At 35.4% G+C, this 1,153,433-nt stretch overlaps 3 protein-coding genes and 2 non-coding genes across 13 annotated transcripts in view; 4 read left to right on the top strand and 1 right to left on the bottom strand.

Annotated features, from left to right (window-relative positions):
- Positions 1-276,230: 276,230 nt before the first annotated feature.
- On the top strand, positions 276,231-331,131 carry vri (nuclear factor interleukin-3-regulated vrille). Of its 3 annotated transcripts, none has more exons than XM_090404308.1 (2): positions 276,231-276,410; positions 328,684-331,131. In XM_090404308.1, the coding sequence occupies exons 1-2, from the start codon at positions 276,388-276,390 to the stop codon at positions 329,960-329,962; spliced, it is 1,302 nt and encodes a 433-aa protein (XP_090260434.1). In that variant the 5' UTR covers positions 276,231-276,387; the 3' UTR covers positions 329,963-331,131. The 3 variants fall into 3 exon arrangements, with proteins under 3 accessions (XP_090260434.1, XP_090260442.1, XP_090260450.1); XM_090404316.1 differs by lacking the exon at positions 276,231-276,410 and adding an exon at positions 323,757-324,008; XM_090404324.1 differs by lacking the exon at positions 276,231-276,410 and adding an exon at positions 325,946-326,086.
- A 71,899-nt stretch (positions 331,132-403,030) lies between these two features.
- On the bottom strand, positions 403,031-403,111 carry TRNAS-AGA (transfer RNA serine (anticodon AGA)). The gene has a single exon. It is a non-coding gene; the product is annotated as a tRNA-Ser (tRNA).
- A 99,187-nt stretch (positions 403,112-502,298) lies between these two features.
- aux (cyclin-G-associated kinase) lies at positions 502,299-984,427 on the top strand. 4 transcript variants are annotated; one of them, XM_090404291.1, is made up of 25 exons: positions 502,299-502,532; positions 534,544-534,605; positions 556,058-556,117; positions 573,460-573,574; positions 581,868-582,007; positions 598,589-598,714; positions 620,070-620,159; positions 629,122-629,257; positions 652,595-652,741; positions 672,862-673,072; positions 676,376-676,428; positions 696,882-697,153; positions 719,128-719,261; positions 751,604-751,717; positions 766,703-766,783; positions 774,822-774,939; positions 785,344-785,423; positions 809,818-809,996; positions 828,839-828,960; positions 839,418-839,960; positions 868,200-868,428; positions 899,951-900,256; positions 930,360-930,502; positions 974,480-974,653; positions 982,630-984,427. In XM_090404291.1, exons 1-25 carry the CDS (start codon positions 502,403-502,405, stop codon positions 982,729-982,731), a joined length of 3,867 nt encoding a protein of 1,288 aa, XP_090260417.1. In that variant the 5' UTR covers positions 502,299-502,402; the 3' UTR covers positions 982,732-984,427. The 4 variants fall into 4 exon arrangements, with proteins under 4 accessions (XP_090260417.1, XP_090260409.1, XP_090260403.1 ...); XM_090404283.1 differs by having other exon boundaries at positions 899,930-900,253; XM_090404277.1 differs by having other exon boundaries at positions 899,930-900,256.
- Positions 528,233-528,523, top strand: LOC150108918 (signal recognition particle RNA). Its single transcript, XR_016550564.1, has one exon.
- A 28,716-nt stretch (positions 984,428-1,013,143) lies between the features above and the next one.
- The window catches only part of LOC150108916 (agrin-like), a 610,886-nt gene continuing 470,596 nt past the window's right edge, over positions 1,013,144-1,153,433 (top strand). For 3 of the 4 annotated variants that reach the window (XM_090404257.1, XM_090404260.1, XM_090404249.1), the window contains exon 1: positions 1,144,456-1,144,940. In XM_090404257.1, the coding sequence (XP_090260383.1) occupies positions 1,144,517-1,144,940 (424 nt within the window). In that variant the 5' untranslated portion in view covers positions 1,144,456-1,144,516. Of the gene's footprint in view, positions 1,013,387-1,144,455; positions 1,144,941-1,153,433 lie in introns of those variants that run through there. The other variant, XM_090404266.1, reaches the window with a different exon arrangement.

Below are 1,153,433 nucleotides of genomic sequence, written 5' to 3'. Positions count from 1 at the left end.
TGTTTTAAAGATTACTGTAGCATTGTAATCTTCATAAGGTACTGAGATTTCTTGTATGGGTTTTGAGGGTAGACCATTGTGTTCAATTAAAACAAAATAGTATTCTTTATTGTTCTCTTCAGGAGGACAATAAAGAATACCTACCTTCTTCATGAATTAGTGCTTCATGAAGAAGGCACTTTTCGCCGCGTAAACATTGCGTCACATTCGCGTTAATATCCTGGATGTGCTTTCGAAATGCATACACCTTTCAGCCCTTCGAAAATATGTAAAGAGGGCGCAGCAGGTCAAATTATTAGCTTTCTAATATTTTTAAACAGCTGAGAAGGCAGGGCTGGGTGAACTAAAATTTTGAGTTGGCATAATTTAAAAATATAAAAATATAAAACATAATTTAATAATTTAAAAATGATGGCATAATTTAAAAAAAAATTGTGAACTGATTTGTGAACAGTGACCGGTTAGTTAACACTCTGTGTCTAGTGAGTCACTGAGTGAAGTGTAAATTGTAAATTTATAGTGAAACAAATTTAAATAGAAAAATACATTTTTAAAAGATGAGTGTATATAATTTAATATTATTTTACTTGTAAGTTTTATGATTTTTTTTTGCTTTCAAACGGATATAATTTAATTTAGGATGAATTAATTAGTTGATTTTTAATAAAATATGCCGGTCATTGTTTTATATATGAAATTGTACTACAAATATTAATTCTGAATACTCTTTTCCCCAAGAATTAAAGATCGTTAAAATCGATGCAAAATAAAAATAATGCATTTACAGTTTACATCGACAAATAATTACATAAAAAAAGCTAAAAGACGTTCATTGATGTAATTATTTAATTAAACCAATACTTATAAAAATTAATTGATGTAATTATTTATCTAAGCTTTGCCCCCACCCTAGATAATTTTTCTGCTGACGCACGTCCATGCATACGGTCAAATTGACGTGAAATTTTGCAGCACACCCACATGAAATGGGTATGTTTAAAACCCAAGAACTGCTCACAAAGATGCAGTCAGACTCACTGATTTTAGCTGAAGAGTAAAATTTGAAGAGAAAGAATAACTGCCTTTAACACACTGAAAGCGGGCTACTTTTTATGCAGGATCTTCCCGCAATAAAATTAATAGAATAATAGAGGATTTTATATGGCTGAGCGGGCACTTCTGGATACGTTGGTAGGTGTCAAGGGATCCGCTGGCACAGGTTGGTAACTCCTGCTGTAAAGTAACTTTTGTCATGGTGATTCGAAGTTAGTATAACTTGAACATCCTTGTAGAATATACTGACACATTTATTCCATATATAAATAAATATTTATATAATGGAATAAAACACACCACACCACGTGATGTCACAGAGACATGTGTTCCCCAGAAATTTCAAACACAAAACGTCACGATTCCTTATCTCTAAAACACCCACAATACCCTACACGAACCAAACACACCACGTGATGTCCCTGACAGAAGGGGGGCCCAGCGAAATTCCAAACATTTCAAACTCTATCTTGTCACTATCCATCACCCACAATGCCATATGAAAACCATCTACTTATCTACAACTCATAACAACACACATCCACGACACGGACGTCGCTTCCCCCATTCACCCTACTCCTATTTTGTTCATAGTATCCCATTAATCACGCCACGAATCCTTATCCACTAATATATCTTCCTTTTCCATTCAAAACAATAATGTCACTTATTTACAACTAACAAATGACGTCACTTATCTTCATGTGATCACAACACACATCCACGACACGATCCCTTATCTTATCTTGATCTTGATCTTGTTCAAACTGCCCCACCAATCACGACACAAATCCTTATCTCGAACCATCACCCACATGCCATACGCGAACCAAAACACAAGAGCTGACGTCAGTGAAACATCTTCCCCCAGGGAATTTCCAAACATTCCAAACGCATGACGTCACCATCTGAACAACTAATCACGTCACGATTCCTTATTTTATCTTGATCTTGTCAGAAGTGCGACCCCTACTACTAACGGGGAATCTGAAAAGCATTTTTGCTTCACCCATCTAGGCCAAAAAAATAAATAAATAAAAATAAATTTGAACAATCTGAGATACCTTAATTAATTCAATTTTCATTTTTATGGTTCTTTGATAATTTCTTCCTCACCATTGCAAAAGTAGCGTTGGGGTGCTCGTTTCAATCAAAAGCTCTATACAATTTTTGTTTGATCCACAATTTTTCAAATTTATTTTCCATCTAAGTGAGATTGGATATCGTTGCGTAGGCTTCTTGTGGAGTGAGAACTTACTAGAAATACGTTTTACGCTAATTTCCTCACATGAAAAAACAGATGGCATATAGATATAATTTATTAACGATACTTGCACGCCACACCCCGTCACCACCTGGTTCAAAAATAGGTATTATTCATTTCCTAAGTGACAGCGTGTACAAAATCGACATTAATATAAATAAAAGAAATTACTCGACTACTTCAGCACCATCCTATCAAAGAATGGTTAGAACAAAACACTAATAACCAAAAAAAAAAAAAACCTCGTGATTTGTGTGTGTGTGTGTGTGATAAATTTGTTCCCATTTATTTCTTTGTATCTTTCATATATTTGCATACGAAAAAATTCCCTACAGTTAAAATGTATAAGAATCCTTGTAGGTTATATGTTATTAAATATATATATTTAAGTTTAAAATATTCTTAACTTAAAAATCATAAATTTCCATACAACTAAACTAAGGCAGTGTTTTTTCTTCATTTCTCAATTAGGATATTAGTATACGAATCCATTTTGAAATAACCTCGATTTATTATTAAATATTGTTTATTAGAACGATTCAAGTGTAACTGTTTGGTAGTTTTCATTGTATAAATGAGAAAATGTAAATTATAATATAATAATACTTTATTACTGGGGGGGGGGGAGAAGAAGAAGAAGAAGAGAGAAAGTCAAAGAAACGATTGAAAAATGAAGTAAAACAAAAAAGGTTATTTTAATGGGGATAAAATATCTCCTATGCATTTATAATGGCATTTTTCTAACGTGGTTTAGTATTGTTGTTTTGCAGTTTTGTGGGATAATCTTGCTCTTATGAAAGTTATTTGCGTTCAACACAAGATTCGATCGGAGGTCCATTTTCAACCAAAAGAGAAATTTCTCATCTTCTGGGAAGTGACGTCTAGATCGAATATTTTGAATTACATTTGTATTAACAGGATGCGCCATGGAGAAGTTCTCGTTGTTTTCAGCTCGCAACCAATAAGTTTGTTAATAACCACTGATTAGTATCCATCATTCCTGTTTAATGTCCTCCTTTGCCAAAGGGGAATATGTTCCTGAAAAAAAGCTATGAAGTTTTATTATCGAATAATTTTAAAATGGCGAATGAGACCGTGATTTTGCGATTTTGAGAAAAAAGACAAAAGAGTAAGTTAACAATAATCAACCCACGTAATAAAATCTATATTATTCATAATGCGTGTATATATAAACAAAAGTTTGGACTAACAACGCTCGTTAATAATGTGATATGCTTTATTTTCACCACGAGTTTCATATACATACATATATGAAGATAGTTATGAATCTCAAAAGAGTAAACAATGGCCGTAATTTTTTAAAAACAATCAAATTTTCTTCCTCGTTTTGTTTTATCAGCTGCATAAACGGACAAGGAAGAAACTGTATTCTTCGTGGGTCACAAATTTTCAGGAGGTTTCTGTTATATATCTGTCCATTATGCATGTTACTGAAGAGACCATTTCTGCATGTCTAGTGGGAAGAAAAACCTTGGTTTCGGGGATAAAAAACTTCTTCCATCTGAGATTCCCTTTCAGATTTGTAAATTTAAATTTATGAAAGATCTTCAGCTGTTTTCCAAACAGTCCTCCAGTTTATCATACTCTCTTGTATGGCTGCTTGTTGTTAAAGTGTTGTAGAATTCATGATAATCTACATCTAGTTGGTTCAACACTGATACGAAATCTCATTTCTTGAGAGGCTTAACTCCCAAGAGTGTTGCATAAGTGTGGCCCAGTTACCGATTCGCTCCAACTAGTCTCTCTTTCCTCCTTCTTTTTTAGATCCAAAGTTCTAAACAGTGTTTCCCCATGTAGGCAATACTTGAAGTAAATTTTGCCTAAACGCTGCACTTGTTGCACTTTCTCTCCTTCATCGAGGTTTCGTTTGACCAGCACATCACTGAGAAATCTTGAAAAAGCAAAGAAATCATTCTGCTTCATTGCAGTGATTTTTAACTTCTTTTTACCTTTGATCATCCTTACAAATTGATCTCTAGGTATCATAATTTTTATTTCCTATTCAATCTGTTTCTTTGCTCTTTCAGTTCTAGCCTGATCACTCTCACACTCTAGCCTCATGTGCCAAGACAACGGGACGTTCTGATCAATAATTTCCACTGATGCTTTTTAAGCAATGCACTACTGAACATTATAATTAATATTCCGACACCTGCCCTCAACCGGTAGTTGGAATAGGCCATTACGTGCTGCTTTATAGTGTCTGGAAAACTCATAACTTCTTAAAAACACAAGAAACGGTTTGGTGAAACTCTCTCTCTCTCTCTCCAACTGCCTCATCACACATGTAGCACTCAGTAGACTCAACAGATGAGTGGTCTCGTATAGCATTATTTTATAGTAAGTAACTTTAGTTGAAAGAAGTGGCAGAAATGTAACAACACATCAAGGTGGCAAAATGATATTGACATATCATCATCTGCAATCTTCTTAAGTAAAACACCCTTAACATATCGGATACTGATATTACCTCTATCTTCATGAATATCGGACGCTGATAAATCAGGTTTTGCCATTTTATATTTGTCCTTGAGAACAACAAGAACCTACAGAAAACTCAATTTTGAAAAAAAAAAAAAAAATGACGTATCAACTTTTGTAATCTTTTTACAGAATTGGTAATCTTGTTTGGCCGAGCTAGAAAGGCATTTTATCCCACAAGTTCACTGTAGAATAATCCGTGTTAATTTCAAATAGGAGCTACTAAACCAATAGACTACATAGTAACCGAAGCTGTAAAATAAAATAAACTGTTATATGTGATTTTAAAATAAAAAAATGCAACAAATTTGAATGACTTCGAAAGTTGGAAATAAGTTAATATCAAGAATCCTGAAATACCGCATGCAATTATTTTGACCAATTTTGAGTTGATATGTTTAAAGTTTTACTGCAACATTTTCTAGTTCTGTTGATTCAGACTTCTGTAGAATTTAAATAAGCGAACACCCACGTGAAAAACTTACTGGAGTTGTGCAACTTCAAAGAATTTTAAGTTTAAGGTTTCTGCATATATTGACATATTTTTGTGGCCCGAAAACGTTCGTCTTATATTGAGACTGAATGAACCAGCAAGCTTCTTTATTCCATCGAGGAACATTATTTTAGAGGAAGAATTCAAATTTTCTGATACACGCCCGATTGCTGTTTTCCTGCTTGGATAGAATCCATCAACATATATTTACATTTCCTAGGATAATTCCCTTGTTTGCTAGATGTTGCAAATGTATAAATTCAAAATAAAAACAACGACAGTTCGTCAGGACCGAAAATGCGCAAATATCAAATGCACATTTGAAATCAGAATAAATAACTCCGTTCATAATCCTCAGATATTCGTGGAATGGCAGGGATAAATTCTTTGTTCATAAAAGCGAGTAACACAAAATAAACTGGTTAACAAGAATTTTGTAACTAGAATCAAACCAGGTAGTTCGGTCTATTTTAAAGAGTAGACTTTAAAAGTGAAACTTTTTCTGAATATCGAGATTCTTTATCACAATTAGGCTAAAACTTAAGCTTGCTAATATTATTCAATAATAAAGATACCAATCAATTAAAAGAAAACTGTATTTTGCAAATACGAATGTTCATTTATAGTAATATTATAAGCCTTTAAAGCTCATAATATGCTTTCTAATTGGCTTTCGCAACTTTAATTTTTATTATTATTACAATAAGGTGGTTTAGTCTTAGGCCTGTTGGAAATATTCTGTAGCTAAACTATGGATTTTTTTTCTGGCATATTTGCCTGTTTAGGGAATGAGAAACCTGAAATTCCTAGTGACAAACTCTACTGTCCAGATATGAATATGCTCGTATCATATCCGTATGAAACAGGCTAATTTATCTTCAGTTAAAAACAAAAAAGCTCTTATTAAGGTTTTCAACATCCTAGGTGGGATGTTAAGTCAAATATTGAAAAATAAATATAAAGTGGGAGCCACCGTAGCTCAGTTGGTATAGACGAAGCCCTTTAGTCGAAAAGACCTGGGTTCGATTCCCATTACCAGATATAAACCTTTATCTGGTTTCTTTCGACTAAAGGTGAGTTATAACAGGCCAACTGGCCCCGTGAGCACATGCATGTACAGACACAGGACACCCCGGGAAGCATAGGGCTAACCACCTTATCCTAGAGGCGGTCGCGTTTCGAATCGTAATAGGTCATACCTAATACGAACATCATGGACCACTGGGCCTAATATACGTATAAGAAGAAGGAATATAAACAGTTATAATTAAGTACTTTTATATTTTACACGATAAGTAAGAAAATAAAGAATGCATTCGGATTTCAAATATTGTATTACATCAGACATTTCTGGTAAGAAGCTCAGATGCCTATGTGGTACTTTGTCATAAGTAGATCAGTTAATCTTTATAGAATCAGTTCGGCAACCTGGTTGGCCGAGTGATTAGCGTATCAGCTCTCCAACTTGCGGTTCGAATCCTACTTTGGGTATGGATGTTTGTGATTGCCTTCAGGCGAAAGATGAATCTCATCACCCTGTGTGTGTGTGTGTGTGTGTGTGTGTGTGTGTGTGTGTGTGTGTGTGTGTGTGTGTGTGTGTGTGTGTGTGTGTGTGTGTGTGTGTGTGTGTGTGTGTGTGTGTGTGTGTGTGTGTGTGTGTGTGTGTGTGTGTGTGAGAGAGAGAGAGAGAGAGAGAGACCAGCGCCCTGCTTATTGATTGGAGTTCTGAAGGGGGTTGAAAAAGTTTCATGTTTGGTCTCAAGAGCAATATTTTGGGCCCATATAAAAATCAATGAAATACTTAAATATAAAGAGCCAATCGGCTTCATTTCGGCGATATAAACATTATTTAAATTAAGGGGATATTAAATCCCACATTGTTTTGAAACCGAATAAGAAACTCAAAGATTGGAATCAGAGAGTTTCTTGCCGAATATAGTAAACAATAAAGTATCGACGACCACTAGCGTGAGCAAAAACGAGCTGCCCGAGTTTGTACTACGTACTAGGACTACGTGCATTTGCTCACGCTAGTAGTCGCCGATACCTTTGTAGTTTATTATACTATATTCGGCATGAAACTCTCTGATTCCAATCTTTGAGTTTCTTATTCGGTTTTAAAACTATGCGGGATTTAATATCCCCTTAATTTAAATCAATGAAATATAAAAATAAAAAAAAAGAAAAGAAAATTAGTCCACTCACGGTGCTAATGTACAACCTTTCATGAGTGGAAGCCACATATAAAAATTGAAGATGAAATAACATGATGGAATCGTGGCAAAGTCATATATTTTCAAAGTCATTCAAAATAACTTGGCTCCGATACAACATATTAACTTGCCAAATTCTTTTTGTTTCTTTTCTTTCTTTTTTTTTTTTTTGCATAGTTCTAACTTCTCTTTAAATTTTTTCATCGTTAGTTTCATAAATTGCACAAACGGTATTCAGAAAACCTATCCCTGGTGATCCGCACTCTTTGTTATCTTTGGAATAAATAATGGACTGCATCAATCATCTCGAGCAACATCACTTACCTCTTGACAGAAGCGGTAACTTCGCTTTTAACACATTTGACAGCAGCTGAAGTTATGAAAGGGAGGAAAGCTTCCAAAGATAAACAAAATTGTCGTAGGAATTTTGTAAATGAATTGAACGAGCTGTGGGTTAAAAACATTGTTTATTTTAACGTACCGGCTTGAATTCCCTTGTGAAACATTCTTTCATTATTATCTATTGTCCATAACGTTCGCGTTTTACTAGTGGTTCACTAGAACTTTTTAGAAGGAGAAAGTAAATAGACGTTGCTTGGCATGCGATTAATATCGTTTTAGTTTTTAGGAGACACGTCTTTAGGCTGTAGCAAACAGGAAGACGAATAGATCAGGTATGTCATCATCCATCTGCAAAAAATAATCTTTTTACCATTATGGTTTCAAAAAGCATGAATATACTCGGTTTGTGCGACTTTCTTTCCTTTAAAAATAATAAAACTGATTCCACAATAAAGAAGGGAAAACTGACTAATAAATTTTATCTTTTAATAACAACAGCAATCCTTTCTTTACGTTATTATAAAATACTTCGAAATCGGTCCGGCATCCCGTCTACATCATTATCTAGCACCAATAGCAGAGTTCATGGATATCGGTGATTTTCTAGGCATCGGGACCAGAATACGGCATACGCCTGCCGTGTTGTCTGACTTCTCGTAATCCTGGACCTTAGTGTTGTAGTTTAAAATAATCCTTTTTAGGGTAGTTTGCTGAGTGCAGAGTTAAAAACAGGAGCTTCCTGGAAAAAAACCGAACCTAGTTGCTTGTGCCAAGGATGACTAACTCGGGAATCAACTAAAAAAAACCTACTCTTTTTAGTCAACTAATGGATTCGTACCTATAACTGTCTTTCTCATGGCAGTCTAGCATTATTGGTACCAGAAATGTTGCCATGCAATTACGCAGTAAAAAAATAACGCATGCGTGAAAAAATGACAGTCAGAACAAAAGTTATAGTTTGAAAAATATTCAATGGCTTCTTCATTGTTGGTGAACTATTCAATAGTACTTTCTTGATTATTCATGTCAACCAGTCGACGCGATCATTTATTCGATCTCTCTCTCTCTCTCTCTCTCTCTCTCTCTCTCTCTCTCTCTTGTCATACTTATATTTAGAAAATTATACTCAATTTGTAATAAGTGCTCTTATATAGCAGAGGTATATAGCCAGCTTGTACTTTTTTATTAACTTAAATTTTTTAAATTAATTAACGTTATGAATTTTAAATAATTAATTTCGAAATTAGTCTTTTATTTTGCAATTTAATTAATACTGAAGTGCGAAATAATATATCTCAGCTTTGTTGTGAGATATATTTCACAGTTGAATTGAGCCTCGTGAAAAGAAAGATAAAATATTCAATTCCATATTAGTAGGGATGCTAACAGTTTTTTTTTTTTTTTTGAGTCGTTTCTCCTCTGGTTTTATAGCCAAAACCCAATGACTCGCGTTAAGGTATTAGGCGTTAAAGAATAATTTGTAAATCGATTATATGCAAAATATGAGCATTTATTTTAATTAGTTATCATTAATTAAATTGCAAAGAGACAAAAATTGCATATACGAGAGAGAGAAAGAGATAGAGTTGACTTTGAAAACATATTTGCTTTTCATGCCAGTTCGAGTTATAGATGCATCAAGTGAAACTTTAAAATCCCTCAGGTCACACGAAGGCAAATTCCTCAATGCTCTAAACATGCGTGTTGTTTAGAAACCATACTGCACGATAGCTTAACGTTAACTCGACTCAGCACAGAGACTCCATTTGGCTTAGTGATAAAGCATAATGAGCTTTAGATCGAATCTCACTATGATTAACTATGTAGCTTGTTTAATGGCAAAACTCTAACAAATACTTCAACTAAGTAATTATTTCCAAGGAGTACTAAAGTACTCAGTTTTCCATCAATAACTTTCTACACAAAAGATCTCAGGAGTTTAATGGCCAACTTGCAAAAGTGCAGTTAATTAAAAATTCTGCAACATTTTCTTTGTAAGTGCAGAATGAGCTAAGCAGAAGCTCACATTGTTATAAGATTACCATTCTAAGAATTACTCTCCTGAGAGAACCAACACCTGACTATCCTTTCATTATATGCAGGGAATTTAACTGAACTGAAATTGGACTTCAGAGAACATAAATTTATCTTTCTATTTTGTCATGCTGAAAATGAAGCAAATGCAATTTAGAATTCATACATATGTGAAGTAACTCATAACTTTTCTAATACTGGAAAGTTACTGAAAGCAATGTCATTATTAACTAAATGTCTTTTTTTTTAAACTCTTTTAACAACTTAAAGTTGAGAGCATTAAAATAAAATAACGTCTTATTTTTCACTTTAATTCAAAAGAATATTGAATATTAAAAATAGCATTAATGTGGAACTTATTATTAACATAGAAATATTAAGCTGTTTTTTTATTTTTTTTGATATTCAAAACACATTTTTAGATTTTCACTATACACCTATTTTAATGAAATATCACTTTAATATAATTTCTTTCTGTTTTTTTTTTTTCTCATGGCTGTCGACAGATAGCGGGGAATATGAAAAGCATCTTGCTTCACCCTTAAAGACATAAATGTCAATTGTCAATTCTCATGGCTGTACTGTTGATGATCATAACTTTTAGAACGATTGAGTTTAATTTAAAATTTAATATTTTAGGACTGATTGTCTCGAGACAGTGAAAGATTTTTAGAAGATGATTAGATACTTTCCTAATCAATTAATACTCAAGTAAACTTTTGTATAAGTTTACTAGAATTTGTTATGTATTTGAAGGCATTAAGAAATAAGCAGGGTAAGTTACAGCTGCTTTCTTACTTACCTTTTTTTTTTTGGGGGGGGGGGGGGGGGGTACAAACTCATACTTTTTCACATATTCAAGTATTACACATTGTCATCGAATGAAATCGTAAGTTTTACTCAAAGATGTCCAAATAGTCGATTGTTTAAATTAGCACACAAAACATTTTATTAGAACGACTTCTTTGGTACTTCTCACGGCTATTAGATGTCAGTAACTGTTTAGATATCCTTAACGTTACAACACTAATTTAATTGATAAAGAAATCGCCATTTTGCCCTTAATGGGATGTGTCGGTCCCAGCGTGCTGAAGGGTGGTTTGCCTGTTTTTTTTTTTTTTTTTTGTTGTTGTTTTGGTCGAGGAAAGCTATGGTGGTGGGGATGAAATCAAAGATTGAAAGAAACATACTGCTATTATAGCATAAGATTGTCTAACTTTATTCTGTCAGAACAACCGCTAAAAATGCACCTTCCCTTTAAATTTCATTGAAAGTTAGATCCGTTAGGCAAGTGACGCCAGCCATGAGCATGACGCGATCTATGCCCTTTTGCTGGACAATCCTGAGTTCCAATTCGTGCAATACGCGAAAACCTTTATATTGGGTCTTCAAGTTGAGCTTCTGTAGCTGATCTCATACGGTATGGCAGGATTTTCCTTAGGTAAACCCGATTTTTTCCCCTCGATTTGGCAAACCGGCCATAAGAATACACCCAATTTACAAACAAAATTCCAACATTCCAACCGATAGTATTTTATAGGTTTCAGAAGATGGCGCCGTAGCTACTCTATAGGTCACACGGCCGTTGTATCGTCATACGCTGAGCATCTAACTGTTAGGTGTGCGAGTGAAGGTAAGTTAGCCAGTTAGATGGCCAAGTTTTTCCTGGAAACTCAGATTTTTCATCCACAAAATTGGAAAACTGGCGAGAAAAACACAATTAACGGTGAGCAGAATTGGCCTTAAACTTAGTTACTAATATGGTAACTAACATACTAGCTTACAATAATAACACTATCTGGATTTTTTTTATTGCTCTCAGGAAACTTGGGAAAGGACTGAGCCGAATTAGTTAGAATTATGGCCGAAGGAAATATGATTATGAGATGGGCGTATTATATCTGTTAATGGCGTATATTCTATAAACTTATTTGGCTATTTTTGGAAGAAAAGTCATAGTTTCTGGATAGATCTCTATAGGATCGATTAAATTAACTTTATTTGAAAGATTTTGTAAAGGTTTATCGCATCTGAAGGTTTCAAACGAACGAAGTCTGGCTAATGTTGCCTCGAAACGAAATAACATGCCTAAGAGACAATATCAGTGTTCTTTTTGTGTTTTTTACTCTTCAGTTTTCTTAATATTGTTAATTCTGTAGTTTGGTTTTTCTTTATATGTGTGGTAGAATTTCTTTATTAGAATAACTACTTTCCCTTAAGGAAATATTAAGAGTATTTGTAGTTTATTTCACCTCTTCGATGGAAGAACATTTTGTTTGGAAAGATCTGAGTTATACCCATCTAGAATGAGAGGAACCTTTTTACACAAGAGTTTTCCAAATACGTTTTCTGGTCTCACGTGGATTGAGCATTTTTTTATTATACAAAACTAATTTGTCGAGTGGATAGTATCTCCGCTCTCCAACCAGTAGGTCACGGGTTCGAATCAAAATATGGGCTTAAATACTTATGAACATGTTGAGATGGCAGATGGATTTCTCTATTCTGCTTATTATAGGTCCAAAGTAGCTTGAAAATTTTCCATATTCGGTCTCAAGAAAGAGTATTCGTGGATTATCTAGCTATACTAATATACGAGAGGTTTACAACATTATGTTTACCACTAAATTAAATCTATTGCCAATATCATTCACCCCCCCCCCCAAACAAAAAACTGTCGGAAAGTAAACATTAAAGTTAATTGTCTGTTTAATAAATGAGCAAGTTTGGCACCTTCAATTGAATTGTTTATTCGGGTTAAAAATTCCAATCTCATTCGCTCACAACATTCGGTTTTGTAATGAGCTATTTTTGTTTGTTTTTCGATAAATAATAAATTACTAGTATCCTAAAGCAACACAACGCTTTAACCTAACGTTAATTTTTCGCCCAGAGCGTTTTCCTTCATTTAATTGTGGATTAGGTTATACTAAAGATAGTGAACCGCTTGCAGTGTTACTATGAGGAATTACAATATTCAATATATCTTTAAATTATTATCTGCACACTGGTTTATTCAACTTTTAATAAAAGCTTGCATCCGTTATTGTATTTTTACCTAGAAATAAACTATCTATATAAAGTATTATTGATTTTGCTATAAATTATACATCGAAGTTACCAAAAAAGGATATTTCTCTAGTAAAATTATGCCAAAAGAAAAATTCTGCCATCAAAATAGCCCCTTCTTTGTGAAGGCAAAATAAGCAGCTCTTTTTCATGAGTTTCCTCTTAAATAGCACAATGGGGAAAAATCACGAACTCTCTTGTTGCCATGGAAGCGACTCTATGAATATCACCTAATGGAGAATACTCTGAAAGGAGAGAATTAGAGAGCTGCAGTCGCCATGAAAAGACTTGCTTTTCAGAATTCCAGTGAGACGAAGATGGGAAATGTAATTTTGAATTTTTTTCTATTTCTGTTTTATATATTTTCTGTTATTTTAAAAAGTTTCTTATTTTTCAATAGTGATACATGGAAGCTGTAAATGGACGCTGTAAGTAACTAAAAATAGTTACAATGGATAAAAGCGTTGAATAATTAAAAATAAAATTAAAGCTTATATACAGCAATATATAGCTCCGCCATCTACTGGCAATTCCAAGAAACGCACGTACCCCCTCCCCACTCTTTAAAAAATATTTCGTCAGTTTATTGTCTGTATTAGGTTTTCAATAGAAATCGAAAGTTGTTAATTTATTTTAATTTTTAATTTTAATAAATTTTTAATAATTTTTAATTTTAATTGTTAATTTTTTCTCTAAAAATTAGAGAAAAATAATAAATATTCTTTCAGAATTTGAACATTTTATGAATATCCTTTTACTGCCGGTAATAAAATCGATCATTTTATTAAGTAAGAAACTTTATCTGCTAAATAATATAATAAAATAACCCTAGCGTAATTCTTGAAAGGTAACAATTACATATGCAAGTACAATACAAACAAATCGAAAACTTGGAGTCACTCTATTATAATAGGATTACCTTTACATCAAAGAAATCTATGATTTTAATTATACTCATTCTGCTGAGCACATTACAACTTCGTATCTAATTAACTTAGAAAATATCTAGCTAAGGTAAATGAATTTGCTCGCCACTACAATCATAAAAGCCAAGATTTGTCGTTGTGCATAATTTTGACACACTTAGTTAGATCCTGATGTGATTGCCTTTGTTCGTACCACTGATCATTAATTGGATTTGTATATCCTGATTCAATTACCAATTAATTCTTTAATAATAAAACTCGTTTAGAGCAATATTTTACATAATACGCAACCTATCAAACGACGACGAACATTTTAATTATCTTGTCATGTTTTCTAAGTTAAATGCGCTTATTTGTAAGTCAACGTAATCGGTTGCTTTTAAAATGGCGAAAGATGATACATCCCAGTGACATATTCAGATAGGCAACGGCTTCGTTCTTATTGTTTCTTTTTCGGTGGATTTCACTTGCAACTTTTACTGTTAAATACTTCTAAAAAGCTGGTGAAAAAATATTAATGTAATTAATATCTTTTGTTCTGATTCTGTAGTCAAATTCCTGACTTAAATCAATGTAGCTTTAGGACTAATAGAAAAATAAAGCATGTTCCATACTATGAATTTATCGTCTTAAATGCAGTGATTTTATTTGTAAATTCGATATATTTGCATTGATTTGTTTTATACAAATTCAGCTTAATGGTTGATCGTTCTAGCGAGCTGTTATCTATTTTCTGATAATAATAATTTCCGGGCATGTTTGATTTTGATTCTAAAACTCTTGCAGCCTTTGGAAAAGTTGTGTAATTCTGAAAACAAAAAAAGTTCAGCCAATATTATTTTTAAATATGTCATTTATTATTTACAATTGAATACCGAATAAAATTCATTCAACTAGAGAAGAACAATACAAGTAATTAAAGCAAATTTAAGAAAAAAATTGATTTTTTCAATACGTACAACAATTGGTCCACTTATGGAATTTTGAATATTAATATTTGAATCCAGAGATTGAGAATAGTAATCCTACTGAGGAACTGGACATTCTTATAACGAGATTCAAGCACCATAAACATTTAAATCATTTACTTTTAAACAAATTTTAAAACGAAGTATTTTAAATTTAAATAAAATTTAAACAAAGTATTCTGCATGTGAGCATATATTTTAATGTATGTGCGCATGCTCAGCATAATCATTATTGTTTATTTTATTAATGGAACATTGGATATGTTTATTTCGCATTGGAGTTTTGTTACACTTAGTAATAATTAAACTGTTGTAACAAGGTGGAATGTCTTTAACCAAGACTCCCTCTATTATCCTTTAGATAATAGAGGAAGTCTTTGACAATAATAAATTAATGTCAAAAAATTACCCTTTCACGCAAGAACCTTCTGATATCATTTTTCAACTAGATAGGATTCACTCCTAAATTTGGAAGACATTTTTTTTTGAAGAAAGATAGTTAACAATTTCCTAGAATGGGTGTTGGGCATTTCTCGTGCTGAGATAGCCTTACACTCTTTGGATTTTTAACTCCTATGGGGTTAAGTAAAGCATAAAATGTACACACATCAGAACTGACGGTATTACACGTGTTGAAAGAACACTAAAAAAAAATGGCTGCTACAGTTACTACAGAAATGTCGCTGGACACATGACAAGAGCTGAATTACCAGTTTGGATTTAAACAAACATGCAGCTCACACAGATCTTATACATATCAAATTTAAAACTTAAAATTACAACAGAAATTTTAATTTGTTGTTGATGTGTCACATATTTTCAATGGATATTTACATATGAAAAGCTTCACTTATTATGAATTATAGATTTTGAATAATTCCCTGTGACTAATCATGTATTATCCAATACTATGATCATAAAAATAAGACCCAATTTCAGGAATCAATCGTTTCAATAGGTTTTTTTAGCGTTTATTTCCTTCGAAGATGATCTAACATAATCTATCTGACAGTGTGTTCCTTTAGCTATGCTCCTGATTGAAGTTCACCATCTGTAGGGAGTTCTAGAAGTTTCCGTACTCTAATGATAAACTTAGAAATCGAATTATTTATAAGACGTTCACTCAGTTTTACGTGCAAAAACAATGCCACTCTTTTTGTGAATAATTTGTTAAGTTCGGATTAAAAATGTCTTCTTTGATAATCACTAATTCATTTGATTAGTTCAATGTTCAATTGGGTTTTTGCTCCTACACGTTGGTATCTGAGATCGGATGATTCACACTAACAGACTGCTTTCTTTCGTCAGCTTTATCAGACGGGACTGGCAATAAAGACATCTTCCTGTTACTTAAGCGAATCAGGCGATCCCTTTGTAAGAATTCTTCGTAAAGACGACTTAGTCTAGTTTCGTATCTTTCGCTGCGAATGTATTTTACCATTACAATGACTAAGGCCACAACGTAGAGAACCAAAACTACCACCACGTAAATAATGGCGTTTGATTCGCTGTTAGCATGCATCTCTAGTATAGCCTCGTGACCAGGAGATAAAGTAGATAATCGTGAAGAATTGTTGCAGGATTCCGGGTGATGATTACATGACACATAAGGGTTCATGGCAGCATTGGCCCAGTTATGCTATGTCGCTGCTTGCTCAAATGCTGTTTAGAAAGAAAAAGAATGAAAAAGTTTATTTGGCAAATATGTTCATAATATTCCTACATTTCTAAGAATTAAATAAAGGATTATAGTGATCGTATTGGTTTAATTTAACTTTTTCACAATCACGTTAGTAAATTCACGTTAATTAATATGGTAATTTTAAAGATAAATTTATTGTTATAAATAATATAATTGGAATTGTATAATTATATACGACCTTTAGGCTAAATAATTAATTATTACGTATTTTATTAATATAAAATATAAAAATTCATTTACTCCATTTAAAATTTCATCTAATCTTAGTATTTAGTTAAGTAGCCTTATTCAATCTGATACCGGAGGAGAGGGTGATAAATACCCTTGGAGGGTAATGGATGGCAATGCTGTAGCCAATGAAGTTCTAACTGAGGTTCGGCCATTGCTGTTACCCTCCTGCCATGATCAGAGCTTTAATAGCTCAATAACACCTTATCCCCACACTGTCCTCTACAGATAACGGGGAATATGAAAAGCATTCTTGCTTCGCCCCTTTAAGCCAGACCTTATAAGGACTATATATGGATTAACATTAAAATTAAAAAGATGGGAATGAAAATTGACCGTGAGATGCGGTGATTAATACCCTTGGAGGGTAATGAATGGCAATGCTGTACCCAATGAAGTTCTAACTGAGGCTCGGCTATTGCTGTTACCCTCCTGCCATGATCAGAGTTATATATATATATATATATATATATATATATATATATATTTATTTATTTATTTATTTATTTATTTATATAGCTCAATAACACCTTATCTACAGATAATGAGGAAGATGAAAAGCATTCTTATATATATATATATATTTATTTATTTATTTATTTATTTATATAGCTCAATAACACCTTATCTACAGATAACGAGGAAGATGAAAAGCATTCTTGCTTCGCCCCTTTAAGCCAGTCCTTTTAAGGACTTTATTTTATATTGACATTAAAGCTATTCTTCATTCTTTTTATGAAAAAAAAATGAATTTAATACAAAAAGAGACTTTTTGTCAGTAATATAATAGCCATGAAATTAGAATTATGAAAATTTCAGTTTTAAACTAAATGAAAACGTCATTTCAAAGGTCTAAAAGAACATGGCGCAGATAACATAAAATATTTATGTATGGTGCATGCAGTACAGACGGGGGAAAGCAATTAAAAGATAAGGTATGCGGAGAAACAACGATGAAAAAAAGGTGTGAAACACACACAGACCTACACGTGAATGGAGAAAGAAGGGGTAGTTGAAAAACATACTCAGTTCAGGGTTTAAAATATGAATAAGAGAAGAAAAAGAAAATACGAAATACAAACGAACGGTGCACGATGAAATAAATTGTAGTTAATTGCACCACAAAAACGTATATGCAGAGAAAGGGTAAGGTTTTGATTAGAGATTCATACTAGAATGTTAACTGGTGTGGAAACCTGAGACCAAGTGCAGAAGTTTAGAAAAGGCGTGAACTGCAGTTCTAAGGGATTTGGGGGAAATAAGAAGCAAGAGTCTGTGACCCAATATATATATATATAACATTACACTCTTTGTGATTTTTCACAACCATGAATGAAGCGGAAGAACAGTAAATTGCCAGTCATGATGAGTGTCAAGTGTCAGAGAAAATTATAAGTAACTATCAGACTGCATCGTTCTGCAAAAGACCCAGATATTTGGGAGCGAAAAAATATTAATTAAACTATGTGATGAAATACAGAACTTAATATACGTGTGATTGAGAAGAAAAAAATTGTAGTTTATAAACGTTGCAACAACAGGAGACAATTGAGTAGAAGATAAAGAGCTGGAGATGATAAAAAAAAAAAAATAGAGATTTATAAATTGAAATGGGATCTCTGTTGAATAAAGAGCTACTATAGTACCAATGGTAATAGATGCTGTCGGCACAATACCAAAAAGATACTTCAAATATATCTTTATGGAGTATATGTTCTCGGAGATATCTGTTCGAATCTTAGTCCATGAATTAATCTTTTACGAATAAAGAAATGCCAAAACTCAAAATTTAATTTTGTCTGGATTGTGATTCTTGTGTTTATACTACTGCTATTACCAATAATAATAATAATAATAATAATAATAATAATAATAATAATAATAATAATAATAATAATAATAATAATAGTCATGGGACAACGTGCATTGGGTCACTAGCATTTCTCTCTATTTTACGAACGCTCTAAACTCAAGTTCCCTGGAAAGTAAAATTTTTATCACTCTTTACGATATTTCTCTTCTGTTACTTTTTTTTTCCCAAATAAATAAATTCGTTTTAACTACATCACTATGAAGACGTAAGAGAGGCTTCATAGTCAACTGCTTTATATCCAGTACTGTCCGATCACAGATCCGAGACCTGTGATCGGACCTGGCAACTTGCCAAGAAGAGTCAATTCGTGTTGATGGTGGAAAAGAAATAAGCTGATGCTCGAATTGGTCACCAACACGCAAAATCACGTGATTTATACGTAAAATTTTCCAACTGTAAATATTCGAATATATTTACATTTGATAGTTGAATCACTTCTATGTTAACGCGTGTCTTTATTATTATAGATTACTGCACATTTATAAATAAATTCTGTAATGCCATTGTCATTTCTCAAAGCAAGTGGAACAACTCTTTTATTCCTAACAAAAATTCAGAAATCAACAGATAGCTACTTTCATCTTGTCATAGATAGTTGAATTCATTGAGATCACAATGATTTGGAAGACTTCAGAGAGAGGAAAAAAGAGTAAAGAAGACAACTGTCGCCTTCTCTGCTACTTTAATGTACGAGGGGAGTTTTACAGTCCGTTTTCTTGAATTTCTTTTCTTCTGTTTTTCATTAGTCGAAGCATTCCTTCCGTTATTATGAGTCTTTCCAAATTGTACTGCTTATATACTACGTTTGTCTTCCTGATCACTATTCAATTTATCAAGACTCGGGTTTTTTATATTGTTGACATTAGATCGAAGTTCATTAACTTTTATTTCGAGACGGACATTTCAGCTTGTTGTTTCCATATCAGCATGGACTTCTTTACTTCCTGCAATCATTATCTTGTTATCACAGCTGTGGCGCTGCGCATTAACTAATTGAGTTCTTTGATGGGCACATCGTAAACAGTTTTAATTACCGAATTAATCTCTTACAGTAATCTGATAAGTTATTTCTTTTGGGTATGTTTTACTACCTCATTAACGTATTCTGCAAGTTTTCCTCTTAATTCTTGTTGTTCAGATGTGACGTGAGCTTCTGTACAGCATTGTTCGATTTGTTGTTTCCACAACTGCGCAGAATCATTCCCTTGTTTTTCTTTTTTGAATTTTTCTCATGTTTTAAATCTGCCTTTGACTAAAGATAGTTTTAATCCCTTTAAGTGTTCATTTATTTCGGAATATTTTTTTCCAAATTTGATGCATTATCTACGACAGTGGTAGCCAAAGGGTCGATATGACATTGTTAGGGGGTCGATTCGAACTCAGGGGTCGATTGGGGGTCGACCGAAAAATATAAGACATCATTATATGGGTAATATTTAATTCGGTTAACTTGAATTACCTCCATGACAAAAGACATGGAGGTAATGACAACGCAATTAAGAGTGAATCGTGGGATCAGTACCTCCATCTTACAGGTCCATGAATAGCACCTGTAAGATGGAGTAAGGTCGTGAAAATAGTTACAGAGGCCAATCAAGTAGGCCAAAATGACATATTTACCAATAAACCGATGTTGGTGGTTCCTGCTGGCCGGCGCAGTCGGAACGAGATTGCAACACGTGCGTGGTTCTTATTTACTGATACAAGTATTCGATCCCAGTCTCATTTTTGCGCATCGACATACAAGTGAGCGTTAATGTTCTAAAATTCATCAACATACATATTATAATCCAATCGTTATTCATTTACGAACTAAACTTCTCTGTGTTGAAGAGTTGAGCAGCACTGGTAGTAATACCAGTGATATTAATACCAGTAGTTTATTAATATCACTAGTAATACCAGTGATATTACTAGTGATAGTAATAGTAATATAATAATATATACTGTATTATACATACAATAAACACTGTAACTATAAATTAAACAATCTAAAAACTCACATAAGCGTCTTTTTTTGCTTTTCTTCTTTATTATTAATTACGTAATAGTAAAATATTGGGGATCGATAACAAGTCAAGAAACTCTTGAAGGGGTCGACGGGCAAATAACTTTGGCGACCCCTGATCTATGATATCCTGGAATTAATGGGTTTGATTCATAATGATATTTTCAATTATAATCCTTTTTTTTTTTTTGCCGTCGTCTCGATTTCCATGCTCTGGTTTTCCAGAGAAGGAAAGAGTCCTGTAACCCACTTATTGTCAAGTGTCCAGGAGCAATATAATAGCGCATAGCTCATGGTGGTTCAGATTATGTCTAATTCATATCGGATTAGCCGTTTTATACTTTGTATCATGAATGGAAGGAATTATCATTAATACAATTATGATTAAATTTTCTTATAATATTATTGTTTGATTATGAAATACTATTACATGCAATATAATAAAAAAATAAATAAATCGTTTATATATTTTTATTTCTAAAGGGAATTAGGAGGAACCTGTGTAGCTCGGTGGATGCGGCGTTTGCACATGCTTGCTGCACGAAGGAAGACTTGCTTTCGAATTTAGTCTGCGACTAGAAGAAATTTTTCTAAGCCTTTTTTCGACTAGTTCCCGAGTTAGTCCATCTCTGGCACGGGCAGGCGGATTTTTTCTCCCGGAAACTCGGGTTTTTCATCCAGTAAACTCAAGAAAATCGACCGTAGAACCCACCATATATCAGACATTAAATATATTGTGATAATGTTACTGACCACAAGATGGCAGCACGTTGAGCCGTCTCTCTTCATTGTGTGCTGCTTAATTAGTGATAGCCTTCGGCCAGCTATCTCTGATTGGATACCAGTGGAGATTGAACTGCCCACTCAATCTCAAAAAAGATAAGGTTAAAACTGCCTTTCCTACTCCCTATACGGGAATAAAAGGCGTTAACTGAAAAGAATTAGGTGATATCTTCCAGTCCCAACTTTTTTTTGCAAATCGGCATCAACGAAAGCTGTATACAGCTGACATTGCCATCTGGCGTTCCTAATTCTAAGTAGTATTACTGTATAAATATGATGTGGTGCAGTCGATTTTTTTGAGTTTCTTTGGTGAGGCCCTAGCCTGTACCCAAGAGATCGCCTGACATGTGAACCAACTGATTTAAAAATTACCTAGGAAAAAAAAAATGGTGTAGTACATGGATCAACAACTGTTTTTTTTTAAATGGTATTCAACAGAATATTTCCAGGTATGAAAAAAGGCCGCAATAATAGAAACTGATATTTCTGATTTGAATTGATTATATACGTGCTTACCTTAAAATATAAGTTTTTAATAATATCGTAAAATAAAAATAAATTATCCTTTAATGATTTTCATTAAAAAATCATACAATGTGTTTCTGACTCCTCATTTAGCTGAGAACTATGGTAACGATAAGTTCTTTATTTTGCCGAAATGGAGCCATTCGATTGCTACATAATAGTGCTAAGGATTAAGGATATTTCGTCTTATTGTATAATATTTTATCAGAATTATTAACATAACAGCAGAATGAAATACAACCTCCAGGCAGATATGATGTCGCTTTATTTCTTTGATATCTTTGTGTAGAATACAGTAGAAAAATAGCTTATCTGCCTAAGGGCATGACTGAAATATTTTCCTTTGGATTTCACAATCTTATCATTGAAATCGTATACGAAGCTTTCGAGATGAATTTAGACAAACAGTCCATTTCTTGTCATGAATCATTCAAGAAGTACTAAGATGTTGAACACACACACACACACACACACACACACACACACACACACACACACACACACACACACACACACTAGAAAGAGAGTCTCATTTCAGTGCATTTTTGTGTATGTCATTTTCGTTTAACTTTCTGAGCAGTATAACATCAGTTGCAATATTAATGTGACCTGTTCAGTAGTTTGTAAATCCTTTCCAGGGAAAGAACGCAAAAAAGTAAAACATGAAGGGATTATGTCTGAAAAGATGCGTTCACAATGTTGTCTTTTCAACATATTTTTCACTGAATTGATGCTGCTGTTTGTTCGAGTGAAATCCAAACACATCATTACGATTTTTATTTCTATGTCGTTAGCATCTAAAATTACTTGAGTTCGTAACTCCATTTATTTTTAAAGCATTCATTAGTTTAATTTTTTAAAACTAAATTTACTGTTTTGTTTGTCAGTTATAAACCCTTTACAGTAGCTCCTCCCTGTCTTTTACTATCCCTACTCGTATGTTTAGGTGAGAATTTGAAGACAATAAAAGATAATACGTTTATCGTATAATAAATAATATTTATCTCGGTTTTCTAAAGAATGTAAAAAAAAAAAAACAGGAAAACATCTTTACGAAATTTTCCAGAGTCCACGAACTACATTTTTGCATCCTAACACTTGCACTTTTTTTTTTCCCCGGAATGTTATAAACTCTCAAGAAAGAAATGCTTAATACTTCTGTCTGGCCAGTGTACACTATCTTAGTGAAGATCACAAACACGTTATTTAGGAATCAGTAATGACTCAGTTAGGACTCTAGTAGAAGTCATTGAATGATGTTTGATGGACATGAAACTGGCAATTTCTTACTCGCTTTAGGAAGCTTCAAACAGTAATCGATAAAATGAGCAAGCGAATGCTTAGCGTAAGTTGCATTTTCTGTCATTATCAACTACCTTTGGGGCTTCTGTGTAAGGTTTTGTGGCTCAACTGCATCGACACTGATTGTTCGTAAGATCACTTCGTTAACTTAATCGTAGTCTTAACGATGTTCTATTAGTAGGGGAGTACTGCTAAGTATCTAGTAAGGAGAAAATTGTTTGTTATGGACCAAATAATTTAGAAAAAAAAATATAAGCAATTTTTATAATAATAATCCGGCAGATAGTTTTAAAATTCTAACACATAGTATAAGATGAAAGCGAATGGTCACATCATTTGAAAATCTTTCTTGTTTTATGGTGTTTCTCTAGCCACTTCAAGCCTCCATTAATTAAAGTAGTGATGGTCTCACACCCAGTGATTAACTCATCTCTCACCTAAAAATATAAAATAAAATAAAATAAATAAAAATTACGAATATCCATGCCGATACTGCAATGGAATTTGAACCTGTGCATAGTTCTGTGCATTTCACTACATTATTCGCAACGACCATATAAGAATTTTACTTTCAAGTGTGCATTCCATTCTTTAATGGTATAAAAAAAAAAGAAAAGAAAAAATTATAAAATCTAATTTACGACTGAGCCAGTTTATTAGATTTTCAAGAAAGCAAAAAGAAAAAGATTTACGAAAACATAAAAGTCTTATTCTTGTAGAGAGGTAAGTATATTGATCCTCTTTTTCTTACAGCGAAAGGGCTTTCTCTCTCTCTTTCTCAACACACATACACACATGTATGTGTGCTTGTGCGTGCCCGCGCGCGTGTGGATTTTTGTCTCTATGGCTAATTACTGCCGAACGACTAACTGAGTAACAAGATTAATTGCTATATTCATAGAAAAAGAGATATAAACATACAAATATGTTGTTCGAATAGACCTCCATCAGCGACTCACAGCTAATTCTAATTGTGTGTGTGTGGGGGGGGGGGGGTATCTTAGAAGAGAAAATACGCTATTGGTGTATGAAAGTTGTCAGTTTTAGGGCCATTATTGTTTAATTATAACGTCAATTGACAATGGAAAAACTTGTATGGAGATTAGCCAGTTGAATTCCGGCCTGTCGCGGGAAAATATACTCATGGGATTCCATCGTCCATCTAGAAAGATGTTTTGTGTCCTTGAAATCTTTCCAAGTCGATTAATGTTAAGGTGAGGTATATTTGAATATATATAGGAAACGATCTATGTTTAAATCGCTATAAACTATAAACCGAATATTAAATCTTCCTAAACTACTATCTTTAATAAATGAATAGCAAAGAATAATTGTTCCTGATAAATATTTTACTCCTAAATTCGCTCATTTTCGTAAAAAGTTCAATTTTTACCATTTCGGTACTCTAAAAACGACATCATTTTTTAAATTCCTATAAAAGATAAATAAAATAAAAACAAACGGACAGAGTTTTTTGGAATAGTGAAATATTGGTAAAAAAAAATTGGGCTTTCTTATTAAATGTGCGAATTTATGCGAAATATATTTAAAATATGGAACTATTATATTTTTATTTTATTCATTAAACAGGGTGGTTTAAGCAACTAAACATTTAATTTTCGGTAAATGTTTCTATTAAAGATAAAAAGAGTGGTGGACACACACGTCACTTCCACTGGAAGTGACGTGTGTGTCCACCACGCAAGACCGCCCTAAAGAAAGAGCCTCCTAAGTTCGATATTAGTCGCCGATTAGAGGAAATTTTTCCTTAACTTTTTTTTCAACCGGTTTCAGAGTTAGTCGATCTCTTGCAAATTTAATCACATCTTACATTTATTAACATTAAACGGATAGCATTTTTCACATACGCACAATTCGTAATAATAAAATGCTGTACATCGCTGCAGTATGTCGGTATGTACGCGCGCGAATTAACCATCGCAGTTTTATTAAGACAATTGTCATTTCTTTCCTGCTTTTTTTATTTCTTCGAATATAATTACCACTCCTCGCCACCCACTGTCTCTTTCCAAACCATTTTCTATTGCGCTGATTTCATTACAAGAAACTCCTGTTTCTCTACTGGAAAACGTTCTCCGCTGACCACCACCCAACTACTAATCTGTCCAACCCCCAATACTCCGTTCACAAAATTAGACATTCCATGTAGAAGCAGATCTGAAAGCAGATCCAATCGCATTCGAATATTGTAATGAGCAACAGCATTTTAAAGAAAAGAGAGCCACACCTCACCGTCCTACAGATATTAAAATCATTAACATCAATTGTTTTTACTTATGCCCGCTCGCGCTTCTTAATCCCCAGAGGATTAATTAAGTGTTTCTGTTGTGACGTCTTTCCCTTTTCGATGTTTTGTTTACATCAAACTGAACCATCGCGCAGAGCTCTACTGTGTAATGTGTAATTGTCACAACCAAATATTGAAAAGAAAACACAAAAATGATCCTTTAATCAAAGATTAAAGTGATTTCACGTGCAATAAAAATGTCTATGGAAATAGAAATAAAAATAAAAATACAGATAGCACGACCGGTTTCCGAAAAGTAAGGTATCACATTTCTTTTCTTTATAATGGTGGAAGGAAATCCGATAAAACACCGTATACAGATATAGTTAACCTCTGTAACTATCAGTAAGGATCACACAATTGTTCATAAACTGTTGTATCCATGCCGATATTGTTGAATTAGAATTCATGGTCTCACTTACGCAATGTCTGAATCCAAACTGTGCAACAGTCTGTTTATATTAAGATTTACCTTCCGATAGATGAGACTGACTGTAATTTCTGTAAATTCCAAGATTTTTTCCCATTTTTTACACCAATTAATTGGGATAAAAGTCTCGAAAGCGTTGCACTTAACTTCTTGTCATACATTGATCATTGTCTGGATCGGCACAGAGGACAGCACGTTTCAGACTAAAGTCGAAGATTTCTTGCAAACGATGTTTCTGACAAGTTCTTTTATACTTTCTGTACTGTGAATACTTCTGTTTATCTGTAATACGGTGCATAATAGTCACAGCAAAATACTAACAACTTGAATAGGGAGGAGATATCATGTTTCTTCTTCAGAACTCAAAGTACTCTTTTGTTTGATTGGTTAGAGGTATCCTATATATTTACAATATTCTTGTAGAACAGTCTCAGACACAAAGTTAAGGGGAATGCCTCATAGTTTACAGAGATGTTTTCACAAACCAAAATATTTCCCTATATTCATTAACTTATTTAAAACAATTAATGGACTCTTCTTGAGGAGGTAATAGGGTGGTTGCATGTTAAGTATTTGTGAATAGGAATCCTTTTAATACTTTTTCGAGAAAACTGCAAAGCTGAAGCTGTTTGCTAAATTTTCGCTGAGAAGAATGATTACGTATTTGAACTTGATACATATTCCCTACAATTTTATTTATAAGAGGTTTTGTATGGTTTATGATGCTCAGTTATCCTTGATTTCACAGCATATAGATTAATGAACAAAACGTCATAACTAATCGAAAAAATGTTTGCAATGATACGGAATCAGTTTTATTTTAATTCATTGCCCTTCGTAAATATTGCAATGAGATCACTTAGTTTAGCCAACGTCTTCTTTTAAACTTTACGAGAGCAAGTCTCGAAAATATCAGCTCACTTACTTGAGCCATCAACAAGCTCTTCTTGGATTTTAAGCCCACCTTTACAGCCAATACCACAATGTAAAATTCATTACTGGTCTAGAGTGAAATGGATTGTTCCCTTTCTTAAAACTCATTTAATCGTTATGAACTGATTTTAGAAGAGTTAAAAGTTATTGTCTCTAATTTTGTTCAATCTCATATTCTTCTTTGCATTCAGCAAAAGTCAGTCTCCTAACTACTCTACCATTCCAAAAGCATAAAGTTACCCCATCCGTGATTGTTCCCCAGAAAGAGATCGGACGAATCTTGTCCAAGCTCAATACTAAAATATACTGCTGGTTCTGAATGCAGTTTTATGATTGCTTTGAAGGTTTATGTTCTATTTTTATTCTCTTCTATTCTTCTGGCACTTAGTCGCAACATGGAAATTACCCCCACATTCAGATCATTCTTAGAAAATAAACAAATCTTTACTTTCAAACTACCATCTGTTTCTCTCGCTTCAATTCGTTCTAAGTAAAGCGGAAACCATTTGACACTCAATATGTACGTTATTTAGAATTTTTTTCAACTAATAAATGTTCGTTTCCATCATATTGTCTGACTGACTTCTGCAACTGACTGGAAATCCATCATTCGCTTTTACTGCTCACATTATATTGCGCTCCTGTAGTTAATTTCCAAACCTTGTACCATACAAATCACCAAAACGTCCAGAATATAAACTTGTGTAACTCTAAATTCAGCTCTCTTCAAATCATGTCTCAAAAGGATCCTGATATAATCTTGTTAATTTCAATTGCAATAAAAATCCGTCTTGTCTTCTTTCTCTCGAAAAGATAGTGCATTTCTTCAATTCTCACTTTCACATTTAAATATCTGAACAAGATGAGATTTCACTTACTGTTCTCACATTTGGGATGGAGCCCGTTATGTGCTTCCTAAAATAGGTTCTGTAAATCCGTTAAAATACTTTTTTTTACAAGTCAACTTTAATATAAGATGAACTCTCTTTCTCTCGTGTAAACTATTATCGTGAGAAGAAGCGATGCTTGTTTACTATGAAATCTTTGGACAAGCAAAGAGTCTCAACTGACAGCGATGTCACTGTTTCAGGTTTTAATGAATATTTGAAAACAATACGATGTGTTCGCGTTTGTGATTGGATCATTTTTATAATAGACAGTACTACTTAGGATGACAAATTAAAATAAGAAGCATAACTTCATCGACTTGACTAGTTGACTAGAATTAAAGATTACGACAGATATGAATTCCATTCTTATGCGTCATTCAATATGAATGCACCATCCATACGAATAGAAAGGACCAGATGAATTTCACAGTGAATCATTGCAAAGCCTAAAATTTATAGGAAATCATGAAGCGAATATGATGGCCTTTGTTATACGTGAACTACCATATTGAAATATTGCATTTTATCCTGGATAACATTGGCAGCTTTGATAGGTTTCTGTTTCCTATCTCGTGAATATAATTTTATTTTGTAAAATTTAGATTGAAGAGCATAATTTTTGCAAGGCGAGGTTTACTACAAATACACTCTTTATTTCAAATACATCTTATGTGTTTTCGACAGCTAGTCTACATTCCTATACGCTTCAATTCCAAACTTAAAGAACAATTTTTCACCCACTTCATTTCTTTTCTTCTGTTGTTTGAAATAGTCTTTATTCATGCATTTCCTCGTGTGCGTGCGTGCGTGCGTGCGTGCGTGTGTGTGTGTGTGTGTGTGTGTGTGTGTGTGTGTGTGTGTGTGTGTGTGTGTGTGTGTGTGTGTGTGTGTGTGTGTGTGTGTGTGTGTGTGTGTGTGTGTGTGTGTGTGTGTGTGTGTGTGTGTGTGTGTGTGTGTGTGTGTGTGTGTGTGTGAAATAAATTATCGATTTATTGAAATAACTCGATAATTTATTTCAATTTCAAGACGACATAAATGTGTGTGTGTGTGTGAAATTAACTGAAATAAATTATCGATTTATTGTCAATTTCAAGACGACATAAATAGAATATTTTTTCTTTTGAATTGGCTGGATTTCCGTAACTATTTTCATCCAGTTACCCCACCAAAGGATTAGCAAATGATGTTCCACATATAGGTAGAATAAATAAATAAATACAAAAATATTGGAATAGTCTTATTATTAAAAAACGCAGGAATGTAGCTAATATTAAAGATAGCAGTTCATGCAAAAAGGTACAGCTATCAAATTAAATAATATTTTCCTTTTATATAAACTGAGAATATAGATTCATGATATAGTTTGCATACAGGAATTGGTATAGAGTAATATTACTTACAATTTTTAAATAATTCGTATTTTATCAAAATTTATTTAGTATTCAACGAAAGCAAGCAAATTATTATAATCTATTATTTTTAAGCCTTTCAGCCGATCCATTTATAATTTCATCGGCCACGGCATTCTGCTAATTTTATTTACCATCATTGGATTCACAAATAGAGAAAGAATAATTTATTTTGAGAAATCTAAATGTATTTATCGCACACCATAAAGAGATTACTGATTCAAAAATAGACTAAAATGGAAATGGAATGTAGTTTTGAAGGTAATTTTCGTGTTATTTGTGAGTTAAACAGTGCAATCTTATCAAGAGCATCATGAGATAAATCCAGCTGTTTTCATCTCCCAGACTGATGAAAATTACAACGAACATTTGGTCGTATTTATTTGATGTAATGGAGAGAGAGAGAGAGAGAGGTTCTCAGAAACGCATTTTCTCTGGTATTTCGCGCCTTGCCATAAGTAGATTACTTTTCCCTAGCACAAAAGAATCGATATGTATTTTTGGATTCAGGACAAGAGTGTGTCTCGTTATAAAACATTAAGAGTTTACGATGAGGAGAAGAAGAATTGCAAAAATGTTTGGATATCTACGATATTCTCTTTAATATGTTTATTTTTCTTACTCGCCAGTTTAGTCTCAAGCCATTTAATTTTTTTCATTAATGCTACTGAAAGCATTAAAAGGAGTGCATAAACTGAAGTAGGAAATTATCTACTAACTGAAACAAAAATAATAAAAATATTTTTTATTTCATCGCATGTTCCGTGACTTCTAAACCCAATGGTTTGTTATCTAAGTAACTTGCTTTCTTTAAAACAAATTTTGGCAAAGACAGGAATTTAATTTTATCTACATAGCATGCTATATCTGTGAACATGTGACCTTTGTTCTCACCAAAACAACTAAGCTGTGAGATCAATATTATGCGTGTCTTCTTTTAGCCGGTTTGCCTGTTTTGCGGTATGAACTTTACATGAGAAAAACCCTACTACCTTCGTAAATGACTCATGATACTCTTTCATCAGGTTGTTCTATTGGCTAAACAAGAATGACGTGAAGATTACAATGAAGGGAAGACTCGTATTAAGGATACTCTAGAAATTGGGCTCCATCGATTGGGAAAGTATAGCTTAAACCAATCAGCTACCTTATTCGATATTTAATTTTCATATTTTTAAGATGACCAACCAAATCGTTTCATGTTCTACAATAGAAATCATGACACAACAAAAGCAGGTAACGCTTTCTCCGAGGGAGTGTTACATTACACCGTTTATATAACAGAGCTAATATTAGTCTCGTTATCTGAACATCTACTATTTCAATAGCAACCGAAAAGATAATCAACTTTATCAATTGAGCATTAGTTTATTGACCTCTCATTATTTTCAAAGATACATAAACATTGATTAGTTTCTTAATTAGAGACAAGCTCAGTTAATCCGAGTCTTCAGGTTACATTCACTCGGTCATTATCTCAGAATCATTTCATTTCATAAACATTCGAATAACAGGTGACAAGTAACGTTGCCAGTGATCATTGGAGCTATTATTTCCCAGACATCAACTATCATCGAATTCAATAACTTCAACATCGTGAGCAAGCATTGGAAACTAATTTCTGTAGTTCACTTTGGAATATCGATCAAGTAAATAATACACCAATAACCGTCAATATTTACAGATTGTGAAGCTCCAATCCGCTTTTAAGAAAATAATTTTAGGATAAGGTTTAATAGTATATTTAAATATGTATTGCAGTGCATAAACTGTGCGTCCTTCTGGCCACCTTTACCTGGTTTCAAATAAAAATCTCTAGTTTTGGGATTAAACACTCTGCTTCTACCATGAGATAGACTAACTTATCTCCATTTATAGAGCTTTTATAAGAGTTGTTGCATCCTAGATGGAATCTGAATTCAGGTCTTTCGAACAAAATGATTGTTGATGGCCACTGAGCTGTGGATGATCATGGAGAGATGAAAAAACCTCCAGTTAGTTTGAGGAAGAAAACATTTCGAATAAATCAGAACAAGACCAAATAAATTGCATATCTAATTATAAGAACACGCTAGGTCGTAATTTATTATGTCTATACACAAATGCTAGGAGCATTAGAAACAAAGGGGTTCAGTTGCTTTATTGAATACGATGTGGCCTAAGATTGTTGGCATTAGTGAAATCTGGCTATTAGAATCAGATATGGTAAGTGGGATTGAGTGTAACGGTATACTATTTTTAGGAATGACAGAAGAGATAGGAGAGGAGGAGGAGTGCTACTAATGATATCAGATGACTTAAGTCCAGTTAGGGTAGAAACACAAGAAAACAATTAGGGTTACAATGTTCCATGTAGCGATGAATTTGAGTCTATTTGGTGTGAAGTGGAGGTTAACAGAATGAAATATATGTCGGGGTGTTGCTACAGACCTGGCAGCTTAGTTGTAGGGGATGAAGAAATGCATCGCCAGTTTAGTCTTATGGATACCAAGCGAATGATAATTCTGGGTGACTTTAATTTTCCAAATATTGATTGGGTAGAGGAAAAATCTCATGATCAGAAAGAACAGGAATTTATTGAATTGTTGCGAGATAACTTTCTCAAACAACATGTGAAAGAAAGAACTCGAGGTCAAAGAGTGTTGTATTTGCTCATAGCATCAGAAGGGATCTCTGATAAGAATATGGCTATTTTACTACCAATTGGTGACAGTGATCATGCTGTTCTTTCTTGGGAAGTATCTACTTTTATTGAAGCTCCAATTAAATCAGGCTACATGCTAAATTACAAAGCTGTAAATTATGATCAACTTAGAAGAATACTATCTTTGGTCCCATGGTATCAGTTACTGAATGGAAAAAATGTCAGCAATGCATGGGAATCTTTGAAAAAGTGCTTGAATGAGGCGGTATCTGAATGTATCCCTAGTGTTAGAAGAATAAATAGATTGGGAGTGAAATGGATGTGCAGCCTTATTAAGCTAGAGATCCATAAGAAGAAGTTGATGTGGAAAGCATATCGTGAGAATAAGAGTGACAAGAAATATATAAAGGCCAGAAAAGTAACGAGTATTGTTAGAAAAGCTAAAACGGAGTATGAAAAGAAATTGGCCATGCAAGCTAAAGGCAATCCAAAAGAATTTTATCGTTATGTCTCAAGCAAAAGAAAGAATGAATGTGGAAGAATAACTTTATTGAATGCAGATGGTACACGAGTGTCGGAAGCTAAGGAGATTGTTCAGTTAATGAGTACTCACTTTGGTAAGATATATCAACCAGGTGTATGTAGCATGGTGCATGGTGCTACTTCTACGTTAGATGAAGAGTTACGGGTTCATGAAAATGAGGTTGAAGAGCTCTTGCATAACCTGGATAAGAATTTGTCAATAGGAACAGATGGAATAGCTGCCCGTTTGTTAAAGGAATGTTCAGCTGAATTGGCTAGGCCTTTCACACATTTGTATAACTTGAGTCTCAGCTCAGGAACGGAAGGAATGTATGCTAGTTCCATTGGACAAGGGTGGTGCAAAAACTGATGTGTCTAACCACCGACCTATTAGTATCTCTGATGTGGTAGTGAAGATTGTAGAAAAGTTGGTAAGAACTCGCATACAGAAATGGGTAGACAAGCATTCTATGCTATGCAGGGAACAGTATGGGTTTACTAAAGGAAGGTCATGTTTTAGCAATTTACTCATGTTTTATTACAATGTTACGGCCGAGTTGGATAAAGAGAATGGATACCCTATGATAATGTTCGATTTTTCTAAGTCATTTGATAGGATACCACACGATAGGCTGTTGTGTAAACTGGATAATATGGGACTAAAACATAATCCATTAACTTGGATCAGGGGATGGTTATACAGTGGGTGTAAATCTGCCAGATTTAAGGTAACCCGTGGTGTACCTCAGAGTTCAGTCCTTGGGCCATTATTGTTCAATCTATACATTAATGACTTCAAGCAGGGTCAATCATCAGATTTGCAATTGTTTGCTGATGATGCGAAGATAGGCAGGGCAATCAGGGATGCTACTGATATTCAGAAATTACAAAATGATTTGAATAGACTGGAAATATGGCTGTCAGTTTAATGTTAGTAAGTGTAAAGTTATGCACTTTGGTGATTAGAGTTCCAGCGGCATATTATATTAGTGATGTTATGCTACAAGAAACTGAAGAGGCAAGAGATCTTGGCGTATTGGTGGATACGAATTTACAGTTCAAAGGTCACATAGCAAAAGTTTCAAATACAACTCAGAGAATAATTGCTATGCTGAAGCGAACCTTGACATGTAAGGATAAAGAAGTAATTAGGCCTCTTTATAGGGTTTTGATAAGATCACACTTGGATTACTGTGCTCAGATTTGGTCTTTCGGGTTCCAAGGGGATAAAGAAGCTGTGGAAAGGGTGCAAAGAAGAGTTACAAAGATTATATCGGGATTATGGGATTTAGATTATGAGGACAGATTGCGAGTATGTGGATTTCGGACTCTGGTTAACAGGAGAAAGAGGGGTGATAAGATAGAGGTCTATAAATTTTTGAATGGGTGTTATAACATTTCAAATGATGAAATTTTTCGTTATATGGAAGGCGGGGAGAGAACACGGGGACATCCATGGAAGTTAAGGTTGTTCTCAGTCAAGAAAGGGTTATGAGCTACGTTTTTCTCCCAGAGAGCACTGAGTGAGTGGAATAATTTGCCCTTACGGGTAGTGAGTGCATCTAGTGTGAATGAATTCAAGGGTAGGTATGATAGCTGGGTTGGGTAATTTACAGCCTCCCTCGATGAGTCCTTGACTCCCTGGAGGTCTTAGATAATAATAATAATAATAAAAATCATCTTTATTTAGAAAATCGATAAAGGTACATCGAGAAACGGAATAACAACACAGTGAGAATACCATAAAATATCTTATTTGTCACCCATTGTTCAGTCGATATACTTTTGGTTGCAAAGACTTGAATTCGAGTCTAGGATAAGAAGAACTTTTACTAGCGCTTTTCACGTGAAGGTGAGTTGGCCGGTCTCATACGGAAGTAAAGAGGTTAGTCATCGATCAAACCATACAAACCAGCAACAGGAAAGTACGTAAATAACCGACATGATAAGTTACTAGTCTCAGTTGCTGCGGCCTTAAAACTGAAGCAATCAACCTAACTTATCGATGCCTTTATGTCCTAGACATGATTCGAACCTATATGTTTCCAACAAAACATCTTCGTCGAAACTGAATGAGAAGACTCGCTTTGAATTATCTATCTCTCATAATTATTTGAGTAAATATAATGTTTCAAGTATACGAGGGCGGTCTGAAAGGTTCTCGGCCTAACAATGAAAAAACGAATTTATAATTTCAAAATTATCTTTATTTTTGAACATAATCTCCTTTGAGACTAATACATTTATTCCAGCGATGCTCCAGCGCCATTATCCCGTCCCTGTAGTGGTTCTCAGTAAGATCTGCAAAATATACTTCTACAGCTGCAATCACCTCTTGATTCGAAGAAAAACGCTGACCAGCTAGGATGAGTTTCAGTTTTGAGAAGAGATAGAAGTCATAGGGAGCCAAACCTCAGGAATAGGGTGAATGTTCCTACAATTCATAGTGCAGATCCCTTAATTTTCCCATCAGGTGAATTGTCCTGATGAAACATGATTTTTTTCTTCTGCAAACCGGGTATTATCTCACGCATTTATTCGGCTAGTCTGGTTAAAAGATCGGAATAATATTCCTCGGTTATTTTTTGACCCTTTTCAAGATAATAAACAAAATGCCTTTAGCATCCTAAAACACCGATGCCATAAACTTCCTGCTGATGGAAGCGATTTGTTCTTCTTTGGCGCTGAATAACCGGCTTCTGTCCACTATTTTGACTGCTGTTTGGATTCTGGTGTGTACTGATGAATTCAAGTGTCATCCATAGTAATAAATCGTCGCACAAAATCAGTTTTATTCTTATTAAAACGCTCCAAGCACTGTTCAGAGATTTTCATGCGAGTTCGTTTTTGATCTACTGTGAGCAAGTGCGGCACCCATCTTGCGCAAGGCATTTTCATTTGCAATTCTTCATGGAAAATACGTTCTTCACGTTCTTTTGAAATGCCTATAGTCCCAGTAGTTTCACACACTTTGAATCGCCGGTCATCCAATGCCATATCGTGCGCTTGATCAATGATATCTGGTGTTGTTACACTTTTGGGACGTCCTTCACACGAATCATCTTCAAGGCTGGTACAGCCACGTTTAAACTCGGCAGCCCATTTCTTAATTGTCAAAAACGAAGGAGAAGAGTGCCCATAAACGTTTATGAACTTCGAATGAATTTCTTTTGGCGTTAAACCTTCTTTTACAAAGAATTGTATAACCTCACGATACTCAATTTTATCATTTCAAGGGATGCAGACAACACTTTTGCTCCAGACAGCTGTATAAAACAAATTACTTGATAGAATGACTTGCTTCACATCGATGTTTGCGACAGATGTACCAATTTAGGAAAAAAAATCGTGCCGATATTGTTGCCATCTGTTGTTGAGGCCGAGAACTTTGCAGACCATCCTCGTAGCTGAATGCTACACACGAGAAATTGTGGGAAGGATCCATACTACACTTACAGATGACTAAAGGTAAAAAAAAAGAAAGAAGACATCCTTATTTATACTTGCATAGAATAGTTTCAGGTTCTGTGGTTGGTCGATTATGCCATATATTAGCAGTTTGTTAACCCTGGAGTTCTACTAAGCTGAAAAGCGGTTGGTTTTAGATATCTTTAACAGGATGGAAAAAAGGGAGAATTATAAATACCATTTCAGATTAACATGCTGGATACAGACTGATTTCAAATGCGTATTACGTGAGGCTTGTTGCTGGATTAATTGTTTGTCATCAAAGACGAAATTACAATGAGAGAGATATTATTAATGTCCTTGAAAGTATAATCTACTTCACAATAACTATACTGTTATGATGACAATGGTCTTTTATTTAGAAAAGTTTGAAACCTGTGGAGTATTCATAACTAAAACACGTATACCACAGTAATTAAATTTTAATAATATGTAGATGTTTCATCTTAAGTATCTTAAGACATCATCAGTATAGTTATTACAAACAATACTAGGAATTACATCTATGCGCATGCTTACATTGGAATCCCTCTATACGTAAGTAGAAATACAGGAAAGAGGAAAGGTATCTCCTTTATTGATATACACACCCAACGAAAACAAGATGGTTCCATTTCCGCTTCTGTCTATCGTAAACTAACGTTTTCAGGTCGTTACATCCCCAATTCATCTCGATAAAGCTTATAACATTATAAAAGGAATAAGCCATCAAAACAAGACAAGAAGTACAATTATCAAAAATAAACGGGGAAACATACTTATAGATAAGGAAGAAATTTCGGAAAGATGGAAGGAGTACTTAGAAGATCTATATAGTGGAAAATATCTAGATGCCAAGGCTATAGAAGATTAAACAAGACTTGATGAGGAAGAAATTGGTCCATCTATACTAAAAGATGAATTTGAATGGGCACTGAATGAATTGTCAGCCAACAAGGCACCAGGCACTGATAACATCCCTTCAGAATTAATCAAGTACTCAGGAAACATAACTAAGTCATACCTATTCAAGATCATAAAGGATATTTATGAAACGGGGATCATCCCTAAAGATTTTACACAATGCTCTATCATACCCATTCCTAAAGTAAATAATGCAAACAAGAAAATCATGAAAATCATCGAACAATAAGCTTAGTATCACATGTTTCGAAAATACTACTCAAAATTATACAAAAACGACTAACAAAGAAGGTTGAAGAATATGTTGGCAAAGACCAGTTTGGATTCAGGAAACAGCAGGGGACAAGAGAAGCAATCCTAGCTCTAAGAACAGTTATTGAAAGAAGATTGGAGAAGAATCAAAATACTCTGATAGTCTTTCTTGACTTGGAGAAAGCCTTCGATAGTATTGACTGGAGTCAAATGTTTCACCACCTAAAAACAATAACGGTAGATTAGAGAGATAGAAGGTTCATATTTAATCTTTACAAGCATCAAGAAGCCCTAACAGAAGCAGCCAGCAATACAACAAAAACCGCAATAGCAAAAATACGTAGAGGTGTAAGACAGGGGTGCTCTTTCACCCATATTGTTTAACATGTACATTGAAGATGCAATAAATAAACTGAAAGAAATAATAGAAACAGGAATTAAGATAAATGGAATTGATATTAACTGGCTATGGTTTGCGGATGATATAGCAGTTATAGTTGATAACGAAAACAAACTCAAAGCCACCCTAACAAAGACGGAAGAAATCTTCACACAGTACAGCCTAAAAATTGATTATAAGAAAACAAAAGTATTAATTACAAGTAAAGCAAATCCAATGAAATAAACCTGAAAATAAATAATAACCTACTACAACAGGTATCCCGTTTTAAATATCTTGGAAGTCTTATCACAGAAGATGGAAGAAACCAATCAGATATTAAAGCAAAGTACGAATAATCTTAGCTAATAAAGCATTCTACAACAGAAGAAACATTTTTACCAGTAAAGGACTTAGCATCCAGCTCAAAAAAAGGCTAGTGAAAACATACATGTGGAGCATTGCATTATATGGTTGTGAGGCCTGGACTCTAACAAAACAAGACATGAAAAAGTTGGAGACATTTGAACTTTGGTGCTGGAGAAAGATGATGAAAATTAGTTGGACAGGAAAGAAAAGTAATGAAGAAGTTCTGAATATAGGTCATGAAGAGCGGTCATTAATGAATCACATCAATAAGAGAAGAAAAATCCTAATTGGACACCATTTGAGACATGGGGAACTGATTACAGAAATAATGGAGGGGACTGTAGAAGGAAAGAGGCCACGAGGCAGACCAAGAATTTCATATATAAATAACATAATGATGCTAACTGGCGCTAAGAGTTATGAAGAGATAAAAAGGAAGTCACAATACAGGATGTTGTGATGTGCTACTATATTTACCAACCTTCGGATTGATGCACCAAAGAAGAAGACACCCCCAATTCATCGGCTCACCATCCATCTCAAAAATATGACATCATTAAATCTTTGGTATCCAGAGCATAGAAATTTTTGTTCCTCTGAAGAATGTTTAAAACAATAATTGGAAATTATTAAAGATACAGCATTATTAAATGGATACAATCCAAAAAGAACTCAAAAACATCTGACGATGTTTTTGAGTTCCATAATTTGCTACCTTCTCCAAAAGACAGACTCTCACTAATGATGCTACCTGCCGTATACGAAGTTCCATGTTCTTGTGAGATGTCTTATTACAAATAAACAGGAAGATCTATAAGTAAACGCATCTCTGAACATCAAGACCGCATCCGTCTTATCAAACCGCACAAATCGCTCAACATGGAGTTGAAAACCCTAACCATAGGATCCAATGGAAAAACACCAAGCTGCTACATAGATACTTATGTAAACATCAGCGTGCTACGTCACAGACCCAATCTGAACCGTAATGACTATTCCACTGTCCCAAAAGTCTGGGAAATTATTATCCTAAATTGTATGAAATAAATTCATCAGATATATTTTAATTTAATTTTAATTACAGCGAAATTATTATTATTATTTTAAATCTTCAAATACGCTACTGTATGCATAGAGGTATTCCAACATATCCCTCTACTTTACCAATCTACTAAAATAAGTAGGTCGTATTTTCTTTTTATCGGCTAATATCCAATAGCTAGTCATTCGGTGATTGGTATAAAGCCAGAAGCGAATGTGACCCAGCGCAAAATAAACAACAAAAAAAGGTTGTTGACCCCTACTGTGGAGGATAAGGCAGCTCCAATTTCTTAACAGCACATTCCTCCATCCTTTTGCAGCGTTCGGTTTATCTATCAAGCATTCACAACAGAAGGTTGACCATTTTGAATATCAATTTCTGGTTTTAAAAAACTGCAACTTTAAGAGTATCAAACGTTGGTAAATCCGCTAAATTCAGAGCACTTTTTATATTAACAACAGGAGGTCGATGCGAGGCATCGCATGATGCTAATTGTTCCCAATTGGACTTCCTTGACAGCAGCGAGCAGGCGTTTCTCTGCTGGTATAGACGCAGATCATTATCAGTTGCCATGGTACAGCGAGGTTTCGTTTTATTAGCCGCTCAGCGAATAAGGTAGCTATGGTATGGAATTAGGACCACCAGAAAGCGGTAAAACTTAGACTTACGACCATATTACAAATCATAAAGTTCAGATGCAAATTGGAAGAAAGTGAGAATAAACGTGAGAATCACATTAACAAAATAACTTGTTGTTTGTTGCCTTAGCCTTCATGATTTTCTGCATCAGTGGAGAAATTATAAATTGTTTCCATGATCGGATATTTATTGATTTAAGACTTGAATCATTTAAAGCCCATACAGGATGAATTTTTAAAGAAAAATGCAAACTTATAAAACATAACGGAGTAAAATGACAAAATCAGGGGAGAACGCGTGAGATGCAATAGAAGGAATAAGTCAAAATATTCAAAAAAAAAAAAACATTAACCTAATGGAGAATTATCTCGAGAATGTTTTAGTTCGGATTACATATTTTATATTCATGGTTTTACTAGTGTTATTTCAGCATATTTCTTCTTATATTTTATTTTAATTAAATAATCATGAGCGCTTTCCCAATTTATTCTATTAATAAATTGGGAAGTGATGATTTTATGACACTACTTTGTCCCTTAATTATTTCAGTCACTTGGTGAAAGTAATGGATTACTTTGTAACCGATTTAAAACATGATAATTTCAGTATTTTTTTAAAAAAAACGTTGTTACAATAATAGAATTATAAAGATCAAAAGTAGGAAAGACAATACAAGGACATATTTAATGTTAAATTATTTGACATTTGACATTAAATGAAAAGCATTTTGAAGCAAAATGCTTTTCATATTCCCCGCTATCTGTTACGGCTACAGTGAGGGGAAAATTTTTTGAGCAGTTTGCTCGTCTTGAATGTGCATGAAGATTATGAATCGTTACAGGAAGTTAAAATGACTTTTGGACTTTTATGTTTGAATATATCCGTTGCATCGTATTCTAGAGCTTGTTGAACTAGACGATATATAATTTCTCCACTGATGCAGAAAATCATGCAGGCAAAGGCAATAAACAAGTTCTTTTGTCACTGTGATTCTTTTGCTTATTCTCACTTTCTTCCAATTTGCATCTGAACTTTATGATTTGTAATGTGTATGGACGTTTTTAGGAAAAACTTTGTTGCTAAAGATTGTAGGAAAGAGAACAGATAAGGAATATTTGTATCTCGATGAAGTTGCTTGGTTCTGACGACCCATGGAGCGTTTAGAATCATTCGTAAGGACTTATTTTGTACATGTTGCAGTTTGAGGATATTAGTTTTGGAAGTATGGCTCCAGGCTGGAGAATCGCAAGTGACTATGGAACGAATCAGCAGCTGGTATAAAAGCAATTTGATTCTGATGTTTAGCTTGCTGTTTCTGTTGATTAGGGGATAGATCTCGGCAATGGCTTTAGAAGCCTTTGCACAGGTAGTCTTGATGTGCTGATTAAAAGATAATTTTTTGTCGAGCACTACACCAAGGTATTTTGTTTCTGTCTGCCAAGGGATTTTAGTATTGAATAGTAAGACGTCTCCTGCAGGAGATATCGATCTTTTCCTGAAGAAAAGAGCTGAACTCTTTTGGGGATTTACTTGTAGTCTCCATTTGGATAACCATTTCTTTAACTTTAGAAGGTTTTCTTGAAGCTTTTTAACAAGGAGGGGTGGCGACGACATCTGGCTAATAATGCTGTATCGTCCGCATATAGGTCCATGATGGATGATAATGGGTTGTGCGGATGTCTGACATGTGAACAGAGAACAGTAATGGACCAAGTAGGGATCCCTGTCCTACTCCAATTAAGAGATAGAGCTGGGATGAGGTAGTACCATTTATATTGACTCGCATGCTTCTATTCTGTAGATATGATCTAACCAGGTGTACCATTTTCAGTCTGATACCGACTGAGATAAGTTTATGTAGCAATCCGAAGTGCCATATTTTGTCAAATGCTTTGGATAGATCAAGAAAAACAGCTCCAGTGTATTGTCACCAGTTGTAGCTCGTGGTAATATATTCAACTATTCTGAGGATTTGCTAGGTAGTACTATGATATTGCCGAAAACCAAATTGTTCTTTAGAAAGGATGTTTAGTTCATTTACTGAAGCAGTGAGAGGATGATCTTCTCTGCAAACTTACCAGGTTGAAGATGAGACTGACTGGAAGATAATTTTTAAGCAGGTGTGGGTCTTTGCCTGACTTATGTATAGGGATTATATCAGCCGCTTTCCAAGTGGTAAGAAAATAGTGAAACCACAAGATTGCATTTATAATTATGGTCGGGTGCACTATAGCTTTTCGGGGCAGCAGCTTGATCACTTTATTTGTGATTCCATTTGGACCAGGAGCTTTTTTGTTCTTTACATCTTTCATAATATCATTATTTCAGCAGGTGATGTGGGTGCAATATGGTCAGCACCGGTATCAGGGAGTCTTAATGAGTGTCTGACCTGTCTGTGAATTTTAAACAAGTGATCGAAGTCTAAGTTTTCATATAAAAGTTTGCGCTGCTCTTCTAAATCTTTTTCTGAGGATTTTGCCTTTTCTACGTCTGTGTGAATAAGGTACTGGTCAGAAAATATAGGGAGAAGGAATCTGCCTTTGTTTCTGATATTCCTCAGTAGTTCCCAGATAGAATAATCAGTAGGTGAGATAGAAGCTAACTTTTCTTCCTGTAATTGTTCTCTGTAATCTTTGAGTGCATCTCTCACTGCACCGTTTAGTCAATTGAGAAATGTTTTGTCTTGTGGTGCGCGGGTGTTGTGAAATCTTTTCCTTGCTCTGTTTTTTTCTCTGATCAAGTTCAGAATGTCTTCGGGCAGACGACCAGGCTTCGGGACAGATTTGTAGTAGGTGGATGCATTATAGCGGAGTTAATTTGCTGGGTGAGACTTGTGACTGTGGTTTCAAGATCTTCTTTTGAACTTATATAAGACACAGGTCCATTGTAATCCCGGAATACTTTTGATAATTTTTCCCATGATATAAATGAGTGAGAGGGAGGAGAGAGGTATTCTTGTTTTCCCAGCTGTAGTAGAATTGGGTTATGATCAGATGACAACTCGTTCAATTATTTTAGGCTGTACTGAAGTTTAATATTTTTCAGCATAGCTATATCTAGGATGTCAGCAGTGCCAAACGTACCGAGATGAGTTGGTTCGGTGGGGCCTGCCACAACAGCATAGTTTGATCCTATTTATTTGGAAAGGATGCAGCCATTATTGTTGGTGATTCTACGATTCTAGACAGGGTGCTTGGAGTTTAAATCTCCAGTAATAATGATGGAGTCTCTAATGCCTAAGATGGCATTCAGATCAGAATGCAGTAGAATTTCTATGGGTGGATTGTAAGCTGAGTAGATTTTCAGTCTTCCAATCGCGCTAATGAACACTTCCACGCCTGTGACCTCAAGGTTAGTGGTTGGAGGGTTGTTTACAGAATGGTGTTTGACATGCTGAAGTCTTGTAGCATGTTTGCTAGAGAGGCAGTAATAACAGCTGTCATGTTTGTAGGTGCTGTTGTATGATTCTGTTCTGGTGTTGACTTGTTTGAACGTGCCACATTTGCATAACTTCTTGTCTGACTTTGGTATTCTCTATTTTTTGATGGTCTCTGATTGTGGCCGCTGAGCCTCTGGCTGTGGTTCAGGTGCCTCTGGTTTTCGTGTACTAGAGGAGAAAGACTGGTTGGTTGTCTCCGCCCGTTTGTTCTTCGGGAGTTCAGTTCATCCCTTATATTTGGCAGGGTGAGATCCACCGCAATTGGCACATTTAGCAGGGGTGGTTTTTGGCTTGGTGCAGTTGTGATGGTTCACCACGCATTTAAGGCATCTGAACTCTGCTCGGCACAGTTTCTGAGCATGGCCAAATTTCTGGCATCTGTGGCACTGACCTGTTGAAGTCCTTTTCCTAAGAGGTTCAGGACTGATCTTAAGTCCACAGATCGATGTCAAATCATAGTTGCGTGTGTAGGCCTGATGGATTTCGACCACGACCAGCGGCATCGGTCTCTTCTGAGTTCCAGAAACACCTCGAAGAACACCCTTCAATTTTTCTCCGAGCAGTGGAAGAAGGTGTGATATTGCGCACCATTTGAATGTAACTGTCTGGTCAATCTTCTGTAGTCCATTGCTGTGGCGGGCTGGATCTCTATGCTGTCTTCCACATTTTTGGCTGTTTTGTATGATATTTCCAAGTCGGACATAATGGACCTTTTGGACGTCCATCTGTACTTTTCACTGAGAATGATCGGGGTACTTTCTCTTTGAGAGTGGAAGAGGAATCCGTGATGGGCCCATCTTCATGCATTCTGTTGTCCATGGGTGGCTCTGTGGTTGTTTTCATGCGCGTTTTGCGCTCACGCACTTCTTCAAAGTCTGGGAGAGTGGAAATCACCAAATCCAGTTTCTCCTCCATCAGGGTAGTGTCTTCGCCCTCCTCAACTTCTCCTGGCAAGGATTAGATATTAACGCTGCCTGGGTCACTCGTGCTCGAATTTTTTACTATCTTTTTGAGAATGCTGAACCCCCTACTTTGTTGAGCGATTCAACATAGGCGTCATCTTCCTCCTCGCTCATGATGATGACGGCACTACAATCTGTTATTTAATCCAAGAATGGCGATTCTAATGACGGTGATGATTGCAATGAATATCTGAGGTAGTGAAATGAATTGTGATTGTGGACCTAGTTTTCACGATGTTTATGCGACGGATTTGACTGGAAGGATTTTGTCGATTGGACTCGTTCAGAGCGCAAGGTAAGGTCCTAGCTTTAACGCAAATTTCCGAGGCCCTCTTCTGTTTCCTTCCCTGTGCTCGTTAGTAGTCTTCCGCCTCTAATAGGGGATTTCGACTGGCGGTATACACTTTGTGTAAAGAAGGGACAAGGCAGGTCCTGAATCACACAGCACCATTAAATCACGGGTTGATTTAATTTAAATCATTGCTACTACTTCGAGCGTTTTGCCAATGCTCAGTTTTGCTGGCAGTCCTTTGCGGCTGCGGGATTTTTCTCTCTGCGGGTAGATCATTGATCGGGTCTACGGGACTTTTACGTGGACTTAAGCTTAAACAGTGCTTTTAAACCATAGTTTCTCAAAATGTGGGAAGTTGACGTTGACGCCCTGGTAGAGTCACTAAACAGAGGGTTAGCCATAAACATACTTAAAAAATTCTAAAAAAAATTGAAATCAATTTTTACTCTATGTCGGGAGACGACGAGGAAGGTGACGACAATGCTCCAACAGAAGAGAAGCTGGACTTGGTGATCTCTGCCCCCTCAGACTTCAGAGGTCCGAGCGCGTAAGAAGCAAAAAACCACTGCCTCTGAACCACCAAAAGAAGATGGAATGGAAGACGATGGCCCAGTTTAGGACCACTCTGCTTCTACTAGAGAGGAGGTACCTCCTATCATACCCCACGAAAAACAATGTATGTCTCTTAGGGTCACCGTGTCCAATCTAAAGATCTCTTATATCACCGGCAAAAATGTCACCGACGGCGTCAAAAATCAGCCCACCACAGTGATGGACTACCGAAAACTGACAGGCGAAACGAATGCCAGAGGCACTCAGTATCACATCTTCTCGCTCGGCTCAGAGAAAAATCTGAAAGTGGTGAGGAGTGTCTGAAGACGTATCCACAGAAGAAGTGGCTGCTGATCTTCGCCATCAGGACCTGCCACCCATCAAGGTCAGAAGAATGACTGAAAAAGACAAGACTCCGATGCCACTAGTATTAGTTGAGATCCATCAAGCTTACAAACAAATTTATAACCTGACGTAATCTGTGGACTTAAAATCAGCCTAGAACCCTTAGGGAAAAGGGCTTCAACAGGTGAGTGCCACAGATGTAAAAAATTTGGCCACGCCCAGAAAATGTGTAAGGCTGAGTTTAAATGTCTAAAATGTGGGGACAGTGACCCAACCAATATCTGTATATAGCCGAAAACCACCCCGGCTAAATGTGCTAATTGCGGTGGATCTCACCCTGCCAAATATAAGGGATGAACTGAACACCCGAAGAACAGACGGTCGGAGACAACCAAACAATCTGCCTCCTCTAGTACTCGAATACCAGAGGACCGTGCACCACGGCCAGAGGTTCAGCGGCCACAATCAGAGGCCTTAAAAATAGAGAATACCAAAGGCAAACAAGAAGTTGTGCAGATGTGGCCCTTTCAAGCAAGTTCTCACCAGAACTGAACCAGCGAACAGCACCTACAAACCTGACAGCTGTTATTACTGCATCTCTAGCAAACGTGCTACAAGAATACAACCATGTCAAACCCTTCAGTAACCTCCGCTAAACGTTTCCTACGTGAAACACAAGCCATCCTCACAGCACTTATAGATGAATAGAAGAAAACTAATTCCAACCTTTCTTCAGATCTTTGCATGGAATGCAAATGACCTCAGAAACAAAATTTTAGAGCTTCAAGACTTTACTCATCGATATCAGGCAGATGTTATTCTGATAAGCGTGACATATATAAGACCCTCGGACAGCGGCAAAATAAGGGGACCTCCTATACAGAACCCACAGGCTAAACTATAGAGGCGGCGGCACTGCCATTTTCATTAAAAGTTATATCAAACACTATTCTGTAAACAACCCTCCAACGACTAACCTTGAGGTCACAGGCGTGAAAGTTTTCACTAGCTAGACTGGCAGACTGAAAATCTACTCAGCATATAACCCGCCTTTAAAAACTCTACTACATTCTGATCAAAATGCAGTAGAGTCTTAGGCCTTACAGAGTCAATCATTATTGCCGGAGACGTAAATCCAAGAGTTAAATCCATGACTTAAATTGTAGAACCACCAACAAGAATGGCTGCATCCTTTCCAACTACATAGGATCAAACTCTGCTGTTGTAACAGACCCCACCGTACCAACTCATCTCAGTACGGGCACTGCTGACATCCTGGATATAGCTATCCTGCAAAATATTAAACTTTAGTACAGCCTAAAAACATTGAACGAGTTCTCATCTGATCATAACCCAATTCTACTACAGCTGGGACAACAAGAATACCTGTCTCCTCCCTCTCACTCATTTATATCGTGGGAAAAATTGTCAAACGTACTCTGGGATTACATTGGACCTGTTCCTTATATAAGTTCAAAAGAAGTCTTGAAACCGCAGTCACAAGCCTCACCCAACAAATTAACACTGCTATAATGGCAGCCACCTACCACAAATCTGTCCCTAAGCAAGGTCGTCTGCCCGAAGACATTCTGAACTTGATCAGAGAAAAAAACAGAGCAAGGAAAAGATTTCACAACACCCGCCCAACACAAGACAAAACATTTCTCAACTGACTAAATGGTGCAGTGAGAGATGCACTCAAAGATTACAGAGAACAGTTACGGGAATAAAAGTTAGCTTCTATCTCACCTACTGATTATTCTATCTGGGAACTACTGAGGAATATCAGAAACAAAGGCAGATTCCTTCCCCCTATATTTTCTGACCAGTACCTTATTCACACAGACGTAGAAATGGAAGAAGCCACAGAAAAAAAATTAGAAGAGCAGTACAAACTTTCATATGAAAACTTAGACTTCGATCACTTGTTTAAAATTCACAGACAAGTCAGACACTCATTAAGACTCCCTGATACCGGTGCTGACCATATTGCACCCACATCACCTGCTGAAATAATGATATTATGAAAAATGTATAGAACAAAAAAGCTCCTTGTCCAGATGGCATCACAAATCAAGCTGCTGCCCCGAAAGGCTGTAGTGCACCTGACAAAATCATAAATACAATCTTGAGGTTTCGGTGTTTTCCTATTACTTGGAAACTGGCTGATATAATCACTATATATAAGCCAGGCAAGGACCTACACCTACCTCAAAATTATCGTCCAATCAGTCTCTTCTCCAACCTGGGTAAAGTTGCACAGAAGGTCATCCTCTCACGACTTCAAGCTTCAGTAAATGAACTAAACATCCTTCCTAAAGAACAATTTGGTTTTCTGCAAAACTATAATCACTACCCAGAAAATCCTCAGAATAGTTGAATATATTACCACCAGCTACAACTGGTGCCAATACACTGGAGCTGTTTTTCTTGATCTTTCCAAAACATTTGACAAAACATGGAACTTTGGATTGCTACATAAACTTATCTCAGCCAGTATCTCACAGAAAATGGTACACCTAGTTAGATCTTATCTACAAAATAGAAGCATGACAGTTAAGATCAATGGTACTACCTCATCGCAGCGGCAAATCTTGGCCGGAGTACCGCAGGGATCCTTACTGGCTCCATTGCTGTTCTCTATAAAGAGATGTCATACAATCCGAACAACCCAATGTCATCCATCACGGATGACATTGGGTAATCATCCCTATATGCGGATGATGCAGCATTATTATCCTGATCTCTCTGGCCACACCTTATTACTAAAGAGCTTCAAGAAAACCTTCTAAAGTTAGAGAAATGGTTCTCCAAATAGAGACTACAAATAAATCGCCCAAAAAGTTCAACCATTTTCTTCACGAAAAGATCGATATCTCCTGCAGGAGACGTCTTACTATTCAATACTAAAATTCCCTAGCAGACAGACACAAAATAGTCACATCGTTACTTATGCTTCTCTGGTCTGGAGCCATACCTCCAATACTAACATTCTCAAACTGCAACGTGTACAAAACAAGTGCTTGCGAATGATTCTAAACGCCCCATGGTTCGTTAGAAACAATCAACTTCATCGAGTTACAAATATTCCTTATCTGTTCTCTTTCCTACAATCTTCAGGACAAAATAGTTTTTCCTAAAAACATCCATACACCCCAATGATTTAGTTCAGCAAGCTGTAGACTACGATGCAACGGATATATTTAAACATAAAATATCAAAGCCATTTTAACTTCCTGCAGCGATTCATAATCTCCATGCCTACTCAAGACGAGAAAATTGCTCATGAAATTTTTCCTCACTGTAACCCTAACAGATAACGGGGAATATGAAAAGTATCTTGCTTCACCCCTAAAGCCAATAATGTCAATTCTCAATCAGCCTTTGTAATGTTGCTTATTCACAAATAGGCAACTAAATATTCCTATATACATTGTGAATATTAGAATAATATCTGCACACACGCAAAAAAAAAGCTTTATGTAAAATGACTTCATATAACATACGTATAACGTTTGCCAGCAACAAATTAAAAAAAAATGTCAAATGTTAGTGATGACAGGAAAAATTCTTTCTAAACATCTTAGGCTTTTTTCTTTTTTTATTCTTAAATGATAGTATAAGTTTCTCCGTTGTTTATCTTAGTGCTGAAGAAATAAACGATAGACTGGCTGAAATAGATAACCGCTGAGCACGCACGTGAACTGGTTGGCTTTACACAGGAAAAAAAAAAAGATCTGAAAATATATTGTAACATTTTATTTTCATGTACTTCACTTTTCTCATCCACTTTAATATCAAGAAAAATATATCTTAGGAATTTATAGAGCCATGAACTTCTTGGGTTTCGAGAATTCAATAACCAAGAAAGCTGAAGTGGAAACTTTCAAACCACGTTGGGTATTCCCAGGTAAATGTGTTTTCTTCTATCAAGCGACTTTTATTTAAAAAAAAAAAAGCACTAAATCAATAAAAATATAAAAATAAAATCTAATAATCTTTCTTATATTTCTATCGTAGAAAAATATAATGAATGTATTACAATACACCTTTTTTTTAATTTATTAAAGTGGATAAAAATGAAATGTGGATATATCCCCGTGTGGTTGCCGGAATAAGAATAGCACCAATGTAGCTCATGCATGTCGTACGAGGCGACTAAAATAGGTACCCAGGGAGGGTAATGGATCGTAATGCTGTAGCCAATGAAGTTCTAACTGAGGCTCGGCTCTGATCATGGCAGGAGGGTAACAGCCATGATCAGAGCTTTATAGCTCAATAACACCTTATCCTTACACTGTCCTCTACAGACAACGGGGAATATGAAAAGCATTCTTGCTTCGCCCCTTTAAGCTCATTATAAGGGGCGAAGGGTCCTTATAGTCCTTATAAGAACCTTACAGTCCTTATAAGGACCTGTTGTGGTTAGATTTGTCAGATCGTGTGGTTTGTAATTTGATTTGCGATTTCAGTTTATCATACATCATATTTTGTGAGTGATGATTGAATTGTGAATTGCATTATAAGTGATAAAAATGATAAAAGAGATTCAAGATTCAGTTTGCGATTTACAAAATAATTCCTCTACAGAAGATCACATTAGTGAATACTGCCTACAATCAGCCGATTGAGCTAAATACAGGTAAAAAAACTCTTCTGATCTCTACAAATATAACGACACTGATAGACAGTAAAAAACAACTAGACGAAACTAAATTCGACGACGTATATCAGGAGTTTATCAGATTACGGGAGATACTTAATAGCAACTGGTCAGGTAGAATGGAACTCTATGAGACATCCCCCCCCCCCACACACACACAATCGCCATAGAAGACAATCCGGAAGACACAAACCGCTAGAACTGATACCACTAAACACCCAACAACAGAGCTCAGACCAGTCACCAATCCCTGAGGGTATGGCAAAATTTCAAACCAATGCCCACCCCTTATACCGGATACAGCAGACACACAGGAGGAATTCAACAAACAAACAAAAAATAAATTCTCCATTACTGGAGACACACCCAAGCCAGTATAAATGGAGACTAACAATGATTCAAATCCAAAAGAAAGAATACCCCCCCCCCCAGTGTCACTAATGTTCTGAGTGTCACTTCACTCAGAACATTAGAAATCACATTTACGAAAACTATCAACACTGAAGAAGGAATTTGCATCAAACCAAAAACCTCCATCAATTACAGGGAACTAACCAAATTCCCGGATCACAGCAATCTACCTTACCACATATTCGCACTCAACAGCTAGAAGAATCTCAAAGTAGTGCTCAGAGGGATAACTGAAACAATATCAACAGCAGTCACATCAGACCTCCAAAACAAAGGATTTAGACCAGTCAAGGTCATCCGCATGCACAGAGCCAACAAAACACCATAGTGCCTAATTCTGGTAGAAATCAACAAGGACCAGAAACACATCTACGATCTCCAAACCATCTGCGATTTAATCATAAAGACTGAATTATTGAAAGACAAGTCATCGTTGCCAAAAGTTTGGCCACGCACAAGGCTGTTGTAAAGCAGAATTCCGATACGTTAAATGTAGTGGCAAACATGCAAGGACAGAATGAGCAACCATCAAAATGAGCAAAGTACGGGAGCCTACACCTCACAAACTGCAGGGTCAAGACTCAGACACGACAACATAGCCTAGCATTTTGTGAAAACTTCGCTACGATGTTGACCTTCTGGATTTTTTTCACTTCTCTCAGGGACGCCAGGATATATTTGTTTATCCACGATTTAATCCAGATTACTGTTACGCATTTACTGAACTAAATGAAAGAGTTACACAACCTAGGTGTTCCTTGAGGCTATGTTATCATGCTTTACGGATAACGGTACTCATTCAAGGGGGTGAAGCTAACCACTTTTTATATTCCCAGTTGCTGATAAGTGGGAAGCATTGGAGAGGAAATTTTACGCGCATATAACTCTCCCTGGGAAGACAGAAAAGCTAAATGGCATCATTGGGTATTAGAATGGCTTAAGTCTTGTGTTTGTAGATATCGTTTTCGCTGTAGTCTGCAGGCATGTTGTACCAGTTGATTAGGATGCATAGTTGCTTTCGATAAGAATTTTACTGCTATAGACCGAAGGAATGAGGAGAGGTATGGGATATTTGTGTCCTGGTGAATCATTGTTTCGTTAGTATTTCTAACGAACCAAGGAGCATTTAGTATCATATACAAGCATTTGTTCTGTACACGTTGTAATTTGAGTATGTTAACGTTGGAGGTATGGCTCCAAAAAGAAGAGGAATAAGCAATTATAGGGCGAATCACCATTTGATAGAGTAATAGTTTATTCCTTGTGTTTAACTTGCTGTATCTATTGATCAAGGGGATAGATTTGAGCAATAGTTTTGGATATTTTTGCACAGATGTTCCTAATGTGGTTGTTGAAACTCAATCTTTTGTCTAGTAGTATCCGAGATATTTGGCTTCTATTTGCATTGGAATTTTGGTATTAAATAGAACAATGTCCCCTTTGTGAGATGCTAATCTTCTAGTAAAAAGTATTGCTGCACTTTTCTGAGGGTTCACTTGAGCCTCCAGTCAGAAAACCATTTCTCTAGTTTTAAGATGCTATCTTGTAGTTTTTTGGTTACCAGGTGAGGCTGGAATGATCTGGCTGGTACTGCTGTGTCATCTGCATACAAAGCCGTGATGGACGACAAGGGATTCTGTGGAATATCTGTCATGTAGATTGCGAACAATATCAGGACCAGTAAGGATCGTTGCGGAACCCCATCCAAAATTCTACGTTGGGTAGATAGTTCTGTTTAATTTAACCTGCATTTTTCTGTTCATATTTGATTTAATTAAATGTATCATCTTCAGAGATATACCAGAAAGAATAAGTTTATGAATTAAGCCATAATGCCAGATTTTGTCAAAGACCTTTGCAATGTCGATGAATACAGCATCGGTATGCTATCTCTAGTTGAATCCTGTAATGATGTATTCGATGAATTTGTTGAGTGGTGCTATGATTTAGACGTTTATCAACTGATTCTTTAATTCTGAATAATTTTTTCAGTAATTTTGCCTACATTTGACAGTAGACTGATAATTTTGAGGTAAATGTGGGTCTTAGCCCGGCTTATGATTTGGGACAATGTCAGCAATTATCCAAAAGGGAGAGAAGTGTTGCATTCTGATGATTGCGTTCATGATGTTGACTAGATGCACTATGGCTTTTCGAGGTAATAATTTGATAACATTGTTTGTAATGCCGTCAGGACCTAGAGCTTTATTATTATTGAGATACTTGATGATGTTAGTTATTTCTGTTAGCGAGGTACGAGTAATTAGATTTGGATTCTTATCAGGTTGTTTTAGTATGAGTCTGACTTGGCGATGAATCTTATATTACTGATACTTAGATTTTCATATTTAGGACTGCACTGTTTTTCCAAATTAATTACTATGGCTTCTACTTTTTCAGCATCAGCGTGTGCTAGACCCTGCTTTGATTGAAGGGGAAGAGATTTACGTTTGTTTCTGGGACTTTTTAAGAATTTCCAGATCGAATGATCTGCAGGATCTATAGATAATAACTTGTCCCATTGTTGGTTTCTATAATTTTTGGAAGCTTCTCTAACTGAACTGTTCGTTTTTTGAGGATTTTATGTCCTGAATAGCACGTGTTTCATGATATCTTTTTCTTGCTTTGTTTTTGCTCTAATTTTTTCATGATGTCTTCTGAAATACCGTTGTGCTCAGGGATAGTTGAAGTTTTGGTGACTGCTGCTGCTACGGCTTTGTTAATTCGATTGGTGACATTTTCTATTGCTTTCTGATATCTACTTTTGATTTTAAATTAGGTACAGGGCCAAAGAGTTCGGGGAGTACTTTGGATAATTTTTCCCAGGCTATGAAGGAATGAGAAGGAGATAGTTGTTCTTGATTACCTAGAGTAAGTAAAATAAGGTTGTGATAAGAGGATAACTCATTCTGTGATTGAATGTTGTACTGGAATTTAATATGTTTTTAGAATTTCAATATCCAGGACACCAGAACTGCCAATAGTACTGCGATGAGTTGGCTCAGTAGGCTCGGCCACTACTGCGAAGTTTGGTCTTGTGTAATTAAATAGAATGCGACCATTTTTGTTGATTGATTTACTGTTCCAAGATAAGTGCTTTGAGTTGAGATCCCCCAGAGATGATGATGGACTCACTTATGACAAGAATGGCGTCTAAATCAGCTAACAGCAAGGTACTTTTGGTGGGTTGCAGGCAGCATACATTTTGAGTTTGCCAGCTGAGTTGGTGTGCACTTCAATGCCTGTAAATGGGTTGGAAATTGTATTACACTTAATGTAGTTTTTGATAAAGATGGTGGTACCACCACCTCTGTAATCCAGTCTATAATTTCTGTGTACCAGGTATCTCCTTAATTTCGGATTGGTTGCAGGTCTTAGGTGGGTTTCATTTATCAAAATGTTGTCCGAATTATATCTTTGTGCGAATTCTTGTAGCTCTACTATCTTGTTGGTTAGGCCGTTTGCGTTCCAAGCGATAATTTGGAGTGGGTTTGGGAGGAGTTTTTTTCTGTTCATTAGTGAGTGCTGTTAGAAGAGAATGTGTTTCTTGAAGGAATATTTTTGTGGAGGTTAGTGATGGGTTTGATTTACTAAAATCCTGAAGCATGGTATCAAGAGAGGCTGTAATGATTGCAGTCAGGCTACAATGTGCTTGGTCCTGGTGCGTTGCCTTCATCGGACGAGTCACCTCAGCATAGATCCTGCTCTGGCGGTGGTTATCCATTCTCTTTATCTCTATCTGAACTTGTGTGGATTCTGCTTTCTTTTGTTGAGCGCCGTGAGTTGGGGAAAATTCTGTTTCCGTTATCTACACTCGAGGTTGAGATGTGTATTGACTATTTCTTACTGTCATCGTGTTCTTTGGATAGTGAATGCACCTAAAATGCAACTGCAGTGGCCAGGTGATGGCCACTGCAGTTGGCACATTTGATGGTTTGGTGCAGGTTTGTGGGTAGATTTTCACCACATTTTAAACATTTATAATCAGTTTGCAAAGCTTTTGATCATGCCTATATTTCTGACATCTGTGGCACTGACTTCATCAAGTCAGTGCCATAGATGTCTCCTCAAAGGTTTAAGTGTGATCTTGAGTCCACAGATCGATGTCACATCATATGTACTTTTATATGAGTTTTGAATTCTCCACAAAAACTAGTGGCATCGGACTCTTGTCAGCACTTAACTTTCTGCTGACCTTTAGTGGTGGTAGTCAGTGGTAGCAAAGATCTGCTGCCATCTCCTCAGTGTTGATATCTTCTGTAACTCCTCGGAGCAACCTTCAGATTTCTTTCCGAGCTGAGGAAGAATGTATATTGGATAATCAGGACATCAATAGTTTTAGTTAGGTGAAGAAAATCACCCACTGTGGCTGGCTGAATTTTAATGTCCTCATCGACATTTATCGCCCATCAGTATGCTATTTTTTTTCTCTCTCATGATTGCTACCAGAGTCGTCCACTTGTTCTTCTCCCGCAGAACAATCGGATGCACCTTCTCTTTAGGAGAGTTAGGGGATCATCATTAGGGATGGCATCCTTGCGTGTTTCTTCTGTTCTGCGCTTCTTGCGCGCGTGTACTTCCTTATCACCAAATCAATCTTTTTCCTCCTCTAGTCTTATGTCTTTCCCTTCGCTGCTTGTCATGGAATATAGGTTTAAAAACATTCTTTTTAAGAGCTTTTTAAGTATTTTTATATTTTAAAAGCAAGTTTTTTTCCGCACTTTTAGATTATATTGTCCTTATCCAGATTATTCATATTTAAATGACTTGCCTATGTATCTGCTAACACTTTTTTCAGATAATCAATACTGAGAAGTGTTGACTATCAGCAGTTGGAACCTGAATAGTTAAAAAGGATGCGGCTATTCCTATTGGTAGATCTGCTGTTCCGGGCAGGATGTTTTGCATTCAAGTCTCCGGCTTTAACTTCGCGGATGGCATCCAGATCTGACGTCAGCAATGATTTTAATGGTGGGTTGTAGGCTGCTTAGATTTTTAGGTTTCCGGCTGAATTGCTGATGACTTCGACACCTGTGATTTCAAGGTTAATGGTTGAAAGGTTGGCTATTGAATAGTGGTTAATGTAGTTTTTGATGAGGATGGCGGTCCTACCACCGCTGTAGTCAAGTCTGTCATTTCTGTAGAGCTGGTATCCTTTGATTTTGAGATTGTCAGCAGGCCTCAAGTGAGTTTCATTAATTAATAAAATATGTGGTTTATTTTTATCATTGAATTCTTGTATGGCTAGCATTTTGGTTTTAAGACCGTTTGCATTCCATACAATAATCTTTAGAGAATCTGGGTGAGCTTTTTCCCTATAGAGTGCAGATAAAAGTGCAAACGGGTGTCGCCCTGTTCGTACTAGAGGGTGACTGAGGAGCTTGAGTTTCTGGAGCTTGAGTTTTGAATGACGAGGTGGATTATTGACTGTTTGGTTCAGTCCGTTTGTTTTTGTGGTGATGAATACATCCTCTATAATTAGCACGGTAAGCGCCTCCGCAATTATCACAATTGGCCGGGGTGGTTTTTGGCTTTTGCAAGTGTTTGTGGGGTTAGTCTCGCCACATTTTAAGCACTGAGTTTTGCATAACTTCTTTTGGGCATGCCACATTTTTAGCGCTTGTGACACTGCCCAGAAGATGCTCTTTTCCTCAGTGGTTCTGGTGTAATTTTAAGCACACAGATTGATTTAAAATTGTAGATATTTTTATAAATATTGTAGATCTCCACATGGACTAAGGATCTCCACTTTGCATAGGGTATTCTTGTCTTATCTGTACATGCTGTTGACCTTTATAGGAGGTACATCTTGTAAGTTGAAACCTGTAGCTATTTCATCTGGGTCAATGTCTTGGAGACTCCTCGGAACACCACGTTCAAATTTTTTTCCGAAGTCAGTGAAAAGGTATTATATTGAATACCTCTGGCATCCATATCCTTTGTTAAATGTTTATAGTCTGTCACCGTGGCAGGCTGAATTTTGATCTCCTCTTCTACATTTTTGGACATAGTTTATCTGTAGGCTGTCCATCTCTGCTTTTCTCTTAGGGTGATCGGGGACACCTCCTTGGGGGAAGCAGCGGAGTCTGAATTGGGGACGTCTTCATCCATGCCAACATCATTTGGTGGCTCAAAGGCGTGAGTTTTGCGCTTCTTGCGTACGTGGGTCTCTCCTTGATCAGAGGGAGAGGGAGCGGAGATCACTAAATTTAGTTTTTCCTCCATTTGAGGAGTATCTTCATTCTCATCATCATCCCCGTATAATGAATACAAACTGAGGAAGCCGGGCTATTCAAGCTCGAACTTTTTTTTAGAAGTTTTTTTAAGAAGCTGAGTGCTAGTCCTTTATCGAGCGAGTCTATGATGGTGTCTGGATTGAACAAACTCATGTTGTTGCTTGTGCGATTAGTCGCAAGTAAAATACCGAAGGTCTGGGGACCGCCAGCAAAACTCCTGTAGACTGAGGTGGTCTACTAGCAGTGTTTGTGAGATAGAAATCAGTAAGTGTTGTGGGAAGAAACTGAGAACTTACTTGGTTCGAATGACCTACCTTCCTAAAACCATACATCCACCACTGGTCCTCATTACGGGTGGGGCCGATGCGGCCATTGACCTAGTACACCTTTTGTGTATAGGGGGAGGCAGTAAGAATTCGGGGAAGGTTAGAGCCAGTGAAATACAAGATTCACGGAATACCTCCGTAAGTAGAATAAGGCAGCCTAAAAGAGCGGGGTGTTCCGCCGGAAGAAAAGTTAACACGTTTGTGCTCGTCTCACTATTAAGAATCCAAATCTAATGACTGACCGAAATCCGGATCGTGATCATCACGCCATATATATATGTTAAAGATACCAAGCAATTTTATTTAACCCTTTTTCCCAAGTAAGCAAACAGACAAGTAAGTCAAGTTGCGCCCGTACGTAGTGCAAGTCTGAGGCAATTTGTGGTAAAGGTGGAGTAAGATCCAATCACTTTCCTTAGTATTTTCCCCTAATGTAAAGGAGCATACTCCACCTTTACCACGAGTTGCCTCAGACTTGCACTACGTGCAGGCGCAACTTGACTTATTTCTCTGTTTGCATACTTGTGAGAAAGGATTAAAAAAAATTGCTTGGTATCTTTAACGTAGTATATACACAACGTAAAAAACTTTCTATATATATATATATATATATATATATATATATATATATATATATATATATATATATATATATATATATATATATATATATATATATATATATATATATATATATATATATATATATATATATATATATATATATATATATGGAGTTTATGTATCGCTACAGGAAGTTAAAATGGCTTTTGGTATTTTATGTTTAAATATATCCGTTGCATCGTAGGCTACAGCTTGCTGAACTAGATCGCTGGGATGTATAAACGTTTTTAGGAAAACTTTGTTGCTAAAGATTGCAGGAAAGAGAACAGATAAGGAATATTTGTATCTCGATGAAGTTGATTGTTTCTGAAGAACCGTGAGGCGTTTAGAATCATTCTCAAGCACTTGTTTTTACACGTTGCAGTTTGGGGATGTTAGTGCTGGAGGTATGGCTCCTGGCTAGAGAAGCATACGTGACTATGGAACGAATCATCAGCTGGTATAGTTGCAATTTGATTCTGATGTTCAGCTTGCTGTTCCTGTTAATTAGGGGATAAATCTGGGCGATGGTTTTGCACACGTAGTCTTGGTGTGCTGATTAAAAGTTAATTTTTTTTTCGAGCACGACACCAAGGTATTTTGTTTCTGTCTGCCAGGCAATTTTAGTATTGAATAGTAAGACGTCTCCTGCAGGAGATATCGATCTTTTCCTGAAGAGAATGGCTGAACTCTTTTGGGGATTTACTTGTAGTCTCTATTTGGAGAACCATTTCTCTAACTTTAGAATGTTTTCTTGAAGCTTTTTAGTAATATGGTGTGACCTAAGAGATCTGGCTGACATGCTATATGTCCTTGTCTGTATTATAAATAAAAAATTATGTTAATAACAAAACGAAATATTATTAAATTACAATAAATAATTTACTATACTAATGTTGTACAAAATATTTAAAGAAATATGATTTTAAATATTACTTACGTAAATGTTATGTATAACACTGAAATTTTTTATTTGACTATACAGAAAAAATGTGTATGTTTTGAATTATTTTCTTTATATATCCCTTTGTTACAGGATGCTAAGAGCGAGAAAAATAAAGTCGTATCTAATCTAGTATAAAGAAAATAAACTAAACCAATATAATAATGGTACATAAAAATTAATACTAAACAGAGACACATCTCGGCACACTTGCCGACATGTGTCTCTGTTTAGTATACTGATTCGTTGAATACACCTGGATTCAGCTAAAAAGTACATTGTCAGCTTACTAAGTGATCTGCTTACCCTGCGAAGCAGATTTATCTGCTTCGCAGGGGAAAGATTAAAATAGCATTTCTGTTGCAGAACAAACGACTTAGTTCTACTGTTATCATTTTCACAAAATGTCTGTGATTGAATTCCACTCACAAAAGGTTGTAAAGTTATTTTACCTACATTAGTATCTTTGGTAGTGATATGATTTATATATGATTCAAAAATCCTGTACGTTTGTTCTTCAGTGAGAGAGAGAGAGAGACAGAAAGATCAAATATGAAATTTAGCTTATTCTTAAATAAGCTATACTTCATTGCCCTGTGTGGTTGTCTCACAGAGGATGATAGTTCGTTTGTCTCTTAATGTGTATGACTACAGAAGAACCAGTTGAAACCTTTAGATTTGTAACTTCCTTAGAGATGACTATTATAAAATTAAAAATATCCTTTCTTCTGATGATACCAAAACTGATACTGTTTTGTTAAATAAATAAATTTAATTAAAAATTCATTTATCTAGAAAGAGTAATGTTACTCTTCGAACATACGTTACTATTTCATACATTACTTCTTCATCGTCGAAAAAAGAGAGAACGTATGCAAAATAAATAAGTAATGAAGCATTAGCAAAATGGTTTCTTTTTTTACTTCTGACTTGGCATCAACAAGATAAGCTTGCTTTAGATTTTAGTGTGCGTAATACCTCAAACATATGACTGCATTTGCGAGTCCTGTGGACGATAAAAAATTCAATGGCCAATCTCGCCATTCACTCTACCAAGAGTATTTAGATAAGAAAACATCACTATCACGTGACTAAATTGTTGATATGTTCGGGTTCGTGACTCCAAATAAGAATTTTAAAACCCGAACATCCGAGTGTTTAATCTGGCCATATACTCAGCTAGAACCCGATTTCGAAACTGTGTCATTATGAAGAGAAAGATGTTGACAATGTGAAGTCAAATAACTGTTCTTTGAAATTTTTCATATTACAAAAACTCTCATTAGTACCAAGAAAAAGATCTTATTTTGATCCAATCTTTGAATTAAGGGAGTTAAATAAGTGGCATTATTTTTTTTATTATTAATTTAGTTGAAGTTTTAGGAGGGAGGGAATTTTATTGTCCAGTGTAAGATCACCGATTGACTTACTGAAGGTTTGAAGTGGCTGTAACAAGTTCAATGTTTGGTTTCTTCAACAGGGTTTCGGACTATGTCAAAATACAAACAAATATATAAAACTAATAAAAAACAAAAACATTTTTTATATTTTTTTCGAACTGAAAACGAAATCTTTGTTGATCAAATAGACGAGAGTATAGTCCGTGATTATGTTACGTCATCATAGACGAAATGTTTATAAATAAAACTATTTTTAATTCCATTTAATTACTTATTTAATGAATTAAATTAAAAACATTTGCTGTAAACAGTTTTACATAGCCATGGACGAAGTATCTATTTTGAGGGGTAGTTGGAAATCCGATATCTTCTGAGTAAGCTATAATATCGTATCCAAAGAACATCTAATCAAAATTAAAAATTATGTCAAGATGGTATACGAATGTCTTAATAAGAAACGAACCTTTATACATTTTTGTATAAAGGTTCGTTGTAAATAAATTAATTTCTTAATTTATTTACAACTTAATTCTTTGAATAATTACTGAATGTATATTTTGCTTTTTTTTTAAATTCTCAGTGAGTTTGAGTTATGAATTTTTAACGAAAGAAACTGAATAAACAGTATATCTGGTCTTTCTAGTCAGTGAATTTTTATTGCTGGCAACGTTAGCTCGGAAATAAATCCTACTGTAGTGTCTTCTATAATAAAGAATAATTTTCTCGTAAGGAAGAAAAAGAACCAATATTGCACTTCGCTATAAAAATATTTATTCATCTTTATTTATAAGCAGACATTGCGATGCTCTGCTTAACGGCGTGTCTTAGCAATGAATAAAACCTCTGACAGAATTGGATAAAAAAAAATATTTTTTCTCCGTATACTCAGATTATCAATATTTTTAATGTTGTCGTTATAAAGATCCCCAAGTATTCCATAATTCATAATTAAAACGAACAAGCAAGGTAGTATCTCCTTGTCTTATCCTTAATCACGTGTTTTATTAAGATGCAGTATATATTCAGCGATGATTAAACAAAAGAAGTTACAAGATCGTGTCGTGTTAGAAACCCGATGAGTTGATGAGTTTAAGCTTATACGCAACATCGGGATAAGGTTCTTCATTTTACTATGTGTCTTTTAGACCAATTATCGATCGAGTCTGTAGGAGGTAGTACATCTTCCAGAGATGTACTGCCTCTACGATCAGCTAGAGGCATGTCATCGTATTTCCCATAAATGATTCCTCTATGCATTGCTGTCTGGAATTTTTTCTTTGTCCGTAATACGAAACTAGCACCAAATATGATACTGAAATCAATAATGATGAAACTGAACAACAGAAATATAAATTTCCTCTTTTTATGAAAATTAATTTCTTGTATATTCAGCGTGGCAAAGACCGAAATAGTTTGAAGACTCAGAAAGAAGAGAAAAATTGTTTTCCATATTTCATAAAATTGATTTTCGAGTGTTGTTTGTTCCAATGATTTAAAAACTCACGGTTTTGACTACAACTACATATTAAGAAATGAATGTACCTTTTCCAAAGTCTTGGAATGAGTATTTATTGCTCTTTCTTCAAATATATCTGTATAGATATTTGCGAGCACGAAGATAGATGATAACTACAACTTTCCTTTGTATAAATCTTTATTCATCCAGAATATTCCCTTGAAATCTAGCTGCCGTAATTTTGTTGTGCAACTGAGGATGAATCATTCGAGTAAGAATTATATGAATTATTTGGTCATCGGTGGTATTTGGATCAGCGCTGCGAACACAATAATCAGTCCTTGGAAATGAAGAGTCGCTAAGTCATCCCATTTGGCATTGTTACGGTGTCGGAGAATTCAGCTACTAAGGATGAGAGAGTGAACTAACAAAAGCTGTAGTTTGGAATTATGGCAGAAGGAAATAAAGCGGGGAGGAAGGTCTTAAAATTGCGAATGCCGTTTTTTCCTATCTGAAAATGAGCTAACATAACTTCTTCAGTGGAGGAAGAAGAAAGAAAAAAAAACTTATAAAGCTTTTTCGTATCATAGACAGGATTCAAATCCAAGTCTTTTCAACAGAAGAACATCGTCGATACCGACTAAGCCACTGTGGCTTGTTACTAAGAAAACTGGCAAGCCACTAGACTTTCCAAATACTGCATATATTGTCCAAACTTTTTTCTATTGTCCAAATCGTCAAAGCCTTTCAGTGTGTTATCAGAATTTGGAGAATGATAAACACAGGAAATAAATGCAACAAAATCTACCAAAAATATAAAGTCATGTGAATCTTTTAAAAATTCCCAGGAAAGACAATTGGAAGTGGCCTTTCTATTTAATCAACATATCAAAACCTTATCAATAAAGTTCGTACATTTGGAACATGCGCAATATTTATAAATTCCACGAGACTCATGGAATTTAAAGTCAAGAACTTTTAAAATGGATTTTCAACTGAAGGGATCAGTTAAATGGTCTCATACGCTTGTAATAGGGTCTGGTCTACCTATTAGAAATTGAGGTTTTCGAACCAATAAACAGGCATACCGGCTACATAATGCACTACGCAGATAGGATGAACACTCTATCAAAATATTAATTAATCACCTGAGATACTGTTCGTGATTTGCCATTGAATCTAACAATTAAGGAGGAAGTTCAGATATAATCCTTTGCGATGGTTAATTTTAAATGATACAATATTTTAGGAAGTTTACTTTGCATTAAACTGTACACCTTGTATCACATAAACCATACTGACAAATAAATTACTCATAATTAAGTTTTGAATTTAAATTAAGACTAATTAAACAATATTCTTAAATGACAAAGAAATAAAACTAACAATAATTTCATGGGAATAGAATAATAACCGAGATCATAAATTAATAACATGTAGTTGAATTTACATATTGAATACTTATAACTTTCGTAAATTTCCGCTAAGCGTATTTTGGCATTCAGGATGATCAATAATCATTAGCAATGAGAAATGAGAGCAGGTTCTGCGTGATCTGAGAATGGATTCCATTGTAACACAATTAGCAAAGTTTCGATTGAAATTATTTACACTAAATTGCGTTGCTCAGTAACGCTAATCCATTCTGTCACAAAACTTTGTCCGCTACATATCGCTGTGATTTCAGGATATTATAGCAAATAAATGACTTGAATTATCATAGTTTGAAATTCAAAAGGAGAAACGTTATATAAATTTGTTTCTTGTTGGACACATTTGTTTGTTTTTTCTTCTCGTCTGTTTAATATACTTGTAATGATTATTTCTCTTTCGATTCTTAACTTTGTCAAGGCATCGGGATGTTGGATTACGGTTGACGTGGGTTGCACAACAAAATTGCTTTTACATCTCTTTGGGTCGATTTAAAGAGGAAGAAAGACAATGCATATGTATGAGGCGATTTATCACGGAGAATGTTCCTAAAGCACTGTATTGATTGGTTGATTTCCTTCCTGAAGCAGGTGAAGGATATTTGGAAGTGACAGTTATTGACAAAAATTCTTTGGTTGCTCATATCAGTATTATTCACACTACACTTAATTTTTCGTTCTTTTCTCTCTTGTTTAATAATAGTAACTATAGCTGGAATCAATAATAAGCCATTTTCTGGATTACATGGGATGAAATTCTTTATATTTGATTTCAGAGAGCTTTGAAAACATCCCCTAGAATTTTGTATGGATTATAATTGTTTCACATGGTAGCAGTTACATAAACATGACTTTTACTGTCTTTTCATCTTTTAAATTTAGTGAATATGGACCTTTTTTTTATTAAACAAACCTTTTCAAATTATGTTAAAAATAAATAAATATTGTAATTTATTTTATTTCTAATGGTGACAGGCAGAGCTCTTTTATCCCAACTACCTTTTGGAAGAGTGAGTGGCAGCAGATAGCTGCCAATAAATGCTAGTGGAGCCCAAGGTCATCAATGATTTCGTACGTATGGAGAGAATATAGCGTCATCGTCACGAGATGGAAGTAGTTTATTGTTAAAATTAGTGGGCTTTCTGCAATCGATTTTTGAAAAGTTGTGTTAAAAGTCAGAGTTTCGGGGTTAACAAATCCCACTTGCCTCTGCCAAAGATTAACTCTGAAACTGTCTGAAAGAAGGCCTATAAAACGTTTATTGATCGACTAGAAATATTGAACTTATAACGGTGTGTCTTCTGGAAATTTGAGCAAACACTATTTCCAAACGGCTGTGCAGGTTAAATTAATACGCCAAATTATTATTATTTTAAAATTAGCCTGCATAGCGTTTGGGAAATGATGTTTGCTACCAGACTGTCTTAGACTCGATGTTTCTAGTCGCTTATGAGGAACTTTTGTTTTATTCTACATATTTATATAGACTGTTATTCTAAATCATTCTTTGGGGATCGCCTGATTCCTCACCTCATAAATGGAAAACTAATCATTGTGCAGACACGGCATTAAATCTTCATATCCAGAATATTACATGTTTGCAGCCTTGCTTTCACAAGGCTGAAAACAACAACCATTCCTGATTTCGTTGGTATATTCTATAAAGGATGGGAATCAGTAGCTAGAAAGCAAATAAACAGTTGGGTTGATTATTGAGGTTACATTAACCAACTGTGGCTATGAGGCAATGTATTTGCTTCTTAATTATCCGTATTCTCCTGCAGATGTGTATATTTTAGAGGATAAAATTCTGACATTCTGAAGTTACCCAGCTATCAACCCTAAATGAGTCCATTCAAGTTATTCAATTGTAAATATTCTAAATATTCTTCTTCTTTTTGTACTATAAATGCTCTCTCTCTCTCTCTCTCTCTCTCTCTCTCTCTCTCTCTCTCTCTCTCTCTCTCTCTCTCTCACACACACACACACACACACACACACAGACAAAATAACTTCTGAATTAGCTTCCAACCTACCGACATTTCTGGTCTTCTGCCTTCATTCCTCTTACCTCTGTCTTCTGAAACACTCTTTTTCATTCTGTGGATCCACAACTGCCATCTGATCAATAAACAAATTAATACATTTCTTCTCTCTCTCTCTCTCTCTCCTTAATTTCATATTCACACAAGCAATGGTGCATTTTGTGTGAATATTAAGTTATCTGGAGTCGACCATGCTTGCACAATGCGAGTCTTGTGATATCGGGACGATGCCTCGCTGGAAGAGTTCAAATCTATTGGCCACTTTACCATGCAGGACAATGATTGATAGTAAATAATTCCCAGTTAAGAATAAGCAATAAAGGCATGTTCACTGGGGATGAGAGGATCCCCGCGATATCCATGACCACTCAAACATTACAAACAAGTTGGGTGGTCATAATGTTTTGGCTCATCAGTGTATTATTCCTTCTTCTCCTCTTTCACCAAAATCACACAGCTGTCACTATCACAAACATTGTTTTCCTGTATGGGTGTATCACTGCAGCTTATGAGTCGCCACAACAATTTGAGATAGTGGATATTAGTAATTAACTACGATTTTATTCCAATTCCTCCTCCCATAAACATACTTTTATATTTTCCTAAACATTTCAATTTAAAAAGCAGTTACAGCCAATTTTAATCGACTTAATATCTTGAGACTATTCTAATATTACTCATATGTATCTTATAATGCTTATAATCTTATAAGAGGGGTGGTGATATGATTGAGACTTACAAACTTCTAAAAGGGTCATAAAGGATTTCAATTGATGGAATTTTTCAATTTATGGAGGGTGGGGAAAGGAAGAGAGGGCATCCTTAGAAGCCGGGAAAGAATGCCACCTAAAAGGGAGTGAGGGCTAGATTTTATACTCTCATAGGGTTGAGCGTGATTAGAGTGAATTGCCATAATAATAATAATAATAATAATAATAATAATAATAATAATAATAATAATGCTAAAATAATAATACTAAAAAATTACTAAATATCGAGATCTGGCAATCGAAGTTGACCGACTGTGGCTTAAACACACCAAAGTCATCCCAATAGTTATCGGTGCACTTGATGTAACTTCAAAGAAGCTGTCCAACTATTTACAGCAATTAAAAATCATTGAAGTGACCCCATATGACCTACAAAAAATAGCATTACTTGGACAGTCCATATTTTACGACGCTACCTGACGGACTATTCTTAGATTCTTGGGTAGAATCTGAATTGTTCTGAATCATCAGTCAAAATTTCATTTATATAATAACTTGTTTTGATTGTGTATCAATTATGTGATTATAATAATAATAATTATGCTAAATATCTAGTAATGTTTTAGAACAAAAACATTTTCGTATTTTTTAAGTTTAAATTTCTGGTAGACTTTCACCATTCCAATTTAGTAGACAGCATCATTTCAATATATTAACCACCCAATGAGTGAAAAAAAGACAATTTCTCGAACAGTTACTGAAGAAAAGTAATAACTTAAGTGACACAGGAAGTGACGTTGGAGATAAATATCTCGAAATCTATTTTTAGATCTGTTCTTCAGTCATAACGATAGTATAATTATACACCAATATTATTATTACGTTTTTTTTCTTTGTTACACTAATCTATTATCACTGATAAACGAACAATAATTATTATTTGATAGAATAACAAATTCATTACTGTCACTTTAGATTAAATGTATTAAATAACCGACTAAGTTAGGAAGGAATAACTGCACGCTACAGCCTGGTTAAATAGAAAGTGGGATGCAACAGAAAGTACTGGACGATACATACCTGTTGCAGACTTATCTGTAGACCATTCTTACCGCAACGAGTCCATATTCTGGCCGTAATTATGAACGTGAAAACGTATTTGAGTATAGTTTCGTAAGGCAGAGCAGTATATACTAAATAGCTGTCCAGTACTTACTAGTAGAAATAAATGTAAACATGGGGTCATCAACACATCCGTCCTGTTCGACCACGCACATCTTCACGCATCACATGCTAGATATCCACGTAATTAAACAACTCCCCCCTTATAGAATCGTCTGCGTTTTCAATTACCATAATCTTGATACGTTTCTATAGCAACTTAACTGTGCTAGAGGTGCTCGGTTATTTTCCCCCTCTCTCTCTCTCTCTCTCTGCACACCGCAAAGCGGCTTTGAAAACAGGAGTTGGAGAAACGCAAAAGGTCGATTCCGCACTACCGGTAGAACTAAGGAAGACACGTCCAGACCGTAGTTGGCTTGTCACACGCATTACAGAAGCGATTTTCGCCTTCTTTCGCTAAGCCTTCTGCTTTTCAAAGGATGCTGGGAAAACGTGTAGTGTGGATGGAGTGGGCTAACAGACGCTAGCGGATCGCGCTAGTTCGCTAGGCAAGAGTTGCACAAGATGATTAAAAACAGTTAATGTAACATACTTTGTAAATTAAAATCTTTTATAAGAGATTTTTCTAGAACATTTTCGAAAGTCTCGAGCTTTAACTTAAATATCAAAAAAGTCCTTAAATAACATAGAATACAAGTAAATATAATGAGACAGAGGATAGTAATTGTTTTAATATAACTATATAAGGATATATTGATGGGTTATCATCCTAATTTAGAAAGAAGAGACTCTCAGAATACCAAGATTTATAACTTATAAAAGAACAGAAAGAAATAGTGGAAAGTTAATAGATCTTTAATATACTCTAAAATAGATCTTTTAGAGTATATTAACTACGTTCGAAATGGCTTTGCGAAGCAATTAAATTGCCCTAAATATCGAAACGAATGATAGTGAAAAAAAAAAGAAGAAAAAACTCCACACATCTGTACATCAATGATTAACTTACCTTTAGTTGAAAATGGCTCTTATAAGTATTCCTCGCTACTGTAATAGAAAGTGAAGCCATGTCTTTGCACTCTAAGGAATGTCACTCACGTTTTTCATTAGAAACGATACCAATACCGTCTTCTTTTTTTTCACAGGACAAATAAAATCATACATATTGGATGCTGTGAATACATTTGATATCTAATCAAATTTTTATATGTGTAGGTAGCAATTGAATGTTTTTCTAATAACATCCAGCTTTTAGCTGTCTGAAATAAGAAGTAAAAACATATATATGTAAATTTTGAAATGTATTATGTTTATTTTATGCTATTTTGATTAATATGCTAATGATCAGATCATCTTTGGAAAGACTGAAGACGAACATCAGAAATCAATCTATAATTTAAATAATATTATACGACAGTATGGCCTGGAAATATCAACGGAGAAAACTAAAGTCATGGCGAAAGTTTATTCTTCACTTGGTTAGACTACAATAAATTTAGTTTAATCCTTTATCCAAGTGTGAGCAAACAAAGTTTGCGCGTATTAATGTTTGTGATTTTCCTAGTAGCCTAATTACCATATGTATTGCTGTGTCCTGGCGCAGTATGACTTTTGATGTCTTTGCGCCATAAAAATCAAATAATAATAATAATAACTTAATAGTTAATTCTTTACATTTACTTAACACTTTTACTATTAACCATCCACTTTTTTTTTTCTTTAATTTCTTTGGGAAGGGCACAATCTCCTGTATCGTTCCTGTTATTCTCGGATAAGTTACTGGCAACGAGATTTAAGATAATTTGTTCAACTAATTATATACTGCCATTACAAATCATTTGATAATTTGTAATATAATGAAAATAAGTGTTATGGATATTTTTTGTTGTTGTTTTATTTCTTAATGTACATTTAGAGATTTAATTTACGTTGTATTTTATTTTTAGAAATCCATGTTTCTATGTTGTCTAAACCTCTAAAACCAGCAGTCAAGCGTAATGAACATAAATATGCCCGATACGTCGCTCTCATTTTCAGGTATTTCTCTGTTTTACCGATTTTGCTATTAATTGATGGCATATGAATCGTTAATAATATATAAAGAGATCATTTTAAAATTACAGTTTTCAAGAAAATCTTATCGGGTGGACTTTCTCCCATCCAACACCATATTCAGTCCTGAAGATATTTTCAGGCGCAAACTTTGTTTTCTCACACTTGGATAAAGGATTAAACTAAATTTATTATAGTCTAACCAAGTGAAAAATAAACTTTCAACATCTTTCTCTAAATCCAGATTAATTTATTAAAAAAAGGGTGGCACACCATTTGGCAACTCCTATAGGTAACGATGACCTCGCCATTGCTTCTGCCTGGTATCTCCATCCCTGTGTGGTTGCCGGGATAAGAATAGCACCAATGTAGCTAATGCATGTCGTACGAGGCGACTAAAATTGGTACCCTTGGAGGATAATGGATGACAATGCTGTAGCCAATGAAGTTCTAACTGAGGCTCTGCTATTGCTGTTACCCTCTTGCCATGATCAGAGTTTTATAGCTCAATAACACCTTATCCTTACACTGTCCTCTACAGACAACGGGGAATATGAAAAGCAATATTGCTTCGACCCTTTAAGCCAGTCCTTATATAAGGACTGGTATTTCCACGTCTGGGCCTGGCTCCCACGGAAGAGACCTCAATAAAGGTCGAAACTAGTCTGGGTAGTGGCCCTTTCCTTAATGCATAACATTATACATATCCGCAAGGAGATGTGTTTTGCATTATGGGAGATACTGGGATAGGAGTGTTGTTAGCTTGGTTCACCTTTGCTACGAGTTGCCCGGTGTTGTACTGTCTTATCCCGGTGAGGTAGTACAATGCCTACTTTACCCCAGTAAGGTAGTACAACACCATATTCAGTCCTGAAGATATTTTCAGGCGCAAACTTTGTTTTCTCACACTTGGATAAAGGATTAAACTAAATTTATTATACTCACTCATGGCTTTTCATGGAGATAACCCTGTCAGAAGTAAAATAGTAATAAATAATAAAATAATTGAGCAAGTTAATAATTTCAAATACCTAGGGAAATAGATATTGATTGTAAGGAAATAGATATTGATTTTAAGATGAGAAACTTTATTAAAATCACTGGAGTAATTAACAGAACCGTTAAACCTAATTACGTACAGAAACACACAAGACTTAGTCTATAAAACAATAGCCATACCTACACTATTATATGGAAGTGAGAAATGGACCTTTTGAGAAAGAGCAGCATAAATGAAATTCCTTAGAAAAACTAACCCTATTAGATAAAAAAAGAAATACTGAAATAATTAAAAATCTTAAAATTAATTCCATAACAGACTCAGTGATTAAATATAGGAAAAACTGGCTAGACCATATAGCAAGAGAGAAAGATTGCCAAAAAAGATCTCAACATATAAGCCTAGAGGAATAAGAAACGGGGGACGACCAAGAAGAAGTTGGACTGAGTCCAGAACAGGCCACTTGGCCTAGAACCTGGATAGGAAGAAGAAGAAGTATTCGTTTTAAATATTTAATATAATTTAAACTTATATTGTTTTAATTAAATTTAAATGTTTATTTTAAATTTGTACCGTTATTTAAAGGAAGAAATAGAAATGAAATGAAAAATTACAGACCAATATCTATACTATCCACAATCTCAAAGATTATTGAAATTCTGATACAAAAACGCTTAAATAGCTATTTAAATACAATATCCTTTTACGCAACTAATCAATATGGGTTCAGATCCGGATGCAATACTGAAAAAGCGCCATTGGAGTTTCATAAAAAAGTGTCTATAGTGGAATAAATGAAGGAATGCACACGGCAGCTGTTTTTCTTGATATATCTAAAGAGTTCGACTGTGTTCATCATCATCTATTGGTATTGAAAATGTCCAAATACGGCATTAGGGGAATTACTAATGACTGGTTCTGATCCTATCTGAATAATAGAAAACAATATACCAACTATGATATATTTAAAAGCAAAACAAACATAATAAAATACGGAGTCCCACAAGGGTCGGTTCTAGGACCCATCCTATTTATAATATATGTTAATGATCTATGTAAAAACAAACTTTTTGGCAAAATGATATCCTTTGCTGACGATACGGCTTTAGTATACACCGAAAAAACTCTTGAAGATTTAAAAAATCGGATTAATAGCAATATGTTAAAACTAAGTGTATGGTTTAGCAAACCATTTTGTGGGATTTAACATTAATACCGAAAAACGAGATATATGTACTTTACATTAACAGACAAATTAGATCACAGTATAACTATAAAATGGCATGAAAGGAAATGTAGTGATACTCTAAATTGTAAATGTAGCTTAATGAAAAAAACAAAAACCATCAAGTATTTGGGCCTCCATGTCGATAGCAATTTGAAGTGGAACTCGAACACCACTTTCTTAACAAATAAGTTTAGCTTCATAATTAACAGAATAAATTATGTTAAAAAAATTTGTAAATGCAGCATTCTTAAGATGTTTATACTATTCCTGGGTAAATTCTTCACTGCAATATGGCATTACCTGTTGGGGAGGAGACTATTATAACAATCTGGTTCCATTAATAAGAATACAAAACAGAATAATTAGAGCCATAACTACTACCGACTTCGCACACTCAACCAATGATCTGTATATCGTTCATAATATTCTACCATTTCAGAAACTATATCTCTATGGTTGTCTGTTATATGTAAAAAGAAACACTGAAAGTTTCTTAGTATATAACGTAGACTATGGATTGCGCTGCGGTCGAAACACGCTGGAAGTATCTCAGGCTAACAAAGATATTTTTCATAAATCTTTCGAGTACATTGCGACGAGTAGCTATAATAAACTTCCGAATGAAATTAAATCTATAACCTCAGAATATGTATTCAGAAAAAGATTGAGAAACTATCTTATGGGATTAAAGAATGTTGACAATTATTTTAAACGTATAGTATAAGAGATCATTATAACTCATACATCATAACCAATTAAGGTATTGATTTACAAATTGGTTCATTCAATTAGGTATTCAAATATTAACATGTACATTATTATAACTGGTAAGGGAGCCCTCTTAGATGCGGTCCCCGGACTCTCAGTGTCTGTTTTCAGCTAATTACTTTTCTAGTAACCAGTATGGCTACGACCCTTGATTACACATATTTGCATTAACTAATTTACATTACTCTAAACCAGTTACTTATCATAACTATGAAACCATTCGAAATATATTATATTCTACTTGCATATATGAGAAAACGTTTTATTAACCATAATAAAATAATAGCCAAAATAAGTGTTAGTACCAACAGAATATGATAGTAATACTTGAATTTTATTCCATAATACTGTACTGTACTGTACATTGAATTTTATTGTGAAATATTGTACATTGAATTATACAAGTTGAATAGTATAATATGTATAATTTGTATACGTGATGTGAATAATAAAAACTGTTAAATTGTTTAAAATGTTACGAATAGTTTCTTGAAATACCATTTATATCCTCTGAGGTTTACAAAGGTTATCAGTCTTCACACTGAGAAAGTATAGTCGTCATAAAACTCCAATTTGCATATAAAATTTCTCATAAGAAATGTATTTTTTGTTCAGTTATCACATAATATTTTTCCTGCGTATCTGAAATTTATGAGTTCTTCATTCCTTTGTCACTTAAGACGCATTTTCTCGTGCAGAAAATAAACTTGAAATCTTCCTTTATGGTGAGCCTTTGCACTGCGAAATTTTAACATGCAGTACATATGTATTCACATGCAGACATGTATGCATTACATCACCAAGGTGGATTGTCGATTTATTTTGCACACAGACGTGCTTACCTCGAACGATCGATATTTCTTAAGGAAGTGCCAATACTAGCTGAAGAGTCGAAAAAAAAAACATCTTGAAATTAAAAAGGATATAATGAAATTATAAATAAAGGTTATAATAAACGTTAATTTTCGTCATATCATGACGAAAATGCATAACAATTTCCTGAAAATTAGTCCTTATCCTTATAAGGACTGGCTTAAAGGGGCGAAGCAATATTGCTTTTCATATTCCCCGTTGTCTGTAGAGGACAGTGTAAGGAAAAGGTGTTATTGAGCTATAATAAAGCTCTGATCATGGCAGGAGGGTAACAGCAATAGCCAAGCCTCAGTTAGAACTTCATTGGCTACAGCATTGCCATCCATTACCCTCCAAGGGTACCAATTTTAGTCGCCTCGTACGACATGCATTAGCTACATTGGTGCTATTCTTATTGGTGCTATTCTTATCCCGGCAACCACACGGGGATTCCTGAAAATTATTGTATTCAAAGTTTTACTTAAGCTCAAAAATTTAGAAATATAAAAAGGTGTATTCAGTAAAATAAAGAAATAAAAATTAGAACTTAAATTTATTTAATATTTATGTTTAAAAATCAACGAATTTATCAAATGTCATAAAATAGTATGCAAAATAATAAATTTTAAAGAAATAAACCAAAACAACAACTGCTTTAACAGAGTTGTTGTTGTTAGGGTCATGCCGAGGTAGATAATGTCTTAAGTCAATATATTATATGTGAACTTCGTGTGTTTTCCAGTCAGTGAGAAGCCTAGAAATTTAATCACGAAAAATCTATTGCTTTGGCATGAGAAAGAATAACTTATATGCAATTGAAAATTCCTCTTAAATGTTATTAACGTCGGACAGGAAGATTTGAATTCATATCATAGACATCACGTTAAGGTTTCATTGAATGCATAGAACCACGCAATGCAAAATATATTTGTTTTGGATATTATATTAATAAAATATCTATAAATAAATATAATAATAAAACATGCTATTTGAGGAGGATATCGGTTATTATCGTATAACGATGTTCAATCTTATTAAACTTACTAAATTGAAAATTTATTTTATTATAAATGATTTATCGAATACGAACTGACAAACAGGATTTTTAGGAAAGATAAAACAATTCTCTTGCGTGTGTTAATTAACTTTTATTTAGGTCATAGTTTATCTACGTCATTTCATGACTTTCTATGTTCTTCTTTCGAAATATATTCTAAAAATGTTGTTTAGCATCTTTCATGCTTGATAAATGTAACCATAAATGCAAGCTTACGAGGCTAAACAATTATTCTTACACAATTTTGTTTTGTTTCAAAAATGGAGGACGCAAACACCATCATTCCTAGTGATTTATAAAATAATTAGCGTGCTTAATCTTTCCAATATATAAAGCCACCAACGACAGACTCCATAATTTATTCTCCGTTTTGGGACATAAAATTAAAAGAAAACTTCTGAAGGTTTATCTGAAACATGGAGATTTCCTATAAGAAAGTAATGATTTAGAATTGCGTTAAAATACACTGTTAACATTTGTATTATTTTGTGTAAATCCTTTCGACTCAATCCACGGTTATTTTTTATAAAAAATAAACCTGAGGATCGAATAGATGTGGGATATTAATAATATTTTATTTAAATACTAATTATCATTGTTGCTTTCGGTGATTTGCATATCAATAATGATATGCAAATCACTGAAAGGTATACTCTATTTGATCACAAAAGAAACGAAGAAATTATGGAAGAATTAAACCATGAATTAGTAATAGAAAAAATTAAAAAAATAGAAACATAAATGGATGGAACACGTTCAAAGAATGAAAATAGAAAGATTAACAAACCTTAAAGTAAAGCCATTAGGAAAACGAAAACCAGGACGTCCTCTTAAAAGACTCAACGATGACTTCTAAGGCCGGAACAGGCCACGCCAGACCTAAATCCTTGATACGCATGATGGTGATAATAATGATGATGATGATGATCATTGTTTCTGCTGTTCTTAATTTCTGACTTAAAACTTTGTTCTGAAAGCGTATATTTGGCATTGATTCCGCAGCAATTAAGACCAGAATTTTTTGTGAATCTTCCCAGATATCTGGTGATGAAAACAGATAAAGTGTGATATGTAATTTTGTTTCATATGTTTATTTTCCCCTCTCCTGATATGCCCACTGCAATGTGGAAGATATGCATATTCTCAACCAGTGATCTAATATTGATTTTCTGATATATTCATTGAGATTTCATTTCCAAACTTGCCTATTGCATACGTTACAGAAGGCTTTATTAACGTCTGTTTGCAGCAGCTTCGTATTTTTTGGTGTTTTTACCAAGAACTCGAAAGAGAGATCGTAAGTAGAAGTTTAAGAATCATTTTTATTAAATGCGCGATTAGTTCTCACTTCAAATATTAGTTGCCTATTCTCTCTTTCTTTCTTCTCTCTTGACAGTTTGAAATAAAGAAAAAACTTAGCAGGAGATGATGCAAATATGTGGGTCTTCTTCTACGACTATGGCGTCCAGTGGAAGACGCTGTTATAGAATGAGGTTGACTCTTAAGAGTGTAAACCTATAAATGGATTAGTATCATAGTAGTATCCTGGGTGGGTTCGAGGTTAGATAATTCGAAAATGAGATATACGCCCGTCTAGATGGCAACATCATATGCAAATTACCTGATACCTATAGAAAGCAGTAGCAGATGAGTCTTTCTGAATATTACCAGTACGGTTCGGCGAAACACGAATAACCCTTACCTCCGATCCTTACGCTTATAGCTCTCTTCTCTCTCTCTCTCTCTCTTATCTGCTCTCAGTCTTTTTATTAATTTCATTTTCATTTTATAATTTGTACACATAAACAAACATTAACCAAATAATACAAGCATATCAATCTCTATACTGATATTAAATGCCAATAATCAACAAGAGAGCAATTAAAATTTTTATTACTTACAGGTAGGAAGGAGGTCAGGAAGAATGTGAGGTCAGGTTCATCTCATGACGTGTGCTGAGTGAATGGAATAGACGTTATGAGTGCGTCTTCGAAGAGGTATGATAGACACCAAGGAATTGCACTACCTGGTTCATTTGTCGATGAGAACCTAACTTTCTAGAGGTTCCTACATATAATAATAATAATGATACCAATGGTTTCCTAAATGTAGAGGTGCTCCCTCCCCTGATGGAACGTGACGTATGACAAAGTTGCAATTTCCGTTACACCGCAGCCAGTAGCATGCGGATCAATGTACGTAAAAGTTAAGAGTTTTAAATACTTTTCGTTCGATGCACGGAAAAAGGAGATAAGCCATCACATAGATATCAGTACAGTTTTCCCCATTTTATAAATTTCAAATGTGATTAGGGTTTGGCTTTTCTATCTCTCTTAGTTTTAATTTTTTCCTCTCGTCATTCCTGTTCAATTAGGTAAAAAAAAGTATTTTCTCAAATATCATCGTGTTTGTCTCTTGGCAACCATTAAAATCTGAATGACCAAAGGTGTGAGCCGTAATCTAATAATCTAAAACATCTAAAATAGATGCTTCAGATTACTCTAATCAACTAATGAGCCGAGTGTTTTCTACATGTAAATGGCATGCGGTCTCTGGACAGTTTAATTTTTATAATAATCCCTCGCCCCAAAGATTCTAGTAGTTTTAGAATCGCTCGCTACCCATTAGAGTACTCAAGTACTCTAATGGGTAACGAGCGATCTTTTGACGTAAAGAGACTTCATCATCAGTATAGAGAAGTGGCCCTTCCGAGTTTTTACCTGTTAAAGGAGAAGAAATTTTCAATTAAACCATTCAAATTAAAGTTTAATCCTCTCAATTCAGTAACACTTTTCAAATTCTATCCATTCAAATATCAATTTAGTGGTACTTTCCTTACCCAATCGCTTTTATAAATATCCTCTCTTTCTTAAAGATCATCCTGAAGAAAATAGATGTGCTGTGATTATTGCCTTTGTTAGTTTGATCTCATCAACAGAAAGAGAGATAGAGGGAGAGTTTTTATTCTTAAATCATGCTCTTTTGGTTTTCTAATCCCTCGTTCATACCATAAGCCAGTATCCATTTGGCATATTTTAATTATCATTTCCACTAAAGAACATTCTCAAAAGCTTGCTGAAATCTAAAAACAAATCATAGTGTAGCCATTTGCATAATCTGTCCTTTCGAAAATCCCCCCTAAACAGACTTATCAAAATCTAACCCCCCCCCCTCCCACAAGCGAAACCATGCTCTACTCGTCTTGGCAAATGCTCCTCCCAAGAATATCCGTGCTATGATTCCAAATCGTTTACTCAATTACTCTTTCATCAACACCAAGACTAACAAGCTCATATTTCTCCATTTTATAGCATGATCTTTCTTGCATTCTCTCCATCAATATCAGATATTAAAATCTCCCCTTTTAATAATTAGATTTTTCTTAGCTCTCTAAATAACTAACTCATAATGTTATCATTCGATTGCTAAAGCACGTTCATCTTCTTAATTCTATACCCTCCATTGTTATCAATCTTCTTTGCATTCCTCCAATATATGAATAAATCAGTGATCGATTTAATAGTTCAAGTCTTTTCTTACAAGCAACAACCTTCTACCAACTCTTTATTTTGGTAGTTGGGCTCTTCTTACAATATTATAATTCCCATCATCCAATTCTTTCTTCTTCAACAACTTCCCCTTAAGCCAAGTTTCAAACCCTCGTAAGCTTTATGGCCGCTTAATGTCTCCAGTCACTAATTTAAATCATAAAAAACTTATTTTTTTATGCTTAGCGTGTTTGTGTATAAGACTATTAAACTCTTCAAGTCATCCTTTAATGTCATTTCCTTGTTATTAATTCAAACACAAACACATTCCCTGGTCTAGCACAGGAACTAGTAAAATAACGTACTTAAAACAGTATTTTAGTACGGACAATAAAAATTCATCAACTGCCCTTTCACCGAAAAACTATTTATCGAACACCGTTTCAACTAAAATAAATTCTCCAACAACCACCATTGAAAAAACTACCAACTGAAGATAAAAATAATTATTATATATAAAAATTACTGGAAATTGGATAGAGAAGCAGTGAATCAAAACATCTATGTAGAAAATCAATATTTTAGTAAATTTTGTTTTTATAAAGTACGCTTCGTGAGTTGCTTTTCAATAAATTGCCGTTTCAAAACGATTTGTTATGTTGCTTTGCTTACGCATCACAGATTAAACGAAAACAGTAATCTTCCATTGCACACAGTCTATTGCATGTTCAATTATATACTCATTTCGTAATGTTCAAGGTCGCGAAATTGCTTACGAATCCTTTGATGAATTTTAGAATGTGAGCCTTCTTCGTAATTTGACCTTATTTGGTGCATGTGTGATGACTTTCATCGCAAAAAAGGCTAATGAAATATATTGACCTGCTTTCCTAATTAAAATATACCGATTACCACATATCCTAATGGTGGTTGTAGGGAATAAGCGGACATGGAAGAGTTCAGATGGGTGATTCTCGAATAGTGATATCTGATGTAAATATAACCGAAGTAATTAAAGATATGAGACTTAATAAGAAATACTGCTACATCCATATGAGATCGGCTAAACTCACCTTCACTTGAAAAGTCCTCTTACAAGACAGGACTTGAACCAGAGATTTGACACCATTGTATGAATCTCCCTTGAGACCTCACTACAGTGACTTTGGTCTTCCTTTTTATTTCTTTTATTATCAGAATCAGTAAAATTAGTGATAAGAATTAAACGACTACGTTCTTATACAACAAATGAGTAAACACATCTTTAACTTTCACGTGTAATTACTTTGTGTAATTAACTCAGTAATATAAACACCGCTCACAAAATCATTAGGGTAATGGTATTAACACTAAAAATAAAAATATTAAAAATTAAGTATTTCATAAATTTTTATTAAGTTTGGAAAGTTTACCTGAAATTTGTAGACTTTTGCTCTGCTACTTTTTTTCTCTGACAGAATAACCTTTGATGGAAACCTGCTTCCGAAATAGATAATTTCCTATCCTTTTATTAATATCCATTGTAGGCAGCCGGCGTGTGTCCTTGATGCACAATGAAGTATTGTCGCAGGAGACTCTGATACGAAGAGATAATAATCAGTTTTATGTCAGCAAGAAGAACAAAACCCAGATGTGCTGCAGCTAATTTACTGAAATCCAGGAAGTCTTCAGAAGTAGGAAGGAAAGATACGAACTTCGTGCATGAATAATTCAAAGAGTTTCTGAATAAACATAAAACAAAAAAGTAACTTCTGCTGCTTTAAAACAACCTTTGTATATAGAAACAGTATGAATAAGAATGATTCAAATTACAGTAATGGAAGATCATGCGTTAAGTAACTAAGTTAATGAGGTTATATCAATGCACAAAAAATATCGTTTTCATTAAAAGAACCAACTTCGTAGTGCAATGCCGGAAATGCTTCTAGTAGGTAAGATCATGTAATATGAGAAAGTAAATCTAGACTGGCATTGGTGTGTCTGATTTGCGAGCATTTGTTTGCCTTTGGCTTTTGTAGAATGGATTGTTACCAGCCACATGATAATCAGTTCCTCCTCGGTAATGAAATTAGAACAGACAGTGCGAGGCATATCTTCGAAACTAGAACAATATAAGATCGAATAGGTTGACGAAGTTCAATCAATAAATAAAATGACTCGTTTATTTTGGGTAGGAGGAAGATAGAAGCAATATAGCAGGGCGTAAAGTAAGATCGTAAAGATATGTCTGAAGTAGATGGCACATTTAGAATATCTACATGCTTTAAGAACGTAAGCACTATTGATATAGATTGGAAAGAAAAACAGTAAATCTTTTCGAATATTTCTTTCGATACGATGTTTCTTCAGATAACAACACTTTATTGATTTTTTTTCGAGAATTAAATGCTGATGCACTTCAAATGAAACCATTAAATGAAAATGAAACACACACAAAACGAGAATTTTTGCTTTATAGTCCTTATAAGGACTGGCTTAAACGGGCGAAGCAAGAATGCTTTTCATCTTCCCCGTTATCTGTAGAGGACAGTGTAGGGCTAAGGTGTTATTGAGCTATTAAAGCTCTGATCATGGCAGGAGGTAACAGCAATAGCTGAGCCTCAGTGAAAACTTCATTGCTATCCATTACCCTCCAAGGGTAATGGATAGCAGTATTAATCACCGCATCTCACGGTCGATTTTCTCCCCCCCATCAAGAATTTTTTCTTAAGTTCTTAAAGTTCTTAAAAGAACTGGGATATGGACTGAGTCCTTGACTCTTTATCCCGTCATCTGAATGAAGAAAATCTATGTGGATGGGGTGTTATTGAGCTAAAGAGCTCTAGTCATGGCTGGGTAACGGCAATAGCCGAGCCTCAGTTAAAACTTCATTGGCTACAGCATTGCCATTTGTTACCCTGGAAGTCCTAAAAAGGACTTGATCTTCTCTTCCGATCTTCCAAGAATTTTTTCCACAAAATAAGCGTCTATATATTCAAAGTTTCTTGAAGGAAAAAAAGGGTGTAGAAAGTGAAATAATGGTGAACAGTTATTACTTAATGAAGACAAGGAGGGTAAGCGTGATATTATATATTCACGTAATCCCGATTGTGAAACTAGACGGAGTAATCGAAATTACAGACTCGAAGTGTAGTAAGACCTCAAGGATGTGCTAGCAGCATGTAATATTTTGGTGAAACATTGTAAACTACGCATCGTTAATTGTAATGTTATTCTATGATACTCTTTATATAACTCGTAGCTCAGAGCAACTTCATTCTACTCTGAGAACTAAAAGATTACCTTAAAGACAAAAAAGATGTTTTTTAGTTATCTAGAATCAGTTATTTAGCGAGAAACTAAAGATTTTACAGAACTCTAAAGAATGCTCGTTTAAGAGAATTATGCTGATAAATAGAATGTATTCAGTCCTGATCCATCTCTTATTAAAAACTCCATTTCGTTTTCAATGTGTCATCAATTATATTTCAGGACTTAATTTTGTTCTTTCCTGTTTTTATGGGGTTTTTCTGCTGTTTCCTTCGAAGCTTTTCCCATTCTACTTGATATTTCGATTTCAGAATTGGTGTCGTTGTTGATTTTTTTTAATAGAAATCCTCTTTGTAAGGGATTAAAAAATACGTCGAGTGCGAAGTCTAGGGAGAAATAGAGTGTGCGGTAAAACATTGATACCGCTTTCAGCGAAGAATTCCTGCAGACAGCGAGACAAAACAGAGTGAGATTGAAAGAGAGAGAGAGAGAGAGAGAGAGAGAGAGAGAGCTGGCAAAGAACATGGAAACAAAAAAATGCGTCTTTTTTTTTTTTTTTTGCAATCTGGCACGTTCCTTAGTGACGCAATATCGTCCGTTTTCCCGTCCGTGGTGTTCATAAGGAATTGGCATGATCAGCAGAAGTCAGCTAGCACACTTCCCAGCTTTATAAAAAATAAAAAATAAAAAAAATTTTGAATTCTACTCATTGCTTCCCCTTAGAATACGAGTACAGTATTAACATTTCGAAGATTTCCACGACAATGCTGTCTTTTATATACAAGGAAAAATCATGAACAAGTAATCACATTTATTTTATAGACTCACTCGACAACACAAATTATAACTTTACACCTGGCGGAGAAGTTTTGTACTAAATGAAATAGTGTCATCTAGCACAATAAGTTTTCAGTAGTGAATCTAAAAACTTATTGTGCACATCCTTTAAGGAATCGTTCACATTTCTATTGAAACCATCAACTTTTTGTCGATTATTTGAGGATATGAATTCATTTTATACTAAGCGTATTTCTAAGTTTTTGGACGATAAGATAAGGAAAATTTATATTTCATCGAAACGCTGTATGAGATCGTTTTGATAATTCACGTTGTATTTGTATTGTACACTAGAGTAGAGGAGTTAACAGTACTTCTTTATTGAGAGTGAAGCATTTCAACAAATCTGTAGTCTGACAAGAATTTTTGAAGCGTTAATGGTATTTGTTATGGCCCTGAGGGAACCAAGTAGATTAGTGGTACATTCTTTGCTTTTCTGCCAATTCCCATTACGCTGTTAAGATACATGAATATGTTTGTGTACACGGTTGTCTGGGGGGGGGGATAAATTGCCTTCGGCAAAGTGAGCAAACAAATTATAAATTGAATAGAACGTTAAGTAACAGCTTCTCTTCTAGCAACACACATACATCCTTTATTGCAGAATGCCGAATAATTCTTCACACTCTATAGAATGGGTATTTGAAATTTGCGAAAAAAATCGATATCTCTAGAAATGAAACTGGTTCTTCTTCTTCGTAGTGTCTTCAACTGTCCAAAGAGTTCTAAGGCGGTTTTCTGCATTTTATTTATACTACTACATAAACAACCTCATTATGTATTATAAAAAAGTGTTTTAAAAGGTTTTGAAAAACAGCTAAACTCCATTGAAAACAACCAACATCACTTTACCATTTTCAATGGAGAAATCTTAGCGTTTTCAATAGGAAATCAACATTCTCTATTGGAAAATAGCGATTTCAATGTCTCCTAAGAAACTAAAGTTTATCTGAAAGCATAACCATAATAATTTCCTACCATCTAACCGAGTCCATGAACATTTGTTAGAATTGAGGAATAAGGCTATTTGGTTGTTTGTTTAGATTTAGGATCTCCAATCAACTCAGATATGAGGCGAGTGCTATCTGTTCTGACATGGATATTTTGTAGCGGCTAAGAATATTAGTTTCCTGGGTGGAAGAAACTTACCACCGACGCATGAGAACTGTTAACTCATCTTCATGTGAAAAAGCCCTTATTAATTCTTTCTTTCATCCAGGACAACATTCGAACCTTGGTCATTCCAATCTAAGGAAAGAAACAGTGTGTCTTCTTCGACCAGCTTCAGTGACGAAAGGGAAGTCCCGAATTTCCAGTTTAACCGTTGTTTGAGGCAACGTAAAAAGAGAATTTGTGTATTCCTGTTCACGAATGGTCTTGATATCGTACTACTTTAATGACACGATCTCCGAGAAGTATATACATTTTCACTTTTTATTGTTTTTTCAGGTTTCCATTAAGGATGCTGTTTTATTAATATTATTAATAAATATATATAATAAGAAATATATGAATATTGAATATGAAATATTTAACACGTGTTAAATATATTAGCTTAACAGAGAAGTATATATTTTCGAATATCGAACTAGTTTCATCAAAAATAATCATTCTCGGACTAATATTTATAAATATTAGTCCGAGGTTTCTTCAACCTTAATCGATTAGTACCATTTCTTAGCATTTTATAACGCTGATTGTTGTTCTTGCTTGTCAAAATTGGGGGATCCCCCAATGGTCGATTGAGTTCCAATATTCTTCCATCGTTTGCTTTTCTGATCGAATCATTTCACTCATTTGGACAGCAGTGACAGGAAGCACTAGATGTTGTTTGTCACATCGACATCTTATGACAGATCGCGTCTTACATGGTTTCGATTACCCGCTGTTATATGAAGCACAATAGACAGGAAAGAAAACAAATAAATGCATCTGACATTAAGGCATGAAGGGAAAGTATCGTAGTGACCAAAGTTAACATCTATTGGCATTCAGGAAACATGTTGTATAATCTTTATGATCGCATGTGACAACACAGTTTGTTCCCAGAAAGTATCGCCGTTGGATGCGTATTCTGATTCATTGTAACATTTGGTATGATAATAGTGAAACGTGTCTGTACTCTGCTATTTTTAGCAACATATCAGAGTAACTAATCAAAAACTATCTGCATCGATAGGTTTGTCCATTCTGATGAATGTAAACCCCTAGTTTTCAAGAGGAAAAATCCTGTCACTCATCTTCATTTACGTGTCCTTTTTAGGGGGGTTCCCCTAAAAAGGACACGTAAATACCGCATAATGAAACAGGTCCTGTTTCATTATGCGGTACGATAACAGAGAAAGAGAGAGAAAGAGAGAATAGCGCATGATAATATCTTTGTGAAGACTCTTGTAAATGTTATCAAAATTGTTGTGAAAAATTTTGAAAATATGTGTGTTTCTTATAATTCAAACTCAAAATATTGTGTAGATAGTAACGCTGCATACTGATGGAACTGAGTTGGGGAAATCATGTGACCATTTAAATCAATAAATAGAATCTATTGGTAGTAATTCATAGAAAATAATGGAATTATTCTTAATGAAATGCACTGTGCAGTCTAATTTTCATCTGAGATGAATTAAATTTGCATTTCGTAAACAATAAATTATTAAGATCCAACTTTTCTTATTAATTCTGCAGATATTCGCAAGATGTACTTTCTGTTTATCTGCTCTCAGCAGATATGTGGCAAATAATGGCGTTGCTTCTAACAACAAAATTCCTAATTTACGTTTTTAAAAATTAATTGTAATGCTACTATTTAATTTATATCTTAAACCTTGACAACAAAGTTCTGTTCGTATTTGAGGGTTTCACAATAAATGGAATGATTTTATTATTTGAGGGAAGGCAACACTTGAACATCTTCAGTACAAGTGTTGCTGTTATAAACTATATTTTGATGCTCGGTCTGAATGCGATTAAAATCTTCTCTAATCAGGTGTTGGTAAAACATGAGGAACAAATATGAGATAGAATGCATATCGGACTTTCACTGAAACATGAAAAAAATATTAAAAAAATGTTTCAGACATGTTGAAAGAGTAAATCGTGTGTAGCGAGAGGACATTATTTTCGGACGTTAATAATCACAAGCAATTAGCAATTTATTCAGGCCTTGTTGACCGAATGGTTAGCGTATCATCTCTCTAAGTAGCAAGTTACGGGTTCTAATACTACTCTGAATATTGATATTTGTGACTCATGGCATCTGATATTATAGATTAACGCACATGAATGGAAGTCGCATAAAAAGAGTTAACATTTTAAAATAATAGCAAAAGAAAGTAGCCATTATCTATTAATTCTGATTTTTACGATAATAAAATTTGTTTAAACAATGGTTCCAAAAAAAAATCATTTTAAGATGTTAAAGTTTTCACAAAAAAAATAATAAAATAAAATAAATAAATAAAATATAAATAAATTTTTATCCATTAACATTTTTCTCATATTCATCAGACTTGACCCCGCTTGATTTCTTTTATTCTTAAAAACGAGTTCAATGGATTACATTTATTCATACAAAATGCTCAAAAATACGCCATTCCTTGAATTCTATCATTTTTTGTCTAAATTCAGTTCTAACATTCATTATGTACTTTTCAAAAGAGAAAATGTTGCTTCATTTTGCTTATTCGTTTGCAATAAAACTTCCCATTGGATGGACAAATTTTACTGAAATTTGGTATTCGGAATCTTAAGGGAATGATCTGGAATCTCAATTTTCGTAGAAGTCGGGGGTATTTGGTGGTAAAACTAGACAAAAGAATTCTAAATTATAGAAAAACTATATTTTGAATTTCTTAATAAACTGCATAAAGCAAAAAAAAAAGTTCTACTTTCATCAATCGAAAGTTCTACTTATAACATATCACTAGGTGGAATTTTATCCTTTTCTATTGAAAAATAAATCTCTTAACAGACAAGATTAGCGCTAGCCTAGATAATCACTCATTTTCTCCAAAGAATCTGGATAACCCACTTTCTTTACATTTACAAAGAATTCTATGAATAGGCTGAAACAACCATTGATCTAATTCGGCTAATTGAAGATTTGTTCTCTTCTATATAGGTTATAGAAAAGAAATACTTTACTGAATGATATCGTAAACTGTAACTTTCTTTATAGTTTGTGTCAGACAACCGGATAATTATCTTCTATATCTTCTTTTATATGACGCTCGTCTAGACAAAAAGAGTTCTTGCTCAAAAGTTTTCTGTAATCTTTTTAAAAAATCATTAAATGACTTGGGTAATATCCTCCTTATGTGCAGAGAGAGAAAGGTCTAAACTGTTAATCATTAAAAATAAAAATAATCTTAATGATATATTTTCCTCGGATAATTTAGGAACATGAATAGCAATCTTGAAATCGTTCGTTAATTTAAATTAAGCAAAAGCAATCAACTCCTTTTACAGTCGGGAATTTCCACTAATGATGATCGTTGAAAGAGAATTTTAAGTAGAAATCCCTACTTTATTGAAATACGGAAACTGCAACCTTTAAACAGTTAATTTTGATGAAGTTCTACGCTATCAAAAGACTTATTATAAGAAGATTAGCAATTGTCTAGCCTAACTCTTTGTAACTTATTCAAATAATGGCATTCATTCAAATCAATAGCACATCAAAAGACCATTTGAAATTGCATTAATTAATAAAACATTCTTTATCCCTGTTGTCAATTGATTTAATTAGCTACCTCAATACATTGCCGACAGTATTTATAAATTTTTCATCCTCTTCAATCTATTTAATTGGTTATTCGTTCCATCGGAATAGAAATTAGTTTATCGTATTTCTATTGTTAAAACTTTCCAGTTTTCAACACATTATTAGAAATCAATAGATGAGCTTAATCAAACTTTTTTTTTAAAAAAAATCCAATAGCTGAATGTCATTTCTCTGCCTCGCTTTACTGTTGCTTTAGTTTATCTCTAGATAACACGAGATTAAAAATGTATATCGATTTTTCTAGAGGAGTAAACTCGATGAAATCTGTGTACACTACATGTGTTGCAGCTGCTTGTACAAGCTTTGGTTATTGGAAAATTCAGACGGACTGTTCTCTCGACTACGAGAATGGTACGGAAAGATTATAAGAGCACAGAGAAGCGCTTTTCCAAATTAAATGTGCCTGAAAACTGTTTCTTTTAAAATTGAATCGCCAGATGAAGAGCTTTTCAATACATTATATAAGCGTGACGATTTTCAACAACATCGTACCAAACCACGGGGCAGTTCCTGGTCCGCTGCTAGTCCAGAGTTAGCTTGAACTTTAGAATGACCTTGTTTATTGCTATACCTTTAGTATTATCTAAACGCTAAAACACAATAAAAATATTCCATAAGATGTCTACTGCACTTCTATTTTTTAAGACATCTGCCTTGAAATATATAGTCAGATATTTGATATCTAAGCAGGCCTCTGTGGAGAAGCGTTCTTTAGTTGACAACTTCTGGGTTCAAAATTTCGACCAAAACGAGAGAAATCTTTAATAGGACGTTTCTTAGTCAGTCTCATAAGTGACAAGGAGTGTTTACCTTTATCCTCCAAAAATTGAAGGTTCCCTTAAAAAAAAGTAAAAACAAACGTAAAGAAATGCAAAAATGTATTGATCGATGAGCATTTCTACTAAAACTGGATATAAATGCGTGTGTGTGTGTGGGGGGGGGGAAATGAGGGATGTCGATATCTCATTCCTTCGATAACTTAATCTCAGGAAACTGAATTTTGAGCGTGATCATTAGTATAAATACATGATTGATTTGTTGGAAAACTTTGAACGTACACTCTAAAAGAAAAGAAAAATTCGTGAACATTTTCAATGAAACCGAGCTAGATTTATTTTCTCCTCCACTAAATTAGTTTTCTTCACCAGAAGAAAACTAATTTAGTGGAGTGAAAACTAATTTCAGAGTGAAGATTTAGGTGCCCATAATATTTTAGGAAAGAAATCATAGTTGTGTAGTCAGAGTTCCATTGCGCCTATAAAGGTAGTGGTAATGATTATGGTAAAGTAGGACCGAAAATTAAAGTGATAGCAGCCAATCATCTGGTGCAAACCCTCACACTGATTATTATAGACCTAAAATGGCTTCAGAAAGTTTTATGCTTGATCAGTATTTTTAAAAGAAAAAAATATTTTTCACTTAGTATTTCGAGATTATATTACTCCATCTAAAGTTCTATCAGGTTACAAACACAGGTATAAATGCGAAATTGAGGACGAGTCACCTGTTTTAAGGCTTACCTTATGGTCGGTGGAGAAATAGCTCCGTCAACATAAGACTGAGTACAAGTCGAAAAATCTCATTGCATCACGAAGACATTTTTGTCTTAGAGAGCATCCATGATATGTGATCAAGTCTGCATCTTAAACGTTCGTTTAAGTTCGAGTTTTTCTTTTCAATTTTGAATCACTAACTAGAAGGAAGATCGCCAGTGAACAATAAACTCGTCTCTCTTAAAAAAATCGATAGATTTTAATTAAGATATTTTAACAAACTTTTCTGTAGAGAACAGAAAAAATATTTCAGTACAATTCAATAATCCATCTTCTGCAATTCAGGTTTCGTTTAAAAATAATCATTATTCAATGGTGATTTGATTAATGATCACGCACATAATAAATTACAGTTTAATGACTATGCCTATAATTAATCATATTTATTCGTATTTGATATCTTTCATTTTACGTTCCATTCATTCAAGCTAAATTACAGAACACAATAAATCTTACAAATTAAAGACTGTTTGAAATTATTGCTACGACTTAAGCAGCAAAATAACAGAAATGTATTCCATCAACCTGTTACACAAATAATAAAGTTTCGTCACTTGACATATGCACAATGTACACTGCTTGGAAAGAAGTCAACGGACGCTGTAGTGTGAGGAATAAACGGCCATGACGCCCACCTTATAAGATGTAGTACCTCTTTACGCTGCGATGACTGCAGCAATTCTACCGGGGCATACTTTCCTCGAGCTTACGATAGGGAAATCAATAGAAATTTTGGAACATTCTTCCTATAGGCATGTAATGAGATCCTGGACTGTTGTGGAGCGGAGGCTTTTGATCTCACCTGATACTCCTGTTCATGACACAAATGTTCAACAGGGTAGAGATCAGGGCTCTGTGGAGGCCAGTCAAGTGTGGTGACGTTCGTGTCCACAAACCACGCAGTTACAGCAGCAGAGTTATAACACGGGTCTTGCTAAAAGAGACAATGGTCAGTTCCGTAGAAACGCTACAAAGTAGGAAGTATTGCATTGTCCAGAATGCTCAGATGCCTCACGGAGTTCAATGTTCGTGGAACCACAAACACAGGTCCGAAGCCAAACCAGGAAACACAGGACCATACCATCACACCGATACCGCCGAATTTCATAGTTGGGATTACGCACTCTGGAAAGAGACCTTCATTGGGCATCCGCCGCATTCGCGCCCATTCATCTGCTGTGTAGAGGGCGTTGTCGGCCGACGGTTTTTGCATATTATCCTTCTTGGCACGCTACCCTCGCTTTCGGTGAGTGTGTTGGGTTTGTCCACTGCGGGTAGCACTTGCAGCTTGCTCCTTGCACTTCCATCGCAGTAAGGCAGCACAGATTGTTGATACGGAAAGGACCTAATTTGCCGAGAAGATGGGTCTGTAACATAGCATCCTTTCACAACTCCTCTTTCAAACTTCTCGCGACCATTTCACCCGAACACTTGCACTGATCTGGGAGCATCATAATCTTTCAGTTTATACCGGCTGCAAACACGTTACATGCAACAATGCACCTTGCTCATGGTGCATTGTGGCATGTCCGTTCACTTCTTTACAAGAAGTGTATTTTAACTACGTGAAGCATATGGATGTATTTCAAATACGACAGGTGCCATGATGTATTTCATATATTTTGTCTAAATTTATTAAACATTTTTATTTATAAAATGTTTAATAAAACATTTGTATTTATAAAATGTTTAATAAAACAATAAGATGCTAATAATAAGGTGTTTAAGCAAGTGCAAGGTATATTAATTAAACGAAGAAATAAGAATTGATATTAGTTGGTTGATATTACCTTCAAAAAAACAATTGAAAACTTGAAGAACGTATAGATGACAATTCATTGTTTTGTCTGATCTGTTTGTCTATATACTGTATATGATGAACCCGAGTATCCGGAGACAAACCTTCCACCTCCGTACGAGACCCATAATCTACATAAATAAACTAGATAAATCCTTAGAAAGCTTCTTTCAATTCTAGGCAGGATTCCTACTTCTTGGATCGTTTTTATTTGATGTACATCAAACAGTGTTATCACTTTTATACAACTCCAATGGATAATATCCGCTATCACGTACTTACTGTCACGTAATCTCTAAGAAAACAACTGCCTCTTAATCAGCACCTACAATTCTTCCTATAAGGAAAAACAAGAAACTTCAAAAAAGCAAGATATAGAAGAAGAAATCTAGTGAATGTTTTTCCGATGATCTAAGCGAAACGGAGATTGGAGTGACATATAGTTAGAACCTACTAGCACATCGGTCTCACTTTTCTGAAATGTCATTCTGTCAGACAGTCCTATAATGATGGCATTCTATTGCGCCGCTGAAATCAATGGACAATTGCATTTTAGCCATCATTCTACACCACAAAAAAGCGAAGACATAATGGAGAATCGCGAGATCTTGCGTTTATCATATTTCTTCCACAACACTTCTTCTTTTAAGGTTTCCTAGCACAGCAAATAAAAGAAAACAGTTTTTTGTCTTTTAGAAATCAAGACGGAGAAGTTATTCTTCCTGGTCAGTAGATAGAAAGAGGTTAAAACATGGCAAATAATATTAACTGTGGTTCAAAAAAAATTGGAACATCGCTATTATAAGAAATGGTTTCAGAGGGAAAATTTTTATTTCTTGGTTTCTTACAAAGGCTTTTCTCTTTCTTGTTAATTGTGAAAGATGACATTTTGTTGTTTTTCTTAGATATTTATCATACTAAACAAACGAAAGTACATAATGTGAAAACAGGCTTAAACCAATTTTAATTATTATTCTAGTGCAAATTATTCTAGTATTAATTTTAACAGTGTCAGTTATTCTAATATCTTTATACGAATTTCATTTATCTCTCACAGTAAATTATTATCAATATGCTCAGTATAACTTCAATATTTTAGATTCCACTGATTATTTCAGTTGAAATGTCTTTACGTAACAAACCTAACAGCGATTTCCAAAACGCTAACCACTCGACTAGCACTGCTAGACTCCATACTTAGACTCCCTGGAGGTGTCTAATAATAATAATAATAATAATAATAATAATAATAATAATAATATTTTGATTTACTTAAACCTAATATGTGCTACCATAGGAAGAATAATTTTATCTCTACAATATACCTCAGCGTGTTTGTAGGTTCTATTCAAAGACCATTGAATAAGGGCTTTTCAACTAAAAGTGAATTATTAGTATACACAGGGGAGAGAATGTTCAACTCCTGATTTTTTTTTTTTGCATAACAAACAACTCATAGCTGAAAAGAGCAATTTATTGCTTCCATCCTCAACATATTTCAATGAAAGGGAGTTGTCATTGTCATCTGCTCTGCTACTAACGATATAGATCAGGGCCAGCCACCATTTTCTATATTTGAGTTAAATTTGCATCCATTTTCATAATGGGGATGGAGCAATACGCTATTAGATGTTCTATCCTATCCTATTCCCTCAGCCATACTAAGTAGATGATTATAAGGAGGGAAGAAAACCCCCAGTTTACTGGGGGGGAAACCCTCCACCTCCGTGTGAGACCGGTTAAATCATCTTTAGTCGAAAGAGACCAGATAAAGGTTCCTCACGTCACTGACGGGAATCGAACCCAGATCTTTCCGACCAAAAAGGTCTTCGTCTATACCGACTGAGCTACGGAGGCTCCTATTAGATATGATATTAATATTTTTTTCCCAATGCAATACTATCGCATGCACTCAACGGTGCCACATTTTTAAAATTATTAAATGCGTTATAGTTTTATTTATAATTATAAATATTCTCTCTCTCTCTCTCTCTCTGTCTATCTCTGAGTTTATTGCTTTGTGGTTCATAGCCTTCCCTTACGAATGTCAACTTCGATCAGAGTGTCAGAAAGCTCCGCTGAAGCATTTTGCATTTTAATGAACTTATTTTTGAGTCTCAACTTTTGGAAACTTAGTGTATATTCAATTAGTATGGGATGAAACTAATCTTTCTTAGCTTCATTTCTTCGCATTGCCATATTTTAACCATAATGATCATAATTTTAGGATAAGGTGGTTACTCTTATGCCTAAATACATACTTTTGCGTGTAAATTACGTGTTTTCTCCTGGTCGGTTTGTCTAGTTATGAGATTGCATCCTTAGTTATAGTTCCGAGCAGAGCATGCTTATAATTGACAATGCTTGCCGAAAGATCTAGCATAGAATAAAAAAAAAACGATTCCTTTCAGTGCCTTACTTGTTTTATCTCTTTGTATTTAGTAATGTGTTCTTGACCACAGATAACTGATAATCACTGGGGCTAAGTGAGAATTTCAAGAAGTTAATATTTTCATGCGTTAAATTTAGTATTTTGTTTTCTACCTAAGAATAGCGTAGATGGCATTACTAAAGCTGATAAACAGAGGCTGAAGTCTGTTATCTTCCCAGTGCTTTTTCTTAATTTTCAACTGTTTTCAGTTTCAGAAAGATAAAACAGATAATACTTTTCCATTATATTCTCCGTAAATTGTGGACGACAACACAACATTCTTTCACAACATACGGTAATTCAATTATGTCAAAAGCTTTATTTTCAGTTCAGTAGCAAGACTTCGATTGCTTGTATTGCTTTTGACATTTTGCCGGCGAGAGAGACGAAATGGATTATTATCAACATTTATCCGATAAAAGTCATAAACGCTTCGCGACAATTTCGTTGAACATAATAGTAAAAGAAGCATGCAGATTGCTTAGAATGATAGGTTTTCGTAAAAGATAAATACAAATAAAAATAAATTAATACTTGAAAAATAGTATTATTTTCTACCTAAAAAATTGTTAAAATAGTGAAATTTAGACTTTTTTATATTTATTTTTAGAAATAGAAAATTCTAAAAGTTAATTTATTTTTTTTAGTTGTAGAAAACAATTATTTATGCAAACAAAGTGATTGGGGAGATTCATTTTGTTTCATCAAGCGCTATTTAGGTGACATTAATTCTAATTAAAAGAAATTTATCGTTTAGCATTTATTTTCTTGTATGCGTCTTGCCTTAACTTTGAAAGGAAAAACAAAAAACAAACAAAAAACAATGATTCTACTTTTCTAAAAAACACTGCAAAGCCTGTATTGTTTACTAATGTTACAGTTTGATGCCCCTTAGTTTTATTGTGCTATTTTTCGCCTTTGTGAAAACTCTATCCTCTTTCCATAATTATTTTAAGGCAGTTGGTTGATAAACATGAATAAATATAGCAAGTTCGTAAACACGCCAGGAGTGATCTATATATGACGTCTGTTTTTCTTAAGTAGCACGCAGTCTTTTGAAGCATTTACTTGAGGATTAAAAAAAAGTAACACAAATAATAAGGGATTATGTGCGGACATATTTTACTCGAGAATTATTGAATTATTACGTCCTACATTTTTTTCTTGCAATATTCAAATGAACTGTTCGAAATCGTACCAGATTTTTTAGAGTGATGAGCTCTTTATTTATGGAATAAAACAACAGTGAAAATTACGACAACTAAAGACGTAAATTGTTTATTTTCTTTTTAGTGCAAGAAACTTTCTGAAATACTCATAGTTAAGATGAAATAAATATTCTAATGCCCTTCAAAAGGAACTAGGCAAGGCCTTTTAATCCTAACTTCCTTTTTGAAGATACGCAGCCAATTCTATCCATAACAATCACTGCTAACTGACCCAAGGCTCATAATGATTGAGAAGATCACATTAGACAACTCCCGCATTTTTGAGTTGCGGATGAAAAACCTGAATTTCTGTAAAGAGGGAAACCTGATTACATCTGTGAAAGAATTAACTCGAAAAAAAGACAGAAAAAGTTCCTAGAAGACGACTCGTATAACGAGTTCATAATGGTCTCTCTTCTAGTGGTCTCCTGCTATGGAACCAAAAGTGATTTTCACAAGGCTTCATAGGCAAATATACTCATACTTTTATTTAATTTTATTTATATGTTAATCTCTCTCTTACGAAAAGGTTGGTATCCGGAAATCTGCTGTATAGATCAAACGTAGCAATCTTTCAAGCCACTTCAATCCTCTCAATATACGTAATATGAATTTAAATCGACTGCGCAATTTCAAACGAAACGAAGCAGCGAATATCACTGCCTATGTGGGAATTAACAACTGAAATCGATATACAGTTCTTTACTATCTGTGCGCCATTGTTTCTTCTTCTTCTTCTTTTTATCCCAATGGCCAGTTAGCATCAATTTAGCTGCTTATAGATAATAAGTTTTTAAATAAGACTTTAAATAGATCAACAACCTGTAATTGTGGCAATTACAGGTTGTTGATCTATTTAAAGGGACTGCTTAGTTCAATAATGTTTGTATTCTCTGATCATTATATTATTTTGTAGAATAAGAGACCTTGCAACCTCCATAATGATACTGGTTAAGCTATTCTCAACCTGTTATGAAAGTTTTAGCTTTTGTTGATGGGGCTTTCCAACCAAACAGTATCTTCGCTACATACTACGCTAAATAGATCTGTGTCTATATGTATACATTTGTCTTTTCACTCATACCAAAACAGATGGCAGATAGGTTGCTGTTTCATTGGGAACACATATGATGAGATCTTCTGATTAATAATAATAATAATAATAATAATAATAATAATAATAATAATAATAATAATAATAATAATAACTTAAAGGGTTTGGCACTATCAGAGACTGAACAAATAGAGACACGGAAACATGGATGTATTTGATTGTAATCTAAACATTTCCAAATGATATTTATTTATCATTAGGAGATATTTAGTTGACAATCACGTAAACTCCAAAGTTTAATTAAATCTTGCAGATCCAAATATTGTGATGTTCATAGATTGCTACAGAAAGAGAGCACCTCAAAACTGTGTTCAAATCTCCTGTATTAAATTTATGCTAATACAACTGCAAACATCTAAAAATACACTTGATGGTGGCCACGTGTTATTAGGAAAGATGAACAAGCAGCAAGGAACTAATAAGCAAGCAAACTACAGTCTTTTAAATTAATCAACCTGCAAGGAGGAAGATTTATAATAAGGATAAAAAATAAAATCTATGACGCATTCTCTCAATTACGTTGTGTTTATTTTTTGAAGCTATTGGGAGTGTTAGGCGATAAGTTATTCCAAACAAATCTAAGTTTGTGAATATACTGCTGCGCATTTTTTGTAAAACAGAAAATTTATTTGTTTGTCCCATCCATAGGAATTTTTTGAAGAAATTATAGCATTCAACGTCTAATGGCATTCTCTTAATCCAGTACATTATTTCAGTTTAATCTTCCAATTGGACTGCATGTGACTTTTTAGTAGATTATTTTTTAAGCATTTAGTATTTGAAAACGTTAATAGTCGGAATGCTCTTTTATAATTGATTAATTCAAATATATATCCCAAAGACTGTTAAATTAGCTTTTAAATGAACATAAAGATAAAAAATAAATAAAATCTGACGATGCTACCTCTCAGTTATAAGGTCAAGATAAATTATTATTTTACAAATAACCTGAGTAAATTGAATGTATTTTTTAGAAACATAAAGTAAACTAAAATCGGATAATTATTTAATAATCATAATAACGCCAAGGTTTTCTGATTGAAAAATTTATATGTAAATAATGCATGAATTATGGGAATGCTATCATTAACTGATCACATAAAATGACTATTAATAGAAAAAAAATCACAATTGAATTTTCATCCGTGGAATAATGCACATAAAAAATACTCCTTGAAATGATGGAAACAAATATTGATACCTCGTATCATAAATTTATTGCAATATTGAACAATAAAATACAAGACTCGATTAAAGTTAACATAATAGATAAAATGAAAGAAACAAAGTCCTGGACAAAACACAGGAAATCAGACACTACATAAAAATTAGAGATAAAGTGTATAAATAGTTAAAAAAATACCGGCACAATCAATATTATGAACACAGTTTCAAGGTCTATAGGAATCTGATACATCATAAATTAAAAGAAAGTAAAAACGAATACTACAGAAATGAATTCCTAAAATGCCAAGGAAACCCCAGAAAACAATGGAAGTTTGTGAATAAATTAATCGGTAAAGATACACACAAGCAAAACCTCCCCATACTTAAAGATATCGATAGGAATAGAGAAAATGGAGGCAGAGGATTAGCTGAAGAATTCAATAGCCATTTTGCCACATTCAGTGAAAGCATTCTGAAAAATGCTAAACCCACCCCTCATAATTGCACTCCCAAGAGACTTGGTAACTCCATATATCTTTTCCACACTTGTGAAAACGAAATCAAAAATGTTATAGCTAGCCTAAAACAACCAAAACTTCAGGATACGATGGTATGAACACAAACATTATGAAAGAATGTCAAATGTACATCATAGAACCCCTAATGTACATTTATAACTTATCACTGATGACAGGCACGTTTTCATCAGATTTTAAGAAAGCCGTAATTGTGCCTATTTACAAAAAGGGAAACAAAAATAACTTGAAAAATTACAGACCGATCTCCCTTCTGCCGGTCTTTTCGAAAATATTAGAGATATTGGTAAAAATTAGACTCGTGAAATTTTTGGACAAAAACAACTTCTTTTCAAAGAATCAATTTGGGTTCAGGCAAACGTTTAGCACAGAACATGCTTTACTGAACTTCACAAATACAGAATATACCTCCCTTGACGAACATAAACTAACATTAGCAGTATTTCTAGATATACACAAAGCTTTTGACTCTGTATCACATGAAATTTTAATAAAAAAATTAGAAGTCATAGGAATATGAGATACTGCCCTAAACTGGCTCAGAAATTACTTAAATGCCAGATCACAAATTGTAAAAATAAACAACAGCTATAGCAGCTCGAAAACAGTAGCCTGCGGTGTACCACAAGGATCTGTCTTGGGGCCAATTTTATTTAATATTTATATCAATGACTTCTACGATCTTTTGCATAAATACTTTTGCAGATGATACAGTACTAATTTTCTCTACAGACACAGTCGAACAAATGAAAACCATCGTGAAAGCTGGTCTTTTGAAAGTAACAAATTGATTCCAGTCAAATAAACTCAGTCTGAATGTCTCAAAAACTAAATATGTAAATTTTAACTTGCGGAATACAATTGGCAAAATGAACTTCACTGCACAATTAATTTTACATGATTGGAATTGCAGGACAAATTCAAATTGCAACTGCGAGAAAATAGAAACAGCCAGTGCAATAACTTACTTGGGATTAAATATTGATAGTAATTTAAGCTGGAAACCGCATATTACAGATCTCGTAAATAAAGTAAGGATTATGTTAAACAGACTTTACTATCTAAACATATTCTTAAATTTAAATATGCTAAAAATATTATATTCTGCCTGGATTCAAAGCACACTACAATATGGTATATTAAGTTGGGGAGGAATCTATCGCACTACGCTGAAACCTTTAGTCTCGACTCAGAATAAAGTAATTAAAATCTTAACTAGAAACAAATATAAGGATACTACAATGTGTAATAAATACACCATACTAAATGTACTATCCCTTAGATATTTATACTTCTATGGGGTACTATTATTCATACAAACTACAACGAATACGTAAATATCAAACAAGATGCTTTCCTTAGTAAAATAAGGGCCTAAAATATGTAGTTCCAAAAGCAAATAAAGAAGCAATACACAAACATTATACTTATTTAGCGCCAAAAGTATTCAACACACTACCTTTAACAATAAGAAATGAAACTAACCCAAACAAATACAAAAATCTAATCAAAGAGTATTTATTTTCTCACAGAAATGAGGAATCTCTGTTCAAAATAATTGTATAAATGATTGGTTTTTATTACATATTTGTATTCAAAAATCCAGTCTCATGTGTAAAACGTAAAAATTTAAATGCTATTTAACTTCTTTGTTTTATTTCGTTCCTAATTAATTATTATGCAACTTTCTCTGTAAGATGAAATTTTATTATCTAATTATATTATAATAATATGTAATATGTATATTATATGAATGTACATATGAGTATATAAAGAAAATGCATTACATATATTTTTGTAACTTTATGCATATCGTAACCTGGATGAGCTGTTGCTCTTAGGTTACACATATGATTGTTCAACATTTTGTACTATTATAGGAAGCTTACAAATAAACATCATTTTTTGATTTGAAGCCATAAAAACTGACAATCTTCGGCAAAAAATAAATCACATGATGGGAATTCTTTTACGTTAAGTGGCACTCTCTGTTATTTCATGGCATTTTAAGTGAAATTAATGAGATTTCAAATGTCTTTCTAATAGAAATGTCATATGACACTGCGCCTGTGCATTCAGCTTCTCTGCACCACTTGTGGACCATGCGGTAATGCCATTCCATAATGACATTTTAATGATTTATGCTTAGATTGGAGATTTAATACCATTCAGTGGAATGAGACATGGGATAATTTTGCAATATAGTATAGAAACTTTACTGTATCCAAGTTATAGGTAACCCGTAAATATTTTGACTTAATCTGGTGCAGAGAGAAGAAAAAAAAGTAAAACAAGAATACTCTATAAGAACAAAACAGTGATATGATGTGTGTGTGTGTGTGTGTGTGTGTGTGTGTGTGTGTGTGTGTGTGTGTGTGTGTGTGTGTGTGTGTGTGTGTGTGTGTGTGTGTGTGTGTGTGTGTGTGTGTGTGTGTGTGTGTGTGTGTGTGTGTGTGTGTGTGTGTGTGTGTGTGTGTGTGTGTGTGTGTGTGTGTGTGTGTGTGTGTGTGTGTGTGTGTGTGTGTGTGTGTGTGTGTGTGTGTGTGTGTGTAGACACATTTTTAAATCTATTATTATCTTGGATTTGTTGAGAAGTCCTCTCTAAACAGATAACCGATTTTCTGAAGTATCGGAAACCGCTTTGTATATGACAAGGGCACGAAAATTGGAAAATGTCAAGCGATAGGTTAAAAGAAAAATCGTGCTAAAATGAAATTCCTTTTTCCTTCGGTTATCTGGCCGATGACTTGAATTGTTTTGTTCAGCAAGATCTCTTGGATTCCAAGAAAAGAAAATGGTGCCATGCTTGAAATATTATTTTGTCGTTTGAAAGAAAAAACATTGGATTTTATTTTATTTTTTACGAAGAAAATGAAAAGCATAGCGAAAGAATTTTAGAAAGATCTTTCTTTCCCAGTTGAATCAGGTATTTCATTGTTTACGCTGAAATAGTTTAGTCGCATTTTCTTACCTTCATAAAACCGAAAAAAAGACAACATTTTTTGTTTAAATCTATTGAACATTTGCAATAAAATTTGGTTGAGAATGTCTCGATTAATGTATTATAGATTAATATAGCTGTTTTGAGTATTAGAAGAAGAACTAATAATACAATTTACTAACTCTATTTTTTATTTCTTAAGTTGCAATTTTCATATAAGAAACAAACACGAGAGGCCAACTCAAAGGTTCTAGAGTACAAACATGTGACACTACTGTTACTGGCAATATGACTTGTCACCGCTAGTTATTGGTTGTTTCATTGTGAGATGGAAAGCTGAGTATCCCCGTTATAGTTCTCAGGTTTTTCACATAAATGCTTAAGAGAAGAAATGAAATACTGGATTTTGAACAAATAATAACATGATACTTTCCGATGTCTCTCACCTTGATCAATAGGTTTTGTTTTTCCAGATCAAACTAGATACGAAAATATTCCAGAAATTCGGGTTTAACCGCAGCCAGCGCTTATCGCAGTCTCAATGAAGGCTACGTCGGTGTTTGATAGGTTTTTATAAGTGTATTATTAGGGTTTATAATTATATTTTATGCATCGTAGATCGGTGTTTATAAGTGGTTTATTGGTGTCTGTTTGTAAGTAGCTTATTGGTATTTGTGAGTTGCAATAGGAAGAATTGTGTGAGGTCAGAATTCTAATTATTGGATGTGTTAAGTGGCTTTAAAAAGATTAGTCTGCGGAGGGCAAACCCTGCTCTGTAGATCATGTTTGATCTCAGAACAGTTGCTGGTTTGTGCAAGTTTTAGCCTGCCGAGTAATGTACGCCAACAATTTGGCTCATTTGTATGAGATAAATCCTTTCATCTTCAATGAGAACGGAAAACGTAGTCTCAGTTTAAAAGGTCCAGAAATGATCCTTGCATCCTCGATATGATTATGACTCTCATCTTAAAAATACTAATAATAAAATAAAAACAAGTATATATCTTCCGACTTCGTGACACATGTGTTAGTCCCTAGTGGAGAACGAAATCTTTTTCTATTGAATTTTAGAAGATTTAGAGAGAGTTGTATGCTAAACTTCGAAACAACAACAACAACAAAAAAATGTTGATCGATCCTTCTTACAGAAGTTTTCTGTTTTATTTTCATACAAGAATAAATTGCACGATGCAATATTTGGGAATCTGGGTGGCCACCCTTCCAGTGGCAGATCAATGCGTTGAAGAGAACGTCCAATCCAGCAAACAACATGGAAGATGTTCATTAATTAATCTCGCGACGGTTGTGCAACCAAGCTCCATTATAATGAGACATGAACTCATCGGAGTCGCTCTGCAGCTGTGGGAAAACCTTCCGTCTTCATATCCAGATACATGATCCTTGTCATTGTGTTCTCTATAAACAAGAATGGAACCGAAAACTCCACTATTTTTGAGGCGTTAAAAAAAGTTAAAAGGCAACTAATTCTGGGCGAATTCCTTTCGTGTTCAATCACAACATGTACGTTTTCAGTATAACATCCCATTTAGGGACATTATGGCGTTTCACTTCCATTTAAATAGAAAGTATCCTCATCATCAACGTGATCCAATATGCATAGTCATCTTCGTTTTCCATGTGACTATAAAATGAGAAGATTGTATCCCTCTGTCAGGATTTGCATGAATTGAAAGCAGTAAGATTTCCATCTTTAGCCGTCTATGAAGGATGTTTCCGACCGTAGACAGAGAGATGCCTAGCTCAACGTATCGATTTTCTAGAACTTCCCTTAATGGTAACACGCAATTCACAGCTTCCTCAGACATACATAGCTGCCCTGCCCTCTCTTATATAGATGCACCGTTTCTCTTCCTTCTAAATGTACTAGTGTTGTTACTACCTACTAAAGGCTGGTATGTTGTGCACAGAATGATCTTTGTAGCATAGTCGCAGAACCAATTTCCAACACACAAAAGCTTTATCAACATATCAACATAATTAACAATGAAGTGTTCTACATAGTGAAAGAAACGCATGTAACTTTCAAGTGCCTAAATCTGGAAGATTTAGTCTCTGGATTTTCCATATCCAGCCAATTTGAAATAATCAAATATAAATAATTAGACAAATCTGTACCATCTAAGGATCAATCATTCTCGATTTCCAATGGCACAGAAATCTGTTAACACCCTATTTGGATATTGTCTGGAGGATTGTCTTGCTACTCTGAATATATTGTGTGAGAAATGCCTTCTAAAAGATAATTTGATTATATTATTCATATCTTCTAAAGCACTGTGGAAAGTTTTAGAAAAACTAAATCTCCCTCGTATTTTTTAAAGAAATGTATGCAATTTGACGCAAGCGCCTCCTCAGCAAACTGCACTCATATATCTTCTTCATTCATTAATAAATGGATAGTTACAGGAATTTCTTCTCTCTAGTAGTTCGCTGCTTAGTAGAGCTATTGGATTTGTGTCCTTTCATTTCTTTGCTAAAGCAGGAGCATATGGTGCTGTTCATTCCCTTCTCTTAATTCTGTACATCAGCAGGCTTCTTTCACTTTCCTAAAATATTATGTACAGTATGAAATTTGGTTGAGAATGTTTCAATTAATGTATTAAGTAGAGCTATTGGACCAGTGTTATGTATTCTTATTTTTATTATAAAAATTGCTATGTACTTCCCAATAAGATCTCAGCAGTATTTGTAGCCATTTATCTTCGTGCCATCCTGGAATAAATTAGCCACCAGTATTTTTTTCAGCGACGATTTTTAATAATGCAAGAACATGCTTTTTTTATTATCTACATAACGTTTTCCTATTAACTAGATCAGTCTATATATTTTATCGTCCTTATGTGGGAGGATTATTATTATAAAAAATATAATCCTCCCGCAAAAATGGACTCATCCGAAAAAAACAGTTGGAATGATTGCTTTTAGATAAATATCAAGGCAACTAATCAGAATGTAACACAGAAATGATTGCCCTCAACGGGTACGACCATATTAAGCAATAATGAAAACTCTCAGATAATTATTAATAAAATATTCTATTTCTGAATTTGATAATTAAAAACTAATGGTAAATTATTCTTTATTATCCTGTTCTGTCTTTCGTAAATCGCATAATCATAGATTGTCGTGAAGATTTTTAATTATGCAACTATAACTCAAATTAAAGTTTTCAATGGACGGAAGGTTTTTCTTCTTCATCCATTATGCATCGTTACTTTGCAATTAAATAAACGAAATGGAAAAAGATTAATTATTACTTCGAATAAATTCATATTTACCACTTGTCGTTTAGCTATCGCTAATGAAGTAAATTCCGTGATGTTTGTGCAGTCTCTAAAGTTCTGGGGAATACAAAAATAAAATATGAGTATCTAATTAAAAGAAAACGAGAAATGCCATTTTAGTTCAAACCCTACTGTCAAAGCATTTTTATGGTGGCAACTCTAATTAGAATACCCAAATTTGTAGCCTTCAGCTATAAAAATTTCTTAGCATTTAATTTTCTTCTAGAATCTGCCCAATTATCAACGTCTTCCTTAACATGGCATTTTGACAAAGAGCAGAAGTCATTAAAAATAACAAATTAAGAAGTCCAAATACGTTCTGTACAATACTTAACTGTAATAACAAAAACTGTTTCACGTTCGTATTAATCTTAATAACTTCCTCAATCCATAAATGGCAAATTGTATATTTTTCTTTCTTTGTTATAAACTTTCATCTTACAGTTTAATTATACCAGCACTGACGTCATTAATCTTTTCAATATTCGCTAAGGAAGTTTGTTTAATCCATACAAGGGCTATTATTCTTGCGATCGATACCATTTTAAGATTTTTCTCTAGGAATGTGGTCCAATCGAAATAGTCATTAAATCATTCTTGATATTTTCAATGATAGATGAACGAAATATGTTAATGTAAGAAACTGGAGTGAGAAAAGGATGCATTAAAAGTCTCTTAATGTACTTCACCAGAGTTATTTTATAAATATCTACGTCTTATTGCTAGAATTCAAAATACATACATCACCTAAAAATGACATTACTTTTTCCTCCTGTAGCATTTTAATTCAATTATTTCTTTTTTGAATTTTGAGAAAATTAAACTAGCTTAATATGAATATCCCGTTCTCAGCTATCGAAAATAACTATAACTTCCCCCAAAAAAATATTTTTTCTTTATTTTACAAAATAAAATATTATAGTTTGTCAAGATCATTAGAATATTTTTTCTAAATAACATTAAATTGGCGAATGATGATTGTAAGTCCTCTGTAAGTTGGTACAGCACTCTTTCATATTAACACCAACTCATTCATTCGAAATATATTTTTATCTATAAATTACAGGTGTTTTCTAACCGACTGAGATGTTACAAAACATGAAAAACTCAAAATTCCAGGAGGAAAACCTTTACGACTTCTCCTAAGATCGGGTAACTTAGCCTTAAGTGGAAAACCCATTATAAATATTTCTTTCTTACTAAGATCAGAATATGACGTTAGTTTCTTAATGAAAAGGCATTAAAACTATTCATTATACTATGGAGGCGCGTTACACGCGTTTTAATAAAAATAATAGAAATGCGTGTGAATAATTATACTTTATAAAATGTGTTTACTGGAATACAATGAGAGGATCATCCATAAACTCTTCGTGCGTCATATTAACCGAGTTTTTATTATTTTTGGTGTTTTTGTAGAAACGTGATCTTTTATACACAGGTAATGGCTTCTGTCTCGTAGCAAATATTCGCCTAAGATCAATCATGTGGTCATATGTATTCCCTATGTGTAGATTTTCTGTCAAAAAGTTATGTATTGAGAAATATCAAAAGTAACTCATAAAAGCACGAAAAGATTATAACCATTAACCGTTTTATAGCTCATTTTTCATGACAAAATTACTCGAAACCTACTTCGACGATGGTCTTTTGAACTTTGAGAATACTCATAAAATTATAGTTTCAACATCGCTTCAAGTTTCAACATCCCAAGTGGGTCTTTATGCAAAATAAAGCGTATAATGCATGAGAATTGCCCCTTTGCGTACATATGTTTAAAAGGAAAGTTTTGTAATGGAATTTTTATATAACTGTTCTCCATTATATATACCTCCATTTTTTTTGGCTACAGCTCGAAAGAAAGTTTCTCACGTTAGTGAATGGATAGTAGTATTCTCTGGTTCCACCACAGTGAGTGGCGCTGCCATTAGTCATAAGAGTGCAGAATACAAGTAATTCAAAATGGTAGCTATTATAAATGCACTTACGAAGCAGACAGTGGTGATTTAATTCCTTCCATTGAAAGATGTTAGTCGGATGGAAATTCGTACCCATCTGTCTGGAAAAATGTGAATCAGAGACGATTAGTTATATGGGCACAAGTAGACTTTTAAAATGATGAAACCTGCATTTAAGACAATCTTGCAAGCTTCGGGAGAGCAAGCGACAGACAACAAGTCGCATTGTTTAAAATGCGACTTGTTGTTTTATTGATCAACTATTTTTTAAAACGCCAACAATTCGGGTTTTTAACCTTAAAGCTCGAAAACACCTAGCTAATGAACTCAAAGAATTTCAAACATAACAATACTTGGTAGCTTTACGACTACGAAATATAGTATCTACCATAATCTCTCCCTTGAAAGTCTTGATTCACTGTTGAATTCAGCTGTCGGTGATGGATGAATGATGGAGTCAGTTTTCTATCAATCTTCAAAAATTTAGCACCAATGGAGCTCCGTCTATTCTATCTTTTTGTTCTCTTTTGGGAATAAAAACATATTAGAGGATTAATTTATTTCATGAAAGTTATATTGCACATTTGAATAAACAGAGATTAATCCTCAAACGTCATCGATTCATTTGAAGGTCTGACATAAACAGGGCCTTGATCTTGCATCAGCAATAAAATTCACACATCACCTAAAGAGAGCAGTCACTTATAAACATTTGAAAATATTTTATTTATGTAAACAAAAGGCAGAAATTTTTTGTTTAAAAGTTCTACATTGCACAATTAATTAATATCAATTAATTAGTTATTAATTATTAATTAATTTATAGTAATTTATAATTAAGACGAACACGAGAATTAGAAAGAGTCGAGAAGAGTTTAAATGAGCATAGAGAAAAAAAAATAAAATTAAGCAGCAAAATAAGAAACAACAAAGGAGGAATGGTGAGAATGTGAGTGTAAGAGCGACAATGTTATATAATGGTGTTAATGATGGAAATGGGCTTTATCATGAAAATATGACGAGGAGAGAACTATTTGGACTTTGTGTTTGTCCGGTTTTGACTCATCAAACGTGTGCAAAGATATCTACCTGTATAAGGCACTAGAGAAGACTAGAGATCTGCAAGTTGTCCAACAGTGTCATGCGGATTGCAGACAAGAGTATACAAAAAATATGTCGGTAGATTATTATGTCTGTACACAAATGCTAGGAGTATCAGAAACAAAGAGGTACACTTTGTTGCCTTAGTCAACATGTTGGGGCCTCAGATTGTAGGCATCAGTGAAATGCCTACAATCTGGCTATCAGATTCAGACCCATTAACTGGTATCGAGTGTCAAGGGTACAGTATCTTTAGGAAGGATAGAGAGGATAGGAGAGGAGGGGGCGTGCTACTAATGATATCGGATGACTTGAATCCAGTTAAAGTTGAGAGCTATGTTTGTAGTACTACTAATAATAATAATACTTCATGTGGCAGTGAGTTTGAAAGTTTGAAGCAATCTGGTGTGAGGTGGAATCTAACAAGATCAATTACATATTGGGTGTTGTTACAGACCTGGTGGATCGGTTGTTGGTGATGAAGAAATGCATCACCAAATAGAAAAGGTGAGCGCGAAAAGAGTAATCAAAATGGGAGACTTTAATTATCCAAAAATTGATTGAGTAGCAGTAGAATCTCATGAGAAGAATGAAAATGCATTTATTGAGCTGTTGCAGGACAACTCCTCAAGTAGCATGTGACAGAAGGAACTCGAGGTCAAAGAGTGTTAGATTTGATTATAGTGTTAGAGGGTATTTCTGTTAAAGACGTAACTATTCTGCTCTGTGGCGACAGTGATCATGCGGAACTCACTTGGGAAATGACTAAGTTTTTGAATCTTCCATTCAGAAAAGGTTACATGCTGAACTAAAAAGCAGGAAATTATGATCAACTGAGGAGTATACTGCGTTCAGTGGAATGGGATCGGTTGCTAGATGGGAAGAATATCGAGAGTGCATGGGAAGCATTTAAACAATACTTAAATGATGCGATTTTAGAATGTGTCTCGGGAGTTCGAAGAATAAATAGGGTATGAGTCAAATGGATGTATAATCTTATTAAGCAAGAGATTCGTAAGATAAGGATGATGTGGAAGGAATAACGTGTGCATAAGGATGACGTCCGTTATTATAACTATAAGCAGCAGCAGGCCAGAAGGGTCATAACTGTTGTACGGAAAGCTACGTCTGAGCATGAAAAGAAAGCTGCTCTGTAAGGTAAAGACAATCCACAAGAATTCAATCGATATGTTGCAAGTAAACGAAAGAATGAATATGAAAGAATAACTCTTCCAAATACAGATGGCGTGAGGATTACAGATGTAGAAGAGGTTGTTCAACTGACTGCCTATTTTGTTAAGAACTATCAACTTGGTGGACATAATATTGAGCTCACTGCTACCTCTTCACTGGATGAAGAAACTCAGTTGTTGCACAAACTGAATAAGAATTCAGCCATAGGGACTGATGGGATATCAGCACGTGTGCTAAAAGAGTGTTCAGCTGAACTGGCCATTCCTTTCACCAGGCTGTTTAATATGAATCTTAGAACAGGGAAGATTCCGCAGGAATGGAAGGAACGTATGGTAATTCCATTGCACAAGGGTGGTGCAAAGACCGATGTATCCAACTATCGACCAATTAATATCTCAGGAGTCGTGGTGAAGATTTTGGAAAAATTGGTTAGGGCTCACATTAAAAAATGGGTTGACAGTGAATCTCCACTTTGCAATGAACAACATGGGTTTACTAAAGGAAGAATATGTTTCAGCAACTCGCTTACATTCTATAACAATGTTACCATTGAACTAGAGAAGGAGAATGGATACATCATGATACTTTTAGATTTTGCTTAAGCTTTTGAGAAAATACAGCATGGTAGAATGTTGCATAAATTGGAGAATAGGGTTTGTGTTATAGAATATTAACGTGGATAAGAGGATGGCTGACTGACAGATATCAAAAAGTGGTATACGGGGGATCTGAGTCTGTACGATTTAAGGTAACCAGTGGTGGATCACAAGGATCAGTGCTTTTGTCCACTGTTATTCAATCTGTACATTAATAATATTGGGAAGGATTTGACAAGCGACATGCAGCCATTTGCTTATGATGCAGAGATAGAAAGAATAATCAGAAATTCTGCTGATATGCAGCACTTGCAGAATGATTTGAATAGGCTGGAATGTTGGGCATGGAAAAATGGATGTCAGTTGAATGTCAGTAAATGTAAAGCCATTCACTTCGGCGTGATTAGATATCCAGTGTCGTGTTGGTGAGATTATGCTAGAAGAAGCTGGTGAGGCTAGGGATCTTAGAGTGTTATTAGATAGGAAGTTAAAATTCGGGGGCCATGTAGCAAAGATTGCAACAACTCAAAAGATAATTGCAAGGCTGAAACGATTGTTCACATGTAAAGGTAAGGATGTTATTTTGCCTCTTTACAAGGCCTTGATAAGACCTCACTTGGACTATTGTGCGCAGGTCTGGTCTCCTGGTGTCCGTTGTGATTATAATATATTGGAGAGAGAGTACAAAGGAGAGTATCAAAACTGTTATCAGGATTATGGAATAATGATTATGAAGACAGATTTACGATTGCAGAGAGCAGACAGACACTAGCAACAGGAGAAAGAGGGGTGATATGAATCAGACTTACAAACTTCTGAAGGAGTCATACAGGATTTAAATTGATGGAATTTTTCAATTTATGGAGAGTGGGGAAAGGACGAGAGGCATCCTTCGAAGCTAAGAATGAATCCCGCTAAGAAAGGGGTAAGGACTTTTTCTCTCTCAGAGGGTGGTGCGTGATTGGAATGGATTGCTATTGGATGTTGTGAGTGCAAGCAGTGTGAATTAATTCAAGAATAACTATAATAGCTGGTGCGTGCAATATGTGGCCTCCCTCGAAGAGTCTCTGACTCCCTGGAAGTCTCTCTTAATAATAATAATAATAATATTTTATTATTTTTTTTTATTATTACCATTTTTTTACATTTTTTTTATTTTTTTTTATTTTTTTATTTTTAATATTTCTCAGATAAATTACATACATTATATGAAGACAATTATGCATAACAAATACTTTTTCGTACATAAAGTTTTTTTTAAATAATAATAATAACAATAACTCTTTACAACATATAGTATTATAATATTCATAATGATGATTATTACAGATGTTTCTTTGCAATTTTACACTCTATATATACAATATCAATGGATATAATCACTCTATATTACATACTTTTGTTACAGTTATTACATACATTTACATACATTTGATTACATATGATACATTACTTACATTTGTTTACATATGATACATGCATTACATACATTGGTTTACATGTGATACTTACATTATATGCATTTGGTTACATATGATACATCTTGGATGAGAACGAATTTCTCTGCATTCATCCTCGAAGCTTATATGTAAGCTTATCTCAGGATGACACCAGTTAGTTATTATTTGTTGGTTTTTTTTTTTTTTGCTGTGTTGGGTAGCTACGAAATCTCTGATTGAGAAATTCGCGCGCACGCACGCACACACACACACACACACACACACACACTTGGAATTTATTGATGCGTCGCTGAACTGGAAGCCTGAACGAATATATTGTGTTTCATTAAGTTTGTATGGTATTTTGGGTGCGTGTTTCTTGTTCATAGTATGTCCTTAGAGCTCTTTTCAGGCTATTGTAGTTTGTAAGGTTTCTGTATTCAAAAGGTAATTTGTTTATCATGTCTGGGATGTAAAAGTTTCGCGTAGCCTTTCCGCAGTGATTATTGTATTTATATGTGATGTCATTAGTAGTCTGAGGTCTTGTTATGTATTTCTGACTGTCCTGTAGTTGGCATTGAAGTTAGCATAGTGACATAAATGTTTTGCTGTCAGTATTTTGTGTTCTGACATTGCAATGTATATAAGGACGTTATTTTCTCTTTGTTCCCAAAAGATCAGTTTTATCATTTTGTACTGTAGGGACATTAATCTATTTAACTTGTAGGGTGCACAGAAAGCATACGTTGTTATAGCGTATCTTAGTATATTTTGGCATAGTGCTTTGTATATTAGTGTTTTTAGGCGTATGGGAACTATGTCTTTTAAGCTGTAGAGTTTGCCACTTATTGTTCGCAGTTTGTTGGGTAAATGGTTTATGTGGCTATTCCAGTTCATATCTGCATCGAAGTAAATTCCAAGGTATCGTATTGTTTCAACCTGAGTGATTGTAGTGGTTTTGCTGTTCTGTGTGTTTTTTGTGTTGGAAAGTGGATGTTGGATGGTTATATATTTGTTATCAACTGGTCTAGTCAGTGGATTTCTGAATATCATTAATTTTGTCTTTTCTGAGTTTAGGAGTATGGAGTTTTTCGTGAGCCAGTCTATGACCAGATTTATATCATGTTGCATATTTGTTTGGGCTATGCTTGCGTTATTATGGATGGAAATTATTGCTGTATCATCTGCGTATTGGAATATCCATGTAATAATAATAATAATAATAAATTTGTATATGGGTGTGACTATGGCGGTCTTTAGCATACTTGGTATCTGTCCTTGTTTTGAATATTTTATTTATTAATTTTAGTAGGATAGGACTTAAACTAGTTGCATGTTGCTTTATATCTTTAGGTCTGATACCATCAATTCCTGGGCCTTTGTTTGGTTGGATTTGATGTATTGCTGAGAGAAGTTCTGCTTCTTTTATGGTTGGGAACCATAATGTCTGTTTTGATTGTGGTCCAAGTGGAGGGTCTCGTTTTGTGATTGGGGGAATATTTCTGTGCAGTTCTTGGATGGAGTCTGCAAAGTATTGGTTAAAGTCATTTGCTAGTTGTTAGATAGGTTTTGCGTCTTTCATGAAGCTGTGTTTTATGGTTTCGGAGGCGGTGGTGTTGGGAACAAAATCTAGCATCTCATTGATCAGATGCCAGGTTTGTTTCATGTTGTTTTGTACGGAGGTTAGTTTGTCTCTGTAGCAGCTTCTTTTTGCATTTCTGATTTGTATTGTAAGGCGATTCCTTTCTTAAATCTGTGTTATTTGGATATCGCTTTAATTCTTTCCATAAAGCGTCCTTTCTGTGTATTTCTAGGATTAAGTTTTGCGTTATCCAAGGATTTTGTGTTGTTTTTGAACGAATTCTGATTTTCTTTGTAGCTTTCTTATATATTTCCTCCAGTGTGAGTTTAATGTTGTTGTATAAGATATCTGCTGAATCCGATGCCAGGTGTTCCCAGTCTGTTTTTCTTATTTCGTGGTTGACTATTTCTTCGTCTATTATTGTATTCCGTCGCTTTTCTTCTGTGGGACATTGCATGGATATTGTCTTGGTGTGCAGGTTTAGAGCGGTGAAGTAATGGTCTGCTACTTTGCACTTTATGACTGATGCAGTGTAACTGTTTGGTGGTGCTTGGACGTTTATATGATCTAGACAGGAGGCAGTGATAGTATTTCCGAATATTTCTTCTCTAATACATGATGTTATTGTTGGTATTAGATTATACATGGATAGCGTGTCTAAGTATTGTACAGTGTTGTTCTGGTTTTAGTTTGCAATATTTATGTTTATATCACCAATTATCATTAGGTATTCGGTTGAGCATATTTCTTGGCGTGAAAGCCAGCAATTGAGTTCGTGCAAGAATTTTATCATGTTTAGGTTTGGTGGCCTGTAAATAGCATTTAGTATTATGGGATGCTCAAACTGATAGGCCGTTTCTTTTGCTATTAATTTTTGTTTGGTAAATATTAATATTCCACCCCCTCTTTTTGTTTGGCGGCATCATCTATGTTATTGGAAGCTTGGAATTTGGAAAGCAGTCGCTTCGTCATCAGTTATGGATACTTCTGTAAGAATCAATATTAATATATTGATTCTTACAGAATAATAATAATAAATTTCTATGTAGTTACGCAACTCCTAGAATTAAAAGACGCATTCATATGAAATATTAATTGGAACATATTTTATTTGAGAAATCAAAAAATTATGACTATAATAATGGCTTTATTCTTGAAAAAATGGACGATATGAACTCTGTTATCCAAGTCTCTGTATATTTTATTTCTTAAGTGTACTGTCCGCCTAGGGTGTCAGGTCCTTCTGTTGACAATCGAACTTTATTGGTTTATTTACTGCTTAAAGGGGACGTCATGAAAAGACGACAGAAAAGAAAACTGCAAAAACGAAAATGCATCGCTAATTCTCACAACATAAACAGTATAAACAGTACACAGAAAACTTCGCATTCAATGTGGTGTTTTAAACTTCATTTCTTTTTCATGAAATTCAGCACGGGGAAGCCATTAATCTTCACTTTACAAGAGCGAAATGACGGAATGCGACAGGGTTGTGTAAATGCGGTCAGGAACAATAAGAACAAAGGAAAGATCAAAACGACGTGGTGCTCTCCATTCATCTCTGCAGTGACGGCTTCTCACGCATTCTTTCGATTACTTACAGCTGGACCATTATTTGTGCGGGAACACCAGTGCTAGAAACATACTTCAAACTGTCCATTGCGTGAAGTTTCCAAGGAAACGGCAGCTGTAATATGACAGCGGTGAAAAATGTTTTTTGCTCTGGAATAAACCCATGATGGTGCAGGTTTACATTTTTAATTCTTCAGATTCCGACGTGACCAACGCCTGGAATGTTTTGCGAGATTATTTACCACGTTTCCATCATATATAAAACATATATACGTGTGTGTGTGTGTGTGTGTGTGTGTGTGTGTGTGTGTGTGTGTGTGTGTGTGTGTGTGTGTGTGTGTGTGTGTGTGTGTGTGTGTGTGTGTGTGTGTGTGTGTGTGTGTGTGTGTGTGTGTGTGTGTGTGTGTGTGTGTGTGTGTGTGTGTGTGTGTGTGTGTGTGTGTGTGTGTGTGTGTGATACTATATTTTCTTTATTCTATATTTTCTTAATATTTCTTCTATATTTTCTATATTCTATATTTGCTTGTCATTTTCTACATCCCATATTTTCTATTATATTTTCTTATCATCATCAAATTCTTGACATATACCCTCTGGAGGTGTACAGGATATTAGAATAGTACTACATGAAAAACTTGCATCATTACCAACTTCCTATCAACAATTTTTCTGCAAATAATCTATTATCTGTCAAGACTAATTTTTTATCTTCTAAGGCACTTTTTACCTTACCAATCCACGTATATCTTGGTCTTTTTCCTGCCAGCCTGGCAGAGAACACTTGTTTTGCTAATCTTTCCTCTTCCATTCTGTTTAAGTGACCATCCACCCTGAAATTAGGTCTGATAACACATTCCTGGATGCTGACAATGTCAAGTTCTTTCCTTCCTAATATCCTCATGCTGACTAGTGTTTTAGTATTTTGACTAATTTCTCTATTATTCCGTATACATTTATTTAGTTGACTCCCTACCATACCAGCTTTGATAATTCTGTTGTCTATTTTCATATTTAATTTGCTATTGCAGTCTTATTATATTACTTTTGTATACAACAGGATTTAAGTATGTCTTCTTATGTCACGTTAAAATAATAATAATAATAATAACGATAATAATAATAATAATAATAATAATAATAATAATAATAATAATAATAATAATAATAATAATAATAATAATAATAATAATAATAATAATAATAATAATAATAAAACTCTTACCTCGATATATCTTACAGGTTTAGGATTTGCTGACAAAAGTCAGAACATGTTAAATTAATGTTCCCAATTATGCAAACTCCAAGAACAATAAGATTAATGCATACTTGTAATTAAATATAACATCTCAACTCAACATTTACCTTATTAACATCCACAATTATTTTGGGAACACAAGTACTTTCGTAAGGCATGCAAAAAGACCAAGCGGCTTTTGCAATTTAGTTGCACCCGAAGACATTTATAAAAGCATTTCAAATGAATGTGATTTGGCTGTTCTGATATGGATATTGCACAGAACGTTCTTCCACTAAGTAGACAAACAAATCGACCGAAGATTATACTCAATTCACAGACTTATAGTGAGCTCATAGCCTTACTTAGTTCTACCGTAATTCTAAACAGTACTAGTCGGGGAAGACAATAACTAATGATACTGTCAAGAAGTAATTTTTTGTATTTCTCAGACGTTATAACTCTCTAATTCTACAAATATGTGCTGTCCTAATAGATATCTATATTCAAGCGTTATACTACATACAGAGGTCAGTTTTATAGTACACAATCGATAACAATTTTTCTCTATAAGTTGAAGGGAATCGGAAATATCAATTTCCTAAAGATGTTTCGATATCATTTATTTATTATGATATCATCATAAGAGCTAATCGCTTTGCAATAGCATGTAATCTTCATCTGATTGATATGGAACTGACAACTTGCACTTTCCTAAAAGTGTGCAAGTTCCGTATTGTGATAATCTTTCCTTCTCCTCGTGCACTTTTCACTTGGTGTTGCTTCACATTGAGCTCATGCCTGAATACTTTCAGAATGTAGAGTATTTCCATTAAACATTTATCTTTGACAGTTTTTCTTTATTTAAAAGAGGTTATACGGTTAAAATATTAAATATTAAAAAAGTATTTTTGTTAGTAGTTAATTTGAAACGTATAACTAACTAGTTTCGCTTACACAAAATGAATGACTTCTAAAGAGTTTATAAGCACAAAAATATAAACAGATAACAACAAATCTATCCAACCATTGAAAAATGGAAAACAATGAATAATTTCATCCTATACACGAAGGTGAAGTCGCGTGCCACACGCTAACTATCATCAATATGTTGTTAGCATATGGGAGTAGGCAGGATACAGGTATTGACATTTGGATCCGAGATGCGGGAATTAGTCAGAAATGACTTTCTACCCAGGGATGTAATTTCGAAGTATTCAACGTTTGCAAATATTTGTGGTAAGGGGCCCGTTTGTCTGTTTTGAGGGATGAAAAGCCGGATTTTCTGTAAGATAAACCGTCCATCTCTGTATAAGACTAGTTACATCACCTTTTGTCGAAATGACTGATAAAGGATCCTCACGTCATAAATGGGAATCGAATCCAGGTCTTTCCTACCAAAGGGAATGGTCTATACTGACTGAGCTACGGAGGCTTGTGTCATTATTTTCTTTGTAATGATTTTTCAGCGATTGAACAATCTTTTATTACCTGTTTATGTTTTGAAAAGAAACCATTATCCTTAAACGTCAGTGCGTCTTCGCAATTTAAACAGTTATAAAGTTTACTTATTGTTATTTTACAGAAAGAAATAAATTCTATTATTTTCGATCCTAAATTTGACGTCAGTGTGTCTTCGCAATGGCGTTCTAAATTTAGAAGAGAGTCCTTATAGCAAAACGCTTGCGGAAGAGACACGTGTAACGTCAAACATAGATACTTTCTGTTAATTCCAAAAAGTTTTTCATTTGTGCAACACAATCAATATTTAATATTCTTGGTTTACCTTTGGTAACTTCCGTTATTTGTCTACGATATTCATACATCAGTGACATTCATCGATATTTAACTTCTCTCAGTAAATATATGGCAAGTAAATATGAAGACATCTCAAGATGCTCTCTTTACAGTGAGCAAACTCACACACGTATTTCTATAGACATGTGAGTTTCACATAATCGCAAAGTCTGTTTGCAATCTAAACAACAGAATAAATATGGAGATATAAATGGCGAAATAGGCTGTATTCCCTAGCTAATAAATACAAACTTATGCCAAGCAAATGAAAATCTAGATATTTTCCATCAGTGTGATCACGTTTTAGCAATCTCTCCATATTTCATGGTACAATTGTTATTCTTAGAAAGTCGTAAAAAAAGACACATCGCTTGCGAACGTGTAAAACCAAAGTTATGTATCTCTTATGGTTATCGTTTTTCAGATAATATCTTAAATAATAAACGATAAAGTATACTTTTCCAAGCAGACGCAATAATAGTATTTTTCCGTTGTGTGAACCAAAGCAACCAGGTTTGATGACTATTAATATTCGCATTGCTTAATATCTGTGGATGCTAGAAGAGAAATTGAAATAATAATAGAAAGAACGACAAAACTCAAAGCGATTTGTACCGTGACTTCAGAGATATATAACCAATTTTCTACGATAGCTGTTCCGAGTAATTTCTGATTAAACGGCATTCTGCGAGAAGGCAGTTGTTGCCATGACTTCAAGAAAAGAATCTTTAGTCATAAAATTTACGTCAAGGATTTTGCTCAGAGGCTAAATTTAGAAATTCTTGGTTACAGAGGAATGCTTGGGAAGAAATAGTTAATGACTAGCTATAGTTTAAAGAAACCACATTAGCTTAAAATGCGTTTTTTTTTATTTGTACACCATAAACGATATACATCTTTATTCCTATGTTGATCACAATAATTATTGAAATAAATGAAAACAAGAATATTACTACAGATGCGCAAAAATATTATAAACATGATACAAAAATAATACATTCCTTAGACGTTTATAATTCACATAATGTTATGAGGTGTTTTCCGATTTCTTGTGAAAAACACAAGAATGCGAAGATACTTCATACAATCAATAGATATATTATTAGGTTGTGTATGTTTTAAAGTCCATCCTCTTCGTTTACAGTCTCTGTAAACGAAATCACACAACTAGAACGCACAATGAAGTTGCACTTTGAAGAGGCTACTGTGCCTGAACAACAGGCATATAGGGACGAAACCATAACGCAGTGAAGCTGACAGGAGAAAATTGTTGTTAATCAAGTACATGTAACTCTCCAGACGGAAGTTCATTCTTGCTAACAACCAATAATCTGGTAGTAAGCTACAAAATGCGAACAGCTATCAGCGTACACAGTTATCGGGTTTCAATAAATCAGGAAGGCAATTGCTTTACGTTCTTCCAGACTTCTATCGAAGAAACAAAACATGTACTGATATAACTCATGTGAAAACAGGGAGTATCGCTTTCATTTTGATTGTCTTTCAGTAGCTAATTCCACATTCAAACATTATCAGTTAATCGATATGAAAGATGCATCTGTTATTGGCAGTACACTCTTCCTAATTAAGGTTTCAGATAATTCAAATTAATGTGTCGTATGCTTGTTAAAAATAAGCCGTGTAGATCTGTGTGTTCATGAGGCTGGTGTGCCTGTTTTCAAGGATGAAAAAGAATTTCCGAGTGGAAAAACCTTCCAGTTCCGTATAAGAGCGGTTAACTCACCGCTTGACTGAAAGCACTTGATAAAGGTTTCTCGTTTCATAGACATGATTTGAACCCGGGCCATTCCAATTAAAAGGCTCCTCTTATATCAACTGAACAATGGAGACTCTCTTCAAAAATTATCCCCAGAAATATAAAGTAAAATGTATAATCTAAAACCGTCTAGTTTCTTCGCCTCCTCAATATCACTTTGAACACATTACCAACACTCCAATTAAAAATATTAAAGTATGTACAAGAAATAATCGAAATCATAACAAACAGTAGATAGGTGATATTGTCATATTAGTAGATAATAAAAAGAAAAAGGTGCTAATCTTCAAGTGATATAATACCGCCAAAGACAGGAACTTTGGCGATAAAGAAAATAGCAATATTATTTGGCAGGTAAAACTCAAATTCTACAATGTCATTATCAAACCAACAATCAATTGTGGTTTTGACGTTTTGAGGACCAACAAATGAAAATTAGCAATTACTTCGAATTTATATCTCTGTTCTTCAAAGATTACATTCCTACTAAAGATAAAAAGAGCTAATTACGTACAAGACAGAAAAAAGAAACTAGTGAAAGTGGATTAGACTTCTGAAAAATCATTACAAAGGATTAATAGAGAGAGGTCAACTGTAATACTTTAGTGAAGTAGCGAGAATGGACTAATAACCTCTCACACACACACACTGGCCTAGAATAATACAATTAAAAAAATGCGTGGAAGGTCCAGATGGATTGAGGCACTGAGGAAGAGATCGTACTTTCTTGTAAAGCAATATATTATCAGAGAGGGAGAGAGAGATACGAAGAGAAGAAAGAGACAGACTGAAGATCTCGTGTTCAGGAAAAACTCAACTTGTTAAAGGCATTATTTAGACGGTCATTTATTTTGACAAAGAAAACAAAACTGCAACTATACTTGTTCAATTGAAAACTTCAATTTTCTGCAAATATTCTCAACAACGGAACTTGCACTAAGATTGCTGTGTTCAGTTACAAGAACACTTCGAAGGGAATAACACAGAATAGCAAGTAAGTGAATTTCTCATAAAAAAAAGTCTAATCTCCAAATTTCTGAACTTCAACATGTACGTATCATTTAATATCACGTTACAGTCATAAGTCATTAAAAACAACAGAATTTAAAATGTGCGTAGTCGATTTAAAATCGAAAATTTCAAACCTAGAAGATTTTTAAAAATACTGGCCAGTAGTGCTGATTTTGATGTTCGTAGTTTTTCAATAAATTTTTAGCTTCACCGTTATTTTTATTTTGTTTTGTCAGTATTGTGTTTCGTGAAGAATCTTTGACATATTTTATTATCATACTATAATGAAATTCACTCCTTTTATTAGACCTAAGAAGTTTTTCATCATCAACAATATTTATTATGTACTTTGAGTGAGTGTACGGATACTATTATAATAACACATAAATTTCAACGGACATTTTTTAAACAAAATAAAAGGAAATCTTAAATTAATATTTTTTGTAAATTGAAGAAATATTATGCTAAATAAATTTGATACAAAATGATTCAAGTTTGTTAGTAGTATTTTGTATCCTTTTTTTTTACTTTTATTAGAACAAATAAATCTCCCAGGTACTCACTCATGGCCTTTCCAAATCTAATAGCAAAGTTTCCGAGTTCTAAACTAAGCATTCTGAACCAATTTCTGAGCACAGTCTTGCTCATAAATATTTTCTTTCCATAATTAAACAAACATAATGCATCATCAGATGTATGGTCTGATATATACTCTCTAGACTGAGAGAAATTTCAGCTAGAAAAATGTTTCTCCATACAACAAATAGTGAGATTGGATTTTGGAAAAGTGCATTGATGTTTGCATGAGTACACAAGCACTCTGAGATATCTCAGAAACAAAGTCTGCTTAAGATCTTTTTGTTTTTGTCTCAGTCATCGTTTGTAATTCTGTTTACATCCTGTAGAAATTTAATATTACAGTATCGCATTTCTTTCTACAATCGATTAAATATCATACGGAAGGAGAAATGTATCTTGGGAAATTTCAGCTATTTGTGGAAAAAAAATCCCTAAAAATATCACCGAAATTTCATTTGTAGTAGAGAGTGTTATTCTGAAGAATATTTCTAAGAACTATGCAATGATTAAGTAGTTACGTTTCTGCAAAAATCAACGTGGCTTATGGATTTGAAAAAGAAAAAATTAGCATGTATGGTTTTTGGAAAGAAAATCCTACTGATATTTATTTAAAAGTTTAAATTAACTAGGGAAATTTAAGATATATGTCGGTTGAGTTTCTTTATTTGTGAGTAAAATAACACAGTAATCGGTCGAAAAAGAGAAAAAGTCCTCTAGTTAGCGACTAGAACTTCCTTTGTGTAGCCTAGCGCTATGGATGCAAAGGACGTGTGTAAATCGAAAATTCTTTATAAGCACTTTCTGGCTGAAGGTGAATTATCATATATCACACGTAGGTGACAGGGACTTTTCTATCGAAAGTAGGAGGAAAGTCCCTATCAGCTTTCGCACAATTAACAGATATAATACACAGACCTTACACCAAGAGCGTCAATTGGACCGCGAGCTAATTGCCATAAAAGTGTATCTCGAGGAAGCCGCAAAAACTTTTTCTACTAAAAAAAAATCTGTACTAATTAGAATCGAAGAGAAATGAAAGAAAGATTAAAAATAAACTGGAAAATTAATAATGAAACTTTAATTTATTCTAAGTCATTCTTCTTCTTCTTCAACCTTTTGGTTCTGTCCACTGCTGGACGAAGGTCTCCCCAATGGTTTTCCAGATGATCACTCGATTTTCTGCCTCTCCCATCCATCTCACTCCTGCAATTTGTTCCAGTTCATCCCTCCACCTTCTTTTCGGTCTTCATCTTTGTCTTGCTCCGTTCATTGGTCTCCACTCTGTCGTTTTTCTAGTCCATCCCCCGTCACTGCATCTGGCAATATGGCCAGCCCATCTCCACTTAGCCTGTTTAATGTATTTTACAATATCCATGACATAAAATAATAGTATAATTATTATGACGACTCAAAAAATGAAGAATATTTTCTTATATTAATATTTACAAATATATAGCATTTAAACTAAATTAAACCACCATTAACATATTATTTTAAAAAATCAAATATTTATACAATCTAAAATAGTATAAAGCCTGATTAATATCCATCGCAAAAATTTACAGAGCCTCCTATTAGTTTGAATTTTTTGTGTTTGTGATGAAATAAAATACATCTTTTTTGTGGGGAAGAAATGTCTATATTTGGAGGAATTTGTTAAATGTCAATGATCGTATTTTGAGGTAAAAATATATTATGTTAATATTTTAAGATATATGTTTAAGATATATGTATATGCTTACATGTATGATTATAATAATTTTAAGTAATTTAATTGTAATAGTTTATTTTTTCCTGACACTTGAAAACGTTTATTGTTAACCAGCTTACCAAACTTTGGACTCAAAGATTGAGAGCATAAGACCTTCATTATGGTAGAAAGATTGAGGTCGGTTAGGCTTGATCTGTGGGCTGTTTTGTTACCTTTCATACATGAGAATAATTGTTCGGGTAAATAGGTGCTTCCAAGATAATATAGACTTTTGCTGCAAACTTTTTTTTTATTTACCCATATTTTTGATCTAAATAGCTGTATATTTTTGGAACACCGACTTCTTGATATTTCTCTTTAGAATGGAATCATTTTGGAAATCAATAAGTTCCATTTGAATAAAAATAGCTTTTTCGAAATTAAAGGGAAAAGAATCTGTTAAAAACGAAAACAAACTTCTTCTTTCTCCTTAAAATCTTTAAATCGCCTATCAAATTCTTCTTTTATCTTTTCTAATTTGGGAGAATATTGAGAGACGATAAAACTTTGTTATTGTTCAACTGTTCACACATAGAAAAGTAATTTATAATAGTCTCTTTTAAATGATTTTGATACAAAAGCAATTTACATCTAAAACTTGCTAGTGTATCATACATGTGGTTATTAACTAATATTTCCCCTGAAGTCTGACATTTAAATTATTCAAATGTCCTGTAATATCAACTAAGAATGCTAGCTCTTGTACCTATGTCTGATCGTTAAGAAATGCAACATCATGATTTTTCATTTCTAGAAACAATTTTATCTCCTCTAAAAGTAAAAAAAAAAGCTTTTTAGAACTTTATGACGAGATAACCAACGAATCTCTATGTAATAAGGTAGTCCTTCAAAGTCACTCTCCGAATCTTTAAGAAATTGTGCAATCTGGCGGTGATTGAGGCCTCGGGATCGGATGAAGTGCACAGTATTTGTCACAGGCTTGAGTACGCTGCTCATTTCCAATACTTTGGAGCACAGGACCTGCTAGTGAATAATGCAGTGGAAAATTTGCAGTTTTGGAATGTCTGGATACATTTTTGAAATTGCGTTATAAATTTTTATTATTGCTATTATATTATAGCAGGTCGTTGCATTCATACTGTAACTATAAATGTCGTATGAAAACGAATAAATTGAATATTTAAATCGATATTTCTGTTTTATTATAAAAAGGAACCCTCAGTTTTTTTTTTGTATCTTTCCTTGAGGCGTCACGAGCCACAAGAAATTGGTTAGAGGCCGCATACGGCCCGAGGGCCGTCAGTTTGACACCCCTGCCTTACACCCTTAATAGCTGAGGTGATTAACTGAAAAATCAAACTGATATCCATTAGACTGCTGTCAACCAACTAATTTATTTTAATGGCAAATTCATATCTTTCTAAACCAATGTGACATCGTTTACTTTAAATTTATCCCAGTTATATTTTTCCCCGAAATATATGATTTTTGTTAATTTCGCTAATGAAAACAAAAAATAAAATAAAAATTAAGAATAATCGGATATGTGGATAACTTCATCTTAGTAGCAGAAAATGAAGATAAAGATGAAAAGAAAAATATAAAGTAAGATATCAACAAAAAAAAACTAACGCAAATGAACTAAAACTAAAAAAAAACTGACAGTTGCTAGGTAACGCATAAGATGCAAATTCGAAAAGGGGAAAATAATTGAATAAGTTAGTAACACGAGTGTAAAATAAAAGTAAGCATTAATAAATCAGTAAGATAAACGTATTTAGAACAAGTTAATAAGATAAAATATGATAAATGGAAATAAACAACTATGACTTGACACAAAATGAAGTCCAAGAACATACAATAAAAGTTAGAATATCCGATTGTCTTAACAGCCTCATCTGAAAGAATCATAACATAATCAAAGAAACAAAAAGAAGAATTTACAAAGAAAAATCTACAAAGAATTAGTAGTAACATATGCAGTAGAAACACGTGCAACAACTTCAAGAACTAGAAATAGGTTTGTAAGAGAGAATATTTCTTTTTTCGATTTATTGATGTTTCGGCCATATTGCTTTATTATTTCGTTCCATTTATATAACGTTTATTTCATTTTTTTTTATTTAGACTCCACATGAGAATGTCGTGTGGAGATATTAAGCCTTTTAAAATTCGCTTTGGACATTCCTAGTTACCATATTGATTTGAGACTGACAAACGCCACTCTGAATATCATCTCAAATCGTAATCACCTACTTTCCCTCTTTCTCGTCTTTTATTATTGTATTCTACTATTTTATGTGTATAGAATAATACGAATAATACTTATAATAATTCAGAATGAAAATGATCTACATTAATATAGATCAACATTAATTAATAAAGGACTACAAAACTTGTAAGCACTAAATAGACTATTAATACTTACAAGTTTTGCAGTTCTTTACATAATATAACCGCTTACATCCTATTCCTGAACTAACTCAATAGGTTTTTCCCTCTACATATTAGTTTAAAAATGGCAAAACATTACTTTATCACAAGGATAAAAGCATCCGAAACAGAAGGTTAGGATTTCCTGAGTGCCGTTAAGGCTCTTAAAACCTGATGGATAGCTTCCGACCATGAATAAAAAATAAACCCGGATGGTTTTACTTTTGATAATCAATCTTCATTTGCGCTGCATTCGCTCCTACATCACTTGCCAGTCGTGAAGCACTAGAAAGGAAATGTTATAGCATTTTGAGTAAATAGTTTACATGGTTTACAAACTTCTAGTGGAAGAAAGAAGAAACTCAAGAAGGAGTTCGTTACCTTACGCTAGGGATCTCCCGAAACACATTAATCCTTCTACTGCTTTGCTCGACCCGCCAATTTCTTATGTCACTGGGGGTAGTAGTGTCTGTATCTATACGATGAGATATTGGTTTTCCGGCAAAACTAATGGATCGGATTATCTGCACTTCGCTGTTCGATTCATTTATCAGTGCAAGGCTTTTAATGCCAACACCAAGTTGGGGAGACAATATTAATTATTTTTGTCTTTCTAACGCCAGTCCTGTAGGGTACAACTTTTCATTTCTAAAAGTATACCCTTGAGGGAATCTCACCTTGTTTTGCTCCTAATGTATTTTCTGTTAGTTTAGCTTTCTGGGTTATTTTTATTCATTGTTTTATTCTGTTCAGTTAAATGTTTTTTTTTGTTTTTTCTCGACAATATTTTTTTCTGTGCAGTTGCTTGAAGTGTAGTCTACGATGTTTATTGTTAAGAATACAAAAAAAGTATAAGGTTTTAAGGTTTCCACATGAAGAATGGAATCGACACGTGGTAAATTTTTCGACTTATACAAATTCCTTCTTTATAAAACTTAAATCATATTTTAAAGTTTAAAGAATAATGTTTTAGACTAATAACAAACACAGAAATGCTCTTTACAATAAGAAAAGAGAATTGAGTTTGTTTCATAGCCTCTAAAATGCAAGATAGCAACCAACAAAAAAGAAAACTGAGTAGCTTTCTTACTTTTTCTCTATCTTCTTTTAAAATGCAAAGTGAATTCTGCAGAAAAGCATACTTTAAAGTACACACACATCTATTACAAGCACGTTTTTTTTGTCTTTAATGAAGACAACTTCATGAACTACAAAGCTGCACTTAGCTTGTAAATCTACATGTTCCGTACCCTTTTCTGCATAAAAAACATTTTTTATATGCTTTGACCCATTTAGTCGGTAATGCATGTTCCAAAAATCCCTGGGTAATGCTTATTTCTCGATAAAATGTGCCCTTGTCTGCATGTATAATGAATTTCTTTATCTCAATGTTGATAACATACAGGGAAAAGAGGACAAAATTGTTAGAACATACACGTCTTATTCATGTGCTTAGACTTCACTTTAGAATTTATGTAAAGATGTAAATTATACTTCGCTATTGGTTAAGTGGAAAAATGATTCTGAAGAGATATCTCCTTCATAGGAGTAGTAAGTATGAATGCAAATTTAAGCTATTACATCTTCGCACAGTAGTATGAATGATATTCGGATCTGCAACAATGTACTAGTAAAACAATAAATAGCAAATTAAATAGCCAGAAACATCGCTGATCCTCAGGATATACCAAAACATTAACTGTCAAAATATCAATGAATGAATATAAAGCGATTAAAAGAGAATATGGAATAAAATAAAGAAATATTCACCAATCATGGAGTGCTTGAAATCAATGATCTTATTATTAACTTGTATTATATTAACGCAACTGACCAATCAAGATCTTTGTTTTCTAATTCAATAAACAGAAACTAGCTGTGATTAGACTCGTCGTGTACAAATGAAAAGTTCTCTCTCTCTCTCTCTCTATTATTTCATTTGCATTTTCGATTGTCTCATTTAAAATGAAAAACGAATTTTATTTAGCAGCCAATCAACATAATGGACCTAGCATCGAGTCATTATGGGATTTAATTTTCTCAAGTAGCTACCGCTGTACTTGGAGTAAAGACGTTTCGATACTAGTAAGTTTACAACGGTCTTTCTATTGTCTGTAGTGACGCCTTACATTGACAAATGGCTTGTCTATGTATCCATTTAATCTATGAAATGGGCTACGTTAGTATCAAGAACTGCAATTCTTACTGCAACGTTTCTAATAAGATCATTTAATTGCCAGTTAGATGAGCAATAAATACGAAATCATAAATGCAGATTTTTCTGTCTTATATTATTACTCACTAGATGAGTATGAAGTGATAAAAGTCTATTACATTTTATGAAATAAATAAATAAAATAAAAGCACGAATATTTTATGATTCTTTAAGAACTAAATGACTAAGCAATTAGGTCCGGGGTTTTCCGATATATTGAATCGCTGATCATTAGGAAGAAAGTAGCCCTCTATCGTTAAAAAAAATTTAGTTTCTGAATATGGTTGGCATTCGTTTCTATATTATACATATATTCAATATATATTCAATAAACTTTTATGAGGTAATTTATAAAATTGCAGAATGCGTATTTTATATTATTGGGTATCGTTCGATGTTGTGGTGTCTGTTGTTGTACCTTCATTTCGACATGAATGGTATTCGAAATCGGTTTGTAATGTTAGGCATTTGCAGCATACAGTGAAAATCATTGAATAATATAAAAATATCACTATTAAGGAATGAAAGAAAGAGTCTGTGGATGCGGTTAGAAGAGAATAACAAACATGACACATGAGTGTGCTTACCAGTTTCAGCTCAAAAAAAAAATCTGAGTTTCAAGGCAGGAAAACTCTACAATATCCATCTAAGACCAGCTTACTAAACCTCAAGTTCAAAAAAAAAAAGTTGGAATTGCAAATCCCTCTATGGAGACTCGTTATACAGTGCTTAATTTATTCTTAGATCACGTTGATTTGTGTTGGGCTAAATTAAAATGCCAAAACTATCAAACCTGAAACAAACAGGATTAATTTCATTAGAAGGTTTAGTTAAAAAAAAACTGGATCTAATCTGGAGCCGCAAGATTCATTGCATTTTTTGTGGAGCACTTGGTGTTTATGAAATACCTTTTTGTTTGTATGAATATTAAAAATGGCTTACAGGATATTGCTGTCCTTTTTATAATAAAGTATTGATGTTTTTAACGTTATTTTCTATGCATTTAGTCAAACCCTTCTTTTTATTATATCTGATCTAAAAAAACTGGATATATACTAATTTTTATTTACGATTTTTCATCTAGGAGTTACATATAAATAGCAGTGATTTTTGCTGCACTGTTGATTTAACTAATAATACGAAAGAAGTTAATCGTGTTAACTTTTTCTCCATTAGATAATCTTGTTACTCTTTGCTAGAACGTGGCAAAAATTTTCCAACCATAAGCTGAAGTAGATCATTCATTTATTTAGCAGATATTCCGTTTTCTTTTAAACTGCCAAGATAGATCTTAAGATGTTGTCTGTCAAGTCATGTAGCGTTAGCCGCAACATAAAGAACCTTTACAGACGGTCATTAGGGTAACCAGAGAGGATGTCTTATCTCAGATTCCCATATGTAGTTACTCCGGTCTCTTCCTGTGATGTGTGCTTCTGCGATAACGATGTCTTCACATCCCTTGGGTCGCACTAAGCAAAGATGACGGCATATTTTCGTTCAGCTTTTTTGCACATTTACCAAGAGCTTGGCTCATAATCTGAGAATAAAGTACGTTAATAATTCAAAACCCAGTGTAACAATCTGTGAGTAAGCCAATGATAAGAAATACACTTTGAATATGAAGGAATTATTCCAAGAATTTCTTATCTGAGATTAGATTAATAACGAGAAAGGAACTAAAATCCAAAGACGACCCTTGAGTAAATAATCACGTGCTGGTCTTCTACATTCAAATGATAATCATAGCACGGCTACTGAGCCATTCAAAGTGAGTTAGTCTGCACAGCGTTCTTTAATGAATCGATTGAAAGTACCAAAGTGAAAATTCTAAACACCTGGCTACCAGTAATGCATCGATTAGTTTCACAACAAGTCACATGACATGTTGGCTAATTTGCACCTTTCTTGTGATAGTAAATGAGGTTAAAATATGTACTACACTTTCAAAATAATTTAAGCTGTAATTAATTTAGTTAATAGTAATAGTTAATTGTTACGATTCTCTTACGAAAAACCTTAGCCTCCATAATTAGATTTGTTAAGCTTTTGAAATTCTACAGAGAGAGAGAGAGAGAGAGAGAGAGTTAGACAAAAGAAGCAAAAGAGATATGAACTTACTTCTTGTAGACGCAGATGCAAAGATAGGCAGAGACAATCATGGATATGAAATTGATGGGAAAAAACAGATATGAGATGAAAATGAAAATGGAATATTATTCAAGGACTTGTGCCTATTTAACAACGTAATCATAGGAGGTACAATAATTCGACATAAGGCTATACATAAACAAACCTGGATCTCATCAGATGGAAAGAGTAAAAACGAAATAAATCACATAACCAAAATTAAAGCATGGAGATCCTCTTTGTAGGATGTGAGAGCGTGGAGAGGAGCATACGATATAAATACACTGAAAAATAAGGATATTACACAATACGATTAAAAGCAAATATGAAGAATTAACACAAAGTAAAGAGAAAATGGCAAAATATAAAAGGGGGAAAATGGAGATATAGAAGGAAAATGGCAAAATATAAAACATTGTACAATGAAACAGCTGAAGAAATATTGGGAAAACAAGAGGGAGTTCAGAAACAACTGACAACAGACAAAACGATGCTTTTAAGTGATGAAGAATAGAAATCAGAAGAAAATTACTCAAAAATCAACGAGGAAAAGGGGATAAAGAAATTGTACAAGAAGAAAAATAGACAAGTAAAGAGATAAAAGAAAATTCAATGAAGGAGGCTGTAAGGAGGCTGAACAGGCTGCAGCAAACTTTGATTCCAAGAAACTGTTCAAGATAACAAGGAAGATAACTGGAAAAAATATGAGAAAAAAGAAACCAATAAGAGATAAACAAAGAAATGTACTGACGAGGGAAAAAGACAGAAAAGAAATGAATAGAACACTTTCAGGAAATATTAAAATTATGCAAAACTAAAATAATATTAGAAAAAATGAAACATGAAATTGAATCGAGGAAAGAACAAGCAGCTTTCAGAACCAACAGCTCAAGCATTGACCAAATAATAACTCTGAGAATAATTATTGAATATTCAATAAAATGACAGAATGTCATTCGTTTGGGATTCGCTGATTATGTAAACCCATTCGATCGTATAAACACAAAGGTAATTTGGAAATTACTGAAATATTGTAGCCTACTAGAGAAAATAACTAACACAGTAAAAGCAATGCACTAAAATCTTGATAATATGTAATGGGAATTGAAGTAAAGAAATAAAAATAATGCGGTGTAAGAGCAGGGTGCATCTTACACCTCACTGGGTTAACGTCCCTTGACGTCACCCAACGCTTTATTTCATTCTACAGATATCAGGACTCTGTGGGGATCTGTCAAGTGTGATGACTTTGATGTCCGCAAACCACGCAGTTACAGCAGCAGTCTTGTGTGATACGGTGCATTGTCTTGCTGAAAGAGACAATGGACAGTTCCTCAGAAATACCACAAAGGGAAGCGTTGCATTGTCCAGAATGTTCTGATGCCTCTAGGAGTTCAGTGGTCGTGGCACCACAAACAAACCCGAGGCCAAAACCAGGAAAAGCAGGACCATAATATCACACCACCAGCACCTCCTAATTTCATAGTTGGGTTACGCATTCTGGTAAGAGACGCTCACCAGGCATCAGCACGCCCTCGTCCATCCACTCGGCAGAGGATGTGGTGTGATTCGTCGCTCCATAACAGCTTCCAAGCTTCCAGGTCTCGCTGTACACGCTTTTTGCACCGCTGAAGACTACTGCATATTGGTTCAGGTAATTTGGGATTTGGATATTGCGTCCTACCATGAATATCCATGTTCTTACCCTCGGTTCTGAATGTGTTTTGTGCAGATTCGTGTTCCAGTCGATGACCAACCTCCACATTCAACATATAGGCCAATGAATCGTGGTTTTTACATACGTAGCACCCTACAGTCATGTTCGGTGAGTATGGTGGGGTCGAAAACTGCGAGTATCACTTGCAGCTGATTCCCTGCGTTTCCATCTCAATATAGTCATCAATCAATGATATTATACTGGGATGGCCCAATTTGTCAATGATTTGCCGAACAGATAGGCCTGCAACATGGCGTAATATTACAACACCTCTTTCAAACTTGGTCAGTTGTTTCCTTCTCCCATTTCACCCTTTCACCCGTACACAGTTACATTGACTTGAGTGCATCATATTCCTCCAATTTATTTCGGCTATAAACACGTCACTCGTTACATGGAACGGTCCACCTTGCCCATGGGGGGGGGGGGTGTCCATTGACTTCTTACCTTCTTCTTACGTTGACTTGTATGGTTGCTAGCTCAGAAACACCAACATATGCAAAGAAAATTAGATAATTTATACCTAGATAGAATCTGCAAAGTCTTGCTTAAAAATAAATCAAAAGAAAATCAAAATAATGAAGATCAATTCCAAACAAAATCTTACACTCCAACTTATAGAAGAACCGCTAGAACTGGTAGGCACTTTTGTTTATCCAGGATCAATGGTGAGCACTGAAGGAAGGAATAGAAGAGGACATAAAACATATAATAGAAAAAAGCCCAAATTTTATTCAGTACAATGAATAAAATAATATGTGGATAAGTAAAGAAATAAATGCAAGAGAAAAATAAGAGTCTGCAGAGAAAAATTTAAAGCCTATTCTGCTTTATGAATCTGAAACCTGGAGATTAACCAAAAGGAATTTGAATAAACTTGATTTATATAAATAGATGTATTAGAAATATATTGGGAATATACTGGCCAAATAGAATTTCGAACATGACATTATGGGACAAAAGAAATCAATATGACATCAAAACAGAAATAAGAAAAAGAAAATGGAAGTGGATAGATCACACATTCAGAAACCGAGATAAGGATACAGCAAAGACAGCCATGAATTGAAACCCACAGGGAAGTAAAACGGGAGGCGCCAAGATATCCTGGGGAAGAGAAATCGAAGTAGAGAAAAACAGGCGGGAAAATCCTGGAATGAAATGAAGAACGGAGAAATGAACAGAGTCCGATGGAGACCAATTATTGTGGCACTCCATAGCGAGGTAAGAGGATACTCGTGCGATTCTTACATTATAATTTAAGAGATGTGATCAATTTTTGTTAATAGTATTAGTTACTTATATTTATATACATTTTGCATTGGTTGTCTTAAATTACTGCCGAAGTATGACTTACTTCGGTATTAATTAAAATGTAAGCCTGAGGCGGTATATTATGTTTGTCAAGTGAGTGTGTTTTGTCTGTGTAGAGGGATAACGAATCTTTCCTCTCCATAAGAGACCGCCTAACTCACTTTCGTCTAAAAACGTTTTCCCAATAATAGATTTGGTCTTTCTAATCAAAGAGCATCGTTTTTTCCACTCTGTATTTCAAAAATGCTGCTTTTTTTTCTCATTTCATGCAACATTTCACTCTTGCATAAAGAAATTGATGCCTTCAAAAATAAATATATACGATGAAAAAAAAAATAATAATAAATCTTTGAACAGATAAATCTAAGAGAATTATCAGTGACATCATACAGCATTATTATTATGTCCTATAAAAGCGTGTTTAGCTCAATTAAGTATTACGTAATAATATTAAATATTACGTAACAATAATATAGATTGGTAGCCTGTAAACGATATGCCACGAGAACCTTATTAGGAGCATCTGGATTTCAAATGTTTTTCGGAGACATATTTGGTTCCGTGATTTCGATCAACTAACTAAAATGTTGCTATAGCAGCCGACATAAACATGGTGTGTGTTTGTGTGTGTCGGCTACCAAACATACTTGCAGAATATTCGCTTATCCTCCGATAACTACGGTTAGCATGGCTGCTTCCAGATCATAGGGCTCACTTGTAGCAGCTGCAGCTATTCCATAAACATAAGAGAATGTCTTTCGCTCTGTTTTATTGGGCTACTGAGTATATCAACCAATTTCCCCTTCTTTATTATAAGAACAAGAAGTCAAGTTCACTATTCCATAATGCAGAAGTGCTATATTGTAGAATATGTAGATTTTGTAGAATAAATCTTAACAAAGCATTTTTGAGTTTAGGGGAGGGATCGAGGGTTTTTTCCCTCAAAACACAGAAGATGCACTCGCTTTATAGAATTAGTTATTTCAAACGTAATTCTAAACAATCAGTTTGTATTTCATTTTGATTTTTATATAACATGCCATAATTATTAACTTTATTGATTCAAGAGGGTTCGGTAACCAATTGCTAAAAAGAAAACACTTTCGCTCCCTTAAAAATATTACTTGCCAAACTTTAAACCATGTACTGATATTCAGTTATTCTTCTTCTTCTTCCTAACATGTATTTTAGGCCAAGTGGCCTGTTCCGGTCTCATGCCATCTCTTTCTTGGTCTTCCGATTCTTCTTTTTCCACTTATTTTGTATCTGTATAATATTTTTGGTAGTCTGCTGTTGTCCATTCGATTTAAATGTTCTAGCCATTTTTGTTTATACTGTCTTATGTAGTAATTAATTGGTTTTATTTTCAGGGATTGTAAGATTTCTTCATTTGTTTTATGGTCCCATTTGGCATATCCAGCTGTTTTTCTGAAGAACTTCATTTCTTCTGTTTGAATTCGTTTTTCATCTTTCCTTTTTATGGTCCGTGTTTCGCTCCCGTATAGTAGAGTTGGTTTTGACAAACATTACATAGTCTGATTCTAGTGTACTATGATCAGACTATATGATGTACTAGGGATGGCTTAAATATATTATTTATTATGCCATTTACTTTGACAAAGCTTGATATTTTAGTGCCTGTCTTTTTCTTCTTCGTATGATAGATCACATCCCAAGTATCTGAAAGTATTTACTTGTTTTAATATTTTACCATCTATCACTATTTTACTTCTTATTGGGTTTTCTCCTTTGAATGCCATTATTTTTGTTTTTTCTTTAGATATTGTCATATTATATTGCTTTGAGATATCATTTAATGATTTTAGTGATCTTTGTAAATCATCTTCTGATGTAGCTAATACTGTTTGATCATCTGCAAATAGTAGTGTATCTATCTTCATTTGCGAGGTTCATTTGTATACCAAATGAGTTATACTCTTTCCAGATTGTTATAATTTTATTTATATATACTGAAAGGCAGAGGTGAGAGGGTACATCCTTGTCGTACTCCTCTTGATATATCTTTCCATTCTGAGGTGTGTTCTAATTTAACTGCTATTTTATTTCCTGTATATATTTCTTGAATGAATTGTAAAAGTTGGTTTGGTATGTTTAAATCGGTTCATATTTTAAACAATTTTTATCAATTATTTTTTGTAAAAGGCTTTTTCATAATCAATAAACGCCACATGCGTTTCTTTTTGAAATTCTCTTCTCTTTTCTATTAATAATTTTAAAGTAAAAATTGGATCTGTACAGGATCGGTCTTTTCGGAAGCCATTTTGTTCTTCTACTAGTTTGTCCTCTACAATACTGCTTAGTTTCTCTTTTAATATTCCTGCCTATATTTTATATCCTGTATTCATCAAACCAATTCCTCTATAGTTACAGTCTTCTTTATTTCCTTTTTTATAGATTGGGATAACCAGTGCTTTTTTCCAAGAGTTACGAGTTTTTCCCGACATCCAAACCATATTAAAAAATTTCAAAAGTCTTTCATTAAATTTTTCACCTGCATCTTTGTATAGTTCTATATTTATATTGTCTTCTCCTGGTATTTTCCTATTTTTGATCTTCTTTATTATATTTTTCAGTTCTAACATTGCGATATTTTCTATTAGGTCATTCTTTGCCTTATAAAATTTTAATTCATTGTTCTCATCTGTCCAGAGATCTTGGAAATAGGTCACCCATTTTTTTAAATCTATTGTTTGTATTTTTATCTTTTCTTTTATTTCTTTATTTATGCATTTAATTACTTTATAGGTTTTGGGTTGTGGCTTAAATAAATCCTTTTCTAGTTCTGTTACGAAATTGTTCTTCCATCTTTCTTTATGTTTTTTCTTTACTTCTCGTTTTGCAATTACACTATTTCTTTTATACTCTATTTCTGCTTCTATTGTTTTGGAATTTAGCCATTTCTAGTAACTGTTCTTTTTTGTTTTATTATATTTTCTATTTCTTTGTTCCAGTCTCGTAGTCCTCTTTTTCTAATCCATTTGCGCTTCATTCCTAAGGTTGCTTTTGTGAGAATTTGTTTCAAATTTTCCCATTCATCTTCTATGTCACTTGATTCATGTGTGGTTTCTGTTTTTAAGTTTGCGCATTTTTGATATTGTTGTCTAACTTGAGGATCCTGTAATGAAGAAATTTTGTAGCTTGGCTGGTAGAATTTTCACTTTTATGTGTTTTTAGCCACTTTGGTTTAAATCGAATTTTTGTTGATACCATATAATGATCAGAGTTTAATTCAAAGCCTCGAGATGCTCTTAGGTCTAAAATTAACTCCGCTAATTTAAAATTTGTGATACCGTAGTCAATTACTGATTTTATCCTCTGACTAACCAAGTATATTTATGTATTTCCTTGTGTTTAAATATTGAATTCATTATTCTCATATTATTATAAACGGCAAAATCGCGCAATCTGCGACCATTTTGATTACATGTATCTTCGCCAAATTTACCTATGTTTGTTTTGTATTTTTTGTTTCCTATTCTGGCATTTAAATCTCCTGCTAGTAGTAAACAGTCAGTTTTGTTTGTTTTACTAATTACTAAAAAAACACTTTCACTTCCTTAAAAATATTACTTGCCAAACTTTAAACCATGTACTGATATTCAATTATTAAATATTGTAAATATTCATGGCGAAAGAAAAGTCGTACAATGTTTCAGTCTAAAAAGAGTAACAGCTCGACTATATTACCCAGAAGGGACTTTAGTAAGCAAGCTTTTTTATATGGAGGAAACATCCAACACGAAGTAAGTTATTAATTTTCATAACACTTGATAAAAGCCAAGGGGATCACACACTTTTATTACTTTCACGTCCTCTTACTTAAAAACAGAGTGATTGCTGTCCTCATAAATCTTCTCTTAAACTCAGCAAAGAATTTTTTTAATATTTTTGTTTTATAGCGAAGTGCACTTCATGAATTCAAAAATAACATTTTGGGTGTGTTTTTTTATATTTTTTATTGTTTGTAGAATCAAACAAATAGCACAATGGATATTTGCATTTATTATACCTTGAATTAGAAACTTCAAAAGTTTAATTTTCTTACTGTTTGTATTTTTATTTTTAATAGAAATACTTTTTTTTTAGTTCCTAAAGTGCAACTAGGTTATGTCATACATTTAACTTAATTAGAACGATCTGTCTTTCAAACTTCACGTGAAAACCTTTTTACATAAAGAACACAAAAGATTGTTTACATTCTTCGAGCTGACAATAGAAGCAGTCTGCATTTGTTTGTAAATGTCAGCAATTTCATCAAGATGTTTAATTCGTTTTATTAACATTCCTTCTCATTATAGGGGTTCTTTTTTTTTTATTTAAGAGTAATTTCTTTGTGAGCAGGAGACAAAAGAAGAGAAGTTTAATAATAATAATAATAATAATAATAATAATAATAATAATAATAATAATAATAATAATAATAATCAGTGGCGAATTCTCCATGCTTGCTGCGCAAGCTCATTACTTAAGAAAGAAGTAATATTTATTTGTTAATAAATGCATGTATTTATAAACATTCCATTTAGGCTTTTATTTTTGTAGACAGAAGACGTCTTAAGCTTGCGCGGCAATAATTGAGCTTTGCGTTGTGTATCGAAGACCGATACTTGCTCGTCTAGTCAAAAGCTACCTTGGCTTTCTCGGTTGTCGGAGCTTCCAGGTCCTCGCTGCAGCAGTGTGATTTCATGCGCGCGCATAACCATTTCACGTCGTCTCACTCTGTTGCTTAAACACGGGCCATACGCAGTCAACGTAGCTCTAGCCAGTGAGCTTCAGCCAGCATTTACAAGTGTGCGTGTTGCTTGGGAAAATTAAGTTACAACCAACTTTTTAATACGATGTTATTGACCAGTTCATAAAAAAGAACCGTAGGGTAGAATGTGTATTCAAGTAGCTAAATTGAAAAAGATAGAATATCATTTGTAAAATAAATGTTGTATTTGTATGATTAAATGTACACAAATTTCTAAATATATAGTTTTAAATGGTCAGTAATTCATTATTCCGCTAATCAGACTTCAATCATACCTTTCACTCCCTGAATGATAACAAGAGCAAGCGTGAATTTCAAGACCAGCATTCGCCCCTGATAATGATAATAAACGCAATACACGAACCTCAAAAATCAGCTAATGATCATTTAACCTTTTCACCAGACTTATCTTCCATGTGACATCAGTTAGGCTGCCTCATTGATAAATATAATAGCTGCTAAACTTAATGAATAGTTGGCCTATACTTCATAATTCTAATGGTTACTTGATTGCTCGCATTGACAGTGTGTATTTAACTTGACATCGATTGACGTTATAATTACAATAATCAAGAGTGTTCTCATTGGATCTCAAGAGTAGCATCCTATTGAGAAATGAATACTACGTGTTATGATCAGTTTTAAATTCTGATAATCTTAATTCAAGGTTGGATTATCTATCTTTAATTATCTTTCTTTCTCTAGAAACCAACCACGCTTTTAAGGTCATTCCAATGTTATTCGCAGCTCTAACGAGTAGGACGATGGTCTCACAATTTGTGGCGAAAATCCTCCACAGCCTAAAGACATTCGCAAATATTCAAACCGTACTGTGATTTTGTTTCTACTCGGATTCAGCAATGCTTTAAAAGTTTACTTATTTTAAACTACTAACTTAAATATGCTATTTCAAATGTAATTAACGACCCTTCATGTGCATAATTTCAGAAGTATATATTTGAATTATTTAAGGAAGATGTCAGCATTACAAAAGTGAGATTTTTACTCATAAAAATCACACAATTCCCTCAGTATAACAACGTAACGAAATCATGTAATGTAGGAAATAAACATTCGCTTTGATTACAGACTTCTACTATTCTAAATGCAGTAACAATTTTTTTTCTAAATCAGGAGTTTGGCTTTTGTAATTTTGACGTGCCTTCTACCAATGCAAGTTTATAAACCTGTAGAACATCGATACCATGGATGGGCCAAGAGATTTTCATTTTTATTTTTATTTTATTTTTTAAATATTTTTATTTTTATATTTTTATTTATTCATATTATCTACAGGAAAAATTTAGAACTCTAATTTTCCTCAACACTCTAAAATAAAATAAAATATATAAAAATATTAGTCGATTTCTTCTCTTACTAGCTCTCTCTCTCTCTCTCTCTCCCTCTCTCTCTCTCTATACTGTACTAAGAATGGAAACAATTCAAGTGCCAATAAAACTAACCGCGATTTTTTACAAGGATGCACTTGAGCGATAGAAAGTCTTGCTATACGTCACGCAGGGAAGAGAGCCTCACTTTAAAGCGACTCATTAAGTCGGCTTACTTTTAACAACAATATGCTAAAAAGAAAGAAAAAAACTCACACTGCGTAAGTGGAAATCGCTTCTTTCTTTCTTGAAGTTGGCGGAGCCGGAAGCACTCTAGGAGATAAAAATATTCTGTGCTTTGAGAGATTTTTATACGATTAAAAGAAGTAGGATTAGTCGTTTCTAAATAGACGACTGACATGAAGGAGTAAGACCACTGCCCAGTGTGAAACCACTCTATTCCCCCCCCTCCCCACCAATAGGGATCTGAAGTGGTTGACAAAGTTTTCCATGTTTGGTATCTACAAGGATAGATAGACGTTGTTGATGTTGAGTTTATCTTCTACAATGTAACTTAATCTTTTTATTTTGGAGAGATTTTATTCTGTAGGGGATCTTTTGAACAAAATTTTGTATGTTATTTCGAAGCAGTTGCTATGTTGTTGATTTTTAAAACCAAGAATAAATTATGCTTCGCAAGAAAGAAAAAAATAGTTGTATACACACTCCCGAGGTTCATAAATATTCATTCACTCATTCAATGCTTTAAGAAAATATTAAAATAAATTCTTCTTACACCACTACCTTGATAGAGTCAACAGTATCATCGCATTTTGTAAACATCCGTTAATTTTTAATAGGGTAAAGCGAGGATTACTCCCACTACTCTGAAGTACAATCAGTCTAACTCCATTAGAAAATTAATTTTTGTACTCGATTTTAATATTTTAAATTACGATATTTATTGCTATGTCAAAGATGGAATAACTGTCGAATTGCCTGGAAACGAAAGTGTAGTAAAGATTTCTATACGCTGTTTTGATCAGCTTATATGGAAATATGCAATTTTCTAAACAAAACTAAACGTATAGAATTTTGTAAAAAATTTCAATTTCTAAAAACTTTTTTGTTCTTCATTTGAGATGTCAACTCAACCTATTCTACTTGTGTCAGCACCTGAGAGGGCTATCTGAGTTTAATCCGGCATCTGCAGAAGAATCATGCTCATGAAGAAGAATGGCAATGTTTGAATTCCTTCTTTGCTCTGGCTCAAAACTTCGTTGCCTAATCAGTTGTATTCATTTGCTCTCGTGTCGATTAGTCTGAAGTTTAACTATCTACAGTCCAAATACCCAAGCAGTTGGGTCATCTTCCTTGGAGACTTTTCTGTCTTCCTTGGATTTCGCTACTCTAGAGTCACTGAGGATCTCCTTACCAACATTAGCCATGTACACAAGCTACAAAAACGTGTGGTGAAGCCCATATGATGGCTGTAAGTATTTACATTGCGGGATCTGGAGCAAAACTTACTAAATTGCCATCTTATGACCTATATGCATTGGTCACTCATTAATTGCCATGGTGGACGGTTTCTTTCTTCAAATTTCTCTACCAAGCCGAAGTATCCAAGAGTTCTACACGTTCGCTAACGTTCTTTTCTCGTATTTCTTTTATCACCAACGTAAAATTCCATCCATAGTTTTTCTATCTATTCCCTTCTGCCATACGGCCGAGGCGGGGGGGGGGATCTATATGCTAATATACTAGGGAGATGATTATGAGCAAGGTGGTTTCCCGTTGCCTTCCTTGCCGTACTATATCCTGTGACTATAGCCTGTGTGTTCACGGGTCCGGTTTGCCTGCTTGCGGGAAGAAAAACCTCAGATAGACTGGCGGGAAAAAACCCTGCTGTCCACGTCCAAGACCGACTAACTTGGCAATGGCTGAGGAAGATCCTTAAGCTCCTCACGTCGTCGATAGGAATCGAACCTAGGACACTCCTTCCCCAGGCATATGGTTGCGAAGCGCACCGCAGGGACTAAATAATTAATGGTGGACGCCCTCCCAAGTACTAATTGGGCTCAGGTTTGCTTAACTTCAGTGATCAGACGAGAACTGGTGCTTTCAAACCGATCTGGCCGCTGACAATTCATTCCTTTTCTTCATTTGACGAACACAACTGTGCCTCATATATCTGAAGAGTCAAAGATCCCTCATAAATAATAATTTAAATTAAGATCATTTTCATATTTTGTACCAAGAACAACGCTGTCAAATTGCTTGCTAAACTCATATCTCTCTTATCTCGAGCCAGAAAGATAACACCACATTTCTCCTCACCTTTGGTAATAGCAGACTACCACGGATCAAATATCTTACACTTCTATTCTTTAAGGATGTGATGTGCTGGCGTCCGTTTCAAAAAAAAAAAAAAAAAGTTTTTTTTGTTCTTCTTGATCACTTGTTCACAAGCGTGTTGATGTACGATAGATTTTGCAGCCTCCTTTCTCGAATTAATATAAAAATAATAATACTTTACTAATTAAAAAGAATGAATAAAATATTTCATTTTTATATCTAAAAAAAACGGATCCACTGAATTGCTTAGTTGAAACTTACATTTAATATATTCATAGGCTTCAACCTGTTAGCTGTCCGATGTTTCTTTTTATTTTACCTGAGTCCAGAGACTGCAGATAACTTTAATTATTTCTGAAAAAAAAGATTACACATTTAAATTATGAATGCAGTTTAACATCATTGATATTTCACCAATTAATTAAATGAAATCTGAATAGCTACTCTTTCATTCCATTTTGGTTTTTATGTCAGTAGAAAAACAACACAGTAACTAAAGAAAATGAATATTCTGTCAATTACATCTCATTCATGCAAAAAAGAAAGAAAGAGAGAGAGAGAGTCGCTAATGTACAATCGTAATTAACTCACTTACTTTTCTTTCCATGGTTTTAAATATTCAATTAATACTTCTAAAACTCGATTCAATTCGATTGGCCTAAGACGAAAGACTAATTCAGAAAAATAAAAATCATTTAAAAAATAAAATATTCCCACAGAAGAAGCAGACAGGTCATGTCATTGGCGCACCTAGGGAGGGGGTCAAGGGGCCTTGGAACCCCCCAAAAGAAAAGGGGGAAAAAAAAACACCAGAAAAATTTCCGAAAATATTTTCCTAATTAATTTTTTTTTTAAATTTATGTTGGGTCGTGTCTTCTATTTCTATGTTCGTTATATGATCCTTATGAATTAGTGGTCACTTGAGGTGGGAATACCCTATAGCGCTCGAGAATCCTGGGCGCTGTGAACACAAGGCGAACGAAGTAGTCCTCGGGAGCTACTTCGTTTGCCCTAGTTGGGCCACAGGAAATCATGGGTATCATGTATTGGCGATCACTGCCGATGCTCAGTCATAGTTCGTATACAATGCGTAGTGTGTATTCTCAAATCATATACTCAATTCGATCCCCCACCCCAAGATTAAATCTTGAGTGCTCGGCCCCCTCCAAGATCAAATCCTAAGTGCGCCACTAGGTCATGTAGGCCAGCGCTTCCCAAACTGTGGGCCGCGGCCCCCTTGGGGGGCCGTAGATTTTGTTGAGGGGGGCCGTGAAATAATGAAAACAAATTTAAAATGTTTTAAGACTAAGTATTTTTTTTATTTTAAAAGAAACGTATTTAACTTTTATTATTTATTATATTTTTTTTGTTATTTTTTATATTTTAAAGGAAAAATTCACACATTGGTGTTGGTTCACAAACTTTGCTTCCTGCGTATTTCGGCGCTTAATGAATATTAGTAAATATTGCTTATTCGTATGTTTCATTTCAAAGCAGTGGTTAATTGTATTTACTTCGAATGCTCTCCAGGAAAGCTTCAAATCTTCCTGTCCCTTTCATCACCCGTTCGTAATCAGGGACTGTTGATATTGACTTTATATACATATCAAAACTCGTTTTATATTATCACTGTCATCCGAGTTAGTTTTCTGTTACCAATAAAAGTTTCGCATATATTTCACACATGAAAAAAGCTTAAACGAGTTCATGTGGGGAGATAGTAACTCGCTTCCAGTGGTAAACAACACGCCCTCCCTAACAGCCACTATACCAGAAGCAATAAAAACAAGTACTTTTATTACGCCAGTGAATAAGGTATGAGGAGTCTGTGTAATATATTTCTCAACAAATAGTGCAATTAGAGACAACTGGGATAAAAACACACTAATTAATGAATCACATGTCCCCTCATCCAGAAACTATGCTGTATAGACTGAAACAAAACCACATGTTGCATGGGCAAACACAGTACCTAACTAAAAACTATTGTTATTAATTAGATGTGTGTGAGTTGGATTTTCCAAGGCAACAATAAAATTCAATGGAACGTGTTAAAATTCGTAAAAGTGTTAAAACTAAATAATATATATATATATACAGGGTGTTCGGGATAAATTTGACAGTTTCGTAAGGAAAAAGAAAATCTTCTTTGTATCTATTAAATTTAATGAATTGACAAAAAAACATTACAGGCAGAGTTAATTACAATACTATCAACAAGATTTACTCAAAATAACCACCATTAGCATCGATCACAGCTTCAATTCTGCTTCGGAACCTCGAACAAGCTGATGCTACAGTCTCCCTGGGAAGGGCCGCAAAAACTGTTTTAATTTTATCCATTAACTGGGCTTTTGTATTACTGGAAGTGCGATTGGTGTCTTTTTCAACTGCGCCCCATACAAAATAATCCATGGGGTTAAGGTCTGGGGAGTTTGGAGGCCAAACATTTGGACTGGTGAAGTCGTAGAAATTTTCAGACAACCATTTTTGACTTTTCCCAGAGGTGTGGCAAGGGGCCGAATCCTGCTGCCATACATACGGCCTACCATTGGCTACCCTTGTTATCCAGGGCTTGACTACAGCTTGACTACAGTTGACTCCACGAACAAAGCCCGAATTCCAATGCCAGGGTTCTTCAACACCTGTTCCTGCAGATTTGCGAGGAATTCTGCTGTACGAACGCAATCAGATCGTCTGCTAGGGATCTTTCTTCTTGCTACATCCTCGTAGTCACCATTGCAAGTCTCTAGTTCATGCCTGATTGTTTTTACTGTATTCAGGGAGCATTGGGCAGCAGTCGTAATTATTTTGATGGCGGGCACGAATCATCATGATACAAGTTATTCTCTTCCATGATTCAGGTGGGTTCCAGCTATCCATCCTTTCTGACATCTTGTATATGAATGAAGAAGGGTCCAAACTTTTAAATGAAGAGAAGTGTGTGTTAATACATGTAACTTACGGAAAAATATAATTAATTATAAATATGTCAAATTTATCCCGAACACCCTGTATATATATATATATATATATATATATATATACAGGGTGTTCGGGATAAATTTGACATATATATATATATATATATTATTTAGTCTGTTTTTTTTATTATTTAGTCTTGTCTGTTTCGCGTTAAATTACCGTAAAGGGAGAAAAGTCACAAAAGCGAAAAATGTTCCTGGTACGGGGATTCTCTTATTCAGGTAATGTTCACTAATTTCGTGTTATCAGTCTGTGGTGTGCCAGTATTGGTAAGTGGTGATATTATTTGATCTATTCTACGTTAAAAAATTTAACCCTGAGATGGATAAGTGGCTGATAAAAAATATAAAAAAAATCTCGCGAACAATCAGAAGAAGCAGAAACAGACTCAAAAAAAAGGACAGTATTTCATATTTTACCAGAACAGCCCGCATTGTCTTCAGAACCAAACGGTAAGAGGCAAAAATGTAATATATGCATTTGATTCTTGCAATATTCGCTGTGTATGTTTTGTATTGAATATAAATACAATAAATATAATAATAATATATCTCTCTATTACGATTTTGTTTCGAGGGGGACCGTGAAATATTTTAATTTTTGCAAAGGGGGCCCTGACATCCAGAAGTTTGGGAAGCACTGATGTAGGCGGTGAATATTTGAATAAATAATCCACTGATGCTCTGGAAATATGAGAGGTTGTTATCAAATAAATGGAAAAAGACTCAACTTCAGAGCAATTTATTCTTTCACCGCTTTACTGCTACTCCACGGTCCACACAATATCTACAATGCACATCACGGACCAGCATCAGAAGACCAAATTGGCCAGAGATTCTGGAAAAGCGAGTGATTCTGGTTTCCATCTTTTCATTTGGCTGCTTATTCTTAACATTACAAGGAATGCGTGCTGTGTGAAGCGAGAATGAATTCTAATTCTCGTCTTTATCTATATGTGCACATACAGCTGAGACAGATAAAGCAATACCAACATTAAACAACTTTTATTGATGTGTATGCCACCGTAGGAAGTGATATAGATGACGACATAGCTTCGCGGAAATCACTTGGATTGGAATTCCATTAAGGATGGATTGGAATAAGTTATTATTATTATTATTATCACGTGATACCTCCGAAGCGTCCAAAGACTCATCAAGGGAGGGCATCTACTCTACAACTCTCCGTCTTCACCACTCAGTCCACCAACTAGCGAACCACATCATCTAGATCAACGCCATCTATTGGCCACCACCACCACCACTAGTATTTCCACAGACAATCACAAACATCCACGCCCACGGCGAGATTATAACAACTGTCCTCGACCAACCAGGCCGACAGCAGTTGTTATAACGAACCTTTATACGGAATCTCTTTATAATGAATTTAAAAAATAGAATTATTACTCAAAAAAATTCTGATTTTTATGGATTTACAAAACCGTACACATCCAGTGCTTTGACATCCAATAAGAAATCTTTAGTCAATGTTTAAAAAGTGAGCACGATCCAATGAAACTGAATGATTACAGTTACGCAGTGCGGGTGAAAGGATCTGTACGTGGTTACAAGCGACATGTCTCCAGTACATCCCATCGTGTGTAGTGGGAAGACGGTAGGCTGCATTCGTAATAGTTTAGTCTAGGCAAGTTGTGTGGAAACATGCTTCATCCCCTGTAGTAATTGAATAGGGCCGGAATGAAACTCGTAAAGTATGTTGTTAACTTGGACATCCATTCATGTTCATAAATTAGTCATCTTCTGAAGGTTTCCAGAAAGTTAACGAAGTAAATTTGTTTCACAATACAGCAGGACTGGTGCCAAGTATATGAGAACACCCTCTGTTTGTTTTCCTGCTTAGTTGTTCGAATGGGATTTTATTGAACATTTGTCGAATGATGTGGAATATGTGGAATTTATTGATATGTTTCTTTTAATCTATCCACGATGGTGAAAGGTGATGACGCTTTTGTCTTAATTTTGTCTTAATGGACTTAGATTTTCGCAGAATGTTCCTTTATTATTTTTATTTTATTTTATTTATTTATTTTTTTTTTTTTGTATTTCCACGCTCAGAAATTGAACTCTGCATAAAATGAACTCTAAATTTCCAGTACAGCTCACTATTTACTTCTATTATCATTTTTTTTATTACCACATATAACTTCCATACTGAGAAAAATGTTGCTAAACTATCTCTTCGAAATGAGCGCCATAACAAGCACATTGTTCATACGAGTATATGACCAACCCCCTGCAATTCATGTCGTGTATCATACATCATTGGAATTGAAGTAGAGAAAGTTATTTTGATTATAATTATGATAGAAGTAACTAATGCAACTAAGTCAGCATATTGTGTATGTTAAAAGGTGGGTGGATGGGTGTTTTGCTTCCGGTTTGTCTATTTTTAAGTTAAACTTAGAAATCCAGGCTTCCAGTAGAAGAAATACTGGCACCTTTGTATGATACTGGCTCATCACTCCATCAGATAAAAGGCAGTTATAAAAGTTTCTTACATCCTAGAGGGAATTCGACCTTAGGTCTTTCTGACAGAAGAACTACCATCGTCACCTCTTCATGACTGCGCTACGGAGGAGGAGGAATTCGTGTGTATTTTGGGAGGGGACGCAACAGAGAATCCTTAAAATCTCTGCATATCTGTCCACATTTTTTGACATGGTTTATTAGTTTTAATAGATGGTTATATTACTGCTGGTGATCGTGCACACATTATAAACTGAATTATAATAAGATAACTTAGAGTATGATTATTAATTCACATAATCTCAAAGATATTGGATTGAACTGAATTCTTTCTATTAATCACTAGATGAGTTCCCAGTTTTGTAAACTTAAAAGTAGAATGGCACACTCAGTTTACATTCTACTATAGACTGGCATACATTTATGATTCAAAAATAACTGAATAGATAGAATTTATGCTTCAACAAAGGTACGACCCGCTTAATACTCCCTTAAAATTCGAACGAATCTTCTTCCAGAAATATTTCATTTTATGTTTATTTTTTTCGGCATTTAAAGAATAATTTGGAATATGTTCGTGACAATGAGGAAGTATGTTGAGAGAGAGAGAGAGAGAGAGAAAGGTCTAAATCATCCAGAATTCGTTCATTGCATTCACTGACCTCCACATGACAAATACCATTACCTATAGAAACTTTCCTTCGCAGTAAATGCAAAATGATTTCACTGCATTCTGTTTAAGAAGGCACATGATTCTTTATAAAAAAGAAATCACACAACACCTGCTGTCAATATAAATGTAAATATTAGTGCGCATTCACACGTGAAATGAACTGTTTTGAATTTCTTTCAAGCGGCCATTCTGATGTTTTATTCAAAGGTTATTCTAAAGATAAGCATTATTCATTTTGCGACTGCAGTAGGGAAAAAAAAAAAAAAAAAAACATGATATAATTAAATTCTGACGCTTCGACACGAAATAACATTTTTAATTTAAACAAATAAATCAGTTTTGCACAGTTCTGTGAATTGCCCACTGAGCAGACCATACGGAATTACTCCACCACTGCAGTACCTTCATATAATACCTCAGAATCCTCAAATGAACTTTTCTAATTCACAGGAGTCATGATTAATTTCTGTTAACAAACCACCTTTACTGTAACGTAACATATGACATTTCTTTTGGATATTTACATACAGTAGTTTAGGCAGAAAGACACATAAAACAACCGACAACAATCTTATTCCATTCAATGAGTTATTCTTGTAATTCGTCATTGTTTACTTTTGTCTGCAGTAGATAATGTTTATTAAAAATGTACAAAATTTATCAAATTACTAGTTCGTTTGGTGACTCCATCTAGCGATAAATTTCTTGACTAATCTAATATAATATACAAAATTGTTCTGTGTAAAATAGCGTGTACCAAATATATTGTTATATTAAAAATATATCTAAGATAAAAAAAAAGAAGTCTGATTTTTATTGATTTACGAAAATGAGCTTGATAATCGGACATTTTCTTTTCAGTTCTGCACCATTATATTTATTTATTTATAATCATTCTCTGTTTATGTTATTTCATTCTCCAAAATCGAAATGATATTTTTCTTGGTCCATTTTAAGATTTATATGGCTTAAAGTTAATGTTTCTCTTTTTAGATTCCTTTACAAAATCCCGATGTGTCATGTTTTTGGAGTGTTTCCTAAAATCCTCTTTTTCATCTTGACAATTCATACCATTGTGTCGAATGTTGCTGTGACACGATGTTCTTTAAATGTCGTGCTGTCTGAAAACTAAATGGTTTACAATAAACCTACCCGAAAGCAAAATCGCAACAATTGCACCAGGGAATACCTCGAAAGGCCAGAAATGTGTAATGCTCTTACCAAGGTTGACGGGTGCAGTATTCTAAGGCGTTATTTCCATTGAAAAAGCGTGAGCCTTTCAGATACTTCTGTCGGCGGAAATTGGGTCAAGAGGGGTATTTTATCTCACTGTTGAAAAATTGTTCTGAGTTATAAACCATTCGGTTTCCAGGAGATAGGTTTAGTGCCATTTTTAATGCATTCTTGCGAATCTTATATTTCTCTCATCTCTTGTAATGTATCGTAATTTTTTGCATTTATTTGACTAGATCTAAATGGTCTAAAACTAATAAAATATTAAGAAAAAAATTAAAGAACAAAAAATAGAAAATTAGATCCCAAAAATAATACATTTTTTGGAGTCCTGATTTCTGCTGATAGCGACACCTGTGGTGCATTTATGATAAACAGGCGTAATAATTTGCAATAGTTTGGATTTATCGAAAATGTAAGAGTGAAAATATGTGTGGTCTACCATTTATTTGTTGCCAAACTGCATCCTCAAACTACACCGCAGCCCTACAGTATTACAACTGAGTTTTGATGGTCATTAATCCCTGAAAATATTTTTTGAAACTTTACTTGGTACTGAAGGGTCTGTAGATTTACAACCTTGGTGGGAGGGATTCATATAAAACAAAAAGTAGTTTATTTTACTACTTTAAATAAAAAATCTCTCAGTTGAATTCTTTACTACTTGCAGAGGAAGCCGCGATTTCATTTTAGATATCATTTTAAGCACGTATTTCAAATATTTCGTATCATTCTTAAGTAGTACTGTAATTAAAATTGCATCTCATAATAAAGTGTTTAGTGTTTCATAACTGCAATAGATGGCGCCATCTTATGAATAATAATTTTGGATAAAATTACATTATAAATATATAGAGATAGTATGTAACTTATATAATGTGGATTACTGAAGTTAGTCTTACCATATTACAACTACAGTGATCAAATCAAATGAATACCTGACTTGTTTGGGAAGCTTGTAATAAACCCACAGCAACCAAAGATAATCTGTGTATAATAGGTATATAATTTAGGAGTATGGAAAAGATTGTATTGAATAAATCAATCGACCGTGAGATGCGGTGACTGATTCATTCAATCCAATACCCTTGGAGGGTAATAGATGGCAATGGTGTAGCTAGTGAAGCTCTAACTGAGGCTCGGCTATTGCTGTTACCTCCTGCCATGATCAGAGCTTTAATTGCTCAATAACACCTTATCCCTACACTGTCCTCTACAGATAACAGGGAAGGTGAAAAGCATTCTTGCTTCGCCCCTTTAAGCCAGTCCTTATAAGGACTATAAGGATAAGTATGGAAAAGAATTGAAAAGAAAAAAAAATGACTCTAGATAAATCCTTATAGGATTTATCTAGAGTCTTTTTTTTTTTCTTTTCAATTCTTTCCCATACTGGTTTATCCAGGTAAGTCAACTGACTTCACAAAGGCGATACGCTAGGCCTACTACCATTAGTATCGCCATTGTTGTTGTATTTTAACATCTTATTGCTGGTTGACACGCCTATGCTTGATATTGCTGGCAGTCCTTTGCGGCTGCGGGATATTTTACAAAAATTTCTGCTGGCAGGTCTTCAGAACTGCGGGATATTTTATTAACGCACATACGCAGTTAAACCGATATGAGCGTACCTGACCTAGACGTATTCACTGATTTGCTCGATAAAGGGCCAGGTCTGGAACTCATTGATAAACTCCAAAAGAAGTTCTAGCTGACATGGCTTACTAGCATGATTGACCCCGACACTATTATCGAGTCGCTCGATAAAAAGCTAGCACTCAGTTTTATTAAAAAGCTCCTCAAAAAGTTTGAACGGGATTGGCCCGGCTACTTAAATTTGTATTCCTCACCTGAAGTCGATGTTGAGGAAAATGAAGACTCCCCTCAAATGGAGGAAAAACTCAATCTAGTTGTCTCTACCTCTAATCCTTCTGATCAAGAAGAAATCCACGCACGTAAGAAGAGAAAAATTCTTGCTGCTGAGTCAACAAATGTTGTTGGTATGGACGAGGATGTTCCCATTTCAGATCCCTCTGTTTCCCCCAATGAAAAGGTGCCACCGATTATCCTAAGGGAAAAGCAGAGATGGACATCACTCAGAACCATCATGGCTAATTCACGGATTCGTTACACGTCTGCTAAAAATGCAGACGAGGGAATACGAATCCAGCCCACCACGGTGGCTGACTATAGAAATCTTACAAAGGAACTGGACACTAGAGGAACCCAATATCACACATTTTCACTTGCCTCCGAAAAAAATCTGAAAGTAGTCTTACGAGGAGTCTCCGAGGATATTGACACGGATGACATAGTTACTGACCTTAACCTACAGGAACTACCCCCATAAAAGTCACTAGAATGTTTAGATCAAATAAGACACCTATGCCTTTAGTTTTAGTAGAAATTCATAACATTTACAAAGACATTTATAATTTAAAATCAATCTATGGACTCAAAATCACCCCAGAACCATTGAGAAAGAAATCATCTTCTGGGCAGTGCCACCGATGCCAAAAATTTGGCCATGCCCAGAAGCTATGCAAAGCTCAGTTCAAATGCCTAAAATGTGGCGAGAATCACCCCACAAACACCTGCGCCAAGCCAAAATCCACCCCGGCTAAGTGCGCTAATTGTGGGGGTACTCACCCTGCTAATTATAGAGGGTGTATACATCACCCCAAAAACAAAGTGAATGATCCAAGTCATCAATCTACCTCGTCATCTAGTGCGAGAGTTCCTGAAGCTCAGGCTACTCAGTTCTCCAAGAGTGAAAACATGACAACAGGTGCTCGCCCATCATTAACTGAGCCCCTCAAGAAAACGAATCTTCAACATCAAGTAAGAACATATGCTGATGTCCCCCGCTCCAAACAGATAGTACAAACCCAGAACAGGAATAATCCACACTCAAATCTATCAGCTGTTATCACCTCTTCTCTTGCAAACATGCTGCAGGATTTCAGCAACTCAAATCCATCCTTAAGTGTCACAAAAAGATTCCTACAGCAAACCCAATCCATATTATCTGCACTCTCTGATGCATAGAAAAAAAATCGTCCCAAACTCTCTTAGGATTATCGGTTGGAATGCCAACGGTATAAAAAACAAACTGTTAGAAATCCAGGAATTTAATAATAGATACAACTCAGATATACTGCTAATTAATGAAACTCACCTGAGGCCTGCTGACACCCTGAAAATCAGAGGGTATCAGATTTACAGAAACGACAGGCTTGGGTATAGAGGTGGAGGTACAGCCACCCTTATCAAAAACTATATCAATCATCACTCAATAACCAACCCTACTACCACCAACCTCGAAATCACAGAAATCAATGTTCTCACAAACTCAATTGATAACCTCAAAATTTTTTCTCCATACAACCCTGCATTAAAGACATTATTGACCTCAGATCTGCATGTCATCCTTGGAGTAAAAGGACCGGTCATCATTGCTGGAGACCTCAATGCAAAGCATCCTGCTTGGAACAGTAAATCTACTAACAAAAATGGTCGCATCCTTTCTAGCTACACAGGATTATACCATGCTGTTGTGGCTGGACCTACCGAACCAACTCATCTCAGTACATCTGGCACTGCTGATATCCTGGATATAGCCATCCTGCAAGACATTAAACTACAGTACAGCCTTACATCACTAAACGAGCTATCGTCGGATCACAACCCAATTCTACTGCAATCGGGAGAACAAGAATGCCTGTCTCCTCCTTCTCATTCAGGCATTTCGTGGGAGAGATTGTCTAAAGCACTTCGGGATCAAATAGGACCCATCCTTCACATATGCACACCAGAAGATGTGGAATCTGCAGTGACTAGCCTCACCCAACAGATTAAGTCCGCTATAATGGTTGCATCCTACCAAAAACCTGTTCCCAAGCCTGATCGTTTGCCTGAGGACATTATGGACCTGATCAGAGAGAAGAGCAGAGCTAGGAAGAAATTTCATAACACTCGCGCACTTCAGGATAAGACAGTGCTTAACAGATTGAATGGAGCAGTAAGAGATGCACTTAAAACACATAGAAACGAAGTTTGGGATAAAAAGTTAGCCTCTATCTCACCTATTGATCACTCTATCTGGGGCCTACTGAGAAACATCAAAAATAAAAACAGATCCCTCTCCCCTATAATCTCAAACCAGGCCCTAGTCCACACAGATGCAGATAAGGCAGAAGCCATACTTAAAAATCTTGAGGATCAGTGCAAACCTTCTTATAACAACATTGATTTCAATCATCTGTACAAAATCCACAGACAGGTTAGGCATGCACTAAACCTCCCGGATACCAGTGTTGATCATATACAGTGATGACCAGTATAATAAATGCAATCTTAAGACTTCACTATTTTCCTTCCACCTGGAAACTGGCTGATGTGATTCCTATACATAAGCCAGGGAAAGACCCACACTTACCGCAGAATTATCGTCCAATCAGTCTCATCTTCAATCTGGGTAAGGTTGCAGAGAAGGTCATCCTCTCACGACTCCAAACCTCAGTAAATGACCTAAACATCCTCCCTAAAGAATAGTTTGGTTTTCGACAACACCATAGTACTACCCAGCAAATCCACAGAATTGTGGAATATATCACCACCAGCTACAACTGGCGCCAGTGCACAGAAGCTGTATTCCTAGACCTATCTAAAGCATTTGACAAAATCTGGCATTTTGGATTCCTGCACAAACTTATCTCAACCGGTATCTCACTAAAAATGGTTCATCTAATCCGTTCATATCTTCAGAATAGATCAATGCAAATTAAAATTAACGGTTCTACATCGTCCCAGCGCCATATCTTTGCTGGAGTGCCGCAGGGATCTCTACTGGCTCCATTGCTGTTTTCTGTATACATGTCAGACATCCCACACAATCCGATGACTTCCATTTTAGCACTATATGCGGACGATACGGTAATACTAACCAGCTCTCTCAGACCCCACTTCGTTACCAGAAAGCTTCAAGAAAATCTTCTAAAACTGGAGGGTTGGTTCTCCAAGTGGAGATTGGAAGTCAACCCCCTGAAAAGCTCAGAGGTTCTTTTCTCAAAAAGGCCAATGTCTCCTGCAGGAGATGTGTTACTATTCAATACTAAAATTCCCTGGCAGAAAGAAACAAATTACCTGGGTGTGATTCTCGACAAAAAGCTATCTTTCAACCAACATATCAAGTCTGCATGTGCAAAAGCATCTAAAGCCATAGCTCAGATCTACCCGCTAATTAATAGAAATAGCAAACTCAGCAACAGAATCAAATTGCAGCTATACCAGATGACGATTCGTCCTATAATCACCTATGCCTCTCCAGCCTGGAGCCACACCTCTAATACTAACATTATTAAGATACAACGAGTGCAGAACAAGTGCTTGAGAATGATTTTGAACTCCCCGTGGTATGTTAGAAACAGCCAACTCCACAGAGACACAAATATTCCCTATATTCTCTCTTATCTACAATCCTTAGCTTCCAAATTTTTTCTAAAGACGTCCACACATCCCAACGATTTGGTTCAACAAGCTGCAGCATACGAACCAACGGACATATTCAAATATAGAAGACCAAAATCTATATTAGCCTCCTATAGCAATACATAATCTCCATGCCCATTCAAGGCGAGCAAACTGCTCGTAAATTTTACCCTCACTGTAACCACGACAGATAGCGGGGAATATGAAAAGCATTTTGCTTCACCCTTAAAGAATAAATGTCAATTGTCAATAGCTAGAGTCGGGGAGTTGGGTTGATATCCATACCCTTGGAGGGTAATGTATAGCAATCTGTAGCCAATGAAGTTCTAACTGAGGTTCGGCTATTGCTGTTACCCTCCTGCCATGATCAGAGCTTTAATGGCTCAATAACACCTTATCCCTACACTGCCCTCTACAGATAACGGGGAAGATGAAAATCATTCTTGCTTCGCCCCTTTAAGCCAGTCCTTATAAGGATAAGCTAGAGTCGATGAGAGTGAGCGAACACATACCATACCCTTGGAGGGTATTGGATGGCAGTGCTGTAGCCAATGAAGTTCTAACTGAGGCTCGGCTATTGCTATTACCCTCCTTCCATGATCAGAGCTTTAATAGCTCAATAACACCTTATCCATACGCTGTCCTCTACAGATAAAGGGGAAGATGAAAATCATTCTTGCTACGCCACTTTAAGTCAGTCCTTATTATAAGGACTAGCTAGAGTCGCGGGGGATAGACGGGAATAAGAACATACCAGTCCTTTTCAGGACTTCCAGGGTGGCGGATGGCAATGCTGTAGCCAATGAAGTTTTAACTGAGGCTAGGCTATCGCCATTACTCAGCCATGACTGGAGCGTTTAGCTCAATAACACTCCATCCACACATATTTTCTTCATTCAGATGACGGGATAAAGAGTCAAGTACTCAGTCCATCGCCCAGTTCTTTTAAGAACTTAGCTAGAGTCACGGCAGGTTTTCAGAGAGAATGACGATTCCATCCTGGGAGGGTAATGGATGGCAATGCTGTAGTCAATGAAGTTCTAACTGAGGATCGGCTATTGCTGTTACCCTCTTACCCTGATCAGAGCTTTAATATCTCAATAACACCTTATCCTTACACTGGCCTCTACATATAACGGGGAAGATGAAAAGCATTCTTGCTTCGCCCCTTTAAGCCAGTCCTTATAAGGACTAGCTAGCGTCACATTATCTCTTTCTCCTCTTAATTTAAAAAAAAAAGTAATTTCAAATGCATAAAATAAAAGTAACTGTGTAAAAAAAAGACAAATAAATCCATTACGATAACTAGTAAGCCCCGTTTTTATTTCGTTGTGTTTGATAGGCTTTCAAAGGGATGAGTGGGCTGTAACATTAGTTACAGCCCACTCATCAGACACTGTCCAGCACTCTGACGCAGTCATCGCTTGAATTCTGTTGAAAGCAATTTAAGGAACGCAAATATAAATTGCATGTAAATGTGCTGCCATCTTGTAGGGATTCTTTGAATTATAGCAAATAAATTCATTTCAAATTAACTTGTTCGGGAAGTAGGCAATGATTATATATAACTAAATTCTTCGTATTAGGCACGAATTAAAAACCACTTCATATTCAAGTGACTGGAGACTCTTAGTAGATTCCTCTAAGAGGTAATCCTTAACTTGATGATACTTTATAATCAAAATATGGATCGATTCCCGTAATTTATTGCATTCACTTGAAAGAAATATGTTGTTTTAGAGCTTGTGTGTGAGAGCATGGTGGAGATTTCTTCTTCTAGTGACCAGCAGGTCCATGCCTATTCTGAAAGAATAGACATGGACCTGCCTATTCAGAATCAAAAATTCAACTGAAGAACAACAAAGGGATATCCAATCTGGATATTTTATACGTGGAAGGAAGATATAAAAGTAGATCTTTCAAACGAAAGAACAAATTGTCCTCCGATTGAGCTATGGAGACACCGCTAAAAGAGAGATGAGGATCAGAGAAAGTAATTCTTTTAATTCAAAGCAAACTTGATTCTCAAATGTATATTGTGGGTCCTTTAAATGCTATTATATTAGCCAGTCTCTTACAAGGCAGTCAACTACATTAGACGATCACCTAAGAAGCGACTTTCGCTTTTAAGCCGTCATAAGGAGTCAACATGTATAAGTTTTGTATTATTACCTTGAATCTGGTTTTATAAATATATAATTATGTCCGGCTAAACCACTGACTTTGATAATGCAAGAGAAGAAGAAGAATAAGAAAAGGAACGGGAAAATCAGTGGTCATTGTGAATTCATACATAACCTACCTTTACTCTTGGTTCATGTTAAAATTACTGCTTCGCGTTACAAATACATAACCTGAAATTATATCTTTGTTAAATGTACCTTTATTTCTTGTTCATTTCCTACCCTTCAGTTGAACAAATTCTGAGAATTATCCTCGACATTTTGACCTTCCAACCCTCTCTTTGAAGTTCTGCGTAGGAATAGCTAACCGGGAATACGAACGGATTTAAAAATGAACTTAATTATCTACAACCTTGACTAAAATTATAGAAGTTTTTTTTTTGAATTAGATTGGGTTTTTCCTCCTTGGTTTTTGCTTAACTAAAGTTACCAAACAACTCTCATACTGTGAGAATTTTATCACATGACGAAAAGTTGTTTCTAAATCAATCTACACTTAACTTTTATTGAGTATTTATAAAGAAAATATCCATTAAAAAGCTGAAATGACCAATTAACAGTTTCGAAGTTCTGTTTTTTTATAGAGACATAGTTTCACGAAAACTATGTCAGACATAGTTTTCGTGAAACTATGTCTCTAGACTAAACAAGGAATTTTTAATCCACTTCAGGCCTCCTATAAGCAAGATAGCAGGTAGATATGAAATTCATCTACCACATAAAGGGGTTCACAAACTTTTAAATCCACAATGGGATCGAACCCACAGCCTGTAAGTTGGTGAATGGATGATACGCTATCCACTCAGCCATTCAGGCTGCTGATAATATTATAATGCTGCCATTACAACAATGAAATGTCCCAGGCATTCAAAACTGCTGTATACGTGTTGGCATTGTTAGGATTTTAGTTTCTTCAACAGAAGCGTGTTTTGTTTCTATTTATATTAAAGGATACGCAGAAAATGTGTAATCTCAAGACATGGAAGGAACATCACTTTTTAGTCGGAAATAAAAAGTGATGTTCCTTTCAGTTTTCTCCCCCCCTCCCCCCCATTCTTTCCTTGAAAGTACATGCAGTGACGGACCAAGATAATTTCGTGCCCAGGGCACAGGTCGTGTGTGATGCCCTAAGTTTTTTTTTTATATATATTTTATTTTTATTTTTTAATACTTAAGTACTTTATAATTGTAAGTATAAGTATTTTTTCAAATTCTTAATAATTTCATAACTTCGTTATTTCTACTTATCATTCTTATTCACTCATATATAGTACATAAAAAATAAAAACGATTACAAACAAAAATGATTGATTTTACACCCTGATTTTAATTTAATCAATTAGATGTTTTTTTCTTGATTTTAAATCTGCGAATGCTTTTATTCTTTTACTAATGTCTATTTTCTGAGCAACAGCATTTTCAATAGATAACAAGGCTAAAGAATTACGAAGTATTTGCCGCTTGGAGTCATTCTGGACAAGAACTGTACTTGTTTCTAGATAAGATCAGCATCAAATTCACCCTAGAAATAGAATCTTCACAAAGTATCTCCTTTCTGGATTTACACATCCAACGAAAAGAAGATGGTTCCATCTCCACTTCTGTCTATCGTAAGCTGAAGTTTTCAGGTCATTACATTCACAATTCATCTGCCCATCATCCATCTCAGAAATTGGGCATCATTAAATCATTAGAAGCAAGAGCACACAGATTTTGCTCCTCCAAAGAATCTTTAAACTAAGAATTAGAAATCATCAAAAATACAGCCATAATAATTGGATACAATCAAAAAACTCAAAAGATCATAAGTCACTTCCCCACACATCAACTTAGACAAGAACAAGCCCGCAGGATTCCCATACCTTATATCAAAGGCATCTCCGAACGTCTTTCAAAAATTATGAAGAAATATAAACTTGCTGCTACCTCCAAGCCAATCAACCAGATCTATAATTTGTTACCTTCTCCTAAAGACAAACTCTGACCTTTGATGCTACCTGGCGTTTACGAAGTTCCATGTTCCTGTAAGATGTCTTACTACGGACAGACAGGAAGATCTATTAGTAAACGCATCCCTGAACATCAAGACCATATCCGTCTTATCAAACTGCACAAATCTGGCCTCGCACAATACGTAGCTGAAAACCCAAACCATAGGATCCAGTGGAAAAACACCAAACTTCTACATAGATCTTTATATAAACATGAGCGTTTATATAAAAAAAAAAGTGCTGAAGCCCTACGTTACAGACCCAATTTAAACAGTAATGACGTTCTTACTATCCCTAAAGTCTAGGAAATTGTCACCCTTAATTGTGTAAAATAAATTTATGTATGTTATTTTATTTTAATTAATTCTATAACACGCTACTGCACGCATAGTAGGATTCCATTACACCATAACTGTATGTCATTCCTAGTATTGCTTAAAATTACTGTACTGATGATGTCCAAAGATACTTAGGACGAAATGATTACTTATTAAGTAATTTAAGTACTGTGGTTACGTGTGTATGTTTAGTTATTTATCAGTCTAATTGCTCTCCTCTCTATTGAGTCAAGCATTTTGAGGGAGCTTTTAGGATCCCCACTCCAAATGGGTAAGTAGTATTCGATAGATGGGCGGATTTGTGATTTGCATAAGGATAAAAAAGAATAACAGCTGTTTAGAGGTGAAGTATCTTCTTGAGCGAAAGAGAAATCCTAGTTTTTTGGAAGCTGAGGATGCAATGGTTGTGATGTGTTTATGCCAGGAGAGGCTTCGTGTCAGGGTAATTCCAAGAAGAGAAATCTCATCTTATCTGGGAATTTGAGTGTTATCAAAAATAATACTGGGAGGAAATGGTTCTTTTTTGTGAGAAATAAGACAGAACTGGGTTTTGTTAGCGTTAAAGTTGACGAGGTTGTCTGAACTTCATTGGAAGATGACTTGGAGGCCAGAATTAAGGGCAGTGGTGTTCTGTGGGTTGAAGTGAGTTGTGTAGAGCCGGGCTTGTCAAATGAAAGGGAAGAGTGCAATGTGTTATCGCCTGCAAAACTGTGTATTGGGTTGGAGGTCAACCGAAGTAGGTCATTGATATACAAAAGGAAGAAGGTCAATGAGAGAACTGAATCTTTTTGCGACCCCAACATTAGTTGGATGGTGAGTGGATAGCTAAAAAGATAATAATTTTTGAGTCTCTTGATGGGTGCAGATGAGTTTCGTTTATTAGTAATATGTCGATATCCAAACGGGAAACAAACTCCTGTAGTTCATACATTTTATTAAGGATGCCATTTGAGTTCCGATATGTGATCTGCAATGAGTTATTGGTGTCAGTTGTGTTACTCATAACGGAGTGTAGAGAAAATAATTTGGACGTTTTTCATGAAATTGTTTGTTGACTTTTGAGTAGGGTTTGTTTTACTAAATGCAATTAACATTTCATCTACGGCGGCTATTATCATGGCAAATTCATTGGAATTAGATGGGTGTTGGTAAACAGAAGAACCTGTATTCATCTTTACTGCATCAACATAAGAAGTATTCATGGAGACTGACGAGGATGTTCCTGATTGAGATGTAAATTGTATAGGTTTATTTGGTACAGTTAGAGGGCTGAATTCTGTGCCTTCTCTGTATTATCTCATTAGTCGGGTGTTGCAAACAACATTTATAATTAGCTGAGTGTGGTCTCCACAATTGGCACACTTACTGGTGTTGTATGAGGCTTCGTGCAAGGAGCCGTAGGGTGTTTATCCACACACACACACACTTGAGACAGCAAAACTCTGCCTGCATTGGCTCTGCGCGGGACCGTATTTTTGACATCGATGGCATCGACTGGATGATGCCTTTGTTCGTAGCGATTCCATTTTGATCCGAGGCCGACTTTTAAACAGTCTGCGTCGGATGCTTATATCCCCTATGCATTCTGGATACTGTTATGGGTTCAAAGCTCTGTTTTCTCAAATCTCTTGTCACTGCTCTAGTAGTTATTGATTCGACAACTCCCCTTATCACTACTTTTTCACTTATCACTACTTACACTAAGTTTTTGTGACTTTTTAGTGGAAATGTGTGATACGGGATCACTAATTCTAATAGTTGGTTAATACTCTGTAGTCAGTTACGGACTCTGGTTGAAAACATGTATTCACTTTGGAGTATTTTTTGCAGTAGTGAATCTGATGAGGTTGCTTTTCACAATGCAGATTAGTTCCGGCCATTTCTCTTTAGATCTAGTGATGACTGGAGGGATGTGCTCTGTGTTTATGTTAGTCGAAGAGTCCATCTGTACAACAGGTTCGTTGGTGTCTATTATCTTCCTTCTTTTTTTTCTATTCACTATTTCAAATTCTTCTGCCTTCTCTTCAGAATCCGAATGGTGATCCTGTAGGGAGAACTGTAGCTGTTCGAAGTCAATATCAATAGAACTGTAGGGTGTGTCAACATTAGCTGAATAAGTTTTATTCTACCTGGGGATCTGGTTTCGAGTTCCAATCTTATTTCCTGAACAATTGGTGATAATCGAGATTTTTTAATGACAGGTCTTCCATTGTTTTCGACATTTAAATTTAGAAAAAATACCAAAAAAAAAAAGAGAGAGATGAATGATAGGAAACGAATACTTACAGTAATCGACTTTCCTTCAATTCATCAACATCATTGTTCCAAACAATTTTTTTTTTCACAATATACAATTCAACAAATATTACGAACCACCATCAATCAATCCGTAAGACAAATCATTTATATCCCACTTTTATGCGCCACACAAACACCAAAACCACAATTTGTTTTAAAACTACCCTCTTTATTATATATCACATCACACTTCTGGATAAAATACGAGGTTGTTGTTATTTTCATTTTTTTTTAATTTTTCTAAAAAAGCTGCTGCCTATCACACCTCTAAATTATATATCATATCTCTGAATTAAAATATGGTGTTGTTGTTATTTTCATTTTTTTTTTAATTTTCCAAAAAAAATTGCAAAATTTTAAGACAATCTATACTTGCATAATATAAGCATGTTTTATTTTTAATATAACTATTAACTTAATCATTTTGACATTTTCTCTGCTGGTAGTGAAATATTTATAAAAATAACTTTCGATAGAATTATGAAATAATTACTTTTAAAGCAATTTAAAAAATAAATTACTTGAAAATCAAGTAATTTATTTAGTAGACTAAGGATTTTTTTAATATTTTTTTTATTTTTACATAGTTCGGAAACCCTGCTATATTGACCAAAGACGGAATTTTTTTCAAGCCGCTTCGGGCTTACAATAAGCAGGGCTGTGATCTTACACCAGGCGATAGAATCCATCTCTCACCGAAAGACAATCACAAACATCCATGCCGACGGCAGATTCGAATCCGCGACCTGTTGGTCGGAGAGAACCATGCTAACTACTTGATAGGTAGTAATTAACCAACGTAACCTATAATATACCATCAAGAGTGGTATATAGTTACTCCGATGTAGAAAATCTAAAAACAAATAATTATATTTAAATTATCTCGGCTAATATTTTTAGCAAAAAAAAAAAAAAAAAGTGGAGAAGAATTGTTTGGTTTTCTGAACATGTTTAACTTTTTCTGCTCCAAATAATTTCGAAAAATTTAAACAAAATAAAGATAAAAAATGCATATTTTTATGAGCCTCAGCTAATTTCCATACTTGTTATTATTTTCCATTAAAAGTTTTATTTATTTATTTTTTAAACCGCATATATTGCATTAACACTTTCAATTGAATAATCACAAAAACCCATAATCGGCTAGAAAACAGATTCGACTGTGAATGAAAAGCTCTATACAGAGAACAAAATCCTGAAAATAGCCCTCCTATTTATCAGTTCATTTCGAAACTTGAAGACACACACACACACACACATGAATAGAAAAATATTAAGATGTCAATATTCTAATAATCTGAATCCACGGGAGACCTCTCAAGTTCCTTTTCCCTTTAGAAATCTCCTGTGGATGAATATTTCGGTACCAGCTGTTATAAAGATTGCCCCAATCCGATATTACAGAATAAATATTCCATACATAGGTTTTAATGTGCCAATAATTTTAATGTCAATGCCATTGCTGTATCTAGTAGAAACTCATCCCATTCATCCTGGCAACAGATGCTTTATACACGAATCAAAATTATATTTTAAAAAAATACCCTAACCCCTAACCCCACCCCATTCCGAATTTTCGGGATTAGGAACTCACAGCTAACGTTGAACCTCGAATATCCAATCCTGGTTTCCACATCATCGCCACTAGATGGCGCCACGTAGTAAACCTAAAATTAGATTTTTCTAGAGGATGTTGCTAAGATGTACAAAGGCAAGCGATTCAGGGCACAGCTGTCTTAAGTAAACTGCAATATTAATCCCTCTTACAACGCAAGAATAAAACACCTGTTCATACGTTTGAACTTGTAGCATTGTCTCCAACAGTCGCGCAAACACTCCTGTCTCTTCGACATGTTGCGAACCCCTTTACATCTCTATGGTTGAAGTTATTTTTACCTTTTCTTTCTACAAAGCCTTTTTCTCCATGTTTCCTTTGAAACCAGATGTTTTTCTCTCCTTAAACTCCATGCTGTTATGAGACTCGGCCATTTCCCTCTATTATTAGCCAAAATAACGTCAGTTCTGTAAACAAGCATACACACTGACGAGGACGTTCACTCACTCCCACCTGACCTTCAAGTCACTCGTTCGTAGAAAGTTTCGAAAGTTATAATAATGCAGTTGTTAGTCTTGCCACAGACTTCAGATGACAGTTCCTTTTGCAGGCTTTCGTTTTTTTTTTTTTTTTTTTTTTTTTTTTCAAATGATGGCATTTAAACCTTTGGAAATGTAAATATGCATCCACTTGATAGACTGTTTTCTACAATCCTTTAGTTTCATCTTTTTTTCAAGCCTGTCAGACTGTACTGTTTAATTTCTATAACGGAATTTCTCGTTGACAGCACGAGATTATCATCGAGTTCTATTGTTGGAATATGAATGAAGGAAAAGCTGCAGCTATGTTTTCGTCTGCATATAGAATTGGCTTGCTCTGACAGTGAAATGAGATGCAGTTGACGTCATAAAGGCTTTCACGTGTATAAACAGCTTTTGATATCCTTTGATTTGTTTTTCTTCTCTCTTTTCAAATGGCAGATTGATAAAATAACAACTTCACATTGCAATAAAATTCGTTCCATTGTAATACTTTCATTTTGTGACGTATGAAGCCAATTTGATCGTGAAATCACATGATAGTCTAATATTAGAAATACAAACCACTTCGTTAAAACATTTACAAGTATTTTTAAAACTGAAATGTGAAGATAATAACAGGCTTTAAAATTTTTAAATGAGACAACATATTTGTTTTTCTGCTTTCGGAGTTTCTGATGTCTTCCATTATTAATTTTTTATGCTGTGAATTTTCCCCATAAATATATCTCAGCTTCAAAAGATTATTTTTCAGTGTTGTTCAGTGAGCGTTTGGAAGTGCAAAACCAGGGAAAGTAGATATATTAGGGAGGAAGCAATGAAGCACGTGTATAGCCACCTCTGAGACAAATGAGTGTGAGTGCAGGAACGAATGTGTGGAAGTAACCATCTTTGATTAAAAAATAGAAGTTAAGGAGGAGCGTAGATCTAATGGAAATGGTTCATTTGAGGCTGTCTGGTGTGAGATAGAAGCCAATAGAGAAAAATATATTGTTGGTTGCTGAATTGGTGGTCCAGAAGAAGATGTGGAGATATACATCAGCAAATGATGATTTTGTCATGCCATGGCATGACAAACTACATCCAATGAATCCATTGAATAGGGCATATTAATCGGTACAAGACTGTTTGATCGAGGTAGTATCAGAAGGCATACCCAGGTCAGGAGGATAAACCGAGTAAGGATTAAATGGTGATGAAAGTTTTTTCACTTGACTATGCTACCAGTTATATATTTGTTTAATCCTTTATCCAAGTGTTAGCAAATGATGTTGTGCCTGAAGTATTTTCAGGACTGGGGCAACTCGTGGCAAAGATGGACTAATCTCTCATAATTGATTAAGTGTTGACTAGCAATATAAAACAACAGAGCTGCAAAAAAAAAAGAAAGCATTGTAGAAGGAATAAAACCAACAAGGTAATCAGCATGCCCATGAGTGATATAAAACACAAGCAAAAAGAGTAATTACTATAGTAAGCATGACTAAATCAGATTGCAAGAGAAAATTAACTAAGCAGGCCAAAATAAATCCAAAAGTTATTTAAAATAAAGAGCCAATAGGCTTCATTTCGGCGATGTAAACATTATTTAAATTATATTAAAATTAACAATGTGGGATTTAATATCCCCTTAATTTAAATAAATCCAAAAGTATTTTTTCGCTACGTAGCAAGTAAGAAGGGTAATTTACTCAGCGCTGAAAGCAGACCTGGACGTTATGTCTGCTCATGTGCCATGAGAATGTGCAAATGAACTGAAATCCACAATTCTTCTAGGTCTCAGGAATTGCGCATTTATTTATTCTTATGACAAAATGAATACAGGACAGCTACAGGTCGAGGCCTCTAAGGCCTCATCCGTCATCTTGTGGATGTCCTGTAGGACACTACCGTGAAATTGGCGCCTTGGGCAGTCGTACACCATATGAGTAATCGTCTGAGCCACGGGAGAACAATCAACAAGAAGGGTGGTCTAACAGCCCTCATTTATGTAGTAGGTAGCCACATCTCCCCCCCCCCGGTTAGTTCTGATCCTGTTGATTGATGACCAAATCTTCCTAGGAGGAGCAAAACCAGGCTGCAGAGCTCGGGGATCTTCTACCAGGAAACCGTTTGTTTGGAGATTGTTGGACCAGTATTCTCTACACATGTCAGGTGTTGAGGGCAGGGCAGCTGAAGAGAGTTCGTCCATGGACCAGAAAGGCTTTCTAGATTTTAGGCGAAGAGACTAGGTGGATTTATGAGAGTGGAGCAGGGGCAGGATTGGGTTGCTCATTGCTTTATTAAATTCTTTAATCAAGGCTTGTCTTCTCCGTATGTTTGGTGGAGCAATGTTAGATAGGACAGGAAGCCAGGGGAGAGAGAGAGAGAGAGAGAGAGAGAGAGAGAGAGAGAGAGAGAGAGAGAGAGAGAGAGAGAGAGAGAGAGAGGGGTGATTCTCACTGTCCCACTAATTGTGCGCGTGGTAGAGTATACTTGGGTGTCTATAATGTTAGTGTGTGTGCACTTCTTAACCAGACACGGGCACAATATTCTGCTGTAGAGAATGCGAGGGCTAGTGCAGACGACCTTAGGACTTCTGCGCCACAGCCCCAGGTTGTTTCAGCAAGCCTAGAAATGATATTGTTTCTCGTTTTAATTTTGTTGGACAGGTTGGTGATGTGCCTTTTATAGTTAGGCTTCTGTCCAGGCTCACTCCAAGGTATTTCGGGTGAGGCTCGTGTTCTACCATTTTTCCACAGAAAGAAAGGTTGAGGTGTTGGTTTGCCTCTGCGTTGTTCAGGTGAAATACTGTGGACAGTTTTTGTTGGATTTGGCTTCAAGTACCACTGCTTGAAGTACTCTTCCAGGATGTTCAGATCTGTGTTCAAGGTTGATTCCAGGTTGGCAAAGGCGGTAGATTGATGTAGGATCGCTAGGTCATACAGCGTACATATACTTGCTTGAGCTGGTATGTAGTAAGTTGTACAGGTAGATGTTAAAGAGTAAAGGGGCTAACACAGAGCCCGGTGGGAGATCGTTGTGAACGAATCTGGGCCTTCTCTTTTTTGCACCAATATGGATCCGGATCTTTTTGTTAGAGAGAATGGATTAAAAATCTGGAAAGTTTTTTTGCACCTTATAATATTTCCTAGCTTTAGGAAGCGGCCCCTGATCCAGATTGTGTCATAAGCTGATGATGTTAGATCAATGCAAGTGGCTCCGGATTTAAGTTTCTTCTGGAAGCCTTCTTCAATCTGTGTTGAAGATTGAAGCAGAGAGCAAAGCGAGGAGATAGATCGTATATTTTTGACATCATTTGGATCTTTCCCTGATTTGGGCTTTTTTTGTTATTTTGGCTTTTTGCCACAGATTTGGTAGTTTTCCAGTCATTATAATTTTTGAGAAAAGGGCGGCCAGCCTTGTTTGGTTTCGTTGACCAAGATGTTTTAGAAACTCGGTGGATAGGAATTGGTGGATAGTAATATGTTACTCTGTGGGGAGGGGGCAGCATGGCTATGTAAAAGGTAGCCTGCCTCAGTAATTTATTCGCATTTTATAATAAGGTGACAGCAGAATTAGATAAAGGAAATTGCTACACTATAATACCGCTGGACTTTGCAGAGATATTCGACAGAATACCGCATATAAAACTATTACATAGGTTGGAGCAAATGCGAATGGATGTGGGGCTGATGGCATGTATGGGGGAAGAGCTGATACACAGACATCAGAGGGTGATGTATGGTGGAGTGGGATCTAGGCAAATGAGGGTGACAGTACCTTGGGGGTTCTGTCTAGGACCACTACTCTTTAATTTGTACATTAATGATATAACAGAAAATTTGAAGGAGGATATTCAGTTGTGTGCTGATGATGCAAAAATAAGGGAGGGTAATAGTTGATAAAAGTGATGTTAATATCTTGTAGGATTCTTCTTCTTCTTCTTCTTCTTCGCGTTATTCCCGCTTCCTATGCAGGGTCCACGTGTTACTTAGATGCGACTACTTGTTAGTACTACTCCCAACCGACCCGTCGCCTGGTCTGCCGCTGGGGGGGGGGGGATATATTTTTGACTGTAGAGGTGTATGTTCACGGGGCCGGTTTGCCTGTTTGCTGGATGAAAAACGCCAGATAAACTGGCGGAAAAAACCCTACTGATATCTTGTAGGATGATTTAAATAAATTAGCAGTGTGGGAAAAGGACAATGATTATCGATTCAATCTTGTAAAATGTAAAGTAACAACGCAATCTTAATGAACAGATTTCACATTTCGTATCATATTAGTGGTATTAGTTTACAGGAAATCGATGAGACTAGGGATCCGGGGGTGATAATGAATAGAGATTTGAAATTGAGAACACATTGCAAGAGTTGTCAAAATAACTGAGATGATTACTTGTATGCTGAAGAACACATTGACAAGTAAAGATAGGGAGGGTTTTATCCCTCTTTATAAGGTGATGATTCTACCATATGTTTGTTGACTACTGTGCACAGATTTGGTCACCTGCATGTCTTGGGGGATCAGGAGGTTGTGGAAAGGATTCAGAGACAAGTGACCAAAATGATGACAGGTCTGTCGAATGTTCCCTATGAGAATAGAGTGATGGTGTGTAGGTTGCAGAGTTTAGCTGACAGGTGGAGAAGAAGGGGTTATGATAGAAACTTATAAGTCACTAAAGGGACACTATAAGATTGACACAGAAGAAATTTTCAATACATCGGGAGTGGAGGGGAAAACAAGGGATCACACTTGGAAGTTGTCTAAGAGTGTGGTTAGTAAGGGTGTGTAGACTGTGTTCTTCTCTTTGAGAGTGGTAAATGAGTGGAATGGATTGCCACAGGTCTTTCCTCCATTCTGTTTAAGTAATCATACCACCTTAGCTTAGTCCTACCACACATTCTTGAATGAAAACAATGTCAAATTCCTTTCTAATATCTTCATTTTTAATATGATTCCGCCATTGATGGTATCTGTTCACTCCTCTAATCTTTTCCAGGGCTCTCATATCTGCAGTCTCTAGTCTTTGGTATTTTATTTCTAACCCAGCTTTCATATCCATAACTTACAACAGGTTTAAACACTGTCTTGTACACTGCTAGTTTAGCGTTTTCTCTAATTTTTCTCTCATTCCATGTAAATTTATTCATCTGGCTCCCCATCATACCAGCTTTGCTTATTCAGTTGTCTATTTCCAAATTTAATTTGTCATCTTCACTAAAAACTGTAGCTAAATAGCGGAAATATTTTAATTGTCCTATAGGCTCTCCTCTCCATTAAGAATACAGCTGAAGTGTTCTATGTTCCTGCTTGTTTTCATAATTTTGGTCTTTTAATTGCTGAATTTCATGCCAGAGTTCATGCAGCTGTTCTTCAGTTTAGACAGAGAATCCTGGAAGCTTTCACATAAAGCAACGAGGTAATATTGATATCTCCAATTCTATCATGTATATATGATAATATATATATATATATATATATATGTGTGTGTGTGTGTGTGATGAATAAGAGTGGAAACAACGTGCATCCTTGTCTTACCCTTGATTTTACATCAAACCATCTTCCTGTATTTCCTTCAGTTCTAACTGCTGTCTTACAACTTAAATATACACCATGTAACTCCACTCCATTTATCCCATATAATGGTAATTTTTGATAAGTTTTCCTCTTGGCACGTTGTCATCATATGCCTTTTCAGAGTTTCAAATTTAAGTAGAGATTCTTGTCAAATTCCCATGATTTCTCAACTATTTGTTGTAAATTGGAAATCTGATTCTGACAACCTCTGCTTGGTCTGAGTCCAGCTTGTTCTTCTAGTTTCTCTTCTATGATTTTCCTCGACCTCGTTTCATTCCATGGTCCCAATATAATTTTTAGCACTCTCCTTCTTAACGTCTCCACTGTGTCTACATCAAATCTGAAAGCTTACAGAAAGAGTCTAGATGAGATCCAGGCCTTGTAAAAAGGCGAGATCACTTCTTATCCTTACTTGCCAATATACGTTTTAGCATTCCAGTTATCCTCTGAGTTATATTTGCAATTATTGCTATATTTCTTCTGAGAATCTTCAAGACGCCTGCTCAGTTTATCTAAGTGTAATCACACCAGTATTGAAGTAAATGACGCCAAAATCTAACAAGAACAATAGAGCAGCAATAAAGAATGCCAGCTTGAATAGTGAATTTGTGAACAAGATGGTTTGTTTCCAATAAACAGAATCAATCCAGTTTGGAAATCACGAGGATATCAAATTAAGTTTGAAATCGCAAGAGATCGAAAGAATTTATTAGGCACGATGCGGAAATTATAAAAAAGTCAAAGGATGATTAGAATCATTAGAAAGGACAGGAAAGGTAAACAGCCAAAGGAGATACAACGTCTTTATATGTGAAGCATGAGATATTAATAAGAATCTAAAAATTGTCTAAATGAATCCTGCAATGGAAGTAAATTATTATGTGTGCTCACAAATGCTACGAGTGTCAGAAACAAAAAAAAGGTCGAGTTTGCTGCCTTGGACGAATACGTTTCTGACTTCATATTATTGGCTTTGTTGAGACCTGGCTCTTAGGGGCAGGTATAGTATCAAGCGTAAAAGAGTACGCTATTTTTAGCAAGGATAGTGTACTCTTTTACACTTGATAAAGTGTAAAAGAGTACACTATCCTTCTGTGATGCTGATGATATCCAATGATTTGAGTCAAGTTAAGGTAGAAAGCTGTAACTTCAATGTTAGTAACAGTTTTCCATATAACAGAGAGTTTAAAGCTGATGTGAGGTGGAGTCTAAAAAGATGAAATATATAGGAAATATTGCTAGACCTGATGGACAATTTTTGGTGATGATAAAATACATCACCAAATAAATATAATGGCCACTAAACGATAAATCAACATGGGTGAATTTAATTATGCAAACATTAATTGGGTATCTGTGAAATCTCGTGAAAATAATGAAACGGATTTATTGAGCTGTTTCGAGCACGTGACATAAGGAACTCGAAGTCCAAGAGTGCTAGATCTAATCACTGTCACCAACAGTCATGTCTTTAACTGAAACCTCCTTAGGTACAATAATTACATCTAACACTCCTTGACTAAGTGTGTGGATGTTCTATTCAGAAAAGATAACACGCTAAACTACAAAACAGGAAATTATGATGAACTGAAGAGAATGGATTGCTAGATGGGGAAGAATGTCAGAAGAGCATGGGAAGCATTTAAAAATATATCTAAAAATGCCTGTCTGGATGACTTAGTGGAGAGCGTATCTACTTCAACCGGCTGTGAGTTCAATCTCACCGTGAATTCAAATGTTCATGAATATCTTTAAACGTTGGGAGATAAAGATCACCATCCATTGTAAGGCCACCATTACCTTTTATTGGAGACTCGAAGTGGTTTTAAAATGTTCTCTGTAGATCAGAAAAACGGGACCAGCGAACTATCTAATCTTCAGCCCATCCATCACAGTATTAATATACGATGGGCATACTTCTGATAGGATTCGAATTTTACATGGGTGAGATTAAAAAAATAAATATGAATATTATAAATTTGTGTCACGTTTTGTTAAGAAATTTTAAAATCTTCAGGACTCGTCACATACTGTACTCACCAATTGAGTTCATTCTTGGCAGGTGTGTTCTATGGTCAGTTGATCTTGTTTTGCATGTAAGAAAAGTCGGGTTTCTAGGAGAAAGTCTGCCACTTTTGTATGAGAGTGACTAACTCATTCTCACTAGAAATGTCTTTATAGAGGTTCGTGTCCTAGACAGGATTTGAATCCTGGTTTTTCCAATCAACGTTTTATTATGTATAAAAATAAGAACGAGATTCTGTAGGAACTGTCAATAGAAAAGATTTACTGAACTAAGCGTTTGTATAATATACAACTCATTTCTGCTTACCGATTAATAATAATCTCGTACCAGAATGTTATCTTAATAAGAAAAGTACAAGCATTATGCATATGAGGAAACAAACCGCTAGCATTTGCGTGGGAAATATTTCAGCATTCTGGTAAACGGTTGGATCAATTTAAAACATATCAAAACCTTCCGGAAAAAGACAGCAGGAATGCAACTGTTGTTTGTGACAGAAGCAGCAAAGAACTGTTCGTAAGAATAAGGCAGGAAATTCTGCTAAGAGTATAATGGAATGAAGCCCTTCTTGGGTGACGAAATAACATCTTTTGTGTAATGGATCCCTTACGAAACATTAAATTCAAAGGAAATAATGTTCTGGAGACTGTAAAAAAGCACACAATTTAGAACTCAAAGGACAAAACAATCACGTGTTTCTCAATATCACGTGGTTAATCACCAACATATGATCGCTTGTCAAAACTAGATGTTCCACAAAAAATGTTTTGGTTTGGCTCGACTGTGTCCTTGAATCTATTAGCTATGTAACGAAATACATAAGATAAATACACAGAGAATTATCTTAAATGAAAATAATCTAGTTAAAATTATTCAAATTAATATAAATAAAAATCTTTTGTTAAAAAATATTTATATAATATACCAATAAAATTATTAAATCTATTATTATTTAAATTAATTTCTGTTTAAAATTATAATTTCAAATTAATTGTACTTATCATTCTGTTATTACAAACACACCTTATATTTAATTTCATACTCATCATTTAGTGAACGACGGAAGAGGATGCTAAACAGGTGAGAAGCCAGTGGTAGGATTATGAAGAGAAAAAAGACCTTTTTAGGACTTCCAGGGTAACAAATGCTGTAGCCAATGAAGTTTTAACTGAGGCTGCTATTGCCGTTACCCAGCCATGACTAGAGTATTTTAGCCCAATAACACTCCATCCACACAGATTTACTTCATTCAGATGACGGGATAAAGAGTCAAGGACTCAGTCCATCGCCCAGTTCTTATAAGAACTATAAGCTAAACAGGTGAAAAATAAACTTCAAAGGACAAATAAATCATGTCTTTTTTAATACCCTTGGAGGGTAATGGATGGCAATCAGGGTGACCACATCTAGTACCTTCGTACTAGGTATAGTACTTTTTATAAATTTTAGTGTTCTAGTACGTTGACCAACAGATCTAGTACTTTCGTCCTTCCGAATAATAATAATAACAACAACATGAGAGTTAGACATCTGAGTTTAATATTTTTCTCTTCTCCCATCTCCCCATACGTCACATTCAGTGACACAAGTATGATTTCTCTTTTTTTTTCTCCTCTTCTCACTGTTCGCTAACCTTCTCTTCCCCCTGATCCCATACTCACGCAATCCGACTGGCATTAGCCAATGAAAATATATTCTTTGCTATTCAAATACTTCCCGGCATTGTAAGATCATTACAACAATGAAAACAAGTGGAAAAATTAAATATTTTAATTTTTCCACTTAATATAATAATAATATATTATTATATTAAGTGGTAAAATATTAAATTAAATATTTTAATTTTTCCACTTGTTTCCAGCCGACAATGGTCAGTTTTTAGACATAGAAAATGTATATAAAGGATGGCAACTTTGAAGACTGTAAAAACATTGAAAAAAGGTCAAGAATTCATAGTTTTTTGGAATAAAGTTTTTGAAATTAAAAATGCTGTAGGAGAACAAATGTTTCCTAATTTAGCAACATTCGTTAAAACTGTGCTGTGCCTCCCTCATTCATCAGCGGCAACTGAAAGAATATTTTCAGCAGGGAAAATAAATAAGAATAAAATTAGAAATCAATGAATGGACTCCTTTTGACAAAAGAAAAATTGAAACATTCATCAGCTACAGATTCTACTATTTCTGAAGAGTTAACTAATTTAGCAAAATCTGCTAAAAATAATGAATAGTTACTTACAGTGTTTTTCTTGTGGTGGGAACCCCTGTATATATGTAAACAGCATATTAAATAACTGAAAATTTAATGTTACATTATTTTAAACACTAAAATGAGACTAAAAATTATACGATAAATAATACACATGTGAAGTGCTAGAGTTACAACTGGGACTTCAGTTATACAACTGCAGCTCTTGGACTCATAGATGATACAGTGAGGTGAATTTTGACTTATTTCTTTTCATATTTGTCGTACATGTGTTAATTTAGCGGTTTTACATTGAGCTCATCCATAATAATAAGGTAGTAATACCGTAAAATGCACTAAATAGAGTGCACCTTTTTCCTGCATAAGTTGGTACTAAATATTTTTGCTGAGTGGTCACCCGGATGGCAATGCTGTAGTAAATGAAGTTTAACTGAGGCTCGACTGTTGCTGTTACCCCCATGGGACGCAGAGATTCGAGAGTGTGAGTTCGCTCTCTTAAGGTTTTTGCCTTAAGGGAGCAATCTGAGTCTCCGGCATTCACCGACAAAGCCCGGTGAGGGGCTTTATCGCTGAATGCTTTTCTTCGGAATATGAGCGGTTCTGCTCGGTGGGGGGGGGGGGGGGCCATCACTGAGTGGAACCAACGCTGAGTGAGACGGTCTTTCGACCACTATGGAGTGGTCTAGGGATGGTCCGAATTTTTAGAGTTAGCTTTACACATCGTCTTTTTCAATGCTTTTCAAATTATGTTAACACATGATTTGAAAAGAATTGAAATTATAATAATTATAATAATAATTGAAATTATAAAAATTATAATAATTTAATTAATTATTATAAATAATTGATTAAATTATTTATAATACATACTATATATTTATTTATAATATTTTATAAATGTTATTTTATTTTATTTATAATATTTATTTATATATAAATTTATAATGTTATCCAGTGTAAAACTGATTATTGTATTATTAAATTGATTTTCATTATGTTGGTTTAAAAAAAAAAAAAAGAAACAGTAGTGAGAAAAATATTTAGGCATTGTAACTCACCATCGAAGTTACCTAAGCAAGGGAAGAAGCAGAAGGATGTCAACTTGTCGGCGAAACGCTTACCATATTTACTCGAAAATAACTCACCCTTGCGTATAACTAACTGGCACCCCTGATCTTACTTTACGAAAAAAGACATTGAAAAGTGTTGCATATGCCTCGCACACGAAAAATGTTTAAACATGTTCACATTGAGGCGATAGTAACTCGCTCCCTGCGGTTAACAACACGCCCTCCCCAACAGCCATTATACTGCAGATGCAATAAAAACAAGTAGTTTTCTTGTATCCCTGATTAAGGTATGGAGGCTTTTGCAGTCTGTGTAATATATTTCTCAACAAATAGTGCAATTAGAGACAGCTGGAATAAAAACGGCGCTAACTAATGAATCACGTCTCCTCTCGCAAAAACTATGCTGTATAGACTCAAGCAAAACCCTATGTTGCACCTGAAACACAGTATCTAACTAAATACGTTTCTCCAATTTTTCAATTACATGAAATAAGTGTTTGTTTTATTGCATTTTAAATTCTCGATGTCATTATGATAGATCAGAAAGGCTAACTTCAAATAAAATTCTACCACAAACTGAAATATGCCATATAATGCATGTGTGAGTTCCTTTGCCAGCTCAAACGCAAAACAAGCAGTAATAAAATTCAACCAAAGGTTGAAACTTTGTGTAAGTTGAGCACACCGATAAAGAAAAGTTCCGTCAGAACGATAAACGACACTTCGTCGTGAATGTTAAAACTAAGAAATATATAGCGAATGTTGTTATGACAGTTTCACATGTTATGGAATTCGATTGAAGAAAATTAGCATTTCAACTCAACAATTGTAGGTTGCCTTTGTCTTTAAAGGGTCGCGTGATCTTTGGTTAATACCGCACCAATCATATGCACATCTTCATAGCTGCTCTCTGGTGTAAAACAAAATTTAACTTGTACGTATTGTAATAATTTAAAAAAAAAAAGAGTGAATACTTTATAAGCGTATGAAAGGATAACACCTGTAAATCGTTGACATGCCTGCAAAATTCTCGGACGTGCCACTTCTGGCACACGTGCCATAGGTTCGCCATCTATGGTCTAGGTTATTCGCCCTTATATTGATCAGAGTGTTTCTATATTCAAAATGGATTTGTATACATTTAATAAGGAGAATCCAATGAATTTGTCAGCGTTGAAACTCAAAGGATTCATATAATGACTTAATCTTCTTAAAACTTGGCTTATTTTCTAAGTGACACAAGAATTATAACACGATATGGAATTATCATATAAAGAAAAACGTCAGCTCATATTTCGTAATTTATCCGAAGATTCAGCACTTGACAGACATGCTCACTTTGACTACAGCTTGACTAATGCATTAGCATTTAAAAAGTGAACCTGCTGTGTTTTTACCACTGGCTACGACCATTTACTTATTTGTATTATTCCTACCAACAAAATATATTAAATGATTAAACAGATAAAATTTGTTTTCAAAATATTATATATTATATTAATAAATTAATATATATTCCATAGTTTTCTTTGTTAAAATTGTAAGTTATTTTGAAAATTTTTTAAATATTTAAACCTAAAATTAACAAAAACACCTCTTTTTTTTTTGTTAAAGTTTTATATATAAATTGAGAATAGGAGAGGAATAAATACGGAGATTTACGGAGATTGATTCATTCAATCCAATACCCTTGGAGGGTAATGGATGGCAATGCTGTAGCCAATGAAGTTCTAACTGAGGCTCGGCTATTGCTGTTACCCTCCTGCCATGATCAGAGCTTTCATAGCTCAATAACACCTTATTCCTACACAGTCCTCTACAGATAACGGGGAAGATGAAAAGCATTCTTGCTTCGCCCCTTTAAGCCAGTCCTTATAAAGGACTATAAGGAATAAATACATAATGTAAAGTAATTTTGCGTTGTTTTCAGCAAAATAAAAATGAATAAATAAATATAAATATAAATATATATATATATAAATGAAAATGAATAAATACATATAAATATAAATACAGGGTGTTCGGGATAAATTTGACATATTTATAATTAATTATATTTTTCCGTAAGTTACATGTATTAACACACACTTTTCATTTAAAAGTTTGGACCCTTCTTCATTCATATACAAGATGTCAGAAAGGATGGATAGCTGGAACCCACCTGAATCATGGAAGAGAATAACTTGTATCATGATGATTCGTGCCCGCCATCAAAATAAGGATATTACGACTGCTGCCCAATGCTCCCTGAATACAGTAAAAACAATCAGGCATGAACTAGAGACTTGCAATGGTGACTACGAGGATGTAGCAAGAAGAAAGATCCCTAGCAGACGATCTGATTGCGTTCGTACAGCAGAATTCCTCGCAAATCTGCAGGAACAGGTGTTGAAGAACCCTGGCATTGGAATTCGGGCTTTGTTCGTGGAGTTGCTAACTGTAGTCAAGCCCTGGATAACAAGGGTAGCCAATGGTAGGCCGTATGTATGGCAGCAGGATTCGGCCCCTTGCCACACCTCTGGGAAAAGTCAAAAATGGTTGTCTGAAAATTTCTACGACTTCATCAGTCCAAATGTTTGGCCTCCAAACTCCCCAGACCTTAACCCCATGGATTATTTTGTATGGGGCGCAGTTGAAAAAGACACCAATCGCACTTCCAGTAATACAAAAGCCCAGTTAATGGATAAAATTAAAACAGTTTTTGCGGCCCTTCCCAGGGAGACTGTAGCATCAGCTTGTTCGAGGTTCCGAAGCAGAATTGAAGCCGTGATCGATGCTAATGGTGGTTATTTTGAGTAAATCTTGTTGATAGTATTGTAATTAACTCTGCCTGTAATGTTTTTTTGTCAATTCATTAAATTTAATAGATACAAAGAAGATTTTCTTTTTCCTTACGAAACTGTCAAATTTATCCCGAACACCCTGTATATATTCCATAATTCTGGTGATCTGAACATACTCGAACACAATTAGGATTATGAATACGAACTTGTTAAACATATCCAATGAATTTTGTTTTCGTAATTGATTTTAGAGCGTGAAATCTGGAGAAACGGTTATACTCATAGAAGTTATAATAATAAATTTAAAGAAACATATACTGTTTTGAAATAAAAAGTGTCTATCTTAGAAAAACAAATTACAAAGACAATCTCGTCAACAAGTTTTCCCTTTAAATTATAAAGGTTTTGCAAATACCTATAGTATAGCTTCTCTCCTACAAGATGTTGTTATCAAAATCACCTTTAAAACTAGAGTAGACACCGCTTATGATTTCTCATAAATAATTCCTTAACGAAACTGCCATGTTGTCTATATCCCCATTCCTGTAGCTAGACGACATTTCTTAAAAGTTTATTTTAAGAGTTTATTCTAATTATAATTAGTCTTATGATATCTGATACATTGCTTTAAAAACTACTTGAATATTCTGAATAAGTATGAAGAATAAGAAAAAAACAAAAATTATATAAACGATTATTACGTGCTGTTTCAAAGACAATAGACGTTTTGAAGAGTATACGGACCAGAATATTTGGTCACGTGCATCACTACTTGTTTTAGGCAACTATTTAAGAATTCAGTAATCGTTAATGGTGTTGATCATAATGGGAAAAAACAAAACATCTTTCGAATTTCGATCAAGGGCTTGTTGTGTGTGCCCGTCTGGCTAAACCCACAATTTGCAAACACAGCAGAGCTGACTGGTTTCTCAAAAGGTGAGAGATCCCGGGTGTTTAACCAGTTAAAAAATAACCCACTTGCTTGTCTAAGAGACGTAACTGTGGTCGTACGACAGTCTGTCGGGAACGAAATCGTCTTGCACGGACAAACAGAACTTACCAGCATTTAATGAAGGCTGTTCCGGATCCATATATTATTATTATTATTATTATTATTATGTTACACCTCCATGGAGTCAAAAGGCTCATCGAGGGAAAGTGTGCCAACAGCATCGAACGATTGAACTCTTTCCAACTACTAACCGCTCTCAAACTTGCTTAGCTTTTTGCGAGCCATTAGTTGCAGAGGCTCTACCAATCGACCAACCTTTGCTGGGAAATAACGAACTATACGCAGGGAATTGACGAGGATCGGTATTGGGCAGGCGCATGTCTATAGGGAAACGCGGAGTTCAATAATTTTTTAATTCAGTGGGTCGTGTATATATTAGTTGTATATGGTACTTTAAAATATAAAGGAGGAAAATTAACATTTATTTGAATGTGTGTTGCCTCATTTGTTATACAATATTTTTTTTTTTTTAATAAAAAAATAATTTTTATATGGAATTTCAATTGTTTCAAAACAAAAGGCAAAAAACTTTCATAAGAAGCGTAATTATTATTATTATTATTATTATTAAATATATTATATATTTATGTAACTCCCACACACGAAGAGGTTTATTTGTAAAGATTTATTCATTTTTCTTGTCTGTCCGGAAACCCTGCTCTAGATGAAAACGCTGCGTTTTCGGAAGAACAGTTCGATGAAATTCATTTCCCATCTAAAGACCATCATAAACGCGTCCTACGAGCGGATTCGAATCCGAAGTATGTTGGTTGTAAATTAGGGTAAGTTAACCCTCTCAACTAAACAGGCTGGAAACGCTCGTAAAATCAGAGCATCTTAGTATTAGAAGAAGAATCTTGGAGTACTGTTTTAATGCGTACTCAATACTTTGTGCGTTAATGATTGCACAGAAACTCGCATATCAGCAAAAATTTAGAAGCAAGAAATTGACGGTCGCACTCACGTACTTGGTCTAAATTTTTATAATTTGAAATTGATAAGATTGAATGAATTGTAGAAGCTATAACAGACCTGTATGAAAGGCATAAACATTTCTGTGCCGTGTTGGTCACAACTCCTACCAGTGAGCTAGTAATAATAAATATTTAATATATTAATATTAAATATTAATTATCACTAATAATTAATATTTAATATTAATTATTAAATATTTATTATTTAATAATTAATATTTAACAACAATTAATATTTAATCGACTTATTTATAGTAATAAATAAGTCGATATATAAATGTGAATTATTAATTATATATATAGTGAAGCGCGAACATCCCTCTTCGTAAAAGAAGAGGGATATGCATTCTTTTAAAATGATCTAAGAATTGTCTCCAATGTCTCTGATCTGACAATATAATTTTTTCTTTTTTTCCCTTCTCCCTTTTTCCCTTTTTCGTTGTCTTCCTTTGATTACAATGATCTAAATTTTTATAATTAAATTTCAACCAAAAAGAATTTTATAATGAACTTTAATAGCATGAAAAAGGGTAATGCTGAACTTATCCCCCCCCCCGAAATGATTGAAATGCCTTTCATTAATTAAATCTTCATTTTAATTTAATAGTTGTTCGACGATGCAAGACATTCTAAGAATCATAGCATTTTCCTCTGGAACCAGTTCAATAGTGTGGTATGCCCTTCATTCGTTTTCAAGCTAATAGATGGCGCCACATGAAGGGATGCAATTTTGAATAATTTGCGAAAATACGATTCACATTATTCTTATGAAATGAAACAAAAACAACAACAACAAAAAAAAAAAATACTGCACATATCATTGTCGAAAATAAATGAATAGTTATTACATGCAAATAAAACCGTACTTTTCCTATTTAAATAAATGAAATACCTAAATATGACTAATGTAAAGCCGAAAAATATATTACCTCTATATGGAATATATATAAACTTTCATTTTTACATTAAATATGTAAAAATATCTTATTTTTAGTTCTTATTCTGTGCATCTTTCTATCAATGTAGTATTTTGATAGCATAGCAAATGACGGCTTATTGAACACAGTCTTAACCATCCCCCCCCCTCTGGCGCACCCAGAGGGGGGGAGAGCCTTGCCCACCCCTCCCAAAGAAAAAGGGAAAAAAATCAAAAAATTTCCAAAGTCTTTTCCAAATTAAAGTTTTTTTTTATTTATTTATATGTTGTCGTGTCTTCTATTTCTATACTACTTATGAATTACAGATCATTGCAGATGCTCGATCATAGGGCGTATGCGATGTGTAGTGTGTATTCTTAAATCGTCTACTCAACTCGGTTCTCCCCCTCACAAGATTAAATCCTGAGTACTGGCATTAAACGATGAATAGGACTTAAATAATAATTACACAGGAGTTGAATAGGACACTGAGGAGTTTAACAAATGGCAATTAAGGGGAATAAACATTTGGAAATATAAAAGGTGTCTGCAATCAAAAAGCTATTACAAGAAGTCTATTTAATTTTTTTATTTTAAATATTATTAGTCGCATTTATATTAAATGTTACATTTATTTTATTAAAAAATATTTTCTATCACAAAAGTATAATTAATGCCTCGAACGTTTTACACTAGAATTGGAATAAACATAACAGCATCTACTTTGTGCTTTTCGAAAAACGAAAATTAAGTCTTTTACGTAATGCTGAACTTATCACCAATACAAGATGACTGGGAGCAGCAAGTTTGGTGAATGTACAGTTCAATTCTGAAAGGATTTTTGAGCAAAAGCAGAAATACGGGAGATATGATGAATGCTGATGCTGCTGAACTCAATGTTCACTGAAATATCTGTAGAAGAAGGGTAACTAATCAACTGAACCGCTCTTCTCTGACCTACATCAAGAATTTTTCAGAAAGGTCTTAAGTGCATCACCTCAAAGGTGAGCGTAGTTTTCCATAGTTCGGCGGATCTTAGTTTTTGTACGAGTAAGTAATGATATAGAAGAAAGTAACGTCTTGAGCAAAAAGTATGCCAAGTTTTCTGGAAGACGAAGATGCTATAGAATTAATGTGATTATGTCAGAGAAAACTAGGAAATGTTCGTGATACCAGACCCTATCAAATGCCTTGGAAATATCAAGTGCAACAGCACAGATCTCTCGAAACTTTTCCAGAGGTAGATAAGTAATATCCAAGGAGATCTGCTATGGATTAGATTAGTGAAATCCATATTGGTGGTCGTTGATTAGCTGCTAGTTCTCCAGATGTCAAAGAATTGCTGATGACCTTTTCCAAGTGGATAATCGGATAGCTGACTTATCACCTTTTTCATTTTATTTATTTTATTTTATTTTTAAAATTGGATGTATGTGGACTTTTCTTCTATGCTATAGAATGGGTGCCAGCTGAATATAATATAGTGTATAGATGATAATGAACATAGGTTAGTTCACAAGAGCTTGTCTTGAGCGCAACTCGTGGGATTCCATCAAGACCAGAAGCCGTTTTTGGTATCTATGTCATCTATGTTTGGTATTTCTGTTAAAGATTTTTCTGATGTCTTTCTGGCTTAAGGCAGTGTTCGACGTAAAGAAGGAAGTGATTTCACTCGGCCATCTAATCTGGAATTGGATGAGAAGAATGATGCTAGATCAGTTTTATCTTTGGGCGATGTTCAGTACTAACCATCCGAGGATAGAGAGATGGAAGCACAGATGAACAATGGTTTTTGCGAAGAACCAGAAGAAACTACTAATTAGCACAGGTAACGAGTTTTCTATATTTAGTCCTCTCAGAGTTAGACTTAGCCATTTTAATTGTTTTGCAAATATTTTTAGATTCAGTGTAATCTGTGTGAATGAAGGTGGATTTTTTTGTCTGAAGCTACTTAAGATAAGCTGTTTACTTTTCTTGGACTGTAATGGCACACATTTTAGGTTGCCTGGATATAGTGCGGAATTTTGAACGGCGTGTGGAATAAAAAGCTTTATCCCAACCTGGTTCTGTAACAAGATTACAGGCATAGTATCTGGATATGGAAAACAAAAACAGTAGTTTAACCATGAAAAGGAGGAGTAAAAGTCATTGAAATATTTCCACTTAACATTGATATAGCTAAATACACGAGATTATGAATGGTTGAGGGGAAGAGGATCAGATGAAACTTGGATAAGATTGTGATTAAAATTACCAAAAGGAGCCGTCACCACAACATCTTACTTGAAAGGAGAACTGGTTAAAAAAGATCCAGAGCATTGGGTCTGTTGAGGGGATTGTCCGCGATTCTGTGATGAATTATTTGTTTTTAATCTTACTTACAGCAAATACCTCTGCTTCTCTTCATTTTGGTCAGTGGAATTCGAAAAGGGGAGTCAGTTAGAATTGTGTCACTAAGGAAAGATGACTTTGCTGTTAGGGAATCTGAGTGTATGAAATGAAATTTAATGGATTAAAAATCAAAGAGGTGGCAATGATTTTCATAACTGGGAAAATCGGTAGACAGCAGATGAATGAGACTTGATGAGGCAGTGAAATATTTAGCCACAAAAGGTCAAGAATGAGCGATTAAATATTAGGTATTCTGGAAGGAATATGAGATGACACAAAAGCAAAATAAATAACGTGTGGTCCTTCCATTGCTGCAATCATTCTGTCCACATGGTCATAATAGTATAATTTAGGTGTTTTAGATGGTTTTTCATTCCACACAATCAACAGTCCATGGATTGTTATTGCATGGTCTGGCAGCACCAAACTTGTTCTAGAAATAACTCAATTTAATAAGATTTACGTATTCTTCCCAATATTCTAAAGTTGTTGTTTTTTCTTTTAGAAAATACACCAATACAAGTTATAAATATCTGTATCCTGGCTGGAATCTCCACAAGTTTTCAAGAAACCCTAGGGTTCCACGGTTAGAAACACTGGTCTATGGCATACATGCATTAGTCACAGCTGTGCTCACTCCCTTCGGAGAAGAATGTATGGAATTCATTGCTTTCCATCACAGACTTCCAGAGCTCTGCACACCATAATGTTCTTTATATTATCTCTGATTTATTGCTATAGTTGATGTTTGGCTTATATGCAATTTCTAACACTGTGAAGATATTTAGGTGGCACTCTACTACTGAACTCCTGCGAACATTGAACTATTAGCTGATCGATCCACAAGGACTTCCGATAAGTCTTTAGAATCCTTTGGTTCCTTGGTTTTAATCTACTAGATCATCTTGTACCTTTCTTAACTTTAATGTGTCCAGTAGTCGAAAATATTTGCTACATTTGATTCTCGGTAATGAAGCTTTTTTAATAACGTCACGTACGTATATACCATTGATATGCCACCTATAACATTTAACACCTCTTAAACTCCTTCAGTTTTTATTCACATCCAAATGACAGTATATAGAATGTATCTGCTCTGAGGATATACCTTTTTTTTTCTTTATGTAGTAGCATACGTATACTTTTTTCAATACAGCGTATTAATGAGTTGCAACCAGTGATGAGGTATTTAAAAAAAAATCCAGTATTTCCTCACAAGCAGTGTTGGCAGTCTTCCAGATATGAATTTATCTGAATGGTTCCTGACGTTTGAGGAAGACTGATAATTTTTATATTATTAATAATTCACAAAAGAGTCTTTCTATTATTTATATTTGAAAATATCCACATACTATACTTACTTATAAATGCATTTACACATTTGCAATCCATGCGCTGTATGAGTCCTACTTGTACCCTACATTCGACATCTAAAATTTCCACTTTTAATATGCGATCTCTATATCAATGCCATTTTTTTTTCGATGTTCAGTCGTCCTCCTGAATAAGTTCTGTCTTACTTTTTCTTTTGCCTTGCATGTAAGCCAAGTTACTTTTTAATTCTCGTTAATCAGTAGATTGTGTTGAAACTCGAATACCTCTGTAATCATTAAGTCAAAAAAGAAGTATTGAATAACAGATACTTAAAAATCGGGTCACCTGACATTTATCTACTTATAGTGCAGTTTGAAGAAATCCACTACAAGAATTAAGTAAGGAGGAAAAATGCATAAAAACCATTTATTCTTTCTTGAAGTTTTCATCACATTGAAGATCGTAATAAAAGTATTAAATAAACAAAAACAAAGAGTAAAAACTTGAATAAAAGAATATAAAATAACAGAAAAGAGGAAAAGAATTATTACAAACAATTTGAAACCACTGATTGTGAAAATAAATATAAAAGAAAATGAAAAAATAAAAGGAAATATCGGGTTCAAAAACAAATGATATCATTTAACAGGAAAGAATGTATGAATCAAGAAAAACCAGCGTATTATTATTATTATTATTATTATTATTATTATTATTATTATTAACGAAATGGGAATAGCAATTAAACCTTAAAGTTAATACATTTTATACTCTGAAAATGTATTATAATAATCTGAGATATATATTTTTCCAAAATAAAAAAGTCCTTTTTATTTACTAAAATAAAGAGCCAAAAGGCTTCATTTCGGCGATGCAGAAACTATAAAAGATTCGTACGAAATTTGACCACAGATCGAATATATAGATGCTTGGGAAAAGCGATCATGTCTCCTATAAGGACCGGCTAGGGCAACTCGTAAATGCCGGCAAGTGTATTCCCACAAACTCTCTGGTCAAATTTCGTACGAAACTGATATAGTTTCTGTACTCGGCTTTGAAATAAGGCTGGATTTAATTTAATATTCACTTGATTTATATGTCCTTTTTATTTCAGAATTTTTGAAAAACAAAATAATGATAATAACAATTATTTATTTATTTTTATTTCTTCCCTAAATATACACGTATCTTAATTATACGCATCCACATACATTGTATGCATTTACAATGCATGTTGATTCCATGCATTGAGCGAATCAAGAATATTTTGACGTCATTAAATCTGTATACTTCTCCATAATTTATACTTTACTTTCTCTTTATACGTTACTTTCTTTTTTTTCTTTTTTTCTTTTTTTTTTGATGTGGTTAAAAGTCCTTTGCTTTCACTATTTAGGCCTTTTGAATTTTTGCTTCGCACAACCGTTCAATTTTGACTTTGAACAGTTGACTTTCTCAATAATTTCTTTGCATTCCTAATCCATAAATATTGTTTTATTTTTATTTTTTTTTCTGTTTTTGCTTTGTTGTCCGGAACAGCAGATTCTGTTAGAACGATGTGAAATACTACAGTAAAAATGGTATTATCTTGGACTACATTCAAGCTTTTGAGGAGTTGTTTAGAAGACAAATTACGACAGGGATAACTCTCAGACAAGTTTATTATTATTTTATTTTTATTACAGAGCCGATTTACTGTCTGAATATCGTTAAAGGGGAGGGATGCTGTAACTTATACTTGTCTTAGATTTCTTGTAGGAGCAGTTTCAGGGAGACATCGCCTTCGTATTGCGATGATTTAAAACGTTCGAAACTGTAATTTTAAAGAATTAATTTCTTGGTGTAGATCAGTGTCTATTTTATTAGACTGTGCCGTCACTTAGTATATTAACAGTATTTTTAATATTCAAGTAATAAGTTCAAGGAATACAAAGTGGAAGGCTCGCCTATTTCTTAAGTTTTCTATCTAGTTTGAATCCGTAAAATAGGCTTTATTATTAATAATATCCCCTACTGTAGATGGGCTGCATTTCCTTGTTCTCCTTGCATAGGGCATTTTCTACGTGTTACGTTATTTTGCTTCAGACGATAGATCCTTAGGGCATTTATTGCACTTCATGACTCACCTCACTTCCTTGAGCAGTTAAAAATGGTGACGTCCTTTGTTCTTCATTCCTTGATGAAAACTCAGTTCACAACTTTGGGTGTACGTAATTTGAATCATCGTTAGCCGAGTTTCAATTATTTATACATCAATCCAATCAGCTTAATAAGTGGTGTAACACACTCTCAGATTAAGTAACAAATGTGTGTGAGATTGGGGGGGGGGGGGGAGAAAACATCTTAAAATTCCAGAAACAAAGGTCGGTAAAGACACGCATACTCACATATGCTTACCCAATACTTTCTGAAATAATAATGATTACTTGACACTAGAAGCGGAATAATCTGTACATTTTAGGCAATCAGTTTAGCCAGCAATTATTATCAAGATTTATTTAATGTTCGTGAATCAGTAAATTATAAATTCAATAATGATTACTATTTTCTATCCCTTAATAGGAATTTCCTGGTTTAACCATTTGATAGAGAACGTGGCTAGAGAGAATGAAGTTATTAATAAGACATGTAGGAAGAGACAATGGAGTGAAGCCATTAAAACATAAAAAGGAACACAATTGAAGGGCAACATTCCATCAGGGAAGGTGGACAGCGCATTTTGATAATCTCTTAATATCCACTCGTGATATAATTATCGTTGGTGAACAGACTGGTTCTACTTCTTAAAATAAATTAAAACTTCATAAATCACCAGGACTTGTTGAGATTACTGTAGAAATGCCAAAAGAGGTGGGGTGAGTAGAGTTACTTGGCTGATTGAGTTCCTGAACATTTTCAGTGGCAAAGTTCCCAAAGACTTCACTGGAAGTGTAACAGTGGCCATTTAAGAAATGAAATTGCACATCTGTGAAAACTATAGGGGAAATTAAGAAATAGAAGACCCTACATAGACTGAATATTTTCACTGAGAAAGATCCTTGAGAAATATTTAAAATGTCAGTTACCTGTCATTCCATGACGTGTTCACGTTTATCCTAGAACACATCAAAAGACTTCTGATTTAGATGATAGACAGAATTTATGGAAGACTGCAAGAGCTAACAAACTTCTTCTCCACGTGTTAGGCCTACTGGCCTGTTACAGGGCTATATTAAGTCCTTATAAGTCGTGCCCGTCCGAGGATAAGGTGACCAACCCTATTTCATGACAGGGCCGGTTTGCCTGCTTAATGGAGGAAAAACCCCAGATAAACCGGGGAGAAAAACCCTGCTGTCCATGCCCAAGACAGGCTAACTCGGTTATGTCTGAGAAAGATCCTTAAGCTCTTCACGTCGGCGACGGGACTCGAACCTAGGACACTTCTAGCGCAAAGCCATTGGCTAACCGCTAACAAACTTATTAGCATTATATCTGCTTCATATATAATAACAGTGAGGATTGTGTTTAAGTTGATAAAGCATGTAGTGAATGGTTTAAAATAACAATCGGAATAAGATAAATAGAAGTAAGTAAATAAAAAGAAATAAGATAAGAGAAATAGAAGGAAAGGCGAGTTCTATTTATGTTTTATATTTAGTCTTGTATTTGGTTTGGGAAGAACAAGACTATGCGAGAGAAGGATTGGGAATTGAAGTGGGCTCAGATGCTTAGAATATATCTGATTTGGATTATGCTGATGATTCGGTCTTATTCACAAATAATGTGGGAGAAAATAACTCCTTTATTGCACTGCAATTTATAGGAGTTAACTAGGTTTGATTATGAATATGGAGAAAACAAAGGTAATCAGTATCAGTGATAAATATGTGTGTCCTTTCTCAAAGAAGGTGCTATAGAGAAAACGCTCTTATATCAATTTATCTTGATAGCTGTGTAATTGATAGATGGAATAGAAAATTAGGGATGGCATCAGGGGTATGCAGAATATCAATAAAAGCAATTTAAAATCTGCAGCAGTCTGGTTCTCTCTCTGAGAGAGCTCAGGTAAGAATGATAACCGGAAACACTGTCTTCGATGAATATGCCATTTTAGAAAACATCGATATAATTAATTTGTTTATCAACGGCCCGACCGAGGATCTTCTCGGCTACAAGATAAATTCTTAGAGAAAGTCACGGCACTCTTTAGAGATGGTATATTCTCAAGATATTTCAAGTGCCCACAACATACAAACGGAACTCTGGTCTAGTTCTGCTGTCTGTTCTCTTTCTTGTGAAAGAGACCAGAACTCTTGTCTCTCTTTAACAAGTTTTAGCAAATCTTTATGTGGAAGCATTCGAGAAAAAAATGTCCTAGAATAATATCATCATAAACCAAACTTACAGAAAAGGTATATTGACGATATATTCTTAATCTTTAACCATGGACTACCTTCGCTTTTGAATGTTCATTAGTAGCTGAATCGCCAACATTTTAACATAAAGTTCGCCTATAGATTAGAATCTAATGGTTCACTTCCATCACTGGATCTTCGACTAACTAAAGAATTTCTCAGGAGCAAGAGTCCATCGGCACATTACTGACAAGGATTTACTAGCTAAAGAACTTCAATCTTTAAAAAACTCTTTTCTTCAAATTGGCTATAATGAACGTATTGTCTCTAGACTACTTAACCAATACGAGTTCAGAGATATTTGTAATGACGAAGAAAGCCATTCTTGGTGGCTTGCTTCAAAAACTCCAGCTTCATATTCTGCCTACACCAAAGCACGCAACACATGCAAGTCAGTCATCATCAAATCCAAATCTGATTTCATAAAGGTGAACAGCAAAAGCCTTGCCTCCTGTCCAAATAGAAGACGTGCCTTCTGATCCCTCGTTAAGATCATTGGACGTGATTTCTGCTCTCCTGCACTTCCGTCTCTCTCTCTCTCTCTCTCTCTGTGTGTGTGTGTCTGTGTGTGTGTGTGTTTCTGTCTCACTCACTCACTCATCCTGATAACATCACTGTTACTTCACCCAAAGATAAAGCTGACCTCCTGGAATCACTCATTTCCTCAAACTCCTGCATAGATGACCAAGTGAAATCACCTCCTACCATGCCAGAATTCAAGCACCATGTACCTCCTTTAGTGTTGCGACAAAAAGAAATCAGGAAACTTCTAAAAAACGAGGATACTGAAATGTCTTCTAGTCTTGATGGTATCTCTCTAATTGTTTTCAAACATTTTGCTTCAGAATTAACACCCATTCCGCATAGTTTCTACAATCTACTATACACCTCTGGTACTTATCTGGTACAAACTTTTCCATGTACCATGGAAAAATTCTCAGAAATTTGTGCTGTCGCCCTCGACATTTCCAAAGCTTTCGACCGTGTGTGTGGCAGCGTCGCCTGCTCAACAAATTACCATTCTTTGATCTCCCTTCCACCCTCTGTAATTGGATAACCAGCTTTCTTAAATCATGGTAGATAGCTCCCTCTCTTCGATCTACCCCATCAGTCATCAATTAAGCTCATTGATGATCCTTCGCTTACAGATTTACTTCAACCTTCGTGAATTGGCAAACGTCATACTTCCACTTGCTGTTAGGCCTGTTAAAACCAAATCAGCAGCTGTCCAACATCCCTTTGCTGTGTAACTCAAACACATAACTTGCTTCTCAACTTTTACAACATTTCACTTGAATAAAGTCGGAACATCGTGAGATTTAATAAGGATCTATTTGTTTTGTATGGCATCTGTTTATTACAACTAAGTGGTTTAAAGACAATCTCATGCAAGACAATATACACAGTTAGTGGTCAAAACATTTTAACGCATCTCTCTGCTAAATGGAACTCCCATGATTAACAACACATGGAAGGCAACGTCTAAAAATTGGCGTTATGAGCACCGTCAGAATTATATGATCATCGAATAATACTAGAAACAGCATGCATCGTATTAGTATTCACGGAGAGTCTTGTCCTGGCAGATGGCCACGTTGTTTAGATTGCTTCCAGAACCTCAGAGTCTTGTAGACACTGTTCTGAAATCTCTCATCAGTATTGTCCAAGAGGCTATTACAGTATATCTCTTTTAAACTGTATGCGAAGCTTGTATTTAAATACGAGTATAAGTGAACAACTACAATTGGAGAAGCTGGTTGTCCATTAAATCCAATGTAAGGCAAAGTTCTACATTACCATTTTTGTACATGCCATTCCTATTATTTTTATTAAAGGAAATAGCAGAAGACAAGCTATTAATCTCAATTTTGTATTATGAACATTACGGCATCCTTCCAATTAAATCTGCTACAGGTACTGTCGGAAGACCCTCGAAATAACTGATGCAATAGATTTGCAAGGAAATCGTCAGTAAAAAGAACTAAACTATGAAATTTGTTGGAAAGTTAATTGTATTCTTGATGGTGAATCTATAGAACTATTTAGAAATATTTTAGCATTATTCTGGCACGCCTGTTAATGAATAGAACAAATCTTGTTTTGCTATTTTAGGAACACAATAAAGCCACTGATAGTTATACTTGTCCGGTGGGTTTGTCTCTTTGAAGAGATCAAATTGAATCTAAAACCAGGAGTAATTAAGGAGTATTTTAAGTTAATGCACTCGTAGAATAGAGTGACCAAACCAATTTTAATAGTTTCAAAAGCTAAATTAAAAATAAAATGGATGATTATGAAATGGAGATGACAAAAATATGAAATCCAGAACAAGAAAATATAACCTTGCAGTTAAGACAAATTTAAAAAAATCTAGGATTTATCAAATTACAAAAGAACAATTATTACTAAATAGCTTAAGAAAATTACAACGTACAATAGAATATACATTAAAATAAATTTTAATACACTTCCAATATTTCGGAAACGTCACGTTGCCATTATCACAGGAACTTAAAAACAAGACACGTGCACACAAGCACAGCACACAGTAAATGAGGACGAAGTAGGAAGCTATTCTTTCTCCTAAAAGTCCTGATGGTGTCCCCTAGCAGGCAATGTTGATATTTTGGGCGATTGGGCTGAAGGTCTTCTAATGTAGGTTTCCCAAATTTGGGGCAGTCTCATGCAACCAAATTTGTTGAGGTTTGGATTGTTTCTTAAAGCTGAGACTGATTCCATGAAAAGCCTTTCGTATTTGAATTTACTACGGTGTATTATCGTGGCTTTCTTCCACCGTATTCTATGGTGGGTATCCAGTGCATGGTCTGCAAGACCAGAGTGGCTGTACTGGTGAAACCGGATGTAGTCCTTGTGTTCTGAAATTCTGTTATTAGCTCTCCTGCCTGTTTGGCCAAAGTAGGACAGCTCACAGCTGCAAGGGACCTAGTATACACCAGGTAGGTCTAGGAGGGATGTTGGTCTTTATTGGAGCGGATAAGGGATGCCAATTTTTTATAAGGTCTGTAACAAGAAGTTAAGTCATGTTTTTTTAGGTTTGTAATTTTTTCCGAGGTTCCTCGGATATAGGGAATGGTGATGGATTTAGAGTAATCCTTGTTGTGAAGGCGGGAAGGGGGGTTGTGGTTTATTGGTTTCAATATTTTTTGGATTTTTGGGGGGGGGGGGGGGGTAGCCATTGCTTTCCTTTTCCAGGGTGAACTTGATTGTGGGGTGTTGGTTGTTTAATTGTGTTAGGAAGGAGAGGAGTTATGTTGGAGGAGAATAAGGAGAGTTGTTGTGCTTGCGTGCACGTGTCTTGTTTTTAAGTTCCTGTGAAAATGGCAACGTGACGTTGCCGAAATATTGGAAGTGTATTAAAATTTATTTTCATGTATATTCTATTGTACGTTGTAATTTCCTTAAGCTATTTAGTAAGAATGTATAACCAACGTCTAAACCTTTCCACGAGAAAAAAGACAATTAATAATAATATATTTTTGAAAAACAAAATTGTGATAGGTTACCGTAGAACACGTAGTTATCTGTACACTCCAAAAATGTTGTTGAAGTTTATATATAGGATCAACTCTAAATATTATTAGGTGGAGAATGGTAGAATATCACAGTTGGGTCATTACTATCAACTCGTGTAATGGCATGAAACAGTTTACATCCAACAGTTGTGCGGTATCAACATGTTGAAGATCATACTACTTTATCATTTCTATGGAATTTTGAAGTAAGTTGTATAATTTTCCAATGAAATTTAGATTGCAAATCTTTCATACATGAAAAATATTCCACTAATGTATTTTCCATTTGTAGGTATTTTCAGTAGTATCCTGCTTAATTGGCTTATATCTGCTCTTGAAAAAAAAAATCATCGATTGCGCTTAAACCATAAACAGTAAAAAAAGAGCTACAGTAGCATTAAAATCGTTAAGATCCGAACGTTAAACAACTAACATATCATTCTATCATCCAAATGTTTCTTCGGGCTCATTTTGTACATTTTATAAATCGAATAGAATCTCACATAAGCCATTGAACAAGTCACACTTTGCTTAATTGAATACTTCAATTTAGCTCATCTCACTTCCTTTTCTAACCCATTAAATTACCTCTGGGAATTCAGCGTTATCTCCTTAAAGCAATTTTATTTTAAACTTAATTAGCCGATTCTTAAACACTGAAGAAGATATTTCGTTGTTCCTAAACTTTAAGGCTTATATATTAGGTACATAAATCTATAATGTCCTTAACATTATTGAAAATCTCTTTACAAGGTATAAAGTCAGAGAAAATAAAAATGGCAATCGATTAAGCTTAGAGAGAGAGAGAGAGAGAGAGAGAGAGAGAGAAGTACAGTATTTCCACAAGCGCTAGATCGTTTGTTCAAGGAGATTAAATTGCATACTTTGGGACAGATAGAATGCAAGAACCTTTGATGGTAAGTTCCTCATTACTTATTCAGTTTATGTTAACAAAATAAGATTTTAAAATTATTAGACTTGCGCATAAAATCGCTTGAATATTATACAATCAGTCCGGACATTTTAACTATCGAATGCGATACTTACGTAAAACAAGTAAATCGACAACGTGACAGTTTTCTAATTTATTAAGCTACGAGAGTTTAATTTATGCATCAACAAGAACTTTAGATATGCAGCGACCGGATGCATAACTAAATATACGAGGATTTGTCACATATGTATTTGCCAAAGATTTCTGTGAGGCCTAAAAAGGGCTAACAGAAATTCTGGGTGGCTTCTCAGCTATATAAGAAAGTTCATGTTATCTTTTCCAATTTAGAAGAGGGGAGCCCCCATTTCATTTCAGCTCTGCGCTATAGCGAAACTCAACTAGGCTGCAGTGTCTTGTTTTCTATGGCGATATTCGAGCAACAGTCCAATGTGCAGTTTCCTTCTTCAGTTTTGCATGAGATGTTATTCGGAATCGGCGACAGATTGATGTTGGTTTCCTGTTTAAAATGCTAAAAATTGAATGAAACTAAATTGACTCCTAGTCATTCAAAACACATTTCAAAAACTGTGGTTGGATTTGATATCTGATGAATAGTTATTTCTGCTTACGATTCTAGCTGGGGATGATCATCCAGGAAGAATTCGGTATTGTAAAGTGAATGAATTCTCATAACTAAGATATTATTAGTTAGCTTTATTCAGTAGTGGGTGTACTGTAAGGGGAAAATAGAGTCCAACTTCAATGCTCTCGGAAGGAAGTGATGAATACGAATATTGTTTTTCAAAGCGCGTTTTGACTGTTTTTCCAATATTTAGATCTTACGTCAATGCTTTGTTTCAGGAACGTCATGGTTGCCGTGACGTTTCGAAGTTAAGATGAAGCACACGAGAATTCACAGTTGTGTAACTAAGACAACAGCTTATTGGGTGAAGTGAAAGAAGCGAACAGTGAGTTTTCTTTTTTTTTTCTTTTTAAATAGCACAGATTCGTATATTCTGTCTCTCCATTGAATGTATGGTGAAGCCAAGAAAGCGTGATAGGTAAGCTGTTATTTTTAGGAATGCTGTAGAGTGAGGATCTTATAGTTTCTTGGAAAGATACGATGCGTTGTATTTCTCAAAAGTTGCTTCTAATTCCGAGTGTAAAAAAAGGAGAGTGACAAAGAATCTAAATTATTTTAAGGTTAGTATTTTGGGCAGTAGATAGACGTTTTAAAGACCTACTAAAGAGACAGGACTGCAACGAGTAATTCAAGAATATCTGCTCTTGTAGAGAAAACAAAAAAAAAAAGGAAAAGAAAAAGTAGTGAAACATTTTTGTTTTAACCGGAGCTACCTCAATAACTACGATAAATTTCCTGACGTACGATGTTGCATTATCTTATAATCGCCAAATGTGGACAGTCATGTATCACGTCTCATTGTAATTGAAATATTGAATAATATCGATTACTATTTTTACTGAGTCTGTTAATTACGATGAGGTTCCGCAGCTTTGTCGATTTAGACTATGCCCTTTAGTTGGTAAGACCTAGATTCGACCTTTCTAGGATGCGAGGAACTTTTATCGGGCTTTTCGACTGAAGGTGAGTTAGTTAGTCTCATACTGGGGAAGGAAGGGCCTTTCTTTCTGGAAACTCAGCTTTTCATCTCGCAAAATAAGCAAACCGGACAAAGAACACACGATTTACAGTCATAGAAAACAATGCAGACGGGATTAAATGCCCTTTTGTAAACAGTGTTAGGTTTCTGAGAAGCCAAGTTACTTGGCCGTGACGCCATTGAACCTAACACTAAGAAGAAGATGGGATATTCTGTATCAGAGTCTACAATCGAGTCGGTCAAAGAACAGTAGATTAACAGTTTACGGATAAATTAGTAAGCAGTGTTAGAAGGGTGACATTTGGTGAGACATCTGTCACGGAAGCCACGGAAGCATTTTGTTCTTGTGGTAATCCCACAATACCACAAAAGAAATTAGCATAACTTTAAGCAAGGGTCAGAATATCCGGTAACCCAGCACTAGTTATCAAATGTTTTTGTTTCATACCAACTCGGGATTCCAGTAAGACAAAACAATTCAGGCCACTTAAACCTAAAGATCCTTCAAAATTCTATCTTGGGATTTAAACTCTCAGCCTTCGGTAGTCATGGAAGGGAGGAAGACAGTTTTGAAGATCCCTGCTTAATACGTCTGTATCACATTGTACTCTCTACAAGGACTAATGGCATGGGAGTCTTGTCGGATCTGTACATTCTGCCGACCTTAACTGGAGGCAAATCACAAGTTAAGATCAGCAGCTATTTCTTCTGTATCAATGTCTTCACAGACGCCATGGAGGATCACTTTTAAATTATTTTCTGAATTGAGCGAGAAGGTATGATACTGAATACTTCTGACGTCCATTTCTTTAGTCTGTAATCTGTCACCGTTGCAGGTTGTATCTTGATACCCTCATCCACGTTTTTGACTTTTATATAGCCAATGTGCAAACTGGACATTGTAGATCTTAGAGCTGCCCATCGGTGTTTTTCTCTTAGTATGATCAGAGGCACCTTTTCTTTGGGAGAAGCAGTGGAGTCCGAAACTTGAGCGTCTTGTTCCAGTTCGTTGTCTTTAAGTGGCTCTTCTGTTGTTCTGCGCTTCTTGCGTGTGCGGACCTCTTCAAAATCTGAGGGAGTGGAGATCACCGATTCTAACTGATCCTCTATTTTCTCGGCTTCACCGTCTGTGACACTTGGGGAGAGGGGGGGGGGGGACGTATCATAAAGTTTCACCTTTCCCGGCCAATTGTTATTAAGTAGCTCGCCTAGTCTAATGAATTCACGATATACTTCCTCAAATATCGTCTCGTTTAACTGTTTTTCCGTGTCTATCAATGTGAAGTGTCTGAAGCTTTAAAAATAAAAATAAAAATAAAAATAAACGCTTACCTTGCAGTTGTAGCCATAAAAACTCAGTAAACCATGAAAGTGAAAAAACTCACAATCTCAATTCTGTGGACTAGTTTTCTGATCCATGAGCGAATTCAAAACTCAATTGCAAATGAAAAAATAAATAAATGAATAAATAAAATCACAATTAATAAATGAAAAAAAAAACACAATTGCTGTATCCTTATCCTTATAAGGACTGGCTTAAAGGGGCGAAGCAAGAATGCTTTTCATCTTCCCCATTATCTGTAGAGGACAGTGTAGGGATAAAGTGTTATTGAGCTATTAAAGCTCTGATAATGGCAAGAGGGTAACAGCAATAGCCGAGCCTCAGTTAGAATTTCATTGACTACAGCATTGCCATCCATTACCCTCCAAGGGTATTAATCACCGCATCTCACAGTCGATTCTCTTTATTATTACTGTATTGACAATTGACATTTATTCTTTAAGGGTGAAGCAAAATGCTTTTCATATTCCCCGCTATCTGTCGTGGTTACAGTGAGGGTAAAATTTACGAGCAGTTTGCTCGCCCTGAATGGGCATAAAGATTATGTATCGCTATAGGAGGCTAATATAGTTTTTGGTCTTCTATATTTAAATATGTCCGTTGGCTCGTATGCTGCAGCTTGTTGAACCAAATCGTTGGGATGTGTGGAAGTCTTTAGAAAAAATTTGGAAGCTAAGGATTGTAGATAAGAGAGAATATAGGGAATATTTGTGTCTCTGTGGAGTTGGCTATTTCTAACATACCACGGGGCGTTCAAAATCATTCTCGAGCACTTGTTCTGCACTCGCTGCATCTTAATAATGTTAGTATTAGAGGTGTGGCTCCAGGCTGGAGAGGCATAGGTGATTATAGGACGAATCGTCATCTGGTATAGCTGCAATTTGATTCTGTTGCTGAGTTTGCTATTTCTATTAATTAGCGGGTAGATCTGAGCTATGGCTTTAGATGCTTTTGCACATGCAGACTTGATATGTTGGTTGAAAGATAGCTTTTTGTCGAGAATCACACCCAGGTAATTTGTTTCTTTCTGCCAGGGAATTTTAGTATTGAATAGTAACACATCTCCTGCAGGAGACATTGGCCTTTTTGAGAAAAGAACCTCTGAGCTTTTCAGGGGGTTGACTTCCAATCTCCACTTGGAGAACCAACCCTCCAGCTTTAGAAGATTTTCTTGAAGCTTTCTGGTAACGAAGTGGGGTCTGAGAGAGGTGGTTAGTATTACCGTATCGTCCGCATACAGTGCTAAAATAGAAGTCATCGAATTGTGTGGGATGTCTGACATGTATACAGAAAACAGCAATGGAGCCAGTAGAGATCCCTGCGGCACCCCAGCAAAGATATGGCGCTGGGACGATGTAGAACCGTTAATTTTAACTTGCATTGATCTATTCTGAAGATATGAACGGATTAGATGAACCATTTTTAGTGAGATACCGGCAGAGATAAGTTTGTGCAGGAGTCCAAAATGCCAGATTTTGTCAAATGCTTTAGATAGGTCTAGGAATACCGCTCCTGTGCATTGGCGCCAGTTGTAGCTGGTGGTGATATATTCCACAATTCTGTGGATTTGCTGGGTAGTACTATGGTGTTGTCGAAATCCAAACTTATTATTACTGTATGACAATTGACATTTATTCTTTAAGGGTGAAGCAAAATGCTTTTCATATTCCCCGCTATCTGTCGTGGTTACAGTGAGGGTAAAATTTACGAGCAGTTTGCTCGCCCTGAATGGGCATGGAGATTATGTATCGCTATAGGAGGCTAATATAGTTTTTGGTCTTCTATATTTAAATATGTCTGTTGGCTCGTATGCTGCAGTTACTGTATCTTATAGTTCTTATAAGAACTGGGCGATGGACTGAGTCCTTGACTCTTTATCCCGTCATCTGAATGAAGTGAATCTGTGTGGATGGAGTGTTATCGAGCTAAAATGCTCTAGTCATGGCTGGGTAACGGCAATAGCCGAGCCTCAGTTAAAACTTCACTGGCTACAGCATTGCCATTTGTTACCCTGATTAGTAAGTAAAGGGTAAAATCTCAAAAAATCGGACGATCTCTAGGCCACTCCATAGTGGGCGAAAGACCGTCCATGTCTCAGCGTTGGTTCCACTCAGTGACGGGCTCCCCGACCACTGAGCAGAACCGCTCAAATTCCGAGGAAAATAATTCACAGACAAGAACCCCTCAGCGGGCCGTGCCGGAGAACACCTTCCCCGGAGACTCAAAGTGCTCCCTTAAAGCAAAAACCTTAAGAGAGCGAACTCAAAAACTCATCCCCCAGGATAACAGCAACAGCCGAACCTCAGTTAACTTCTTTGGTTCAGCATTGCTAATTGTTACCCTGGAAGTCTAAAAAGGACTTTTTTCAAATCAGCCCCTCCGCAGTTACTGTATGTCTAACGTGCTTAGACTAAAAGCGTCTGTTTTCAAATATTGAAATGGTGAATGAAAACTATACAGAAATACTTTTGAAAAATGCAATTTACTTAATTTTATAACTTAATATAACGATGAAGATTAGAAATACAAAACAGGTATTTATACAAAAATATACATTCTTAAAGCACATAGCAAATACTTATGTGGCGGTGGTGGTCTGTCTGCTTCTATGTAACAAAGGCTAAATGATTTGCATTGGCTTGATAAAGTTTGTTGTGCGTGTATAGAGGAGGTATTCCATACTAGAAGTTATTAGAAGATACAGTTTAAGCTACTTAGATCAATTACTTCTTAATAAGATGCTAGTAAATGATTTATAAGTGTCAAGTATACTAGTAGCAGTTATTGTATACACAGAGTCAGACAGTTAATGTTCTAACTTAAATTTGTGAATGTTGAAACACTCTGAAAATAAAAAAAAAAGATCTCTGATGGTTACGAAAAAAATATTAAGGATATATTATTAGAACACAAAAGAGGCGAATTGTTTTTTAGTAAGTATTTTTCCATTTCTCAGGTGATTGGTCGATATAGGATATTTAGCCTTAGTTAAAAATGAGGTTTAACTCGCTATAAAATTACATTTTCGCTTTTTTTTTTTTTAGCTCTGTTTAAAAGAATTTGAGCCGCGATCTTCGTCTAATTCCCAACTATTCCCAATTTTAAAGAACGTTAGACTCTAAAGTTTAGAGTCTGGATGACTTCCACTATAATTTCAAACAACAACAGTTGCCATCATGCGTTACTTTTGATTGCTATGTGGATGGTTTAATTTTAAAACTTCTTTATTTCCTTCCTTTCAGGACTTGTTTTGTGCGTTTTATATTTGTATTACCATAATCCAAAAAAGTCTACTTTTTTATTGCAGAATAAATTGTTTTTTCTTTGTCCAAATATAGAAATGTAGGGCCTTAACATCCCACGTGTTCAGTGAAGTAATATTTGTTAATAAATTAAACAACTCTTGCAGGATTTTATCTCTCTTTCTCTTTTCCATCGTAATAAAAAAAAATGTAGTTGCATCATCGCCTCGATTAACTAAACCGGTGGGAACGAGTTCGCACGAAGGTTACCCCACTCATAATCAAGATTACTGGTATGAAAAACATCATCCCGTTCTAGAGCCTCCCTTTCCTGGGGCCACTGACCTTCACACGAACAACATTGAGAGACATATTTAGCAGCTATAAATACACATGCCTCCGGTAAGCGGAGTTTTCAAGGATCTCTGAAGTCTGCTTCTCTTCCTACTCACTCACCCTCCCTTCTTCCTTCCTATTTTATATGGTCGTGTGCGTGTCAATGGGAGAAAAGGAATGTTTATGTAACTAAAAACTATGTTAAGAAATTATTTTTTGCAAAAAAAAGTACGTAAGTTATCCATCAGAATCACTGCCGACCATTCATTTCTGAACTTGCTCTAACACATGAATAGCTTTTTATAAAATGGAGTTTTATAACTCATCCATTTGACTGCATCCATTTGCTCATCTTCAGTCGTGAATTTCACATTTTTCGCTTACAGAGTCCCTTATAAACTTTACAAATCCTTAAATATGTATATAACACAAAAAACAGTTCTCGCTAATCTCCCATTTCGTTGAGGTTCTGTTGCCTTATCAGGAAAAGGAGCTAATTAAAGGCAATTTTTATAATTTCAGCGGAGAAGACATTATTTATAATATAAAATAAATTAAACTATAATAAAAGGAAAAGAAATCATTATTCAAAGTATAATTTCGACTGGTATACTGCTATGTGAACTATTCTCACACGAGTTCTATATGTTGCTAAGCTTTTTAATAATTCCACTTGGTGATTATCGTGAGCTATGGATTATGTCACCACCAATTAACACGAGCCACTTAATCCATTCATCTGTCATACAGACGAGATTAAAAAAAATCATATAAATGGTTACATACGTATTTTTATAGTAGAATATGTCATATTTTTCTCGATTTTTAAAAGAAATACACCTTGCATCTAACCCAATCTTAATCTTATATATATTTATATTGTTGTTGGATACTTAAGAACAGGAGATATTATAGTGAAAGACGTGGGCGTAAGATAGGTTTGTAGTATTTTTGAAGTTAGACTTCGACTTTCATCATAACATAATCTTACGTGAACTGGCGAGAAAAATTACCTAATCTTACAACGCTAATCCATGACTTTGATTATTTATTGGACTGCGACAGTGAAAATAGACCATAATTTAAATATTCCACTAAATACATGGCTAAACCGTTACAATTTTAAAAGGAAATTTGAACTGTGGAATAGTCAGTTCTTTCTCACGCTATCATATTTACGCAAGATCCGTGCAGGCGTGCCACAGGGCTCACTCTTAGCACTTTTACTGTCATCACACCACTATATGCGGATGACACTGCGATACTATCAAGATCTCTCAGCCCTCAACTGGCAATTAGAAGGCTGCAAGGCAGTATCAGTGCACTAGAAAATTGGCTAACAGATTGGAGGATCCAGGTAAACCCTAAAAAGCTCGGCTGTACTATTCTCCACAAGAAAAGTCACCAGGAAGGACGACATTCAACTCCACGGAGTCACGATCCCATGGGAGACAGAAGTTACATATCTCGGAGTGAAACTAGAGATATGTAACTTCTGTTACATATCTCTAGCATGGAGTCGTACCTCAAAAACTAACATACAGAAACTACAAAGAATCCAGAATAAGTGCCTAAGAATGATCTTGGACACTCCATGGTACATAAGAAACTCCCAGATCCATCGAGAAGTAAACATCCTTTACATCTCTTCTCATCTCCGTGATTTAGATGAAAAATTCTTTGCCAAGGTAACGCTGCACTCAAATCCACTGATCAAGCAAGCTAACAACTACAGTGAAGCAATATACTGCAAATATAAAAGGCCAAAATCAATTCTACTACAAACCGAACATAATAGCCTCAGGCCCAAAGAGGGTGAACAGAAAGCTCAATAACACCTCATCCATTGTATCACTTACATCTGTGTAAGATGTAAGTGATTCAATGGATGATACAGATAAAGGGGAACAAGAAAAGCATTTTTGCTTCACCCATCCAGCCAGTAACGTTATACGTTATATCATGACATATTACTTCTATTTTATTTCTATTATTACTTCTAGGTCTGGCTCCACTGACATGCATGTCATAAGAGGCGACTAAAATGGAACGCTGAGTTTCGAAGATTTTGCTCCCTGTGAGGGGGGGAGGGCTTAGATTTCGGGGGGTTTCCCCTGAGAGAGTATTTTGAGTCTCCGGGGAGAGGGTGTTTGCCGGCCTGGCCCGTGTGGGGCCTTGTCGGTGGACTTCCTTCCCTGGAATATGAACGGCTCTGCTCGGTGGTAGGGAAAGCCTGTCACTGAGTTGGACGATGTTTAGGCCACCATGGAGAGGTCTATGGATCGTTCTAATTTTTAAACAGGGCTTTACTTTAAAATCTCTCCACCAGCATGCCTTTGTGTAGTTGAGGGTTCCTCTCCAAGAGAGGATGGGCCTGTCGCTGAGTAAAATGACCCTTCGGGTCACTAGCACTTGATGAGTTTAGAGTGATCTGGGGGGGGGGGGGGGGGATTGCCCTAGTCTTCGGAGATTTTCCTTCACTCTGCATAGCTTGGATACAGGATTAAACCAAAAATATAATTTCTTGGCATCTTTGATTTATTTATAGTATAACCAAGTGAAAAAACTTTCAACACTTGGGTATGATCGTTAGACTGGATCGAAATGAGCTTCGAGACTCATTAGTATGCCCAGATGCAGCTTCAGGGAGAATTTAAAACACCGAGATCATCTGTAACTGTTTGAAAGAAGGTCTTTATGAAGTTCAGTTCGCTCACTGACTATGTTGTCATAACGAAGCAATTTGGGGAAAAAAATTGAATCATGGGAAATATACATTTTTCGTAAACAAATGAAATTGATAGCAACATCTAAAAATTATTTCTGGCGCTTTTAAGGAATTAAATGGTTTCAATCAAAACAGGAAACAAAATTGATGGAAATATAATGATTGAGGAGGAAGCGAAACATTGTGGGGTTAAAATAAACAATATCAGATAACTTGAAGGGCACAGTGCTGCCCTCGGTGGAGAGTTTAGGGCAACTGAAGAAAATCATATAGACCATAAACACAACCAGAAGGAAGTTTGAATAAAATTAACATTAAGAAAACAATACGAGAGAGAGAGAGAGAGAGAGGCAAGTGAAAGTGTAAAACACTTTACATGTCCAGCTAAATATATTACCGGTTTGAAAATGTGATATAGAAATAAAAAAAATAAAAAAAAAGAATTGCCATTGCAAAAATAACTTAAACAGTTACGAAATATCTCCTGGTGATTATATACTTATAGATCATAAGTATATTATAAGTTTGCTTTATGTGGATAAGGAGAAAGAAGATAATCACTGCTGTGTTTCGTGAAAAATCTAAATGTTTAGTCCTTCGGGAAAACAGCGTGTTGATGACTGTCTCGGATAAAATGAAAGAGAAGGAAGACAAGCAGGTTTGGTAGGTTTCGAAGTCGACACCGGGAACGCATAAATGAATGTTAACTAGCAGCTGCCCGTGTTTAAAAGGCTTAGAGGAAAGTAGAGAAATGAGATCAGCAGCTCATCAGGCAGCGCCCAGGAAACAACTTGCAGGAAAGACGCAAGACAGGAATAGAACACCTGGAGAAAGTGATTGCAGTAGGTCTGCGAATGAAGGGTGATTTAGTAACTAGATTTCTTGCTTCTAGATTTCATCAAGTGCTGTTCAGAAGAAGGAAAAAATTTTAGCCTATGAAACCAAACGTGGGAACAGTATTCCAAAGTTGAGTAGATTTTTATAGTAGTAAAAAATAACTAAATGTTTCTGGAGACTGTTGATATGACGCGTTTGTATCAGGAGAAACTTCAATTGTAAATCAACCCAACAAGAGAAATCCAATCTTGTCTGAAAAGATGCAGATATTATCAAAAGTAAGAAGTAAGGCCTGTTTTCAGAGGTAAATAAAATAAAATTGTTTTTTGTTATGTTTAAGATGACAGGGTTTGTTTCTATCTTAATTACATACAGCTACGAGACCAAAATTTGAGACATTGGAAGGAAATATTCTTCAGTGGCCTTCTTTTAACTGCATCGACCCTATTACAAGGTTGACAAATGAAGAATAACAATGGAAGTATAATGGTATCAACGAAATTATGAAAAAAGGATCGATGTAGTTAAAAGAAGACCACTGAAGAATGAGAGGAAAAACAGACTTCTCTTGTACTCTGGTGCGGGTGCAAAAATCTGAAGAAAAGAAACGTGTAATGAATACTTGAAATGTATACTCTCATCGGCAGAACTATAAGGAGAGGATTTGAATTTAGTGAAAGAGAGAGAGAGAGAAGAGCGTAGTGTAGTGGATGAAAAGAAAAATCTATCATGACATGAAGTGAACGATGGTGACGATGCTGTTGATCCAGCTGCAGAGAGTGAAAGGCAAGCCATAAGATAATTGTTAAACAGAACTCTATTAAACGGTTTCTTTAGACTGATTTTATGGCTTGCATCAGAAGCTGGAAACTATTTTTGAAGGATATGTTAAGTGATCCGCTGTGGATGGGAAGTGGTGAAATGAATATTGCTAGCCACTAATTAATTGGTAGGCCTTGAAGTTAACTATTGATGATCTTTTCCATTAATTTTGAAGGATATGAGGTGAGGGCAATGGGATGGTAGTCTAAGATTCTCTTTTAACCCATTCTTCTTTTCTTTCTTTTTTTGTGGGGGGGAAGAGGGGAGAAGGTGAATACACACTTGCTTCCATGCGGTTGGTTAATTGTGAATTGAATACTATTTCTTATAGAAACGAAAATAAGATGTATCTTAATAGAGTAGAAGGTGATTCACTTTAGTCATCTATACATGAGATGGAGTATTAGAACTGTGCGAGTACATAAGCTTTATTTTGAGTGGTATTCTCAAACTAATATGCATCTCAGAAAGAGGTGAAATTGTTGGAGGAGAAAAGCGACACTTAGTGTTCTTGGTAAGGGATTACAAGGAATGACTTCCATTTGACAAGCTATGAATTGGAATGTCGGATAATTGGTTAATGGCTTTTTTTTCAGGTGTTGAAATCTTCATGTAGGATGTGTGAGGCTGTAGTTTTGTCACAAATCACCGGCGATATACTTTTAGCATACTTGTTGGAGAACCAGTTCTGGGAAAGTCGAGGCATTTGAATGGAACAGGCTTTCGTTCTGCAAAACTTATTTCAGTCATTTGATCAGAGTAGATATTTAGATTAAGAAAACGAAATCAATAATCAGATGACCAGGAAGAAGAAGAAGAAAAGAAATCATGGAGACCATCCCATTGGCACTAGTGCTGAAAGATAGGAGACGAAGAATTTCTGGAAAAGAAAATTCTTTAATAAAAGAAATTTTCGATGAGGTTATCAATTGAATTACCAAGAGAATAGTGATAATTAAAATATATTTCGAAGAAGATTTAATTTTTATCAAAAGAATGTTGAGAGGGTGTAGATTATCTCGTATTCTTCTGGGCATATAGAAAACTTATATCAATTCAATGATAATAGCAAATGCGTCGGCACTTCTAGCTAAATCAGTGGAATCAAAATAGGAAATCTAGCTGAGTTTCGAACATTTTAATTTCTCTGGATGATGACCTCGCTTTTTGGGTATTTCGGAGAAAATCCAAATTTTAATAAATGTTATTAACCTGTTTGATTATCTCTGAAGACTGATTTTTCTCCAGAGTAGACGAAAAAGAGGGATTCTAGACTTTTGCATTCTCTAACATGAGACGCAAGATTTGTGGAATGCGCGCGGCACCGTGACAGAAAGAATCATTGGAGGTATTTCGCATGTTTAAGCTCTTCAGTAGCTGTGGTGGCTTCCAGTTCAGGTTTTGTTTTTAGACATCTGTAAGTGGCTACTATGAATTTTTCTTGAATTTTTATTTGATGTGTGAGGTTTCTTTGATCATCATTAAAGAACAGGGGCATGCAATACCTCTCGACAACGCATGCCGCTTAATTGAATGCCCTCCAGGTACAATCAGGAACGAGGACCTGAATTTCCCCAAGACGTACCCTTAAATGGATCACGATCTCTACATTGCATTCAGCATGCCATCCACCTGCTTGTAAGAATAAAGAAAATGCAGAAATCGGAGTCCGTATTCCGGTGCCATGGCAACAGCTACATCAATCCCCCCCCCACCTCAATACTCGAGGTGAGGTATTTCTAGGTATTTACTTGATATATTATTTAACAAGGAAGTTGTGCTTAACACAGTTGGTGATACATAGACAATGTAAGTCTATGATTCTCCAAATACAATTGTCGAGGGGGGTGGGTGAAAGGACTAAATCCCAACCATCAAAATTATCCTCATGATAATGCATGAGCACCGTTCTGCTTCACTGGAAGCCTCTATAACTCAATCGGTATCGACAATGTCCTTTGGACGAAGAGATTTTTTATTCTTTTAGATTCTATTTGCTTTAACTGGAATCCCAAATGACAACTTCACAGTTGAGAAAATTATTTATTAATTTTATGTAGCAATCGGTATTGAAAGTGCCTTTTTTTTCAGATTCGAAGGCAGGACATCTATGCGTTATAAGTTTGACAATAGATGGTACCATAAAAACTTTTAAAGAATTAAAAAACCCGCTGTGTTGTAATTTTCTGTCTACTCTTAAAAGCGATGAAAATCTTGCAAGAAATATAGGTTTGCAAGCATTACGTTAAAAATGAAATCACTTTAAGAAACTGAAAGTAATTTGAACAGACGTATTCTACATTTACATATCTTTTCTTATGTAATTTCGTGATTTATAATCAATATGTCGCGACGCTGAATGCTGGGAGTGTAGATGCAGCTATTTAAATGAAAGTCAAGACATCGCTTGAGCCAAAGAAATTCCATTAAGACACACATTGAACTGTTGATAATTAGCATGACTAATTAACATATCTGCAAAAGAAAAAAAACATACATCCCCTAGGGGGAAACACAGGTTCTTTAAAAGTAGTGAAAACGAGGGTGTAATGATATTTATTTCAGGTACTATATCGAAGATGCATTTTTTAATGGTCGTCATAAGAATAGTTCAAAAACAGCTGTGAGTAATTGTTTGCAGCTGATGACTGGTAACAATTGTAACAAGCAGTTGCGCTAGTTCAACATCGCTCATTAAATTTCAGTACTGGAATGTTGAAAATAAAACAAAAAATTTCAAGATTTGAGAAATTCAAGATGACTTTTCCTGATTAAGAAACCATTTCTTGTTTTATCCTTTTAATATGAGATGCGACTGTGTTTTACGTAATATCAAGAAACGGAACAAACAACAATATTTTATCGACAGATTCTCATCATACTTATCAGTCTACAAGTCTCTGATTGGAAATATGATACATTACATCAACTTCTGAAGTTTTATTATTATTATTATTTCTTTAAATATTTCACTGAAACAAATCCAGATGTTTTATATATCACGAACAACTCTTCGTTACACACGGCCTCTGCCAATATTCAGGTGCTTGTAGGAGTTCGTGATGATACAGCGTAGTTATATGTTTCTCGTCTGTGATACAATTGTATCTTCTTTGTTGTGTTGACTTTGTCTGCAAGAAGTGATGGGCGTTCGAATGTTCTTTTACTTTCCGAAAGAGAGGTTGGTAGACTTTTTTCCTTTTCTGGCATTACGATAGAAGTAGATAAACAATATGTCAGTCAGCATGCTGGTATTTGCGAACGTATCATCCACACATTGGAAGTTTAAATATACAGACTACTATCGACAAGTGCTGATGCCTTCTCGTTTCCATAAAGAATTTTTATTTGAAAAAAAAAAAAAAAAAAAAAAAAAAAAAAAAAAAAAAGGTTGCAATTGTTGTACGCTGTCTTCCACATTGACGTTGTCTATTGAAGCCGCACTATTTCCACTGCTATAATTCAGCGACCTCTAGGGGCAGTATTACAAAATTTCTTTCTAAATTAAATAATACTAATGAATGGTATATTTTGTTGTTTATTGTTTTGTATCAAAAGAGGCATTACTTCCCATCGTGCCTTACGTTTGTGTGTGTGAGTGCTACTTACTCATCTCAAGAGTTTTATAACCTATTCATGTATTTATTTTTTTTCATTTCATGAATCACTTGATCAATTTAACTGCCTCCGTAATATGAATGACGCGAGCCTTTGGCTGGAAAAACTAGATACGTGTCAGACACACACAAAAGCTATAAATGGGATTTCCAGAGTTGAAGACCACAATTCAAATCCGCTCTACGGTTATTGGGTAGCACCTGTGTGTGTGTGTGTGTGTGTGTGTGTGTGTGTGTGTGTGTGTGTGTGTGTGTGTGTGTGTGTGTGTGTGTGTGTGTGTGTGTGTGTGTGTGTGTGTGTGTGTGTGTGTGTGTGTGTGTGTGTGTGTGTGTGTGTGTGTGTGTGATTAACTTTGATGATGTCACCATCACAAACCTCACTGGATTAATTTTATAGTTGACATTTTTCAATGTAAATGTGCATCATCTAAATTTCATCAAAATCTATCCAGCCACGGAGATTTTTATGTACGAAAACGAAGTCGAAATCGGCGCTGTTGTTTGTATTTAAACATAAATCTACTTCTTTTTTTTTTCTATTTGAAATTGAAATATTCTATAATTTATCCTATTCACATAATTGTTTCTTTTGTTTCTTGGAGCTTTGCAAAATCCTTAGCAAAACTCAATATGAAATTCAAAACACTTCGTAATGATACAAAATTATTCTATTTGCCATTTCGCAAACATACAAAAAATGTAGATGTACGTGAATCTACAGTTATTATCACAGTAGCCATGGAAATAGGCCACGCCTTAGAAACAGCTTTTACCAGACACAATGTTTAATGTGGAGACGTCTCCACATAACTCAATCGTTAAAGTGCAACATACTCTAGTCAGGGAAAAAAAAAGTTCGCTGCACGTCAAAAATATATATCACGATAACGTTACACTGCGATTTAGCTTTGCATTATATAGGATTAAATAAAATCTTAAATACAAATAAATACATTTTTTGTATCGGGGGGATAGAGAACCGTTGAGACCCAAAAGAAATGAATATACACTGAAAAAAAAAATCTGGAGATTTTACAATCAAGATGACTGGAATTTGGTTTTTGTCAATAGAGCATTGGTCCTGAGGCTTTCTAGAACTTGTTGGTATAATCGAGTATGTTTACCAGATGTTCTCCAATCCCCTGGAGATGCACAGTGTTAATCAAAAGTGAAATAAATTAGTCGTATTTGATTGTGTACGAAAAATGTCATAAATAGTAAAAACATGTTAATAAAATATTACTATTTCGTGTTATTTTTTTCTGTAATAATGCATCCTAGAGAAATGATTTAAGAATAGGATAAATCATATATGATTTAAGTATATCATTCGAGTTCTCTGTTCTTGTGAAGTCATTTAGATGGCGCCACTTGTAGCTTCATTGTTTTCTTCTCTTTTTTTTTTCGTTGTTTCCCTATTTCAGATCATCAAGTCAGTTTTATTCGCGGTACATCCTCAATTAGAATGATAAATGATATTCAAATAATCTCATCACTTTTCAAACATTATATGTTTGAAAAGTGATGAGAATATACGAAACTGCGTAAATTTGGTAAGAATTGTCCTCTTAAAAAAAAAAAAAAAAAAAAAATGATCTTTTTTTCGAGGGCCTTTATTAGTACTTTTGCCTTAAGGATTATTTCTGCTGATTATCATAAGGAACTCTCCAGAGGTATTTATTCGTGATACTATAATTCTCTGGATAATGTAATTAAAATACCGATTTTATACCAATCTCACCTACGAAGACGTGGATGTCTACAGCACATTTCGAAACCGCATTGCGCTAAAGGTTAGACAACTGGAAACGTTGCTCTAAAGATCAAACATGGAACATTTTCAAGTCCCTTCAGTCCTCCAATAAGAAAGTAAATGAGATCACACCAAAAGAAGAAACTCATTTACCAGCAGCGGACTTCACGAACATCTATGCTACATTCTGTTGGTTTAAAAGGGGGTAGACTATCCACTTTACTAAACTATTGTTTGCACTTTTCTTGCCAACTTTTTATTCTGTTATTTTTATTAAAATTTTCACATAAATCTGAGACAGCGTTTATTCACTTTAAATATATATTTATAGAAAAAATAGCATATTATTGGCTTTCATTCGGTTTTTTTTTTACATGTCCTTCCTCAAAAAATAAACCTTAGCATTATCTAATATACAAAGGTGAATGCCTTGCCGTCTATCCAATCCCGTATTGGATAGACCATCATCCGTTAGTCACTATCTGACTTATCACCACCAAATTGTTTTATTGATCGCCTTCCTGTTTGAATATGTTTAGACACTAAAATTTTGACCCCGTTAGGGTATTAGCCTATTGCAAAATGTTTTTTTTTTTTTTTTTTTTTGTATTTGTTGGCTTCTATCACGAGAACATTTGTAGTTGTTTCTTTTTTTTTTTCTTAGACAAAACGTGGTAACCTAAAGGGGTAATTATTTCATAGAACACGTTAACAAACTGAATCACATTTTTATTCTAAAAAAAATGTATTTAACATGTTTAAAGAAATATTAAATGTTCGTATAAAAATTTTAGAATTAAAAAAAAACTCTGTATATGGAATTCGAAAAATGAGATGAGAAAAAAAAAATAAAGATGTACTGTTACAGATTGTTCTTTATTTTATTTTATTTTTTTTTTTTAATCTAGTAGAAACAATGACTTGGTAACACCAGGTGGTGTTGCTAGTACCTAAAGTAATATACAATTTTCTACAGTATTTATCTCCAATAATCACACTTTTAATTGTTATAATTTAATTGTTGATGTAAATTCTCATTTATTATTTTCATATGCAACACATTGTTGAGAATCGTTTTTGTTAACTGAACAATATCCTAGAACCAATTTCAGTTCTTAGGAATCCCACAGCATCTACGTAAACTTCCCATGCCATATCATTCTCAAAGAACAGCGCAATTAAAACGTAGTTATAAAGGGTGTCGCTTCTAGTCCGTCGAATAGCTGTTCCGATTCGACCTTTAACACTGCTCTGTTATGGAATGATGCGTTGTAAACAGCGCCTCTGTTTGCCGATACAGAAAACTTTCAAGTGCTCCTTACCATATTCTCTTCCCCACCCGCCGCATTTTAGTGCTCCCTACTCACACAAGTGCTCCCAGCATGCCTTGCGAGCACACTCTACGTCCGTCACTGGAAGGAGTGAAACTTGGCTGGCGTTATCATGATGTTGGCGTGGTTTGAATCATTTCAGGAGGGGGGGGGGAGGAAAAGAGGGAATGCGTAATCAGCCCGCCGCTATTACATCACTGTTAGTGGGATATCGCGACTAGCACCGATTGCGCAACGAAGGCGTAATCGCATGGCGCCTCGACTGTAAACGACGGAGGTCGCAAACCTGGGATGTAAGCTATCTTTACTCCGGACGTTAAAGGAGCTGATATGAGAGAGAGAACACAACGTTAATGCGCAGAACTCAATGTGCCACTCTAAAAGAGGTATTTAGCAAAGATGTGTCGTTATTTAGTGGGGAAGGAAATGGTACACAATTTTCATTGAAGCAAATAATGCCACGTAAAATGCGCACTGAAAACCCACCACGATAAGTACAAAGAAATTAAATTACAAGCGGCTTTTCTCATCTAATTATCACAATCAAGACATCATACAACCGTGCATGCAATTGTTGTTTTATACATATTATTACATAATCCATTTTAAATATTATAACACTTATACAGTAAACGTGTTAGCCAAAGGATAACTAAAATATAAAACTGTGTGTTACAAATGACAATAAATATATTGTTAACAGTACATAAGCTACAAACATTGTTGTCAATGTACTGTTAAAAATACATAAACTCCGGATGCAATTGTTGTGATAAGAATGACGTCACAGTTAAAGAATTTTATTGTATTGTTTGAATTGAGCTGATCTGATTGCACTATCAATACAATACAATACAGCCAGAGCAAATGTCACATTAACGAGTTCAATTACCAACAAATAATCAATTAGTATTTTGTTACAATCATATCAAGTTATAAATATTATAATCTTATTAAATGATTTTATCCAATCATTTCCATACTTTTTTATTTTCATTTTGCTGTCGCCTCTTGAAATAAAATGTAAAGAAAGTCGTAAGTAATTAGCATAATTTAATGTTTTAAGACCACAGCAATTTCATAAAGATACTATTAGATAGCCACATGCATTACAATTAAGAATTTTCATTATAAAAACTGAATTACTTACCGCTGCTGTGAATATAAGGGACGCCTTATATTTCAATTGCATAAACAATTTATGGTATATTATAATGAAGCAACCAAAGCTATGAAGGGCTATATAAACAGAGTAAAATGTAAATTTTTTGGACCATTGAAAGGCGTTTTTTCTTTTATACGATCTTGTTGATATCTTTTTAATTATCAACAAGATATCAAGGGGAAAATGAAATAAAACCATGATAGTTGCTAGTGAACCAATAAAATGTAAATCAGAAATCAAACTGAAAATAATTAAACAAGTTCGGAAGATAAACTTTTTCCCAACAGTGAGGGAGGGCTTTGAGTTCCTCTTTGAATCGTTATAGATGTGTAAATTGGGACATTTTCCACCGTCTCCAAACTGAAAGACGATTATTTCTGCTTTAAACTCCAGAAAGTGTAATGCTGGCTCTGAGGTTGCATCAGCTATCATTGTTGTTGATGACATTCTTGAGTAGTCTCTTTACACGTTCTGATTCCGAAGGTTAATATTCTTACCTACATTTTTTTTATGAGTACACGGTATCCATGACAATATCACAGCTCATGAGAAAGATGAGGAACTTATGATGAGAAGGTAAGGTTAGATTAGGGTCATTGAAACTAATAACCTGTCAGGTATGCTATAAAGAGGGAAACCTATAAATGTCTATCAGCTGAAAATAAATAAATATATACACACGCAGCTAGTTATCTGAATTCTGCTTACAAGATAACTTTATATTTTTCTCATTAGCATAAATACTTAACACGTAATTTTTTCATTATTATTTTTTTAACGAAAACCATATACAAAATCAATTCTAACAAGGTTTGCAATAAAAAATAAATTATTTATACGAACTGGCCCTCAGGCCCGGAAACTGGTTTATAATGGCAAGCTAATGAAGGTCGGTCCTATTAAAAATCCTTTGATCATTAAATTTTTTAACTCTCAATTACGGATATAAGAATATGAATAGGCTTTCCTTATTTCTCTATTCTTGATTATGATCTCTACAGTTTTATTCGTATGTATTTCCATAATCCCGAGTTGTAGGCCAACACGTATTGTAAATCGAATATAGGTCAAGGCGTTTCCATTACTGAAGGTGGTTTCCCGGATTAATTATTTTAATTTCTATCAAGGGATCATATCGATAGGAAAAGAAAGGCAATGTTTATTAATGTTGTGTTTACTTGGACTGTTTCCTTCTAATTTACTAACGATGTATTTAAAAGGTAAAATAGCTTAAAATTAAAAACAACGTGCATTATTACTGTAAATTAGGATAAAAATATTCTTAAGAATAAATAATTCATTTTCCCTGCTCTAAACACCAAATATTGCACTTTTCAAGTCACATCAATCCTCCAATAAGCAAGCGGGTGAATTTGGACTCACAGACTGTTGGTACGCATGCGCATACACGATATCCTTTCCTTCCGGCCATCTAGCACTTTTCAATCAATGGAATTTTGTGTCCAATTATATTCAGGATTTTGCTTTAAATTTACATTCCCCAGGAGCACTTGTCTGTAAGAAATAGATGAAAGTAAAATAAGGGATGCTTTATTTTAATATTTAAAGTGAAAATATGCTGTTAGAAAAAGCTACTGTCATTTATTTGTGTAGTCTGTATATAAATACATTGCTGGTGGAGTGTGAAAAGTGACAAGTCACTAACAAGGTAAACTCCGGACTTTTACAAGAGGATCCATTAATATGAGTTTTGAGATGAGATTTTTCTACTTGGGTGAAATGATGACATTGGGATACTCAGGGTAATGGACAAAATTATCTCGACATAATATTTTCCTGCTAGTTTACATTTATATCGAATACATTTAGATAATTATACTACTTCATATATTAAACGTGTTATTATATTCTTCTTTGTCATTGAGCAATGCAATATTTGCAACTCATTGAACAGAAACGAGAGAGAGACAGAGAGAGAGAATCATTCTACACAAAAGGAAGGAAGACATCTTTCTGACTTCCTTGCAAGTCTCCGGATTCCACGTTATGACTCATCGATAGTTGGCACGAGGAGGCCTCGTGGAGAGAACGAATCAATGGAATGGAAGAGCTACTGAAAAATAAACACACGCACCTGTAGTTTTTCTCTTTCGTTTTCGTCGATAGATAATTTTCATATCAAGAATCCATGAGAGGTCACAGAAACCAGCAGCATATTTATTTGAACGTCAGGGCAAATAAAATGATAATCTAATTAAACTAGGTTTAAAGTTCCTGTTAAAAGACCGAAACGAAACTATTTTCCCCATCTGTTTCCCATCATGCATTTATTTAGCATAAAAACCTATTTTATTATCGTGCAGTATGTATATAGTAAACCCATTAGATATCAACAAATGCACCTTTGAGTCTGAAAAAAATACTGTTATACTCAAGTCCGATTACAAAATATGAAAAACGTAGTTTTGAAAATGAAGCCGTTATAAACCATAAGAATCATTCTTGATTATTTTGTCGAATACTATAATGATCACAATTATCACGTGAACAATGTAATAGAAGGCATTCTTCTTTACAGAAAAAAAAAAAAATAAAAAATAAAAATATATATATATATATATATATATTATATATATATAAAATCACGTACTCATTCAACTTCCATTCACCACGTGTCCGACGGAGTCGCAAAAATATTATCACTGGGCAGTTGCCAAAGGCACAGGTTTGAAAAGGGGATTGTGACGTGATATTTTAACCTCATGGAAATTGTCTGACTGAAAAAAAAAAGGAAAAAAAAAACATGTAGCTAAGAATTTTCCAAAGGCTACAGTAACCTAGCTATGTTACTGGTGTCCGGACAATTGTGGTCTTCTGTTAATGATACGAAGTTCACCAAGTGCCAGTTTAAATCCATACCCGTTTGAAACACAATGGATTTCGTTACAACGATTGTTAAGCCCGATTATTAAGCCATATCTACTGCGTATATTCTTTGTTTTGTTTGTTTCGCTTCGGGAAATAAATAAATAATAATTAAAAAAAAACTTGAGTTTTAGGAAGAGTAAACCTGTCTATCTCTTTTCGATCAGCTACCTCATCTTTAGCTAAACATTCCTTATAAACCTTGCTCGAGTTCCGGTCGAAATTGCAACCCAGGTCTAGTCTATCCAGCCAAGTGAAGCATGGCCTACACTAGCAGGTTGCATAAAAGTTCGCATTTATTTCCTTAAAACTATGGCAAGAGATAAACATGAATTGCTAGCTTCATGCCTGGATAGCCCGGATTCGAATCACACCGCGGGAGTAGATGTTTGTAAATCTTTTTCAATGATAGATGATTTTCACCTCCAGATGTGAGACAACGTCTTGCCTATTGGTGGCTAAGCGGTTTTACAAATGCTGTGTTAAGTTTTAAAGCACAGTTCATTCATTCATTGTTTATTGATAAGTCCATCTATGTTAGGAACAGTAATGTATAGTAAGTTAACGGACTTTCGTATGTGGATACACATCAACAATTAGCTGTTGGAGTTGTAATTTATGCTTTTTTTTATTTTTTTTTAATACATGGAAAACTATGGCGTCTGCATCATTTAACTTTTTCTCTATTACAACCACCTCTCTACATTTTGGTCTTAGACAACGCGAAAATTAGCATAAGACAAAACATGAGAAGAAAGAAACTATCCAAAATTGGACAAAACGATATTATTATTATTATTATTATTGAAGTGTAGATTGTCAAAAATAACTTACAGTAGGTAGAATTTGGGCCCTAATGATTCTTGTAATAAGAGTTGCCACTGACTCCCTGCATAAATAATACGCAGTTTATTTCAAAATACACTTATAGGGCTACCATCTCATCTTAGTATTATGGTTACAGAATCGAAGGGTAAGGGGAAGGTTAGTGTCCTATTAGAAACGCTGATGAGGATAAAAGATTTATATATTTTTTTAAAAAAATAATCTGATTTCTGACTTACTGTTTGCATCCTGTTGGTAACCCACTTCTAAAATGTAATCAAAGTTTTTACTCTCCAAAACGGAAGGACTGAAATGATGTGTGATGACCAAGGAAAGAACATCCTCATCACTATCGTCATGGATTATCCAGATAAGACACATCTATTAATCATATAACAACACTTTCTAAGAATTAATGTGCAAGCTGAAAGCAATACCCGGATAAGTACTCCAGGTTGACTAGTCTGTTTATTTCATTAAGTTCATTTTTTCCCCTCAAAATGTATTGTGACGTAACAGTTAGTTGCGTCAATTGTTGTTTGTTGCTCAATGTGACCGATTCATAACAATTGATCGACAATGATATTGTTGCAATCATTCATTTTGCTACTCTTATAAAATTAATTTAATAATAAAATTAATTATTAATGACACGTTTATTTGATTAATCATGATCACGTGACAAGCGGACACACTGTAGTGGGTGTTTGTCGAGTCACTTTTCCTTAACTTTGTTTTTATTAACGTTTGTGTGCTGTTTCACCTTTCGTTTAGGGCAGTGCTTATCTAAAGATTCCCTAAGGATTATTTTAGTGCTGTAATCGGCTAGTGAATTGGCTCACGTAGCAAAGCATTGATTGTAAACACTGGAAAAAACCGACAGCGTCATGAAAATTCTATGTAACAATAAAATACGTTGTCAGCATTTTCCCAACTAAATGTTTTAACGAACTAATAGAAAAGCTATCCTAATGACATATCCGTTTTCATAGTTAAGTTTTTATTAAAACCTTTCGAGACTTCAGATTCTAAATATATTAATAGTGCAGACCAATCTTACTGAAGCTTCTATTCCCACAGATAAGGGGGGAAATTCTGCAGCAGCGGAAAGACAGCAATATTTGTCTATTTTATTCTGTATGTGTTTCCAACCAACCCTATCTTTTTCTTATGATAACCGTATTAAGTAATGTGCATTACTTAACTATACTTATCTTCATGGTAACCATACTATCATAGTTTTTAGTTGTTGTCCTTCATATCTGTTATGCAACACTTATATATTTATTCCACGTTTTCCCGAACATTCTGAATCATCTAATCGCTACGTTATCAAAGTTTCTTCAACGACAACACTCACTTCAACAAGTTCTGGTTAACACTCTTTATCATTGACAAACATAATATTGATAGGTAGTTAAATATAATATAATTTTACTGAAGAAATATTTTAGCCTCATAATAGTTTATTTTTGATATTTTTTCTAAATTAAGATACGTTCTGCACGAATATTTTTATCCCATAAAATCTCCTTCTGGTAATAAATAGAAAAAAAATTATATTGTTGAGTAATGCTATAAGTATATTAATCAGTAACTTGAAGACATTAAAAGACGGGTTTAAAGGGATCCTCTCCCCTTTTCTGTTATGGCAATCAAAATTAGGTTTTTTATAGTCTGCTCGACCACAGATACAAGAACCTCAGTTGTGCCAAAGAAGGGTCAAATCATGTTGAAGGGGAGAAAGAAATGAAGGACGTACGAATTGTTCACCAACACGCGAAATCACGTGCTTTATACGTAAACTTTTCCAACTGTTATACGAGCAAAATAGTTACCGCTTTAAAACCTTCAATGTTCATAAAAGAAAAGTTAATTTTCGGACTTGTAATAATAAACAACTCATCCCACAATATGGGGAATGAGTTGTTTATTATTACAATAATTATAATTTACCCTATTATCGGAATGGATTCTCTTTCTTCTGACATGCGCAGAAGTGTCGAAGGGTCTCGCATCTGTGGACGCACAGTACCTTTGCTTATCACTTAATAAAAGGAAACCCCTTTGGATATCATCAAGATAACTTTTACAAGTATAAGAATGCTCGTTTAGGTCCATTCATCTGAGATCACTCTTACCATTGGCTGTAATTCAAGTTTGTATATAGCACCTATCAATGACAATGTTATTGCATATATACGATATGTGCGTCCAAAATATCTAAATAGATGGATTACCTCTATTTAAATATTCTTGAAGATTAGCAATCTAATGTCAAATTCCTTGATGATATCTTTATTCTTAGTATTATTCCGCTCCTGGAATTTTCCTCCAATTCGCTTTCATTCTTTGAAATTACATAGTTCTGAAACTGAAGAATATTATGTTATCTGATACAAAGAAAGAAAAAAAAGCAAACAACTCTCCCCCCACCTCGGTAACATGTGTAAAAGTAGATAAAAAAGAGTTTATGTCAAGAACTGTAAAGCAATTACTTTCGAAGCGGCAATCTTCAAAACATTAGAAAACAAGTCCAGGTGTGATTACATAACTATCTTCAGAAATAAAACATGTAAAATGTAAACGGACTCACTCGACCATGAGATATTACTGAATAAGATAAACTCCGTCACAATAAAAGAAAGCTCACGCACCTGGTTCACGAGATCAACGTATTCTAACAAAGTATAACCCACGTGGAAGATATGTTATCCACTGCTGATCCATACACAGTGCAATATGTAGACAATATAACCTACTTAACAATAAACATAGATATCAACGTTTGTTCTGTACTGCACAATAGTTATTAACAAGTACATTTTCTTAGAAAAAGAACTAAGGTAATGATAATCAGCAAATACACAACTTAGTCAAGAAAAAAATCCTGAATTATAAGCTGGTATGGACCAGCTAAAAAAAAAATTGATATTATCATTTATAACACAAACAGGAAACTATAAGAGCCGATGGAAATGTGATAATTTCACGAGAACTACACACAAGAAAACTAACATTAAGATATCAAAGGCTACATATAAAGATGGCGCAATAATCTCAACGGTGTAATTGTGAACAGCAATCAGTTTAGTATTAGAATAACACTGCAGAAAGAGGGTACACTCTCAACTTTTATAGACGGGAAACTGCATAACAGTTAAATATCAACCAAGCGAATCGTAACTGGTCCTCAGAGTATTGGAAATACGTGATATGACGGAATAATCATGCTACTCCTCATCGGATACGAGAGTATCGTTGATATTCAGGAAACGCCTTATATGCAAGTGCACGATTGCAGCTGTGATGGTTAGTGGCAGCAATGATTAGGAACTATTTCGAATCTTGGATTATTATTCTAAATGCAGTATTTCTAGATAATTCTTATATAATGGCAGGTTTACAAAAGCAACCATACTCAAATTTTTAGCGCTAGGCCAGTGAGTCCAAAAGTCCTCCAATAGTCATGAGGGGTATCCAGGCAGTGAAAATTATCTATCATTTAAATGATATAGCAAAGATATTTGACTGTCTGAAAAAAATGTACTCAACTTAGGAAGAACTATTTCCGTGGAATTGATACAATTAATCACAGTGTGATTAATGAACAGTTTAGCTTTCTTGTGAAAAAGAGCTACATCCTATTTCGTGTTGATACAGAAAGGCACGCATACTTTGCCAACCAATATTTGTTTTTCGGTAAGACAATAATGCTCGTTGTTGAAAGTTTTTCACTTGGTTCTGAATTAAACTACACCCTCTGTCCAAAAAGAAACCGAACTTTTCGAAAATAGAAGAAATTAGTGGAGCTACCTGTTGTATCTTTTTGTTGTCGAAAGCGGCAACCTTCATTAGTGCTGTGTCAACTGTTTATGACATTTGTTTCATTAGAAGCCGAGTTATAGTGCCAAGAGTGACAGTGTGTTTTGACGAACGGTCGTCACGATATTCATGCCGTACGCGACGAATTCTCGCTATCAGTCGCTTCAAAACTTCGAGATAAAACTCACCATTAACCGTTTGGCCAGGCAGGATGAATTCTTTGTGGATAATGCCCTTGGAATCGTAGAAACAAATCAGCATTGTCTTTACTTTTGACTTCTGCAAGTACATCAATTCGATACATTTTTTGGTCGTCGGTCAACTTGTGGGGAACAAATCGCTGATTCAATTTACGAAGGCCCAAACTCTCGGTCAAAATGTTGTGCACAATTGATTTTGGAATCCCCAATTCATCTTCAATCAATATCACGGACGATTTCAGGTTTTCTTTGATGAAATCACGCACCTTTTTGGATGTTAACTTCGCTCAGTCCAGTTTTTTGACGGCTCTGCTTTTCGTCGTCCTGAAGAGTCTCACGACCGCTTTGAAATCGTTTAAACCACTCGTAAACTTGAGTACGGGATAAGCATTCATTAACGTATACTTTTTTAAGCATATACAGATTTTGTATGCATTTACAGACATCGTACTTTACGGTGTCTGTAAATGACTTGAAAATAAATTCATTATTGAACATGAAATTTGATGAGCTTCCCTCAGACCAAAATGCTTCCAACATGATTAATTTCTGGCGATCATTACCTTGTGAGCATTTTCCACAATTAAGAAATTTTTCCCAGAGTTGTATCTGTCATTTCGGAACGACGCACACATGTGCACAAGCATTTTTCAGCCATGAAATTGATTAAAAACAAAATGAGGTCGCGATTGACTGATTTAAATTTGAAGAGTTCTCAGTAACTATTTTAACGCCAAACATTAAAAGCTTGGCGATATCACAACTCAAAATTCTCATTAAGGTTCTTAATGTTTATCTAGTTTTTATATTAAATCAATACATCATGTCTATATTAACATATTTTTACTGGAAGTTTTTAAGGGTACAAGAGTTGCGTGACGCATCTGAACTCGCACGTGAAAAAATTGGCGCATGGAACGTAAAAGGTTGACCATCCTACTTTAGGGTCACTCCATGAGATTTAGAGTGATCTTGATGATCACTCACCACTTTGGAGATTTATCCCCGCACTTAACAGACCTCAAAGGTCGAAATCGGTCTCTGGGTGGTGGCCCTTCCCATAATGCTTAGCATTACACACACACGGATGTATGCTTTGCATTATGCGATAATAAGGCAAATAATATGAAGCCTCTATATACAAGTAGTTTATTCGTGAAAATACTTCACGCCCAAACTTTGTTTGCTTACACTTTGATGGGTATTACGATCTCAAAACTGGTTAAAATTTCACTGAATATATATAAATATTAATTGTGATGCAATAAAGATCATTAAGTTTCTTAAGAATGCTTTAAATAATATTAATATTATAATTGATATAATATTGCTGGGCGGGAGGTAAAATAACATTTTATTGTATCTGTAATTTTCATGTATTCGTAAGAGATTAAGTATTAATAAAACATCTTTAATTTTATTTTTCTTTATTGTGCTCAAAAAAATTAGAATTAGTGTTTACTCTTTTGCTGATATTAAAAATTAAGGCTTTAAATAGTGTGATTGTTTATGATATTCATGCTATCAACAAGGTAGATGAACTTTGAACTAAAAATTCCGTCACTAATTTTTACATTCATTCAATCTTACATAACTTACAATAATCACTCTTACAATATTCTTTGATTTTACCACTCTAATGTGATTTTTGAATATTTGAAAAGGTTTTCCCAATACATAAAAGACACGAAATAATAATATTTTCCCAAAAATTTTCGTTGGCAAGTGAGATTTGGAGATTTTGGCACGTACACTTAAAAAGGTTTCCCACCCCTGTTCTATAGATATAAAATAAAATTTTTGGCTAGGTTGTGTTGACTTTATGCAATATTCACTATGAGGAGATAAAATTCTGTGTATTTTTACTATAAGAGGTTTTTTTAAATGGTTCCATCCACTTAGTCCACTGTGGTCAGTTACTTATGGTCTCCTGACTGAAGAGCAATTCCAGTCAGAGAAGGCTAACTACCTGTATACCAGTCACCTTTGGACTTTAGTTTGAATTGGTCTTTTGATTGTTCAGCTGCATATGACTTGTGAAAAATAAAAAAAAGATTTCCCCTTATTCTCTCATAGTATCCATCTCCATCTGTCTGTTTTTTTTCTCCTCCTAACACTATCGCGCTTTCTTGCCACCCTATATCATTCTACTACTATGATGAGCATCACTCTACTTCTTCACCTCACTTTAAAAATAGTTTTAGTCCATGTTTATTGAAGTGCAATATTCCTGTAGAATGACAGATATGATACAGAAGGATTATTGAAGAATGAGTTTCCATATCCATTTGATGAGTGCAATATGACGAACAACTCTCTACCAAAGAATCAATTTCGATTACCCATTTGATCAGTTCAAATACAGCCTCATATGATCTTTTAGTTTTACGTATTCATTTAATTTTAAGGTGTATTAGTATTTGATAATTAATTGTTTTTAATATAAAAATTAGAATTAAAAATTATTTATTATAGATGATAATATTTAATTTATTACTATTTTTCTGACTAAATTTTTATTTATTTACAAATATGAATAATATATATTTCTTCGTGTTATTGTTAAAAGACTGCATTCATGAAGTAATCTCCATATTGGATAACTTGACTGAAGAACTGCTCTTAAATTATTCTCCTGCACATGCATACATTTATAATTCTGAGACATGTGTGATTTATTCTCAACTCAAAAGAACATTGTCCCATTTTTCGTTTTGAGAAATCTTTATTTGAAACATCAACCCTGTACATAATATATACAAAATGCATCGAAATATCACCAAAGGCTTACACCTCAGTGTCACATGACTCATTTAACAGACAAGGAATTTTATTCATTCCTTCAATCGTATATTTGGCATTAAGTCACAAGATCTATATCTACAGTAAATTGCTATAGTTTTATGGCCAGCTTTTTTGCTGCGTAAATCACCATAGGCCGTTAGGTGGCGCAACATTAAAAAATATTCTTTTTTTAATTTTGCTCACTTAAATTATAAAAATACATAGAGATAATAACATGCTTGAAAAAAATTATTTTTTCACTTCATCTCATATTTAAATGGGACTTTAAAGAAGGCTGCATTCGTTGAAGAAAAATTGTCCTTTGCAAAGGACGGACAAATTTGGCATTGGTTATTCTTTAAATAAAGAATCTCGTAGATAATAAAGTAGACAAAGAAGAAAACTCAATCCGTTTACTCCATACTTGAATGCTTTAATAACGAACCATGCAAAAGGATTGGATGTTTTTCTTCTTCTTCTCTGTGTTCTCCTTTTCCATTTTCTTCTTCTCCTTCTTACTTCTATACACACCGCGCTTGGCCTGCTCATCTGTCTGCTTTTGTGACCACCATTTCGCACTCATCGAATCACCCAGTAAGTGTCTCCAGTTACTTCGTCATTTTTATCCATACTGGCCTGGATTTCTCTCCAAGTAATTCTCTATTTCAAATGAAGATTAGCAAGGAAAAACCCCTACCAAGGAAAGACATGGATTGCAAAGGGCATTGGTGTGACTCAGTACAGGAGGATTGCGGCTGTTTCTCCGCAAGGTTAGGTGACTAAAGGAATATCGATCGCATTGTGGAGAGCCATCTTGCGGCGTAATATATACTGCACTACGAATGCGCCTATGACATCAGTTACTGTTACGTCATTTAATCATAAACTGACTCAAAAATCGATCTATTTCATCCTAGCAATAATACCTTCTTTTTTTTTGGTTTTGTTGTTGTTGATTTTTTTTCAGATATTTTTATTTTATTATTTTTTTTTTGCTCAAGCTTAATAGAAGACTTGACTTGTCTGCAGCCGTTAGAATATTTCTATCGCACTGCAGCTATCACGTGGTACCTTCCCTAGTTTGAAAGGCTTGTTAAGCGTTTGTTCGCTTGTGCAAATAAATAAATGAAATTCCATTGACGATAAAACCGACTCAATAAATGTGAAAGCTATCAATGCAGACACAAAGCAAACTTTTTTGTTGTTGTTGAGTATTTAAGTGCTTGCTTTAAAAGGATACTTATGAAGAAGAAAAAGAAACGAAACATGCTATTAATTCAGAGTTAATAGAAGCAAAACTGTCTTTAAAATACACTCACACAAATACCTTCAGGTATTCCAGAATTTTTATCCCAGTAAGTGACACCCACAAAAATTACATTCTTCCAACTCAACTGTTTCTATTGTTCCAATGTTGCTACCAGAGGTCGCTGTCTCTGTCGCTCTCTCTCTCTCTCTCTCTCTCTCTCTCTTATAACATTGTGAAAATATAAAATCGATGACCTACAAAAGGAATTCATTTGTACATAATATATAAAGTAATCATATTTAGTTGCTTTGTTGCTTACAAATACAAATGTCACACGATGAAGAAGGGACATAAATATCGACCTTTGTCGTTTATTCCTAAAATACAGTTAATGGCTTAACAAGACATATAACTAGGTCACTGATGGGGAAAAATGCTTATAGATTGCTTTTGCGGCCTGGGTGTGTTATTTATTGAAACATCTATCTAAATGGTATTTGCAATGTAGAATAAGCAGCGTCGACCATAATAAAAAAATCGAAAAATAGCAAAAACAAGGGGGGTAAGGTGATGTTAGTATCCACCCAGAATTTGTTATGTTCGAAATGCCGTTTTTTATTTATTTTTCCCCTTATGACATTGCTCATTAGTTATAGCTATCTAGAGTAAAAAAAATATCTTCAACCATGCCAAAAAATTAGCATCACAATTTTCATGATGTCCGTATGTATTAAGTAAGGGTTACTTACTCAATGTTATGTCATATCATGTCTTATAATGTGCTAAAAATGCCTGCTTCTTTGTTATTATCCAATGATAGCTCTATAAACTTAGAGATCACGGATGCTTACGATTCCCACATGTGCACTTAACACCAAACTAAGAAAAAATATTTAAAAAAAAAAATAATAATAAAATAATATGATATCTGAAGGTTCCATATATTTGCTTTTATATTAGTTTAAGGTACCGCTAGACAGCATGTTTCGAACCCATTGATTTTCTTCAGGGGTAAGCCGGAATATCTGATTTTATAAAATTTCAAATTGTGGGTCATAGACGTAAGCTGAAAGGACATCTGGATAGTAAAATGTATTAAGCCTAGAGTTGAACTTTTTGTTGTCAACAGTGACAATTACACCATCAATAGTTTTGAAACGTTATGTAGAGACTAATCAGTAATTTTTTCATTAATAATAAATTATTAGAAAGTTATTAATTTTCTGTTAACCTTCGTTAATTAAGAAATTTATGTAAAATGTCTGTGAATTTAAAGAAGAATGAATACAGTAGTCCCCCCCCCCACCCCTTATCAGCGGAGGACACGTTCCAGGACATCCCACGGATACCTAAAACCGCGGATAGTACCGAACCAATATATACTATGTTTTTTCCTATACATACATACCTATGATAAAGTTTAACCTATAAATTAGGCACAGTAAAGAGATTATAAGTAATAATAAAAGAGAACAATTATAACAATATACTGTAATAAAAGTTATCAGAATGTGAATGGGATCTTAGCAATCTCAGCATCACTACTATTGAACTTAGGGCCATTATTAAGTAAAATAAGGGTTACTTGAACACAAGCGCTGCGATTACTGCGGTAGTCGATCTTTAATAACCGAGAACTACTCAGAACAGCGTGCAATTTCAAATATTTCTGATTTCCGCAAGGCTGCAAGGAGCGTGTATCTTTCTCCCCCTTTGCAACGAGTTGTCCAGGTGTTGGACTACTTCTGGGATCAGCCGAATTGTCTACTACTAAAATAAAGAACCATACGGCTTCATTTCTGCAATGTAAAATTACATAAGCAAAGTGGATATTAGATCCAACATAATTTCAAAGCCGAGTGTTTGTAGAGACTATGAAAGTTTCGTAAGTTAATATCTTCGGATCGGGATTGACTGCAGATAAGGGGGAACTACTATAAATCTGTATACATATACAATAACTCTTTCTGATTCACATGATAATATCTTATACAGTCTTGCTGCCTATAAGTCAAAATAAGTCTTAATTTCACGCGGAAATAGTCTAGCCGATCCTTTATTAGAATCTATACTCATAAAACGAATGCCAAGTTTATGAAAAGTCCACAAGATTCGGGAATAATACTGCATTAATCTATCAATGACTGTAGTATTAAACTGAGATCATTAATAAATGTAATCTGTAACTTCTAACAAGTTATATACAAGATTTTTTTTTTTTTTTTTTTTTTGTATAGACGATTTTACTCGAGCTATTCACACGGGTGTCGTTCCATAAGCTTTAATTTTAATTATTAGCCACACAAAGCTGTACTAGTGTTAATAATCCAAAGGTTGGAGCAATGCTGATTAAATTGGCCAACAATTCAATAGCCCAAATTTAATAGTCTTCATTTTCCACTGATTTTCATAAATTAAGGAGTAAAGAAAAAAATCGCCATAACCCGGGAAAAAAAAAAAAAAAAAAAAAAAAAAAAAACTAAAAGTCAGGTACATTATGTAAAAGATGATGCTGAGTCTAGTTATTGTATACAAATGAGTGGCGCTGTCAGCAGTATAAGCAAATAAGCCACGGTACAAAAGCCGACGTTTGGATTGCTTTTCCATTTCGTGTCTGGAGTGAGAACATGATATGTCGTGATAGCAAAATTCAGTTCGCTTTCGTCTATCCCTTTAACGAAGTGGAAGTTCTAAGCGAATAAGGAGTGCAATAGCGAACTCGAAGCGTTCGCTATTGCAAACATGTTGGTGGGGGACTCCCAGATACGGTATTTCAACCCTCTCTTTCTGCTTCTATTTCAGAACACCCTCTTGGCTAAGACAGATAAAAGTTATGAATAACTCATGATTTAAAACCAGTTACTGAGATCTAGCATAATAGATCAATGATGTATTTGTATATGTTGACTCGGCAAAATTCTTGGATATGGCTTCGAGGCATCATTTAATCAATGAATTCAATTTGCGAGCCATCGTTAGACTAGAGGCCGGCTAAAGTCAGGCGGAAGTTGCAAGCGAGTTGTTCCTTGGTTCACAGACTATGGAACTAATTCCAGCATCCTGGAGAGATACAGTTGAGGAAGACCAAAGACTACAATCGTAGTGAGTGACCAAGTATCCGATTATCAGCTCACCGAAACAGGAGTACTATTACCACGAATCAGCAACTGTACTATTCAGATGAATCAACTTGTGGCAATTTGTATAACTGACGATGTCGAGTAGAAAGCGGGTACACGAATTGCGCGCAAAGGGGTTACGTGGTAACACTCAACAGAATAAAAGCAAAAGGCTGGGATAAGCGAATTGTGTTTGATGAAACTCATTTCGTGAAGGAATAAAGTTGCAAACTTGGATGTCTTGTAATGTCTCAATGACATCATCGAGATGATTTCACGTGGGAAAGAATTATTTTAAAGCTTGAAGAAGGACGCAAAATTACTTATATTCCCAGAGAGTTTGGAATCTCACATAGCATTGCATCCAGGCTCTGGACAGCGTTTCAAACCAATGGAATGTGTGCCACACGTTTGCTAAGAGGTCGCCCCCCCCCTCTCGTTTACTACGGAGCATGAAGATAGATATTTCGTTATAACGGCAAAATCGACTCTTCACGACAGGTCAGCTGGCAAGTCAGCTCCATTCAAGCCCAGGTACGCGGATATCTCGACAAACTGTGGCGAGACGTGGGGAGGCATTATGCTTTATGGACGCACCGAGCTACAAGTGCTTATAAAAGGGACTATGACTGGTGAACGATATTGTAATGAAGTTCTTCAGAGTCATGTTCGACTGTACTATGATGTTGTAGATTAATAATTCATTTTTATTGATGACATTGCCTCACTACATCGTACATGAGCAGTAGAGATACTTCTGGAGACTGAGGACATTAATCGAATCGAGTGGCCAGCACGCTCCCTAGATCACAACCCCATAAAACACGTTTGGGATGCAATAAAGAGACTCACTGCTGCTTGAAATTCCCCTCTAAAAATCAAACAAGGCCTTATCCATGCTCTGAAGATGGAGTCGGTCAGTTTAACTCAAGAACTCCTGAATCACTTGGGAGCATTTTACGAAGTTGTGAGACCTGCATCGCAGTTTGGGGTAGACATATTCCATACTGAAATGTCTCTCCGCATAGTTTTCTGTAAGCATACATTAATTCCTTAACTATGTCCTTAGGAAATGTGTAACTTTTGCCCAAATCGTATTGCAATATAATTTGTACGAAATTTATAACACATTTTTGTCTAATATAATTATTAATATGCTTGCAATAAATTTATGTTCACATTTAGCAGTAATCATGAAAGTGTTTTGCCGGCTTGGTTGACCGAGTGGTTAGCGTAATCCGCTCTCCAGCTAAAAGGCTGCGGGTTTGAATCCCGCTGTGGGCATAGTTGTTTGCGATTGTGTGTAGAAATACTAGTGGTGGTAGGCGGTAGATGGCGTTGGTGTAGTTGAGGGTAGTTGTAGTTGATGAAGAGTTGTAGAATAGGTGCCTTCCCTCGATGAGTCATTAGACTCCCTGGAGGTGTTACGTAATAATAATAATAATAATAATAATAATAATAATAATGTTTTCATATACAGGTCAAATTATAGTTCGTCCTTAGCTCTTGGATACCAGTGTATCTGAATTCACGTCGGCTACAGGAACATTGGTATCTACTTCCAATGTTAGTTTCACAAAAGTGGTCTGCATGTTAGGCGATCGGTAGTATGATTGTTCCTGTCCAGACAACATAAACATAGGAGAGAACGCTTGAAATAGGCTTGGCTCCATGTCAACTGGATCCAAGACCAATAGGATCAATATTGTTCAGAGATGAGTTCTGATTTGCTCTACAAAGCGATACCAGATATGCTCTGATCTGGAGTGAACAGGAGCATGTTGTGATTCTTCTAATATCCGTAAAAGGGCCAGTTATTGAAGAGAGGAACAGTTATATTCTCATGAGTTAGTGGTCACCGAACCATGAATGCTGGAACTTATAGAGACGAGGTCCTATGTTTGTCCGTATGCGAGTGCGATTGTGAGACATTTATCCTACAAAACGATAATGTTCGACCTTATCAAGCGAAGCTCATGGACAAATATCTTCAAGAAGAAAATATCGTACGTTTGGACTAGTCAGCCAAGTCTCCTAACATTCGTATGGGGCATATCTGGGATGCTCTACGCAGACGTGTTGCTGCTCTTAAAGAGAACCCTTGAGGAGAGCTTTGCAAGAGCAATGGTACCAACTAAGCTCCTGGACACCGTTGTAAATAGTATAAAATATCGTTGTCAGCAGGGTCGTTTCTACATTTTGCGGGCCCTGTGCGAAATTAAAAATCGGGGCCCCTGAAAGTTAGTAACTTTTATGGAAATTTTAAATGGAAGAACATCTTGTTACTTAATTAATTAAATCAAATATGAAAAATATTTATGCACATAAATAAACAAGTATGCTCTTTAGCATCGATTTAAGTAAAGGATTAAAATTTGTTAAAAAATAAATGTGTTTGTATGTACATGATATATTATTTTATTATAAGTACACATTATCATATAAATACGCCAGAACAATGATTTATTTAATAATATAAATAATAATATAAAACTATGAAAAAAATATCCATTTTTACTATAACGAATGAAATATATGTATAACAACTTATAAGATTTAAAAGAAATCTTAATATATTAAATTTTATTTAACCTAATGCGCTTATCAATAAAATCATTCATAACGCTATCAAAATTCAATTTTTTTGCAATTTCGTGCTCTATAGATATTATTGCCAGGGACGACAAACGTTCTTAAGACATAGAAGATCGCAAATAGGTTTTTATTCATTTTAATTTGGAAAATGACCTTTTTGCTGATGCGACCGTAACTGGACTGGTCAATAATATTTTAAAGGTTGTAGCAATATTTGAATAAATATCCGACAAATTATTTGCAATTATGAATTTTAAAATATTAATGGGTGCATCTTCTGGAACAATATTTCTAAAAATAATTAATTCATTGCAAAATTCAGATTCATCAATATCTGTATTTAATTTTTAATAGCTGTTTGCAGCAAAATTTTAATTCATTTTCTGTCATTTTTCATATTAATTTCATATCATAAAGAAATCCAAATGATTTTTGGTGAATTTCATACAATTCAAATCTTTTTTTGACAGATTGTAGAGCAATATCTAAAATTACAAAAAAAGAAATTTATCCTAAAATTATCGTTGTTATCACCTATGTGTGATTCATCAGGCATTTCGTAATCAAAAAATACTTTTCTTCGACGTACTCGACTTTCTTTAAATTTAATTTCTATTTTTAATAGATTTGACAGTTCTTTAGCAATCTCAAAACATCTATCAAACCTTGATATCCTCTGCTCTTCAAAGTACTGCACTAACTCTTTAATATGCTTAGTTGCTACGTCTATGGGAATTTTTGCATTTTGTGATACTTTACTTACTAAATTAACTTTTGACAAAAGCTCATACCAAATTTCAAGGCTTAGTAAACTCAAATGAATCTATTTGTTCATATTTTGAAACCACTTCTACTTTGATAGTATTATCTGATGCAGTTTTAAATAATTCTTTTAGTGCATTTGAAAATTCTGGAATTTGAAAGCGTACAGTTCTAACTGATTCTATTCTACATTCCCATCATGTATCACATAACGGTTTTGGAGTTAATTGTTTAACAAATTTCTTTAATATATCCCAACGTGAAGTTGAGGCAGCAAATAATGTATATATTTTTTGTATAACATTAAAAAAAATTATTGCTATAATTGATGATTTTGCGACATCCCCTAAAATCATATTTAAATTATAACAGGCGAAAGGAGTATAAAATGCCTTTTCGTTTTCATTTAAAATGTAAGCACGGACTCCCTTATATACTCCTTTCACATTCGCTCCGTTATCATACCCTTGCCCTCTACAATCTGACAATTTAAGATTTAATTTATTCAAAAGTGATTTTATATTTTCAGATATACCTTTACCAGCAGTGTCATTAGTTGTTAAAAACGCCAAGAAGTGTTCAAGAATTTCAATATCTGCTTCAAATGTAAAAATCTAAAAATTACGGAAATTTGCTCCTGATGACTAACATCAGGAGTACAATCGAGAATTATTGAATAGTACTTTGCCTGTCGTATCATATTTACAATATTTTGTTGAATTTTGGTTCCATATCAACAATTAATTCATTTTGCACAATGGGTGATAGATACGAATTTTGTTTCTTACCTATAATTTTTTCCCGATCTTTTTAAATGATGTTTTAAAAGTGGATCAAATTCTGCAATTAATTCTATGATTCCAAAAAAATTACCATTATGGGCGGTGTACAAAGTATCAAAATTACCTTTAAAAGCTAAATTATGTTCGGATAAATAAAGAATTGCTGCTACTATTCGTCTTAAAACCTTTCTTAACCGTTCTGCTTTATGACATTTTGATTTGCCTGATCAATTGTATTGTGATTTTTTAAATTACATTCCATTTGTGTCCACAAATACATGCATTTCATGTGCACGGGATTCGATTCGTGCACCTTTAATCTTTCACTTACATGTCGCTAGTAAGAAAAGTCATTATTAGATAAAAGAAATTATCATTCATCAGAAGAAAATAATTTGCAGAAAAAACAAAAAATAGAGTTGGAAGAGTTTGAATATACAAGCCATCTTCTGTTTTGCTTCTCTCCGTTTGCAATTGTCCTAACATAGTGAGCTATGGAAAAAATACCTCTTGTTGTTATCTTTTGGAAAATCATTTTCAGTCGGAGGAGACGGTGGACCACGTTGTACAATTTGTGTTAATGTTGCGTTGTTCAAAATTTTGGGCCATGTTGCTGGATCATGAATAGTAAATAGTTCACTTTCCTCTGGTGTCTCAGTTTTAGGATCTTCGATACTCATTGTTTGACCAAACGCGTCATGTTCTCCGCTTCCTTTGAGCATTTCAGAACTCTCATTATTAATTAATGTTGAAGCCGAAGAACTGTTTGTAGTTATTTCAGAACTCCCGTTATCAACTGATATATCTGAACAAATATATGAGTTCAACTTCATAAATTTAAACAGTGAATTTCTTTGACGTTCCTCAGCAGCTTCTTTTTTTTTTTGTTTTCGCTTTCGTTTTTCATGCCCACTTGGTATTTTCTTCCATAATAATCTCTCTCATGACTAGTCATACTCTAGAATTAAATACGATAGATTTAATTATAAAATACGTTAATAAATTAAAACAAAATTACTTACCTGATAAATAAAATATATCTAAAATAGATAATATTAGAAAATAAATAAATCTAATATAGATTGAAAACTGCTATTGAAGAAAAATTCTGATGTCGGATAACCAAAACCAGTTTATAAAATATATTTTTTAAGATGTTTTGCAAGTAATGTCACATAAAAAATTGCCATGAAAGTATGTGATATACTTACTTGTTCATAAACATCATAAACTAAAATCAAAAAACTCCTTAAAATTATTAAAAACACCAGTTTTAAAATACACTTTTCCCTATTTAACACTACGTTGCACGATATTGTTATATATCTTTACTATAACGCTTACTATAACAACAATAGTTGGTTGTAAAATTATATACATATATTTTTCTATATAATACTATTTTTCTATAATAATTATAATATTAATTTATATCATAATTAAAAAATTAATTGATTTTCTTTTTCAATTTTTTGCACTTTGCGGGGCCCTGTGCCACCGCACAGTTCGCACACCCATGAATACGGCCTTGGTTGTCAGTGCTGTATTGCTGTGAGGGATGAATTAAACTATTTCTTTAGAGTTTGTGGGTGTTTCTTTCGTACCTCATATCGTACTGCGTTTCACTAAATTTTAGATAAAAATTCGTCACAGAGTTTTGAGTTATCGTTATTTTTTCTATTTGTTCCTTGATTTATTTAAACCGGTGTATATTTGAAGCAAGCATTTATTCATCATTCATCATTTTTCTATATAATAAACTAAAAAAAAAGAAACTAAAAAAGAAAAGTACTGGATGCGAGATTCGGAGTAGGTTACCTCCATATCTGGAGTGTCATGCAGAGAGCTAGCTGAGATCTCTCTCTGAGGATAAGGAAGAAATGAGAAAATTCTAAAGCTGAGAGGATTTAAAGAAACTGTAATTAAAAGCAATTCTCAATGTTTATGGAATGGGAACGATCATTACAGAAATCTTACGCTCCGATAGAGAAACAACGATGCCATGAAAGATGAGTATTTTCAGCAAATGATTGAAATAATGGGACTTGAATAATAGAGTTGGGTAATAACTCAAGGATCTCCCAGCTGTACCCTTTGGTAAGGATGTAGACAATATAAGTGAAAGATTGATTACATTCTGTGACGTATAAGAATGTCAGTTGATGGATTCGTACTTCCAGCATAAAGATATCCACAGATTTACTTGGATACAATATACAACACAAGAGGTTTAAGATCTCCATTTAATTAAAAAAAAAAAAAAAAGACAGAAATGTTGCTTCCTACCCGACTGACATCACAATCCGTTCGTGTGCAGATAAGTTGCACCTGGAAAAGCCAAAAAAAAAAAAAAATGGAGAAATGAGCAAAATGGTGATATCAGGTTCGATGAACTACAATACACTGAGTTAGCTTTGCACTGAAGCAAAGATGAATGCAGGACGGAGTTTGTTCTGAGATTAATCACTTGAGGTGTAGTAGGTCAGCTCGAGCATGCAGAACCAATCGGCATATCAAATCGTCGATCACTAGCAGGGAAACGTTAGTACCAATGACAATCGGGATCATCTGAGAGTTGGAAGGAAGGAATATTTATAATAGATGGAGACACAGGTGATGTTTGTAGTTTCTGGAAAGGGACCACCTGTCGTGGCATCTTGCAAGTCACCTTGCAAGATGCCACGGTAAGGTTACAGAATGAGAACGCACTTGGTTAGAAGGAAATACCTGTGTATGGAGATATCCTTGGATGTATGGAGATGACCGGATACTAACAATAATAACAAAAATGTGGAATTAAGTTCTAGAAAGAGATGTGACTTTTGATAATTTGTCATTATCATGTCTAACTGCTATTTTTAAGAAGGTAAGAAGAACGATCCTTCAAAATTATGAAAGCATTTGTGTAATGACTTCCATAAGTAGGTTATTGAATTAAATTATAACTACAAGGTTAGAGAAGAGTATCGCCTTCTATGTTTCAGAAGGCGAGATACTCTTCTCTAAGATACAGGCTCACTTTACTGCTGGAAAAGGTTCTGTATTGATAATATTTTCATCTTAAGAAATCATAAACAAGACTCTCCAAAGGACAGGTAACATATTTGACTTTTGTGGATCTCAAAAAGTCCCATGATTCAGTTCCTGTCAGCAGACACTGAGGATGAATGAAGAGGACCCATGTGATGGAATCGATCATCAGTTTGATTTATAAAATATGCAGAAGTTGCAGAGCAGTTGATCACTGTGGGGATTGGGATTGGCTGACTATGTAACATTAAAAAGATTGAGACAAGACTGTAGGATATCACCAACCCTGTTTAATATCGGTGTTGGCACGTTGGAATGCAACATATAGAACAACATATAGGAAACAGTATCATTCATCATTACTGTAAACTAGTTAATGTTTATGGTATGGGAGGTTTAAAAGTTAATTTTACGAAAGCATAATATTTGATGGTAAAGAAGGTAGAGACTTAGACCTTCTAGTTAGCAAAGTCAAAGGCAGCAGATCATTTTAAACAATTGGGATCTACCACTCATAAGTCGGGAATGTGCCAGATAAATGCAAGTGATCGTGTCAACCAGGCCAGCAATGCTATTAAGCAATTGAATAGTATTCTGTGTAGTCAAGACATTTGATGGGAAACAAAGAAGATGATATTCTTAATGATAGTATGGAGGGGTAAAAGAATGGACCCTGAATGCGAAGCAGAAGACAAGTAGTGGTGGATGACCTACAACGATCCATATCTCGCCTTCACCTTTGCAAGAAAATGTGGTGGACCGCGTAGAGAGTTGATCATTTTAATAGTATGAATACTTTCAACGGATGCCCTAAGAAAAATGACTGAAGAGTAATGAGTTAGTGGCTACCAATACGGACTCGAGTTACATGGAGAATAGGAGTTGTGGAAGCGATGCGAGCCAGAAGATGGCAAGAGGGTTCCTGGAATGTTCGTTCACAATGGAGAAGAAAATTACAAGCCAACCCCTTATTAGTAAAGATGACTTTAAAAGAGACGGATGTAGTGATTCGATGTTAACCGCAAGTTCCGATTGCGTTTTCCATAATGAAATAGACGAGTCATCAATTAGTGGAATATACCGATGGAAATTTTGTACTAGCAGAGTTTGACCACAAAATTTTGTAACGACCCAATCTGTTGTCTTTGTGCCGATAAAAATTCAAACCAACCAATTAATCCCTAGTACAATGGTGAAATGAGATGTTCGTCACTACATTCAAACGTTGTATATTGGAATCGAACACAACCGTCGGTCGCGTTATGAGGGGACGGAGGAAACGGAAACGGAAGTTGAACACGCAGATCCTTGTGAAATTCCAGTTCTTAGAAAATATTTTGAAACTTAAAAGTTTCAAAATTTTCCAGAGAGCTTATGATAACATAACCTTCGCCATTGGAGTTACCTATCAACAGTTCACTTATGAAAATATAACTTTCTGACATGGGATTGCTGCGGCGTTAAAATGATGGTTCTTACCATCTTAAGGTTTCTGCTTGGTCTCTAATGAGAACCAATGGTTCGAAATGGATGTAAGACTAGTAAAACATAAAAGCACCAACAAAAAGAGAATATATGAGCTCCAGGGCAGAGTCCGTGTCTTTTAAGTAGTACAATCCAAGGCAATTGTAATGCTGAAAAGTATATTGTCATGAGCTCTGTGATAAATTTTGATACGTTTCGGTTTCAAAATTTATTCTTATTAATTATAAAAATTTCCATTCTTATTCTAACATCTGGTTAAAATGGATATATAATATCCTTCATTATGTTAACCGAAATTTTCAGCATGAAGCCTTTTTAGTTCTATATTTTGATATTGTTTTCAAATGTTCATACAATGTCAACGAATACATTTAACAATTGGTATATTTTGAATATCTGGCTTAAATCTGTTTAATGCATGAAGAAGAAGAAGAAGAAGACTTGTATGTCGTTTTCTTTATATCGAGAAGAAACTTAGCTCTTACTCAGTCGAAAAGCGGCAAACATAATACCACATGGCTTCATAACCTCATCTAAAATGCATTTGCTTTCCTATCATTGAGAAAATCGAGAAGCATACATGAATACAAATTTATAACCACTCCTCTTAAACTCCCGGAACTTTCAACGTAAAATACATTTTTCTTGTCGTATCCGTTTCCTTTGCAGATGGATGACACGAAAAAGATGATTCAATATTATGAATTAATTTGAAAACTATCAGACTCATTTTTCCTACAGGAAATATATTACAGTTACTTGGGTTGTGTACCGTTATTCTTCATGATGTCATCCTAACCTAGGCTTAGGTTTTGCGGTATGCGGTTTTTCAACATTGGTTACAACAGGTTTTTCATGTTGGTTACAATAGCACAAGTCTCTGGGCTATCGAATCGACATATCATTGTCAGTGGTAACTAAGAGCTGCATGGTTAGTTATAAACTATTACCTCTATACTACAGAAGGACGTACCGAAATATTCATTTAGTACACGTGAAGTTTACTGCCAAAAAGTGTTAGAAATATTACCATACATCTATGAATCTTATTTCTTACAATGCACGCAATTTGACCATTCATGTTAATAATCAGTTAACTGTTTTAAAGTCAAAGGACTACGTTCTTTCAATTCAAAACTGAAAACAGTAGCAGTTGATAGTGAGTTTTTATTCTTGCATAATGCTAATAGCAATATTCAAGTCCAATATGGTTAATGGCATCCTGGACTACCATAATCCTCCGGAACAGCTTTGAGATTCCAGAAAAGCGAATCTACGAGATTCAAAAACACTTTACAAATACCCTATCCCCAAGGGACATTATTAATTGCTTCGATCCCCTTCAGATTGGCTGGTGGTGGACCACTGTCAAGAAATTCCTTCCACCAAACGTCAATTCCATTGAGCAACTCATAGATGCTCAAAGGTGAACTACTTTTTTAATAAAAATTAAAAATTTTATATTAGTCAAATCTGTTTCAATTTTTGGTTAGATAGCAGGGTTGCTCTATCACCCAATAAGTTTTCTTTTTGGTAATTGTCTTTGTTATTGTTTCAATTTAAGAATGATATGAAACCAAGTGTTAGAAAATTTCTATGTCTATTACTTTATGATTCTTTAGGTGTTAGACCTACTTTTTTCAGCAAGCAGATGTTTCTAGTAACATGAGAAACATTGACTTGACATTTTATCGTATCATTATGGCGTGTATCCGAAACACTATTACCCGTAATCATGCAAGCAGGGCCACGATTGTTACCCGGATATACTTACAGACCCATACAAAGCTACTGCTATCATTTTCAGGTTCGAAGTCACTTAAGTCACTATCTTTCCCCATATCACATAAATAAAAATCAAACTATTTCCAAGGTCATTTCCTCACATATTTATTGATATATAATCCCATATATATTGATGTCCTATGCGTTTTTCCATTCATCATAAGAGATACTCGTAGAAGACTATCGCTATCAGTGCCTTGGGTGAGGAACGAAAGAACTTTATTGATATTTTTCTTGAAGAGTTGAAGGTTGTTGTTTGAGAACACTTCATGAAGAAGGCTGTTTAAAAGAGGACAGAGGTAGATGAAATAACAGAAGAATAGGAGAAGCAAGTTCGGTGTGTTCGCACCATTAACAAGCCAAACAGAAAGTGATGGGAAAATGGTGCTAGCTAAGTTGAGTAGTGACCACGGAAGTTACACAGAAAAGACACAGTGCTGAAGTAGCACAATTGTGAATAGTTTGAGGAAGTGTAGAGGGAAAAAAAATGGTACGATGACTACGGGATTTGTATAGTGTTAGTAGCTGGGTTGGGTGGGAAATGGCATCTTGAGCTTAAAAGGATGCTTGGTGTAATGTATTTATGCAAGGAAAGGCTGGAAGTTAATGTCAGTCCAAGGAGAGGAAGATCTGGTCCTGCTTGATGATTTGCATATTATGGATGGCAAGGAAAAGTGAACTAAGATCCGTGATATGCAGAAAACGACCAGAGACAGAGAAAGGTAGCTACCCAATTACAAAGAATGACAAGTAGACAGAAGTTTGACGTGGAGGCCTACTAATTTACTTAGTAGGCCTCCACGTCAAACACAATCATAAGGCGAGAAATGTCAACAGCGATAACACAAGTTTCTTTCTTCGAACCTTTCCTTGGCACTTATTGGGCGATGAGTGATGCAGATAAGTGATCAGCAGTGGATTTAGATTGACGGAATCCATATAAATGGTCGCTGATTAAGTGGAGGAACTCTAGGTAGTGGAGAAGTTGACTTTCTACATTATTCTGGAGAAGACAGAGATGATAGAAACTGACCAATAGGTGGAGTGCAAACTTCAAACTTTTATGTCCCTCCCCTTTTTTTTTCTTTTTTTTTTAATAAGTTTATTGCTTCTGTGCTTTGGGAAAAGTGTCAGCTGATTATAGATATCGAGATAATAAAGTACAGGTGTTAACTCTGAATCACAATGTTTGAGAACAATTGGAGAGATGTTATCGGAGCTAGAAAACTCTTTAGTGTCCAAAGTTGAGTATTCTTAAGATCTCATTTAGCCGAAAAAATCGCAGAACTCCCTGTGGTTTTTCAGCTAAAAAAGTGCATTTTTTTAAATTAAAATAGAAAAGAAAAAGAAAGTACTATTTTGTGTTCTTTAAATAAATTTAAGCTTCTTAAATCAAAATTTCTTTCTTTTTAACTATATTTTTCTAATATATTGTAATCACTTATAAATGTAAATGAATGAATAGAATCACCAGCAAGCGATTATTTAAAATAACAGCTTGCTGGTGAATCTTTCATCTTGGAAGTTAGTCATCATTTAAGAAATAAACGGATAACAAACCAAAAATCTAAACAGAAGCAACGTCGTCTTTTCATCAACTTGCGACTCCTGTGGACAATACTGAACGCTATTCCAATGACATATACCTTCCTCAGTACGAAATATCTATTAAACACGTCATCGACATTAAAGTTAAAAAAAAAAAGTATTCAAATTTTCACCAGTTCTTCTTCAGTTTTTGAATAACTGTGAAGTCGAGAAAAAATTTCCCAAGTGGTCGGTGAATTTTTTTTTTTTTTTTTTTTTTTTTTTTTTTTTTTTTTTTTTTTGAAACCAGTCTCGATATTTTCAGTACCTATGGAATCATCCAGCAAAAAATGTATTCTTTACTTTCATAAAAACTCCACTTCCCAGGTAAATGTCTGATTTTTTATTTTTTTTTGGTTCCCTTTTAGGACAGTGGGACATATGCGTCCCCACATAAAATTTTAATTTATTTGCAACCCTTCACGTCCATTGGGACATATGTATCCCATGAAATTCTATGAAACCTACGTTTTTTTTCCCTACATAATAATGATGTTTTATGTTAAATAGATACCTAATAAAGTCATTTCAATACCTAAATTGCATTAATTCATAAGTTCTTCTGGTCCTCTTATGGATAAATATTGATTTTGTACTAGCAACAAGTAGCAACAACGCAGTTTTTAATTCTTGTAGATATTTACTCTTACTTTAGTTTTTATTTTTTAGGTGTGAGAAATAATCTTCATGTTTTTTAATATAATTTGGGTTTAGAAGAAAATATCTTTCTTTTCCTAATATTTTTTTTTATTTTCATCATTATTTTTAGAGTAGATAATAGAAGATATTAATTGGGCTGTTGTTACTTTCGTTTCTATCTTCAACTATCGCATTTTCACGCAGAAGTGGGCGATTGTTCTTCGGAGAGTGGATACACGTGGATAAGATATCTATTTCGCGATGGTCGAGAATATTAACCAGGAACTACGGTATCAACTTCTCGGTACTTGCGTCGTTTTGTGTCGCAATGCCATTTGTTTACTGCAGACTTTGAAGAGGCACGAGATGCAACGCCTACGGTTTGGGTCTCGGTGTCTACGCAGTAGCTTGTAAATTTTGATTATGGAAAAGGATAAAAAAAAAAAAAAATCATTGAAAACAAGCTAAACGATCTCTGGACTTAATAAAAAAAAAATTAAAAAAAAAAACTCTTATGAAATCACTAGGAAAGCGTAATTTTGCCTTGTCGAAAATATTTATTCGTTTGCAATTTGTAAGTAAATTAAAGCAGATAAATAAGTCTCAGGTAATACGCAGAGTATTGCCAATCGTATTTGGTTACCAAATTTGTAAGCAACATGGACTTTAGATGTAAAATTTTAAGATTGTATTTATAATTTTCTAAACAAGTGTAAAAAATAGTTAATTGAATTGAATTTAAGATCATGAAAGAAATATATAAAGATATAAATTTAAGATCATGAAAGAGAATTATTTTCATCTTTTCATTAATGTTTATCTTAGGAAGTTTGAAAGAGTTTATTTTTCTTACCTTTATTTTTAATCAATTTTAATTACTTGGACTTGCTGCGTTACTTTCATAGTCTCTTAAAACTGTTGATCTGAAAAATGTCAATTTAAAAATATCTTAATAGTGATTAGCTAAAACTGCATGTAAACAACCACCTTGTCGTCTGACGCAAACAAAGCCCATCATTGCTATGGAAACATAGCCATAGTTTCAAACGAATCTGTTTTATGACGTATAGAGTAATTGTTGATGTTGCTAGTTTAATTTCTCTTTCTAGTCTAAGTATTAGAACCACTGGCAACAAAGACACTCGATCTACAAAGCGGCAGTTGATGAAAATACTTAACTTTTTCCTTTAATGCACATTCAAGTTTGAGTTTACTTTTTTAAGTCAATCCCATCTATGAAATATTCGAACCCATAGCAAATTTGTATTGTTAGTATTTGTACTGTCAGTGTCATGAGTGAGCTAGAAGGTATATAATTCTGCTTGATTATCCAAGTGTATGGAATATATACATTAAAAAATACATTAAAGTATAACTTCTACAGTAAAATAAAAAAATTAACTGCAGAAGTTATACTTTATACTTATTTTTAAATATATGCACCGTGTAATAAGTAGAATAAACTAACACCAAAAATTATTATATATAATAATAATATTTAAAATGCTCTCATAAGTACTTTTTGCATGATATTGCATGATATATGATATGATTGGGATGAATCAATCGACCGTGAGATGCGGTCGATTGGTTCATTAATGCCCTTGGGGGTGATGGGTAGCAACGCAAAGCTGTACCAATGAAGTTTAACTGAGGTTCGGCTGTTGCTCTTACTCACTTGGGCGATGAGTTTTTGAGTTCGCTCTCTTAGGGTTTTTGCCTTAAGGGAGCACTTTGAGTATCCGGGGAAGGTGTTCTCCGGCACGGCCCGCTGAGGGGCTTTGTCGGTGAATTATTTTCCTCGGAATTTGAGCGGTTCTGCTCAGTGGTCGGGGAGCCCGTCACTGAGTGGAACCAACGCTGAGATTAGGACGGTCTTTCGCCCACTATGGAGTGGCCTAGAGATCGTCCGTATTTTTGAGATTTCACCTTTACTTACATAGTCGGTCGATTGGTTCATTAATGCCCTTGGGGGTGATGGATAACAACGCAAAGCTGTACCAATGAAGTTTAACTGAGGTTCGGCTGTTGCTCTTACCCCCTTGGGCGATGAGTTTTTGAGTTCGCTCTCTTAAGGTTTTTGCCTTAAGGGAGCAGTTTGAGTCTCCGGGGTATGTGTTCTCCGGCACGGCCCGCTGAGGGGCTATGTCGGTGAATTTTTTTCCTCGGAATTTGAGCGGTTCTGCTCGGTAATCGAGTTTCACTGAGTAGAACCAACGCTGAGATTTGGACGGTCTTTCGCCCACGAATGAGTGGCCTAGAGATCGTCCGATATTTTTGAGATTGAACCTTTACTTACATAGTCGATTGGTTCATTAATGCCCTTGGGGGTAACGGATGGCAACAATGCAACGCTGTACCAATGAAGTTTAACTGAGGTTCGGCTGTTGCTGTTACCCCCTTGGGCGATGAGTTTTTGAGTTCGCTCTCTTGGGGTTTTTGCCTTAAGGGAGCACTTGAGTCTCCGGGGAGGGTGTTCTCCGGCACGGCCCGCTGACGGGTACTTGCCGGTGAATTATTTTCCTCGGAATATGAGCGGTTCTGCTCAGTGGTCGGGGAGCCCGTCACTGAGTGGAACCAACGCTGAGATTAGGACGGTCTTTCGCCCACTTTGGAGTGGCCTAGAGATCGTCCGTATTTTTGAGATTTCACCTTTACTTACATAGTATGTGAGATGCGGTCGATTGGTTCAATGTGAGATGCCCATATAGGGTAACGGATGGCAATGCTGAACCAATGAAGTTTAACTGAGGTTCGGCTGTTGCTGTTATCCTGGGTAAATGAGTTCGCTCTCTTAGGTTTTGACCTAAGGGAGCAATTGAGTCTCCGGGGAAAGTGTTCTCCGGCACGGCCCGCTGAGGGGTACTTGCTGGTGAATTATTTTCTTCGGAATGAGTGGTTCTGCTCGGTACTCGAGTTTCACTGAGTAGAACCAACGCTGAGATTTGGACAGTCTTTCGCCCACGAATGAGTGGCCTAGAGATCGTCCGATATTTTTGAGATATCACCTTTACTTACACATACGTGAGATGCGGTGATTGATTTTATATGAGATGCCCATACATATAGGGTAACGGATGGCAATGCTGAACCAATGAAGTTTAACTGAGGTTCGGCTGTTGCTGTTATCCTGGGTAAATGAGTTCGCTCTCTTAGGTTTTGCCCTAAGGGAGCAATTGAGTTACCGGGGAAATTGTTCTCCGGCACGGCCCGCTGAGGGGTACTTGCCGGTGAATTATTTTCTTCGGAATGACGGTTCTACTCGGTAGTCGAGTTTCACTGAGTAGAACCAACGCTGAGATTTGGACGGTCTTTCGCCCACGAATGAGTGGCCTAGAGATCGTCCGATATTTTTGAGATATCACCTTTACTTACACATACGGTGATTGATTTTATATGAGATGCCCATACATATAGGGTAACGGATGGCAATGCTGAACCAATGAAGTTTAACTGAGGTTCGGCTGTTGCTGTTATCCTGGGTTAATGAGTTCGCTCTCTTAGGTTTTGCCCTAAGGGAGCACTTTGAGTCTCCGGGGAAAGTGTTCTCCTGCACGGCCCGCTGAGGGGTACTTGCTGGTGAATTATTTTCTTCGGAATGAGCGGTTCTGCTCGGTACTCGAGTTTCACTGAGTAGAACCAACGCGGAGATTTGGACGGTCTTTCGCCCACGAATGAGTGGCCTAGAGATCGTCCGATATTTTTCAGATATCACCTTTACTTACACATACGGTGATTGATTCATTCAATCCAATAGCCTTGGAGGGTAATGCTATAGCCAATGAAGTTCTAACTGAGGCTCGGCTATTGCTGTTACCCTCCTGCCATGATCAGAGCTTTAATAATAGCTCAATAACCTTATCCCTACACTGTCCGCTACAGATAACGGGGAATATGAAAAGCATTCTTGCTTCGCCCCTTTAAGCCAGTCCTTATAAGGACTATAAGGACTTTTTGCATTAGTTTGTTCCTATAAGAAAAAAAAAGTTCTTTTCAGGACTTCCAGGGTAACAATTAGCAATGCTGAACCAAGGAAGTTAACTGAGGTTCGGCTGTTGCTGTTATCCTGGGTGTTGAGTTTTTGAGTTCGGTCTCTTAAGGTTTTTGCCTTAAGGGAGCACTTTTTGAGTCTCTGGGGAAGGTGTTCTCCGGCACGGCCCGCTGAGGGGTTCTTGCCGGTGAATTATTTTCCTCGGAATTTGAGCGGTTCTGCTCAGTGGTCGGGGAGCCCGTCACTGAGTGGAACCAACGCTGAGATATGGACGGTCTTTCACCCACTATGGAGTGGCCTAGAGATCGTCCGATTTTTTGAGATTTTACCCTTTACTTACTAATCAGGGTAACAAATGGTAATGCTGTAGCTAATGAAGTTTAACTGAGGCTCGGCTATTGCCGTTACCCAGCCATGACTAGAGCTTTTTAGCTCAACAACACTCCATCCACACAGATTTTCTTCATTCGGATGACGGGATAAAGAGTCAAGGACTCAGTCCATCGCCCAGTTCTTTTAAGAACTTTTTACATTAATCGACCGTGAGATGAGGTGATTAATACCCTTGGAGGGTAACGAATGGCAATGCTGTACCAATGAAGTTTAACTGAGGTTCGGCTGTTACTGTTATCCTGCCGAGTTTCGAGAGTTCGCTCTCTTGGGATTTTTGCCTTAAGGGAGCAATTTGAGTCTCCGGGGAAAGTGTTCTCCGTCACGGTCCGCTGAGGGGTTCTTGTCGGTGAATTATTTTCTTCGGAATGAGCGGTTCTGCTCGGTGGTCGAGTTTCACTGAGTGGAACCAACGCGGAGATTTGGACGGTCTTTCGCCCACGAATGAGTGGCCTAGAGATCGTCTGATTTTTTTTGAGATTTTACCCCTTTACTTAAACAGAGGGTGATGTATGGTAATGCTGTAGCCAAAGAAGTTCTAACTGAGGCTCGGCTATTGCTGGTACCCTGCTGCCATGATCAGAGCTTTAATAGCTCAATAACACCGTATCCCTACACTGTCCTCTACAGATAACGCGGAAGATGAAAAGCATTCTTGCTTAGCCCCTTTAAGCCAGTCCTTATAAGGACTTTTTGCATTTAGGTTTACATAAATGATGTAACCTCATTTTTCATCGAGTTGCGATAGGGTGTGAGTTACTGCTAGTCTTTTATGTTATCGTACATGGCATTTTTAGTTCTCAAAACAGACAAACCAGCCGAAGAACATACTCATTTAAATGATATCATATACTGCCAAAAAATAAACAACCTTTTTTTCTTTAGTATTTGCGTAAATTTCAATGATGTTGTGAATCTTTTCGATCGAAATATTTTTAATTCTCATTTTCCACAGGCTGTTTTGACAGTCTTGTGGCATGAAGATCAAACCATGGACTCAAAGTCAACATTAAGGTGCCACTGACCTGTTTACCAAGATGAGTTTGAAAACAGTTACGAATGATAGTGACCTTCTTTCCAGGCACGTGCAGTTTCACAACCTTTCCGATCAAACGCCGGAAAGCGCGATTTCAAAAGTTCCTTCGGAGAAAATTAAAAAAAAAAAAGGATATAGGTAGAGGTAGGAAACAGAGGGAGAACTTTTTTTTTTGTAAAGCAGCTGATTTTTTAAAGGTGAAGAACACCTTAAAAGTTAAACTATTTTTCTGAAGATTATTTTAGTTTTATAAATGTTATCTTCATTACATAAGAATAGGTCTTCTGTTCAACATGATTTCAATTTAATGTCCTTGAATAAAGCTATTCAACGGCCTTATAGTTTAGCATTTAACATCACAAACTCTGTTGTGCTGCGCTCATAGAAATGAAAAAGCCCTTATGAATGTAAGCCCCTTAATAAATGCTCGGAAAGAAAGCCCATCTTCCCACCAGCTCTTTATAGTAATACTAGACTTTCTGAATTTTTAACAGCAAATTCTTTATTTTCTTGAAATTTTTCATACCATCATTCTCGCTTCATCTTAGACAATCGGTAGACAGTAATCCCACGATTTTCTTAGAGTGTTTATTCTACTTCATTAATTACTTCTAAGTAAAGGTGACACGTATAGGAAAACAGGAGTTTATTATTATTCATAAGTTTCTGTAGTTTCTTAAAGAATCGGCGGGGAGGGGAGGGGATCTGATAATCCTATCTAGCGGCTGGGAATCCGGTGAGTTGTATTTACCCTTATCCTCTTGCTCAATGTTAGGAATAAAAATAAAAAAACCTAGTTTACTAAATGATTAAGTGTTTGCCAATGTGCTGGCATTAAGAAGTTATTAAGTCATCGAGAGCGACAAAGTCGTTATCGTGAAAGGAAGAGCAACACGCGATGCAAATATTGTTGCCACTGCAAATGATTACGCGAATAAGATATTGTTGAATCGAAAGTGACAACGCCGTTTTCGTTAAAATGATTCGGATCAGCAACAAGAAAATTTACAAAAACTTAAAAGGACAGAAAATATAACTGAAGAACAAACATGCGAGCACTTGGATTCATACGGCAATGAAAAGGATTGCCGTAGTTTAATAGTAAAAATGTATACTATGAAATATAGTGTATTGCATTTAATTCTTCGTAAATTGCTTCTACACTATACGGCAATGTTTATAGTAATATTCATGTATAGTAGATATGGATTAAAATTGAAAACCGTTATCATATATTACTACAAATAAAGGAATTGCAAACGAGTAAGAAATCTCAGCAAACGTGTAAAATATCGTAATTCACTATTCATATGTAGTAAAACTTCAAATTAACAATAATAGTAATAAAAAATAGCATAGTTAGACATTTATTTCATCTAAAGTGATTTGCATTCATCAGCTTATAGAAAAACTCTGAATGTGTGGATATAATTTGAAATTTTCAAACTTCATCACAATCTGTCGAGTCAAAGTGGCTTTCATATATGTGCACAAAAGATCAACTTCAAAGTCTAATGAAATTTAAATTTAAATATGTAGAGGAAATAGATTTCCTCTACATATTCTTCTAAATTTTCTGAAAATCTGTCAAGCGGTTCGTGAAAAAGGAAGAAGAAACAGCAGACTCAACTCCTTTCTCTGTAAAAAAGCGTTTGGGGGTGAGAAAGAGAGATGGACACAGATAACTTGGTGATATTAACCTCTCTCTCTCATCACACACACACACACAACCTCTCGACAAATATTTATTGCTAAATTTCATGAAAATCTGTCAAGCGGCTCGTGAAAAAGGAAGAAGAAAGAGCAGGCTAAACTCCTTTCTTTGTAAAAAAAAAAAAAAAAAAAATGTTTAGGGTTAGAGAGAGAAAGTGAGATAGACACCGGTAATTTGTCAAAATTAACCTCTCTCTCTCTCTCTCGCACACACACACACACACACACACACACACACGCAATCTCTCTTGACAAAAATTTATGATGCGATTGTGAAAGTGCATTTTCTTAGGTTTTTAGCAAATAACTAACTCTAACTGGGTACAGAAACTAAAGCTATCAATTTATAAATCAATTTCCATACTATCGCTCTTTTATGTGAATCTATGCTCAGTAGTATTAGTAGAAGAAAACGCCAAAAGGTCGCTAAAAGAAACTAAAGTAAAAATACTGAAAATACACTTCATCAGAGAACGGAGTTGGGATGATCATAAAGTTTTCATCAAAGGAATAGTAATTTTGTGCTTCTATGTCAGTCAATTTAAATAGGGGGGAAGTAAATTGACGTTCGTGTTGCTTCCATGACAATATGTCTTGAGCCAAAAAGGAAATGGATAAAGCAAGTAGTTGAAAATCTGCAACACTAATTTATTTAAATATGGCAGCTGCAACGAAGAATTGTCTTTGATACTGGAGACTTGCTGTGTGAATTCTTAAATTCGCGAAATCATTAAATATATATAGTTTTAGCATTAAAATTTATAACGATAAGTACATCTATCTTTATTTCAAGCATTCTAGATGTAACCCAATAACGATAGTGACGCTAGTAGTCACATACCGGAGCCAACAACTACGTACTATGCATTGTATTACATAACAAGAGCCCACGGTAACAACAAACTCTTTCCCCACCTGAATGATTTGCGCATTCGAACTAAAATGTTAAGCACTTAAAGTGAAGTATTTTAAGTAGCTTAAAAGAAGAAAGTATGAATATATTTTTAGGTCTAAAAATATTTGTCACATCGACCATTTCTGACACCATTTACTAGCAGAGATGAGTATTACTGATGCAATTGTTGAAGGCATAAGTTGCCATGGTGACAAAATTCATAACCCCAGTGCAGTTTACGTGATGCTAACGCTATCGATCGAGTGGTTAGTCATGTGTGCCAGCCTCACGTGTGTCGGGCGTCGGGATATTTTGGTACAAATGCGGCGCAGGGGTCGTTTCTCAAGGTCAACAATACAGCTACATAACGGAAACCGGACAGAAAAGGCGGAGCGTTGACACGTGCCTTTCGTGATGTTATACAATACTCTCGCACCAGTAAGAACACGCGTGTTTGTCTCTTCGATAAGTTGGCTCAAAAACAAAAAGGGACTGAGCGCAACTATCCAAATAATCCTCGCTGCTCACTTTGGTAGATTGGTTTAAAGTTACTTCCGAAGATCTCAGCTCTGATCTAATCAAAAGAGAAGTGATGCATATTAAGGTGTCAATCAATATAACCAAAAACTTTTATTTTTTAGTCCACCACTATATATATCATATACCATCATCTCTATCTATCTTGGTATTTCTAGCCTGGCTCCCACTGATGAGACCTCAATAAAGATCGAAACCGGTCTGGGTAGTGGTCCCCTTGTCTTTAATACATATGTAGAAAGTTTATACACACACACACACACACACACACACACACACACACACACACACACACACACACACACACACATACACACACGCACACACACACACATATATATATATATATATTTTTTTTTTTATGAAAAAAATTGAATGACTAGAACCGAAATTTAATTAAAAAGGTTTTAATATAAACACACTACTAGTTTCGGCCTGTAACAGCCTTCTTCAGGTGACATTATAAAAGAAAAAACACTAAACATTGAGGGTTAAAAGACTATGAACAACATAGACAGTCTTTATACATAATTAGCATGAAAACGTTGTATTTGTATTTGAACATATATATATATATATACCTAGCTTATAAAATTGCTTGGTATCTTTAACATAATATATATCATCATCAAATTCCTGATATATACCCTCAAGGGGTGTACAGGATATGATAGTACTACATGAAAAATTTACATCATTACTAACTTCCTACCTACAATTTTCTGCCAAATCAATCTGTTACCTGTCATAGCTACAACATTGTCAGGTCTAATATTTATATATCTATCTTCTAAGGCACTTTTTACCGTATCAATTCACCTACATCTTGGTCTTCTTCTGGGTCTTTTTTTTTTTTTCTGGCAACCTGACAGAGAAAACTTGTTTTGCTAATCTTTCCTCTCCCATTCTTTTTTAAGTGACCATACCACCTGAGATTAGCTCTGCTAACGCATTCCTGGATGCCGACAATGTCAAGTTCTTTCCTAATATCCTCGTTTTTAATATGATATTGCCATTGATGCCATCTGTTCATGCCTCTAATCTTTCTCAGGACTCTCATATCTGCGGTCTCTAGTCTTTGGTCAAGTGTTTTACTTCTGACCCAGCTCTCAGATCCATAAGTTAAAACTGGTTTGAACACTGTCTTGTATACAGCTAATTTAGTGTTGCAACTAATTTCTCTCTTATTCCATATAAATTTATTCAGTTGACTTCCTACCATACCAGCTTTGTTGATTCTGTTATCTATTTCCATATTTAATTTACCATCTTCACTAAAAATCGTGCCTAAGTAGCTGAAATGTTTTACTTGTTCCACAGGTTCTCCATTCACAATGCAGCTGATATTTTCAATGCTTCTGCCTATTTTCTTTATTTTTGTCTTGTTATTGCTGACCTTCATTCCATATCTATTACAACAGTTATTCAATTTAGTCAGGGAATCTTGCAGACGTGTAGCGAATTTATTTAGAAGTATAACATCGTCCGCATAAAGCAAAGAGATGACTTTAACATCTCCAATTTTAATATCATATTTAATACCACTTCCTTCATAATGTGATCCATATAGATAATGAATAACAGAGGGGATAATGTACATCCTTGTCTCACACCAGATTTAACGTTAAACCATCTTCCTGTACTTCCTTCAATTCTAACTGCTGACTTACAACTCAAATACAGACTAAGCATTGCTTGATATAATGATCCACTGACACCTTACAAGTGTAGCGTATCGAATAGCTTCTCTCTTGGCACCTTATCATATGCCTTTTCAAAATCGACAAAACTTAAATACAGATCTTTGTTATATTCCCATGCTTTCTCGACTATTTGTCATAAAGTGAAGATCTGATCCTGACAGCCTCTATTTGGCCTGAATCCAGCTTGTTCTTCACCAAGCTTTTCTTCCACAATTCTTCCCAACGGTTTCTCAAGTATACTTGCATAAATCTTACCAGAAACACTCAGTAGGGAAATACCTCTGTAATTCTCACATTCAGTTTTATTTCCCTTTTTATACATGGGTACTATGAGAGCTCTACTCCAATCATCTGAAATTCGTCCTTCTGTCCAGGCCCTCTGAACTATGAAGTGTAGCCTCTTTAAAACTTTTATACCTTCATACTTGAGCATTTCTGGTCTGATATCATCTACTCCAGCTGCCTTTCCATATTTCAGACTTTTGATGGCTTTTTCTACTTCAAGTATGGATATGCATTCTTGAGTGCATGCCTGGTCAGTGTTTTTTACCATTGTGCTATCACTGTTTGTTTCATTTAGCAATTTTTCGAAGTAATTACTCCATACTTCAAGGATATCTTTTTCTCCAGTTTTCATATCATCTTTGTCATCTCTAATTCCTTTTACAGCACTCTTTCCTCCATTTCTCAGCTTCCTCAACAACCTCCTGAATATCTTGCCACCTTCTTGATATTTATTTTCTATGTTCTTACCGAAGTCTTCCCATGACTTTTGTTTAGCTAGTTTTACACACTGTTTAGCTTTCTTACATTTGTCTCTGTATTCTCTAAGAGCACAAGCTGACTTATTTGCCAGGAACTTTTGTTATGCTTTCTTCTTTTCCTTCACTGCCTCTTTAACTTCCTTTGTCCACCAGGGAGTTCTGATTTTTCTATCCTTGCAGACAATCTCAGCACATGCCTCTCTGGCAGAATCAATCAATTTTTTTTTCAGAGCTTGCCACTGAATCTCCAAGGTTTGATTCCTATTCTCAAACTCTTTCATTTTTTCTTCAATAATCTTTGTGTATTTTAGTCTACAGTTCACGTCTGAGAGCTGCCTAACTTTTATTCCCTTTAAAACTTTCTTACATGTTCTTCTTTTCAATATGAAATTCAGTTTTATCCTGCTCAAGAATAAATGGTGATCACTTCCAATTTCAAATCCTCTGTACACTCTGGTGTCCTGCACCAGAGAGAAAACATCACTATCAACAATAACATAGTCAATGAGACTTTTCTTATTCCTTGTGTCTTCTCTCCATGTGAATTTGTGCACATTTGTATGTTGGAACATGGTGTTAGTAATAACCAGTCCATGTCCTGAGCAGAAATCCAACAGGTATTTGCCATTATTATTAGCTTTGCTGTTTTCTCCAAATTTTCCCAAAATATTTTTGTTTGTCTCACAATCATTTCCTACTCTACTATTTAGATCCCCAACAAGGACCAACTTTTCATTTTTCATTGTGTCATTTGCTTTTTCTAAAGCCTCAAAAAAATCCTCCACTTCTACCTTAGGAGAACCTTCTGTGGGACCATAGGCACAAATAAGTCTCATTGTTCAGTTCCCCCATTCTCATGTTTGCCCACATTACTCTACTTGAGACTGACTGCCATTCAAGAAGATTAGCCTCATATTTTGCGTTGAATACTATGGCTACTCCTTCTTTTCCTTGATTGTCATTGCCTGAATATAACATTTTGTATTCATTGCTCAAAAAGAGCTCACCAGTTTAGGTCTTTTTTGTTTCAGTCACCCCTATTATGTCGATCTGGTACTTATCTAATTCCTCAGCTAGCTCCATTTCTTTGCCATTCAGGCTTCTTATGTTGATAGTACCGATCTTCAGTTCTGGTGATATTGAGTTGGGGTGTGTTTTAGGATTTGTTCCAGTAGCTGACTTTTCGCTGGTTCCCTTGCGAAAACAACGGGGCCTTGTTTAACCGGGAGACGCCCCAGCCGGCATGAAATTCTATCATGTTGTACCATCATTTAATATTGGGTTTAAGCCAATAAGAATTCAATTTGGTCGGCTAAATTCCAAATTGCCAGCCCATTCTCGTTCGTTCAGTATCCAGGTAGATACTCAACAGGATGCACCACGAGAAGGTGAGGATTGGATATTAGGTCAGAAGCCCTGGTCGGTTCTCCACATTCCTTTAAAGGCTATGTGGAGTTTTCCTCTCAGTTATACAGCTTTGACCCTTAAGCACCCCCATAATATATATATATATATATATATATTTTTTTTTTTTTTTTTTGTACACATTTTTTAGGAAAAAAACTTTATCACTGAATATTATAATGAATTTACAGTATTTGAAATATAAAATAATAAGTAGGTCTACTTTCAACAAATACCTAATACGCAATCACACGTAGCTTGTATGCAATATTGTTGCAATGCCGACGTTTTTCAGCCATAATTTGCCAAGCTATTTTAGAGAAAATTTAACAGCAGAAATTTATCACCGTTGAAAACAACCGCGACAGCAATTGGAAAGTTTAAACGAACACGAACACAGTTGTGATCATTGATGATAGCGCATGCGCTCCCCTGAACTCTACGTAATTGGAATGCTTTCCCACACCGCAAGGAAGCAAGAAAGAAATCGCGTAACTCGGAACAGAGAAAATTTCCAGAAATGAAAGTGATTAAAAAACTGAGTATCGACATATAAGACGCAGGGCCGCATTTACCATTAGACGCAAGCTGGGGATCTCACTCTCTATGAGGGCCACATTTTAAAAGCTTACTCCTCACAGAGAACAATAAAAAACAGCACAGTTATAGTTGCAAAATAAAATACTTATTTTTAAATATTAAATTCATAATATAAAAACATAGAAGGAGAGAAAGAAGTAAATGAAACAAATCAAGAGGGTTCTGAAGAAAATATTCAATCGGAGTCTGTACTTACCAGCAAGCAAACAAGCTATCTCTTATCCTACAGATAGAGCAATGTGTCCACTTACTATTAATGAACAGTTTATCGAGCATATTTTAATAAATATGCTCCAGAATGTTGGTAAAATCGAAAATTTGAAAAAAGAATACACAGAATGCAATAGAATATATGTCAGAAATGTAAATATATCATTTTTTACTGTAAAACGGCGAATGGAACAAAGGAGAAACGAGAGTGGCTCATTTTTTTCAGAAGCCAGCAAAGCAATTTACTGCTTTGTTTGTAAATTGTTTGTTAAGTCAAATAATTGCTTAATGAAGGGTTTTAATGACTGACGAAATATAACACGAACCCTATATGATCACGAGCATTCTACTGAGCATATACGAGCGATGTGCACATATCGCAAAAGAAAATCAAGTTCCGTAAATAGTCGAATTGATTTTGAATTGATCAAACAAATACAATCTGAAGAAAATTATTGGAGAGAGGTTTTAAAAAGAATAATAGCTACCCTAAAGTTACTGAGTAAACTAGGGCTAGCATTTAGAGGCAATACAAATGATTCTTGCGGAAATTATTTATCGTGTTTACATTATTTAAGTGAATTTGATGCTTTTTTTTAAACATCCCATGAACATGTATGCCAACTGCGGTTCTGGCAGATCAAATTATCTTTCTTACCACACTTGTGATGAATTCATAGCGTTAATAGCTAAAAAACAAGAGAAATATTAATATCAGAAATTAAGGAAGCTGATTATTTTGCAATAATACTCGATTCAACGCCAGACATTGCCTACGATTACCAATTAGCTATGATATTTAGGTATGTTGCCGCAAATTCTGACATTAGAGAAACATTTATCGGGTTCATCAGAATTTCACAACACAATTCCTTATATTTAGAAGAGGTAGTATTAAAAAAATTAGAAGAATTATCTTTGGATATAAAAATGTGCAGAGGGCAAAGCTATGATAACGCTGCCAATATGAAAGGTATCTATACAAGGTTTACAAGCTGGGCTGAAAAAAACGTAGTTCCTCTGCACATTATATACCGTGCTCTAGTCATTCCTTAATTTTAATTGGCAACTATGCCGCGGAATCTTGTCCGAAAACAGTGCAATATTTTTGTTTTATTTAAAATGTATATAATTACTTTTCATCTTCAACAAGAAGATGAGGTATACTCCTTAAACATTTAGAAAAAAATCTTTAACAGTTAAAAGACTAAGTGAAACGAGGTGGTCCGCAAGAGCTGATGCGATATTGGCTTTGAAACGTGGATATAAACAAATTAAAGACGCATTACTTGAACTATCCATTTCTCCTCATGAAAAACCTATTTCTAAATTAAAGAGCTCATCATTGGCTGAACATTTTGACAAACCAGAAACAGCAATTTTAACAGTTGTGTGGAGCAAACTTTTACAACGAATAAATGCTACTAGTAAATCTGTACAAGATCCCGATATGGATTTGTTTTTAGCTAATAATTTGTTACAGTCTTTAGTTGGTTTTATTTTAGATATAAGAAATAGTTTTGCTGCTGTAAATGAAGAAGCGAATTTATTAACAGATGAGACAAAATTTAAAGATGAAAAGGAAAGAGTTAAAAAACGAATAAAAATGAGTGACGAAGTTTCACAATCTAACAATGAGATTATATTACAAGGGAAAGAAAATTTCGCTATGAATATTTGCGATAAGCTAATTTTGGAAATTAATGAAAGAACAAAAAGTTATTTCGTCATATTAGATATGTTTGACATTTTTTTGAAGGAAGATATAGATCAAGACAAGTACAAGACTAGTATGATAATAAAATTTTACAAACTTATGGGACTGATGTTGATCCAGAAAAATTTACTGATGAAGTTAAGCAATTTTTAATAATGATAAAGGAAGAAAATTCTTCAATTAAAAATATGTACAAATTTATAAACGATGGGTTAAGGTCTACTTTTCCGAACGTAGAAATAATTTAAAAGATAATTTTGATGATGCCTATTTCAAATGCAGGTGCTGAACTCTCATTTTCAGTGTTGAAACGAATACAAAATTATTTAAGAAGCAACTTGCACCAAAATAAAACAAGTGACCTGTCGTTATTATGCAGTGAATCAGATATAATGGACTCGATCAATTATGATGACATTATAGATATATTTGCTAAAACCAAAGCCAGAAAAAAAAAACTTTTATTTATTAATTTTTTTATTTAAATTTGAACTGATTTATTTTTATACTTTTTTTAAAATGCAAATATATGTATACCAATGTTGTATTGTGTTATTAAAATGAGTTATTATGGAAATGTTGACCTTTATTTTCAATAAACTAAAAAAATGCTTATTTTTGAGGCCTCATAATGATGCGCCTAGGGTCTCCAAAAGTAGAAATGCGATCCTGATAAGACACACCCTGTTTTTAAGAGCTATTTTCAAAGAAAAAAAAATATACCGTATTTGCCGTTTTATACGCCGGCAAATACGGTATATCATCAGTATTACACAATATATATATATATATATATATTGTGTAATACATATATATATATATATATATATATATATATATATATAATACAAAGTGTAATAAAAAGTATAAAATATGGTCGTTGTCAAGGTTTTGAAGAAAGTAGTCAAGAGAAAAATACAGGAATGGATAGATGAAAATGGGATAATATATGGGGGTCAGCGTGGTTTTGTGAAGGGTAGATCATGCTTCACTAACTTGCGCACGTTTTATCACACAATGACGGCTGAACTGGATAAGGGTAATGGTATACAGTGATACTGCTGGACCTTGGTAAGGCCTTTGACAGGATACCACATGGAATTCTAATCAGTAAACTGCAGGATATGGGGGTGGATATAGGGTTGGTGAGATGGATAGGAGGATGGTTGATGGAGAGATATCAGAGAGTAGTTTATTCAGGGGTAGAGTTCAAAAGACGACATGTGACTAGTGGTGTGCCTCAGGGTTCTGTTCTTGGACCACTACTATTTAATTTGTTCATTAACGATATAGGAATGGATCTGAGAGGAACTGTTCATTTGTTTGCTGATGATGCAAAGTTGGGTAGAGCAATATTGAATGCACATGATGTCAAAATTTTGCAGGATGATTTGAATAGATTGTAGGACTGGGCTGAGGAGAATGGATGTCAATTTAATGTGGCAAAGTGTAAGGTTATGCATTTTGGGGTGAAAAGATTAGCAGCAGTATATCATATTGGTGGAACTGTACTCCAGAAGATTAGCGAGGTGAGGGATTTGAGGGTGTTGGTGGAGAGGGAGTTAAAGGGACACATTGCAAAAGTGGCTAAATAAGCTCATCAAAATCACTTGGTTACTGAAGAATACTTTGACGAGCAGAGACAAGCAAGTTATTGTTCCTCTGTATCGAGCCTTGAGAAGACCCCATCTTGACTACTGTGCCCAGATCTGGGCACCAGGGTTTCTTCTTGATGGGGATGAGGTGGAGAGGATCCAGAGGCGAGTGACCAAGATGATAGCAGGTCTATGGAATGAACCTTATGAGAACAGGTTGAAGATTTGTGGGTTGCAGAAATTGGTTGATAGGCGGAAAAGGGGTAATGTGATTGAGACATTCAAATTACTGAAGGGTTTCTATAAGATTAATTCAGAGGACATTTTTCAGAACAGGGCTGATAGTGGGAAGACTAGGGGCCATCCATGGAAACTGGGCAAGAGTGTGGTTAGCAAGGGTGTTAAAACTAGGTTTTTTACTTGGAGAGTGGTGAATGAGTGGAATAAGTTGCCAGAGTCTGTTGTGGGTGCTATGACTGTGAATGAGTTCAAGGCAAAGTATGATAGATAGTGTGGATGTTGAATAGTTGTTCTTGACATGATGTTTATGGCCTCCCTCGATGAGTCTAAGGACTCCTTGTAATTGCCCGTAATAATAATAATAGTAATAATAACAATAATAATAATAATAAAATATAAAGTAAGATCTAAAACAAAGCGATCTCAGATGCGCAAATTACCTACAGCACCAACTGTCGAGGCTTATTCATGTCCTCATAATCCTTATAAGGACTGGCTTAAACGGGCGAAGCAAGAATGCTTTTCCTCTTCCCCGTTATCTGTAGAGAACAGTGTAGGGATAAGGTGTTATTGAGCTATTAAAGCTCTGATCATGGCAAGAGGGTAACAGCAATAGCCGAATAGCTGTAGCCAGTGACATTAGACTTCACCGGCTACAGCATTGCCATCCATTACCCTCCAAGGGTAATAATCACCGCATCTCACGGTCGATTGCTTCCACCTACCTTTTCCAGGCTTATTAATCTTAAAGTTCTTAAAAGAACTGGGCGATGGACTGAGTCCTTGACTCTTTATCTCGTCATCTGAATGAAGAAAATCTGTGTGGATGGGGTGATATGAGCTAAAAGCTCTAGTTATGGCTGGGTAACAGCAATAGCCGAGCCTCAGTTAAAACGGCATTGGCTTCAGAATTGCCATTCGTTACCCTGGAAGTCCTAATAAGGACTTTTTCCCACCAGGCTTATTCATCCTTATCCTTATAAGGATAAGGACTGGCTTAAAGGGGGAAAGCAAGAATTCTTTTCATTTCCCCGTTATCTGTAGAGGACAGTGTAGGGATAAGGTGTTATTGGGCAATTAAAGCTCTGATCATGGCAGGAGGGTAATAGCAATAGCTAAGCCTCAGTTAGAACTTCTTTGGTTACAGCACTGCCATCCATTGCCCTCCAAGGGTATTGGATTGAATGAATCAATCACCGCATCTCACGGTCGATTGATTCTTCGGCTTATTCATCCTTATAAGGACTGGCTTAAAGGGGCGAAGCAAGAATGCTTTTCTTCCCCTTTATCAGTAGTGGACAGTGTAGGAATAAGGTATTATTGAGCTATTAAAGCCCTGATCATGACAAGAGAGTAACAGCAATAGCCGAGCCTCAGTTTGAATTTCATTGGCTACAGCATTGCCATCCATTACCCTCCAAGGGTATTAATCACCGCATCTCAATGTCGATTTTCGGCTTATCCTTATCCTTTCGGCTTATAAGGACTGGCTTAAAGGGGCGAAGCAGTATTGCTTTTCATATTCCCCGTTGTCTGTAGAGGACAGTGTAAGGATAAGGTGTTATTGAGCTATAAAGCTCTGATCATGGCAGGAGGGTAACAGCAATAGCCGAGCCTCAGTTAGAACTTCATTGGCTACAGCATTGCCATCCATTACCCTCCAAGGGTACTAATTTTAGTCGCCTTGTACGACATGCATTAGCTACATTGGTGCTATTCATATCCCGGCAACCACCTTCGATTTTCGGCTTATAGTCCTTATAAGGACTGGCTTAAAGGGGCGAAGCAAGAATGCTTTTCATATTCCCCGTTATCTGTAGAGGACAGTGTAGGGATAAGGTGGTATTGAGCAATTAAAGCTCTGATCATGGCAGGAGGGTAACAAGCAATAGCCGAGCCTCAGTTAGAACTTCACTGGCTACAGCATTGCCATCCATTACCCTCCAAGGGTATTGGATTGAATGAATCAATCACCGATTTTCGGCTTGACTGTCACATTTTTTCGGCTTGACTCTCACAAAGCCTTATAATATTATATTATTAACCTATAAAAATGGTGTATTTCAGATATTTTTAGAACATTATCTAGAATTTTGAGTTATTTAAATCATATTTCTTGTTATTATAATGTAAATTAAATTATCATATAGTAAAATAAATTATTATATAGTAAAATAAATTATATTAATGAATATGTAAATGTAGTCTACATAATTTCGTAGAACTAGAAAACAAAGCTATTTATAAATAAAACAATAATCGTTTTCATAATTTTATAAATATTATAATAATTTTCTCATATATTAATAATCTTTACAGACTGATCACTCGATGTGATCACAAAACAGGTAGTCTTCAAACAATACACAAACAAAGAACAACAAAACAATGCGAATGCTGAATGACATGAAAACCGGTATATAAATCATACAGTATGAAAATCGTACCCTACTACAATAATTAATTTTCATCGGTCCAACAATTAAAACTACTGAGAGGGCGCTGTGATTGATTAAATAGTTCAGTGTAGTAACTTGAGATAGTATTAATCTATTAATTCATTATTTTTTGTGAATTAATTATTATTATCATAATTAGACCTCCATGGAGTCAAGTGACTCATCGTGGAAAGTCCCACCATTGCACACACAATTCATCCTAACGTGTCTTAAATATACACATCGGCTCCGCATTAAAAAGGCTCTCAGGCAATGCATTCCAATCACGCATCACTCTCCATACAAAAAGATATGCTCCTCATCCCCTCCTTACGCAGCTTCCACGAATGATCTCGTGTTTTCCCTTTGTTCTTCCCCATTCTATATAAAACACCATCCAATTAATCTCGTAACATTCCCTTAATAACCTAATATCTCATTCATATCCCCACTTTTCCTTCTATCCGCTAGTCTCAACCAATTTACATTTTCTCAATATCTGTCTTCATACTCAACATTCCAGAAACCACCTTAGCCAATCCTCTCTGGACATTTTTCGATAACTGTTCATCCTTTTGAAAACCAGGTGACCAAATCTTTGCACCATAGTCTGTATGTGGCCTAATCAAAGCCTTATATAGTGGAACCATAACATCCTGACTTCTATACGTTAGTGTCGTTCGCATCATTGCTATAATCTGTTGCCCTATCTTCACGATTCTAGCAACGTATCCCCAAAATTTTAGGTCCTTATCCAGTAACTTCCAAATTCCTCATCTCCACCTCTCTCTCTCTCCAAGATATTTCTGCCAATTGTATACTCTTCATCCCATCTTTGTTTCCCAAAATTTAAAACTTTACACTTTGAAACATTGAACTAGTAAAACCAATCACTTGCCCATTTAGCTCATTCAAGTTCTCTTGCAAAGCTATGACATCGGCTTCATTTCTGATTGTTCTCTCCAACTTTGTATCATCTGCAAACAACTGAATATCACCCTCCCGATATATTAACATACAAGTTGAACAGCAACGGCTCCAAAACAGACCCATGGGGGTACACCACTAGAAACTTGACTCTTCTGGGATATCGCTCCTCCGTACACAACATGCTTATTACTATTAGATAGCCAATATCTTATCCGACGTACTAACCTACTGTCCAACCGTCATGCTCTCCAGCTTAATCACCAGCTATCATGTGGCAATCTATCAAAGGTCTTTGCAAAATCTAAATATAGCACTGTGTATGCATTCACCTTTATCCAATGCATTGGTCACCATGTTATAATAAGTAAGCAGATTACTAAATCACAATCTTCCTTTAGTAAATCCATGCTGACCATCAAAGAGAATGCCGCTGTCATCAACTCAGTTCTGAATCTTGGTCTTAATTAATTTCTTCAATATTTTGATCACAACTCCAGACACACAGATTGGTCTAGAATTCGAAGTTTAGTCTTATCACCTCCCTTATGAAGCGGAACGACTTGACCCTCTTTGCACTCCTTTGGAACTCGACCCAGTGCAAGACTCATGTCAAAAAAGGTACACCAAGGTACACTTACTCTCTGGAACATTCCTCCAAGACACGTGGTGATATATCAGCAAGCCCTACTGATTTATTAACCTCAGGTTTACTAAGTTGCTCATATACCTCCTGTTCACTCATCATGAGTACCTCCTCCTCTATTCTTCTCATTGTATTTATCTGAATGATGTCACATTCTTAAGAATTAAATACTTTTACTTTTAATTAATAATTAAATACTCATTAAATATCTGGACTATATTCTCTGCAGTTGTTTTATTCTGCCATCATCACGAACTGGTATCATCTTTCCATAATCATAAGTATGATTATGGAAAGATGATTGTCACCCTCACCAAGCGAGTTACCTCCCTCGCCTGCTCTTTATGCACTTCATGCAACTGGTTATTACCACTCATGCTGTTTCCATAATACATTCTTCTTCCGGATTGCATGCCTTACCTCTTCATTCATTCATCCATTTCACACTTGCTCTGTTTAGCGTCTTAACCTTTGGTATACATTCTGATATAGCTTATTCTACTAGATAGTTATCGAGTAAGGTCCACGCAGCATTGATATTCTTTCCATCCAATTCCCTATCCCATATTATTGCTACAAGCTGTCTCCTAAGCTTCTCATAATCACCAGCCTTATAGTTCCACATATATCCCTTTCTAACAGAAGTCCTTCATATGGTTAGCTATGGTTAGCCTCCAAGTGATCACATCATGGTCACTCTCACCAAATGGTAGCAAGATTTGACACCCCATTTACAATAATCATCTGATGCGATGATGAGATCCAAGACCTTTGATCTCCGTGTACTCTTTGTTACATACTGCCTAAGGTAGTTGTCTCTCAAAAATTCCAAAAATTCATTCTCTTTGCTCCCAGCCACCATCTCTTCATTCCTGTGTTACCATAACTGAAATAACCCATATTGGTGATTCTTTTCTTATTTAGCAAGCTAATTTGCGTATACATTTCCTTTTCACTGCTCTTCATATTACCAGGTGTATAGCATCCTCCCAACTAAATATTTCATCCTGTCCACTTCTACCTCTCACCATATTGCCTCAGAACCACTCCCATTGGTTGCCCCTTGTATTTCCACTTTAAACGGGTACTCCTTTGCTACCATTAACAGAAGTCCTCCTCATCTTTTCCTCTGCTTGTCTTCGATGTATCTATCATTTGATTATTTTTTTGTAAATTAAGATGTTTGGAAATTTTAAAAGCACGTACTGGGGCGTAAAATTCTAGACAATAAACCGTGACATACATAAGTAACATGCGCCAGAAATATAATTATGAATTTTATTCAGTTATAAAATAGGCTTAATATTAAAGCGAATGAAACTTAACTCAAGAATTTTACTTTAGGAAAGAATTTATCACTTCAGTTGTAATAATATTCTTATAGAGTATTAATTATTGCCAAATGAATGTATTTATTTTACCGTAACAATATTTCAAATGCAGAAATTTTGAATAGCCATTTTTACTTGTCAAGGCGGATCCTGAATAACAAATGTATGAAATGTTCAAGATGTTTAAGTTTTTAACCACCTTACCGGCCATTATGGATCAAATACGCATCCTCATACGCTTCGTATCCATCACATATTTCAATGTAATATCAAAGGTATTACAATTTTAAAATGCACTTCGCATCCATGGTAACTTGGACGCAGTTTCCCTTATTTTTAAAAAGCAATATAATCCAAAAAGTAATCAAAATCGAATCATTAACACAATGAGTACTTACATACAGTACTTACATCAAGATTAAAAATTTCAGTTCTTACAAAGGAATTTATTATTATTATTAGTAGTAGTAGTACGTTTAATTTAGATTAATAACTTATGGAATTAGTTGATTAGATCACATGTTATCGAGACATCCAGGCTATTATAAGAATTTGTAGCAAGGACTATAGGACAATGTTATAAAGCCTCATAAAGGGAGTTTTCCGTAAGCATTTTTGATAAGAGCTCTGTAATTTATGAATGAACCTTTATGGTTCTTAACATCTTATTTACCAGAAATCCCCCCCCCCCTAATAAATAAAAAAATCAGAAAAGTGAAAATTGAAAGATAAACAAAAGTCAAAAAATCACAAGAAAATATTTGGTGATTTTTGGTAGTTTAAAAAAAATCCTATTTCTTTCAAGAAACATAGCCATTCACACTAAATTGTCTTCACCTAAATTCTCTATATAATAAAAACGTTTCGTGTATGGCAACAGACAAATGTGATTTGTAACGTTTCCATGATAATAATAGCTTACATCTTTTAGAAGTTTAGTGGCAAGAGGTACGCTGCAACTTTCGCTACTTTATATATTCTGAATTCCAGTCCAGCTTTTGAATATTCTTTTGAAAGGGAGTCTAAGAAACTGGCAATACATCAGTTACTTCACGGTCGCCGAATGGCTAATAATTATTTCGAACAGTTTTTTAGAAGACTTAAATATTTGTTTCCGTAGACGGATCCGCTCGTGTGTGTATATATATATATATATATATATATATATATATATTTTAAAGAATTGAATGACTAGAACCCAGATTTAAGTAAAAAGGTTTTAATATTAAAGCACTACTAGTTTCGGCTTGTAACAGACTTCATCAGGTGACACTATAAAAGAAAGAAAAAAGAAAAAACACTAAAACACTGAAGCTTGAATAAACTCAGAACATCATAGAGAGTCTCTATACATAATTAACATTAAAACGTTGTTGTTGTATTTAAAAATGTTCTTTCGTTTGTGCTATTCTTGGGAAAGTACGTGCTAGTAGCATCATCATAATAATCTCAATAGCCAACATCAAAGTATTAAGTTTACTGCCGAGCTTGAAACGGATAATTCCCTGCCATTTCTTGATGTCAAACTGACACGCTCCTCTGATAAACTCAAAATATCGATGTATAGAAAGCCAACCCATACCAACAGATATCTGCATAGTCAGTCCTATCACTTCCCTCCTCATAAGCTTGGAATAATTTCCACCTTGGGACATAGAGCCCGTTCTCTTCTGGATGACCCAAATGAACTTCTTACAGAAATAAACCATTCTCAAAACCTCTTTCAAAGTTAATGGATATTCCAAGAGAATCATCGAAAAATTCCTTCTTAATCCTCCTAGACATCACTCAGAAGAAACAAATAGATTCAAAGGCAATATTTCTATTCCTTACATAAGTACAGTTCCACATAAATTAGCAAAAGTTCTAAGAAAATACAATATCAGAACCTTGTTCACTCCACTTCCAAAAATCCGTTTCTTAATAAGCCACCCAAAACCTTATCATCATCATCTAAAATACCCTGGTGTATATAAAATATTGTGTGATTGTGATACTCCTTATTTTGGGCAGACAGACAAATCTGTCGAATTGCGTATGAAAGAACACATGAGAGAAATTACTTACAAGAGACAGCGAGCGAGTGCATTATCAAGTCATATCCTTTTCTCGGCTAATCCTAATGATGAAAGCCAAAGTCACAATGTCTGCTGGGAAAAATTTACTACACCTTCCGTTGCAATGATGAACTAGATAGAAAAATCGTAGAATCTAGGGAAATCATCTTCAATCCTGTTTATCTGAATAATAACTTGAGCTACAACCTCCCAGATAGTCATTCAGCTGTAATCATGCTGGCGTTCACGAGATGCAACTAGCACGTACTTTCCCAACAATACCACAAACGAAAGAACAGCTTTAAATACAACCACAACATTTTAATGTTAATTATGTATAGAGACTCTCTATGATGTTCTTAGTTTATTTAAACTTCAGTGTTTTAGTGTTTTTTCTTTTTTCTTTCTTTTATAATGTCACTTGATCAAGGCTGCTACAAGCCGAAACTAGTAGTGTTTTAATATTAAAACCATTTTACTTAAATCTCGGTTCTAATCATTCAAATCTTTTAAAAAACATGTATGTTAATCGAGTTAATGATCATTCATATATATATATATATATATATATATATCCTAATATATATATATATATTAGGATAACCAAGTTATTTTATAAACTTGGTTATTTTAACTCCTAATCTCAAGTATGCAAATGCGCCTGAAACAAAGTTCAAGTCTAATGATGGTACAACACCAGGGCAACTCATTGTAAAGGTGAGCAAAGCTCTGATCACTATTCATTGTAAAGGGCAACTCATTGTAAAGGTGAGCAAAGCTCTGATCACTATTCTTAGTATTTTTTCCCATAATGTAAAGCACATCTCACTAGAAGATGTATACTGCAATGCATTATGGGTGGGGTCACCACCCAGACCGGTTTCAACCTTTTTTGAGGTCGCCTCAAAAAAGGTTGAAACCGGTTGAAAGCAGCTAGGAACCTTTATTACTCAATAGCAACAATAGTGATATTCTTATAGTTTTCTCTTTATCAAATTCACCTTGAATAATATTATAATCCAATACTGTATACGTTCACAGGTCGGATGCTTCCGAAGTGAAGATTTGGTGGATCCATTTCACACTCGTTCTACATAGATCCAGGACTAGTGTGATAAGGTTCGCTGTTTTGCGTACATTTAGTCATTTAACTTGACAATGCACGATTAAAAGCAAAGAAAGATTTATATTTATTTATGTAAATGATCGATGTTTGAAAGAAAATAATTTATTTATTGTTTTTTAGACAACAAAGTCAACTTAATTTCGATCTTAATCTAAAAGATTTTAGAGATTCTCTAAGTTTCACATTGTTGACAATACAGTTCACTTGAAAGAAGGTTTCAAGATTTAAAGCATAATGAAACTCTTGTATGATACTAAACATATCCTTGTATGAAATGAAGCTTTGACAGTGGCTTCCTTACGAACTTGTCTTTAGATAGCATAACTGTTTTTCTTTTAATAATCTTTCATTTTTAATGTAAAAATATTTTTCTATTTTTATTTTATTTAGATTTCTAAAGTGGAAAAATTTCTCGACCTATTCCAAGTTTGAAACAAAATATTTCGCGTTTTCTTTTTCATTATTTTGTCTATCAGATAAAGATAGGTAAAGAAGCTGCTTCTTACATCCTTGACAGCTTATTATCGTATATTAACGCAGGTCAATGCTAACTTAATATCAAAGGAGAAGAGAACTTTTGAGATTTCCATTCTTGACTAAACACCGAATAAAAATAATATTTTCATCCCAGTTTTATCGCTTCAAATGGGATTTCCCCGAAACTGTCAAGAAAAACAGATTACGTTACCTCTTACAGAAACACGAACCAGTTTGTGATGAAACTTAACATTGCACTATACAAGAACCGAACGACGTAAGGTTTATGTTGTTTGGGCTACGAGAAGAACAACGAATGATTCAAAAAGCTTCGGACATTGTTTTGTTCGAAGATCATTTGATCTTTCATCATATAAATCTTACAGGTGTAATTGCAATCAAGACGTGGCCATGAAAACATGTTTCTAATAATTTAAGATTTCCCTATCAACGAAATATTGTTTTTCTTCAGGATCCTACCAAGCAGGCTTTAACTAAAGATGTGCCACACGATAATAAAATCAGTCATAAAATATCAAAGACGGGCGGGGATAGTTTAAAAATAAAAGGCTTGTGTAACATAATTCACATAATAACATCCTTTAATTATCTGAGGGGTATTCAAAATAACAACTACTTATGAGAAAGATGGCAATTTCCAAAAACCGGATTATTTGAAGAAAAAGAACCCTGAAAGCAATTCAAATATTACAGGGGAGGCTAAGAAATATCTAGCATTTTATAGCAGTCGTGTAATGTTCACTTTAAAATTTTTTGATGGCCTTAGAAAAAACAAATCTTTGATATGAGTTGCCTTGGTGTTGCACGATTTTTAGGGTAATGTTTGAAGTCGAGTAGTATTTTCTTAGAGACTGTCAAGATTTTAAAAATAAACATTCTTTGATTATATAATAAATATTGTTAGATACGATATCTTGATTTAACAATGGGAAAAAACTGTTTTTAATCTAATATACTATATAATATAGTATGTTCTTTCAGATAATTATGATTATCTGAAAGAACAGGTCGATCAAAAGCAATGGAAGCTATTAGGTTAGTATATATTCTTTTAATTACGTGTGCATGTGTTCTTTGGCTGGTTTGCTTATTTGGATGGGGGTTAAAAACAGTTTCCTCACCTCAGAAATGAGGTTCGAACTCAGGTTTTTTCAAATAGAAGATCACGTTAGGTTTAAATCTTTGGTTTTCTTTTGTTAATCTATTTTCGATACAGGAGGTTGAACAAAATAAAACAAACAACAACAAAAAAAAACAGATATCTAATGATCAAAGCACACACACGGAGGTTCGTACATCAATGGCAAAGATTATTATTGGGCAATTAATCATATTATTCCGGTTGATAGAATAAATGAAAGGATATTAATACTAATTAAACAAAAACCCAGTTCAAATTACATCTTACAAAACATTTCGTAGACATAACGTGTATTCTATATTACATGCCTCCTTCATTGTTCAGCTGGTTTATGTATCGCCATTAATACTCTAGTTGAGTGAATTTTAAATATTTTATAAAGAATAAATGATTTAGACGTTAATACTTTTCCCATGGCGTTGGATCCCTAATCGTCTCTAAAACGTATTTAAATTTATGGTAAAAGTGGTGAACTTAATGTATCTATTTTTGTTTGTTTCCAGAACCACGTCACAGTTTTCATGAAGAGCCGAAACTGATTTATATGCACTTGTTTTCTTTTCTGATCCATAAAATAATTTTTTGAACGGATTTTAAAGTGTGAACTTTATTTTAGGATTTAAGCCGTTTAGGTAATGAAGAAGCCGATGTGAACTCTGTCATATACATTATTATTAAAGAATCTGATTCTGTATTTCCCTTTGATAATAACCATAATCGAAAACTTGCTCACCAAACTATATAGTAGAAAATGACAACAGAATAGGCTAATTGAGGGTGGTAAAATAAAGCAATTTTGACTTTATTTTATCTAGGTTCTTGCTACAGTGACATTTGTCTGTCAGGCACCAGCGCTTTTGTACTCCAATTCTTGAGTATATTACAAAATTAAAACCTCTTGCCATGCATCTAGAATCCCTTTAGATTTGAAGACTCCTTTTAGAAATTTCCAGCAGGACTCTTCAAAGATCGAAACATAAAATTAAAATTCAGTGGTATGCAATAAATAACATTTTATGTTGAGTATACAACCCCAAATGATCGTTATCTGCCTGGAGTCTACCAAAACAACCCTTATCAGTCACTATACACACAGCCACTAAACAGGTGAACGAACCAAAAGGGACTATGGTGTTTGCTAAAGATAAAAATGTTTTCTGCTGCCGTTAAAATCGTTACAATTTACTAATGTGCATTGCCGAAATAGAGGGACACTGATCTGGAGGGTTCAGGTTGTCGACCTAACAAACAGTGTGAATTATGTCACCTTGAATGTTTCAAAGGAAGTGACGCAACCACTTCAGTCAGCCAATTCTGCGTTTCATTAGGGAACTGAGGATGTTACATAAACAAATACTTGGCCCGTGGCCAGAAATAATAGCAAAAGGCAGTAGCAGGCCATTTTGTCGCTTAAGCACATAAAAGTCCCGGTGCTGTGTAGCTTGCGCGTAGAGTTTACATCCCCTATCTGTCTGTTTAAATCGGAACTGTTTCCTAATTTTTTGTCCTTGGCATTGCTTATGAAATATCGGTATATTCAATAATATTTCCTAAAATTCTAAGAAATCTCTTTATTTAAATAAAATTCTTTTTTTAATGTTATTTACATGCATTCTACATATATAAGCATAGTTTTTACGACAATAATAGGATGACCACCCAGCAAAAATATTTAGTACCAACTTATACAAGAAAAGGTACTAAATCTGGAGGGAAAATAATAAAAAAAAACAACTAAATTTTTATTTGTTTTCGTTTCACTCTATTTAGAGCATTTTTACGATATTACTATCTTATTATCATAGATGAACTCAATGTAAAGCCGCTAAATTAACACATGTACGACAAATATGAAAAGAAAAAAGTTACTCACCTCACTATAGTCATCTATGAGTCCAAGAACTGCAGTTGTCATTCATCATAACAGAAGTCCCAATTGTAACTCTAGCACTTCACACGTGTATTAATTTGCCATATAATTTTAGTCTAATTTTAGTGTTTAAAATAATGTAACATTAAATTTTCAGTTATTTAATATGCTATTTACATATATACAGGGGTTCCCACTCACAAAAAAAAAAAAAAAAAAAAAAAAACACTGGACGTATTATTTTTAGCAGATTTTGCTAAATTAACTCTTCAGAAATAGTAAATCTGTAGCTGTTGGATGTTTCAGTTTTTCTTTTGTCAAAAGGAGTTTATTTATCAAGGGAATTTGTAGTTGATTTCTTATTTTATTCTAATTTATTTTTATTGCTGAAAATAGTTTTTCAGTTGCTGATGATGAATGAGGGAGGCACAGTACAGCTTTAACTAATGTTGTTAAATTAGGAAACATTTCTTCTCCTACAGCATCTTTAATTTCAAAAACTTTATTCCAAAAAACCATCAATTCTTGACTTTTTCAATGCTTCTTTTTCAATAGTTGCCATTCTCTATCAAGCTCTTGAAAACGCCCCTAGATATACATTTTCCATGTCCAGGGTCGTCGTCAGATTAGATCGCGCCCTGAGGCAAATTAAATATCGCCCCTGATGGATTATAAGACAAAAATATAAGAAAATCTCCAATCGCTATTTTGTTTTTATTACAAGAGAAACATTAATACAAAACGATTACAAAATAAATATTAAGTAAATGTTTGCTCTACGGGGATATCGCACAATAAAACTGTTTACAAGCTCTTCTACATTTAAATTATAAGCTATGTCCGCCTCTATCGATATAGAGGCGGACATAGCTTATAATTTAAATTTAAACTACGCTAACCAACCGTTAGCGTAGCGACGGCGCCTACCTCAATATGGCTGAACGAGCGCCCTTATTAAGCCGCGCCGTGAGGCAGGCTGCCTCTATGCTACACCCTGTCGACGGTACTGTCTATGTCTAAAAACTGACTATTGTCGGCTGGATTTATCTTTTCAATGAGTCCAATTTACGCTGTGCATCAATAAAAGGTGGTTACTCATATTAAAATATTTAATTTTTCCACTTGTTTTCATTGTTGTGATGATCTTATAACGCACGAGAAGTGTTTTGAATAGCGAAAAATATTTTTTCATTGGCTAATGCCAGTCGGATTGCGTGAGCATGGGATCAAGAGAAGGATAGAACAGTGAGAGGGAGAGGTAAAAAGAGAAATCATGCTTGTGTCACTACTGAATGTGACATATGGGGAGGTGGGAGAAGAGAACAATAATAAACGCATGTGTCTAATTCTCATGCTGTTGTTGTTATTATTCGGAAGGAAGAGAGTACTAGATCTGTTGGTGAACGTACTAGAACACTAAAAATTTATAAAAAGTACTACCAGTAGAAAGTACTAGTGGTGGTCACCCTGGACAATAAGCATTACATTTACTAGAGCCTCGCAGAACGCAGAACGATACTGGCTTGATGGGTGAAGCATAAATGCTTTTCATATTCCCCTTTGTCAGAGAAGGAAAGTTCTTTGAGTGGAGAAATTATTGAGCTTTAAGCTCGCGCTGAAAGGGCAGTGAGATTAGCTGTGTTCAGCTGAGCATAGAATTGACTTGGGTCTCTTGTATTTTGCAGAAATCCGCCTCATTATACTCTAAAGCTTGCTTGATCAGCGGGTTCGGATCATTAATTATCTTGATGAAGAACTTTTCAGTTAGGTCGTGAAGGAGGGATGTGATGTACGGAATGTTGACTTCTCTGTGAATCTGAGATTTCTGATAAACCATGGGGCATCTAAACTCATTCTCAGACATTTGTTTTGTATTCTCTGAAGCTTTTGAATATTTGTGTTCGAGGTATGACTCCATGCAGGAGATGCGTAAGTGATGACTGGGCGTGTTACCATCTTATATATGAGTAGTTTGTTCCGAGTATCCAGTTTGCTTCTTCTGTTGATCATGGGGTAGAGCTGCGCAATTACTTTGGATATCTTCGACTTATGTGTTTTATATGACTGGTGAATTGTAATTTTTTGTCGAACTTTAAGCCGAGATATTTGACTCTGCCATGGAATCTTAACTCCTAGTAAATGTATACCTTCCTTGATTTGAGGCTTCTTTCTAGTGAACAGTATGGCGGAACTCTTCTGTGGATTTGCTTGGATCCTCCAGTCCATCAACCATTTCTCTAGTGTGTGAATACTGTTTTGGAGTCTTTTGATGGCTTATAGTTTGGGACTGAGAGATCTTGCTAATAATGCAGTATCATCTGCATATAACGCAGTGATTGTTGAGCTTGGGTTTTGAGGGATATCAGATGTAGATAGAAAACAGAAGGGGGGGACCAGGAATGAGCCCTGCGGCATGCTTACCAGGACCGTGCGTCTGGTTGACATACTTTCATTTATTTTGACTTGCATGAATCTGTCTTTGAGGTATGAGTGAATTATTTTTACTAGATTAGTTGGTATATTGAATGTAATGAGCTTGTAGAGAAGACCCTGATGCCACACCTTATCAAAAGCCTTCGTGGCATCTATGAAAACTGCAGCTGTGTAGAGGTTCCAGTTGAAGCCTTTGGTGATGAATTCGACCAGTCTGTGAATCTGTTGTATGGTAGTGTGTTTTTTTCTGAATCCGAACTGCTCATTAGGAATAATATCTTTTCTTAATTTATCCGTTTTTGATTGAAGCCTTGTAAGAATGACCTTTTCCGCAATCTTTCCAAGGCTAGACAAAAGACTGATAGAGCTGTAGCTTTCGGGGAGCTGGGTGTTCTTTCCAATCTTTTTGATTGGCATGATATCCGCCATCTTCCATGCTAAGGGAAAATACTTGAGTCTGAGGAGGGCATTTATTATGTTGACTAGATGTACAATGGCTTTTCTGGAGAGTAGTTTGATTATTTTGTTTATGATTCCATCTACACCTGGAGCTTTATTGTTGTTCAGGTGGGTTATAATATTTATAACTTCTGTTGGAGAAGTGGGTGTGAGAGGTTCAAGGTCATCTTTTTGTTGCGTTATGGCCTGCCTGACTCGGCGGTGAATCTTGTAGATGATATTGATGTTCAAATTTTCATAAGAGGGGTTGCATTACGTTTCCAAGCTGTTCGCCAGAGGCTCTGCCATTTCCTTGTCAGTATGGGCTATTCCCTTCTTGGTCTGAATTGGGGGTATAAGTTGCCTTTTACTGCGGAGGGTTCTCAGGAACTTCCAAATGGAGTTGTCCTCTGGGTTTAGTTTGGTTAGCTTGGATTCCCAATCTTGGTTTTGATGTTTTTTGAAGAGCTTCACGGACTTGTCTGTTTAATTCATTCAGGTTTGTTTTATCTTGTTTTATGGTACCTCTTTCTGGTTTTGTTTTTCAGTCTGATTAAATCCATGATTTCCTCGGGGATCCGACCACCAGGGTGAAAGACTGTAGTTTGGGTAACTGACTTTATTGCTTTTTTGATTTGACTGGTTAGGTTGTTTACAGCAAAGTCTATCTCCTCTTTAGTGTGAATAGCAGGGACTGGGCCAATGTGATCAGGGAGAATTCTGGAGAGCTTGTCTCAAGATATGAAAGTGTGTGTGGGGGGGGAGAATTGGTCTTGTGTGCCGAGTTTAAGCAGAATGGGGTTGTGGTCAGAAGAAAGTTTATTCAATGTTTCTAGCTGATATTGGTATCTGATGTTTTTGAGGATGACTATGTCAAGTACATCCGAGCTTCCATCTGAGCTGTGATGGGTGGGCTCTGTGGATCCGACAACACCAATAGAATTTTGTGTTGAGTAATGGTTTAGAGTTCAACCTTTGTCGTTGATTGTGGAGCTATACCAAGCTGTATTTTTGGCATTAAAGTCACCAGCCGAGAATGGTGTCCAAGTCAGATACCAGTAATGGAATGGTGGGTGGATTGTATACAGCATAGATTTTGATACTGCCAGCATTATTGGTATGAACTTCAACGCCTGTTATCTCTAGGTTCTTGGTTTTGTCAGAACATTGTAGCTTACGTAGTTTTTAATGTATATGGCTGTTCCTCCTCCACTGCTGGTGAGTCTGTCTGTTTTGTACATAATATAGTTCCGTAACTTAGGGTTATTAGATGGCCTGAGGTGTGTTTCATTTACTAATATTATGTCAGGATTGTATCTGTGAGTGAACTCTTTCAGTTCTAGGATTTTGTTACTCAGTCCATTGGCGTTCCATGCAGTGATCATGAAAGAGTTGGGATGGAATTTTCTTTTATTCATTATTGAGGGCTGTCAGAATTCAGTGGGTACCTTGTAGGAATCTTTTCGTGGAGGAGCGATAGATTTGTCATGCTGAATTCTTGTAACATGGTAGCTAGTGAGGCAGTTAATATTGATGTTAAATTTGAGCTTATTTGATCATTGGATGAAGCAGCCTTTGTTCGTGCTGCCTCTGCATAAGTTTTTGGGCATTTGTTTTCTTTCCTGAGCATGGGCATGGCCAAACCTATGGCCATGCCCAGCTGACGACTTTTTCCTTAGTGGCTCAGTAGAAATTCTAAGGCCACAGATCGCAGTCCGTTCGTATATCTCTTTCTGTGCCTTGTCAATTTCTACGAGCACCAGTCGCATTGGCCGTTTATCTGACCTAAGCATCCTGCTCACTTTTACTGGTGTTAGGCCCCGACTGATAAGGTCAGCAGTGATTTCTTCAGAGGTGATACCTTCGGTTACCCCGCGAAGTACTACTTTGAGATTATTTTCACTGGCTAAAACAAAAGTGTGATAAGGAAGACTTTTGTTATCCAGGGAGGGATAAGTTAAAACTACAGACAATTAGTTTTGTCAATTGAATTGTCTGTAGTCAGTGACTGAGGCTAGTTGGATTTTGACTCCTTCTTCTTGATTTTTAGCCCAGGAATATGAGATTTTATGTTCCCTAATGGCTGATGGGACAGTGGTCCATTTATCCTTGTCCCTTAGTATAACAGGTGGAACCTTTTCGGTGTTCCTCGGGACGTCTGGTGTTGGTGAGTCTTCATCCATCTGGTCCTCTGTAGTTTTTCGTCTTTTGTTAGAATGCTCTCCCTCCCTGAGAGTTGTTTTGACAGGGGGATTTTGGTGACAGAGCAGTAATGAGTTCTTCTTGTGATATCTCATTCTCCTCCTCTTTTTCATTTTGATCATTAGAGTGAATGTACTGTTTTATAAAATCCGGCCAGTCAGATTCGAGCTTGCCTGTTATGAGTTGCAGTACCTCTAGGGACTGCACCTTATTAAGGATCTGGATCTGCTCTTTGATGTTTTCCACATCAAAGTGGCGATTTCCTGCCAGCAGAAATTGTTTGGTAGCAGTATAAGTAATCCCGCAGGGCTAGGGGCTTGCCAGCAAACGTCCTGTAGACTGAGTTGGTCTACTAGCAAACATTTAGTCTTGTTGCGACCTACTAATTGGGGAAAGGAGTATTAGTATCTCACTTGGCCACAGATTGGAAACCTACCTCCCTATAAAACCTTAAATCCACCACTGGTCCTGATTGCGGGTGGGGCCTGCCGGCCAATTTGACCTCTTGCACGTTTCGTGCAGAGGGAGAGAGAGTAGGAATCAAACTGTGTCAGCGCCAGTGCAATATGAGATTTCTGAGAAGCCTTGTATGCAATGTATCAGGCTCAGTCTAAAATAATACGTCCGTTCTCATCAAAAGCCAAAAGCAGAATCCATTTAATAGAGCCTATTATCATTTATAAATTACGTACACATTAGATATAATATTCAAAAGGTATGTTTTAAAATTTGCTGATGTTGATTTTATTTGCAATATATAAGTACCGTTCTGTTTTATATTAGAAATATTACACAAAATTTTGTATTTTGAAGTTTATTGATATTTGTTTAGATTACCAACGACTGAGTACTGTATTGCATTACTATCGTATCTTGTTACATTGACAAACAAGTCATTTACTTAACGAATAACACTTGGCAATAGAATTAATACATTCCAAAGAAGATTTATTTTGTTAGTGTTCAAACGAAATTTGACCGTCGTATTTGGAATAAACAAGAAATTCTTCCAATTATTATCTGACGGGAATTCATTCGGTGATATTTAAAACAAATTCGTTTCATTTGTACAATACTAGAAAATCCATCTGCCCACGTGATCCCAAATGCATTGCAGTGTAGTTTTGGAGTCCAACTTTATTTCACCGTTCATTCAGTTATGTTTTACGTGAATTTGTTTCATTACAATAATTTTTTTTTTGTGTGTGTGTCTGTAATTAGGGAAACAGAAATGCAACTTCGAGTTTTCCATTGATGTCATTCTGCAATATTATGTTAAGTAATCTGACCATTTTGAAATGATCGCGTTCTCGTGCACGCGAAATCCCACGTGGGAAATAAAAACTAAAAGATAATTAGAAATGTTATTCTGTTTCAGTCTTATCGTGTAGTTTCACTTGCAGAAAAACGTCACAAGATAGAGTGGATGAGAGCTCAAAAATTAGTTACAAATATATTTAATAAGGGATTACCGTCAACTACAAATATTCTGCATTGATACAATGTTTACGAAACAGTTTGTAAATTACAAATAAATCACATCTAACTCCTGATATTCGAGTATCTCTAATGTTTTACCTTCTGCTTACTCCGTTTTTTTTTTAATTGTAACTGCGTGCACTTCAGCTTCAAATGAGATTTGAAAGAGAAGCAAAAAAAAAAAGAGCTCATGTCATTAACGTGTTTTATTAACACCCCCCAAAGCATTCCATTTAGTAGAGAGTGGATGGAGAGTTTATTTATTCTAGTTATCTTGATAATATTTGAATGACATAAGACTATAAACCTAAAATGAGCTACTCATAAAAAATAAAAATAATAAAACAAAATTTTAGCAATGCCTATGCAACATTCCAGTAGATTCATTTCGTGGTATTTCTACTAAACATTTAAATTACATCGAAAAATATTTGAATATATCATCGTTTGTGACTGTGTTTTTTTTTCCCTGTACATCACTGGTGCTATTTTTATTGCATGTTTTAAATAAAAAATGACACACAGATACGAATTTGTCATGAATTTCTGCAAAGTTTTAACCAAGTTAATTCATAATAAAAGAATTACATCGCTTGACAGTTTTGTGATTTTGGTTTCTGTCTTTGCAATCCTCAAAATATTTTTAAGCTTTTAAATTAGAATCATACATTTTCAGCTTTGTATTGAAGGTATTACTTCCACGTTATTTTGCCCCATCCCTTGATTCTGCTCCCCCGGACATACTACAATACACTATTCTGTACAAAGTTATTTATGTATTGGTCTTTTAAATGGATTATTCTTTCTTAACTTGTGAAAAAAAAAAAACGTTCTTTTTTATTTACTTTTTTTTTCCTCAATGCAGATTTGCTAGCGGGTTGGTCCTCTTATTTATTCAGAAATTGTTCCCCCTGTTTTCTTCGCCCTTTAAAGAATGCTTTGCTTGCATATTCTCGAGTTGTTTTTATTACCCTGAAACCTGCTAATCACGCGCTGTGGAATAAAGCCTGTCATCATCATTAAAACGCTGCGAATGACTTTATCAATACCAGACTTCGTAACCTTTTATCAGACTTCGTGATGGAATTTTAACAGCAAGTCAAGAACGTCGTTTACTAACCGCGAATGTCTTGCGTCACCACCGCTAGTATAAGTTTCATGAACAAGATGTTCTAGTTGTACAAGTTACTATTTTGTTGAGCTTTATTCAATTTTATGGATTAATAGATTAGATTTTATTTTTAAACCAGGATGATGCACTTGAATAGAAGATAATATTGATTAGTTCTATTTTAAGCTGTGTGTGCGTGTGTGTTGCTAAACCAGCATAAAGAATTTAGTTGGTAGATAAGTCGTATAACCATTTCGATGAGTTTTGTTTTCTTAGTGTAATAAGACTGATGCGATTTGATTTTTTGTCCCAAAAACTGACAAATGAGTCATAAAACACACACACACTTAACCGACATCGATACACTTACCTCATAATCTCAGTAACTTTGGCCATAATACCAACCAAATAATACTTGTTTTTTTTTTATTTGTTTGCTTCCTTAAACAAATAAAAATAAGTATTATTGTTTAGAAATAATAATATTTCTGAATTTTCCTTTAGCAGGATCATAACATCTTTTCGTGAAAAAACTGAATTAATGGTCTTTCGTAACATTTATACAGACAGGAGGCTTTGAATTTAATATGAACACACATGGTATAGTAGTAGTCGAGTCTATTATAGTATGTATTTGAATAGCATAATCAGCGACTTTGTAAAAGTGCAAAGAACTGTATGCCATAGTTAATAAATTCGTTCGTATCGTGCGGACGGCACGCAAAAGCAAAATAAAATATAAAAAAATCGTGTTATTTTTGTAGATTAGAAAGCATACTCATGATAGAGCCTACATTGTGTAAATACTTACGGAAAGAAAATTAATATTAATAAGTCTTTTGAATAATATGAAATAAAAGGACAAACTTTAAGTTCCATAATTCTATTTATGTATTCAGATTCGTGTGTTTAAATATAAGTTTAAACAAACACGAAACTGAATATGGAAAATATAAAAGCAGTATCACGTGCTGTGTTAAACAGTCAGAATTCATGCAATGGTGTTAAATTTAAAAATAAAATAAAAGTAATGTCGTGATAGTCCTTTAGAGTATTCGTGTTAACAGCACTTATCCGTCTGTTCGTATTTCAACCTATATCTGGCAGTTTTAAGTTGATTGGGGGGGGGTGAAGAAAAGACCCAAGTGATGAATACAGTGGATAACAATTTGACATTCCGATTTTAATCACTCTCTCTCTCCCTGGATATTAGTCACACTCACTGAATGCAATCTTCAGACATTAATCTTCTTACATTATGTTTATTAAGTAACACTTAATAAGAAATAAGTTAGGAAACCTATTTCTTAACTTAAAACAATTGTCCTAATTTTGAAGTATTGCATTACAAGGTCCACTGTATGCGCCCAATTTCAAATGCGTATTAATATACTCATTGAAAGCATTGGACCATCTTTCTCAACTGGTTTATCGGGATATTAAAAGAAAATTATATTTTTACAAAGTGTTTTTCATGAGGGGGACTTCAGGATTCAGCCCTCGATTCATCGCTGAAGAAAAAGTTGTATAAAGATCTCTTAAAATATTAATTTTATTAAACACTTTCTTTAGCAGAGAGCAACAAATATTATCGTAGTTGACTCCGTACTGAACTGCAACACACGAAATAAAACTAAAAAAAGTAAATTGTATTCTAGCAATCATTAACAGACCATTTTCTTGTGAATAAATTAATCAATTCCTATTCATTATATTAATTCCCATTTCGCACTAGTTCTGTCTTTTTTTCACTATTAGTAGAAAAGTGTGAATATTAGAAGCCTGTCATAAGGAGCATCTAATCCACTTATATCATTCATGGTCAAATGACTCATACTTAAGCATCGTTTCTTACAACTTGATGAATTTGAGCCTTGTCTTTGTGGCAATATCAAGTTCTTCAGGCGTGACGAGTACTTCTTTCAATTTATGACACATATCCACTTGTTTCTTGGTCAGACTCATTTTGACATTCTTCCTCCGCTTACTTCCTGTAATGGACAGTCCAGGAAATGGAGCACACAGCAGTTCATAAAATATTTCAACTGTGGGGCAGAGTGTCAAGTTCAACTATTAATCAGCATGACTAATAGTAATTGTGATGTGAGTCAAAAGTAGTTAGGAAAACTTTCATAGTAATCTATTAATGAAAATCTTCCAACACTTTCTAAAATGAATATATTTATACATTTACCCTGTCCCCCAAAGAAAAAAGAAAAAACACTAGAAAAATTTCCAAAAAATCTTTTCCTAATTAAAATTCATATTTTTATTTATGTTGTGTCGTGTCTTCTATTTCTATACTACTTATGAATTAGCGATCATTGCAGATGCTCAGTCGTATGCGATGCGTAGGTGTGTGTGTTCTCAAATCGTCTACTGAACTCGCCCCCTCCCCCAAGATTAAATCCTGAGTGCGCTGCTGGTTGGAACTACAGTCTTTTTGGAGTGACGAAACCGCTTATACCTTTCTTTCATTCCATTCATTTTTGTACTCTATAACAGACGATAAATGAAAGAAGAGGGAAAAGTTGATCCCGTTGTTTTGTTGTTGGACTATGAATGCTAACAGTTAATCGCGTTTTTTAGGCTTACATGAAACTGGAGGAAATATGGATGCCACCTGTGAAACACACGAGGTTACCTAATGAAAGAAAATTGAGGCAGAAACAGAATATCTACGAAGCTGTGTAGGAATAAGCATGTGTGTTTGTTTGTGACGGAGAGAGAGAGAGAGAGAGAAATACGGTATTAGTTAATGGGATCGCGCTCTTCTATGTCAGAAACTTTTAAGGAGGTTTCTATGAAGGATAAGGAGCAGAAGGATATCAAGGCGTATCTTGAAAGAAAGAAAATATAACTGATTGGGTAATAATGTTAATGAGATTGATTTCGATCTATCTGAACAATAGTAGCAAGGAGAAAGTTTAAGTGATAGTCTTACATTTGGAGTTATAGCTGTTACGTAAAACATTCTTCAATGTCGCACCTACCCACCGTTACTACCCAACTTTCTCTTTCCTTCTCAAGAAAACAAATAGTTGAAGTTACGGCAGATACCTTTATTAGCATTCCTCACAAGTAGAGAAAGGATGACGTGTGTGTGTGTGTGTGTGTGTGTGTGTGTGTGTGTGTGCAGCATGCAGCATATTGAAATATAAATCAAGTACGAAAATGATTGCAGACTCACAGAAAACGACTCTCCGCAATAGCATTCTTGTATTATGACGTCATTAATAATCACAACAATTGAATCTTAGAGTCGTTTTGACCTGTACTGTAGTTTTGCTCAGATAAAAATTTTGCCATAAAAGTGATCCAGTTATAGATAAAAAAAAAGAAAAAAATTCTTGTTATCTGGAATCTAAGGCCGAAAGAATGTACATTCGAACAGTGGTAAGCACGTTGTCGATCCGTTTGTTGGTTATATATTTTATAAGTATGATTTTGATTTGTCTAATTTTGCGACTACAAATGGTTTGACTGAAACCGAAATTGTACTGCCATGAAAAACTTTAATAAAGAGCATGGATTTTTTTTTTAATTCTTCCTTTAACCAGTGCACACTTACTAATATTTATTCTGCTGGTTTTATCAAATTTTCCAATAAAAATTAGTCATTTTAAATCAACATCGAACCACCTGGACATCTTCTTATGTGCTTTGTGCTTCTAAATCCCGCATCTTATTTAGTTTCGTCCACTCTGAAGGAAGTTATTGCAATATATAACTGATATATTTTATCTTTTTCCTTCCAAAAATGGTGCGATTGTAACAAAAAATTAAAATATTCAGCAACTTTTCTTTAAGGATTTTAAATTTCATTAAAATCTGTCAAGTCAAAGTACACCCGAATAACTTGTAAAAACTTCTTTTAAATAAACGGAGAATCCATTTATTCGTTTATAATTAAATTCACTTAAAACATCTCCATTTTTAGTAAATGTAATCTATCCATATCCGCATAAATAAATAAAAAAAAAAACACTGACTCTCAAAAAATAAATAATAAATAATAATTGTTTGCGTACACTTGGAAAAGGAATTAAACCCAATATATAATTAGTAGCATAGCTAAGTGAAAAAACTTCCATAAAGTAAGATTAACAATTAAGTTTACAATTAAAATGAACAATGAATTTTAACATTAAGGTTAACGATTTATGTTTACAATTAAGATTGCCCGATTAAGATTTAATGTTAATTTATTAACAATTAAGATTAACAGTTGGGTTTAATCATTAAAATTAACAATTGTTTTGTACTTAAACATTCAGATTGACAATTAATATTAACTTTAAACTTACAATTAAGATGAACAATTAATATTAGCATTAAGATTTAATGTTAAAACGTTAATAATAAAGTTTAACAGTTAAGATTAACAATTAAGGTTTAGAATTAAGATTAATACCAAGATTAAAAATTAAGTTTTACAGTTAAGATTAACACTTAGATTAAAAATTTTAATTAGCAATGAAAATTAACATTAAGATTTAATGTTAAAAAAATTAACATTTCATTTAACATTAATATTTCAATGACCTTCTCTTAAATAGAAGAGCGTGGAAATGTTGATGCTAAATGGACGAAAAAACCTGCAGTCTTTTGAGTGATTTCTTTTATTTTAATTCAAATCACCACTCGCTTCTCCTATTATGACGCTGTGTTGACAGTTCAAAAGGCAGTGTCCGAGATGTCGACTCTCCGCTAAAACTAAAACGAAATCCGACATAAAGAGCATGCATCTGTAGTGCATCCCATGAGCCAAACCGGGTGGTTAGGTAATTTACAACTGTTACGTAATACTCAGCCAATTGCGGTGGGCAGCGGCAGTCCCGAACCAATCGCGAAATCAGCTGTGTTTATGTAATACCGCACGAGCTGTATTGCGTGTAATGGAAGTACTACGCTTTGGGAGCGCACGTGAAGTGGTAACAAGTGTACTAGGGAGTCCTGCGGCGTTCACCACTTTTTCTTGGGAAAGCTATCTACTTCGCCATCGGCTAGCGTTCCTTGGGAGGACTGACTGAAGCCACTCGGTTGTTCGTTTTATGTAGCAGGCGATGCTCCGGACAAAGGGTGAAGGGTAAGTCTCGTACCCAAGTTACTCTTAGCAACAAAGTTGGGTAAACACACACACACACACACACACACACACAAATACTAATCACGTGACCGTGATAGAACACACTTTCTCAATTAGTTGTAGTTTTCGATGTAGACAAGCTAACTTCGATAGTTTCCAAGTTATAAAAGCGATTCACGGTCGTGTAGCGGAGTTTATTACACACATATAAAGAAGTTCTGATTACTGGTTTGGCAGTGTTGTTTGGATTCTACAGTGGATATATTTAGAAAAGGATCATGACCTCTAATTATAGTTTCTGTCTATCAGCGGTTTTTCAAGGCCATAAGTTGTTGCTCTGGATGTAATAAGTGTTATCCGTGTTGGCACTAACTCAACACGCTCCACATTAAAAAGAGCTTGTTTACTTTTGGAGAAATACAAACAATCGCATGCTCTTTAATATGCAGTTAGAAATGCACTAAAGAAGACGTTACAAGGTGCAAATTCTCTTCTGTGTAGTTAACGAAAGGGTGTATTGACTCACAGAAATTAATATCATGTGATTAATAATACATTCTAACAAATAAAACGATAGAAAGAATAAATATCTAACTTATTTCAGAAAAAGGTATGAAATTTAGGTGAAAGAAAGCAAACTAAATAATGACAAGCTTATGTCTTTATTGGGCTTACGTTTTTGATATTAGTCTTGTATAATCATCCGATATTAAAAGTCAGGCTTTGGTTCAGTCTAAACTGTATTCAGAACGTTGCATGCATGGACGTTGTTTCGAAATTAACCCTTTCTGACCTGAATTTTTTTTTCCAAGAAAAAAAAAAAAAAAAAATAGAAAAATGGAAAACGGTGAGCTCGTGCCAAGAACATGGCTCATTTATTCCGAAACTTTAAATTCTGTTTTTTGCTATTGTTGCAAACCTTTCGCACCTACTGAATCAAGTAGTCTTGTAGAAGGTTATAACGATTGGAGAAATGTAAGTACAACTTTGCATAGACATGAGACTAGTTTAACTAACATGAAAAATTTCTTAAAATGGAAGGAACTTAATAAAAATTTAAAAAACAAAAACTACTATTGACTGCGAGACTCAATGGAAAAGAAACATTGGACGAGTGTTTTAAAACGCTTGATTGAAATTATAGAATTCCTTGGTAGCCAAAATTTAGCTTTTCGCGTATCATCTAATAAATTATATTGAAAGGAATAACGGCAATTTTTTTAAATTAGTCGAACTCTTTGCGAAGTTTGATCCCGTTATGGAAAATCATGTTGAAAGGACTCTACAACTAAACAATAGAATACACTATTTGAGTAAAAACAGTCAAAACGAAATATTGGAAACTTTAGGTAGCGCAATCAGAGATACAATTTTATTATCAATTCGAAAATCTAAATATTATTCCATAATTTTAGACTGCACACCTGATGCAAGTAAAACAGAACAAATGACCATTATTATTCGCTTTGTTTCCTGTGACAATGGAATTGTCAAGATCAGGGAAAACTTTTTAGGTTTTGCAGATATATCACATTCCACAGGACGTGGTTTATGTGCAACAATAGTGGAACAACTGGGAAAATGGAATATTCCCATTGAAGACATGCGAGGTCAAGGGTATGACAATAGGGCAAATATGAAAGGGGAAAATATGAGCTCCAAAATTTGCTTTTAAACAAAAATCCTAGAGCTTTTTACGCGTCATGTGCTGCTCATACTCTAAATTTAATCATTAACGATATAGCCAAAGTGAATGCAGATACAATTAGTTTCTTTGCAGTTATTCAAGAAATATACAATTCTCTTACAAATGTTGGGCAATCCTTTTAAAGTTCGTAAAAAAATTAACATTGAAACAGCCATCAGAAACGCGATGGGAAAGTGAAATTAATGCAATCCGTCCTCTACGATATCAGTTACGAGAAATTTACGATGCACTTTTTGAAATTTTAAATAAATATTGAAAATTTTAATTAAGAAACTCAGCATGAAGCACAAATATTATGTGCTAAAATAAAGGACTTCAAATTTATTTGCTCTCTTATAACTGGGCATGATTTACTTAACAGAATAAACACTGTAAATAAAATGCTTCAAGACAAAAATATGAACATTACACTTGCTTTACAATCTATCGAAAACTTAAAAATATTCTTACAAGAGTATCGATCAAATACAAATTTTAAAGAAGTTCTAAAACGGCAAAAGAACTGAGTGAAGAGGTGGACGGAGAACAAGAATTTAAAATTCGTACGGAAGTCCGACGACAAAAGAAGACACGACAATTTGACTACGAGCATCATGACGAACGTCACAATCGCCAGAAGATAAATTTAGAGTGAATGTGTTTTATACACTTATAGACGTTGCAATGTGTTCGTTAATAGAACGTTTTGAACAACTGAAAACATATTATGATAATTTCAATTTCTTGTATAGATTACTACAAATTAATAACGAAGATTTACGAAAAAATTGTGACGATTTAGAGATTCTCTTGAAGGACGGCGACAATAAAGACGTAAATGCAATAGAACTATATGACGAGTTATGTACTTTCCGGGATATTTTTCGGAAGTATAATTTAAATATTCCAAACCATTTCGATATTCTTAATTTTATTGTGTCCAATAATTTATCTTTCCCTAACTTTTCAATTGCTTTAAGAATACTATTAACCTTACCTGTTAGTGTAGCGAGCGGTGAACGTTCCTTTTCAAGTTGAAATTGATTAAAATCTACTTAAGAACAAGTATGTCACAAAAAAAGGCTTGTTAGTTTGGCGTTAATAGCTATTGAAAATGATATATGTGGGAATTAGACGTTAAGACCATTATTTCTAATTTTGTGAATATGAAATCAAAAACCCTAAAATTTTAATTTAAAAAAATTTCAAGTGTATTTATGTAATTTAATTTATTTTCTGTTATTCCGTAAAGATGTTATTTTTTGAATACTTATATTAAATGTTCTAATTATTTCTGAATTATTTTCTTATTTTCTCATCTATCTTGAGTTTCTTTTATTTTCCTAAAAGATAGTTCCACTTATAAAAATTATTTAAAAAAATTTACAAGTTACTAAGAATTTAGTAACTTGTAAAATGCAAGAATTTTTTAAACTTTAGTTCAAATAAATTTTAACTTTAATTAAAATTCATATTGATTAAAGTTAAAAGTTTGTTAGCGATTCGGGTCGGTGAGAAGGCTATAATCCCTGTATCATTATATTCAACGATTAAAGTGAAGTGGCTTTATCAAAATTTGTTTTAACTTTGGAGAATTTTTTGAATATTCGGGTTTTCAACGATTATCCTGCCTAGTCAACACCCAACACCCCAAGTTCGTTACATTTAGCGAACCAACGTGTGTCTGTTCTATCAAAATTTATTTAAGAAATTTCAAATAATTTAAATTTTTATTATCGTAAAAGAACCACACACGCCCGGATCGTTACAGGGGCGCTTCGATAGACATTGCATGCGAGCGGCAAAGACCCTAGCGCCGGCTCTGATTCTACTAAGTCATAAAAACCGATATTGGTAAGATTTATACGTATAATGCATACCTGTTATTATATTAAAGACATGGAACTACGACGTACGATACCAATTGAAATCATTCGCCACGTCATATGGAAGCCAAGACAGTTAGTGATTCCAATTGGAATCACTAGGGCAGAAAGGGTTAACATAAAATATTTTCATAATAAGCTTATATGTATACATGACACATTCTGTGTAGCCTTGTACTACACAGGACCGTAACTTAACACAAAATATCTTAATGTTATCCTGCACCCACCGCCAAAAGTTGGAAATCAACAGTACATTTTTATCAATACCATGTGTGGGCTGAGATTTTCTGGAGAGTCTGCTCTATAGACCAAATATGGAACTTTTTGAGCCACTTCAGGCCTCCAGTAAACAGGTGGGTGCTCGTCCGCTAGATAGGAAATGAAATATTCATGGTCAAAGTGGAATTAGAATCCACTTTGACCACTGAAAGCCTGTTGGATGGGGAAATGGATGGCCTATCCACTCTGCTAATCATGCTGGCAAATATGGGGAGAAAATAAACAATGACCTACAGATGTCAGTTGCATCTTAGAAGTTGAAAACTAAGTGAATATACAAATATTTTCCTTGAACTCAATAAAATGCATATTACTTAATGGAAAGTAAATAATTTTCGATATTTGGTGTTTTATTTTTAAAATATTCTAAAAAATTTTAAAGCCTAATATTTTGATATTAATACACCTTGAATTTATTAGTATTTATAAACTTGATAATGCAGTATTCATCTTTGTATATTAATCTTATTATGTGATGGGAGTTAACTTGCCATTAATACGTTGATTACATTGACTGATAGGAAAATTAATCAGCAGGACGCTTTGTATATTCTTTAAGTCAATTACCGATGAGAATTTATTGTAAATGAATGAATTTATTAAAAATGGAAGCAGTAGATAAATAAATGGAAGAAAGATCAAAGCCAGTGAAAACGAAACATTTTGTTTCTTTCAAATCTCCTCGAATTCAAACTTATTTACAGTTATTTGAACAATAAAACAGGTTTATGGCAAATTAAGTATACTGCGTTTTTGTCAGTCATTTTGTCGATTGTTTTCAAACAATAAAATTGTTTAAAATCGTTGTTTAAAACTTCTTAAATTGTTTTTAAACAATTTTATTGGTTAAATAATTTGTTGATGTCTAAATCACTAGATGTTGTCAATAAGCTCACAGTATTTCCTAATCAAAATCCGGATTTGTATATTTAAGAAATATCTTCTCATTGCACATCAACACATAATTCTGCCACTGCAGTTAAGTCTGAAAAGTGTATTTATTTAATATTCTTTCTCTCTCTCTCTCTATAGCGTAAGCCTATTCAAAGCTGCAAGTCTTATTTTTTTTTTTTTTTAACGCGCAACTAACTTTTAGTCTGCTCATAACTGCTTTTGCAATCGGTTTCCCCTCTAGAGGGCGATACTTACCGGGAAGTTCTAACCTCAGCATTAGTTGAGTACTTTTTCCTCCGTTTTAATTCTCTCAGAAAGATCAATAACTACTGCCGCATTGATCGAAACCCCACGTGCCTGACATTTACAGCGAGAGGGAAAATGAAGATTTTTAAGTGGTAAACATGTTATTGAATTCAGCTGCCTGCTCACAGCGATGTAAACACAGCTGGTAGGTTTACATCCTGCCTTGTTGCCAAGAGGTGTAAAAGGTGTATATCGCGTGCAATCATTCTATTAATTTTCTTCTGAAACTCCATTAAAGTAAGCAGTCTTATTAATATCATCTTTTAATTAAAATTCCGAGAGAAATGGTCGAATTTATAGTAAACGGTTGAAGACGACATCGGGCGATTTTTTTTTTTTGTTTTTATTTGTTTGATTTTTTACTGTTTATTTTGGTATTTAGCAATTTGCCAAATGGAAGATCTATAAAGAAATGCCAACAATGAAAGTCACAGACAATCATAATGATAAAGCAGCAGACTCACGAAGAAAAAGGCGGAAGCGAGTACTAAAAATCAATACAAACACAGACAGCTCATTAAAAAAAAAAAAAATCTTTACCATTTTCTTTGCTTTTCTTTTTCTGTGAAACACCTAACGTTTGCAAGGATTAAATACACTAATTTACCATTATTTCTATACAATGAAGATGAATATATTAAAATCAGCTTTATATTCAAAATTATAATAATGCTGATTTTCTTGATAAGTTGAAACGATCACGTGTTCTGCTTCTTCACACTGATTTAAGTGATTATAGTTCCCAGCTTCGTGGGAACTAATCACGGGAACATATCGTGGCAGTGTGATTAAGCCAATTCAGATTTTTTTTTTTTTTTTTTTTGCGACTTCATCTACATGTTTGTCCTGTCTGACCTCTAGAGATCTTCCCGTTTATCCAATGTACATTCCCGTGAGCACCGCATCGTGCATACCTCCAGTTCCACTGTTTTTGAAATATGCCGAAACATTAAAACAGAAAAAGAAGAATGGGAAGACCAAGAAAGAGATGGCATGAGACCGGAACAGGGCACCTGCCTAAAATCCATCTTAAGAAGAAGCAGAAACATTAACAATGGTGCATAATGTAAACTCTAATTTAATTGCCAGATTACAAGTTAGTTCCGATTTCTTTTCCCACCTTCGATGATTATTCTTCGGCTGCAGTCTTTTGTGACATTAAGACGATGTCACACAGGAGGATTTTCGTTATTTTTTTTCTTCATATCTTTAGTTGTATTTTAATTTTCAATCTTTTAATCCAGAAACTAACTTCACTAAAACAATTATTCATAGGTGCATGAAGAATTGTTTTAGTGAAGTTTGAAGAATGGTGCCCATTTAATGTAAATGTTTGTCCTGAGTCGCTAAGAATGTTCAAGATGAGAATCAAACACATCTTGAACTAGCACTCATCGAAATCTTCACTTTTCTTTTCTTCCTATACTGAAAATGTAAACAGATATCGATACCTCCAAAAGTGATTTTGAAATGGTCAAAAGGGTAAAATGTTCATCCCATTCAAATAGCTTACAACCCATGCAACTAAAAGTTCAAGACCAATATTTATGTCACTGTTAATTGATTGTGTTTTTCTGCCCTTTTAACCTGTTCTGCAAGATGAAAAACGCAAGTTTATAGAAGGAAAATATGCCATCTTGGCATACTTCCAGCTAACTCAGTTTCATCCGTCAAAAACACCCTGTAATTGCTCCTCATATAGATGGGATTAGAACCCACATCGTTCCAGCTGAAAGATCCCTTATGTTTGCGCTTACGGAACCACTCTCCAAAGTCTGACAAATTCGTTTTAAATATTTCTTACTGAGAAGACAAATCATATACAAAAATTTTCCGCAATATTTTCTGAAAAACAGTGGGGGACACACGTAGTGTTCTTTCTTCAATAACTATCCAGTAATTTGACTAACGAAATAACACTGACAAATATTGGCAACCTGTTTTGGAAAATACAAACACCTGACCTCGAAATTAGTTCTTCACAGATGTAAAGTTCTTGAAAAGGCAGCTGCGATTAGCTTGCATTTGCAGAAATGTGATATCAGTTTGCTTGCTACTGTTTCGCCATACTACTTAGCTAATGTGTTTACGTGGCTTGAAAATTATCATTTTTTATGCGTAATTAGTCAGCCATTCACATTGGACACATTAATTTGTTATACATAAAAAGTGTTTAGTAGTAGAGCGAGAAATGACGATCATGTATGGAACTTTTACATAGTTAATATTGTTAATATTGAAAATAGTAACAATAAAATAAGTTAAAGTTTTCTTAAATTTTAGTAATTTTTAAAATATTTTTTTCCTAAAATACGAAAAAAGTTACTACACTTTTTATAATTTCATTATCACATTAATGTAATAAAAGGCACGACAGATCAAATATCTGCTTGGCAGATGACACTTGCCATCTATGCTCTGTCAGCAACAGGACAGTTTTTTTGGACAATATATAATATATTAATATATATGCGCTGCTTGGAAAGAAGTCACCGGACACTGTGAGGAACAGACAACCATTGCGCCCCATCCCCCCTTAATAAGCTGTAGGACCTCGTTTTGCTGCAATGACTGCAGAATTCTACGGGACATACTTTCCACAATACGATAGCAATCAATGGAAAATTTGGACAATTCTTCCTGTAGGCATGGCATGATGTTCTGGACTGTTGGGAACGAATGTCCCTTGACCTCATCCGACTCTCCAGTTCCTCCCACAGATATTCAATAAGGTCATCACGGAGCTGTGGAGGCCAGTCGAGTGTGGTGACGTTCATGTCCACAAACTATACAGTTACATCAGCAACCTTATGACACAATGCGCAGTGTCTTGCTGAAAGAGGCACAAAGTGGGCTTGCGTATTTGTCAACGAACACCCACATGGGCAAGATGCATCGTACCGTGATGCTCCCAAGTCAGTGGAACTGTGTCCAGGTGATATGGCTGCGAGAAGGGAAATCACAGAGTTCGAAAGAGGCGCTGTGATAGGATACTATGTAGTAGGTTTACTGTTCGGCAAATTCTTGACAAATTCGGCCATCCCAGGTCCACAATCATTGATGCTATACTGAGATGGAAGGGCAGGAATCAACTGCAAGTGCTACCCGAAATAGACTGAAGAGTGCTACAAAGTATGGTATATAAAAATCGCTATTCGTCAGCAGACACGCTGGTGGAATTCAGGCCATCGACTGGAACACGAATCTGCAAAAATAAACATTCAGAACCAAGGCTCACAACATGGATTTCCATGGAAGGACCGCAATATGCAAGCCCAAGATTATCCAAACAAACATGCAGTGTTATCTTCAGTGGACCAAAGAGCGTGTACAGCGAAACGTGGAAGCTTGAAAAGCTGTGATATGAATCGACGAATCATGCTACACGCTCTACCGAGCAAATGGACGGATGTGGGTGTGGCGGATGTCCGTTGCACGTCTCTTACCAGAGTGCGTAACTCCAACTAAGATATTCGGAGGTGGTGGTGTGACGGTATGGTGCTGTTTTTCTTGGTTTCGTTTTCTCTGGGATCTCTGTTGAGCTACGAACATTGAACTCCGAGAGGTATCTAAACATTCTGGACAATGAAACTACTTTGTGGCGTTTCTACGGAACTGACCATTGTCTCATTCAACAAGACAATGCACCGCATCATAAGGCTGCTGCTGTAATTGCTTGGTTTGTGAACATGAATGTCACCACACTTCAGGGGAGAATTCTCCATGCTTGCTATGCTTGCTGCGCAAGCTCATTAATTGAGAAAGAAGTAATATTTATTTGTTAATAAATGCATGCATTTATAAGCATTCCATTTAGGCTTTAATTTTTGTAGACAGAAGACGTCTTAAGCTTGCGCGGTAATAATCAAGCTTTGCGTTGTGTATCGAAGGCCGATGCTTGCTCGTCTAGTCAAAGTTATCTTGGTTGTGGAAGCTTCCAGGTCCTCGCAGCAGCACAGTGATTTCATGCGCGCGCATAGCCATTTCACGTCGTCTCACTCTGTTGCTTAAACATAGGCCATACGCAGTCAACGTAGCTCTAGTCAGTGAGCTTCAGTCAGCCTTTACAAGTGTGCGTGTTGCTTGGGAAACTTAAGTTACAACCAACTTTTTATAACGATTTTATTGACTAGTTCATAAAAAAAGAACCGTAGGGTAGAATTTGTATTCAAGTAGCTAAATTGAAAAAGATAGAATATCATTTGTAAAATAAATGTATTTGTATGATTAAATGTACATAAATTTCGAAATATATAGTTTTAAATGGTCAGTAATTCATTATTCCGCTAATCAGACTTCAATCACACCTCTCACTCCCTGAATGATAACAAGAGCAAGCGTGAATTTCAAGACCAGCATTCGCCACTTAACTGGCCTCCACAGAACCCTGATCTCAAACCCTATTGAACATTTGTGCGATGAACTGGAGCATCGGATACGGTCAAGGGACGTCCGCTCTACAACAGTCCAGGACTTCATTACATACCAACAGGAAGAATGGTGTCCAAAATTCTCACTGATTACTATCATACGGTTGTGGAAAGTATGCTTCATATGATTGTTGCAGTCATCGCAGCGAAAGAAGGTCCTACATCTTATTAAGGTGGGCGCAATGACTGTTTATTTATGAAGTCAACGGACACCGTAGTATCCGTTGACTTCTTTCCAAGCAATGTAAATGGTGATAGCCACATAAATTTTATGCTGGCTTTCTTGTTAGCATATTGTTAAAATTTATAGAGTACGGGCATGCAGTAGAGGTGAAGGACTTGAAGACGTAACCCCCAGACTCCAACCTTAATGTGATATTAGGTGTAGATGGCATAGGAGAATAGTTCTGCATATTTAAGACGTTTTTACTCTAAGGAAAATTATTTTAATGCACTCGACACTGCATTTATATTTTGTTGTTTAAATTCTGCTTATGTTGATAGTGCTGCAGCCAATGAGATTCGTTTTTTTTTTTTTCACCGTTTATTAGCGCAAGCTATTTCTTTCATAGTATTTATCCTGTTTGATTCACATCTGCTAAACGCGTGTTACATCTTCTGTTTGCATCTGATAATTTTGTGTTATAAGTTTAGTTTTTTTTCTGTTTTCAACAAGAGAAAAAAGATTATGAAGATTCTTATTGAAATATTATATCACCAAGGGGATACACTATTTCCATATCACAGACTTCATCAGAATCATTAATTCTGTAATGAGATGTGAGTTTTCTTTTTTTTTTTTTTTTGTAAAATCTTCTCTTTTGTAAAATCTGAGAATTAATTCACAGTTAATTCTCAATTAATTCACCAACGAAGTTTCCTGATCTCCTCAAAAATATAAAACCCTTGGAGATTTCCGTTTTCCATTCCTAAACCAAGGATAATTTGGCTGTAAAATCTGATTAGCTCAAATCTTTTCTTAAAGATGATCTTAGCTGTTTCTTACAAAAAAAGAATCATCCGATTTTTTTTTTAAATAGAAATACCACACACAGAAGGTAATAGAACATGCATTATGCTATACCGGGTGAAAACCAAAACAGTATATAAAATTATAGTAAACAAATATAAGTAGAAATATTGGTGATCAGAAAGAATATATCAAACAGTGACCTATACTGGATTACAATGAAAATTAAGTAGAATGATTTGATTACATTTGAACTTAGATCGCCATGTGATTAACAATCAGTTATTGATCAGAGATGATTATAAACAGATGACAATAAACAGAATATTTTTTTTTCGAAATAATAGTTATAATAATACTAACTAATTTTTTAGTAAGTCGCTCTGTTGTACTGCACGAAAATTTCGTCAAAAAATGGTACAAAATTTATAAGGATTAAAAAATCCATCGCCTATTACTCTTCTGGATAACTAAAATAGACGGGTTTTATGTGTCAAATCCTATTAAATGCCTTAGTAAAGCAATGAAGCTGTTTTTGTTCCTTCGAACCTTACCATGACATTTGCACTGAAGGTAGGTATGACGCAGGTGAGTAATTCTCCTGTGGATTGAAGCGACTAAATTCATACTGGTGATCGTTAATTAGGTGAGCGGCTTCCAGATGGTGTGTAAAAGTTCACAGTTAATGGATTTCCTATTATTTAAGGGGAGAAAAAAGTAGAATTGAAGGGAGGGAGCTCGTAACTCAATAGTGAAGGTCTAGGTAAATGTCAGTGGTAGAAAAGTGTAATGTAAAATGTTAAATGATTATAGAGTTTGGGGAAAAAAAAACAACTGCGAAATGCTTTTCGAACTCGAATATTTTCGGATTTGAACATATATATATATATATATATATGTGTGTGTGTGTGTGTGTGTGTGTTTATTGTGTTTACTCCGTCTCTTTAAATATTTGGGCATTACAATTAAAGACAAACATTTGTTATAGTTTTTATTTCAGAACATTATTGGGGTTATGATAATGGATTTTATTTTTAAGTAATTTTGAATTATACCAAAATGTATAATTTTATCGATAATAAACAATATTTTTTCATGTTTAATCATCCCCACGATTTCAAGCTACGTGCCGCTACTATATATATATAATTGATTAAATGTTTATGAACTGTACTCCATAGCCAGCTACAAACGGAAATGGGAGCGGGTTGTTACACACGCAAAATATTACCGACAATCCCTGCAACCAGACTGCGTGGTTGGCCTTAACCAGGCCTATGGTCGCGGTATCATGCCATCGAGATTATTCTCGTGAACATCATTGGATCCTTTAATCTCAAATAAATAAACCTTGAACACTAATTCTTACATATTGAATGTTTCGAATATTGCCCCACATGGTGACAACGTAACTCAATAGATGTGGACTATTCAAACAAAGACAGCGCCCCACGTCAGAAGGTGACACTGTGCAATCATGGTTCGAATAGAATATCCAAGTATTCCGTATGCTCTCCCGGAGGCCCAGTTCTTCTGATTTGAACTCCATCAAACCTTTGTGGAATCATGTGGAAATGCAACACCACCAGTCAACGCCAGTGGGTCGCTGGTCGTCGACCTGTGAGGATATTTTTCGTCTAGTTCAAATCACTTCAGTACATCTTCTGTGGTTCAGCAGAGTCAATACCAAGACGGTGCAAGCGATTATCTTGGTCAAAGGAGACGCCACACGCTACTCTGAAGTTGGTCCTAATGTTTTTGGCACAAGTCTTTAATTTGGTCACATTTGACAGAACTAAGAACATTTCTAAAATGTCTAATATATGTGACAAAGGAGGCCATGTGCTGTGATGTCATTAGTAGAAACAGAACAAAGTGCTAATTAAAAAAAATTAACCTGAATGTATAAACTTTATAAAATAATGTTTATAAGGTATGATATATAAATATATATTATAATTTGTATATTTAATAAATGTATTTAAAACATAAAATTGTATCATTAAAATAACATGTACTGAATTACTTTGTGAAGCTCCATCGTTAAGACTAAACACTTACGAATATCATTAGTATACCAGGCTGGATTGTTCCTTGGATGGTTGAGCTTCAGCGTCAAAAAACGGAAGAAAAAATATTTAAGAAATGAGATTAATGTGAGCTAGACGAAAGAAAATAATTATTTAACTGTAAATAAATGATTTGTGGAGTCCAAAATGCAGCCAAAATACTTCGAATTTTCTGAAGACAAGTAATACTATCTATTTATAACTTTGAAAAAAAAAATTGAAACTAAACAGTAAAAGCACAAGTTATGACAAGCGTAATTTTACCACATGAGCTTAAATTTATATTTTGAAGCATTCTTTGAAAACTGTATTATAATCCTGCACCTTGTTCGAGATATTTTTCTTATTATAGATTTTTTTTTCCCATATCCCTGTATGTTTTATGGACCCTTCCTTCCTTAAGGGCAAGAGGGAGTCGTTGTGCGCCGAAAGACAAAATCTTTCAACTAGATGCTTATTTAGTGATAAATTCTAGACAAGGATATTTTTATCGTTTTGGTAGCAAACGCAGCTAGAGTTGAAAGGCTGCTCAGAGATTCTTCGCATATTTTTAATTTAAAAAAAAAGTGGATTCGATGAATAATTGTTTATCAGTATGGGAAAAAATGCGGGAAAAGTTAATAATTAAAATTAAATCATTTCATTTAATGATTTAATTTATTGTAAATTAATTTACAATAAATTAAAATTATTAACATGCCTTTCTGTTCTCAGCATAAAGATAAAGGTAGAAATCATTAAATACCTAGGAGAAGGTGTGTGTGTGTGTGTGTGTGTGTGTGTGTGTGTGTGTGTGTGTGTGTGTGTGTGTGTGTGTGTGTGTGTGTGTGTGTGTGTGTGTGTGTGTGTAGATCTGACCAATGAAATGTTGTATTAAATATACTGATATTTGTCAATGAAATTGTATAAATTGAATTAAAAATGAAGTTTTTAAAAAATAAATTGTGTAATTTTTAGAATATGTGGTTCTTTCCATAACTTCCGTAAATAATAGAATGCAGGTAGTATCTCAACTGTTAATTGCAAGAGTAAGCCTTTATATCAGATCATTAAAACGGCTATTGACGAAGATGAAGTGCATTTGAATAATATATATTGGATAGACAAGACGATCATTAAGAGTTAGACAGAAAGAACGCAATTTGCATATAGGATTCTAACAGAGAAGGCAGAACAGAACAGGTAATGTAACTTGCATTATTGACTCCAAAATGCAAACCGTTCGACAATTTTAGTAGCATTTTGTGAAGTGTTGTAAGCACTTATTAGTATTGTCAGTGTGATAAAATAAACACGTCATTAGTAAGCCTGTAATTGTTTACAAATAGTTCGTTAATTTTCAGAACTGAATTTACGATTGCCGATGTACGAATATATACTATTGTTTTTGCGAGAACTATTATGGTATTTGTGACATTGTACAAAAAAGCCCCTTTGTAACAATTTGGTGAGTGTATCAAAAGTTACTGCAAGTTTCTGACATATCCAAGTCCATGTTTAAATTATCTATCATGTAGGTAATTTTTGTTTTGCCTAATTTTTCCACTGCAAGTGGTCTGATTGAAACCAAACTTGAAATTACTGAACATATTTTCATACAAATGCTAAATATCAGATTATACTTTGCCACTTATTTCTACAAATGGAGCCATTGAAAAAAAATTCTGAATTATTGGACAAATTTGTATCGCCATTTAAAATAGTAAATTTCAGCAAAATCTGTCAAGCTGCTCTCTCAGGCTGACTTACGTATACACGGAAAGAATAACTCTAATAGGTCTTGCGCATGTTATATTCAGTTGTGATAGTGAATTATTCCTTATTCATGAATGCTATTATAAATGCATGTTTTTTATGATTGGCCTTGATTTTCCTGACTTGTTTTATTTGTTACAGTGAATAACTAAAGTCAATCTTCTGAAGAGAGAGAGAGAGAGAAAAAAAAAGGCATTTGTAGATGTCAAAACATCGAGTGAATAATCAGTTTTTTTTTCCGATGTAAATAAATATGTTTACAAATGTAAAGTACTATTGCTTATAAACAAACATATTTGAAGACAGATGTCGGCACATATAATACACACATCACAGGCATTACACAAGACAAGTTCCGTATCCTATGCATGCTCTCAGCATGAAATATAAGGACCAAACTACAAGATAAAATGCAACTACGTGTAATACTACCATACTCTGCTTGCATTTAGTTAATAATCAGCTTCCAAGATCAGAATGTACAGAGCATTACAAATTCTGCTCCCGCTGCCACAGTTTACAATTTTTATTTTTCACTAGCAGCTTCCTTTTGAAGAACAAACAAGGTAGATTTTAAAGTTGGGTGGCTTATCCATTTGCCAATTATGTGAAAATGAAAATTACGTCTGTCGGGTCATGTGATCATCATGTTATGGACCTCTAGGGATTTTACAGCCCCGAAGAACAATGATAAAAATCTTCAAAATATGTTTCTGAAGTCAAGTTGTTTATATTTCTGAAAAAGGTATTCAGATTTCTAGCGATCTAAACATCTAAGATTAGTACAACTAATTCTGGATTTGGGAATTTTCTAGTTGAGTCGGACTAAAGTGAGAAACGAAAGAAGAATTAAAACTAAAAATGTTGGAAAGAATCCATCCGTCAATGGATGAAATGTATTCACCGCCATACACTTCATCTGCATCGTGTCCTTGGCATTCTTTCTTTCTTTCTTTTTTTTTTTTGTCAACGTTTGTGCGTAGTAATTGGGGGATATATAACATTATAAATTCGAAGCATTTTCTTAGAATAATTTTCCATTTATTAAAAAACGTTTGAGCAGCCGTTATTAAAACGGAATTCATATGATGGAATGCAAAAATATATTCATTAAATACACTCCATATTTTTTAAATCACTAGATACACACACAGAATACACTAATTCAAATGTATATCCTTCAAAATTCGGCTGGAAATGTCGCCATCTTGCGAACAAAATTGGATACTTTATTTTCTTCGCAGTATCTGAATACACTTGGTCAGTGCACGAATTAATTCTCCAAATTCCGCTTCACTACTCCAAAAGAATTAGTTGTTTCGTTATCGCAACTGATCTTTGGTTAATCTAATTAAAACCAGAGTATTATAGTACTATAGTACAGATGATTAAGGATTTTTTCCCTATTTTTATTAAAAATCCTCCTTAAAAAACCATCGCAGTTAATAAAGAACTAAGGCAATGTGCTGTAAGCCAAAACTTTATTCAGTATTAATAATACAAAATAGCTAAATTATGTACTGTATGGATAGCACGGTGCTTCTCATTTATGATTCATTATACATGTATGCATATTGAAGGAGCACAGTTGAATGGTTTCCTATATTGATGATATTCGGTTTCACTTCCACCCTTTAATAGTAAGAAAACATCTAGAGGAACTCCACGTCTGTCTGTCTTCCTTTACACACATTATTGGAATATAACTTCATGATTCAGTTGTGTTTAAACTGAAGAATAGTATTTATCTTTTAAATAAATTTCCTAAGTAATAGCCCTCAAATAAAAGGCTATTGTCTCTGTTAGTTGTAGTTTGTTTCTCTGTTATCGGAGCAAACAGACATTGCATTTCTTAAAACGCAAGAGTCCGTTATATTTATTTTGTCCTTCCATCCATCTGAACACATAACGATTCCGATAAATTTTGCTTTAAATCGGACCATTAATGACCAAAGACAAAAGGGGGGGGGGTAGAATAGTCTTCTTCCAGAAACTTGAGTTTTTCCAGCATACAAGAAAATCGGCCATACAACACACGCAGTGAACAGACAAAATGATTATTAGTAGAGAGTAGATTGTACCATTCGTATTGTGTAACCTGTTGATGATGGAGTGAGTCGGTTGAGCGTACTCTCAGTATAAGCCTTTGGACTCCACAAAGGCACACGTTATAATAGTAATAATAATAATAGGATAAATAATTTTAACTCACTTAATGAAATTTGAGTTTGAAGTTTATGTTAAATTCTTTCTCAATAAACTCCGAAATGAGCTCCTATATAGTCTATTCAAGATGTGACATAACGTAACTCTTTTAGCAAACCCAGTAGTCATTCCCATCTATGTCCCACCCCTCCACACTCTCCACTGATGGAGAATCCAGTATACGTCTTGCCAAATCACAAGATGACGTCATGGCAAACATGCGGCGGACAAAAATATAATGGATTCCTCCATTTGTGATATTTAAAAGTACCTTCTGAATACGCAGTTAAATGAGTTAATAAAAAAGTCAAATAAATCAGAAAAATAAAACTACAAGTGATAAAAATGTGTTGAATCATTTCTATCACCGGCAAGCGATCCCATTTATGCGTAGTTTCGTGATAAACACATTTTGTAGTGCGCATGCTTTTCAGTCGTCTGCTTCTTTTCTAAACACGTGGAGTTAATATTTAAAGCATGTCTGAATTGACGCGCTTTATGTTAATTTGCAGTATGACAGGAAAAAAAACTTTAATCAGCAGAAGTATTTAGGAAAACGCTTCATCGAATTTTTTTTCAGTATCCTCTAAATTCATTTTGTTGTTTTTGCCTCCGAAGCAGTTCTCAAAAGACTATTTCTCGTCTATTACAGCTCAAAAATCCTGTCGGTACGTCACGAGACGACGTGACGTACTAAATAATCGATTGCCACGTGTCGTCCTGGACAATTCTTTTTTGCGCAACCTACGCGATCAATGCAACGGTGAATTTCAGTAAATAGCCAAGTCTGATGAGGACGCTTTCTTCTTGTGCAGTCACTTGTTTACCAGACATTCTCTGTGTAAACGGGTCACATGATCTGTTGCCAGAATCTCTCCCCCCCCCCTTTTTTTTTACTTTCCCAGTTGTATTGAGTAACTGGTTGCTATTTATCGCCACATCCAGCTCGTGCCAGATTTACCGACTACCTGCGTCTGCTGCTGTATGCGTGCTAAAACGGCCTTGACTAGACACGTGTCGTTGACTTGGTGCACTCTGTTAGCAAGAATGCTGCGCACTCGTTTGGCAGGAAATGGAACTATTCTGTAAACAAAAAATATTTGCTTAATTAAAGAGCTGCAAATAATTTAGTAACCATAAGCATATTCAATTACGATAGTAATGTTTTTTTAAACGTTGATTTAAGGTTTCGACATCGATTAATTGATTAAAATTATTTTTCTTGCAAATTTAATTAACTATGTTCATTTATATGAAGTTAACCGAGAATCATGAAATATTAAAATATTAAAACATTTTATCTGCATTATTTCGTATAATAATACAACGATGTCATTATAATAAACTGAGTTTTGCAAGTGTTTTTTTTTTTTCAATATTAAATGTAGAACTTGTCTTAGTCTTAAGATAATTTATGTTATTCAAAAGACTAACTAGTGACTTGGCTAATCTCAAAGGTCACATTGAGGGCTTTCCTTAATTCGGAACGCTGACCAGTAGCTAAACATTCTCTACCTTTCAAGTAGTTTTCTATTAATACGAACAGTAGACTTAAACGGTTACTTTACAAAGTGCACCCCTCCCCCCTAAGCAGCTGAAAACGTAGGATGTCTGAATTGCCACGTGTAGATTCTAGTAGCAAGCTTCAAACAAGTGCTGGAGATTTGTACATCAGTTAGCTAAACTACTATAATACGCCTACTACCAAATCACTGATTTAAGGAAAGGATGGGGGGGGGAGGCAAGAGAGCTTGTAACGTAAGCAAAGGAGGTTATACTTAGAATAATATCACTTCTATTATTCGTCAAAAAAAAAAAACTTACATAGCACAATTTTGATTCATTGTATAATTTAATTTCGGAATATAATAGCGAAATCATTTGTTTTATGTAATTACCGAAGTTGTATAAACAGAAATAAATAAATAAAAATATAAATTCCCGTTAAAAATTAAGCATGTAGGAAAGGCTTCTGTAATTTTGTAAGAAAAGATAGAAAATCAATAAAAAATGACGTAATTTAATAATAATTCATTTAAACATAGGGGCATAAATGACAAACTGGTAAGGAAAGAAACTAATACTAAGGAGTAGTTGAAGAACGAAGGTTTTTGTTTCTTGGAAACTGGGAGTTTTCTCCCTCAAAGCAGACAAACTAGCCGATGAACACACGCTACTTATAGACATAATTCTTTCATTCATTACCTTGATAGTTTTATTTAAAAAATAGCATACTGGATTGATATCTCATAATACTTTCATAACATTTGGTTAATAAATTATACTATTATTATTTATTATTTTTTTTATTACATTTTTACATGGCTTACACCCAAATAAGGATTTTTGCAAACTTGGTACATTCATACCGTGGATGAGCCAAGTTTTTTTTTTTCTGTTTTTATTGATTTTATATATTTTTCCATTTTTACTTATATAAGGAGCTCATATATATAAGGATTCCTTGTAACTCATGTCCTATGCGTTCCATGAAATTAATTCCAATGAAATACGACCAGCCAGAATCTCGGAATAACTTACATAAGAGGAAAAACAGAACAAGGATTTAGCACGTGCTTATGCAATTTGCGAAATCGAAAATGACTGATTAAAGAAACATTTTTTCCCCCCTTCTATCTTTCCTGTTTATTCTCTTTCACTTTCTTTGTTTCCATTCTTTAAAAACGTTCCGTGTTATAATTTCTTAACTGCATTATAGATAAAGATGCATTGATAAGCAATTGCAATACATTTACTAGTTACGAAAGTGTGAGTGTGCGTGCGCGCTGAGAATAAAATGAAATGTTTATCGCTCTCTGAGGTAATCTGACGCCATCGTCATACTTGATCTGTCTTTTAAAGATAATTAAAGCAAATATATTACTGCATAGTGGATGTTGGGAAGGGAATTAAATCGGACTCTTTGTTTTCTTTTTTCAGATTAAGTTTTTCATTTATTTCAGGTTTATTGTTAGGGAATAACATTCCTCCCCCCCCCCTTTTTTTTTAGAACTTAATGCAGTACAAATAAAGATGTTGTTGATCTTTATGTGACTAGAACGATTACTATGCTTTGAAATGAATAATCTACGTCTTGTTTGTCAATTGCATATACTGTATGTTCTGCGGCCTGTTTGTCTATTTTTATTAGGGGTTGCAAGAACCTGAGATTCTGGGAGGTATAGCCTCCATATGAAATTAGTTAACTAAACTTCGTATTTGAAGTCTGTTATAAAGACGGAGTGTGAATCCGGGTTTTTCTGCGCAAAGGGTTCGGTCGTTTTCCAACTGCGTATAGAAACGGGTATCCGTAGAAAATTTAAAAAAAAAAGAAAGAAAGTGAAAGTGAACCAAGGGTTTAATTTTAATATTCTTAAGTAAATGATGAAAAACCTTATTGTACATAGCACAAGATCAAGCTAGACTTCTCAGATGTAATACAATGTAAATAAAGATTTCTGTAAAGGATGGTTTGTTGTGAATTTACTACCAAAGCAAGGCTATGAAGCAGTGTATTAAGTCTGTAAATTGCGTGTATTCTTTGGCCGATTTGTCAGTTTTGTGGGATCAAAACCCGTTTCCCGGCGGACAAACTCTTCACCTCAATATGAACCCGCTAACTCATCTTCAATTTTCTATAAAGGAATACATTGACTTAAACTTTTAAATTACTTTAATTATATTTCTTAATTTCAGTACTTTTTAGTCACTTTTTAAGGCGTTCAGTGAAATTCACAGTGTGGTAAATCTCACATCCGGTTGAGGTGGGAATTCGACTTTTGCAGGTGTTCAATTAGGAGACTTACTAGAAGAACTTAGAATTCATAATCAAAAATATTTATATGTTTCTAATTCTGATCTTGGAATATTTCTTTATGATAGCGAACCCATAATACGAAAGAATGAGAAGTAACTGAATACATTTTTATTATTATTAAACTGTGTAACTTCTCTCTGAAGATCTCCGACAGTTTTAAATGTTTAAATCAAATTAATTACTTTGACATTATTGTATTTACATTTTAATATATTAGATACGAAACTCAGTTAAAATAAAATTGTAAGCCAGTGTTTGCTATGCAGCTGGGAGAACAGTGTTTACTTTACAATCATAGTGTGATGCTGGGAGAACAGTGTTTACTCGTCTAGCCAATGTTTATTTGATCATACCGCTTACGATAGAAGCACACAGCAAGCGTCTGAACTTTTATTTCTTATAACATGAATACCAACAAATTTATTAAAAAAAAATAATAAAAAAAATTCAGAAACATGACAACAACTTGTTTTAGAAAATAAAAGGCTTTGTTTGTTGTTCTTCCAGTATCTTTGCTGTCTTGCTTCCTATTAGTTTCTCGTGTGATTGAGGGGGGGGGGGGTGTCTGAGCTTTTTAGCTCAGATCTTAGTGTGATGAGCACCATTGAAAAGCACAGATTTCAGAGAATATGGGAATTTATTTGTGATCACGTGTGAAAGGTGTTTAGCAAGGAAGTGATATGCGTATTGCATTAGCAACTATTCAACTCAACATCTGCAACTATTTTTAAAAATCCATCGCGTTCTCTGTTCTCCGGGAATACTTGGGATTTATTTTAAGACTACCTCTTTCTAGTTTCTTAACGATCGGGATCGATGCTGCAACACAAAACTTGTATTTGCTCTCCTGCATTTCCTATTAGGGAGGAAAGTGGGATAGCATTATGATTACACCAACTTAGCAGCCATTGTTCGGCCCACGTGCACGCTAAATGTAGACGTCGCACATGTGTTGGAGATGGATCGCGCCGACCGACTGCGAAGCTTAAGGTCAACTGCAGGCTCTAACTGAACTGATGAGACGCTAGAGGTCGAGCAAACGGGAACCGGATGCTACACGTCAAAAACAAACTTTGTGTCATGTGGTGAGCTACAGTTTTTTTGTTCCCATTCTTTATTCAACTGTTGATCACGAGCAAAAGTCATTGAAGAGGGGAAGATCTTGCAGAACTGGGAAGTGCATTCCAGTGCTCAGTTGAAAATCTAGAAAGGGATTCAGGTTGATATTCAATGCCCACCCAACTTTTCGAAAGCCGTTGTGGGTGGTAAAGAAGCATGCGGGACTCTGGTGTTTCAGTTGGCTGAATTTGCATTCTGCATAATATCCAAATGCTTAGATTTTCATGATGGACTTGTTAATACCTAAGATTATGGGGCTGTGTCATATGTGATTGCTTATGTAATTCTGGCTGGTTTCCCTCTTTTGCGGGAGGGAAAGCCCAGCTACTTTTGTAAACAGAATGCCGAGGGCATCACCAACAAGTAAGTTTGCACAGTCCCCAGAAATTTCTTATGCAAATTTAAGTTGCAGCGATCTTAGATGTTTTACCGAAGTCAGTTTTTTAAGCAAGTATAATTCATTTAACTGTTCCCAACAACATCCCAACAACATGAGACCCTGTCAAAACCTTCTGGTTTTGACAGGGTCTCACAACTCACAACAAAAGAAACCTGATACTTTGTGTTACTATTCTTCTGTATTTATTTACTTACTAGAAGCCATAACTTTTTTTCCTGACCATTTAACTATGTAGAGTAAATCAACAAGAAGAATTTCACCATTACTCAGATTCTACGAATTCAACAGCTCAAAAATTGATTATTAAGTTCGTCTCGAATTCGGACTATTGACCAATATTACATCCATTAATTGCAATAGTACTTCTGGAAATTTGTCTGATTTGAGACACACAAAGCAAGCCTGTAGTTGTAAAGGGATAGGATTCAAACTCAGATCTTTAAAACTGAAGGGCGTAACTTACGTCTCCCTCTCGTCTGAGCTACGGAGACGCTTCGGCAATGTGGGAGTAATAATGACATTTGACATGATCTTAGCTAGAGAGAGAGATCACTATTTTTTTAGTTTGCAAGAATATTATGTCATTTTTTTTGAGCGACTCGAGTTCCTTCTCACCTCGGTCAAGTTCTTCTATTCAAACTGTGTCGATTATCTTTTTCTTTTGTTTAAAACAACCTTCCTGACAAGTATCAGTCACTTAAACCCAACATTTAGAAGTTACGTCTTAATTTCTAAATGCCTAATCCCATCATTATCACGGTATATATACATTCAACAACCTTTCCTGTTTCTTGGATTATCAAATAAAAAAATAAAAAAAAGAAAGAAAGAAAGAAAGAAAGCAAAATCACGTGGTATTCGGCACGTTTCGCCACTCTGCTTGCGACCATAAAACGAGCGATAGCTTCGCAGTCTCTCTACGCCTCGAGAATTGACCGTTACGTAACTCTCAAAGCACGTGAACAGGTTCCGTAGCGTAGGTTGTTTGTGTGTGAGGATCGCTCCCGTCCTAGACACGTGTGCCTGCCTAGCGAGCTCATTGCGAACTATCCTCTTAATAAAGTTAAGCTTCCTTGACGTCAGTAGCTGTTTGCCACGACAAAGACAATGAAAATAGACGCACTGTGCGTTTATATTTGGGCAGGTGCGGTAATTGGTTGTGACGGATGTCGTTTCTTGCATCTAAGGTAGTGTGGAAGGTGATGTAAAAAGGAAATGAATAGACGAGATCTTTCTAACAATCACACAGGAGAGGATGTTCTTTCAGTTGCAAGTCCGTAAACTCAGAAATTGCGGCAGGCAATGCAAGATGTTATTTCTGTTAAGAAGGTAGCGCGAAATCTACTTATTCTTGCAAAATTAGCAAAAAAAGATAATGGAGCAGAAGTCTTCTTATTCAAGGTGACCTCATTCTCCTCTACATTCAGGAATTAGAAACAATTGTAGGGGATTTTTTTTTTGTATGCATACAATAAAAAGTAGCTACATTATTATTGCCATTGTACGAAAAAAAAAAAAAATATGCTGATGATGAAAGTCAGAAAACCATTTGCGGACCATTTAGTCCTTGCTATCCAAGATATATATACAGTATATATATATATATTTAGAAATTTTTAAAAATATATATTTCTTAACAATCACATGAATACAAATGAAACTAAATTCTTCGTAGCAACTATACTTTCTCTGAAAGTTACATTACAGTTTCATCCATCCAATTATCGTCTATCCTTAGACGGTTGAGTCTAAGGACATTTATATCTGTAGATATGTGTGTTCAGGAGGTTGGTTTTGAGGGATAAAAAAAAAAACCTAGTTTCCGAAAGAAAAATTCTCCACCTCCGTACGAGACCGGTTAACTCACTTTTTATTGAAAAACTCTGATAAAGGTTCCTCACGTCTGCTATTAATCAATAACAGTATACCTTGTAATAAGTTGCATTAATTTGTTTTTGATTATTTCAATATGTACTAACTCCATTGCCATAACACATTACGATAACTTAAATACCATTAATATAGTATTACTACTACTAATAATAGTAATAAACAATTATTTATATGATCAAAGTAAGAAAATAATGTTAAAGTTCTTTTATAATATATTAAATGCCCTCACATCATTTAATATAAAAAAGAAACAGTGATATCCGTTAGCGAAACCTTCTGATTCTCTTTCTCGAAGCAAGCAAAACCTACCAAAAAACAAATGCAATTCGACACAGTACATTACTCTCCTAGTCTAGCAAAGTGGGAAAAAGTTCTTACATAGAAATTGAGAACGAACAACAAGTAATTTAAACTTGCACAACAAAAGACGTAAATGGAATTAAATATTTTAGTTTAAAAGAATAAAAATAGTTATGGGTATAGCAATGATTCTTCACTGATCTCTAAAATCTGTTATTAATAGGATTATGAAAGAACAAAGACAGGATGTAAGTGTTGCAACATTCAAACTAAACGTCGGAGCCGAATTCAAAATATAATAGCTGTCATGAGGCTACTCGCTGGAATATTGTGGATAAAACCACCTCTATTTTTTTTCCAGTCTTCATTTCAAGGCATGGATTTTTATGAGTAAAATAGACACACTTTATTTCCTTGTTTCAAGGGTTATGTTCGTTGATAATAGGATTTAGCATTTAAATGTTTCTAATTTTCTGATGTAACTATTGCAATAGAGTAAAATTTCCAGTATTTAAATATTCCACATTTATCACGGGTAGCCTTTGAAAATGCAAAAACAGGAAATTATATAATTTAATCCTTTAAGTAAGTATGACTAAGATGTGGGAATGAAAGCAGATATTTGAAGTGCAACATTGAACAGAGACTGAGGAAGAATATTTTTAAAGAAAAAAAAAATATATATATATATATATTTTTTTTTTTTGAGAAAATAATCTTATTGTATATTAAAATAGTTTCCACTTCAATGCATATATCGTATGAAGCGCTAGTGTATTGATTTTAATTATAGAATATTCTTTTGGAAATAAATACTATCCGTGCAGGGATGTTTCGTTTATTTATTTATTTTGAAAAAAAAAGATCGCTTCCTAACGATGCTAGAAAGACTGAGCTGGTCTAATAACAGTGATTTAACTATTACACTAATCCAGCCTTGATTTCGTTCCGACAAATTAGTATGGCATAGTGCCTAAACATAGAACATGAGAGAGAGAGAGAGAGAGAGAGAGAGAGAGAGAGAGAGAGAGAGACCGGCAGCTATTGGGAAAGGCCTAACGCTCACGCCAAGTCATTACTCCATATTCAGGACATAAGTTCTCTCTCTCTTTAGAATCCTCTCAAATTAGCAAAGGGTAACGTGGATCCCAAAATATCTCCTTTAGTTGAGCGACAGGAGTACAAATAGGTTAAAAATATATTTCTCTATCTCTGGGAAAATTTATCTTTACATGAGTCGATTTTAATTTCTTTTCATGATGTAATCAAATATAATTCTTTTATAATAAGTTTCAATTTCAGTTTTCAGTAACTATTACAATTATTTGTTCATTTATGATTTATATAAAAACTGCTGTTATGCGTGCGCGCGCGTGCACACACACACACATACACACCCACCCCTTTTTCTAAAATAAATGTCATAGCCGAAGTTTCGGAAAAGTTTTCAAAAATGATGACTGTGATATCATTCTGTGCGTATTCCTGAAGCGAATGTTTTCGCGCGCCCTCTAGTGCTCAATTAATGTATTCTTATGTTACGCATGCGCGAAACGAACAAAGTGTAAAAAGTTATAATTATAAATTTAATGGAGATGTTTTCCCAAATTTCAGGTTTTAAACCTGAAACTGAGTGTATAGTGTCTGTTAAGTGCGTGCGTTTCCCAGATGGCTTGATGTTTGGAAAAGGGGAAAAAACCCTCCATAATATACTTAATAAAATCATATAAATACGAATGCTCGGTTATGGTTGTTAACAATGAATTTAACAAATCTTCGTAAAAAAGTTGCAATTACTATAATTGAGTAGCTCTGTTTTTTTAAACGTCTTTATTTTTTAAATAATTTTTTTAAGTGCTATACGGAAGAACTGTACAACATAGTTTTCCTGATATTCCAATAAAAATGTTTTATGTCATAGAAATCAGAGAAGATTCAGTCAGCACATAAAATAGTAACATATTTTCTTAAATACTCTATGAAAATAATTTATTTCTACTATAAAAATAATAAAACTTTATATCTTACTTAAAGTTTGTAATAAAAATTTTAAACTCTTTTGAATGTTTTCAAAAATTTTTTAATTTAATGTACACCTTTAAATATATATCATAAGATTGCAATTATTTTATCCAAGTAAGTGTTTGTATCTGTGTCGGTTGGATGGATGGAAGGTTTTGTTGATTAATACCCTTGGAGGGCAATAATGTATAGCAATGCTGTAGCCAATGAAGTTCTAACTGAGGCTCGGCTATTGATGTTACCCTCCTGCCATGATCAGAGCTTTAATAGCTCAAGAACACTTTATCCCTACAGATAACGGGGAAGATGAAAAGCATTCTTGCTTCGTTCCTTTAAGCCAGTCCTTATAAGGATTGTATCTGTGTCTGATTAATGTATTTCAGTGATGTTTGGCGAATAAATATAAATATATATATATATATATATATGTGTATACACTCATGATTGGATCGGTTTTGTTGTAAAAAATAAAAAAATTAAATTATCAAAGAATCGTCAAAACTGGTTTATTTGTGTAAGTGTATGGGCCAGTTTTTCATGATTGAAATTTCAGAAAACCTTTGCAACATTAAATTACAACTAATTGGTCAATCATTTATCCCTCTCCCTTCTTAGAAGTCCTGCAATGGAAAGACCTTCAGGACAGGGAAAAGTATGGAAAAAACCCATCAATATGTACAAGTATTGACAATTAACGTTTATAAATAGCAAGGTGATGTTTACAAATGGGGATGAAATAAATAAGTGTTTTGTACAGTGTCATCATAAACATGTGATGTAATTATACGCGTAGAGTGCATTTTATATAAAAGATTCATGAACTATAGCTAGTTAGAAGGTTGAGTAAAGCATGGAATGTTCCCGAACAATAACACACATAAGATTGTTGGGCAATATCTCCATCTATAAATAGAATGCGTGATCTTGTACGGTTTCTCGGTGACAGACCGTGTTTCTCTGCAGAAGTCAGCGATGTTGCTATCAAAAGTCACCTTCTCAAATATCTTTAACCTAATAACTTACCTTCGTATTCATGCACAGATTAAAATTCTATGGCTTCTTTGTATATAAGCAACTTCGGGGGAGGGGGGGTGGATTGTAACTAATGTTTACATTCCGGCAATGTTTGTAAACATCATATAATAACTTTGGCAGGCATGCTTTAAGTTCCTCTCAGTATATTAGATAGAATCTAACGGACTGTTCTGTTTTATTATTATTTATTTATTTATTTATATTAACTAATTCAGTTTCTTAATCATCATGGACATCTTGGTAGAAAAATAGCAAACTTGCTGCAAATAACGAATGTTTTATTCACCATCTTTAGTAAGTTCAATAGCAATTTATTAAATATAAATATACTTTTTCCTAAACACTGTGTTTATTAAATATATATATTACTTGTTATAAGTTGATTTCCATACATTTAAATTATTTTATTTTTTTTAACAAAACAGTATGCACGCTTTTCTTCTGTGTAACATTGCACCTACTTTCAAGTTTATTCTCATTACAGTTTCCTCTTTTTTTTATTTTTTACAGTTTCATCTTTATAGTCCTTATAAGGACTGGCTTAAAGGGGCGAAGCAAGAATGCTTTTCATCTTCCCCGTTATCTGTAGAGGACAGTATAGGGATAAGGTGTCATTGAGCTATTAAAGCTCTGATCATGGCAGGAGGGTAACAGCAATAGCCGAGCCTCAGTTAGAACTTCATTGGCTACAGCATTGCCATATTTAAAGGTAAAGCCGTCTCTAAAAATTAGGACGATCCCTAGGCCACTCAATCGTGGGCGAAATTAGGACGATCCCTAGGCCACTCAATCGTGGGCGAAAGACCGTCCATCTCAGCGTGGGCTCCACTCAGTGATGGCCTTCCACCCACACGCCACCACCGAGCCGAACCGCTCAAATTCCGAGGAAAATAATTCACCGACAAAGCCCCTCAGCGGGCCGTGCCGGAGAACACTCTCCCCGGAGACTCAAATTGCTCCCTTAAGGCAAAAGCCCTAAGAGAGCGAACTCAAAAACTCTCGAATCTCATCACCCAAGGGGGTAACAGCAACAGCCGAACCTCAGTTAAACTTCATTGGTACAGCATTGCCATTCAATTCAATTCAATTCAATTCATTCATTCATTCATTCAATCCATTACCCTGATTAGTAAGTAAAGGGTAAAATCTCAAAAAATCGGACGATCTCTAGGCCACTCCATAGTGGGCGAAAGACCGTCCATGTCTCAGCGTTGGTTCCACTCATTGACGGCCGCCCCGTCCAAGCACCCCGACGGGCTCCCCGTTTAAGCAGAACCGCTCAGCGTTGGTTCCACTCAGTGTCGGCCGCCCCGTTCAAGCACCCCGACGGGCTCCCCGTTTAAGCAGAACCGCTCAGCGTTGGTTCCACTCAGTGTCGGCCGCCCCGTTCAAGCACCCCAACGGGCTCCCCGACTCCTGAGCAGAACCGCTCAAATTCCGAGGAAAATAATTCACCGACAAGAACCCCTCAGCGGGCCCTGCCGGAGAACACCTTCCCCGGAGATTCAAGGTGCTCCCTTAAGGCAAAAACCCTAAGGGAGCAAACTCAAAAACTTACACCCAGGATAACAGCAACAGCCGAACCTCAGTTAAACTTCATTGGTACAGCATTGCCATTCAATTCAATTCAATTCAATTCAATTCAATTCATTCATTCATTCATTCATTCATTCATTCCATTACCCTGATTAGTAAGTAAAGGGTAAAATCTCAAAAAATCGGACGATCTCTAGGCCACTCCATAGTGGGCGAAAGACCGTCCATGTCTCAGCGTTGGTTCCACTCATTGACGGCCGCCCCGTCCAAGCACCCCGACGGGCTCCCCGTTTAAGCAGAACCGCTCAGCGTTGGTTCCACTCAGTGTCGGCCGCCCCGTTCAAGCACCCCAACGGGCTCCCCGACTCCTGAGCAGAACCGCTCAAATTCCGAGGAAAATAATTCACCGACAAGAACCCCTCAGCGGGCCCTGCCGGAGAACACCTTCCCCGGAGACTCAAGGTGCTCCCTTAAGGCAAAAACCCTAAGGGAGCAAACTCAAAAACTTACACCCAGGATAACAGCAACAGCCGAACCTCAGTTAAACTTCATTGGTACAGCATTGCCATTCAATTCAATTCAATTCAATTCAATTCATTCATTCATTCATTCATTCCATTACCCTGATTAGTAAGTAAAGGGTAAAATCTCAAAAAATCGGACGATCTCTAGGCCACTCCATAGTGGGCGAAAGACCGTCCATGTCTCAGCGTTGGTTCCACTCATTGACGGCCGCCCCGTCCAAGCACCCCGACGGGCTCCCCGTTTAAGCAGAACCGCTCAGCGTTGGTTCCACTCAGTGTCGGCCGCCCCGTTCAAGCACCCCAACGGGCTCCCCGACTCCTGAGCAGAACCGCTCAAATTCCGAGGAAAATAATTCACCGACAAGAACCCCTCAGCGGGCCCTGCCGGAGAACACCTTCCCCGGAGACTCAAGGTGCTCCCTTAAGGCAAAAACCCTAAGGGAGCAAACTCAAAAACTTACACCCAGGATAACAGCAACAGCCGAACCTCAGTTAAACTTCATTGGTACAGCATTGCCATTCAATTCAATTCAATTCATTCATTCATTCCATTACCCTGATTAGTAAGTAAAGGGTAAAATCTCAAAAAATCGGACGATCTCTAGGCCACTCCATAGTGGGCGAAAGACCGTCCATGTCTCAGCGTTGGTTCCACTCATTGACGGCCGCCCCGTCCAAGCACCCCGACGGGCTCCCCGTTTAAGCAGAACCGCTCAGCGTTGGTTCCACTCAGTGTCGGCCGCCCCGTTCAAGCACCCCAACGGGCTCCCCGACTCCTGAGCAGAACCGCTCAAATTCCGAGGAAAATAATTCACCGACAAGAACCCCTCAGCGGGCCCTGCCGGAGAACACCTTCCCCGGAGACTCAAGGTGCTCCCTTAAGGCAAAAACCCCAAGGGAGCGAACTCAAAAACTCACACCCAGGATAACAGCAACAGCCGAACCTCAGTTTACTTCCTCGGTTCAGCATTGCTATTTGTTACCCTGATTAGTAAGTAAAGGGTAAAATCTCAAAAAATCGGACGATCTCTAGGCCACTCCATAGTGGGCGAAAGACCGTCCATATCTCAGCGTTGGCTCCACTCAGTGACGGGCTCCCCGACCACTGAGCAGAACCGCTCAAATTCCGAGGAAAATAATTCACCGACAAGAACCCCTCAGCGGGCCGTGCCGGAGAACAACTTCCCCGGAGACTCAAGGTGCTCCCTTAGGGCAAAAACCCTAAGGGAGCGAATTCAAAAACTCACACCCAGGATAACAGCAACAGCCGAACCTCAGTTTACTTCCTCGGTTCAGCATTGCTATTTGTTACCCTCCAAGGGTATTGGATTGAATAAATCAATCCACAGTTTCATCTCGACAATTTTTCTGATTTTCTGCTTTTGATATTTCAGATACTTTGTGGTGTATATTTATTCAAATTTAGTATAAACAATTTATTAATCCCTTGAAAATTTCAAACTTTAATAAGATCACCAAAAAAAAAAAAAAAATGTAATTGCTTTCAACTTTCTTATGTTTCTTATTGTAAATAGTACTCTTTCTTTTCTTTTGTTTTGTTTTTCAGCTGATTAAATTATACAATTTTTAAACTATGATAACTGCAGAAGACTATCCTGAACACGCATTTCTTTATATACAGAACTTTATAATTTTCTTCAGAAATGTGATGTTGTTGCAAAGGAAAATAAAATATTCATAATTTTTATCGCTTTTTAATTCGAAGCAGGATGTCTTTGTTTGTTTCGTTAATTCTGGTGTAATTCTTTCTGATTATCAATACGCATACTATGGAAAATAACTTTCACGGAGATTTACATTAAGATAAAAAAATGATCAGTTTGATATGTTTTACACTTTAATTAAAAAAAAGATAGCATTTCTATAAAAAATTGTACGTTTTTGTACTTTCTATGTTTGTAACAGAATTTATAGCTTATTTGTTTAAAAAAAAGTATGACCATTTTAGCAAAGAAAAAATTGTACACCATTTTTTATGTTATATGTTCTATCTATATATAAATGATGACGATGTCAACAAAGTTATTGGTGGAAAGGATGACACCATACTCTTGGAGGGTAATGGATTACAATGTTTTAGTGAAGTTCTAACTGAGGCTCGGTTATTGCTGTTACACTCCTGCAATGATCAGAGCTTTAATAGTTCAATAACACCTTATTCTTACACTGTCATTTACAGATAACGGGGAAGATGAAAAGCATTCTTGCTTCGCCGCTTTAAGTCAGTCCTTATAAGGATTATGAAGCAAGTTATTCATTGCAACAGTAAACTGATTTTTTATTACAATATTCTATTTTATTATATATATATATATATATATATATATATAAAAAATAGAATATTGTAATAAAAAATCAGTTTACCGTTGCAATGAATAACTTGCTTAGTCCTTATAAGGACTGGCTTAAAGGGGCGAAGCAAGAATGCTTTTCATCTTCCCCGTTATCTGTAGAGGACAGTGTAGGGATAAGGTGTTATTGAGCTATTAAAGCTCTGATCATGGTAAGAGGGTAACGGCAATAGCCGAGCCTCAGTTAAAACTTCATTGGCTACAGCATTGCCATTCGTTACCTTGGAAGTCCTAAAAATGACTTTTCTTCAACTGACACTACCTACCTTAACATCAATAACTTATTCCTTATAAGGGCGGGCTTAAAGAGGAGAAGCAAGATTGCTTTTCATATTCCCCGTTGTCTGTAGGGGACAGTGTAAGGATAAGATGTTATTGAGCTATAAAACTCTGATCATGGCAAGAGGGTAACAGCAATAGCCGAGCCTCAGTTAGAACTTCATTGGCTACAGCATTGCCATCCATTACCCTCCAAGGGTACCAATTTTACATCATCATCATATATAGTTAAAACATATAAAATAAAAAATGGTGTACACTTTTTTCTTTGCTAAAATGGTCATCAATATATATATATATTTTTTATTTTATATATATATTTGGCATAAAGGAAATTAGCGCAAGACGTTCGAGTTCATTCATGAGCTGAAAACCTTGACGGAGATCGATTATATATTCCTATCACGAAGTCTTTAAATAGCCTATTTGTCTACGCCTTTGAAGTATCTTCAGTATTCATAATAGAACAAACCTACCTAATGTTCAAGTTATACCAAGTCCTTGAACATACTTGCCTGGTAACTAAGACTCGTATAAGCATTACAGCTGCGCACTGATTACTTCTGAGATAAAGAAATCAAATCACAGCCCTTAGGGAACGCCCTTAGTATATCAGGAACACAGCAAATCTTGTCCTTCATCACTTCAAGTAAACGCCCCTCATCCACAAGTGGATTATTTCTAATGGCCACATGACCATAAACTTTTAGTAAGAAACGATCTCGAAATTAAAATTTATACATTCATTTAAAAAAAAAAATGAGCGTGGTGAAAACAGTGGATGATAATTCAGAACTGTTTTTATTATTATTAATTTTATTTATTTATTTTTTACATAGTATTATAAATATTCTGTATGACCTACTTCATACTGAAATGCACACTGATTTTTTACATATCCAATTGTGAAGTTATGAGTAACAAAAAAAAAAAAAATAAAATAAATAAATCTGGCAGTATTATTATGTTGCAATGAAATTTTTCCGTTTATTTTCTAATCAGTAGTGCGCTACCTAGCGGATCAGGAAAGAAACGAGAAAAAATATTATTATCTCCAAAACGACTTTCAGTAAAATATGAGGATCGCGAAATTATATATATATATATATAAAAACATTGATCTAATGTTAAATTGTTAATATCTTACAGGAAGTAGATACCATGAATTGCAACGATTTTGTTGAATAATTCATCATACAAGTTTGACAATTAACAAGGAATTATAAGCATATATCTTAATATTCGCAATGATTAATAAGAGAACGGAAGAAATATGTTTGACTTGAGTGTTGGGGGCCAGTGCCCTCGTGTTCAGTATAAATATACTTCTGGGACGTTGCGCCTTAACCTGACTCCCATTTTTTTTTTCCTTTTCTAAGCACGTGCCGGATACAAAAAAAAAAAAAACATTTTAAAAAAAGCTCTTCAGTCTAGCAGCTCATCTGGAAGCGAGAGAGGAAGGGATGGTTTAAATAAATAAAAAGAAGAAAGAGAATAAAAAAAAAGAAGCCGATAACCGTTTATGGTTCTGATAGCCTTTTCAAGAAAAGTTTGAGCAAAAAAAAAAAAAAAAAGAGTGGGTGTAGTGCAAGCAATCATAAGGGAGGATTTGTTTAGTATTGATTTATTGAATAAAAGTTTCTATAAATTGGTATAATTTTAAATAAACGGCTCCATGTTCAGTTGTTGTGATAACGACTGGGTTTCTCTTTACAATAATTTTATTGTGAAATGTACTTTTTTTGTTATTCTTAGATTATTTCCTTATTTTTGGCTTACTGTAGACACATGCTACTATTATCTTACATAATATTGACACTGGCATTACTGCCAAAAGTGCATGTCTCGGTAATATTTTACCATTAATTTTATCTGATGACATTTTCTTACTTTTATTTCATTAGTAATGAAAAATTCCTAGAAAAAATTAGTAGTCTAAGATTCCAATCCAGAGAAAAAAGCCTGTTTTTTTTTCCTCTTGACGATTATGTTAAACCGAGTCGAAATAGTTGCTATCACTTGAATTTATTTGCACACAACAATACGATTAACGATTACTAGCTAGCAGCATTCTTAAATAGTAACCTAGAACACGTGGTGCCTCACGTGACCAAATATTTTGCATATAAGCTGAGTAAATGACGTTACGTATATCTGCATTTCTAATTCAGTGGTCAGTATGTGTAGCATGACGCCTTTTTTTTTTGTGTGTGTGTATGCACACTACTCACTGTCCGGGGTGTGTGTGTGTGTGTGTGGTGGTGGTGGTGGTGGTGATGGGGGGGTATCACTTTCATTAAATCATTCTGACTTGACTTCTTCGCTACCTATTACCAACATTACTACAATGAACTGGAATTGAAGTTCTGTTCAACAGCGGTTTGTGGTTCTTTGCTTGGATTCGTACTCTGTCTTGAAATTTGCGCACAATCTCTTGATTTTTTTTTTAACTTTTTTAATATATATAAAATGGAAATATCACTAATATCTTAGATTCTTTTGATGAAGCAATGAGTATCATTGAACACAGTTTTAAGTCGCATGCCTCTAATATCATGCCTCTAATAATAATAATAAAAAAATTAATTAATTAAAAAAAAAAGAATAGTTCTTGATTACTGACGAAGTCTAGAGAATAAGGAAGTTTTCTTAACACTGAGCTGATAATACGAATCGGATAGACCAGTTGCACCATCTCTCTGAGACATGACGTCTAGACTGAACTCTTGCTTGAATAGGGGAGAGAGAAGGGGGGGGATTGATGTAAAATTAAAGCGTGCTGCTCTTTCCTTGTTTACAAGCGAATACTTGGTTGCATAAGGGTGAAATAAGTGATACTAAGAATACTGCAGGCTCAACAGCATATTTGCATAATAGCACTTAAACTACTGGTAATATAGGAGTTTTCAGATGTCTGAATTGATTGCGTTGTATGGAATTTCAACACAATAGATCAGCCTTCTTAAATTACTTGTTGCCAAATCTCTTATCTAAAGGAAGCATTCAAACACATAAAAAAGGATACCTTTGTGGGAACGGTGTTCAACATAAGACTCCTTGTATCTCTTCAGTAGGTCACTTAAAAGATATGTGAACGGCGATATTAAATTCTATCATCATCATGCTGTTACGGATGGCAATTTGTTATAGGAATCATATAGACAATCATGTGATCCTGAACAGCATGACTTAACTCACACATCGATGTTCAGAATATAAAGAATATTAAATACACTATTTTTTGCAAAGATAGTCTAGGTAGACTATCTTTGCAAAAAACTATACGAATACCTGGGTGTTTTACAGACCACCTCTTATCACAAACACTAACACTCCATTCATAGATTGTTTATCGAGATTACAGATACCATTATTCAGGATAGATTTGCAACAAAATGTTCATAAACAAAAGTCATTTTGGCACATTTCTATCACCAAACAGTAATCAGTCCGTGTAGTTAAGTTGGATCAGGAATATGTCCTGGATAGTCTAACCATTGTAGTCCCATTTCTTCAAACCATGTTGAATGATTTCTATTGACCCGCCATAGCATAGGCAACAAAAAATGTCCAGAAAACGACGTATAAACTTCGGTTTTAATTTTTTTTTCTGGACATCGCGAGATCAGTTATCATTTCAAACTATCTCTAATTCTCTAGGTAGCTGCAATATTCAAACACAGCTGTGAAAAAGAAAGAAAAATACCTATCTCCATGGGAGATTTGTTAATTCACGATTTGTTGAAAAGCTCTTAGAAAGGTTCTTAGCGTCGTAGACGGAATGAAAACCCAGAAGATGATTTCGATTTCGAAAGGCAGGTGCGTCGTCCTCTTCGCAATTCATTTTGCTTGCTTTTGAGACAGGTTAATGATGGTCGTCATAGTGCGATGTACACAATGAAGTTTGTAGTTTTCCTTGTGGGTCCATTTTGATTTCCTTATCCTTATTGATCTCCTTCAATTGATATCTTCCTACGAAGGAAGATATCGACTGAAGAATCAAGTGTTATTATCATTGCAAACTACACAACATCTGATTCTTTCTTATGTGTCATTTTGATCTCAGCGATCCAATCGAAATTGCTGTTTAATATATCGACTGTTGCAGTTCGAAACAGACTCATTCAAATACGGAGTCACGTGATCGAAATCCCACATCAAAGGTGTGGTACATTGAGTACACTCAGCATTACTGACATTTATATCAGTCAACTATGATTTCACCATAATGTAAGAGGCATCTTGCCATTCACGTTAAATCTACGTATACTTTCAAAAAAGGCAGGTGAACATTTCATCATTGTGTTTGTAGTAAACTGACAGAATGATTATAACTTTGCGACGATGCAAATATTCTACACGTTTCGTGCAACAGCTAAAGACTATTACTATGCATTGTGAAGTTTTTCAAACGTTTGGAAAAACTTCACAAGTCCCAGAAGACTTTTGGTGAAATTTCAGAATAGACTGCATGAAAGCAAGTAACATTGTTGCAAAATTCTTATTTACGCAATGACCCCAAAGAAATAAGGAAAGACAATGGTTGAATCCATTATGGAAACCAATAATGACACCGACGTAGTATGAAAACAAGTCGAATAAATAGTTATCCTCCCTTTAGATATTACAGTAGTGTCATTAAGATAATAATCATTGATGACTTTCACCTTAAAAAAATGATATTTTTATTCTGATATCTACAATATTTTCCATTAGTTGCTGTTATTAATAGCAATGTTTATTACCAGCATTAAAATTCTTTACTGACATCAAAATACATCAGAAAGCTATTTGTAAGGTGTTTTTTTTTTTTTAATATTAAACTTTTCAGAAATTCCAAAGAAACAAAAATAAAAATAATTTATTTTATTTTATTTCGATACAACCAAAATTGAATGAAAATGTTTTAAGATATTAATTCCTAATCGTTAACAGAAAAGCTTCAAATACGCACTGTGGTAAAGTAGGTAACAATATTTGTTCTTCAGCCCCACGACTAGACATATAATAAAACAAGCTGTTGCTAAAATGACATCATTCATCGCCTATTTCGTTCTTGACGAAGTAATTTGAATATTTCATAGAAAATTGAATTCAAACCCCCTGAATGCTTTTAAGTCGAGGTATGATGAGGTGTGTATGTGAGGGTGGGACTTCCCAATGATTCTCTTGACCCCATGGAGGTGTGTTCATAATAATTTTTTTTAATAGTAATAGTAATTTATTGATTGCTAAAATATTTACACATACAATAGACATCTTGAGTGACATTGCAACTTATAATTTTACAGAATTCAGCTCTAAGTGCTGCATTTTTTACATTGATTTCAAATAAAATTTTTAATAGTATTTTTTCCCTCTATATTATGTATTTACAACGCATGTTCTTCTAATGTTAACAATGAAGATTATTCAGAATTTTTTGTATAATAATTTTTTTTGTTTATATAATTTTTTAATTATATGAATAATTCATTACATTATTTTTTCATGTTACATAAGAGTATTATATTAATGATATTATCACATAATAATTAGTATATTCTTTATTGTTGTATACTTTACTAACTGTTTTATTACATAATCTGCTTCTTTGGTTATGAGGATTACGTGTGGTTGAGTGAGGCGAGTTAATCCCACCTACTTCGAAGCTTGGGTTAGCTTTTGTGAAGAGAGTGAGATTTAGGCTTCACTCTTTATGTTGTTGCTACTGTTTATGTATGGGATGTTGGCATTGAATGCTGGTGATTTGTGATGTGTATATTAGTGTTAATGGTTTCTTAACTTTGTTGGTATATTTTCTAGAGTTCGTTTTTTAATGTTCGGTAGTTATCTATATGTTTTAAATTTCTTGGTAGGTTGTTGAGTTGCGTGGGTATCTGATGCGATCTCACAAAAGAACCGTATGAATTGTTGAAGGGTGTAGGGATGTAAAGAGTTATTGTAGGTCGTGTTATACGATATGTGTCTCTGTTGTTTCGATAGGTGATGTTGAAGTAATTCCTTGTTAATGTCATGTAGTGTTTCAGGTTTTTAATACTCAGAATTCTGTGTATCGCCATGTGCTTGTCGGATATTGGTTGTTGCGTGTAAGGTGTTCATATCACTGTTGACACGATTTTCCTGTGTAATGTTTTTAATTTTGTTAGGTGGCTGTTTGATGTGTTTGCATAGACTGTTATTCCGTATCTGAGTAGGGATTCGCCGATACCGTGATATAGGAGTTTTTTTATGTTGGATGGAATAATGTCTTTAACTTGGAAGAGTTTTGCTGCGATGATCCGGAGTTTGGTGTGTAGGTATTCTATATGTTTTGTCCAATTAAGGTGAGAATCTATATAGAGACCGAGGTATTTGCATGTGTTACAGGTTTGATTTCGGAACATTGGGAGGTATTTTTGTTGTTAATGCAGCGGTATGTGTGACAATGTATCGATAGTGATGAGGGGCGTATGATTCTTGGGTTGTGTATTATCAACATCTGTGTTTTGCTGTCGTCGATTACAATTGCGTTTTGGTGGTATGTTGTGATTTCATTTAGGTCTTGTTGTGCTTTGCAGAGAGCAGTGTTGATGTCTGTGTGGGCTAGTAGTGCGGTGTCATCTGCGTACTGAAATATTTGACTTCTTATGGATACGTTATGAACATCGCTAATGTATATGTTGAATAGAGTGGGTGATAATATGGCACCTTGAGTTACACCGTGTTTTATTTGTATACCCCGACTGTGACATGTAACTATTTGTGTTACCTGTGTTCTGTTTGAGGTAGTTCTTGAACCATGTATGCAGTGTTCCTCTTATACCTATTGAGTATAGTTTGGTAAGTCATGTTCAAATGTGTCAAATGCTTTGGTTAGGTCCAGCAGTATAACGACGGCGTACTTGTTTTTGTCGAGAGCTTTGTTTATTGTGTCGGCGATGTCTTCTAATAAAGTAATGGTGCTTTTTGTTTTCTGAAAGCCGTATTGGTTTTGTGAGATGATGTTGTACTTCTGTAAACAGTTCTGTAGTCTGGTGTGTGTTATTTTTTTAAGAATTTTTGAGATAACTGGTAGGGTAGCTATTGGTCTGTAGTTCTGAGTATCGTTTCTTTTGCCGTGTTTGTATATTGGCTTAATTACTGCAGTTTTTAGTTGTTGTGGAATAATGCCTGTGGCGAATATTATGTTCACGAGTTTCAAAAGTATTGGATTTATTTGTTCAAAGTGTGTTATAAGGTCTGTGAGTCTTATTTTGTCTATTCCTGGAGTGGTCTTTGGTTTTAGTTGTAGGAGTGCTTCTTTCAGTTCCTGTTTTGTTACGGGTGGAAAATACATCGTTTGTTGTTGACTTTGAGTCGGTAGTTTTTTGTTGATCGTTAGTCGTTTGTCTTTTTTTTTTTTGAGGAGTTGTGTGATATTGTTTGTGAAAGCATGGTTGAATGAGTCTGCTAGTTCCTCTTGGTTTGTGTCCTGACCGAAGCTTTTTGCAATAAAATCTTATGCTGAAGTTTTCTTTTTTAGAGTTACTAATTCGTTGAGTGTAGCCCATGTTTGCTTAATGTTGTCGTTATATTCCATGAATTTTTAAAAGTAGTAGCGTCTTTTTGCCTTACAAATTTTTGTTGTTAGTTGATTTCTTGTGTTTTTTTTGTATAAGGTTTGTAAATGTGTGTTACTGGGTGACTTTTTACTGGGTGAAGTTTTTTCCATAGATTTTCTTTTACAGTAATACTATTTAGTATGTCGTCATTTATCTATGGATCGTTGTCTGTTTGTCGCCTCGTTTGTGTAAGCTTTATTGCTTTTTTGTATATTTCTGTGAACTTTAGTTGAAAATTCTCGTATAATGTTACAGGATCATTTATTTTAAGTAGGGAATTCCAGTCTGTATTTTTTACATAGTTATCGACAATGCTCTTTATTATGATCGAGTTTTGTCGACTTTTTGTGGTGGGGGGAGGGGGGGACGGTAGGTAACGTAATAAAACGAAGTTGAGACAAAGTAGTGATCGTCAATTTTGACGTTAATTACTGATGATGTATATGTATGGATGGAAGCCCGTATATTGACATGATCAATGCATGATTGTGTTAGTAAGTTATTGAGTATTTCTTCTCTTGTTGGGGAGTTAATGGTAGGATTTATATTGTACTGACTTAGTATATCAAGATATGTGTTAGTGGTTGATGAAACGTGGTCAAGAGTATTTATGCTAATGTCTCCTATTAGGATAAGCCTGTGTGTTGTACGGGTTTCGATGCCGCTTAGCCATGTTTCTAACTCGTGAAGAAAGCTGAGTGGATTATTATCTGGGGGTTTGTATATTGTGTTTAATAATAATAATAATAATAATAATAATAATAAGTGTGTGTGTGTGTGTGTGTGTGTGTGTGTGTGTGTGTGTGTGTGTGTGTGTGTGTGTGTGTGTGTGTGTGTGTGTGTGTGTGTGTGTGTGTGTGTGTGTGTGTGTGTGTGTGTGTGTGTATTCACCTATAAGTAGAAATAACTACTATTCCATGTATTTCCTGATGAGATGTTTACTGGATACGTAAGATTGCCCAAGTGAGTGGCTGTAAAGCTTTCTGCTTTTCAGCATCAGTTTTTCGATTGCAGCACGATATGTAGTTGCAAAATGCATCGTAGCTATTGGGTGTATTATTACGTGAAGATTGCAGAATCTAAATAAAGAAAAATCTAACAGCTGCAAAGGAAGGATGAAGTATAACTAAAGTGATTACAGTTTAAATTACAGCTATGTGGAAATTATTAACTTTTCGAGGATAAAAGGATACCGAAAATAACAAAAGCGTTCTATTTTCCTCTACTCTGTTTGAAGGAAAGTCAAAGATGCATTTGAATCTCATTAAATCTCAATTGCCTGCATGTGGGGTAAAAATAAAACGCAGCCACTTTCTTATAGCTCGTAAAATATGCTAGGTTAAAAATAATTATAATATATATAATATTATATGATAAAATGATTTAATCTTGTCAGAACTCATTGAGAATTCGATCTACCGAACTGCTTTTGTTTCTCATTGCAATTAATTAAGTTTTTGATTTGTTTTCATTATAAAACAAAAATTCCGACAAGGAACTTCATATTGGTTTACCAAATTTTCCAAATAATTAATGATTTGGTAAATATAAACCATGTAATGAGCAATTTAATTGGCGATGAAAAATCACGGTCCACTCCGTTTGGTATATTGCAAACGATGCAAGCGCCCTCTCACACAAATAACTTAAATAAATGAAACAAATGTGACCGTGTCCTTAAAATAGATTAGTCAGTCAAAATAATTATATTTTTACTAAAGAAAATAAAGTAACGAAATGACATTGCTTCCTTTAAAAGGTGACTTGCATTTTTATTGAATTCTTGTTTTCTTTTAGCTTTAAAAGCTGAGTAGATGGATATCGTTTCTGCTATTCAGCCAACAAAAATAAAGAACAGCTTTGAAATATCTGATTATTATTTATATAATAATTTCTTTTATATATTCTGGTGCTTATTTATATAATAATTTCAGATTTCTTAAGGTAATATTTTATACAAAGACGCTTCGGTAGCCTTGTGGAAATGGCGTTGGCTTACATAGCGCTAGACTGCCTGAAGAAAGACTTATAGGTTCGATTTTAGTTTTCTGACTAGAACTTTTTGGGCCTTTCTTCTGCCAATTTCCAATCATTGACATGGCCAAATAGTTCCCGATCCCGAGAACTTTATCTAGACAGTGCAACTTATACTTTTACAAACAATAATAGGAGTGTTGCGGTATAAGAACAAAGGTAAAAACGAGTATTTAAACACAACTTATATTGAGTATGCCAACTACATTTTCCGATTGTATCCAATCCAAATAAAAAAAAGTGGGGATCACGAGATGGCGGTAATTGTCTGCCATACTCTCTCCCGGAAAGCTATGGTTCGTTAACAGTTTGAACTCCCTATAATAGAAGCATGGAGATTGGTTGCCCACCTGTCTTCATAAAGTTAGTTAAGGCCAAATGACTTCCACCTATGATCTTTGGAAATTAAAAGCGTTAGAGGATTTCTTATTTATTTCATATAATTTCGTACTATCGATGTATAGTATTATGATGTCTAGCAGAGCGAACAGCACGCATTACAATAAACGTTTTACATAGACACAATTCACGTATTGACACAGATATTGCGGAATCCATACATGATTCTGCAAGTGCTATGTCAAGAGTAAAAGTCCAGAGTACACAAGCAGTTATTGGACGATAACTGCTCTGAATTCCTACGTCAGCAAATGAAGTTATTGGCCTATTACAAGGACAGGCATTTTGTGCAATCGATGTAAAGAAAATAAAACTAAAAATTTGGGATACGTTTTAGTCTAAGGAGTCTATTTTTGTTGTTGTTGTTTTCTCCATTATTTTCAGAGCATCATTCTTATTAAATAAAATATAAAAGGAGCGTTATTAAACGCTCCTTTTATATTTTTATTATTAAACTTCTTGTAACACTAAATGTGTTACAAGAAGCCAAATGACTTACGACTTCTTTAAATGCATTTATTTTCAATAATTTGCTAATTGGTTTGAAGTGATCGTATAATTAAATATTTCCAACTCGTGAAATATTGTTAATTTTAGTTCATGATTTCGTAATTTAAAAAATAAAGTAATCTATATCGGAACTAATCGTGATTTCTATCTACAAGAATCAACTCACTTCATTTTTATTGATTATATTCTAAAGTTTTGTCTTCATTAAAAATAATTTAGCGAAACTAATCTTATTGTGGTCTTGGAAGCATTTAAAAAGGCTCAAGAAATCTTTACTGTTTCTGTTGTTTATCGTTAAAATACTCTGAATAACAGATACGAGATGTATGTAATACAATCTAGAATAAGATTTCGTTTCTCTGAAAGAAAAAAAAAAAAAAACTGGAAGTATGGAGAACTATTTGTTATCCCAATCGGGGGGGGGGGGAATGATAACTAGCAGTTCCTATGTGTGCGAATCTTGCTTTGAAGTCTTTGCGTTTAATCTTTAATTCCGTTGTTGTTGTTGTTCGAGCATTATGATCTTGCACAAATAACAATTAGTACCAATTTAATGCATAAATATTCCTTAAGATATTTAAGAGATAATGATTGTCTTCTCTGATAAAGGACTTCCACGTATAACCTTTAGGAATAAAAATGAATAAATAAATTATATGGGGAAAAAAAGTGGAAATTTTGGAAGCTTTTTTTAAATATTCTCAGAAAGGGTAGACAGAATCCATAATGTTAGATCAAAAGATAATTATTTTTAGAACAGTAATGAATTTATGAATGAAGCCTATAAATTCTCTTCCTTATATGGAGGTAGCAGGATTTTTTTTCTCCAGCAATCAACCAGTGAATACACGCATTTAAAATAAACATATATATCTATGGCTTCCCTCGGTGAGTCCTTATTTTCCTTAGTACCATGTAATAATAATAATAATAATAATAATAATAATAATAAATTATATAAGCTGATTTTTTATATTTTGGCTTCTAAGCCAATAACCCAATATAGAAGTAAATCGACATAGCCAAATAGCTTTTTACCTTGTTTTCATAAATTAGGCTATCCGAGGCCCAGCATCTTCCAAACAAGAAATATTCCGGAGGGTGGGTAGCGAATACTGAAGACAATATTGGATCAGGAACTTCATGATTAGAAGTAAAAAATAATAATAATAAAATAAAAATAAAGTAAAATTAAGAAACGTTAAATAAAATGCAAGAAAACATCAAGCAGTTTGATTTGGATTGGACAGAAGTATCCTGTCTCTGAAAAACAATAAAAGAAATTCTACCAAGATAGCATAAGGATGTCAAGAAATAAACAAACCTTTACTATCTCAAAAAAATGATTAATAATAAATAAAATAAAAAAATTAAATAACTGTAATCAGTTATTTAATTAATAGGGTTTGGATTTTGATTCAAATCCTAGCGTGGTATAAGTTATCTGTGAAATTTTATTTAGGTGATCGATGGTTTCCTGTTTATTTGATTTTAATTATTGGCTTTTGATTCGTATTCAGATGAATCGTATAGGGAAGAAAAAAAACCGCATAATTTCGCGTAACTTCATAACTAATGTTGTGAGGACAGTTTTACTTTTATCTAAACCACTTTCTATCATGCGTACGTGAGCGCACAAGACAGAAATAGGTTAATTTGCTGAGTCACCTTTCCGTAGGATCTGCGACTCTGTCGTCGAGTGAGTGACCGCCTAATGAGCGAAACCAAGATTTTACTCATAAACGAAGGGCCCTCTCTCTCTCTCTCATAGTTAACACAGTAGTTAGCCTTGTGTTCAAGAAGAATGAAAACAGGACAGCTGTTGCAAACGCTGCCTTCAAGATTTCAGAGTAATGAACCCTTTCACTTTAAGGCCGACTCTGAATGCCAAACGGTAGATTTCGAAATAACCACGTGGATTTCTGTATGAGACTGCACGTTGTTGCGTTCCGAAGGTCAGGCCATAGCATTTGACCGCGTGAGGCTTTTGAACCGTTCTGTTATTTGTTAGTAACTGCATTGGGTCAAGGGTGACTCGGTTTTTCAATCAACCTAGGGTTATTGGCCGCATTATCTACATACATCTTTTGTTATCGCCTGGGTTAGGTACTGGTTGGCCCACAGAAACTGTTGGGCAATAGCGATACCCGTAAAGGGATAACACAAGAAGAGAAATCTGTAACAGTGTGACTTCTTGATTAGTTTAACACTCCTGCAACAGCGAGAAAAGGTAAGTAACATGCGAGGTCATTTCCGTTTCCTCACCGTGTCTAAGTAGGTCAATGGAGAATGTTTCCGCGTGTAATTTGCATACGTAAGATGAAAGTAAGTTAATAATCTTTGAAGTCATCGTTCATTGTAACTGAGTGTGTTTCTAGCCGCTGAATTTCACCTTTGTTGCCACCAAACCTCACGGACATGCTCCGAAATGTAGTCTTATTTGGTTTTCACGTTCAATTATACTTAACAATTAAGGAGTCAGTTTTTGTTTGTTTGTTTTTTATTCGCGAATGAAACTAGTGCGATAGAATACGATAAGGTTGATCATTGGGTTCTAGGCTATTTTGACGCTTTTGTATATATTAACAACATGGGAAAATGATTGTTGCGACATTTTTGGTTTCTGTAACAATAACATTGTTTTAATTGCGTTCTAAGTATTGTCGTACTTAATTTTATGCGTATTTTACAACGTGCTAGTTAGAATGCGTCATACCCAAGTATCATATGATATATTTTGTCTGAAGCCTCAAGTGACCTGTTTTGCTTCCTTGCTGTATCAAAGGAATTATTTTTAACATTTTCGCATACAGTGTCATAGCAACCTCTTGAATTTTATTAGATTTTTACAGACTGCTTATGTGAAAGCTCGATGTATTAAAATAAAGAATGATTTGTGATATTTTTATTCAGATAACAAAGTTAAAGCATTGTGCATTATAATTAATGTTAAACTTATTATGGAGCTATAGACAAGAATTTGAATATCGAAAATAGTCAATTCAACAAAGTATTTGATACAGACAAGTTGATTCATATTAAATAATAGAATAAACAAGTAAAAATAAAGAAAATACTGCCACAAAAGAAACAATGATAATGTAAAGATGATATAGACTATTGAAGAATAATAAAGACAAAAAAAGCACAAATAGCTTGTGGACAAGATTGATTTTGGTTACGAAAAGGTCAATATGCAGGGCCTATATTAAGAATGGACCCGTAGGCATTTGGACCTAACACAAATTTACAGAAATGCGATTACAAAAAAGACTGCCTGTTTCCAACAGCTAATTAATTTGAAAAGTGTCGATTTAAATTAAGTCGCACAAAACTCTAATGTAAAAAGGTGGATAATTATATTTTTCCTGGGGTGGTAGAAAGTTAGTGCCGACCCTGGATATGTGTGTAATGTATGATAGTAGCAGTTGCTGCGGTTTATCGGTCATTATTCCGACTTCATTAAAGTAGTAGTTAAATTAAATAGGAAACTGATTCAATAGAGAGAGAGAGAAAGAGAGAGAGATTAACTATGATGTCTCACAACCTTTCACGCAATATACACGAATTTAAACCTCTGTTGTTTCGATTTGCCACAACAATGTTGTGTTGTCATAGCAACACTGAGAACTGTTTTGAATTGCTATCAAACCAAAGAGTTTGACCTGATTACGGAACATGACAACATTGCTGCCAAGTTGTGTGTCGTCAAAATTGCCCTCATTATCGATCCATCACTAGTCACCTCTAGTTGCGAAAATATCCAATATCTTGACAGTGTCGCCAATAATAGCCTTTTAGTTTTCGCTCTTTTCGAAGCCCTAGAAATGCTGAAGGTCAACATCACAGCAGTATGAAGTGAGTTATAACTCTTTAAAGAATGCTATATATGCGATTTGTGTCTGTGTGCGTGCGTATTTTGAGTAGTGAGATTCTTTTTTTTTTTTTTTTTGCTGTTGTTAATTATTATTATCATAACTTAAATATTGCACAGCATTTTGGCATATGATAACATGTTTTTCGTAAAGAAAAAAAAATATTCTACCACAAACATTTATACAGGATATGTGAACAAAATGTTTCTTCCGATTACACTTTTAAAGTTTATTATTAGTAATGCTAAAAGGTGTATGAATCTATCTCTCAGTAAAATAACGAAAATATTTATTATTACAAATATTCAAGAAAAAATCAAGGAATATATAATGTGCAGTATAAATTACATATTAATCTTATAAAATATTCCAGGTAATGGCTTTCATCATATTGCATCCTCTATCAAATTCATTGATGCATGGCATTTTATGTGGCGCCATCTGCTGCATTAATAATGCACTTTTTATTATGTGATTTTTTTAAATAAAAATATCACGAATTTTACTCAGTTAGCAAAAATGAATTTTGTTAGAACCAGCCTACACCCCCCCCCCCCAACCGCAACACACACACGGCAGCAAGATTCAGAACAGCAGCTATCCATCGAGCTGTGTGAATGAGGCATATTCCTTGTTTATTTTGATTAACCAAGTCAAACAAGAGATTATTTAGGCGAATTATTATAGAACACCAACTTGCAAGCTCTCAGTCATAAAATTCTTATTAATGAATTCTCCCTCTGGTGGAGAACATTAGAACGAAGGTAATATAATCTCTGAAAATGTCACAGGAAAAATGTTTCTGAAAACCTCAATCGCAGACTTAAGAAATCTAATCAGGATTTTAAGACACACAAAGACGTACATAATGATATAAAATGAACTCGAGGCATCTGCCATACCAACTATTATTAATACTAATCGAAAATTAAATTTTTCTTGTGTTTCCGTTATTCTTGAAGCTATAACAAAATCCCCTCTGATAGTCATAGCAGTCGGAATGCGGTACACGTGCCGTTTCGAACCAGTAAAAAAATGAAAATCTACAGCGCAACACGAGGAGAAGAGTTTGCGCACAATAACAAAGTTGCGTAACTAGAACGGCCTTGCAGTGAGGTTAATGGAGCGACGTCCCAAAACACCTGTCATTGGTGCACATGTGAGTCTAGTAGCGCGCGCGCCTCGATACGAAAGCTGCCGTAGCTGCTTCTGGTCCCGCTCGCTAGCTCGATCATCTCTCTCTCTTGTGCTCTTTCAAATATACTCGATAGCGCCAACGCAGCTATTTGAACGTGTGGTGGCGTGCGTTTCCATTTGAGATATCGGAGCAAGATTTACTGTGGATTGAGAGAACTTTTCAGAGTAATAATTGCTCCTTCGATACGTGTGAAGAATCTCTTTTGTGATAGGAAAAAGGTAAGTTATTCCACTGTGTTATCATGAGGGATTTGAATGCGATAGTTGGAGAGATGTCTTTATTTTTAATGCGTTATTATTTTAAGATAAAATACGATCGCTATTCTTTATTTAGCTTTGCTATTATCATTCATTTTGTAATAATGGAAATGGTCATTCTATTTTGTTAAATGAAAATGAAAAATGACAAACGAATGTTTTAATTGTTAAGGAATGTGCATGTGATTGCTAGAATAGTTAAACAATTAAAGCATGTCAATTTCGGATATTGTTGTACGCGCATTTGTTTTCCATTCCTTTCTGTCGTCATTAAATAAAGCATGAAACTTATTACAATAACGTCATCACTCTAACATGATTTTGATACTCTATAATGCCAGTATTTCAGGTGCACGTTAAGAATGTTATATAAATATTATGATGATGATTTATTTGAACAATCTGCATTTTCTATTTCTGTTATTTTTTCTCCTGAATTTGGAACTCGCAATAAATTAAATTCCATACGCGAATGTTGATACATCTTGTGATGTATAGCGAAGATGAACAGTCTGTCGTCTTTTAGTCACTGACTGGCTGACAATGCACTCCTTTATGTGACTGCTCGGAATGTATTGGCCAATGGAGATTGAAGCATATAATACCAATTACTTGCTGCAGAGTACAATGATTAATTTTTACTGAGAAATTAATGCTTTATAAATAAGATAAATAAATAAAAACTTATAGAATCTAATAAATATATAATTATTATATAAAATAAATTCGTGTATCTTTAAATTTAAAAGATTTAAGACATTTTTTCTTTACACACCTCTCCAAAATATTAATATTAATTATCCGTAAGAGTAACAATAGCTCAGTGGGAAATTAATATTCATATTATTAATATTATTAATAAGTTCTATGTGGATGTGCAAAAGCAACTTACTTATATATTTATTCGGAAGAACCAGTTGGAACTATAAATAATATGCATGTTATCTCTTTCTATATATATATATATATAAATAATATGCATGCTATCTCTTTCTATATATATATATATACATATATATATATATATATACTTTTTTTAATTCAAAACTCCTACCAAAGTTTGTAAATCAATCGTACATTATTACGGCGTATGGGCTAAGGGTTACATAATCCAGAAACCCTGTTCTGTTGATCAAACGCGGAACTTTTTTAAGCCACTTTGGGTCTCCATATAAGCAAGGTGGTGATCTTGCAATGGGTAGAGATTCGTTGAAGAGCAGATTATCCTTTACTTCTCTGATTATAGTTTAAACGCATTTATAAGAAGCACCTACTTATTATTATTATTGAGCTCAGATAGTGCAAGTTTCTATCCCTGCAATTATGTCAATATTTAGAATCAGTCATCAACCGAAGTGACACTAGATGGCGGTTTTGGCTACAAATAGCAAACTCAACCGTTTATATGGTATCCCAATATTCTATAGTAAGCATTTTTTATGTCTTCCTGAAAATGCTTTATGGAAGACATAAGAAATAATTAGCCATCAGACTTTGCCGGACGTTAACAAAACAATTGCGAAATATTTTAGAGAAAAAATAAAATAAAATATCCCAGCGCACATTGTTGTCTGTCAGAATCTCCATCCTGTTCATTTTTTTTTTTTTTTTTTTTCAGTATCACTCCGATTTTCAGAGCAGCGCACTGTCGTGAACTATTTCGGCTCCTTGAATTCCCAACGTAAGGTCATCGGCACGAACCTTCTTGTTTGGGATGGGATTGTTTGTGTTTAGCCTTGGCCTGCTTACTTTCCCCTGACCCCCTTTGTTCACGGCCGTCCAACTCCCCCTTCCCTACTGGCGTCTCTCTCCGTGTGGAGAACATGATATCACTTATGACCTCATTACTAGCGTATGCATGATGCGCACGCGGCAAAATCTGGGTCACAGTGAGAGGAAGACTTCCCAAAAGTACGATAACCGAGCTACAGAGCCAGAAGTGAGTGTCGATGTGTGTGCCAGCAAGCCCTGCAGGAAACTGTAGAACTTTCTCCCGTCAACAGAGAACCAGCCCTTTCACTCGATCGGCATCTAAGAAGGTAGGTCAATCAGGTCGTTCGCATGCGCGCACACACACACACACACACACACGCTCTTCCGTTCTCCGGCGTACGGAGAGAAATATCATTTTGTAAAACTCGACCAGCAGTTAGTTTTTCTAAGTTTCTCTGGTACTTTGATTTTTTTTTTTTTTTTTAGCGGATTAAAGATATTAATTACAGATTTATTTGGAAATCTATCTCGCTATTAAGACTTTATGGGAGTTTGAAAAGGTGGCGATGTACTTCATAGCAACCCTTATATCGCGATTCTCGGACTAAAAGCGAATAGCCGCCAACCCTTTACCGATTTGTTTAGCGGAGTTCTGTGACCGAAGCAATGCGATTCTGTTGATCAATTTTCTTTTAAGAATCCCGACGCATCTACTGTAAGAGTCTGAAGTATATTTGGATGCAGATTTCGGGGAAACTAATTAGCGCGTGCATAATACAAGTATGATGATTTTATTTTTAAGAAACCAATCTGGATTTTTCAGAGTGGTGGGTGGGAAATCCCTTAAAATTAACTAACCTACATCCGAAAACTATGCTAACCAATCCGTGATTTTTGTTTTGCTCCTTTAACCCCCCCCCCACCTCCCCAGTAGAATGAAATCGAAAACATTCACTTTGGTTGAATCTGTAATGTTGTTTTTCCGTCAGATGGCAGTGCGAGTATTTTCGCTTCAAGACTGCTACACTTGATATAATAACTTATTAGTTAGCAAATAAAATTTGAAGCGACCTTATCACTGGGACATAAAATATAAACAGATACGCATTTGTAGCCAAAATAGAAAACGATATTAGTAGGCAATAAAGTACGAGACTGTTTCCGGAATAGCATCGTAGCCAGACAGACATTTGTCTCAGCCACTCTCCTTCTTTCTGTCTCTCTTATGACCTCATTGTTAGAGTACATACGTAATGAGAATTCAAATTGCTTTCTTTCCTCCTGTAAACAGGAAAGACTCCGACTAGCTTTGGAATACTCGTAGAACTAGCAAATAGTCAAGCACCGGTAATACGTAGATAGAAATAGTGAGAAAAAGAATGCCATGTTTCTCCTAGTATTTCATAATACAATTATTTGTTTTGTACCGAGCAAGAGAAGCGATAAACCATTTTATATAAATATTTTGTTGACGTCTATATCTTTTAATTGAAATGTAATTATTTATTTATGTGAAGAATACTATTGCTAAATCATTTCATAGTTACTTAGTTCATAACCATAAGTTTATGATGTTGGTTTCTATCGGATGCAAAAGATTGTTCATGAATACAAAGCTAAATCCGGGACTCTTGTTCAATTGTTGTCTTTCATTCTTGTATTTTGTTCAGTGAATTTAGAGGTCGTTTGTTTGCGTTATAGTTATTAATTCTGCAATTAACGTAAGTAAATAGCATGCTTCATCTTGTGTGTTACTGTTATAGTCGATAGCATGTGACCTATTTCCCCATCCACTGTACCTGCTCTCTCTAGGTCTATAAAGACACGTGTATATTAAGTAATATCCGGTAATATTGCAACATCAGGGAGCTATTTTTGTTATACACACACAACAGAATGATCTGTGTGCAATTTAGATATCGGATTACCTGGAAGGAGAAAAATGACAGCCGCTATCCAGTATTTTTAATGCGTTTCGAACACAAAAAAGAGGAAACCATTATCATTATATATTTTACGTTCAATTAGGCTGTATTTATTATCTGGATCAATAGAGAAAGGGGTTTGTATTGTTTTCTCGTGTTACTCACTCTGTAAGAAATCAAGTTCAGCTTTTGTAAGTCGAGTAGAACAGAACCGCGATCGACGGATATCTTGGTCGAGGGGGAGGGTCGCTTTTACTGGTTTAGGTGGTAATTCAAAGAAAAATAGTCGTGTAAGTGTACGCCAAATCTTATATTTCGGGCGTTTTAAGAACGTTTCTATCTAAAATTCTTTTAGAGTGTTATGCTTATGCAAGTATTTTTATATTCGTAACAACACTATCGTCATTTGTCTGATTTTTATAATAATCGAAATGATTCGCTTAGGCTAAATTTACTAAGCCTATTAATTTGCATTAATAAAAATCGAAATTTCTTGCGTCTTGTTTAACTTTAGCTGTGTAAGAAGTCTTTGTTCGTTGTTATTATACCGAAATATCGACGTGTATATTTGGTGGTGTTTTTACCAGTGGAGATATATTTCAGTGATGCCGACAGAGTTAAGTACGGTCTCTTAGATATTTTTATCGTATTAATATAAATCTAAAATAAGAACTTAATTCACATATTTACTTTTAGTTCCTTTGAGATTGGTGTTTTTATTCATTTATTTATTTTGCTATAACGAACATATTTCATGTGAGATTTAATTTCATTTGAATCAGTACTCTCGTGTTAGTTTAGTTTTTTCTTGTTTACCGATGTCAATTTACATAAAATATTATCAACTAAGAAGTGTTTGTTTTTCACTTAAAAATTATTCATTGCATGTAATTCATGTTTAAGCATCTGTAAATAATAATGTGTAAACAACTCTTCTTAATATTCTATGCATTTTTGTTTTTTTTCTCCCTCGTTTAAATATTTTTTTTCTCTTTTAGCGATTCTGATGCCATTAAAATGATGATCACAAACAACGAGCCAGTTTGTAAGCAACCCCGTCTACAAGCAGATATGGCTCCCGTATCACCATCGCCACCAGCCGGAATGCTAACGCCCTCGCATTACTCTTCGCAACCTAACGGCTTGTCGTCGAGTCCCATAGCAGGATCGACGTCCGTCGTTTGGACAGCATCCAATCCTTTAACCCAGCTTCCATTACCGGTCGATTTGACTGCTCATCTTAAAGCGAAAGATCTCTTTCCTTCTCGCAAACAGCGTGAATTCATCCCCGAAAATAAGAAAGATGATAGCTACTGGGATCGTAGACGTCGAAACAATGAGGCGGCCAAGAGGTCCCGTGAAAAACGTCGCCTTAATGACATGGTGCTCGAAACACGCATGTTAGATCTCAGCAAAGAAAATGCCATTTTGAAAGCGGAACTTACCTCTCTGAAAGACAAATTTGGTATGGGTGGACCAGCCCTCATGGACCACGAGCAAGTCCAAATTCATCTGCAGACCACGCCAGTCGAGCTCCGGGCTCGAAGGACTGCTAAGATGTTGACACTCATCCCCACCGCCATACCTACGAATGTGCTACCTCCTGCGTTGAGTCCAAACCTTCCACCCAGTATATCTCCATCTTTGGGTTCCCATCCAGACCAGGTAATGCCTCATCTGCGTCCAGCATCTTCAGTCGAACATTCGCCATCTTGGCAACAGAACGGTTACCAAGAGCCCAGAGAAATCCCGCAACCGTTGAAATCCAGCAGTGATTACTGTCCAAGTAATGAACACTCGCCCAGTCGTACGTCTCCTGTAGATGAATCTGGTGGATCTTCATGTTCCTGGTCATCCACTGAAGACAACGTTCAAGTCACCGTTGCACAACCTAATTATTGCCTTCCTCATAAGCTTCGCCACAAGTTTCACATTAGTGACAAAGACAACACTCATGCCAACACAACAGACAGTGGACGAAGTAGCGCGCGAGAGGATACGTCATCGGATGGAGACAGCAGCACTGGACACGGTAAACAAAGTCCAACTCCATTGGATCTGGATTCTGGCGGCCGAAAAATTAGTCGTAGTAATCGTCGAAATTCTCATAAAAGTTCTCATCCACGCAACGATCTGCAAACAGAGAACTACCAACTGCGCACAGAGCTTTCAAGATTGGCAACAGAAGTGGCTAGCTTGAAGGATATGCTGATCGGTCAACGACATGAAACTATGATGTTTCATCACGAAAGAATGAGGAGCAACAGGCAACACTGAATGGACGAAGCAATAGCTAGTTAGTTTAGCATCCAGTGCCAAATAGGAAAGAAGAAAAGGTCAGTCTTAGAGTCATGCTGATCTATAAAACACCTGCTCCCATCTTCATGAACATGCGCTTTTTTGAAATCAAAAAAAACATCATGTGTTCAGACAGTTGAACAGAAAGTGTTGCGAACTCTGAACACTCTGGTGAATCAATCTGATCAGTGTACTTCTGTATATTATTGACTATTCGTTCATATTATTGTAGAGCTCTCATGGAGAAATAACATAAGGAAATGTTTTTTTTTCCATTTTAGTTATTTTAACTATTTATAAATAGTTTTTGGGTGTTCTAAGTCGAAAGACAGTTGTTTGAAATGTACAGATCAAATATTTATCGGAAACCATCTTTTTTGTGATTCAAAATTCAATTGCATTCAGAAAATATTTAGTAGAATTGACTAAGACTTCATTTTCTTTAAAACTACAGCTAGTACTTGTAAACACTAACTGAATCATCTATTTCTTAATCTTGTTATCTGTAAAATCACCAGCTATCCTATTAAAAGAACGAAATCTCATTATTTTCAATTATAAATTTAGTATTGTTGGAGATAAGACACGTAATATTTGTATTTACTAATTTTAGGTTATCGACTGTGCACTTTTCTTTCACTTTTAGGGACCTAAACGTCTTATATTTTATCTTCTCAAATAAACAACATTAGTGATATAAAGGGTGGGGAGGATTGTGCCACGAAGAGTTTATATTTCATGTTTACTATTCCAAGGATTAGCTGTTTTTCACTGACTTTAAAAACCAAAAAATGAGCACTTTGGCTAAAAGCTAAAGTGATTGATGTACGTATTTCTAATCTTGAATGTACAAACACCCCCCTTTGAAAGGGAATTTGCTGCAGATATTCTGATCGAAACTGCATTTTAAGTTTTATACTTGTGATTATGAAAATCGCCTTGTCTTAGTCTTAATTTGAGTGTTGCAATTCAAGTAACTTAGTTACAAGATATTTCAGCACTACTGCTCAAATGTGCTCGCATTCTAGTTGAAAAAATATACCAATTGGGTTGCATATTTTGAAACCATAAACACTACTGTATTATCTTATCTACCTGTACGAACATTAACTGTCACTTGTAAATAAATGTTTCGAGAAAATAACAAACTGTCTTTCTGTTATTACTTAAGAACACACACACACACACACACACACACACACACACACACACACACACACACACACACACACACACACACAATAAATCTTAATTTCAGAATTTAAGAAACCTATAAAAATTCATTTAAGATCAACTGAAACTATCCGTATATTGCGACTGAAATCTATAAAGTAGTGATTTGTCTTCAGGGACTCAAGAAAGATGAAGACCAAAAATGAGATAAAAATTCAGACATGAAGTTCTTTTATATATAATTTACCCCATCTGGTTATTTTCATTCTATACTTAGTAAAGGAATACTTCCAAATATTCTCCTGATCCGCTTTTTCTAAAGAGGAACATAACTAATGTTATTGCCAAATTCGAGTCATATCATGTTTATTTCAATCGCTTCCCTCTTACTGCTGTTACTGATGTGTCAGTTACAACAAGACATCATCCACTTACTGCAGTTATTGATTATAAAATTAGAAGAAAATACAAAATGAATGCTTTTTTGTGCAGTGTTCCGCAATACACTGAATCCATTTCTCTTACATATTCAACACACACACACACACACATAAATAAAAATAAAAAATCAGTTACCACAATAATAATTTGCCACTGGAAGAAATAAAGTAACTGCAATATTTTGCATAGGAAAATAAATATCCATTGTTATTTAATAGTTAGGTAATCAATATTTGTCTTTAAAAATAAAGGCTTCGAAAATATGAAGACACGAATATACACCTTCGTTGCGAGTTGCCTTGGTATTGCATCACTTAAGCGCTTGATGAAATTTTGTTCTGACGACTCTTTCGATCGAAGTTTTTATAGCCTGACAGCTATTTTAAATAATGGACAGACACACCCTCTGCGTAAAGAATTTCGTGGGCTTTTCGATTGATCCGAGTCAGTCTGTATCATACGCATATCGCAGGGTTTTCCCCTCCCGGAAACTATGATATTTCGACCAGAAACCGGCAAGGAAAACACACGCAATTTACACACAAAATATACTATTTATTGTACCATACATTGCTTGTGTTCTTTATTCCTAAAGTTATAATTACAGCTATAATTACTGCTACTACTACTAATAATAATTATTGTTAGTGGTAGTAGTAGCAGTAGCAGTCTTGGTCCTCTCTCTCTTTCTTGACACACACACACACACACATACAAACACACGCACGCACGCAAAGGGAATCCTTCCCACGCAGGTTACCAGAGCTGCAACCGTGTTGCACCTCTAGTTAACTCACCTCATTAGGCGACATTAATATATCAATTCTGAAACAAAATTAAAGAAAACAATTGCTTTTTAGAAGCATCTTAAACATGGCCGTCCGTAGACAATTTTTCCAGGGGGTGGGGAGGCAAAGCTTGGAGACAAATAATTACATTAATAAATTTTTATTTAATTATTAATTTTTTTTCACAAGTAGATCGCGGCGGATGGGGGGGGGGGAGGAAGTGCCCCGTTTTTCCCCTCTGCGGACGTTCCATGATCTTAAACCCACTTTCCTAGAAGTTGCTTCATACACCATACTAATGTATCGCAAATTTATGGCAAGCTTCGTAATAATCTCATTGCTCCAATAGCTGATCAGAAACATCATTACAAATATAAATTTGCTCATCTATGCATTGGAATAATATACGAGTATATCGAACATAGAACATTAAACAATGCACCCCTTTATGACGGATGTGACGTCATAAAGCTTCCATGTATCAAAGGCTCCCGAAAGTTTTGCTTGAAGAATATGCAGTCATTATATGTTTCTTCTTCTAATTCCGGTCTTGACATAGTAACATGGGTGGTAATAGCAGAAACATACAATGACTGCATATTCTTCAAGCAAAACTTTCGGAAGGCTTTGATATACACATACCGGCCACTAAATTAGAGGCTTTTATTTTACGTATAGGTACGCGACTGCCAATACCGATCCTCTTCATTTCCCCTGCGCATAGTTCGGTGATATGCGTCGGGAACACTTTTCATTAAATGCGTCAGTCAATTGCTGCACACCGGAAGTTCTGTTTGTCCGTACACCCACTCTTCCCAGACAGTGGCGGGCAATCTTCTTCCTCACAGACTGTTTTAGGACCAAAGTTACGCCTCTTAGACAACGTGAGTTGTTTTTCTACTGATTAAACACCCGGGATATCACACCTTTTGAGAAACCAATCAATTCTGTTGTTTTTAAAATCCAGCAGAACACGTGGGAGGGGACGTGTTCTAGGCAACTATTTAAGAATGCTAAGCGTGACCAAGTATTTTGCATATACGCTGAGTAAGTGACGTTTACTTATTACATCTGCATAAAAGTTTCTAATTCAGTGTGGGCGCGCGGGTGTGTGTGTGTGTGTGCGTGCGTGCGTGCGTGCGTGTGTGTTTAATTCCATTCTCTTGTATATCAGTATTGGGCAACTTTGATACTTTTAAAACCACTTCAGCCTCCAAGAATCAGTGGACCTTTCAAAAATAAGAGAATGAAAACCCACAATATATTACGTAGATATATATATATATATATTTACGTAATAACGTTCAGTTATCATACCTTTACTAAAAAGAAGGATGTAGGCGTATCTCTGCCGGATATATTTAATCATTTTCTCTCATCAGCACTACATTGTTTGCATTTTTATTTTGCAATCTTATTTTGTCAGTGCGATATCATTTAGCAATAGTTCTTTAGCATGGAATCGAAACGCAACGAAAAATTACAAAATAATTTTTTAACCGTAAAATAATAACAGTAGCTGATTCGGTTTTTAAATAGATATATTTCGCAATGATAGCATCCCATAATCTTGTGAAAATAATACAAGACTGTTGCGATCGTTCACATTTCATGAGTCAAGCGAACGTTTACTAATAGCAGATCAAAATACATAAAAAAAAAAATAATAATGCATCGCTATCACGACTTACCACCAATAACAACAACAAATGTTCACACTGAATCTATTTTAGTGCAGTTCCAAAATAATGCAGAATGAATTGAATACAAGAGATTCAAAAGAGGTTGAGGCGGGGAAACTAAAGCTTGGAGATCACGTGACACAGTCTTGCACTTGCATTTTGCCGTTATAAATTTGCTTCCATTGTACGGCCTCTTTTCACAAAAGAGAGAAAATTAAATCTATGCTACTAATTAATGAATGAAACATTGTTTTCGTTTCACATATATTTCCATCTTCCGAAGCTCATTTGGTGAATAAAGGTGAAAAACCTTTATTAGGAATTTTCACCTGAAAGTGAGTTAGTCGTTCTCATTTGGTGATGGCAACGTTTTACCTTCTGGGAGCTCAGTTTTTCGTACCGCAAAACAAGGCAAACCTGCCAGAAAAATACACTCAGTATACAGACAGAGAAGATTTTGGGAATAAGGATTGACCCATCCTGTTCCTTCGAATTTGATTTCAAAGGCGTGCATCGTATGATGTGGATGTACGCGTCAATGTAAGATAGGATGTATAATTATTTAGTATATTTAATTCATGAATATTATTTATGCATAAAATCTAAATATATTTATAAGGCTAACGTATCTATGTCTTTTCGAGTTTCTTTTTTGATGTAAAGCTCTTAGGAAAGTTATAAGCTTATATCGAGGACGGTATCCACTACGAAATCGGACAAATATTTATATTCTCTCCCAGGCACTAACTGAATATTTATTAGAAATCGTTATTGTTCTTCGAGCTCGAATAAGCTAATTAAATAACTACGTCACATTGTTAATTTATTTTGTTCTGAGTTACAATAAAACAAATTTTAATAGTCGTTTTCCTGAAAATGACACTGTCGGTTCCCACATATCAGTAAACACGACACAAAGTCTTCTTCGCCCCTCCCATCCCATCCGCCACTATTACAAAATTTGTTTATAACAACGATAATAATTCTCTCAGAGAATCAATTTAAATGACTCAGATTTCCTTTATTTTCCTCGATTTATATGTATGTGCTGTGAATGCACCAACCATCTGTTGTTGTTGTGGGGTTTCTGATTTAGACATCCAGCCATTTATCAATCACGATGGTGCAATTTCAGTTCCAGTATAGATGGCGTGATATCAAAGCCTGGGTAGATTTTCACTTCTGTTATTCTATGGGGGAGGGGGGGGAGGAATAATAAACTTACCATTGTCTACATGAAGACCTGTACGTCTACAAAAACATGCATAGCTGTTGTCAGTTTCGCTATATATATGCCTTTCATTTGACCTCCTCTACATATTATTTTTTTTTTAAATTGCATAATGTTTTCCTTCTTCGATAAACTCTATTGTGAAACTTAAAAACACATTGTACGGGTTCACATTAGACCGGGCATGGAAACACACACTCATTAGGCCTTTTGAAAAGGAGTGGCATAGAGCAAGGGCTTATCTAAACAAGTGATTAAAATATCTAGCATTATAACATTAGCGTTTTGTCATCTATATAGAAAATATCGCCATCCAATGCGAATTATATCCTACAGTGTTAATTTACACATCCTAGACAACGTAATGAAGAGGAGAATCGGTGCTTTAAAAATTATAATCGCTAAGAAATGTGTTATAAACCTTTTTCTGAAGTCATATAAGGTGAACTTCTTCTTCTTCTTCTTCCTGACACGGTTTTTAGGCCAAGTGGCCTGTTCCGGTCTCATGCCATCTCTTTCTTGGTCTTCCGATTCTTCTTTTTCCACTTATTTTAAATATGTATAATATTTTCGGTAGTCTGCTGTTGTCCATTTGATTTAAATGTGCTATCCATGTTTGTTTATACTGTCTTATGCAGTAATTAATTAGTTTTACATTCAGGGTTGTAAAATTTCTTCATTTGTTTTGTGGTCCCATTTGGTATATCCAGCTGTTTTTCTGAGAAACTTCATTTCTGCTGTTTGAATTCGTTTTTCATCTTTCCTTTTCATGGTCAGTGTTTCGCTCCAGTATAGTAGGTTGGTTTTAACAAGACGTTATATAGTCTGATTCTAGTGTGTTTTTATACTAGGGATGGCTTGAATATATTATTTATTATGCCATTTACCTTGACAAAGTTTGATATTTTGGTGTCTATGTCTATTCTTCTTCGTATGATAGATCACATCCCAGTACCTGAAAGTATTTACTTGGTTCTAATATTTTACTATCACTATTTTACTTCTTATTGGATTTTCTCCTTTGAATGCCATTATTTTTGTTTTTTCTTTAGATATTGTCATATTATATTGTTTGGAGATATAATTTAATGATTTTATTGATCTTTGTAAATCATCTTCTGATGTAGCTAATACTATTTGATCATCTGCAAATAGTAGTGTATCTATCTTCATTTGCGGGGTCATTTGTATACCAAATGAGTTATATTCTTTCCAGATTGTTTTTATTTTATTTATATATATATATTGAAAAGCAGAGGTGAGAAGGTACATCTTTGTCGTCTCTTCTTGATATATCTTTCCATTCAGAGATGTGTTCTAATTACATAAGGTGATTTTTTATCAATATATTATACGACTTATGGTATATCATATATTAATATAGTATAACATGCTATTTCCTACTACTTAAGATTATATAAGATCTTTTATTTGTGATTCATATACAACAGCATGAAAACTTCAATGCCTCTCCCAGGTGGCTTTCTTTGGGTTTGTTGATTTATTTATATCCAGCATTTACGACTTCTAAAGCCTTTTAAACTTTTTTTCTTGTTTTTTTTTATCTTCACGTATCTACTGTACTCCTGGTATTTTATTGCAAAAATTATCAAAAGGGCACACATAATTTACGTGAATCTCGCATAATTCCACTGATGAATAGTTAGAATTACATTGCGAGAGTAGTACACTCTTATTATCCTTAAGTACTGAAAACGAAGATTAAAAAAAAAAAAATAGGGAGGAAAGAGTATTAACTGTACCAGACAGCTGCATAAATATAAACTGTTTGTCATTCAAGATTCTTAAATTATACCTTTTCTCCCTTTCAAAAAGGTAAAAATAAAACTCAATTTTCTTGTCTAAGTCTTGCTAGCACTTTACCACCTTCCGGCATGGCGAGTTATGTACAACATGATTGTGACCTAAACTGTAGGACAGGGTTAGAGCAAAGGTCAAGGCACACAGAATCACTACTTATGGAACTCCGGAACAGACGTGACTAGATAATGCGTTTAGTTGTTGGCCTCAACCTGTAACTACGAGGTTCATCTGTCATTATTTTTGCCTTTTCGTGGTGGCAAAAATACAGTTTTTCAGTTCTGTAGAACAATACAGAAAGGCTGACCAGGCGGTAGAAATATTAGTGATTGCGTCATAGTGTGATCTAATCATAGTGTGTTAGTCTGTTGAGATAAAAGCTCCCGTCACCCATCTTTCGAAGCTCATAATAACGCGGAACTTGACGAAGGTTTGTGGAACTGGCCTTTGCCAGATATTTCATTGTAAGGTAGCAAGATCGTCAAGGAATTAAACGCATCTTAAGGTGGTTGCGAATACTGAGAAATTGGTTTCCCATGACGAAATCAAAATAAACATTTTATGATAAAGCTCGTACATAAGCCTACTCTAATCACTGTCCATTACTATAGACGATGGTCAATCCCGGATTCGAATGTTCATAAAGTCAGTCAAATTAATAAAGATTTATTAAATAGTGCTTTTTCGTCCCCTTATCTCATCGATTCTACTTTAAGGAGAATTTTATTTATTTAAGTACGAAGCATTTGAGAATAATATAGAAAAAAAACTGATTTTTTAAAATCTCTTTTATTTGAAGTCAATCTTGCTTAAAATAAGAATTTGTTTGAATAAGTTTTTATAAGGATTCGATGTTATTCACTCGATTAAAACTTCAATACTTTCTGTAAGTAGATAAAGAGAGATTATTACAATTAAAAAAAAAAACGATTGAAAGTTTTTATTCTCAGTATTGTTTCTTGTTTCCATTTCACTCGGTTTGATTAAGAATTTTCAAAAGAGCCTACCGATTTCTTTTGTTATTCATCTTTGTCATTAGGTGATTGTCAGTTATAATTTTTACGAATACTATATGGTAGTATGCGCTGTTCGACCCTTTTTTCACCCCGCAGTCTCTTAACTTCTTTTCCTAGTGTCAGTTACTTAGGTAGATTGAAATAAATGACAGCTTCGAAACTGGTTCATGTCCAAAAAACTTTAAAAATAATGAAATGATTATACATAAAGACCTTTATTTCATATTTCTGTATATAATACAGTCTTCAGATTAATACAGCAATATTTCTATAGCAACAATTAGAATTATTTTTAGTAGCTCAATGGTGTGCAATTCTACTTTCAATCTGCGAATGAGTCCGACTTACATTTAGACCTATTCTTTGAACTGGGGAGGGGGTGATATTTTACGAAATAGGTGATATTTTAGCACACTTTTCTCTCTATTGATATTTTCGAGTCGTAATTGTGTAATTGTCAAATGAAATAATAATAATAATAATAATAATAATAATTTTTAACATTTTATTATGTCTCAGTATAAATTACATACAATAATAATATTTACAATAAGGTTTATACAGAATTTTTGAATTTAGAATATAATAATAATAATAATAATAATATATATATTTTTTTTATAAACGACTTATTTGTTTTTACAATGAAAATGATAAGCTTTACTATCACACAGAGTATCTGCACACACACAATGAAAAACTTATTATCTTTTCTGTACAGGACAAAAATTCGATATACAAAATGCAGAGTACATTTTATAAATATGAATATACATTTTTTTAAACTAGCTAAATATGGATTGGCACCAATGTGCACACAATTCACGATACAATAATAATATTTACAATAAGGATTATACAGAATTTTTTTTTTATGTCTCAGATGAATTGCATACATAGTTGCTGTAGTAATTATATGTATATAATATTTATAACGCATTACAAGTGTGTATAACAGATACTTGCAAGTTAGTAATTTTCTTCCTCGAAGCTTAGCAGAGCTTATCTGAGGAAGATAATAGATGACAGAGGGTGGTGGTTTCATGGTTGTGTTCCTATAGTGATCACAAGCCAGGTGTTGATTTTACTGTTTGTTGGTACGTGTTTGAAAGACTTTGACTGCTATTACAGTTTAACTTTTTTTTTTTGTGTGCAAATAGGGTTGGATTTAGACATGGTGTGTTTGTTTCTTTGTGTTCTTGTAGTGGTAGTTTTTTGAGAGGGGGGGGGTTGTCGTGGTTTGTGTGTGTGTGTATGTGTGGTGGGGGAGAGAGAAACAGGAATTGCTCTATAATAATAATAATAATAATAATAATAATAATAATAATAATAATAATAATAATAATAATAATAATAATAACAATAATAATAATAATAATAATAATAATAATAATGTAATTCTACTTTGTAATTGCAATTAGCAAGTTTGAAAATTGTCTAATATAAGTAGTTACTACAAGTAAAATTGTCTTGAAAAAAAAAATAAAAAGACGCTGGTTTAATTTTTCTTAATTATTGACTACAGAGTAATATCCGGTCTGTCATGAAAGAATAAATAAAAACTATTATACTGTTATATTTATAAAACAATTTAGTTTTCGCCACCATTTTTACAAATGTTATATACTGAATGATAATGAATCCATACGTAACCAAGGATTTAGGCATCCTTTTTTTCTAACTTTGGCCAGCATATGCATATATTTGCTATTATTTAAATTGCTGTAGTGTGTGTGTCAGCTAAGGATGATATATAATTGTCATCAACAGCTGAAAAGCCATCTTGTTTTATAGAGCTGGCATAATAAAAACCATATGTTTTGCTTACATAACCCTATTTAATACATTAAATACAAAGTTCTTAAAAGAACTGGGCGATGGACTGAGTCCTTGACTCTTTATCCCGTCATCTGAATGAAGAAAATCTGTGTGGATGGGGTGTTATTGAGCTAAGAAGCTCTAGTCATGGCTGGGTAACGGCAATAGCGGAGCCTCAGTTAAAACTTCATTAGCTACAGCATTGCCATTTGTTACTCTGGAAGTCCTGATTAGTAAGTAAAGGGTAAAATCTCAAAAAATCGGACGATCTCTAGGCCACTCCATAGTGGGCGAAAGACCGTCCATGTCTCAGCGTTGGTTCCACTCATTGACGGCCGCCCCGTCCAAGCACCCCGACGGGCTCCCCGTTTAAGCAGAACCGCTCAGCGTTGGTTCCACTCAGTGTCGGCCGCCCCGTTCAAGCACCCCAACGGGCTCCCCGACTCCTGAGCAGAACCGCTCAAATTCCGAGGAAAATAATTCACCGACAAGAACCCCTCAGCGGGCCCTGCCGGAGAACACTTTCCCCGGAGACTCAAGGTGCTCCCTTAAGGCAAAAACCCCAAGGGAGCAAACTCAAAAACTCACACCCAGGATAACAGCAACAGCCGAACCTCAGTTTACTTCCTCGGTTCAGCATTGCTATTTGTTACCCTGGAAGTCCTGATTAGTAAGTAAAGGGTAAAATCTCAAAAAATCGGACGATCTCTAGGCCACTCCATAGTGGGCGAAAGACCGTCCATGTCTCAGCGTTGGTTCCACTTAGTGACGGCCGCCCCGTCCAAGCACCCCGACGGGCTCCCCGTTTAAGCAGAACCGCTCAGCGTTGGTTCCACTCAGTGTCGGCCGCCCCATCCTAGCACCCCGACTCCTGAGCAGAACCGCTCAAATTCCGAGGAAAATAATTCACCGACAAGAACCCCTCAGCGGGCCCTGCCGGAGAACACCTTCCCCGGAGACTCAAGGTGCTCCCTTAAGGCAAAAACCCTAAGGGAGCTAACTCAAAAACTCACACCCAGGATAACAGCAACAGCCGGACCTCAGTTTACTTCCTCGGTTCAGCATTGCTATTTGTTACCCTGGAAGTCCTGATTAGTAAGTAAAGGGTAAAATCTCAAAAAATCGGACGATCTCTAGGCCACTCCATAGTGGGCGAAAGACCGTCCATGTCTCAGCGTTGGTTCCACTCATTGACGGCCGCCCTGTCCAAGCACCCCGACGGGCTCCCCGTTTAAGCAGAACCGCTCAGCGTTGGTTCCACTCAGTGTCGGCCGCCCCATCCTAGCAGCCCGATGGGCTCCCCGACTCCTGAGCAGAACCGCTCAAATTCCGAGGAAAATAATTCACCGACAAGAACCCCTCAGCGGGCCCTGCCGGAGAACACCTTCCCCGGAGACTCAAAGTGCTCCCTTAAGGCAAAAGCCCTAAGAGAGCGAACTCAAAAACTCTCGAATCTCATCACCCAAGGGAGTAACAGCAACAGCCGAACCTCAGTTAAACTTCATTGGTACAGCATTGCCATTCAATTCAATTCAATTCAATTCAATTCATTCATTCATTCATTCATTCATTCAATCCATTACCCTGATTAGTAAGTAAAGGGTAAAATCTCAAAAAATCGGACGATCTCTAGGCCACTCCATAGTGGGCGAAAGACCGTCCATGTCTCAGCGTTGGTTCCACTCATTGACGGCCGCCCCGTCCAAGCACCCCGACGGGCTCCCCGTTTAAGCAGAACCGCTCAGCGTTGGTTCCACTCAGTGTCGGCCGCCCCATCCTAGCACCCCAACGGGCTCCCCGACTCCTGAGCAGAACCGCTCAAATTCCGAGGAAAATAATTCACCGACAAGAACCCCTCAGCGGGCCCTGCCGGAGAACACCTTCCCCGGAGACTCAAGGTGCTCCCTTAAGGCAAAAACCCTAAGGGAGCTAACTCAAAAACTCTCGAATCTCATCACCCAAGGGGGTAACAGCAACAGCCGAACCTCAGTTAAACTTCATTGGTACAGCATTGCCATTCAATTCAATTCAATTCAATTCAATTCATTCATTCATTCATTCATTCATTCAATCCATTACCCTGATTAGTAAGTAAAGGGTAAAATCTCAAAAAATCGGACGATCTCTAGGCCACTCCATAGTGGGCGAAAGACCGTCCATGTCTCAGCGTTGGTTCCACTCATTGACGGCCGCCCCGTCCAAGCACCCCGACGGGCTCCCCGTTTAAGCAGAACCGCTCAGCGTTGGTTCCACTCAGTGTCGGCCGCCCCATCCTAGCACCCCGATGGGCTCCCCGACTCCTGAGCAGAACCGCTCGAATTCCGAGGAAAATAATTCACCGACAAGAACCCCTCAGCGGGCCCTGCCGGAGAACACCTTCCCCGGAGACTCAAGGTGCTCCCTTAAGGCAAAAACCCTAAGGGAGCGAACTCAAAAACTCACACCCAGGATAACAGCAACAGCCGAACCTCAGTTTACTTCCTTGGTTCAGCATTGCCATTTGTTACCCTGGAAGTCCTGATTAGTAAGTAAAGAGTAAAATCTCAAAAAATCGGACGATCTCTAGGCCACTCCATAGTGGGCGAAAGACCGTCCATGTCTCAGCGTTGGTTCCACTCATTGACGGCCGCCCCGTCCAAGCACCCCGACGGGCTCCCCGTTTAAGCAGAACCTCTCAGCGTTGGTTCCACTCAGTGTCGGCTGCCCCATCCTAGCACCCCGATGGGCTCCCCGACTCCTGAGCAGAACCGCTCAAATTCCGAGGAAAATAATTCACCGACAAGAACCCCTCAGCGGGCCCTGCCGGAGAACACCTTCCCCGGAGACTCAAGGTACTCCCTTAAGGCAAAAACCCTAAGGGAGCGAACTCAAAAACTCACACCCAGGATAACAGCAACAGCCGAACCTCAGTTAACTTCCTTGGTTCAGCATTGCTAATTGTTACCCTGGAAGTCCTAAAAAGGACGCTATATCACATTAAATATATCACATTAAATACAAATAGTCCTTATAGTCCTTATAAGGACTGGCTTAAAGGGGCGAAGCAAGAATGCTTTTCATATTCCCCGTTATCTGTAGAGGACAGTGTAGGGATAAGGTGTTATTGAGCTATTAATTAAAGCTCTGATCATGGCAGGAGGGTAACAGCAATAGCCGAGCCTCAATTAGAACTTCATTGGCTACAGCATTGCTATCCATTACCCTCCAAGGGTATTGGATTGAAAATCAATCACCGCATCTCACGGTCGATTGATTTTCTCCTCAGGTTTCACATTAAATACAAAAAGGTTTTCAATCATTTTATAATGAGAGGATCGACGAATGAAAATGGTGTATAAGTTATTAATATACTGAAAAAAAAGTATCTTGTTATTCTTAATTGCAAAATATGTTACTTCTTTTTGTAGTACAGAACTAGAGATGTTTTTAATTAAAACTGAAATAAGAAAAAAAAATCTATTTTTAAATTAAAAGTTGAAATTTCTTATCTCTGATCTTTCCTTCATAATAACATGACTATCCATTATTAATGTCTTTATATTTTCATATATGCATTATTATTCTTAATATAATCATACGCATTATAATATAAAATAGTCATTACATTTGGAAATTATTTTGTTTTCATGTCAAGCTTATCCATAAGAGGTTGTAAACCTTTCATGCATCTGTGCGTGCTCTTTACATCTCTGTCACTAATCTAGAGAATACAGAATTTTTGAAGCCACTTCTAGTCTTCAGTAAGCAAGATAGTGGATTCACATCTGGTGATAAAATCTACATCTACAACCTAATGACATTCGCAGTCCACACAGAAATATTTGAACGCACAAACTACTGGTCGCTATCTCCTCTGCCAACGAAGCCCACAAAATTTGGACTTTTTTCCAGAAAAAAAAAAGTTAAAATAATTATATTTTCGTTTTTCTAAAAGAAAATGAAAGGTCAGATTTGTAGAACTTGCTTTGAAACGAATGACTAGAAGTGAAGGTGATCAGCGTCTCTTCTACCGATTGGCTAGAGAGCCTCCTTAGTGCAGTCAGGCATTTGGAAAAACCTACGCTCTAACCTAGTGTAGGATGCGTGAAATCTTTAAAAGGCACTTGAGAAATGTAGGAGGTGAGTTAACTGTTCATACGAACATGGCAGATGAGTTTTTTTTTTTAATTTTATTCACTATTTAGAGCCATCATAATTCAGTCGGTTTCGACAAAGCCCTTTGTTTGGAAAGATCTGGGTTCGATTCCCGTTTCTGTTTTGACGAAAAGTGAGTAAGCTAGTCTCATATGGAGGTGGTGGGGGTTTCGTCCCTCAAAACTGACAATTTAAAGTCACTGATGATGATGATGATGATGATGATGAATAAAGTAACCTCGAATCTTAGTTGCTTCGGACGTAAATCCAACAACTCAATAAAACATATTGGTTGGATTCACGACCAAGGTTGTGAAGTTAAATAAGAACGGATGTGGAAGAATAGTTAAGAAGTAGAAAGATGGAAAAATAGATAGATAAATAGAGAGAGCAGTGACATCATCTAAAGTGGTTTCTAAATAGGCAAAACGAACACAAACAGCTCGTTAAATCCGAGTTCATCCTAATGGATACAACTGAGTAGGAATTAACCCGCTTTAGAAATGAGGAAAGAAAGTGCCGATTTTAAAGAGCGGAGTTTCCAACTAATTGAACTCTCCGGAAAACAGCGATCTTAAAGAGAAGTGGGAACCGTCATGTAAAACACCGATGCAATGCACACTGGGTGGTTGCATCGGCGCCTTAGCAAAAGTGTTTCATATCGTCCTACATCTTTGCGAAGTGCAAATTCTGATTGCAGTCAACACACAAAGTAACTTTAGTAATTAAACAAAATCTACGCCAATCAAGTTTGGCACGAGCTAAGCACGCATGCACGTTTCGATACATATATCTTCCGAGTGAAACAAGTAAAACAACGGTAATCACTGCAGCTCTTCGTGTTCTTAACCCTGTTCGGAACACGTATTAATTACCAGTTAATTAACAAACTCTCTTCTGTTAAATCCCTCTATCTTCTCGGAGCGAAGGGCTTTACGAATATTTACTTTTTTAATCGTTCGCTAAGCTCGAGGGAATTAACAATGGCGATTAATGGACGAATGAATATCTCCTGACACCCCTAATTAACCCAGGGTGAGTTGAAATGAATGAGTAAACAGCATCGTCATTCTAAAAGGTGCGCAAAAACTTTCGCGAGGATTCCGAAGGCGCCGTCACGTATCCTTCTTTCAGATGAGAGCGAAACATCGGCAACCAGAAAATACTTCTTTGCCCAACTTTTAATGAAATGAGACCGCGTTAAAATTACAAGACAACAGCGCTGAACAACAATCAGACAAATAACAGCGCTTACAGGCGCAACTCTTTCAACAGACAAAAGCGCACGAGAAAGAATATCCCAATGATATACACGAGCTTTAGTTTTATCTGTCTGAGCACGTTAAATAATGACGTATATAATGGCATCCAATTACTGTCGCTTTGTTGTGATGCTCTGGCTGACGTTTATCGATTTCGTGTTTCTTTTAAGCTAAAATATCTTACTTAAAAATCGGAAAGTTTAAGGAATGAATCAGGAGATAGTGAGTTTGAGGGATAAATCAAGTTCAAATGATTTTTTGGCGATGAAAGCAATTTTTAAAACATAGATGCGCTGAACGAATGATTCTGTTCGATCAGATTCCATCTATAAAAGACGCATTTCGATAATATAAGATTTGTTTTATTCTGTTTGAACTAAACTGAAGAATAACGAGCTATGCATTATTTCGTTATTCTTGAAAATAGTACGAAAAAAAGAATCCAAATTTATTTTTAAATAATTCAGAGTGCCTAAAAAGCAATCCAAAATAATCAAGAGATGTTTTAAAATAATCGAAAATAATCCAAAATTGCTTGAAAACAGTCAAGATTGATCCAAAATTGCTTGAAAATAATTTAAAAAAGCAATCCAAATTTATTTTTAAATAATTCAAAGTTGCTTAAAAGCAATCCAAAATAATCAAAATATGTTTTAAAATAATTGAAAATAATACAAATTGGCTTTAAAAAAAACAATCTATATTAAGGACGTAATTAATAACAAAAATCAATCCAAAAATTGCTTGAAAATAATCAAGATTGATCCAAATTAGTCATGCAAAAATTAAATCGCTTTTAATGCAAATAATCCAAATTAATCCGACTGTTCTTTAAAATAATTTAGGATAATTCGATTCATTCAATCTGCTTGAGAACTAATGGAAAAGTCTCGGATATTCTTACACTAATTACAACATGTTTTTCTCTATTATTCGACTGAATAATAACTTATTATTCATGAATCGAAGCTTATTGTAATGGATTCATTTCTTAACCTTTTAAAAGCATTCTTCGGAATAACACTTAAAAAAAATAAAATCTCATTTAGGTAAATTGCTTCCGGATTGACCTTGGAAATGAGAGAGAGAGAGAGAGAGAGAGAGAGAGAGAGAGAGAGAGGGAGAGAGAGAAATACGCTGTAATATCAGCTTTTGAATTCCACTCGTGATTGCTGCTTCTAATTCTCTTCCTAATACACTGAGTGACCGATTTATTAGAAATAAGCACGTGATAGTTGTTTTGTCCACGAGTCTTCAGAACAGCCTTCTATATCTGGCCATCGAGTCGGATTACGCTGCACGAGAGGTATCCTGCTTCAAGGATGGACATAATGAATATTCTCAATTCTATCGCAAGGCCTCTATCACCAGCATTTCCTTTCCAAACATTCCAAATGGTGATCACATGATTGACGGTCAGCCAATCAATTAAGGTAAAGTCATTACCAACTTCCTGAATGATTTCTGGACAAGGTGATATGATGTGTTATTTTGTCGGAAGTATTCATTGCATTCGGGCTAAACAAAGGGTTAACACGAGTGAGTGCACTTGATTGGTAATGACGTTAAAGGTAAGCACTCTTGCTCTACTAGTATCAAGGAGCCTAAGTGCTGGAAAATAGCTCAGATCATCACTCCACCTTTTTGTATTGTTTGACCAAGTAGTGAGGATCCAATCTTCATATTGCAACTGTTGTTCTCATCGTACACATAACTTTCTCTTTCCACTAGCACACGGAATCAGGATTCACATTCTATGCGATCATTATTTGGGAAGTCTGCAGACGTCTCTAATATTTTGGACACTGAGTATAGTTCGTGATATCTCTTTATGTATAAGCAAGCGATAATCCTTTACAATAGAAAGTATTTTTAACCTTAATGTATTATCATTACTTTGCAAAGATATCAAACTCGAATGTATCCACCAAACGGAAGTTCATCAGAAGAGAAAAAAAAAAAAAGCTGTGATTATATGCTGTAAATCGATTCTCTCAGGAGTCCTGGTTACTTTGTAAGTAACTAGTATATGAAATTAAATTTTTCGTTGTTGAATCTGTAATTTGTAAATTCACAGACGTGGAAGTTGAGGACTTAATAAAAAGAATAGCGTGCATATTTTTCTGGAGATAGTTTCTCAACTTAGTTGGCTCTCATCCCCACTTAATCTCCGTGAATATTTCTTTACCAAATTAATTAACAATATGCTTCGTTCACTGCACTTCTTTGTCTTATTCTCGGAAGAATAATAAATGTACAGTTGGATAAATGTAAACTGTACGCTGGTGGCGAATGACGAAAAGATGTTTTATTTCAAATTATAATGATTGTTGGTACATCCCTCGGGTGAGTGTTTCATAAATACCAGACTATTTCCTTCTTCTTCATCTAAGGACGCGGTCAAGGTAGAATTTAGTATAACGGACGACTGACCCTAAAACAACTTGTTTCGGGTCTGATGAATTGAATTGAGGGAGCCACCGTCTCTTGCAATGTGGCTCTTCAACCGACACTTTTGTCTAACAGATGCTAGGACAATAAGAAAGGAAGAAACAGCATGATTTTATTACGAAAGACTTTAACGATAAGTATTTTGAAAGACGGGCAATTACTATCGAAATTCCTTGTACTGAATTTTTGTAAAAATGTTTTTATGTAACTTTTCAATGTCTTGTAAATTAAAGGCAGCTTTCCTTTATAGTCCGCGCGGTTAGCCTAGTGGCAATACGCTTCGCAACCATATACCTGGGAAAAAGAGTGTCCTGGGTTCGATTCCCGTCACCGAGGATCTTTCTCAGACATAGCCAAGTTAGCCAGTCTTGGGAGTGAACAGTAAGGTTTTTCTCCCCAGTTTATCTGGGGGTTTTCCTTCCCGTAAGCAGGCAAACCGCTCCCATGAATACACTAGATACAGTTAGGATATATTGGGTGGCATAAGGGCTAGCCACTTTTTCTAGGTCGGGTATGACTTAGAAAAGCTCAAGTCAGCTCTATAATAGGCCAGTAGGCCTAATATGCAGTAGGCAGAAGAAGAAGAATTTCCTTTATAAGGGAATGATAATTGTTAACCGTATAGTTACGTTGTACTAGTTAGCGATACAATAAAATATTTAATTGCTAAAAATATGCAGTCTAATAATAGATTATGGATAACTGGATAGTTCCCATCTATCACCTCAGTCAGGGTAAGAGGAGAGCATCATAATGACTCCATTCTGGCCAGTGGCGCATCCAGAAGGGGGGGGGGGGCATCCCCAAAGAAAAAGGGAAAAAACACTAGAAAATTTTCCAAAAATCTTTTCCTAATTAAAATTCTTTTTTTTTAACGATCATTGCAGATGCTCAGTCATAGGTTGTATACGATGCGTAATGTGTAGTCTCAAATCAACTCGCCCCCCCCCCCCAAAAAAAAAAAGATTAAATCCTGAGTGCGCTAGCCACTGATTCCACAATAGGAACGACAAGATCTGAAATTTTGAGGATTTTTGTTCTCGGCAACTTCTGATAAAATCAATGACTCACATTCGTCCCCGTCAAGTGATGCTGGAAAGTTGTAAAATGGGTTATTCTGTAAAGAGTTATTTTTGGTAGTAATTATTTCTCACTTCACCTTAAACATTTCACTTCCCAACCAGGCTTATACAATCGTATATTTGATTTGAGACAAAAAAAAATCCCCCACAAAATTGCACAATTAAAAGCACAAGCTTTTTAATTTTAATTTTTTATAATATATATTATATATATATATAACATAATATAATATTTTATAATTATATAATTATTTTATTAAACAATGTTCGTCAGTTATATATACAAACTTACAAATAATAATAGGTGTTGAAATATTTTTGAATTATTTCTTCATTTGAAATAAAAAAAATTAAATTATAATTAAAACAGAAATAGAAATATTAATTGTACAATGTTTTCTATAGAAATATTTAGTTTTTGTTTTAATACAAAATTACCATTGCATCAATAATGTTGTTTTATTAAAACTAAGGGATTTGAATAGCAAATTCTTTTCGTTGCACAAAAACATTTTTTACCAGAAAAACTTGATTTTAAAAGGTCAGATTTTAATTAGGATATGAACCTGTTCAAATGACATGTTACCGTTTTGTTTCAAAAAATAAAAATAAAATAATAATAATAAATAAATAAAAGACTATAAACACAGAACTGGAATAGGAAGTAATAACGATTTGTACCTGGCGGGGAGGGAGGATAGGAATGAATAACAAAGCACTTAGAGTAGCATAATTTGGTCCATAAAGAAGTTTATGTTACAAGTATATCATTACCGAACTAATTTTAAAAACCCGAACATTAAGATTTCTATAACTTCGGTTGCCAAGTATTCTGATAATCACAGTAGCGCATGACCTGGGTAAAAGGTTGGTTTTTACGACCTGATTCAACGACATTCACCCACTTATTTTTTATTTATTTATTTTTTTCTCCTACTAGAGGCCTTTACAGAAATCAAATAGAACGGAACAGATGGCACCCATCCTAAAACCAGTGGATTTTTTTTTTTTTTTTTTTTTTTTTTTTAACCTTAACACGCCGTAGGTGTAGAGCGTATGGCTCTGATTAACAGAATCAAAGTTACGGATTAATGCACGCGAAACACTTTCAATACGAACTGGATTTTCTGCCAACACACTTTCACTGGAATGAGATATTTTCGGTTTTCATGCGCGCGCGCGCACACACACACACACACACAGAGCACGCAGTAGCGAAGGCCTCTTGTAACACTTTATCCAAGGCCGGACGTCGACTTTTCCTGACTGACGCTTGCTGGCCTCTCTCTCTCTCTCTCTCTCTCTCTCTCTCTCATTAGTTACATTTGTGACACGGATATTTCGCACGGCTGGGGTCATTTGATCTCCGGATATCATTAGCACAGTGACCCGATAGCGAACTCCTTTGTTTGAGGCAGGATTTGCTTTAATTAATACTTTCATTTGAACGAATAGAAAATTTATAACTTTGCAATGTTCGTACAGCTGCTACTAAAATGCTTAACATGAACTAAACATCATTAAGTTTATTACATCAACGATTGAAATCAACTGGAAGTATTTTCTTAGTAGCAGCAAATATTTGTGATTCGTTTTTCTATATGAATATTAAAAGATCTTAATTTAAACTGCTAATTTGTTTGCGTTTGCAGTTAAATAAATAAAGTCATTTCAATAAAAACTTCAAAAAGTAATTTAAAAATTTTAGTGGAGCGAGGGTTAACTGATTTAACTGAGTGTAACTGATATTGGCGCACCCAGGGGGGCCGGCACCCAAAAAAAAAAAAAAAGAAAAAGGGAAAAAAAACACTAGAAAAATTTCAAAAAATTAAAATTAATTTTTTTTTTATTTATGTTGTGTCGTGTCTTCTATTTCTATACTACTTGGGAATTAGCGGTCATATAAGGTGGGAATACCCTATAGCTCTTGGGAATCACGGCTGCTGCGAACACGTGGCGAACGAAATAGTGCTCAACCCGGTCAGAAGAGATCACGGGTATCATGTATTGGCGATCAATAGGTCGTATGCAATGCGTAGTGTGTATTCTCAAATTGTCTACTCAACTCGCCCCTCCTAAGATTAAATCTTGAGTGTCGCCCCTCCCCCCTCAAGATTAAATCCTGGGTGCGCCACTGGTAACTGATATTGTTTTTGTGGTTTCTCCAAACAGGACTGAAAAAAATTGAAAACGATGCCTTATAAGGAGTTGTAAAAATCCTGTAATGAATCACGAGGTTTTTGTAGATATCTTATGAATGTCTAATTTCTTAAGACTACAGTCATCTTAGATCTCTTCATTCACATGGCCATGAATTCATTTCGTTGTAATTCTCTCCTAATTGTGGTTTCCTTCTTAGTATTAAATCCACTTCACATTTATCTTCGTTTTCCTACAGTAAACAATATTTCATCGCTTATTCTTATTAACTATTTTCCTAAACAATTACCACAACAATTATCCTGACAATTTTCAGACCTTTAGCCAACAAGAATGATAATTGCTCACTAGACGTAACTTTAGTTTCCTCAACAATAAAGATGCCTTTGAATAATTTGCTGTAAGGTATAACTGGCTTCAATTAGCAACATAATCTCTTCTTAATTCCTACAATGATCACTTTTTTCTGTTGTTAATGATTCTAAGTATTCAAAGGGTTCTATCTTTACCAAATAATGATCTACTCTAAGAGGTCGTATTGATGGTGTCCTTGGTCATCTCTCAAAGCCATGATACACTAGTCCTTTGTTCATTAATTATGAGGTCCTTTTTAATTCTGTTTCCAATTGTCTAAATCCTGTTACAAGCCCGCTTGTTTTTGTCCTAATTAAGTTCGTGTATCAGCATAAACAAATTAGTGCATGATCCTGTGTTGAAAATTTCCCTTCTATTTAATTTAATTTGTCCAATTATTTTTCTAGGTTAATTCAACATAAAAAATCAACGATATTGCTGGTAGTACTTAAGTCATGTTTACTAAAAAATATCCCCCTTTTATTTAAAAACAAAAAGGAAACAAGACGTCCTTAAGGGAGTATAGTTTTCTTTAGTATTGTTAGACTTCTGTATATATAATGCGCAAATGTGTTTATTTTTGGACTTAAAACAAATGCGTTTGCGCATTGATTATAAAGATGTTGAAGATTCAGCAACAATGTGTATTATTGTTGCTGAATCTTCAATGTGTATTATTCTACGGGATCACGTGATGAATAAATTTTCATATAAATTTCATTGGTGTTTTAACTCCGAAGATACTCATGAATAGATTCAGGAGTTGCCTCTCATATCTATAATGTAATTTTTATTTTATGAATATAATTGGACATTTTGTTTAATGAGGTCCTTGGGGTAATGATAACATTTTCGCTAAATTTTAATATTTAGAAGAAAAAAGTGAGGTTTTAAGACAGAAAATGGCAAAAATTGTATTCAAAAGGTTGGAACTTTCGCTTATTAATTAAAATATAAAATGAGCTTCACAGATAAAATAGAAATCATTCAGGTAAAGAATAAATATGTGGAAAAAATAGTAGAATATCCTTATGAGTAGGCAATTAAAAGTTCAGAAGTAATTAAGACGTTTTTGCAACCCCAGGAGGTTGAATGTTTTAGTGAGGTTTCTTCGTTTCCAACCTGAAAAAATCTCTAATAACGATGTGTTTGGGTTGTACAACTAATGCACTTACTAAGAGCTTCTTAGTGTTTAAGAAAAATAAAATGAGCAGCTAATTTCGCAATCAGAATGCGAAATTGCCACGTGTATAACCCTTTTCCCTGTAAAACAAGTCAGCTTAAAAATAAAAAAAATAAATAAATAAAAAGTTTTTTTAAGCTGACTTGTTTGCTGATTTAAAAAAAAACTTGTTAAGCGGATTTAAAAAAAAAAGTTTTTTTTTTTAATTATTTTTTTATATCTCACGAAAGGTTGTAATTCAGTAGTACATCAATACCATGAATTCCAGTCTAAGGATCAGACAATCCTGGGACAGAAACCAACAACTGCTTTTTTCAAGCGGCTTTAAGTCTCCAATAAGCAAGTTGGTAGTTTCACACTTGAAGATGAAAATCATCTAAATACGTTCATACACAACCATGCCACACGTTTTGGTTATAACCTAAGTAGTTTCAAAATCCTATTTGAATATTTGTTTCCAATCCATTCTAAAGAACGAAGAATCTATTAAAGTAATTTAATTGCTTTTGGCAGTACTCGAATAGGTAACTGATGGAGAACTTGACAAATAATTATTTTGTCGCGTTATTGTTTACTGATTGATCTCTAATGATCTATTAGACTTATTAACTATAAAGTCATATTCGGTAATTTACAAACATCTGCATTTTGAATACTGATACAATGAATTATCTGAAATTAGATCTTTTATTTCAATGCACCCCTCCTTAGTTGGAAACTTCAGTTTTCCTCAAAGGGAGTCTCTTTGTTCCTTTGAGGAAAGTGAAACTAAATTTATATTGTTTTCGATACTGTTAAGATATTTCGTAATCAAGAAAATAGGACAAGGACACTGTCTTAGGTGCGACAGTGCAAAATCATCGAAATCGTTTTGTCAAATGATTTCTTACTGAAACTACTGACATGAAGTTAAAGGAAAAGCTAAGATGCGAAAGTTATCCTTAATTTAAAAATATGATGAAAGCCTGGGGGAAAACAAGTTATAACGAAAAACTAGAAATGGAATAATATTATAAAAATATAATTTTAGTTTGGTTTAAATATTAAATAACATGTAAATAAAAGGATTTGCGAATGAAGAGGCCAGAGAGAGAGAAAGAGAAATAGTGATTCCTCATCTCCGAAGACTGCCTGATCCTAAGCTGCTAATGACTATGAAGTGAAGAAAGTTGGAGATGAGAGAGCTATTTGCAAATGAACTTTTCCGTTACTATGGAAACAGATGAGGGATCATGTCAATCATGGTTGATTTTAATGGAGGAAACTTACAGGATGTATTGTTTTTATTCTTGCTGATGACTGATACGTAAGAATTATTTATTATTAAATGAAAATATGTATTTAAAAGCATTGCTGAGATAAAGACAAAAGAAAATTTCAGATGCCTTTTCTTTATGATCTTCCATGGAGTTCTATGACCCTTTGAGAAATCCATTTGTTGTACTGTTGTAAAAAATTATTAGATGAGGGACACGTATCGCGTAACTATGGAAAGAAAGCGATATATATATAATGATGTGTTTAATTCGAATCCTGTATATAAGTCTCAGAGCTTTCCCAGCTCAGTAAGTATAGAAAGCATTTTAGTTGGAAAGACCTGGGTTAGGACGTGAAGAAAACCTTGATTAGGGCTAACTGAAGGCGATTTAGCTAGTCTCCTACAAAGGAGATAGGCTTTCCCTCTCTAAAACTCGGTTTTTCACCCCAAAAAATAGGCAAACCGGCCTAAGAACACACACACACAATTTACAGTCATAGAAGACAATGCTGACAGGAGTAATCGTTCTAATCATAAGCAATATCAGGTTTTTAGGGAGAATTTGAATTAAATTAGTTGATTTTTTTTTTTTTTTGGTTTACCTATTGCTTCGAAGAGCGTATACGGGATTGTTAACTGTACACATACATTTATTTACGGCGAATTAAAAAACAATCCTACTGATAATCCGTCAGGAAAATATGTAATCGATATTAGATTTGACAGGTGGCAGCACCTAAGTGGAAATGATTTTCGTGAACCAATAAACACAGTCGATGGTCAAACGGGTCAAGAATATCACATCTCAACGCTACTTATTGCGAATGACCAAAAGCCAGGTTTGAGGTTTCTTCACCTAAGAGAAAACTCTCGCCTTTGAATTCCAGTAATCTGAAGAATTCTATTACTAAGAAAATTGCAGTTATCCCGATAATGAGCAAACGGAAGTAAGAAAAACTCCGCTAACTTTACAGTTACGAACAGGTCAATAACCTTCTTGCCGGATATATAATACCACAATTACTTCCTTTTCAGCTTACTTTGTGGAAAAATTACGGCATCTCCAACTAAAAACAAAGAAGTAAAAACAAGAATAGCAAAAAAATACAGAGAATGGAATAGAGTGTCTTTTTGTTTTGTTATGGTTTCATCCGGAAGTAGTATTAAGTTACCGGATGAAAGGCAAAGTTGAAAGTAGCTAATGAGATATCAAGTTCCTTTTTACTGTAAGGAAGAGCTGGTAAAAGATGATTACTTCAGAAGACATTTGTCTGATAATGTATGAGGTTTTGTCTAATGTTTTGTCACACAATCGCTCTTCACAGAAACCAGTTGAAGATGAAAGATGACTTTCTTCATACTCTTCCCTTTAATTGACGTGCTTATTGAAGAAAAAGAAATAAATTAGCAGTCAACAAATTTTGATACGCGACAACAGAAATTTTTATCACGTCATGACTACAGCAAACAGTAGTCTATTGATAGACAACTGTTGCTATTGTTTGGCTGCTTGCCTTCTGCTCAGTTGTTAAAAATCAAGGACAGATAACTTAAGTGTTTTTGTTTGTTTGTTCGATGGCGTTTATAACCCACGATTTATCACAGTCTGAGGATCTTAAGATGCTGTTGAAGTGAAGAACCTAACCACGGAATACTAAATTTGCACTCGATGTCTGCATGCGTCAATAGTAATTGAACTAATGACCTTCCAAATGCCAAATTATTTTATTCTTAAAAATTCTCGCTTCCTAAAAGTCACCCTCTATTATTTCAATATTTTACGCAAGCGAGACACATCTATACATCCCGAGTACTTAAATCCTATTAACACTTACCGGCCACTAACAATTCTTTAGTCAGGTGATAATGTGAGCATCAAAGTTTCTTATTTTAAACCTAAACATCTGAATTTTTCTATACTCTTTTGTTGTTGTCCGTTGGCCTCTTTTTCCTCTTTGATAGAACAGAAAAATAAACACTGTCCTTCTCCACAGTGTGATTCTTTGAAGGTAATCGCATTCTTCCGCTTCCTGTTCCTAATTCCAGTGTTTGTTGCTGTTGTTGTTAGCCGGGGTCAACGTCACTAGCTCTCTATGGGTCCTACTCATCACTGTAACGCATGAAAATAGTTTCCACATCCTTACTCTATTTGCATAGTACTGGGTTTATAGACAATGAACTTTCTTGAAAACCGAAAAAACCGGTAGTTCATATGGAGTGAAAGAAATATGTCTTTCCATTCACACTATGTAATAACCCTGGTAAATACTATAATGTAAAAAAATATAATTAAATTACTTAATTCTCACGAAGAGGATCAATTCTCTCCTATTTATGATTTCAATCTTTGTGGTTTGTTCCAATATTTCTTACAACCGTCACTTTGCATTCATTTTATTCATTTCTCTCCTTTATATCAAAAGGCGTATAAAATCTGTAGATGGCACCGAAATGGTGCCACATAGTAAAAGAGACCATTCAGACCTAAAGCTATCCTAGACGGACACAACTGAGTTCAGTCTCCATCACCACAGAAATTATAGTGGACATTCGCGAATAGGACTTTTTCCACCAGAGTTTATTTTTATTTCTTGAGATTTTCTTATCCCATCAAACGTCTGATTGGAAGAAGTCTTTTCAGGATAAATAAATGAATACAAATAACACATTAGTTTCATTTGAAGAACATAATATGGTTTAGAAAATAAACGTATTATTAATGTTCAAGTTTTAAACACAGAAATAATTTTATCTAGACAGTTAACAGGCAAAAGTTCATGTACGATGTTTTATCACTTAATTTGTAATAAGAAGGGGGGGGGAGGTGAGTACCTCTGTGAGAAGTAATTACTTAATCAGTTTACTTAATATTAAATATTAAGTAAATTAATTACTTAAGATTTAACTTGGTGTTCAGTACACCAAACACATGGTCTCAGTAGTCGTTGAAGGCGCGTAAGAAACTGCTGGTCGTAAAATTTGGAAAAACAGAACGAAAAGTATTGCCCAGATGTCATCATCATTATCAATAATGCCCGTTTATGTTCGACGACAGTGCCGTAACGAGAGCGTGGCGAAAGAGGTGCCAGTCACGGGAGCAACTAGGTTTGGGGCGCAAAACGTATAACATTTTTGTCATTTTTGGGTTACCGGGGGGACGCAACTTAGACACTTGCCATAGGCGCTTCATACTCTCGTTACATCACTGTTCGACGATGCACTTTTCACTATTTTCTACCATTAATTCGGTCCATTTCCCTGTGACTCAACTCTTGCAAACTCTGTGTTATTTTTACTTTTCTTCATTCTTTATTTGACTTCCATCCAATTCATAAAACCTTTCTACTGCTCGTTCTTTAGAATGTCAATATTCGCCTCACAGTCTTTGATCCCACATCTCACATGACCTTTATTTACTTCGTCTTCGCCTCGCAAAATATTATTGTTCGTTTTTTTTTTTTTTCAATGTCTATTATCATTCGTGTCTCTTTCCTCCTTCGCATAACTTCAGCTGTTCTTCCTAGTTCTTCTTCACTGTCTTCGATAACAACTATGTCATCTGCAAATCTTAAATGACTGACTCTCTTACCATGAACTGAAATTCCTCTTATATTTTCATTTCCAACATCCAAAAGCATGACAAAGATGCTCTGATATATTGGCTCTCCTTGTCTCGTGCTATTCTCTCCTCGATATTCTGCAATATCAGGTTCCTGTCCACTTCGTAAGATTCGAGTGGAACCCAAGTCACTTTCTGATCAATGCTTTCTGAAAGTCAAAGCAGACAAATGCATTTATATTTTTTCGTAGAAGTTTCTCCAAAATTAATCTTAACATCAATATTTCCTGCGCAGTAGTTCTGTTCATTTTGAATATTGCTCACTCATCCTCTAGAGTTTCCTCATTCTTTCTATTTATATCATCATATGTACGTTTCGTTTCTAACATGACTTGTTACACAATTCTGTAATTTTACAGTCCATTTTCTTTTCTTTTTTTTATTTTTTTGTGAATGGGTATTTGAACTGCTCTTGTCCATTCCTCTGGTGCTTTCCTCCATCTTATACCGTGCAACACAATTGATTCAGTTCATCTACCATATCTTTCTCCCCATGTTTCAGTATCTCCTTACGATTTCTTCATTCCCAGAGCTTTTATGGTTCATCAGATGCTTTACAACTTCTCCCCGAGTATATCATTTTATGCTTGGTGGCGATTCCTTCAATTCATCAATTAACCTCTTTTGGATCTCATCATCTTTTGTGCTTTATATAACTCCGAGCAGCATCTTATCCATCCCTCGCCTATTTTCCTGTTCATCATAATTTATCCTTGTCATCTTTTACGATTCTTTGCCGTAGGTTCCATTTCTTGTCAATGTGTCTGAACATCTTGTATACTTCTCTTGATATGGGTTCACCATAGTATTTATTGATATCCTCACACTGCTCCTCTAACCACTTTGATTTGTCCCTTCTAACTGCTTTCTTTACTTCATTTCACTTCGTTCTATATTGTTTTTCCATTTTCACAGAAATCTCTCTCCTATTTTCAATGTCCTTTTTTCCCCCTGGAATTAGCTTCAATGTCTTTTGTGAGATTCACCTCTTCTTTATCTCTGGATTTGTTTCTTCCACTGCTGTCCTTGATTGCTGACACCACTTTTTGTTTCCATCTTTCCGTTCATTTTCCATAATGAATTTCGATTCTTCTTCGAGCACTTTCCCTGTGATTTCCTCGCTCATGTCCTTTGACTTTGAAACTTCGGCCTTCTGTTGTCATTTGAATTTCAATTTGATATTGGCAATCGCTAAGCTGTGATCCGATTTCATGTATGTTTCTTAAAACATTCGACACCTTCTGGACTGATGAAACCCGTCTCCTGCTTATGAATATCATGTCTGCTGTATTTTTCGTTCTTTTGTCACGTGATTGCTGTCCACTTTCAGCATTTTTTTGCTGAAATTTTGCATTGTAAATTGATGTCGTGCTTCAAGACAAACTCAAGCATTCTCTCTCTCTCTATCTCTCCCCTGTTTTATCGCTTTCTCCATATTCGTACTTTCCAATTACTCTCTCTCTCTCTCTCTCTCTCTCTCTCTCTCTCTCTCTCTCTCTCTCTCTCATCCATCGTTGTCCGTTCCAATCTTAGCATTCCAATTTCTCCAATGAACAGTTTATATCTCTGATTACAATATTATAAAGCAAATCTAGCTTTCCAGGAGCTACGTTTTTCTGACGATATGTCTTTTGCTATATTGCTCTATCGGTAGCTAACTTGTCGATCCAAACCATATTGCTCAGTTAGGTACGCGACGTTGTCATCTGGCAACGTGCGAGCTGCCATTTTGTGCTTTTCCTTTATACTCTCATACTGCATCGGAATCCAATTATATTTCGTTTTTACAGTCTCACATCGACAATCATCAGACCAACCTCAATGATTTATTCAAACCATAACGCATTTAAACTATAAAAATTATAACCATCAGACAAATAGTTGGTATTTCGGATTGCACTTGTTCTAGTGTCAGGTATTTGCAAATGATAACGATGATCGTGACTCTTTGCAGTTAACCATTTAGCTCTTCGTAGAATATTTTAATAATGTTTTTATTATATTATGAAGCCTATCTTATGTCATTTAATGGATCCCAATGAATGTCTTAAAACTAATTCCAACATCAATAATATACAATTCTTGTCACGTACGGAACATTTGGGATGTAACGAATTTACTGCTGTACTCATTACCCTCATGAATATGTCAGCTGATATTTGTCAAATGTCTACTTCAAGGATGAGTTCGGTGTATTTATAGATCCACTGATGATGCTCCAAGGAGACTTCCCTTTCATAAATATCACACTCGTCTACGGGCAACTATGGTTTTAGTTGCGATGGCTGATTATTATGCGCTGATGGTGTAATTTGTTGGGGGATCGTAAGGTCATCAACTCATAAAAAGCAAACCCTCTTTCTCTCTCTTTCTATTTTCATATACACACATATACATATAAATATTCATTAATTAAATCAAGAAAGCGATTTCCTTGTAGGTTGACCTCTGTCTTCTTCTAAAGTGACCTCTCAAATCAGAAATCTTCTTTTTCTTCTTTGGTGAAGAGAAAACATCGAAAATATATCTTCCCTAAAAGGAAACTTCAAAGAAATTATTCTAATGAAGACAACAGTATTAATATTCAATTTAGGCCTTTATTATCTTTCAAGAGAAGGTCAATAGCGAAGTGCTGCTTTATAGCGAAAAGTGTTTCTTATTGTGTCAAAATAACAAACATCTCGAATTTCTTGCAAAACAAAGATTATAATTATTTAAGAAATGATTATTTCTTAAATAATTATAATCTACTCCCATACAATATAAATGAATTATTTATATTGTATGGGAGTAGGATGCAAATATAGAATTTGTAAATTATTATTTCCATGCGGTTTACTGATTTAAAAGAAGGGTAAATATTCCATCTTATGAGGACCAACATAACGTAGTACGTAGAATACGATGTGATGTTCATCTTTTTTTTCTATTCTTTTCTTTCTTTCTTTCATTTTTTTTTGTCTGATGGAAAAGACCTGGGTTATTTGATATCGTCATATCAGACGTGAAGAGCATGCAGCGAAAAGGAAGATCACTAAGTGATGGGTAATTGCCAGCCTGAGCAGAGATCTTCATCCTAAACACCAGCTTTCAAAGAGAACAGACAACGTACTTATGCATCGTATCGGAAAGGACAGTTGACTGAACCAGGTATCCCGGAGAGTAGAGGGAATTAATTATGTAATGTGTGTGTGTGTGTAGAGAGAGAGAGAGAGAGAGAGGGGGAATCTATATTTCTCAAGGCGGATTCTGGATTTTGAGACTGAAATATCAGTAATCCGAATAACTTTAGATGGTGCCTGAATATAGAACTAAGAACAGAAAACAAGAATGTAGTATATAATTGAAAATCTCAACAGATGTCCACGAGTTATTAAAAAAAAAAAATTTAGCGAGCAGACAAATCTAGTTAAGTACAATACTATTGTTGAATTCGCGTAAACCCTCAAGTTATGTATGCATCTGCTTTCAGATTATGCTATCGATGATATAGTTAAATTTCATCCATTAATTATTGGTACAATAGAGTCTCGGTAGCTCAGTCGGTATAGACGAATCCCTTTGGTCGGAAAGACCTGGGTTCGATGTGAGGAAACTTTATCTGGTCTCTTTTGACTAAAGGTGAGTTAGCCCGTCTCATACAGAGGTAGAAGTTTTTTTTTTTTTTTTTTCATTTGGAAACTAGAGTTTTTCGTCCCCCAGAACAGGGAACCTGGCCTCATGAAAACACATGAATTACAGTCACGGATAAGTTCCAGCCATATGCCGGTCCAGTGCCCGGATAAAAATGGCGGGGGGTTGGAAAGCATTGGATAACTACCTTGTAAAAATCTCACCAGGAATACTTTAATGCCTACAAAGTCACCTACGGTCGGAAACGACTGAAAGGGAAAACCAGTAGTAGAATAGGATGAATTTCTCACCTCTTTCGATTCAAAAGGAAAATATGGTCTTCAAGTAGACACTAAACACATCTTGTGGAATAAAGAGATGCATATTATTGTCATATTAGCAATTTTTTTTTTATCAGTCGTTGTTGCATTTCCTCATCTCTACATCTCAATTGTCATAAAAGAGGCAATAAGTTTGGTCGCAATTAAGTTCCGTCCTCAGCCTTTCATCCCACATAACATTTTCTCCCTACTTTCTTTCATTAATCACTATTTACGTTCATTAATTATAGTCGGTATTAATGGGTGCAGAAGGATGCTCTGGATAAGCGCAGAGACCTTGCAGAACAATAAGCTATTATTCGACAACCGGCTAAAAACACATGGGAGAGCTACAGCAGCCAACTCCAAATAGTGGAACTATGGGAACACTGAGACTGCGCAGCTTGGGATTGCGTTAATGACCTAATAGTTATGACTCAAACAGCCAAATCTAACCGTAATGGGACGCTTTGGTGACGTCACCCCCCCCCTTTTCACGTGGTAACAAAAGCTGTGCCCACGTAATACCAGTTTCAACGACCTACTTTCTCCGGCATTCACCCACTTTCCGAGTATCAATGACCCACTTCTGTCGGTGAGTGCCCGAGTGTTTAAAGGGGAACGCGTGTACTGTAACCAAAGCACGAGCAGGTCAAGGGTGCTGGCGTTGCTTTCACTGACGTACAGTACTGCGGAACAGGCTAACTTTCCAGCTCGGCAAGTCCAGTAGATTGTTATAAAATCGTTGCTCTGTCCGCTAAGTAATCCAAGGTTATTTAATACGCGTGAGAAAGAAAGAAAAGGTTGTGCAATATCTTAACACCCCTCACTTCCTTGTCGGGAAGGTGTACCTGAAACGAAAGGGTAAACCTGTAACGCAGGTATGCGGAACTAGATAGCTGGTTTTCGGCTGTTCGTTTTTCCTTATACAATACTTTCATAAGTCTTCTTAAACCACCCATTCCTCCCCCCACCCCTCCCCCATCACATCTCATGGGACAAACACCGAGTAATCAAATCGTGCAACAGTTGTGTTAACTTGCTAATGATAGAGTAGGAGACCGTCATTCAAATATACTCTTTCGGTATCAACGGGCTGTAACCATGCGAGGAGTAGGAAGAAGATGAATTTACGTGGGAGTTGAATTTCGTTGATCGACGTGAGACCACTGTTTCTCTTCTTAGAGGAGGCCTGAAGTGGCTTGATAAAGTCCCACGTTTGGTCTCTATAGCAGTCTATGTAAAAATAAATTTTAAAAAATGTAAACATAATAAAAAATACCCTTAGCTTACCCATAAGTCATAAGGCATTCTTTACAATATTTTTAAATAATAAAAATAAAACTAAATTTATTTTCCAACACCTTTATTTCCTAAAGGAAGTAGGCCGAAATCAATGGGCAGTCAGTCGCTACCGTTAGCTTTTAACGATAGCTGAGTTTCTGGTTACTGATGATTTTTAAATCATTGGGACGAGAGTACAACAGGCACTCTCGTCCCAATTACTGATTCTTGTTGCAATATTATTTTTAGCTATAAAAAGCACCTATCGAATCCATTATGGTCATTCTTCTGTCGATCTAAGCTAATATGAAAGATCCAGAAATGTTACATACAAGGCTATGTGGGATATACTGATGTACTGTAGGATCGTCAACAAGCTATAACCGTACACATGACTCGACAAATCTGGGCTAAAAATAATATTGCAACAAGAATCAGTAATTTAAAAATATTGTGACTTATTTCATAAAGGTCATGTTGTTTTTTAGTTGTGAGGATCTCTGGGTGGCTTGTCTGTTTTGTTGAAAGATCTCAAGTTCTCCTCAGATCGCCGTGTTTTTCTTGGGAGAAAGAAAACATTGCCGCTTCGCTGTACAACCGCTAAAAATAACTAAGTGGAAATCATTTATAAGTTTTTTGCATTATGAGCAGGAACATATGTTAAGTCATTCTAAACGAAGGACACACGTTCTTCTATTTTTCAGGCATATTGTCACACCATTTCTTCATCGTTCACCATCACACTAGGTGTCAACACATATTCCATCAGTTGAAGTTCCCGATTTTATTCCACAGAACAGTTCTCGGATCTCGACAAGATTTAAGAAAAGAGAAAGAAATATCATACTCTGAACACTTTACATAGAATTAACTGGAAAAGCACCTGTTGTTTATATCACACTAAAACATGGTATGAACGTAAATTTAAGAGGCCTGTGAGATTAACCTTTCTCCCTAAGAGTTAATTATAAATAGGACCATAGGTAATCCAGGATCCTAAATCTAATATATCATTTTTACTGTAATAAACTATCTAAAAGAAAAAATGTTTCTTTGATGTTGTCTTAAATAGAATATAGCTTTGATGTAGTTATTTTATTTCATATATTTATTGTAAATTTTATTTTATTTTTACTAGGGGACAGGCTAGTAGAATAACCGTTGATCAAATCATTGTCTCTTCAGCATACTGTGTGAAATGTAATTTAGCTTTTCTATATATATACTCCAGATGATCACCTTGATATGAAGGTCGAAACGTTGGGAAATTAAATAATTATTTATAACACGGTGGTAGAGTCCATAATTTGTGTAAAATGAATTCTGATCACCGTGTAACACTAAAGGAAAGGGGTGGGCAATGATTGTGCAAAATGAAAAAAGAAAGAAATATGTTGCCTCGGCCTGGTTGGTCGAGCTATTAACGCGGACAACCAGACTGGCATAGTTATTTATTTATGTGTTTTTCTTCTTCTCTAAGGAGATTTATTCTTACAGTTCTGGTTAGGTATAGAAGTATCCATTTTTTTTTTTTTTGATAAGTGTTTAATCTATAGTGTTAATATCTTTAATACAAATTCCTTACTGGATTTAAAGGGATTACCTAAATCTATGAAAAGACTTAGGAGTAGTTACATTAACATGCTAATTTTCTTTATCAGTAAAATTAGCAAATGAAATAACTTTAATATTTTCATGCCATACAGCAGTTCTTTTCCCAAAATTGCAGTATTTTACTACAAAGAAAAAAGTATATTTAGGCAGCTTAACGTTACTTCTTTATGTTTTTCCGTAGTTTTATGCGGGGATCATTTGGAACAAAAGAAGGAAGGTCATTTGGCCGTGATAAGATTTCATGTCACATGTTATTTCACTGTCGAACTCAAAGGAAAACTTTTCGTAATGGGTTTTCCTTCTTTTTTTTCCCCCTTTTGTTTTAAGGAATAACACCTTAACACTCGTCTAGTTATGTAAACAAATATATTTATCAGGGAAAGTTATGAAGTATCAAAATGATTTTGCGCTTTTTATTTTTATTGTGTTTGTTTCGAACAGTCCCAATGTCAAATGGAATAAAAACATTCACGCACTACACGTGTGTGATGATTCATTAGCTTATGATGTAATTGAAGTTGGAAAACAAAACCCAAAGCTGACAAGCCTTCGGTGTTACGTAGGATTATGTTGTGAGATGAATGCTGGCCTGGTTGGCTGAGTGGTTAACGCATCTGCTCTTCAACCAATAGGCTTCCATGGACGTTTGTGATCGTCTTCAAGTGGAGAGATGAATTTCATCGCCCGGTGTTAGACTACAGCCTTGCTTACTGGAGGCCTGAAGTGGATCGGAAAAAAAGTTCCATGTTTAGTCTCTATAGTAGAGTTTCCAAAATAGAAAAATTAATAAAAATAGAAAAATCCTTAGCCCACCTACGATACTCATGTTCTATAAGTTTGCAGTCTTTCATTGGCGGGAGTCACATAAAAAAAAAAAAAAAAAGAAAAGGAAAAAAGGAAAGTTTCGTGCTTTTTCTAGGAGCATTCATATACGACCAATAGAGCGGATAATATATAATCACCTGCTTTGGTTCATCCATCTTCTGTGCACTTCCAAACTTGAATAGCTCCAGAGATCGATTTCGATGAAATCCAGATTGAGGAATCTTTACTAAAACTTGTGCAGCAATTTTTAGTTTTTATTCAAATTAGACTAACTAGAGAATAACACGTATGCCACAGTAAAATAAATTTTATTGTGTTAATATTTCGTCTTATGTATCATAAGACATATCAGTACAATTATCGAACGATAATAAGAATTGAATTCAAAACAATAGCGCGCATGCTTAAATTGGAATCCCTGTACGTATACAGTCACGTGTTCGTGGATTACAACTATTGAAATGAAATTTAACTGAATTAAATTAAAATATATAAGAGATAAAAATATTGAACACAATTGAGGACAACAATTTCCCAAACTTTTGGAATAGTGAGACAGTCGTTCCAATTAAGATTAGGTCTATGAAGTAAGACTTCAGCACTTTCTTTGTATAAACGTATATGGATCTATCTCGTATATGCATCTATGCAGTTCATCGATTTGTCATTGGATTCTGTGGTTAGCACTTTCAATTCCATGTTGTGCCAGATTTGTGAGGTTGGATAAGACAGATATGGTCTTGATGTTTAGAGATACGTTTATTTATAGATCTTCCTGTCCATAGTAAGACAAGCTACACGATCATAGTAAGAGAAGAAGAACATGGTACTTCGTATAAGCCTGGTAGCATCATCGGTGAGAGTTTGTCTTTTGGAGAAGGTTGTGAATTTGGTTGATGAGTCTGTAGGTAGCAGTGAGTTAATTTTTTTTTTTTTTTCATAATTTTGACCACACGTTTAGAGATGACTTTAATATACGTATAGGCGTCGTATGCGTTTCTCTTCTCTGGGTTGCTTTATAGGAAAGTGATTGACTATTTCTTGGTTTATATCCATTTAGTAAGACTGTTTCTTTGACAATTTCCAATTCTTGTTTGTGGAATTCTTCAGAATAAGAAATCTTATATACTCTAGACACTAAGGATTTTATGATGCATTTTGAGAGGATATTTTTGAGATGGATGGTGAACTGATGAAATGTGGTATAACGACCTGAAAAAACCGAAAACCAACGTTTTAATTGAAATATTTATATTAACAATTAACTATTAACAGCCTTCATGGCTCTTGATATTATCTTTATAATAATCATTTAAATTTGAATTTTGACGTTAATATTTTTACAAAAATATTTCTTGCTTATAACTGATATAAAAGAAAGTCAGCATTGCTTTTTTTTTAGTTTTATAATTAAATTAGTTTTATAACTAAATATAAACAATGTAATGTAAATATAAAATATATAGCTTTTTAAAATTTGTTTTCTAGCAAACGGAAGAAGATATATTATCTCAGCCAGTATAACATATTTTCACGTGACAAAAATTATATACTTTTCTTAATCACAGCAACTATAGACAGCAGAATTCTTTCAGTCGATTATTTTTCTTTAATACGTTTAAAATTTCTAATAAATAATAATTATAGGATTAAAATGTATTAAACTTAAAAAAATGCATACAGCTTCTGGTTGTGTGAATGTTTATTATTTTTTTTAATTTTAGATTTTTATTTATTTATTTTTTACACGGTCCGGTAACCCTGCTCAAGTATGGAACCTTTTCAAGGCACTTGAGGCTTTTAATTAGCAGTGTGGTGTTTTCCACTATAACTACAACTTAAAAGACGGATGTATGTTATGTACGTTGTTATACTCTACTCTGTTATAGGTTTCAATTTTTATGCTACAGATGTGCAATAAAACAGTACTTTCCCACAGAAGTATGTCACATGAAGTATAAGAGAATAATAATAATAATAATAATAATAATAATAATAATAATAATAATAATAATAATAATAATAATAATAATAATAAACGGTGCCACAAATGCTGGTTTTCTAAAATCGAAATTCTTAAGAAAAACTCTCTTGAATTTTTTTTATTTATTTCTGCACCAAAGTAAATTCAACTGAAAGTTTTGATCTTCTATTCAATAATCTTGATTTTTGTCAACTAAACAAATTTATGAGTCTTACTCATTATTTAGAGGTACATTATTATTACAATAATTTGAATTAAAACATTTTGATGTTTTTTTTTTTTTTCAATTTAAATTACTAATGGTAGGGTTGCCATTTATACTTCTGAACCGAAGACTACGGCTTTCAAACAATTTCTCCGTGTTCCGGTCTGGCTTTATTTTTTCCTGTCCGGAAGACGCCAGGGAAAGCTATTAACCCTAAAGTTAAGTCTAAATGATGCTGCAACTGCTTAAGGAGCTGTCGATAAGAATGGAGACCTGGGGGGGGGGGGGGGAACAAGCGCAAATATAATGAAACTGAACGCCTTTCTGTTTAACCACCCGAAATGAGGTGGTTGATTTTGTAAAATAAAGTGGTTATTTTTAATTTATTCTTTTCTAGACAAGACAGAGAATATTCCTAATCCTAAATACTATTTATCTGTGTGTATTTCTGTATGCTGACCATATATTTTCGGATGGTGTGTTACTTTTTGTTTTTTAACTCCTTTTTTTTTTTTTGACAAATTATTTGATGAAGTTTCTGGGAATTCTGAAAGAGAGAATATATGGAAAATCGAACCACAGTTCATACATTTCATAAGGGATGAGCCCATCCTTTAAACGTATCAGACTCTTTGGGAGAGGTATGCAGTATATAATATCACCTTATAACAGTTAAACTTTCTTAGAAAGAAAAGACGTGAATAATTTATACATTTCAAAAATTATTAAAACTTTAAAAAAAATCTACTAAATACCAACTGAATGCCATTATTGATTTATGTTATTCCATATTATCATATTAAAATATGATAATATGGGTATTATTATGGGTACTGAAGATTTAAAAAAATGGAAATCTTATTAACAAAGGGAGGTTTTGTTATTATTATTATTTTAAATTTATACTAGATACTGTGGAGAGGAAATGACAATCTGGCATTTTGTGACTGAGAGAAACAAAGGGAGAGGATCCAAGAATTCTAAAGAAAGTATGGCATATTCAAAGATCATTCCTAAGGGAAATAGTTCGTTAAATGTGATGTTCGTGTTCCTTTATGAGACAAAGCCTGCATCCTCATAAATAAATATATCACTGTTGAGAATTATAATATACGACGCTAAAGTGACTGCTTCAAAAATCAAGATGCGTACCCACTTCCCATGAGACTAAGAAGGTCATGATTTGGAAAATTCCAAAAATTTGAGGCTACTTAAACTTTTTTTTTTATTTCACCTTCGGAATTTTATCTGTTGGCTAGAGTTGTATTAAAATATTGTATTACAGTTGTATCATCCAGAACCTCTATATCTCAGTGAGCATAAACGAAGCCCGTTGGTTGGAAAAACCTGAGTTCAAGCAGCATGCACCTCAGTAAGTACTTCAATGGCTACAATAAATTCTTCATGCAACGATATCCTCAGAGCCTTAATTGCTTCGGCAGTAATTCAAAGCACACTGTCGTGAATAAAACAGTGCGTATGAAGAAATACTGGAACCAAATGTGAAAGAATGCTAAACAATATTTTTTGACTTTCTATTAGCCACATGATTTGCTAATATAATAATTCAGCGTGCCCTTGAGACGTTTAAAGAACCATTTCAAAATTAACGAAGAGTAATGTTGATTATGATGTGATTTCACTGCTGTATGCTATTAATGGTTTACACAGCAGTCAGGTAATAACACCTGTTCAAATGCCGTCTAGGACACACACGACTATGTACGGAACTCTTGTAACGAAGGTAAATTAACCGGTGTACAGAAATGGTGTGTGTGTGTGTGTGTGTGTGTGTGTGTGTGTGTGTGTGTGTGTGTGTGTGTGTGTGTGTGTGTGTGTGTGTGTGTGTGTGTGTGTGTGGAGTATTCCTTATTCGCAACAACCTTACAAGCGGGTTAACACATAAAACCTAGCATTTAAAAGCACGACAATTAGGACCCAACCCTACTGAAATGAACGTAGGCGAATCCACACACTACCACATTATCACTGATAATAAGAATTCTAATCAATCCTTTAATTACAAATATTACTTACATCGTGTTTGAGAAGTTTTTCAAACAAACAAAGCGTGCCTTGCCAATAAAATGTATCTTAGTGCTATTAATGACCACTTCCTTAATGAATATCTTATCATTTGTTTCCTGTCTGTCTGACCTAAATGACTGTGTTATGAAGATATTGTATAAGTGAGTGGGTTGATTGCTGCTGTACATTCTCACAACTAGCGTTCCAACCTTGTACGGTCTCCTACGCCATTCCTACAACTCTCTCTGAGACGTGTTGCTATGTGTCTCGAAGAGACATAAAACAACAACAAAAAAAAAAAAACAATCGGACACGTTTCTATAAAGAGAATTGTTTCCACTTCGTGAGAGTCCGTAACTTTTTTTCCGAAGTTCAAAATGTCATATGCATCTGTACGAACATGCTTCACGCGCAGAAAACTAAGTGAAAGTTCGAAGCGAAAAAAAAAAAAAAAAAAAAAAAAAAAAGCAGCGGCAGCAGCCAGTTCATATCTAGGGCATCCGTCTCTCAAGGTACGGTTAACCTCATTTCAGTACGTTGACTTTCTCTTCTCTATCCCCCCGTTGACACCCGAGTCCATGACACTTCAGGCTAGCTAACCGCGCGCGCGCAGCCTGTCGACCTTGTCACATATTCCTAATGTCTTTCCTGACGCCATTCTACTTACATTTGGCAAAATTTCCGGTTTGCTAAGATAAAATCCGCGAAGTTAGTGTAAGAACCGTGTTTTTTTTGTGTGTGTGTGTGTGTGCAAACTTAGGAAGGATAAAGCGTCATCAAAAGAATCACGCTACAAGCTATGCATAGAAAATGTCACAGATCATGAAGCTGCGGCTATTATCTTAGCATTCTTCTGTATCGGATAGAAATGAGCTAAAACTGTTTCTCAATCCTTTTCGTCTCTCCCCCCCCCCCATCATTACTTCATAATCCTTTAAGAAAATAGCCTGTTATGAAACACTTCTGTCTTCCTTGTAGTACTTTCTGGAAGTGCTATTTTTATCTTGTTTACCAAGCAGGTTTAGATGCATTTCTATTAGGAAAGTGAATTCCCTGGAAATTATTACAAACATAAGTTTGGTAAAAAAAAAAAAAAAAAAAAAAAAAAAAAAACTTTATTAACGAAACTAAAAGAGATTTTAAAAAAATATTTGTTGTTTAGTAAAATAGTGAACTTTTTTCAAGGCGTTTTAGACTAGATTTGACCATGCATTGTTTGAGTAAGTGGTTTAATTTCATTTTGCATTTAAAATAAATATTAATTTAATAACGAAAAATGCTAAAACTTCCTGAAAGCGTTCGTGATTTTGTAACAAGGGAAAAAAACCTAACTAAATAGCTCAGTGTACGTCATTATCAATCTAGAGGTAATTTAATCGCAGCACCGAAGACAAAGGATACAAAAATAGACATAGCTGATAATAAAGATATTATGTTGTTCCAATGCTGAATAAACAGATGACTCGGTTATTGCAACATGAGGATGTAGCTAAACGTTTAGCTTATGAGGCGTGTAGGAAGAATCACAGGAAAAATGTATGAAAAATTGCTGAATGCGATGGATCCAAATGGATTCTTGTTTCCGTTATATTGTAAGCAACAGTGCCTGTTCACATCATCTTAAATTATGTCGACATGACCTTTGAACCTTTCTAATTCCTCACGTAACAAACGTATTTTTCCCTTTTTTAAATGTCCCGATAAAGTTATTTCTGTACTGGTTTTTAAACTTAATAGTTTCTAAAATGAATTATTATCATTCATTAGAAGTGCATTAACGTTAATTTGGCTTAGAATTGTTTTTTTTTTAATCTAAATTTTCCAAGGATATATCTTTACTTCTCCATGCCTTGTTGTCTTTCTAGATACAACCATTTGCATTTTCCGAATTTTACCATCCAAAAAGAATGCAACATCACTTATCGCCGATGTAGCCAATGTCTGGAGTAGTTATTATGGTATTAGAAAAGGTGGTGAGAAAGGTTATCCAGAGGAGGGGATGTAACACTTTGGTCTGTTATAGAGGACAGCATGGTTGTCAGTGGAGTCGGATAACGGGAATGGATAAAGATAATTTTAGATTTTGCAAGGCATTTGGCAGAATTATACATAGGTTTATTATACAAAGTGAAAGGGATGAGCACTCAAAATAGGCTTGGCGTGGCATGAATGACGGTGACTTCTAGTGCACCATAAAGTTCCGATCTTGGACTACTGTAATAAACAACACTCGTGATGGTCTGAAGGTAAACGTCAATTATATGGGCTAATTCAAAATTGGGTAAAGTGATAAGGATCATTCGTTATAGGGATATTCGTTATAAGGATCATTCTGTTAAATCTTGCCTCATCTTTTCAGGCAAGATTTAACAGACTAATTCTATGGGCAAATGTTGAGTATCCGTTGCTAAGCGTAAGGTTATGTATTTTGGACTGAAGGCATTGCAGACTGAATTATATTAATGAGAATATGTTTCAAGTGACTGACGAAACAAGACACCTGTGGGTAAAGGTGGACAATGAGTTAAAGTAGCTTAGAAGTTAAATTTCCAAGGTGCTTAGGACATCTCATCAGATACGTTTAGTATTGAAAAGGACATTAACTTGTAGGAAGAAGGAAGTAATTCTCCCATTTACAAAGCCTTGATAAGACTACATCTGGGACTGTTGTGCTCAGGGTCATCTGAGTTCTATGGAAATGAAAAAACAGTTGAAAAAGTTCAACAGTGGCTAACCAGAAATAATATCTGGTTTATGGAACCTTGGATATGAAGAGAAGTGGAGGAGAAGGAAATATGAAAAAAATACACAAGTTAGTAAGAGGAGGGGAGGTAAATTAAATATGTTACATATTTAATGTAACATATTAAATATGTTACATTAATAAGATGGTGCAGTTTACTGTCTGGTATGTCGTGGTATAACAGTTAAGTCCATTCATTCATTGAGCTACTTGTTATTATAATTGCATATTTGACTCTGGTATTATACTAAGTGGCGACTTTTATTAGGAACATCTCCCCACCTAGGAAAATGGGGAGATGTTCCTAATAAAGTGGCCACTCAATGTACAACAATGCAATGAAAGATACCGCTTTTGTGATTCAAGCAAAAGTGGCTTCCAAATCAAAAACGGCAGACGGAAGCTAGTGAACTGCGTTAGAATAGATTCTACCACTTTCTTAAATGCAAGTGTAACTAATAGCAATGGAAAACATTGATAATAATAACAATAGATTTCATAAGCAAGATATGAGCCAATAACTAGATATGGTATATATTACAGCTGATAAACAAAAAGAGAAAAAAAAAAAAAAGAGGAAAAAGTCAATAATGTCTTCTTTGCCAACCTCCACCAAGGACATACCATCTCCATTTTCTCTCCAGGGTGTTTACTAACTTCATTCTGAATGTTATCCCTACTCCCTACTTTGACCAAACAGGAGTTCTGTTGAGAAGAGACTTTAAGAACATGAATCTTACATGTGTAATAGGAAATCCCGCAACACTGGTTTTGCTCAACACTGAGTCGATACGGACCACAGAATCCTCTGGTAGAAGACCTGTCTCTTATATGGATGCCGTTTCACATTTTAATATATAAATAAAGTGCCGAAGCCCTATAGCATCGCTCGTTTAGTTTATTTTCATACAAACTGAAAGAATAAATTGGTAATTTTTCATTTAACACGTGTTAGTTCTTACGATAAGTATCTTAAGAACTAATACGCGTTAAATGAAATTTATCATAATCACAGAGCTACTATAACTACACGTTTGTACGAGAAAAAAGACCTTAGTTCTTGTAGAAAGGTAACACAAAACGAAAAAAACTCTTCACAAGAAATGTAATAAAAATCGAATGCAATAAATGCAAAAATCTGCAGGATCCAACCTAAAATCACTTTTTTTTTCTTCGTTCACTGATTAGAGATTTGTATTCATAAAAATGTAGTACTTGTCTCCCCACATTACACAAAAATAAGGGAAAAGATGGAAGAATTTTAAGACAATAATATGATATGTAAGGGGTACTCAGGCCAACTTAAATTTACCATTTTATGTCACAAACCGCATCATTATCATATCGTATGTATCCCCTCTCCAAACTTCCTCATCTTCTTCCATTCTGGATTGCTTCTCTTCCTAAAATTCCTCAACACTCAAGAAAAACGTGTAATTTTTTGCTAATTTATGACTCTCCTCAAACTCCTCTCTTATTTTCAAAAAACAAAAAAAAAAAAAAAAAAAGGATTGATGTAGAAAATATTGCAAAACCACTTCGTCTCCCAAGTGCTTATGTATGAGACGACCCTAATTCATATGGAATAATATCAACGTTACTCTTTCTATCCATAAATATCCACACTTGATCGTTGTTTCCATCTAACATTGATCAAAGGAAAATGCTGAACACCCCCGGAAACATAGCTACAAGCCATAGGAGATTTCAGTCTTCTTTTCGAGGTTTAATCCTTCCGCGGGTTTTAATTACAATTTTCGCTTGTTTTAGAAAATTCCTGTGCATTGTCGAATGTTGTTTAACAAGTATATCAAATGAACAAATCAGTTGAAACAAATTCAGAAAGTTCTCTTATATAATGAGATTACAAACCAGTAATCTGATTATGTAAATGACTTTTCTTCCTTTAAATTACAAGTAGCTTAATTAAACAGCGCTAAGTAGTATTATAAAGCAAATCCAAGGGAGAGACAGAATTGTTGACAGCCGTACCTATATCCGCAGCAAGTCTCCAAGGTGAACAACCTCGAGTCAATAGTATAAGGTGGGTAGATACTTATCGAAGTCTCATTGAGTCTGAACTGATTTTATAAGGATAAAAGAATGGTCTGGAGATAGATTGCATCTAAATGTAGGCAGAAAATAAGAGACAAGCAGAATATAAAGAGCCTTCAAAGGATTGACTTGTTCACTGTATTCCTCAGGTTTTAATTAAGTTGGTATTAATAGTGGATGTCTTTAACTTACTGTTAATGCAATATTCTGTGAACTCTGTTCTGTCGCCTATTTTTTTTTTTTAATGAGCTCACTAATTCCAAATTCAATCCATAACGCTTTCAACAAACACCGATTGTCAAACGAGCAAAATCTGATTTGTTTTTCACAGCAAATAAGATCTCTCTCGAGTCCACTTACCAATGATAACACGCACAAGATCAGATACATCTTAGATTATCGTATTTTACTGTTTTCAAAATCGTGGCTCCAGTCAGATGGAACCGCCCCCCCCCCAATAAGCCCTTTAGAAAATTCAGAACGATCCTTTGTTTTTTCCCATTGTGATCCACACTATGGACGATTACTAACCAGCAACATTCTTAAATAGTTGCCTAGAACAAGTGGTGACTCACGTGACCAAGTCATTTTGCATATGCTCTGCGTAAATGACGTTTACGTACATCTGCATGAAGGTTTCTAATTCAGTGGCAGGTGTATATGAATTCGAATTCTCGCCCACATCGCGTTCTTCATTATATTTCGTTATATATCACCACGCGACTCATTCTGTTTTTTTTTTTTTTTAATAATTCATTGTTAACGTTATTGAAGATAACTGCGAGCCTCACGAGATAACAAATAAAAGTTTTATTTGTTTCATTTAATATATTCTTGTGTCTGCATAAAAAAAAAATAATAAAAAAAATAGCTTTCAGCTTTTAATAATGATAAGGAATTGGTGTTAGTTCTGATACAAAATTTCTTAATATAACTGGAAGGATAACATCTGTGCCGGAGGACCTATTAGTATCGAGGTTACTAAGTATTTTTTCTGATGCCCTTCTCTCGAAAGATGAGAGGAGGCATACTAAAAGTAATATTTGAAATAATGGGGATTTGTCTTAGTCTTATTCATATAAACAATAATTGAAGAAGAAGATCGACACCAAGAAGTCTGCCTTATCTTTAAATGTTACCCTTGTTGTATCCGGATGAGAGGTGAAAAGATACGTGGACAGTTTTCTTCAATACCCTTTGCGAGCGACCAGACGTCTCTCGACTGCCATTTGAGGAGGAGACAATCTTAGTGCTTTTGGTCCATGCCAGATATACTAAGCTTGCTTCTGACATAATGGAAACTAGTCAGAATTGTAGACGTTGAAATCTCTGAGGAAGATTATCTCGCTGTTTGGGTGATTTAGACTGTATGCGATGAACTTTCAAACATAAATAATCAAAGAAGTACGCATAATAATAAGAACTAGGAAAGAGGCAAAGGCAAGAAAATGAGACTGGGAAATACTAAGCCAGAGCATGTTATATAAAGGAGATTGGATTACCTTTGATATGGGATATAAGACATGATAAAAGCGAATGTTTCACCCTTCTTTGGAAAAGCATCCTGCGTGATGTGCGATGGAAAGTTTGGGTGATTGAAAACAAATCGGGTTTTAATGTCTGTAAGTGTTGTGCACATCGTCGAGATGAGATTAATTTTCAGATGTTATGTGAGAGGGATATTTTTTACTTGGAGTGTTTTAGTTTTATTAAATTTTGGGGGTATATTTTTTCATTTGTAGTATTGGTCCTTTTTTTTTATACTTTTTTGAAATGTTTGTTGTCTTTCGTGGAAGTTTTATTAACCTTAGTAACACTATAATACTCATATTTTATGCTGTTTTTCATATTGGAATGTTCAAAAAACAGGGACATGCAGTATGGGTTGAAAGACTTCTGGACCTCTCATACAGGTAGTGCCCAAATCAGAAATTAAAGTGTGGCCACGATAGTTTCCCCTGCACGCTACTATCCTGAACTTCCGTTGGTACAGTCTAACAGATTAGGTACCAGCAGCATTATTCGCCAGCTGATTGGGAAGCCTCTAGAAGTGCTATCAATAGGTTCGGTTATATTATATGGCAAAAGGTCTGCGTTAATTGCTTTACTGTTGTACCTAACCTCCTTAGTTCAATAATTATGATTCAGAAGGCATGCTTAGCACAGTCACTATCGTCCATGTATGTAAGACAAGGGAGAGGACAAAAACTAGAGAACGAAACATGGAAATAGCCACTTCACTACTCCAGTAAGCAGGGAGATGATACTGGTAGATGGAGTCGTCTACCTCCTTAGGAGTGGATTTGGCATCTTCATTGTGTGTGTGTGTGTGTGTGTGTGTGTGTGTGTGTGTGTGTGTGTGTGTGTGTGTGTGTGTGTGTGTGTGTGTGTGTGTGTGTGTGTGTGTGTGTGTGTGTGTGTGTGTGTGTGTGTGTGTGTGTGTGTGTGTGTGTGTGTGTGTGTGTGTGAACGCTTAGAATTCTCAAAATTTACAAGGAAAGCACGTTGGCTATTTTTTTATTTATTAATTATTATTATTATTATTATTATTATTATTATTATTATTATTATTATTATTATTATTGGATTTGCGAAATAGAAAAGCAATTGAGTTCCACAAATGACGGACAAGAAAGAAAGAAAGAAAGAAAGAAAGAAAAAAAAAAGCCAGGCATAGATAATAATCAAATGCACTTGGGAGCTATGTGTAACAACTGCCTAGTTAATCAGCAGGAGAGAACGGGATAGTTGGCACACTTTTAAGGCATAAAACATCTCACTTATATTTAGCTCCTCATCTTGCTAGCTCTGAGGCAGTATACTTTGTCTGTTAACTGCGTGTGCTAACCGGTTTTGGGTGTTTTAAGAATAAAAAGTCCTAATTTCCGGGATGAAAAAATCCATCACCTGTGTATGAGATCTTCTAACTTACCTTCAGTCAGAAGGTAAGTTAGAAGGTTATTTGCATTCCAGACGGGATTTGAACCCAACTCTTTCCTACTAAAACGCCCACTGCTGTTACCGATTGAGCTGTGCAAGTTCGGTATTCATTTGTATAATAAATAAAAAAGATAACAGATAAAAGATAAATACAAATAAATAACATGTTACCACTTTTTCCACTGCTTCCCCCATTAACAAACTTATTGCGACAAATGCATCTATCTTTTGTTTTTCATTGTGATATAATTTTGTGGTTTATTGCTTAAATTATTGTCCATAAGTTAACTATTTCTCTTACGACATCATTTGCATACGCAGATTTAAAAATAAAAATAAAAATGCCGAGAAATCGCGAGATTTGTCGCATCTGTCCGAGTCGGGATATTTTCGCTTTAGTAAAGATTAGAAGACCCCTTACTAGAGAACCTAAGTAGCTCGGTCGCTGTCGACGATGCCCTTTAATTGGAGAGAGAGAAAAAAAAAAAAAAAAAACCATTTTGTAGGCTTTTCAACAGAGAGTGAATGAAATAGTCCCATACATTGGTAGAATAGTTTTTTCCTCCCGGAAACTAAGACTGTTCAACCGCAAAATAGGCAAACTGCCATAAGTACAAACTTAATTAGCAGGCGCAATACTATCATCTGATGGCGTTAGTTGCTTCGGCCATAATTCAAAACAAACAAATAAGCACTTAAATGCATTAAAATCTAATACTAGCTCTTCGCATATGTGCAACACTCTAAAATACTCTCATTTCTTTTTAAATCGAAAGAATATTTGTAACAAATAGTATCGAATAAATACGTTTACTGCTCAACTATCCGTAAGAATCACTGTTACCATGGAAACGTTACGTCATAATCGACTTCGATGAAACCAACAATACAATTTTATTACACAGCAAATCGCGAATGTTATGTGGTCAGCAAGCTATTTTGCACTTTTAGCATTAAGAATGTACTTCCAAATGACTATTTTTTTTCCCTTCACATATTTCAACAAATTCGTAATAAAATGTGTTGTTTTTTATTTAGTCATTCCGTTTTTTCTTGAAATGAAATTGTCGCAATAGTTGAGTAAGATCTGTTCTTTCGGGTAAGAATCCCTGAATATAAAATCTAATTACAAAACTCATGGTTTTTAATGAGATCAGAAAGAGCAACGATTGCATTCAACTCCCATTTTGTCCATTATCCACAGGTCGTTGGTTTGTTGTGACATTATTGAGACATTGAAGAGGACGAGGCTTTAGTTTATTTTTTTTTTTTAATGCACCTATCTATTAATTCTTTATTGTGACATTACTCCTTCAGCAATAAATAAAGTTTGATTTCTACACTGGCTTTATTTGTTGCGGTGTACAAATGGGCTTGCTACAAACAACCTTCCACTTTCATTGGTGTCCTCCTCCTCTCCTTGCAATTCCAACTAAAGGGTGAAATGCGACACTACTAGACATGTTAGTTCCGCTCTACTAACTTTAATTTGTACACAAACGCACACTGAACATAATTACCCTTACTGTCAGACACCTATCGCTATTAGCTAGCGCTCAATAAGAGTACTGTCACTAAGCGACATAATAACACTGTGGTATCGTGCGGCGTTCCAGCCTTCATGGATCGTGACGACATGCTATTAGTACCTCCTACGTCACACAGTGAAAAACAAGTGTCACCGAACTGCTACAAGGCCTTAGAGAGTGAAGTATGAAAGCGATGATGTAAGACTCTTGATAAATGCACAAGATTGTGGGCAATTTTTTTGTGTCCTGGATTTATTTTTATTTTGTATGCCAGTTTGCCCGAAAATGAATAATGCGAATAATTGGTCATGGCCAGTGAAATGACTGCAGCTGAGACCGGAATAGTCTGGCTGAATAACAGTTTTTTTTTTTTTTCATAAGATGTTACGAACAAAGTTCGTATCTTCTGACTGATTTTCGTACTTTTTAAGCTTCAGTTCGTCTTCCCTACAATAAACACAAGCTATTTTGGTATTGTATTATAAAGATCAGTGTTCAATAGAGAGATGAAAGTTAGTCATTTTATGTTTTTCTATTGAAAGACACATTACGCACATTACAAGCTCATAGCTATTTAAGACTCTCCATCCTTTTATTTCCAAGAGGTAAATATGTCTTAAACAACCGAAGAAAAGCTCCGCATTAAAAAAATAAATAAATAAAATAAAATAAAATAAAATAAAATCCAGCTTGACCAGTAGCGCACTCAGGATTTAATCTTGGGGGGGGGGGGGAGTTGAGTAGACGATTTGAGAATACACATTACGCATCGCATATGACTGAGCATCTGTAGTTTTTTTCTTTTTCCTTGGGGGCAGGGCCCTTCCCCCCACACTCTGGATGCGCCACTGAGTTTCACTGTACTACTTTTAATTTATTAAGTTTAAAGTGGGTTAAGTTTATAAGCTATCCAACTCTGAAGTTTACATATTTTTCTTTTCTTGAGACAAATGCTAACTTAACACCTGCTTTCTTATTATGTTAGTTGGATAGTTGATGAGCCAAAACAACTCACGTAAATACCCACGTGTGTCCTAAACTGAATATGTAATCTTGCCATTTTTTTCGGTTTTTCCGAAATAAAAAACTCGAGTTTCTTTGAGTCAAACACCCTGAATGAGACCAGCTGAACTAATCTAAAGAGCCCTTAGAAAGATTCATCGCATATCACTTGACATTTTCGTATAGGAAAGAGCCAAAAATTGTCAATTTTATAGTTTAGTCGGAGCTGTGATGTTGTAGTACCAAAGAAACAATCCCAAATTACGTATTGTTTCATACCTGTATTTGTAATATATTAATGATGTTATCGTTTACTAAAAAAATGTTTTATTGTTGGCTGGCTGCGAGTTCTAATCCCATAGTGGGCATGGATGTTCGCGATTGTCTTTCAGTGAAAGATGAATTTCATCGCCCGGTGTGAGACCACCTCTCTTTTATTGGAGGCCTGAAGCAGCTTGAAAAGAGCAGGGTTTTTGGAGATCGGATAAAAGTAAATAGAAATACAAAAAAAAAAAAGTATTAAAATGGATACGAAAAACATCCTTAGCCTACCTACGGAACTAATACAGTAATTTTTTTTTTTACAACCTTGGGAGGGTGGCAATCATATAAAACAATATAAATATTCAGAGATTTATCAGTTATGATTTTTTTTTCAGAATCGAAGTAAGTAGAATCACATATTTTCTCTGGGACTTCTGGGGGGGGGGGGTAAAGTATGTGAATACAAAATGCAAAGAATGAAAAGAATTTTTGCCATCTTTCTTTCTTGATTTACGTTTCTTCACATTCCCATATAAAAGGGTAAAAATAAACAAAAAGAAGAAGAAAATAAAGATAAAAAGATTGAAAGGGATGTTTTGGTTGTACTTTGCTCAAAGCTTACATAAATACTGCCCGTTATGTAATGTTCAATTATCCGATAACCATATATTTTCTCTCGATTATTTTAATATTTTCAAGTAGGAATAGCAAGTTGATATTACAATATTAGGTTAAAATTACAGTTCAGGTCTCATTGTTTTAAGTTGCTTGGCATAATTGTATTATGCCAATTAATTGTGTGTGTGTGTGTGTGTGCGCGCGTGTGTTTTCGGTCAGTTTAAGAAATAAAATTCACTTTTACTTGAAAAACTATTATAAAGATTCTCTTGTCCTAGTTAGGACTCGAACCCAATTTTTTTTTTTTTTCAATTGAAGGATAGATGTGATCTTTAAGATTGCGCTCCTTAGGAGTTTTTGTGTCACCGTTAAGTCATCGTAACCATAAGCTAATTCTCTTCTCTCAGTGCTAAATATTCAGTTTGGAAGCCGGCGATATGGATAGCAACCATAAATGAAGTCATTCCAGGTAGTTGCAGCTACTTTGATTAGATCGAATGGGATAATCTAAAGCTGAATGATATTCCTGTAGGATCTGTTTTATCAAGGGAACTTATTCTTCTGAGGAAATATCAAGAAGTGTGACCAACGTTGAGTACCAATGTCCCATGCGGGTTTCATACCCATACCTTGTCGCCAAGCCAAGAGTTTACCTGCCGGTAAACTTATTGAGTACTTTCTTCAGGTTTATTTTATGTGAGTATCCCACCCACGAGGTACTTGTGAACATATATGTAGGAAAGAGTTAGATAAGCAGTAAAAAAAAAAAAAAAAAAAAAAAAAAACCTCTGATCTAAAGCTCCAAACATAGAAGGTTTTCAATCCATTTCAGGTCTCCGATAAGGAGATGGTAACCTGATACCGGACGATGAAATTCATCACGATTATGTGATACCCAAACTTATATCCAATGGTGTATAAAGTTAATAATTATTTTGAAGAGGATATAATTCCACTAACACAAAATTACGAGTGACAACAGTATAGGTACGTTGTACCGAACAAGATAGATCACCGACGATGAAACATATGCCTAAGCCGCAAGACATGGCTACAAACACGGCATGAATCACCAGCACCCAACCATGGTCTATATTCTTGGAACCTAACCATACGTTTGCAATAGAGGTATTAAAAAAGTCGTAAAATAGTATTGCATAATATATGGATGGACCCTTATTGTTTCCACACGTCATAAATTTGTGAAAATCATAGAAAGCTTTACTTATACAGTTATTGTGCCGTTCAAATATCCGAAGCATGCATGCAAAGAAAAGGATGTTATAGATTAAAAAAAATAATAAATCACTTTCTATTATTTGTTCCACCTTCTCTCTACGTCTCCTTAATCTTCATATGCATCACGTCCTTCACGTGTAGGCACCTGACACGTCCGGTTACATCACAGCCCGAAGTCTATTCCTAGAAATAAAACGTCCGTGGCCAAAATAAATGAAGTAGTCGGAAATGCCACCGTTGCAAATGACGCCGGTTTGAGGGAAGTATGGGACTGTCGGACGATGCTGTAACTGCGTAAACAATAAGCGTTATGATTACAAGAAAAGCGGGACACACTCAGTCATCAAGGTCACCCTTATGAGCAATTGAGCAATGATTCAAAGTAACGTACTAACTAAAGAGGAAAGGATAATTATTAAAAAAATGTATTGCGTGACCATCTTGCAGAATTACTTAATCGAAGGAAAATTTATTTTTATTTTTTTTTACTGCTCCAATCCTAATCCTTCTCTAACTTTAGTTTCATTAACCAGTAAAAATATGTGCTAATAATAATTCCAATTTGCTTGTCCTTCAATAAGCTTACAAAAACGACACGCTCTGTTTGACAAATGACATAATAATTAAATCATATTCGTTAGCACCACCAGGATTCAGTAATAAGTAGCCAACAATGACATAAAATCTCGTAATAGATTTCTATGAGTACATTTGTATTAGTAATCACATGGATTCGAAGTGTCCATTGAATATAATATAGCATTTCGATACTTCAATTTTGAGATATTTTATCCGTTAGAGTAGTTAATTTAATTAATTAGTAATAATGAAATATGCCTCTGTCTTTTGTATGTTTTTGTAAATAGAAAGATATTTCTCTTTTCTTTGTTTTCGATGTCTTTTACCTATACATTTCTAAAATAGATAAAATCATAAAACTGCCACTGAGAATGACCGGAAATGACGACAGGAAATGTAACATTTGTTGTTCTTTGTTAACAAATCATTCTCGATAATCTCTTCAAGCTTGACAATTCGTTTGTTGTTCATTTCATATTGTTGCGATTCGCGCATGACTAATGGTGTGATTAAAAAGCTAAGTTTAATAATGGTTCTGCTAATGGTATAGCAATGCTTTTAAATCATTGTTATTATTATTAAAAGTGTTTTGTATTATTTATTTTGGAATTAAATGTTTGACTAATTTGTGTGTTTATTTTTTGTGTCTTAGCTGTGACGAGTAGAAATAGCAAGGAATGTAAAAATAAATAAATTTTTATTCTTGCGTTTTTTTTTTTTTTTTTTCGGTGTCTTGTATTATAAAAAAATCCCTGATATAATAGTTGCTGTGTTTTAAGCCCAGGGAACTTTTTTCCTTATTTTCTCAGAAACAATTCTTGTCGCTGTAATCTAAGAACATGTCTAACAAATATCACGTTTTGTACATTGATGACGTCATCTCTTCCACATGCTACAACGACATTGCTCCTCATGGTGTAACCGACACAGCATGCAGAACTTTTACTGTGCAGTAGATATCTTCATCTGCCTTGAATTTCCGTTACGTTTATGAACATCGTCTGAATGATAAAGCATGTCGGTGTAATAAATTAACATATGCACTGTGCAATAGCGGATCTTTGTCATATGAATCAGTTGATCTCAGATGAAGGAAATTCACTTGATTTTTTTCTTTTTAAATCTTGACTAAGAAACTTTTAGACAATACTGCAATACCTGGTCCGAAACAATTCTCATGCAAGAATAAGCAGTCGAGCTGTGTAGTTTGGTTGGCCGAACACAGACCGGGGTGGTCATAATACTTTGGTTTGTGTTCTCTGGCAAGTTTGCCGCATGAAAAATCTGCGTTTTGGGGAGATAAACCTTCCACCTCCTTAGAAGTTCCGCTGACTCACCTTCATGATAAAAATATTATTAATAAATCTTATAAAGGCGCTCAGAGTCTTATACGTGATTCCAACCCATGTCACAAAGCACGTACACAGTCTATCACGATCTTAAGACAATATAACACTTGACAGCTCATTGTTATTCCCATCATGATATTTTTATTATATTTCCCACCTCAATTATCTCAAAAAACTTGTACAAACTATCTTCGCAATTCTTCGTAACAATTTTTTTCCTTATGCAATTTATTTTATAAAAATCATGCATTTAGTCTCTTGCACAACGCGTATACATTATCATGGTTGAAATTAACTTGTTATTGGGAAAGAGATGGGAAAAAAATGAAACTAACTTCAAATCAAATACTTTGAATTGAGAAACACGAGTACTGATATTGCCTGTACTGTATTAGCGTTAATAACCCCCATCTTTATTTAGCTGGAAAATCGGGAGACACTCGTGTACTTTGATTTAGAAATATGGGCGTCATCTTCGGGCCATTTTTATCCTGTAAATTGAGAAACACGGTCTACAATGCTTTAAAGCTACATTTATACATATTATCACAAGAATAACGAACTACGTGCCTAAAGTCAGATTGACACATCACATTCAAACCAGCTGCATAGTTTTGTAAGTATTACACTTGGATGTAGTCCCTTTATATCATCTGTTTTGATCAAATAATTGAGAAACATGTGATATCAGTAACCTATAAGACAGACAAAATTGTTATGCTTTATAAAAAATAAACAATAAGACTAAAATGATTTAGGTAATTTATATTTATATTTTACGTAAAAATATATGTAGTCAAGAATTAAAACTGTTCATCACGAGACATTAATTACATTATTTCCACTAAATTGTTGTCAAGAATGGCGTGACGTCATATCCACTTTTCCCATTGCGTTTTTAGTATACTGTTTGAATATATTATCGTGTTGGTTAGTGTTACGTATGAACAGACTCCACGTGGCTTATCTGTTAAGCAATAGACGCAATAAAGCAATTCACTCTGTCATTCTGTTCAGAGGCAGCACGAGCCCTTATTATTTCATACATGTTTATCAGATTCTTCTCGGCATGTTGCGCTATCTGTTGGCAACACCTCTGAGGTTAAGGAAAAAATGCTGGTTTTTTTTTTCGTTCTTTAGTAGCCAGCTTTTTATTAATTAAACAAATTAAGAAAATATTTATTAATAGCTCTGCATTTCAAATACGTGAAATGAGAGAAGTTTGACCTTGTTCCTGATATGAATTTTTTATTATATGTTTTTAGATGCGTACTGCGACAATATAGAGCATATACTAGGATTCTCTCTCTCTCTCTCTCTCTCTCTCTCTCTCTCTTATTCAGAAAACCTGGTTTGAGAGCCGAGGACAACTTAAGTTGAAAAATCCTTATAGAAGGGGACCATAGTCGCCATCGACCATTTGCTACGAGATTGAATCTCGTTTTGGACATAAAGAACCTTTGGAATGTTTATTATTATTATTATTATTATTATTATTTATTTATTATAAATCTAAAGTTAAGTTGCTGGTCTCGTGAAAAGGTCCTACCCTCCCGGAAACTTGGGTGTTTTTTTCACCCCTTAAAACAGAAAAACCGCAAAAAAACATGCGCAATTTTCAGACATAATACACTGACCTCATAACCATCGTTGTCCGAGACAGGTAGCGTCCCCGTTTTCAGGGTTTTAGGCAATGAACGCAGACAGTTTTTCACTTCCCTGCTGCATACCCCAAAGGAAGAGTATTTTCCGTTTGTATGAGTGTTCAAGGGGACAGTTATCTTGTTTTGAATGATGAAAATCTTCCACCAGTACCGTCGACAGGGTGTAGCATAGAGGCAGCCTGCCTCACGGCACGGCTTAATAAGGGCGCTCGTTCAGCCATATTGCAATAGGTGCCTTCGCTACGCTAACAGGAATTGTTAGCGTAGCAAGTTCGGAAAGAAGTTTATCCAAGTTAAACTGATTAAAAATTATTTACGAACAGCAATGACCAAAGAAAGATTGGTTAGTTTAGCAACTACATCGATAGAGGCGGACACAGCTTATAATTTAAATTTAGAAGAACTTAAAAACAGTTTTATTGTGCGATATCCCCGTAGAGCAAACATTTAATTAATATTATTATGTAATCGTTTTTCATTAATGTTTCTCTTGTAATAAAAACAACTTTTTTTTTTTTCGATTATGTAATAGCGGGAACAGAGACAGGTCCATGTTGGATGCAATTCAACATTAAACAATGCGAATAGAAAAACTATTATTATGATCTAAATTTTGTATAAATGTGTATCTTTGTTTATTGTTCTTTCATAGCCAATGCTTGAGTCGTTTTTCCTTCAATTTCACTCAAACTATCACATATACCCCCCCCCCCCCTCTTCCGACACTAGTTGCAAAGACAATGACAACACAAGTTCTCACTAAAACAGTTCTATAGGTGATCGCTTGCATATTGTAAATACTATGACTGAATATTTGCCGAGAATGTTCAAGTTCACGTCTCTTTAAATGTTTAGTTTCGATATTAGGATTGAAATTATTTCTGACTAGATATATTGCCGAAATATTTGGTTGAAAGGGTTTCTTCTCTCGGGTTTATAACAAGTTATAATAAAGTTACGAAGCCGAGTGAGACGAGATAGTTTAGTTCCATTTCAGAATATCACTATATTAGGAAAAGTGTGAGACTACCGATTAGCAAACAGAACATTTTCTAGTCTTAAATTACAAAACATTTCTTAAAAGTATTTATTCGTTATTGAAGTATTCCTAGATATTGCTGCTGACAACAACAACATGATAAATAGTTATGATGTAATTACACTAAAATCATCAACTCCACCTTCTAGGAACTTGTACATCCCCATATATATATATATCATGATGTTTACTGTGGAAATATGCATAAAAATAAAAAAAGATTTCTTTTGTTTACAGGTTCTATACATTCTGTATAAACAAGAGTGATAACGGGCCTTTCACCTCTGTGCTATCGTCGTAGGTCACGTGAGGCACGTGGAACTATTACTCCCCCCATTAACAAACAGAATGCTAAACATTCGACTTAAGATTTACATCCTCTCAGACATAATATGGCATTCTATCGTGATAATATTCAATAACTCGTGATAGGCCTGCTTTTCGTGTGTTTATTTGTTAGATAACGCGCGTATTTTCCGAACAACCAATCAAAATAGAGAAATATTTTTATTCTAACCGCAAACGAAATGATAACTCACTGGTTCAAGCTAATAATATATTTTTCAAGATGCTATGCTATTGAACCTGCCAAGTGTCTACAGTTAGACAACGAAAAAGAATAAAAAAGAAAAAATTCTTTTGGCTTATTTTACTTTGTGCTCCATAACGGGTTAAATCATGCTAAGCATATACTGGTAGTTTAATGCTAGAAATGAATACGCCTTTTAGGGTCGTAACTCATTTTTCATCCCTTTAACCCTGCGGAGGTCGCGACTGATCTGACAGATACAAACAAATTGTTAATATAAATATTCTTACACATATCCAGTGTATAGCTTGGAAGTCATGAGTAGCTGCGCATGCATGTATTACGAGTGATATTCCACACTGTTTATGCGGTCAGTTTTGGTTTAACACGTGTTATGTAAAGGTGTGTGATATTTCATAGTAAATTGTATCTGAGAGATACCGCGACCTCCGATGTCAGTATAGTATTGGTTTAGTTGTTTTTTTTTCTTTATTTCTTTGTTCAGTAATTTTAGATTGTAACTGAAAATAAATAAACCATCATTTATTATATTTGCAGTATTTTTTTTTTAAGTTTCATCTCATTTTAGCACATACTAGTAATGAATGTCTCTCAGATACAAGCGATCTACGCTGCAATTTGTTTGACCGTGACCTCCTCAGAGTTAAGGAAGCAATTGTTACTTTTACCTTCTTAATTTTTTTGACCAATGACCCATTTTGTATAGTCAGTGTGTTGCGATCATTTCACCTTCGATTAAATCCCGAACTTACTAAAATAAATCTACGAAAAGCAATTTCTAATATTAGCGAGTTTGCAATAAATAATATAAAGTATTAAAAATGTTATTTTATGGATTGATTATAAAGGTTTTAAGATTTCCTTAATGAGAAATCTTTTCTCATTAAGGAAATAAGAAAAGCAATAGTGAAGTGTTAATCGCATATATGCAGAAATGCAAGCCTTCCCGATAGCAGTCAAGAATCACAACATTCGTTAATTAACTGACTTCCAAGTAATGCCACACCTTTAATACTCATGTAACCATGTGGCATTACATAAGTCTGTTTACTCACGATGCCAATAAAATGTATTCCAAGCTGTTGGTTAGAACATTTGTTGATCATTATAGGAATCAAACAAATGTCATGTGATTTACTGCAGCAGTATGTAAATATTTTTGAAGGTGTCGCCTTTCTTTATAGTACCAGAGACTTCCAAGGCTTCTTCTGCATTCTTCTCTCTCTCTCTCTCTCTCTCTCTCTCTCTCTCTCTCTCTCTCTCTCTCTCTCTCTCTCTCTCTCTCTTATTTGACTGCTGTTTTATAAATCGCCGCAATCATTAGTTTGCATTTTCAAGAATAGCATTTTCTATGTTGTAATTCTTATTTGTACATTAAGACATTCGCCAGTGTGTGTGTGTGTTCTTTGAGAAAATATTTCGTGTCATATCATACAAATGATGTTGCACTTTCTTTCCTAAGATTTATGTTTACTTGTTTTGTTTGGGGATCATTGTAAATACCGTTTTTCACGGTTGAAACCACAAACAAATAAATTAATAAAGTAAAGTTGTTTGTTTTACGATTATAGTAACAACACGCTGAACTTCATGCATTGTAATGTGCTATACATAACGACAAATATCAGGAAGTGGGTCATTGAAAGGTTTTATTCTTCGGGTTACATCTCATCATTTTTTTTTCTTTCTCCTGAGGGTACCTCACAAGGTTATACCAAATATTCTAACAAATAATTAGTAACTTCTGCTTTTTAATCAACAACATTCCAATCTTGACAATTTCCTTGAAATTACAGAAAAGGTATCTACTTGGCACACCTCTCTTCCGTTCTGCACATTTTTCTGCCAGGAGAAATGAAGGTCACCTTCTTAAATATTAAACCGGAAGGTTACCGTTCAAATATATAACATTCTTTCGGGTGGCTGATTAATTTTTAAATATTAGATAAACTTATTCTTATTTGTACATAATATATATATATATATATATATGAAAATTTGAAAAAGAAAATGTGAATATGAAAACGTATATAAAGTCCAGAGGCAGTGAAGAAATGAACTTCAAACAGAACTCCACCGCGAATTATAATTTTCGCCTATCGGCGATATTGAAACTGATGGAACTATGCAAAATGTACACATGCTATTATCTGGAAGACCTATAGAACATCTGAGTTCTCGGAGATCAAAAGCAGTGTTGTAATTTCCTTCGATCGTCATGGACATATATTCTACAAGCTGTTGGTGAAAGAGGAATCGCAAAATCAAATGTTTATCATATTTTAAAGCGTTCAAAATTCAATTGTTTACTAAGATTAGTGCATGACCTAAAAGAAAAGGATTTTGATTGTTGGGTTGAATTTTGTGAGTAGGTCCTATGTAAGATCGTTGGGAATGACTAAGCAACCTTCGTGATGAATGGTAGAGTCAACAGTCATAACTTTACGTACTGGTTAACAAAGAATCCACACGTTACAATGGAAAGCATGCAAATTTAGCGGCCCCTAACATTGTAATGTGGATTATCATCCAACGTTCGATTGGCGCATTCTGTTTTGATCAAACAATTAATGGTCCCTTGTCCCTCAACATGCTTCGAAGGGCAATGCCATAAATTCTTCAATGATTTTGAGGATGAGAACTTTAATTTTTTAACAAGATGGCGGATCTCCCCATTTTCATCGTTATGCCACGACTTATCTTGATAAACAGATGGACTGGATGAAGAGCGGATTAGGTTGAGGACCCTTGTACGTTCGCTTGATTTAACACCAATCGATTCTTACTTATGAAGGACACCTCAAAGACAAAGTTTGTGCCACGAAATTTACAACACTTACGGCAAGAAATCCAAGAGAATTGTCGCACAATTAGGGAGCTTCGTTATCTGATGTTTGCAGATCAGTTACCGATGTGAGCAATGTCTTGATGAGAATGAGGACATTTTGAACACATGAGATAATCTTTATTGTACAATTTACTCTTAATTATAAAATTATTAAATTAAATTTAAGAAAATAAAAATGATAGTTCTTAACTACCAAATTGTGGGACGTGTGTGTAAGTCGAAAATGCTTTCTTCTTGTGGCTGCTTAGGAAGAACATCCATCAATTCTCACCTTCTTCATAGATTTTGACACCGCTCTTCGAGAAATTAAGATAAGATGAAAAAAAAAAAAAAATTATGAAATACATGCTTTACCCGTACATGTAATCTCACACAAGGTGATCTGGAGTGTAGATTGCTTGTGCAATGCCAAGTCCTTTTCCCAGTTGAATGCGATTTTTAATGGGGGAAAAGGAGACTAATACATAAGAGGATAAAAAAATAATGGGGGGAAATAGAACTAACCTTGTATTACAAGTGGATATCAGTCCATCCATCCTGAAATGATCAAGATGGATGTAACGCCTCTCGCCATTAAAAGTATGACCAGGAAAGTGTGGGCGAAATATTTCTCATGATATTTCCTGAACATTTGACGCAATATCTTTCGTAGCAACCTCCCTCTCGTCCTATGGGTGGAGGGATGCAACGAACTTCTCTTGTAATACAAGGTTATTCCTATTTCCCCCCCCCTTATTTTTTATCTTCTTATGTATTAGTCTCCCTTTCCCATTGAAAATCGCATTCAACCATGAAGCTTAGCCAATAAACTTCAAGGTTGTGAAGAAGTAAGTTAATTGTGATTAAAGTAATGATGTAAACAGTTGAACGTCCGATTGCAAAGATCTTTTTTTTTTTTTTTTCCCTACGACCAGGATGGTTATTTCCATGCCGGTGGTCAGAAATTGTGAACTTTAATTATAATATTAAAAAATTGTAATATTTTAAGATTACAATCTTTTAAGAAATTCCGAATTAATTAAAAATTAACTTTTTTAATTCGGAATTTAATTTTTAATTAATTCGGAAAATTTCAAAATTTGGAAAGATGCTACCAGGATCAGATGGTATTAGATTGGTCAAGACTGATTTCTTTCTTTATATATCACAAACAATCTGTTGATTGTTTTGGAGAGCAGAAGTTGTCTTGTGTTTTCAGGAACCATTGAGGTTCTTTAGCTGTGGACTTCACAACCGCGACCGTCTCGAGGATAAGGTGGTTAGCCCAATGCCTTCCGGTGTGTCCTATGTCTATAGATGCGTGTGATCATTGGGCCGGTTTGGATGTTCTGAGGGACCAAAATCCCAAGTTTCCGGGTGAAAAAAAGAATCTCCACATTCGTATAAGATCGGCTAACTCACCTTTAGTCGAAAGAGACCAGATAAAGGTTCATCAAGTCACTGACGGGAATCGAACCCAGGTCTTTCCGAACAAAGGGCTATACCGACTGAGCTACGGAGGATCTAAACAGAGCAGAAGTTACAGAAAATAAAGTCTGTTTAATCATCATGTCTTAAAAACTAAGCTGAGTAAAACATAATTACTGAAGTTATAAAAGTTGACGTGTTTCTTTTTTGATGTTTGAGGCCTGACTAGAAATACATTTTTCTGCAAATTTCAAAGGTAAACTTTCCGTTAAAAATATGCAGTTGAGAAATGAGGGGGGGGGGTAGAGTCTGTACGAGAGGGATTCTGAAGTTGCGATTACTTTGTAGCAGAGGAAGTCTCCAAAACAATATAACATTGTTTAACTATGACAGTGTACAGCGAAACATGCACACACACAATGAAAATACATGGTCGCGCGTTTGAAAACACACCGCACTGTTTAGTGCTCACAGACGAATAATTTTTGCTTGTTAGTAACGGTTGGAGCGAAATGTCAACAAAGCACTTTAAAATAGATGGCAGGTTAGGCTTCACACTTTCTATTCGGAGGATTTTACTGTTGGGTTGTGTTACGAGATTTGGAAGGCTTTCCAAATTCGAGTGATAAACATTGCCTAATATTTCAACACTCAAACTATCACAGATTGTAATTACTCTACAAACAAGACAGTTAGCTGCATATATTGCAGAAAATTAACATTGAAGACCCAAAGTAAATGAGATAAATGACTTATAATCCTTTTACTTTGTATTACGCAGTCTTTTTTAGATATAATGAACGATGTTTTCATAAGAATATTCTATTATCTACGTTTACATAAGCAGTTTTTTTAATAATAATTATGAAACTCAGTTATAGGATCTTGCGTGTCACCTCACATTTACTGTTAAATGTATCCTAAATGCAGCAGCTGATGAAGTAGCCCCAGGCACGTTAATTGTGTACTTCTAGCAATGTTACTGCTATAAAGGGTACTGTTTTATGTTATTCTTTTATGTCGAAAGAGAGAGAGAGAGAGAGAGAGGTGTCGTTTTAATTGCCAAGAAATATATGTGAAGAGAGACTTAAAATAACTGATATACGAGGGTGGTCTGAAAAGTTCTCGGTCCTAATAATGAAAAAACGAATTTATAATTTCAAAAGTATTTTTATTTTTCAACATAATCTCCCTTAAGACTAATACATTTATTCCAGCGCCATTATCCCTTCCCTGTAGTGGTTCTCAGCAAGATCTGCAAAAAATACCCCTCTGCAGCTGCAATCACCTCTTGATTCGAAGAAAAACGCTGACCGGCGAGGAAGAGTTTTAGTTTTGGGAAGAGATAGAAGTCAGAGGAAGCCAAATCTGGGGTATAGGGTGGATGTTCCAATAATTCATAGTGCAGATCCCTTAATTTTCCCATTGCAAAACACCTTTGTGGCCAGGTGCATTGTCCTGATCAAAGATGATTTTTTTTCTTCAAACCGGGTCTTTTCTCACGAATTTTTTTCGTCTCGTCTGGTTAAAAGATCGGAATAATATTCCTAATATTCCCCTGTTATTGTTTAACCCTTTTCAAGATAATTAATAAACAAAATGACTTTAGCATCCCAAAACACAGATGTCATGACCCTTCCTGCTGATGGAACAGATTTTGTCCTCTTTGGCGCTGAACAATCGGCTTCTGTCCACTGTCGACTGCTGTTTGGATTCCGGTGTGTAATGATGAATTCAAGTCTCATCCATAGTAATAAATCGACGCGCAAAATCAGTTTTATTCTTGTTCAAACGCTCCAAGCACTGTTCAGAGATTTTCATGCGAGTGCGTTTTTGATCTGCTGTGAACAATCTTGCGCAAAGCTTTTTCATTTGCAACTCTTCATGCGAAATATATCCTACACGTTCTTTTGAAAGGCCTATAGTCTCCGCACTTTGACTCGCCAGTCATCCAATACCATATCGTGCACTTGATCATTGATTTCTGGTGCTGTTACACTTTTTGGACGTCCTTCACGTGGATCATCTTCGAGGCTGCTACGGTCACGTTTAAAGTCGGCAGCCCATTTCTTAATTGTCGAAAACGAAGGAGAAGAGTGCCCATAAACTTTTATGAACTTCGAATCAATTTCTTTTGGCGTTAAACCTTCTTTTACAAAGAATTTTATAACCGCACGATACTCAATTTTATCCATTTCAAGGGATGCAGACAACGCTTTCGTTTCAGACAGCTGTATAAAACAAACTACTTGATAGAATGACTTGAAATTTCACATGGATGCTTATGACAGATGTATCAACTTAGAAAAAAAATCGTGCCGATAGCATTGTCATCTGTGGTCGAAGATGAGAACCTTTCGCACCACCCTCGTAGCTGGAAAATGGAAAGAAAATTAAGATATCCTTTTTCTAGCATATTTTATTTTAGAGCTTATTATTTTCTGACAATTTTAAAGTCAGAGTTAAATCTAAATGATCTCTGGTGACGTGTTTTGGTTAGTACTCCTGTTGGGGAGAGATCAATTAGCATTGTTAAGCGCTGGTGAAACATTGGAGAGGGGGGGGGATGGTTGAAACTGACAGTAAAACGGAATCTAATTTAGATAGAGTGGGAGAAGAAGAAAAAAAGATTAAAGTCTCCATGATTAAACTCTAAATGGGAACAAACTGCTTGAGGTTTTTCCCCTAACTTCCTATTTCTTAATTTTTGACAAAAGCAATCAGTAGAATGAGTATACAATAGCACACCGAATAGAACTTTAGTCTGTCACGCATATTGGAGAAAGACACAAATCAGGAACAAAAACTTTTGAGTATTTCGTGATCTGTTTCATGAAATGAAAGAGGACATTGAACAACTTAAAAAACAAGGATTGTTTGGAGTTCGAAAAGATGTGCTGCAGTTAAAGGAAAGTTTATAAAGGTCACTTCTAAAAGTACGCATAAGGGCAAACATTTATACAAGAAAGAGTTACAGAAGGGTTTTTTCCCCAGCGGGAAGTGTGCTAATCAGACTCACACGAAGATCACACGATTTTTATTTGCAGGAAAAGTTGAGTATTTTACTTCTGAAACCGACTGGGAAAAGTCGCACGCAAACATAATCCATTCTGGGTAATGCAATCGATCTTTTTATACGGATCTAATGAAGTTGCTCAATGCCGGAATGTCCAACTACCATTTTTCCACAATCATTTTTCCTCTTTTGGAGTTTGTGTTTTCGAATTCAAATGTGGACATAAAACAGGAGCAAAAATTCTTTCTACTAATCCGTATCTTTAGAAAAATCTTTGCCTATTTGTAAACAGGAAAACAGGCATGTAAATAACAGATGTCTTAACTTTTCAGTCCTAAGTGCTTTGAAGATTAGGGTCAGGAATCAATAGCCGGAATTTCCGGACCTTCACTATGTAGGCTAGACTGCAGGTTGTCAAAGATAGGTCTGGCATTTTCCAAGTCACAGTTGCTCTTGTAGAGAAATTTTTGCATTAATAAATGAGTAGGGCGATGTCTACAGTGTATGTGCTTGAACGTATGTTGAGCATATATCTGAGACTTCGATTTGTATAGACTTTAATATACTTTTTGCTCAAGGGACGTTTTGATCAGTAAACATTCCTTTTGCCGTTGCATATAGTAAGCCAAATGAATCCCTTTGTTTTGTGAGATTGGATTGCTTAAATTGAGGCTATTTATTTTGTTGTTCTCCTATTTCGCTATCCAACACATATATTTAGAAGTCTATATGAATAGAGAATGTGTTTAAGACTGCACAGTAAGAACAAATCACATCCCAAGGACACATCGAGCAGTTCCGGTGATTTAGAAGCTAAATCGGGGCAGTAGGAAATGTGAAAGTATGCCACTCCTGCGGATGCAGACGAATAAACAGTTTTTATATCACCTTCCAAATGTTATGTAAGTTGTGTGAACGACCCTTGTCATTGCCAATAAACACGTGATAAACAGGGGCATTTATTCCCTGCAAATGCTTCTTTAGACTCTGATTGCCTCATTTTTAGATGTATATTGTTGTTTACTGCCAAGGATACAAACCAGGATTAGTGATAATAACGATAAATCTATCCTCCCCAATTCCTATCTTCTGTTTATTAGATAGAGGGCGCGTTTCTATGCATGTGACGTGGCCTTGTTATTTCAACGTTTACAGCGAAAACATTGCTGTAAGATGTATAATGACATATAATTACACGTTCGCGTTGGAAACTGGTTTCATCTATATTTCACGACTTTCTATTTATAACTGTCTTTCTTTAATCATCTTAACGCTGTGCATAATTTATACATACCGAGATCTTTGTTCACATTATGAAGACGAGATATAGGCAGTAAGTTGGTGATTAAATGTGCAATAGTCGGGTCTATTCTTATATGGTCAATATATTACTTGAAAGGAAGTGATTCATGTACATGTTATCCTATGTATCCAGTGGCGAATTCTCCATGCTTGCTGCGCAAGCTCATTACTTGAGAAAGAAGTAATATTTATTTGTTAATAAATGCATGCATTTATAAACATTCCATTTAGGCTTTTATTTTTGTAGATAGAAGATGTCTTAAGCTTGCGCGGCAATAATTGAGCTTTGCGTTGTGTATTGAAGGCCGATGCTTGCTCGTCTAGCCAAAGCTACCTTGGCTTGCTCGGTTGTAGGAGCTTCCAGGCCGTTCGCTACAGCACTGTGATTTCATGCGCGCGCATAGTCATTTCCGCTCCCTTCACGTCGTCTTAAACACAGGCCATACGCAGTCAACGTAGCTAGTGAGCTTCAGCCAGCCTTTACAAGTGTGCGTGTTGCTTGGGAAAATTAAGTTACAACCAACTTTTTATGACGATGTTATTGACCAGCTCATAAAGAAGAACCGCAGGGTAGAATTTGTATTCAAGTAGCTAAATTGAAAAAGATAGAATATCATTTGTAAAATAAATGTTGTATTTGTATGATTAAATGTACATACAGGGTGTTCGGGATAAATTTGACAGTTTCGTAAGGAAAAAGAAAATCTTCTTTGTATCTATTAAATTTAATGAATTGACAAAAAAACATTACAGGCAGAGTTAATTACAATACTATCAACAAGATTTACTCAAAATAACCACCATTAGCATCGATCACAGCTTCAATTCTGCTTCGGAACCTCGAACAAGCTGATGCTACAGTCTCCCTGGGAAGGGCCGCAAAAACTGTTTTAATTTTATCCATTAACTGGGCTTTTGTATTACTGGAAGTGCGATTGGTGTCTTTTTCAACTGCGCCCCATACAAAATAATCCATGGGGTTAAGGTCTGGGGAGTTTGGAGGCCAAACATTTGGACTGGTGAAGTCGTAGAAATTTTCAGACAACCATTTTTGACTTTTCCCAGAGGTGTGGCAAGGGGCCGAATCCTGCTGCCATACATACGGCCTACCATTGGCTACCCTTGTTATCCAGGGCTTGACTACAGTTAGCAACTCCACGAACAAAGCCCGAATTCCAATGCCAGGGTTCTTCAACACCTGTTCCTGCAGATTTGCGAGGAATTCTGTTGTACGAACGCAATCAGATCGACTGCTAGGGATCTTTCTTCTTGCTACATCCTCGTAGTCACCATTGCAAGTCTCTAGTTCATGCCTGATTGTTTTTACTGTATTCAGGGAGCATTGGGCAGCAGTCGTAATATCCTTATTTTGATGGCGGGCACGAATCATCATGATACAAGTTATTCTCTTCCATGATTCAGGTGGGTTCCAGCTATCCATCCTTTCTGACATCTTGTATATGAATGAAGAAGGGTCCAAACTTTTAAATGAAGAGAAGTGTGTGTTAATACATGTAACTTACGGAAAAATATAATTAATTATAAATATGTCAAATTTATCCCGAACACCCTGTAAATTTCTAAATATATAGGTTTAAATGGTCAGTAATTCATTATTCCGCTAATCAGACTTCAATCACACCTCTCAGTCCCTGAATGACAACAAGAGCAAGCGTGAATTGCAAGACCAGCATTCGCCCCTATATGTATCGTTTCCGTTGTTTAGTGTAAGACCATCCTGCTTATTGTAAACATGAGGTGGCCTGAAAGCTTTTGCGTTTTCGAGTTTGATCCTAGAGCAATTCTGGAACTATTTCACTCTATTAGATGGAGATAAAGAGGAACAGTTACCATGTATGCGGCTTCACAAACATCCTAGTATTGTGTGTGTGTGTGGGGGGGTCAATAGTCATTGTCAATTTAGAGCTGAGATTTTTTTTTTCGTGTATATTTTGTGAAGATTATTTTCAAATTTGTTTTGCTCGCAAGATGCTAAGAATACTCTTTCGAACTTGTCCGATGGATAAAAAGCAAATTTATATCGTTATGGTTTCAGAACTAGATATAAGCTCTGGGATAAGATTAGCGTAATAATTTTGCTCTTTTCCAGGTCTTTGTCAGCCACTGGAAATTATACTTGAGAAAAATGTTAAAGCAGAAAAAATATAGAAATAAATAATAAAAATAAAAATAAAAAAAAAATAAAAATGAAAAAAAAAATAAAAATTAAGCTCAACGTCGAAGAAAAGAACAGCACATAATTGAGCTATTGAAGAAGTGCAGTGATCTGTTAGCACTTGTAAAACACATTCTATTGACGGATGAGTTGGCGATCCCTCGCTACCAGAGAAGTTTACGTTTAATATTTTACACAGTGGTTATTTCATGCGCGGCATTCTTTTTGTTTCTAGCTTTTGCGTTTTTTTCTATCGTCCCCCCCCCCCCCCGTTTATAAGTCGATCTGTGTAAGGAAAGGAAACGAAAGCGTGTGTGTGTGTGTGTGTGTGTTATAATTTGTATCTTTCAACAGTTGCTAATGAACTGCATTTCGGGGTAGCAGACGAATCTTTTGGTCTGTGACATCAAAGCAGGCAGACTAAGTTTCAAAACAGGATGTAAACAAATTGAAACCGTTGCAGATCTCACTTTTAATGATTCCATGAAGTAAATATTCGGATCATCTAAAGTCGAAAAGTAGCGGAAGGGAAAATAATTTGTTTTTAACGGTAAATGTAATACAAATAAAAGACTGCATATGATCATCTTGTTCCGGGTGTAGTGAAGACGGACATGTTTTTTTTTTTTTAATTATGTATTTATTTATTTGTAATTTCCATGAACTTTGTGAAGGAAAAAATTGCACGTGTTAGAATTGTTTATTTGTTGACTTTAATTGTAAAGATATTTTAAAAAAATATCTTCGTCTTACTTGGTGGAGCCCAATTATATGTCCAAAAACATATAATACATTTCCTAGCTATAGAAATGTATTAGGATAATAAAGGTAAATTTTTTAAAATAATTAAAACAAGATAAATGATTTTCATCTGGCGTGACACTTTACCTTCCTAAATGGAGCCCTAAAGTAGCATTAAAAATGATACTATCTTACTATATTATGAATACATCATTTATGTACATAAAAACGTAATTTGTTTCATCATTCTCGGTATATTCCTTATTCATTACATTTATTTTTGGTATATACCTTCAGGAAATGAAGGGATAATGTCATAGACCGACATATGATAGTCTAGTATTCTCTATCCTATCTTTAAGAAAGGTAATAGGTAAATTCCTGTTACAAAATATATAGCAGAATCTTAAATAACAAATAATGAAATATTCCGAAAACTTTATTTTAGAAGTACAGAATGGATTTAGAAAAGGACGATCATGTATAGACCCAGCCTTCCTGCCTAAAATTAATAATAGAGAAAAGAAGAGAATATAATTTAGAAACACATATTGCATTTATTGACTTTGAAAAAGCATTTGACAAAGTTAAAAGAAACATATTATTTAACATATTAAAAGAAAGACAAATACCAAATAATATCCTAAAAGCTGTCACAAGTATATATGAAAATAATCAAATACAAATAAGATTAAATCACGAGCTATCATATATGACAGAGATAAACCAAGGGGTCCGACAGGGATGTCCCCTCTCAGCAACTCTTTTTAATATCTACTTAAATGAAATAATAATAAAATGGAGTAAAAATTTACATCAAGGAATTAAACTTTCTCCTACAGTTAACTTAAACATCTCCTCTTTGCCGACGACCAAATAATAATTACAAATTCTGAAGATAACTTACAGAAAGCTATTTTAAATCTAAATGAGATATCCAAAGATTATGATATGATAATATCAACGGAAAAATCAAAAACTATGGCCGTTAAAGGTCCTTTATGGCCTTCAAGATCCAGCAAGAACTAAAATAGTAATAGATAACAAGATCTTAGAACAGGTGAATTCATTTAACTACCTAGGATGTATGATCACATATGAAAATGAAAAAGATATAAACGTAAAAATTGCAAAATATTTAAAAATAACAGGTGTAATTAACTCTATATTTAAACCAAACCTAGTTCAAAAACAAACCAGGCTAAAAGTATACAATACATTAGCCCTACTGGTCTTAATGTATAGAAGCGAAATCTGGACAATAAAACAAAAAGACAAACAAAGATTAACAACAGCAGAAATGAAGTTTATGAGAAAAACTGCAAAGTATATCCTTTTGATCACAAAAGAAACGAAGAAATCATGAAACAATTAAACCAGGAATCAGTAATAGAAAAAATTAAAAAATATAAAGATAAATGGATGGAACACGTTCAAAGAATGAAAACAGAAAGAATACCAAAACAAGCCTTAAAGTACAAGCCATTAGGAAAAAGAAAACCAGGACGTCCTCTTAAACGATTCAACGATGACTTCTAAGGCCGGAACAGGCCATGCTAGGCCTAAATCCTTGATACGTATGATGATGATGATGATGATGATGAGTATTCTCTATATCTATATAGATATAGAGAATACTCTCCAATCTATAAGATAAAATCAGTTTCAAAGCCATTGTGAATTGCTCTGGTTTTGGTCGATGGTTGCCTCGTTTTACCTTTCAGACGTTTACGACCGTATGTGACTTTGTAGACATTGCCGACCAAATCATCAATTTTATCCGTGCTGGGGACCGGCATATGGCTGGGACGTATTCATCACTGTAATCCGTGTGTGTTCACGGGAATGTTTGAATGTTCTGGTGGACGAAAAACCACGTTTCCGGGTGAAAAAAAAAATCCTACCTTCTTAGGTGAGCGGTTAACTCACCTTTAGTCGAAAGAGACCAGATAAATGTTACTCACGTCACTGACGAGAGTCGAACGCAGGTCTTTTCTACCAAACGGCTTCTTCTATACTGACTGAGCTACGGAGACTCTTGGCCGATTAAGCATTACTAATACGTTTCAACATGTCAGCAATTTATTTATCTACATACATTTAATGACTTCTATTTTTTGTGTAGCACGATAGTTAAACATCCTGGATACAGATGACATAAATATTAACAGGATGTGCATATCTAAATGTTAAAAACAACTTTATATGGTACCGTACAACTTCCATAGTTGTTCTTTGGACATATGAATAATGAGTATACATCTAGAAAATTCTAGTCACTCTAAAACTAAATCAGTAATAACAAATAAACAAACAAATAATCATTGCAGTTGTGAGAATTCAGTAATCACACTAAAGAAAGTACTAAATTATAATAATTATAAATCTTCATTTACATTGATAGACTCGTATATTAAGATATTTTGTACCTGTAGACATTCACAGATGTTATGTAATTTACATTCCACCACATCTCATCAGAAATAGTAGATTTTTGATACGAAGCATTGTTAATACGTATTCATATAAGCAACCTACTTACAAACTGCTATGTTATCGTTGGTAATATATTTGATGGATTTGCAAAAACATGAAGCTGACCACATTTCAAAATAAGGATTGCTAAATATAAAATCGACATGTCTTTGACCTGACCATTTACCTTTGAACTCGTTGATCAGTATTAAGTGCTGGTCAGGTATAAATTAAACAATTTAGTTACAGTTCAGTTGAATGACCTCGAACTATGATTTGTTTCTATAAAAAATAATAAATAAAAAATAAATAAAAAAATAAAGTTTCTCGGTTTCATTTTTTCCATACATATATATATATATATATATATATATACGCAGATTCATTTACATTTCTTTTATAAAATGCTAGCGATTTGTGATAAGGGGAAAATGTGCTTGAAGAGACCAAGTGAGGCCTCTGACCTCTGGTTGTCATACGATAATGACATGCGGCCTCGCAAAAGTTGACAGCTGGGTACAGGTGGGCTCAACATTCCCCTTGGATGCGTTCCTGGAAAAGTCAGTTGAATCTCAAGGGTCGTTTTTCAATAAGATTAGATGTTATTACCGGAGGGAGGGAAAGAAGTAGGGGAAATGCGTTCTCGACCAGTTAAAAAAATAAATAAATAAATAAAAACTTTTCACTGGGGGATTAAATAACATCCATTTGTCAAAGTGTTAGTTATATTATTATTGAATAATAGGACACTTTAAAGAGAACGTTAAACTTAATAAATATTGTTTTGTTGCTTTCTTAAAAATATTTTGATATGACAATCATCTATAATATTTTTCGACTTAATTTACTGGATGTGATTTGTCACCGTAATAAAAGAAGATTTCAGTTGATTGTTAGAACAAAATCGGATTTTAAGTCGGACTTTAGACTGATTCATATACGTTGTGATGACTGAATTTTACCTTGCCTTCATTCTCGAACTCTTTTAACAATGTCCCGGTTTCAATCACAGTTAAGAATTTTTATGAATTTTTTTACATTCCTATTTTGACTGACATCATTTTTTTTTTCTTTTGTGAATCTATAATGTCCATAAAAAGGTCAAGTAAACTTTTGTTTTTGAATGATGTGGGGGCTACTTTTCGTTTGACTCGTTGGTTGCGATGTCCAAAGTCTGCGTCAAAATATCCTGGACAACTCTGTGCTTCCAAGCTGTGGTGGCGGTACCATGAAGATTAATCGTCGCTTGTATCAGCACAACAACGCATTTTGTTCTCCTCTTCGATGTAAGGGAAAGTGGAGACATCATGACGTAGTGGAGTCACATGCCTGTAGCTATTTATCAAAACCTGGTGGAATAAATTCCTAGGAGGTATAAGACATGCATCGAGGCCACAGATGAGCTACCCCGCTACCGATTTACAAAATTAATTAATCAAGCAATGTATAATTAAGTTATACATCCATATAACAATGTAGTAACATAGTGCTGTGATACCTACTATTGTTTTATCCAGATTCTGCGTTGGGATCCATATTATATAGTACTATTCTTCTGAACTTATAATAATAATCCATATATATGGCAGTTCAATTGTCAAATGGATGGGTTTTTTATAAAAATATTCATGAGTAAACCCGAAGATATTATGAAGCTCACATCATAATATTGGCGCCCAACCCCCCGTGTTCCGGATTGGTAGGTCAGTTCTCATTCAATTCTGATGACTCGAATTTTGAAGACTCGACACTTAGGGTAGCCCCTGAATGTCGAGTCTTCAAAAGGGGAGTTCCTCCCCGCTGGGGCCTACGGCACTTCCCCTCCCCCCCCAGTTCCCGACTGGTAGGCCTGTTCTCCTTGAATTCTGATGACTCGAATTTTGAAGACTCAGGGTAGCCGCTGAGTGTCGAGTCTTCAATGTATAAAGTGTTCCGGACTGGTAGGCCGGTTCTCCTTGAATTCTGATGACTCGAATTTTGAAAACTCGACACTCAGGGTATCTCCTGAGTTTCAAAACGTTTCAAATAACTTGACGAAAAACGTGACACAAAAACGCTACAAAAAAAGGCTTATCATTTTATATTATAGAGTAGATAACAGCGGTCTCCGCTCATAGATGTAGAAATATTGCTGAAAGCAAAGGATAAAAAAAAAAAAACTTCCTCCGCAGTCGACAGGATTCGAACCTGTGCGGGGAACCCCAACGGATTTCTAGTCCGTCGCCTTAACCACTCGGCCACGACTGCTTGTTAGACAAGTTTTTTAAGTTTTGCTAATTATAGAGGTTAAGTTTCAAATGCAGACACCTAATTGTTCGTAATACAAGTAAGTTTATGTATATACTAACCATTATGTTGTATTTGGTTGGGATATACATGTAAACTTACTCGGATTATGAAGAATTACCGCATTTGAAATTGAAGAACTATAATTTTATGAGAATTTGAAATGTCATGTGACCAGCAGTGGCTGGCTGAATGGTTAAGGCATGGATTAGAAATAGATCGGGGTGTCCTCACACATATTCGAATCTTGTCGGCTGCGAACAATTTGTTTTATTTTTTATTTGCGTTAAAATATTTCAGTATGACCAACTGAGCAATCAGAATTGTTCTAAAGTCGAATCCCCTTAATTTCTTTCCCATTTGACTCTGGTCTTACACCGTCAGAAAAACGACACATCTTTTGATTGAAAGATCCAGATTTATCCCCCTCCTCTTTTCCCTCTTACACGAAGTTGAGGAATTCTGTCATGAAGACTACTTAATCTGGCTCTGATGATGGCAAAAGATTATTTTCGTCCGATAAATTCTGCTTCCTCTCCCGCAAAACAAATCATCCTAAGAAGATTCAAAGACTTAGCATCCTCACATATGAAAAATCCCCCCCCCCCCAGATTTTTGCGAAGTTTTAATTCCGTATATTTAAATGTCGTTTAATCTCCTTTTTGAGAAAACTAAACGGAAAATCACATGAAATATAATTTTGAACGAACCCTGATACTGATCTTATCAGAATATTTAAAAGTATGGATACGATAATCCGTTAGGAGACAGTGCTTTAGATAAACACTCAGATAGAATAAGTAGCGGGATGAAAAATATCGCTCGTTTTAATTATTCTTTAAGTATTTAGGATTCTTGAGGCACACCGAAACAGAACCTGTATTCTTTCTGGAAATAAAAGATTTTATTGCACTTCCGTCAAACTCAGTTATGATTCAAAAGATTCACAGATAATCAGATTTCTCTAACAGTTTTTTTTCAACCTTGCAGAACACAAATATGACACGTCAATAACTTCATACTTTCAAAAATCTCAGAATCTTTTTCTGCACTTTATGATACTTGATCAAGATTCTTTAGTTACTGAGCAACTCGAAACTGTTAGTCGAATATCGTAATAGTAATACCGCACTTCACTAGCTGGAAATCATTCAGTTTGTAGAGAAAATCTTACGTGTTAATGAACTGGCAGAATTTTGATCCAGAGGATTGGTGTTTCACCTTTCCCAGCAGTCCTGGTAAACTCATGAATAATATTATTTAAGAAGAGATAAAGGAAACGAAATAAAAATGTAATGACAAAATAAAAGAAAGAAAGCAAAATGTATATAACTAAGGCCTCATACATTAATATTAGCTAATTACAGTGGCAGAATCCTAATGGACTAAATGTATTTCGTAGGTATTAAACTTTAAATGTTGACTAATCAAAATGATCACGGCTTTAATGAACACGTTTAAAATAATTTTCCTGATTATTTTAAGCAGTTCAATGGCTCTATGCATTTCTCCTTTGCCACCAGCTGCATGGTGCACTTTGGGTAGTTTAAAAAAAAATAAAACAAAAACTTTTCACACTAGTAGATTAACTTAATGATATATTGTAATAGTAAATATTCTTTTATTAGCAAATACATCATCACGTTTGATCATTATTCAAATTACAACAAAAATATTAAACGGTTTATAATGACATTCAACACACATCAAACTTCAATAGAAATGGAATTCATTCGGAATTTTTTTACACTTCGTAATGGGAGATTTTAATTTCCCATCACTGATAACAACTTATCCTTGAGTTATTTGTTAAGTATTCTTCTTCTTCTTCTTGCTTTAGTTAACTTTTCTTACTTTTACACACAAATAATATAAAAAGAGATGTATATATGCAGGGTGATTAAAATTAAAGTATCCAAGTATCCCTGTGCCTTTTAGAGCACCACCCAGTGATCCAAATGTTGCGAAAAAATTTGCGAGAATAAATTGTGCGTCATGCGAAAGCGACATCTGATGGGAAAAAAATGTAGTTCCAAACTTCACCACCAGGGAGCGTTTTAAACACCAAATGCGTGGAATTTGCATACCACTCAACTCGGTGATTTTTGGAACTACTTTTTCCCTCAGATATCTCTTCCACATAACATATAATGTATTCCGGCAATTTCTCAGCATTTGGATCACTAGGTGGCGCTCCACAAGGCCCTAAACAGGTATACTTAAATCTTGATCACCCTGTATATATATATATATATATATATATACTATTTTCTTCTTTTAATATCTAGCCGGCTCATTTTTAGATCTTCCTCGTAGAAATCCAGAAATATTAAAGAATACAAAATGAACAATCTCTTGTTTTGCTATTGAAGTTTTTCTTTTTCTTGGATTAATTTTACGCAACAACCAGTATGGTTCATGATTATCTTTGGTAGCTAGATTTGTAATTCTTCTTCCTCTGCTCTTTGCTGAATTATTTTTACATTTCATTCTACTATGACCACGCACAAAACGTACGTTATCTTAAATAATGTTCGTCATACAATAAGTTCATACTAATATTGCCAACTGTATCAGTCAATGAATGTCATTGTTGTGGCACGAGGTACGTGTTTGTAGTTGATTTGAAATTAATATTAAAATCACAGGTACGATTAGAATTCTAAAATTTCATGATATTCTTCCTTCTTTTGATCTTTTTTTTTTTTTCAGAAAAAAGAGGAAAATAAAAAAATTAAATATTTACCACTTTCGCATCTTTCTTTTGAGAGATATAAAATCGGGATGCAAACGCTATTCGTATTTTTTTATCAAATAATTTTTCTTTAAAAAATGTAAGCGTTCATAATATTAAATACAAGTAATAATTATAGGATTGTAAAATTAGCAATTATAAGACCTCCTAAGCAATGTGTGTTTTGACTTTTTTGCATAGTGATAAATGTTGAGAAAAGAATGGTATATTCCCACACCAAAATAAAACTCACAGAATGCAGAAAAAACTGGCTCAGTTAGGAGCTCCCCCCTCCCTTCGTTCATCTCATCTGTTAATCAACATGATTCTCTTAAGGATAATGTATAATTGCATATTATTCTTACTAATATAAAACAATAGATTTTTCTGAATAACAATAAACAATTGTTTTAAATCTAATGTGACGTCATACTTCCATGTTTCTATGGTAACAGCTAATTCATTCTGGCGTGATTTATGTACGATGATGTATGATTTATTCTTGCTTTAAACCTAATGTGACGCTATGCTTCTATGTTTCTATGGTAACAGCAAAGTCATTCTTAGCGATGTATCGACATCGTCAAGAATGAAATAGGCAAACCATGACTTCTGTTTGGAAAGAACTGGTTCGTTTCCCATAAGGAAGGAATATTTATGAATGTTCAAAACTGAAAGATGTTACATCAAAGGATGAAAATCAATTACTACCTAAAAACGTTGATTAATAGCCATGCTGAACTGTGATTCAAATCCAGACGCACTGTTGATGGAAGAGTGGAAATGTTATCCAACACTGACCTATATAAGCGCTATATAAACAAATCGGGGGGGGGGGGAGTTGGAGCGTCAAAGATCAGGGATCTGATCCTTGATCTATAAACAATTATTGCTACCTGATAGTTCACTGAACCTAAATGAACGTGTTTCGCTGTAGAGGGCTTCGCAAATTATTGTCAAGACTTTTCTTTGAGACCAAAAGGTCTCAGAGAATCGATAAGTTTTGATTAATACTTGCCTAATATTAATATTATTCATATCCCAGTTCCGTGAGCTAAACCGCCGTGTAGTTCAAGGATGATGCTGATCCAATCGGACCAGAGTATCATCGACAATTGAACAACCGAAATAGTTTTCGAGTCACAACATTTTTTTTTTATTTGGGTTACTAGATGAATATTTCCATTTCAATCAGGAATTGGAAAATCATGGCGTAAAGCACCAATGAACTATTTTCCATTACTCATATACTCAAGCAATAATGGCATTTCAGGTTTGTGTGTGCGTATGTGTGGGTAGAGACAGTAACATTAAACAAATAAAAACGCATTAAAAGTTTCATTTTTAAACCTTGTAAACTGGTTTCAGTTATGTTTGTGTAAGCAAAATGAAAATACACAATAGATATTTATATTTTTGCTTCACTTTATGTTCCAAGGATTTCTTGGTAAGGTGTAATTATTATCATTCCTTTTTTCTAATTTATACGTGCTTGTACAGTGCAAAAGAAGTTAAAATAACTTCATTAGTATTCTACAAATACAAAGATACATAATCGCAGTGTTGTGATTATTGTTCTACAAAGCAAAGCCCATCATTATCAAACTAATAAAAAATAGTATATAACAACACGTCTTGTTATTTCTACTGAAAAAAAAATCTTTTTTTTTTATTTATTAAAATAGCAGGATATGAAGTTGTGTTTACGATTGTCAAAGAAACAGATAAATAATAATAACGTTATATGTTTTGTATGTGTGCATATTATTCCTAGATTAAATCTTTACGCTTCATTATTGTTACATAATCTAGGAATCAAATAAAAAATAAAACTAATATATATTTTCCGACTTTGAAATACACACTTGCCTCCCTCAAATAGCAGGCGAGCCTTCTGGTCCTTGGCAGAGGTCCTTGGGAGCAACTTTTATTCTTCCATCTTAATAGTACCAACGTTACATCATTCCAAAACAAGGCTTACCTTCCTCATTATTGTTCTCGTCTACCTCCTCCTACACAGCTCTACGGAAAATACCCCTTAACAGCATATCAAGAACTACGCACTGCATGCTTCTGGTCTTTCTTCTGATGGCTTTCTCACGAAATTCTGAATAGCTTGGGTACAAGAAAGTCTTCTGATACTGGTGGAATCCCCCAAAAATGTGCTAAAAACTTTCTCAACGAAACTGACGTCCATTTGCTGTATCATGTTTATTATCTCTCTCTCTCTCTCTTTCATACTCATCTGTCCTCCACTCTTTGCTATGGAAAGTAGAGAAAATAAAGCCAACCGATCCCAAGGAAAGGAGATAAAATCCAGTCATCCAACTACTATAGTTCCATTACGCTCACCTCAAAAACAATGTAGAAAGTCATTAACAATCAACTCCTTCATACCTTGGAAGCCAACCAATTAAGCAGTGACCACAAAATATGGATTCCATCACTCTTGGTGTACAGTAGATCCTCCTTGCTAACATCACCTATCTAAGGACTCAACGTATGGAAAGGTTTAGTGAAACCCATGTGATCGCTTTAGATATTTCCAAGGCTTTTGATCGGATTTGATTTGCCATAAGACCATACTGAACAAATTAACACTGCATCATCTATCATCCACCCTTTGAAACTGCAATACCAATTTCTTTTCTGGTTTCTTTTCCTATTAGATCTATCTGTTAATGCCAGAGAATCCTCAGGGTTCTGTGTGAGATTTATAAATGACTTTCTATCACTAAACTCAAATCCTATTCATTTTTCTGAAGACAGTATTCGTGTATCGCATTCGACAAACCTTTCAATGCTCGTATATCCTAAGTTCCAAGATAGTCCGTAATCGATGCCCTAAATTCTGATCTCCCTGCTATATTTCAATGAGTGAGAGGAGAAGAACTCCAGCTTCAATGACACCAACCACACTTCTGCTTTCTTTCAAGCAAGAAAGAACATATTTTATCTTTCCTCATCTTTGATAATACCAATCTGCATGTAAGATTAGATATCTCTTCTTTGACCACTTGCTCACACACACACATAGTCGTGATGTGCTTTAGCTTTCCTAACCACTCATGTATATAAGAAGGGGCTGATATGTGAAAAATCGCTCCGAGAACAAAATCAGTCATCGGTCAGGTCTACAACTGAGCATTACATACCCCTGTGCGATAACGAAATAAAAAAAAAAAAAAAACAAGAAACACCAAGCCTCTAAATTTACCTTGAATTACCATAAAGAGATCGTCACAGTTCGGGACAATAATCCAAATTACGTCATCTGTCATCTTTCTGTTTCTCGTGTTTCTTTAAATATTTATATGTATACACTACGTATGATCTGTGTGTGTGCGTGCAGACGCATTCAAACTACATCTTCCTCGTGGGTATTGTCTTTCTCGTGAAGCAATATGTGGTTAGAAGAGTAATGATCTCTCGTAACCTGCACCTGTGTTTGTCATCCTGCCTCATCCTTGATGAATATCTGTGAATATCTCCACCTCTTTATGGCTTATCGTTCCAAATATAGGCCGAGGTCTGTGACACATTGCTCAGCAAACAAACAAGCGATAAGATGAGGGTTAGGTAAACAGTTACAAAATTGCGACACACGCATAAGATACTGAGAACGAGAAATTTCTAGTTTTTATTTGAACGATTAACCAGAAAAGAAAAACAAGATAGATCTATATACTTCTATCACGATAACAAATAGATTTTACTGCTTTTCGAACCTTACTCATAACACATTTGGCAATTTAAGAAGACCTTTGGTCTTTGTGTTTAAATTAGTCCTATTAAGAGATTATTTTTCAATGTCTTCAATACTAAGAGCATTAACCTCTTATATTATTGCTAGCAAGCATTTATTCCACTGATACAGAAGAGTTTGCTGATTTGAATTTGATTTGAATTGCAATTAAAAACATAATAACACTAAAAATAAAATTATGAGAAGACTGAGAAATAATAGAGAAGGTCCGGTTAGGAAATGCCATTGGGTATTCTGATCATTGAGAAACAGAATTTGAACATAATGTATCTGTTTTCTTTCTGTGATAATGGAAATTCCACGGTCTGTGTTCATTGATATCATACAATCTTACCTCGGACTGTCCCAAAAGTTAGTCACGTTCTTGGGCCTTCAAAGTTCAGACCTAGCTGCCCTTTTCCCATACAATCAAACGATGAATTAGTAATGACCCAATTGTACACATAGTCACTATAACCACAAGTAGACCATAACATCCTTCCCCCAATACCCTCCATTTTTTTTCTTAACTAATTTCCCTTCCAAATATACTATAAATATCTCCTTTCCTCGTGGTAACTCAGACCATAACTTCGTTCAAGTTTTATTTCTACAGAATGCCATTTCTTCTGCTGTTTCTCCTGTCTCTTGACACTCTAGTAGCACCAAACAATATGGTCTCGAACTCGTCAACGCTTGTAGCTCAGTCAAGGAAAAGATGCAACAAATAGCCTTCACTTTCAAAGAGTTCACTTCAAATCCTTTATAAGATGTTAGGAACCTTTTATTAATGGCAGAGTTCATTATTATTTGAATCCATTATCATTTGAATTTAAGATTGTCATCCCAAAAAGCTCTGAGTTTTTCGTCTCTTTCTACAGAACAGGTAAATTGGCTCAGAAGAACACAAACATTTAACAGGCATAATCTATAGGCTCAGTGGCCTTAACCTTACTTGCTCCAAAGACCAAACCAGAGAGTTTTAACCCACTTTTAAGCCTCCAGTAAGCAAAGCATTGGTCTCACATCGGAAGATGAAATTCATCTGCCACCTAACCAGTACTAATCCTCCCCCCCCCTGCCACTCGGATGTCTTCTTTTCCATAGTTATAATAGAGTTTACACTTTTTTAAATCCTAACCCTTGATTTGACTTAAATAAAAGATTCGTGCTGAATGAAGATGTTTATCAACTCTTGTCCGCTATCTAGTCTTGATTTTCTAACACCAAACAATATGGTCTCTAAGTGCTTTAATGCAATACCTACAAAAAATCTTAAACTCCTCTGTATACACCACAGCTTACAGCATCCGAAAAATAAAACAAATAAATAAATAACACAAATACGACTTTTTAAAGAGTCAGATGCAGAAAATGTATCTACTATTCTAACAGCAGTAGTGCCTGTTGGTTTCCAATTCGTGTCTGAGCTCTTCTTTTATAACTGAAACCACTTCTTATATAACTAAGTATAGTATATAAGACATCAGAAGAATCTTGGATAAAATCTTGGATAGAATCAAAAAATAAATAAATAAATAAAAATAAAATAAGATACAATGTGCGCGTGTGTGTGTGTGTGTGTGTGGTAATTAGTTATCCCTATGGAAATGTTGTTTGTTTCCTTAGCTCTAGGCTTCTCGAAGAAAAGCCATTATAGGGTCGATTCTAGTCGCCAACTAGAGGAACTTTTTCTAGGCTTTTCTTCGACCGAATCCGGAGTTAGTTGATCTTTGTCACGGGCAAGTCAAGTTTTCCCAAAAACACAAGTTTTTAACCTTGAATCTTAAACATTCGATCGCAGAACAATTTTATTACAGACAACAATACAACTGTTAGGGTTTAGGATCACTATATGGCCGCAGTTGTTTGCTGTACTCTCCTGAAAAGTCTTAACATCACTTGAGTTCAGGATAAAGACTTACTGACTTCAAAAATATAGGTCTAAAGGAGTCTTACCTACTCTCGATTGGGGGAATGATATGTTCCAAATATAATTTTTCGTTAAAGATTAATTGATATGCTAATCCTAAGGCTTATATGACTTTTTTTTAGTGTATGCAGTCGACAGGACCGAAGACATCCTTGCGTACCCGTAGTAAATATCATCAAAAGTTTATTAACTATTAAGCTCAGTTCCCGGATTCAATTTCCGTTGCTGTATTATCAAAGAAACCTTTATAATTGCTTTTAAACCAAACCCGAGTTAGCTCGTCTCATTAGAAGGCGGACGAGTTTCATCCGCCTCCGATATAACATGTTATCCGATCTATCGCACGCAATTTTAGTTTTTAGTCAGAGTAATCGAAAACAATCATCCAAAAAAATTGTTGTCTAGGAAGTATAAGAAATGATAAAGTTTATTGTGATATTTTAGTTCCGCGTTTTAAAATACTATCCTATAATATTAGCAACTTTGTTTTTCTAATTATATCAGCTATTACGTAGGCATCATATCATCGGCTATATACCGGATTTTCATTATAAGTTACAGACGTGATAAACAAACTACCCTTTGATATAAGAAACCGTCTAGTCTATGATTAAAAGGGAAATGTAAATAGTGAAAATTGTGCCGCTCAAGCTCTCTAACTATGCCTATATAGATAGATTACAAGTTGTCAGTTAAAATCACAATTTTTTGGTATCGGTGCATAGGGGGTCATAGTATACATAATATGGAGGTCGATGTACAACAATTCTAAATGTATGTTGAACTAACCAACTAGAAAACCTTTGTTCACTCATTGTGAGATCTCCAACTTAGTACTGGAGGTTTGAAGTGGTTTAAAAATAAAGTTTCTCTCTCTCTCTCTCTCTCTCTCTCTCTCTCTCTTGAAATGCCGCTGGATTCAGAAAACATAACATCATACTTCATTTATATGTAAATCGTTTGTAATAGTATCATAATATTTGTAATATTTTGTAATAAATCATTTGTAAATAATAAAAAATACTAAAAGTAACATTATTAACTATTTAATGTATTATGTTATTCTTAAGCAACTGTATTTTTTTCTGTTACCAGTATAACGCCTCCATTGCGCACTCTCAAAAGCAATCTGAAGTTGGTCTTCGTTGGTAGGATCTCAATTGTATTCCACCTAGTTAGCGAATCACTCACATCAATCGTCTTCGCCTGAAAAACCCCTTTATAAGGGGTTTTTCAGGCGAAGGCGAGTTAGCCGGTCTCAGCTTTAAAGTTTACAAATTGCTGAATTTTCCAAACAAAATAACCACCCAAGAAATTAATAAATATATCAAAAGTAAGTCTACACCATGTTGTAAAAAATTACGCTTATAAAACTTCAAATTGTAATGATAAAAACGAATGATATATCACCAATTAAAGAAGAGCTTCAGAATTTAAAAAATAAATAAATGAAATAAAGCTATCGGTTTTGACAGATGGCGCCATTATCACTTTCACATAAGTATTGCAGTATCGCTGTCTAATAGCTATCATAACCGCTTACATAAACAGTCTGTACCAGACTCCCTACGTTACTATGTGATATGCTATTTATGCTGTCGAAGCTTGTTATAGACACGGCTCGAGACTTTGCGTGCACAGCGACGGCTCGTGCAAGTGAACCTTGGAACCACAAATAGCTTCCACGTAACTCACCGCGTTCTGATAGCGGCAGTGCGAATCTCCACGTTCGTTTGTTTAGCCCACTTTCATGTGAGAATCTTTAGGAATTACGTTACAAAGATGGGCCAAGGCTAGAAGATGCAAGTGGAACATTGCTATTTGTGGCTTGGATATTTTTATATTGAGAAGCATTCAAATGATGGTGGAAATTTCTTTGGACAGACACACGAGAAAAATAGTCGCTCGAAAACAAACACTAATTGATGTAACTGTAAAACAAGAAATCTGGATTTTTTTTTTATAGATCGATCTAAGTTCTTCCTCACTAAATTTGTCTCACTCCATTGTGTTACTTAACTCAATACATAAGAAGAATTCTGTCATTCTTTTGTTATTGCTTAGTGGAAAGCGCTAACTGAACCGGTTTCTTGTTGAATCAGTATTATATTAGATTAATTGGTTCAACTCTATCTGCTTACAAAAATGCGTCTCAAATTGCATTTTTATTTCTAACTTCAGATTTTGGTTCTTCTTTTATAAGTTTGATAAATAACTACCAAAAGGCACATATTTAAATAATTAAGTTAATTTCGCATTTCATTTGTATAATGAATATAAAGTACAAACTAAGGATGGTTGAGTAGAGGTTATGGGAATTACGGCTTAAGTAACGAAGCATGTACAATTCTGCAAGTGTGTGCGTGTGTTCTCCGGCAGATTTGCCTGTTTTGTAGAATACAAAACTATCATTTCCTTATGACACCAATTTGCTCATCTTCATTTTAAAAGCACATAAAGGATCTTTGCTTCCCGAATCCAGTAAGTTCCAAACCCGTACGAGAAGAGGCAACTAAGGCTCTGTTAAGTGCATTTGTTTTCCAGCCCGTTTATCTGGTTTGAGGAAAAATACCCGGTTTCTTCGTGATGGGGGGGGGGATGAACCTCCGGAACCTCTGAGAACGGCTAACTCACTTTCCGTTGAAACTCTCTTATAAATGTCCATTACATCCTAAATGGGGATGTCGAACTCATGCCTTTAAAACCGAAAGGTTAGTCTTAATGGACTGGACTTCGAAAGCGTACTCAGAGCGTCAAGGATCTCAATGCGAACCAATCATTCTTCTAACCGAAATAAATAAAATATTTCTAATCATATTTAGTATTCTATAAGTGTTTCTGAATTGCTTAAGATTCATTTTATTTCTCATCAAATTTTAAGTCCTCTTCTAAAGCGAAGCGAGTGTGGTCTTCTTTCTCTTAAGATAATACTGTGTGCTGTTGCATTCTAAAATGCAGAATACACAGCCGTTATTACATTTTAAAATAAGATGGCAAAATTACTGGACAGAGCGACATGTTTATATTTTGATATTTCTCGACATCAAAATTAATTTATAAAACGACAGTAGGTGTTTAAATTAAGAAATGCAGTGGATTGGATAAAGGACTGAACCAGTCTGCTATCCACCTAACCTCTATCCACAGATTTTTCAAGGAGATTACGAGAACATAAATACTGAAGGAATGTATGATGATGGATTCGGCGTATAGATGCTACTATTTAACTTACATATTTATTATTTTTTATTATTATATTCATTAGAGGTTTTTTTGTTTTTTTTTAAGAAAAGAAAGAGAGATTTAGTTCTTTGTAGGTGATGCAAAGTTTCGACTGGTAAAAAGCCTGATATCATGTCGATGTATCTTCACGAATATTTCACTCTAACGATGAGTGGAGATGTCAGTTGAACTTCTTCAAAAGCAATGATTTGCAATTTGCACAGAATAGTGAACTATAATGGGGGAATGTCGCAAAAACTTTTGGAATGACGGCCGATAGGAGTAGAAGAGCAAAGTCATCACTGCCTTATGCCATCGCACTAGGCAGTGATCAGATTACATCTGAGGCGAGATGCAAAATTCGGCAACCTAAATTTCTGGTGGTGGATAAAAAAAAGATGTAGAAAGATTTTGCACAGAACTTGCATCTCGGAGAGAGCGAGAGAGGGCCGAGTTATTTTCTGCTATTTAGAATTGATGTTGAGGCAACTAAGATCGTGAAACGGATTAGTTCTATCTTTTGTGTTTTTACTGGCTCATTTGTCGGTTTCCAAAGAGGGAAATTATAAATGTTTCTGCTTCCTACATAGGATTCGAACCTAGATTTTTTCAACCAAAGGACATCCAATTTTCCTACTAAGTTACGTAATTGCTTAACTCAACTTGTATTTCGATTTATTCTACGATATGTAAAATTATAATGTATAACTTCAAACAATGAATTTCCATTTATTTACAAGAAATCATAATTTAAGATGTATGTTGGATGCTAAATAGACCAACTTAACTGGAAAAAATAACGGAGAAGTCTGTTAAATACACGTAGACATAATGATTGCATCTTTAGTGATCAAAACACATTCCCAAGAAGAGAAAATGCCAATGGAAATTGTTTTAGTCTCAAAATCAAAAATTTCTCTTTTTCCCAGATTTCTATCAGTTATTATTCTTTATCAATTTAACAATTTTAAGTTTTTTTCTTGATTTATTTGAAATCATTAATATTTTAATCACTAAAGTACGTTAACCTGTGTGTGTGTGTACCGTGGTGAGGAACTCATGTTACACCCAATATACACGAGGCTAGCTACGATTAACGAGTGTACATGTTACTCGTTAGAGGTCGCTACGTAACTGCTTTAGCTGTGGTACGTCAGTTATGTCAACACATGTTACCGATCACTTTTGTCTGTTTGTGATGGAGAAAAATCTGAATTATCGGGGAAATTGTCTACTATTTTCATTCCAAATGGGAAATTCAACTGGAAAAGATCTTGAATTTTTTAAAAAGCATATAGAATCCACAATTCAAATGTTCCGCAAGATAATATTTCATTTCATACATTGTCATTCACGTTTCAAAATCATGTGCTTGTACATCTACGAGTAAGTACGAATTTAAATAGCAAAAAAAAAAAAAAAAAAAAATTAAGAAATGTGTGAGAGATCATCAACCACCCTACCGACTATCTTATTCTCCTTGGTATTCAACTGAGACATACGCGAATTCTCTTTTACATCCCTGCGGTATGTGAGACCGGTATAAACTGGCATCTAGTCATTGTCGACATACAATAAACACAGATAATTATTATTTGCTGTTTAAAATCCCAACGGCTATCACTTATTGCACTTAATCAGTTTACTGCTAGATGATTAGCTTAATTCATTATGATAAACAATCCTGTGAATGCAGAGATTCCCTGCTATTGAACAGTGAAGATACAGGTTGCTTTTCAATCTGATTATAACTGTCATATTACAGCAGTTGCTATAATGTAAACGATTGTGATGACAGGTGAGTTATTATAATAGTGTACTAAAGCTCTGTATAGTTCACCTTGCCTCTTGCATATAATCCTTTTGTGGCCGAAGGATTTGTTTAAGTAGTGTGTGTATATATACGGATGTATATAAGCACTTAGTCAAGAAAATGTAAACAAGTAACATACACATATATTAGCGCAACGACTATAAGATAACTGTTATTATTATGAAAATAAAATTACATATCATTCTTGTAGGAAGTTTTTTTTTTTTTCATTTCGTCATAAAGTATAATTACACTTAGCAAGAAATCACAATTCATACCGAAAATTAGACAGATATGCGATACGACATACTTGTATACAAGTATAGTTGTATATAGAAGCTGTTCTACTCATCAGCTGCTTTAGCATCCAAAAATATAAATAAAGCACATTTCCTTTTGTACATCTATCGAAAGGTCCGGTTTCGACGTTTATTAACATACAACTAACTTGTAGCGTTACCTATACAAGAAAACAAAAATATATCCACATTAACGATTAACATTTCTGGCAAAAAAGAGTGAAGCAAAATTGATATTTTACAAAGAAAAGCATTATGAGCCAATTGCTCGCCCTGATCGGGCTTAAAGATTAGACATGGATTTTGGTCTTTTGTGTTTGAAGTAATCTGTTGCGTCATAATTTGCATCTAGTTCAACCAGTTTTTTTGGGGTATACAGATGCTTTCGAAAAGAACTTTGTTGCTATAGCCTGCAGGAAAGTGTAAATGCAGGGGAGACATTTGTGTCCCGATAGAGTTGCACATTTCTTACGAACCATGGTGCGTTTAGGATCATTCGTAGACATTTATTTTGCACGTTGTAACGTGAGAATATTAGTATCAGCTGTATGGCTGCAAGCCGGAGAAGCATGAGTATTGGACGAATCAGTTTGTAGATAAGTAATTTGATTTTGGTGTTCAGCTTACTGTTCCTGTTGATTAGAGGATAGAGCTGGGCAATGGCTTTTGATGTCTTTATACATCTTGATATGGCAGCTGAAAGTCAGTCTTCTGTCCAGCAGTACACTAAGGTATTTGATCTGTGTTTGCCACGGGATTTTTGTGTTGAATAGAAAGATGTCCCCTTTAGGAAGCATCGGTCTCTGGAGAATAGTATGATGATACTCTTCTGGGGATTCACTTGCAGTCTCCATTTGGCGAACCATTTTTTCAATCAGTAATAGGTTTTCTTGATTGCAAGATGCGGCTGTACAGATCTTTGTATGAGTGAAACGGGCTCTAAAAATAAGACGATCCCGAAAGATCGCCCAACTCAGCGTTGTTCCATCCAATGACAGGCTCACCCCACCACCGAGAAGAGCTTCTCAGCAGCTCACCCACCACCAAGCAGAGCCATAATCTCAGCGGTGGCCCCACTCAGAGACAGGCAAAAACCTGTTCCCAAGTCTCACCCGCACCAGTTTCGATAGTTATTGAGGTCTCATCTGTAGGAGCCAGGCTGGAACGCTAGACTAGATCTGGCTAATATCGTTGTATCATCCACGTAAAGGGACATATTTATTTCGAGTTCTTAAAAGAACTGGGAGATGGACTGAGTCCTTGACTCTTTATCCCGTCATCTGAATGAAGAAAATCTGTGTGGATGGGGGTGTTATTGAGCTAAAAGCTGTAGTCATGGCTGACTAGCATTCCTTATATCCTTATAAGGACTGGCTTAAAGGGATGAAGCAAGAATGCTTTTCATATTCCCCGTTATCTGTAGAGGACAGTGTAGGGTGTTATTGAGCTATTAAAGCTCTGATCATGGCAGGAAGGTAACAGCAATAGCCGAGCCTCAGTTAGAACTTCATTAGCTACAGCATTGCCATTCATTACCCTCCAAGGGTACTTGATTAAATGAATCAATCACGGCATCTCACCACCCTCGTGCTCCGTAAATTGTCAGTACAGAATTAAATATTTTTCACGTATAAACAAAAAAATTAAGATATTATTAAAATACTTCTGAATAAAAAAGAATTATTAAAGATTTTTACTTAGTTATCAACTTTATCATATATATATATATATATATATATGTTAAAGATACCAAGCTATTTTAAACCTAGTTTTACTCCATATCCCAAGTAAGCAAACAGACAAATAAGTCAAGTTTGCGCCTACACGTAATGCAAGTCTAGCTGACCCTACAGGTAGTGCAAGACCAAGGTAACTCATGGTAAAAGTAGAATAAGCTCCGATCACTAATCTTAATATTTACCCATAATGCAAAGCACATCTCCTGGAGAAGATGTATGATGCTTTGTATTAAAGGCATGGGGGCCACTAGCCAGACCGGTTTCGACCTTTATTGAGGTAGAATGGGAGTTCATATCTCTTCATCATTGGCCTCTTTAGAGTCAAAAAGTTGTGCTGAGATTCAGCTTGATAGTGAGAGAGGAGGAGAAAGATAGAGTGGATAGTAGTAGATAGTTAAAGGAGGCTTCAGTCGATCTACTTGGCCTGACTTAAATGTCAGCACCAAGCAGATCTCCGACATTATCTCCCTCCATCCGTTCTTTTCATCTTTCCCCGGTCAATCACCTCTTCAGGTGTCTGGCCGAGGAAAGTAGGAAAAAACAAATGAAAGAAGCACCACATGAAAAAGAGGAACTGGTAAATAACATTAAAAATTGCACATAACAATTTGTAAGACAGAACCAAAGAAATAAGAAACTAGGTGAATTCTGAAATTTCAACGTGAATGACCAGTTTAATACTGAGAAGAGCGGGGGTAGAGCCTGGCCTGGGTGATGCAGCCCACAAGGAGCTGCACCGCCTCGGTGTAAGCCTTCGCAGCCCAGGTTCTCAGGATATCCCCTCCTGAGTGGAATAGACATAGACCTTGTTTACAACAAAAATTCTAACCTGAAAGAGGACAAAAAGAAGAAAAAACAAACCAGATTTTTTTTTCCCGTCTGGCAGATCTATACTAGGAATGGACTGACTTGCCAGCATGTTAGGCGAGGTTTAAATCCTCCTGCTGTCTATTTTTGTTGGTTCTAATTATGTGATTGGCTAATTTATCTCCGCGGACGTAGTTTAGCATATAAAGGCCTCTGTACAATGCTAATCCCACGTCGTCCCCTGCATCGATAAAATCGTTAATCTGTTCAGGAGTGATTTCATTTATGTCCTCGACAAACATATCGTTCCATTCTGCGCTGACAACTTTAGGCCCGTTTTTTCCTGTGAGTTCAATGTCTCCGAATGTTTCTATTGCTGTTCTTAATAGCTTCACATGCTCGGGGAAGTCCTTTAAGAGATGCAGTATTGGTGCATTGGCTTTCGCGTGAGGGAACTTTATTGGTTCTGAAATTGCCTTTATTTTTCCAACTTGTGCTAGACTTCCTTGTTTCGATTTTTTAATATTTACTTCTTCAGGGCTGGCTGGCCTCTTTTGTGTGGTTTCTGCATTGTTGATTTCCATATCTACTGCCTCCGTGTCCTCGTCTATTGTGACTGCAGTGATAGTTCCGTTTTGTTGGTGTTGCTGGATATTTTCGGTAGCTACGTCTGTAGTGGCGGTTTGATCGGTGGCCGGTTCATCCTGCCCTTCATCTCTCCTGGTTGCAGGGTTCTCCACTGGTGTACTTGGCAGTGTTTCGGAGGTGGCGGCATGATTCTTTGTTGTTCCCTCATGCGCGCCCTTCAGGGTGAGGAAATCATTCGGTTCTGCGCCAATGACATTTTGGGCTGTTGTTTCCGTGTTGGGCGTAATAGCCTCCCAATTTTTCGGCCAGATTTCTGTCCGGACAGGTGTCTATTTTATGGCCGTTAGTGCAGCATTTTAGGCATGCCGATTGGCACTGTGCTAGTGTATGACCCGCTGTTAGGCAGTACTTACACTTTAACTTCGGGCACTGGACCCCGAGATGAGTCAGGGGTCCACATTTAAAACATTGCCTCTTTACTCCCGGGTAACTCACCATTACCCTGGCCGACCCGACCATTACAAAATTCGGAACTTCTGTTTTCATCGTTAACGAGAACGTGACTTCCACCGACATCCATTCAGGGTAGTCAGCGTCTTTGCCTACTTGGACATCTCGTACGGTTCCCCATTTCGAAAAGACTTGATTAATTATGTCGTTGCCTCCTTCTAGGTATTCCAGAGGGAATCGCTCTATTCTCATCTTTTTTAGAGATGCTACCAACGACAAAAGGGTGGCAAAGTTTCCCTTGACACTCAACCCCTTTGAGTAGTTTCTCCCTTGTTGTTGTATTTTTACAAACTACTTCATATCTGCCACCCCCATAGGGGGTAAAGCCAGAAATATTATCTGCCCCTACGCAGTCAATTAGCGCTTTCGCAAACGTCCTCTTGTGTACACTTGCGTCGATTTCGAACCCAAGGGTTCTTACTCTCGGTAGAGCCGAAGACATACTTAAAAAAAAAAAAAGGAAAAAGTAGACCCTTGTACGATCCAAGTCCACAAAAAGACAAACCTGTAGAAAAGGCCAAGCTTTCCCTGTTTGCAGATAAGAAAAATGTTACACTTAGGTACAGGAGGAACACAAAGAACCAAAGAAGAAAAAAAAGACAAAGGGTTCTTACCAAGGCAGCAGGACTGGAATAGGAGCTCTCTCTCGGAGTCTGGTAACTGGAATCCAAGGCTGGGATACTTTCACTGCAGAGCTGGAACATGGAGATTTCTCTCGGGACCGCTAAAGCTGGAACTTGTCTCATCAGTGGGAGCCAGGCTAGAAATATCAAGATTTTAGTAATACAGAGCTTATAGAGCTGTTTTTGCTGTCACTGTGATCGGACGTATTCCTTTAGACTCTGCCTAGTTGATTTTTGTATAGGGTTTTTCGGGAAGCTCGCATTGCACTGGAACTAACACAGTTCGTGATCTACTATCTCCCCCTCTGTATGAAATATGCAGAGGTCTAATGGCCGGCAGGCCCCACCCGCAATGAGGACCAGTGATGGTTGAATGGTTTTTAGGGAGGTAGATCGCTGCACTGTGTCCAAGTAAGCTCCTGAAACTCCTTTTTCCTCGTTTTTAGGATAGTCTCCTATAACAGACTAACTTTTTGCTGGTGGACGCTTATCCTAAGCTGTCTACGGGATTTGCTAGTAGACTCTCAGTCTACAGGATTACCCGGGAACCCAGGTAAGGTGGCAATCCACCAAGTAGAAGAGGTGGATACAGAGGACTGTCAATCCCCTGACCCTCTCCCCAGCACTTCTAAAGATAACACCAGAGAGATTATGTCACTGGTTAACGACCAGCCCCTAGTGGACTCAGATAACGCTACAGACTATCAGGTTGTCAGCAGAAAAAAGCATAAGAAGAGTTCACCAGCAGCAGAGCCTGAAATAGTATGTCAACCCTTGGAAAAAACAACTCCAATGGAATTAACAGCACAACCTGATGAAAGAACAAAGACTGTCTCCAGGGTACAACCCAAAGAGAGGATTCCACCTGTGATCTTGAGAACAAAAGAAAAATCGTCGGCTATCACAACAATTTTGATGTTTGTATGAGGAATACAAACATCAAATTTACAGCTAAAAGCACAGATGAAGGAATCCGAATCCAACCTGAAGGAATTTCGGACTACCGCCAGCTCACCAGACTTATGGATGAACTAAAAGTCCCCTATCATACATTTCAGCTCAAAAGCGAAAAAAACTTAAAAGTAGTTATTAGAGGGCTGGCTGAGACCATTCCAGTGGAAGAAATAGCTCCTGACCTCAGATCACAGGGCCTAGAGCCGATCAAAATTTCACGAATGTATCGAGCTGACAAGCGCCCCATGCCTCTGGTCTTGGTCGAGATCAGTAAAGAGCATAGAGAAATTTACGACCTTAAAATAGTATGGGTGCTTAAGGGTCAAAGCTGTATAACTGAGAGGAGACCTCCACATAGCCTTTAAAGGAATGCGGAGAACCGACCAGGGCTTCTGACCTAATGTCCAATCCTCACCTTCTCGTGGTGCACCCTGTTGGGTATCTACTTTGATACTGAACGAACGAGGATGGGCTGGCAATTTGGGATTTAGCGGACCAAATTGTATTCTTATTGGTTAAACCAAAATAAAAAAATGATGGTACAACATGACAAAATTTCATGCCGGCTGGGGCGTCGCCCGGTTAAACAAGGCCCCCGTTGTTTTTGGCAGGGAACCAGGGCAAACAGCGAAAAGTCAGCTACTGGAACAAATCTGAAAACAAACCCCAACTCAACATCACCGGAGTTAAAGATCGGTACTATCAACGTAAGAAGCCTGAATGGCAAAGAAATGGAGCTAGCTGAGGAATTAGATAAGTACCAGATCGACATAATAGGGGTGACGGAAACAAAAAAGACCAAAACTGGTGAGATCTTTCTGAGCAATAAATACAAAATGTTATATTCAGGCAATGACAATCGAGGAAAAGAAGGAGTAGCCATAGTATTCAACACAAAATACGAGGCTAATCTTCTTGAATGGCAGTCACTCTCAAGTAGAGTAATGTGGGCAAATATGAGAATGGGGAACTGGACAATGAGACTTATTTGTGCCTATGGTCCCACAGAAGGCTCTACTAAGGTAGAAGTGGAGGAATTTTTTGAGGCTTCAGAAAAAGCAACTGACACAATGAAAAAGGAAAAGTTGGTCCTTGTTGGGGATCTAAATAGCAGAGTAGGAAATGATTGTGAGACATACAAAAATATTTTAGGAAAATTTGGAGAAAAGAGCAAAGCTAATAATAATAATGGCAAATATCTGTTGGATTTCTGCTCAGGACATGGACTGGTTATTACTAACACCATGTTCCAACATAAAAATGTGCACAAATTCACATGAAGAGAAGAGGCTAGGAATAAGAAAAGTCTCATTGACAATGTTATTGCTGATAGTGAGGTGTTTTCCCTGGTGCAGGACACCAGAGTGTACAGAGGATTTGAAATTGGAAGTGATCACTATTTAGTCTTGAGCAGGATAAAATTGAATTTCATATTGAAAAGAATAACATGTAAGAAAGTTTTAAAGCGAATAAAAGTTGAGCAGCTCTCAGATGTGAACTGTAGACTAAAATACAGAAATATTATTGAAAAGAAAATGAAAGACTTTGAGAGCAGGAATCAAACCTTGGAGATTCAGTGGCAAACTCTGAAGAAAACATTGATTGATTCTGCCAGAGAGGCATGTGGTGAGGTTGTGTGCAAGGATAAAAAAATTAGAACTCCCTGGTGGACACAGGAAGTTAAAGAGGCAGTGAAGGAAAATGAAGAAAGCATATCAAAAGTTCCTGGCAAATAAGTCAGCTTTTACTCTTACAGAATACAGAGACAAATGTAAGAAAGCTAAACAGTGTGTAAAACTAGCTAAACAAAAGTCATGGGAGGACTTTGGCAAGAATATAGAAAATAAATATCAAGAAGGTGGCAAAATATTCTGGAGGTTGTTGAAGAAGCTTAGGAATGGAGGAAAGAGTGCTGTAAAAGGAGTTAGAGATGATAAAGGTTACATGAAAACAGGAGAAAAAGATATCCTTGAAGTATGGAGTAATTACTTTGAAAGACTGCTAAATGAAACAAGCAGTGATGACAGCACAGTGATAAAAAACACTGACCAGGCATGCAGTCAGGAATACATATCCATACTTGAAGTAGAAAAAGCCATCAAAGGCTTGAAATGTGGAAAGGCAGCAGGAGTAGATGATATTCGACCAGTAATGCTGAAGTATGGTGGTATAAAAGTCTTACAGTGGCTGCACTGCATAGTTCAGAAAGCCTGGACAGAGGGACGAATTCCCGATGATTGGAGTAGAGCTCTCATAGTACCCATATATAAAAAGGGAAATAAAACTGAATGTGAGAATTACAGAGGTATTTCCCTACTGAGTGTTCCTGGCAAGATCTATGCAAGTATACTTGAGAAACGGTTGAGAAGAATTGTGGAAGAAAAGCTTGGTGAAGAACAAGCTGGATTCAGGCCAAATAGAGGCTGTCAGGATCAGATCTTCACTTTACGACAAATAGTCGAGAAAGCATGGGAATACAACAAAGATCTGTATTTAAGTTTTGTCGATTTGGAAAAGGCATATGACAAAGTGCCAAGAGAGAAGCTATTCAATACGCTGCAGTTATATGGTGTCAATGGGGCATTATATCAAGCAATACTTAGTCTTGATTTGAGTTGTAAGTCAGCAGTTAGAATTGAAGGAAGTACAGGAAGATGGTTTAATGTTAAATCTGGTGTAAGACAAGGATGTACATTACTCCCTCTGTTAGTCATTATCTATATGGATCACATTATGAAGGAAAGTGGTATTAAATATGATATCAAAATTGGAGATGTTAATGTCAGCTCTTTGCTTTATGCGGATGATGTTATACTTCTAAATAAATCCGCTACAAGTCTGCAAGATTCTCTGAGTAAATTGAATAGCTGTTGTAATAGATATGGTATGAAGGTCAGCAATAAAAAGACAAAGACAATGAAAATAGGCAGAATCATTGAAAATGTCAACTGTGTTGTGAATGGAGAACCTGTGGAACAAGTAAGACATTTCAGCTACTTAGGCACGATTTTTACTGAAGATGGTAAATTAAATATAGAAATAGACAACAGAATCAGCAAAGCTGGTATGGTGGGAAGTCAATTGAATAAATTCATATGGAATAAGAAAGAAATTAGTCGGAACACTAACTAAATTAGCTGTATACAAGACAGTGTTCAAACCAGTTTTAACTTATGGATCTGAGAGCTGGGTCAAAAGTAAAACACTTGACCAAAGACTAGAGACCGCAGATATGAGAGTCCTGAGAAAGATTAGAGGCGTGAACAGATGGCATCAATGCCAATATCATATTAAAAATGAGGATATTAGGAAAGAACTTGACATTGTCAGCATCCAGGAATGCGTTAGCAGAGCTAATCTCAGGTGGTATGGTCACTTAAATAGAATGGGAGAGGAAAGATTAGCAAAACAAGTGTTCTCTTCCAGGTTGGCAGGAAAACGACCCAGAGGAAGACCAAGATATAGGTGGATTGATACGGTACAAAGTGCCTTAGACGATAGAAATATAAGATCTGAAAATGTTGGAGTCTTGACAAGTAACAGACTGATTTGGAGGAAAATTGTAGATAGTAAGTTAGTAATGATGTAATTTTTTTCATGTAGTACTGTCATATCCTGTACACCCCTTGAGGGTACATGGCAGGAATTTGATAATGATGATGATGATAAAATAGTATATAGTTTGGTCATCAAGACTGAGCCTCTCAGAAAGGCTTCAGCTGGTCAATGCCATCGCTGTCAAAAGTATGGGCATGCACAAAAACTATGCAAAGCGGAATACAAGTGTGTCAAATGCGGTAACAACCATCCCTCACACACTTGCGTCAAACCACGAACCACACCTGCTAAGTGTGCGAACTGTGGCGGCCCACACCCAGCAAATTACAGGGGATGCCCACTCCACCCATTCAACCTGCAGAAGGCTAGAGAGGAACAACCCCTGCCCAATCAGAAGCGAATTATACCTGAAATCAAAACATGGGTCGTTACTCCTGAAAAGTCATATGCATCTGCGGTCTCTACAAATAGCAAACCAGTATCTTGCAACCAAACCACCGCAGCAACCATAATTGCTACTTTAGGAGAGATGTTAACAGCCTTTAGCAAAACAAATCACAAAGAAGTAAAATACCTGGGAATCAAACTAGATAATCATCTCAGCTTCAACTCCCACATCGCTCATGCTTGCAACAAAGCAAACTCTGCAATAGCTCAACTCTACCCTCTACTCAACCGTAGAAGCAAAGTCAGTCCAGAAAACAAATTAAGAATATACAAAGCAATCATCAGACCTATTCTGACTTATGGTTCGTCAGCGTGGAGCCACACCTCTCCAAGCAACATCAAACGACTACAATTAATCCAAACCAAGTGCCTCCGAATGATCTTTGATGCCCCGTGGTTTGTAAGGAACATTATTCTCCATCAAGACGGAAACCTGCAAGACATACCTACATTTCTCCTCCAGATAGCAACCAAGTACTTTGTTCAGGCATCACTCCATCCCAACCTACTCATTCGTGAGTCATCAGATTATGATGAAAAAGACAGATGGAAGCATAAACGCCCAAAGGCAGCCCTGATCACAAATTGAAATCTCTCAACACAGCCCTAATTAGGGTGAGCTAAGTGCTCAAAAATATCTTCTATTAAACCGGCAATTATTCATATTCATAGCGATGAAGGGATTAAAATAAATAATTTGTGAGTTCAACAAATCTTGATCATCGGCCTGTAGAGTAAGATAGGCTGAGAGAGCAGATAGTAGGAGAGGAAATAAAGATAGAGTGCATAGTAGCAGGGTAGGTAAAAGAGGCCTCAGTTGACCTGTTTTAGCTGTTTGCCCCCCAGGGGCGATTCTAAAACGGTCGTTGATTTTTCACTTTAGAAGAAAAGGAAAAATCCTAAAAAGGAAACATGGAACAAAAACAAAAACATGAAGTACAGAGAAAATAAAACTATAGAAAGTACTGGAAACCAAAAAAAAAAAAAAAAAGAAAAAAAAAAGGTGGGGAAAAGGGTCTGGCTTAAGTGATGCAGCTCTTAAGAAGCTGCACCGCCTCGCTGTAGGCCTTCGCCGCTCAGGTTCTCAGGCCCTCCCCCACCTGTTGGAACTAGAGAACTATTGCTGTGGACGGGAAACCATGGGATGGTTATTGTGACTGTCGCTTTTTGTGGGCAGTCATTATTCTTTTAGCCACCTCACTTCCCTTGGCCATGTCTAATTTGGAGAGAGCTATGAAGAACGCCGATGCCGCCTCCTCGTCTATGTCCATGGCTAGCTGTACTTGCTCAGGGGTGATTTGGCTGATGTCTTCAACAAATAAGTCACCCCATTTTGCACTAACTACGTTTGGACCATATTTCCCAGTGAGGAGGAGCTCGGGTTCCCCTATTCTCACTATTGCATCTTGAAATTTTTCTGCCACCCCAGGGATACCTTTAACTAGATTCTTTAGAGTCTCCCCTGTTTTTGCATGAGGAGTCTCCAATTCTTCTGTTTCTGCTGGTTTTATTTTTTTCATCTCTTTTTCCTCTGGACTCAGAGGTCTTTTGAAGGGGGCGCTGCTTGCCTCCATGTTTTCTGTTTTATTTACTTTTCCTTCTGCAGTGATTTCATCATGTGACACAGCTTGTTTATTGGCTGTTTCTCGCTTCTTCTCTTTCTTGGGTGTGCAGGCTATGGTTTCTGTGGCGGCTGCCTTTTCTTCTATAGCCGTTATTTTGCCGTATGCCTCGTTTATAGTTGGAAAATCCGTGTTTCCCCACTCTTGTTCTGTAGTAGCTGTAGGCTTCTCTACTGAGGTGACTGTGACTGGCATAATAGCACCTCCCATCCTTTCTGCATGCGTTCTTGATGGGCAGGTGTTAACTTTGTGGTCCTTGGAACCACATTTGAGGCAGGCCATGAGACATTTGTCTAGTGAATGACTTGTCGTTAGGCAGTTTTTGCATGTCAGTTTTGGGCAGTTCGCTCCTAGATGGTCGAAGGATCCACAGCGGAAGCATTGCTTCTTAACGCCAGGGTAGTTTACCATTACCCTAGCGAATCCGATGCTGACGAAGTTTGGAACCGCTGTTTTCATCTCGAGCGAGATGTTTACTTCCCCCGACTTCCATTGGGGGTTGTCTGCATCGTTTAAGATTTGTATGTTTCGAACAACACCCCATTTCCCAAACACTTCGTGGATTATTTTTTCATCACATTGTATATATTCCAAGGGGAATCTGGGGATTTTGAGCAGTTTGATAATGCTCCCCACCATGAACGGAAAAATTTCCTTTCCGTTACATTGAAAGCCTTTGAGCAACTTGTCCCTAGTCTCGGCGCTCCTAACTACAACTTAGTATCTGCCGCCACCGAAAGGAGTGAATCCAAATATCTGGTCCGCACCGACGCAGTCAATCACGGCTTTAGCCAAAAGTCGGGGTCTCAGATCAGCGTCAGTCTCGATGCCGGGAGTCCGCGTGCGCGGCAAAACATTGGCCATAGCTGGCGAGGGGGGGGCTAGCTATGGCCAATGTTTCCCACCCCCAAGTGTTTATTAGTGCCCCGTTCCGGGGTTTAGGAAGATCTGTAAAACTCCGTTAAATATATCATTTATCATTATCATTAGGCCCGATGGGACTCGTACCGATATAAACGGTTATGAACAGATGCTAAGTTTGTTTGTTTCACGAAGAAAGCAAGATACGAAATGGATTAAATTGCATCCAATCGACGGGACTGATCAAGCCACAGAAGTTATCAGTTATCACAGAGCTTATAAGTATTTTACCAGAACAAGTTACCATAAGGTGTTTTAACCATATTAAATAAAAATCTCAGGAGGAGATATAAATGTAGAAAGTATTTTACTTTGGGAATAATAAATGTTAAAGATGCCAAGCTATTTTAAACCTGGTTTTACTCTAAAATAGCTTGATATCTTTAACATTTATTATCATTTTCTTAGTTATCAACTTTATTATTATGTATATATTATTACTCCACAAAAACGAAACCATATTCATATTTTTTCATACTTATTCATGTTATTAGTTCCTAAAAGAACAGAGTCAAGGACTCAGTCCATCTCGCATTCAGAAGAAAATCTGTGTGGATAGTGTGTTATTGAGCTAAAAGCTCTAGTCTTGGCTGGTAACGGCAATAGCCGAGCTTCAGTTAAAACTTCATTGGCTACAGCATTGCCATTTGTTAACCTCGGAGCTCTAAAAAGGACTTTTTTTTCCCTCTCTATGCTGTCAGTAGAGAATTAAATATATTTCACATACAAACAAAAAAAAAAAAAAATGATATATTAAGATATTATTAAAATACTTGTGATTAAAAAGAATTATTAAAGATTTTTTTCTTACTTTTAAATTTTATTATACTTATCAAAAAATTATTTTCTTATAACTTTTATTTATTTAAAAACAAACAGTTATTCTTATTGAAATACATGTTTATGATTATGTTAATTTTCTTAGTTACTTAATTTTTTACGATTCATAGTTTTTAAAGGATAAAGAAATCATTTATCAAAACGATATTTTTATGTTTAATTATCAATTATAAAAAATAAATAATTAATTAAAATGTACAGTTATCTGTACATTAATATTCTTTTTTAATCGCATAAAAGAGGTCATCACCACAACAGAACAGAACGCGCGAGCGAGCGCGCACACACACACAAAGAATCTTGCCGATTTTCTGAATGTTATGTTAATCGAGATAGAAAGATTTTTCGCAAGAGTTAATTAAGTTAAGCGTGACAGGCTTAGTAAGTAAGTTGACTGTTACACTGTTTAAATGCAAATAAGCAATTTCACCGGACTCAGGGGGATTGAAGGACAGAGAGAGGATTTAGAACAGCTGCTGTGCTGTGAAAAAGATTTTACTAAACGTCTATCCTACGTTATCAGCCTTGTAATTTAAACTACCAGTAATAGGTATTAGAAAGAATTCTCCCATCAATTATCGTAACTTGATAAAGCACACGACAAAAATTAATAGCTAATATTGATATTATTATGAGCACTTTTTTTTAACATAAGACACGCTTGTTATACGATTCTAGTTTTCGAGTATTATTGCTTTAATAATACAATTAAAATAAAACTGGTTAGTTTTACAGGAAGATCTTTTCCACATAATTACAGGTTTTAATTATGTAGTTATTTTAAGTATTTAATAATAACAAGTTTTGGTCACATAATACATTATAAGTGTCAAGAATTTACATTCTTTTTTCATCCATATTGTAAGTGAACTATAAATGTCTGTGCGTAAAGTATCTTCACGATTTGCTACTTGTATGACGAGACCACGTGACTTCATTATAAGTTGCCATAGACAACCTGTAGTGGAGCGCATAATACGTATGTCTAACATTATTGAAAGAATGAAGAATTACAATATCGTATCATGTGTAATATCCTTTTAGGACTTCGTTTTTGATTATCATTAAAAAGTTAAATATATATATATCGAAACTATACAATATAACTTAAACATTTAAATATTTTTTAAATAAAATAAAAAAAAGAAAAATTTCCTTCTTTATCTTATAATATTGCTTTTATTATTCATACACCTTTTTTTTCTTTCTTTTCTTATTATATAATAAAAATCATAGGTTTGATAAGCCAGTCTTTATAAGGACTATGCTTCATTAACTGAGGCTCGGCTATTGCTGTTACCCTCTACAGTTAACGGGGAAGATGAAAAGCATTCTTGCTTCGCCCCTTTAAGCCAGTCCTTTTAAGGACGCTTCATGAGAATGCTAATTCAGTTCAATTGGAATATACAAAAATACAAATGAAGAAACATTTCACAGAAATCTTTGTTCATAAACAGCAGTGGAGTTAATCTTTGCATAGATAGCAAAGCAAAATACTAATGATGTTAAGAATGTGCTTCGTTAATATAGAATATTAATAAATTCCCAAAGTTTAACTTCGGATTGCGAACTATAGCTACTCAGAAGAATACAAGTGGAACAAGATTCCTTCCCAACTGTCGAATTACTCTGTCCAAGAGATTCATATCACTGGGAAAGGAGAAATAACTTTAAACAACGGCTTTAAACAAGAAATAAATACCAATTTTCAATACACTTGGGACTTAATTAAGCACTGTTATTATACAGCTTTTGCGAGAATGGCCGCCCATTAATAGTCCTCTGAGTTTTGGTGAATAGTTAAACTTGTTTCATAGTTTTCACTGAATGTAAAGTAAAATATAATGTGTACATTAATTGTTCTTATTCTTGTCACTGTGTTAAACCTGCAGTTTACATGCATATTTAACAGTTAAGTAGCAGCCTACTATTATAATTCCTTGGTGGTAGCTATTATAATAAATACTGAACATCTTTAGGACTTCGTTTTTAATTATCATTTTCTAATATACAGTATATTGAGAACTATAAAATATAATTTAAATATTAAAAAAGTTTCTTATTTCAACTTATTAGATGACAATTTTCCTTTTTTTTTAATCATATATTGGTTTTATTCTTCGTGCATTTGTTTTTTTCCTTTCTTCTTCACTATAGAATGCAATAATCCGTGTTTTGTTGTTAGTAAGTGCACTTAAGTAAAGCGGCGCACAATGCCTAAATATGGTGGGGGAATAATAATATAATATAAATAATATATATATATATATATATATATATATATATATATATATATATATATATATATATATATATATATATATATTCATTTTTAATATATACTTACTATAAACCCGAGAATTATGACAAATGGAGATTTATTTGAAAACGCAACATGTTTCGTCGAGATTGACTTCATCAGGCGTTAAGAACATAGAAAGATATTAAAAGACACTGAAATAAACATTGAGACACTCTAAAGCTATACAATTATAAAGTTATCATATTCGACTGTAAATTACAGTTATTATGAACTTGTGCTATAGTCCGTGTTAAAGTTCTATTGTTGTCCACTTGTGCGTGTGTGGAACCACGCGATCTCCAGTATCTGATAGTAGAGCTGAAAGAGTCAGGCAAATTATAGCTGAGATTATTGTTCATATGAAGAGGGTCCAAGGTGATTTCTTTTGACTCTACAATGCGGCGTTCTACCTCATCATGGCAAATGTGTAGGTTTGAAGTTGTTGTCCAGTTTACTTCATGTTGGCGGCTTTCGTTGTTCGTGTTTACTGAAAACAAGACATGGCCTGATAGGGCAGTTGCTCTGGTTCTCTTATAAGCATTGTCTCTCTGGTGCTCCTCGAGACGTAGGAGGATAGATTTCTCCGTTTGGCCATGGTAAGATTTTCCGCACTCACATGTGACTTTGTATACACCTGATGTTAGAGTCAGATAGTTATTCGGAAATTGAGAGGGATCCAACAAGAGGAATACACAATAAAACCAATAATCTACTACAAAAGACCATAGAAATTCCACGAAATACACGGTTTTCCATCCGTTCTTTACACCCACTGATTCCAAGGCTTTATGGTCTCCCTAAGGTACATAAAGAAAACTATCCACTGAGACCTATAGTAGACAGCATAGACTCACCCACCTACAGATTATCTAAATATCTCGTGTCATCGTTAAAAGCTTATGCGGGAAAATCTTCTTCTTAAAAATTTAAAAACTCAACAGATATTAAAAACAACAAATATTAAAAACTCAACAGATTTTGTCTCTAAAATCAAGGACTTTAAACTCAAATCTTCTGACATCTTGGTGAGCTTTGACGTGGTAACACTCTTTACCAACATTCCGACACAAGAAGTTCTCCATATTTTAAAGAACAAGATTTCAAATAAAATGTTCTCTCTACTATCTCACTGCGTAAACTCTGGCTATTTTGAATTCGAAGGTAAACATTATAAACAGGTCAAAGGATTAGCAATGGGAAGCCCCCTCTCTCCTATATTAGCCAACATTTTTTTCGAGGATTTTGAACAAAAGGCAATCTCCTCTTTTAGTTTAAAACCAAGAATTTGACTTAGATATGTGGACGATATATTCCTCATATGGGAGCATGGTATTGAGAATCTTCACAGGTTTCTCAACCATTTAAACAACCTCCATCAGGATATCAAATTGACCATGGAGATTGAAGAAAATAGTTCCCTCTGTTTCCTTGATGTTAAACTCACCAAGACTCCTGAATCAATAAAAGTCTCTATAGTTGTATAGCTTTAGAGTGTCTCAATGTTTATTTCAGTGTCTTTTAATATCTTTCTATGTTCTTAACGCCTGATGAAGTCAATCTCGACGAAACATGTTGCGTTTTCAAATAAATCTCCATTTGTTATAATTCTCAATTTTTTAGTCAGTTTATATTAAAAATGAACATATCCCAACCCCGAGTTAATAGTAGTAGTCATATATATATATATATATAAAATATAATATATATATATATATATATATATATATATATATATATGTGAAAGAATGATTATTAACTCGGTTACCATACATATTTTTATGAAGAATTGAATGACTAGAACCGAGAATTAAGTAAAAAGGTTTTAATATAAAACCACTACTAGTTTCGGCCTGTAACAGCCTTCATCAGGTGACATTATGAAAGAAAGAAAAAAACACTAAACACTGATGGTTAAAAGACTATGAACAACTTAGACAGTCTACACATAATTATCATGAAAACGTTGTGGTTGTATTTAAAGCTGTTCTTTCGTTTGTTGCATTGTTGGGAGAGTGCGTGCTTGCGGCATCACGTGAACGCCAGTACATGATTACAGCTGAATACTATCTGGGTGGTTATAGCTCAAGTTATTATTTAGGTGAACAGGATTGAAGATGATTTCTCTAGATTTCACGATTTTTCTCTCAAGTTCGTCACTGCAACGGAAGATGTTAGTAGATTTTTCTCAGCAGACTTTGCGACTTTGGTTTTCATCATTAGGATTAGCCAAGAAAAGGTAATGACTTGATAATGCACTCGCTCGCTGTTCTCTTGTAAGTAATTTCTCTCATGTGTTCTTCCATACGCAATTCGACAGATTTTTCTGTCTGCCCAAAATAAGGAATATCACAATCACACAATATTTTATATACACCAGGGTTGATATTGTATTTTCTTAGAACCTTTGCTAGCTAATGTATGTGAAACTGTACTTATGTAAGGAATAGATATATTGCCTTTGAATCTATTTGTTTCTTCTGAGTGATGTCTAATAGGATTAAGAAGGAATTTTTCAATGATTCTCTTGGAATATCCATTAACTTCGAAAGAAGTTTTCAGATGGTTTATTTCTGTAAATATGACTTGATAATGCCAGTGTATTATCAAGTCATATCCTTTTCTCGGCTAATCCTAATGATGAAAACCAAAGTCACAAAGTCTGCTGGGAAAAATCTACTAACATCTTCCGTTGCAGTGACGAACTTGAGAGAAAAATCGTGGAATCTAGAGAAATCATCATCAATCCTGTTCATCTAAATAATAACTTGAGCTATAACCTCCCAGATAGTCATTCAGCTGTACTGAATGACTATCTGGCGTTCACGTGATGCCGCAAGCACGCACTCTCCCAACAATGCAACAAACGAAAGAACAGCTTTAAATACAACCACAACGTTTTCATGCCAATTATGTGTAGACTGTCTAAGTTGTTCATAGTCTTTTAACCATCAGTGTTTAGTGTTTTTTTCTTTCTTTTATAATGTCACCTGATGAAGGCTGTTACAGGCCGAAACTAGTGTTTTTATATTAAAACCTTTTTACTTAAATCTCGGTTATAGTCATTCAATTCTTCATTTAAAAAATAAAAATAAATAAATAATATAATAATTTTTTAATAAATATAACTTTTTAAAAATACAAATCTATAATATAATGATTTTCAAAGCAAGCGTTTGAAAATTATGAAAAAATAATATCTGCAGTAAACAAAAGAAAATAATTATTGTCTTCTGTTGCAATAATCTGAAGAATAAAAGCCAACAAATTTAATACTACCATTAAATAATTTCATTGCAAATAAGAATCTGTCGTCATTACAGGATCGTCTGTTTATCTATACGACGCCCTCTCTAGCTCTTAATATTTTTTTTTAACATTTTATTATTTCTCAGATAAATTACATACATTATATGAACACAATTATGCATAACAAATACTTTCTCGTACATAAAGTTTTTTTAAATAATGATAATAATAATAACTGTTTACAACGTATATTATTATAATATTCATAATGATGATTATTACAGATGTTTCTTTGCAATTTTACACACTATATATATATATATATACAATATCAATGGATATAATCAATCTATATTGCATACTTTTGTTACAGTTATTACATACATTACATGCATTACTTTACATGCATTTGGTTACATATGATACATCTTGGATGAGAAACTAATTTCTCTGCTTTCATCCTCGAAGCTTATATGTAAGCTTATCTGAGGATGACACCAGTTGGTTATTATTTATTGTTTTTTTTTTTTTGCTGTGTTGGGAAGCTACGAAATCTATGAGATTGAGAACTTCGCGCGCGCACGCACGCACGCACATACACACACGCGTGCGCGCGCACGCATACACGCGCGCACACACACACACACACACAATAACTTGGAATGTATTGATGCGTCGCTGAACTAGAAGCCTGAACAAATATATTGTGTTTCATTAAGTTTGTATGGTATTTTGGGTGCGTGTTTCTTGTTCATAGTATGTCTTTAGAGCTCTTTTCAGGCTATTGTAGTTTGTAAGGTTTCTGTATTCAAAAGGTAATTTGTTTATCATGTCTGGGATGTAGACGTTTCGCGTGGCCTTTCCGTAGTGATTATTGTATTTATATGTGATATAATTAATTGTCTGAGGTCTTGTTATACGGTAGGTATTTCTGACTGTCCTGTAGTTGGCATCGAAGTAATGTTTTAGCAAAGCTGCATAGTGACATAAATGTTTTGCTGTCAGTATTTTGTGTTCTGACATTGCAGTGTATATAAGGTCGTTATTTTCTCTTTGTTCCCAAAAGATCAGTTTTATCATTTTGTACTGTAGCGACATTAATCTATTTAATTTGTAGGATGCACTGAAAGCATACGTTGCGTTGTTATAGCGTATCTTAGTATATTTTGGCATAGTGCTTTGTATATTAGTGTTTTTAGGCGTATGGGAACAATGTCTTTTAACCTGTAGAGTTTGCCACTTATTGTTCGGAGTTTGTTGTGTAGATGGTTTATGTGGCTATTCCAGTTCATATATGCATCGAAGTAAATTCCAAGGCATCGTATTGTTTCAACCTGAGTGATTGTAGTGGTTTTGCTATTCTGTATGTTTTTTATGTGAAAGTGGATTTTTGGATGGTTATATATTTGTTATCAACTGGTCGAGTCAGTGGATTTCTGAATATCATTAATTTTGTCTTTTCTGAGTTTAGGTGTATGGAGTTTTTCGTGAGCCAGTCTATGATCAGATGCTCTAAGGATGGATATTCATTATACTCCATCTTAATAAACAGCGAAAAATGTTGCTGATATACTGTATATATATTATTTATATTATTATTATTGTTATATTATATTATATAATATAATATAATATAACAATAATAATAATATAAATAATATATATATATCAGCAACATTTTTCGCTGTTTATTAAGATGGAGTATAATGAATATCCATCCTTAGAGCAGGGTTCATATCCTTTAAGTAGCTCAGTACCAAGGCAACTGATGCCGCAGGGTAAGCTTTTCGAAACGTTGGAGGCAAATACCGTTTTCTAATTAGCTAAAAATAATGACGAATATTTATTATCCATAAAAGTTTTCAGTGTTAAGAGGAAACCTTTTAGATTCTTTTCTTCAAAAATTACTTATTTCTTTTCCAGGGATTTATAACGCTTCCTTGGAAATTAACGATCAACTTCTTTACCTGGCTAAAAACTAAGTCTGGATTCAACAGTCTATTTATCATCTCAAAAAATCTTTTGATTCGATGGATTAATGTCATATTTTGAAAAGTATTACCCATGAAAACTTTAATGAAATTAATACTTCGTGGAGAGAAAAATTTCTCGCAAAAAGAGATCGTAATATTTAACGAGGTTTACACACCTCCTAAAGGCAAAATGCTTAAACGTTGTAATCAAAGAAATAGGTCAATTTGCTTGTAAATGCACGATGTGTGTGCGCGTGCGTGCGTGCGTGTGTGTGTGTGCGTGCGTGCGTGCGTGCGTGCGTGCGTGCGTGTGTGTGTGTGTGTGTGTGTGTGTGTGTGTGTGTGTGTGTGTGTGTGTGTGTGTGTGTGTGTGTGTGTGTGTGTGTGTGTGTGTGTGTGTGTGTGTGTGTGTGTGTGTGAGAGAGAGAGAGAGAGAGAGAGAGAGAGAGAGAGAATTAAGGACCTAATCATTAATCTACACAGTTGGCTTAACCAAATCAGGAATTACGGTATTATAACATTCCCTTTCTCGATATTCTCAGTTGCAAGTGATGAAACGCTAGTTTCATACATGTACGGTGTATTGACATAAAGCCATCTGCAACGCAAGTGAAAGAGCTCGTTGATAATGACCTATAGAGCTGTCATAATCAGCAAAGCAAAAGAGAGACTGTGTGTGTGTGTGTGTGTGTGTGTGTGTGTGTGTGTGTGTGTGTGTGTGTGTGTGTGTGTGTGTGTGTGTGTGTGTGTGTGTGTGTGTGTGTGTGTGTGTGTGTGTGTGCAATTTTTGAACAAAACACATTAAGCAACCGACTACTTCTGTTGCAATGAGTTGCTAATCACACTACTCCCGACACCTGCGTTATTTCTATTCATAGACCCAATTTTATTGTTGTATTAATTACTTCTGAATATTTGAAATCGCATCATTTGATGGTGAGTTGAGTCAGCTGGTTTCGTATGCAGGTGGGTTTTTTTTTACTGTCGGTTGTTTTCAATCTCACTAAACAGACAAACTGGCCAGAAGAACACACGCAATGTATATAGGTGATTTTGGAAAGCGCAGATGCTACCTAATCAACTAAGATTGAAGCACACATGCTTTTTCTGTATAAATACAACAACAGTGCCGTTTATCAACTCGCGGCACTGTTGTGTTGTAGGTCTTTTGACTTCGTGTGTGTAGGGTGAATTATATACAACATATCTCTGCGCGCGCACGCAGAGATATGTTTATTTAAATATTTGTTTAAATATTTGGGGATCTTTAAGTTTTACTGATTTAACATATTCTTTATTAATCTCCTTCATAGTGCAAATACAAACATAGGATGATGAAATAATTCCAGAAAATAATGCTAAAATCCTGTAAAATATGGGAATAATTGTACTATACCCGTTGATCATTTATTTTTCTAAAATTTGGTAATTTGATATCAAAATTGAAATGACGCAAAAATGCCAAATTTTATCAAAATCAGTATAGGTAGAACAGATCAGTTGTATACGTAAAGACTGATGAACGAAAAAACGCTAATAACTGCTTGTTCATTGTTGGGAAATGCCACCACAAAACGAAGTACTTGGCATTCAAATAAACTACAATTCATTCACCTTTATCTCGCCATTCTGTAAACATAGATTGCATACTATTATCACATACCACGTGACTCTCTCTCTCTCTCTCTCTCTCTCTCTCTCTGTTTCATATTTCATAGATGTATGATACCGCACTATACACTATTAATCGCGAGTCGAGTTTATATTCTTCTAAAAGTAAAGCGGTTATCCTAACATTTTTAAACTCAAAATATAAATAAAGAAAATGTAAAAGAAAGAAAGCACTCTCGATTTTCCTTAAGGATCCACTAATGAATATTACACAGAATTTACGTTAATCCTCTATAATATTTATTTTCGATTTTATCAACCCTGATGCCATAAATATGTGCATTTTATACCCATAAGCAAAACACCAAGAAACCTTCATATGATATGCATCCTTATTATATAGGAATATACAGCACTAGCTGAGAGACTAGAAATTGTCCCAGACAATAGATGCAACAACAGATGTTAATATGAAAAAAAAAAAAAGAAAGAAAGATTGAAGAAATATTAATATTCATTAGAAAATCTGGTCACCACATGCATTATTCCCTCTAAGTATTGATTTAGAACTTCCATACACCTACGTGAGAATCCAGTCTTGAACAACACGAAGAAAATATAGAAGTGCTTTAAAGAAGACAAGTGAATTGGCTGATCTCAAGGAGATGACAGGGTTTTTTCATCCCATAAATCAGGTAAACCGCAGGGGGGGGATGGCAAAAATAACACAGCTGCAACAACCAACCAACTGTTTGCAAACATAATCCCAGCTAAACTAAAAACATTCTGATTATTTATGGCAGCCATGTTGCAAATTCCATCTATAGAATAAATTTCCTGTTTTCATTATACTGAAATTGCTAATTCATGTACAATGAAGTGTAGTGTTTAATTCGTAAGTTAGCTATGACTGTTTGAAAATAGAACAGAAGCAAATACGGATAGGAGGTACTTATGTATGGAGCAAATTCTTATAAGAAAAGAACCAACTTTTTTCTACTTTCTGATGGATTCATTCTTTAAAATATGTATATAAATATATATATAAAATATTGGTAGGAAGTCTATTGACACCGTTAGTTTTTACGTATATAGTTGCTATATAATGTTCTGTGTTAGTACCGTATAAATAAATATAAATAAATATAAATAAAACAATTATCGTAATAAGCTTGCGTACTCTTCTATAGATTAACCAGCTATAGCTACAGTCTTCTGTCAATTATTTGTTTGCCATTATTCCTTGGAACCTTTAATAATGCACGATCATTCTATTTAACATTATATTTAGGCCACGCATTCTTGAATCAATTTGCTCCCTAAGCGACAGAATCATACTTTACATTCCTTCTGACAAGTTGACCATGGCCTAGTGATAGCGGCTGCGTATGCTAATGATGATTCATTAAAGAACCCCCCAGTAACAGACCAGGTATGATATCATCCTGTAATATAAAAACACTGAAATTCATGAACCTTTCGGGTCAGATTCAAGACTTATGAGCAAGGCTATCGTTACTTCTAATCTAGAAAGCTGTCTCTGAGTCCGCTACTAACAATATATCTTATTGCTATTCAACCCACTTAATTCATGCTTCGGAGTTTCACGAAGTCTGTTTCCAAGGCTTCCCTAGTAGCTATTTCGCCTGCAGGAAAACCCGAACAAGTAAAAATTATATTGTTCTCACACCTTGCTAATAGAGTAGGATATTAATGAGTCTCGTAGTATCACTATTATGATTGGGAGATAGGTTAGATATCTCAAATAAACCGTTATGTTTCTTTCCCATAATCATGTATTAGAAACTAAAAACCATAAATTTAGCATTTGCAATAAATTAAGGACATTTTACATTAAGTCAAGGATATTTTACAATCGAAAAATAGTACATGGGATGCTGAAAAAATTAATACTTTCATGTTGAACTCTTTGAAATCATACGCGATAATCCTTCTTTGCGTTTAAATGGGAAGTCATATCCACCATAAAATTCTACTTTATGGTGGATATGACTTCCCATTTAAACGCACTAAATAAGAAACTACAGGGAAAGGGAAATACAGCAGTTTTGCTTTTAGAAGAAGTGATTTCGCTTGAACAAAAATTATATTTGTTTGCGACAGACTTAGAGAAAGGCACATTATTGCATTTTCCTACGTTGAAGAAATATCAACAAGAACAAGCTGACAATTCCATAAATTTAACCTTTTTCAAAGAAATTGTGGTAAATATGCGATCTGCATTTAATGGGAGATTTGAGGAATTTATCATTTTTATTGCGACCACTCGAAATTAATCCTGCCGAATTAAATTTTTCACCTTCTGCTGGAATTGATGAGGCTGCATTTCAACTTCAGTTAGAGGACCTGAAAACCCAGGATTCGTGGAATTCAAAATTTAGAAATCTTAAAGCTGACCTGGAGAAGTTGGAAAGACAAAAATCTACCTTTGCAATACAACACAAATGGTCTGAAATAGAAGATCTTAAAAAGCAAGATCAGATTGTATTTAACACGTGGAATTGTTTACCGGAGATTCGTTGATTTCAAACATCCACATTTGGACTTCTATCGATTTTCGGATCGACATATTTCGGTGAGCAAATATTTTCTAATATGAATTTTATTAAAAGTAAGTTGAGAAACCTACTAAACAACTTGAGTCTTTCGTCATGTTTGAAAATGAAAATTACGGCGTATTCGCCGCATATTGAAAAACTATCCCAAGAAGTTCAACAGCAAAAGTCGCACTAAGAAGATATTTTAAATATAAAAAAAATTAAAGAAATAGGTATGTTATTGGATTTTATACACATGTTTTTGTAAGGAGCAAATCTTTGTTTTATTATTTAATATTTAAAAATATTATAATTTCGTGTGACATGCCACCCCTGTGTTTTACAAGTATGATAACGTGTGTTACTGTAAAAAAAAAAAAAAAAAAAAAAAAAAAAAAAAAAAAAAAAACCTGAATAAATAATTTAATTATAATATTTTTTAATGTAGTTTCTAAATTTAAAGCAGTGATGAGCAATTAAATAGTAAATCAAATACTCGGTTCGATCCGCATAACGAATATTTTCTTTTTCTTTGATAAGAAAGTATTAATTTATTTTCCATTATTTAGCAATATATTAATTTTAATTTTTTAACCTGCACAAATAAATCCACATGTAAAAATCAACATTCAGAAAATAGATTTTTAATTAAAATATACTAATTCTGCCGTACAAAACGAACACCGTGGACATCACAAAAAACCTCAGAGGGCCGCATGCCACCCGCGGACCATTGGTTGCTCATCACTGCGTGCGGCTCCCTAAATTTTTTTTTAACAGATATAATTTTAAAAATGGCTCTTCAATCCAAAAAAGTTGCCGACCCCTGGTTTAGACGAAGCCCTTTGGGCGGAAGACCTGGGTTCGATTCCCGTGTATGACGTTAGGAACCTTTACTGGTCTCTTTCGACTAAAAAAGAGTTAAACGGTCTCATACGGAGGTGGAGGGTTTTTCACTCGGAAACTCCGGTTTTTTATCCCTCAGAACAGGCAAACCTGCCCGTGAACACACACGGATCTACAGTCGTAAAATACATAGTTAATCCCTCATAGGAGGGCTCAACCTAAGGGGCAGTTGAGGAACGGGGGAAACCCCATACGAATAAATAAAGTATGGGAATTATTCTCATGGACATCACTGGGTCCTGTCTCATCCTCATCGACCACACTTTGACCGTTAATTTTACCTGGGGATTGTTTCAGACCAGGAATTGCCACACACGGTCACAATGTCTTCCGAGTGATTTGGACTCTTCCACCAAGATAAACTTCTCTTGTCGCAAGACTCGAATTGTGCAAGCATAGTTCGAAGAGTCTATAAAGCCATGGCCGCTTAATTCTCCTGATTTTAATACCATCGAACATTTGTGGGACCATATGGATCGTAGCCGGTCCTGGCTAGTGTCCCATTCGGTTGCTGACCTCCTGGACGTTATCTGTCTAGTTGGTCCAGAATACTTGAGGGAAGCTTTCTGGTGTAATTGGAGTGATTTTCAGGAGAAATTAAAGCGGTTACCTTGGCCAAACGGGGCCTAGTGTGTGTGTGTGTGTGTGTGTGTGTGTGTGTGTGTGTGTGCGTGCGTGCGTGCGTGCTTCCAGCGGTGGACTCAATGAACAAGTAACTTACTTGGCTTTTCTGTGGCAATTTGTTAGTGTCGAATGCATGAAAGTCTGACTTAAGAGCGAAAGAGAGAGCAACTGCCACGTGGCGAACGGAACCTATTGTTACCATGGAAACATGAAGAGGAAGCATCACGTCACAAACTCGTTATTTAAAGAAAAGAAAATGTAACGTTGAAGTCTTTACACAGTTGGATAACATCTAACAGACATCGTAAGCGCAATTTATATACTTTTTTTGTTTTTAATACTTGAGTATTGAATACGCTGTATGCTCATTAGTTTTCTCATCTAAATAAAGGATTAAAAATTATGTCAACATATACTTGAAACACGATACGAAGTGAGAGTAATTACAAAAGACGTGTCTTTTACGGATTTGCTAATCTCCATCTTCTTTTTAATAGAAATCTGATGAAAAAATCGAGGTCAATCTCATCGCTTTCAACAAGGAAGTCTTAAATTATTTTTGCAAATCGCTATTTTTACTTATATTTTAATTTTTCGTATGAAGGAACATCTATCGTTAATGCACTGCCTATAAGGTTACGTATTTTCATCTATATTCAAGGAAAAAAAACACATTATTAAAATTATTTATAGAATACTTAACGTTATCTGAAATGATATCGCTAAGTACGCTTCACTAGTTATTTTAAAAACCGAAAAGAAAACCAAACATTAAGTATGTTAAAGGTCTTCTTGTAACGTCAGTAGAATAAGTTCTAAGCTCGAAATAAGAGTAAAATAGATGAGACGAATAGTCATTCACATCCTGTTGACACATTAGCTGCCAGGCCTTATTATGCAATCCTTGACATAACGCATAGCTGTCAAAGTTGGCAGAATGCCGAGCCTGTGAATTGTTTTCGCTATACTTCAAGGCTAGTGGAATATCTAGATTTCAGCTCCACGTGTCACCAATAACATGTTCCAGACATCCAGACAGCACACTGACGACTGTCCAGTCTGATATTGTGACAGCATTACCGTAATAAATAATAAATACCGAGAAGACACGATACAGTTACAGGTATATGTTTTCAGAATGTGCACTATCCTCCAAATATTATGTCGTATATTGCATAGGGATGTGCAAGACTTACAGTGAAATAAATACACATTAATACACAGCGACGAAGAGAAGTGTCTCATGTAAAGAGATAAGAGATTTCTTATAGGACATTAAAATTATGTACAAACGATTTGTTGTGAATATTTTTTTGCGAATGAACATAAACAACGGTTTTAATGTAAGTTATTTAGAGATAACTGAAGTGATGCACTTTTTAATATATGGAAATCAAATGAGATAGATAGAAAAGGTTAATACGGAGAGGGATTCTGGACGGAATTTTTAACTGCGCTCAAAGGTCAATTATGATCATAAGAGGAATAGGGAGAGATATTTAATAGATGGAAAGAGAGACACTCCTTTTCATATATCGATCTCATTCGCATATATGAGAAGAAACACAGACTTGAATAAGCATTTAGCAAATGAGGAAGGAAAGGAATATTACGTCATCATGCTTGGTGAGTAATTGTGCCACGTGCCTCTTTACCTAGAAAACAAGCTAAGAAGAATGGAAAGGGAAAATATACTTTGAGAAACAACTTGAAGGGAAAAAAAAAAAAAAAAAAGACGTGGGAATGGGAACTGAAGTTCTGGAATAGTAATTAACAGTGAACTGGTTGAAGAAATAGAAAAAAAAAGTAACATGAAGAAATAGAAAAAAAAAGTAACACGTGTTCTAGGAAGTGTTTATATGTATGAAGATGATGTAGAAAGAAAAATTACAAGTGTTTTAAGAAGAAGGAGAAATCATAAACAGATATGAAGATATAAAAACACATAAAGAAAAAAAAAGAATAATATTGCAACGAAAAAGAAAAAAAGAAAGATTTTGGACCTTAAGTGCCTATAGAGTCCAATAAACAATCTCTAATAAATAGCTTATTACGTTTAATTAAGACTGAAGTTGTATTTCTTATTCTAACTTTTAACTGTGCGTGTGTGTGTGTGTGGTGCTTAACCATTTCTTCATCTGTCTGCATATATAACATACTCGTAACAGATACGCTCCGTGTGTACAGACATTAACGATCCCATAAATATAAAGTTTTGGTCTTCCATTAGCTAATGTTAGTTATTCTTTCCCGATTGTCTTCATCCATATTTGATTAGCTGCGATTTGAGATCATCCCAAGTGAATATTTCTCTGTAGTTTGTACCTAATTACTTTGTATTTTGACTACCCGCTATATTGACTCCTGGGTTTATGTTGTTGAATATATCCATATTCAACTGGAATATAAAGCGTTCGTTTGCGGCTTTTAAAGTGATTATAATTTATGATATCGTGGTGCAGTAAACAACGACACATTTTATTGGTGACGTCATCGTGGTATGTCATCTAACGTACGTATAATCGCAGAGTAAGGGAGAAAGGAATGATATTTAAAATCATAATTAATTAAAGTCTTATTATATTTCTCGCTAATTATGTTATTGTTCATATTTACAGAAAATGCAGAAAATCTTGCAATAGCAAGTTTTAAAATAAATTTGAGCACAGTGTTGAATAGTTTTACATTTTAACTTAATATAAATAAATAATAAATGCTAAGGTAATGAATTTTATTCAGTATTATGTTGTTAAAATGAAAAAAGAAGAAAAAATACTCATTGGAAAGATGGTGCCTGAAGGAAGAAAAACTCAGCCTCGAATTAAAACAATAATGTTGACGCTTTTCATCATTCTTGTCATTAGTATAACAATACTTTCAGCTTTTCACATAACCGCTGGTCTGAAGTATGTGGTTTTTCATGTAGTAATGATGTCTATTGTGACATTGTTGTCGGCAACATTAAGATTTTATATGAAGCATTTCTTCTTCTTCCAAAATACCATCCATTTCTTAACAACGTTTGGAAAATATGACTGATTAATAGAGCTTTTCATAACTACTATGGTGTCACGTCTCTCTACTTATTAAACTATTGAACTTCCTACAAATGACTTCCTAAAGTAAGAAGACGAAGGTTCGAATTCCGTCTTGAAAACTGAAGAAACCTTTATAAGGGCTTTTCACCTGAAGGTGAGTTAGTTGGTCTCATAAAGAGGTTACAGGGTTTTTCATTTTCAAAATAAACCGGTCACAAGACCATAAACGCAATTAACGGGCTTAATACACTAGTTTCATGGACTTATTTTGATCGATCTCAATTGCAAATAATAAAAACGGACTTAACAAGATTATGGCCATTTTGTTTAATCTAACTTAACCACCCAACTCGCCAAGACGTATATATACGTCCAAGTAACCATGGATGCGAAGTGCATATCAAAATTGTAATACCATTGATATTACATTGAAATATGTGATGGATACGAAGTGTACAGGGGTGAGTATTTTATCCATATTGAAGTGGTTAATAATAACCACCCAACAAATCGTATTACTTGTATTGTTAATACAATTCAAAATAAGTACTAAATTATCTTATAGTACTAACATTCTGCTTGCACAAAAACATGTAAATCATAGAAAAATAAATACATAAATTCTTTCTTTCAAGATGAAGAAGCTTAAATAAGTAACAAAAACAAAGTTGACTTAAAGAAATCTGTCTAATGTGCTTTTCTACTGTAACATAAAAATTATTTCGGGTTATCTATCACGTACTAATTCCTTCACAATCAGTTTTCTTTTTTTTCTCTCATTTCTTCACTTTACTTGATATTTTAGCATCACCCTTGTTACGCTGTTTGTACACAACGAAAACAAAGGATAACTTGCAGAGATTTTCCGATTCGAACTTTAACGAGGCACTAAGCTAATTATTTTTAATCAACTAACCACTCGAGGGAAAAATAATCCCAGATAACAGAAAGAGTAAAATATCTACAAAGACACTTCGTTTGCGAGGGAGCCTAGAGAGGGCAAAGAACTTCGTGTTCTTAGATGGTTTCCAAGTAAAGTCATTTTGTGAGTTAATCTTGTTTGCTCCCTTAGGAAACAATAGTATGCTACCGAGTAATGACTTAATTTTTCCTTACTTGGTATGTAAAGATGGATAGATTCGTTTACTTTTGAATCTATTTCCCTGTAGTAAGGAAGAGAGATTCGAAAAGAATGATTGTGTTCGTTTTGTATTGACCACAAATTAAACAAAACAAATCACTCGATTTAAAAGATTTTTTATATATAAAAGTGTTAAAATCAGCTGCACTAAACAGCTTGGTAATCATTATGAACGAAATCGCACATTTTGTGTATTTTCTTTTTAATGATAGGATAATGAGATGGAGATTCAAACAATGTTACTTTTGCTTATCCAATTTTTTTCCTATTTTTTTTTTTTTAAAGAATAACGTTAGCATTTCAATGTGAGGCCATCAGTTATAGCAATAGGAGAAGGAAAAGCACAAATCTTCCACCATGTTGTCCTTCTACTATCACTTGCACGTTGTTGTTGCACATTCAGAAGAATCACACACACACACACACACACATCGGCAGATATCTACAACTCTTCTCATCATTACAGACACAAAAATTGGCTATTATTCACCATTTCAAAAACACTTCATCTCCCGACAACTCAGCCGTCATGAAACCAAAGACATTTGTAATGACAGAGACTTCATCACGCTTCCATATATTAGCTCTATTCCCATAAAACTGGCAAAATACTTGAAGAATAGAAAATCAAAGTAGTATTTACATCCTTTATCAAGATCAGATCACCACTCCGATCCACAAAACCATGACATAGCCCACTTCAATATCCTGGTGTTTACCGGCTAGTGCCACTGGCGGTCATCTTACTATGGACAGACAGAAAAATCAATTGAGTAACGTATTGAAGAATATGTCCGAGATATTGAACACCGTAGAAGTGCCATAACTTGTCATTACAAGTGCTCTCTTCAGCTGATCCACAAGACGCTTCACAAATGAGACATCAAGTATTATGGGATCAATCAATCGGAACATATATATATATATATATATATATATATATATATATATATATATATATATATATATATATATACACGTTATCCTTTGGTAAATCCTATAAAGAATCTAAACAGGCATTCAAAATTTTTGAAAAAGTTCTAAAATAAAATCCTTATTCGACTAAGTAATAAGTAATAAACTTATAATCCTCGATAAACTTTCGACTACAGACTTACGTTTTTCAAAACTGTCACTTAAAAAAAAATAATAATAATTAAAATAAAAAATTATCGTACTTCTATATGCTCTTGATATCTGTGAATTGCTCCTTTGATTGGAAGGATCTGAATTCGAATAAGGAACTGGAGGGTGCTTTTTCATTCCAGAAACTCGGGATTTGCGTCCCTCGAAACAAGCTAATCGGCCCTGTGAACATGCATATGAAGACCCAAAATAACATTGGATAAGGAAGGTAACGGAAAACCACGTGCTTCTATTATAATTCCCTATTCATGTAGCATTGCTACGAGTATATTACTAACTTCATATTCGCCTAAATTATCACCATTTCCCAATTTTGACTCAGATTTTTTGTAAGAAATTGAAACTAAGAGTCCATTTAACTAATTGGTTTCCCAGGTTTATATTTAACTGAAGGTTTTAAGAATTTATTTTCTTAGATAGTCATTTCATCGTAATACCTCTGTTATATTAGTTACATTACGATGTTAGTGTTCTTACATCATTTGGCCTTCGTAGATCGATGAGATAACTGCAGAGGGAAGAGAAGGGACAGGTCACGTTAGGTGAGTTGCGGTAGGTGATCTGCAGACAGAATGAAGGGTAGATGTCCTTGATGGCTACACGTGTAGTTTTTTCTACAATTAAATCGAACTTCCTGTTTATCTGGATATTATTTAGTACAAATAGCCTCCCGCTCAAATCGAGGGTCACCTACTTAAATGCTTTGGTGTAATTATTATTAGTGAGGGCCATTTGATGTCTACAACTTTAATGAGAGTTTCAGTTTTTATTATTTCTGATACAAGTTGCGATAATCAGAAATGATAAAATGTGAAAAGCAAAGAAAAAAAGAACTCTCTCTCTCTCTCTCTCTTTGTCTATATGTGAGAGAAGATTTATTTATTCGTATGAGGTTCCCATTCTCTTTTTCCCCTTCCCTTTGGCAGGAGCGAGTTGAGCCCACCTAATGTAGGATTAAGTATGCATCTTATGGCTATAATCCTTATGTGTGTTCACGGGGAAGATTTGGCTGTTCTGGGGGACGAAAAACCCGAGTTTCCGAGAAAAAACCCTCTACAGCCGTATGAGACCGACTAACTCACCTTTAGTCGAACGAAACCAGATAAAGATTCCTCACGTCGTGGACGGGAATCGAACCCAGGTCTTTCCGAACAAAGGTCTTCGTCTATACCGACTGAGCTACAGAAATAGCCCATTATGTAATAATATATTACAACAATTAAAACGCCCTCTAGAAATTAGGACTTTCTTACATGGTTTCAATCAGTGACGTATGACTTTTGATTATCAAACAAGAATTGTAATCAGTGGAGGAATTCAAGACACTCTTTTCCCCCCATCTACGCTTCACTTATCCTTTGTTGCTTTGTCTTGTCCATGTCTTAAGTATGAAAGAATGTTTCACTCGTTTCACAAAGGTTGTGAAATGAAAACACAATGGGTGTAATATTATTTACATATTCATATATCAATTAAAATGAAATAAGCAAACAGATCTCAAAGATCTCTTCTGACTTAAAGTGGTAAGAACAGGTTTTCTAGGTAACACGATATTGAGACAGTGATAAATAGATCCATTGTCATTTTGGTCTTGTTTACTAGTACTGAATTTTTCTTGACACGCCATTGTGCTGTCAGATTTTTAATAAACTTAAGACGTTCTGATCGTCTTCATTCTCAAAGGTGCTGTATGACGTAGGTTAGAATTCAAACTGCAATAATGTATAGCTTAATCTTTGCTCTCCAATTTTTTGAAATTTAAAATTTATTACGACTGAAGAACTAGTAGAAATGATAATATAATACAATAGTAATGCAACACGCGAATTATAGTAATATAAGTAATAATAGAAGACAGTAGACATAATATTACAGATATAATATAAGTAACTTATAAATGATAGCATAGAGAATGATGGGTTAAGGGAAAAAAACTTAAAAATAAAGAATAGAGAAAGATAATAGACGATAAGGACCTGCACATGTGTGTAACTAAGGACCATATCCATTCTTATTACTGTAGAAAAATATGAATGTAGGCGACATGTTCGCTATAAATCAAATGACTATGTTATCATTTTACACGAGTGCACACATTGTAAATTGCGAGACATGACACATTACACTTCTAGTAGTTTGTTATACGTTTAAAATAAAAGTGGACACTTTGAGTCCCATGGCGCATCTTATCATCATATGTTAGCATCTTAAAAACGAATTTTTAAGATGCTAACATAATATATTCTGTAAATTACAAACCAGAAATCGTTTGTCAAAAATTAGATATGGGAATTCCATTTCAGGTTACTGTCGATGTGGAGGTCTAAATACTTTACCAATTTTGTTTTTCTGACTAATCTACAGCTGTACTTTTGGAAACCACTGCAATTCATTTAATGCCATTCGTTAGTTAGATTGTAATCTAGTTTATCCTTCCAAAGTCAGAAAACATTTGTTTTTCAGTTTTTAAGAACTCTACAGGTGTGGACACGTTATACTCCTGATTTAGAAAATCCATTGGTATACTCGGCAGTAGCGTGTAACCCTTTTCAACACTTTCTTTCTATCCTTTGTTTATCCTTTTTTATAGTACATTTACCATAAAGGCAAAAGTCTGTCGAACTTCAAACAGGTGAAATAATCCCCCCCCCCCCACAAAAAAAATCGAAACGTCAAAGTTATCCTGTAAGTAGAAACCAGACTATCATAAAAATCAGTAGCTTAAAACGATTTTCAAAAATTAAAAAATTGATTATGTATCTTTAACAGCGTGTGAGATGTTTGTCCATTTGTAGCAAAACAATAAGTGAGATTAGCTACATAGTCTTTAGGGGGAAAAGTAGAAATTTTCGAAAACAATCTCAGAATAATCCTGGTTCGTAAAAGACAAAAATTCTTTAAGGAAAAAAAAAAAAGCAGAGAAAATATTAAAAATAGAGATAAGTCAGAGTTTTATGGTTTTGTGATATTACAATTCCCAAACGATATCTCAATAATTTGATACGTATTGTAATTAGCGTCAGCATGATTAATTGCGATGTGTGTGTGTGTGTGTGTGTGTGTGTGTGTGTGTGTGTGTGTGTGTGTGTGTGTGTGTGTGTGTGTGTGTGTGTGTGTGTGTGTGTGTGTGTGTGTGTGTGTGTGAAAAGATTCTAATCTCTCTCTGTTTACAATCCATTTGCTATTTTTTACTTTCCGGTAATATCACAAGTTTCGAGAATATATTAATAATATTCCAACATTAATGATGAAATCCCAGATCGATTAAAACTTAACTGACAATTGCTCCGCCTCATTTTCGTTTCATCTTGTTTTACATAACAGTTGAATAAGCATTCATATGTTTGCATCAGAATTAGAATTCGCAGCTTGTATAGAGCTATGTGCTCAAAAACAACTGAATAGCAAGCTGTGTACTGTACAGTTTCCTAAACAAAGAAATCTGCAGAGCATGTAGTCGTAATAGAGTCGATAAATTGCAGTCTTCACCAAAGAAATTTAGCAGAAGATATTCAAGGTGTTATTATTAGTCTGTATAAGTTGCATACGAGTAATGGATAAAGATTAAATCTCTGAGCAAGTTGGTATGTAAATTATTATTCAAGGTTGTTAAATTTATTTTTGCAATAGATCTCCTTTCCCGCTAAAGTATCCAGCATGCATAAGTGGCTTCAGCATCTTTAAAAGTAAATTCTGGATTGGGTTCTGTACAATAAATTAGAGTAGAAGCGGAAAGATCCTATTTTATCATAAGAGAAGGAATAAAATGAACGAAGAAATAATAATAATTATTATTAGTTATAAACGACGATCTTAAACTAGAGGTAATACACTGCAAGAGGTTATGATTTGGTTGTTATGAATATTGAAAAAAAAATGTTCTAAACAGATATGAGATACTATTGGACAAGGAAGGCAACTGGAAACCATCTTTTTTCAATAATTCCCTAGTCAAGTAGCAAGGCTACCCACCCACCAGGTTGAGGGAAAACCCACGCAGTATAATTACAAGGAAAATAAAATATTATTTTTGTGAAAGTTAATAGTATGGAAAGTGTAATGGATGCTGACATCTTTCAGTTTCTGTCGTCGAGTACAGTGAACTAATTTCCACCCCAAACACCCATGCTAAGACGACCATTCTGACCTGATGAATTTCAATGTTAGTCAAACACAATCCTTTTATCCTTCTTACAATATATATAATTATTTTCTCCTGTTCTGAAAGGAAAGATATTTTCCAGTCCAATTCTGTTCTTAATTTAGGCATTTTCTATGCATATCTGTATGTATGAGTTTGTGTTTTCAAATAACAATTTTAATTAACTACTTGACCCTTCAGGGGATTTGTTGATTTGTTATTTGTTGATATTGCTCATTTAGTTATTTATTTTATAATTTCATAAGCTTCATTTTACAGTAAAAAAAAATTTCAATTAAAATTTCACCGAAAAATCTGTGTCTAATTCTCAAACTTATCGACACGCGTTTTTATGAAGTTCATGAAGGTCACAGAATCTTCGATTCTGTAAACAACATCTGCGAAATCTACTAAACGCTGCAAAACATGATTTTTCTTCCTTAAGGAAAAAGTGCTTCGGAGGTTACACAACATCAATTCTCAACGGTATCTAACAGACAAGGACATCCAACCCATGACACCGTAATGAGGGCCTTCACTATTTTTTAAACAGAAGTTTACCTTGAAGTCTAGTATTTTGTCGTCTTAAATGTCTTTCCACTAGTATTTGAAGCAGGGAGTCTCAAAAGCAAATACCGATGGGCACTCAGTAGTTCCACTGTGCATTCTACAAGGAACTCTTCTAGATTTCGAAAGTGGAACCCGAAGAACAATGCTACTTGTCCTTGGGGTTATATGACATAATATTTGCAGAAATATTATGTAAATATTGTTTTGTTCTTCTGTATACATCCAGAGCTTCCCCTTCTACATGATGCGAAGTTCTAGACTCAGCAAAATATGGTCTTTATTGCTTTTGTGACTAAATTTATAAAATTTACAGAATCGGAATGGATATCAGATATATGTCTAATTAGTGTCACTGTTGTTGTCAGCTTAGAACTAATGTCTTTTTAATCATGATAATATCACTGAAACGAAAACAAGAAAAAAAGTATGTTGAATACGTCTGTTACCAATTTAACTGTTTTATTCACATGCTTTCAAATGAATACCAATATAAACAGAAATAGATGGGGAAGATATTTCATTGTACGTTTTTTTCTTCATTCACTTTTCTACAGTCTAATAAAATATAAAATATAAAAATTTATTTTCTAAGTATTAAAATCGAGATTCGTTTAACGTTTGGTCGCAATCAATAATTAAATTTTTTAATCAAGTAATTTTTCAATCGCAAGTTATGACAAGTGAAGCCAGAGGAGTAACAAAAATAAATGAAAGAGACAAATTTTCTAAGAATAAGAATTCCTGTTGAATAGGATAATAAGCTGCCTGTTGTTTGGAATGCTACGAGGTCTTATAGTATGTGTTTTAACTACATATGTTATTATGGCCAGTTTCTCTGATACTAATTGAGATACTTATTGTCTGTGATGCCATTTATTTGCTCTACAACCACCAATTTTGTTAGCCAAGTAGATAGATTATGTGCTCACACAGGCTGCAGGTTCATTGTGACATGGATCTTTACGAACGTCTTGAGAATGAGCGATTTTCCCCTCCTGAGGACACCTTCTTCCTGGAGGAATCAAGTGGTTTTAAAAGGAGAATGTTTGGTTGCTTCAGCATGGTTTCAGGATTACCTTCTTAGCCCACCCAATCTTCATCTTCATCTCGGAACCCAATCAATAAATAACGGTTATAATTTTTGAAGGAAATATATATTTTTAAACAAAGAATAATTTGTGTTATATTAAAAATTAAGAGGAGTGAATTCTTTTCAATATTTGTACTTATATTTTCACAATATAATTTTTTAAAAAATGAAAAAAAAAATGACAGTTCCATGGTTTGTAGACTGTCTCGTCCCTTCTTGAAGCAGCTGAATTCTATTAAAATTATTTTAAAAATATTTAAAATCTATTTTGATAATTGTATTCAAAAGAGAATTTAAATTTTCCAAAAATATTTCGTTTATATCATCTGCTGGCAAAAAAAAAAAAAAAAAAAAAAAAAAAAAAAAAAAAAAAAAAAATCGTTCGTAGCATAGTCGAGAAGACGTCGCAACATTTGTCCCTCAGTTGAAAAGAATTAATTCAAATCATGTCGAAACCGAAGAAATCTTTAATAAGGGATTAGTTGTACTGTTCTGATATATGCAAACTCGTGTGCAGATTAATCTATTACATCAGTCAAAATTAAACCCTTTAATTATGAGTCTTAATTTAGTACTTTTTAAGCTGCTATATAAATGAATTTAAGTGTGAGATATGATAATTTACATAATTTTGCATCTATCTGAGCAGAGTTACTCTTGAAAAGTTTATTGACCTCTAAAAACTATTCATCTTTTACAAGATGAATGAATTATTTGCATACACAAAAGCATGTTTTTTACCTCTTACCATCTACAATATTTGTAGATGGTCTTACCATCTACAATATTTGTAGATGGTAAGAAAGAAGACAATTTCCGAGCTGGTTTGAAAGCTGAATTTGCGAAGAATCGGTTCCTTTAAAGTAGAATATTAAAATCCTTTCCACTTAGAGCTTACAGCTCTAAGTGGAAAGGATTTTAATATTCTAGTCTGATTGCCTGATTATTATCAGGCAATCAGACTACATTAGACATTAGATTGGTTTTATTTAATTCATCTAACAAAAACGAATCAAAAGAGCCTTAATCGTATGATCTCCATGGACTTGATAATGTGCCTATCTTCTGTCATGAATGATGGTGTAAGAACGAACAATTGCATCCGCCAGCAAAGGTTGGTTTTCGATCAGGGGCGGCTCGTGCATAGGCATTGCGGAACTGAAGCACCACAATATGAGTTTATAAATTGTATAACGTACACAAAAAAAGACTGCGGACTTTTTTTTTTCTTCAATACACGTCCTTTATACACGTCTAATAAAATATTTTGTTCATCTAAGACAGCTGTGACGTTACTTCAACGTTGTCATCGCAACGTTTACCAGGTGGCGCTTGTCAACTTAGCAAGTGTATGATTTCTCGATAAGTGTTAAGTGTAATATTATCAGCAACAAAATAGATTTTCCCTTTTTTGTCGCTCGCTAGTAAAATACTTGTTATTGTTGCTATTAAACGTTTCTGCGTATGAGTTCACATTATGACACAAATAGGAGAGACGCGCTTTTACGAACGAAATAGGCGTATTTTGGGTCTTTCTATATACACTTTGAAGTCTTAATTGAATACAGAATTAGAAAGTAAGCGCTATTGTGATCGGTACAAATTCGCACAGACTAAAATTTTTTTTTCACAATCGAATGTATTAATTGTTGAAATTATTGCAAATTAAATTTTTTTCTATATGTTGTTACCTTCTTTTCTAATTTTATTCTGACTTTTCTAGGATACTTCCAATCAAAATTCATCATGACAACTCCATAAACGAATCGATCCTGAATTCCTATTGCTTCTCCCTTAATCAGTTCACAGCAAAATAACCAAAGCAATTGTTAACTTCCATAGAGCAACCCTTCACCTTAAAAACCCCTTGTCTTCATCGGTCAGTCTGGGAGTTTCCATTTCTCTCTCTCTCTCTCTCACACACACACACACACACACACAGCAGCTGGCTAAAGAAGTGGCCAGAAACAAGTTACCAAAAGTACTCGAAATCTGCTATAAAAACTTGCAGAAGAAAGAAGCCTAGACTTGTGGGAAGAAGAATGGAAAACATCAAAAAAACGGATCATCAACAAAAGAATTCTTGCCAAGTATCAGAATCAGACTCAGGCTGAAAAACACGCCATTTCTCCAGGTTTAACCACGCTACTAATGGGACGTGGAAAACTAAGACACTACTTACACAGATTCCATATCCTGGAATCACCATCATGTATTTGTAGTCCACAATTTCAACAGACTGTTGACCATATACTTTACGACTGCCAGCTACTGGACTACATCCGGATGCCCCTAATGCAACACATCATCCGGAGACAAGTGGTCAATGTCAAAACAGAGACTTATCGAAAAGTATTACTCAGAACTAATTAAATCAGAACTAATTAAAACAAATAAGTCGTATTAGACTTATTTGTTTTAATTCCATTATTTGAACTTGGCAAAAAATACAAATTTAAATAACTGAAACAAAAGTTATTTTTTTAAAAGAAATTAAAAATGGAAGTCAAATAATGGAATTAAAACAAATAAGTCTAATACGACTTCAAGAAACGATACCTCGGAGCTTACTTAGCTGCTTAGAACTGAATTCATATTAACTGAAGGAGTTATAGCAGACGTACAAATTCTTGTTATAAGACATGCACAATAGAAAACTTAATTACTATTCTTAAATTAAAAGACATTTAAATATATGCGGAGAAAAAGCACTCACTATGTATTAATTGATGAGAACTTAATGTTCAATTTGTTAGTTTTTACAGATCTTATATATTCCTTTTTTTTTTTGTTCAACAATCATGTGACTCATTAAAATACTAGCGTACAATAACAATTTCCAGTTCTGAACAAAAACAATTAAACTTAATTATACATTCCTTAAAGATAGTTCAACACTTAGTGGTTAATGTATTCGAAAACTAAAAAAGAAGGAATTGGATGCTTAAAGAACGGAATTAGTAACACATTTTAAAGAACAAACACAAATGAAACGTGAGTGTTTGAATTATTAGTTAATTTTGATGATAATAAGGCAGTTACACTTGTCGGTTATTGCCACCTGTTTTAAGATTGCGTGCGAAGAAATGACATATGACTTAGTTATTCAACGAAGAGTCTTGCATATGGAAAAGGTTCCAGTGGAAGGATAGAAAGATGGTGTTATATAAATAAACAAGAGTTCCGAAGCAGATGCATTTAATTACGAATCAGTTTATATTTATAGTGTAGCGGCAAACTTGAAGATAATTTAGTTAAAACCCGTTTTATACGGAGATAGCATGCTATTCATCACAGAAACCCTGCATACAAACCCCTTAGTGCATTTATTGGCGATGACATGAGTTGAAAAGACGGGGGTGAGAATGTTGTTTACTCTGTTAATCTACGTGAGGACATTTCAAGTGACAGTTAGCTGGTCTCATAGACATGTAGAAAGACTTTTTTCACTTCTAAATTCTCAGATTTTTCCTGCTGAATATGAAAAAATAATCACATGGGATGGAACAGTATTTTTTAAATTTTTTGAAACGGAACCCTACATAAAAACATTTATTTTTCGTGAAATTCCTATCTAAAATATTTAAAAAAAGAAAATATATTAGCGTAAATAATATTACAAATAATAAAGTAACATAACTGTTCTAGAAATAAGTCACTTTAATTAAAAAAATAATAATAATAGTATTTTCCCATTAAGTGTTTTTTTTTTTTTCAGAAACTACACGTAATACAAGTGATAAATGTATGGTATGGAAACTCCTGCAAGTTTTTGCGGAATCCCAAGATTCCATGAAACACTAGATAGAAAACAGACATTGCGATATCAATAGATAGGAATGACTCCTATCATTACCTAAATTAGCTTTTTAAAAATTTAGCCGTATCAACTCCATTGGCTCAATATGTCAGGGACATGGAATAAGATCTTGCTTTTGAATGTCCTATTGTACAATGATATCAACGTGATTACGTTTTACAATAAGATGACAGAATCACTTTGGACATGGTTCTCTTATATATCTCTTATTTTATAAAGCGCTTGACAGAGTGAAAAACACAAAGATTGAAAAACATTTGAAGAGGTTCAGCGGCAAATAAGTAAGTTAGTATCAGGCCTATGAAATGGCAACTACGAGGATAAATCGAGATAAACAATTTTTAGTTAATTTTTATTATGATTAGTTACTTTGAGTCATAACAATTCTCGATGTGATAATTTATTTTCTTAATTCAGTGTAATATGAGTATCTGATCTTGTTGATCGGCTATAAATGCAAACGCCCATCTGATGTAAAATCTTATCTTATTAAATTACAATGCCCTCTAACGAATTAATAATTTACCTATAAACAGCATGTAAATAAAATTCAATATATCATAAGAAAAAGATTAATCCTCTTTCATAGCAGTTTGGGGTTTTATATGTGCATCATGGCTTTTAATTTTCAAATGTCCCAAAGAGTTCTTTATATGATGGGGTTTATTTGATGCTAACCTTGAATTCTCTCATAGTATTAGACTTAATAAAATTTGTCCTTTAATAACTACGATAAAATTTATGTCCTTTGATCAGTTATAAAGATCATATAACTGATGTTAGAATAATTCAGAAGTTCATAGGAAAGAAATAAAATTGCTTAATCAAAATACAAAATGAAAAATAAACTAAAAACCTGTAATGTATTTCTCTCTATATATCTAGTTTTGTATATATTGTTTCGTTCGAATGCTGTCATTGTGACGTCATGCTTCCATGTTCCCATGGCAACAATTGGTTCTTCGTGTATAGTATCTGTGGATGTTTCAGTTGTCTTTTGAAAGATATCTCCATAAATGATGCTCTTCTATTTTTTCTTTGGTTGTTTGCTTTTAGAAGTTTGATAAACAGCATGTAAATTAATAATTAGTAATTAATTATGTTGTTTGTGCTATCGGATCGTATGGTTTGCACGTGCAGATATCTAAAATATCATTCTTTCAGTATGAGAACATATTTTAACATAGTTCTAGTTAATGCATTAAATTTACAATTTTTAAGTGAATGTTATTGTAAAAATTCAACTTTTTTTAAAAATAAAAATAAAAAAATTCTTAATTTAATGATCTCATTATTAAATGTAAAATTATTTTCACCCCCAAGTACACACCCACCTGCTTTATGCAATATTACACGGTGCTTTACAGCCAACAGAAAAAATTTCTTGTTGAAATTAATCTAACTTCGTATTAAATATTTAATTTCTTTGAAATTATTTGCAAGCCTGTTGATCGGCAGACAAGCAATTGAAAATCACATGGGCTTTCTATTTGACGCGTGTACTGAGCTGTATTATTAATTGGTGATAATAAATGTGCAAAATAAAATTAAATACGTAGATTATTTTTGAAAAAAAAATAAGTGGCAGTTGATTGGAGAAAGTGAACAGGAGATTTCGACCTATCAATATAAAACATGCGAAAAAAAAAGTGTTAATTATACAGGAGACGTTTTTAAAATATTCCCAATTGTGAGTTGCATTGTTGAGCACGCTGTGCGTGTGTACGCATTCGCTTACACGTGTTTAACTAATTATCAGTTGTATTCCAACAAATTGATATTTGGGCTTATATTTAGATGTTTTAGAATCCAATGCCATTTCTAAGGTTTTTCCAAATTCTTTTCCAATTTCATAGTTCAGAATTATCCCACAACACTTGACGTCTCATTGTTCCAACGTCTTGTAGGTCAGCTGAAAAGAGTACACTGATGACACAGCTGAAGCCTTCCTTCTTTGGTATTCAATCTCTCTGATGTGTTCTTCAATGCGTTATTAGATAGATTTTCTGTCCATCCGTAGTAAGATGACCTCAATTCGCAGCCTAGTCGATAAACACCAGGTAAGGCCTATATCATGTATATCAAATAATTCTATTCACAAGGTTCCAAGCTTCGTTAGGAACAATATAAAAAGACTGGCCCTGATTACAATGAATAAATGAGTAGGTCAAGTAAAAGGATAGCGTACATCTCATAAATGTATAGAGCAGATTTTACGAAGGAAAAAATAAATATCAAAACGATTTACTTGTATACATATAAATAGATATCAAGACAAGTGTTTGGAGAAACGTATGCACATAATGCATACGTTGTCATAGCAAATCCTAATATGTTTTTGCATAATACCTTTATATTAATGTTTTATGTATGAACTGTGTTTTAGTCTGTAGAAATTGATTGTCATCATCCAACAGTCGCTTTGAAGATGATTTATGTGGCTATTATAGTTAATATCTTCGTCAAGGTAAATGATGCAGATATTGTATTTTTTCAACTTGAAGGATGATGGTGGTTTTACAGACGTATTCTGTATGCAGTCGAGCGCGTAGTGTATATTTATTGTCAACTGCTTGATTTAGTGGATTTTTTAATACTGTTAATTTTTGCTTATCACAGTTTAAGTGGGTGGAATTTCTGGTGAGGCCTATTTATGACATATTTCATGATCCCCTGTTAGTTCAAGCAAACATAAAATATGTCATAAATTGTCAAAATATATCATAATTTATATTATTACGGATGAACAACATAGGTATATGCCATCTGCGTATTGAAAAATCCTACTACTGACAGGTCAATATCATCTACATAGATGTTGTTGGAGAGAGAGAGCGAGAGAGAGAGAGAGAGAGAGAGAGACTTATTCTTCTTGAAACCGTACAAAAAAGAATTATGTAATTTTTTTTTTGCATATGATTTGCTAAGAACTAATAGCTTCATAATTTGGTTGGTTGGTAACTGGTGTGGTATGGCTATCGTCGTTTACTATCTTGGGTCTGATGCTATCGATATCTGGACCCTTGTTTGGATTGATTTGATTAATTGCAGAGAACATTTTTGGCTTCTGTCATGGTTGGAAATCAAAATGCCTGAGTTTCTTGTGGTCCGAGTGAAAGATGATGATGATGATGATGACGATGATGATGATGATAACAATAATAATAATAAAACGTCAATATTTATTCGAAGAGCTGGCAACTAAAACTGTTACTTTTATATTTCAAATCTGAGGTTCTATTTTTCGGTTTTCACGACGCCAAGTTTTTTACTCTGCCGCAACATAAAACTTCCTTTCAGAAAGAGTACAATTTGGGTTTCATCACATCACACATTTTGTTCGTTTCATCGTTTTTAGTTTCATTGTCCACCCCCGTCTATAAGATGGTTTATGACCGTTTACATGACACTATAAAATGTGCTTTATGCTATAATGCATAAACAAATATAAATCTGCCCTTTTTATTTAAAAGAAAAGATAAAAAAATACTTTACAACATAAGAACAAACTGTTCCTTATACAGTCTGTTCCTTTCTCAAGGTTATCATTTCGTCAACTGAAGCCTTGGATCATACAGAGTTCATTACCCTTTCTTTATGAATGTCCTCAATGAACAAGGCTACACTGTTATCATCAACTGTGTTTTTTTTTTCTTTTCTTCCAAGGATCGAAGATAGAGAAAGAGGGAGAAGGTAACATTATACGTGAAAGAATGACGCATGCGGTTTGTTTTCACAATGGGGCGACAAGGAAACAACATTTATTACTTACAGTAATGCTGTCGGCTTTTTAAGGTATAAAAATTCAATAAGCTTGATCATTTAGATGACCGACAGTCATCCTACTGTTACAAAGTTTTCAATCCACTAAAACTTTTGTTGTGAAAATTTGCAGTAGGATATGACGAACTTGGTTACTTTTTTTTGTTATTAATCTACGTTAAGAATGTATCAACTTAATGTATTTTAATAATACAACCGCTACACGAATAAAAATAATGATTCTGTAATATTATTAAATAAAGAAATATCAAAACAAAAATGATTAAAAAATAATATTTTGATGTCATTTTTTAAGGTTTCACTAAAATATTTTCACATTCTTTTTACACTAGTTATAAAAGATTTAAGCACGCGATATGGAAGTGCTAGTTTAAACAGCAGCCGATGATCAGAGTACGGTAGACAACTGCTGCCATCTCGTGGTACCTAACCCTAACACTATATACAAGAAGTACAAGAATCTATAGCGCATCAGGTACCATGTGTGAGGTGGAGACAAGGATTGAGAAAGAAGAAATCAATTGAAATATTTTATTAAACATTTTTATAATTTTATTTTATTTTTAATTTTCAATTTAAATTTAACTTTTATCTTTTTATATATTTAAAATTTTATATATTTCTTATAGTGAAAATTTTTATATTGATCTGAGACTGATATTATTTTTATATTTACTACATATTATTTACTGAAATAATATGATTGTATCGTCAATTTTCTTAAGTTTTAGGATTAAAAACTGGAGTTTCCGTAAGAAAAATCTTACTTGCCTTTGCCAGAGATCGACTCACTCAAAAAACGTCCAATAAAGGCTAAGAAAAAGTCTGTAGTGGGTGACTAGAACCGAAATTAGAACGAGCTTTAAGCGGCTTACCGATATGAATGTAAATGCCATTTCCATAGGATTACAAAAGCCTTTGAAAATTAATGTTATTCGCCTAAAGTATGTTTGTTATACGAGCATGCGTATAACTAAACGCCGCCATCCGTTTATGCATTGTTACTCTATTTTAAAATAATTTCTTCTGCAAAATGTATCATTTTTATGGCTGTCTGTTCTGAATAGACTAGCGAACTTATTAACGAATCTAATAAGCGCTAACACATTTTGCGAAACACTGCCTGAAAACATTTTTGATTTTCCATTCTTTTGACGTAGTTTTCAAGTATCAGATTTATTTTATTATTTTTCAATTTATTATACCAGATTATATTGTTGTGGATTAATTGAAAGTTACTGCCATCTAGTGCTGATATAGTATACTAATATTACGTTTCAGATACTGTATATTATAAATAATATTTTTACGTATAAAAAAACAAGTTTTAGATATCAAAATATGAAATATAACAAGAAAAATATTTCTTATATTAGGAGATATTGAAAGGAATATGAAAGAAATAATTTTCTACCTTTAAGCAAGGTTTTTAAGGTTGTAGAAGTAATTTTTGGCGATTCGTGATATACACCACTAAGTTATTTATATTTCTATAATACTTGAGAGGAGTAGAGTGTGAAGTAGTTATGTCGAAGGGGGAGTACAGATATGAAGAAAAAAAGTCCTTTTTAGGACTTCAAGGGTAACGAATGGCAATGCTGTAGCCAATGAAGTTTTAACTGAGGCTTGGCTATTGCCCATTACCCAGCCATGACTGGAGCTTTTTAGCTCAATAACACTCCATTCACACAAATTCTCTTCATTCAGATGACGGGATAAAGAGTCAAGGACTCAGTCCATCGCCCAGGTCTTTTAACAACTTAAGTAGTTATGTCCCATAGCTCAGATCTATCCGCTAATTAATAGAAATAACAAACTCAGCAACAGAATCAAATTGCAGCTATACCAAATGGCGATTCGTCCTATAATCACCTATGTCTCTCCAAATCCACACCTCTAATACTAACATTATCAAGATGCAACGAGTGCAGAACAAGTGCTTGAGAATGATTCTGAACGCCCCGTGGTATGTTAGAAACAATCAACTCCACAGAGACACAAATATTCCCTATATTTTCTCTTTTCTACAACCCTTAGCAACCAAGTTTTTCCTAAAGACGTCCACACACCCCAACGATTTGGTTCAGCAAGATGCAGCACACGAGGCAACGGACATATTCAAATATTGAAGACAAAAAGCTATATTAGCCTCCTATAGCGATGCATAATCTCCATGCCCAGTCAGGGTGAGCAAACTGCTCATAAATGTTACCCTCACTGTAACCACAACAGATGGCGGGGAATATGAAAATCATCTTGCTTCACCCCCTAAAGACATAAATGTCAATTGTCAGTAATTATCTGGGTTTAAGAGTTAAGAGATCGACCGTGAGATGCGGTGATTAATACCCTTGGAGGGTAATGGATGGCAATGCTGTAGCCAATGAAGTTCTAACTGAGGCTCGGCTATTGCTGTTACCCTCTTGCCATTATCAGAGCTTTAATAGCTCAATAACACCTTATCCCTACACTGTCCTCTACAGATAACGGGGAATATGAAAAGCATTCTTGCTTCGCCCCTTTAAGTCAGTCCTTATAAGGTCTAAGTAGTTATGTGGCAAAGTGGAGCTACGTTCTTCCTATTCTTTCGTGATAATTAAAAAGGTACCGCAGGAATAGTGTATCTTTCATCATCATTTGATTATGATTATATTATTATTATTATTATTATATAAGGTACCTCCTTGGAGTCAAAAGACTTATCGCAGGAGACCCAACATTGACATACTAACCGTTATTCACACAATACCTGTCATACTTCCCCTTAAACTCATTCACAGACGAAGCATTCACGACCACCTCTGGGAACGCCTTCCACCCCTTCACAACCCTCCAAGAAAAAAATCTAGTCCTAACATCCATGTTAACCACACTCTTAAACAATCTCCAAGGATGATCCCTCGTTATCTCCCTTCCTGCACTGGCCTTAAAAAAGTTATCAGTATCAATCCTATAAAACCCTTTTAATAATTTATATGCCGCTATCATATCTCCTCTCCTACGTCTATCAAACTAGTTTTTGAAGACCGCAGACCTTCAATCTATCCTCGTAAGAGACAGGCCTGCAACAATTTTCGTAACCTGCCTCTGAATCCTCTCCATCATCTCCGCATCACCAAGAAATCCAGGTGACCAGATCTGTGCACAATAGTCCGAATGAGGGCTTATTAATGCTTTATAAAGTGGAACAATCACTTTCTTATCCCTGCTTGTCAGTGTGTTCCTCAGTAACCATGTAATCTGATGTGAAGTTTTGGCAACCTTTGCAATATGCCCTCGAAACTTAAGTTCTCTGTCCACAATAACTCCAAAGTCCTTAACCTCATCAACCTCCTGCAGTTCAGTTCCATCAATATAGTAAACAGCATGTGAACTCATCCTTCCGAAGTGCATCGCCTTACACTTGGCCACATTAAACTGGCAGCCATTTAGTTTAGCCCAAACCATCAGCCTATTTAAGTCATCCTGTAAGATATCCACATCATCTGAATTAACTATCGCTCTTCCCAGTTTTGCATCAAGTGGATATCTCATTTCAAAGTATTCCCAATATCATTGATGTACAAATTAAATAATAGAGGACCAAGCCCTGAGGCACACCACTAGTCACCTGCCTTCTACTGGACTGTACTCCACCATAAACCACTCTTTGATATCTATCCACTAGTCACCCTCTAATCCAAATCACTAGCCTCGGATTCATACTCATTTGCTCCAATTTATGCAACAGAGTTCCATGTGGAATCTTGTCAAATGCCTTTGCAAAGTCCAGCAGGATCACTGAAAAAGGATTTCCTTTATCCAACTTTGTTACTTCATTATAGAAAGTGAGCAAATTACTAAGGCAAGACTACCCTTCACAAAACCATGTTGCCCCTTATAAAGTATCATATTGCTGTCCATCCAATCCTGAATTCTAATTTTTATCAATTTCTCCAGAACCATAACCACCACTCCCGATATACTGATTGGGCTATAATTTGCTATCTCAGTCCTGGATCCCCCCCCCCCCTTATGTAGTGGAATAATTTTGCCCTCTTTCCACTCAATTGGGACTTTACCAGTACTGAGACTTAAATTAAATACCCAAGTTAGAGGAGGTGCTAATTCTCTTGCGCATTTGGGCCGATATGCCATCTAATCCAATGACAGTGTTAGCATTAAGGTTCTGTAGTATACTAAGCACCTGAAATTCTTCTATCACTAGTCTCTCATCCAGTGGCGGCTCGTCACTTGAAATCGTGGGGGTGCTGCAACTTTCGAAATATACATACACACTGTAAGTACAGTGTATATGTGTTTGTATAAAATATCAAAATTATGGTAAAAATAAAAATAAAAAAATTAAACATGAAAAAAGATTGTTTATTATCGATAAAATTATACAGTTTAGTATAATTCAAAATTACTTAAAAATAAAATCCATTATCATAACCCCAATAATGTTCTAAAATAAAAACTATAACAAATGTTGTCTTTAATTGTAATGTCCAAATATTTAGAGAGACGGAGTAAACACGATAAGCACTTCGAGCACTCTACTACTGGCCGAAACTGCATATAAACAACAGTGGAACTGCGCGACGGACAGTGCCACGTTACGCTAACAGCTCGCATCTCACTATGACGTGCATATACTTGCGCGTAGCAATACGACACTGTGGTGTAAACACAGTGCCGCTAGCGTCCTTCGCCCTCCTAAGTGCTACAAGATGGATTTTTATTATTTTTTATACAAAATAAGAAACTTTTATAGGATTGTTGATGATAAAATTAAATATTACAAGCAAATATAAATAAATTAATAAATAGATTCATATATCGAGAAAAATTGGGGGTGTCGCAGTTCCGCAGTACCTATGCACGAGCCGCCCCTGCTCTCATCAGTCAATGACACATTCAGCACTGTAATATCACAACCAAGATGGTACACTTTTGCAAAATGATCACTAAGCAACTCAACTATTAGATTATCTTCTGTAATTTCCTTACCATCAACACTTTTTTAAAGTCATCCATTCAAAGTTATTACTCCTTTTACTTGCTACATAGCGAAAGAACTTCTTAGGATTTTTTTTTTTTTTTTTGGCATTCATCAGCTAGCTTCCTCTCATAATTAGTTTTGGCCATCCATACCATGCAGGTTACCCTTCTTGCCTGTATCTTTTACTGCTCATGGGAATGCTCATCACCTTTTCTTTATACTTATACCGCAACTCTCGCTTAATCATATTATTCATCCATCTTACTCCTACCTAATTCCTCCGTCTGACTCTGATACAGTCAGATACAGCTTTCGTTAAATACTCCTTGATAATCTCCCATGCACCATCAACATCTCCCCCCTTTAAATTATCATGCCACAGCAGTTTTGATAGCTGACTTCTCAGCATGTCATTTGTACTATTTACAGCTAACTCTACTTTCCTGTCATTATTTCTGACAACCATTCTCGCACCCTCTCCTTCTAATAACTCTTGTTTCCCTGAAACGAGTTGAAATAATGTATTTGAGGATCTCCCTCTCAGTATGTAGTTATGAAAATAACATTCATTGCATATATTTACATTTGGAAATCGTGTGATTTCCAAAGTTGTGAAAGTTACTGCCATCTGGTGCTGATATAGTATACTAATATTAATTTTGAAGCTATATTATAGATAACATTTTTACGTATAAAAAAACAAATTTTAGATATCAAAATATGGTGTTTAAATATCCTAATCTCGTGTGAGAAATTACTTCGTAAAACACCTTTTTTCCCTTTTTTTAACGTCAGTATTTCAAAATGGGAAAGTGCTTATTAGATTCATTTTTTCCGTTCCGTAAACATCACGCTATTATTCAGCTATGAGTAACTGGATTTTACTAAAAATATCCGTATAACACAATTTTAAACAGACGTAATTCTATACAACAAACTATATACAGTCCTATTTTGTATTTTACACGGAATGTATCTATCCAATAATTATATCTATTTTGATTATTTATGTTAGATTATTTCATCTGTGTTCTTATCCGAGGTCTTGCAATGATTTATCACATTTCATTAAACTCTAAGTTAAAATTAAATTCTTAATGTTTTTTCTTATGTTTTTCCATTTCACACACAGTTTTACATCAATACGTAATTGTGGCTTGAAAGACGAACTATGTAAAACCACAACGAACACAAAACCAGCAAGAATAGATGAACAATACTCAAGCAATTAAGTAAGGATTAATTGTAATTAATAGGGGATTACATTTGAAACGAAGATTCTGGAAGCTTATTAAAATGCTTTGGAGAAAATATCAAATAATTGAAGACTGGAAGCTATTAAAGTTATGTCTGTTTTTTTAAAACGGAAATAAAGAAAAGTTAGTGATTATCTGAAATTGCACCAAAGCAAAGGCTATGCAGTGGTTTATCTTTCCTGCTAATTGTGTGTTCGTCAGGTCTTTTTGAGGAGGAAGATAAATAAACCTCTCTAGTTTTTGATGGAAAAAAGCCGACCATCTCTGTATGAAATCGATTGACTCCAAAAACAGAAAGAAATAAAGAAGAATTTATGTATTATCCAAGTATTACACTAAGGTTCAAGATTACAGAGAAAGAATAAATTAAGTAAACTTACATGGTTCTGGACGAGTTTTCTTAAATAGGTTTCCCTAAAGTGATATTTCTGGTTTCTATAAATCATGGCTAGTAAGCTATATTAATATTACTGTAGTCAGCTCTTATTTTATTTTTATTTATTTATTTATTTTTGGAACAGTAGGTGCTACTACGTATTCTTTGCTAGTAGGAAAAGTTGAATAAAACTATACCGCATCCGTAAGTAATAAACTATACCGACATCCCGGCACCTTAATAAAGGTGCCGGGATGTCGTATTGTTGCTTACCCCCGCCCCCCCCAAAAAAGTGTTGATTATAACTATTATTATACGAGACCTCCAGGGAATCAGGAACTCATCCAGAGAAGCCACACATCACGTCATACCTACTTTTGAATTTATTCACACTGTCTACACTCACAACTTCCAAAGGCAAGCCACTCCAGTCACCCATTGCTCCATGAAAGAAAGATCCAGCTCTTACTGGATTCATTGGGAACTTCATTGGATGCCCGCTAGTCATTTCCCAACCTTACATTAAATGAACATTTTCATCTACTGGTATCCTATATGACCCTTTCAGAAGTTTGTAGGGTTCCATCATATCGTGCCCTCTTTCTCCTGTCTATTGCTATCAACACATTCTCAGTTTCTACTCATTACCTGCTTTCTACAGTTCCGATATCATCTTTACACTCTCTTTTGCCACTCTTTACCGTATCACTTCGCAAAGACCTATTATATTATATATATATATTGTATACAATAGACCAAATGGAGCTTAAAAAGTCTTGTAAAGTGGCAAAAATTACTTCCTTATTCTTACTTGTCAAAGTTTCCTTCAGCATTGCAATTATCTTCCGAAATGTAATCGTACACTTTGCTATATGGCCTCCGAACTTCAACTTCTTATTTAATAAAACTCCAAGATCCCTAGCCTGATCATTTAATATAATCCTGCCAATATACACCATTACCTCATCTCACACTAATGAGGTGTATACCAAAGTGCATAAATTTGCATTTAGTAACACTGGACTGGTAACCATTTTCACATGCTCCCATTTGCAGATTATTCAAATTATTCTACAAGTACTACATGTCGTTTGCATTCCTGATTAACCTTGCCCATCTATGCATCATCAACAAATAACTGTGTGTTTCCTCTTATATATATATATATATATATCTCATTCAGTCATCTTTTTATTCAAACTAATGGTTTGTAATCCATTTCCCTATATCTTCCAACTTATGCAACAGTCTTTCATGCTGAATTCTGTCAAAAGCTTTAGTAAACTCCAAAATTATAACGATGTATCCATTCCTCCTGTCTGACTCAACCATCACGTTATTAGAAAATGTGAGCAAGTTGCTCAAACATGACCTTCCTTTAGTAAACCAATGCTGAGCATTTTCGGAATAACCAAGCATCTAAATTACAACTATAAGATACATAAATGTTATAGATCCAGGTAAGGAAATTTCCTGAAGACATCGAAACCAATCCGTGTATAGGTATGGATATATTGACGAGATTTTAAAAATTCTAAATTACATGATCACAGAAAACAGCATTGCCTAGTCGTGGATAGAGAGAGAGAGAGAGAGAAAAATTCATAAATCTAGCAGTGCGCGCGCCGACAGGCACTCGCACCTAAGGAGAGCAATTAAGCGGTTTTCTGAAAAGTGCAACATCCACTTTTTAAGGATCATTGAACTCTAAATAAGATAAACGACCCAGTCAATACCGCTTTAGACGCAAAAGCGCATTAACACATGGAGTGCCATCCATGTATGAATGTGTGTGTGTGTACACATACACATATGCATGCATGTACGTATCTATCAAATGAGATATCCTGTGGACTATCCAAAATCTCTTCTTCCTCCCTTTAAAAGTGGAATGTCTAACTTGAAATAAACTTTAATCGAATTTATGAACTAACAAAGGTTATGTTGACAACCAATTCGTCATACAATCCATTCTGTATAGGCGCTAAGGATGATATAAAAATTCCGTGTTTAAAGGTTTCCATGGGGCTGTAGTTAACTGCTAATGGTTAAGAAATAATGATTAATACAAATAATAGTTAGCCAAAAAATAGCAAAGCAGTCGATAACCACTTAGACTGTCTATCAAGTTAAGCTAATAAACCAAAGAGTTTCGAACACAGACTCAAGGAAATGTAATTTCGCCTTTCAACAGTGATCGTAGAGGATCTAATATATATATAGGATCTAATATATATATATATATATATATATATATCCTATGTCCTGTAGTGTTCAGTTCTCAAGGCTGGTTTGCCTGCTTTGTGGGATGAAAAACTCTAGGATAAACTGGGGAAAAACCCTGCTGTCCACGCTTAAGACCGGCTAACTTGGCTATGCGTGAGGAAGAACCTAGGACACTCCTTCCCCACGAATATGGTTGCGAAGCGCACAGCCACTAGGCTAACCGTGCTCTATTTTAACTTTTCAGACCACCCACGTATATGGCGAAAAATGTGATAGAGGATTTAACAGTTACATTTTTTAAAACAGATATTCTGTAAGATGCACTGGATATTTCATGATGATGCAGAAGGATAATTTTTCACATCAGCTCAACAGCTCACAGTAGATAAACACAGAGACAAAATATATTCTTTTGCTTTTGATTACTCCTACCGGTGACTTTCTGAACTAAGAGGAATGACAAACGTATGCAATAAACTGTTTAAAACAAAGGCAAATTATCAAAATCAAAATTAAATATCTTTAAAACGTATAACGAATCAAGAGGTAGTTCATTCACTATCCTTCGATAAGAAGAGAGATATTCTGTAGAATAGAGCGGATCACACACACACACACACACACACACACACACACACACACACACATACACACACACACAGGTGAAAGAGAGAGAAAAGTGTTCTATTATATATTTCTTTCTTTCAGGAATTAATGCATATTTGTCAAAGAGATCAAGGGCGATAAAAAAAAAATTAAAAAAAAAAAAACGTCGCCTGCAACAGATTTCGCTCTTCCTGCTTACCCAATGGTGAGGCACCAAAAGAAGTAAAACATGCATGAGGAAATGCACGAGGCTAATACAATTGAACTTAGGCACATAACGTAGGTTAAGGGGGTTCAAGGACAGTGATATACTGCCAAAATTGTAATAAATGTCAGTTCCTATTCTGAATTATCACTTTATTTTCTTTCATTTGGCCTCTTCACGCTTAAATCAGGCAGCATCTGCAGGCAATTTTTTCCCATCTACTTTGAAATTTTAGGCACTGTTACTGCCAGTCGATGCGAACCCAATGAACAGAATTATCTGTAATGGAATTCAATGTACTATGCAGAAAATAATATGCAGATATGCAGGATTTTGTCTTCGCTTGTAGCTGGAGAGTTAGCCCTGTTAAGTTATATTATATGCATAAGTTATGTGAGCTGCGTGCCTTTATTATATTTTATTTTTATGTTTATTCTTTATTTTTATTTATTTATTATTTATTATTTATATACTATTCATTTTTTATTTAGTTAAAAATTTGAATAATTTTTAACTAAATTATTCAAATTTAGTTAAATTCAGTTATTTAATATTTATTTAATAGTATTTATTTAATATTTATATATTATTCATTTCCCTATTTTTATATTATTCATTTTTTTTTTATTTGAAAAAAAATAACATATTCTCGATCAAAAGTCGACTCGTAATCGCATATATACGTAATTGAGTTCATCTCAACAGCATACAGAAAATACACATTTTAGTGATCATGACAATCCTTGAGAAAATATTAAAAATTACTGTCTACAAAATGGTTATCTCTTCTTGTTGCTGATGTCCTTAAACAAAATGCATTTCCAGCATTTATACCGATATTGCTTTCATTCATGTATTGCTAATTAGGTGAAAACTGCTGCCATCTAGTGAGAATGGTATGTATTTTGTAGTCACTTTTAAAAGTTTATATTTTTATTATAACATGATTTGTTAGCTTTAGATTAAAACAAGAAATTTGATTTTAAAATACATGGTACTCTAAATATTTCATGTGTTGTTCATATTACTATATGATTAGTGAATTCGAATGAAAACGAACCCACACTGTTTAATTAAATCGATGGCAAACAAAATCTTTGCTTAGGTTTGTGTACTCAACAGTTTGTGATATTTCTAAATCTGTTTTTTACTGGTTTAAAAATTAATTTAAAAAATAATAGGATACCATATTTAATTGTTTGGTGATATATCAATTTCGCTTGAATAGACTTCTCTAAAAATAATGATTGCATTAATAATTTTATATTATATTATACTGAATTGCTTTTTCTTGTATAGTGAACAGTTCATTTTGCTCTTAAATCTATTTTCAAAGTTATGATAGCTCGGGGGCGAAGAGAGGGAAGAGAGAGAACTACCGCTACAAATTACAGGCAGTCCGGAAGAGGGCAGGAACAACTGTGATTCATATGTTTTTGTCTTTCTCAGTAAGAGAGGTGGCTAGATGTTTTTACCGGGGATCGAACCCCGTGTCGTTGGCACTGGATATCTCTTTAGATTTTTTTCTTTTTTTTTTCATTATCAAATCCATAGATCATATGTGTTAGGAAGTTGAGAGAGAGAGAGAGAGAAGATGGATGCATTTTTGTATGTTTGTTTTTGTACACTATTATCCCGGCAGTTGATGTTTTTATCTTTTGATATTTTTGATATCAAAGCTCGAAATAATAAAATCTTATCTTGGATAAAATGCGATTTCATTTTTTTGTCAACTGAATATCAGCAATGAATACCTAAACATGGAGATAAAAGTCGTTAAATTCAACCCAGGATTCCAGAAATGGATTACACTGATGCTGAATGTTTCTGTATGTCCAATTCTAATTTGGTTGTTTATGACGTGTTTCACTTCAAGTTGTTTTATCATTCTAAATTTATGCAGCAGACTTGAGTCCCTCATATTAGTTGGACAATGAGATTTGACATTCTAGATCTTTAATCTTAACTATGCGGATTATTTTTCTGATTAAATCTGATAAAGTACCAGATTACTGATCTGCGAACTTTGTATTAAACTGTACGGAGCCGTTTGGTTTCAGAGGATCCAGTTCACTGCAAATATGACAGAAGATTTCACGTATACGTTTGCAATGGACGAAGGGCCCATTGCACCACTAAGTGCACCATAATAAAATCCACGTGTCTCCCTTCCAATTTTTTGTAACCAACCACGAAATTTTAATTATTTATTTGTTTATATTAAATGTTTAATATCGTAGTGGCTGTAGCCTTATAAGGTTCTATTTATTGCTTCTGTAATGGGACTCATGATATTTACGTAGTCAGACAACATCATACAGGGGTATCAAGAAGTTAAGTGACTCCAAAAAAAGGGGAAGGAGAACATCACTACTCTTCCTTCGATGACTCTCCCTCCTTAAGTGAAGATGTGATAGGAATTTCTCCTTTGTTGAACACAGGGAGTGCCATATGCAGGATAAATGCCCTGCCTAAATACTGAATAAGGCATTCATTTTTGTTAATATATATATATATATATATATATATACTGTATATATCAGAATTTTTAATGCTATAAATAGACAGAAAGTTGTTTTCGCATTTGCTTGCTGAGATCGCTATTGCTAGTTACACGAAGTTAACAGCGCGCAGAAAAAAAGTGTAATTCAAGCTTTCAATAAGGAAGGACATTCCTCTCGTGAAATAACTAAAGGGGTCTTCTGTAGTCAATCTGTGGTACGGCTCCTGTCGAAAGTGAAGTAAACAGGATCTGCTGAAAAGAAGAAGGTGACAGGAAGAAAGCCACTATCTACACCACACACTAAGATCGAGTTCTAAAGCCGATCTGCCTAAAAATCGCCATGCATTGTCCAGAGAACTGAAACAGGACTGGGAAGAACAAACAGGAGTTGTAATAAGCTCTATAACTGTCAGAAGACTCATTCGACAGGGATCGATAACCAGTGCACCGTAAAAAAAAAAGCCCTTGTTAAATGATCCAAAAAATGAGACTGGCTCGGTTAAAATGCGAAGAGCAAAGAAATGGATCCCTGATCAGTGCAAAAGAGTAACATTTTTTGACTAGAAAAAGTTTAACCTGCAGGGCGCCGACAGCAGACAGTTCGAAGACGATCAAAGGAAAAATTCAAACCTGATCCTCTGGTATCAACAGTCAAATTCTCAGCCATTCAGATGATCTTTGGCTGCATGTTGTATCATGGTGTTTGTCTTCCATTTTACAAAAAGTTCATGACTCTTTCCCTTGTCATAGGGCATAAAATGTAAGTAATGATATAATAACCCCTAAAATGTACCATACGAATTGAGTGGCTCAATGCGAAATAAATTGTTCAATGAAAACTTGATTTAGTGACTACTGGGGCCAGAAAAGAGTCCATATCTCAACCCAATTGAGAATTTCTGGTATCAAATGGAAAAAAGGATGAAATATACAACATGCTGAAAATGCTTTGGGAGCTCCAAGCAGCCATTATAAGGGTAGGAAAACCATGAAGTGACAGTTTCATCCATCAGAAAATTGATTTTGTCAATGCCCTGCCGATATCAAGCTATAATAAAGGAAAGAAGAGGACCCACGAACTACTAAACAGCAAAAAAGTGAATAGTTGACTTTAAATGTTAGTAAAAGTTTGTAGTTGAACTAAATTTTCATACTAGTATTTGTTTTTCCAGTGAAAATATCACCGTCCACTTCATTTTGGAATATTTACATTGGTCAAGTTTGTTGTCATTTCCTAATTTTGTCACATCAGTAGTAGTAGGAGCACTTCTGACCAGATCAAGATCAAGATAAGATAAGGAATCGTGACGTGATTGGTTGTTCGTTTGATGACGTCATTGTGTGTGACGTCATGAGTTTGAAATGTTTGGAATTTCCCTGGGGGCATACATGTCAATGGCTTCAGTTCTTATGTTTTGGTTTGCGTATGGAATTATGGGTGATGGTAGAGATAAGGATTCGTGTTGTGATTGGTGACACACTTCTGACCAGATCAAGATCAAGATAAGATAAGGAATCATGTCGTCAGTGTATATTATTATCAGATGAAGATAAGTGCCATCATTTGTTAGTTGTAAATAAGTGACTTCAATTGTTAGTTGTAAATAAGTGACGTTATTGTTTTGAATGGAAAAGGGAGATATATTAGTGGATAAGCATTCGTGTCGTGATTGGTGGACACTTATGAACCAAATAGGGGTAGGGTAAAAGGGAAAGCAACGTCATTGTCCTGGATGTGTGTTGTTATGAGTTGAAGATAAGTAAATGGTTTGCGTATGGCATTTATGCATGATGGATAGTAATAAGATAAATTTTGAAATGTTTGTAATTTCGCTTCCCTTCTGTCAGGGACATCACATGCTGTGTGTTGGGTTCGTGTAGAGCATTGTCAGTGATATTTAGGGATAAGCAATCGTGACGTTATGTGTTTGGAAATTTCTGGTGAACATATGTCTTTCTGTGATATCACATGGTGTTTTGGTTTGCCTATGGAATTGTCAGCGATGTTTTTGAGATAAGATATCTTGGAATTTTCCCAGGGTGACACACATCCATCATTGTCATCATGTTTTGTCTTTGGTTGTCTATAGATGGCTCTACTAATTTTCCAATACATTTTGGGGAATTTCTTTCCTGTTAAAGGGTGGGAATTCTTAGAGTAGAGTCACGATGGTGACAATGATTAGGCTTTTCTGAATAATTTAATTACATGCTGATGTCCCTCAAACACACATTTTCAGTTTCATGCCTTTTCATGTTGATACTCTAATATGTACCCTATGATTATTCTTATGAAAAAAACTATTCAGTATTAGAATTGCACTTACCAAAACATACGAGCAGTGATTATTGAATATATAAAACTAACTAAATATATTGTGAAATATTTTTAGGTAATTACAAGTTTCGAATTTAATTTTTTTTCTTTGCAAATAATATTTCAGCAAAATAAAATATCCATTTTTAAAACTTAAATGAACAAAGGTGTGTGTTGTCATTGTGTTTTTCACAGTGAAAATTTTTACTCAGTTATTTTGTTTAGAATTTGATATTTAAATCCATAACTTTATACCTTAATGCAATCTGTTTAATTATTGTAAAAAAATCACTACTAGTGTGCAATTAATGCCAGGAACATGGGAAATCTGATATCCTGTAATTAATTATTTAGAAATTTGTCTAATGCTACCTATTTACATTGAGTTATCTGTAAACATTTTGTTCACTTACTCAAAATCCGACCTGTTAGAATTTGGTGGTTTTACAGAGAGACATTAGATGTTTTAAACCAACACGTTACTAAAACTCTTGAAATGATTGCTGTAGAAAAAAGGTATCATAGTTTGCAGATAAAATCAAGTGAATCAACATGCATATATCAAATAATACTCGTCATTGGAAGAGAAAATAAAAAAAAACATTAACGAACTTAATTGCCATACCCGTTCTTCATTTAAATGATACCAAATGATGAAAACAATATTTGCATGAATTTCAAAACTTTGAAGAAGCTGATGAATTTCTTGTTTGCTGTGATCATAAATATTTATTTCAGGGTAAACATTTTTTTTTCTTTCTTTCTTTCTGAGCTAATTTTCATTTGAAATAAGAATAAATAATTATTTATTTGTATTGGAAAGAATATTTAATATAATAATTGTATTAAAATATATATATATATATCCCTACTGTGAAATAAATGTTGGGCTGAGAGGACAACAGTCAATTGGGACTAACGGAAATGAGTTTTACATAGTTGAACTATGTAAAAACCATAGTTCAACAGGTTTTGAAATGTCACATGGAAAAAAATCATGTGAATTATATAAGCACCAGTGGGAAATCATACACTATGAATATCAGAGCAAATGTTAAATCAGAAGAATAAGAAACACAAATACTATTTTTTCACTTTATTTAATTTCTGTGTGTTAGATTCAGTAAATACAATTTGTTAATAATATTACAGGCAAATAAAAGGTAACATAGAAATTAACAAAGTATATATTACAGAGCTGATATTCATTCGAAATAAATTCCAGTTTCCTAGCGACACAAAATGTAAACAAACAAACAAGGCATCTACTAGAAAACAATAACTATATAAAATCCTTAATCAGGAATGAATAATTTTGGGATATGTGTTATCATAATCATGTGAATGCTAATCACTTAGTCATATGTAAGTCTTTGAGAAACATCCAACCGTGGGAAAATGGTACCCTTTTGAATAATACCGTAACTCATATTACAGGATGTGATTAATACAAATAGACTAATACGAAAAATAAATGAGATTAAGAGAAAGGCAAGCATTGAGTTTACTTTTCTTCCACGATGTCAGTAATCAGAGAAGCTCCAGAAGGAAGAAGCTCCCGCAGGAAAAAAAAACAAGGCAAATTATACTTTTTGAACGTCATCTAATACAGGATGTGATTCGTTGTATATAAAATGAGTAACTATAGTTCCATAGTCTGAAAAGAGAACCGAAAACTAAGACCGGAAATTAATGAGTCATCTTCAAGAAAACGAACAGAACCTAACGAATGGAAATCTAAACGATGTGTCAACTATATTTTCTGGTTATTTACAGAAATATCTTTCAACTTCAATGCTTTGTGTGCTTTTGTTCTGTGAATATATGTTAGCCCCAGTAACCTATTATGAAAAAGTCAACTGCATTTTCAGACTTAGGTTTGTGTTGTGTGCTGTGAATACGTGTTAAAATCAACAATTTTGAATATTCAGAAAACCTAGATAGTATACCAACATGTTCCAATTCTGGAAAGAAATGCAAGTTAATTTTTTTTAACTTAAACATAACAATTGATATTTGTAATTTCAATAATCACTGCTCATATGTTTTGGTAAGCAAAATTCTAATACTAAATATTTTTTTTTCATAAGAATAATCATAGGGTACATATTAGGGTATCAACAGGGATAGATTAGCGACTTTTCATGTTTAGTGTGTGTGTGTGTATGTCTGTTTGATGGACACCAGGATATAATTATTCAGAAAAGCCTAATCACTGCCGCCATCACGTCTCTTCTCTAAGAATTCCCACCCTTTAACAGGAAAGAAATTCCCCACAATGTATTGGAAAATTAGTACAGCCATCTATAGACAACCGAAGACAAAACATGATGACAATGACAGATGTGTGTCACCCTGGGAAAATTCCAAGATATCTTATCTCAATTGCTTATTTCTAAATAACACCCACAATGCGTTACGCGAATCCAACACACAGCACGTGATGTCCCTGACAGAAGAAGGGGGAGACGAAATTCCAAACATTCCAAAATTTATCCTATTACTATCCATTATGCATAATGCTATACGGAAATCATTTACTTGTCTACAACTCATGACAACACACATCCAGGACAATGACGTTGCTTCCCCTTTCACTCTACCCCTATTTGGTTCATAGTATCCCACCAATCACGACACAAATGCCACTAATATATCTCCCTTTTCTATTCAAACCAATAATGTCACTTATTTACAACTAACAAATGACGTCACTTATCTTCATCTGATAATAACACACACCCATGATGATTCCTTATCTTATCTTGATCTGGTCAGAAGTGTGCCACTAATCACAACACGAATCCTTATATCTACCATCACCCATAATTCCGTGCGCGAACGAAAACACAAGAGCTGAAGCCATTGACGCACATGCCCCCAGGGAAATTCCAAACATTCCAAACTCATGAAGTCACCCACAATGACGTCAAATGAACAACCAATCACATCACGATTCCTTATCTTATCTTGATCTTGATCTGGTCAGAAGTGCCCCTACTACTACTCACATCTTGTACTCAAAAAAAGACAAATATTAATGAAAAATGAAGATGTTATATTACCATCTTCATTATTTGTGATAGTTATCGTGTTAATATCCCTTTTCAAATAGGCATTCAAATTTAGTTACCAAAAATACTTCGTTACAGCAAATGATAGAGTTTCTGTGAACCATTTTCCTTCATGGTGTAATTGTAATGATTGCACGATATGCCCTTTAGCTGAAAACACTTCGTTTGGATTCCTTTTTATTTTTGTTATTCAAATTTGTCAATCAAAAAACATGAAAATATGACAATAGTGCTATATTTTTTGTTAACCGCATGTATGTCTATTTTATGCATGTGGGGAGTGGAAACCATAAAATGAAGATCTGTTAATAATCAGTAATCTTAAACTATACAAAAACTACTTCACAACAAATAATATGGTTTTTGTAATTAACTAATTAATCAACTCTTCAATACATTCCGACAGCATTCTCAAAATGCGAACTAAAAAAAATAAAACTTTATCAAATCCAAATATAGACTGTTATTATGTATCATGAATAAAACATCACTGCAGCCAAGAAGGTCGTAAAACCATATACATATTGTTAGATGCATGGCGTTTGTTTTCATGGTATTGAGAACGTTAAACATTGGAACCCCCTCCCATAAAATATCGAAAGAATGAAACATAGAAAAGAATCTTTAAACCAAACAATGTGGCTTATGCTGGTTAGATAAAAATATGGTCTATATTCATGGCCGTACTTACACTTTTACCAAAGCGGGCGGCTTCGGTAAAAGTGTAAGTGTAAGTGTAACTGGCTTCTTTAGAGTGCACCGGGGTCCTTCTCTCATTGTTTGTGGCCCTTAAATTGGCCCTAATTTTTCAAAACCCACAGCTAGAGCCTCGTTCGCTTATACATAAATACGGCCCTGTCCATATTCATGCAGATATTTCTCTCTTACCAACAATACAATCTTCCTTTGTTCTCTTTCCTTAGCCTTTCATTACTCTATTCAAGTCTTTTTCTTAATTCTTCCAAATTATAACCTACAAACAACAACTCCCAGAAATCCAGTATTTTCTGTTACACCAAGAGAAAGAGAGAGAACAACCTGGAACTTTTCAATCACCTAATTATAAAATAAATTACTTGTTTTGGCACACTAGTCCAAAATAAAACAACCTTGCTGATATTATAAATACATCTTTGTACGTAGCTACTAATAAAATTCTAGTTCCAATATGCATTTATTAGTGGTACATTTAATTTCTATAACTGGATACTACCATTGACTTTATATCTCAAAAAACAAACAAAAACAGACATATCATTAAACTAATTTATGAGTTGTGAATACCATGGCAACACAATAGAAAAAATATTTAAAAATAAACAAAAATAAAAGTATTTTAAACTATAAAAAGGATATATGCACACAAGGTAGGAAAATATCTTATCAAGACTACAATGAAGTTGTGAATCTTCATTTAGCATTTTTTAACTTAATTTTACTAAGTTAATTTAGTTAATGCAATTCAAGATATCACAATTTCTAGTAGAGATCTAGGAAAAAGTTTAGCCTCGCTAATGAGAGCTTTCTTATCCGTGTTGACAAAAAGCCTGGAAAACATAATGAGGTATAAAAATTATGAACAAATCTGATGATTGCTATTGGTAATATTTTACATTTCTGTCAATATCATTTAATATTGTCATTATTGCACGTATTCAGAAGATGTGTTAATATGAAAATATGATAATATGTAGTATATTATCTAGTATACTTGGTATACACCTTGTGTATACCAAGTATATACCTTGGCGAAGAAATATGTTATTCATTAAGTATAGAACTTGTTTATATTTAATTTTTTAAATAGCACTTAATTAATTACCTTGGAATGCAAACTCTCATTAGGTGGTGCTTTTTTCTGCTTATTTTTGCGATGAGACATATAAATACCATAACTTAAAAATATTACATACTGCAATTAAAGAAATTACAAAAAAAAAATTACCTCTAATAATGATCAACCATCAGGTGAGGAAACAAGAAATCCAAATGCAATAAAAGCAATATGGATGAAACACCACCAAGAAACCTTTAAGAATGAAAGCAATAACTGTCTAATAACAAGGTCCCACACTAATTCAAGGCATGACGCATTAATGATCCTTCCATCGGAAGTGGAGAATGCGCTAAAGCAAATGAAATCTGACGAAGCACCAGGGATAGACCAAATTCCATCTGGAAAGAAGGAAAGCAAACCATTTTAAAATTCCTTACCGCCCTTTTCAACAAAATCATTTAATCAGGAGAAATACCAGAAGATTGGAGAACAGGAATTATCATACCAATTTTACAAGAAAGGTGATAAGAAAAATTGTAAAAATTACAGACCAATCACATAGTCGTGCTTACAAAATATTTACAAGAGTATTACAGAACAGAATAAATGATCTCATATGCACCCTTTAGGGCGCATATGAGATCATTCTTAATGAAGAGAAAGCAGGCTTCAGAAAGAAACGCTCCCCATTCGATCAGAATCAGATCTTTATAATACAAAGACTAGCAGATTCATTATTATTATTATTATTATTATTATTTGACACCTCCAGGGAGTCCAAGGACTCATCGAGGGAGGGCACCTGCTCTACAGGCTCTGTCTCCACCACCCGATTCACCAACTGACCACAACTACACCGACGCCACCTACCGCCGACCACCACCATTGGTATTTCCACAGACAATCACAAACATCCATGCCCACAGCAGGATTCGAATCCGCAGCATTTTGGCTGGAGAGCGGATACGCTAACCACTCAGCCAGCCAGGTTGGCACTTTGATATGATACACTTTGTAATACCAGATTCACTAGGCAGACTTGCAAGATTAACAATAGAAAACTCAGAGATGCAGGATTAATTTCTGAATAGTTTATTATTATTATTATTATTATTATCTCAAGATCCGATGGAGTCAAAGATTCATCTAGGAGGTCCTTTTGTCATACACACAACTCATTATACTGTGCCTTAAACACACTCTTCTCTGCACACACCACATTCTAAGGCACGACATTCCAATCATGTGCAACTCAGTATGCAATCAGTTAACTCATCAGAATCAGTTATAATACAAGTGTGAAACTGGGAACATTGAAATAGAAAAAGTGGAACAATTCAAATATTTAGGAGTAATGATAACAAGTCAACCAAATTTAACAGATTTCTTTCTAATAACTCAAGCAAGGATTAAAACAAGAAGATAGACTAGCTCCAATACTTCTTAACTTAGCCCTGGAATACATTATTCAACCAGTGCAGATTATAGCATTTGCAGATGATTAAAATCATGTCAAGAACCAAACAGAAAGCAGAAGAAAGATATTTAGAACTAGTAAAGTCAGCATATGAGATAGGGTTAATAATCAACAGAAACCTAAAATAGTGATCAGTACCAGGCAGAATCAGTTAACTAATACAAGTGTGAAATTGGGGACACTGAAACAGAAAAAGTCGAACAATCACAATTCACAATTTAGGAGTAATGATAACAAGCCAACCAAATGAGACGATAAAAGTGTAGAATCAAATAAAGAAGGTAATCCAGCTTTTTTTATCTCTCATGTATATTCAGCTCAAAAGATATCCACTGGAAGACTAAAGTACAAATATACAAATTGAAATTTTGCCCAAATGTTGCCTATGGATGTGAAACCTGGATATTTGCAGTAAGAGCAAATCAAATTTCAGCTTTTGAAAGAAAATTCTTAGACAAATTTATGGCCCAGTGCATAATAATGGTCTCTTGAAGATCAGATACAACTATGAGTTATACCAACCCTATAGAGAACCCTATTTCTGGTATAATTATTATTATTTTTATTATTATGTGAGGAAGTCCAAAGACTCATTGAGGGAGAGCACTTGTTCTACAACTCTGTCTCCAGCACTCAAATCCATCAACTGGCCACAACTACACAAAAGCCATCTACCACTGACCACCACCACTAGAATTTCCACAGACGATCACAAACATCCGTGCACAAGGTGGGATTCGAACCCACAGCCTTTTGGCTGGAGAGTGCATACGCTAACCGCTTGGCCAACCAGGTTGGCAGTTAGCATATGCACGTATAATGGTAAAAGTACTGGCAAAATTGTTTAAAAAGAGAATTCAAGATTGGGTGGATAAAAATATTATACTGTATGAGGGACAACATGGCTCTGTGAAGAGCCATGCCTTTTGTAATTTACTATATTTTTTTATAATAGAGTAACAGCAGAGTTGGATAAAGGAAGTGGCTATACAATCTGCTGGATTTTACAAAGGCATTTGACAGAATACCACATGGAACACTGTTACATAAATTAGAACAAATGGGGATGGATATGACATTGGTTAAATGGATAAGAGGGTGGCTGCTGGACAGATATCAAAAAGCAGTGTATGGAGGGGACAGAATCAAGGAAAAAACAGGTGACTAGGTGTGCCACAAGGTTCAGTGCTGGAACATAACAAAATATCAATTACTGTTTATAGATTTTAAACAGGCATTCGACTCAATAAATAGAGTAACTTTATTAAGAATATTAAAACAGAAACAAATCGATGAAGATACCCTAAACTTCATAAAAAAATATTATTGTCGCAGAGAAGCAATAATTAAATTTAACAGTATAACAACAGATAAAATAAACGGCAGTAACGGAGTAGCCCAAGGATGTCCCATCTCATCATACCTTTTTAACATCTACCTAGAGTATATGGGAACCAAGCCTTGGAAGGAGAAAAAGGTATCAACCTAAATGGTTATAACCTTAATAACATAAAATATGCAGATGACATCGTAATGATAGCGGACACAAAAGAAAAAATGGTGAACCTAATAACCAACCTAAACAATATGGCTAATGAATACAGCATGACCATAAATATGGACAAAACAAAAATCTTGGTAATTGGAAAATATCAAAAAAAATGTAAACTTCTCCTTGAATGGACAGGTAAACCAATTCCACTATTTAGGAACAGTAATAACAGAACACTTAGATACCACTATTAAACATAGAATATCGACTACATGGTATCTGTGTTCTGTTATTACTTTTTTTAAATAGTTGAATTGTAACATCATTTAATAAACTAGGCAAAATCTGGAAAAATAATAAAATTTCCAAACTTCTAGAAATAAAATTATATAATTCAATAATAATACCCACTGCACTATATACTTCAGAAATTTGGACACTCAAGAAGACAGAGATATGAAAACTGGAGGTTTTCGAGATGAATTGTCTCAGAAAAATAAATAAAACAAAATGGACAGAAAATAAAAGAAATGCAACCATAAGATAAGTCCTGAACTATACAGACTTATTAAGAGAAAATATCAAAAGAAGCAACTTCAGTGGTATAGACATGAGAGAATGCCACCAAAAAGGCTACCCAACCTCGCTCTATATGCAAGATCAGAAGAAAAAAGAAAAAAAAAAAGGAAGACCAAGAACTAAATAGATAACATCAATAAAGGTTAACTCCGGATTACAAACCTATAGGCAGCTCACCAGCCACGCAAGAAACCGAGACCCCTGGAGGTTGTTGTCGTGGAAACACATAAGCCTCAACCCGTATCCGACGGAAGAGGACATTAAGTAAGTAAGTAAACTGAAACACACGCAATGCTTGGTAAGAAGCCAACGAAATACACAGTCTGAGGAACGTTTGTTCCTCAGACTGTGTATTTCGTTGGCTTCTTACTATCGACTACATGGTATCTGTGGCATACATAGTGGCATACATAGTCTGAGGAACAAACGTTCCTCAGACTACTGTATGTATGCCACCCGCCTTAATAAGATGTAGGAATTCCTTTAGCTGTTATGACTGCAGCAACACTACAGGGCGTACTCTCCACTGCCATAGCGATCAATGGAAATATTAAAACATACTTCCTGTAGGCATTAAATGACGTCCTGAAGTGTTATGATGTGGACAGCCCTTGGCCTAACCTGATGCTCCAGTTCATCCCACAAATGTTCATTATTAGGGAGATCAGGGTTCTGTGGAAGCCAGTCAAGTGTGGTAAGGTTCATTCTACATACCACACAGTTACAGCACCAGCCTTAAGACACGGGCTATTATCTTGCTGAAAGAGATAGCAGTCAGTTCCTTAAAAACGGCCCAAAGTAAGAAGCATTGCATTGTCCAGAATGTTCAGATACCTTGTTCGTGGCACCACAAACAAAGGCCAAACCGGTAAAAACAGGACCATACTATCATACGGCCACCTCCGTATTTTATAGTTGGGTCACGCCTCTAGTAAGAGATTTCACCGGTCATCCGCCGCACAAATCCATCGATCTGCTCAATAGACGGTGTTGAGTGATTCGTCTCTCTATAATACAGCTTTCCAAGCTTCCGCGTCCCATTATACGCTCTCCTTGCATAACTGAAGACGCTGCACGCTAGTTCAGATATTATGGGACTTGAATATTGCAGTCCTACCATAGAAACCCATGCATTTATCCTCGGTTCTGCATATTTTTGTTCAAATTGGTGTTCCGGTCCATGCCCGGAGTACGAAACATTTAACGTGTCAGCCGACTAATGGCGGTTTTTGCATATTATCTTTCGTCGTACCCTACGGTTACATTCGGTGAGTGTTATGGATCCAATATGTATTCAACAATTTCCGGAATACATAGGTCTGCAACGTGGCATTCTATCATAATGCCCCTTTCAAACTCCGGCAGTTTCCTCCTCACAACCATTTCACCTGGCCACCAAAGTTGCACTGAATCAGACACCATATTGCTACAATTTATACTGACTACAATCAGGTCGCTCGTTACATAGTACGATACGACTTACCATTTAGATTGTGCCTTGATTTCTTTCCAAGAAGTTTGCACACACACACACACACACACACACACACACACACACACACACACACACACACACACACACACACACACACACACACACACACACACACACACACACACACACACACACACACACACACACACACACACACACACACACACACATATGGCTGAAGAAAGAGTGTCGTGAGTTCGATTCTAATTGCAGAATAGAGGGTTCACGAGTTAATGTTTTATTGTTGTGCACCTGTGCGTGTGTGGAATCACGCGATCTCCAGTATCTATATCTATATCTATATCTATATATCTCACATATATATATATATGTGAGATATAAAATTTATATATGAGATATAAATGAAATATTGCAATTAAATAGAGATCATTGTATAATATAGTAAGCAGTTTTTTTCCCTCAGAAAACTGGGTTTTTCGTCCCGTAAACTCAGACATTAAAAATATTTTGTTAAGGTTAGGGACCACGACATGGCGGCTTCTTAGCCGTCTCTTCTCTTCACTGCGTACTGCTTAAATTAGTAATAACCTTAAGTCAGCTATTTCTGACTGACTATCAGTGGAGATTGAGCTGCCAATTCAATCTCCAAAACTTAGATAGGACTAAAACAGCCTTGCCTACTCCTTATAAGGGAATATAAGGCGTAGGCCTTATATTCCCTTATATATATATATATATATATATATATATATATATATATATATATATATATATATATATATATATATATATATATATATATATATATATATATATATATGTGTGTGTGTGTGTGTGTGTGTGTGTGTGAGATATAAAATTTATGTATGAGATATAAATGAAATATTGCAATTAAATAGAGATTGTATGTCTAAAGAAAGTCCATCTGATCAATTTATCAGCTGCAAAAGAAAATAGTCTCTTCCCACTGAAACACGGGTTTTTCACTCATAAAATCAAGAAAATCGACTGTGGAACTCATACACGGTGCCCTACAATAATAGATGATGTTAATATTAGGGACCACAAATGGCAGTAGAAGTCTGTCACAATCTCCTCCCTGGCTTCCAGTTAAATTAATTAAAGTAACTCCCTGGCTTTCTTTGCTAAACAAAGAGTCTCCCACACAAAATTAGTTCGAGCTAAACGGTCTTTTCTACTCCCTTTGGTGAATAAAATGGGGTTCCAAATTATTTTTTATTTATATTATTGTTTATTGCAATATTTAAATTATATTTCATTGTTGTGTAGCTCAGTGGAAGCGGTGTTTACAAGCCGCAGCGTTAGAACGCCCAAAGAATGAACTAAGTTCAATTCTAGTCATCGACTGAAATAATTTTTCCTAAGCCTTCTTTGGGCTGGTTCCCGAGTTAGTCGATCTCTTTCATGGGTAAATGGTTTTTTCTCCCAGAGATTCAGGTTTTCCATCCGATAAATTCAAGAAAATTGGCCGCATAAATCCAGACGATTTCAGAGATTTAAAATATTGTGTTAGGGTTAGGGACCACGAAATGGCGACCTTCATGGCCATCTCTTCACTGGATGCCAATTATAATTAGTAATAGTCTTGTGTTAGCTATCTTTTATTGATTAGCAGTGCATATCGAACTATGCCCTCAGTCTCCAAACTTCAGATAGGGCTAAAAGTGCTTTGCCTACTTCCTATAAAGGAAAGGCTTCCCTATATAGGAAGCCTTTGTAGAAGTCCCTTGTGTGATAAATGGTTATTTGAACGAATACAAATATCGCATCGTCACAAAATATAAACGAAATTCGCTGTATAGAATATAATAATAGAAATTGGCAGTTAGATGTCTTTTAAATTCGATTGTCATATTACTTTTGATTCCAACATGACCACTTGCATTCTAAAACTAGATACTAGAAATCATAAACGCAAACCGTTTTATAAACAAAATTCTAACTTGGAAAAAGCTGCCCGTGTTTTAAAATGGTCCTACCATTTTGATAACTTTCACTGAATATCATTTCACTGGATATTCCTAAAGAAATTATGGAAATGTTTAGAACCGAAAGTTCAACTCTAAAACAATTTAAAATTTTATTAAATGTAATCAATTATAACAGAATATGGTGGAGCAATATGTTGTAATATGTTTGCACTGCACTGCAGCGAATTTCAGTCTTCAGGTTCAGACTCATTGGAGATCAAAAGAAAAAAAATCAGCTATTGCGTTTTATTCTCGAATAGGGAGTAGGCGAGGCCGTTTTAACCCTATCTAATTTTTAGAGACTGAGTGGGTAGTTCAATCTTCACCGTTTGCCAATCAGAGGTAGCTGGCCAAAGGCTATCACTAATTAAGTGGCACACAGTGAAGAGATGGCTCAAAAAGTGCCGCCATCTCGTGGTCCCTAAACCTAACATGATATTTTTAATGTCTGAAAATAGTGTGCGTTGGACGGTTGTTTTTCTCGACTTTATGGGAATAGAGTTTACGATCGGAAAATCGACCGTAAACTCTAGTTTACGGTCGATTTTCCGATCTTAAACTCGAGTTTACGTCGATTTCTCTAGTCGGTAACTAGACTTGAGCACAAGTCTCCATTCGTGCAGTCAAGCGCCATGGATTGCAAACGCCAATTCCACTGATATTTAAAAATATATAAAAAAATTCGTTTATACATTTTTTTTGCTCTTGTATAAGGAGTAAGCAGGGCCGTTTTAGCGCTATCTGATTTTTGGTGACTGAGGGGGGAAATTCAATCTCTACTGATAGCCAATCAGAGATAACCAAATTCTGCCATCTGGTGTTAAATAATGCTAACACTTTATTTAATCCTAACATTTTTGTATGAAAATAGTTTGGATTTTACAATCAATTTTCTTGAATTTACGGGACGAAAAACCCGAGTTTCCGTAGATAAACCCGATTGCCCGTGTCAGAAATCGACTAACTCGGGAACCTGTCGAAAAAAAGTATAGTAAACGTTCTTCTAGTCGGCGACTAGAATTGAACTCACAAAGCTCTCTTCGGGCGATCTAACGCCATGGAAGGCACTTCCCATTCCACTGGGCTAAACACACACACACACAAACAAATCAACAACTATTTCTGTGTGAAATCTCTTTGAGAAGTTTCTTTCTTTTAGGGTTACACGGTGATATACAGGGTGTTCGGGATAAATTTGACAGTTTCGTAAGGAAAAAGAAAATCTTCTTTGTATCTATTAAATTTAATGAATTGACAAAAAAACATTACAGGCAGAGTTAATTACAATACTATCAACAAGATTTACTCAAAATAACCACCATTAGCATCGATCACAGCTTCAATTCTGCTTCGGAACCTCGAACAAGCTGATGCTACAGTCTCCCTGGGAAGGGCCGCAAAAACTGTTTTAATTTTATCCATTAACTGGGCTTTTGTATTACTGGAAGTGCGATTGGTGTCTTTTTCAACTGCGCCCCATACAAAATAATCCATGGGGTTAAGATCTGGGGAGTTTGGAGGCCAAACATTTGGACTGGTGAAGTCGTAGAAATTTTCAGACAACCATTTTTGACTTTTCCCAGAGGTGTGGCAAGGGGCCGAATCCTGCTGCCATACATACGGCCTACCATTGGCTACCCTTGTTATCCAGGGATTGACTACAGTTAGCAACTCCACGAACAAAGCCCGAATTCCAATGCCAGGGTTCTTCAACACCTGTTCCTGCAGATTTGCGAGGAATTCTGCTGTACGAACGCAATCAGATCGTCTGCTAGGAATCTTTCTTCTTGCTACATCCTCGTAGTCACCATTGCAAGTCTCTAGTTCATGCCTGATTGTTTTTACTGTATTCAGGGAGCATTGGGCAGCAGTCGTAATATCCTTATTTTGATGGCGGGCACGAATCATCATGATACAAGTTATTCTCTTCCATGATTCAGGTGGGTTCCAGCTATCCATCTTTTCTGACATCTTGTATATGAATGAAGAAGGGTCCAAACTTTAAATGAAGAGAAGTGTGTGTTAATACATGTAACTTACGGAAAAATATAATTAATTATAAATATGTCAAATTTATCCCGAACACCCTGTATATATATATATATATATATATATATTTTTTTTTTATTATAATGTTATTTCTTTCTTTATTTAATTTTGTTTTTCCTTTCTATCACTACAGGTCAGGCTAGAAAAAAGATTTATTAACTACGTAGATTTAGTTTACTGATATAGAAAGCATGAGCATGTAGCTTGGTTCTGTATACAGTTTTATTCTTCCGATGATGACCTCTATTTAGAGGTCGAAACGTCAAGTTTTATTTTATTTGTAATTAATAAAATAATCTGTTCAACACGTGTGTTTTTGAGTCCCTAAATCTACAAATATGACTCTCTGAGAAGTGTTAAAGAGACGTTGTCATAGGATGCCATGATGTAGGCCTATCTGTTTGGTCAATTGTTGACAGACTGGAGCATGCCGGGTCCACAATCAGTGTATACTAAGATGAAAAGCCTAGGGAGTCAACTGCAAGTGCTACCCACAGTGGACAACCGACTACACTCAGCAGAAGCGATCTCAGCGTGGTACCTGGGAGAACATGTAAAAGCTATCATTTGTAGCTATCACACTGAATGACGAATTCCGGAAACATCGACTGCAAAGGAATCCACACAAAAACATTCCGAACAGAAGCTTACAACTAGGGTTGCCATGGAACGACCGAAATATGCAATCCCAACATTATCCTGACCAACATGCAGTAGTATTTTTAGTGGTGCAAAGACTATGTACAGTGGGATGTGGAAACTGGGAAAGCTGTGTTATGGAGCGATGAATCATGCTACAATCATCTACCAAGAAGAATGACAGGTGTGTGCTGGATGCCTGGCGAAATTCTCTTACTAGAATGAAAAACCCCAAGTATGACACTGTCAACTCGGAGCTGGCGGTGTGATTGTATGAACCTGTTTTACCTAATTTGACCTCGTACTTCTGTTTGTAGTGCCATGAACACTGACCTTTGAACATCGACTTATCTGAACATTCTGAATAATGCAATGCTTCCTGCTTTGTGGCGTTTCTACGATACTGTCCATCGTCTCTTTCAACAGGACAATGCACTGTGTCTTAAGGCTGCTGCTCTAACTACTTGGTTTGCAGACATGAACGTCACCACATTTGACTTATTCCCATAGAGGTCTGACCTGAACCCTGTTGAACATCTGCCGGGGTGAATTGGAACATTGGGCAAGGCTAAGGTTCGTCCTTTCCTCAACAGTCTAGGATCACATTTCATGCCTACAGAAAGAACTGCTCGAAATTCCCATTGATTACTATCGTTTTCTTGTGGAAATAGGCCTGTAAGTGGCTGCAGTCATCTCAGGGAAAGGAGGTCATAAGTCTTATTGAGTTAGGCGCCATGGCCGTTTGTTCCTCATACAATGGTCTTTGATTTCTTTCCAAGCAATATATCATCTGATATGATTGACCCTAACTTTTATTTCTGCATTAAATAGTGTGGGTACTATTTATTCGATACTATGTATGTCGATATTTCCAATGGTAGATATATCAAACGCAGTAGTACGGATCGATCACTTTCTTTCATGCTGGAAACAGGTAGAACGCTTCCTAATTCCCAATCTTGGAAGAGTCCTGTGGTTTCCACAAATCTACTACCATTAGCCCACTATCCAGCTTAAGACCGTGCGATTCATTCTAGGCTATAAGAGGCAGAGTAAAAATACCAGAATCATACCAGACCTGCAGTTTGGGTTCAGGAAAGGACACGTGACAATATATCTGTATATTCTTCGGTTTGAATGGCGTGAAAGGTTTGAATGCGACAGTTATCTGTGCGATTTTTTAGGACTAGGATGAGCCTTTGAAATGGTCTAGCACCATAAGCTGCTATATACATTATTCCAAGCAAAATTCCACACCTACTCATGGAGTTCTACCTGTACAGACACAAATACAAGATAAACATTAACGAAATTAGATGATCCTGAGAGTGAAGAATAACAGCAGGCGTCTTTGACCTTTGATGTCCACCCTGCTATTTTCCAACTATATTGCAGATCTTTCTGGAATGTTCTCAGTCCCCAAATCCGAAACTAGCCACCAAGAAAAACCAAATCGCTGCTATTCAACTTGAAATCTCGTTCATCAGACGGCGAACCTTCATCAACTGATATAAAAGCTCTGCAGTCCTCTTCACCAATAGAAGCTCAAACTTGATAGATGCATCATACATGTTTGGAACTCCCATTCCCTAGTAAACTTCTCAAAGTATTTAGGTGTCCAATTAGATAAAGGTCTATATTTACGGATATTCAAAACTTTCGGCTCCACGAAGGCAATGAAAACAATTGCCCAACTTTATCTGCTAAATAGAAAGTCACTGGATCATTAAAAACAAAATTCTATTCTATAAAAACAGACATAAGATACAGCTGTCCTGGGGACAGAAAGAAACAAACAACAAAAAAAACTACAAATAATACACAACAAATGCATGACAAAGGCATTCAACTCCCTGATGATATGTCAGGGACCACACACTGTACCACAGCGCACGCATACTATACATACGAGCATTCCTAAAACTCGACAGTGAAATATTCTTCACAACTTCTGCAGCAAATCCACCTAACCCAACCAGCTAATATGCCAAAACAGTTCTCAAAATATCTAAAAATGGAAAAGACCCAAATTCATCCTTGCAAATTTTGCACTACCAGCCGCTACAAACTTAGAAAGAACAGGTCGTGCTCCTACAATACACTTTCCTGTCTCACTATCACCAAGACAGACAAAGTGTTGAAAGTGCAGGCTCAATTCATCAACTAAAGTACTATTGAATTTAACCGTTTTAACAGTCGATATTTCTGAGAAGGGAAATCTCTCACTGTCATTGTCAATTGCAAAAGATCCTCCCTTTTGTAGTTTGGTTATAATAATACATACATACATACATCTTCAGGGTGTATGTATGTATGTATGTATGTATTATGTATGTATGTGGACCTTTCCTAATTGGGTTGTGGGACAACAGCTGCAAGAGGAACTTCCAATGGTCACGATCCTTTGCCACCAAGCTTAGGTGTTCTGGTGGGATTCCCAAACGTGTCCACCCAAGGTTTTGGATATAATCTATCAAGCGAGTCCTTGGCCTTCCATGTGGCCTCCAACCTGGAGGCCCTCCCATCTGGCTTGGCAAAGAGGGCTTGCTGAGGAAGCCTCTCTTGTGGCATTCTGACCAGGTGCCCATACCAACGTAACTGTGATCTCTCATCAAGGAGAAGCAGCGGTTGAGTATTGAGGGTTTCCGCGAATTGCAGAGCTTCTGACACTGTCGAGTCTTATCAGCCCTGCAACCCCTCGAAGGAACCTCATTTCAGCCGCTTGGATTCGTGTCTGCATTCTTTCGGTCATTACCCAACTCTCATGACCATAGGTGAGGATGGGGACATAGACTGTATTGACGACAGCCAGCTTTGCCTTCTGGACTAACTTCTGCTTCAATACTACCGAACGGCCAAGCTCCCGTAATATTGAGCTTGCTAAGCCAATTCGAGTATCTAGCTCTATGTCCAATTTTACATCTTTCGTGAATATGGACCCAAGGTATTTAAACTTCTCCACCTGCCTCATTGAGACTGCACTTACAAGTAGAGTGCACTGGGATGGTTGTCTTGAGACCACAAATGTTTCAGTTTTGGCCACGCTGATCTTCATTCCGGTGCCTGCACAAACAGCTACAAACCTATACAGGGTCCGCTGGAGGTCATCTGTGGAAGAGCTAAGCAGAACTAGGTTATCTGCAAAAAGCTGACGTCCAATGCTACATCTTCCAATTCTGACACACTCACTGCCTCGGCTGTTCCTATCAATCCCCAGTCAATAAATATTATGAAAGGAGGGGTGACAGAACACACCCTTGGTGCAGGCCAAGGGAGACTGTGAAAGGTTCGGACTTTGTGCTGTTTACCCTGACACAGAACTCTGGGCATTCATACAGGGACTTGATGGCAGCTAATAGTTGGCCATCCACTCCATACTCCTGTACTACTTGCTTAAGCTTATCCTGAGGAACCCGGGCATATGCTACACATGTTTTATAGACTTGGAGAAGTCCACAAAACATGTGTAAATATTCTTGGCATATTCCCAAGATTTCTCAAAGACTTCCCTTAAAGTGAAGATTTGGTCAGTTGTGTTTCTACCAGGACGAAAGCCACATTGTTCTTCCTGGAACTTTGACTCAACTATTCTCCTACACCGTCTTTCCAAGCACCTGACATACACTTTCCCAGGCAGGCTGAGCAGAGAGATGCCACGATAGTTATTGCAATCCTTCTGGTCTCCCTTTTTGAAGACTGGTATTATTATGCCTGTCAGCCATTGCTTTGGTGCTCTCCCAGATATCCATGCAGCCTAACACACTCGAGTCAGTTAGAGAACATCGTCTCGATTTAAGGCTTTTAGCATTTCAGGACGAATTTCATCATCGCCAGCAGCCTTGCCCGATTTTAGCGATTTAATTGCTAAATGGACCTCTTCTGCTGTGAGAATAATCATTGCCCGATCTGCACCTCTTGGATGTTTACAACTGCTGCGCCACCCGGGTTACGAAGACTCTCAAATTATTCCCTCCATCTGTGGAGGATATCCTTCTCGGTTGTTAAATGTGCACCATCAGAGGCCTTAATTGCCCTTGCTGTGCACGATTTCCTCCCTCAAAGGCGGCGGATGGTCTGCCAGAATACTTTGTTTGCATTTGCATAGGATAAGTCTAATCTTTCTCCAAAGGATTCCCAAGCCTTCTGCTTTGCTGTCTTTACTGCCTCAGCAGCAGCTTTTCATGCCTCAGCATACCGTAAACGCATCTCAGGTGACCTGACCCTAAGCCATGTTAGGTAGGACTCCTTTTTTGCCTGGACAGTTTTCTGGACTTCTTTGTTCCACCAAGGTGTCCTTTTCTCACTGCCCGTTGCGACGCCGAGCTGCTTTCTGCCACAGCATGAGAGTGCAGAGGCAGTGACAGCTATTGTGAACAGCATGCACTCCTCCTCAGCATCTGCAGAATGCTTGGGAATCTCTTTGAACCTGGAGGAAATGTCATCTTCAAAATTCTTCCTCACAGCCTCATTTTCCAATGTCTCACATTTCACGCGGTATAACTGCTTAGGCCTACCAGCGTGTTCACTGGTTTCAGAAACAGTAGAGTGCACACAACAAGGTGGTGGTCAGTTGACAGTTCTGCCCCTCTTCTCAGACGAACGTCCAATACTGAGGAAAATAGTCTGCTGAGACTATAAAGAAGTCAGTCAGAGACCTTTGTTCTAGTGTATCCCTGTACCAGGTATACTTCTGGACTTCTCGGTTCTGGAAGGAGGTATTCATTATGGACAAGCTGTTAGTACAGCAGACGTCCAATAATTTCAACCCATTCGCGTTAAGGTCAGGGGCGCCGTTCCTTTCAGTCCCACCCCTCCATGTCTGGTCATCTGTTCCAAAATGTGCATTGAAGTCACCCATTAGCAGGACTGATTCCATGTCTGCCACCCTGTCAAAAGCAGCATCCACTTCCTCTAGGAAGGCTGAGTATTCTGACTCCAGATTAGGTGCAGAGGCTTGCACCACAGCCAAATCATGATTTTTCATCTGAAGCCTTAACACATACCTATCCCCCCCAAATGGGATCCACTCATCAACACAGTATGTCAGTGGGGGGCTTGTGAGTATACCCACACCCACCTGAGCAGACATTGTCGGGCTCACACCAGAGTATTAGAGCTTCCACCCCTTATCCAGGTCGACAGTTACAGGGCCTCTCTTCTTGGTCGAAGAAAGCCCGACTAAATCTAGCCGGTAGCGCTTGGCTTCCTCGACCAATTCCAACTCCTTCCCTGTCACAGAGAAGATGTTCCAGTTTCCTAAAGCCATAGTCTGGTGCCGTTGTCGTTGCCATTTCCGTCCTTTTGCAGAACCATTTCTTTGCGCTACCACTAAACACCTCCCCAAACGGGTAGTGAGCCCATTGATGGAGTTTCCTCTAGCAAAGTGCTGAGGAGTGGTGTCTAAGGTAGACTGTAACATATTTGTCGAACGGGTCCATCTGCCTAAAACCCGAACGGGTCCCTTGGTAACCCGCGCAACGGACGATGTGGTATGAACATTTTTTGATGGCCTGATCATGTTACAGTGTTTGATAATGTCCTGTTAGCACAAAACGAAATGACATAGCAAAATAGGAAATATTCCCCTCGAATACTCTAATAGTATTCGGGGGAAGGAGCAAGAAGAGAAGAAAGAAAAATGCAAGGGAGGAAGAGGAGGGACCAGTCTACAGATAATATAACAGATGTATATTATATGAAGTAAGGCATGGTCCAGCATCACGTACCTCGGGTTTGCCACGCCCATTCTCACTAAAGTGAGCCCCTGAGGCTATAATAATACGCAGAAATATTCAAAATGATATAAAGAAATCCTTCACATTTAGTGGATGTTAGAATTCTCTTAAGTTTTTTTCGAATGAAAAAAAAAAGGGGCAAAACAGAATTATGACTACAGTACAATCGTTACTATGAGATATTACAAAACGCACATTTTATTGAACGTTTATGGTAATTTCCTCACTAAATTTATATTATCAATAATATTGCTACTAAGCGAACAACATTTTCAATTTGATTTTAAGTGTAATTTATTGTGGGACAATAAATTACACTTAAAATGAATAATGAAAAGAAAATGGTTAAATGGACCAGGACCATTTTGTTCTATTAAAACTCTAGCGATTGAGATATTATTGTAACTGTTGTCTTAATAATAAATAAATAATTAGCTAACGCATTTTATTCTCTTATAGGGAGTAGTTGAAACGTTTCAATCCTATCTAGCTTTTTGGAGACTGAGTGAACCGTTCTTCCCTTCTCCATCGGTAGCAATCAGAGATTGCTGGCCCATGACTATCAGTATTTATAAGTGGCAACCGATGGAAAGACGGGCAAACAAGTGCTGTCAATTCTTGGTACTTAACCCCTAATATGTTAGTGTGCAAATCATCTGGGTTCTACGGTCTATTTTCTTGAGTTGACTGGATAAAAAACCTGAGTTTATCGGAGAAAAAACCCACTTGCCTGAGAGCCAGAGAACGACTATCTCGGAAATTGGTCAAAAGATACTCTTTGAAAAAGTTCCACCATTCAGCGACTAGACTTGAACTAAAGTCTATTCTTCAGGCAGTCTAGTGCAAAGGATGCAAGCACCACTTCATTGAGCTACATAGGTTTCAATAGTTGTATTTTCTCTCAGAATAAAAATAAATCCCATAGTGCCTTTTGTTCCCTGAAAGATGCCAGCCAGGCCATTTTAGCGTAGCTTTTAAACATTTTTGGCAGCCAAGTTTCACCCTTATCCATCACCAATAGCTGATTAAGGCTATTATTAATTTTATAAAAATCTGGGTAGTAGAATATGGCAGGTACCTGCCATACTCTTTTCTCAGATGCTTACTACCTGCCACACTATCTGAATGCCCTTAATTTTAGCACTATATATGTATGATAATATAGCATGAAATAGAATGAGTTCTACTGTCAATTTTTCTTCCATTGTGCCTATAGCGGCAACCAGTTTCATATTTTGTCCTGTTGACCTCGACCTCACACCACATTGACTCATAAGTACTGCAATCTGCCTGACTGACTCCTCTTCGTGTTGGCTGCGATTCATCTGCTATCATTAGCAGCACCCTATACCCCTGTCCTTTCTACTCTATCCTCCTTGAAAATAGTAAATTAATCATATTCTATCTCTAACTGCATCATCACATGCCTATAACCTTATCCTGATGCTTCTAGCATTAGTATATAGAAAGCTATGCCCCAACCATCTTTACATTCTGAATTGACTCTCACATTCGATATTCTTGCCTGAGAGACTAGATTTTGCATTTTTTTTTTTTGGTTCATTCACTCACTCGTTCGCTTCACGGGTGCATTCACACAAATACACACACTCTCGTCTGCACCAGCCCTAATTTCATCAGTTTTCCTGACTTTGTGCTTCCACACTCTCGGTGAACATAGACTTCTAGACACCTAATTGTAGTGTATGAAATGCCAACAACTCCTCCTTCTGGTAAATCATGAGACAATAATGAAGTGAACCTGATAGAGAGGGGGAGAGATACAACTGATTGATTATCTTCATTCTTTCTAATCCTGAAACAAATTAATCCGGTAATGCCTTTTATTGCCTACAGGGAATAGAGCAGGCCGTTTTAGCCATATCTAATTTTTGAAGACTAAAGAAGCAGTTCACATCCACTGGTAGCCAATCAGAGATAGCTGGCCCAAGACTATCACTTATTACAGTATAAGCTGCATCTGGTGCAGAAAGCAGCTGACAAGTACCGCTATCTTGTGGTGCCTAATGCTAACACTGCATTTACTATTTGAAATAATGTGAGTTCTACGTCAATATTCTTCAGTTTTGCAGGAAGAAAAACTTTGAATTTATGGGAGAAAACACCTACTTGCCCATGCAAGAGATCGACTAACTAGGGAGTCAGTTTAAAATGGCTAAGAAAAAGTTCCTCTAGTCAGCGACTAGATTGAACTTCGGTCGCGATTCTTTGAATGGTCTAGCACTTTGGCCACACACACACTCCACTTCCACGGAGCTATTCATGTTGAGAAAACTGTGACCTTTCTTTTCTTGTCACTATCGGGATAAAGACGTAATTTTGAATAAAAACGTGCATAAAAAGGATACACGTTTTTATTCAAAAATTTTATTTCTGCAGATGTAATTTATTAACAGGCCTGTGTAACCCTGATTAAATTCCGTTTTGCATCCATAGCGCTATGCTACTGGAAGATTATCTTTACTAGAGGAATTTTTCTAAGTCTTTCTTCGACCTGTTCACGAATTGCTCGATCACTTGCTAATGCAATTAGGGCTTTTTCTCCATTGATACTCTGTTTTTTAATGTTGCTACTCAAGAAAAATTGATCTCAGAACTCGTACTATTTCAGACAGTCGTTTATAGAATTAGTGTTACGGACCACGAAATTGCGACAGTTGTCTGCATACTCTTGTCCTGGATTTCTATTAATATCATCGATGATATTGGGTGGGCTATGTCTGATTGGTGAAAGGCATAGATTGTCTGTTTCCAAAAAGTTAGCAAGGGCAAAATGGGCTCACATTTCAGTTTCCCATGCAGGGAGTAAAAGACGTTGACAGATTTATTTATTTAATTTAGAAAAGACGGATTTTTTTTAATGCATGGCTCCCAAGAAAAGAAAACATTTAACTGTTATAATACATGTAGGAAAATTAAATAGAAACCTAGTTGGACATGAGTTTTGTTTCTGGGACTATCCAGAAAAATGTGGGAGGATTGGTCACCTTATGATAAAAGCTCATCAGTTTTGGGGAGAGGAAGATAACCTAATCTTTTAGCTAATTGTGTTCCATAAATATTTCATAACTGAACTACAGATTATAATTATCATAATTATTATTATTATTATCATTGATATAATTGATACACAGTCAAAACAAGATATCATATAAACAAAAATTTGACTGGTGATACAGAACAATTCAGATTCTACCCAAGAATCTAAGAATAGTCCCGTCAGGTAGCGTCATAATATAAGGACTGTTCCAAATGCTGGTTTTTGTAGGTCATATGGGGGGTAACTTCGTTGATGTTTAATTGCTGTAAATAGTTGGATAGCTTCTTTGAAATTGTGCCAGAACAATCTTTGAAATTGTGATACAGAACAATTCAGATTCTACCCAAGAATCTAAGAATAGTCCCGTCAGGTAGCGTCATAATATAAGGACTGTTCCAAATGCTGGTTTTTGTAGGTCATATGGGGGGTCACTTCGTTGATGTTTAATTGCTGTAAATAGTTGGATAGCTTCTTTGAAATTGTGTCAAATGCACAGCAGATAACTATTGGGATAACTTTAGTGGGTTTGAGCCACAGCCTGCCGACTTCGATTGCCAGATCTCGATATTTATTAATTTTTTCCAGTTCTTTGTTGTTAATGTTGTTATTACTGGGTACTGCGATAGTGATAATCCAAATCTGTCGTTGTTCGATAATTGTGATGTCAGGTCTATTGTGTTCCAAATGCCGATCCGTTTATATTCGAAAATCCCAGAGAATTTTTGCTGTTTCTTTTTCTAATATTGTCTCTATTTTATGATGCCACCAATTATAAGATGTAGGAAAGCCATATTTTTTGCATACCTCAATGAATTATTTTGGTCACTTGATCATGGGGGTATTTAAAATCAGTTTGAGCTATTTTGCTGCAGGCACTGATTAGATGTTCTATAGTCTCATCTTTCTGATCGCATAAGGCCAGCAAAAGGTTGATCGATTGGAAGAGCCTCTGCTACTAATGGCTTGCAAAAAGTTAAGCAAGTTTGAGCTCGATTAGTAGTTGGAAGGCGATAATCGTTCGATGCTGTTGGCACACTCTCCCTCGATGAGTCTTTGGATTCCCTAGAGGTATCATAATAATCTGCATTTGCTGTTACTATTGATGGTCGAAATTTTTGCTTTGATTAAATTAGTTTGTTATGCATGTTCTTGAGCTACTAGAATAAATACTTTAATGCATCCATATTGTAGCCATTGCCACGTCTTGTTCACGTCAATGTTGTCCTCAGTATCTCGAGAAATTGGCCATGCAAGGGTTTATTTTTCCAGCTTACATATCGGTTATTTTGTTGTTCCTTTTTCTAATCGGATTTGTTTCCTGTTGCTTTTAGAAGGCCGTCTTGTGTAATTGCTTGAAGCATTGGCTCAGAGCTATTGTCGATGTAACTTCTTAAACTAATTTCTTCTTCTTCTTCCACATTCTGTCTCACTTGCAGCAGACCCCATCCACCTATTCTCCTTGGTTGGTACATCCGGTCAACATCACCTCGTGGATGTAATGCATGATGCACAGTCATTAGTTTTCTAGTCCAGTTTGTCCAGGTCTTCTTTTGTTCAATCTATTATGCCAGCTATGTATCGGATCACTGGCATAGCCCAAGAATTCATTGTTCTAATTGTGTTTAATCCCATTTAGTTTTGTTTTCAGAATATTTGTAACTCTTTTGGTATATTTGCTGCCTGTTGTTTAACTTTCGAGTGGAGAATATCATTGGCTCCTAATATTCCTAGGTATTTATAGTGTTTGTCAGCTGAAATTGTTTTATATATTTCTCTTGAAAATCTCAAAATTAAAACCGCTAGTGTCATTAATTTTTCCTCCTTTAATAGATAAAATTGCACATTTATCGAAACCAAATTCCATTGTGATGTCCTGACTGAAAATACGAACTGTGTTCAATAAAGAGTCTATTTGCTGCACCGATTTTCCATATGACTTCAAGTCATCCATATACAACAGATAGGGAAATTTTAATATTACATTTAGGAATATCATATCCAAGTTTTGTTTTCTTCAGAATCATAGACAAAGGTATCAAAGAAATGCTAAAGAGCAATGGTGACAAGGAATCACCTTGAAAAATTCCACGTTTAATGCTGATATCTCCAAATCGTTCATTATTCGCTATTAAAGTTGTTTTCCATGATTTCATAGCAGTAGCCAGAAACGAACGTATGCTTTTGCTAATTCCAAATATTTTTAGTGATTTTAGGATCCAGGAGTGTGGGTGGGAATCATATGCTTTCTTGTAGTCTATCCATGCCATGTTTAAGTTAGTTTTTTTGTCTTTTTTGAGTTTCTGAGAATCATTTTATTAATAAGGATCTGGTCTTTTGTTCCTCTAGATTTTTGAAAATTGCCTTTTTGTTCAATCGGATAAATCTGATAAGTAGTGGTATATGGAATTATTATTATTATTATATTTGACACCTCCAAGGAGTCCAAGGACTCATTGTGGGAGCACACACTTTTCCCAACAACCTCCATAATCATATTGCATATTCATTACAGAATGATATCTCACTGGTACCAATAACATGTCCTTTTGTTATGAGTATGTTATCTGCAGTAACATTTTCTGATAATAAGACAAAAGATAAGAAATAAATGAAAGAGGCCATCACTTTTGTAAAAATTTGAATAATACGCTTTGCTTCTTTATCCAGATTAACTTACATGCCATTATTGCATCCATGGCCAAATTCATGCATAACCTAGACAAGCTACAGCTAGGTCAAGGGGTCTCTGCTTCAGTATAGATACCTAAATTTTATTCAGTAGAAGTTATACTTTAGGGACGCCAACAAACTTAAATCGATCCCTGGTTGCATTATTACTCCCCCCCCCCCTTCATATTTTATTCAGTTGTCACGGATTAAACATCACTAATATTTTTAACTTATATTCACTTGCATTCTGGAGTTTACTGGACTTGATCAGCATCTTAATTCGAATGTGAAATGCATATGGCTATTGCTGCTTTGTTTTCTGTGAAGTTGAGATAAGACTGGGGAATCTGACGTCATAAGTATGGCTTCTTTTGCGCAAAGTCAGATCTCTCTGTATGTATGTGCGGTTAAGAAATGACTTTTAGATGAGTGTTTCAAGCATTGTTAGAATATTTCATAGCATAAATTTTTCGCTATGACTGACCTTTTCAAATCAGCATTAGGTTACTTTGCTGGCAATGTACCTAAAGAAGAACATGATTTTGTAGGTCAAGTTGTAGAACTGGGAAACCAGAAACTCCGTGTTAAACGTGTGATCGCGGAAGGTAAGTACGCCCAGCCGTGTGCTTTCACTCGCTGTCACCCGTGCTAAGTCAAAGAATTTTAACAAGAGAGTTTTCAACTCAGTCCAGAACCAGTATTTATTAATTATGATTTTTCCATACATAACATATTGCTTATTATCATGTGAATTAAAGATTCGGAGATTCTGCATGCTCTCCTCTGAACAGGTGTTTGTCACTATAGTTTTTGATATTTTTTTCTATTGCAAAAAAAAAAACCATAAAATAAAAAATAAATCACTGTTAAGTAACATAGCTCTAGAAAGTATTCATTTGATTTTCACTGAGTAGTTATATTAGAAGTCAACACTTAAGCATCCAGTTTTGTTTAGGTTTAGTATCATGTCAACTTTGTAGCACATTCTTCTGACCCTCTAGATGTCTCCTGGCCAGATCTTGCCAGGAGACAAGATTAAGGCAAATTAAGGGTCCTGTTTTTCAGGACGCTTAATTTACTGACTGGTTGTGCCATAACCTTTACAGACATTTTCCATTTATTACATGTTGTTTAAATGAGCAAAATTTAAAGAAGGGGAGGGAATCTCATTGTGACAATATCACTATTATATTCACAGCAGTGAATCTGCTTAATCCTGCAGGATTAAGCAGATTCACTGCTTAATCCAGTTGGCATTGTTTTGACTAGTAAACTGTATTTTGCTTCTTCTTGAACCATTCTCTGCATATGAAAAACTAATATTTTATAAAAATGATTTAATCTTTTTTTATTATATTTTATTATTTGACCTCCAAGAAGTTACATGATCATCATAGGATTTGCACTGATCCATAATTCATCTCACCCTATCTGCAAACTATTATGTCTGTAAACAATGCATATTCTGACTAGTTTTGCAGGATGAAAAGCCTCTAATTTGTTCCATATCAATGATGCTCATTGGTTGCCAAGATTTGGGTTCATATCCCATTGGGGATTTCAAAGAACCTTTATGAAGGCTTTTCAATTGGAAGTCAGTTAGCCAGTCTCATGTATAAGTGATAGGGGTTTCCTCCCTTCCATAAAACAGGCAAACTGGTTAGAAGATAATTAACATGCATCAACCTCATAGCATAGACATAGTTTCTTCAGCTGTAATTCTGAACAACAGGATGATAAAACTGAGTTTCAGGAGAGGAAAATTTATCCTCCTCTGTATGAGACCAGCTATTTAACATTTACTTGGGGGGGGGGGGGAAGTCTTTATAAGGGTTCCATGCATCACACAAACTTCAAACTTGGGTCTCTTTCATTGATAGGTTGCAACAAGTCATGTCTTACTTTCAAATACTGTATATTTTTTATTTATGATGGACCCAAAACAGAGACCCCTGTGACACACCATTCACCTATTCAACTAATTAATTTATTTAATACTATTTGTTCCAGCTTAGTTACCAACTTGTGTGGCAGGCAATATTAAAGGCCTTTGCAAAATCTATGCTACTCTATATGCATCTCTCTTTTCCAATGTATTTTTATAATTTTCCAATGTACAATTGCTGTAGCAACCTCCCATTTAAAAATGCTATTACAGAAAATACTACTGTTATCAACCCATTTCTGATTCAGTCCTCACCAACATCTTCATCACCTTTGCAAATCTGGTTGCACAGATTAGCTTGTCATTTTGAAGCATCAATTTTAACTGGAGCAGTTTTACCCTCTTTCCACTCTTTTGGGACTTTTCCTGTTAAGATGTTGGTTAAACAGGTATGTCAAGGCTGCTGTTAACTCATTGGGACACTTAGTTAATAACATTGAGTATCTTCTAAGACATCTGATATGTTGTCAAGTTATGCCTTATTAACATTGATCGTTTGCATAATTTCTCATATCTCTTGCTCACTCACTGTCAGTTCATCTTCTACCATTAATTTTCATTCTCACTCAAACCTTTTGTGATATCACATTTGAGGATGAAATACCCTAATGAATTTGAAAATCTCAACTGTATCCTCTGAATTGGTTATCAACTAACCATTTTTATCAGTTAACATAATCATTCCATAATTCTTTCTTTCTTCTACTTGCCACATAGTGAAGTAATTCTCTCTCTCTCTCTCTCTCGAAGAATTCTTAGCCTGATCAACCAATTTGCTGCTCATATTGTAGTTAACTTCATAACATGCTATTTATAGTCATTGTCCAAGCAACATTAGCTTTTTCCACCTAATCCTTCATTCCATACTACAGTTTTCCAAGATTATGAAAGGCTGCTCTCTCCTAAGCAGCCTTTCATAATCATTGGACTTGTAATTTCATGTATAATCCCTTTCCTTACAGAAGTCTTCATGTTGCTCTCATGGAGGGAGAAGATTCATCATCCCATTTGTAATCAAATCACATTCTCTGATATGATATGATATGATATTTAAGGTTTTTGATTATCATATGCCCTTAGTTGCATTGGCCTGAAATAAGCTGTTCTTAGCAAACTCAAATTCAAGAGATTCAAATCAAGAAAATTTATGATTAATCATAGTTTTGCTTAAAACTATGATTAATAAAAATATGATTAAACTTGTACATATTTTTATTTTAATTATAAATTCACTTAATAAAATTTCATAAATATTTTTGTAGTGGAGGAGAAAGATATATAAAAACAAACTGATAAAGTGATACTAGCTGGTAAAAAAAGAAAAAATGCATTTCTTGGTAATTTCTGCAGCATATTTAAATTAGACTGTGAAATAGTTGTACATGCAGCTGAGCATATCTTTCACGTATTAATTTTCTAACTTTGAAAATTTGACAAATTAGAGGTTACAAAATGCATTATTTCATAGTCATCAGTCATTTCTATATATGTTATGTTTTTGCATAATATACTAACTCATAACTCATTCTTATTAACTCATATGAATGAGTTAATAAGATACTGTTTATCCCTAAATTTTAGGTGAATTATCTGTTTAAATACCCATGTTTGGAAAATTCAGAGGAGTAGAACATCTGCTCACTTTTGAGTTAATTTTTTAAAAACAAATTATCATAATTGTATTTTATAGTTGAACTTTAGTGAGTATCTAAATCTGATGTTACAGATTCTATATGATTTTTGTTATTGCTGATATAACTTGCATCATTTTCAAGTTGCCTAATGTGCTTTTCATTTTTTTTTTTTTTTTTTTTTTTTTGTTGTTGGTGCCAGCAAATTATATTTTTAAATTTATTTGCAAAGTGTGATCATTTAATACATCAGTGTAAGGCAGAGTTTCAATTTCTGTAGAAAGGTAGTACCTTTAAACTTCATTCACTCATTGTATGCCAACGGTTTTTGAACTTTATCATGTAGATGATTCCGTTATTGATGTTCCTTTCTACTCTTACTACTTTTCATTTATTATTATTTATTTTTTTTCTAAATTCTTTATTTTTATATGGAGGTGCAAACAATCATATGCAAGAAGTTTCTCATTTATTAAAGTTGTTACTGGAAGGTTTGCTACAGAGAAAACTCTCCTAGTAAGCATGTCTATATAACATTGTTTGCTATCACTGGCCATATATTCTTTATATACTTATTTAATACTTTAAGGCTACTTTTTTAGATTAAAAATATAGCTAAATTTAATTTTATAGAAGAAATTAATTATAAGCTCTTTTTATGAAATTTCAGACAGTTTCTTCTATTTCAGACTACAGTTTGAAATTATTTGTATTAATTTATTAGTATGCCAAATGCTGGCTCAGCATGCCCAATGCTAGGCTGCATTACTCTAGAGATGGTTGTTTTCATTTCATTCTGTTAAATTTGTTGTTATATAGATATTCATCCTTGTGCTTCACATGAAATTTTTTTTTTCCAGTTTTGCATTGCATTAAATGTTAATAATAATAGAATATATTGTAGGCATATTATGTCTATCATCGTCAATCTCTTGATATGTATCCTCGTATTTTGTTGATTCATGTACATCCTCAAGTGATCTACAGGCTATTATGGCAGTACTACATGAAGTTTACATTGTTACTAATCTCATATCAAAAATTTTTCTTCCAATTAGTCAGTTACTTCTCAGCCCCAATGGTGTAGCTAACATTTTAGTCTTCTAAGGCACTTCTGACTGAATCAGTCCACCTACTTCCTCTAGATCTTTTTCTTGCTATCTTGGCATCACACACACCTGTCTTGTTTACCTTTCCTTTCCCATTCTTTAAGTGACAATACCACCTCAGATTAGTCCTGCTAATGTCAAGTTCCTAACTAATTTGGTCGATTGGTAGAGCCTCTGCTACTAATTGCTCATGCAAAAAGTTAAGCAAGTTTGCTCACGGTTAGTAGTTGGAAGGAGTAAATCATTCGATGCTGTTGGCATACTCTTCCTCGATGAGTCTTTGGACTCCCTGGAGGTGTCACATTATAATAATGATAATATGATTCTGCCATCTCAGTTCCCTAATTTTTTGCAAAACTCTCATATCTGTGGTCTGTAATTTTTGATCAAGAGCTTTATTTATAAACCATCTCTCAGATCGTTAACTTAAACTGGTTTGAACACTTTCTTGTATACTGCTAGTATATTGTTTTGGCTTATTCTCTCTTCTTCAATATAAATGTATTCAGCAAACTCTCCACCATACCAGTCTTGCTTATTCTGTTGTCTATTTTCATATTGAATTTGCCTTGACTAAAAAACTGTGCTTAAATAGCTGAAGTATTTTACTTATACTATAAGTTCTCCATTGAGAATGCAGCTGAAGTTTTCTGTGTTCCTGCTTATTTTCATAATTTTGGTCATAGTTTCATAGTTTTTATTACTTAGTTTCATGTCAAATTTATTATAACTGTTATTCACTTTAGTTAGTTTCACTAACTAAAGTGAATAACATAAATTTTGGAACTCCATTGGATATGTTTAGGAGTACATCATAAAGAAACAGCTAGGTTTGATATCGCCAATTCTAATATCAGATTTAATATCACTTTCTTCCATATAGATGGTGAATAACAGTGGAGATAGTGTGCACCTTTAACTTACACCTGATTTTACACGAAACCATCATCTTGAATTTTTTCACTTTAGACTACTGACTTACAACTTAAACACAGATCTAGGTTGCTCTGTATAATGTTCCATTCACCCCACATAATTGTAGCATTTTGAAAAGCTTTTCTCTGGGCACCTTGTCATAAGCCATTTCTAGATCTTCAAAACTTGAGTACAGATCCTTGTTATTTTAACGACACTTATATAGGGAATTCTCATTAGAATATAAACCCAGTATTCATTTAGTCCAGAATGAATTATTTGATCTATATCGTATTAATTCTATAATGGCCAATTTATACTAGTTTTGTTTTTAGAAATTAGCAGACATAAGGATTAAACATGAATGTAATTTCTTGGAGTTTAATTTGATTTTTAAATGACCAAAGGTGTTATTTCTTTATTCCCTAATGCACTCACATATTTAATATTTTGAGGAAAGGCCTGGTTAAGGGTGTCAAAGTGCAAAAGTATCATCTGCAAAACATAACCATAAAAAAAGATAAGGAGAGAGCTTAGAATGTGCTGTTTAAAATACTCTATGAGAGATTGAATAATCCATTGCTTTTTTTTTTTTTTTTTTCAATATGTAAAGTTTTTCTGACATGAAAAATAAACCGCTATTAATGGTGAAGTATAATTTAATGATGTCTGGAAGAAAATGGTTCTTCATTAATTATAATATCAATCAACAGAACATTCTTATAGTTCGAGACCACCACCTCCAAACTAATGAGAATGTCTGAAAACTACATTGATATCTGTTAAAAATATTCTGAGTTTTGACAGATCCATAAAGACCAAAAGAACTTAGTGAGTGCAGAAGATGTCAAAATCTTGCAGGACGACTTGGATAGATTGGAGTTCTGGGCTAAGGAGAATGGATGTCAATTTAATGTGACAAAATGTAAGGTTATGCATTTTGGGGTGAAAAGATTAGCAGCAATATACCACATTGGTGGAACTGTACTCCAGGAGATTGAGGCCAGGGACTTGGGAGTATTGGTGGATAGGGAGATGAAGTTTAGGGGGCACATTGCAAAAGTAGCTAAATCAGCTCATCAACTCACTTGATTGTTGAAAAATACTTTGACGAGCAGAGACAAGCAAGTTATTGTACCTCTGTACTGAGCCTTGATAAGACTCATCTCGACTACTGTGCCCAGATTTGGTCACCTAGGTTTCTTCTTGATGGGGAGGAGGTGGAGAGGATCCAGAGGCAAGTGACCAAGATGATAGCAGGTCTATGGAATGAACCTTATGAGAACAGGTTGAAGATTTGTGGGTTGCAGAAATTAGTTGATAGGCAGAAAAGGGGAGATATAATTGAGACATTCAGATTGCTAAAGGGTTTCTGTAAGATTAATTCAGAGGATATTTTTGAGATCAGGACTGGTGGTGGGAGAACTAGGGGATACCTGTAGAAGCTGGGAAAGAGTGTGGTTAGCAAGGGTGTTAGAGCTGGGGTCTTTACTTTTAGAGTGGTAAATGAGTGGAATAAGCTGCCAGAGTCTGTTGTGGGTGTTATGACAGTGAGTGAGTTCAAGGCAAGGTATGATAGATATTGTGAGAATGTCGTATAGTTGTGTGGACATGATGTTTAGGGCCTCCCTCGATGAGTCTAAGGACTCCCTGGAGTCGCCCATAATAATAACTGTGGGCAGACATTTGGCTGATTTATAGTAGTTTACTGTCTGAAGCATTGACTACTGGTCTAAGATGAGTCTTTGGACTTCCTGGCACTTTAGAAGGATCATACTGTCTGATTGCCTTCCATAATGATTCCTCATTCATCTATTCTATTCTGTATTCCTGTATTGAACAACTTCTCCAAACCTTTCACACCTCCAGAAGCAGAAATCAGTGAATAATTTGAAACTTGTTTTGTAATAGCACTATCTTTTCTTCTGTATCTTGGCTCCTGTCCAATAACAACTCATTAAGCAGCCAAGCAGAAGTCAGTTCCCTTGTGTATTTCCATAAAATGTTGAAATTTGTTGGCTCCTTTCAGTCTATTAGCATAAGATATACAGAAACATTCATTAGTGCATTTCAGAAATTTTTTTATTGCTGCTGTCACCTTATCACCATGTATTATTATCTATTCTTCTGTAATTACCCATTTTTCTACTGGACGCATAATTGAAGAATACTATTATTTTCCTAATCTGGTCAGTTTCCTCTCATATTTAAGCCTCTTTTCCTTGCTACAGTTCATCTTTTTCCTAGTCAGCATTTCATCTTTCTCATGTATTGTTCTTCATGTCTGTTTATATCTCTTTGAAAATATTTTCTTCCTAAAGCTCCTGGAAAAGTTGGATTTTAATTGTGGCAATATAGACTGGAATGATGAGATAGCAACTGGAAGTAAAGAAAATTAGTTTCTTGAGTTTTTGAGGAACAACTACCTCAAGCAATATGTAACAGAGGACAAAAGGATTGAGGGTCTTGGATTTGATCACCTCATCAGAGGATGTTATTATAAATGAGGTGTCAAATCATCCTCCAGTTGGTGAGAGGGATCATGAAATGATTACCAGGGTGGTCGCCAACTGTGTGAGAACCTCTGTGAAGAAAGGGTATGTAGCCTTTTGATATGTAGCCAGCAAAAAAAAGGAATGATTGTGGAAGAATGACATTGATTGGATAAAATGGTATTAGAACAAGCTCAGGAGACAGCTTTCAGGTGTAGCATGGAATGAGGAGTTGACTGGAAAGGAGATCAATGCTGCTTGGGGGATATTCAAGAACTATTTAGTAGAAGTAATGTCTGAATGTATTCCAAGGGTTAGAAGGTTAAATAAGGTAGGTGTCAAATGAATGAATAAAGAGATTAAGCATGCGATACAGAGGAAAAAGGCATTATGGAGGCAACAAAACAGGAGTGGCAATCAGTGCCATAATGAGGGGGGTGGCAAAAGAGGCTCCTGCCACGGTCCCAACTAGGTTTGGGGTGCAAAATGTAAAAAATAAAAATAAATAAATAGATATAAAAGTCCTCTATTTTATATTGTATTTTTACATTTTGGCAATACACTGCTTTAGACACACAAATTCTGCAAAACACTGCAACTCATTTTGATGGGGTTAATAGTAAGTATTTAACATATTGCATTTAGTAAAATTTAACTTGTTACATTTAAATTTTTCAAAATTTTTGTCATTTTTGGGTTAGGGGAGCACAAGTTAGACACTTGCCACAGGCTCTTCATATCCTCATTGCTGTACTGGCAGTAATAATCGATTCCATGAAAATTACAAAGAATTGGCAGGGAGGGGTGACTTGGTTGGTAAGGGTAGCAAAAGTGAAGTAAGAGCAGCAGTTAGCTAATGAAGCAAAAAAAAAAAAAAAAAAATCTAAGCAGTTCTTTTGATATGTAGCCAGCAAAAAAAATAATGATTATGGAAGAATGACATTGATTGGATAAAATGGTATAGAACAAATGCTGTAGAGGATATAGTTGAGATATGAGCAGTTCGTAAATGGCTTTAATTCTTGTGAATGTGACATCATGGAGAGTTTGAGAGATAAGCTATAACCTTAGCAGTTGATGATGATGAGGAGGAGAGACTGACTGTAATTTATATGGGGAATTGAGCAAACAAATTGACCAGACCCTGTGTCTTGTACTAGGTCAAGTTCCAAAGAAATGGAATTAAGGCAAGATTGTGCTGCTTCAAAATTGAGTTGATAGAACTCAAGCATCAAATTATAGGCCTATTTGTGTGTCAGTTGATGTGGTTAGTGTTGGAGAGACTGGTGAGAACCAGAATCGGGTTCTGGTTCTCACCAGTGAGAACAGTGATATTATATTTGATGGACAGCATGGATTTGCTAAAGGGAGGTCATGTTTTAGTAATCTACTTACTTATTACAATAATGTGATGGTTTCATTGGACAAAGGAGACACTGCAGCACCGCCAGTGAAGAAACAAAAAAATTAAATTTTATAATAAATTTTGTTTAATCCTTTATCCAACTGTAAGCAAACAAAGTTTGTGCCTGAAGTATCTTCAGGATGGAGGTAAAGGTGGACTAATCTCTCATCACTTGTCTTAGTATCTCCGTGTGGACATATATAATGCTATGCATTAAAGGAAGCCCAGACCGGTTTCGACCTTTATTGAGGTCTCATCAGTGGGAGCTACACCCAGAGTTCGTGATACTAAGGTGGAAGTAATGAAGAAGTCATATTTACTAAGACAAGTGATGAGAGTTTAGTCCACCTTTACCACGAGTTGCCTCAGTCCTGAAGATACTTCAGGTGCAAACTTTGTTTGCGTACACGTGAATAAAGGATTAAACTAAATTTATTATAATCTAACCAAGTGGGAAATAACTTCCAAAATTCAATTTTGTGTTTATAAATGATAACAATGCTTACAACATTATATAAATGCAATGCAACATGTTAAAGGTTGTAGCTTATCTTTCAACATTGATGAATAGTTAATAATTGGAATTGTTAATTGGATTAACACTTTAGATTATGAAACAAATGCACTGTGATCTAACGCAGTGTCGGAATTATCATGTTTTGTCAGTTCCGGCTAGACTCGCTGATATTCGTTTGTACTTGTCGCTGCATATAACAAGTGAATCCGGCAGTGTCGCTACAGATAAATTGTGTGCTTGCGTGCGTTATTTCTGTGAGATACGAAACTTATTATTGTTGTGTGTTTGTGGTGAGGGTGAAATATTTAAAAAAAAAAATAAAAAATCAGCTAACGCCTTTTTTTATTCCCGTACACGGGAGTAGGCGAGGCCATTTAGCCCTATCTAACTTTTGGAGACTGAGTGGGCAGTTCAATCTCCACTGGTACCAATCAGAGATAGATGGCCCAAGGCTATCACTAATTAAGTGGTACACAGTGAAGAGAGACGGCTCAAATGTGCCGCCATCTTGTGGTCCCTAACCCTAACACAATATATTTAATGTCTGAAATAATGTGGGTTCTACTGTCGATTTTCTTGAGTTTACGGGACGAAAAACCTGATTTGCCGGGAGGAAAAACCCACTTGCCCATGCCAGTCGATCTCTGGCATGGGCAAGTAAGCCTTTTTTCGACAGGAACCGGTCGAAAAAAGGCTTAGAAAAATTTCCTCTAGTCGCCGACTAGACTCGAAACCAAGTCTTCCTTCGTGCGATCAAGCGCCGTGGTGTGCAAATGCCACATCCACTGAGCTACACAGGCTCTGAAATATTTTTGGTAAATCTTATTTTATTCTGTTAAAATAACATAATTATTTATTTATTACAGATAAGGATTTTATTTTCAAATAATATTTTTAATAAAGCAAATTTTTTAATATGTAAATTTACTCATTAATAAATTGGTTACTGATTAGGAAAAAAGGAATTATTTTTCTTATTTTGTATATGCAGCATTTTCACTGGCCACCACTGATTGGGTTGGAGATTGGCTATCTGATAGATATCAGCAAGTTATGAATGGGGGAGCAATATCCCAGAAGAGGAAAGTTGCTAGTGGTGTGCTTCAGGAATCTGTTTTTGAGCCATTGCTGTTTAACCTGTATGTTAATGATATTTGGGAAGATTTGGATGGGAATATTCAGTTGTTTGCAGATGATGCCAAGTTAGGACAAAGTATGAGGAGTAGAGAAGATGTTCTGGCCTTACAAGAAAACTAGAATATTGAGTGAATGGGTACAGGAGTGGGGATGTCAGTTTAATGTTGTAAAATGTAAGGTTTTAAAATTTGGGAAACAAAGATGGCATGTAGAATATACACTTAGTGGGTTTATTGTTGGAGGGAGAGGAAATAAGAGATCTTGCAGTGATGGTGGATAAGGGTCTACAATTTAGAGGACACATTGCCAAAATTGTGAGGACAACTCATTGAAATCTGGGAATGATTCAGAGGATGCTGACTTGTAGAAGTTAGGAGATTCTTCTTCTTCCATTGTATAAGGCCTTGATTAGACCATATATGAACTACTGTGCACAGATTTGGTCACTTGATTTTCAAAAGGACAAAGAGATGTTGGAAAGGGTCCAGAGGTGATTGACTAAGGTAGTTGCTGATCTCTGGAATGTTGAATATGTGGAAAATTGAGAAAATGCAATTTACAGTGTCTAGCGGATAGGAGGAAGAGGATGATATGATAGAGACAGACCAGTTGGTAAGGGGTTGTTATAGGTTCAGTGTATTCAGGTTTTTCATAAAATGGTGGGAAATTAGGGGAGAACAAGAGGTCATCCCTGGAGAAGGAGGGTGTGAACAAGGGAATCAGCAGCAGGTTTTTTGCATGCAGAGTAGTGAATGATTGTAATGCCTTGCCTAGGAGTGGGGTGTCTGCAGAGAATTTGAATGCGTTTAAGGCAAGATATGATGAGCTCTGTATATGACAAAATGATCTCCTATATGAGTTTTTGACTCCATGGGATCATAGGATAATAATATTAAAGTGTTGGAGACAGAGGACATCTCTGTCTTATTCCTTGGTTTATAGATTATTTTTCAGACATTATTAAATTTATTTTTATTTCATTATCTTTTTGTATATTGAATATTGCATGTAGTAAAATATTAGGTACATTTATTCTTTGTAATATATCAACCAGTATATACCTTTTTACTTGTCAAATGCTTTCTTCATAATGTATAAACAAAAGATGAGTTTCTAAATTAAATTATCTTATTTTTATTTTCTCTATAAGTAGTTTTAAACAAAAAGCTGCATCCTTTTCTAAATCCATTTTTACATCTTAATAATATTTTTTCACTATATATTTTCAATTTTAAGATGGATATATGGTAGAATACTTAATAAAAAATTAAGTATTCTACCATATATCCCTCTAATCTCAACAATTTAATGCTTAAATTTAGATCTAATTATCAATTTAAAGATCAAACTGAATTATGTATGTTTTATGGAATTTTTTATGTTAAAGCAATTAATTATTAGGTGGTAGATGATTTTCATTGCATGGTATGAGATTTAGTCACCACCCTCCATAGTATAAGTGTATAACATTTTTTTTTTTTTTTGGTGGGGGGGGTCACAAAAAGTGCTAATAAAATGTTATTCAGTGATATGCAGGAGGAAATTCAAATGGATAATTGTTTTCTATTAAACTTAGGTTTTCCTCCTGCAAGATAGAACAAAAAATAAATCCAGAGAATGCATACTATTCAGTTATAGGAGACTGATAAACTCTGATGAATATGATAAACTTAGTCATAGCATTTATTTGATTTCTGTGAAGACAAGTTACTTGCCTGTATCAGGCTCTTTCTGTGTGATTCCCATGCATGAAAAATTGTAAACCTATAGTACATAATAATAAACTGGTTGGACTGAGGATTTGATAATCCAGAAAACCTGCACTAGAGATTAAACATGGTATTTTTTTTAACCAAATTCCTTTTGGCATCCTATAAGTAGGGTGGTAGTGCCATACTGGGTGAGGAAATTCATTTACCGCCTAAAAAATTCACATTTGATGCCTGCAGTGGGATTTTAACTCGTGATTCATTGGTTAAACAGCAGAAGCACTATCAACTTAACCAGCCAGGCTGTCAGTTGGCTTAACATGTAAGAGAAAGATATGAGATGATGTAATTATATTCTTATAGTTGTATCTGAAATCTTTATTTCCATATTTTGAGAGGGATGACAATTCAATTTATTGAGCTGTTGCAAGACAACTTCCTCAAGCAGCATGTGACAGAAGGAACTTAAAGTCAGAAAGTGTTACATTTGATTATAGTATCAGAGAGAGAGTGCCAGTTAAAGACGTACCTATTCTGCCTCCAGTTGGTGACAGTGATCATGTGTTCTTCACTTGGGAAGTGACAAGTTTATGAATGTTCCATTTAGGAAAGGTTCACATTGAGTTCACTGCCATCCCATCACTGGATGAAGAAACTCAGGTGTACGAGGAGGAGGTATTAGAGCTGTTGCACAAACTGAATAACAGTTCAGCAATAAGGACCAATGGTATATCAGCACTGGTGCTAAAAGAGTGTTCAGCTGAACTGGCTGTTCCTTTAACAAGACTATATAATTTGAGTCTCAGAACAGGGAGGATTCTGCAGGAGTGGAAAGAATTTATGGTAATCCCATTGCACAAGGGTGGTGCAAAGACCAATGCATCCAATTGTTGACCATTCAATATTGCAGAAGTGGTGGTGAAGAATTTGGAAAGTTGGTTAGGGGACTCGCATTCAAAAATGAATGTGAGCCCTAAGAATGAATGCCACTAAGAAGGCAGTGTTATCTAGAGATTTTTGGATTGCCAATGAATGTTGTGTGTGCAAGCAGTGTGAATGAATTCAAGAAAAAGTATGATAGCTGGTGTGTATGTGTAGTATGTGGCCTCAGTCGATGTGTCCCTGACTCCCTGGATGGCTCTTTTAATAATAGTAATAATAATAATTTGCATGTATAATAAAATTAGTTTAATCCTTTTTCCAAGTGTGAGCAAACAAAGTCTTCTGAAAGTATCTTCAGGCCTGGGGTAAGGTGGTGCAACTCGTTGCAAAGGTGGAGCAAGCTACCAACACTCCTATCTCAGTATCTCCTATAATGCAAAACACATTTCCTTGCGGATATGTCTGATGTTATGCATTAAGGGAAGGGCCACTACCCAGACTAGTTTTGACCTTTATTGAGGTCTCTTCAGTGGGAGCCAGGCCCAAGTGGAGATACCAGGCAGAAGCATTAGCAGGTCATCTCTACCTATAGGAGTTGCCAAATGGTGTGCCACCCTTTTTTAATAAATTACTCTGGATTTAGAGAAAGACGTTGAAAGTTTACCTTACCCCAGTCCTGAAGATACTTTCAGGTGCATACTTTGTTTGCTCACACTTGGAAAAAGGATTAAACTAATTTTATTATACTCTAACCAAGTGAAAAATAAACTTTCAACATAATTTGCATGTGTTTTGCTAGTGCAGTGCATGTTTCAGGTTCTGATATAATTGAGTTGCTACAGCTTTCATATTTGAATTGTTCCAAAGCAAAATTATATATCCTGTAAAAGTAAATTTAAAACAAAAAGGGGTGGATGGGAAAGGTAATGCTTTGTTATACCTCTGTTTAAGATAAAAATATTAAACAACAGAATACCAAGACCAACCTCATGTAATAAATGCTGAATAATTAGTTTATCTTTATCTTCATTTTTCATGTAACCTGTATCATAAATGATTCCTTTTACAGTACTCTTTCTTCCACTTTCCACCATTTGTAAGCTTTTGCAATGCCCTGCAGAATTTCTTTGATAAAGTGATTTTATGACATATTGTCCTCTGTGTGCATAGTTTTTTTTCCTCCCCTTTGCAAAAGTCATATAGAGATACAACTATTAATTACGAAAGTTAAGCCAGTACCTGATCTTAAGTAATGATCACCACTATGCATCTCAAAAAAATTCATTTGTTCTTTTCATATGCTATTTTCATTACTCAGTCTTTAACCTGATTTAAAATCCTTTGTAATGATCACAGTTTCATCTCAAATTTTGTAATAATTGCATAATTCCCAAGGTTATGTAATTATGATAGACTGAAGCTAGCTTGAAGCAGAGCCTTGGTGTGAAAAGCTGTAGTAGAGGGCCCAGCTGTGCATGGAAAGTAGTCAGAGGATGTCTGAAGATAGCTATATGTGATTGCATTATCAGAGTTAAGAGAATAAATCACATGAGAGTTAAATGGATGAACAAGAATTAGAAGGAAAAACTGCATATGGGATCTGATGCATACTGGGAGAAAGCTAATGTTCAAGAGCAGTATGAAAAGCAGACTAGGACAGTGACAGCCATGGTGAGAAAAGCAAAATTAGATTAAAAGCAGTTAGCTTTACAAGTACAGGGAAGGCCGAGAGAATTTTATTGACCATGGGAGAATAACCTTAGAAAATAGTAAGAAAGTGTTGGATGCCTTAAAAATAAATGAATTATTAAGTGATCACATTAGTAAGATATGTCTGTCTCATTTGACTGAGTGGTTAACATATTCACTTTCTCTCCAGCCACCAGGCTGCTGAGTTTGAATTACACTATGGCATGGATATTTGTGATTGCTTTTAGGTGTGAGATGAAAATATTTCATTGCTTGGCATAAGATCACTGTGCCAGCATTTATTGGAGGCATGAAATGGTTTGAAAAAAGTTCCAGGTATCTATGTAAACATATATACTGATTTCCTTAAATTAAGAAACAAAGAGAAAAATGGTTGTAAGCTGGGGAGAGGGGAGTAAAAAAACATATGAAAGTCAGGTACAGTATGAGTCTGGTTATCATATACAAAATGAGTGGTGCTGTCAACAGCATATACAAACAAACTAGCTATGGCATAAAAGCAGGCATTTTGGAGTCATTTTCCATTTTGTGTCTAGAGTTAGAGCAAGATATTTTGCAACAATTCTTTGGGGCAGATGCACCAACCTGTATGTGCCCCTTAGTGGACCATGAAGACTGCAACTTATAGAGAGACGAGGTCATGGATTCCCCTATGTTCATTTGCATGTGGGCGAGATAGCATAGACATTTATCCTACAAGACAATAATGCTCATTCTTCAACCAACAAATTTAGAGTATTTTAAGTCTGTAGGGAGATGGTTGATTTCAGTCTATCTGGTGTGCAAGATGGAAGCTAATAGGACAAAATGATGTATTGTTGGTTGCTGTTATAGGCCAGGGGTTCCACAGGCCAGGGATTCCACAGCAAGATGTGGATGTTGTGCATCAGCAGATTAGCGGATTGAGTTTAGCCAAAGTAATTATTTTTATATGCTTCTTACAGAGTTGTTCAATCTAATTACTTACTCAACTCTGGCAAGATTCCAAGCAATAGAAGGAGGATAAGATCCAATACATAAAGGTTGCCTCAAACAGAAGTAGCAAATTACAGATCAGTTAGTATCTCAGAAGTAGTGGTTAAAGTATTGGAAAAGTTAGTTAAAGGTAAAATGCAGCAGTGGGTGGATATGAATGCAATGCTCTATGGTGGACAGCAGAGCTTTCCGAAAGGTAGATCTTGCCTTAGTAAATTACTCATATTTTATAGACTGATAGCAGAATTAAATAAAGGAAATGGTTACACCATGACACTGCAGGATAGAATACCTCATGGGAAAACTTACAAAAGTTGGAGCAAATGAGAATGGATATGAATGTGATATTATGGACTGACAGACACACCAGAAGGTAATATAGTTGGAATGGAATCTAGGAGATTGAGGATGACTAGTGGAGTGCCTCAGATTTCTTTACGAGAACTGTTACTCTAATTTGTATATTATAATATTGGAGATAAACTTGTAAGGGGAAATATTCATTTGTTTGCTGATTGTGCAAAATTAGGAAGGGCATTAGTTGACATAGGTGATGTTGACATCCTGCGGGATGATTTAAATAAATTAATGTTGTGTGTGAAGGGTAATGATTATCAGTTTAATGTTGCAAAATGAAAGGTTATATACTACAGATTGAAAAGGTTATATGCTGTGTATCACATTGATGGTACTGGATTGCAGGATGGGGTTTGGGGTGATGGTGGGCAAAGAATTGAAGTTCTGAAGGCATGTTGCACAAGTCGATAAAATAGCTGAAAGAATTACTTGGATGTTGAAGAACACAAGTTATGATAGGGAGGTAATTGTCCCTCTTTATAAAGCTATGATTCACCCACTTCTTGACCACTGTGTACAGATTTTGTTATCTGGATTTCTTGGGGATCAGGAGGTGGCAAAAAGGATTCAGAAATGAGTGACCAAGCAGTGAACAGGTGGAATACTCCCTATGAGTATTGGTTGAGGTGTGTAGGTTGTGAGGTTATTTAAGTATTCTCTCAAACACCATACCATTGTTTGAGAGAATACTTAATTCCTTGCTTGCGTGGCTTGTGGATTTTCTTGGGCTGTACGAATGTTTGTCCAATTCTTTCAATGTTAACTTCAGAAACATGTGAACAACCCATACTTTTTCCTTTACCCTCTTCTCAAAATGTTTTGTACAACAAGTAAATCTGCTTACGATGAAGAGGTTCTTTCTTAAATTGAGTGCAGAATTTACATTGAACCATAATTATGGAATTACACTTTGCAAATTCAATAACAAAATGATTTTTCCTGAGGAAATGCCAATTTTGTTAACTCTCTGAGGAAGCGACTGAAGGATAGTTTTGTTTACAGCACTTACAGTGCATTCTAGTAGCAAGAGCATGCTATTAGAATGTGGGGAAAAGTAAACTTATAGTTTTCCTATCAGATGATGTATAATACATGTTTGTATTGTTAGAAATAAAAATTTCACAAACTAGTACAGTCTGCTCCTTCATTTTAAATAACTGTGTGTGTGTGTGTGTGTATTTATATATATATATATATATACATACACACACACTAGGGGGCCCTGGTGCCTACGGTGCCCAAACCCTGTGTTCCGGACTGGTAGGCAGGTTCTTGAATTCTGATGATTTGAATTTAAACGACTCGACACTCTGGAGCTACCCTGAGTGTCGAGTCTTCAAAAGGGGGGGGCTCTGCTCCCCTGGCACCTATGATGACCAAACCCCCCCCCACAAAGCTCCGGACTAGTAGACCGGTTCTCCTTGAATTCTGATGACTTGAATTTTAAAAACTTGAAAGAGGGTTCTGCCCCCACCCCCCCATGTTCTGGACTGGTAGGTTGGTTCTTGAATTCTGATGACTCAAATTTCGACGACTTGACACTCGGGGTACCCTGAGTGTCGAGTCTTCAAAAGGAGGCTCCGCTCCCCTGGCGCCTATGGCGCTCAACATAAAAAGGCTTATCATTTTATATATATATATATATATATATATATATATATATATATATATACAGGGTGTTCGGGATAAATTTGACATATTTATAATTAATTATATTTTTCCGTAAGTTACATGTATTAACACACACTTCTCTTCATTTAAAAGTTTGGACCCTTCTTCATTCATATACAAGATGTCAGAAAGGATGGATAGCTGGAACCCACCTGAATCATGGAAGAGAATAACTTGTATCATGATGATTCGTGCCCGCCATCAAAATAAGGATATTACGACTGCTGCCCAATGCTCCCTGAATACAGTAAAAACAATCAGGCATAAACTAGAGACTTGCAATGGTGACTACGAGGATGTAGCAAGAAGAAAGATCCCTAGCAGACGATCTGATTACGTTCGTACAGCAGAATTCCTCGCAAATCTGCAGGAACAGGTGTTGAAGAACCCTGGCATTGGAATTCGGGCTTTGTTCGTGGAGTTGCTAACTGTAGTCAAGCCCTGGATAACAAGGGTAGCCAATGGTAGGCCGTATGTATGGCAGCAGGATTCGGCCCCTTGCCACACCTCTGGGAAAAGTCAAAAATGGTTGTCTGAAAATTTCTACGACTTCACCAGTCCAAATGTTTGGCCTCCAAACTCCCCAGACCTTAACCCCATGGATTATTTTGTATGGGGCGCAGTTGAAAAAGACACCAATCGCACTTCCAGTAATACAAAAGCCCAGTTAATGGATAAAATTAAAACAGTTTTTGCGGCCCTTCCCAGGGAGACTGTAGCATCAGCTTGTTCGAGGTTCCGAAGCAGAATTGAAGCTGTGATCGATGCTAATGGTGGTTATTTTGAGTAAATCTTGTTGATAGTATTGTAATTAACTCTGCCTGTAATGTTTTTTTGTCAATTCATTAAATTTAATAGATACAAAGAAGATTTTCTTTTTCCTTACGAAACTGTCAAATTTATCCCGAACACCCTGTATATATATATATATATATATATATATATATATTTTTTTTTTTTTTTTTTTTTAATTGGTTAACACTTATGAAAGGTTATTACTAAACCTGTAGTACATTTGTACTGTGGGTTGGTTAAAGATTTCCCTCTCCCATTTTTTGTCAGTTTTTTATATATATATATATATATATATATATATATATTGTAATTTTTTAAATTTTATTTTTTCATTGTCTGGAGACCGAACATGGAACTTTTTCAGCCATTTCAGGCCTCCAATAAGCGGACACTAGTCTCACACTGGGCGACGAAATTCATCTTCTATCTAAAGACAACAAACATCCATGCCTACAGTGGAATTCGAGCCTGTGACCTGTTGGTTGGCGAGTGGGTACGCTAACCACTTGACCAATCAGGCTGACGATACATACACACATTATTATTCTAAAGGTGAATTTAAGCCAATTTTATCAATTTTAAGCCAATAAGAATTTATTGACTTAAAAGATCAAAAAAATGTTGATACAACTTGACAGAATTTCATGCCGGCATCATCAACTTAAACAAGATTTTGTTGTTTTCATCAGGGAACCAGGACAAACAGAAAAATTAGCCTCTGGAACAAATCCAATTCAATATCAGCAGAATTCAAGATAGGTATCGTCAACATAAGAATCATCAATGAAAAAGAAATGGAATGCACAGAAGAAGTGCATAAATGCCAGATTGACATAATGGATGTTACCTAAATTGGAGAGGGCATCAAAGACAAAAACTGGTAAAATCTCTAAGCATCAAATACAAGAATGTTATATTCAGGCAATCATGATCAGGGAAAAGGAGTAACTAGTATTCAACACAAAATGTGAAGATAATATTTATTAACAAGCAAAATCAAGTAGAGTGATATGGACAAATATCAGAATGGGAACTGGACAATAAAACTTATTTGTGATATAGTCTCACAGATGGTTCTATTAAGGAAGAAATGGGGGAATTTTTCAAGGCATTAGAGAAGGCAATTGATACAATGAAAAGTTGGTCCTTGTTGGAGATCTAAACAGCAGAGTAGGAAATGATTACCAGACATATTGGCGGTGATAAGGCTGTAGCTTCAAATTATACACTGGTCTGTATATCTAGAGTTGTGGTGAAGTTCTGGAGAGATTGGTGAGAAGTAAGAAGAAATGGGTCGATAACAGCAGTATTCTCTGGGTTATCAGCATGGGTTTGTTAAGGTGAGATCATGTTTCAGTAACTTACTTATGTATTATAACAAGGTGACAAATACCTTGGACAGAGGAGATGCATATACAGTGGTATACTTGGATTTTGCAAAGGCTTTTGATAGACTGCCACATGACAAGCTCTTAAATAAATTGAAACAGATAGGATTGGATAACAGACTTCTGTGTTGGATCAGTGACTGTGTCAGATAGATATCAGAAAGTTGTATATGGGGGATGCAGTATCTCGAAAGAGAACGGTCACCAGTGGTGTGACATGGGTCAATTTTGGGGCCATTGTTGTTCAATTTGTACGTTAATGATATTGGGTTTAACTAGTGATATCCAACTGTTTGCAGATGATGCCAAACCGGAAAGAGCAATGCACAGTCAGGCTGATGTTAATGCCTTACAAGAGGACTTGAATAGATTGCATGAATGGGCAGGTAAGTGGAACTGTCAGTTCAATGTTGTCAAGTGTAAAGTTTTGAGATTTGGTAAGCAACGATAGGATGCAAAGTATACACTTGGTGGGGAAACTTTAACAGAAGTAGAGAAGATGAGAGATCTAGGAGTAATGGTGGACAAGGACCTAAAAATTCAGGGGCCACATTGCACAAGTTGTGAAGACATCACATCGAATAATGGCAATGATGCTGAGAACCCTGACATGCAGAAATAGAGAGGTTATGATTCCATTGTATAAGGCCTTGATCAGGCCTCATACGGATTATTGTGCACAGATATGGTCGCCAGGTTTTCATGGTGATGAGGATATGTTGCAAAGGGTACAGAGAAGATTCACAAAGGTGGTCTTTGGAATGTGGAGTAAGAACAGATTGCGAGAATTTAAGTTGCAGAGCCTCGTGAATAGGAGGAACAGGGGGGGGATATAATTGAGATATATAAACTGGTCAGGGGTTGTTATCAGGTATACATGGAAGAGATTTTTCATAGAATTGGAGAGGGGAGTAGAACAAGAGACCATTACTGGAAACTGTATAAGGAGGGTGTGAACAAAGGAGTGAGAAGCAGGTTTTTTGCATGAAGGGTGGTTGGTGAATGGACTGCATTGCCTTGAGAGTGTTGTGGATGTGGACACATTGAATCAGCTTAAGACGTGGTTGGATGAGCATTGTATGCAATAATGAGGTACCTCCCATGATGAGTCTCTGACTACATGGAGGTCGGGTGTTCATGATGATAATAATATAGACAAGTTTTGGACAATTTGGTAAAAAGAGCAGAACTAATAATAATGGTAAGTACCTGCTGAATTTCTGTTCAGGACATGGACTAGTTATTACTAACACCATGTTCCAACATAAAAATGTGCACAAATTCAGATAGAGAGATGATGCCAGAAATAAGAAAAGTCTGATTGACTGTTATTGTTTATAGCATTATTTTCCCATTAGTTCAGAACACAAGAGTGCACAGAAGATTTGAAATAGGAAGAGATCACCATTTAGTTTCAAGCAGGATGAAAATTGAATTTCATATTGAAAAGAAGAATGTAAGAAAGTTTTAAAATGAATCACAGTTGAGCAGCTTTCAAATGTGAACTATTGACTCCAATACACAAACATTATTCAAGAAAAAATGAGTGTTTCAAAACAAGAACCAATCTTTGGAGAGTCAGTGGCAAAAACATTGATTGATTCAGCCAGAGAGGTATGTGATAAGGTTGTGTAAGGATTGAAACATCAGAATGCCATGGTGGAACTCAAGAAGTCAAAGAGGCAGTCAAGGAAAAGAAGAAAGCATGTGAAAGTTCCTAGCAAGTAAGTCCTCTTATGCTCTTCTAGAATACAGAGAAAAATGCAAGGAAGCAAATCTCTGTGTAGAACTAGCTAAACAAAATACATTAGAAGACTTTGATAAGAATGTAGAAAGTAAATATCATGAAGGTGACAAAACATTCCAGAAGCGATTCAGAAAGTTTAGAAATGGAGGAAACAGTGGTATGAAAGAAATCAGAGATGATAATGTTGATGTGAAAACTGAAGATATTTATTATTATTATTATTTGACACCTCCAGGAAGTCCAAAGACTCATCGAGGGAGGGCACCTGCTCTACAACTCTGTCTCCACCCACTGACCGCAACTACACCAACAGCATCTACTGCTGACTACCAGTGTATTTCCACAGACAATCACAAACATCCATGCCCACAGCAGGATTCAAACCTGCAGCTTCTTGGCTGGAGAGCAGACATGCTAACCACTCGGCCAGCTAGGCCAGCAAAAAAAGTCATTGGTGTGCCACGTTTAGCAGGCATGTTAAGGGTTGTCCACCCCTGCTCTAGACTTTTATTTATTCATATGGAGTTTCCTCCCTTTTTTTCCTTGTCCCTATTAGGGCGAGTTGAGCTCCCTCATGGGGGGGGGGGATAAGTATTTATGGCTGTAGATCCATGTGTTCACAATGCTGGTTTGCTTGCTTGCGGGATGAAAAACTCCAGATAAACTGGGGGAAAAAACCCTGCTGCCTATGCGCAAGACCGGCTAACTGGGCTATGGCTGAGGAAGATCCTTAAGCTCCTCATGTCGGCGACGGGAATCGAACCCAGGACACTCCTTCCCCAGGCATATGGTCGCGAAGCACAAAGCCACTAGGCTAACAGCACGTACTACAACTATTTTATTTAGATGTCTGGAGTAATTACTTTGAAAGATTGCTAAATGAAACAAGGAGTAACAGCATGGTCATAGAAAACACTAAGCAGTAGTGCAATTAGGAATACATATTCATATTTGAAGTAGAAAAAAAGCTGCCAAAAACCTGAAATGTGGAAAAGCATCTGGAGAGGATGACATTTCACCAGAAATGCTCAAATATGGAAGTCTAAAAGTTTTCAGTGTCACCATTGCATAATTCAGAAGGCTTAATCAGAGGATCACATTCTGAATGATTCAAGTAGAGCTCTCATAGTACCCATCTCTAAAAAGGGAAATAAAACTAAATGTGAGAATTAAAGAGGAATTTCCCTTCTGAGTATTCCTGGTAAGATTCATGCAAGTATATTTGAGAAATAGCAGAAAAAGTGTGAAGAGAAGAGTGGAGATCAAGGTTCTGTGTATTCCAGTCAAGCGTGATGACATTCATGTCTGCAAACCACACAGTTACAGCAGTAGCCTTATGACACAGTGCATTGCCTTGTTAAAAGGCACAGCAGTCAGTTCTAAAAATGCCACAAAGTAGGGGGCATTGCATTGTCCAGAATGTTCAGATACCTCTCAGAATTCAATGTTCATGGCTCCACAAACAGATACCAAAACAGGACCATTCCGTCACACTGCCACCGTAATTTCATAGTTAGGGATTACATACTCTGGTAAGAGACATTCACTGGGCATCTGTCACGCCCATTCATCTTCTTGGTAGAGGGTAGCGTGATTTTGTCACTCCATAACACAGCTTTTGAAGTTTCCACATCCCACTGTACACACTCTTTGTACCACCGAAAACAATACTGCATGTTGGTTTGGCGTGCTTGCATACTGTGGGCCTACCATGGAAACCTATGTTGTGAGCCTCAGTTCTGAATATTTTTGTGCAGATTCATGTTCTAATTGATGCTCAGAACTTTGCATTCAACATGTTGGCTGATGAATGGCAGTTTTTACACACTATCCTTCGTAGCACCCAGTGGTTACGTTCAGTGAATGTGGTGGGTCATCCACTGCAGGTAGCACTTGAAGTTGACTTGCTGCACTGCCATCTCAGTATAGTATCACTGATTGTTGGCCTTGGATGGCCTAATTTATCAACAATTTGCTGAACAGGTAGGTCTGCAACATGGCATCCTATCACAACTCCTCTTTCAAACTCCGTCAGTTCCCTTCTCGCAGCCATGTCACCTGGACACAGTTGCATTGACTTGGGAGCATCATATTCCTTCAATTTATACCTGCTACAAACATGACTCATTATATGACACAATACACCTTGCCTATGGGAGGAGTGTCTGACTTTTTCCAAGTAGTGTATAATATAAATAAAATAAGAAAAAACTCAGTACCTGATGCACTAAAGTGCAATAAATTTACAATCATTCATGGAGGTTGATGTAGACAGACTGATTAGCTGTTCAGATGGTGGATCTAGATGTAAGGATACAGGTGGATTAGTTGTAGGTAATAAAGCTATTGCAAGAGGTTGATTTGAACGGTGCAGTAAGATTGCATGAGATATCAGCGAAGGTACTGAAGGAATATGCAAGAGAGTTAGTAGTGCCTTTTAATTGTGCCACCTGAGTCTCAGCATTGGCCCCCTTCCTAATGAGTAGAAAGCAAGATTATCCAGTACAAGGATGCCACTAGGATTAATACACCCTGTTATAAACCATTGAGTATCGTAGAGTGGTAATTAAGTTGTTGGAAAGGCTACTTATGATCTTCATCCAGAGGTGGATTATAAGGCACTTTGATCCTCTAAAGCAGATAGCATGGCTTTCATACAGAAGAGTCTTGCTTGCATAAAGTATTTTGCTCATGTTTTATAATAGTGACCACACAGTAGGATAGGGGAACGAGTGTACCATACTATTTGTATTTTGCCAAGGCTTTGAAAGCATTGTACAGGAAATCCTCACTTAACGCGAATTTGATATGCACAATAATCAGTTAGCGTGATTGAGTGAAAGTATACTATTTCCTGCTTTAAGTGAGTGATTAATCAATTAACGCGATTTTTTATGTTATGCGAAATCATATGTTACACACGAAATTTTTTGTTGCCAGTCTGCAGCAAACGGAAAAGCTGGAAGTCATTAAGAGGCATGAAAGTGATGCTAGTATTACAACGAGAGCAAAGAATACAAAGAACAAGGAAATGTTGCTACTGCTTCTTAAGCATGCAGATCACCCGAAATAGAAGCCATTTAATGATCGAGGTGGAGCATCTTCTATCACTGTGGATTGAGGATTATAACCAAAAAAGTATACCTCTTAGTACAGGGAATATCCAGGCAAAAGTTCTCAATAATTTTACTTCATTGAAGGAGATGAAATTCCAAGAGGAATATGAAAGCTTTACTGCTAGTTTTGGATGATTTGACCAGTTTTAAAAATGGAACTGGACTGCATAACATAAGAATAACTGGCGAATACTACTCTGATAAAGATTCTGTTGCCAAGTTTCCTGAAGAATTGCAAAGTATAATTCAGGAGGGTGATTATGACGATTGGTAATTATTCAACGTTGATGAAAATGGTCTCTTTTGGAAGCATATGCTAACAAAAACTTTCCTAGCTAAAACTGAAGCATCTCAACCAGGATACAAAGTATCTTAAGATCGTCTTATTCTTTTATTAGGAAGCAATGCAGAAGGCGACTTTGAACTCGAGCCTATGTTAGTTTATCGTGCTCAGAATCCAAGATCTGACATTATTGAAGAAATGAGCATAGTTGGACAAGAACTTGGATTTAATCAACTGGATAATGAAGATGTGAGAAACTTGTTCGATTCCCATTCAGAAACAGTTAAGTGAGAATGATCTTCTTCCACTAGAAGAACAACGTGCATAAGAAGAAGATGAGTGCGAACACAAACAGAATGTTACGACTAAGAAGCTAACTTCAAAAGAACTTGAGCTAGTTTTCAATTACATCGAGCATGTTAAGGAAATTTTGTTTGATGCTGATCCTGATATGAAGGAAAGAGGCTTCAAAGTCTGCCGAATTCTTGATAGAGCGATTACAAGAGACCTCCACACCTCCCGGCAGCAGGTGTGGTGGTCTCTTGTAATCCAGCTGTTAGGAGGCTTGAACTGAAGGATTGTTTGAGGACTGGAGTTCTGTTTTGCAATTTTCCTGTGTTGATTGGATGTCTGCACTGAGCACGGCGTCAATATGTTGATTTGGAGGGAACTCAGAGTTACTAGGTTGACTAATGAGAAGCGAACCGGCCCAGGGCTGAAGCATAGCAGGCAAAAGCTTTCACGTCTTGCAGTAGTGGGATCGCATCTGTGAATAGGCGTTGAATGACAGCCAGCTCGAGTTCTAGTTCTTTTATAGTGGTGGAGACAGAGAGTTGTAGAGTAGGTACCCTCTCTTAATGGGTGTTTGGACTCCTTGGAGGTGTCAAGTAATAATAATAATATAACTTTCAGAGAAGTGCTCTTTCTTCTCTATGCAAATCTCTTTTCCGTTAATCCAGTACAAACCCTTTGCCAGTGCATGCACACATACACACAGTGCTTTTTTTGGGGGGGGGGGGGTGATAGTACATAACTGTACAGTGTATTAGTACCTTTATTAATAGTGACACGAGAAAACTCAGTATCATTTTAACTTTCAGCTTTTCCTGCTAACAAAGAATGAGTACCAGCACCTATTGTTTGACAAAAAAAAAAAAAAAAAAAGCACTCCAAAGAAGCATATTCTGGTCATATGATCCAGATCACCATTGTATAGAGAATTTTGTCATATAGCAAATCACTTCTTTATCCCTTCTCCCCCCCCCCATACAACTTGTAATGTAATGGTTTAATAACATTTTTAAGCAATCATATATGTGCGTAAATGACATAAGTAAAGCATTTATTAATTTCAGATATGCAAATGAAAAATTTGGAATAAATTTAGAATAAAAAGTTATTCTTGAATAGTATGGCTTGAGGGAACATGCCAACCAGTTTCATCATCAGTGTACACTATTAAAAGTTTTTCCATTTTGGCAATAAGGTTGTCATGTTTATGTATCACTAGTATTAACCAGTGTAACACTTCTCACTTCACTAAGAACTTCATCTTTGTTTTAAACAGTTGTAACAACAGCAGTGCAAGATAAGTTGGTAAGTTTAACTTGCAGCCTATTTCAGTGTTTGATACACCATCATTACTAAATTTAATCATTTTAACCTTAGTATGTAATGTAATTGGCTTAGATACATGTCCTCTTTTCACCAGAAACAACAGCACTCTTACATCGAATTTATGAAAATAAAATAATAGTTATAAACAGTTTATAATTCACAGCGAAACACCAAAACACAGATGTAGTGAGCAATAACTTCGTAAATAAACTGGGTTTACAAAATACCGAGCATTTTTGATTCACGACAGTATGAGCAAATGCTACATCATATAAATGGGCACGGATTATAATTGGAAAGCATAGCAGTAGATAGTAGTAAAGCAGAGGTGAGCTATGAGAGGCTCGCGTGAGCCCTTTGTTAAATTTTTCTCAAATTTGCGAGCCCCTTGTTCTTCTTGTTTACTATTTTATTTTTCAAAAAAAAAAAAAAAATTTTTTTTTGAAACATATTAAGTGACAAACTCATATGGTAACCTAACAAAAATTAGTTTATTCGGCAGTGTATAGATATTTGGAATTATTGTTTCAACTCCTCTATAACAAATGTGCCCGAGTTTGAAAGTGCATGCGCTATCTTTACCCTTCTCTCTTCTGGTAGCCAATTGTATGGTAAAACCAGTAGCCAATCAAATTATAAAAAGACTATAAAAGATTTCATTCTTATTATATTTTGATAGTTAAAAAAATTTTTTTTATGTAAGATAAATTAACACAGTTGATTATGCTCAAATATTTCATGTTTAGATCATGAAATATTTATTTAAAAATGATAGCCTTTAGAGGTTGACTGTCCTCTCACACTTTTTGATTGGAATTTGTACACAAGCTGTATTAATAAAAGTTTTTGTGTGAAATAAGTTTTTTTTTTTTTTTTTTTTTTTTTTTGCTCGACGATGTGAGCCCTTTGTTGAAATTTTCATAGCTCACCACTGGTTGTAAGGAAGGGTATGTCTTCACTATATCATTTCTCCTATCTACTAGCCTCTACAAATGCCATGCCCTCATCTACTTTCATATCTAAAATTCCAAACTTCACACTTATTCTTTGCTGGATACTTGCTAAAATATCTTCACTCCCCACCCTCATAAAATATGGGTGACCATATTTGCATATATTCGTATGTGGTCTGGTCAAATCATTGTACTGTAAAATTAACATCTTTACTTTATATATCATTTCCTCATTTTCTACGATCCATTGTGTTGTCTTCAGTTTTTATTGAGACGATCCCTTACTTCCACCTCCTTCAAGATATTCTCACAATTGTATATAGTGCATCCCGTTATTGCTTTTAAAATTTCACATCATACACTTCCTGTTGACTGGCTTTTTGGACACTCATGTTCCTACACAGCCAATCTTTTTGAACTCTACTGCAGAGCCACAGTATTTCTTTGTCTTGTAACATTCCTGAACTTGGCATCATTTGTATATTCCCATATCCATTAAACCTTTCTCACTAGCATTAACATGTGAAGTAACACAGATCCTTAGTGTAAGGATCTGTGCATCGCTAGTGACTTTGACAGCTAATCTCTTGTCCAACTTGCAACCCACCATTCCAGATTAAATACTTGCGATGAGACAATCTTTCAAAAACATAAAATATAAATTCTTTATGTGCTGTATTTTTTGGACCATAAGATGCCACTTTTTTACGTAGAGAAATTGACTTAGAATTGGGGTGCATCTTATGGTCCGAAGGTAGGTGACTATCACCTACCTTCGGGTAAGTCTTGGATTCCCACGTTTTAAATGCAAGCCAAACACGTGTGTCGCTGCATATGTGGGAATCCCTGATTTACATATGAAAACTTTACTGGCATCAATAGTAGTTAGTTGGCTAGTGTATGCCGTTTTGAATGGGTCTTTTGGATTATTTTTATAATTCATTGAATTTTTTTATTGTCATAAAACTATAAACCAGCCTGCTTGGCGGAGTAATTAGCGTATCCACTCTCCGGCCAAATGGCTGCACGTTCAAATCCGTGATTGTCTTTGAAAATACCAGTGGTGGTGGTGATAGTGGTAGGCAGATGTTTGTGTAGATGATGTGGTTTGAGTTTGTGGTTTGTGTAGATGATGGAGACAGAGAGTTGTAAAGTGGGTGCTCTCCCTCGATGAGTCTTTGGACTCCTTGGAGGTGTGACGTAATGATAATAATAAACATGGGTGTAAAACAAAAAAAGACTTTCGTATAATGCAAGTTATAAATTGATTGTGATAAATTATGCAAAACAACATGGAAACAGAGCAGCAGAAAGATATTTTGGTCCACAGCCAACAGAAAAAATGATTTGCGAGTGGTGAAAACAAGAACAATTGAAACTGCAAAATAAACATAAGAAAACATTCCATGTGCACCTTGAAAAATAGAATTAGAAGTACCAATGAAAAATTGGATAACAAATCCAATTCCGAAATATCAGAATATCCGTTTCTATGAAAATGATAATTTTTGAAGCAAAATGATGGGCAGCTGCTAATGACATTACAGATTTTACCGGATCACCTTCTTGGTGCTTTAGATTTATGAAAAGACACAGGCTATGCATGCATACGAAAACCACTCTAGCCCAAAAAATGCTGCTTGACTATGAAGCCAAAATTATAGAATTCCACAGATTTGTCATATCAGCTAGAAGGATTGTGAATATGGATGAAGTGCCTCTGGCATTGGATGTTCCTTCAAATCACACTGTAGGTACAAAAGGTACCAAATGAATAGTGATAAAAACAACAGGTCACGACAAAACTCACTGCACTGTAGTTTTAGCATATTGCATGGACAGAATAAAACTCCCTCTCATGTTAATCTTCAAAAGAAAAATGTTACCAAAACATGAAATTCCCTGTGGCATTTTTATCCATGTTCAAGATAAAGACTGAATAGACAAAAAAGAAATGAAATCATGGCTACAAAAGATGTGGGCAAAACGTCTGGGTGCATTGTTTAAAAAGTGGGATCAATTTAGAGCATAAAACAGAATGAACCAAGAAGATTCTAAAAGCAATGAACACAGAACCATCTTTCATTCCTAGAATCCTTACAAGTCAATTACAACCCTTGGATGTGTCGATTAATAAACTGTTAAAAACTTTTATGTGGGAGGAGTGGAACAAATGGATGGCAAAGCCAAATCACAATTTTACAGCAACAGAACATATGAAACGGCCGACAATTGCAGAAGTGTGTACCCAGGTGAAAAATTCATGGGAGCGAAGATACAGGAGGCAAGGTTGAGATGGTTTGGTCGTGTGATGAGGAGGGAGGACGAATATGTAGGAAGAAGGGTCATGGAGATGGATGTGCAAGGAAGGAGAAAACGTGGGTAGCCAAAGAAGAGATGGAGGGAGCTGGTAGAAGAGGGCTTGAGGACGAAGAACTTGGATGTGGTGACAGCCCAAGACAGGAGGATGTGGAGGAGACTCACCATCAGCAGTGACCCCACTTAAGTGGGAGAAGCTGCAGAAGAAGAAGAAGAGAACAAGATGAGTGAAGACGAACTGAATGTTACTGGTACAAGTTATTATTACACCCTCCATGGAGTTGGCAGACTCATCGTGGGAGGTTCATTCAACTGACAACATATTTATCATATAGAATCTTAAAATGCCAGCATTCCAAACTCCTTATATCGTCTTAGTCACTGGTCTCTGGACCCTCTTAAATGTCTCCATCACGTTGAAAACCAGGTGACCAGATCTGAGCACAATAATCCAAATGTGGTCTGACTATTGCCTTATGCAGTGGCACAGCCACTTCCTTATCCTTGCAGAGTACTTGTTATCATAGCAGCATTAGCAATATGCCCTCTAAACCTCAGCCTACTGTCAACCATCTCTAATCTCATCTACTTCCTGCAGTACGGCACCATCGATATAGTATACAGCCTTATATTTCTGCACTCCAAAATGCAACGCCTTGCAGTTATTGATATTAAAACTACAATCCCCACTCTTTTCTCCAAGTAAAAAGTCTATTCAAATCTTCCTGAAGAGATTCAGCATCAGCAGTGCTACTTATAATTCTTTCCAAGTTTGCATCATCAGCAAATAACTGAAGATCCCCAGTCAGTTCACATGATATATTGTTTACAAACAAGTTAAACAGCAGGGGCCCAAAAACAGAACCCTGGGGCACACCACTGTTTACCCTTCTTTTTTGAGATACTACTGCATCATACATAACCTGCTGGTATCGTTCAGAGAGCCAATCTCTTATCCATCTAACCAATATACTGTCTATTCCCATCCTCTGCAGCTTGTATATGAACTTATCATGTGGTAATCTATCAAACGCTTTTGCAAAGTCTAAGAATATTACTGTATATGATTCTCCCTTATCTAACACAACACACCTTATCATAAAATGCAAGTAAATTACTAAAACAGGTAAAATTTAATGAATTACTAAAATTACTAAATTATTATTACTACCCATCTGACCATCATAAAGAATGCTTTGTCCATCAACCCAATTCTGTACTCTATTCCTTACCAATTTCTCCGACACCTTGACCACAACTGATATGAAATAAAATAAATAAATGAAATTTAAGGTTTGTGAATATTTTTATATAATATTTTTTTTTCTAAAAATTGTCTCATAAATTTGAGGTGCATCTTATAGTCCGGTGTGTCTTATCATCTGAAAAAGATGGTATATCATTTTTTCTTGTTCAGTACATTGGCCATCCTGGTATTTAGTAGATTGCTAAAATATGACCTTCGCTTAACAAACTCATGCTGATCCTAATAGAATATGCTGCTGTTATGAGCATTTCTGGATTCTGTTCTTGATGAATCTCTTCTATCTTCATTCTTCATGTGGTTTCACTGACTGTACACACCACATACGGATTAATCAGAGCTTCCAGAACTACTGGAGTATTTTACATACACTGCAGCATTTTCAGATTTAGCCAATCCATAATTGATGTGAACCATTAATGCATATCCTGATAGTTATATGAAATAGTCTGTTGCACAATTAGTGTGCGGTGTTGTTTTATATATCTTCCCCCCCCCCCCATTTACTAAGTGTAATTAATGAAAGAACTAATGAAATATTAAAAATAAAATGTCCTTAATATCCTTACTTGCCAGTATTTCTGGTATTCATAAAGACAATTTGAGAGCTTTGTGTATATTATAATATTGGTTTTAATTTTCACTGTGACTGATGCCATTTTCTTTCTTTCTTTCTCAGGAGGCTTTGGATATGTATTTGTAGCTCAAGATTTATCTACTGGAAAAGAATATGCACTTAAAGTAAGACAGCATTATCAAAATGTCATACATATTTCAGATAGAATTATAAGGAAATTTTTAAAGTGAAAATTTCAGAATAGTGCTGGTTTTTCAGAAAGCATTAGATTTTTAAGTAATTATGATGGTGAAATACTGTACGAACCCCCCCCCTCCCCCCAAAATCCCACCCATAAAAGTTTGTAAACCTATTACTACTTTTAAGTTTTTAAGTACTTTGGGTGAACTGTGCTCTAAAGACCAAGGATGTGGTCTCACATTGAGTTATGAAATTATATACCATCTATGGGATTCCAACTCATGGTCTGTTGGTTGAAGAGAAGGTATGCTGTCCACTAAGCCATTCTCTTCCTTGATTTATAGTGGAGTATAAGTTTTAATTTATAGTATAACTAAGTGGAAGAACATCTAACATCTGTGTCTAATCCAGAGTATTTTAGTAATAAGGTATAACACCTTTTGGCTACTTGTATATGAAAATATGACTTTTGCATTACTTCAACCTTAGTATCATCTCTGGGTCTGACTCCCACTGATGAGACCTCAGTAAAGGTTGAAACCAGTATGGGTAGTGATCCTTCCCATAATGCATAGCATTATACATGTCTGCAAGGAGATGTGTTTTGCATTATGGGATACTAGGGCAAGTTATGTGAAGTCATTAGCTTCTTTATTAAGACACCAATGGGCTAATGTACTTGTTATAGATGACAGTCATTTTAGTGTTTTCTCCAATTCTAGACAACACTTGATCTGCTGTGCTGTGTTTTGCATTATGGGATACTAAGGCAAGTGATGTGAAGTCATTAGCTTCTTTATTAAGACACCAATGGTCTAATGTACTTGTTATAGATGACAGTCGTTTTAGTGTTTCTTCCAATTCTAGACAACACTTGATCTGCTGTGAGAGTAGTATGGCTTACCATCATGAGAATGCTCTTAAAAGGGATAGATATGGCTGTGCTAGAGTCATGGTGGGGAGGCATTATGTTTAATGGATGCACCGAACTAAAAGTGCTAGAAAAGGGACTATGACCAGTGAACAGTATTACAATGAAGTTCTTCAATGACATGTTCAATTGTTCTGTGGTGCTGTAGGCAAGGAATTCTTTTTTTACAGATGACAGTGCCACATCACATTGTACACAAGCAGTAGAGTTACTTCTGCAGACTGAGGGTATCAATTGAATTGAGTGGCTAGCATGCTCTAAAGATTTCAGTTCCATTCTTTATCCTTGCAGAGTACTTCTTATCATACAGCACTACGATGTGCAACCTTTGCAAAGATTGCACATCGGGGATGCAGAAGAGAGATGCATTGCTTGGGATGCAGAAGGGAGATGCATTGCTGCTCGAAATTCCCCTCCTTATCCTTGCTTTAAAGGAGGAGTGGTGTTGTTTCCCAATTTATGATTTTTATTCTATTTAGTAATTTCCGCTTATCTATGTTTTACTATTATCTATATCACCAAAACTTATACTAATATCTAAGTTATTTCTCCCCTTAGTATCCCTAATATTTGTATTATACTGTGCCTTTTGGGATATTTATTTTAAGATATTATATGCAAAAACAAGGAGAAAGAATTAAAATATGTCAGAAAGTGTAACTATGTTGCAGTTGTGACACTTTGTCTCGTTTCTCAACACATTAATTTCCCGCATGATTAGGTTCGTAATTTTTCAACTGGTGCATTGGATAGCAATTTCAGACAACTCTTTTATCATTGGACAAAAGGTTTATTAAATTCCTTAACATGGTACAATTCAAATATTAATTATTACTCAATTCAGTGCTATATTAAATATTTACAAACTGACATTAGCTTATAAGTATTTAAGCTATGATTCTATAATGGGTATTACGATCGTGCCGCCATAACAATTCAACACATAAATTCATTTGACATGGACAAATCCATTTACTGCACTAACACATAACTATGACATTTAAACTTTCTTATACAATATAATAGACATGCAAAATTCTCAGAACACTTAATTATTCATATAACATTAACACTAGCCAGCTTGCTTTTAATATATTCTGTCAGATACTAAAGTCCTAGTATAATTTTTCCTTGGTCACTTCAACAGTTCCGTATCAGAATAATGATACCTATTACAGACAAATTTTAGTTAACATTAGATATATTTTACAGTACCTTTCTTTCTTGAGTTTTTCATATGGGCCTTTACCTTTTTCTGATTGAACTAGCTTGGTATAACCTCTCCAATAATCTGTTTCTCCTACGTTCCTTTCGGAATTGAACTTTGCTTACACGGTCTTAACCTCTTGTAACTTAGGACACACTTTGAATCATCTATATAACCGCTGTACAACTTGCGACTTGTTATCGATATTTTTACAGCTTTCCCTTTTTCGTGGTTGTCACTGAAGTTGAAACACAAAGAATATGTTTCCTTTTCTTTGACTCTATGGCATTCTTCGCTTATTACATAGGAAATCCGGAATCGAAATCTCGCTCACTTTTGTTTCCATGTTGTGACGACGGAGTTATAACCCCAATCTCCACTCAGGAAAACCGCGTGAAACTTATGCCACGGAGCTCGTAGAGAACTCCTCGGGAACAGAACCAAAACAAAAACCCCAAAAGCCCTGTAGGGGGGGGGGGTTCCAACCCTTTTATACCTGCTCTCCTAATGGCACCTTTTTTAACTTCTTTTCTCTGCCCCCTTCTTGTTTTTACTTCACCGACCAATTAGGGTGGTGTTTTTCTGCCAAACGTCCTTTGGTCGGCGAGCCAAACGATGTCTCAATCTGGGAATCGGCCCTGAGCGATAGTCTGTTGTTTTTCTTCTGCTAGCCTCTAACTTAATCCCCTTTCCAAATTTTTTCTATGAATTTACTTAATAACTTAATCTCTAGCCTCCCACATACCATCTCTTATGACTAATCCTTTTCTGTCTTATTTAGTTAAAATTTCTCTTTTAAATCATATCACAATATTAATATATTCTTTCTTTTGTTAGTTAGTTTAACCAAACACCTTTATTTTATATATATTTTATTGGATGCAAGAATATTTCCTTTTCTTTTAAATAATTCATTTAAATTAGCTATTAGCCTTTATGCAGGGTTTTTAATTTATTTCTCTTCATGTTACACCATGATAGCTGAGAATTCTACATTCTTAAGATATCAGGTGTAACAGTGGGTCAGTTTTCCTTAAGAACTCCTGAATCACTTGGTGCTAGGCATGGTATGAAATTTATAAAACGTTTTTTATGTAATATAATTTATTAGTAGAGTACAGTAAAAAGTGCCTTAGAAGACAGAAATATAAGACCTGATAATATTGGAGTCTTGACATTTAACAGATTGATTTGGAGGAAAATTGTGGATAGGAAGTTAGTAATGATGTAAATTTTTCATGTAGTACTATCATATCCTGTACACCCCTTGAGGTGTACAGGATGCTATAGTGCTTGAGAGTATATATCAGGAATTTAATGATGATGATGATGAATTTATTAGTATGCTGGCAATAAATTTATGTCCACATTTGGTCCCCGTAGTCATAAACATCATTACATTTCATATACAGGTAAAAATGTAGTTCGTTCTCAGCTTTTGGACACTAGTGTATTTTGTATAATGTGTACCAAATGTTATAAGAACTTTTCTTATATGATGTTGATGAAATGAATAATGGATGATGGCAAAAAATCTCTCTGAAAGAACCAGGAAGGAATACTCTGTATTGATGGCTACAAGGCATGCAAGAAGTTTACTGTAATATTTGGCATATCCATATTTCCTTAATATGAATAACTAAGGTGGGAGATTTATATTTCATTCCTAAAAAGGTACTATAGCTAAGGAAGATAATCTATTTCCATACCTGTAGATACAAAGATGAATGAATTAGTGAATGACAATGAAAGGCAGACCATGATGCAAATTTTAGATACCACCACAGTTGTTCAGTGCTAAAATAAGAAAGCAAGTTATTTTTATTCTAAGAACAAGTAAGAAAATATGCACACTATCATTTAGCCTTCTCCTTAGATAAGTCTGTATATAGATCCTTAATTAAAAGTTATATTTTGGAAAATTATGGAGACAACTACCGTGTTTGAATAAAACTTTAGTTTAATATAAACCAAAATCTACACTCAACGTTTCAACCTTCATATCAAGGTCATCTTCTGTAGCATATACACTATATACAGAGAAACAAGCTGCACTACAATCTACATAGTTTGCTAAAGTTACTGACCAACTTTACAACACTTATTGGATTGACCTTTGTTTAAAAAAAAAAAAAAAAAACTTTATTACATCAACACTAGTCCTATTATTATTATTTTCTATATATTATTATTATTATTTTCCAATCAACATGTTGCTTTCCAGCTTTGGGCTGGAGAGCAACATGTTTATATATATATATATATATATATATATATATATTAAAAACATGATTATACATATAAATTTCAACCAGTTGGTATGGTATAGTTTCTAATACAAACTGAAGGTTACTTAATGTCCTAAAATATGCTGGATACTAAGTATGAAGTAGACTGAATATGTGCCATCCAGATTCTTGGACTTTTCATGCCACCATTATTGTTGATATTACGGTGATTAATCAGAATTTCACAGGCTTCTTCAAATTTTCTTTCATACCAGGTTTTTGTATGGTGTAAAGAGCAGGTACTTTTCCAATCAATTTTTTGTAAGGTGTTGAGAACATGATCTGAGAGGCCTTCTTCACCAAAATTGTTATATTTAATGTGTCTTTTCTGTTCTTTTTTACGTATAGGGATTGTACATCCAGTTTCACTAATATAAGGTAAGTTACAGGTGCAGTAGATGCAATAAACTCCAGGATGTGCCATTGGGAGGAGAGGATCCTTAGAGGAGTTGAATATGTTTTTTAATTTTGTAGGTGGTTTAAAGATGGCATTGAGATTATAATGGTGTAGGATTCTGTTGATTTTTCCTGATAACCCTTGAATATATGGGATGGCTATGGTTTTACTGTAATCTAAATTCTTTTTAAATGAAGTTTTATGAAGAACTTTAATGATAGTATTTTTGTTATAGCCATTATTTATAAATGTGTTGCTAATAATTTTTAATTCTTGTTTAAGAGGTTGCTCATTAGAGAAAATTGTTATAGCTCTGTTTTTAAGGGTGTTAATGACTCCATATTTTTGTGATGTGTGGTGGTGGTGTGATTTAGCATATATGTATTGGCCAGTATGTGTCGGTTTGCAGTGAGTTCTGATTTTCAATTTCGATAGTAAATTGTATGCGTTCATGTTGTTTGTTTAGGTGGATAAAGAATGTGTTTAATGTTTGTTGCCCATGTGACCAGATAACGAAAACATCGTGAACGTATCAAAGCCACACTGTAGGTTTTAGTGTGAAGGAATGAAGAGCACTTTGCTCAAAAGCTTCCATATAAAAGTTAGCAATTGGATGGGGGGGGGAGGGAGGATAGTGGTGAGCCCATGGCCGTACCCTCTTTTTGTAGGTAAAATTTATTTTGCCACACGAAGTACCCGGAACGTGGTACATGGACAAAGATGGTCATTATGTCGGGCAGAAATTTGTTCAATAGGAGAAGAATTGTGTCGTTAATTGGGACATTTATGAGAAGGGCAGAAACGTCGAAACTGACTAATAAATCATCTTTGCCGAGTGTTTTGTTTTTAATTTTGTTTATAAAATTTTGTGTGTTCTTTATATAGGAGGGGGAATGACCTACCAACTCCTTGAGTGTTGATGCTAATTTCTTGGCTAGGTGATAATTAGGGCTATCTATTCCTTCAACTATTGGCTGAAGTGGCACGTTTTGTTTGTGTACTTTAGGAAAACACCATATATTCTGTGAGGACTGGTGTAATGGAGTATAAGTTTTTTAACCGTGTCTGATGGCCAAGAAGTAACGGATGTAAGTAATTTCTCAGTTTTTTTTCTTTATTCTGTTAGTTGGGTTATAGTTTACAAGCTGATAGGTGCTGTTATCGGAGACTAGTTGATTCATGTGATGGATGAATTAACTAGTCTCCAATAACATTATCTGGCCACCTGGGTGACAAACATTAAACACATTCCTTAGCTACCTAAACAAACAACATGAACATATACAATTTGCTATCGAAATTGAAAATCAGAACTTGCTCCCATTCCTGGATACACTGGTCACACGTCTTCCTTCAGGCAATCTATCCTTCATGGTCTACTGCAAACTGACACATACTGGCTAATACATACATGCTAAATCATACCACCACCCATCACAAAAATATGGAGTCATTATCACCTTTAAAAACAGAGCTATAACAATTTGCTCCAATCAGCAAGCTCTTAAACAAGAATTAAAAATTATTAGCAACACATTTATAAATAATGGCTATAACAAAAATACTATCAAAGTTCTTGATAAAACTTCATCAAATAAGAATTTAGATTACAGTAAAACCATAGCCATCCCATACATTCAAGGGTTAGCAGAAAAAATCAACAGAATCCTACACCATTATAATCTCAATGCCACCTTTAAACACCTACAAAATTAAAAAAACATATTCAACTCCTCTAAGGATCCTCTCCTCCCATTGGCACATCCTGGAGTTTACTGCATCCACTGCACCTGTAACTTACTTTATATTAGTGAAACTGAACATACAATACCCTATACATAAAAAAAGAACACAAAAGACACATTAAATATAATGATTTTTGGTGAAGCAGGCCCCTCAGATCATGCTCTCAACACCTTACATGAAATTGATTGGAAAAGTACCTGCTCTTTACCATACAAAAAACTGAAAGAAAATTTAAAAGAAGTCTGTGAAATTCTGATTAACCACCCTAATATCAACAATAACGGTAGCATGAAAAGTCCAAGAATCTGGATGGCACATATTCAGCCTACTTAATACTTAGTATCCAGCATATTTTAGGACTTTAAGTAACCTTCAGTTAGTATTAGAAACTATACCATACCTACTGGTTGAAATTTATATGCATAATCATGTTTTTAATATATATATATATAAACATGTTGCTCTCCAGGCCAATGTAATTTTGTAACTAATAGATAATAATAGGACTCTAGCTTTGTAGTAAAGGTTTTTTTTTTTTTTTAACAAAGGTCAGTCCAATAAGTGTTGTAAAGGTTGGTCAGTAGCTTTAGCAAACCATGTAGATTGTAGTGCAGCTTGTTTCTCTGTATATAGTGTATATGCTCCAAAAGATGACCTTGATATGAAGGTCTAAACATAGAGTGTAGATTTTGGTTTATATTAAACTAAAGTTTTACTCAAACACGTTAGTTGTCTCCATTATTTCCAAAATGTATTCTAATCACCGTGTAAGTGTAAAAGAAAAAAAAAAAAATCCTTAAAAGTTGCTTTATTCATGGATAAAATGTAATCACTGAAATTATCAGTAAGATTGATTACAATGATTTCTCAAGTTATCCGACCTTCAGTTAACTGATTCTTGGGATTAGAATGCCAACTGACTTCTACAGCACCATGTCGCTGTACCAGATAATTGAATCATAACTTATAGGATAATTGAAGAGTTGATTAGCAAATTGATTTCCTGCTGTGGTTAGATAATAGAGAGATTTTATGTATTAAGAAAAAAAATAGGTTTTTCAGGTAAGTATTTTAAAACACATTTATTACATAGCGTACCTGATATTTTAAACATACCGTTTATTGTTAAAATAAAGTGATCTCTCAAATATCTAACCTTCAAATGAATGAATCTTCTTCAACTAACAGTTGACACATTAACCAATAAATGGTTAATGTGTCAACTGACTTCTGGTAGTACAGCACTAAGTAATTATACCTTTAGTTATCCAACTAATAAATTGCTCTCCCACTATCGTTGAATAATTGAGGGATTACTGAATGAGAGATAATGCAAAGTGAAAATACATTAAAATGGATGCAGTCAGTTTTGTCTGGTGTTAATTAAGTTGAGAATTTGTGTATGAATTATGCGGTCTGGAATCGTAACGAAACAGTTGAACCTATGCAGATATGCCTTTGGAAAAACATCAAGATTTTGTTTGTACAAAATCTTGATGTTTTTTCCCTCAATTGACCCAAGTGCAGCTGCTAAGCCTGGTTGTTAACGGACTGAATCTGTACAGTTTGTTATAATACAGTTCTAATATACATATTTTTGAGAATTCTGATTTTTTTTTTAAATTGAAAACATTAGTTAAATAATGAAAGGCATCCTGTATTTTGGTTTATGATTAATATCCAACAGATACAATGTGGTCACCTGTGTTGTTGTTGCAGTACTATTCTTTGTATGTTTCTACTTTAAAAAATAATTTTATCTTCCCTTTTTAACATGATTTTGATATCTTGATTTGATAAATATTATCGTTGTATTTGAATTTAAAAAAAATTACTTCAGTTATTTCAGTTTGCTTCATTTATTATGATTTTACAATATCCTTTATTTTTTATTGTAATGTAAAACATTTGCAGTTATGATGTTCTAATCTCTTTCATTTAAGTAGCATTTTAGATTTTCTAAAATAACTAATTACTATAATTATATAGGTAATTTCACAAAACAGTTGGAAATAATGATTTTGCTTATAAATGTTCATAAATGGAAACCTGTACTAGATGTCAGTGCTTTTCGTCAAGCTAAATGTTGGATAAACTTGCTCCAAAAACTAAGCATGGTCTTGTTTTTTCTGTGCCACTTCAGACCTCCAATAAGAAACCTCCACTGAGCATCCAGCCCTCATATTGGAGGTTTATTGGAGAATTTTGGTAACATTACAGAGGACATTGCACCCTTTGATTGCAAAAAGACTAGTTAATTTTTATCACTATGAGAGAGATTTGATAATTTGATTCCTCAGCATGTTAGTTTTGTTTAACGAGCTGGGGAATCAAATTATATTTATTATAAGGCATATTTCAGTAATTGGACCACATTTTTAAAAATTTTTTTATTTTATTTTTATTAAGCTAAAAGCACAATAAAGAAATAAAACCCAACAAGTTTCCTAAGTCATTTGACTTGCATCTTTAGGGGTAAAAGGTAACTTAAAGTTTAAAACAACAAAAAAAGAGAAATTATTCAAAAAAAGTTCATACTATACAGTTGTAGCCATCTGACTGTTCATAAAATTAAAAAATCAGAATGCAGATTCAAAGCAATGTTAAGTTTAAACAATGCTTGATGATGCCACGTTCTGTTGTTCACATTTATAATGTCCGAGGTCTGACTGAGGCATAGTTTTTATCAAAGCTGACGAAACTTGGTGTAGAATTAAGCCTTGGTTTTTATTGCATTGTGTTGGAATTCTAATTAAAATTAGAATTCTAACACAATGCAATAAAAACCAAGGCTTAATTCTACACCAAGTTTGGTCTAATTTTAATTAGAATTCCAACACAATGCAATAAAAACCAAGGCTTAATTCTACACCAAGTTTTGGTCAGCTTTGATAAAAAAATATACCTCAGTCAGACCTCGTCTACACTAAGTTTGGTCAGTTTTGATAAAAAAAAATACCTCAGACATTATGAACGTGAACAACAGAACGTGGCATCATCCAGCATTGTTTAAACTTAGCACTGCTTTGAATCTGCATTCTGATTTTTTAATTTTATGAACAGTCAGATGGCTACAACTGTATAGTATGAACTTTTTTTGAATAATTTCTCTTTTTTGTTGTTTTAAACTTTAAGTTACCTTTTACCCTTAAAGATGCAAGTCAAATGACTTACGAAACTTGTTGGGTTTTATTTCTTTATTGTGCTTTTAGCTTAAAAAAAAGTGGTCCAATTACCAGAATATGAACTTCTTAACCACAGAAACCTCCACTTATATTTGTTATTTTTATAATTTATCTTATATTTTTATATCATTTAATATAATAATAATAATATAATTTAATAATAAAAATACAAATTATTAATACTTAAAAATTAATTTACCCTGTTGAGAACCCTATTAATGTCTAGATTCCCATTTACTATATGGCAGCCTGGTTGGCCAAATTGATAGTGTCACTACTGACCATCCTGCAGGCTGTGGTTCATATTCTGCTATGACACATGGATGCTCGTGAATGTGTTATATAGACAGATTTTCATTGCTCAGTTCAGATTACTAACCTGCTTATTAGCATCCAAGTGGCCTTGAATGGTCTATTTTTTTTTTCTCTGGAACAGCAATTCCAGATTATGTTCTGGTAAATGTGCTTTAGATTTTGAACCTTTTGTGCATGGGATTGATGTTAAAAAAAAAAATCATATATCTAAGTAATAAAGGCAGATTAACTTATTCATGAGAATGCTGGTACATAAGTAGAAATGTCTTTCTGCTAAGTGCCTGTTCTTCAGAGAAATCTAACTTCATGGCAATTGAGCACAAAGCTGATTGTGTGCTTGAAAGGTTCTGCATTATGAGACTTGTAACTTCTCAAAAGATAGAAAGTGAATATTATCCTGCAATGTCAAAAAAAAATTCTTATCTATAATTGTAAAACACAAACCATAACCAAACTGTTGTAGGGTTGTTGAAATAGAATTTTGGTAACATAAGTCCTTGAAGGTTACTAAGTGACTGAATCAGGAATGGCAGTATTAGAAGAGAGGTGGTATATAATGAAGTAGAGAAGATTGAAACAGTGGTGTTTCAAGAGTATATGTAGACCTCACCCATGTTTTGGGAAACGAAACATGAGTAAGGGTTCCATAGAGTTTTAAATTGCAGCTGACCATGCCTTTTGTGTTATATCTGAGTTTGAATCCTATCTGGCATGGGAAGAACCTTTATAAGTTTTTCATCTGAAAATGATTTAACTGAAAAGCTTATAGACGTGACTATCTGTTCTTGTATGAAAGTAGCATGATTTCCCCTCATGGAAACTTAGGTTTTGATGCTTTGTACAGCAAGCCAGCTGGAAAAACACATGTAGGTGACAGACAGAGCAGACTCTATATTAGAATTAACTCTTCTATCATAGCATTATTTTGCTATGAAGCTATGTTTACTTGACTGTGAGAGGCTATTTGACCTGTTAAATAGAAGGTGAGATGAGAATTACTGTAGCCAATCTCATCGTGATTCCAGAAAAATTAAAGGAGGAAAAAAAAATACAGGTAAATACTTGGTTTTCTCTAAAGACATTCGCCGTCTAACCTGTTGTAAATCAAAGTATAATTCGTATAATTTTGTGTCAGAGATGGTAAAGATCTACAGTTTAGAGACAATCCTGAAGGCCTACTGTGCTCTAAATTGAATTGCTATAATAGCTAAGTTAATATATTTCATAGTAGTTTGCCAAAACAGATTGTTTAATTTTAAATTACATGAAATGGGAAAATTATCCATCTATGGCTGTGATATCATGTCAGTTGTTCTTGTTGAGAGGCTTATACGCTGGTTATACATGATAACTAATAAGTAAGGAATTGACAGTGTACACTAGAAATATAAATTAAATAAACTTTAATATATACTTTCAGATATTTTGGCAAACGTCACGTTGCCATCTTCTTGGGAACTTATTACAAAGACAAGTGCACACAAGTACTACATAACAGCAAATGAGAACGGAAGCTAGGAAGCTAACGTTTTCCTAAAGTCCTGATGGTGCCCCCTGGCGGGCTTTATTGGTAGTTCTTGGCCTTTGGGCTGAAGTTCTTCTGATAAATGTTTCCCAAATTTGGGGCAGTCTCATGCATCCAAATTTGTTGAGGTTTGGCATGTTCCTAAGGGCTGAGGCTGATTCCATGAATAGTCTTTCATATTTGAACTTGCTGCGGTGTATTACTGTGGCTTTCTTCCATCTTATTCTGTGGCGAGTATCCAGAGTGTGGTCTGCAAGTCCAGAGTGGCTGTACTTGTAAAATCGGATGTAATCCTTGTGTTCTGAGATTCTGATATTTGCTGTCCTGCCTGTTTGGCCAAAGTAGGACAGTTTACAGCTGCAAGGGACCTGGTATACACCAGATAGGTCTAGGGGAAGTGGTTGGTCTTTAGTGGAGCGGATAAGGGATGCCAATTTTCTATGTGGTCTGTAACAGGTGGTCAAGTCATGTTTTTTTAAAATTTTGTTGATTTTTTCCGAGGTGCCTTGGATGTAGGGATGGTGATGGATTTAGAGTAATCTTTTTTGTGAAGGGGAGGGAATGGTGGGTTGTGGATAACTGGGTTAAGTATTTTTTGGATTCTTTTTTTTTGAGGAAGGGGGGGGGGTAGCCATTGGCTGAGAAAGTGTCATGGATGTGATTTTGTTCAGTGGTTAGGGCTTGATCATTTGAACAGATTATTTTTGCCCTGTTGAATAGTGTCTTAATAACTCCATGTTGTTGTGAGGGGGGGTGATGGGATTGTTGGTGAATGTATCTGCCTGTATGGGTGAGTTTTCTATAAACTGAGAAAACCAAGGTTCCATCAGGTTGGCAGGTGACTAGTGTGTCTAGGAAGGGGAGGCTATTGTTTTCCTCTTTTTCCAGGGTGAACTTGATTCTAGGGTGTTGGTTGTTTAAGTGTGTTAGGAAGGAGAGGAGTGAATCCGGGCCATGTGGCCAAATAGCGAACACAAATAGAAAACACTCTTCAAAAGTCTCCATAAAGAAGTTAGCCAAGGGTGGGGAAAGTGGTGAACCCATGGCTGTCCCCTCTATCTGTTTGTAGAATTTTTCCTGCCAAACGAAATAGCCTGAGTTCATTGTAAACTGAAACAGGGTTGAGATATCGGGAGGAAATTTAGCTTGGATTAGCTGTAAAGTTTCTTTGAGGGGGACATTCGTGAATAAGGAGGAGACGTCAAAACTGACCATTATATCATTATGTTGGAGTGTAAGGTTTTCGATACTGGCTCTGAAGTGGGCTGAGTTTTTTATGTGTGATGGTGTGTTGTCAGTATAGTGTGAGAGCGCTTTGGCTAAATGCTTGGCTAGTTTGTAAGTGGGGGAATCAATGCCATCCACTATGGGACATAATGGCACATTTTCTTTGTATTTTTTGGAGCCCATATATGCAGGGGGGGAGGGTCTAGAGTTATAGGGTTTCAGTCTGTTGGTAATCTCCACAGGCCAAGAAGTGACCTATGGAGTTTTCTAATTTGAGAGTTGGTGGGATTATATTCAATAGGGAGGTAATTGGATCGATCTAATAGTAAAGCCTTGAGCTTACCCGTGTAGTCATTAAGATTGAGTACCACAGTGGCATTCCCCTTATCTGCTTTGGTGATCACTATTTCTTTGTTTCTCTTCAATTCTTGTAGTGACTTGTATTCACTAATGGATAAGTTGGATTTTGGAGGGTTTGCTTTTGTGAGAACACAGGCTACAGGTACAGGAACAAGTACAGCCACTCTGAGCTTGCAGACCACGCTCTGGATACTCGCCACAGAATAAGATGGAAGAAAGCCACAGTAATATACCGCAGCAAGTTCAAATATGAAAGACTATTCATGGAATCAGCCTCAGCCCTTAGGAACATGCCAAACCTCAACAAATTTGGATGCATGAGACTGCCCCAAATTTGGGAAACATTTATCAGAAGAACTTCAGCCCAAAGGCCAAGAACTACCAATAAAGTCCTGATGGTGCCCCCTGGCGGGGGCACCATCAGGACTTTAGGAAAACGTTAGCTTCCTAGCTTCCGTTCTCATTTGCTGTTATGTAGTACTTGTGTGCACTTGTCTTTGTAATAAGTTCCCAAGAAGATGGCAACGTGACGTTTGCCGAAATATCGGAAAGTATATATTAAAGTTTATTTAATTTATATTTCTAGTGTACGCTGTCAATTCCTTAATTATTAGTTATCATCATGTCAGTTGGTGCAGCAGGAAGCTTGCAGCTGGGAACCTTTTGGATTTATTGTTAGTAAGAAGAATTAAAAAGGGAAAAGAATGGGTGAATGAAAGTGGTAGGAGAGGAGCTTAGGATGTGGGAAGGAGAGAAAAAGCAAAATTGTGGAGGATTTTGAAGATATGGAAAACTCGGTCAAGGTGAATATGAAGCATGTTCAGAAACGGAGTTATGATTGGTCTTAAGTTTTTATTGTTAGAACCAACACTAATAAATTAAGTTCTTATTGTTAATAAGGAGAATTAAAAAGGGAAAAGAATGATTGAATAAAAGTAGTGATGGGGGAAGGAGCTCAGGATGTGGGAAGGGAAAAAGAAAAAATTTGAAGGGATGGAAAACCAAATGAAGGTGAATATGAGGCATGTTCAGAAATTATAATATTTTTAGTATTACTTATTGTCTAAGTTGACATATCCTGTCATCTACTTTTCCAAATTGAGACATTTGTTGGTACAAGTTTTGTATCTTCTTGTCAAAGTATTGTTTTGATCCATTCCTTCATAGTCATATTATTCCATCATTGCTGTTGTTAAGCTGCTGAAAACATCTTGAAGTGGAGAAAAGATGGGAGTTGCTGGAGTGCAAGATCAGTGCTATAGGATAGGTGTCAGAAGATTTCACAGCTGAATTTTTCAAGCTTCATAGTCATATTATTCCATCATTGCTGTTGTTAAGCTGCTGAAAACATCTTGAAGTGGAGAAAAGATGGGAGTTGCTGGAGTGCAAGATCAGTGCTATAGGATAGGTGTCAGAAGATTTTAGCTGCAGTGTGGGGTTGTGTATTGTGGTGAATGAAAACTCTGGAGCTGAGGAGTTCGCATCTTTGATTTTGAATATACTGCTGCAGTTTTTTTTTAATCTCACAGTAAACACCTCAATTTTTGTTGCTCCTTGAGATATAAAGCTGATGGACCAAACACCATGTCTCTACTGAAACACGTTGCACATGATCTTTCTGTAGTTAAAAATGTTTGAATTGTTTTGATTTGTTGCTTACTATCTAGTGTCATGTGACACCAGATAGTAAGCGACTGTTTCCAGGTTTCATCTGTCACAGTGTGGTTCAAAAATTTATCACCTTCATTATGATATTGTTCCACAAAGTTCAGTGCTGCTACTGTGCATTTTGTTTTGAGATGATCATTAGTGAGCATTTCTGGCACTCATCTTGATACAGTTTATGATTCATGATTTTGTGTAGTAAAGAATGAGGAATGTGTGTAGAAAATGTGTACTTAACTTAGAAATGATGAATCTTCTGTTTTCTTGAATCTTCTCATTCACCTGATCAAGCAGATTAGCAGTGATTAATGACAGTGGCTATCATGCATATTTATCCTCCTTTCACCAAACATCCCATACTTCTCACCATTCTCTCACTGATGACATATTTTTCCACATGCTTCACTAACTTTCTGATAATATTTAGCTAGGTGAACATTTTTTGGCATTCAAAAATGTTATTGCTGACTGTATCTTGCAGCTGTCAGGATTTTAGATTTTCTTATTCATTTTATAATAAGATGGAAAACTTATAAACATAGTGAATTGACAGTATGTCTGTCACATATTTCATGACTCTTTTGACAGTGTGTAGACACATTCCCCCAATTCTCCCACTTGCACCTCCACTGCTATGCAGGATCAAACTAAGTTTCTGGATGCACTTTGTATATTTCTGGACTAGGATCAGTGTTGTATTATGAGAAGCATATGCTTAAAAAAAAAAAATGAAGTCAGAAGAAAGACAACAAATGTCAATTGGAGGGAGGAGGAGGAGATAATAATACACAAAATAGTCAAATCTAAAGTTTATTCTGTGAGGGCTAGTATTATTATTAGTAAACTTATGAATGCCTTTTATTCCAAAAGAGAGTAGATAAAATTCTTTTTTTAGTCACAGCTAATGTTTTTGAAATCTGTGAAATCACCACCAGCCTGAACTCAACTATTGGTGATTTCAAGACGTTGTGTTGGTCGGAGAGAGCAGTACAGTCACTTGGCCTACTGGGCTAGCAAATAACTTCAAGATTGATAGTTAACTGGTAGATCATTGCTCTTTTTTGTTATCACATTGTTAATGGTTTATAGTTGAACTGTTGCATAATAAAGAGTTACTTAGTGATTATACTTATACTCCTTGGGTAAGCAAAAAATGCTGTATTCAGCTTAAATCTGAAATGTATGATGAATTTAATGAGACTTTTGTGAATGATACAGGAAAATCTTTTTTGATATACAGTATTTTATAGGATATCTGTATTAAATTTCAGATAGCTCACAAAAAAAAAAAAAAAAAATTAAAGTTATGCTGTTATTTTTTGAAGTTTTATTTTAATGTCTGACGAGATACTTTTAGATGTAATTTTTATCTTTTGGCCACTGAAATCTTGATCTGGAAATTCTCGAGAGAGAGAGAGACCAAACCCAAACGAGGCTTGAAATGGCTTTTTCAAGTCATTTCAAGCCTCCAGTTGCAGGCATAATTAAGTAAACTTGCCTCATTATTAAAACATTGTAAAACAAAGATATGCTATAAATTTTTCTTGTTTCATAATGATATTATAAATAATTAACTTTCCTGCACTATGAAAAGAACTTTGTCAGCATTTCAGGCAAAGTGCTGAACTTGCTACTCTATTTCAAATATGTGCAGAAGAGAAGGTTAACGGACGTTGCTAAGTATCAACTTTTTTAGAAGTAGAACAAGAGAACATGGTAGAAGAAGAATTGTAGTGGTTTCTGCGTCTTCAATATATGAAGATTAGACAGAAATTAGGAGAAAAGTTTGAAAGGAAATCCTTTAAAAAAAGAGATGTTTGAAGTTAATTGCTGTCACTAATTTATATAGGATTTATTCAATTAAAACTGAAAGAAATTTTATATCTTTTACAGTTCATATAGAAATTGGGCCAGCAAAGTTTGAGTCATAATGTTGGTTTATTTAGGACTCAGGCTGAAGGAGCTATATAGGCTCATCCAGAGCAGGCTTTTTACAAACATCCATGTCCACAATGGGATTTAAACCCACAACCTGTTGGCTGCAGAGTGGGTATGCAATTCACTCTGCCAATCAGGCTGGATTTGATTTGAAACTGTCAATGCTGTTTTAGTTATTTCTTCAGTGAAGTATACTGAGACTTTCACATAGAAGATAAATCATTCTAAAGTGATGAAGTTTATTTTGCACTTGGTTAGACTATAATAAATTTAGTTTAATCCTTTATCCAAGTGTAAGCAAACAAAGTTTGCACCTGAAAATATCTTCAGGACTGAGGTAAGGTGGACCAAGCTCTCATCACTCCTTGTCTCAGTATCTCCCATAATGCAAAGCACATCTCCTTGCAGACATGTATACTGCTATGCATTAAGGGAAGGGCCACTACGCAGACTGATTTCGACCTTTATTGAGGTCTCGTCAGTGGGAGGCAGACCCAGAGTAGTGATACTCAGGCAGAAGCAATGGAGAGGTCATATTTACCTATACGAGTTGCCAACCAGTGTCCGCAAGGAGATGTGCTTTGCATTATGGGAGATACTGAAACAAGGAGTGATGAGAGCTTGGTCCACCTTTGCTACCAGTTGCCAAGAGATGTACCACCTTACCTCAGTTCTAGAGATATTTTCAGGTGCAAACTTTGTTTGCTTACACTTGCATAAAGGATTAATCTAAATTTATTATAGTCTAACCAAGTGCAAAATAAACTTCCAACATCTTTCTCTAAATCCAGAGTAATTTAATAATAAGGTGGTACACCAGTTGGCAACTCGTGTAGGTAAATATGACCTCTCCATTGCTTCTGCCTGAGTATCACCACTCTGGGTCTGCCTCCCACTGACGAGACCTCAATAAAGGTCAAAACCGGTCTGGGTAGTGGCCCTTCCTTTAATGCATAGCAGTATACATGTCTGCAAGGAGATGTGCTTTGTATTTTGGGAGATACTGAGACAAAGAGTGATGAGAGCTTGGTCCACCTTTGCTACGAGTTGCATCACCTTACCTCAGTCCTGAAGATATTTTCAGGTGCAAACTTTGTTTGCTTACACTTGGATAAAGGATTAAACTAAATTTATTATGAAGTGATGAAGCTTAATATGGTTTTGGTAATTCTTCAGTGAATCTTGCCGTGACTTTCATATAGAAAGCAAATTAAGTTATTGATGTGTCTTGATTGAAAACTATGTATGGCATTCAGTATTCTGTAATATAGGATGTAGTAAGAATTTATCTGACTTTTTATTATTTATTGCTGGTATATAAGCTATTGAGCAATATAAGATCAGCAATAGATCATACTTATATAGTAGGATCAGTTTGCGTTTAAATTTGTTCTCTTGTGTGAATTCAACATAGAAAGTTTTGCTGGATGTCAAGAGACTAAAATTTTTGAAAGTTTTCCACAAAGAATGAAAATTTACCATATATAATTGAAGGTAGGCAGTACAAACTGGATGCTTTTCATATAGTTTCATGTTTTTATTGGTCTTATGTTGTATATTTGCAACATGTTTGAATACTCAATCTCTTAAAAAGTTAAATGGTTAATGTGTAAATTTAAAATGAAAGGCTCCATGGTGGACCCAAGAAGTTAAAGAGGTAGTGAAGGAAAAGAAGAAAGCATATCAAAAGTTTCTGGCAAATAAGTCAGCTTGTGCTCTTAGAGAATACATGTAAGAAAGCTAAACACTGTGTAAAACTAGCTAAACAAAAGTCATGGGAAGACTTTGATAAGAACATAGACACTAAATATCAAGAAGGTGGCAAGATATTCTGGAGTTTGTTGAACAAGCTCAGAAATGGAGGAAAGAGTGTTGTAAAAGGAATTAGAGATCATAAAGGTGACATAAAAACTGGAGAAAAAGATATCCTTGAAGTATGGAGTAATTACTTTGAAAAATTGCTAAATGAAACAAACAGTGATAGCACAATGGTAAAAAACACTGACCAGGCATGCAATCAGGAACACATATCCATACCTGAAGTAGAAAAAGACATCAAAGGCTTGAAATTTGGAAAGGCAGCAGGAGTAGATGATATTTGACCAGAAATACTGAAGTATGGAGGTATAAGTCTTACAATGGCTGCATTGCATAATTCAGAAGGTCCTGGACAGAGGGACAAATTCCCGATGATTGGAGTAAAGCTCTCATAGTACCCATATATAAAAAGGAAATAAAACCGAATGTGAGAATTACAGAGGTATTTCCCTACTGAGTGTTTCTGGTAAGATTTATGCAAGTATACTTGAGAAACGGTTGAGAAGAATTGTGGAAGAAAAGCTTGGTGAAGAACAAGCTGGATTCAGGCCAAACAGAGGCTGTCAGGATCATATCTTCACTTTACGACAAATAGTCGAGAAAGCATGGGAATATAACAAAGATCTGTATTTAAGTTTTGTCGATTTTGAAAAGGCATATGATAAGGTGCCAAGAGAGAAGCTATTCAATACACTACACTTGTAAGGTGTCAGTGGATCATTATATAAAGCAATACTTAGTCTGTATTTGAGTTGTAAGTCAGCAGTTAGAATTGAAGGAAGTACAGGAAGATGGTTTAACGTTAAATCTGGTGTGAGACAAGGATGTACATTATCCCCTCTGTTATTCATTATCTATATGGATCACATTATGAAGGAAGTGGTATTAAATATGACATCAAAATTGGAGATGTTAAAGTCATCTCTTTGCTTTATGGGGACGATGTTATACTTCTAAATAAATTCGCTACACGTCTGCAAGATTCCCTGACTAAATTGAATAACTGTTGTAATAGATATGGTATGAAGGTCAGCAATAAAAAGACAGACAATGAAAATTGTTAACTGTGTTGTGAATGGAAAACCTATGGAACAAGTAAAACATTTCAGCTACTTAGGCACGATTTTTAGTGAAGATGGTAAATTAAATATGGAAATAGACAACAAAATCAACAAAGCTGGTATGGTAGGAAGTCAATTGAATAAATTTATATGGAATAAGGGAAAAATTAGTTGGAACACTAAATTAGCTGTATTCAACACAGTGTTCAAACCAGTTTTAACTTATGGATATGAGAGCTGGGTCAGAAATTAAACACTTAACCAAAGACTAGAGATTGCAGATATGAGAGTCCTGAGAAAGATGAGGGGCACGAACAGATGGCATCAATGGTAGTATCATATTAAAACTTAGGATATTAGGAAAGAACTAGACATTGTCAGCATTCAGGAATGCGTTAGCAGAGCTAATCTCAGGTGGTATGGTCACTTAAACAGAATGGGAGATGAAAGGTTAGCAAAACAAGTGTTCTCTGCCAGGCTGGCAGGAAAACAACCCAGAGGAAGACCAAGATGTAGGTGGATTGATACAATAAAAAGTGCCTTAGAAGATAGAAATATAAGATCTGATAATGTTGGAGTCTTGACAAGTAACAGACTGATTTGGAGGAAAATTGTAGATGGTTATATATATATGTATCGAGGAACATTGACTCGGTTGTTTTAATACATTTGTATAAAGAGAATTGAATGACTGAAACCGAGAATAATTATAAGGTTTTAATGGTATAACACACTACTAGTTTCGGCTTTTGACAGCCTTCTTCAGGTGTCTTTTAAAAATGGGAAACAGCAATAAAAACACTTAAGTTTAAAAAAAACTGAGAAACACATGAAAAATTGTAGTAAATAATTAACATGAAAAAACATAGTTATATTTAGTTGTTCTTTCAATCGTGGTATTGTTTGGTGAGTGCGTGCTTGCAGTCTCTCGTGAACGCCAGTACTGAAAAACAGCCGAATTGCTATCTGGGAGGTTGTAGCTCAAATTGTTATTTAAATGTTCATGATTAAGAATGATTTCTCTGGACGCCACAATTTTTCTTTCAAACTCATCATGGCAATGAAAGATGTTTTTGGATCTATCCCTGCAGACTAAATGACCCTGGTGTTCATCATCAGGATTGTTTGAGAAAAGAACATGACTAGACAAGCACTGGCGTGTGTTCTTTTGTAAGAGATGTCTCTCCTATGCTCCTCTATATGTAATTCAATAGATTTATTTGTTTGACCAAAATAAAGGATATTACAGTCACATTATAGGTTATATATATATATATATATATATATAACCATCATCATCAAATTCCTGCCATGTATCATTTATCATATCCTGTACACCCTCAAGGGGTGTACAGGATATGATAGTACTATATGAACAATTTACATCATTACTAATTTCCTATCATATCCTGTACACTCCTTGAGGATACATGGCAGGAATTTGATGATGGTTATATATATATATATATATATATATATATATCTCCTGGGGTAAAAATCTGTCTGTAAGTTTGATTTGTAGTTTAGACTTTAAGTTAAGACAAACCATTCAGAATTGAGGGAGTAATTTATAAGTGATGCAAATTGCAGAACTATGTGAACAAAAAAAACTAAAATAACCCCTCCCTCAACAAATGTGAATTTTTAAAATGCTGATTTTTACATGGTCTTTAGTCAGTAAAAACAGTTATTTAAATAGTCAAAATATATCAACAACAGTTTAATTGTTCACCCAATTTAAATAAAAATGTAAACATGTTTATGACATTTCAGAGGTTGCTGGCAGCTGACAGTGAAACCAGTAAAGGCATATTACAAGAAATCTCCTTTCTTGTATCCTTTGTTATTTTGAATAAATGATTTCTGATTCAGTATATTGTATGTAGTTTATTTCAAAATGTATTATTCAGTTTATTTAAAGAAACACTTTGTATAGCCAGAGAGTTGCTACTATATGACACTTGCTCAGTATCATATTTGCATTTCTGAAAAAATAGAACTTTAGACATAAATGAATTAAATTAGAAAATTCTTCATAATAACATCTAAAAATTTAGTCTAGATACTTAATACTGTTTTAGAAATATGTTCAATAAGAAGAAAAAAAAAAATTCACAGACGTTTATATATAATCAAGTGCAACATTAAATACTTCAACTCTTTGTTTTATTTATGCATGTTGTTATGCAAGCAGTAACACTAGTTAAATTAAAACATTCTAATTTATTTTGAAATGCAGAATCAAAGTTTAAAATCCATACAGTCCATGTGAAGATTTTCTTGACAGATACTTATGCTTTCATCAATTTTTGGTATCTTATAAATTAGTCTGCAATAATAATAATTATTTTTTTTTATGTTGGACCCATGGGAGGGGTTGGTTGGTTGGTCGGTCAACCAATATGGACTATTGTGCACAGATTTGGTCATCTTTGTTTCAAAAGGATAAGGAGATATTGAAAAGGGTCCAGAGTGATTGACTAAGGTAGTTTCTGGTCTTTGGAATGTTAAGAATGTCAGTACTGTGGATAGGAAGAGATTTAAGAAAGGAGGAACCTGTTCACATTAGATTTGAAGCCTATGCCTAATACTAAAATGTTAAATTATTGTCGCATTGTTTTTGTCTTCTCTATATGCCTTCAGTGGATAGTTATTTCTTGTTTTTTTCTCCTTGCCTGTCAACCAATTTTTGCAATCACAAACCCTCAATCTCTCCTTTAGTAAGCATTCCACAGACAATTTACCATCTTGATCACTTGCCTCTGAATCCTCTCCACTATTTTCTCATCCTCAAGAAACCCAGGTGGTATATTTTATTGACCTGACCTGAGCACAGTAATCCAGTATATTTCATGGTAGATGATTTCCTCTCTTTTCTCAGTTTTACCTCGTATGCCATAGTACTCTAGGGTTCTTCTTGAGGATCCTGACCTTCTCACACTAATCTCAAATCACATTCACAGTTTTGCTGATGTTATACTCCATTTGTCCTTGAATTTATGAATGTTGTAATGCTGAAATGATCAGCATCCTCTATAAATGTCTAAAACACTGTTGTTGTCATTCCCATGGGAACCTGAACACTATCAAAACACAGTTGTGGTTTGATAGTATTGAGATTCTTATTTTTTGTAAGAAAGAGCATATTTTACTTCCTTTCTCTTTGATAATATGCACATCTCCAGTTAGGAGCCATTTTCTCATAGAAATTCTGCTTATGTTCACATGCTATATTATTTCTTTTGAGAAACATTAACTGTCAAATATCTGAATGAACACAAATTTCCAAGGACATAATCCCCCCCCCCCCCCTCCTGCAGTTGAAACCAGTGAAATCATTATTATTATTATTAAACAAGACCTCATGGAGTCAAAGACTCATCTAGGAGGTCCTTTTATCTCACACACATCTCATCATACCATGTCTTAAACACATTCAAACTCCTTGCAGACACCACACTCTCAGGCAAGGCATTCCAATCACTCACAACTCTGCACGAAAAAAACCTGCCTCTCACTCCCCTACTCACACCCTCTTTATACAGTTTCCAGGGATGACCTCTGGTTCTCCCCTGATCTCCCACTACTCTCTGTAGAACTTCTCCACCATTGATCCTATAACAACCCCTTACCAACTTGTAGGTCTCTATCATATCTCCCTTCTTCCTTCTCTCCACTAGACTCTGCAAATTACATCTTTTCAATCTTTCCTCATACTCGACATTCCAGACGTCGGAAACTACCTTAGTCAGTCACCTTTGGAATTTCCAACATCTCTTCATCCTTCTGAAAACCAGGTGACCAAATCTGGGAACAATAGTCCATGTGTGGCCTAATCAAAGCCTTATACAATGGAACAAGAATCTCCCTACTTCTACACGTCAGTGTCCTCCGTATCATTCCCAGAAGTCTTTGTGTTGTCTTCACAATTTTTGGCAATGTGTTCCCTAAATTTTAGATCCTTATCCACTATCACCCCCAGATCTCTTATTTCCTCTACTTCCAACAATATATTCTCACCAAGCATAAATTCTGCATCCCATCTTTGTTTTCCAAATTTTAAAACCTTACATTTTGCAACATTGAACTCACATCCCCATTTGCTTGCCCAATCACTCAATTTATTCAAGTCTTCTCGCAAGGCCACAACATCTTCACTACTCTTTATGGTTCGTCCCAACTTTGCATCATCTGCAAACAACTGAATATCTCCATCCAAATCTTCGCCAATATCATTAATATACAAGTTAAATAGTAATGGCCCTAAAACAGACCCCTGAGGCACTCCACTAGTGACTTTCCTTTTCCTGGATATTGCACCCCCATACACAACTTGTTGATACCTATCAGATAGCCAGTCTCCAATCCAATGCACTAACCTAATATCCAACCCCATCTGCTCTAGTTTGACTGTCAACTTATCATGAGGTACTCTATCAAAAGCTTTTGCGAAATCCAAATATATTACTGTGTATCCTTCTCCTCTGTCCAAGGAAGCAGTCACTTTATTGTAATAAGTAAGTAGACTACTAAAACATGACCTCCCTTTAGCAAATCCATGCTGTTCATCAAAGATTATACCATTGTTGTCAACCCAACTCTGGATCCTAGTTCTCACAAGCTTCTCCAACAACTTAACCACAACACCTGACACACAGATAGGCCTATAGTTTGATGCTTGAGTTCGATCACCTCCTTTATGAAGTGGCACAATCTTGCCCTCCTTCCACTCTTTAGGGGCTTGACCAAGTGCAAGACTCGTATTAAAAAAATATGTCAACGCAGGTGTCAACTCTCTGGCACATTCCTTCAGAATATGCGGTGATATATTATCAAGTCCCACAGCCTTATTTACATCTAGTTTACTCAACTCCACAAACACCTCTTGCTCACTTACAGTCAGTCTCTCCTCCCCATCATCAACTGCTCTTAATCTCTCCATGAAGCCACATTCACAAGATTAAAAGATCTTTATGAACTGCTCATTAAGTATCTCCACCACACATTCTGCAACAGCTGTCTTTATACCATTTCCTCCAATCAATGTCATCCTTCCATAATCATTCTTTCTTTTGCTGGCTACATATCGAAAGAACTCCCTAGGTTTCTTTTTGGCTTCATTAGCTAACTGCTGTTCATACCTCTCTTTAGCTACTCTCACCAACCAAGTCCCCCTCCTTGCCTGGTCTTTGTAGACCTCATGAAATTGGTTACTTCCACTTCTCTTATGCTGCCTCCACAATGCCCTTTTTCTCTGCATTGCATGCTTAATCTCTTTATTCATCCATCTCACACCTACCTTATTTAACCTTCTCACCCATGGTATACATTTAGACATTGCATCTGCTAAATATTTTTTGAAAATCCCCCAAGCTGCATTGATCTCTTTTCCAGCTAACTCCTCATTCCATGCTACACCTGCAAGCTGTCTTCTGAGCTCTTCATAATCACCCCCCCCCCCCTTGTAGTTCCACATATACCCCTTTTTTCACAGGGGGGTCCTTGCACTGCTGGCAACCACCCAGGTAATCACCTCATGGTCACTTTCACCAATTGGTGGATGATTTGATACCTCATTGATAATTACATCCTCCGATGAGATGACCAAATCCAAGACCCTTAATCCTCGTGTGCCCTCTGTTACATACTGTCTGAGGTAGTTATCCCTCAAAAACTCAAGAAACTCATTTTCTTTACTTCCAGTTGCTATCTCTTCATTCCAGTCTATATTGCCATAATTAAAATCACCCATAATGATCACCCTTTTCTTATTTGCTTGGCTTATTTGACTATACATTTCACTATCACCACCATCCACATTACCAGGTCTATAACAACATCCCACCAAGTATTTGATTCTATTCACCTCTATCTCACACCATACTGCCTCAAAACCACTGGCCCCATTTCCCTCTTGCATCTCTACCTTGTATGGACATAACTCTTTCTCTATCATCAATAGCACTCCCCCTCCCTTTTTACCCCTTCTATCCTCACGAAACACATCATACCTTTCCATCTCTATTCCTGTCAGGATGTCATCCTCATCTAACCATGTTTCACTTATTCCGACAATCTCTGGGTGCACAGACGTAATTAGTGCAACCATTTCATCCGCCTTGTTTCTTATACTTCTAGCATTGGTATACAAACACAGCAACTCATTTCTGGATCTACAGCTAGTTCCACTGATACCACTCACTCGATGTGATCTCTCTCCCTGCTGGACTAGGCCATTTCCCTTTCTGCTTCTTCATTTTAGAACCCTTTGCAATTCCATCTGTTTCCTCTTGATCCCTGATCATCCCATTACTTTCCTGCCTACACATGCTCTCACCTCCTCTTGGAGCATCCACCTTTCTCATGCTGTGTACCCCTGTCCACCCTGAGCCTCCCCATTTCCCTGCTCCTCTTGCACACCCATTCTCTCATTTTCTATACTCATACCACTCACTTCCCCATTCATTTCCACTTCTTCAATCTCTCCTGTCTTACTCTCCTGCTCTTCCACATCACTCCCCTCTTGATCTGATTCATTCTCTCTATTCACTTCTCTACTTTCCAGCATCAGTCTCTCCAAGCGACTCACACCATAACCACTCAAATGCAGTCCATCGCTCCCATATAGCTCACTTCGTCCCTCAAACTCATTCCACACATTAACAAACTGTACTCCCATCTCCTCACACATTTCAGCCAGAATATCATTCATAATCCTTGCTCTCCACCTCATTTCACCACAATCATACCTAGGCAACACACTGACTACCCTTCCTGTCACACTATTCTCTTTTATCTTTCCAAGCAGTCTCCTGACATTCATTTTGACATGCTCTTTGTTCTCTCTCAAATCATTTGTACCAATTAATACAATTAACTCTTTTGCTCGTTCCTGTCTCATATTCAACGCCTCAATCACTCTACTCATTTTACCGCCTGGAAAACATACCTTGTGCATTTTATCCTCTAGCACACCTTTAATAATGGAGTCGCCATACAATGCCACTCGCTCATCTTTCGTTAACTCTTTCATGCCATCATGATTTATTTTAATAGTTTTGACCTGAATTCTCTTAATTTCATTCCGCATCCATTTCATTTCTTGCTTCATCCAATCCAATTCACCTTCCGAACCTCGCGACACATTCTCTCTATCATTAAATCTTTCTAACTTTCTAACTCTCAACCCCCTCTTCTCACTTTCCCTCTCATTCATTCTTCTTTGTTTCCGTACTTTCGGTCTAACATACGTCCAACTTTCACTATCATTCTTCTCACTTTTACTGTCATTCATCTTTCTTTGGTTCAGTACTTTCGTTCCAACATGCGTCCAACTTTCGCCATCATTCATTCTTTCGATTTTTTTTACTTGCGATTTCTGCATCACGCCATTTCTACTTTCATTCGTTCTTTCAATTTCGTTTCTTTCCGCCTCACTTTCGTCCCTTTTAACATCCGTTACGGTTGTCAAATCGCTCTTTTTCTTTTTTCCTGATTTTTTAACATTTTTTCGCCTGTCTTTCTCACCATCCATCTCTTTCAAACGTGCACCCGCGACACAATCAGTACTAGCACTTTCTGTCATCAATTTCATATTCGCATTCATCAATTCCTTGTTCAGGTCACACTTCACACACACACCCTTCTTCCATCCGCACTAAACATCCACAAATCATTTATGTAATCGAAGGAATACATATAGCAGACCTCAACTTAACGAAACGACTGAAATCTAAATTAAAATCATGGAATGACAATGCCGCCGCCATTTTTTTTTTTTTCTCTGCAGGTTACTAGGTCTAATAATAATGATTTCGTATTTAGTTTAGGCAAGAAAAAAAAAACCTCACACTAATAATATCGGTAGCGTACAACTTTTACAGCCGCTCTTACTTAAACAATTACACATATATACTTAATTATTCCTAGTAAAACTTATCTAAATCAGGATCTCTTCAAATCGCATCCGTAGCGCTTGGCCCACTCAATTTGAAATCATCAATTTCAAATTTCACTGGTTTCAAATTTTAATAAGTTTCTACTTGGGAGTAAGGTAAGGTAAGGGACCCACATGATGTCAGTGACATAGAATACATATTAAATAGAATATCACTGTGTATTTTTTCAAACCCTATTTTCGATAATTTTTTGCATATAGTTATGTATTAGTTGGATTTATTTTTTTCTCCCATTTACTCAGAGAGAAAGAACAGATCTTCAGTTTTTCATATCACTTTATTCCAGATAGCTAGATTCATCATGCTGGTAGCATCATAGTTAAAAGATATGCAAGAAAAACATTTTGTAGTCATGCATAAAGAGGTTGTATTTATGAGCACAATCAGGTGTGCATTTTGGGATTTTAGAACATTCGATTTTTATTATAAAAGTGAACTTCTAGTGATGCATTATAATTTTATGGTAATTGGCAAGTTGTTTATGACTTTAGGATTGTCTTTGACTTTTGGGATACAGTAATTTGTAGAACAAATCATGAGGACACATTGCTAGAATCATGAAACGAGGTCAATAGATTATGGCAATGATACAGAGGATGCTAATGTGTCAGGATGTTATGGTTCCACTATATAAGGCTTTGATTATCCACATGGACTGTTGTGCACAGATTTGGCCACCTGAGTTTCAAAAGGATAAGGAGATATTGGAAAGGGTCCAGAGGTGATTGATTAAGGTGGTTTCTGGTTTTGGAATGTTAAGTATGGAGACAAATTGAGTAAATGTAAATTGCAGAGATAGGAGGAGGGAGGGATATGCTTGAGACATATATTTATTAAGGGATCGTTTCCAGATTTAACATGAATGATGTTTTACATAGAATGGGAAAGTGCAATGGGAAAATGAGAGATCATTTGTGGAAATTGTATATGAGCAATGGGGAGGAGCAGACTTTTTACATGGAGAATGGTGGGTGATTGGAATGCATTGCCTGAGTGTTGTGAATGCAGAGACAGTGAATATATTTAAGACATGGCATGGTATGCTAAACTGCACAGTCGGACATCCCACAATTGAGTCACTTGACTCCATGAAGGTCTGATAATATTATCATGTAACAATCTGTTACATGATAATAATAATGTAACAGATTGTTGCCTTGTGTGTGTGTGTGTGTGTGTGTGTGTGTGTGTGTGTGTGTGTGTGTGTGTGTGTGTGTGTGTGTGTGTGTGTGTGTATCACAGAGAGAGAGATGAAAGTGAGGAGAATAAGAAGTTGGTTTGATAAGTTTGAAGCTGAATTGCGTATGAATGTTGATAAGCCGCTGGTCACATTTCTTACGTGTCTGTGTATTTACACACACGCGCGCGCGCAACCAAGAGTTAAGTGAATAAATAGAGTAGGAGTGTGAGATGGATGAATGGTGAAATCAAGCAAGCAGCGTTACAAAAGAAGTTATGGAGGAAGTGCAAGATATTTTGTAGTGAAGAGATGCATGAAGAATATAAAGTGCAAGCCAGAAAAGTGACATGCATGGTTGAAAAAGAAAATGTAGAATATGAGAGGAGATTGGCCAGTCAGATCAAAGCTAATTCAAGGGAATTTTTCTGCTATGTGACAAGCAACAGGAAAAATAATTATGGCAGGATGATGTTGGTGGATTACTGGTAGCACAGTAACCATAGCAAATGATACAGGGCAATATTTAACAGTGTAATCAATCATTAGTGTATATCAGCATTTCCCAAACTTTTCTTACGATGGAACTTATTTGTATATTTGTCAATCCTGATATTTTAACGGAACACCTTGGTTAGAGTTGAGTATCATCGGTCTCGTATTCAATGTAAAGCTAAGCGCACACTATCGCCGAAGCAGGCTGTATCGCATCACAAAAATATGACAGCACACACACTACAGGTGTGCCGGGCCTGAGTGCATCGCATTGACCTTGCTTGTGACAGCACATTTCCTGGAATAGATACCTTCGTATTTCACTTGCGCTCGGTGTCGACAACTGCGGACAGCTAAGTCAAGGTCAACACGCACTGGCCTTAATAGCATAATCCAAATGCAAAGTGAGGAGTCCTGATTTTTAAACATGTTTGAACTTGTTGCAGCATTTAAAACCATATCAAGATCATATTAATTTTGATAATTTTTCACATAAGACTTATTAACTTTCTGCAGAACGGCAATGTTGTGCAGAACACAGTTTGGGAAACCCTGGTGTATATCATAGTGGTGTGAATGATGTTGTGAAACATGTAGAAGGGAGGCAAGAATTAGGAGGATTAAAGGTGAAAGAATATGTATCGAGTGTTGCTTGGGTTAGATGTTAATAAGACTGTGGGAATGGATGATGTATCACCACGTATTTTTAAAGAATGCAAAAAGAGTTAGCTATGCCCTTGACCTGGTTATTTAATGAAAGTCTTGCAGTGGGGAAGGTTTCTAAGGAGCAGAAAGAAGGCGAAATAATATCTCTCCACAAACATGGTTCAAGAACAGAAGTTTTCAATTATAGACTGGTCTGTATATCTGCAGTTGTGATCAAAGTGTTGGAAAAATTGGTTAGAAATAGAATAGAGGATTGAGTTGATTAACATAAGATTCTCTATGATGGTCAGTATAGATTTGTGAAGGTAGGCCTTGTTTTAGCGATTTGCTTGCATTTTATGATAGAGTAACAAGTGTGTTAGATAAGGGAGAATCATATAAAGTGATATTCTTGGACTTTGCAAAAGCATTTGATAGATTACCATGATAAGTTGGTGTACAAGCTGCAGAGAATGAGAATAAATAGTATATTGGTTGGATGGATTGGAGATTGCTCTCTGAATGATACCAGTAAGTTGTGTATGATGGAGTAGTGTCTCAGTAAAGGAAGGCTCAGGATTCTGTTCTTGGGTCCCTACTTTAAAACTTGTTAAATTTTTAATGTTAATGCTATTTCATATGAATTGACTGGGAATCTTCAAATGTTTGCTGATGATGCAAAATTAGGTAGAATTATGATGAGTAGTGCTGATGTTAATTCTCTACAGGAAGATTTGATAGAATTTTAGCTTGGACAAATGAGTGGGGTTGCAGTTTTAATGTTAATAAATGCAAGGTGTTAGACTTTGGGATACAGAGACATAAGGCTACATACCGTATTGGTGGAGCTGTACTTCAGGAAGTGAATGAGATTCGAATCTTGGAGTGGTGGACAGCAGACTGATGTTCCAAGGACACATCGCACATTTTGCAAAAGACTGCACATGCATAACTGCTGTCATAAAAAGTACATTGACACGTAGGAATAATTAGGTGGTGGTACCTCTATATAAGGCATTGGTCAAACCACATGTGGACTATTGCAGGGGTCAGGAACCGGCAGCTCTTGGCTGAACAAAGTGCGGCTCTTTTATATTGAATTAAAAGATACATAATTAATACAAAGAACTAAATATTGTTTTTTGATACGGCCTGTTCGTGGCGCTAGATACTATGCATGTGACATTGTTACGCATGAAATTTTATGACACGAACAACTGACAACTACGTTACATTTGAAATACCGCTAAATGTTAACCCTGCCTAAGGTAACTAGCACCAGCGACAATTTGAACTAATTGATCAGCTGTCCTGTCAAACACCACGATTTTTAGATACATACGGATTTTAACTGTCAAAATAAATATTCTGTTAGTTAACTTATTTATTGTGGTACTAAACTGGTGTTTAATTTAATGTCAGGTAATGTTATGCACAAATTAATTTTTATTGTGTTATATTGAATTTGTGTTTTTACTTGCAGGTAAATTTTTGATAATAACCCTCCTAATATGAGTTCAAGAAAAAGAAAAAATCGAAGAAAACAGAGGATTCAATAAAATGTGGATAGAGAAACTTGCATTTATAGAAGTAAATGGAAATCCACAATGTTTAATTTGCCATCTACGACTTCAAAATAACAAATCAAGTAATGTCGAACAACATTTTCGAGGAAAATATTTAGACTTCAGTAAAAAATATCCTGAGGGTGATAATAGAAAAAAAGCTATTGAAGAATTGCAAAAGAAACATTGCTTCAGCAAAGAAATTTGTCAACTTGGATGAAGTCTTCGTCGAATACTACCGAAGCAAGTTTTTTGTTATCCCTTGAAATAGCAAAAGCGGGAAAACCTTTTACCGATGGTGAATTTCTAAAAAATTGCATGCATAATGTCTCTGAAATTCTATTTAAGGATATGAAAAATAAGAATGAGATACGTAAAAAAATTTAAGATTTACCTCTTTCGGCTACGATTGTCAAGGAATGGATTGTAACAATTTCTGCAGAAGTTTCAAATATGCAAATTATGAATATTAAATCTGCCGATTTTATATCTATTGTGGTTGATGAATCAAATGATATTTCTGATATGGCACAATGCTGCGTGATGGTTAAATATATCACATCTTCCGGTATTCAAGAAGAACTTCTTGATCTGCTAATGCTTAAAGGACACACTACAGGTCAAGATATTTCAGAAAACTTTCTAACAAGTTTACAGAATAAAAATATAAATATTAATAATATAGTATGCATTCCGACCGATGGTGCGCCTTCTATGATTGCGAAAAATAAGAGGTTTGTTAAATTATTCTCCACTCATATTCCAAATGGAGTTATTTCATTTCATTGCATTTTGCATCAAGAAGCTTTAGTTGCAAATTCTTTGGGATTATTACCACAACTAAAAAGAGTGATGGATGTTGTTGTGCCAATGATCAATTTCATCCGATTTCAGACATTGAATTACAGACTTTTTTGACACATTTTTAGAGGAACTAGGTAGTGAACATAAAGATTTAGTGACATTTACATCTGTACAATGGTTATCAAAAGGAAAAGCATTAAAACATTTTTTTTTCAGTGCTTAAAAGAAGTAATAGTTTTCTTAACCACTAAAAATTATAACGTAAATAATGTGTAACTTCTCAGTAATCCCGAATTGACACAAAATTTTTGTTTTTTGCTTGATATGACAGAACATTTTAATAAGCTAAATTTGAAGTTGCAAGGGAAGGGAAACACAGCCTTACAATTTCTAGAGGAAGTCCTTACCTTTGAACAGAAACTAAGAGTGTTTTTCAAAGATGTTACTGCAGAAAAATTTATATTTTTTGAAAATCTAAAAAAATATAGATTGAATTTAAATCAAGAAAAAGTTGATTGCAAAATATTCGCTGAAATCATTAGTGTAATTTTAGATTCATTTACAAGCAGATTTCAGGATTTTAAAAAACATTAGGAGATGATGAAATTTATATTACATCTGTTAAACTGCAATTTAAAATTAATAGATATTGAAGCTTTTCCTGGAATATCAATTGCAGAACTACAAATGGAGCTTCTGGAAATTCAGAATAAAAGCATCTGGGTACAAAAACTTAAGGAAATGGTAACACAAATTGAAGAAAATGAGGAAACTATGGAAGAAACACCACAGGAAATTATATTTAAATTTGGAATTCTTTCCCAACTAATTATTCTAATACCAGGCGACGTGCTTCTGGGGTTTTGACTCTTTTCAGTTCAAAGTACAATTGTGAACAATTTTTCTCTTCAATGAATTACATTAAAAATAAGGTTAGGAACAAATTGACTGATGAAAGTTTGAAAGCCAAATTACTATTAAAGTGCATGACATACAATCCAGATTTAAGTAAATTGGCTGAACAGATGCAAAATCAAAAGTCTCATTAGTGAATTTTAAATTAAAACAATCAAATATCGATTAACTTACATAATATTGTATTTTTGTTCGGACTAATTATTTTTGCAATACAAATTCTGACTTTTTTTGCAATATCATACTTAAACATATTTTATGATTAAAAACTTAATCAAACTTAATGTTGTTTTATTTATTGAAGATATAAAAAATTTATATGCAAATATAAAAGTGGTATTTGATATCTGGAAGTACTGAATTAAAAACAAATTTACCTAAGTTTGAACTAACTGCAACTTTGAGTCACCAGGAAAAATCGAATTGAAGTTGCGGCTCCCAAAATTCTGTTTTAATTAATTTTTTTGGTGGAATGGCTTTGTTCAAAAAGGTTCCCTACCCCTGGACTATTGTGTTCAGATTTGGTCATATAGTTTTCATTGTGATGTGAAAACACTAGAGAGGGTGCAAAGATGAATGACTAAAGTGATATCAGGACTCTGGAGTGTTGTTTATGAAGAGCGTTTGAGAGAACTTGGATTACAGAGGTTGGTGGATAGGAGGAAAAGAGGAGATATGATAGAAAACTTCAAGTTAGTTAAGGGATTCTATCAGATTAATACAGAAGAAATTATAGAACAGTGGATGTTAAGATGGGAAGAACGAGAGGCCATCCCTGCAAGTTGTATAAAGATGTGGCGAAGAAGGGCATGAGGAGTACATTTTTTTATGTGGAGAGTTGTGTGGAATGCATTGTCTAAGTGTTGTGAGTGCAGGTAGTGTAAATAACTTCAAAGCTCATTATGATAGACGTTGCTGGTTGAGTGGGCTTCCCACGATGAGTCTGTTGATTCCATGGAGGTTACCAAATAATAATAATAATAATACACACATGCACGGCTCCAGAAATCCAACTTAAATCTAGTAGCCACAAAAAAAAAAAAAAAATACATGTCCAAGGTCTACTCTATATAAATATTGCTATAGGTTAAAAAATAACAAAAAGAACTAAATGTCACACTGACAAAACAAAGTAATACATTCTTTAATTTTCAATATACATTACACATAATTATACAGAAATATTATTATTATTATCTGAGACCTCCAGGGAGTCAAGGACTCATCGAGGGAGACTGTAAATTACCCAACCCAGCTATCATACCTTCCCTTAAATTCATTTACAGTAGATGCACTCACAACCCCTAAGGGCAAATTATTCCACTCTCTCACTGCTGTCTGGGAGAAAAACTTAGCTCTTACCTCTTTCTTGACTGAGAACAATCTTAACTTCCACGAATGCCTCCGTGTTCTCTCCCTGCCTTCCATATAACGAAAAATTTCATTTGAAATGCTATAACACCTATTCAAAAGTTTTTAGACCTCTATCATATTATCCCTCTTTCTCCTGTTAAGCAGAGTCTGCAGTTCACATACTCACAATCTGTCCTCATAATCTAAATCCTATAATTCGGATATAATCTTTGTAACTCTTCTTTGCACCCTTTCCACAGCTTCTTTATCCCCTTGGAACCTGGGAGACCAAATCTGCACACAGTAATGCAGTTGTGGTCTTATCAAAGCCTTATAAAGAGGCAAAATTACTTCCTTATCCTTACATCAAGGTTCGCTTCAACATAGCAATTATCTTCTGAGTTGTATTTGCAACTTTTGTTATGTGACCTTTGAACTTTAAATTCTTATACACCAAGATCCCTTGGTGTATTGGTGCCCAGCTATTTTCGTTTGCCCAGATTTCCAGTCTATTCAAATCATTTTGTAATTACTGAATATCAGTAGCATCCCTGATTGCCCTGCCTATCTTCACATCATCAGCACACAATTGCAAATCTGATGATAGACCCTGCTCGATGTCATTAATGTATAGATTGAACAGTAATGGCCCAAGGACTGAACCCTGAGGTACACCACTGGTTACCTAATCTGACAGATTCACACCCATTGTATTCCACTATTTGATATCTGTCTGTCAACCATTCCCTGATCTAAGTCAATAGATTATATTCCAATTCATGTCCATATTCTCTAGTTTACGCAACAGCCTATCGTGTGGTATCCTAACAAATGCCTTAGAAAAATCCAAAATTATCATAGTGTATCCATTCTCTTTATCCAGCTCAGCTGTAACATTGTTATAAAATATGAGCAAATTGCTAAAACATGACCTTCCTTTAGTAAACCCATGCTGTTCCCTGCAGAGCATAGAATGCTTGTCTACCCATTTCTGTATGCGAGGTCTTACTAACGTCTCTAAAATCTTCACTACCACACCAGAGATACTAATAGGTCAGTAGTTAGACACATCAGTTTTTGCACTACCCTTGTGCAATGGAACTATCATACATTCCTTCCATTCCTAAGTTATCATTCCTGAGCTGAGACTCAAGTTATACAAATGTGTGAAAGGCCTAGCCAATTCAGCTGAACATTCCTTTAGGCAATGCATTTCTTCGTCCCCTACAACTGAGCCACCAGGTCTGTATCAACACCCCATCATATATTTCATTCTGTTAACCTCCGCTTTACACCAGATAGACTCAAACTCATCGCTACATGGGATATTGTTACCATCATTGCTTTTTTGTATTTCTACCCTAACTGGACTTAATTCATCTGATATCATTAGTAGCACTCCTCCTCCTCTTCTATCTCTTCTGTCATTCCTAAAAATAGTATGTCCGTTACACTCGATCGCATTTACCATATCTGATTCTGATAGCCAGGTTTCACTAATGCCAACAATCTTAGGCCACATCGTATTCAATAAAGCAACAAACTCAACTCCTTTGTTTCTAATGCTCCTGGCATTTGTGTATAGACATAATAAATTATGACCTAGCATGTTCTTATAATTAGATATGCAATTTATTTGGTCTTGTTCTAGAATTTTCTCTTTTCCCTCCCCAGACATACTTAAAAGGTCTACCGAAAGCATATTTTTCCACTCCTTCGCCACATACATAACCTTGGTCAAAGGCATTCATATCTTTATCACATTTTTCCCATTCCTCCCTTGATGATCTAGTTTTCCTGACTCTCTGCATTGGGTCTCATACCAAGAAGTAATTTTTCCAGGTTTCTGATGCCAAATGAATTCAAGTGCAGGCCATCATTCTTATACAAATCTTTTCTGCCATCAAACACATCCCACACATCTAAAATCTCGCATCCATATCTTCTACATAGCCTGGGCATGAAATCATTTGCCATCATCACCCTCCTTAACTCAGTACTGTCATATCTAGGTAATAATCCTACAATTTTTACTCTTTCACATTTCTTTCTCGCTTCTTCCAACAGACCTTTCATATCTTCTCTCATACTATGTTTGTCACCACTTAAATTATTAGTACCTACCAGCACTACCATTTCTTTTACATTTCTTTTTTGGTTTTCAATTACGTTTGTCATATTTTTAATTTTTGCTCCTGGGAAACTAGAAGTGGTGACTCCCTCAGCAAGTGCAAATTTTAAAATTGAGTCACCATACATATTACCTCTTTTTTTCTTAGATATTAACTGACTTACCTTGTTATTAATATTTTGATTTCCATGTTCAGTATTTTCCTGCCTGTTCTTGTTCTCATCATTTTTCTTGTCCTATGGAAGTTTAGACAAACGTTTTTTCACCTTTTCCAATCCCTGGCCAATTTCCTAATAATTTCTTTTAACCGAGCTATTTCTGATGTCAGTGTATTTCAGATAAATTATCATCATCATTGCAGCAGTGTTTTTGTTCAGGACAAACGCTCTCCTCATTAGCAACAACTTCAGCTTTAGTCACTGCCTTGCTACGACGAGTTTTTGGCATCATTTTTAAGAGTACTAAAAACTAATATTATTTCTGAAATTATGTTATAAAATGCTTTAGTACAATAACTACACTAAAAAAACTACAGTAATATACTAAAATACACAATTAAATCTAAGAAAACACCTAATAAATCAACAAAAATTGCAAATCTTTCAGGAGCTCTCTCTAACAGTACATCTTTTCACCTGCTAGCTTCGGTGGATTTAAAGTGTACACCATAACACAGTACATTACAACTCAATTTCTGTTTTCTTTTGTTTATTGTTTATAATGAAGAGTGAATTTATATAAATTATCCATAAACAATACTTTAATAGGAAAGAGAAATAAATTGTCTGGCTGGAGTGTTACTTATGACAGTAGGTAACACTCAAGCCAGACTCACTTTTTGCGATGCATTCTGCATTCAGTTGCATGATCCAGTCTTTGACTTGTCTTTGCAAGATAATTGTATTTTTTAAATAACAATATTAAAATAATCTGCGTTATGTAAAATTTTAAAGTATTTAATTATGCTAAGCTAATTCATGTTGTGAGTATGAAAATAAGTTCAAGACAATACTATATTATAATTGCACACCTTCTCAAAGGATAACTGTGTTGGAAGAATAAGATGTATACAAGTATCACGATTTTTAATTAGAATGTGTCAATTTAATTTTTGTGTTTATGACAGGTTTATTTTGTTAATGAAATTATATAAGAATGTGCAAATAATTTTTGTAAAGAATAGAATGTATTACATATATCATGCATACTGTATACATTTGTATGGTTAATATTGAATTAAATGAATATCTTGGTTGGATTAAAAATTTATTTATTGGAAATTAATTTAATTTAAATGTAACCATGATATAAAAAATCTCCTACACTTCAAGTGTATGAGATTTATTTTCAAGTAAAAATAATATTTTTAATAATATTAAAGATATTATTCAAAATTTATTACATTAAAAATATTATTTTTATGGAATGATAAAAATATTATTTTATATATATAAAATAAGTAAAGTCCTGAACCTTAAATGAGTTAAAAGAAGAGAAGAAAGTATGTTACCTATGACTTTTAGAGAAAATGGTGACTAAAATTGCAGTTGTTTCAGCTATTTTTTAAAAGAGAATGCTGTAGTGTTCGAATTAAGGATTTCAGTTCAGAAGTTTTATTTCCAACTCTCTAGAAATAAAAATTCTTTAATCAGTTCATTAGCAGCCACTTGTAATCAAATAACTTGACAATGAAGGAGATTTTATTTATTTACTTTTTTAAGTGTGTAAATTTGCAAAAAAATATTTTGCATGCATTTAGAACCAAGCTGAAAATTCACTTGCCACTTGTCTCTGTTAACTTGCTTGTGGCAAGTGCATTTCTGCTGGAGCTCTGTATACACACACACACACACACGTAAGAAATATACAATATACTATATATATTAAAATATGCAAGAGCAGTAGTTTAAATTTGGCTCTTTGTATATGTTAGAATTTTTATTTATTTTTAATCATAGAATAATACTTTGACAAGCTCATGTTTTGCAGACTTGTAACAGAGAACCTTGAGATGTTGAGTATAAAAAGTTCAATTTTTAATTATCTCAGTTAATCAAGAGTATACTGTATTGTTGTATTAATGTGGCTTTAAGTTGTGCATATTTCTTTTGTTATTCTTTAACATAAGTAAGAAAAAATTATCTGGTCATCCCAATATTATTCAGTTTATTTCTGCAGCAGCTATTGAAAAGGAACAGTCTGACCATGGGAAAGCAGAATATCTTTTATTGACAGAGCTTTGTACAGGTAAAAGAATCTGGACTAAATATATTTATACCACATTAAAAATTCTATGTTTCTCACATAATTTTGCATTCATAAATTATGTAACATTATGTAAAGTAATTTAATGAACGCTTGGTTTTCTGCTTCTCTTCCCCCCCCCCCAACTTTCTCCAAAATGTTGCTTAATTTATGGATGATCCAAAATCCTTCCAACCTCCATATTTTTCACAGTTTGGAATCCGAGGCATGATATTGTAAACTGTATAAAAATGAATGTGAAATAATTTCAGCAAATTAATTTTGACTTTTGATAGTAAGATTCTAGTAATACTATAATATATTTACAATAAAATATTGTAGTATTACGCTTTTAGTTGAGTGTGTATTGAAAATAAGTTTCTCACAGAAATTTGATATATTTTAAGAGACAGCAAGGTTCCACTACTGCTCTTTGTATTCTCACACAATTGAAGATTTTTGATAAGAGATTGCTTAGATTAAAAGAATCTCCATATAGCTGACCATTGTCAAAAGCATTAGATGTTTTGAATAGTGGCTGGCCTGGTTGGCACATCATGGTTAGTGTATCCACTCTCCAACTAACTGTCTGTGGATTAAAATCCTACTTTGGGTATGGATGGTTGTGAATGTAAGTGGGGAAAACAATTTTGTTGCCCTGTACAAGACCACTTCCCTCTTATTGGAGGCCTGAAGTGGCTTAAGAAAAGTTCCATATTTTCACTAGAGCAGAATTTCTGGATTATGTAAAAAAATACAAAAAATATTAATAAAAATAGAAAAAAAATCCTTACCTCCCACGGTACTTAATGCACTTCAGGTTTACAACGTATCATAGGTGGGAATTGCATAAAATAAAACTTTAATTACAGTATAACTGCAGATAAAAAAAAAAAAAGCCTTGTGCCAAAAACAATGAAAAAAAAAATAAATAAAAATAATAAATCTGTACCAGAAAAAAAAAAAAAGAAAGCTTTCATATTCTCTTCACTAACATTTATGTCCTTAACATAGACATCTATATGTACCACACTTAATTCTAGCATCTTGTTTCTAACTTCATCTGGAATCCACAAGAACCTGCTGTCCATTTCAACTATCTGAACTAGATATGGTATTGGTTTCTTCCATGGCATGTAGCTCAGATAGATTTTATGTGACTCCCACCCATGAATTTTTTAATTTTTTTAAATTAATTTAATTTTTTTGTGCACACCTATAGTATATTTGTATCATGGGGGGGGGGCACTACTAATTTTTTTTTTTTTTTTGTATTTTTTTTATTTATCTTTTACAGTCTGGAAATTCTTCTTCAGAGACCAAGCATGGAACTTTTTCAAGCCAGGCCTGAAGGTCTTCAGTAAATGGTGCAGTGGCCAGGTGATGAAATTTATCTCTCATTTAAAGTTGAGGATACATCTAAAATTGTCAGATATGACATCTGACTATATTTTGATTCAGGGAAGATTAAAAATAGAATATTCATTTAAAATCTTCTATTTTTAATCTTCCTTGAATCAAATTTCTCTGTCTTGTTCTGTTTTATACATTTGCATGCTCTATTCTGATAATCAACTATGACTTGGATTTTATTTTCAGCAGTCCATATATGCAAACAGAAAAGTTATTCCTTGGAATCTTCGTTGTCTATGTCTCATAGACATCCTTTTCCATTCTATTGAATTAGCTAGAAGAAACAGTAATATTTTTGTTATTAGCAATTATCTAATGCTAGTCGACAACTTATCTACACTAGAATATAAGAATATATAATTTTTACCATTCTTTGAACACTGGAACTTTTTTATTTCTTCCTTTCCTTCCAAATATTGTGGATATCAACTGTATTCTGATGTATACCATAATTTCAAGTCGTTTCTCAGGTACCATTATTTTCAAGTTTCATTTTCTGTGAAATATCCCCTCTTTGAAATCAGTCTGTTTTCATGTGATGTTGATGTCAAAAGTAATGATCTGTGATTTTGACCTTTCCTTCCCACTATGTGTTTCTGTTCTCTTGATTGAAATAATTCTTATGGATATGAAGGGCTCCATTCTCTGCAGCACTTCAAACTTCAGACTATTATTCAAGTCTTGATCGTCCACCAAGTTCAGAGTAGCAGTCAAAAGGCAGAAATATTTACATGCCACAAATGACTGAGGGAAAAAAGCTGTAGCTTTACCTTCAGCCTATATAGCTCACAACATCTGAAAACAGCAACAACAACAACAACAACAACAACAAAAAAAAAATCAGACTTTGAAAGGACTACTCAAAAAAAAAAAAAAAAAGAAAGAAAAAAAAATTGCTTCGTACTTCCACCTGTACATAGCATGATGTGCTATAGGTTTTTTGTTCTTTTACATGTAATTCAGATTTAAAAAAAAAAAAAGCCTTCTGATTCTTTCTCAAGGCCATTGAATGCAGCTACTATCCGTTTATGATTTCATCCTTTCACTTCTCACATATTCAGATGGTCCCTTCATATAACTTTGCAAAAGATAAAACTAACCACCTGGCATCAATCTTCTCATATAACTTTTGTTTTAATGAAATAAAGTGGATAAAAACATGGTGCATTAAAAACAAAACAAAAAAACTTTAAACATATCAAAGATTCAACAGTTGATATTACTCATAAACATCTTCCTGTGATATTTTGTGGAATTTGTGTTGACATTTTTTTTTCCAGTTCTGTTATTTATTTGAGGTAGGAAAATTTTTTCTACTTTTTAACATTGTCAAAGTTGTTTTTGAATAAGAATAATATATTTCTTCATCACACTAACATATATACTTGTTTTTTCGTAAAGGAAGTTTAAGGAATTGTAATATCATGGTCATATATCTCACTGATATGTTAATTTGAGGAATTTAACATTTGAGTTAATTTGAGGAATTAACTCAAATGAAGACAATATTTTAGAAATATTGTCTTTCCATTTGTGCTCAGACTTGCGTTTCAGTATCCTTCATACTCATCTGTCATCTACTACCAGCACAAAAGCAGCAAGCTTGTGTTAGTCCATTCTGCAAAGGGTGATAAAAGATTATTGTCCCATTTTCGTTATCTCAATTTACTTGAAAATAATGGTTTTGAGCAGCCAACTTCTTCACAATCTGAAGATCCATCACTTGTTAACCACTAACCACCAGTTTGGATTTTGCTGCTACTCAGTCTATAGATGCTCTCTTAGCAATATTTGCTCTTATATATAAGCCATGAAAGCATTTGGAGAAATTTTTGTAGTTACTCTTGACATTTCCAGGATCAGATGTCTCCTGGAAATGTCAAGAATGTCATATAGTGTGGTGTTAATTAGACTTAAGTTGTTTTGTATTGTAAATTATATAGTATGATACATGGCATTGATGTGAAACAGAACACTGGCATCCAAAGCATCAGTTGTTTAAGGAATTCAACCAGAGAGAGAGACTTGGTTCATTGCATTATCTGTGGAATATACTTGTTACCGAAGGTGAATGGACTTTGGTTTGAAAGAGGGAGTGGTGAGAGAGAGAGTGCACTGAAAATGTTATAAAAGCGAGTGTCAGAAGTGTGGGTTGGATTGAGAAATTGAAGTGATAGGCGTAACAGGGAATACACATGGAAATGTGTGGAATGGTGTAGCAGAAGATAGAATTGAGAGAGAGAGAGAGTAAAAGTGACAATCAAAATAATAATAATATGATAGATGCAAAGAATGAAGAGTTGGCCATAATGAGGGAGATAGTGTGGTTACTTGGAGTGCTACACAGGACAAATCGTGAACTAGAGCAAATGCTGAAGCATCATTTGGTGAGTGGTTCAGCTGAGAACAGAAAGAAAGAGGTGCAAGAAAAATCTCAGTTTTAAACTTCAGTGTTTTTATTGCTGTTTCCTATTTTTAGAAGACAACCTTCTAAAAATAGAAGGTTGACAACTTTTGACAGCCTTCTTGAAGAAGGCTGTCAAAAGCCAAAACTAGGAGTGTTTTATATCGTTAAAACCTTACAATTATTCTCGGTTTTAGTCATTAAATCTCTTTATAAAAATGTATCAGAACAGCCGAGTCAATGTTCCTGAATGCATATGCCAAAGAGGCAATGATTTGATCAACGGTTATTCTACTCGCCGGACCTCTAGTCAAAAAAAATAATAAATGAATAATAACAAATAATTAAAATAAAATAACTACATCAAAGCTATATTCTATCTATAACATCATCGGAAGACAAGTATCCAAAGAAAAGAGTGAAAGAGTAAAGATAGTGAGTCTGTTACCATGGTATGACAGAGTTGGCTGGCCAATGTTTCGACCTTCATATGAAGGTCATCATCTGGAGTGTATATATATATATTTATAAAGAGATTTAATGACTAAAACCGAGAATAATTGTAAGGCTTTAATGATATAAAACACTACTAGTTTCGGTTTTTGACAGTCTTCTTCGGTGTCTTCTAAAAATAGGAAACAGCAATAAAAACACTGAAGTTTAAAACTGAGAAGCACAGGAAAATTGCAGTACATAATTAACATGAAAAAAACGATGTATTTACATTTAAGTTGTTCTTTCGTGGCGTTGTTTGTTGAGTGCACGCTTGCAGACGCTCATGAATGCCAGTACTGAACAACAGCCGAATGGCTATCAGGGACATTGTAGTTCAAATTGTTATTTAAATGGTCACAATTAAGGATGATTTCTCTGGATTCCACAATTTTTCTTTCAAACTCATCATGGCAATGAAAGATGTTTTTGGATCTATCCCAGAAGACTGAATGACCCTGGTGTTCATCATCAGGATTGTTCGAGAAAAGAACATGACTAGACAAGACACTGGCATGTGTTCTTTTGTAAGAGATGTCTCTCTTGTGTTCCTCCATACATAATTCAATAGATTTATTTGTTTGACCAAAATAAAGGATATTACAATCACACCATATCTTATATATGCCAGGATATTTCAGATTATGATGATGAGGCTTTGAATGGCTTACTAGCGAGCGGATTTTTGGAAGTGTAGTGAATAAGGTCCTGATGTTGTACTTCTTAAGAACTTTAGCTAATTTTTTGGAAACTGAACTGATGTATGAGATGGAGATGTTACCCTTAAAGTTGGTTATTTCTTCAGTGCGGTGGCTAGGAGGATTTAGAAGAAATTTTTTAATGGTTTTATCAGAATATCTATTTTGTCTAAAGACATGTGAGAGGTAATTAATTTCTTTTTGAAGTTCATCTGGGTCATTCAGAAGAGGGCATGCTCTATGTCCCAAGGTAGAAATAGTTCCAAGTTTTTATGGAGGAAAATGATGGGACTGACTGTGAAGATATCTATTAGTTTGCATAGGTTTTCTATACATTGAGATTCTAAATTTTCCAGAGCAGCATGAAAGTTTTATATCCAGGAATGCTAGGGAATTATCATATTCAAGTTCAACTATGAATTTTATATTAGGATGCTGATTATTGAGATGATTAAGAAAATCCATGAGATAGAGCACTCTCTCTTCTGAATGACCCAAATGAACTTCAAAAAGAAATTAATTACCTCTTACATGTCTTTAGACAAAATGGATATTCTGATAAAACCATTAAAAAATTTCTTCTAAATCCTCCTAGCCACCGCACTGAAGAACTAACCAACTTTAAGGGTAACATCTCCATCCCATACATCAGTTCAGTTTCCAAAAAATTGGCTAAAGTTCTTAAGAAGTACAACATCAGGACCTTATTCACTACACTTCCAAAAATCTGCTCGCTAGTAAGCCATCCAAAGCCTCATCATCATAATCTGAAATATCTTGGCATATATAAGATATAGTGTGATTGTAATATCCCTTATTTTGGTCAAACAAATAAATCTATTGAATTATGTATGGAGGAACACAAGAGAGACATCTCTTACAAAAGAACACATGCCAGTGTCTTGTCTAGTCATGTTCTTTTCTCGAACAATCCTGATGATGAACACCAGGGTCATTCAGTCTTCTGGGATAGATCCAAAAACATCTTTCGTTGCCATGGTGAGTTTGAAAGAAAAATTGTGGAGTCCAGAGAAATCATCCTTAATCGCGAACATTTAAATAACAATTTGAGCTACAACATCCCAGATAGCCACTCTGCTCTTGTTCAGTACTGGCGTTCACGAGAGTCTGCAGGCACGCACTCAACAAACAACGCCACGTTTGAAAGAATAACTTAAATGTAAATACAACGTTTTTTCATGTCAATTATGTACTGCAATTTTCCTGTGCTTCTCAGTTTTAAACTTCAGTGTTTTTATTGCTGTTTCCTATTTTTAGAAGACACCTGAAGAAGGCTGTCAAAAGCCGAAACTAGTAGTGTTTATATCATTAAAGCCTTACAATTATTCTCGGTTTTAGTCATTAAATCTCTTTATAAAAATGTATCAAAACAGCTGAGTCAGTGTTCCTGAATGCATATATATATATATATATATACACACACACACACACACACACACAGAGAGACACACAGAGACAAGCTATGGTACATTTTAAACAGTATGCCAAAGAGGCAATGATACTGGCCTGACCTCTAGTCAAAAATTAAATAATAATAAATAAATAAAATTAAAATAAAATAACTACATCAAAGCTATATTCTATTTATAACATCATCAGAAGACAATTTCATATAGATAATTTTATTACAGCAAAAGTGGTGTTTTAATTTGACATGAGAGTTGTTATATTAGAGCTAAGATCATGGATTACATATGGCCTTATTTATAATTAACTCTTAGACAGAAAGGTTATGTTGGTAGAATATGTGCCTTCCACATTCTTGGGATTTTTAGACCATCATTATTAAGATTAGGGTGGTTGATAAGAATTTCACAGGCCTCCTTAAATTTATTTTCATACCACGTTTTGGTGATGTAAACAACAGGTGCCTTTCCAGTCAATTCTATGTAGGGTATTCAGGGAATGATCAGAAAGGCCAGATTTATCATAGTTATTGAATTTAATGTGTTGTTCATGTTCCTTTTTTCCCGATGGGAATTGTGCCTCCTGTTTCACATATATGGGGAAAATTACAGGTACAGTGTATATGGTATACTCCAGAGTGGGTTAGCAGAGGAAGTGGATCCTTGGATGAGTTCAGAAAGTTCTTTAATTTTGCAGGTTTAAAGATTGCATTAAGATTTTATTTCTGTAGTATTCTGTTTATTTTATCCCTCTAATGCATGGAATGGTTACAGTTTCATTGTAATCTAGTTTATTTTTAAGTGAGGCTTTGTGAAAAATTTTGTTGATAGTATTTTGGCTGTAGGTTTTTTTCAGGAAGGTATTGCTGATAACTTTTAATTCATCTTTAAGTACTTGTTCACTGGAGTAAATCTTCAAAGCCCTGTTTTTTTAGTGTGTTAATGACACCTAGTTTTTGAGTTGGGTGGTAGTAGGAGAGTTTATGTGTATATATTGGCCAGTATGTATAGGCTTCTGGTAAACAGTGAAGGAAGACGTGTGACAAGTGTATCTAGAAAAGGAAGTGTGTTCTGATTTTCAATCTCAATTATGAAATATATGTTTGTGTTGTGTTTGTTTAGGTGGCTGAGGAAAGCGTCTGTCTGGCAGCCATGGGACCAGATAGCGAAAGCATTGTCAATGTATCTAAGCCAAACTTTCGGTTTTAAAGTACAGAGTCTAGAACATATTGCTTTAAAGCTTTCATATAAAAGTTAGCAATTGGGGAGAGGGGATGCGAAAAGCCCATGGCTGTGCTTTCTTTTTGTAGGTAGAAAGTGTTTTGCCACACAACATAGCCAGAACGTAGTACATGTGCAAAGAGCTCCATGGTATCCGGAGGGATACCATGGAGCTCTTTGCTCCATATCCTGTAAAAGAAGAATTGTATCATTGATTGAGGACAGACATCAAAACTGACTAATAAATCACTTTTTTTCCCAGTGTGATTTCTTTAATTTTGTTTACAAAGTGTTGTGTGTTTTTAATATAGGAGGGGGAATAACCTACCAACTCCTTGAGTGTTGACGCTAATTTCTTGGCTAAATGATAATTGGGGCTGTCTATACCTTCAACTATCGGCCGGAGTGATATGTTCTGTTTGTGAATCTTGAGTAAACCATAAATTCTCGGGGAATGAGCGTAATGCGGAAGTAGTTTTTTTAACTGTATGAAATCGTCTAACACAATTCTTGTTTTAAAGGATTAAAACAAGAATATAACTTCCTGGCTAGTATAATTTACTTTGTAACCACATGGCAAAACTTCCTACAAAGTAATTAACTTTAGACATTTATGCTACAACTATTCATTCATATTTTAGGAGGTCCATTGGTGGATGTACTGAAAACTCTACAAAGTCCTGTTGCTTTTGATCAGGTGACACAGGTGTTTTATCAGACTTGCTGTGCCGTTCAATATATGCATAATCAGAATCCTTCCATTATTCATCGAGACTTAAAGGTTAGTTATTCTTTCAAGGTTTCCTTCATAATTTTACTTTATCTATGCATTTTTTTATCTTTTGTTAAACTTGTGTTGTTAGCATCACAAGATAATAAATTTTTAACTGCTTTTTTTTAACACAAAAAAAATGTATTTAAAAAGCTGAAAAAATGAAGTTAAAATTTGCTTATACACAGTCCTGTTTCTTTAGGCTGTAGTTAATTCTTAGGTTTTATGGATCTCCCCCTCCCTCCCTTTGTTGTTTAATGTTTTTAATAATTTTAATATTTATATATTGTTATTATTAGTAGTAGTTAAGTACAGATGTGTTGTGGGTAGGTGACCGTGACTAGTTGTCTTATACTTCTTAAATTCATTCATTGATATATTCAATTCACTACCTCCTTGTCATTCCATTTTTCTAAACTCACCACTTGCCTCAAGAAAACTGATCTTATCCCTTGCTTACTACTTAGCTTGTAGGAATGTTTTTCTGCCCCCCCCCCCTTCTTCTCTACCTGTTGTTGTGGTACTAGCATATCTTTCATGTACTACTCACTAAGAATAATCTGTCATCTGCAGTTTATTCAGCAGTTCTTATATTACATTGGTCACCTGTCTATGTATTTTCTCCATCACTCTCATTTTCTTAGAAACTTAGAGGAGAAAGAAGTGGTGGAGGTAACTAAATTTGAGAAACGTAGTCTAGATGTAACGATGATATAGCATTATGAGAAGAATCAAAGATGTTCTGATCCATACATGACAGTCTTTCTCAGCATCAGAGTAATCTTTTTTGTAATCAAAACATCTTTGTAATGTGCTCTATACAGTGGTTTAAAAGTATGTGTAAAAAGCATGGATATTGATTGTTATTCTTGTTACCTTTATCTAGACAAACAAACCTTTATTATCTAGGCTCTAAATTTATTTAGTTTGTGATATTATGCTACTATGGAACCATGAGATAATACCATCAAAAAAAAAATAATAAATAATAATAATAAAGGCCTAAGAATGGAGTTTTGTAGCACAAAACTGTTTACCCTAATGGGCACTGTCAGTATTGTTTATTACTAGTAAAGATAAGTTTTTTCATTTAACTTTTATGAGTGATTATTATTCACTGCTAATTAATTCATGCTTTTAATTAGTTGTATTCATGGTTAATTTTTCTATACTTATATATATACATTCATAAATGCATGTGTTGGAAGTTTATTTTGCACTTGGTTAGACTATAATAAATTTAATTTAATCCTTTATCCAAACTTTGTGTAGGCAAACAAAGTTTGCGCCTGAAAATATCTTCAGGACTGAGGCAAGGTGGTCCATCTGCTGGCAACTCGTAGCAAAGGTGGACCAAGCTTTCGTCACTCCTTGTCTTAGTATCTCCCATAATGCAAAGCACATTTCCTCGTGGACATGTATAACGCTATGCATTTAGGGAAGGGCCACTACCCAGACCAGTTTCGACCTTAGTTGAGGTCTCATCAGCGGGAGGCAGACCCAGAAGTGGTGATACTAAGGTAGAAGCAATGCAGAGGTCATATTTACATATACCTGAAGGCATATGTAGTGCCTGAAAATATCTTCAGGACTGAGGATATTTTCAGGCACAAACTTTGTTTGCCTACACTTGAATAAAGGATTAAACTAAATTTATTATAGTCTAACAAAGTGCAAAATAAACTTCCAACATCTTTCTCTAAATCCAGAGTAATTTAATAATAAGGTGGTACACCCTTTGGCAACTTGTACATGTGAATATGACCTCTGTATTGCTTCTACCTTAGTATCACCACTTCTGGGTCTGCCTCCCACTGATGAGACCTCAATAAAGGTCGAAACCAGTCTGGGTAGTGGCCCTTCCCTTAATGCATAGCATTATACATGTCCGCAAGGAGATGTGCTTTGCATTAGGGGAGATACTAAGACAAGGAACGATGAAAGCTTGGTTCACCTTTGCTACGAGTTGCCAACAGATGTACCATCTTGCCTCAGTCCTGAAGATATTTTCAAGCGCAAACTTTGTTTAACAACACTTGGATAAAAGATTAATCTAAATTTATTATAAATGCATGTGTGTTTAGTATGAGAATGGAGACAGTGAATCCTTTGAATTTGACAGGAAAAATTTTCAAATGCAGTATGTGTGCAGCGACACCAAACTGGACAGAATTGTTTGGACTCTCCCAGGACAGACAGAAGTGGAAAGAGTTCATTCGGCCTCATCATCATCCACATAGATAATGGAAGAGCAGTATGTGTGTGCACATGCATTGGCAAATGTAAGTAGCTCATGGAAAGAAGGTGTAGGAATATTGCAAAAATGCATGCTGATTAGGCAGTTAGAGTGAAATGTTGAATGCAAGTAAAATTTCAAATGAGGGAATGAACGAGATGGCATGGCAAGTAGTGATGTGTAAGGTGGAACCAGAATAGAGGTGTTATAATACAAGATGATGATAGCTGTGTGAAAGATGTGAGAGTGATATAAAAAAAATGAAGAGTGTAATACAGGTTGGAAATTTGAAGGCTTCAATGAGTGCTTCATAATATTGCACAGGAATTGGCACAGGAGACTTTAAAAGTGTATCAGACAGCAGGAAAAGAAAGGAAGGAAAGAAAACAAGCAAAGCATTAAAGGAAGGCTCAAGAAATTATAAACAGATGAAAAAGGATTTCATACATGATGATTCTATGATTAGGGCATGCTGGACAAGTGATTAACAAAAGCATGTTTTTTGAGAGCAAAGGTTTGTGACATTACCAAAGCAGTATGTAATCAAGTAGATTAAGTGGATGATATGATTTGAAAGGAGATATGGTATGAAAGAGGATATGAAAGCACTGAGTGAAGCAAAAGAGTCACAATGTGTGTTGCCATAGTATAACGGGAATGAGATGAGGAGGAGAGCTTTAATTACAAATGATTCAATAAGTAGATTGTGTAGGACACTATGTTGTTGTATGAAAGACATCAACATAGTATACATCAACTTTATGTACTTCAATGGACAAAAGGATTTATGCTTGCAATACAGAATTGAATGGTTAGTGTCAGGTACAAGGAAAAATTGTTGTGCAGTGAAAGAGTGAATAGTCAGAGAAATCAAATGTCTAGTTTTTCTGATTCTTCAGAGAAACTAGACATGTCTAGATAGTTCTAGAGAGGTATTGAAGATGTCTTAATAGTTGCCTAAAGGCATTGATGTATCCATTAAATTAAATGGTAGAAATTGTGAGTGTAATGTGACAGAGTGCATGAGAGATAAACGGACAGATTGTTAGGGATGACCTCAGGAAGTTCTATTCACCTAAGTAAGGTATTTCATGATGTGTAGCTCCATTAGCTCTTTGGATGTCAGGGAAAAGTGGATGAAATGATAGAATTGGATGAGGTAGCAGTATTAAAACTGATTCAAGAGCCTGTTTTGAATACAGCACTCAGTCTAAATAGTATATTGTCACAGGTACTAAAGAAATGTGTAAGAGAGTTAGCAATACCACTTGGTTGTTCCACTTGATTATTAACACATGGTAATTTCAGTATACAAGGGTTGAACTAGGACTGATGTAGAAAATTGTAGTCCATTCAGTATCTCTAATGTGATCAGCAAGGTTTTGGAAATGCTGATTTGGAATTACATTCAAAGTTGGAGATCTTGCTTTAACAATCTTCTCATATTCTATAATAGAGTGACAACAGAATTGGGTAAAGGGAATGGATACCCCATGATACCTGTGGATCTTGCCAAGGCATCTGACAAGATTTTGCACAAGATCATAGAAACTCAAAGGAATGGATATGAAATTAGACATGAATAGGTCATAGGAGAGCAGCTGACTGGTAAGTAACAAAGCAATTTATAGAAATGCATAGTCCAAGAGAATGAAGGTGATGAGTAGTGTACTACAGGGTTCTGTATTTAGGTCATTGTTATTTAACTTATCTTCAGCAGCTATACTTCAACAGAAATTGTAAGGTCAGGTTGATATCTTTTTACGAATGCTTCCATCTCATGCTGCTTCTTTTTTTTCTTCTAAATCTTCTCTTATCTGATCTCTCCACCTTTTCCTTGGGTTTCCTCTTGCACCTTTTCCCTTAGTTTTCATTTTCTACATTCTTCTTGGTATTTTTTCTAAATTCATTTGTATATGTCCAAACCATTTTTTTCTATAGTTTTTAGTCTCAGAACATTCCTAGTGTCCATATTTCTTATTTTATCTTTCATTGTTTTTTCTAACATTATCCTAACTTTCATTTCCATTTCTTGTATTCTACTTATCTCTCTTTTTTATTACTTTTCATATCTCTGCTATATAAGAGAAATGGATGATATGTTAAAAAAAAGCATTGGCTCAGTGAAATTTTCAATATCTCCTGATCTAAACTTTCCTCATTACAAAGCGCACTTCCAAAATATTCAAAGATTTCACTGCTCTTCAGGACTTGCCCATTAAAATGTAACATTGTTAAGTTGTACATTTTCTTTACAATTTAAAGCGATTCTCTCACTTTTCTTTCTATTAATATATAAATCATGTTTCTCTGTCACACTCATCTGATCCATTTGTTTAATCTCTTCTGTAACATTTCTTCTGAATGTGCTCCCATATATGGATCCCATATATGAGAGTTCAATGAACTTATAAGCACATCAATGATGTTTATAGTTTGGGGTAGGGTTCAAATAAGGACTGAGGTAGAAGTTTATAAGGGATGCTTAAGGGTCAAAGCTGTATAACTGAGAGGAGACCTTCACATAGCCTTTAAAAGAATGCGTAAAACTGACCAGGGCTTCTGACCTAATGTCCAGTCCTCACCTTCTTATGGTGTACTCTGTTAGGTATCTACTTGGATACTGAATTGAACGAGGATGGGCTGGCAAATTGGGATTTAGCGGACCAAATTGTATTCTCATTGGCTTAAACCAAAATAAAAAAATGATACAACATGGCAGAATTTCATGCTGGCTGGGGCATTGCCCAGTTAAACAAGGCCCCTGTTGTTTTTGCCAGGGAACCAGGGCAAACAGCGAAAAGTCAGCTACTGGAACAAACCCTAAAACACACCACAACTCAATATCACCAGAGTTGAAGATCGATACTATCCACATAAGAAGCTTGAATGGCAAAGAAATGGAGCTAGCTGAGGAATTGGATAAGCACCAGATCGACATAATAGGGGTGACTGAAACAAAAAAGGCCAAAACTGGTGAGATCTTTCTGAGCAATAAATACAAAATGTTATATTCTGGCAATGACAATCAAGAAAAAGGAGTAGCCTTCAAATAGTATTGAAGGTTACTCCTTTTCTTGACTGATATTTGCCCATATCACTCAAGTAGAGTGATATGGACAAATATCAGAATGGGAAACTGGACAATGAGACTTATTTGTGCCTATGGTCCCACAGAAGGCTCTATTAAGGTAGAAGTGGAAGAATTTTTTGAGGCCTTAGAGAAAGCTACTGACACAATGAAAAAGGAAAAATTATTCTTGTTGGGGATCTAAATAGCAGAGTAGGAAGTGATTATCAGACATACAAAAATATTTTGGGAAAATTTGGAGAAAAGAGCAAAGCTAATAATAATGGCAAATATCTGTTGGATTCCTGCTCAGGACATAAACTAGTTATTACTAACACCATGTTCCAGCATAAAAATGTGCAAAAATTCACATGGAGAGAAGAGGCAAGGAATAAGAAAAGTCTCATTGACTATGTTATTGTTGATAATGATGTTTTCTCCCTGGTGCAAGATACCATAGTGTACAGAGGATTTGAAATTGAAGTGATCGCTATTTAGTCTTGATCAGGATAAAATTGAATTTCATTTTGAAAAGAATAACATGTAAGAAAGTTTTAAAGCAAATAAAAGTTGAGCGGCTCTCAGATGTGAACTGTAGACTAAAATACACAAAGATTATTGAAGAAAAAATGAAAGAGTTTGAGAACAGAAACCAAACCTTGAAGAAAACCCTGATTGATTCAGCCAAAGGCATGTGGTGAGGTTGTCTGAAAGGATAGAAAAACCAAAACTCCATGGTGGACACAGGAAGGAAAAGAAGAAAGCATATCAAAAATTCCTATCAAATAAGTCCGCTTGTGCTCTTATAGAATACAGAAACAAATGCAAGAATGCTAAACACTGTGTAAAACAAGCTAAACGAAAGTCATGGGAGGACTTTGGCAAGAACATAGAAAATGAATATTAAGAAGGTGGCAAAATATTCTGGAGGTTGTTGAAGAAGCTTAGAAATGGAGGAAAGAATGGTGTAAAAGGAATTAGAGATGATAAAGGTGACATAAAAATAGGAGAAAAAAGATATCCTTGAAGTGTGGAGTAATTACTTCGAAAAATTGCTAAATGAAACTAGCAATGATGACAGCATAGTGGTAAAAAACACCCAACAGTCATACAGTCGGAATACATATCCATACTTGAAATAGAAAAGACCATCAAAGGCTTGAAATGTGGAAAGGCAGCAGGAGTAGATGATATTCGACCAGAAATGCTCAAGTATGGTGGTATAAAAGTCTTACTGTGGCTGCACTGCATAGTTCAGAAGGCTTGGAGAGAGGGACGAATTTCCAATGATTGGAGTAGAGCTCTCATAGTGCCCATATATATATAAAGGGAAATAAAACTGAATGTGAGAATTACAGAGGTATTTCCCTACTGAGTGTTCCTGGCAAGATCTATGCAAGTATACTTGAGAAACGGTTGAGAAGAATTGTGGAAGAAAAGCTTGGTGAAGAACAAGCTGGATTCAGGCCAAATAGAGGCTGTCAGGATCAGATCTTCACTTTACGACAAATAGTTGAGAAAGCATAGGAATATAACAGAGATCTGTATTTAAGTTTTGTCGATTTGGAAAAGGCATATGACAAAGTGCCAAGAGAGAAGCTATTCAATATGCTACCGTTATATGGTGTCAATGGGGCATTATATCAAGCAATACATAGTCTTTATTTGAGTTGTAAGTCAGCAGTTAGAATTGAAGGAAGTATAGGAAGATGGTTTAGTGTTAAATCTGGTGTGAGACAAGGATGTACATTATCCCCTCTGTTATTCATTATCTATATGGATCACATTATGAAGGAAAGTGGTATTAAACATGATATCAAAATTGGAGATCTTAATGTCAGCTCTTTGCTTTATGCAGACGCTGTTATACTTCTAAATAAATCTGCTACAAGTCTGCAAGATTCCCTTACTAAATTGAATAACTATTGTAATAGATATGGTATGAAGGTCAACAATAAAAAGACAGGAAGGTCAGCAATAATGAAAATAGGCAGAATAGTTGAAAATATCAACTGCATTGTGAATGGAGCACCTGTAAAACAAGTAAAAAAAATTCAATTTCTTATTCCATAAATTCTTATGGAATAAGAAAGAAATTAGTCAGAACACTAAATTAGCTGTGTACAACACAGTGTTCAAACCAGTTTTAACTTATGGATCTGAGAGCTGGATCAGAAATAAAACACTTGACCAAAAACTGGAGACAGCAGATATGAGACTCCTGAGAAAGATTAGAGGCGTGAACAGATGGCATCAATGGCAATATCATGCTAAAAACGAGGATATTAGGAAAGAACTTAACATTGGCAGTATCCAGGAATGTGTTTGCAAAGCTAATCTCAGGTGGTATGGTCACTTAAACAGAATGGGCAAGGAAAGATTAGCCAAACAGTGTTCTTTGCCAGGTTGGCAGGAAAAACGATCCAGAATAAGACCAAAATATAGATAGAGTGATACGGTACAAAGTGCCTTCGACGATAGAAATATAAGATCTGATAATGTTTGAGTCTCGAGAAGTAACAGACCAATTTGGAGGAAAATTGTAGATAGGAAGTTAGTAATGATGTAAATTTTTCATGTAGTATTATCATATCCTGTACACCCCTTGAGGGTATATGGCAGGAATTTGATGATGATGTAGAAGTTTATTGAATTTTTTATTTTTTTGATCAGTTGTAGTTTGGGAATACTTCATGAGGAAGGCTGTTACAGTCATAGCTGCAGACTGCTATGACTGCAAATACCAAATCTGTAGTTGTACATTATGTAAAGTGATGCTGGGCAATTTCTGCTTTTCTATTAACAGGTGCAACAGAAAATGATGGTTTCCAGTTGAGCTGATCAATGACCGTTGAAGTACCTGTAGAATACACACAGGACTGTGCTGAAACATTGCATCTGTGAGACAAAGGGAGAAGTGAATCTGTAAGGAAGTGATCATCTGTGAGACTAATTGCTATCCTTGAGATGGAGGCAAGGATTTTTAGGAAATTTTGACGTGCACCATGATAAACATGTGAGCAGAATTCTAAGCATTGGCAGATTGGATTTGTATATACGAGGTTTGTTCAAGAAATTCCTGAACTTTTGAATTATCACTCCAACAAGCATTACTTGCTGTGTGCTTCACATGCTGCAGCTAGTGGCCTATAGCCTAGCAAAAATCACAACGTTATATTTTGCTTAGTTATGTACTATGTCTGTTTGTGGCAACAAGTGTTCGGTGCATCTGGCGATTTTTTGTTGTGTTTAAAATGAGTAATTTTCATTATCAGAGAATTTGTGTGAAGTTTTGTATCAAATTGGGAAAATCTTTAATGGATACATTTGAAATGTTAAAAACGGCATTTAGGAATGAAGCTTTAGGCCAGAGATCGAAACATATGAGTGGTGGAAACGTTTCAGAGATGGCCGAATTTCAATCAGCACTGATCCCTATTAAGAATGATCGTCAATATCGAAAATTACGAAAATGTTGCAAAAGTTCGTGAAGTCATCCGTTTTTGTTCAACTGTACAGTTCAACTGCTTTTGAACTGTTCATGAGATAGCTGAAGAAGTAAACATTTCAAAAACTGTCTGTCATGAGATTCTTATGCAAAATTTAGGCATGCATTTAGTGATCCCATAATTGAATAAATAACATTTTCAACTAACTTTCGGACAAGACGCAAGCGAGTGGAAAGTAAAAAGGTTTTTATTTAGCAACAATGCAGTGGCAACAGCGCATTCAGCGACAACCTTCCTCAGCAAGCAGCATGTGGCTTTAACAGTTCCTCTGTTGATTTTGTGGTTGAAAAATATGTTATTTGTATATTTATCGTTAAATATTTCGCGATATTTTGTGCAATATGGCCCCTACACACCCGATTAAAAAATCTAGTGAAGAATCAGAGAGAAAGAGGCGAGCAGTCGATCTTGAAACGAAGTTGCAAGTTCAGTGACAAAGCAATGATAAGGTCCTATCAGTGATTGGAAAGGCTACTTCCATCATGCATAGCTCACCTGAACCAAAAGCACATGCCTCTTAGTACTATGACCATAATCGCTAAGGCACTAAGTCTCTTCAACATGTTGAAGGAGAAAGCAGGACCTGATTATGACTACGAATTCAATGCTTCTTCCGGTTGCTTCATGAGATTCGAGCAGTGTTTTACGCTGCATAATATGAAAATGTATGATGAATCTACGATAAAGAGCCAAGAGACTATTTTTTCCCGGTGGCATAAATTAAGGGGATAATAAATCCCTCATTATTTTAAAGCCAGATACAAAACTCAGAGATCGAAATCTATAAGAGTTTCATGCTAAAGAGCTATCGGCGAGTCCAAGCATAAGTCATCACCTGGGTTGTACAACACTAGGATAACTTGTTGCCCTAGTGTTGTACGACCCAGGTCACTATCCTTAATATTTTCTCATAATGTAAAATGCAGCTCCTAGGAGATGTATTACTGTTTTACATTATGAAGACTTTCAATATCAATATTACTGTTTTACGTTATTACAGGTCTACCTACTCACTGATGAGACCTCAATAAAGGTTGAAACCAGTCTCGGTGGTGACCTCTCCTCATAATGTAAAACAGTAATACATCTCCTAGGAGCTGTGTTCTACATTATGAGAAAATATTAAGGATAGTGACAGAGCTTGCTCCACCTTTGCAATGAGTTTCCCTAGTGTTGTATTACCCAGGTGATGACTTACGCTTGGAATCGCCGATAGTTCTTCGGCATGAAACTCTTAGATTTCGATCTCAGAGTTTCGTTTATTTGCCAGGAAATATTTAATATGGATGAGACCTCCTTGTTTTGGAAAAAAATACCCGAGTGGACGATTCATTCACAAAAAACTAAAATCTATGCCTGGTTTCAAAGCTCTTAAAGACTGTGTTACGATTCTGTTGTGGGAGGGGTAATGTGGCTCGATATAAACTAAAACCATTTGTGATATGGCACAGTGAGAATCCACGAGCCTTCAAAAACATTAGGAAGCATACTCTTCCAGTTCATCAGTGGAGATATAAGAAGTCGTGGATGACTCAGAAATTGTTTGCAGATGTCTTAATCAACTGTTATGCAAGTGAAATGGAAAGCTATTGTGTGAAAGAAAATGTAGAATTTAAAATGTTATTAATTCTAGATACTGCTCCAGGTCATCCGTCTTATATCAGTGATCTTCACCAAGTTCAAGGTCATGTTTCTCTTTCCAAACACTACTTCATTGATCCATCCGATGATGGATCAAGGAGTTCTAATAGTGTTTAAGGTTATTATGTATGGAGAACTTTTTCACAAGTCATTTCTGCTGATGAAGGAAATGACCAGACTCTCATACAATTCTGGAAAGCATTCAATATTTATCATGCTATTAAAAATATGACTGTAGTTTGAGACGAAGTGATCTCTCAATGTATGAGTGGCATATGGAAAAAGACATTAAAAGGTTTGTGCACGAGTTTGGAAGTTTTGAAAAAAAAATGAAGACCTTTGTAAATTGAGTGAAGAAACAGTGGGCCTAGGAAACAACCTGAATCTCGAAGTGAATGATGACAACATAGTTCAACTCACTGGAAGTTCTCCTGAAGAGTTGACAACGAAGAATTGGCCGAAGTGGAGGCACAACATGTTGCAAAAGAGGAAGAACGAGAAAAGGAAAAGAAACAAGGAGAGGTAGTTAAACAATTCACAGTGAAAGGTCTTGCAGAAATGTTCTCTGCAGTTAGCGATGTTCTCAAAATGGTTGAAGACATGGACCCCAATGTTGAATGCTACTTAATAATAGGAAGGAAAGTATGTGATGATTTTGCTTGCTATAAACAAATTTATGATGAAAAGAAGAGGAGGAATAAGCAGAGCACATCGGACATTTTCATCAAAAAAAAATTACACTAGAAGAGCCGCAGCCTGGTCCTTCACATAGGGAAAGTAATGAAAATGTGATTGTGGAGGAAGATTTGGGTGATTATTCTCCTGCTTTATAGTGGCAGTAATGCACAGTACAATTTTATAATAAGGTTTAAAAATTAAAATGACATTATACTTATTATGTTAAGTCCCTAACCCCCTATAACTCTGTTGATTTAATGTATCAACTTACGTCCGAACCAACTCGCATCCTGCCTGATGGAATGGAACCCCGACATAAGTTGAGAGATGACTGTGTGTGTGTGTGTGTGTGTGTGTGTGTGTGTGTGTGTGTGTGTGTGTGTGTGTGTATGACAATGTTAGGTAATTGTGTTAATGACGAGAATGGTTATGGTTATTATGGAAATGATTATGAAGAGAGAACGATTCTGTGTTCGTCCAGTTTGGACCTATCAGACATGGAAAGATGTCTGCATAAGTAAGGAACTAGATAAGACCAGAGATTTACAATTTGTTGAACTGTGTCATGCAGACCACAGATGAGTATACAATAGAGCATGCAGGTAACTTACATCTATACATGAATGCTAGGAGTATTAGAAACAAAGAAGTAGAGTTGTTGTCTTAGTTAATATATTGGGAGACCTCATTAGAAGGCATTAGTGAGACCTAGCTATCAGAAGCTGACATACTAACTGGTATTGAGTGCAAAGGGCACAGTATTTTAGGAAGGATAGACAGGGTAGGAGAGGAGGGGATGTGCTGCTAATGATATCAAATGACTTCAATCCAGTTAGAGCTGAGACCTATGGCTGCAATACTAGTAACAGTTTTTCATGTGGCAGTGAGTGTGAAGCCATCTGGTATAAGATGGAGTCTAACAAGATTAAATACATAATGGGGTGTTGTTATAGACCTGGTGGATTGGTTGTTAGTGACGAAGAAATGTATCACCAAATAAATATGATGGGTGCAAAAAGAGTAATCATAAGGCGACTTTAATTATCTAAACATTAATTGGGTATGTGTGAAATTGCATGAGAAGAATGAAACTGAATTTATTGAGCTGTTGCAAGACAAATTCCTCAAGCAGCATGTGACAAGGAACTCATGGTCAAAGAATGTTATATCTGATCATAGTGTCAGAGAGGATTTGAGTAAGACGTAACTATTCTGGTGAGAGCAATCATGTGGTGCTCACTTGGGAAGTGGCTAAATTTATGAATGTTCCATTCAGAAAAGGTTACATGCTGAACTACAAAGCAGGAAATTATGACCACCTGAGGAAAATATGCTGGGTTCTGCACCATGATATCAGTCGTTGAATGGGAAGGATATTGACAGTGCATGGAAAGTGTTTAAGAAAATACTTAAATAATGTGATATCAGAATGTGTCCCTAGAGTTAGAAGAATAAATAGAGTAGGAGTGAAATGGATGTGTAATTTAAATAAGGAAGAAATTCATAAGAAAAAGATGATGTTGAAGGAATGCCTTGTGAATAAGGATGATGTCAGTTATTATGATAATTATAAGCATCAGGCCAGAAGAGCCACAACTTGTACGGAAAGCTAAGTCTGAGTATGAAAAGAAACTGGTCTGTTAGTTAACGACACTCAAAAGAATTCTATCTTTATGCTGCAGGTAAAAGAAAGAATGAATTTGAAAGAATAACTACTGAATGCAGATGGTATGTGGGAGACTGATGCAGAAGAGATTGTTCAACTAATGAGTAGCCATTTTGCTAAAAGCTATTGACCCGGTACATGCAACATTGAATTTACCACTACCTCTTCACTGTATGAGGAGGAGGAAGTACTAGAGCTGTTGCACATACTGAATAAGAATTCTGCAATAGGAACTGATGGGATATCAGCACAGATGCTAAAAGATTGTTCAGCTGAACTGGTTATTCCTTTGACCAGGCTTATAATTTGAATCTCAGAACAGTTAAGGTTCCACAGAAGTAGATAGAATCTCTACTTGGCAACAAACGGTACGGGTTTACTAAGGGAAGGTCATGTTTTAGCAACTTGCTCACATTCTGTAATAACGTTACCACTGATTTAGACAAGGGTAATGGATATACCATAATACTTTTGGATTTTGCTAACGCTTTTGACAGAATACAGTATGGAAGAGTGTAGCATAAATTGGAGAATATGGGATTGGATTGTAAACTATTGGCTTGGATAAAAGGATGGCTGACTGACAGATTTCAAAAAGTTGTATATAGTTTGGGAATCTGCAAGATTCCAGGTAACCAGTGATGTGCCTTAAGAATCAGTCCTTAGTCCATTGTTACTCAATCTGTACATTAACGACATTTGGAAGGATTGACATGCAGCATATAGCTATTTGCTGCTAATGCAAAGATAGGATAATCTGGAATGCCGCTTATATGCAGTACTTGCAGAGTGATTTGAATAGACTAATCGCTTTGGTGTGATTAGATATCTAGTGTCATATTATATTGGTAGGATTATGCTATAAGAAACTGATCATACTAGGAATCTTGGTGTTTTAGTAGACAAGAAGTTACAACTCAGAGAATAATTGCAATGCTGAAATGAATCTTGAGATGTAGTGATAAGGAGGTCATTTTGCCTCTTTACATGGCCTTGATAAGACCTCACTTGTATTATTGCATGCAGGTCTGGTTTCCAGGTTTCTGTGGTAATTCTGATACAGACACTAGCAAACAGGAGAAAGAGGAGTGATATGATTGAGAGGTACAAACCTCTGAAAGGGTTATACAGAATTTTTCAGTAAATAAATGGAATTTTTCATTTTATGGAGGGTGGGGAAAGGACACAAGGTCATCCTTGGAAGTTGAGAATGAATACTGTCAAGAAGGGGTCAAGGGCTATATTCTATATTTTTCTCTTAGAGTGGTGTGTGATTGGAATGAATTGCTGTTGTGTGTGTGTGTGTGTAAGTAGTGTGAATGAAATCAATAACAAGTATGACAGCTGGTGTGAATAGTATGACCTCCTTTGATGAGTTCCTGACTCCCTGGAACTCCCATTAATAAATAAATATATATTTATTTATTTGTTGTTTGCAAGAAATTGGTTATTTGCAATTTAAAAGTAGCTCTTAGTTGACTTAAATGATTGAGAATGTAAATTGCTCAAAGTAGAGTATTACCATAATAGTAGTAGGACACAATATCACTAATTCTTTCCAATGATTATTAAATAATTATTATAGATTTCTTTCTGACTAAAATCAGTATGGGAATTAGCCAAGGGTATTGAAATGAATACAGTTGAGCCTCACTGTAATCTAGGGCACAGTGCTATTCTAAAGAAAATTCATAGTGAATCCACTATAATCTGTAATGGGAGTCAACTGTAGAAGGCTGTTCTGCAGTATGAGTAGGTCACTTGATGACAGTTTACAAGGTGCGAAACTTTATCAGTCCTTAAAGCATGCAATTTGATATTCTTTCAAGAGGAATAAGATGAAATTAATGAAACCGCATAAATACTTAATACATTGTTATATGATTTGTGTGTAATCATCTATGAGTTATTTTTTATTATTATTATTACCACCCCAAGACCTCAAGAAGTCAAAGACTCATCTTGGAGGTCCTTTTATCACACACACAGCTCATCATACCGTGTCTTAAACACACTCCAACTCCTTGCAGACACCACACTCTCAGGCAAGGCATTCCAATCATTTACAACTCTGCACGAAAAAAAACTGCCTCTCTCTCCCCTACTTACACCCTCTTTATACAGTTTCCAAGGATGACCTCTGGTTCTCCCCCTATCTCCAACTATTTTATGTAGAACTTCTCCAGTTGATCCTATAACAACCCCTTACTAACTTGTAGGTCTCTATCATATCTCTCCCTCTTCCTCCAGACTCTGTAAATTACATCTTCTCAATCTTTCCTCATACTTGACATTCCAGAGGTCAGAAACTGCCTTAGTCAGTCGCCTTTGGACCTAACATCTCTTCATCCTTCTAAAAACCAGGTGACCAAATCTGGGCATAATAGTCCATGTGTGGTCTAATCAAAGCTTTATACAATGGAACAAGAATCTCCCTACTTCTACATGTCAGTGTCCTCTGCATCATTCCCAGAAGCCTTTGTGTTGTCTTCACAATTTTGGCTATGTGTCCCCTAAATTTCAATCCTTATCCACTATCACCCCCCAGATCTCTTATTTCCTCTACCTCCAACAATATATCCTCACCAAGCATAAATTCTGCATCCTATCTTTGTTTTCCAAATTTTAAAACCTTACATTTTGCAACATTGAACTCTCACATCCCCATTTCCGTGCCCAATCACTCAATTTATTCAAGTCTTCTTGTAAGGCCACAACATCTTCACTACTCTTCATGGTTCGTCCCAACTTTGCATCATCTGCAAACAACTGAATATCTTCATCCAAATCTTCACCAATATCATTAACATACAAGTTAAACAGTAATGGCCCTAAAACAGACCCCTGAGGCACTCCACTAGTGACTTTCCTTTTCCTGGATATCGCTCCCCAAAACACAACTTGTTGATACCTATCAGATAGCCAGTCTCCAATCCAATGCACTAATCTAATATCCAATCCCATCTGCTCTAGTTTGACTGTCAACTTATCATGAGGTACTCTATCAAAAGCCTTTGCGAAATCCAAGTATATTACTGTGTATTCTTCTTCTCTGTCCAAGGAAGCAGTCACTTTATTGTAATAAGTAAGTAGATTACTAAAACATGACCTCCCTTTAGCAAATATCCATGCTGTCCATCAATGATAATACCATTGTTGTCAACCCAACTCTGGATCCTAGTTCTCACAAGCTTCTCCAACAACTTAACCACAACACCTGACACACAGATAGGCCTATAGTTTGATGCTTGAGTTCGATTTATACTGCATTTTAAATAAACCTGTGTAATTCAATACCCTTATAAGTTGGCCACATTTTTATGGAACTCTTTGTGAAAACAATGCATGTTTGACCAGTTTACATAGGTTCACATAATTAATTACATTTATAAAAATAATCACTTGTTTGATGAATCAGACTTCATATTAGATATGAAAATAAAATATTTCATTTATGTGATCTAATTTAACAATTCAAATAATGATTAATGCATTTGTTATTTATGATCAGAAAGTGATTCATATAATCAGAGCATTTTAAATTGGTCAGCACTATTTTATATACAATAGAAATATGAAGATGTGAAAAAAATATTTGAACCAAAAAAAAAAAAAAAAAAAAATGCTACTCTCTATGTTAATGGTACCAAGCATGATCGATTCCTTTATCTGAATACATGTGAATAAATGCTCCTAAAAATGTTTATCCTATTGAACTTTGACCTTCTATAGTGTGGAAGTATAAATTATTCATATTTATCACTGATTAGTATTTTTTTGTATATTTCAGATTGAAAATTTACTTTTAAGTGCCCAGGGTACAATTAAGTTATGTGATTTTGGTAGTGCCACAACAAAAACTTACACGCCTGATGCCTCTTGGACAGCCATCCAAAGAAGCCTTATAGAAGATGAAGTATGTAACTTTGAATAAAAATTATATATTTGAGTTTTATAATATGGCTGTCTTACTTTACTAATAATTTCTATATATATATAATTTTTTTTTTTCAGAATTCATTTTATTCGGTAGGAATATCATGAGCAAGCTATGAACCTCGGCATCAGTCATTAAAGCTTGTTCATATATATATATATTCATTTGAAAATTTACTCGGTTTGATAACATATTTAATAATATTGAATGACTTGAACCGAGGTTAAAATATAAACTTTATTTGCATTACTAGTTTCGTCTAAGACTAGACTTCTTCAGGTGCATAACCAATAAATACCATCAAAACTGAAAAGGAACTGGTAGTTTAAAAAACAAAACTAAGAGACATCAAACAAACTGTAGAGATTTCAGCTTACAGTTTCAAAAAGAACAAACTGGTTGTATTATTTTGCACATGCGTGCGTATGAAATCTTGAGCACGCTAATATTAAATAGTAGAGCTGTGAGAATCTGGTAGGCTGTAGCTTAGATTGTTATTAATATGGATGGGGTCGAGTATTATTTCCTCAGATTCTATAATTTTTCTCTCTATCTCGTCACAACCGTGGTGAATATTGTCAATTCTATCCCAGAGTACCTGATGTTGAAGATTTTCTTCATTCGAATTAGCTGAAAATAGAACATGGCTAGACAAGGCACTGGCACGAGTTTTGCTGTAGTTGATGTCTCGTTGATGTTCTTCTAAAACGTAGTTTGACTGATTTCTCCCTTCTGTCCGAAGTATGGTTTACCACACTCACAAATAATCTTATAAACACCAGGATATTTGAGATTATTGTGTTTAGTTTTAAGGCAACTTAAGATTGAACGTAGTTTTGGAAGGGATGTGAGAACATCTTGATGTTATATATATATATATATATATATATATATATATATATATATATATATTGGGTTACTTAATTCTGTATTAAAACTACTTCAATTCTGCAGATAATATTCTGTTTTCACTTTTGTCTGTTGTGTGTAGGGAGAGAGGAGAAATGGTTGCAATTTGTAAATACCTGCATCTAAAGATTTTTTTTTTCTTTGTTCAGTCATCGTGTACGATTCATCTGAGATAAAGAACAAACAAAAGTAAACAAGATAACGAAATATTTGATTAGGAATAGTATTTAGGGCATTCTCAATGAGATCACTTGTTGAGCATGGTACAGCATGGTTCAGTTATAGGACTATCAATAATGATAAACTTGCTTACTTTTTATGAAGAGGCCATGAGAGAAATAGATTATGGTATTGACTCTGGCATAGTTTACTTTAATTTCAGCAAAGATTTTGATTCATCATATGAATCTGCTAATTAAAGTTTACCAAAATTAACATTGATGATTACTTAGTAAAACTGATAAGAAATTAGTTGACAGGAAGAAGCACATTCAGAGGGGATGAGGCTTCTAAGCATCTGATTGTTAGGAGTAGAGTATCCCAGGATGCAATTCCAAGGACCATTTGTTTAATACATCTTCAGTGAGTTAGATTTCAAATATTAAGAATAAAATTTTTCTTCAGATGACTTTAGTTCTTTTTAGAATGACCTGAAAGAAAAGCTGGACAGGTAGAAAAGAAAGCAAGACAACATGGACAGATGTAAGTGTATATGATTTGACAAGAAGGCATTACCAATTGGGCAGGCTTTGGGTTTGATGGATTGATTGATTTCTAGATATAAAGAGAATTTATAATCAAATATGTTTGCATGAATTAATTCTTTGTAAAAAGTTAAAAACATCATGCAGTTTGTCTGAGTTTGATATCATCTTCCTGAGTGACTTGGCCAGATAAGTAAACATTTCATTCCTCTCTCATGTGAAGTGCAGACATTCCACCAGAATGTGACAAATGATGAGACATATGTTGCATTTTTTGCACATAGGTGGGTCATCAGCCCTCAGTAAATAAGAATGTGTAAGATGACAGTGATGTATGCAGAACCTAGCAAGAACAGCTTCCTCTCTTCTGTTTCTACTTTGACTAGACTTTCAGTACTTAATTTCAGGCTTAATCTCATGTGATTTGTTTGTCAGTACTTTCTGCCATTGAATAATTTACTTTGATTTTATAAGCTGTCTGAAGTCTGTATACAGAACAGTACATCAAAAAAAAAAAAGTATAAGCTGGTCAAGCATCTGCCATCTCATTTCCCTTAAAATCAGTGTGGCTGGTAATCCAGCACAACCGAATGTTAAAATTGAAGGTCTTCATTTCATATAACAGTCATAAAACTATGTTGAGTGAGGTGGAGGTGAACAGAATGAAATATCTATTTGGTTGTTGATATGGACCTGGTAATGTGGAGGACAGTGAGAAGGAAATATATAGTCAAATCAGTCTAGCTACTAAGGAAAGGGTAATCACAATGGGTGATTTTAATTATAATATAGACTGGAATGATGAGACAGCATCTGGGGTGGGGAAAAGAGAATGAATTTCTTGAGTTTTTCAGGGACAACTATCTTAGGCAGTACATAACGGAGGGTACACGTGGATCAAAGGTCTTGGATTTGATTATCTCATCAGAGGATATTATTGTAAATGAGGTATTTAATCTCCTTTCAATTGGTGAGAGTGACCATGAGGTGATTACTTGGTTGGTAGCCAGTCATATAAGGACATCTGTGAGAAAAGGATATATTGGAAACTATAAGGCTGGTGATTATGACAAGCTCAGTAGAGAGCTTGCAGCTATATCATGGAATGAAGAATTGGAAGGAAAGGAGATCAGTACTGCTTGGGACCTGTTCAGTAACTGTATAGCAGAGGCAGCGTCTGAATGCATTCCAAAGAGTCAAGATGTCGAATAAGGTGTGTGTGTGAAATGGATGAATGAAGAGGTGAAGCATGCAGTTTAGAAGAAGGCATTGTGGAGGCAGCAGAAGCTGAGTGGTGATAATAGTCAGTTGCACGAAGAGTACAAGGAGCAAGCAAGAGAGATAACTCACTTGGTAAGGGTAGCAAAAGTGCAGTTAGTTAATGAGGCCAAAAGGAATTCTAGGGAGGTTTTTTTTTTTTTTTCCCCAATTCATGACCAATAGAAGAAAGAATAATATGGAAGGATGTTACTAGTTGGAGAGAATAGTACAATAACTACTGGGGAGGATATAGTGGAGATGCTAAATAAGCAGTTCAAAAGGTATTTCACCTCATGTAAGTAACATCATGCAGAACTTGAGAGCAGTGGAAAGGATAGTGAGTGGGCAGGATATATGAGGAATTAAGTAAACTTGATGTCTATAAATCCTTGTTAGGACTCGATGTGTGTGTTTGTCTTGAGGTAATGTTCCAGGGATTTAACAACAACTTTAACTTATTTCTTTAATTTGAGTCTTAGATATAACCAATGTCCAAAGGAGCAGAAAGAGGGCAAAATTGCTGTTTCATAAAAGGGGTGATAAGACTAAGGCTCAAAATTATAAATCATCACTGTTTATCTGGAGCTGTGGTAAAGGTATTAGAGAGGCTACTGAGAACCAGGGTTCAGAATTGGGTTGATGACAACAACATTCTCTTTAATGGTCAGCATGGGTTTGCTGAAGGAAGGTTGCGTTTTAGCAATTTACTTACTATGACAAGGTGACAAGTGCATTGGACAAAAGATTCTGATTTGGGTTGATGACAACAACATTCTCTTTAATGGTCAGCATGGGTTTGCTGAAGGAAGGTTGCATTTTAGAAATTTACTTACTATACAAGGTGACAGGTGCATTGGACAAAGGGGGGAATTGTATACAGAGGTATGTTTAGATTTTTGCTAAAGCCTTTGATAGATTGCCACTTTACAAGCTATAATTAAACTGGAACAGATAGGGTTAGATAGTAGATTATTGCATTGGATTGGTGATTGACTGTCTGATAGGTATCAGCAAGTTGTGTATGGGGGAGTGCTATCCTGGAGGAGGAAGGTCACCAGTGGTGTGTGTGCCCAAGGGTCTGTTTGTCCATTGTTGTTTAATTTGTATGTAAATTATATTGGGAAGGACTTGAATGGTAATATACAGTTGTTTGCAGACGATGCAAAGTTGGGAACTGTGAAAAGTACAATTGATGTATGTTATAGCTTACAAGTGGAATTAAATAGATTTTATGAAGAAAATGAATGGGGCTAGCTCAACATAGCAAAGTGTAAGGTTTCCAAGTTTGGGAAGCACAGATGAGATGCAGATTATAATATTGATGAGGATATCTTGGAGGAGATGATGAATCTGGGGTGTTGGGGGATAAGGACCTGAAATTTCAGGGACATTTTCTTAAAATTATGAGGACAGCACATCTCATTATGGGAATGATGATGCAGAACACACTAACATGTAGGAGTAAGGATGTTATGAGTCTGTTGTATAAGGCTTTGATCAGACTACATATTGCTGTGTGTAGATTTGGTCACTGGGTTTTCAAAAGGATGAAGAGATGTTGGAATGAATTCAGACCAAAATCACTAAGGTGAATTTTGGTCTCTGGAATGTAAATCACAGAGTTTAGGATGAGGGGGTGGGGAGCATGATCGAGACATAAGTTGGTAAGAAATTTTTAATGGATTAATGTGGATCAAATTTTTCATGGAATGGGTGAATACAGGGAAAGAACAAGAGTCTATCCTTGGAAGCTGTATAAGGAGGGTGTGAACAAGGAAGTGAGAAATCGGTTTTTGGCATGGAGAGTTATGGGTAGTTGGAATGCATTGCCTGGAAGTGTAGTGAGTGTGGAGACAGTGAATGCATTCAAGTCATGGTATGATGAACTGTGTGTGAGATAGAGGACTACCTGCTGTGAGTCATTGACTCCATGGAGATCTAATAATAATAAATCCTCACAAAGCACTGGATGTGGATTATACACAAGAGACAAGATGGCCTGTAAAGCTTAGTGAGCCTGTATAAATTGTACACTTTTGGTAGTGTTTTTCTTTTATATGCACAAGTTGAATGGCATGCAACTCTATAATTACTGCAATCTTATGGGATCTGCTGGAATATAGTAGGAAACACAGCAGCACAGTTAACAAAGGTCTCAGAACTTGAACCATCTGTATAGATGGAAAGGAAATCAGAGTGTACTGTACCATGTGTTTTAAATAACTGCATGTAGATGGTGGAGTATGAGACTTCCTAAATAGGCACAATGAGAGGTTGCAAGATGGAATGCACACCTGACATGGAGGAATGCTGTTATGTTTTGTGCATGTAATATTATCACATTCATGCCAATATCTTGTATTATCTCTTTAATGTATATCAGGCACAGGTGGTAGAACAATGACAGGAAGTTTGGGCATATTCATATTTCTGACATTTAACACGTTCGCTGCCACGCTACTTCGGCATAGTCTGTTCCCATATGCCCCAGCAATTTCACTTCTTCAAGGTTAGTACGGTACTCTCGTTGCCGATGGTCAGCGTCATACGAGCATACTCGTAGTTGGCTTGTGCAGAGCATATGCCATCTATGAGAATACACAGTTTTGATGCTAGCTCCACAAGCCAAGCATTTTCACTTCTTCAAGGTCAGTACGGTAATCTCGTTGCTGGCGGTACTCGTAGTTGGCAGCGAAAGTGTTAAAACATCTCAGTGGGTTAGGGATGTATAGTCTAACAGGGCAGTTGCAACACCTTGCATTTACAGATGTTGGAAGTTTAGTTGTATCAAAAGTAAGGATGATGTTCCTGATCGGAACCAGGTGACCTTCTCTATGTATCAGGATGCGTAATGATTAGTACAGATAGCTCTTGCCATTATTTATACAGAGCAGTATTTTGTCTTAAATAAGATACATATTTGACTGCCACTGTGAAGTGCAACAATATAACATTTTAACCTTTGCAAAAACACTGTCTTGTTCAGGACTTCAGTGTCTCGACACTCTAATCCTGAACTTGTTTAGAAGAGAGGAAAGTAGAGAGGGAAATCAGTGTACTACTTTCAACAGAATTAAACATTTGACTCATACAAGAGTATTAATTATTTGCTATTTATTCAACATGTAGCAGAAGGCAGCTCAGAACACATATATGTACTGACATAAAAGTTAGATGCAACACTTGGTGAAAACTATAAATTAATAAGCTTCCGGGTCATGAAAGATCCTGATGACCTCCATTATTTTGAAAAAACTGAGGTTAATGTATTTAAGTTACTTGTTTGTTTGAGTACATGCTTTTATCTTCCTCCTTTGGAAAGAGTTGAATACAGGCTTGATTCCTTGCTGTGGGGGGGTTGATGCCAGTTGAGTGTGAAAGAGTGTAGAAGTAATTTTGGATTTGGAATTACTTCTGGAGCAAATGCTTTGAGCACAATTTGGAAAGGGGATATTAATAGGATCACCAGAACTTCATGGTGTACAGACCGCTTATTCCTTCTGATATGTTTCTGATTTAAGGGGAGAGTTCTCTCAACATTTTTGCAATGTTCTGCTCGAAAATTTCTGTTGAGCAATCAGTTTGTCAAAAGAAATATGAAGTTAGTAATACATTTTGCAAACTCCCAGTCCTCTTCAAAGATTAGTGTGGCCATTTAAGTAGTCATAAAAATGTAGCCTTGTAGCATAAAAATCTTTATGCTACAAGGCTATCTTTATCACAATGTTTGAAAATCATTATTAGTTTATCAGTCATTCATTGGATGTATGTTAGAGTTATGGCTCCTCTGTAATTCTGGTTGTTCTGTTTTCAAGCTTCTCTGGAAAGATTTTTTTTCATAGTTTTCTGATCATAACCATTTTGTGATAATGTTGCACCAAGAAGGCTTTAGTTCTGGTTTCACTTCACTTCATCACCTGAAATGTTTTTATACTCTGCTACATAGAATGAATGCTCATAGTAACACTGCATAAACTTGGAGGTATAGGACAAATAACATACATTAAAGTAAGGTCCCTGAGGTACTTTTTTTTGTGAAAAATTCTGAATAGATAAAACCATCACAATATGTATAATAAATGACCAGAGAAATATTTTCCTTATTCCCAAATGCTCTCTCTTCATTTCAGTCTGCGTTACGTAATTAAAATCATTCATAATGATTACCCTTCCTTTGTTCACTAACCCAAGTTGCTTATGCATTTCTTCATCACCACCCTCCACATTCCCTGGCATTTGGCAACATCCAACTAAATTAAAATTAAAAGAAGCACATGTATTAACCACTGTGAAAATTATTTAATTGTAAAGATGATGTCCTAAGTATCTTTGGACATCATCAGTACAGTAGTTTAAAAACAATAATAGGAATAACATACAGTTAGGGCGCATGATTACAATAGAATCTCATTAAATGTGCGTAACGTGTTACAAAAAAAAAAAAAATTAAAATTCTTCTTCTGCAGCTACTCCCACTTAAGTGGGGTCACCGTTGATAATGAGTCTCCTCCACACCTTCCTGTCTTGGGCTGTCACCACATCCAAGTTCTTCATCCTCAAGTCCTCTTCTACCAGCTCCCTCCATCTCTTCTTTGGCCGCCCATGCTTCCGCCTTCCTTGCACATCCATCTGCATGACCCTTCTTCCCACATATTCGTCCTCCCTCCTCATCACATGACCAAACCATCTCAACCTTGCCTCCTGTATTTTTGCTCCTAAGTTCGTAACTTTCACTGTTCCCCAGACATAGTCATTTCTCAGACGATCCTTTCTGGTCACACCACACATCCACCTAAGCATTCTCATCTCTGCTACTTCCATCCTACTGATGTTATTTTTCCTCAGGGCCACAGTTTCTATAGCATATGTCATAGCTGGCCTCACTACTGTCCTATAGATTTTGCCTTTAGGATTGATCGGCACTCTCTTATCGCATAACACTCCAGCCACCTCCCTCCAGTTCCTCCAACCCGCTTGTATCCTGCATCCCACTTCCTTCTCAGCTCCTCCATCTTCTTCCATTGTTGAACCTAAGTATCTAAAGTCTCTCGCCTTCCTGATGATATTTCTTTCCAGCTCCAGATCTGTCTCCTGGCTGCCACCCACTGTGCAACACATATACTCTGTCTTACTTCTGCTCAGTCTCATACCTCTCTCTTCCAATACTTTTTTCCATCTTTCCAATTTAGTTCCTGCTTCTTCTCTTGAATCCGCACACAGCATGATGTCATCTGCATACAACATTGTCCAAGGCACATCTTCTCTCACCTCCTCTGTTACCACCTCCATCACAATATTAAACAGAAACGGACTTAATGCTGACTCTTGATGCAAGCCAACTGTTACTTGAAAACTTTCTGTCTGTCCCAGACAGGTCCGAACACTTGTCTTCACATTTCTGTACATTTCCCCCACCAACCTGACATATTTCTCTGGAACCGTCTTCTCCCTCAGACACCTTCAGACTTCTTGCCTTGGCCCTCTATTGTATGCTTTCTCCAGATCAATAAATGCCAGATGTAGCTCCTGTTGTTTCTCTTGAAACTTTTCCATCATCTGCCATAACCCAAAGATAGCATCTGTTGTTGATCTACCAGGCATGAAGCCAAATTGTTCCTTTGCAGTCTCCACCTCCTTCTTCAATCTACCATCAAGAACCCTTTCTAGGATTTTCATTGTGTGGGACATCAACTTTATTCCTCTGTAATTTTCACAGTCTTGTGCATCCCCTTTACCCTTGTAGATGGGGACAAGAGTACTCTCCCTCCATTCCTTGGGTATATTTTCCTGTTGGCCAACTTTCATGAACAGGTCCCACAGCAGGTCAATTCCCTCTTTCCCCAGTGCTTTCCATGCCTCCACTGGAATTCTGTCGGGGGCCCACTGATTTTCCATTCCTCATCCTCTTCATGGGCTCCGTCACTTCCACTCTACTGATGTTCTGCACCATCCTCAGAAGGCTACCCATCTTCTCTGTGAGTCCTTGCATTTTCCTCATTCAAAAGTCCCTCAAAGTATATTTTCCATCTGTTTCTTATGTCCACATCCCTCCATAATACTCTTCCTTCAGCATCTTTGATCTGCCTCACATGTAAGATGTCCTTTGCTGCTTAATTTCTACATTTTGCCAGTTGGTAAATTTTTCTCTGTCCTTTGTTTCTAATTGATCATACAGATCTTGATATGCCATGGCCTTCGCCTGTGCCACAACTCTCTTGGCTTCTTGCTTTCTCTCTCTGTACACCTCTCAGTCCTCTTCCACTCTTGACTCATCCCACTTCTGCTTTGCCTTCCTCTTAGCTGTCACTGCCACTTGTACATTATTATTCCACCACCAACCCTCCTTCTGCTCTCTAATCTTTCCAGATGTCTCGCCAAGCACCTTGATTGCACAGCTCAGGATTACTTTTGAATTATGTTTCCACCAATCTTGTACACTTTCCAGTCCATCTGGAATCCTCTCTAATACCCTCTCCCTAAAACAATTCCTCGCACTCTCCTCTTTTAAGCGAAGCCACTTAATTGTCTTCATCCCATGGCATCCAGAGGTTTTTATCTTCGATCTTATTTTAAAGTCTGCGCACAGCAGTCGGTGTTGCTGTGCTACTTGATCTGTTGGAATTACTTTACAATTTGTCACAACCTTAAAATGTTTACTTCTAGTCAAAATGTAGTCAATTTGTGAACTTGTTACCACTCCTAAATGTTATCAAATGTTCTTCCCTCTTGTAGAAAAACGAGTTCACAATTGCCAGATCAAACGCTACTGCAAAGTCCACAACCCTCTCTCCTTCCTGGTTCATCATTCCCACTCCGTGGCCACCATGCACCCTTTCACGGTCTCTATTCTGTCTCCCTATGTGTCCATTCAAGTCTCCTCTGACAATCACCATCTCATTTTCTTCCAGTTTCCTCATTTCTTCATTTAACATGTTCCAGAACTCATCTTTCTCCTCTGCTGTACAACCAACTTGCGGGGCATATACACATAATACGACCACCCACTCTTCTCCCAGACCCAATTTCATTCGCTTGATCCTGTCGTTCCTTCTACCCATTTCCAGTACTTCGCCCTTCATTCTGCCACGCACCACAATTCCTACACCATTTCTTCCCTCGTTATTCGCTCCAGAGTAGAACAATTTATATCCATCTCCCAGTTCCTTTGCCTTTTCCCCCTTCCACCTTGTCTCCTGCACACATAAAATGTCAAACTTCCTCTTCATGTCTGCCACCTCTCTTACCCTTCCAGTCATGCTTCCAACATTCAGTGTTCCTACTCGCAACATCCTCTCCACCTGTTGGGCTCGCTTCTTTAACCGCACCCGCCCTTGATGCAGTAGCCCTCGTCCACTTCTCGCAGCTGTAGGGCGATGTGGCTGCACGTCGCTTAAGGGGTATGCCCTAGCCCTTATATCATTTTCTCTTTGACTCATATCATAGTTTGAGCTGGCATTGAAGTTTTATGACCGGATGCCCTTCCTGACATCAACCATCGCCATTTATCCGGGGTTGGGACTGGCACCTATTGAGGCTAGCTTGCCTCCTTTCGTGGCTGCATAAGAAGCATATATAAAATAAAATAATTATTTAACACTATTTTGTATGACAATTTCCCATACTTTAGGAATAATAAGAACGTCGTTGTGGTTTAAGTTTGGTCTATGTAGTAGGGCTTCAGAACTTTCTTTGTATAAACATTCATGTAAAAGTTTAGACTTTTCTGAATGGATCCTGTGGTTTGGATTTTCAATTCCGTGTTGAGAGAGGCCAGATTTTTGCGGTTTAAAAAGACGAATGTGGTCTTGATGTTCTGAGATGCGTTTCTGAACAGACCTACCTGTCTGTCCAAAGTAAGACAATTTGCATGAGTATGGAATTTCATAAACGGCAGCAACATCAAAGGTGAGAGTTTGTCCTTAGGAGAAGGTAACAAGTTGTAAATTTGGTTGATAAGTTTGTAAGAAGTGGCAAAATTGTATTTCTTCATAATTCATAAATCACTAGTTTCCAGAGCGCACAAATTCTGCTCCTCTGAAGAATCTTTAAACCAGGAATTAGAAGTAATCAAAAATACAGCCATCCTAAATGGATATAATCCGAAAACAACTCAATAAACATCAGTCACATTCGTCTTTTTAAACTGCAGAAATCTGGCCTCTCTCAACACGGAATTGAAAATCCAAACCATTGGATCCATTGGGAAAAGTCTAAACTTTTACATAGATCTTTAATATTTGTATAAACATGAACGTTTATACAAAGAAAGTTCTGAAGCCCTACTACACAGACCAAACTTAAACCGCAACAACGTTCTTACTATTCCTAAAGTATGGGAAATTGTCATACAAAATTGTGTTAAATAATTTTTTTTTTTTTTTTTTGTAATACGTTATGTATGTTTAATGAGATTCTATTGTAATCATGTGCCCTAACTGTATGTTATTCCTATTATTGTTTTAAACTACTGTATTGATAATGTCCTAAGATACTTAGGATGAAATATTTACAATTAAATAATTTTCACTGTGGTTAATACGTGTGTTTCTTTTAATTATGATCGCACCACAGGTTTCGTTATTTAAAAAAAAAAAAAAAAAAAAATCCAACTAAATATCTCTTCCTGTCAACCTCCACCCCCACTCCATACTGCCTCAAAACTTGCTGCTGCTGTTTCCTTCTTGCATTTCTACCTTATGTGAACATAATTCCCCTGCTATCATGGGTAGTACTCCTTCTCCCACCTTTTCCTTTCTGTCCTCACAAAAAATATTATACCTCTCCATTGTTATTCTCATTAGGATATCATTTTCATCCAGTCAAGTTTCACTTATTTCAACAATATTTGGACAAATAAACTCAATCAGGGAAAAAATTTCATCTCTTTTGTTTGTGATATTCCTGGCATTTTGTAAATAAACACCACAGATAGCTTTTAGGTCTATAATCAGTTTTACTTATGCCACTTGTTGGTTGTGGTTTCCCCATCATACCTGCTCATGCCCAATCATGTTTATCACCACTTACTCTATTTGTCTTCAGGCTCAACTCCTCCACATCCCAGACCATTCCATTCATTTTGCTGATCATTACTTATGCTATGTCATCCTATCCACCCGCGACTCCTGCCATTTCCCTGTTTGCATTCCCTTTTTGTCATCATCATCTCTCACACTACTCCTGTTACCATTAACAAGCAATTCACTCATCTGTTCCTCCCTCTCGCTTCTGATCTTTTGCTTGCATCATTCATTGCACTTACTTCTAGCAACAGTTCCTCCAGGCACCTCACACCAAAGCCATTCAACTGCATTTCTCACTTTTGTACAAATCTGTTCTTTCCTTAAATATGTGCCACACATCTTCAAACTGCACTCCCTTCTTCTCACATAGCTCTGCAAACATATCATTCATGATTCTCACTCTCTCTTCTCTCCTTTAATTCTCTCATTGTGACTTGGCAACATGCTTGACAACCTTTCCTACCACACTGTTATCTTTCACTCTCTCAGTAATCCTATCTATTCTTATCCATAATTTTGACAATAGAGGAAATGTCTGTGGAAAGCATTTTTCTTAGCTGAATAATATAATTCACAAAGGACCGTAGTAGCAAACATCTCTCACAGAAATCTTCTGCTTAGTCCTTGAAAATCAATTAATAATCAAAATAATTATTATATAGCCATAAATTGTAGCAACTGTTCTGGTAATTGGCCAGTTACTTTTTGGCTACTCTGTATATAATGAAAGCAACCATTTGTTAACAGGTGGTTAATACATGGTTAATCATTTCCATGTCGATTTTGAGGTATAAAATTAAAAGCATTTTTATTTATTTACAGAAGAAAAATTGTTGATTATGTATTATAGTTTAATACTTAGGAAGTTTTCAATACTATTAAAACACAGTCCTGTCTTATTACCTGCAAGATAAATCCATAGATTCACTCCCTCTCTTATCCTTTCAAGATCAGTTTTCCTTTCTTGGACTAATTTTCTCATTCAGTTTATCTGGGCCTAAATATATGCATCAGTAGCCTCCTCTGCATCTAAAAAACTTGGTAAATTTTTTCATTCGAAAACTATTCTTTTCTTCTGCTTAACTCCTAACGCTTTAAATCCGATCAAAATTAGAATATTGTTCTTATATTTGGGATGGTATACCCAAAGAATTCTTGATTGCATATAGAAAAAGGACAATCCGCCTAATAGGTGACTCCATCCTCACAGACTCCCTCCATTCACTTTCCCATAGGTTCTCTGTTTTTGTAGTAGGCCTTTTAATAGGTACTTTCATGGACATTGCTTCACTGAACTGGGCACTGTCATTTCTTCTGCTTTCCTCTAGTCATCATACACAATCCAACTCTGAACTTATCAAACCAATCTTTGACTGTCTTCCTTCATTCCATCTATCACTGTTCTTTGGAATAGCCTTTTCCAATAAGTACAGCCTTCTAACTTTTCAAGATACTTGTCAGATTACTTTCTCCTTACCCAATTACCACTGTTGTGTTTGTAGGTCTTGTGACCTCTTGTGTGTGATCAGTACAAATAAATAAATAAAATAATGTAAAATATATATCTACACACACACACACACACACACACACACACACACGTGTGTATATATGCATGCACGTGTGTGTGTATGTGCATACATTATATATATATATATATTTTAGTTTTTCATTATGTGTATTTATACCTAATTACACACACACACACACACACTGTTACCATGAATAATGTTACAACTTCTGCACACCATCGCACACTGTCCCTCGTTCCTTTAGTGGTATTGCACACAGCCAACATTTGCGTGTTTATCATTTGAGAGAAAGAGAGAGAGAATTATTTAGTTGTACGGGTTAACGTGTTTATCATTTAAGAGAGAGAGAGAATTAGCTAGTTGTATGGGTTAACATGCAGTGGAAAGATTATGAGAACCACATAGCTGTAATAACATTTCACAAGGTTGGAATGCAGCCGCCTGTTATTTTCAACATGCTATAGAAACACTTGGGATCAGTAGGATGCTTGTGTATCTGACTGCTGAACATGTCGACCACACTTTTCTAAGGATGCAACAGCTTGTGAGGGCTGTGAAGGCATCAACAAACACAGATGAGAAGAATTTTTCACAATTGACAAGTTGTTTAACTGCCATAAAGATGGAGTATATGTCCCAAATGGTCGCACAGCATGTGCCATAGCATCAAGGATTCAGAGGTCATCACCCTACATCACTGATGTGGGGTGATGACCTCCGAATGGGAGGCGACGTATCAAGGGGATAGCCAAGTTGTATTTCTGCAAGAAAGGGTCAAAACCTCTGCCAAAGTGTATTAACACCATGCTGGAACCTGTGGTACAGTTCTCTGACAACATCTTAATTCGTGGTAGGCAATGCACATTCCAACTGGATTCAGCCCTGCACACACACACAAGGCAAGGACCACACAACAGTAGTTGGAGGCAAACATGCCCAACCACATATCACCATCTGATTGACTCTCTGGAAGTCCCGATCTGAATCCATTGGATTTCAAATTGTGGTTGGTGCTTGAGAGAATAGCCTACAAGAAACAACACCCTGGCATCATCAGCCTGAAGGTAGATTTTGAATGAGCAGTGGCACCGTTTCCATTGGATGTGCATGCAGCTATCGATATGTGTCTTCACAGACTTTGAGTGTGCATGAAGGCAAAAGGGGGGGGGGATATTTCGACCATTGAATGCTGCTATATGCATGTTATATTTGCTGAAGGCTATAAATGATTTACTGATAGATTAAAGGTTTATGTGCTGTTCAAGTTGTAACAGTATTTATGGCTGAACTAGGTATGTGTGTGCATGTACATTATATACGAGAGACGTTCAGAAAGTAAGTTCCGATGGGCTGTCAGAGAAACAAAAATATACTTACAAAAAAAACTTTATTGGAAATTAAAGTAGACATCTTTCATTACTTTTCTACATAATTTCTGCCATTGTTCAGGAACTTATCGTAATGGGGCACCAAGAGTTGTATACCTTTGTCATAGAAGGTTGCCGCCTGTAACACAAACCACATGTTGACTGCTTCTTTGACTTCTTCATCATCTTGAAACCGCCTATTCTGTTGAATCATCTCTTCATCTGAACGTATACCAAATTATCAGTCACTAAAGATGATCGTCCACTCCATTCATCATCGTGCACACCTGCCCTTCCTTCATTAAAAAGTCTTACCCATCTTTGTACCTGAATCACTCATTGTGTGTCCTCCATAAACCTCAATAATTTGCCGATGAATTTCAGCTGCTTTAACATTCCTTGCATTCAAGAAACGGATAACTGACCTAATTTCACTTGGCGGGCGATTCGATTTTACATGTGGCAGGCAATTCGATTTTCTTAGACATTATAAACACACACCAAGAAGCATACACACTTTGAGAATGTCTAAAAATGGCACCAACACCTTGTTAAGGAATCAACAAACTCAGCACACATGTGCACCATTGCGATTGCAGCGCTGCAGTGAAAATATTTAAAAATGGCACTTACTTTCTGTACACCCCTCGTATATGTAATATCCATCCAAGCTTGATTTGCTTCCTCAGCCTTAAGTAAAAGGCTGGTTATATTTCACTAATTTGAGTCCTACCCAAGGGCATATGAATTGTGGAAATACCTTTTGAATATGAATGCTGTGCCAAACAAAGTGGCCTTTTGCAACTGCCCAGTTTTTAGATGTTTTTTCTAGATGATTTTTCAGTGTTTTGGGGATGGTGCCTAAAGCACCTATTATTATGGGAACAACTCTCATTTTCCTCTGCCAAATTTGTTCACCTTCGATTTGCAACTCACGATACTTTGTAATTTTTTTCAGTTTCTTTTTTGTCAATTCGGATATCTCCTGGTAATGATATTTTGAACACTCTTGTTTTCACCTTTTTCAACCACTGTTATATCAGGTGTATTACATTCCAAGATTTTGTCAGGTGGGATTTTGAAATCGCAGCGTATTTTAGCTTTTTTATTCTCAGTTACCTTTTGGTCAACTTTATGCTTCCAATAGTCTTTAGATACTTTAAACCAGGTGTCAAACTGGTGGTCCTCAGGCCACATGCGGCCTCAATTGAAATTGGCAAACCAATTTCTTGTGGCCCGTGACACCTCAAGGAAAGATACAAAAAAAAAAAAAAACACCGATGGTTGCTTTTTATAATAAAACAGAAATATCGATTTATTCGTTTTCATATGACATTTATAATTACAATATGGATGCAACAACCTGCTATAATATCATTGCAATAATAAAAATTATATCCCAATTTCAAAAATGTATCCAGGCATTCCAAAACTGCAATCTTTCCACTGCATTATTCATCAGCAGGTCCCGTGCTCCAAAGAATTGGAAATGAGTGGCGTACTCAAGCTTGTGACAAATACTGTGCACTTCATCTGATCCAGATGCCTCAATCACCTCCAGATTGTACAATTTCTTAAAGACTTGGAGAGTGAATTTGAGGGACTACCTTATTACACAGAGATTCGTTGGTTATCTTGTAAAGTTCTAAAGAGCTTTTTTTTCCAGAGGAGATCAAATTGTTCCTAGAAATGAAAAATCATGATGCATTTCTTAACGATCAGACATGGGTACAAGATCTAGCATTCTTATTTGATATTACCGGACATTTGAATGATTTAAATTTCAAACTTCAGGGGAAAGATCAATTAATAACACACATGTATGATGCACCGGCAAGTTTTAGATGTAAATTGGTTTTGTTTCAAAATCATTTAAAAGAGAATATTCTAAATCACTTTTCTATGTATGAACAGTTGAACAATATGAATCAAAGTTTTACCTTTTCACAATATTTGCCCAAACTAGAATTAAAGAAGAATTTGATAGGCAATTTAAAGATAAGGAGCAAGAATTTTTTTTTTCGCTTTTTAGTGGCCTCTTTTCCTTTAATTTCGAAAAGCTCCTATTTCTATTCATAATGAAGGTTTATTTTCTTGACCATATGAATTAGTATAATAATATTTAGTTTACAGATCAAGTATTGATAAAATTTATTAACTCTACCAACTAGTTTCGCCACACTTTAACTGTTGGCATCTTCAGGGCACTGATATATAGGCTTAAAACAATCTCACAATTATGAGTAACTGTAAAACTGACAAGAATAATTACAAATAAAATAGCATTGAACGTGAGTGAAACACGTATCGAGTGTACAAGATTAGCTAGCTGTTGCTAAGGAACTTCCTGTAGCTTGTGTTGAAGTTCATTTCTTGTATTTTTAGAGATCTAATTAGTGTTTTTCATATCTCTGGGAATATTAAACCTTGATTTCTGTTAAGTTAACAGTAGAACGAGCAACTGTGGCTGCTTCTTTGAAAATTCTTGAATGGTAGTTTTCCTCTATGTAGGGGGAGCAGCTTTTGTTCCATTCGATGACATGGTTAGTTGTAGAGAAATGAGACGATAGGCCAGAAATGTCCTGTGTTGTTTTTTACATAGCCAATGTGCTCCTTTTGCCTGATTTCGAGGCTTCTTGAAATCTATCTGATGTAACTTGAGCCACATGAGCATGGAATATTATAAACACCAGCATATTTATAGAAAGGATGGTTGTCGTTTGGAGATCTTAGTAGTTTACAAATAGTTTCTATTGGTTTGAATGTTACTCTTATTTGGTAGAGTTGGTAGAGAAACTAGTTGGTAGAGTTAATAAATTTTATCAATACTTGATCTGTAAACCAAATATTATTATACTAGCTCCTATTTCTATTCAAATGTAACTTATTGATATCCAAATGATTCCATTCTAAGAGAGAAATACCAAGAAGTCGGTGTTCCAAAAATATATACTTATTCAGGTCAAAAACATGTGGAAATAAAAATTTTGCAGCAAATATTCTGTGTTATTTTGGAAGCACCTATTTATGAGAACAATTATTTTCATGTATGAAAGGTAACAAAACAGCCCACAGATCAAGACTAACCGATGTCAATCTTTCTGCCATAATAAAGGTCATATCCACTCAATCTTAGAGTCCAAATTTTGGCAAGCTGGTTAACAATGAACGTTGTCAAGTATCAGGAAAAAAAAACAATTAAATTACTTAAAATTACTATAATTATATTATGCAAGAATATACCTTAAACATATATCTTAAAATATTAATATAATATATTTTTACTCCAAAATATCATTGGCATTTTAAAATATTCCCCAAAATATAGACATTTTCCCCCAAAAGATAGATGTATTTTATTTCAACATAAACACAAAAAAATTCAAACTAATAGGAGGCTCTGTAAATTTTTACGATAGTTATTAATGAGACTTTATACTAATTTAGACTGTATAAATATTTGATTTCTTCAAATAATATTTTAATTTTGGTTTCATTTAATTTAAATTCTACATATTTGTAAATATTAATATAATAAAAATATTCTTTGTTTTTTTGAGTGGTATAATCATTATACTATTATTTTGTGTCTTGTAATGACTTAGAATAAATTAAAGTTTTATTACTAATTTTCAAGTTTATTTTTACTCATTCTTTCATTTCCCTTCGATTCTAATTAGTGCAGCTTCTTTTTTTTTTAGTCGAAAAAGTTTTTGCAGTCCAATCGATATACACTTATATGGCAAATGGCTTGCATTCCTGTTGAGTTTGAACTCATGCTTTAAACTCATACTTTTTACATAAATGCCAGTAAATTATCTTAGCCACATTATTGTGCCTTTTATGGTACTCGGTTTGTACAGATTTTGCAGCACCCACTTATAATGTGGTCTACCATTCCTTCCTTCTCTTTGCACAATCTGCATTTACTGTCTTCTTGAATTTTTTGTATTTTTGCCTTCATAACATTGGTTTTAATGGCCTGTTCTTGTGCTCCAAAATTATGGACTCTGTTTCTTTCTTTAGTGCTCCATTTCTCAACCATTGCCAGGTCAAGTTGCAGCCAGCACTGTCCTCTATGCTATGAAGGTAGTTCCCATGCAATGCCTTATTTTTCCATCTTTCGGTTCTCACTTTTACTTGGTTGGTCCTGTACTCCAATTTTGTCTCCATGGGTTTAAATAAACTCTCTTTCCTTACCTCAATTAGAAATTTCTCTGTTGTTTGCTGCAGATAATCATTCAGATTTCATTTTTCTGCAACAATTTGCTTTACTTGTAGCAATCCTCTGCCTCCTTTTTTTGTGTGATAGGTAGAGCCTATCAGTGTCACTGCGAGGATTAAGGGCATTGTGCATTGTCATTAATTTTCAAGTTTTTCAGTCTAAATTTTTCAATTCTAGCTGGATCCATTCAACAATGCCTGCTGAATATCTCAGAACAGGTATGGCTCAGGTGTTAATTGCTTTTATCAAATTTCCAGCATTAAGCATTGGCTTAAGGAGTTTTCTTAGCTGCCTTATGTATTCTGCTTTAGTTTTTTCTTTGATCTTATTGTGCAGAATTTCTGATGCTTCTAAAATTCCCAAATATTTGTAGCTATCTTTGAATTTTATTGCCTTATTTTTTTGCCATTGAGCAGCTCTATTTCATTCAGGTCTTTAAACTTTCCTCTTGTTATTCCAAAAATTGCACATTTGTCTAATCCAAAATCCATTGATATATCTTGACTGAATATGTACACAGTATTAAGCAATGATCCAAGTTCATTTTTTGATTTTGTGTACAGCTTCAGATAGTCCATGTATAAAAGGTGAGATCTTTACACTTTTTTGTGCAGTTTGTGGTAACCATGAGAAATTCTAGTTAAGGGGATCAATGACAAGATAAACAATAAAGGAGATAATGAGTCTCCTTGAAAAATAATCCCTTTTCATGTTTACTTCTCCAATTTCTTCTCTGTTCAGGATCAACATTGTTTTCCAATTTTTCATGCTGGTTTGCAAGAATTTTTGTATGTTTTCACTAATACTGAATAATTCTGTGCATAATCCAACTATGAGGCACAGAATCAAACACTTTTTTATAATCTATCCATATGAAGGCTGGTTTTTCTACTTTTACAAATTTTCAAAATCATTTTGTCAATCAGTAATTGGTCTTTTGTGCCTCTCGAATTTTTGTTGCTACCTTTTTGTTCAGTCAGAAAAGACAAATTTAAGATAGTTGTATATTTTGTCAGCTAGTATGCCTGTGAGTAGCTTAAAAGTTGTTGGCAATCAGGGTATTGGTTGGAAGTTTTCTGGCTTTTGACCTTTTTCCTTATCCTTTATGATCAAAAATGTTTTGCCTGCTCTGAGTCACTCTTCTTTGCTTTGTCTCTCTCTCTCTCTACACACACACACACACACACACACACACACACACACACACACACACACACACACACACACACACACACACACACACGCGCGCGTATATATTTAATTTAATTCTTTTATTTTTATCACAAACGATGCAAAAACTGGTAATATTAAAGAATTGTATTTAACAGTTATATGTAACTAAGGGTTGTTTACAGTACTTTACTGCTTTCCAGACTTTTCTGGATGATGTCAACTCTAAGCTTTAAAATATAGGTGTTTAGAAAAATACCATCATTACTTATTTTGTTCTGCGAATTTTTGAATATGTGTAATGCATATTTGATAGGCACTTAGAACAAAAATGTGTGTGTGTGTATATGAACATGAAGACCTAACTTTATTAATAAAATATATAACCAAAGCTTCCTATGTAAAACATAACATAAAGTATGTAAACATAGCATTAAATTATTTAAACAAAACAAAGTATGCATCAAGTTATTTTTTTAGGATCCTTGACATTGGTTCAGCAGTTCCACTGTATGGGATTAGAACTTTACATGCAGAATCAGAATAAGCTTCTTGCTAGCTTAGGAATAAGCTAGCAAGAATTTTACTGATCCAATACCTCTCTCCATTTTTTTTTTTTAAATGATGTCTCAATAAGTTAATAGGAGTCACACAAAGTAATTAGTGATGCTGTATTGCTGTATCTGTGCTTTCTTAAAGTTAAAAACATTTTGTTTAGAAATGTATTTTTTATTAAACAAAAAATATTCTGTTTTGTCCAGTCTGCAGTTACTTACCACCTGACAAAATCTACTCGTGTGAGTGAGTAAGCATATTTGTTGAGTCCTGTTCATATAGTTATCTGAGTGTATCTGCTCTCCAACCAACAAGATGAGTTTAGATCCCACCATGGGCATGAATGTTTGTGATTGTCTTATTATATATAAAGTAATAAAAACAGAAAAATCCTAATCCCACTGACTAATTTATTATAAATTTTGAACTTTTTCTGGGTAAGAGTCATAAAAAAAAGTTAACGTAGATAATGGTATCATATAGTTAAATTCTTTAAGGAATAAATATAAATAATTATTATTGTTATAATTTCGTTAAGAGAAATTGTTAGTATGTCTGAAATACATTGAATTTATTCTTTTATTTTTAGATGTGTAAGCATACTACACCTATGTATCGTCCTCCTGAAATTTTGGATACTTATAATAATTATGTCATTAATGAGGCTGTGGATATATGGGTAAGTTTTAGTTTGACATTTTTATATTAATAACATTTTAAGTCTAAAAATTTTAATTTATCTTTTATTACTGTTGTCAATGCTAACACTTTAAGAGATAGTAACTACTGGAATAGAATGGGAATTTGCAAACTACGGCTGCAAGAAAAGAGAAAAACTTTATTTGAAAATTTTTAATAAATCGTATTTCTCAGAAAAAAAGCACATACTCTCCTTGTTACTTTGATATTATTTCAATCTCTATTCAAGGTTGCTTTTTCTTCTTAGGTTTGATTTCATATCTAGCCTACCACAAACACATCACATCGATTTAGTCATTTGGAAGCTTCTGACAGTTGAAAGAATAATAGGACATTGTGTCCATTGATTGGAAAAGACTTGAGTTTGATTCTCTCATGAAGAGAGGAATCTTTATATAGACCTTTTCAATTTAAGATGAATTAGCTGATCTTATATGGATATATCAGATTTTTCTTCTGGAAACTAAGATTTTTTTCCTCCTATGCACAGGTAAATCATCCAGAAAACATATGCATTTAACAGGCAAAAATATTGTTAGTGGGCAGTAGATAGTGTAGCATGTAGATGACGGTTAGCGAAATTATGCATAGATAGATTAAATAGTGTAGAGAGTGGGTGTAAAATACTCCCATGATGAGTCTTTGAATTCCTTGGATGTATTGCATAAAAAAAAAGTCTCTTTATTCTCTAAAAAACTTTGCGCTTACTTTTGTTCAAAACACTGCTTCTCACCTGCACAACTTCTGACATTCTATAAATCTTATATCTGCTCAACTTCAGTATATACTGATTTCACATTTGACATAGTGCAACAAAAATTCTTAAAAATTCCCATAGTAAGCCAGGTTATAAGAATAGGGCTCTTCATAAACTCCTGGATGTGATAAAGAAGAGACTTTGCCCTTAGGTGAATGGATGAGAGTTGCCAATTTGACATGGTTTAAATATGGTGTGTAGCTGATATTTATTAAGCACTGTAGATATCTTTTCATATGCGCCTTGAATGTATGTGATGGTACAATTTTGCTGTAGTTTTGTGTATTGGCAATGGACAGGATTTCCGGGAAGCATTTAGTATTTTTTCTATCCTGTGGGTATTATAGCCATTGGCTAAGAAAGTGTGATGGAAGTAAGTGAGTTCAGTGGTAAGAGCATTGTCATTAGAACAGATAGCTGTAACTCTGTGAGTTAGTGTTCTTAGGATATGTACTGTTGAGCTGGATGATATGACTTTGTGCAAATATTTCCCTGTATGTGTAGGCGTTCTATAAACAGAAAAAGATAATGAACCATCAGGAAGCTGTGTGATTAGTGTATCTAGGAAGGGTAGACGGTCATTAGCTTCCTGTTCCACTGTTCATTTGGTCACCACATGTGTCTGGACCATGTGGTGGCCAAATTGCAAACACATCACCAGCATAGCCAAACCACTGGTTTGAGAGTAGTTGTATTCATAGCTAGGACTCCCCCTACACACACCTTTAGCCTATATAGAAATTGGCTAAAGGTGGAGGAGGGGAGTCCATTGCTGTCCCATCTCGTTGTTTATATATCTTTCCTTTCTTTGCAAAATAACTTGCATATACTGTATGAAAATAATTAAAAATATATATTTAAAATATACTTAAATAATTCAGATATATCTGAAGGGAAAATGTGACTTGAGCAAATCCAATTAATGGTACATTGATAAATAGTGAACTTTATTACTTCACTATTATATTATGGCTGTTGGTGACAAGGACAATAAATAAGAATGGATCCAAAATTTCTCAATCAGTGTGGTTTTGTGAAAGGTTGAGGTTGTAATAAGAAACTTATTATTTAAATATAATCTAAGAAAGCAATTGAAATGACTAGCGCTGACTTTGTTTGTTTGTTTGAATGGCTGTGAGAAAACTTTTGACAATGTTTTAAAAATACAAAATTGTTTACATCTCTTTAGAACAGAGGTGGGCAACATGTGACTCTTCATCATCAAATTCCTGCCACGTACCCTCAAGGGGTGTACAGGATATGATAGTACTACATGGAAAAAATTACATCATTACTAACTTCCTATCTACAATTTTCCTCCAAATCAATCTGTTACTTGTCAAGACTCCAACATTATCAGATCTTATATTTCTGTTGTCTAAGGCACTTTATACCGTATCAATCCACCTATATCTTGGTCTTCCTCTGGGTCGCTTTCCTGCCAACCTGACAGAGAACACTTGTTTTGCTAATCTTTCCTCACCCATTCTGTTTAAGTGACCATACCACCTGAGATTAGCTCTGCTAACGCATTCCTGGATGCTGACAATGTCAAGTTCTTTCCTAATATCCTCATTTTTAATATGATATTGCCATTGATGCCATCTGTTCACTCCCATAATCTTTCTCAGGACTCTCATATCTGCAGTCTCTAGTCTTTGGTCAAGTGTTTTACTTCTGACCCAGCTCTCAGATCCATAAGTTAAAACTGGTTTGAACACTGTGTTGTATACAGCTAATTTAGTGTTCCGACTAATTTCTCCCTTATTCCATATGAATTTATTCAATTGACTTCCCACCATACCAGCTTTGCTGATTCTGTTGTCTATTTCTATATTTAATTTACCATCTTCAGTAAAAATCGTGCCTAAGTAGCTGAAATGTTTTACTTGTTCCACATGTTCTCCATTCACAACACAGTTGACATTTTCAATGATTCTGCCTATTTTCATTGTCTTTATCTTTTTATTGCTAACCTTCATACCATATCTATTACAACAGCTATTCAATTTAGTCAGAGAATCTTGTAGCGGATTTATTTAGAAGTATAACATCATCCGCATAAAGAGCAAAGTGCTGACATTAACATCTCCAATTTTGATATCACTTTCCTTCATAATGTGATCCATATAGATAATGAATAACAGAGGGGATAATGTACATCCTTGTCTCACACCAGATTTAACATTAAATTAAACCATCTTCCTGTACTTCCTTCAATTCCAACTGCTGACTTACAACTCAAATAAAGACTAAGTATTGCTTGATATAATGCCCCATTGACACCATATAACTGTAGCGTATTGAACAGCTTCTCTCTTGGCACCTTGTCATATGTCTTTTCCAAATCGACAAAACTTAAATACAGATCTTTGTTATATTCCCATGCTTTCTCGACTATTTGTCTTGAAGTGAAGATCTGATCCTGACAGCCTCTATTTGTCCTGAATCCAGCTTGTTCTTCACCCAGCTTTTCTTCCACGATTCTTCTCAATCGTTTCTCAAGTATACGTTCATAGATCTTGCCAGGAACACTCAGTAGGGAAATACCTCTGTAATTCTCACATTCAGTTTTATTTCCCTTTATATATATATATATGGGTACTATGAGAGCTCTACTCTAATCATCGGGAATTCGTCCCGATGATTGGAGCTATGCAGTGCATAGCTCCAATCATTGGAATTTCTGAACTATGCAGTGCAACCACTGTAAGACTCTTATACCACCATACTTCAGCATTTCTAGTCGAATATCATCTACTCCTGCTGCCTTTCCACATTTCAATCCTTTGATGGCTTTTTCTACTTCAAGTATGGATATGTATTCCTGACTGCATGCCTGGTCAGTGTTTTTTACCACTGTGCTGTCATCACTGCTTGTTTCATTTAGCAGTTTTCAAAGTAATTACTCCATACCTCAAGGATATCTTTTTCTCCCGTTTTCATGTCACCTTTATCATCTCTAATTCCTTTTACAGCACTCTTTCCTCCATTCCTAAGCTTCTTCAACAACCTCCAGAATATTTTGTCACCTTCTTGATATTTATTTTCTATATTCTTGCCAAAGTCCTCCCATGACTTTGGTTTAGCTAGTTTTACACAGTGTTTAGCATTCTTGCATTACTCTCTATATTCTCTAAGAGCACAAGTTGGCTTATTTGACAGGAACTTTTGATATGCTTTCTTCTTTTCCTTCACTGCCTCTTTAACTTCTTGTGTCCACCAGGGAGTTCTGATTTTTTTATTCTTGCAGACAACCTCACCACAAGCCTCTCTGGCAGAATCAATCAATGTTTTCTTCAGAGTTTGCCACTGAATCTCCAATGTTTGATTCCTGTTCTCAAACTCTGTCATTTTTTCTTCAATAATCTTTGTGTATTTTAGTCTACAGTTCACATCTGAGAGCTGCTCAACTTTTAATCAATTTGAAAATCAATTTTATCCTGCTTAAGACTAAATAGTGATCACTTCCAATTTCAAATCCTTTGTACACTCTGGTGTCCTGCACCAGGGAGAAAACATCACTATCAACAATAACATTGTCAATGAGACTTTTCTTATTCCTAGCCTCTTCTCTTCATGTGAATTTGTGCACATTTTTATGTTGGAACATGGTGTTAGTAATAACCAGTCCATGTCCTGAGCAGAAATCCAACAGATATTTGCCATTATTATTAGCTTTGCTCTTTTCTCCAAATTTTCCTAAAATATTTTTGTATGTCTCACAATCATTTCCTACTCTGCTATTTAGATCCCCAACAAGGACCAACTTTTCCTTTTTCATTGTGTCAGTTGCTTTTTCTAAAGCCTCAAAAAATTCCTCCACTTCTACCTTAGTAGAGCCTTCTGTGGGACTATAGGCACAAATAAGTCTCATTGTCCAGTTCCCCATTCTCATATTTGCCCACATTACTCTACTTGAGACTGACTGCCATTCAAGAAGATTAGCCTTGTATTTTGTGTTGAATACTATGGCTACTCCTTCTTTTCCTCGATTGTCATTGCCTGAATATAACATTTTGTATTTATTGCTCAGAAAGATCTCACCAGTTTTGGTCTTTTTTGTTTCCGTCACCCCTATTATGTCGATCTGGTACTTATCTAATTCCTCAGCTAGCTCCATTTCTTTACCATTCAGGCTTCGTATGTTGATAGTACCGATCTTTAACTCTGGTGAAGTTGAGTTTGTGTTTGTTTTCAGATTTGTTCCAGTAGCTGACTTTTCGCTGTTCGCCCTGGTTTCCTGGCGAAAACAGTGGGGGCCTTGTTTAACCGGGCGATGCCCCAGCCGGCATGAAATTTTGTCATGTTGTACCATCATTTTTTATTTTGGTTTAACCAATAAGAATACAATTTGGTCGGCTAATTCCCAAATTGCCAGCCCATCCTCGTTCGTTCAGTATCCAAGTAGATACACAACAGGGTGCACCACGGGAAGGTGAGGATTGGACATTAGGTCAGAAGCCCTGGTCGGTTCTCCAAATTCCTTTAAAGGCTATGTGGAGGTCTCCTCTCAGTTATACAGCTTTGACCCTTAAGCACCCCATGTGACTCTTTGAATGTGTGAATGTGGCTCTTTGACTTTTAGTCTACATGTACGACAAACACATGTTGTACATGTAGACTAAAGTGTAGATAAGTAGATCACATGTACTGCAAGGTGTCAAATTAACATATAGTAGCTTGCTCGACATGTATATAAATTTGAAAATATTTTCTTTTAGACTTTTTCTGTTTTTGGTTCGACATATTTCTTTGTGTAAATAATTTTGAACATGAACTATATTAAAATAAATCAAGAAATAATCTGAACAATGTGAGTCTCTCAGCATGTTCAAAGATGAAAATGACTGTATATTTAGAGACCTCAAAATATTCAGCAGTAAAAGTAACATTAAGTCATACCTAATTAGATGTTTTTATTTTATTCTGGATTAATAAATAACATTTCGATATATATATTTTAATAAATCCCCAACCCCTCATCCTTGCTTCAGCTGAGGTGCAGATTTTGGATTTTTTTTTAAATTAGATCAAAAATGGCTCTTCACTCAAAAAAAAGGTTGCAGACTCTTAGAACTAGTTTTTTGTCAAATATTTAAGACATAAATCCATACTTGAATCAAACTGTGGCAATTAGAATTGACAGTCTTTTGAACACATTTATGAAAATTAAGAAAGTAGCAAACCATGGACTGTTTTTCAGTTTATTTAATTTGTACAGCAGAAGAATTATGTACAAGACATAACTACTCAGACTGACTGTATGCATGCAGATTTTAATACTGTTTATGCTGGTGATATACTTTTAATGACTGATTCAGAGAAAAAATTACAAGAAATTTTGAATGTTCAGATTAAAGAAATTTAAAAATTCTCTAAAATGAGTAAAAAGATTTTGGTTCAACATATTACTTAGCAAATATTTTTGAACATGAACTATATTAAAAAGAAATCAAGAAGTTGTCTGAACATTGTGAGTTTCTCAGCATGTTTAAAGATGAAAATGACCGTATACCCACCTGATTTTGGAAAGGTAAATAAATTTATATGAAGAGAAATTCATATAAATTTCTAAACCACGCTAAACCAGCAGTACACAATAGTGTTCAAATGAATTTTAATGTGTGGATCTGAGAGTTGGGTCAGAAGTAAAACATTTGAAAGAGAGCTGAAGACCACAGATACAAGTCCTTAAAAAAAAAAAAATTAGTATATTTAATGAATGCCATCAGTAGAAGAATAATGTTAACAATCATATTAGTTATGCTATGTAAATTAATTTTAAAAATGATGATTGATCATACTAACACATTCAAAATGTGTTAGTCTAGCTAATCTAAAGTGGTATGCTCATTTAACAGAGTTCTAGTACTATGGAGTAAATTGGACACATCTGTTGGTCTTTTTGCCAGAATGTTAAAAGGAAGGAGGAGGAGGAGGGAGAAACCCCCAGCAGAAGACCATGATTTGGTGAATAGATGCAGAAGTGGAATAGTTCTAGAAATATTTGAGTCCTAATAAATGGAAAATTTAGAGGAAAGTTGTTGAGAGGAAGTTATTACTACATGATTAGATTTACATTTTTACTTTCATAGTATCCTGTAATCATCCCTGCCAGCCTGGTTGGCAGTGATTATCTGCTCTCCAGCCAACAGTCTGTGGGTTTGAATCCCACCAAGGGCATGGATGTTTGTGATTGTCCTACTAACCAATTACTATATGTACTGCTGTGTCCTGGTGCGGTATTGATGCGGTATAAAAAATCAAAAACATCGTCTCTTAAAGGTATCTATTAAGAACATCATGCTGATAATTTTCAATCATTTTCATAAATAGTAAAATTTCCATCCATAAGACATTTTATTTACAAAAATGAGGTCAGGAAAGAAAAGCTATGGCTTTCATTACTACCCAAATCACTATAATAATTTTCCTTTTTAGATGGAATTATTTATTTCTTTTCTTGCATGTCACAACAAAACAAAGTGAATACATACAAATAAAATTAAGCTAGTACTGAGTTATATACTATAATCACAACTTCTGAAAGAAATCAGGAAATCAAGCAGGAAGTTGATACATGTAATAGCCTATTAAAAAGCATGACTCATGCTTCCATGGGATGTTATCTTAATAATGGGTGTTGTTTTAATCAGTACTTTCTGTACACAATATGAAGTCTAGTTTGAAATGAATTTATCATGGCATTTTTATAATACAGTTATCTAAATTGAAACTTTGTTAAGGAAATTTTGGTTGTGACTTCATATGGTCACATATTGTGGGGAGTACCTATATGGATCCTTCAGTAGTGAGGTCTTCTGTCTAATCATACAGCTATATGCATTTATTCTATGTGTCAGTGATAAGAAGGTTGCAGATATAATAACATAATTTTACTTTACTCTAAAAGCTGGATATACTGTGGAAGATTAGTAGGATTTCACATGGAAATTTTAACATAGATATAGCTTAGGATTCAGAATTCATTGTTATGCTGAATACAGGATCTAAATCTGTTGATATTTTTTATTTTAGGGTATAATAAATTGTAAGCAAATATGCTAATGATAAACTGGACAGCCCAGTGAATAACATCCATGACTTAAAAACAGGTTGTTTGTTTGATTCTTACTGTGGCATGATGCTTGTGAAAGATTTTCAGTAGTAAATGATTCGCCTGTGTGCGCTGTGTGGCTGCTTTGCTTATTTGATAGCTTAACGTCGCTTGAGAGAGTACCATGTTTTGTCTCTGCAGTTGGATTCCCAAATTATCTTATCATTAATTCAACGATAGTTGCTTGTTTTAGTGACCAAATATTGTTTCTGTTCTCCAACCAGCAGGTTATGGTACCAGTCCTACTGTGGAATGGTTTGGCATTAAATGCCTTTTGTATGACTTGAATTTCATCTTCTAGTGTAAGACTACACCAGCCTGTTTATTGGAAGCCTGAAGCAGTTTGAATAAAAATTCCATGTTAGATCTTGAGGAGGGTTTCTAGATTGAATCCTTAACCTACTCATGGTATTCATGTACGATAGGTTTCAACCGTTTGTAGGTGATATTCACTTAAGAACATTATACTGTTGTGCTGTAGGTTACTAATTTTTTGTGGATGAGATTGGAAAAAAAAATTGTGTATGAAAAATCGATTAAATAACACTATCATCACATCTCCCTCAGTGATTTTAAGTTGAATTCTTAAACATTGTTAAATATCAATATAGAAATTTTCTCCTATTGCTGTTGATGCAGTGAACTCCATTCACTATAAAAGATTGACAAAAATGCCTTTTTCATGCTGGTTGGTTTTTGAGAGTTTTTTACATTGATAATGGTCTTTTTAACAAGATTGAAATATTAATTAGAATAAAAGTTTCATTTTGTACGTTATTTCATATTATAAATTCATGTGTACCTTTATATGCGTACTTTTTAATACTTAATTAAACAACTTTAATTATCTACACTCATTGGTTCTTCCTGTTCACTTCTTATATTTTACCTTTTGTTTCAAATATATATTTGCACTTAATATAATCTTAATATATAAATTAATAAATGCATCTTTATTTTCATATTGAGTTGAATATTGTTAAGTACTTAATCTCTGAATAATTATAATCAAAACAAATTGTATATTAGTACTGTGCACACTAGCTTATATTCTTGTTAATTTAGGATTTGGGATGCATTTTGTTTCTTCTATGTTTCCGTGAGCATCCATTCGAAGATTCAGCTAAGTTGCGAATATTGAATGCAAAATACAACATTCCTCCAAATGATACCCAGTATGATATCTTTCATGATTTAATACGTAAGTATTGTTACTGCAACATTAATTATAAACTTTTTTTGGCATTTTGTCTTGTTTAAAATTTTTATTTTATGTGAGCTTGATGCACTTTCTTTCAAAAAATCAGGGTTTAAATCTTATTCAGAATGAGAAATTTTGACTTTTTAAATTAAAGTGAGAGATTAGTTAGTCTCAAGGAAATGGTAGTTTTTTTCCTTCCAGAATCTGATTTTTCATTTTCTGCTTGTTTAACATGCAGACTATCCACATTAAGTTTAACAAACAATAACATCACTTTATGGCCTTAGTTGTCTACAAAATTTAAACACTAGCCTGTTCATAGACATAATTGAGCTACTGTTTATGCACTCTAAATATAGGATTCTTCAATTTGTATCTTCAAAAAACTGCAAAACATTTATACATACTTACTACAAGTGTAATTTCAACTTCCTTATTTCCAAGCAAAAGAATTCATTCAGACTATAACATAAGTATGTTTAATTATGTAATGTTGCTCCCACTTTTGTAAGGAAAGTTCATCTGTATTGTACTTCTACAACAGATACTGCCAGCCAAAACCAGCCATGAATGGTATGACTAAATATGTGCCTGTAGATATTGCTATTAGGTCTCAGTAAAGATAGTTATTTGTGTGCTGAAAGAAATCATGAAATAATGCTTGAATATTCAGCATAATCTCAAGGAAAATCTTGAAACCAAATGTTAGGTTTCGAGAATATTACATTTTTATGAGAAATAAAATGAAACTCGAGTACTCTGACCAAATAGTCAGTCATAGCATTTACTGATTTGCAGTAGCAATATATTTACAGCATGAATGTCATCTGTGTGAGTATTTAAATTGCTAGTAACCTATCTTTTTTGTGATAGAAGAGTAAATGTTTGAAGAAAAGTATGAATATCATGAAAAGGATGAGAGTATTGGTAATGAAAATATGTTGAAACTGTCAAAAAATAAAATAAAATAATAATAAGATACACTACCAATTTTCCAGCATGCTCTGTTCAAGCGATTTGGATTAGCTGTTTTGTCATGCCAATGGAAATTGCATAATAATTCATCAGTACACTCTGAGCCATGAATTTAAGTTCTTGCATGTCTCTAAAGTACAATGGACAGCTAGAAACTTGCATCTAATATTTAAATTAAATGTGAATTAAGTGAACAAATGAAATTCCTTAGTTATAAATGATACAGTGCAAGTGGATATAGATTTGTGTTTATCCTTGACATGAAAGCAAATTTTTTTTTTTTTAACACTAAAAATCATTCATGATCAAGAGATCACACCATCAGGTACAAATGTAAGTAATTAAGTAAGCATGCATATATATATATATATATATATATATCTATATCTACATCTGTATTTTCCTAGTCGGGTGGTCATGGGAATTTTAATTACACTCATAATTTTGTCCAGACTGAAGCTGGTGTTGGACCACCCATTGCTGGAAAATCAATGGTTTTTACTGTGTAAGAGAACAACAAGATAATCAGTGTAAAAAATGTGTTATTAACTTGACTTAGGAACAGATAAACAATTTGCTGAGAGCCACAGATTGCACAGTAAATTAAATTAATAATAATTGAAATTGTTTGTTATGCAGGTGAAAACATACCAATTTCTGTAATATAGTCATCATCAATTTACTTATATATACTCTTAATGGGTGTTTCAGGCTATTATGATAGCATTTTCGTGTCATGTTTTGGCTAATTTCTCTCTTATTTAATGTAAATTTATTCAGCTGGTTCCCCACCAATACTAGATTTGCTTATTCTGTTGTTTATTTCCAGATTTAACTTGCTATCTTTGCTAATTAATTTATTATTAATCTCGTATCAACAATTCTTGTCCAAATTAGTCTTATGACTTGTCAGCACTCCAGTGTTGTAGAATTTAACATTTTATTCTTCTGAGGAAACTTCTGACTGAATCAATCTATCTAGACCTTGGTCTTCCTCCAAGTCTCTTTCCTGCCATCTTGGTATCAAGCACTTGTAACCTTTCCTCACATATTCTATTTAAGCAGCTATACCACCTTAGATGAGACCTGCTTGAATGCTAACAATGTCAAGTTTGTTTCTAATATTTTCATTTTTAATATGATTCTGCCATTGATGCCATCGGTTTACTCCCTTAATTTTTCTCAGAACCCTCATGTCTGTTGTCTCTAGTCTTTGTTAAAGTGCTTTATTTCAAAGCCAACTCTCAGATCCATAACTTAAAACTGGTTTGAACACTGTCTTGTATGCTGCTAGTTTCGTGTTTTGACTAATTTCTCTCTTATTCCACATAAATTTATTCAACTGGCTCCCCAGCAGATTTAACTTGCAATCTTCATTAAAAGCTGCCTAAATAGTTGAAATATTTTAAATGTTCTATAGGTTTTTTTCTCCATTATATTTTAATTGTTTCTATAGTTGAAATCTTTTAATTGTTCTATAGGAACATTGAAAACTTCAACTGCATTGAGAATGTAGTTGAAGTTTTCTATGTTCCTGCTTATTTTCATAGTTTTGGTCTTTTTATCTGATTGCCAATTGCCAAATTTGTTAGAGCTGTTATGCAATTTAGTTATAATCCTGGAGACTTGCACTGGATGTGTTTTTGAAGTACATCTGCATAAAGCAAAGCGCTAAGTTTGATATCTCCAATTTTGATATCAAGTTTAATGCCACTTTCTTTCATAATGTGATCTGTATGTATGATGAATAAGAATGGTGATAATGTGCATCATTGTTTTACACCTGATTTTTCATCCAACTATTTTCATGACTGACAACTTATAGATCCTTGTGGTTTTATCTGTTTGTTTAATATCATTTTTGTTCTAGGTGTTTGTCAGCACTTTCCAGACCCCCATTAATATAAGTTGCAGGAATAAGGAACTTTGTAAACACCTGAAACAAAGAGGAGATTGAGGGTCTTTAGGAGAGTAGATGAGGGCAGCCAGCTTCAGATAAGGTTTGAATGTGGTGCAGATTTTTGGTGTATTTTTAGAGTTCTGGCTATTTTATCTCCAAGGTGCCTCAGATATAAAGAACAGTGATAATATTATGCTAATAGTGAGACGGATGGGAGGAACAATTGACAATTGATTGTTGCTTTTTTATATATATAGAGTAACCATTGGATAAGAAATCTGGCAAATAAAACAGCATTCAGCTGTAAGTTCAGCCTGGGTTAAACAGAGACTGGATCTATTAACAAGGGTTTTGATAACACCATATTGTTGAAGGGGGGGGGATGATGGAAAGGTTTGTCTTTTGTATCTACATGTGCGGGTGGTTTCTCTGTAAACTGAGAAAGAAAGGATGCTATTGGGAAGACGTGTGATTAGAGTATCTAAAAAGTGCAGGCTATTTTCTTTTTCTACACTAAACTGAATTCTGGGATGCTGTGTGTCTGAGTCATGTGGTCAAATAGAGAACATATCATCATTGTATCTTAACCAGATAGAAGGTTTGAGAATAGCAGTATCAAGAGCATGCTTTTCAAAATGCTACATATAATTGGCTATTGGGGGGGGGGGAATAGTCCATGACTATACCCTCAATCTGTTTATAAATGGTACCTTTCCAAGTAAAGTAGCCAGAATGAATGGCAAAATTAAAAAGATCATGATATTTGGGTGGGTGGGGAGATACTAAATATAGTACTTAAGCATTTACAGTCTATGTATTATATTTAGCAACCAGTATAATTAAAGACAAATGGAATGAAAATGACCCTACATAATGAAAAACAGATTCCCTCCCACAGACTGTTATGCTTGCATGTATGTGCAGTAGTGTCTGTGGGAGGGAATCTTTTTTTCATTATGTAGGGTCATTTTCATTCCAGTTGTCTTATTCCATAGCACCAAACAACATCTAACTAAATAGACTTGTCATAATATCTCACATAGTTACTTGATATATATATATATATATATATATATATATATATATATATATATATATATATATATATATATATATATATATATATATATATACACACTGCTTAGAAAGAAGTCAGTGGACACCCTAGTGTGAGGAACAAACAGCCCTCCTTTTGATGAGATGACTGCAGCAGTCGTACAAGGCATCCTTTCCACAAGTGTATGATAGTGAACAATGGAAATTTTGGGCCATTCTTCCCATAGACGCTTAATGTGGTCCTGGACTGTTGTGGGGCAGATGTCTCTTGACCTCACCTGACATCCCACAGATGTTCATTAGGGTTGAGATCAGGGGTCTGTGGAGGCCAGTCAAGTGGGTTAATGTTCATGTCCACAAACCACGCAATTACAACAGCTGCCTTCAGAAATGGTTGTCTTGCTGAAAGAGACAGTGGTCAGTTTCATAGAAACACCACAAAGTAGGAAGCATCGCATTGTCCAGAATGTTAGATATCTCTTGGAGTTCAGTGTTTGTGGCATCACAAACAGGTCCGAGGCCAAACCAGGAAAAACAGGGTCATACCATCACACCACCTCCGAATTTCATACTTTGGGTTACGTACTTTGATAAGAGATGTTCACTGTACATCCGTCAGACTCATTCATCTGCTTAGTAGAGGGTGTAGTGTGATTTGTTGCTCCATAACACAGCTTTCCAAGCTTCCACATCCCACTGTGCATGCACTCTGCATCACTGAAGATGATGCTGCATGTTGTTTTGGGTAATGTGCAGCTTGCATATTGCACTCCTACCTTGGAAACCCATGTTGTGAGCCTTAGTTCTGAATGTTTTTGTTCAGATTTGTGTTCCAGTGTTTAGAACTCTGCATTCAATATGCTGGTTGAATGCAGAGTTCAATATACTGTTACCTATTATCCTTCATAGCACCCTGTGGTTACATTCGGTGAGTGTGGTGGGTCGGCGACTGCAGATAGCACTTGCATTTGACTCTCTACCCTTCCATCTCAGTATGGTATTATTGATCTGGGATGGCACAATTTGTCAGCAATTTGCCTAACAGAACATGGCATCACAATGCCATTTCAAACTCCGTTGGCTCACTTCTCACAACCGTTTCATCCGGACACAGTTGCACTGACTTTGGAGCATCATATTCCTCCAGTTTATAACTGATACAGACATGTGACTCATTACATGGCATGATGCACCTTGGCCATCGGGTTGTCCATTGACTTTTTCCAAGCAGTGTATACTGTACTGTATCTTGAATTATAAATTTTTTAAATAAAAGTATTTATTTTGTTTTATAGCACATTTTTATTATCCTTAATTTTTTTTTGTGTTATCTCTACATAAAAAAATTAACCACTGAACCAACTTCGGCATGTTTATATGTCAATAATTATGCAGTGTGAAGTGTTCATTAAAATTAATAACATTTGAATGTTATTGAAATAATATGAGTATGAAGCTTATATATCTTATATAAGATATAAGATTTTCTATATCTTATATAAGATATATCTTATATAAGATATATAAGCTTCATACATATATTACACAGTCCAACACAATTTTTGCTGACTTTTATACGAGACTTGTTTTTTACTAATTTGGGTGTGCTGAATTCAAATATCAAACCCATTTTTGTCTCTCACGTCAGGTTTTTCCTCTATGGCATTTTCTTTTTGCTAATTTGTAAGTTTTTGATAGTTTTAAGGAGGCAGTACTATTTAGAGGATCAAAAATATCGATTTTTTAATATTATTTTCTGAAAGTATGTACTTTTAAAAATCTGTTCCTAACTTTTTATCAAGAAATTCAAAAAATTCCTGAAGATATAGCCTATTATTCAAAGCGGTGTGCAGATCAGAATCGGAGCGCTCACTGCTCTTGCTTGTTAGTAAACGAATAAATTTTTAAGAACCTGCAACTGCACGTACTGGTGCTTTGAATGCGAGAGAGGCCGATAATTAGATACATAACTACTTAACAATATTCATTAAAAATTACAAGAACATTTATAAAAAAAATAACAATTTTACTTACACATGAGTTTCAGGGAATAAATTTTTGTTTGTAGCAATTTCTGCTGTGTGTTCTGTTTTGGCAATCCCTTTGAATACTCCAACAGTAGTCGGCCATCATGTGAGAATCCCATCTTCCTTGGTACCGATCTTCCATAGTTTTGAAGTCTTGATTAAAATTTTTCGCCTTGTTCATCGCTTACAGCACCTAAATTCTCGGGAAATCTATTATTAAGATGACTATTTAGGAAATGAAGCTTTATGCTCATGTTGCAACCTAGGCGCTGGAAATTTTCAAGCATTGTTTCCACTAGATCTTTGTAATTGCACGCTTTTTTGTTTCCAAGAAAATTATTAGCAACCATCGTAAATGAAGTCCAGTCTTCTTTCTCAATTTCGTTCATAGAGTTGATGAAATTTGGTTTCTCATTAAAGTTCTAATTTGCGGTCCATCAAATACACCGGCTTTAATTTTTTCATAACTAAGTCGTGGGAATTTTTCACATATGAATTGGAAACAGTCACCTTGTAAATCTAAAGCTTTAACATACTGCTTCATAAGACCTAGTTTGATGTGTAGAGGTGGAAAAATGATTTTTTCTCTGTCGATTTAAGGTTGATTTATAACATTCTGTTCTCCAACATTTAAGGATATTCTAAGAGGCCAATGTTTCTGACTCCAGTGTTGGTTTCTAGCTCGACTATCCCAGAAGCATAGAAAACACGGAAACTTTGTATATCCTCTTTGAAAGCCAAGTAAAAAGTTCACCATTTTAAGATCCACACAGATGATCCAGTTATGGTCTGTATATTTTAATAACTTCAGAACCTTTTTAATGTTCTCATATGTTTCCTTTAAGTGGACTGAACAGCCAATAGGAATTGAGCCATATACATTCCCATTGTGTAGTAAGACACACTTGAGACTTCTGCTTGAACTGTCGATAAATCAATGCCACTCATTTGGATGATATTGTACAACACTCATTTCAGTTAGTAAACCTGACACATTGTTACAGTAAACAAACCCACACTCGTGTTTAAAATATTGTACAAGATTACTTTCCCTGCTACTATAAAAAGTTATCTTCGTATCTTGCTCCTGTAAGTTTTTTTTAATTTAATCTTGAAGCTAACAATTCCGATGATTCCTTTGATAGGCCCAAATCTCTTACTAAGTCATTCAATTCTGCTTGAGTAAAACGTTGAGGTCCAGAACTAGAAATTAAATTTTCATTGTCTAAATCAACATCCAGATCTTGCTCCTCAAGAACATCTGGCATATCCCGATCATGCTCGTTCTCAAGTAAAGGAAGTCCTTTATAAATTGGCATGGCTATTTCAATGGAATGAACAACTGGCCGAATTGCTGAGTCAAGATTTGAATACACAATTTTTTTCTTATTATAACCAGAAGTCTGAACTAAACAAAAATAGCAATCATCTACGTGATTTTTCGATTCACGCCAAATCATTGGAATGCCAAAAGCTAATTTTTGGCATTTTCCCTTGCTCCACTGTCATAAATTTTCTACACATGACTTACACACTTTATTTGGAGCCTATGACTTGTCCTGATCTGCAATTTTTATGTCAAAGTATGCAAAGTACACTTTTTCTTAATGAAATCAGTAATATTTGTCCTTTGACTGGGAACAGTAAAGCTGCCACAAATGTAGCAGAAGGAATCTACACTATTGACACAATTTCGAGTAGTAGACATGATGTATTTTCTTCACTGCCGACTAACATGCAATTAACAAGACAAAAAAAAACAGAGACTTTATTGAAACATTATAAGCGCTCATTACTTTCACGATTGATTAACGATTGACTGATTCTGATCGTTTTTTATCCGCTATGACGCATATAGCATTCATTTGTTTTAGGCAGTTGTCATCACCTACTTTTCATCACCTAAATGTATTAAGTCGGTTATCGGCCTCTCTCGCATTCAAAGCGCCAGTATGTGCTGTTGCAGGTTCTTATGCATTTATTCGTTTACTAACAAGCGAGAGCGGTGAGTGCTCAGATTCTGATCTGCGCACCACTTTGAATAATAGGCTATATCTTCGGGAATTTTTTGAATTTCTTGATAAAAAGTTAGGAACAGATTTTTAAAAGTACATACTTTCAGAAAATAATATTAAAAAATTGATTTTTTTGATCCTCTAAATAGTACTGCCTCCTTAAAACTATCAAAAACTTACAAATTAGCAAAAAGAAAATGCCATAGAGGAAAAACCTGACATGATAGAGAAAAATGGGTTTGATATTTGAAATCAGTACACCCAAATTATTAAAAAACAAGTGTCAGATCATAATCAGCAGGAAAAAAAATTTTTTTTGTTGGCCAGTGTTATCCATGTGGCTATTTTGGGTAGTTTAATTTGTTTTAAAAAATACATAGGTACTGTAACACTCAATTAAGTATTTATCTCCTCATTTTCTATGGAAATGTTAATCTTGTTTTTTTTTTGTTTTTTTTTCATTTACATAGTAGTTTTGCTTAACCAATCCACCATGTAAATCAAGGGTTAGTTTTACTTAAATAATTATGAAGAAACTCCCAGAGGTTTTTGTTCTTTCTGGACACCTAAAAATGTGCTCCTGTTTCACTATGCACTAATAGTACCACTGCCTACACATATATAATGTAATTTTTATTTATTTCTTATTTTGTTAATGTTAATCATTAAACTACAATCGCATCATAGCAAAATTCTCCTTTTAAATTGATGAATATCCTTGACAGAAAAAGAACAGTAAACACGAAAAATAAATGCAAACCACTTTCAGATTTTTTTGTAGTAGTGCCAGATATGAGAATTGAGGTAGATGAATTGCAGAACCGTATGCAAATACAGCCATGGGATCTGATGGGATAACAGTCCATGTTACAAGAATGTGCAAGGGAATTGGTGATTCCTCTAACCAAGCTAAAGTTTCAGCTCTGGGAAAGTGCCAAGGGAGTGGAAAGTGGATAAACAGCAAATTAAATTGCAGTTACTGTCTCAAGAGTAGTGGGCAAGGTATTGGAAAAGTTGGTAAAAGGCAAAATTAGGGAATGTTTGGACAGGAATATGATACTCCTCAGCGGGAGCATGATTTTATGAAAGGTAGGTCTAGTCTTTAGTAATTTGCTCACTTTTTATAATAAAGTGACGATTGAGTTGGGTAAAGAAAATGGCTATAGTATGAAACTGCCTTGTCAGTATTTCACATGGCATCCTGTCAAAGGCATTTGACAGGATGCCATGTGAAATCACATAAATTGAAGCAAAACAGTATGAATATGAAGCTAGTGATATAGATAATAGGGATAACAGAGTGTAATATGTGAGAGAAGTGAATCCAGAAGAGGGTGGTTGACTAGTGTTGTGTGGCATGGCCCTGTACTTGGGCTGCTGCTATTTAATTTGTACATCAGTGATATAGGAAATGATTTTAAGAAGAAATATCTGTTTGTTTTCTGATGACATACAACTGGGTATAGGTGATAGCTTAATAATGAAGGTGAAGTTAATGAAGATGATATAGAGATTCTGCAAAATGATTTAAAGAGACTGGAAGCATGTTCGAAGAATAATGACTGCTAGTTTATTATTGTTTTTTTGAGTATCCCAATGGAGGCAGGCTCATCATGGGAGATCCCTCTCTAACCATTGTTCACATATCTATCATACCTCTCCTTGATCTCATTCATTGATGAATCACTCACATCTGCATCTGGCAACCCAGTCATCCCATTTACCACCCTCCAAACCAAAAAATCTACTTCTAACACCCTTGCTAATTGTTGCACTCTTATACAGTTTCTAGGGGTGACCTTTTGTTCTTCCTTTCCTGCTATGAGTCACTCCTAGAAATTGTATAAGAGTGTGGTGGTTGGTAAGGTTGTAAAGACTAGAATTTTTTGCTTGGATGGTGGTGAATGCATTTCCAGAGGTGGCTGTGAGCGGTTTGTCACTCTCTTGGTCATTTACCTCCAGATTCTCTCCACCACTTTGTCTCCATGAAATCCAAGGAATCAGATCTGCATGCAGTTGTCCAGATATGGCTTTTTTAAAACCTTATAAAGGGCATAATAACTTTTATCTCTGTTTTTGAGTGTGTTCTTCAACAGCCACATAATCTGATGTGCTGTTTTGGCCATCTTGGCAATATGTCCTCTAAAACTCCCTGTTAACAATAACCTTCAAATTCCTGGCTTAATTTCCTGCAGTTAATTTCCTTTCCATCAATATAGTTAGCTTGTGATTTCTTCATCCCAAAGTGTATGACATAGCCTTGACCTTTAGACATAGTCCTGCCCCACACTGCCAACCTATTTAAGTCACCTTGTTGGATCTACATCATCTTCATTGACTATCACTCTTTCCAGCTTTGCATCATCAGCAAAACACTGATTATTTCCTCTTAAATCTTTTCCTATATCATTGATGTATAAATTAAACAGAAGAGGACTAGTACTGAGCCCTGCAGTATATCACTAGTCACTTGCCAAGTGATATATATGGGGAAGGTGGACTCACCTTCCCTGTATACCACTCCTGATATCAGTCTATCAACCACTCTCTTATCCAAGTCAGTAGCTTCATATCCATCCCAATTTGCTCCAATCGGTAGAGTTCAATATGGAATCCTGTCAGATGTCTTCACAAAGCTCAGTGACGTTTATGCTATTGAACTTTGTGAAGTTTATGTTAGTTTATACAGCTCATTTGTCACTTTAGTATAAAAGATAAGCAAATTACTAAAGTAAGATCTACCATTCATGAAACCGTGTTGTTCCTTATAAAATATCATATTACTGCCCATTCAATCCTGAATTCTGTCTTTTCCCAGTTCTCCACTACCTTAGTTACCACTTCTGAGATATTGATGGGCCTATAACCTTGTGACTTCTGTCTTGGCATGTCCTTCATGCATTGAAATTATTTTGCTGTCTTTCCACTTTCTTGGTATACCTTCCCAGAAATGAAGCTCAAATTAAACAGCATGGTCAGAAGAAGTGCCAATTTCCTTGCATATTCTCATCATATACAGGTTGATATGCCATCTAATCCCATGGTTATGTTCACAGTAAGGGTCTGCAATGCCAGAAGTATCTCCAATTCAACTATTTTATCATTAGTCAACGTTACATCTGGCACTGAAATATCTTAATAATTGCAAAATAGTAAGTCATCTTTCCATAGTCATTATTCCTTTTACTTGCCACATAGCAGAATAACTCTGTTTTTTTTTGCCTCATCAGCTAGCTAACTTCCCCTCTTTCCTCCAAATTCTTATTCCATGGCATTATCTAAACAGACTCCTCATTTTGTCATAATCACCTTTTTTTTTTTTTTTTTTTTTTTGTAATTCCACATACATCCTTTTTTAATAGAAAATTTTGCATGTGTGGCACTTTCAGGTTAATACCGCATGATTGCTCTCCCCAAGTGGGGGCAGTGTGACCACAGTGCACTCATTGTGCAAATTTGTCAATGCATGCTGTTACATTTTCCATTATACCTCCCTCACCAGCCATTGTAGCAGCCAATATATTTCCTCTATCTTGTGATGGAGAGGTTTCAAAGGCAAATTACTGTGATTGTGATAGATCTGCTCTCTATGAGGATAGATTTAAAGGTTTCTGAGATTCAGTGATTATGACAAAGGCTGGTTCAGATACAGAAAAGGAGATGATATGATAGAAAAGTTATTAAAAGTGTTTTATAAGATTGATAGCAGATTTTTTAATATATGAGAGAAGAATCACCAGAATTTTGTTAGCTGTGAACTAGAATTTTTGTGTGGCGGTTAATGAATTGTTCTCAGAGGTAGATGCAATTTGTTCTGAAGTATAGTTGATGTCCTCCCACAATGAGTTTTTGACTCCACGAATGCCTAAGAAAATAATAGTAATAATTTGGAATTCAGAAAACATGTTAATTCAGAAATATTTCAGCATTGTTTTCAAAAGCTTGGATTTTTAAATGTGAATAAGATTTTACTTGTACATATTTTGACTTTTAACATTCTTGTGAATAAGTAATTTATTCTTAAATAACTTTTTATTTTTCTAATGTTTTAGAACTCCTAGTTTTTATAAGAATTATAGTTTAAAAGGTACAAAGAAAGGTAACATAAAGGTGTGTTAAAACTAAACATATTGGATCATTTGATAATTAAAAATACCAACTTATTTAATACTGACCATTTACAAACATCTTACATTATAGCCTACCAGTTTTGCCAGCAAACTGTCTAGCCTTTTCAAGGCGATTACGGAAAGACATAAAAACTAGTAAATGCAAATTGAAAGGAACATAAAAAGGTTGTAAACAAACTAATAGCTATGGTTACACGTTCGTGTGACAGAGACTGAAAGGACTTATTGTTCTTATTCATTATCACGCATGTGTGTTTGTTGTAAACGTGTAATGTGATTACTGGGTAGCTGCAATTCAGATGGATTTAGAGAGAGGATCAGGTGTTTTCACGAACTGTTTAGGATTGCACCCTGATTTCTATTGAGGTTTCCGCCAGTTATTAACACTATTGTGGCTTCCTTGAATAAACGATGTCTGTAGTAGTCATCCAGATATGGCATCGAGCTATTTTGCCACTCTATCGTGTGGTTAGACGTACAGAAATGATGTGCTAAGCTGGAAGAGATACTTCTGTTGTGGTTTACATCACCAGCATGTTCTTTTTGTCCGATTTCTAAACTCCATGAAGTTTGTCCGATGTAGGCAAGACCACAGGAGCAAGGAATGTAATATACTCATGGATATTTGTAGAATGCCATCTTATCTTTTGGGGATCCTAAAACCTGTCTGATGCTGGTGGTTGGTTTGAAGACCACTCTGATGTTGTAGGCTCTTAGTATTCTGGCTATTTGATGAAAGGGATCACTACAGTAGAAATGTGCTGGGAGCTTGATTCTTCTTGTGTGGGGTTGTCACCGTATAGATTTTTTTGATGATGATGTTTGGAGGATATCCATTTTGTGATAATGTATTGGCTATTAGTGAGAGTTCAGTCTGTGTATCCTCCTCTTCTGATATAAACTTTCTGGCCCTATATTTCAACATGTGGATAATGCTCAGTTTGTGTGTCTTGTGATGGTTTGAAGTATAATGAAGATATCTTCCAGTGTCTGTGGGCTTTCTGTAAATAGATAATTTGACACTATTGGATTGTTTCTTTATCAAGATGTCTAAAAAATGCAGTTGGCTGTTGTTTTCCACTTCCAGAGTGAATTTTATCTTGTTATGTATTGAGTTGATTTTATTCACAAACGATTTTAGGTTTTCTAAGCTGCCTTGCCATATAATGAAGATATCATCAACATATCTGCCATATAGATGGTCTAGGGGAGATTGTGGAGAGACTTTCTTTTTCAAGTTTTTTCCATGAAAAGGTCTGCACAAGATGGCGATAGTGGACTTCCCATTGCTAGGCCTTCTAATTGTTGGTATATGGTGTTGTTAACCTTGATGAAATTAGATTGAAGGCAGTGTCTAAACATCTGTGTGATGTTCAGATGAAAGAGATCTTGGATGATGTTTATTACCTCTTCTACTGGTACATTAGTGAAAAGGGATACAACATCTAGACTCGCTAGCATGTCTGTTGGTGCAATCTTAATGGCTTGGCGTTTATTTACAAAATGTTAACTATTCTTGATATAGGATTCTGTTAATCTTATTTTATTATTTAATAAGTTTGCAAGATGCTTTGCCAAAAGGTAGGTTGGGGATGATCTTCCATCAACGATTGGACGGAGAGGTATATCCTTTTTATGTATTTTAGGTGTCCCATATAGTCTTGGAGTGATAGGATATGAGGATTTTAGTAATAGCCAACACATTATCACAAAATGGATAGCCTCCAAACATCATCAAAAAATATCTATATGGTAACAACCCAGGAAAATCAAACTCCCAGCACATTTCTACTGTAGTGATCTCTTTGATCAAGTCAATTTCTTATCAAATAGCCAGATTACTAAGAGCCTACAACATCAGAGTGGTCTTCAAACCAACCACCAGCATCAGACAGGTTTTAGGATCCCCAAAAGATAAGGTGCCATTCTACAATTATCCAGGAGTGTATTACATTCCTTGCTCCTGTGGTCTTGCCTACATCGGAAAAATTTCACGGAGTTTAGAAATCAGACAAAAAGAACATGTTGGTGATGTAAACCACAACAGAAGTATCTCTTCCAGCTTAGCATATCATTTCTGTACAACTAACCACAAGAAGAGTGGCAAAACAGCTTCATGCCATATCTGGATGACGACTACAGACATCGTTTATTCAAGGAAGCCACAATAGTGTTAATAACTGGCGGAAATGAGGGTGCAATCCTAAACAGTTTGTGGAAAAACCCGATCCTCTCTAAATCCATCTTAACTACAGCTAGCCAGTAATCACATTACACGTTTTCAACAAACACACATGCGTGATAATGAATAAGAACAATAAGTCCTTTCAGTCTCTGTCATGCGAACGTGTAACCTTAGCTACTAATTTGTTTACAACGTTTTTATGTTCCTTTCAATTTGCATTTACTAGTTTTTATGTCTTTCCATAAACGCCTTGAAAAAACTAGACAGATTGCTGGCTAAACTGGTAGGCTATAACGTAAGATGTTTGTAAATGGTCAGTATTAAATAAGTTTGTATTTTTAATTATCAAACAGCCAAATATGTTTAGTTTAAACAGTTTAATGAAACACAAAGTTCAGTGCATGGAAAGAGAAAAATGCAGAAAGGCCAAACTTTTGAACCGCCTAATGTTCCTTGCACAGAATTCTCCATCATTCCAAAGTTCGTCATAGTCAGAGGTCATATCAACTCAATATCAGCTAAAAAAATTTATTTATGCACTTCATTGGCACTTGTAAGAGAAAGGATTCAACACAAGAGATACAAACTAAATAAAAGTGATATTAATTGCCGCAAGTTCTTTGATGACATTTCTAACAATTTAGAATATACCATATGGAACCAAATAGATTAAACGATACAACGCAGTTATGAAAAAACTTTCAAACTTTATAAGGACAAACAGATTAGGAAATTCAATGAACTTTACAAGAAAAAATATTGGACACAAAACAACCTTCCAGACAACAAAGTGATCTTTAATTTGTCGAATCATAGTCTCACAAAAAATGAATCCGACATTCTCAAAAATGGTTTTAACTTTGCGATTACCCCAAACACATTCCTGAAATGGATTTCATGTGTGGATTTGAAAAATGCTTATATCCACTGCTGCAAAACGTAACCAACACTATTAGATTTAAATTTGCTGTTTTAAGGATACTTGTGACATAAGCCTGAATGATATATGCACATAAACACAAGAAAGATATTTAATTAGCCAAATATTTCGGCCTGGAAATAGCAGAATACCACTGAGGATGGTGTGCTATTTCCAGACCAAAATATTTGGTTAAATAAATATCTTTCTTGTGTTTACGTGCATATATCAATTAGATTCAAAAGTACAATAATGCTAGCCAAAGCCAAACAACCTATTCTCAACACATCTCCTTATGATAGAAAGGCAATTCTCAACTTGAAGAAAAACAAAGATATCATTATTACAAAGTCTGATAAAGGAAATTCAACAGTTATCCTTAACTCTAAAGATTATTATGATAAGTTAAACATATTACTATCAGACAACTCCACCTATAAGATCCTAGACAGAGAACGCACAATAAAAAATCATAATGAAACAAACCAACTAATCAAAAATTGTAACATTTGGCCAGAAGAAGTGAAGAGAACACTAAAATCCTCACATCCTATCACTCCAAGACTATATATATGGGACACCTAAAATACATAAAAAGGATATACCTCTCTATCCAAGCGTTGATGGAAGATCATCCCCAACCTACCTTTTGGCAAAGCATCTTGCAAACTTCTTAAACAATAAAATAAGATTAACAGAATCCTATATCAAGAATAGTCAACATTTTGTAAATAAACTCCAAGCAAACTTATTAAATAATAAAATAAGATTAACAGAATCCTATATCAAGAATAGTCAACATTTTGTAAATAAACTCCAAGCCATTAAGATTGCACCAACAGACATGCTAGCGAGTCTAGATGTTGTATCCCTTTACACTAATGTACCAGTAGAAGAGGTAATAAACATCATCCAAGATCTCTTTCATCTGAACATCACACAGATGTTTAGACACTGCCTTCAATCTAATTTCTTCAAGGTCAACAACACCATATACCAACAATTAGAAGGCCTAGCAATGGGAAGCCCACTATCGCCATCTTGTGCAGACCTTTTCATGGAAAAAACTTGAAAAAGAAAGTCTCCACAATCTCCCCTAGACCATCTATATGGCAGAGATATGTTGATGATATCTTCATTATATGGCAAGGCAGCTTAGAAAACCTAAAATCGTTTGTGAATAAAATCAACTCAATACATAGGATAAAATTCACTCTGGAAGTGGAAAACAACAGCCAACTGCATTTTTTAGACATCTTGATAAAGAAACAATCCAATAGTGTCAAATTATCTATTTACAGAAAGCCCACAGACACTGGAAGATATCTTCATTATACTTCAAACCATCACAAGACACACAAACTGAGCATTATCCACATGTTGAAATATAGGGCCAGAAAGTTTATATCAGAAGAGGAGGATACACAGACTGAACTCTCACTAATAGCCAATACATTATCACAAAATGGATATCCTCCAAACATCATCAAAAATATCTATATGGTGACAACCCCACACAAGAAGAATCAAGCTCCCAGCACATTTCTACTGTAGTGATCCCTTTCATCAAGTCAATTTTTTATCAAATAGACAGAATACTAAGAGCCTACAACATCAGAGTGGTCTTGAAACCAACCACCAGCATCAGACAGGTTTTAGGATCCCCAAAAGATAAGGTGGCATTCTACGAATATCCAGGAGTATATTACGTTCCTTGCTCCTGTGATCTTGCCTACATTGGACAAACATCATGGAGTTTAGAAATCGGACAAAAAGAACATGTTGGTGATGTAAACCACAACAGAAGTATCTCTTCCAGCTTAGCACATCATTTCTGTATATCTAACCACACGATAGAGTGGCAAAACAGCTCCATGCCATATCTGGATGACTACTACAGACATCATTTATTCAAGGAAGCCACAATAGAATAACTGGCGGAAACCTCAATAGAAATCAGGGTGCAATCCTAAACAGTTCGTGGAAAAACTTGATCCTCTCTCTAAATCCATCTGAACTGCAGCTACCCAGTAATCACATTACACGTTTACAACAAACACACATGCGTGATAATGAATAAGAACAATAAGTCCTTTCAGTCTCTGTCACGCGAACGTGTAACCATAGCTATTAGTTTGTTTACAATGTTTTTATGTTCCTTTCAATTTGCATTTACTAGTTTTATGTCTTTCCGTAAATGCCTTGAAAAAGGTAGACGGTTTGCTGGCGAAACTGGTAGGCTATAATGTAAGATGTCTCTAAATGGTCGGTATTAAATAAGTTTGTATTTTTAATAAAGGTGTGTTCTTTTCTGAAGAAAATTAATAAATTAAAAATGTCAAGAAATTATATTCTTGTTTCATAGACAGTACAACCGATTTAAAAAAAAGTTTTCAGAAGTCACACATTCACAAATATATGAGTTCACATTTTACTATAAATATACTACCTGCAATATGTAGGGGTAAGGAAGTGGTTCTGCCACTGTACAAATCTTGATGATCATTATTTTACTATAAAGATGCCACTGTTGATGGAGGGAAAATTCACAACAGAGATTTAGAATGATAATTACTAGGTGGATACTAAATACATTTGTCTGAGATGTATACTCTACCTCTTCAAATTTATCATGTAAACTCTAGGTCAACCAAACTTTCTCATTTAGCACTTTTTAGGTTTCCCTATAAATCAAACCAACTTGAAGGAATAAATATATAATTATGTGTGCAAATTAATTTCATGCTATTCTAATATGTCTTGTAGTTGTTAATTACTTTTCTTGTAGTTTCATACAGAGGTCACATTAAGGGCATGCTATAAAAAAAATGTGCTCTTGAAAATAATTCTAGTATTGAGATCAGAATATCAGGGTTATTATAACTTTGTTATTTAATCTCACTATGCTGTTCTAATTGTTTCTTAAAATATAATACTTTTTGCTGACCAGCGGTAAATAATGTTTCTTGTGGTTTATAACAAGCTTTATAAGTTCTTGAACTTACATCATGAGGAGTACAAGACTCATATAAAATTACTAGAAAAAAAAGTACACACAGCAGATGTTATCAGAACTTCAAAAGTAGTGTAAAGTTTATAATTGTTTTACTTAATAGTATGTACTATTTATTGTATTGTCTACAAAGAGCTAAAGTTTTTCCTTTATGTTTTAACTCTCACTGAATTTATGTTCCCCCCTTTTCCTGCCTTGCCTTAATCTTTATCGTACATATGACCGGCTTTAATTTTAATTGCCACCAGCAATATGACTACTACTTATTCAGTCCCTTACGCTCTTCAGTCTGGCAAATTTGTTTTTTGACTATGCTACCCAGGCTGAGTTTCCAAGCGTAAGTTACGGATTGAAATGTGGAATAACAGCATTGCAGAGGTTCACTTTAACAGAAAGCTCTCATTATCCTACTCAACTCTTAGGTTAGTCATGGCAATTTCCTACTGGAAATTGCCACAGCTAATTTTTTTTTGCAATAGTGCATTGGCAAGAATCAGATCTGCATGTCATTTATTTTTATTTACAAGTCATTTATTCTAACTAAGAAATGCATATAGATTTGAGACAAATAATTAGTGATGGCTACCTTTCCTAGCCTACCTAAATCTTGATTATCATACGCTAATTTACAATACAACACTGTACACCACGCTATTATACAACACAGTAATTATACATAATTAAGACAACATATTTCATACCTTTGCACAGTTCCATATATCCATAACACAAGAGTATCAACATATTACAGCTACTCACAGATATTCCTTCACAAACAGTTTGTTGTATCCAACGAAAGTTCCATTAGGACATCTCATTCCTCTGTCTTGATTAGGATGGTTCTTGTTTCACTAGGATACTGGGGCAAGATGAAATGCATTGGGGCAATGCATTTCATCTTTAATGGTGGCTTGGCTCTATGCAAATTCCGAGTGATGTCCTTTCCTTTCTCTTCCTCTGTAGCTGACAACTGGAAGCTTTTCTATCGGGGGAAAAATTACTGGGGGAGACCTGGACTTCATCTTCGATACTTTTCTATCGGTTCCTGGCCACAGGTGCTGGTGGTTGCGGAAAGCATGGCAACGTCTGTACTTGAGAACTTCTGGAACACTCATGAACTCCGGGGAATCCAGTGAACCACCTCAATTCTTACTCACCAGATCGCTTAAATATCCCTTCCCATTCTTTGTGTTTATGTCCACAATTTTCACGCCTATCCTCAGGAGTGTCGACGTCAACTTTTGCACGCTTTCACTGAAATCTTTGTTCTTGATGAATTTTAACCTTCACAAGTCCCTGTGACTTTTTCCTTCAGGGCTTTTTCTTTGTTCTTTACTAAACTAGGCAACTTTCCTGCTGACTCATTACTTTTATAGAGAATGATTATTTTCCTTTGTGTTAACACAATTGTTTTACAGGTAATATCATACATTATAACTAATTTCTTATATATATACTTTACACAATCTTTGCTTTATATCTTATGTATTATTCTGATTTAAGACCCTTGTAAAACCAAACTCGATAGAGTTATAGAATAACTTATCACATGAGATTTTACACTAGCACATGTAAACAAAGTGACTGGAAAAAAACTTTGTATTAACACACCACCATCCGTTTTAAAAGGTAGGCATGAAAAAAGCATTATGAGAAAGAGCTTACATTTCCAGTGTGTCAGAAAAAAAGAAATGAATAACTGTGTTACCTGTGTTATGATTAGCGACAGAAATGCTCTATATCCTCACACAATGCAACAGAAACAATCCCACACCAAGTCTGGTCTGCATTCATCAAAAATCTTATTGTGGAACTGGAATGTGACATGCTTTATGCCACAGAACTTGGCAATAACTAGCATTATCCATTGGTTACAGATTAGTTAATACAGTGGTTTTTTCTAGTCACCTTGTTTATATGTGCTAATTTTGAAGTTCTGATAACATCTACTGCACACATAATTTTTTTCTAGTCTTTTTAAGAGACAAGTCTTGTACCTTTGATGATGTAATCTAGTGACTTATGAAACATGTCAGTTTATATTATTTATTTTAAAAGACCTGTTTTACGTTTAGAAACGTGTTTAAAATACCAGAAATTAATTTTAATACCAGATGTTTCAGAGCTTGTATCTTTTAAATCATATTGTTTGCAAGAAATGATTGGGTTTGTCACCTTTAAAGATCCTGAATGTCATTTCTTATTGTGAAATGCATCAAGTAAATTGATAATCACTTCTATATTAATAAATTATATTTTCCAAGTGTTTATATTCATTCCATACGTGAGAAGCCGTAGGACCTACAAGCACATCAGTGCCATGTCTGGGGTGCAAGCGAGGACTTTGATGGAAGTTTGACTTTTTTTTTTGAATAGTTACAGGTTGTAGTGGAAATACTTATGATAGGCTGTTCCAGAAGATGGAGATAGATGGAATAAAGGAGGAAGAAAAGCAAGTTCATTGTGTTTTGCAGCTGCAAAGTAAAGGAGTGTTTGGACAGCTGTTGCTCTTGTATTAACAGGTGCAGTAGAAATGGAGGAATGATAATTTCCAGTTCAGTGGAGCAGGTACTTCAGTGGTCATTGTTGAAATGACACAAAGCTGAAACACAGTATGTGTGTGAGATAGAGGTTGAAGTGAATCTCTGAGAGAGATCATCAATGAGCTGAATTGCTCTCCTCTGAATAACATAAAAATTTTTTAGATAAGTTTTAGGTGCTCCACCCCCAAACATGTGAGCAATATTCTAAGCATAAGCAGATTTGGAATTTGTATATTGTTAAGAGTTAGTTGGATGTAAAATAGCATCTCTTGAATGAAAGTGAATGCCTAGTTCTCTGGATGCTGAGGGAAGCTATTTTGTGATGTGTTTGTGTGAGGAAAGGCTGCAGGTGAATTGAAAGTTTATTTTTCACTTGGTTAGAGTATAATAAATTTAGTTTAATCCTTTATCCAAGTGTGAGCAAACAAAGTTTGCGCCTGAAAATATCTTCAGGACTGAGGTAAGGTAGTACAACACCAGGCAACTCATAGCAAAGGTGGACCAAGCTGCTATCAATCCTATCTTAATATCTCCCATAATGCAAAACACATCTCCTTGCAGATAAGTCTAATGTTATGCATTATGGGAAGGGCCACAACCCAAGACTAGTTTCGACCTTTATTGAGGTCTCTTCAGTGGGAGCCAGGCAGAAGTGGAGATACCAGGCAGAAGCATTAGCAGGTCATCTCTACCTATAGGAGTTGCCAAATGGTGTGCCACTCGTTAATCCAAGTAGCGAGATTTCATCTTGTCTAGCAATTTGCTCTTGTATTAACAGGTGCAGCAGAAAGTGGAGGAATGATAATTGCCAGTTCAGTGGAGCAGGTACTTCAATGGTCATTGTTGAAATGACACAGAGCTGAAACACAGTGTGTGTGAAATTGTTATCGGCTCCATTGAAGGATAATATGTGATCATTGGTTAAGGCAGTAGTTATAGAATATTTTGATGCCTGGTATACTTAAAGGTTTGTCAAATGAATAGGATGAATTGAAAGTACTATGTGAAGCTGTGGATAGGATTAGTGGAGACTGAGAATAGGTTGTTTATCTACTTGAGAAAGAGGGTAGGTAATAGGACAGAGCCCTGGAGGTACTCCTGCATTGGTTCAAAAGCTTGAAGAGAGAGAGAGAGAGAGAGCCATCAATTGTGACATACAGTGAATGACCACAGAGGAAGCTAGCACCAATTACAGATTTGTCAAATGAGTAGGATGAATGTAAAATGCTATCATCTGTAAAGCTGTGAATAGGATTAGTGGTGATTGAGACTAGGTTGTTTATGTACATGAGAAAGAGGGCAGGCGATAGGACAGAGTCCTGGGAAGTTTCACCAAACCTTTCCATTGCACTCATCCAGTGGTGAATGATGTAAGCTAAGAAGTCAGCTGTGGATCTTGAATGGCAGAATCTATACTGGTAGGTCACTGATTAATTCATGGGCCTCTAGGTAGTGGAGGAGTTAGCTGTTGATGATTTTCTGCATTATTTTAGAGAGAACTGAGGTGATGGTAATTGGTTGGTAGTAAAATGGCAGACTTCTATTGTCCTTTTTTGGAATAGGCTGGATATGTGATTGCCTCTACATTTTGGGATGAGTACCAGTTATGAATAAATGCCAATTAGCAACCATGCCATAAACACAATGTTTATGGCATGTTTGCTAATTGGCATAAGTTACTATAATCATATTATTCACTTTTTTAATAAAAACTTTAATGGTTTAATTCACAACACAGATGTTAAAAAAAAGTATTTCTCCTAACATAACTGAGCCATTGTCAAGGATGAAGATAATGTGGTAAACAAAGTAATTTGAATAAGAACATTGCATTCTTGCTTGATGTTCAAATCCCTAATAATCTGTTACAAGTGTTTTAAGGTGACAGTTCTCCATTTAACTGCATGTACTATGTTGATCATATCATTCTGACGTATTAGTAGTAAGTTTAGATATTAATTTTCTATTTACAAATATCTCACGTAAAGAAGCACTGCCTTTAATTTAAAAAAATGTTCCTTAAGGATATTTGGTATGGCATAATAAAATTTACCTACAAATCAAGGAAATGGCAATAGGTTCTCCTCTCTTTTCTTACCACTGCTTGCAAATTTCTTTGTGGAAATGTTGAAGTAAATATGAAGTTGATATGGCATAATAAAACATTAGCACACTGAGCTAGAGCTATTGCTCTGACATTTTACTCCAAAATGCTTGTTTGATATTCTGTGTTCTTATTCAAATTCTTTACTACATCTTTATCCTAAACAATGCCTCAGTTACTGTTAGATAAAATATTTAAGTAAAATATTTTTTGAAACTGTTATTAACATATATACAAACAACAATGCCTAAGTAAGTGCATGATTCAATTTCTTTCATCAATTTGTATTGTCATGGTATTCACAGTTTTTTTCCTTCTGATGCAGATGAAATGTTTAGATTACTAACTGCAGTTACTTTCACTTGCTTTTCATTAACACTACATTGCTGGTATGAGGAGCCAGCTAAAATTTCGATTCCTGAAATTAATGGGTTTTTTTATTTATTTTTATTTTTTTATTTTTTTTTAAGGTGGGACATTGCAGCTCAATCCTGCAGATAGACCTAACATACATGAAATATTAGAAAGATTAACAGAAATTGCAGAAGCTAGGCATATCAATCTTACTGCACCTTTAAGATTGGGTCAACCAACTGGAAGTACTCCCTCTAGTCCAGGTAAATGATAAATATATATATAAATTATGTCTTTTTATGTATGTATTATTATCATTATTATTCCAAAACCCCCTTATAGAGTCAAAGATTTATCACGAGAGGTCCCTTTGTCATATACGCACAGCTCATCATACCATGCCTTAAATACATTCAAAGTGTCACTGCAGGCAGTATACTCTTAGGCAATGCATTCCATTCATTCACATCTCTCCATGCAATAAATCTGCTTCTTACACCCTCCTTATTCAATTTCCAGTGATAACCTCTTGTTCTACCCCCCTCCTGATTTTCCACCATTTTATGAAAAACCTCCTTTGACATTAATCCTAAAACAACCCCTTACCATCTTTTATGTCTCTGTCATGTTACCCCTTTTACCTTAGACTCCAACTTGCATCTTCTCAACCTTTCTTCATTCTCAACATTTCAGAGACCAAAAACTTTTAGTCAGTTGCCTCTGGATCCTTTCTAGTATCTCTCATCATCCTTTTCAAAAAGAGGTGACCAAATTTGTGCACAGTAGTCCATATGTGGCCTAATCAGATCCTTATACATTGGAACTAGAATTTCCATACTTCTACAAGTCAAGTGTCCTCCACATCATTGCGAAAATTTGTGTTGTCCTCACAACTTTGATGTGTCCTCTAAATTTGAGATCCTTATCTGCCATCACTCCAAGACCTCTTATTTCTCCACCTCCAACAATATATCCCCACCAAAAGTAAATTCTACATTCCATCTTTGTTTTCTAAATTTTAAAACCGTACATTTTGCAACATTGAACTAGTATTCTTACTTTTGTATCCATTCACTCAGTCTATTTGGGTATTCTTGTAAGGCTATAACATCTGCTCTACTCTTCATAGTTCTTCCCAACTTTGCATCATTTGCAAACAACTGGATACCTCCATTCAAATCTTCCCCAAAATCATTAACATTCAGGTTAAACAGCAATAGCCCTGAAACAGATCCCTGAGGTATACTACTATTGACTTTTCTCTTCTGGAATATTGCTCCCCCATACACAACTTGCTGATAATTACCATATAGCCAGTCTCCAATCCAGTGTACTAGTTTAACATCCCATCCCATCCACTCTAGTTTGCCTGTCAACTAGACTATCAAGTTCCACAGCCTTATTAACATTAAAATTGCTCAGTTCCCCATATACTTCTTGCTCACTCACAGTACGTCTCTACTTCTCCTCATCCACTACTTTCAAATTTTTCATGATCTCACATTCACAAGGGTGAAATACCCTTATGAATGTGATATCGAAAGGACTTCCTAGGGTTTTTTGGCTTCATTCACTAACTGCCGCTCATACTGCTCTTTTGTTACTCTTACCAATTAAGTCACCCTCCTTTTGTGTCTTTTTATTCCTCATGAAACTGATTATTACCACTATTCTTATGTTGCCTCCTTAATGTCTTCTTTCTCTGTATTGCATACTTAATCTCTTCATGCATTTCAGGAATCGAAATTTTTCCTGAGTTTCTCATAATCACTATCCATGTAGTTTCATATATACCCTTTTCTCTACAGAAGGTCTTCGTATATCATTTTCTATTTTATTCTATTTGCCTCTATCTCACACCATACTCAAAACCCTTTCCATAATCCTTCATAACTTTCCCTGCCACTATTTCCCCCTTGTCTACACATGGCTGCAACTACCCACGTAATTGCTATGTGGTCACTCACCAACTGGAGGGAGATTTGACATCTCATTTATAAATCCTTTGATGAGATAATCAAGTCCAAAACTCTCATCCTCAGTGACCTCTGTTACATACTGTGTAAGGTAGTTATCCCTCAAAAACTCAAGAAATTCATTTTCTCTACTTTGGGTTACTATTTCATCATCCTATTCTATATTGCTATAATTAAAATCACCCATAATGATCAACCTTTCTTATTTGCTTGGCTAATTTGTTTATGCGTTTCATAGTCTATTCTCCACATCACCAGGTCTGTGGCAACATCCGACTAAGTATTTCACTCTCTTCACCTCTATCTCACACCATACTGCCTCGAAACCACTGCCGCTGTTTTGCCCTTGCATCTCTACTTTGTATGAACGTAACTTTTAATCATCATGAACATATTTAATTTCATTATTTAATAAGGCTAAATGTTTTTTGACTTTGGACAGGTGCAGAATAAATAACAATCTACTAACCCATGCATAAATTTTATGAGATTTGGGAAACTGAAAGGTTTCTTTTGACCTCTAACAGATAAGTATTACCTGGGCTACTCCACATCTTTTCAGAAATGTAATCTGGTTTATGTATTTAACACTTTTAACTAAAAGTTTTCCGTAAAAGTTACATTGATTTGAAGCAGCATTTCATAAAGCTCAGAAATAATTTGACAAATTGAAATTTAAGCCATAATAATTATCTTAATAGGGATTTTAGTTACATAATTTTTATTAGCATAGAATTTTGCCCTAGTGTAAAAGACATTTTCAATATTACTTTCATCTTAAATAATTAGAACATAAACTGGAAGAGTCAACAATGAAAATGTGTGAACTATGCATACTTGACAGAGTGCCATGTTCTAAATACATAAGGTCCTAATAAAATAACTTAACAATTAAATTAGTTATTAATTTACAAATTAATTAGTCCTTCTCCACAAGTTCTGGAAATGATTATTTCTCATCACTTCTGTTTAGATTTGGATGATATAGCAAGGTTTCACAACTTTCTTTATGTAAGTATTCCATGAGATAATTACTTTTGGTCATTGACCTACCTGTTTGGGCAAAATATGATAACCAACACTGGCACGGAATTTAATAGACTCCAGGGTTGGCCATAGGCATATTCTCTGTTTAAACAAGGCCCTTATTGTTTTCATCAGAATGTTGTCCTTTCCCTGGTATGAAAAGTCAGCTACTGGACATACACCAACTCAACATCAGCAGAATTCAAATGGGCACTGTCAACCTAAGCAGTATCAGTGGAAAAGATGTAGAACTGACAGAAGAATTTGATATATACCACATCGACATAATTGGTGTTACTGAAACAAAAAAAACAGGTGAGATTCTTCTAGATAACAAATATAAGATGTTATATTCAGGCAGTGATGATTAGGCAAAGGAAACGGTAACTACAGTATTCAATACTACACAAAGATAATTTTAAATGACAAGCAGTTTCTAATATAGTAATCAGAACAAACATCAAAATGGGGACTTGGACACTGAGACTTATTTGTGCCTGTGGTTCTGCAGAGGATTTTTTGTCATTAAACAAAGTAGCTGACATAAAGAAAAGGTGGTCCTTGTTGGAGGTCTAAACAGCAGAGTAGGAAATTAATACCAGGCATAGAAACAATTTTGAAAATGGAGAAAAAAGCAAACTAATAATAATGGCAAATATCTACTGGATTTTTGTTTAGGACATATTACAGTATGAAAATTTGCACAAATTCACATGTAAGAAACAAGAAATAAGAAAAGTCTTATTTGACAATGCTTTTTTGAAAAGTCATATTTGAATGTTGATATATTCATGCTCGTTCAAGACAGCAAGCGTATACAAGGGATTTCAAATAGGAAGTGTTGTGCGTTTAGTTTTGAGTTGGATGAAATTAATTATCATATTGAAAAGAAAAGCATATAGGAAAGTTTTAAAGCTTTCAGATGTCAATTGTAGACTCAAATATACAAATCAAATATCATTCAAGAAAAATGAGAGAGTTTGAAGCCAAGAATCAATCCTTGGAGATTCTTTGACAGGCTCCAAAGACAACATTGATTGATTTAGCCAGAGAAGTATGTGGTGAAGCTATCTGCAAAGATTGAAAAATTATAACTCCATGGTGGACTTTGGAAGTTAAAGAGGAAGTCTGGAAAAAGAGGGCATACTGGTAGTAGCAAATAAATCAGCATGTGCTCTGAGAGAATACAGAGAAAAATGTAAGAAAGCAAAGCATTGTACAAAACTCACTAAAAACAAAAGTCATGCTGAATAGTTGGGAAACTTTGGTAAGAACATAGCAGATAAATATCGGAAAAAAAGATAAATATGACGCTGTTCATAAAACTTAGAAATGGAGGAAAGAGTACTGCAAACGGAATCGGAGGTGATAAAGGTGACATGAAAACTGAAGAGAGAGAGATTCTAGATGTCTAGAGTAATTACTTTGACCACTGACCTACCTGTTTGGCCAAAATATGGAGCTCCTTGAAAAAGTAATCAAGAGCACATATCAATATTTTAGGTAGAAAAAGCCATCAAAAACATGAAACATGTTTTTGATGGCTTTCTAAGTAGATAATATTTGACCAGAAATGCTCATATGTGCAAGTGTTTGTTTTATAGTGCACACATAATTCAAGAAAGCCTGGTTAAAAGCACAAATTCCAGATGATTGAGTGGAGCTCTTATATTAGCCATCTGTAAAAAAAAGGGAAATACTGGATCTGAGAATTACAAGAGAATTTTTCTACTGGGTATTCTAGGTAAGATTTATTCACATGTACTTGGAAAGAGCATATAAAAAATTGGAAAAGAAACTCAGAGAAGACCAAACCTGGGTTTAAGCCAAACAAAGCTAGTCATAATGAAATTTTTGCTTTAAGACAAATTGTTGAGAAATCTTGGAAATATAACAAGGATCTATATTAAGTTTTGTAGGTCTGGAAAAGGCACATGAGAACATTCCATCAAAAAAGGCTGTTCAAAATGTACAAACATATAGTGTAAATGGAACATAATATCGACCATACATGATCTATATTTGAGTCTTAAGTCAGAAGTTCAGTTCAAAGGAGGTACAAGAAGATTGTGTTTATTAAAGCAGGTATGAGGCAAGGGTTCACTCTGTCTTACTGTTATTCATTATCTATATGGATTGCACTATGAAGGAAAGTGGCATTAGGCTTTATATGAAAATTCGATATGTTAACTCAGCTCTTTACTTTATGAAGGTGTTATTCTCTTAAATAAATCAGTTAAAGTGTGTAGGAGTTGTTAATTTAAATTAACTAACTGCTGTAACAAGTTTGGTGAAAAAATTAACAAGGAAAAGACGGTGAAAATAGGTAGGAACACTGAAAACATCAGCTGCATTCTGAATGGGGGAACTATAGAACAAGTAAAATATTTCCACTATTAGGCCATAATTTTTGATCATGAAAGCAAATTAAATATGGAAAAGAGAATAAGCAAAGATGGCATTGTGGGGGATTCAGTTCTAGTAAAGTTATATGGAATAAGAGAGAAATTATTTAAAGCAAAGTAACTGTACAAGGGCATGTGTACTGAATAGTTGTGATAATCACCATGAAGGACACCAGATCCCCCCCCCCCATGACTTGGGGACATCTGTTGTCTCAGGATGCAGAGTTATAAACTTGGCCACCCATCTGGCGACTGTTGGATATGCAGGGGCACAGTCCCCTAAAGTCTTGCACAAAGTTTGGTGAATCTCAGTTGCAGACTTTTCTTGCAGCACAAAAAACTTGATGGCCCACACCTCCTTGTTTTTGAATTTCTTCAAAACCTCAGACATGTCTTATTATATCTCCTAAAAGAAAATGAAAAAATTATTACAATTTGATGAAACATGGGAGTTAAATGGTTCAAGATGGTTTAAATATTTTTTGTTGTGGTTATATCAATTGCTTTAATATCATTTTTGTTCTAGGTGTTTATCAGAATGTTTCATCCCCCCGTATTTATATACAGCTACATTGTTAGTGGTCATACTAGTTTTCACTTATTGATCTGAGTTGGGTTAGAAATAATATAGTTAATCAAAGAGAGTGGAGACCACATACGAGAATTCTGAAGAAAAAAAAATAGTGAAAGTGAATAGATTGCATCAATGGCAGAATCTTATTTAAAATGATATTTGAAAGGAATTTGACATTTGTTAGCATTCAGGAATGTATGAGCAGAAGTATTATTATTATTATGCAGACACCTCCATGGAAGCTGAAGACTCATTGTGGAGGTCCACTTAAAAAAAAAATAATCAACAGTTATCAATGCATGTACAATATCTGTCATATTTTGCCTAAATCATTCACTGACAAAGCAAAACTGACTCTGGCAATCTATTCAACTCATTCACCTCTATCCAAGCAAAAAATCTAGTCCTCTCACTCCTTTACTAACCACACTCTTACTCAATTTCCATGGATGATGTCTAATTTTTTTCATATTATTCATGTAGTACTGATATTTTGCCCACATCGATTCTATATCCTCCCCCTCAAGCAATCTATATATCCTTATGATATCTTGTCCTTATTTGCCAATCAACCAACTTCTGTAACCCACAAAAAGAGCAAGATGGTTGATGCAGTTAGATGTTCCTTAGAGGGAAAATTATAATACCTGACAATATTCGAGTCCTAATGGATAACATGCTGATTTATTGGAAAATTGTTGATAAGAAGTTAGTAAGAATGTAAGCTTTACATGTTGTACTATCATAATATCCTATACATCTCTTGATATGACAGAATTTGATGATATTAATTTATTGGTTTTTATATTTAGAAATTGTAAGACATCTTCATTTGTATTGTGGTCCCAAATAGTATGTCCACCAATTTTTATTTTTTATTTCATTTCTGCAGTTGGGATTTCTGTTTCATCTTTCTGTTTTTTTGCAATCCATGTTTCTCTTCCATATAATAAATTTCTTTAAATTGGAAATTATAGTCTGATTGTAGTATGTTTTTTATACTATGAATGGTTTAAATATATATAAACATAGTATAAATCCACATTTTATACTATGAATGGTTTAAATCTATTTAAATCGATTCTTATGGTGTCTAATTTCAAACTGTAGTCTCAAGATATTTTTCCAAAGAAGGCACGTTATGTTGAAGAAACATGTTATTTAGACCATCTAAAGTGGTGAAAGATTGTTTCTTCTTTGCAACAAGATTAAAATAATATGAAATGTTGTAATTCTTTTCAAATCCACACTATAGAAATGGTTGGCTTTGTTTTTTGTATTTTTTTTTTTTTTTGGAATTTCTTGATACCCCATTGCCAAAAATATTGCAGCATTGAGCATTGCAGAATAGTGTAAATTAAGCTTATTTCAGCTAAGTTAAACAGTTGTAGCACATTTGCTTCCTAGTTTTGATAATGTGATGTGTGATAACATGATTTGGTTCCTTTTTCACCAAGAACGAGGCTGTTTCTTCTGAAAGTCATTCAGGTAAAATTTGGATTTTTATTTCTTTTGTTTGTTTCTTTTTTTTTTATTTATTTCTTTCTTGCAAGATTATATGATTACTCATATAATATATTTTTAAATTGGAGTGTGTTTAAGTAAAATAGAATATAATTAAATAAGTGCGAATTAAATTTTCACCAATTCCAATTTACTTACAAATGTAAATTATTTATGATAAAATTATTTTTTAAAAACATTATTCAATTTATTTTATTAAATGAAATGATTTTAGTAAACTTTTTAAACACTCAAGTCTCAAACTCTTCACCCCTTCCCCTCAGCCCACTGTTTTCATGACACTTATCTCAAGGAGATAGTGTCACAGCACATTTAAACCCCCCCCCCAAAAAAAATCTAGAAAAATGTTTTCACCTCAATGACATTCATGGTATAAGTGCCAGTTTAAATGTCCATCCACTGTAGGCAGCCAAACTTGATCTTGTTTTTGACAGAATTCCATGCAACTAAAAAATCCCACTATGCACCCAAGTTATACTCAGCATGAAAGACTTCTGTTGCAAGCATAACACATTTTTGTGGCCTGATATTATAAATTAAAGATGCCAAGAAATTATATTCTTGGTTTCTGGTTTCATCCTTTATCCAAGTGTGGACAAACAAAGTTTGCTCCTGAAATAATTTCAGGACTTGGCAACTCGTATATAGAAGCTAATGAATTTACATCACTTGCCTTAGTATCCCATAATGCAAAGTACATCCTTACAGGCATGTATAATGTTATGCATTATGGGAAGGGTCACTACCCAGACTGGTCTCAACCTTTATTGTGGTCTCATCAGTGGGAGCCAGATCTAGAAGTGATACCGAGGTTTAAAGTAATGCAGAAGTTATATTTCCATATATAGTCTGTGGGGTCTGGTTCCCACTGATGAGACTGTTGAAACCAGTTTTGGAGTGACCCTTCCCATAATGCATAGCATTATACATGTCTGTAAGGATATGTGACATTATGAGATACTAAGGCAAGTGATGTGAAGTCATCAACCTCGATATACAAGTAGCCCAGTCATTAAGTGACTTCATGCACATACTTTGTTTGTCTACTCTTGGATAAAGGATGAAACCTAGAATATAATTTCTTGGCATCTATTATTATTATTATTATTATTATTATGTGAAACCTCCAAGTAGTCCAAAGACTCATCGAGGGAGAGTGTGCCAACAGCATCAAAAGATTGATCCCTTTCCCACTACTAACTGCACTCAAACTTGCTTAACTTTTTGCGAGCCATTAGTAGCAGAGGCTCTATCAATCGACCACCCTTTAATTTTTAGTATAATCGAGTGAAAAAACTTTCAACATGGCCTGATATCAGTTGTCAGAAGATGTCAAACTTTGAATGCTTTCTCTCTCTGATTTCAGGTTTCCTTCTCTTATTATGTATCATCTATCTGCTATCTCTAATGATTCTCTCTCTTCCCCAAAAGTTAAAAGTTTGGGAGATTCTCATTTTATGTAAATATCAAAAATAGTTTTAATATTATATTTATTTTTAATATTAATTTCTAACATGCATGGCAAATGTTTAAATGATAAACTGATTGTTGTTAGTACGTTGTATTCCTTTCTTTGATTTGCTTGTTACTTCTACACACTGATGATGTACTTTTAAAATGTTATTTTAGTAAGAAATATTTCTACTTTCATTCAAGTCTATTACTGTGGGTATTATGTAATTTTGTAATACAGAATTCCTGCTTAATATCTCAGCCATAGTTTTTCCATGAAGTGTGCCAAGGCAGTTCAAACAGCATATCACAAAGACTTAATATAAGCATCCTGTCTTCGTTCTCAACCTACATTCAATATTGCAACAATTGCAAGACAATCATTATGATACATAATTCACACGTTTTGAAAGTGATTACCTTTGCAAAAGCTGCTGGGCTTATTTCCTGTTCCTATTTACTCCAGCTTATTGCAATACACCTGAAAACAGAGCTGGCCTCCTCACATCACATCATTCTCTTCTAGCTCCTGAATAGATGACCTCCAGTTATATCAGGAAAAACACCACATCTCTTGTGGTCTGCTGCCTGAAAGACATCAGAAGAGGCTTGAACCTCTTAGATACCAAAAAGTTCTGATTCTGATGATATCTCTTCTTTAGATATACTACTAAGTGATCTGATATTCACCTTGCAATATGGAAGCAAGCCCATATTCAGCTTATTAAATAAACAGGAGATGAATATCTGCCGACAAACTATTCATCTATTGCTCTGACTTCAGTGGTCTGAAAAGATAATCGACATTGAACTTCTTTCATCGTGTGGAATTTATGGAGACGAAACACACGCGTTAGAGAAATTATTTTTCTTATAATTAAAAAAATAACACTCGACATTTCGACCTCTAAATCAAGGTCATCATCAGGACAATATACATATGAACAATACCCAAGCTACATGATATTACACAAAAGTAAACTAAATCTAACTGCTTTGTTAATTATTTAAAATGAATAAAAATAAAATCAATAAATCCTTTTTTATACATAATAAGTGTATATCATGCAGATAGGTCCTCCAAATTCTTGGAATTACTAATCCATCATTTTTATTGAGATTGGGATGATGAATCAGCATCTCACAAGATTTCTTGAATTTTCTTTCAAACCAGGTTTAGGTACGATGTAGGGACTTGGTACTTGTCGGTTAATTCTGTGATGTGTTTAGAGTGCATGGTCTGACAGGCCCGTTTTACCATAATGAAGGAATTTAATGTGACATTTGTGTTTGTCTTTTCTTTTTGGAATTGTGTGAATAGTTGAAACAGGGCTAAATTTGGAATTTAGCCCTGTTTCACCTTGCAACCTCCTCCCATTTTATTAATTTTTTTTTTTTTTTTTTAAATAAAGATTTAGCTAAGGATTTCATATTCCTTCTTCAGCACCTTCTCATCAGAGCAGATTGTTATGACTGTTTGAGGGTGCTGATGACTCCCTAGTTTTTGTATTGGATGGTGGTATGAATCTTTGTGTATGTAAGTTTTTCAGTAGATTGTGAAGAACAGACAGCCTGAGTGAAGATATACAAGTGTGTCTAGAAATGGAAGAGAGATGTTTTCAATCTTGATGGTAAATTGAATACATATTTGTGTTTGTTTACTTAAGTGGTTTAAGAATGTATTTAATTTTTGACAACCATGGGGCCAGATGACAAATATATCAACATATCTGAGCCACACTTTGGGCTTTAGACTTGCTAATCTAGAGCTTAATGCTTGAAGTCTTCCATGTGAAAGTTAGCTATGAAGGGGAAAGTGGTTAGCCCATGGCCATAATTTCTTTTTGCAGGTAGACACCATATCCAGTTTACCATTGAGATTGGAAACAATAATTCTCTTCCTTTTCTAGCCACTCGTCACACATCTTCCCTCAAGCTGTCTTTCACACTCTACCGCAAACCTACACGCGCATACAGGCCAATACATACACAAAGATTCATATCGCCATCCAACACAAAAACTGGAGGTTATCAGCACCCTCAAACATAGTCCTAACAAATCTGCTTCAATGAGCAGGTGCTGAAGAAGAAACATGAAATCATTAGCCAAACCCTTATTAAAAAAAAAAATAGCTACAACAGTTTACAAGTTTACAAGAAAAACAGTTTACAAGATCCTCAACAATAATGCTATGAAAGGTAAAAAAAAATTACAAAAATGCCATAAACATGCCATACATTAAGGGAATATTGAATAAAATAAATAGAACACTACAGAAATACAATATTAAATCAATTTCAAACTTCCTGCAAAATTAAAAAGTATACTAAGCTCATCCAAAGATCCTCTTCCTTACCTTGCCCACCTGAGGGGGGGGTACAAAGTTCAATGCACCTGCAACTTACCCTAGATAGGTGAAACAGGGCTAAATTCCAAATTTAGCCCCGTTTCACCTATTCACACAATTCTAAAAAGAAAAGATAAACACAAATCCACATTAAATTCCTTCACTATGGTAAAACAGGCCTGTCAGACCATGCACTCCAAACATATCAGAGAATTAACTGGAAAAGCACCAAGTCCCTACGTTGTACCTAACTCTGGTTTGAAAGAAAATTCAAGGAAGCTTGAGATAACCATTAATTTAGAGAAAGATGTTGGAAGTTTTTTCCCACTTGGTTAGACTATAATAAATTTAGTTTAATCCTTTATCCAAGTGTAAGCAAACAAAGTTTGCGCCTTCAGGACTGAGGCTACTCGTGGTAAAGGTGGACCAGGCTCCCATCACTACTTGTCTTAGTATATCTCCCATAATGCAAAGCACATCTCCTTGCAGACATGTATAATGCTATGCATTAAGGGAAGAGCCACTACCCAGACCGGTTTCGACCTTTTTTGAGGTCTCGTCAGTCTTGTTATACTCCCTCTCCCATAGAATGGGAGAGGGAGTATAACAAGGGGTCATCCTGATAAACTGTATAAGGAGGGTGTGAGGACAGGAATGAGAAGATTCTTTGCATGGACAATGGTTGGTGAGTGGAATGCATTGCTTGAGTATGTTGTGAATGTAAACATTAAATCAGTTTAAGGCACAGTTGGTGGATGAGCTGTGTGTGTGTGTGTGTGTGTGTGTGTGTGTGTGTGTGTGTGTGTGTGAGAGAGAGAGAGAGAGAGAGAGAGAGATGAGAAACAAAAATTCCAAGTAGAACTTTCTCTTTTCTGTTAAGATTTTAAGAGTAAACAGTATAAACATTGTATCCTCCTTTTCTAAGTACATCAGGCATTGGACCCATGGTTGTTGCCATCTTGATATGATTCTTCCATTGCATTCTATTTTGTGCAAGATGACTCAGTTTGTGTATAGAGTTTCCACATCATTTGACGATGTCATCGCCACATTCTCTGTTTGGTCTTTCTCTTTTGTTCTTTCCTTCAATTATTCCAAATAGCAATGTTTTTAGTTTTCTCTCATCATTCTACATATATGGCCAAATAGATGTAGTTTCTTTTTGATTATTTTCTGGATCAGGTTTTCTTTTGGTTGTATTCATCTGTACATTTCCTCATTGTTCACTTTCTGTATCCAGCTTATCCTCAAGATCTTTCTATAGCACTTCCTCTCAAATTCCAATATCCTCCTTTCAGATTCTCTCAGGAGTACCCAGGCCTTGCATCCATAGAGCATGCTGCTGAAGATACAAGTTTCTACAATGCGCAGTTTAGTTTGCATCTTTATAGCTCGGTTCTTCCATATTTTGTCCATGGCTTTTAAAATAGTTGTTGCTCTGGCTATTCTAATTTTTATCTGTTTTTTGAGGTCCAAGCCATGCATCATGTGGCATTGAAGATATGTGAAGTGTTCCACATTTTCCAGTTGAAATCTGTCTATCGTAACTCTGTTCAGTAACTCCTGTTGTCTGAATATCATTGTTTTAGTTTTTTCAAAGTTGACATGTAGTCCATATCTTTTTCCTTCTGTGTATAGTGTTTGCAATGTCTGTTCCAGCCTTGCTGCATCTTCTTCAATCAGGACGATGTCATCTGCAAAGCAGAGGTAGTTTATTCTCATGCCATTTATCGAAATGTCTCCACCTTCTTCTTTAATCTTATCTAGTGTTCTTCCCAGATGTGTGATGAAGATGATTGGTGATATTGAGTCCCCTTGTCTTGTGCCTTGACTAGTGGCAAACCAATCTCCAGTCTCACCTGCTATTCTGATTTTTACTTGTGCTTAGCTGTTTATATCTTTCAGCAGGCGGATCAATTTATTGTCCACACCATAGGATTCCAAGACAGCCCATGTTATATTTTGGTCAATATTATCAAATGCTTTTTGGAAGTCCACGAAACAGCAATAAATTATTTTGTTCTTTCTTCGAGCTTTCTCTACTGTTAGTCTTAGTGCAAGTATTTGTTGCACTGTACTTCGATCTTCTCGAAATCTGGCCTACTCATCCGAAAGATGTGCCTCCATATGCTCCTTCAGGTGTTCTTTAGTATTTTCATCAGCACTTTGCCAAGATGACTCATTAATGCAATAATTCTGTAATTGGTGCATTCTAAAGCACTGCCTTTCTTATGAAGAACAACCAAGACCGATTTTTTCCACCCTTCGGGAGCATATCCTAATCTCCATATTTCATTACATAGCTGATGTATTTCTTTTACAACTGATTCTCCCCCATATTTTAGCATCTCGCTTATTATGTTATCATTTCCAGGACTCTTGTTGTTCTTGAGATGTTTTATAGCCTTATTCACCTTATTCTAAGTACAGGGTGATCAAAATTAAAGTATCCCTGTTTAAGGCCTTGTGGAGTGCCACTCAGTGAGCTAAATGCTGCAAATCTTTGCAAGAATACTTTTGTGCATCATGTAGAAGCGATATCTGAGAGGAGAAAAGGTAGTTCCAAAGTTCACCACCAGGAGCGCTACAAATGCCAAATGCATATGTATACCACACAACTCAACAGGTGCAAACCCTTTCCCCAACATGTTTGCTCATGAAGCTTTACTACCTAAACAATTGCAATGCTGTTGCTTCACTCTGCGAATTTCATTGCCTGAACGAATGTTGACAAGGTCCACTTTTGACGAAACTGGATTATTGGGAGTTAGACCTAGCTGAGGTCGCAAACTGATCAGTTCATATCAAGTGAATGAAGTTGCTTGCTGTTGTGGAGCAGGCCATGAATAGCAGCGTTGGTTCTTGCAGTGCACGTGCTGTATCAAGACTGTCTGTAGAATTCTGCATTTCTGCCCATTGAAGATAACCCTGACACAGGAGTTGCACCCACAGGACTTTGGCGGTCCACTGACATTTGCTTTAATATTTCTTGTTCAATTGGAGTTGGACGCTGTGTGGTTGTGGATGATTTTGTGGGGAGATGAGGCATCCTTTCACCTGAACAGAGCTGTGAATACCCATAGTTGCCGAGTATGAGCTATTCAAAACCCACATACAGTCTAACAAATTACATTACATTCACCCAAAGTTATTGTCTAGTGCAGATTTACAGCTTCCTTTATCATTGGGCCCTTCTTCTTTGAGGATATTTGCCAGTCAGGTTCAAAAATTATTTATCATATCCCAATATGATAAATAATTTTGTTACTGCACCTGTGCATCAATGGCATTTTCATGCAGGATGGGGATCCCTCCACACATTGGTCAATCTGTACAGGAAGTTCTTCGAGAACATTGCACGGAATCTAGAGTGATCAGTCTTCCATTTCCCACTGCATAGCCACCTCGTTCACCTTATTTGACCCTCTGTGATTTCTGGCTCTGGCGATTTCTAAAAGACAGGGTTTATTAGGATCATCCTGATAAATTGCCAGCACTGAAAGCCTGCATAATGTAGCATGTGCTTAACATCAATCCTGACCACACACACTGTGCAAAGGATGCAGTTTGTGTCTTTCTGGGAAGGGAAACACATTGAACAGCACAGCCCATGAATTCATAGTGGAAGTGAATAAAAGTTTGTTATTTATGCTTCTGTCACTTTTCTCCTTATACACACACACACAGAAAAATTACATCTACATTCAGTACATCATACGGTGCCACTGATGGTGAATTTTAGAACTTTTTCAGATATTGCTTTTGCATGATGCACAAGGTCTTAAACAAAATTTCTTTCGTTTTTACTGTTGCACTTTTTATGTCTTAATTTTCTGAAGAAAGACATTTAATGGGTGAAACTTCTAGCTCATGTAGCATCAATGATGCCTTTTGGTTGGAACAATCTGGGTTAAAATTTTATCTACTACCATGAAGAACATTTATAAGGGCTTTTAACTGACAATTGAAGTGAGTTATCAAGAGTCACATGTAGTGGTCAGCTATGGAAATTTTAACAAAGGGCTCGCATCGTCGAGGGGAAAAAAAAAATGCCGTATTTCACACAAAAACTTTTATTAATACAGCTGGTGTACAAATTCCAATTAAAAAGTATGAGATGACAATCAACCTCTAAAAGCTATCATTTTTAAAGAAATATTTCATGATCTAAACATGAAATATTTGCACACATTCAACTGTGTTAATTTATCTTACATAAGAAAAACATTTTTAACTATCACAATATAATAACAATGAAATCTTTTATAAAACATTTGATTGACTATTGGATTTACCATATGATTGGCTACCAGAATGCAGAAGGGCAAAGATAGCGCATGCGCTTATTTTATTTTCAAACTTGGGCACATTCATTATAGAGGAATTGAAACAGTAATTCCAAATAATCTATACACTGCTGAATAGACTAATTTTTGTTAGGTTACCGTATGAATTTGTTGCTTAATATATTTAAAAAAAATTTTTTTTTTGAAAAAATAAAGTAAACAAGAACAAGGGGCTCGCAAATTTGAGAAAAATTTAACAAAGGGCTCACATGAGCCCCTTATAACGCACCACTGATCACATGGAAGTAGTAATAGTAGTATGGTTTTTATTTTAATAACTCAATTTTTCATGCTGCAAAACAACCAAACCCATCAAACGAACACATACAGTTAACAGAATATTGTGACCTCACGGTCTTAGTTGCTTTGTCAGTAATTCTAAGTACAAAGTCATTAAATGCAAGCTATTTTCTTTATTGCTTTAAATTATTTCACCATTTAATATATAGAAGCCATGTTTTCTCTTCCATTTTCCCCTAGACTTCTGCTGTTTTATGTATACTTTTTTTAATGTGATTCCCACTTACGGAAGGTTTTAAGCCTAGTACATTAGTACTGTGAGGGGCTATGGATTTTTTTTTTTTTTTTTTTTTTGTTGTTGTTTTTATTAAATTTTGTGTTTATTTTTTACATAGTTTGAAAACCTCTCTAGAGACCAAACATGGAACTTTTTCAAACTATTTCAGGCCTTCATTAAGCAAGGTGGTATTTGGTATAAAGAACATGAAACAAAAGATACAAGTGGATGGAATTGATATAGAAAATGTAGAACAATTCACATATTTGAGAAGTAAAATGACACATGATTTGGACTATAAAAAAGAAATAAAGATCAGGATTGCAAAGGGAAGAAAAATTTTGAAGGCCATGCATAACATTTGGAAAAGTAAAGTGATCAGCCTGCAAACAAAACTAAGAGTACTGGAAACATGCATCTTTAGAAGTGTATACTGTATGGATCTGAAATGTGGGTAATAAATAAGGAATCAAGAAAAGGAATTTTGGCATTTGAAAGAACTTGTTACAGGAAGATTCTAAGAATAGGATGGGTACAGAAAATCACAAATGAGCTCTATCAGAAGATACAACCAAAGGAAATCTAATGCAGAAGATTATACAATGAAAGCTGCAATTATTTGGACACATCTGCAGAATGAGTGAGGACTGGAAAATGAAGGCATTCATGTTTGGTATTTTGGATGGTGTAAACAGAAAAGGTAGACCATACTGAGAATGGATAGATGACATAAAAGAATGGAATTGTGGTGTGGAATGGGTTTACAGGAACTGCGAGACCGTGCACTGGACAAAGAAAGGTGGAAGAAGATAACGAATGAGGCATCGGACACCAACGGGCAGTGAGCCCATGGTTCGTGATGATGATGATTAAGCAAGGCAGTGGTCTCACACCGGGCAAAGAAATTCATCTCCCAAAGGGCAGTCACAACATCCATACCATGGTAGTATTTGAATCTGCTAACCTGCTACCTGTCGATTGGTTGGAGAGTAGATATGTTAACTACTCAGGCAGTCTGGCAAAATTTTCTTTTAGTAATAGAATATGTTTTATATAAATATTCTTGCATTTTGTGATAGAGAAAAATGTGCTGAACAAAACAGATTCATATATACGGTGGTATTTCTAGTATTTGTGATTTAAAAAAAAAATGACATTTTTATATGATACTGGTGTTGAAGTTGTGGATTTTCCAACAGATTAGTAAGATGGAATAGGAGATATTGGATAAGTATCAAGTTTTATGGGTGCAAAGTTTTGGAAAAGAGGATATCAAGTAGAAGCCAAGGGATTAACTTCTTAGATTGCCACTGTTCAGCTTTGTTTACTGATGATAATGGAAAATTAAGGAGAGAGTTATAATAGTGTGATAATGTCATCTGGGATGATTTAAATAAAGTGATAGCATTGTGGAAAGATGATTGGGGTTACAGTTTTAATGTTTCTATGCACAGATTTTGCAATTTGGTAAGTACATTGCTGCGTACTGTATTTGGGAGATAGTGGGATGCAGGCTCTTAGGGTGAGAGTTGACATTGAGAGGATCATAAAAGATGATCCTCTCAATGAAGAGATTGTTACAGTTGAACAGACCTAGTTGACTGGTTTCTTTTGTTGGCGAGAAGATATTGGAGAAATTCAGGAGACAGGTAACTAGGAGAGCATCAGGACTCTGAAAATGTTAGTTGTGAGGAGGATAGGTTGAGAGATTGTGGTTTCCTGAGATTGGCTGATAAAGGTAATAGCAATGTTAAAGTTGGTCAGGTGATTTTACCAAATTAGTCCATAAATCATTCATATAGTAGAGAAAGGAAGTATTGAATGAGAAACCATTTCTGGAAATGGTATAAGTTTAGGGAGCAAGGGGATGAAGTGTAAATTTTTAATATGGAGAACTGGTGGATGAATAGAACGGTAAGAGGTTGTTATGAGTATGGAGACGAAATGAATGTAAGATAAAATATGACAGATAGTTTGATAGGACCTCCTGTGATAAGTTTTCTTCTTCCCCATAGGTATTTTATTCATATTCTTATACAGGGTGTTCGGGATAAATTTGACATATTTATAATTAATTATATTTTTCCGTAAGTTACATGTATTAACACACACTTCTCTTCATTTAAAAGTTTGGACCCTTCTTCATTCATATACAAGATGTCAGAAAGGATGGATAGCTGGAACCCACCTGAATCATGGAAGAGAATAACTTGTATCATGATGATTCGTGCCCGCCATCAAAATAAGGATATTACGACTGCTGCCCAATGCTCCCTGAATACAGTAAAAACAATCAGGCATGAACTAGAGACTTGCAATGGTGACTACGAGGATGTAGCAAGAAGAAAGATCCCTAGCAGACGATCTGATTGCGTTCGTACAGCAGAATTCCTCGCAAATCTGCAGGAACAGGTGTTGAAGAACCCTGGCATTGGAATTCGGGCTTTGTTCGTGGAGTTGCTAACTGTAGTCAAGCCCTGGATAACAAGGGTAGCCAATGGTAGGCCGTATGTATGGCAGCAGGATTCGGCCCCTTGCCACACCTCTGGGAAAAGTCAAAAATGGTTGTCTGAAAATTTCTACGACTTCACCAGTCCAAATGTTTGGCCTCCAAACTCCCCAGACCTTAACCCCATGGATTATTTTGTATGGGGCGCAGTTGAAAAAGACACCAATCGCACTTCCAGTAATACAAAAGCCCAGTTAATGGATAAAATTAAAACAGTTTTTGCGGCCCTTCCCAGGGAGACTGTAGCATCAGCTTGTTCGAGGTTCCGAAGCAGAATTGAAGCTGTGATCGATGCTAATGATGGTTATTTTGAGTAAATCTTGTTGATAGTATTGTAATTAACTCTGCCTGTAATGTTTTTTTGTCAATTCATTAAATTTAATAGATACAAAGAAGATTTTCTTTTTCCTTACGAAACTGTCAAATTTATCCCGAACACCCTGTATATGTAAATTAGATACTATTCATTGTTTATACAGGGTGTTTCATTACAAACTTCTAGGGTATGTAGGGGAGGTCAGGATAGATCAGGTTTTGATTAGCAACCCATGCCCCCAAAACATGCTGTTGCAATGGTACAGGTCCAAAAACATTTCGTGGTCTGTGCTGACACGAGTTCACCCACTGGTATGGATCGGGCCATTAACATCAGGGTGTGGTTTGTGGTGACTAGGGAAAGGATGTTTACATAATTTTATCATGAACTAAATCACAACAAACTGGTGATTAGCAAACAGGTAGACTTATTTTGGTAGCGTCCCTTACAATCAACAGTTTGGATCACCCCTCAGGTTGAGTTCATACTGAAACCATAAAAATCCTCTTCCTAGTGATAATGCAGTATTGTTGTATTGATGCACATCACATTAATCCACAGGGACAAATTACATGAATGCTGACTATGCCAACATAATGTTAATGTACAGCGAAGCTCAATGTAATGGAAGGGCTGCACGTCGGTTATATGAACAGTGTTTTCCATATCGTTAAGTCCATTGCACATCCTGTTTGCTAACATGAATCATCAGTTTTGGAAAACAGGTTCATTCACTGCCAACAGGCATGACTGGAGCTCCAAGGACTTGATGTACATTAGGCAACGCATATAGTTTCAACTTGACAGTGCATCGCCACACTTTTCACGTGACACCTGGCACTACCAAACATGGTGGCCCAGTGGTGTGGCATGCATGTTCACTGGACTTAACCCCATTGGACTTTTTTTTTTTTTTTTTTTTGTCTGTGGCCACATGAAGTCTCATGTATAAAATCCCTGTAGAGTCAGTAGAAGGTTTGTTGGCAAGGGTACTGACCGCAGTTGGCAAGATCCGAACCATGCCAGGCATTTTTGAAAAATTGCATAAGAACTTGCTACTTGGGTGTAATGCATGCTGTGAAGATGGTGGTCACAACTTCAAGCACATTTTGTAAATGTTTATGAAATTAAAATGTAATTTACCCTGTGTCTGATGTTTACATTCTTTGTGATGTGCACACAAACTGTTTTCAACCTGTACCACTGCAACAGTGTGTTTGGGGACACCCTGGTCCCCTACATACTCTAGAAGTTTGTAATGGATATTCTGAAACACACTCTATACATAGCATTCAGATCATCAACAATGTGTAAATTAAATAAGGGAATCTTAATTTAGAATATTATTACATATATGAAATGCACATTTTACATTTTTTTCTTATTTTAGCTCATTTTCCTAATGTGAGAAGAATTAGTGAACAAAGTGAATCTCCCACAGCATCACCTCTTAATCATCCTCATATATCCCCATCTCATATGTCACATCCAGGGAATAATGTTGGCGGTGCTGGGCTTCTAAGCTCCTTGAGGGGTGGAGCTGGGAGTTTTTTGCGAAATATCAGGGACACATCTTCTCGTGTCATGCATAGTGTTCAACAGTAGGTGTATTTTTTGTAGTCAGATGCTGTAAAAGTAATGTTTTTAACTTAGTTAAATTAGCCTGGTGTATGTATATTTATTTATTATGTGAATTGCATTTTTTACATTCAGCAGGTATGACAGATTTATTACTAGTATGTCAGTAGTTGGATACTTCAGTGTTTGCACCATTCTTATGTGCTGTCAAAATAGTCACATCCTTAACTGAGACTCCTTCTGATGTAGTGATGAGATCTCATACTTTGGCCTTGAGTTGCATCTTTCACATGCTTCTTGAGAAAGTTTTCTCACAACAGAGAAAACTTTCTGCAGTGCAATTATTTGTCCATGCAACACTGAACCACCAAGTCTGTAGCAACATTTGACTAATATTTCATCCTGTTACCCTCCACTTCACACCATATAGCCTCAAACTCACTGCTACATTGGGACACTATTACTATTATTGCTTTAATGAGTTTCTACTGGACTCAATCTGATATAAACTTTAAGCCACAATATCTTCACTAAAGCAACAAGCTCAACCCCTTTATTCTTGATGCTCCTGGCATTTGTGTATAGACAAAACGTTACTTCGTAACTCAATAGTATTATATCACTTCCAGCAATCCTTTCATATCTTCTCTCTCTCTCTCTCATACAATATTTCTTCTTGTTCTTGTGCCTTATCCCATCTATTTGGGGTTTGCCTTGTGAGTCCTCTTTTTCCATTTTTTCCTATCTTGTGCCATTTCTTCAGTTGCTCCACACTCTTCCATGTCTCTTCTCACCACTTCTCTCCATGCCTTTCTTGGTCTACCTCTTCCCATCCACATTCAGATTCATAGTCCTATTTACACTTTCAGCTGCTGAGCCCATTCCACATGTCCAAACCATCTTAACCTGTTTTCCCCCAATTTTTCAGTTATTGGTACCACTCCCAAACTACCTCTGATAAATTCATTTCTAATTTTATCCTTTTACATTATTCCACGCTGCCACATTCATCCTTTGCTCATGTATTTTCTTTATAGCTCAACACCTTTAGACCAATCAGGACAATCAGGATTTAAACACATACAACAGTGCTGGCTTTCTCCATCCTGTGCTAATTCTACTGGTTACCTCTTCATCAATCTCACCACTCTCTAACACCGAGCCTAAATATCTAAACTTTTCTTTCCCCTCCAAAATATAGTTTTCTATCATTACTGAGGTATTCTCTTCATAATTTCTTTCTCCACTAAAACAGCACTCTGTATATTCTGTTTTTGTCCTACTTAATCTTAATCCATTGCATTCCAAGGCCTTTCTCCACTCTTCCAATTTTGAAATAGCCCTCTCTCTCTTGTATGCTCAATCAAAACTACATCGTCTGCAAACATCATACACCATGGCACCTCTCTCTGCACCAATTCAGTAAGATCATCTAATATCAATGAAAACAAATATGGAATAAGGGCAGAGCCCTGATGTAGTCCAACTCTCACTGGGAAATATTCAGTGTCACCACAGGACCTTCTTATAGATGCTACCGCCTCATTATACATATCTTGAATTATTGAGATATGGTTAAATGATTTTTGTTGGAGTGCTCTCCAGAGCACTTTTCTTGGAACTCTATTGTATGCTTTTTCAAGATCTATAAATATCTTGTGCAAGTTGTTTCTTTTTTCCTCTATACGTCTCTATTAGTTGTATACAAAAAAAAATTGGTTCAGTTGTTGACTTTCCAGGTATAAAGCCAAACTGATTTTCTAATATTGAATACAATATCAGGAAATTTATAATATTTATTACTCTTATTATTTATTATATGTATTACTCTCATAGAATATTTATTTCCACTTAAATCATTTGTGCCTTCAAGTATTACCATCTCTTTTACTTTTCTTTGCTGTTTCTGTATTGCAGTTGTTCCATTCTTTATTTTTTTTTCTCCTGAGAAGCTGAAGTAGTCACTTTACTGTCAAGGACAAATTTAATTAGCAAATCACAGTATCATGTTACTTCTATATTTTTTCTCTATTTGTTCTCTTAGCTCTGTTGTTCTGCTGAGTTTATGATGCTATTTTAATCTTATTTTATCTATAATTTATCTTATCTTATTTTAACAATATATGTCAGCTGATGTATTAGGAAATACTCTAAAATACAATAAACTCAGTAAAACCCAGTATAATATACTAAAAATACACTAATTAATGAAAAAAAGCACTCGAATATAAAATCACTTATGTTTCAGGAACTTCAAAAATAATTGTTGCTAAGTATGATCACTCTTACCCATGGTGAAAGTTTAGGTACATCTTTTTTAAATTTGAATTTAAACATTTGAATTTTGTTCAAAATGATGTAGATTTTTGCCTTAAGAAATGTGCATTTCTTTTGGACACACACATGCACACTGTGTGCATGTGTGTGTCCAATTTTTAATTTTTATTATGTGTGTGTCCAAAATTTAATTTTTATTACATGAAACCTCATGGATTCTGAAGAACTTACTGGGGACCATTTCACATTACACAGCCCATCAGCTGGACTAACTCATTTACTATATGCTACATAATATTTTTGTCAAATAATTGTGTGTTCACATGCTGATTTATTTGTTTTGCAGCTCCAAAAATCCAACTTTTTGGAAGAGTACAAGCCCTGTGATTTTCTATATGAGATCTGACAATTCACATTCAATTTTAAAACCTTGTATAAGTATTCTTCTCAGCTTAATGAGAATTAAATCAAAACATGAAAGTCTCATGTTTTGTTGTTCTTTTTAGACATGTAATGGAGGAAATGTTTGTGAATGAAAGATGGAAGACATTTTCAAGAATTTCTACCTTGAAAATCAAGGGTTTACTGTATCTTTATTACCCATGTTTTTTCTGTTCTCTCTTAGATATCATCGAAACTTTTTAGTTAGATTTTTATTCTCAGATAATAGCATTTACCCGCTATTTCATGCTCGTCTGTAAATGAATTCAAGAAGAGATATGATAGATATAGTTTTGATAGTTTGGATCTCCCACGATGAGTCTACTGACTCCATGGAGATACCCATAATAATAATATCCCCCCCCCCCTCAAAAAATAAAATAAAATTTTATTTCTCTTGAAATTTCATACCAGTTCAGCATACATGCCACTGTTCGAAATGGGAGAAATTCTGCATTTTCAACTGTTGGAGCTTTGTGGGTAGTTTGTAATCATCAGCAAACTAATTCATTAATAATGGCATTTGCTTTAGTAAGTGTTGAGTGTATTAGATTTGAAGATGTCAGAACCTAAGTGTATCTAATATAAAATATTTCCTTTTATTACAGAACTATAGCAAGGCAAGATTTGGATTTTAACTATATAACAACTAGAATAGCAGGTAAGTTAAATACCAGTTAAACTTCCTTGGCATTGTTTTCTTTGTATAAGGTAGTAATTTTTAAACAATGGTTAATCAAAAACTTTTAACCAATCATTAATATTAATTTTATTTATTTTTGTTGTTGCAATTCACTGCAACAAAAAAACTGGATGTGCTTCATGCAACTTTGGGTCATCTCTGCACAAAATACATTTCACTTAAAATCCTGGCTATCATCATCATCATCAAATTCCTGACATTTACCCTCAAAGGGTGTACAGGATACGATAGTACTACATAAAAATTTACATCATTACTAACTTCCTATGTACAATTTTCTGCCAAATCAATCTGTTACCTGTCAAAGCTACAACATTGTCAGATCTTATATTTATATATCTATCTTCTAAGGCACTTTTTACCGTATCAATCCACCTATATCTTGGTCTTCCTCTGGGTCTTTTTACTGCCAACCTGGCAGAGAACACTTGTTTTGCTAATCTTTCCTCGTCCGTTCTGTTTAAATGACCATACCACCTGAGATTAGCTCTGCTAACGCATTCCTGGATGGTGACAATGTCAAGTTCTTTCCTGATATCCTCGTTTTAATATGATATTGCCATTGATGCCATCTGTTCACACCTCTAATCTTTCTCAGGACTCTCATATCTGCGGTCTCCAGTCTTTGGTCAAGTGTTTTACTTCTGACCCAGCTCTCAGACCATAAGTTAAAATTGGTTTGAACACTGTCTTGTATACGGCTAATTTAGTGTTTTGACTAATTTCTCTCTTATTCCATATAAATTTATTCAATTGACTTCCTACCATACCAGCTTTGTTGATTCTGTTGTCTATTTCCATATTTAATTTACCATCTTCACAAAAAATCATGCCTAAGTAGCTGAAATGTTTTACTTGTTCTATAGGTTCTCCAATGCGGCTGACAATTTCAATGCTTCTGCCTATTTTCATTATCTTTGTATTTTTATTGCTGACCTTCATGCTGTATCTATCACAACAGTTATTCAATTTAGTCAGGGAATCTTGCAGACTTATAGCAGATTTATTTACAAGTATAACAGCGTCTGCATAAAGCAAAGAGCTGACATTAACATCTCCAATTTTGATATCAGGTTTAATACCACTTTCCTTCATAATGTAATCCATATAGATAATGAATAACAGACGTGATAATGTACATCCTTGTCTGACACCAGATTTAACATTAAACCATCTCCCTGTACCTCCTTCAATCCTAACTGCTGACTTACAACTGAAATAAAAACTAAGTATTGCTTGATATAATGCCCCATTGACACCATATAACTGCAGTGTATTGAATAGCTTCTCTCTTGGCATCTTGTCATATGCCTTTTCCAAATCGACAAAACTTAAATACAGATCTTTGTTATATTCCCATGCTTTCTCGACTATTTGTCGTGAAGTGAAGATCTGATCCTGACAGCCTCAATTTGGCCTGAATCCTGCTTGTTCTTCACCAAGCTTTTCTTCCACAATTCTTCCCAACAGTTTCTCAAGTATACTTGCATAGATCTTGCCAGGAACACTCAGTAGGGAAATACCTCTGTAATTCTCACATTCAGTTTTATTTCCTTTTTTATATATGGGTACTATGAGAGCTCTACTCCAATCATCGGGAATTCGTCCCTCTGTCCAGGCTTTCTGAACTATGCAGTGCAGCCACTGTAAGACTCTTATACCACCATACTTAAGCATTTCCAGTCGAATATCATCTTCTCCAGCTGCCTTTCCACATTTCAAGCCTTTGATGGCTTTTTCTACTTCATGTATGGATATGTATTCCTGCCTGCATGCCTGGTCAGTGTTTTTTACCACTGTGCTGTCATCACTGCTTATTTCATTTAGCAGTTTTTCAAAATAATTACTCCATACTTCAAGGATATCTTTTTCTCCCATTTTCATGTCACCTTTATCATCTCTAACTCCTTTTACAGCACTCTTTCCTCCATTCCTAAGCTTCTTCAACAACCTCCACAATATTTTGCCACCTTCTTGATAAAGTCCTCCCATGACTTCTGTTTAGCTAGTTTTGCACAGTATTTAGCATGCTTGCATTTGTCTCTGTATTCTCTAAGAGCACAAGCTGACTTACTCGAGAGGAATTTTTGATATGCTTTCTTCTTTTCCTTCACTGCCTCTTTAACTTCCTGTGTCCACCAGGCAATTTTGATTTTTTTATCCTTGCAGACAACCTCACCACAAGCCTCTCTGGCAGAATCAATCAATGTTTTCTTCAGAGTTTGCCACTGAATCTCCAAGGTTTGATTCCTGTTGTCAAACGTTTTCATTTTTTCTTCAATAATCTTTGTGTATTTTGTCTACAGTTCACATCTGAGAGCTGCTCAACTTTTATTCACTTTAAAACTTTCTTACATGTTATTGTTTTCATTATGAAATTCAATTTTATCCTGCTCAAGACTAAATAGTGATCACTTCCAATTTCAAATCCTCTGTACACTCTGGTGTCCTGCACCAGGGAGAAAACATCACTCAACAATAACATAGTCAATGAGATTTTTCTTATTCCTTGCCTCTTCTCTCCATGTGAATTTGTGCACATTTTTATGTTGGAACATGGTGTTAGTAATAACCAGTCCATGTCTTGAGCAGAAATCTAACAAGTATTTGCCATTATTATTAGCTTTGCTCTTTTCTCCAAATTTTCCCAAAATATTTTTATATGTCTCACAATCATTTCCTACTCTGCTATTTAGATCCCCAACAAGGACCAACTTTTCCTTTTTCATTGTGTCAGTTGTTTTTTCTAAAGCCTCAAAAAATTCCTCCACTTCTACCCCTTAGTAGAACCTTCTGTAGGACCATAGGCACAAACAAGTCTCATTGTCCAGTTCCCCATTCTCATATTTGCCCACATTACTCTACTTGAGACTGACTACCATTTAAGAAGATTAGCCTCGTATTTTGTGTTGAATACTATGGCTACTCCTTCTTTTCCTTGATTGTCATTGCCTGAATATAACATATTGTATTTATTGCTCAGAAAGATCTCACCCGTTTTTGTCTTTTTTGTTTCAGTCACCCCTATTATGTCGATCTGGTACTTATCTAATTCCTCAGCTAGCTCCATTTCTTTTCCATTCAGGCTTCTTATGTTGATAGTACTGATCTTTAACTCTGGTGATGTTGAGTTTGGGTTTGTTTTCAGATTTGTTCCAGTAGCTGACTTTTTGCTGTTCGCCCTGGTTCCCTGGCGAAAACAACGAGGGCCTTGTTTAACCGGGCGACGCCCCAGCCATCATGAAATTTTGTCATGTCATACCATCATTTTTTATTTTGGTTTAACCAATAAGAATATAAATTGCCAGCCCATCCTCGTTTGTTCGGTATCCAAGTAGATACCCAACAGGGTGCACCAGGAGAAAGTGAGGATTGGACATTAGGTCAGAAGCCCTGGTCGGTTCTCCACATTCCTTTAAAGGCTATGTGGAGGTACTCGCTCAGCATAATATAAACCAAAATAATATCTCGGCGTTTCGACCTTTACATTATGGTCATCATCTGGAGTATATACATGTATACAAAGAAACAAACTTCACTGCTATCTACATTGTATGCTAAAGTTACATTGATTTCATCAACTGTTAAAAGTACTGGCCTCTCCACTGGCAGGGGAAAAACCTTACTATAAGTTAGAGTCCTGTTGTTATTATTATTATCTATTAAGTTACAAAAATAAATTAACCTAGAGAGCAACTTGTTCACACAAATTACTCATATAAGTATACATATAAATTAAAATAAACCACTGTGGATGGTAGCCAATAAAAGCTGAAAAATTGTCTAGTGTCGTAAAGTCAAGGTTTGCTGGAAAAGTGGAGTCATCCAAATTCTTGGGATTTTTATGCCACCATTATTGTTAAGATTAGGATGGTTAATGAAAATTTCACAGGCTTCTTTAAATTTCCAATTTGGTGTAAAGTGTTAACAGCATGATCTGACTGGCCTGCATCACCAAAATTGTTAAATTTAATGTGTTGCTTGTGTTTTTTTTTTACGGTTAGGGATTATACATCCAGTTTCACCAATATAAGGTAAGTTTAGAGGTGCAATAGATACAATATACTTCAGGATGAGCCAGTGAGGGGGGGGGGATCCTCAGTGGAGTTGAATATGTTTTTTTTAATTTTATAGGTGTTTTAATTAAGAGTGGCATTAAGATTTTTAATGGCATAGAATTCTATTATTTTATCTGATAACTCTTTAATGTATGGGATAGCTATGGTTTTACTGTATTTGTATTTTTTGATGAAGTTTATTGATAGTATTTTTTCTATAACCATTATTTATAAATGTATTACTAATAATTTGTAATTCTTATTTAAGATCTTGTTCATTAGAGCAAATTGTTATAGCTCTGTTTTTTTGAGGGTGTTAATGACTCCAATTGCGAAGGTGGTGATATGAGTTAGCACGTATACATTGGCTTGTATGTGTAGGTGTTTGCGGTAAACAATGAAGGATAGATGCCTGAGGGAAGATGTGTCACCATTTTATCCTTTCCTGGATACACTGGTTGCCTGGTTAAACAAGGCATCCAATGTTTTTATTAAGGAACTAGGGCAAACAGTGAAAAGTTGGCTACTGGATAGAAGAAGAAACCCAATCAGAAGAACTGAAGAAAGGAACCATCAGTATAAGGAGTATTAATGGGAAGGAAATTGAACTTGCAGAAGAATTGTGAAAAGTATCACATGGATCTAATTGGCATTAATGAGACAAAGAAGACAAAAACAGGCGAGATCTTACTAAATAATAAGTATAAGATGTTATTTTCAGGCAATAATGATCAAAGAAAGGAAGGAGTAGTGATAGCATTCAATACCAAATATGAAGATGAACTTGATTGGAAGGCATTTCCAAGTAGAGTTATGTGGACAAACTACAAAATGGGGACATAGACAATGAAACTGATTTGTGTGTGTATATGGTCCCACAGACAGTTCTAAGGAAGAAATGGAGGAATTTTTTGAGTCATTAGAACATGCAGCTGACAAAGAAAATGGTCCTTGTTGGAGATCTGAACAGCAGAGTAGGAAATGAATCCCACCAGGCACATTTTGAGGAAATTTGAAGAAAAGGGCAAAGCTAATAATAACAATGAGTATTTACCATTATTATAAGCAAAGAAGAATATTCCAACAGCTTGTAAGAAGAGGTCTAAATTGGCTGTCAGAAGATGCCATCAAAACTGCTCAGGAAAGGAGGAAAATGAAGGCCACAGGAAATTTGCAGGAAGTATGGCATTTGAATGCAGAGTTTCAATGACAAGCCAGAAGAGACAAGAAAAAATACTTTAACCAGGAATGTCAACAAATAGAAGACCAAAACAAGAAAGGAAACGCGAGATCTTTTTAAAAAGATCGGGGAACTGACACGGAGGTTCAGTGCCAAGGTAACAGTATTGAAAAGTAAACATAAAGGATATCTTACAAAAGCTGCAGACTTCAAAGAAAGATGGAAAGAGTATACAGAAGCCCTTTCAGAAAGGACTTCAAAATTACTGAGAAATTTGAAGAGCAGGATTATACACAGGAGCTAGTACCACTGGAGAGTGAAGTGAGGTGGGCACTGCAACAGCTATCCAGTAAGAAAGCCCCAGGAGATGGAATACCTATTGAGCTACTCAAAGCCCTGAGAGAAGAGGCAGTTAAAATTTTAACAGCTCTATGTCAGCGAATTTGGATCACAACTACATGGCCTAGGGAATGAAAAAAATCAGTTTATGTACCTTTATTGAAGAAAGGCAATGCAAGAGAGTGCGAAAATTACAGAACTATAGCACTGATTTCTCATGCAAGTAAAGTCTTATTTAAGATCATTCAAAGAAGACTGGAACCATTCATGAAGTGAGAAATGCCAGATGAACAGGCAGAATTGCAAAAAGGCAGAGGAACAAGAGATCAGATTGCCAATGTGAAATGGATAATAGAAAGAGCACAGGAATATCAAAAAAATGTCTACCTTTGTTTCCTTGACTACAGTAAGGCTTTTGACTCTGTAGATCATGTGAAACTGTTGTTAAAAACAACAGGAGTAACAGCATTTCATTATCCTTCTGAGGAATCATGATGATGAACAAGAAGCTACTTTCCAAACAGATCTTGGAGAAAGTGAGTATTTCACAATAGGTAAAGAGATGCGACAAGGATGTAGTTTATCTCTGTGCCTGTTTAACTTGTACAGCAAATACATTTTAAGAATGGCAGGGCTGGAAGAGTCTTCAGTTGGAATTAAAATTGGTGAAAGAAATATTAAGTATGGAGGTATAAAAGTTTTGCAGTGGCTACATTGCATAATTCAGAGGGCCTGGTCAGAAGGTCGAATTCCGAATGATTGGAATAGAGCTCTCATAGTACCCAAAATAAAAAAAAATAAAAAAATAAATTTCTCAATAAAAAAAGGAAATAAAACTGAATGAGAATTAGAGAGGAATTTCTTTACTAAGTGTTCCAGGTAAGATTTACGCAAGCATACTTGAAAAGAGGTTGAGAAAGATTGTGGAAGAGAGAGACTTGGAGAAGAACAAGCTGGGTTCAGGCCAAATAGATGTTATCAAGATCACATTTTCACTTTAAGACAAATAGTTGAAAAATCGTGGGAATATGACAAGGATCTGTACTTAAGGTTTGTAGATCTGAAAAAGGCATACAACAAGGTGCCTAGAGAAAAGCTTCTCAAAGCGCTAAAATTATATAGAGTAAATGGAACATTATACAGAGCAATACATAGTCTATATTTAAGTTGTCAGTCAGCAGTTAGAATTGAAGGAAATATAGGAAGATGGTTTGATGTAAAATCAGGGGTAAGACAATGATGTACATTATCTCCACTTTTATTCATCATCTCTATGGATCACATAAAGAAAGTGGCATTAAGCCTGATTAGAATTGGAGATATCAAATTTAGCTCTTTGATTTATGCAGATAATGTTGTACTTTTAAACACATCGAGTGTAACTCTCCAGGGTTCTCTAACTAAATTGCATAACAGATGTAGCAAATTTGGCATGAAAATCGGCAGGAGCATAGAAAACTTCAGCAGCATTCTGAATGGAGATCCTATAGAAAAAGTAAATTTTTTCAGCTATTTAGGCACAGTTTTTAGTGAAGATAGCAGGTTAAATCTGGAAATAGATAACAGAATAAGCAAAGCTGGTATTGTGAGTAGCCAGCTGAATAAATTTATATGGAATAAGAGAGAAATTAGCTGAAAACCAAACTAGCAGTCTACGGTGTTGAAACCAGTTTTAAATTAATGATCTGAAAGTTTGATTAGAAATAAAGCACTTGATCAAAGACTAGAGACCACAAATATGAGGGTTCTGAGAAAAATTAAGGGAGTGAACCGATGACATCAATGACAGAAGCATATTAAAAATGAAGATATTAGAAAGGAACTTGACATTATTAGCATTCAAGAATGTGTCAGCAGAGCTAATCTAAGTTAGTATGGCCACTTAAATAGAATAAGTGAAGAAAGGTTAGCAAAACAGGTGTTTGATGCCAATATGGCAGGAAAGATATCCAGAGGAAGGCCTAGGTCTAGGTGGTTTGATTCAGTCAGAAATGCCTTAGAAGCATGAAATGTTAGCTATGACAATATTGGAGTGCTCACAAGTAATAGATTGATTTGGAGGAAAACTGTTGATAGGAGATTAATAATAATGTAAACTAAATCACGTGGTGCTGTCATAGTAACCTGAACCAGGAAATTGATAAAGACCATGACAATCATCCAAAAAATGTGAAGTTAAAATTCGCCATCTTGCAGCAGTTACATTTGAAGAATTTGCATTTTATTAGTATTTAAATATGAAACATAATAATTGTAGAAATATATCATAGGTTTCACAAATATTTTCTATGTAGGAGAGATCAGTGATACTGATTGATCTATAGGGAAACATTTATGATCCTATAAATATTGATTTTTGAGGTTTTTTGTGTAGTAAAAATGAACTCCTGTTTTACTAATTTGAAGTCTCACAACTCTAAATGTCTAATTTTTCTTGTATACAATATGGTTAACATATAGACAGATTTGAATCTCACATGCTGAGATCTTGAATGATAGTGGTCATTTTTAGCTTTTGTAAAAACAACACTGTAATAATATTTATTTTTATGCTGCTTAAAACTAAATGGTGATATTTCCCTCTTTCAAATCCCACGTATGTATCCTGAACCAGTGGGAAGATAACATTATCAACAATAAGTCAATAGTCGTTGTCCTAATTCCCATTAATATGATATTCTGCCTACAATGTGCTCAATCTAAAATTGCTGACCTTGATTGCCCATGTCACCAATCTTTTCAACTTATCATGCAGGGATTCTCTAATAATATAGCTGACAGCTGATATAGATTCTCTGATTCTATATTAGCTGTCTTTATCATTCTTTTCAACAATTATTAGCATTCATTACTTGCCAACTGGATATTACTGTTTAACCCTCCAACCAGCCAGGATGTATATATATACGTCCAGCTAAGTCTGGATACGATTCAGTACACCTGTTGAAAGAACATGGATAAGAAGTTCAATTTGGCTGTTCTGTCCTTTAGAAGGTGCGATAATCCTTCATGCTGTAGAGAACACTTAACCAGATTATCTCGCAAAGCTGAGTCTCAGTTCTCTATAACAAGGAACTCAGTTTCTTGTTTTATGCTGGACAACTGGACTCTTAGTTATATTAGAGAGACAAAATATAGAAATTATTTTTATTTTCTCTTTTTATTGTACAGTTTTAAATTCCAGAACAAAATATAAATCCTTGCATACTTTCTTCACTTAAATATTGCATTACCTTAGAAAACCAATGTTTAATGTTTTTGTGCTGATTTTATCTAATCGCTTACTCGACAGAACATTTTCTTTATTTTCAAAAAAATTAATTCACGATAATTATTTGAAATATTATTTAAAAAAAAAAACCGGCTACCGACGTTCTAGATCAGGGTTCGGCAGGCTGCATGCAGTCCAAACATGCATTTTTGGTGGCCCATAAAAGGTTGGCCATACTTACAAGGCATGTGGCCTGTAAAATTTTATCATCAAGAAAAGATGTTATGGACAGACATTTCAAGAAGATGTTATCTACTAGTAAATTGCTAGATGGTTAAGTAGAGGTGCTGTGCAAAAAATATTTTTTAATTTACATGAAGAAATAGATATTTTCATGACAGAACACGAAAATACTGTTCCACAACTATCGAATAAAAAATGGATTATGTCTCTTGCATTTATTCATAAAAATAGCATTGAAATGTGATTATTTTTGAACTCTTTTAATGTCGACATTGATGACCTACCATACCGACTACAGATGGAAGTTTTAGAATTGCAACACAATGAAATATTAAAGAACGCATTTTTGTTAGAAAATATCCCAAAAAATTATCGATGCCAAAAAAATTTGAAGGATTAATCAGTTTCGCAAAGAAGATGATAGTCACATTTGGAAGCACATACATTTCTGAACAAGCATTTCTACCATGAGTTTTAGAAAAAAAAAAATTCTTTTACACTAACTGATGAACGCTTGCATGCTTCGATTCGAATTTACATCTCAGGTTATAAAGTGGATCTAGATAATTTGACTAAGGGAAAACAATCACAAAAGTCACATTAAGCAGGGAGACATACATATTGTGATGCATAAAACTATATTACTTTGTTTTTGCGTGATAATAATTTTTCATTGAGTTTCATTTACATGTTCATTATGAAATAAATGGTTATTATTTAAATTGATATGTGTTTCATATCTCGTACTTAAAATATTTCTATGTTTTTTTTAAGATTGATATAATAAAAATCGATACCTTAAGTATATTTTTCACTAACTATTTTCTATTAATTAAACGTTTGTGGCCCAAATATTAAAAATAAAAGTTGAATGTGGCCAATGAGTCCGAAAAGGTTGCCAACCACTGTTCTAGATTGTTATCTTTGTTCGAAATCATATTTTGATTTCGAACAAAGATAACAGATTTCCTGAAGGAAATCTGTGAATTATTCTTAGACGACTTTGCTTTATAGAGAATAATATGCAATTCTTTAATCATATCACTAATTTTTTTTCAAAATATCGTAATCTACTGTTCTTTGCACTTTCACCTTGTTGGTTTTCCTTATAAACGGTCTTTACAAACTGAAATAAATGGTTATTATTTAAATTGATATGTATATATTTTCTGCTAGTTTATATATTTTGCTCCAATTTTAAAGTAAGCAATACTTTGCGTATATTCTCTGATACAAAATATGTATATGTGCATGCATCAAATGTGAAATTTCATATTTTCACAATAGAATTGAACTTTATTTCAACTTTGATAGTTTTACACCCCCCCCCCTTCCTGCTGCAACATTACCCCACACCCGAAAACTGTTATGAAACATAGGTACAGTTTTTATTTAATTCATCATTTTTCCATAGTAATTGTTCCACACAACATTTAATTTTTTGACACAGAAACTAGGTTTTGATTATTATAAATTAGCAAATTATAAATCGGAAAATATACACATTATTTCCTGATTATTATAAATCAGGAAGTTATGTGATATTGGGTAATAGGGGAAATTAATATTTAAAAACACTGTCACCCTACAAATGCAATATCAGAATAACATGTTTCGAATGCCTGCTAATCAATCAGAAAGATGGAAAAACAAAACAAGGAATTTCAGCCTGTAAAATATTCAGTTATTGCATGAGGCACTTTAGTGTGCTTCCTGTTGGGCATGTTCTTCTGATCTGGTACCCAGTGGGGAGGGGGAGTCAGTAATCTCAGGTAGCTTACAACTTATTACTGGGCAGAAAGGAATATGTATATAATTAACTTAATTATATTCCAAACAATTCTGAATAGTAGGGTAAATCATTCTCTGAGATGTTTTATTTCTTAATTTTTGAAACATTCTGTGTACCACAATCTTGCCTAATGCAACTCTTTTTCAAATATGCCTGTTATAAAATTTTTTTTTGTAAATAAGAATACAGTTTGCCAAAATTTTGTCTATTAAATTTTCATAGCAGTGTGTGCCGCAGATTAGAAATTTTCAAAGTAGCATGAATAATATTTTTTTATTACAAAACAGCAAAGTTTGATAATAAAAATTTCCGCTACAATAAAGTTCGACAGATAGAACAATATTATTGCATTATTTTTTTTCTCCTATGAGAGAAAAACGGTAAAATGTCACTCGTATAATTACACCCTCTGTCCAAAAAGAAACCGAACTTTTCGAAAATAGAAGAAAATAGTGGTGCCACCTGTTGAATCTTTTTGTTGTCGAAAGCAGTAATCTTTATTAGTGTTATGTCAACTGCTTATGATATTTGTTTCATTAGAAGATGAGTTATAGTGCCAAGAGTGACTGTGTTTTGATGGACAGTCAGAAAATGAGTTTCAAACAGATAGCTGCGATTGACTTTTGTGTTAAACTTGGTAAAAAGTTTTACCAAAACGCATCAAATGCTTCAAAAAGCATATGGTGATGAATGCTTATCCCATACTCAAGTTTACGAGTGGTTTAAACGACTTCAAAGTGGTTGTGAGACACTTGAGGATGACGAAAAGCCGGGCCTTCCAAAAACTGGACTGAGCAAAGTTAACATCTAAAAAGTGCTCGATTTCATCAAAGAAAACCCGAAATCGTTCCTGAGATTGATTGAAGATGAATTGGGGATTACAGATTCAACTGTGCACAACATTTTGACCCAGAGTTTGGGCCTTCGTAAATTGAATTCATGATTTGTTCCCCACAAGTTGACCGACGACCAAAAAATGTATCGAATTGAACACTGCAAGGACCTCATTAAAACCAATGAATTCGTAAGGACTCAAACTTCCTTGAAACGATCGTTACTGGTGACGAAACATGGTATTTTGAGTATGAGCCCGAAACAAGGCGCCAGAGTGCTGAGTGTAGACCACCAAAAGAGAGACATCCGAAAAAAATTCACTTGGAGAAGTCAAAAGTAAAAACAATGCTGATTTGTTTTTACAATTCCAAGGGCATTATCCACAAAGAATTCGTTCCACCTGGCCAAATGGTCAATGGTGAGTTTTATCTCGAAGTTTTGAAGCAATTGAAAGGGAGAATTTGTCGCTTACAGCATGACTACCGACCATTTGTCAAAACACACTATCACTCTTGGCACTATAACTCAGCTTCTAATGAAACAAATGTCATAAACAGTTGACACAACACTAATGAACGTTGCTGCTTTCGATGATAAAAAGATACAACAGGTAGCTCTACTAGTTTCTTCAATTTTTGAAAAGTTCGGTTTCTTTTTCGACAGAGGGTGTATAGCAGATTTTCTATTGGCAAAAATGGTAAGAAAATAATCATTTGCACTTTCATTTCAAAGCATCAAAAGAAAGAACATTGTAAATTCACCCAATGAAAAAGAAAATATTACATATTTTTCTTCTGTTATTATCTAGTTTTTTCTTGTAGCAGAAAGAAGAAATTGCTGCATATATTTCTTTTGTCAATACAATAGTGTAAAAATCTGTAAATTGATTACATTATAGCTGATAGAGAATTCATGCCAGAAAAAATATTTATGTAAGAGTTCTAACATCGGCATATATAACGACATTTTCTTCTAGTTTAGATACGTGACATTATTGAAGTAGTTAAACTTTTGCTACTATTTTACACTAAACTGCATGAGCATGTTCCCAAAGTGATTTACTTACGTAACAATTGCCTGTAGATTGAATAGGTCTATAACCCTCACCCCCCCCCAACTCAAAAAAATCAATGATTATGTAACACATATATGCACCTTTTTTCTTAAAAAATTCAAATCCTTTGTTCAAGATAATTGTATCAAATAATTTAGAATTTTTCAATAATAAAAGTGAAACTGATCACTATAAATAAAGAAATTATTTTTGGCTTAAATACTGCATCATCCTGTAAAAGAAATGTCAGTGTAGTGTCTGAACAACTGAAAACAAAACAAGACATTCTTGGTTGAGGCAATTTAGTGCGACTTCTGGGAAACTTTCTCTCTTGTGTTTCTCAAAAGCAGTAAGAGTAATCTATGACTTTAGCTTTTCCTCCAGCTAAGAGGATTATTGTCGAGCATTTCTGAGACGTATTTCAGAAATAGCAACCAGCAGCAGTAGAAGTAGTAATATTTAAATTAAAAAAAAAAGAAAAAAAAGAAACAAAATCACAACTGAACTTTCTTTTGTGTGGTATGCATAATAAACAGTTTTACATATTGAAAATATAGCATAGTATTTCTAAATCTTAGAATAATTTCAGCAGACTGCTGAACAGCTGATTTCAGATGCAAAGAAATAGTACAGAATTAGAAGCTTTGAATATACAACAATATTATTGCTTTATTTCTTTTGTCAAAACGGTAAACTGAAATAAGAGATTTTGAATACTGTGAAAGCTTTCAAACCAGTAGAAATTTAAAGTAGTTACGTAACAGAGTTCTGGGGGGGGGGAGTTGCAGTAAAAAAAAAAAATCTTAAAAATGAGCATAAATTTTGAATCATTCCATACAGGTTATCTTTCCTATTATATTTTCAACATATCTACAGTAGTTAAGCACTGGATATTATAGTAATGTGCATTCTAAATTTAAAAAAAAAAAAAAACTTGTAATTTTAAGCAAAAGAAGAAGGCGAAAAGTCTCTGATAAAATACCATTGGATATAAATTTTTGATACTAAAAAAGACTCGATCGGAAACAGAGTAATGCAGTTTATAATCATTTGTTGTTCATAAAAATAAATAAATAAATAAATAAATAAAAATCGTTCCTAAAATTGAAATGTGACTATCCATATAAAGGTATTTTGCAAAGAAAGAAAGCAAAATGTCATATTTATTTCACTAAATGTTATTTAAAAATATAAATATTTGACGAAATATTTTAAATGCAAACAAACATTTGAAAATTCGCAAAAAAAGTTTATATTGTCAGTAAAGTGAAGGAAATTTACTATTACTAAAATATATTCATTGCAAAGGCTGATCTGTGGTCATTTCAGAATTGATTATTTATTTTGGCAGATGTGAAACTCGTTTTTATTTTTGGAAAGAGAGACAATAAATTGTGCAGCAAAAAAACAATCAAATATCCTAGTACAGTAAAGGAAATTCCAAGTAACACAGTGCATGTAAAGACAAGTAACACAAAAGTCGCTCCAACACAGTTAATCTGCTAATGGCTCTAAAATCGCCATTAAAGGATTAACGGCAGAGGAGGGTAAATACTTGTTAAAAGGTAGAATGCAGATGAAGTTTTGATCCATGAAAAATGCTGGGGATGGTCTTGCTGCTTCATCCATCTTGGCTGGTAGGAGGGTTAAACCATTCCTGTTATCATTAATATGTAAATTAAACAAAATAACTGAAGTACACAACCCTGTGATGCACACTGCTTACCCCTTCTCTTTTTTGGTCAGGTACTCTCCTTTTCACTGCCACAAGTCTATTTTGCATCCCCTTCCTTTTGAAATAATAACCTCCTGTGTGAAACCCTGACAGATGCCTTGCTAAAATCCAGAAGTGTGAGATATTTATTTCTCACAATGAACTCTGTTGTCATGTTGTAGAACATAGTCTTGCTTTAGCATATTGTTAATATGATGTATGATAATAACATGTATGATATTATTATTCTAGCATCATTACTATTCTAGCAAAATCTGAGCTGGGTAGTTGTAGAAAGTTTTTGCTTGGTTATGCTAGACAAAACTAGTGTGATTTACTTTGTAACCAAGTGAGAAAAACTTTCAACAACTGTCTTTAACCAGAGTATTCTAATAAGGTACTATACTGTTTTTGCTACTTGCACATGAAAAATATGACTTCCATATCGACTAACTCTCAGTATTTCGACAGGGTCTAGCTTCTACTGACAAGACCTCATTAAAGGTTGAAACTACTCTGGTTAGTGATTCTTCCCTTAGTGTATAGCAGTATGCTAGCCAAGTTGGCTGAGTGGTTAACATATTCATTCTCTAACCAGCACAGCAGATTGTGGGTGTGAATCATGGTCTGGGCTTAGGTGGGATATAAATTTCATTGACCAGTGTGAGACCTGTTCTGCTTGTTGGTAACTAGAAATATAATGCTTCATGTTTGGTCTCCAGAGGAGAAATTACATTCCTGGTTTAATCCTTTATCCAAGCATAAGCAAATAACGTTTGTGCATGAAGTATCTTCATGACTGAGCTGCTTGTGTATATATATATATATATATATATATATTGTGTGTATATATATATATATATATAAAGAGAGAGAGAGAGAGGCTAATAACTTCACGACAATTCTCTTAGACAGACACACACCATTTTGGATGTGTATAATGCTATGTATTATGAGAAAGGCTACTGTCTAGACCAGTTTCAACCTTTGAGGTCTCATCAGTGGCAGCCAGACCTGGAAGAGATACCAAAGTTGAAGTAATGCATAAGCCATATATCCCATATTCAAGTAGTCAAAATGTGTCACACCTTATTATTAAATACTCTGTATTAGAGACAGATGTTGACAGTTTTTTTCACCAAGTGAAGAAAAACTTTCATCAGTCTCTAGAGGAGAGTTTCCAGATTATGTAAAAAATAAATAAAAATACAAAAAATATATAAAATTAATAATAAAAAAAAATTGAGTCCACTCATGAACTCTAGGTTTACAATTTTTCATGGGTGGGAGTCACATTAATAAAAAATAACATAAAATATATGTATGAAAGGAAGTGTGCTGAGCATTATGGGATGCTAGGGCCATTTGATGTGAAGTCACTGCTTCTATATACGAATAACCTAGTTGTGAAGATACTTGATACATCACTTGCAAATTTCTCTGACACTGACTTAACTGATTAAATAAAAATAATTTTTAACAAAAATGACTAACATGGGTTTATAGGTCGTAATAGTTAATTAAACCTACTAGTTTCTCCATATGCTAGTGGCTTTGTCTGGGTTAGGAAGAACAAACAAATATACAATAAGCAGTAAATATGAATCATTACATAACTAAAATTCAAATATGTAGCAACTGTTACACAAAAATAAAAGTAAAAAAAAAAGACATGGAGCATGGAAGCTGGCACTGGTCATTATTCAGCAGGTGTGCAGGATAGTTTGTAGAAAATTAAAAGTCTGTATTGAAAGATCTAATAACCAGGGGCAGCTCGTCGTGCATAGGCACTGTAGAACTGCAGCACCCCCAATTTTTCTCGATATATAAATATATTTATTAATTTATTTATATTTGCTCTAGACACCTGTAATATTTAATTTTATCATCAGCAATCCTATACAATTCTATTATTTTGTATAAAAAATAATAAAAATCCATCTTGTAGCACTTAGGAGGGCGAAGGATGCTAGCAGCGCTGTGTTTACCACAGTGTCATATTGCTATGCGTGCAAGTATATGCACGTCATAGTGAGATGCAAGCTATTAGTGTAATGCGGCACTGTCGTTGCGCAGTTCCATTCTTGTTTATATGCGGTTTGCGCCAGTAGTAGTGTTCATAGTGCTTATCGTGTTTACTCCGTCTCTTTAAATATTTGGGCATTACAATTGAAGGATTTAATTGTAATGTCCTAAAATTCTAAATCCATTCCTTTAATTGCAATTAAAGGAATGGATTTTATTTTTAAGTAATTTTGAATTATACTAAGCTGTATAATTTTATCTATAATAAACAATCTTTTTTCATGACACAAAACAAGAAGAATATATTTTATTTTTAAGTAATTTTGAATTATACCAAACAGTGCAATTTTATCGATAATAAACAATATTTTTTCATGTTTAATTTTTTTTAAATTTTTTACCATAATTTTGATATTTTATCCAAATACGTATACACTGTACTTACAGTGTGTATGTATATTTCGAAAGTTGCAGCACCTCCACGATTTCAAGCCATGAGCCGCCACTGCTAATAAGTGACATTCCAAATGTCACATAATCATTCCTTGGTTTCTGTTGCGAGTTCCTTGTGAGTGGATTACCATCGTAGCCTCTTTGATGTTGTGGGCACTGAAGTTATCTTCTGTGTGTGAGGTATGGAGCTTTTGTCCCATTCAATATTGCGGTGAGTGTGGAAGAAATGCCATGCCAGTCCTGAGCTTTCTTCTCTGTTGTTATCGACATCTCCAGTATAATAAATTTAGTTTAATCCTTTATCCAAGCGTGTGCAAACAAAGTTTGCGCCTGAAAGTATCTTCAGGACTGGGGTAAAGTGGTACAACACCGGGCAACTCCTTGCAAAGGTGGAGCAAGATACCAACACTCCTATCTCAGTATCTCCCATAATGCAAAACACATCTCCTTTGCAGATATGTATAATAATTGTATTATTATACATATGTATAATAATAATTTGCTCCATCTTTGCAAGGAGTTGCCCGGTGTTGTACCACTTTACCCCAGTCCTGAAGATACTTTCAGGCACAAACTTTGTTTGCACACACTTGGATAAACGATTAAACTAAATTTACTATAGTCTGACCAAGTGAAAAATAAACTTTCAACATCTTTCTCTAAATCCAGAGTAATTTAATAAAAAGGTGTCACACTGTTTGGCAGCTCCTATAGGAGTAGATGACCTTGCTAATGCTTCTGCCTGGTATCTCCACTTGGGCCTGGCTCCCACTGAAGAGACCTCAGTAAAGGTCGAAACTAGTCTGGGTAGTGGCCCTTCCCTTAATGCATAACATTATACATATCCGCAAGGAGATGTATTTTACATTATGGGAGATACTGAGATAGGAGTGTTGGTAGCTTGCTCCACCTTTGCAAGGAGTGGCCCAGTGTTGTACCACTTTACTCCAGTCCTGAAGATACTTTCATGCGCAAACTTTGTTTGCACAGACTTAGATAAAGGATTAAACTAAATTTATTACAGTCTGACCAAGCGAAAAATAAACTTTCGACATCTCCAGTGTGCTCCTATTGCTTTTTTTTTCTAAACTTCTAGATCAGGAGTTGGCAACACAGGACTTGCAGACTCAAGTGCCTGTGTAGCATTTTTGAAGTGCCCGCCACTGTGCCAGATATTGAAGCATCGAACAACTTCACATTTTTTAGTGCATATGCGAACCACATATCACAAGTTATAGGTTACGCACTTCTATCACACTAGGCTAGTAGCCTGAATTCTTTTCTAGAGTGACAAAGTAAGAATCAGTTGTTTATTTGATGTGTTTCTAATAATTTTATATATATATTTTTAGAAACACATTAAATAAGTTGCAAACATGTCACTGAGAGATCATTAGATTGAGTAAGAGAAGAAAAAACATTACTATTATTCAGATTTAAATGTAAATATGAGAGGTTGTTCTTAGAATCAGACACAGCTCTATAACACAATATTGTTCTGAACTAAATAAATATGACTGCCTCATCCTATCAAAAATGAGTGATTTTGTTTTTAGTTGATCTTTGATAGTTTTGCTGTGAGGCTTTGACAGCTTTAAGGTTGTGTGTTTAGGCTTCATGTTGTGATTACATCATAGATGTTTAATGGAATAAAAACAATATGAGGAATGGCTTTTCACTCATATTTTTGTTTAATGGAAGAAACACCTATGGATAATAATTAACATTTTATTAAGTTTATATCTGATATTTTGATTTTGCATTTTCATAAGCACAAGGATATGAGATATACATGTGTAAGCAGGTATAACAGCAGATAGCTAAATACAAACTGAGCATGTGACTCAATAGTCTTCACTGGTGTTCTGTGGGGATGTGAAGATGGGATCTTGATCATTCTGCTGGCAATCAGGATGGCAGTCTCACTCATTTTTGGTAGAATGAGGCAGTCATATTTATTCAGTTTAGAATAATATTGTGTTATAGAGCTGTGTCTGATTCTAAGAACAATCTCCCATATTTAAATCTGTATAATAGTAATGTTTTTTCTTCTCTCACTCAATCTGATGATCTCTCAGTGACATGTTTGCAACTTAGTAGCCATAGTGTAATATAGTAGATATTGGACATTTTCAATGTTTTTCCAGTTTGGTCAAAAATATTTAATTTTTCTGGAGAAAAGACTGCTGTAGTCACTGTAGAAATAATATTTTTCAGAATAAATAATCTTATTTTTGATTAGGCTTTGGTTAGTAAAAAAAAACAAGGATCTTACTTGTTTTGCTCCTCTACTTTGCATCAATAGTTTTGTCAGAATGGTATTTCTGCAATTTTTGCGTTAGTACCACCACATAATTCATCCTATAGGGATGGTTTCTGTTTTCAGTTTTGTTGATGTTATTCCATCAGTTGACTTTCACTATTCACCTTAATTCTCTTACAAAAACTGTCTGGGAAGGACTCGTTATGTTGTACTATGATGATGATACATGTTTGCCTTTAAACAGTAGAGAATATAATTTGATTCATGAAATTGCTTAATTACTGCAAATTGTTAGCCCATCCTCATTCACCCAATAAGAGGTAAACCTCTTCATTTTTGCTCTTGCTGTCCATTCATTCTGAACATTAGTTAGGAGTGCCTCTTTACAAGGCCTTGATAAGACCTCGCTTAGACTATTGCGTACAGGTCTGGTCTCCTGGTTTCCATTGTGATTATGATATAGTAGAGAGAGAGAGAGAGAGAGAGAGAGAGAGTGCAAAGGAGAGCATTAAAAATGTCAGGATTGTGGGATACTGATTATGAAGACAGATTGAGAATTTGTAGACTTCAGACACTAGCAAACCGAAGAAAGAAGGGTGAGTGATATGATTGAGACTTACAAACTTCTGAAAGGATCATATAGGATGTCAGTTGGTGGAATTTTTCAATTTATGGAGGGTGGGGAAAGGACAAGAGGACATCCTTGGAAGCTGAAAATGAATGCCACTAAGGAGGAGGTAAGGGCTAGATTTTTCTCTCGTAGGGTGTGTATGATTGGAATGGATTGCCATTGGATGTTGTGAGTGCAAGCAGTGTGAATGAATTCAATAATAAGTATGATAGCTGGTGCATGTAGTATGTGGCCTCCCTCAATGAGTTCCTGACTCTTTGGAGGTCTCTGTTGATAATAATAATAATTGATCAATTGATTAGTACTGTAATTTCATTCATATCTCAAAAAAGTAACCCTTTTATCTTAAGAATAGCTTCCATGACTAGTGGTGAAAGTGAACTAACCTATTGCTATGAAAATTCAGACAATTTTGGGAAGTGGAGAGGAATGTCAAATTGTAAAATTCTTGTTTTTATACATATACAGAATAAAATCTTGTTTTTTCCAAGATTTTATTCTGTATATGTACTCTTTATGATATATGCACAGGTATATATATACTTAAGATTTTAAATTTTTTTCCTTTGTAAACCTTTAAAAAACATGTTTAAGATATTTTTCTCTGTATTTAGTGATGTCGTATCCTGCAGAAGGATTAGAATCAACATATAGAAATCATGTAGAAGATGTTAGAGGTTTACTAGATACTAGACATCGTAATCATTATTCCGTGTATAATGTTTCTGAAAGAGCATACACATCTGTGAAATTTAATGCCAAAGTTACTGAAGCTGGGTGGTCAGCAAAGCGAGCACCATCACTTGATACTCTTATATCACTGTGTCGAAGTATGTACTTATGGTTGAAACAAGATCCTAAAAATGTGTGCATAATTCACTGTATGGTAAGCTTTGGATTAGTATTTAATTTATTAAGTTTAATGTAGATGCATTTTCCTCAACTTAAGTGACTATGCTCAAGTATTCTAAACTTGATCCTTTTTTGTTTATACATGATTTATTAAAATGGTTACACTTATACTAGAAATGTTTTTTGAGAGTATTATTCGACATTAAAAAACTAGATGTGATAGAGTACTAAATTGTTATTGACTACTCTACTAGTTTTGTGAAAATTCATGTTTCACATTATCAGGAGAAATACATGAATAAACTAAAAAAACCTGTTATTACCTTTTTTTTTAACCAGCAAAAAAACATTTTTAGTATGTTCTCTCTCTCTCCACAGAAATCTTTGCAATGATATAGTTACATGATGTTGTAATAAGCAGTTTGTTCATTAACACAGAATTTGAAGTTTAAAAAAATAATAAAACAGGCATGCTTCATGTGTCAGATCACTAGCTATGTAGAATTGTTGGTTTACCATTTTATTTATTGTTGTTTAAGTTAGATGTAAAAAAAAAAAAAAAACCACTTGCATATGTCTAAGTGATGAAGTGTTTCATTGTTGGCTCAGCCTATATTGAAACTCTCCAATTTTACATATAAGATACTAAAGATTATAAGTAGCTTCCATAGTATAGTTGGAAGACCAAGGGACATTGTGCCCTTTGAATGGGAAAAGACTTGAGTTCAGTTCTTGATATGAGAGGAATCGTTATATGGGCTTTTTCATTTGAAGCTCTTAGCCTATCTAATAAAGAGGTGGCAAGTTTTTTTTTTTTCTCCAATAGATTTATCATCCTATATATAGACAACTGAGCCAGACAGCACATGTAATTAACAGACAAAAATACTATTAGTGAGCAGTAGATAGTTGATAGTGATATAATGTGTAGATGAAATATTAAGTAGTGTAGATGTTAGTTGTATGATGTGGAGTGCTCCCCCCCTCCCACGATGAGTCCTTGAACTCCTTTGAGGTGTTATGTAATGATAATAGGTAGAATTACAAGAATTGAAGCAAGCTAATGATCTTAGACGTAGATATGACCATGTGACAGAATATTAAAGAGATAGTTCATTATGGCTGCGATGGTAGGATTGTTTACTAATAGAGACAAGTAACCTTTTTTGCAATGCTTAAATTTGCTTACATATGCAATTTTTTTGCCAGATGGTGTTCTTAATGGCACTTTACAAGTCAAGATACTACTAGACTTATAAAATATTGTGTGATTCAGTACATGAATTTTCTGAAACTAAAGTTTTATGTCATTCCTGGAGATATGTAATAGCTTCATTACCTACTAAGTTCTTCTGTTTTTTTTTTTGTATTGTGTGAATAGCAGAAGTTAAGGACTAGTTAAGAAACAACTTGTGAGCCAATGTTGCATTCAAAATTTTATTGTTGATGGAACAGGCAGTAGTAGAATCAGTTCATTAATGACAGCTATTCAGATAATGATTCTGTGTGTACTCGCTAAAAGGTAGTGATATTTGCAATACTTGTAAAGCACTGTGATAGTCACACAATTGGTTAGGAGGTATTTCCTTGGAAGTAGTAATAGCAAGATTAAATCAAAGTTACCGATAGTGAACTATCAAAACCATTTGCTGCAAGTGTTCTAGACAACTAGGAAGATTACTACTATTTTGAAAAAGTGGGCTACAGTCTTTTCATCCTTCTCTTGTCATATTTTTGTTTTGTATAATATTTTGATTGTCTTTCATTAGTGCTGTATTTCATGAATGCATAATCTTTTGCAGTTTTTTAAAATTTTTATTAAACATGATAGTTAAATGGCCACTGTGGCATGTTATGCACATAATGACTAATAATTCATAGCTTTTGTGTTATGTTTGAGAAGGAGTGGAAAGGAAACACAAATAGATGACATAATACATAATCTTAAAAGCCAATTTCAAAAACCAGCTAAATATTAGCAATAAGTTAATAAATAATTATTTACTTATTATTCTGTGTTCTAATATATACCGTTAAAAAAATAAACAACATGTACGACGAACACATAAGTCTGTCTACACTGTGTAAAACTCTAAACAAAAGTCACTGGAGGACTTTGGCAAGAACATAGAAATTAAATATCAAGAAGTTGGCAAAATATTCTGGAGGTTGTTGAAGAAGCTTAGAAATGGAGGAAAGAGTGCTGTAAAAGAGTTAGAGATGATAAAGGTGACATAAAAACGGGAGAAAAAGATATCCTTGAAGTATGGAGTAATTACTTTGAAAAACTGCTAAATGAAACAAGCAGCAATGACAGTACAGTGGTAAAAAAACACTGACCAGGCATGCAGTCAGGAATACATATCCATACTTGAAGTAGAAAAAGCCATCAAAGGCTTGAAATGTGGAAAGGCAGCAGGAGTAGATGATATTCACCCAGAAATGTTGAAGTAAGGTGGTATAAAAGTCTTATAGTGGCTGCACTGCATATGCTGGACAGAGGGACGAATTCCCGATGATTTTAGTAGAGCTCTCATAGTACCCATATATAAAAAGGGAAATAAAACTGAATGTGAGAATTACAGAGGTAATTCTCTAGTGAGTGTTCCTGGTAAGATTTACGCAAGTATAATTGAGCAAGAAAAACTTGGTCCTGACTCAAGAACAAGCTTGAGTCAGGCCAAATGGAGGCTGTCAGGATCAGATTGTCACTTTACGACAAGCAGTTGAATAATCATGGGAATATAACAAAGATCTGTATTTAAGTTTTGTTGATCTGGAAAAGGCATATAACAAGGTGCCAAGAGAGAAGCTATTCAATACACTACAGTTATATGGTGTCAATGGGGCATTATATCAAGCAATACTTAGTCTTTATTTGAGTTGTAAGTCAGCAGTTAGAATTGAAGGAAGTACAGGAAGATGGTTTAATGTTAAATCTAGTGTGAGACAAGGATGTACATTATCCCCTCTGTTATTCATTATCTATATGGATCACATTATGAAGGAAAGTGGTATTAAGCATGATATCAAAATTGGAGATGTTAATGTCAGCTCTTTGCTTTATGCGGATGATGTTATACTTCTAAATAAATCTGCTACAAGTCTACAAGATTCTCTGACTAAATTGAATAGCTGTTGTAATAGATATGGTATGAAGGTTAGCAATAAAAAGACAAAGACAATGAAAATAGGCAGCATCATTGAAAATGTCAACTGCGTTGTGAATGGAGAACTTGTGGAACAAGTAAAACATTTCAGCTACTTAGGCGCGATTTTTAGTGAAGATGGTAAATTAAATGTGGAAATAGACAACAGAATCAACAAAGCTGGTATGGTAGGAAGTCAATTGAATAAATTCATATGGAATAAGAGAGAAATTAGTCAGAACACTAAATTACCTGTATACAAGACAATGTTCAAACCAGTTTTAACTTATGGATCTGAGAGCTGGGTCAGAAGTAAAACACTTGACCAAAGACTAGAGACCGCAGATATGAGAGTCTTGAGAAAGATTAGAGGCATGAACAGATGGCATCAATGGCAATATCATATTAAAAACGAGGATATTAGGAAAGAACTTGACATTGTCATCATCCAGGAATGCGTTAGCAGAGCTAATCTCAGGTGGTGTGGTCACTTAAACAGAAAGGGCAAGGAAAGATTAACAAAACAAGTGTTCTCTGCCAGGTTGGCAGAAAACGACCCAGAGGAGGACCAAGATATACGTGGATTGAAATGGTACAAAGTGCCTTAGATGATAGAAATATAAGATCTGATAATGTTGGAATCTTGACAAGTAACAGACTGATTTGGAGGAAAATTGTAGATAGGAAGTTAGTAATGATGTAAATTTTTCATGTACTATCATATCCTGTACACCCCTTGAGGGTACATGGCAGGAATTTGATGAAGATACACTTGAATAAAGGAAAGCATAGTTATTTATGAATAATAAAATCCCTCTACACACACACACACACACACACACACACACACATAAATATTTAATAATATAAATATTTGGTATAAAATAGAGGCCAATAAGACAAAATGTATTGTTGATTGCTGCTATAGACTATGGGGTACAGATTTAAATGTGGATACCATGCATTGGCAAATTAGCAAAATGAGTTCATGCTGAGCAGTTAATGGGGAGGGGTTCAGTAAAGATGGAATTTGTACAATTACTAAGGAATAATTACCTGAAATGGGAGATCAGACAGTTGTAGAGAGGATTCAGAGATGAGTGATCAAGCTGATCACAGGTCTGTGAAAGCTCACTATGAGGATAGATTAAACATGTGGGTTGCAGAGTTTAGCTGACAGGTGGAGGAGAGGGGGACATGATAGAAACTTGTTACTAAAGGGATTCTGTAAGATTAGCACAAAGAAATTTTTCAGTATATAAGGATATTAGGGGAGAACAAGGAATCTACCCTGGAAGTTGTAAGAGTCTTGTTGTTAAGAGTTTGCCGACTAGGTTCTTTGCTTGGAGAGTGCTGAATGAGTGGAATGGATTGCCAGAGGTAGTTATGTGTGTGTCCCACCAGCCACTGAATAGTCTAAGAAGAGGTATGGTAGGTATTATGTGAATAATGGTTAGTTTTGGTCTCCCACAATGAGCTTTTGATTCCATGGAGATATCCATATTATAATAATGATAAATCGAGATGTAGCAACTCTGCCTCCAATTGGGGAAAATGATCATGCTGTCTTGTTCTGGGAGGTTACCAAATGTGTGGAATTTTCGGTCAGGAAAGGGTTTATATGGTATAAAGCTGGTGATTATGACACACTTAGGATGCAACTTGGATCAGTACCATGGCATAAGAAACTGCATGGAAATTGGTCAGAGATCTTTTGAGAGAAGCACTATCAAACTGCATACCCAAGATCAGGTTGATAAACTAAGTAGGAGTTAAATGGATGAGTAGTGATATACTCATAAAGCAGCAGCTACAAAAAGCATAAATAAATAAACAATATGGAAGGAATGTAAAGTAAACAAAAAAAAAATTATCAGCATGCCCATGAACAATACAGAGTGTAGCAATAAGGATGGCCAGTATGTTAAGGAAGGCTAAATCAGATTATGAGAAAAAATAGCTGAGCAGGCCAAAGTAAATCTAAATGAGTTTTTTGCTACATAGAGAGTAATAGAAAGAATGATTATAGTTATCCTTCCATATACAGTGGTCAATGGCAGAAGAACAAGAAATAATTGAAGTACTAAGTGATCACTTTGCAGGTATATAACATCAAGGTGGAGGCTTTGTATAATGAGCAATATCAACTTGAATACAGCAGTGAGACTGGATGGCATGTTTGCTACAAAAATAAGCAAGAGAACTGGCACTGTCTCTTGCTTATTTTTCCCAAGGTTCCAAGGGAATAGAAAGAGGGTAAGATAGTTCCATTACATAAAGGTAACACCAAAACAGAAGTAGCAAATTCCAAACCAGTTAGTATCTAGTCTGTAAATTACTACTTTGGAACATGTTAACAATGATGAATGTCCTTAAATTTTAAAATGTGCTTATTCTTTTATTTGCCTACTGCTTCAACATGATTCAGTTCACTATCTGTAGATAAATTGTTAGTGAATGACTATAGAAGAATAATATTAATGAAACAATATAGGTTCTGTTTAGCCACTGTTTTCATTTTTGAAATTATGGATTCTACAACTGTGTTAAAATAACTCTTTTTATTATCCCGACGTTTCGATCTTCATATCAAGATCATCATCTGGAGCATACATAAATATACAAGACAAGCTGCATTAGATTTCAAACCGTAAGCGAGAGAAACGATGATTTCAAAAATGAATGCTGATCACCGTGTAACACTAAAAGAAAGGAAATAGCCACTGTTTTTTTTATTCACTATTTGGACATTGTTTGACTATATTTCAGTTTAATATCTGCAGATGAAACATACCTGGAAAAAGATTATAATTTATTTCTCTCTCACTTTTGATAATATTCAGTTTGCTCACCAAGATAAATGTGCTCTTCTGAGTTGACTTTCATATCTAGCCTCATCTGGCACAAACTCATGTCTATAGCTTCTTCATCCTCCAAAAACGTTTGGTATTCTATTTTCATTCTAAACAGTACCTCTCTTCTGTTCAACTACTAATGCATTATAAATCCCAAATCTTCTATACTTCAGAAAAATTGTAATCACATTTGGGCTGGCATACTAAAAATCTCCTACAGATTGCTGGATTATATCCAGGAGAGAACTGTTTGCTTAATAGATGACTCCTCTCTTGGTAGCTGCCAATTGCTTTCCTATAGTTGTCGTTTTTGTTTTCTATAATATTTCCATGAGTGCTGCTCCCCTGAGCTGGCCATCACCACTATTCTTCTAATCGTGTATGAACACCTGCATCTGCTAGTATATTTCCATACATAGTTCAGCTGAACTTATCAAACTAATTTTGCATTCTCTGCCTTCATTCTGTCTTCTGTTCTTTGGAACAGTTTTTCCCATTAATTTTTCCAAATGAATACAACTCCATTTCTTCAAGAAACATTAACAGATTATTTTCTATTGTCTAACTATTTGTTCACATACACAGTGCTGCTATGTTATAGCTCTTTGAGACCTATAGGTATTAAAGAAAAAAAATCAACACAATTTCGTTTGCCCTTAGTAAACTTCTAAGTTTTCATTTGTTTCCATGCATATGAGGGTAAGATGTCTTCAAGCACGATGTCATGTAGCACCATTGAATCAGACTGCCAGTTGTGCAGATAACACAAAAATTGCAGACATGAGTCCATTACTGTTGATATAGCATACAAAATTTCTTCCACATTTCTTGAAAGAATAGGAGTGATTTAAGAAAACATCATGGTATGCAAAAATATTGTCATAGCTGTTAACTGTACCGCTGTATTTAGTGCTGTCATTGGTTATCTGCTTACCGGCATTGGTGGAGGTATTCATTGCTATAGTATTGTGTGACTGTGGCAATGAAGTAAGGTGAGAACGTGGATGAGATGGTAGTAATGGTTGAGTCAAGTGACTAGAGGCATTGTGAATCAGGTTGCAAGAGATTTGAGATTGATGTTAGAGATTGTGCAGCATAAAAAATAAAAGGGAAAATAGTGAGTCTATTGTTCAGTTATGATAATAGAAAGCTAAGGAGAAGAGCAGCAATAATGAATAACATAGCAAGAAGGTTTGGGATATGTGGATGGTGTGTAGCTGATAAACAAGGGCCATATACAAGAGATAGGTTGCATTTGAACAAATACTGGAACAGGCATTTGGAGAGAATTTTTTCTCTGGACAAGTGAGTGTTAGAACATGGAAACTAGAGTTACCAGAGCAAAAAGTAACAGGGATGAGTTTATGTGGGAATAGTAGCTTAGAAGATCAGAAGCCGAGTAGTGTATCCCACAGCCAAGTGGAGTTGTGTGGAGGGAGGAGTAATGCACTGATATTTCTGTGTACAAATGCCAGGATTATCAGAAATTAAGACTTGTTGAAAGTTAGTTGTCTCATATGCTGGTGGCAGAGTTTACTTCCTGAAAGCTCCGGAATTTCATCCAAGCAAATCAGTCAGGAGAACACATGCAATTTACACACAAAAATATAAAAGCATTTATATAAAAACAAAAGCATTTTGGATTTGGTCTTAGAGTGATAAGACTAACCACCTAATCAAAATTTATGGTTACAAAAGCCAGTTTGGGCAGATCATTTGCCTTTAAGCACCTGAGAGTACTGCAGTATTGCCATCAGAAATAAAGGGAATGAATTTAGTGCCATTGATAGCCTCAGCCTAGCCAAAGATGATTAATATTATTGAAACATGGTTGATAGGAATAGAAGTAGAGGGAGTTGGAAGTTTAACATATTTTATCGGAATGGGTATATGTGTGTGTGTGTGGGGGGTGAATGCAGTGGTTGATGTTGATTATGATAGTGATGTGCTTTCTCAGGATAGAGAATTTCAAAGGAAATTGCACTAATGGGTTTTGAGAGTGTATGGCGTGACGTAGAAGTGGATGGAACAGAATATTTAGTGGGAGGTTGTTGTAAGCCAGGGGGCTTAGACAGTGATGAGCAAGAAATGTTTAGTTTGACAGGTGCAAAGCAAATAATCATTATCAGAGATATTAACTATAGTAGTGTAAATTAGGCAGAGGAAACAGCATACAGTAATAAAGGAACAGAATTTCTGAATTCTTCAGGGACAGATGTCTTATACAGTATGTGATAGAAGGGGCACAAAGATCAAGCATTTTGGATTTGGTCTTAGCATCAGTGGATTGTGAATGAAATGGCATTGTCCCCTCCCCCACACACACACAGTTAGTGAGACTAACCCCCACAGTCTTGACATAAAAAATGAATATGTATGTGAAAGTATCAAGAAGGAAGGCATTTCATGGAATTATAAGGCAGGTGATTATAATTGACTTAGAAAGTATCTTTGGAAAGTTCCATATATAGAATAAATTGAGTGAAGGGTTATCAGCAGTACATGGAAGAGCATTCAGAAATGTTTGTTAGCAGTAGTGCCAAATTGCATAGCTCAGGTGAAAAAGATAAGGTGATTTGAAATAAAGTGGATAACTAAGGAATCAAACACTCTGCAGATGGAAAATTCAGGTCCTTGTCGACTACAACTCCCAGATCTCTCATCTCCTCTACCTCCTTTAAAGTTTTTCCACCAAATGTATACTTTGCATCCTATCACTGCTTAACAAATTTCATAACCTTACACATTTCAACATTGAACTGACAGTTCCACCACCTACCCATTCATGCAATCAATTTGTGTCCTCCTGTAAGGCCATAACATCTGCTTTACTGTATTGCTCTCTCTCCAATTTTGCATAATCTGCAAACAGTATCACCAGTAGAACCCATTCCAATATCATTAATATACAAAATGAACTACAGTGGTCACAAAACTGACCCATGCGGCACACACTAGTGACCTCGTGGTGTGCCGCGGAGTCACCACTAGTGACCTTGCTCTTTCAGGATACTGCACTCCCATATACAACATTGTTACCTATCTGACAGCCAGTCACTGATCCAACTCAGAAGTCTCTTATTCATTCCCATCCCTGTAACAAACTCATGCTGACAACTACAGAAAATAGTACTATTATTATTATTACGTCACACCTCCAGGGAGTCCAAAGACTCATCGAGGAAGGGTACATACTCTACAACTCTCAACGTCATCCATCTACACCAGCGGCATCTACTGCCCACCACCACCAGTATTTTCACAGACAATCACAAACATCCATGCCCACAGCGGGATTCGAACCCTGCAGCCCTTTGGCTGGAGAGCAGACATGCTAACCACTCGGCCAACCAGGCCAAGTACTATTATCAACCAATTTCTGTATCCAGTCTTTCTCTACTCACTTACCACAACTCCAAACATATGGATTGGTCTATAATTTGTAGCCATAGCCTTATTACTACCTTTATGAAGTTGGGACAATATTACTTTTCCACTTTCTTGTAACTTCTGTTGTTGTACAACTCCTATTAACTACGCTACTGGCCAAGACGTCTATAGACATCAAAATTATCATGGATGTGAAGTGCATGTTAAAATTTAAATACCATTGAAATATATGATGGATACGAAGCGTATGAGGATGCATATTTGATCCGTAATGGCCGGTAAGGTGGTTAAACAGAGACATGCCAGTGCTGCTATCATTTCCCTGGAACATTCCTTTAAGAAGCATGGTGATATGTCATGAAATCCTATCATCTTATTAACATCCAGTTTATTTATTTCCTCATGTATCTCCTGCTCGATCCCAATTATGCTATCCTCTCTTATGTCCTTTACACTTCACATAATTTCACCCTGCTCAGGATAAAATACCCTTATAAATTCATCACTCAACAATTATGACCTCAATAATGTCTTTCTTCTTCAGCAGCTACTATTCTACCATTTTCACCCATTAACATCTTACCATGATCATTTTTTCTTCTACTTGCAATGTATCCAAAAAAAACTCTAGGATTTTTCTTTGCCTGATTTGCTTATTTCTGCTCATACTGCAGACATTAGCAAATTTTTATTGTCCTTACTCTCACTCTCCTGGCTCGCTCTTTATATTCTTCATGTAACAGATTATTATTCATCTTGTACTGCCCTTCAAAATGCCTTCTTCCAGATTTCATGCTTAATCCCCTCATTCATTTATGTTTCACCTACCTACCTTATTCAGCCTTTTGACTTCGGAATACGTTCATACATTGATGTTTTTATGTATTTCTTTTGTCAGATCCTAAGTAGTATTTATTTCCTTACCACTCAACTCCTCACTCCATGCTATAGCTTCAAACTGTCTCCTAAGCTTGTCATAATTTTCAGCCTTGTACTTCCACATACATCCTTACCTCATGGAAGTCTGTGTATGGCTAGCCACAACCCAGGTAATCACTTCATGATCAGATCTAAAACTCTCGATTCTTGTTTTCCCTCCTTTACATGCTGCCTGAGATAGTTGTCTCTCAAGAACTCAAAAAATTCATTTTCCTTATTCCCCAAGTGTTCTCTCTTCATTCAAATCTATACTGCCATAATTAAAACTGCCCATAATAATCACTCTTCCTTTGTTCACTAACTCAAGTTGTTTATACATCTCTTCATTACTACTTTCCACTTTCCCTAGCATATAGCAACATCCTAAATATGTCTTCTTGTCAACCTTCACTTCACCCCACAATGCCTCATAACCATTGGCACTATTTCCCTTTTTCATATCTGCCTTATGTGGACATTATTCCCCTGCTATCGTCATCAGCAGCACTTCCCCTCCTTTCTTGTCCTTTCTATCCCCCCTTCCAAAAAAAACTATACCCTTCCATTTCTATTCCCATTAGAATATCATCTCTGTTCAATCACATTTCACTTATTCCAATGATTTTGGGATGAATAAACTCAACTGGTGAAACGATTTTATCTCTCTTATTTCTGATACTTCTGGCATTTGTAAATAAATGGCAGTTCACTTTTAGGTCTATAACCAGTCCTACCCAAGCCATTTGTTGGCTGTGATTTCCCCACCACACCTTCCCTTGCTCAATCACTTTTATCACATCTTACCACATATAACTACTCAGTCTCAACTTTCCCACTTACATCCTGATCTATTCCATTTCTATGTTGATCATTCCTATACATACATTCTACTACTAACATGCACTCTCCTTATGCCACGTCTATCCTATTCTCTCTCTTCAGTACCATTCTCCTAATCTTTCACTTCATGTCTTACTTCTGATCTTTTGCTTGCATCACTGCACTTCCATCTAGCAACAGTTACTTCAGTTCACTCACTCCAAAGCCATTCAAATGTCCATATCTGTATAATTCCATTATTCCCTCAAATGCATGCTATACATCCACAAACTGCTCTCCTTTCTCACACAGCTCCACTAGCATACCATTCATGATTCTGGCTCTCCATCTCAACTCATCATTATCATACCTTGGCAACACACTGACAACCTTTCTCACTATACAGTTATCTTTCACTCTCCTTAATAACCTCTTCATATTTGCCCTTACATTCTCCTTATGTTATTCATTATTCATAATAATGCTTAATGGTATAAATAACATCAAGAGGAAAATCATTTATTAAATTCACTAATAATTTTGCTTGTTTTCTACCCGGCATCATCAGAGCACAATGATAACTGTGACAGGCACACAGCACTAAACAAAGTAACTTTAGAATCAATTTAAATTGTAACTGACACCTAATGTCCTTACATGGCACCCACTATTGGTCAGATTACTACAAAGTTTATTTAGAGAAGTCTGACTATTATGTCTTAAAATGATAATCTCCCAGATCTTTGGTAAATTAATACAACTATACTTTGTTGAGGTTCAAAGAGTGCTTCATAGCTGATGCTGATTCTAAGAAAAGCCTCTCAAAGCTGTGACTACTTCTATATAATATAAATGTTTTTCTCCATTTGATCCTATGTGAAGGAGGAGTATCCAGAGCATGGTCTGCCATTCCTGACTTGCAATACAGATGATCTTGGATGTAATTTTTGTGTTCTTCAAGATGGATGTTAACTGATCTATCAGTCTGTAAAAAGTAGACTAAACTGTAGACTCAAAGAACTTTACACTCTCCGGGATGTTCATGAGATGTAGTCTATCTTTAGGAGAATGTATGAAGGTAGCTAATTGAATGAAAGGTTTGAAAGTGGTATGAAGATTATATTTGCAGAGAACTTTGGCTGTTTTTTTCTGATTTACCCTTAACACATGGGATGGGAATGATTTTACTGTGATTCTGTTGGTTAGGTGTAGGAGGGATGGATAGGGATGCATTTTATATGGGCTATAGTCGTTGGCTATAAAGGTGTTGTGAAGATCCCTGAGCTCCGTTTCAAGTGCTGTGTCCTTTGAACAAATAGCCCTGGCTCAGTGAGTAAGTGTTTTGAGGATGCCATACTGTTTGGAAGGGTGGTGGTGTTGATTGTCTATGTTGATTGTCTATTATCCCCTACTCATACCTTCCAGTATGAGTAGGGGATAATAGGTATATGTATAAGATTTAAGTTTTTTGGTAATTTCTTACCAAAGAAATGACCAAAAATTGCTTATTGTCAGGATGTAACTTTTTTTAATAAAAGATGCAATTTTCTTCTTGTTCCTTTCCAGGCTTATAGGTTAAGTGGCTTGTTCCGGACTCAATTCCATCTTTTTAAGGGTCTTCCTCTGCATAGAGTACCTTTTGGGTGGTAATTTAGAATTTGTTTAGGGTATTCTGCTTCTATTCATTCTCAGTATGTGTTCTTTCCATTTTTCTCTAATAGCAAATAACTATTTCATTTAGGGAGGTTGTAATTCCAAGTTTTTTTCTGATTTCGCTACTTTTCATTTTGTCCATTATTGTGACTCCTTCAGTTCTGCACAGAAATTTCATTTTGGATGATTCAATTCTTCTTTCATCTGCTTTTTTTATTGTCCATCTCTCACTGCAATAAAGTAAGGTTGGTTTAGCTACTGTATTGTAGATTCTTATTTGTGTGTGTTTTTGTACATAATTGAGTTTAAAAATTTTATTTATAATGCCTGTTACTTTTAAAAAGTTTGATATCTTTAGTTCTATATCAGCTTCATTTTCATATGACATTGTGTAACCTAAATATTTGAATGTATTTACTTGCTCTATTATTTTGTTGTTTATTACTATTTTGCTTCTTATTGGATTAGCACCTTTGAAGGCGATGACTTTTGTTTTGTCTGTTGATATTTCCATACCATATGTTTTTATCAGATTATTTAGACTGCATAACGATTTTTGTTGTTCATCTTCATTGTTTCCAAGGATTATTTGGTCATCAGCAAAAAGAAGAGTAGCTAATCTGGTGTTACGGTTTATCTTGAATCCTCCTTCATTAGTTATCTTCCATTCTTTTATGATTTTATCTATGTATATATTAAATAAAACCAGTGAGAGAGGGCAACCCTGACGTACTCCTCTATTTATTGGTTTCCAGCTTATGTTGGATTATTGAACTTCACAGATATTTTATTATCTTGATATATATTATATAAAGCTCTAAAGAGTTGGTTTGGTATTTCATATTCTTCTAGGATTTCCCATAGTTTTTCTCTGATAATTTTATCAAATGCTTTGGTGTAATCTATAAAAGCTGTGTGTGTTTCTATGTTCATTTCTCTGTGTTTTTCAATTAATAATTTTAACGTAAATGCAGAGTCTATGCAAGACCTGCCTTTTCTGAATCCATTTTGTTCTTCTATTAATTTTGGGTCTACTATACGTTTAAGATTATATGCTAAGATTTTTGCATATACTTTATAAGAGGTACTAAGCTGATTCGACAATATTTTTTGGTCCAATCTTGTGGGCATTTTTCTTCTTTCCAGATCATATTATAAAAGTTAAGTAATCTGAGTGAGAATTCAAGTCCTGCATATTTGATAAGTTCCAAGTTTATATTGTCCTCCTGGAGTCTTTCCTGTTTTGCTTTGGGTTAATGCTTCTGTTAATTCTTCTAGAGTGATGTTTTCTAAGTTATCTGAGATGTTTACGAAGGGTAGTTTTCTGTTTTGAATGTATTCATCATACCATAGATCTTGGTAGTAATTTTGCCGTTTCTATTTTAATGGTATTAATATCTGCTTTTTCTCTAGTTTCTTTGCTTAGATCTTTGAGGATTTTATATGCATTAGGTCTTTTGAGTGTACAGAGTCTCTAATTTTGTTACAAAATTGTTCCATCTGTTTCTGTTTATTCTCCAGCATGCTGCTTTTGCTATTGCTTTTTTTCTGCTGTAGTTGATTTTTGATTCTATTGCTTTTAGGTTGAGTCAGTTTTTATATGCTTTTTTCTTTTCTTCAATAATGCATTTAATTTCATCATCCCAGTCCCTAAGGCCTCTTTTTCTTTTCCACTTTTTCTTTGTTCCTAAACTTTCTTTTGCAGCTTTTGTCATTATGGTTTTTAGGTTTGACCATTCTTCTATGTTCTGATTTTGTTTTATACTTGTCATCCAGTTCTTTATTCTTTTTTGGTACACGTCTTTAATACTATTGTCGTCCAAAAGTCTAACTTTGAAGGATTCAAAATTTCTATTTTTCTTGTGCTGTTTTATTTTCCATCTTTGTTCCTTGGTTCCAAAAAGACTCATGAAGATAATAAACGGACGGACTTTGTTTGGATGCAATTTTTATTTTAATAAAATTCACAAAGACAATACTCCTTTTACCAATGAACTGGTTAACATTTATCCAAATCACTTTCCTCCTTTACAGGCAACTCTCCATCATCTGTTAAAAATTCTTTGCACTTTAAAACTTTAATATAAAATATAACATACTTTTTGAAAATGTAAACATTCATGAATCTTCATTTTAGATAATTTCATAGAAAAGAGAATTTCATACTCTTTTAGTCTCTTCTTTTTCATATGTCATGTTATTCCCTACATTTTCTATGTTTTTTTTTTTTTTTTTTTTTTTTGATTCCTGCCAATTCATTATGTTCTATTGTCAGTGATATGATTTCCAACCATTTCTTTTCTTTATGTATAGTTCCAAACAAGAGAAATAGAAATAAAAAGAGGAGTCAGACGAGAAGACTATCTCAGCAAAATTATTTGCTACAGTCCTTGAATATGCTATGAGAAAATTGAACTGGGAGAAAAGAGGACAGAATATTGATGGAGAATATTTAAGTACTCTGATTCACTGATGATATCATTCTAATAGCAATATCACCAAAAGAACTAGAACACCTGATTATTGAATTAAATCAATCCGAACTGATTGGATAGATATGAAATCACATGAGAGGTATGAAACTGAATTTATTGAACTGTTGCACGTTGTCTTGTAACAGCTCAATACCAGGCCTCTTATCCATGCAAATAGTTTATAATCCAATCCCAAAGTCTCCAATTTATGCAACAGTCTTCTATACTGTATTCTGTCAAAAGCCTTAGCAAAATCCAAAAGTATCATAGTGTATCCATTCCCCCTTGTCTAACTGAATGGTAACATTAGAGAATGTGAGCAAGGCTGGCCTGGTTGGCCAAGTGGTTAGTATATCCGCTCTCCAACCAAAAGGCTGTGGGTTCGAATCCCACCATGGGTATGGATGTTTCTGATTGTCCATGAAAATACTAGTGGTGATAGTTGGCGGTAGATGCCGTTTATGTAGATGATGAAGATAGTTACGGTTGTTGAAATGAGTGATGGAGACATAGAGTTGTAGAGTAGGTGAACTCCCTCGATGAGCCTTTGAACTGGAGGTGTTATGTAATAATAATAATTTTTGCAAGCAGAATGTGACAGAACTCAAGGTTAAAGAGTGTTAGATCTGATTATATTGTCAGGGGGGGGGGGTTTCAGTTAAAGATGAAACTATTCTGCCTTTGGTTGGTGACAGTGATCACACTGTACTCACTTGGGAAGTGGCTAAGTTTATGAATGTTCAATTCAGAAATGGTTACATGCTGAACTACAAAGCAGGAAATTATGACCACCTGAGGGGTATGCTGGGTTTTGTGTCATGATGTCAGTTATTGGATAGGAAGGATATCGAGAGTGTGTGGGGGGGGTGTTTAAAAAATACTTATATGATGTGATATCAGAATGCGTACTGAGAGTTCAAAGAATAAATGAATAGTAGTGAAAATGGATGTGTAATCTAATTAAGCAAGAGATTCATAAGAAAAAGATGACGTGGAAGGAATACCTTAACCATAAGAATGTCAGTTATGATAATTATAAGCAGCATGCCAGAAGAGTTGCAAGTGTTGTACAGCAAGCTAAGTCTGAGTATGAAAAGAAACTGGCTCTGCAAGTTAAAGACAACCCCAAAGCATTTTATCAATGTGTTGCAAGTAAAAGAAAAAATAAATTTGAAAGAATAACTTTGCTGAGTGCAGATGATATCTGGGTGACTGATGTAGAAGTGATTGTTCAACTAATGAGAAGACATATTGCTAAAAGATATTAACCTGGTATATGAAACATTGAATTCACCACTAATTCTTCACTGTATGAGAAAACTCAAGTGGATGAGGAGGAAGTACTAGAGCTGTTTCACAAGCTGAATAAGAATTCTGCAATAGGAACTGATGGGATATCAGCATGGATGCTAAAAGAGTGTCCAGCCGAACTGGCTATTCCCTTGACCAGGCTATATAATTTGAGTCTCAGAACAGAGAAGATTCCACAGGAGCAGAAAGAATTTATGGTAATCCCATTGTACAAGGGTGGTGCAAAGACCAGTGTCTCCAACTCGACCAATCAGTATCTCAGGAGGGGTGATGAAGATTTTGGAAGAGTTGGTTAGGGCTCGCATTCAGAAATGAGTTGACAGAGAATCTATACTTTGCAATGAACAGCATGAATTTGCTAAGGGAAGGTCATGTTTTAGCAACTTCCTCACATTCTATGTTACCATTCAGTTAGATGAGGGGAATGGATACACCATGACACTTTTGGATTTTGCTAAGGCTTTTGACAGAATGCAGTATGGAAGACTGTTGCATAAATTGGAGACTTTGGGATTGGATTATAAACTATTTGCATGGATAAGAGGATGGTTGACTGACAGATACCAAAAAGTGGTATATGGGGGATGTCAATCTGCACGATTCAAGATAACCAGTAATCAGTCCTTGGTCCATTGTTATTCAGTCTGTGCACTAATGACATTGGGAAGCATTTGACATGTCACATACAGGTATTTGCTGATGATGCAAAGATAGGTAGGGGTAATCAGGAGTACTGCTGATATGCACTACTTGCAGAATGATTTGAATAGGCTGGAATTGTGGGCATGCAAAAATTGCTGTCATTTCATAAATGTAAAGTCGTGCTTTGGTGTGATTAGATATCCAATGTGGTATTGGTGGAAATATGTTTGAAGAAACAAATGAGGCTAAGGATCTTGGAGTTTTAGTAGACAGGAAGTTGAAGTTTAAGGGCCATATAGCAAAAATTGTAAATACGACTCATAGAATAATGGCAATGCTGAAACGAACCTTGACATGCAAAGATAAGGAAGCCATTTTGCCTGTTTTACAAGGCCTTGAAAAGACCTTACTTGGACTTTTGGGTGCAGATCTGGTCTCCTGGTTCTTTTCAGTGGTGATTCTGATACAGTGGAAAGAGTGCAAAGTAGAGTGTTAAAAATGATATCTGGATTGTGGAATACAGATTATGAAAATAGATTGAAAATTTGTAGGCTGCAGATACCAGCAAACAGGAGAAAGAGGGGTGATATGATTGAGACTTACAAACTTCTGAAAGGGTTATATAGGATTTCAGTAGATGGAATTTTTCATTTTATAGAGTGTAGAGAAAGGACGCGAAGGCAACCACGAAAGTTAAGAATGAATGCTATCAATAAGGGAGTTAGGGCCTGATTTTTCTGTCATAGAATAGTGCTTGATTGGAATGGATTGCTATTGGATGCTGTGTTTGTGTGTGTGTGTGTGTGTGTATGTGTGTGTGTGCAAGGCATGAATGAATTCTAGAACAGGTATGACAGCTGTTGCAAATAATATGGCCTCCCTCGATGAGTTCCTGACTCCCTGGAGGTCTCTCTTAATAATAATAATTATAATAAATGAAGTAAGTCTGGATATAGGCCTTTAAATGAATATAGAGAAATCAAAAATACTATATATTGGGAATACTTCAAAACACAAACAAATTGAAATAAATCAAAGACTGATTGAAATAGTGAATTCATACAAATATCTAGGACAAATCATTACAAGCAACCATGAACTTGATAATGAAAGTTCATGGTTGTTTGTAATAAGCTAGAATTAACAACAGGATGGAAAGGTTTTACCCATTATAGAGAGCTATTTTATAGAAAGCAATTTACCAAACTGCCTACAAAGAAAGATCTACAACCACTATGTATTCCCAACAATGACATATAGTAGTGATACTCGGAGTCTGACCAAAAAACACTTAGAGAAACTGAAAACAACACTAAGAAACATGAGAGTCATTTTCTGAATAACCCAGTTACATAAAAAGAATGATATTTGTATAAGGAAGCAAACAGGGAATTGACGTTACCTTAGTAATAAAAGTCAACAAATTCTGCTGGACAGGACATGTGATGAGAATGTTTCACAACAGATGGGCAAAGAGAACAACAGAATGGACACTAAGAAACATCAGAAACCAGGTGGACCAGTGGTAAGATGGGACGACACATGTTTTTACGGTGGAGAGATGCACAAGACTGACTGAAAATGGAAGAAGCATGGAGAGCCATTCATCCAGCAGTAGACTGAAGAAAGCTGTTGATGATGATAGTTCCAAACATATATAAGCTTTGTTCTGTCGACAGCATGATTTTCCAGTATTTCTTCTATTCTGTTTCTTTCTGTTTCCTTTTATTTTTTTATTTATTCTTATGGCAAAAGGAATACAGAACAGCTACAGGTCAATGTCCAGTCTGGAAAGCCAATCCAAGGCCTCATCCGTCACCTTGTGGATATCCTGTAGGCCACCACCGTGAAATTGGCACCTTGGGCAGTCGTTCACAATATGAGTAATCGTCTGAGCCAATGGAGAACAATCACAATATGGGTGGTCTAACAGCCCCCATTTATGTAGTAGGTGGCTGCATCTGCCCCGGTTAGTTCTGATACTGTTGATTGATGACCAAATCTTCCTAATAAGAGCAAAACCAGGCTACAGAGCACAGGGATCTTCTAACAGGAAGCCGTTTGTTGGGAGATTGTTGGACCAGTATTCTCTCCACATGTCAGGTGTTGATGGCAGGGCAGCTGAAGAGAACTCATCCATGGTCTAGAAAGGCTTTCTAGATTTTAGATGAAGACTAGGTGGATTTATGAGAGTCTGATGTAGGGACAGGAGTGGGTTGCTCATTGCTTTATTAAATTCTTTAATCGAGGCTAGTCTTCTCCGTATGTTTGGTGGAGGAATGTTAGATAGGACAGGCAGCCAGGAGAGGGAGAGGGGCGCTTCTCACTGTCCCACTAATTTTGTGCATGATAGAGTTTAGCTGGGTTTCTATAATGTTAGTGTGTGTGTGTGTGTGTGTGTGCACGTCTTTCCCAGACAGAGGCACAATATTTTGCTGCAGAGAATGTGAGGGCTAGTGCAGATGACCTTAGAACTTCTGCACCACAACCCCAGGTTGTTCCAGCAAGCCTTGAAATAATATTGTTTCTTGTTTTCATTTTGTTGGACAGGTTGGTAATATGCCTTTTATAGGTTAGGCTTCTGTCCAGGCTCAATCCAAGGTATTTCAGATGAGGCTCATGTTCTATCATTTTTCCACAGAAAGGAAAGATTGAGGTGTTGGTTTGCCTCTGCATTGTTCAGGTGAAATACTGTGGACACAATTTTTGTTGGATTTGGCTTCAAGTACCACTGCTTGAAGTACTCTTCCAGGATGTTCAGGTCTGTGTTCAAGGTTGATTCCAGGTTGGCAAAGGAGGTAGATTGATATAGGATCGCTAGGTTATCAGCGTACACATACTTGCTTGAGCTGGTATGTGGTAAGTCATACACGTAGATGTTAAAAAGTAAAGGGGATAACTCAGAGCCACGTGGGAGACCATTGTGAAGGAATCTGGGCCTACTCTTTTTTCTTCCAATATGGACCCGGATCTTTCTGTTGGAGAGAATGGATTCAAAAAGCTGGAAAGATTTTATGCATCTTATAATATTTCCTAACTTTAGGAGGAGGCCTCCGATCCAGATTGTCATAAGCTTATGTTAGGTCAATGAAAATGGCTCCAGATTTAAGTTTCTTCTGGAAGCCTGCTTCAATCTGTGTTGCCAGGACCTGGTCAGAGCAACTTCTTCCTGGCCTGAAGCCAGCTTGTTCAATCCAGAGTGCTCTTTTGATGAGTGGTGAAATTCTTTTAAGGAGAATTCTTTCAAAGAGCTTAAAGGTGGAGCAAAGCAAGGAGATAGGTAGTAGATTTTTCACATCATTTAGATCTTTCCCTAGTCTGGGCACTGCAATTATTTTGGCTTCCCACCACAGATTTGGTAGTTTTCCAGTCATTATATGTAATTTCTGAGAAAAGGGTGGCCAGCCATGTTTGCTGTTGTTGACCGAGATGTTTTAGAAACTCAGGGAGGATACCATCCACTCTTGCAGCCTTGCCATTCTTGGTGAGTTTTAAGGTTACCTGTACCTCTTCCCGAGATACTGGGTGTACAAGTTCAGGAAGCTCAGGGTCCGTCTTCAGGATTTGTCTGATGGAAGATTGCACAGTAATTTTCCTGATAGAGCTGGGACGTATCTTGGAGGTTTTCAATAAGTGAGTAGCCATTTGATCAGGAGTTATGTCTGTTCTTGGTTCTGCTCCACCTAATTTTCTCTGAAGTGACCAGCTTTTCCGGCTAGACGTGGTGAAATCGAGTTCATGTATGGTTGAGATCCATCTTTCCTTTCTGTTTTTATCTAATGTTGCTATGAGCTCCTTAGCAACAGTTGGGTCTTTGGTCTCTTCATATTTGGCTAAAAGTTCCTCAGTTTCTCTATGGGATTTATTGTTTTCTGTAGCCTCTAGGAATAGAGGCTTTGGCTGCATTTTTGATTAGTTTAACAAATCTTGGATAGCAATCTAAGATTGCTATCCAAGATTTGTGTGGAATTGCTTTAATGGTTGCTCGATTTGTTTCTGAAATGCATTTCAGTTGAACCTGCGAAGGTTCCATCTAGTGATTGCTGATGACTGGGATTGTTGTGCCTGTCTCTGTTAGTGTAGGACAATGCTGACTATTAGGGAATCTGTTGAGGATGGTTCTGGTTGTTGGCAGAGGGTGGTCTTCAGAGTCTATGCACAGATCTGGGGTGTAGGTTCTGTTCCATCTGGCTGAGTGGAGAGTGCATTTGCTTCCTTTTATGTTTCCTTTGTTTCATGGGAATGAAGTGGGGAGAGGGGGGGGGAATCAGCCTTTTACCTAAATTTACTCTAACAAACCTTGTGCTATAAACTATTTCTCTAGTTCCAAATGGTTTGTTATAGTGAATACCTACTGTACTTTGTTATTGTAAATTTCTTTAACATAAATTTCTGCTGTAGGTCTTTGGCTAGAATTTTTCATTGTAATTGATTTTTGCTATTACAGCTTTGTAGAAGATTCACTTACTAACAAAAATCCCAGCCAAATTTCCATAAGTACAATGCTTTTCTAAAGGAAATTTGCTATAACAAATTCTGCGATTCCTGTCTGTCTGTAGTGAGGGTTGACAGTAGTTTGGTATAGTGAATAAGATTTCTGAAATAGTGCTCTGTGAGAGCTGACAGGTTGATTCCAGGTTAATATAAAAGTTTTCTTTTTATATACTTCATATGTGCTATGTATAGTAATGATGAATTTTTATAAAATAAGATACTTGTTCTGTTTATATTTCTCCTAAGTTTTCTCTTAGATTTTATGTAATCATTTCTGCTACTCATTAATTTTGCTATTTACAGGATGGAAAATCGTCATCAGCAGTATTAGTTTGTGCATTCCTGGTGTTTTGTCATTTGTACCAAAAACCAGAAGAAGCCCTACAAATGTTTGCTATTCAGCGTTGCCCTGTTAATTTAATACCTTCTCAGTTGAGGTAGTGTGTGAATTATATTTTCTTTTTAGCATTTTGGATTATTATCTTTTATGCATAATCTAAGAAGGATCATATCATTTTGTAATATTATGACAACATGAAAATTGTCTTCATATAGCACTTGTCATTTATGTACCTTATTATATTCTGTTTCTACATTGAATCAGTAATTATGTGAGCAATTTTGACAATTTTTGTGTCTGTTTCCATTATCAGTTATATTTGATGATAGATGAGAAGAAATTTAAGTTTAATGTTAAGCAAGGGTCATTTTTACCCTTTATAAAAGCATTTCTCTCTCACTGATTCCTCTTTTACAAACACACACACACACACACACACACACACACACACACACACACACACACACACACACACACACACACACACACGTGTGCGTGCAGCTTTTATACCTTGATTATAATAAATTTGTTAACTTATTAAAATATATAAAATAATTATAACACATAAATAACAATCAGGATGTAATAACATTTACTTTGGTTTAATATTTGTTATTTGGTTTTAAATTGCATATTATCTTTCTTTCTTTCTTTTTTTTTAATTTATTATAATTTGCTCATTGATCCATTGGGAATAGTTGGTTTAAGGTATAAAATGAGGAACAAACATTAAAATGTATGATAATGAAACCAAACAAATTAACCTATATATTTTTGAAATCATCTTTCATAATTATCATCCAATTCCTTATATTATTTTAAAGAGATGTACACGATACTATGATAGTACTACACAACCAGCTTGGTTAGTGGAATGGATTTTTTAAAATTAAAATTTTTGTTTTTTTTATCACTTTCACACACAAAAACTCTTCTGAAGCCATGAGGCCTTTAGAAAATAAATGCAATATGTGGGCTGGGGTCGAGAGCAAAGTAATCTGTTGATATTCTTCTTAAAGAGCTGGAGATTGTAATCCTTGGGACGTGCTTTGTGGTGAAGACTGTTTCACAGAACTGATATACATAGAAGGAAAGGCGACTATGAGTAACAGATTTGGCGAGTTTGCAGTTCAGATTGTAAAAATGTTGGGCAGATTCTGCTCGTGTTTTATAGGTTTATCAGAAATGGGAAGGAGGGCATAATGGATGCTAGTTTTTCTGAACTGTACCCTGTAATAGAGACATAATACAGAAATGGACTATTTATTGTAGGTTTATCAGAAATTGGAATGGAGATAGATATAATGGATGCTACTTCTGCTGAATGTCCATGAAAAAATATTTGTAGAAGAGAATGCAGAAAAAGGACCATCTATGAGAGAGAGTGGCTGAAGATTGTAAGATCGGCATCATCAATCAGCTGAACTTCTCTCTTCTGAACTGCATCAAGAATTTTGAGAGAGGTGTACCATCCTATATGTGAGGAATATTCCAAGGTTGGCAGATTTGAGATTAGTAAAGAGGAAGCAAGTGGGCAGGAGAAGTAATGTTCTTGAGTGAAAAAGTATGCCAAGTTGGATAGGCTAGGAGTAAGAGTCAGTCTGAGACTAGAGATCTGGTCTTGATTGTGAAATTTGGCATTATCAAAAATGAACTGAGAAGAAACTAAGGTCGTTTTTTTTTTACAAGATATAGGCTGAACTCTGTTTTTGAAGCATTGAAGGTGATTGCAGATCTGCTGGCTTACATTATCACCTCTGGATACATTCCATGGCAAAGTTTGCGCTTGATATTTCCAAGGTATTTGTAACTGGATTGCCAGCTTTTTCTATTATCATTCACTACATGTAATGACAGAAGAGTTCCTCCCCCTTTCAAACTTTAATGCATTAGCAGGAAAGTGTGAGGCTACACTATACCTCTTGATGAAATGTTACAGCTAAAGGTGAATCACCTTCATCTTTTTAGGATTTTGATGAGAAGCATGATGGCAGGTAGTCAGCCTTATCTTTAAGTGATATTGCAATGCTACCACTTGAACAAGAAAGAGGTGGAAGCATTGAAGGACAAAAGTTATACCCAGCAGCTTTTGCAAGAAATCAGAAGATACGATTGCCATGGCACAGGTAGTGAGTTTTCTACATTTAGACCTGTCATGTTAGCTTTTTTTAATGATGGGTTTGCAGGTATTGCAAAACCAGTGTAGGCTGTGAATGATGCCGGAGTTTTTATCTCAAGCCACTTAAAATAAGCTGTTTTCATTTCTTGGACTGCCCTGGCACAATTTTTGGAAACTCATGGTTTGGATATAGGGTGGAAATTTTGAATAGAGTGAGAAATGAAAACCTTTATTTCAGCGTAGATAATTTCTGTAACAAAAAGTATCTGGATCTGAAGAATGGAAATGATAATCTCACCATAAATTACCAAAATTACATAACCACTTTTTTAGACAAATTATGAATTCCACAACCGTGTTGTGGTATAAATAACTATTTTAATTTCCCAATGTTTTGACCTTCATATTAAGGTCATCATCTGGAGTATACACATATGTACAGAGACAAGCTGAATTACATTTCACACAGTATGCTAAAAAGACAATGATTTGATCAATGGTTATTCTACTAGCATGATCTCTAGGAGCCTCCGTAGCTCAGTCAGTATAGACAAAGCCCTTTGATCGGAAAGACCTGGGTTCTATTCCCATCTGTGACGTGAGGAACCTTTATCTGGTCTCTTTCAACTAAAGGTGAGTTAGCCGGTCTCATACGGAGGTAGTGCGTTTTTTCATCCAGAAACTCGGGTTTTTCATCTCCAAGAACAGGCAAACCGGCCTCGTGAACACACATGGATTACAGTCATGAATATGTCCCAGCCATATGCTGGTCCTGAGCCCGGAAAAAATTGGAGTGTTGGGGAAAGCAATGGTGAACTACCCTGCAAAAATCTCACCAGGAATACTTTGTGGACATTGCCCACAGAGTCACCTACAGTCAGAAACGACTGAAAGGGAAAATCAGATCATGACCTCTAGGGAAAATATATATATATAAATGAATGCTGATCACTGTGTAACACTAAAGAAAAGGATACATGATAACCACAATAATAAACTTTAATGAAAGTATAGATATTTTGTACTGAAAATAACAGTACATCATCAGTGTGTAGAAACAACAGGAAATCAAAGAACCAGAATAGAAGGTGCATACAATGATTGGTTTACCAGCTAAAAACAGTTGCCATGTGATAGAAATGAATATATTATTATTGAATAAATATAAATTGGCCAACCAGACTGGCTGAGAATGCCTTTGAAAGTATTAAATGAACTTGGAATTGCTTCTTAAGGTAATAAATTTAATCAAGTTTGCACCACTGACAGTCAAAACATGGTATTGGCTAATGGAATTAGATATGAACCTTTTGGTATTAAGACAGGAGTGAAGCAAGGATATCCTTTTAAAGTTAGCATTAAAAAATTATTAGAGAAACTGTAAAAGATAACATAAGTGGAAGAGTAATGTTGGGATATGCAGATGAGATTTGCTTAGTTGGAGAAAATGAAAACATCCCAATTACTTTCACTAAGCTCAAAACCTCTGTTTCAAAACTAGGATTACAATTAACCATGATAAAACTAAATATTGAAAAGTATGTAGAAACAACAACCAGTTTACTATTGAATTCTATCTGTTGTCAGTTTTTGTTACTGTGATGTAATGACTTACGGAGGAAGATAAGATAGCAAATGATTCGTTGCTGATGCTGTGTAGAAGAAATGGATGTGAGTTTTTGGATGTGTGGAGTGAGTTTGTAGAAAAGACTTGTATATGAGGAATAACCTATATCTGCATTGATTTGACATCAGGAATCTAGAGAAATTATTTACTGAAGTTATAATGCAGAGAAAGTCATCGTAGGAGGAGGAATGGTGAAATGTTTGTGTAAGTTCATTTAAGGTATGCAAACATGATAATGATGTGAATGTTTATGGTTATTTATCTGTGAAGGGGTAGATCCTATACTTAAAGTTTGAACTTTTTCAGTGCATGTGTGCAATGCGGAGGATATGAAAGATAAATTTATCCATCTGGGCCTAACTTCAGATATATCCAAAAAAAGTAGGAGGTAATAACTTGTGAAGTCAGTACACAAATATCAGGAGTATCAGGAACAAATCATTTGAGTTTTTGTTGTCTTGGGAGGTACATTGTGAAAGCCAGATTTCACTAATGCCAACAACCTTAGGCATTAGTGAAACCTGACTTTCAGAGCTAGGTGTAATAACTGGAATTGAGTATAACGTGTATAGTATCATTAGGAAGGACAGAAGAGGAGAAAGGTCCTACTAATGATAACTACTAAAAGGTACTACTACTAATAAAAAATAATCCGATTATTTGAGTCTAATTAAATCAGAAACTCATGAAAGCAATAATAGAAATAATATTTACTAAAATAAAGAGCCAAAAGGCTTCAGTTCGGCAATGCAAAATTATATAAATGAAATGGATATTAAATCCAGCATTATTTTGAATGTAGAAACTATGAAAGTTTTGTGTGAAATTTAACCAGAGAGCTTACAGGAATACACTAGCCAGAATTTATGAGTTGCCCTAGTGCAGACCACATAGAAGACATGATCACTTGCCCAAGTGTCCATATATGTCCATATTCGCCTTTGATTGGTCCATTTTGATAAGGTTGGTTTTATTGATCTAACAGCTGTTTTGAATTGGTTGGTTCTCCTCAGAGACCAGGCAGAAATCTTAAGAGAGCAAAAATTCTCGTTCAGTACTAAGGAACTTGAAGTGTCGCAGAGGTGTATTTTTCATAAGCGAACTCTCGGTTGGTGCGTAAAGTATTTACTAAAATAAAGAGACAAAAGGCTTCATTTCGGTGATGCAAAATGATATAAATTAAGTGGTGGATATTAAATCCAGCATTATTTCAAAGCCGAATGTAGAAACTATGAAGGTTTCGTATGAAATTTGACCAGGGAGTTTACGGGAATACACTCGCCGGCATTTGCAAGTTGCCTGACACTTCGAGTTCCTTAGTACTGAATGAGACTTTTTGCTCTCTTAAGGTTTCTGTCTGGTCTCTGAGGAGAACCAACCAGTTCGAAACAGCTGTCAGGCCAGTGAAACCTTATCAGAATGGACCAATAAAAGGCAAATATATGGATGCTAGAGCAAGCGATCATGTCTTCTATATGGTCTGCGTTGGGCAACTCATAAATGCCAGCGAGTGTATTCCCAGCGCTCTGGTCAAATTTCATACAAAACTTTCATACTTTCTACATTTGGCTTTGAAATAATGCTGGATTTAATATCCACTTAATTTATATAATAGTAATAATATTTTATGTAGCAGTGGGCTGAGTTTGAGATTATCTGGTGTGAAGTGAATGAAATAAATGGTATGTCTGTTGCTATAGACTTCATGGTTCATTTGCTAGGGAAAATGAAATGCCTTCCCATGATGTGTACTAAATTAGTAATTATTATGGATGACTTAAGTTATCCAAACATTTTTAGGGTGTCAGAGAAAACTCGTGATAGGAATGAAGGAGAATTTATTGAGATGTTGTACAACAACTTTTTCATGCAGCATTCATTATAATAGATTATGGAGATAACTACTGTGTTAGAGTATTAACTTCAATTTAATATAACCAAAATAATCACTTGATCTTTTGACCTTCATATCCAAGTCATCTGGAGTATACATATTTATGTATATATGTGTGTATACTCCAAATGATGAAATTGATATGAAGGTCAAAGCATTTGCTTTATGAATGTGGAAGAATAACTTCACTGAATGCAGAGGTATGCATGTGTTAGAAGCAGATATGATACTCAAATAATGAGTATCCGCATTGTTCAAGTATCATTGGTATTGTGCAACATGGTGCACAGTTCTAACAGTACATTAGATGAAGAGATAGAGGTGTATTAGAAGAAGGTTCTAGAGTTGTATAACCTTGATAAAAATTTGGCAGTGGGGACAGATGGGATATCCGCATGTATGCTAAAGGTATGTTCAGCCAAACTGATTAGGCCCTTGACATGTTTGTTTGATTTCAGTCTCAGCTCAGGAGGAATCCCCCAAGAATAGAAAGATTATATGATAGTCCCACTCTTGTGTGTTCCACTCTGATGTAATGCGCCACCATGGTGCAACACATCAGCTGTTGCAGAGGGTGGTGCAATAGCTGATGTGTAACTATGAGTTGTCATTATCCCTGATTAAGATAGAGAAGGTGGTAAAAACTCATACAGAAATTGGTTGGCAGACAAGCTATACTTTGCAATGAAACATGTAGGTTTACCAAAGAGTGAGGATCATATTTGAGCAATTCACTCATTTTATAATGTGTCAGCTGAATTGGATAAAGGGGAATGAATATTTTATCATACTGTTGGACTTTGCTGAGACATTTCACAGGATACCACATGAAAGGGTATTATGTAAATTGGATGATATGGGATTGGAATATAAACTATTAACTTGAATTAGCAAGTGGCTGACAGGCATCAGGAAGTGGTCTATTAGGTGTGGATACATCTACTAGATGGAAGATAAACAGCAGTGCACCACAGGGATCAGTATACACATGCAAAACTAGATAGGGTGATCAGGGATGCTACTGATACAGCACTTATTTCAATATGCTATAACTGTAAGCAAAAAATAATGGCTGTCTGATCAGTGTTAAATGCAAAGTTATGTACTTTGGCACAGGTATGCAATAGTATATTATATTGGTGGGATTATGCTAGAAGAAATTGACGAGGTCAAGGAAGTTATAGAGGGGCTATCCTACATAGCAAAAGATTGCAAATACAACTCAGACGATAATTGCAATGACTGAAATAATCATTGACATATAAGGAAGTTGTATATCTCTTTTCAAGGCCTTTTCGATGCATTCACACTAGATGTACTCACCACCAAGTGAGATTGTATCAAGTGATACAATCTCGCTTGAAATATTGTGTGCTGATCTTTTCTCCTTTTTTCCAAGGGAATAAAGAAACTCTGGAAAGGATATAAAGAAGTGTTGCAAATATTGGGATTTTGGAATGTTAAATATAAGGACGGATCGCGAGTATGTGAAGTATGGACACTGGTAAATGGGGGGGGGGTGAATATCAGGAATTCGAGGAAGGCCATACTATTCACACTAGCTATCATACCCATTATTGAATTCATTCTCGCTACTTCAATGCATATAACATCCAACTTCAATCCATTCTAATCACACACTACTCTGTGAGAGAAAAATCTAGCCCTAACCCCTTCTTGACTGCATTTATTCTCCAAGATCCTTAAACTCATCTGTTTAAGCATAATCCCACCAATATAATATGACATTCGATATCTAATCACACCAAAGCGCATGACTTTCATTTATTAACATTGAAATGACAGCCATTTTCTTGCCCACAATTCCAGCCTATTCAGATCATTCTGCAAGTGCTGCATATCAGCATCACTCCTGATTACCCTACCTATCTTTGCAACATCAGCAAAGAGCTGTATGTGGTGTGTCAAATGCTTCCCAGTGTTATTAATGTACAATTTGAATAACAATGGACCAAGGATTAATATTCCCCATATACCACTTTTTGATATCTGCTAGTCAAACATCCTCTTATCATGTCAGTAGTATATAATCCAATCCCATATTCTCCAATTTATGCAACAGTCTTCCATGCTGTATTCTGTCAAAAGCCTTAGCAAAATCCAAAAGTATCATGGTGTATCCATTCCCCTTGGCTAACTCATTGGTAACATATTTATTGAATGTGAGCAGGTTGCTAAAACAGGATCTTCCCTTAGTAAGCCCATACTGTTCATTAGAAAGTCGAGATTCTCTGTCCACCCATTTCTGAGTGCAAACCCAACCAGCTTGTCCAGAATCTTCATTACTGCTCCTGAGATATTGATTGGTCGACAGTTGGAGGCGTCGGTCTTTTCACCACCCTTTTGCAACGGGATTACCATATATTCTTTCCACTTCTGCAAATCTTCCCTGTTCTGAGACTCAAATTATATAGCCTGTTAAAAGACCTGTTCATCATCATCAAATTCTTGCCATGTACCCTCAAATGGTGTGCAGGATATGATAGTACTACATGAAAAAAATTGCATCATTACTAACTTCCTATCTACAATTTTCCTCCAAATCAGTCTGTTACTTGTCAAGACTCCAACATTATCAGATCTTATATTTCTATCGTCTAAGGCACTTTGTACCGTATCAATCCACCTACATCTTGGTCTTCCTCTGGGTCGTTTTGCTGCCAACCTGGCAGAGAACACTTATTTTGCTAATCTTTCTTTGCCCATTCTGTTTAAGTGACCATACCACCGGAGATTAGCTCTGCTAACGCATTCCTGGATGTTGACAATGTCAAGTTCTTTCCTAATATCATCGTTTTTAATATGATATTGTCATTGATGCCATCTGTTAACGCCTATAATCTTTCTCAGGACTCTCATATCTGCGGCCTCTAGTCTTTGGTCAAGTGTTTTACTTCTGACCCAGCTCTCAGATCCTGGTTTGAACACCTTGTATACAGCTAATTTAGTGTTCCAACTAATTTCTCTCTTATTCCATATGAATTTATTCAATCGACTTCCTACCATACCAGCTTTGCTGATTCTGTTGTCTATTTCTATATTTAATTTACCATCTTCAGTAAAAATCATGCCTAAGTAGCTGAAATGTTTCACTTGTTCCACAGGTTCTCCATTCACAACGCAGTTGACATTTTCAATGATTCTGCCTATTTTCATTGTCTTTGTCTTTTTATTGCTGACCTTCATACCATATCTATTACAACAGCTATTCAATTTAGTCAGAGAATCTTGCAGACTTGTAGCAGATTTATTTAGAAGTATAACATCATCCGCATAAAGCAAAGAGCTGACATTAAGATCTCCAATTTTGATATCATGTTTAATACCACTTTCCTTCATAATGTGATCCATATAGATAATGAATAACAGAGGGGATAATGTACATCCTTGTCTCACACCAGATTTAACACTAAACCATCTTCCTATACTTCCTTCAATTCTAACTGCTGACTTACAACTCAAATAAAGACTAAGTATTGCTTGATATAATGCCCCATTGACACCATATAACTGTAGCATATTGAATAGCTTCTCTCTTGGCACTTTGTCATATGCCTTTTCCAAATCGACAAAACTTAAATACAGATCTCTGTTATATTCCCATGCTTTCTTGACTATTTGTCGTAAAGTGAAGATCTGATCCTGACAGCCTCTATTTGGCCTGAATCCAACTTGTTCTTCACCAAGCTTTTCTTCCACAATTAAAGGAATTGTGCTTTAATTGTAAAGGAAAAGGAACTGTTTATAGCCTCAAATTATATAGATGTGCTCAGCTATTGTCAGTAGCTGAGCACGTCTTCAGCACATTTTTCCACTGTTGATGGTTTGGAAACTGGCTGAATTCTCCCCATCCTAAGTTTCATTTGTACAGGACAAGTTTTACATAAATGCAGAAATAACAGCTTTTGTTTTTATTAAATTCAGCTCATCTCCTTGGAGCTGTAGATTTGTTTAATTAAATTTGTTAAACAAGTTGGTCAAATAAGCTATGTCACTTTTGAAATTAATCAAGTTGGCTCGTAAAGAATCATCTCTGTGTTCTAAAAACTGTAGCACTGAGTCAAAGAGTTTATAAAATCGATTCAAACAGCCACTCTTTGATAGCCAGTGAACTTCTGTATGGAGCAGCAAGCAATTGAATTCTTCATCATTTTCAATGCAAAGTTGTCCAAATAATCTGTCATTCAATTAATGACTTGATTTTGTTGACTGCTGTAATTACATAATGTAATGACCTGTGTAGGTGATCACTCAGGTATTTGGCAACTAAATGTTGACAATGAATCACAGTGTACAGTGGGATACATTTGGCACCGCCTCTTTGAAATACGCAATAAACTGCGATAGTGTCCTACCATCGGTAGCAACTGACAAGATGTTATTCAGAGGAATTTCTTTTTCTTTAAAAAAACTCTTCCAATGCATGAAATATCGATTCTCCTTTAGTGTCGGTTAGCAAACTTTTAGCAAATATTAATTCTTGGTATATTTTTTCTTCTTTTATGTACATATGCTAAAAGTAACGCTTCATTTCCTGATAAAATAGACTCATCAAGGTGTATAGAAAGCTAGGTTGTGTTAAATACTCACATAACGAGTCTTAAACATCCTGGACCATTTCATCAATAATTTGTTGCACTGTGTTATTGCTCAAAGGAATTTTCTTGATAATATCAGAGGCTGGCTTGTGCAGTATAGTTCTTCACCAACATTATGCGGTTTTCCCGATTTAGCAGTCAGTAAGGAAATGTTGTAAGAGGCACACAACCCATCATCAACATCTAGTTTGGTTGCTGCTGAAAACATACCTGCCAATGTTGGTTGTTTCAAAAATTTTTCTTTAAGTGCTTGAAAATATGATAAATCCTTATCTTTTTTATTAGCATGAACTTTTATCAAATGTTCTTCTAGTCTTTTGAAGGCTTCATGGATTCATTTGAAAAAAACTTTTTGGCAAATCAGGCACATTGGTAATGTTTTGTTTGTAGGTGACTTAATAAAGCTGTATTTCAAATATTCGATATTATATTGTCTATATTTCTTCTTGAGTTCAGCCATGATGTTATCTGTAAAAAAAAAAAAAAAAAAAGTTAAGTTTACAGAATTGCTAGAATGCAATTTCTCACTTAAACCAAGTTATTTTTACGAGGAAAGGTATAAATATACTCACATGAAACCTGCTGTTTTATTGGAACAACAATAATTTGCTTTGTGTGTAATCTGTGTAAGTAAAGTACCGACTTGGTGTCGAACATGTACTAAAATTTTTATGCGCTACATCAGATTACTATCTCCTTGTCACACAATTCAGAAACAATCTAAAACTAATTTTATGTCTCATGTATTTATAGTATTATACAGTGAACAAGTCATAACATGCACATGTTCCTGCAGATGTGTACTGGGCTTGTAAAATCCCGATCACTTGAAAGTGTCCTCCTGCCATCACTTTGCTTGTTTCAAGACCTGTCATCAGACTTCAGCACCAGTTGGCTGTAACTTCCATTTTGTATGTTTCCTTGGATAATAAAGCAACCAATATGACATTTACTTGTGTTATACAACAGTTATATCATCAAAAGTTTTGATAATAAATTTTTTTTAGCACCTAATTTTTGTCCTTTATGCTTTCACTGACCCCCTTACGTCAATTCAGTGCCTCCTTTTGCTCATGAGGCCACTACCCCCCCCGGATCATTCCAGCACTCCTGGTGGGGGGGCTGTACCACCCACTTTGGGAACCACTGATGTAGATATTTTGCCTTATGTATCATAAGACATCAACAATACAATAACTAACAACAATAGGAATTGAATTAAAAAAAACAGTAGTAGTGCTCATGCTTAATTTGGAATCCCTCTACTTATGCAGTTGCGTGTTCATGGGTTAAAAACTACTTGGCTGAAATTAAAATATACCACATAAATTATTGAATACAATTGAGGATAACAATTTCCCAAACTTTTGGAATAGTGAGACAGTCATTTCGATTAAGATTCGGTCTATGAAGTAAGGCTTCAGCAATTTCTTTATATAACTGTTCATGTTTATATGTGTATCTATGTAGTAACTTGACATTTCGCCATTGGATCCTCTAGTTAGCATCTTCGATTCTGTGTTGTGCAAGGTCCAGATTTGTAAAGTTTGATAAAGCTGATGTGATCTTGATGTTCAGAGATGTTTATTTATAGATCTTCCTGTTTGTCTTTAGTAAGACAAGTTACACAAACATGGTACTTGGTATTTGCCAGGTAACATCATTGGTGAGAGTTTCTTGTGGAGAAGGTAGCCTGTTGTGAATTTGGTTGATGAGTTAATGAATTTAGTAGCAATGAGTTGATATTACTCCCAGAGAAAGGATCATGATCGCAATACTTACTCCCAGCTTAATAATGATCCACCAAAAGTCAGCTCAAAAAACTCAAGTTACTGGATAAAACAACATCCATACATGAAGAAACCATCAAGACTCAAAACATGCTATGTGAGACCTCCCAGAATAGATGGTTCACTAAAATTACATAAAAGTAACTGTTCACTTAGACCTATTGTGGATTCTGTGGACAGTCCCACATATAAAATATCAAGATTCCTACCCTAACCTTCTCCATCCCTTCACTGGCCACTCAACCTCTTAGATAAAAAATTCCATGGAATTTTATAGATGGATGAAAAACATTAAACTAGCAGTTACAGATATATTAGTAAGCTTTGACATTGTCTCGCTCTTCACTAATATCCCTCACAAAAAAACAATAGAATTGTTAACCCAAAAATTATTCATATTTGCAATCATATTAGGTTACTTCACATGGAAAGATAAAATACATAAACAACAGGAAGGAACAGCAGTGGGCTCACCCTTATCACCTGACTTAGCCAATTTTTTTCTTGAACACCTAGAAGACAGAATTTTTGATCTTGGCCCAAAACCAGCAATGTGGCTACGCTACGTCAGTGATGTGGAGTCGCACAGAACCTGAAGTCTATTCATTTCTACAAATAACACCTTGCATCTCCTCGAATCAAGTTCACACTAGAAAAGGAATCATCAACAGATATATCCTTTCTTGTTGTATTCATCCAACACAAACAATATGGATCCGTTTCCACTTCCGTCTACCCAGAGTGCACAAGATTTTTTTCTTCTGAAGAACCCCTAAAACAAAAATTGGAAATTATCCAAGGAACAGACGAAACTAAATGGATATAATCCAATAACAACCCAAAAAATAATTAATCACTCTGCTACAAATCAATCCAATCAAGAAGAAGCATACTGGACTCCCATTCCATATATTAAAGGCATCTCTGAACATGTGGCAAAAAGTACGAGAAAATGTCAACTCATGCTACATACAAACCCATCAACCAAATTCACAACAGGCTACCTTCTCCACAAGACAAAAAACTCTCACCAATGATGCTACCTGCCATATACCAAGTACCATGTTCATGTAACTTATCTTACTATGGACAAACAGAAAGATCTATAAAAAAAAATATCTGCTGAACATCAAGGCCACATCTACATTATCAAACCTCACAAATCTGACCTTGCACAACATGGAATGGAAAATGCTAACCACAGGATCCAATGGCAAAGTGCCAAGTTACTACACAGATCCACATATAAACATTAACAGTTATATAAAGAACATGCTAAAACCTTACTTCATAGACCTAATCTTAATTGAAATGATCTCACTATTCCAGAAGTTTGGGAAATTGTTATCCTTAGTTGTATTCAGTAATTTATCTGCTATATTTTAATTTAAGTAATTTTATTTCAGCCCAGTAGTTTTTAATACATGAACAAGCAACTATATGTAGAGGGATTCCAAATTTAGCATGAGCACTACTGTTTCTTGTGTTTTTGAATTTAAGTATTGTTGTTCTCGATGATATCTTGTGATACATAATAAAAAAAGTTTTTATTGTGTGTTATTCTATAGTTAGCCTTTTCTTACGAATCTCTTGCATGATAAATTAAAGATACCAAGAAATTATATACTTGGATTAATCCTTTATCCAAGTGTAAGGAAACAAAGTTTCTGCCTGAAGTATTTTCAGGACTGCTGGGGCAGCTCGTATATAGAAGCTAATGACTTTACATTACTTTCCTTAGTATCCCATAATGCAAAGCACATATTCTTTGCAGACATGTCTTATGGGAAGGATCACTACCAAGACCGGTTTTGACATTTATTGAGATTTCATCAGTGGCAGCCAGACCCAGAAGTCCATTTCACTCCTACCCCATTTATTGTTCAAACTCTCGGGAGACATTCTGATATCACATCATTTAAGTATTTTTTAAACACTTTCCACACACTGTCAACATCATTCCCATCCAATAACTGATACCATGGTAGAGAACCCAGCATACCCTTCAGGTGGTCATAATTTCCTGCTTTGTAATTCAGCATGTAACCATTTCTGAATGGAGAATTCATTGACTTAGCCACTTCCCAAGTGAGTACTACATGATTACTGTCACATGCTGCTTGAGAAATTTGTCTCTGAATAGCTGAATAAATTCAGTTTCATTCTTCTCATGTGATTTCATAGCTATCTAATCAGTGTTCAGATAATTCAATTTCCCTATTATGATCACTCTTTTCACACCCATCGTATTTATTTGTTGATGCATTTCTTCGTCACTAGCAAGTGATCCACCAGGTCTGTAGCAACACCCCATTATGTATTTAATCTTGTTAGACTCCACCTTGCACTAGATGGTTTCAAACTCACCTCCACATGAAAAATTGTTAGTGGTATTGCAGTCATATCTCTCACCTCTAACTGGATTCAAGACATTTAATATCATTAGCAGCATGCCCCCTCCTCTCTTATCCTGTCTGTCATTCCTAAAAATACTGTATACTATAAATTGAAAGCCAAACGGCTATTTTTCTGGCATCCTTAATAATAATTAAGGGGATACAAATCTCTTGTTGTTCAACTGCCAGTAAGCAAAACTCTAAGATCGAGAACTACAAATCTATGAGTTTCATATATATATATATATATATATATATATACCAAAAAACTATTGGCGAATCCAAGTGTAAATGACCACTTGGTAGTACAACACCAAGGCAACTCGAAGCAAAGGTGGAGTAATCACCCTCACTATCCTTGATATTTTCTCATAATGTAAAAACACAGCCCTAGGGGATGTAATACTGTAATTACATTATGAGGAGAGGTCACTACCCAGACCAGTTTCAACCTTTTTTGAGGTCTTATCGGTGAGTAGATAGACCTGGAAGATAACAAGGTTTACGTGAAAAGAACTTACATACCTTTACTATACGAATGCCATAAAGGTGTGTTTGTATATCATAACATAAATTGAAAGCCAAACGGCTATTTTTCTGGCATCCTTAATAATTAAGGGGTAATAATAATTAATAATAATAATAATTGGCCCCTTAATTCAGAAGATATTTTTGAAAATATGACTGGTGGTGGGAGGACTAGGGGCCATGCATGGAAGCTGGGCAAGAGCGTGGTTGACAAGGGTGTTAGAGCTAGGTTTTTTACTTGGAGAGTGGTGAATGAGTGGAATAAGCTTCCAGAGTCTGTTGTGGGTGCTACGACCGTGAATGAGTTCAAGGCAAGATATGATAGATACTGTGTAAATGTTGAATAGTTGTTCCAGACATGATGTTAGGGCCTCCCTCGATGAGTCTGTCGACTCCTTGGAGTTTCCCGGAACAACAATAATAATAATAAAAAGTTCTTTTCACTTAAACTTTGTTATCTTCCAGGTCTAACTACTCACTGATGAAACCTCAAAAAAGGTTGAAACCGGTCTGGGTAGTGACCTCTCCTCATAATGTAATTACAGTATTACATCCCCTAGGGGCTGTATTTTTATATTATAAGAAAATATCAACGATAGTGAGGGAGCTTGTTCCACCTTTGCTTTGAGTTGCCTTGGTGTTGTACTACCAAGTGGTCATTTACACTTGAATTTGCCGATAGTTTTTTGGTATATATATATATATATATATATGAAACTCATAGATTCGTAGTTCTCAATCTTAGAGTTTTGCTTACTGGCAGTTGAACAACAAGGGATTTGTATCTGCTTAATTATTAATACTGTATACTCTTTGACTCAATACAGTTAGTACACCTGATAGTCAAGTCTCACTAATGCTTACAACAAAAGATCCCAATATATTAACCAAGGCAATAAACTCTTCTCCTTTGTTTCTAATGTTTCTTTGGCATTCGTGTACAGACATAATAAATTACCTGCATGCTCTTTTGCATACAATTTTCTGTTGCCTGCATGACACAATTTGACAACTTGCAGATCTGTGATCTTATCTAGTTCCTTACTTATGCAGACCTTTAAGCATGCTTGATAGGTCCTAACTGGACAAACACAGAATTGTTCTCTTCATAATCATTTCCATAATAATAACTATTCCCATCATTAACACAGTTACCTAACATTGTTGCTCTTACACACACGAATTCTCACGATTCCTGTCATCATAATTCAGTTTTCCTGACTCTGTGTTGGGTCTTATGTCAATTAATAATTTTTTAAGACTCCTGATGCCAAATGCATTCAAGTGTAGGCCGTCCCTCTTATACATATCCAGTCTTACCTGAAATTCACTCCACACATCCAAAAACTCGCATCCATTCCTTCTACACATTGAATCATTGCCCTTCTTAATTCATTTTTATCATATCAAGGTAATATACTATTTTCACTTTCTCACACTTCACTCTTGCCCCTTCCACCAACCCTTTCATGTCCTCTCTCATACTGAACTTATCACTAGTTAAGCCGTTAGTTCCAATTATGATCTTGTTTACTCTTCTTTTCTGTTTTTGAATTGCTTCAGTTATATTTTTAATTTTTGCACTGGAAAAGACATAACTCATCAGTGGCATGCTTTATGATAGTCACCATACCAAATAACATTCTTCTTTTTATAATTAATTTTACTTCCCACATTTTTGTTATTGCACATTAACTCACCTTATTCTGTGCTTTGTTTTCCATTTTGCTGCTGAACTTTTTTTATTTATTGTCCTCTAAATAGTGCTCAACTTTCTGTAGTTCCCTTGTTGTCTGTCTAATAATCTGCTTTAGCTTAGCGATCTCAGAGGTTAAATTATTTTCAATATTTTCATTAATATCGTCTTTAGTGGAGAAAACCTTCTTGCTCACTACTTCACTGTTCTTGTTAGCCTTTTATTTCTTCTGCATTTTTGGTGCCATTTTACATCTACATTTAATATTACAATAAACGTATGTTATAAAGACTCTAAAAACACAAAAGTCCACTCTAATATATTATAAAACACTAATTTTCTAAGGAAAAACGCAATAAAACAAATAAAAATCATCAATTTTGCATGTTCGCTAAATTACATTGACCTCTATCATCACAATATAATGTCGAACCCTCAAAAAAAAATATACTTACTAAAATAAATTGAATTAATACTTCCAATATTTCAGCCTTGTTTAACTAAGAACACAGGCTATTTCAAATAGAGTGGGCAGCCATGCCCCCCCCCCCTTCTAGCTAATTTTTTCATGGAAATGTTTGAAGAGAAAGCTCTAAATTCTGTCCAGTATAGACCCACCATTCTGCTATGCTTTGATGATTCTCCATTTGGCCACGTGGTCTGGATACTTCTTCTTTTCAGCCATTTTTCTGTCCACTGCTGGACGAAGGCCTCCTCCAGTTCTTTCCACCTGTCTCTGTTCTTGGCAATTGTTGACCAATTTTCCTGAGCAAAATTTGATAGTTCATCACTCCACCTTCTTTTATGGCATCCTCGGCCTCATTTCCCTTCTTTTGGAATCCAGTTCGTTAGTATGGTGGTCCATCACTCATCTTCTTTTCATGGAAATGTCCAGCCCACTTCCATTTTAGTCACTTATGGTGAATGATGTCAGTGATGTGAGTCTGGCTTCTTATCCAGGTGTTTTGCTTCTTATTTTTTAATGTGATACCTAGTATCAACCTCTCCATTTTTCTGAGTTGTTAATTTATTTGCCAGTGCTTTTGTTAGCAACCAAGTTTTACAACCATATGAGATGACTAGAAGTTAAATGTTTTCCTTTTTAAACAGAGTGAAACATCATTGTTCTGAATGCACTCCAGGCAAGTTGAACTCTCCTATTTATTTCCTTTTGGAGTCCACAGTTTAGATCAATGAGATGACCTAAGTATGTATATGAAAAGACTCTTCCCAAGAAATTGTTTTCTATTATTATGTTTTCTGGTATTATAAAATGATTAAACATGATTTTAATTTTTTTCTCTGTTTATTTTTAGACACTATCTGGATATTATCAACATATTTTTAACACATCTAAATAATCAGCATCCCAGGATCCAGTTCATATTAGAAAAAGAAAAGAAAATAACAACAGTCTTCCCTTCCTAGACATTTTAATTACATGCCAGTCTGATAGATCCCTGGCATTCTCTGTTCACAGAAAACTCACACACACACACACTGGTACATACATCCCCAAAGAGTCACCTGCCCCAACAGTATGGGATTATTAAAACTTTATATACGAGGGTTAAATTAATTATTTCAGATAATAGTGCCCTCTCCATGGAAACTGACCACCTTTGCAAAACCTTCTTAGCCAATAGCTATAATTCCTACCGTATCCAAAAAAATATTAAAATCCCAAACCCACACACACCTTCCCCCCCCCCCCTCCCAGGACAGACTGCACCAAAAGCTATCGCTATTTCATATGCTCAAGGTACATCTGTAAAACTAAAAAAATCTTTAAATACTAGAGTTTTAATTGCAAATACAAAAAACTCATCCATAAAAAATATAAAAAAATTTAATATGAAAAATACAAAAAAAAAAATTGGAACAAATAATAAACAATGCCTTACCCACTCAAAATAATACCAAAACTTTTTCAGTAAGAAACACTTCCACATTCATTTCACCAACATTTGAGGTATTAATACAAGCTTTAATGTAAAGTAAATGTATGTAAATTCATTTTGCAAGAGAAAAAAGGGCAGAACATGTGCTTTTTTAAGTCGCCTTTTCTACAGTTCGTCCTCTGCTCAGACAAAATCTGATATCTCCTGTCAAAGGCTACCCAACTTAGAATCCCCACTTTTCAATCTGCTATGGCTTAAGATTTCCTTACTTCACATTAGTGACATACATCACCATTTACAGACGTCAAAACATGCTCTTTTTCCTAACAGAATCATCTGGCATCCTTCACGGCCACAGTCAACATCAACTATTCCAGCTACATCCTACATGATGCATTTTGCAAAAGAAAAAAGGGCAGAACATGTGCTTTTGTGAAATCTAATATCTCCTGTCAAAGGCTACCCAACTTAGAAACCCCACTTTTCGATCTGCTCTGGCTTAAGATTTCCTTACCTCACTTTACAGCCTCCATTTGCTGCCTTTACTGCTCTCCTAGCTCTAACAATCCTGCTGTCCTTTTTGATTACTAAAAATTGATTTCTTACAAACGAATTACCCAAATTATGAGATTATCCTCCTTGGGGCCTTTAATGTTTATAACACAAACTGGCTCCCCTACTCCAAACTTCACAGATCAAGCTGGTAGAAAAGCTGAATCATTTGCCATCAGTCACGACCTAATACAAATAGTCAATCAGAATACCAGACAATCCTCATCATTCTACCAACATTCTTGACCTTTTCTTAACCAACTCAACTTCCAAATATGCCGTGCTCTCCCCTTGGCAACTGACCGCCATCTTATTCAAGTCACCTTTTCTACAGTTTGTCCTCTGCTTAGACAATCTCAGCCTTGCACTCTGTAGCACTATAATTACGCAAACTGAAATGACCTCTGGAATTCTATGCTGCTTTTCCATGATCAGATTACTGCTTCTGCTTTCATGATCCAAACACTTGCACTGAACTAGTAACTGAAGGCTCTCATTCCTCACTGAAATGAGAGCCTTCATTCCCCACTGCAACAAACAATACATCTTATACAACAGCTAGAAATATGTGTGAAAAAGTTAACGATTCCAAGCTGACTTCATAAGAATGAAATACAATAAACTCACCTCCTGCTCATCTGGGTCAAGCCTTTTGGTCCCTTGCTAAGGCTTGGTCATAACTTCTCTCTTTCCATATTGCAATCTTTCTTGCATCCTGATGGCAATATGGTAACTGCACCCAAGGAAAATGTGGACCTCTTGCCATCAGTGTTTTTCCCTTCAACTCTTGCTTGGACAACTAAAGCAAATCAACTCCTGTACTTCCACAACCTGCCTACCTTCTTTTGCCAAAAGGAAATCCAAAAGGATTTTGGATCCAAAATGGCAAAAGGACATCAGAAAAAGCTTAATCTTGTTACTAATAAGGCTCCTATCCAGATAGTATTCCTCCAGCTGTGTTCAAGACTTGTGCTCCAGAATTGACACCATCCTGTATCGTTTATATAAATTTTCGTATTCTACTGGCATCTACCTAACAACATGGAAGCAAGCCCACATCCAGCCTGTACCCAAAAAAAAAGTAGACAGAAGTCATTTAACGATTATCACATTGCTCTCACCTCAATATTTTCAAAAGTGAACCAGCTTCTTCATTACTTGGAGACTCATCAGTTATTAGCTATCACTAATATGGATTCTGCCATTCTCATTCTACAGCTGATCTAGCTAATCTCACCTACCTTTGGATGCAGGCCATGGAAAGATTTAAAGAAACTCATCACTCTCAATATTGCTACGTCATTTGTGTCTGGTACCAAGGCCTCCAGAACAAATTGCCATTTTATGACCTCTTTCTACACTCTGTGATTGGATTGCCAGCTTCCTTACTGGTTGTTCATTGTGTGTCATGGTGGTTGGCATCCTCTTATCAGAATTCCCCATCAATGCTGGAGTGCCTCAGGGTTCTGTGCTCTCACTCACATTCTTCCTCCTTTGCAGCTTCACCGATGACAGTACTCTTCGTCATTCGATAAACTCTGCACTACCCTAATATTAGATACCTCAAGATCTTCCATAACCATTGATTGAACACTGACCTCCTCAACATCCTGAAAGAAATGTTGAGGAGGTCAGGGTGAAGACAACTTAGTAAATTTCAGTGGCAAAAAAAAACTCGCACCTGCCTCATTACTCAGAAAGAAAAAAAAAAATCCTACCTCAACTCCTTCTCAGTTTTTAAAATGTTCTAGCCTCTTTTCAGTATCAACTTCTCTTTTTAGGTCGACTGTCACTTCCAGTTTTTCCTGGCACAAACATATTACTTGGTCTCCTTAGCCTTTTAAAAGCTTGGTGTTTTTTTTCTGTTCTAAGTCTCAGATCCATCCAACTTTGGAGTACTGGTGTAGAGACCTATCTAAGGATTCTTGATGATATTCAGAAGAGGGCTATCTGCTTAATAGACTACTCTTCACTCACAGACCCCCCTCAGTCACTATCATAGGTGCTTTGTTTCAGCACTGTGTCTTTTCTATAGGTACCTTTCATGGCATTACCCCTCTGAATTGGCTACTACCATTCTTCTAATTTCTTCTAACCATAAAAGAACTAGAGCAGCCACTGGCCAACACCTATAAACTATCCAGCTTCAAACACACTGAACTAATTTCTCATCAGCTTCCTTCATTCTGTCCACCTCTATTCATTGGAACAATCTCCTCCATACTGTTTATCCTACTGAGTACAACTTACCACTTTTTAAGAAACGTATCAACAGGCTTCATTTTTCTCTTTAATCGCTTGTCCACACATGCCACTGTAGTGTTATAGGTCTTGTGACTTTTCATGTGTGGGGGTGAACATAAAAAAAAAAAGCATACATACCATATAAAAAATTTACATCCTTTTGTAAGTAAGGTATGTGTCTAAAGGCTTTATCTGAAATGGTTTGTTTAAAGATCTCAATTTTGCCTTGTTGCCCTGATGTATACCTTACAAATCATTAAATGTAGAAAAAGGTATCAAAAGAATTAAGTATACATGAAGCTAATAAATTATGGTTTGAGATAGCCAAATTTTATGCAAAGCAAAACCACCACTTTTAAATATACCTTTCTCAGAAGTTGAAGCTCTTTGTTCCCCAGAACACCAATGTTGTCATCAAAATGGCTGAAAAAGGTAATGCCACTGTTGTTGTGAATACCACCAAGTATAATCATAAAATTATCCTATTAAGAGATAGATCAACCTACAGTGTTATCAGCAGGGATCCAACAAAAAGTCAAATCAATCAATAAATCATTAGACAATGTGCAATCATGGGATGCCACTGCTGTTGAGAATTTACGAATTCATCATGCCCATCTGCCTCATCTTTATAGTCTTCCTAAAATATATAAGGATGGTAATCCACTATGCCAATAGTTGACTGCTCACCAACATACTACCACAGTCTTGACTTTAAAGAGAAAATAATAGATCTGCATCTGTCTAATAATGAGATTGTTTTTATGTAGTCTCCCTATTCACCAACTTATCACTACAAGAGACTCTTCAGTTTTTACAATCTAATTTCACAGAAGATATTGTCAGCTTACTTAAATTTACAATCACCACATGTTATTTTACATGGCATAATAAGTTCAAAGAAATAGAAGGAACAGCAACGGGCAGTCCTATCTCAATAGCTTTAGCTGCTTATTTTTTTGGAGCATCTAGGAAAAAAAAGTCTTTGACACTATAGTCCCTCAGTCTCTTATACAGTTACATTTTGTTGATGATATATTTGCAGTCTGGTCCCACACTGAGTCAGAATTACTTCAGTTCCTGGAGAAAACAAACTCCATGTACTCCCATATCAAATTCACTATTGAACATGACAATTGAATGAAAATGAATGTCAATATCTTGATATGTACCCTCAAGGTGTGTTCAGACTACTACAGCAATACATGATTAAGTTTACATTATTATTAATCTCCTATCAACAGTTTTCTTACAAATTAGCCTGTTATTTGCGAGCACTCCAATATTGTTGTATCTAACATTTTGTGCTTCCAAGGCACTTCTGATTGAATCAGTTGATCTAGACCTTGGTCTATCTCTGGGTTTCTTTCCTGCCATATTAGCATCAAGCACCTGCTTTGCCAATCTTTCTTAGCCAATACCATCATAGATTAACTCTGCTTACACATTCTTGAATGCTAACAACATCAGTTTCCTTTCTAATACCTTCATTTTTAATATGATTCTGCCATTAATGCCATCAATTCACTCCCCTAAATTTCTCAGAACCCTTATAACTGAGATCTCTAGTCTTTGATCTAGTGCTTTATTTCTAAGCCAACTCTCAGATCCATAACTTAAAACTTGGTTTGACACTGTCTTATATACTGCTAGTTTGGTGTTTTGGCTAATTTCTCTCTTATTCCATATACATTTATTCAGCTTGCTACCTGCCATACCACTTTGTTATTCTGTTGTCGATTTCCAGATTTAACCTGCTGTCTTCACTAAAAAAATTGTGCCTTAATAGCTGAAATATTTTACTTGTTCTATGGACTCTCCATTTAGAATGCAGCTGAAGTTTTCTATGTTCTTGCCTATTTTCATGGTTTTTGTCTTTATATTGCTGATTTTCATGTCAAATTTGTTACAGACGTGATGCAATTTAGTTAGAGAATCCTAGAGACTTGCACTAGATGTATTCAGAAGTACATTATCATCTACATAAAGCTGTTCGAGATCTCCAATTTTGATATCAGGTCTAATGGCATATTCTTTTATAATGTGATCCATATAAATGAGAGTGGAGATAATGTGCATCCTTGTCATACCTCTGATTTTACATCAAACCATCTTCCTGTATTTTCTTCAATTCTGGCTGCTGACTTACAACTTAAATATAGACTATGCATTGCTCTGTATAATGTTCCATTTATCCCATATAATTATAGTGTTTTGAAAATTTTTTCTGGGCAACTTATATGCGTTTTTCAAATCTACAAAACTTAAGTACAGATTCCTGTCTTATTCCCATGATTTGTCAACTATTTGTCGTAAAGTGAAAATCTGATCTCGGCAACCTCTGTTTGGCCTTAATACAGTTTGTTCTTCAAGTTTCTCTTCTGCAATCTTTCTCAACCTCTTTTCAAGTATGCTTGTATAAATCTTACCTGGAACACTTATTCCAGAAATTCTTCTATAAGAATCCAGTAACCAACTACCCTTTTTTGGATACCTTAATAATTCATAATCCCACTGGTCATGCTGAATTTTCAGTTTAACGGAAGCCAACCTTTACTGGCAGATGTATTCGCTCATCCTTCCACCATTCATCACAAAAAATGGGTGTTATTAAGAGTTTTATACATAGAGCTTATACAATCTGCTCTTCTGATCCTGTCGTTAGATGAACTGAATAAAATTAAAAGCAATATATGTAAGGGATATAACACAGCTACCATTAAAAAAAAAAATTTAATTATCATCCTATCAGACAACAATCTGATACAAAAATTTCAATACCTTCTCTACCCTTAACCTAAATTGAAATTTCTTCATAAATTCCATTTATATGCTTCCCACTTCCTTAACAAAGCAGCTCAAAAACTGTCTTTGTTCCTACCACCACTTTCCTTACCAGGTGTCTATCAAATATCCTGCTCATATCATCTTTCATATTTTGGACCGACTGGCCATTCTGCCTTGATTAGAATTGAAGAACATTAGGACTATATTGCATTTTTGGAATCTGACCAGCTGGTTTTGTTTCTTATGCCGTTGACACTAAGCACAGAGTTTCTTCGGAACCAGACAAAACTTCTTCATTCCAGCAAGTTCAAATTTGATAATCTTTTCCTTGAAATTTGTGAGCCCGAACCAATCAGACTGGATGTCAATATCCAGCCAGATACTATGGGGGGGGGGGGGGGGCGAGGATCTGGAAAGTTCTTATAAGCACCTAGACAAAAATGATATTAAAGCAACTGATATAACCACAAGAAAGAACATACTAGTAACAGAGTTACGAAGGTAACTTATTTGATCTAGGTGTTTATCAGAACTTTCCAGATCCTCCTCGTATTAATTGTTCATAATTTTTATTTTATTTAATAATTATTTTAAATAATTTTTATTTATGCAACTTACTGCAGTTGTTCCTTTGAACTCTAATAGTATAATATCATATACTTCAGCTGTGACCAAGACACAAGCTAACATACACAAGATTTGACTCATTATTCTGATTCTTGTATTGAATGTATGGTGATAATGTATCACAATTAATAGTGGACATCATCAGAAGGATACTGTTAATGATGTCCACTATTAATTGTGATACATTATCACCAACTTGGATGAAATATATATATTGGAGTTTTTGAATAAATTCTATATAACTTTTTATGTGTAAGCCTTGAAAGTTATTTTAATGTCTAGTGCACATGTTCCATTAAACTTATAAATTTATTTTCATTAATGTGTTAGTCTATTGTATTTCCTTAAAAAGTACAGTTATGTTAAAATACAGTCAACTCTCTCTATGATGAGTTATTTATTATAGCTCACTATAAAACTAAACTAACAAATATTGCTATAATTGTTATGTATTATTATGAGTTATTTGCTAGAGTGAATTTCATTATCATAGTATTGTATTTATGAGACTGGTTAGAACTTTTAAGTAATTTGATCATTTTAGTGAGCAGCATTTGCTATAGTTAACTGCACCCATATGTGATTACTTCTATTTAACTTCTCAAGTCCATGATGGATTCTGATTTTTTAATCTTTGCAGACAATTTTGCTACATTGCTTCAGAATCAGCTTTCTTTAGATTCATTGTCTCTAAGGATTGACTTTTGTTTTCATATGATTTAATTTTATTCTTCATTAAGATATTTGCAGTCAAGTGTAGCTCACCTCTTAGAGCTGCTTGACTTTGATTCTTTTTTGAACTTTATGTTTTTCTTTTCAGTATGATATGCATATTTATCCTGCTCAAAACTAAATGGCAATCGTATTTCAAATCTTTTATATAGTCTTATGTCCTTAACCAGCATGAAGATACCAATATTAACTTAATAGGAAAAGTCTTATCATTTGACTGTTCTCTCCATGTGTGTTGGAGTATGGTGTTTGTAATGACTGGTCCATGTCTTAACAGAAATCCAGCAGGTACTTGCCATTATCATTTTTTTTTCTTCCAAATTTTTCCAAAACATATCACTATCATCATCAGTTTTTTCTTAATGGGGTATGTTCATGCGGTGTGCAGGATACTGTAACAATACTATGTGATTATGTTTACATCATTACTAATCTTCTATCATCAGTTTTCCTCCACATTAATCTATCATTAGCAGCATTCCAATATTGTCATATATTTCTGACTTCTAAGTGCATTGATCTGCCATTTTGCTGATCATCTTGGCATCAAACACCTCTTTTGCCAACTTTTCCTATTCTGTTTAAGTGACCATATCACCTTAGATTAGCTCTTCATATATTGCTGGGTACTAATGATGTCAAGTTCAATCCATCCATCCAAATTCGAATCAATCCACCTAGACGTTGGTCTTCCTCTGGGTCTCTTCCCTGAGGAAGACCAAGGCATCACATCTTGGCATCAAACACCTATTTTGCTAACCTTTCCCCTCCCATTCTATTTAAGTGACAATACCACCTTAGATTAGCCCTCCTCAGACATGCCTGAATGCTAACAATGTAAAATTTGTTTCTGATGTCTCCATTTTTAATATGATTCTGCCATTGATGCTATTTATTTAATCTCCTAATTTTTATCAGTACTTTCATATCTGTATTCTGTAGTCTTTGATCAAATGCTTTATTTCTAACCCATCTCTCAGATTCATAAGTTAAAATTGCTTTGAACATTATTATATGACACCTCCAGGGAGTCCAAAGACTCATCGAGGGAGAGTGTGCCAACAGCATCGAACAATTGATCCCCTTCCAACTACTAACTACACTCAAACTTGTTTAACCTTTTTCGTGAGCCATTAGTAGCAGAGGCTCTACCAATCGACCAACCGTTGCGGGCAAAATTATAATGACGAGGATGGGATACGAACCCACGCTGGGAAACCCCAATGGATTAGCAGTCCATGTATTCTCCATAAACAAGACAATGGACTGTATAGCAGTCCATTGTTTCGTTTACTGTTATTGAAAGTTTTTCCACTTGGTTATACTATAAATTAAAGATACCAAGAAGTTATATTCTTGATTTCATCCTTTATCCAAGTGTAAGCAAACAAAGTTTGTGCATGAAGTCACTTCATGACTGGGCTACTTGTATATAGAGGCTAATGACTTCACATAATAAGGTGTGATGCCTTTTGGCTACTTGTATATGGAAATATGACTTCTGCATTACTTCAACCTTGGTATCAATTCTGGGTCTGACTCCCACTGATGAGACCTCAATAGAGGTTGAGACTGGCCTGGGTAGTGGCCCTTCCCATAATGCCCAGCATTATACATATTCATAAGGATATGGCATTGCATTATGGGGTACTAAACCAATTGATGTGAAGTCTTTAGCCTCTATATACAAGTAGCCCAGTCATGAAGTAACTTCATGTGCAAACTTTGTTTGTTTACACTTGGATAAAAGATGAAACCAAGAATATAACTTCTTGGCATATTTAATTTAGAGCCTCAGTTGTTATGGATCGAAGCCCTTTGGTCGGAAAGACCTGGGTTCGATTCCCGTCAGTGACGTGAGGAACCTTTATCTGGTCTCTTTTGATGAAAGGTGAGTTAGCCAGTCTCATACTGAGGTAGGGAGTTTTTTTTACCCAGAAACTCTGTTTTTTTTGTCCTCCCAGAAGAGGTAAACCGGCTCCATGAACACATGCATCTACAGACATAGGACACACACTGGGAGGCATAGGGCTGACCACCTTATCCTCGAGTTGCAGTTGCAAGAAATAAACCTCGACACCGTAAAGGTAGAAAAGGAGAATTAAGAAACAAAGGGAAGATCTTTAATTTATTATATACTGTTAGTTTAATACTTAGGCTAATTGCTCTCTTTTTCTACATAAATTTATTCAACGCAACCTGCTATACCAGCTTTTCTTATTATATTCTCTATATTCATATTTAATTTGCCATCTCCACTGAAAACTATATCTAAATAGCTGAAATATTTTTCTTTTGCGTTCTCCATTGAGAATGTAGTTTTCTATGTTCCTGGCAGTTTTCATGTTCTTCTATTGGATTTCATGATATTCTTTGCTCACTCAGTTTATATAGTTATCTTTGTTATATGTTGAGGCCAAAATATTTTTAATATTTTATACAGACACACACACACACACACACACACACACATATATATATATATGTGTGTGTGTGTGTGTCTGTATAAAACGTTTTTTATGTATCAATTATGTGTGGCAATTTTTACCTGTAATTTCCAGTTGCTTTAGATACTTCAATGTTTATTACTATTCTTTTCCTTTATGAATACCTGAGGAAGGCTGTTATAAGCCAAAACTAGTTGTATTATTCTCATTAAAATCTTTATAAGTTATCTCGGTTTTTTAAGTCATTAAATCTATGTTTTAAAATGTATCACAACAACCGAGTAAAAGCCTATGATCTCTCTCACACACACACACACACACACACACACACACACACACACACACACACACACATTTTTTCATTTATTTCATTCCGCTTAAACAGGAATGAAATAAATAAAGATAACTAGACATTTCAAATAACAAGGTCAATGAACTAATGATCAGAGACAAAGAAAATCAAATAATTAAATACTACGAGGAACTTGAAAATTCTAATAAAACTGAGGATACTAGAAACACTTTTCAAATGATAAATTATATCTGTCATCATAAAACAAAAAGAAGTGGAAATATTGTCACACATAACAAAAACAGTAGAGTAGACAGCTATCAGTAAATTCAAACTTGATGAAAGAATAGAGAAACTACTTTCAAGAATTACTGAATGTTGATAATCCCCAACATTCAAGTCAGTCAGCTAGCAGACCTGCATTGCATCTAACTACCGCTCTACCAATAAATTGTAAAGACTTCACTGAAAAGGAACTAAAAATAGCAATAGAACAAACCAAAGCAGGAAAGTCCCCAGGGATTGATGGAATCAGAGCAGAAGCTTTCAAAAATGCTAGGTATAATACGTATTCCAATCTCCTTGCCATAATGAATCAAGCTTTAAACACTGGAATAATACCTCAACAATGGAAACAAGGCCTTATTGTCCCTATACCCAAAAAGGGCAGTCTTAATTAGAATGGATAACTACAGAGGTATTACTTTGCTATCGACTGTAAGGATGATAGCAGTTAAAATTTACTATAGAATGATACTCAATAGAATAGAACCTTATTTAACACAATTTTTAAGAAAAAACCCAAACTGAATTTCTAAAAAAACAATGTACAGTGGAACAGATACATTGATAGAAGGTTCACGACAAAAACTTAACACTCATTTTAACCTTTATAACTTCAAAAAGTCTTTGACTCCATTAATAGAGAAGCAATGTTTAAAATACTCAGCTTCTATTGTCTATCCTCAAAACTCATACAAGCAATCTCAGCACCTTATAAAGATTACAGTGCTACAGTAATCTTTAAAACAGAAACATCTGAATCCTTTCTGGTGACAACAGGAGTCCTGCAAGGTGATGTACTAGCTCCTTATTTGTTTTTAGTATTTGGACTACATCTTCCGGACTATCGACACAGAAGATCTTGGTTTTAACATTAGAACATCCACCCACACCATGCAAATAACTGATCTTAGCTTTGCTGACAAGGTTGTACTTATTGATAGAGAACCAACAAATGTACAAAAACATCTGTCTACTAGAGGCACAGTCTAAACTTATTGGTCTGCAGATGAACATCCAAAAGTCCAAAGTTTCCTCAATAGGTTATGAAAATTTTATACTTCATATCAACAATAAACCCTTAGAAAGAGTAAAAGACTTTCAATACCTTGGATCGTACATCAGCAATACAGAAAATTATATTAGAAAACCTAAACAGTTGGCTCTAGTCTTCCATAACAAACTCCGCCCCATCTGGAAATCATCATTAATATCATTAAAGACAAAATTAAGACTATACCATGCAACCAGTAGATCCATCTTCTTGTATGGTTCTCAAACCTGGACAATAAGCACCAAAAAAACTACAGATCTAATTAACTCTTTTGGAACTACATGTCTCAAACTGATCCTTGGATACACTTGGATGGACCATGTCACTAACTGTGCTGTGCTAAAACTGGCTAAGCAAGAACCACTTGTCAGTATAGTCAAAAAATTACAGCTCAGATGGCTTGGGCATCAACTCGGACATCCTGAGCTCTCGCCCTTTTTGGAATCCCTCATCCCGTACAAACCAGAAGATGGCAATCACAGTGGAAGAAAACAATGCAAACAATTTAGCAGTGTCATATGTGAAACCATCAGTAAGCTGAACTGTAAAACTCCATCTGACATCTGTCAGTTAGCTCAAGATAGAGAGACTTGGAAGACCATAATTTGCAATATTTAATTTTTAATATAAATCTCTTTTCCCTTTTCACATTTATCATATTGTGAATAAACTATGATGATGATACAGACATTTTAGCTTCCTGTTTTTTTGGTCATTTACCATGTCTCTGATCCATATAATAATACAATGTTAGCATTGCTGTTGGAGATCTTTATTTTGGCTTTATTATATTTGGATGATTTCCATATATTATTTAATTTTCCGAAAGCAATATTTGCTTTTTCAATCTTTACATTATATCCCTGTCAGTCCCACCTTCAGTATCTATATTTGTTTCCAACTATATAAATTCTTAACTTTGCATGATTTTTATTTCTTTGTGGCATTTGCTAGTCAATTTAAGAACTTTTGTTTTGGTCATATACATTTTAACTTTTATACATATATGTTTTATACATACATGGCTTCCTATTTTGCTTGTATATGAGTGTATTTTGATGATATCAGAACTATGTTCTATGCATAATCTAGATATTCCAATATTCCAACTGTGACATAGGATTCCATTTAATTCCTTTTCTTACACTTGTAATGTTTCTTACAATCCAATCATTCACTATGTTAAATGGTAAGCCAAACATACCAGTCCTTATCCCAAACCATTCTGATGTTTGCTGTGAAATACCACAATTTTTACTTCCTTTGTATATTTCTTTGATTATTTTTACATGTCAGGAATGTCACATGTCTTGACAAGTTATGTCACTTGTCAGGAATTCCATAGTTTCTAATAATTAACCATACTGTTTCTCTATTAGTACTATCAGTGCTTTGGCAAAATCTATAAAATTTAGGTAAGCTCTGTGCTGTGTTCAGTGATGATTTAAGTTAAAAATGTGATGCACAGTACTCCTACTTCCTGACTTAATTTATTTTCTGTTTCACATTTAACAATACTTTAGAGAAAATCTTTTGTAGGTACTGACAGCAGACTTATTCTTCTCCAGTTTTCACATCTAATATGATGTCCTTTCTTACATTATAGTTATAGGAATTATAGTTAGTTGCTACTTCCCACCGTTTGGGTACCTTTCAGTCTCTAGTGCATTGTTAAAGATCAGTTACTATTTATCAATAGCAGTTTCTTCAGTTGTCTTAATCATTTTTATTGCTATATCATTATCGCCCCATTCCTTTCCACTTTTCATCTTCTTTATTACGTTCATTATTTCATTTTTAGATATTGGTTGTAATATAATATTTAAGTCATGCTTATAGGAGCCCTTCCATTGTCAAACTTATAATATGTTGTTTTCTACATTTAAAAAGGTCTTCTTTCCATCTTCTAACATTCTTATCTGCTTCAGTTCATAGCAACCTTTTTTATCCTTTATATCATTTACGTGTTTCTTTTCTTCAGAGCATATTTTTCTTGTCACCTCATACAGTTTTTCAGGGTTTCCTAATGCTGAAGTGTTTTATGCTTCTGCCAAACTGTACACATAATTCCTTTTATTTTCTCTTGCTGATCCTTTCTCTTAATTGCTCAAATCAATTTCTTTAATTTTTTGAGATTAACATTTTCAAACATTTTAATTTTAAGTCTTTATTTTATGTTTCCAGGGCTTGTCTTGATAGCCAATCTTTATTCTTTTTTTCCCTTTTTAGCACCCAAACAGTTTCTTGCTGCTTCATTATATACTATTTAAATTTTTTTCTATTGCTTTTTAATCATGTCTCCTTGACTTTAGACTTTCTTACTTTCTAGCTTCATTTTCCAAAATTTTAAATTGATTTTTTATCACAATAAAAAAAATTATTTATTTCATTCATTTTTAATTTAGACATATTCATCTTTTGATTTCTGTTTTTTACTCCTATGCATTTTTAATTTAAGACTGGCTGTTACTAAGTAATGATCAGATCCTACATCAGTTCCTCACCATACTTTAACATCTCAGATCAAACTCTTAAAATTACTCATGATTACAATATGATCAGATAGTTTTGGTTTCCATCTGGTGATATCCAGTTTCTTTTATTTAGGTCTTTGTTTAAATAAACTTCTTCTTATTACAAAATGTCACCAAGGTCATGCTCATTTCTTTGACTTCATGCCACAATTTCATAATTTTTATTGTGTAGTGTGATTAGATGTATCTGTCTAATTAGTGCTCATAATTATTTTAATTTTCAATTTTAAAATTATAAAAAAAACAAACTAACATTTCTTTATTTCATTGTGTATAATTTGTTTATGTGGGTATTAATTTGGCCTTAATTTCTTTTAGATATATTCATTATGTTGAGCAGTTAATGTGTCCCAAGCCACTTGTTCCTCATTGTTGTCCGGTAACTATTGTATCTATTACATTGAAACCTGTACCACTTTTTACAAAACTTAGGTAAGTTGATCTAAACTTTGAAATGAATTTCTTTTCACACTTGTTTGTTTTTTGCCTCACTAGCATAGCCAACTCTTTTTTCAGTTAAGTGTTTAGATTCAGTTAAGGGATGGAAACTAGTGGCCAACTTACATAGAGGGCCCCCCCTCCTCCTCCCATTCAAATGGTTCTGGAGCCAGATATAAAATTTCAAAATAGAAAAGTGGGGGGGGGGGGGGAGAAGGTAACTAACTCACGTTTTATAATTTGTACAACAGAACTGACTCCTATCCTGTGTCACCTGTATATGCTCTCTTACTCGACTGGTATCTATCTCACAGCCTGGAAATTGGCCTATATTCAACCCATTCCCAAGATGGGCAACAAATCACTGCCATCTAACTACTGTCCTATCTCGCTCACCCCAGTCTGTCTAGAGTAATGGAAAAAATTATCAATTCCCAACTCCTACACTACCTTGAAGGCACCTAATAAATGAACCAGTATGGATTCTGTTGCTGCTGATCAACAGGAGAACTGTTCACATATGTCACCCATCTCTGGACAAATGTGATGGAGAAGTTTGCAGTCTCAAGTGGTTGCACTTGATATCTCCAAAGCTTTTGACCGGGTCTGGCACAAAGGCTTACTAAGCAAACTACCATCATTTGGTCTGTCTCAGGACTTCTGTAGTTGGATTGCCAGCTTTCTGTCTGGACACACACTATGTGTGATGGTGGATGGTCCTTATCCTCTCACCATTCAACTAATGCCAGAGTTCTACAAGACTGTTAAATTATTTCAGGAATTTACAATGTATACTGGAAATTTGGGGGTTCTGTAAATTAATTAAAAGAAACTTTGACGAATACTTCCCATATTTCAGCAATGTCACATCGTCATCTTCATGGGAACATAAAACTATGACGTGTGCTCACAGGCACTACAAAGAGCAAATGAGGCAGAAGAGAGAAAATTATTGTTGTCCTAAGGTGCCCCTAGTAGGCTATATTGGGTTGTCTTGGATATTGGGCTGAAGTTCTCAAAATGCAAGCTTTCCAAATTTGGGGCAGTCTCATGCACCCAAATATGTTGAGGTTTGGAAAGTTTTTTAGAGCTGAGACTGATTCCATGAACAATCTTTCATCTTTAAATTTGCTGCAGTGTAATAACGTGGCTTTCTTCCAGCGTATTCTGTGGCAGGTATCCAGAGCATGGTCTTGCAAGCCCAGAGTGGCTGTATTGGTGAAACTGGATGTAGTCTTTGTGTTCCGATATCCTGACATTTGCTGTCCTGCTTGTTTGGCCAAAGTAGGACAGTTTACAGCTGCAATGGACCTGGTATACTCCAGGTAGGTCTAGGGGAAGTGGCTGGTCTTTGGTGAAGCAGATAAGGGATGCCAATTTCTTATATGGTTTGTAACAAGAAGTCAGGTCATATTTTTTTAAGATTTCGAATAACTTGTGTGCTCCGGATATAGGGAACGGTGATGGATTTAGTGTAATCTTTATTATGAAGGGGGGGAGGAGGTTGTAGGTAATTGGTTTTAATATATTTTGGATTTTTTGGAGGTTGTAGCCATTGGATAAGAAAGTGTTAAGGATGTGGTTTAGTTTAGTGGTTAGGGCATTGTCATTTGAACAGATTAATTTTGCCCTGTTATATAGTGTTTTTATAACCCCATATTGTCGTGAGGGGGGGTTGCTGGTGAATGTATCTGCCTGTATGGGGGGGGGGGTTCTGTAAACAGAGAAAGCCAAAGATCCTTTTTGGCCAAACAGGCAGGACAGCAAATGTTTGATGGATCCTTGGCTTTCTCTGTTTCCATGGAGTTCAGGAAATAGTAATAATAAATATTTCTCATGTTGATGAATCTTAGCCCATGATTAGTTTTTTGACTATTTCAGATTTTGGCTGTATAAATTTAACCTTACTGCCTCTAGAGCTGGCTTCATATGATTAATGCAGTAACATTTTCAAATGCAGAATCATGAGTAACATTGCTTCTTTCAGCATTCCATTGTTTTTTTCTTTCTAAAACTTGTTCATTGATAAAACAGATTAAATACAATACTTATCAACACATAGTGTCCATGACATCACATGTCTCCAGTGATATGTGTTTTAATAACCCCATATGCAGAACACATTGTAAAACCTAAATCATAATGGTGCCAGATGTGAGTGAGTAGGTTGTTAAGGAGGAAGAAATCACCCATTCATGTTAAACAGCTGGAGTCCAAGCATGAGGCAGGCTCTTCTAAGAATAGAAATAAATGGAATGAAAGAATAGAATAAGTTGGTTTGAAAGTTGAAATCTGAACAGCTGAACTATGTGTGCATGCTGACTAGCAGCTACTTATGCTTTTACTTGATTTCAGGAAGACGAAGGATGAGGGAGGATCAACTCAGCATAGCAATTTCCAAGGAGATGCCTATTGAAAGGGCATAAAGCAGAAACAGAACATATAAGAGGAAGTGATTAGAATGAGTCTGTGAGGGGTAGTCATTTGTAACTAGATTACCCTCTCCTGGATACCATCAAGCAATTTTAGAGAACTTTTCAAAATATTCTAAATGTGAGTGAGTGGATTTGTGTTCATATAGTTAGCAGTTTCAGGCAAGAAGTAGGATCTTAAAAAGGATACCATGTGTTTTGGTGACAAAGGAGGATGTGATATGTTTGTAACAGGAAAGGCTAGAAGTAGTGTAAGTTGATCCAAGAAGAGAAATGTGATATTGACTGAAATCTGAGTAGTATCAAAGGTAAATTGGAGTGAAGTGAGATCTTCCCCATGAGAAATAAAATGTGACTGCATTTGAATAGAACAGGAGTTCGCAGGGTCAAATGAAGATTGCAGTTGGTTTAACTTATGACCAGAGCAACTGAGGTTTACAAAGCCAGTTTTTGTCTGTTTTGCAGGGATGAAAAACCTGAGGTTCTAGGAGCAAAAACTCATCTTTCCACTGCATTTCTCTTTTTTTAGAAAGAGGAATACAGCATACTGTCATCAATAAAATGGATAGAATTTGAGGTTAAAGGTTTTTATGTATAGGATGAAGAGTGTAGCCAAAAGAACAAGATGCTGGGATATGCTAGTGTTGGAAGGAGATTTTGAAGTGAAGAAATCATCCACTATGGGATGCAGCATAAGACAGATAGGAAATTAGTGAGTCAGTTGAGACCATAAGTTAGTAGTTTGTGAGTCTGTATGCTAGACCTGATCAAATGATCTGAACATATCAGAATTAATCACAAGCTTTTATTCAAATGTTTCTTTAGTTTCTATGCAAAGGAGTAATATTGTCTAGGAAGATCTGTTGTGGATCTAGTACAGCAGAATCTATATGGTCATTCATTAACACTTTGAGTCCTTTCGATGTAAATATACATCGATACGTATATATACTTACAGAAGGTCTAGGACTCAATATGTTAATTGATGGAGTTTTAGGTAGTGGAAGATTGACTGTTGATGATGTCTCCTTTGTATGATGAAGCTAGGAGGTTAGTCTTATCTTTTGGTTGTGTTTCTAATGGTATCATCTATATATGTTTGAGAAAGACAGAAGTTATGCTCAGTTGTCCTGGAAAATAAAAAAGGTTTGATTATCTTTTTATGAAAGAAGTAAGTTTTCTTCATGTGTTATTATTAAAAGTAGCATTATTAACAGTAAATAATTTGTTATTTCTTCCTGCTTGACATGGATTAGAGAAGCTAGTTTGAGTTAATAAATATCGTCTTCAAAGATTGTGACTTCATTCCTTGGGTTTGGACTGTAGAAAATTTCAAAAAAATCAAGCTTCAGATGTATATACGAGGGCTGTTCAATAAGTAATAAGACTAATTTTACTGTCTCGAAATCACTGATCACAATATTAATTTCTGTAGAATAAAGAATATTAATTTCTGTAGAATAAAGAAATGTTGCTGTCTGTATTAACAAAAGAGGTTGATAGATGGCATATACGGGCTGATGTGCCAGAGTGTCACGTGACTAAACGCAAGCTTGTTTTGGCGCACCTACGAGCCGTGACCAGTCTTCGAAATGGGAGCGTCCTTGGAACAGCGTTATGCGGTTAAATTTTGTGTGTGTTTACAAAAATCGACATCAGACACTTTTAACATGATACGCGAAGCTTTCCACGATGAAGTAATGTCGAGGGCAAGTGTTTTTCGCTGGCATAAAACTTTTCAGGAAGGAAGGCAAAATGTGGAAGATCTTGAACGTGAGGGAAGACCTTCAATGTCCATCATAGAGACAATGATCGACACAGCAGCAGCGATTATCATCAAGGAGGATCGCAGAATTACAGTATGCCAGCTGCATGTTGTCCTGAATATTTCTGTGGGAAGTGTTCGCTCAATCAGGGCTGAACATTTGGGACTGAAACGTGTTTGCGCCTGATGGATTCCCAAACTCTTGACACCAGAGCAAATGCAGCATCGAGTGGATGTGTGCACAGAATGGAAAGAAAGACTGGAACAAGAAGGCGACAACTTCTTAAAATGCATCATTACAGCAGATGAAGCTTGGTTGTATCGCTATGACCTACAATGAAACAACAAAGCAGTGAATGGAAGCATCTGTCTTCACCTACCCCCAAAAGCAAAAACTGTAAAATCAGCTGGTAAAGTTATGACCATAATGTCTTTTGACTACGAAGGCATTGTTTACCAACACGCTGTAGAACCCGGGAATGCTGTAAATGGCTCATACTATGCGGATGTTTTATGGACAATGGTACAGCACGTCAAAAGGAAGCATCCATTGCTGAAGAATGGCTTCTTATTGCCCCACGATAATGCAAGGCCACATATTGCTGGTTGTGTAGTGGATGTTTTGCAGAAGAACAACATAGATATCCTACCACCATGCTATTTCTGGCTGTTTCCTCAGCTTAAGAAACCACTAAGAGATCGTCATTTCAAAAGCAACAAAGCATGTGTAAAAGCTGCTGAGGCGGTTTTGAAAGACCTCTCAAAGAAAAGGACTTTCACATGTGTTTAAGAAGTGGATGCAACGTTGGGACAAATGCATCACATCTCACGGTAGTTACTTCAAAAAAGACCATGTAAATGATGACGATTAAAGGTAATCTGTTTTCTGTATAAATATAGTCATAACTTATTGAACAGCCTACGTATATTCAAAGAGGTCAGAGTAGTTATTTGGATAGCAACATTAGAGACAATAAATGAATGCAAACAAAGTATAGCAAGGAACTTTCTATACAGAGTATGGCATTTTATGAATGGGAAGTTGGATCAAACAAACCTATAGGTAGTATCACCCCTCTCTGATGGAAGGATTGTGCAGAGTGTTGTTTGGATAGTTGAAGTGGACAGTAGTTGTTAGGCTTTATGAGGTTATTCTATGAGAAATAACACATGCCTGTAAGTGGTTGTGCACATTATTTGTTAGTGTTGAGGGTTTCTGCATAATTTCTGTTTCATGATTCATGTTTTTGCATAAACTGGCAGAAAAAGCATGTAGGATTATTCGCTAGCTAACTGGAAAGACTCCCAATATAGCATTACCTGGATTCTGGATCCCCATATTGGATTGGTCATGCTTTTCAGGACTGTACATATACACTGCCTGTAAGAAGAGGAAGGGTGAGGAGGAAATATGGACATTGATTTAGAGACCAAACATGTCAGCAGCCACTTAAGTTCTCTAATAAGCAAGGTAGTGGTGATAATTCATCAGGAATTAACATCCTCTCCCACTATGATTAGGTCATTTAGTTGGCATCTCCTATGACTACTGGGTTATGCTTTTATGGTGGTAATACTTCCCAGTGGAAATGGTGAGTTCTTGACTTGACTTGGCTGTATATGTTGTGTATCACTAGCCCATTTAATGGCTTATACATTTTACAGGATGAAAATTCCTGTACTAAAGCATATTCAGACATGTTACTATTTTCTGAATAAGTGAATGCAAACATTACATACCAGAAGCTGATCTGGATTTGAGTCTTGAGCTGACTTGAGTGTTTATTACAAGAATGTTGACCTTAGTTGTTTCTTGAGTAGGATTATGTAAAATCTCGTAAAGAGAAAAATTAGAAGTAAATTTTTTCTATGTCAATTTTACATGGAAAATAATTTACATAAAATACTTGTAATTAAAATAAGGTATTAACTCACTTTTACTGTATTAAATCTGGTAACAAATTGTTAGAATAATTTTATAAGAACACTAGAATTGTAAAAACAAAAAAAAGTGCTCAGACAGGATTAGACAAATAGACCTAAGGCTAGCAACAAGGTCACCAGATTTCGAGATTTCCCCCCAAAACTCAACTATAGTGTGGGTGGCAGAGAAAAAACCTCCAGTAAATCCGGGGGACTAAATTTGTAGAAGGGCCAAGGTCGGGAGAGTGAGATAAAAGGCAGAGACCAAGAGGGGATTGGAAGTTTGTTTGAGTGCCAAGCCTTTCCAAGGATGGGGAGAGTCACGTTCCTGCGAGCATGCAGTTCTGACGAAGATGGGAAGTTAGATAGCAATGAAGGCGGTCTTTTCAAGATGTCCTACTGATGATTCTTCGATGATCTACGTGTGTCCTGTAGTATTAATGCCATAACCTAGACCCCGATCGGAAATTATTTTTTTGGAAGAAGCAGAATGCGCTCTTATATACCTTTAGGATCTAGGACTATATGTAATGGGCTGGTAAGATTTCAAGTAAGATGTTTTATGTTAATTCCTAGATTGTGAAAATTAAGCAATGAATGTTGTTCTATTGTCGATTAGCAAAGAAAGAATTATAGAAATTGGAAAGACGTACTTCTGTTTGAATGTGAATAAGTAGTATATAGAGTTTTAATGAATTTGCTAATGTTGTGTAAACCAAAAAAGTTGAATATGGATTATGCTTTAACTTTTTCCTGTTTACAGCGTGAGTAAAGATAAAGTGTGTTTAAGTCTATCCACGTGTCTGAAAATTTATGTGAAATTTTAATGTCTTTGTCTTAAAGCTTAAGCAAAAATGCTTGAATGATCATATGGAGAATTAGACACGTGATTTTTATTGTTTCTATTCTTATCTAGTTGTATTAGGCTGAACCAGACATTTGATATCTGCAGTTTAAATTTTGTAATAATTAACCTGTCTTAGAATGAATAAACATGTTTGTTTTGTTAATAGCTTGCCTGATCTTGCCTTACCAATGCACTGTCTCATAAAAATATAGAACCTGTGTGACCAAAGAATAGGATAGATGACTGATTGATATTAAGAATTAGGAGTTGCTTGTATTAGAGTTAATTTAAGAGATATTTCTCGTGCTTAGCTGAATGTTTCTCTTGCATGTAGGGGAAAGAAAAACAATTCTTTTACGCGATCCTTAATGGTGCAGTCGTAAAGAAAAATAAAATTTTAAGGATCAATACAAAAGAAATACACAAAGGTAGATTAGGGAATTGATTCCAGTCAGAAGCTTTTCCTGTGTCTACACTTCGAGCACGTGAAATAGCTTACTTACGGCCTTGAGAGAAAGGGGAGGAGTCAAACTATAGACTAAAAGGATTAAGAATAATCAAGTTTTTTTGCATGAAGAACTAGCTCAAGAAACGACAATAAGCTTGGTATTACGACTGATAAGAAAAAGACATTACAAAGGCGCAGTCCGACGATAAATAATAAATAACAAAATATTATCAATAATATTAAAAGTAAAAATAGATAATATTACAATTAGTATGAAACCTTTATCCTATACATAAGAGATTATACACTTTATTGTATATTAGTCCCAAGATGCACAGAAACTGAGGAGAAAGAAGGAACTTATTAACATTTAACATTGGATTTGAATAACTGTAGGTTATACTCTTTAGGAAATAACATTACAGGGGAGACCAGGAGACCATTCGAAAAGATATCAGTGGAAGGACTGATTAAAGAGGAAGAACATGTTCTGTAAGTTTGAAGTTCAGCTGTAGAGTGTTGAATAGCTGCTTCATATTGGAGGTGAGTGGAGAAATTACCACTGCTAATTCAGATGAACATTGACCATGGTAAATATTTGTAGACAATGCAAGCAGCAGCAGAAACTGAACAGAGAGTGAAGTGAGTTGGTGAGAGCTAGATCATTAATCAACATAATGGCTCTCTTCTGTGCCCAGTCATATATTTTTAGAACTATCCCAAATGAGTACTTTATTCAGTGGTTGGATGAACATGCTTTAACTGCTTGGAGGTAAAGCAGTTAAAGGTAACACCATGAAAAAAAAAAAAGAAGAAGAAAAAGAAAACATTTTTGGATGCTGAAGAGGAGATATTTGTAATGGGTTCATGCCAGGAAATACTGAATTAATCTTAGTTATCCTAAGAAGAGAAATCTCATTTTGTTCAAAGATTTGGTGTTGTTGAAGGTAAGTTTTTTTTGTTAGAAATGAAATGGGGATCGAATTTTAATAGTATCGAAATTAAGTGTTATCAAAATACCACTGAAGAATGATTTGGAAACCAGAAGTGGTTTCCAAATCATTTCCAAATTACGGTGGCAGGTTGATTTTCTGATTTGTGTATTACAAGATTTGCGAAAGAAAGTGGAGTGGAGTGTACTATCATCAGCAGAATTATGGATTAAATTTAAAGTAAATTGAAGAAAGTTCAGAGGAAGACCAAGATATATGTGGATCGATACAGTAAAAAGTACCTTAGAAGATAGAAATATAAGATCTGATAATGTTGGAGTCTTGACAGGTAACAGACTGATTTGGAGGAAAATTGTAAAAATCACCAATTGATCAGCAATAGCAAAATCTATACTAGTTTATTATTTTTCAGATAGTGGAGAAGTTGACTCCTTCTCAGTTCAGTTCTTTCTAAAGAAAGAATTGAAGTGTGTGAGGAATTTGCAGTAATTTGATGGTAAAGATTTGCTATTCTTTTGTAGGAATGATGAATGGGGGCTAATATCAAAGATGGTGTAAATACCAGTGGAATAAGAGAATTAAAATATGACACACTGGAGTATAAACTTTACCAATAACTGGAGAAATGCCATCAGGACTAGGAAATATCTTGATAATCAGTTATGGTGAGATGTTTCTGATCTTTTCTTGGTTAAAAAAAAAAAAAAAATCAAACAATATTCTTATATACCTAACAGGGTTACTAGTGAGGTTCAGGATTAAGTGTGTTCTGAGAGCAGTTAAGATTAACTAGTATTCTGTTAGGCATGTGCAGTTTGAGTGAGATTATGTGATAGTAGGTGCATTAACATCTTACCTTCTGGATTAAAGCAGTTAGAAAAAGAAAGGCCATTGGAGTTATGCACATTAAAATCTCCATGGAAAATGCCTTCACTATTAGGAAAGTTGGAGTGGAGAAAATCATTTAAAGAAAGGAAATCAAAACATTCAGAATGGAATTCAAAACCAGTGGAATAAGAGAGAATTAAAATATGACACACAGACACACACTGGAGTATAAACTTTACCAATAACTGGAGAAATGCCATCAGGACTAGGAAACATCTTGATAATCAGTTATAGTGAGATGTTTCTGATCTTTTCTTGGTAAAAACAAACAAACAATATCCTTACATACCTAGCAGGGTTACTAGTGAGGTTCAGGATTAAGTGTGTTCTGAGAGCAGTTAAGATTAACTAATATTCTATTAGGCATGTAAACAGTTTGAGTGAGATTTTGTGATAGTAGGTGCATTAACATCTCACCTTCTGGATTAAAGCAGTTAGAAAAAGAAAGGCCATTGGAGTTATGCACATTAAAATCTCCATGGAAAATATCTTCACTATTAGGAAAGTTGGAGTGGAGAAAATCATTTAAAAAAAAGGAAATCAAAACATTAGGAGAGAAATAGAGATGGCAAACAAATTTGATAGGATTCAATAGAGAGGATTTTAGCCAAGGTAGAACCAAAAAAATAAATAAGAGAGAGAAGATTCTAAGTTGGAAACTAACATAGTATATGTGTCTAAAAATTCAGAAATCTCACCTTTGATTTGAAATTAGTCTGTGTAAATATAAAAACTGAGCTGAATAGTGCTTGATGCTGAAATTTGAGTTTCTGTTAGAAAAGATAGGTGAGTTTTCAAGACTGGAGATGGAAATGATCATTTTTCTCTCTCTCTCTCTCCAGTCTTGCATTCTTCACAAATATAGACTGCCTTTTGATGTATATGAGGTCTGACACAGAAAAAAGGAGACTGTGTCTGTATCTTTTTATTTAACAAATTGAGAAAATCAACTATGATCTCCTTCAAAATAATTCCCTTCTGAGTTGACACACAGTTGCATGCGATGCTGCCAACATTCAAAGCAATTCTGCAGATCATTTTCTGAAAGACTTTTGAGGATCTCCATCATTTTTGCTTTCACATCTTCTACTGACAAAAAATTGGTTCCTTTGATCACCAACTTGATCTTTGGGAAGAGGTAGAAGTCGCAGGGAGCCATGTCTGGCAAATAGAGTGAATTATCACGACATCAAGCACAGTGATGTTGTGATAAGCTAAAAGCTGCTTCACAGACAAAGTGTTGTGGGCTGGCGCATTATCTTGGTGCAAAATCCAACCTTTTCTCCACAATTCTGGTCGTTTCCTTCTCACGGGTTTGCGCAATTTCATCAAGACTTCAAGGTAATACTGCTGGTTTACCAGTCTGGCCACTGGAAACCTACTCTGCCATTACAATACCCTGGATATCGAAGAAAATAATCAACATGGCCTTGAACTTTGAATGACTCATACATGTTTTTTTGGTCTTTTAGATGTTGCTGACTTCCACTGCATTGATGTAACTTGGTTTCTGGATCATATTTAAATATCCAAATTTCATCGCAAGTAATTACCGAATTCAACAAATCTGGTTCATCCTTAATCCATTGCAAAAGGTCCAAATGCAGTTCCTTGCGATGCTCTTTTTTGTTTATCTGACAACATTTTTGGAACCATTTTTGCACAAACCTTTTTCATATTCAATTCCTCCCTTAATATACGTTGAACACTTTCCCTATCCAAATGAACTTACTCAGCTACAGCTCGACCACCCAACTTTCTGCCTTTTCAAATCACATCTCATGCTTTTTTAATGTTGTCATCTGTAACTGCTGTGTCTTGTGCGGCCTGGGCAATCGTTGTATATTGTGATCATTTTGTGCTAAATCCCATTATGTTTTCACGTCTATCATACCCAGTACTGTTGACAGGGTGTAGCATAGGGGCAGCCTTCTGAAAATTGTTTGTGCCATTCAAAAATGCATGCACGACACATGCACTTTTCACCATAAGTCTCAGTCAATAATTGAAAAGTTTACGCCATGGATTTCTTCACTTTCACAAGAAATGTGATGTTAACTCACTGTTCACTCTTGAAATTCAACATTTTCCGACTGAGGGTAAGAAAACTTCTATATTTAAACATGGATCTACTCGTACTGAGTAAAGTGATGGAGTTGAGCCTTGTTTCATGGTGACAGGTTTGAACATGCTCTATAACCATCTCTTTGTCTCTCCTTTCCCAAGCTATAGGTTTTTTTTTTTTTTTTTTTTGTATCAGATCTTGTATTTGTGAAGTAAATCTGGAAGGCCTTCTGAGCCTGTTTTCCTCATGTAATCTACTTCTGTTTGTTGATCTTTCATGATTGTAGTTGAAATTGATTTGCAAATGAATAGGGTGTTGAGTATACAATTAGGATTTACTATCCATACATACTGACAATATCACCCAACTCTGTTAGACAGCCTCTTTTTATTTTTATTCTTGTTTCTAATAATATTTCACTCCAATAGTTATAACTTTGGATATTTTCTTTTGAATCTTTCAGTATTAATGATATGCTTCATGCATATCATTGATCCTGCTCTAGTTCTCTCTCTCTTCTCTTCCAACCCCACAATATACCTGCATATAATGTTCTGATTCTTTTATTCCTCTAAATTTCTTTTTTTGTTTCAATTATTATTGCCAAATCAACTTTTGCCTTCTTTAGTTCTGCATCTAGTTCTCCATTGTGTGTTAGATTCTGAAAATTCCAGGTGGCATTTCTAATTTTTCCCTTTATCTCTTTTTGGTAACCATTATCTGGTCCAGAAACCCTGATCTGGAGACCAAACATGGAACTCTTTTTAAATATTTCAGGCCTCTAATAACCAAGAATGTGGTCTCCCACTGAAAGACCTGCAACCTAGACTAGACAGTAGTAGCTACAATAACCATTTGGCCAACCAAACTAGCAGATACATTTATATTCTGACAATATAATACAAAAGATATTAATTAATTTTAATGTATAGATGAGAACACAGACTGATAAGAAAATAACTATTTATTAACTTATTGCTGATATTTCACTATTTCGCATCTTCAGAGCACAAAAACAGTTTGTCACAGTATGCAAAACAACAACAACAACCCAGATAACAATGGGACTAGTTTGAACAATTGTAACATACAACACAAAAACTTAAGTCCTAATTAGTCACCATCTACGTTTGGACAAGAAAAAAAAATGGAGAGAGAGAAAGCAGGTATTAATTACTTCTTAAGATTCTTTGGCAAATTTATACAGCCATACTTGTTGAGGTTTGTTTGTATGTTTCAAGGCTTCTTTTGGTTCCAAGAACAATCTCTCTGACTTATAAAGACTTCTGTGAAGCAGTTTTTTTTTTTTTTTTCCGATTGATCCTGTGTGCAGGGGTATCCACAAGGCATGGTCTGCTAGACCTGACTTGTCATAGTGAAAGTGCTGGATATATTTTTTATGTTCACTGAAGTGAATGTCCACTAATACACATGAACAGGGCACTTCATAGACTCTTGTATATGATAAAGAAGAGATTCTGTCCTTGAGTGAACAGATGAGATGGTTCCTTATCATTTTCAGTTTACAGAAAACCCACACATACAGGGAGATATTTGCACAAACCATCATCCATCTCAATAATATGGTATCCTAAAAACACTAATACACAGAGCTAAAGTGATTTGTTCCAATGACAATGCTGTTACTGCTGAACTCGCTCACTTACATCACACCTTCTTAGCCAGTGACTATAATCCCCCATACAATAGATAAAATACTAAATGCTCCCCAGAAATCCCCCCCCCCCACTGTCTACCACAGAAAACTATAACAAAACTGCACCGTCCCATACATTCAAGGCACGTCTGAAAAGATATCTACTCACCATATTTAAACCGTATGTCAAATTGGCAACTGTCATCTGTTCACCCAAGGACAGAATCTCTTCTTTATCACATCCAGGAGTCTATGAAGTGCCCTGTGTGATCGAGCTTATTATGGACAGACAGGAAGAACTGTGGACATTTTCCCCAGTGAACACGAAACATATCCAGCACTATGGCAAGTCGGGTCTAGCAGACCATGCCTTGTGGATACCCCTGCATGCAGGATCAATTGGAAAAAAAAACAAAAGTGTTGCACAGAAGTCATAAGTCAGAGAGATTGTTCTTTGAATCAACAGAAGCCTTGAAACATATTCCAAACTTGAACAAGTATGGCTGTATAAATTTGCCAAAGAATCTTAAGAATTAATTAATACCTGCTTTCTTCCTCTTTTTTCCAAACGTAGATGGCGCCTAATTAGGACTTAAGTTTTTGTGTTGTATGTTACAATTGTTCAAACTAGTGCCATTGTTATACTGGATTGTTGTTGTTTCATGTACTGTGACAAACTGTTTTTGTGTTCTGAAGATGCTGGATAGAATACCAGCAAAATATCAGCAATAAATTAATAAATAGTTATTTTCTTATCAGTCTGTGTTCTCATCTATACTGTTAAAATTAATCAACATGTACGACCAACATAGAAGCCTTTCCACATGATAATACAAAAGAGTTATACTCACTTCTAATTTATTTCAAAACTGAAAAAGGACAGTAAATAGTCTTGTTTTTTGGCACTGTAATAATCCCACAGTCATAAGTTCAGCTGTCCATAAATTTTTATAGAAAGCTTCTTATACTGATGGATATTTTCATCTATCACCTTTTTAAAAGCTAGGAATACTCAGAACCATCTCAGAGCCCAAACACATTTTTTCTTTGGACTTTTTTTTATTATTTATTTATTTATTTATTTATTTTACGGTAGATGATTCTTTTCAAAACTGTATATGATTCATAGCTGTTAAGAAGCTAATCCACATTTTGTCTCTACAGAGAATGACCACCCTTGCATCAACTTTTGCAGTTCTAAATTGTAATTCATTCTAAAGATTTAGAATGAATTACAATATCTCAAAATATAATTTTTGTACTACCAGATAAAAACATAATATCATTCTTGCAATGTTCCAGCAGAAAAACTACTAAATTTATCCCACTAAGAGGCAAGTTTCCTTTGTTTATGATAAATTAAATATACTTAGTTTCTGAAATTAGATGCTTCTGCACAGTGAATTTATCTATTGTCCTTAGTGAATATATTGTTGCCAGTCTGAGCATGCCAAGTAGTTAGCATCTCTACTATCTAACTTAGAGGTGAAATGGATTTGAAATTCCACTATAGCATGGCTGTTTGCAGATGTCTTTTCTTTGGTAGATGATTTTCATCACTTGGTATGAGACCACCACACTACTTGAAGCCTTGATGCATCTTGAAATATTCCATGTTTTGTCTCTAAAGCAGGATTCCTGAATTATTAATCTGCAATATTAAATGTACTGCAAGTTTAAAGAAATAAACTAAGTCACGTTTATTTTTTATCAGTAGTTGGATAGAGAAGATAGATACAATCAATTTTGTGGTGAGAATGAGTGGATGTCATTCAGAACTCTTTTGAAATGGAGTGCAGGTAATGATTACATTGTAAATTAACACACAACTTTAAGTCCATCTTAATTTAAGCACCATGGGTATCAGTTAAGTTTCAAGCTTGTTTTTAAATCTTTGTAGCAGCTGAAAAAAAAAAAAAGAAATCAAAACTAGCATAAAACATATTTCCTGAAATATAAAAAAAAGTTTCCACTAATGTCAATCTTTTGTTCATTATATAGAGATGGTTGTCGTCCATTTGCTGAGGTTTATGTTGGAGAAGAACGTGTGCTAACTACTTCCCAGGAATATGAAAGAATGAGGTAATTATCCAATTATAATATTCTATATTTTCTTGCTATTTCATGGATTATATCAAACGTTTTCAGGGAAATCAGATTTAATTGGCAAATCCTGATTGAGGCTGTTGCAGCCTTGTACAGATATTTCTTAATTATAAAATAACATGTATGCCACAATGACTTTTTTATTATGTAAACATTTCATCTTATGTAGCATAGGACATCATCAGTACAACTCACGAACAACAGTAGGAATTGAATTAAAAAAAACAGTAATGTATGTGCTTAAATTGGAATCCCTCTATGTATAGAGTTGCATGTTCATGGATTAAAAACTACTGGGCTGAATTAAAATTACTTAAATTAAAATATAGCAGATAAATTATTAAATACAACTGAGGAAAATAATTTCCCAAAGTTTTGGAATAGTGAAACAATCATTTTGATTAAGATTAGGTCTATGAAGTAGGGTTTAGCTATTTCTTTATATAACCATTCATGCTTATATGTGGATCTATGTAGTAACTTGGCATTTTGACATTGGATCCTGTGGTTAGCATTTTCCATTCCATGTTGTGCAAGCCAGATTTGTGAGGTTTGATAACGTAGATGTGGTCTTAAAGTTCAGAGATACGTTTATTTATAGATCTTTCTGTTGGTCCATAGTAAGACCAGTTACACGAACACAGTACTTGGTATACACAGGTAGCATCATTGATGAGAGTTTGTCTTTTGGAGAAGGTAGCCAGTTGTGAATTTGGTTGATGGGCTTGTAGGTAGCAATGAGTTAATATTTTCGTTATTAGGGATTCTATTTAGGGATTATTCAGAAGAACAAACCTTGTGTGCTCTGAATAAAGATTTTATGATTCCATATTTTTGAGATGAATGGTGAGCTGATGTATTATATGTATAACGACCTGAAAAAGTTGGTTTTCAGTAGATGGAAGTGAAAATGGATCTGTCTTGTTTGTGCTGAATGTGTACATTAAGAAAGGAGATACCTGTGGATGATTCCTTTTCTAATGGGAACTTGATACAAGGATGCAATACAGAAAAACAACATGCAATAAAAATGAGAAAAAAAAAAGCATTATGGAGGCAACATAAGATGAGTGGTAACAATCAATTCATAAGGATTACAGACGAGGAAGGTTACTTGGTTCGAGAGGGTAACAAAAGTTCAGTATGAGCAGCAGTTAGCTAAAGAGACCAAAAAAAAATCCTAGGGAGTTCTTTCAATATGTAGCCAGCTAAAATTAGAATGATTATGGTAGGATGACATCGATAGAAGAAAATGGTATGAGGACAGCTGCTGTGGAGGATATAGTTGAGATATTTAATGAGCAGTTCATAAAGTTCTTTCACTTGAAAAAAACTTTCAATATCTATCTCTAATCCAGAGTATTTTAGTGATAAGTTGTTACTACTTTCAACTACTTATATGGAAATATGACTTCTGCATTGCTTCAACCTTGGTATCACTTCTGGATTTACTTACTTATTACTGATGAGACCTCAAGGTTGAAACTGGTCTGGGTAGTGGCCCTTCCCATAATTTACAGCATTATACATGTCTGTAAGGATATATGTTGCATTATGGGATACTAAGGCAATTGATGTGAACTCATCAGCCTCTATGTACAAGTATCCTCGTCGTGAAGTTACTTCACATGCAACTTGGATAAAGGATGAAACCAAGAATATAATTTCTTGGCATCTTTAATTTAAGGTCTTCCATCCTTGTGAACATGACATTATGAAGAATTTGAAGGCAGTGAAGGAGAAGAGACTGACAGTGAGTGAGCCAGAGGTATTTGGGGAACTGAGCAAACTTGTTGTTAATAAGGCTGTGGTAATGATACATCAGCACTTGGCATATTTGTTTAATATACTGAAAAAGAGAGCCAAAAGGCTTCACCTTGGCGATGCAAAATTCAAATTAAGTGGATATTGAATCCAACATTATTTCAAAGCCGAATAGAGAAACTACAAGAGTTTCAGAGAAACTTTTGTAGATGTGAGGAGCTGAAGGATCTTCCTCAGCCATAGCCAAGTTAGCCGGTCTTGGGCATGGACGGTAGGGTTTTTCCCCCAGTTTATCTTTTGGTTTTTCATCCACAAAGTAGGCAAACCGGCCTTGAGAACTCAACACTATAGACATAGGATACACCGGGGCGTAGGGTTGACCACGGTTTAAGGTTCGATGATTAATAAACCCTTGTCACTGCAAAGTAAAAGAGGCTAAAAGGAAGATGAGATGAGACAAACATACTTAAAAATCCTCAAGTACATTTCTGAATACCCTCTTTATGTGATACTATGATGTTCAAATACTAATAATGTTTTTATCATGAACAAAAAAAAAAAAATTATACATGTGTGCATGCATGCATGCATGCACAATTTACTATGATCCCCAATATAAATACAGAGCATCCAGTATATCTTGCTTGTTTATATATGCAGCATATCATTCATAACTGGTATTAGCTTAAGGAATTAACAATGCATATAACTGATATTAATTAAAGCAAACTTTAATGAAAACTTCAATATTTTTCAATATTGCTTTAATTAATATCCGTTATATGCGTTGTTAATTCCTTAAACTAATTACCAGTTATGTATGACCAACGTATAAGCCTTGCTACAAGAAGCATATCGTTCAATCTGGATGTAACTGCTCACATGTCAGAACATATCTTCAATCAATCAAGGGCCCATCCTATCAATATTCCAAAAACAAACAGAGGATAAAAATAAAATCAACATCAAACTCGGCATGAAACTCTTGTAATTTCTCTATTTGGCTTTGAAATAATGTTGGATTCAATATCCACTTAATTTGTTCAAGTTCCAAAGAAGTATAAGGAAGGGAAGATTGTATAAGTTTATATGGAAGGTGACATAACCCAAGCATTGAATTATAGGCCAGTCTGTTTATCAGACATTGTGGTTAAAGTGTGGGAGAGACTAGTGAGAATTAGGGTCCAGAATTGGGTTGACAGTAATGGTATAATCTTTAATGGATGGCACAGATTTGCTGAAGAGAGGTCATGTTTTAGTAATCTACTTACTTATTACAATAACCTAATAGCAGCACTGGATGTGGCAGATGGATACACAGTAGTATACTTAAACTTTGCAAAGGTATTTGATAGATTACTGCATGATAAGTTGATAGTCAAACTAGAGTGGATAGGGTTGGATATTAGACTAGTGCATTGGATTGGAGATTGGCTGTTTGATAGGTATTAGTAAGTTGTGTATGGGAAGGAACAATATCCCTGAAGAAGAAAGTCACTAGTTGTTTGTCTCAGGAGTCTGTTTTAGGACCATTGCTGCTTAACCTGTATGTAAATGATATTGGGGAAGATTTTAATGGGATATACAGCTGTTTGCAGATGATGCAAACAGCTGTATATCCCATTAAAATCTTCCCCAATATTATCCCATTAAAATCTTTCCCAAAGTTGGGACGAACTGTGAGGAGTAGAGTAGATGTTTGGCCTTACTAGAAGACTTGAATAGACTGAGTGAATGGGCACATGAGTGGAGGTAACAGTTTAATGTTGTGAAATGTAAGGTTTTAAAATTCGGAAAACAAAGATGGGATATAGAATGTAAAATTTACTTTTGATGAGGATATATTATTGTTTGAGGTGGAGGAAATATGAGATCTTGGGGTGATAGTGGATAAGGATTTAAAATTGTGAAGACAGCACAACGAATTCTGGCAAAAGGATGAGATGTTGGAGAGGGTCCGGAGACAATTGACCAAAATAGTTTCTGATCTCTGGAATGTTGAATATGAAGAAAGGTTGAGACAATGCAATTTACAGAGTGCAGTGGATAGGAGAAAGATGGGTGATAGAGATGTACAAGTTGTTAATTTTAGCTCTATAATTTTATATATTTAAGATTACCATATAAAATTTATATTAACGTATAAGAGTAACGTCATGAAATCGTGGAAGAACAAGAAGTCATCCCTGGAATCTGTATAGGGGTGCAAGTAATGGAGTGAGAAGCATGTTTTTTGCATGGATATTTGTGAATGATTGGAATGTGGTGTCCGCAGAGAATTTGAATGTGTTTAAGGCATGGTATGGTAGGCTGTGTGTATGGCAAAAGAGACAACCTAGATGAGTCTGTAACTACATTGGGTCTTAGAATAATAATATGGATAAATTTTTGGCAAACATCAGATAAATGTTTAACTCTGAAAATTTGGATTTGAATAATTGTTACTTACTCTGGAAATTCTACAACAATGTTATTATCAATGATTCTATCCCAGAGTAGTGGCTAAAATCACAGATTATTCTTCTATACAAGAAAAATTCTAAATTGAATAGAAATAACTATGCACCATTATCTTATTTTGCATAACTAGAAGTTGTTGTTTATTAGAGTTATTCAAAACAGTCTCTGAAGCCATCTAGAAACATACATGCTATATGAGCCATAAAGGTTTAGGCAAACTTTTCTACAGCAGGCCACCTTACGTACTGACTCACATTATTGAAAAACATAATGAATATAACAAACCTCTTTACATTGGCAAGGAAGAGGAGTCACATATTAGAAGTAGTGTTAGTGAGATATGTTATACATCCAAAAATGAGCTATTATGTTTGCTTATGAATGCCAGAATAAGCAGAAAGAATTAAGACTATTACACTTTTTTTTATATAATCTTTGTCAAGTAGCTTTATTTTATCCTCCTACATGTTTCACCAATTTTTCTATTGGCATCCTCAGGGAATACAAACTAGTAAGCTAAATGAAGGTTACAGACTAGGTTATAACTGATAATTCTAATTCATACAAAAAATTGGTATTGTGCGTGACAATGTGCGTGTCTCGTTAACGTGATTTATTCGTTATGGCTCATTACGTAATTGTTATGAAAGTTCATTTCTTTGATGTTTAATGATCTGATAAAAGTTTTCCAAATTTCTGGTAAAATTAGACCTTGATTCTTGTTTAGGTTTTCAGTTTTATGGGCGACTGTAGCTGCTTCTTTAAAGGTTCTTGAATGGTAGTTATCTTCTATGTATGGCATAAGGCTCTTATCCCACTCAATGTGATGGTTAGTAGAGGCAAAGTGGCATGAAAGGCCTGAAATGTCTTGTCTGTTATTTCTGACATATCCTATGTGTTCTTTCTCGTTTCAAAGCTTCTAGAGGTCTGATCTACGTAACTAATACCACATGAGCAAGGTATATTATATACTCCAGAGTACTTGTAGAATGGGTGAGGATCTTTTGGTGATCTTAAAAATTTATGCCAATAGAAAAATTGGCGAAACATGTAGGAGGATAAAATAAAGCTACTTGACAAAGATTATATAAAAAAAGTGTAATAGTCTTATGAATAATTGTCGAGAAAAAATTCAACATAATGAAGTAGAAAGAATTGTTGCATTGATGCATACATTTGCCCAAAAATTGTTTGAATAAACAAATAACCTGGTTGTCCTCATATATTTTTGGTTAAGATAGACAGAGAATTGCTGTTGATAGCAAAAGAATTATTCTGATCCAAGACAGAGATGCAAGGGAGAAAGAGAAATAGTAGCAGTAGTTTTGAGGCCATATGATGTGAGGTAAAGGTAGACAGTTTATTTGGATCTTTGGGGAAGAGATTTTTGAGAAGGTTGAGGAAATAAGCGGTCTGGATGGTGGTGGCTTGGTAAAGACCTAAATTTAGGGAACACGTTGCTATGTTTGCGAGGGGAAGGAGTACAATTTATTCTGGCAGTAATGCAGAGTATTGATATGTAGAAATAAGGAGGAGATGGTATAAAGCCTTGATTAAGCCACATATGGGCTACTATACAACTTTGGCCACCTGGCTTTCAGAAGGATGTAGCGAGACATTGGAAAGGTCTAGAGGCAATTGACTAGGGTGGTTTCTGGTCTCTGGAATGTTGAGTATAAAAACAGATTAAAAAAACGAATATTGTAGTCTACTGGATAGGAGATAGTGAGGATATAAATGAGATGTATAAGTTGGTAAGTGGTTATTACCATGCTAAAATAAATTTGGAAGGTGTTTTTTTCTCTCCCATAGAATAGTGGAAATTTGAGGAACAAGAGGGGCCATCCTTGGAAGCTCTGTAAAGAAGGTGTGTGTATTGGGGAAGAAGAATTTTTATTTTTTTTTTTGCATGGAGAGTGGTGGATGATTGGGATGCATTGCATGTAACAAGTGCAGAGATGATGAATGCTTTAAGGCCTGGTATGATGAGCTTGGTATGTGAAATTGGAAACTTCTCACAATGAGACATTTGATTCCATGGCAGTCTGATTGTGATGATGATGATAATTTAGGACTTATGTTTTGCAGCTTTGTAAATATTGCTGATCTTTCAGTTTTATCTTAGTAATTTTATTCTTTCTTAGTTGAATTCCAGTGTAAAAATGATTTTGAAACAAGTTTTGTTATTATTAATAACGCATTAATTTATTAAATTTTGTTTTTCAAATATATATGAAAACATATATCTTTGAAATGTATTCTTCAAAGGAAAGGTGTGGTCATTTCAAATTTAATTAATTTAGACTTTTTTTGTAAGCTACTTATGATGGGATAAAACAGTATAAGATTATAAATAAAGCATTAAGTGAAGAACCAAAAAATGAATGAAGGTAATAGCAAGAATAAGGATATAATCCAGTAAGATATTAAATTATGAAAAATATTATAAAATTATATAAAAAAACAAAGTGATAAAATAATTTTTTTTTTCTTTAGTTTTCAATTTTCAGTGGATCATCAAATTGTATACTGTTCAGTTGTTCCAGATTAAATGATAGTTCATTTAATCTGGAACAACTCTATTAAATGATAGTAGATAGATCTGAATGTATCAAAAAACAAAATGAAACATAAATGATGAGATATGGTTGTTCACTCACTTTTTTGAGTCTTGTCCAATGAAAGGTAGTAAACCTATCATACTAAAATGTGGGCTAAGGGATAATCTTGGATGCCCTTCTTTAAATAATGAAGTGTAATGCATTTCAGGCTAGGTTAGTTATTTAGGCATCTAATAACCAAGCTGGTGATCTCACACTGGATGAAGGTCTGCATCTAAAGACCCAGTGGAACTTTCATACCATAGTGAAATTTAAACCCACAGTCTGTTTGTTAGGAAAAGTACTATCAACTCCAAACAAGGCTTTCAGAGTTAACTTGCTTACTGTATTGTATATGGCAAGGAATCATATTATTTTTGTTTGTATTTTACTTGTATTAGCAAACAAAAGTTTTTGTTTGTAGTATCTGCATTACTGAGCAATTGGTATATAGGAACTTATAAATAAATTAATAAAAATGTTTAAAAAATAATTAAAAATGAATATATTATATATTTATATCCTAACCCATCCACAGTATCTGTACCATAGATTTACTCTTTCATGTGTGGAAGGCACATTAAAAAAATTACATATATATTATGAGAATAAGAGCAGTTGATTTCACATTAAGCCTTTATGTTACTCTAAAAACTTATTTTGGGACAGAAAAAAAGGGGAAGGAAGTAACGTAGATGTCTTTTCTAGTTGGTTTGCCTATTTTTTCTAGGGAAATGGGGACTTTTTTCTAGAAGGAAAAAAGAAAGAAAATCCTTACAACTAATGTGCAAATGCTGTCTAAAAGCCATTAAAAATGTTTGGTGTCATAATTAGGATTCAAATCCAAATCTTGACAAATAAAGGGTATCATCTTTTTTTTAACTGTATCATTACCTGAGCATTTTGGTATGTTTTCATTCTCTAAAAACATATTGAGATTTATTCTCTAATATTTATTTAATATAAAGTGATTATTTTTGTAATAATGTTTGAAATAGCTGCATGAATTCATATTGATTTCGAACAGCCTGGTGTCGATATAAAAGAAAGCTAATGTTGATAATTAATATTCAATAATTTCAGTATTTCTGGGAATTGTTAATACAAAAAATGGGGGGAAATGTTTTGAAAATATGAAAAGTCCTGCTTTCCCAGTACTTACAGATAATTCTTTATTAAATCATATCTAGGCATTTTAACCTGGCAGATGGACAAGTAACCATACCACTCAAGGTTACAGCTGTGGGAGACATTCTAGTAGTGATATGCCATGCACGTTCAACTTTCGGAGGAAAAGTACAAGGAAAAGTAAGTTCTGACTGGCAGTTTATTGCTTTTATTTTATAGCTATAAGGTGTTTTCTTATTTTAAATTACAACGTTTTATGATTGCTAATATTTTACGGGCGCGAGCATATTCGAGGAAACACTATTCTAAGATTGTTTGTTCTTTGATGAAAATTCATTTGAGGTGGCCTGAGTTACCAAGAAGAGAATGATATCTGTAGTATATTTGAAAGGGGAGCTTGTTAAGAAGAGGTCAAATGCGTTTGCAGATTGGAGAAGGTTGTCAGATATAGTAGTAGAAAATTGACAATCTTTGTTAGGTTATTGCAAATGGCAAATACCTCGGCATCCCTGCCTGCTTGATTGGTGAAACACAAGAAGGGAAGCCAAATTGAATTGTGGATTTTGAGGTCCTCAAGAAGGATGACATGCATTATGATATAAATAGTTATCTCCATTCAAGTCTGAAGTGCAGCTTTCAAAAGTATTTGCATTTCACCAGAGGTGACTCTGGGAGAAAATAACACTTCTGTGTTTTCCCACAGTGATTATCATAAATAGAGGTGCGGCTTCTTCTGATCAGAGTGCATCCATATTGACAAATATTGTTGATATAACCAAATATCAGCAATATTTGGCTACTGCATTTTTTCATCAGGGTGTAATATGTCAAAAAATTATGGTGGTGGAATTATATTACAGATTAAGATATTTTATGAAGGAGAAGTGCCTATTGATATATATCTTGACCTAGACAGAAAAATGTTTGTACTATAATACACAATTTATTACAATATTACATTTGATATTACACAAATTAGAAAAACATTTTAGTAAGAAAATAAGGAAAAAGATTGATTTCTTAGCCATATACCTTTCATTTGCTGTTACATATGCGTTTCACCAGCATCCAAGGCATTTATACAGTAGATTCGTTCCAGAAAAATCTGTGTAAATGAAAACTGTGTAAAAAAGAATACAGTGCATATGAAAAATAGAAGAATGGTTCCAGATGTGAAAACTCGATATGAACAATGAGTTATTTTCAAACAAAACATGAAAATCATTGAATAAAATACTATTTAATTTTAATGGAATATTTTTTATTTTAAATACTTATTTAATGTATATACATATGTCTTTCTTAAAGAGAATAGTGTGTCACTAATAAAACAGAAATTTGAAAAGGCCCAAATACACCCATGCATTTGGTTATTAGTTATTAAATTGTAATTCCCATCACTTTCTGTGTGAGATTGGAATTAAATCACTTCCATCACTTGAAACAATTTGACCGTCCTGTTCATACTGCATTGGCGAAATATTTTGTTCAGTAAAAGGAACTAAATTAGCACTAATTTTCAATAATTCTGGACGTTGATTTTTTTTTTTTTTACCACGAACTCTGTAATTAATCGTTGACATCCTGTTTTGACTAGATCATATAATTCCAATGCATTGGTAACGTGTTAAAATCCACGCCCATTGCCTTGCCCGTGGTCTTAGATAAGAACTCTATTTCATGAACAAAACGCAATATGTGTAACCATTTCGAATTGTAAACAAGAAATGATTGCTTAACAAACAGCTTAACTCTTTCCAAGCATCTTTATGTAGGCGGGTTTCCCATAACGGACCAACTTAACTTCGAAGAACCAGCACAGCACAGCACCCTTCTGCTTCCAGGACAAACGGGAAGATCTGCCTCCATTCGGCTAGAAGAACACCAATCTTATATTGAATACTTTAAACCTGAAAAGTCTGGACTTGCAGAACATGCCATCTTCACTAGACACAGAGTTCATTGGAGAAAGACAAGAGTTCTTCACAAAAGTCAGTTTCTCATGGAACGCCTTTATAAAGAAGCATGTGAAACTCTACTTCATTCTCCTAACTTAAACAGATACGACGGCTTACATCTATCCCCTTTAGTACTTTACAAATCAGCTAATCTTTCCTAACTTTTTATTGTATTAAATTTTTTTTTTTTTTTTTTTTTTTTTTTTTTTTTTTTTTTTTTTAGGAAAGTTATTGACCTTTTTAGTTATCTTACACCAGCTACTTAGGTGGCGCTTTTTGGAATTGTCAGTTAGTGTTTAATTTTTGTGCCTAATTGTACTAAAGATGCCTGTGACACACAGGCGAAAATTATACCATTAAATAATATTTCTACGTGAGTTTTTCCGTTATTTATTATGTATAGTTATGTCTACTCACGGTTTACCTCTTTTAAAACTTACTGGAATCCCTGGTTTTCTCTCTGCTCTGATTCAAAATTTTCTTATCTCACATTATAGCCTTCATTTGCTGCCTTTACTGCTCCCCTAATTCTGAAGCCATGCTTCCCTTTATGACTACTTATTGCTAAAAGATTGTCTTAGTAGGAGACTATAAAATCCATAACGCAAACTGGTTCCTCTTCTCTAAATTTACAAATGAAGCCAGAGGGGAAGTTAAAGCAGTTGCCGACAGTCCCAAGACGACCCTTTCTTAAGCAGCTCTCCTTCTGAATACTTTGTGGATGTCTGCACTTCTCCTTCCAACTCTGATCATTATCTTATCCAAGTCTCCTTTTCTACAGTTTGTTCTCGTCCTAGCCAATCTCAGCCTCATACAACTGGACCTGTGGAAGTTTTATGTCTCTTTTCCATGATTAGATTACTGTTTTTTGCTCAAACACATGCATTGAAGTAATAACTGAAATAAATCTCACTAGAATAAGGCCTGACAGTACCATGGTAATCTTACTCAAGGATAAGGCATCAGTATTTTCCCCAACTATTGTTTAGACCAATGCTTCCCTGTGGGCTGCAGCCCCCTTAGGGGCCATTAGTTTTGTTGATGGGGTCATGAAATAATGAAAACAAATTTAACATTTGTACTGCAAATGTACAATGACAATATAAAATCTATATAAAAATATAAGATAATGTGTATGTAAGATGCTAAAAATTTAATATTTGTATTTGATTTTTGCAGTATTCGCTGTGTATGTTTTGTATTCAATATAAATACAATAAATACTATAATATATGGCTGTATTACAGATTTTTTTTTTCTATGGAGTCTGTGAAATATTTTAATTTTTCTAAAGGTGTGTGTGTGGGGGTCTTTACATCCATAAGTTTGGGAAGCACTGGTTTAGACAACCAAGGCAAATCACTTCTTGTACACTACCATTGCATGACTCCTCTGATCTTTTGCCAGAAGGACATAAGAAAATTCCTGATTAATCTTGATACTAATAAGTCTCCTGTCCAGATGTTATTCCTCCAGTTGTGCTCCAGAATTAACACCATGTCATCTGTATACATATATAAACTATTATATTCATCTGGCATCAACCCAACAGCATGGAAGCAAGCTTTTATCTGACTTGGACCTAAACAAGGATAAACTTTTGCCATCAAACTATCATCTCATTCCTCTCACTTCATTACTCTTGAAAGTGATGATCATCCATAATGAGCTTCTTCACTATCTGGAAATCTATCAGTTTATTAGTGAACACTAATATGGATTCCACTGTTCTTGTTCTACAGCAGACCCTCCCACCTTTGGATGTAGGTCATGGAAAGATTTGGAGAATCCCTATGTGGTTGCTCTCGATATTGCAAAGACATTTAATCATGATTGACATTGAGGCCTTCAGAACAAGCTACCATCTTATGGTCTCCCTACTGCCCTTTGTGATTGTCTGCTATCTTCCTGCATGCCATGTTGGATGGCATCTTCTCATCAGATTTCTCTCTCATTTCTAGAGTACTCCAGGATTCTGTATTCTCACCCATACTCTTCCTCCATTACATCAGTGACCTTTACTCTCTTACTTCAAATTATATTCACAGTTTTACTGATCAGTACTTGCCATTCATCTTCATTTAAGAAACCCTATAGCACTCAAATGATTGAAGCTTCAACTATATGAACTTTCATAAACAATGACTTAAATACTGATCTCCTTACATTCTCAAGTGGAGTGAAGACATCTTAGTGAATTTCATGCTATTAAAACTCAGTCTTGTCTTAGTTCCTGCAAGAAAGATCTTACTTCACTCCCACTCACTTGATATTCCAATATCCTTTCAAGACCAGTTTTCCCTTCCTGGGCTGACTGTCACATCCAGCTTATCCTATCACAAACATATTATATTAATAACCTTCTCAGCCTCTAAAAATCGTGGTGTTCTTTTTCGTTATTACTTCCTTCTTGCTCAACTATAAATCTCGGATCTGACCAGCCTTGAATATTGTTCTCACATTTGGGGTGGTTTGCCAAACACCTCTCTAAGAATTCTCAGTGATATACAAAATAGTGATTCACTTAATGGGTGACCTCTCTCTCTCTCTCTCAGATTCCCCACTTTTCCCATAGGTGCTCTGTTTTTGCATTGTGCTTTTCTACAGGTACTTTCACTTTCATGAGCATCATCACTGCTGAATTGGCCACTACCATTCCTTCATTTTCTTGTAATCCTGAGAACAGCCACTGGTCAAACCCATACGCCATCTAGCTCCAAACATACCAAATGAACTTATCTTTCATTCCATCTACCTCCATTCTTCAAACATTCTTCTTCCATACTGATTTTCCTAATGAGTACAATCCTCAAATTAGTAAAAGTTAGTATTTCTAAAAAAAAAAATGGGTCTCTGCAGTCCTGTTTTTAGAGTATTTAGTGTTTTATATAATTTTTATTAAGATATTACAATATTAAATATAGTTTAAAATGTTGCCTAAACTGCAGAAGAAACATAATGCTAAGAAGAATAGTGAAGTCAAGAATAAGAAGGCATATCCTGCTAAGGAGGATATTGAAAATGATTTAACCTCCAAAATTGTCAAGTTAAAGCAGATTATTAAATGATGCAGGAATTATAGAAAGCCAAATAACATTTAAGATGAACTTAGGAGGAAGGATAAGAAAATTAAGCTGCAAAGTTAGTAAGTAACAAAAATCAGATAATAACGTTGATTGTAAAAAGGACATTATTTGGTATGGTGATGCCATCGTAAAACATGTAAGTGATGAGCTGGTTATAACCTAAAGTTTTCCCACAGTTTTCCTATAGCACTTGCAATTACAAAACAGAAAAGAGATCATAATTGTAGTCCAGTTAAGGTAGAAAGTGATGATTGCTGTGTGAGATGGAGTCTAACAAGATAAAATACATAATGGGATTAAAACTTGAGTTTTTTCTTGGTTTTATTCTTTGATCATATATTAATAAATGATATACACAAATTGTCAACAAGTTTCACCAACTATTCTGTCTAGCTTCTTCAGGACAAGTATGATGGTACACAATAACGTTTGCTAGTAAAAAAAAAAGAATGCAGTAACACTGTCAAATAAATGAAAATTAAAACTGACGTGTAACATCATAAGCATGGAGCGTGGTGTCTCAGTCATTGTTTATTGAGTGCGTTGTATAGTTTTTAGCAAAATGAAATTCTGGTAAGCTGAGTGAATTTATTAGGCTTTTCCAGATGTCTTCAGAATCATTCCGTGATTTCTGTTTAGATTTTCACCCGAATGGAGTACAACCGTCGCTTCTTTGAAGTTTCTACACCAAAAATTTGTAGAAGGCATTAATGTCTTAGGAGATCGTAAAATGTGGCGTATAGTTTTGACAGGTTCGAGAGCAACTCTGACGTTGAAAGACTTCATGAGTTTGGCTATTTTTGTTGAAACTGAGCCTGCATAAGGGATGACGATGTATATTGCGTGATAGGAGGTTGTTGCTGTGGAGGATTTCTATGAAGAATCTTTTTGATTATATTTTTTGGGTAACTGTTGTTTACTAGTGTTTGAGATATGAGACTGAGTTCATCAAGATCTTTTTCTTCTGAGATAATATTGGTTGCTCTATTTTTAAGTATATGTATTATGCTGAGTTTTTGTGCAATATGGTGAGACGATTTGAAGTGCAGTCCAGTGTATGTTGGTTTTCGATAGATTGTGAGCTGGATTTGTCCATTCTCTTGTTTCTTTATTAGTGTATAGAAAAGGCAATTGATTATTCTTTTCAAGCTCTAACGTGAACTTTGTTTTTTGGTGGAAGGAATTTATTTTTGTAAGGAAATCAAATAAGGTAGTTTCTGTGCCTTTCCAAAATATAAAAAACATAATCCTAGTTAGGCTAATAGCCTAACTCATGAAGTCTTTCAACATCAGAGTTGCTCTCAAACCTGTCAAAACTATACGTCACATTTTAAGATCTCCTAAGGACATTAATGCTGTAAAATTCGATGCAGCATCATAAATCTTACAATGTTTAATTGCATCAATTTACAGGAGTCGCATCCGAAATTCAAAGAATTGTAAAAATTGTATATAAGAGATGTAAACAATAATATCAGCCCATATAAAATTAGCCCAGAAAAATTTACATGATTCTGTAGATAAAAGATATATGGGTGTGTATTTCAAAAGAGAATCCCTCAGAGATTGGAAGTACGTTAGAATTACCTACGTAAGTAATACAAAATGCCCATCTGTATAGACCCAGAGGAATTATGCATGCAAAAATAAAGTAAACAAGTATCTAAAAATAGAAGTTTAGGGGCAATTACCTTAGAGTTCGGAAATATATTTGATGTATCACTTGGTATAGGGTAGATTGGAGACCCACTGTAACCAAAGCAATCCGACACTGCCGTCAAGGTCGATAGTAGAAGGGGGTGGTATACATCAGCAGCTGTTCTATGCTGAAAAAGGGATTAAATTACACTTCAGGGAGATAGAAGTCGGAACTTTCTAGAAGGAAAGGAGTTAGCATGTGATAAGTATGGGGATCTCAGACCTTAGTTCAAGGTTTACGCGGAAATATTTGGGGTCTAAGAAACTTCGCGCAAGGTCCAGAGAGGCGAAATAAAAAGATCAAGAATGGACTAAGGTGGATCGACTGGGAAAAATGGATTAGCGTGCATTGGGAGACGTGATGCAGGGAGAAGAGGGGGAGATCGATCCATGTAATCCTGGATGAATTCATGGAGGGTAACTGGAGGCGAAACCTTGTAGAGCGACCAGTGGCCCAGGACCAAGATGACCCTACGTCTGAGTGCCTACTATGCCGAAAGATCGAGCTCCAGCCCCGCAAGAAATTCCAGAGGTGAACATGGTTTCCATGATGCGTCTGAAGCAATAGAGCAAGCCGTAACAATAGAGGGGGATCCAGAATAAGCCCGAAGAGAAGATACGATTAAAGTGCAATTGTGCCTATGAAAGAATTAATGTGAGTTGAAATTTTTTGTTGAAAACGTTCTCTTAATTTATGATGTGAAGGACTGTTTTGGATAGACTGAATTCTTAGGATTGAAAGATGTAAATAGATTGAAAAGTAATTCGTATGAAGTAAATCTGCTTTTAGAATAATTGAAAAGATGTTAATGAAAGTTTAAGTGTACGTTGTATTACATTGAAATGGTTTAAAAGAGCTGATAAGAAAATTATAGAATTTAGAATTGTAATGGTGTGAAAGGTTGATTGCTAAGTGAGTGTTACATTCTTTTTGTGAAAGTTAGAATTGGAGATTTTTATTTGTCAAAGCATGATAATTCCTAGATTGTAAATGGACTGATAGTTATTTGATATACAGAAAAAATTGTTTGATGAGTTACATATTTGATGCTTATAACATCCTGAGAGTTGTTCTATGTGATGTTTTAATCTTGATGCTTAACCTTGAGAGAAAATGATAGTTATTTGATATACAGAATTAATTGTTTGATGATTTACGTCTTTCATGTTTATAACTTGCCTAAGAGTTGTTCTATATGATGTTTTAATCTTGATGCTTAACCTTGAGAGATAATGATAGTAAATGATAGTAACATCATTTAAGTGTATACATTGTATTATTGTATAAGTGCGAATAAACATGTTTGTTTTATTTATAAACAACTGCACTGTTCCCAAATAAAATCCGATCCTGTAAGCGGGAAAGAAATTAAACCTTGGTGCGAATTTTAAGTTAGGAGTTAGCCACGACTGTAATTAACTGTATAGAGGTGCTTTACTGGAAGTATAAATATTTTCTTATGCCAATTAGAGATTTTTAGTGGCGCAGTCTGGAATAATCAAATAAATTTCTAGAAATCTCAAGTATAAGTTTAATATACTGAAAGTAGGGAAAGGGAATTAAAGATTAACTAACTATATAAAAAGGTAACGGATAAGGATAAAGAACAATAAAGTTAACAAATGAGAATATAGAGACGAGTCAAGAGAAATAGATAGATATATAAAGAAATCGATAGACAGATTTAAGATAGAAATATTACAAAGGCGCAATAACATTAGAACATAAGTAAATAATAAATAAAAGATAGAAACCTCCTCAAAAATATTACAATGCCTTCTTCAAATACGCAGGTGTATACAACATCTCATGTTCCTGTGGATTAAATTTACATAGGCCAAACATCAAGAAGCCTGGAAATTCAAAAAAAAGAACATATAGGGGACGTGAACAACAACAGAACAGACACCTCAGGATTAGCCCATCACTTCTCGATCTCTAACCATACCATCAATTGGGATAACAGCTCCATGCCTTATATAGAAGAAGATTTTTGTTGTAGAAACTTCAAAGAAGCGACGGTTGTACTCCGTTCGGGTGAAAATCTAAACAGAAATCAAGGAATGATTCTGAAAGACATCTGGAAAAGCTTAATAAATTCACTCAGCTTAGCAGAATTTCATTTTGCTAAAAACTATACAACGCACTCGATAAACAATGACTGAGACTCCATGCTTACGATGTTACACGTCAGTTTTAATTTTAATTTATTTGACTGTGTTACTCCATTCTTTTTTTTTACTAGCAAACGTTATTGTGTACCATCATACTTGTCCTGAAGAAGCCAGACAGAATAGCTGGTGATACTTGTTGACAATTTGTGTATATCATTTATTAATATATGGTTAACGAATAAAACCAAGAAAAAACTCAAGTTTTAATGTTAAGTGACCTCAAGTGAACTCAAGTTTTAATGTTAATACAAAACAATAATAATATATAATGGGATGTTGTTACAAACTTAGTGGATCAGTTGCTGGTGATGACAAAAATCATTGCCAAATAAATGTTGTTGCTAAATGAAGTAATCAACATGCATGTCTAGTTATTCAAAAATTGATTAAGTAGTAGTGAAATATCATGGGAAGAATGAAACTGAGTTTATTCAGCTGTTGCACTTCTTCGAGCAGTATGTGACAGAATGTACTCAAAATCAAAGAGTGTTAGATCTGATTATAGTGTCAGAGGGAATGTCTGTTAAAGACATGACTGTTCTACCTCTTCACTGCTGCCTGAGTTAGTGACAGGGATCATGCTGTACTGACTTAAGAAGTGGCTAAGTTTATAGTTGCTCAATTCAGAAAAGGTTATATGCTTAACTACAAAGCAGAAAATTATGACCAAACTTTGAGAAGTATCTAGGTTCTGTCCCTTGGTATCAGTTGCTAGATGAGAAGAATGTCAGTAGTGCATGGAAATCATTTAAAAAAAAAATACTTAAATCATGAAATGTTGGAGTGTTCCAATAAATACAACAAGAGTGAAATGGATGTTCAGTCTTATTAAGCAAGAGATTCTTAAGAAACAAATGATGTGGAATGAATACCACATGCATAAGAAAAATTCCAGTTATGAAAATCATAAGGAGCAGGCCAGAAGAAGAGTAACAACTATTATACAGAAAGCCAAGTCTGAATATGAAAACATATTGGCTTTGCAAGCCAAACGCAACCCCCAAAAAAACTCTGTTGTTATTCTGTAAGTAAAAGAAAGAAAGGAAGTATACCTCTTCTGAATGCAGATGGTATAGAGATTACAGATGCTGAATATATCGTTCAAACAAGTGTCCATTTGCTAAAAGCTGTCAATCAGGTGTATCTGATATTGAGCTCACTTTTATCTCTTCAATCCTTCTCATACACTTGAGAAACTCAAGTGTATGAGAAGGAGCTGTTGGAGTTTTAGCACATATGCTAAAAGGTTCAGCTGAACCTGCTGGCTGGCTATTTCTTTGACCAAGCTATATAATTTGGGTTTAGAACAGGAAAAAATGTATGAAAATCCCAATGCACAAGGGTAGTGCAAAGACCATGTGGTCAACTGTCAATCTGTCAGTATCTTGCATTCATGGTGAAGATTTTGGAAAAGGTGGTAAGAACTTGCATACAGAAATGGAGTGAGAGTGAATCAATCTATATTATGCAGCAGGGCTGTGGATTTGAATGTTTCTTTGGTGTGGATGTCTGGAGGTCTTTAGGCAGCATATGATTTTCATTCTGAAGTGATGCCATTATCACCAGCCTTAGTTATTTTGCTTTTTAATTTTTAAATATTTCTCTCTTTTTTTTTTTAAATTTCTTTTTCTAAGAATTTAGTTTTGTATTTTATTTAAATTTTGCAGGTAACAGCCATTAAGATTTTACAGCTTCAATTTCACACTGGCTTTATCAACCATGGAACTCATACTGCACTCTTTAGTAGGTGAGTTAATTTTCTTCACTGTCCTCTTGTATACTAAGTACAGAAATATCATATTTAGCCCCCTCCCCCCCCAAAAAAAAACATGTTTTTAATTCTCAAAGAAAAGGGGGAGAGGAAATAATATCAATATGCAGTTAGTCTTCTGATGTGTCTACAATCTGATAATAGCAGTAGTTATTATATTTACTTAGTCTTTTACTGAAGGTGGAATAAACCAGATATGATCAAAACTGCTTCCTCTTTTCTGACCAGAGTTTAACTTTTCTTTTTGTTAATTACATATGATTTGTGAATGCAGGTAGTTTAAATAACTTCAAAGTTCGTTATGATAGACATGTTGCTTGTTGAGTGGGCCTCACATGATGAGTCTATTAATTCCATGGAGATTACCAAAATAATAATATCAACATTATTTTGTAACTACAGTAATTTTGTAGAAAAATAAATTGAGACAGTTCATTATTGCAAAGAGTCATTACATAGATGTTCGGAGAATGGTGGGAAGTATTTAAAGGTATGGATTGATTTTGATGGACAAAAGGGTTTGTCATCATAATCATCTATTTCCTAATATGTATCCTCAAGGGATGTTCAGGCTACTATGAAAGTACCACATGATTAAGTTAATATTGTTATTAATCTCTTGTCAGCACTCCAATATTGTCATATCTAACATTTCTTTCTTGTATGGCATCTCTCAATAAATCAATCCACCTCAAGACCTTAGTCTTCCTTTAGGTGTTTTTTTCTTCCATCTTCCTTCAAACATAGATGAGTCCTTCCCACACATTCTTGAATACAATGTAAAGTTTATTCCTTCCTTCCTAATGTCTTCATTTCTAATATGATTCTGCCATTGATGGCATCCATTCAGGCCTCTAATTTTTCTTATAGAAAAATTAGAGGCCTGAACGGATGCCATCAAGTACCACTGATGACCAAGTGCTTTATTTCTAACCCATCACTCATATCCATAACTTAAAACTGGTTTGAAAACTGTCTTGTATACTACTAGTTTAGTGTTTTGGCTAATTTCTCTTATTCCATATAAATTTATTCAACTGGCTCTCTAGCTTTGCTCATTCTGTTGTCTATTCCTAAATTTGCAATATTCACTAAAAACTGTGCCTAAATAGCTGAAATATTTTACTTATAAGTTCTCCAGAATGCAGCAAAGGTTTTCAATGTTCAGCCTATTTTTCTAGTTTTGCTCTTTTTGATATTGATTTTCATGCCAAATTTGTTATAGCTGTTATCAATTTAGTTAGAGAATCCTGGAAGCTTATACTGGATGTGTATGGGGCTACAATATCATCTGTATAAAGCAAAGATGCTAAGTTTATCTATGATTCTAATATCAGGTATGATGCCACTCTCCTTCATAATATGATCCATATAGATGATGAATAAGAAGGGAGAAACTGTGCACTCTTATCTTACACCTGATTTTACATCAAACCATTTCATGTATTTGTTTCAATTCTAACTTCTATGTATGGTGTATAAAAGTCTTGCAGTAGCTGCACTGCATAATTCAGAAGGCCTGGACAGAGGGACGAATTCCCGATGATTGGAGTAGAGCTCTCATAGTACCCATAAAGGGAAATAAAACTGAATGTGAGAATTACAGAGGTAGTTTACTACTAAGTGTTCCTGGTAAGATACATGCAAGTATACTTGAGAAATGGTTGAGAAGAATTGTGGAAGAAAAGCTTGGTGTAGAACAAGCTGATTTCAGGTCAAATAGAGGCTGTCAGGATCAGATCTTCACTTTATGACAAATAGTGGAGAAATCATGGGAATATAACAAAGATCTGCATTTAAGTTTTGTCAATCTGGAAAAGGCATATGACAAGGTGCCAAGAGAGAAGCTATTCAATGCACTACAGTTATATGGTGTCAATGGGGCATTATATCAAGCTATACTTAGTCTTTATTTGAGTTGTAAGTCAGCAGTTAGAATTGAAGGAAGTACAGGAAGATGGTTTAATGTTAAATCTGGTGTGAGACAAGGATGTACATTATCCCCTCTGTTATTCATTATCTATATGGATCACATTATGAAGGAAAGTGGTATTAAACATGATATCAAAATTGGAGATGTTAATGTCAGCTCTTTGCTTTATGCAGATGATGTTATACTTCTAAATAAATCCACTACAAGTCTGCAAGATTCTCTGACTAAATTGAATAACTGTTGTAATAGATATGGTATGAAAGGTAGCAATAAAAAGACAATGAAAATAGGCAGAATAGTTGAAAATATCAACTGCGTTGTGAACAGAGAACCTGTGGAACAAGTAAAACATTTCGAGGCACGATTTTTAGTGAAGATGGTAAATTAAATATAGAAATAGACCACAGAATCAACAAAGCTGGTATGGTGAGAAGTCAAATCTTATTCCATATGAATTTATTCCATATCGAATAAATTCGTATGGAATAAGAGAGAAATTAGTCGGAATACTAAATTAGCTGTATACAAGACAGTGTTCAAACCAGTTTTAACTTATGGATCTGAGAGCTGAGTCAGAAGTAAAACACTTGACCAAAGACTAGATACTGCAGATATGAGAGTCCTGAGAAAGATTAGAGGCATAAACAGATGGCATCAATGGCAATATTGTATTAAAAATGAGGATATTAGGAAAGAACTTGATGTTGTCAGCATCCATTAATGTGTTAGCAGAGCTAATCTTAGGTGGTATAGTCACTTAAACAGAAGGGGCGAAGAAAGATTAGCAAAACAAGTGTTCTCTGCTAGGTTGGCAGGAAAACGACCCAGAGGAAGACCAAGATATAGGTGGATTGATACGGTACAAAGTGCCTTAGATTATAGAAATATACGATCTGATAATGTTGGAATCTTGACAAGTAACAGACTGATTTGGAGGAAAATTGTAGATAGGAAGTTAGTAATGATGTAAATTTTTCATGTAGTGCTATCATATCCTGTACACCCCTTGAGGGTACATGGCAGGAATTTGATGATGATGAGGATATATTGCAAATGTTGTGAAGACATCTCATAGAATTGCAGCAATATTGAGTAGAGTATTGATAATGAGAAATAAAAGCATGCTGGTCCCATTATATAAAGCATTGATCAGACCACATCTGGATTTTTGTGCTCAGATCTGGTCACTAGGATTTGATGGGGATGAAGTAACCTTGGAGATAGTGCAGAAACAGATAACAAAAATGTTATCACAACTGTATAATATTGATTAAGGATAGACTGAGGGCATGTGGACTGCATAGTTTGGTGGATAGAAGGCAAAGAGGGGATGTGGTCGAGACATTTAAGGGTTATTATATTATTAACACTGAGGAGATTTTTCGTATTGTAGAGCATGGACAAGGGCCATCCCTGGAAGTTGCAGAAGGAGATGTTGAGTAAAAGAGTAAGAAGTAAGTTGTTTTGAATGGAAAGTGGTAGGACCATGGAGTGCATTGCCTGAGTGGGTGGTGAACATGCAGACTGTCGATGACTTTAAGGAGTGGTATGATAGACTTTGTGTTGACCTCCCATGAGGAATCTTGTGACTCCATGGAGGTCAGGAAAATAATAATTTCTGAGCTTTTTTCAATAGCCTCCAGAGCATTTTGCCACATTCCTGATATTTGTCTTCTATATTCTTACTGAAATCTTCCCTTGAGTTTTGTTTAGCTACATTCGTACATAGCCGAGGTCTCTTACATTTTTTCTTTATATTGTTTTCATGTGTCTGCTGACTTATTTACTAGGAACTTTGAGTATACTTTTTTCTTTTACAGGACTGCTTTAACTTCTTGTGTCTGCCATCGTGTTCTTATTTTTATATCTTTGTAGACAGCTTCACCGCATGTCACCCTAGCTGAATTGATGTTTTTTTTTTTTTTTTGGTTTTCCACTGAGACTCTGAGGTTTGGTTTTTGTTTTCAAACCATTGCATTTTTTCTTCAATAATGGTTGTATAGCTGAATCTACAGTTTATCTGTACAAGCCACTCAACTCTTCTTAAAACTTTCTCACATGCTGTTCTTTTCAGTGTGACATTCATTTTTATCCTACTTTAAACTTTCTTAGTATTTGAAATTGGAAGTGATCATCACTTCCAATTTCAAATACTCTGTACACTCCTAAATCCCGAACTAGAATGAGAATATCACTATCAACATGACATAGTCAATGTGGCTTATTCTCGCATCTTTCTTCAACGTGTACAAGGGTGGTCTGAAAAGTTCTTGGCCTAACAATTAAAAAACGAATTTATAATTTCAAAATTATTTTTATTTTTCAACATCATCTTCCTTAAGACTAATACATTTATTCCAGCGATGCTCCATCGCCATTATCCTGTCCCCCCTGTAGTGGTTCTCAGTTAAATCTTCAAAATACCCTTCTACAGCTGTAATCACCTCTTGATTCGAAGGAAGATGCTGACCTGTGAGGAAGAGTTTTAGTTTGGGGAAGAGATAGAAGTCAGAGGGAGCCAAATCTGGGGAATAGGGTGAATGTTCCAACAATTCATAGTGCAGATCCTTTAATTTTCCCATTGCCAAAACAATTTTGTGGGCAGATGCATTGTCCTGATGAAAGATCATTTTTTTCTTCTGCAAACTGGGTCTTTTCTCATGAAATTTTTCGTCTAGTCTGGTTAAAAGATCAGAATAATATTCCTTGGTTATTGTTTTACCCTTTTCAATATAATTAAGAAACAAAATTGCCTTTAACATCCCAAAACACAGATGTCAAGACCTTTCCTGGTGATGGAACCCACTTTGTCTTCTTTGGTGCTGAACAACTGGTTTCTGTCCTCTGTTTTGACTGCTGTTTGGATTCTGGTGTGTGATGGCGAATCTAAGTCTCATCCATAGTAATAAATCTATGCACAAAATCAGTTTTATTCTTGTTAAAACACTTCAAGCACTGTTCAGAGATTTTCACGCGAGTGCATTTTTGACGTGCTGTGAGCAAGCGTGGCACCCATCTTGTGCAAAGCTTTTTCATATGCAATTTTTCATGCAAAATATATCCTACACATTCTGATGAAATGCCTATAGTCTAAGCAATTTCACGCACTTTTACTCGCCAATCATCCAATACTATATTGTGCACTTGATCAATGATTTTTGGTGGTGTTACACTTTTTGGTCGTCCTTCATATGGATCATCTTCGAAGCTGGTATGGCCACGTTCAAACTCGGCAGCCTATTTCTTAATTGTTGAAAACGAAGGAGAAGAGTGCCCATAAACTTTATGAACTTCGAATGAATTTCTTTTGGTGTTAAACCTTCTTTTACAAAGAATTTTATAACTGCACGATACTCAATTTTATCCATTTCATTTTTGCTTCAGACAGCTGTATAAAACAAACTACTAGTTAGAATGACTTGCAATTTCACATGGATGCTTATGACAGATGTACCAACTTATCAAAAAAACATCTCTTGCTGATAGTGTTGCCATCAATGGTCCAGGCCGAGAACTTTTCAGACCACCCTTGTACTTGCATACATCTTTATGTTGAAATGTGGGGTTATTAATGATTCTGCATTTTGAGCAGAAATCCAGCAAATAATTACCATTATTATTAACTATTTCCTTTTCTCCAGATTTTACCAAAAAGTTTTTACTTAGTTGGTGGGATTCATTACCTACTCTGTTGTTCATATCTCCAACAAGAACCACTTTTTCCATTTTCTTTATATCAGCTGCCTGCTCAAATGACTCGAAAAATTCCTGCACTTCTTCTTTAGGAGAACCTTCTGTGGGACCATAGGTACAAATAAGTGTCATTGTCCATTTTCCCATTTTGAAATTTGTTCACGTAACTGTTTTGAAAATGTTTCTCAATCAAGGAGTTTATCTTCATGTTTGGTGTTGAATGTTATTGCTACTCCTTTTTTCTTGGTCATTATTACCTGAATATAATATCTTATACTTATTATTAAGAACTTGCCTGTTTTTGTTTTCTTTGTCTCAGTAATGCCAGTTATGCCCATGTGGCATTTTTCCAGTTCTTCTGCAAGTTTGATTTACTTTTCATTAATACTCCTTGTACTTCCTGTCTTCAGTCTTCTGACATTGGATTTGTTTTTGTTGTTCTTCTAGATGTTAAGTTGGGGTTTGTTCCACTACCTGACTTTTTACTGTTCACCCTGGTTGTCTGATGAAAACTGGGGAAGGGGGGGGGTGCTTGTTTATCTGAGCAGTGCCCCAGCTGTTACAAAATCTCACCATGTGTATTTCTGGTTTAAGCCAATAGAGAATACAATTTGATCAGTTTAGTCCAAATTGCCAACCCATCCTCATTCATTCAGTACCTACTAATGGAGTGCACCACGTGAAGGTGAGGATTGTACATTAGATCAGAAATCCCAGTGGGTTCTCCAAATTTCTTAAAGGTGATGTGAAAGTCTCCTCCCAGCTAACTGGCTTGGACTCTTAAGCCACCCCAAAAGAATTTGTATACTGTTATAACAAATCCACATGGAATTAACACTCATTGTTGGGAGGCTTCACTCTGTGAACAGCATATCTGTCATATTGAACTTTAAACTCATATACATTCTTAGCATTCCACTCATCCATCACTCATTTCCAGGGAAGGCCTTTCGATCTCCTTGGAAATGAGTGATGGAATTTTCCTGTAAAATTCTTTAACTTAAATATCTCTATCATATCATCTTCTGCCTATCCAATAAACTCTGCAATTCCCTTGCTCTTTTCCCCTAACCATCATTTCAGAGTCCTGGTACCATCTTAGAACTAATTTCTTGACATTCAGAGTTTTCACATCACACTGGAAACCAGGTACATAAATGTGAGCACAATAGCCCATATGTGGTCTCAGCAGTGCTTTGTACACTGGCAAAATCACCTAATTATCTTTGCTTGTCACTGTGTGCCTTGTTATAGCAGCAGTGTGCTGTATAGGTTTTGCAACACTTGATACATGCATGCTGAACGTCATCCTCAGATCTTGGATCTGTCAATTTCCTGAAGTTGTGATGCATTTCATCATCCTCAACAACTGAACCACCAGTAACAGCTGACAGATCTACTGTATATTTCATCCTGTTAGTCTCCAATTCATATACAAGATAGACTCAACTTTACTGCTATGTGGATCATTATTACTATTATTGCTTACAATTTTTTACTCTAACTGAAACTCAAATTATTACTACTGATATCATGATACCGTTAGTAGTATTCCTCCTCCTCCTCTTCTTTTATCTCTTCTGTCCTGCCTAAAAATGATGTACTCTTTAAATTCTAGTTGCTGCATCTGAATCTGAGAGCCAGTTTTTGCTGATGCTAACAATCTTAGGCTATAATATATTCTCCAGTGCAACAAAGTTTGTGCTGGAGAATACATTTGTGTTGAAGACATCTTTTGTTCCTAATACTTTTGGCATTAGTGCACAGACATTAAAAGTTACTTCCTGGTTCTTTCATATACTTACATCTGAAGTCTGATTTCATCATTTTGGCAACTTGTTCCTATTCCCTCACATATGCATACACACTCCAAAATTCCATACCAAAAGCTATACTGGTCCATTCTTTCATTACATTCATATGCAAACTGATATTAACATCATTGTTTGGTTTGCATTCCTTCACTGAATTATGTATACACATTCTCACAATTATTCCCATGATGATCTAGTTTCCCTGACTTTCTGAATTAGGTCTCACCCCGGTGAATAATTTCTCCAGGCTCCTGATGCCAAATACATTCATGTGCAAACCATTCCTTTTATACAAGTCACTCCACCCATCCAAAATCTTACACCCATTTCTTGAAATAGCTATAAGTTTTTAGAATTTTAAACTGTTATTTAGTAACTAATTTTAATTTATTTGATGGTTTTAACTAAGCTGTATTTCTATTTCAGTATATAATTGAAATAATGCTGTGACAAAAAAAAAGTATGCTTCAGATGTAATTTAATGTTATATTTCATATAATGGTTGACATACACACACACATACTGCAGTTTACCATATGTTATATGATAAACTGTGGACTTGACTACAGAGCCATCAGAAGAAGAAGACATTGAAGAATTTTATGACAAGTTACAAGAAGTGATAGATGCAGCACCAAAGCGAGATTTATTGGTACTTATTGGAGATTGGAATGCAAAAGTGGGAGAGACTGAGGAACAAGGAATAACAGGTCGTTTTGGTTTAGGTATTCGAAACACTGCAGGGAAGAGACTAGTTGAGTTTTGTGCAGAGAATTCTTTCTTTGTTGTTAACACCTGCTTTAAACAGCACAAAAGAAGATTGTACACATGGGTACAATCTCCTGATGGACAACACAGAAATCAAAATTGACTATATACTTGGACAAAGAAGATGAAGTGCAATTCAGTCTATCAAGACTTTTCTAGGTGCCGACTGTGGAACGGACCATGAGTTATTAGTGGCTACGATACAAGTGAAACTAAGGAAACTGAAAACATCACAAATGTCTATCAGATATGATCTTGGAAACATAGTAGCTGAATACAATATTAGCATACAGAACAGATTCAACACATGTAATTTGTGTGAAAGAGAACCAGATGAACAATGGGAAGAGATTAAAGATATAATTAAAACAGAAGCAAAGAAGAATATCCCAACAGCTTGTAAGAAGAAGAAGTCCAAATGGCTGTCAGAAGATGCCATCAAAACTGCTCAGGAAAGGAGGAAAATGAAGGCCACAGGAAATTTGCAGGAAGTATGGCATTTGAATGCAGAGTTTCAACGACAAGCCAGAAGAGACAAGGAAAAATACTTTAACAAGGAATGCCAACAAATAGAAGACCAAAACAAGAAAGGAAAAGCAAGAGATCTTTTCAAAAAGATCAGAGAACTAACAGGAAAGTTTAGTGCCAAGGTGACAATATTGAAAAGTAAACACAAAGGATATCTTACAGAAGCTGCAGACATCAAAAAAAGATGGAAAGAGTATACAGAAGACCTTAACAGAAAGGACTCCAAAATTACTGAAAAATTTGAAGAGCAGAATTATACACAGGAACCAGTACCAGTGGAGAGTGAAGTGAGTTGGGCACTGCAACAGATATCCAGTAAGAAAGCACCAGGAGGAGATGGAATACCCATCGAGCTGCTCAAAGTCCTGGAAGAAGAGGCAGTTAAAATTTTAACAGCTCTATGTCAGCAAATTTGGATCACAACTGCGTGGCCTAGAGAATGGAAAAAATCAGTTTATATACCTTTATTGAAGAAAGGCGATGCAAGAGGGTATGAAAATTACAGAACTATAGCATTGATTTCTCATGCAAGTAAAGTCTTACTTAAGATCATTCAAAAAAAGACTAGAACCATTCATGAAGAGAGAAATGCCAGATGAACAGGCAGGATTTCGGAAAGGCAGGGGAACAAGAGATCAAATTGCCAATGTGAGATGGATAATAGAAAGAGTGCAGGAATATCACAAGAATGTCTACATTTGTTTCCTTGACTATAGCAAGGCTTTTGACTCTGTAGATCATGTGAAACTGTGGAATGTGTTAAGAACAATGGGAGTCCCAGAGCATTTCATTATCCTTATGAGGAATCTTTATTATGAACAAGAAGCTACTGTCTGAACAGATCTTGAAGAAACTGAGTATTTCACAATAGGTAAAGGGGTGCGACAAGGATATATTTTATCTCCATACCTGTTTAACTTGTACAGCGAATGCATTTTAAGAATGGCAGATCTGGAGGAGTCATCAGTTGGAATTAAAATTGGTGGAAAAAATATTAATAATTTGAAGTATGCAGATGATACCACCTTGCCAGCAGAATGCAAGGAAGATTTGAAGGAACTTATTATGAAAATTAAAGAAGAAAGTGCTAAATATGGTCTTAAACTTAACATCAAAAAGACAAAGGTTATGGAAACATGTGAACTTAATGATTTTGAAGTAGATGGGGAGAAAATAGAAGCAGTTAACAATTTTGTGTTCCTAGGAGCTCGAATTGATAAAGATGGTTATTGTACCGAAGAAGTTAGAAGAAGATTATTACTCGGAAAAAAAGCAGTGACAAATTTAAGCAAGATCATTAAAGATAAAGATATTAGCCTTGCAACAAAAATCAAAATTGTGAAAGCAATGGCATTCCCTGTGGTGCTGTATGGATGTGAAAGTTGGACCCTGAGAAAAATGGAAAGAAGAAAGATAGATGCATTTGAATTATGGGTTTGGAGATGCTTACTAAGAATACCATGGACTGCAAAGCAAATCAGTAAATCAGTGATAGACAGAATAAAGCCAGATTGCTCCCTTGAAGCTATGATCATCAAGCAAAAATTGTCATACTTTGGACATATTATGCGAGCAAATGACAGTTTGGAGAAGATGATGATACTTGCTAAAGTTGATGGAAGCAGGAGAAGAGAAAGACCAAGAATTAGATGGATGGATGGAGTTAAAGAAGCAACTGGAATGCTCTTGAAGGTTCTGAAAGACATGGTCAGGGACAGATCTGAATGGAGAGTGTATATTCCTGGAGTCGCCAGGAGTCGGAAACGACTCGATGGATCTTAACACACACAAACTTTACTCTACAAACATTATTGAATAAAATTTGAAGCAGTTTTAAATTAAGAACCAAACCTTGGAGTCATAATGGAAACTGAAGAACACACTGATATATTCAGCTAGGGAGGTATGTGGTGAAGTTGTCTGTAAGGATAGAAAAATTAGAATACAATGGTGGACACAAGAAGGAAGAAGTTCTGGAAAAGCATACCAAAAGTTCCTAGCAAATAATAATAATAATAATAATAATAATAATAATAATAATTACTTTCTAAGGCTGTAAAATGAAATAAGCAGTGACGAAAACCATACTACTATAGAACATTTTCAATAGGAGTACATATCAATCTTGAGGTGGAAAAAGCCATCAAAAACTTGGAATATGAAACACGGAGAAGATGATATTTGACCAGAAATGCTTAAGTGTGAGGTATAAAATTTTTGCAGTGGCTGCACTGTATAATTCAAAGGGCCCAGTCTGAAGGTCGAATTCCAGATGATTGGATTAGAGCTCTAATAGTTCCCATCTATGGCAAAGGGAATAAAGCTGAATGTGAGAATTACAGAGGAATTTCTCTACTAAGTGTTCCAGGTAAAATTAACGAGAAATATTATGGAAGAGAAACTTTGTGAAGAACAAGCTTGGTTCAGGCTAAATAGAGGTTGCAAAAATCATATTTTCACTTGACAACAAATAGTTGAGAAATCAAGGGAATATGACAAGGATCTGTATTTAAGTTTTGTAGATCTGGAAAAGGCACTACACTTATTATGGAATAAATGGAACATTATACAGAGTAATCCATAATCTATATTTAAATTGTAAGTCAGTAGTTAGAATTGAAGGAAATACAGGAAGATGATTTGATGTAAAATCAAGAGTGAGACAAGGATACTCATTACCTCCACTCTTATTTATCATCTATATCAGTGCTTCCTAAACTTCTGGATGTCAGGGCCCCCTTTACAAAAATTGAAATATTTCACGGCCCCCCTCGAAAAAAAATCTTAATAGAGAGATATATTATTATAATATTTATTGTATTTATATTCAATACAAAACATACACAGCGAATATTGCAAAAATCAAATGCATGTATTATTTTTTGCCTCTTATCGTTTGGTTCTGAAGACGATGCGGGCTGTTCTGGTAAAATATGAAATACTGTCTTTTTTTTTTTTTTTTGAGTCTATTTCTGCTTCTTCTGATTGTTCGCGGGAATTTTTTTTTTATTTTTTATCAGCCACTTCTCCATCTCAGGGTTAAATTTTTTAACGTAGAATAGGTCAAATAATATCACCACTTACTGATACTGGCATACCACAGACTGATAACAGGAAATTAGTGAATATTACCTGAATAAGGGAATTCCCGGACCAGGAACATTTTTCTCTTTTGTGACTTTTCTCCCTTTACGGTAATTAAGCCTAACGCAAAACAGACAGCAAAGGCAGGTTATTAAAACGTGCATATGATTGGTGCAGTATTAACAAAAGATCGCGCAACCGAAAGATAAAAGCATAGCTGACAATTGAGTTGAAATGCTAACTCTCTTCAACCGAATTCCATATGTGAAACTGCCATAACATTCATTATATATATTACTTAGTTTTAACACTTTTACGAATTTTAACACGTTCGGTTGAATTTTATTGTTGCCTTGGGAAATCGAACTCACACACATCTAATTAATAACAATAGTTTTTAGTTAGATACTGTGTTTGCCCATGCAACATATGGTTTTGTTTCAGTCTATACAGCATAGTTTCTGTATGAGAGGAAATGTGATTCATTAATTAGTGTTTTTATCCCAGTTGTCTGTAATTGCACTATTTGTCGAGAAATACATTACACAGACTCCTCATACCTTATTCACTGGCATAATAAAAGTACTTGTTTTTATTGCCTCTGCAGTATAGTGGTTGTTAGGGAGGGGTGTTGTTTACCACTGGAAGCGAGTTACTGTCTCCCCACATGAACTTGTTTAAGCTTTTTTTCATGTGTGAAGTATATGCGAAACTTTTATTGGTAACAGAAAACTAGCTCGGATGACAGTGATAATATAAAACGAGTTTTGATATGTATATAAAGTCAATTTCAACAGTCCCTGATTACGAACGCATGATGAAAGGGACAGGAAGATTTGGAGCTTCCCTGGAGAGCATTCGAAGTAAATACAATTAACCACTGCTTTGAAATGAAACACATGAATAAGCAATATTTACTAATATTCATTAAGCGCCGAAATACGCAGGAAGCAAAGTTTGTGAACCAACACCAATGTGCGAATTTTTCCATTAAAATATAAAAAATAACAAAAAAGAAATAATAAAAGTTAAATACGTTTCTTTTAAAATAAAAAAAAATCTACTTAGTCTTAAAACATTTTAAATTTGTTTTCATTATTTCACGGTCCCCCTGAACAAAACCTACGGCCCCCAAGGGGGCCGCGGCCCACAGTTTTGGAAGCGCTGATCTATATAAATCACATTATGAAAGAAAGTGGCATTATGTCTGATATTAGAAGTGGAGATGTCAAACTTAGATCATTGCTTTATGCAGATGATGTTGTACTTCTAAACACATCTAGTGCAAGTCTCCAGGATTCTCGAACTAAATTGATTAACAGCTGTAACAAATTTGGCATGAAAATCAGCAGTAGAAAGACCAAAACTACGAAAATAGGCAGAAACATTGAATTCATCAACTGCATTCTGAATGGGAAAACAAGTGAAATATTTCAAGTATTTAGGTGCAGTTTTTAGTGAAAATCGTCATCATTCTTTGCAAGGATTTAGTTCCAGATTGGCCGATTTCTGCCTAAGAAGTCATCGTTGAATCTCTTTAGAGGGTGTCCTGGTTTTCTTTTTCCTAATGGTTTGTAAGTTGAGGCTTGTTTTCATTCTTGCAACGTGTTCCATCTATTTATATTTATATTTTTTAATTTTTTTTTATTACTGATTCCTGGTTCAATTCTTTCATAATTTCTTCATTTCTTTTGTGATTGAATATTGTACTTTTTCTCATAAGCTTCATTTCAGCTGTTATTAATCCTTGCTTGTCTTTTTGTTTTATTGTCCAGATTTCACTTCCATACAATAGGACTGGTAGGGCTAATGTATTGTATACTTATAGTCCGCTTCGTTTTTGAAGCAGGTTAGGTTTAAATCTAGAACGTGTTATTTTGAAATATTTTGCAATTTTTAGGTTTATATCTTTTTCATTTTCATATGTAATCATACATCCTAGGTAGTTAAATGAATTCACCTGTTCTAAAATATTGTTATATATATTACTGTTTTAGTTCTTATTGTATCTTGTTCTTTAAAGGTCATTGTTTTTGATTTTTCTGTTAATATTATCATTCCGTATTTGGCTGTTTCATTTAAATTTAATATATCTTTCTGTGAGTTATCTTCAGAATTTATAATTATTATTTGTTCTTCAGCAAAAAGAGTGTTTAAGTTTCATAGTAGGAGAAAGTTTAATATCTTGATGGAAATTTTTATTCCATTTTATTATTATTTCATCGTCATCATCATCAAATTCCTGATATATACCCTCAAGGGGTGTACAGGATATGATAGTACTACATGAAAAATTTCCATCATTACTAACTTCCTATCTACAATTTTCCTTCAAATCAGTCTGTTACCTATCAAGACTCTAACATTATCAGATCTTATATTTCTATCTTCTAAGGCACTTTTTACTATATCAATCCACCTATATCTTGATCTTCCTCTGGGTCTTTTTCCTGCTAAACTGGCAGAGAACACTTGTTTTGCTAATCTTTCCCCTCCCATTCTGTTTAAGTGACCATACCACCTGAGATTAACTCTGCTAACACATTCTTGGATGCTGAAGGTGGCAAGTTCTTTCCTAATATCCTCATTTTTAATATGATATTGCCATTGATGCTATCTGTTCATGCCCCTAATCTTTCTCAGGACTCTCTTATCTGTGGTCTCTACTCTTTGGTGAAGTGTTTTACTTCTAACCCATCTCTCAGATCCATAAGTTACAACTGGCTTGAATACCATCTTGTATACAGCTAATTTAGTGTTTTGGCTAATTTCTCTCTTATTCCATATAAATTTATTCAGTTGACTGCCTTCCATACCAGCTTTGTTGATTCTGTTGTCTATTTACATACTTAATTTACCATCTTCGCTAAAAATCGTGCCTCAGTAGCTGAAATATTTTACTTGTTCTATAGGTTCTCATTCAGAATGAAGTTGATATTTTCAATGTTTCTGCGTATTTTCATCGTCTTTGTCTTTTTAATGGTGACTGTCATACCATATCTACTACAACAGTTATTCAATTTAGTCAGGGAATCTTGCAGACTTGTAGTGAATTCCTCATAAAGCAAAGAGCTGACATTAACATCTCTAATTTTGATATCATGCTTAATACCACTTTCCTTCATAATGAGATCCATATAGATAATGAATAACAGAGGGGATAATGTACATCCTTGTCTCACACCAGATTTAACATTAAACCATCTTCCTGTACTTCCTTCAATTCTAATTGCTGACTTACAACTCAAATAAAGACTAAGTATTGCTTGATATAATGCTCAATTGACACCTTATAAATGTAGAGCTTTGAATAGCTTCTCTCTTGGCACCTTGTCATATGCCTTTTCCAGATCTGCAAAACTTAAATACAGATCTTTGTTATATTCTCATGATTTCTTAACTATCTGTCATAAAGTGAAAATCTGATCCTGACAACCTCTATTTGGCCTGAATCCAGCTTGTTCTTCACCAAGCTTCTCTTCCACAATCCTCAGCAGTTTCTCAAGTATAATTTTATATATCTTACCAGGAACACTCAGTATAAAAATACCTTTGTAATTCTCACATTCAGTTTTATTTCCCTTTTTTATATATGGGTACTATAAGAGCTCTACTCCAGTCATCTGGAATTTGTCCCACTGTTCAGGCCTTCTGAATTATGCAGTGCAGCCACTGTAAGACTTTTATACTTCCATACTTGAGTGTCTGGTGAAATATCATCTACTCCTGCTGCCTTTCCACATTTCAGGCTTTTGATGGCTTTTTCTATTTCAAGTGTAGATATGTATTCCTGACTACATGCTTAGTCAGTGTTTTTTACCACTTTGCTGTCATCACTGCTTGTTTCATTTAGCAATTTTTTGAAGTAATTACTCCATACTTCAAAGATATCTTTTTCTCCTGTTTTCATGTCACATTTATCATCTCTAATTCCTTTTACAGTACTCTTTCCTCCATTTCTGAGCTTCTTCAACAATCTCCACTATATCTTGCTTTCTTCTGGATATTATTATTATTACCACGGGCTACTCCAGGAGTCCTTAGACTCATCGAGGGAGGCCCTAAACATCATGTTCACACAGCTGTTCAACATTCTCACAGTATCTATCATACCTTGCCTTGAACTCGCTCACTGTCATAGCACCCACAACAGACTCTGGCAGCTTATTCCACTCATTTACCACTCTAAAAGTAAAGAACCCAGCTCTAACACCCCTGCTAACCACGCTCTTGCCCAGCTTCCATGGGTGTCCCCTAGTTCTCCCACCACCAGTCCTGATCTCAAAAATATCATCTGAATTAATCCTATAGAATCCTTTTAGCAATTTGAATGTCTCAATCATATCTCCCCTTTTTCGCCTATCAACTAGTTTCTGCAACCCACAAATCTTCAACCTGTTCTCATATGGTGCATTCCATAGACCTGCTATCATCTTAGTCACTCGCCTCTGGATCCTCTCAACCTCTTCCCCATCAAGAAGGAACCGAGGTGACCAAATCTGGGCACAGTAGTCGAGATGAGGTCTTATCAGGGCTCGGTACAGAGGTACAATAACTTGTTTTTCTCTGCTCGTCAAGGTATTTTTCAACAACCAAGTGAGTTGATGAGCTGATTTAGCTACTTTTGCAATGTGCCCCCTAAACTTCATCTCCCTATCCACCAACACTCCCAAGTCCCTGGCCTCATCAATCTCTTGGAGTACAGTTACCAATGTCCTCCCTGACTTTTGTTTAGCTAGTTTTACACAGTGTTTAGCTCTCTTACATTTGTCTCTGTATTCTACTTTTATTTGCTTTGAAACTTTCTTACTTGTTATTCTTTTCAATATGAAATTCAATTTTATCCTTCTCAAGACTAAATAGTGATATTTTCCAATTTCAAATCCTCTGTACACTGTGGTGTCCTGCACCAGGGAGAAAACATCACTTTCAACAATAACATAGTCAATGAGACTTTTCTTATTCCTTTCCTCTTCTCTCCAGAATTTTGCACATTTTTATGTTGGAACAATGTTTTAGCAATAACCAGTCCATGTCCTGAGCAGAAATCCAACAAGTATTTTGCCATTATTATTAGCTTTGCTCTTTTCTCCAAACTTCCCCAAAATATTTTTGTATATCTGACAATCATTTCCTACTCTACTATTTAGATCCCCAACAGGGACCAGCTTTTCCTTTGTGTCAGTTGCTTTCTCTAAAGCCTCAAAAAATTCCTCCACTTCTACCTTAGTAGAACCTTCTGTGGGACTATAGGCACAAATAAGTCCCGTTGTCCAGTTCCTCATTCTGATATTTGCCCACATCACTCTACTTGACACTACCTGCCATTCAAGATTAGCCTAATATTTAGTGTTGAATACTATGGCTACTCCTTCTTTTCCTTGATTGTCATTGTCTGAATATAACATCTTGTATTTATTGCTCAGAAAGATCTCACCAGTTTTTGCCTTTTTTGTTTCAGTCACCCCTATTATGTCGATCTGGTACTTATCCAATTCCTCAGCTAGCTTAATTTCTTTGCCATTCAGGCTTCTTATGTTGATAGTATCGATCTTGAACTCTTGTGATATTGAGTTGGGGTGGGTTTTAGGATTTGTTCCAGTAGCTGACTTTGCTCTGTTTGCCCTGGATTCCTGGCAAAAACAACGGGGGCGTTGTTTAACCTGGCAATGCTCCAGCCAGCATGAAATTCTGTCATGTTATATCATCATTTTTTATTTTGGTTTAAGCCAATGAGAATACAATTTGGTCCGCTAAACCCCAAATTGTCAGCTCATTCTCATTCGTTCGTTCAGTATCCAAGTAGATACCTAACAGAGTGTACCATGAGAAGGTGAGGATTGGATATTAGATCAGAAGCCTTGATCAGTTCTCTGCATTTTTTTTAAAGGCTATGTGGAAGTCTTTCAGTTATATAGCTTTGACCCTTAAGCACCCCTTATTATTTCATTTAGATAAATATTAAAAAGAGTTGGGACATCCCTGTTGGACTTCTTGGTTTATCTCCTCTTGTATATGATATTTCATAATTTAATCTTATTTGTATTTGATTATTTTCATATATACTTACGATAGCTTTTAGAATATTATTTATTTGTCTTTCTTTTTAATATGTTAAATAAAATACTTTTTTTAACCTTATCAAATGCTTTTTCAAACGCAATAAATGTAATGTGTTTCTAAATTGTATTCTCTTCTTTTCTCTATTATTAATTTTATGAAAAAGAGATGGGTCTATACTTGATTGTCCTTTTCTAAATTCATTTTGTACTTTTAAAAATAAAGCTTTCAGAATTGTTTGTTATTTAATTTAGAATACTTATACCACTAAAATTTTTAGAGAGGAATGACTGTTGCTTTTTTTCCATTCTATTGGTGGGTTATTTGTTCAATAGATTTTATTTAAAAACAATAAGTCTTTCTTTGAACCTTATTACTGCATATTTATATTCTTCTGGACCTAACTTATCTTCTCCTGGTGATTTTCCATTTCTCGTTTCTTTCAGACTTATTTCTGATTCTTCTTTAGTTATTTCCTTTTCATATTCATTTAAATGTTTGCCAGTTATTTTTTTTTAAATATTTATCTGTCTGCAATTCTGTATAGATTCTGTTTTATAGTAAGCCATTCTATTTCTTAATTTTGTTTATTTTATCTAAATACTCATTAATTCTTTGTTCATATAGATTGTATATTTGTGTCATTTAATAATTTAGTTTTATAAACAAATGTTTTAAATTTTCTTTCTGCTCTTGTTATTTGTAGGTGGTAATCATAATTTTATTTTAATGAGGAAGTGATCACTAATTTCATATCCTCTTTGAACTCTAACATCTAAAGAGAACTTTGATGTCCTTTCATTTAAAATAAAGTAATCTAATATTGATTTCCATCCTCTTCCTGCCCAAGTATATTTATGTATGTCTTTATGTTTATGGAAACAACTCATTATTTTAAGATTATTATAAACTACAAAGTCGATCAATTTTTTACCATTCCTGTCTAGAGTATGTTCTCCATATATTCCTATATTATTATTCATTTTCATGTTTCCAATTCTTTCATTTAAGTCTCCTGCTAATATTAGATAATCATTTTTATTGATTTTATTATATATATTTTATAATTGATTATAAAATTCAATATTATCTTCTTCTCTTCTTCTGGTGCATAACCAGTTATTATTAAATAACCTCTATCTATTTTTATTCTAGCTTCTATTATTCATTCATTCCATAATTTATAATATTTTAACTGTTTTGAAAGGGAATTATGAATTCAAATCTTAACACCTGCTTGTGCTCTTTGGTCTTGGTTAACTCCACTATATATTACATTAAAATTTTCAGTTCTCATGGTTCCTTTTAATTTATTTTTTGTTTCAGTGATTACTGCTATTTGAAAATTTTGTGAATTTTTAGTGAAGATGGCAAGTTAAATCTGGAAAATAAGCAGAGCTGGTATATTAAAAATTAAGATATTATTATTGCACCTCCATGGAGTTGGCAGACTCATCGTGGGAGTTTCATTCAATTGACGTATTTATCATAATGAATTTTGAAATACTTCACACTCCTTGCATTAACAACACATTCTCATAATACGTTCCATTAACTGACAATTCTCCATGTAAAAAATCTATTCTTCACACCCCTCTTCACCACACTCTTACATAAGTTCCAGGAATCCTCTGGTTTTCCCCTCTTGCCTTCTACTCTTTTTATAATCCCATCTGGATTAATTTGATAATATTTTATCAAATCCACTTCCTCCAGTACAGCACCATCAATATAGTACACTGCCTTATATTTCTGCACTCCAAAATAAAACACCTTGCACTTATTAAAATTAAAACTGCAACCCCACTCCTTTGTCCAAAGTGTATTCAACTCTTTCTGAAGGGAATTAATATTAGCAGTGCTACATACCATTCTCTCCAGCTTTGCATCACCAGCAAACAACTGAAGATCCACATGAGATCATTTACAAGTTAAACAGTACAGACCCAAGAACAGAACACTCAGGCATGCCACTGGTTACCTTTTATGAGACACTGCTCCAACATTCACAACTTGCTCGTATCATTCAGAGAGCCAATCTCGAATCCATCTAATCAACATATTATCTATTTCCATCCTTTGCAGCTTGTACACCAACTTATCATGGTAATCTATCAAATGCTTTTGCAAAGTTCAAGAATATCACTATATTTGATTCTCCCTTATCTAACATGCTTGTTATCCTATCATAAAATGCAAGTAAATTGCTAAAACAGAACCTACCCTTTATAAATGCGTGTTGACCATAAAGAATGCTGTGTTCATCAACCCAATTCTGTATTCTATTCCTAATCAATCTCTCCAACACCTTGATTACAATTGCAGTTATACAGACCTGTCTGTAATTGGAAACTTCTGTCCTAGAACCATGCTTGTGGAGTAGTACTATTTTGCCTTTTTTCCACTCCTTAGGAACCATATCCACTGTAAGACTTTTATTAAATAACCAGGTCAAGGGCATAGCTAACTGTTCCGCACATTCCTTAAGAATATGTGATGATATGTCATCCATTCCCACAGCCTTATTAACATCTCACCCAACAACACCTTATATACCTTTTGATTCTTTCACTTCCAATTCTCCTAATACTTGCCTCCCTTCTATATATTGCACTGTATCATTTACAACAGTATGATATGCACTGATAAAGTGCCTTGTTCCATAATTCCACTATATCCTTTGCAACTGTTATTCTGCTGCCATGACTATCCACTAGCATCAGCCTGCCATAATTATTCCTTCTCTTTCTTGCCATATAACAGAAAAATTTTCTTGACTTCACCTTGGCTTGACCAGCCAATCTCCTCTCATACTGCACCTTTTCTTTCTTTACCATGCTCATCATCTCCCTAACCTGCACTTTTTACTCTTCATGGATCTTATTACCACCAATTGTCTTAACCCTTGGTACCCAGTTATACATTGCTTGTTATCAGATGCTGCCTTGCGACTTTCCATGCACTGTCAACATTGTTTCTGCTCAGCTTATTTACTCAACATACTGATGCTAACTCATTACAGCTTCCTATAATTACCTACTTTATATTTCCACATATATCCATTTTTGGCAGTAACCTTTTCTTGCTTCACCACTTTGCAAACAAGTGCCTCATGATCACTCTAACCAGCCGGCAGCAGTGTCATCACCTCATTAATAACTTCATCTTGTGAAATTATCACCAAATCCAAAACATTAAAGCTTCTAGTTGCTTCAGTCACATGCTGATATTTATCTCTCAGAAACTCAACAAACTCACTCTCCTTGTTCAAATACACTATCTCCTCCTTCCATTCTATATTCGTGTAATTACAGTCTGCCATCAGGATCACCTTCTTTTTACATGCCCTACCAATAACATTTCACAAGGTATTCTCTACATTCCCTGGCCTATAACAGCATCCTATCAGATATACCATCCTGTTAATTTCAACTTCACACCACAAGATTCAAAGTGAATGCTAGTGCATTCGCAGATTTTGAATCTGTGAATGCACTAGCAACTTCCACACTTTATGGACACAATTCTTCTGCATTCATTAACAGCACCCCCTTCCTCCTCCCTTCCTTCTTTCACATTTCTATCCTTCCAGAAAATTATATATTCTTCCATTCATTCTATTCTCGAAATTGCATCCTCAGACAACCAAGTTTCACTTATTCCAATTATCTTTGGGCATACTGACTCAATCAGTGCAACATATTCAGCTCTTTTGTTTTGAATACTCCTTACATTTGTGTACAAACATAACAATCCCCGTGTCTTTGAGGCATTGTACCAGCACCAACATGCTCTATTCTTGCAGCTATACAAGACCTCTCTCTTTGGTCTGACCACTCCTGTTTCCCCTGATCATGACTCAGATTTCCATTCCTACCTGTCTCATCCTCGCCTTAATACATTCCATTGGTTTGTGCTGCTGCAACCACATCTTCAACCTCATATCTATCTTCTTGTCATGCAATCCATTTAGTTGTGCTATCCTGCTTCACAAGTAGACTCTGGTTATTTATTACATTAACTTCTTGACTCTGTGCCTTCTCAGAAAATAATAGCCTTTCTAAATGCCCAACACCAAACTCATTCAAATGCAATCCATCACCTTTAAACCATTCCAACTTTCCTTCGGTTCACTTATATTGTTTCTTCTGAATTGTGCAAGTGCCTGCTCGAACTCAGCTCTCCCACTAAGGTTCCCCATCTAAAGTTGGCAAATCAATCCTAAATTCTAAGTTAAGAGATTTAAAAAAAAAAAAAAAAAAAAAAAAAAAAAGAAATAGGTGAAATCTATTAGATGGTGCATATCTCCAGAGAAGTCTCAAACCCAAAGTTATTGAAGATAGGATGAGTGCATCACAATGACTTACCTCTGTCAGGTCAGAGGCCTGTCATTTCATATCAGATCAGATACTGAGGCTGAATTAATGCAGAAAAGATGTATTTTCCATATACAAGTAGCAAAAATGTGTATCATTTATGCTTTATTATTAAAATACTCTGGATCAGATAGATACTTTTCACTTGTTTTCAAAGTAAATTATACTTGCCAAGAAATTATATTCTTGTTTAATCCTTTACCAAGTCTAAACAAACAAACTTTTTGCATGAAATGTCTTCAAGAAATTTCATGGCAAGTATAATTCACTTTCTATTCAAGTGAGAAAAACTTTCTGAAACCATTTCTCATCTTGAGTATTTTATTAATAAGGTTGATACACCTATTTGCTACTTGTATACGGAAAATATATGAATTCTATATATGAATATATGAAATATAATTCAGCTGTTGGTCAATGACTGCTGTTTAGCTCCAAACATATACCACCTTCATGCCCTCATCTTCTACTATTGTACTTGGAACAGTCTGAAATATAATGAAATATAATTCAACTTTGGTATCTTTTACGGTCTGGGTAGTCACCCTTCCTGTAAGGCATCACCAAGTGAAAAAACTTTCAACATAAACAGCTGTTGGTCAACAACCGCTGTTTAGCTCCAAACATATACCACCTTCATGCCCTCATCTTCTACTCTTGTACTTGGAACAGTCTTCCATGCACAGTTCAAAAAACATACCAACAGATTGCTTCTTTCTTCTTGATCACTTGCCTACAGATGACATTGATATGTTATAGGTTTTGCAACATCTCATATGTGGGTTTAATATATATATATATACAGGGTGTTTGGGATAAATTTGACAGTTTCGTAAGGAAAAAGAAAATCTTCTTTGTATCTATTAAATTTAATGAATTGACAAAAAAACATTACAGGCAGAGTTAATTACAATACTATCAACAAGATTTACTCAAAATAACCACCATTAGCATCGATCACAGCTTCAATTCTGCTTCGGAACCTCGAACAAGCTGATGCTACAGTCTCCCTGGGAAGGGCCGCAAAAACTGTTTTAATTTTATCCATTAACTGGGCTTTTGTATTACTGGAAGTGCGATTGGTGTCTTTTTCAACTGCGCCTCATAAAAAATAATCCATGGGGTTAAGGTCTGGGGAGTTTGGAGGCCAAACATTTGGACTGGTGAAGTCGTAGAAATTTTCAGACAACCATTTTTGACTTTTCCCAGAGGTGTGGCAAGGGGCCGAATCCTGCTGCCATACATACGGCCTACCATTGGCTACTCTTGTTATCCAGGGCTTGACTACAGTTAGCAACTCCACGAACAAAGCCCGAATTCCAATGCCAGGGTTCTTCAACACCTGTTCCTGCAGATTTGCGAGGAATTCTGCTGTACGAACGCAATCAGATCGTCTGCTAGGGATCTTTCTTCTTGCTACATCCTCGTAGTCACCATTGCAAGTCTCTAGTTCATGCCTGATTGTTTTTACTGTATTCAGGGAGCATTGGGCAGCAGTCGTAATATCCTTATTTTGATGGCGGGCACGAATCATCATGATACAAGTTATTCTCTTCCATGATTCAGGTGGGTTCCAGCTATCCATCCTTTCTGACATCTTGTATATGAATGAAGAAGGGTCCAAACTTTTAAATGAAGAGAAGTGTGTGTTAATACATGTAACTTACGGAAAAATATAATTAATTATAAATATGTCAAATTTATCCCGAACACCCTGTATATATATATATATATTTAAAAAATAAATGGAACAGAAATATAGCCTAGGTTATGGAGCAAGGAATGAATGCCTGTTGCAATATTTCTTTATTTTCATTTTGGTTAATTTTGATTTAATCATTTTATTTATTTATTATTTTTTCCACACCTCTACCAACATTTTTTGATCTATTAAACCTCTTTCAGCAGGTCTTCATAGTGCACTTCAGGTTTTGACTATTTGTAATAATCAAAACCTAAAGTTTTTTAATAGTATTTTAGTATATTTCAAATATCATCAGAATGTATTTAATATAAATATAATACTGATAATATAAAAATAATCTTAGAAAATATTAAAACTGAAATTTAATATTCATTCAAAAATAATTTTTTGTTGTTGTTTTGTTTTGAAGGAATGAATTAGATGGTATTGAAGAACTTGATAGGTATCCAGAAGGATTTTTGGTTTCTCTTCAGCTTGTTGTATCAGACAAAGAAAGAACTTCAGATAAAAGTCCCCCATGGGATGGTCTCTCTCAGCTGAATCCGAACCCCCGATTAATTTTTAATACTGATGAGGAATTTGAACAGGGTAAAAGTATTTGATTGATTACTGATATGAGAAAAACAAAAGCTGTGTTTTAAAGTAATCTCATCATCAAACCATGATTATGTGTAAATTTAAGTTATCTTTGGAATTTTTTTTAGCTTAATATTAATTGAAGCTTTTAAAAATTTCAAAAATTGTGTATGTTGCTTTTATAGCATTCAGCAGAAGACATGATTTTCATAAAGGGATGGATATTTATTGTAACACGAAACTACTTCCAGATATTATTATTCCAACACACATGTTTTTTAAAAAAAATGCATTGTTATTTGCCATTTTTTTTATCAAAGTTAAGTTTATGAAAGGAATAAAGAAGTATACATATTAATCAGGTCTCATAACATTGCAACTCTAAAAGGGAAGTGGCAATTCATTATCCTTCGTTAACCTGCCGTTAGTAAGGTGGGGTGTCACAGTTATTTCTTTATTAAATCACTTAAGGAATTGACAATGTACATAAGAATATAAATTAAATTACACTTTAATAAATATTTCCGATATTTCGGCAACGTCACATTGCCATCTTCAAAAGGAACTTACAAAAAAAGGCGTGTATGTAAGCACTACAACAGAGTAACTGAAAATGAAGTGATGAAGCTACTGTTCTCCTAAAAGTCCTGATGGTTCCCCCTAGCGGGCTATGTAGGTGTTCTTGGCCGTTGGGCTGAAGGTCTGCTGATGTAAGCCTCCCAAATTTGGAACAGTCTCATGCAACCAAATTTATTAAGGTTTGGAGAGTTTCTTAGGATTTAGGCTGATCCATGCATAGTCTTTCAAATTTGAACTTGATATGATGTATTACTGTAGCTTTCTTCCATTGTATTCTGTGGTGTGTATCCAGAGCATGGTCTGCAAGACCAGAATGGCTGTACTTGTGAAACCGGATGTAGTCCTTGTGTTCCGAAATTTTGATATTCGCAATAGCTTCGTCACTTCATTCTCAGTTACTGTGTTGCTGTAGTGCTTACATGCACGTGCCTTTTTTTGTAAGTTCCTTTTGAAGATGGCAATGTGACGTTGCCGAAATATCAGAAATATTTATTAAAGTGTAATTTAATTTATATTCTTATGTATATTGTCAATTCCTTAAGTGATTTAGTAATGCATAACCAACGTATAATCTTGTCTACAAGAAATACCATCATTCACGGAGATACGGTAAAATGAAGTTGAAGTTATCTAGACAACTAAATCGTCTGACTTTCCTAAAACACTGCTGGGATAATCAGGTGATCCCAAATTGTGTAAAATTCAAGCACTGTTTTGTTTCACAAAAAGCTGTCTGTATCTATAACCACACCAGCTACGGTTTGCTTTGGGAACAAATTGCCGCCACGCAGTTTCTCTTAGCTGACATTAACAAAGCTATTCGTGCACTTGAGGAAGAGCTTTGGTCAATTTTACATGATGTTTCGTGTACCGCAGCAGACAAAGAATTTGAGAAAATACGGGATCGACAGATCAAAAAATTAAAAAAGAACTTTCCCTGAATCCAAAACTTCCTACCAACACCGTAATCAGCCTTTCTTCAGTCACCCTGAAGCCTGAAGCACTCAACGCGCTTTCACGTGGCCACAACTTCGCCATTGCTCCCAGAAAAATGCCTAGTGAGGATATTATGATCCAGATCGAACGCGAAATCTGCCACCTTTTGAATCAAATCGCCAACAGCGATTTGATTTATGATAAGATATATGATAAGACTGGATGTAGCTGTGACCTCTCCATAGCAAGACCACCAGAAACCAAAATATCCAACAAGGAATATAAAGCTCTGCAGGAAATGAGAAATAGTTATCACCAAAGTGGATAAGGGAAATGCAAACGTAGTACTTAACCAAAAGGACTATACAGGTAAGCTTAATGCTCTTCTATTAGATCGGGCTAGTTACCTCCCTATCGAATACAATCCCACGAACTCACAAATCAGAAAACTTCACAGGCTCCTTAAGAAAGCCACTTCTTGGCCTGCAGAAGTTACTAACAGATTAAAACCGTTTAACTCTATACCCCCCCACCCCCCACCCCCCATATTTATGGACTCCCAAAAATACATAAAGAAAATGTGCCATTACGTCCCATAGGGGATGGCATTGATTCCCCCACATACAAATTAGCTAAACATTTGGCCAAAGCACTCACATACTATACTGGCAACACACCATCACGCGTAAAAAAAACTCAGCCCACTTTAAAGCCAGCATAGAAAACCTTACACTCCAACATACTGATATAATGGTCAGCTCTGACGTCTCTTCCTTATTCACAAATGTCCTACTCAAGGAAACCTTAGAGCTAATCCAAGCTAAATTTTCTCCCGATATCTCAGTTTATAGAAAACCCACCCATACAGGCAGGTACATTCACCAACAATCTCCTCCCTGCCCTCCTCACAACAATGAGCGGTGAAAACACTATACAACAGGGCTAAACTAATCTGTTCTAACGACAAGGCCCTAAACACTGACAAAATGGTCTTTGCTTTTTTTCAGTGCTCTTTCACATTGTCCACTGTTTTGACTGCTGCTTGGACTCGGGTGTGTAGTGGTGGATCCAAGTTTCATCTACAATCACAAATTGACATAAAAAATCCTGCCAATTGCAATTAAACATTGCCAAACACTGCATTGAAATGTCTTTTCATATGCGTTTTTGATTGACAGTCACGGCACCCATCGCGCACACAGCTTTTTCATGTGCAATTTTTAATGCTCAGCAGTCTCACACACTTTGACTCAGCTGTCTTCCCTAATGATATCATGAGTTTTGCAATTTTTAATGTAGTATATTATACACCCATTCAATTGAGATGCCTCCAATCTCAGCAGTCTCACACACTTTGACTCGGCTGTCTTCCATAATGATATCATGAGTTTTGTCAATCATTTCCTTCGTAGTGACCTCAGGCAGGCATCCGGAGCATGCTTCATCTTCAATGGACTTATGACCACATTTAAACTCGTTTATCCAAAAATAAATAGTCTTTAATGCTGGTGCAGAGGCCCTATGAACTGAATCTAACTCAGCTTTGATCTGCACAGCCATCCACTTCTTCAAATAAAAGTGTTTCATCACTGCACAAAACTCGTTTTTCTCCATTTTTATGAAAATTGCGAACAGCATTTTAAATGTTTGCCGAACGCTTTGCACGTGGCTAAAATTTTGATAGGGGTCATGAAAAAGATTATACATGCCAACACAAATTGTGTCACCATCTATTGGAAATTTACCAAACTTTTCAAAAAACCCTCATATATCACTCTGTTTGTCTAGATATATTTTGCAATCCCATATTAGGAGGGTTATCTACATATGATGACTAAGAATCATACCTGATGATATCGAGCCCTCATTATTCAAATTTTTAACTATCATATTTTAATAAGGAATGTGTGACACCTACTCCTATGGACTTTAGGAATAGTGTAGTGGATAATTTGTCATAGTGAATTTCCTTTAGAATGCCATTGCACCTCTGAAACTTTGGCCACGACTTTTCAGTAGTTTGGTAACGGTCTGAAGGCATCTGCTTGTAAATATGTGAAATCTTTGATATCATGTCATTGTTTCAAAGCTTACCATCAAATCTATTGTTTGAAGAGTGATGTTGGAAAATGGAGAGAATCCTTGACAGAAAAGTTGGAATGATTTGTATGAACTTCAAAGACTTGATGACTACTTAGCTATTTTATAGGTCAGCAAGTTAACACACAGTTAGTTTTAGTGAATGTTCTTTGTGATACTCTGATAGGCAAGCCATTAGAATGTTTTTAGGTTTATATGGCTGATTAATACAGCCGGAACAAAAGATAGAATTGACTCTCATTTTGTTTTTAGATATGCCTTTATATATGAACATGAGTGTATACAGTATTTCAGGAATGACATAGGGGGTTAACACAAGTGTTATCACTTCCTCTGTGGAATATTTCTGAAAAATGAAGTGACATTAAAACTTGCCATGAACTCACATATTTCAAGATGGATGTCTTTGTTATGGATACAAAATGTTCTTTCAAGCATAGGTATATAAAGTCTTAAAAAAATAAAAAGGTGTATGAAGTTTTTATGTGATTTCACCCAATTGGATGTACATTTTAATGCCAGCCATTTGCTTGTTATTATTAAAGTACAGAAATATATATACAGATAATGTTAAGACAAGTAAATAAAACTTTACAAGAAATTACATTCTTTTCATCTTTATTTTATCCGTGTGTGAGAGCGATAATAATAATGTTATAAAAATAAATGATAATGATATGAATGAACTGGAAGTGACAAATGGAATACCATGTGAAAGGCAGTGATGGGTGTAAGATTGAGAATGATAGCCAGAAGAGTGAGCATGAGAATATGAGTGTGGAGAATGTGACTATGAATATGGAAATGATTAAAAAAAAAAAAAAGGAAAAGTGTGAACATAAGTGCAGAAATAGAAGTGAGCCTGACTGACAGAGCTGTAGTGGAAATGATTGCTGGAATGCAAGAATTGAAGAATAAATTGATTAAGATGAGAAATGAGATAAGGAATATATAGAATGAAATTGGTGTAAAAGAATAAAATGAAAGATAATGGAGAAAAAAGAAGTGAAGTAGCAAATAACTCGAGTAGCATTATATGGAGATTCTATCATAAAAGGTGTGGTGGATGAGAGGAGGAAGAATGAACAGTGATTGAGGCACTGGATATGAGAAGTAAGTGTGCAAGGAAGTTAGTAGTTATGGTCAGAACAAACGTTTTGATTGGGCATAAGGAGAATGTGAGGATAGATATCAGATTATTGAGAGAGTGAAAGACAACAGTGTGGTAGGAAGAATATTTTATATGTTGCCCAGGTATGGCAATGATGAGTTGCGGCAGAGAGCAAAGATTTATTTTGAATGGAATGTTAGTGGAAATGTGTGAAGAGAAAGGAGTGTCATTTGTGAATGTGTGGGATGAGTTTCAGGAACAAATTGAATTGTATAAGAGTGATAGACTTCATCTGAATGGTTTTGGACTGAATCATCCAGAAAGGCTGTTGCTGTAATGAGCGATACAAACAAGATATCACTGGAAGTCAGAGATGATGTAAAATTAGCAGGAAAGTGGATTAGGTGAGACTGATGTGAATGGAAATAAGGATGTGAGAACAGGAATGCAAGTTGGACAGAGAAATGGGGTGGGCCAGGAATGTCAGGGAGATACTGTGTAAGGAGAATGGATATTCTGAAAGTAGTAATGAATGCATGTATCGGGATGGTCAGCATAGGAATGGAACAGCTCGAAATGCATGGGGTGGTTCAGTCTGGGATTATACAGGGTGTTCGGGATAAATTTGACAGTTTCGTAAGGAAAAAGAAAATCTTCTTTGTATCTATTAAATTTAATGAATTGACAAAAAAACATTACAGGCAGAGTTAATTACAATACTATCAACAAGATTTACTCAAAATAACCACCATTAGCATCGATCACAGCTTCAATTCTGCTTCGGAACCTCGAACAAGCTGATGCTACAGTCTCCCTGGGAAGGGCTGCAAAAACTGTTTTAATTTTATCCATTAACTGGGCTTTTGTATTACTGGAAGTGCAATTGGTGTCTTTTTCAACTGCGCCCCATACAAAATAATCCATGGGGTTAAGGTCTGGGGAGTTTGGAGGCCAAACATTTGGACTGGTGAAGTCGTAGAAATTTTCAGACAACCATTTTTGACTTTTCCCAGAGGTGTGGCAAGGGGCCGAATCCTGCTGCCATACATACGGCCTACCATTGGCTACCCTTGTTATCCAGGGCTTGACTACAGTTAGCAACTCCACGAACAAAGCCCGAATTCCAATGCCAGGGTTCTTCAACACCTGTTCCTGCAGATTTGCGAGGAATTCTGCTGTACGAACGCAATCAGATCGTCTGCTAGGGATCTTTCTTCTTGCTACATCCTCGTAGTCACCATTGCAAGTCTCTAGTTCATGCCTGATTGTTTTTACTGTATTCAGGGAGCATTGGGCAGCAGTCGTAATATCCTTATTTTGATGGCGGGCACGAATCATCATGATACAAGTTATTCTCTTCCATGATTCAGGTGGGTTCCAGCTATCCATCCTTTCTGACATCTTGTATATGAATGAAGAAGGGTCCAAACTTTTAAATGAAGAGAAGTGTGTGTTAATACATGTAACTTACGGAAAAATATAATTAATTATAAATATGTCAAATTTATCCTGAACACCCTGTATATGGGGAGAAAGTGTGAGCAAACAGGAGTAAGTGTGAAGAAGTCAGAGATGAGGGGCAGCATGAGTAGTACTGCTTATACATCAAGAAATGACTTGTTATCCTTATTTACGAATACCAAGAGTATTAGAAAATGAAGACGAAATTATTGCATTGAGTTTATTTGCCTGAAAATAGTTGAAATAAGTGAACTATAGTTGGATGAAAATGATATCTTCAATATCATTCTCATCCTTCCATCCATTCTTCATCATATCTTTCCATTTCTGGGAATAGAAATGAAAGGATATGAAGGGTCAAAGCTGTATAACTGAGAGGAGACCTCCACATGGTCTTTAAAGGAATGCGGAGAACCGACCAGGGCTTCCGACCTAATGTTCGATCCTCAGTTTCTCCTGGTGCACCCTGTTAGGTATCTACCTGGATACTGAATGAACAAGGATCGGCTGACAATTTGGAATTTAGCTGACCAAATTGTATTCTTATTGGCTTAAACCCATATAGAAAATGATGGTACAACATTGACAGAATTTCATACCAGCTGGTGTGCCACACAATTAAACAAGGCACCCGTTGTTTTTTGCCAGGGAACCAGGGCAAACAGCAAAAAGTCAGCTACTAGAACAAATCCTGAAACACATCCCAACTTAACATCAGCAGAGTTTAAGATCAGTACTATCAACATAAGAAGCCTGAATGGCAAAGAAATGGAACTAGCAGAACTAGATAAGTACCAGATCAACATAATAGGGGTGACAAACAAAAAAAGACAGAAACTGGTGAGATATTTCTAAGCAATAAATACAAAATTTATATTCAGGCAATAACAATCAGGAAAAAGGAGTAGCTATAGTATCCAACACTAAATGCAAGGCTAATATTCTTGAATATCAGGCAATATCAAGTAGAGTAATGTGGGCAAATATCGGAATGAGGAACTGGACAATGAGACTTATTTGTGCCTATGGTCCTACAGAAAGTTCTACTAAGGTAGAAGTAGAGGATTTTTTTGAGGCTTTAGAGAAAGCAGCTGACATAATGAAACAAGAAAAGTTGGAGATTTAAATAGAGTAGGAAATGATTGTCAGACATACAGAAACATTTTGGGAAAATTTAGAACAAAGCTGCTAGTAATGTTAAATACCTATTGGATTGCTGCTCAGGACGTGGACTGGTTATTACTAACATAATGTTCCAACATAAAAATATGCACAAATTCACATGGAGAGAAAAGGCAAGGAATAAGAAAAGTCTCATTGACTATGTTATTGTTGATAGTGATGTTTTCTCACTGTCGCAGGACACTAGAGTGTACAGAGGATTTGAAATTTGAAGTAATCACCATATAAACTTGAGCAGGACAAAATTGAATTTCATATTGAAAAGAACATATAAGAAAGTTTTAAAGTGAATAAAAGTTTAGCAACTCTCAGATGTGAACTGTAGATTAAAATACACAAACATTATTCAAGAAAAAATGAAAAAATTTGAGAACAGAAGCCAAACCATGGAGATTCAGTGGCAAATCCTGAAGAAAACATTGATTGATTCAGTCAGGGAGGCATGTTGTGTGGTTGCCAGCAAGGACAGAAAAAGCAGAACTCCATGGTGGATACAAGAAGTTAAAAAGGTAGTGAAGGAAAGGAAGAAAGCATATCGAAAGTTCCTGGCAAATAAGTCAGCTTGTGCTCTTAGAGAATACAGAGACAAATGTAAGAAAGCTGAAAATGGTGTAAAACTAGCTAAACAAAAGTCATGGGAGGACTTTGGTAAGAACATAGAAAATAAAGAACTGGAAAGTGGCAAAATATTCTGGAGGCTGTTGAAAAATCTCAGAAATGGAGAAAAGGGTGCTGTAAAAGGAATTAAAGATGACAAAGGTGACATGAAAACTAGAGAAAAAGATATCCTTGATATATGAAGGAATTACTTCGAAAAATTGCTAAATGAAACAAGCAGTGACAGTGCAGTGGTATAAAACACTCAACAGACGATCAGGAATACATATCCATACTTGAAATAGAAAAAGCCATCAATAGCCTATAATGTGGAAAGGCAGAAGATGATATTCAACCAGAAATACTCAAGTATTGAGGTATAAAAGTCTTGCAGTGGCTGCACCCCATAGTTCAGAAGGCCTGGACAGAAGGACGAATTCCAAATGATTGGAGTAGAGCTCTCATAGTACTCATATATATAAAAAGGAAAGAAAACTGAATGACATTACAGAGGTACTTCCCTACTGAGTGTTTATATATTATTGGCAAGTATACTTGAGAAATGGTTGTGAAGAAAGAATTATGGAAGGGAAGCTTGGTGAAGAATAAGCTACAGTGGGCAGAATTGTGGAAACCTTTTGAAAAAAGTGTATTTCTGAGGTTTGATGGCTCATAACACCACTTTTTTTTTTTTTTTTGAGTAATACCATAAAATTACATATCAATGGAAAGATAATTTAATCAAGAATGTAATGCAATAACTTTTATGAAGGATTTTTTATTAGAACAGCAGTTATAAAGAAGAAAAGTGAAACACACAGAAAAAATGAGATATACAAAAATTCTCACAATGTGAATTAATACTTAGTTGGGTAACCTTTAGCGTTAATTACAGCCTTACAATGCCTTCCCATGGAATGAACCAAGTTTTTTAGTTTTGCAGCTGTTATAATGTGAAACCAAGATTGAATTATTGCTTCTATTAATTGGTGGGTTGCTTCTGACTAACAAGTTTCTTTAGTCGGCTCCATAGATTATATCATATGTACTTGATCAATATAGTCCCATTAGAAGTCATTCCAGAGCCTCCATAGATTTTCGATTGGGTTAAGGTCTGGGCTATTCTCAGGCCATTCCAGCCGTGGAATATGATTATCTTGAAACCACTTTTTGCACACAGCAGCAACATGACATGGAGCTGAATCCTGTTGAAATATAAATGCCTCATTATCTTGGAAAAGATCACGTGCAGAAGGCTTCAGTTTGGGCTCAAGTATTTCATTTATGTATTTTTGGGCATTTATATTCCCATTAATCACGCAAATTCTGCCCACACCTTTTGATGTCATACAACCCCCAGATCATAACACTAAGGGGATGTTTCACTGTAGGTGAATTCGCTGTAATGCAATCAGGATGCAAATCTTCTCCGATTCTTCTCTTTACGTATTTTATGCCATCACTACCAAACAGAGAGATTTTGGTCTCATCACTCCAAATAACACTGTCCCATTGTTCCGCTGTCCAGTTAACATGGGTTTTAGCCCAGTTTAATCTTTTCAATCTTTGTTTGAGAGATAAAAATGGCTTTTTTTATGGAATTCTAGCATTTAGACCAAATTCCTGCAGTCTGCGCCGAACAGTCCTTGCACTCAACTTTACATTGTATTGTGCCATTTCATCTTGTATTACGCCCAGATGATTTTCTTCTGTCACATAAGCACAGTCTCTCAATTCTTCTATCATCACTTGCTGTTGTGCACCTTTTCCTGCCTTTACCAGTCTGGTTTTGTAGTGATTCAGTCTCCTTATACTTCTTCAAAAATTTAGAAATGCCCTTTGGTTAAGTTTCCACCAATTTTTCTTCTAATTTCTTCATAACTGTAGCCTTGTTCACTTAATAGTACCAGTTTGCATCGCTTTTTGGGTGACCAGTCAACTCTTTGCACCATTTCTTTAATTTTATTATGTTTTACAAGCTCACTAAATGAAAGAACACAAAAAAAAAACCAACCAACTTGATAGCAATCACATAACACACTGACAAATGTCCTCCTCTCAGCTCCAATACATGACATCAATATCTGAATCCTACTGTGACCTTATTGGCTCATTGCCAAAACAAGATGACACCTGATTGGCTCTCTAAACACTCATGCTCATTGGCTACATTCAAATGAAGGAACGCCACTTCATATGAACCTAAGCAATTTGTGCTTCTTTTTACTGGTTATTTGGCTATAACTTTTCATAGAATACAGATAATTGAACAAACTTTGTGGCATTACATTTTTGATTAAATTATCTTTCCATTGATATATAATTTTATGGTATTACACCAAAAAAAGGTGGTATCATCAAACCTCAAAAATACACTTTTTCCAAAAAGTTTCCACAATTTTGGCCACTTGTGTAAATTCGAGCCAAATAGAGGTTGTCAGGATCAAAATTTTCACTTTACAACAAATTGTTGAGAACTCGCCGGAATATAACAAAGGTCTGTATTTCTCTTGAAGACCTGCAAAAGGCATGTGACAATGTGCCAAGAGAAAAGCTGTTCAAAATGCTACAGTTTTGTGTCAGTGGGGCATTATATCAGGCAGTACTTAGTCTTTATTTAAGTTGTAAGTCAGCAGTTAGAATTGAAGGAAGTACAGGAAGATGGTTTGATGTTAAATCTGGTGTCAGACAAGATGTACATTATCCCTCATGTTTTTCATTATCTATATGGATCACTTTATGAATTAAAGCAGTATTAAACTGGATATCAAAATTGGATATGTTAATCTCAGCTCTTTACTTTATACAGATGATGTTATACTTTAAAATAAATTCAGTACAAGTCTGCAAGATTCCCTGACTAAATTGAATAATTCAGCAATACCAAGACAAAGACAATGAAAATAGGCAGAAACATTGAAAATATCAACTGCATCATGAATGGAGAACCTATAGAGCAAGTAAAACATTTTAGCTACTTAGGCACAATTTTTAGTGAAGATGGTAAATTAAGTATGTTGTAAATAGACAACAGAATCAACAAAGCTGGTATGGTAGGAAGTCAACTGAATAAATTCATATGGAATAAGAGAGAAATTAGTTCAAGCACTAAATTAGATGTACAAGACAATGTTCAAACCAATTTTAACTTATGGATTCCAAGAGCTGAGTTAGAAATAAAACACTTGACCAAAGAGTAGAGACCACAAATATGAGAATCCTGAGGAAGATTAGGAGCGTGAACAGATGGCATCAATGGCAACCTCATATTAAAAACGAGGATATTAGGAAAGAACTTTCCACTGTCAGCATCCAGGAATGTGTTAGCAGAGCTAATCTCAGGTGGTATGGTTACTTAAACAGAATGGGAGAGGAAAGATTAGCAAAACAAGTATTCTCTGCCAGGTTGGCAGGTAAAAGACCCAGAGGAAGACCAGGATATTGGTGGATTGATACATTAAAAAGTATCTTTGTTTGTTATGTTTCATTGAGTTGTTTTCGACTCCTGGTGATTCTAATAATATATGCTTTCCATTCAGATCTGTCCCTGGCCATATCTTTCAGAATTTCCAGGCGCATTCCAGTTGCTTTTTAACTCCATCCACCCATCTAATTCTTGGTCTTCCTCTTCTCCTGCTTCCATCAACTTTACAAGCATCATCATCTTCTCCAGACTGTCATTTGCTCACATAATGTGTCCAAAGTATTATAATTTTTGCTTGATGATCATAGCTTGGAGGGAGCAATCAGGCTTTATTCTGTCTGTCACTAATTTGTTTGTTTGCTTTGCAGTCCATGGTATTCTCAGTAGGCATCTCCAAACCCATAATTCAAATGCATCCATCTTCCTTCTTTCACTCTTTCTCAGGGTCCAACTTTCATATCCATACAGTACCACAGGGAATGCCATTGCTTTCACAATTTTGATTTTTGTTGCAAGGCTAATATCTTTATCTTTAAAGATTTTGCTTAAATTTTCTCCCCATCTACTTCAATATCATTAAGTAATCATGTTGCCATAATCAAAAATAATAATCAGCTAACGCCTTTTTATTCCCGTATACGGGAGTAGGCGAGACCATTTAGCCCTATCTAATTTTTGGAGACTGAGTGGACAGTTCAATCTCCACTGGTACCAATCAGAGATAGATGGCCCAAGGCTATCACTAATTAAGCAGTACACAGTGAAGAGAGACGGCTCAAATATGTCGCCATCTCGTGGTCCCTAACCCTAACACAATATATTTAATGTCTGAAATAATGTGGGTTCTACTGTCGATTTTCTTGAGTTTACAGGATGAAAAACCCGAGTTTCCGGGAGGAAAAACCCGCTTGCCCGTGCCAGAGATCGACTAACTCGGAAACCGGTCAAAAAAAGGCTTAGAAAAATTTCCTCTAGTCGCCGACTAGACTTGAAACCAAGTCTTTCTCCGTGCAGTCAAGCGCCGTGGTATGCAAATGCCACATCCACTGAGCTACACAGGCTCTTCATGTTGCCATAACTTTTATATTTTTGAGGTTAAGTTTAAGGCCATATTTAGCACTTTCTTCTTTAACTTTCATAATAAGTTCCTTCAAATCTGTTTTGCATTCGGGTAACAAGGTAGTATCATCTGCATACCTCAAATAATTAATATTTCTTCCACCAATTTTAATTCTAACTGAAGACTCCTCCAGCCCTGCTATTCTTAAAATGTATCCTCATCATCAAATTCATGACATGTACCCTCAAGGAATGTACAGGATATGATAGTACTACATGAAAAATATCCATCATTACTAACTTCCTATCTACAATTTTCCTCCAAATCAGTCTGTTACTTGTCAAGACTCCAACATTACCAGATCTTATATTTCTGTTATCTAAGGCACTTTGTACCGTATCACTCTATCTATATTTTGGTCTTCCTCTGGGTCGTTTTCCTGCCAACCTGGCAGAGAACACTTGTTTTGCTAATCTTTCCTCGCCCATTTTGTTTAAGTGACCATACCACCTGTGATTAGCTCTGCTAATGCATTCCTGGTGCTGACAATGTCAAGTTCTTTCCTAATATCCTCGTTTTTAATATGATATTGCCATTGATCCTATCTGTTCATGCCTCTAATGTTTCTGAGGACTCTCATACCTGCGGTCTCTAGTCTTTAGTCAACTGTTTTACTTCTGACCCAGCTCTCAGATCCATAAGTTAAAACTGGTTTGAACACTATCTTGTATACAGCTAATTTAGTGTTCCGTCTAATTTCTCTCTTACTCCATATGAATTTATTCAATTGACTTCCTACCATACCAGCTTTGTTAATTCTGTTATCTATTTCCATATTTAATTTACCATCTTCAGTAAAAATCGTCCCTAAGTAGCTGAAATGTTTTACTTGTTCCAAAGGTTCCCTGTTTACAACACAGTTGACATTTTCAACAATTCTGCCTATTTTCATTGTCTTTGTCTTCATAATGCTGACCTTCATACCCTATCCATTACAACAGTTATTCAATTTAGTCAGGGACTCTTGCAAACTTGTAGCGGATTTATTTTGAAGTATAACATCATCTGCATAAAGCAAAGAGCTGACATTAACATCTCCAATTCTGATATCATGTTTAATACCACTTTCCTTCATAATGTGATCCATATAGATAATGAATAACAGAGGGGATAATGTACATCCTTGTCTCACACCAGATTTAACATTAAACCATCTTCCTGTACTTCCTACAATTCTGACTGCCGACTTACAATTCAAATCCAGACTAAGTATTGCTTGATATAATGCCCCATTGACACCATATACCTGTAGTGTATTGAATAGTTTCTCTCTTGGCACCTTGTCGTATGCCTTTTTCAGATCGACAAAACTTAAATACAGATCTTTGTTATATTCCTATGCTTTCTCAACTATTTGTCGTAAAGTGAAGATCTGATCCTGACAGCCTCTATTTGTCCTGAATCCAGCTTGTTCTTCACCAAGCTTTTCTTCCACAATTCTTCTGAACCGTTTCTCAAGTATACTTGCATAGATCTTGCCAGGAACACTCAGTAGGGAAATACCTCTGTAATTCTCACCTTTTATTTCCCTTTTTATATATGGGTACTATTAGAGCTGTACTCCAATCATCGGAAATTCGTCCCTCTGTCCAGGCTTTCTGAACTATGCAGTGCAGCAACTGTAAGACTTTTATACCACCATACTTGAGCATTTCTGGTCGAATATCATCTACTCCTGCTGCCTTTCTGCATTTCAAGCCTTTGATGGCTTTTTTCTACTTCAAGTATGGATATGTATTCCTGACTGTATGCTTGTTGAGTGTTTTTTACCACTGTGCTATCACTGCTTGTTTCATTTAGCAATTTTTTGAAGTAATTACTCCATACTTCAAGGGTATCTTTTTCTCCTATTTTCATTTCCAACTCCTTTTACAGCACTCTTTCCTCGATTTCTAAGCTTCTTCAACAACCTCCAGAATATTTTGCCACCTTCTTGATATTTATTTTCTATGTTCTTGCGAAAGTCCTCCCATGACTTTTGTTTAGCTAGTTTTACATAGAGTTTAGCTTTCTTGCATTTGTCTCTGTATTCTCTAAGAGCACAAGCTGACTTATTTGCCAGGAATGTTTGATATGCTTTCTTCTTTTCCTTCACTACCTCTTTAACTTCCTGTGTCCACCATGGAGTTCTGATTTTTCTATCCTTGCAGACAACCTCATCACATGCCTCTCTGGCTGAATCAATCAGGGTTTTCTTCAAGGCTTGCCACTGAATCTCCAAGGTTTGGTTCCAGTTCTCAAACTCTCATTTTTTCTTCAATAATCTTTGTGTATTTTAGTCTACAGTTCACATCTGAGAGCTGCTCACCTTTTATTCGATTTAAAACTTTCTTACATGTTATTCTTTTCAATATGATATTCAATTTTATCCTGCTCAAGAATAAGTAGTGATTGCTTCCAATTTCAAATCCTCTGTCCACTCTAGTGTCCTGCACCAGGGAGAAAACATCACTATCAACAATAACATAGTCAATGAGACTTTTCTTATTCCTTGCCTCTTCTCTCCATGTGAATTTGTGCACATTTTGATGTTGAAACATGGTGTTAGTAATAACCAGTCCATGACTTGAGCAGAAATGTAACAGGTATTTGCCATTATTATTGGCTTTGCTCTTTTCTCCAAATTTTCCCAATATATTTTTGTGTGTCTGACAATCATTTCCTACTCTGCTATTTAGATCCCCAACAAGGACCAACTTTCCTTTTTCATTGTGTCAGTTGCTTTTTCTAAAGCATCAAAAAATTCCTCCACTTTTATCTTTAGAACCTTCTGTGGGACCATAGGCAGAAATAAGTCTCATTGTCCAATTCCCCATTCTGATATTTACCCACATCACTCTACTTGAGACTGCCAGCCATTCAAGAAGATTAGCCTCGTATTTTGTGTTGAATACTATGGCTACTTCTTCTTTTCCTTGATTGTCATTTCCTGAATATAACATTTTGTATTTATTATTCAGAAAGATCTCACCAGTTTGTCTTTTTTGTTTCAGTGATCCCTATTGTGTCAATCTGGTACTTATATAATTCCTCAGCTAGCTCTATTTCTTTGCCATTCAGGTTTCTTATGTTGATAGTACCGATCTTTAACTTTGGTAATGTTGAGCTGGGATATGCTTTCAGATTTGTTCCAGTAACTGACTTTTCACTGTTCACCCTGGTTTCCTGGCGAAAACAAACGGGGCCTTGTTTAACCGGGCACCGCCCCAGCCGGCATGAAATTTTGTCATGTTGTACCATTATTTTCTATATTGGTTTAAGCCAATAAGAATTCAATTTGGTCTGATAAATCCCAAATTGCCAGCCCATCCTCATTCATTCAGTATCCAGGTAGATACCCAACAGGGTGCACCAAGAGAAGATGAGGATTGGACATTAGGTCAGAAGTCCTGGTCGGTTCTCTGCATTCCTTTAAAGACTATGTGGAGGTCTCCTCTTGGTTATATAGCTTTGACCCTTAAGTTAAACAGATACAAAGATAAAATACACCCTTGTTGCACCCCTTTACCTGTTGTGAAATACTCAGTTTCTCCATGATCTCTTCGGCAGTAGCTTCTTATTCATAATAAAGATTCCTCAGAAGGATTATGAAATGCTCTGGTACTCCCATTGTTCTTAACACAGTGTCACTTGATCTACAGAATCAAAAGCCTTACTGTAGTCAAGGAAACAAAGGTAGACATGCTTTTGATATTCTTGCTCTTCCCATTATCCTTCTCACATTGGCGATCTGATCTTTTGTTCCTCTTTCTTTTTGAAATCCTGCCTGTTCATCTAGCATTTCTCTCTTCATGAATGGTTCCAATCTTTTCTGAATAATCTTAAGTAAGACTTTATTTGCATGAGAAATCAGTGCTACAGTTCTGTAATTTTCACCCTCTCTTGCATTGCCTCTCTTCAATAGAGAGAAAGTGCCTTAGAAGACAGAAATATAAGAATTGATAATGTTTGAGTCTTCACAGATAGTAGATTGATTTGGAGGAAAATTGTTGTTAGGAAGTAGTAATAATGTAAGTTTTTCATGCAGTACTATCATAATATCTTTTACAACCCTTGAAAGTACATGTTAGAAATTTGATGATGTTGGATATATTTTTAGTTTGGATAGGAAATGCACGAAGAGAGGAAGAGTGCTATTGATGATTACAGGGGAATTATGTCCACACAAGGTTGAGATAGGGGAGGAAGTAGCAGTGATTTTGAAGCAGTATGGGTGATATGAAGGGTGACAGAATGTAATATTTGGTTGAGTGTTGCTACAGGCTAGGGAATGTGGAGAGTGGAGACAATGAAATGTATAGCCAACTTGGCTTAGTGAGCAAGCAAAGGGTGATCATTGTGGGTGATTTCAGTTATGGCAGTATTCGATTGGAATGAAGAGATAACATCAAGGAATAAGGATAATGAATTTCTTGAGTTCTTAAGAAACAATAATCTTAGGCAATATGTAATGGAAGGCAGACTGGGATTAAAAGTTTTAAATCTGGTTAGATCATAAGAGGATGTGATTGTGAATGGATTGTCTAATCCCTCTCCAGTTGGTGAGAGTGACTATGAAGTGATTACATAGGTTATAGCCAGTCATATGAGAACTTCTCTGAAGAGGGGGATATATGTAGAATGAGAAGGCTGGTGAATACGAAAAGCTTAGGAGAGAACTGGGAGATAATATGGAAAGGAAACGGTTGCTACTTTGGCATTGATCAAGAGCTATTTAACAGCAGCAATGTCTGAATGTTATTCCAAAAGTGACGAGAATAAGATAGGATTAAAATGGATGAATTAAGAGATTAAGCATGAAATCTAGAAGGTGGTTGGTAGCACTGTGGAGGCAACACAAGATGAATGTTGGCAATAATTCTTACATAAAGCATACAAAAAGCAGCCCAAGATGGTAACTTGGTTGGTAAAGACAGCAGAAGTGCAGTATGAGAAGAAATTAGCCAATCAAATTAAGAAAATTCATAGAGTTCTTTCAATGTATGACAATTAGAATCAAAGATGACAGTTAGGATGATGCTGGCAAATTGGTAACCAAAGCAGAGGATATAGTTGGAGTATTCAATGAATAATTTATCACTTTGTCCTCATGAAGGCAACAACATTAGAAACTGGAGTGTAGAAGGTATGACGGAGGAGGGACTGATCAGTGAGCAGGAGGTATATGAGGAATTAAGTAAACTTGATGTTAATAGAACAGTAGGACTTGATAATATTAACAGCACTTGGCACACCTGTTTAACATGAGTTGCAACTTGGTGACTGAGGTTACAAATTATAGGCTAATCTGTATATCTGGAGTTGTTAAGGTGTTAGAGAAGTTGGTGAGAACTAGGATTCCAATTTTGTGGTCTTGACCAGGAAGGTTACCATGCGTTTGGAGTTCTTATGACTCCCATCCACTCAGGTCTAAGCATTAGATGATCTAGAATCTCTGCTCTAAAGACTTGGAGAACTTTTTTCAAGCCACTTCGTTTCCCCAGTATGCAAGATTGTAGTCTCATGCTGGGCAATGAAATTCAGCTACCACTAGAAGACATATGCAAACATCCATGTCCACTAAGGGATTTCAACCCACAGCCTGTTGGTTATAGAGCAGGTATTCTATCTACTCAGCCAGCCAGGCTGAATAGAAAGGGCAGATGCGGAACTAAAGGGTAGGCAATTATAACATACACTGAAGAGGTTTTAAAACAGTACCATAGCTTTGGAAAAGAAGTCTGCACTGCTTGGAAAACATTCAAGTGGAGTTTGAAGAAAGCAGTGTTTGACTGCATTTCTGGATTTAGATGAAAAATCATTCCATATAAAAAAAAATGGCAAGAATATAGGAAGAAACATGATTGACAAGTTCATGAGCAGTATCAAGTTCTGGCTTTAAGGAAATAAAATCTTCCACCTAAATTTCATCATTTCTCATGTGGTCAGGATTTTAAGGTACTTACAAGACCTTCATATGAGGCTACTCAAATCGCCTGTAGCTAACAAAGTCTCCACACTATATCTCATGTAGCTAGTTTTATATTTTTCTATTTCTCCTCCTTACTGTTACAAGGCTGGTTGAGTTTAGTGAATTTAGTTTACTATCAATGATAGAATATGGTTGGGTAAATCTCAAAATGTTTGTCCGTCCTACTTGAGAAGCAAAATCTGGAACCAAGAAAATGTGAGGATTGGATGTGCATTGGATATATGCTCCAGTTGGTCCTTTCATTTTTCCTGTTATTGCACCACTTCAACTTTTTTTGTTGTTGTTTGTTTGTTTGTTTGAATGAACTTTATTGATAAGCATGCCTTTATATATCTTTCTAAGTATTTTATTATTATTATTTTTTTTAAATTAGCAATCTCTAGGAAACAGGATGAAGTAAGGTATGATGATAGTGAAGGGGAATCAAAAATAGAATTTATGTCATCTTTGAATTGGCAAGAGGAGCATGCAGAAATAGCCCAGGAAGCAAAATTTGTATGTATTTTCTATGATTATCCTTAGTTCATGTATTTAGTGCATAAGCAATAATATCACAAGTGATATGATGTTGATATTACTGATTTTATAAACCATGTATTTAGTACATAAGCAATAATATCACAAGTGGTATTATTTTGATATTACTAATTTTATAAACCATCATAAAATGACAAGTCACTGTTAAAAGAAGGCTATTTGAATTGTCTGGAAAGATTAACAACACTTGAAGAGGAAAAGTTTAAAATTTATTTAATGCAAATATTTCATTAATGAAACTCAGAGGTAGCACAAAATTTTAGTGGTGGTGAGGAACTGAATGATACATTTCGGTCTTCGAAAGGTAGTGCTAACTGCCTTAGAAGTTTCAAATATAAATGATGACCATATTGGAAATATGGTTATATGAGGGTGGGCTGAAAAGTTCTCAGCCTCGACCATAGATGGCAACACTATCACCAAGGTTTTCTTCTTTTTTTTCTAAGTTGGTACATCTGTCATAAGCATCCATGTGAAATTGCAAGTCATTCTATCAAGCAGTTTGTTTTATACAGCTGTCTGAAGCAAAAGTGTTGTCTGCATCCCTTGAAATGTATAAAATTGAGTATCGTGTAGTTATAAAATTCTTTGTAAAAGAAGGTTTAACCAAAAGAAATTCATTTGAAGTTCATAAAAGTTTGTGGGCACTCTTCACATTCGTTTTCAACAATTAAGAAATGGGCTGCCAAGTTTAAACATGGCCATACCAGCCTTGAAGATGATCCATATGAAGGAAGTCCAAATAGTGTAACAACACCAGAAATCATTACCAAGTGCACAATATCGTATTATGCATTATGAAATCACTTAAGGAATTGACAACGTACATAAGAATATAAATTAAATTACACTTTAATAAATATTTCCTATATTTCGGCAACATCATGTTGCCATCTTCAAAAGGAACTTTCAAAAAAGGCATGTGCACGTAGGCCCCAACACAGTAACTGAGAATGAAGTGATGAAGCTATTGTTCTCCTAAAAGTCCTGATGGTGCCCCCTAGCAGGCTATGTAGGTGTTCTTGGCCATTGGGCTGAAGGTCTGCTGATGTAAGCCTTCCAAATTTGGGGAAGTCTCATGCAACCAAACTTGTTGAGGTTTGCAGAGTTTCTTAGGGTTGAGGCTGATTCCATGAATAGTCTTTCGAATTTGAACTTGCTACAGTGTATTATTGTAGCTTTCTTCCACCAGGTTATACCAGGCCCCTTGCAGCTATAAACTGTCTTACTTTGACCAAACAGGCAGGACAGCGAATATCAAAATTTCGGAACACAAGGACTACATCCGGTTCCACAAGTATAGCCACTCTGGTCTTGCAGACCATGCTCTGGATGCACGCCACAGAATACGGTGGAAGAAAGCTACAATAATACCCTGTAGCAAGTTCAAATTTGAAAGACTATTCATGGAATCAGCCTTGGCCCTAAGAAACTATCCAAACCTCAACAAATTTGGTTGCATGAGACTGCCCCAAATTTGGAAGGCTTACATCAGCAGACCTTTAGCCCAACAGCCAAGAACACCTACATAGCCTGCTAGGGGACAACATCAGGACTTTTAGGAGAACAATAGCTTCATCACTTCATTCTCAGTTACTGTGTTGTAAGTTCCTTTTGAAGATGGCAACTTGACGTCAAAATATTGGAAATATTTATTAAAGTGTAATTTAATTTATATTCTTATGTACATTGTCAATTCCTTAAGTGATTTAGTAAAAATAATGTCGAAATTATAAATTCGTTTTTTCATTGTTAGGTAAAGAACTTTTCAGACCACTCTCATATTTCCAACATGACAAATAGATTAATTGGAAGAAAATTGTTAATAGATACTAGTAATAATGCAAACTTATTTATTTAGTACTGTCATAGTATTCTATACGCCCCTTGAGGATATGTATTACGCATTGATAATGTGTTATAAATAGTATGATTCATTATGCATTAGATAACATGATTGCTATGTAGATTGATCCTCACTTTTTGACATGCAGATACATTCTTGTACAAACACACACACACACACACACACACACACTGACAGTAATATTGTGAATATTTATTTGCTATTATTTTTTGATACACAACTATACTTGTATATGTAATGATCTTTTGCTTACTGTAGGAAGTGTTAACTGACTGTTTCCTCTTACTGAAATACTCTTATAAAATTTCAAAGGGTTTCAGGTCCTTCCGTCAAACATTTAACATGAACTTCACTGCATGCCAACTTCAAGAGAAGTGTTATGAACAAAATTGTCCACTTTTAGTGGCCTTTATTGATGTAAATGCATTTGAACTCTATCAACTCAGAAGCTCTCTGGAAAATTCTTTTGAAAATTAGTTGTCCATCAGACTTCTTCATTGTTTTTAAGACTGCTACATAATACGTCGGTAGGTGTGATTAGCTAGTAGCCATTTTTGAAATTTCATGGTAATAAGAAGAGTGAAACAAGGCTGTATCTTATCATACTTACCTCTTGCTTTCATTTCAAAATTATTATTGGTACCGGGGGGGGGGGGGGGTCTAAATGCTCATTACCAGGAAGCAGACACTAACTATTATTTGACATAATGCATTTTTTATCTCTCCTTAAAGTCATTCAATGACAACAATCACAACTCAAATGCAACCTGTTTCTCTCATTTATCACTCTCCAAGCAAAAAATTGAGTCTTTACTCCATTGCTAATCACACACACACCCCTATACTCTTTCCAGAAATTTCCCCTTCTTCTCTCCCGTTCAATCATATATTGGAACATTTCTTGAACATCTACCCCCACCATAGTACTTATATGTCCATTATATCTCTTCTGTTTTGCCTTTTGGTTAAATGATATAACTCAGCCATCGCTATGTTCTCATAAGAAGCACTCCATAAACTAGTCACCATTTTGGTTACCCATCCACTTTCACATCGCTAAGAATCATTAAAATACACACTGACAAGCAGAGATAACTTCCTAATCCCTGTTTTTCAGTGTCTTAACATCTAAGTGATCTTTGAGATAATTTGCACACTTTATCAATTTGTCCTCTAACTTCAATTTTCTTTCCACCAATGTTCGTAAATTCTAGTCTCATTGGTTTCTTGCAGTGCACTTCCATCTATACAATATACAGCCAGCAAATATTTTTTTCATTTCCCAAAATGCATAACTTTACATTTTAATTCTGCAGGAATCCTACATCATCAACAAGCAAACCGGCCCCGTGAACATATGCATTTACAGACATAGGACACACCAGGAAGCATGGGGCTAACCACTTTATCCTTGAGTTATGAAGTCCAAGTATAGTTGGAAGGTCGTGGGTACTTAAGTGCCTGTTAGGACCACTGATGATGCTGATGAGTAATTCAACCATTTTGCCTGCTTCTTTTAATTTCTTTACCATTAGCATTCATTTAAGTTATCCTTCCACAATCATTTTTTTTTCCCCACTTATCATCATAATTTTCTCGCATAATCTAATTTTGTCATTCTCACCAACCCTAGTCACCAACCCTTCTTTCCTGTCCTTGGAATAGCTCGTGAGTTTACTGATCACCTTTCTATTTATATACTTACATAACATTTTCTTCCTTTGCAGCTCCTGCTTAATGATGCTACTTATCCATTTAACTTCCTTTTGATTTAAAGGGAAGTTAAATTGTATATCCTTCTAACTCTAGATATGCAATCTGATATACTGCTTTCCTGAAACTTTTGATCATTTCCCATGCATTGACATCTTTTCTTTGCAGTTTTTTTAAGTCATAGTGCTGTTGCTTTCTCCCGAGTTTCTCATAATCACCAGTTTCGTAATTTTACGTATACTCATTCTTAAATGAAAATTCCACGTGCTTATCTACTTGAAATTATCTGCCATATCCATCAATAATGTGAAATTATTTATATTTTTGATGGAGAACTTCACCAGGAATTGATATAACCTATAAGAATGGAAGGAAAATATTTTAATCTTTATGCTCCAGTCAAAAAAAAAAGACAATAAAAACGTTGCTTGTGGTACTGTAACATACTTACAACATTATCATTTTCTCTCATTCGAAACTAAACTCCAAGTAATTATCATCATTTTCACAGAAGCCTATGAATGAAGAACTGGCCTAAGGTTATTATTGTTATTTTCTTGACCTTCATGGAGTCACAAAAGCCTCATCATGGGAAGCCTGCATTTAGTCAATACAAAGTCTGTTTTACAATTCCTTAAACTAATCTGCCGTTACCACTTTCACACCCTCTCAGGCAATGCATTCCATGCTCCTACCACTCTCCATGCAAAAAACGTTTTCCATTTTACTCACTGTTTCCTTTTGCAACTCTAAGTGTAAACATTATTACAAATTAGTTTATGGTTAAAAACATACTGAGTCAATAAGAGTTAGTTTAAGACAGTACTTTACAGATTTTCAGAGTAACATGATCTAAAGGCAGACAGTCAATGTAATAATTCAAATCAGTAAAAAAAAAAAATCGTATTTAGAGTGAAAGCAGCATGTCTCTTTCATTAAATGATTATTGTAGAAAGTTGTTAAATTTAAACGTTCATATTTCAGATAACTATTTCCCAAATACAATCGATTTTTAGAAAGTATTGGTTGATATACCTAATTTAATAATAAATACTGTTTTAACTTGAACAGCTCATAAAAAACTCATCAATAATTAGTAAATCATTTACAGCTTTTGGCATATACAAACCACATAGTGCATATCCCCCCCATTCAAGTGCCATCTCCTATCTATGTGATTTACCACCATGACTCATGGGTAACTACGGACATTATGATGTGGCGAGGACCCTATCTGTTCCACATATTGCTATAAGTATTCATGGCTGTAAATCCATGTACGTTCACGAGGTCGGTTTACCTGTTCTTGGAGACGAAAAACCTTAGTTTTTGGGTGCAAAAAAAAAAAACCCTGTCTCCATATGAGACCAGCTAACTCACCTTTGGTCGAAAGAGACCAGATAAAGTTCCTCATGTCATGGATGGGAATCAAACGCAGGTCTTTCCAACCAAAGGCTTTGTCTGTTCTGACTGAGCTATGGAGGCTCTGTAGTGCATATAGCAGCATTCAATGTTGAAAGTTTTTCCACTTGGTTATGCTATAAATTAAAGATGCCAAGAAATTATATTCTTGGTTTAATTTTTTATTCAAGTGTAACCCAACAAAGTTTACGTGTGAAGTAACTTCACGACTGGGCAACTTATATATAGAGGCTAATGACTTTGCATCACTTGCCTTAGTATGAGACCCAATAAAGGTGAAACCGGTCTGGGTAGTGATCCCTTCCCATAATGCATAGCATTATAGATATCCATAAGGATGTGTGCTTTGCATTATGGGATACTAAGGCAAGTGATGTGAAGTCATTAGTATCTATATACAAGTAACCTAGTCATGAATTGACTACACGTGCTAACTTTGTTTGTTTACACTTGGATAAAAGATGAAACCAAGAATATAATTTCTTGGCATCATTAATTTATAACAGTACTCAATGTTTGAAATGTCCCCCTTTTGAATTCATAAATGCCCGAAGTCTGTGAGACTATATATCAATGATGGCATACACAGCATCCAATGGAAATGCTGCCATTCGCTCCAAATCTGCCTTCAGCCTGGCGATACGGTCATTTCTTGCAGGCTGCTCTCTCTGTCTCTCAAGCTCTGACCACAATTTGAAGTCCCACAGATTCAGATTGGGACTTCAAGACTGCCAACAGTTGATATGTGTTTGGGCACATATGCCTCCAACCACTATTGTATGGTTTTTGCTTTGTGTGCAGGGACTGAATCCTGTTGGAAGGTCCACCTGCCACCTGAAACAAGGTGTTGTTCAGGGGCTGCACCGCAGGTTCCAGCATGGTGTTTTGATACACTTTGGCAGAGGTTTTGACCCTTTCTGGCAGAAATGCAATGTGGATACCCCTTGATACATTACCTCCCACCAAACTACTGATGGGGGGGGGGGGTAATGATCTCTCGGAATTCTTAGTGCTATGGAACATGCTGTGCAACCATCCAGGACATATATCCGATCATTTTGGTGTTAAACAACTCTTCAGTTGTGAAAAGATTTTCTCATCTGTCTGTTGTTCTCATACCACCAGAGAGGTGCCTTTGATTTTATCACCCTCTGCTGCATAAGTTCTGGTGTTAGGAAGTGCCTAGTAGCATGACGATAGGCTCTCACCCCCAGGTCATTAGTTAGTCATGTGACATCATTCATCTCTTGCGTATAACGATACACATCTCTTGCATATAACGATAACTTATAACGATACACAGAAGATGTATTGTTATAAGTTAATAGTCCAATACACAAACATCTACTGATCCTGAGTCTTAGCATGTCGGAAATAACCGATGGCTGCATTCCAACCTTGTGAAGTGCTATTACAGCTATATGGTTTTCATAACCTCCCCACTGAATGTTAACCTAGTAGAGTTTAGTAGTACTACTAACTCTCTCTGTCTATTGATAAACACATGAATGCTGACTGTGCACAGCACCACTAATGGAACCAGGTTTGCACAATTCTGTGGGCAGCATGTGCATAAGTTGTAACAGTATATATTGCAAGGCTGTGTATAAATTCTTCACAATTCTTTACAAATTTAAAAGAACTGCAATGAGGAAATGTCATGTCCTGCCATTTAATATGGTGATGCGTATTAATATCATGGTCATGTAATCCAGACGTACTGAATGGATGGAATTCATTTGTTCTTCACATTTAACATCAGCTCCTCAACCGAGCATCCATTTTGGCCATTGTAGGTGTTTTGAAGGAAGGAGTTCATTGAATTTTTTATTTTTTTTTCAAAAAGTTTTTGAATGTATGGAACTATTAGCCTATATTTATTTATGTCAGATGACTGTTCAGATAGTTAATTGCTTAATGTTCAGTTAATAGTAAATATTTTATTGCCATTTAAATAGTGATCATTTTGTATCTGATCATTTTGTTAACACATCCTCATCACAATAGCTAATGCAGTCTTGATTTGCAAGGATTTTTATAACCATTTAAAGAAATAATTTTGTATATGCTCAGATTCCTGTTAATATATCTTCACCAGAACAATTAACATACTCGGTTTGTAAGAATTTTAATGATGCCAGACTTCTGACTAGATGGTTGATGGGAGTCTATATGAATATATCATCTGGGGAAAGTAGGTTTTTCTGTTTCCAGAAAATCTCAAAGATTTGTCTGGAAAACAACATATGAGACCAAATACAATATTTTGTTATCCTTTTACAGTTCCAAAGTAAATTTGATGTGCTGTTGATCTCATCAACAGCACATCAAATGGCACAAATCAAATTAATTTCATATCAGCTTGCTTTCTGTTCCATTAATGTACCTCATACTCTCTTCTTAGATACGTATATTACATACTACCATACATTGAGTAGTCATTACCCAGATTAAACATATGGTCAAAAATTACATTTTACACATTTTAAAAATTACTTCATAATAATTCTGATCACATGGTTGAATTACAGATGATTGGAGCAAAGCTCTCATATTACATAGTTTGATTTGATGGTGGATGAAGGTACAGCAAGATGGTTTGGTGTTAAATCAGAGATGCAAGGGTACACGTTATTTCCATTACTATTTGTCCTCTATATGGATAGTATTACGAAGGAAAATGGTATTATGCTGGCCTTTTACTTTATGCAGATGATGATGTATTCCTAAAAAAATCCAGTAAAAGGCTGCAGGATTTCCTAACTAAATTAGATAACTGTTGTAACAAATTTGTATGAAAGTTAGCAATTAAAAAAGGACAGGTTATGAAAACAGGCTAGAAACACTGAAAATTTCAATTGCATCCTAAATGGAGAACCTCTAAAACAAGTAAAAGATTTCAGTTATTTAGGCATAATTTTTAGTCAAGACAGCAATTAAATATGAAAACAGACAACGGAATGAGCAAAGCTAATATGATGAGAAGTCAGCTGAAGAAATTTATGTGAAATATGAGAGTTAAAACATTATACTAGCTATATACAAGGCAGTATGTAAACCAGTTTTTACTTATGGATCACAGTGCTGGATTAGAAATAAAGCACATGATCAAAGATCAGAGACATGAGAAAAATTAGACAAGCAAATAGATGGTATCACAGGCACAACCATATTAAAACCAAGAATATTAGGAAGGAACTCGATAGAATTCGGTTGGCATGTTCCCTAAAGCCAAACTATTCAGAATAGCTTCATTTGCATGAAAAATTTGGAATTTTTTGTTTGTGTATCTCTGACATAAATAAATGCTTCACTTACATCATTTATTCTCTACTGCTTATAGTTGTTATTAAAACGATACATACATCTAAGTGAGGGGTGAGGGGCAGTGATTCGCTATGTGGGTAGCATAGAACCTGGCATATTGTATGACGGGGATGTGTTTGTATATGGTTTGATTTTAATCAAATTTTGTCACACTGTTTGATCTTCTTCTCAGTTCAAAAACAATAATTATCAAAGATTGTCAAGAGAAGCACAACCTGCATCAACCTATGGTTTCCCTTATTCTCTATATCTTTTAGTTTCTGATTTTTGAGTGCATGTCTTTAAATATTTGAATGATGTTATATTCAGCTAGTGAAAGATTGTGTAAATTATTAATTTAGTTATTAAATTATCTATTTCCTTGTATCTCATCATTATTATTCTAGAAAACTTTTTAAATATCTTGCACACCATCTGATAATCAGAACAGATTATCTCAGATGCTATGCAAATTATTTAATTTAGTTATTAAATTTATATTGTTCCTTGTTTCTCATTTTTATTATTCTAGAAAACTTTGCCATCAAAGAAGATTATTAGTACTTAAAACACATGAATGCAGAAATGATTCTGCATGATAAACATATTCATACTGAAATGCTATTTAGGTGGGTGGTTGATGGAGAGATATCAGAGAGTAGTTTATTCAGGAGTAGAGCCCAAAAGATGGCCTATGACTAGTGGTGTGCCGCAGGGTTCTGTTCTTGGACCACTGCTGTTTAATTTGTTCATTAACGATATAGGGAAGGAAGGAAGGAAGAGTAACAGTTCATTTGTTCGCTGATGATGCAAAGTTGGGTAGGGCAATAGTGAATGCAGAAGATGTCAAAATCTTGCAGGACGACTTGGATAAATTGGAGTTCTGAGCTAAGGAGAATGGATGCCAGTTGAATGTGACAGGATGTAAGGTTATGCATTTTGGGGTGAAAAGATTAGTAGCAGTATACCACATTGGTGGAACTGTACTCCAGAGATTGATGAGGCCAGGGACTTGGGAGTGTTGGTGGATAGGGAGATGAAGTTTAGGGGGCACATTGCAAAAGTGGCTAAATCAGCTCATAAACCCACTTGGTTGTTGAAAAATACTTTGACGAGCAGAGACAAGCAAGTTATTGTTCCTCTGTACCAAGCCTTGATAAGACCTCATCTCGACTACTGTGCCCAGATTTGGTCACCTAGGCTTCTTCTTGATGTGGAGGAGGTGGAGAGGATCCAGGAGCGAGTGACCAAGATGATAGCAGGTCTATGGAATGAACCTTATGAGAACAGGTTGAAGATTTGTGGGTGGCAGAAAAGGGGAGATATGGTTGAGACATTCAAATTGCTAAAGGGTTTCTATAGGATTAATTCAGAGGATATTTTTGAGATCAGGACTGGTGGTGGGAGAACTAGGGGACATATATGGAAGCTGGGCAAGAGTGTGGTTAGCGAGGGTGTTAGAGCTGGGTTCTTTACTTTGAGTGGTAAATGAGTGGAATAAGCCGCCAGAGTCTGTTGTAGGTGCTATGACGGTGAGTGAGTTCAAGGAAAGGTATGATAGATACTGTGAGAATGTCGTATAGTTGTGTGGTGGACTTGATGTTTAGGGGCTCCCTCGATGAGTCTAAGGACTCCCTGGAGTCACCCGTAATAATAATATATATATGTGGACTCTGAGTCACAGCGAGTTATTTAATTTATTACTACTGTGTGTTAGTATTCTGTGCAAGTAATACTCAGAATGCCATTATGAATATAGAATTTATCAATTGTTATGAAGTATTTTTTATTTCATTGTAATATAAATATAATGCATAAATGATTCCTATTCTTGAAAAATTCTTTGCTTTTTCTTCACTCAGTAATACATTTATCTCTCGATTATCCAACATTCAAATAACTGAACCTTCAATTAACTGAGCCTTGAATGAGTTAGTTTAGGGATCATTTAATTGAAACTCATATAATTGGTAGATTATCTGACCAACTAGCTCCAACCAGCAAATTGATTTCCCATTGCAGTCTGATAATTGAGAGATTACTGTATTCTCAGAGAACGATAAAAATAAATAAATGAATAATTGTCATCCATTTTGTGTTGTTGCAGATAACTGGAGACTCAGAAAGTGACCATTCCCCTAGTCCAACTCCAACACCTAGTCTAGCTGAAGATTCCAAGGGAAGAGTAGCTGATATGCCCTTCTGTGAGGCTGATTTATTAAACCTTGGAGAAAGTACTTTAAGCAAACCTCTGAATTCCTCATCTGAAAATGTGCATCCTCAGTTAAACCTCTTAGATATTTCTGAAGGTGACATGGTTCGCTCACCTAGTAATTTTGACCTTCTTAGCAATCCTCAGACTGTTCCTCTAATAACTACTTCAGATACTGGATCCTCACTGAACAATTTTGATATATTTTCCAATGGCCCTACACTCTCAACTCCATCCAAAAATGAACACACTGACAAATCCACCTTATTTGAATTGATAAAAGATCAACCTAACTGTTCACCTGATTCGAGAAAAACTAGTAATGAAAAATTAGCTGAAGAAGAAGAAGAAGAAGAAGAAAATATATTTGACCCGTTTGGCACAAATAATGGTTCAGTTAATTTTAAAAGCAGTGCTAGTGCTTCAAATACTCCACAGGTGAAGTTTTGTTGTGTATAAAATTTTCATTTATTTAGATATCTCATTAATCAGTGGCATTTATGAAGACAAAAAGTTTTGCACATGATTATCCCAACATTTATTTCTAACGTCACTATTGATAATCATCATAATAATAATTTTGAAAAATGTATAGTATTAAAATATATGAAATACTATATTTTAACATCAGATGCTGTGAAAATGAGGGAATTGGATTTAAGCAGTTATATGAAAAGTATAAATATTTTTATCTCTATGCTGCATTTGGTCATTTATTAAATATTAAACTTTATATTGGCTTTATTAGTCGACCAGAGTTTTTTTTGAAAAATATATACAGTTGTCTACAAGTTTACTCAGCAGTTCTGTCTGGCTTCTTCAAGACATGTGTACCAGTACATGGAACTCAACGTTTGCTAGTAAAAAAAGAATGGAGAAACACTATGAAATAAATTAAACTGACTCATAACATCATAAGCATGGAACATGGTGTGTCAGTCATTGTTTTTTGAGCATGTTATATAGTTTTTAGCGAAATGAAATTCTGGTAAGCTGAGCGAACTTATTAGGCTTTTCCAGATGTCTTTCAGAATCATTCCTTGATTTCTGTTTAGATTTTCTCCAGAGCAGAGTACCACGGCAGCTTCTTTAAAGTTTCTACATCGAAAATCCTCTTCTATATAGGACATGGAGCTTTTATCCCATTCGATGGTGTGGTTAATTCATATGCTTAAGGATAGAGCAAATATAGAAGAGGCTTTTGATGTAGAAACTTTAAAGAAGCTGCCGTGGTACTCCGCTCTGGAGAAAATCTAAACAGAAATCGAGGAATAATTCTGAAAGACATCTGGAAAAGCCTAATAAGTTCGCTCAGCTTACTAGAATTTCATTTCGCTAAAAACTATATAACGGGCTCAAAAAACAATGACTGATTCACCACGTTCCATGCTTATGATGTTACACGTTGGTTTAATTTATTTCATAGTGTTTCTCCATTCTTTTTTACTAGCAAACATTGAGTTCCATGTACCGGTACACATGTCCTGAGGAAGCCAGACAGAACCGCTGGTGAAACTTGTAGGCAATTGTATATATTTTTCAAAAAAATCTCTGGTCAACTAATAAAGCCAATATAAAGTTCAAGTTTAATAAATATTTTTAATTGAACTGATGAGCTGCTACATACATCACTGGTTGTAAGAAACCAATGCATTACAACTATAGTTTCAAAGAAAAGGTAAGGGATAGAAGGATAAAATTTAGAAAAACAGTATTTTCTTCTACGCATTCATGCCGATACCTTAATCCTCAAGGATTAAGGTATTGGCATGCATTAAAAGCATTTACAAGAGCATTAAAAAAAAAAAAAAAACTTTTTTTTTTTTTTTAATGTCACATCATCAAAATGGTGTGATATTAAATATTTTTATTGTGAATTGGTTAATGCCAGATAATCTCAGAACTGTGCTTTGGATACCTGATTGATTTTTTTAAATTTCAAGTCATCTCAGATTTCCAGGATGCAGGATGATAGTTTCATAGTGTAATGATTCACCAACTCTTATGCAGCAGTTAGACTCAAATCCACAACCAATAAATTTGAAGATAGAAAATCGGTTACCTTGGCTAATAGGAAAATTAGGACTATAATAAATGATTGTGTTGTGACAGACATAGAGTTTTCTGAACCAATCTACTTTCATTTTAGGGAATAAAAGTGATGAATGTGTTGGATAATGTTGAATGTACTGCATGTGACAAGTTAGTATACAAGTTAAAAAAAAAAAAAAAAAAAAAAAAACAAGACTGGAAGGAATGACAGATTGAGGGGAAGTTGATTGTTTGAAAAATAGTAGCAAATTGTGTGGATATGTAGAAAATTCATTGAATAATAATGAGCCAAAAGGCAACTTATTAAAAAATAATTTATTGAATAACAGTTCACCAAAAAAAAGTGATTAATCAAAAAGGCATTTTCTTGAAAAAATAATTCGTTGAATGGCAATTTACCAAAAACACAATCTATCATAAGGCAGTTAATTGGAAACCCACAATGTATTATAACTACAAATCATCACATCAGTTCATCAAAAAATGAATTGTAATGAATGTTATTTCATCAAATGAATGTTATTTCATTTGATGAATGTTATTTCATCAAAACCTGAACCTATGTCCAAATTAGTTGCTGTTTTGATGATCCATATATTAAAGTATGAAGTAACTAAAAAAAAAAGTATATTATTATTATTATATATACTTTATATCCATCTACATCTTGTTCTTCCTCTGGGTCTTTTTTTCCCACCAACCTAGTAAAGAACACTTGTTTTGCTCTCCCATTCTGTTTAAGTGACCTTATACCCTGAGATTAGCTCTACTAACACATTCCTATGCTAACAATTGCAAGTTCTTTCCTAATATCCTCATTTTTAATGTGATACAAAAATTGATGCCATCTGTTCACTCCACTAATCTCAAAACTCTCGTGTCAGAGGTCTCCAGTCTTTGATCAAGTGTTTCATTTCTAACCCAGCTCTCAGATCCATAAGTTAAAATTGGTTTGAACACTGTCTTGTATACAGGTAATTACTGTTTTGATTAATTTCTTTCTTATTCCATATAAATTTATTCATCTGACTTCCTACCATACCAGCTTACTAATTCTGTTGTCTATTTTTATATATAATGTATTGTCTTCACTAAAAATTGTGCCTAAATAGCTGAAATGTTTTACTTGTTCTATAGGTTCACCATTCAGGATACAGTTGATGTTTAAATGTTTCTGCCTATTTTCATTGTCTTGTTATCGCTGATTTTCATACCAAATTTATTACAACAGTTATTCAATTTAGAATAACTGTTGTAATAAATTCAGGGAATCTTACAGATTGTACTGGATTTATTCAAAAGTATAACGTCATCTGCATAAAGTAAAGAGCTAAGATTAACATTGCCAGTTTCGATATTAGATTTAATACCACTTTCCTTCATAATGTGATCTATATAGATAATGAATGACAGTTTAGATAAAATGAACCTTTGTCACACACCTGATTTTATATCATATCATCTTCTTGTACCTCCTTCATTTCTTACTGTTGACTGGCCCTTAAATCCCTAAAAAATAACCAGGACATTATAATCACAAAAGCAGATAAAGGGAATGCCACTGTTGTTTTAGATCGGACAACTTACATAGAAAAAAATTAACCATTTGATATCGGACCACAACACATACCAAATGGTAAACTACAACCTTATGAAACGCATCAAAAAGAAAACAACTGAATTAATTAAATCTGTTAACACATGGTCCGAAAAAACAACAAAAAAACTAATACCCTGTTATGCCTGCATGCCCAGAATTTATGGCCTGCCAAAAATACACAAAACGGACACACCACTACCTCCGACTGTTGAAGGAATTGAGAGCCCTAATTACCACTTAGCCAAAAAATTAGCGGCTACACTCAAGGAATTGGTAGGTCAGTCCTCTTCCTACATAAAATATACACATTTCATAAACAAAATTAAAAACATCACACTCAACGACCAAGATTTATTAGTCAGCTTTGACATAACTTCCCTTTTCGCCAATGTCCCAATCAATGATACTATCATGCTCCTACAGAACATATTTCCACATGACATCATGGCCCTCTTTGCCCACATACTCTGCTCTGGATATTTCTTGTGGCAAAACAATTTTTACCTTCAAAAAGGGGGTACAGCCATGGGCTCACCCCCCCCCATAGCTAACTTTTATATGGAAGACGTTGAGCAACGAGCTCTAGAGTCAGCATGCCTAAAGCCCAAAATTTGGCTCAGATATATCGACGATATTTTCTCCATTTGGCCCCACGGCCGTGAAGCACTAAATACATTCCTTAGCCACCTGAACAAACAACACAAACATATCCAATTCACCATTGAAATAGAAAAAAAAACAACTCTCTTCCGTTCCTAGACACACTCGTCACACATCTTCCCTCAAGCTGTCTATCCTTCTCAGTCTACCGCAAACCTACACACACAGGACAGTACATACACAAAAATTCTTATCGCCACCCAACACAAAAACTAGGGGTCATAAGCACCCTTAAAACACAGAGCTCAAACTATTTGTTCAAATGAAGCAGCTCTAAACCAGGAATACAAGATCATCAACCATACATTTATAAAAAATTGATACAGTAAAAAAACTATTCACAAGATCCTCCACAGAGATACTAGTAAAAACAAAAAAGATTTCAAGAATGCTATTGCCATACCTTATGTTAGAGGCATTTCCGAAAAAATAGAACACTACACAAATACAACATCAAAACTACCTTTAAACTCCTGACAAAAATAAGACACCTACTCGGTCTTTTTAAAGATCCTCTTCCACACCTAGCCCACCCAGGGGTATACAAAATACAATGCACATGTAACGTACCATACATAGGGGAAACAGGGAAAAACATTCCAATTAGGAAGGACGAACACAAATGACACATTAAATATCTCCATTTTGGAAAAACCGGGCTTTCTGACCACGCACTCCAAACATACCACAGAATTAATTGGAAAGGTACCAAGTTCCTACACCGCACCAAAACCTGGTTTGAGAGAAAATTTAAAGAAGTATGTGAAATGATCAAAAATTATCCAAATCTGAACAAAAATGATGGCCTAACCATTCCAAAAATGTGGGGGACCCATTTGCAACCTTTATAGCAACCAGAACAAGCCAAAGAAAAATCCCATTGCAGGAAGACTTGGTGAAGTGTTTTTTTTTTCCCTAACATTCAATAGCAACTTGAAATGTACAAATCCAGAAGAAAATCTTAGTATAACAATCTGAACTGTACAAATCCAGAAGAATCTTAGTACAGGAGGACTTTAGCATAGTTTATTGTAGTTTTTTATTTTTTATTTATTAATTAATTATATATATATATATATATATATATTTTTTTTTTTATTAAGTTTTTTTCTACATCTAAAAGATTATTTAAGACACATCATCAAATTCCTGATAAACATCCCCACCTGGGGGGGGTGTTACAGAATATTATGCTAGTACTGCATGAAAGGGTTGCATCCTTATTGGCTTTGCATCGATAATTTTCCTCGAAATTAGTCTGTCATCTGTCATGACTTCATTTATTATCAGAACTTTAATTTTGGTCTTCTGAAATCTTCTTGTAGCAATCCATTTTGAACTTGGTCTTCCTCTGGGTCTTTTTCCTGCCATTCTGGCAAAAAATACTTCTTTTGCCATAATGTACATAACCTTTCCTCATCCACTCTCTTAAAGTGACTGTACCACCTGAGATTAGCAGAGCTAATCTCAGGTGGTACAGTATATCCTCATTTTTCCTTATTACAGTATATCCTCATTCGAATATCCTCATTTTTAATATGATACAGCCATTGATGCTATCTGTTCACTCAACATTCTTTGATCAAGTGTTTTATTTCTGGCCCATGTCTCGGATTCATAAGTCAAATTTGGTTCTAACATATTTTACACAGCTGGTTCAGTGTTTTGACAAATTTGTCTGTAATTCCATATAAATTTATTCATTTGACTTCCTACAATATTAGCTTTTCTACTTCTATTTGTCAATATGCATATTCAGTTTACCATCTTCCTAAAATGTACAAATTGTGCCTAAGTGGCTGAAATGTTTTGCTTGTTTTATAGGTTTTCCATTTAGGATGCAGTGGATGTTTTCAATATTTTTGCTTATTTTCATTTTCTTTGTCTTTTTTGTTACCGGTTTTCACAAAATATTTATTACTATAGTTATTCAGTTTATTCCGGGAGTCCTGTAGAATTGTACTGGATTTGTTTAGCAGTGTAACATCCTCTGCATAAAGTAGAGGGCTGAGATTAACATTTCCAATTCTGATATCAGACTTAATACTACTTTCATTCATAATGTGATGTAATCAATTTAAAATGTCTCTCTCTCTCTCTCTTCAAATCCTATTCATATCTTTGCTAGTGACAGTACTCTTCATTACTGAGATAAAGAGTAAAAAGGCTTCACTTTGGCAATGTAAAATTATACAAATTAAGTGGATATTGAGTCCAACATTGTTTCCAGGCCAATTGTGGAGGCTCTAGGATGGAGACTCTAAGAGTTTCATTTGAAAATTAGTAGCTGCCAACGAATTCATTAGAGAAGTTTTATTTCCAGAAAGTTTGAAACCTCAACCTTAAACTTCAGTATTTACATTTGGGTCTACCTACTCACTGATGAAGACCTCAACAAAGGTCGAAACCGGTCTGGGTAGTGACCCTCGCTCCACAATGTATAGCTTCATACATGTCCATAAGAAGATGTGCTTTACATTATGGAAAATACTAAGGACAGTGATCACAACTTACTCCACCTTTACTACGAGTCGCCCCAGCCTGAACCAGGTGTTGGCTTATGCTTCGATCTGCCGAAACTTTTATAGTTTCTATATATTCGGCATGACAAGGTGCCAAGAGAGAAGCTATTCAATATGCTACAGTTATATAGTGTCAGTGGGGCATTATATCAAGTAATACTTAGTATGTATTTGAGTTGTAAGTCTGCAGTTAGAATTGAAGGAAGTACAGGAAGATGGTTTAATGTTAAATCTGGTGTGAGACAAGGATGTACATTATCCCTTCTGTTATTCATTATATATATGGATCACATTATGAAGGAAAGTGGTATTAAACATGATATCGAATTGGAGATGTTAATGTCAGCTCTTTGCTTTATGCGGATGATGTTATACTTTTAAATGAATCTGCTACAAGTTTGCAGGAATCCCTGACTAAATTGAATAACTGTTGTAATAGAAATGGTATGAAGGTGAGCATTAAAAAGATAAAGACAATGAAAATAGGTAGAATTGTTGAAAATGTCAGCTGTGTTGTGAACAGGGAACCTGTGGAACAAGTAAAACATTTCAGCTACTTAGGCGCGATTTTTAGTGAAGATGGTAAATTGAATATGGGAATAGACAACAGAATCAACAAAGCTGGTATGGTAGGAGGTCAATTAAATAAATTCATATGGAATAAGACAGAAATTGGTCGGAACACTGAATTAGCTGTATACAAGACAGTGTTCAAACCAGTTTTGACTTATGGATCTGAGAGCTGGGTTGGAGGTAGAACACTTGACCAAAGACTAGAGACCGCAGATATGAGAGTCCTGAGAAAGATTAGAGGCGTGAACAGATGGCATCAATGGCAATATCATATTAAAAAGAGGATATTAGGAAAGAACTTGACATTGTCGGCATCCAGGAATGCATTAGCTGAGCTAATCTCAGGTGGTATGGTCACTTAAACAGAATGGGCTAGGAAAGATTGACAAAACAAGTGTTCTCTGCCAGGTTGGCAGGAAAACAACCCAGAGGAAGACCAAGATATAGGTGGATTGATACGGTACAATGTGCCTTAGACGATAGAAATATAAGATCTGATAATGATATTATCATTATCAGATCTCATGTAGTACTATCATATCCTGTACACTCCTTGAGGGTACATGTCAGGATGATGATGATGAGTTTTTTTATTTTTTATTTATTTATTTTTTTTATATAGCTAGAGGTCAGGCTAAGAAAAAGATTATTAACAGCTTAGATTTAATTTACCTTTATAGAGTGCAAGAGCTTGGTTTCCTATACACATGTATCTTTCTGACGATGACCTCGGTACAGGGTCGTAATCAAGTGTTATTTTATTAATAATAAGTAAAATAATCATTTCAACACGTGTGTTTTGTGTCCCTAAATTTGTAAATATCAATATAATATCTGTTCCAGTCCTCTACAGCTTGTACACCAACTTATCATAGTAATTTATCAAACATTTTTGCAAAGTCCAAGAATATCATTGTATGCAACTTTCTCTTATCTGACACTTGTTACTCTGTTGTAAAATGCAAGTAAATTTCTAAAACAGGACCTACTCTTCAAAACACATGCTGACCATCTTAAAGAATGCTACGTCCATCAACCTAATCCTGTATTCTATTCCTAACCAATCTCTCCATCACCTTGACTACAACTGCAGTTATACAGACTATCCTATGAGTGGAAACTTCTGTCATAGAACCATGCTTGTGGAGTGGTACTATTTTGCCTTCTTTCCACTCATTAGGAAATCTACCCACTGCAAGACTCATTAAATAATCAGGGTCGAGAGCATAGCTAACTGTTGTGCACATTCCTTAAGAATATGTGGTGATATTCCCACATTCTTATTAACATCTACTTAACACCTGATAAACCTCTGATTCTTTCACTTCCAATTCTCCTAATATTTGCCTCCCTTCTATATATTGCACTACATCATTTACACCAGTATGATATACACTGATAAAATGCTCGTTCAATAATTCCACTGCATCCTTTGCAACAATCATTCTGCTACAATGACTATGTACCATTGTCAACCTGCCATAATTATTCTTTCTCTTGCTTGCCATATAGCAGAAAAACTCCTTTAATTAACCTTTGCCTGACTAGCCAATCTTCCCTTATACTGCATCTTTTCTTAGATTCTCATCACCTTCCTTGCCTGCACTTTATACTCTTCATGGAGCTGATCAACACCGACTGTCTTGTACCTCCTCCAGGCCATTTTCCTTTCCAGCACAGGTTGCTTGATTTCTCTTTTCATCCATTCCACTTCTACTCTATTTACTTGCTTAACCCTTTGTATGCAGTTATAATTGCTTGTGTCAGATACTGTCTTGTGAATTTCCATGTACTATCAACATTTTTTATACTCAGCTCATCTACCCAATGTACTGATGCTAATTGACTACAGATCTTCCCATAATTACCCATTTTATACTTCTATATATATCCATTTTTGGTAGTAACCTTTTCCTCTTTCACTACTTCCCAAACAAGTACCTCATGATCACTCTCACCAGCCACAGTGTTAATATCTCATTAACAACTCAATCTTTTGAAGTCAGCACCAAATCAAAATATTAAAGGGTCTAGTTCCTTCAGTCACATGCTGCCTAAGATATTTATCTATCAGAAATTCAACAGACTCACTCTCCTTGTTTCCATACACAGTCTCCTCCTTTCATTCCATATGCCTGTAATTATAATATCCCATTTACACCATATACCTGTAACATTTTGAAGAGCTTTCCTCTTGGCATCTTGTCATATGCCTTTTCTAGATCAACAAAACTTATACAAATCATTGTTATATTATTATTATTTGACACCTCCATGGAGTCCAAACATCGAGGGAGGGCACCTGCTCTACAACACTGTCTCCACCATTCAATCCACTGCACTGACCATAACTACACCAAAGCCATCTACCACTGACCACCACTAATATTTCCACAGACAATCACAAACATCCATGCCAGGATTCGAACCCGCAGCCTTTTGGCTGGAGAGTGGATATGCTAATCACTTGGCGAAACAGGAAAAAGTTATATTCTCAAGATTTCTCAACTATTTAAATTAAAGTGAATACCTAATCCTAACAACCTCTGTTTGGCCTGAATCCAGCTTCCTGTCCACAATTTTTCTTAGCCATTTCTCAAGAATTGAATGTTCCTGGTAAGATTTATACTTGCATAAATCTTACCAGGAACATTCAATAGGTAAATAACTGTAATTCTCACATTCAGTTTTTTTTTTTTTTTTTTTTTTTTTTTTTTTTTTAACTATGAGAGCTCTGCTTCAATTGTCTGGAATTCAACTTTCTGACCAGGCCTTCTGAATTATGCGATGCTGCCACTGTAAAGCTTTTGCACCTCCATATATGAGCATTTCTAATCAAATTTCATATACCAGCTGCTTTTTCACATTAGAGGTTTTAATTACTCTTTCTACTTCAAGTATGGATATATATTCCTGACTACATTCCTGTTGAAAGTTTATTTTTCACTTGATTAGACTATAATAAATTTAGTTTAATCCTTTATCCAAGTGTGAGCAAACAAAGTTTGCAACTGAAAGTACCTTCAGGACTGGGGTAAGGTGGAACAACACCAGGCAACTCGTAGCAAAGGTGGACCAAGCTAACAACACTCCTATCCCAGTATCTCCCATAATGCAAAACACATCTCCTTGTGGATATGTATAATGTTATGCATTAATAGATTGGCCACTACCCAGACTAGTTTCGACCTTTATTGAGGTCTCTTCAGTGGGAGCCAGGCCCAGAGGTGGAGATACCAGGCTGAAGATATTTTCAGGCGCAAACTTTGTTTGCTCACACTTGGATAAAGGATTAAACTAAATTTATTATAGTCTAACCAAGTGAAAAATAAACTTTCAACATCTTGCTCTGAATCCAGAGTAATTTAATAAAAAAGGTGGCACACCTTTTGGAAACTCCTATAGGTAAAGATGACCTCACTATTGCTTCTGCCTGGTATCTCCACCTCTGGGCCTGGCTCCCACTGAAGAAACCTCAATAAAGGTCAAAACTAGTCTGGGTAGTGGCCAACCCCTTAATGCATAACATTATACATATCCCCAAGGAGATGTGTTTTGCATTATGGGAGATACTAGGATAGGAGTGTTGTTAGCTTGGTTCACCTTTGCTATGAGTTGCCCGGTGTTGTACTACTTTACCCCAGTGAGGTAGTACAACACCATATTCAGTCCTGAAGATATTTTCAGGTGCAAACTTTGTTTGCTCACACTTGGATAAAGGATTAAACTACCGTATATTATCGCATATAATGCGAACTAGAAATTTTGTTTGAAAACTAGCCCTAAAATGGCATGTCCATGTATAATGCGATCTGTTAATCTTGTTCCATAACATTATAAATAACACAATACGAATTAACGAAAGAAATATTTATTTTAAAACAAAATGTCAAAATACAATACGAATTAACGAAAGAAATATTTATTTTAAAACAAAATGTCAAAATCCTTTAAATTCTTCATCTTTTGAGTCGTCAAACATTTCATTTATAAATTCATCTGTAGGGATTGCGTCATCAGTGTAGCAGTTGTCGTCATCATCTTCATGCTCTCCAATTTGCGTCATCCTCGCTTTCGTATATGATGTGATCTTCGGATCCATTCATTGAATTACTTATTCCACATTTAAGAAATGAGCGTTGAATCATTTCAGATGGTATCAAATCCCATACTTATTTAACCCAGCTGGTGACTCAGGCTTCTGAATATTCCCACCCTTTGTCATCTTCACCAAACCAGATGACATCCATTCTCTTCATTTTTTACGTAAGTGATCTTTAAATGACTTATTCAAGCTGACATCAACCGGTTGCTAAACGGAAGTTAGACCACCCGGTATGACTGCTAGGTCTGTACATAGCTCACGTGCTTTCTCTTTTTGCTTGCCTCTGTTAAATTTGCCCGGAACATATCCCAGACTAGCATGCTTTGTTGACGTAACAAGCTACCTGGACGTATGTTCCATACTTGATCCAGCCACACTTGTACGCCTTCATCCATCCAACCTTTCTGATTGGTGCGAACAATTACACCTGATGGAAATTTCATATGCTTCGGAATTTTCTTCCTTTTAAATATCACTGTTGGCTTTAATTTGGTTCCGTCTGCCATGCATGCTAGAACAATGGCAAAATGCGTTTTTTCATGTCCCGTTGTTTTTATGAGGACACTCTTTTCACCCACTGAGTTTACTGTTTGATTCCCAGGCATATCAAAGTACATGGGCGTCTCATCCATATTGCCAATTTGGGAAAGTTCATATCCGTGACACTTCCGTAATTTTATGATAAATTTATGGAAGGACTGCACATTTTCTTCAAGCTGCTTTGGTAACTTCTGCGCAATTTTTGTTCGGTGTCGTAATGTTAATGCTTTGTGTTCCATAAATCTGTTGCACCACCCAGGCGAAGCAAGAAAAGATGAAATACCTGGCGTGTCCTTGAATTTACCATTCTTGAGTTGTAGAGCTCGTAAACGAATTGCATTTCTTGTTACTATAATGCCATCTTGTCGTTGCATCAAGATCCATTCATTTAGCTCTTCTTTGAGTTCTGGAAAGGATGCTACATCTCCATGACGGGCACGTTTCGTTTTGGGGATTTTTTTCAGGACTGTCTTTTTTGCTTACACCAAAGTCTAATATTACTCTCTGCTACACCAAATTCTCTCATAGCAACACTGTTATTATGTTCTTCTGCAAACTGCACGACACGCAATTTAAATCCTGTTTCAAAAGATGAATGTTTCTGTTGGCTCATTTTCAGGCTAGGTTTGTTTAACGAATAATATTTAAAATGAACTGTGGTTAAACCGATATACCTAACTGTGTTCTATCTATCTCACTGTGCTCTATCATTCGGCGACGGAGAGCGCATGCACAGATACGATGCGCGCTCGGTCGCCAAATGCGAGTGGGTCAAGTAGATTTGGTTGCATAGGCATTAGGTAGTATATATTGTGTGTGCAAGTCTAATAAGATGTTATATTTTTTAGGATCCGCATATAATGCGAACCCCTAACTTTAAGTAATATTTTTTACCATAAATTTTTTGCATTATATGTGATAATATATGGTAAATTTATTATAATGACTACGTTCCTGTTGGGAGTTTTCTACCAACATACTGACACTGCTTGTTTAATTTAGCAGTCTTTCAAAGTAATTACTCAGAACATCTAGAATATCTGTCTTCGATTTTCATGCCACCTTTATCATCTCTGATTCCTTTTACAGTACATTTTCAATAGCGTCTGAAATATTTTACTACCTTCCTGATACTTATTTGCGATGTTCTTACCAAAGTCTTCCATAACTTTTGTTTTGCTAATTTTATACAGTGCTTTGCTTTCTTGCATTTCTCTCTGAATTCTCTAAGAGCACCAGTTGACTTACTTGTCAGGAACTTTTGATTTGCTTTCTTCTTTTTTCCTGACTGCCTCTTTAATTTCCTGAAACAACCATGGAGTTCTAATTTTTCTGTCCTTACAGGCAACCTCATGAATGCTTCTCTTGCTGAATCAGCAATGCTTTCTTCAGAGTTTGCTATTGAATCTCCATGGTTTGGTTCTTGTTTTGAAATTCTTTCATTATTTCTTTCAATGACATTTGTGTTTTTCAGTATAGAATTCACCTCTGAAAGCTGCTCATGTTAAATTGTACTTACTTGAAAATTCTGATATTTTGAAGAAATAAACTTATTTCTGAGAATGATTTGAGACTTTTATTTCTCAAATTGCTGAAATGATTTTCATCATTAGAATAAGATGTTTTATTCAGATTTTTTGTTTATACAGAAATTGTTCTCATGTTAATTGCAATGCTTGCTCTGAAAATAAAATTTCTATAAAGGAGAAGAGCAAAACTTTATAATTTGAGTTTGAAAAATAACCAATATTCTCATATTGATTATCATAAATTACACAGCACTTTTAATATTATTTCTATTATATAAGTTTTCTGTGTTTATTTCCAGTGGAGGGGGGGTTGGAAGTATAAATACAACAAAAAACATACTGCAACATTTTGTTAATGCAAAATTTAAACACCCTTATGCAATCAGATGGAAGAATTTCTAGGAAAGCTCTTCCATCTGATCTGGCTCCCACTGATGAGACCTCGATAAAAGTCAAAACCAGTCTGGGTAGTGGCTCTTTCCATTATGCATTGCATTATACACGTCTGAAAGGGAGTGTGCTTTGCATTATGGGATACATACTAATGCAAGTGATATCAAGTCATTAGTATCTATATACAAGTAGCTCAGCCATGAATATATTTCACATGCAAAATATTGTTTTTCCTCCTTGGGACAACGATTAAAAATATAATTTCTTGGTATCTTTAACATGTAATAAACCCAAGGTAAAAACCAAAAAACTTTCAACATATATGTGCCTTTCATCCTGTTGGCCTCTGTCACCCTTTTTGTCCTCTCTGAAATTACATATATCTATATCTGTCATTCTCTGTCAGGTTGAACTAACCAGTGCTAAAACTTAATCTTTATTCTAAATACTTCTGGCATTAGTATACATAAACTGCAATACCTCATTCATCCCACAACTTTCCCTACACATTATGTTGATTATCCCACTAACATTGAGAACCTGGGAGAGAATTCACACGATGCTGGGTATTTGCATTTAGCATCGTGTGAATTCTCTCCCATTTATTCATATCTAGAATGTCTCGATTCCTGTCCCATAAATATTCTGGCTTCTCTGACTGCACTTTCAAACTCTCACTGAACAATACTTTCTCAAGGCACCAAATCTATTTAAATGCAAACTGTCTTATAAGTCCCTCCATTTATCAAATTCAAATATAAAAATTCTACACTATTCCTTCTTCACAACCTGCACACAAACTTAAATGCATTCATAGCTCTTCTTACCGTAAAATATTCTAAAATCTTACTAGAAAATATTTTAAAATAGTACAACAAAATATTATAATATTATCTGCATTAATTAACACAAATTCAGTCAATAAACATGTACCCAAATCTACATATGGAAGCGTAAATTAATAGTAGTACCTTTCATTGAATTTAAATTGTGTTTAAAAAAAAGGTTCAAATATTCCAATTGTTTAATCTCAGAGTGACAAAACAAAGGCTAAGCATGACATGACAACAGTTGTTCACAAAACTACATTCCAGGAAAATTCATGTGCGCTCAGTTCACTGTGGGTAGACAAGTTGACTATATCATGTTAGAATCTTAATGGAGCGAAACAGCACTGAGAAAGGATTAAAAATAATATTAATTTTTCTTGTATTTCTTTACCACAGACATCTTCAGGGAGTACAATATGGGTCTTGTAACACACATGCACGCACACACACACACACACACAGGCAACACTAAGTGAAACACATGCATGACAGACTAGATTCCTAACTAGGTAGGGTGGCCCCTGTGGGCACCTTGTTGATGGCTTAAGATGTAAACCAGGGTCTCAAAATATTAGTTTCCCATATTTCAAGAAGTTTTATGCAACCATATGAATAAATGTTTGCAAGGATAAGAAGATTCTGAAAATGGTCTTCTAAATTTACTGTGACGGAGCATGGTGGTCTTTTTGTAATTGATTCTATGGGGTGGCCCATACATTTTGAAATATGAATAACTTTTTAATTATTTTTTCATGTATTCTAAGAAACTTCAAAGACAGTGTAGAAAACCTTACACTCCAACATACTGACATAATGGTCACTTTTGATGTCTCCTCCTTATTCACAAATGTCCCACTCAAGGAAACCTTAGAGCCATCCAAACCAAATTTCCCCCATGATATCTCAGCCCTATTTCAGTTCACAATGAACGCAGGCTATTTTGTTTGGCAAGAAAAATTCTGCAATTCTATAAATTCTACAAACAAATAGAGGGGACAGCCATGGGTTCTCCACTCTCTCCACCTTTGGCCAACTTTTATATGGAGACTTTTGAAGAAAAAGCCTTAAACTCTGCCCCACAAAAACTAACCATTTGGCTTCACTATGTTGATAATGTGTTTGCTATTTGGCCACATGGCTCCGATGCACTCCTCTCCTTCCTAACACACTTAAACAACCAACACCCCAGAATCAAGTTCACCCTGGAAGAAGGAAAAAACAACTGCCTTCCTTTCTTAGACACACTAGTCACCTGCCAGCCTGATGGAACCATGGTTTTCTCAGTCTATAGAAAACCTATCTATACAAGCAGATACGTTCACCAACAATCCCCCCCCTCTCGCAACAATATGGAGTCATTAAGACACTACACAACAGGGCTAAACTTATCTGTTCAAATGACAATGCCTTAACCACAGAACTAAACCACATTCTCAACACTTTCTCAGCCAATGGCTACTCTCCCAAAAAAATCCAAAAAATATTGAAACCAATAAACCAAACCCCCCCCCCCCCCTCACAACAAGGATTACTCTAAATCCATCACCATACCCTATATCCAAGGCACCTTGGAAAAAATTACAAAAATCCTAAAAACACATGACTTCTAGTTACAGACCATATAAAAAATTGGCATCCCTTATCTGCTCTAATAAAGACCAACCTCCCCTCCTCTCCTAGACCCCTGGTGTATACCAGGTCCCTTGCAGCTGTAAGCTGTCCTACTTTGGCCAAACAGGCAGGACAGCTAATATCAGAATTTCAGAACACAAGGTCTACATCTGGTTTCACCAATACAGCCACTCTGGTCTTGCAGACCATGCACTGGATACCCACCATAGAATACGGTGGAAGAAAGCCATGATAATACATCATAGTAAATTCAAATACGAAAAGCTTTTCATGGAATCAGCCTCAGCCCTAAGAAACAATCCTAACTTCAACAAATTTGGTTGCATGAGACTGCCCCAAATTTGGAAAATCTACATCAGAAGACCTTCAGCCCAATTGCCCAAGAATACCAACATTGCCCGCTAGGGGGCACCATCAGGTCTTTTAAGAGAAAGAATAGCTTCCTGCTTCGTCCTCATTTACTGTTTGTTGTGCTTGCATGCGCGTTTCTTGTCTTTAAGTTCTTGTGAAATTGGCAATGTGACATTGCCGAAATATTGGAAGTGTATTAAAATTTATTTTTATGTATATCCTAGTATATGTTGTAATTTCCTGAAGCTATTTAGTAAAAATTCCATGAGAATTCTAAGACACATTTAGGAAATTAATCATGAAAAAGTTCACAGCCTAGCAACAAACCAAAATCATTCAATTTTATTTTGAAAATTAGCATTCAATTATTCTAATGCAAATTTTGCAAAGATCTGCAATTAATTGACCATGTTCTCCAGATCTGACAGCTCCTGACTTCTTCCTATGGAGTTAACTGAAGGAAAAGGTGTATGTGAACAAGCCCGAGACAATCCAGCAGCTGAAGGAGAACATTTGTGCAGAAATGAGGGTGCTGCAGCCAGAAACATTTAACAGCTGTCATAGAAATGGACTGTCTTTGTGAAGGCAAAAATGGAAGACATTTATTTGATGTGGTTTTTAATAATTAATAAAATAAAAAAAATCTCCAGGTTCGGTATTTCATTATAACAACAAAAAAAAAAAAGAATAAAAATAATTGATAAATAAAACAAGTATTTAAATGTTTAACCACCTCACCGGCCGTTATGGATCAAATACGTATCCCTTCATATCCATCATATATTTCAATGTAATATCAATGGCATTACAATTTTGATATGCACTTCGCATCCATGATAAACTTGACGTCTATAGACATCTTGGTTGGTAGTGTGGTTAAACCCCCTTTATGACTTATGGGTCACCCTGTATAAGCCATATCCAAAGCATAGACTGCAAGACCCAATTGATCATATTCATGACTGCAGATGTATTTTTATCATCATCATCATCATCATACGTATCAAGGATTTAGGCCTAGTATGGCCTGTTCCGGCCTTAGAAGTCATCGTTGAATCGTTTAAGAGGACGTCCTGGTTTTCTTTTTCCTAATGGCTTGTACTTCAAGGCTTGTTTTGGTAATCTTTCTGTTTTCATTCTTTGAACGTGTTCCATCCATCTATGTTTATATTTTTTAATTTTTTCAATTATTGGTTCTTGGTTTAATTCTTTCATAATATCTTCGTTTCTTTTGTGATCAAATAGAGTATACTTTGCAGTTTTTCTCATAAACTTCATTTCTGCTGTTGTTAATCTTTGTTTGTCTTTTTGTTTTATTGTCCAGATTTCGCTTCCATACATTAAGACCGGTGGGGCTAATGTATTGTATACTTTTAGCCTGGTTTGTTTTTGAACTAGGTTTGGTTTAAATATAGAATTAATTACTCCTGTTATTTTTAAATATTTTGCAATTTTTATGTTTATATCTTTTTCATTTTCATAAGTGATCATACATCCTAGGTAGTTAAACGAATTCACCTGTTCTAAGATCTTGTTATCTAATACTATTTTAGTTCTTGCTGGATCTTGTCCTTTAAAGGCCATAGTTTTTGATTTTTCTGTTGCTATTATCATACCATAATCTTTGGATATCTCATTTAGATTTAAAATAGCTTTCTGTAAGTTATCTTCAGAATTTGTTATTATTATTTGGTCGTCTGCAAAGAGGAGAGTGTTTAAGTTAACTGTAGGTGAAAGTTTAATTCCTGGATGTAAATTTTTACTCCATTTTATTATTATTTCATTTAAGTAGATATTAAAAAGAGTTGCTGAGAGGGGACATCCCTGTCGGACCCCTTGGTTTATCTCTCTTGTATATGATAGCTCATGATTTAATCTTATATGTATTTGATTATTTTCATATATACTTGGGACAGATTTTAGGATATTATTTGGTATTTGTCTTTCTTTTAATATGTTAAATAATATGTTTCTTTTAACTTTGTCAAATGCTTTTTCAAAGTCAATAAATGCAATATGTGTTTCTAAATTATATTCTCTTCTTTTCTCTATTATTAATTTTAGGCAGAAGGCTGGGTCTATACATGATCGTCCTTTTCTAAATCCATTTTGTACCTCTAGAATAAAGTTTTCGGAATATTTCATTAGTTTGTTATTTAAGATTCTGCTGTATATTTTGTAACATGAATTTAGTATACTGATACCTCTATAGTTTTTAGGGTCATCTCTATTACCTTTCTTAAAGATAGGAATCACAATTGCTTTTTTTCCATTCTATTGGGGGGATACCAGTTGAGTAAATTTTATTTAAAAATAATAAGAGTCGTCCTTTGAATCTTGTTCCTGCGTATTTATATAGTTCTGAACCTAGCTTATCTTCTCCAGGTGATTTTCCGTTTCTTGTTTCTTTCAGGCTGATTTCTAATTCTTCTTCAGTTATTTCCTTTTCATTTTCATTAATTGTTTGCCAGTTGTCTTTTTTAAAATATTTGTCTGTCCACAGTTCTGTGTAGTAATTTAGAAATTCTAATTTCAATTCAGTGTTTTATTTTATGTTTTCTTTGGTATCTGCATTTAGGTGTTTCAAAATCTTATATACATTGGGTCTTATTTTATATAAATCATGTTCTAAGTTAGAAACAAATTTATTCCATGATTCTCTGTCTTTTTCTGCCTTCTCTTTTAGCTATGGCTCTTATTCTTTTATATTCTATTTCATCTTCTAATCTTTTACTGCTTAACCATTTGTGATAGGCATCTTTTTTCTTTTTGATTATTTCTTTGATTTTGTATCATCCCAGATCTTCAGTTTTTTCTTTTATTGAATTTTTTGGTCTTTAATAAGCTTTCATTTGCTGCTGCATTTAGTATCATTTTTATATTAAGCCATTCTATTTCTATTTCATTTTGTTTTATTTTATCTAGATACTGGTTAATTCTTTGTTCATATAGCCATTGTACATTTGTGTCATTCAATAGTCCAGTTTTATCAACAAATGTTTCAATTTTTCTTTCTGTTCTTGTTACTGGCAGCTATTTAGGTGGTAATCTTAATTTTATTTTAACAAGGAAGTGGTCACTGCTTATTTCATATCCTCTGTGAACTCTAACATCTAGTGAAAATTTTGATGTCTTTTCATTTAATATGAAGTAATCTAATTTTGATTTCCATCCTCTTGCTGCCCAAGTATATTTATGTATGTCTTTATGTTTATAGAAGGAATTCATTATTTTTAGGTTATAAACTACAAAGTCAATCAATTTTTTACCATTTCTGTTTAGAGTGTGTTCTCCATGTATTCCTATATTATTATTAATTTTCGTGTTTCCAATTCTTGCATTTAAGTCTCCTGCTAAAATTATGTAATCATTTTTATTTATTTTATTATATATGTTTTGTAGCTGATTATAAAAATCAGTATTATCCTGTTCTCTTCCTTCTTCTGGGGCATATAAACCAATTATTGTTAAATAGCCTCTATCTATTTTTATTCTAGCTTCTATTATTCTTTCATTCCATAATTTATAATGTTTTAACTATTTTGAACGGGAGTTATGAATCCAAATCATGACTCCTGCTTGTGCTCTTTGGTCACTGTCGACTCCACTGTATATCACATTAAAATTTTCAGTTCTCATAGTTCCTTTTAATTTTTTTTTTGTTTCAGTGATTACTGCTATTTTAAAATTTCTTTCATTTAATAACTGGTCTAATTCTATTTCTTTATATGCTATTCCTCTTACATTCCAGTTTGCTATGTGTATTATATTTGTCGTTTCCATTTTCGTTTTCCCTTTTCCATTCCAGGGTCGTTTCCCATAGATTCAATCCGATTATCTTTTTCTGTCAGCTTACAAGTATGGTTATGTTCTCCATGTCAGGGGACTAGCCTGACGATGGAATAGTTCAGTGGTAGGGCTGCTACCTTAAGGCTTCTGAACTCGCCTTCCGAATTTAAACCCATAGGAGGAATAGGGTATATTGAAGGGGAAAGGATAGATTATAGAAGAAATATAGTAAGGTTTATATAGAGGACATAGTTGTAAGGCCAGAAATGAAAAGACCCCATGGCCCTCGAGTACTCTAATAGCACAAGGGTCATAAAGTAAAAGCATAACCAGTTGGCTGATAAGGCCTTATAGGAAAGATTAAAGTAAGTGGGTCTTCCTCAAAGTAGAAGAAGGAGAGGATAGATCCAGCTAGGGGTCCATGGGAGTGCCGCTTCCCTTACAATCAAGATGATTGCCCCTTATGGCCCTGTTGGTCCACGAGTCCTTATTCAGTATATTCGGACCACCCCACCATATATATATATACACACACACGCACGCGCATGTACACACACACACATGGTGGGCTCCCCTATCCGCCACCCAGGAGACGTGCTCTCTAGGGGTTACAGGGTCCCCTGAGAGGTATTTTTATTTATTTGATTATTTTTTTAATGTTCTTCCATGCAGATGGTGGCTGATCTTCTTGTTTGTCTATGGTAGGCTAACTTTAAGGAACAGGGAATGCTATATGTACTAGGAAAGACTTGATCCTTAGTGGAGCAGATAAGTGTAGCTAGTTTTAAGTTGGGCTTGAAAGTTTTGCAGAGGTTGTATTTCTTTAAGATTTTCTGGCAGTTTTTCTGATGATGAGGCACAATTTAAAAAGAGAAGGTTGAGGATTGGGTGAAGGATTTATTTTTTGATACTATGGGAATGATAGCAATTAGAAAAGCCTGGTTGTGTATGATTGAGTTCTGCTCACAAGAGAGGCCTCAGTATTTCAATGACACCAAATTGTTGAGTTCGAGAGGGGGGGGGGGTTGACGGGGCCTCTAACCTTTGTTACTGAAGGGATAGGCGTCTAGAATGGTTAGACCAGGGGTGTCAAACTGGCAGCCCACAATGCCTCAAGGAAATATTTTAAAAAAGGATGGTTGCTTTTTATAAAAAAACAGAAATAACCTATTTACTCAAATATAACTCTCCCTTGCGTATGACTCGCACTCCTGATTTTACTTTACGAAATAAGAAATTAAAAAGTTTTCATATATATCACATATGAAAATAAAGTTTAACCACTTTCACGTCAGGGCGATAATGCGCCTCCCTGCATTAAACAACACGCCCTCCCCAACTGCCACTATATTACAGATGCAAGAAAAACAAGTAGTTTTATTGTACCACTGAATAAAGTATAGAGGCTTTTGCAGTCTGTGTAATATATTTCTTTAGTGCAATTAGAACAACTGTGATAAAATCGGTACTAACTAATGAATCACATGTTCCCTCCCACATTAACCATTTTGTTTAGACTCGAGCAAAACCATATGTTGCACCGGCAAACACAGTATCTAACAAAAAACAATAGTTTTTAGTTAGATGTGTGTGCTGAGTGCCTCCACTAACTCAAATGCAAAACTGCAATAAAATTCATAAACTCGTTAAAATGAAGACATATAGAGTGAATGTTGTTATGGCAGTTTCAGATATTATGGAATTCGGTTGAAGAGAATTAGCATTTCAACTCAAAAATTGTTGGCTTGACCCCATCTCATATGAAGGCTAACTCACCTTTTGAGTTAGAAAGAGACCAAATAAAGGTCACAGATGGGAATCAAGCCCATGTCTTTCCAACTAAATGGCTTCGTCTATACCGACTGATCTATGGAGGCTCTTATCAAATATATATATACAATACATCCATAAACTGCACTCCGTTCTCTTCATGCACTGTCAGCACACCATTAATGATTCGGTACTTCGAGTGGTACCTGAAGCCAAATCCAACAAAAACTGTGTCCACAGCATTCCACCTGAACAATACAGAGGCAAATCGACAACCTCTCTTTCTGTGATGAAATGATAGAACATGAGCCTCACCTGAAATACCTTGGGATGCGCCTGGACAGAAGCCTAACCTTTAAAAGGCACATCACCAACCTGTCCAACAAAGTTGAAACGAGAAATAATATCATCTCACGGCTTGCTGGAACAACATGGGGTTGTGGTGCTGATGTCTTAAGGTCATCTGCACTAGCCCTTGCATTCTCTGCAGCAGAACACTGTGCCCCTGTCTAGGAAAGAAGTGCACACACTAACATTATAGACACCCAGCTAAACTCTACCATGCACACAATTAGTGGGACACTGAGAAGCACCCCTCTCCCCCTTGCTGCTGGCTGGCTTATGTAACATTGCTCCACCAAATATACAGAGAAGACAAGCCTTGATTAAAATATTTAATAAAGTAATGAGTAACTTGCCTCTGACTCTCATAAATCCACCTAGTATTTGCCTAAAATCACGAAACCCTGTCTGATCCATGGATGAACTCTCTTCAGCTGCCTTACCATCAACAAACTGACAGGTGGAGAGAAAACACTGGTCCAACAATCTTCCAACAAATTATTTTCTGGTTGAGGATCCCTGTGCTCTGCAACCTGGTTTTGCCCTTCCTAGGAAGATTTGGTCATCCATCAACAGGATCAGAACTAACCAGGGCAGATGTGGCTACCTACTACATAAATGGAAACTATCTGACCCCCTTATTGTGACTGTTCTCCTGTGGCCCAGATGATCACTCATATTGTGAATGACTGCCCAAAGCGCCAATTTCATGGTGGTGGCCTCCAGGATATCCACGATGTGACAGATGAGGCCCTGGATTGGCTTTCTGGTCTGGACATTGACCTGTAGATGCTTTTGCCATAAGAATAAATAAAAAATAAATTGTCATACCTCGGCAACACACTTTCATTACCAAATTGTCTAACAATGGACCCAGCGGTAGATCAGTTTATCAATATCAAAACTGAAGAAGTCTGTGCCCACACCCAATATCCAACATCACACCGCCTCATGAACTTCCTCATTCATAGTAAAATGCCTTCTGGATAGGTAGTTCTTGATGGGGCTGAACAAATAGATGTCTGAAGGCACCAAGTTGGGACTACAGGGAAATTGTGACAGTTTCCCGATGATTACAGTACAACCACTCATGAGTGGTGTGCATGGTATGTGGAGTAGCATTGTCGTGCACCAAAATCATGCTGCTTTTCAGGAGTCTTGGTCATTTGCATCAAATGTTGGCTTTCAGTTTGTCCAACATTCCACAGTAAAGATCTGCATTGATTGTTCTTCCCTTTGGCAAGAAGTCCACCAACAGAACACCTTGGTGATTCCAGAACACTATGGTCATGACTTTTTAGACAGTGGGAACAGTTTTTGAATTTTTTGTGCACAGGAGATTGTGGATGTTTACAGGTCATGGAGTCTTGTCCCCACGTTTCGTCTCCTGTAACTAGGAGAGTAAGAAAATCCTCGCCTGTGTCGCGAGGATTTTACAGACACATCCCGATGTGTGTTGCCTTGTGCTTCTGGGACAATTGTTCAAACACCCAGCAGAGGCACACCTCTCAAAAGCCAATGACATTGTGAGCAATTTCATAAACAGTAGACTTACTCAAGTTCACCTTGTGCAATTTTACAGTTTCACTTGCAGGTCTTCAAGAATGATGCCCTTAATGCGCAAAATCTTCTCTACTCTCTTGCTGGATGAAGGCCTACCTACCTGCCTGATGTTGATCTTCATGGCCTTCTTTAAATTCATTGCATCAAAAACACACCTGCTTCTTTGACATCATCTTTTCACTATATGCAGCAACCAGTTCACCAGAATGTCACTTGGTGAAGCCCCTTTTGCTTCAAAAAATGAATAACTTCACAGACACCTGTTTCGGAAAACACTTGCAGGTAGCCAGAATTAACTGCAACTCGATATCTGTGAGGCGATGATAGTACCACACTGCAATAGCAGTCTTTTTGAACATTATTAATGGGTCTATCTGTCCATCTTTTATCTCATTCACTTTCACCTTAAGAATAAAAAAAAAAAAAAAGGCATTACCTTATGTTTTTGAAACTTCTCATACCTGAGGTGATCGTTACGACTACGTTATATTAAATGTAAAATAATATATAGGAATTTGTCAGCAGTAATTGTAAAATTTGTGGTCATCTTATACAGCTGCTATAACACAAAATCAACATTGCTGGAAGTGTTTTCACTTGGTTATACTATAAATTAAAGAGCCAAGAAATTATATTGTTGGTTTAATCCTTTATCCAGGTGAAAACAAACAAAGTTTGCACCTGAAGTATTTTCCGGACAGGGCAACTCATATATAGAGGCTAATGACTTCACATCACTTTCCTTGGTATCCCATAATGCAAAGCACATATCCTTACAGACATGTATAATGCTATGCATTATGGGAAGGGTCACTACCCAAACTGACTTTGACTTTTATTGAGGTATAAAAGTTGCAGTTGAAGTCCATATACAAGTAACTAAAAGCTGTCACACCTTATTATTAGAATACTCTGGATTAGAGATAGTTGTTGGAATTTTTTTTTTACTTGGTTATACTATAAATTAAAGATGCCAAGAAATTATATTTCTGGTTTAATCCTTTATCCAAGTGTAAGCAAACAAAGATTGCACCTGAAGTATTTTCAGGAAGGACAACTCGTATATAGAGGCTAATGACTTATACACTTGCCTTGGTATCCCATAATGCAAATCATGTATCCTTACAGACATGTATAATGCTTTGCATTATGGATGGGGTCACTACCCAAACTGGTTTGGACCTTTATTGAAGTCTCATCAGTGGAAGCCAGACCCAGAGGTGATAAGGTTGACGTAATGCAGAAATCATATTTCCATATATGAGTAGCCAAAAGGTGTTGCACCTTATTATTAGAATACTCTGGATTACAGATAGTTGGATGCAAAGCATCATAGATGTTTGTAATATGCAATGCATATAGCATTATACATGTCCGTAAGGATATGTGCTTTGCATTATTGGATACCAAGGCAAGTGATTTGAAGTCATCAGCCTCTATATATGAGTTGCCCTGTCCGGAAAATACTTCAGGTGCAAACTTTGTTTATATTTGGATAAAGGATTAAACCAGGAATATAATTTCTTGGCATCTTTAATTTACAAAATCAACATTTTGAAAAGAGATTTTAGAGGCTGTTTTATATGCTCAGTCACCTTGTATGCCAGTATATATGGTATTATTTTTTCTGACTATGAGAGTAGCAGAGAAGAGCATGAAGTAACAGTCTGAATTTTTTCAGAGTGCTGACTCTCCCCACACAGTAGCTTAGAGGTCAAGCTGGTTAAGACAGTGTTGCAAGAATGAAGATGATTACATGAAACTGTAGATTAACAGATTATTTGTGCATTAGAACAAACTCTTCAGAATCACTTCCAGTTTGGTCAGAGGAAATTGAAAAGGGAAGCCTTTTGAATTTGTGTACATTAGCATAACCAAGTTAGATTGTTGGATTTCAGAAAATCAAGTTTCAGGGATATAAAAATGAAAGTGATTTTGAGAATTTGGAGGGCAGTAAAAGCAGCAAATGGATGATACAAAATGGAGCGAGGAAATGGTCCATACAAGATCAAAAAGAAAAGAAAAGATTTGGAACTTTCTAGCATGAAATATCAGATTACAAAAGCACAAGCACTACTTACGTAGTGGAAGAAATTGCCGATTGTGGTTTGGAAGTAGAGATGTACAGTGGTTGTTGCAGCTATAAGATGATATACATCATTTATATGCATGTTTATTATGGATATTTGATGAAATGGAGGTGTACTTTTATGAGTTATTTTGTAACTCATGAAAGTCCTTTATGACATTTATCATATGAGAAATTTTATCATATGATAAATGCTTATCATACAATAAACTGTCATTTATCATATGGTTTTGTCACTGAAGTCATCTGTTTAAATTTTCAGATTCTCAAATTAGTATTCTCCATCCCTAAATCAACACATTTCTTATCCAAATGTCAGTTCTATAAAGTTTAAATTGTTATGACCATGTACATTATACAGGAATGTACATGGTCCTGGAATTTCATGCAACAGAGAAAATGAGAAGGCTGATAAAAATAAAAAAAAAATAGCTGACAGAAGAAAATATCTAAAATTCACATATAGCATTACACCACAACAAACTATTCTGATGGTATTTACTGTTATCAAATTTATTATTTATGTGATGCCACTGTGGAATCCAAAGACGGAGGTAACTCTATACCTCACAACAACCCACTTCTTAAACCCTATCTACAAAATACATAATCCACCATCCCTAATAATATTTCAGTCTGTTAATTGCATGTGTTCTCTGGTGTTCAAGCTAACTAAGGTTAGGTGTATTTTTTTATATTATGTAGATGGTGGCTGATCCTCTTGTCTGTTCACAGTAGACCAACTCGCAGGAACAGAGAACTCTCTCTGTGTATATTTATATATACACACACACTTAGTGAAGCAGATAAGGTTAGCTAGTTTTTAATTGGAGTTGAAAGTTGTGCAGAGGTTGTATTTTTTTAAGATTCTGGCTTTTTTTCCGATGTGCCTTGGATATAGAGTATGCTGGTGGCTCTTTTGAAATTAAAGGAAAAAGAATCTGTAAAAAGCAAAAAAACTCTTTCTTGCTCCTTAAAATCTTTAAATCGCCTATCAAATTCTTCTTTAATCTTTTCTAGTTTGGGACAATATTGAGAAAAGGTAAAACTTTGATTCTTATTGTTGAACTGTTCATACATAGGAAAGTAATTTAGAATATTCTCTTTTAAATGATTTTGAAACAAAACTAATTTACATCTAAAATTTGCTGGTGCATCATACATGTGTGTAATTAACTGATCTTTCTTTTAAAGTCTGACATTTAAATCATTCAAATGTCTCGTAATATCAACTAAGAATGCTAGATCTTGTACCCATGTCTGATCATTAAGAAATGCAACATCATGATTTTTCATTTCTAGGAACAATTTGATCTCCTCTAAAAGTAAAAAAAAAAAATAACTTTCTAGAACCTTATGACAAAATAACCAATGAATCGCTGTGTAATAAGGTTGCCCTTCAAATTTACTCTCCAAGTCTTTAAGAAATTGTGCAAACTGGTGGTGATTGAGGCCTCTGGATTGGATGAAGTTCACAGTATTTGTCACAGGCTTGAGTACGCTGCTCATTTCCAATACTTTGGAGCACAGGACCTGCTGATGAATAATGCAGTTTTGGAATGCATGGATACATTTCCTTTAACTTTTCTGCAAGTCTTGATAAAAAAAAACCTTTATTTTTGCCTGTCATTGCTGGAGCACCATCAGATGTCACAGCTATGAACCTGTTCAGAGGAAGTTGGTATTTTTCCAAAATGTTCCACACGGCATCAAAAATGTCTTCCTCTGTAGTGGTTCTATGGATGGGAATCATTTCCAAGAACTCTTTCATAATATTCATATTATCATCAAAAGCCCAAAGAAACAGAGCAACTTGAGCCACGTCGTGAATATCGAAACTTTTGTCAAGTGCAATTGAAAAGCACTGTATGTTTGTGGATATTTCTTGCAACTGGTCAAGCAGATTACCTACCATTTTGGTTATTCTTTCAATCAGTATTTCTTGACAAAGTAATATCGCGGAATAGTTGGAAATTTTTGGGACATACATTTTCGGCTGCTTTTATCATACACTCCTTAACCAAGGAACCGTCACTAAAAGGTTTGGAATGTTTCACCAATAAATAGCTGATTTCATAATTGGTTCTCACTGCTGATTCATTGTCTTTCATAATTTTTGAAAATATTTGTTGCTGACTTTGAAGTGAATTCTTTATACTTTAGATCATAGCATAACTATGTTTTATATATAACATAATTGAATGCTGCTTTAAACTAGTTTTTCCCTTTTTGGATTTCTTTCACTTCATAATTTTTATCTAAGCCTGTTTCTATTATAATAGAAGAATAGATAATTATTTGGATAAAAATAATTTGCATTATACTGTCTACTTTCAGCATAAACCAGGTATCCCTTCAAGTACATCAGCTTTCAATATGGTTGGTGCTGCAATGCAAGATCCTTCTTTGCTTGGTAGCTGGGACTCTGTTTTTCAGCCAAATCCTTCTCCTACATTAGGACCTCAAAGTCAGCGTCCACTTTCAACTAACATTCCAAGAAATGCTTCTACTCCAAACCTTGAAGCTCTGAATAATGCCAGTAAGGCTGATCCTTTTGCTGACTTAGGTAGGTATTGGAGAATTATAATTTCTCAAAGATTAACATCACATAATAAAGTTCATTATACCTTTACACATAGCTCTTCTTCTGTTCTTAATAGATAACCAGTATGATTGAAATTCAGATTTAGTATCTGACTTTTTATGTTTATTTTATTTCTAAAGAATTTGCGCAGTGATTTTGTACCATTACTGAAACTATGTTTTTAATTTGATTTCTAATTTTCTGCTGGAGCACTTCTCCAGCAGATCATATGAGTCAATCAATTATTTTTCTCCTTCTATGTGTTATGCTGAGTAGACTATCAGAGCCAAGTAACTTGGTTTTCCTTAAACCCTCTAATGCTATGATAGGATGGTTAATCCTATCTGGCTAGTCTGGTATGTCTGTTAATTGTATTTTCTGTAGCTAATTTGTTTATCTTTCAAGGTGAGAACCCCAAACTTGGATCAAAAGCACTGAATCTTCCATATAATTCTTGCTAACTCATCTTTAGGTACAAAGTCCTAGTATAGGAATTCAAATGCAGATCCTTCTGATCACATAGCATCACTGTCATGATCAACTGAGCACAAACATACAGAAAGTTTTCGTATAGCCTTATTAGATTTTTAAATGCTTTACAGCACAGTAATTTCTTAATTATCCAGACATCTTGGGATATCAGATTTCTGGTCAGTTATCTCAAGGTTCAGTGTGCTGAAATAATCTCTGCATACTGCTGAAAAAGAAATCTTGGAATAGTTGATAAATGTAGTGTGGTATACCTGACTTAAGAGTTTGGGTAAACATCAAAAGGATGTGTACTGATCAGCTATGTTCTATGATCAACTACTCTTCATTTGTTACATTTTGCATCCATCCAATTTGTAGAATCTTTCTGTAACATGTTCTTTCAGATGCCAATATTTGTCTCAGATCTTATAACCATAGAGAAAACTTGTGGATATGCATGTCTCTAGCAGTCTGAACTTTGTGGTAAGGATCACTGATTTACTTATCCATATCTTGTCCATTCACCTGTCATTAAAAATTAAAATTGCCTTCTATCAAATTCTGCATTGATCTGATTTTCTTGCTTTTCTTTATTTTTCTTACTTTTTAAAAATAATTTTTAATGATTTTATTATGTTGATGAATCTTTAGAAGTAAACAAGAAAAAAAAATGTATCCAATTGTTTTCTGAGTTTATACTTGATTGTTAATTTCAATCAAATCTATAGTCTTCCTCTTTCCTTCCCATCCTAGAGGTCAGATTTTGTGTGTGTGGCAAGTAGTGGATGAATGGAATGGATTGCTAGAGGTAGTTGTGAGCACTATTGGTGAACAAGTTTAAGGCGCAGTATGAAGGCATTATGGCTGGTGTGGGCCTCTCATAAGGATTCTTTGGACTCTATGGTGATGTCCATGTAATAATAATTTATCAAGATCTATCAACATATTATTTTTATCCTTCACAGCCTAACTTATGAAAGAATAGCTATATTTGAAAAATGAATGCCAAAGAGAACATGCCACAAGAAATTTTAATAAAAAAAGTGACATTTGTATTTTCTCTAGCATTAGATAATGTAACTAATTTTTCATAATAGTAAAACTCAGAATAATGTTAATATGAGATGTCATCTGATGATGCAGTCATTCTGTTTGTTCATAATCGACTTGTACTTTTATTTACTTCCTACTTATTGGTGACTTGTAGTGACTCAAAAAAGTACTCTGTAAGGAATCTTAGAGTAGAATTTCTAGGTTATCCCTTCCTTAACTCACAGTAACATTGAAAAAAAAATCTGAATTATTTTTATTCTTTTTTTACATAGATTTCATATGATGATTGGAGAAGTATATTAAGTAGAAATAAAAAAAATTAAAAAAAATACACCCGAATGCAACATTTATAATTGTAATATGTTCATCCATAGTTTTTTTTGTGACAATCCCACAAATGAGAGATCAACAGCTGTCAATGGGCAGAAAATTGTAGAGAAAGAACAAACTTATAACATTGATTATGAAGACTAACATATTGTACTCTAGTAGGAGGTTGTTCCAAAGGACAACAACAAAGAGAATGAACATAGAGAGGAACATAGTTTAACTGTGAAAGGGTGATGACTAGCCACAGCACATTACCTAAGAGATGTAGAGTCTAGTAATTACAGATGTTAATTCTGATGAAATTATCTGCAAAAAATGCCTTTAGCAGAATTTCTGAACCAAAATTTTAAAATGAGTCAAGAATTTTTAGGAGCTCTGATAGGTACCACCTCAGCTGTGAAACTGTTCAATGGTTTAATAGATTTATAAGTCAGAGATAAATAATTTGAAGAACCTGTGTAGGCTCAAATCATGTCTTGGATGTGAGAAACCTTTATCAGGGCTTTTCAGACGAATGTGAGTTAAATGCTGGTCTTGTATGGAGATAGAGTTTTCTCTCCAGAACTTAGCTTTTATGTTCCCCCCAAAAAAGGCAAACTGGTTCCTACAGACTTAGAAATGATTTTTCTTAGAGGCTTCAGCAGAAGAGTGGCAAACTTCCTGTATTAATTGCCTAAAACACCTAATTAGGGTACTCAACTTATCTTGGATTGGCGAGAAATGGATGGAAACTAAATTGAAGGAAAAGAGAAAGCCTCATTAAATGGATGCAGAAGAAGGATAGATGTTTGTGATATGTTTTATGCTAGAAAAGAGTGGCAGTAGGATTCAAGAAATGCCTTCAATGGATGAAGAAAAGAAAAATTCCTCATCCCTTCAAAATCTGTGCCTAGATCTGCACACAGTCAAGATGTTGTCTGATCAAGTTTCTGTACTGTGGAATCACTATGTCCTTATCCTGGTGGTCAGTTTTTGTGTTTTCTTCTTGTTGCAACAGCCTTCTGGGAAGTATTCACCAGCTTCACACATCTGACCATTCCCTGTTGATCATCATCCCAAAATCCTTGACCTCCTCCATTTCTGAATAGAACCTTACACCTTAATGTTAAATTGTTATGCCTATTTTAACACTACTTTTCCAGCCTGTCAAAATCCTTCTGAAGACTTATGAATCAGCACCATTTCCAATAACTCTCCACAGTTTCACATCTAAGCAACTGTGTATTCCTTTGCAATCTAAGAATGCTTTTTGTTCCCTTCCTCTTCCTGAACACTTACTCTCCTGTATATATTTCTTTGATATATGTCAGTCATTCGCTAATCCAATCCACTAGTAAGTTCTAAGCCTATTCATTGCAACTGAAACATCAACATGTCATGCAGTATCCTCAAAATGCCTTGCAAATTTTAGAAATATTGCAGTACATGCATTTCCCTCATCATCTACTCTTGTAACTTTTTTATGACTCTTTATCAACCACTTAACTATCTGGTGTGGTCTGGAGTTAGATTCTTCTATTTCACCATCACCCTTATGCAACAGCCAATTTTATCCTCTTCACTTACTGGTGACACAACCACTTGTGTGACTTTAGTACTTTCTACTTTAGTAGTTTTTTTAGTACTTTCCCTTAAAATGTGACAAAAACTATTCAGTTCTCAGTGTCTTGTTGAAATCCAGCTTACTTATTATTCAAAAGAAATCGGTTTCATTCACTTGAAATCTCTCACTCTTGTCTCTTTTTCCTCTAGAAATAAGACATTTTACCCATGTGAATGAAATTCTGACTTCATTATTAAAATGGTTCTGTTACCGATGCCATCCTCACTCTTATAATGAAGGGTAACCACTTTATTATTATTGCATTTGTTTAGTAGTTTAAGGGTGGCATAAAAGTTGATTGATAATAGATTTCTTCTCTTCACCTTTGAAAAGAGCTGAAATCAGTTGGACCATTGTTTGATCAAGAAGAAGATACAAGGGACATCCAGAAAGTAAGTTCCGTTTTTAAATGCAGTGCTGCGATCGCAATGGTGTACATGCTTGTTGAGTTTGTTGATTCCTTAGCAAGGCGTTGGTGCCATTTTCAGACATTGTCGTAGTGCGTACGCTTCTTGTTATGTGTTTATAATGTCTAAGAAAATCTAATCACCTGCTGCATGTGAAATTAGGTCAGTTATCTGTTTCTTGAATGAGGAATGTTAAAGCAGCTGAAATTCATCAACAAATTATTGAGGTTTATAGAGAACATGCAGTGAGTGATTCGATGGTACGAAGATTGGTAAAACTTTATAATGAAGGAAGGGTTTCCTGAGAAGGAAGGACAGGTGTGCATGATGATGAACAGAGCGGGCGACCATCTTTAGTGACTGACGATTTAATGCGTTCAGTTGAAGACAAGATTCGACAGAATAGGGATTCACTGTGATGTCACTCTCGCCAATTTCCAGAAGTTTCACATTCATATCTTCATGAAATTGTGTTGGAGAAACTGAATTATCTGAAATTGTGTGCACACTGGGTGCCAAAGTTGCTTCCAGAACAACACAAAATGAATCTGCTGGGCAGTGCATTGGAATTCATGACACGCTACCATGAGGATGGCGATGCTTTCCTTAGCAGACTTGTCACTGGGGACGAGACTTGGGCTTTGCATGCAACCCCTGAATCCAAACAAAAGTCCATGGAGTTGGAGGCACACCTCATCACCAGTGAAGAGAAATTGAAGACAATGTTTTCCACTCAGAAAATCATGTGCACCGTGTTTTGGGACAGACAAGGAATTTTGCTGGTAGACTTCTTGGGTCAAAGCTCCACAATCAATGCAGGTATGTACTGCCAAACCCTTAAGAAACTGCAGCATGCAATCCAGAATAAATGACGTGGTATGCTTACTGGGGGCGTTGTTTTGATTCATGATAACTCCCACCCACACATGGTCGGCATAACACAACAACAACTTCTCGCCACCTTCGGCTGGGAACAATTCCATCATCCCCCATATAGTTCTGACCTCGTGCCAAGCGACTTTCACCTGTTCAAACATCTGAAATCTTTCCTTGGTGGCCAGCAGTTTCAAGACGATGATGAGGTCAAAGAAGCAGTCAATACGTGGTTTGCATCATAGATGGCAACCTTCTACGACGAAGGTATACAACTCTTGGTGCCCCGTTATGATAGGTGTGAACAATGGTGGAAATTATGTAGAAAAGTAATGAAAGATGTCTATTTTAATTTCCAATAAAGTTTGTAAGTATATTTTTGTTTCTCTGACAGCCCATCAAAACTTACTTTCTGGATGTCCCCCATATGGTGCCTTTTTTAAGAATTGGTTGAGTGTGGTAATTTTCAAGCTGGTAAATAGCAGAGCATCATACTTTCAGGAAAATGGGAGGAATGCTACCAGGATGAGAACCTCTCAGATATTCTGATTGAACGAGATTCTTTTGATCTTTTTCTGCTAGAAACATGAAATGGAACTTTGAATGTTGTTAGTTTTTAATGGTAGGAAGACATTTATGAATTTCATCATTGATATAATTGGAAGGAGTTATAAGATTGACTGTTTCTGCTGTAAAATTGGAGACGGCCATAATTGAGGTGATGTAGATATTCTGCAGAATGTTTTAAATAAATTGGCACTGTGAGTAAACAATAGTGGTTGTCAATTTAATGTTGCATTCACTGCACTTTTAATAATGGTATCTCCATACATTATTGTTCTACAGTCATTCGTCACCTCTTTTTCTCTACTCTCCTTCATTCTGTCCATTGGCACTCTTTCATTCCTTTCCACCAAATGTCTAATCTCACCTTGCATATTCCTCATTTCATTTCTCATTCTGATTGACTCATTCTCGCTTGCTTTCATTTCTCCATTTGTACATTTATCTTTCACAAGTCTCATTCATTCATTCAGTCTATTTTGTATTCTTAGATCACTTGGTCACAAAATATTGCACTTTCTCCAAACCAATACCTTCTCTCATCTCCTGTTCAGTCTATCCACAAACACATCCTCCACATTCTGCTATGCATACATGTTGCATTCACGACAATAAACCATTCTCAAATATCTACTCCATTAATTAAATTGATCATTGTGCTGCACATTATGCAGATTTCATTTGTACTGCTATTTTGATTCATTCAATGCAAGCTTCAGTAAGAAAAACATCAGTAACAAACCCACAAAATCCATACCATGCAGTTACGCAAAGTTGTCAAAAATAAACAAATTCTACTAAAATGCAATCACCAATTACTACACAAAATAGTGCTTATCTTTTCATGAACTGTTTCTCAACAGCCTGATACATAGTGGCCTTCTGATGGAGATAGTTTTTCAACATCTGTGTTCTGCTGGCTTTGTTAAGGCTATAGTAGGAGAAATGAAGAAAGCAGCTAATGTTAAATCGCAAACTGTTAAAACAGAATCGTCATAAATTCTCCAAAGAGATGGCTGACAGAATCCATGCATTACTTTGGTCTTGTTTAATTTGTTTTGATTGCATCTAACAATTTGTGTCTTAACATTAGTTGCTTTCTTCATTTCTCCTATTATATCCCTGAAAATGCCACCTGAATATAGGTGCTGCAAAACTAGTTGGTATAATTTTCTCTAATGTGAAGAAACAACTGATAAAATTTTCCTATTATTATTATATATTTTAGTTCTAAAGTAACCATTAAATAAGATTAATTCAAATTATGATTCAATTAAGAAAAGTAAAACAAAATTTTATTTTGTGCAGAGATCTCTTAAAACGTTAATCATGTTTGGTTATTTATTTTAATGTACACTTCCTAAGTGTGACATTTACAAGTACATAACTATTAAATAAGAAATGAAAAATATATTGCAAGCAGTTATTAAGGATGGTAGATTGTCTAAGTGGTATACCGGTATTTTTAAAAATGATTGGCCGAGTGGTTAGCATATTGGCTCTCCAGCCAAAAGGCTGCGGGTTTGAATCCCACCGTGGGCATTGATGTTTGCAATTGTCTGTGAAAATACTAGTGGTGGTGATGGACAGTAGATTGCATTGGTGTAGATGATGTGGTTTGAGTGGTGGAGACGGAGAGTTGTAGAGTAGGTGCCCTCCATCGATGAGTCTTGGACTGCCTGGAGGTGTCAAATAATAATAATATTACAGTGTAGATGATATACTAATTAAAATAATTTATTTAATGCTCCTTATATTGCCAAAGTCAAATTAGCATCATCAGGGAATAGTGTGCAGATAGATACATCCACACAGGCACTACATTGGGTAAGTGCGATTGAAGCAGAGCAAACAAAACTAATGTCATTGTTGGTATAAGAATGAGCATTTCCCAGATTAAAAGTTTCATGCATCCAGATTTTTTGAGGTTTGGATATTTTCTTAAAGCAGAGATAAATTCCAGAAATGTCTGATATTATTTACTGCAGCAAAGGTGGCCTTTTCAGAGCATATCTTTTGGAGGGTGTCCAAAGTGTGGACACCTTCTGATAATTATTATTATTAGTAGTAGTAGTAGTAGTAGTAGTACGGGCAACTCCAAGGAGTTCTTAGACTCATCGAGGGAGGCCCTAACATCATGTCAAGAACAACATTCACACAGTATCTATCATACTTTGCCTTGGACTCATTTACAGTCATGGCACCCACAACAGACTCTGGCAGCTTATTCCTCTCATTCACCACTCTCCAAGTAAAAAACCTAGCTCTAACACCCTCGCTAACCACACTCTTGCCTAGCTTCCATGGATGGCCCCTAGTCCTCCCACCACTGGTCTTATTCTCAAAAATATCTTCTGAATTAATCTTATAGAAATCCTTCAGTAATTTGAATGTCTCAATCATATCACCCTTTTTCTGCCTATCAACCAATTTCTGCAACCCACAAATCTTCAACCTGTTTTCATAAGGTTCATTCCATAGACCTGCTATCATCTTGGTCACTCGTCTCTCTGGATCCTCTCCACCTCCCCATTAAAAAGAAACCCTGGTGCCCAAATTTGGGCACAGTTGTCGGTGGGGTCTTATCAAGGCTCGATACAGAGGAACAATAACCTGTTTGTCTCTGCTCGTCAAAGTATTTTTCAGCAACCAAGAGCTGATTTAGCCACTTTTGCAATGTACCCCCCCTAAACTTCAACTCCCTATCTACCAACACTCCCAAATCCCTGGCTTCATCAATCTCTTGGAGTACAGTTCCACCAATGTGGTATACTGCTGCTAATTTTTTCACCCCAAAATGCATAATCTTACATTTTACTGCATTAAATTGATATCCATTCTCATTAGCCCAGCCCTCCAAACTATCCAAATTGGCGTGCAAAATTTCAACATCCTGTGCATTCACCTTTGCTGTACCCAACTTTGCATCATCAGCAACCAAATGAACAGTTCCTCTTAGATCCTTTCCTATATCATTAATGAACAAATTAAACAGTAGTGGTCAAAGAACAGAACCCTGCAGCACACTACTAGTCACAGGCCGTCTTTTGGACTCTACTCCTGAATAAACCACTCTGGTATCTCTCCATCAATTACCCTCCTATCCATCTTACCAACCCTACATCCATCCCCATATGCTGCAGTTTACTGATTAGAATTCCACCATGTGGTATCCTGTCAAAGGCTTTAGCAAGGTCCAGTAGGATCACTGTATATCCATTACGCTTATCCAGTTCAGCTGTCATTGTGTTATAAAACGTGAGCAAGTTGCTGAGCATGATCTACCCTTCACAAAACCATGCTGTCCCCCATACAGTAACCCATTTTCATCTATCCATTGCTGTATTCTCCTCTTGTATATTTTCTCCAAGACTGGACAACGATTCCTGATATGCTGATGGGTAGTAATTTACAACAGCAGTCTTGGAACTTCCTTTATGCAGTCGAACTATTTTCTCCTCTTTCCATCCCCTCAGGACTAACCCGGACCCCAGACTCAAATTAAACAAAATGGTCAAGGGCATTGACAATTCTTTAGCCACTTCACGTACAACACGAGCTGGTATACCATCTAATCCCACAGATGTATTGACATTGAGGTTTTGTAATAGACTATTCACCTCCACTTCATTCACCACCATTCCCGTAAAAGCTGTTGGTTCCTTCATTCCTGCAATGTCACCACCTGAATGATATACTCTTGCAAAGTGCTCGCTCAGTAATTCCACTATATCAACTGATTCAGTTACCTCCCTACCATCGCCATTTTTTTAAAATCGTTCTGCTGTATACATTTTTTCTTTTACTTGTAACATATCGAAAAAACTGTTTGGGATTCTATTTAGCCTGCATGGCTAATTTTCTTTCATAATCCACTTTTGCTTTTCTTACCACACTTGTTATCCTTCTGGCCTGCGCTTTATACCGTTCATGTGCCTGCAGGTCCCCTTTCTCCTTAAATTCCCTCCACAGTCCACAGTTGTTTCTTTTTTTGCAGCTGAAGCTTAATGGTGTTATTCATCCATTTAACCCCTACTTGATTTACCATTCAGACTTTAGGTATGCGGTCAGCCATTGCCTCCTGCAAACACTCCTTAACCACCTCCCATGCACTATCAGCATCCAGCCCTTGCAGTTTTACATGGCATGGCACTGAACCAAGCAAACTCCTAAGCTTGTCATACTTACCAGCCCAGTAATTCCACATGTACCCTGTCTTAATTGAAAATTTCACACATTTAGCCACTTCCCAAGTCAAGATCCTATGATCACTCTCACCCATTGGTGGCAACGTGGTCATATTCATTACAGCCAAATTCTCAGATGTAATTACTAGGTCAAGCACTCTGACTCCTAGTATTTTCCATTACATGCTATCGCAGATAGTTATCCCTTAATAACTGCATAAAATCCAATTCCTTCCTCCCACTTGTCCTCTCCTCCTTCCAATCAATGTTACCATAGTTGAAATCCCCCATAATAATTACCCTCCTTCCACTAATTGCTTCTATTTGCTTATGCATATTATCTCCACCATCTATTCCATCACCTGGTCTATAGCAGCATCCAATTGTATATTTTGTTCTGCTAGCCTCAATCTCACACCAAATAGCCTCAAATGTGCTCTTTTCTCTATCCTGCAGTTCAACTTCTATTCTCCTTGGCTGCAGTTCATCAGCTATCATCAATAATGGACCAGCTTTCCAGACAGGCAAGTTTAGGGGCTATATCTGGTCTTTTTGAGGAGCAGATAAGGGAAACTTTTTTTGTATGGTCTAGAGATGGTTACTAGGTAAAGGATCCTCGCCAGCTTTTTAGATGTGTGCAGACATATAGGATGATGATGGTGTTAGTGTAGTCTTTTTTTTTTGGAGTGGGGGGGGTAAAATATTTCTGATTTGGTGTGGAAGTGCAAAGTCGAGGAAACTAGATATGTTTGGATGGGGGTAGGTTGAGCATTGTGTAGGCACACTTGAGTGAGATGAATGTGAAAATGAAAAAAAAAAAAAAAATACAGAATGCCATATTGCAGCTGATGAATTAGAATGTGCAGATCGGAGATACTACAATGCATGTTTCTTAATGCACAAAGCATAAGAAACAAGTATGAAGGAATTTTTTGCCTTGATTGCTTCAACTTGATCAGAAGTTATAGGCCATACTGAAAATTTGTTGATGGCGAGTGATGTAATTATAGGGATAGAATATCAGGAAAGGGTAGAGAGAATAGGATGGCAGTCACAAAGAGTAGAATTTCAGCAGAAGGATAGAGATGCAGTGCATTTTAGGATATCTGCTGTTGAGATAGATTAAGAGGACATAGCTGCTCCTGTAGGCTGGGGGAGGGGTGCAGAGGAAGATTGCTAATTGCTATGTTAATTGCTAATGCATGTGAATGACATGCATTAGCAATTAACAGATGACTGTGCATTATTAATTAATAAGTGACATGTAGACATTGAAATATTTAATTAAGGTGGATTAATTAAATATTTCTATTCACGTATCGTGGATCATCAGTGTGAAACAGTTGAAAATCAATAAATTAAACAATGAAGGTATGCGGAGAATGGAATCTCTCTTACATGCAGTTGCAAGACAGCCAGGTTAAAAAAAAGAAAAAAGATACTGTTAGGATCAGCTGAAGTGCGTGTGATCCTAATATTATCAATTTTTATCTTGCTGTCTCGCAAATGCATAGAAGGAGAGTGGGAGAAGCTAGATTTAGGTTTGTGGGATTATTGGGTGCATGTGTTTTCCCTTTAGTCTCACAGATAACTGAACCAGTGTAGCCATTAGGTTCTACAGATCTATTGGTACCACTTCCATAGTTCTTGTTTTAGTGTTTGATAACTGTTTAGGTGTTTTAAGTTGTGTGGAAGATTATTGAGCAGAGTAGGTATCAGATGATCTCTCATTGTTGCTCTGTATGTATTATTTGAATCACCTGGTAATATAGAGTAGTAGTAGTAGTAGTAGTAGTAGTGTGTGTCTCTATGTTAACAGTAATCATTATTGAAGTAGTTGTTTAATATGATTATGTAGTGGCTTAAGTTTGACATGCTTAAAATTTTATGTGAGGCCATTAAAGAATTGGTCAGTATTTCACATGTATCGACTCTTCAAAGCACCATGGAAATCATTCTTTTGTGCAACAATTCTACTTTGAATAGGTTGCATATACAGGTATCCCTTGATTAACACAATTAATTAATCCCTCGATGTTACTGCGTGTATCAAAATCGCATTAATCAAATATAATAATCAATGGTAAAAATTACAATTCGTTCATGATCGATTACTATATTAATAATTCATTTTATATGGTACTCTTTTAGGAAAGATAAAAAATGAATGCAAAGTAAATGTTTGTACTTACATTAATTACTGCAATTTTTTATCAAAAAAGTCAGTTTTATTTTTTTCCTATCAGCATAAATTCTACGATAATAAGCAAAATGACTCTCTAGACCTCGACAAACAAGTATTCTTCGATTAACATCTGGATCCATATCCATTACTTGCTGCTTAAGCGATTCTGAACTGCGAAATATCCATCCAGTTCTTTAATTGTTATCTCCTTTGGAACCTCATCTTCATATTCCATTTGTTCATTGTCTTTATATGCGCGTTGTGGTTCAGTTCAAGAAGATCGTTGTCACTGAAATTTTTTCAATTTGAATCTAATAATTCTTTAACATCTTCTGCATCAACACCATCAAAACCAGTGTCTTCACCAATTGTAACAATTTCTTCAACCACGTTGTTCACAGGATTTTGAAAACCACCTAAGTCATTAGCACATTCTGGCGAAATGTTTTTTCATACAGCTCTCCTGCAGCTAGAAGACACTTGTTCCTATGAGTCATGAATGTTTTCAACTGTGTGTTTAATGTTAAAATTTTTCCAAAATTCTTGGAGCCTAATTGCGTTTTTTCCCCGTTGTTGTTTCTACTGCCTTTAAGAATGTCTTTTTAAGAAAATAGGCTATGAAAGTTGCAATGATGTCATATTTGGTGGAATTTTGGTACATTTAAAGGCACATTAATTAAAACTCTTGCCGCATATATAAAGGGATTGTTGCAATTAATTTCACCGCGTTAATCAAATTCTGCATTAAGCAAAACTGCGTTAAGCAAGGGATACCTGTATGTATAATAGTAGAAATGATAATTAAAACAAAGTATTCACTTTGCCTCTGATTAGGAAGAGTGATCATGGATTGGAGCAAATGGAGTCTTGAACTGTGGGATGTGCCAAAAATATATAAAATATTCAGTTAAAGAAGTATATGTGAAACTACAGAGCAATGATTATCACAAATGGAGACCTGTTTAAACAGTGCCATGACATGAGAATCTGTAAGGGAAAGATATCTGTAGTGTATGGATGGTCGAGAGGTATTGAAGGAAGCAGTAGCAACCTGCATGCTGTTGGTCAGGAAAATAAATCAGGATTTAGATGAATGAGTAGCATCATTAAACAGGAATTGCAACATGAAGATAAATAAAACTTGTGGAGGAGATATATAAGAAGAAAGGTGGTGATCAAGCTTACAAGCAGTACATATTACATGCAAGAAGAGTGATCCACATGGTAAGGAAGGCAAAATCATATCATGAGAGATTAACTGAGCATACGACAGGAAATACCAGAGTTCTTTCACTTTGTAGCAAGTGAAAGGAAGAATGAATGTGGAAGGATAACTTCAATGAAAACTAATGGTTTCAAATAATAGAAGCGGACAAAAGAGCTGATTACTGAGTAATCACTTTATCAAGGCTGAATTATCCAGATGAAGATATTGCATTGACAGATATGACAAACAGATGTGGAAGTAGATAAATTGGAGGTGTTTAGGATATTGCAAAGTATTCATGTGAATATGATTGTGGGATCAGATGGGCTCTTGGTCCTCATGTTACAAAAATGTACAAGAGAATTGGCATAGCTTCAAAGTAGGCTTTTTAATGCTTCTCAACTTTGAAGGTCCAAAGGGAGTGGAAGAAGAACAAAATACTTCCACTGGATAAAAGAGGCTCCAAGATAGGGGTAGCAAATTATAGACTAATCAGTATCTCAGAAAGTGGTAAAGATATTAGAGAAGTTGGTTAAAAGTAGAATTCAAGAATGTTGGATAGTGATATGATATAGAATGGGCAGCATGGTTTTATAGATAGGTCATGCCTTAGTAGTTTACCCACTTTTTCTTAATAAAGTATAATAATGGCAGTGTGATGAAACTGCTGGACTTTGCAAAAGCATTTGACAAAATACTGCATGCAAGTTATGCAAATTGGAGCAAATAGAGAGGTATATGAAGTTGGTGATATTGGATACAAAGTTGGCTGATGGAAAAGTCATGAACATCTGTAGATACTCAAGATCATCTATAGATGATCTATTTGAGTATCTATAAAGATATGCAAGTAAATTAAGTTAATAAATTTATTTATATTTCTAATCGCTAGCTGGCCATTAGCTGAATGATTAGCATATGTGCTCTCCAACTAACAAGGCTGGCATCGAATCCCACCATAGGCATGTTATTGTTATTTTTAGGTCTGAAAATGTTCTGTGTTTGATATCTAGAGCAGAGTTTCCAGACTATACTTAAATAAATACAATCGTTAATATATATATATATATATATATATATATATATATATATATATATATATATAAAAACTGAATAGTGAACAGTATTCATTATACTAGATTCATGGAGTCAACCGTTTCAATCACATTAAAATTCTATGTTTTGACCTTTTACTTTAAAGGCATCTTCAGGTATATGTATAGAGATATGCACACTCTACAAACATTAATTGTTGTAAATAATGGAATGTCCAACACATCACATAATCTGTTCCAAATATGCAGGGCAAGAGGGCAGCTGTAGAATGCATGTTCTAATGTTTCCAATCGTTAACAGGTGTCACAGATTGGATCTCCAATGTTAAAGTACCTCCATTTGATGGTATTAACTGGAAAGTGACCATAATCTATTCTCCAAGATCCCTCCTGTTAGGGTATCCTTGGAACTTCAGTTAGTTATAGAACAAAGCATGTTGTCAGTACCCAACGGTGGCAGTCTGTGGCAAAAGAGATGAAAGATTTCTTTAAATCAAATTTTACTTTTTTTTTAATGGAAGGAATGTCAATGCCAGAGTGTTGTAGCAGTCTTAGAGTTAAGCACAGAATGTTGTATTCAAGAACAATCACTGCTTTTGGACCTTTATAATCGTTTACTCCAAACAGGGGAGATGAAAACCCAGGTATTAGGTTTTCATCATCCATAAAATACTAATATTAGGTATTAGTATTTTATGGATTTTTGAAGCTGTATTGCTTAAATAGAAAAAGTTTAAGACGAAGCCCAAATCCTCCATGCTTCTTTGATAGTTGAAAAATTCCTTTTTAACTTCTTGGTATCAACTGGACCAAAAAAATTGCACATACTTACAATATAATTGCTTTTCTTCAGCTTCTGTGAAGAAACTTCTATCTTCAGCTTCTGTCTCTATGTTAATGTTTTTAATGATGTTGCTACGTTCTATACTATTGCATTGGTTTGCTACGAACCAGCTTTTCTCTTTATACAGGTCTTTCAACTTTTTTCTTTTGAGGAAAGCCTGTCCTTTCCCCATTTAATCATATACTGCTTTACTGCTTGTTTGAATTTTAACCACATATCCCAGATTCAAATAACATTATTCCAGTTTAAACAGAGGGTCTGGAATTTGGTTGAAATGATCAACAGAAAATTTGGTGGAAGTCTCCATGGTCCAGAACTGGATTATGATCTGACATGTTGATGTCAAGATGTTTTAGCTGAATTATCCTATTTATAAGGGAAGAAGAGCTATAAATTAGATCAAGACAGGCACCAATACCTTGATTCGTGTATGTGTTAGCCTGCAGATTAGGATTGCAAACCCTCCGTATGCCCTACTAGTTGAGCATTGTCGAGACATATTTTTAACTGTGCATATCCCACTTTTCCACTCCTGGAGGAGTGGCCTCCTATTTTGTGTAATGTGGGGTTTTCAATACAATTCCGGTCTCCAGTATTATGCTATGATGTGGTGGGTACCGTATAAATACCGCTCCAATTTCTGGAAGAATTTTTGTCTAACTGTTCTACTGTACTGGATTTAGTATAAACATTTATAAACCTTATTATGCATGCACAGTATTTCCACTGTATTGTCAGGATTCTCCTTTCTACATCCCTTTTGGATATTATAGAATGAGCCAAGGAGGGGGGGGGGACAAGAACAAGAACTTCTACTTCAGCTCTGTTAAAATCTTCCAAAACTCCAATAAGAAAGAAGTGGTTATCTATCTGTTAAAGTTTTTACATCTGCAGACGTATGTTTCTTAGAGAAACAAAAACCTGATATTATGGTGTAGCGCAAATTTCCATATAGTTTCTTGTTTAATTTGCCTGTGGAATCCTTGCATATTTAATAAGGCAGTGCAGAAAAAGGAGATGATATGATTAGTGAAGTGTTTCTGATCATAAAGTAAATCTTTAACCTCTAGATTTTGGAAGAACCTGATGAGGTCTTCAATCTGTGAAGGAACAATTCTATAGACTGCTTTTTGTATACTGCTTTCCAGTTGCTTGACATTATTTCAGTTTCATGCCTATCATTCTTAATTTGGAAGCTAGTTGTTTTCTTTTCATGTAGATGATAATCATACTGAGAAAACTTTGAATCAGTAAACTTTATTATTTTTTTTCTTTAATTTATCTCTTGCTTTCCCTTTATTAGCATGAGATGGTTCTTCATAGTCTATAAACTCTTCTTAGCCTGAAGAGTCTTCATTCGACAATCCTCAATCTTCTCCATCTTTACATTTTTTATTACTTCTTTTTCTTTCAGATGTAGTTCCTTTTTTTAACATATCTTTTCATTTTTTTTTTGTTTATCCTCAATTTTTTTTATTAATTCAACTTTCCTTTTTGATGAACATGTCTGCATATTAAGTTCTTTCAGTTGTCTTACTTGCTTTTCTGTTTCTTCTCCAGTTTCTCCTTGTAGAACAGTTTCATGTGTTTGCATTTCGTCTTGTATCTATTCAGTTGTTATACTAGGTTCATTATTGTAATTTCAACTGATGTTGTTCCATCTATATTTGACTGGGAAAGTTACTCCTGCAGTTCTGGAATTTTGAGGCTAATTTCTGACTGATTTGGTAATGCATTTTTTGTGATTTTACCAAGTATAGTTTGTTTAAAAGCGTCGTCTTTACTATACTGAATTGGAAGATCTGGGAACTCTTTATTGTGCCTCTATGTGATATATATGTGTGTTCTAATTGGTTCTACAATGCTCCCAATCTTTCAGTGAAAGTTTTGAAAGGACAGGTGTTAATGCAGTGTTCAGAACTTGCACATTTCTGACAAGATTTGAGACACTGATTAGCGATATGTCCGATCTCTATACAGTTGAAACATTTAGATTTGGGGCAGTTGCCACCCAAGTTGATCATATGAACCACAATACAGGCACTGCCTGTATTGTGGTTCATACTGTGGGATAGTTTACCATAACTCAGGTTGAACCAATGTTGACAAAATTTGGTACGGGCATCTTCATATCCATTGTGAAGGTGACCTCACCAGAAAACCAGTTTGAATCTTCACCTGATAAACCTTTTCATATGTTACTAATTTTACCCCATTTCAAGAATGTCTGTATAAGAATTTTATTACCGTTCTTTATATATTCCACTGGAAATCTTTCAATTTTTACTGTTTTAACCTGGCCTTCCACCATTACAGGGATTACTGTGCTGCCTTCGAAAGTAAAACCCTCTAATGGTTTATCCCGTTTCCACATCTTTAACTACAATTAAATATTTCTCTCTGCCATACAGGGTGAAAGAATAAATCTTACTAGCACCAACTATCTCTTTTAAAACCGTAGTCACCCTTCTCGCTTCTTCGTGTCATGCAGTTTCAATTCCTAGAGTTTACACCCTTGGAGGAATTGGTGCCATTATCTCAGGAGAGGAAAAAGACTAAAACCTCTGCATTTGATTGCAAGAGGAAAAAAAAACTTTCAGTCATAAGACTGAGAAATAATCCATGATATAGAAATAATTTTACACAATCAGCAAATGCTCTATATGAGCTACCATAAAACGGTTACCACCAAAAGTAATCCCATAATGCAGATATTAACACTACCAACAATCTTAATATTTACTTTAAAAAAAAACAGTGCTAGTGGGAGAAAAAAACCACCAGTAAAATAAAATCAAAGTGAAAACCAAAGTACTTATCATGCCGAAATCCGAGACCAGAAGAGATACGAAGGTTGCAGAAATAATGCAGAAATCATATTATCCATATACGACGGTGGTCTGAAATGTTCTCAACCTAATAATGAAAAAACAAATTTATAATTTCAAAATTATTTTTATTTTTCAACATAATCTCCCTTAAGACTAATACATTTATTCCAGCAAGATTATTTCGCCCTGTAGTTGTTCTCAGTAAGATCAGCAAAATACCCCTCTACAGCTGCAATCACTTCTTGATTTGAAGAAAAATGCTGACTAGCAAGGAAGAGTTTTAGTTCCTCCTTTCTTGCACATCCATCTGCATGACCCTTCTTCCCACATATTCGTCCTCCCTCCTCATCACATGACCAAACCATCTCAACCTTGCCTCCTGTATCTTCACTCCTAAGTTCGTAACTTTCACTGTATCCTTTCTGGTCACACCGCACATCCACCTAAGCATTCTCATCTCTGCTACTTCCATCCTGCTGATGTTATTTTTCCTCAGGGCCACAGTTTCTATAGCATACGTCACAGCTGGCCTCACTACTGATCATCATTACCACTCCAAATGAACACCAGTAAAATAAAATCAAAGTGAAAAACAAATGAAAGAAAACCAAAGTACTTATCATGCCGAAATCCGATACCCAGAAGAGATACAAAGGTTGTAGTAATGCAGAAATCATATTATCCATATACGACAGTGGTCTGAAATGTTCTCAGCCTAACAATGAAAAACAAATTTATAATTTCAAAATTATTTTTATTTTTCAACATAATCTCCCTTAAGACTAATACATTTATTCCAGCAAGATTATCTCGCCCTGTAGTTGTTCTCAGTAAGATCAGCAAAATACCCCTCTACAGCTGTAGTCACCTCTTGATTTGAAGAAAAACGCTGACCAGCAAGGAGGAGTTTTAGTTTTGGGAAGAGATAGAAGTCAGAGAGAGCCAAATCTGGGAAATAGGGTGGATGTTCCAACAATTCATAGTGCAGATCCCTTAATTTTCCCATTGCCAAAACACTTTTGTGGGCAGGTGCATTGTCCTGATGAAAGAGGATTTTTTTTCTTCTGCAAACCAGGTCTTTTCTCATGAATTTTTTCATCTAGTCTGGTTAAAAGATCAGAATAATATTCCTCGGTTATTGTTTTACCCTTTTCAAGATAATTAATAGACAAAATGCCTTTAGCATCCCAAAATACTAATGCCATGAGCTTTCCTGCTGATGGAACCAACTTTGTCTTCTTTGGCACTGAACAACCGGCTTCTGTCCACTGTCTTGACTGCTGTTTGGATTCTGGTGTGTAATGGGAGAATCCAAGTCTCATCCATAATAATAAATCTATGCACAAAATCAGTTTTATTCTTAAAACACTCCAAGCACTGTTCAGAGATTTTCATGTGAGTGTGTTTTTTTGATCTGCTATGAGCAAGCGTGGTACCCATCTTGCACAAAGCTTTTTCACATGCAATTCATCATGCAAAATATATCCTAGATGTTCTTTTGAAATACCTATTGTCTCAGCACTTTGACACGCCAGTAATCCAATACCATATCGTGCACTTGATCAATGATTTCTGGAGTTGGACATCCTTCATGTGGATCATCTTCATGTGTGGCTTGTATGGCAATGTTTAAACTTGGCAAGCCATTTCTTAATTGTCAAAAACGAAGGAGAAGAGTGCCCATAAACTTTTATGAACTTCGAATGAATTTCTTTTGTTACCAAACCTTCTTTTACAAAGAATTTTATAACTGCACGATACTCAATTTTATCCATTTCAAGGAATACAGACAATAGTTTTGCTTCCGACAACTGCTGACTTGCAATTTTACATGGATGCTTATGACAGATGTACCAACTTAGAAAAAAAAAATCTTGCCGAATGTGTTGCCATCTATGGTCGAGGCCAAGAACCTTTCAGACCACCCTCATAGAAGTAGTCAAAAGATATCATACTTTATTAACAGAATCCTCTGAATTACAGCTAATTATTGAAAGTTTTTTCACTTGGTTATACTATAAGTTAAAGATGTCAAGAAATTATCTTGGTTTCATTCTTTCCTATGCATATGTAACAGTTTCTTCGATTATAACTAATCCCACATTGAGGGATAGGTGAAAAGGAATTTCTTTTCAAAATATATTAAAGAACAATAATTAAAGAGAATTATATATTTGATTATTAGTTACTATACTTGATTTATTAAAAGATGTAAAGAATAACAAATATACGGAAGAGAAAGAATAGGCATGAATAAAAATACTTTTTATACTGTAAAATGAATTATGAATAATTTATATCTGTAATATTATATGTGTGCTTGTATTATATGTATCTTGGAATGGAGTGAAGAATACATGATCCAATAAACTCTAGACTTTCATATTTGCATTTATGATAAGCATAATTTAAAAAAAAAAAAAACTTATGAATAGATGCAAAGGGATTTGTTTGCAAAATGTAAATCACTACCAGCCACTATACTGCAGATGTAAGAAAAAGAAATAGTTTTATTGTATCACTGAATATGGTACAGAGACATTTGCAGTCTGCGTAATATATTTGTCAAAAAATAGTGCAAATTAGATATAACTTGGATCAAACGGCACTACCTAATAAAACATATCCCCTCCCACAAAACCTATGCTGCATAGACTCGAGCAAAATCATTTATTGTAGTATTGAAATAAGAGCCAACAGGCTTCACTTCGGCAAAGTAAAATTATTCAAAATTAAGGTGGCTTAATTTTGAATAATTTTACTTTCCAAATTGAAGCCTGTTGGCTCTTATTTCAATAATTGTATTTGTGCACCTTTTTTGACAACTCGTACAGTAAAGATATAAGTTTCTGACCATTGAAACCTTAGTATTACATCTAGGTCTGCCTACTCACTGATGAGACCTCAAAAAAGGTCGAAACTGGTCTGGGTAGTGACCTTCTCTCATAATGTAGAACAATAATACATCTCCTAGGAGCTGTGTTTTACATTATGGGAAAATACTAAGAGCAGTGATCGGAGCTTACTCTACCTTTACTGCGAATCGCCCTAGCATTGCACTACCAGGTGTTTGCTTACGCTTGGACTTGCCGATCTTTATATAGTTTTCTATATTTGGAATGAAACTCTTAGAATAGATTTCCTATCCTTGAGTTTCTTATTCGGCTAAGAAATAATGTGGTATTCAATATCCACTTAATTTTGAATAATTGTTTATTGTATACTGCCAAACACAGCATCTAACTAAAAACAGTTGTCCTAACATTTGTCCAAATTTTCGCTGTCATTAAGACAGATCACAAATGCCAACTTCAAATAACATTCTGCCGAAAAAGTTGCAACAAATATGCCACATGACTTTGTTCTCGTAGAAAGGCTTATACATTGGTTGCACATGATTAGGGAATGTACCTGCCTGTATGGGTGGGTTTTCTATAAACTGAGAAAACCAAGGTTCCATCAGGCTCGCGGGTGACTAGTGTGTCTAGGAAAGGGAGGCTGTTGTTTTCCTCTTTTTCCATTGATTTCCCCCACGTGCAAATTAGCCAAACATTTAGCCAAAGCACTCACACATTATACTGGCACCACACCATCACACATAAAAAAACTCAGCCCACTTCAAAGACAGTGTAGAAAACCTTACACTCCAACATACTGACATAATGGTCAGTTTTGATGTCTCCTCCTTATTCACAAATGTCCCACTCAAGGAAACCTTAGAGCCCATCCAAACCAAATTTCCCCCATGATATCTCAGCCCTATTTCAGTTCACAATGAACGCAGGCTATTTTGTTTGGCAAGGAAAATTCTACAAACAAATAGAGGGGACAGCCATGGGTTCTCCACTCTCCCCATCCTTGGCCAACTTTTATATGGAGACTTTTGAAGAAAAAGCCTTAAACTCTGCCCCACAAAAACTAACCATTTGGCTTCACTATGTTGATGATGTGTTCGCTATTTGGCCACATGGCTCCGATGCACTCCTCTCCTTCCTAACACACTTAAACAACCAACACCCTAGAATCAAATTCACCCTGGAAGAAGAAAAAAAACAACTGCCTTCCTTTCTTAGACACACTAGTCACCTGCCAGCCTGATGGAACCTTGGTTTTCTCAGTCTATAGAAAACCCACCCATACAGGCAGATACATTCACCAACAAATCCACCTCCCCACCCCTCACAACAATATGGAGTTATTAAGACACTATATAACAGGGTTAAACTAATCTGTTCAAATGACAATCCACTGAACTAAATCACATCCTTAATACTTTCTCAGCCAATGGCTACAACCCCCAAAAAATGCTAAAACCAGTAAACCACAGTCCCCTTCCCCCTTTCACAAAAAAGATTACTCTAAATTCATCACCATTCCCTACATCCGGAGCACCTTGGAAAAAATTACCAAAATCCTGAATAAACATGACCTGACCTCTTATTGGCATCGCTCATCTGCTCCAGCGATGCCAACCAACCACTTCCCTTAGACCTACCTGGTGTATACCAGGTCCCTTGCAGCTGTAAGCTGTCCTACTTCGGCCAAACAGGCAGGACAGCGAATATCAGAATTTTGGAACACAAGGACTACATCTGGTTTCACCAGTACAGCCACTCTGGGCTTGCAGACCATGCTCTGGATACACACCACAGAATACGGTGGAAGAAAGCCACAGTAATGCACCACAGCAAGTATAAATTTGAAAGGCTATTCATAGAATCAGCCTCAGCCCTAAGAAACATGCCAAACCTCAACAAATTTGGATGCATGAGACTGCCCCAAATTTGACAGACATACATCTTAAGAACTTCAGCCCAACGTCCAAGAATATCTAATATAGCCTACTAGGGGGCACCATCAAGACTTTAGGAAAAACAGTAGTTTCCTCGCTTCCACCTCATTTGCTATTTTTAGTGCCTGCCTGCACGTCTTCATCTTATGTTCCCATGAAGATTGCAACGTGATGTTGCTGAAATATAGGAAGTATATATTAAAGTTTATTTTAATTTATGTTCAAGTATACGTTGTGAATTCCTTAAGTTATTTAGTAATCACATGACTTTGTGTCAGTGAAGCAGCCTGATGCGGGAGTGGCACACATGAAAGTGGCAATAAAATTTTACTGAAAGGGTTGCATCTAACATGCTGTGAAACTTGGGGTCAGATCAGCATGCCTTCCTGAAAGCAGAGTGACACGCAAAAGGTAATGAGTCGTATTGGGAAGATAAACATGCGACTTAACCTTCCCCCGACTTGAACGTGTTAACCAAAGGGACTTCATGCAGTGCAATGTGTGCTAGATGTAAGCATCGACAAAGGCAAATGGAATTTGGTTGGAAAATGATACGAAAGCGAGGGTCAAAAATGTTTGTCACGTTGCTAGATTGACGTGTTAATGGAACTGAGAATACGTATGAAAATATGTGTGATGGAATGGGAGATAGGATTGAAAGAGAGGTTAAAAGTGACACGATTGAGAGAGAGAGTAAAAGTGTTGGCTGTAAAGAAGCATTGGCTTTAATGAGGAAGATAGCTCAATTACACTTAATAATGCACAGGACAAAGTGGGAGTTGCAACGAATGCAGGAACATATGGCAAGTGGGTCAACTGATATCAGACAGAAAAGTGAGAGATAAGAGAAATGAGTGTTTGACTATGGGAAAGAAGAAAAAATCAAGGAGCTAGTCTTATATAGTGATTCTATCAGAGGTGTGATTAGTGAGAGATTCACAAAATCGTGCTTTCTGGGTACAAAAATTAATTATGTTAGTGAGTCTATTAGAGCATAAAAGGCTAAAGTGAAAGAGTTGATCATTTTGGCTGGAACGAATGATTTGAAAGGAGAAAAGTATAGCAAGAGAGAGGATATGAAAGTACTGGAAGTAGCAAAAGAAAAGAGTAGTGCATTGCAGCAGTATGAGAGTAGAGCTTAGAAGAGGGCCATAATAATGAATGACTCGATGCATAGGTTATGCAGAAGGAGTGGTGTGGAGCTTGTTGATGTGTGAAGTGAGTTTGACAGGCGAAATTACTTACACAAGGATGGTTTACATCTGAATGGATTTGGTGTTCAGAATCTGATAAAAGTGTTGAAGTGAAAGTGGATATGCAAAATCAGAGAAACTAGAGCCTTTGAGGTGGGGGTGGGAACTGTTGGGTAGATATGCAGACATTAGTGAGGTGGTTGAGTGTAAGAACGTGTATAAAATGCCCAAGTTAATACCACTGGTAACAAACCAGAATGGGTTAGTTTGTATAAAGCATCAGGATAGTGGTGGGTCTAAGGGCTTTTGCATGGAACACTAATGCCAGGAGTATTCAGAACAAGGGGGGGGGATTATGGTCATTGGTTAGTTCGCCCTGGTGAAAGGTAATTGGCATTAGTGAGACATGGCTGCCAGAAGATAATATAGTTAGTGGGATATTTTTACTGCAGGTTAGTGAAAATAGCACATTGTAGACTGTCTGGTGTGAGATAGAGGCCAACACAACAAAATATACATTTGGATGCTGCCATAGACCACAGGATGGAAAAGATGATGGGGATAGTATACATCAGCAAATGGACTCATAGCACATTGTAGACTGTCTGGTGTGAGATAGAGGCCAACACAACAAAATATACATTTGGATGCTGCCATAGACCACAGGATGGAAAAGATGATGGGGATAGTATACATCAGCAAATGGACTCAATGAGCCTATTTGCTGATGTGTCCTCTCCTCCTTCCAATCTATGTTCCATAGATTGGAAGGAGGAGACGATACATGGGAGGAAGGAAATGGAATTTATGCAGTTACTAAGGAATAATTACCTGAGACAGCATGTGATGGAATATACTAAGGGTTTGAGAGTGTTAGATCTAGTAATTGCATCTAAGAATTTGGCTATAGCAATATGACCACATTGCTGGTAGTTGGTGAGAGTGATCATTATGGTCTTGACCTGGGAAGTGGCTAAATGTTGGAATTTTCAGTTAAGAGAGGGAATATGTGGAATTATAGGCCTGCTAGGTATGAAAATCTCAGGAGTTTGCTTAGATCAGTGCCATGGCATGTGAAACTGAAAGGAACTGATGTTGATAGTGCATTGGAAGTGATCAAGGAGTGTGTGATGGAAGTAATGGCAGACTGCATACCTAGAGTGAGGAGTATAAATCAAGTGGGAGTTAAATGCATGGATATCATTATTAAGCTGGAGTTATAAAAAGAAGAAAAAATTGTGAAGGGAATTCAAGGAGGAAAGTGACAAGCACATGAACAGTACAAAGCACAGGCCAGAAGGGTAATCAGTATGGTAAGAAATGCAAAAACAGAGTATGAAAGGAAATTAGCAGTACAGGCCAAAGATAATTCCAAACAGTTCTTTTAATATGTTGCAAGTAAAAGAAAGAATCATTATGGCAGAATGATTTTACTGAATGCCGATGGTAGAGAAGTAACTGTATCAGATGAAATAGTAGAATTACTAAATGAGCACTTTGCAAGAGTATATCATCCAGGTGGAGATATTGAAGAGTAACAAGAGAGGCAAAGGCTTATATGGGAACTGAGGTAAATGAAATGGAGGTGCATAGCATATTAAACCTTAATGTGAATACAGCTATGGGATTAGATGGTATACTAGTTCAGGTTTTACATGAAGGTGCTAGGGAATTATCAGTGTCCTTGATCACATTGTTTAATGTAAGTCTCAGCTCTAGGTTAGTCCCAAGGGGGTGGAAAGAGAGGATAATTGTTCCATTGCATAAAGGAAACTCCAAGACTGATTGTAGCAAATTACCAGCCAATCAACATATCAGGAGTTGTTGTCAAGGTACTGAAGAAGTGGTTAGGAGCAAAATACAGGAATGGATAGATGGAAATGGGGGCAACAACATTTGGTGAAGGGTAAGTCATGCCTCAGTAACTTGCTCACATTTTATAATACAGTGACAGCTGAGTTCACAGCATACCCCAATTATAATCAGTAAACTGTAGCACAAGAAGATGGACATAGGGTTGGTGAGGTGGACAAGAAGGTGGTTGATGGAGAGATATCAGAGTCCAGAAGAAGGCCTGTGAGTAGTGGCATTCCGTTGTTCTCTGTTCTTGGACTGCTACTGTTAATTTGTACATTAATGGTATAGGAAAAGATCTGAGAGGAACTGTTCAGTTGTTTGCCAATGATGCAAAGTTGGGTAGAGGAATAGTTAATACAGATGATGATAAAATTTTGCAGGATGATTTGGATAGACTGGCAGTCTGGTCAAAGGAGAATGGATGTCAGTTTAATGTGTCAAAGTGTAAGATTATGTAGTTTGGGGTGAAAAGATTACCAGCTGTATACCACATTGATAGGGAGTTCATGTTTAGAGGACACATAGCAAAAGTGGCTAAAACATCTCATCAGATTACTTGGTTACTAAAGAATACTTTGATGAGCAGAGACAAGCAGGTTATCATTCCTCTTTATTGAGCCTTGATAAGACCTCATCTTGACTACTGCACCCAGATCTGATCAACAGGGTTTCTTGGCGATGAGGGAGAAGCAGAGAGGATCCAGAGATGAGTGACCAAGATGGTGGTAGGTCTGTGGAATGAACCTTACGAGAACAGGTTAAGATTTGTGGATTACAGAAACTGGTTGGGGCAGAAAAGGGGTGATTGATTGTGAGACATACAAATTTCTGAAGAGTTTTTACAAGATTAATTCAGAGGAAATTTTTCAGAACAGGTCTGGTGGTTTGAGAACTAGGGGCCATCCTTGGAAACTAAGAGTGTTAGAACTAGATTTTTTGCTTGGAGAGTGGTGAATGAAAGGAATGGGTTTCCAGACTGTTGTGGGTGCCATGCCTGTGAATGAGTTCAAAGCAAAGTATAATAGATACTGTACAAATGCTGGATAGTGCTTGACATGATGTTTAGGGCCTTTCTCAATGAGTCTATTGTATGGAGTAGCCCATAACAATTATTTCCAAGCTGTGTGTTCAGCCTCTCACAAGACTCATTGTGAGAGACTGAACACAATACAATGCTTGACCTCATTCTGCATTGGGATATTCACTGTTCACTCCTACAATGCATTCCATTCATTCACTACTGTAAATGCAAAAAAGCCTGTTGTTTTCTTCCTTACTCACATAACATTTATACTTTTTCTCTAGGTATGACTTCTTATTCACCTATGCAGTATTTCCCCTGTGGCTGTCTCGTAACTCCTCTCACCAACTTATGTCTATCATATCATCTCTTCAACTGTCTTCCAAAATCAGCAAAGCACATTTCCTCAATCTGTTCTTCTATTCAACTTCCAAGAATCCCAGGACATTCGCTCACTTCTGTACTCTGTTTCTTTGTTTGTCACCCAGATATTCTGGTGACCACATCTTTGTTGAATAAGTAAATCAAGTGCTATCCAAATACCTTTGCACATTCCTTTATCATATGTGGCAATATTCATCCGCTCCCACAGCTTTATGAACATCAAGGTTATTTAAAATTCCAAACACTTCACTGTAGTCACTAGTGTGTGATTGTGGGGTCTTCTTGATTTTCGTCATGTTGACTTCTGTTAGAAGTATATGAGATATTAAATCTAGCACGTGTCCTTCATTTTACTTCCACTACATATTGTGTAAATTAGTTATCCCAAAACAACTCAAGAAATTTTTTCATATGTGCCATTTTTTGCTTCTGTAACTATTCACCTTTTTTTTTTCTTTTTTCTTTTTTTTTTTTAATCACATGTTTGTTGCTTGCCATTCTGATCTGTGTATATCACCTCCCTGTACATTTCCTGGTCCATAGAAACTCATATAATATTCAAAATTTCTGCTTGCTCAAACCTTACTTCAAAATTTTCACATCCATTCTTCCACAAGTATTTATCCTCCTGCTGTCCACATAACGAAAGCATTCCTTTGGATGCCAGCAAAAGTTGGTCGATTGGTAGAGCTTCTGCTACTAATGGCTCATGAAAAAAGTCAAGCAAGTTTCAGCATGGTTAGTAATTGAAAGGGGTTCAATCGTTTGATGCTATTGGCACACTCTCTCTCGATGAGTCTTTGGACTCCCTGGAGGTGTCACATAATAATAATTTTCTTTAAAACTCAGAGCTAATCTCTTTTTATATTCAAGCTTTGTCTTCCTTGCCATGCTATTCCTTTTCTTAGTCTGAGTCTTATATTTTTCATACAACTGTTTTCCACCCCTCTCCATAAATCTCCTTTTCATCTGCAGTTCCTGTTTGATATCAATAATCATCCACTTTCCACTCAATCTTATCTTTTTCACTCAAAGTATATACAACTTGCCATTGCTAATAAAGATTTATTCACTAGTTTCTGTGCAGTGGTGATATCTCACTCTTCCAATTCTTCCACTCATGGAACTTCTCCAAGCTGATTTCCAAGATTATAATCAACTGCCTTATATTTCTACGTAAATTCTTTTCTTCTTGACACTTCTGCATATCTTCTTATCCCCCATATCTTGAATATCTTGAAGTGATCCTCATAAATAGTTCATATGTTTACAGTAAGAATAATGATGTAAATGCAAAATCCAACCTTATCAGATTATAATAATGTTGATCTTAACAGATTTTTCATCTCAATATCACTTAATCTAATGATAATGGAAAAGGCAGTTATAATTAAGGACTTACTCTAAGCAACCCCAGTCAGTTTTTGAGTCAAATAGTTATGAACATGCTCTGTACCTTATGAACATGCTCTGTATCAAAAGGATGGCTAATTTTTTTTTTCTTATGTTATTTATAATAACTGGATTCTAGATTTTTTTTTTTTTTTGTAATAGCAGCAGGCTCAAACTTACCTATGATTGTAGTATAACAGTTCTTTATTTTTGGCAAATAAAACATGCACCAGAACATTTATTAATGATCAGTCTGATATGATTTTGATTAGATAATTTAATAAATTAAATAGTTTCACTCAGATCAGTAGTTGATTTCATAAATTTTGTTAAAAATAGCATGAAGTCATATTTTGTGGCCTATGAGTAATCAAAATTATGTCATTAATTATTTCATTTGAAGCTACATCAAACTTTCTTTTTAAAGACTATTTCTGTGAACAATTCTTTGAGATTCAATCAGTACAGCTTTCCTCATATTTCGAAAATGCTAATTAGAAGGAAGCTATTCATTAAGTTTTTGTTTGACAGATATTGAATTGTGAACTGGATGAACTCGAGAACTCACTCTCACACACACACAGTTTTGAAATGTGGATGATATCAAGTTATTTGTGCATTTTTGTCATTCTCACTTAATTTTTTGAATTAATTGAATTTCATTTTGGACACCCTTTGGATATATATACACATATACATACATACAGAGTGTCAAAAAAAAAGGTATACACACTTCAGCAAAAGAAAAACCTGTATAAAAATTGTAATACTAAATTTATACAGACATCAAGGGATGAATGCAAGTTACCTTTGACTTCTACAATTACACGAGGTGCTCAATGTGGTTACCATTAGCGACCGGACAGGAACTACTGCCTGGGCAAAGTTGGCCCAAAGTGTCCAGTGGGATTGTTGTGCATGCCATTTCAATTTCTTTCCAAAGGGCCACCAGTGTAGCTGGTTTTCTACGATACACTACATCCTTTAGAGTTCCCATAGGTCCAAGGGTGTTAAATCAGGAGAACGTGGGGGAACTCAACTGCACCTCTTCGTCCTATTTGTTGTCCCTGCAAACTCTCATCAAGCTAAGCTCTCACATCTCGGTGGTAGTGTGGTGGTGCACCATCTTGTTGGAAGAGAACTTGATCATTCCCATAAAGTGCATGAATGGCAGGAAAAATGGATGTGCATAGATGTCCAGGTACACTTGATCAGTAACAGTACCTTCAAAGAAGAATGGTCCTATTAAACCCCTAGATGACCATCTACACCAGACATTGAGCCCTGGTAAATTGACTGCCTTGCCCGCATGAACGTCCAGATTTTCTGGAGCCCAGTAAACAGAATTATGCCAATTCCCTGTTCCATTAAGCTTAAATTATGCTTCATCAGACCAAACCATCTTCCTCACAAACTCTTCATCCTCATCTACCATGTATTGAAACCACTCACAATATTGCATTCTTCGATCAGAATCATCTTCCTTAATTGCATGTAATAATCTTGATGAGATGTAAACTTTCCATTTAGCTGCTTTAAGAATGCGCTGTATTCTTGCACTGCTAACTCCTATCTCACGTGCACATTGTGTGGTAGACTTCTGTGGCAAGCGTGTAAAGTGTTTCAACACCGTAGCCGAGGAAGCATGACTTGTTGCTGTGCGAGACCTCCCGAATCTTCCCTTGTGCACATCACACATGGTATCATGGGTCTCAAACTTATCATGAATACGTGCAATTGTCATGGGTGTTGGAGGTTGTGTTGCAAATTCTCACCTCCGTTGTTATTGGACTTCACCAGCATTCTCAAATTTGAAATACCACTTTAAAATGGTCTTGAATCCTTTGAACGACAATTGTGATGCGACCATTTTGTTTGACTGTCCTCCTGATCACTTGTTGATGCTAGTATTTATATGAGTAATGACATCTTTTGAGAGAACATCATACTACACATTGCTGCTGTAATTCGATCCAACTTCGAAAAAAAAAAGTCCATAGATGACATCTGTTAAAGTGTGTGTACATTTTTTGACTGACTGTGTGTGTGTGTGTACACAAACACATTTTTTGACAGACTCTTGTGTGTGTTTATGTATGTAACTAGCTTATATTTCACTGGATTTCAGACCAGCTTCTTCAGAGCACAAAGCAGCATTTTATAGTTTATATATGACACTGAATAAGTGAAATAATTCAAATTGTAATAGACAAAAGTTCTAAAGTCCAAATTTGGTGCCATGTAATATTGTAAAAAAATAAGTATTACTGCTATGTGGGAGTTGATCTTAAGATAACAGTCTCTCAAATTTTTGGCAAATTAATGCAACCGTACTTGTTCAGGTTAGGAGAATTCTTCCTAGCCATGGCTGACTATAAAAATAATCTTTCTGATATGTAATAACTTCTAAATAGCACATTAGTTTTCTTCCATTTAATCCTTTGTGAAAGGGGTCCAAAGTATGCTTTGCTAGTCCTGACTTGCCATAATAATGGTAGTGAATGTATTTTTTGTTCTCCAAGGCAGATGTTAATAGATCTTCCTGTCTGCCCATAGTACACCAACTCAGAGTCACAAGGAGCTTCATACACTCCTGGATATGCTTGAGGATGAAGTGGAGTTTATCCTTAGGAGAGCAGATCAGTGTTACTAATTTAACATGTGGTGTGAAGACCATGTTTTATTTTCTTAGAGTTAGCCATGGCTATGAAGAATTGTCCCAACCTGAACCAGTATAGTTGAATTAGTTTGCCAAAAATTTGGGAGACTGTTATCTTAAGATCAATTCCTACATAACTGTAATACTTCTTTTTTTGCAACCTTAGGGGATGCTGAATTAAGACTTTAGCTCTTTGGTTTATTACAATTTGAATTGTTTCACTTACTCATTGTTGTGTGTAAACTATAACATGCTGCTTTGTGCTCTGAAGATGCTAGTTTGAAATACCACAAAATACAAGCCAGTTAATAAACACCTTTTATATATATATATATATATATAAAATAGCTCACTTGTTGTTGGTAATACCATTAAAATAAGTTATGAATTTTTTATGTTAATTTGATATGTTACACATCACTTGAAGGTATGGTATTCACTGTGAAATGATGATAATGAGGTGGTCATTTATACCGTTAAATTTTATTTTAACATACTGAGTAATTTTTATTGTAACAGAGCAATTTCTGATATGTTAAATTTTTCTTACAACTTCATATTTAGTGATTTGTCAGTTCTTTTATTTCTGATGTTAGGAAACTTAAGTGCAAATGCTGGACAAAGCCAGACCAAAACATTTACCTCATGGCAAAAACCAGCAGTGGCTCAAAAAGATTCTCTAAATGCCAGTCCTCAAAACTTCCCACGCCCTCAATCATATGGAGGTACCTCAGCTTCATCCTGGCAGTCTCCACAGAACTCCCATCATGGTTCAACTGGAACACCTTCTGCTTCTCAGCAAACAAAGCCTGGTATTAATCAGCAAAAGTCAGACTATAACAGGAACCACTTTTCAAGTGTGTTTGGTGAAAGAGAAGATAGAGGCCCCAGAAAATCAGGTGGTAAGAGTTATTCTTAAATTTAGCATAACTCTTAAATATATAATACCTTTCATAGAAATAATGATTAATAATAATACTATAAGTTGGTCCATTTTTCCATTCCAGTAATTGCTTTAACAGACCATGTAATAAATAAGTCATGTAATAAAATGGTAAAACTGATATCTTGTATCAACATTTCTGACATAAAGTAAAGTGGTGTATTATGCTTGTTAATTTCATTTAAACAAACCAAACAGTTATGAATGCATTTCACTGTGGGTTGTTTCAGTTGCTGCTTGTGTGTACAGGAAAGAGCAAAATTAATTTCATATAAACCAATAAATAACTTATAGAATGGTGATTTATTGAAGACACTGTAACTTGGTCAGTATCACCATTGCCCATTGGTTGGAAAGATCTGAGTTCGAACCCATCTTGAAGATGAGTTAGCTAGTCTCATATGGAAATGGCAGGGTTTCTCTCTCTCTCTCTCGCTAACTCAAGTTTTCATCTTGCAAACCAGCTATAAGATATATGAAATTAACATGCATAATACATTTGCCTTGTCGATGAACAACCTATCTGCTCGATATAGAAGAGGTCATGAACCAAAAAATTTGGTAAACATTAGGATAGTAGAGAGGGAGATACTTGTCTTTAACTAAAAAGAGTCCATAAATTTAATTTTCTTGCCAATTTAGCTGTGCATTCCAATAGCCTTTTAAGCAGTAGTCAAAGAGTTTCTATTCCATACAGTGCGGTGCTAATTCCTCTTACCATGCATTGTCATATGCAAGGCACTGATGTAAGGTGTCTTCCCTGTTTTATTAGGTAGGGATATATGCAGAAATATAAGGCAAGTCATTATAATAAACAGGGAAGGCACCTTACATCAGTGCATAGTAAGAGGAATTAGCACTGCATTGGAAGTGAAATGTCTGAAGGAAGCTCTGATTACATTCTCAGAGTTAGGAGAATAAACTACATGGAAGGTCAGTAGATGAATAACACTTTAAACAGTTGCTAAAAAGAATGTGGAAGTGATGTCATGAAAAGCATGATGACAAGGCTCAGGAGTAGTAAAAACTGCAAACCAGAGGAGTGGTAGCTGTGGTGAGGTAGGCAGAATTAGATTGTGAAAAGAAGTTAGTCGAATGAAATCCAAAGGTATTTTACTGCTGTACAAAATGCTACCCAAAAGTTCAGGGAATTCGATTGGCTCACATGAACTGGTTGTAGTACTGCCTTCCACTGTTATAAGGGGCAAGCAGTACCCTTCATGAATCAGTAAGCTGAGAGACTGCATTTTTGGGTGATGTGTTTTTGTAATGTCATGTTTTAGTGGTTCTGTGTTTTTGTTCAACTGAAATAGGAGGACTGAAAAACTGGTAATGAATTATGGCTTTACAGTTAAGACCCAGAGACAAAGCAGCAGTTGTCACAGTGGAAGTTGCCAAATTTGCCAGAGCTGAAAAAAGTGCTTTCCATTTACAGAAATGTCCTGTTAATGTTTTTTTTTTTGTACATCCAAGGCAAGGATTTCCCTTTCTCTCATTTATTGTGAGGTTTTGAATCAGCGAAGGGAGGGCATTTACATGAACATCCAGACGAGTGGAAGAACAATGATTGGGTTTTCCACCATTAAAAAAGGCTGCACACGCATCACTCATTGTTTGACAGTTCCTGGCTTCCAAAAACATAACGTATCCCCCCCATTTGCCTGACTTTGTCCTGTTCTTGAAGATGAAATTTTAGCTGAAAGGGTGTTGTTTAGACCCAGTTGAGGAGATCCAGTTAGAATCACAGTGGATACTCAACACACTCACACTTGAGGACTTCCAGGGATGTATGGAAGGATACTGCTTGCCCCATGGAAAAAACACTGGGATTACCAGGAACCTCGTTGATTGTGAAAACTAGGAGTTAGGTAAGTAATTTTTTTTTTTAATGGTCAAATTCCCCAAATGTTTTGGGTAGCACCTCATATATCCATCCAGGAAAAGGAAGAATGGCATGGAAGAATATCCTTGGTGGATGTGGATGGTAGGAAATTGTTAAATGCGCTAGAAATAGCTGATTATCGTATTTTTAATTTAGTAAGGTATTCATTATGCACAGGCCTGCTAGCTATGTGGACATCAAGAAGACAAGAAGAAACTGAACAAAAGAGTAGAGATAGATGAGTTATGAGTATTAATACTGTTACAAGAACTTGATTTGTAAAACAGTCAGCTGGATTGAATATGAGCATAAGTGCACAGAAATATGCAAAATTAGCAATGTTACTAATTGTTACTAGATGTGACTAGTTAAGTTTGAGTCTCAGCACATTCATGTTGATGTTATCATTATTATTAACGCCAGACTTCCATGGAGTCAAAAGACTAATCACGGAAGGTACACTCTGTTCCACACAAAGCCCATCAAACCGTACTTTAAACTCATTCAGTATACCTGTATTCACCGCAATATCAGGCAATACATTCCACTCACCAACCAATCTCCATGCAAAGAACCTGTTTCATGTGCTCCTGCTCACATCCTCTTTATGCAGCCTCCAGGGATGTTCCTCTGTTCTACTCCCCCCCCCCCAGTTCTCTGAAAAATTTTATCCTTGTTAACCCAGTGACAACTCTTTACCAACTTAAATATTGCAATCTCACCTCTCTTCTTATCTGCAAGGATTTGTAAACCCCTCAATCTGTCTTCATATTCCAAAGACCAGTTACCGCTTAGTCTTCTCTGGACCCTTTCCGGTATATCCTCATTGCCATGAAACCATGAAGACTAAATCTGTGCACAATAATCTATACAAGGCCTGATCAAGGTCTCATACAATGGAACCAGAACCTCTTTATTTCTATGCATTAAGGTCCTCCACATCATTGCCATAATCTGATGTGATGACTTCACTACTTGTGCATCATGACCTCTGAACTTCAGATACTTGTCACCACCACTCCAAGGTCTCTTGTCTCCTCAACTTTCTTCAGAATTTTCCCACCAAGTGTATACTTTGCATCCAATTATTGCCCTGCCAAATTTCAGAACCGTACACTTTGCAATGTTGAGCTGACAGTTCCATATTGTTGTCCACTCATGCAGTGAAACTAGAAACCATTACCATAATGTTATGGAAAAACATGTCTAAAAATTTTAACTAATTAGATTATAAGCCAATATTTTGCCTCTTCTCATGGGCACAAAGAAATACTAAACACATTCACACAGGCAAACCAGCTGGAAGACATATGCGGTCTGATTTCAGAAGACCAGTTCCTACATTACTATCTGAACATTCCACCACTGCATCCTCTATGGGTGCAGTGGCAGAATCTTGCTGAAGGTCTCACGATGATGGTCTCCAAGATTTTTGACAGTGTGATGTAGCTGAATTTGTTTAGGTTTGGAGAATGTTGTAGTGCTGTGGTAGATTCTAGAAATAGTCTCTCTGATTTGTATCTGTTTCTGCATAAGACTGAGGATTTTTTCAATTCAATCTGGTGATCTGTATCCATAGCATGGTCTGCCATCCTGGAATGGCTGTAGTACAGATGGTGAACACATTTTCTGTGTTTTCTTCTAGGCAGCAATTAACTGTTCTTCCATTTTGCAAGAGCAAGGGATTCTGTAAAATACCAGGAAGATTTAGATGGTAGAGCTTTTAATGATAGGTAATTTTTGGTGTGGTCTGAAGGAGGTCTGTATGTTATACCTTTTCAAAATACATGTAGTTTTTTTGGAGGTGTATCCCAGATATAGGGGATAGCAATAGATTTTTTTTTGTTGGGAAGTGGGGATTGGAGGATGTGTAGAGAGCTCTGTTGATTTTGTGATGGTGGGGGGGGGGAACTATTGGCTAAAACGTATTAAAAATGTGATTAAATTCATTGGAGAGGCTGGTGTCTGTTATTGGAGCAGATAGTTCTAGCTCTATTAGCTAAGATTTTGATAACACCATACTTGCTGGGAGGAGTAATGGTGTGATAAGTGATGGATGTACCGTCCAGAAAAGGATAAAGATCTGTTGAGAAGCCATGTGACTAGAGCATCAAGGAAGGGCAGACAGTTACTCTTTTTCTTTTCAATGATGAAATGAATCCTCAACTGTTGCTGTTGAGGTGTACTAAAAACATTTCTAATAAGTCCCTGCAATGTGGCCAGATGGAGAATATTTCAATGGTCTAAAAATAATAATTAACACTAAATTTATTTAGCTACTTAGATATTATAAGCCTCTTTCAAACCTAAAATATGGCTACCCTATTTTGATGATATGTTATCCATTTGACCACATAGCAGAGATGAAAAGGGAACTGGCTGCCATTCCTTGACATTCTAGTCACCCAGCTTCACAACAGATCCTTATAATTTTCTGTCTACAGAATACCTACCCACCCTGGAAAGTACAGGGTGTTCGGGATAAATTTGACATATTTATAATTAATTATATTTTTCCGTAAGTTACATGTATTAACACACACTTCTCTTCATTTAAAAGTTTGGACCCTTCTTCATTCATATACAAGATGTCAGAAAGGATGGATAGCTGGAACCCACCTGAATCATGGAAGAGAATAACTTGTATCATGATGATTCGTGCCCGCCATCAAAATAAGGATATTACGACTGCTGCCCAATGCTCCCTGAATACAGTAAAAACAATCAGGCATGAACTAGAGACTTGCAATGGTGACTACGAGGATGTAGCAAGAAGAAAGATCCCTAGCAGACGATCTGATTGCGTTCGTACAGCAGAATTCCTCGCAAATCTGCAGGAACAGGTGTTGAAGAACCCTGGCATTGGAATTCGGGCTTTGTTCGTGGAGTTGCTAACTGTAGTCAAGCCCTGGATAACAAGGGTAGCCAATGGTAGGCCGTATGTATGGCAGCAGGATTCGGCCCCTTGCCACACCTCTGGGAAAAGTCAAAAATGGTTGTCTGAAAATTTCTACGACTTCACCAGTCCAAATGTTTGGCCTCCAAACTCCCCAGACCTTAACCCCATGGATTATTTTGTATGGGGCGCAGTTGAAAAAGACACCAATCGCACTTCCAGTAATACAAAAGCCCAGTTAATGGATAAAATTAAAAAATTAAAGTTTTTGTGGCCCTTCCCAGGGAGACTGTAGCATCAGCTTGTTCGAGGTTCCGAAGCAGAATTGAAGCTGTGATCGATGCTAATGGTGGTTATTTTGAGTAAATCTTGTTGATAGTATTGTAATTAACTCTGCCTGTAATGTTTTTTTGTCAATTCATTAAATTTAATAGATACAAAGAAGATTTTCTTTTTCCTTACGAAACTGTCAAATTTATCCCAAACACCCTGTATATCCATCATCTTGTATCACACCACCACCCCTCCCACCCATATCATCACTATATGCTTGAATTGCACTAGCCTCTCCACTAAATTCAGTCACATTTATACTTTTTTTAGTCAATGGCTTCCCTCCCCTTAACAAACTCAACAAAGCTCTCTGTCCATCTTCCAAACACTCCCCCCCTCCCCCTCCCAAAAAAAATCTTGATATCTCTATACAGGGTGTTCGGGATAAATTTGACATATTTATAATTAATTATATTTTTCCGTAAGTTACATGTATTAACACACACTTCTCTTCATTTAAAAGTTTGGACCCTTCTTCATTCATATACAAGATGTCAGAAAGGATGGATAGCTGGAACCCACCTGAATCATGGAAGAGAATAACTTGTATCATGATGATTCGTGCCCGCTATCAAAATAAGGATATTACGACTGCTGCCCAATGCTCCCTGAATACAGTAAAAACAATCAGGCATGAACTAGAGACTTGCAATGGTGACTACGAGGATGTAGCAAGAAGAAAGATCCCTAGCATACGATCTGATTGCGTTCGTACAGCAGAATTCCTCGCAAATCTGCAGGAACAGGTGTTGAAGAACCCTGGCATTGGAATTCGGGCTTTGTTCGTGGAGTTGCTAACTGTAGTCAAGCCCTGGATAACAAGGGTAGCCAATGGTAGGCCGTATGTATGGCAGCAGGATTCGGCCCCTTGCCACACCTCTGGGAAAAGTCAAAAATGGTTGTCTGAAAATTTCTACGACTTCACCAGTCCAAATGTTTGGCCTCCAAACTCCCCAGACCTTAACCCCATGGATTATTTTGTATGGGGCGCAGTTGAAAAAGACACCAATCGCACTTCCAGTAATACAAAAGCCCAGTTAATGGATAAAATTAAAACAGTTTTTGCGGCCCTTCCCAGGGAGACTGTAGCATCAGCTTGTTCAAGGTTCCGAAGCAGAATTGAAGCTGTGATCGATGCTAATGGTGGTTATTTAGAGTAAATCTTGTTGATAGTATTGTAATTAACTCTGCCTGTAATGTTTTTTTGTCAATTCATTAAATTTAATAGATACAAAGAAGATTTTCTTTTTCCTTACGAAACTGTCAAATTTATCCCGAACACCCTGTATTTGGGGCAGCTGAGAAAAAATTACATGAAATCTTAAACAGTATAACATACAAATCTGTCAGGCTATACTAAAAATTAGCTACTATTATCTACTCATCTAAAAATCTGTTCCACCATTTAGATCATCCTGGTGTCTGCAGTATCCTTTGCTCCTGCAAGTTTAAACACATTAGAAAAACAGGCAGAACACAGAAAATATTTTCATTGTCTGCACTACAGCTGTTCCAGGGTGGCAGACCATGCCATAGATACAGATCCAGTGGCATAAAAACATCATGGGAAATGTCTCTTATATAGAAACAGATGTAAATAAGAGAGAATGTTGCTGGATTCTGCCTCAGCTACATCACATTGCCAGAAATCTGGAGACCATCACAATGAGACCTTCATGATTCCACCACTGCATCCATAAAGGGTGTCACTTCAGGAGCCAGCAGTTTTTTGAAATTAATCTTCCTGTTGATGCACATGCTTAGTATTTCTTTCTGCCATGAAAATGCCTTGGGACAGACTAGCATGATCATCAAGGGATTGGAGAAGCTGTTCGAGAATCCCTTCCAAAGGTTAGTAGGATCATGTATAGGGGGCAGTTTGTTTTAATAAAGGTAGATATTTTATTAGCAATGAACCCATGTTGTATCATGAAGTGATAACAGAGTTGAATAAGGGGAAATAGATATACCATGATAATTCTGGATTTTGACAAGATATTTGCCAAGACAAAGGATTTTCACATGCGAGGTTAAAAAAAAAATGATGGGTATGGGAAATAAACTCACGACATGGATAAGACAGTGACTGACAGAGTATCAGAAAATGCTGTGTAGATGTGATTGATTTAAAAGAAGGAAGGTTATTAACCACTGTCATAGGACGAAGTACAGATCCTATGGGCATTGTTGTTTAACTTATGTATCAGTGATGTTAGAAATGGTCTGGAGCAGGGATTCTCAACCTATGGTATGCATACCACTGGTGGTAAGTGAGCCACTGCCTTACTTGTACATCTGATATCTTGAATTAAATATAGTGGTACGCCATTGGAAAAGGTTGAGAACTTCTGGTCTAGAGGGTAATATTTGGTTATAAGATCTTGTATTAGTAATTTATTCACTTTGCACAATAAAGTGACATCTGAGATGGATAAGGGAAGTTGCTACACCATGATATACTACTGGACATACTACTGGACTTAACAGGAGTTAATGTGGTATCCTGTTTGCTATCCAGTTATTTGCCAATGATGCTAAACTGGTGAGAGCAGTAATAGAGATGATGTAGAGATCATGCTAGTAGTTTGGACAAAGGAAAACGGCTGCCTATTCAACATGCCAGAGTGTAGAGTTGTGCACTTCAGAATAAAAAACTTGTGGCTTTGTATTGCATAGATGGAAGTGCACTGCACAAAATGGTGAGACTCAGAATTTAGGAATACTGGTGGGCAGCAAGTTCAGAGGACATTTTGTGATTGGTGTTTGGAGTGCTCCCTATGAGGGTATACTGAAGTTTGTGAGTTACAAAGTTTAGCTGGTGGGTTCAAAGATTGGGATATGATTGAAACATACAAATTACTAAAGGGGTTTTATAGTGTAAGTACTAAAGAAATATTGCATTACATGATTGGACAAGAGAGAACAAGGAGTCATCTCTCAAGAGTGTGCAAGGGAGTGGTTATCAGGTGTAAAAGTAGATTTTTTTTGTCTGGAGAGTGGTAAATAAGCAGAGCTGTTTGCAAGAGATGGTCATTAATGCTTTGTCATTGAAGGCCTAAGAAGATGTGATATTTGTCATCAACTTTCTAATATGTACTCTCAAAGAGTATATAAGACACTATGATAGTACTACATGATAAGTTTACATTCCTCTTGACAGTTTTCCTCCAAATTAGACCTTTATCTTTCAGGATTCCAGTATTATCAGTTTTCTAAGACATTTCTGTCTGCATTAATCCATCTAGATCTCAATTCAATTATTTCAATATCGGAATATTGCAACTGTATGGCAAACAACTGTTTGCTATACAGTTGCAAACAGTTGTTTGCTAAACTTTCCTCTAGCATTCTCTGAGCATACATGAAATTAGCTCTGTTCACACATTCCTGAATGCTAACAGTGTCAGCCATTCCTAATATCTTTTTTATTGTTATGATTCTGCTACTGATGCCATCTGTTCACTCTTCTAATTTTTCTCAGAACTCTCACATCTGTGGTTTGCATTCTTTGATCAACTGTTTTATTTCTAACATAGCTTGCTCATCCATAAGTTAAAATTGACTAATTTTGATTGGTTTGAGAAGAATGACCTGAGAGGAAGCATTAATTGAGTAGCAAAGGATTTGGGAATAATGTTAAAGAGTGTACAGCAGAAAAATGAGGGGAGATTAGTGCCTTGTTGTACTGGCATACATAGTAAAGTTTAGTAGAAGAGCAATGATAATGATGTGATTGTAAGAAGAGAGGTCTGGAATATGTTGATGCTTAGAGTGCATTTGATGGTAGAAGAGAGCTGTATGTATGTTTGAAGAAGTTTCTATTCTCTGATCATGTGGAAGTGTTTGTGCAGGGAAACTAAAATCAATATAGTTGAGAGGAATAGCTTCATGTGGGAGGATGTTTTAGGTGACAGGGTATCATATAGGCTAGAGACAAGAATGGACAGTAACAGATATGGGACAGTTGAAATATCTTGTGTGTATGCCAACTCTGTCAGTACACACAACTGGCATATATATATATATATATAGAGTGGACTTGAAATATGCATTGTTTTCTATGTACGAATACCAGGAGCATCACGAATAATGGTAAATAAGTTTAAGGCAGTGAGTGACTCAGTCTCTCCAAAGATTGTTATTATTTAACAGAGGAATGTTGCTCTTTTAAGTTTTATGTATGATCTGTGATCAGAGCAAAAAGTTCATAACACCTATCAGGCCAGTGAAACCTAACTAATAAAAGGTGAATATATCTTTCATGCAGAATTCAGGTCCTTTAAATAGTACAAACCAAGATTATTCTGATGCTGAAGGTTATGTTCTCATAATCTCTCTCTGATAAATTTTTGAAACTTTAAGTTTCTTTCTATATATGACAACAAAATATGGTTGGATCCTTAAAATTCTCCATTTCAATACTATAAAACTGTCATTAAAATTTATAGGAAACATTTATTTAAAAAAGCAATACAACATAAAAATCAACAAATATTGCATTTATTTAAAATTTTGAAATAGAGAGATGAATTAAAATGAATTTGCGATAAATTATGATGCACAGGAAAGGTTTTTTTTTTTTTGAGAGAGAAAAAAGCCTATGTCTGATTTCTTCATAAATAGTTCCCCTTCTGAAGAAGAAAAAACAAACTTTTGATGAATGGTACCAAAAAAATTGTATTGCAGAATAAGTTTATTCATTAGCCTTGAATTTTTTGGCAATTGTGTATGACCTATTATCCAATGCAATCACTTCAGGTGCCATGGTATGATTTCATCACATGGTACCATGTGATGAAACGATTTTGCCTACTTTTCATCTACATCACTTTTTTTAGGTGATTCATTAATGTCAAGTAACATATGAAAAAGGAAGTAGGATGTACTTCCTGTTTCCTATGTTGTCACCCTGATATTTTGCATATTTTATGTTGAAAGTTTTTCACTTGGGGTTTTACAATAAATTATAGATACCAAGAAATTATATTCTTGGTTTCATCCTTTATCCAAGTGTAAGCAAATAAAGTTTGCATGTGAAGAAGTTTGCAATGCAGATATTCTTACATGTATAATGCTGTGCATTATACATGTCAGTAAGGATATGGGATACTAAAGCAATTGATGTGAAGTTATTAGCATCTATATACAAATAACCCCGTCGTGAATTCACTTCACGTGCAAACTTTATTTGCTTACACTTGGATAAAGGATGAAACCAAGAATATAATTTCTTGTCTTCTTTAATTTATTGCTTATTTTTTATATTTTGTAAATTTTGAATCTTCACATAAATTATAAAATTCCAAGTTTGTTATTTATGGTCAAAACTACAGGGTGTCCCAAAATTTATGCAAGATTTAAATTTAGCGCCATTTGTGCGGTAAAGTGTTGCCAACGAGAAAAAAAAAGACAGCGTGACAGCTGACAGTTCAGGGTTATCAAAAATGACCACACACACAGCGAAGAGAGTTCATTGAATGGATTATGGAACAACAACAAGTGGATGCTTATTTTTCGAACAAAATCATCTTCAGCGATGAGCCTCATTTTCATCTTGATGACATCGTTAATCGACAAAATTGTCGCATTTGGGATTCAGAAAATCCACGAGTGATTGTTGAGAAACAAATGCATCCACAACGTGTCACTGTTTGGTGCTGATTTTGGGCTGGAGGCATCATCGGTCCATTCTTCTTCGAAAATGCGGCTGGTAAGGCAATAACAGTTAATGGTGCTCACTATCGCGACATGATAATCCAGTTTTTTGTGCCTAAATTGCAAGATATGGATGTGGACGATATGTGGTTTCAACAAGATGGTGCCACATGCCATACAGCCCGAGAAACAATTCCATTACTGCATGAGTCATTTCCTGGTCGTGTAATTTCCTGTTTTGGTGATCAGAATTGGCCGCCCAGATCATGTGACTTAACAGCGTTGGACGTTGGGGTTTTTTGAAGTCTAAGGTTTATGCCAACAAGCCCACGACCACCCACACCTTGAAGGAGGAAATTGAGCGCTGTATCAATGAAATTCAGCCACATTTATGCAAAATGGTCATGGAAAATTTCGAGAAAAGAGTGCGTATGTGCCAGCAAAGCCATGGAGGCCATTTACCCGATATGTTATTCCATGCATAACCCTATACTGTATACTTTATGAATCAATAAGAAATTACAATTTTTAATTAAAAACCTGTGTTTTCTATCAAAATTACTTCTTGTGTGAATTTTGGAACACCCTGTATACTTTTTTGCAGTTTTAGTACTCTGGATGTCAGCAAGTTTATATTAAGTATAATAAATTTAGTTTAATCCTTTATCCAAGTGTGAGCAAACAAAGTTTGTGCCTGAAAGTAACTTCAGGACTGGGGTAAGGTGGTACAACACCAGAACAACTCGTTGCAAAGGTGGAGCAAGCTACCAACACTCCTGTCTCAGTATCTCCTATAATACAAAACACATCTCCTTGCGGATATGTCTAATGTTATGCATTAAGGGAAGGGCCACCACCCAGACTAGTTTTGACCTTTATTGAGGTAGAATGGGAGTTCATGTCTCTCATCATTGGCCTTTGGAGAATAAAGCATGCTGAGGATCAGCAGACAGTAAAAGAGGAGTATGATATAAGATAGAGTAGGATAGTAGGAGGTAAAAAGAGGCCTCAGTCAACCTGTTTAGCCTTATTGGCTAATTGGTCTGTAACATATAATCTCAATTTACCTGTTCAGAAAAAGGTTAAACATAGACTTTTGTCTATAGTTCACATATTATTTTATCTAAAGTAATGATTTACTCCAGTATTAATGGAGGTTCTTTTTATGTTACTAGATATAATATCCTTATTTTTATTCCAGGTAAATAATTTTTTTTATTTTTTTATTTTTTTAAAGACAAGCTGTAAATAATAGGACTTATTTAAATATTTATTTTAAATCTAAAATAACAGGACTTAAGGTCCGGTAAGTAGGAATGAATAGGAACTTACTGAGGAACTTGTATACCTGGTACCACTGGGACTTAGAATGGGGAAGAGATTGGCCCGGGAGGTGCCGCTCACGAGGAGCGGCACCGCCTCGCAGTAAGCCTTCGCCGCCCGGGTTCTCAGCTCTCCCCCCCCTTGTTTGGAGTAAAGAAACTGTGCCAGCGAAAGCTTTGTGGCTAGGGGAGACAGAGTGGTTATTCTTTTTCCTGGGGTGGGGGGGGGGGGATGGTGGGGTTTTTTTTGGGTTCTAAAGAGATATACAGGGCCTGATGCGTCCCTGTATAAGAAAGCATATTGTCGGTGGTTTGCAGTATTGATTCACAAATTTAAAGTCTCCTAGTAAGTGCCTTTCTTGTGCAAGAAATTTGGGTAAGTAGAAAAAGAAACCTTTTCTTATTCTTGCATACATTAAATTTGCGTCTCGTAACTGGGATTTTTTCCGTACTTTCCAGATGTGATATTTTAGTACATTGATTAGGAAGATAGCGAACTTTTGGGTTTTTTGGACTGGTGGTGGGAATTGTAGTCGTACGACCTCTTCTACTGTCAGCATGGGGATTCCCAATGCTGTGCTGAGTCTCCGCCAGATGCGTTGGGCTGGTGGGCAAAAATAAAAGAAGTGGTCCACCGTTTCCACGTCCCGGCAGACATCGCAGAATGGGTCGCACGGGTTAGGTGCATACCAGGATTTCACCTGTTTCACCGGGAGCCGCCCGTAGGCTATTCTCCAGGCTAGATCCCGATGAAAAGGCTGTCCCCAGCTATTTTTGATGTTTCTGAAGAGAATTTCATTATTTGTACTAAGATTGGGTGTATCACACCTGAAAAGCTGGAAGAAATCCCAGTATACTGCTTTGGGTTTGTGTGTGAGGATTGCTATTCCTCTGTCTCTGAGTGTTGTGATCGATTTCACTACTGTACAGTACCACTTGGGCAGCCCCCTTGCGCGGGGTCCAGCATAGTCCGTGATCCCAAAGAGGGGGAGGAAAAGTCCTATAAAATATCTAATTAGTAGGCCAGAAATGTGGTTGGAGTTTAAGGCCTTCCGTACGGTTTTGAACGTGTTTGCTTGTAGTAAGCTTTTGTGATCGGGCAGAGCATAACCCCCTTCTTCCTGTTTGAGTTGTAGGTATTCTTTCCTTACTTTTCGTTTTCTCCCATTCCAGAAGAAATCCAGGAGTTCTTTTGATAACTTATTTTCTTGTGCCAGTGTGATGCCTGTGATATTGACAGTGTGCATCAGCATTGGGGTGACGATTGTTTTTATTACTGTCGCTCTGCCATAAAAGGAGAAGAAGGTTGGTTTGAACAGCCTTATCCTTTCCCTGCTTGTCTCCTGCAATTTTTGGATTGGTAGTGCTAGGGTGTCTGAAAAGGGCACGCCTAGTATAGTTAGGGGCTGTGTCTGTAGCATTAAACCGTAGGGAAGTCCAGTGCTATGGAAATTTCCGAAACTTTTGATTTTGGTTTTTTGTGCGTTAACGCGAAGACCACTGACTATGCTGAATTTTTGCAGCGTGTGCAGATAGATATAGATGGACTCAGAGTCTCTGAGTGTAGCCACTACATCGTCTGCATATGCCACTATTTTGCATTGTCTGGAGCCTTGGGGCAGTGGAATACCGTTAATTGCGGGGGTGTTATCAATTCTTTTGATTAGGGGTTCTAATACTAGGGAGAAGAGGAGGGGGCTTAGCGGGCAGCCTTGCCTAACCCCTCTCTTTATGCGGATTGGTTCTGTTAGAAACCCATTAATAGATAGTTGGGTCGTGGCTTCCGCATACATGTTTTTAATTGTACGCCGAAGTCTCGGGCCCATGCCTGTTTTTGTAGGATGTTCTGCAAGTACCTGTGGTTGATGCTGTCAAACGCTTTCTCCAGTTCGGTGGAGAGAAGTGCCAGGGGGTATTTTTTTTTTTTTTTGGCCAGTTTGATCAAGTCCCTTAACAAAAAGAGATTGAATTCCATAGATCTACCAGGGATCGCGTAGACCTGTGAGCTTGTTATTATTTTTTCGATACCGCCCTTAAGGCGCGTGCAGATAATTTTTGCAAAAATCTTGTAGTCTACGTTGGTTAGGGAGATTGGACGCCAGTTATTCGACAAAGTCCGATCTCGGTCTTTCTTGGGGATAAAGATGGTGTGGCTCTTAACGAATTCCTCGGGGATGTTTCCCGAAGTGAGGAATTCGTTAAAGATGTTTATTAACGCTGCCAATGCAAATTCCCAGATAGATCTATAGAATTCTATCCCCAGTCCGTCTGGCCCTGGGGTCTTCTTTGTTTTCATCATTCTGCACGTGGCCTTTAATTCGGCTGCAGTTATCGGCCTGTCCTGCAGGACACTAAGATGATCGGGAAAACGTGTTGCGTCCCACTCACTGAAGTCATCCGTGCCCTGCCGGTCAGAGAAAATACCGATATACTGCTGATGAAAGTGACGGAGTATTTCGTTGGTTGAGCATAAAATCTGGCCCTTCTCCTCGATCTGGTGAATCGTTTTCTCATCATTAGCCGCCACCCGTTGGTTGTAGAATGCGGCGGAAGGTGTTTCCAAATTTCTGAGATAGTCTCGTTCGAAAATCGAGGTCTTCGACTCTACTCTGCCGTTCTTGCTGCAGCTCTATTTCTACTTGCCTGATGAGATGTCCGCAGGGAACTCCGCTCCGTTCGTTTGTCCGGTACCAGCCGAGTTCCCTGTAGAGATCCCTCAGCCGTTTGCGTTGTTGGAAGGCCCTTTCGCGCCCGCATTTTTGGAACAGTTCCCTAGCCTGCCACTTGAAGCTCAGCCAGTTTTCCCAGTCCCAGTTGGTGTTTGTCCATCTCTCACAGAGGTTCTGTAGCTGGTCGCTAAAAAGACTGGGAAAGGTGGGAGGAAGCCTCCAAGGCCCTCTGGCTGTTTCCATAACCTCTGGGAGCGTGATTTTGAGTATGACCATTTTGTGGTCGGTTGTCATGTTGTGCACTGCAGTGTGACGTATCCTCTGAACATATTGTTCCAAGTTTTGGGACACGTACACCCTGTCTAGTCTTGTCGCTACCTGGCCGCGGCACCACGTAGTTTCTACTTTGGAGGGGTTATTCCGCCTCCAGATATCGACAAGATCAAAATTAATACAGCATCGTTTTAAAGCGTCAATGCCACCAGTTCCGTTGTTTGGATTCCCACGGATTTTGTCTAGACGTATGTCTTCCACACAGTTCCAGTCTCCTGCAACTATTAGGTGTTCTGCTCCCAGGAGATAGTTTTCAAGGGCAGAGAAGAGACCAGTTCTGTGGTATGGATTGTTCGGGGCGTAAACTGCAGCCAGTTGGATGGTATGGCCACCGTACTTCCAGTCCACCGTTACTAGGCGTCCTGTGGCGTCTTTTTGGACGTTGAAGAACCCCCCCGCGATTGGGGGGCGAATTAGTATCCCCACCCCTCGCGAGTGAGCGTCCCCGAAGCACCAGTAGCTGGTGACCGGATAGCTTCTCGAGAAGTTCTCCACATCCCAGTGCTTATAGAAATGGGTTTCTTGTATCAGGAGGATATTAATTTTGTGTGTTAACATTATCCTCCAGACAGCGCTTTGCGCAAAGGGGTTGCGTAGTCCGTTAGTGTTTAAAGTTGCGATTTTAACTTCCATGGTGGTGTTAGGATGAGGGGGAGGACGTTATCTGGTGTTTGTTTTATGAAGGCCGGTTCTGGTTCCTCGTCGGAGCTGGTTGCACTTTGAGCATCCGAGACAATGACGAGCCTGTCTGTAGAGTCAGAGTCATTTCGTCAGAGTCCATTTCGTGGACTTGGGGTTGTGCCAATTGATCCATTACTGGGGGTAGGCTCTCTAACATTGTAACTCTAACGTCATTGTCGAGGCTCTCTATGACGTTAGGCTCTCTAACGTCATTGTCGAGGGGCTTTGCGCCTATTGTTCGACGTTGACCTGTGGTCTCTGTTTCGTCCTCCGATGACATCATGCTGCTTTGTTTCGCTTTTTTCTTTTCCTGTGATTCCGTTTCTCTTGCGCGCTTTGTTGGGGCGCTGGGTGTGACCTCTTCCTCTTTCCTGCAAGCTTCATGGTTTGCCACATTGATGCTGGTGATGTTCTGTGTGTGGCGGCTTGCCTTGGGTATCTTTGGGGTTTTCGTTTCTGTTGCTGCTTCCTTTTCAGCCTGTTGGCCGAGCTCCGGAAAATCGCTCCTTGATATTTTCTCAGGGTTCCCGATGGGCGTTGCCCTAATCGGTGTTATGGTCCCTCCTGTTGCTTCTGAGTGTGTCTTGTTCGGACATGTGTCCAATTTGTGGGTCAGAGCCCCACACTTAATACAGGGTTCTGTACAGCTTTCTATTTTATGCTTTGACGATTTGCAATTTCTGCATTGTATTCGAGGGCAATCTGCCCCAAGGTGTTCCTCCGAATTACATCTAAAGCACCTTTTTTTCACACCTGGGTAGTTCACCATTACCCTCGTTCCCCCCAAAAAAACAAAATTGGGGACTTCTTTTTTCATGTCAATCTGGATTTCAACGTCTCCTGTTTTCCATCCTTTATAGTCGGCGTGCTCAAGCGCTTTAATCTCATGGATTTCCCCCCATTGACTGAAGAATTTCTTGACTTCAGGTTCATTCTCTAGGTATTCTAGTGGAAACCTGGTTATTTTTAGCGTTTTGTGTAGGCTCCCTACTAGAAACAGTCTGATTGTTTGCCCACAACAAATGAAACCCTCTAATAATTTCTTTTTTGTTTGTTCGCTTTTGACCACTATTTGGAATCTATTGTTCCCATAAGGTATAAAACCGTATATATTTTCAGCCCCTACTGTTTCGATTAGAGCTCTCGCTAACGCCCGCTGATCTACGGGCTTCGTGAGCTCGATACCGAGCGTTCTAGTTCTAGGGAAAAAATGCGACATGGTTACCGAAATTCCTGACTACTGGGTGTAGAAAGGGGATGTAAGGGAGGGCAAAATCGAGGAATGTTGGGCGTTCCTCGCCGCAAACAAAGCGATACCAGAATAGACGGATAAAACAGGCAATAAAAAGAAAAAAAAGGTCTTACCAAAGCTGGGGTACTACTGTGGAATTTGAGCATGGAGCTCTCTTTTCGGGCCGTTGAAACTGGATCTTCTTGAGAGGTAGACGTCTGCCTTCGGCCGGAGCTTTCTCGGGGGTCCTCGGGAACTGTCTCTGGTATCCGCTGCGTTCTATCGATGTCGATATTGAGGTCTCTTCAGTGGGAGCCAGGCCCAAGCTGAGTTACCAGGCAGAAGCATTCGCAGGTCATCTTTACCTATAGGAGTTGCCAAATGGTGTGCCACCCTTTTTTAATAAATTACTCTGGATTTAGAGAAAGACGTTGAAAGTTTATTTTTCACTTGGTTAGAGTATAATAAATTTAGTTTAATCCTTTATCCAAGTGTGAGCAAACAAAGTTTGCGCCTGAAAGTAACTTCAGGACTGGGGTAAGGTGGTACAACACCAGGGCAACTCGTTGCAAAGGTGGAGCAAGCTACCAACACTCCTGTCTCAGTATCTCCTATAATGCAAAACACATCTCCTTGCAGAAAGGATTAAACTAAATTTATTATATTCTAACCAAGTGAAAAATAAACTTTCAACATCTTTCTCTAAATCCAGAGTAATTTATTAAAAAAGGGTGGCACACCATTGGGCAACTCCTATAGGTAGAGATGACCTGCGAATGCTTCTGCCTGGTATCTCGGCTTGGGCCTGGCTCCCACTGAAGAGACCTCAATAAAGGTCAAAACTAGTCTGGGTGGTGGCCCTTCCCTTAATGCATAACATTAGACATATCCACAAGGAGATGTGTTTTGCATTATAGGAGATACTGAGACAGGAGTGTTGGTAGCTTGCACCACCTTTTGCAACGAGTTGTCCTGGTGTTGCACCACCTTACCCCAGCCCTGAAGTTACTTTCAGGCGCAAACTTTGTTTGCTCACACTTGGATAAAGGATTAAACTAAATTTATTATACTCTAACCAAGTGAAAAATAAACTTTCAACATTTTTATATTAAGTAGTATTGATATTTTAATACTATTAAAATACTATATTAAAAGATCTTTATAAGAATGCAGTTGCAGTAGTTAGAATAGGTGATGATTTGGGGAAATGGTTTAAAACAAGCAGAGGTACTAGACATGGGGGACCCAATATCACCAAGCATTTTCATCGCACATATAGAAAGAGCAATGGATAAAATGAAGGAAGATGCAAAAGGAATATCAGTGCATGGGATGAGAATTAACAATCTGAGATTTGCAGATGACATTGTTATTACTGAAGAAGATGAAAGAGAACTACAAAAAACATTGAAACTGTTAAATGAGGAAGGGAAAAGATTTGGACTTGTTATAAACTTGGAAAAAACAAAGACAATGGTATTTGGTGAGAAGAACATGAAACAAAAGATACAAGTGGATGGAATTAATATAGAAAATGTAGAACAATTCACATATTTAGAAAATAAAATGACATATGATTTGGACTGTAAAAAAGAAATAAAGATCAGGATTGCAAAGGGAAGAACAAATCTGAAGTCCATGGATAACATCTGGAAAAGCAAAGTAATCAGCCTGCAAACAAAACTAAGAGTACTGGAAACATGCATCTTTAGCAGTGTACTGTATGGATCTGAAACGTGGGTAATAAATAAGGAATCAAGAAAAAGAATTTCGGTATTTGAAAGAACTTGTTACAGGAAGATTCTAAGAATAGGATGGGTACAGAAAGTCACAAATGAAGAGCACTATCTGAAGATTCAACCAAAGGAGAATCTAATGCAGAAGATCATAAAATGGAAGCTGCAATTATTTGGACACATCTGCAGAATGAGTGAGGACCAGAAGATAAAGGCATTCGTGTTTGGTATTATGGATGGTATAAACAGAAGAGGTAGACCATACAGACTGGATAAATGACATAACGGACTGGTGTGGAATGGGTGTACAGAAACTGCAACACTGTGCACTGGACAAAGAAAGGAGGAAGAAGATAGTGAATGAGGCATCAGACACCAACGGGCAGTGAGTCAGTGGTTCATGATAATGACGATTGATATTTTTAAGAAAAATTTTAATACTGCTTAATATGAACTAAAATAAAAACACCAAACAAAGTTCCGACAGCAAATACAACAATCCTTTGTTTGAAGTGGCAAGATAAAGGGAGAATTTTTCTGCTTCAGCTGGTTGAATACTGAAGCAAAACCAAATATTTGGCCTATCCTCATTAGAAACTATGGATGGAGGAATTGGAAGGTAAAGAGATCAACAGTACATGGAAGCTAATTAAAGCCATTGTTAGCAGCAATGGCAAAATGTGTATCACAAGTAAGAAAAATAAATAAAATAAATTGAATGATAAAGGATATCAAAAAAAAAAAAGAAAAAAAGAATTCTGATGAAAAATAGACCATGGGAAAAAGCATAGTGAAAGAGAGATGAACAGTTGTGTGAGGATATAAAGTCCAAGTAAGAAAGATGACTGACTAGTATAGTGAGAAGTGGAAAATTAGAATATCAGAGGAGACCAGTACTGCATTCAAGAGAAAATCCTAAGGAATTCTTTTGTTATATAGCGGGCAAGAAAAGGAATAAGTGTGGATGAATGGTTTTTACTTGATGGAACATGTTGGTGAGTGACCAAGGTGAATGATATAGGAGCTATTTAATGAATGCTTTATTAGAGCATTTCATTCTAACAAGACAAAGGGAATGGAGTGAGTTGAAGAATTAGGAGTGCTAAAGTAAACATATTTAAAATATTTAGTACTTTGGATATCAGCAAGACAGTGGGACTAGATTCAGTTCTGCCATATGGCTTAGAGAAATGTGCTAAAGAACCAACAGTAAAAGGGAGTGAAAGGAGGAGAAGACAGTGGGAGAATGGAGACATCAAACTTTATATTACTTCCATGGTGGTTGTTAGGATATTGACAGTTTTTTCACTTGGTTATACTCTAAATTAAAGATGCCAAGAAATAATATTCTTGGTTTAATCCTTTATCCAAGTATAAGCAAACAATGTTTGAGTGCGAAGTATTTTCATGACTGGACTACCTGTATATAGAGGCTAATGACTTCACATCAGTTGCCTTAGTATTCCATAATGCAAAACATGCTCCCTTTCAGATATGTATAATTCAATGCATTATGGAAGGGGACCACTATCCAAACGAGTTTTGACCTTTATTGTGGTCTCATCATTTGGGGGCCAGACCCAGAAGAGATACCAAGGTTGAAATAATGCAGAGGTCATATATTACACATGTAAAAGTGATCAAAAGGTGTCACACCTTATCATTAAAATACTCTGGATTTAGAGATAGATGTTGAAAGTTTTTATAATATAGCCAGTGAAAAAACTTCTAACATTATTTTCCATCCAGAGTATTTTAATGATAAGTTGTGACACCTTTTGACTACTCGTATATGGGTTTGTTTACAATTGGATAAAGGATTAACCACCTGACCAGCCATTATGGATCAAATACACATCTTCATACACTTCGTATCCATTATATATTTCAATGTAATATCAATGGTATTACAATTTTAACATGCACTTCACATCCGTGATAAACTTGACATCTATAGACGTCTTGGCCGGTAGCATTGTTAAACCATGAATATAATTTCTTGACATTTTTAATTTATCATCATCAAATTCCTTCGACATATCCTCAAGGGGGGGTGTACAGGATATGATAGTACTACATGAAAACTTTACATCATTACTAACTTCCTATCCACAATTTTCTTCCACATCAGTCTGTTACTTGTCAAGACTCCAACATTATCAGATATTATATTTCTATCATCTAAAACACTCTGTACAGCATCAATCCACCTATATCTTGGTCTTCCTCTGGGTCTTTTTCCTGCCAACCTGGCAGAGAACACTTGTTTTGCTAATCTTTCCTTTCCCATTCTGTTCAAGTGACCATACCACCTGAGATTAGCTCTGCTAACACATTCCTGGATGCTGACAATGTCAAGTTCTTTCCTAATATCCTCGTTTTTAATATGATATTGTCATTTATGCCATCTGTTCACACCCCTAATCTTTCTCAGGACTCGTATCTGTAGTCTCTAGTCTTTGGTGAAGTGTTTTATTTCTAATCCAGCTCTCAGATCCATAAGTTAAAATCGGTTTGAACACTGTCTTGTATACAGCTAATTTATGTTTTCACTAATTTCTCTCTTATTCCATATAAATTTATTCAGTTGACTTCCTACCATACCAGCTTTGTTGATTCTGTTGTCTATTTCCATATTTAATTTACCATCTCCACTAAAAATCGTGCCTAAGTAGCTGAAATGTTTTACTTGTTCCACAGGTTCTCCATTCACAAAGCAGTTGATATTTTCAACTATTCTGCCTATTTTCATTGTCTTTATCTTTTTATTGCTGACTTTCATACCATATCTATTACAACAGTTATTCAATTTAGTCAGAGAATCTTGCTGACTTGTAGCGGATTTATTTTGAAGTATAACATCCGCATAAAGCAAAGAGCTGACATTAACATCTCCAATTTTGATATCAGGTTTAATACCACTTTCCTTCATAACGTGATCCATATTGATAATGAATAACAGAGGGGATAACGTACATCCTTGTCTGACACCAGATTTAACATTAAATCATCTTCCTGTACTTCAAATCTCTAATTGCTATCTTACAACTCAAATAAAGACTAAGTATTGCATGATATAATGCCCCATTGACACCGTATAAATGTAGAGTTTTGAATAGCTTCTTTCTTGGCACCTTGTCATATGCCTTTTCCAGATCTACAAAACTTAAATACAGATCTTTGTTATATTCCCATGATTTCTCAACTATTTGTCGTAAAGTGAAAATCTGATCCAGACAGCCTCTGTTTGTCCTGAATCCAGCTTGTTCTTCACCAAGCTTTTTTTCCACAATTCTTCTCAACCATTTCTCAAGTATACTTGCATAAAACTTATCAGAAACACTCAGTACCTCTCTAATTCTCACACTGTTTTATTTCCCTTTTTATATATGGGTACTATGAGAGCTCTACTCCAATCATCTGGAATTTGTCCCTTTGTCCAGGCCTTCTGAACTATGCAGCAGCCACCGTAAGACTTTTATACTACCATACTTGAGCATTTCTGGTGAAATATCATCTACTCCTGCTGCCTTTCCATATTTCAGGCTTTTGATGGCTTTTTCTGTTTCAAATATAGATATGTATTCCTGACTATATGCCTGGTCAGTGTTTTTTATCACTTTGCTGTCATCACTTGCTGTTTCATTTAGCAATTTTTCGAAGTAATTACTTTAAGGATATCTTTTTCTCCTGTTTTCATGTCACCTTTATCTCTAATTCCTTTTACAGCACTCTTTCCTCCATTTCTGAGCTTCTTCAACAACCTCCAGAATATTTTGCTAACTTCTTGATATTTAGTTTCTATGTTCTTGCCCAAGTCCTCCCATGACTTTTGTTTAGCTAATTTTGCAGTGTTTAGCTTTCTTACATTTGTCTCTGTATTCTCTAAGAGCACAAGCTGCCTTATTTGCCAGGAACTTTTGATATGCTTTCTTCTTTTCCTTCACTGCCTCTTTAACTTCCTGTGTCCACCATGGAGCTCTGATTTTTCTATCCTTGCAGACAATCTCATCTCATGCCTCTCTGGCTAAATCAATCAAGGGTTTCTTCAAGGCTTGCCACTGAATCTCCAAGGTTTTTTTCCTGTTCTCAAACTCTTTCATTTTTTCTTCAATAATCTTTGTGTATTTTAGTCTACAGTTCACATCTCAGAGCTGCTCAACTTTTATTCACTTTAAAACTTTCTTACATGTTCTTCTTTTCAATATGAAATTCAATTTTATGCTGCTCAAGATTAAATAGTGATCACTTCCAATTTCAAATCCTCTGTACACTCTGGTGTCCTGCACCAGGGAGAAAACATTATCAACAATAACATGGTCAACGAGACTTTTTTTATTCTTTGCCTCTTCTCTCCATGTGAATTTGTGCACATTTTTATGTTGGAACATGATGTTAGTAATAACCAGTCCATGTCCTGAGCAGAAATCCAACAAGTATTTGCCATTATTATTAGCTTTGCTCTTTTCTTCAAATTTTTCCAAAATATTTTTGTATGTCTGACAATCATTTCCTACTCTATTTAGATCCCCAACAAGGACCGACTTTTCCTTTTTCACTGTGTCAGTTGCTTTCTCTAAAACCTCAATAGTAGAATTTTTAATTTATGGTTGTCCATATACTGGAGAAATTGCTAAGAACTTGAAAAGGTTTGGTATCTATTTGTTGAAGGAACACTTGTTTCAGTAATTGGGTAACTTTTATAATAAAGTAACAAGAGTGGTTGACAATGAAACATACTTTAATTTTGTTTTTTTGATTTTATAAAAGCATTTGATATGGTGGCAGTCTTGAAAATGTAAGTAACAATTTTAGAATTGCAAGAAATGAGGCAAAAGAGTGTGAGAATGACCAACTAGTGTAGAATCTGACTCTCAAGCAAAAATATTGAATTGGCTAGTCAATACAGCAAGTACAGGTAGTTGGAGACCTATAGGGATGCTAAATTTCTATACTAATGCCAGCAGTCAGTTAGTGCAACCTTCACAAACATTATAGACATTAGTGAGACTTGGCTAACATCACATGGTGTAATTACAGGGATAGAATGTGATGGATTACAGTTGTAGACACTCAGGAGAACATAGAATACTCGAATAAAAAAATACTTTCCTTGCATGTACCTTCACAGGACAAAGTGCAAGCTTTGAAAGGCTGTGGAAACAGCAAGAGGTCTGAAGCCAAAAACAAAACTAAGAATAAAAGAGAAAGAGCATAAGCAAACAATATTTTATGCCGATTCTATGATAAGGGGAGTATTTCATGAAAGTGCTATAAAATCTTGTTTCCCTTGTGTGAAACTTAATAATATTAGTAATGCTGTTAAAATGCAGAAAGGGAAGGTGAAAGAATTGATAGTTTTGGCTGGAACCAATGGCCTGTGTGGTGAAAAGTACTGTATGAGAGAGAACTTGGAAGAGCTATTGGAAGAAGCAAAAAAGAAGAGCAAGAAAGTGGGGTTTGTGAGTTTGCTGCCATGTTATAATAGAGGCAAACTGAAACGTGTAGAAAGGCTTATGTGTTCATTGTATATGTTGTTTAATTTTGACGGTATATATCAGAACACAGAATTATTAGTAAATAATTATTTATTGATTTATTGCTGATATTTTGCTGGTGTTATAACCAGCATCTTCAGAGCACAAAAACACAGTTTGTCACAGTCTGCGAGACTACAACAACATGGTGTAACAAAGGGACTAGTTGAACAAAATTGTAGCAACAACAACACACAGACCAAAGTCCTAATTAGGTGCCCTCTATCTATTAAAAAAAAAAAAAAAAATTGTAGCAACAACACTAAGACTAAAGTTCTAAACAGAAAAAAAGAGAGAGAGAGAGAAAGCAGGTAGTACTTATGTCTTAGGATGACTGTCTCCCAGATCTTAGGCAAATTTATACAGCCATATTTGTTGAGATTCGGAGTATGTTTTAAGGTTTCCGTTGCTTCTAAGAACAATCTCTCTGACTTGTAAAAGCTTCTGTGCAGTACTTTTGTTTTCTTCCAGTTGATCCTGTGTGCAGGGGTATCCATGCTTTGTATACCCCTGTGTGCTAGGCCCGACTTGCCATAGTAATAGTGCCGGATGTATCTTTTATATTCACTGATGCGGATGTGCACAGTTTTTCCTTTTGCTAATTTGACACACACAGTCTGAATACAGTGCATAGTTGATGTTTATTGAGAATTCTAGATATCTTTTCCAGTGTGCCTTTAATGATGGGATGGTGACTGTTTTGTTGTAGTTCTCTGTGGTGGAAAGTGGGAGTGGTTTCCTAGCAAGAGCATTGTCATTGGAACAGATTGCTCTCTCTCTGTGGGTTAGCATTTTTAAGATAGCATACTGTTGAGAAAGGTGATGGTGTGATTGTTTGTGTAAATATGTGGATTTTCTAAAAACTGAAAATGATAAGGAACTATCTGGAAGACATGTGATAAGTGTATCCAGGAAGGGCAGACAGTTATTAGCTTCCAGTTCCATTGTAAAGTGGATTTTTGGATGTTGGCTATTTAAATGCACTAAGAATATCCAATGGGCCATGTAGTGGCCAAATAGCAAGCACATCATCAACATAACATAGCCAAAGTGTTGGTTTGAGAGTGGCTGTATTGATAGCTAGTTTTTCCAGGTGTTCTATGTAGAAGTTAGCTAATGCGGGAGAAAGGGGAAAGCCCATGGCTGTCCCGTCTAATTGTTTGTGTATATTTTCCCTTTCCATGTGAAATATCCTGCACGTATTGTGAATTTAAATAGTTTGAATATATCAGGGGGAAAGTGTGACTTCAGCAGATTAAGGGTTTCAGTTAGTGGTACATTTGTGAATAGTGAGGTGATATCAAAGCTCACCATTGAGTTTGAGCTTTTTATGGTATGGTGTTCTAAAATACTTTTTAGATGGGCAGAATTTTTGACAAAGGAGGGGAATTGTTTGTGAGAGTGGCTAGTAGCTTTGCTAAATGTCTAGCCAGTTTGTATGTGGGACTATTTATACTATCTATAATAGGGCATAAGGGTGTACCTTATTTGTGAATTTTTGGTGTTCCAAATATCCTGGGTGTTTTAACATGGAAGAGCTTGAGTTTGTTTACTGTTTCTTGCACACACTTTTACAAGATCAGTCAAGATGTTGACTGATCTTGTAAAAGTGTGTGCATTTTGTTTTCATATTCTGTTTTTTTTTTTTTTTGTTTTTTTTTAGGACTTTAGTCTTTGTGTTGTTGTTACAAATTTGTTAAACTAGTCCCTTTGTTACATCATGTTGTAGTCTCGCGTACTGTGACAAACTGTTTTTGTGTTCTTAAGATGCTGGTTATAACACCAGCAAAATATCAGCAATAAGTCAATAAATATTTATTTACTTATAATTCTATGTTCTGATATATACTGTTTAAATTAAACAACAGAGGCAAACTGAGAAGAAGGATGATGATAGCTCATGAAGCAATATGCAGCTTGTGCAGAAGGAATGATGCAGAGTTTGTGGACCTGTGCCATAGTTTGATGGACCTAAAGCTTTGTACAATGCCTGTGAACTGCACTTAAATGGATTTGGAGTTAGATATCTAGAAAGATCTTTGTTAACCGAGAGTGTGGAAGTGCAATGTCAGGTAAACTAAAGAAATTAGGGCAGATGCAGAGGGTTTGTGAAAGCACCCATGAAGCAAATGAGTGTAAGAATGACCAACAAGTGCAGAATCTAGTCACACATGCAAAAATATTGATTACGGTAGTCAATTCAGGAAGTAAAGGTGACTGCGGGGGACCTAGAGGGATGCTGCAGTTTCTATATACTAATCCCAGAAGCATCAGGAACAAGAGTGAGGAGTTTTTGACATTGGTTAGTGTAACCTCATATGTTATAGGCATTAGTGAGACTTAGCTAACAGTAGATAGTGTAGTTACATGGATATAATGTGATGGATTGAGCATTTTCAGGGAGGATAGAGTAGACAGGACATGTGATGGAGGATGAATACTGCTGATGATAGCAGATGAATTGCAGCCAACAAAAGTAGGAGTGAGTCATGCAAATGCCAGTTCTTTTGAGTCAATGTGGTGTGAGATTAAGTCCAATAGGACAAAATATAAAATTGGTTGATGCACTGTAGGCCAGGGATGACGTGGAAGGCGTGCATCAACAGATTAGTATACAATAAGTACAAGTTGATTAATTATTATGGAGGACTTCTACTTTGGAGACATAGATTGGATGGAGAAAGGATCACATTTAAGGAACGAAAAGGAATTTATACACTTACTGAGAGATGATTATTTGAAGCAGAAGTTAGCGTGGGGACTTGGAGGGGATTAGTATAGGATCAGAAGATCTGTCTGTAACTATAGTGGCTGCATTGCCTCCGTTGGAGCAAGTGATCACATGGTCTTGACTTGGGAGGTAGCAAAACATGTGGAAATATCAATTAACACGTTCGCTGCCACACTACTTTGGCATAGTTTGTTCCCATACGCCAAGCAATTTCACTTCTTCAAGGTCAGTACGGGTAATCTCGTTGCCGGTGGTAAGCGTCATACGAGTATACGCGTAGCTGGCTTGTGTGGAGCATATACCATCTATGAGTATACACTGTTTTGCTGCTAGCTCCACAAGCCAAGCATTTTCACTTCTTCAAGGTCAGTACGGGTAATTTCGTTGCCGGTGGTAACCGTCATAGGAGTATACTCATAGCTGGCTTGTGTGGCTCATATACCAACTAAGAGTATACTCGTAGTTGGGTGAACGTGTTAAGGAGGATATGTGTAACTACAAGGCATGTGATTATGATACACTTCGGAGGCAGCTTGAAGCAGTACCATTGCATAAAGATCTACAAAAAAAGAAGGATGTTCACAGTGCATGGAGGATAGTTAATAGCTATTTCGAGGAAGCAATATCACTATGTAAACCCAAGGTGTGGAGTGTAATATTGGGTAAGAATTAGATGATGAGTAGTATCACTAAGCATGAACTGCAAACAAAGAAAATGTTGTGTAGGGTATACCTCTCTATGATGAAGTTCTCGGCCTTCACCATAAATGGCAACAGATCGGGAAGGTTTTTTTTTTTCTAAGTTGGTACATCTGTCATAAGCATCCATGTGAAATTGCAAGTCATTCTATCAAGTAGTTTGTTTTATACAGCTGTCTGAAGCAAAAGTGTTGTCTGTATCCCTTGAAATTGATAAAATTGAGTATCTTGCAGTAGTAATAAAATTCTTTGTAAAAGGTTTAACGCCAAAAGAGTTTAATTCTTTGTAAAAGTTTAATGCCTGGAATAAATATATTAGTCCTAAGGAAGTTAATGTTGAAAAATAAAAATAATTTTTAAATTATAAATTAGTTTTTTCATTGTTAGGCCTAGAACTTTTCAGACTGCCCTTGTATAAGAAGAAACAAGACTAGCTAACTCATGAACAATACAAGTATCAGGCAAAAAAGGTGACTTGCTTGGTAAAGAAGGCAAAATCAGATTATCAGAAGAAATTAACCAAACAGACAAAAGGAAATCTCAAAGAGTTTTTGTTAGGTGACATACAGAAGGAAGAATGACTGTGAAAGGATAACTTTAATGAAGGGAAATTATAGAAGGTGACAGAGGCAGATGAAATTGTTGAGCTACTGAGTGATACTTATGCAAGGATATACCGTCCAAGTGAAGATATTGTTATGATAGAAGGGACAGGAACTGACATAAGAACAGATGTTGAAGAATTGGAGATACTTAGTATATTGCAGAATCTGCAAATACAGCTGTGGGACTGGATGGGATATCAGCTGACATTTTACAAGAATGTGCAGTGGAACTGGTGATGCCTTTCACTAGGCTGTTTAATCAAGTGTCTCAACTCTGGCAAAATCCCAAAAGAGTGGAAGCTGGGCAAAGTATTTTCTTTGCATAAAGGAGGATCTAAGTGTGGTTAGCAACTTATAGACCAAGTAGTTTCTCAGGAGTGGTGTTACAAGTACTGAAAAAAGTTGGTTAAAAAGAAAATTCAGGAATGGGTAAATAAGAATATGATACTTTTGAGAGGTAGCATGACTTTGTGAATGGTCAGTCATGCTTTAGTAATCTACTAAATTTCATAATAGAATGATAACTGAGATAAAGGAAATTACTATATGATGATACTGCTGGTAAAATGATGACTAATGGACAGGTTCCAAAATGAACTAGCTGAATCCAGGAGAAGACAGGTGACTAGTGGTGTGCTATAGGGCTCTGTGCTTAACTGCTGCTGTTGAATTTGGACATAAATAATATAGGAAATAATTTGAAGGGAGATATTCAGTTGTTTACTGATGATACAAGGTTGGGGGGAGTAATAGTTAACCTCCCTAACGGCCAAGATGGATGAAATAGTGAGAGAAATTGTACCAAGTTGTACTTATTATCCATGTTATTCAACGGGATGTTACAGAATTGTATCCAGATTCAGCTGGATACAATTCTGTAACACCCTTGACATCTATAAAACAATTCTGTTTTATAGATGTCATGACCAGTTGGGGGGTTAATCAAGGTGATACAGAGAGTTTGCAGGATGATTTAAATAGGCTGACAGTATGGGAAAAACATAACGAATGTCAATTTAATATGGGTAAGTATGTTATGCATTTTGGGATACAAAGATTCTAAGCTATATATCACATTCAGGGAAATGTCTTCCAGGAAATTGAAGTCAGGCATTTGGGTTTAGTAGTAAATAGGGAGCAAGAACACACTAACAAGCAGAGATAAGGGAGTTATCATTCCTCTTTATAAAGTCTATACGACCACATCTGGATTACTCTGCCCAGGTCTGATCACTTTGATTTCTTGGAGATAAGGAAATGGTGGAAAGGATTCCGAGACAAGTGACCAAGATTATGAGTGGTCTGTGGATTGTAAAAGTTGGCTCATAGGTGAAAAAGGGTGGATATGATAGAGACATTTAAGTTACTTAAAGACTTTTATAGAATTGATGTAGCAGAAATGTTTTAGCACTTGACTAGAGGGGCAGAACACAAGATCATCCCTGGAAGTTGGTTAATAGTGTGGTTAGCAAGTGTGTGAGGACTAGATTTTTTTTGCTTGGAGATTGCTGAATGAATGGAATGGGTTGTCTGAGTCATTTGTGAGTGCCTTGTCTGTTAATGGTTTCAAGCAGATGTATGATAGATATTGTGTTGATAGTTTTGGTCTCTCCCACAATGATTCTTAGGGCTCCATGGAGGTGCCTATGTAATAATAATAGTAATAAATGTTTATGTAGCAGAACTATTAATGAAAGTTACATATAAATAATTTCTTGACTATGTAATGTTTACAGAATGATTTATTTTTAGGTCCAAAACCAAAATTATGTGATGATGATTTTGGTGATCTCTTGGGCAATCTCAGTTTTGGAAAGAAAGATCTTGGCCCAAAAACAATTGGTGAGCTTCGGCGAGATGAATTGGCCAAAGAAATGGATCCAGAACGATTAAAAGTAAATAAAATTTTCATGAAATTGTTTCACACGAACTGTTACTTTTATTTTATTTTCAATTCCGAACAATTGGATATAGTCTGATTTTTTTTTTTTAATCCAGAATGTATAATGTTACACACAGAAATATTGACAACTTATATCCATTATCATTTGGCATTGCAGTCATTTCAAATCTTTTTGCATGTACTCCATTTCAGTCTAATATGCTATTGTTCTTTTCAGCTTATGCTCATCACTATGTAGATATCTCTCCCACAGACTGGTGGTGGATCTATGGATCTAGAGAGAAGGGACAGGAGATGATATCCCTCTCTCATAAAATCGGACAAAAAAAAACAAAAAAAAAACATTAAATTTGCAGTTAAATAATGAAAAGAAAACTTATTTTTATGCTTTTTTAATTATAATGCAAGCTAAAAATTTGAAATCTTGTTGAAAATTGAGTACCATGATAATTTTTCAAGAAAATGAGATAATAAAACAAATGTGTTAAATAAAAACCTAATATGCATTTCTCAATCATTTCTTCTTCAGTATCTTAAAGTCGAGTTCAGCTGCTGCTAATTAGCACCTAAATCATTATATACCCTTAAGTTGTACAATCATTTTACATGATTGCTTGTGTACCATTATTATGAAAATCACTCTTTTTGTTTTGCACTCTGTAGTGCAAACAAGAAGAGGGAATGTTGAATTAACAGTAAATAAAAGAAAGAAGATAAAAATAATTGACTTAATAATCTGATATTTATGTTACTCAGAGATAAAAAGAGAGCAACAAAGAAACCAGTGAAATAATCAGACAACACAAAATAAAATTTACATAAACAAATTGAAGAAATCCAGAAACATTTATCATCATCAGACCTCTATGCTATCCAAAGTCAGATCACAGATTTCTGTCACACACATCTCATTAAACTATATTTTACATGTTTTTCACTGTGTCTGTATTCTTATACTCTCTGGCAATGCAATTGACTCATCAGCCATTCTCCACACACATCCATGCATGCACAAAAAAAATTCTTCTCACTCCTCTGCTCATACTCTCTTTATAGAGTTTCTGAATAGACTCTTGTTCTATGCCTGTCCTTTTCTTAGTCTGATAAATCTCTTCTATATTAATCCTGCAAACTACCTGTTATCAACATATCATTCCTCCCATTTGCAAGATACAGCAAACTGCATGCCATCAGTCTTTCTTCATATCCAACATTCCACAGAATGGAAACCACCTTAGATAACTATTTCTCTACTTTTTTCCAGGTGTTATCCTTTCCATGAAAACAATGTGACTCAATGTGTACACAGCAGTCTGTATGCAGTCTGATCAAGACCATATACAAGAGAACCATTACCCTCCAATTTCTACCTATAAATTTCCTCTGCACCATTACCATGATCCCATTGTTATGTCCTCATCTAAGTTTTAGGTCTTTGTCCACCATCATTCCCATCCATTATCTCTTCCACTTACTTATAAGATATTCCATCAGTTATATACTCTTCACTTTATCTTTTCTTTCCAAATTTTAAAATCTTTTACTTTATGTTGCAACACATTCACTCAGTTTGCACATGCACAGTCTGTTTGTATTATCAAGAAGATGTTATAACATCTGCTTTGATTCTCTTAGTTTTCTCATTTTGCATCTGCAGACTGCTACATATATATCATACAAGTTAAACAAGCCTGCCCTCCTCCCCCCCAAAAAAATTCCTTCTTGAGTACAGGAGTCACATAGCAGCTTGGATTTGCTAAAACTCAGTTCTGGATACTAACTCACACCAACTTTTTCAACACCTAAACCATAACTCCAGATAACAGGTCACCTCCTTTGTATTCTGTTTGTTACAGCACTTTTTAAATAAGTATATCACGGATGACATTATCTCAAAACACACAGTGATCTATCAAGTGCTTTATTAAAGTAAAATTTACTTAATTTCACTTATACTTCCTGCTTGCTCACAATCCATTTCCTTCTCTTCCATTTCTGCAGCACCACTCAAGTTCTGTTCATTGTCACACTTATAAGGAGAGAATACCCTTATGAATTACTCATTCATCATTTCATTTATATCCTCTGTAGTGATTATCACCAATAATTTAAGATTTGCAAATGACCTAGTCATTATTGAAGATGAAGAATAACTAGACAGAACAGTGCTAAAATCAAGTGAAGAAGGAAAGAGACATGGGTTGATAATGAACATAAAAAAAAAAAAAATTCTGAGAGAAGAGAATGAAGAAGCAAATAAAGGTCAAATGAATATAAGCTGAAGAGGTTAGGAACTTCATATGCTTAGTTGAGCAACATGGTGCATAATTAAGTCTAAAAATGAGGTAAGATCTTCGCACAAATCTGAAAGGACTGGAACATATATTCATGAATACTTCTCTACGGATATGAGACATGGGTAATGGATAAGGACTTGGCAAGGCAAATATTGTCATTTGAAAGAACATTCTATATAAAGATTCTGTGAAGTGGATGGAGGAAAAAGATTATAAATGAAAAACTCCCTATTGAAGTGAATCAAAAAGGGAATCTCATGTAGAAAACAATTAGAAGAAAGCTTTTTGCAGGATGGTTGATAGAAAGGACAGCATAATATATTGTATAATGTATTGACTAATTGTTGCTCATACTGCAGACAAGAAAGTGATCCACTATTCTTAACTAGTGAGTCACCTTCTTGGTCTGCTGTTTGTGCTCCTCATGCACTGATGATTACCTTTCATCTTATGACTTTTTTTTTTCCAGATTGCATACTTAGCCTCTTCGTTCGTCTAGTTATTTTCTCAGGCATCTTCATGAGTCATAGACTCATCATGGTAGGTCTATACTAACCAGCATTCACATATCTCTCTCCTTCACTGATAAAACACAACTGCTTTTGGCAACTCATTCTACCTATTCCCTAACCTCCAACTAAAAACTATTTCTCACTCTTACAAAATTTCCAGGGACGACCCCTTAGTTTCTCACTTCCTGCTGTGTATTGGAAAAAATCTTCTGTGTCAATTCTCTAAAACCTCTTTAATGACATATATGTTTATATCACATTCTCTCATTTCTATTTATAAGCTAGTTTTTTTTTGTAACCTACTGACTTGTTATAATCTTGGTCACTAGCCTCTTGATCCTCTCCACCACTTTCTCAGTCCGAGGATTTCACCCATCTAGATCTGTGCACAAGATGTGGCATTATTAAAACCTTACAATAAGATATAATAACCTTCCTGTCATAGCTTGTCATTGTGATCTTCTTCATCTAAATAATCTTGTGATAATTTGACCATCTATGCACCCCTGTCCACAATCTTCCTCCCAAATTCCTGGCCTCATCAATTTCCTACAACTTATCTTTTTGTCACAAAATGTGTGTGACCTTATACTCTGTCACATTAAAGTGATACCTGTTACCTTTTACCCATATTGCTAGCCTTTTTAAATAATCCTGCATGATCTCTCTACCATCTTCATTAACTATCTCCTTTCCTAGTTTTTCATCATCAACATACAATTGGATGTTTCCCTGTAAATCTTTTCCTATATCATAATTGAATTCCTGACATGTATCCTCACGGAATGGACAGGATATTATGATTGTGCTACATGAAAAGTTACATCATTATTAATATCCATCATCATCAAATTCTGACGTCTACTCTCAGGAAGTGTGCAAGATATTATTACAGTACTACATGAAAAACAGTTAGGAACATTTTTCCTTGTTATTTCATTTTGGAGAGAAATTTGACAATTTCCCTCCAAATTAAACTATTATCTGTCAAGACTTCAATATTATCAGATCTTTCCTATATCATGATGCAAATTGAATATCAGTGGCCCAAGTATACAGAGCCATGTCATAAACTACGAGTCTCCTTCCTTCCTTGTGAATTTGTTTTCCTAATATAAGTTGCACTGTGATGTCTATCATCCATCACTAGCTTCTTAACATCTCGATTTGCTCCAGATCCCTTTGCAAAGTCCAGTGGTATCATTATGCAGCCATTTCCTTTATTCATCTCCCATATCATTTTTTTTTTAAAAAGTGAGCAAATTACTAAGACATGCTCCTACTCTTCACAAGACCATGTTATTTCCTCATCGAGTATCATATTCCTGTCAACACATTCCTGAATTCTGCCTTTTACCAACTTCTCCAGCACCTTAATTTCTTGAACTTTGGAATACATTTGGACATTGCTGCTGTTAAATAGTTCATGATTATTACTCAAGCATCATTGATATCTCTTAAAATCACCTATAATGACTCCAGTTTCTAATTTGCTAAACCAAGTTTGCCTCTATACTTCTTTATCACTGCCCTTCACATTTTCAAACCTATAGCAATGTCCAACTAAATATTTCATCCATTCTTCCTCATGCTATACTGTCTCCATATCACTACCACTATTTTCTCCTTGTATTATCTTCGCAAAATCATCTCTCTCTCCATCTCTTTTCCCATCAGGTTATCATCCTTGTCAAAAAAATGTCTTACTTGTTCCAACAATTTTAATTGAATGAACTTGATCAATACAATAATTTTTTTTGCCCTTATTTCTTATACTCCTGGCATTCATGAACAAATGTAATAATTCATTCCTAGTCTCTGACTAGTCTCACTCATGACACCTCTTAGATGGGACTCCTCCATGCATGCCCTTGGCCTTTCTTCTCTATTTCTACCTATCTCATAATTTTCCCAACATTCAAGTGCTCTACTTGCATTCCAAGTCATCTCATTTTTTATCTACACACATTTACTGCTTTTTCCGTCATCCACCTTTCTTATGTCTCCATTCCGACTACTGCAGTTCTATTCCTTTATTCTCTTTGTGCCCTATTCTCCTGTTTTTCAGCATCACTTTTTACATCCTCAGATCTCTTGTTCACCTCCATCATTACTCTCCCTTACAACAACTTTTCTAGCTGAGTCACACAAAAGGCATTTAAATGCAGTCTATCCCTCTTATACTATCTCATTTGTCCCTCAAGTTAACCCCCTTGCAATCACAAACTGTACTCCTTTCTTCTCACACAGCTCTACTAACGTACCATTTGCAATTGCTTCTCATTATTTCTGCTCACTACTGTCATACCTGGCAACATCGGACTGTCTTTCACTTTCCCCAAGAATATCTTGATATCCATTCTCATGTTGTCCTTCCCAACCAAAGCATTTACTGCTACTATTATCAACTCCCTTGCCTTTCATATCCAAAGCTTCTATCACCTTGCCCATTTTCCCTCCTGAAAGCAAATGCACATGTTCTTATTCACTACATCCTTAATATTGGAGTCCCCATACAAAGCCACTCTTGAATGATAATATAAAATGCAATTTTAAATAATCAAATCAATACCATCTAAAAATTATTAACAATTTTCATTAATAACAGCCTGCAACAAATACCCAACAACTCTTGAAATATGCAAGAAAATATAAACTACAAGATTGCAGTTGTTTTACTGTGCATTAAGAACATATGCATTAAACAGCTAAAGTGTTGAAATGGTACAATCTCAGTGTAGCTTTCACACCTATGAAAAAATTTCTGCAGTGCTAAGATCGCCCAAGTATCTCATCTGTTTCTTAAGAAGCCAGGTATAAGTAGAATATTATATATATAAAAAGTATTCTGCTCATGTAGTATGTACTTGGGGCAAATAGGATATTCAGGAGAAATATTCATGAAAGAGCATATCAAGGATGTAGAAGGAGGAAGAGGACACAAATTGGGCATGACGTGTGGTGGCGTTTTTTTCCCTTCAGTCATTTCAGACCCTAGGTGACTTTGTAGGCATTGCTCACAAAGTTTCCTGGTGAGATTTTTACAGGGTACTTCACCACTGTTTTGCTCAACCTCACAATTTTATCTGGACTTGGGACCGACATCTGGCTGGGACGTATTCATGACTGTAATTTATGTGTGTTCACAGGGCCATTTTGCTTGTTCTGGGGGACGAAAAACCCAAGTTTCTGGGTGAAAAAACCCTCTACTCTGTATGAGACTGAGTAACTCACCTTGCATCGAAAGAAACCAGATAAAGGGCATGGATTATCATACTACAAATGAGAAACATCAGATTATCTGGAAACTAACAAGAATGTGCTTTTGGTCAGCATACATAAAATACCTAAAATTCACAGAACAGGTTATGATGGTTGTTATCCAGTGAAGCAAATGTGTGACATCTCAATATAATATTAATTCTTTTAAAAATAATTCTGTTAACATTAATTTTGTTTTAAGAATTATTCTGCTGTATATGTTTTATTTGATTAATAAAAAAGGATATTAGCAATGCATGGGAGTTATTACAAATACATCAGTGATGCAATATCACAATATTTCCCTAGAATTCAAGGAACAGGTGAGGGTGAAATGGATGTGCAGTCTTATTATACAAGAGATTCTTAAGAAAAAAATGAGGAAGGAATGCCGTGGAAAGCCTAGTCTGAGTATGAAAAGAATCTAGCTTTGCAAGCTGAAGACAACAAGAAGAATTCTATCATCATTCTGCAAGTAAAAGAGTGTGAAAGAATGACTTCTGAATTGCAGGTTGTATGCATGTGACAGATGTAGAAGTGATTATTAACCTCTTCAACTAATGCACCCAGTCTGTTGTATGCAACTAGAAGATAATGGCACCTCTATGCTGGATGAAGCAATTCAGGGAATGAGGAGGTGGTACTAAAGATAGTTCATAAACCGGGATATCAGCATGGATGCTAAAAAGTATTCAACTGAACTGGCTGTGCCTTTGACCTGTATAATTTGAGTCTCAGAACAGGGAAAATTCTACAAGAATGGAAAGAATGTATGATAATCCCTTTGCAAAAGGGTAGTGCAAAGATAGATGTGTCCATTGACCTATCTCTGGAGTTGGGGGTATGAAGATTTTGGAAAAGTTTGAAAGAGATTACATGCAGAAATGGGTTGACAGAGAATATATACTTTGCAATATAAGGGGTAAGGAAATCATTTTGCCTCTTTACAGGGCTTTGATATGACCTCATCAGGACTGCTGCACACAGTTCTAGTCTAAGGGTGTTAAAGATGTGGGATGGGAGTACACTGAGACTGTGGAATACAGATTATAAGAAGAAATTGAAAAATTTGTGGACTGCAGATGTTAGCAAACAGAAGAAAGGGGATGATATGGTGAAAGACCCCATAATTTTCTGGAAGGTTACTATAGCATACCAGTAGATGGAATTTTCATTTTATGGAGAGTGAGATGAGAATGAGACAACATTCATCGAAGTTAAGAATGAATGCTATCAAGTATTCATTCTCAACTTCTATGAGAACTTTCATCTTAGATTCAGATTTCAAAAAATTAATATCAGAAGGGTTAAACAAAATGTTCTGTAGGCCGTTGAAAAAGCTTAGAAATGGAACAAATAGCACTGTAAAAGGAATCAAAGATGATTAAGTCGGTCACTTCTTGGTCAATGGGCACCGTTAAAAAAAAAAAAAACTGTTACCCTATTATGCCGCTCTTCCAGAATATATTGTCTTCCCCAAAACATAATGTTCTGCTTCGGCCAATAGTTAAAGGTATAAACAATCCTAATTATCACCTAGTCAAGAAATTAGCATCAACACTCAAAGAGTTGGTAGGTCATCCCCCCCCCTCCTATATAAAGAACAACACTTAGAAACAAAATTAAAAATGTAACACTCGGCAAAGATGATTTATTAGTCAATTTTGATGTTTTTGCCCTTTTCACAAATGTCCTATTCAGTGACACAATTCTTCTCTTACTGAACAAATTTCCACCTGATATTATGGCTTTCTTTGCCCACATACTACACCCTCGTCCAAAAACAAACTGATCTTTTGATAGAAAATAAAACACAGGCCAATTATAATTATTCAAATCATTTATTTCAAGCAATATACTCTCCCTCAGCTTCGATGCAGAGTTTGGCACGGTCAATTAATTCATTAAATGAGTTTTTTTTATATCGGTTTTTGCGACACTGTTCAGGGTCGTGGTTACTGTCACTTGAATGTTTTCAATGGTGTCGTATCACTTTCCTTTCATCGGCAAATGAAGTTGGGGGAAGAGAAAAAAATCACAGGGTACTAAATCAGGTGAATACAGTGAGTGATCCAACACACAAACTTGGTTTTTGCTCAAAAACTGTCTCACAATGTTCGAATGATGAGATGGTGCATTATCATGCAAAAGTGACCAGCTGTCTGCATCACGATATTCATGCTGTACACGACGAATTCTCGCTATCAATCGCTTCAAGATAAAACTCACCATTGACCCTTTGGCCAGGTGGAACGAATTCTTTGTGGATAATGCCCTTGAATCATTGAAACAAATCAGCATTTTATAATAAATTTAGTTTAATCCTTTATCCAAGTGTGAGCAAACATAGTTTGCCCTGAAAGTATCTTCAGGACTGAGGTAAGGTGGTACATCACCAGGGAAACTCATTGCAAAGGTGGAGCAAGCTACCAACACTCCTGTCTCAGTAACTCCTATAATGTAATGCAAAACACAGCTCCTTGCAGATATGTCTAATGTTATGCATTAAGGGAAGGGCCACTACCCAGACTTGTTTCGACCTTTATTGAGGTAGAATGGGAATTCATGCCTTTCATCACTGGCCTCTTTAGATTTAAAAAAGTTGTGCTGAGAGTCAGCTTGATAGTGAGAGAGGAGAAGAAAGATAGTGGATAGTAGTAGGTTTAAAAGAGGCCTCAGTCGATCCACCTGGCCTGACTTAAATGCCAGCACCAAGCAGATCTCCGACATCTCCCTCCATCCGTTCTCCGGCCAGCCACCTCTTCAGATGTCTGGCCAATGAAAGAAGTGAAAAAACAAATGCAGGAAGACACACATAAATTGAAAATCAAAAGAACTAGGACACGCATAAACAGAAACAACAAAGGAGCTAGAACACGCATAAACAGAACAACAAAAGTCGGTGAATTAACAGAAAAGTACTGCAAGAACGGGGGAAGAGCATGGCCCGAGTGATGCAGCCCGCAAGGAGCTGCACCGCCTCGCTGTAAGCCTTCGTCGCTCGGGTTCTCAGGTCTGCCCCCTCCTATGTGGATTAAGTGTGAACATACAGAAACAGAACCAAGAAACTTAGAAGGGGCTTTTTTTTTTTTATATGTCATATTTGCCCTGCTATCTCTTACTGCTTCCTCATAGTCTTTTACCACGTTTTCCATCACTGTGAGTACGTGTACTGACTCTTCATCATTAAGTTGCCATATTCTCTTCAAGCATTCATTCCATTCCGCTTGGTCGTAAGTGACTTTCCCAAACTTGAGCTATATTCTAAGACTCTCTAGCTCACCTTCACATTGCAAAGCCACGTCTCCCTTTTCCTGTACAGCTGTGTGGACTTTGTTTTTTATCTCGGGTTTATTCCTAAGATAGAATAGGATTCGTTTTGTTACATTCGAATATTCATATAGGGGTTCTTTTCTTTTTACCGGTTTTGTAATGGGGTGAGAAGAACCGGTGTTTGTATCTACTGGTAAAGTTCTTTTTTCAAATTCCTTCATCATCCCTGGGTATCTCTTTTCCAGATCTACTCGTGTCAGCGACTTCAATGTGTCGCATAGGTGTTGTTTTTCTTCCTCTGTTAAGTCCAGCTGACCGTCTAGTTGCTGGGGCTCGACGTTGGTTATATCCTTTACATAGAGTTCTCCCCATATGAGTCTATCGCTCCTTTTAAAGAACAAGAAAGTTGGCTCTCCTTTTGTGGTCATTATCTGAAATAGTTTTTCTGCCGTTTTAGGAGATCCCTTAAAGTTCTTCAGAATGACAGAGCCGTTTGGAGTATTGCTTTTAACAAAGTCTGTTCCTTCCTTAGTTTCTGGATTATTTCCTTGCTCTCTGTCTTCTTCTAATGAGGTTTCTTCCTCATTTTCTGTGTTGTTTCACGATATTATCTCATTTCCTTCCTCATCCTCATCTGAACTTGAGGCTTCTATTTGGCTTTCAGTGTCCTGTTTATTTCGTTTCATTTCTCCTTCTTCTTCCGGCGTGATGGGTCGTTTATTTGTACTGGTGTTGATTTCCATTTCCTCTGTTTCTGTGCTGTCATTGTTGCCTTCCGATTTCTTAGTGATCTGTTTCTTTTTCTTCCTAATTCTCCCTTCTGCATTCCTCCCAGTTATTGCCCGATTTCCTAATGTAGTCGTTGCGGTAGCTGGTGGTTGGAGGGCTGGAAACTCTTCTGGTTCAGTTGTTTGTGGTTCGTTTACTGTTTGGCCGGTAGCTCGAGAGTCCTGTGTTGTGAGCTTAGGAGTGGCTACTGCCGCAGGTGTTATGGCGCCTCCTGCTCTTTCTGCAAGGGTCCTATTAGGACAAATATCTATTTTATGGGATATGTTCCCACATTTACGGTATGGTGACTCACATTGATTCAATGTGTGTTCTGTCGATAAGCAGTTGCGGCATGTGTTGTTTTTCGGGCAGTGAGCGCTAAGGTGACCCAAAGCAGTGCACCGAAAACATTGTTTTCTTACGCCTGGATAATTGACTATTACTCTTGCTGAGCCTAAAAAAATCAAGTTGGGAACCTCGGTTTTCATCTCGATTGAAATGCTCACTTCCCCTGATTTCCACTCTGGGATATCCGCATCTTGTCCGATTGTTACGTTTCGGACAGTCCCCCATTTGGAGAAAATGGTTTTAATGATTTCCTCCCCTTTCTCTAGATATTCAAGTGGAAACCTGTCAATTTTTACGGATTTTAAAATACTCCCGACTGGTAAGGGTAGGTATTTTTTCCCTTCACATTCTACGTCTTTAAGGAGCGTTTCTCTTGTTTCTATGTTGTTTGTTACTATTTGGAATCTACCCCCCCCCATAAGGGGTAAGCCCATAAATACTTTCTGCTTTGACTACTTTGAGAAGAGCTCTCACAAACGTCGCTTTGTCGATGTTTGGGTCAATTTCGATCCCGAGAGTACGAACTCTTGGCAAGAATTTCGACATTGTTTAAAAGCAAATTTCAGTCCCCGAAAGGAAATACCCTAAAACGGACCTGCACCGATTGGAACAAGGCCGCAAAAAATAAAAACCAACAAAAGAAAAAACTAGAAGGGTTCTTACCAAACAATACTGGAGTAGGAGCTCTCTCTCGGGATCTGGTAACTGGCAACTGGAATCCAAAAGAAGACTGGAACATGGAGCTTTCTCTCGGGGCCGCTGAAAACAGGTCTCATCAGTGGGAGCCAGGCTAGAAATAGGGTGAAAGTGAGGGGAATCCCATCATTGGCCTACTGAAAGGAAGTGGGGTCAGAGTGCCCCGTTAGAAAAGAGAAAGAAGGGAAGGGAAAGGACAGTGAGGTTGAAGTGGGGAAATGAGGAGGGATGGGAAAGGGGAAAAGGAGAGGAAAGGGAATAGGATGGGAAGGGCGGGTGGGGAGTAGGAAAAAGGAAGTGTAGGCCTCAGCTCATATCTCACATCTATTTAGCTCCGCGCTATCAGATGCTACTCTTTCACCTCGATTTTCTGCCTGGCTCTCAAGATGGAAATGACCACGGAGGTAGCCGGTGCCCAGGTGACCTGCTCCTTCAGGGCAACCCGCCTTGAGTAAGCCTTTGCTGCCTGGGTTTTTCCTCTGAACTACCTCCGTGGGAGACCAGGGAACAGAACAGACCTCAGGGGGGACGCAGAGACCAAGGAAATGACTCAGAGTGGAGCTGCTGCTGCAGATGGAGATGTTAAAGCAGCAGCAGGCAGTACTTGATGTTATTATGTCTGACACTGCACAGGATTGGAGGTGAACACCACTTGTTCTTAAATAGGGTGTCACCCAGAGCCTCTCTTTCGAGATATAAAAACCTCCTTAAGGAACCGTAGAACATAGAATACGATCCGGGAGAGATCCAACAGACTGGGAGGATTAGCAGAGTTAGAAATTTTTTTTTACCTTCCAGATGTGATACTTAAGCTCGTTTATTATGAAGATTAGCAACTTCTGCCTGTTGTTGGCTGGTGGAGCAAACTGCAGGAAGATGATCTGCTCCTGCAGCAGGAGGGGGATGCGGAGCACGTCGCTTAACCTCCTCCAAATAAAGATGGAAATTGGACACCAGTAGATGGCGTGCTCCACGGTGTCCGGGCTCCGACAGAAGTCACATAGGGGGTTCATGGTGTTATTGAACCACCATCGGTTCACATTCACTGGAAGGTGTCCATATGCTATCCTCCATGCCAGGTCCTTTCTCGACGGGTAGCCTCGATGTGTGGAGAGGTGGCCGAAGAGGATGTTGTTGTCAGTTCCTAAATCCGGAACGTCGGTATGAAGGATGTTAAATAAATATTCATACCATGTGGAACTGTTCCGGATCGCGGCGATGTTCACACCCGACAAGCGGAGTTGTTGCATTAGCTGGCACAATCTGTTGTAATCTTCTGGAACAATGTCTGCCTTGGGACCCTGGTGGACTGGGATCCCAAAAAGGAGAAGCTTGTGACCCAAGAAATACCACACAGGATAACTGCAGGGATGTGTAGTCTGCGGTATCCTGTTTAGATAGAATGCGGTATTACTTAGGTACCTGATGTTAAAGGAGGGGAGGACGAAGCCCCCCCGCTTCTCCGGAAGTTGAAGGATGTTGAGATCGACTTCCTGGCGTAGATTGCCCCAGAAGAACTTCAGGGGCTTCCTGTAGAGCCGGATTTCCTGATCCTCGCTTATGTTGGTGATGTTCAGGACGTGCTGAAGCGCAGGGCATACGATGGTTTTGATGACAGTAGCCCTGGAGGAGAGTGACAGCTGTCCATTTTTCCAGTCCTTGAGTTTCTCGACGGTCTTGTTGTCGAGATGTTCGATGTTGAGCACGGGCTGTTCTTCAAACGGGACCCCCAGGATGGTGAGGGGGTCGGCAGTAGGGACGAGGCCTGCAGGGATGTTGTGCAGGTCCCAGACTCCGTACAACTTGATCTTGGTTTTGTCGGGGTTGGATGTTAGCCCCGACACTTTAAACTTCTTGAGGATGTTAAAGAAGTTAAGTACGGAGTCATTGTCCCTAAGAGTGCCCACCACGTCATCAGCGTAGGCGATTACCTTGGAATCATCCGTGGTGAGAGGAAGTGGAATTCCTCTAACCGCATGAGAGTTGTTCACAGCCCGCAGGAACGGTTCAAGGGCTAGAGCAAAGAGCAGCGGACTGAGGGGACACCCTTGTTTGACCCCTTTCTGGATGGTAATGGGGTCAGATAGGTGTCCGTTGATGAGGAGGCGAGTAGAGCTGTTGTTGTAGCCTCTTCTGATGATGTTGAGGAGTCCACTGCTGATCCCGACTTTCTCTAGGATGTTGAAGAGAAAGGAATGCCGGACGCTGTCGAACGCTCGGTTGAGATCAATTGTCAACAATGCCATGGAGTACTGCTTGATGTTAACCAGACGTAGTACTTCTCTGATGAGGATGAGATTGAACTCCATCGATCGACCAGGAACACCATACACTTGTGTGCTTTTGATGATGTACCTCATCCTGATCTTCAGTCTGTTGTTGAGAACACGGGCGAGGATCTTGTAATCCGTGTTCGACAGACTGATGGGACGCCAGTTCTTGATGATGGATGGGTCCCTGTTGGTCTTCGGGATGAAGACGGTATGGCATTCCAGAAATTCCTGTGGCAAGTTTCCGGTGTTCAGGAAGGTGTTGAAGATTGCCACGAGAATAGGGAGGATGTGGTCCCAGGCCTCTCGGTAGAGTTCCGTGCTTAAGCCGTCTGGCCCAGGCGCTTTCTTTGTACGGCACTGTTTGAAGGCGGATGTTATTTCAGCCGCTGTAAACGGTGCATCCAACCCTGCTTGGATGTGCACAGGGAAGGAGTCAATATTCCAACAGGAGTAATCCTGGGGGGTACTGTTGTCTTGATAGAGTTGACTGTAGTACCCCTAGAAGGCGTTCATGATGTCAGGTGTTGTGGTGTGATCACATCCGCCTTCTTTGATGGTAGTGATGGTACGCTCCTGCCAGAAGTTGACGTAACGCCTGTTGTAAAAAGCAGCCGATTGCCTGTCTTCCGAGCGGAGGTGGAGACGGATCTTAATGTTCTTTTCTTCCACCTGCTTCTGTCTCTCCGATTCGATGTAGAGATTAATGTCACGGATGGCGTTGTGACATGGAAAACCTTGGCGTTGGCTGGCCACGAACCAGCTCCTCTCCTTGTAAAGGTCACGGAGCCGAGCTCTTCTGAGGAAGGCACGTTCCTGGCCCCATTTTATCGTATTTTCTTTGATGTTAAGTTTTAGTCGTGCCCAGGCATCCCAGTCCCAGCCAGCGGTGCACCAGGTGGAGCACAGGTGGTTAAGCTTGGCTGAGAACAGGGACAGGAAGTCTGGTGGTAACTTCCAGGGGCCCGGACCAACATCTACGGCTTCTAATGGATGGTAACTGAGCACGACTAATTTGTGGTCCGAGATGGTAGAATTAATCGGAACGTGCCTTATTGTCTCGGCTCTGGAGACAAGGGATGGTGACAAGTAGAAGCGGTCGATTCGGGTGCCGATACCTCGGCCTGTCCAAGTATAATCCCGACAGTAGGGGTTATGAGCCCTCCAGATGTCGGACAACTGGAGATTCCTGATGTGGGTTTCCAGTTGTCTGTAGCCAGCAGTACCTGTATTCGGATTTCCCCCTACTTTATCGTAGGCCGGGTCCGCCACACAATTAAAGTCCCCGATCAAGATGACGTGATGGACGCCGTATAAGAATGGATGGAGCGACTGGAAGAATGCAGGCCTAGATGGTCGGTCTGACGGGGCGTAGATGTTAATGTACCTGGTGGTACAGCCCCGGTACTTCCAGTCGACGGCAAGAACTCTCCCTTCTGTATCCCTCTGGATGGTATGGAAGGCTCCGAGGAGGGGGGATAGCATAAGTACCCCGGCGGTGGTATTTGTGCCGAAACTCCAGAATGAATGGACGGGGTACTTATGGCTCAGTTCCTGCATATCTTTGAAATGATAGAAATGTGTCTCTTGCAGGAACAAGAGCCGGATGTTAAACGCTAGCATAAGCTTCCACACCTCCTCTTGTTTGGATGGTGAACGGAGCCCTCGGATGTTAAGAGAGGCAACACAAAAGGGGGGTGGCAGCATTATGATGTTTTTATACCCGGCCTAAGTCTTTGATGCGAAGCTGTTTAACATACTTGACTAAGTTATCGATTTGCAGGGGGGAGGTAGAGTATCCAGCTCCCTGCAGACCAGCTTCCAGTTTACCACACGAGCTCGAGAGTACCTCGAACTCGTGGCGAATGTTCTTGATCTTGAAGCTGACGATCTTGTTGTCTTTGATGTCATAATCATATAAGTTAAACTGGGAGCCGGTAAATTTTTTGATTTTAGAATTGACACTTTCCTTATGTCTGGAAGGGGTTTCCACCTCCATTTCGGACTCCGATGTTGTGGAGTCCATGCTCTTCCTGGAGTGGCTTCGATGGTGTTTTTTTTTTCAGATTTTGGGGAAGCCACTTCCTTCCTTTTTTTGGGAGGTTCTTTAGGAGGTGGATGGTCTTGTACCCCCCTCCTGTGTCTTTTGTTCTGCAGGAACAGGAATGCTGGCTACTGCAGGGGAAGTCTGAGAAGCGTGAACAGAAGAAGCTTCCTCTGATGTTGTTGAGGGGGGGATAGCTGTTGTTGTTTCACTATCCATGGCTTCTTCTGTACTCCCCTCGACTGTAGGTTTTTCTTGTTCAGATGGTGGTGGAACACTGGAAGTTGCCAAGGGGGGGACTGTTTCCTCAGCGGATGTTGTTGCTGGGGAGGAAACAGTTCCTTTTGCTGGTGTTGCTGCAGGGTTGGGATCATTGAGAGAGGCAACCCATTGAGGCACTCTCTTCGCAGCCTGCCCTGCAGGCTGCGAAGAGAGTGCCTCAATGGGCGCCCCTGCCTGCTCTGCAAATGTTCGTAGTGGACAAGATGTGACTTTGTGGTCCTTGGCAGAGCATTTACGGCAGGGGGTGTGGGCACTGGTTAGAAATGTGCCCGGCGCCGACGCAGTTGAAGCACTTGGCTCGGGGGCAGTCACTCCCCAGATGTTCAATCGAGCCACATCGCAAGCATTGCCGTTGTATCCCGGGGTAGTTTACAAGAACACGCGACGTGCAGATGTTTGACACTGGTTGCCGCATGTCCATGGTAAAAGTTACCTCGCCAGAGTACCAAGCGGGGTCTTCCTTTGAGACGCTCTTCTTTGTGTTGCTCACTTTCCCCCACTTGCTAAATGTCTGTGTGAGCACGTTGTCTCCGGTCTCTAAGTATTCCATGGGGAAGCGGTCGATTCTGATCTGCCGAACCTGTGATCCCACCATGGTTGGGATCACCTGCTTCCCTTGGACGGTGAAACCCTCTAGAAGTTTATCTCTCGTGGCCGCATTTTTAACAACGAATATAAATCGTCCTCCTCCATGGGTGGTGAAGGAGAAGATGTTATTTGCTCCTACGATCTCCTTAAGAACGGTTGTAAGTACTCGGGGATCCTCCAAACCTGGAATCTCCACTCCAAGTGTCCTAGTCCTGGGGGGGACGTAGACTGCTCTACTCATGTTTATCTCTGCGTCTAAAAAAGTAAAATGAAAAAAATTAAGAGTCTTGTGACTCTGAAAATCCCGTAGCGCGGAGACCGCACTACCAGCAAGTTAGTAAAATTAGTATGAAAAATGCAACAACATTAGTAAAACAATATTAGTACAAAACAACAAAAAGAACACTAATAGAATAAAATAAAGGATATCCGGGATCGTGTGACTTTTCCAAAAATAGGGCATCTCATCAGTGGGAGCCAGGCTAGAAATACCTTTATTGAGGTCTCTTCAGTGGGAGCCAGGCCCAAGCTGAGATACCAGGCAGAAGCATTCGCAGGTCATCTCTACCTATAGGAGTTGCCAAATGGTGTGCCACCCATTTTTAATAAATTACTCTGGATTTAGAGAAAGATGTTGAAAGTTTATTTCTCTAAATCCAGAGTAATTTATTAAAAATGGGTAGCACATCATTTGGCAACTCCTATAGGTAGAGATGACCTGCGACTGCTTCTGCCTGGTATATCATCTTGGGCCTGGCTCCCACTGAAGAGACCTCAATAAAGATTGAAACTAGTCTGGGTAGTGGCCCTTCCCTTAATGCATAACATTAGACATATCTGCAAGGAGATGTGTTTTGTATTATAGGAGATACTGAGACAGGAGTGTTGGTAGCTTGCTCCACCTTTGCAACGAGTTGCCCTGGTGATGTACCACCTTACCCCAGTCCTGAAGATAATTTCAGGCGCAAACTTTGTTTGCTCACACTTTGATAAAGGATTAAACTAAATTTATTATACTCTAACCAAATGAAAAATAAACTTTCAACATCTTTCTCTAAATCCAGAGTAATTTGTTAAAAATGGGTGGCACACCATTTGGCAAATCCTATAGGTAGAGATGACCTGTGAATGCTTCTGCCTGGTATCTCATCTCAGCTTGGGCCTGGCTCCCACTGAAGAGACATCAATAAATGTTAAAAACTAGTCTGGGTAGTGGCCCTTTTATTTACTCTGGATTTAGAGAAAGATGTTGAAAGTTTATTTCTCTAAATCCAGAGTAATTTATTAAAAATGGGTGGCACACCATTTGGCAACTCCTATAGGTAGAGATGACCTGCGAATGCTTCTGCCTGGTATCTCAGCTTGGGTGTGGCTCCCACTGAAGAGACCTCAATAAAGGTCGAAACTAGTCTGGGTAGTGGCCCTTCCCTTAATGCATAACATTAGACATATCTGCAAGGAGATGTGTTTTGCATTATAGGAGATACCGAGACAGGAGTGTTGATAGCTTGCTCCACCTTTGCAACGAGTTTGCCTGGTGATGTACCACCTTACCCCAGTCCTGAAGATAATTTCAGGCGCAAACTTTGTTTGCTCACACTTTGATAAAGGATTAAACTAAATTTATTATACTCTAACCAAATGAAAAATAAACTTTCAACATCTTTCTCTAAATCCAGAGTAATTTGTTAAAAATGGGTGGCACACCATTTGGCAAATCCTATAGGTAGAGATGACCTGTGAATGCTTCTGCCTGGTATCTCATCTCAGCTTGGGCCTGGCTCCCACTGAAGAGACATCAATAAATGTTAAAAACTAGTCTGGGTAGTGGCCCTTTTATTTACTCTGGATTTAGAGAAAGATGTTGAAAGTTTATTTCTCTAAATCCAGAGTAATTTATTAAAAATGGGTGGCACACCATTTGGCAACTCCTATAGGTAGAGATGACCTGCGAATGCTTCTGCCTGGTATCTCAGCTTGGGTGTGGCTCCCACTGAAGAGACCTCAATAAAGGTCGAAACTAGTCTGGGTAGTGGCCCTTCCCTTAATGCATAACATTAGACATATCTGCAAGGAGATGTGTTTTGCATTATAGGAGATACCGAGACAGGAGTGTTGGTAGCTTGCTCCACCTTTGCAACGAGTTGCCCTGGTGATGTACCACCTTACCCCAGTCCTGAAGATAATTTCAGGCGCAAACTTTGTTTGCTCACACTTGGTTAAAGGATTAAACTAAATTTATTATACTCTAACCAAGTGAAAAATAAACTTTCAACAAATCAGCATTGTCTTTACTTTTGACTTCTCCAAGCAATTTTTTTTCGGATGCCCCTCTTCTGGTAGTCTCCACCACATTCTGGCGCTTTGTTTGGGCTCATACTCAAAACACCATGTTTTGTCACCAGTAACGATTGTTTCAAAGCAGTTTGAGTTCTTACGAGCGGTTTTAATGAGGTCCTTGCAGTGTTCAATTTGATACATTTTTTGGTTGTCAGTCAACTTGTGGGGAACAGATCACGAATTCAATTTACGAAGGCCCAAACTCTCGGTCAAAATGTTGTGCACGGATGATTTCAGGTTTTTCTTTGATGAAATCGTGTACAATGTTAACTTTGCTCAGTCCAGTTTTTGGACGGCCTGAATTTTCGTCATGCTCAACTGTATCGTGACCACTTTGAAATTGCTTAAACCACTTGTAAACTTGAGTACAGGGTAAGCATTCATCACCGTGTGCTTTTTGAAGGATTTGATACGTTTCAGTAAAACTTTTACCAAGTTTAACAGAAAAGTCAATCGCAGCTCTCTGAAACTCATTTTCCAACCGTTCGTCAAAACACAGTCACTCTTGGCACTATAACTTGGCTTCTAATGAAACAAATGTCATAAACAGTTGACACAACACCAACGAAGGTTGCCGCTTTCAACAACAAAAAGTTACAACAGGTTGCACCACTATTTTCGAAAAGTTTGATTTCTTTTTGGAAAGAGGGTGTATATTCCAATTACTTTAGGTGGAAAAATAATTTTTACTTACAAAAAGAAGGTGGCCATGGACTCTCCATTATCCCTGCCCCCACAGTTGCTAACTTTGATATGGAAGCTTTTGAGCAATGTGCTCTAGATTCCTTTACTTTAAAACCTACAGTTTGGTTTAGACCCAGTAAATGGAGATGTTCCGGCATCACTAGTGCAGGAAAACACCTAGGAGGGCCATCGAAAATGACTGACAGAGACAGGAAGGTGTTAAAATGGGTTGCACACAAAAATCAGCTACAATTGGCACAGAACTGTGATGAATTCCAGAGCACCAGTAACACCATGGTGAGCACTAATACTGTATAAAAAGAACTCCATTTACTGGGTTTCCACGGAAGAGCAGCAGCAGACAAGCTGAACATCACAACAATGAACAAGGCAGTTTGTCTGGCCTGGTGCAAAGAGCATGTGAACTGGACAATTGACTGGTGGAAATCAGTTATCTAGAGCAGTGAATCAAGGTTCCAGTCTGATGGCAGGGTGCGCATGTGGAGGCAGCCTTGGTGAATGCTTGTTAGCACAATGTGTTGTACCCACAGTAAAATTTGGTGGAGGAGGAGGAGTAATGATGTGGGGTTGCATTCAGCTGGTTGGAATGGGACCACTGGTCGTTGTCCATGGTTCCATGAAGGAAGCTCAGTATTTCTGGATAATCAGATGCTGCCTACACTGTGGAGTTTTTATGGAACGGACCCATGTACTCTCAAAACAACAGTGCCCCATGCCACAAAGCTGCAGCTGTTATGGTATGAAGAGATGGATGTTAACCGACTGCCGTTCCTGTGCAGATTTGTGATCTCAACCTCATCGCACACATGTGGGATAAATTTGAGCACCGATTGAGGTCCAGAGTAGCACATCCTTGATCTGTCACTGAACTCAGTGCTGCTTGAATGGAAGACTGGAGACAAATTCCACCTGTCTGCCACACACTGATGGAAAGCCTCCCTCAAAAGGCACAGGAGGTGATCAAAATTAAAGGTGAAAATACTCCGTATTAGGTTTGCCTGCTGGTATCAGTTGTGAATTGCTAAAGTGTCCAGATAGTGTACATGCTAACTCGTATCACCACCCTTCACAAGTCTTTAACACCCTCAAAAACAGAGCTGTAACTATTTGCTGTAATGAACAAGTTCTTAAACAAGATTACAAATTATTAGCAATACATTTATAAATAATGGCTATAAGTTCTTCATAAAACTTCATCAAAAAAAATATATAATATAGATTACAGTAAAACCATAGCTATCCAATACATTAAAGGGTTATCAGTAAAAATAAATTGAATTTCTACACCATTATAATCTTAATGCTACTTTTAAACCACTTATAAAATTAAAAAACATATTCAGCTCATCTAAGGATCCTCCCCCTCCCCCCTTGGCTCATCCTGGAGTATATTGCATCCATTGCACTTGTAAATTTCCTTATATTGGTGAAACTGGACGTACAATTCCTATCCATAAAAAAAAAAAAAAAAAAAAAAAAGAACACAAGCGACACATTAAATTTAACAATTTGGTGAAGCAGGCATCTTGGTCATCCTTTAATACCCTACACCAAATTGATTGGAAAAGTACCTGTTTTTTACATCATACAAAAACCTGGTATGAACATAAATTTAAAGAAGCCTGTGAAATTTGGATAGCAAACATTAAGCTCACTTAAGTTCAACTTTTCCAGCGTAGTTTAAACAGCAAACAATAATTTCAGCTCTTATTGCCCACCATCTATACTATTTTGTTCTAATTTTTATGTGTAATTATGTGAGAGCATGTTGCTCTCTAGCTTGATTGATTTTTTGTAACTAAATGAATAATAATAGGACTCTAGCATTGATGTAATACGATTTTTTTTTTCCCACTAGAGGTCAGGCCAGTAGTTTTAACTGTTGACCAAATTAATGTAACTTTAGCATACCATGTAGATTGTAGTATAGCTTGTTTCTTTGTATATATACAGTAATCCCTTGATTAATGCACCCCCAAGTAGTGCATCATTTTTTTTCAATACCCAAATTTGATTATGCGCCTATATACATCTTAAAAACAAATATTACAGATTTTAAAAAATTTCTATCTATACATTTTTATGGCTAACCATTTTAAAAAAATCGCTCACCAGAATGAAATAATTTAGTTACCGATTTAAAACATTTTACAAAGTTATTTTTAATGGCATACTACACTACTTCCATGTATGCTATGTATACTGTGTTCTAAATTTTTAACGCCAAAATTTATGTCGTCTGCTATAGTACGCCCTCAGATTCGAGAGCCTTCTGCGCATGTCACAAAAACGATAATCCATTCCGATAATAGGGCGATCAATCCTTCTTTTGGGATGAGTTGTTTATTATTACACGTTGGAAAATTAACTCTTTTATGATCATTATAGTTTTTAAAGTGGTAACTATTTTGTTTGTATAATAACAGTTGGGAAATTTTATCTATAAAGCATGTGATTTCGTGTGTTGGTGACCAATTCGTACGTCCTTCATTTCTTTCTCCCCTTCAATGATAATGTCCAAGAGTTAATTAAATGTCATTCTGAAGAATTGAGCGATTTCGACCTGCTAAATTTAGATGCACAGTGGGAAGATCCCGAAGAATATGAAGAAAATTTAACCACTGATAGGCAGCCAAAAGAGATTTCACAGAAACAATTTGAAAATATTTTTCATACAATCGAAGTTTTTAAGCATCAATGCTTAGAAGCTGACCCTGATGAAGAGAGAAGCAGTAAAATTTGCAGAAGAGTAGAAGATGCAATAGGGCCATACTGTCGGTTGTATGAAAAAGAGAAACAAATTGCCCCCCCCAAACTACTCTAGTTCAATTCTTTGTTAAGAAGTGGAATAATAAAATTTATGTTCTGAATATGTTTTATTGTCTTTCAGCTTCTTGGTTTTCCTTTAACTAGGTTCTGAGACATACCTTAATTCTTTTATAAAAAAATTAAGGTTCAAAAAAAGAAATTTGAGGAATGAATTATACTTTTTCCCATACGTTATTATATTCGATTAGTGCGTGTTTGATTAATGCACCCGTTTTAAAGAACACATTAGGCTGACTGACTAATCGAGGGATTGCTATACAGCAATCCCTCGATTAGTCAGTCGTGTGTGTGTACTCCAGATGATGACCTTAATGTGAAGGTCAAAACATCAAGTGATTATTTTAGTTTATATTAAACTGAAATTTTACTTTAAGATGGTAATTGTTTCCATAATTTATATAATGAATGATAAAAGTAACATGAAAACTGATGTCTGGAGTAATTACTTTGAAAGTCAGTTAAATAGAGCAAACAGTGATAGAACAGGAATCAAAAATTTTCAAGAGGAATGCAAACAGGACTACATATCAATACTTGAGGTAGAAAAATCTATCAAACTCTAAATGTGGAAAGGTAGCTAGAATAGATGAACATTCAACTAGAAATGCTCAAATATGAAGGTATTAAAAATTTTGCAGTAGCTACACTGCATAATTCAGAGGGCCTGATCAGAAGGTCAAATTCCAGATGATAGGAATAGAGTCCCCCCCCCCATGGTTCCCATCTATAAAAATGGGAATAAAACTGAGCTGAATGTGAGAATTACAGAGGAATTTCTCCACTGTATGTTCCAGGTAAGATTTATGCAAGTATACTTGAGAAATAGCTATGAAATATTGTGGAAGAGAAACTTGGAGAAGAACAAGCTGGGTTCAGGCCAAATATAGGTTGTCAAGATCATATTGTCACTTTATGACATAGTTGAGAAGTCATGGGAACATAACAAAGAATTGTACTTTAGTTTTTTTAGATGTGGAAAAAGCAAAAAGTGCAGGGAAAAAAAAGCTTTTCAGATGCTTCAGTTTTGTGGGGTAAATGGTCACTTGCCTTCTCCTGGACTCAACTCTTCCATAAACCACTCTTTGATATCTGTCCATCAGCCACCCTCTAATCTAAATCACAAAATTTGCATCCATCCCTGTTTGCTTCAGTTTATGCAACATAGTTCTATGTGGAATCTTGTCAATTTCTTTTGCAAAGTCTAGAAAAATCGGTGAATAGTCATTTCCCTTATCCATCCACCTCCATTGTCACTTTATTATAAGAAGTAAGCAGATTTCTAAGGCAAGACTTACTCTTCACAAAACTATTTTGTCCCTTATAGAGTATCATATTCCTGTCCACCCAGTCCTGAATTTTGTATTTCATCAATTCCTTGAATACTTAACCACCACTCCTGTGATGCTGTTGCCCTCTAATTTGTTACTTTCTGTCTTGGAGCTTCCTTTATGCAGTTGGACTCTTTTGCCTTTTTGCACTCCACTCCACTGGCAGATTCTCAGTACTCAGGCTTAAATTATAAAACAGCTTGGTCAGAGGAGTTGATAATTTCCTTGCACATTCTTATAACACACATGCTGATACGCCATCTAATCCCATTGCTGTGTTCGTGTTGAGGTTCTGCAATATTTTAAACACTTCCATTTCTCCACCCTCTGTTCTCCTAACAGCTATTGTCCCATTCAGCATTGCAATGTTACTACCTAGATGGTACTCCCCTACAAAATGCTCACTCAATAATTCTACTGTTTGGTTTGGTTCTATTACCTCTCCACCATTAACACTTTTTAGTCATCATTCCATAGCCATTTCTCCTTTTACTTGTCACGTGGCAAAAGAACTCTATAGAGTTTCTTTTGGCCTCATCAGCAAACTTTCTCATATAATTAGCTTTACTCTTCCTTAACATACTAGATGCCCTTCTTGCCTGCTACACCTTATACTGCTCATGGGCATGCTGATCACCTTTTTCTTTATAATCCCTTCACAACTTTTTCTTTGTGTACATCTTCCGCTTAATGAAACTATTCGCCCATCTAACTCCTACCTGATTTATCCTTCTGACTCTAGATATACATTCTGTTACTGCTATTATCAGATACCCCTTGACCCCTTCCCATACACCACTAACATCTCTCCCCTCTCCAAATTCTTATGCCATAGTACTGCTAAAAAGCTGACTCCTCAGCTTGTCATAATCACCTGCTTTGCAATTCCACATACACTACACTGCTTGGAAAGAAGTCAACGGATACCTCTCCATGGGCAAGATGCATCATGCCATGTAATGTGTCATGGTATAAATTGGAGGAATATGATGCTTCCAAGTCAGCGCAACTATGTCTGGGTTAAATGGCTATGAGAAGAGAACTGATGGAGTTTGAATGAAGTATTGTGATAGGATGCCATGTTGCAAGCCTATCAACGGATACCTCTCCATGGGCAAGATGCATCATGCCATGTAATGTGTCATGGTATAAATTGGAGGAATATGATGCTTCCAAGTCAGCGCAACTGTGTCTGGGTTAAATGGCTGTGAGAAGAGAACTGATGGAGTTTGAATGAAGCATTGTGATAGGATGCCATATTGCAAGCCTATCTGTTAAGCAAATTTTTGACAGATTGGGCCATCCCAGTTTGACAGTTAGTGATACCATACTGAGATGGAAGCGCATGGAGTCTGCTGCAAGTGCTACCCACAGTGGACGACCCACCACACTCGCTGAACATGACTATAGGGTACTACAAAGGATAATATATAAAAACTGCCATTTGTTGTCCAACCCATGAAAATCCGGGCATCAACTGGAACACCAAGATCCACAAAAACATTCAGAACTGATGCTCACAACATGGGTTTCCATGGTAGGACTGCAGTATGCAAGCCCCACATTACCCAAACCAACATGCAGCATCTTCAGTAGTGCAAAGAGCGAGAATGAGATGTGGAAGCTTGGAAAGCTGTGTTGTGGAGCAAAGAATCATGCTACACCCTTACTGAGCAGATGGATGAGTGTAAGTGTGGCAGATGCCAGGGGAATGTCTCTTACCAGCGTGTGTAATCCCAACTGTGAAATGCAGAGGTGGTTGGGTGATAGTATGTTCCTGGTTTGGCCTCGGACTTCTGTTTGTGGTGCTACGAACATTGAACTTCAAGAGGTATCTGAACATTCTGGACAATGCAGTGCTTCCTGCTTTGTTGCATTTCTAAGGAACTGACCAATGTCTCTTTCAGCAAGACAATGAGTGTCATAATGCTGCTGCTATAACTGTGTGGTTTGTGGCTATGAACATTATTACACTGACTGCAGAGCCCTGGTCTCAACCCTACTGAACATTTGTGGGATGAACTGGAGTGTCGGATGAGATCAGTGGACATCCACCCACAACAATCTCAGACCTCATTACATGTCTACAGGAAAAATGGTGATCGCTATATATCACATGTGGAAAGTGTGCCCTGTAGGATTGCTGCAGTCATTGCAGTGAAAAGAGGTTCTACATCTTATTAAGGTAGGTGTGCAGTAACTGTTTGTTCCTCACACTATGATGTCTGTTAATTTCTTTTGAAGTGTATATCCCTTCTTAACAGAAAATTCTACATTTCTGACAATCCCCAGGTGAAGAGTACATGATCACTTTCTCCAAGCAGAGGCAGCATAGCTAGATTGGTTAGTGTTCTCTGATGCTATGATCAGATCCAGCACTCTTAAACTTTGAGTCCCCCTTCATCATGTGCTACCTCAGGTAATTATCTCTCAGCAGCTGTAAATTCCATTTCCTTCCCTACCTGTGACCATTCCTCTTAATCTGTGTCCCTATAGTTGAAATCTCCTATAATAATTACTCACCCTGTATTCATTAATCTGAATGGATGTTATCTACATTCTCCCTTATACCTCCTGGATTATAGCAGCCACCATTTAAATATTTAGTCCTGTTGATCTCTACCTCACACCAGAGAGCCTCAAATGAACTGCCTTCTGAATCTCTGTTCCCGTGTTGAACTACTTTTCTTTTTTGGCTTTAATTTCTATGCTATCATTGGCTAAACCCCCCCCCCCCCCGTCCTCTCTGAAAATATCATATCCCTTGCATTTTATTCCTATGGCCATATCATCCTCAGTCAGCCAAGTCTCATTAATGCCTATAACTTTTGACCAAGTTTTGCTAACTAATGCTAAAAGCTCCTTGCCCTTATTTCAAATACTTTATACATAATAATGGCATTAATATACATAAACTGCAATATCTCTTTCATCCTATAACCCTCCTTAGTGTTGCTTAGCCTAATAAAGTTAACACCCCAAGACATTACAACTACCAACATACTATAGTAAATATCACATCTAAAACTACTTAACCTGTCCAACCTGACCTCCTGTGGTAATATATATATATAATTTTAAAAAAAAAGTCATCTGATATTTTTCTTTTTATGTTATAGAGATCAGTATCATCCTCATCACTGTCTTCCCCCCCTTCAATACCACAAACTCCTTTGTAGAAACTTTCAAGCAGGAATCGCTTGAATTTGACTTAGATTGATGATGTATTTATAATTTGGCCACATGGCCAAGAAAAACCATAAACACTTTCCTTGGCCATTTAAACAATTTACATAAATGCATACAGTTCACAATAGAAATTGAACAACAAAATTCCTTACTGTTCTAGGATTGCTTGTAACTCCTTCTGTCAGGCTGTTTCTCATTTAGCTTAAACCTACACATCTATTTGTATATATAGACTCCTACTGCCACCATCCAAGACAAAAATTAGGAATAATAAATATCCTAAAAAAGAAAGTAATAATTTGCTCAAATGATAATTATCTCAAAAAAAAAAAATTATGGGTTCCACTTTTGATATGGATGAATGGGAAATTTAACATAAACAATGCTTCAAAAAGCTAACAGGGCTTTTTATTAATATGCTATGGGCCATTTGATTAATTTAAATGTTATGCCTAATCACCAGGGATTATGAATGATCACCTAATATTTTGGAGAATATGATGAATAAAAACAAACAGCTTTTTATCAAAAATGCCAGTGATTATGCATAATTTCCAGTCATTACTGGTTAATATAAATACAATCCAGATATAATAGATATAAAAAAAATAAACAATCATAAATGAAGCATGAAATTCAGGATGAATTTATTAATTTGATTGTAGCCAAATAAGATAATAAACTAGCAGTGTGTAAAAGTGGAGGCAAAAATTTAATAAGTAAACATTGGATAAATTTTAATTTATTAATGTCAAATAATCAAGGCAAATTTGTTAATTCAATTATATTCAAAAATAAAAAATTACATACAGTACTACAATACTTTAAATATTACAAATGCAAATACATACTACAACCATATATATATATATATATATATAATTTATAAAAAGATTGAATGACTAAAACCGAGAGAAATGAAAAAGTTTATTAGTACTACACAACTAGTTTCAGCCTTCGTCAGGTGCACATTAAAAAGAAATAACCAGTAAACAACATAGAGGAAATAACTGTAAACAACGCGGAAAGTTAGTGTACATATATTTCAACATTGAAACATTGAAGTCTGCTCATTTAAAATTGTTCCCTTGTCGGCTTCATTGTTGGGCATATGCATGCGTATAGCATCTCGTGAATGCCAGTATTTGACTGCAGCACAGTGACAGTGTGAAAGGTTGTAGCGCAGGTTGTAGCGCAGGTTGTTGTTGAGATGTTTATACCAAATTTATACAGTTGTGGCTGTTAAAAATGAAACAGCTGAAGGAGTTAGTTGCCTATAAACTTTAAGATATATTTACAATATTTGGAGCTCCAAGTGTTACTCAAAGCAACAATGGGTGTAAGTTTTCAAATAGAATTATTGAAATTTGTGCTATGTGACAGAACTAAAGATTGTCCATGGAAGCTGTAACCATCTGTTTATTGCTCTTTGACTTTTTTAAGACTACAGTTGTATGAATTTACAATTGAGTTTCTTATTTCTTCCATGATATGTTTTCTGATTGTTTTGCACAATTCCGTATTCAGTTTTATTCTGTGAGTTATCTGCCTGTTTCATTTCTTCATAAGCTTTAAATTTTTCAGGAAATGACAATGTATACTAAAATATTAATTATAAAACTTTAATCAGTACCTTCCAATATTTTGGCAATGTTACATTGCCATCTTCTGGGAACACGAAACTATGATATAATAAGGGATACCAATTCACAAAAATCCTAAAAAATATGACCTGACAGGTAGTCAGGTCATATTTTTTTAGGATTTTTGTGAGCATTTCAGATATGCCCTGGATATAAGGAATGGTGATAGATCTAGTGGAATCTCTGTTAAAGGGCAGGGGGAGGGGAGCAGAGGTGGTTAACTGGTTTTAATATTTTCTGAATTTTTTGGGAGTTGTAGCCATTGGCTAAGAAGGTGTTAAGGATATGATTAAGTTCAGTAGTTAGGGCATTATTGTCTGAACAGATTAATTTAGCCTTGTTATATAGGGTTTCTATAATCCCATATTGTGTGTGTGTGTGGGAAGGATGATTGCTGGTAAATGTATCTATCTGTATCAGTCAGTTTTCTGTAAACAGAGAAAGCCAGGGATCCATCAGGCTGGATGTGTAATCAGAGTTTCTAGAAAGTGGAGACTGTTGTTTTCTTTTTCCAAAGTGAACTGGATTCTGGAGTGTTGATTGTTTAAGTGTGTTAGGAAGTTGTGGAGTGGTGTCTAAGCCATGTGGCCGAATAGAGAACACATCATCCACGTAGCACATAGACAGACATTGGGTTTTTGTGGGGCTGAGTTTAAGGCTTCAAGTCTTCATAAAGAAGTTTGCTAGGGGTGGAGAGAGTGGAGATCCCATGGCTGTACCCTCTATCTGTTTGTAGAATTTTCCCTGCCAAACTAAATAGCCTGAGTTCATGGTGAACTGAAATAGGGCTGAGATATCGGGAGGAAATTTGGCTTGGATGGGATCGAAGGTATCTTTGAGTGGGACATTTGTGAATAAGGAGGAGACATCAAAACTGACCATTATGTCAGTGTGCATTGGAGTGAGAGGTTCTCTATACTGGCTTTAAAGTGGGCTGAGTTTTTAATGTCTGATGGTGTGTTGCCAGTATAATGTGCGAGCACTTTGGCTAAATGTTTGGCTAATTTATATGTGGGGGAATCAATGCCATTCACAATGGGACATAATGGCACATTCTGCTTATGGATTTTTGGTAGTCCATATATTCGGGGGGGGGGGGGGGGAGTCTAGAGTTGAAAGGTTTTAATCTGCTAGTCACATCCTCAGGCCAAGAAGTAACTTTCTTAAGGAGCCTTTGGAGCGTTCTGATTTGGGAGCTGGTGGGATCATATTCAATGGGGAGGCAGGTAGATAGAATGATCTAACGGTAAAGTTGAAAACTTACCTGTGTATAGTCCGTTTGGTTGAGAACCACAGTGGCATTTCCCTTATCCGCTTGGGTGATTACTATTTTGCTGTTGTTCCTCATTTCTTGTAGAGCTTTTAGTTCTTCTTTAGATAGGTTGGTTTTTGGTGGTTTAGCTTTGGTAAGAACTCTGGCTACATCCAGTCTGATATTGTTAGCAATATGGATGGGCAGGTTGCAGACACCATGTTCTACTTGTATCATTATTTCTTCAGACAGTATTGTTTTTGGTTCTATGGTGAAGTTGTGGCCACGTGCAAGTGCGCTGAGAGTTTCAGGATAATAGAAGAAAGGTTAATTATCATGTTGAGTGGTATTTGAGGTTTGGAGGCAGAGTTCTTATTTTAGATTTTCAAATTTTTTTTTGTGCCGACATCTTATCTTAATAACTTCTTTCTCTGCTGAAGCGCATGAGACGTCTGAAAGGATCGTCCAAAGGTCATCTTTCAGCATAGATGAACATCGAAAATATTAACCCGGCGTTAGTAAGGTGGGGTGTCACAGACCCCCAAACATTTTAAATTGACTATAACTTTTTAACAACTCGTGGCAGTGAGTCATGCCTCAATATGGCTTTCCCTCCTGTAACCCGCTACTTGATGCCATAGACGACAGGCTATTGCACGTGCAAGCAAGTTTAATGTACAGAGGTGTAAAGTGTGCTGGGGTCCACCAGACCCCACCTTACCAAAAATGTGACTATATTTACTTCCAAAACGTAAGTTGTTTTCCTGTATATTCTACTAAAATATCATCGTTACTGCTGTGTCTTCTATATTTTTACATGCCAATACCAACTATAAGCAAATACATTTTTGTAAATATTTACAGGGTATTTTGAGAATAATCTTTTTTTACCAGATGAGTTGCGAGCAGGAAGAACAGAGGTTACATCAACTTATAGATGACGCTTTGACAGACGAAGAGTCATTTAGCGGAGATGATGATAGTGAAATTGATTTAGAATTAGTTAGCAACCATGAGTGATACAGAGCAAGACTGTGAGGAAGAATCTTAAACAATATGTAATCTAATATTGATTAAAAAGATATGGATTTCTATAATACGCTACATTATTTGGGTGGGTCTGTGGGACCCCACCTTACCACTTTTGTTACATTTTCACACCTCACCAGCACTGGGTTAGAACCAGTTATCCACACCCCCCCCCCCCTCTCCTTAACAGAGAATACACTAAATCTATCACCATTCCTTATATCTTGGGCACGTCTGAAAAGCTCACAGAAATCCTAAAAAAATATGACCTGACTGCCTATTACAAACCACACAAGAAATTGGCATCCCTTATCCGCTCCACCAAAGACCAGCCACTTCCCCTAGACCTACCTGGAGTATACCAGGTCCCTTGCAGCTGTAAACTGTCCTACTATGGCCAAACAGGCAGGACAGTTAATATCAGGATATCCGAACACAAAGAATACATCCGGTTTCACCAATACAGCCACTCAGAACTTGCAGACCATTCACTACATACCCACCACAGAATACGAATACGCTAGAAGAAAGCCACTTTACTACACTGTAGCAAATATAAATATGAAAGATTGTTCCTGGAATCAGCCTCAGCTCTAAAGAACTTCCCAAATCTCAACAAATTTGGGTGCATGAGACTGTCCCAAATTTGGGAAGCTCATCCTTAGAACATCAGTCCAACAGCCAAAACAACCTAATTTAGCCTGCTGGGGGTGGGGGGGGGGGCGCTAGGACCTATGCCAGTTGCCTTCTTCAGCCTCATTTGCTCGCTGTTAGTGCCTTCATGCACATATCATAGTTTTATGTTCATTACATTCTTGAAATGATATTTTCCTTTGTTATAAAGTTGGGATTCATCATGATAAAGAGCTTCAATTTCTTTATCAGTATGAATTTTTTAATCAAGAAATTCATACTGATAAAGAAATTGTTGTTGATGCATATAGACTTGGATGATTTTCAAAATATATCTTTTTTGAGATCTGTACAACAATATTTGCTATTCAGTCGATATACTGTCAAATTCTACTATGTTGTTCTTCAATTTTTTTGTTTATCATGAATCCAACTCCACTGATTCTTTCCTTATTCTTTCCTTGTCTCTATAATACAGTATGTCTCCATGTTTTAATTGAAGAATTTCTTTACCATTACATCACTTCACACAGTCCAAGAATGTCCCATTTTATTCGCTGTAGCCTTCAATTAGTTCAGTTAGCTGTGCTTCACTGCTCAGAGTCCTACGGTCTAAAGTTCCAAGGTCTAGTTTCCAGTGGTGGCAAGATCTGGTTACTTGGGGTTTCTTGGCACCCTTTGCCTTTATGTTTAACTTCCTGCTGCTGTAGGTGGTAACAATCTGGCCTCCAGTAAAATAGGAGCCATTTTATTCCTGCTTGATTCATCTTGGAAGATTGGATAATTCACCACCCTGATCCACTGTGGATTAGTGAATGGCAATATTTTCACTATAGGGCAAACTAATCAATGATGATTACAGTAATGACAAGGTTCCAGTGGAGTGGAAAGAGGGCAAAATAGTTCCACTTCATAGAGGAGTCTCCAATTCAGAAGTATCAAATTGTAGGTCAGTTAGTATCTCAGGAGTGGTGGTTAACATATTGGACAAATTGGCCAAAGACAGAATTCGGGACTTAGGTGAATGGGAATATAATACTTTATAAGGAGCACCATGGTTTGTGAAAGGTAGGCCTTGTCTTAGTAATTTGCTAACTTTTTATAATAAAGTGACAAGGGAGTTGGATAAAAGCATTGACTACTCAGTGATGCTGCTGGACCTTGCAAAAGATGGGAAATATTCAGTTGTTTGCTGATGCAAAACTGGGAAGAGCGATAGTAAACGAAGGTGATGTAGAGATTCTGCAGGATTGACTTAAATAGATTGGTAGTATAGGCATAGGTAAATGGTTACAAGTTTAATGTGGCCAAGTGGAAGGAGTGGTGCACTTTGGGAAAAAGATGTCGCAGTTGTACTATATGGAACTGAACTGCAGGAAACTGATTAGGTGACTTGGGGATGATTGTGAACGAGTTGAAGTCTAGAGGCCATACTGCAAAGTTAGCCCAAACAGCACATGAGATTACGTGGTTGTTGAAGAACACACTAACAAGCATGGATAGAGAAGTTAATTTTCCCCTTTTCATTATTCCTCTTTTTTTCTGTTATTTTCTTCCTGTATTCTGCTTTTCTCTTTGAGCCTTTTTACTTCTCAGACTGCAATCATTGGGACCCACAAGAGAGTTGGATAAAGGCATTGGCTACTCAGTGATACTGCTGTACCTTGCAAAAGCATTTGATAGGATTCAACATAGAACTCTGTTTTTCCATAAATTGAAGCAAATGAGGATGGATATGAATCTGGTGATTTGGATTAGAGAGTGGCCGATGGACATATATCAAACACTTTTATAGGAGGGATTGAGTCCAGAAGAAGGCAGGTGACTAGTGGTGTACTACGGGGCTCAGTACTTGATCCTCTGTTATTTAATTCATGCGCTTGTCACTGTGTACATTTATAGAGGTTAATTTGTCATTGTTTTCCTTGCAGTGCCACCCTTTAACATCCAAAAAGAGGGCATCCTGGTGGTATACACAGATGCTCTGATCCCTGTTTCAGTAAGGTATAGGTGATTCCAGATGATTCAATCAGGAAGTGGGCTAACCTGCAAAAGTCAGGGGTGTTGTAGTTAGTCTCCTTCCCCATAGTCTGTCCAGGCACAAGAACAAGGATCTATGATGATAATTCTATTTTTTTCAACCACAGACTTTAATTCAATAATAAAATTAGACTGGCATATATTGGCTGAAGATTTTAATAACGCATTAAGCCAACTAGTTTTGCCAACTTGACTGTTGGCTTCATCTGGGCATACATAAGGTGATAAAAAACAGCTTAAAACAAGGCAAGAAAGAAACATAAACGAGTACTAAACGTTATACAAATTTCTTTCTTGACCTGTTTTAAGCTGTTTTTTATCACCTTATGTCAGACGAAACCAACAGTCAAGTTGGCGAAACTGGTCGGCTTAATGTGTTATTAAAATCTTCGGCCAATATATCCCATTCTAATTTTATTATTGAATTAAGGATCTGTGATGTCATGTATGGGCATCTATGTTTGGCTCCTTGATAGGCGAGTTGAGTGCTTTGGCACTGAATTTTTCATTGAGTATGAATCTTCATCCTCAGAATTATCAGCACCCACAGCTCAAGGTTCCAACCAAGTTCAAAAACTATTGAAACATCATAATACCAAAAAAGTAGTAGGAAACAAAAAAACATCAGATACTTTGCTAATATACCATAATACTTAGTTATTCACTCATCATGGAAAATGTCCCGACTAAAAAAAAATTCCATCCATTCATTTGATATCCCTGTTCAAACAGTGTGTGGGGTGGGGAAGATTCAGAGCAGCTCGATCGTTTAACATCTATTGCAGGAAGTCCAATTATTTTAATAACCCATAAACCTTAAACTACTCGAGGAATAATATTGGAGTGGAACATCATCCTTACATTCGCACCTCCAGATCTCTAATTTCTGCAAAAGCAGACTATTTGAATTTCCCTATAAGGCTCTACATTCTAAATCCTTCAAGATGTTTTAAGTGCCAAAAGCACTATCATGTTCAGAGTCTGCCATGTATCTGATGCAATAAAGAGCGTGATACAAGACTGTACAGGCAAAGCATCTCAGTGCATCAAGTTTGATGGAGAATATTCAGCTTCATTTTGAGCATGTTAAAGATGAATGATGCAAAAGATTGAAAGACAGAATGGAACATTCGATATCAGGAGATGAAGAGGAAGTTTATCACAACAACATGTAGTGATAAATTCTTAGGCACAATGTAAGGCATTGGTTCCCAATTGGTGGTACATGTACATGCTGGGCCGTTCAGGGGTACACAAAAAATAATCAGTAATGGCGGAAAAACAAGTATTTCCACTATTTTATATTAAGATAGGCACTGAACAAAAGTGTGTATTTAAAAACACTATTTTAAAAACAAGGGGTACAATTTATAGAAATAGGTTTAAAAGGGGCACACAAGTGGGAAAAGGTTAGGAACCACTGGCGTAAGGTAACAGTTAAATGTATATATATCTATGAAGAACAATAACCTGTATAACTACCTTATCTTCTTGCTGTTAGGGTCAAGTTATTGTAACAACCTCCTATCAACATTATGTACTTTTCTTTGCTGTATTGTTCAAAAAATTAAAGCGTAAATAGTACCTAGGACCATACACAGTATAGTATTTAACTTATACAGTTGACTCATGCTATAACAAACTCACAGAGACTGAAAGTATAGTTTGTAATAGTAGATAGATAATTTACCATAGTGAATATCTCCGTGATATGTTATATCACGGAGATATTCACTATGGTAAATTATCTATATTATATATGACTATGATTGGAATTTTTGGCAGATTGTTATATTTAAGCTGAGACTTTAGTAGCCAGAACTGCAGGATGTTATTTTCTAGTTACTGAATAAGCATCCTGATTTAATATTAGGAATGTGATCTGATATTAGATCAGGCCCTACAGATGATGCCATCTTCTTAAACAGATCTGTAAGCTTCATAACTAACAATCGAATAACTTCTATAAGAAATTTGTTATGAGAATCAGCCATTGAAAGAACTAAGGAAACAGAACACATTGTGTTCTCAGTAGTGAACTGACATAATTTTTTTTAGCCAATTAGTTTAATAAATTAAATAAATTAAATATGGAAATATTTCTGACATGGCGAAATGATGGGGCCAGTTAAATGGTACAGGAAAATCCACACACACAAAAAAAGAGTAAATAAAATAAAATATTGATGTATGCTAAAAGAAGTTCATTATAGCAAACCTCCCACTAACAGAGTTATTTACTTATCTCCTATAGATTTGCTATAGTGATGATTTACCTATATTACGAGCAAGAAAAATTCTAAAATGGTATCAATGAAGACAACTAGAGGTGAAAGGACTATCAGAAGGCTGATTCCTGAGAGTGCAATCTCTTTCATAAGCCTCATTTGATATCTTCATTTGACATGACCATCCCAATTTGCATTTAATTTGGTGAAACAAAGTTTAGTTCTTAGAAGAAAATGGAGTTGTATGGTTTGTCTCATAATACCTATTTTGCATGAACTGCAAAGAACAAACTTAACTTCATCTTTGGACACATTCAGTAGTGTATAAAGTGATATGTGCCTGCAGCTTGAACAGACAGGAAAAACTGTTAACATCTATCTTGGAGAATATGTGAAATTATGTTTCTCTTCCTGTTGCAAATATAATATAACAAACTTTGAAAAAGGCCCAATAATCAGTGCTAGAGGCACAATACTACACTAGAGAGGATTCCCAGTAAGAAATTATATCGGTAGTCCTTATCAGTTTGCTATAGTGAGAGTTGACTGTGCAATATATATGCTGCTATGCAGGATTAATCACACTATTTTCTTTGTTTTTAGCATGAGCTACAAACAATTTCTTTGTTTGTAGCTCATGCTTAGTGATATTACTCATCCATCTAGCTGCTACCCGATTTACCCTCTTAACCATAGTAATACATTCATAGTATACAAAGTGATATTGTTTCCTCAAGGTACCCCTTGACTATTCTTCATTCACTGTGAACATCTTCCCATACATGTCTTGTACATCATCCCTGGCCTACAGCAGTAGCAGCAACCAGTTTTATATTTTGTCCTATTGGCCTCAATCTCACACCGGATTGACTCAAAAGAACTGCTATTTGCACGACTGACTCCTACTTTTGTTTGCTGCAATTCATCTACTATTATCAATAGTACCCTCCCCCAATGTCCTATCTACTCTATCCTCCCTGAAAATGCGAAATCCATCCCATTCCATACATGTAATTGCACCATCTACTGTTAGCCAAGTCTCACTAATGCCTATAATGTTTGGTTAACTAACCAGTGTCAAAAACTCCTCCCTCTTGTTCCTGGTACTTCTGGGATTAGTATATGGAAAGTACAATACCCCAGTGCACCTCCCCAACCATCTTTACTTCCTGAAATGACTACCGTATTCAATATTTTTGTTTGAGAGATTAGATTCTGTAATTAGTCATTCTCACACTCATTTGCTTGATGGGTGTCTTCATACACAGACACTCCTCTGCATCTACCCTTTAGTTTTCCTGATATTGTGTTTCCACACTCTTGGTGAACAAAGTTCTTTCTAGTTATCTAACTCCAAATCCATTTAAGTGTAGTCCATCTGCATTGTACAAATCTTTGTTCATCAAACTCTACATCATTCCTTTTGCACTACCTGCATATTGCTTCATTAGTTATTATTATCCTCCTCAGTTTGTCTCTATTATAGCATGGCAGCAGACTCACAAACTTCACTTTCTCGCTCTTCTCTTTTGCTTCTTCCAGTCACTCTTTCATGTCCTTCCTCATACAATACTTCTCACCTCATAGTTCATTGGTTACAGCAAAAACAGTCAATTCTTTCACCTTCCCTCTCTACATTTTAACAGCATTATTAAGTTCAGTACCAAGGAAACAAGATTTTGTAGCAAAGTTTTTTTGAAGTACTTCCCTTATCATAGAATTTGGCATAAAATATTGTCTGCTTATGCTCTTTCTCTCATGTAGTCTTACAGCCAAAAAGAAAACTCACACTTTATCCCATGAAGGAGCATACATGCAAGTGAGCAATTTCTTTATTCAAGTATTCTATGTTCTCTTGAACTTCTGCACCATGACTTTTGTGTACGCTTTCTAGCTTCTACTTTCACTCACCTTATTTATATACTTTTTCACATTTCTTTCACCATTGTTTAAACCTGGAACACCATTCACTCAAATACTTTGTTTTACAGCTTTTAGTGCCAACTTCAGCTACTTAATTTTATTGCTTCCAACAAGTCTTGCATTTTTGGTTCATAAAACATTGACACACTCTCTCTCCACTGCCATTCTCGTACCACAGTCTATATTCTCTTGGTAACGAATTTATACCACACAGACACTGCATTTCACAAAATCCCCTGTACTATGATGTCTTGGGCCCCCTTGTTTTTATTTGCATTAGCACTATGAATAACACTATCATCGTATGTGGTATAAATATATCAAAAATAAACAAATACACTCAACCACATGTTCATTAAATCAATATAAAAACAATAACTTAGCTGGGAGCTCATGAGTACAACATGCTCCATCCAGTACATGCAACTTGGCATAATCTGGCTTTTAAGACTGGCTTTAGCCCAGCACTTGTAGAGTACTTTAAATCCAGCAACCTGAAGAATGGCGTTATTTTCAGCTTATGAAATTAATATGAAGAATAGCCGACAGTTGTCTCTCTACATATTTGATCTACATATAGAAATACAATTATTTTGAAACCTGAAAGTTATTTTATAATCTTAGTGCATTATCATTACCAGACCTCCATAGTCTGCTGATCAGTGCTCATCAACTCATATCTTAAAATCATTTATTATTTTCACATATTTTCTATTCACAATGCAAATCCTCTTATTTCTTGACTTATATCCTCCTATACAGCTTTCAGAGATGATCCATCTTCTTCTGCTCACTGAAAAATCTCTAACATTAATCTATTCAAAGTTATATGTGTCAGTCATATTACCCTGCCTCCTATCTGCTAGGCTTTGCAGATCATATTCCCTCATTCTGTCATCATACCCAACATTCTACATTCCTAACTCTTCCTCAGTCACTTTTTCCTGGATATCCTTTCAAAAATTCCTTTATCTTCTCAGCCTGGTGACCAAATCTACACACACACACACACACACACACACACACATTAATATGTGGCCTGATAAAAGTCTTGTACAGTGGAACTATATCTTCATTCCTTATTGTTGCTGTAATCTATTCCATTGGCCTCTGACTTTTCATAATGTAATCCTTAAATTTCAGGTTCTTGTTTGATATCAGACAAGAATCTGAAGTTCTTTTACTTCGTTCAATGCATTCTCGTATATCAAATAGAAAACACCCCATCCTTACCTTCCAGTTTTGAAAAATTTACACTTGAAAATTTAAATTGGCAGCTGCATTCATCTGCTTTGTCACACTAACAGTTTAGTCAAATCCACTTGGTTAGCCACAGTATCAATCAGTGTCCTTCCTGGTCGCTCTCCTGAACTCTGCATCATCTGTGTATCTCCATTTAAACCTCTCTGAGGTTTAAATGGAGATACACAGGTTAATGATATTAAGATAAAAAATATATTGGCCTTTAAATAGACTCTCTGGCACACCACTAGTGACTCTCCTCTTCATTTAACCCCCAATTAAACTACTTTGTCATGTGCAATCTCAAGAGTCTTTGAAAAATTTAACTGCACAACTGTAACATTCATTCTCCTTGTCCAAAACTTGTATAACATGACCACCTTCCTTTATAGTGAATCCTACTATTACACTGGTGTCCAAAAAGCTAAGGACAAAATACATTTTTACCTGTGTATGAAAAAAATTTTATGACTACAGCCAAATGTGAAAACATAAATTTATTGCCGGCATACTAATAAATTATATTACACAAAAAAGTGTTATAAATTTCATACAAATTAAGCTCCAATGTGTTTTTGGCAAAAGTTACAAATTTCCTAGGATAGTTAAGTAATTAATGTACAATGCTTATAGAAAACTATGCAGATACATTTCAGTATGGAATATGTCCACCCCAAACTGCAATGCTACAATGCAGCTCTCACAGCATTGTAGCATGCTATAACTTTAGTACTTATAACTTAGCACCAAGTGATTCAGGAATTTTGAGGCAAACTGGCCTACTCCTCCTTCAGAACAAGGATAAAGCCTTGTTTGTTTTCTCGAGGGGAATTTCGAATAGCAATGCATATCCTTATTGCATCCCAAACATATTCTATGTAGTTGAGATCTGGGGTGCATGCTGGCCACTCGATTCGATTAATATCCTCAGTTTCCAGAAGTATCTCTACTGCTCATGTACAATGTATTGTGGCATTGTCATGCATAAAAATGAATACTTTGCCTTCGGAACCATGGAACAATCGAACATGATGTTGAAGAATTTCATTGCAATATCGTTCATCAGTCATAGTCTAGTCCTTTTTTTTCCAGCACTTGTATCTCAGTACATCCATTAAACATAATCCCTCCTCACACCATGACCCCAGCACCACCATATCTGTCCTTTTCAAGAACAATCTCGCAATGATAAGCAGTACCACTTTCACTCCAGATTAAGTGTCTTGTAGAATCGGAGGAAAGAATAAAACGATTCATCTGTAAAGAGTAGATTAGCCCATTGGGGTCTTGTCCAATTTTTATGGACACAGACTACAGGCATACTTGTTGCAGACCATCTTGCCACAGTTTGTCGAGATATCTGCATACCTTGAATGGAGCCTGTGCTTGCAAGCTGACCTTTCGTGGTGTGTCGATTACATTTTGCCGTTATAAGCAAAAATCTGTCTTCATGCTCTGTTATAGAGCAGAGTGACTTCTTAGCAAACATCTTGAACACATTCCATTGGTTTGAAATGATTCCCAGATCCTGGAAACAACGCTATGTGAGATTCTAACCTCTCTAGCAATATCAGTAATTCTGTGGCCTTCAAACTTTCTAATAATTCTTCCCTGCATGAAATCATTTGGGTGATGTCTTTGAGACATTACAAGACATCCAAGTTTGCAACGTTATTCCTTCAAACACGATTCGCTTGGTACAGCATTTTTCTTTTGCCTTTAATCCTGTTATGTGCTACCATGTGACCCCTTTATACATGATTCAAAACTTTGAATGTGTACCCGCTTTCTATTCGAAATTGTTAGTTATACAAATTGCCACAGACCGACTCATCTGAATTTGGGGTTGTAATCTTCAGAAATAGTGTTCATCCTTAGGTTTTGGGCACCAGTGTATCAGCCTAATCTTGGATTCCTTTACCAACCTCTTTGGCATATTAGTCACATCTCTAGATATACAGATTAGCCTATAATTTAAAGCCTCAGGTTTGTGCTACTCCCATTGCAATCCAGCTGTTTTGTTTTCCTTTTGCTCTTTTGAGATCTTCCCTATCACAAGGTGTTAAACACCAGGTCATAAGTGCCATTAATTTATTGGAACATTCTGTAAAAACAAGTCATCATCCTGTGGTGTTAATAGAATTTACTTAATTCCTGATGCACTTCCTACTTACTCACTAATAGCCTCTTTTCCACCATTTGATCCTCATTCAAATTTTAATGTGATGCTATGCTCACCAGAATATTACACTTTAATGAGATTTATCTTCTACAATGGTTAGTCTATTGCAGTCTTGGGTACATATCAAAAGAACTTCCTGGGATTTTGTTTGTGTCTCAGTCTATCTGATTGACTATGCTTTGCTAATATTTTCACTTTCTTATGAGTCATATCAACTTCCCAGCCTGTTCTTTATACAATTCATGTGTAATTCATTATATCTTCCCACCCTATACTGTCTCCATGTTAAAATTTATACTTATAAATGCTCTTAGAAGAAAGGAAACTTTTTTTTTTCCATAACTGCCAATCAACACTATAAATCAATGGTATATTACTAGCTGAAAAGGGAGCTATAATAATTATAGTTTAAATGTAATTAATTTTCATTCATTGTTATAAGTCTGCTTATACTGTCAGACTGTAGTGAATACTGTGTTATAGCAAATTCCTCAACTTCCATATTACACTGTGTGATTGCTTCCATAAAAAAGATAGTTATTGTTAGATTATGCCAAATGTGGAATCCTCTCTTTTGATTCTTCTCTGGCTAATAACTTCCTTACCGCTTAGTGCCAGTCTCATACAACGGCAGCAGGGTTTCCCTCCTAGAAGCCTCATATGGAAGTGGAGAGTATTTCTTCCAGAGACTAAAGTTTTTCATCCTGGAGAGCATGCTAACTGGCCAGAAGAATATGAGGTGAATTACTACAATACTAGCTTCATAGCTATAGCTACTTCAGCTGTAATTCCAAACACTAACAACTTTTGCCTTTTGATCTTTGTAAAAATGGGTTGAATTTATTTGCTGTCTTTATCAACTCCAGATTCTGATAACCACTCTGACCATTGACTAGTGATTCCCACTTATGAAAGGCTGTAAATCTACAGTGCATATTATTTCTGTGACTAGAATAAGGATTAGATAATCTGGAAACATGTGCTAGAGACCAAACATGTCACTTACACTGGACAGAGAAAATTAGCCTTTACAGTGAGATCATCTTCCTTGGAAGACCTGACCTCACTGTTTATCACATCTGAAAACTAGCTACGTTTCTCTAGTTCCACAGATCCAACGGGAAGAGATGCTGAAGTATTTGTTGTTAGTAATGATCTAAGAAGTAATTGTCTAAATATCCAGCATGGCTGGCCAAGTGAAGTGGATAGCATATCTGCTTTCCAATCAACAGCTGTGGGTTTGAACCCCAACATGAACGCTGATATTTGTGAATGCATTTAGGTGACAGAGGAATTTCACTGCCCGGTGTGCAAGTTACTGGTTTGGCCTCTTGCACAGGGTTTCCAGATTATCTAATCCTTATTCTAGCTGCAGAAATGATATACCCAGACAGTGAGACCGTCTTCCTTGAAGGAACCTCACTGTTTATGACAATGAAAACTGGCTTCCTTTCTCAGGTTCCATTGATCAAACTGAACGAGATGTGCCAAAGTATTTGTTGTTATTAACGATGTAACACAATTTTCTGTCTAACCATCAGAATACCAGATAATCCACACCATCCTTCCAACTTAACCTTTTCTTGACAGTCTCCCTTCCACATATACTGCGGATGCCAGCTCTCCTCTTGATATCTTAGACAATAACCATGTCATATTTACTTTTCTGTGGCATATCCTACACCAAGCTATCCTGTCTCACATCCTTTGACACTACAGGGTTCCAGATCTGATATTTGAAATCCTGTGGTGTCAAAATAATTCACCACAACACTGTCATGGATAATGGTTTTTGATGGCCATGAAGTTACTCTACAAGAATTTCATGTTGAAAGGTTTACAAACAATAAATGCAACATGTTATTGCTTAATTCAGCATCAGTTCATCACAAGAAAATTATGACAGAGAGAGAGAGTGTCTGAATGTTTGGCAGATCACATAGGGTATTGTGTGGAAGAGGAATCATTGGTTTGGTTCAGTCTTGCAAGCTAACGCTTCATCCTCCACACAATTGGTTAGAGTTACCAGATTTTCCTTGATGTTTCTAAGAGGAATGCAGCTTCAACCTGCAGATGCTGCATTCCACATGATCCCACAAATGTTCAATGGGATTCAAATCAGCAGAATTAGGTGGCCAGCTTGGAGAGTATACCAAACTAAGATATGCCCTTTGAACGATTTGCACAGTGCAAGCCTTGTAACTTGGGGCATCATCTTGCTGAAAGTGTCCAAATCCATCAGGCCACATTGTCATAATGTAGGACAATGCCTGGTTTAAAAAAAAAAATTCTAGGTAAGAATTAGCAGTGAAAGTGTGTTCAATAGGGATGAGAGGATCCAGTGATGTTCATGGAAATAGTCTCATACGAGGAAATTGCCAGTCCATTTTCCAAGGACAGAAAATCAAACCATGAGATGGTAACTTGGTAAGCAAACTCTGTACCGATATATGGTACAGAGTGCTTACCAAGTATGTCAAGTGTGACCGCTTGAATCCACTGTATCTACAAAGGTGGATACAGTGAATTCTTTGTGGATTATTTATTGTTTATTCATCACTTCTTTATTGTTAAGAGAAGTGAAGTAAATGAAGTTAGCTGACTTTTCTATTCTTTTTTTTGAATGCCCTGTATGTACTTGAATTCATCACAAATTCATATATTATTATTATTATGTGACATCTCCAGAGAGTCCAAAGACTCATCGAGGGAGAGTGTGGCAAAAGCATCAAACGATTGACCTCTTCCAACTACTAATTGTGCTCACACTTGCTTAACTTTTTGTGTGAGCCATTGGTAGCAGAGGCTCTATCAATCAACCAACCTTTTCTGGCGATGATTGATAATAACATTTAACAGGACTGTGTAATAAATAATTGCTTAATGCTTTAATTAAAAAATGACTTTGAAGCTCCATTAAAATTAATATTTTTTTCTTAAAACATTAGTGGTATGGAAACCATATTTCATTACACAGACTTTTTGTAATTCTTTCTGTTATGCTGTTATTAGACTTTTTTCATTTTTATTAATTAAAGCAATACTTAAAAAATTCATTCTTATTTAGATCCTTGATTGGACTGATCGTAAAGAAAGAAATATTCGAGCACTCCTTTGCACTTTACATACAGTTTTGTGGGAAGGCACAAGATGGCAAGAAATAGGAATGCATCATTTAGTTAGTCCAGCTGATGTAAAAAAATATTATAGGAAAGCTTGCTTAGCAGCACACCCTGATAAGGTAATTTTTTTTAATGGGTAATTAAAACAACATTGTAAAAAAGAAGCATGTAATAACACCAATTTTACTTAATAAAGGTCGATTGTGTGCAATCACATGTAAGTCTCATACATAGAAGTCCCTGAAATATATTCAGGGAGTGAGGAGATATCAGCAAAGATAATTGTTATGCATTATTAGTAGACTTCGAGAAAGTTTTTATTATGTTTTAGTGTTTTTATTGCTTTGATATTTCTTATTCTGGCTCATTCAGTTTTGTCTGTTTTAGGCTTATGCATAGACTCACATCTTATTATACAGGCTTGTGAAACCAGATCAGTGAAATAAGGTGGTTAATCCTTATCCCATAGTCTTTTATGTCTGTATATTGTTTGTGTCCTATAAAACAGATATCATTATTTTATAGGATTTTCACAATATACTTTTGATAGTATTTTAAATGTAGATATTTATTGACAAAAATTAAAATGTGGCAGTAACAAATTAGTGTGAATGATGATTTTGAAATTGAAGGTTTCTTTATTTTGGATGAATAATTTAAAATTATGCTCTTTGTGTAGCTGCATATATCCAACCTGTAACTCACCTCTTGCCATTTGCATTCCCACACTTCAAGAGTGACTATAGTTACGGTTAATTTTCTATTAACTTTTACAGTGAAGTCACTTTTGATGTGTACACTGTATCATCAGAAATAATCCATCTACTGTGTAAGGTGAGTAGGATGACAAGATGGGCAAAAAATTGATATCTTTCTACCCAGCTGTACTGCTGTTTAGAAAATGGCAGTGATAGGTTTCAGGTGTTATGTAGACTTCCATTTCTCTATATTACCAATTTCTTTAAATTGATTTTGTGACTTCTATCCATAAATGGCTGTAAACCTGATGCTATATAGGGTATGCCAAGAGTTAAATAATTCTTAAACCCTGCTCTAGAGACTAAATATGGAACTTTTCCAAACAACTTCAGACTTCCAATAATAATAGTCATAGTAGTTTTATACCTTACAGTAAAATTCATCTATCACAGACTCACTGTAATAAACATCATCAAATTACAGATATGTACAGGATAATTATGATAGTACTACATGAGAAAGTTACACCATTACTAACTTCCGATCAACAATTTTCCTTCAAATTAATCTGTTATCTTTCAAGACTACAATATTATCAGATCTTATATTTCTGTCTTGTAAGGCACTTTTTACTCTATCAATCCATCTACATCTTGTTCTTCCTCTGGATTTTTTTCCTTTCAACCTAGCAAAGAACACCTGTTTTGCTAACCTTGCCTCTCCTATTCTGTTTAAGTAACCATACCACCTGATATTAGCTCTACTAACACATTCCTATGCTAACAGTTGCAAGTTCTTTCCTGATATCCTCATTTTTAATGTGATACAACCATTGATGCCATCTGTTCACTCCACTAATCCTTCTCAGCACTCTCATATCAGAGGTATCCAGTCTTTGATTAAGTGTTTTATTTCTAACCCAGCTCTCAGATCCATAAGTTAAAATTGGTTTGAACACTGTCTTGTATACAGCTAATTTACTGTTTTGATTAATTTCTTTCTTATTCAATATAAATTTATTCAGTTGACTTCCTACTATACCAGCTTTACTAATTCTGTTGTCTATTTCCATATTTAATTTACCATCTTCACTAAAAATTGTGCCTAAATAGCTGAAATGTTTCTTTTGTTCTATAGGTTCACCATTCAGGGTATAGCGTTCAATGTTTCTGCCTACTTTTATTGTCTTTGTCTTTTTATTGCTGATTTTCATACCTAATTTATTACAACAGTTATTCAGTTTAGTCAGGAATCTCACAGACTTGTATTGGATTTGTTCAGAAGTATAACATCATCTGCATAAAGTAAAAAAAATCTGATATCAGCAATTTTGATATCAGATTTAATACCACTTTCTTTCTTAATGTGATCCATATAGATAATGAATAACAGTGGGGATAATGTGCACCCTTGTCGCACACCTGATTTTACCTTAAACCAACTTCCTGTACCTACTCCAATTCTAACTGCTGACTTACATCTTAAATAAAGACTATTGTTTGATATAATATCCCATTTATACCATATAACTGTAATATTTTGAAGAGCTTTTGCACCTTATCATATGCCTCTTCCAGATCAACAAAACTTAAATACCAATCCTTGTTATATTCCCAAGATTTCTCAACTATTTGTCTTAAAGTGAAAATCTGATCCTGACAACCACTATTTGGCCTGAATCCAGTTTATTTTTCACCAAGACTTCTCATCCACAATTTTTCTTAGCTGTTTCTCAAGTATACTTGCATAAATCTTACCAGGAACACTCAGTTGGGAAATACCTCTGTAATTCTCAATTCAGTTTTATTTCCCTTTTTATAGTTGGGTACTATGAGAACTCTGCTCCAATCATCTTGAATTTGACCCTCTGACCCGACCTTCTGAATTATGCAATACGGCCACTAAAACTTTTATACCTCCATATTTGAGCATTTCTGGCCAAATATTATCTACTCCAGTTGCCTTTTCACATTTCAGGTTTTTGATGACTTTCTCTACTTTAAGTATCAATATGTATTTCTGTTGGAAATTTTCTACCAGCATGCTAACACTGCTTGTTTCATTTAACAGTCTTTCAAAGTAATTACTCCAGGTATCTACATTTTTATTTTCAGTTTTCTTATCACCATCTCTGATTACTTTTCATTACTTTTTCCTCCATTTTTAAGATTTTTCATAAGCCTCCAGAATATTTTTGCAACCTTACTATAATTTATTTTCTATGTTACCTAAGTCTTCTCAGGACTTTTGTTTAGCTAGTTTTACAAAGTGCTTCACTTTCTTAAAATTTTCTGTATATTCTGTATAAGAGCACAAGCAGACTTACTCGCCAGGAACTTTTGATATGCTTTCTTCTTTTCGTTGACTACCACTTTAACTTCCTGTCCATCATGGAGTTCTGATTTTTCTGTCCTTACAACTTCACCACATGCCTCTCTCTAGCTGAATCAATCAGTTTTCTTCAGGATTTGCCATTTGGTTTAGTTCTTTTGATTTCAAATTCTTTCATTTTTTCTTCAATGATGTTTGTGTATTTGAGTCTACAGTTCACCACTGAAAGCTGCTCAACCTTGATTTGTTTTAAAACTTTCTCATGCACTCTTATTTTCAATATGAAATTTAATTTTATCATGTTCAAAACTAAGTGATCACTTAGTCTTGAACAGGAGAGTGATCACTTCCCATTTCAAATCTCTGTATACTCATGTGTCTTGAACCACTGAGAAGACATAGCTATCAACTATAACGTAGTCAGTGAGACTTTTCCTATTTCTTGTATCTTCTCTCCATGATCTGCACATTTTTATGTTGGAACATGGTGTTAGTAATAGCTAATCCATGTCCAGAAATATAGCAAACACTTGACAAGAAATTATAACCAAGTAAAAAAAAAAAAAAAAGACAACTAATTTATAGTTAAGTTTTTTTTTACTCTTCAAGTGAGAAACTGACAAGAATTTATTTGGGAATGATCACTTTCCTGTGACATCCACCTTCTTGTATGCAATCATGCTGGATATCATGATGTAAAATTGAGCACACAAACCAGTTCACATTCTCCTCATTAGCAGAATTTGATTCAGCAACAGTCAGATCTTCTTTCATCAGTGTATAGTGAGTGATCAGTTAACGAACAGTGTGGACAACAAACACTTTTGCGAAAGATTTTTATGTTCGGACAACAAACACAAGAAGAAGTGACGCTGTGTGTAAGATTTGTAGAACTGTATTTTACTGCCATCTACGAATGGTTTCTGGAACAAGACTTTGACAGTTGTATACATAACCTTTTTGTGCGCTAGTTGATTTCTGTTCTCTGAATTTTTGTAAGTGCTTTTCTGAACTTTCTATTAAAAAAAAAAAAAAACTGATAATATTATGGGGCCTAAAAAGAGTGGAGTGTCAAGAACTGTGCTCACCATAGAAACCAAGCAAGACATAATAGCCAAGGTAGAGAGTTGGCATGTCTGATGTTGCTAGGCAGTATGGCTTGAACAGGTCTACAGTAGGCACAATCTTAACTAAGAAAGATATAATCAAGAAGACTCAAACAGCTAAAGGAGTAACGAAAATCACATCTGAGAAACAAAGATGTGCCATCCATGAAAAAATGGAGAGATTGATTGCTTTTAGTTTGGATAAAACAAAGGGAAATGAAAAGAGATGTGATAACTAGTATGACTATCATTCAAGAGAAGGTTAGAGAAATTTTTGAAGAACTGAAGAAACAAACTCCACATTCATCACATGAGGAGATAGAATTCAAGGCTACCACTGGATGATTTGCAAAGTTTAGAAGGAGATCTGGCATTAAACATGTGGTAATGCATGGTGAGTCTGCTAGTGCAGATAAAGAAGCTGAGAAGTTCTGTCTCAAATTTCAAGAATTCGTTAAAGAAGAAGGATATTATCCACAACAAATTTTCAATTGTGATGAAACTAGTTTATTTTGGAAGCGAATGCTGAACTGTACCCACATCACGAAAGACGAGAAAAATATTCCTGGGCATAAACCCATGAAAGACCAATTGACGTTACATAACGCTAGTGGTGATATGAAGCTTAAACCGCTTCTTGTCTATCACTGTGAGAACCCTAGAGCATTCAACAAAAATTCCATAATTAAAGAAAGACTGCCAGTGATGTGGAGATCGAATGAAAGGGCATAGGACACACAGGTTCTTTTCAAAGAATGGCTGTTTAAAGCTTGCACCCCAAGCATCAAAGATTAGATTCAGACCAATAAATTGCCATTGAAAGCACTATTGCTATTGGACAATGTACCAGGACACCCAAAAGACCTTGAAGACAATTTGCTGGAAGACTCCCTGGCTGACAGTTCAGTTTCTGCCTCCTAATACCAGCCAATCAATCAGGAGGTTATTGCGGGTTTCAAGAAATTGTACACTCGCACACTGTTTCATTGGTGTTTTGAAGCATGCCAGTTCTCCTCAACGATGACATTAAAAACATTTTGGAAAGAAAAATTTGATATTCTGGAAGCATTCAAAAGGCGTGATCAGAAGTCACTCAACGACAGTTGAATTCTGCTTGGCGAAAGCTGTGTTCATCCTGCATTCAGGGAGATGGAGATGATGTCCCCGAAATTATGAATGAAATTGTGACGACTGCTAGAAATCTGGAATTGGAGGTGAATGAAGATGACATTGAAGAGCCCATAATGGAACATGAAAATGATCTGACGACAGAAGAACTCCAAGAACTCTTGAATGAAGAACACCAAGAAACTCGGCGATATGTGTTTTCTTCTGAAAAAGAGGAAGACGAAAGAGGACCAATGCCGACAACGGCTATTAAAGATCTTTTGAAGAAGTGGGAGGATGTCAGAACAACTGTCTTAGAATGGCACCCAAATCAGGTTGAAGTCAATAGGCTTGGGGATCTCTACAACGACAATGCTATTAATCGCTTCTGAAAAATCCTGAAGAAGAGAGAAAAGCAATTGACATTGGACAGATTCTTTAACGCCCCAAAAACGGAAAAAAAAACATGACTGATGAAAATGCAAGACTGTGTATGTATGTATTATTGTTATTATAAATAAACGTAGTAAGAAATTATATAATTTTTTATTTTTTTTATTTTTTTTGGGTCTCCAGACCGAATTAATCAAATTCCCATAAAAATCTATGGTAAATCGATGATCGGTTAACGAATAATTCGGGTAGCGAACATCGTCTTTGAATGGATTATGTTCGTTAACCGATCATCCTCTGTATTACACAAGTTGCCATGACTTCAATTCCTAAAACATCTAGTGTTTCTACGTTTCCCTAAGCCATGTCGGAATGGAGATTGCACAACAGCCAAAGATGCTCAAAACAAGGCTTGAAATATATTTCGAAGATACCCCACTACGACAAACCTCATTACTTTCAACATGCTCATGCAAGACACATCTGACATCAGAGTTGAAAGGAATCCTGGAGCCAATCCAGCATTAGAACAGTCAACAATAAAGAAGTCTGGATCAAACTGTGCTAAATGAAGAGCAGATACCATCTACCATCTCTCTATCCTTGAACAGAATGGTTACACAGTTGCTGATCCAACAGAAATTAACGACAAATTTGGGCAGATTTTTTTTTTTCCTCCCAAAAACATGAGCATCTTCTTATTTCCCCAAGTTCTTTTCATAGCACAGAATAATACAACAGGTTGTTTATCAATGAAGAAATGAAATCTGCTTTGCTTAAATGCCATCCTGCTGTTGAACCAGATAATATTCATTATAAAATGGTAAAACATCTATCACTATTGGCCATGGATCAACTGTTGTACCTTAACAACAGAATTTTCGGTGAGAGCATATTTCCAGATACCTGACAGAAGGCAATTATTATTGCCTTTCATAAGCCAGGGAAGGATCCAAAATCGTCAAATAACTACTGTCCAATTGGTTTAACCAGCTGCTTGTGCAAGATTCTGAATAAAGTGGTTAACTCTCGTCTTTTAAGGTTTCTGGAGGGAAGAACCATTTTTTCCAGCATAATTTGGCTTCCAGAAACATTTCTTCTACTGATCACCTAGTTTGCCTGGAGGCATCCATCCATTAGAATGCCTTCCTAAATGTGAGCATCTAGTATCAGTTTTCTTTAATATGGACAAAGTTTATGACAGTGCTTGGAGATTTGGAATACTGAAAGACTTACAAAATTTTGGTTTTAGAGGGAATCTCATGGTTTGTTTTGTTATTTTTACCAAGAACTTCTTATCTAACTAAATCTTCCAAGTCCAAGTGATAACTGCCCTTTCCCAACCCTATAACCAAGAGGATGAAGTCTGACATGATTTCATTTTAAGTGTTGCTTTTTGCAGTGAAGGTCAACTTGATAACAGAACAACTTCCTCCAACAGTAAGTAATGCTCTTCATCTTCTGTCATTCATGTAATATGAGGGTCATAGGAAGACAGCTGCAGAAGACAAGCCATTGACCATCTCTCAAAATGGACAATTGTAAATAGGTTAAATTTTCACAGCTGTGACAGTTTGTGTTCACTTTTCCCACTAGTGTGATGTTCATCTTGATCCAGAACTCCACTTGGATAATCATTAATCCCATTTGCACTGCAAGCCAAGTTCTTGAACTGATATTTGATACTAATGTCAGTTTCCCCCCCCCCCCTCTATCTCTCTCTTTCTCACGTACATCAGTTATGAGACAAGTGCCGTAATGCAGTGAACATTCTACCTATCCTGTCTTCTTGGGATATTAACGGGTGGTGTTCTTTGCTTCATTAGTACAGGGCATTGATAGGATTAAAGCTTGATTTTGGCTCCCATCTGTGCTTCTGGCAGGGAGAGTACACTGAGATGGTTAGACAATTCACCATCAAGCCATAATTTCAACACTGGAGCATTTCACATGTAACTTATTCCTAACATTTGCTTCAAGCAAATGTTGAAGCAAACATACCACCTTTGTCACTTTGATGCCAACAGCTGTCTCTGTTATACTCAACAAAAAGGCATCCAGTGCTCTCTCAAATCCAAAACTTCCTCTTTCAGTTATTGAAGCTACTCTTCAATGTATGCTCTTCCATTGGATTCCAAGCCATGTTGGGATTAAGGAAAACTAGAACCAGAATCATAGCCAAATAAGAAATACTTCTTTTAATGAGTCTTCAGTCATTAATAACTACCATATTTATTTTGTCTTATAAATATGTACCAGAATCAGTTCAATTGTATGTTATAGTAATATTAAAAAAATATAGGTATATATGAAATATTGGTGTTATTTATATAGACTATTTGAATAGTTGATGAATAAAGCGAAATTTTTGAAGTTTTTTTTAAAAAAAGTGATAAATAATTTATTAGATATTGCTTTGAAGATTGTCCAAGTAATATTCTTTCTTTTATTGATTTCAGCAAGTTGGTACAGATCATGAAACTTTGGCAAAGCTTATATTTATGGAACTGAATGATGCATGGAGTGAGTTTGAAAAACAAAATCAACAAAGCTTGAACTAGTCACTCAACTTTAGCTCATTGTGATAGACACTGAAACTCAGCACTTCACAAAACATACTAAAGCAAGATCTACTGGAAAGACTTCTTATTTGTGCAACAACATCAAATATTACCATTATTATTAGCAAACAGAAAGTATGCTTTTCTAATTTATTGAAGTAACCCTGAAGTGATCAAGCAAAGAACATTAACCGAATTTCAGTGCTGTAGATATTCATCATGGAGCTTGTGGATTACAAATAATGCAGTTTATATCTCAATATTGTAAAGTAAATTATATTTTAATTAGATATTAAATAAGCTTTTGAATTTGCAAGATCAAAATGATAAGACTAAGAAAAACTTTTGCTTGTTCAGATTAAATATGTAAATCAAATTCAGATTATAGCAAGTAAAGCTTATTTCTATAACTGAATGTTAAATTTGCAAACATAGTCTTATTTTTGTTACTTAATTATCTAATTATGATATATAAAAAAAATACGCAATTGTGAAAAAAGGAACAAGCAAATTTTTGGGCTTTACACCATTTAAATATTACATAAGATTTGTTTAGAATGGTATGAAGTACTTATGCTTGCCATCTGGTGATGTTATTCCTGTAATATTTAAAAATATCTGAAAAGAAGTTTGTTATTTGAAGAAATTGGGTTTAATTTTAATGTTTTGTTCATTTTTTTTTTTAAATCAAGAAATGTGATTTTTCACAATGTAATAATATACCATTCTACCGTTATTTGTTTTCAATGTATAGAAGATGTGAACTGAATGAGTTCCTATCGTGTTGTAAAGAAGCATTTCCTTTATTTTTATTATTTTTTTTAATAGCATGCATTTTATATGTTGTCAGTATATGTGGTATGCACACTTTTACAAAGTGTCTGCATCAATCAGTTAAGGAGTCTTGAAAAATGTTGAACACATTATAACTGTATAGTGCATTTCTTGCATATTTCATTACATACATTTTGTGGGTGTAATGGACTGCCAGATGTATATTATGTGTTAATGTTTTGAAATATGTTTAATTTGTAAAAAAAAAAAAAGTATATATATATGCATATATATATATATATATAGTTGACAGTGTCTTACTTAGGGATAAGTTGTGGAAGAAGTTTCTGATGTTTGAGGCATGATTGCCTCTCCTTGTACATTCCATTATTTGTGTATTGTCACGCATTTTAAAATATTTTACACTGTAATATATAAAACTATTATCATTTTTGCATATTGTTTCTCTTATGTCCCCAACCATCTTTGCCTCCAACTTATCTAAATTGGTGTGCTGCAACAAACAGAATGTCCTTCCTGTATTTTCCTTTTGTATCTGTCTGGTTGTATGTGTGTATATGTGTCATTAGTGATTTTAACCTCAACTTTCGATTCCTTTATATAGAAGATATCGTACAATTATGCAGCACACGTGGTCTTTCAGTGTTGGCAATTTATGGAGGAGTCTTCTCTATTTTCAGAATTGGATCTGATTGAATATTTGTTAAGGATTAAAAAAAAAAAAAACACTATTTCTGTAAAAAAAGAAAAAAAGTTTAATGATAGAGAAGCAATAATTAAACTGACTGTAATTATAAATTTGCCATGGTGCATTATACCTAACATAATGTCAAAAAATTGTGCATACCATCACTTAGCATATGTAGTCGACCATTCCAGAATAAACTTTCTCTGAAAACTATTTATTCATCACTTTTACTACACTTTCTGGTATTATATTTAGGTGATAATATTTTATTACTTTATTGTATACAGCACCAAAAGTCAGGCTATGCTCCATCCTGCCAATAGTTTTTTTTTCCTTCCCTGGGCAATCCAGTGAGCCTATTTCAGTAATGTGTACATAATCATTTTAATCACTTAAAATGCTCAGTTTAGTCATAGTGCCTTTGCATGAAATTTTGGTCTGTACATTCCAAATGTTATCTCCTAGTAAAATTTGTATTTTACTAAGCTTTACAATGCAAGAATAAGTCTTCTAGGTTCAACAGTTATAATTTGCATATCAACTGAGAGTCCACTTCAGAAAAATAAAGCTTTCTAATATGGCATTGCTATATTATGAAGAGGGTTTTTTTTTATTTTAATAGTTTCTGCCTGTTGAAAATAAGCATGTTGTGAAGCAGCTGTCAGGAAAATTAAATGTACTAATAATGGGCTCTGAGTACATTTCATTCTCTTTAAAATAATGCAATACCAAGACAACTCCAATGCTGAAGATGGTATTCTTGTAAGCTCTCTGGTCAATTTCGAAATATTTAAATATTTGAAACTTGACCTGATTATGAAGAAGAGGAGCAGTTTTCCAAAATAAGATAAAAAATTGTACTCAGTTGTGCTTATAAATCAGCATTTTTCTAAATTTAATTAGAAATTTAGAAAATTCAATTGAACGAATTCTTTAAATTTTAGCTAACTGAAATCACCTTTAAATGTATAAAGTATAAATTAATTACAGTTTATGGCAAATTCTTGTGGTGGAAAGAGTGGAGGGGAAGTCATTTTTCTGTACCTAAATTGCAATATAACTCTAATCTGGATATTTTAGAGTAATTTCTCTTTTTTTTATTATAATTAATAAAAGAAGATAAATCATTCTGAAATAGCTTTGATGTTTTATGTACTTTCTGCTAAGGGATCCAGAACTTGCCAAATATAAGTGTTTTTATTTTTTAAATTTCTATTTATCTAATTTTGAAAAGATTGCAAAACAGTTATTCTAAAAATTAATACTGTTTTCACTCAAATATATATATATATATATTGCATACGTTTGCCCCTTCATGTACTAATATCACTAAGCATAATTCATAGTATGAATTTTTAAGGGAAAAAAAGAAAATGCTTAAAACTATGAAAAACAATAACACTTACATTTACTAATGCTCATTTTGTTAATAATCATGTCACTTAATGTCAGTGTGATATCTAAATTTGACATTCACTGCAGCAAACATCACTTTCACAAACACATTTCAACCACAACTCCCTATTACAGCACTCCGTAGGTACAATGCAGGATAAAAGAAATTTGCTATAGCAAAGTATTCCTTTGGTCCCTAGGAGTTTGCTATAGTGTGTCATATCTATATATATTATGTATGTAGTATCAGTGATGTAATTGGGTTCTTTGGGCGAGAATGCATTTTTGTCAGCATCAGTGTGAAAGTCAGTAACACACTACCCTAAACTTCATATGATGTAATTTGGCAGTCTGATAGAGAGAGGGAAAATGAAGAGAGATGAGTTCGTTCCAAATTATGTAAAATGAACTAATGAAACAGTATAATAGTGCGTATCTGTTATTTCTCTGTATAAAAGTGGGAGGAGAAATAACCCTGAGGCAAAAATAAAAGAGGAAGCACCATTTATTGTATATCTATCTTTTCCATACATGTAGATTTTCTATTATGTTGTATGCAGATGACATCTTGCTGTGTGCAGATTCAAGAGAAGTGGCAGCTAAACTGGAAAGATGGAGGAAAGTACTGGAAGAGAGAGATATGAGACTGAGCAGAAGTAAGACAGAGTATATATTTTGCAAAGTGGATGGTGATCAGGAGACAGATCTGGAGCTGGAAAGAAATGTCATCAGGAAGGTGAGGTACTTTAGATACTTAGGTTCAACAGTGGAAAAAGATGGAGAGGCTGAGAATGAAGTGTGATGCAGGATACAAGTGGGTTGGAGGAACTGGAGTGCTATGCGATAAGAGGGTGCCGATCAATCTGAAAGCCAAAATCTATAGGACAATAGTGAGGCCAGCTATGATGTATGCTATGGAAACTGTGGCCCTGAGGAAAAATAACATCAGCAGGATGGAGGTAGCAGAGATGAGAATGCTTAGGTGGATATGCGGTGTGACCAGAAAGGATCGTTTGAGAAATGACTATGTGACGGGGAACAGTGAAAGTTACGAACTTAGGAATGAAGATACAGGAGGCAAGGTTGAGATGGTTTGGTTGATGAGGAGGGAGGACGAATACGTGGGAAGAAAGGTCATGCAGATGGATATGCAAGGAAGGAGGAAGCGTGGGCGGCCAAAGAAGAGATGGAGGGAGCTGGTAGAAGAGGACTTGAGGATGAAGAACTTGGATGTGGTGACAGCCCAAGACAGGAGGATGTGGAGGAGACTCATCATTAACAGCGATCCCACTTAAATGGGATGAGCTGCAGAGGAAGAAGAAGAAGATTATTATTATCCCAGAACTCCAATGGACACATCTTGGGAGGTCAGTTTAAGACAATGCAGAGTCTATCATATCATTCATTAAGCACTATTCACTGTACTCTCATCACCCTCTCAGGCAATGTATTCCATGCTTTTGCAGTTTCCAGCGATGCCCAGTTATCCTTGTTCCTTTGCCTTGTTCTACCATATGGAACATCTCCCCATCATTAATCTAGTAAACACCTCTCAACACTTAAAACGATTCAATCATATCACCTTTTTGTCTCCTTTCCAAAAGATTCTACATATTATATATATATGCCTTCAATCTATATTGAAATGTGAATTTTTAGAGCATTTTTAATATCGATACCAATATAATTTTTATCTGCCTCAGCGCCATCTTTACGGTTCACTTCAACTGCTTTAAATTTCAATGATCATCTTGGCAGTAATTCAGATGTGGTCTTATCAGAACCTTATGCAATGAAACTAGTACTTTGTTATCTCTGCTGGTTAATATTCTCAGTATTGCAACAGTCCTTTGAATTGTCTTGATGGCCTTTGTAATATATCCACTGAAATTCAAATTTCTATCTCCCATTGTCCCATTTATCCCTTTCTTTCTCCAGGTATAGTTTCACCAAGAAAGTATGCAGCCTCCCATCTGTGGATTCAAATTTCAAAACCTTATATTTAGTTGCGTTAAACCAAATCTCCATTCATTTGCCTGCCCCTTCCAGTTTATTCAAATCTTCCTGAGGAGTCATGATATCAGCACTATTATTAATGACTCTCCCAAGCATCATTATATGTAAATAACCAAATATCTCCCTGTAGTCCATTGACACAAAGGTTGAATAGTTCCAGTATTGAACCCTGTGGAATCCTACTTGTAACCTTCCTATTTCCCATACACAACTGTCTAATAGCACTCAGAAAGCAATTTCCAAACTGCTCCACTAACTGAGTATCTAAACACATATGTTGTATCTTAAATATCAGTTTATCATGTTGCACCTATTAGTTACCTTTTTCAAAATCCTTAAAATGATAGTGTATGCCTTTTCCTCATCTACTGTTCGTGTTACTTTATTATAAAAAGGGCAGCAAGATTATGAAAACAAGAATACTCCTTTAAAAATCCATGCTGGCCTTCGTAGATAATATTCCCTTATTGCCTAATTCTATATATGAGCTCTTACCAATTTTCATCATTCTTCCATAATCAATTTCTCCTTCTGGTGGCCACATAACACAACCCCTTAGAATCCTCATCTGGTATGGATGCTTAAGCATTGATCGTCATTCATTTTGGTGTGTTTAGTGGAATAAATACACATCTATAGATAATAAATACTAATCTGATTTATTTAGTGAATAAATTATGCCAGCAATTTGCCTTGGTCACCAAGGCATAGAAAAAAGACTGAGTACATGCACAACGGTAAGAAAGCAAATACAGGCAGTGTTATAACAGTAGTCCTACAATCCTAACTGTCACCCTCTATGGGTGTGATGATGATGACAACTCACTGAAGGTCTCATGATGTGACAGTCTCCCAGTTATTTTGCAAAGTAAGGCAAGGAGTAGCCATATTGTAGGTGTCATAGGACCATTTTGAAAATATATCCTTAAACTCATTATGGCTTTGTTACATGAGCATGTCCTCTATTTCAGTGATTCTTAACTGGGGACTGCAGAAAATTTATAGAATGTTTCTAGTTTTTAAAATTTTGAAATATCTTAAAATAATTATTTTTTGTTCTTTATTTATTTTACTTTGTTTCAAACTTGTATCATTTTGTATTAGTAATCTGAATTATACAGTCTAATGCAGTATAATTCTTTTGTGGTGGCACCACAAGTCGACTTTTCACTGCTGGCAACACTGCCAGTCGTGACATTGCCTACTGGAAGTGTGAAGATTTTCTGAAGTTTTAAAAATACTAGTATGAATGCATAGAATTTAACATTGTTAAGTGCTACTTGAGTGCAATTACTTTTCAAAACTTTCAGTGCTGTAATACTGATTTGTTATTTCTTAAAATTTATCCCCTTATAAAATGAGCAAACAATGAACATTATTTGATTTCCTAAATTTTGGATACATATCCAGAGGGAATATTTGCACTTGTTTACCACTGCCATTCAAAATTTGTTGCCTTTTGTTTTTACATATTTGTGTGAAAAGGGATTTTCCACAATGGTAAATGTTAAAATAAAACAGACTCCGAATAGACTCCTGCATGCAAATAGCATTAACACAATTGAAGCAAGAATAGACAAATTAGTAGTGTGTGTTTAACAGCAGAGATCTCATTAAAATACATTTTAGTAAAGTTGATTTCTGGTTTCTGATTTTTTTGTCATAATCAGTAAGTAAAACTCTTATTTTTTTTTTTAAAAAGTTTAATTATTATTATTCATATTTACATTATTAACCTTAAAAGAAGGATTAATTATGTTACTACAAACTAGGGGGCAATGAAAATATTTTAGGATACTTAAGGGGCTGCAACTACTAAAAGGTTAAAAACCACTGCTGTGTTTGGCCATGGCAGCAATATATTGGAAATATTTTTAGCACACTTCAACAGCCAGCACCCAAGGATCCATTTCACCCATTGAAAAGGAAAAGAACTATCTGTTCTTCTTTGACAATCTTGTCACCCAATGGATCCTTATCTGTCTACAGAAAATGTACCCACACTGGGAGATACATTTCATGACACTACCCCTCTCAGTGATGTGAAAACTTTAGCAAATCATTCTAGAACCATTTTCACTGAATACTAGTCTAATTTTTGTGGAAATTTTGTGGCTGGGTGGCAATGTATTAGTTAACTAATATATGGCTGCCATTATGGAAACAAAGATATAGTATTATTATCATCATCATCATCACTATATGGACTTCTACAGAACACTTTTTAGCCATTTGCCCCCCCCCCCCCCGCTCACAAAATGAATTTAGATAGTATTTTTTTTATCTGTAGATGTGTTTAATCCAAAATTATTAAATCAAAGTCTCCTATTGTATTTTTATTTTTCTCTCCTTACTGGTCATCTTCCTAGTTTGAACCAATTCTCATACAACTGTGTGAGGATTCCTGTTTTGATTTTTCTTAGTCATCCATTTTATTCCAAATTGCTTTATATATGCAATTTTACATTGCTGCTAACAAATGTTTTTAACTTACACTTATGCATAATTGACTTCTTTTCCTTCAAATTCTTCTATGCGTTGTATCCCACCCTGGTTTCTCATTCATCCTACCTTATAATTCCATATGAATTCCTTCCTCCTTGATATTTATATCTATTCATTTTACAAATGAAAATATTTACTACTCATCCTGATTTATGTAATGGTCTAAGAAGGGGCGGCTCACAAGCCGCTTGCAGCTTTTCGCGATCTATCAGGAAAAAATAGGAGACAACAAAAAGGAACAAAATAAAAATTTTAAAAAAAAGAAGAGAAAAAGGTTTTTTATTGCAGTAAAAAAGTTTAATTCAAAACATATTAAATGAAGTTTACTTTGAACAAGTAGAATAATTTTAAAGTTGAAACACAATAATTTTAGTTATTTATTAGCATAAGCCATCCTTGTATCCATTTTCTTTCCCAGGTATTTCTCATTATTTCCACATACGCATGCACTTTTCTCTCTTACTTTCCTGCCTTCCTCTCATCCTTCTCTTGCTCCTCTCACTCTAATCTCTTTCTTGAGCTCTTCTCTCCATTCAGCCTCTTCCACTTCCTTTCTCAGCAGCTGTTTCTCTCTTCACACATCCTACTTTTATTCAACATTCATCCACATGCAATGAAGACCATCTCTCAGAACCTCTTCCTCAGCCACACTCTAAAGTTGAATCCATCAATATATCTTGCTTGTTTTCCTCACCCTCAAACATGCTACTTTTATCTCTCTCTCTCTGCATTCATTTACCCCTTTCCAGCTCACTGCTTTTTTCCTACTGAAGCCTACAATAGTAACAATGAAGTCACCCAGCTTATCAATACTTGTAATTCATGCACACTTGTGTTTCTCACATGCATATTTTTAATGTATATGAAACATACATGTTACAGAATTCTTTATTGTTCTATGGAAAATGTGATCATTAAATGGTGGTAGGCCTGGGTGGCAATGTGTTGGTTAACTAATATATGGCTGCCATTATGGAAACAAAGATATATAGCATATTATTTATATGCTATATAAATAATATGCTATGTAAACGTTATTTAAATAAAGATATATAGTATTATTATTATCATCATTATATGAACTCTTCCATGGAGTCTGAGACTCATCTTGGGAGACCCAATCTATCATACCTCTCATTGAACCCATTAGCAGACAAAACACTCACAATTGACTCTGGCAACCCATTCCACTCATTCACAACTTTCCAAGCAAAACATCTAGTCCTCGCGCACACACACACACAAAAAAAAAAAAAAAAAAAAAACTTGTACAAATAGCTACTCATCTCATAGTTCATACTCAGTATGAGTATGAACTATGAGATGAGTACTTTACAATGTCGTCTAGGACAGTGCCATATATATATATATAAATATAATGAAGTGCCAAGTGTAGTTTGATTTCAGAAATTAGTTTCAGTGTGTCTTTTTGTGGTTTCCCTTTTAAATACAGGGTGTTCGGGATAAATTTGACAGTTTCGTAAGGAAAAAGAAAATCTTCTTTGTATCTATTAAATTTAATGAATTGACAAAAAAACATTACAGGCAGAGTTAATTACAATACTATCAACAAGATTTACTCAAAATAACCACCATTAGCATCGATCACAGCTTCAATTCTGCTTCGGAACCTCGAACAAGCTGATGCTACAGTCTCCCTGGGAAGGGCCGCAAAAACTGTTTTAATTTTATCCATTAACTGGGCTTTTGTATTACTGGAAGTGCGATTGGTGTCTTTTTCAACTGCGCCCCATACAAAATAATCCATGGGGTTAAGGTCTGGGGAGTTTGGAGGCCAAACATTTGGACTGGTGAAGTCGTAGAAATTTTCAGACAACCATTTTTGACTTTTCCCAGAGGTGTGGCAAGGGGCTGAATCCTGCTGCCATACATACGGCCTACCATTGGCTACCCTTGTTATCCAGGCTTGACTACAGTTAGCAACTCCACGAACAAAGCCCGAATTCCAATGCCAGGGTTCTTCAACACCTGTTCCTGCAGATTTGCGAGGAATTCTGCTGTACGAACGCAATCAGATCGTCTGCTAGGGATCTTTCTTCTTGCTACATCCTCGTAGTCACCATTGCAAGTCTCTAGTTCATGCCTGATTGTTTTTACTGTATTCAGGGAGCATTGGGCAGCAGTCGTAATATCCTTATTTTGATGGCGGGCACGAATCATCATGATACAAGTTATTCTCTTCCATGATTCAGGTGGGTTCCAGCTATCCATCCTTTCTGACATCTTGTATATGAATGAAGAAGGGTCCAAACTTTTAAATGAAGAGAAGTGTGTGTTAATACATGTAACTTACGGAAAAATATAATTAATTATAAATATGTCAAATTTATCCCGAACACCCTGTATATGTCTTACTTGCATATTTCTTTGTTGGTCTTCCTTTTTTGCATTACGTACTTTATTAGTTATTTTCAGACTCCCTGTGCATGTAATTGTCTTTATTAACTTGTCTTACAAAATTCAGAATTTCATTTTTTTAAAGGAAATTTACAACCATCCCTCATACAGATTATCTAATAAGATAATGGAAAGGATACTTGCAACTTGTCTATGGAAAATATGACTTTTGCGGATTTAACCTTGGTAACTTCTTGGATCTGGCTCCCACTGATGAGACCTCGATAAAGGTTGAAACCAGTCTGGTAGTGACCCTTCCCATACTGGACATTATGGATTCTAAGACAATGTGAAGTCAATAGTCAAAGGCAATATATATATATATATGTGTGTGTGTTCCAGAAGAAGGCTTATTTTGAAGAAACCTAGCAAAAAGTTTCAAAAGCAACCGAAATGTGTAAAGATGTTTCTGCTAATTTTAAGTTCATAATAGTTTTCAAAAAATGTTCATGCAAATCCCACGCATCAAAGGTTGCAAACAAAGTATTTAGTATGGTGGGTGAACTAAAGGTCAGGTGATCCAGTTCCTTTTCTGTTGAAGCTAAGCATGGAACATTTGTTAGTCACCTCAGGCCAATAAGCAAAACTGTGGTCTCACTACTTTGCTTACGCGTTAACAAACATCCATGCCACAGAGAGATTCAAATCCACTGTCTGTTTGGAGAACAGATATGCCCTTCACTTTTGGATCGTTCATTAAACCAAATGCTGTCTCTTCACTGTGATGCAGTATAAATCAGCTAACGCTTTTTTTTTGTTGTTGTTCCCGTGTAGGGAATAGGCGAGGCCGTTTTAACCCTGCCTAACTTTTGTAGACTGAGTGGGCAGTTCAATCTTCAGAGATAGCTTGCCCAAGGCTATCACTAATTAATCGGTAAGCAGTGAAGAAGGCAGCTAGCAAGTGCCCATCTCGTGGTCCCTAACAATATTTTTAATGTCTGAAAATAGTGTGGGTTCGGCGGCCGATTTTCTTGAGTTTACGGGACGAAAAACCCGCTTTCTGCCAGAGATCGATTAACGAAAAGACTAACTGACGGGGGGGGAAAAAATACGTATTAAATGCCAGAAAAAGAATTTTGTTGCAGAAGGTATTGTTAATGATAGGCAATGAGACTGGGTATCTCTCATATGAGTAAGGATTGTGTATTGCTGGTTCATCAAATCAATGAATCTAGGGAAAGTAGTGGGAGAAATAAAGTTACTTGAATTGTGAGTTAATTATTGTTCACTGCAAGAAATATTTGGGTTCAAGGTCGTCTCAGCTATTATTATTATTATTGTTCCGGGAAACTCCAAGGAGTCGAGGGAGGCCCTAACATCATGTCTAGTAGTAAGACTTATACGTTGGTTAGACATAACTGGTAATTAATTTACGGAATTAACAACGCATATGAAGTATGTTAATTAAATATACTTTAATGAATCACTTCTATATTTCGGCAATGTCACATTGCCATCTTCAGGAACATAAAGATATGGTATGTGCACTAAGGAACTAACAAAGCAAATGAGGAAGAAAGTAAGAAACTACTTTTGTTCCTAAAGTCCTAATGGTGCCCTCTTGCGGGCTAATTTGGTAGTCTTGGCAGTTGGGCTGAAGTTCTCATAATGAAAGTCTCCCAAATTTGGGGCAGTTTCATGCATCCAAATTTGTTGAGGTTAGGAACGTTTTTTAGAGCTGCTGAAGATTCTTTGAATCTTTCGTATTTAAACTTGCTGCGATGGATTATTTTTGTCTTCTTCCAACGAATTTTATGATGGGTATCTAAGGCATGGTCTGTCAACCCAGAGCGGCTGTACTGGTGAAACCGGATGTAGTCTTGGTGTTCTGAAATCCTGATATTTGTTGTTCTGCCTGTTTGGCCAAAGTAGGACAATTTGCAGCTGCAAGGGACCTGGTATACACCATGTAGGTCTAGGGGAAGTGGTTGGTCTTTGGTAGAGCGGATAAGGGATGCCAACTTTTTATATGGTCTGTAACAGGAAGTAAGGTCATATTTTTTGAGGATATTAGTTATTTTTTCAGAGGTGCCCTGGATGTAGGGGATCGTGATAGACTTGGTGTAGTCTTTATTGTGGAGGGGGGGGGGGGTTGTGGTTTATAGGTTTTAGTATTTTTTGGATTTTTTTGGGGTTATAGCCATTGGCTAAGAAAGTGTTGAGGATGTGGTTTAGTTCCATAGTCAGGGCCTTGTCATCTGAGCAGATTAATTTTGCCCTGTTATATAGTGTTTTTATCACCCCATATTGTTGTGAGGGGGGGGGGGGATTGCTGGTGAATGTATCTGCCAGTGTGGGTGGGTTTTCTGTAAACAGAGAAAACCAAAGATCCATCAAGCTGGCGGGTGATTAAAGTGTCTAGGAAGGGGAGGGTGTTGTTTTCCTCTTTTTCTAAGGTGAACTGGATTCTGGGATGTTGGTTGTTTAAGTGTGTTAGGAAGGAGTGGAGTGTGTCTGAGCCATGTGGCCAAATAGCAAACACATCATCCACATAACGAAGCCAAATAGTGGGTTTTTGTGGGGCGGAGTTTAAGGCTTTCTCTTCAAATGTCTCCATAAAGAAATTGGCCAAGGGTGGGGAAAGTGGTGAGCCCATGGCTGTCCCCTCTATCTGTTTGTAGAACTTTCCTTGCCAAACGAAATAGCCTGAGTTCATTGTGAACTGAAATAGGGCTGAGATATCGGGAGGAAACTTGGCTTGGATGAGCTCAAGGGTTTCTTTGAGTGGGACATTAGTGAATAGGGAGGAGACGTCAAAACTGACCATTATGTCAGTGTGTTGGAGTGTGAGGTTTTCTATACTGGCTTTCAAGTGGGCTGAGTTTATTATGTGTGATGGTGTGTTGCCAGTGTAGTGTGTGAGCGTTTTGGCTAAATGTTTGGCTAATTTATATGTGGGGGAATCAATGCCATCCACTATGGGACGCAATGGCACATTTTGTTTGTGTATTTTTGGGAGTCCATATAATCGGGGGGGGTCTAGAGTTATAAGGTTTAAGTTTGTTGGTGACTTCCACAGGCCAAGAAGTGACCTTCTTAAGGAGTCTGTGGATAGTTCTAATCTGAGAGTTGGTAAGATTATATTCAGTGGGGAGGTAAGTAGTACGGTCTCGTCCATCTATCCAATCCTGTATTCTTTTCTTGACTAATTTCTCTAAGACCTTGACAATGATTCCTGATATGCTAATCGGTCGGTAATTTACAACAGCGGTCTTGGAACCACCTTTATGCAGTGGAACTATTTTCCCCTCCTTTCACCCGCTCGGGACTAACCCAGACCCGAGACTCAAATTAAACAAAATGGTCAAGGGTACTGACAATTCATTAGCTGCTTCTCGTACTACACAAGCTAGTATACCATCCAACCCCACAGATGTATTGACATTGAGGTTATGCAATAGACTACTCACCTCTATAGATGTATTATTTACGAAACTCCTGTAATATACTATAATATTAGTTTTATTATTTATTGAGTGTTTTCATAGATTGATTGATGTATATTATTATAGTTTTAGTGAATTTAGTAATATAATTGGAGAAGTATTGTTAGTTTAAGATAGTCTAAAAATGGTCCTGAAAAACTCATCAGAAAAAAGTGCAGTTAAAAGCACAAGTTAAGATGGATGCTCGTGATCTTTGTTCTGCTGAGCAAGCGTTGCAGCATCGATGTTGATAATATAAGCAAGGTTAGCTGAGCATTTGAAATACTTTGATCAAAATAAATTATTAGACGATCGATCACAGAATTGGAAAAGTCGAAAAACGGTTAAAGAAACTTGGGATAAGAAAAATAATCAGAACAAGAAGAGGCAAGAAAGCACTGAAGTTGGTAAGAATAATATAAATAAGTAATTTATACAGTCAGAACTTCCTGGGATAGAAACTTAAAGATGTGACAAATATAATAGAGAAAGGAAACTAAAAGAGATGGTGGTGCTTTCGGAAATAACAATTGCAGTATGAGAGAGGATAGAAACGTCTATTGGAAGAAGCAATAAAGAAAAGTGGGACTTGGTTTATTACTGAAATATGACAATTCCAAATTAAGGTTACCAGCATTTGGGCTGCCTTCATCCTTGTATAAATGGATCGCCAGTTTTCTCTCAGATCGATCTCTACGTGTAATGGTGGATGGCGTTCTTTCCTGTTAATGCAAGTATCCCTCAGGACTCTCTCATTTCATAAACTATCTTCTTGATTTATATAAATGATCTGCTCTAATTGAGTGCAAACCTATCCACAATTTTGCTGATGATAGCACACCCCTCGTTCTACTCATGTGACAAGTCTTGCATTGCTCAAACATCTCATGCTTCAAGTCATCTATAATAAGTGCTCTGAACACTGATCTTCACAGTATCCTTAATGGGGGGCAAAAGCAACCTAGCTTTTGCTGAAGTTGTGAAAGCACAACTTCAATGCTTCCAAAACGCAGTTGTGCTTGTTTTGTTATAAAAAAAGACTTCAGATCTTCTCCGCTTACTCTTTGATAATGCTGAGCTCAACAGTCAAGGCCGAATTTCTCTTCTTGAACCGACTTATACTTCAAACCTTAATTGACACAATCACTTGTGTATCATCAAGAGTTCCAAAAAACTTGACATTATTTTCCCATTAAGATGGTACTTCTCTGTCGAACAGTTACTGTTCGATAGAAAAGTACTGCCATTTACAGAGAAGTACCGACAGAGAAAGTAACTGTCGAGCAGTTACTCTGTATATAAATACCAAATCCCACCAACACTGGAATACTGCTTTCGTGTATGGGGTTGGTGCACCTAAGACATCCTTGAAAATTCTTGATGCCGTTCGGATCAAGATAAATGTTGATAAATTACCCATCTCTTACTGACTCTCTTCAGTCACTTTCCCAGAGACGATCAGTTTCTGCATTATGTCCCTTCTACAAATATTTCATGGCCATTGTTCAGCAGAACTAGCATTATATATATATAAGGAGTAACATGGCTACAATAGCAAATGATACATCTCGTGGGTGTGAATTTGTTGGTAGATGTATAAGAGGGATGTGTTACACTTGAATGGATTTGGCATCAGGAGTCTCGAGAAATTATTTATTGGGGTGAGACATGATATGTAGAAAGTCAGGGACTCTGTATAATCATTGGAGGAATGGTGATAGTGTGTAAGTTGGGTGTGGCATGCAGACGCATGGTTAATTTTCTGGTGAATGGAAATATAGGGTTCGGATATGGAATTTTTCAGTGTCTGTTGGGAAGAGAAAAAATGGTTCTCCAACTCGGGGGTGGGACGAAAAGTATAACAAAAAGCCACGCTGTGCACAAATGTCAGGAACATCAGGATCAAAGAGGTTGGGTTAATTGGTTTGACGAATACGTTGTGGTCTAAGATTATTGGAATTAGTAAGACTGGACTATCAAAGCCAGATATTGTAACCGGATTCAGTGTAAAGGGAACAGTATTTTAAGGAGATAGGAGGAGTAGAAGGGAGTATTACTAATGATATCTGATGATTTGAGCGCAATTAAGACAGGAATGCATGAAAACAATAATAGTAATGTAGCAGTGAGCTTGAGGCTAAGAATGAAATATATGGTGGGAAGGGGAGAGTTGCTACAGACAAATGGTTCAGTTGGTGGACAGTAAAATGGAATACCAAATTAGCTAAGCGAATAATCATTATGGGTGACTCAAATTATCCATACATTGAATGGACAGCAGAGAAAACTCATAAGAATGAGTGTATTGTTCCATTACGAGACAAGTTTTTGAAGCAGCTTGTGAAAGATGGAACTCCAGGTCGAAGAGTGTTAGATTTGATCGCAGCGTCAGAAGGGATCTCAGTTAAGAATATCACTGTTTTCCTACCAGTGGTCATTCCTTGGTATCCCTGGACCATTTCTTGGTATCCTTCATTTATAGTGATCATTCTATACTGAACTGGGAAGTGGCGAACTATATTGATATTCCGGTCAGGATAGGTAATATGCTGGAAATTATGGACACCTTAGGAGTGTGTACTATCTTTGGTCCCATGGTATCAATTTCTGAATGGGGAAAAACATCAACAGTCCATCCGAAGCTTTGAATAGTGCTTAAATGAGGCGATACTAAATGCCCTTCACGTTCGAAGAACAAATAGGATGGGAGTGAAATGGATGTGCAACCTTACTAAGCAAGAGATCCATAAGAAGAAATGTTGTGGAAGGAATATAATAAGAGCAGTTATGAAATATCTAAAAAAAGCGCAGGCCAACAAAATTCCGAGTATTGCATAGAAAGCTAAATCGGAGTATGGAAACAAATTAGTCGTGCAGGCTAAAGACAATCCAAAACAATTTTGTCGTTACTGCAGGTAAAAAGAAAGAACGAATGTGAAAGAATAACTTTACTGAATGCAGATGGAACCATTATGTTAGAAGCTGATGAGATATTTCAAATAATCCATGCTCACTTTGCTAAGATGTGTCAACCATGTGTATATAGTATAGCGCACTGTGTTATTACATCACATGAAGAGATAGAAGTGCATTAGGTTTAAGAGCTGTTTCATAACCTGGATAAGAATTCGGAAATAGGGACAGATGGGATTCAACACATACCCTAAAGGAATGCGCAAACGAATCGACTTGGCCCTTGACATCTTTGTGTAACTTGAGTCTCAATTCAGGAAATATATCACAGGACTGCAAAGAATGGACGATAGTTCCATTGTACAAGGGTGGTGCAATGGTAGTGAAGATTTTATAGAAGTTGGTAAAAACTTGCATTTTGAAATGGGTTGAGGGGTAAGCTACACTTTGCAAGAAATAGTATGGCTTATTTTATAATAATGCTATGGCTGAGTTGGATGAAGCGAATGGATAATGGATACCCCATAATACAGTTAGACTTTACTAAGGCACTTGATAGAACAATACATCAAAGGATGTTCCATAAAGTGGAGAATATGGGAATGAAATATAAAGTATTGACTTGGATAAGTGCGAGGTATCAAAAAAATTGTATATATGGTGGATATGAATATGGCATATTTAAGGTTACCAATGGCATAGCCCAAAGATTAGTCCTTGGATTTGAAAGGAGATTTTACAAAGATGTTTTCTCTTGTTTGCTAATTATGCAAAGACAGGTAGGACAATCAGGGATGCTACTGATTCCAGCACTAACAAAGCTTTTCAATAATCCAGAAACGTGGGCAAATGATAATGGCTATCAATTCAATATAAACAGAGTAAAGTTACACAGTTTGGCATGATGAGTTTTTCCTAATCCCAATATAAGCATTATTTATATAATCTATAAAAACTTTTGAATGGGTGCTAGAAGATATCGTCTGAAATTTTTAGACTCGACTAAATTGAATAACTTGTTACTCAGTAACACCAATTCAGTGTTATTCAATAATAGTTAATAAAGGCGATGTGGAGAGCTTGCAGGAAGATTTAAATAGGCTGTCAGCGTGCGCAAAAGTTAATGGGTGTCAGTTTAATGTCGAGAAATGTAAAGTTATGCATGTTGGGATAAATAGATTACAAGCCGTGTATGACATTGATGGTACTGTACTCCAGGAAATAGATGAAGCTAGAGATTTAGGGGTGGTGGTGATAGTAGTAGACAGAGAGTTTAAGTTTACAGGACATATTACTAAGGTGATCCATAGGATTACTGGGCTGTTGAAGAACACACTAACAAGTAGATATAAGGAAGTTGTTATTCCTCTTTATAAGGCCTTGATTCGTCCACATCTGGATTACTGTGCTCAAGTCTCATGGGTTTCTTGGGGATGTGGAGGCCGTGGGGAAAATTCAGAGGCAAGTGACCAAGATAGTGAGTGGTCTGTGGAATGTTCCTTATGAAGATAGATTGAGGGTGTGTGTATTGCAGCGGTTTGGTTGAATAGGAGAAAAAGAGGGATATGATAGAAACATTTAAGTTGCTTAGAGAGTTTCACAGGATAGATGCATGGGAATGTTTCAGCGCTTGGCTGGAGGGGGTTCAGAACAAGGGGGTCATCCCTGAAAGTTGAATAAAGTAGGTCAGTAGGGGTGTGAGAACTAGATTTTTTGCTTGGAGTGTTGTGGATGAGTAGAATTTGTTTCCAGATCACTTGTAAGTACGTTCAAGAATAGGTATGATAGATTGTGTGGATAGTTTGGGGTTGAGTCTTCGAACTCCATGGAGGCGCCATTATAATAATAATAATTTTACCCTGCTATAGTCATGGCGGAATTTACGCATAAGCTAAACGAACTACAGCTTGGAGTCTTACATTACAAGGAGCCTCTACCTTACTATAGATAACACGAAATTTAACCAGTAAACGTGGTCTCTTAAAAGTTACAGCTTATGGGCTAAACTAACCTTAAATTTGGCTCTGACTAAAGTCTCGGCGTCAAGTATCTTCAATAACTGTTAGTACACTGAGTGCAATTTTGCATTATTGTTAGTAATCAAGAAAGCGAGTACACACACACACGAATACATATAAATGAATATTATTACGATGAGAAAACATTGCTGGTTATCTTAGTAAGTCGTGGATGCACACTCAACTACCAACAGTTTACTGATTTCACCATGTTTCGACTAAAAGGCTATTGTTTACTACTTCTGCGAATCGAAAAGAGTTATGTAATTTATAAAATAAATTAATTAATCTTCTGATGTCCTTTATTCCACAAAAGAAGCAGGCGAAGCTCTTTTAAAACTTTCAGAAATCGGTAAGCTGGCAGTCTTTATTTCTTTTAGTCGCAAGCAGTTGAATTAATTGCTATCAATGATTTTGAAAACTTCAGAGGGTACCGCAATAAGTGTCGCCATCTCGTGATTCAACACCCGTTGTGTAGTCGACTCTCTCTCTCTCTCTTTTGAAAAGTTAAAACTCCAAATTTCCCTGAGAGCGAAAACTATTTTTTTTCTCAAAGAACAATTAACTGTAGAACCATCTGGAAAATTAGCCTAGAAACGTAACAATTATAGATTCATTTTAGTCGCAAATTACGATGGACCAATAATGGTCTTTCTTTTGGCTGTCCAGTATTATTCAACCACAATCTTTAGCACACTTCAACGCATGCGCATTCGTGGATTTCTTTGTTTTATCATTTCGATGTTTATGCAGGGGAAATGAATACATTTTGTTATTATTCATTTTATAATAATTTAAACGGTAATTTTGTTTGAAGTTAAATGGAATCACGATAATAAAGTCGGATTTCTATCAATGGAGTGTATTAATTATTCGTATAATCATTCTTGGGCAATGATTCACGCTGCGAATCTGGCAGAACACATCTAGAAATACGGAGAGTGTGTGCGGTCAGGCAGAAGGAAATTGCTTCAACTTCGGAATTGTAGAGTAGTTGGTGATCTCAATTATGACATTATACGACAGTCGACCGGACGTCGAACAGGATCATTAAGTGTAATTATATAAGCATCTAGTTAATGCTGCGAGCGAAAGCGTTCGTTGAACTCTGGGTCTCCCTGACATCTCCATAAATACTCTTATCCAATGACAGGTGCAGCAACCGATGCGGTTTTTCGTTGTGTGTGTGTGTCGGAGGGGGGGGGGAGAGCTTGAATGTACGGAGGGAGAGCGACAGAAACCACCAACTTTGATAATGTAACTTGTTGGCTTATCAAAGACGTGATGATATTATTATTAATTTATGAAGCAAATTCGAGTTAACGGATCCTTCATGATTGCAAGAATTATGCGCCGTTAGCCTTTCATTATCGTTTCAAATACTGTTTGCTAATTTGTTATTATGTTCACTTATCCCGGTGTAGGATCAATGTTTAAAAATACATTTTTAATACGACAAATAAAATACTTTCACGACAATGTTTTCAAGTTAATATTTACGGAAATGTGTCCTTTTTTGAATTAAATGCAAAAAGGACATATCTAATATTCGGAGCATGGTAACAGTAAAGTAATAATTATAGTAATATAATATATAATAGTTAAAAAGACATTTTTAATGTGAATTCAACCAGCGAAAGATTATGCACTTTTGTACCACAGAAAGGCTAAGGATTTAACAACTTGGAAATCCTGGTCTGGAGACAAAGAGGAATCGTTCTTAAAGCCACTTACAGACATCCAATAAGGAGGGCTTGGTGGTCTCACCCCGGGCAATGAAATTTATCTGTTACATAAAAATATTTGCAAACATCCATGCCATGGCAGGTTTCGAAATGACCTGCTGGTTAGAGAGTAGGTATGCTATCCACTCGGCCAACCAAGCCCACATTGTGCTCCCATTTCCCCTAGCGTGGATTCACGAATTACTCCCCCCCCCCTTAGTTTAATGACATTTACTATAAATCACACAACTTTTCATCCTTCTATGGAATTTGCTTTCCCATAAGTATTATGTATTTTAAAAGTATAATTTATTAATTTTTTTTGTACATGCATAATAATGATTTGCCGCTTCAATATTAACAGACGTTCATCTTGAAAAGTAATTCAAGAATTACCATATCTAGTATTTTTCTAAGGACTAACGATGTTGGGGAGAGGGAAAGAACATTCACGAACAAATTTCGCAGTAATGTGCGACAGCTGATTTTTCTTGAGATAAAGTGCCTGTCTGTTAAATATTGCTAGAGGTTATATTGTTCATTTTTTATGCAACTCTCACCCACTCCATACATTAGTACTACAGGTATGTAACTTTTTTATGGTGGACAAAGTTTTTTTTTATTTTATTTTTTAATTTTTACACAAACCGGAAACCCTGCTCTATAGACCAAACAGGTTATTTTATTTCGGGTCTCCAAATAAACAGGTCTGTGGTCTCATACTTTAGGATGAAATTCATCTCCTGCCTTCTAGACAATCACAGACATCCATCTCGGAATTCAAACTCACATCCTGTTGGGTGGAGTGCGGATATGCTGACCTTTTTGCCAATCAGACAAGCAATATAATCAAAATAATTATATTCTTACTTAAATCGGTTAATTAGAGCAACATTTAACGTATATAATATACATAAATAATATCAGTAATCATTTATATTACAAGTAAGCTTCTCCATTAAGCTGAGCTCGATCTACCAGCTCACACCCCCGTTTGCTCTCTCTCTCTTCGGTCATATTTTCATCCCTTTACGGGATCGTAAAGAGTAAAACTAATGAGTCATTCCCTTGGCTCCGAGGGTTAGCCAAGACTGCCATAATGAAAACTAATTTTCTTAGTACAAATGGATAAGATGAGTTCTGATTATAATCTGATTCCGCTAGGAAAAACTTTGGGGAAAAAATCAGTCAGACACCACTCCACCCCGCTCCTCCCCTGTGTAAAGCGAGTTGATATTCTTCCTTCCTCACCTGCCCACATAGACGATAAATTCTTTCACGCATTAAACTTGTGCTTATACAACAATATCTCAGTGCATTTGAAGAAGGGAAAGAGAGTTTTCTTTTGCGAACTCGCCAAAATACTATTAGGCACAAATTGAACGTTGGTGAAGTTACGTAGTGCAATTGACCGGGTTTAGTTGGTGAGCTATAGTACGTTCCACAAATCTCTGTAAAGAAAGAGACCTGTACTGGAATTCATTCTAGAAGTCAAGGTCCAATTTTCAAACAGGTTTGTGAAGAAAAATATTGCCTGATGCCACTAATCCTCAGCTTACGAGATCCTACAGGCAAGCCCATACAAGAGGAGTAGACTGTCAAACGTTTGCAGACAACACATCGTGTGTTCTTGTAGAATGCATTGATATTGCACTGTTTGTTGAGGATATGTTGCCTACGGAAAGTGAGTACGCAGTTCCAATATCCCAATTTAAAGCTAGATATATCCTTTATATCTAGTTGCACATGCTATGGTACTGGTATCACTGATATGCTTGAATTAAAAGATTTGGGGGGGGGAGATGAAAGATAAAAGATGAAACCAGGATTAGAATATTAACCATACAGCTACTAAAAATCATCTTTGATCACCGTACGTGGCTGCATTATCATAGGATAGTCTCGACGCTAGACTCAAACACGTTTTGCTAACAATTTTAATCTATCTCGCGAGAATAAATATTGAAAATGGTTTGAAAGAACATCAAATAAAAATCAAGCATATGAGGGTACATTAAAAATTTCAAAAAATTAGCGAAAATGTGCAAATTCCAAACATCCTACCGAGATAGATATTTTTCTGTAACATAACAGAAGTAAGCAGTTACTATGTAGTTGCATTCTGATATATTTAATGAAATATTTTGGTGAGTCTTATCTTGAAGCTTATCTTCCGAAGGAAAAGATGAAGACATCAAAGCTGATGGCACAATGATGTTCAACTGCTAAGATTTGTGCTTGTTTAAAATTGTCAATTAATTTTAGATGTCTGCCTGTGTGGGTGGCGTGCTCTCGCAGAGAGAGAGAGGTCGTCATTTAAACACCCGATCGATTCTGAATCGTGGCTTTTCTTTCCGAGCACGTTCCAAAAATTCCAGACCTTTTCTGTGAACATCTGTAACGATTCATTGCGTGCTTTTACGCATTCTTGTCCGCTGTCTCGCACTACTCAGTTGAACCCAGGGTGTGGCACACCTAACATTCCGAACTCATTGAACTAAAGACACTGGCAACACTGTATGCTTGTTTGGTGACTGTATCAGACAAATTGCCATCATTAACCTGATCTGCCCTCACTGGTATAAAAAGGTCATTTAGAAGGATAACGGAAACGAATTAGAACAATCTAAAAACTATGAAACTGACAAACGATATCTAATTTTGGTTTTGGTTAATTCATGTGGTCACACATACCCCCCCCCCCCACACACACATACGTATTGATACTGTTTTAATAGTTGTTTTTGAATTTCTTTACAATACATATAAAATAAGTGCTGAGATCAGACGAGAGACCATCACCTTGATTACTGGGGCGGCTTTGAGTGGAAAGAGAAAAAAGTACCATGATTTGTCTCTAGCAGAAGCTTCATATACTGCTGACCTTCATTTCACCCATGATCCTCTCTTGTTGGCTTCTTTATGTTCTCAGCTCCACTCGCCAGTCTATTTGCAAGATAAATAATGCAAGTTGTCGGGAGATAAATCTTCGGATTCTATGAGACTAACTAACATCTCTTCAGTAGAAAAGACTTTGAATATTTCTGGGGTGAACCACGATGTCATTGGTTCGATTCTCGTTTCCAAATGAAGGATGTGTTTCTTCATTGTTTGGATTGCTCAATGAATTTATCCATTCTCGTAAAGCGTTATCTTTGAAATCCCACAGATCAGTTTCATTCCATTATCTTTTGGCCTTCTCTTACTCGCCTCCTTGAAACATACGAAATTGAAAATTTCGTCAGCAACCTTGCAACTCATCAGCAATCTTGCAATTAATTTTCCAGAAAAATAAATCATGAATACTAAAGGCATTTCTCTGTAGTGTTATAGTAAAATTTACAACATTTTTTTCTATTTCTGGTTTCTCCCTTTTCTATTTAAAAATTCACACTTAGCGTTTATTCTTGAGAAAAGAAGTGAATTACTTTTTTTTTCTGAAAAAGCAACATTATCAGGCGTTTTTAATCTTTTGTAATCTGTATCATATTTCAATATTTTTGTTTTCCGGATCTCATATTTCATTCAATCTTAAACCTGGGTGAAATTTCTCTACCACTTCAAGACATTACAAACATACAGGGCACGCTCACTGAGATTGAAATCCAAATCCTTTTGGTTAGAAGGGTATGTACGTTAACCACTCGTCTAACAAGACCAGCATTTTTGACATCCAAATCTTCCGAAATCTGACATGTGTTTACTTTTCTTTGCAATGACGCATGACAATAAGACTATTTCATGAGTGGAAAACTTACAGCAAGTCTGATCAGAATCTACGACTAAGTGGATATTGTAAATAACGCAATTCTTTACAACAGAGGTATTTTTAAAATATAAAGTGTGTTTTAGAAATATGCACATTTTGTATTTTCTTACACAAAGTAACCACAGTGAACTTGAGGTAGTAAAAAGGATAAAATGCTAATTATAACTCATATATATATATATAAATATAACCCCGAAATATATATTACAGGTGTTTAAAAAGGTATGAAATGTAAATAAATTCCCGATACCCATTATTCTAAGTTCAGTTTATTTTAATGTCTTAGTCATCGGAATTTTCTTACTTTTAATTTAGCTGCATACTGCTTTGATTGTACTGTTTCGTTCGCTTAATCATGTTAACACTGCCCCTTTACTGATTTAGAAGTAAACGTAATCATTAGGACTGAATTAGCGTCTAAGACTTTATGACTCCTGGGAGATCAACTTAACACTTGAGCAATGTGGGATGAGAATTCAAATTAATTCTAATGGGATCCCCAAAATCTTCAAACTCGGACTCATTACCTTCTTGACTCTACTTGAGAACAATCGCATCATGTAATTTGGCAAGTTTTTTTTAAGAACTCTGCATATACCTTAGAAGCGAAGGACGAATTGCAATAAATGCCTTGGGCTGAACGCATTAGCCCGTGTATGTGTGTGTGTGTACGTGCGTGCGTAGGGTTATCTCGTTTTCACTTGTTCCTTATCTATAGTCGAAAGTTCTCGCTTCAGTAGATGTAATTTTTGCTTAGCGTGCCGTTGTGATACAAAAGCCTGTTGTGTTTCCAAGTTCGCGATAAAGGAGTTGAGAAGAGAAATAGTAAAGCCTTTTGTGTCAACAAGATAGATAGTTTAGAACAGCGTTGCTCCCTTGGGAGGTGGGTTCTTTCATTGTTAGAAACAAGCTTTGGCAAACTCAAGAAGAGGTGCGACCGTTCTTGAAAAATATTACTTAACACCACAAATATATTTTGGACCATTGTCGCTTTCTTCTGTTGGAATCCCCCCCCCAAACCCTGTTCATCCTTATTTTAACTCTTAAGAGTCTAAATTTTTCAAGAAAATGGGTAAAAAAAGTATAAGAAAAAAGATATATTTTTATTTTCAAATTTTTCCCATTGATTTTTGGGAAACAACACAATAATGAAAAAAAACTTGGCATCTCTAGTGAAGTGAAGCAAAAGTGTAAAAAAAAAATATTACATTTTGAAAATGGGATTTAGAAGTGAAACTCTAGCGTGAAAACTAAGCCGAAGAAAAGCATGAAAATAAAATTTCATGAATTTAGATTTTTTTTTATCATATATATCCCCTAATTTTCATTCATCTATTGTGTCTTTTACAAGCTTTTGAAATTAAGATTTGAAGGCTCAAATAAAAGACTGGCCATAAAAATAGTACTCAAACAGTGACGTAAGGGAGACTAAGATAATTCTTAAATTATTTCAAAAGTTATGAGGGAAGAATGTGAGAAGATGCGATATTTTATATCCCAAACGATGTTACATGTCAAATCAATCAAAGGATTGTAGAAAACGTTGTAACATTTTTTGTTATAAAAAAGCAACTCGATATAGTTTCAGTTTTAAAAATCATTAAAAACAGAGAATTTGTTGAATATAAATAAAAACTAATTATATATATTATCTAGGTTCGAAGACTAGAAATAAACCATCTAAAATCCGAACACCTACTTGTATAATTGACGTAATTTTGGTTTGTTAAAAAATAGACATTTTTGAAAAGGTCCAAAAGTGTGATTTGAAAATGGTTACTCTATTTATTTCGATCAATGAATATAAAATTAATATGTTACATATTACATAAAATAATAAACTAAATTAGAAGTTTCTACATAAAATGTTCTGACCTGAAGAAAAAGCTTTTAAATTTGACCCGCCATAAATAATAAAAATACTTGTCATGTATAACTTTTGATCCTGATTCTTTTATCGTGATATATAGGAAAGAAAACACAATGAAAAGGAGCAGCTACCTCAGGCTTGTAGGGATAAAATGAAGAGCCGTTCATTTTATCCCTACAAGAGTTACGCTCCCATCAGTGATGGAAATCTACAGGGAGGATGCGTCTGTTTTCCAGCAACAATAGTCGGCCCTCGGAGATTTCCGACTCGAATCCAATTTGAACAAATTTGCTTCGTCTCTCAAATATTTTAACGTGGTGTATACTGTCAATTTATTATTTTCTGTCTAGATAGCTAATTTCACATTTTATCGTGCTGTGTACTCAGCAAAATATTGTATGAGTTATTTCCTTGGCTACACATCAGCACAATGTTATGCTATTTTCATGATAATTTAGTTTATGTTTTCTCTACAGCGCTTGATAAAATCTTGTACAGGGAAAAGTGGTCCCCTTGACAATAAATTAATATGAAATTTATCCTTGTTTACATCGTATATGGTAAGGGAAGAAAAGGTGATCTTTGCTCTTTGATCATGTTGATAAATGTTTCATCAGTGTCATCTTCGAACAGAAGTCCGCTTGTCAAAATTCTTTTGGGAGTTTTAGCTCGGTATTCGGTGCTTTCTATAAGGACGCCATCTCCTTCAAACTCGGAAAGCGTGGGAACCAATCTGATGATCAATCATGTCACAAACCATGGAGCTGTAGTGCTGGTTTTAGTCATGTAAATGATAAGCGGGCTATACCCAGAAGACACGCTCTTTACTGTCTGCCCAGTGCTGTAGTCTGAACCACGGAGAAATATCTGACACACTAGAAAGTTATCGCCAGAAGGCATTCTTGTTTTATGGCTGGTGTCTTATAGAAAATCCTCAGATATTTTAAGTTCTGCTCGATGTTCATCTGAGTTTTGTTTTTATAGAAATACGCAGTTTATCAAAAATACGAACATTTGAAATTTACTATTTCAATCATAAGACTTTTATAAATCAAAGCAAAAAGAGCGTATATTGATGCATTAATGAATCACTTACTCATTGAGTTTGCTACTAGAATTATGGATAGCAGTCATTCTTTTCAAATGAAAATATTTCCTAAAATATCTGATATGTGAAAAGGTGAACCAAATACCAGAAAGTAAGAGGTTATTTGCAATGGATGCTTTTCTGGGATTATTTTTATTATTGCTATTGTTGATGATGGAATTTCATATAGGTATTTAGAATCTCAATAGATAATACGATAATTCCAGGCCTGAAACTATTTGACTAATTTTACAGGGAGAATGTATTTTAGGATGTATCGTTTATTTGTTTAATGAAGAAGGTAAACCGATTGCTAGGATGGCAAAGCTTTTTGTTTTAGAAATCCGAGTTTTTTATGCATCACTGCATGCAAACTGATCTTAGAATAAGTTTAGTTAACCATTTAGCCAACATAATGTCTATGAGAATGGTTAGCCATTTTATCCCGTTGGTTCGGTTTAGCTTTGGAGGTCCACATATTATAGCGGATTGATTCGGATTGATTTTATCTTCGCTTCTTTTCTCCCATTTGGGCAATACTTCCAAAAAACGTTACTAAAATCACCGAAGTTTGTACAATAAGAAACAATTTGATTTTGTTACGCTCATGTTTCGATGCATACATTCATTGTGGATATTTTCGTAGCCAATATTTTCCTGAAGTATTATTCGTAAAAAATAATCTACATGCAAATAACAGTAAACTCACAAACTCAACTAATACTCAAGTAATCAGTATGTTTATGTTGTAAACAATTATCTTTTTTTTAATCTCTTTATCTGTCGCTATTTCAGCATTTTGGTGCTAGATTCATTCGTGTTACTATCGACGCATGTTTGATTTTTATTGGCATCATACGAGTTATTTATTACAATTAAGGTTATTATCCTCCCATAAAAGAATAACTGACGTAGTTATGACTACATATATTCTCAGTTGTCTTTTGAATAATTAATCAGTCTTTTATTTGTTGATATCATTTTACCATTGGAGTAATGTTAATATGCATAACTCGTCAAAAGTATTCGAAAGGAGATCTCCGGGAGCAGTTCTATTAATAAAATATATTAATAGAACTGCTCCCTTTTCTTTATTTTAATTTAATGTCACACACTCAGATAAGAAGCGATATCTTTATGTAAAAGAATTTTTTTTTCAAAGAGAGAGAGAGATAGAGATTCCAAAAGTTGTCAATTTTGTTATTAGGGACGACCAAAAACAGACGCCTTTCATTCTCTTAGTTTTGCTGTGTTAAAAAGAAAGAGCATATTATTGAACCATAGCCGGTAGGTTAAAATTATTATAATTTCTCCTGGTATCAATGAACGTAATGAGTAAACAAGGCGATAATTTCAATTCTGTTAATGAATGTTGAGATATCCTCTGTACTTTCAATTAATAATTCCATCTTTTGCCATACATTTATGTTAATAGAATCAATACATTTGGAATATTTGAATTGAATTAGATGGCCACTAATTTTTTCTAAAATCCCATTTCAGGATAATCGGCGAATGTATTAAGATCATGGATGAAAATGCAGGTTTAATCGAAACGATTAATCAGCTGGGGACAGCAATTATTCGTTAGCGTGACAGCGGTGACTGATTAGGAGAGTAGAATAAACATTATGATAGATAATCAAGCTCTTTAACTCCTCTCTCTCTCTCTCTCTCTCTCTCTCTCTCTCTCTCTCTCTCTCTCTCTGTCTCTGTGTGTGTGTGTGTGTGTGTTTATAATATATGCAGTATATAACTGTAATTAATCTTGGATTCACTGTTAGACTCCTGAGTAATGCAGGGAAGCGACATTTAAAGGTTCGTGACAACTTTGCTGATTACACTCTCCTGATAATTTTCTTCATGCATGGGAATATCCATCAGTTCAACACCATGAAAGGTGGAATAAAAATCATTTACTCATTATATTAGCGAGATTTCTATTCTTTGTAGAGAGACCAGATAGTAGTTTTATTTTAATAATAACACAATAACGAACAAAATGGTATTTGTTTCCAAGTCTTTGCACTTTTAGTTATAATGCAAGAAATACTGCATAATGGGATACAGTAACACACCTACCTGGGGAATATTCTTTTATTGAAAAAAATGCTGAACTTCACAGTCGAGTTTATTCCATATTTATTTAGACCACTAAATAAATAATATACAAAAGTAAACAACTGTAGTAAATGTTATTATTGATGGGAGGGGGTGAAAACTGGCTTAACAGTTTGTTTGTTTGTTTTCGGGTTTTTTTTTTTTTTAATTTGTCACGCTTGAAAGAGAGAGAGAGAGAGAGAGAGAGAGAGAGAGATTAAGATATCGTAGTTACGCTTAATATTACCAAATTATTATCGAAGAGATATTTGCCACACAAATATTTTCTTAATCAATTTTCTTTCTTGCATTTTGGTTGTCTCTATGCCCTATCACAGAGTATGGTTTGCTTAGTTTCAGGTAAATACCAAATAGTAGATGCTGTTGTTTTTAATTTTTTCCAACTCCCATTATAGAGAGTGTGTCAGTTTTTTTTGCATACTGAGTTCAAATCTGCCATTAAATATTAAGTCTCATGAACTGTCAGAACCAAATTATTTATCTTCTTATAAAACCAGGCGAAAGGATTATTCCTATCTGTGTAGTTCTCTGTCTGTTGTTCCGTGAATCCTAGAAAGAGATTCGAGCCCATCTTGCCAACTGAAGGGATTCTTCTTTACAACTACCACGCTACCAAGGGCTCTTGAAAATATCATTAAAACATCAACTGATAGTATTGTGAAATTCTTTGTATTGTGAAATACTGTGTGGTACTCGTATATGATAGTATTGCAAAATACTCTGTGAAATTCTTTTAAATTTGTATTTTTGCAACACACATCAAACTTTTCTGAACAACTGTGTAATGTATAATATTTGGAAACTTAAAACGCATGAATGACGTAGAAACCTTTGAAGTTTAAAATCGTTATACCAATTCTTGTCCACCTATATTCTTTCCTCTTCTTTTCTAGAGAAATTTCCATCCTGCACTCGCATGTCCCAACAATTACAGCTCCAGAATTTTTAGAAACTGTACTGCTAATTTTCATATCATATTTTCAGCGTTATCATTTAAATATTTCATAAAATAAAAAAATAATAATAAAACAGGATTACTCTGTATACAATTCTACCCACTCAGTTAATATCCTGCTACCATCTCTCGTATTTAGATGATAACGTCTCCAGAAACTGTAGACTAGTCTATAAACTTCATGATTTGCTGAGACCCCCCCCCCTCCGCTGGTATTAAGTGCAACACGCCTATGATCTGCTCGTGACGCTCGAAATTTGGATGCTATTTAAACTAATGCGTAATAATAAACAATGCGTGCATTCTGTTTCATAGCAAGCAAAGACAGGACCGCATTATGCCAATTAAAATCAAAACAGAAATTTAATTTTAGATTTTATGTTCAATAGCTTAATCAAAAGCTAAATAATAATAATAATTATTATTATTTATTTATTCTGTCAAATCGAATTGTTTCGCTTACAATTCTTACTACGAGAATCATTTCAAAAGTTTTGCAAACTGCGCATGTGTGGTCAGCGAGAGGTGTAATAGTTTTCACCTTCAGGTTTGTTGTATTCATTCTCCGAATATAAACATCGCGTGCTAATTTTCTGTTTCTGGTGCTGTTGTTCAGCAAAATAAGATTTAATAATAGTGGAAGGATCCGACTGAAGTCGGATATCTCTCTCTCATTTTTCACGATAATTTGAGGTCACATGTTTCACCGGAAGTATCTGGTCTTAGTTGAAAGTGTGGAATTCAGGTACTTCCTCGTCTATCCGCCCTCGTACAGTCCTTACCCAAACCTTCTAGGATTCAATCTAGTTTCTAACTTGGAAGAATGACCTAGTAGAAAACGCTTTTCTATCATTAATAACATTTCTGTTGATGTTACCCATCTTATCAAACATTTCAAGAAAAAGGTTTGCTGACAAAAATACGACGTTTACCCAGACGTTGGATGGCAAAGAAAGGTAAAATGGAGATTATAGTATACTGAAGTCATGTAAATACCATTTATTACAGAAATAATTGGTTTAAAAATAGGAGTACAATTCGCAGAGCTTTACGTTCATATATCAAAAAGTATAAGCTGCCTCCCCTTCACTAGCTGTTCAACAAGTGTTAAGTGCTACTGAGAACGCTTTGGCCAACTGAGTGCATGCAAAGTCATGCACCTAATAGTATGTGTGTAAAATATCATAAACATTATTCTTCCTATAGAGATTTCAAATATATTCTATTTCTTACCATGGAAATAGGTAAGAAATAGAATATACTTTTTTGATTAATTATCAGACTTTCGGAACTAATAATTAATTTAGTCGAGTTTCATTGCCGTTTTTCGCTTTCTAAAGGATCATTCCCTGGTTTACAAATAAATAAATTTAATAATAACATAGAGCACTGATTTTTTTAAAAATAATCTATAGTATATTTGTTATAAAAAATATGAATATTTATTTCAAACCAATATTTATATAGGTCTTTTTATGGAAAAGCAAAACATGAAAGTAGATAAATTGGTAGTCCCATTCCAGTTAATAGCAAAACATTTTGTGGCTGAATTAAACATTTTTGAGGCTGAATTATATTTGCATTATTTCCAAAAGAAAATCTGCATTATTGTCAAAATATTATTTCTTTTATCCAAAACGTGGTTCTAATAATTCTAATAATGTTACAATAAATAGGACTAAACAAATGCACTATTTAAACCAACGCGTTTAAGACTGAATAATACGCTATTGCCAACAATGTGTTTTAGGACTGAACAATGTGTAATTGTTAAGTGCATCTAATACACTGTGCATGATAACACACTTTTACAGATTTCAGTAATGTTTTATGTACATGACAAACTCGAAATATACTCAGGTAGACAGTAGTTTCCTTTTACAAACATCGTAATGCTGAGCTTTGCAGCAGTAATGTGTGGGCCTCTTGAGATTAAAGTTTGTTTGCAGTTTCCATGCCTCAAAGCGCTGCTTCAGTAATCCACCATTTGCTTCTCTCTTTTTTTTTCTCTTACTTTTTCGAAACTACGAAGAATCACCCAAGGGTTATCCGTCGTAATTGGTGGCTTAAGGGTGCTAAGGGGTTCAAGAAGATAAATACAGGCGGATCAATCAAATTATGACGTAAAAACACCGTCATCACTTCCGTGCATGGGAACTTAAAGATGCTTTACCTCCAGACGGAACCTTGAGGCGAAAGCGATGAAGCAGTTTAATTCGGAGGATTTGTGGAAAAGAAAGAAAGAATGAGTGAAAGAAAATTTTGACATTAGATCGTTCTATGCGAAATGAATTTGAAAGATCGTTGAAAAAAATCGACGGATGCGGGGTAAGAGTGGATTAAAACAAGAAAAGTGAGTGTTATGAGTGAATGCGTGAGTTGTTGAAGACAAATATGATAGTTTTTAGATCGTCTGCTTAGAATATGATTTTATCATGTTCTTTTTAATTCATTGTTTCGATGTTCTGTTGATTAACAATCAAATTAAACAATTTATACACTCAAGCAATAATGCATTTAACAAACAATGGTTATTGATTAGTGACATTAATATTATTGCAGACAGCATTGTTTATTATAAATTATTAATACGAGGGTGGTCTGAAACGTTCTCAGCCTCGACCATAGATGGCAAAACTATCGGCAACATTTTTTTTCCTAAGTTAGTTCATCTGTCATAAGCATCAATGTGAAATTGCAAGTCATTCTATCAAGTAGTTTATTTTATACAGCAAAATTATGGGCACTCTTCTCCTTCATTTTCGAAAATTAAGAAATATGCTACCGAGTTTAAACGGGGCCGTACCAGCCTTGAAGATGATCCACGTGAAGGACGTCCAAAAAGTGTAACAACACCAGAAATCATTGATCAAGTGCACGATATGGTATTGGATGACCGGCGAGTCATAGTGCTGAGACTATAGACATTTCAAAAGAATGTGTAGGATATATTTTGCATGAAGAATTGCAAATGAAAAACCTTTGCGCAAGATGGGTGCCGCGCTTGCTCACAGCAGCTCAAAAACGCACTCGCATGAAAATCTCTGAACAGTGCTTGGAGCGTTTTAACAAGAATAAAACTGATTTTGTGCGTCGATTTATTACTATGGATGAGACTTGGATTCATCATTACACACCAGAATCCAAACAGCAGTCAAAACAGTGAACAGAATCCGGTTGTTCAGCACCAAAGAAGAAGACAAAGTAGGTTCCATCAGCAGAGAAGGTCATGGCATTGGTGTTTTGGAATGCTAAAGGGATTTTGTTTATTAATTATCTTGAAAAGGGTAAAACAATAACCGTGGAATATTATTCTGATCTTTTAACCAGACTAGACGAAAAAATTCGCGAGATAAGACCCGGTTTGTAGAAGAAAATAATTCATCTTTCATCAGGACAATGCACTTGACTACAAAGGTGTTTTGGCAATGGGAAAATTAAGGGATCTGCACTATGAATTGTTTGAACATCCACCCTATTTCCCAGATTTTGCTCCCACTGACTTCTATCTCTTCCCAAAACCGAAACTCTTCCTCCCTGGTCAGCGTTTTTCTTCGAATCAAGAGGTGATTGCAGCTGTAGAGGGGTATTTTGCAGATCTTACTGAGAACCACTACAGGGGCGGGATAATGGCTGGAGCATCGCTAGAATAAATGTATTAGTCTTTAGGGAGATTATGTTGAAAAATAAAAATAATTTTGAAATTATGAATCCGGTTTTTTTTTTCATTGTTAGGCCGAGAACTTTTCAGACCACTCTCGTTTAATTTATATATCTTAATTTTTTTTTTTTTTTGAAAAAAAAAAATTAAATCTACTTATTGAGTAATCTACTTTTGAGTTTAATCAGTAGATTAAAAAAAATCTACTGATTGTAAGGTAAATTTATTATTAACAATCTACAGAAAAAGTCTGTAAAAAAGCAAGTATATGATTATTACTAAACGAATCAGAATTTTGATGTCAAGCAGTCTTTAGTAGATTAAATTTGTAAGAAATATTACGTCTGTCATTATTTTTATGGGGTCATTAAAACCGAAACAAATAATAAATGAAATCTAATTTGAAAGAAGACAGAAAAAAAATCTAATTGCCTTCATTACATTGTTTTATGTGTTCATGCATATTTGATTCTTAACGTGTTAAATGCAAAGGATTATCCTCTGAATCATTAATGTTGACTGTCTCAAGAAAACAGAACGGTAAGCAGTGAAGATGTGTAGTGACGTCATGATAACAAACGAAGTCCTGTTTGTGTCGGAACGTGAAATCGATGACTGCCTTAAAGCGTATCTAGACCCATGATAATTTTTTAAAAAAAGAAAGGAGAGATCTTTAATATCCGAAGAATAGAGACCCTCCATTTGATATAGTGAATTTTGCAGATGGTTCTCACTGCCACCTGACACCTAAAGTCTTTAGTAACAGTGAGTTATTCTGAGTACTGTTCTAACCCATCTCTCCAGACCCCTATGTCATTTGTTGCCCGGACAGTGGTAATCTTCGAACAGTCGTGCTACATCTTCCTTGTCACAAAGACAAACGCTCTTAAAGTCACTCCGGAAAGTGGTACTTGTTACTATGACAAGTAGCGTTTTTTTTTTCTTTTCCGTTTTCCATCTATCTAGTAAGCTAACTTCATCAACTCCCCTTCTAGGAATAATTTTTTATTGTAATTACTGTATGATAAACTGCTTAGATTTTATTTTTATTCACACACTCGGGAATAAGAATGAGTTCCTTAGATGAGGTTAATTTGATTCTTTCATTCATGAACAATAAGTATTAAGATGACCAGCTCTGGAAATTAAAACTTATGTTCGTTTAAATATTCAAAAAAGTCGGTTACAAGTCATTAAGTTAATTAAATGAGAAATTTTTACAGTTCCATTTTACTGAGGTACCTGCTATCTGATTTAAATATATAATAAATCCCGTACACTTTTTATTGTTCAAAGGCGATGTTATTTTAAACATCGCTAGGCAGCCGACTATATCCACGTTTAGTGGTCACTGATACCTGGCCTATGCTTGTTAATGATTTTATAGGTTTTGAGGAGGAGAATATGATACATAACTGCAGTCATCTCGTGATCCCATCCCTAACCTAAAGGCTATATATTATTGTATGAAATGGTGTGATGGTGTGTGTGTGTTGGGGGGAAGGATTCTAAGAAGGTTAACACCAGGGGTTCAGGGAGAAGCCATGAAATATATTGCTGCTATTTGGTAAAGAGGGTTCGCTGCAATACGAACAATTTTTCTTTATTGAATAATAATAAGTTTATTTTTTCGCTGTAATTCCGAATCTTTTTTTATTCGTAAAAAAATCGAGATTATAACGATAATAATTCCTTCTTGGTCGATGGAATTTAATGAAATTGGTATTTATGATATATTAAAATTGGTCATTTTAATATTAAAAGTATGCAAAATAAAACAATGTATCTAGAGTACATTCGCCAAAACGGCTCTGTGTTCAATTACTGTGATAATGAATTGTTTCGCTAGAATGAATGGTGATATTGTTGCATAACACACATTTTAATGATTGATCACTTGTTTTGTAACAGTGCAGATATCTGATCTTTATAGCGAGTGTTTAATCATTCGTTTAAAATTTTAAGACGCCTTTTTTAACAATAAAGCCAGAATGTTTCATATTCTGTGTATACTTGGCGAATAATTCATGTTATTTCACAAGGTAAGCCCACGCAACATTAAGGCTTGTTATAATACATGCGTACATGAAGTGTCTATGTCTGTTGATAATATGCACTAACAGATAGTGAAATATTTATCACTTGGATCTAAGTTGTGCCTGATTTCTTCAATCAAGGCATTGAGTGGTTTGCCCTTATTTAATAGTTACAATTCCATTTATGCGTCTTCAAATATTTCCAGATTTTGCTTGTAAATGAAGCGCGAAACGTACGGCTTCACTAACCAGTACAATGTTGAGATTAAAAGAATGGAATAGTTTAAACAACAGGGCACGTAGCCTTCGCGAACGCTTTCAACAATGAACTGAACGTGATGAGCAACAAAGATTTACTTTGAATACTTGCAAACTACAAAAACCAATGCCAATCATTTTAGTTAGTTTTTTTTTTATTTGCTTCTGAAGAAGATGACAAATGTCGTCGAAACTGTTGCGCCATCTGTTTAAGTTAAAATTTTAAACGCGATGAATTCGAAGTGCAAAGATTTCTGTTGTTGTTTATTTTATATAGAAATTTCCAAACGATGCTAATAACGATTTTCCAAAGTTTGATTTCACTTTGTAATCGAAGAATGCTTTCCTCGTTAACCTGCTTATTAATTTGTAATCCTGATATGTCCTAATGGGGCCACGTGATAGTTGCATAACAGCAAATGATTACAGAGATCCAAAAGAGTACCCGGGATAATTACAACGAACCAAAGGGGAGGAATAACAGAAGCTGCGAAGAGAGAGAGAGAGAGAGAGAGTGTGTGTGTGTGTGTGTGTGTGTGTGTGTGTGTGTGTGTGTGTGTGTGTGTGTGTGTGTGTGTGTGTGTGTGTGTGTGTGTGTGTGTGTGTGTGTGTGTTTAAATTTATTCAACAGATAAACAAGTCGATTTTGATTCATTAAATTCGTCCTGAGTACTTCGTTAACCGTTCTCTGATTTCTTTAGCTCCCACGGGAAGATCACATGACCTGAAGATAATTGTGAACAGGGTGAAATATGAAACAACAGAGAAGTTTACAAAGATGATCGACGATAATTAGTTTTCCCTAAGAATATTTTTAGCTTCATGAGTGCTTTCGTTATATCTGAACTAAACTGATGACTTGATTTTCTGCTATACGAGAAGCTACGAATAAAATGGATTAATTGTGGATTATATTTACATGAATATACTGGAAACCACACTAGTGGCGACCCGTACATAAGCACTGCGACACTGCAGCACCCCCAACGAAAAAATGAAAAAATTAAATTATGTTTGTGTTTATAAATAATAACAATGCTTACAACATTATAGAAATGCAGTACAACATGTTAAAGGTTACGGCTTATGTTTCGACAGCGATTGAATAGTTAATAAATGGAATTGTTAATAACTGATACGAAACTTTTATTATTGGTGTTTGTTCGTGGTGAGGATGAAATATTTTTAATAAAGCAATTTTTAATATGTAAATTTATTTATTAATAAATTCGTTACTGATTAGGAAAAAATAAGTTTTTTTTTTTTCTTTTTTTTTTTTTCTATATGCAGAACTTAAAATTTTCACCGGCCGCCACTAAACCTTTTAAACTATTTTAGGTCTTTATTATTTCTCTTTATTTTCAGATAACTTTCATATCTTCACCTATATCCACTTGAAATTCGGCTGTTTTCAATTTTAACTCGAACTTGATTTCGCAAAGTTCTCCATATAATAAAAGGAGTTTGAATGGTTAAAAAGGATGTAATAATTCCATCATGGCATCAGGAGAATGATGCGTACTACATCAAGACTCGCAGTCATTGCAACAGCTAGTCATGTGACCATAGGATGCAATTACTAACGCACAATGTCATTGCTCATTCCTTTGGTGTTGTTGCAATGTTTGAACGTAGCAGTCTCAAACAGAGACGGAATGTAAGCCACCTTATCTTTCAAAGTATATGACATCTTTGCAATTCAACCAACAGATTGTGGGTATCATACTTATGTGATAATGATATTTGTATAAGTCTTTCAGTGGAGAATGATTTCATCGCTTGATGTGACACCAGACATTGCCGATTGGAGGTTTGAAGTGGCTTGAGAAAGTTTGGTGTTTGTTCTTCAGAGCAGTTTCCAAATTTTCTGATTCTTATCCATGGTACCTCAAGAATATTTTGGGCAGTAACATAATGCATTTGCAAAAATGATAGACTCAATTTTCCTCTTCTGAACCTTTCTATTCATTCACGTATATTGCGCATGCGTGCTAATATTTTTCTGTTTATCTCCATAGTCCTGCTCTTTTTAGACTACACAAATCTGATTATGCTAGTGCTATCAGAAAGCAGGAGTAGCATATTAGCCTATTCACTGAGAAACACAATGAGCACTGGCATCTGAGATGACACGTTTAGTCATGGTTAACTTCATAGTAAAGATGAAGGTGAGGATACATTTTGAGATAATGTGTTATTCTTACAGGAAAATTTCTCATTATTGTTTTCGTTGGTATGTAATAGTATCCCCCCCCCAACGAGATGAATGCATATCTTAATCATTAATGACACATCTTGCCCCACCCACAACAAAAACCTCTCGACATCATTACAAGTACTAAGTCATGTACTAAGTAATGTACTAAGTTTCTGACGTTTATGTGTGTGTGTGTGCGCGCGCGCGCGTGCGCAAAGAAACAATATAACATAGCCAAATACACAACAGCTTGTATCTGTCCATAACCTTTTTTCTATACCCGTCTATTAGATTCACTTATTCGTTTTATTAGTGCCTTTTAGTATTCATGAGACGTACAGACTACATATGGCAAATAACGTGTAGACGAAAGTGCAAAAACTGAAAGAACTCGAATAGATTATATTGACTCAGAAACGGAAGTATTAAATATTTTACAAAATAGCGCACATCTCTGTAATGGAATCAAAAGCGATACTGTATCTTTTGCCTAAGTTAAACCAAGTTGTTTCTTGGAAATGCGATATTAATGGCGTCTGCAATCTCAAACTGAAAGAGAACTCCGTTTTTTTTTTCTTTTTTGAGATTATCTAGTAAATTGAACCGGTGAACACGCTATTAGAAAATGTAAATTTCTTAGAAAAAAACATTGGCGCAGTAGAGACATCTTGTATCAGAAAATATCACACTAGCTTAAGATGGGAATATCTTATCAGGGTTCTTGATATTAAGTGAGTGTTATGCCACAGCAAAATACTGGAGGGTTGATTTGGTGCTTCTGGAAATCTGATGCTAATCAGAAGAAGGGATTCTTGAAAAGAAGTTCCAATATAAGAGTTTTCTACAGAGTTTTTCTTTCATCCAGCATTTACATGGATATTGCTTTCAAATACGGAGTTGTAACGATAAGGTGGCGCTCCTTGACGAGATGGAAAGAGAGAAATAAAGTCGAGTCAGCCAGAAATTTGTTTTTATTTTATATATTTATGGTTATCGCAAAGAAATCTTTATAAATAATATAAATCTTAGGAGTCTTCTTAGAAGCTACAAACTTAAATAAAAAAAAAGAGGCGGGAATAGAACCAACAATTTTGCTAATTACGTGTCAACTCGATATCTGAACTTTAGTCAGTTGAAGAGATAACTGAGTTGGAGGCTATTTTTTTGTAATCGCCTCTCCAGATATATGTCGGGAAAGAGTTTAGATAATCGGTTTTAGTTAAAGCCCAGTGAGCATTTCTACTGACGTGTTTGGATATTATTTTAATCAGATTTATTTTTAAAAATCAAGTGGATATAAAATCCAGCATTATTTCAAAGCCGAATACAGAAACTATAAAAGTTTCGTATGAAAATTGACCAGAAAGCTTGAGGGAATACACTCGCTGGTATTTACGAGTTGCCCTAGCTGGACCTCATAGGAGTCCTGCACGCTATGGTAGTGTCCATATATTCGCCTCCTATTCGTCCATTTTGATAAAATTTCACTGGCCTGACAGCTGCTTCAAGCTGGTTGGTTTTCGTCAGAGACCAGGCAGAAACCTTAAGAGAGCAAAAACTCTCAGTAGTAAGGAACTTGAAACATCGCAGAGGTGTATTTTTCATAAGTGAACTCTCGGTCGGTGCGTAAAAGTATTTATTAAAATAAACGTCTAAAAGGCTTCACTTCGGCGATGCAAAATTTATAAAAATTAAGTAGATATTAAGCCAGTGAAGCTTTATCAAAATGGACCAATAGGAGATGAATATATGGACGCTGCCATAGCGTGCATGTCTCCTATAAGGTCCGGCTAGGGCAATTCGTAAATACGGGCTGGTGTATTCCCGCTAGCTCTCTGGTCATTTTTCTCACGAAACTTTTATAGTTTCCGTATTCGGCTTTGAAATGATGTTGGATTTAATATCCACTTAATCTAGATAATTTTGAATCGCCGAAGTGAAGCCTTTTGGCTCTTTATTTTAGTAAATAGATTTATTTTTATTTATTCTAAATCTAAAGAGAAATTATTTATAAATCCTAACTTCATTTTGCCTGTATTAATTGCAAATATTTTCTCCAATTATAATCTTTGTTGATGTAAGTTACCGTTCAGAAATTAAAAAAAAAATAGTGTGTTATGAATATTTCTTTTTTGAACATCTCCATCTTTCTTTACCTATTAAGACTGTAAATTAATGGTTGCTATTCGACTATCCTCCATAATTCAGGAGGTATTAACGATACCCTTTGGTCGGAAAGACCTAGATTCGAATCTCATCTAAGTCCCCAAAAAAAACTTTGTATAGATGAAACATCCTCTATAGGGCAAAACAACAATGAATGATTTTACATCAAATCTGGTCTTCCTTAATTCATCACGAGACACTCGTATCTGCCAGTATTATACAACAACCCACGAGCCAGCATAACAGCGAATGCACGCTTTCCATTGTTAAACGTTTGCGAATCTTCTACACTACAGCTGTTAACTGTTATTGCTTGCTTTCCAGTTTTTTAGTTTCTTCATGTAATTATCTTGATTAAGTGAAACAAAGAATTTCACGAAATTAATCGAGAAAATAAAAGAAAGAATCGTTTCTTATTCTAACAAATCCTTTGTATGATTTTTTTTCATCTTAAGTTAAATTAGTTGTTTTTTTATCATGAAGTAATTCAGGTTTTTCATCCTTCAAAACCAAAAAACTAACCAGAAGAAGAACACACAAACTAAACAGGCATAACACACTGACCCCGTAACAATCACCACCACAGCTCTTTCGGGGAAAGGGCTATGATGATGATTGTTACACAGCTCTGTATGGATTTTCCGGTTTACAAGGGGAAATGCTGCCTGGTGTATATAAGACTTACTAACTCACCTTTAACAGGAATATGAGGTCCGGAATGTCTTACTGTTTCAAAGAATGGTGCTAAACTTAACTGAACTGCCTATCTTTTGGCTAATATAAGACAGTGAGACTAGCACGCATAACAACATAAATTGGAAGTAAGTAAAAATTAAAAATAAAAAAAAAACTTTACTAATGCTGCGACTGAGTTCCAGTGTTTCCTTTTTAATATCCAATATTAAAGATTCGCTTTGGAGATTAGTCAGAATTACTTTTCCCTCATTGTGATGATGAAAATGCTCTCGTATAACGTGGCATTACTAATACAATTGAGAGAATATGTTAATTTAAAATTTAAAGAAGAGTTTGGTCGAATGTCGAATATTTTCATGTTAATAACGAAGGCAAAATTTTTCACAAAAGGAAATCAATGAAAACCTTTAGATTTTGTGCTAGAAGATGATTATTAATCATAGTTAGTGCGTCGTTTGATAATCTTATTTTTCGTTAAGGATGGTAAAATCTGTTAACTAGCGGTGAGATGAAGGGATTAATAATATATCAATGTTGAGTCTCTCGTAATCACTCCTGGTGTGAAACCACTTTCCGGATTCTTCTAAGCTGCTTTATTGACCTATTCGTAGTGTCAGGCACTCGCCTTTAAGTGGAACTAGTGAAGAGTCCTCTTTGGTCTTAGACGTTCCTCAAAGCCACCAATAAATTCATCAAGATTTAAGGATCCTTCGATAAGCCGATCTCTTTCATCTTTGCGGTCTGTTATTTGTCACCGTAAACTCCAAACTGTTCTTCTTTGGATGGTGTTAATGACATTTTTCTTGTTAAAAAGAACTCAAAAGTTTTATTCATTAATTTTATTAATTATAAGCGAACTAATGCTTGAAGTGGAGGTTATCGAACATGGTTTCATTCATTAAAAAAGTTGTAAATCCGCGCATAAATTAAGTGATGGCAAAAATAATTAAAGTTCACATTTACTACTTGTATTATGACGTGTCATTGGATTGATTTCTAAATGCTAACAATTCTATTCTCGATATAATGCTTTTGTAATCATTACATTGTTTAAAACGTAACAATTAACTGTTCTATTTTTAATTGTTGGCATACACTTTAAAACAATTAAGTGTCGAAAACAATTGAATTTTTTTTTATGAAATTAGGAAAACTACAGAATTATAAAACAGAAAAGACGTACGTAGAATTGAAATAAGTAGACGAAGTTAAATAAATGGAAACCCAAGTTAGAACCAAAGGAAACAGAGAAATATACTTCATTTTTAATATTCTATCTTTTAACTCACTGAGTATAAATTCAACTTATGTCCAATTCTGTTCATTTATTATTATTAACGGAAATAATTGCCTACCTCATTAGTTGTATAATCGGTTTTACTTCCAGTAGTTTAAGTCCACTTTCTTGAAATAACTGAGGGTTAAATAAAATGCATACTAGTAAGAAATATTAACACAATAATGTATATTCTTATAGACTTATGAAAGAGATGGTGCATGGGATAATATGGGGTATGAGAGACGCATGCCACTGACATTAAAATTAAGAAACGACAGGCATATTTGGCTCATTTTAATGGATTTTGCTTTCTCTTCAAGCGCAGTTAGTCATTCTACTTTATCTCCTTCTTCTACTCCTCGCTCGTCTTCAACATTGTAATCTTAATATTCCCTGTTCGAGACGTGCATTCTCATCTCAGTACTCCTTAATTATTTCTCTTCCTTATTATCTGAGTCTCTAGTTCATGCAGTATTTATTCTCAATTAGTGTATGGGGGGACATTATACCTCTCTCTCTCTCTCTCTCTCTCTCTCTCTCTCTCTCTCTCTCTCTCTCTCTCTCTAAAATATCTCTCAGATTATCGATCAAACTTGCTGATAATTTTAATCTTATCTCATAAAGATTGCCCTTCGAGCAATTATAATTTCATATTTTATTCATGTTAGAGCTCTTTAAATGTTTGTTCAATGAACATTATAAAATCTTAGAAAAGTAATAAAATTTATGTTTAAACATTAAAATGATACCTATTGTATATATATTAATAATGAATAATAAGGAGAGATATAAGAGAAAAATAGTTATTTGTTCGTACACCTTCTTATTAAATATATATAAAAATTAACTAGTCATCTTTAATGATATTTAAGCACAATCATGTTTCAATCTTCAGAGAAGTAGAAATTATATATATGTATATATATATATATATATAATTTCTAATTAAATAAGATAAAAGATATAAAAGATATATATATATATATCTTTTATATATATCATTTCTAATTAAATAAGATAAAAGATAGATATATATATATATATATATCTTTTATAATATATCTTTTATAATATATATGTATATATATATATCTTTTATTTTATTTAATTAGAAATTATATTTTTTATAATAGCGACATCTCTTTTATCTTTTATGATATCTTTTATAATATCGACATCTTCAAAATGAGAACAGACATGTAATGTGAGATGCTGTTTTTGTATCCATCACTCTAGGTTCTTCTCCGCTCTGGGTTTTCATTCATTACTTTATCTATTAGAAGCGCTGTTACTTGAATTTTCCACTTATCATCCTTACAAAGATTCTTTCCTCGTTATTATTATTGTTACGTAACAATTTATTTCATGTATTGTTACGTGAAGGGATCCAAAGACTCATCGAGTGCTATGCAACTCTCCTTCTCCACCACTTAATCCACTGACTACAACGAACCGCAACTACACCAACGCCATCTACTGCCCATCACTTTCAGAGACAATCACAAACATCCATGCCCACGGCGGGATTAGAACCCGCAGCCTTTAGGAATCAAAGCAGATACGCTAACCACTCGGCCAACCAGGCCTGTTACCTGGAATAAAAAAAAAAAAAAAACGACACGAGAGCACATGAAAATAACTACGCATATTTTACTCATCTTATAGCCTTCCTTGCGTAGTCATAATCGAAATTTTCCTCCAGATAAACCTGAATCTTCACGTGCATTCTTTTCCCATGGAATGGATGGATAGCCTTTTCGAATGAGTTGTAATTAGTAATGGTAATAATTTGTTCAATGATTGCTATATTTCTCAGAAAGAACTAGTGAAGACACACACACACACACACACACACACACACACACACACACACACACACACACACACACACACACAATGTTTTCGAATAAGAATTCATGCGTACAAACGCGAAATATGCAGGGAAGTTCAGAGAGAGAGAGAGAGAGAGAGAGAGAGAGGCCTTTAAGAAATATGAAAAGAATTCAAAAGACAAAAATACAGAATAATAACTTTTCTTCACACTGAAATCCACATAAAACTTCGGAGAGCATCCTGAAATGGCTGTTAAATAAAATTAATGAAAATTTAGTAGAAAATTAGTGCATGTAATTAAAAAACGACTGAGTATGTTGCTAATGAAGAATTCATGAGCGCTTTTAGTCACCGAAACCCGATAGGAGCAATTATAAATGCATAAGTCACGGAATTAAAGTTTTCTTCGAAGAAGTGTTTGCGAGCCATTTTAAATAATTAATATCGTACAGTAGTTTCGTAAAAATAATGTAAACTTTCTTTTATAAAACTGCTTTGCAAGTACAAAGTGCAATGATCACGTGCAGTCATTAAATGAAGAATGCATGAACTATGGCGCATGCGCAAAACGTACTCATCCTTCTAATGAAGGATGAGTAATTGGAATGCAGATGCTGGTCATTGATTACTCAGGAGTTTCTTCATAACGCGCATGTTAATGTTTTGTTTAGTAATTTCTATCTAGCTCCCTTTGACCTCTGCTAACGTTTCCAATATTCTCAGAATTTATTTCGTATTTATTTATTATCTCTTTTTTTGTTGTTTGTTTATTTGTTTCGGTACTGTTTCCGCGCCTCCATAGCTCAGACGGTATAGACGAAGCCCTTTGGTCGGAAAGACCTGCGTTCGATTCCCGTCAGTGACATGAGGAATGTTTATGTGGTCTCTTTCGACGGAAGGTGAGTTAGCCGGTCTCATACGGAGGTGGAGGAGTTCTCCCCCGGTAACTTGGGTTTTTATTCCTCAAAACAGCCAAACCGGTCCCGTGAACACACACGGATTACAGTCAGGAATACCTAAAACCCAGGCATAGGCCTGATACGTCAGCTATGCCAGTCCCGATCCCAAATAAAATTTGGGGGAGGGGGATTGAGATGGTGCCGTATTTTTCTGTAAAAAGCGCCTCACGGTCGTTGTATCATCATACGCTAAAAAAGGTACTGTTTCCCTAATGTTTTCTAGTTCTATTAAGTTGATTTTTATCATTTAAAATAAATACATTCGCAAGATCTGTTTAAAGCGATTGGCTGTTATTAAAATTTAAATGAGAAAGAACACCGCGCATGCGTAACCATTGAGATGACGTAGTAGTCCACCTTTACATCTATTATAAACAATTAGCCTCCCTAATAAAATCCTCGTTTTCTGTTTCTGGCGTTCTTGTTCTTCCCCTAAATTACTTCAAAATGGAAGAGAAATCTGATTCAGGTCGGATATGCCTTATTTATCATGACTACAAGATCACGTGTCTGAAGGTATCTGCTCTTATGGGAAAAGTGATGAACGTATTCCTTCAACACTCTCCCCATCTATACTAATGACATGAGTCCTCCAAACTTTCATGTATCCCCTAATTTGACAGAGCCATGCGGGTCCATCACAGACGATTCACCACCATATATGAGTTTTCTTCTGAAGCGATCCAATTTGGTAAACATATGATCTTTTTACTTTTCTGTCCAGAATCTAAGACTCATCTAAACATCGGACAGCAGCAATTAAGCACAAAAGATATATATATATATATATATATATATATATATATATATACAAAGCTGGGTAAAAGAACGTATCCTTGAAATTACTTGCGCAGTTTAAAAGATAAATATTCCACCTATTATCGAACTCAGTGAGCATCCCAAAAGAAACTGGCAGCTCAATTATAAAAGCCACGAGCTCCTATCTTTGATAGGAGCTACTTTAAACGGCCTTTACGTCATACGCGATCAAATGTCTTTTTACAGATGTCAACAACAGGAGGCTGAATTTGTTCAAATTATTCGATGGCATTTGTCAGATGTGAATGACATTGGAAAACAAAAAGTACAATAAAAAAATAACAGTGTGTGTGTGTGTGTGTGGCAGTGGCTTATCCAGAAGTGGAAGACTAGAAGGAATAAACCAAAAAGTTAAAAAAGAAAAAATATCCTAATATATCATTAGTCCGTCCTAATATTTGTGACTTCCGAAACTAAACTTCGTATCCGCTACTTGCTGTGAACATGAGAAAATGTTTGTTTAAATTAACATTTAAAATGTAATGAATAGAAGTGCATACGTCTTAAATAAGATTCTCATTTGTATGTAAGAAATTAGCCTCAAACTTCGACAACAAAAAAACAGTAATGAAATTTTAATATTTTTGATTTTCTGATGTCATTAACCTCGATTTTTATAGCAAACCGAATTTCTACATATTTCTAAAAGTGCTCAATTTTCGAAGATATAGTGCTGTCATCTAATGAGAGCAATGTTAAATTAGCATCCAAAATATTATTTAGGTAACTGTGAGCTAACTAAGATATTTCAGTATGAAAAATTCCATTTTTAAGACACAGCAGATGTTAGTAACATCATCAGAACTATATCATTAGCTCAAAAAATCCTGGAAGTTAAAAAAGATGTTCTGAATAATCTGAAAATAAGCGGATTATAAACACATTTGTACTTTTATATATATATATATATATATATATATATATATATATATATATATATATATATATATATATATATATATATATATATATATATATATATATATATATATATATATATATATATATACACGCGCGCACACCCTCTTTTCCTCTTGCCCTTCATTCATTTTTATTTCTTTTATTTTTCATTGTAAAATTTGTTATTAAATTTTATATCTGCACAACAAAAATCATAGCAATGCATTTTTGTAACTGCTGTCTCTTAAGTTTCTTCATTACTTTACGAATATTATTGCAGTACTGCTCATTTAGTTGAACATTACTATAAGAAATTAAAAACTCTACAAATATTCAATATTCGAATTTAACAAACCAATTCGGAAACATTTCCTCAACATTCGCATGCCAGCAGGTTTAAATTGTTATTTTTATACTAAACATTTGCTACTCATTTGAATTTATTTAGCTATTTCGACTTACAGACACGCCATTTATGCTTTTTGACCAATAGTTTACTTGTAGTTTTTTTTATTAGTAATTTACTTCTTGTTGACTTTTTCACCAGTTTACGTTTAGTTGATTTGTTATATTGTTAACTTGTTGATTTTTGCCATCAGTTGTTTATGTGTTGTTGTTGATTTTCATCATTTCTTTACTTCTTGACATTCTTGTGTTTGTTTTTCATCAGCTGTTTACTTGTTGATTTAATTGTTTGTTTTTCATCAGTTGTTTACTGGTTCATTTAATTGTGTTTGTTTTTCATCAGTTGTTTACTTCTTGTTGATTTAATTGTGTTTGTTTTCCATCGGTTGTTTATTTGTTGTTGATTTAATTGCGTTTCTTTTCCATCAGTTATTTACTTGTTGATTTAATTGTGTTTGTTTTCCATCCATTGTTTACTTCTTCTTGATTTAATTGTGTTTGTTTACCATCCGTTGTTTACTTCTTCTTGATTTAATTGTGTTTGTTTTTCATCAGTTGTTTACTCCTTGTTGATTGTGACAACTGGTGAAAAAGAAATTGCGTTTCTTTCTCACCAGTTGTTTACTTGTTGTTGATTTAATTGTGTTTGTTTTCCATCCGTTATTTGCTTGTTGTTGATTTAATTGTGTTTGTTTTTCATCTGTTGTTTACTTCTTGTTGATTTAATTGCATTTCTTTTTCATCAGTTGTTTACTTCTTGTTGATTTAATTGTGTTTGTTTTTCATCAGTTGTTTACTTCTTGTTGATTTAATTGTGTTTGTTTTTCATCTGTTGTTTACTTCTTGTTGATTTAATTGGGTTTCCTTTTCACCAGTTGTTTACTTGTTGTTGATTTAATTGTGTTTTTTTCATCAGTTGTTTACTTCTTGTTGATTTAATTGTATTTGTTTTTCATCAGTTGTTTATCTGTTGTTGATTTAATTGTGTTTGTTTTTCATCAGTTGTTTACTTGTTGTTGATCTAATTTGTTGTTGATTTAATTTGTTTGTTTTCCATCCATTGTTTACTTGTTGTTGATTTAATTGTGTTTGTTTTTCATCTATTGTTTACTTCTTGTTGATTTGTTTGTTTACCATCAGTTGTTTACTTGTTGTTGATTTAATTGTGTTTCTTTTCCATCAGTTGTTTACTTCTTGTTCATTGAATTGTGTTTGTTTTCCATCTATTTTTTACCTTTTGATTTAATTGTGTTTGATTTCCACCAGTTGTTTACTTGTTGATTTAATTGTGTTTTTTTCATCAGTTGTTTACTTCTTTTTGATTTAATTGTGTTTTTTTCATCAGTTGTTTACTTCTTGTTGATTTAATTGCCTTTATTTTTCATCAGTTGTTTACTTCTTGTTGATTTAATTGTGTTTGTTTTCCATCCGTTGTTTACTTGTTGTTGATTTAATTGCGTTTCTTTTTCATCAGTTGTTTACTTGTTGTTGATTTAATTGCGTTTCTTTTCCATCAGTTGTTTACTTCTTGTTGATTTAATTGTTTTTGTTTTTCATCCGTTATTTGCTTGTTGTTGATTTAATTGTGTTTGTTTTTCATCAGTTGTTTACTTCTTGTTGATTTAATTTATTTCTTTTACATCAGTTGTTTATCTGTTGTTGATTTAATTTATTTCTTTTTCATCAGTTGTTTATCTGTTGTTGATTTAATTGTGTTTGTTTTTCATCAGTTGTTTACTTGTTGTTGATCTAATTTGTTGTTGATTTAATTTGTTTGTTTTCCATCCATTGTTTACTTGTTATTGATTTAATTGCTTTTTTCCATCAGTTGTTTACTTGTTGATTTAATTGTGTTTGTTTTTCATCAGTTGTTTACTTCTTGTTGATTTAATTGCGTTTCTTTTGCATCAATTGTTTACTTCTTGTTGATTTAATTGTGTTTGTTTTCCATCCGTTGTTTATTTGTTGATTTAATTGTGTTTGTTTTCCATCCGTTGTTTATTTGTTGATTTAATCGTGTTTGTTTTTCATCCGTTTTTTACCTTTTGATTTAATTGCATTTCCTTTTCACCAGTTGTTTACTTTTTGTTGATTTAATTGCGTTTCCTTTTCACCAGTTGTTTACTTTTTGTTGATTTAATTGCGTTTCTTTTCCATCAGTTGTTTACTTCTTGTTGATTTAATTGTGTTTGTTTTTCATGTGTTGTTTACTTCTTGTTGATTTAATTGTGTTTGTTTTCCATCCGTTGTTTATTTGTTGTTGATTTAATTGCGTTTCTTTTTCATCAGTTGTTTACCTCTTGTTGATTTAATTTATTTCTTTTTCATCAGTTGTTTATTTGTTGTTGATTTAATTGCGTTTCTTTTCCATCAGTTGAATACTTCTTGTTGATTTAATTGTGTTTGTTTTCCATCCCTTATTTGCTTGTTGTTGATTTAATTTATTTTTCTTTTTCATCAGTTGTTTATCTGTTGTTGATTTAATTGTGTTTGTTTTCCATCCCTTATTTGCTTGTTGTTGATTTAATTTATTTTTCTTTTTCATCAGTTGTTTATCTGTTGTTGATTTAATTGTGTTTGTTTTCCATCCGTTGTTATTTGTTGTTGATTTAATTGCGTTTCTTTTTCATCAGTTGAATACTTCTTGTTGATTTAATTGTGTTTGTTTTCATCCCTTATTTGCTTGTTGTTGATTTAATTGCGTTTGTTTTTCATCAGTTGTTTACCTCTTGTTGATTTAATTTATTTCTTTTTCATCAGTTGTTTATTTGTTGTTGATTTAATTGCGTTTCTTTTCCATCAGTTGAATACTTCTTGTTGATTTAATTGTGTTTGTTTTCCATCCCTTATTTGCTTGTTGTTGATTTAATTTATTTCTTTTTCATCAGTTGTTTACCTCTTGTTGATTTAATTTATTTCTTTTTCAACAGTTGTTTATCTGTTGTTGATCTAATTTGTTGTTGATTTAATTTGTTTGTTTTCCATCCATTGTTTACTTGTTGTTGATTTAATTGCGTTTGTTTTTCATCAGTTGTTTACTTCTTGTTGATTTAATTATGTTTGTTTTTCTTCAGTTGTTTACATGTTGTTGTTGATTTTCATGAGATATTTACTTGTTGTTTATTCACCTGTAATTGTTTTACATCAGTAGTTTATTTGTAGTCGAAGTGTCTCAGAATAGTTGAGAGTTCAGTTAGAGATACGAGAGGAAAGAGAACATTTATGGCCAACTATGTATGAGGTACTTTCTACTTTACATTAACTATAAAGATGATAAACGAAATTGAATAACATAAACCGATGAAGAATAGCTATTACAGCATATGAAGTTTAGTTCGGAACACTGAGTGTTTTGAGCATCAAGAATGATCAAAGAAACAAAAGTTCTGAAAGAGAGTTTCCATTTTTATCAAGTATGACGAATACCTGCCAAACACTTCATACAACGCACTTGCGTATGAGGCTTGGTGATGTCAAGCATTACTAACTAAATACCTGTAAGTTGCCATGGAAATCGCTATCTAAGTAGAGGGGTGGTGGAGGGCTGTCACCACACAGAAACATCCACCGCTACATAAATTAAGAGGAATTAGTTGGAGCTGAAATTGTAATCTTATTTGGCATTTAACTGTGTCGAGAAGGATAATTAGGTATAAAACTAAAAAGTGCAGATAAGGCTGTAATTAAATTTTGTCTCTCTGCCACGCTATTAACAGGAGCCAGGAAGTGATACGTATTGATCCGTCTTTGCCGTAACTTCCGCAAAATGTGTCATGGGCTGCTAGTTTCAGTAAAACAGCACAGTCTAATTAATTCTGTCCTCCAGTCCACATTCCATTAGACATAGGAAAACCTTTTGCGCTCGTGATCTAAACTGCGAGTCAACACAAATATATTCATTTGCAGTAGCGCACGCACACAAACGGCTGTTTACATATAAAGGTTCTGCTTTTAGTCTGTAATGTGGGCATACCGTAGAAAGTGTTACTAAAGCAACCCTTTCTAGAAGAAGGGTACTGGAATCACGTTTATTTGCAGTATCTTCGATTTCTTCTTGAAGAAGGAAGGGGTTGGTAAGACGAACATTTTCCAGTAAATGATTTTTGGCTTTTCGTAACGTGAAAACAAGATTTAATAACTTCGTGAGAGTAGGATCATCACAAGACGAATCTTTGTCTCTCAGTCGATTTCGAAGAAGCTCTTTCGTTGAAAACACCCGGGGTTTGAATCCAGTCTAGGATGCCACTTTCAGTAGAGCTTTTATGTTTGTAGATTGTGTGTGTGTTCTCCAGTTTTCATGTTATGTAAGAAGAAAAGTCTTACCATTCTCTGTTTGAGTCCCAACTTTAGATGATGCAAAGTCTTAATAAGTGTTCCTCTCGTACTGCTACAAGAATCTACCCGAGATCCTCTAGCCAAAGGGTACCATCACTGCCGACTTCGCTATGGCACGTGTAAGAAGGCCAGTAATTTATATAAAATAATGCTATTTTAATGACGAAATCTTACTGAGGGTTAATTTCAGTGGATGCTATCAGGGGAAGGAAAATTTCTCGGATGTAAATGACTTCAATGAAAAAATTAGGTATGGTTTAGAAGTTTCCACGTGTTGAATGAAATCTTGAAGGATCCCTGCTTCATTCATGATACAACAAAAGATTTTTTTAAACTGTCGCATATGTCGAAGTTGAAATGCTCTAAGAATAGAATATTTAATTAACTTCATTCCTGTTTTCTTGCATAAATTATTGTGAATTGGAAGCTTTTCTCAATGTTTATTGATATTCATGTGTAGGGAGGGGATTCTGGACTGTCTGAATAAAGATCGTTGTACCTTCGATTCTATTCGCCGAATACAGGAATCTTTTTTTTAGGTGTTTCTTCAGTTAGTTTTTTTATAGATACTAGATTTTTCCGAGATGCTGGGTTCGAGTTTCCACCTAGGAAACTCGAACCCAGCATTCAGAAAACATTATTTCGAACAATAATATTAGTTAGGGTTTAGGATCATGAGATAGCGAAAGTTGTTTGTCATACTCTTGCTTCAATGTTTTTAAAATCATCAGTAGCCATGAACTCAGCTTTTGGTGAGGCTAAGGGTGGAGAACAGGCTGCTCACCGATTTCCGAAAGATGGGAACGAAAAAGAACTCTGCCTATTCTCTTTGGGAAGTGAGGGCGTTTAAGAAATTTTTAAAGGTTAAAGGGTTAGAAATCATATATGAATAGAATTCTGACACTTTTGACGAGCACTAGTTCTACTATCCACATCAAAATGCTCCACATTTGAGCTTCTGCTTTAAGAACGAGTCGATCCTCTCGGTTCAAATCCTGTGTGTAGGATGCGCAAAACTTTTACAGCTAAAGCGACTTAGCCAGTCTTACATGAATATTACAGTATTTCCTCATTTCAGTGAAATATGTTTAAATATGCAGAGGATACACACAAAAAATAAGTCAATAAATCGGACGATAAACGCTTTTTAAACTTCGGATAGGAGTTTAACTCAAATACAATCTGAAATACTTGGGTGGAAAAAAATAAAAAACGAAATTATATTATTATTATTTTTATTATTATTATTATTATTATATTACGCAAACTAACTGAATGTGTACGATGCCTGTTTTTGTAACTCCTACTCTGTAAGAGCCTCAGTAGCTCACTCAGTATAGGCCAGTGTTTCTCAATGTGGAGCAATTTGAATTTTTTTTGGGGGGGGGGGCAATTAGAAAATGACGTTGCATTCGTCATCTCATCACTGTACTCAAAACGCTCACCATCGGCGAGGGAGGGGGACATCAAAATCTTTGAGGCGTTGAGGTAGGGCATGATTCAAAAAACGTTGGGAAATACTGGTATAGGCGAAGCCCTTTGGTCGGAAAGACCTGGATTCGATTCCCGTCAGTGACGACCTTTATCTGATCTCTTTTGACGAAAGGTGAGTTAGCCGGTCTCATACGGAGGTAAAAGATTTTTTTTCACGTAGAAACTCCGGTTTTTCGTTTCCTAGAACAGGCAAATCGGCCTGTTCGATTCACATCATCGATTACAGGATTTATATCTAGCATTTTTTTGATGATTCTCGTTTAGTAAATCTTTAGTTCAGATAAGTAAACTTTTTCTCTCCAAAAAATCTCAAAGTTAACCCCACAACTCTGAAAAATGAACCCTGGAACACCCAATATGCATACAACATTATTAGTTAATATTAGGAATAATAGATGGCGAGAGTTGTTTGATGTATGCTTTTCTTATAATTGATCATCTAATATCTCGTTTCAACTTTTACTTGTCTGTTATTCTTCGTTTAATCATGATGACTAGACATTCACTCGATTTGTTACTTTATAAACACTCGAATTCTAAAGTTACAGTGAAGCTAAAATGCTTTTTTTTTTAAATTAATTTTTGTACGTGATCCACACAGAAGTTCCAAAATTTAAAGGAAAATCATCTGCATATATATCAATAAAGCGATATTTATTGATATATTGATTAAGTTATTGTGATTAGCCTTTAAATCGTTTATTATCCCAGCAATTGAACCTTTGTTGTAACAACAAGAGTTAGATTGTTGTGATGGTAAACTATATTAGTAATAATTGAAAATCCATCACAATGACGCTGTTTAAACAATGTTCGTTTATTTCATATTGTTACACTTTCTATGAATTCATTCGATTCGTTTTCTGTTAGGAATTGCAAGGAGCAGTCATATTCCCAATGGAAGTGCCTTTCGATATGAAGTGCTTGTTATTGCGAGAGTGAAAATCATACCTATCTGTGCAGTCTTAGTCAAGTTAAGCCACGGGACTTCTGATTGCTATGTAGCATCAGTATTCTGTAGGAAGTCAATAAAGGAGAACGTTTTTGTTTCGCAGTGATTTTTACGATGTCTAGAAGTGCACATCAACCTTTTTTTTTTTTTTTTTTTGCGTTTTGTCTGAAAATTGATAAAACGTCTGGTGAAAGATATGACTGATAGAAAACTAGAATATGGAAATGCTTCTGTTGGGATTGTCAAGTCTGGGTAGTTCCATCGAACTGTGGATGACTGTCGGTTGGTAAATGAAAAGAAAGTTGGAGGGGGGGGGGGTTCGAAATAATCCATGATTAGCTATAACCAAGATTACAGAAGGGATAGGAATTTTCATGGGAACGTGCAACTTAATTTTAAAATTAAGATATCAGCACATGCAGACCATTTCTCAAGTTTCCGATATATATATTTCCAAGAAAGCAATTTTTTTTATTATACTGAAGAATTTTAGGATACACATCGTAAAGATAAGAATAACAACAAAGTGAATTCCCGACTTTATCGATGCTCTACATTCGACTCATAACATACATACGTAATATCTACCAACACACACACACACACACACACACACACACAAATAAAAACCAACAGCACTGCTGTGAATAGTGACGTCGTTTATCATTCTAACAATTGAACCTTTGTTATCAGAACAAAGTTAAATTGTTGTGATGGTCAATGTTATTTACTGTGCTGCGATAAATAACAAAGGTTTAGTTATTTTGATGATCGATATTATTTATTGTGCTGCGATAAACAAAGGTTTAGTTGCTGTGATGATTAATGTTATTTATTTTGCTGCCATAAATAACAAAGATTCAGTTTTAATGGTCGGTGTTATTTATTGTACTGCGATACATAACCAATGTTCAGTTGTTGTGATGATCCATGCTACTTATTGATTGCTGCGATACATAACAAAGATGCAGTTGTTGTGATGGTAAATGTTATTTATTGTGTTGCGATAAATAACAAAGGTTCAGATGTTGCGATTGTTAATGTTATTTATTAGGTTGCGACACATAACAATGGTTCAATTGGGACGGTGAATGTTATTTATTGGAGTAAACAAAGGTTCATTTGTTGTCGTAATAAATGACGTCATCATGTACTAATGCTTATGACAACAATCATTTCGTTACTTGTTATAATAATCATTCCACTAGACTTATAAATTCCAAACGCATCAAGCACAAACATAAAAAAAAGGCGAAATCACCGATAACATTCGCTTATATGTTGATAAAAGAGGATTCTCGTTTCCTTGGAAATGAGTGCTGTTGTAGTTTTACGCTCTGTCGTTCATGCATATGTAAGTTTAAACTTGGAAGTTAAACTTCCGTTCAGAATAAAAAAAAAAAAAAAAATCGATTTCTGCTTATCAAACGTCTCTTAATTTGCATTTATTTCGTAAGCTACGAAGTCAAAAAGTTTTCTATTGAAGTGTCTGCAACGAAGCGATCGTCGCGCGCGTGCTCGCGCACGCACGCACGCACACACACACACACATAGAAATTTGCTGATGTCGAAAGTTCATAACTTAAAAAAAAAAAAAAAAAAAGAAAGAAAGAAAAAACGAGAGTTACGTTCTTTAATTGCCCGTCAGGTGAATTAATGACAAAGTTAATACTTTCGGTGGACAGTTTCAAATTATACGGACGTGCGACCTTTCCGTTATTAGCACGAATCGATCGCGTGATCGCGATAATTGCGCCGTAATGAATTTTCTACTATTTCTTTGTCTTTTCCTACCCTCTTAGACTATGAACGGTGTCAAACTACCGTCGAATTAAAAAAGAAAAAAAAAAAGCATAATAGGCTTAACGGTGCTTTTTTTTTGTAAAATAAAAATAAAAAAAGAGATAGAAAGAAAGAAAGAAATCGGAAATTAATAATATTTGAGTTAAATTGATTTGTGAGTGCGCATGTGCAGGGAATCTAAATTAAACACCTGCTTTTCATTTTTAACTTCCTTGACTGGCATTTGAAAAGGCATTCTTCCGCTTCCCATATATCATGAACTAAAAAAAAAAAAAAACGTTTTAAAGGTCGTTTGAAGGTCACAGCTCAGCATGAGTCTGAGCCTTCTCGCTTTTTTTAAAAAGACCAATACAGCTTTAGTTGTTGGCATGATTATAATAATATTTATACGAAGTATCCTGTTCAGCTAGCATGGTTTTGTAATATGCTTATATATAGACAAGCGAACTGCGCTAATTTAAATTAAAATGATTCACTAATTTAAGTAAAGTTTAAAAATATTAAATTTCGTCAAAATCAGTCGCGCGGTTGACAGACGATAAATATAATTGTAAAGTACAACCTATGTTCTTCGTTTATAGATATTATTCTACTTTTCTTTTCTTTTTTTATTTTGGTAATCAGTGATATGTTTATCTATTTATATTTGATATAAATCCCAACGACTTCTAAGTATGATATTTTTACCTTGTAACTAAAACAGCATATGGAATAGTCTCGCTGTTCATCAGAGAATCGTAGAATAACACTATGCGAGATATCCTAGGTTTACTTTTTTCTCTAAAATCAAGACTTTCACTTCACTATCGTGCCACGATACTAGCTCTAATTCTAACAAAGGGAACGATTGCATTAATTAAATCGTAATAATAATTACGAAGTTATTCATTTATTAAATGATATTGATGTATCGGTATATTCTAATAGTAACTTCACTGCTGTTAGCATGAGGAAAGAAACACTTATGAATTCGATTGCAGTTACTAACAAGAACTTTTTAGGCCTTTTTTTTAGGAATTTTTCTCCTGGAAAAAAATAGAGAAAGCTATTTTTTTTTTTAGTAATGATTCTATTCATGAATCATTTGACAAATGCTTTGACAGAATTCAAAGAGCCATTTTCAACAGAATATGCGTTTGAATCACAATAATTGAATTTAATGCAAGATTATTTTTCACGACGAATGAAAATTCGAGAAATACTTCTCGAATAGCCACAAATCTCTAATAACAAAAGTACAATATTTGTTCTTTAGAAAAAAAGTTTCTGATTACGCGTAGTATGGAGTTAAAAGATTTGCAAGCCTATCCTGGGATAATATAATATAATGCGTTATGGTAACCTTCATTCTAAAAGACAATAAAAACAAATAAATAAAAATCCATTTCGAAGCGGCGTTCTCTCTATTCTTCTGAAATATTTCTTGTCAATTATTAATAATTTTTTTTTTCAATTGTCTCAAAATCCCAGCGCCTTCCCAAGAATTATTACACTTGATAGAAGATCAAAGCATGATTTGCAGAATTCCATTATAGATAGAATGCCGTTAAATCTAATCAAAGAACGATTAATTATTCAGCGATGAAATACTCGGAGCTTCCGCACATAGTCGTTTATTATGTTAAAGTAAAATATTTCAGAAGCGAAATTTAAATGAATTATGCATTGAATGTACACATCTTATCTCACTGCATCTCCTGTCTACTAATAAAATGATTACTTATAGCGAGAGCGTCATTTGGTTTTTCGTGGTATTCAGTGCTAAATAAGATGATCTGCTCTCTTCAAGATACAAGAGCGTTTAAAAAAAAACAAAAAAAAAACACATATACGTGGTAATAATTGTCCCCCTATCTGGGGGACAATCATATACATCCATGCCAAAGTCGAGATTAGAAACTGCAGTCTGTTGATTGGCAAGCGAATATGCTAATGATTTGGCCAACTCGACCGACAAAATCTACATGAAATGCAGTGTATGGTTTGTTTTAAATTTTTAGACGTCTTCTTCAAGCAGCATACAAATTATCGTCTGTACAATAAAAAAAAAAAAAAGTTGCAGCATAAACCATTGTTAAAACTTCACTGTTAAAAATAAAAATCCATTGTTAAAAAAGTCCAAGTTTATCTAATAGATAATATTTGCAGAGCAGATTCTTTTTACGGCGAGTAGTCATAGATTTCTTTGTTACGTGCCAATATTTGTTTATGAAGCATGAAGAACGTAAACATCTTAATCTAATGTTATTTCCTTCTTCTCCTTCCAACTTTCCGAGATTCTTTAATTAACTGTACAACGCTATGAATTGAACGTAAAAATACACATTCCACACTCACTGTTACGGTATTTATTTTTCTTTTAATGGTTCCTTCGTCTCTGGATATTCAAAGGATTGCTTACTTAATTATACTGATGATGGAACTGAGGTAGCAGAGACGTTTTTACTTGTTTATTAGAGATTTATTTGAAAACTATTAAAGCAGTTGTTCTCAATGTTGCCAGCTTCATCATCATTAGAAAACTGAGGTATAATTTTCACAATTCCTCTGTTACAACGATGACGCCTTAAAGATCGCAAAAATAAAAATCAAAATTAAAGAAATAGGTTTATGGAAAGATTTAATAAGCTGGCTGATGGGAGTGTCAAACAAAGGAAAAATCGACAGTTCTAGAAAGTGTGAAAGTAATTAAAAATTAATGAATACAATTTTATTTGGCTTTTAGAAATTACGAGAAGAGTTCGTTACATTTAATTGTAATATATTTCCGCAGTAAATAAACTGTGAAGTGTAAATTTAAGAAATCATTTAATTATCGAGCCACTATCAGATGATAATTAGAAATATAGAAAATGCTGGCGATGTTCTTTATTCTTTTGAAAGTTAATGATGAAGACATTAATTCAGTTTGCATCTTTCTGACGGTATCATTATTATATCCAAATTATTCAAATAGCTGTCCATTAAATTAATAATAATCAGAAATAAATTAAACTTGTATAAAATTTATTGTTAATATAAACACGAATGCCGTTCCAAAGGTTTCGTTTTTTTTTTTTTTTTTTTTTTTTTTTTTTTTTTTTTCAACAAGGGTGATTATACTGGGAGTGAAATTTTCACAAAATGTTGTACTAAGGATTTCATAATTAATTTTAAGAAAAAAATTGTGTCGTTCTATGTTGTGGTTATAGCCTTTCGGCTGTTTAGGGGGCAGCTGTATACAGTACGCCACCATCTAGGGAGATGATTATGAGCAAAGGTGGTTTCCCGTTGCCTTCCTTGCCTTACTATATCCTATGTGTTCACGGGGCTGGTTTGCGGGATGAAAAACCCCAGATAAACTAGCGGAAAAAATCCTGCTGTCCACGCCTAAGACGGGCTAACTTGGCAATGGCTGAGAAAGATCCTTAAGCTCCTCACGCGAATCGAATCCAGGACACTCCTTTCCCAAGCATATGGTTGCGAAGCGCAAAGCCACCACGTGTCATGGAACTATATATGATTGTATAAATATACATAGGGCATAGTCACATGACCTATGTATATTTATTTATTTAAAAATGAAGAAAGGAATCTGAATCCCTAAGTCTAGCATGAAACTATATAACTACTAATTTCGCGACATTATAAAACTGCATGTTACATTCTGTATCTCAAGTTATCTTCTTTTCTTTTTACACTGATCTGATGATAGAGATGACAGATAAGAGACTAGCAGAAACCACATGGAGTTTGTACACTCGTTAGTCTAATATGTCTGTAGGTTGTCTGTGTCTGGTGTCCATTATTTCGTGCTAAAAAAATTGAAAAGTACAAGATTCTGTGAAGGAAACCGCCTACCATCTCTACTTAGGCAACCAGTTAACATAGCTAAAGCTGTGCTAACCGGTAAAGGCCTAATTTGGTCTCTTACTACAAAGGAAATCGAACCTAGGTTTTTCCATTCGATACCGATGCGTTAAGGTGGATCTCCTTTCGAACTAAAACTGCAGTTAAGGTCTTGTTTGTCCGGAGTATAAAATCCGTTAACAAATTTCCGATCCATGTTAAACATAAGATCAATTTACAGGGGAAAACCAACCATACATAAACAAATTTGCAACCTCCAAAAAAAAAAAAAAAAAAAAACTACTTTTTATCTGATTTCCAACCACGAATGGTTGTAAATCTATAGACCATTAGTACGGAGGATTTATTTGCCATTACAATCCATGCAACCTGTTTTTTACTGAACATGCCTACTAAATAGTAATAGGTTAATTACAGTAATTTATGTAATTAAGATCTATATCTCATTATAGATCTTATTCTGACATATAATTTTTGTTCACTATAATCGATTTAAAAAAAAGTAGAAAATTTGATTACAACTGTGCGACAACAAAAAAAGAAAAAAAAAAAGAAAAGAAAAAAGTCATCTGGATAACTGGGAGACAGTCAACTAGGCCACAGGACAACTGGGCAATAGCCAACAACCCGACAGGACGTTTAGACAGCAGCCTTTTCCTAATACATTTCCTATCGTTTAAGGCTTGACAATCACAGAGTGAGCTGCTGGATCAAAAACAGAGGAACAGTTCGTTCCTATCCAAACAGCTGGTCCAACTCCCTCATTTGGTTCGCCCAACCAAAGAAACAGAAAGTAGAACATGTGCAAAAAAGAGTATAGCAAGAAACGAACGAATAAAGACTATGGTTGCACAATATTAAGAATTCAAAGACAATGGTCAGATTCTACTCTGCCTAGTTGGGAGTAAAATTTTGTTCCGTCTGTATTTATTTTGTAAGGATATTTCATTTGACTATTTTATCTTTTTTTTTTTTTTTTTTAAACTTTGACCGAACCAGGTTGTTTCCTAGAAAAATCCGTCTGTCTTTTCATGTAGTTCGCTGTCGCCATTTGCACCGAATCAGAGAAAACAATTAATTAATATATAGGCATCATATTTGATATGAGATGCCAATACATGCATTAGAATTCTATATTATATATATAATATTACTTTTAGCAGTTTATGAAATAGTTATGTAAAATGAATGTGGAACAAACAACAGGTTTTAGTTTTTGCGTTGTAACACAAATAAAAGCATATACTTACCTGACGTAAGATGGCGCCATGATCGACTTGCAGAAGACTATAAAAACATCAAAGTAATAATTCTTTTATTTTTGTAATTAAGTTCATTTCTTAAAATATTAATTTAAAATTAACTTACGATTTAATTACAATTAATCATAAAAATTAAAATTAACTTACAATTTAATTATAATTTAATCATTAAAAATTAAAAGTAAAAGGACTAACCTGACGTAAGATGGCGCCACTATCGATATTCAGAAGACTTTAAAAATATAAAAGTAATAGCCTTTTTATTTTTGTAATTAAGTCGATTTCTTAAAAATATTGATTAAATTAAAATTGCGAATGAAAAATTTCACTAGTGTATTTCTTTTGTATTTATTTAATTAATTAAATAAATACAAAAAAATAGCAGATTTAGTATCTGTTCATAGAAACCAACACTAGATTTTTATTTACTCTATTTTGTGCTTCTTTTTTTTTTTTTTTTGACGGATTTTAAACTTTTATATTCAATTAATATTTATGTCATTGGTGCACTTAAGAATATATTGATATATTAGAGTTTATTCCCGCAACTCGTATAAGGCTATATTCTGATAATTATTTTTTAAATGTTCTTGATAATATCGAAAGCATTTTCTCTCTTTTTTTTTTTTTTTTACATTTGAAAATGAAAAATCAACTGAAAAAGAGAATTTTCTTTCTCCGAAATAAATTCACTTTCGCCGATTATTTCTTTTCCTCCTCCAGTAGTTAAAAATTAAAAAAAATCAGTTGTACTTCTTATCCACTCATGACTCAAATTTAATTACTCAGTTATTGGTTCTACAAATTTATTAAGTTGGAAACTTGGCGGTTTTCTTTCCTTAATATTTCTGTAAATGGTGGTAAAAATGTTCGCCTTCAGATATCCGTGCAAAAAATAATTAAAGCCCAACTCTCCATTCAATTTATGTGCAAGCTTGTAAAAAAAAAAAAAAAGTGTTCCCTGGGGATTTTTCTAAGAGAATGTTTACATAGTCCTTGGAGTTTTATAGCTTCCGGGTCTTCTTTTTTTTTTTAGTTTCTTTTGCTTTCATCGAATTAATTAGTTTAATCAGTGGGATAAAAAAAATGTAAAATAAATTCAAGTGCTGACAACAATGAATCTCTCTGGCTTGATGGGCGCGCTCCTCGAGGCAGGCGTGGCCAATGGGGATGGATGAAAAAGTATGACGTAAAAATATTACCTAGTCTGATAATGAAAATATTCTTTATAACCTTGGATTTACTTATCAGATATTTCACATGGTTAATTATACTGAAACTGCATTTTCTTAAGTATTATTGAATAGAATCTGTAATTATGTAATTAATACTAATGAAATAGTTATCGGAGTTAATGATTAGTATAAGTTTTCATTTAGAAATTAGATTATGGTAGTATGAAGTAAAAAAATGCAACCGAGTTCAGGTTTTTTGAAAAAAAATAATTGAAAAAAAAAAACATATTTTAGAAGTTGTTCTTTGAAACTAGCTTCTAGTAAAATATTCACTAAAATAAGAGCCAAAAGGCTTCATTTTGGAGATGCAAAATTATATAAATTAAATAGGAGGCGAATATACGGACGCTTTAAGCGTTCGTCACTTCCTATAAGGTTCGGATAGGGCAACTCGTAGTATAGCGGCGGTGTATTCCAGCCAGATCTCTGGTCAATTTTCGTACGATTATTTTATAGTTTCTGTATTCGGCTTTGAAATAATGTTGGATTTAATATCCACTCAATTTATATAATTCTAATAAAATCGACTATAATTATGTTATAGTCAATTTTTGTAGTAATCATTCTTCTATTTATTATTATTTGTCCTTATAATAAATATTCATTATTTCGAACATTAATTTTAAAATCGATATTTCTTGTTAATACCAACATTATTTTATACTTAAGATGTTCTACTATACTTCACCCTCTGTTTCTTGCAGCGTTTTCTGATTAACGTAAAGTCAACCGTGGTTCACCGTTGCGTAAAAATTGTAGGTTTTTTCCCCTTCTACCTTCTCACTCTTTTTTTTTTTTTTTTTTGAATTCTGAATCATTAACCAAATCTCAACTGCGTATCTATTTGTGCAATGCCCAAACTCGTACCTCTCTTCCCCTCTTTCAAATAAGAAATACCAGAAGCGAGGTGTATAAATATTACCAATCGAACGTATTTTAAATGAGTCCGTGAAGTATCTCCTTATAATTGTGCATTTTCACGCAACCAATAGGAATTTATATAAATTGTGTTGTTTTGTTTACTCTCCGACTACCATTTGCTGACTTGTTTTAATAACAATGCAATGTAATTGTTACGAATATTTTATCATAATACGTGCGTTGCCATAGATACCTGACTGCCATGTTGTTTTCCTCCTGTAAACTATTTTTGCGTAAATATCGATTAGATATTTGGATAGAAACAAAAGTAAGTTTGTTTTTAATACAATACAAGTAAAATCAGTGCATATATAATTTTAAATTGTAAAAAATATGAATTAATTGATCTTTTATAATTAGAAAATTTTCAAGGGATAATGTGCGATAGCACATTATCCCTTGGATGCATAATAAACTAATAGATTTAAAAACACTGTAATATTTTTAAGGTGATTTATACATTTCAGTGACCAAATTGGTCTTGGTTTTACTTGGCGAACAATATTTACTACTAGAAGGGGTGTATGTGTGCTTTCATTTTTTTTTCTTTCTTTATTTCAAAGAGACTAAATTCCATTTATATAATTATATTTTTGAATTATATTCTCTGAATGTTTTCCACAAGTGCATATGCCATTGATAAAGTGTGATGGTTGTAGATTTGGAGCTTCTATTGGTGATTAGTAGCACCAAGCCCTGTTACTCACTTCTGAAACAAACACCATTTAATAATAAATTGAATACAAAAATACTTAGGACTAAAAATCTAAAATTAGTGTCAAGGGTTTTAATTTCTTGACATAGCATTGCACGCTCTATTCAGTATGTGCGTGTCGGTGTAAACGCATTTCTAAGAATAGTGTAAGACAAAGAACTTAAGAAGATACAAAAAAAAAAAGTCGTTTGGTGGGGGAGGGGGGCAAAACTGAAAAATCGTCCTTGTGAGTGCATGTTAGAAAGATAAATGCATCTCCTTGTATTAGGTGTTTGTTTCTTTTTTTCTTGTAAGTATTTTGGGCTACCATCAAGCGCGATTCTAAAATTAATTTCAATTAATTATTAAAAATGATTTAATCCACTTATTTTTTTATTCCACACGTTGGTATTAACATTTTAAATAATATACGCAGGAAAAGGGATTTGAATGCTATTAAAATTTCCCGGTTGTGCCATTAACTTAATAATTTATTTTGACAAAAAAGTCTTAAGCTTATAATAAACCTTAAGTTATGAAAAAAGAAATATAAAATGAATCGAGACTTCCTGTAGTTGGCGGTTGGCTGTACATATTTTTATCACCTGGTTTAATGCTATTGGATTATAAGTTGGGTGATGGGGTGCACGTTAAACGCATTATTTCTAATTGATTTATCAAGTAATGGCAACTCCTGCCTCAATTTTTATCCTTAACTTTTGATATTTCATATAATTGTTATTCTAAGTAATGACCATCCTGAATTATGAAGATGCACATTTATTTCAGGTTTAAAAATCGTTATTACATTAAGAAAATAAAATGGTAGGGCTATAAATAGAGGTTCTGATTTGTTCGATATTCTAGTGGGATATACGAAGGTAACAGTATTTTTTTAAGCAAAATCCCAATATTGTTCTTCCCCCAATTCAAACATGTTTCTTACTTTTAAAATTCGGTAATAAATGCAGCGTAACCTTGTGATAATTTCGACGATAAGTCGACAGAAGAAAAACTATTACTGGTTCGAATTTAGTCACTGACTAGAGGAACTCTTTTTAGAATTACAGAATTGATCTTTAACAGAAACAAGTAAGATTTTTCTCCAAGAAGAAACTCTTATTTTTAATCCCGCTGCTCAACAGAACGGACTACAGTCACGGCTAAAATTTCAGAAATAGAAATCTTTTCTAGCTCGCGTGCCATTTTTTGCCATCGGTATAATAAAATCTACATTTCCTCTTTATGAAGTACGCAAAGAACATGCAACTACTGCAATAAGAAATTGCCTGCACGTGAAGATTATACGTGTGTAATAGTCTGTGGGGAAAGGGGACAAATGATGAAGAAATTATATCTCAGAGACGATGCATCTAATGAGAAACGTACACGCGCACATTCGAATAAATATTATTAGGATTAGGAACATCGTCTCTTATGTAGCACCACCGTGGGAATGCACTCGATTTCGGCGATGTTAAGACCTGCTGTACAGATTGCCTTAACAAATAACTGAAACAGCGCCACCTACTCTCGCTGGTGAATGAAAAGGTATTAGGGAAACACTTGTATTTTTAATATATTTGCATAACAACGGCCTGAGGATGATTCCGGATAGGATTAAATAGAGATTAAACATCTTTAACATCCTTATTTTATAAGAGTGGTAAAGATTAAACTGATTTTATTTAAAATTCGTTCTGAGACTACGATATTATTCAGAGTTCGCTTTAAATAAATCTAATATTCTAGTGTAGTCTAATAATATTTGCTTGGGAAACCATCTGATGATATTAACAATAAGTTATGAAAGGTCCAGTGGCGCAGTCTTTGCAATGCAAGAATCACATGGTACAAGAACAGAATAAATAGCAGCAAGACCAAGAGTTTTTTCTATTTAGTCAATAAGAAGGATTGTGAAATATCAGAATTTTTTAATCTGATACAGAAGAGTAAGGTTATGATTTGATAATTATTTAAAACCAGTATAATGATACTCGGTTGATGGCCTAGTAAATTAGCTGTTGGGACATAAGTCACTCAAGCCTTAAGATGCACATCACTGACGTGTGCGACCAATTTCTCTTCACTATATCATAAAAACATAAGATCAAGCAAAAGTGGTACCGAAGAATACGAAAGGAAAGAACTATTATCCTAAAGGAGGTTAGCGCTAATCTCTTGCATAATTGGAGATTGATTGGATATATTGAGTAAGAACGATAGATCCCTAATTAAGTTATATTCGTTTTTAATAGTCTGTTTATTTTTGTATTGGTTTTTATTGATTTGGATTATTTCACTTTTATGTAATGATTATTATGTTATATTAATTTATATATAAATATATATATATGAATATTTAAAATTATATCAAAAACAAGAGAAAATGTTCATTTTTCTGTTTTCATTTTAATATCATTATAATTTCTTCCTACACCTTTAAATGACTTTCATATTATTCTTATAATCTTCCATAAGAAAATTTTCCAACTGAAAAAATACAGGTAGCTGTATTAATTTCATTGATAATTTTTAAGCGTTGTATTATTATTTTTTTTTCTGTCTTTGCAATGCACAGTACAGGATGCGTATTAGATATCAACCATGTTAAAACAAAAACTATTTCTTTTTACATGCAAACACGTTAATACCGGTTTGAAGATATTAGCATACGAAAGGTCAACTTACGAAACTTTCAGTTTCTACAACATTTGGCTTTGAAATAATGTTGGATCTAATATCCACTTTGCTTATGTAATTTTATATCTCCGAAATGAAGCCGTATGGCTCTTTCTTTTAGTAATACAGTTCGGCTGATCGCAGAGATTGTCCAACATCAGGGCAACTCGTTGCAAAGGTGGAGAAAACTACACACATCTGAGGTTGCTAAGATTCCATTCACATTCAGATCTTTATTATAGTATGTTATTATAATTGTTCTTTTATTATTAGTTATCGTTGTTAATCTCTTATTGTGCGTAATTTATAAATTAAACTTTGTCATAGGTATTTATGTATAGGAAAAAATATAGTATATATAGGGTTCGCTACTCTCCGCGGAAGACGATGGAACCAAACCCCGCGGATACGGGGGGAGGGCCTACTGTACTAAGAAGCCTATCTGGTCCATTTATTTATTTTATTATTGTTATATACACTTTTGGCATTTAACCTGAAGACGCAGTCAGGGTCACATCAATTTTTAGTGGAACACGTTTCTTATTGCCATCAGATATCCCACCTTTTCTTTCATAACTGTGAATTCTCTTTCCCCCCCCCCCCTTTTTTTTTTTTTTTAGTAGATTCGTATTGCGTGCATTCTTGGAATAAGTTGGCTTATTTATGAAGTCAAATTAAATCTTCCATACATTTTTCTGCAAAAGAAAAAACCCATTATGTGCACTTTAAGTGGATATAAAAAAAAAATTCCTTTGTCCTTGGAAGCGACCTTCTAGAATTACTTGTACAATATGAAATAGAGGAACTTCTAGCGAGCAGAAGGTAACAAAGCAGAACGAACAACGAAAAGCAGAGAATGTTCTCGGCAAAGATGACATAAATAGGTAATGAACAGGTAGCTGTTTAGATAACATAACCCATGCAATTGATATTTTACAAGTCTCGCAAGATAATTAATTTCCCTTTCTACTTCCCTTGTGCCGCCAATGTTAGATACAGTCCACCGCCTAAAACAGACTTAGTTTAATTAGTACAGTGATATAAATTATTCACGTGCCTCATACTGTGACATTTATAGCAGCCTACCTAACGCGACTGGATCAGAAATTAAAGGTTTGCACACACCAAATGGGACGTAACTCAACCAGACAAATATCTAAGATCCTTTTACGCTTCTTGAATTCTTAAGATTATATAGCATGGGAAACACCACTTAGCACATCCACTGGAATGTCTTTAATGCAACATTGTTTACTAGAGCAATTTTCTCCATCTGGTTGCTTACAAATATTCCCAGTGTTCACACCGAGGGCGACCTCTTGTACAAGCAAGCTGACTTTTGGACCATTTAATAACCTATTTGAATAGCCCATTCAGTTGCGGATGTAAATTGAGTGTGTACACACTTATTGTGAATGTTTTAAACGCTATTTGTGGTTAATAATAATCCCAAGCATATTAAGATTAAAAGTAAAATTTTCCTTTAAGGCATTTACAGAAATTGATATATATTGAAATATTTATCTGAGTAAAATTAATGTCAATAATGTAGCTTAGGCGATCTCATAATGGAGATACCGAAGTTAGTTCTTGCGCCAAAATACGCGAATTAATCGGATAACTTACGTAGTTATCTGGTATAATAAACTGGTTTTATAACCTTAGTTGCTCTGGCATGATCTTAACACAATAATTATAACTTAATCTTGCACTGAAATCACTCAAAGATATTGGTCATTACTAAAAATTAAATACTTGAGTACTTCATATTTTCATGCTTTTTTTTAATAGAGAAAAATAGTCTCTCTCTCTCTCTCTCTCTCTCTCTCTCTATATGTATATATATATATATACAGGGTGTTCGGGATAAATTTGACAGTTTCGTTAGGAAAAAGAAAATCTTCTTTGTATCTATTAAATTTAATGAATTGACAAAAAAACATTACAGGCAGAGTTAATTACAATACTATCAACAAGATTTACTCAATATAACCACCATTAGCATCGATCACAGCTTCAATTCTGCTTCGGAACCTCGAACAAGCTGATGATACAGTCTCCCTGGGAAGGGCCGCAAAAACTGTTTTAATTTTATCCATTAACTGGGCTTTTTGTATTACTGGAAGTGCGATTGGTGTCTTTTTCAACTGGGCCCCAAACAAAATAATCCATGGGGTTAAGGTCTGGGGAGTTTGGAGGCCAAACATTTGGACTGGTGAAGTCGTAGAAAATTTCAGACAACCATTTTTGACTTTTCCCAGAGGTGTGGCAAGGGGCCGAATCCTGCTGCCATACATACGGCCTACCATTGGCTACCCTTGTTATCCAGGGCTTGACTACAGTTAGCAACTCCACGAACAAAGCCCGAATTCCAATGCCAGGGTTCTTCAACACCTGTTCCTGCAGATTTGCGAGGAATTCTGCTGTACGAACGCAATCAGATCGTCTGCTAGGGATCTTTCTTCTTGCTACATCCTCGTAGTCACCATTGCAAGTCTCTAGTTCATGCCTGATTGTTTTTACTGTATTCAGGGAGCATTGGGCAGCAGTCGTAATATCCTTATTTTGATGGCGGGCACGAATCATCATGATACAAGTTATTCTCTTCCATGATTCAGGTGGGTTCCAGCTATCCATCCTTTCTGACATCTTGTATATGAATGAAGAAGGGTCCAAACTTTTAAATGAAGAGAAGTGTGTGTTAATACATGTAACTTACGGAAAAATATAATTAATTATAAATATGTCAAATTTATCCCGAACACCCTGTATATATATATATATATATATATATTGTGTGTGTGCGCGCGCGTATGGCCGTTAAATTACCTACAAAGCTAACGAATATGAGATGATGAGACTTGGAAAGATTTTTAAAAAATGGCATTTATCATTATTTATTTATTTATTTATTTATTGTATTATGTCCACTTGTCTGTTACAGCCAAATAACTCGACTTCTAGTACCTAATGATTTAACGATGCGGCGCTTTAATCCTATTTGCACCTTCCGTTATGCCTGTAAATTGCTAGAGTACTTCTTGCCGGTTTGCGGGATGAAAAATTGGAGTTGCCTGAAGGGAAGAAATCCTCCCCCTCCATATGAGATAGGCTAACTCACCTTCAGGATGAAGACACTTGATAATAGGTCTTGTCGTCCTAGGTATGATTCGAACACAGGCCATTCCAAATAAAGGACATCGTTGATACCGCATGAGTTATAGAAGCTTCTATTATCGCTGTCAGCTTTCTATTTGGCTTCCCACTCACATGAGTTCTTTTTTTTTTTTTTTTTAATTTAAATTTATAGTACATTAGTATCATGGATGGGCTAAGCATTTTTCCCTATGCTAATTTTTAATCTGGTCAGCAAACCCCACTCTAGAGGCCAAGCATGGAACTTTTTCAATCTTCTTCAGGTCTCCAATAAGTAAGGTTATTTTTAAAAAAATATGGTGCTTTGAATTTAAATTTCGTATAAGAATTTGTCACCCAATGCAAAAAAATAAAAAAATAAACAGTAACTCTTATAGAATTCTATGATAAGCTGCTGACGTTTCTATAGCAACCATGTCCCGATCCATCTTGTTCATCGCTAACCCAATGATAAAAAAAATACTATTATTAACATTTATTTGGTCTGCAGAAATCTGCAATTTTAGGTAATTAATTCCACCTTCTTGTCTTTAACATGCTATAAAGCTAAAGTAAATTCTCAAGATTGGAATTTATAGTTAAGAAAATGCATCAGGCTCTTGTAGTTTAAAGATCTAAATTACACTACCAATTCCATTAGTATGGACTGAGTTTAAGCATCGGAGGCAAGTAAAGGTTTAAGTGAAAAGATAAATTGAGAGATCCCATTATTGTCGGCTCGCTTTGTCCACAAACTTAAATGTAATGCCGTTCGTTCCATCGGAAAACAAAACACTTCTTCTGTTCGTATCTGAGTTTAATTATGAAAAGCTGCCATCGGGGACATCTAACAGGAAAGATAATTACAATACTAGGCGGATGTCTTTAACGTGGACAAAAAAAAAAAATCATTTCAATAAATAAGTGACTAAAAGTGAATTGTTCGAATTAATGTAAATAATACTCAAGTTGAAAGTTCTCATGTTAGTAATATATACTCTAAAGATTATGTAATTAACATTGAAGATAAAATGATTCTTCTTGGTTTTTTCTAATTTCTTTAGCTATTAAGTAATTTATAATAAGTCAAAGGAAACAAGAGAGTATTAAAAAAAAAGTTTTAAACATCAAAATAGCCGATAGAAAATGTGACTCTTAGTAATTTTAAATAAAAACAGAATTAAACAAGCTTATTCAAAAAATAATATGCATTTAATTCTTAACAGTAAATTTAACATATTTATAAACTAAGTTATTTTTAAAATGGTGGCTATTGTTTGATTCAAAAACTAAAAGTAAAAATTCAAAATTTATTTATTAAAATAAAAAACTTAGTTATATATTTTATTTTTATTATAATTATATATTTTATTTTATTAAAAAAAGACAAAAAATGTCTCAGATTTGAAACATTATTATGCATATATGATATACTACTGTCGCATTGTCCCTATAGCTACAAAATTTGAGCAACAAATTTTCATAATCGATTAAGCTCAGTTCTTCAAATCTGCTGATTAATTTAGTAATACCACTATATTTCCAATAATTTCTATCGCTGCACATTTTTTCATTACTTTTATTACTAATTTTAATTTATACTCGACGAATAATTAATTCTCTAATTTTCTTCGACAGAAATAAAGGACTAAACTCTAACAAAAATACGAACATTTATTTCTATTGTTTTCTGAAGATCAAAATATGTGTATACAGTATCATACTCAGAAAATGTCCGCTAGATGGAGGTATACTGATCGTTAAAAGAGATTAAAAAATCTTTCTGACTGTAAAAAATAGATTATTATGCTCACATTTTTAATTAAACGTTTCCATACTAATTCCTTTCGAAACTTTTTATTTTTGAAAGATGCATGTTCGAATTTAATTAATATCTCTTTTATTGTTGATTGATCATAAAAATGTAGACATTTAAAAATTAATATTGTTATATTTTTCAAAAAAAAGAAGTTATTATAAATGAGGTTTTCGTACACAGATTTCTCCTAGTTCATTTTAATTTATTTATTATTATTTTTAAGTTGCTATTTGTATTAAAATGTTTTTGTTACGCAGATTTTAAATATTAGACTAAGGTTCGCCGATAGACGGAGCTTTAGTTTTGAAATGAATCGCATTATAAAACAAACATTCTGCTGTGTTACCGCAGAAAACATTTTCTCGAGAAAACAAGCGGTTTTTACTCACCAGCCGAGTTGCGTGGGCTTAAGTTTGATGTACTAATCTCCAGAAATCTTTCAGGAAACTTATTGATCTCGAGATACGACAGGGCTACTAGAACGTATTACTTACAGTAAGGGCAAGATGGCAAAAACAATCACAAAAAAAAAAAAAAAAAAGAAGAAGAAAGAAACAAGAAAACGGAACTGTAAGTTTCCTATTGAAAATAAGAGGTTCCACTGACGGTACGTGCTGATGCCTTTTATTGACCGGATGTCCCAATACATAAATCTGAAACAACTTCACCGTAAAGCGCGCACTACTTGTTTCTCCAGAACTAAGTGAATAACAGAAAGAAGGGAAGTTGCTTGACGGATTCTTGTGTCAAAATGTCATTACGGCAGAATGTGGCACCCGTTCGACAGCGGAATGATGGACAGCGGGTCACCGCGCTAGCCAATAATGTCAAAAATGCTGCTCGTGTTTGCAGCTGGTGCCTCTCCTGAATTTAAGACAGCCTTCAATAATGCCTTTGCTCTCCAAGCATTCGCTTTGTCTTCGGAAGAGAGAGAAAGAGGCTACAATGCTGAGCTTCTTTTGTTTGCTGGGCATCTTTTAGAGAAACGATGATGCTGCTGTATGTGCAATTGCAAATATTCGTAGAATTATAACTTGAAAATTACGATTAAGGGGTTTGATATTCGTAAATCAATGGATATTAATGGCTACAGGCTAGATTTAATGGTAGAATCCCAGTAAGTAAATTAATCGGTAGAAAGGACAGAGGTAGAATGTACACCTGTAGAATTGATCAGTGAAATGTACACCCGGAGAAATCGCAGGTGAAATGTACACATAGAATTGATCAGTGAAATGTACACCCGGAGAAATCGCAGGTGAAATGTACACATAGAATTGATCAGTGAAATGTACACCCGGAGAAATCGCAGGTGAAATGTACACATAGAATTGATCAGTGAAATGTACACCCGGAGAAATCGCAGGTGAAATGTACACATAGAATTGATCAGTGAAATGTACACCCGGAGAAATCGCAGGTGAAATGTACACATAGAATTGATCAGTGAAATGTACACCCGGAGAAATCGCAGGTGAAATGTACACACGTAGAATTGATCGGTGAAATGTACACACGTCGGAATCACAAGTAGAATGTATACATGTTGAAATCAACGATAGAAAGGACATACATAGCAATCTATCAGCACTTGCATTTGACTTTTTTATGACTCCACCCACAAAGGTTACCTTAGTACAGTAAGTGTACTGAACATATTAAACTGTATATGTAAAATCTAATATTCAGCTGAAATGAATACTTATTATTTTGCTTTCACATTCAATCTTTTTTTTTTTGCATAAAATTTCAATGTTTGTATTTCTCATATGGTTACAATAAACTTACCTAAGAACTATCTTAAAAAAAGAATGCAAATGTATATGTTTGAAATCACGAAAATCCCATTATCGTGTCTTGGAGACCGAAAACATTTGACAAGAAAAGACTTAGACAAGAAGCGTATTTCTTTTCTGTTTCCTTTTTGCTATTTTACGCTGTTCTGATTAGATAAGTTTTGCTGAGGTTGATTTGTCTGAACAGACAAATTGGAAAAGTATTTTAATACGTACTTGTTATGGGAAAGGAGCTATTTTTAAATCCTGAAGCTTTGGAAATGAGTTTATTTTCTAATTAAAGCAATGAACTCGGTGAGTAATTACTTTACTTAGAGAAGAGGAAGATTTGAGTCAGCGTGTAACGAGTCGTGATGGCTTTCTTCGCATATTAGTTCGGAAGCAAGACAGTGAAGGCATTTCTCGTCTCTCTCCCTCTCTCTACGCTGAGATTGGTAGTGAATAGTCACAAGTCTGGAGAAAAAAGGATTGAAACCAATAACCATTCCCCGAAGTCTGCTAAAATATTGTTACAATTACTCAAATCCTGATTCTAAGAAAAAGAGCAAAGTAATCTCTTTTTTTAATTTATATATTATGCCCCGTAAAAATATTCATCTGTCTTGTTTGAGTGCATTAATGAGAGCGTTATACGAAGTGGGAAAATGCATTAATTACTTTTCTAATTAACAGTTAAGTAAATATGTAAAAAATGAGACACGGCTAGTTCTTCATGTGTGACTTTTATTTTTTATTTCATGCTTTTTTATATCAACTGAACATTAGATATATTTTCTAAAATTTGCAAAATGAAAAAAAAAAAGAATTTCTGGAAGGAAAACTCTTCCACCTCCGTATGAGACCGGTTAAGTTGAAAAGCCCCTTAGTATTTTAATATATTGCTTTTTTATTCGTGTAGCACATATTATGTAATAATTAAAATAAACAAATATTCCGTAATAATAATGAAATAATCTTTATTTAAAAATAAAAAATAAACCGACAAGGATCTGAGCGCCACCTAGTTCAAGTGTCTCTAAGAAGAATTAGTGCACAATGAGATCTCTGCTTTCGGATGAATGCCCGGATGTTATAAAAAGTAAACGTAATTGACGCCTTACTAGTTTTGAAGGTGCCATTTTTTGAAATGCGGGCGTGGAGCGATTAATGTGCGTAAAGGATGAGGCCTAAAATTAACTGAAATTACCTGGGTCATGTAGATACGAGAAACTAAAAAAAACTTAATGATTTTAATATATCTTAAGAGCAAGTGCATACAGACTCAAGATGTATTAGTAAAACGTTATGTACAAGATGAGCATACAAGAAATGAGTGACGCTTTAGGTAACAAGTAAGATAAAAAAAAAAAAAAAACGCTATTCTGCAAATAGATATGATTCTTTTAATTTATATGATAATCATGTTATGATAATTGTGTATAATTTCAACTTCCTATTATTAGGCTCATGTTTAATAATTCACTTGTTTGCTATTATACATGAATTCTCATGTATAATAGGAAGTTGAAATTATACACTAAGAAATACGTGAACATGCACTACTTCTCCACAAAGTCTCAAAGTTTATTGATGCCCCTGTCCCGTGCCCACACCCAGTAACCAACATCACACCGCCTGATGAACTTCTTCATCCGTAGTGAAATGGTTTCTCGAAAGGGGGTCCGAGGGTCTGAACAAATGGAAATCTGAAAATGCTGCATCTGGGCTATAGGGGAGAACGTGGCAGAGTTTCCCAACGATTATAGCGCAACCACTCACGAGTGGTGTGGTGTGGTGCAGTAGCATTGTCGTTCACCTAAATCACACCGCTTGTCAGGAGTCCTGGGTGATTGCATCCAATATTGGCTTCCAGTTTGTCCAACGTTACACAGTAAAACTCTGCACTGATTGTTCTTCCCTTTGGCAAGAGGTCCACCTCTAACAGAATGTCTTGGCGATCCCAGATCACTGTGGTCATCACTTTTCGGACAGTTTTGAATTTTTTCTTCACAGGAGATTGTAGATGTTTCCAGGTCATGGAGTCTTGTTTGCTCCCCGGAGTAAAGTGATGAACTCATATTTCGTCTCTTGTGACTAGGCAAGCGAGAAAATCCTCGTCTTTGTCGCTGCATCGCAACTCAATCTTCAGACACATCCTTATGCGTGTTGGCTTGTGCTCCTCTGACAATTGTCGGGGGCATCCTGCGGGAGTAGAGTACATCTCTTGAAAGCCAAGGACATCGTGAACGATTTCGTAAATGTCGGACTCACTCAAGTTCACTACTTGTACAATTTCACGCAGTTTCATTCGCAAATCTTCAAGAACGATACCCTTAATTCGCGAAATGTCATCTTCTGTCTTGTTCGATAAAAGCGTGCCTGACCGATGTCAATCTTCAACGTCACCACGGTCCGCTTTAGCACCAAGAACACACCTGCTTCTTTGACATTATCTTTTCGCCATAAACAGCAAACCAGTTCAGGGTGAATTTCATTCGATGGTGTCCTTTTTGCGTGCAAAAAACGAATAACTTCACGGGCATCTGTTTTGGACTACACTCGCACGGTGGCCGCCATCTTGCAAATGGAATTAGTTGTGAGGCGACAGTAGCGCCACACTGCAATGGTGGTCTTTTTGAATGTTATTAATGAATCCAACTGTCCACCATATTTTATCTCATTCTCTTTCACCATTCTTAAGAAAAAAATGTTACTTTTTTTTTCGAAAATCCCTCATACTATGCTGTCAGTTTCTTCGCTTCATAAAAGTTTACGATGAAACTTTTCTATCTCATTATTATTATTATTATTAATACTAGATGTATTTCTACGAGTCTTTCCAGTGACCTTCAAAAATTGATCTTTGGTATAAATTTTAAGATCCGGACCATATTAATTAAAGCTCATTAATCCTTTAACGATATATTAAAGCATCACATAAATAGCATCGTCATTTCTTCACCACCCTTCCTCCAACAGTCAGGCTTATAACTGAGGGCGAATATGGAAGAAAAGCGCAATCTCTTTTAGCTAACCGCCCTACAAGATTTCCTCAATACCAGTTTATGAAAGATGATCATAGAGAAAGTTAGATCCCTTTACTACAGTAGAACTATTTTGAATCTTTCGTCCTTACGAAATCCTTCGCTTTAGAAAAACTCGTTTCACAACTGATTGCTGAGAAGAAAAAGGTAATCTGATGAAGGAAAGCGAAAAAATAAGAATAGAAATAATTTCAATCTATATATTACACAAATCAAGTATGGCTAATGTATCAAAGTATTTAATCAATCCAGTAGCGCACGGAGGATTTAATCTAGTATAGAAATAAAAGACACGACATAAAATAAATAAAAAAAATCAATTTTAATTAGGAAAAGATTTTTGGAAAATTTTCTAGTGTTTTTTCTTTTTGGGGGACAGGGCCCCTTGGCCTACCATGAGTGCGCCACTGAATCAACGAAGATAAAATTATCTCCACTAATAATGGAGATTCGATAAGAAAATAGATGTGACAGGCTTTTCATAGTTTCTGTGAAAATCCATACCGTATTCTTCAAGTCTAAAACCCAATTTTAGACTGCTGATGTCTCTTTCTCTTTTTTTTTCTCAAATTAAGATAAAAGTAGTCATGCTATATAAAATAGCGTGACTGACTTACTCTTCTCACAACTGTAGTATTATAGAGCTTATTATGGAATAAATTTGTCCGTTTTGTTCTTCCTGAGGAGAAGTTAAATAAATTGGAAGACAAAAGCTAGGGGAATTTATTTTAATCTATTTCTTCTTTTTTTTCTCGAGTACCTACTAAGCTTTCCGACTCTCAGTGATGCTTCGCGAATGAGAAAAGTGTATATTGAATTTCATTTACTACTCTTACAGAGTTCAGAATTATTTAATCACATTAAGTTGGTTTGCAACTTGACTTACAGAATGTTCTTTTTCTCTTTTATTTCTTTTTTTTTCTTCTAAGCTTTATAATCTGTACATCTTGTACAAGTTCTAGTTTCTCTCTCTCTCTTCTAGTTGGGAAGAAATGGGAGTTGGGGGGGATAAAACTAAAATTGCTTTTTTAATCCCATCAGTGCTGTTCACAACAACATTTCTCTTTCTTCCAAACGAAGTTAACCCAACATCTTCGAATGTAAGAAGTAGAAAGACATCCCTGGTGGCAGCATATAAGTAACAGTCACTCTGCACTATTGAAGATAGCAGGAAGGTACCCCCAGCTCAATGCGGAAACTCTCAAATACTCTTCCTTGTTGTAACTTTGTTCATTAAAATGATTAAAGGAGATTGGATAGTGCTTTATACTCTGTAAACAAGTGAACTTAAAACTTACTTTATGAAAGGAAGTGAGTGACGGATCTCCAAAGACATCTCTTGAGCTTTGATCTCAATGGAGTAGTAATAAGTTTTTGCTCCTACAGTCCTTCCTTATTTTACCGTCGACCTAGAGAAACTAGAGAAAGTATGCCGACCTGTTCGACAGCTCAGTAAAAAAAAAATAAAAAAAATAAAAAAAAAGCCCGGGTATTAAGATCAAAATCCTGCCCAGTCTTATCAACAAGACACATTCCTGCTGCTAGCATTATTTCACCGCCTTCTACAGATGGGAGTGTGTGGGGGACGGGAGGGGAGCATGGAGAAAGAAGAGAATGCACCTCGTTCGATGGTGGATAGCGATTGATGTGACAACGTTGCTAGGTGACAGAAGATGCTTAAGAGCAAACGAGATGTCTTCCGGAACAGTACAGCGTTATTAACTAGAGAAAGCAAAAAAAAAAAAAAGTAATTTTAATAGTTCTTTAGGTTCATCGACTTCGAACCGTAGCATTTGCAAACTTTTGTCTATTCAAGAAATGATATATATATATGCAGACACAGTTGAGAATCTTCTTCTTCTGCATGGGTGATCGTCACTCCAAATATTATTACAATATATGACGGAGAATATTCCATTGAATGATATAATTTTGAAATAATATGACATAAATGAGACAAGGAAGAATTGGTGATTGAGTTCGAATAAAATACATCAATAACAATGAATAACTTATACTCGTAAAACCATCATTAGAAATATAATAAAAACGGCTCTAAATTTTTAAATGGTTTCGTGGGAATATAAGATTCAAAGTTTTTATAAACAGTATTTAATCAATGTTTGCTCATCTCAGACTGGGTAACTGAATTTCATTTGAAACGTCTTATAAAGATTCCTTGCGTTCTTAATGGAGATTCAAATCCAGAGATTGAATTGGATGAACCGTCGATAGAATCATACGACATTAGACGACTATTTTACATTTATAGTTGCTTTTATTGGCAGTAAAAACATCAGATAAGAATGCTACGAATCCGTTAACCATAGAGAACGATTATATATATGATTGGACATATTTAGAATTTCTCTTCAGGCTGTCGTTTTAAAAACGACTATGTAAAATGAAATAATGATCTTGATCTTTGAGGATCAAGAAAGTACACATACGCACAATAGTAGGCGACGAAAAAAAAAAAAAAAACATACCACACGAGGTATTGGAGATCATGTATTTTATTGTCATGCTGTATATGTCTTGGGAAAAATATATTAAATGATACATTATGTTTATTAATTAAATCTTCTAAAACACAGTGACAAATTTTCTCAAACAACGTCACATACCTGGAAACACTTGAATTCCAATTTCGCTGTGGATAAGGAAGTTTTCTTTGTAAGCTCACAGGATCAGCCAGAAATGATACAGTTTTCCTCCTGACTATCACTAATAATGGAATTTGACAAGAAGTGTACAATCAGAAAACATCGCAGCTTCCCTTCCTTGCTGAATTGAGATTTTGCACTACACGCGTGTTGAAAAAACGAGTTATTTCAATGTACCATTTTCATTCAAAATATTTTATTTGAATTTTATTCCCTAAGTATTATACATTGTTGGGTTAATGGTTAGATAAAAAGCGTGCTCTAGAGACAACTGTTTTTTTTTTCAATCTATTTCGAGTCTCCAATAAGTAGGAGAGTAGTTTCACACCTGCTAATGAAAATCATCTCCCGCCTAAAGACATTCATAAACGTCCATGCCCACAGCGGGATTCGAACCAACAGTCTGTCTGATTGGGTGGCATCTCCACTCTCCTTTCGACTCACTTCATGTCTGAATAAAGTTACTTCACAAATTTCTTTTAAATTTAATCTTCCGAAGGTAATTCGATGTTTTGTGAGTGGAGGAGGTTGTAAAGGGTTTAAAAATACCTAAAAACTCTCTTGTAAGAAGTGTGTGGGAATCTTCTCTGCTCTTCAACTAGATGAATTTATTCAGAGCAGTACCGATGAGTACTGCTCTGAATAAATTCAGTCTGAGTGCCGATGAGTCCATAACTTGTCTTCACTTCAAAAGATGGAGACAGTTCGCTATAAACCTACTAACTGCAACTACTAAACTATTTCTTAGTCATGCTAAATGTCGTAAAATACAGCATTGTGAAGACTGTTATTCTTAAAAAAATATCGAAATTCAGGAACTGTCTTTTAGTATTGATTTGACTCAAATGTATACAATCAAGCATGTGTTTTCCAAGCTGATCATCTGTCGAAAATTCCCAAGAAAGTTGATTTTCATTTATCATTCAAGCCAGTATGTTTCACTTCTTTGCAGTGCAATCTTCTTCCTCTCTTCTTTTTATGTTTTTTCTTAGCTGGTTCATTTTAACTATTCTTTTGTGTTTCTTTATTTAGTAACACTTCGCAAGAGCTCTTAAATGGACTCTAATCTCCCACTGTCACACCTGAGATGTCTTATACACACCTCTTATTTTTCTCTTTTCTTTAGTCTTTGAACCCGGCTTATAAGTACTTTTTTTTCCCTTCGTTCCTTAAACTGGAATTTCTGCTGACCAAGAAACTTAACCATGTGAAACAGCAGAACTATTTTTTTTTCCTTCTATCTAAACTACGTCTTTGTTCATTAACCGATAGTAGACAAAAGAGAGATTATGCGCGACTCTTTGGATTAACTGTTAAAGAGGATTATCTTGAGAGATGGCAGGTATATAAAGACAGCTTCAACAAGAGGAAAAACTAATTTTTGTTCCGACGTGCTTATTCAAACAAAGATATCAAGTGAACAACAAAGCAAATTACTTTTAAGTCTTCTTTCAAAGAGGAAGGATCAAAGAGTAGGGGGCTTAGCATTCACCAAATGTCAGTAGTCGATGAAGGATTTATTCTACTACAGTATCACTCAGGGGGTTTCGTTGTTCCATTCACTATTTTAGAGAGTCTGTAAAAACAGCCTTTATAAAAGAGCGAATGTATTTTTAAAATTCAGAGATAAAAAAAAAACCATTGTGATTACAGCTGTTATCCTAGTATAAAAACGTGGACAAGTTTGGTTAAAATTACACTCCGTTAATATAAAGAAACGTGGTTGTAAAATAAACCATTCGATGGATGTAGTGAAGATTTTTACAAACTACTTCTGGCGACTTTCTTATATATTATTGATAAAAATCATTGACTTCAAACTAATCATAAGTGCTACCGCTGTATTCGAGGTAGAGCGACCTGGTAGTGATAGATGATGTATTTGAATGTGGTTGTTACTTGAATAATAAAACTATACTCAACTTTGAAAAATTTCTATGCATCTAAAACGAAGGATAAGGATGCTAGTTGATGTGCCTCCGTAGCTCAATCGGTTTCCACCCAACCCTATGATTGAAAAGATTTGGGTCAAGAACGAGAAGAACGTTTATCCAGGTTTTGTAGTTGAAGGTGAGTAAACCGGGTCTCGTACGGATACACAAGATATTCAAGAACTGTGCAACAATGACTAGATCAATGCAAGTCCGTAAACTGAATTTTAAGAATCAGTTTTTCATTTCTGTGGGAAAGAAAATCAATGTAGTATTAGATAAAATGGTGTTTGAGGCTCCTTTTGGGTTTCATGAATTTGCATGGTTTTTATCGACTAAACGAGATTTTAAATGTCTGAAATTTAATTCTTATAACGAATGCCGATCTACCAAATATCAGTACTAGTTCTGTACAAAAGGAACAAAAATAATCAATTTAAGTAGCTGATATCGTAACAGTACACCCTGTAGAATTCCATTTGCAACTTTGTTTCAATAAACTCTTCTCATCAAAGTATTTTACAAGATTATAAAGTCGTGAAACCAGAACTATTACGTAGCAAATTTCTTTTACTTCATTTTTATTTTATACAATCTGGACATTTCTCTTCAATCTCCTTTTGTAATCCGATATCATTGATCGAATTTAAAGGTTAGTCACAGCCAACTGAAATAAAATCATGTCTAGTTACCTAGTATCAAATAAGGTGCTATGTGATACGAGAGTCACACGTGCTCATCCCACTCGCGTGTACGATTCTAGTGTCAAAAGTTTTACACAAATAAGCTCAGTGAATCCAGCTCACTTTAAATTTCCGGTTGAACTTTATAGTTAAGTTGTTTTTCAATATTTCGCAGCATTTTTCTCAATGTTGAGTTTTAAAACGACGAACTTGGTTCTAAAATTATACTCATCTTATATTACTGATTATGCTGGTTGAATCATAGTTTTGTTTGTTGTTAACTAAGACTCCGAAACATTATACACAAATTATAAACCTACTATGTTTATTAATACAGTTTGTTTGTTGTTGAACAAAGCGGATATGACGTAATGTTTCCATATCAACCATGTATTGTACATATTAATTCAGTGCATGTTTCCATTGAGGGACATGGTTTGTGCCGTGGGAGTGGGGGTGGGTTCTGGATGATACAGTTCGCTACTGTCAGCATTTAAGTCGTATCCTTTGACTATGGGTTGCTGTTATCTTTTACGACAAAGGCGTGTATACTTAGTAAAATAGCATTTTTTTGCTCATAAAACAAAAATATGAGATAATCATAGCCTGCTTGTAATTCAGGAGGAGACCAACCATTAACTCAATCATCAATACTACAAATTATTTATGTTTTTATTCGAGCAAAGCCTTTACTTTTTTTCATGTGTAAACAGACGTCATCAAGGCGAAAAATTCGAAGATTCTGAATTAAAGATGAAAACAAGATAATGAACTTATGAGAAAGAAACTCGAAGAACAATATACAATAAACAAAACTCGTGAACAAAGTAAAATAATTTCATTTATACAAGAAAAATATCGATAAAACTAACTTCAACTAGAATTCCTTTTCTGCATTTGTCTACGAGACATAAGATTATTATCATGAAAAATTTCTGAAAAACAAATAGATTCATTTTAAAGATGGGAGAAGAGTTTCTATGTCATAAACTGATGTTCTACAAGATAGTAGTTCGGATTTAGATTCGTCAAAACTTTCAAAAATATCTGTTGCCCGTGTGAAGCAAAGCATAATAAATTATACATTGAAATTCATATCCAATTCACCACATCAGACTTTCTACAAGAGTACACCTTTGAGTTGCTACACTTGTTAGTTAAGAATTCCGTGCGTGATGTCTGTTTAAAATAAAATAGGCAACTCCGCTGTATAATTCATACAACTAATGCTAACATATTTGCATATAATCAACAGTAGGAAATGTTTGATGTTATAGATATGACGGGGGAATTTTGTCAGTGTTTAAGAATGATGGCAAATTCGTAATATTTTATGCAACATCTTTTACGTGAGAATCTCTAGAGTTGACTTTCTTATGATATTCTCTTTAGACGTTCATGTTAAAGATATTCAGTATATCTATTCTTGAAAAATTCGTATAGATGTAGCCGAAAGACTTTTTACCAGAAGTAGATTAATTTTATATTCTTCTTTTAGACTATTTTAAAGTAAAAAATAAGATTTGCTGATTAAAAAAAAGACAGGTTGTACACAATAGCTCCGTTTGTGTATGTTATACAACTGTAATTACATGTTTGACGCAAGCTAAACTAAAAAAAAAAAAAAAAAAATTCGAAATACCAAATTTCATCAAAATCAGTCCATCGATTATTATTAAATGCGTATAGATGAAATGACTGACAGAAAAATTCTAATAGTATTAATGCGTTGTTTTCAGACGCATCTAAAATGTCGAAATGTTCAAATAGTTGCACTTTCAAAAGCTTTTCCGAGTTTTTTTTTCCCTTCTGAACTCATAACCGTCGAACCTTTGATGACATTTTGATCAATTGCCAGTGGAAACTTTTAGAAGGTTGACGCAGTCCATAGAAAAACGAAAATCTCCGTGTTTGACACGAAATCTGGCTGCGTGGTATCACACATACATCGGCAAAATGCACACCACCCTTGTCAAAATGAACCTTTCAGCGCCGAAACACACACACACAGAGAAGGCAAAAAACTACAGTTGTATAACTCGTTTGGACTTCCACTTAAACCTTGTGGCTGTCACCAGGACAAGGGGGAAAAAAGTGAAAGTTTTGACACTGAATGATGGGCCCCATCCTCCGTGAACTTCGTGGTTCAGCTTAATACAGACATATCAGTTCTATGTTCCGTTGATCGATTGCTTCCTAGTTTGTTGGTTTGCCTCCGGTTATGATGCATGTAACACCGACATGCCGCAGAGATAATGACAGCAGTTCGACTTGCATTTCGCTTTTTTTATATGAAACTCTTAGATTTACTTTTCCAGTTAATTAAACAAAGTGGAGAATAAAACATTACACTTAAATTTAATCTGGAATAAACAAATGAAAGACTTTATTTCAACTAAGTATTAGTAATGTAATCCCAGTGAATACTCATAAACAAATTATTGACCATTTTATGGGTTTATCTATTTATGACCATAATGACAATCATTTTTTTTTGTCATACAATGGAAATATCATTCATAGGAAAAATCTTTTAGCGTGTTAATATGCAAATACATCGTAAAAAAAAGTCCACAACTGTGGCAAAAATGTAACTCTATAGTCTATTTTGTTCTTGACATTGTATTTATTTAGAGAATTACTACGAAGATAATTTAGTAAGTTCCTAAACCTCTAAAGAGGAAAGGAAACGCATGCACAGGCACTCACGACACGACCAAAACGTGTGTGTTACTGTGTTGCTATGGTAACATGGAAGCGTTGCGTCACGCCTAACTTGATCTCCAAACAAATAAAACTGCAATAATACAAACAGCGAAGCTTATATTGCATTATATAGCTTCAATTTCTCGTCATCTGAGCTTGTCCCCTGTTTTATTTCCCTTTCTTTTGTTCAATGATTTGTAAGCCTTCGAAAAATCTTCTAAAATTTTTTTCTTCTCGTCATAACCCTTAATCAAAGTACTCTACTCGTTCCAAGGGACGGATGGGTTTAAGAAGAAGGTTTGTATTTTCTTTACTTTTTTTAAAAAAAAAATATTCATAGGAGTATATACAAGCAATGCACTGTTATGTTTATAAAATGAATTTAAATTTAGGATTTTAGAAGCCATTTCTAAAGTCGACCTAGAGCCCTAAGTAGCTCCGTCGATATAGACGAATCCCGTTTAGTTGGAAAGACCAAGGTTTGAATTCTTCGTCCTAGAGAAGACGAAGGTGAGTTAGTCAGTCTCCTATGGAGATCGAAAGATTTTTCATCTCAAACAGGAAAACTGGCAGTGCTAACACACTTATCTACAGACATAAATACTTACTGTTGGAGGAAGGTATCGGAAACCTTAATTATTATTGCTTAGTAAAGTAGAATTACTACCCACCAATCATTAGATTAAGAAGAAGAAAGTCGGCCTTAATTATCTGAAAATTAATTTTAAAATAATTTTTCATCACTTCGGAGTTTAAGTTAGTTAAAAAAAGTGTTACACTTTAGGTGCGTATTTTTGTTCTCAAATATAAGAGACCTGACTTATCGATTATAGGATAAGAAAAATTTCTTGAAGGACATACATTCCTTTTGTTCCCATTATGGAAACTTTTCCGGGTATGTGACAAATTTGGAAAGTGAGAATTGAATTCAAGTTATTGAATATGAATGTGGCAATCAATCCACACGTTTCCAGAATGTTTTATCATTTGATTGATATTATTCCTTCTTTCTGAGAATACAATTAATACCTTTTTTTGATTTCGATGTGCTTTGAAGACGTTTTTTTTTTGTTTTGTTTTGCGCATTGATGACATTGAAGAAGATCGAATGGTTGTGTATATTTAACAAGATAGAGCATCGCTACTTCTAGTACGGAAGCCCTTTTACTGTACGAGTCTTGCCGCTTTCATCCTAATGGTCTAGTTTCGGTTTGACATGCTTTATACCAAAGACTGTATTATTCGGAGATGGTGCAATAAATGATTGATGTGTGTGTAAATCAATTTATTTGCTTGGTGATGTATCGAAATAAATAATGGAATATTAAAAAGTATTCATTAGAAAATTATTAATTATAAGAATTGGTGTGAAATCTGCTTGACAATTTTAAGACAGAAAAAAAAAAAAAAAAAAAAAAACTAACTCATCTTAGTGAGACGATCACCTGGACTGGAGATTGTGAGCTCGCGTGAGCAAAAGGTAGAGTTGAGCAAAATTCAAAATGCCACCGGATTCAATGGGAGTCTGCAACCCTGTCTAAGTTTTACCATCAGAGTTGGTTTCGTGTAACATCCGGGGACCTCTCACTTTACTATACTTCTCAAATGGAAAAGCGGTGAAATCTCTATAGTATATTTTGCATACTTTCTCAAGGGGAGGGGGGGGGGTATGTGTAAAAAGAAAGAGGAGGAAACTCTGTAAACCAAAATCTTGGAGTAAAACTGCAGAGCATCTTTGATTCATACAATACCCTATCTGTAGACGATATAGTGTACTATATCAGCTACACATATGCTAAATAAACATATTTTGTATAAATATATTTTTATTCGTGTACATAAAGGTAACGCGTATGCTACTCTATCCAATTCTTCTTTTTAATATTTCTTTTTTTATGATAATCCCATTCAATTATTGTACTATATTCTCCTTTTAGTCGATAAATCGATGGTGGTTTGAATCCAAATGCATTCGCATCCTGTCTATAACCCAAAGAATGTTTATAAGATTTTTTTTTCATCTGAAGGTAAGTTAGTTGGTCCCATATAGAAGGGCAAGAGTTTTATCTCGGGTAATAATCTTCGTCTTTTCTTCGCAAACAAATCTTACCATAGATCATGTGCAGCTAATTGCAATAATTGCTCTTAAGATAATTCAAACAACAACAAGACAGCCTCCCGTGTAACTTAGTAACATTAGTGGCTAATGTTACAATTAAAAAAATTAGGCACCCCCGAAGAGAGCAATCATTGTAGTTCTTCAAGCTAATTCAAAACTCCCCAAAGCAGACTGAGCTTACACAGCTCGATGTTTATCGCCAACAACGCAAAAATTACAAACTCAAATTACTAGGATTTTTAGCTCAATAATTTTCCCATACGTTCTTCAGTTGTAAGAAAAGTAAGGAATGAAATACTCTCACTTAGAATTATATCTTATTTTAATCGCGTCTTTTTCTTTTTAAGTGATATAACCTAACAAGAAGGTTCTGCTATTTATAGACGGAAGAGCAAATTCATATCCAATTTATTCATATCGAATTATTTATAAGAAAAGTAGGTAACTCACTGCGAGAGTTACCTACTTTTCTTATAAATAATTCGGTTTTGTTGCTAAGGGTATTCTGAGTTGGCCGAAAAAGTTTTTTTTTTTTTTGGTTGAAAATAAATCAGAAATGTAGAAATAGAGGACAAGTTATCTGGTGGAAAATAAAAAGCTTTGGGATTAAACTGTTATTGGAAAGGCTTGATAGTTTGGAATTATAACCAAAACAACCAACACGATTATAGGGATAGTTTGTTTATTAAATGCTGTGTTAAATGCTGGTTTGCCTGTTTTTATTGTAGAATGAAAACCGAGTTTCTTGAAGGAAAAAATTGACACCTTCCAGATGTGGCCATAAAATCACATTCAGATTAAAAAGCCTATTAGACCGACCACTGAATTAGAAATGTTTATGCAGATATACGTAAAAGTCACTTACACAGCATATATACAAAATACTTGCGTCATCACGTGTTCTAGGCAGCTATTTAAGAATGTTGCTGGTCTATAATCTTCAATAGTGTTGATCACAATGGGAAAAACAAAAGATCTTTCGAAGTTCTACAAAGGGCTTATTGTGGGTGTCCTTCTGACTGGAGCCACGATTTTGAAAATAGCAGAGCTGACTGGTTTCTGGAAAGATATCCCGGGTGTTTAATCAGTTGAAAAATAACCCACATTGCTTGTCTATGTGGCGTAAATAAGGTCCTGAGGCAATCTGTCAGGAACGAGCTCTCCGTCGTTTGAGAAAGCTAGTACGGACAAACAGAATTACTCAGCACTACCCTGCATGTATTTCATAGTTAATGACAGCTCAAATAATTCATCCGACTACGTAATAATTTCCATAGCTCTATCAGTACTATATCTAACGAGGGGAGGGTCTGCAAAGTTCTGATAAACACCTAGAACAAAATGATATCAAAGCAACTGATAAAATCACAAGAAAGAACATACTAGTAGTAGAGTTATGAAGGTAACTTATGTTCTTATATCTTCGTATGCTCTTTCTTGTGGTTATATCAGTTGCTTTAATATCATTTTTGTTCTTGGTGTTTACGAGAACTTTCCAGATCCCTTACCCCCCCCCCCCCCACTGTACATACCTAAAGGTAAACAGAAAACCTTCTTAAAATGATTTTGTAGACAGCAAATTCAGAAGTTATTTTTGTTATGCGAGATCAAGGAATGTTATCAAATAAATTTATTTGTTAACAGAATGTCGTAGTTGTAAATTGAGAAGCCCCTCAGGATGTACGCCCTAGCGACAGCGTACAGTTTTTCTTTTTTCCTTTATTTTTTTTTTTTTTAATTTTTTTTTTTTTAATTTTATTTTCCTACAAGACGGAGTTTTAATAAGAACGTTCATGTTTATATACTAAATATTGTCCAATTAATTTTTTTTGTTATAAATGATAACACAAATCCCGAATTTCATCAAAATTAGTCCAGCTGAAGTTTTTCATTCATGTTAATATGAAAGTATGTAAGCACAATAAAAAGACAGTCACGCGTTGCTATCAAATGCTTAAAATGTTTATTAATGTATAGTATCAATGTTTTAGGGAAACGTTCATGTAGTTAGATTTATACATCACGGACACAAAAACTTACTTTAAACTATTGCCATGATAATAATAACAGCACCATATACGTAGGCTACAAAGAGTTACCAACAAATAGCTTCACCAATCAAATAACTACGAAGTTCAGCCGACCTTATAGGCGCCCTCTCATCTGTCATCATTTTAGTCAATAACTCACGATTTGAATACAATTTAGATACCACATACTCTTCGTTATAACCCCCCTCTGTTAACACCTAGTTGGATGTATAAATTCGCAAAAATATTCAACATTATTTCTTTTTATCAATTCATATAAGTAAATCCAACTGTAGATAGTGGCCAACTATTACTAACAAAAGATCCGACAGATCTTGGTGTTGTTTTTGCTCCTGAAGCTGGTGTCACCTTGCAGGGTAAAGCAAAAACAGAGCCTTCTTTCACCTATAAGAAAAGATTGCGTATCTTCCATCCAGACGTCACTACTCAAACCACTTCCATGGCGGTTGATGAATGCTCAACTGTCAAGGGCAAAGGCGGAGATGATCAGAACGGGCACTCGAAGCATATTGTGCAGATGAACCAGTTCTAAAACCTGTCTGCCTTATAGTTAGCTTCTTATTCTTTCGTGAGAATATTCTAGAAGATGTGGAACGGAATCCAAAAGTTTTTTTTTACGCTTCTTTGAGATATCAATCACTTTCATGGGTTAAAGGAGAGCGATGCCAAGATGGGTTGAATTCTAGGAAAAGAAATGTTTCTAAAGAGGTTATAGATGAACCGAGTCTCCTTTTAATTATGTGCACTTCATGAGACACAGTACTGAATAGTCTGTCTTAGAACAGGAAAAGGGAGAGTCGATTTAGTTACGCTTCGAAATAAATGAAAAGCTACTAAATCGAGACAAGAAAGATCGTGGTTGGATTTAGAAAAAGAATAAACGCCAGCTAAAAAAAACAAGATTTTCCATTCCATTTAATGAAATTAAAAAAAAAAAAAACTGTTTCACAATAAAGAATTCATTTATACTTTGAAATTATAGTGAAATGAAAATAAGCTATTTTTATAATCCGATATTTATCGTATGGCATGGTATGTGTAATCTGCAAACAAAGATTTTTGATTTGGAAAAAATGATAAAATACGTCAAAATGTCAGATTATTTTAATGTTCACTAAACTAGTGAGATATTCGCAATGAAATAAAATGTATAACTATAATGATTTTTTTTCAGATAGCATGAGTATAAATAATATATATTATATTACAAAAATAATACTCGCACATGTCGTACAAAGCAAAATATGCAGAGTAGCCCAGTTTTGGTCAAGAGAGCAGAAGCCCTACTTGGACAGACTTTGTACTAAAAGTGCAAGATATTTTAGCCTAGTCATTCCTCACGCAAAATTTAATGAGGCTCAGTTGATTCTGTGCTACCAATTTAGGTATTGCGCTACTATTTCCTATGACAGCTCGCTACAGCTTTTAAACTATCACATGATACATTCTGGATAATTGGCTTCAGTCTAACCATCCCAGCTTAGACAACAAATTATCCATAATATTGATATAACATCCAAATGTCTGTTTTACTGATAATACGATAGGGTATTTTGGTTCAAAATATTTGTTATTTGTCATATTTGTCAAAATACTTGTCATAGGTGTTTCGAAGATTAATAATGTGTCGTTATTTACGTAAGTGGGCCACCGTCTCAAGTCAGCAATGAATAGGCTGCAACTGATATTGCTAATACTGGCGACCCTTAAAGTAGCAAATGCTGATCCATACTGCAAGAAACCGCCATACTTTGCAGTGCAGTCCTATGAAGATCGCTACCACGGCCACTATTTTGTCCATTCAGATAGCGACATATTCCTCGGACATCACGAAATCTTCTACGATCACTCGATAGATAATTCGATGATGATATTTGTCATTGAATGGAAAATAGGATAGCCTACGATAATACTTCGTCGGAGGTCGATTAAATTCTACAACGCACTCCATTTCCAAATACTATATACACAGCTGCAGTTATTTAACGTATTTCTTTGCTTTATATTTGCTTATCACGTGGTTTGACACTATTTGTACTGCACAGTTTCTGCAAAAATTATATATTACGATATAAATACCTGTAAGACAGTGTCTTTTATTGATCGCTTTTCAAATGACATATTTTCGGGGAGTATTTAAATTTCTGACTGCCTAATTTATGATTTTTGTTTATTTTATATTCATAAATGCTAACGGAAGATTACAAATCCTCTTAAAGTTATTGCACAAAGAACCACTTAAAAATGTTTATATTTCAGAGCTAGTAAATGGTTTGAATGTAAAAAAAAAAAGAAATAGTAATGAAGGTTAAGGTTAAGTGTAATTAATATTTTTACGCAAACATGTTGAAAATTCGTTAAATCAGTTTTCCTTCTATTCTATAATATAATTTATGCATTATAAAAATTATTTCGTTCGGTTCTTTAATTCTTTTTTTTTTTTTACTATTTCTTTTTCTTTTAACTTCCTTTCGTCATTTCTTAGCTCTTTCGTTATTTTTACGTGCACCTGCTACCCCCACCTGCATTTTCCCACGCCCCATTAACGCAAACCCCCACCTGCAGCTCATAGAAAATGAATGGCTTCCTACGGGACTTCTACTTGGCAAAAGTGCGGATATTTTCATACTACCAACTGGCCCATTAATTTTATCTTCTCACTGGAATTTCGATCGTTAGAAGAGTTTCATTAATGGAGTTCGCTAATGAAGGTAATTTTTATGTCGGGCATCGTGAAGTTGCATTTATTCGTTGCGAACAGCGATGAGTGACGTCTGTCTTGCAAGACTAATGTCGGTATTAATGTCAATGAAGATCATAAAACAAGTTACATTTTAGGTGCTTTTTTTTTCTATTTTTGAGTTAGTGGTGAAGTTTCTATATCCTAAATTTGTCTCGTATCTTAATGGGGAATGATAAAGTGATTTTGTCGGATGATGGTGTAGTCCTTTGTACAGTAAATCAAGTAAGAGATGGTTGAAATCAGGTTCTCGATTTATTCAATTGTTTAAATTCTATTTCGTTTATATTTTGTATCTTAATATTTCGTTAAAAATAAAGAAAAGAAGAAGAAGAAGAAATGCATGCATCTTAACCACTGAAAGCTACTAAAAATAGATCCTGTTGTTCTCATGGAGACATGATGTCATCCATGTTTTATTCCTAACGAAAGGTCGCATTATAAAATGAGATTGTTGCATATATGATAAGCTAGAGTTAACAAATACACATAGTACTTCTCAAAACGCATGTCCCAGTACAGGCTTCTAATGTTGTTAATGAGAGATGAACCTTTGTTATGGATTTTGAGAAGATTGCGTGAGCCTCGTTAGAAGTATTTTTTTTCATGCTAGAAAGGGCATTGTTTTATTCACACGAAAATAGGCAAACCAACCTAAGAAATAAAATTGCATAGAGTAAGGTGACAAAAGCATGAATTGCTTTTTTTTTTCTTCAATTTTTTTATTTTTAATATAGACAATGAATTCTTACACTCAACAAACGTACATAAGTTATCATAATTTCACTGCAATAACAATCTTCAACCACATACAACATTTTCCATGGTATTTATCATAAAAACGTACTACTGGTGAGTGAGATTATAACAGCTCCGATAGAGTGCGCTAGTTTCTGATAGTACCTAATTCTAACTGTAGATGCGCTTACCAACAATACGTAACTGCCGGTTTGCTATTTTTAGGTTGAAACGCAGATCAGTCAGTGAGTGTTTGCTTATGAACAATGAGGAATATACTGTATTAGAATTATTTGGCCTGAAAAGACGTATTCTAAGTGCTTTAATACTCATATTAATAATCAATATAAGTCCATTAGATGATTCACAAATGATGAGAGTAGATTATTTTAACAGGCTTGTACAGCATTCATTAATCTTATACAATATATCATTTCTAAGTACATGTAAAATTCGTTTCGGCGCTGTATGTTTTACAAGTAGACGAACATAAAATATCTATGTAAATAGCCTATCACATATTATTAACATCACAGGACATTAGCTCTGAAACATGTACAATAATGTATTTATAATTTATAGAAAAGTGTCGCTTAGATATTTTAAAATGATGACAGATTGCTACCAAAAGGTGTTTTTCATAAAAGAATTATGTGTGGAATGTAGCGTGTGTGTGCGACAACTCTATTGGGATATCAAATGGCAATATATACACTCATACACACGTACGAACGCTCACGCACGCACACACACACACACACACACACCCTGAACGTGCACCTATGCTGACAACGATCAACTAGATTAGCATCTAAAATGCTATCTTCAAAAACAGGATCACTATCTCTATATCTTAATTATAATTCATGGTGCTATCGATTTGTTCCTATCTAATTCCTATCTTAATTACTAAGTCTCTGATATCCTATTACCTGCGGACTATTTATCAAGTTGATGAAAACGTAGCACATCGGCTGGCGGCATATTGGAAAGTTGATGTGGGAAAAAACTAGGTGTCCGTGGCTTGTCGTACAACCACATCGCCATATTCTTTAAGCATATAAATTGCTCAACCGTTCATCTCTAGATGGAGATGATTCATTGCCTCGCATGCCCATTTAAACAACTCGCTCCATGCTACGGTAATTTTATTTGCCTTCATTCAGGTAGTCATTACTACGCCCAGCAAGGGTAGGTCTTTATTATGCCTCGTGTCGATCTTTATCTTCCAGCTGACTTCGCTTGTTCCCTAGCTGAACACAGACACCAAACTCGTTGTCATCTTCAGGACAAGAGGAGCATCTCTTCGATTTATTCTTTTACTTCCCAGTTTTTTTAGTAATTTTTTTTCTATTTTTTTATCCGTATGTGTATTTTTAGTTTTAACACGTTGTAAACGACACTTCCTTTTTTTTCCTCTTCTATTCCTGTCTATTTTTTCTTTCCTTTTATTTTTTAGTCTACTTTTCGTTCTGCTTAGCCTATTCATGTCAATTAGTTCACTGCCTTGTCTTGTCATCTTTATTTCTTTTTATATTTCACTATAAAACATGAATATAAATATTATCAATTTAATATACTATAATTTGAATTAAAATTATAGAAAGAAATAACATGGCAACCTTCGATTTTTTTTTTACATCCGGATCTGTTAAACAGATGATTTATGACTTTAATGTGAGAGTAAAGGTCATATTGCGCCCTATGATCACAAACATGCATACCTACAACGGGATTCGAACCAGCGATCTGTTCGTTGGAGAGCGGGTACGCTAGCCACTCGACCAACTAGCAAGATAGTGCTCAACTGCAGTATTGATGAAGGTGTAAATTATAATATATTATAATTATTGCCGGCCTTGTTGGTCGAGTGGTCAGCGTATCCGCTCTCCAGCCAAAAGGCTGCGGGTTCGAATCCCGTTGTGGGCATGATTGTTTGCGATTATCTGTGAAAATACTAGTGGTGGTGGGCGGTAGATTGCGTTGGTGTAGATGATGATGGTAGTTGCGGTTCGTTGTAGTTGATGGGTTGAGTGGTGGAAACAGAACTGTAAAGTAGGTGCCTTCCCTCGATGAGTCTTTGGACTCCTTACAGGGATCATGTAATAATAATAATAATATTTAAGACTGTGTAAGATACGGAAAGGTCCAGTGACCACAAAGGATGCTTGATAAAATATTAATCTCGGGTTATAAATTTAAAAGGTTATAAATAAAGTATTAATTTATACTTTAAGTACATTTTATTATTAACTTATGCTTTATTTATTAAGAAAATATTAATCCAATTTCTCTTAGTAATTGATTTAAATCTTAACTATTAAGAAAAACGTGATAATGTATGTTTTACATTTTAAACTGCGTTTATTTGCATGTAAAGTTGATATTTTTTCTGAAATAAATATTAAACTGAAGGAATATTGTTCACCAATGTTTTATCTTGGTTTGTGAGGTAATGCAGATACAGTAGAGTGAGTACAAAGGAGAGTGTTAAAGATGATATCAGGACTGTGAAAAATGTGCATTATGAAGACACATTGTGAATCTGTGGGCTGTAGACACTAGAAAACAGGAGAAAGAGGGATGATATGATTCATACTTACAAACTTCCGAAAGTGTCATACAGAATTTCAATAGATGGAATTTTTCATTTAATGGAAGTTGAATTCATTGCTCTCATAAAGTGGTGCGTGATGAGAATGAATTGTCTTTGTAATTCAAGAAAATGTAGGACAGCTAGTGTGGGTGATATGTTGCCTACCCTGATGAGTCTCCGACTCTCAATTATATATATATATATATATATATATATATATATATATATATATATATATATATATATATATATATATATATATATATATATATATATATATATGTTGTAGTTATATCTTTTCGGATGTTTAGGGGCAGCTTCATACATCACCATCTAGGGAAATGACTATGAGCAAGGTAGTTTCCCGTTGCCTTCCTTGCCGTGCTGTAGCCTATGACTGTAGCCTGTGTGTGTGTGTGTGTTCACGGGGCTGGTTTGCCTACTTTCGGGATGAAAAACCCCAAATAAACTGGTGAAAAAAAAACCTGCTGTCCACGCCCAAAACAGGCTAACTTGGCTATGGCTGAGGAAGATCCTTAATCTTCTCACGTCGTCTACGGGAATCGAACCCAGGACACTCCTTCTCAGGCTTATTCACTATGCTAACAGCGCGGACATAAATATACTATTCATTGGAAAACAATGTTTCCCATTATTACTATTATTATTATTAATCGAGATCATTATTTTCCAGTGAATATTTTATTTATATAATGCCTGAACCTCTTAAGTTAGTAACTACCCACATTGAGAATCGTATCAAAAATTTTACAATGTGTGTGTGTGTGTGTGTGTGTGTGTGTGTTGCGCGCGCGCACGCACACACACACACACACACAGTGTACAGATTATAGTATAGGTATGGTTTCTTTCTTGTCAGACGTCGTACAGTTAAAAAAAAAAGTAAGATTCCAATAAATGCGATTGTTATCACACGAGTAGATAAAGTTTATTCAACTCCAACACTCCGGTCAGAAAGCAGACTCTTTTTGTTTGTCGTTACATAAATCGCTGAAAGTACTTCGGTTATGGAATTTGGTAGTAATAAGGTTCCACTGCGTCTACCAAGATTTAAAAGGGAGTTCTGACATGTCAAAAAAGTTTGAGAATACTGGTGTAGAGGATCACAACTTGTCAGAATGAAAACAACACTGCATTCTGTAAATCCCAAAAAGAAATGGGTGGCTGGCTTCTTGAAGTTCCTCCAATTTTAACTGACCACCACATTTTCTTTTGGCATTCGCTTAGTTTTTGCTTGCTCCATGACTGCAGGATGCGAACAGCTTTATACCAGTAAGAGAGAACGTCATGTATTTCTAGAAAATATATAACCTTTCTGATTCTTCTCCCCCCCCCCCGTCATCTTTCTGAAGTTTCTGATGAATGAGTTTCTCTTTCTCTCCTTCTGTCTGTCTTCTTATTTGAAGTAGTACTTAAGCAGCTTAACTTCTCCATAACGCAAGCACAATCACTTAATTTGTTGCTTTCATAACTCTCCTTATACTTAATGCAAAGACGATATTTAGAGAACCCATTATGCTGAGTAAAACAAAACAAAAAAAATGGCGTTTTTTTTGTACTTTATTTTCTTCTTCAAGTATCAATATACAAGGCTGGCTGACCTTTACTTGAACCTTCTCTGAATATATAGATAAAACAACACAACCAGATGTTGCTTCAATCCAAATGATGTTTCGTTTAGTGGCTATAGCATGTGCATTCAGCGCACGCCGAATCTGGCAGGCTGTATAGTACATGCATCTCAAGAAATATAACTCTCCAAGGGCATATGAACAAATGAACCCACTCCCATAGTCTGGCCCACAAAAGAGATAGTCCTTTGGAAATTGTAGGGCATTGATGCATTTCATATGTCAGCTCGCGCTGGTTGGGGGCCTCCCTGGAGATGCATTGCGTTTATTTGAAAGCCAGTCGGTTTTCTCAAACGTTATACTGTACGCTATATTATTACTGCCTATCTCCATAAATTATATATACTTTATGGAATCAAAAAATATTTCGGTGTGCCTTTTAAATATGCAGAAAAGATGAAATAAACAAAGCTGTAGAAATAAGTTACATAAAATTAAACTTTGCTCTAATGTTAATAAAAGTTTTATTATTATGAATTTTTCTTTGTTTATTTGTGGAAAATTTGGGGATTAATACTTAATTTTTTACATTTACTAAAATGTAAAAAAGTATAAGTAGCTTGCTGCCATTATCTTTAAATCAATAAAATACTTCGGATAAATATCATGGGATATTTATCCACACACACACACACACATCCTTCATAGGATGGATGTGTGCGCGCGCACGCTCATATATATATATATACACACACGTCATCGTGGACAACACTGACATTGTCAAAAATAATAATTAAATAAATAAATAAAATAAAAGAAGAAAAAATGAAGGTCATTTCATTTTTTTTTTTTTTTTGAGAGGGATGATTTTTACTAGTCAACACTAACAATCATTTATTATTATTATTATATGAGGTATTTCCGTGAAAGTGGATTGTATTTTGGTTATTGAACAATTTTTATTCGAACCTGCCAACAGGGATGGACTTGATTGAACTTTATGAAGATGATAATCGAAAGAATACATTAAATTATGAGAATTGTTTTAAATATTTTCCAAGAAATCTTGTATTAGAGACCATAACGTTAAATAAAAGAAGAATCGCCTAACGAGAAAATATTCTTTTAGTGTAAAAGGCTATCAAATCATTCTATATATAAGCGTTCTAGCTTATAGCATCAAGTACCTCAAGCGAAATGAAGTTCTAAACAAACTCGTAGTACCGACTTGTGGTACCAAAGTACCACAAGTTGGTACTACGAGTAAGATGGAACACATTTTGTGGTACGTTGATCTGCAATCATAAAAGGAGAACGCAAAAAACAGTTTAGTTAAACTATGACTTAGTCATTAACATATCGTAGTAGACGATAGTCTTTTTTGAGGCTCTTTTCACTACTAATCCAAATGAGAAGTTAGCAATCAACTCCGCCTCCATGTACATGTTATACAGAATAAAAAACCGAGGTGAAAGAACGTACACCTCTTATAATGATTGTATTCTAATATAGTACGCCCACAGATACGAGACCCTTCGACACTTCGGCGCATGCCAACAGAAGGAGAATCCATTCCGATAATAGGGTAATCAGTTCGTATTGTGGGATGAATTGTTTATTGTTACACGTCGGAAAATTAACTTCTCTTTTATGATCATTGTAGTTTTTAAAGTGGTAACTATTATCAACTAAATATCAACAGTTGGAAAATTTTACCTATAAAGCACGTGATTTCGCATGTTGTTGACCAATTCGTTCATCGCCATATTTCTTTCTCCCCTTCAGCATGAATTGACTCTTCTTGGCAGTCTGCCAACGAGAGCTCTCGCTTGGTGGGACTATACTACTACTACTGCAAAATAAATTTCTGTAACCAACGGATGGGGGGGAGGGGAGAGGAGTACTGGCTGCACTATAGAAGGAAGCTACATAGAGCAAAGGCGGGATATTACCATTTAGTGGTAGACAAATTTCATAAGGGTGGAGCGACTCTAAATATGCACAGTTTAGGTACAGGCTTGATACTAGCTGAGTTAACGTTAATTGTCAGTAGAATAAAAAAATGTAGACAATATAAGACAGGGACAAGCTCTGAAGGACGAGTTATGTATCAGAAAGATGCAGCAGAATTAGGAAGACCTTTGGGTATCTTTGTAGACTTATCTCACAATCAGATTTAGGTTCACCTGCAATTTTTTTTTATCCAAAGAGGTCAGGTGAGAACTTTATATTTAAGCATCTATTTATTCTTTTATAACAGTACTTATTTTGCATTGCTTACGTTTTTCTTTAAAGAGTTTAAAAACAGACTTTGCATAATTCCCATATCTCTGAACCTACCCTCATTCCCCCCCCCCTCCCCCACACACCCCGCTCTTCATTTGGTTGCATTTCAGTCTTCAATTATTCTGGTACAGACTCAACTAATGATAACCTCCTCAACGCAACGCAGAATATAATGCATTTAATGAGGCTTCCATTTCAGGACGAGCGAACGTTTTTAAACAAACTACGCAATAAATAACCCTGTCAACAAAGTGGTTGGTGCAATACCTTAGACTTCAGACACCGTAAATAAAGGTCGACTAAATAAATATTTAAGAAATAGTCGAAGTTACTTAAGTTTACTAGGAGAAAAGCGATCTCTTAAATTGTAGTTTTTTTAGTACGTCTTTGAATAGCTAGCTGTATCTATTTAGGGCGCAAGCTGGGGAGAACAGTAATCCGGGAATTATTTAGTAGAGGAACTCCTAAAAGACAACACCGTTCGTTTTATGTTAGTGAAAGTGATAGTTCTAAGAAGAAAGTTCTGGAGACTTCTTTTACAATAACTGAGCTTGAAAATTTTTCTTCTGGTCTCGTGACAGCTGATTGTAATTTAGAGGGCCATTTAAGTCCGTCCCCGTCATCCTCTGATCCTTAATAGCTGTTGTAAGTAAGTCCTTTGGGCACACTGTACATCTTTATGGGAAATAGCATTGCTAACTCTACCCCACTTACTTAATGGGCTGCTTGGCTTCTGCTGTTCGAAAACTAGACTTGCAAGATTACAAGAAACTCTCTGTGAAGCTTTCTCGCATTCCTCTCCATCAGATACTAGTTACCAAACAGGAAAACCTCGAGTGAAAAGGAATGAGAAATAAATACGGGTGTGTGGCTCTCTTACCAGTGCAAAGTAAGGAAGAAAGAAGAAACCTAAACAACTAAATATTAACAGTACCGCTTGCAGTAATACTTTCTTAATAATATAATAAATATCTTACTTCATATATGTTTTAATTACTATAATATTACCTTAATAAAACAAAACAATGCATTTCCAATATTAGAAACCTATATTCATTATAAATAAACTTATAGTAGGTGTGTATAATAATTTACCAAAATATAGAGCTAAAATGCTTTAGTTTGCAATAACTGAAATAAAATACGAAAATATTATATATTCATCTATATTTTATATATGTGTGTGTGTGTGTATATATGTTGTTACTAGAGTTGACTCGGGATGTATACATTTAGAATTAATCCCTATACTGACTAGAACCCGAGGAGTATAATAAAAAACTTGAATGAATCACAACTAGTTTCATCGGAGATCCGACTTCTTCAGGTGAGTAAGAAATAACTAAAAACTCACAAAAACTAATACGGTAAAAAAAAATGGGCTTTTCAGTTTAACACAAAAGAGTTAGAAGAATAGCAACAGTCATATTTGAATTAGAGATCGCGTGGCATTATTAGCGTGAGTTGATGTTGAGTGACAGCTGATTTTAGAGCGCCAGTATTGGATTACTGCGCTATTGTAATCAGACAAACTGTAACTTCGATTGCTGTTCATGTGTGAAGGATCCAGGACTATTTCTTTAGATTCTACAATGCGTCTTTCAAACTCATCATTGCATATATACAAATTGGTCGTGTGATCCCAATCGATTTGGTGTTGACGCTCTTCAAGATTAGAGTTGGCGGAGAAAAGAACACGACTGGAGAGGGAGCTCGCTCGGGTTCTTTTGTAGGAGATGTCACGTCTGTATTCCTCAAGACGTTTCGAAAAACCACCCACACTGATAGATACTTACATGCCTCTTCTCATCACTTTCCTCCACAGAAACTTTGCATCATCTCCACTCTCGCCTATAGAGCAAGATGTCTTACTTCTACTGAAGAAGACCTTCAAACAGAACTGAACTTCCTGAAACGTACCTTCTTAAATAATGGATATTCTTCCCGTAACATCACCAAACGTTTGAGACAACGTCAACAACCACGACAAGAAGAGGAATCCAACCCGATCACCCACATCCAGTTACCATATATAAGCTCTTTGACTCCAAACGTTCTAGAATTTTGAAGAAATTCAACATAAAAACCAACTATACTACTCTACCAAAGCTTCTTTCCTTTCTAAGCCAACCAAAACACAACCAGCTACATTTTTCAGGTGCCTATAAAGTTGTGTGCGACTGTGGTAGACCTTATTTCGGTCAGACAGATAAATCTATTTCACTACATCTTGAGAAACACAGACGTGACATCTCCTACAAAAGAACCCGAGCGAGCGCCCTCTCCAGTCGTGTTCTTTTCTCCGCCAATTCTAATCTTGAAGAGCGTCAACACCAAATCGATTGGGATCACACGACCAATTTGTATATATGCAATGATGAGTTTGAAAGACGCATTGTGGAATCTAAAGAAATAGTCCTGGATCCTTCACACATGAACAGCAATCGAAGTTACAGTTTGCCTGATTCCCATAGCGCAGTAATCCAATACTGGCGCTCTAAAATCAGCTGTCACTCAACATCAACTCACGCTAATAATGCCACGCGATCTCTAATTCAAATATGACTGTTGCTATTCTTCTAACTCTTTTGTGTTAAACTGAAAAGCCCATTTTTTTACCGTATTAGTTTGTGTGTTTTTAGTTATTTCTTACTCACCTGAAGAAGTCGGAACTCCGATGAAACTAGTTGTGATTCATTCAAGTTTTTTTTATTATACTCCTCGGGTTCTATTCAGTATAATTATTAATTCTAAATAAATAAATATATATATATATATATATATATATATATATATATATAATAATTAAAGATTTGAATATATACTCGTTAATTTAGCGCTTATTTAGTGAGTGCATATAAAGGCGACTCCAATATTGATGATTATATTCTCATAAGCTCTATTGTAAAGTTTCGAAACTTTCATTTAAGTTTCTTTATATATTAGGCTATAAAATATGGATGGATCCATAACATCCTGTATTTTAATACAGTACTTCCTTTAAGATTGCAATGGGTTTTGATTAGTTTAGCGATGAATCTTTCTTATATTAATGCTGTTTTCGAGAAGCAGTTGGAATGAATAAACAGCATACTTGTATTCCGTTTTTTATTAATATAGCTTTACGTGGATCACGTGGTTCAGGTTCTTTTATATTTGATTTAAATATAAAAAAAAACTTCATTGCGGCTATATTTTAATAATTCTAAGTGCGTTATTTCTAACAACAAACAGCAATGGTCAACAGTATATTTTGAAAAGAAATAGACTTCGCTTAGAATAATGATAACGACATTGAAATGTCATTATTTTTAACACGTGGTTAGACTTTACTTTTCACTATGACTACGAAAATTCATATTTTTGAAAATAAATCTGTGCTTGAAATTTAATATCCTTAAAGAACTTTATTTAAATTAAGGGGATATTAAATCCCACGTTGTTTTCAAACCGAATAAGAAACGCAAAGATTGGAATCAGAGAGTTTCATGCCGAATATAAAAACTACGTGGGCTGTTCAGTAAGTAATAAGACTAATTTTACTGTGGCGAAACCACTCATCACAATATTAATTTCTTTGGAATAAAGAAATGTTGCTGTCTGTATTAAGTCTGTATGATAGATAGCGTATACGGGCTGATGTGCCAGAGTGTCACGTGACTAAACGCAAGCTTGTTTCGGCGCTCCTCCGAGGCGCGACCAGTTTTCGAAATGGAAGCGTCCTTGGAACAGCGTTATGCGATTAAATTTTGTGTGCGTTTGCAAAAATCGGCATCGGACACTTTTAACATGATACGCGAAGCTTTCCACGATGAAGCAAGGTCGAGGGCAAGTGTTTTTCGCTGGCATAAAACTTTTAAGGAAGGAAGGCAAAATGTGGAAGATCTTGAACGTGAGGGAAGACCTTCAACGTCCATCACAGAGACAATGATCAACACAGCAGCGATTATCATCAAGCACGTCAAAAGGAAGCGTCCATTGCTGAAGAATGGCTTCTTATTGCACCACAATAATGCAAGGCCACATATTACTGGTTGTGTAGTGGACGTTTTGCAGAAGAACAACACAGATATCCTACCACACCCTCCATACAGTCCTGATCTTGCACCGTGCGATTTCTGGCTGTTTCCTCAGTTCAAGAAACCACAAAGAGGCCGCCATTTCAAAAGCAACAAATCATGTGTAAAAGCTGTGGAGGCGGTTTGGAAAGAACTCTCAAAAAACGGACTTTCACATGTGTTTAAGAAGTGGACGCAACGTTGGGACAAATGCATCGTCTCACGGTAGTTACTTCGAAAAAGACCATGTAAATGATGACGATTAAAGGTAATCTGTTTTCTGTATAAATTTAGTCTTATTACTTATTGAACAGCCTACGTATAAAAAATATCCGCGATTACTAGCGTGAGCTAATGCAAGTAGTCCTTAAACGTAGTACAATCTCTCGGGCAACTCGCAGCAAAGGTGGTCAAGTTCTGATCACTATTCTTTGGTATTTTCCATAATGTAAAAACACATTTTCTAGGAAATGTATGCTGTTATTACATTATGGTGGGAGGTCACTACCCAGACTATTAGCTCAGGCTAGTAATCGCCGATACTTTTATAGTTTACTGTATTCTGCATGAAACTCCCTGATTCCAATCTTTGAGTTTCTTATTCGGTTTTAAAACAAAGTGGGATTTAATATCCCCTTAATTTAAATGATGTTTATATCGCCGAAATGAAGCCTATTGGCACCTTATATTTAAATAATTTAAAGAATTCGTTTTATTAAAAACAATGATGTTTCATCATTATCTACTTTAAATACTACAATATCTAGCTTGGTAAATAAATTAGGTAATTATGTACAGTGGTATCTCCACCTAATCAGAACTAATAAAATCCGTGCTCGTTCGGATTAACGAAAAGTTCGGATTAGCGAATTTTCGCCCAAGAGACAACAAACTAGCTTTTAAGACAAAAATAATCAGATTCTAATGATACATCAATTTAATTCTGTAAATAAATGCAGTATCTGATAGGAAAAAAAAAAGCTACAATGTTGTAATGTAAAACTTAAAAAATAATACAGTACACAAGTTTATTTTAGTAAAAAATCTAGTTTGTATGTACTGGAGGATTCTGATTTAATAAAACTGCAATAAAAAAACTATCAGTGCATAACTTAATTTGTGTAAAAAATATTACTTTCTTGTACACAACCGATAAAAAAAAGGACAAAATAACACAAAAACGTTTTTTTTTTATTTCTTTATAAAAAAAAAGTCACTGATTTTCTTTTGCTTCTTGGAAGCTAAACTTTTTTTTCGAATGCTTCTTCTGGGAGCTGCATCAGCAATAAAATTTTGTGCAATGGCGTTTCATTCTGCTTCCCCCATTCTATACACACATTAAAACTGTCAACTGCCTCTTTATGTGTTACTCTTTTTCTGTTCAGTAACATCTATTTGTGAAATTTCAACATCTGGATTTATATTTTTAACCAAATCATGCATGTTTTGAATTTCCTCTTTTACTGTATCACCGTAGCTATCTTGGTAAATTCTAGAAGGCCACAGTTTTTTTCCATGACGCTCGAATTGCTTCAGGTTCGACGGCTTCCCAGGCAAACGTGAACACACAATAAATCAAAATAGGCCTGCATTATACCAGTACAATCGACAGTATGAAAAAAAAAATACTGTACTGTAATAATAATGAAATAAATAATAATAGTACACAGTATAACAATACGTAATAAAGAAAACTTTTTTTCTTTCAAACCCCAGTTCGGATTACTGGAGGGTTCGGACTAAAGAGGTTCGGATTAGCGAGATACCATTGTATTATTATATAATAATTATAATATATATAAATTCCAATGTATATTATTTAATTCAATCTCTGCTACTTCTTTCGTAATCAGTTGACTTGTACAGTAGTCTTTTTATTTTTTTCTAATTATCTTTTTTCTTTATTTTTCCAAATTATTTTCAGATAATTTGGAAAAATAAAGAAAAAAGATAATTAGAAAAATATAAAGCTATAAATTCTTGCTCTATTTGTATTTTTCTGATTATTTTAAGCGTATTTTTCTGAATGTTTTTTCTTTATTTTTTCGAATGATTCTGCTCTAATTATGTTTTTCTAATAATAGTTTTCAAATTTTTTTTTCAAATTGTATTTTTCAAATTATTATTTTCTTTATGTGAGCTCATATGCATTTTATGCAGAGAATAATCAAAGTATTTCGTACAATACAAGAATCGCTACACATTTAAGATTAATTAAATCACCTAATACAAACAAACGTCAAGGCTTATCAACAGAAGTGCTATAGTCAGCTTTTCCAAACAATTGGTCATAATAGACAATCTATTCTTTTAGTTTTTTTTTTTTTTTATAATCAAGCAGTTCTCTTCCATCAATTTACTCTTCCTGACTACGATCTAAAGAAGATGAACAAAGAAAACATTCTCTTGGAGCAAGTATGGCAGTAGTAATACAGAGTTTAATGTCACATTCTCTCTTCGTGGATCTTAATCAGAAGATCACTTAAAGTTATTTAATAATGTAGCGTAGAAAGAAAGTACTCCTATTTTGTCTCCCGTGGGAAGTCGTGCATTAATTATCAAGTGCACTGTTTTAGGCGAGACAGGTCACTAATGGAAAGAAACACCAAGATCTTGACCACCCCTCTTGTTTGCTAGGAGAACGCCTGTAGTGAAGAGCTACGGTCCGGACACTGGGAGCTGGATGATTTATGGGGTGCGGGGAAAGCGACGCCCTTTCACAGTAAAGACGGGACCCATTGGAGATAAGGAAAAAGTTAAGAAAAAAAAATCCCTGGCTTTGTAGAACGTTATAACCGTTGTAAATACTCTGGGCTCAGGACAGAAGTGACGAGGGTTACGACAAGGATGAGGGCAGTAGATGTGTTCTGACATCTCCCCCTTAACAGTCTGATAACAGGGGTGGTAAGTAGGCACGCGATCTGCGAACATCCACTTTCACGGTTTGCATGTGGGCTGATCTGAAAAAAAAAAAAAAAGAAAAGAAAAGTGATGCTCAGTTGGATGACCCCATGATGTGTGGAAAACAGGAGGGATGTTTGTGAGAAAACGTGTAAGGGTTTTGCACTCAAAGAGGCAGTAAAATAGTGTGGTCGCCATTTTACATTTAGGTCATAATGTAAAATAATAAAGAAGCAGATAGCATGATTGAAAGACGTTACTTGTACTGGGTATTCGTAGCATTCCACAAGAATATATAGTGTCAGGCATTCATAAACCAGATATTCCTTTTCTGAATGGTTCTCTGTAATTAGCCAAGATTTTGTGATCTCCAAAACTGTTTATAAAGTATCAGAAGTAAAATGACATTAATCTGTATTATTATTAATGATAATTTTATATTTTGTAGAGTGCATTACCATTAATAGATATTGAAGTGATCCAAGACAATCATAAAAAGTTGTTTCATAGAATGTTGTTGTTGTTGCACTTTCACAACAACATCCCTGTATAACGTGCCTATTCGTTAATAATTGAAACAATGTTTATTTATTTATTTTTATCATTTTTCTTATGTAGTTAGTTCATTAGCTATCATAAATGATTTTATAAATTTCAAAATGAAACGTTGCCAAATATTTTAATTGGTATTTTAAATATAAAACTGTATATAATATCACTGACTGAACGGACTAATAACTTCGTTTGTGGGGGTTCAAAATGTACCCCCACCCTTTCGTACCCGCAAATACTTTAAAGCCAAATTAAGCCTCCGTGGCTCAGTCGGTATAGACCAAATCGTTTGTTTAGAAAGACTCGAATACTTCGAATCCTGTTTAAGATGCTTCGGGGATTTTCACTTGAAGGTGAGTTTAGTCAGTCTCACACATGGGTGGTGGGGTGTTCCTCCGGAAAACTGGAGTTGTCATCCCGCAAACATGCAAACCGGCCTTTGAGCACACAGATATCTACAGACATAAAATACTCTTAGAGGGCGAGAGAAGAAGCTGAGGAATTAAACTGCCTAAAAACCCCTAATCAGGGACGCAACCCGTCATGGACGGATGGGACATGGACAGACAAGATTGTGAAAGATCCCAATTTCAGTAAACTCTGTCTACCTCGAATGGAATTGATATATGCATGCATACATACATACAGACGGACACAAAAATAATAATTGTTGTGTTCGTCTTAATTCTACTATAGATTTCCTATAAGTGCCACCGGGTTCGACCGATATACTTTCGAGAGAAAGAGTCTTAATAGAAAAGACTTCTATCCATAAAAGATCATTAGAACTTCGTGTGGGAATTTTTCAAGCTTTTTCTTCAACCGGAGACATTCGTATTAAAGAAGTGGGTTTAATTCTCGGATGGAGACAATTTTGTGAGAGTAATTATTTGCTGTATTAAAGAAAAGTAAAGAATCGCTTCCCTGTAGAGGGTTTTCATTGTTTTGATGATAAAAGAAATCTCAGTATTTATCGATTAGCGCTAATATTAATCCCAAATGAACACATTGCTGTTAACGAAATTGAAACGTAAGTTCGTCTCGTTTCAGGGTGTATCGATGCTCGTGTTGCACCGAATGACGATTACGTGTGGCCTTCTGGGTAATAATGAGGTATCAAAAGGGTCCTTTCACAAGTATTGCCGCAGGTTGAGATCGGGTTAAGCGTCTTTTATTTTCCTTGGAAAGAAGTGATGACGAGGTTTCATGTCATAATTTGATTGATTCACCTCCTGTTTATCTTTCCAGTGTCTTCGAATTCCCCTGCGGCTTCTACCACTTACAAGGCACTCCTTATACAGCGAATGCGCGGCGTTTTGGGAAAAACGAAGGATTGTCGTCAAGAAATGTTTTCTGGGTGCAGTCAGTTGGGTGGGGATATTTCCCTTTAGGGATAAGTTGAGAGTTATTTACTCGTTTGGGCGAAGATTAAGAACAGCCACACACAAAAAAAAATTAGTTTATTAGGTCATTCTTCGAATTGTACTTCGAAAATTTGGTAAAGGAAACCATAATTGTCGTTTTTCCTAGGCATGAGAACTATCTCCCCCTCCCCTCTAATATTTGACACTTGGAATGCTTGAACTGCTTCCATGTTCCGTTAGGGAAAATAATATATAAGCAAAAGTGTTAAACAGGAGCCTCCACTGCTCAGTCGGTTTCGACAATGCCCTTTGGCTGCAAGAACCTTCATCAGGGCTTTTCAATTAATGGTGAGGTAGTCGGTCTCATGCGATGGTGGGGGAAAGTTTTTCATCCCTCAAACAGGCAGGGAAACCAACCAGATTAGCAGCCATTGTAGAAGATTGGAATCGGATTGCTCGCTCTATCAGAGCACTTAACCAGGTTTCAAAGATACCGAAGTACTTTGACTGTGACAGGCCATTAAGCCTAGCACACGCATGGGAAATTGGGAAGTATTGAACAGCTTCCAAAGATAGTCGCACCATAACAAGAGTTTCCGTAGCTCAGTTCGGTATAGACGAAGCCCTTTGGTCGGAAAGACCTGAGCTCGATTCCCTTCCCTGCTTGAGGAACCTTTATCTGGTCTCTTTCGACTAAAGGTGAGTTAGCTGGTCTCATAGGGAGGTAGGGGGAAAGTTTTACCCGGAAACTCCGGTTTTTCGTCCCCCAGAACAGGTATCGTGAACACACGGATCTACAGTCATAAATACTTAATCCCCCCATGAGGGGGCTCAACTCGCCCCAACAGGAACGGGGGGTGGGAAAGGAAGACAACTCCATACGAATAAATAAAATAAAATAAAACTACCATTACATTCGCAACAATTGCGCAATCAGTATGATGAACGAAATTATTGGAAAGGTAAGCATCTCTGTAGCTTAGTCGGTACTAACAACGATGCTGTTTAGTAGGAAAGACCCTAGGTTCGAATCCTGTAGAGGGAAGGATGATGGACTTTTTTTAACCAAATGTAGGTTGTGAGTAAACCGGTCTCATTCTGAGTTGCTAGTCTCCTTTTACTGCACAAAAGAAAGTGGATAGAAAACACTAGCATTACGAGATAGAATATTGAGAGAGAGAGAGAGAGAGAGAGAGAGAGAGAAATATTAGCTGAAGATTCCCTATTGAAACCGGGTTTATATGAAGTCAAGACTACTTAGCCATAACAATGGCTAAGTACTTCTTGGGTCTAGTATGTACAAGAATACGTATATATGTAATAGTCAAGCGCAATATAAATAGAACTATAATAATAATTTTATTTGTATTGACGGCCAAGACAGATATGACTTATGCTTCGCTGTTTCCGTGGGTACAATACATTGAACTGACATCAAGTGGAAGAGCTCTCTTCCTTTTCTTTTTTGGAGCACTTCGACTTAATGGACGCGTTGTACTAAGTGGTTTTCATGGCAAGAGACAGTCAGATTTTCTTTTTTTTTTTACGACTAATATATATTTAGATATACAGATCTCAAGGCTTATAATGCTATAGATATGTTCCTACAAATAGCGTAATTTCAAATCCTCCATCTCATAAACGGAAGGCGTATACAATCCCTAACAAGTATTTGTCAAAAATACCCTTTTCTATTTGGAACCGTATATATTTCCTAATTTTTGATATATATGCATTTTTGATTTTTGATACGATGGGATTATCTCTAAATTTTTAATGTACATCCCATTCGTGAAAAGTCATGAGACACCAAAGATGAAACTTTTTCGAGCTACTTTAGTCCTCCAATGAGAAGCGTCTCGAACCGGACGATAAAAATCATTACTACCTAAATATATGGTATGAAATAATTTTTAGGATTCATCTACTCTTTGTAGAGCTCCTCGCTATTCACAACTCCTTCGTTGCCATGGAATTTGTACCTCTCTAACTCTTCTTTGAGACTCATCGAAATATGTGTTTGTATCTTATAATAATCTCGTTTTTATGATTAATTTCAATAGTGGAGAAATCAGCGAGATCGTGTTAAAGCGAAATTCGCTTAAATTAAGGATATTTTACACACACACAAACTAAATAACTAAAATAAATGCATTAACCCTTTCAGTCTAGATACATTAACGTCCAGGATGCAAGAGGTGTGTTAAGAATTGAGTAGGGGGGGGGGGGCGAATGAATACCACGCTACAAACCAAGAAGCTAAATGATTAACGATCTTAAATAAAAATATCTGAAACCTTTTCCCGAGGCCTGCGTTTGCAAATAGTGCCTCGGCGTTAATGTAAGACATCTGGGTGTGCCTATTGTGAGCAGTAGCATTTTCAGATAATTTATGTCTGAATTTCAAGTGACTCCAAGTAAACTGCATTAAGATTCCATATATAATGCACATAATGGTTACGTGTTTCCAGACTAATGTTCTGGCTACCTGTGGAATGTGTTAATCGGTAGACACTTCATGTTGGATTTGTGCCATATTTTTAACCTTGATCATAAATCTGCTTCAAAAATTAATTTGTGAGCCAAAAAGATCCATCATCATGTAAACTACATTACACCAAGTACGTAGATTGCACTCAAAGATCATCTTCGTTTCCAACATTTATAAAGCCGTTGTTTTATCATTATCAGCGTAGCGCTCCCTAGTGACAAGAGTTGACAACTACAAGAAAACGTATAACTGATTAAGGATAAGTACTTGAAATGTTAGCATTAATTTGTTAAACTAAAAAAAAAAAAGTGATACCACGAAAGAGCAAGTGTTTCCACTAGCTTTCTATCTTAAGTTTGCACAACGCTGCTAATATAAGAACACTCGATAGTAAGTAATTTGAAATTATGTATTGCACAATGGCTATCGAATTTCTTTATGATGTTGTGCCCATATCGGCTTTCTTTGAACTCCGCCCTGTATCTCGAGGCGAGTTTTAACCTAAGAAGTTTTTTGTTATGCTACAGCCTTGCCGAGAGGGCTACTTAAACGAAGTGTGTCTTGTAAATAAAGACAAGGGAATGAGATTTCGGAATGTACTTATGTCTTTCGAGTGAATGGGTTAGTATAAGTACCTCAATCAAGTGTGTATATGACTTGTCTCTTTATTGCTCTTTCATTTTTACTGTTCGGCAAAAACAACTTAAACGATGGTGTTGATGCTTAATGTCCTTATAAGGACTGGCTTAAAGGGGCGAAGCAAGAATGCTTTTCATCTTCCCCGTTATCTGTAGAGGACAGTGTGGGGATAAGGTATTATTGAGCTATTAAAGCTCTGATCATGGTAAGAGGGTAACAGCAATAGCCGAGCCTCAGTTAGAACTTCATTGGCTACAGCACTGCCATCCATTACCCTCCAAGGGTATTAATCATCACATCTCCATGTGTAACGAGAGATCGCTGCAAGAATATAAAGACATTCCAAGAAAAAATATAAAGGTGTGTTTGTGAAGGCACGTGTTACTTAGAAGTAATAATGTTAAACTAGTCACACTTGTGACTATTCTCACGAGGACGTTAAATGCAATAATATTTTATAAAAAAATGAATCTCTAAACTCAGGATTAAGAAACAGAAAAAAAAAGCAGAAAATCGGTGATGAGTGATCGCACTTATGCTAAAGATTTATTAGTGTCTAAGTTTAGGATTACGAAATAAATATTTGGATTAGGATTAAAGAATTTTTTAAAGTATCAAAGTATGGTTTCTTTGGTCAATTCGGATTAGAACTACATACTGCCGACATGAACATTACAATCTTCCTTAGTAATATTGGATTCACCATTTTCATAATATTTTTAGTTCATTCGGTTAATGATATGGCTGATCGGTAAACACAAAGAAAGTGGAATGTTTATGCATTTGTGCGGTTATAATCCGTATATGAAGAAGGATGCAAAGTAGCAAATTGTCTGCAGAGAATCCTACAATGTTTATACACTTCTGGGGCCGATAATGTTGTAGTTTGTTGACAAAAAAATTATTGAATTGTATGATTGTTGGCAATCGAACTTTAAATACTATAACGTGCTCTGTTTGTTCTCGAATCCAGTTAATCGTATTTACAATTAGCTTATTTGCATTAAATTAGTGTTAGCTGTTGTACAGACAATTCTTTTCTTCATAGAGCATGCGCAGTTGGATAACCATTACACATGGAGTAACCACTTGTGATTTAACAGTTTTTCATAAATCGTAGATGTATCCAGTCAATGATTGGATCCAAAAACGAAGAGAATAATGGAAGAATCATACATAGAAAAGCATGGTAGCAGATGAGAAAAGAAATTTCAGAACTGGATACCAAAAGTATCTTAAATCAAAACAGTTTACATCAGAATCCACATCCAATATATACAGATAATATCGGTTAGGTTTAAAAACTTTTTTTTTGCACAAGATGGCTCAGTTATTTATCATATTCTCTTCATATCTCTTGCAATTATTGTGCAGGCAGAAATGCACTTAACTGTTGAGATAGTAAAAGTGTAGGAAAAACTCGCTGCTTGCTAATTTTCAGAAAAGGCTACTTGTAAAAGTGTACACTTTCTTTGGAGAAAAAACACTCTTAGAAGATGCATTTAGTTTTCGTATGTTTTTAGAATTATATAAATGTTTAGAAAAATCAGAAAAAAATGAATTTGTTTTTCAGTGTCAACATAAATAAAATACGAGTATTTTCAAAGAAAAAATAAGATGATATAAATCCAAATGAATTCGGATTCATACCTCTATCCCAATTTGAAATTGGAAAAGCACCATATGGTTTCTTTGTGCAATACATTAGGAACTAAATAAAATAAAACTAATCCTTGGGAATGACATTATTTAAATTACTCTATGTTAATACAACTTCCGTAATAATTAGGATAATTGAAGTTGATAAATTTTCTATTTCGGACGTCTTTTCTTTCTCTTAATGTATTTGTCATTTTTAATAACGCAAGGTCAAGCACTGACTTGTAAACAGCTTCAACAACATAAGCAATCATGGCTATTTTGCTTTCCACACTACATGGGTTAAAAGAAAGAAAGAAAGAGACAGAAACAGAGAGAGAGAGAGCAACGCCCCTTTCATCAGAACTATTAACCATTCATATCCATTCTCTTAAATAGTAATTATAAAAGCCGGCAATGTGGTCCTTAATTTCATAACAGCCTCTTTATCCCCTGGAATACAGGCAGTCCACTGATATTTGAATCCATTTGGACGTAATGGGTTGAAATCATGTTTCCAATAGCAGAAAATCAAACGCCCGTCATTCTGTATCAGTCACAAATACAACACGCATAATTATCCCTCCTTGGAAACAAGGTCAAAGTTATTAGTTTATTTATCGAGACTAGATGGGAAGTTTAGGAGTAAAATATGGGTTAATTCGCCTTAATTATATGCCTAACTGCTTTATATTCAATTCGATAATACTTCGTGGCGCCAGCTCAACTGGTTCGTGCACTTTCCAGATAAAACGCCCCGTATCTACGTCAATCAAATCGGTCTTCATTGAGCCCTAAGAGAAATGTCATTGGATTTTTTTCCCCATTTTATGGAAACATCTTTGCGACCTTATTTGGTGAAATCAGAGACGTTGTGTGTGTGTGTGTGTGTGTGTGTGTGTGTGTGTGTGTGTGTGTGTGTGTGTGTGTGTGTGTGTGTGTGTGTGTGCGCGCTTTAAGTTTATGCACAGCAACTACATTAAGCGAATGAAATTAAACCTTTTAGCATAGATGAATTTCTACCTGAGTGGGTAATGATGTTGACTTATTGGGAGGACAGAAGGATTTTTCTGTTCTTTACAATTACAGTAACACGAATATATCTTCATTGATAATGGTTTATTTTTTACTGCCAGTCTACCTCTTTTGTGGAAGAAGAAACCGGCGTTTCAAAAGGGAAAAAAACTTCTACTACCTCCCTATAAAGTCATAAATGTTTATGCTTTCAAGAAGCCCAAAGGGCTTTCTCATTCTTTCCCTTAGCTTCTACAGAGAGATGAGGAAAGTGAGACACTGGCCTAATATTTTGGCACATCATTAGCTCGATGTTGTGCCAAGTCGGTGTCATTGATTAAAAATCACTGAGTAAAAAGAAAGCTAATGCTTTCTTTTTACTCAGTGATTCAGAATTTAGAACGGTTGAACTAAGTTAAAACAAACTACATCATATGAACTATTATCATAACATAGTTGTTATGATAATAGTTAGTTCACATGCCTTCTTGTGAAGTCACTTTGATTTGGATATCTTTCAATGGACTAAGAATCTTTCCGGTTTTGTTTTCAAGAGAACCGAGAGAGAGAGTGGTATTGGACGGTGAGCTCTGTAGTCGGAAAATATAGGTGATAGATATAGCACACACATTTTGTTCACCTAAGTCTTAAATCGACCAACTATGAGTATATTTCTGGGAACATAAGGCAGTTTTTAATCCAAGAAAAATCGGAAAGTGATTATCCTCCGGATGACTAAACAATATAAGGTGTCATTCAGAGAGAAAAATAACCACTGGACTCATCATGTAACCGATTATCGGAATTTCGACAGATTAATATTATAAAATACGTGTACACTTTATTAAATAGGCTATAATAAGAATTCCTAAATAAATTTATAGCTTTTTATTCGTTTAATATCACGAAACAAATGTAATTCTAAGCGACTGGCATCTGATAAGAAAAAATTTATTATTGCATTATGGTTACTGACCTCACAGTAAAAAAAAAGAAAAATATATAGTTTATATCTTATTTGTTTCCTGGGGGCATGAGAATCGGCTTTGAATTACTGCTCTATCCTACCTACGCCCTCCCAATTAAAAGACGAAGTGAGAAAAGTGAGGTTATCAATCTCTGGCGGTCATCCAAATTTATGACATCAAGATTTATATCGTCGTAAAAGGTTGTAAATTGTAGATGGTTAAAAAATGCAACTCCACGTTCTCCTGAACTCGATTCACAGTTACTTAACAGAGATAAAAACTGTAAGAATACATCTTAATATAATCGGATTTATTGGGATGATATTTACAGGATAAAAAATAATAAATATGAAACTACGACCTGAGGAGAATGTGTATGCAAAAGGAGAATGTGTACTCTCTCTGTCCAAAAAGAAATCGAACTTTTCGAAAATAGAAGAAATTAGTGGCGCCACCTGTTTTATCTTTTTGTTGGCGAAAGCGGCAACCTTCGTTGGTGTTGTGTCAACTGTTTATAATAGTTGCTTCTTTAGAAGCCGAGTTATCATGCAAAGAGTGACAGTGTGATTTGAAAAATTGTCGGAAAATGAGTTTCAGAGAATTGCGATTGACTTTTTGTGTTAATTTTGTGTTTGAAGCATCAAATGCTTCAAAAAGCATATGGTGATGAATGCTTATCCCGTACTCAAGTTTACGAATGGTTTAAGCGATTTCAAAGTGGTTCGTGAGAAGCTTGAGGACGACGAAAAGCCGGGCAGTCCAAAAACTGAACTGAGCGAAGTTAACATTAAAAAAGTGCGTGAGTTCATCAAAGAAAACCCGAAATCGTCCGTCAGATAGATTGAAGATGAATTGGGGATTTACAAATTCAACTGTGCAAAACATTTTGACCGAGAGTTTGGGCCTTCGTAAATTGAATTCGCGATTTGTTCCCCACAAGTTGACCGACGACCAAAAAATGTATCGAATTGAACACTGCAAGGACCTCATTAAATCCGCTCGTAAGGACTGAAACTTCCTTGAAACGATCGTTACTGGTGACGAAACGTGATTTTTTGAGTATGAGCCAGAAACAAAGCGCCAGAGTGCTGAGTGGAGACCACCAAAAGAGGGGCATCCGGAAAAAAAAGTGTCGCTTGGAGAAGTCAAAAGTAAAGTAGATGCTGATTTGTTTCTATGATTCCGAGGGCATTATCCACAAAGAATTCGTTCCGCCTGGCCAAACGGTCAATGGTGAATTTTATCTCGAAGTTTTGAAGCGACTGATAGCGAGAATTCGTCGCATACGGCATGAATATCGTGGCGACCAACCGTTCGTCAAAACACACTGTCACTCATGGCATTATAACTCGGCTTCTAATGAAACAAATGTCATAAACAGTTGATACGACACTAATGAAGGTTGCCGCTTTCGACAATAAAAAAATACATCAGGTAGCGCCACTAGTTTCTTCTATTTTCGAAAAGTTCGGTTTCTTTTGAACAGAGGGTGTATATTGTAGATGGTTAAAAAATGCAACCCCACGTTCACTGGAACTCTATTGACAGTTATTATTGTGACTAGTATTGACTCAGCTTGTAGACATTTTAAAAATTAATAATTATACTGATTAAGAACACTGAGAAAGGTAAGAAAACTTTAATATAACACGACTAGTTTCGTCGGAACGCAGACTTCTTCAGGTATGTAAATAATAACAAAAAAAAAGGGAAAATAACGTGGTAAAAAACATTGACTTCTCAAATTAACAACATAGGAATAGCAACAGTCGTATTTGAACTGGTGTCCGCGTGGCAGGACTAGCGTGAGTTGTAAGTGAGTGGCAACTGATTCGAGAGGGCCAGAACCCAATCACTGCGCTGTGGGTGTCTGGCAAACTGTAGCTTAAATTGTTGTTTATGTGTGATGGGTCCAGAACTATTTCTTTTGATTCTACGATACGTCTCTCAAGTTCGTCACCGCATTTATGGATATTGGTCGTAAGATTCCAGTCTATCTGGTGTTGAAGCTCTTCTAGATTAGAGTTAGCGGAGAAAAGAACATGACTGGAAAGTGTGCTTGCACGGGTTCTTTTGCAAAAGATATCACGCTGGTGTTCCTCAAGACGTAGTGAAACAGACATCAATCTGTCCATAATAAGGTTTACCGCAGTTGCAGACGACTTTATACACTCCTGGAAACTGAAGCTGGTTGTGTTTTGGTTTGGGGTGACTCAGAAAAGAACGAAGCTTTGGTAGGGTGGTGAAGTAGGTTGGTTTTAATGTTGAATTTCTTCATTATTTTTGCCAGTTTAGGAGATAGAGAGCTCATGAACGGCAATTGGATGTGAGTAATAGGATTGGGGCTATCTTCTTGTTGAGTTTGGATACGTGGATGTAGATGTTTAGTGATGCTTCGAGAAGAATAGCCGTTGTTTAAGAATGTGCTTTTCAGATGGTTGAGTTCTGTTTGAATGTCTTCTTCTACTGAAATAAGGGATCTTGCTCGATCGGCCAGAGTGGAAATAATACCAAGTTTCTGTGGAGGGAAGTGATGAGAAGAGGCATGCAAGTATCTATCTGTGTGAGTAGTTCTTCGAAAAATCAAAAATTTAATACACTCAGGCATTCTAGTGATCTTTAAGTCCAAAAAAGCGAGGACACCGTTCATTTCTAGTTCTTACGCGAATTTGATGTTCTGGTGTTGATTATTTAAATGATCTAGGAACGTTTGTAGCTCCTCTAGACCATATTCCCAGATAAGGAAGATGTCGTCCATGTATCGCAGCCACAGTTTAGGTTTTAATGTTGCATTTGAAATAGCTCTCTCTTCAAAGTCTTCTAGAAAAATATTGGCTAAGACCGGAGATAATGGGCTGCCCAGAGCTAAGCCGCTGGTTTGTTTACATATTTTTTCTTCTAAAGAGAAATAACCAGAGTTTATGCAGTGCCTTAATAGAGCAAACATTTTGTTGGAAACTTTGTTTTTAATACAAATACCTTGCCATTTCCTTAAAACATCTCGTTGGTAATTCCTCCTCTTATATCAAAAACTCTGAAGATTTCATTTCGAAGACCAAAAATTTAAAACTCGAGGATTCTGACAGAATGGTTAGTTTTGACATTGTCTCTCTTTTTACAAATGTGCCAACAGAAGAAGTACTCAATCTATTTATTAAAAACAAAGTTTTTAAGAAGATCCAGAACACCTTTCTCGGTGTTCTTAGTCAGTATAATTATTAATTTTTAATATATATATATATATATATATATATATATATATATATATATGTGTGTGTGTATATATATATATGTGTTTAAAATCTTTCCCTGCACTACTTGACGAGAAGTCTAGGTTTCCATCTAACTTCTGATAGGAACCAACAACTTCGAAACTGTGCTAAAAACCAGTGGAACTCAATCAAAAATTATTTATTAGTAACTGTATTTAAATAATTGGATTACTCTGTCATTCGTTTATCAAATATGGCAATTTACCACGTCATTTTTTAGAATGCAATTTTTAAGGAACCACTCCTTAATGTATCGGAGAAAGAAATTTATTCCACTACATCAGGTTGATGGATGCATCTTCAAAACAGCGTGGGCATTCAGCAGAACTAGGGAGGTACATCTGAAATGTGGACATCCCATTTGATATATATTTTTTTAACAAAACTATAAACAACATGGCGTAGAGAGAGTCACACCCTCACACACTTGATAAACTACGCTATCGTATCACACACACACACACACGCATGATAGCTGCAGACCTGAATACACCTTTTTTCTTTATTATTATTTTTTTCTTTTTTTTTTCCTCTTTCTCTCTCTCGTATTTGCTTTTCTAGCTTCCGTTACCGTGTGGGAACCTTCAAATCAATATTTATAACTTGTTTGTTGTTCCATTTTTATCGAGTGAACAAGATGACAGTTTAACAAAGAAACTGTCACATTCAAGTCAGCTCCCATGATAGCTTGTCTTACATTGTACATTTTTCAACAAACTGGCAATGCCTCAAACCTTATGCCAGTTGTCTGAAATATAAAACTGGGAAAAACAAAAAACATCGCTATGTTTTGATTTCAGTATGACACAATCTTATTATATAAAGAAAGTAAAATGATTGGGGGAAAGATGGAAAGATAGAAATTATACATAAGTGAAAGGAGACTCTTCCATTTCGTACTAATGGTATTTGTAACTTTATTTATTTATTTGTTAATGGTATAGTGTTTTCCTACTTAAGTTTAATACGTGACAGTCATAGGAATCTTAAATATCTAAAATCAATATACACTATATGTTGCATTATTTGCACAAGGATTTCAGCGCCATCTACTAAATTTAATGCTTAGATTATAAGGATTGCCTGTAATAGAATCAGGGACCGGCTAATGAATTATAGTAAATACATTAAATATCGTCTATTTATTTCTTAAATGATGTAAAATTGTTCTTGAAAGAGGATGTAAGAACTTGGAAGTGATGTAAACATTGTCGATTCCGTATCTTTCACTAAAAATAAAATAAAAATAATATATTTTTAAATATTCGTTTTTTGTTATATAAAATATATTTTTCTATTTAGTTATCGAAGCAAAGCAATGCGCACCAAAATAACGCGAACATAATTCCCCGTCTGCATGAAAAATGTATGAGATCTGATGGCCGTGTAGGTCCCACCCGAAACGAGGACCAGTGGTGGATTTATGGTATTTTAGGGAGGTAGGTTTTCATTTTGTGACCAACTGAGTTCTTGACACTCCTTTGCTCCTTTTAGTAAGGCATTACAAACTGGTTTTACTTAGCTAGTAAACTTCCGGTGAGTCTACAGGATCTGATAGTAGGTGATAAGCCTACAGGATTGCCTAAACAGGCATAACCGGACAAGAGGTATATCTACCAAGGCGCTCTTTATCCCAGTATGGGCATCACGGACGATATGATATTGTTCAAGCCTTTAGCAAAGATCAGTTGCTTGACCTGTTCATGAAAATATTAAAAAGGTTTGATACAGAATTCCCGGGATTTATAAAAATATACGCCCATGTCAATGTTCAAGAAGGAGAGGATAAAGATACAGAGGGCGAATTTACAACGGTCCTATCGCCAAGAACTCTGGACAGATCGACTCCCAGGGTGCATACAGGCAACCAAAAGATGAAGGACATCTGAAGATCTCATGGAAGAAGATTTAACACCACAAGTTTCAGAAGACAAAAAGGAAAAGGTCCCACCAGTGATCCTCCGTGACAAAGAAAAGTGGACATCAGTTTCAAGGACAAAACATCAACTTCTCCAGGGCCAGTAATACAGAGGAGGGAGTTAAGATTCATCCCTCTACTGTCTCAGATTATCGCAAAATGACCAAAATGCTAGACAATTCGAAATTGTCCTTCCACACCTTCGCACTAGCAAGCAAGAAAAATCTTAAAGTGGTCCTCAGAGGGGTTGTCGAGGGCATCACAACAGATGAGGTCACTGCTGACCTCATCAGTCAAGGACTTACCCCAATCAAAAGTTATCAGAATGCTGATATCCGACAAAAGACCAATGTCTTTAGTACTGGTAGAAATTAACAACGCCCAGAAAAGGATATACGAAGTGACAGATATCTGCAGGCTCAAAATTACAACTGAGCCTCTAAAGAAAAGGGCATCGTCAGGCCAATGCCACAGATGCCAAAAGTTTGGGTGTATGCCCAAAATTTGTGCAGAGCAGCTTACTGATGCCTAAAATCTGGTGAAGGACACCAGACCAGCTCTTGCATCAATCCAAGAACTACATCTGCCTATTGTGCTAATTGTAGAGGACCTTACCCTGCAAATTACAAGGGGTGCCTTTTCCACCCAAAAAATAGTGAACGCTGTTCCCCCACGTAATAACACCATAAGCAACCAAGCAGGTTGCCCTCTTGTTCAAAATACCTCACTTTCAGCAGCACAGGAAGACACGCGATCAAAACCTACGCAGAGGCGGCTCGATCTCGGTTTCTTTCATCTCATGAGCAAACAAGCTCCAACTTAGCATCGGTTCTAACTGCTTCTCTTGTTATCATGCTGCAGGAATTCAGCAAAGCAAGTTCTTCACCATCTTCCAGAAAGAGAGTCTATCTAGAAACCCAATCCATACTGACAACTCTATACAATGTATAAAACATTCAAACCGAACTCACTCTTGATAACAGCCCATTAGCATGGAATGCTAATGGTCTGTTAAACAAAATCCTTGAATGCAAGAGTTCACTCCCAGATACAATCCTGATATAGTCTTAGTTAAAGAAACGCATCTCAGGCCAGCTAATAACCCTAAATTACGAGGCTTCGTGATGTATAAAACAGACAGACTCACTGCCGGTGGAGGAGGCACGGCCGTATACATCAAAAATGATTTAAGCCATAATGTCCTGACCAACCCACAAACCAAGAATTTTGAGATAACAGGCATTGAAGTTCATACTAACAATACCGGCAGCATCAAAATTTATGCCGCATACAACCCGCCTAGCATCCCACTGTTGGCATCTGATTTGGATTCCATTCACAGCTCTACTGACTCCATTATTATGGTTGGAGATTTTAATGCCAAACACACAGCTTGGTTCAGCTCCACAATCAACAATAAAGGTCGTACACTAAACATTTACTCAACCCAAAACTCAATAGTTATAGCCGGACCTGCAGAGCCCACTCATCATAGCCCAGCTGGAAGCTCAGATGTACTTGACATAGTCATCCTCAGAAATATTAGATACCAGTTATCAGCTGGAAACACTAAATGAACTGTCTTCCGACCACAACTCCATCCTGCTTAAGCTTGGTTCGTTCGAGCAACTCACTCCTCCGCACTCATTTATACCTTGGAACAAACTCTCTAGAATTCTCCCAGAGCACATCGGCCCAGCCCCTGTTATTCACAATAAAGAGGAAATAGCCTATGCTGTAAACAACCTAACCAGTCAAATCAAAAAAGCAATAAATTCAGTTACCCAATCTACAGTCTTTCACCCGATCAGTCGGATCCCCGCGGAAATCATGGCCCTAATAAGAGCAAAAAAACAAAGTTCGCAAAAGATACCACAACATAAGAGCCCCACAAGATAAAACAACACTGAACGGATTAAATCGGCAAGTCCACGAAGCTCTTCAAAAGCACCGAAACCTTGATTGGGAAACCAAAACTGACTTACCTAAACCTAGAGGATAACTCCATCTGGAAATTCTTGAGATCTCTTCGCACTAAACGGCAACTTATACTCCCAATACAGACCAAGAAGGGAATAGCCCACACTGACAAAGAAAGAGCAGAAGCTCTAACAGACAACTTGGAAACACAATGCAACCCCTCTTTTGAAAATTTAAACATCAACCTCATCTACAAAATTCACCGCCGTGGCAAGCAAGTCTTAAGACAACAACAGGACAATTCTGAACCTATCATACCTAGTTCTCCAGCAGAAATAACAAATATTATATATTTGTTATTTGTTATTATAGCCCATCTGAACAACAAAAAGGCTCCAGATCCAAATGGCATCACCAACAAAATAATCAAATTTTCTGTGAAAAATCAAATTCACAACTCAGAAAAGCTATAATTCATTTAGTCAACATAATCAACACTACTCTTAGATTTCAGCACTTTCTCACAACCTGGAAGACTGCTGACATCATCCCTATCAAAAAGATTGGAAAGAATTCACAACTCCCAGAAAGCTACAGGCCTTTCAGTGGTAAAGTCGCTGAAGAAGTTATACTCACAAGGCTTCAATCTGAAACAGACAAGTTAGGAATCATTCCAAAAGAGCAATTTGCATTCCGTAAAGACCATAATACTGTACAACAGATACCTAGACTGGTTGAGCAAATCGCAAAAGGTTACAATTGGCACCTACATACAGCTGCAGTTTTCATAGATGTTGCAAAGGCTTTTGACAAGGTGTGGCATCAGGGCCTACTTTATAAACTCGTAGAATTCAACCTACCAATTAAGCTAATAAAAAGAATGGATGCATACCTCAAAGACAGATTTATATAAGTCAAAATAAATGAAATCGCATCAACTAGATGTAAAATCCTGGCTGGAGTGCCTCAGGGCGATCTCTTGGCTCCCCATGTTATTTTCAATTTATGTAGCTGCCATCCTCAAAACCCTAATACAACCATCACAGCATTATATGCAGATGATACCGCTCTACTAGCAAAATCACTCAGCTTCCGACTATACCCCATGATCATATTCATATACTAGAAAACTGGGTGATGGATTGGAGGATTCAAGTAAACCCCCAAAAAAAGTACAGCTGTAATGTTTTCCAAAATGAAGGTCCAGAGCAAGAAGGACATACGCCTATTAGGAATCAAGATTCCATGGCAGACGAAAGTTAAATACCTAGGCGTGATACTTGACAAAAAAACTTAAATTCAACAATCGTATAAAACACATGAGCTCGAAGACATCTAAAGCAATCGCGCAAATCTACCCCATGATCAACAGAAGCAGCAAGCTGGATGTACGTAACAAACCACTTATATATAAGATGGTAATACGCGCAGTCATCACTTACGCATCTCCTGCATGGAGCCATACCTCGAATACAAATATTCAAAAACTGCAGAGGAGACAGAACAAATGCCTGAGGATGATTTTGGATGCCTCATGGTTCATCAGAAACGCCTAGATTCACAGAGAAGTCAATATTCCTTATACAGGGTGGCCATAAAATAACTGTCCCTCTTTGGAGGAATCTGTAGCTAAAACCGATAAACGGAATGAGACCAAATTTTATATTCAGACTTTTGAAGGCATGGGAAGATGATTTCTGCGAAAAAAAGATTTAGTACCAGAAGTCGCCGATAGGGGAAATTTCTGCGCTGGCGGAGCCGAAAACAAGTACATATCACATTAAAGTCTGATAAAATGGAATAATAACATTTTGACGGTGTAAGCGACAGCCGCTTCACTCATTCCAGCTGGATATGTGGCGCGTTACAATGATAATAATAATAATAATAATAATAATAATAATAATAATAATAATAATAATAATAATAATTAAACTAAAACAACAACTTGCGAGAGAGACAGAAATTAATGTAGTAATTGAACTCACAGGGAATAATGTTTTATTCATCAGAATCAGGGTTCCCTGGACCACATACGCGATTTTCAGTGTGCTGACCTTTCTTTTGTACAACAAATCGTCGAACGCCGCAGTAGCAACGCCTGTTACTGTCTCTTCTTGTACTGCTTTCCATCCTCTGCTAGGTCTAACTCCTAGTGATCGAGTTTCTTCAAAGTTCTTAATCATAGCTCTCAGTGCTACAGCTGACATAGGACCTGTATGCAAGTTATGAAGCCTTCTAAATTCCCGAAGGGCCGCTAGGGCATTGCACTGTTTAAGGTAAAACAACTTAACAAGTAAAGCACGCTGAGGCAAGGTGGGACGCATATTGAGCACAATTCGTCAGTCATTCGAATAACTGCCTGAAGATTTCCAATCCTTCTTTAAGTGGAATTGGTGGCGCTGCTGTCACGTACGCACAGTAAAATTTGCATAATCCTTTTTACCTGCGTTTACTGCAAATATTTGACTGGTTTCAGCTCCGCCAGCGCCAAAATTTTCCCTATCGGCGACTTTTGGTACTAAATCTTTTTTTCGCGGAATTCATCTCCCCATGCCTTCGAAAGTCTCAATATAAAATGTGGTCTCATTCCGTGTATTAGTTTTAGCTACAGATACCTCCAAAGAGGGAAAGTTAATTTTTGGCAACCCTGTATTTTCTCCTTTCTCCACGATCTAGCAGAAAGTTTTTCATCAAGGCAAGTAATCATCCAAACCTGCTGATCAAACAAGCTTCGGACTACAATGAAGCGGAATACTACAAATATGAAAGACCCAAATCAGTCTTATGCTCAGCTGGATGTAGCTAATCTCAACACCCTCACAGGGCACACCTAGAGCTCAATAACACTGCAATCAAAGAACCTCCCTCACAGACAAAGAGGAATATGAAAAGCATTAGTGCTTCACCCATCAAACCAGCAATGTTCTGCGTTCATAGTTAGTTGGTTTCAACGATGCCCTTAAGTGGAAAAGACTTGAGCTCGAATCGCGTCTAGGATCGAAAGACGCGATTCGAGGACGTTTCAATGGAAGGTGAGTTAGCCGGTTTTATATGGACGTGAAAGATTTTTGTTCTTCCCGGAGACTCGAGTTTTTCATCCCGCAAAACAGGCAAATTGGTCATAAGAACACACGCAATTTACAGACATATGAAACCACGGGAATAAGTATTAACTACCCTATTCCGTCGGATATGGTTTCCGAAAGCATAATATGGTGTGGATCTACGGGGAAAGGTAAAACAGAACAAAAAAAAGAGCAGAGTTTACATTGCCGGATATTAACGTTACAATAACGAGACTTAAACTTCCGTAGGTGAGTTAGCCAGTTTCATACGGAAGTGGGTTTTTTCCCACTGGAAACTGCGGTTTTTTGTGCTCCAGAACAGGCAAACCGGCCCGTGAACACACACATCTATAGACATAGGATACACCGGGAGGCATAGGGCCAACCACCTTATTCTCGAGACGGTAGCGGTTAAATGAATGGAAAATCCTCGACACCGCAAGGTAAAAAGAGGAGGGAAGGAATAATAATAATAAGAAAAAAAAAACAACGAGACTTGAATAGAAATGAAAGCTCTATAATACGAAAAATCAAAGAAACAGCTTCACAAATAACCTCGTCTTCTTTCAGGGTGAATTGCCTTTCGCTCCCAAGGCAAGTTGGATTTCTAGAAACTTCGTTAATACGATACAATAAGGTGGTTAATCGTGTATGCATGTTCGTGAATTGTGTGTATTCTACGGCAGATTTTTTGTTTTATGAAAACTTCTGGTGTCCGGAAAAGAGGCAAAATCCTACCACCCCATATTTTTAATGTACAAGTCATTCTTGGAATGAGTTAATGGATGTTCTGAAAACAGCTGAAATAAATGCAGAAACGTGGTCACCACCTGATTTGGCTGGAAGTTGGCCAAGCTATCGCTAGATCTATAATGTAATGCGCAAGATAGGATTTCTTCAGAAATCATCAGAGCACGCGACATCATACGACCCTAAGGACTGCTCCAGATCGCCACTTCTTCGAATGTCGTGTTCAAGTAGATTTTAATTGTTAATCGCTCGTGCAACTGCGATATTGCTCATCCAGAAAATGTGATTATGCCTAAGTCATTCACCTTTTTTAACGGTGAGACTTTTTTTTAATAAAAGAAAACCTGATCAAAATCTTAATTTTTAAATGTGATGCGAAGCAATAGAAAATAGGATTAACGTCTAGTAATGGGATAATGCATTATTTATGATTAATACGTTCAAACACGTGAACTATAATTATACTCGCCCTTTAATGATATTAAATGCAATACAGTCAAAGATTCATTTGCTGCTGAAATATTTTTATTAATATGGAACGAAGAAATTAATATTTAATGGAAACACTGGGTGGGTCGTTTAGTTATGGACCTGGTTCTGCTATATAGAATAGCCTGCAACCATACAGCTGATGTACTATACGCTGGACATGTTTCTTTTCTTTCCTTTCAACCTATCGCTCTCTTTTGTATATTACAATCTTTGAATTATGCAGAGGTATCTAAGATATGAGCGTAAAATATCAGGACAAACAAAGCCACTCAAAATATTTTGACTTTCTGTGTATAAAATATGTTTATTAGGCTTATTTGAAAACGCATTATATTCATTCTATAAAGTTTATTTTTATGCTTTGATAATTTTTCCCATATATTCAATACCTAATTTGTAATTAATGGTTTCAAGCTTTTTATGCATATTATAAAATTGTCTTATCCTTATTAATCCCATAATCGTCATCGTAAGTTGGCTTTGTTTGTAGCATTTACCTTGATTTTTATATTTCTGCTTATATATGAATACAAAAATGAAAATCGCCATTGAATCATTCCTTTGCATATTCTAGTTAGTGAATGTTGGTATATAATTAAGTGAAAAATAAATCTACTAATGCCATTTATTCTTCAAAGGAAACAGAAGAGGCTAGTAGACACACACACACACACACAAAAATCACAACTGACGTTATCCATAAGCAAAAAGTTGAGGGATAAAAATGTAGACAGTTAATTTCAACCCTTGGTAAATCACAGATAGCTGGCCTGAGATTGTTAATGATTTTTCATTGGCATCCTGGGAAGAGAGCACGGTAGACAACTACCTCTATATCCCAAAAGCTATATATTATTGTCGGAAATAGTGCGAGTTCTGCTGTCGATTTTTTGAGTCACAAACCCGACTTTCTGGGAGGAAAAAAAACCTACCTTTCCGTACCAGAGATAGATTCACTTGGGAGGCTGTCGAAGGAAAGCTTAGAAAAAATTCCTTTAGTCAGCGACTAAAATCGAACTAAGAATGGTCTCATGAACGAAACACCATTTCCAAACGAGCCTTTTGAAGAATTTGGATATAAACATTTTCTTTTCTATTCTGATTTTTTAGCTTGAAAACTGTGGAAGATAGCATAGAAATCCATAACGTGAAGTCTTTGTAAACATCGGATTCATATACAAATATTCATCACCCCAGCCTTTGAACTTAACACGTAAGCCTAACCTGCGTAACATGAGAAGCTTGTTTGCACACCCGGTGTTTGGAGTGTCAGTAGCCTTGTACAGGGCATTTTTTTTTCTTGATACCTCTGCTGCAGTTCAGTATACGGTGGTGTATGATCGAAGGTGTTTCTCTCGTGTTATCACGTGCACAGTAGACGAATCTTTTGCATGCTTATCGAACCGTCGTGCGTAAAGATCGAGCACGGTGAATTTTCGATGAAACGTGAGTGTGCTATTGAAATTCACCGCCCAATTACAAGGTTTTATGATGAAACAACTGTGGATGGGAGTAATGTACGCCGTTAGGCACGGAAAAGAAGAAACAGAGACGACATAGTTGACCGATCACGAAGCGGGCGACAAAAAAAAACAAAAACAAAAAAAAATCACAACTGACGATTCATAAGCAAACAATTGAGGGAGTAAAAATGCAAGTATAATAAAATAAATTTCGCTTACGTACAGAAATATTAGAGATAGAAAAAAATTAAAAAAAAAAAAAGAAATTCAACATTTCAACCTCCTATTTTATAGAAATGCGGAGGTCATCACTTCGATCTCACGTCCGTTTTCTTTAGCGTCTCCGATTCCTTTACGTTAGTGTTCAACTTTTTCGAGAACAGTGAAAGTTCTTACAGCAAAACACAGTTAAAGCCGATTACAGAAGTAACTGATCAATTTCATGAGTGAAATCGTGCCTGTGCCTCGCGCTACATTGTTTGCTGACGACATTGTCTGCCTTCCACGTTTTTAAACATCCAGCAGTCACGTGCCCACTTACAAAGAGGCTGATGCAGTCTTTGGGATAATTTTTACTCGCGGGGTTATTTCTCTCAATAAACGCACGTGGAGTGTGGGTTTGGAACTCAGATAAATTCCGTGACGCGCACACACACACACGCTTTTTGTTACGATGACCTGGAGCCACACAATATATGAACTAGCATTTGTCCAGATGCATCTTCTGCTGTACTAATTTTTTCTTCTCTTTCTTTCTTTTTTTTTTTTTCAACTGATTTTCCCACTTCTTACTCTCCTGTTAGTTACGATGCGTGTCATTTCTCGACAATTTTTTTTTTAAACTTTTCAATCCTCCCCTCTCGACTCCCGTCGGTCCCCAGTCCGTCTACTGATCTACGGTAATTTTAAATGAAGGAGGAAGCAATCACTTCACCTGCAGTGGTGGGCCTTACCAATTTAAGGAGCGGACGCTAATGAAGCAGTTTATCAAACTAATGTACCTTCCCGTCTTCCACTAACGCTTCCATTAAAGTTGGTTAGAAATTTATAAGCTAGGCGTGTGCTAATGTTTAAATAACAAGTACTGATCCCTTCTGTCATTCGTAGTATCATTTAGAGTGGCGTCCCAGCACCACTTCACCTCCAAGAGTGGAAAGTAGTTCCATCGGAAAAATTCAGTTTTATTTCGACTTTTTTTGTTGTTGTTGGATTGCAGTGATCCTTAAACGTACTGAGCTATTTAGTATTAATTTACGAGATTAAAATTTCTACGTAATGTTTATTTAATGAAAATTACTCGATTTTCTTTCGTTAGATCCGTTTCGTTATTCCATCATTCTCTATATGCAAAATATTTTTATGAAGGCTTGAATTTGTGTTGACAAATGTTGCTGAAGATATCGTTCGCTTTCATGTTTTTTTTTAATTAATTTTTTTTTTAAATAGTCATCAGTCAAATGCTTGTAAAAGTATTTGACTGATGTCTTTATGGCGTGTAACTAATGTTTAAAAACTGTCACTTGCAATAGCATATGAATTTTTGCTTACATGTTTTGTTGTATTGTCTGCCTTTGTGTTTTTAAATATTAAGGAATTATATGCTAGTTGCAACAATGCTTGAAATACTGCGTCTGTCTTCTGCTCTATTGCTTAGTGTTGGAAAATTTGGATTTACTTTTGTAAGCATTGAACAGTAACATGTCAGTTACAACAAGTATTATTGTATCTACGATGTAACTCTTCCATGCACAACAATACTTAAAGGAACTGCATGGAACTGTTCGTAATTATTAATATAACTCTTCGAAATACAATACATAATATAATGCATGGGACTGTTCGATGTACAACAATGTAACCGTTTATTGTACACAGAACGATAAACGGTTCGATATCCAAACTTAATGCAACACTGCATATAACTGTTTGCTGTACAATAGTACTAAATGCAAATGGAGGGGGGGACTCGTGACTTGAAATCGTGGGGGTGCTGCAACTCGCGAAATATACATACCACTGTAAGTACAGTGTATACGTGTTTGGATAAAATATCAAAATTATGGTAAAAAATTAAAAAAAATTAAAATTAAAAAATATTGTCTATAATCGATAAAATTATACAGTTTAGTATAATTCAAAATTACTTAAAAATAAAATCCATTATCAAAACCCCAATAATGTTCAAAAATAAAAACTATAACAAATGTTATGTCTTTAATTGTAATGTTCAAATATTTAAAGAGACGGAGTAAACACGATAAGCACTACGAACACTCTACTACTGGCGCAAACTGCATATAAACAACAGTGGAACTGCGCGACGGACAGTGCCGCATTACGCTAATAGCTCGCATCTCACTATGACGTGCATATGCTTGCGCGCATAGCAATATGACACTGTGGGAAACACAGTGCTGCTAGCGTCCTTCGCCTTCCTAAGTGCTACAATATGGATTTTTATTATTTTTATACAAAATGAGAGAATTTTATAGGATTGTTGATGATAAAATTAAATATTACAAGCAAATATAAATAAATTAATAAATATATTTATATATCGAGAAAAATTGGGGGGGTGCTGCAGTTTCGTAGTGCTTATGCACGAGCCGCCCCAGACTAAATGCGACTGCATGTAACTTTGATGTACAACAATCCTTAATATAACTGCATGCAACTGTTTATTGTAACAATATATAATTTAATACATGTGACTGTTCGATATACAACAATACTTAATGTATCCGTTTATTGTATAGCCAACAATCAATGGTTCGATCCACAACAATAATTTAACTGTTCGATACGCAACAATACTTAACATAACCCCATGTAACTGTAGGATTGTCAAAAATGCATATTAGATTTTTATATCATCAACAATGTGTCAAAAAATAGCATATATAACAAAACGATGCAAAAGGAACATACCAGAAATTACATGAAAGTTAAAATGACCAATAAGAAATGTAAAAATGCATGTTCAAGACATTTGAATTAAGATGACTTTCATAATATCGTCTCAAATAGAGAAATATGAAGAGCAATGGTTGGTTTTTTGACAGATTGAAGACTATTCGGATAATAAATGGATCTGAGATTAAAAGAAAAAAATTGTCACCTTTTATTAGTTTACTTATAAAATAAGTATACTTCTAAAATCTGTTAAAATTGTGGAAAAAATCCTAAATTCTAGAACAAGAAGATTTATATTAAAAAAAGGTGAACTTCCATATTTGGAAATTGTTCTAATGAGAATGGATTACGAAATAAAATGCGTTTATCATAAAACTATGTCACATTAATCAGCTTCTCTCTGTCTATTATCTATAATATATGAGGACGATGGCTTGTTTAATAAGATATGGGCGGTTTTAACGCTTATATGTCTTCTTTTCTCTCAGACTGCATATGTAGATCTATTTTTTTTTTTCGATTTTTTTCCCCTCTTCCATAAACACAGTTTCTCGTGGTGGGTGTTTCTGCCGAAAGGATAAAGCTATTAATTGTCCGGGTTAATTGTATGATGTTATCTGACCCCTCAGTGTGGGGCGCGGCTGTTCTCGCCACACGCAGACCAGACGGATGGTCGGACGGACGGATAATCGCGATCCTCGACTCCACCCGGAACCTGTCGGAATGAGAAGAAATGTGTCGCCGGACATATGGCAGCAAAATGCGTTTGTTTGAGCGGTGCCGTTCGCTCGCGCGACCTGATTGTTGTGCCGACCGCTTCTTTGTGCAGAAATGAATACGCTACGAGAGACATAAGTTCGTTTATATTCGCAGGTGAATCGAAAATCGATCATTTAAGAAACAAGCGGCACGTCTGGTGCCGCTTAAAAAGGTTTGTTTCCCTCGGCCTTTTAAGCGACTGGCAGCAGATAGGTCACTCGCCAGGTAAACGAACAATGGGAAGCGAATAGCAAGCTGCACTTTGAAATAATCGCAACAGCAACTTCTGCCCGCTTTTTTTTTTTTTTTTTCGGGATCTTTGAACATTCAGGAATGTATTTTTTGCGTTTGGAAAATATACAGGAATTTCTGGAGTGTCTGAACGTTATTACTGTAATTTTTATTCCTAAATTGATTTCCTCACCATATTTTTTTAATATTTCCACAGGGTTACGAAATAATATTGGCATGGGATGCATTCTTTTCTTATTTTTTCATTAACGATTTGAACTCGAACATCATTTTATACGTAATAATCTTAAACAGTCACTGCATACAGATGTGGAGGTTGCTTATTTGATATTAATCAGAATATTTCGTTACTTTGCCATTAAAAAACAATTCATCCTCTGATTATTTTAATTATTATTCGAATATTTATTGCGAGAGAGATAAACCAAGGAGTCCGACAGGGATGTCCCCTCTCAGCAACTCTTTTAAATATTTACTTAAATTAAATAATAATAAAATAGAATAAAAATTTACATCAAGGTATTAAACTTTCTCCCACTGTGAACGTAAACATTCTCCTTTTTGCCGATCACCAAATAATAATTACAAATTCTGAAGATAACTTACAGAAAGATATTCTAAATTTAAAGGAATGATAATATCAACAGAAAAATAAAAAAACGATGGCCTTTAAAGGACAAGATCCAGCAAGAACTAAAATAGTAATAGATAACAAGATCTTAGAACAGGTGAATTCATTTAACTACCTAGGATGTATGATCACTTATGAAAATGAAAAAGATATAAACGTAAAAATTGCAAAATATTTAAAAATAACAGGTGTAATTAACTCTATATTTAAACCAAACCTAGTTCAAAAACAAACCAGACTAAAAGTATACAATACATTAGCCCTACCAGTCTTAATGTATGGAAGCGAAATCTGGACAATAAAACAAAAAGACAAACAAAGATTAACAACAGCAGAAATGAAGTTTATGAGAAAAACTGCAAAGTATACCCTATTTGATCACAAAATAAATGAAGAAATTATGAAAGAATTAAACCAAGAATCAGTAATAGAAAAAAATTAAAAAATATAAACATAAATGGATGGAACACTTTCAAAGAATGAAAACAGAAAGATTACCAAAACAAGCCTTAAAGTACAAGCCAATAGGAAAAACGAAAACCAGGACGTCCTCTGAAGAGATTCAATGATGACTTCTAAGGCCGGAACATGCCATTCTAGTCTAAATCCTTGTCAAGCATGATGATGATGATGAATATTTATTACGAATTGATTCGTTTTCTTTATAAATCCAGTTAAAAAGGTCCTAAATGTACAACCAAAAATGTATTTGTTGATGCACTCATTTTTAATAACAGACTCTAGTAATTAATGCGTCGTTAAAGTCTGACGCCTTTTAATAAAAAACCTTTAATGAACTTAATAATATATTTATTTGTGCTTGAAGGTTGAATGCTATAATTTAAAAGACAAATATGTTTAGGGGATTGGTTTTGTTAATTTCTAAGATTAATTTGCATCGATTATATATATAAAGCCCTGTATTTCCAGTTTAAAATAAAGAACGTATTCGCTACACACCCACATTGCACTGCACTTTTCAAATGCGATACTTATTAGGAAGAAATAATCCAGAAGTCTATCAAAGTGACCAGTACACACTCAACTAGACCTTGATTTATGGTTCAGATATCCGCATTCCCCAGGTTCCTTATCTGCCGACAGTGAATAAGTTCTGGGTTTTGTTTTAGTCTGCCAGAACAAACAAAAAAACGTCTCGATTCCGACGCCCTTCACAAAAACGACTTCCGATCAGAGATACGAAAGAACACTTCAGCAGGAACAACAGATATAGGTGATGTGGACCAAATACTTACACTTTGAAAAAATAAACAAAACACGATAAGTTTTTTTTTTTTTTTTTTTTTTTTTTTTTACTCCGTTTCGAAAGTATTTTTTGTAGAAAAGGAACATTGGGACATCCACGAACTTGTACATATGATTGGTATTAACAGAGGAATTAATAACAGAGTGGTTCTCTTAAAGTATTAAGGTCTCATTTAATTAATTATAAAAAGGTGCCATTTTAATGTTATATATCTTAAAATTTTTTAATTTTATTATAGTTACATTTATATTAAATGGGTATATTTAAATTCTATAAAGTATTTCTATTTAAAAGCAGAATTGTGTCTCTGAAAATATTTAAACACCATTTTGATAAATATATAGTTTTAATATATTTATTAAATTGTTAGCTAATTTTAATTTATGTACCGAATGGTTGTTAAAAATGACCTTCATAGTGGTAGGTAGCAAAGTTCTTTTTAGGACTTCCAGGGTAACGATGGCAATGCTGCTGAATGAAGCCAATGAAGTTTTAACTGAGGCTCGGCTAATGCCGTTATTGAGCTTTTAGCTCAATAACATCATAGATTTTCTTCATTTTTTTCCCCATCCACATAAATTTTCTTCATTCATTTGAAGGGATAAATAATCAAGGACTCAGTCCTTTTTAGGACTTTTAAATTAGGTAAAAAGTTGTATTCGCTTTAAAATACAAATTAAATGTTATTATTTAAATAAAATAATTAAAAATGTTTTTTAATGTTATGTTATGCAGTAACTGTGTTGCTTCCTCCTAGTTTTATTATGGCTAGAAAAAAGTGCTCAGCTTCCGGTGGGGAGGGGGTGGGTGCTACCTCCTCTGAGTAAGACAGCAGTTAACTGTACTTCAAATGCAAAGATTTTATAAGTACTATTCTCATTCCTATATAGGATTCGAATCAAGTCTTTCCCATCATAAGATATCTGCAGGTGCTTATTACGTGATGGTATTGGGTCCCAGAAACGGGTAGCAACAGTTCCACTATCCCGCAAGTGATAAATGCCCCTGAAAGTGTATTCTTTAAACTGTTTGTTATCCAATGGATTCCTTGACTCACAGTCAAGGAATCCATTGGGAATCTTTTGACTAAACCATATTATCACTTAAATTGTGACTAAGCTAACAATAATTGATGCTATCAACTAAATTTAATAATTTTATCTTAATATATTTTAACAATATTAAATAAAACTTTTATAATAACTGTTAATGTATTTAATAGTTAATAAATAATTATTTCTCGTCGAACAAAAAATCGCTTGTCTATAATCGTTTACTAAAAGGAAAAAAAAATAGTGACAATGTCAATAGTCTCTTCACATCACAATGTTTCCATGGCAACAATAGGATTCTGCAGACGTGGTCAATCTGTTAGAGCTGAGTATAAAGACACTTTCAGATGTTTTGGTTTTAAAATCCGGTTTCCCTATACCGTGCTTTAAATTTAATTCTTTTGTATTAAAAGAAAGAGCCAAATAGAAGGTGTTTTAGTATTTATGGACTATCTTTAAGAAAGTATCTTCAGAAACCATGTTGAATTTTTAAAAAAAATCCATTTTATTAGTATTGTCCCATTCCTTTATGATAGTAAACATAGAACTAAGGAAATACGTCATCATCATCATACGTATCAAGGATTTAGGCCTAGTATGGCCTGTTCCGGCCTTAGAAGTCATCGTTGAATCGTTTAAGAGGACGTCCTGGTTTTCTTTTTCCTAATGGCTTGTACTTTAAGGCTTTGTTTTGGTAATCTTTCTGTTTTCATTCTTTGAACGTGTTCCATCCATTTATGTTTATATTTTTTAATTTTTTTCTATTACTGGTTCTTGGTTTAATTCTTTCATAATATCTTCGTTTCTTTTGTGATCAAATAGAGTATACTTTGCAGTTTTTCTCATAAACTTCATTTCTGCTGTTGTCAATCTTTGTTCGTCTTTTTGTTTTATTGTCCAGATTTCGCTTCCATACATTAAGACCGGTAGGGCTAATGTATTGTATACTTTTAGTCTGGTTTTTTTTTTTTTGAACTAGGTTTGGTTTAAATATAGAGTTAATTACTCCTGTTATTTTTAAATATTTTGCAATTTTTATGTTTATATCTTTTTCATTTTCATAAGTGATCATACATCCTAGGTAGTTAAATGAATTCACCTGTTCTAAGATCTTGTTATCTATTACTATTTTAGTTCTTGCTGGATCTTGTCCTTTAAAGGCCATAGTTTTTGATTTTTCCGTTGCTATTATCATACCATAATGTTTGGATATCTCATTTAGATTTAAAATAGCTTTCTGTAAGTTATCTTCAGAATTTGTAATTATTATTTGGTCGTCTGCAAAGAGGAGAGTGTTTAAGTTAACTGTAGGTGAAAGTTATTCCTTTCTGTAGGTGTAGGAATTACTGTAGGTGTAATTCCTTGATGTAAATTTTTACTCCATTTTATTATTATTTCATTTAAGTAGATATTAAAAAGAGTTACTGAGAGGGGACGTCCCTGTCGGACCCCTTGGTTTATCTCTCTTGTATATGATAGCTCATGATTTAATCTTATTTGTATTTGATTATTTTCATATATACTTGTGATAGCTCTTAGGATATTATTTGGTATTTGTCTTTCTTTTAATATGTTAAATAATATGTTTCTTTTAACTTTGTCAAATGCTTTTTCAAAGTCAATAAATGCAATATGTGTTTCTAAATTATATTCTCTTCTTTTCTCTATTATTAATTTTAGGCAGAAGGCTGGGTCTATACATGATCGTCCTTTTCTAAATCCATTTTGTACCTCTAGAAAGTTTTCGGAATATTTCATTAGTTTGTTATTTAAGATTCTGCTGTATATTTTGTAACATGAATTTAGTATACTGATACCTCTATAGTTTTTAGGGTCATCTCTATTACCTTTCTTAAAGATAGGAATCACAATTGCTTTTTTCCATTCTATTGGGGGGATACCAGTTGAGTAAATTTTATTTAAAAATAATAAGAGTCTTCCTTTGAATCTTGTTTCTGCGTATTTATATAGTTCTGAACCTAGCTTATAAGGAAATACGTACTAATACTAAAATCATTCCTCTGTGTTTTTCTGATATATTTTTGATTTCATTCTTCTGCTGCATTTAAATTGCTCTCATAAATCACAAATAAAATGCGCTTTTTTTTTTCCCGCAAAGCGCTTTTAATGATGACTAATCATGATCCGCTGCCGTAATGTACAGCTGCTATTTTCTTGTCTGCTTCTCTAACAAGACTCTAGGATGAGCATCCGCGGATATATATCCTCGGGATGAACGTTAGCTGTTTGTGGAACAGAGGAATTGATGAGTAATTTAAGAAGGACGTACACCCGTGATGAATTTGCAATCTGAAATCCCTAATACCTCAGGTTATAAACCATCATTTGGAAGTAGGACACATTTCAGATGACCGTTCTTGGGACTGACAGAGAAAGCCTTCGCTAACAGTGAGTTATAAAGAGTACCATTCTATCCCATTTTCTGGAGACGTTGTGCATTTGTTTTGTGCTCGCTTGTAATCTCTACACAGCAGCACTGCATCTTCGCCTGTCACACACACACGTACACTTTACTTGATCTGTCTACTGCCGCTTGTTACATCGGCACGCGCCCGCTTCCCATCCCTCTGTCACTTTTACTAATAAAGCCAATAACAGTGGCGTTAAGTTGAGGGAGCTTTTAGATTGTTTCTCTCTCTCTCTCTCTCTCTCTCTCTCTCTCTCTCTCTCTCTCTCTCTCTCTCTCTCTCTCCTGAAGTGTTTGTTTGTAACAGCATTTTAAAGTCTCTAGACAGATAATAGCGTAAACTTGTGCCTTTATTAGGCGTCGACACAAATGTCAACGAAATCCCATAATAATTTGTTCTTCCTGGTAAATTGCCGGTCATCCTCTGGGATAGAACGAAAGAAAAGCGCGCGCTCCGCATATAAAACATTCGAGTGCACGCATGTCCGGTATTAATGATTACTTCTTTTGTCTTCCATTCCCCCCACTCGTTCTGTCTCTGTATGAATATCTCATTTTCAAAAGTGTTTTTCATTTTGTTCACGGAACATTAGATACTTTGTATTCTCCTGCAGTTTAAGCAATGAAAAAAAAAACCTGTAAGAGTTGGTCGGTACTAAACATCCTTGCATAATGAAATTGGGTGGTATATTGTATTTTTGACTGAGTAAGTCACTTCATAATTTTGAGTGGAGTGCTGTAGTTAAACTGGGCAAACTGTGGCATATCAGACTTGCATGTCTGATAGCTTTCTCAGAACAATATACAAGAATATCGCATGGCTAAATTGCAGAATAGGAATCATTTTGAGACTGGAATCAAAATGTAATTTAAAATGTGCGAGAGTTCGTTGGGTAATGTAGAGTTTATTAAATTTTAAATCTATAAGTTCATTCCATCATCCTTATTGCTATTTGCTTGGACGAATGGAAATAAATGCGCTAGAAATGAATTGTAGAATGTTGTTTAAATGAATTACAGTTGTAGAACAAATAATATGACGAATAGAAGCGATAGAATGTCTGTTTATAAGCTTTGAAAAACGCATTCGATATAAATGCTACATCCATGTTAATTTTGGAATACACACATACTACTGCAAATATAGAGTTTATCAACAGCAATTGGTTTTCTTCCCATTCGATATTGGAAAAAAATATTTGTCAGTCCCAAAAACGGTCATCTGAAATGTGTCCTACTTCCAAATGATGGTTTATAACCTGAGGTATTAGGGATTTCAGATTGCAAATTCATCACGGGTGTACGTCCTTAAATTACTCATCAATTCCTCTGTTCCACAAACAGCTAACGTTCATCCAGAGGATATATATCCGCGAATGCTCATCCTAGAGTCTTGTTAGAGAAGCAGGCAAGAAAATAGCAGCTGTACATTACGGCAGCGGATCATGATTAGTCATCATTAAAAGCGCTTTGAAAAAAAGAAAAAAAAAGCGCATTTTATTTGTGATTTATGAGAGCAATTTAAATGTAGCAGAAGAATGAAATTAAAAATATATCAGAAAAACACAGAGGAATGTTTTAGTATTAGTACGTATTTCCTAAGTTCTATTTCTATGTTTACTATCATAAAGGAATAGGATAATACTAATAAAATGAATTTTTTTTTAAAATCAACATGGTTTCTGAGGATACCTTAATCATCAAAACAATATATTTCAAAATCCATTAAATTTCATTTTATTAATTATTATTAAAATTTACAGACACGAATTCTTCGTTACGTCTTCTTTTTTATTTTCTGGGCCTTTAAGATTCATAACCTGCGAAACATCCTCGTTTCCACAACTTGAGTTTAGTAGGATAAGACTTATGTTGTCTGGTTTTGCCTTTCAGTCGTTTCCGACCATAGGTGACTTTGTAGGCACCGTCCACAAAGTATTCCTGGTGAGATTTTTACAGGGATTTCACCATTGCTTTCCCCAACTCCCCAATTTTATCCGGGGCTCGGGACCGACATATGACTGGGACGCATTCATGGCTGTAATCCATGTGTGTTCACGGGCCGGTTTGCCTGTTCTGGGGGACGAAAAACCCGAGTTTTCTGGGTGAAAAAAAAAACCCATACCTCCGTATGAGACCGGTTAACTCACCTTTAGTCGAAAGAGATCAGATAAAGGTTCCTCACCTCACTGACGGGAATCGAACCCAGGGTGTTTCTGATCAAATGGCTTTGTCTATACCGACTGAATATTTTATTTTCTCAAAAGCATCTATGTACATTCGGACGAACTATTTACATATATACAATAAGTACATAGCATGCTTATTTCAGTTAACAATTTTCATTTACAACATGATAATATATACAGTACAATAAAATAATACAATATACAATAACATATATGCAATAAGTACATGGACTGAGCCAGGGAGGCTCTAAGACTTATGTTGCCCATTGGAATATATTCTTGTGATCGGTTTTCAAGCCGATTGCCGTAAAGATACGGCAAATATGATAACGGCTAACTCACCTGCAGATGAAAAGTCCTGATAATGATTTTTCACATCCTAAACGGGATTCGAACCCAGGTCTCTACAACCAAAGGACACCGGAATTACCAAAGAAATTATGGAGGCTCTTGAAAAAAAAAATTGTATACTTTTAATTATACAATATTATTTGAATCTGAAGTAACAAATTATTACTTCAGATTCAAATCATCCGAGATCGATAAAAAAAAAAAAACTGAATGTCAGACATTATTAAATTCATCATGCAAACAGAAATGGGATTTGAGGATCTGAAGCTGTGTTAAAGCCTGATTGATACTGTTTGCTTTTCAGTAGGTAGGTTAAAACGGTGATGTTATTATTCTATTGTCCTTAATTTCAAACAGTAGACCAGAAGAAGAAAATGATGAAAAACAATTGTAATACTATGTTTCCTATCGTCCTCAGCAACAATATCGCTCTTCAGCAATAGTCCAAGAAGTTTCCGCCAGAGGTCGCTGATCCACGCCATCTTTTAGTGTTCTGGGATTAAGAGAGATGAATACCGTGCAAGCCAGTGGCAGACAACAAATGACAAAAAATAAAAATAAAAATAAAAAAAATTAGCACAGAGGTCGTCTAAGTATTGTGGCATTTAACCCTTTTAACCGTGCCTTGTGGGATGTTACTTTGTCTTGCTTTACGTTGTAGTTTCGGAGCGTTTGATGTTCCACTAGGGTGACCACAAATAAATCGCGGACGTCATACATATTAAACAGTGACGGCAACAGGCTTAAAGAAACTTCAAGCCAAGCTTGTATGGCCGCAGTTATCGCATCTCGTATATTTGAAAGACACCGTGTGTGGCTGCTTTCACTCAAACGTTTTATGGTGGAGAAGATTTCCGTTGTCTAGCAACAAAGTCGCATAAACCAAGCAGTGTGATTTAATACACTTCCTCGATGCTCTAAGTTTCCTGCTGTTTCTTTGGGTAACCTTTTCACACATTAGATGGCAGGTTTACCCTATTGGATAATAAGAGCCTGCGGGGATATATATATATATATATATATAATAAAAAACAAAGATCTGAGGGAAAGTGAGGATGTTACTTCACCAAATACTCGGTGATTTACAAGATCACTAAATCTTGCTAAGTGACCCAAAATCAGTAGTAAAGTCATCATCAGTGGCTTCAGAAAACAATTCAATGAAAGAAAAGATTTCTTGAGGTCATGCATGGTGCTTATAAGGACTGGCTTAAAGGGGCGAAGCAAGAATGCTTTTCATCTTCCCCGTTATCTGTAGAAGACAGTGTAGGGATAAGGTATTATTGAGCTATTAAAGCTCTGATCATGGCAGGAGGGTAACAGCAATAGCCGAGCTTCTGTTAGAACTTTATTGGCTACAGCATTGACATCCATTACCCTCCAAGGGTATTAAACACCGCATCTCACGGTCCTCCCCTATTTTCGCCATGCATGGTAACAAATAACATATCATTTATATATTTTATATACATTAAACTGAATGATTAAATTAAATATAAATTGAACGAAATAGATTTTACTAGAATATCATAATTAACATAATATTATATTTCTTATGTTTGATTTTATGATTATAAAAAATAAGTAAGACTGGAGTTAAGCAGCATATTGACTAGTTATATGCACAATTGCACTGCAAAATAAGATTTTGCAGTTCAATGTGCTGTAGGATGTAGTGAATGGAATAGCTCGAATTATACAAGTAGTTAGGAGTAGTACAGGTATTGGATTGGATAATTATTACTGCAAGATGCAGTAATAATTATCCAAATTATTACTGCATCTTGCGTGATTTCATTACCATTTGTTTTCATTTATAGTTTTTGTTGCTATTTTCTCCCACCATTACCCAACTATTTCTGGATATTTTCCCACTAATCTTTGACTAGGGACCTGCTGGCCAGATGAAATATACGTTATCTGTTATATACAATACTCATCATCTTCTGTTAGATGCTTTTGAATTTTATTTTAGATATATAAAATATTTCATGGCGGAGCTAGATGAAGCTATAATGTATAAAATGAATAAAATAGAAAGTCAATAGATTTATTTAGTGTCGAGAAGTATATAACAATGTATTGTTATGTAATGCCTTGGGTATGACAGAGGCGGAGACAGGTTGAGCGGGTTCCTAAGTTCTTGTAATACCTAGACGAAACCAGATGAATTAGCTATTATTAATAGGCAACTGATATCATAAATTAGCAACCATCTATCTAGTTTTATCTAATAGATTCGATATCGCATAGAAGTTGATTAGGACTTAAGTACTTAATTGAGCAAGATCATTAGCCACATTCACTAATAACATCTAGAGATCATTGTAGTTTTAATTCACCAATGGTTTAGTACTTGTTAATTGTAATAACTTAGGCCAGAAATAAGACGTAAATTGAATGATATTACAAACGTCTTGCAGCGGCTAGAAATGATATTAATACCTCAGGTGTTCCAGATATTGAAAATAGCAGTCTCGATGTCCAGGAACATCATATAGAATATAAAATGGTCCATTAAGATCTTGAACACCATCAATCATCTTTGGAGGATTCGCCTTGTTTGGATGGTAGCAGATGTGTAATGGCGTACAGCTAGTTGTGGGATATCATCATCTTTCTGGTGTTCCAAGTAAGGGTATATGTAATGACACCTCAGCTTCATCTAATAGTTTTTCCTTAATTATTCTAGAACAGTTGTCACATCAGGGATCTCCCGTATAATTTCAAAATGATGGATCAGCAAGATTCTAAGTTCCCTCACCCACACAAATTAATACTGAGGCAAAAGGTGAACTCCTACGGATAATTTAAAAGATGGGTTAGAGCAAAGTTCTCCACCCAAGTCAGGGGTCACAGTCCTAGTAGCAAAAATGATAATCACCCTATTTCCACTGCACTCTGTGTGTGTGTGTGTGTGTGTGTGTGTGTGTGTGTGTGTGTGTGTGTGTGTGTGTGTGTGTGTGTGTGTGTGTGTGTGTGTGTGTGTGTGTGTGTGTGTTCGGATTACTTATCACGTTGCTTTGAGCAAAAGGGTTGTATCTGTATTTTGTGAATCGATGTTGTTGGCACCATGTCCAGATCTTTTATAATGTATATCAAATGCTTTTAGATTTTGTTTAATGAGACACTAGGAATTCCTATGGAGATTTTTAGCCCTATTGCTGTTTTCTTGTAAATGAAGTACAGATCCTTTTTTATAAGTTAAATTTTACATTATCTAAATAGTTAAATATAAAATCAGATTTTATTGTTTTACAAATACAAGTTGCTATATAAGGATTAAATATATACTCAATTATTTCGAATGTGAAGGAAGATAATATAATTAGTGTTTTGAAATATAGTTGTGTGTGTGTGTGTGTGTGTGTGTGTGTGTGTGTGTGTGTGTGTGTGTGTGTGTGTGTGTGTGTGTGTGTGTGTGTGTGTGTGTGTGTGTGTGTGTGTGTGTGTGTGTGTGTGTGTGTGTGTGTGTGTGTGTGTGAAGGGATGCTTCGCTATTCTTTCTTCGTATCTTCAGGAGCTGTACTTCCAATGTTATGACAATTTCTTTCAACCGAATGAATCAAAACATGCTCCAGTATGTTCCAAAACAACTTCCTCTACACAAATAATAATAATAATAATTCGGGTTCTTTACAGGCATTTAAGGCCCACAGCCTACTCAGATTGTCTTTCGTAACTATAATTTTACTATAGGGCGGTTATTAAGCCTAAGAATATATTTTTGTTTCTATATTGCGTATGTTCTCCTGGCTGGTTTGAAGAATGAAAAATCCGAGGAAAAGGAACAAGACCCTTCCACTAAAACATGAGACTAGCTAACTAACCTGCTGAGCTATAAAAAAAGAAAAAGAAAGAAAACTTTATAAGGTTCTTTGCGTTCTAGACAGTGTTCGAACCCAGATCTTTGAACCAAAGGGTTTCGTGTAGATCGACTGAGTTACGTAGGTTGGTGTATTTAAATATCGATGTGAATTCAAATTCCTGTGACTTTCTCGTATTTTACTGATGCACTTTCAAAATATATGTAATATTTTGCAAATAGTACTCGATGTATTTTAAATTCTTCTCTCTCTCTTTCTTTCTTTCTTTGAACACGATGTACTTTCGCATCCCATTCGTTTGAAGGATGACAGATATATGTTTCTACGTGCTAAGTGATCACTTCTCTAGAAAAAAAAGGAGATTAAGCTTCTTTAGTGCGTTCCCCAAAGACCGAAAATTCGATCAGGTACCTGTGGAGACAATGTCGTTAGGTGAGAATAGCTTTTGACACAGAATGCGTGAGATAATTATAAAAAGGCGTTTAAACGTACGTTGGAATCTTGCCCACTACTTGCAATAAAAATAAACTTTGTGCCTAATTTTTTTAAAATTAATACTCATTAGCCATGATAATCCTGAGGCATAAAGTTATCTTTTTAGATGTGCGGCCATTTTTTAAGCTAAAGCAATGCTTTTTAAAGGTATGGTTTTTATAACCTTAACGAACCTGTTTATGGGGAACATTCATGAAACAAATTTCTTAAATTAATTCATTAATATGGAAACATTTATTTTTTGTTTGCTCTCACGTTGAAAATAGATATAGATACGACATTTTATAAACATTTCGCACAAAATCTAAGTCCTTATAAGGACTGGCTTAAAGGGGCGAAGCAAGAATGCTTTTCATATTCCCCGTTATCTGTAGCGGACAGTGTAGGGATAAGGTGATTGAGCTATTATTAAAGCTCTGATCATGGCAGGAGGGTAACAGCAATAGCCGAGCCTCAGTTAGAGCTTCATTAGCTACAGCATTGCTATCCATTACTCTCCAAGGGTATTGGATTGAATGAATCAATCACCGCATCTCACGGTCCGCACAAAATCTATGAAGAACGAATGCCTTATAATTCTAAACATTTAAAATAATAAAAGGTGTGTGAGGTCAACATCCAGCATAACTCAGTCAACTAAGAAGTCCTTCATCAAAACACCTGAATTTAAATTACATCTAATAGAAGAAATATCTTTATAAGAATTTTTAAAATGATGGTGATTTAGATGATATGGCAGAGGTTTTCACTAGTACAGCAGAGATCTACGTTCCATGATGGGTCCTGAAGACGTGACTTTGCTGTAAAGATTCTCTCTCTCTCTCTCTCTCTCTCTCTCTCTCTCTCTCTCTCTCTCAGACGAGAGAAAGAATAAAGGGGGGACATAAACTAATGAATCCGATGCATTGAGACTTGTTGCATATAATTTTCTAAGTAGGCTCGAAATGCGATCCTTATACCTGAGAAATTTTTGTTATTTAAGTTGCAATTTGCATCTTATCCTTTGATACTCTGAACTCAGTATCAATTGATTATTAATAAAGAAATTCTCAGTACAAAAACAGCAAATGAATTATCTCTAGATAGTCATGTGAAAAACTTGCGTAGCTTTTAACGCTGCACTGTAACTCCATAAAGTGTGCTGGCTGCATCGATTACAAACAGATCGATCTTGGTGAGGCACAGAAACAAAACAGAAGCTGACAGGTCATTCCGGCTATGACGATGATTTTATTTTCTGGTTCGTTAAATACATTTTCTCCCCACTTTTTTTTTTTCTTTCTTTTTCTTTTATCACCATCGTGAAAGAAATTTCTATTAACAATTTCACATACTATTTGTCGTTAGTCACTGGCGCCATCTGGCAGAATGTGTTTCAAGTAAAGTAAACATTTTAAATGGCCACATTTAATATGAACGGCAGCTATACGAACACAAATCACAAATCACATAATACTGCAAGTACAAACTTTTCCAACAGATGGCACTCAGAGATTTCAGATTGCATGGCAACCAAGGGCAACTTAATATTAGTGAAAAGGGAACTTCCATGATTTAGAAGGTGAATGTTTTTTTTTTAATTTTTTATTTCTAGAGTCGGCAGGGTGTGTTGCAACATCACAACTTCAGAAACATTGTAGAGTAAATTCACCCTATGAAGTTCGGATCTGACCTTGTAATATAGTTTTTGAAGAGTAATTTGAGAGTAAACTGAACTGTTATTTTAATGATAGGAAGGAACTATGACTCATAACAATCAAGCATGTGAAAAGAACATCAATCCACAGCAAGTTCAAATTGCAAATATTAAAATTCTGTAGAATTTTTGATAATTTTTTTAAAGAATGAGCATACATATTTCTAGAAATGTCCGAAGCACTGAAAACACGTAAATTGGATAAAGAAAGAAATAATAATAATGAATATGAAAAAGATTGCTAGTACAAACATGAAGCACATAAAGAGAGTTCAAGAAATCGGATCGATGTAATGAATATTTCATAAGATTTCACTCTTTCTGCTTCTCGAAGACTTAATTTTCTTCTCTGTTATTTATCTGAATCTTTTATATATATTATTATTATTTTAAAAATCTGGCAGACTTTTAATTCAGAAAATCTGCATTAAGAAAACCTGCTGTTAATAAGAAGAAAATCATAAGATAAAGAATGGAAACACTTTAGTAAAATTTGATGTAGCAAATGAAGCAAACGATTTTAAGGACACATAAAAAGCAAATTCATTCACCTGAAGTCCGTTTATTCGATCTCATGCAAAGCTATCAGTGTTTTTGGCTTCAGTAAACTTGGTGTTTTACTCCTGCAGAATTGACAAATCAGCCAGTGAACACACTGAAGTAAAAGACAATTCGAATATTTGTGGCCATGGTTGTCTTGTCATATGTCATATTAATAAACAGCCACAACACTCCTTGATGATTTCCGTTCTACTATGAACGTGCTTTTAGTGCGCATGTACATACTCTTTTATAATATAACATATTAGTCTCCTAAAGTTTTTTTTTTTTTTTTTTCCGGAAAATTTTACGTTCCCCTGTTGAAAATTTAGCCAACAGATTAATTTAATTTCAAAACTCTGAGCTTACCATTCCGTTTTTTTTATTTATTTTTTTTAGTGATTTTAATAGAAAACAAGAAATAAATTTTAAAGAGAATTATTTTTCCTTTAGAGTAAATAATATAATAGAATGAATAAAAGAGAGTGAAATGCGGAGAGTGAAATCTATGAAAGTCAATGTTTATGGAATTATTGCTAATAAAATTGAAATTTGCTAATTAGCACGCATAAAATCAGAAAAATAAAAAAAATCTATAAAAAAAAAACTAAAACATAACGCATGACAATACTGTTGCAAAGAGTGAACATTAATTATAATTACCTATGCCTCCAAGCTGGGAAGTCATAGGCAGTTATAGGACGAATCACCATCTGATAGAGTAATAGTTTGTTCCTGTGTTTAATTTGATGTGTCGATTAATCAAGGGATAGAGTTGGGCAATACTTTCACACATATGTTGCTGAAGCACAAGCTTTTGTCTATTACTAACTAGAGATATTTGGTTTCTATTTGCCATGGGATTTTGGTACCAACCGGAATAATGTCCTCTTTGGGAGATGCTAGCCTTCTGGGGAAGAGTATGGCTACGCGTTTTTGAGGGTTTATTTTCAGTCTCCAGTCTGAGAACCATTTTTCTAGCTTTAAAATGCTATCTTGAAGTTTGTTTGGTTACAAGGTGAGAACGTAGTGATCTAGCTAATATTGCCGTGTCATCTGCATATAAACCCATGTGGACGCCATGGGATATCTGCCATGTAGATTGCAAGAATAGCGGGGCCAGTGAGGATCCTTGTGGAACTCCAGCCAAAATTCTACGTTGAGTAGAGCTTGTTCCATTTATTCTGATCTGTATTTTTCTATTGGTAAGGTATGACTTCATTAAACGTGTCATATTCATTGATATGTTAGCAGCGATAAGTTTATAAAGCAAATATAACACGATAAGTTTATAGTGCCAAATTTTATCAAATACTTTTGCAATGTCAAAGAATGCAGCACCGGTGTGTTGCTTCCAGTTGTATCCTGTAGTAATGTTACTCAATTAAACGATGAATTTGTTGGGTGTTACTGTGATTTAGACGAAAACTGTATTATTCATATTGTATAATATTTAATCTGTCTGCTGACTCTTGAAGTCTGGAGAGGATAATTTTTTGCCAATTTCTCCTACATTTGATGTCAGGATGATGATCTTTGCCCGGCTTGTGAACTGGTATAATATCAGCAGTTTTCCAGGAGGGATGGAAATATTACATTCATGATGTTGACAAGATGCACTATAGCTTTGTGCGGTATCAGTTTGATAACTTTTTTGATGCCGTCCTGACCTGGAATTTTATTTGTTGAGATAATTGATACTAATTATCTTTTCTGGTGCAGATTCAGATTATTTTCAGACTGAAAACTGAAATAACTATCAACTATCAACATTACTGACATAAGGGGTGAAGCAAAAGCTTTTCACATTACCAACTATCTTGAGAGAAACTGTGAGTGGAGAAAGTTTATGAGCTAATTGCTCGCCTTGAGTGGGCTAGGAGATTAGTCCTCAGTGTTGAAGTTTAGGATGGCTTTAGGTCTTTTATGTTTGAAATAATTTATTGCGTCATAATCTGCAGCCAGTTGGATCAGTTTGTTAGGGTGCATAGATGCTTTTGAGAAGAATTTGATTGCTATAGTCTGCATGAAAGTGTAAATATAGGGGACATTTGTGTCCCGATGTAGCTGGACTGTTCGGATGATCCATGGGGCGCCCAGGATCACTTTGAGACATTTATTCTGGATACGTTGCAATTTGAGAATATTAGAATTTGAAGTATGACTCCAGGCCGGTGAAGCATAGGTGAGTATTGGACGACTCATCAGTTTGTATATGAGAAGTTTGATTCTGGTGCTCAGCTTACTGTTTCTGTTAATTAGCGGATAGAGCTGGGCTATGGTTTTTGATGTGTTTGCACAGAGAGTCTTGATATGGGAGCTGAAAGTCAGTTTTCTGTCCAGTATTAAACCAAGATATTTGATCTCATTTTTCCACGGAATTTTAGTGTTGAAAAGGAGAATTATCTTCTTTAGGAAGCAGTGATCTTCTGGAGAATAGGACGGCTACGCTCTTCAGGGGATTCACTTGAAGTCGCCATTTGGAAAAATATTATTCGATTAGCAGTAGGTTTTCTTGCAGTTTCTTGATGGCTAGGTGAGGCTTTAAAGATCTGGCTAATATCGTTGTATCGTCAACGTAAAGGGCTTTAATTGAAGATAATGGGTTGTGTGGTATATCATACAAGTATAAGGAGAATAGGATTGGTGTTAGTAAGGAACCTTGTGGAACTCCAGCCAAGATGCGTTTTTGTGTCGAGACTACCCCACATATCCTGACTTGCATGCGCCTATCGTAGAGGTGTACCAGTCGGAATCATTCATCTTATAAAGGCATAAATGATTCTGACTGGTACACCAGATGATATCAGTTTTTATAGCAAACCATAATGCCAAACCTTGTCAAATGCACTGACTATGTCAAGGAAAACAGCCCCAGTGCATTGACGCCAGTTAAAACCCGTGATGATGTGTTCCACCAATCTGTGTATTTGCTGCATGGTGCTATGCAACTGTCGGAAGCCAAACTGCTCCTCAGGCAGGATATTTAATCGGAGTATTGAATCTTGAAGTCTGGTAAGAATTACCTTCTCGGCAATTTTGCCGCGATTTGAGATGAGGCTGATTGGTCTGTAATTTTGAGGCAATCTGGGATCTTTTCCAGGTTTATGGATCGGTATTATGTGCGACAGTTTCCAGTAGGAAGGGAAATATTTGTAGTGAAGAATGGATTTAATTATATTTGTCAGATGGACAATAGCTCTACGTGGTAGAAACTTTATTACTTTGTTAGAGATACCATCAGGTCCAGGAGCCTTTTTGTTCTTGAACTTTTTAATAATAGCATATATCTCAGCAGGTGAGGTGGGTGCAATTTGAGTGGAATATGCGAGAGCAGAATTGAGTGAGTATCTGACATTTCGGTGGATCTTGTATATATGGTTAAAATCAAGGTGGTCGTATGCAGGTTTATATTGTTTTTCAATATGATTTGCTATTGCTTCAGCTTTATCAGCATCCGTGTGGATGAGACCTGAATCTGTTTGGAGGGGGGGAAGAGGTTTATTTCTGTTTTTAATCTTTCGGATGAGATTCCATATGGAGTGGTTATCAGCAGAGATGGAGGTTAGTTTTTCTTCCCAAAGTTGAGTTCCATGGGCTGCAAGGGCATCTCTCACTGCAGAGTTGAACCTGTTCAAGATTCGTTTGTCTTGCGGCGCCCTGGTGTTGTGATATCTTTTTCTTGCCTTATTTTTTTCTCTAATCAGATTCATAATTTCTTCTGACTTGCGGGTAGTTGCAGGGGTAGTAACTGCTGCACAGGCTGCTTTAATCTTCTGTTAAGTTTTTAACAGCTGTTTCAATTTCCTCTTTTGATTTAATGATGGGAACAGGACCAATATATTTTGGAAGTACCTTGGAGAGCCTTTCCCAAGAAATGAATGAGTGAGGGGGGGATAATTTTTCAAGGTTTCCCAATTTTAATCGTATTGGGTTATGGTCTGATGACAGATCGTTTATCGTCATTAAATTGTATTGGAGTCTGATGTGCTGCAATATGGCTATATCCAGCACATCAGCCCGACCATAAGTGTTGTGATGGGTGGGATCAGCGGGACTTATTACAAGAAGGTTGTTGAAACCAGCATAGTTTTATAGTATCTGTCCATTTTTGTTGGTGGAACGGCTATTCCAGGCTGAATGGTTGGCATTTAAATCACCCGACACAATGATAGGCTCTCCGGTATCGAATAAGGCGTTCAAATCCGAGCAGAGTAATGATTTTTGTGGAGGATATGCTGAAAAGATTTTTAATTTGCCTACAGAACTCGTGAGAATCTCAATGCCAGTGACCTCGAGGTTGGTGGTAGGAGGGATGTTTATGGAGTGATGACAGATGAAATTTTTAATGAAAATTGCCGTGCCTCCTCGTCTGTGGGATAGTCTATCAGATCTGTACAGTTGGTATCTACAAATTTTGGGGTTGTCTGAAGGTCTTAGGTGTGTTTCATTTAGTAAAAGGACATCTGGCTGATGTCTTTGGACGAAATTTTGAAGTTCTAATATCTTACTCCGCAGGCCGTTCGCGTTCCACGCAGTGATTTCTAGAGATTCTGGTTTTAGTTTATTACTGTTCATTAGTGAGTGCTGAGATGATGGTTTGGGTATCCTTTAGGAAGCGTTTGGTAGAAGAAGGTGATGGGTTGGGTCTGCTAAAATTCAAAAGCATATTTGCGAGAGAAGAGGTAATGATAGCAGCCAGATTTGTGTGTGGTGTTGTCTGTTCACAGGATGACTGTTTAGGACGAGTTACATCCGCATATGTCCTAGATTGTTGATGCGGAGTTACTCTTTTGGGAACCTCTGACTTCCTCTGAAGGGCGTCTGACCTTTTATATTGAACTACAGGAAACTGTGAAGTAGTGTCTGACATAAGTGAGGAAGAAAATGTTTCTGCTTCTGATTTTCTATTTCTAGGATTGTACGTGCATCCTCTGTAGTTGGCAGTGTGAGGACCGCCACAGTTGGCATATTTAGCCGGGGTGGATTTTGACTTAGAGCATGTATTTGTTGGGTGGCCGACCCCACATTTTAAGCATCTAAATTCAGTCCTACACATTTTCTGGGCGTGACCAAACTTCTGACATCTATGGCATGCCCTGTTGAAGCCCTTTTTCTTAATGGTTCTATAGTGATTTTCAGTCCACAGATGGACGTCAGATGATATATGTGCTTGTAGGTTTGACTAATCTCTACTAACACCAGTGGCATTGGAGTCCTGTCTCTCCTGGTCATTCTGCTGACCTTTACGGGTGGTAAATCTTGCTGGTGTAGATCTACAGTGATTTCTTCTGCGGAAACATCTTCAGATACACCTCTAATCACTACCTTGAGGTTTTTTTCTGATCCCAGTGAAAAAGTCTGGTACTGAATACCTCTGGTATTCAGTAGTAGAGGTATTCGGTGTGGTACCATTACATCCACATTTGGTGGTTCAGAGGCCGCAGTTTTGCGCTTTTTGCGTGCGCGAACCTCCTGATAATTATCAGGAGGTTCGCGCCTTACTGACCACACCGATTATAATCGGTGTGGTCAGTAATGGGATTATCTTCAGCAGTTGTTGCTATTTCGCTAGCGCTGTCTTGAAGAAGTTCTAAGAGTTGTCATCTGTATCAACTTCTTTTATTTCATGAACTACAACCTTTCCTGGCCATTTTGTATGAAGCAGATTTCTTACGTATTTAAATATTGCCAGCAGTTGTTTAAAATTAAGTTCTTCGTACGGTGCATCCATGGTTAGACCCAAGTCTTGTATTGTAGAGCTGGACATGACTTTCCCTTTCCACAATAATAATAATTGACGGTTTCTAATGAAGTAAATGAAAACAATGGCGATACTAATGGCAGTAGGCCTAGCGTATCGCCCTCGTTTTGAAATTTGTTGACATATCTAGTTAGCTGATTCTTTGGACCTCTTTAAAAATAAACCGATTGATTATAGTAGTAAAACTATTTACTACTAGTAAATTTACTAGTCAAAATTCCTTGAATCACATTTTATAACTATCAAAATCCCGCACGTCAGTCATCTAAAAAAAATCTGACCCACTCAAGAGAGTTTTAGGCGCTGCAACCAAAAACAGAAATGACCATTCGGAAGGAATTTATTATAATTTAGTTATCTTAAATACTACAAGGTGTTAAAAGCACTACTTATTTTTTATCAGTATTTTATTAATTATTTTCTATTATTTTATTAATTTGTTTACTTTTATTAAATTTCCATTATTTTTATTATTTTATTTTTTTGGATTATCTATTTTTGAGGTTTAATAATAAGTACTTATATATTATGTAACTCAACACACGAACGACTGTAAACCTATACTGTGGTTGAGCTAATGATTTTTTTCTATTTTATTATTATTTTTTTTATAATTTTTGATATTTTTTATTTATTTTTTACCTAATCTGGAAACGAAACCCTGCTCTAGAGATGAAATCTTTTTCAAGCCACTTGATATCGCCTCAATACAGAGATGCCCGGAAGGCTTAACCCGTCTTTCATCATTGACTATTCTTTTATGTTCGATCAAATAACTGAAACTTGAAAGGCGACTGACTACCCAAGTACTCTTTCTTGCCATTGTAGAAGCTTTTCGTTAGTGAGTGACAAGAACATAAAATTCTTATGTATTCATATCGAATCCAGATGGGCTCAGGATGTTTCTTACTTCTAAAGAAATTGTCCGACAACAAGAAATCGTGCGCGAGAACACACGCAGAAGGAAAAAAAAAATCCATGAAGTTAACCAATTGCGACTTTTATCTTTTCAGTTGCATAGAAGTTCAAGATTCAGTTCGCTTCTTCATGGTTAAGTTACGCTGGTCACAGAGATATTCGAAAAAAAAAAAGCTTTGCGGAAGTAATTTCTCTTGTCTTTTTTGTTTGCATGTTTTGACGCACATCAAATTGACGGTTGGCAGCAGCTGATCTTTTAAACGACATTAAAATAAATACAACCGAAAGTAGAAACCAACATTCGCTTTTTTTTCGACATTATAACTGTGGGTTTTGTCCGTCCTGTTCGCTGATACTCTCCACCTCATAGTCATTTGGGATCACATGATTGGTTTAAAAATTTTACTTACCTCATTAAACTATAGGAAAGCATATGAAAATGGTGATAATCCTTAGTTTCTGTTATAAAGAGAGTGTAATGCTGTGTTAGCAATGCACTACCAGAAGCAAATAATTACATTAACTAATTAACAGAGAATGTTAAGATTTCGCACATTTAAAAAAGAACAAATATGACAAGATATATGATTTTTAAACATTTCATTTATTGGTCTTCATAGCACTGTAGCGAGTATATTCTGAGGTTGGAATGTCCTGGATTTGAATCTCGTCTAGGCTGCAATGAACTTCTACTTTTCCACTCAAAGCGAGTTAGCTAGTCTAATATGGAAGGAGCCTAACTAACTGGCATATTAGCCTATTGGAATATACGTATTTCCAGAAGGGTTTCCCTCTTCTGGTAATGCAGGTATTCCACTCAGTTTTGGTTTGACTGTGTTTGAATTATGCTTGAAACAACTAACGCTTTGTAACAAGTGCATTTATGTCTGCGAGTTGCGTGCGTGTGTGTTCTTTAGGCCCGTTTGTCTGTAATGTGAGATAAAAAGAATCCACCTTCGCATGAGACAGGTTACCTCCCCTTCTATTAAATAAAGTCTTGACAGACAGCAGAATTCGCTTCTGTATTTCAACGTTCATTAGGTTTTCTTGAATGTAAATTGAGCCTAACGCTATAGTAGAAGATACAACGATAAGCAGGCTAATTTTAAATTATGTATAACGTTACCTGCATTTCATGGTGATAGAGAGAGAGAGAGAGAGAGAGAGAGAGAGAGAGTTTATAATTCGTCGTCTGCGTCTCGCTGTAAGAGCCTAACATACTTCTCTAATTCTCATCATATTCTGGTTTGTTAACACGTGTCTTGGATAGTCTTTTAGATTTAGTATTTTATCTATTGGCTATCCTTCTGCTCGCTACAGATGGATAACGTCACCTGACATTGCATGTCATGTTTTAAACTCTCAAGTGTTTCATTCTATTGTTATCATGGAATGCTTATTTTATGATCTGTAGTTCTTTATTTGGGTGATTTTTGTCATGAACAACCTTAGCATTTTTCTTTTCATGATAACCACCGGATTTTATTACCTCGAGTGAAGAAACTGACTTGAGAAAATCGAAGTGTACAGTACAATGGACCCGCGTCACGTGACTTGGGTATATGATGTTATTTAAGGACCTGAATCTAAGCTTGAACTGCTGAAGTGGAATCCAAATAAAGAAACTGATTAAAGTGGAACCTGGATCAAGAAAAATATCTGGAATAGAATAAATAGAGAACCTAGATTAGGAGATTGTAAAGTTATAAGAACCAGAATTTAAAAAAAGAATCACATGACGGAAATATGGATAACGTAGTGGCCGGATAGATAATTTGATTATCATGATTCGCTGTAGAGCTTCCCATTAGGACTAGAACGGCCTTTCCATCTCTTTCTCTCATAATAAACAATTGGTATGAACCAGTTACTAGAAATCTCAATAATTAAAGTCATTTTAATTATTAGTGGTATCAACTGCATTTTAATTTAAAATATTATAATAAAAATGTACCAGACATGCTCCTTTGTGAAATTTCGTTTTATGCGCTTATCAATCACTACTGTTATATTATTTTAAACATTTTTTCCGAATTTATTTTTTTTATCTTTAAAAAAAATTAAAAGAAATGTCTATTACTATAATATTTTTCATTCTGACTATTCATTTTTTAAAACTATACGTTATATTTCTTTGACGAATAATTTGTTCACGAATAGTTCGATTACTGATTGTTTACCACCTCTAGCGTGGATGCTATTTGTAAAATAAACCTTAGACACACATTAGACTCTTCCTCTCTCAGCTCAATAGTCTTCAACCCTAGAATCCAGTTTATTATGGAAAAGCAACTAATAATAGTTTAGCCTTTCTAGACATCTTGGTAACACGCCTACACAATGGTGACCGGTCCTTTTCAGTATACAGAAAACCCACTCACATAGGCAGATACATTCACAAATTTCCCCATTGCCTTCCCCCCTCCCCCTCTCAACAACATATCATTAAAACACTAACCAATAGAGTCTGTAACCTTTGTTCCAGTGAGGCCAATGGCTACAGTTCCGACAGTATAAAAAAATCAATCCTTCTCCCAATCCTCGATCTTCTGTTCAGAAAGATTTTAGTAATGCTATCATCATCTCCAATGACTGAGGCACTCAAGAAAAAAATAGCCAGCATCTAAAGAAATGCAACCTCTACCTTTTCAAGCCCTCACTTGAAACTATAGATAATGGACAAAATAATGAAAGCAGTGACACATTTTGATTAATATAGCATTGGTTCGCCCTGGGAGTCTAGTACAGCCTGTATTCTTCGAGGGAGAGACTCGGTCAGTGCTTGGAACTCAACAGGAGGAATTTGTTTGCACCATTCGTCCGACAGAAACTGGATCAATTCGCCTTTGATCTTTGGAGGTGGAAAACGTTGCATGAAAGCTCGCTCCGAAATGTCCCATAAATGTTCAATAGGATTTAAGTCTGGCGATTGGGATGGCCATGACAGACAGGATATCTCACCGTCGTATACCGCACACCACTGGGTGACCACATTTGCTCGATGAATGGGGGCATTATTCTGCGGCAACGCAGCTGGCTTCGTAGGAGAAAAGTGTGTCAACATGGGATGAAGATCATCACTTATGATTGAAGGATAAGCATCCACTTTGCTTCCAGTACAACAAGTGGACCCAAATCATGCCATGAGAATGCGCACCAGACCATTACAGAATTACCAAAATCGTTTGCAGTTGAAAACAAGCCCTCTGGCTGGTAAGCTTCCCTCCGCTGACGTCACACACGTATTCGTCCGTTTGCAGCAAGTGTGAATGTGGATTCATCGGACTATATCACATCCCTCCACTGCTTGTGATCTTTGCACCATTGGACGCGACGACGTGCGCTGACGGGAGTGATCAAAGGCTGGTGTAAGGCAACCCGAACGTGATATCCAACTGTGAGTAGTTCCCGGCGTAGAGTTTTTGTTGAAATGGTTTCTCACGACCCGTGTTCGATTTTTCACACAACTGCTCAGCAATAGTCCGCATATTTTTCGTGGTACCGCAAACTAATGCTCGAACGTCGCGAGCTGCAAGACGGAAGCGATTACTGCAAGAGAACTTCTCTTGCAGTAATCGCTTCCGTCCACTATTGCATTTCTCTGATGATGTTTGTCCTGTCGACCGCCATGCTAACATATCCTTAGAGACTAATCCTCAACTAACATGTGCAATATCAGCTGTTCTGGTTACAGATGCACCTGTCAGTCTGGCTCCAACAATCACGCCCCTTTCAAAGTCACCAGGTCCTCTCTGGATTCCATTCTAGCGTGCAATAAACCGCCACAGGTGATGTTTATTGCATGTTAGAATTGAATCCAGAGAGGACTCAATGTGGCGGGAGTATATGCACATATACTCCCGCCACAGGTGATGTTTATTGCATGTTAGAATTATGTTTGCTTTTATGCCCAATTCCCTACGAATGCCGGGAGTATATGTGCATATCAACTGAATCTGTGTTTGGTGGATCGTAGACGCTGCATTGCAACTACCGATAACGAGACCCGATAGTTCAGTGTTTTCATTTTGTTGTCCATTACCTGTAGCTATCTTTATCCGCTCCACTAAAGATTAATCTCTCCTCTCTTATTCCCTGGAAATGTAGAGTTCCCTGTTCCAGAAAGTTAGCCAACATCCGCATGAAAGGACATATAAAAATACATCTGCAGTCATAACTATGGTCAATCAGGCCTTGCAGATCATGCTTTGGATACAGCCCGTAGACTCAATTGGAAAAAGACCATTATGTTCCATCACAGTAAATTTAGAAGAGAAAGACTGTTTTTAGAATCTGCTGCTCTTAAAAATCAGCCTATTTTGAATAAATATGGTTACATAAAGCTTCCCCAACTATGGGAAACACTAATGCTTCGAGATCGTAGTTTACATTCCACGCCAGTGGCGCACCCAGAGGGGGAGCCAAGGGGCCCGGGCACCCCCCAAAGAAAAGGACAGACGAAATATTGAGCAAACATCAGAGCCTCTGTAGTTCACTTTGGTATAGATGAACCCTTGAGTTGGAAAGACCCGTGTTAGAATTGTGTCTGTGACTTGAGAAACCTTTATGTGGTCATTTCAATCAAATGGTGAGTTAACTGGTCTCATACGGAGGTGGAAGCCTTTTTTTTCCGGGAAACTTTTTTTCTCGAAATAGGCAAACAGACGCCCTGAACACATAGATCTACGGCATAAATATTTGCCCCAGAGAATGTAGCAAACAAGGGGGGGGGGGGGTGCCGACTGCATTAATTCGTCGATACCACTAATCGGGGGGGGGGGGGACTCGATCCATCCTAAGGAACGAGTGGGCTTAAGAAGAAGAGATATGAAACACTGGCGAACTAAAGTTTTAATTGAGGGCATCTCATTGTACGCTACTCTTGCAAAGAAATTTGCGGGATCACTGATGTTTCTTAAGCCAAACTTTGGTCACTCCTCTTGCAAGAAGAACATGAGCTACTTTTCTTAACTATTTGAAGTGACATCCACAGATAGCGTCTTCCGGTAAAAGGGAGACAGAATGAGGATTAAATAAGTGAGACGGTAAATAAAAATTGATGTAAGATAAGTTACCGTTATGATTACGTGATCATTAATTTTTATTAAGACCACAGTATTCCATTTTAATGTCCTTCAAACATACCGTTTCAGTTATGTATTCCGCATCCTACCTTCCTTCTATTTATTAATCCTAATGGTCTGTTAATCCAAGTAATTTCATCCATGAAAAAGTTGGCGCAGCTACCGACTGAACTACAGACTTCCTACGCTATTTATTTGTATTTATAATGTTTTGCGAGAATGCGTTTATCTCTTTAATAGCAACTTGATTTATTTTTTATCTAAACGCAGAGATATTTACCATTAAGTAATAACCAATGAATTGCTGTAAGTCAAGATTCAATAAATAAATAAACAAAAAACACCAGAAAATGAAAATCTACCCAAAATAGAAAGAAATAGTAATAATTAATTTCATAAATAAACTGAAATATTACAGCATGTCCATTATTATTATTATTATTATTTTTTGTGTGTAATGAACAACTATCTGTTAAACCTAAATGAATAATTACGTAAAAAAAAAACATAGCAACATATTCGGCAGCCTGTGGACGAGAGTATTGTGCGTTGCTATGGTGAAGGAAAAGGATCAGGGCATTCACCAGCAAAAAATAAATAAATAAAATTGACAAAGCACAAGCTACAGTGAATGCTCGCTAATTTATAAAATATACAGGTGTATATTCTAATTTTATCCTTTTCCCTTTCAAATATATGACATTCAGCCTTAAACTATTCGGCTGTGACCATTTTGTTTTTGTTTGTTAGTTAGATACGCAAATTAACTGACATCACTCATATGCTCAGACATTCTTATTAATAATTCCAATCTAATTACTTTCAGTAGGTCATCATCCTCTGTGGGAAACACTGAGATGCTATTAACTATCCCATCACGCACTTTTTAACTCTCGTTACCGTTTGTAGTGTAGCAAAGGTGTTTCTTTTATCGTTGGTCTATGTACAGTGAACATGCCAGTATCTTTCGGTTCAGATAATGTGGTTATATCAGTGATTATACAAATAAGTTAAAAAAAAGCTTTTAAATTTGTGATTCAAAGAATCTATGGTATGTATGTTTGCTTTAAGCTGGACAATGGACGAACAGGTAGGTAACAATAAGAACTATAAAATTAGGGCCAAATGATTGATAGAATATACGCATTTAGGCTTAGGGTTGATTGTTATACTGGAAATTTAGCACATTGTTGCATTCGTTATATGGTCTGTAAAGCACTAGGCATTGTTAATAGGAGATACTCGCCGACAACAATACTATGAATTATTAATATATTTCTTCAATTACTATCATTTTGTATTACAATAAAAATTACAACTTTTGCATTTTAACACCTGCTAGAAGTAGTTGTGTGGCTCAATATTCTTGTGATCAATAGCCCGATTATCAGGTAGCCTCGGAATGCACAATTACCTACGGGCATTAATTTTTTGACAGGTTTATGTAGATAAATATGAAACATGAGTTTTTCCTATCTACTAACAAGACCAGAAGCTACTACTCGAGAATATTATTTTTTTACGAAAAGATAGGAACCGAAAAAAACAGGAAGGAGGAGGGGTGGTTTATCTCGAAATTGTCTTCTCTAGAGGGGAAAACAACATCCCATTTTATACGACAACAATTCTAACGTCTCTGTTGTATAGTTTGTTTTAGGCGATTTCCTTTTCTTAGCTTTTATTTCTGTTTTTATGAGATTATACATTTTATACGAGCTACGTGTTTATCTGTGAGCAGTGTCTTCGCTTTACATGTGCGAGGTGAACAGATCATTTACATTATGGTCGACTATCCGACTCTCAAAGAGAAATCTCCTTCCTTAGCGAATACGTGGGAAGCCACAGCAAAACCTATTGGAAAGTATTTTCAGAGAAACAATAAAGAAAAACATACCATCGTGTTCCCGGACATGAAAACTTCAGAAATAGTATTCAGTTTTTTATTATTATTTTTGTTTGTTTTCACCCAAAATAGGTTAATGGTATCTGTGTATTGGATATCCCTTTATAAAAAAAAGTCCATTTTTGAATCCTAAATCAGGCTCTAGAATCGAATCTAATGCCCTCCTGATTATTTTTAGGAAACTGTGTGTGTGGGGGGGGGGGGGGGGGGATGATACACTCTCGGTGATTTTCAATTTCTACCACGTGCATCGCTGCTATAGGGAGCATACAAAACAGAAGTATGAGTGCTTCCGCGTTGCTTGATTTAAAATCCCGTTCTTACCAGAACAACCGTAATAAACCAAGAAGGGGGGTGGGGAAGGCAGGAAGGACCTTTGTTCTTAACTTTCTCATTTGTTTGCATTCATTGACTTCAACAGTTAAAAGTAAGATGTAGATTATTTTTTTAATTGTTGCAATACCTTCGATAATATTTAAAGAAAACTAGTGGATTAAACTGACCTAAAAATACCTTGAAAATACGTTTTTTAAAATAATTTTTACGGTATTTTCAGAAATACGGGGACTAGATAAACATTTACTAAAATCATTTCAAGGAAAAAAGAAACAGGAAAAAAGGAGCTCAAAAGGAAATTTCTGATATGATTGACAAGAGGGATTGTTTTATTTTAGAAATACTAGAGTGCCAGTGCGCGTAATGCGCACTGCAACTCTAGTATGGCCATTTCGTAACATTTGACCATATATATCGAAAACTTTCATTCTGTTGTTTCCATGGGAACATAAAGTTGTACCATTAGTCAAATAAGACTATTTTTGTTATAAGGTTTTTTTTTTTATTTATTTAAAAAAAAATTTTTTTTTTTTAGTATTTCGTTTGAAACCGTCTTGCGAGTAATAGAGACATTCAAATACCGGTCTGTGGCGATTGCTTGTTCTCACCACTGATTTTAAATTAAATGAAATCGTAATGTTTAAGTGGAGGATTATGAATGAAAAAAACAAAAACATAATTTGCAGGATTTTACAGAACTCAATACAATCGCTTTCTTCAAGTGCATTTATCAGTTCATTTTATGACTTTAATAATCTGTAATAAAAAGGGAAAGAGTCCGGACAAGAGTTCCAAAGCATCAAACAAAGCGCTAGTATTCATTTCTTCTTCCGGCGAAGAAAGGTTTTTGCCATCCCAGCTCTTTGATACATACAATATTAAATACTGAGGGAAATAAAGCTAATTTACAACTAGAACTTTGCATTACATTCTCTTCATTTCGCTGATAAACAATCGCTTGTTTACCAGCGAACAAAGAGAATGTGGAATACTCGATGAGAAAATTATTGGATATATTGATGATAAACGTTGGGGGACTAAAAGTTAATCTGTTAAAAACGAAGGTTATAGGGCAACAGATTTTGAGTTACAAGTGACAACCATAAATTCAGTGAATGCCTTCAAATATCTTAACTCCACATGGATAAGTCCGGACAGTGTGTACTGGACGTGTCGTTTCGAACAGGACAGGCACGAGAACCACGAATGGTGTTTTATGGAGTCATGAGGTCTCCAGAAAAACTAAGATGTTGTATCACGTGATTATAGAGAGTGTAATGACTTATGGATGTGAGTGTTGGACCCTTTACTAACAGGTAGAAGTTGTGGAAGTGGATTACTTTAGAAGTACGAGAGTCCTCCGCATGGATCCTCTGAGGAATGCATATATTCGAACAGCGATGATAGAGGCACTTGCTTAGAAATGGTGTGGACACGGCCAGAAAATGAGAGAAGAACGGTTAAAAATTATGAACTAGACCCCCCCCCCTTTCCCGGAAGGAGCAAAGAGGAGGTTACTTGAACAGGGGGGGGGGGGCGTTGTGAGAGCAATGGGCAGCGATGCTTATGGGATGAGTGGAGAAATCGTGAGACGAACGGGCAGCTGCTAACAAGTGGAGATTTCTAAAAGAAAAGGAGAAGAACTTTGTATTAAAATGTCCTCAGTAAGATGAAGAAAACAATCATTTCAAACAATAAAAACAAATCGTCGGTCTCTCTCTTGAGTCGCAGTGCTAAAGTACTCAAAAATAAATCAGTGGGATTACTGAAAAAAAACTGATTTATTAATTTAAAAGATATCAAATAAATAATTAAAAGAATGAAAAAATTATCAACTGTAATCTTTCAGTGTAGATAATGTAATTTTCCTTCATATTTTAAACAAATGGCAAAACAACTTTCTATTTCGCTAATTTTTTTCGAGATCGCTTAAGTTCTGAGAAAGGTATGATCCCTTTTGTCACGTGCTCTTATTACGTTAGCGTTATGGGACGCTAGGAGCGAACGCATCGTGTCGCTTTGTAGCCGGTTCCGAACTGTGAGGTCAAGAGTCAATTAGAGTAACACATTTCGTTTCCGCCAGCGCTTAAGGTATGTGTGAAAGGCGCTCGCGCTTTTTTTTTTTTTTTTTTTTTTTTTTTTTTGAAGAATTTTTTGCATGAGCGTGGAAAGATTTACCCGCTCTTCCTACAACCCGTACGTTCGTCTCCGGAAGGCAAATCGCACAAACGAACGGGGCTTTGCAGATTCACTTTTTCGCACTGTCACAGACCGAGCCAGAGGTGCAACCTTCTCTGGCGACGCCAAGGGAAATGACGACATTCCTTGATAACAGGTGTTTTCTTGCTCCCACATTTCCGCAACGGGGGGGTTGCACGAGTGTGAAAAATGAACACATCGTCGTGTCAAGCAGATAAACGGTTCGATCGTTCCATCCGTTTCCTGATCTGACCCCTAAGGAGCGCGATTTTGACCGATGGTCAGGTACGGTGAAAACCGTACAACGCCCGTCTCATTCTCCGCTCACGTGAAGGGAGAAGTTTTTCTCTTCAAATGCCCCGCCAGCAGCGGGAGGGAGTAGTTCCAGTTTGTAGCCAATGTGGAGCCGCACTGCTCAAGGTCACGGAGGACCGGCCTGGGATCTGTCCTGGATCTTTCTCTCTCTCTCTCTCGGAGCAGTTAGCAAGGTTTTCGTTTGTAGTGTACGGCAGCGGGATAATGTTGATCTGGATGCTAATACGCCACATCCCTTCGTGCCGTTAATGATGTGCTAGTTACGGAGTCCGTCATTAGCAGAGGTGACTCCAGGTCGAAACCGCGAAGTGACGAAAAAAAAAAAAAAGATAAACCTATACGATGTCCCTGTCCGGAGTACGGCCACCTGTCGCTCTCTTGTTGCTTCCGCTCCTACTGGCGGCGACGCTCACAGCCGGCCGCCGACAGCGATCACCCGCATGCCGAGAGGACCGTTTAGAGAAACGCGAGGAATTAGCGAATATGGTTTTCACTGGTACAGTAGAGAGGCTGTACCGATCCAGGGCCGAAGTATACCGCGGATCGGTCCGGATCAAACGCATCTTGAAAGGTGACTACAACCTCGCGGACAATTCGGTTATCGTGGAGGGTTTCGGTGACCCCCACATCTGTCACAGTACGGTGAGGGAAAAGGACACTCGCATCTTCCTCGTCCGTCAGATGTCCAACGGACACCTACGGTTGAATTCCAGCCTCATCCGTGTCAGTGTCAACAACCTGGACCGTAGTCTGGCGGCGATCAGAGGTGAGGTCGTCTTAAGTTGTTTGTTTTGCGAAGTGTTTCGCGAGTTCGAAAACGATTCGCTTTTACAGAAATGATTTTTCCTTTTTATTTATTTATTTCGAAGTCCAGTTTATTGATTTTTATTTGTTTAGTGTGTTTATATGAATCCGCTTGTGTTTTAAGTACATCACGAACTAACATAAAACAAATGAAAACAAACATCAGAAAAGTTTTAAGAACGAATCCAACCATCTGTTCAGAAATTGCTAATTTAATGATGTACTGTTCGAGGTTTTATTCTCTTTTTCATTCATTTTTATCCGCATATGGGTGAGATTACAGAATAATAAAAATCCAGTACAACATTTAAAAAAGTGAATCATCAAACGAACCGTTAAGAAAAGAACAGTGACATGCTGAAGTTCAAAACCAGTCATTTGCATTGATTGTTTACAATAATAATAATAATAATATCAAAACAATATCAAGAAGCGTTTAGAGCAAGTATTTGAACTATTTTGAACTATCAAAACTATTGACACCAAGTTTCAAAGCGTAATTTTTTTTTTCAACTATTGAAACAAGATTAAATTTAACTACTCCCAACGCTTCCTGTTGAGTGAACAGCTTGATTTTCCCCCCCCCCCACCCCCCAAAAAAATTTCTTGAAATTACAGAATAGTTTTAGGTCAAATGTCATTCTGTTCAATTCTTATTTACACTGCTGATTAATTACTACATTGACCCACATGGAACTCGTAAATTTTACGTACTATACAGGTCATACTTGTTTGTAATCATACGTCATTAAGAAACTGATTGCTTTATATCGGTTCAGTTTTATTATGTTTTAAATATTGTCCATATGTTAACCCTTAAATGGATTAAGATTATCCATGACTTCTACACGCACTTAAATACGATCTGTTGCTGCCAGAATAAGTCGATTCAATTCAGATGGTAGAATACAACGAGATTATGTACATCATTTTTACTGTCCCTCCCTTCTTATCTCTACAATACACAGAAAATAAAAGAGGGGGAGGAGATGAAACGCCCCTTTTCAGTCAGATTTCTGCTAAGGTTAATGATTCATTGGGTGGAGTTAAAGGAGGCATTGAATTTTTCAATGCTGGTGTTTTTTTTTTGTTTTTTTTTTTATATTCTCTACCCCCACTCCATTGGAACTCGGCAGTTGTGAAATAATTTAAAACTTTCGTACTTTCTCCTCTAGTGTAGCAGTAGATTTGTTATGCTTCTACACATCGTGGTTCTGCCCATACGCCTACGTGTTACCTAGATTCTGCCATTTTAAGGTACATGCCCTCTGGTGGTCAGTTAACGCCCAGATGAGTGTATTTGGCATATTCAGTTATAAACAGATTTAAAGATGTAGGTCGGGCCAACAAGGACGCATTTATACGGTATAGCTCATTTCTGATGCTTGAGTAGAAAGAAGAAAATAATTGGGAGATGATAGAACAGGGTTTGAAGTCCAACGCAAAACGTTGCTACAAATTATTCGATTCCCAGAAAAGGATAGAAATTGAGAGACTGGAATTACTCACTGCCTACTATTGGTGTATTAAAACTGTAAATTGCCCTTTACGATTTAATAATTTCTTTAGATCTGTTTCTTTAATGTATAAGAACACATGAGGAGAAAAATAAGAAATTGAAGTACACCAAACATCTTTCACAGCCGGAAGAAAAAAAGATTCCCAACCCTCTTTGGTCTCATCATCTCATATTTGAACTCATCTTGGTTTCGAAGACATTTCGAAAACAAGACGTAATCACCTCATCTTACTAGAGGGGGAAAAAAGTCATTTTTATACTCATACAGAATAAGGAATTTTTTACAACATCGCATTCCCTAATCGATTACCACCCATCTCCAGGTGTCTTCTAAGTCAAGGCTTTAGATTGACAGCTATGCTCACCAGTTATATCAACGCCCTCTATACTTTCACACCCAGGAAATTCGAAACATGTACCCAATGTAATTGTATCCATGCATACAGATGGATAAAAAGAAAAAGAACTAATAACAAAGAATATAATCTCTGTAAAATATAAAGGACTCAAAAATTTGATATCCACTTCCAAATGTTATTTTGGAACTCGATAAATTAGAGGTTTTTTAATTTATGACTTGAAACGTCCAGATATCAATATTGATTGGTTGGAAACCTACCAACCGATTCTAGTTCTATATTTAAATTATTCACTTATTCATTCATTACATATTTGGTTCAATCCTTTATCCAAGTGCAAGCAAACAAAGTTTGCGCCTGAAGTATTTTCAGGACTGGAGCAACTCGTGGCAAAGGTGGTATGACTTCTCATCACTTGCCTTAGTATCCCATAATGCAAAGCACATCTCCTTGTGGACATGTATAATTCCATGCATTAAGGGAAAGGTCACTAAGGGCCCTCAATATTATGATTTCTAACTAAATATTAGTTTTCAATGTTATGATCCTTATAAGGACTGGCTTAAAGGGGCGAAGCAAGAATGCTTTTCATCTTCCCCGTTATCTGTAGAGGGCAGTGTAGGGATAAGGTGTTATTGAGCTATTAAATTAAAGCTCTGATCATGGCAGGAGGATAACAGCAATAGTCGAGCCTCAGTTAGGAGTTCATCGGCTACAGCACTGCCATCATTACCCTCTTTATCCCGTCATCTGAATGAAGAAAATCTGTGTGGATGTTATTGAGCTAAAAGCCCTAGTCATGGCTGGGTAACGGCAATAGCCGAGCCTCAGTTAAAACTTCATTGCCGTTTGTTACCCTGGAAGCCCTAAAAAGGACTTTTTTTTTTCGTAACTCCTTTCTCATCTTTATAGTCCTTATAAGGACTGGCTTAAAGGGGCGAAGCAAGAATGCTTTTCATATTCCCCGTTATCTGTAGAGGACAGTGTAGGGATAAGGTGTTATTGAGCTATTAATTAAAGCTCTGATCAGGAGGGTAACAGCAATAGCCGAGCCTCAGTTAGAACTTCATTGGCTACAGAATTGCTATCCATTACCCTCCAAGGGTATTGGATTCCCTTTCTCATCCTTATATATAGTCCTTATAAGGACTGGCTTAAAGGGGCGAAGCAATAATGCTTTTTATCTTCCCCGTTATCTGTAGAGGACAGTGTAGGGATAAGGTGTTATTGAGCTATTAAAGCTCTGATCATGGCAGTAGGGTAACAGCAATAGCCGAGCCTCAGTTAGAACTTCATTGGCTACAGAATTGCCATCCATTACCCACCAAGGGTATTGGATTGAATGAATCCCAAAAATTCCTTTCTCATCCTTATAGGAAGATGTCTATTTATACAAACTGACTATTATAAAAAATTTGGTGTAGACAGATTTTTTCTTGTAATGTGGTAATAAATTAGTTTTTTTTTTAAATTTTCTATATTATTATTCCGTATTTTAAGAATGACATAATAACCTGTTTTAAATGTTGAGTTTTGCTTTTTTTATTAGCTAAAAAAAGATACTATAACCTGATGCCAACACGAAAATGCCATAAGTCGTTTATTAGCATTGATCTGAATCTTTTTTTTAAAAAAACGGTGTCCTCGCTTTAATAGAAGCGATGGTTGTTAATTAATGAGCTCTACTGAAAATGCCATTTACGGCCATTAGGATGTCAAAGAGCGGTATGGATATACAGGTGTTGTTAGTGAGACCCCGTACTCATTTGATCATAATCAATCAATGTAATTGCTCTTTATTGGGTATTTAAAAAGATATACCCGAAGGCAGTCTGTAAAAATATGTCTCGACAAACCCAAGCTCTCTCATGGCTTAAAATTTCATCGGCTTCATTTATATTCCAGTGTGATTTTTTTTTTTTCACTAATAGTGTGATGACCTCTAAAGTTCTGGTGATACAAGCTCACATCTTAAAGATTTTTTCCATATTTATATTTTATTAGATTATAGAAATTTATTTCCTGAACGTATCTGTAGGTGGCGCTCTTGTTGATATATCCATCACGGTGAAACGCTTGTATTAAAAAAAGAAACACTTTTAAAACTAGACATATGACCATAAACGAAAGAATGACAATCTTTGAGTTCCGAAAGAGTATGAATGAGTGGAAAGAAAGATGAAAGTAGAAATATACAGAATGATTTGAAAAATATTATGAAAGATATAAACAAAAGCCGTAAGATCAAAGGCAATGAAAAATTCAAGAAGTGATGCTATGTATGAATAAGTAGAGTATAGAACTGTTAAAAAATTTCCAACAACTGAATTCTATAGAAAGTTGCAGAATAATTCAGGAAAGAGGAAAACAAAATGATGTATAAAAATCAAAATTGGAAAATTTGTTAGAAAAATAGATTGCGGACAACATATTTTAGTGAGATGGAAGAGACAGAGAGATGCAAAATAAGAGAAAAATGAATTTAATCCAGTACTGAAGATTTGAAAGCTGATAATATAAACAAAAAAGAATCTTAGAAAGTTTCACAATCAACTTTTTTTTTCTCCCTTTAGAGAAAAATAATCCCAAACTCGATAAATGGATAAACTCAGTGGAAAAATACAAGTAACAGAGCATGAACTAGTAATTGAGAAGTGAGATTTATGATAAGCACTTATACCAAAGAATAAAAGGAGATTTATTTTTTTTATCTTTTGATTTAACCGCTTAAAAGAAATGATAAAACTCTATGAACTTTTTTTATAAGATGACGAGAGATTGAGTGATGGAGATTACAAGAATAAGAGACCAACCGAGTGGAGATCTGTGCTGGAATATCCTTCTTCATACAAACTTTACAAAGATGGCATTTTTTTAAAAAAAAACAAAATATCGGGATTGAGCTAACATTCCATTCTTATGGTTTGGTGGCGCTGTCATAGAGATAGTGGAGGCAGCAACCTCGATTCTTTAAAGAAAAAAACAAGCAGGCGCTGAAAAAAAAAAAAAAAAAAGAAACGTAAGAGAAACTGAAATGCAGAATTAATTAGGTAAGGTGACGGATCAATAGTGCAGATTCAGCGTCTTCGTGTTTCTTCCTGATTCTGCATCTTTACATCGCCTGTTTTCCTACGATAGCTCTTTTTCTGAGCACTGTTACATATTTATCTTGTGCAAATCTTTCTCTCCGTCTTCTTGAAAGGTAAACAGGTAGCTTACCGGTCTCTATGCCTGATTTTAGTGCGTCAAGTAGTTTGGAAATCATAAGCATCTGTTTTGCAACAGCTAGTTATCCGGGCACTGGTAAAGAGTTCTGTCTAGAAGATGACTCTCGGAGAATGCATTATACAAAACACCGTTGTCTTTTGTATCTAGCTACATTCTATCTAAGCAAAAAAAAAAAAAAAAAAAAGTGCTTCCGGTAGGTAGCTAGCAAATAAACAGCGGGTGGGGATGGGGAAAGAAGGAGCAAGCAGGAAAGAGAGAATGTTAGGTTTATACACGCGCAGGCACAGAGATAAAGATAGATAGATAGACAAAGTAGTCACGCAGAGGGATAAATAGCCAAACCATTAAGACAATATACATGCGTAGCTATGTTTAAAACTGACAAAATGTATAAACGAACTTAAGACTCTGAAGATGAAGCTGTCTTAGCCTACATGCTAAAGTTGCTTGATTGTCAATGATTATCTTGTACACATTTTCTTGTTATCGCGTTCGTGAGTCTTAAATAAATTATCAACACACTACCCTGCGCGTGTTGTAAATCTTGGTGTAAGAGTTGAAAACGGTAGCACGTTTCTTAAATCTAGATAAGCAATCTTGATACCAATTGTAATTTAGACTAAATATTGCTTTCACTATAGCGATAAGCGAGGAAACCTCCCAACCCAAGTCTAATACAATTCCTGATCCCCTGTTGAAGTTTGTAACATAAAATTGCATTACAACTATTTTATGAGGAAGGCTTATGAGCGTAAATAAAGTAAAATAGAGAATTTACATGTAAAAATAACAACTTAATCAGAACGTGTTCTCTCAAGGTCATGATACTTAAGAAAGCTAAACGTGTCTACTCAGTTGCTGGTAGTTATCATATACATAAGGGGATTAATATATTAACTCCTCTTTTCGAGTGCACCGTTAGCGAACAGATGTGTGTGATCAGAAGAAGGGTAGCACAGTGTAGCGAATAGAATGGGCGGAACGACTCAAAGGAAAAACTAAGAAGTGTCATATGCAGTAAGGTAAAAGATGTTGTTTTGCATCTCGACGATGCTTGACCTCATTCAAGGATTGGACCCATTGAAACGATTCAAGTACTGAAATTTGAAATTCGTATTGTTATCCAGACTTCACAACCCCTTTTTTTCATTTCTGGTTTTCTACGTTTTTTACCAGACACGAAGTAAAAGAAGCGATGCATACTGAGCTATATTACAGACACGATATTATAAAGTTTGTCTACATTTAAAAGTATTCGAAAAAGTAAGGAAGACTGCAATGAAAAATAAATTAGCCTATTTTATCTTTCTTTCTAGATTTATTTGTTATTCTGTATTAACAAATCATTTTCCTTTGCAAATTTCGTAAATCAGAAGCAGAACATTTATAATTGGTAAAAGCATATGGTTTTTCTAAAGAATCGACATAAGGATTTAAATGACAAAATGGTGGATTTGTGAGTGGAAAATAAAAAATGACATATTTAAACAGGTCAAGCAATCATGTCTCCAACCAAACCTGCAGTTTCTACTGATGGAGTGGATGACAAACATTCCAGATGGTAGGAAGGCATCCTTGACTCCATCAGTTGAAACCGGAGGTTTGTTTGGAAACATATAATTGCATGCTCTGTTTTTAATGATATTTCAACCATTCATTATCGCGTGCGATAATGGAATCTTCATTGTAATTTTCCACCTCAAGGAACACACAAAGCAACGTTTCACCAAGACACAATATGCAGGTTCATCACACAGCTATGCTCCACGTAACTTCCCACGTCCGATCAGAATAGAAAATTTTCTCGAAATCTTGTCCCAAAGCGATATTACAACAACTCCGTAGAATGCCGTTTATTATTCTCTCAGGACAAGGATTGGTGGGTGGTGAATTACCACAACGTTATTAAGGATGACAGTTGCTCTCAATCTGTTGATGTGTGGCCTCACGTTTAAATGTCGAAACAGGAAGTTTCTCCTAAACTCCCACGCTGTTTTCCGAGTATTTACAATTGCATCGCTGCCAAATGGCTGACATTGCACATTAAAGACCATTCAGGGTGGTCTCCTCCACAAGCTCAGCTGGTTGCAGCGCTGTTATGGATAAGTAATTGCTTATGCAATTAAGGGAAGTGAAATGCCTTCCTTATTGCTCACTATGGCTTTTAGAGAAATAAGTTATTTAAGTGAAAATAGAATATTTGAATGACTGTATACTTGTAATAATTTGGATTTCAGAGAAAACGCATATTTCAATCAGTATACGAAAAAAGTTGCTACTTATGACATGAGATTTATTCTTTATCCTTTTCACGAATGTCAACAGTCTTTTGGAAACAAAGAAGGGGAAAATAGTCAGAGAAATCCAATATATTAGCCATCTGTGCGATTTATAGTCCTTCAAGCAGTTTCTTACGCATAGGCAGCAAATATTATTGGATGGGGAGAATGATGAGCACGGAATATTGTGGAAAAAAAACTGTCACAGCTCCTAAGACCTTTTAACTCAGATAAAAAAAACATTCCACTGAAAAAGAAAAATTCTCCTTCAGGGGAACAATTAGAATCTTACTAACCAAATGATATTTGTTTTATTTTTAATATAAATATGATTATAGTTCTAAGATTAGTTAAAATTTGATATGCAATTAGTACTGTTGTGCGTGTATAAAAATACTGTTTTGTTTGCTTCATTTTTATCATTAAACTGAAGATAACAAATACACGCAACCAACATAATTAGGGTTGAGGAGAAGAGCATTTCGAGTTGCATAAGTTTTTTTTTTTTAACCAAAATATTGATAGACAGTAATGTGACTTATCGCTTGATAACCTCGTTTTTTTTTATTATTTTTTTTTCAGCTAAATTATGAAGGTTGTGGTTTGAAGAGTTGAGTTTTCTTCTTAAAAACATAAAATGTCCTAGAACACACGTTTTTTTACAAGATCATTACACTGGCATTTGATATACTATAAAAAAAGTACGAAATTTGTGATGTACAAGTTCTTACTACCACTCGCAGATGGTCTTATGTCTACTGGGTGGAAAACTGAAATAAAAAAAAAAATCTGGGAATTTAAGTTTAAAATTTCAATGTAATATACTCTTTCACTGATATCTTCCCCTCCCCCGCTTTCTCTCTCCTAAAAACAGACTATCCATAGAGCACACGCAGTTAACAGATATAATACACTGGCTTTGGTTGTTATTTTATGAGCCTTCCATCCTACAAGATAAGTCCTAAACAGCTGTTCCAAATGTGAAGAAAGGACCGTCAATTACACAGTTAAATGTTGATAGACACTGATTGTAATTATTATTAGTACTACTTTGTGAAATATCCATACAC

This window comes from Typopeltis vanoorti, chromosome 2, assembly GCF_054136105.1.
Source record: "Typopeltis vanoorti isolate ZY-2024b chromosome 2, IOZ_Tvanoo_1.0, whole genome shotgun sequence".
Taxonomy (NCBI): Eukaryota; Metazoa; Arthropoda; class Arachnida; order Uropygi; family Thelyphonidae; genus Typopeltis; species Typopeltis vanoorti.
The sequence above is the reverse complement of the archived record's forward strand: the minus strand, read 5'-3'. Positions and strand labels throughout refer to the sequence as shown.

Coding starts and splice junctions, on each gene's coding strand:
- vri (XM_090404308.1), top strand. CDS start 276,388: ATGCTCCGGACAAAGGGTGAAGG. Junction 276,411..328,683: donor CTCCGGACAAAGGGTGAAGG/GTAAGTCTCGTA, acceptor TTTCTCTTTTAG/CGATTCTGATGCCATTAAAA.
- aux (XM_090404277.1), top strand. CDS start 502,403: ATGACTGACCTTTTCAAATCAGCATTAGGTTACTTTGCTGGCAATGTA. Junction 652,742..672,861: donor AAGTACTCCCTCTAGTCCAG/GTAAATGATAAA, acceptor TTCTTATTTTAG/CTCATTTTCCTAATGTGAGA. Junction 974,654..982,629: donor TAGCAGCACACCCTGATAAG/GTAATTTTTTTT, acceptor TATTGATTTCAG/CAAGTTGGTACAGATCATGA.